Source organism: Lissotriton vulgaris, unplaced genomic scaffold (assembly GCF_964263255.1).
Source record: "Lissotriton vulgaris unplaced genomic scaffold, aLisVul1.2 SCAFFOLD_474, whole genome shotgun sequence".
NCBI lineage: Eukaryota > Metazoa > Chordata > Amphibia > Caudata > Salamandridae > Lissotriton > Lissotriton vulgaris.
In genome coordinates, this window is record NW_028248784.1 from 26346 (window position 1) to 966907 (window position 940562).

Genomic DNA, 940562 nt, shown 5'->3' on the forward strand with positions numbered 1-940562 from the left:
AGACCTGTATTTTAATGTCCTGGATGGTGCAAAAATGAAGAAAAATGCGAAAGTCTCTATTGTTTCCCTCTGATCAATATGTAAACAGTCAACGTAAGTTGAAAGCACTTTAAAATATGTTCTAAAGCTGCTTTACTCAACTGTGACTAATTGTTAAACTTAAAAAAGATAGAAAAGCCATGTTCATGTTAAAAATGAATATGGATATTTTTATGTAAAGAGTTCTGTCTAATTATCATGTTGTGGACCTTGCAGAATCTTATGACATAAATTGCCTTTTTATTTTCAAACTGCTTTTTTATAGTTTTACATAAGGTGAACTTGGTGCTAGGGCATTAGAGCGCTTTGCAGTACACAAGATCACATTTATTTTTACTTTAGACGTTGGGAGATTAAGTGATTTGCCCAGAATCACATGATGTTGAGCTGATGCTGGGACTGGAACCTGGTCTACGACTGCCAATGTGGGCAGCTTTGGCCACAACACTAGATCCTCTTTAGTCTAATAAAGGTTACCTCAAAGCGAGGCCTATGCAAGTACACACGCTCACACCCCAGGAAGGCTTCTCTTAGTTCACTCCCTCCCCAGCCCTCCATAGGCTCAGGGTGATGGCCTTGCAGGGGAGGGGTCAAGAAAAAGGACACAGCTACTGCCGCTACAGTGGGGCCGGAGATGTAGATGGCCCATATTCAAGAATCCTGCTCCCCCAGTGACTTCCCTGCATGCTCCCACCTGCCCCCACCCACCATTGCCTAACAGGGAAGGGGTCAGGGGCAAGACACTGCTTTGCGGCCCCACTGGGGGGCCCAGGTAAGAATGACCCAACATATAGAGCAACACCTGGCCACAATTAAGACAGATTGTCACACTTAACACCTTCGCCCGCACACCATAGCTTGAAGAGCGAAGGCATAGAAGGGCAGGAATGAAGCAGAGGCCCTTTAAAAACTGGCCCACATGACACACTTATGCACCAGCCCATCGGCCAATACTAGAATCCCCGCCTTCCCAGTCCGACCCTGGTATGAGTGGGAACTAGTAAAGCTGGGGCGTGAGGAGGGTGCACTTTATGGTGCTTATAAGAGGAGAGTGCGCCTTAGGAATGAAGCAAAGGTAAAAAAAAAAGCATTGGCAAAGCCAGTGATTGTGGTGTCCCCTGCCAGCCTTTTGGTGGGTAAACAATTGTCTCGGGTTTCATAGGACTGTTCCCATGTCCTAAAACATTTCTTAGGTTTAAATACATATCCCTGTTTTTGGGACAAAGGTCTAGTCATTCTGCAAAGCAGAATTGAAAGGGTTGCTCTCCTTTTACAGGGGCCTCTGAAGACTGAAATAATTAAAGTAATTTATCAGTTTCTGTCAGGCAGCACACAAGGTGGTCCACTGCATGCTCCCAGCACCGAAGAGACTGAGTGGGGAGGAGGGCAGCAGGGTGGAGGACCTGGCATAACTAATGTAAGATATCTATCTATCTATATATATATATATATATATAACTTTTTAAAATTTCACCAACAACGATGCAAGTTACAGTACTGCTAAACACTTTGATGCACAGCATGGTAGTGACTGGAAGAAGGCCAGTTTCTTTGGCCTTAATATGGTCCGAAACCTCCAAGAGGGGAGATGGAATATTGTAATTGAGCAGGATGGGATTTAAAATGATTCTTGAAGCTGGATCTATATTCTCGGAGGAGATGAAAATTGACGAGGAATTACATGTACATTTATAGGTTCAGAATCGTTAGGACATATGGTTTGGAGAGTCTTATTCACTTTCATTATGATTTGACTTGTGCACACAATACATTTTTAATGGTTTTATTGTATATTGTTTTCTTAAAATAGTGTTTTATAAGGTTATGATCACAATGGGGAAATTATGAATATGTTAATGCGATTGTGTTTTTCCTACAGATTCCCTCTCAGACAGAATATACAATACAGTCACATTAGCAATATAACGAGATGATTATAAATTAAATTATAATTTAAATATATAATTGAGTATGGCTACTTTAGCCTTGATGTATAAACCATTTGGAGAGTAAGCAATAAAAGCATGAATTTGCAGATATTGAGATAAGGAATTTCAGTAGACTGTGAACAAAATGTAAGAGACATATTTACTGAGAGCGCACTATACACTATAGAATTACGGTCCAGCTTGAACAGGCTACTTGAGCCTTGGAACACATATTCATTAATTTTGATAACATACAAATATCAAATTGAGCTACAATGTGTAGGTTAACCTTATTTTCATTGATGAGGATAGCTATGATTATTGAAGTAAATGGTGGACGTTCACACAGGTGACAAAAATGTTACAACATAGTAAGAACTTTTAGTGTTATGTAAAGATAAAGGTAACAATGGGGTAAATGAAGTTGAAACATAAATTTACCTTTGTGAACAATCTAGTTGAGAATACACCATAAGGAGTCTGTTTTCTTTTTAACTCAGGATGTGCAATCACAAGTCACGTGATCAAGACCCATGGTGGTTGAAAAGCATTGTTTGGATTATCCACAATTAACTGACTTTCGCTACAAATTGGTTGAAGTGGCACATTTTTCCTTGCTGAAGAATTAGAGGTCATATATATATATATATATATATATATATATATATATATATATATATATCCTGCTCCTCCGTTCGCCATCAGCGGGGCACTGTGTGGTCGGGTGCAGGTACGCAGTGGCGTTCCGCGATAAATATCTGGCTCGAGTTTCCCTTCTTAATGAGGAAAAGAATAGCACTCATGAGGTTTCTTTGGCTCAGCAGAAGTTTATTTCAGACAAACGCGTTTCGGATTACATCCTTCGTCAGTGTCGTAGTTTCCAAAACTATTTTCTGGCGGCCATTTTTTAGAGGGTTCGGGGGTCTCTACCCTGCCCCCTTTTCGTGTTTTCCACTCTTGTTTTGGGCTCTCTTGAGCCTCAGTTCTCATGAAAAACAAGATGGTGGCCAACACTTCCTGGTTTGGACAGTTTGGAATGTTGACAGTCGACTGCCAGCCAATCAGAAACTCGCTCGCGTACGTAAGGGTACGCACACGTACTGTACACGTACCGTACGCATACGGTGCGCGTACGGTGAGCGCATATAGATATATAATTTGCTCAAATTCAATTTTCTCAACAACTACTGGAGGGATTTTCACCAAATACAGAAAAGGCACTACTGCATACCTGTCCCTACCATTTTGCCAAGTTTGGTGTAATTCCGTTCAGGCTGTAGCCGTGTCTAAAGATCCATAGAAAATGGCATTTGAAAAATTTCAAATTCAATTTTCTCAAGAACTACTGGAGGGATTTTCACCAAACATAGCAAAGGCACATCTGCATACCAGGCCCTACCATTTTGCCAAGTTTGGTGTAATTCCATTCAGCCGTTCGGGCTGTAGCTGTGTCTAAAGGTCCCTATGGAAATTAACATGGGGAAAACACGTTTTGGGACCCCCCTTTCGGCCCCCGCTTGACGAATCCCCCCGAAACTTTCAGGGAAGGAGCTGAGCAGAGCTGGCCAAAATTCTGGAAAATTACACACAGATTCCTCAATCGGCGCCACAGTTATTCCCAATAGAATGTTGAGCGCATATAGATATATAATTTGCTCAAATTCAAATTCTCAACAACTACTGGAGGGATTTTCACCAAATATAGAAAAGGCACTACTGCATACCTGTCCCTACCATTTTGCCAAGTTTGGTGTAATTCCGTTCAGCCTTTCGGCTGTAGCCGTCTCTAAAGGTCCCATAGAAAATGGCATTTGAAAAATTTCAAATTCAATTTCCTCAAGAACTACTGGAGGGATTTACACCAAACATACAAAAGGCACTGCTGCATTCCAGTCTCTACCATTTTGCCAAATATGGTGTAATTCCGTTCAGCCGTTTGAGCTGTAGCCTTGTCAGAATGTCCCTATGGAAATTAACATGGGGAAAACACGTTTTGGGATCCCCCTTTTTTCTCGGCCAGCGCTTGACGAATACCCCCAAAACTTTCAGGGAAGGAGCGGAGCGCAGAGAGGGAAATTTAAGGGAAATGACAGGCAGATCCCTCAATCGGCGCCAAAGTTATTCCCAATAGAATGTTGGGGATTTCCTATGGTAACTAGGTCCTAACTATATATACCTACTGGCGACCGCCAGTAGGTAATATACAAGAAAACACTCCCAAAAGCCACCTCCAATCACTCGGACCGGCGAAGCAAAACAGGAGACGGACCACAGGACCTGGCCACAAAGATAATTTACTGGCACAGGTAAACAACAACAGCAATGACGCGTTTCGGGCTCGTGAGCCCTTGATCACATGCGGAGTAGTTACATTTCTTAAAAGTTTTTATGCCGTGAACCAAGTACACCCCCCCCCTGATACATCACTCCTGCTAGGTCACATGACCATAGACATAGACAATTTACTGTCCGGTGTGGTTTGAAATTGTGCAAATGGAGCTGGTAAATCAATCTAAAGTGCACAGTTGCATTTCTAAAAATACAAAAATGTATAATATATTAGACGCTCTTTAAAAAAAAAAAAATATATATATATATATATATATATATATATATATATATATATATATATATATATATTCAAACAAATACCGAGGGTAGAGGCTATAACAATCCGCACCTGACAATGTACTATCTGAGCAGTAGGTGACAGTGCACAGAACCAAGGAGCCCTTCCCTCTATACTCCTTAACAAGGAAATAAATCCTATATGAACATCACAGCAATTGGGTCAGCACGCAATACAGTATAATCAAAAAAATTTACAATCATAAGCACATAAAGAAGATTCCCGGAATCCAAGTATTTTCTTTCTGTTCCAATTGATTCTTTATTCAATATTCATTAAAATTCAAAGGACCATAGCCGACGCATTTCATCTCGGAAAGAGTCTTCATCAGGGATAAAAACATGATTTGGGATTAGGTGACTCATGCCAAAACAAATGCCACGTCTGTCATGGGATCGGAGGCCGGGCCTGCAGCTTCGGTGGCAAGCTCGAGTCGGCAGCAGAAGACTGGTCAAGGTTAGCCAGGGGCTAGCAGTAAAATTAATTATGGACATATATATATTTTTTTACAACATTCAGCAAAAAAGGGACCGGCCAGATATGGACTAAGGGGGTCATTATGATTGCGGTTTTTCCGCATCCTCGGGGCCGGCGGAAGCCACCGCCGGCCCCGAGGATGCGGAAAAACTGCAGCGGACTGACCAAAGACCCACCGCCAGATTAGGATGGCTGGTGGGTCCTGGTTTCTGTCCGCAGCTTTTCCGCCGCGCTCGGATTACAACTGAGGCGGAAAAGCTCTAATATGGTGACGGTGTCTTGCAGACACCGTCCACCATATTAGGATGCCCAGTAAATTATGCTTTTCTGCGGCGGGTTTTCCACCGTGGAAAAGTATACGGAACTTCACTGCGGGGGCCCGTTGCGGGCCCCCTAGGTGAAGGGGGTGTGGGGGTGCACATGGGGGGTACCTATGGTACCCCCCTGCATTTGCATGCAGAAAGCGGCAGGCACCGCACGGTGCCTGCCTCTTTCTGCATGCAAATGCAATGCGTGCATTTTTAACATTGCCGCGGGTGCAGCTTGAAGCTGCACCCGCCGCAATGTTAAAAATAGAGGATGTGACCGCCAGGGTGGCGGTCACATCCTAATTGCACAGGAGGGAACTCCGCATGCCATGCGGAGGTTCCCTCCTGCTCTGGGGTCGCAGACGGACGCAAGTCCGTCCGCGATCCTAATCGACCCCTTAATCCTGCTTTCCTGTCTGGCCTGATCCGGTTTTTACTTCTCAAAATCTGGTCACCCTAATCTTTTGGCTTTGTCAGTGCTTGTTTTGTCATAATATTTGCAACACTTTCTTGTTTGGAAAGCTACTCCACCCTCATCTATCTTAGAAAAAAATAACACACATTGTCGCATTAGTCCCTGGAACGTAATGGAACATCCTTATGTGTGAATGTGCTCCTCGGGAAAGGGCACAGTTGCATCACTCTCAGTGAAGGCAGCCAATGGCTGAAGTGGGCTGATCTATTTCTCCATACTATGATGGGCAGAAGAAAAATGTGAGTGGCATAATAACTGACCTATGCGTAACCCGAAAAGGGGTCTATGTAGGACACAACATTGGGAACGTGACAATGACATAGAGGAATGCTACAGTTGCCCCTTGTTCTAGGTTCACCTGAACAGCCCAGGTTCTTCCAGTCTGTCTGATACTTTGCAGACTCAGTCTGTACTGTTTGTTTCCTGGGTTAGCCCCAGTTGGGGACTCCTGGTTGTTTTAAGTAGGGTTACTTCTTCCCTTCTTCTAACTTATAGGAGTACATTCATTTGATACCCCATACATACGCCACCTCCTGTTTTAGAGAGGGACATTTTGGGTCAAAGTACGCCCTTACAACGAAGCACCATGAATGATCAGCTGCATCCAGGTAAAGAACGAAAGAAGGCGTGGACACACAAATAAAAGGTGAAAAGATGTAAAGTGAACTGTGTGATTCTGTTAATTAAATTTGTGTAGTTATAACTCTATTAATTCTACAGTTAGGGCCCCTAGTACTGTAACACTACGAAAACATACTATACTGTGTGTTATGTTTCTACTGATACCTAGGTTATACCTTTATGTTATGTGGGCTTGAGTGTAATGGGGGCGGGGGGGGCAGGAGAAGTTGTAGATACAAGTGTGGCTCAATGTTTAGAGCGGCAGACCTTGATGCAGAGGTCTAGTCCGGAACCAGGGTTCAATACCCTGCCTCGGCGGGTCTTGGGCTAAAAATTCCACGGACCTGATAATTCTCGCCTCGGTGCCTATTCCAATCATGGAGTCCCACTCTGCAACTCTGGGCCATAGCTTGCTTAATCTCCGCAACGGCCCCCACAACGCTAAGGATGCCTGGCCTCCACCTTGGGGGTGCCCAGGAGTGGACGCCTCACAGGGAAAGCCAGGATGGGTTGCACAGCGGTATTCGTACAAGCGCCTTGAGACCCTTGTGGGTGCGTAGTGCGCTATACAAGTATCAATTTACTATACAAGTAGTTTCTCCAAGCGACTTACTCCCCTGCCAATGGAAAGGTGCTAGATGAGGGGGAAAGTGAAGGTAAGTGAATTTGACCTGCAGCAGCTCCTAGTCCTATCCAGAAGTGATCGACCAAAAACATTTTGCTCTGGCTTTTGCCCGGCTTCTTATCCTCAACCATGAGTGATGCAATCCCTACCCAGTTGCTAGGCAACATAAGGGATGTTAACCTTCTTTCCCGCCCTGCAGTGATCAGATTCTATTACACGACCAGAGGCCTAATTACCGTTTTAGCTCTTTACTGAACTACTTTAGCAGCAAAGATAAACTATAACAAATATATTTCTTCAACACGGATATCAGATAACAAGGCAGCATCTGCAGTCCAGGCCTCCATTCTCGATGACATCACAGTGAAAACTATGACATCACAACCCTCTGCATGAATAGTCCAGAGGTTGCTGAGCACACTTCCTCTTCTTTGCCGCTCTACAGCTGGGTGCTCATACGTTACATTGTTAACATTTATAAGGCTGTTTATATATTTGGGCTTTGCTTACTTACTATTTATTTGTTACTGTTCTTTTTAATTCTCTGAAGGACATCAGTGTTGGCTTGCCCGCCCGCTATCAGCGCATTTATATCTTGGTTTAGACGGGAGAGCGAGGATTTGTTACATTCAGGCTGATACGAAGAAGACGTAATCAGAATTCCTATTTTTGGAGCCTTGAAAAAGCCCGATGCTCAACAGCCACAGGGGGAGAAACACGTGTCTGCTGTTGGCTCATTAGAACATGGACCATCTATCCAAGAATAAAGGAGCACATGTAAAACAACGAAAGGATGTCATTTTGATGTATTCTCAATGGGAGGACATCCCTAATCTTATCTTTTCCACACAAGCCTAAGTATTCATTACTTTGGGGTATTACTCTAGTTTTGGATTTCCTTCTACAGTGGCCTGACGCAGCTCTTTCCTTAAAACAACTTTGGGCAAAGCTAACCATGTTGTATTTTATTTCTTTCCCTATGGTCTCACATGGTAAGCGTCTCGATACTTCTTTTTTCCACAGGGAGGTACTTTTTATGTCACCAGATGCACCAAAACATAATTATCACCTTCAGTATTCTCTCCATATTTTCCAGATTGTGCTTTTGGACCCAATGGCGTAGTCAGGTGGTACCCGCTGCGGAAAATTTCTTGTCACCACCCCCCACATTGAAATTATTAAAAGAAGGAAAAATAAGATACCTAAAGCTTTGCCTTTCTGTTTTTTTTGTTTGCTGCTCACCACTTGTTTAAAATAATATAATTTTCCCCCAAAGAAGTGCTGTGAGACCCCCAATTTTTTTTACTTTGAAAACATATTTTTGCCATTTTGTCACCCCCCTCAGTGATGACACCTGGTGCGGCCCGCACCCCCCCCCCCCCCCCCTTCCTACGCCGCTGGTTGGTCCTACCTGCTATATGAAGTGATTTTCTCGATCTGATGATCCTCAGATTTGGCTGATGAGGTAAATGTTTCTCGCCTGGATTTTGTCTTTGGATTTCTTTTGTGGGTTTGAGGTTTGTCCTCTGGCAGTCAAGGAAGAGAAAGTGTGTTCAGCTTCTGTATATTTATGCGGAGGGCAGTGATGTCCTGAGGCCTGGAGGACTGAACTGCAAACTCTGCCTTGTTGGGAGCAGTTCAACTGGCATCCACGTTGAAAACATTTATTTGTTATGTCTATCTCAGAGAATTTCAGCAAAGAAATGAAGTCTTAATTTTCTTCTCTGTGTCTTTAATAGAATCCAAAACAACTGTCACATCAGTGATTAATTTTGACATTGATCCAACACTTTCCCTTGACCCTAAGGGTCCTGGACACATTCGCTTTCGCTAGCTAATGGTTTCTGTCGGTTTAGTGGCCTACTTTTTAGCATGAAGAGTTTCCTCCTGTTTGATTAGCATGGCATTGACACAGGCTGAAGTCTAACTACCGCAGGGCATTTTTCGACGACTTTGAAGTTTCAAGTGCCAACATGCAGTGCAGCTGGCTAATGTGAAGTGTAGGGTCTTAATGGACAGGCATACTGCCAATAACCTGTGTTTTATACTGCTCACTATTTACTAATGTGTCGTCATACGTACATTTAGCAAATCAGTATATGTTTATCCTTGTTGACAGTCACGTGTAACAAATTCCTTCTTCAGTTCTCTGTGCTTTTTTACGACTTCATATTTTCTGATGGTTCGTGCATGGTTTTCTGCAGATTTTGCTGTGGGAGATCAGTTTGCCATTGATTTGCGAATCACTGCTGCTCAGCTCATCAGGCCTGTGGTTTGCAGTTTTCCATTCACTGAGGACTGTAAGTAGAGTGCTCTGGTCACCCACTGAGGGTCGGAACGGATGGACACTGATTGCTCTTTTACACTCACTAAGGCCTGAAAGGAAGGTTTCCTGCTCTTCTCAATGCACTTAGGCCTAAAATAAATGTTCTCCTTTCCGCAAGTACTCTGGGCATAAAGGATGTGCTGTCTTCTCCACATACAGAGGGGTGGGAGGGGTGTGGTTTGCTCTTTTCTATGCACCAAGGACATAAGCAATGTCAAAGCATAGGGAATGCCTTAAACACCAATTTGTATACACTCAGTATCGAATTTTGTTTGCAATAACCCCCTAGTGGCCCATTGTTTTGCCTTGAGTTCGCCCATTGCTGACAAACTTAGTGGTGTCACATATGGATGTATGACGTTACAAGGCATGCTTTTACCACGCATGCCTTTACAACGCAGTTTTTACAACGCATGCCTTTACAACGCATAGTGCTTTGGGGCGCTGGATAGTGAATAGTTTAATTTACTATTCCAACTCCAGACCCCGTGGATAGTAAGGAAGGTGTTGGATAGCAAATTAAACCTATTCCCTATCCTAGAGCGCCCCCCAGCGCAATGCGTTGTAATGGTTTGCGTTGTAAAAGTTGCGTCGTAAAGGCACTGCGTGGTAAAAGTTGCGTTGTAAAGGATGTTTCCCGTCACATATTGTTGTAGGGTTCATGGTTGCTCTGGAGATTTCCTATGCACTGGCGTATTTTCCTTTGAATAAAACCCCACAGTTTAACTGGTGGTACTTGTCCACCCAGGGGGACGGATTACACTGCTCCTTCATGCAGTCTACTAGCCACCATGAAAAGCGCTCTCCATCGTCCAAGGGAAAGGGCCACTGTCCCAGCAAGATACATTTTCATTTGAATCTATTCATATATTTAGTACTAGAGCACATGATCACCCTGGGGTATCTTGGCGCTAGGAGCACTGAAAGACAGTTCAGAAACGAACAGAATTAAAATGTGAACATTCTTCAGCTTCTTCAGCTACTTGATGCTCGTGGCAGGAAAGTCAAGGCCGACCAAATTGCAGTATTGTATATGAGATATCGCTAATGCGAGGTAAGATGTTGTTTCAGGAAGGCTGATTCCTGACCATGTAGTGCCTTATATGCTAGGCAGAGAGCATTAAGATCTATTCTCTTTTTCATAGGGAGCCAAAGGAGTTTTTTGTGCCTCACATTAGCAACATTAAGCACTGTACAAATGCACTCACAGTTCCAATGCACCGAGAGCTGGGAGTCTGATTTGCTCTTGCCAATGCACTGAGGGCTGAAAGCTGTGTGCCGTACTTTTCATGTGGTCTGAGGGGCAGGATGTCTGTGCTTTGCTCTTGGCCATGGACTGAGGGCTTGAAGGAACACATACCCTTTTCCCGTGCACTGGTGTGGTTTTAAGTTTAACATGCCCTGTTGGCTGGAAGGCACTTCTCTGTTTGTCTCAATGAACTACAGCTAGAAGCAACATACTCTGCTTGTATTAATGCACTATGGCTAGAAGGGACATGCTCTTCTTGTGTTAATGCACTATGGCTAGAAGGAACATACTTTACTTGTATTAATGCACTATGGCTAGAAGGAACATACTCTGCTTGTGTTAATGCACTATGGCTAGAAGGGACATGCTCTTCTTGTGTTAATGCACTATGGCTAGAAGGAACATACTCTGCTCGTGTTAGGGCACTATGGCTAGAAGGAACATACTTTGCTTGTATTAATGCACTATGGCTAGAAGGGACATGCTCTTCTTGTGTTAATGCACTACAGTTAGAAGGAACATACTCTACTCGTGTTAATGCACGATGGCTAGAAGGAACATACTCTGCTCGTATTAATGCACTATGGCTAGAAGGAACATACTCTGCTTGTCTTAATGCACTATGGCTTGAACACTCATACTCTGCTTGTGTTAATGCACTACAGTTAGAAGGAACATACTCTGCTCGTGTTAATGCACTATGGCTAGAAGGAACATACTCTGCTCGTGTTAATGCACTATGGCTAGAAGGAACATACTTTACTTGTATTAATGCACTATGGCTAGAAGGAACATACTCTGCTTGTGTTAATGCACTATGGCTAGAAGGTACATGCCCTGCTTGTGTTAATGCACTACAGTTAGAAGGAACATACTCTGCTTGTGTTAATGCACTATGACTAGAAGGAACATACTCTGCTTGTGTTAATGCACTATGGCTAGAAGGTACATGCCCTGCTTGTGTTAATGCACTACAGTTAGAAGGAACATACTCTGCTTGTGTTAATGCACTATGGCTAGAAGGAACATACTCTGCTTGTGTTAATGCACTATGGCTAGAAGGTACATGCCCTGCTTGTGTTAATGCACTACAGTTAGAAGGAACATACTCTGCTTGTGTTAATGCACTATGGCTAGAAGGAACATACTCTGCTTGTGTTAATGCACTATGGCTAGAAGGTACATGCCCTGCTTGTGTTAATGCACTACAGTTAGAAGGAACATACTCTGCTCGTGTTAATGCACTATGGCTAGAAGGAACATACTCTGCTTGTGTTAATGCACTATGGCTAGAAGGAACATACTCTGCTCGTGTTAGTGCACTATGGCTAGAAGGAACATACTTTACTTGTATTAATGCACTATGGCTAGAAGGAACATACTTTACTTGTATTAATGCACTATGGCTAGAAGGAACATACTCTGCTTGTGTTAATGCACTATGGCTAGAAGGAACATACTCTGCTTGTGTTAATGCACTATGGCTAGAAGGAACATACTCTGCTTGTGTTAATGCACTATGGCTAGAAGGTACATGCCCTGCTTGTGTTAATGCACTACAGTTAGAAAGAACATACTCTGCTTGTGTTAATGCACTATGGCTAGAAGGAACATACTCTGCTCGTGTTAGTGCACTATGGCTAGAAGGAACATACTTTACTTGTATTAATGCACTATGGCTAGAAGGAACATACTTTACTTGTATTAATGCACTATGGCTAGAAGGAACATACTCTGCTTGTGTTAATGCACTATGGCTAGAAGGTACATGCCCTGCTTGTGTTAATGCACTACAGTTAGAAGGAACATACTCTGCTCGTGTTAATGCACTATGGCTAGAAGGAACATACTCTGCTCGTGTTAGTGCACTATGGCTAGAAGGTACATGCCCTGCTTGTGTTAATGCACTACAGTTAGAAGGAACATACTCTGCTCGTGTTAATGCACTATGGCTAGAAGGAACATACTCTGCTTGTGTTAATGCACTATGGCTAGAAGGAACATACTCTGCTCGTGTTAGTGCACTATGGCTAGAAGGAACATACTTTACTTGTATTAATGCACTATGGCTAGAAGGAACATACTTTACTTGTATTAATGCACTATGGCTAGAAGGAACATACTCTGCTTGTGTTAATGCACTATGGCTAGAAGGAACATACTCTGCTTGTGTTAATGCACTATGGCTAGAAGGAACATACTCTGCTTGTGTTAATGCACTATGGCTAGAAGGTACATGCCCTGCTTGTGTTAATGCACTACAGTTAGAAAGAACATACTCTGCTTGTGTTAATGCACTATGGCTAGAAGGAACATACTCTGCTCGTGTTAGTGCACTATGGCTAGAAGGAACATACTTTACTTGTATTAATGCACTATGGCTAGAAGGAACATACTTTACTTGTATTAATGCACTATGGCTAGAAGGAACATACTCTGCTTGTGTTAATGCACTATGGCTAGAAGGTACATGCCCTGCTTGTGTTAATGCACTACAGTTAGAAGGAACATACTCTGCTCGTGTTAATGCACTATGGCTAGAAGGAACATACTCTGCTCGTGTTAGTGCACTATGGCTAGACGGTACATGCCCTGCTTGTGTTAATGCACTACAGTTAGAAGGAACATACTCTGCTCGTGTTAATGCACTATGGCTAGAAGGAACATACTCTGCTCGTGTTAGTGCACTATGGCTAGAAGGAACATACTCTGCTCGTGTTAGTGCACTATGGCTAAAAGGAACATACTCTGCTTGTGTTAATGCACTATGGCTAGAAGGAACATACTCTGCTCGCGTTAATGCACTATGGCTAGAAGGAACATACTCTGCATGTGTTAATGCGCTACAGCTAGACGGAACATACTTTGCTTGTATTAATGCACTATGGCTAGAAGAGACATGCTCTTCTTGTGTTAATGCACTACAGTTAGAAGGAACATACTCTGCTCGTGTTAATGCACTATGGCTAGAAGGAACATACTCTGCTTATGTTAATGCACTATGGCTAGAAGGAACATACTCTGCTTGTGTTAATGCACTATGGCTAGAAGGAACATACTCTGCTCGTGTTAATGCACTATGGCTAGAAGGAACATACTCTGCTTATGTTAATGCACTATGGCTAGAAGGAACATACTCTGCTTATGTTAATGCACTATGGCTAGAAGGAACATACTCTGCTCGTGTTAATGCACTATGGCTAGAAGGAACATACTCTGCTTATGTTAATGCACTATGGCTAGAAGGAACATACTCTGCTTGTGTTAATGCACTATGGCTAGAAGGAATACTCTGCATGTGTTAATGCACTACAGCTAGACGGAACATACTTTGCTTGTATTAATGCACTATGGCTAGAAGGGACATGCTCCTCTTGTGTTAATGCACTACAGTTAGAAGGAACATACTCTACTCGTGTTAATGCACGATGGCTAGAAGGAACATACTCTGCTCGTATTAATGCACTATGGCTAGAAGGAACATACTCTGCTTGTGTTAATGCACTATGGCTTGAACACTCATACTCTGCTTGTGTTAATGCACTACAGTTAGAAGGAACATACTCTGCTCGTGTTAATGCACTATAGCTAGAAGGAACATACTCTGCTCGTGTTAATGCACTATGGCTAGAAGGAACATACTCTGCTTGTGTTAATGCACTATGGCTAGAAGGAACATACTCTGCTCGTGTTAGGGCACTATGGCTAGATGGAACATACTCTGCTCGTGTTAGTGCACTATGGCTAGAAGGAACATTCTCTGCTCGTGTTAATGCACTATGGCTAGATGGAACATACTTTACTTGTATTAATGCACTATGGCTAGAAGGTACATGCCCTGCTTGTGTTAATGCACTACAGTTAGAAGGAACATACTCTGCTTGTGTTAATGCACTATGGCTAGAAGGAACATACTCTGCTTGTGTTAATGCACTATGGCTAGAAGGTACATGCCCTGCTTGTGTTAATGCACTACAGTTAGAAGGAACATACTCTGCTTGTGTTAATGCACTATGGCTAGAAGGAACATACTCTGCTCGTGTTAGTAAACTATGGCTAGAAGGAACATACTCTGCTCGTGTAAGTGCACTATGGCTAGAAGGAACATACTCTGCTCGCGTTAATGCACTATGGCTGGAAGGAACATTCTCTGCTCATGTTAATGCACTATGGCTAGAAGGAACATACTCTGCTTGTGTTAATGCACTATGGCTTGAACACACGTACTCTGCTTGTGTTAATGCACTACAGTTAGAAGGAACATACTCTGCTTGTGTTAATGCACTATGGCTAGAAGGAACATACTCTGCTCGTGTTAATGCACTATGGCTAGAAGGAACATACTCTGCTCGTGTTAATGCACTATGGCTAGAAGGAACATACTCTGCTTGTGTTAATGCACTATGGCTTGAACGAACATACTCTGCTCGTGTTAATGCACTATGGCTAGAAGGAACATACTCTGCTTGTGTTAATTCACTATGGCTAGAAGGAACATACTCTGCTCGTGTTAGTGCACTATGGCTAGAAGGAACATACTCTGCTCGTGTTAATGCACTATGGCTAGAAGGAACATTCTCTGCTCATGTTAATGCACTATGGTTAGAAGGAACATACTCTGCTTGTGTTAATTCACTATGTCTAGAAGGGACACGGGCTGCTTGTTTCAATGCACTGCAGGCTGGAAGGCACTTGCTCTGCTACTGTGGGCTATAAGAGATAATCTATTTGTTGTAATGAACTGCGAACTGGAAAGGACATGACACGCTCGTGTTCATGCACTGCGAGCTGGAAGGGGCATGCTCTGCTTGTGTTAATACACTGTGAGCTGGAAGGGGCATGCTCTGCTTGTGTTAATGCACTGTGAGCTGGAAGGGGCATGCTCTACTCGTATTAATGCACTGCGGGCTAGAAAGAACATGCTCTGCTTGTGTCAATGCACTACGGCCTGGAAGACACATGCTTTGCTCATGTTGGTGTACAGCGAGGCCATGCTTGGGTTAATGCACTGCAGCCTGAAAGGGACATGCCTTGCTCATGATAATGCACCGCGGGCTGGAAGGGGCTTGCTCTGCTCGTGTTACTGCATTATGGCTAGAAGGGACATGCTCTGCTCATGTTAATGCACCGTGGGCTGGAAAGGGCTTGCTCTTCTCGTGTTACTGCATTATGGCTAGAAGGGACATGCCATGCTTGTGTTAATGCACTGTGACTAGAAGAGACATGCTCTGCTCATGTTAATGCACTATGGCTAGAAGGGACATGCCATGCTCGTGTTAATGCACTACAGCTAGAAGCGACATGCTCTGCTCGTGTTAGTGCACTATGGCTAGAAGGTACATGCTCTGCTCATGTTAATGCACTACAGCTAGAAGGGACATGCTCTGCTCGTGTTAATGCACTATGGCTAGAAGGGACATGCTCTGCTCGTGTTAATGCACTATGGCTGGAAGGAACATACTCTGCTCATGTTAATGCACTATGGCTAGAAGGAACATACTCTGCTCATGTTAGTGCACTATGGCTAGAAGGAACATACTCTGCTTGTGTTAATGCACTACAGCTAGAAGGGACATGCTCTGCTCGTGTTAATGCACTATGGCTAGAAGGGACATGCTCTGCTCGTGTTAATGCACTATGGCTAGAAGGAACATTCTCTGCTCGGGTTAATGCACTGATGGTAGAAGGGACATACTCTGCTCGTGTTAATGCACTGATGGTAGAAGGGACATACTCTGCTCGTGTTAATGCACTACAGCTAGAAGGAACATGCTCTGCTTTTTTTAATGCACTACAGCTAGAAAGGACATGCTCTGCTCGTGTTAATGCACTGATGGTAGAAGGGACATGCTCTGCTCGTGTTAATGCACTGATGGTAGAAGGGACATGCTCTGCTCGTGTTAATGCACTACAGTTTGAAGGGACATGCTCTGCTCGTGTTAATGCACTGCGGGCTAGAAGGAACATGCTCTGCTTGTTTCAATGCACTACGGGCTGGAAGAAACATGCTCTGCTCATGTCGGTGCACAGCGGGCTGGAAGGGGCTCGCTCTGCTCGTGGTATTGCATTATGGCTAGAAGGGACATGCAATGCTTGTGTTAATGAACTGCAGGCTAGAAGGGACCTGCCATGCTGGTTTTAAAAGCACCGCGTGCTGGAAGGGACTTGCTCTGCTCGTGTTAATGCACAATGGCTAGAAGGGACATGCTCTGCTCGTGTTAATGCACTGCAGGCTGTAAGAGATAATCTATTAGTAGTAATTCACTGCGGACTGGAAGGGACATGCTCTGCTCATTGCAATGCCCCGCAGCTATAATGGACATGCTCTGCTTGTGTTAATGCCCTGCAGGATGGAAGGGACATGCCGTGCTCGTGTTAATGCACTACGGACTGAAAGGGGCTTGCTCTGCTCACGTTAATGCACTGCAGGCTGGAAGGGACATTCTCTGCTCGTGTTTATGCACTACGGCCGGAAGGGACATGCCCCGCTCGTGTTAATGCACTACGGCCGGAAGGGACATGCCCCGCTCGTGTTAATGCACTACGGCCGGAAGGGACATGCCCTGCTCGTGTTAATGCACTGCAGGCGATAAGAGATAATCTATTATTAGTAATTACTGCGGGTTGGAAGGGGCATGCTCTGCTCGTGTCAATGCACTGTGGCCTGCAAGGAACATGCGTTCCTCGTGCAATGTACAGAGGGCTGGAAGGGACATGCTTTCCTCGTGGCAATGCACCGAGGGCTGGAAGGGACATGCTTTCCTCGTGGCAATGCACAGAGGGCTGGAACGGACATGCTTTCCTCGTGGCAATGCACAGAGGGTTGGAAGGGACATGCTTTCCTCGTGCAATGCACAGAGGGCTGGAAGGGACATGCTTTCCTCGTAGCAATGCACAAAGGGCTAGAAGGGACATGCTTTCCTCGTGGCAATGCACCGAGGGCTGGAAGGGACGTGCTTTCCTCGTGGCAATGCACAGAGGGCTGGAAGGGACATGCTTTCCTCGTGGCAATGCACCGAGGGCAGGAAGGGACATGCTTTCCTCGTGCAATGCACAGAGGGCTGGAAGGGACATGCTTTCCTCGTGCAATGCACACAGGGCTGGAAGGGACATGCTTTCCTCGTGGCAATGCACAGAGGGCTGGAAGGGACATGCTTTCATCGTGGCAATGCACCGAGGGCTGGAAGGGACAAGCTTTCCTCGTGGCAATGCACAGAGGGCTGGAAGGGACATGCTTTCCTCGTGGCAATGCACAGAGGGCTGGAAGGGACATGCTTTCCTCGTGCAATGAACAGAGGGCTGGAAGGGACATGCTCTGCTCGTGTTAATGCACCGCAGCTAGAAGGGACATTCTCTGCTCGTGTTAATGCACTACGGCGGGAAGGGACATGCCCCGCTCGTGTTAATGCACTACGGCCGGAAGGGACATGCCCCGCTCGTGTTAATGCACTACGGCCGGAAGGGACATGCCCTGCTCGTGTTAATGCACTGCAGGCGATAAGAGATAATCTATTAATAGTAATTCACTGCGGGTTGGAAGGGGCATGCTCTGCTCGTGTCAATGCACTGCGGCCTGGAAGGAACATGCGTTCCATGTGCAATGCACAGAGGGCTGGAAGGGACATGCTTTCCTCGTGGCAATGCACCGAGGGCTGGAAGGGACTTGCTTTCATCGTGACAATGCACAGAGAGCTGGAAGGGACGTGCTTTCCTCATGGCAATGCACAGAGACCTGGAAGGGACATGCTTTCATCGTGTCAATGCACTGTGGCCTGGAAGGAACATGCGTTCCACGTGCAATGCACAGAGGACTGGAAGGGACATGCTTTCCTTGTGGCAGTGCACAGAGGGCTGGAAGGGACATGCTTTCATCGTGGCAATGCACAGAGGGCTGGAAGGGACATGCTTTCCTCGTGGCAATGCACCAGGGCTGGAAGGGACAAGCTTTCCTCGTGGCAATGCACAGAGGGCTGGAAGGGACATGCTTTCATCGTGGCAATGCACAGAGGGTTGGAAGGGACATGCTTTCCTCGTGGCAATGCACAAAGGGCTGGAAGGAGCATGCTTTCCTCGTGGCAATGCACAGAGGGTTGGAAGGGACATGCTTTCCTCGTGGCAATGCACAGAGGGTTGGAAGGGACATGCTTTCCTCGTGGCAATGCACAAAGGGCTGGAAGGGACATGCTTTCCTCGTGGCAATGCACAAAGGGCTGGAAGGGACATGCTTTTTCCGTGGCAATGCAGAGAGGGCTGGAAGGGACATGCTTTCCTCGTGGCAATGCACAAAGGGCTGGAAGGGGCATGCTTTCCTCGTGGCAATGCACAGAGGGTTGGAAGGGACATGCTTTCCTCGTGGCAATGCACAGAGGGTTGGAAGGGACATGCTTTCCTCGTGGCAATCCACAGAGGGCTGGAAGGGACATGCTTTCCTCGTGGCAATGCACAGAGGGTTGGAAGGGACATGCTTTCCTCGTGGCAATGCACAGAGGGTTGGAAGGGACATGCTTTCCTCGTGGCAATGCACAAAGGGCTGGAAGGGACATGCTTTTCCCGTGGCAATGCAGAGAGGGCTGGAAGGGACATGCTTTCCTCGTTCAATGCACAAAGGGATGGAAGGGGCACGCTTTCCTCTTGGCAATGCACAGAGGGTTGGAAGGGACATGCTTTCCTCTTGGCAATGCACAGAGGGTTGGAAGGGACATGCTTTCCTCGTAGCAATGCACAGAGGGCTGGAAGGGACATGCTTTCCTCGTGCAATGCACAGAGAGCTGGAAGGGACATGCTTTCCTCGTGGCAATGCACAGAGGGCTGGAAGGGACATGCCTTCCTCGTGCAATGCACAGAGGCCTGGAAGGGACATGCTTTCCTCGTGCAATGCACAGAGGGTTGGAAGGGACATGCTTTCCTCGTGGCACTGCAACAAGAGCTGGAAGGGACATGCTTTCCTAGTGGCAATGCACAAAGAGTTGGAAGGGACATGCTTTCATCGTGGCAATGCACAAAGAGTTGGAAGGGACATGCTTTCCTAGTGGCAATGCACAAAGTGTTGGAAGGGACATGCTTTCCTCGTACAATGCACAGAGGGTTGGAAGGGGCATGCTTTCCTCGTGCAATGCAGAGAGGGTTGGAATGGACATGCTTTCCTCGTGCAATGCACAGAGAGCTGGCAGGGACATGCTTTCCTCGTGCAATGCACCAAAAGCTGGAAGGGACACGCTTTCCTCGTGCAATGCACAGAGAGTTGGAAGGGACACGCTTTCCTCGTGCATTGCACAGAAAGCTGGAAGGGACACGCTTTCCTCGTGCAATGCACAGAGGGCTGGAAGGGACATGCTTTCCTCGTGCAATGCACAGAGAGCTGAAAGGGACATGCTTTCCTCGTGCAATGCACAGAGGGCTGGAAGGGACATGCTTTCCTCGTGCAATGCACAGAGAGCTGAAAGGGACATGCTTTCCTCGTGCAATGCACAGAGAGCTGAAAGGGACACGCTTTCCTCGTGCAATGCACAGAGGGCTGGAAGGGACATGCTTTCCTCATGCAATGCACAGAGAGCTGAAAGGGACATGCTTTCCTCGTGCAATGCACAGAAAGCTGGAAGGGACACGCTTTCCTCGTGCAATGCACAGAGGATTGGAAGGTACATGCTTTCCTTGTGCAATGCACAGAGGTTTGGAAGGGACATGCTTTCCTTGTGCAATGCAGAGAGGGTTGGAATGGACATACTTTCCTCGTGCAATGCACAGAGAGCTGGAAGGGACATGCTTTCCTCGTGCAATGCACAGAGAGCTGAAAGGGACACGCTTTCCTCGTGCAATGCACAGAGATCTTTAAGAAACTCTGTCCATCACCTTTTCCAAAATTGATTTTATCCACACTATGTGTGGGAGGGTATACTCAGACGTGAGTCCCTAGCTCATTGCACCATCAGGATTCAAGCAAGCCGGGCCGACGACGGCTGAAATGCCAGAAACCGGTCCCCGGTAGCTTGTCTCCTTCCCAGTATAAGAATTGGCTTGGTAGTTTGGTTTGCCCTGTTCCCATCATGCACTGGGACAGGAACAGACTAATTTGCATATAGCCAGGTTCTGAAGCTGGGATGGTACAGTGAGCTAAAAAACGGTGATGGATCGAGCCCTGATCTCTTGACTGGGTAGGAGTATTCTGCATCATTAAGAAACTCTGTCCATCACCTTTTCCAAAATTGATTTTATCCACACTATGTGTGGGAGGGTATACTCAGACGTGAGTCCCTAGCTCATTGCACCATCAGGATTCAAGCAAGCCGGGCCGACGACGGCTGAAATGCCAGAAACCGGTCCCCGGTAGCTTGTCTCCTTCCCAGTATAAGAATTGGCTTGGTAGTTTGGTTTGCCCTGTTCCCATCATGCACTGGGACAGGAACAGACTAATTTGCATATAGCCAGGTTCTGAAGCTGGGATGGTACAGTGAGCTAAAAAACGGTGATGGATCGAGCCCTGATCTCTTGACTGGGTAGGAGTATTCTGCATCATTAAGAAACTCTGTCCATCACCTTTTCCAAAATTGATTTTATCCACACTATGTGTGGGAGGGTATACTCAGACGTGAGTCCCTAGCTCATTGCACCATCAGGATTCAAGCAAGCCGGGCCGACGACGGCTGAAATGCCAGAAACCGGTCCCCGGTAGCTTGTCTCCTTCCCAGTATAAGAATTGGCTTGGTAGTTTGGTTTGCCCTGTTCCCATCATGCACTGGGACAGGAACAGACTAATTTGCATATAGCCAGGTTCTGAAGCTGGGATGGTACAGTGAGCTAAAAAACGGTGATGGATCGAGCCCTGATCTCTTGACTGGGTAGGAGTATTCTGCATCATTAAGAAACTCTGTCCATCACCTTTTCCAAAATTGATTTTATCCACACTATGTGTGGGAGGGTATACTCAGACGTGAGTCCCTAGCTCATTGCACCATCAGGATTCAAGCAAGCCGGGCCGACGACGGCTGAAATGCCAGAAACCGGTCCCCGGTAGCTTGTCTCCTTCCCAGTATAAGAATTGGCTTGGTAGTTTGGTTTGCCCTGTTCCCATCATGCACTGGGACAGGAACAGACTAATTTGCATATAGCCAGGTTCTGAAGCTGGGATGGTACAGTGAGCTAAAAAACGGTGATGGATCGAGCCCTGATCTCTTGACTGGGTAGGAGTATTCTGCATCATTAAGAAACTCTGTCCATCACCTTTTCCAAAACAGAGAGCTGGAAGGGACATGCTTTCCTCGTGCAATGATCCGAGAGCTGGAAGGGACATGCTTTCATCGTGACAATGCACAGAAGGCTGGAAGGGACATGCTTTCCTCGTGCAATGCACAGAAGGCTGGAAGGGACATGCTTTCCTCGTGGCAATGCACCGAGGGCTGGAAGGGACATGCTTTCCTCGTGCAATGCACAGAAGGCTGGAAGGGACATGCTTTCCTCGTGCAATGCACAGAAGGCTGGAAGGGACATGCTTTCCTCGTGCAATGCACAGAGGGCTGGAAGGGACACGCTTTCTTCGTGCAATGCACAGAGAGCTGGAAGGGGCATGCTTTTCTCGTGCAATGCACAGAGAGCTGGAAGGGACATGCTTTCCTCGTGCAATGCACAGAAGGCTGGAAGGGACATGCTTTCCTCGTGCAATGCACAGAAGGCTGGAAGGGACATGCTTCACTCATGCCAGTGCACTGCAGGCTGTAAGAGACTCGGTCTGCTGAGTCAGCTCGTGTCAGAGCACTCGGAAGGGTTGTAGTTTGCTGTTTTTCCTGCACTGACGCCTGGTTGTGCCTTTCTCAATTTCCCTCTCACTGCCGTAATGCAGAAGGATGTGGCTGAAACTTTGCTGCTGAAAGACACCGCGACTTCCAGGCTCCCGGCTCACATCCTCCTGCTTCTGTTGCTAAGAGTTACCAAGGCGCGGCAGCCAATCGGCGGAAAGCCGGGTATATTTGTCCCTGTTACTAGAGGCGAGCAGATTCTCCCAGCCAGTCAGAGAGGAGCCGGGCAGCAGGGGAACCTGCGCTGCCACTGCGGCTTTTACCGGGGCTGGGCGCGCGCTCTCTGCAGCCCGTTATTTATTGATGAGGAGGCATTGATGGGAGGGTTATGGCTCTGCCAGACGGCTAAGTGCCTGGGACCCACCCTCTGTGTCTGGGGCTCTCAGAATGGACGTAGCGCCTAAGATCGCGGGGCATTAGCACCATACCCAGCTCGGCTTTAGATGCGCACCAATCCCAGTTTTGGGGTCGTTTACGTAAAGAGCCGGGTTTAAATTGAATCAACTCTCTGGTTTATGTGCAAGTCCCAGGCCTGCGTGATTTGCTGCCTGTTAACGCAGTGAGATGCCTCGGCGGGTCACTGCACCTGCTGCAGAGCCCTATCATTAACTAGCAGGTCACAGGTTCGAATGATCCTTCCGAGGCCGATGAAAAGCGCAGTATCACTGACAAGGGTAACCGTAATACTTGCTATGTACAGATCTTCAAAGCAGCAAGGCTGCATCATAGAAAGCATGGCATTGATGCGATCCCGTGCATTAACGAACAGTTGATGGACAGAATGCAGAACAATGTCATACATTCACCCCAGTACGGAGATCTGGGCCTAAATCCATTGTTTTTTTGCAATCCACACCACCCTAGTTCAGACATGGCCATATGCAAATCAGCCTTGACCCTGTGCCTCATGGGAACAGTCCAGCCCGAACTGCCAAGCAAGGTCCTCCCTGGACTGGAAACAAGCATCCTAGGACCAGGGTCGGATTGGGATCACAATTCGGCCCGGGCACTGACGAAAAAAGTGGCCCACATTCAAGAGGCGTGGCCCATATTTAAGGGGCGTGGCCCACATTCAAGGGGCGTGCCCTTTCATGAAACACCATTTGCACAGACAAGGAATGAAAGTGGGAGGATACTGTTCTTGCACACAACACAGGGCCAAGGTGACAATGGCCTACATGCTGAGCAACTAAAGAAAATAGCAAGGCCCCTTTTTGTCACAAAATTATTCCAGCCCTCCAGCACAGGAGCACCTGAAAAGCAGCAAAGCCCCTGCTATTACTAACCTACTCAGCCCTCCCCAGACCTTCAGCTCAGGAGCACATGAACAGAGGTAAGGCCCCTGTAATTAGTAAATTAATCAACCCTCCAGGCCTTGGGAAAATGTCCTAGCAGGGAAGCACAAAACACAGCTTTCTGGGTCATCCAAGGTAGCCAGGTAGCCAGGGGGGAGGCTGAGGTGAAGCTGGTGCATGGGAAGTGCCTTCCCAGTGTGTTCTGGCAGTATGAGTGTTTACCATTTACTGTAGTATTACCCTTGTACCTGTGTATGGTACCCTTTTGTAACTTGCACAAGTCACTTTTCTCTTGTAACACACTGATTGCTCCTCTCACTTTTGTTTGCTTTAGATACTTGCACAAGTGCCACCATTGCCTACGTAACATTTGTTCTTGTGCTGGAGTGTCTGCCATTAATTGCAGTATTATACCTCTACTTGTACTTTGTACGCTTTGTAACCAGCACACATGTCACTTTTTCCTCCTGTAATGTATCGTTTGCTCCTCTTGTATTTTGGTTGCTCACTATTGTCACTCTAGATTCATGTAACTTAACGTTTGCTTTTGTAATTTGTCCACTTATAATTTTCTCCTCATGTATTATTGCTGTTCCTAGTGTGAAGCGCTCTGACACCTTCGGTAAAGTCTGCGCTATATAAAATCGCACAAATAAATAAATAAATAAATAAAACAAAAAAAATTCCAAACATCACCAGGCCCCCACAGCAAGACCCATTCTTCCTCGCCCACTGTGCCCTGAATGTGAAGGGCTGTGGGCGAGGTGTTAAGACTAACACCGTTTCTGGGCTGCATGGGCCCAGGGGGCCGAGGTGCCCGTTTCTGGGCTGTATGGGCGCCAGGGGGGCCGAGATGCAAATGGCTCAAAGGCCTGAGAAACACCTGGCCCCCAGGGAGGCCGATTATTGCAAACAATCACCCCTCCCCAGTCCAGCCTCAGCTTGATTGCTTGGCAGGGCAGGGGTGAAGGAGAGCCCACAGCTGACAATCGCTGTCTGGCCGCAAGTCAAGTCAAGTCAGAGAATTTATATAGCGCACTACCTACCCAGAGGGTCTCAAGGCGCTTAGAAAGGGGAGGAGGATTACTTGTCAAATATCCACGTTTTAAGTTGTTTTCTGAATGCCAGGTGGTTCTGGGTGAGGCGAAGGTAAGCGGGGAGTGAGTTCCATGTTTTAGCAGCCAGGTATGAGAAGGATCTGCCTCCCATGGTGGTCCTGTTGATGCGAGGTACAGTGGCGAGGGCTTGGTTGGAAGAACGTAGTTGGCGGGAGGGGGTGTAGAAGGACAGTCGTGAGTTGAGGCATTCTGGTCCGGTGTCGTAGAGTGATTTGTGTGCGTGAGTTAGCAGTCGGAAAGTGATTCTCTTATTGACGGGTAGCCAGTGGAGGTCTTTCAGGTGACTGGAAATGTGTTCGTTGCGCGGGATGTCTAATATGATCCTGGCTGAGGCGTTTTGGATTCGTTGGAGTTTCTTCTGGAGTTTAGCGGTAGTACCTGCGTAGAGGGTGTTTCCATAGTCCAGTCGGCTCGTGACTAGAGCATGGGTGACTGTTTTCCTTGTTTCGGTGGGGATCCAGCGAAATGTTTTTCTGAGCATGCGAAGAATGTTGAAGCAGGATGAGGATACAGCGCTGACTTGTCTGTTCATTGAGAGTGAAGAATCCAGGATGACGCCTAGGTTCCGTGCGTGGTCTGTCGGGATGGGTGCTTTTCCAAGGGCTTCCGGCCACCAGGAGTCGTCCCATGCAGAGGGGGATGTACCTAAGATGAGGACTTCTGTTTTGTCTGAGTTCAGTTTCAGACGGCTTTGTTTCATCCATTCGGCAACTTCTTTCATTCCTTCGTGTAGGTTAGTTTTGGCGGTGCTGGGGTCATTGGTGAGAGAAAGGATTAGTTGAGTGTCATCCGCGTAAGAGATGATGTTGAGGTTGTGTTGGCGGGCGATGGCCGCGAGGGGGCTCATGTAAACGTTGAAGAGGGTGGGGCTGAGTGAGGATCCTTGAGGTACGCCACAGATGACTTCAGTGGCCTCGGACTTGAATGGTGGGAGGCGGACTCTCTGGGTTCTTCCGGAGAGGAATGAGGTGATCCATTCAAGTGCTTTTCCTTGTATTCCGATGTTATTGAGGCGTTGTAACAGGGTGCTGTGGCAGACTGTGTCGAATGCTGCAGAGAGGTCGAGGAGGATGAGGGCGACTGTGTCTCCATTGTCCAATAGAGTTCGAATGTCGTCTGTTGCTGCGATTAGGGCGGTCTCAGTGCTGTGTTTTGCTCGGAAGCCAGATTGTGAGGAGTCGAGGGATTTGTTGGCTTCGAGGAAGGCGGCGAGCTGGTTGTTGACGGCTTTCTCGATGACTTTGGCCGGGAATGGAAGGAGCGAAATGGGGCGGTAGTTTTTGAGTTCGGTGGGGTCCGCTGTGGGTTTTTTCAGAAGGGCGGTGAGTTCAGCGTGTTTCCAGTTTTCCGGGAAGGTGGCGGAGTTGAAGGAGCAGTTGATGACGTCTCGGAGGTGCGGTGCTATGACGGAGTCTGCTTTGTTGAAGATGTGGTGAGGACATGGGTCTGTGGGGGATCCTGAGTGGATGGAATTCATCAGGCGGATCGTGTCCTCAGTGGAGATTGGGTTCCAGTCGTTGAGGGTGTTCACGGGGGGAGAATGTTCAGCAAATGGTTGGGTGGGTTGGTCTCCGGGTTGGTTGTCGAAGCTGTTGTGAATGTCTGCAATCTTGTTGTGGAAGAATGAGGCTAGGGAGTCGCAGAGGGCTTGAGAGGGGGTGATGTCGTTGGAGTTGGCCGAGGGGTTGGAGAATTCTTTGACGATGTTGAAAAGTTCCTTGCTGTTGTGGGCGTTGTTGTCAAGTCGATCCTTGAATGCTGTTTTCTTGGCCTTTCGGATTAGTTGGTGGTGAGTGCGGGTGGCGTTTTTGAAGGCGTCCTTGGTGCTAGTGGATGGGTCTTTTTTCCAGGCCTTTTCAAGGGAGCGGCAGAGTTTCTTGGACTTCTTAAGATCATCGTTGAACCATGAGGCCTTCTTGCTGCCAGGTTTGCTTTGACGTTTTTTCAGTGGTGCTAGGGTGTCGGCGGTGTTGGATAGCCATAGGGTGAGGTTGGCGGCGGCTTGGTTTGGGTTAGAAGAGTGGGCTGGGGTGTTTAGAAGGAGCGATGCGGAGATCTGGTCGGTGGTGATCTTGTTCCAGTTTCTTTGCAGAGTTGGTTGGAGGTGGTTGGTGGGTTTTGGCTTGTTGTAGGTGAAGTGAACGCAGCTGTGGTCAGTCCAGAGGAGATCCTTAGTGTGGCTGAAGGAGACATGGTTGCTGGAGGTGAAGATGGGGTCGAGTGTGTGCCCTGCGATGTGGGTGGGGGAAGTGACTGTAGGAAGGTACCTCCTGACTATGGTTGCCCCCAACTTTTTGCCCTGTGTTTTAGCTGGTTTTGGACATAGTCGACCTGGGATCCTGCCAATCAGGACCCCAGGCCTACTGCTCTCTCTGTAAAATGGATTCCATGTACCCTAGGTGCATTTCCAATTGGTACTGGGCCACCCTATCAGACCCTGTAACTTAGGGCATGGGTGTACCCAGGGCTGCCAGGGGCTGCAGCATGTATTATGCCACCCCTGGCTGGCCTCCTAAATTTGACACAACTGGCTGCATGACAGCTGGGGCAAAGTCGTGTAATCACCCTTTGCTGTAGGTGTAGTATACCTATACCTAATCCTAAAATGGACACACAGATTCCTATCAGTCACTCCTATGGCAGGCCTTGACAATCCTGAAGGCAGAGTGCTTGGAATCGTGCGAGATGGTGCTCTGGCATGAGCTGAGCCTGTCTGCAGCTTGCGGAACCAAGTCCTAATAGCTGTTCCATGATATCGCATACCATATACTCTTAAGTGCATTATAATCCTCGCGGTTAAATGCTAACTCTGGTATTGCTTTATCAAAACATGTCGAGTAAGGTGTCATACGAATTGGAATACTAACCCCTCGCCAATTCTGGCGACGGGGTTAGAATTCCACCCTTCTAGAGGGACACGACACGTATGTAACTGTGAACCCCGGTTAAAGTTAACTGAAGCCTCAGCTCCACAAAATGGATGCTGCCACCACAGACACGAGTCTGACCTCCTGCTGCTGGGAGTCCTTCCAGCGAGGGAGGCCTGAACAAAGGGTTTCCTGTCCGGGGCGGTGCTAGCACCGTCCCAGACATGGTTTTGTGTATCCTGGGTAGGCAGGGCTTTTCAGGAAGGTGACTGCTGAGTGGCACCCCGGTGCTCACTACGCATAGGCCGGTCTGAACCAGTTCCAGGGGCACACCAGCCCCTGGCCTGGGGAAGTCCGGCATGGCAGAGGGGTGTAACCACCCCCCTCCTAGTCCCACCCATAGGCAGGACCTAGTCACCGGGTCAGCCCCCTTTTTTAGTATAAAGATGGGAGCGGGCCCCCTGTTAAAATTAGATCATCTTTGGAATCAAGACACGACTTTCTGCGAAAGGACTTCACGATTTCTTCATCAAGATTCTCCCTTGTGGCTAAGGAGTAGTCACCCTGCATCCGCAGGCACCATCCTAAAGAACACTGCGGTCTGCTGCAAGTCCTTCATCACGAATCCGACGACCCAGCTCGACGAGACCCGGCTTCCCTGGCACCTCTGACCTCTACTCACCTCTACAGCCAAGCTGAGAACCGTGAGTGCGACGAGACCTCGAGGGACCGACGATCGCCAAGACTGCACAACATCTTTACAACAAGCCCACTGTGTCCTCCACGGGTGAGTGCTTTGGGGTCCGAGAAGCCCCGACCCTGCGCAGCTCCAGCACCCAAGGTCAGCCTCCCTGCATCTCCACGATCTGCGTGGGGCCCTTCTGCTGTTTGCTGTGCACCGCGTTGTTTGGCTACTAGCCGGCTGGCTTGTGGCCTTCTGAACGACGCCCGACGACATCACTGCTGCTGGTCTGGTTGCTCCAGACTGGCCCTTGCTTCCTTCTTGAAGAGAGGCACCCCGGACCCTCCTGGTCCACTCCAGACGCCATTTTAGGTCCACCGCGTGGGCTGGAATTTGCCAAGGCTTTGTTGCCCAATCCTGGGTCCAGCGACGCCGACAGCTTCTATCTTCGTGGGACAGCTCGATCCTCCTTCCTGGTCGCCGACAACGCCTCCTGGTCCGTGAGATCTCCGAGCCCAGCGTCACCCACACGCCTTGTCGAGGTGGCTACCATCCGGTGCCCTCCTGGTGCCCACTGACTACTGGCTAGTAGTCTCGAACTTGGTCCCCTCTGCTTTCAGGTGTCATCGTCCATCGATCCAGGCTTGGATCCACCGAACTTTCTTCACTGGTCGCCTGCCAGCAACTTCTTTCTTCCAGGCTCCTGGTCCGTCAACGAGGATTCCCGACGTCCTTTGAGTCCTATGCAGCTGTAGCCCCTGGGCTAGGTAACTTCGGCATTTCGGTGCCCCAGCATAGCCTCACTATCCAAGGGTCAGAATCTACTTTCGTTTTCTCCCTACCAGGTCGGGTTCGCCCGAGAACACTAACTTTGCAAATTCTATCTACCATAGACTTTGTCCCGCATCTCGCGTGAGAGTGCACACACTGCACCCGAGTCCCCTGGGTCTCCTAGAAGTAATCTAACGATTCTATAGTCAAGTCCTAGCGATTCCAAAGCCTATTAGTACTGTACTTACCTGCTAGTAATTTCGCATCCCACTTTTCAAGTATATGGTTTTCCGTGCCCCTCGGGCATTTGTATATACTGTGCTAACTTAAGTATTTTTGTAAGAGTTTTGGTTTGTGCTTAGTACCCTGTCCTCATAAAGAGTACAGGGCTGTTGTGATTCTTAATAAATAACTGTTTATTTTCATAACACTTGTGTGGTGTCCTTTCACTTGGTGTTCAAGGGGTATATGTGTGGTATAACAGCTGGCTTAACACGCCCTCTCGAGTCTTTAGCCTTAGACTGCTCGTATCCACGCTACTAGCATAGCTGGTCTATAAGGTTGACTTACAACCAATCATCAATAAGGGTTGCTGGACTGATACATAGTGTTCACTAGAATAGTGAGCACTGCATATCAGGCCACCTTCTCACAGTGACTAGTTGTTTAAGTCCGAGGTTGGCGAGGTTGTCCAGCAGGGTGGTGGAGTTGCGGTCTTTGGTCTTTTCAAGGTGAAAGTTGAGGTCTCCCAGAAGGATGTAGTCTTTGGAGGGGAGCGGGTGTGGAGTGATGAAGTCCGGGATGTCTTCACTGAATTTTGCGCGGGGTCCTGGTGGTCTGTAGAGGAGGGTGCCTCTGAGTGTGGTCTTGGGGTCGATGTGGATCTGGAAGTGAAGGTGTTCGGAGTTGGCGAGGTTGGCGTCAGAGCTGGTTGAGATGCGGATAGATTTCTTATGGACGATAGCGATGCCTCCTCCTGTGTGGCTGGTACGGTCCTTGCGTGTGATCTTATATTCTTCAGGGATGGCAATGGTGATGTCTGGGGCGGAGGAAGCGTTCATCCATGTTTCTGTTAGGAAGGCGACGTCTGGGGAGATGGTGTCTAGTAGGTTCCATAGGTCAATGGCGTGCCTGTGGACTGAGCGGGTGTTGAGAAGGATGCATTGTAGGTGGTTGGGGTCGGGAGTCTGTGGTGTGGTCGTAGCGGAGATGTTGACGGTGCCGCTGAATTTGCAGGAGTAGCAGGAGAAAGGTCCATGAGTGTGTCCAGGAGCGGCTTGGACGCAGTTGGGGGCGCGACCGGGGTTGAGGGCTAGGAGGGTGGCGGCATCTTAGGTGATGCGGGAGGGCAGCGCAGCGCGAGGGGCAGGGGGTCTGGCACTGGGCGCGGTCCAGGCGCGGACGGGCGTAGACGGGCTTACCTTTGGCGCACCTTCGGCGAGGATTGGGCGCGGTCGCTTCGCGTTAATGCTGCACGCGGGAACTACTGTCATATATGGAGAGTGGAGGGGGAGGGGCGAGGGCGGCTCAGCTGGGAGGCGTGGCGGGCTCAAGGGACGGAGCACAACAATAACAACAAGCTCAAAATGGAGGGGAGGGCAGAGCAGGGCGCCGGGGGATCTCACAAACAATGCACAGGTTTACTTAAAATGAGCGAGTAATGGCAGAGAAATGCACACGCTTTAAAGTCGCCAAACAGTGCAGCTTAGAAATAATAATGCACAGGTTTACTTAAAATGAGCGAGTAATGGCAGAGAAATGCACACGCTTTAAAGTCGCCAAACAGTGCAGCTTAGAAATAATAATGCACAGGTTTACTTAAAATGAGCGAGTAATGGCAGAGAAATGCACACGCTTTAAAATCGCCAAACAGTGCAGCTTTGAAATAACGATACCACGTTGCACAGAGAGCGCAGGCAGGGGAGCGATCACTCGAGGAGGAAGCGACAGCGAGGCTGCTTTTATTTTCTCAGTCTCTGTCTCCGTGCACTCTGTGGGCCGTTTTCTTTTCTCCCCTTTCCTAGTCCACTCTCTGTGGACTGGGACAGGGGAGAAAAAAAGGCCCACAGAGGGCACTGAGGCACCGGCCCTTCGGCCCATTCCCGAATGCCCGCCTTGCCAATCCGCCCCTGCCTAGGACTCATCGGCCAGGATAGCTTGACTCTAGCGGCGTGGAGAGCACGGGACTCACATCTGGTCATACCAGTTCCACTCGGGGAGACAAATGCAAGAATAATAATAGGGGATCCCGTTCCGGACGTCCTGCTTCACATGCAAGCAATGGGCATGTCTACACCAAAATGAACACACGAGGGGTGGGGGCTCAGGTGCTTTGCACCTTCACGTACGCCCAGGCATATCCCGCCCTCTCTGTCATAACTTTACTGCTGATCTAGCTTTGCTCACACATTTTCTCCTGTCACTATGTACCCCAATAAACAAAAAGATAGCTGTACACGTACTCCTACACAGCTATGTTTGGGTTGTATGACATTACACCAAAGGCCTTTGTCAAGCATTTCCTTTACCATGCAATGCCTTTACCACGCAACTCATTACGACGTATAAGCCTTTACCATGCATGGCTTTAAAACGAAATGGTAAGTATATATCAGGTAAGTGAAACCCTAACAATCTCTCTCTCCCTCCCAACTGGTGGTCGTCAATAGGTAGTGATAGTTAAACCTAGTTTCCATTGGAAAAGCATTTTTTGTTTTGCTAATAACTTTGGTGCTGTTTGACAAATCTTCACACATTTTTCAAAACTAGTGTGCCAGTCACTGGATTTATCAAGTAGGAGCCAAGAAAAAGTGGGGTCCCAAAATGTGTTTTCTCCATGCACTTTCCCATAGGGATTTTAGACAAGACTACAGTCCGAACTGCTGAACGGAACTACACCAAATTTGGCAAACAGCTAGATCTTTGTCCAGAAAGAGAGCTTTTTGTAATTTGGTGTAAATCTATTCAGTAGGTTGGAGTTATTAAAGGAAAAAGAATAATGTTTTGTAGCGATGCAGATCCACCGGCAACAGCAGTGTCCTGATTGGTTGCCGCAACCTGAGAGAAAAGATGCGGCTGCTATTTTGTCAATTGGGGCATGGTTCCGGGTTGTGGGGAATAAAGTGTAAATTAGGATCAGGAAAGAGATATCCTGACCCCATGGGACTGATGAAGGGGGTTTGTGGGGGCCCCCTCATGAGAAATAAATTGTCTAAAAACATTGTTTTGGGCCACACAAAGATCCATGTATCAACCATGGCTTTCAGCATGCCCCCGGTGTGAATCAATCACGGATCCACAAATCCAGAGCCCAATAAAAAATAAAATACACCCACTCACAAACCCACCCACACTACCACTAACATATCCATACAGCCACTCACCCACCCACTCAGAGACCCGAAGAACCACTCCTACAGCCACTCACAAGCCCACACAGGCACACGCACACCCACTCACAGACCCATGCAACCACTCATACACCTGTACAGCCACTCTCACACCCATTCAGAGACCCACAAACCACTCACAAACCTACTCAGCCCTACTTACACACACACACAAACACTCACAACCCCATAGAGACACTCACACACCCACTCAGAGACCCAGAAAACCACTCACACACCCACTCAAAGACCCAGAGAACCACTCACACACCCACAGAGGCACTTACAGACCCACTCACACTCACATACACACCCATACAGCCACTCACACACCCACACAGCCAGTCACACACACACTGACACACCCACCACAGACTCACACACCCACCACAGACTCACACACCCACACAAGCACTCACACACCCAGGTTACAGAAACAATATAGTTAAGAAATAGCATTAAAAATGTAGAGATTTACTGAAAAACAAGGTTACAGGGTCATTATAGTTAGGAAATAGCCTTAAAAACTGTGAAATTCACAGAAAAAAACAAAGTTATACTTAGAAAATAGATTTTTTTTAAACCGTAGAAATTCTCTAAAAAACCATAGGTTACAGGGACATTATGGTTAGGTTCAGATTTTACACACACAAAACCTTAGAAATACAGCAGTTATATAGTTGTCTCAAGTAACTATAACTCATGCGTAAGGTAACTATAACTTGTGCTCACGCCATGTACTGCTAATTACCCCACATATTACATCACTCATGGCATCTTCTATTACATAATTGATAATTTCACTGCAACATTTGCAGTGAAATTATTGATGAGAAAACTGAGCATGGTTGGGGCGCATTCCACCACAGATCCAGCAAAGTGGGTCCACAGGTCCATGCACCTACAGCAGTGCCGTGATTGGTTTCACACAACCTGAGAGAAAGGTTGCAGCCGCCATTTTGTCAACCGAGACATTATTCTTGGGGGGGGGGGGAATAAACTGTAAATAGGACATGCAGGTTCAGGATAGAGGTATACTGACCCCCCCATGGGACTGATGGAGGGGGTCTGTGAGGGACCCCTCATGAGCAAGAAATGGCCCAAAAATGTTTTTGGGGGGGCATGTGAGGATCCGCGAACCTACAATGGCTCTCAGCATGCACCCCCAGTGAATCTACGGTGGATACCAATTAAAAAAAATACACCCACTCATGAACCCACTCACACAAACACCACCCACTTAAACCCCCACACAATCACTCACACAGCCATAGAGCAACTTACACACCCACTCAGAGAACCACTTGCACGGCCACTCACAGACCCACACAGCCACTCACACACCAATGCAACCACTCACACACCCAGTCAGAAACCTGTACAGCCACTCACACACCCACTCACAGATGCACAAAACCACTCACCCTCTCACAGACCCACTTACACGCCCACACACCCATCACACACCCATACAGCCACTCACATACTCGCTCAGCAGAACCAGACAACCACTCACACATCCATACAGCCACTCACACACCCACTTAGAGACCCAGAGAACCACTCGCACAGCCACTCACACACACCAACACTCACACACCGAGGTTACCACAGCAATATAATTAGTAAATAGCACCAAAAATATAGAGATTCACAGAAAAAACAAACGTTACAGGAGCATTATAGTTAGGAAATAGAATTTAAAAACACCTTAGAAATTGACTGAAAACCAAAGGTTGCAGGGACATTATAGTTAGGTTCAGATTTAATACACACAAAACCATAGAAATTCAGCAGTTATAGTGATCTCAAGTAACTATAACTTGTGCCCTAGGGCAACTATACCTTGTGCCCTCACCATGCCCTGCTAATTACACCACATATCACATCACTCATGGCATCTTCTATGACATCATTGATAATATCACTGCAACATTTGAAGTGAAATTATTGATGAGAAAACTGTGCATCGCAGGGGTGTGAGTTATAGTTTGCTCAGGTAACTATAACTGCTGAATTTCAATGGTTTTGTATGAGTGAAATCTGAGCCTAACTATAACGACTCTATAACCTTTGTTTTTTTCTATGAATTTCTATGTTTTTAAAAATCTATTTCCTAATTATACCGTCACTGTTACCTTTATTTTTTAGTATATATATATATACATATATATATATATATATGTATATATGATGATTGACAAAGGGCTCTTGTAGGCTGAAACGCGTCTCTCCTTGTGCTCGTGATTGAGGGCGTCCTGCACTAAGAAATAAATGCTGAATCCAATGCCATTTCGTTTCCGTGCATGCTTTTCCATGGAATTTCTGTGGGAGTTGGGTGTTCTCCTGGCAGCAGATTGAGGCCGGCCCTTCCAAACTGGTTGGAGGTGTGGCACAGGACTCCTTTGAAAATATCACAGCGCATCGAACCACAACGCAGCCTACTATAGGCTTGAAATATGCTTTAATTTTCAGTGACTCTTGTCTTTACTTAAAAGTGAATATAAACAGTGCATCGCAAAGGACTACAAATCCCAGCCAAACTCGGTATGACGGCGCACTTAGCACACGCCTACTGTGGGATTTGAATGAACAAAAGACCCATAACCCACCGGTGCACAAACGAGTCTCGCTGATGGCAGCCCCTGATGAAGGGAGTGTTTTCCAGAAATGCGTCGGGCATACTAAAGACTTGCGAAGTGGGGTGACGCGCTGCATGTGAAGCCTGGAGGGCGTAGGCCTGTCGTGTGCCTCCTGAATGCTACAGGCACTTTGGTGAATAATATATATATATATATATATATACATATATATACAACTAAATCAGCGATGGCCGTAGCCCAAATTACTGGGCCTATAGACCAATTTATTTCCCGGGTTAACGAGACAATTGATCACAGTATTTCTTTACTGGAACGAAGAGTATCTTTGGACCTTATGAACGCTAAACGCTCGTCCTTGGGCCCTTTAGCAACTGTAACCTCACCTGCCCAGCAAACATTAACTAATCGTTCCCTTCCTTTACCTCAGTCTGTTGCTTGTACACTCACAGTACCAAACTCAGTAGACTTATCAGTGTCTCAATTAGAGTCTGATCCATCATTTGTTGACCTAGAGGCCACTCCAGACTTTGAAGCTTGCCAAACACTTGAAAGGCCAGAGTCTACCATAGATAAACGTCCTCGAGGATCAGGGGAAGGAGGCATTCCTGTATTGCCAGAACCAAGGAATATACCTAAGACCAAGAAAAAACCTAAAACTAACCCCAGGAATCATAATCTTGTGTCACCAGCCCCAAATTCAGCATCAGGCATACCTTGTTGGGTTGAAAATATGGTAGCAGATCTAAAATCAGATCTTGAAGCTTCAATAACGGCTCAAATCAAGCCTTTACTGTCCAAAATTGATAGACTAACATCTTTAATCAACACTAAATGGACTAATAAGGCAAGTGGAAATGTGTCCACACAGATACAAGGGAAAACAAAAGAAGCGCCCCTGGTGAATAACATCAATAATAACCTACCAAAAGATCCCACCGCAAAGGCTAAAACTTTACCCGATAAACCAGGAGCAGCAACGCACCATTTGTCTCAAAGGGGGGAAAAAGCTCCTGCGCCCTTACCAACTCCTAGCGGTCTAGACCCTATTACAAAGCCCCCAACACCTTCCGGTTCTAAAAAAGTGCCAAATCAATCTGCTAAGGGTTCCAAAAGTTCAGCCACCAATTTGACAGCAACTACTTCCCCAAACAAGACTTATGATCCAAAAACAAGGCCGGCTCGTTTTAAGTCAATTAACTTACCGCCGGAAGTCTCACCCTTTGTTGTTGTACTGACGGGTGTGCCACCACTGAAGGAGGGTAGAAGAGAAACTCTTGTTGAACTAAAAAATAAATGTGCCCAGTGGCTCCACCTGCACAAACCACTACCCATTAACATGTGTGGCGAAATACACGCAGTTAGAAGAGGAGATTGGGTGGGTAGAAATACTAAGACCATAGCAGGAGATGTTATAACTATCAACTTTAGGGATACAGGAGTAGTGAATTATATTTGCAATACACCTAGTAGTGGGCCGGCTACTCAAATTCACCCACTTCCCTTGTCCTACTTTCTACCCATGACCCCAAGACAATATCCCCCTCGATTCAGCTTCCCGATAAATAGAGGGTACACACATGCTCCACAACATACTATCCATCAGTGGCAGCAACCATGGCAAGGTCCACCTCCTCCTTTTGACCCCTTTGTATCTCAGTTTGCCCACTGGAATAGATTCAGTGCGTTGGAAGAGGTAGACTGACTTAATTCTGATGAAGCTTCCCCCATGCATTTTGCCATCAATAGGGGCGAGGAGGAGGGCTCTCTAGTCACGTCTTACCCGTTATGCCCTAATTTTCCAACTGCGGCAGCCACTAGCCTGATTAAGTCACCATCTTCTGCTTTAGAGAGGGAATGTATAGAATCCCTTAGCCTTAGAAACATCATTGGTACTAGAGGAGAAACCACCAAGGATAAAATAAAAATCCTTAGTTGGAACCTTGCGGGCATCCATAGGAAACTGGGTCTGCCTGAGTGGAGTGATCTGGTTGAAGCACACAAGATCTGTATGTTTCAAGAGACCTGGAGTACAGAACCACTCCACCGGGTTGGGTTTGTCACCTTTTTTGTCCCAGCAGAGAAACCCATGCATGGGAAGGGGCGTCCCTCGGGGGGTCTTATTACTTGGGTAAGCATCTCCCTGAACTGCCGAACAACATCTAAGCAGATAAATAATCCAGACATTTTAGGCATTTTACTATGCAATCCCTGTAGAGGTTCGACTCTAGCTCTTTACAATGTTTATGCTAGAGGCACAAAAAATGGGTGCACCTCACCTGTAATATCTGATCTTGAGGTGCAACTTAGGGATTGTAAAGAAGCTGATTATACCCTAGTAGCAGGTGATTTTAATTGCACCTATGAGCCACTTCCCCTAGATGGCATCCCTGATCTGGGCGAAGAAGACAGTAGATGGGGCATCCCTTCACTTTCCATCCCTCCGATTAAGCGCTGGACCCGCAGTGCAGTGCAGTTAAATGCACTGACTCTAGAGTTTGGGCTAAGAGCCACCAATGGCCGTACACCTTCTGACCGTATGGGCGCCCCGACGTTCAACAGGGTTGGTCACACTTCGAGGATTGACTATATCCTGTTGGACCTGGGGCTTTGGAGCAGGGTCGAAGTTTTGACAGTCATTCCGACTGTTGAGAGCGACCATAACTCGCTTTCCCTAACTATCACGAATCCCTGGTCTAATGAAGCATTGTCAGCACCTTCCAAATGCTTGCACAAGGTCACTGTCTCCTCCTGTGGAGGGCGCCTAAAGTGGAACAAAGTTGCCAGTAACCCTGACAAACTTGCTAATATAGAGGTGGTACTTGTGGCCTCTCAAACAGAATTTGATACTATTGATTTAGCCACGGCAGCGGACAGGGCAACACCCATTTTTGAAGCTGCTGTTAAGACTATAGGGGAAGTTTTCTGGGTAAAGGGTAATCCAGGGAAGATTATGTCCCAGAATAAAACCAAGGGAATGCATGACTGGTATACAGTAGCTTGTAGGAAAGCTAAGTCTCGTCTAATTGAGGCCGTTAAGGGCAAATCTCAACCCCAAATACAGTTAGCCAGGAAAGAACATAAGAGAATACTGGGGCTAGCAAAAAAGGAGTGGGAAGAGGCCCAATGGTCTATCCTTAAAGAAACTAGCTCTAAGAAAGATCCAAAATGTTTTTGGGATACCATTAGAGCTCGTAATAGGCCTGATAGTGATTTAATAACTTGTAATATCCCAAGCCAGGCATGGGTTAAACATTTCTCAAAGCTCTACACCCGCCAAGCTGACCAACCGCTGACGAGCGACTCTCAAGGGGGGGTTGTGGCCCCATCATTGCTCCCTCCAATCTGGAACATCCAGCCTAGCGACTTCGACTTTACCATTAAGGAGGTTGAATATGCAATAGGCACTATTATTCCCCAAAAAGCGGCTGGCCCTGACGGTATCCCTGGTGACCTCCTAAGATCAGATACTTTAAAGTGGGGAAAACTGATCCATTCCCTACTCGTCGCTATCTGTAGGGGCGCCCCTGTCCCCTCCTCGTGGAAAGGGGCGGAGGTGGTCCCTATTTATAAAAAAGGCCCCAGAGAAGACCCGTCAAATTATAGGCCCATTAGCCTGTTAGACATCAGCCAAAAAGTAGTCGGCAAGGTTCTACTGGTAAGAATTTTAAATTGGGTAGAAGAAAACAAAATCCTTACTGACTACCAGGCGGGCTTTAGAGTGGGAACTGGGACAATCGAGCAAGCTTTTAGGCTTAAGATGGTCTATTGGAAAGTTGTGGTCATAGGCAAGGGCAGTCTTTATCTCGCGTTCATCGATTTAAAGACTGCCTTTGACCTTGTACCTAAGGAGACCTTATGGAGCGTATTGGCCGATATGGGGTTGCCGCACTACTTGCTTGTATTACTTGTTAGGTTTCACGAAGATAGTTTTGCCCAGATTAGGTGGGACCCAGGGGGGGAAAAAACTAATAGTATCCCGGTTGAGAGAGGTGTCCGCCAGGGATGTGTGTTAGCTCCCACCCTTTTCTCCCTTTACATCAATGGGGTGGTTGAGCATCTTCGGAAACATCCCTCAGATGAACCATCCCTGGCTGGCGAACGTATACCAACCCTCCTCTTCGCGGATGATACGCTTTTAATATCTAAAACCCCAATAGGCCTCCAAAGGCTCCTAAATAACTTTTAATCTTTCTGCCCTAACCGAGGCCTGGTAATCAACACAAGTAAAACAAAATATCTTGTACTGAATCCTCCCAAAAAACCAGTCCGCTCTCCTATCCTGAATGCTGAACCCCTGGAGAGGGTAGAAGTTTTTGACTATCTTGGGATACGCCTTTCACATAAAATGGATTGGACACCACACTTGGACAAAATGCTCCTAACCCATAAGAGAATAACAGGAGCTCTTTTGAAAGAACAACGCTCCTGTAAAATAAGACCTATAGCTACAGTCCTAGAGATCTATTCGGCCAAGGGTGTTAGCTCCGCTCTCTATGGGGCCGAACTCTGGGGTCATCCATTTCCGATGCTCTATCAAGATCCGAGATGAAATTTTGTAGAGCGATTATGTCTCTACCGCAGGGAACTCCCACGGTCCCGCTAATGTTGGACTTAGGCTGTCGCCCAATTGATGACCTCGCAAAATTTCGTCCACTTTTGCTATGGGCGCGTCTGTGGCGTGTGGAGGAACTCAGCAAATATGCTCAAGGCCTTGCAGAAATCATGTCACTACCAGGGTGGCACAAAATTAAATGGTTGAGAGAAATGAAGTCGCTGCTAGCCAATCTGGGCCTAAATGAAGCGTGGATAAATAGAACTTCACCCCCGAAGTTAACCCTCAAGAAACTTTATTGGGACTGGATCTCCACACAAAGAAACACTAGTACCACTATGGGCAGACTTACGGAGGATTTTTTGAAGTTTAAAGATCAACCTAAACGGGAAGTGTATCTTGACACTATCGAAAAACCCTTTGATAGGGCTTTATATTTTAAATTTAGAGCAGGAACCCTTCCCCTTTATTCCTTTACTTCGAGTTGGAAATCCCGTGCACAAACCACAGAGCTTTGCCCAGCGTGCTTAGTTAAACCAGAGTCATTGGCACATTTTATGTTTGAGTGCAGAGAGTATGTAAAACCAAGGAGGGTTTGGCTAAAAAATTATGCCGGCAGTTGGGTACCAAGAGTCATGTGACTGCAATCAGGAAATTAATGTCTGATAGCTGTGCCACTTATGCTTGTGTCTTAGCCAAATTTTTATCATGGGCTTGGTCCATCCGTATCAAAAGGCTAAAATTGACTGTTTAATTCCTTTTTAAAAGTTGCTTGCTTAATGAACTGCCTTGTAAATCTGTAAAAAAGTTTTACATATGCTTTTCTGATTTTATAAATTGTTGCATTGTGATTTATGTGTTGCTTTTATGATAATTTTTTTATCGAAATAAAGCCTTTTTGACTTTGACTTTGACTATATATATATATATACCAAAAGACATTCAAAGTGAGCCACATCTACTGGAAACAGGCGATTGTCATCTACCCTCAAAGTGCATGACCCAGTCACCAGGGCAACAAGGGGACCCCATAAGAAACAATTCCATTTACTCAAGCAATGATGTAACAAATATAATAAACTAATGTAAAGGTGATGGGGCTCCAGGCCCCAGGTGCATCCCACAAGCCACCTTTAAACATGACACTGAATACTGGAGCATTTACTTAGGGATGCTGTATGCTGAAGTTAAAATCCAAATCCAAATCCCAGACAGTTGGCAAGGATCAATTATTGCACTCATATATAAAGGAGAAGACACAACCAATCCTTTAAATTACAGGCTAATTGCACTACTGGACGTATAAGCTAAATATTTTGCCTCGCTGATCCTCGAAGATCTGGTCAACTGGTCAGGAGAACTCAACTTGCTCCCAAAAAATCAAACATGCTTCAGAAAGGGGATTGGAACCATCTCAACCATTTTATCAATCTCTCCAATAGCAGAGAAAAGCAAAAAAAAGAAACAGGGTCTGCATCTCTGTTTTATCTACCTAAAAGCCGCCTTCGACAGTGTGGACCAGAAATTTTTGTGGACCAAATTAAAAGCCTAGAATATACCTGGAAGAATTTTAAGGGGGCTAATGCTAATTTATACATATAATTGGGTCAGATTAAAACTTGGCGACGGCTCCAGAATCTCAAGAAAAGTGTATATGAAACAGAGATATATGTTAGCCCCGCACCTTTTTAACCTATTCATATCAGATTTGTCGGAAAAGCTCAACAAAACTAATTCCCACTAGCCACATTTAGATCAGCTACCGCTCTCTCACCTTGCCTATGTAGACAACATTGTCCTTTTAAGTTGAACTAAAGTTGGTCTGACCAGATTATTACCCGAACTCTCTGAATTTTTGTCAGTGAATAAATTGGAAATCAACATATCAAAAACAAAAACAATGCTTATTAGCAACCGGCAAGCCCAACACTACAACATTTGGCTAGGAGGCAAACCTTTGGAGAACGTATCCTGCTACAAGTATCTGGGATATTATATAGACAGCAAGCTATCCCATTGCGAGCAGAAAAATTATATGACACGGCAAGCAGGTGCTCTAACATTTGCTTATAAGTCGCTGGTAAAGAAATTGAAGGCACCATCACTAAGACCGTTGCTCTCGGTGATAGCCGCCAAAACTCTTCCAACCTTAACCTATGCTAGTGCTGCCATGCACGGGAAAGATTCTATCCTCCTTAATAACTTAATGACAAACATCTACAAAAGGGTTTGTCAACTTCCCTGGACTGCTTCGCCAGCACAAATGTGTTTGGAATTTAGGTTAATGAATGAATCCGTGGGCAGCCTTTATACCTTTGAGGTAATATGAATTTTATGGTCAGTTATGTCCCCTATCTTAGACCCCAACGGCTCCATGTACGTGCTTCTAGTACATGTAAGTTCCCTCCACTTCCAGCTATGAAGACGCAAATATATTTGCGTCCAACGTTAACATGTCCTCTTTCAGATCCACCATGAATGGGTCAGATATTCCGTTCCTAAGTGTACCTTGCCAACGTCTTTATGTGGTGCACTTTCATGTTTTCTAGCTCTGGCGAGTTAGGCCCTGATTTCTGCCATCGAGCCTCTTTCTGCCCTCTGTCTCTGAAAGCCGCAGCCTGCTGCTTCCTGACCCTTGACTTACTCCCTGCGCGGCGAGCTGTGCCTGGCTCGGCCTGCCTTTCCTGCCAAGACCGAATTCAACCTTCAAGTTATCTGCTCCGCTCCTCGAAAATACATTCCTGTCTAGTAGTTTACGAAAACATCCTTCCCAGCTGCAGAGCAAAGGGCCCGGCCTCACCGTCTCCATGCAAGTAATTCATAGCTTCCGTTACCATGGTAGGCCCATGGCCCCTCACATCTCATGTAGACACGTAGTCGCATATGCACGCACTAGCAGTCAGTATAGAATAGCCTCTGCCCGAGAGACCTTTCCTTCTAGATAATACAGTTCCTCAAACACAAGATATTAGATATGATTTGGGATTAGGTTGTTCTGACCCCCCAGACTTCTGTCTCCTCATGTAGAGCAAAATGTCAAGTCCCCTTCACCCTCCAGTTCCACGTCAATCACACGTCATGCTGCTGCGCGCGCATCCCTGCCACATATTTCTGCTGACACTGCAGGATTCACTTATGGATCCACCCACTTGTAATACGTTTCATGTGACGTTGTCTAGCACACACCTCCGTGTACGCCTTCATGCACGCCTTCTGTTACGTACATATGACTTTATCTCGTTTCTATCAGCTGTTACGCCTCCTGCATATGTCTTACTGTAATGCATTGACTATATATATGATAACCTGTCAATAAAATGTTGTCTATCCCTTCCTGAACCTTCGTGGTGATGGAACATGATTGCCTGGTTTAAACCAATTCCTTTTTAAGGAATAAAACCCCTTTTAAAACCTCTAATACCACGGATTCTGACTCTTATTTTTGACTGAGTTATTCTTATTGAACTTTACCGCATAAATTCCGTATAGGTAATTAAAATTTACCACATAATTGGCGCCCGAACAGGGACCCCTCCCCCACCCCACGCGCCGGAGGTGCGTTGCAGGCCCGGTGCCCTGCCACAGCCGGACGGACAACTACGCGTACCCGCAGGATTTCCTGTATCTCCCTCAGGCCAACGGAGGTGACTGAGGCTGCGATCGACACCCAGACGAGGCGGTGAGGAGTGCGGAGGATCCCGACCAGAGCCTAGCTGAGAGAACAAAGTCCGAGGTATTCAGAGGCCCACCAGTTCCGAAGTATCCGAAGTCCCGAAGTACCTACGTCACGAGTCCTGTCCAGTCGAGTCCAGTCCGGTCCAGTCCAGTGTCGAGTTTCTGAGGCCTTCTGTTCTGTGCTTCCCGGTGAGTACCGTTGCTGGGGACGCATCTAGACGAGCGCATTAATTTGTGCCGGTCAAGACGGGTTTGGGTACACAGACCCGGTCTGCACTGTTTAGCAGTGTATCTGTACTGTTTAGCAGTATATCGAGTATGAAGGTAGCTAGTTTTATTCTAATTATTATTGTTCATTTTCAAAATGTTTAAAATGTGTTTTAATATTGTGGTATGAGTGATTGTTCGATCTGTATCGTGTTTATTGTATTAATTGTGTTCAAATCCAAGTAAGTATCGAGTAGTAAGGTTCAAGATGCCGTTATTCTCTAAAATAAGACAGATAAAAACTAGAAAAGGGATACTAGAGGAAGCTGTTCCCATTCCACCTAGGGATACTCCAGGGTACTTTATGTACCATAAGCATGGCCTAGATGCCGTATTATTTCTCGATTTGTGGGTGGACTACACCAAAGATCTAGCAGAGAATCAGAGATGGCCCGCTGCTGGGACATGGGATGCCGATTGCATCATGAGAGTAGAAGAAGCATTATGGAAAAAGAAAGCCAGACAGTCGCAGAAAGATGCCATTGAATTATGGCGTAAAGAATCGCATAGACGCACAGAAAAAGCACTTCGAAAGGAAGAGAAAAGCAGAGAGGATTCAGAAAAAGCCAGAGAAAACGTATTAGTTGAGGAAGGTATACGAGTAAAAGCAGAACAAGTAGACAGGCAACGAAACACTATTGTGAATGGTATGTATCCTCTTCTGACCGAGGGTTTACCTAAGGCCACCCCGGAGGTACCAAAAGACCTGCCACCTCCATTGCTCCCGACGAAATTACACCACAAGACCGCAAAGGACATTTTCCTTTCTTCCTATTTAGACGATGTAGCCCCCGAATATGTTAATGCTCCACCGCCACACACACCACCTACTGACGGCACTCCACCTCGAGATAATCTACCCCCACCTCCGCAACAACATACTCCTCCTCCCGTTCCACCTCTTCCGCTTCTTCCTCCGCTTCTTCCCGCACCTATTCTCCCCACCATTCACCCTACAAATCCTTTTGGACCTGGCACCTCAGGAGGTGCCATAGGAGGTTTTCAAACGCCACCACCAGCACATCGATTGACCTATAGGGACTTAGCACACCAACGTACACCCCAAACAGTGGGTTACGACATACTTAATGAGCCTCTTACAGACTGTAGATATGATCCAGTACCCGGTAAAGATGACAGAATGATGCTATCATCAGTACGTCTACGACGAGTTGCAAACTATTTAATGATATTACCAGGAATGATTGATCATCTAGACAGAATATATCACTTTGTTCAGACGGGGGAAGGTCCCGAAAGTATTGGCGATGCCATAGCATACCAGAAAGTTGACACTCAGAAAATGATATTACGTTTTTTCATAAACTGTTTGATAAGAAACCAAGACAGGCCTGGTGTAGACCAGGAAGAAATGAAAGCACTCAATAAATGGGGTCAAAATATAGCTGACGGAAAACATGATAGACAGAATAGTATAGAAAATATGTGCCGAAGGATCCGAAAAGCAGTAGAACAAATACATGAAAGACCACGGCCCGAAAGAGAGCTAGAAGCAGATAAGACTGAATCCTCGGAGGAGGAAGAAACAACAGAAACGACAACAGGACCATTACAGTACCAGCTAGAGAAATGATAGCATATGTAGGTAAGGGAAGGCCTTTTAATAATTCAATGCGTCCAGTACGTCCAGAAAGTAAGAGACTTTTTCAAGCTGCTATGTCAAACTTGAAGACGCCTGAACACTTATTCCAGGCTACCGATAAAATACTTCAGGAACGAATGGGGTACCATGTACTCAATTCTATGGATGAACAAGAATTAGCCAGGTCAGCAGTACAATGGGCTGCAGTTCTGATAAATATAGTGATGACGCATTAGCACAAACGTTTTTGAATCTCTCTCCAGATGAACAGCGTTTAGCTGGTATCTATATGATACAACATCTCCTTATACTGTACAAAAGCCAACATTCTGATCCAGGTCCCCTGCCTAATATATTAATAGAATTACTCATGAATAGATGGAGAGGTCTAGGTACCGACTTGATTAAAATAATTCTAGAACATCGGCACAGATATAGTGCCTTCCTGTGTCCACAGTTTGATCCAGCTACACCCATAGACAGGAAAATGTATTACTTAGACAGACAGAATCCCTTGCGAGAAGTACATCCAGTCAAGAATGAAGATAATACCTTTAGACGCGTGTTTGTGTACACGCCCATAACGAAGATGGAACTATTAGAAATGAAGAAATTAGTACCTAGCCATGACAAAGATCCAGCAGGTTTTCACAGTGAAATAAAAGACATGTTACTCATGGGTGATTACACCTATCCCGACATCATGAAAATATTAAAGGTATTATTGCCTGCCGGTATTTACGATAAACTCAAGGAAAAGGAATGGGAGGTGGGAGAGTCAAAGATTATTTGGGCCGAATTAGAGAACGAAGAAAATACTAGAACCCCAGGCCTAGGGCTCGGGGACAAAACTAAAGCATTACCAGGATTGTTAGTACAAGTATTGCCACGTCTGTTAGCAACGAAAAAGGAAGACTGGGATGCTATCTCAGCCTGCAAACAGAAACCCGATGAAGTCACTAGTGATTTTTATTCCCGTTTTGAGAAATGTTTTGTTATTAATAGTGGCTTGAAACAAAGTAGCGAGTCATATCCACATCTTTTTGTATCTAAATTGGTCGAAAATTCTCTGCCCCAAGTTAAGAATCGTGTTCTGAAAGTCGAGAGCACATGGCAAGCTAATACGCCTTCACAAATGTTACAAATGTTACAGTACCACCAGAACAGAATCAGGGAAGAACATGATCACGAACAAAGACGTATGAAAGACACGAAAATGAAGATGTTAGTTGCTCAGTCAGTTCCAGCTGACGGTCAGAAAAAGGGAACGACACAGTCTAATAATTCAGCAGCTCCTGTTAAAGGGACATGCAATTATTGTAAACAGCCAGGTCACTATATAAACGATTGTGCAGTCTTGAAACATAATATACTTACTGGTAAGACTAAAGAGAGACCGCGTCCTCCTAGACAGGACCAGGTCCAACAACAAGTACCACAGAATATCCAGCCTATGCAGGCCTCACAACAGACAGTAGCGGTACCACAGCCACAGCCCATTTCTGCAACACAAAACACGACACAACAGATGTACCAGTATGCACAGACAGATTATCCTGATTATCAGCGATACACATGAAACAGCCTAGAGAGGGAAGTTGGCTTGCCTCTTATTGAGGTTCCTGTAGATCAAGAAGGTCCTTATGTACATAGTCAAGTATTAGGGAAAGACAGAAAGTTTTTAATTGATACAGGGGCAAGCAGAACAACTATAAGTCACGACGAGGTTCCAGGGGCACCCCTCTCAGGCTCACAGAATGTTTCCCTTGGTTTTTCGGGTAAACCTATTATTAATGAAGTATCGCAACCACTCCCCCTTGCAGTTGGTCCATTGACACGTACTACGGATCTATTACTCACGAAGTCATGTCCAGAAAACTTGTTAGGTATCAAGACACTGAAAGCTCTAGGAGCTGTTATTTGCTGTTCTCCGGAAGGAGTAAGACTGTTCCTACGTGACTTTAAAGGTCATTATGTGTTGAGAGATATTGATCCCAGATTACAGAATGTTCCTGCACATTTGTGGGCACAAGGCCCCACTGATGTAGGTTGTATGCGCATTACACCATATCGAGTCACACTCAGACCAGGAGTGGTCTTGCCACGAATTCGACAATACAAGTTACCTCCAGATGCTGTAGTGGCTTTACTGAAAATCATTGACGAGCTCATTGCACAAGGAGTGGTTGTAGAAACCGACTCTAATGTATGTAATTCCCCCATCATTCCAATTCTTAAACGTACTGATCCAAATGCAACTCCTGTTTATCGATTAGTCATCGATTTGCGCGAATTGAATAAATGCATTGTACCACAATACCCCGTGGTTCCAGATATCTCGTCTCTATTGACTGCCATTGATTCTGAAGCAACGTTCTTTACTGTAATTGACTTGAAGAACGCCTTCTTTAGTGTTCCCATTGATCCGGAAAGCCAATACCTTTTCGGATTCTGTTTAAATGGACGAAGCTTCAAATTTGCACGCGCACCTCAAGGATTCACAGAAAGCCCCAGCATCTATAGCCAAGCACTGAAAAGACAACTAGACAGTTGTTATGGCAGAGTTTTTGGCTTTATTTAGCAGTGATATAGATCATTAATCTTGCTCGCATCTAGTATAGGTATTCTTAGCCTGTGTTGGCCCTTTTAAGCCCTTTTTCCAGACCTAGAAGAGGATAGCTGCTTAATATGCCTTTATTCTTGACTTTAACCTGTCTATTGCCTATTGGCTTTGACATATTAGACACATTGGTATGGTTTATGTAGGTATTCTGACAGAGCTAAGGAGCATTTCACCCCTTTCAGGCCTACAGGCCTAGAGCTAGAGGGACTCCATCTTGATGAAGCTGAGAGGCTTTTCAGGGCAAAGGCAAAGTTTATAGTTAAGGCTGTTGTTCGCCCTAAGCGGACCGGAGAGAACCGGCCAGAGCTGAATCTAATCAGGAATTGTTCCCGGGCTCAGGTCTCTAGACGAAACAAGCAGACTGGTCACTGTGGGAGCGTCTAGCGCAAGGAGCCTGGTGCATGGGATTGGTGGGAGGAAGCTGCTGGCTGGAACTTTCCATGAGGAAACAGCATTCTATATCAGTGAAGTGCAGAGGCGGAGTCAGTTAGTCAAGCAGAGAGGGAGTCAAGCAGAGAGGGAGTCAAGCAGAGAGTCGAGCAGTGGAGTGGAGTTGGCAGAGAGAGAGAGAGGGTTCAAGCTGGAGAAGAGCTGAGTTGAATAGTGAGCTGGAACTGAAGGAAGCAGTCAGAAGCAGTTGCTTATCAGGAGGAGGTGTGAATAGCTGGAGTCTGAAGTAATGCCTTTTAGAAGAGACGGAGGAGAGATCGTGGACTAACCTATGGGAGCAGATGGAGTTAATTGGACATTGGCGCAGAGACAGAGTGAATAAGCTAGTGGAATGAACGGTGATCAGAGCGGCAGGAACCATTAAGATTGAAGATAGAAGGTGGAGACAGTTCGTGTGGGGGAGAGGAGTCCAGAGACAGAGCGATCAGCGCAGAGGTGTACCCAAGAGTGCAGGAGAGAGAGAGAGTCTGAGATGAGCCAAGGCACAGACGAGAGAGGAACCCAGATGACAGCTAGAACAAGACTTCACACTAATCAGGTGATATTGTTTTCATCACATTAGTTTACTTTACACTTGCATCTTAATCTTGTCCTTATTCCCTAGGCTATTGTATGTTTAAATCCTTTCTCTTTCAGCGGAGTGTTCTACCTATAGTCTCTGTCAGATCTGTGTAAATGTTTATACTGTTGTAATAAAATAACCCCCCAGTTTATAACAAACTGGTGTGTATCTCCTATTCTTGTTCAATGAAGGTAAATGTATCTCCTAGGTAGTTACTAGGTACGTGAATGGACGAGTAATCCCAATCAGGTAAGTGGTGATCACATAAATAGGGAGTGAGTGGACCTATGATGTCAAGAGTAGGAGATATATGAGATTAATTGGCTAACTCCTAATATTGTAGTAGCAGACCCTTAGTGAAGAGACTTCCCACTATATATATATATAGGTATTCATAGGAATGTGGTCGTCGTTGATATGCGGCGTTAGTGAGAACACTGGGTGGGAGACCAGTGTGGATACCCACTGGATTGTGGCTTGAATAAGTGAGAACACTAGGAGGTCGAACTAGTGTGTAGTTTTGCAGGATTGCAAACACTTTGGAAAAGGGAGCATTGGGTTCTGCAGGCCCATGTGTAGACGCACCGGATTGTGTGTCATATCTGCCCTAGGGTAGAACGGTCTGGGTCGGGGTGGCCGCGAGACCAACTGATGTGAATAAGTGTGGTGTAGGGTATGGATATCCCTAGTAATCAGTGAGTATTCTTAGTATCCCTATAGATTTAGTGGTGTTTTTAATAATATGAGCTTGTATATTGCGAGTTCCCCATCCTCAGGTAGGTACCAGGTGCCTGGATAGTTGGTCCTGAGGAGGGATGTGATTACGTTCTGGCTGGGTTGGAGGGGCCCCTAGGGGCTGATCCCACCTACTCAGAAAATCCAGCCATAACAACAGTATACACATGCCTGATAACACTGCCCTGTTACAGTACGTCGATGATCTGTTGATCACCGCCCGAAGTGAACCTGAATGTGAGCAAGCGTCACTGACGGTTTTGCATTTCCTGGCTGACAAAGGGCACAAAGTGTCCCCTTCGAAGCTGCAATTCTGTGTTCAGCAAGTGGTGTACCTTGGGCACTTGCTGTCCAAATGGGGGAGACAGCTAACACCTGACCGCATCCAGTTAATTGCAAACATGTTACCACCCAAGACACAAAAGGAGGTACGAGCCTTTATAGGCCTCACTTCTTACTGCAGACAATGGATTCCTCAGTACGCATTTCTAGCAAAGCCACTCATACAGTTGACAACCCAGGAGGCAGCGTCTTCGACTGCCCTCCCTTGGACTCAGGAACATACACAAGCTTTTGACGACTTAAAGAAAGCCCTATGTCAAGCACCAGTTTTAGCAACACCATGTTACAGTAAGCCTTTTACACTTTTCGTCACAGAACGCGAAGGTACTGCATTGTCAGTGCTGACGCAAGAACAAGCAGGATCACATAAACCGTGTGCTTATTTTTCTAGTACATTAGATCCAGTAGCCCAGGCTCTGCCTGCATGTTTGAAATCAGTAGCAGCAACAGCTCTAGCAATCAGACAAAGTGATTCCATAGTGTTAGGACATCAATTGACAGTACAGGTTCCACATTCCGTGGAACTTCTTCTAAACCGAACCCAGACTCAACACTTGACTATAGCACGACTGACAGGTTATGAATTGACATTGTTTCAGCCACACATAGAAATCAGACGTTGCAACACATTAAACGCTGCTACACTTTTGCCGTTAAATGAGACAGATCCACTGGCACATGATTGTATTGAAGTCATTACCATCACGACGAAACCCAGACAAGACCTGACAGATACCGCATTGCCGGATCCAGACCTGACACTTTATGTGGATGGTTCATGTATGAGAACAAGTACAGGAGAATTAGTGGCCGCTTACGCAGTCACGACAGAAACTGAAGTCATAGAAACGAAGTGTATTGACACCCTGTCCGCTCAAGCAGCAGAGCTCATCGCTCTGACACAAGCCTGTATTCAAGCCAAGAACAAGAGAGTTAACATATACACAGATTCCCGTTATGCATTCGGAGTCGTACACGACTTCGGTGTCCTTTGGCGAGAGAGAGGTTTTTTGACTTCTCACGGTGCCAAAATTCAGCACGGTCCTCTCATTCAAACTCTGTTAGATGCAATACATCTGCCTACAGCTATATCCATCATGAAGTGCAAGGCACATACAAAGGTTACAGATACCATTTCTCAGGGTAATGACCTGGCAGACCGAACCGCAAAACATACAGCCCAGACTCGGATTCACGCAACTGACCTGACAAAGACAATAGTCGCGACACCGACACATTGCATGACAGTTAAGGATCCCGCCCTAGATATAATAGACATACAGACACATGCTACACCAGACGAAATCAAGAAATGGATTGAACTAGGAGGGATCCAGACAGAGCAAGGATGGATGACGAAGGGTAAATCTATATGGTTTCTCCCTGACTCTATGGTCCAAGTAATCATTAACACAGTACACAGTCCAGCACATATAGGAGAAAAAGCCATGTTAGACAGTATTCAAAATATCTGGTTTAACAAACACTTACGAGCAGCAGCCAAACAGAAAGTGCGTACTTGCATGATATGTTGTCAGTTCAATCCAGGTAAAAGCATTCCCGTAGAGCAAGGTGGATTTCATCCTCCCGATCACCCTTTTGAAGTCCTCCAGATGGATTATATCCAGATGGAACGTTGTCGAGGATTTAAATATGTCCTCGTAGTTGTATGTGCACTTTCCCGTTGGACAGAAGCATATCCAGTCCCAGATTACACTGCTCCGACCACTGCCAAGCAGCTGGTTCGTGAATTCTTCCCCAGATATGGTTTGCCCCGCGTTGTATACTCCGATAACGGTCAGCCATTCTCGTCCGAGCTTATGAAGCAGGTATAACTCCTGCTAGGCTATCAGTGGAAATTCCACTGTGTCCGACATCCCGAAGCAGCAGGTCTCGTAGAGAGACACAATCAGACTCTGAAAATCCACCTTGCTAAGATCTGTAGAGAGAAGGGTGTCGACTGGATAGTAGCTTTGCCAGTCGCTCTCTTCTATATGAGAATGGTCGCGCACTCCAGAACAGGGCTATCCCCGTATGAGGTGGTCTTTGGTAGGCCGCCGAAAATGTGGGGGACGCCTTTGCCTAGAAAAATAACCGATGTCGATTGTAACATGCTGACAGATTACCTTGCTTCCTTGATGTCTGCACTACAATCATGTCGTTCACAGGTCGCTGCAGCCTTTCCCGACAACACCGATGTGAAACCGCACGACGTTGTTCCGGGAGATATCGTCCTAGTGAGGAACTTCGACAGGAAAAGTCCGCTGGACCCCCGTTGGCAAGCGCCGAAGTTGGTACTCCTTACAACCAGGACCGCGGTGAAGGTGGAGGGCCGCAAGGGATGGCTTCATTCAAGTCACGTGAAGAAATTTCATGCATTGCTGCCAGAGACTGACTCACCCTCCCCCTTTAAGGACTGTCCAGATTCCAGTGACTCTAAACTTCCCTTGATAGAGAAAACTCCACAGCAGGAGTATAAAGAAAAATTGAGGTCTAGCAAGTCAGACAGTTTAATTGTTTAAGTCCTCCCCTAGGTGAATCGGTTAGACGTGTTTTCTGACATGTATCCCCTAGACCCCAACAGAGAGAGAGATAGACAGAAACAGCTCAAGAAACATGAATATTGTAAATCTCTTCGCAGCCACTGTATTGTGACACTATTGATTATGTTTTTTCTAAGTCTTCTGATTATTGCTGCAAGTGTACTTTTACATATGTACTACCCTATTTTCAAGCGTGCACATTCTCCCTTCAATGTCACTGCCGAGCACTCTTTCAGTGAACTGCCCCCGCACGAATTATCTTACCGACTTGCGCTGCGTAACAATAGATTCATCAGTATGTTACATCATTCCCATCAGACCAGCAATGCTACAAATTGTTGGATATGTGGCCGACTCCCTCCCTATCAGAAATACAAGGGAGTTCTGCCCCTCTTCCCGTACCCGTTTACACACAATGGTTCCTGTGGGGCATGGTTTAGTTTGATTAATTCCTTAGATTCAGATTCTGTAGTTTACCAGGGCAACTGGGTATGGGGAAATCTGAACACCGTTCTGCATAGAGTATGTTTCCCTGACAAGGAGGGTCTTCCCAAAAGGACAGGGACTGATCTAGAAAACGAAGTATATGGATTAGGTAACTTTACACTTAACCTCATGATTCTGAATGTTGAATCCGAATCCGAATCAAACCTGCCTGCTATGTCCGTACTACCAGTCAAAGGTGAATTATGTGTCAGAAAGAATGGTTCATCTAGGTCATAGTAAATGCCTTACTGTGGTCGAATTCAGTGATAAGGGCAAGTCCACGTTTAAAGCTTCACGTCATTCCTACTTCGTTTGTGGTCATACTGCATATATACGCTTACCTCTAGATTGGGATGGCACCTGTTACATTGCATTCCTTCTGCCACCTGTTTTCCTAGCCCCCCCTGATTATCATAGGGACACCCATCTAGTACACAATAGACCACAGAGAGATCTCCCGATTGTCGACTACACTGAAACGGCATGGGAGCAATACACAGACTTCAATAAAGGTTTTTTCCCTACTTAGGTACTGTCTCCAATAGTAAATTGATACGAAAATTAACCAGAACCCTTGAAGCAGTAGTGAATGAAGCTACTTCCGCCCTGAGTAACTTAACAGAGGAGCAGTCTGCTATACGGATTGTTGTTCTTCAAAATCGTCTCGTCCTTGACGTCATCCTGGCCGATAGGGGCGGAGCCTGTAAGGTCATCGGGTCGAGCTGCTGTGTTTTCATTCCAGAAAACGCGCCATCAGTGTATAGAGCCATTACCCGTCTTCACAAGATTGCAAGTCTGATACACCAGAATCCAGGCACCTGGACTTGGTCCGGTTGGTTCTGGACCACGTTGTCAGCCTGGGGATGGAAAATCCTATCCTTCATAGGTATTGGCCTCCTCATAGTGTTCAGTTGCTGCCTATGTCTACAATGTGGGCCAGCGATTTGCGGCCTTTGCGCCACATCATGTATTCCTCATTCCAGTCCCCATTCAAAACGCCATAAGAAGAAAGAAGAGCAAATGATGTTACATGAACAAGTTGATAGGTTAATGAGGATTGATATATCATGAAGGGTCCGTAGGGGACAAGGAGGGAATGAGGTAATATGAATTTTATGGTCAGTTATGTCCCCTATCTTAGACCCCAACGGCTCCATGTACGTGCTTCTAGTACATGTAAGTTCCCTCCACTTCCAGCTATGAAGACGCAAATATATTTGCGTCCAACGTTAACATGTCCTCTTTCAGATCCACCATGAATGGGTCAGATATTCCGTTCCTAAGTGTACCTTGCCAACGTCTTTATGTGGTGCACTTTCATGTTTTCTAGCTCTGGCGAGTTAGGCCCTGATTTCTGCCATCGAGCCTCTTTCTGCCCTCTGTCTCTGAAAGCCGCACCCTGCTGCTTCCTGACCCTTGACTTACTCCCTGCGCGGCGAGCTGTGCCTGGCTCGGCCTGCCTTTCCTGCCAAGACCGAATTCAACCTTCAAGTTATCTGCTCCGCTCCTCGAAAATACATTCCTGTCTAGTAGTTTACGAAAACATCCTTCCCAGCTGCAGAGCAAAGGGCCCGGCCTCACCGTCTCCATGCAAGTAATTCATAGCTTCCGTTACCATGGTAGGCCCATGGCCCCTCACATCTCATGTAGACACGTAGTCGCATATGCACGCACTAGCAGTCAGTATAGAATAGCCTCTGCCCGAGAGACCTTTCCTTCTAGATAATACAGTTCCTCAAACACAAGATATTAGATATGATTTGGGATTAGGTTGTTCTGACCCCCCAGACTTCTGTCTCCTCATGTAGAGCAAAATGTCAAGTCCCCTTCACCCTCCAGTTCCACGTCAATCACACGTCATGCTGCTGCGCGCGCATCCCTGCCACATATTTCTGCTGACACTGCAGGATTCACTTATGGATCCACCCACTTGTAATACGTTTCATGTGACGTTGTCTAGCACACACCTCCGTGTACGCCTTCATGCACGCCTTCTGTTACGTACATATGACTTTATCTCGTTTCTATCAGCTGTTACGCCTCCTGCATATGTCTTACTGTAATGCATTGACTATATATATGATAACCTGTCAATAAAATGTTGTCTATCCCTTCCTGAACCTTCGTGGTGATGGAACATGATTGCCTGGTTTAAACCAATTCCTTTTTAAGGAATAAAACCCCTTTTAAAACCTCTAATACCACGGATTCTGACTCTTATTTTTGACTGAGTTATTCTTATTGAACTTTACCGCATAAATTCCGTATAGGTAATTAAAATTTACCACACCTTTATAAAAGTTTTGTATCGGATAAAACAAAACTCAGTGAATACTAGCCTTAATGAGGCACTATGGTCGGAACTTGACCATGATAAAAAAAATTGCCTTTAATCTACTTTTGTACAACCCACTTTAAAAAACCAGCCCCTTTGACCTCTGGAACAAACTATGCATTTTCCAACATTCAAGCTAGTAATAAATAAAGCTGCAAAATATAATTTGTTAATATTGGATAAGAGCATTTTCACCCAAAGATCTCATTCATGGACAGTGATCAATAACTTCAAAGTCCTGAAACTGGCAGCCTACCTAGATTACACATTTTCTATCCATCTAAAAAGGCAAAAAATGGCACTGCAGTTCGGAAGGTACCCTTCACTTACAGACGAGCCACAGGCAGTCAAAAAGAAGATTTCATTCATCTTATATGTCATTGTAAGAAATTACAACCAGTACGAGCCACTTTATTAAGGAGAGCCTTCATGGACAGAGGAATAAGAACCTGCAGGTCTGACGTCAATAGAGGACTATATTTAGATGTTTCCAAGTTATTGCTCCCAAATGCCAGGAGGTGGCAGCCTCCCATCTCCTTCAGAAGCAGTGAGCTGTATATAAATGTGACTCCTGCGGTTAGACGTCAGTCATCTTCAAACTTTTCCGTGACCACAGACACTAACCGGCAATGAAAGACTGAAGGTAACAGTAAGGCAAATCTAACTTGGATCTTTTTTTTTAACAGTAACAGGTTACACCACAGAACGGGGAGGAGGGTGTTGCAGTTAGGTGGACTATCCCCAGATTACCAAAGTTAAGTAACTTGTTCTTCCAAAGGCTACTAAGAAGTGTATAAAAGAAAAAAATAAGACCACCGGCCTTTTCCATATATTCACCCAGAATCTGGAATTATATCCTCGTATTCATCAGGACTGCCCCAATGCTCCTATGATTTAGGAAATAGTTGAAGACTCACCTCTTTAGACAACACTACACCACAATGCACTAACTGTCCATGACTCAGCTTCCTCTCCTATTAATCACTGACTTTATGCTTGCCTTTCACCATGTACTGCACTCCACTGCCTTTTGGCTAGGTTTGCACTACAGAAACACCATATACATGCATACGTTCATACATATACAGGACAATCTATAGGGACTGGATTTGCTTCTGTGTGGCCGTCAATTCTCCCCCCAGCAAAGCCCACAAAAAGATAGTCAGACTGATACTCCTTCATTCGCTCGATGTAAAAACAGCAAATTCTCCTTGCAGGAATGAGATGGAAAACAAGCATTTACAATGCAATGGTCTCTGCATTGTTAAAGTTAGAGCTATTGGCATTGCTCATGACATTATTTTTATTTATGTTTTTGTTTTAAAAACATATAAATAAATGGCATTGTCATTTACAATGCCAATAGATTAATCTCTTGCAAATGTGAGACCTATTGCATTTGCACCCACACACAGAGTCACACACACAAAGCCACCCACACACACATACAGATTTCACCCACACAAACATACAGAGCCACCCACACAGTCATTTACATAGAGCCACCCACCCACACACACAGAGCCACCCACACAGAGCCACCTACACACACACAGAGCCACCCTCACACAGACAGAGCCACCCACACATAGAGCCACCTACAAAAAAAGCTACACACTCAGGGCCACCCACACACAGCCACACACACAGAGCCCAACACACACAAAGCCCAACACACATAAACCCAACACAGACAGAGCCCAACACACACACACAGAGCCACACACGCACACACAGAGCCACACACACACACACACAGACATCCCTCAGTCTAGGTCAGCCACACGCCCATCTCTGCCCAGAAACGCCCCAGGGAACAGAGGCAAGAAAAAACGATCACAAGCAGGGAACAGAGGCAAGAAAAAACGATCACAAGCAGGGAACAGAGGCAAGAAAAAACGCTCACAAGCAGGGAACAGAGGCAAGAAAAAACGCTCTCAAGCAGGGAACAGAGGCAAGAAAAAACGCTCACAAGCAGGGAACAGAGGCAAGAAACAGGGAACATGCTACTGGGCGGACATTCAGCTGGCGCGAACTGTATTTGTACGCTCGCTTATCATTAATAGTATGTTTTAACGCCGCTGACTTACACGAAGATGATTTAACTGTGGACATATGCTATTTCGCCCCCCCCCTTTTTCGCAACTTGAGATATTGTATGGCACCTGATCCTTCTATCTTATATTATAAAATGGAACCTTTTTATCCTGTTACCAACTTGATATGATTTACAACCAGTACGTATATTGGACGTGGCAAATCTGCTCCCCGGGATGCTGAGTCTGGGTTCTGATTGTTTTATTGTGTTGCAACTGCTTAGCGGCCGGCCCTGGGGGTTGTAGGCCCGTGTTTGTACTTGGTTGAAATGTCAAATAAAAGTTTTCCCAAAAAAAACAAGCATTAGGAATGCATTAGGGCTCGGGTTTGTTTTAAGTTAGAGATAATGGCATTGTAAATGGAAATGTGTTTTAGGCACTCTGCACTCTGCACTACCAATCTGCACTCTGCACTCTCAATCTGCACTCTGCACTCTCAATCTCCACTCTGCACTACCACTCTGCACTCTGCACTACCACTCTGCACTACCACTCTGCACTACCACTCTGCACTACAACTCTGCACTCTGCACTACCACTCTGCACTCTGCACTACCACTCTGCACTACCACTCTGCACTACCACTCTGCACTCTCAATCTGCACTCTGCAATCTCAATCTGCACTCTGCACTCTGCACTACCAAACTGCACTCTGCACTACCAAACTGCACTATGCACTACCAATCTGCACTCTGCACTACCACTCTGCACTCTGCACTACCAATCTGCACTACCACTCTGCACTCTGCACTACCACTCTGCACTACCACTCTGCACTCTGCACTACCACTCTGCACTCTGCACTACCACTCTGCACTCTGCACTACCACTCTGCACTCTGCACTACCAGTCTGCACTACCACTCTGCACTCTGCACTACCACTCTGCACTCTGCACTACCACTCTGCACTCTGCACTACCAGTCTGCACTACCACTCTGCACTCTGCACTACCACTCTGCACTACCACTCTGCACTCTACACTACCAGTCTGCACTCTACACTACCACTCTGCACTCTACACTACCACTCTGCACTCTACACTACCACTCTGCACTACCACTCTGCACTCTACACTACCTCTCTGCACTCTGCACTACCACTCTGCACTACCACTCTGCACTCTGCACTACCACTCTGCACTACCACTCTGCACTCTGCACTACCACTCTGCACTACCACTCTGCACTCTGCACTGCCACTCTGCACTACCACTCTGCACTACCACTCTGCACTCTGCACTACCAATCTGCACTCTGCACTACCATTCTGCACTACCACTCTGCACTACCACTCTGCACTCTGCACTACCACTCTGCACTACCACTCTGCACTCTACACTACCACTCTGCACTCTACACTACCACTCTGCACTCTACACTACCACTCTGCACTCTACACTACCACTCTGCACTACCACTCTGCACTCTGCACTACCACTCTGCACTACCACTCTGCACTCTGCACTACCACTCTGCACTACCACTCTGCACTACTGCACTACGCACTACCACTCTGCACTACCACTCTGCACTACTGCACTACGCACTACCACTCTGCACTACCACTCTGCACTACCACTCTGCACTACCACTCTGCACCACCACTCTGCACTACCACTCTGCACTACCACTCTGCACTACTACTCTGCACTACCACTCTGCACTACCACTCTCCACTCTGCACTACCACTCTCCACTCTGCACTACCACTCTCCACTCTGCACTACTACTCTCCACTCTGCACTACCACTCTCCACTCTGCACTACCACTCTCCACTCTGCACTAAAACTCTGCACTACCACTCTGCACTACCACTCTGCACTACTGCACTACGCACTACCACTCTGCACTACTGCACCACGCACTACCACTCTGCACTACCACTCTGCACTACTGCACTACGCACTACCACTCTGCACTACCACTCTGCACTACCACTCTGCACTACCACTCTGCACTACCACTCTGCACTACCACTCTCCACTCTGCACTACCACTCTCCACTCTGCACTACCACTCTCCACTCTGCACTACCACTCTCCACTACCACTCTCCACTCTGCACTACCACTCTGCACTACCACTCTGCACTACCACACTGCACTACCACTCTGCACTACCACTCTGAACTATGCACTCCCACTCTGCACTACCACTCTGCACTACCACTCTGCACTACCACTCTGCACTCTGCACTACCACTCTGCACTACTACTCTGCACTACCACTCTGCACTACCACTCTGCACTACCACTCTCCACTCTGCACTACCACTCTGCACTCTGCACTACCACTCTGCACTCTGCACTACCACTCTGCACTACCACTCTGCACTACCACTCTGCACTCTGCACTACCACTCTGCACTACCACTCTGCACTCTGCACTACCACCCTGCACTCTGCACTACCACTCTGCACTACCACTCTACACTACCACTCTGCACTACCACTCTGCACTCTGCACTACCACTCTGCACTCTGCACTACCACTCTGCACTACCACTCTGCACTCTGCACTACCACTCTGCACTACCACTCTGCACTACCACTCTGCACTCTTACTCTGCACTACCACTCTGCACTACCACTCTGCACTCTGCACTACCACTCTGCACTCTGCACTACCACTCTGCACTCTGCACTACCACTCTGCACTACCACTCTGCACTACCACTCTCCACTACCACTCTCCACTACCACTCTGCACTACCACTCTGCACTACCACTCTGCACTACCACTCTGCACTACCACTCTGCACTACCACTCTCCACTACCACTCTGCACTACCACTCTGCACTACCACTCTGCACTACTACTCTGCACTACCACTCTGCACTACCACTCTGCACTACCACTCCCGGGCTGCCACACACGACGGGGGGGGGCTGAAGCCCGGTGAGTTCAATGCGTGTTGCGCGCCTGGTGCATCCCTTTTACCACCTACGACACAATTAGGTCACAAGTATTATAATAAATACATAAACTCCAGATTCAAATGTGCCTGTCTTTTTCTGTCACACTTGCGGTTCCCATCTTTCCCTGCCTCTCTATTTAAGGTTGGTTTGCATTTGTTCATGTTCTCTCCTACTTTGCTCTGTTCTCTGTCTGTTCTTTCATCCCTCTGTTTCCCTTAACAACAGTTTCTGCCTCCATGACCTTCGCTCTGTTTTGCCCTTTGTTTCACCTTTGCCTTTTGTGATTTATTTCTGCCGTTTTTAGTTTATTTTTGGTGCCGTTTCTTCTTTCTGTTAAATTCCTTCTTGCTTCAATTTTTATTTCTTTCTCTGTTTTACCGGTTGTTGATCTACCTCCGACCACGTGCAACGCTTATTTTGGCATCGTGTTTTAACCTTTTTTTACACTTTTCTCCCACTTCTATTACCTTAAGTCCTCTGTTTTCCTAAAAATTTAGCATCTAATCACTTTCCTCTTTCTGCGGCACACATGCCGTGTTTTCTTTACTTCCATGTGCCGTGCTGTTCTTCTCATATTGACCCGGCCCTCTTCTCTCTCTGTTTTCCGTCCGTCCTCTCACCTCACCCAGAGCAGTGCAGACTGCACGAATATTCTCTGTTTTGCCAGAACCCCCTGAAGCGCCTCCTTTAATTTCCCGCGCTCCTCGTATAGCTCAGTGGCAGCGTGCGCCTGCTGCAGTCGCGTGTGGCAGGTTGTGAGTGCTGCCTGATAGCTTCACTTCGCCGGTTTGAATGAAAGCAGGACTGGCTCAGCATTTCATCCTTTTGATGTGGATAAAAGGAGAATCTTTTTGGTGGGAATACCAACAACGGGCAGTAAAGCGCCATAAGCACCGCGCAGTGTCCTCTACATCAGTTTTTGAAAAATATTATATTTACTCCTGAATCCAGGCTCACCACACTCCGACCCGAATACACAAGACATTGACAATGTAAGCACCGAGTTTAGGCATTAATCCTAATATTGAAAATATTAAATGTGGTACCGCTGCAAATGGTGACTATTGTCATATCGTTTTTATATGTCATTGGCTAGCACTTGCAAGTACTAACATGACTTAGTAGAGCGCTTCAACGCAGCTTCCCGTAAGCGCTATACACATGAAATGAATAGCGCATCATGCTACATAACTGGCGGAATTACTCCAAATAAAGACGCAAAAGAGTCCCCTTTTATACACTTCTATTAAACACGAACCTTAAGGACCAGAAAAGGCATTTGCAGGAACACGTTTCACTTCAAATTAAATATATTTAAAAACTGTGAGAAAACGAGGTCTGTGGTGCGGAAGCAAAGCGATGAAGCGTTATTATGGGGGTAAAAAAATATATATGTACTCAAACCTGGAAGAACGTGTGTGTGAAATACGTACGTAAAAATCAACTCAAGGCGATGGTAAATAACACACGCCGTAATCTACATAGGTGTTTTTGTGTATTGCGAAAATCTCTGTTAAACTCTAACATATTGAAGGGAGGAGAAAACAGCAACGGAAATCACTCCTCGCAGACAAGAGGCAAATGTTCGTGCAACCCTAGAAATATCTTTTCAGAAATCTTGAAAGCCTGCGCACTTTTATTTTAGAAGACACGCGGATTGGCGAGGCAAGGGTGCTTGTCTTACCTTCAAGAATCTGCGAGGTATCTTAAAAAGTACTGTGACTGGCCTTGAAGCTACAGGAAACTTCTCGCTTTTTCACTTTTTTAGGGCTCTGTGAAAGCATATGCCTGCAGTGACGCTTTCTTACACTGTGGCATGGAGTCATCGTGCTCAGCTCTCGGCCTCGCGCACGCGCCACTGCAGGCATATGCTTTCAATTACCTCCGCAGGGAACGCGACACCCTGACAGCTCCTAATTTAAATTAATGGACTGCCGTGCATGCGGACGCTTTCTTACACTGTGGCATGGAGTCATCGTGCTCAGCTCTCGGCCTCGCGCGCGCGCCACTGCTGTGCGCGTAACCACAGAGAAAATGCCAAAAATGGCGGCCGATAATCACGTATAGCCTATCGCGTCAAGGCTACTAAAAAGACAGCACAGCGAAGACGAATCACTATGCAGATGCCATAAAACACTAAGGAATGTTTCTGGCCGGAGCCCTAAAGAAACTTTTTTTTTTTTTCTTTAACATAAGAGCTCGAAGCTCCGCCCCACTTCGTGGTGACGAAGGCCGAGCCCTAAAAAAAGAAACAGGGAACAGAGGCAAGAAAATTAAGCACAAGCAGGGAACAGAGGCAAGAAAATCATGCACAAGCAGGGAACAGTGGCAAGAAAATCGGCAAGAAAATCGAGCACAAGCAGGGAACAGAGGCAACAAAAAGTTTATCATAACTCAGAGAGACATTGAGAAAAAAGCACACGAGGTACACAAAGCGATACTATATCGCATACAAACTGGTAGCTCGCTGTGAAAACCAGTTTTGCCCCAGTAGCTTTAACCACATCTGAGTACACACAGGAATGCTCTAATGTAGAGACAGGAGATAACAAGGGGAGAATAAGTTCGCTCGCATTGGTGCAGAATCCCTCATACATTGTACGCGCCTATACTGCCTCCCTACAACACCTCACTGGACTGCGGGTAGTGGTTTAAATGGCCAGCACTCTGGCCCCAAAACCACAGTTTGACAGAACTGCCTCAACTGTACATGCTACGAATGAATGTTACAACCCCAGCCCCGCCCCCTCACAGGTGTAAAGAAATTCCCCTTGCATGCATTTTGCCTCACTTCCTCGCCACCCGGTACAATGCTGGAACTGCCCGCAGCCTTGCTAAAAAGGCTGGTACTGGCCGCAGCCTTGCTAAGAAGTGATGGTACTGCCCGCAGCCTTGCTAGAAAGGGCCGGTACTGCCCGCAGCCTTGCTAGAAAGTGCTTGTACTGCCCGCAGCCTTGTTAAGAAGTGCTGATATACTCCCAACAGCCTTGCTAAGAAGTGCCGGTACTGCCCGCGGCCTTGCTAAGAAGTGCTGGTACTGCTCACAGCCTTGCTAAGAAGTGAAGGTACTACCCGCATCCTTGCTAAGTAGTGCCGGTACTGCCCGCATCCTTGTTAAGAAGTGCTGATACTCCCTCCCCCGTGACCCTGAGGGTGACATCCCGATTGAGGTCCGTCACCAGGACATTTAACTCCCACGTCCCATCCGCATAGCAGCCATCTGGCATCCTTATGCCGTCTAGGGCCATGATTCCTTCCTGTCAGTGGGGCAGAGGAAATGGCATTAGCTGCAGCGCATGCTCCGCTCCAGGACTGTACAGAATCACAGAGGCCCCATCAAACACAGTATTTACAACTCCCGAGCCTAGATCCCAGCACGTTCAGATGTAATCGATGCCTGTTCCGTTATACGAAGCACATAGATGCGGCTGGCCCAAACAGACGCAACATGCAGAAGCAGCCGATTGCAATCGAGCAAATGGCATTAAAGCAGTGTAGGCTGGAGGGAGAGTCGCGTGAGCTTCATTTATGTAAGGGGCGTGTCCCTGCGATAGCTGATGTCATAATTACTCGAATGCAAACAGGTTTTGGGGCAGATCGTTAAACTTGCTAGGAATTCTGTTAAATTGTATATGCTTTTAAATGACAAAAGTAGTTGAGCAAATACCGTTCTGCACAAATATAATTTTAAAAAACTAACCAAAGTGGGTGAAGAAGGGTGACCAAATAATCATGGGCTTGTGTGCAAATGTGTGCAAATATTTACTATACTAAAAGAGCAACTTTTTCCCCAAATAAAATGCAGCTCTAGGACACGTGTCCTGACAGCACAGCTCCTCACGTCCTGCCACTTAAGGACACCCGAAGCTGACTGGCAGGGTGACGTGAGGAGAAACCGCCCTTTAGCGGCAGCCTTCACTTTCACAAAATAAAATCTGTTGTTCACCTGTTCCCGTGCCAAACAAAGCCGCCGACAGGTTTTACTAAGAGAAAAAACGGGACCTGGAATTAAAGGAAAACTTCCCAGCTGGAGCAAGAGCGCACTCTCCGGGCTTTACAACTGGAATCCCCCTGCCCTGAGCAGTCCCCAAGGGGTGCCTGGCCTCTGGCGCCGGCCCCAGCCTTGGACTCACCTTCAGCGTGGCGAGTCCGTCAGCAACAAGCGGACCCCAATATGGAACCGTCCGTCAAGGGGGGAGAGAGGGATCAACTGCCTCCACGTTCCACACAGGAAGCCTCCGGCCCGGCTCACACACCCCTCAAAGCTGACTCTTTCCTTCGGCTGGCGTTAATGGAGTCCTGGGCACCCCTTCTCACAGGCGATAATGCCATGCTCTCGGCTCGCTCAATCTGGCTTCCCTTTCATGGACAGTCGAGTCACCACTCTCCCTCTCCTCCTCCCCCCGTGCTTCCCAACTCTCCCTGGCTGCCTCCCTCCCTCTCCCTGCGTCCGCAGGGCCCAAGGCAGCAGCAGGAGAGAGAGAGCAAAAAAAAACACAGAACTACTGCTGCCGAGCGGAGTTACAAATCCACTAGGCCGCAGGACATGGTGGGCGTTCGGGGACCGAGGGGGTTAGGAAGAGCACTGGCAACAATTAAAAGCCCAGAGGTGCCGCCAAGTGCCCTTTTATGGAAGTGAATAAGAGTGAGGATTGCATCCAACATCCAGGGCCTGGAGGAGCACGAGGGATAACGCAGGACAGGGGAGACGCAGAACAGGCGGGATGCCTGACAGGCCAGCACAGTCCCGTTACTTTTTGGCCCAGTTAAGAAAAACAACACGATTTGTCAGCCATGGCATGGGAAAAACAAGCCATTACACCACCATGTTTCTCCGAGGTCCAGCAGAAATGCCTCGGAGAAACGCCCCGCCATTTTCGGATTCGGGGGCGTGTTTTTCTTTCTCTCCTCTTCCCATCTCTCCTCTTCCCACTGGCTGGAATATAAAATTACAGCCAATGGGAAGAGGAGAGAAAGAAACTAAACCCCCCCGAATCCCAAAAAGACGGGGCTTAAATGGACAGATGCCCCTCTCCTCCAATGGCAGGCCTCCGTTTAGGAAGCCAGCCAATGGAGAAGAGAAGCGGGTTCAAGCCCCACACTGAGAAACATAAGATCTCGCCGGCGAGACTGCGCAAGCGAAGCCTAGGCAGGCCGAGACCTAAAAAGGTGGGAAGAGTGATGGACTGGTCCACGTGAAGGAGAAGAATGGAGGCCCATGTTCTCATCACCAATTTGTCAGGAAAGGCGACCGTATATGGGGTTGGCATTGATGCATTGACATTGCCAGCAGCTCAGTGGCACAGTGTGCGAATGTAATTTAAATAATAAAAAAATGTCATGATGGTAAGCAGTTGTAGGGAACAGCGAAGCATGATTTCATGCAGTCAACAGATCAGAGTATCTCATTTACATGGCCTAATCTGGAGTAGTTATGATGACCCAAGCATGGGCTGTCTTGATCTTCTTCAGAACTCGGGGCAGAGGAGGTAGTGGTAAAAAGGTGTACAGGAGTCCTGCATCCCACTGCTGATGGAATACACCCAGAGGAACCAGCCGCGGTCCATGCAGGGAAGAGTGGTGGGGTGGTGGGGATGCATTGGGGGTGATTCGACTGACGACCACGAGGGAAAATTAAATAAATAATTCATTTCCCCTCATCGTTGTCTATCGAAATCTTCCCCCAGCTCCACTGCTCTTACCTGCACGAGCCTCAGCTGCGATTATCGTCTGACTGACTGCAGGGAGCCCACTTTCAGAAGCCAGCCTTCGAGGTTCAGAAATACAATTTCCTGACCAGTGAAGATGGGCTGTGTCCACTGCTATGTCTTTTGTAAAAACAAAAGGGACAGAGGTGAGACCAAATGGTACAACAGCAAATTGGAAATGTTTTCATCCTACCCTGAACCCAAGGTAGCATCTGTGGGACTGCAAGACAGGCACATGGCAGTTCACATCCTGCTGGTCCAACGTCACAATCCATTCCCCCGTATGTAGGGCATAAAACATCTTCAATTTTTCCTTCAGTTGGAAGGCATTCAGGAGTCGAAGAGTCAAAATCAGCCTGCTTCCTCAATCTATTTTGGAGACTAAGAAAGGCATGATGAACACCCCTCGTTTTTCCTCCACCTTTGGGACTCTCTCTGTTGTGCCTTTGACCAACAGTAATTAAACTGCCTGCAGAAAGATGGCGGCATGATCCACTGAAGGTTGAGTGAAAACAGGTGGAATGCCAGGAGATGCCAATATAAAAGGCAAGGCATAACCCCTCTGAACAATTTGCAGCACCCACCGGAAGTAATAGCTCTCCAGGAGCGTATAGGAGAAATCATATCCTACTCTTGCAATAAGTCATGCCTCATGATTAGCCTCTGAATTTGTTGTATTGTTGGTGAAATGTACAGGCCGGTGAAAGTAAGTCTAGAGAGCAGGTTTAAATGCAACTGTTTTTAATATGCTCTATAGCAGAGTCAACCTTCCGTTCATAGAGTTGGGGAACACCAAAAGGCATGTTCATGACAGAGACCTGTGTGTCATTTGAGAAACCTGTGGCCAGCATCCACACATGATGCCTACTCATAGCTCGACCCACACATTTTATTGTCAGAAAATATTTAGCAGGGTTTATCCTTCCTAAATTGTTTGGATAAAGGTGCTTCTAAATTAGTCAAGGACAACTGGCAAGATCTCACTGGTCACGTTCCAAAAGGCAAATGTATATCAACTTCGGTTTAGGGACCGAAGGGCCAAGCTGGCGTAGAGAATACTATTTTACCAAATGCACATTGGATCTCGATCTGGCAATGCAGGAAGGAATGCATTAGGGTTGACTTTGCCTTTGGAAAGTGTGAGAACGTGCCCTCTTTCTTGCATGGTATGCCCCAACTTTTTGCTGATGTTCTTTGACTGAGTGTGCCCTGGACTCCTGCTAATCAGGAACCCATGGCCTATGTTCCTTCCCTAAAACTGCATTGAAGCCTAAACTCAATTGGCATCTCTGGCCACATGTCAGCCCCTGGTAAATGGTACCACAAGTACCCAGGGCACTGTGACCAGAGAAGGCCTCTAAGGGCTGCAGCACTTATTGGGCCACCCTTGGAGGTCCTGTACCCTGACACTCACACACTGCCTTGGCATGCTGCATGTCTTGGTGCAGAACAAAGTGAAGAGTCGACATGGCACACATTCCTGTGTGCCATGCCCACAAACCACTGCACTGGCATATATCAGTCACCCCTCTAGCTGGGTGCCCTATGCCAGTGGTGAGGGTACAGGTGCATGAGCCCTGTACCCCTACAGTACCCAGGCACTGTAAGTGCATTGCTGCCATTAAGAGTATATGGTGCTGAAAGTTTGTCATTACGAACTCCACAGCACCATAATGGCTACACTAAAAACTGGGAAGTTTGGTATCAAACCTCTCAGCACATTAAACCCACAATGATGCCAGTGTGGGATATAATGTAAAATGGACCACGGAGAGCATCTTAGAGATGCCCCCTGAAACGCAACTAATTTCTAGTGACCTGACTGAGTGGCTGTTTAGGCTGCCACCACCAGAGATGTTTCTGGACCCCTGGTTTGAGAGCTGCTGCTCGCGGGGGCCTGAAACATTGCACATCCTAGGACGAGGTGCCGAGCTGCATCTTCTGGTGCGAGCCAGAGACCGCAAACCCAGCCCCCTCTGCACCCACTGAACCCTGCCCGAGCTCGAGTAGAAAAACACCATGAGGAGGTCCCCTAGGCGATCCTGACCTGAGATCCGGTGACCCCTGACCTACCTCAAGCCTCCAGTCGATGCCTGCAGCCTCAATCCAGAGGACCCCCCCTACCGTGACCAGAGCGGGTAAGAAAATCTGACGTCCCAAGGCACCCTACGCCCCATGGCCTTGTGTACCCAAACCAACAGTGCCTAACCAATATCCGACCTCCCAACGTACCCCTCGAAGTGGTGGTCGCTCCTGGAAGACCCTCGTCCCTGAGCCTGCAGTGTTTCTTTGTCCCGGAGGTTCTTCATTGGAAACAACAGGGCATCGGACCTCAAAAGACCACCCTGCACCCGGCCGCCCTAGTGCTGCTGAGCGTGCACCTTTGGTGCTACTTTGGTCCCCAACTTGTCATGAGCTTAACCCTAGGAGCTTTGCTCCCACGACCCGTGGCCTGCTTGCCATCAGCCACCAACCAGAGATCCCCTATCCTTCATAGGATAACATTGGGCCTCAACACTCTGCACCCGGCCGCCCTAGTGCCGCTAAGGGTGCAATCTCAGTGCATCACTGACCCTGGGAGACTCCTGAGTCTAACCCCAGAACCTTAACTCCCACAGTCGTTTATTTACCTACAAACCAATAACCTGTTTTTCCTCCATAGGATAAAATTGACAATTTTCCTTCCAAAAACGAGATGTGTGGAGTTTTGAAAACTAAAGATATTCTTTAAAAATCGTACAAATAACAAAAACGCATTTACTCACCTGTTTTCAGGAAGAGTCCCAGTGCTGAATCTAGGCATCAGCACTGAGTTAGAAAAAGTAACGTAAACGTAACTTGTCTGCAATTAGTTGAAAAAGGCTCTTCAATGTATTGTGTTTGCTGAGTGTTGCAATCTATTACATTAACTGTAAATCAAATCAAGTACAATTTCTACTGCATTTTCAAACTGTATTCAATCAAGTAACTTATTACTGAAAAGTATTCAATGCTTACCTGTGCCACGCTTGCTTGGTTCTACAAATACAACAATATATTTTTATACAACAACAATTGGCCTAGAGTTGAGTTATTGAGTGTGTGAATTCATTTGCTGACTGAATGTGTACATCAAATGCTTAACACTGTCCTCTGATACTGCTTTACTGCTCGACCAAGCTATCACAAATGGAGAGTAAGGTTCTATCTAACTTTAACCTCTGCCTACCTCTGGGCACTCTTGGATTCTATACACACTATACCTCATTTTGGTGTAGTATATATATAGAGCCAGTTTCTTACAGAAAGCCTGTGCCTCTAAACTTCCAGGAGCATGGTGCAGAGTCAGAGCGGCTGTGTTTCCAGGAGCTGGCCTATGCCACCTGGATTCAGGGCAACTTCCCGGGGAAGCCGAGCACTGCTTCATTCATGATGTTATCAAGATGACAGAGTTTCAGTAAATGACAACAAGAGCTCTGACCTAGCAGGTCTGAGCTGCAAGATCTCTGTCAAGAAGTTGGCTTTTGTCTCAACCGTTAAGGATCCAGCACGTCTGCCACTCTGCAGACAACCAACCAATCCTCGGTGAGGGATCCTGGTGGCAATTCTAATTCAGTCATAGGTGAAGTGTCCAGGCCACTAGCATTCAGTACTCCCAGGTGTAGTCCAACATCAGTATAGTGAGGGGGGTGGAAACTGTCCTTCTGCTCATCATTGTCATCATCATGTGTTATGTTTCGAAGCCCTTGAACTTCCTCTGAATCAGTTTCTCATAGTACTGGAGTTGAGGTAGTGGGTGGGGATAGTCTAAGGTTGGGGCCTGTGCCTTAGGTATCTTAGAGCATGAAATGGGCCTAGTGTAGGCCAATGTCAGCTCTGGTTCAGAGATGGGTGTTAGAATCATATCCAAACTGGGCGTCGCAGTAGTCAGGGCTGGTGTTGGGTCAGTTCCAATCGCTAGCACCACTCTCACACATAACAAGTGTCGATAGTTACTACCTGACATTTACATGCACTCTTAAAAATCATGAGCATCTTTCAAAACTCAATTACTCTGACATTTATAAATTCAGATGACAAGCAAAGTTATGATAGTATATATGCACAAGCAACATTAAAACGACCCTGGATTACAATGCACTTAGCTGGTGACATTTAAAATGTTCACACAACATAATGAAAAAATAGGAATTTTCCTAAATTTCTCAAACCCACCAAATCTCCAGCTAAGACCAACACTATTCTATTGCTAAATGAGTGTCCAACAACAGCCTATTCGTTTAACCTACCCCCCCTCACTCAATCCTTTCCTCGTCCCTGAAAAATATTTCCTACCCACTTAATTAGTCCAAACGTATACCGGCTCTGACCCATCACTTAATGTCCAGCATTATATCCTTGCCACCCTCACACGCATTATATACAGCTAGGTACATGTATTTGACAGTGGCTCTAACGAGCACTCTTCTTGCTAGGGGTCTGTCCTGCCCATGAGATGGGCAAAGCAAACAGGCCTTCTGGGAAGCCTAAGTAGAGAAGCCAGCTGGGAGGATGCGAAGGAGCTGAAAGGGAGTGGGCACTGCTTCCTGGGGCAGCCAGATGTGCAGCAGAAGACGTCCTAATTATTCCCTCTTGCACAGCCTCCATTGCAGCCAATATAGAAGTTGATGCTTGGGCAACCTGGCTGGTAAAGTTGCCTCCTGCATTTGTCATGCAGTGCTATGCTTTCGGATTTGCTCAAGATTCAGCCATGCCAATCAGACTTTGCTGTTGAGACAGTCTCTGTACATCTGATGTGATGTTTCATGGCAGACCTACATTTCTATGTTGCAGACATGGAAGTCAATTCACCAAAACGCCAGGGGTAGTGGAAGCGACAACCCACACATTTCACCTTTACTTTCACTCAAACACTTACACATACACACACACATTCGCACATGCACATACTGTCTCTGGCATAAACACACTATCGCCCGCAAGCACACACAACATACATTTTAAAGCATTTTTCTACTTACCTCAGTACCCAGGGAAGGGGCATATTCCAGCTAACTATACTACATTTTTATTACACTAATAGTAAATAATATAGTATATAAAAAAGAAAACAAGGATAGTGGAGCCCCAACCAACTCCCAGAAGGACGAGTTGCCCCTGTGTTCCTGGCACTGATTTTGCCACATCTGAAGCCAGGGTTCACAAAGACAGTGTAGGAGCTGCAAGGGACAAGCCATGGGTCGCAGCTGTGACCCCTGGCAACCCCTAAATGATGTCCATAGTTGCAGCCATACCAAGTTAGCTATGTTGTCACTTATTGAAGCCAGACTCTCACTAACAACTGCAACAGGTGCTGCAGATTCTGTCGAATCCCCTATCAAGGTTGAACTGCACTCCTGCATTGCTGTAATGTGCCTTGAAAGGTGCTCCAAGGGTATCACTGGCTCCCCGTGCCCTTCAGCTTTATGACCCTTAACTGATGGTGGGCATTCTTCATTTGCAGACCAGACGGCAGAGCCTGCCCCTGACTCTGCAATGGGCATGTTGGTAATGGCATTGCCAGCCTCTTACCCACCTTGTGGCGTGCAGATAGCTGAGACATGGTTAAAGCAGCAGAATCAGTGGTGATACTTGGAGTGACTGTAAAAGATGTTCTTTGTACAACCAAGTAGTGGTTTATGAATGGCTTGTGGGGACAGCTACAGCTGTTGTTGTTTGAGTTTTTAGATAACCTTCACTAGCAAGCTGGCTGGAAGCTGACCTGTAAGATTGTTGCACTGCTGACCGGTGCTGTGGCCAGGGCCAGCTCTAGGGTGGTGCGACCGGACTGGGCGCTGACTTCAGGTGGGGGGACTTTGTGTTTGCAAGTATATTATGGTTTGAAAGCACCAGGTGCCTTGTTCCTTGCCTCCATCAATTTTCAGTCAACAATAAAAATGTCAACATAACACAGGTGATTAATGTTCTTCCTAAAGAGAGATAGGAGTTTTGTCTAGTGGAAGTTTTGACTCATGGTAAGGTAGAGCAGAGGGTTAATGTGCCTGCTGCAAAGAACATGTACCATTCAGATCACAAAGTGCACATATTATAAATAGGTTAGTAGGTTACTGCTTTTGTCAGAGAGATCATTTTGGTACTTGCAGTATATAAGTTAAAATCCTAACATAGAACAGTGAGCTACTAACTGTAAAGAGCTGCATGCAAACTACAAGGTATAGATTAGAGCGCTATGATTTTTTTCCCCAGTCTTTTATTATCCTACTATTGGAAAAAGAATTTATTTGGATAGAAATCAATTCTGATTATTAAAGAGAAGCCCCAACCATGACCTTGGTGTTACATTTTAAATTCTGAGTTGTGCTTTTTCAGACGAAGCCCTATTAATCTACTGTCTATCAGTATGGATGACATGTGACTCTTTCATCTTGTAGTCTTCTGTCGTATGTAACATTTCCTATACACTGATTTACACACCTATGATTGATTGTCTCTGTGTAGTGTGTGATGTAAAGTGCTCTGACACCCTACACTGGTATGAGTGGCACTATAAAACAAATTAAATGTAACTGAAATAGAGTGCTTTGGGAAACTTGAGGGGCACAGTTAGAAAATGGTAGTGAGGGAAACTGTGGTGGATGTGGTCATGGGGGGGTGCCAACAAAGATTGTCACACTGGGCGCCACCAGCACTAAAGCCCGCCCTGGCTGTGGCAAAAGAGGTTGTCGCAGTGGTGGTAAGTGGAACGCTTGTAGTAATTATGTCTCTCCCAGGCCTTAGTTTACTGGTGCACAGGTGCCCTTGACTTGTGGAGGGCATGTCTTGGTCAACTTCTGCACTGTCGCCTGCAAGGAAAATGTGCTTTTTTAAAGGAAAATACACTGGTCATATAGGTTTTAAAAATGAACATGACAACAAGGTATGAGTGATGTCTGCCTGCATCTAATGTCTGTCTCAATTCCTATTACTTGTACTATAATTCTAAATTGGTAGCATACACTCAGATATGGCAGTAGGATGCCCTCTGTCAAACAGTATTTACAAAATCTTTTAGCATGCTGGCAGCTGATAATGTCCTCATGTGTCAGAGTTGATTCTCCTTACCCCTTACAGGCACTGCAGTCCCCGTCATCCGTCCTGTGGCTGTCACCGGTTCCTAATTCACCCCCTCACAAGTGTAAAGATATATGGTACTGTAATATTGCCTGTAGGCACTTGTAGCGCCAAGCCAACAAACATCCGATTTCTGAAGCATGAGTTGAGCCGCAAACGCTTAACCAACCCTCAAGTTTACCCAATTTCCTCTCCCGAATGACTTGCCGCCTTACCCCATGCGTCAAGGGCAAAAACTGTCCATGCTTACATTGACCTCTTTCGCAAAGTGCTAGAAAGGCAAAGTGTATGTGAACACTTCATGTAACCACTCAGCAATGAAACTTTATATTTTTCACATTTCAAATCTTGACCTCTTCTTTCAGTGTGCATTTTGAATAACAAAATATAATCCCTATCGTACTATGTATCGAGTGTCTTAAATAGCGAATTCTTAGGAATCACTATTTAAGAATACCGAATTGACATTTAGGAATCTATATCATCCACAAATAGCAAATGTCACGGTGCCTTACAACTATGACATCACAGAATCTAAAAAAAGACCCTAGAGAAGTGCATTAGGGCACATGGGAGAAGCAATGTCACAGGAAGAATCCATTGCCATCCACTCACATCCTGCATCTTGGCTAGCCAAAATTCCCAAGATGAAGGAAGTATGAAGGGTAAAGGTAAATTTAGCAACCAGGAACTCAACATTTTAACTGACGAATGTGCTAGTGAAAATTAGAAAGTTTTGGGAAAGTCATCAGCAACTGTTTCTAAGGCTACGAAGCAACCAATCTGGGCACTTATCCAGCAGAGGTGTGACTCATAGGTGTGTGTAAGAAATTTAAAATAGATGGTATGACCTACGGCCGCATGCAAAGGAAAGCCGTGCTGTAAGAAGAGAAGACATTGCATGAACTGGAGGAGGACCAAGTACTGAACCTCCACTAAGACCCTTGGAGCAACTGATTGAATCCACCCCCAGTCAGAAGCAGTGATAGGCCTCAGTCAGTACCATTGGCACATCTGCTTAGAGCACTCCAAGTACTGACGGAAAGTTTCAAATTATATGTGCTCTATGTTTATAAACAATATTATACTTATATATGTGTAGCACATCATGCACAAATACAATCCATTCACTCATGCATTTATTATTTTAAATATGTAAAATAACGTTTTTTAATGTAGTACACATTTTATGTAGGCTCTTGCAATGCATTGTGTCCATGCAGTCAAGGTTATTATTTATAAAATTTGCTCTTGAAGAAAGCTATTATACAAATTTTTATATTTGGCGTATAGCAGGTAAACATAGGTTATATGAAATATTTCAGATTACTAATGAGCATACACATTTTTCACATCAGGAAATATTGAGTAGTCATCACAAAGACATCGTAAACATTGTAAATGTGTAATTAAATCTAATGTCCTTACACGTTGCAATGACTTCACCCTGCACTCCTTAGAGGAGCCAAACCGACCAATAACAGGGGAAGACGGTATCTCTGCTCCTGATGCAAGCCGCTTAGAGGACACAAGTAGGGACTGTGGAGTGCTCACTCAAGAGGAGCCAGCAGAAATACAACTGGACATCCAAAATGTAGTCTGCTCTGCTCCTAGTACAGTATCTACTGCTCTTCCATGCTTACTGAGATCAGGTGCCGCAGTGATTTCAACACCTCGTACGCCAGCTGTGTGCAGAAGTGTAGGAAGCACTCAAAGTAACTCTAGAGGTACTTGTCATACTATTGTGTTTTTATCTAGGAACCGAATCAATATTGCTATTTTATGCCCTTGTACAGCTATAATCAATAATATCCCTATAATGGCATAAGAATCAGATCCATATTTAAGTAAATACCCCTTGCAGTCCACAAAAGAGAATTTCTGAGTCAGGTTCTTGGCAAAACCAACTTAACTTAAACTGCTACTTACTTACTCCTTCCCACGTATTAGGCTTAGGTCAGGTACACCGGGGTAGGCGTATTTTAGAAGCTAATAATCAAAAGAGAATGGACACTAGTTTCTGCAAAAAACCAAATAGTTTTTTATCGAGAACCCTCATAGACTTCCTGGAATTTATCATAGCGGTATATCTTTTTTCCGCCCCATCAGGAGTCATGGCATAGTCATTGGGTCAACGATTAACGTGCAGGATGCCTGCCTCACCAGAGGCTACTTCTGGTATTTACAGAAGTGTCCAGAAATAAAAAAGGGGGAGGATTGGGGAATTTTTTTTTTTTAAATAATGACTAGATCAAAACTATACCATTTAATATCAAAACAAGAAACTAGTCACTATTATTAAGAACCATTATGATATGTAGGTAGTTGAGTTATTGAACTACCATATCGTTTTCAAAGAGGTGTCCACATGTTTCAGCTCTCGGGGCCCAACAGGGTCAGGGGAGCTTTCGTCAGGACAAGGACAAGAACAAACATACAAAAAGAAAGCGCACACAATTGGTGTGTGATTCGAGAGAATGATGAATTGGAATTTCCAAGCTGTATTCAAGAGAAAGAAACCAACACAAAAATGTATAAGTTGGTTTGGATGTGAGGTATGGCATACTAGTGCACACATTTTATAAAGCATAATTAACGCTAAACAAGATTACCCTTATTGTAGAGGTAATCTGGAGAAAGGAGAAGAATGGAGAAACGACAGGTCTGGAGGGAGTGGGATACAGCCAAATGGCCGTCAAATGATCAATGTCTTATAGACGGATGTCATGCAGGAGTCTTTATATGATAACAGAGTGGGGATCAGAACAATGGATCGTGATCATGTTAAAGTTTTATACACATAGTCGCTGTTCTGTAACCACATTAGATATCAAGCACTCAGTGACTGTTAAACTGCCAAGAAAAACGTATCTCGTGGATACCCATGCATTCATTAATATTTTACCTTGTTAGTTCAGTTTTGTGGCATCAACAGGGACCGGGAGTCGCTTCTGGATTATTACTGAGTGGGAGACAACGGAGCGTCTAAGGTTAGTAGCATAGGCGTTCTTACCTGATCACTGGAGGAAACATCAGGAAACGCCAGTCTTACCTATGCGGCGCGGATTTCGTGCCTAGTGCTGACTCTGCCCCTGGTTATGGGTGGGTCTTAGCTCTACGTGCTTTTATACTGGTCACGGACACTGAAAAAGGACTAATGTATGAGCAAAAAACAGGCATTTGGCTGTATCCCACTCCCTCCAGACCTGTCGTTTCTCCATTCTTCTCCTTTCTCCAGATTACCTCTACAATAAGGGTAATCTTGTTTAGCGTTAATTATGCTTTATAAAATGTGTGCACTAGTATGCCATACCTCACATCCAAACCAACTTATACATTTTTGTGTTGGTTTCTTTCTCTTGAATACAGCTTGGAAATTCCAATTCATCATTCTCTCGAATCACACACCAATTGTGTGCGCTTTCTTTTTGTATGTTTGTTCTTGTCCTTGTCCTGACGAAAGCTCCCCTGACCCTGTTGGGCCCCGAGAGCTGAAACATGTCGACACCTCTTTGAAAACGATATGGTAGTTCAATAACTCAACTACCTACATATCATAATGGTTCTTAATAATAGTGACTAGTTTCTTGTTTTGATATTAAATGGTATAGTTTTGATCTAGTCATTATTTTTTTTTTAAAAAATCCCCAATCCTCCCCCTTTTTTATTTCTGGACACTTCTGTAAATACCAGAAGTAGCCTCTGGTGAGGCAGGCATCCTGCACGTTAATCGTTGACCCAATGACTATGCCATGACTCCTGATGGGGCGGAAAAAAGATATACCGCTATGATAAATTCCAGGAAGTCTATGAGGGTTCTCGATAAAAAACTATTTGGTTTTTTGCAGAAACTAGTGTCCATTCTCTTTTGATTATTAGTTACTTACATAGGGGAACCGAATGGACTCCGTATCCTCTTCCCTCCCTTTTTGATATCTAATGTATTTTAGAAGCACCAGTTGAGTACGTTAGTCAATGTATATATGTATGTATATATTTTATCCATTTTAAAGTATCTTATGGCTAAGAAACCATATCAATGCTTTTACAGTATTATTTCATAATACTCTTTTTCTGTACGCACTTTACTTTACATTAAGTATTGCAATTATGGCAATTCATTTCTCTTGCATGAGAAAGAAGACTGCTCAATAAATTATATCTTTTTATTGAAAACGCCCGTCTCTCTTTTCTCTGCACTCTGGTGAAACTAAGTACGCACAAATGACTGAGTGAAATAACTGTCTATTGTTTCTCACGACTCTAGAGTTACACGCTTATTCTGAGGGAGCAAAGTTGTCATGTTATACGGTTTTCGGAAGCTAATCCCTTCTTGTCTATCCAGGGAGGTTAAACTACTCCTCGTTTATTCGAGAAAGTTTCTAGTGACCTCTGAGCTAGCTGGCAAACCTTAAGTCTAATATAGTCAGTAGAGACCTAGTCGACCTCAGCCCTACGTCTACACTGCTGAATATATTATTCCAATGCGCAGAGCCTATTGGGAATATAGGAACTACAGTACATGGCGCCCAACGTTTGGTAAGGCGATAAAACTAACGCAAGACGTTAGAGTAACTCAGTCGTGCTTTTTCACACAGACCATTTTTCCCGTAAATACTCAAAAAGACTTCTGGAGTGGGTAAGAGGTTAAAATCCACCGGAACTTAGTAGGAAGAGATTCTATTACAGGACCGGAGGCTTCTGATTATGCTTCTCAAACTTTACTGCATCAAAATAGCAGCCAATGAAAATATATTATTTTCGCAACAAACAATAAATTACTACATTTCCCATGAACACCATGGTTATAGGCACGCCCCCATAGTCCATAAGAACCCTCTGCGTGCGTTACACATCCTCTTTCTTTGCTGCTCAAGTCAGAGTTAAGTGCACCTCCCCTTGGTCCCCTCACTCTGCTTGTGTTTGGGTTGTTCCTTTGGGGTTAATGTGTATTGATTTTGATATGAGTTTGTATGATTGAGCCATTAGCTCCGAATTTGAATTTTTTTATTACTTTGTGTTTGAATTATTGTTGCACTTTCTCTGTCCGTTCACGAACCACTTCAGAGCCATGGACTTTGGACGTCCGTCCACTGGACCGCGCGCTTAACGAGCGTCCAGGACAACGGTCTTTGACCGGCAAGGGGGCCGCCGCGCACCGCATAGGAGCCCGTTACCGGCTGCCGCAAGGCGCGCAGATGCTTCCCTCGTACGCCCTGACGCTTCCTCCGGGTGGCTCTCGGCCGACGCGCGCTACCTAAACGCTTACCAAATTGGGCTAATTCGGTGGTTTTGGTAGCGTTTGGGCGGCGCGCCTCGTTCTGATTCCTCGACTTTCTGCGAACGCATTGCCTACGCGTTCCACACACCGGCAGGACCCCTTGTGTGATCGCCAGCGCTCTTGAGCTTGTTGGTTGGAAAGTCGATACGTGGCCCAGAGTGTGCACACGCTCACGGAATCGAAGGGCCCAGGTCTTTGACCTTTTGATTACAGCTTTGCTGAGGGGGTTTAGGAAACGTTGCTAGCAATTTGTGTATCAGTGTGCCTGGGCTGACCCCCCCCATAACCCCCTTGTACCGGCGAATCGCCAGCAATCCTTCACGATGGAGGGTTGGGTTCGTTACCCATATGAGGAACATCATGATGAGGAGGAGATTGTGGAAGGACAGCAGGAGGCTGTTTTAGAAGATAATATCGTGGAAGCCTTGGATGCCTCGGTCCAAGCTTCGGTTGCGAAGGCTATGGAGACGCAAGTCCCGCAGACGGTGCATCAGGCACTTGCAGAGGCTCTGCGCCCTATTCGCAAACAGCTCGAGGGTTGTGCCAAACGCCATGGCTATGGAGGGAAGAAGAAACAGAAACCGAAACAAGCAGCCACTTCTTCCGAGACGAGCTCGGCCGGGCAGCAGTGGCCACATGCTCAGTCTTTGGCCTCCCTGCCGGCGAAAGGGCCATCGGACCAGTCCAACGTGGGCGGAAAGGCCAAATCTAAACGCCCGATACATGTGGATACGGACACGGCTACCACAAATACGGACACGGGTACCGACACCGACACTTCGGAGGAGCACCCTCCTCCCTTTAAGAAGGCCAGAGTCGACCCGAAGACGGAAGAAAAAATCGGGACTTTCAGTTTTGATCCATCGGATATCATCCACCCCCGGTCCTCGGACTGGATTCCACCCCCGGCGGTCGCCGAATATCTGCATGAGAACCTCCGTAAGTCTTTCAACAGGGAGGTTCGTAATCGTTTGAGGTTGGAGTGTCCCCGGCCTGAGATTCCGGATGGCGTAGCAGACACTCCGGAGATAGACGCGAGCATGCTCACGTTCTTACGAAAGTTCTCCAAGGACCCGAAGAGGGGGTTGGATAGGGCTTGGCGGGGCTGCCAGGACAAGATGTTGGACGTCGTGGGGCCCCTCGCAAAAATATTGGAAATGGCGCTGAAGGCCAAGGAGGGTGCGGAAGCGGTTGACCCGGACATTCTGGCGGGCTGGGCCCAGCGCGCCATTTGCCTCGTGGGCAACGCTAACTGCGCCATCTCTTCTGAGAGGCGAAAATCCCTGCTTCTTCGGATGGACTGGCGGGGGGTTTCCTTTTTGGCGACAAATTCGTGAAAGACGTTACTAAGTACGTCGGCACCTTCACCGCCCTTGACAAGGCCCAGAGCGGAATAAAGCGGGCCCTTAGCCAAGGGGTTTTCACCAGGGCCGGACGAGGCGGGGGCCGCTCGTCAGGCCGAGGATTTCAGCAAGGCTCCCAGCGTGGAGACTTTGGTCGTGGTGAGTGGGACTCCACCCGCGGTGGAACTTTCTATCCATCCAAGCGGAGATTCTCCAAGGGCCGTTTCCAGTCGGGGAACAACAGGGCTTCCTTCAAGTCAAATCAGAACTCCGGTGAGTGTTACAGATCTTTCCATTCTTCCGTTGGGGGGACGAACACAGCATTGCATGGCGCAGTGGCGAGATTTGACGCAGGATGCGTGGGTGCTGCAAACCGTTCAGGGATTTCAGCTGGAATTTTACTCCTGTCCAGCGCAGGGGTCTCCCCCTCCACCTCTCCATTTTTCCCTACAAGATCACAATTTTATAAACGAAGAGGTGGAAGAATTGCTGAAGAAAGGGGCGATCGCCCGGGTTCAGAGGGGTCCTCGGTCTTTCTTCAGCAACGTCTTCCTTGTCCAAAAGAAAGGGGGCGGCAACAGGTTGGTTCTCAACCTCAGAGATTTCAACCAATACTTAACCTACAACCATTTCAAAATGGAGGGTATTCATCTCCTAGCAGATTTGCTGCAGGAGGGGGATTGGTTTGTCCGCCTGGACCTCAAAGATGCATATCTGTCTATCCCAATTTTTCCCCCGCATCGCAGGTTTCTACAATTCATGTGGGACAACCAATATTACGAATACTTGGCTCTTCCCTTCGGTCTATCCTCGGCTCCATGGTGCTTCTCGAAAGTGATGAAACCGGTGGTCGACTTCCTCAGGGAAAGAGGAGTACGACTGATCATATATCTAGACGATATATTACTCATGGCGCAAGATCGACTTTGTCTCCTGCGACATCTGAACATGACTATGTCATTACTCCAAAGCTTAGGATTTGTAGTCAACTCAAAGAAATCAATACTGGTTCCGACGCAATCGGTGGAATTTCTGGGGTTCACGATCGATTCCCTGTCGGCACAATTATACCTTCCGCAAGCCAAATTGCGGGATTTGAAACTAGAGATAAAGAAGTTATTAGACAGTCAAGTAGTGACTCTCAGGACGCTGGCCAGAGTAGTGGGCATACTGTCATCGTCCATTCAAGCAATCTTTCCGGGGCCATTGCATTACAGGGCCCTTCAAAGGCTCAAGATACAACATCTGAGGAGGGGCCTATCATACACGGACTCGGTACCTCTTTCAGAGGAGGTACGGACGGAACTACAGTGGTGGTTAAGTCACGTGGATGCCTGGAACGGCAGGGCGATATTCGGATCACAACCGGAGGTAGTGATCGAGTCCGACGCCAGCAGGTGGGGCTGGGGCACGCGCTGTGGAGAAGTTTCTACAGGCGGCAGATGGTCGGCACAAGAACTAGAAATGCACATAAATTGTTTGGAACTGCTAGCAGGGTTGTTTGCGATTCGAACCTTATCCCCGAAACAGACGTCTTGTTGCATCCTCCTCCGTTTGGACAACGTGTCAGCGGTGAGGTATACCAACAAGATGGGCGGCACGAGGTTGTCAATGCTTGTTCAGATAGCCAAAGATTTTTGGCATTATTGTCTCCAAAACCAGATCTCGGTGGTGGCGGAATACATTCCAGGTCAGGCCAATCAGGTAGCGGATTGGAATTCCAGACACCTGAGGGACTACAGCGAGTGGAAGCTGCTCCCTCGTGTCTTTCAGTGGCTTCAGGCGACGTGGGGCCCGTTTCAGAAGGACCTATTTGCCTCCAGGCTCTCGTTTCAGATTCACTGGTTCTTCAGCTGGAGACCAGATCCGATGGCGGCGGCGACGGATGCCTTCCTCCAGGACTGGTCTCAGGGGACGCAATATGCTTTTCCTCCCTTCCTCTTGATTCCCAGGGTAATGACACAGGTAATCAGACAGAAAGCGGAAATAGTCATGGTGACTCCGTGGTGGACGTCTCAAGCTTGGTTCCCCAAGCTCTTGCAGTGGAGCTGCGATTGCCCACGGATGCTTCCGGACTCGAGATGGTTGTTGCAGGGCCCTCAACAGGAACAGCACCCGTTGCTACTGGAGGGCAAGCTGTCGCTGATGGCCTGGAGGCTTTCCGGGAACAGTGGCAGTTGCCGGGAATTTCGAGCGAAACTGCTGAGTTTATCAGGCAGGCATGGGCGCCTTCCACCAGGAAACGTTATTCCTCAGCCTGGAAAAACTGGGTGGATTGGTGCGTGGGACGACGTTTGGATCCCGTGGGGGCAGAGTTGTCCCAAGTTTTGAATTTTCTGACGGAGAAGGCCGGATCAGGTTTAGCGTACCGGTCGGTTAATAATTTTCGTTCGGCAATTTCGGCGGGGCATACCCAGATAGACGGGAAACCGGTGGGCATGCACCCGATGGTATGTAAGCTGTTAAAAGGCATCAGGGCTGCCAAGCCGCCCTCACCCAAGTATACCGGGTTGTGGGATGTGTCCTTAGTACTTTCTTTATTCAATAGTTGGCCGAGCAACGCTCTTCTGTCCAGAAAGCAACTATCGGCAAAACTGGCTATGTTATTGTGTTTATCATCTTGCAGACAGACCTCGGATGTGAGAGCGCTCGACATAACAGGTAGAGTGTTCACCCCGGAAGGGGTTTCCTTTCATATTACAGGTCGCACTAAAACTTTGTCACGTCACATTTCATATAATGCTTTTCCTACAAATGACAAATTGTGTGTGGTTCACTGCTTGAAAGCTTATGAGGAATGTACCAAGGCCTTGCGGCCGCAGGGTTGTAAACAATTGTTGATTGCCATTCAAAAACCCTTCAAACCTGTGGTAGCGGCCACGATAGCTAGATGGCTTCGTTATGTGATGGCTGAAGCTGGCGTAGATACTGGGATCTTTGGTGCTCATTCTGTGAGAGGCGCAATGGCGTCGAAATCGTATGGGTTGGGGTCAAGTATCCAAGATATAATGCGTTGTGCAGATTGGTCGTCTGAATCGACATTTAAAACATTTTATTATAAGCCGGTGGGAGATATTACTTCAGTTGTATTTAATCAAGCGTTAAACTAGCATAATCAGAAGCCTCCGGTCCTGTAATAGAATCAAAAATTTGCTAGCATTCGCGCCAAGAATTTTCAATTCTATTAAGGACACGGAGGCGAGGATTATCCCACCCGGCTTAATGTCTGTATATCATACGCTTGCCCACCCTGTATTTCAGTGATTACGGTGGTGTTATCCTTTTTTCCAGGAGCTGAGAAAAGGTCGGACTAAGAGACGATGGACGTCAAGCTGTTAGGCTGAAGTTATTCTTCCATGTTGGAGTTCGTTTTGGTTCAAGTTATGGACTTTCGCCTCAAAGAAAGAGGATGTGTAACGCACGCAGAGGTTTCTTATGGACTATGGGGGCGTGCCTATAACCATGGTGTTCATGGGAAATGTAGTAATTTATTGTTTGTTGCGAAAATAATATATTTTCATTGGCTGCTATTTTGATGCAGTAAAGTTTGAGAAGCATAATCCTCGCCTCCGTGTCCTTAATAGAATTGAAAATTCTTGGCGCGAATGCTAGCAAATTTTTGATTCCTATGTATAGTTTTTGGTTTAGTCAACGTTGAAGGATACAGTGTTCCAAAATATTGTGCACCTAATCTTTGTTTCCTTGAAACTTGATCTGCAACAAAAAACCTTTCTGCCAGTAAAATGGTGGAAAGTGAAGACGAGAGGGAGGCAGCTAGAATAGCAGCTCGACTCCTAGAGGATGACATGAGTCTCCTACAGAATGACCCGAATGCTATACTCATTCCGGTCAACATAAGAAAAACTATAACTCTTAAACTTATAGAAAACGGACTGACATCACGAGGTGGTACAGTCATATTCGTGGTAGAGGCCCATGAATATCGGCAGACAGAGGTGTTCTATTCATGGATAAACTTTCCAGCAGCAAACGCTGTAACACACAAATTCCACTATTACAAAATAGAGGAACCTCCGGATGAATACACTCCTTTCGAGGATGTTGAAATCCCACTAAATTACCAAGAGCACCTGCTCTGGTTTAAAGGCGCCCTAAAACATAATGATCACATCACCAGGCTCGGTCCACTAGGTAGACCAGGAGCAACGTGGCCGGTTCTAGCCAGCTACACACCACATCCAGACATTGATAAAATGTCAAGCAAAGAACTCTTAGTTAAAATAAAAGAATTAACAAAGGCATATAGAGAGTTAGTTCAATTGGCAATGGAGGATATAACTTACCTCCAGAAATTGAAAGAAACAGATATAACAGACCAACCAATTGTACTTGCCAGACTCATAAAAAATCCTATGAAGAACTAGGTAGAGATAGTTTGGGCGGGAAACCGGTAAAACCCCAACTAACTGAAAATCCTGAAAAGATATTTATTAAAAATAATCTAAACACTCCAAAGAAGAGCTGGGATGGAAATAAACAATCCACTCCCAAAGATAAAAGATTCCAGTCCAGAGGAAGGTCTCATCGGCTGAGAGAAAGATCTCCGGACCAAAGACACAAGTCTCCCCAGAGGGAGCCCTCTGAGAAAAGATACAACCTTAGAAATAGGGATAATTTGAAAAAGCCTGAAAGATATCAAGATATTGATACACGTCCCTCTCGATCTTTTCAGACTTCCTCGCAGAAATCGGAAAGAAGAGGACGGTCAGAACACAGGGAAGAGCACGTCAAGTCCAAAGACAAGGAACCTGTTCAAAGTAAAAAATTACAATTTCCAAGAAAGAAGGTAGCAAGTATTAAAATAATCAAACATGCCGAGGATATTCAGGACACAGCTGAAAAACGGAGAGTGGGCCCAGACAATGCTAGACAGCGCAGCAGAAGTGACAATAGCTCGCAAGATCCTGATGAATCATCTGGAGACAGTGAACACGAATTAATACATTCAGGTGGAAACTGCAGATACCAGAGTTAGCGAACCTCATAAAATATACAAAATAACATTGCGTATAGAGGGAGATAAGAATAGGAAAGTAAGGGGTCTGTTTTGGGATAACCTTTCAAAAGGCTATGACATCCTATTAGCTGAGAAAGACTGCCCACCAGAGTTTGTCAGGGAGTGCCCTCGTGGCGAAGAAATGATTATGCCTGCCTTCTCAAATCATATTCCAATTCATAGAAAATACATATATGCAAGAAAATGGGCAGTAGCTCATGCACCTGCATTATATAAAAATCATGTAGGATGGGATGAGGACTCCCCTCCTCACAAAATCCAGTTAACATGTCAACCAACTGCACAAAGGCAGTACCCAATTAAGCAAGAAGCTAAAAAACAAGTCAGGGAGATCTTAGATCAACTTGAATACCAAGGGGTGATCGAAACATGCACCTCTCAAATGAACGATCCTTTGTTTCCTGTCTCCAAACCAGATGAATCATATCGTCTAGTCTTGGACTACAGACACCATAACTCATGTTGCAAGACATTTGCTGTACAAAACTCGCACAGTGCAGCACTAATGAATAACATCGTTCGCAAAAAATACAAAACAACATTCAACATCTCTAATAGATTCTTTTGTCAAAACATTGCACCTGAAAGCAGGTATTTAACCGCTTTCTCAATAATGGGGTCACAGAAAAATTTCTGTTGACTCCCACAGGGATTCAAGAATAGCCCAGGATTATTCTCAGCAAGAGTAACAGAGTTACTACAAATGTATGATGATGAGGCATTATCTTATGTCGATGACATCTATCTCACAGATGATGACCGGGATACGCACTTGAAAAGAGTGAACACCATAATACTTGGGTTCGCAGCAGAGGGTTACAAATTCAACTTTAAAAAGTCACGAATTGCCAATCTAACTGTCCTGTTTTTAGGATATGAAATATCAAGTGAAGGCAAAAACCTAGCAGACAACTTCTTAGAGAAGTGCGCTGTACTCCAAGCACCAAAAACGCTGAAGAACGTACAATCAATACTAGGTTTCATGAATTTCAGAAGAACTTACATTCTAAATTATGCAGAGAGGGTTAAACCTCTCTACGAATTAATAAAACCTGATTTTAAACCAATCAATTGGACTCAGAAACACACAGAAATTTTGAAATCATTGCAAACAGACATGTTAGCTAAAACAAAATTACAAACTCGCGACAACACACGCAACCTTGTAATCCGAGTCATCCCAGGAAGATGCGGATTCACATACCTGACCTCTAATGAGGGAGAAACAGTACCAATAGCTTACAAATCACATTTGTACACAGAAGCTGAAAAAACATTCAGTCTTACTGAGAATATTGTAAATGCGGTTCAAACTATTGTAGCAAAAGAAAGAGCCCAAGCCCAAGGCAAAGGAATAACTGTTTTTACAGCAGAATCAGCCCTTGAGGTGTTATTAAGCCCAGTTAATCTAAAAACGGTGGCATTAAATCCAAAATGGAGTGGGAAAATTCTCTTGCTGCAGAAGACGTGAAATACTATTTTGACCCAAACATGAAAAAATTGAAAGATCTAAAATATGAAGAAGAAGATCCTCTACCAATCGAAATTCTGCCTCTCCAACAGTATTCTTGTGTAATCTATATGGACAGATTTGCACAACATTACGATGTGGATAATAAATCCTACAATGCAGCATGCACGATTGTTAAATGTTGCTGGCGCTGTGGTAAATTCGGACCAAAAATAACAAAAACTGAATCACTGAGAAACTGTTCGGCTCAGCGAGCTGAAATTATATCTTTAAAGATGGCGCTTGAAAATGCCGATCGTGAATTCCCGACACTAATAGTGTGCGATTCGCATTTCTGCATCAAATCTTACAATAATGACTTGCAGAACTGGGTTCAAAACGATTACAAAGATGACACAGGTGCCACAATAAAGCATAAGAAGCTTTGGGAACAGGTAGTTCTTTTGCAGAAAGAACTACGAAAGACTCACGTGATGCATACACTGAGTCTTCAACGTGATGGCGTTCACGTTTCAGGGAATTCATTGGGTAATTCAGCCACAGCAGAAGCAACTTAACCGGCTTCCGTAGCCACAAAAAAGCGTTCAGAAAAATACATAGACGGGGAAACCATGCTTGCGGTAAAAACGTCTTCAAAAGGCGACTGTGCAGCTCTTCCCGTGAACTATCCACTCAATTATACATACATAATTGATGCAAACTCCGTTCCTTTTGCTCGAATCCCTGGAGTGGGTGATAGAGTAATTCCAAACACAAACAGGAGAGTCTTCTTAATAGCGGACGCACACATGGGATTGGGTCTAAGGCACCGAGAGATCAAGGAATCTCTGAAAGAATTACAATCAGAATACTGGTGGCCGGGGATGAGCCTGCAACATTACAAATTTGCAAAAAGCTGTCCAAACTGCAACAGAGATCGCAGTAGTGAACCGACCAGAGTATTGCCATGGCCATTCTTGAAATAGCATAAGGCTATCTATAAGTAAAATCCAGCGTCCCATTAATTTCCTTTTAAGACTAGATTCACTTAAAAATACAGACACCAGCGCTCGGCTGACGCCAGAACTGTTATAAAAGATTTGCGAGTCTTTATCGGCATATACGCAATCGGCATGCTACATTCTGACCAGGGTCCTGCTTTTAGCTCTCGAGCTTATAAGGAGGCCATGACCAGCATGGGCATTGCATTGCGGTACTCTTGTCCCCTCCATCCTGAGGGAAATGGGATTGTGGAAAGAAAAAACCGGGACATAAAGCAATCTATAACGGCGAGGGTATTAGGTTCGGGTGATGGGTGGGTCCAACATTTAACAAGTGTCCAACGTAGTCTTAACAATCTGCCAAGAAATTCTCTAAAAGGTTTCAGTCTGTACGAACTATTGTTCGGAACTAGAATGCATATTCAGGACTTAGATAGTCAGACTTCAGTGGTAGAAAGAAAATGCTTTGATATCAAAGATCGTTTGGCTGTTTTACAGGACTTAAATGAAACAAGAAAAGACCTGAGCAACATAAAGTTAAAACAGCAGCCAACAGCCACTGAAGATAAACAACCTGTCCCAGCAAGGCCTGTCTGGATTCCAAAGATTGGGGATCTGGTCAGAGAGAAGATCGCGGTGAAGAAGGAATTTGAGCCTTCTTACAGAAAAGCAGTACCTGTCTTAGCTGTCAGCGGAACAAGATCAGTTGTACTACTGCCCCTTGTTGGTAAAAAGGAGAACCGAGTTGTATCCATCGACCTGTTAAAACCACAATCATGTGGCCAATAATAAGTAGTAGGCCCAGTGGACTCCCAAGAAATAGTAGAATACCAAAATTTGCTACAATCCAAGAGGTTCAAACTGAGAGACTAATCACATTTGATAAACCTGCAGTGATTAAAAAAGGACTATGCAACAATGCCATGGAACTTGTGCCTCTTGCAACCCAAATTGAAACAGTTCGTCAAGAAACACCTGTCTACAACGATGTAGCCTCAGACTATGCTAATGAAAGAAAAAATGAAAAATCAAAGGAAAATTCGGAAGCAATTCCAACAATTGACAGAACTGCATCGGGCTACTTCATCAATTTCGATAACTTTTCTGAAGATCCAAGCGAACCTGAAGAAACCCCAGCAACAAAAACCCTCAAAGACAAATTAACTGAACTCTTTCATCAACTCAAAGAAACCTATCTGATTTTTCCATCGATTGAATTTTGGATTGTGTTAGGTGTACTTTTCCTCCTGCTTTGGATCATCATGGTACTTTGTTTGGGAAAATTCATTGAGGGAAAATACAGTACAATGGACACAGCAAGTCAGAACATCAACTTGGTCCTAAAGCCACACAAGTCATCTCACATCGAGAAAAGAGAACTATCATCAGTGAATGTCACAGCCATTTCAATACCCGGCGGGGTAGCTTGGGACAGAATGGATTACGAAATCTATGGCCCTGTTGAACTCTTGAAATATCCACATCACTTCAAGGTTTCATTAAGTGACTTTCTAAAACCAAGTACATTCTCTGATGATTGGGACTTTGAAAGCATAAATAATATGATGTCAGATTTAGTAATGTCAGCAAAATTTACAGAACATGATTACTTTTTTTTATTTTTTTTATTTTAGCGATTTGTAAAGCGCCTGGTGACCCAAGGGCATCCCCGCGCTGTAAGGAGTTGTTATCCAGATGAGGGAGAGGAAGAGGGGAGGGACATTTATTTAGGGAATAGATGTGCCTTCAGTTTTTTACGAAATACCAGGTAACTGGGTTCCAGTCTGAGGGAACGTGGGAGGGAGTTCCATCCAGTGGCCGCTTGAACAGAGAATCGTCGTCCTCCTGTACGTGTCCTTTTGAATTTGGGAATGTTGGCTAAGTGCTCATTCTCGGATCGTAGGGATCTGGGTGCTTTGTAGGGGGTGACCATGCTGCTAAGGATCGCAGGGCCAGATCCGTTGATCAGTTTGTGTGTCGTGCACATGGCTTTGAATACCACCCTTTGGCGCACAGGGAGCCAGTGCAAGGCCTTGAGGGCAGGTTTGGCTGACACTCTGGAAGGAAGGTTCGTGAGCAGACGTGCTGCAGCGTTCTGCGTCCGTTGCAGTTTCGTCATGGTGGCCTCAGGGGCTCCCAGGTAGACCATGTTGCTGTAATCTAGACGTGACAATACTAGTCCCTGGATAAGAAGTTTCCTGGAAGCGGGTGGTAGTAGGGGGAGAATCTTGCGGGTAGTGCGCATGAGCCCAAAACAGGTGCCCGCGGTTTTGGCCGCTTGCGTCTTCATGGAGAGCTCGGGTTCGAGCCACACTCCGAGGGTCTTGATTTCACGCTTCGGGGAGGGGATTTCCCCGAACACGTCAGGCCAGACTGCTGGGGGGATCGTCGTCCATTGTTTTCCCAGGAGCATCACTTCGGTCTTTGACTCATTTAATTTTAATGATGAATCACTCATCCAGCTGTGGATTTCCGTGAGGCAGTTAGCCAGGCTGTCTGGGTGGTCGGCTAGTTGGGATAAGGAGACGACCAGTTGAGTGTCATCAGCGTAGCTTACCATTTTTATGTCAAATGGTGTCACCACGTCTTCAAGAGTGGCCATATATGCATTAAAAAGCGTCGGGCTCAGGGAAGATCCCTGAGGGACCCCGCTTGTGAGGGGGAGGGTGGACGAGTGGTAATTGCCGTCGCATACCTGGAACGTGCGCCCGGTGAGGAAGGATTCTATCCAACTGAGTGCCGTCCCGGTGAGCCCTGCTGCCGCGAGTCGATGGAGAAGGACACGATGGTTGACTGTGTCGAAGGCTGCGCTGACAGGGTTCGTCGAATTATGAACAAATGTACTGCTACAACCACTTTGCATATCACTATTTACATAAATCTGCTCAACCTAGAAATGTTTTAAAGTATAATCAATGGGAACATTGTGCAACTCCACCAAAAGGCAGTTCGAAAACATTTTATGAGAAATTCCCCTACTTCTCAGGGTTTAACACAAGTGATGCAGAAACGTTTTATTTTAAACTGTTAAATAAGACAGGGATAAAAACAATGTTGACAAATACTAAATTGATTTATTCTGAAACATTTTTTGAAAAAATGATTACATTTGGCTTTGATTTCTGGAAAAATAACATTGAAACGAAAACCATCTGGGGTACAAAAAATTGGCAAGTCCAAGGTTTAGAAGCATTATTTAGAGCCTGCATGATCCCAGAACAAATAATATCTTTGAATGACACCATTCAACAGACTACTTGTCTTGGCCTAGCTAAGATTAAAGAATTAAACAAACCGTCTATTCCAAAGCCAATATCTGATAGTAATACCACTACAGATGTTGAGATAGACGTATCCCATATTTTACATCAAAACAGAACACATCCTGATTGGAAAAAATGGTTGATCTGGCCAACAGACACAAATAACTGTCAAGATAGATTCCTGAACAAAAAACAGGGGTTCAAAATGACCAGACCAGACCCTAGATACTCCCAGAGACAACATCCAGGGATAGTAACAACATACAGTGTAGGGAAACTATGCCTTGAATGGCTACAAACATCCACACTGGCTGATATTAAGCAACACTTGACTTTACTTAAAGACGGTACTGACTTACGTGATTTCATAATGGGACCATGCAAACAGCGTCAAACGTTTCATAGCAGCCGGTATATACGCTGCGTACAACGAAGCTTGGAAAGTAAGTCAAATTGAGACAGCAGAGAAAATACGAGAAATTGATCGTATTAATTTGGAAAAATCACTTTCTGTTGTGGACAATGGGTTAATGACTCTGTCCTTCAGAATATATTCACTGGACAGTATTGTATCATCTGCTATTGATATAATAGATCAGGACTTACTAATGTTATAACACGGTCAGTCCCAATTACGTTCTATTGTACAGCTAGGCTGGACGTTGCAAAATCTGCATTCAGGCTACGTGCCATGGCGTTTGATAAACACAACGTCATTATTCTCTATCTTTAACCTTACTGATAAACAAACCAGTTTGGCACAAAAAGGAGCAGACTATACGATTCTGAGCATTGAAAAACTTGAGAGATTACCATTGACAATGTCAGAAAGACCTGTCATTGAATGGATAATACACGGAATAATCGCAATTCTGATAACAACTTTCCAATTTAAATACTGCCAAGAGTGTATACCAGCGGGCCCGTATGAAAGGTTGGGTAAAGGGTACATTAAGTCATCATGGAAATTGCCTTACACACACACATGTTATAGTGAAAAGAAACAGAATGTATTTCTTAGTGGTAACAATTGTAAACAATCACAAAGCGGTATACTTCTGTGCCAAGGCATTAATTTGCATGGGGCCTGTGAGGGGACTTCAAATAACCTTTCATGTCACCAGCACGGCAAACCTGCAACACAAATAGAGCCATTCTTTAGACGGCTTTCTAACGGGAGCTATATTCTAATAATGGACCACAGCTGTTGTGGCATGGTGCCAGGGAAAGCCTATCTCGTAAGCGTTAGTTCCATGGTCACTTGCTGTATGCAAGTATTGTATCCAAACAGCTCTCCAGATACAGAGGCGACGATTTGGCCTTCTTTGAATGTCTCTTCTATACAAATTGATACTTTAAGCAGAATGAAGTCTGTTCTTTTACAGACAACCGTGCCTTTAACGTCATCAAAAGAAACGTATGATCTTCTAGTTGCAAGGACAACGGCAGAGATACATACCCTTTTATCAACAAATTGCCCCGTGCATTTTGTAGAAATGCTAAGCCAAATCCTAAATATGTCTGATGCCAGTGGTATCCCACATATATTTAAGGCACTTTTTTCGGGACTGTTAACACCTTCGAAGCAGTTCTGGGCATTTTTCCCAATATTGTCCATTCTGTCTTTGGCGACCTACCACTACTTTTGGGACTCGTAGCAGGAATTTTATTTTTGACCCTTCTGCTCTTATATGGCAAGCCAAGCCGCAGACAAGACTCAAGCAACAATGGAAGAAACGATCCTAGTTATACGCTATCGGGACAGCATAACTAAAGTCCTTGGATTAGCCCGGCTAAGAGATCTGAATATGACCTGGTTTCTTTCATTCAGACCTATCTGGCAAAATTGCATCCTACCTGTGCTTCGATGTATGCTATGCGGAGAAGAATGCGTGTTGGACGTCTGTCTTACACTACCAGCAGCAGGTGAACAACCTTTACAACAAAACTTTTACAACGCACTACCGTTATAACGCGACCATTACAACGCAAACCATTACAATGCATTGCGCTGGGGGGCGCTCTAGGATAGGGAATAAGTTTAATGTACTATCCAACTCCTTCCCTAGTGTCCACGGGGACTGGAGTTGGAATAGTAAATTAAACTTTTCACTATCCAGCACCCCAAAGCGCTATGCGTTGTAAAGGCTTGCGATGTAAAAACCGCGTTGGAAAGGCATGCGTGGTAAAAGTATGCGTTGTAACGTCATACATCCCCATCAGCAGTACCTTTGGATACAGATACTTTGCTAAGTCCTGTAACGGCTCATGCATCGTGTTGTCCCCAGCGGCTACCCATTCTGATGACGGCATTCGTTGAGAATTCACCACTACGATTAGGTGGCAGTGAAGTACGAGATGAGAGCAGCATCACCCAGGTACGACCTTCTGTGAGCATTGCTGATCCTGAAATCGATGATAGCAATCATTCTCAGGAATGCACTGTTGCTGCACTTTCAAACTTGGTCGAACTTTCACCTCATGTCGTAGACCAGTTTTTTGCGAGTCTGTCTGAAATGATGTTCTCCCCTGAACAGAAAGAATAACTTTTTAAGCAACGAGCACACAGCATTCCCCTGAACTCGGCCTTGAGCTTTGATAAACAAAAGCTACTGAAAACATTTGGAACTATTTTTTCCCCTGAAAACGAAATCATTTTTTTCGAACTTCCAAAATATTTACCTTTTTCTGGCACATGTACTCTACTTAAAGTAGAACTATTCTTAAAGAACAGAGCTTCTATTTTTAGGAACTCTAGAGACAATATATTACCTCAGCCTCTAGCACATTTTTACAGCAACTGTATTTATATGTGATGGAATGGTCTCGACCTTCTTTTCTGTATTAAGAGCCATTTCATGTGTAATTTTCGCAAATCACTCAGCTAATATATATAAGCATGTTTAACTGAATGATTACACTGCTTGAAAAGCGTACAACACAATAATCATTTTCGTGTATTTCGCATACACCATTTCGAATGCATAAAATGTATTTTGGGGTGGGTTGGAATACACATGCACCTTTAAATGTTTACTATTGCTTCGTTTTAGTAATGATGGACATTAGATCGTGGAGTGGGTATTGTGTTTTTATCTTGGAACTGAATCAATATTGCTATTTTATGCCCTTGTACGGCTATAATGAATAATATCCCTATAATGGCATAAGAATCAGATCCATATTTAAGTAAATAGCCCTTGCAGTCCAAAACACGGCAGAAGCTACTTCCTTGGATTCCTAGAAAGCACAACGAGTTTGTAGCGGGGTCGGGGTGAGGAGCCGTACGCACTGGTGGACCCCTGTCCCTAACTCCCCTCCTTCCCTGCAGACTAATGCACCAAGGGCAGAGTGGGACAGCCTTTCGGATCGGGAAGGCGAAAAGGACCTCGGCGCCTTTAATTGGAACTTCGACGATCAGGACGCGACTCCGCCCCCTTCTGATGTTGGAGACCCCGGACTGGACAAAGGGCAGGAAGTCCTGTATGGGGGGTGTGTCATCACCCCGGAGGTCGAAAGCGGAGAAGCGGTGTTGGAGAGGAAGCGTGGAGCAAACGAGGAGGACGAGAGAAACGAGAGCGGAGGAGAGCCAGGAGGCCAACGACCCCGTGTTCCGCCGTGCCACACTCCCGAGGGAGGAGTGTGGCTTTCTCAGGTACGGCGGCGTTGGGCAGCCTGGGTGGGGAAAAAGAACTCCCCTGTGTAGATAGTATACATAACCCTGTGTGTGCCTTTCCCGTGTCCAATCCCCTACCCGTCCTCCCTCCTTGCCCTTCCCGTATTCCTCACAACCTAAACCCCCCCTTGCACGAGCACGGCCAGACTGTAGAATACACGGGTGTTCCCTCACTATCACTCGGTCCCTCGGAGAAGTACGCCGGTATCTGACTGTTAAACTAACGGCTCCCTCTGTTGGTCTCCTTTTCCCTGGGTAATCCGGACACGGAGGACTGGAGCTGACCCTGCAGATGCCCGTCAGGATAACAGACACCCCGAAGACCCGCCACCACGAACAACCTGGAGTTTGCAAGGGACAGACTGACCTTTAGGACCAGACGCACCATAAAAATAAAGCCCAGTTTGAAGAGACACACTGGTTTGCAGCCTCTTTCTGTAACCAAGCCCACTACTACCTCCCCTCCCACGCCCACAGAGTTCTTTCGACACACCAAACCTCCAGCAACCTGGGAAATCCCCATTTGCTTTTGTTCTGATTTGTCATTGAACTCCTACGAACACTAAAGGGACAGTCAGTTCTTAGTGACATCTTTATTGACGTCTTATGTCTAAACTTTACGTCAAACTCGGCACCTTTCAGGTATAAATATACCAACAATGCCTTAAGCAAACACACAGTGGTGGTTTTGGAGCCGAGCAGCTATCTACTTTCCCGAGAGCCCAGCTGATGCGAGAGCCCACGGACACTGCCCCTCCTCTTTGACGCACTGAGAGAGACGCTGTCTTTTCTCCTGACGAGAAATCCACCTCCTGTGTTCTCAGCTGCCTTCGCGGGCTGCTGGGATATTGAGTACTGAAAGAGAGATACCAGACCTCCTGCATTCTGTTACCCAGGTACGGAGCTGACTAAATCCTTTAAGAGAATTCTTGAGTCAGATTCTTGGCAAAACCAACTTAACTTAAACTGCTACTTATTTACTCCTTCCCACGTATTAGGCTTAGGTCAGGTACACCGGGGTAGGCGTATTTTAGAAGCACCAGTTGAGTACGTTAGTCAATGTATATATGTATGTATATATTTTATCCATTTTAAAGTATCTTATGGCTAAGAAACCATATCAATGCTTTTGCAGTATTATTTCATAATTCTCTATTTACTGTACGCACTTTACTTTACATTAAGTATTGCAATTATGGCAATTCATTTCTCCTGCATGAGAAAGAAGACTGCTCAATAAATTATACCTTTTTATTGAAAACGTCCGTCTCTCTTTTCTCTGCACTCTGGTGAAACTAAGTACGCACATTTGACTGAGTGAAATAACTGTCTATTGTTTCACACGACTCTAGAGATACACTCTTATTCTGAAGGAGCAAAGTTGTCATGTTATATGGTTGTCGGAAGCTAATCCCTTCTTGTCTATCCAGGGAGGTTAAACTCCTCCTCGTTTATTCGAGAAAGTTTCTGGTGACCTCTGAGCTAGCTGGCAAACCTTAAGTCTAATATAGTCAATAGAGACCTAGTCGACCTCAGTCCTACGTCTACACTGTTGAATATATTATTCCAATGCGCAGAGCCTATTGGGAATATAGGAACTACACTACAATACCTTCCCTTGCTGTTTTTCAAAGAGTTGAAACAAAGATGGTAAGGGTGCAGGCAAAACAACGCAAGACCCTATGCCAAATTAGTTGAAAGGTCGGGGGTAAAAGACACTATGAATGAAGGCTTTGCAGCAGTGGCTCAAAGCGCAAAGGAAATGTCGCAGGCCAAAGGCACGTTGACTCAATCATTATAGGAGGGGTCTGTTCAGACTAGACATGAGCTGCACCAGTCCAGACAGCAACAACAAGCTATGTCTAGATGTGTGGATTGGCTTGCAGGTGGATTAATTTCTTTGATGAATTGGCACTGGTTGTAGGCCTTCTTGCATCATTGATCCAGGGGATCTTCTCAGATCCCTTACACTATAAGGCCTTACAACAGCTAAAGATCAAGATACAGGGGGCCCATCTTAAGAAGAAGTGGCACTGAGAGTGGAGGACAGGAGGGAGAAGGAGTGGTAGCTGGACCACCTGGAAGCGTGGAACGGCTGTGCAGTCTTCGGTTTCTTTCCTGAGATTGTCAATGAATCGGATGCAGGCCCTTGGGGCTGGTGGCCAGATGTGGATCCATATCCACTGGAGGGACAGGGTGGCAAGAGGAACTGAAGCTCCATATAAACTGCCTGGAGTTGTTGATGGGATACTTTGCCTTCCACAGCTAGCGAAGGACAAAGTGAAATGCTGCATTATGTAAAAGTAAAAAAAAAATCAAACTATATCCCCGCTGTACGTCAACAAATTGGGAGGAACGAAATCCAAAGCCTTGGCGTTGCATCTACCAGGCAGCCCTACCACCACTGCTGATTAGAACTCATGTTTCCTGAAAGATTCCAGTGACTGGAGGCTGAATCCTCCAGTAGTCAGCTGCTTGTGTCAGAGATGAGGGACCCTCTCATGGACTTGTTTGCATCGAGTCTGAATGCTCATACTCCACGGTTCTACTGTTAGAGGCCAGATCCGCAGGCCACAGAGGTGAATGCTTTTCTTCAAGAGTGGGGCAAGGAATTGAATTATGCCTTACCCCACTTCCTCATATCACCAGATTAGCAACACAGGTGAAACATCAGCAAGCTGAGTTGATCTTGGTGTCTTCAGTTTGGAGGTCACAAACATGGTTTCTGATTCTTCTAGAGAAGTCATGTGACTATCCAGTACTGCTTCCAATGTCAGTTTCATCAGATCATTCAGGAGAAACAATCTACCTCCTATGGCATGGGGATATCTAAGCAAACACAAGGAGATGATGGACAGAGTGCTGAAACTTTTCAGACACTCACCCCCGTTACCGATCTGGGTTTAATCCATGATCGTTCTTTAGCTCACTTCACCACCTCAGTTCAGTCCCAGCTATTTGCAAATCAGACTTGACCCTGTGTCTCACGAGAACAGTCCAGCCTGAACTGCCAAGCCAGGTCTTGCCTGAACCGGAAACAAGCCTCCTGGGACCAGCTTCGGGGTAACACCCCTCACCAGCCAGGCTAGCTTGAATCCAGTGGCAAAGTGAGCAAGGGACCCATTCTGGGCATATCCTACCAACTTTAGGACGAACAAAGCAAAGGTGGATATCTAGGCAAGATGGCAGGTGCCAGGAATTTCACAGCCAGCTTTGTCATTCATGGAACAGGTATGGGTGGCAGGCATCCATCAGAGATATAAGTCTGCATGGTCAGCTTGGAACAGTTGGTGCATGGAAATAAACATGGATCCCATGGGGGCGGATGTTGCGGTTATACTGAACTTCCTATCACAACAAGGTGAGGTCGGCATAGCATACTCTACTATGAATTCCGAACGTTCTGCAATTTCAGCAGTCCATCTTCCGGTAGTAGGTAACCCGGTGCATTCCTATCCGTTGGTTCGCAGACTAATGAAAGGCATCAGGTTTTCGAATCCTCCAAAGGCTAGGTACACTCACATGTGGGAGGTTAACAAGGTATTATCTCTTCTCACCAGATGGCTGGACAATTCTGAAATTTTTCAGAAACAACTGTTTGCTAATCTTACAATACTACTTTGTCTCATTTCATGCAAGAGAGACAGATGTGAGGGAGTTGGCCTTGCAGGGAGATCCTACATCTCAGAGGGTTTAATGTTTACCGTCTCACAACAGACTAAATCTAACACTAGAACAGTATTCTACCAGGCCTTTCCAGACAACTCCAGATTGTGTGTGGTTCGTTGTTTCAGTGAGTATAAAAGTGTGTCTCAAGAACTCTGATCTGCTGCGTTTGACCTGTTACTGAGCACTATTACCATACCCTACAACGGCCTGGTATCCAATTCCTTTATGTTGGGGACTAGATTGGAAGATATTTTATGAGCTGCAGATTCGATATTTAAGAGATTCTATTTTAAACCAATGGATCAATTGGCTTCCTTGGTGGTTAGTAAGTTTTAAACCAGCATAATCAAGCCTGAAGTCCTGTCATTGAATGAAAAATTTCCAGCTAGCGTGAAAGAACATTTCTATTATATAAAGGACACCGAGGCACAGATTATCCTCCCCTCAGTAGTCCAAAAAGTGCCCCTCCTGATGTCTGAAAGTCAGAAGATCACGTTGGGTATAAGTATTTTACTTAACATCACACTGTGCCTTATGTATATTCCTATCGTTGATTTGTGCATTTTAACCTGGTCAAGTACTGCTGATGTTAAGGGGCTCATTAAAGAAGAGCATTAAAAAGTGTTATTGCCTTCTAGTTATGGAAGATAAACAACGATGAACACTGCAGCAGGAAGGGGACCACCATTCGCACAAAAAAAGAGGACAAGAAGAGGAGGATGACAAGGATTATTATAGCCAGAGGGGCATTATGATTTGCTATTGCATCATGAGGTTTTGATGAGATAAAGATATTATTCATGGGAGCTGTAGCCTTAATTTCTTTGCTGCTGTGAGTTTTGAAGTAATGAACGTTAAGCATAATCTGTTCTTCTGTGTCCTTGAAAGAATTTAAATGTTGTTTCACGCTAACTAGGACATTTTTCATCTTCCTTTATAGTTATTAGGCCTCTTTTACTGAGATGGCCTCCACTTGTTGCTTAAGGCGTATGTTGGCACTTGTGGCTTTATCAAACAAAAGACCGAGTTTCAAAGCTATAATATATTGAGAATTAAACAACTGTTTTACAATTTCATGAGAAAGGCACCAACAAATATTTCATTTTATAATGTTAGATAAACAATATATCGGAGATGGATCCCCTACTCCAGTCGCACCTTACTCAGCAGTTTATTGTCAAATAGACTAATTTCAATGAACATTTTAGCAACGTATCATTGTGTGCACATTGGGTCTTTGACGCACGGTAAAACTGCATTGCACTGTCGCGTGCACATTGGCTTACCAGAATGTGAAAGGTCTGTTTGGAGCGGACATTTATATTGATTGTATTATTTGGATTTTCAATTCAGGTGTCCCTGAAGAAGGGTTCACGATCCGAAATTCATTAACCGCATCGCTGCGGCGGCTTTTCCCGCTGTGCGCGGCCGTTTTGTAAATACCGCGTTACATGACGAGCTCAGCTCGTCATGAGCGCACGGCGGGTAAGCCTCATGACGAGCTGAGCTCGTCATCAGCGCGGAAGGGGTTAGGCAAGGTTTTGCACAGGAGAATTTCGAAACAATGGATTTCTCAAATTGTGAATTTCTAAAATTGAAAGTAATGAGAGTATCTAGTGCAAAATAATAATTATGGAATAAATCGTGTGAATAAACACGGATATACGAATAAACTACTGGGTAAATTGGTACTACTGAGTAAAGTGGGATTCCAGAACATAAACATGGTGACAAAACTGTTGTGTTTTGATAGCTAAGTGCGACCAGAGGTGGGAGGTGGGGATCCACTTCCAACATATTATTTATCTTTGCGACAGTGGTGTCTTTTCTTATCAACAGAGTGCAGTCAGTCTCTTTCAGAGACTTTTTCTCCAGCTCCTTCTCCTTGCCGTGTGGGGTTCCGCAATGGTCCTTGCTGAGCTGTACATTGTTAAACATTTATGTGGCTCCACTGGCCGAATTGATCAGATTTTTTAGCTTTAATACAATATCTTATGTGGATGAAATGTCAAATGTCAAAAGCTTTTATTTAAACGCAACAATTCACCAAAAAGGTCTCAGGGCGCTTGGCAGGGAACGGCAATTAACCATTGCAGGGGGCAAAAAGTGGGTGAGAGGGAGATTACTTGGGAAAGAGCCAAGTTTTCAGGCTCCTACGAAAATCTAGATGGTTAGAGAGAGACAGCAAATGGGAAGGCAGTTTGTTCCATAGCTGCGGAGCCAGATAGGAGAAAGCCCTACACCCGTTTCTGGAGGTGCGCGCCTTAGGTTGAACAAGAAAGGATTTCGTACTTGAACGTAAAGTTCTAGACGGTTTATACCACGCTAATTTCTTTGCCAGGTAGGAGGGGCCTATACCATAGAGGAGTTTGTGGGTGAGACTTAGGATTTTAAACTGACATCTTTGCCGCACTGGGAGCCAGTGTCGTTTTTTTAAGCTAGGTACAGAGGCAGACCTTGGAGGTAATCCCAGTACCAACCGGGCTGCCGCATTCTGTAATATTTGGAGTTTAGTAAGCACACCTTCATTGATAGACATAAACATGGCGTTACCGTAATCTAGACGGCTGATAATAAGCCCCTGAACCAGAGGTTTTCTTGCCTCTAGAGGTAGCCATTTAAAGATTTTACACAGTTGTTTAAGTATACCATAACACATGCCTGATATTTGGTTCACATGTGCTTTCATTGAAAGAGTGCTGTCTAGCATAATGCCCAAGTCACGTACCACTTCTTTTGGCTCTGGGCAAGGACCAAGTTCGTGAGGCCACCACTCCTGGGACCAAATGGTTTTGGCTGAGCCAAATAGCAGGATTTCGGTTTTGCTATAATTAAGCTGGAGCTTGTTATCACTCATCCATCTGCTTACATGGACCATGCACTGCTTGAACCTTAGACATGTGTCCGGACACCGAGAATTGCAGGTAATTAATACCTGCGTATCATCGTCATAGGAAACTGTGGAGAAGCCATAGGATTTTATGATATTGGCCAGTGGGGCCACATATAGGTTGAACAGAAGGGGGCTAAGAATCGACAACTGCGGTACCCCCCACAGTGAGAGGCCTATTTCCAGACACATGGGTGTCCATTTTGAGATAGGTATAGTGGCCGGTGAGATAGTCTTCGAACCAGGCTAAGGCACTGCCCCTGACACCAATCTCCCACAGACGATGTTTCAGAATGCTGTGGGAGATGGTGTCAAAGGCTGCCGATAGATCCAACAGGATCAGAATTGCTGACTCACCTCTATCCAGGGAGAGCCGAATGTTGTCCACTATCTCAATGACTGCGGTCTCTGTACCATGTGCGGCGCAAAACCCTGACTGTGAAGGATCAAACAGAGCATGTGTCTCAATATAGGTGGTAAGTCGTTTATTAACCAGATGTTCCAGTACTATCTCAAAGAAAGGTAACAGGGATATAGGCCTATAATTGGATAGGGTGGAAGGGTCACTGTTGGGCTTCTTGAGAATAGGCTTGACCTGGGCTAACTTCCAGCTACTAGGAATTGAGGCACTTTCAAAGGAGCGGTTATAGATGTCAGACAACGTGCCGGCCAAAACCGGGAATATCCCATTACATCTAAGAGGAGGCAATAAATCGGTAGGAGAACCTGATTTAATTCTTTTTAGGGCTTCTAATACTTTGTCCGAAGTGGTAGGCTCAAGATCAGTTAGGGACGGAGAGTGAGTAATGTCAGTGAAAGCCATATTCTCTTGAGATACTGTGCCTAATATGGGCCTATCCTGATTATCTACTGGGAAAGAGGAGTAGATTGACTTGATTTTGTTGTCAAAATAACAAGATAGTGAGTTTACTCACAATGAGGTGGGACATGCAAATAGTTGTTTCTATTACCGACAACGTAGAGGATGTCGCTCTCATATTAAATAACTTCTATGAGAGCGATCGTTAACTGAATGAATAGCCAGTGTTTAAAACTGAACTTTGATAAGACAGGGGTACTCCTCATTGGGTCAGATTTGTCATTTTGGAACTCCTCTTGCTGGCCGTCCATGCATGGTCCTTTACCAACTCCAGTCACTAAAGTAGAAAACTTTAGAGTAGTTTTTGACTCTAAACTCACATTCACAGACCAGAAGAATCAGATTATTTCTTACTGTTTTTATCATTTAATGATACTAAAAACAATTTGCCTTTCATTTCAGCCTATCTTCAGACAATAGTGGTTGTCCCCTTAGTGTTATCACGGACGGATTACTGCAATGCTGTACATCTGGGTATGCAGCAAGGGTTACTTAAGAAACTCCAGAGGCTGTAGTTTGCAGCATTCCTTCTTCTGAAAAACATAAGAAAGGGAGGAAGGAGCTCCACTGGTTTCCTATAAAAAAAACAGAGCAGCTTTTAAAGCACTCTGTATTGCACACAAGGCCCTGTATGAACTAGGTCCAGAGCACCTGAAGAACATTTTGTTGTTGTACTAGTCTAGACAATGTTTACGGACATCTACAGCCAAGACTATGCAGGTTCCTAAGATCATTAAAACCACTTGGGGTGACAGGAGATTTGTTCATGCCACATCTTTGTTGTGGAATCAAATGCCGAGGCCGTTAAGATCCCAATCTAATTTGTTAATTTTCAAAAAGCAGCTAAAAACTTGGCTTTTTTCTCCTTTTTAAGGTTTATGGTTTTGTTTTTAGCTGCTCTTTAAAGACAGACGCCAGTGCCAAAATGCCTTCAGGCATTTATCATGATACACGAATATTAATCAAATCAAATATGCAAAAGTAGTTACCATTTTAATGGAAAATATGCTGTCTATAAATAACAGTTAGCTACCATGCCAGTGCAATTCACCACCGGCTGCACACTACACCCTTACCACTCTCTTGCTGACTGGCCATGGCCATTTGGTACACTTGCTGTTTGTGTGCCGCTTGAATTTTTCACGATCCCAATGACTTCAGTGATATAACATTGATGGCAGCAACCAACACTCTGAAAATTGTTCCAGCACCACTTGATCATGGTCCTGTTTGCAGAATACCCCAATAATCAAAAAAACACTACTCAATGGAAACTTTAGCAGCCTGATAGCACGTATCTCTGGGTAAGAAGTTGTTTACAAAGAGAGCTTCTGATTCAGTTGCTTCCCATCCAGCATGCGCATATGCTTCTTCTTTGGACAGGATGCATTGTGTGATAATAAAACAGCCACCAAAACGTATATCATTAAAGAATAGGTAAATTAAAACTTAGGCAGACAAAGCCAGGAAACATATTGGGAGAGCCACTGGAATTATGTGAAAGGGGAGGACCATATGATGCTGCAGAGGTCACTAAATTATGTGGCAAGAAAGGGGTGAATTATGCATAATTTTGTGACACTATTAGTGCATTACTTTGTCATTTTCAGGTAATTCTCCATCAGCCACAATAATCCCACCACACATCCCATGTCTTGTGATATGTGTGTTGGTAATGTGCTCTATAAACTGTTCGCTCAGCCACCATACAAATGTCCATGCCCCAAACCCACTCCGCTATCAAGGGGTGCAATCCAGTGTCGGGTAATATTCAGTTTTGCTACCACCTGTCAAAATTTGAGGTTTGAAGGGTATTATAGGTAAGACCACGTCATAGGATCCACAGAAGGCACACCACTCTGGATTCCCCCCGGGTGTCAAGTTTTCAGACGTTTCGGGGTTTACTAGGTTTTCCAGCTCCCAAATAGTGTAGCCATTCTACATGGCAAGTAAGAGGAATTGTGGATTTGCTCTGCACCCTGAGTGGGCAGAAATACTGTTGGAGCTTTGGGGTTGAGGATAGGCCTAATGCCAGGGAAGTCCGTCCCACACTTCATATTTGTTTTTCTAAAACCAAAAATATAACCCTGGTGTCTAGTGGGCATTTTGTTCCCTTCTAAGGGTAGAACTGTGAAAAACGCCCAATTAATCTACAGAGTGACAGAAAGACTGCTGGGGTAGTGGCACAGCCTGATGCCTGGTTGGGTGGTCCCTCACCACCTCTCCTTTTATTTGGACCATTTTTTCCCTGCTGTCTGGTTAGCTTTCTACCCAACGTGGGGCAGATTAGAGACAGCTCCCTTAACAGAGCAAGTTTCCAATCTAGTCTGCGGGTGGGGCAGAAGGACTCTATTGCTCCTTCTGTGGTGGGCGTATGGCCATTTTGAAATCCTGGGTGTCCAGTAGGCTTTCTCCAATCTGCATCCCTGGACAGCAGAAAGCCTTTGTCCCCTCTGGTTGGGGCATGGCACTATGCCATGATGGGGTGCCCCCAACACATTTGTGTCTAAACCGTGGGGTCTGGTGGACTTTCCACCCTCCTGGGGGATGAGATGAAGGGAAACCCCCATACTGTCCCCCGGGGGCAGGAGAGTGGCAGAAAGTGTTCTGCTCTTGAGTAAGGGAACTCGGGCACTTGCCCAAAAAGCTTGTCCCCACTCCCAAAAAATAAGAAACCCATGGTGTTTAATGGCCTTTCTATCCCTTCAAGGGGGCAGATCGGGGGCAAATCCTCCAAACTGCCTCCCAAGTGTGGATAGAAAGACTTTCTTTCCCTTGGGCGTGAGTGAGCACTGGTCCTTGCCCAAGGGGCTGCTCCCCCTCTTGCAATAATAAGTCCTTGGTGTCTAGTGGGGTGAATGCCCGCTTGGGGAGCCACTAGGGAAAGACAGTGCTGGAAAGGGGGGATGAACCCCCAGAACTCCCCAAGGCCATAATGGGCGGTCCTATTCCTGACCACTCTCTGGGTGCAGATCGTGCTTCGACAGGACAACGTGAGACATAAATATGAGAATCTTGGTGGACAATAAGAAGCAATATTGAAGGTCGAATGAATGTGGAAGAGATGTCTGATCCTTATACAGTCTGAGCTCACCAAGGTCCCAAAGGAATGATAACAGATGTTGTTATGTCCACATTATTATGTTAACTTCTGAAGGATGCAAGGATGAGTCTGTGTGATGAGATTCAAAGTTATAACATGTAGCATACTCACAGCACTCTTTAACCCAGCAAAAAGGGACCATTTGGGAAAAAGGCCACCCATTTGAGGGAATAGGCCACAATTCAAGTACAGTTTGGGGCTATATCACTAACAACAGAAGAAAACTTGTGGTCACAACAATTCTCTTATACAATTCAATTGGAAGACATTGTACTCAAATAGGTCAAATTGACAGCAATAAACATGTAGCGGCAACCTACACTCTTTACACCTCCAATTCCTCACCCTACACCAATTTTTGCAATTATTCTCTCTTTTGAACATCTCTGATATTCTTACAACTTTTTCGTATTCACTGAATGGTAATGCAACAATAATAAGTTCAAAGTAAATAGGTTTTGCAATATATATTGTGCTACTGGGAATTGTAATATTCATTATTTCATCTCATTTCTCTATTTCAAATTATGCTGTGCATTGCTTTCTCATGAAACAATCATATACCATGGGAATAAATGCATTTTCTATCTGTATATGTGCTTCATCGCCTGGTTCAGACGTATGTATATCTATAGTAGTGCCTAAAAGCACCAAGACAATGACCACCAAATTACTACTGCTTTTATGCCTTTAATTTGTAGGAGTAGGCACTTATTTCTGTTGAAGAACAGACAAGACCATTTTTCTTTGTTGTGCACAGGTAGACACATACACGTTCATACAATTCCTCTAAATGAATAAAGGAGATGATTGTGTGGTTGGTCAGTTTCAATGCAACAAAAGGACATGACAAACTGCAGAGTCACCTTGGCACATGGATGGCGCTTTTCATATTATCATAGTCACTGTCTCCTTTCATTTAGCTTTTAATGCACACTGGAGGGTGACCCGTTCAGCTTACGCAGTTGGCGTTTGCATCCTTGGTGGACGGTGGTCACCATGTCAGTCTTTGGCTCATTTCTGTCTGATGGCGAAGGCTCCAGGCATTTCATCAGACATCGCAAGTCGAACAGAAGCAACTGCTGATCAACAGCAGCCATAGATGGAGCAGAAGCAACTACTGCACTTTGACTCATCCCCCTTCGAAGGAGTAATGGCATGGTTCACATGTTGTTGTACTCAAGTTCATGGCACTTTATTTCCACTGAGATAGCACGCAATCCATCAGGGAGCACTTGCATGCATCCTGTCTAGGCAGGTAGTCCAGAAGGAATACAGACGGTTGTCTTTGTTATTGCAAAAGTCTGTAAAGTCTTTTAGTAGCCGGTCAGCAAACTTCTCATCTCCAGTGGCACTGGAGCGCCATGTTTTGGTAAGCATGGTGTTGCAAGCCCAGTTGTAGCCAATTCGTTCTTCACCGAACATGTTCTGGTTGGTGGAGCTGGTGGAATTACGACGCCTACGCTGCTGTCCAGAGGTATACTTGCGCTTGGAGTACGGCAGTTGCAGAAACACCGTCCCTGAGAGAAGAAAGACAGAGAATTGACAGATAAAATGCACTAGTTGCAGGATACAATGGTCTGATCATAAAAACACAAGGGCAAGGTTTTGTTGACAGCAATACCACTTCACCTGTACTACATTAATACCAGACTACATACATAAACAAAATAGTCATCTAACAATTCACACACAACTCATCTCACAGCAACACTTATACTTCTTGAGCAGCTCAGATATTGACGATTCCTGAAACTGGCAGTCATAGGAACCTGTGTGGCAGGAAAAAGCCCAAGTGAGATTACCATGGCCTCTTACCTCCCGCTTATGTGAGAAGCATCAACTCATGCCTGGGTGGACCCACAGACCGAAGCTATATATTTCTTATCCATCCCAAACAATTTCCCTCCACAGCAATTTCCATCCATTTGACACATACGCTCCTGGGGGCACCTGGAACTCTTTATGGATTAAATATTACCCTTGGTGACTTTCAAAGCTGCCTCCACCAGGATCCTCCCCTGTTGTGCAGGTGCACAATAAAGACAGTAAACTAGGGCTGGTTGTTTAAAGCTTATGGGTGGCTCCTTGCTGCTCTTGGGTGGACTCCTCAGAGCCCACACTACGGCTGGTTGTTTTTCCCATTCCACTAAGCTTGTTCTCCCAACTCCAAGAGGATTTAGAGTTCATAACTCATGACTGGATGGGTGCTGTCTATTCTTGCTTGGTTCTCATCGGCCTCTCTTGGGTGCACTCCTTAAGCCACATACCATGTCTAATGAGATCACGTACATTCCTATTGGTTGTTCCTCCACCTCACTTGGATGAACCCCTCAGAGTATATGGATTCACTGCTGCTCCTGGATGGTCTCCTCAGGCACACCATGGCTAGTTGTAGCCAGCCCTTTTCTGAGGGTTTCACCTCTTCTAACCCTACATAGAACTTTAGAACACATCCCATGGCCACAAAGAAACTGCCCAATCTTATGAGTTACTCCTCAGCTGCTCCTGGTTGGAGCTCTCAGTGCATAGACTGGGGGTGGTTATGTTAGACCTCCTGAGGCGTTTGCTCCATGCGACTTCTGCATGGACGCTTAGACCGTTAACCAATGCAGGCTGTTCACCACCAACTCTTGTGGGTTGCACTAGTCCTCCTCCTGGGTGGACTTCTCGGACTACATGGCATTGCAAGTAGCGTAACACCCGATTTTATGGGTCGCTTCTTAGCCACAACTGGGTGGACTTCACAGAGCATATATTATGGTAATATAATGTCTATTCCTTTGGGCTGTTCCCTGTCTCTCCTGGGTGAATTTTCAGTGCACATACCATGGCACATACCATGGCTGGTTCTTTAATGCTCATTCCTGTGGGTTGCTCCTCTGCTGTTTGTAGATGAACTCCACAGAGTATATTGTGCAGTCAAGAGACAAGGGAATTATACGTCAGATAAGGACCACATTATGTAGCAAGAAAAGGCAAATTATGATACATTTTGTTGCTTTAACACATACTGATAAAAAGGATCCAAAAACCAAGCAATCTACATAGGTGTCTCAAGAATAAAAAGTATACAGATTCACCAGATGCTACTGAAAATATATTTGACTAACATTGCCTGGAAGTTCAGAAACATTGTTTTATTAACTGAACCCAATTTCCTCTAAAGGTAAAATATTATGTGTTACGAGATTTGGGTGCTTTCTCTGACTAGGTCAGCATTGCAGCCACACCCATCAACAAAGTAGCATATCTGTGTACACTTCATGTAAGAACACACATGCCTATTTTCCAGTTATCTTTTAGAAATGGTCTTCAGTTGGGGTTTACTCTATGTCCACTTCTATGCCTTTAGAAAAACCCCATTCTATTTAAAATGAGCCCTGCTGAATAGTTTTCCAAATTACATTTATTTTTTATTTGTTTAGCAGATTTCTATACTGCATGGTCATCCAAGGTATAGATAAGCTTTATAGGTTAACAATGAAGGCAACACAAGGTCTTACACAGAACCGATTAATATGGTTAAGTAATCAGTGATGTAAAAATGAACAGAGAAAACCAAAGATCAACTCCATTAGCGAAACTAGACTATAACGAATATGTGTGTGTGTGGGGGGGGTCGACAAAGAAATATAAACCCTTGAAGTTAGCAATTTCAGCTATTAGGCAGGTGGTCCAGAGTGAAAAAAGCCTCTCCCCAATAGGTGATCCAAGAGGTTCCCAGTTAGAACTATTTGAAATATTGATTCAATCCAGGAACGTAAATGGACTAGGGTGTAAACTGTAAAGAACTCCTTAGTAGGCACAAGTTTTTGGTATTGTGCTCAGATTAATCTTGTCCAATTAAGGGTTTGTTATTCTGGTCAGTCCACTTACTAAGTTTGAGATATTCGATCTAGGGGCAGACAAAACATGACGGTTCTCTTAAGTGCGTTCTTTTATGGACTGATTATAGATTACATAAACTCACTGATTACATTTGCTGTGAATGTGTTTGCTTTCCCTGCTCCATGCATAGTGGGAGGAGATTTTAATACCATATTAGACAACACCTTGGACGGATCAACAATTTCAATGATGAATATCCCAAAGGTATGCAGGTAACTCTGGGCGCAGTTTGCCTAGTAGCGCTACGCGTAGCTATGCGAAGTGCACTTCGCACTACGCAAGCTACGCGTAGCTAAGCAAACTGCGGTAGGGAAAATGCTGTTCGCACTGATTGCACAATGCCGGATGCTTGTCCGCACTATGCAATCATTGCAAACCGCATCTTGCACATATGCAAGCGGTCGTTTTCTGCCGCTCAAGTAGATTTGTACTCGAGCGGCAGCTTTCTCAACGCGGATTGGTAGTTTCTCATCGCGAGTGGTCGCGAGCATGCGCAACCACTCGAAATGAGAAACCTGACCTCCCCGTGTTGAGAATCTCGCCAGGAGGTTTATTTTCCACCCTCACGATCGGCAACTTAATGATGCTGATCGCGAACGAGGAAAAAGTCTCGCCGAGATGTAGATTTTGCTCGCTCGCGGTCGCCAACTTGACGTTGAGGACCGCGAGCAAGCAAAAAATGCCCGCTATGCTACAGGTTTTTGCACTGTGCTACGTGCAATTCGCGTAGTGCGTAGTTGCGCAAACTACGCACGCTCCGCAAGCGTAGCGTAGTCCTGCGCCCAGGATTAAACGCAGGGTCCTGATGGATTTGATCCAGGACTTAGGCTTGAGTGATATTTGGAGAGAATGTGCCAGTGGAGAAATAGGATATATATCTTGCATTCAAAGCAATACAGACATTTATCTAGATTAGAATGCTTTCTTAATAGATAAATCACTGACAGAAAAGTGAAAGAAATTACTCATCTTCCAGCTCACTTATATGCTGTAAAGTTAATATTCCCTCTAACACCTGTACAATTCAAACCTCCTTGACATTGAATAGGAAACTACTGTTAAATCAAGGAAAAGGGAAACTAAAATCTCAGAAAGCCAACTTCTTTGAGTTCAATCCTGGTTTATCTTTGTCAGTTTGCTGACTGGGATACATATGAGGCCTTCCTCAGATGGGTTTTAGCCCTACTATAAAAACGTAGAGTCAGAAAGGACAGGAAAAGAATGTGAAGTTAGAATCCAGAATAAAGAGACTAGAGCTATAATTATTAGAGAACTCATTAGATCAGGAATAGGCACAAAGGTTATAAAGTCTTCAGGAACATGCATAACAGAGTACAACAGCCATTTAAACAGCAAGTGCTATCAACAGCCGGTTATTATCAAGCGTAAACATTTTGAGTATGGTGAATTAAGCAGATCTTTGCCTGCTTGGTAGTAGAGGGATGACAGGACAAAGAACTTTACTAAAGATGTTGAAGATTCAGTAACTCATAGGTATACAACAGCTGGATTTCCTAGTTGGAGATTTGTCCGACGGTCTATATAACAAGGAAATATTCCCAGATGACCAATTAATTAGTAATGGTTATCATACACGCAATGCCCCCCAGATATACCATTACACTATAGGGGATGTCAAGCTGTTGTCACATCAATATATATATAAGCCAGACCTACTTGGTTTGTGAACGGTTTACCACATCAATATATATAAAACAGGAATACTGGCCACATTATTAAAACAACCACGTCAGGGTGTCATCACATTAATAAAACTATCACGTCATGATTCACCATTAAATCCAATGGAACCAAAATTATAATTAGATGCATTCATTAAATTGCTTAGGTCTTCCAATGTTCTTCAATAAGATTACCCATAAAGCATTTTAAATAAAGCATTGCATTTAAAACAAACACAAACGTGTCTGAGTCTTTCTTTATGTGCCATACACCACATGAAGAAGCAATGGTGCCAATCACTAGGGTTCCTTGCACTCCAGAGCCAGAAAGCAAAAGATTTATTCATATGAGTGCTCAAGGTAATAGTAAGCCTTCTACCCAGGTCATGCATCCGATGTCCTGGTATACATAGGGTCAGTTTGTAAAATAATTTTCTGTTGGCTGCTGCACTCCCTGCAGCTCCCACATATTCATCTTAGGATATTGCTGATGTCCCTGTCCCACTTTGGGAGACACACTAAAATATGTACAAAAAAATGATGGATGGAGTGCTTAAATTAATCTAAGCCACTGGTAATTACTCAGGCCGCACCCCAATCCATCGTTAATTTGCACACCATGTCACCTCAAATTGGACCCAGCTATATGCAAATCAGTCTTGACACGGCTCCAACAGGAACAGTCCAGCACGAACTGCCAAGCCAGGTCCTCCCTGAACCGGAAGCCAAGCAACCCAGGATCGGTTTTGCCCTAGTTATGGGCCCATCTCCCAGGTACAGCTTAGTTCCAGTGCCACTGTGTGCACAGTGTAACCATGAGGGGAATAGCCGCTCTGCTCTTAGTTATAATGCAGCCTGACAATGCATACCTTTTTTTTGTGTCCTGGATACCATGGTCCATCGGGGGCACCTCCATCTTATGATTCATTGGGGGCTACAGGGGTGCCTCGAGGTCCAGCGGCCACAGCTGGCTTCCTGTGGGAGCAGCAGCATTCCTCGTGCAGAGCCTGACCAAAGCAGTAGATCATGCCAAGGCCAGATGGAATTACAAATTTAATTATGTCCCAGCCACCCTGGATAGCTTTGGTCAGGGAAGCCCTAAGGTTGCTGGAAATGACAGTAATATTTAGGTCCTCTATGGCATGAGAGTAGGGGCTTAGGAGCAGCTAAAATTCACTAATCATAGAACAAGACTAGGGGAGTAAAAGATGCGCTTGCCAAATCACTCTATTCTCTTACATTCACAATCAGGCGGGGTGGTGGGAAAGACTTTACTGGTAGACGCATGCACCACCAAGGTCGCTGGTGTGGGATGTTGTATAAGAAAGTTAGGATCACATGTCTCTGGTCTATGACAACGTTCTACCTGCCAATTAACTGGTGGTTCTAAACATGGTTTTGTCTAAGTATCCAAAAGGGTGTTTGTAAAGGTGTCATTGAATGGTAATAGAAGGTCTGTAGGTGCCTGGCCAAGCTTGAGTAACTCTGTCAGAGGTTTTAGTCTTTGCCTACATAAGGGGAAGGTGTAGGTCTAGTATTTCTGTCATCCTCCATATAACAGTGAATGAGCTGCTTTCTTTATTCTGAGGCCCGGGAGGACACACAAGGCCAGTGTGCGGAGAAGTCTCTAGCCCATTAGTATCCTGTAGCTCCTCATTATACTGGAAGACAAAATCATCACCATTCTCATAACTGTCATTGTATGCACCAGTGGTGAAAAAACTGTGTAATGTCTAAGCCCTACCACATGGTTGAGGCAAGGTATCCAAATCAGAAGGGTGGACGATCGGCTGTTAGCAGGTAGGAGTGGAGGTCGAGGTGAATTCTGCTCTGAGTCGGAAATGCTATAAGCCATCCTCCGGCACCAACAGCACCAGTGTCATTGGGAAGGAAACTGCCGCAGTGGATGATACTGGAACCAAAGTTGGCATGTTAGCTGGTGCTGAACCAGAGTGGGGATCGAGGGGCACAGACAGTGCAGAGGGCGTACCAGCTGATGTAAGTCAAACTGAAGGCCCCTGCGGATCCTTTGGACTTGAAGGCACGCCAGATGGAGCCAGTAACGTGGCCACAAATGTGCAGAATGGCCTCCCTGAAGGCATCCACTTTCTGCAATGTTCCAGATTGATCCAAATATTCAGAGTGCATCAGGAAAATACTCTGAATCAGCTCGAATGGAGATCGGGAACAACATAGGGTTGCACGTTGACAACTCTCTAAAGTTCAAAAGTGTCAGGAAAGGACCAATTCCGGCTTGAACTTCTTGTGCTCCTTCTTGGACTTACCTGAAGACTTCGGCCAAGATAATATTCGGATGGATAAGGGGGACTTCCTTTCTAATTCAACCGGCCATACCATGGAGTCTTTCAATGTTTGGCAACATATGGCTTTGCCATGGAGTCCTGTATGATTCATGGGAGCGTAGTCATCACAGGCCCTGGAATTGTGCTCTGACCCCACTGGCATCATAGACATAGTTTGTGAGGGTCTGTCGCAGACATCTGTTTACGATAGAGCAACGTGGCTTAAGGAGTAGTTTCTGTCCTGTAACTCCAGTTCTGTAGTAGGGGTATCTATATTATAGTCATAATCTAGTAAATAGTCTCGCCCATGTGCGTGGACCCCGGAGCAATGAAAAATGATCTCCTAAAGTGTCGAAAAAATGCAGAACTGCACAGACACTTAAGAGAGAATTTAAAGACATATAATGGAGCCTATAAACAGGCTACACTGTCCAGTACTTCAACTAGAAATTCCACCAAAAATCCACAAACAGAAAAGTCTGTCCAGATTTCCCTTGCCTCAGCAGCAAAGCCCCTCTGGAATGATAGAGAGGAAGACCTGGACAGACAAGCCCCATAGGCTGCCATTATGTGGCTCAAAACAGGATACTGTGCCTTTAAGACAACTTTCCAGAACTTTACAGTATCCCAGAATGCACTGCAGGTCCCTTTTACTTTCAGTCTTTTTGAAGGCGTAACACGCCAGACCTGTAGCATTCCTTACATGAATATCTCTCTCCACCGGGGAGGAGAGCGGGCGCTTATGACTATAACAGAGATACCCCTACTACAGAACTGGAGTTACAAGACAGAAACTACTCCTTCTGTAGTAGGGGATCTCTGTGTATAGTCATAATCTAGTGAATAGAATGGCAAGCCCATCCCCACCCCAAAGTGGCGGTGGAGAAACGAGAAATAACACCACTATTGTGCGAACAGATTTCGCAGCGAAGCCTGCCCAACCTGAGCGTCTGCCCTGGCATCCGTGTCCAGACAGTAATGCTTAGCAAAGGTATGGCCGACTTCCAAGTGGCTGCAATAGGAACATTACGGAGCAAAGCCGTTGTGGCAGCTTTGCCACTGGTGGAATGAGCCTTAGGCTTACCCCCTAAGGTCTTATTAGCTTTCTGGTAACACAGTTGTATGCAGGACACAATCCACCTAGAGATGGACTGCTCAGAGGTAGCAAGACCCGTCCTGACCGATCCATAATTGATGAACAATTGGTCTGACCTACGAATATCTTTGGTCTTATCCAGATAAAATTTCAACACCCTCCTAACATCCAGGGAATGTAAGGTCCTTTCCGTTGGAGATGAAGGATTCTGAAAAAACGTAGGCAAAGTTATAGTCTGGTTGACATGAAAATCAGAAATAACCTTGGGAAGAAATTTAGGGTGAGTACGCATAACAACCTTAGCAGCATGAAATACAGTATAAGGTTCTTGGCAACACAACGCCTGAATTTCACTCACCCTGCGGGCCTTCCAGGACAGGTGCTGCAACGAAGCCTTATGAATAGGTTCAAAAGGCTCCTTCATCAATCTGGACAGCACCACATACAATTCCCATGAAGGCGAAGGAAGCCTGACAGGAGGGAACACTTTCTTCAAGCCTTCCAAGAAGTCTTTGATCACAGGGATCTGGAAGAAGGAAGTCTGTGAAGGGCTTTTCCTGTAGGCAGTCAAGGCAGCGAGATGAACCTTAATGGAATGAACATTAAGGCCAGACCGCGCCAAATGTAGAAGGTAAGGAAGGATGACATCTTCCTTGCACGTCGTCGGGTCATAGCTCTTGGACTCACACCATATACAAAACCTCTTCCACTTGTAAGCATAGGATGTCCAAGTGGAAGGTCGCTTAGACTCCTTCAGTATGTCCATGCAATCCTCGGGCAGATTTAAATGGCCATATTGCACTATCTCAGGAGCCATGCCGCCAAACTCAAAGACGAGAGGTTGGGGTGCAACATCTGCCCCCCCGAACTTCGCGAGAAGGTCCGGCCTGCACGGCAGCCATATGTGCGGAAGGAGAGACCGGTGAAGCAGGTCCGTGAACCACCACTGCCTGGGCCATTCCGGGCAATCAGGATCATGCGTGCCCTGGACAGCTTGATGAGCACTGCTGGAATCTGGGGAATGGGTGGAAAAGCGTACAGAAAGCTGTTCGACCAGTTGATCCATAGCGCATTCCCCAGCGTCCCTTGCTGGTAGTACCTGGAGGCGAAGTCTCGGCATTTGCTGTTTTCGGCGGTGGCGAACAGATCTACGTCTGGAGTTCCCCACCTTTCGAAGACTTCTCCTAGTACTTCGTCGTTTATGACCCATTCGTGGTTTTCCTGAATCAGTCTGCTCAGTGCGTCTGCCTGAACATTCTGCACACCTGGCAGATGGGTAGCCGTTATCGTCCATCCTCTGGCCAGAAGCCAGTGCCAGATTGTCTGCGCCTCCCGAGACAGGGTGCGCGATCTCGAGCCCCCCTGCTTGTTGAGGTAATACATCATGGTCATATTGTCCGTCTGTACAAGCAGAGAGTTGGTCTGGAAGGACGGATGAAAAGCCTTCAGTGCCAAGTGAACAGCTCTGAGTTCCAGGAAATTGATGTGATACGTGGACTCCATCGGAGACCACGTTCCTTGAATCTGTAAGTCTCCCGAATGCGCTCCCCAGCCGTGGAGAGAGGCATCCGTCACGATAGTCTGAGTAGGAATGTCCTTGTGGAAGGTGTGAGAAGTTGGCCTGATATGCAGTGCTCACTATTCTAGTGATCACTATGCATCAGTCCAAACGACCCTTATGGTGATTGGTTGTAAGTCAACCTTAGACCAGCTATCCTAGTAGCGTGGATACGAGCAGTCTTCGGGCTAAACTCTAGAGGGCGTGTTAAGCCAGCTGGTATACCATCACATATACCCCTTGAACACCAAGTGAAAGGACACCACACAAGTGTTATGAAAATAAACAGTGTATTTATTAGAATCACAACAGCCCTGTACTCTTTATGAGGACAGGGTACTAAGCACACAACAAAACTCTTATGAAAATACTTCAAGTTGCACAAATTACACAAATGCCCGAGGGGCACGGAAAACCATATACTACAAAAGTGGAATGCGAAATTACTAGCAGGTAAGTACTATACTAATAGGCTTTGGAATCGCTAGGACTACGTTACTGAACCTTCAGATTACTAGTAGGAGGCCTAGGGGACTCGGGTGCAGAGTGTGCACTCTCACGCGGGATGCGGGACAAAGGCTATGGTAGCTAGATTTCACAAAGTTAGTGTTCTCGGGCGAACCCGATAAGGTAGATCGAAAACGACAGTGGATCCTGACCCTTGGATAGTGAGGCTATGCTGGGGCACCGAAATGCCGAAGTTACCTAGCCCAGGGGCTGCAGCTGCATATGTCTCAAAAGACGTCGAGAATCCTCGTAGACGAACCAGGAGCCTGAAGAAAGAAGTTGCTGGCAGGCGACCAGTGAAGATAGTTCGAGTGATCCAAGCCTGGATCGAAGATGGATGACACCTGAAAGCAGAGGGGACCAAGTTCGTGACTACTAGCCAGTAGTCAGGTGGCACCAGGAGGGCACCGGATGGTAGTCACCTCGACTAGGTGAGTGGGCGACGTTGTGCTCTGCAGATCTCACGGACCAGGAGGCGTTGTCGGCGACCAGGATGGAGGTGCGAGCTGTCCCACGATGGATGATGCTGTCGACGTCGCTGGACCCAGGATTGGGCAACAAAGCCTTGGCAAATTCAAGCCCACGCGGTGGACCTAAAATGGCGTCTTGAGTGGACCAGGAGGGTCCGGGGTGCTCCTCTTTTGGAAGGGAGCAAGGGCCAGTCTGGAGCAACCAGACCAGCAGCAATGATGTCGTCGGGCGTCATTTAGAAGGCCACAAGCCAGCGGGCTAGTAGCCAAACAACGCGGTGAGCAGCAAAAAGCAGAAGGGCCCCACGCAGATCGTGGAGATGCTGGGAGGCTGGACTTCGGTGCTGGAGCTGCTCAGGGTCGGGGCTTCTCGGACCCCAAAGCACTCACCAGAGGATCCCTCGGCGGTCGTGCTGGATAAGAGCTGGGCAGTTCTGATGATGGCCGGTCCCTCGAGGTCTTGTCGCACCTACGGTTCTCAGCTTAGCTGTAGAGGTAGATAGAGGTCAGAGGTGCCAGGGAAGCCGGGTCTCGTCGTGCTGGTCGGTCGGATTCCTGAGGAAGGACGTGCAGCAAACCGCAGAGTTCTTAGATGGTGCCTGCGGATGCAGGGTGACTACTCCTTAGTCACATGGGAGAATCTTGAGAAGAGTCTTGAAGTCCTTTCGTAGAAAGTCGTTTCTTGATTCAAAGATGATCTAATTTGGAAGGGTCCCCGCTCCTGCCTTTATCCTAAAGAAAGGGGTGGGTACGCGACTAGGTCCTGCCCTAGGGGTGGGACCAGGAAGGGGGGTGGTTACACCCCTCTCCCATGCCGGACTTTCCCCAGGCCAGGGGCTGGTGTGCCCCTGGAACTGGTTCTAGCCGGCTGATGCGTAGTGAGCACTGGGGTGCCACTCAGCAGTCACCTTCCTGTAAAGCCCTGCCTACCCAGGATACACAAAACCCTGTCTGGGATGGTGCTAGCACCGCCCCCGACAGGAAACCCTTTGTCCAAGCTCTCCTCGCTGGAAGGACTCCCAGCAGCAGGAGGTCAGACTCGTGTCCGTGGTGGCAGCATCCATTTTGTGGAGCTGAGGCTTCGTTTAAGTTACATACATGTCGTGTCCCTCTAGAAGGGTGGAATGCTAACCCCGTCGCCAGAATTGGCGAGGGGTTAGTATTCCAATTCGTATGACACCTTACTCGACATGTTTTGATAAAGCAATACCAGAGTTAGCATTTAACCGCGAGGACTATAATGCACTTAAGAATATATGGTATGCGTTATCATGGAACAGCTATTAGGACTTGGTTCCGCAAGCTGCAAACGGGCTCAGCTCATGCCAGAGCACCATTTCACACGATTCCAAGCACTCTGCCTTCAGGATTGTCAAGGCCTGCCATAGGAGTGACTGATAGGAATCTGTGTGTCCATTTTTAGGGTTAGATATAGGTATACTATATCTAAAGCAAAGGGTGACTACACCACCTTGCCCCAGCTGTCGTGCAGCCAGTTGTGTCAGATTTAGATGGCCTCCAGGGGTGGCATAATACATGCTTCAGCCCCTGGTAGGCCCTGGGTACACCTATGCCCTAAGTTACAGGGTCTGATGAGGTGGCCCTGTACCAATTGGAAATGTACCTAAGGTACATGGAATCCATTTTAGAGAGAGAGCAGTAGGCCTGGGGTCCTGATTGGCAGGGCCCCAGGTTAACTAAGTCGGAAAACCAGCAAAACACCAGGCAAAAAGTTGGGGGCAACCATAGTCAGGTATCCACCTTCCTACAGAAGGTAACCACTCTGAGGAGATTCTCTGCTGAACACCACCACTTCAGAGACTGAAGAGCATTCAGAGACAGTCATATCTTGTCGACCCAAGATCCTTTCCTCTGGTCCCACTGGTCCTCCAAGCACTCCTGCAGAGGTCTCATGTGCAGCCGTGCATGAGGAGTGAGGAAGATACAAGAGGCCATCAACCCCAGTAGAGAAGACACCGTCCTCACTGTTGTAGATGGAGCGGTCATAAGAGCCTGAGCCTTCCGAAGGATCGATCGCCGTCACTCCTCCGAAGGAGACACACTTGCCGACAGCGTATTGATGGTGGCTCCCAAGTACTGAATGCACTGGACCGGGATTTGGACAGACTTGGACATGTTGATGTGCAACCCCAGCTTGTTCAAGAGAACGCATGTCTTCCGGAAGTGTGCTTGAGCTTCCGAGAAGGAGGAGGCCTTGATCAACCAATCGTCCAGGTACGGGTAGACAAACACCTTGTTCTTCCTTAGGTGTGCCGCTACCACTGCCATACACTTCGAAAATGTCCTGGGCGCAGATTTCATCCCGAATGGCAGTACTGTGTATTGATAATGATTGGTGCCGACTTGAAATCGCAGGAACTTCCTGTGTTTGTGTGCAATGGGCACATGGAAGTACGCATCCTGTAGGTCTATTGCACAAAGCCAGTCTCCCTGTTGCAACTGAGGCTAAATCTGATGCAACGACAGCATGCAAAACTTTTCTCTGCGAATCCACTTGTTTGCCTGCCGCAAGTCCAGAATGGGCCTGAACTCGTTCTTGTCCTTCTTGCGAACCAGGAAGATCCGGGAGTACAGACCTCTTCCTCTTTGAGACAGAGGTACGTCTTCTATCGCCCTTTTCCTTAACAGGATATCGGCCTCCGCCTGGAGCTCGCGTAGTTGATACTGTGAACTGACCGGAGGGCTCGCTGGAGGCGGGCTGATGAACCGAAGACTGTATCCATTGCAAACAATATTCAGCACCCACTTGTCCTGAGTAATTTTTCTCCGCTCTGCCAGAAAAAACTGAACGCTTCCCGCCACCGGAGCGGGTAACGGATGAAGGGGAAGTAACAGCTCAGGGTCGCGACCCAGCGGGACATTGTTCGCTGTAGAGGACTGCTGTCCCCCTCTACCCTTCTGGTGCTTCTGGAAGGGTCTCCGGAACTGCTGCTGTTGTTGCTGCTGCTGCTGTCCCGAAGACTGCCCTCGTCCTCTACCCTGTGCACCGAACCGTCTTTGGAACGGGCGGTAGGACTTCTTTTCTTTCGGCTTCTCCAAGCCCACAGCCATAAAGTTCTCCGCCTTCATGCGGGCCATCTCGTCATCTGCGTGTTTTCCGAATAAGGTCTCCCCGGAAAAGGGCAGATTTGCCACCCGCTGCTGGGCCTCCGGCTTGAGTGACGTGAGCCTGAGCAAGCATGGCGTCTCTGATTGATCCCATGACAGTAACCATGGGCAGCCAACAGGGAGACATCCGCCGCTGCGATGATGACTTGGTTTGACACCAGCATTCCTTCCTTGAGGATCTTTTGGAAGTCCTCCCTCTTGTCTCTTGGCAGAAGTTCCACGAACTGTTGCAGGGAGTCCCACAGAGCCCGGTCATAGCGGCCTAGCAGCGCCGCTTCGCTGGACGCCTTCATAGCCGTGGACGCAGTCCCACAAGCCTTCCTTCCAGACGAGTCGATCCACCGACTTTCTTTATCTGGAGGCACAGTGGAGGACGGGGAGGTAGAGTGTAACTTCCTGGCCGCCATCACTATCACTGAGTCAGGGACCGGATCTATCCTCAGAAAGGTCCGAATCTGGGGCCCTGTACTTCTTCAGAAGCCGGGAGGGAGCGGCCTTCACTACCGCCGGTGTGAGGAGCAGCTCCTCTGCAGGTTCTACCAGTCCAGGTACCAGTGGTAGGAGAGGACGAGACAAGTGCCTCTTGTGAAGCGTTTCGAATATCACGGACGTCGTAGGTGTCGGAGCCATCACCGTGATACCCAGTTTTGCAGCCCCCCTCAGGAGAACCTCCTGGAATGTACTAATGTCGTCCACTGGAGACACTCTGGTCCCTGGGGAGCCCGACAAGGTCGGTGAGTAGGAGCGGGTCCTGGATGAGTCCGTGCGGGACCTAGTTCCCTTTCTCCTATGGCGATGCCTTGATCTGGTGGAGGATCTGCGTCGACTCCTCGATCTTCCTCTCCGTCCGGAGCATGATCGTGACCTCCTCGGCCTAGGGCGATCAACCGGTTCCACCGGAGCAGGTGACTTGGGCTTGGCCGGGGCCTTCGGCTTAGGTGTCCCTTTGGGAGGTGTCGGAAGAATAGGCAATGAAGTCGACCTCGGGGGAATCGAAGGCGGCTTCTCTGGCAACCGAGGTCCAGGTTGCGGTGGAGGTAACGGAGGAGTAGGATTCCTCGGAGGGGGACCCTTCGGCAATGGAGGGGTATACACCTCGGAATACACCGAGCCCGGTGAACCGCCTTCTTTACCAGCCTGGGACGTTGGCGAAACATCCCATGGCGTCAGGCCTCCTTCCACCTCTCTTCGAAGTCGAAGAACTGCGGCCAGACGGCGAGCGTCTGCCCCGTGACGTTGAGCGTCTCCTCCTCGGCGTTGAAAGCCTTCGCCTCGACGGCGACCTCGTCCGCCTCAACGGCGACCTTCTGCGCCTCAACGGCGTTCTTCAGTGCCTCGACGGCGATCTTCTATGCCTCGACGGCGATCTTCTGTGCCTCGACGGCGATCTACGCCTCGACGGCGACCTGCGCCTCGACGGCGACCTGTGCCTCGACGGCGATCCACTCCTCAACGATGATCGTCTCCTCTTCGCCGACGGCGAACGGCGGTGTCGCCTCGACGGCGACGACTATGAAATATAGTCACCGGGGACTTCGATGGTCTTGTAACATTCTTTCAACTCCGATGATGGGGAACAGACCGTAGTCATCCCTCTCGACGCCGTAGTGGGCGCAATCGACCCAGGCGGAGAATGGTGACGTTTGCTGGCCTTCCTGCCCCTGGGGAGCCCCCCAGAGGCCTCAGCATGGGCAGATGAAGCCCCTCCAGACCCACCTTGTGCCTTCATTCTTCTTTCTTCGAGGCCCTGAAGTCTGATCTTCTTTCTGTCCTTCAGGGTCCGGCCAGAGAAGCCTTGACAGATCACACACTCCTCTGGGACATGGGAAGATGGAAGGCAGAGGATACACACCTCATGGGGATCTGATTTGGTCTTCTTCCTGGAGCACTACGGGCATTTATCGAATAATGCAGGCATATTCGACAAAAAACAGAGTGCAAAAACCAAGGAGAAAGGCACCAAAGTACTATAAAGCACTTAACTTTGAAAAGAAGTAGTGAAAAATCACCAAAAAACCTAAAAAGGGAGAGCTCAATGCTCCAGGGTCCTGCTTGCAGGAGCCGGAAAAAAGAACTGAAAGTAAAAGGGACCTGCAGTGCATTCTGGGATACTGTGAAGTTCTGGAAAGTTCTCTTAAAGGCACAGTATCCTGTTTTGAGCCACATAATGGCAGCCTATGGGGCTTGTCTGTCCATGTCTTCCTCTCTATCATTCCAGAGGGGGTTTTCTGTTGAGGCAAGGGAAATCTGGACAGACTTTGCTGTTTGTGGATTTTTGGTGGAATTTCTAGTTGAAGAACTGGACAGTGTAGCCTGTTTATAGGCTGCATTATCTGTCTTTAAATTCTCTCTTAAGTGTCTGTGCAGTTCTGCATTTTTTCGACACTTTAAGAGATTATTTTTGATTGCTTCGGGGTCCACGCACATGGGCGGGACTATTCACTAGATTATGACTATACACAGAGATCCCCTACTACAGAAACCCAGTTTTTCTCAGGGGTTAACATTTGCCCTTGCACACTGGTAAATCTTTCTAAAAAAGGATCTTGAAAAGATCAAGGAGTAGCTCCTGATCCGTATCTGGAGGCACAGATAGGAAATGACATCAGCATGCATGGGTGGCCCTTATATGTGGCTCAGCACGGCAATTCTGGAACAGTTAAATGTTGGCGAGGAGCAACACAATGTCCCCTACCGGCACACAGAAATACTGCTTTCAAGTTTCCATATCCAGTATGACACCTAGGGAATAATCACAAGGTCTGGAATCTTCGGATAGAAGTATCCATCAGAAATGCACATCTAGAATGTCTGTAACCATTGTGTTCAGAAAAGTATTGAACTGTCATTTTGTAGACTGAGTGACAAGAATCGTGCATCTTAGTATTTATGAATGCACAAATAAAGTAAATATAACCAAATATTGAAGGCTAAGGTTTTCAGGTTGTGCCTGGATGCTAGGTACGGATCCCACACAAGGCTGTAACGAGCTTGAGGGCCTATACCTTTGCCATTGTGATTGCAAAAGGATATTTTGCGCCGCCGTTAATCAATACTGGGAGCAGCCATGTTAAACAAAGGTATTTAGAGCAGACCCTTGTCCACGAGCAGTACACCGTTAATGGAGTTTGAGGAGCATTAAACTGTGGGTTGCTTGGTGATCAGTGTAGATCATTGAAAGTAATTGCTATCTTGATTTTTGAGACTGCCCTAGCTTTAGCTGTCTTGCCAGCCTTGTGTAATCAAAAAATGTATAAATACAAAATTGATTACTATATATGTACAAACAGGGGCTTGTGGTTAGCTCTATTCATCATTTGATCTGCCCAACTATCATTTATATTTTACTTCAGTATACTGCGGAAGGCTATAGCTCAGCCCACTTGAGCCATTGGCTTTCATGCACTGGGTGACAGCATTTGGCTTGATCACCTGAGCATCGGCTTCAAAAGGAGTGGCCCAATGGTTTACTTCGGAAATGTTTCTTTCTTACAATTCTTTACCTTTTTTTTGTTTAGAAAGCCATTTTGTCTAAACCATGTTAAAACTAAACTATTATAGTAAAACAAAGCTAATAATACAGTTTCTTTGCACCAATAAAAATCATATTTTCCTATGATGTGCATTAAAACTGAAGAACAAGTTACTTGTAACTAGTTCAGTTACTTGGAGGGAGGCCAATGTTGCTGTTTTACAGATATCAAGAAGAGGAACGCTGCTAGCCAAAGCAGAAGAATTCGATTTAGGTCTAGTGGAATGAGCTCTCATACCTTCAGGAGGGTCCTTCTTGGCCAGGGCGTAGCAAATCGATGCACAAGATAATTCAACTGGAAAGAATCCTCTTGTGCACTGCTTTGCCTTTCACCTTCCCAACATAGCCCACGAAGAGCTGATCGTCCAGCCTCAGATCTCTAATCCGATCCAAATAAAATCTGACAGCTCTTTTAGGGTCCAAATGATGCAGTCTCTCCTCCTCCTTGGAAGGGGGAGGGGGAGAATAGAAAGTGGGTAAAGTAATGGACTGTCCCATATGAAAAGGGGTAACCACCGTGGGAAGGAAAGCAGCCCTCATCCTTAGAACCAACTTATCCGCATGAATGGTTAGGAAAGGAGGCTTCGAGCTAAGAGCCTGAAACTCACTTATCCTCCTAGCCGAGGTAATGGCAATCAAGAAAAACGTTTTAAAAGAAAGAAGCAGAATGAAGAGGCTCATACGGAGAACCCATTAAAAAAGGAAGGACTAAATTCAAATCTCACAGAGGCATAATGAAAGGAGTGGGAGGGAACTTATTTGTAAGGCCCTTAATAAACCTCAGACAATGGGGGATTTAAATAAAGACGGCTGGTCCGGCAAACATATAAAGGCCGACAAAGCCGATAAATAGCCTTTGACAGTAGCCACAGCACAACCTTGTGCCAAAGAAAGAGAAAACTCCAAAATATTAGACAAACGGGCCTTAAGAGGGTCAATGTTTCTCTCTCCGCACCACTTAACAAATCTGGAGCATCGGGAAGAGTAAACAGACTTAGTGGAGTGTCGCCTGGACGATAAAATAACATCCACTATATCTGGTGGAGAGAGAAGGAACTCAGGCTGCCCCGTTCAATCTCCAGGCATGAAGGTGAAAGCTCTGGAGGTGGGGTGTGGAACCTGCCTTGCGACTGCGAGAGGAGGTCTGCCCTGAGAGGGAGACGGAGTGGCAGGTGCGGTGAGAGGTGAATTAGATCTGTGTACACACCCTTCTTGGCCAATCCGGAGTGATCAATATGACTTGGGCCCGCTCTTGGCGAATCTTCTTAATAACCCGAGGAATCAAGGGTATGGGAGGAAACGCGTAAAGGAGTTGTGAGCTCCAATCCAATTGAAACACGTCCACCAGCGCTTCCTGCATCGGAAACTGGAGACTGCAGAATAACAGGCAGTGTGCATTCTCGTGAGAAGCAAACAGGTCCAACCGAGGAGAACCCCACATCTGAAAGATGCAATGGACCACCTCCAGATGAAGCCGTCACTCGTCATTGACCGAGTAACGCCGACTGAGATTGTCCGCACGTACATTTAGCATCCCCGGCCAAATGATTTGCAAACACACAAATCGGATGGTTCTGAACCGAGAGCTGCAGAGCCTCTCGACAGAGACGAAACGACCCTACACCTCCCTGCTTGTTGATATACCACATCGCAATAGTGTTGTCCGTTAGGACCTAAACTGACTGACCGCGAAGGGAAGGGTGGAAAGCCTTCAGTGCCAAACGAATCACCCGTAATTCCAAAACGTTGATGTGAAGCAACCTTTCCTCTGGAGACCAAACACCTTTGACCTCCAGATCCCCCAGATGAGCACCCCACCCTAGAGTGGAGGCATCCATGATCACTGTGGTCACCGGCGGAGGAGGCTGAAAGGGCTTTCCTTGAGGCAGGTTGCCATGCACACTCCACCAAGTCAACTCCGCTGCAGCTTCTCTGGAGATTATGATCTTTTCCCCAAGATCTCCGTTGTGCTGATACCAATACCTGCGGAGGCACCCCTGGAGTGCCCTCATGTGCCAGCATGCATGGTTTACCAACAGAATGCAGAAAGTGAACAGACCGAGCAGGCGAAGGACCTTCAGGACTGGAACAACCGCTCCATCGTGAAATAAAGGAATCATCTCCTGAATGTCGAGAATCCTCTGCGGAGGCGGGTATGCTCGACACACAGAAGTGTCCAGTATTGCCCCTATGAACAGGCTGCGCTGAGAAGGCACCAGTTGAGATTTGGGTACATTTATCGAAAAACCCAATTTGAACAACAGATGAGCTGTCACCAGCAAGTGGCGCGAAACCAACTCTGGAGACTCCGCTTTCAACAGGTAGGGGAAAACAGGAATCCCATACCTTCTGAGATGAGCTGCTACCCCCGCCATCACCTTTGTAAAGATTCGAGATGCGGAAGTAAGACCGAACGGGAGAACAGCAAACTGATAATGTTGCGACCCTACCGTGAACCGGAGATACTTCCGATATGACTTCAGTATGGGAAGATGAAAATACGCATCCTGCAGATCGATAGACACCATCCAGTTTTCCTGTTGCAGCGCAAGAAGAACCTGAGCCAAGGTCACCATTTTAAACTTCTCCTGTCTGATGTAAAGGTTCAAAATCCTGAAGTCTAGGTTTGGCCTTAAACTACAGTCCTTTTTTGGGGATTAGAAAATACCGGGAGTAGCAACCCTGACCCCTTTCCTGCTCCGGAACTACCTCTATCGCACCTTTTTGAAGCAAAGTAAGACCCTCCTGCTGTAAAGGCAGCAAGCGGTTCTCTGAACACCCATCCTGGCAAGGAGGGTAAGGAGGAGGAAACTCAAAAAAGGGAAGGGCGTATCCATTCTTTACAAGATTCAAGACCCAACGATCGGCCGTGATCAGTCTCCAATCTTGTAGAAAACGGGGCGCCCGACCTTCAACCGGACCAATATGTTCTAAGATGGGGGATCTAGAACTGCTTTCCTGTTGTACCAACGGTGGAGGGAGGAGAGGTAGAGGAGGAGGATTGTTGTCGAGCTGCACCCCTGAGGCCTCTCTAATTCTTCCCTCTGTACGACTTGTACAAGGGATTCTGCTGCTGCTGGCCCTGCTGATGGCCACAAAAGGAAGCAGAATCTCCCAAAGCCATGATACCGCTTGTAGCCGTATCCTCTAGATTGCACCTGGAGACCTAAAGACCTTGCAGTAGCCCTGCTGTCTTTAAAACGCTCTAAGGCTGAGTCTGCCTTTGAACTAAAAAGTTTTGACCCATCAAAGGGCAAATCAAGCAAAGTCGCCTGAACATCAGCAGAGAAGCCAGATGATATGAGCCATGTCAGTCTCCTTGCAGCCACAGAAGACCCCATCACATGAGCCACGGAGTCAGCAGTGTCCATGCTCGGCTGAATCACTTGACGTGCTAGAGCCTGTGAATCCGGAAGGACTTCCAAGAAATTGGCACGATCTTCCTGAGGGAACTTCAGAGCTAATTGTACAACAGAATCATCAATACATGGATGTATCTTCCAAGAAGGCAAGTTGCATTAGTGGACTTAAGAGCCATACTTGCCGAAGAGAACACCTTTGCAGCATGCTCTATCTTTTTAGAATCCCTATCACCCAGAATAGTAGGGAAAGCACCAGAAGACTGTTTGGAACAAGAAGCCTGAACAACCAAACTTTCCGGCGTAGGATGTGATGATAAAAAAGCCAGATCTCCAGGGGCAGGCCTGTACCTTCTCGAGATAGAGCGAGAAACCGCTGGAGCAGATAAAGGTTTCTGCCACACTTACAGGATTGCTTCAGTAGTTGATGAAGATGTATTCAAAGCTTCTGTGAGAATATTGGATTTTACCTCAGCTGAGGTAAGCTATAAACCAAGCAAATCAGCCGCCTTCCTTATAACCACATCATATGGAGCAATGTCCTGTACAACACCTCCACCTGCAGATGGAAGATTATATTCAGGGTAAATTTCCAGGCCACTAGCATCATGAAGGCCTTCAAACTCATCCATAGAGTCAACAATCTCCCCTTCCTCCTGATTCTGAGCATATTCCTCCTCTTCAAGGAGCCTCTGTGCCTCTCTCCTACAGCATTGTTTAGGAATCGGCGTCGGTGGCGCCACACGCGGCGCCGGTGAAGACATTAACAATGTCGACGGAGGAGCCTCGGCTTTGAAGCCCCCCCTTCATCCCACCTTAATCTTCATACTCTTGAATCAGACTTGTCCCTTACAGAATTATCTAACACCCCAAAATTCTCTCACTAAAGGGAAGACTCCTGGTCCAGATGGCTTTTCGTTTTATTTTATTTACACTTTTCAGATCCCTTACTGCCAAAACTCAACACTTTTTCACTCCTTTTTTTAGATGGTAAGACGGAAGGTACCTTTCAAGAGGCAACAATTTGTTTAATTCATAAAGAGGGTCGAGATCCTAAATATTGCAAGAATTATCCCCCGATGTCTTTGGTAAATGTTGATTATAAGTTGTTTGCTAAACTGCTTGCTCTATGTCTAGATCCTCTCATGCCTCACCTTATTGCGAAGGAACAGTGTGGGTTTGTCAAAGCCAGACACACTTCTGATAACTCTCGACTTTTTCTTAATGTTCTCAACAAACTTCCTTCTATTTCTACTTCTCTAGCGGCTATATCAGTTGATGCTGAGAAGGCTTTTGATTGAGTATACTGGTCCTTCTTATTTGCTTCGTTAAAGTGGTATGGGTTTGGTCCCAAATTAATTTCACTATCTCTCTTCTACATTCTGTTCCTAGGGCCTCAGTGTTAGTTAATGGTTCTATTTCTTCCTATTTCCCTCTTCAACGCGGAGTTCGTCAAGGATGCCCTTTATCCCCTCTTCTTTTTGTCCTAGCTCTTGAACCTTTTTTGTCTTCTATGTGTAACAATGTCTCTATTTCTGGTTTTTCTTTTGGTGACCAACAACTTAAACTTGCCGCGTAAGCGGATGATATCCTTTCATTTATTTCTAAGCCCGACACCTCTGTCTCTCCTCTGCTTCATCAATTTGACTGCTTTTCCAAGGTCTCTGGTTACAAGATCAACTCGGACAAAATAGAAATCCTTCCCCTTACTAAATTTTGTCTTTCCCATTCTTTTTCATCCACCGGTTTTGCCTGGAATGATTCAAAAATTAAATATTTAGGTATTTGGTTTTCCAACTCTATTACCTCTTCAATTAAGTTAAACATGACTGCTTTAATGTCTCGTATTGATAAACTACTCTCTTCCTGGAATCCCCTTTTTCTTTCTTGGTGGGGTCGATTAGATTCAATTAAAATTATGATTGCCCCTATTTTAATTTATATACTCTCTATGCTTCCCGTCCACATTCCCGCCATATACATGAAAGGTATTGATTCTTGTCTTTCCAAATTTCTTTGGAAGAATAAAAAAGCTGGAATTGCCCTTTCTTCTCTTCGTGAGACCAAATCTAATGGTGGTGTGAATTTTCCAGATTTTCGCCTTTATCATAAATCCTTTTCTCTTCGTCAAGCCTCGAAATGGCTCGTATCTGAGCATTCTCCTTTTACTCTTCTTTGGCTATCCATTGAGCAAACCTTATTATTACCATTCTCTCTCACGAAGTAATAGCTTTCTCAGTTAAAACTTCTCATACATCCTTCCCCTTGTTTAGACATACTTGTTCTCTTCTAAAGCCTTTAGTTTTACCTAATCCCCTTTCTTGTGATGACTTTTTTGATTCTCCTATTTGGCATAATTCTCTCATTCTTCTCAATAACAGGCCCATTTTTTGGGGAATTCTTGGAGGACAAGGAACATCATTTGGGTTAAACATCTTTTCAATAGCCTTGCACCTTGCTCCTTTCCTGAATTTCAAGCCTTATTCCACTGTCCTCGTTCCTATTTACAAAACTTTACCACTCTTTTAGCAATTATTCTAGAGATATACTATTCTCTTCCCCCCTCATCTCCAAATGTAGCCCAAAACTCGCTTCTTAAACTTCTCCTCTCCTTACCCAAAGCTTCTCTTATATATAAATACTACTTAGCCCCCAATCCATATCGAGTTAAATCCAAATTGGAACTTTCCTGAGAGTCTGATCTGGGATGTGAATGGGCTGCTTGCGTTTGGGACAAACTTTGGTCTAGATCTTTAAAAATCTCTCGTTCTGCCTCTCTTACTCAATCTATGTTTTTTCTCTATCATAGGCTTTATCTTACCCCTCTTTCTATTGCTCGATTTTCTCCTGATTCAGATTCTAACTGTTGGACCTATGGTTATGCATCTCATTTTTCTCTGCTCCTCGGTTTCCAAATTTTAGAGATCCGTTTGGACCTATATTTCTCTCATCTTTAACCTCTCTATCTCTTATTCAATACCCCTACTGTTTACTGGATGCCTCTCTGACTCTTTCTCTTTACCCTCTCATCATCGTGGGCTTTTTGATCTCATGCTTGCTCTAGCCTTTCAACACATTACCCTCAATTGGAAAACTCTTAATAACCTTTCTACACAACACTGATGGAATAGCCTTTGCCACTTTCATAGACTTGATGTTGCCTTCGCCTCCTCCTGTACAACAGCTTTTAATAGAGAGCTTTTTTGGTTACCCCTCACAACTTATTTAGATCAGATTGTTTTTAAACGTAACTCCTCCCTCAATTCTGAAAATGTTAAACCTCCTTGAATACCTTTTCTCTGTTCTTTTTTCATATCATCCAAGATACGTTGACACATGTTGTTAATTGACCAATGGCTTGTTCACACTCGTTGTTTTATGTAATGTATTATGCGTTCTTCTTTTCTATTAACATGTTAATATTCACCTCCTCCTCCTTCCTTTCTTCTTCCCATCCCTTTTTTCATATAAAACCCTAAAATAGATTTTATGTTTTTTATTGTACTAGCCATATATCATGTGAGAACTGTTTCAATATCCAAATCTGTTGCTGGTATTTTTTTTGCCTACTTCTCTGTTTCCTTAATAAAGCTTTTCAAACATAAAAAGACTTCGCCCTCTTCCTACCTCTCTTCTCCATCTTGGCTTTGGCCATGAACAACTTGGCTTCACGTTCTTTAATCACTTTGGGATTCATCTTCCTGCATCTCCGGCATTCCTCGACGTCGTGGTACGAAGATAAACACCAGAGGCAGTCATAGTGCGGGTCCGTGATAGACATATGCCCGCCGCACTCTCTGCAGGGTTTAAATCCCATCTTCCTAGAAGTAGCCATCAGGAACAAACAAGATATACAACATTTTCTTAGAAGAAAATGGAAAGACCCCAGAAAAACCGTTAAGCGGCGACGGCGCGGAAAAAAGGGAACTGACGTCAGCACGCCGACGAGGTCCTTTTGTGGCTCCGATGACATCATACGGTGCCGCGAGCTGAGCCTGTCCATTGTGACGTCCTCGTCGACTTGGGAGAGCTAGGATATAATTTTCCTGTGTAATGCTGGTGTAGGGGGTATTCAAAAGGCGAGGAATCCACAGGCAGAAGTATCCATCAGAAATGTGTTTCTAGAACTGTTCTAAGTACACCAGGATTGCTAGGAAGAACCTTTGGTGTTCTATTAAAATTATATCCAGTGGCTAATGTATTGCTGTAGTTATATTTTCTATTGAAAGTATATGGTCACCACATTTGGGAGGTAGTATGATTTTTTTCCTTTTTTTTGTAATCTTTTCCACATGCTTACTATAAAAAATACATTCACCAGCTTCGAAAAGGCCAGGGCTATTGGCCTTGCTAAAGCTTGTTTTCATTGAAGCCCAAGAAAGGGGAGATGTAATTCCATTTCTAGGCCTGTTTGTCAGTTGTACTTGGCACGGTATTTCTGTGGTTCCTTCCAGCTCAAACTGCAAAAGATGCAGATGTAATAAATCCTGATATGGGATAAATGTTGTACATGCAGTACAATTCTGTGCTTTGGATGACATGCGTTCAACGATAGGAAGATTAAAGTGCCTCTGTCTTTACAAGCTGAAACAGGAACAGGCCACATTGCTCAACCAATGAGAGAGCTGTGTTTAGGGTCACAGGAATTTTTCTCATTTGTACTCTAAAGCCCACAAAGTCTTTAATGTTTTGATTGAGTTTACAAAGCTTTCTTACATCTAGATTTTAACATAACAAAACACTTTTAGAGCAGGACTTGTGTTTTAAGTGAATGAAAAGGGTAATGGGGACTTTAAAAGGTGGGTGGTCACTCTGAAGGGTATGTAATAAAAGGGGGTGTGCATTAAAAAGGGCATGGCCAAAGCACATCTAATAACAACCCCCCTCCCCCAAAAAAGGCATTGCCTGTGTAACTATAGATGTGGCCTAACTGTTGCCTATTACTACCTTTGGAAAGTCAAGTGTACAAAAGGTGTAACCTACTTATTTGTCTGGAATGAGACAGTACAACTAATGGTAAGCAAACAACAAGTTACTTACCTTCAATATAGCTCTGCCTGGGGGTTAGTTACTCTATCAAACTATAGATTTCTCACCTTGTGAATTTCGCAAGGGGCCAGATTGGATGCGGGAAACTCAAATGCAGTGCAACAGCCTCCCTACCTCAGGAATAGCTGAGCCACTTGGGCTCATGAGGCACCCCCCCAAAAATAATGCCTCCTGGAATATATTCAAAACCCTCAGCAAAAATGACATTCATAACATCCTTACTGCGCTTAAACCCTCAAACCACTTCAAAAACCCGTTACAATTGAATATCTTCAGTGAGATCAAATCCTCTTTACTCCCACTTTGGAACAAGATAGTAAACACTTCACTTCAGCAAGGCCCTATCCCGGACTGCCTAAAGTAGGACAGGTAACCCTATTCCGATAAAACCCACTGCAAATCGACTGGACCAAAAGAACTTCAGCCCTATTTCCAACATTCCAATGTTAGCTAAGCTCATTGAAAAATGCATTCAGGTACAACTTTGCAACCACATAAATCACTCAACTTCTAGACCAATTCCAGCTTCCATCAAGGCCACAGCACTGAATCAGCCCTCATGCACATAGTGGATGACCTGCTAAAAATCTCGGACCAGAACTAATCCTGCCTTCTAATCCTCCTTGACTTATCATCTGCGTTCGATACAGTTAAACATGACAGTCTCCTAGACTTATTTGAAAGGAGGTTTGGGCTTTCAGGGTTGGTACTAAATTGGTTCACCTCATTCTCTACAAAAGGACTCAAAGAATTAAGGTTAACCAGTCCACGTCCAATGCAACACCAGTTACGTTACGGGTTCCACAAGGGTCATTTCTTTCTTCTATGCTCGTCAACCTTTTCAAGGAGCCTCTATCCAAAAGCTTGAATTCCTCCAACACCCACTACCACATGTATGCGGTTGACACCCAACTGTACCTAAAAATCTCTTCCCCAGAAGATATTAGTTCCCGCAACACAACCCTACTAAAACCCAAAACTGGCTTACCCGCAACCACCTCAAACTCAATACAATCAAAACAGAATTCCTCCTAAAAGTCCCACCCAATCATGCACCTGAGATTGATCTATGGATAAATTATCTAACTGCTCTCAACTGCACTTTATGCATTATAGACTCCACAAGATCTCTGGGACTAACACCTGACAAGAGTCTGAACATGCAGGAACACAGTAGTTCCACAGTCAAAGGTTTGAACTATCAAATTAACATTTTAAGGAAATTAAATCCCTGTCTCTCTTAGGATGACTTAAAATCAATGGTCCAAGACCTAGTCACTCCCAGATTAGACTAGGGAGGGGCAACCCTTTGTGGTCTTCCTAGTTTCAAGTTTGCACCTCTAAGAGCCTCTCTCGATGCTGCTGCCAGGCTCATCACAGAACCAAAAAGAAATAATCAAATTACCCTTTATATTAAAGCCCTTAACTGGCTCCCCATGAGGCAAAGATACCACAGAAATTCTATAAAAAGTAAACTAGCAACAGAGCCTTCTTGGGTATTGCACTGAGAATTTGGAACTCCCTACCACTTGAAATCAGACTGACTCCTCAACTGCATCTTTCAAAAATAATATTAAATAACTACTTATGAAAAAATTCCTGCCTTAGGTCATGCAATTCGACTCACGATCTACATCCATGATGATTTTCACTAGACTGTAAAAGCATATCTTTAGTCTCATTGACTTGTCCTAGAGAGGTTACCTTCTACATTTCATGAACTTACACAGTAATACCTCTCTTGATTATGTTGTTGTTTGCTTTCCTGTTTTTTCTTATTTTCGAGCATTTGTAAAGCACTGTGATATCCTCACAGGTCATGTTTGTGCTATATAAAACCTTATAAATAAATAAGTGGCGCTGTGTGACTACGCTTTCAGCTCCAGAACCGTACATAGGCGCACCCATGCATGCGGACATCGGTTTCTTTCATCAACTAATCTATGCCCTCAGGCCCTCAAGCGAACTGAATGATCCAGGGTGTGTTTTCTTAAATTGGGATCTTTTTAGATGGAAGAGACCATACCACAGAATGGGGAAGTGGGAGAACTGTGAAGAATCTGTGGTTAGATAGAGTATCCACCAGAAAGAGCTTTACCAAGTAACTTGTTCCTTGGATGGATACTTCTAACCGCAGATTCTTCACCTTGTGAATAGATAACAAAGCAACAATTCCCAAGCTGGAGGGCTGTAGAATGGCTAAGACTAAAACATCTAGGACTGAGCAGGCAAAATGCCCATCTCAATGGACCTGGCTGTCAAAGCATTGGTGATCATGAGTGTATGCGTTGATGCCCACATAGATGCCTGACAGCTATCCAGGGTGCAGCTGTAGCAGTCTTGCCCTGGTGGAGTGAGCCCTTAGACCTTTTGTGGCCACTTCTTACCTAATGTGTAGCAGATTTCAAAGCAGAGGAATATCCAACGCAAGATGTTCCATTTCTGCACAAGCTTTCCCTTTTTTGACCCAGAGCACCCCACAAAGAGCTGATTGTCCACATAATGTTTCTTAATACGATCAATACAAAAGCTGAGTGCCTTCGTGGGGTCCAAACAATGGAGTCTCTCTTCCACTTTTGAGGGATGTAGTGGAGCAAAGAAGGTTGTAAGGGTGATTCCTCATCCAACATGAAAAGGCATCACCACCTTCGGGAGGAACGCTCAATTCTTAACACCAGTTTGTCTGGAAAAAACGTGATATAGGGAAGCACCGTGACCCTGCTAAAGGGGTGTACTTGGTGATCAGTTATCAGTGTTCACAATAGGACAGCCCTGAAACATTAGTGATAAAAGGACTCAAATACGGTGATTGAGCCCGGTATCCCCATTGAATCCTGCAACTCTGTCTCACATGGGGGTTGTACGGGTCAGCGCACCGGTGATGTGGGTATGGCATGTGTGCAAAGGTTTGAAACTTGTAGGGACATTCAATTCAAAAACTGCTGAAAGCAACATGTTGCCATTAGGAAGACCTTTCCGAAGCATACCGAAGGTGGAAACATGGAGGAGGGGAGAAACAAGAACATTTTAGTAGCTGTTCGAGTCAGCGTTAGAGTATGATGTTAGGCTATGTCAATTTGTTGGTGAGAGATGAGGCTGGGAACTACAAAGGAGAAGAGCTAGGTGGTAAGAGACTTTCCTTTTACTTGATGACCCAAGCTGCAGAAATACCTAAGCAGACCATTATGTATTCAGTTTTTGCTTTATATAGGGGCAGCAGTACATTTGGATGTCATTTTCGTAAATGTAATAATTTACTTAGACCATCCTCCTCTTCGAGAAGAACTCTACTAAGTACATATTGCTACATAGTATTGCAATTCCAAACACTTTACACAAATGTCATTTTCAGAACAGATTCAGGCCACTTGTTCCGATTACCTACTAATAGCTAAACCTCAGCTAAGACTCCCCTCAATCCCCGTCTTTTTCAAGGGCCTTGGCTACTCACCTGTCACATGGATGTACTGTGGTTTGTTCTCAGCTGGAAAGTTGAATGCAGATGCAGAATATTTATCCTGGATAAAGCCAAATCTGTAAAGAGGGAGGTTAAAATCGATAACTTGGTAACAACAAAAGCAACCCCCGTCCTATTGCACCCAATAAAGTGACCACACTACGCTAATGGGTGCTCTACTTCCCCCACACACCAGAGAGCGCCAGAAAAGTAAAAGTGAAAGCAACACAGAACGGATATGTAATGTCAGGTTGGTAATTTTAAATCACTTGATGCCAGCACATGGTCATCTCAATGTGCTGTGAAAAGACAGGAGAGATGGAAGAGAGGGACTGTGAAGGCAAAGCAGTGCACTGTTACTAATTCAAGTTTCTTCTTGGTGCATTCTGTCTTAATTGCAAATTATAAACATATCCTGAAAATCTTACAAGGTTTTAATTTTGCAATATGAATTGATTTATAAATGTCCATCTTTTGACTTTGTTCTAGTATGTGCAATATACTTGTAATCTGCTCGGGTATTGCTGTGCTAAGTTCAATTTTCACTGAGAAAAATTCTTAGGATACAGAAGTTTGATTTTTATAAACCACCTGAGACCCCCTTTCCTACCATCATCATCGCTAACATGGCCACCCCATGAATCCAGTATTGTGCCATCTGTACACTGCGACACATGTACCTGCACACAGAATTCCACCCTCATTTTGTCATGCGCTCAAGTCCTTCAAGCTGCAACAAATATAGAACCTGAGCAAATCAGTTTTGGGGTGGCTGGGGGCAGTTGTAAACATGGACTTGGGGGGTAGAGTTCGTCGAACAAAAAAGTCTGATGGCTTTCACTACTCTCTGTGGAGTGGGAACATGTGAAATGGTTGCCAAAGTATTCTCTGTACCAAAGTCCCAGGCTATATCCCCTTTGCTCAGAGACATACAATGCATAATAACGTGTATCATCAGGGAGGACTTTAGCATCACCTCCCCTAGAAAATCCAGCCCAAGGTGAACATGAAAGTGCACTGAGTGAGCAGCCCAATTTTACTTGTAGTATCACCATTCATGCTGTGCAACGAACGCTCCCATACCACTAGTTATATATATCAGCTCTAGTGTCAGACAGGGTGACACCGGAGCTGAAATTGAATTTTCTGCCAGACCCGCTGGAGTTTGATTGGGAGCATTACCCTGCCAACCATGAAGGTTGTCAATGAACTCATTGATAGGACAGTCATCCAGACTTTAACCTGCAGTGTTTTGCCAAAATGAAAGCATCAGCAGTGACGAGTGACCGAAGTGCTATTAAACTTGCACCTTTTCTTGGAGGAATTCACACAGTTATTCTACCAGGGACTGCACGGACTGCCCGCGCGCAAGTAGAAACTTGTCTATTCAAGACATTTTAAAGAAAGTGTTCCTTTGGGAACTGATAAAGTTATAATAATAAAAAAACGATCTTTGAAGTGCACGCTTAGATGGCAGCTGTTTATTTCATGGATTGGGCATTGATTGGAGACAGTCCCTTGTTGATGTTGATGGTTGTGTTATCCAATGAAAATGCTCAAAAAGTGTAATTTAAATCAAGGGGAATTGTGGTGCAACTGCAGCTGAGCACTGAAGCAGGCATTGCGCCGAAATGCATTTGCTCATTTAAATTAATAGTGTCCCGCGTGTGCTCCGGGCCTGAGCCTTTATATATATACATATAATATAACACTATATAAAATAAACACAGAGGTAGATAAATTGGTTGCTATGCATCCCATCTAATTTTGCTGACAACAATCTCCAATCTCATTTATTTATTTGTTGTGTTGTGCTGTTTCTTTTTTTGTTTACCTCTTGACACCAGGCTGAGGATGTCCTAAAATGCCAAGGCGGGGCAAGAGAGATGAAGATGGGGGTTGGGGGCGGTACGAGGTAGCGGGAATCCTTGCTGATGGAGTTGTCTTCCCCAAAAGCTTAGCACCTTACATTAAGAAACCCTGGCTGGCATCTAATCAGCTTGCAGGGTGCAGCAATGGAAAGGGGAGAATGAAAGATTTGGAGGAAGTAAGTTATGGAGAGGAATGAGGTTATGACAGAGTAAGAAACAAGTTACGTGCCTTCGTTAAAGATAGTTCTGATTCCTACTGTGTTCCTTCTGTAGATTATTTATCTCTGAAATATGTAAAACTTGTTAACACTCTGTCAGCGTGCCAGGTGGTGCCACTTATGCTCCAGGCGTCAAATGCTGCCAAGAAAAAAAATAACTACACCAAGCACACCCACCCACACCTCTTCACATACTACAATCTTTCAACCCAGTGTGTATCCGAAGATCTGTAGACTGAGAGGGTCGATAAAGGGTTACAGCACCTATCAAAACCTACATTACCAATAACACATTCACTTTTTATTCAAATCGATACCAACTTTGCTGCAGATTCACGATCTCTGAAGATTTAAGCATCAACAGCTAGCCAATTTGAAGGAAGTTAATGGTACTGGTTAATGGAGGGAACTTAAGGTACGTGTAAGCGTATTGACATAACTAGATATGGTCTCAAAAGGCAGAGCCATCAACCGAATCAATATCAGGTTGAAGTTCCATTTAACAGTGAGGTAAGGTGGAGGGGGTAACCTGATCACCAACTAAGAAATCTCCAGAATCTGAAAAAGAAGGGTTTCATCGTACCTAGTTGCTCTAATAGTCGACATCTACAACCCCTTCTTGGCAAGTTCCAAAGAAACAATCAGCACTTCGGACAATGAAGCTGCAAAATGGATCGAAACGTGCCTGGCTAGTCACACACTACAGAACCTCCTTTGCCTATATCCATAGGGAAGCCTCATACAATTCGATCTGAATCGAACATTCACAAGACAGGCCATTATAAATCTCAGCCTCTCACGGGCCACGCCTGCGTTTGCAGGCTACTTCTCTAAGGATGCGACGGACACTGCACCCTACTGCAACAAAATATATATTCAAGAGCATTTAAAAGTTAGGAAAACGTGGGACGGCATAGACCACATCGTGACAACATACATTTTGTGTTCTGTTGATAAATCAACATTTCAAAGTTTCTACCATGTGATTTGGGTGAATATGTTTGAAGACAATGGAGAGAAGTGATTTTCCAATGGGAACTTCGGGTTTTCTTTGGAATACCTTCACCCATCACTGAACCAGCAGTGACTGTGAAATTGCTATTTTACTTAAAAACACATTTTAACTACGATTATGCAGCACATTTGGCAACGTATTCATATTTTAAATCTCTTCAGAGGGTTTGCATTGCTTTTTCGTTTGTACTGACTTGTTGAGTTAGTGATCCTGTAAAAACACAGTGCGTTATCCTAAGGAGAATTATGTAAATGTCAGAAACCTTGCCCTATATGTCCACCATCTGGTTTGTAGCTGGTCCTAAATACACAGTGGCAGGTGTCTTCTACGAGGAAGCAATAAAAGAATAACAGTCATCAGATGGAGAGGTCTGTCTGCATCATCTCATTACGAAAACTACCTGGCAAGGTGCCAATGCCATGTGCATCCTTTTACGTCATGGAGAGTCACATTTACTTCATCACCATCCCCTCCCCCTCTCTTCTCCAGTGTATCACCTCTATCGGTGACCACAGAGGAGAGCAAAGTCCTCCCTAGGCTCATTCAGACCCCACATCCGCTGGGTGCGGAGAGTGGCTCAGTGGATGTCAGCAATAGTCTCAGCGGCACCGCCAGCACCAGAGTATGGCCCTCCCATGCTGCAGCTCCCACGCCACCCCTTACCCCAAAGCCAGAGGCGCTGTGAGCTTGTCGTTGGTGTGTGTGTGGTACTTCAAGATCCTCAGCAGCTTCGGAACCATGTTGAGGAGCAAATATGGTGGATGAGGGTCAACGATGCCAACCACATGCTTTATTATGTGACTCAAAGGAAATGCCCTTTGAATGGAAAGAGTCAAAATGTGCCATTGAAGAAGGAACCACAGACAAGGGAGTGGTTACCCCATCCCATGCAACCCCCTCGCCCACTGTGAATCTGGCCCAAAGCCAGTACCAAAACACCTCAAGGAGAGGCAGGGTCGCTTCACCACCATCACAGAAGTGTGTGTATCTGAGGGGTTCCAGAGTCTTAAAGTACAAAAAGTATTCGTGAACCTAAACCTCTTATTTTTTTCCTGCACTAGAGCTGCTGAAGGACTCCAGGAAGACCTGACATTTTAAGTACAGAGAGCAGCCTGTCCCTCACTCTGAAGCATCTACTTGCACTCTGGAAGCTTTTTGGACCATCGCCTTCCTCGCTCGCGACAGCTGTGGGTCTTCCTAATCATGCCTAGGCAAGCATCTCACCTCCACGCAGCACATAGCCCCACACGAGCGGCGCTTTCAGACATCACTTTGTTGCACTTCCTGTAACTTTAACGGCCCAGAGGCCATGTACTCACATTGAACAAAAACAAGAAACAAAGTCAATTACGTTTGAACTCATTTGAGCACGGGCGCCCTGAGGCATGGCTGTGCGTTCTGAAGTCCTGGCACCATGGGGCTGGAAAAAGAACTAAACGGGTTCGGGCTAGTTACACCTTTGTTCTGCTTGATGCATCACCGATGCCTCTGTTTGAGAGACACTACAGCATGCAAGAGTGAGAGCTCCTTGAAGGCCTGAGTCTGCTTCTTTCATCAAAGCTCTGTAGGCAGCTTGAACCATCACACAGCCTCTCTGTAATACATACATTCATCTCTGGGTCTACAGCGAAAGAGGGAAGTGCACAGAGGAGATGAGGAGCAAAAAAAAACATTCCTTAGTTGACCTGCGCGCCCGAGAGGAAGGAGGCATCAGCGTTAAAGGAAATTACCTCACTCTGGGTTTCCTAAATGGCTACTCAGGGAAGGCTAATGGAATTTTAATGTTGCTCCTTATCTGGTATGGCTAAACATCCAATAAAGAATTGTTGAAAACTGAAAACTATAGGAAGTAATACTATAGGTGGAGATAAGCAAGCTGTCTACTCTAAAACAGGTGCTATGGCAATGAGTGGTAGAGTCCCACTGAAAAAGTTCCCTACTTTCTGTAGTGTTTTTTCTGGTGGTTAAGCCAGCTACCCACAGATTCCTCACATTTTGAATATTCTAGGGATAAAACTAGATCTAGAAACAGATATTTGCACTGGTAAAGGCTTCTCAGTGTGAGAAACAAAGCCATTGTGATGTCACTCGAGCCATAAGGCACCCCCACTGGTGTCCTGACATCAGTTTCCCATCCATTTTTACGAGCCTTCGAGGCAGACAGGCTGAACATGACATCAAATAAGCAAGGTACGTTGCAAAACCAAAACTTGGAACCTTATTATCATGATATATTATAACTATATTACAAATATTATTATAATGACTGTAATAGAGAACAAGCCTTCAAGAAAAGGAGGTTGGGAGAGCGGAAAAGGAATCCACCAGAAAGACTGATAGTGAAGTCAAGTAACTTTTACTTTTGACAGATACTTCTACCTCCACCTTTTTAATAGAATCTCCAAGTAGTACCCACCCAGGAGGCGGACTTGAAGGACTAGTTAAACTAAAAAGTCAAGGGTGCCGAGCGTGTAAAGTGACCTTCTCTCTGCACCTCTGAATACAAACAGCAATGTTTAGTGAAGGAAGGAAGCCCAATTTGCTGCCTGGCAGATTTCTACCAAGGGAACTCCCCTTGCCAGAGCTAAAATAGAAGACTTTGCCCTGGTGGAATGAGCTCTGATGCCCTTTGGATGTTCCCAATGTACCAAGGCATACCATACCTTGATGCTCAAGATGATTCACTTGGACACCGTAATCCTCTGTACAGCTTTTTAGATCTCGTGCCTAGCGTTGCAGAGCCCAGCACTGATCGCGCAGCTCAAAACCGCTTGTACGGGGTTCTGGAAGCTGACCACACGCTTGTGCGTGTGATTTTGCTTTCCCTATCTGTCATCGGCTTTCGAGTCCTTTTAAAAAAAAAATGCAGCACGCAATTGGGCAAAGGTGGGCGCATGTCCCGCCTTTGCTACGCCCATTCCCGTCCGTGTCTAGGACGCGCATCAGCACGCGGCACAGACGACAGGCTCCCTCGCTCCTCTGTGGTGCACGTGCACCACTGGTTTTGATTCCCGCGTTCGGCTCTTCTGTGGTGCGCGTGTGCCACAGGTTTCAATTCTGTGCTTGTTGTTCTAGACAACTGCCTCCTCACTTCCTTATTGTGCAGTTCTGTGTATTTTGATAACTTGAGGAGTTCGGTGACGATGAATTTTGGATTGGTTGAACAATCCTGAGCAAACCGGGCCCCAGGCAATGTAGACACCGGCGATGGGGGTCGGTAACCGACCTCAGTCGGCTGCAGTCGACGCAGGGCTTGAACCCGGGCATCCCTACCGGCACCGTCGGAGTCGTTTGACTTCGAAGAAATATCAAAAAGGATCGAAAAAGTTTAGTCAAAAATGTACTAAGGGTACCACTTTTTCCGGATCGGCGCTTGCTGGCGCGGAAAAAAGAAGAACTGACGCCAGCGCGCGAGGGCGGAGTCTAAGTACTCCGGCGACGTGATCCCGGCGCCGACGACAGACGCGGAGCCACAGACGACGCCTACCGACGCACAAGGGTACTGCTACGCAAATGTTTCCGGATCCAGTCTGACGCCTGGGGATATTCTAAGGTAAGGAATCTAATACTAACCTTTTCTTTCAGATAGGTAAGGGCGTTGTCCTTTTACACACCGTGCTTTTAGTGTAAGCCTTAAAAGATGCACTGATGTTTCTAGATACTAAGGCCTCCTCACGCGGTTTCACGTTTCCTAAATTCCTCGTATCAGGACACGTTTCTGTGACGTGCCTCCGAGACTCAGAGGACGCATACTTATAATCCCCGGGAGAGCTCTTGCTAAACACCTTATAACTGCAGATTGGAGCCCGAGCCTGAAAGTAGTGCGAAGCGATGGTTAAGTAAATTTACAAAAAAATACTGTCAAGGAAAGGTACACAAGCAGAGGGTGGCCAAGGATAAACCACAAAGATCAGCATAGAATACATCCGAAACTAGATAAGAAAATGACACATTGCACAAAGAGTTCAGTTTGACAAAATAATGGTGATCGCCTTGTACATAAATGATTCCTTATGCAGATAGCAGTGTGCTGGCGGTGTTGCATTGACGGCAAGCAGCTTCACTTTCTACTGTGAAGAGACAACTTGTCGCGTCGTTTTTTTGCTATAGTCCGCCCTGTGAGTTGGCGAAAGAATCAGTGGCTTTAGAGACCCCTTGACTTGGCTGCGATGAGTCAATTTAAAAAAGCTAGTGCCACTGCTTACCTGCAGTAGCGCAAATCTGTGACAGTCTGAGCGAAACCGAGTACAAACGTTACGAGTAAGGTGGATTAAGGTGCATGGACACAGGGTTTGGGGGGTGGAGTAGTTAGCAATCTCCAATTCCATCTGGTATCTTTGCAGCAGAGATTATGATCTTGAAATGAGGATCAAGCAGCGGAACAGGTTTTAGCAGATCCATTTCTGCTGATACTCCTTCCGGGCCCTTTTCCGCTGCCCTTTACTGGTGTATAGAGGCAGGTGGTGAATGGCATCTCGGAGAGGAGATATTGGGGGTGGGGGTCACGTGTTTGTCGCCTGGTTGGTGGGGGGGGAGCCACAAGCGGGGTGTCAGATTGTTTTTATCTCTTCCTAGCTGTGCAGGAGGATGGCGGCATGAGGGGGGGAGCGGGGGGGGGGGGGAGGGGCTTTGCCCCGCAGGTGCCTGCAGCTCTGTATACAGGTCTGGTGCTTCCTAGAACTGCCAGCTCTGTAGTTTGTGCACCAAGGAACTCCGGGCAGGGCCGGACTGGGACAGAAAATAGACCTGGGCACCAAAATAAAAGCGACACCATCATTGAATTAGAAAGCTAAAAAGTGTCTCTTATTTGCATAATGGACAGTTTTGAACAGACCTGCCGTACAGTTTTTTGCAAGATATGGAAGACTGCATATATTGGAGCTTGCTACAAGTAGTGTTACTTTAATATCTGGGAAATTAACAGTACAAATTGGAAAAGCAGATCATAAAACAAGCATACAGACCAAGAAAAAAATCTGACACTGGCCAGTCAGACCATCCCATAGGGCACTGCCTGGTTGCCCTATAGGCCTGACTCCGGTCCGGGGATCTCATTCAGACTCGCACCAGGCCTCTCGTTACGAGAGACCTAGGGGGGAATGAGTCTTAGCTTGTGATACCTTTGTGAGTGTAAAGACAGTAGCGTAGCCAGGTGCCATCTGCCCCAATTCAAGGGAAGAAATGGACCCCTAGCTGCTGTTTTATATGATCTAGTCCATCAAAACACAGTGTTTGGCGCCCCCTCCCCCCCCCCTCGTGCATCCACAGAGGAACCCACTCCCCTGTATACGCACCCTGATAAATATCACCAAGGATCATTTTACTCATAGAAGCTTGAATGGACGCCTTGTTTCAACGTTTCTGCGCAGCTGTTTTTTCTATGAACCTAGACAGACAAGTCTGTTGTTTTAAACAGCTGAGAAACTAACTTTGGGATTGCTTCAGAGTCTTCGAGCTTTCGACCTTTGCAGCAAAGATGCTTTGTTCTTGGGAGCAGTCTAACGTTTCTTCTTTCTGGAGTGTTTTCAAGCTGTCACGTGAACCCTGAATTCGGGGATAACTCACCCTGATGGAAAGCAGTGACAGATGTCTACAGGTTCCATAGATGGATAAAGCGAGCATCAACAAGCCTTTTGACTGATGATGAATAGAGCTGGGCAGTTTTGCAATATAAGAAGTTCTGGCCAAATTTGGATGCGTCTTGAAATTCAAAATCTCAATACCTCAAAATCAGAGCTAGAAGGTAGAATTGTTGAAATGAGAATGTGGCCAATTATTATATTCCAATTTTAACTTACTTCGACATTCCTTTGTTATGGCTTTCATTGCATTTGTGGCAGTTATGAGGTCGACATATCGACCTCTGATATACCTATCTCTCCAAATTGCATGACATTCAGGCTTTACTTGTCAATGCACTCCCCAGGACCCCAAATATAAACAAGCATTTGCATTGCAATAGGTCTCGCATTATTAAAGTTTGAGCTATTGGTGTTGCATCATTATTAGCAAATGCCAATAGCTCAAACTTTAATAATGCGAGACCTATTGCATTGCAAATGCGTGCTCTTTATTCTTATTGGTGCAGCCAGAGAAAAGCTGGTCATCAAGCAGGAAGTCCTGGGTCTGGTCAAAATACAAAAACTGACCGCCCTCTTTGGGTCCAGCCTTTGAAGACGCTCCTCCTTTTTAGTGAGATGTGGAGAGGCAAAGACGGCAGGTAGGGTGAAAGATTGCCCTAAATGGAAGGGTGTGACCACTTTGGGCAGGAAAGCAGCCGGGCTCGAAGAACCAGCTTGTTGGGATAGCAAGAGGTAAAGGAGGGCTGGACCCTCAGTGCTTGCAACTGACTGACATGTCAAGTCGACATAATGGAGATCATAAAAACCGTCTTAAAACTGAACTGTTGTGACTGGCAACTGTGTAAAGGTTCAAAAGGAGAGCACATTACGATTGTAAGGACCAAATTATTGTCCGATGAGGTAATGTGAAAGGAGAAGAAGGAAACCTGTTGGTGAATCCCTTCAGAAATCTCATGACTGTAGAGGACTTGAACAATGGAAGATCTGTGAGACAAAGAAATGTCGACAAAGCAGATTAGTGGCAGTGGCCCTTCACCGTATCCACTGCGCAACCCTGCGAGCTAAAGAGCAAATGGGGCCTGAAGGCGTGCCGTAGGATACCATAGCCCTGCAAAAGAAGCCACACAAAGTTTGGAAAGAACAAAGGATGGGCAAGGCAGAGCAGGAAACTCCAAGTAGGGCTGAGGAAGGGGTGAGGAAACCACAGGCATCGAGGACTCAGAGGTCGGCATTGGGTCTGAAGGAACTGCAGGAGACAGCTCCGCTTGGCTTACAGGGACCAGTTCTGGCTCTGATGAGAAGTATATCGGAGTGCCACGGTGACTTATCTACTGAAGTCCATAAATGCTCGGAATCATGTCAATGCTTCTGGCTAACCTTGCATTAGGAGGACTTGACGACGGCGACTACATCCTCAGGTGAAACTTTGTTGATCGTCCCGGGCCACGAAAAATGTGGACACCCTTTGTTGGATGGAGTTCGGGTGCATGCTCCTGAATGATTCAAACAACTTCTTATTGCGGCACCAGATATAAAAGTATGGATTTATGATAATGGACATCTGTCCATCCCAGTCCCAGCACAGTATACAGCCTGAATTTTAGGGGGGTGTCATCCATGGCCTGCTAAGATTTTTTTGTATTGTTAAGGAAATATATATTTTTTTAAATGTCAAATTAAAGTGTTGAAAGCTTACATGTCAATGCTGCAGGAAAAAAAGAGTACTGGGAACCTGACGTCAGGTCGCCAGAAGCGGGAGCTTTATGGTTGCACTGACGTCGAGATTGAGCCAGCGCTCCCTACCAGATCTGAAAGATATTGAAAATTTTCCAAATACAGTCTGTCTTCTGTTATGTTCAAAAAGTGAGGAATCAGGAAGTAGAAGTATCCATCAGAAATAAAACATTTGGAAGAAGGGATGACGACTGACTACAAAATTAGGCTCAAGATTGCTGTTCAGTATTGCAATCAGTAACATACTAAATTCTTCGCCTGAGCCCAGGTTCAATCTCCAAGGTAGGTTGTGAGGAAGAATCACATGTCGAGGTTCTTCCCTGGGGTGCTCCGCAGATCACATGTATTATGGCATTTGCGGAACATCTTAACCTGAGCTCCCTGTCTTCGAAGCATCGCAAGGGTTCTAGTTTATTTCTTGGTTGCACTTACAGCATTGTTATGGCCTCCTGCCACAGAGAGGCATCAATGGCATTATTCAAGCTCCTTCATCCTTGAAAAAATAAAGTGTGTGTGTGTGGGAGGGTGGGGGGGGGGGAATCAGCACTGCAAGGGTTTGTCTCCTAATAAATGTCTAGCGCCCTTTGGGAACAGGTTAGTTAGGGATTCGACGGACTGATACCAATAACTGAGTACTTGAGTGGGCTTGGAGGAAAAACCAGCACGTTTAATTTTGCCATTGTCACTATGAATTGTGTAAAAGTAACATCAGACAACATGTTCTGCAGATGAGCCAGTCACCCACCTACCAGCACACGATGGGCAGCCTGGGTAGGGTGGGGTACGGATGCCCACTGGTCACTGTGGCACTTACCTGTGCGCAATGGCCTCTTGCAGAAGGTGCATGCGATCCCAATAGGTTTCGGGTTCAAAGCCTGAAAAACACATTAATGGTCAGGTAAGTACTTAGTAGAGGGTAGGTGTCTACAGATTAAACTACTCTCATCCGGTAAAATGCCTCTGGAGTTATAAACTACTCTTTCCTGGGGGAAAAAACCTTAGAAGCATGAATTACTTCCAGATGGGAAAGCTGCTACATGTGTAAGTCGAAATTGTTTGGGAAGAGGCTACTGTAAGCAAAACCCACACTCAACTGAGAAAAGTGTATGCCTCTAGTGGCTTTTACACAGTATACATTGCACTAATCTGGAAAAAGTCTTGAAACGGTATACATTTAATTCCTCCGAGAACCGGCTACTACAAGTATAAATTACTCTTACCTGGAAAAAGCTGCTACACAAATAAATACATTACACTTCTCTGAGCAAGTGCTGGTACAGGCGTAGACCATGCTCACCAGGGAGGGCTGTGACAGGTATAAACTACTCTCCCCTGAGAAAAGGCTGTCACATGTATAAACTACACTCCCTTGAGAAAAGTCTGCTGTATGTATAAACTACACTACCCAGAGAAAAGGCTGCCATGTGTATAAACTACACTCCCCTGAGACAAGGCTGCAATCGGTTAATGCTACACTCCCCTGAGAAAAGGCTGCCACAGGTATAAACTACTCTCCCCTGAGACAAGGCTGCCACAGGTATAAACTACTCTCCCCTGAGACAAGGCTGCCACAGGTATAAACTACTCTCCCCTGAGACAAGGCTGCCACAGGTATAAAGTACTCTCCCCTGAGACAAGGCTGCCACAGGTATAAACTACTCTCCCCTGAGACAAGGCTGCCACAGGTATAAAGTACTCTCCTCTGAGACAAGGCTGCCACAGGTATAAACTGCACTCCCCTGAGAAAAGGCTGACACATGTATAAACTGCACTCCCCTGAGAAACGGCTGTCGCATGTATAAACCACTCTCCCCTGTGACAAGGCTGTCACATGTATAAACCACTCTTCCCTGAGACAAGGCTGTCACATGTATAAACCACTCTCCCCTGAGACAAGGCTGTCACGTGTACAAACCACTCTCCCCTGAGACAAGGCTGCCACAGGTATAAACTACGCTCCCCTGAGACAAGGCTGCCACAGGTATAAACTACTCTCCCCTGAGACAAGGCTGCCACAGGTATAAACTGCACTCTCCTGAGAAAAGGCGGTCACATGTATAAACTACTCTCCCCTGAGACAAGGCTGCCACAGGTATAAACTACTCTCCCCTGAGACAAGGCTGCCACAGGTATAAACTACTCTCCCCTGAGACAAGGCTGCCACAGGTATAAACTACTCTCCCCTGAGACAAGGCTGCCACAGGTATAAAATACTCTCCCCTGAGACAAGGCTGCCACAGGTATAAACTACTCTCCCCTGAGACAAGGCTGCCACAGGTATAAACTACACTACCTTGAGAAAAGTCTGCAGTCGTTTAATACTACACTCCCCTAAAACAGGCAGCTGCATGTATAAACTGCACTCCCCTGAGAAAAGGCTGTCACATGTATAAACTGCACTCCCCTGAGAAAAGGCTGTCACATGTATAAACTGCACTCCCCTGAGAAAAGGCTGTCACATGTATAAACTGCACTCCCCTGAGAAAAGTCTGCAGTCGTTTAATACTACACTCCCCTGAGACAAGGCTGCAGTCGGTTAATACTACACTCCCCTAAAACAGGCAGCTGCATGTATAAACTGCACTCCCCTGAGAAAAGGCTGTCACATGTACAAACTGCACTCCCCTGAGAAAAGGCTGTCACATGTATAAACTGCACTCCCCTGAGAAAAGGCTGTCACATGTATAAACTGCACTCCCCTGAGAAAAGGCTGTCACATGTATAAACTGCACTCCCCTGAGAAAAGACTGTCACATGTATAAACTGCACTCCCCTGAGAAAAGGCTGACACATGTATAAACTGCACTCCCCTGAGAAAAGGCTGTCGCATGTATAAACCACTCTCCCCTGAGACAAGGCTGTCACATGTATAAACCACTCTCCCCTGAGACAAGGCTGTCACATGTATAAACCACTCTCCCCTGAGACAAGGCTGTCACGTGTATAAACCACTCTCCCCTGAGACAAGGCTGCCACATGTATAAACCACTCTCCCCTGAGACAAGGCTGTCACGTGTATAAACCACTCTCCCCTGAGACAAGGCTGCCACAGGAATAAACTACGCCCCCCTGAGACAAGGCTGCCACAGGTATAAACTGCACTCTCCTGAGAAAAGGCGGTCACATGTATAAACTACTCTCCCCTGAGACAAGGCTGCCACAGGTATAAACTACTCTCCCCTAAGACAAGGCTGCCACAGGTATAAACTACTCTCCCCTGAGACAAGGCTGCCACAGGTATAAACTACTCTCCCCTGAGACAAGGCTCCCACAGGTATAAACTACTCTCCCCTGAGACAAGGCTGCCACAGGTATAAAGTACTCTCCCCTGAGACAAGGCTGCCACAGGTATAAACTACGCTCCCCTGAGACAAGGCTGCCACAGGTATAAACTACTCTCCCCTGAGACAAGGCTGCCACATGTATAAACTGCACTCTCCTGAGAAAAGTCTGCAGTCGTTTAATACTACACTCCCCTAAAACAGGCAGCTGCATGTATAAACTGCACTCCCTGAGAAAAGGCTGTCACATGTATAAACTGCACTCCCCTGAGAAAAGGCTGTCACATGTATAAACTGCACTCCCCTGAGAAAAGGCTGTCACATGTATAAACTACTCTCCCCTGAGACAAGGCTGCCACAGGTATAAACTACTCTCCCCTGAGACAAGGCAGCCACAGGTATAAACTACTCTCCCCTGAGACAAGGCTGCCACAGGTATAAACTACACTACCCTGAGAAAAGGCTGCCACGTGTATAAACTGCACTCCCCTGAGAAAAGGCTGTCACATGTATAAACTGCACTCCCCTGAGAAAAGGCTGTCACATGTATAAACTACTCTCCCCTGAGACAAGGCTGCCACAGGTATAAAATACACTACCCTGAGAAAAGGCTGCCACGTGTATAAACTGCTCTCCCCTGAGAAAAGGCTGCCACAGGTATAAACTGCACTCCCCTGAGAAAAGGCTGCCACAGGTATAAACTACTCTCCCCTGAGACAAGGCTGCCACAGGTATAAACTACTCTCCCCTGAGACAAGGCTGCCACAGGTATAAACTACTCTCCCCTGAGACAAGGCTGCCACAGGTATAAACTACACTACCCTGAGAAAAGGCTGCCACATGTATAAACTGCACTCTCCTGAGAAAAGTCTGCAGTCGTTTAATACTACACTCCCCTGAGACAAGGCTGCAGTCGGTTAATACTACAGTCCCCTAAAACAGGCAGCTGCATGTATAAACTGCACTCCCCTGAGAAAAGGCTGTCACATGTATAAACTGCACTCCCCTGAGAAAAGGTTGTCATGTGTATAAACTACTCTCCCCTGAGACAAGGCTGTCAAGTGTATAAACTACTCTCCCCTGAGACATGGCTGTCACAGGTATAAACTACTCTCCCCTGAGACAAGGCTGTCACAAGTATAAACTACTCTCCCCTGAGACAAGGCTGCCACAGGTATAAACTACTCTCCCCTGAGACAAGGCTGTCACGTGTATAAACCACTCTCCCCTGAGACAAGGCTGTCACAGGTATAAACTACTCTCCCCTGAGACAAGGTTGCCACAGGTATAAACTACTCTCCCCTGAGACAAGGCTGTCACAGGTATAAACTACTCTCCCCTGAGACAAGGCTGCCACAGGTATAAACTACTCTCCCCTGAGACAAGGCTGCCACAGGTATAAAATACTCTCCCCTGAGACAAGGCTGCCACAGGTATAAACTACTCTCCCCTGAGACAAGGCTGCCACAGGTATAAACTACACTACCTTGAGAAAAGTCTGCAGTCGTTTAATACTACACTCCCCTAAAACAGGCAGCTGCATGTATAAACTGCACTCCCCTGAGAAAAGGCTGTCACATGTATAAACTGCACTCCCCTGAGAAAAGGCTGTCACATGTATAAACTGCACTCCCCTGAGAAAAGGCTGTCACATGTATAAACTGCACTCCCCTGAGAAAAGTCTGCAGTCGTTTAATACTACACTCCCCTGAGACAAGGCTGCAGTCGGTTAATACTACACTCCCCTAAAACAGGCAGCTGCATGTATAAACTGCACTCCCCTGAGAAAAGGCTGTCACATGTACAAACTGCACTCCCCTGAGAAAAGGCTGTCACATGTATAAACTGCACTCCCCTGAGAAAAGGCTGTCACATGTATAAACTGCACTCCCCTGAGAAAAGGCTGTCACATGTATAAACTGCACTCCCCTGAGAAAAGACTGTCACATGTATAAACTGCACTCCCCTGAGAAAAGGCTGACACATGTATAAACTGCACTACCCTGAGAAAAGGCTGTCGCATGTATAAACCACTCTCCCCTAAGACAAGGCTGTCACATGTATAAACCACTCTCCCCTGAGACAAGGCTGTCACATGTATAAACCACTCTCCCCTGAGACAAGGCTGTCACGTGTATAAACCACTCTCCCCTGATACAAGGCTGCCACAGGAATAAACTACGCCCCCCTGAGACAAGGCTGCCACAGGTATAAACTGCACTCTCCTGAGAAAAGGCGGTCACATGTATAAACTACTCTCCCCTGAGACAAGGCTGCCACAGGTATAAACTACTCTCCCCTAAGACAAGGCTGCCACAGGTATAAACTACTCTCCCCTGAGACAAGGCTGCCACAGGTATAAACTACTCTCCCCTGAGACAAGGCTCCCACAGGTATAAACTACTCTCCCCTGAGACAAGGCTGCCACAGGTATAAAGTACTCTCCCCTGAGACAAGGCTGCCACAGGTATAAACTACGCTCCCCTGAGACAAGGCTGCCACAGGTATAAACTACTCTCCCCTGAGACAAGGCTGCCACATGTATAAACTGCACTCTCCTGAGAAAAGTCTGCAGTCGTTTAATACTACACTCCCCTAAAACAGGCAGCTGCATGTATAAACTGCACTCCCTGAGAAAAGGCTGTCACATGTATAAACTGCACTCCCCTGAGAAAAGGCTGTCACATGTATAAACTGCACTCCCCTGAGAAAAGGCTGTCACATGTATAAACTACTCTCCCCTGAGACAAGGCTGCCACAGGTATAAACTACTCTCCCCTGAGACAAGGCAGCCACAGGTATAAACTACTCTCCCCTGAGACAAGGCTGCCACAGGTATAAACTACACTACCCTGAGAAAAGGCTGCCACGTGTATAAACTGCACTCCACTGAGAAAAGGCTGTCACATGTATAAACTGCACTCCCCTGAGAAAAGGCTGTCACATGTATAAACTACTCTCCCCTGAGACAAGGCTGCCACAGGTATAAAATACACTACCCTGAGAAAAGGCTGCCACGTGTATAAACTGCTCTCCCCTGAGAAAAGGCTGCCACAGGTATAAACTGCACTCCCCTGAGAAAAGGCTGCCACAGGTATAAACTACTCTCCCCTGAGACAAGGCTGCCACAGGTATAAACTACTCTCCCCTGAGACAAGGCTGCCACAGGTATAAACTACTCTCCCCTGAGACAAGGCTGCCACAGGTATAAACTACACTACCCTGAGAAAAGGCTGCCACATGTATAAACTGCACTCTCCTGAGAAAAGTCTGCAGTCGTTTAATACTACACTCCCCTGAGACAAGGCTGCAGTCGGTTAATACTACAGTCCCCTAAAACAGGCAGCTGCATGTATAAACTGCACTCCCCTGAGAAAAGGCTGTCACATGTATAAACTGCACTCCCCTGAGAAAAGGTTGTCACGTGTATAAACTACTCTCCCCTGAGACAAGGCTGTCAAGTGTATAAACTACTCTCCCCTGAGACATGGCTGTCACAGGTATAAACTACTCTCCCCTGAGACAAGGCTGTCACAAGTATAAACTACTCTCCCCTGAGACAAGGCTGCCACAGGTATAAACTACTCTCCCCTGAGACAAGGCTGTCACGTGTATAAACCACTCTCCCCTGAGACAAGGCTGTCACAGGTATAAACTACTCTCCCCTGAGACAAGGCTGCCACAGGTATAAACTACTCTCCCCTGAGACAAGGCTGTCACAGGTATAAACTACTCTCCCCTGAGACAAGGCTGCCACAGGTATAAACTACTCTCCCCTGAGACAAGGCTGTCACAGGTATAAACTACTCTCCCCTGAGACAAGGCTGCCACAGGTATAAACTACTCTCCCCTGATACAAGGCTGCCACAGGTATAAACTACGCTCCCCTGAGACAAGGCTGCCACAGGTATAAACTACTCTCCCCTGAGACAAGGCTGCCACAGGTATAAACTACTCTCCCCTGAGACAAGGCTGGCACAGGTATACACTACTCTCCCCCGAGACAAGGCTGCCACAGGTATAAACTACTCTCCCCCGAGACAAGGCTGCCACAGGTATAAACTACACTCCCCTGAGACAAGGCTGCCACAGGTATAAACTACTCTCCCCTGAGACAAGGTTGCCACAGGTATAAACTACGCTCCCCTGAGACAAGGCTGCCACAGGTATAAACTACTCTCCCCTGAGACAAGGCTGCCAAAGGTATAAACTACTCTCCCCTGAGACAAGGCTGCCACAGGTATGCACTACTCTCCCCCGAGACAAGGCTGCCACAGGTCTAAACTATTCTCCCCTGAGACAAGGCTGCCACAGGTATAAACTATTCTCCCCTGAGACAAGGCTGTCACAGGTATAAACTATTCTCCCCTGAGACAAGGCTGCCACAGGTATACACTACTCTCCCCCGAGACAAGGCTGCCACAGGTCTAAACTATTCTCCCCTGAGACAAGGCTGCCACAGGTATAAACTACTCTCCACTGAGACAAGGCTGCCACAGGTATAAACTACTCTCCCCTGAGACAAGGCTGTCACGTGTATAAACTACTCTCCCCTGAGACAAGGCTGTCACAGGTATAAACTACTCTCCCCTGAGACAAGGCTGCCACAGGTATAAACTACTCTCCCCTGATACAAGGCTGCCACAGGTATAAACTACGCTCCCCTGAGACAAGGCTGCCACAGGTATAAACTACTCTCCCCTGAGACAAGGCTGCCACAGGTATAAACTACTCTCCCCTGAGACAAGGCTGGCACAGGTATACACTACTCTCCCCCGAGACAAGGCTGCCACAGGTATAAACTACTCTCCCCCGAGACAAGGCTGCCACAGGTATAAACTACACTCCCCTGAGACAAGGCTGCCACAGGTATAAACTACTCTCCCCTGAGACAAGGTTGCCACAGGTATAAACTACGCTCCCCTGAGACAAGGCTGCCACAGGTATAAACTACTCTCCCCTGAGACAAGGCTGCCAAAGGTATAAACTACTCTCCCCTGAGACAAGGCTGCCACAGGTATGCACTACTCTCCCCCGAGACAAGGCTGCCACAGGTCTAAACTATTCTCCCCTGAGACAAGGCTGCCACAGGTATAAACTATTCTCCCCTGAGACAAGGCTGTCACAGGTATAAACTATTCTCCCCTGAGACAAGGCTGCCACAGGTATACACTACTCTCCCCCGAGACAAGGCTGCCACAGGTCTAAACTATTCTCCCCTGAGACAAGGCTGCCACAGGTATAAACTACTCTCCACTGAGACAAGGCTGCCACAGGTATAAACTACTCTCCCCTGAGACAAGGCTGTCACGTGTATAAACTACTCTCCCCTGAGACAAGGCTGTCACAGGTATAAACTACTCTCCCCTGAGACAAGGCTGTCACAGGTATAAACTACTCTCCCCTGAGAAAAGGCTTCCACAGGTATAAACTACACTACCCTGAGAAAAGGCTGCCACGTGTATAAACTGCACTCCCCTGAGAAAAGGCTGTCACATGTATAAACTGCACTCCCCTGACAAAAGGCTGTCACATGTATAAACTGCACTCCCCTGAGACAAGGCTGTCACATGTATAAACTACTCTCCCCTGAGACAAGGCTGTCACAGGTATAAACTGCACTCCCCTGAGAAAAGGCTGTCAGAGGTATAAACTGCACTCCCCTGAGAAAAGGCTGTCACAGGTATACACTACTCTCCCCTGAGAAAAGGCTGTCACAGGTATAAACTGCACTCCCCTGAGAAAAGGCTGTCACAGGTATAAACTGCACTCCCCTGAGAAAAGGCTGTCACAGGTATAAACTACTCTCCCCTGAGACAAGGCTGCCACAGGTATAAACTGCACTCCCCTGAGACAAGGCTGTCACATGTATAAACTACTCTCCCCTGAGACAAGGCTGCCACAGGTATAAACTACTCTCCCCTGAGACAAGGCTGCCACAGGTATAAACTACACTACCCTGAGAAAAGGCTGTCGCAGGTATAAACTACACTACCCTGAGAAAAGGCTGTCGCAGGTATAAACTACTCTCCCCTGAGACAAGGCTGCCACAGGTATAAACTACTCTCCCCTGAGAAAAGGCTGCCACAGGTATAAACTACACTACCCTGAGAAAAGGCTGTCGCAGGTATAAACTACTCTCCCCTGAGACAAGGCTGCCACAGGTATAAACTACTCTCCCCTGAGACAAGGCTGCCACAGGTATAAACTACACTACCCTGAGAAAAGGCTGCCACAGGTATAAACCGCACTCACCAGAGAAAAGTCTGCAGTCGTTTAATACTACACTCCCCTGAGGCAAGGCTGCAGTCGGTTAATACTACACTCCCCTAAAACAGGCAGCTGCATGTATAAACTGCAGTCCCCTGAGAAAAGGCTGTTACATGTATAAACTACACTGAGAGAAAGGCTGTCACAGGTATTAACTACTCTCCCCTGAGACAAGGCTGCCACATGTATAAACTGCACTCCCCTGAGACAAGGCTGCCACAGGTATAAACTGCACTCCCCTGAGAAAAGGCTGTCACAGGTATAAACTACTCTCCCCTGAGACAAGGCTGCCACAGGTATAAACTACTCTCCCCGGAGACAAGGATGTCACAGGTATAAACTACTCTCCCCTGAGACAAGGCTGCCACAGGTATAAACTACTCTCCCCTGAGACAAGGCTGCCACAGGTATAAACTACTCTCCCCTGAGACAAGGCTGCCACAGGTATAAACTACTCTCCCCTGAGACAAGGCTGCCACAGGTATAAACTACTCTCCCCTGAGACAAGGCTGTCACAGGTATAAACTACTCTCCCCAGAGACAAGGCTGCCACAGGTATAAACTACACTACCCTGAGAAAAGGCTGTCACAGGTATAAACTACTCTCCCCTGAGACAAGGCTGCCACATGTATAAACTGCACTCCCCTGAGACAAGGCTGCCACAGGTATAAACTGCACTCCCCTGAGAAAAGGCTGTCACAGGTATAAACTACTCTCCCCTGAGACAAGGCTGTCACAGGTATAAACTACTCTCCCCTGAGACAAGGCTGCCACAGGTATAAACTACTCTCCCCTGAGACAAGGCTGTCACAGGTATAAACTACACTACCCTGAGAAAAGGCTGTCACAGGTATAAACTACTCTCCCCTGAGACAAGGCTGCCACAGGTATAAACTACACTAACCTGAGAAAAGGCTGTCGCATGTATAAACTACTCTCCCCTGAGACAAGGCTGCCACGGGTATAAACTACTCTCCCCTGAGACAAGGCTGCCACAGGTATAAACTACACTACCCTGAGAAAAGGCTGTTGCATGTATAAACTACTCTCCCCTGAGACAAGGCTGTCACAGGTATAAACTACTCTCCCCTGAGACAAGGCTGCCACAGGTATAAACTACACTACCCTGAGAAAAGGCTGTCACAGGTATAAACTACTCTCCCCTGAGACAAGGCTGCCACAGGTATAAACTACTCTCCCCTGAGACAAGGCTGCCACAGGTATAAACTACTCTCCCCTGAGACAAGGCTGCCACAGGTATAAACTACACTACCCTGAGAAAAGGCTGTCGCAGGTATAAACTACTCTCCCCTGAGACAAGGCTGCCACAGGTATAAACTACACTACCCTGAGAAAAGGCTGTCGCATGTATAAACTACTCTCCCCTGAGACAAGGCTGTCACAGGTATAAACTACTCTCCCCTGAGACAAGGCTGTCACATGTATAAACTGCACTCCCCTGGGAATAGGCTGTCACATGTATAAACTACTCTCCCCTGAGAAAAGGCTGCCACAGGTATAAACTACTCTCCCCTGAGACAAGGCTGCCACAGGTATAAACTACTCTCCCCTGAGACAAGGCTGCCACAGGTATAAACTACTCTCCCCTGAGACAAGGCTGCCACAGGTATAAACTACTCTCCCCTGAGACAAGGCTGCCACAGGTATAAACTACACTACCCTGAGAAAAGGCTGTCGCATGTATAAACTACTCTCCCCTGAGACAAGGCTGTCACAGGTATAAACTACTCTCCCCTGAGACAAGGCTGCCACAGGTATAAACTACACTACCCTGAGAAAAGGCTGTCGCATGTATAAACTACTCTCCCCTGAGACAAGGCTGCCACAGGTATAAACTACACTACCCTGAGAAAAGGCTGTCACAGGTATAAACTACTCTCCCCTGAGACAAGGCTGCCACATGTATAAACTGCACTCCCCTGAGACAAGGCTGCCACAGGTATAAACTGCACTCCCCTGAGAAAAGGCTGCCACATGTATAAACTGCACTCCCCTGAGAAAAGGCTGCCACATGTATAAACTGCACTCCCCTGAGACAAGGCTGTCACAGGTATAAACTACTCTCCCCTGAGACAAGGCTGCCACAGGTATAAACTACTCTCCCCTGAGACAAGGCTGTCACAGGTATAAACTACTCTCCCCTGAGACAAGGCTGCCACAGGTATAAACTACACTACCCTGAGAAAAGGCTGTCGCAGGTATAAACTACTCTCCCCTGAGACAAGGCTGCCACAGGTATAAACTACACTACCCTGAGAAAAGGCTGTCGCATGTATAAACTACTCTCCCCTGAGACAAGGCTGTCACAGGTATAAACTACTCTCCCCTGAGACAAGGCTGTCACAGGTATAAACTACTCTCCCCTGAGACTAGGCTGCCACAGGTATAAACTACACTACCCTGAGAAAAGGCTGTCGCAGGTATAAACTACTCTCCCCTGAGACAAGGCTGCCACAGGTATAAACTACACTACCCTGAGAAAAGGCTGTCGCATGTATAAACTACTCTCCCCTGAGACAAGGCTGTCACAGGTATAAACTACTCTCCCCTGAGACAAGGCTGTCACATGTATAAACTGCACTCCCCTGGGAATAGGCTGTCACATGTATAAACTACTCTCCCCTGAGACAAGGCTGCCACAGGTATAAACTACTCTCCCCTGAGACAAGGCTGCCACAGGTATAAACTACTCTCCCCTGAGACAAGGCTGCCACAGGTATAAACTACACTACCCTGAGGAAAGGCTGTCGCATGTATAAACTACTATCCCCTGAGACAAGGCTGTCACAGGTATAAACTACTCTCCCCTGAGACAAGGCTGCCACAGGTATAAACTACACTACCCTGAGAAAAGGCTGTCGCATGTATAAACTACTCTCCCCTGAGACAAGGCTGTCACAGGTATAAACTACTCTCCCCTGAGACAAGGCTGCCACAGGTATAAACTACACTACCCTGAGAAAAGGCTGCCACAGGTATAAACTACTCTCCCCTGAGACAAGGCTGCCACAGGTCTAAACTACTCTCCCCTGAGACAAGGCTGCCACATGTATAAACTGCACTCCCCTGGGAATAGGCTGTCACATGTATAAACTACTCTCCCCTGAGACAAGGCTGCCACATGTATAAACTACTCTCCCCTGAGACAAGGCTGCCACAGGTATAAACTACTCTCCCCTGAGACAAGGCTGCCACAGGTCTAAACTACTCTCCCCTGAGACAAGGCTGCCACAGGTATAAACTACTCTCCCCTGAGACAAGGCTGCCACAGGTATAAACTACTCTCCCCTGAGACAAGGCTGCCACAGGTATAAACTACACTACCCTGAGAAAAGGCTGTCGCATGTATAAACTACTCTCCCCTGAGACAAGGCTGTCACAGGTATAAACTACTCTCCCCTGAGACAAGGCTGTCACAGGTATAAACTACTCTCCCCTGAGACCAGGCTGCCACAGGTATAAACTACACTACCCTGAGAAAAGGCTGTCGCAGGTATAAACTACTCTCCCCTGAGACAAGGCTGCCACAGGTATAAACTACACTACCCTGAGAAAAGGCTGTCGCATGTACAAACTACTCTCCCCTGAGACAAGGCTGTCACAGGTATAAACTACTCTCCCCTGAGACAAGGCTGTCACATGTATAAACTGCACTCCCCTGGGAATAGGCTGTCACATGTATAAACTACTCTCCCCTGAGACAAGGCTGCCACAGGTATAAACTACTCTCCCCTGAGACAAGGCTGCCACAGGTATAAACTACTCTCCCCTGAGACAAGGCTGCCACAGGTATAAACTACACTACCCTGAGAAACGGCTGTCGCATGTATAAACTACTCTCCCCTGAGACAAGGCTGTCACAGGTATAAACTACTCTCCCCTGAGACAAGGCTGCCACAGGTATAAACTACACTACCCTGAGAAAAGGCTGCCACAGGTATAAACTACTCTCCCCTGAGACAAGGCTGCCACAGGTCTAAACTACTCTCCCCTGAGACAAGGCTGCCACATGTATAAACTGCACTCCCCTGGGAATAGGCTGTCACATGTATAAACTACTCTCCCCTGAGACAAGGCTGCCACATGTATAAACTACTCTCCCCTGAGACAAGGCTGCCACAGGTATAAACTACTCTCCCCTGAGACAAGGCTGCCACAGGTCTAAACTACTCTCCCCTGAGACAAGGCTGCCACAGGTATAAACTACTCTCCCCTGAGACAAGGCTGCCACAGGTATAAACTACTCTCCCCTGAGACAAGGCTGCCACAGGTATAAACTACACTACCCTGAGAAAAGGCTGTCGCATGTATAAACTACTCTCCCCTGAGACAAGGCTGTCACAGGTATAAACTACTCTCCCCTGAGAAAAGGCTGCCACAGGTATAAACAACACTACCCTGAGAAAAGGCTGTCACAGGTATAAACTACTCTCCCCTGAGACAAGGCCACCACAGGTATAAACTACACTACCCTGAGAAAAGGCTGCCACAGGTATAAACTACACTACCCTGAGAAAAGGCTGCCACAGGTCTAAACTACTCTCCCCTGAGACAAGGCTGCCACAGGTATAAACTACTCTCCCCTGAGACAAGGCTGCCACAGGTATAAACTACTCTCCCCTGAGACAAGGCTGCCACAGGTATAAACTACACTACCCTGAGAAAAGGCTGTCGCATGTATAAACTACTCTCCCCTGAGACAAGGCTGTCACAGGTATAAACTACTCTCCCCTGAGACAAGGCTGTCACAGGTATAAACTACTCTCCCCTGAGACCAGGCTGCCACAGGTATAAACTACACTACCCTGAGAAAAGGCTGTCGCAGGTATAAACTACTCTCCCCTGAGACAAGGCTGCCACAGGTATAAACTACACTACCCTGAGAAAAGGCTGTCGCATGTATAAACTACTCTCCCCTGAGAAAAGGCTGTCACAGGTATAAACTACTCTCCCCTGAGACAAGGCCGCCACAGGTATAAACTACACTACCCTGAGAAAAGGCTGCCACAGGTATAAACTACACTACCCTGAGAAAAGGCTGCCACAGGTCTAAACTACTCTCCCCTGAGACAAGGCTGCCACAGGTATAAACTACTCTCCCCTGAGACAAGGCTGCCACAGGTATAAACTACTCTCCCCTGAGACAAGGCTGCCACAGGTATAAACTACACTACCCTGAGAAAAGGCTGTCGCATGTATAAACTACTCTCCCCTGAGACAAGGCTGTCACATGTATAAACTACTCTCCCCTGAGACAAGGCTGTCACAGGTATAAACTACTCTCCCCTGAGACCAGGCTGCCACAGGTATAAACTACACTACCCTGAGAAAAGGCTGTCGCAGGTATAAACTACTCTCCCCTGAGACAAGGCTGCCACAGGTATAAACTACACTACCCTGAGAAAAGGCTGTCGCATGTATAAACTACTCTCCCCTGAGACAAGGCTGTCACAGGTATAAACTACTCTCCCCTGAGACAAGGCTGTCACATGTATAAACTGCACTCCCCTGGGAATAGGCTGTCACATGTATAAACTACTCTCCCCTGAGACAAGGCTGCCACAGGTATAAACTACTCTCCCCTGAGACAAGGCTGCCACAGGTATAAACTACTCTCCCCTGAGACAAGGCTGCCACAGGTATAAACTACACTACCCTGAGGAAAGGCTGTCGCATGTATAAACTACTCTCCCCTGAGACAAGGCTGTCACAGGTATAAACTACTCTCCCCTGAGACAAGGCTGCCACAGGTATAAACTACACTACCCTGAGAAAAGGCTGTCGCATGTATAAATTACTCTCCCCTGAGACAAGGCTGTCACAGGTATAAACTACTCTCCCCTGAGACAAGGCTGCCACAGGTATAAACTACACTACCCTGAGAAAAGGCTGCCACAGGTATAAACTACTCTCCCCTGAGACAAGGCTGCCACAGGTCTAAACTACTCTCCCCTGAGACAAGGCTGCCACATGTATAAACTGCACTCCCCTGGGAATAGGCTGTGACATGTATAAACTACTCTCCCCTGAGACAAGGCTGCCACATGTATAAACTACTCTCCCCTGAGACAAGGCTGCCACAGGTATAAACTACTCTCCCCTGAGACAAGGCTGCCACAGGTCTAAACTACTCTCCCCTGAGACAAGGCTGCCACAGGTATAAACTACTCTCCCCTGAGACAAGGCTGCCACAGGTATAAACTACTCTCCCCTGAGACAAGGCTGCCACAGGTATAAACTACACTACCCTGAGAAAAGGCTGTCGCATGTATAAACTACTCTCCCCTGAGACAAGGCTGTCACAGGTATAAACTACTCTCCCCTGAGACAAGGCTGCCACAGGTATAAACTACACTACCCTGAGAAAAGGCTGTCACAGGTATAAACTACTCTCCCCTGAGACAAGGCCGCCACAGGTATAAACTACACTACCCTGAGAAAAGGCTGCCACAGGTATAAACTACACTACCCTGAGAAAAGGCTGCCACAGGTATAAACTACTCTCCCCTGAGACAAGGCAGCCACAGGTATAAATTGCAGTACCCTGAGAAAAGGCTGCAAAGGGTAAAAATGTTATTCGCCTAAGATAAGGCTGTTACATAGTTTCACTGGGAGAGAGTGCGGCTCGTATGTACTACTTCAGGGCAGTTTACACTGACATGAGGGACAGACATCGGCAAAGCCAATACATTTGCAGCACATTGAGAGCACTGACGAAAACATTTACAAATCCGGCAGCAGTGAAAACACAAAACTAAAAAATATATGACTTACTGTGTGAGATGATTCAGAGCACTATTGAGACGCTAAGTAGTCCCTCATGCATGGCAATGCGAGCACTCCATAGGAGGCGGAATAATACATCAAGCAGCTCTATCACTCCTCAGTGTGGGGCCAAAGCTCACTCTGTGTATATTTTAAAGAAGGAATGACAGCAGGTCAGCAGACGGCTGCAATGTCAAGCCAGACCTGAAATATCCCTTTGGATGCAATGTACACGGATGGCCCTTTAGGGACTCTCTACACTTGCACCAGACAAAATGCTTCTCAAGGTAAGCATTCCCTCGACCGAGGATAGGACTCTCTCAGCCATAAACTTTGAACTTAAAATCGTATGTCGAAAAATAGTCATAAAGTTTAGATGTTTGGGTCATAAGAGTTGTAGAAGACAGTAGGCCTGTATTTCAATTTTCATCTGTAAAGCAATTAGAGGTTTACTGCTCCCCTTTGGAGGATGAAAGAGGCGCATGCGATGTGCCTAAAGTAACACAGCGTGTCAGCGGGGAGAGCGCGGTGCAGTGACCCCGTCGATGAGACAATTTGGGAAGGCTATTAGAAGAGAATGTGACGAGGTGTGGGCAGTGACAGGAAATGTGTGGGAGACATGGGACAGTGAGTAGGATGGGAGACCACGGGCAGTGAAAGCCAAGCAAGACTTTTAAGGGACTTTATGAGGAAGTGTCAGGACAGGTGCTCTGGACAGAAGTCAGTTAAAGAGTGTTTGGGAGAAAGGGAGAGTGACACGAGCGTTTTAGAGGAAACTATGTAGTGAAATGGAAGTTTGAACAAAGGCATGGATCAGTGTGCTTGCTGTGACGGGTTGGGGACAGGGACAACACAGCTGCACAGGCGGGGAAATGAGGCTAGGACAGAGGAGAGGTGCACAGGGCAGGTACAAGGCGGCGGCAGCCAGCTGTATCAGGAGACAGCATAAGGCGGGGCCACAGTGATGGGAATTGCTGAACTGGGGGCGATAGGGACAGGTGTGCACACAGGGTAGGGACAGAGGATGGGTGGGTGAATCTGGTGGTGGCGGGGGGGGGGGGGGGGTGCGAGGGGAAACTCCAGGGAGACAATGAGGCCGAGGGCTGCTCAGAATGCAGAGCCCACACCTTCCATAATAACTGTGAACAGCATTGGCAGCAGCGCGCGCTCCGCCAGCCCCCTCTGGATGTTACCAAGGCAACCAGGAGAGGAATAAAAGAGAACATTGGAAATATGAGCTTCCTTAATGCAGAGATGAAATGCAGCCGACGACTCAGAACGAGGCCAGTAATGGGCACCTCTCCCTGCATTGTGCGCATGAAGCAAAGTGTGGCAGTGGGGCACACAGCACAGAGAGGGCACCCCAAAAACAGGTCAATGCCACTCACCTGCACCATCACGGAGGTAGAGGGGAGTGGGGGTCCCTTCTAATAAACTCCAATGTGGTGGAACCTGAAGGCTTCAGAGGATGAGCCATGAGACTAGTTCTTCCTGGGGTATTTGTGTAGCACCCCCCCTCGAGTGGCAAGGCCACTGGATAAAAAAAGCCCTGTCAACTGGCTGAGTTCCAGGTGGGATCCTGTTCCTTGCCATCCCTCTTGTCGGGAAGTCGTCTAGTTTTGGGGCAAGCGATAGTCCAGAGCTTTGGTGCAGGCCCGAAAGGCGAAATGAGCCAGATGTGGTGCTGCGGATGAGCAGTGGGCAAAAATAAGGATGTCTTTGCTTCTGCACGCGTGCCTCAAGCTCCGTGGCATAAAGCCTTGTACCCTTCAGTAACACTGGTTCATTTTTTTGTTTGAATATATTTTATTAGCATTTCTTAATCATTGGCAGTTATGTTCAGTACATACGACGACAATGAACAGTTGAACAGTAAAAAAAATTATACAGCATTTGTAATCTTTTTACACCATTATAGCGACTACATTATTCAACAGTGATATGCACAAAAAAATGAGAAACCGTTCGTGTACAGTGGTGGTTTTGCAAATAGACTGTTGTGGTCGCATATGGTGTGTCGTCTGTCCCTGTATGTGTGGTGTCATCAGGTACTGGCGATAGTGCTGGGGAGGATATAATGATGAGCTGTGGTGTGGGGCTGCATGTTCTCCCCAGGACAACGTGTTCCCTGGCCATACCCTGCAGTCAATGCGCGGCGTATCGTGCATCATGTTAGCGTAAGGGGAAGTACTGAGCGCCAAATGAAGTGCAACTACCAATATCGCATATGCAAATTTAGAAGAGTCTTACCAGTGGTGAAAGTACCCTGGTTTTTTAACGTAACCATTGTATGAATAGGGAGGTGGGATACTTCAGGGAAGAATAGAAGGAGAAGAACGAAGAAAGACTTCTTCAGGTGTACAAATAGGAGGGGTGGATTGCGAAAAGAAATAGGGTCCGAAATAATTAGATTGAGGTTAAATGTTAAATGTTAAATGTCGTATACTTGTAAAGCGCAAAGCTGCCCCAGCAAAGGGCGCTGTATACCGCTGGGGAACCCATCCTGGCTTTCCCTGTGAGATGGTCCCTCCTGGGCATCTCCAAGGTGAAGACAAGCATCCCCGGCGCTGATGGGGCCGTTAGTAGAGATTAAGCAAGTTATTGCCCAGAGTTGCTGAGTGGGACCCATGGTTGGAGTAGGCACCAAGGCGAGAATTATCGAGTCCGCTGACCATGGCCCAAGACCCTGCCGCGTCGGGAATCAAACCCTGGTCCCGGGCTGACCTCTGCCTCCGGGTCTGCTGCCTCTAACCAGTGAGCCACACCACTCCACAGTGAGAGTGCTAATGCTAATGCTAATGAGGCGTGAGGAGTGCCGATGTGTAATCGCAGGGGGAGTTCCATTAGGTCACGGCCAAGATGTTGGCCATGTCCAACGTGTGGGGCGGGGGTTCCCGCCTACGGGGAGGGGAGAGTTAGTGCAGCCGTGCCAATTATTCAGGGAAGCGTTAGTATCAGGGGGCGTGGGGGTATTTGATACATTTTGCGGTACGCCCTCGTGTCATTGCTGCGTTGTAGGTTTGCATGTCGTGTCATGCGTCCAGTTACAGGCGGGGAGGGAGGTGGTGGGCGCGTGGGGTTACTGCCGTATCCCATGTCTGTGGTCTGTTCCGAAAGAGGGCCATATCTCAAGTGATTCCTTGTTCTATGCTTGCTTGCTGGAAGGACTTCAGGGTATCATCCCAGAGTTGTGCAATGGGGAATTTTCTCAGCCCCGCCGTCTCCTCTCGGCGCAATATTGTCCCTTCCGCCCTTGCCCAATTGGTAAAAGAGGCATACCAATGTCGAATATGTGGGGGTTCGCTGTTTTTCCAGCGTTTGGTGAGCAGACGTTTGTCCGTATTAAGTCCTAGGTCCCAAAACCTAGCTGGTACTTTATTCAGTTTAGTCCTTTTATAGAGCCCCAGGATGCAGGCTTCCCATGTGCGCGGTATGTCCTCTTCAGTGCATTGTGTCAGCAGTGTTGTGATCGTGTCCCAGTACGACTTCAAAGGAGAAACCGTCTTTGAGGGGCAAAAGATGAACAATTGGGAGAGGGGCAGCTCTGAAAGTGTTGGTAGCCAGGCTGGCCCTCAGGAATGAGAGGGGGAAACCAGTCGCCAAAAACCCGTTTTCAGGGGCGTATAGCCCCATTGGTACCCACACCTCTTGGTTGAGCTTTGGAACTCTACATGCCATACTGGAAGTGGCCAGATTGGATAATTCTGAGATAGCCAGATGCCACATGTCACAGGCTACCAGTACTCATCGGCTTCTGACCACGACTTACCATGAGAGCATTTTCTAGGCATAAAAGGGACACCTGTGGTACCTAGATCTCAGGTTTCGATGGACTTGAGAAGAGGACCGACGCAGGATTGTCCTGTTGCACTAACAACCAGCTATAAAGAGGCTGCACCGGCATGGACTGCAGCTGCTGAACCTGGCGGTTAGCAAAGGAGAATGGACTGTACCCGTGGTGTCATGCTCCCGTAGAAGTCGTCCTGAGCCCAGCCAAAGCAAGAAACTCCAAGGGTCAGTTGGATGACCTCCAGTTCACAGCCCAGGGCCATAACAGCTAAAGAAGCATGCTGAGGAAACTCAGTAGCCAAGATTCTCACATTGCCACCCCTCGTTGATGCTCAAGTTACGATATATGTAACTTGTTGCAGTATGCAACTTTTACAAAGTTGCCATTTTGTTGCCGTAAATTCCCTGTGCCCATCCATGGTTGCACACAGTATCTGGCCCTGAGACAGCTTTCTTCCTTCCTGCGGAGACACTAAACGACTCCCAGAAAACGAGAAAATAGAAGACTGCGTAGGAGAAGCCATATGGGAGTTAGCACAAAAGGCGAGCTTCAAAGGAGAAACCGTCTTTGAGGGGCAAAAGATGAACAATTGGGAGAGGGGCAGCTCTGCAAGTGTAGGTAGCCAGGCTGACCCTCAGGAATGAGAGGGGGAAACCAGTCGCCAAAAACCCGTTTTCAGGGGCGTATAGCCCCCTTGGTACCCACACCTCTTGGTTGAGCTTTGGAACTCTACATGCCATACTGGAAGTGGCCAGATTGGATAATTCTGAGATAGCCAGATGCCACACGTCACAGGCTACCAGTACTCATTGGCTTCTGACCACGACGTACCATGAGAGCATTTTCTAAGCATAAAAGGGACACCTGTGGTACCTAGATCGCAAGTTTCGATGGACTTGAGAAGAGGACCGAAGCAGGACTGTCCTGTTGCACTAACAACCAGCTATAAAGAGGCTGCACCGGCATGGACTGCAGCTGCTGAACCTGGCGGCTAGCAAAGGAGAATGGACTGTACCTGTGGTGTCATGCTCCCGTAGAAGTCGTCCTGAGCCCAGCCAAAGCAAGAAACTCCAAGGGTCAGTTGGCTGACCTCCTGTTCACAGCACAGGGCCATAACAGCTAAAGAAGCATGCTGAGGAAACTCAGTAGCCAAGATTCTTACATTGCCACCCCTCGTTGATGTGCAGCACCAAGAACCATGGACCGATGCCCAAAGCTGCATCCGAGTCTATTGGACCAGGGAGAGTCGTCAGAGTGCAGCTTGCTTGCCCAGAAGGCTTGTTACTGTCAAGGAAGGAATTGCACGTGATCGTGATGCTATGCAACTGGTAGCCCAGCGGCGAATGGACTTCTTCCAGACTTGGGAGGAATTCGAGAGACGTCGGTCGACGCTGGTCAGGACCAGCTCCCAAAGTCATGGACCAAGGAGTAGGCAAAGGAAGACCCCCATCGACCGCATCGCATCCACAGCATCCTTGAGTATCTTCTGCATCCTGATTCCCTTGCATCAGAACTACTTCCATAAGAGTCTATGGCAAGGAGATAAAAGTGCCTAGAACTCGCTGACGGCTATTTCTTCCTTTGAGGTAACTGTTTCTATGGACCTTGCGAGCCCCCCTTACAGGTGTAGTGCTGCTCCAAGCCTGGTTCGTCCCACACCAGAAGTGATGTTGGGCAGCATATAACTGCTACCCGCATGCGTTAGCGTCAGTTTCTTTCTAATATCTCCACCATCGGAAGGGATCCCTCAGTATTCAGATTTGACTATGTGCAGATCTCTAACTTGACCCTTTTTAAAATGCAGGAAAAACAATCCAGTCCACAGAACGGAGAGGAAGAAGGGCCAGTAAGAAATACAAATTTAGGTAGAATATCTACCAAAAAGATTGTTACCGAAGGTAAGTAACTAAGTCTTCTTAGTCCAACTGAGTCTTCTGATGGATATTTCTACCTGCAGATTCTTCACCCTGTGAATGGACACCAAAGCAGTCCTTCCCCCAGGTGGATGGTCTGTTGAATGGCTCAGACTAAATGGTCCGACAGGACCAAACTGTAAAAGTGCCTCTCCTGCACGACCTGGATATCCAGACACTAGTGCTTCATGAACGTGTGATTTGCCACCCACGTCGTCGCCTGAGAGGTGCTTAAGAGAGGCACTCCACGTGATAGAGCGGTGGTAGCAGCCTGGTCTCTGGTGGAATGAGCCCAGAGGCTGTTCCTTGGCCAATCTACAGCAGATCACAATCCACTTAGAGATGGCCCGTTTTTATCACTGCTTTTTCCTTCTTTGTCCCTGAGAACACCACAAAATGTAATCACCCACCTAATGGTCCTTGGTGCGATTGATGTAGAAGCTCAGAGATTGCTTTGGGTCTAAGGATGGAGTCTTCATTTTTCCTTGAATGGATGAGGGGAAAAGTACGCCAGTATGGTGACAGACTGCCTGATGTGAAAAGGAGTGACAGATTTTAAAAGGAATGCGGTCTTCATTCTTGGAACTAGCTTGTCCTGGAAAGAAGGTAGTAAATGGTTGACAAAGAGAGAGTGCTTGGAATTTACTCATGCGACGAGCTGACATTATTGCTATGAAGAACACTGTATTCAGGACTAATAACCTTAGGAGACAGTTGTGTATGGGCTCAAAAGGGGTGTATATAAGAAATGTGAAAAATAAATTTAGAATCCATAAGTGCATCACATAAGATTTTGGCAGAAACATGTGGGGTAGCTCTTTCAAAAAACAGGTGATTTAAACAGCTATGGCTGATCAGCTAGTTGTAGAAAAGTTCATAAGACCAACACATAACCTTTAAAGGTAGCCACAGCAGGGCCTTGTTGGGCTAAAGATGGGAGAAACAGGCGAATACCAGATAATTGGTCTTGCGACGGTTAAACATGTGAAGAAGAACACCAAACAACAAACTTCTCCCAGCATCCTGCATAAAGAACAAGTTACTTACCTTCTATAACGCCTTATCTGGTAGAGACACTATCTAGTGGCAGATTCCTTATCTTAGACTAATCCTCAGGCGTCAGACTGGATCCTAAAATTTTGGAGCAATCCCTTTGCACTGTGGAAGGTGGCATCAGTCGGTTCCACATGGCGTTGCCCACGCAGGTAGTGACATGCGCAGTGCTTATATTGTTCTGAATGAACAAGTTACTTACCTTCAGTAACGCATTATCTGGTAGAAAGACTATATAGATGCAGATTCCTTACCTTTGAATTTACGAGGCGTCAGGCTGGATCTGGAAACTTTTCCTCAAGCAATACCCCTTGCGAGTTGTGTCGGGTAGCTCCATTCAGCTCCGCGTGATGGCATGGGTATCATCAGTTATGTCGCAGTCACCTATATAGCCGCCAATCAGACACGCGGACATCAGTACTTTTCATTTTGTCCACACCAGATTCACAGAACCATGAAGTAATTGGCGTAGTCGTGTGCAAAACTACGTCCCTGAAAAAGGCAGTAACTCTATCCATAACAAAATCAGTCTGCAACACGGGTAGTAATGGGTGGGGCTGTAAGGAATCTACAGCTAGATAAAGTCTCTATGAGATAATGAGTTACCAAAGGGAAGTAACTTGTTTATCTGATAGAGACTTCTGCAGATTCCTAACCTTTGTATTAGATACCCAAGCCAAACCATTCCGGTGGTGGGTAGTGGACCAATACCTTACACTAAAAAGTCCTTCAGGACCGAACTGGCAAAATGCCCGTCGCTGCAGACTCGACTGTCCAAGCAGTAGTGCTTAGCAAACCTGTGCAAAGATGCCCACGGTGCTGCCTGACAGATGTCCAGGACTGGGACGCCAAGGCCATAGTTGCAGCCTTTACCCTGGTGGAATGGGCCCTTAATCCCTCAGGAGGCTGCTTCGTTACCAGGCCATTGCAGTTCTTAATGCAGAGAACAACCCAGCGAGAGATGGTCCTTTTCTTGAAATCGAATTTTATTTGTCTAGTTTCACATAAATTGCAGGGCTCTACACTCCAGAGACAACTGCACACATCAAATATACAATGATAATGACTTTGACTTTTATAGATATTAGCGAACCACATCATAACAAATCCCCCCCACTCCCCCCACCCCCCAGATTGCGCCCATGCACATAGACCTGTCCATCACGTAACATCCCACCCGGGGATCCTGGTCCCTCCGAGCCATCCCGCCCCCGCCACCACCATCCAAGAAAATGCATATGAATCAGACCGGCAAGCGTGCCTCTATGTCCTGTGGCGGGTCCAATTCTAGACCCCAATAGTCTGCCCACCGCTTTCATTTCCTATAATGTTTGCGTGGGAACCCCCTGGCAAGGAAAATGGGTTGTTATAGCCCCACACAAAAATCTAGCCCATTTTTCCATGCAGCCACCGATGGTGCTCTAGGTGTCTTCCAGGCCCTGGCGATATCTCTTTTCGCTAATGTGAGGCCTAGTTGTAAAATGTGACGTTAGTAAATATTGCCTCCCACTCCCTCCATAACATATGACAGGGCCAAACGCGGCGTGCGGGGGAGATCCCAACTCAATACCTCAGAGATTCAGGAGCATATCCCTCTCCAAAAGCCATTTAGTGAGAGGCAGCTCCAGACCGTGTGTATAAGTGTAGGATCTTCTCGATGACGATGGTCCTTTTCAGCATTGCCCGCTCCTTCTTAGCCTCCACGTAACCCACAAAGAGTTGGACGTCCACCGGAACTCTTTAGTGCGGTCAAGGGAGACCGTCACTCTTTTTGTGTCCAGGCGGTGGAGACACTCCTCTTCCTTAGAGGGATGCGGGAGAGCAAAGAAGGTGGGCAGTGTGATGGGTCAACCAAGGTGGAATGGGGTCACAACCTTAACAAAAATAAAGCTGGTTGCGAAGCACCACTATGTCTGGAAAAGAATTCATGTAGGGAGGAGTACAAGATAGCACTTGCAACTCTTCTCACCCTCTGGGTCAGTTGTGGAAAGGCTCGATGGGAGCACACATAAGGTAAGTCAGTACCAAATTAAAGTCCCACTGCAGCATAACAAAGGGTGTGGGTGGAAACAAGTTAGCCAGCCCTTTCAGAAACCTATTTACAATCGGCGACCTAAAGAGAGAGGGTTGGTCTGGCAGCCGCAAAAAAGCAGACAGAGCAGAAAGATAACTCTTGATAATTCTGAAAGCTGAGCCCTGCTGGGCAAGGGTTAGAAAAACAATGGAAAGAGAAGCAGAAAGAGGGTCACAGTAAAGTATAATCCAAAGGCATATGCCGTCTTAGTGGCAGGCTGCCTGGCCGCCAACATAACATTGCATATCTCAGGAGGAAGGTCAAAAGCCATCAACTGCTACCGCTCAATCTCCACGCATGGAGACGCAGAGTTGACAGGTTCGGGTAGAGGACCCTCCCTGCTGCTGCAACAGAAGATCCTACTGGAGGGGCAGCCTGATCGGAGGATTGATACTCATTTTCAGAAGGTCTGTATACCAGACTCTCCTCGCCCAGTCTGGAGCCAAAAGAATGACTTGGGCGCAAGCGTTCCTGATCTTCTTCAGAACCCTGGGCGGAGTGGTATGGGCGGAAAGGCGTACAGCAGGCCTGAGCGGGGTTCCATCAAATGGCATGTCGATCAAATTTAAGGGGGATGGGAGCACACCTTCACCTCCGAGCACAGTTCACCCCTTAGCATTCTGGTAAATGCAGTTCATTTAAAATGCTTACTTGAGTTTTTGCTGAAGTGTTTCACTAAAGTTGGTGCAGGTTCGTGCTGTCAATCTCTAGACACGTGTTTCTGAATATTATCATTCATCAGTAGAGATACAAAAAACTACATTTATCTGGGGTTGCTGAGATAGCTGCCAAAATCCTTTCAGGTCTCAGTACCTCTCACAGGCATACAGGTGCATCAACAAAAGCTCATCAGCTCAAGGACTCATGGGAGTCTTTTCAAACAGAAGGGGGATGGGAGCACACTGCTTCACCTCTCAGCACAGTTCACCCCTTAGCATTACGGTAAATGCAGTTCATTTTAAATGCTTACTTGAGTTTTTGCTGAACTGTTTCACCAAAGATATCCAGAAACACGTGTCGAGAGATTTACAGCACTAACTTGCAACAACTTTGGTGAAATACTCTACTAAATATTCAAGTAAGCATTAACCATGAACTGAATTGTTGCAGATCGTCTGGAAGGTCATTAGGGACCACAGCCAAGAAGTCACTCACTATGTCCAACAATGACCGCAAGTAACGCCCCAGAAGGCAACTTGATGTGAGCACGAGGCTGGTGTAGAGAAACATAATTTTCTCAAATGCCTCAATGGCTATGGACGCTCTGTCTGGAGGCTAGTTGAGAAGGAATTTTGATTCAATTTGCTATTCAAGGCTTGTACCACAAGGCATAAGGCTGTGGGATGCTGGATATAGCCCATAGAGCTGGCATATGTCTCCTGGCATTCTGTGGCTTTGCTAAAGGGGAGGAATAATTATCAAAGGTCTACCCTGGCAGCAGGGCCTCTGTAAGGACATTTGTCTTGACCTCTACTGAGGGCAGTTGGAGGTTTAGGGTCATTCCTCCAGGTGGAGAGTTGAGGCCAATGTCAAGGAATTATTTTGGGAGGCCCCTCAAGGGGGAAGGGAAGCTCTGTGCCACAGGAGTTCGTGTTACGCCCCTGACTGTCAAAGGGGAACTCGGTCCAACCGTGCCACAAGAATATAAGCAAAGCCTTCAACACCTTGCCCAAGTTGGGGTTCATGATTAATATGAGAAAATCTTCACCTCATTGTTCGCAGGAGAAGACACCTCTAGGGGCAGAATTAGATACTCAAAAAGCAATGGCATTTCCCACTCAAAAGAGAATTGAATCATGGCATTACAAGATCAAATTAAACAATTAAGGGGGAAACATTTACGATTGACCCGAATCAACAAATGAAATCCTGGCAGGCATGAACATGTTACTTACCTTCGATAACGCATTACCTGGTAGAGACAAAGTCTAGCCGCAGATTCCTTAACTTTAAAATTCTCCCCAGGCACCAGTCTGGATATGGACATCTTTTAGCAGTCCCTCTCTGCGCCCGCCTCATATGACTCCGTATTGACGTCACCTCCGGTTGTGACGTCAGTGGAGTCAATTCAATTCAAATCACTTTATTCGGACGGTTTTCCATCCATAAACGTAACAATAAATCTCAATCAACAATTCATTCAATTCAAACCACACTAGTTGCTATCAAAAAATTTAAATTGTAATAAACATCAAATTAAAATATGATAAAGTGCCACGTGCGTTCACATTCTATCATGAAGTCTAAAGGATCAACAAGTTTTGTTTTCCAGATAATTAAATTGCAAGACGTGCATAGTTAGACATCATTTATCAAAGTAGTAAAGTGGTATGTGCCCTAACAGCATGCTTTAGAAAGGAACCTACATGAAGGCATGTTTCATGGTTAGACAGAAGAATACCACAAGAGAACATAGCTCTTCACTGTCTGATATCACTGTATTTCTTTCGAACAAATGGAATTAGAAATAACCTTGTATAAAATTCATAGAATTTGTAGAACAATAATAAATGCAGCATAATTTGACCTGACTCATCACATGGATAAGGGATCATAGCAAGATTTAGTTGATACCCAAGCGGAACGCACAATAAATATTTTACAGTATCGGCATGGAATCTGAATAGCAAGGAGCGCACCAATCTCCCGCAAGGCTGCTCTAAGTAAACAGGAGGTGGCATTGAGACACAAATAGGTTGTGATGAGTGATTTACCTTGCATATTTTTGAGGCGATTTGCCTGCACTGATTCATAAAAGACAGTGGCTACTTCCTTTTTATTAATGGTAGAACATAAATCTTTCTCTGTAAATGCCTTCTGCATACCAATCTTTCCCAATTCGAATTTGATGTATGCCAACCATGGGATTCCGAGGCCATTATCACAGGAGAGGCAGTCATTTATTATATCTCTTGTGAGTACGACCTTCTCATTAGTCCATATCGATATCCAAAACAATAAGGGCCTCATTCTGATAAAATCATTCATATACATTAGGTTTAACTCATTATGACAAATAATTTTAGGTGATGAAATTGGTTCTCCAAGGAGTCGCCCAAAAACCTGTTTTCTTAATTTTTAATTTTTTTTACAGTTCGCAACCCGCCAGATTTCAGAACCATATGTGGCAGTAGGAAGGCATTAGGATTCATAAATTTGCATCATAGCTTTCAGTTATCTACCACTGTGGGGGTAGAGGAGGGAAACAATGATCCAATTGCCTTTGAGAATTTCGTTCTATGATGTGCAATATTATGAGACCAGGCCCCCGAGGTAGGGAACATGACACCCAGTTAAGGAAAAATCTTTACACTGGTGAGGGAATTTTCACCTATTTGTTTGCTGGGCAGTGGAGTACAGTGTGGGCCACATGCCATGATGTGTGATTTGGTAAAATGTGTTCTAAGATCGAGAACAGTCATAAAATCTGTAAACATGGATATTAAAAGACGCCATGAATTTGGTGTTTGGGCCATTAACACAGCCTCGTCCGCATATAAAAGTGTGTGTACAGGGTTTCCCTTAACAAATGGGACGTCGCTAGTTATGCGAGCTAAGATCGGGTACAGGTCATTAATGTACAGGATAAATAAAAGCAGAGGAGCCAGCAAATACCCTTGACGGACACCTCTGCCAATCTCAATATCTTTACTCACTGTGCCCTTGCCATTAAGTACCGCGCTGGCTCTCATATCCAAGTGAAGATATGCGAGAAAGTGGGCAAGGGGTGGATCCTGGGCCTTGTGCAGCAACATGTGCCATAGTTTCTTTCAGTTTACAGGTCGAAAGAGGCACGTAAGTCCATGAAGCACAAGTTACTACTTGTGTAACGATATATCTGTAAGAGACATTAGTTAGTGATAGATTCCTTACCTTAGAATATCCCCAGGCGTCAGACTGGATCCGGAAAGTTTTGCGTAGCAGTACCCTTGCGCGTCGGTAGGCGTCGTCTGCGGCTCCGCGTTCGTCGTCGGCGTCGTGGGCGCCGTGATGACGTCATCGGAGTACTTCAACGCCGCCTCTGCGTGCTGACGTCAGTTCTTAGCCACAGCTTTTCCGCGCCAGAAGCGCAGAGCCATGACAAAAACCGACACAGGTGCCAAGAAACTAGGGCCCTGAAAGGGGATGACCTTAACATTAGATATCGGTTCGCAGAACGGGGAGGATGGGTGGGTCGGTAAAGAATCTATCACTAACTAATGTCTCTTACAGATATATCGTTACACAAGTAGTAACTTGTGCATCTGAAAGAGACACGTTAGTGATAGATTCCTTACCTTAGAATAGATACCCCAGCAATACCATCCCCGTGGTGGTGGGTCTGCGAACCAATATTTACACCAGAAAGTCCTGGAGAATGGAACGGCCGAAGTAGCCGTCCCTCCGGACTTGACTGTCCAGGCAGTAGTGCCGCGCAAACGTGTGCAACGAGGCCCACGTAGCTGCCTGGCAAATGTCCTGCAAGGGCACACCTCGGCCCAAGGCAGTTGTAGTGGCCGTGGCTCGAGTGGAATGAGCCCTCAGCCCAACAGGGGGTTCCTTCTTAGCCAAGGAGTAACACGCCTGGATGCACATGATAATCCATCGAGAGATGGTCCGCTTGTGCACCGCTTTCCCTGTCTTAGCGCCCGCGTACCCAACAAAGAGTTGATCATCCACCCGGAACTGGCGTGTGGGATCCAGGTAGAACGAGAGCGCACGTTTTGGGTCCAGACTGTGGAGCCTCTCCTCCTCTCTCGAGGGGTGCGGAGGCGGAAAGAAGGTGGGCAATGTGATGGACTGCCCAATGTGGAAGGCCGTGACCACCTTAGGCAAGAAGGAGGGCCTAGTCCTCAAAACAACCTTGTCCGGATGGACTGAAAGGAAAGGAGGCTTACAAGAAAGAGCCTGGAGCTCACTCACTCGCCTGGCAGAGGTGATGGCTACCAGGAAGGCAGTCTTCAAAGAAAGAAGGCGAAGAGGACAGTTGTGAAGTGGCTCAAAGGGAGCGCACATCAGAAATGTTAGAACCAGGTTCAAGTCCCACTGAGGCATCGCGAAGGGAACAGGAGGAAAAGTATGAGTGATGCCCTTCAGGAATCGATTTACGATAGGGAACTTGAACAAAGGAGGTTGGTCAGGCAGCCTCAGAAAGGCTGAAAGAGCCGAAAGATAGCCCTTGATAGTGCCAGAGCAGAGCCCTGCTGGGCAAGAGAAAGAAGGAAGAGAAGAACCTCAGAGAGAGGGGCATTGAGGGGATCCACAGCCCTTGCTGTGCACCATGCCACGAATCTGTTCCACCTGCAGGCGTATACCGTCTTTGTGGAGGGACGCCTGGCTGCCAGAATGATGTTGCAAACTTCAGGAGGCAAGTCAAATGGCCTCAACTTTCGCCGCTCAATATCCAAGCATGGAGGTGGAGACTGGACAGGTTTGGGTGGAGGACCGTCCCCTGCTGCTGCGACAGAAGGTCCTCCTGAAGAGGCAGACGAACCGGGGGATCGACTGACATACTGAGTAGCTCGGGATACCAGTACCTTCGTGCCCAGTCCGGAGCCACAAGGATGACTTGTGCCCGGTCGCGCTTGATCTTCTTCAGCACTCTGGGCAGAAGAGGTATATGCGGAGAGGCTTACAACAGACCGCAGCTCCACTCGCGACGAAAAGCGTCTCCGAGCGAGTGCCGCCTTGGAAATTCCAACGCGCAGAACTGATGACATTGCACGTTCTCTTCGGTGGCGAATAGATCTAACCAAGGCTCTCCCCATCGCAGAAAGAGGCCTTGCGCCACGTCCGAGTTCAGACGCCATTCGTGATCCATCGAGCACCGACGGCTGAGTTTGTCCGCCCTGGCGTTCAGAGAACCTGCCAGGTGTTGAACCACCAGAGTCACGCCCTGATGTTCCAGCCATTGCCAGAGACGCAGAGCCTCCTGGCAAAGGGTCCACGACCCCACTCCGCCCTGTTTGTTGCAGTACCACATGGCGGTGGTGTTGTCCGTGAACACCTGCACTGCACTCCCTCGGACAGACGGGAGGAATGCTTTCAGTGCCAGACGAATCGCCCGCAGCTCCAACAGATTGATATGGAGCCGGGACTCCGCCAGAGACCAGAGTCCTCTGATCTCCGCCTCTCCCAAGTGGCCTCCCCAGCCCTGGAGGGACGCGTCCGTCAAAATTACGTGCTCCGGTTGGGGAAGGGAGAGGGATCTGCCGTTGACCCAATCGCGGTCCGTGAGCCACCACTGCAGCTGTCTCGCAGTACCCTCCAAGATCAGGACATGGTCGGACAGGTTGCCCCGGTGCTGGGCCCACTGAAACTTCAGGTCCCACTGCAGAGCCCGCATCCGCCACCGTGCGTGATGCACCAGAAAGATGCAGGAGGCCATCAGCCCCAGAAGCCTCAGCGTCAACCTGACCGAGACTCGGGATAACTGCCCGAAGATCGGAATCAGGGCCTGTATATCCCGAACCCGCTGTTCGGGCGGGTAAACCCGAAACTGCGCCGAGTCGAGAACCACTCCGATGAAAAGGAGCTTCTGAGAGGGGCACAGGTGTGACTTCGGCACATTGATGGAAAATCCCAGCCGGTGCAGGAGATCCGCCGTAGTCTGGAGGTGGCTGACGACTGCCTGGGGCGAGACCGCCTTCAACAACCAGTCATCTAGGTAGGGGAAGACTAAGACCCCTAACCTGCGCAGATGAGCTGCGACCACCGCCATCACCTTCGTGAACACCCGTGGGGCGCTGGTAAGGCCGAAGGGGAGCACGGTAAACTGAAAGTGCTCGAGGCCTACCGTGAACCGCAGGTCGGAGATGTGAAAGTAAGCGTCCTGCAAGTCCAACGCTACCATCCAGTCTCCTGGGTCTAGGGCAGTCAAGACCTGAGCCAGTGTCAGCATTTTGAACCTCTCCTTCCGGAGGAAGCCGTTGACGTTCCTCAGATCCAAGATAGGGCGTAGGCCCCCTTTGCCCTTCTTGGGTTCCAGGAAGTAGTGGGAGTAGCAACCAGGTCCTACTTCTGGCCCAGGAACGCGCTCGATGGCCCCCTTGGCCAAGAGGGCCGAAACTTCCTCCTGCAGGAGCCGCAAGTGATCCCCCGATACGCGGTGGTGTTGCGGTGGCATGGCTTGAGGGGTCGTCTCGAAGGAGAGGGAGTAGCCCCTTCGGACGATCTGCAGCACCCACCTGTCCGAAGTGACTGTGCGCCAGTGAGAGTGGTGATGGCGAACCCTGCCTCCCACTGGCGTCACATGGGCCGAAAAGCACGGACTAGGAGGGTTTAGAGGCGGATGCTGCGGGGGCAGGTGTGGACTGGCTCCGCTTGTTTCCCCGACCACCTCCACGGCGGTCTCCATGGCCGCCGCCGCGCTGGACGACAGTCTGCGGCGAGTGGCTGGCGGCACGTGTGGGGGCGCCCCTTCCTTGGTCACGAAAGGAGCGAAAGGCACCCATTTGCTGGCGCGGGGCCGAGAAGCCCAAGGACTTGGCCGTAGCCCTGGAGTCCTTAAAGCGCTCAAGCACGTGGTCTGCCTTGTCGCCAAAGAGGCGACGGCCATCGTGTCCATGAGTGTATTTTGGACGTCTGCCGAGAAGTTGGCGGATCTCAGCCAGGCGTGGCGTCGTATCGCCACCGTCGTAGCCATCGCTCTGCCCAGCGAGTCAGTAGTATCCAGTCCGCATCTGATTGAATACTTTGCTGCGTCCCGGCCCTCCACTAGGGCTTGGCCGAGTTTGGCCCGTACCTCCAACGGACGCTCTGGCAGCACTTCCGCCACCGTTTCCCACAGAGAGTGGGTGTAACGGCCCAAGAGGCATGCGGTGTTGGAAGACCGCAGTCCCAAGCTAAGGGACGAGAATACCTTCTTGCCATAGGCCTCGTACCTCTTGGATTCCCGATCGGGGGGAGCCGTCGGGAATGCGGTCTGGGAGTTAGAGGCCTGGATAACCAGACTCTCGGGGTGGGGTGGGTGGACAGGAAACATGGGTCGCCCGGGGCCGGGCGGTGGCGTCTGGCCACGTTCCTATCTACAGGCGAACCTGTAGCGGGCCTGGACCAAGTGCCCAAAAGAACGTCCGTCAAGGCCTCATTAAACGGCAGCAGAGGCTCCATGGAGCATGACTGTGGCTTAAGGACCTCATTGAGGAGGTTAGTCCTCACGGCCGCGACGGGGAGCTCAAGGCCCAAGGCCTTAGCAGCCCTCATCAACAGCACACCATAAGTAGCACCCTCCTCCGAAGCCACGGTAGGAGGAGAGACAAATCCAGTGTTTGGAGAGGTGTCCAGGCCACTGGCCTCCCCAAGGTCTCCTGTCCAGTCCATGTTAGACTGACACTCCCTGGTCAGAGAGTCCTCAGACCCCTCCCAATTCTCCTCTTCCCCCATCTCCTGAGATTCAGGGTCGTAAGTGAATGGGGTCGGTTCATAGAGACAAAACTCCCCCAACGGCGTCGAGAACGACGCCGATAGGCGTTGCCCCGACGTCGGAACCGATTGAGAGGAGGCATCGGGGACGGCGCCGCCCGAGGACGACGCCGGAGGAGACACCACACGGACCGACGCCGGGGGGGTCGTAAGGTCCACCGGTGACGATCCATCGCCCGAGGAGGGTCCAGCGTCGCCGGGCCCGAAGGCGCCGACGACGGCTGCTGTACCCTGCGGCGCCGGGTCCGAGGGCACCGGCGGTGTCGGGATCGTGGAGCCCCGCGGCGCCGGGCCCGAAGGCGCCGGCGGCGTCGAGGCCGAAGCACCCGACGGCGTCGGGGTCGAGCCCCCGACCCACTAGGGCCCCCAGACGGGTTAGCTGGGCCCGTAGGCGCCGCGGAACCCGTCAGAGGAGAAAGGGACCTCATGGCCATGAGGAAACGCTCGATCTCCTCCGGCGTCGCGTTCAGCCCAGGGACCGGGGGGTATGGGGCCGAACACGGCGACCCCGACTCCCGAGGAGCCGCGTGGGCGGTGTCACCCGAACCCCCGGCCGCATCGCGCGAGCGTCGGGGGGAGTCAGAAGAGCGATGATGTCTCTTCGACTTCTTATGCTTCTTACCTGACGACTTGGACCCGGAGGAGTGGCTCCGACTCCCGGAGCTGTGACGGCTCCGTCCCCGCGACCTGTCCCTCGACCTCCCGTGGGACCGGGACCTCACACGGCGCGGGGCCGACTGGCGGATTTCGAGTCGCCTGCGGGACCGCTCCCGCCTGGCCTTCCTCGAAAGGGCCCGACAGTCGGAGCAGGCCTCGTCGTCATGGTCGACGCCCAAACACATCAGGCACAAGCGGTGGGGATCCGTGACCGACATGGTACGGTCGCACTCGTCGCAATGCTTGAATCCGGGCATCCCTAACGGCACCGTCGGAGTCGTAAGACTTCGAAATGGATCAAAAGATCTCAAAAGTTTAGTCAAAAAATGACTAGGGGACTGCTCTTTCCAGATCTGCGCTGGCTGGCGCGGAAAAAAGAACTGACGTCAGCACGCGGAGGCAGCGTCTAAGTACTCCGACGACGTCATCACGGCGCCCACGACGCCGACGACGGACGCGGAGCAGCAGACGACGCCTACCGACGCGCAAGGGTACTGCTACGCAAAACTTTCCGGATCCAGTCTGACGCCTGGGGATATTCTAAGGTAAGGAATCTATCACTAACGTGTCTCTTTCAGATAGCCATATATAGTGGCACACGCTTAGCAACAGTGTATTTACCTATTATTAGGTTCAAATTGGCACTTTGCTCGATTGTCCCAATCTTGCCTCTAAAACTATGTTGAGAAGGATGTAAAATAGATTCAGCTTGGGCCTGCTCCTGAATTCTATTGTAAATGGCGTGTTCCAGAATTTTAACAGTTGTATTGATCAAAGAGATCGATCTGTAACAACTGGGGTCTTCACGGTTATCTTTCTTGAATATGGAGACGATAATGGAAGTTGGCCAGGAGTCTGTGATATCTATCTGTGCCAAATTGCTAAATACATTAGTTAAAATAGGAGGCCAGAGTTGAATATTATATTTAAATAGGTCTATCGGTACGCCATCAGACCCTGGAGCTTTATCTCCCATACTTTAAGAGCTTCTTCAACCGCGAGCCACTGTCAGCCTCACCTCTGTTAAATACCTAGTGTCTATAATAAAATATATTTGTTTGGGGGAGCGGCGTAAACTTTTCTAAAATGAGCTTCCCATGAGTCACCTGTAATATGACAGTAGATAGGGGGAGACTCTGATCTTTACGTTTCATATCGGAGACCGTAGGCTGAAAGTGGAGTCATATACGTCCCTTCCGGCGTGCCAATGTCAGTTTCTTCTGTAATACCTTCTGTGCCAAAACAGGGAGCCACTAGAGAAACTGTCAGTGGTTACAGTGCAAGTGGTAATGAATGGTATGTTAATACCCAGACAAGGTCCATAAGGAAAGGCCAAATGGTTTGTCGAAGCACGTAGCCCCGCGAAACAATGGCCACTGATGTATAAACCAGGGCTGTAAAAGGAAAGAACAATAGTTACTTACCTGTAATCTGTGGTTCTCCAGTATAGATTTACATGCCTGAATCATTCCCCGTCGTCGGAGTGGGAGTCCCACAGTACATAAAAAAGCAATAATATGCCATAATAACATAGAAAAAAACTTGGTAATAACCAACCAGGAAGTAAGGTAGCACAAGCTACAGGAGAAAAAACTTCCACACTCATGACTATCCAAGTCATTTTGTACAGCCCAAACTACAGCCAATCAGGCGTCAGCACCCACCAGAAGGTTCTCCTCAGAGGCTCAGGCTCTCAGATTTTCTCGCACAGGAGATATGTTGTAAACCAAAGTAACCTTAGAGCCGCTGCGGGGAGGTGGGCGGGTTGCATGTGAATCAATGAAAGGCACCAATACAGGAGAACCACAGATTACAGGTAAGTAACTATTGTTCTTCTCCAGTATTGGGGTGTCTTTCATAGATTCACATGCCTGTATCAGAGTAGATAGCAGTATACATCCTTGCTTGGAAGACGTTGTTTGTAACAAACCTGTATATATGAAAAGCATATATAGATCATATAGTAGAAATATCACATTTCTGAAAAGCATGTAAAAATGCAATTACGTAAGCTTGTACATAGTAATAAGCAGGAACAAGCGTCTGAAAAGGGAAAGAGGCTCACCTTATTTAAAAAGATTACGCAGAACTACTTGACCCACTGAAGCATCAGTCTCGCTAGCTGCATCCAAACAATAGTGTTTGGCGAAAGTATGCCTGCTGGCCCAGGTTGCCGCTCTGCAGATGTGCTGAAGAGGAACTCCAGCGAAAAGAGCAGTCGACGAAGACATGGCTCTCGTTGAATGAGTCCTTGGCGTTGTCTGCAAAGTTCTTCCTGCTTGTGTATGACAAAGGTCAATAACTGCAGAGATCCATCTTGCTATTGTCTGTTTAGATACTGCATGACCTTGACGAATTGTTCCATAGGCAACAAACAATTGATCCGATTTGCGTATTGTAGAGGTCCTTTGTAAGTAAAACTTTAAACACCTCTTGATGTCTAGTGTATGCAATGCCCTTTCCGCACGGGATTGCGGGTTAGGAAAAAATGTCTTTAAGATGACTGGCTCATTCAGGTGAAAGTCCGAAGGCACTTTTGGCATGAATTTTAGGTTAGTGCGGAGCACTACTGAATCAGACGTGAACTGCAGGAAAGGTGGATGGACCGTGAAAGCTTGGACATCACTGACTCTTCTTGCTGAAGTTAAAGGCAACAACAGTGACACCTTCCATGTAAGAAATTTCAAATCCACTTTGTGAATTTGTTCAAAAGGATTGAGATGGCACTATGGCGGTGGACGACGAACAGGAGGGAACATTCTGAAAAGTCCTTTGAAGAACTGTTGTATTATTCTGGAAGAATAGAGTGAAGTGGAACCATCCTGGCGGTACCTTGAAATGGCTGCTAGAAAAACCTTTAGAGTTGCGTGAGACAATCCCGACCTTGCCAGATGTAGGAAAAAAGGTAATATCTGCTCTGGCTTGGCTAGAAAAGGTGAATTCCAGCTGAGTGACACCAGATACAGAATCTCTTCCATTTAACCTCTTCGCCGCTAATGACAAGGGTAACTCGTCATGGAGTTTCCATTGATTTCAATGGAAATTACATTGAAGTACCAGAAGAATCATAGCAGCCAAGTGGTTAAGTCTGTATGTTTTTATTGTAGCAGGTGCTCTAGCTTTGGCAAGCACCTCTTTGCAATCTGCAGGGATATTCAGGTGGGCAAATTCAAGGTACTCAGGCGCCAAGCTGCTAATTTCAGAGATGTCGGGTCCGGGTGGTAAATCTGGCCATCCTGGATGGAGAGGAGGTCCGGAAACGGTCGAAACTGAATTTGTTCGCACTACGATAGGAGAAGGAACTCAGTGAACCAGTATTGGCGAGGCCATCTGGGGGCAATTAGGATCAGGCGACACGGTTCTTTCTTCATCTTCGAAGAACCCTGGGAACCAACGTTATCGGAGGAAAGGCGTAAGCATATATTTGATACCAGTTGATCAAAAATGCATTCCCCTGAGAGTCTTTGTGGGGATGCCAGCTTGCAAAGAACCGGCATTTGCTTTTCTCCTTGGTCGCAAAAAGGTCTAGATCTGGATGACCCCACTACTGAAAGATCCGTAGGTTGGTGAAGTTCCCATTCATGGGTGGACACCTTTGTCCTGCTGAGAGTGTCCGCAAGAACGTTTGCCGTTACCAGTACATGGACCGCCGGAAGATTGATTCTGTGTTGTATTGCCCATGTCCATATTTCTTGGGCTTCCTGAGACATAAGAGCCGATCTTGATTCTCCTTGTCTGTTCAAATATTGCATGCTTGTAGTATTGTCTGTGCGAACCAATACTGTGGCCCCTTGAACGATTGCGCGAAAGGACTTGAGGGCTAGGAAGATGGCTCTCAGCTCCAACAGATTGATGTGCCAGAGTTTCTGTTGAGGACTCCATTTCCCGATCGTCGGCCCTTGAAGATGAGCTCCCCAACCTTCGAGGGATGCGTCCGTGGTGATTGTAAAGTTCGGTGCGTCTTGGAGGAACACGCAACCCTGTTGCAAATTCTTTCTCTGAATCCACCAGAGAAGAGTACCTCGAATGTGAGGGGTGATCCGGATGAGGTCCTCGAATGATCCGGAGACCTGCAACCCTTGCAGACTGAGTTCTTCTTGAAGAGGCCTCATCCTGAGACAGCAATTCGGTATCAAAGGAATGCAAGAAGAGACCATCCCCAGAAAAGACTTGAATTGTCGGACTGAAACTGACTTTCTGAGAGTAAACTTCGAGCCATGTCCTGTATTCTGTCTTGCCTCTCGTCTGACACGAAAGCTTGGACTAGCTGTATGTCTAGGGTTGCTCCTAAGAAAGCTTGTCTTTGGGATGGCTCTAGTTGTGACTTGCTGAAATTGACAGAGAGACCCAGTGACTGGAAGAGACACAGCCACCTCTGGATATCGTTGCCTGCGTTTGTGTAAGAATTCGCCTTGATAAGGTAAATATTGTATTCCCTCCAGCCGGAGGTGTGCTGCTACTGGGGACAGGACCTTCGTGAAAACCCTGGGTGCCAAGCGTAGCCCAAAGGGAAGGACCTTGAACTGATAATCCCTGCCAGCCACTCTGAATCGTAGGAATTTCCTGTGCCGAGGCAAAATGGGGATGTGGAAATATGCATCTTGGAGATCCAAGGTGGCCATGTATTCTTCCTCCGAAACAAGATGCAGTATTTCTTGAAATGACAGCATCCGGAATGCCAGCTTTTTCAAATACTTGTTTCGAGCACGGAGATCCAGAATTGGATGCCATTCTCCATTCCTCTTCTTTATGAGAAAGAATCTGGAGTAGAATCCTGCTCCTCTTTGAGCCTGAGGAACCTTTTCTATTGCTCCTTTCTTTAACATCAAATTGATCTGGGAAAACAACTCCTTGAGATGAACTGGAGGTGGGCCCTTTGGGGGTACGTTGGAGGGAACTTTTCGAATTCGAGGGCATGGCCCTTGGCCACAATGTCCAGGACCCACCTGTTCGATTTTATTGAGGACCATTTAGAGTAGAAATTTGAGATTTTTCCTCCAATTTTTTTGTGAGGATGCGGCAGTAGCGGTGGCAGGTGATGACACTCATTGTCTTTTATCCTTTCCGCAGTAGGCAGGCTTCCTTTTGTTTTGGGAATAATTAGTGTTGCGCTGACCATAGGACTGGTAACGCTGGCTTTGGTAACGTTGATTCCCTAACCTGTAGGAGGACCGCTGACTATAACCTCTTCTATTAGAGGATGATCCACGTCCTCTCGCACCTCGAAAGGGCGGCTTTCGAAATTGTAAGGTGCCCAGGGATCTAGCTGTCTCCATGTCCTTTTTGATTGTCTGCAGGGCTTCCTCAATATGCGGGCTAAACAAAAACTCTCTGTTGTAAGGCATGTCTAACACCTTTGCTTGAACCTCCTGGCGGAACAAAGTTGCTCTCAGCCAGCCTTGTCTGCGCAAGAAACTGCTCCTGCCAATTGCCTGAATCCAGTTGAAGCTACATCAACTGCAGAGTCAATCATTTCCGCCGAGATCCTTTCACCTTCCTGCAGGATTTTCAAAGCCTCAGACTTGGAGGGATTTGGAAGCATGTTGACATATGGTGAGATGTCAGACCACATTTGCTGGTCCTATCTGCCCAGTATGGCCAATGAGTTAGCAGCCCGGACTGTGGTTGCTGCCATTGTTGGCACACACAATTGCATCCAGACGCCTGCCGTCTCTATCTGGTGGGGCTGCGATTGGAGAGGAAGGGTTTCTGGACTGCTTCTGTGCAGCCTGTATGATTACCGAATCCAACTTCAGATGTCCTATAAGGCAAGCTGGAGACTTTTCAGGAGCCTTATATTTTTTATCTATCCTTGGCAAAACTGGAGGAATAGATGCAGAAGTAGACATGACTTTAATCCCCTCTTTCCAAATGAAATCGATAATAGGTATCGACTTAACTTGTCTCCTTGGCTGATCCTTAAAATCATAAAGGAAGCATTCTTGTTTTGTAGCCTCCATGTCAATATGAAAGAGTTTTGTACCTCTCTCCATGAGATGATGGAACCCTCCCTAGTCAACCGGAGGTGAATCAGCAGTAGCCGGAGTGGAAGGAGAAGGTTTTTGAACTTGTTAATCGTCCCACTCCGACATCATGGAACCTTCATCGACTTCCCCTTCTTCTCTCTCTTCTTCCTCAGAAGAATGTGGTTCTTCAGTCTGATGGGACACTACAGGTGGGGATGACTTCGGAGGTCTTAAATCCGATATTGGCGTTTGCACCACAGGTGTAGGAGGCACAGAGTCTGCCGACCCCGACGGTGGAAAACGCCTATAATAATCATTTAGCATGTGCTGAAGATTTGTTAGCAATGCTACTGGCATCTGAGCTGAGGGAACATTTGTAACAAGCTCAGGCGAATGATGGTCGTCTTGATGGTCGTCCTGGTATTTGATGTTCAATTCAGAAGGACTTATAGCTGTCCCAAACCTTTCATCCATATCCGATTCCTCCTCACTATCTTTAGAGTCCAGTAACTTGTCAGGGACCTGAAGGGGTACTGTTTGAGGTGATAGACGTAGAGGAGATAAAGGTTCTAGGACAGAACCGCGTCTTTGGAGCAAGGATGGCTTTGGCGTGGACACAAAAGCTTTAGACGGTGACCAAACCTGCATGGTGGTACATGTGGACAGTTGCGGCGTCGACGGAGACCCCATCGACGGGCTCGTCGATGGAGGTTTGGCTCCAGACGATGAAGAGGTCGTTGTAGACGATTGAGTTGTCTTCACCGATGAGGAAGGTTTAATCGACGACGGGTTCTTTGCCAACGACAGGTTCTTCATCGACGACGGAGTAGGATTCGTCGACGAGCTCGTCGACAACGGGATGTTTAACGACGGTGATGGAACAGCCGTCGACGGTATCGTCGACGGAATCTTCTTCAGCTTGGCCGTCGACGATGCGCTGACGATGGCAGTTGAAGATTCCTTCGTCGACGAGATAGGTCTAACAGCAACATAGACCATCGTTGACGGTGAAGACGCTGTCGACATTAACATTTCAGGTTTAGGTGAAGTAAAGGTTACCATAGACGTAGCGTCGACGGGGATCTTCGTCGACGACGGAGTCGACGACGGCATAGTCGACGACAGGGACTGTTTCTGAGGTAAAGTCTTATCAGAAGTCATCTTTTGAGGTAACTTTTTGCTTGTCCTTCTCGGGGTGTGGATGGCCCAAGTTTGGCCTAAGTACGGGGGAGTAGCCTCAGAAGTGGAAGGCCTCTCAGACCCCTTAGAAGATTGTTGCCTCTTTACAATCTTGACCCCAGGTGAAGAAAACACCTCTTCAGTAGCTCTCTTCCTAGAAGGTGTTGTAGATCCAGAGGCAATACTGCCTACCTCAGAAACAGTATAGTCTTGATCCTTGAGCTTTTGTAGCCACAAAAGCAGGCGGCCTTCTCTGTCCCTGAGGGTCTTCTGAGGGAAGGTCCTACAAATCTTGCAGTCCTTCACTTGATGATCAGGGTAGGCAATAAATGCACTTCTTGTGGGGATCTTCTTTAAAAAGCCGGAGCTTACCACAAGAGTCACAAGGCCTAAACAAAGATTTCTTAGCTGAAGACATCTTTAAACCAGATTCCAGAAGGAAAATAGAGAAGTACTGAGCAGAGCTCAGGTAGACTCCTTTCACACGACGTGCAGTAGAAAATCTGAGAGCCTGAGCCTCTGAGGAGAACCTTCTGGTGGGTGCTGACGCCTGATTGGCTGTAGTTTGGGCTGTACAAAATGACTTGGATAGTCATGAGTGTGGAAGTTTTTTCTCCTGTAGCTTGTGCTACCTTACTTCCTGGTTGGTTATTACCAAGTTTTTTCTATGTTATTATGGCATATTATTGCTTTTTTATGTACTGTGGGACTCCCACTCCGACGACGGGGAATGATTCAGGCATGTAAATCTATGAAAGACACCAATACTGGAGAACCACAGATTACAGGTAAGTAACTATTGTTCTTTCCTTTTACAGCCCTGGTTTATACATCAGTGGCCATTGTTTCGCGGGGCTACGTGCTTCGACAAACCATTTGGCCTTTCCTTATGGACCTTGTCTGGGTATTAACATACCATTCATTACCACTTGCACTGTAACCACTGACAGTTTCTCTAGTGGCTCCCTGTTTTGGCACAGAAGGTATTACAGAAGAAACTGACATTGGCACGCCGGAAGGGACGTATATGACTCCTCTTTCAGGCTACGGTCTCCGATATGAAACGTAAAAATCAGAGTCTCCCCCTATCTACTGTCATATTACAGGTGACTCATGGGAAGCTCATTTTAGAAAAGTTTACACCGCTCCCCCAAACAAATATATTTTATTATAGACACTAGGTATTTAACAGAGGTGAGGCTGACAGTGGCTCGCGGTTGAAGAAGCTCTTAAAGTATGGGAGATAAAGCTCCAGGGTCTGATGGCGTACCGATAGACCTATTTAAATATAATATTCAACTCTGGCCTCCTATTTTAACTAATGTATTTAGCAATTTGGCACAGATAGTTATTACCAAGTTTTTTCTATGTTATTATGGCATATTATTGCTTTTTTATGTACCGTGGGACTCCCACTCGGACGACGGGGAATGATTCAGGCATGTGAATCTATGAAAGACACCCCAATTCTGGAGAATACCTCTTACACTACAGATTGTTCGTGGAGAGGATGGGTAGAGCATTAAGGAATCTTTGGCTAGACTATAGCTCTAACCAGATAATATGTTACTGGAGGTAAGTAACTTGTTCATCTGATAGAGACATCTAGCTGCAGATTCCTTAACTTTTAAATTAAATACCATAACTATACCCCACCTGGAAGAGGGTCTGCATACTAATCTCACAAATGTTCTCAGAGAGAACTGGCCAGTCGAAATTAACAAAAGACCAGACATTTGTAGGAATTAGATACGAAGGAGCATGGGGCTCCTTACAAAAACTGTAACTTAGGGTAGCGAAATAATACTGTGTCAGAAGACAAAAGCCAATATTATGATCAAAGTACATGAACCCAAAAGGGTTCAGTGAGCCTATGGACCATGCGGACCAATCAATCAATCAATCACAGACATTTATATAGCGCGCTACTTACCCGGAGGGTCTCAAGGCGCTAGGGGGGGGGGGGGGGGGTGGGGAGTCCTGCTACTGCTCGAATAGCCAGGTCTTGAGCTTCTTCCTGAAGGAGAGGTGGTCTTGGGTCAGGCGCAGGTCGGTCGGTAGGGAGTTCCAGGTCTTGGCGGCCAGGTAGGAGAAGGACCTTCCTCCTGTTGTCGTTCTTCGGATGCGGGGGACGGCGGCGAGGGCGTGGCTGGCTGATCGGAGATGTCGTTTGGGAGCGTAGAGGTTGATGCGGTTGTTGAGGTAGCTAGGGCCTTGATCGTGTAGGGCTTTGTGTGCGTGGGTGAGGAGGCGGAAGGTGATTCTTTTGTTGACGGGGAGCCAATGCAGGTCTCTCAGATGTCCGGAGATGTGGCTGTGTCGTGGGATGTCGAGGATGAGTCTGGCTGAGGCGTTCTGGATCCGCTGGAGTCTCTTCTGGAGCTTGGCGGTGGTTCCGGCGTAGAGGGCGTTGCCGTAGTCCAGTCGGCTGGTGACATAGGCCTGGGTGACCGTCTTCCTGGTCTCGGTGGGGATCCACCGGAAGATCTTCCGTAGCATGCGCAGGATGTTGAAGCATGACGAGGAGACGGCATTGACTTGTCTGGTCATGGTGAGGGAGGAGTCCAAGATGAAGCCCAGGTTGCGTGCGTGGTCTGTCGGTTTGGGTGCGCTGCCCAGGACGGGGGGGCCACCAGGAGTCGTCCCAGGCGGAGGGCGAGGAACCCAGGATGAGGACTTCCGTCTTGTCTGAGTTCAGTTTCAGGCGGCTGGTCGTCATCCACTCGGCTACGTCTTTCATCCCTTCGTGCAGGTTGGCTCTGGCGGCGGCGGGGTCGTTGGTCAGGGAGAGGATCAGCTGGGTGTTGTCAGCGTAGGAGATGATGTTGAGGTTGTGTTGGCGTGCGATGGCCGCAAGGGGGCTCATGTAGACGTTGAAGAGGGTGGGGCTCAGCGAGGATCCTTGAGGGACGCCGCAGATGACTTCGGTGGCCTCTGACTTGTACGGTGGTAGACGGACTCTCTGTGTTCTTCCGTCGAGGAAGGAGATGATCCATTCCAGTGCCTTCTCCTGGATTCCGACGTTGCTGAGGCGCTGCACTAGGGTGCGGTGGCAGACAGTGTTGAATGCTGCGGAGCGGTCTAGGAGGATGAGGGCCGCTGTTTCTCCGTTGTCCATCAGGGCTCGGATGTCATCGGTGGCAGCGATGAGGGCGGTCTCGGTGCTGTGGTTGGCTCGGAAGCCAGACTGTGAGGGGTCGAGGGATCCATTTGTCTCAAGGAAGGCGGCCAGCTGCTTGTTGACGGTCTTCTCGATGACTTTGGCTGGGAACGGGAGGAGCGAGATGGGGCGGTAATTCTTGAGTTCGGTGGGGTCCGCTGTAGGTTTCTTTAGTAGAGCGCTGAGTTCGGCGTGCTTCCAGCTCTCCGGGAAGGTGGCGGTGTCGAAGGAGGTGTTGATGATGTCCCGCAGGTGGGGTGCGATGACAGCGTCGGCCTTGTTGAAGACGTGGTGAGGGCAGGGGTCGGTCGGAGATCCGGAGTGGATGGACCAGATGTAATAGCGAATGTCATGAAAACTATAGTACCCTCCTTCAGAAGTATTTGAGAGAAAACTGTCCAGAGACAACCAGCGAAAAAGACTCCCAAAACACATCCACATTAGAGTCAAGATAAATAAACACATTCATCGTCAAGACCAAAACAAGAACAAAGGCTGATTTAAACAAAGCCTGCCCTTATTAAAAAACACTATTAGACCAAGTAACCATTACTAAGGTTGCACAACATGGAAGATGGAAAGATGGCCATTATACAGATATGAATCTGCTATAAATCTTGATCAAATAGGCCCAAATCTATATAACCAGTACTCCTTGTATATATAGATCTATAGTCATAACTTATACATATATGATAAATATACCTACAATAGATAACCTACAGCCATCCCCAAAACATACAGTGAAAATAGAAGCATCTGCATCTCATAATAAGATTCGCAAATATATATTCTACATCTTGCATTATTGTATATAGAAAGTTGAGGGAAAATAAAAAGAAAGCGAGAACGCACCCTCAATAAACAACATGGTTGACTTGGCAGCAAGGTAATGCTAGCTGACCAAAAGTATCCTAAGAGGCTGATACTACCATAATCCTGAAAGCAGGAAAATTAAGCCTCGCCAACAGCAGAAACGTAAGATCACACCTGGCCCTTCCTGATGGAGTAAGTCAAGATGGTCCTCCTGGCAGCCTCACTTGAAGGTGACATGGGTGGAAGGTTATCACACTTGGCCCAGAAGGTCAAGATGAAGATCAACCCAACTCCTGGGAACCTCAAAAAGAGGTATCCAGTTGTGATATTTGACCACAAGATGTACCAGACAAAACAGATACGTGACTGAAAATCAGATGAGGATGTATAAATATATATTTCCGTAAAAACACAAAGAGTAACAGTCTATAAGCTCAAACAATATGACCCTAAAAGCAAATGTCCCAAAGAGGTAGGAGACTTTCAACCTCCAGACAGGAAAAGCGTAACTACACCCACAACCCTAGTGTACCAAAGTACAAGGAGACAAAAACTAAGAATGTTTTTTAAGAAGAGAAAGAACCATAGATGCGAATATTTTCTTAAGGGAATAAATCTCCCCACACAATACAGGCTATGGGTGTAATAACTAACCGCTGAGATGAAAAATATCCCAGATAACTCGCAAGCAGTGTTCACAGGTCAGCTTAAGCAATCCTTGGCAACAGCAAGTCGGCGCGGTGCACTGGGGTCCTGTTCCAGCAGTTCCGATGAGGAATACTGGCTTAAAACTCAGTGAGAAGACAGTGCAGGCCTCGAGGGAGTTGCAGAACCACCTCCTGTGTTGTTGAGCCTTTCGGAGTCTGTGAAACCTCAGGAGCAGTAGACCGGTCAGCTTTGTTGCGGTGCCTGCAGATGCAGGGGAGTGACTCCTTCACTCCAAGGGGGATTACTTTGGGTGTCTTTGATGTTCAAAGGCCTGGAGAAGAACCTAGATGAAGCACAGGCAGGACAAGGAGACCAGGAGCAGCAGGACTCTTTCGTGTTTCAGTCTTGGTTCCAATTGAAGTCCAAGGAAGTCCAAGGTGCCCAAATGGTTGAAGTGGACGTGGTTTCCACTGTGGCAGAGCCACCCACAGGTAAGCACTTAAGTTCCCAAAGGAAAGGGTTGGGACAATTCAGGGGTCCCTCACGGAGGAGGGGCTGGAAGGAGGGGAAGATACTCCCAAGTCTTTTATACAGTTTTGCGCCAGAGCAGGAACCAACTGCTCCCTGAACTAGTTTCAACCAGAGTATGCAAGGAGTGCACTAAATGTGCCCTTAAAAGCAGTCTGGTGGCGCTGGCAAGCGTCCCCCAAAGTCCTGTCAGGGAGGTGGCCACACCTCCCTGTAACACAAAACCTATTGTTCTACCTTCCCCCGCTTGAGCTCATGCTCACCAGCAGGAGGGCAGAATCATGTCAGTGGTCGGCAGCAGCACTAGCTTACTGTTAGACCTTGAAAGGCTGGTTCCGGGAATACAAGGGAGCCCCCAAGTACATGGGATTCTACATCCAACACAGTGATCGTGTTGGGGTAGGATTTCAACACGTTTGATACCAAACATGACTGGTTTCAGTACAGCCAATATATAGTTAGACATTTCATAACAGACTTGATGTCCACTATATGTATAAAATGGATGAACGCACTTACAAAGCCTGGAGAATCGACTCATGGGTTTGTTGGGGGTGTCCTGCTCATGCCGGGCACCCTCACACTTATAACCTTGCACTTTGCCTTCAGGATTGAAAGGCCTACCTTAGACGTGACTTATAGGTTTTAAGTGCTGTGACCTGAGATATAAGGAAACTCATAGCTGTGGTGAGTGGTGCTAGAACCAGCTCAAACATGCTGCAATTGCAGGGATGCAGTCACAGTTTGAGTGGTCTCTCATGGGTGGCATAATACATGCTGCAGCCCATGAGAGACCCCTGGTGTACCTATGCCTTAGGTACCTCAGTACCATATACTATGGACTTAGAAGGGTACACCAATAGCAAATTGGGAAGGTACCCAAAGTACTTACCATGTCCCATTTAGGGAGGGAGCACAGTGACTGGGGTCCTGTTTAGCAGGATCACAGTCAGACTTGTCAGAAAACAGAATGATACCAGCAAAAAGTGGGGGTAACTATGAAAACAGATCCTACTTCCCTACACAGTGCTAATACATCCTCACAATAATGATGCTTGGTACATGTGTGTGGTGTGGACCAAGTAGCTGACTAACATGTATCAACTATGGGAATATTGCCTAAAAAGGTCATAGACGCTCCTATTTTGTGAGTAGAATCTGCTCTAGGAGGTATAGTTAAAGTTCTCTTCGCTTTAGCATAGCAAGTTTGAATACATTTAACAATCCATCTAGAAATACCAGAATTAGAGATAGGCTTTCCTTTATGAGGTGGAGCAAAAGCAATACAAAGTTGTTTTGAAAAAATCTTTGTTCTATCAATCTAATACAATAGTGCTCTTTTGACATCAAGTGCATTTAGAGCTCTTTCTGCTACTGAATCAGGTTGAAGGAAGAAAACAGGTAACTCAACTTATTGATTAATATAAAAAGCAGAGATCACTTTTAGGAGGAACTTTGAGTTTGTATGAAGAACCAGCCTATCTCTATGAAGCTGAAAGAATGGGTCTTCCAAGCTTAGTGCCTGTAGCAGACCAACACGTTTTAGTTAAGTGACAGCAATTAGAAAGGAAAACTTCCAAGAAAGAAATTGTAATGGACAATTGTGCAATGGTTCAAAAGGTTGACACATAAGCATTGTGAGAACAATGTTAAGGTTCCAGGCAGGTGGCACCCTCGGTGGTATTATACTTTTAAGGTCTTCCATAAAGGGTTTAATTACTGCAACTTTGAATAAGGATAAATGTTGTCTGTTTTGAAGATATGCAGCTTCTGCTGCAAGATATAGTCAAATGGATGTATAGGCTAGGCCTGCCCGCTGTAGATGCAAAAAAATAACAAATACTATGTTGTATAAATGCATCTAGTGGATCAATTGTGTTTTTATTATAATATATCACACATATTTCCACTTTGCTGCATAACATGCCATAGTGCTAGGTTTTCTTGCTTCCTAAAGAATTGTCATACAATCTGGTGGTAGGTTTAGGTATCCAAATTCTATATTTTCAGGAGCCATATTGCTAAGTTGAGCTCCTTGGAGTCTGGGTGTTTGATTTCTTCATGGTTCTGCGTGAGAAGGTTTGAAATGAGGTGAAGTTTCTGGTGTGGAACTACTGACAGTTCTAGTAGTGTGGTAAACCATGGTTGACAAACCCATGTAGGAGCCACTAGAATTAGCATGAGAGATGCCGGCCTGAGCATCCAAACAAGAAAGGGAAGACAATGCATGAGTTAATATCCCCGATCTGTTCATCCATTGGGCACTGCCTTTGGATATAGGATGTGAGAAACTGGAGGCGAAGTCCGGGCATTTTTAGTTCACTGCTGTCGAAGAGATCTATTTGCAGGAACCCCCATGTTTGAAAGTATGGCAGGAGAACTTGGGGGTAAAGTTCCCAATCTTGGACTTGTTGCTGCATCCTGCTGAGGAGGTCAGCAAAGTCATTGTCTGTCCATGGAAGGTGTTCTGCTAGAAGTTAGATTTTGTGATGAATCGCCCAATGCCAAATGGTCTGAGAACAGTTGTAGGTAGTGTGTACCGCAGTGTTTTTGTACATAGTACATTGTTGTCATATTGTCTGCCCGGACTAGGAAAACTTTCCCAATGAGGTGAGGTAAAAATGCTTCCAAAGTCAGCTGAACTTCTTGCAGCTCTAGGTAGTTGATGTGAAGGTTCTGTTGTTAGGTGGTCCAGAGACCTTGAACTGTTAAATGTTGTAAACCTCCACCCCACCCTGTGAGAGATGCGTCTGTTGTGAGCACGATCTGTGGAATAGGGTAGATAAACGATGAATGTGGCTATGTACCAGCACTAGATCTTTTAGCTGAGCCTGTAATTAATTACACTGACATGCTAAGCATTCTTGTAGAGGAGGTATACTTAGTCTTGCATATGGCACTATTGTAGCGTACGATGCCATCATTCCTAGTAATTGCATGAAGGTCCTGACTTGGAGATACTGGCTGTTTTGGAACTGTAGTAGCAGTGTTTGAAAATTTGGTATTCTACCTGTATTGGGATATTGTAGAGCCATTTGAGTGTTTAGAATAGCTCCTAGATATGGTTGCAGTATTAAAGGTTGAAGATGGGATTTGTGTGCAATGATTGTAAATCCCAACTGATGCAAAAGGGTTATGGTAGTTTGCGTGTGTTGTAAACACTTGAGATTTGTGCTGGCTTTTATGAGCCAATCGTTTAGGTATGGAAAGACATGAATTTGTTTCCTTCGTAGATGAGCTGCTGCTACTACTGGTAGGCATTTGGTAAACTCTGGGTGCAGTTGTTACTACGAATAGGAGCACTTTGAACTGGTAATACTTTTGTCTTATTACAAATCTGAGGTATTTGCGATGTGTTCGGTGAATGGGAATGTGAAAGTAAGCGTCTTAAGTCCAACGTTGCCATAAAGTTGCCTTGTTGCAAAAGTGGAAGCGCCTGTTGAAGTGTGACCATATGGAAGTGATCTGATAATATGTACAGGTTTCATGGCCTGAGATCTAAGACTGGCCTTAATGAACCGTCTTATTTGGGAATTAGGAAGTAGAGTGACTAGACCCATGATCCTAGATGTTGAAGTGAAACAGGTTCTATAGCTCCTTTTGTTAGAAGAGCTTGTACTTCTTGTTTGAGCAGATTCTGGTGCTATAACAAGAGTTTGTGAGTGCGAAGTGGAATTTTGGGAGGGTTGCTTGAGATATCTAGGCAATACACATGTTGTAAAATGTCCAATACCCATTTGTCTGATGTTTTTTATTGCCAAATGGGAAGAAACTGTTGCAGTGTTCCCCCGACAGGTGATGAATGATCGAGGGGAAGTGATATGAAGTTACTGCTTGTTGGGGAATGGAGAGGTACATGTTGGTGTGCCTCTTGGTGTGCCTCTACCTCTGCCTTCAAAAGTGTTTCCTCTGTAGCCACCCTTGTAAAATTTTCTAGAGAGGGAGGATTGTGTCTGAGTTTTATATGAAGATGCGACCGCATCTGTGGTATTACTTTTGAAGCCTCCTCTATAAAATGAGCAGCAACACAAGCCTCCGTTAGGAGGAGACTGGAGTGCTCTCAAAGATTTTGCCAATTTTGTATAGGTTTTCATTTTTTCAAGTGATTTTTCCACTTTGTCAAAAGGGACGTTAAGGATAGTTTGTTGAACTTATGGTTTAAAACCAGAGATTCTTAACCATGCGTGTCATCTGAGGAGAATACTGGTGTTGACTCCTCTGGCTGCAGTGTCCGCAGCATCTAACGCACATCTAATAGAGGAATTGGAAAAGAGATGTCCTTCCTGTACTAGTACTTGCCCTCTTTTCTTGTGTTCTGGGAGATATTGCAATAAATGTTCCATTTCGTCCCAGTGGGCCCTATCGTACCTAGCCTATAGACCTTGTGTATTGGCTATTGGCCAATGGTTGGCTGACTGAGCAGCTACCCTTTTGCCTGAGGTAGCTATTCATTTTGATTTTTTATCTGGAGGTTGGGCCTCTACTAAGGTTTGTGAATTGTATCTTTTACTAGCATTAGAGACAAGTAAAGAATCCCAAGGAAGCTGGCAATGAATAAAAACTGGGTCAGGTGGGGGTTATATATTTTTTGTCTGCCCTAGGTGTAATGATACGTGCCCTCACTGGAACTTTAAAAATGTCTTTAGCATGCCTCATCATACCTCTCAACATAGGCAATCACTGAGATGCTCTATGTGTGTTTTCTAAAGTTTCAAAGAGGAAATCTTCTTATAGGTATTTCTTGTGTAAAGTTACAACATGGTATGTGGCTGTTCTGGCAATTAACTCCTGATATGAAGTATTATCACCAGGAGGGGAAGGTTTAGCATAGCATAGATCTGGATCGGTGTTTGCAGGTGGATCAATATTAACCCCTGGATCTGGTAGTGGTTGATCATAATTGTCATCCCCATATCCTTGAAATCAGGATCTGTAGCCGGAGAGCCACATGGTGTGATAAGTTGTGGGTCTCAAGCTGGTATAATAGGTACTGGTGAAGAAGGTAGAGGGGTTTGAGGAATGTGGTGAATAAGGTTAGTAGCCATGGCCTTCTTTTAAAGAAGCATTTTATATCGGTGTCTATTTTCTTTTTAGAGGACAGTATCACTGATTTTGTTGTAATATATCCAGTGGCAGGATTTATTTGGATTTTCTTCTGTTTTTAATCCAGATTTTGTTCCATGGTTTCCAGATTTGGCTCCAGCGGCTTTAAAGATGCATCTTTCTGTTTAGAATGCTGAAATTTCTGGTACCAAACTGGATTTGTCCTTTTTAGCTTTCAGAACCAAAGGTTTTGGAACCAAAGGGGTATTATCTCAGCTCGAGCCTGAAGGCTTGACTTGCTGTTTCGGTGCCGAGCCAAAGAACGGGGTTTTGGAATCAGAGCCTCGGTACCTACCATGGCCCGATAGTGGTGGTCCAGAAGCCTTTTGTTTGGTGGAAGAGGATTTTGTGGGCAAAGGGGCTTTGGCACCCTGCCCTGCTGGAACGTCGTGGGGCTTTTGTTCAATCTTCAACTCAGAATCAGAGTCCAGGACGGAGAAGGCTTCTTCCTCTTCCGCTGCTGACGCTTCCATTTCAACTTGCTCGATATCTTCTCCAAAGTTTTCAGGGGTATCCACGAACTCTGCTGATGCATTTCTCTTTGCTGGGCCTGACGGACCCGCAGTGACTTTTTGGACAAGCATCGCAGTCTTCTTCTTTATGGTCCGGGAAGAAGCAAAGGTTACCAACTTTATGAAGGTCGGTGTGCAGTTATTTGGAATGCCCCCTCGGACAGAATTGAAATGAAGTAAGTTCCATCGGCAGTAGAATCAATGAAGGCTCTTCGAGTGGAAGTCAGATGAACAAGTTACTTACCTTCGGTAACGATATATCTGTAAGAAACATTAGTTAGTGTTAGATTCCTTACCTTAGAATATCCCCAGGCGTCAGTCTGGATCCGGAAACTTTTGCGTAGCAGTACCCCTGCGCGTCGGTAGGCGTCGTCTGCAGGCGTCCCCTGCGGCTCCGCGTCCGTCGTCGGCGTCGTGCGCCGTGATGACGTCGCTGGAGTATATAGACGCCGCCTCCGCGCGCTGACGTCAGTTCTTTGTACACAGCTTTTCCGCGCCAGAACACGCAGAGCCATGTGAGAACCAACACTGGTGCCAATTGAAACTAGGGCCCTGAAAGGGATGTCCTTAACCCTAGGTATCAGTTCGCAGAACGGGGAGGATGGGTGGGTTCGGTAAGGAATCTAACACTAACTAATGTTTCTTACAGATATATCGTTACCGAAGGTAAGTAACTTGTTCATCTGAAAGAAACACGTTAGTGTTAGATTCCTTACCTTATAATAGATACCCCAGCAATACCAACCCCGGTGGTGGGTCTGCAAACCAATACATTCCTACACCAGAAAGTCCTGGAGGACAGAACGGCCAAAGAAGCCATCCCTCCGGACTTGACTGTCCAGGCAGTAGTGCCTCGCAAAGGTGTGCAGCGAGGCCTACGTAGCCGCCTGGCAAATGTCCTGCAAGGGGACTCCCCGGCCCAGGGCAGTAGTAGCCGCCGTGGCCCGAGTGGAATGGGCTCTCAGCCCAACAGGAGGCTCCTTCCGAGCCAAAGAGTAGCACGCTTTGATGCACAGAACGACCCACCGAGAGATGGTCCGTTTATGCACCGCCCGTCCCTTCTTCGCAACCACGTAGCCAACAAACAGTTGGTCATCCACCCGGAACTGGCGTGTGCGATCCACATAAAATGAAAGCGCACGTTTTGGGTCCAGACGATGGAGCCGCTCTCCATCCTTTGAGGGATGCGGAGGCGGGAAGAAGGAGGGGAGGGTGATGGACTGCCCGATGTGAAAAGCAGAAACTACTTTGGGCAGGAAAGAAGGTCTAGTCCTTAGAACCACCTTGTCAGGGTGAATGGACAGGAAAGGAGGTTGGACAGAAAGAGCCTGGAGCTCACTCACTCTCCTGGCAGAGGTGATGGCAACCAGGAAAGCCGTCTTTAAAGTCAGGAGACGGAGAGGACAAGAATGAAGGGGCTCAAAGGGAGCACACATCAAAAAGGTTAGAACCAGGTTCAAGTCCCACTGAGGCATCACAAACGGAACAGGCGGATACATGTGTGTGATGCCCTTCAAGAATCTCGTTACAATTGGGGACTTGAACAAAGAAGGCTGATCAGGAAGCCTTAGAAAGGCTGAAAGGGCCGAAAGGTAGCCCTTTATAGTGCCCAGAGCAGAGCCCTGCTGGGCAAGAGAGAGAAGAAAAAGAAGAACCTCGGAAAGAGGGGCAGAGAGAGGATCCACAGCCTTTGCTGTGCACCATGCCACAAATCTGTTCCACCGACAGGCGTATACCGACTTTGTGGAGGGACGCCTGGCTGCCAGAATTACATCACAGACTTCAGGAGGCAAGTCAAATGGCCTCAACTGCCGCCGCTCAATCTCCAAGCATGGAGGTGGAGACTGGACAGGTTCGGGTGGAGGACCGTCCCCTGCTGCTGCGACAGAAGGTCCTCCTGAAGGGGCAGGCGGATCGGGGGACCGACTGACATGCTGAGTAGCTCGGGATACCAGTACCTTCGAGCCCAGTCCGGAGCCACAAGGATAACTTGGGCCAGGTCGCGCCTGATCTTCTTCAGCACTCTGGGCAGAAGTGGTATAGGCGGAAAGGCGTATAACAGACCGCAACTCCACTCGCGCCGAAAGGCGTCGCTGTGCGAGTGCCGTCTTGGAAACTCCAATGCGCAGAACTGATGACATTGCGCGTTCTCTTCTGTGGCGAATAGATCTAACCAAGGCTCTCCCCATTGCAGAAAGAGGCCTTGCGCCACGTCCGAGTTCAGACGCCATTCGTGATCCATCGAGCACCGACGGCTGAGTTCGTCCGCCCTGGCGTTCAGAGAACCTGCCAGTTGTTGAACCGTCAAAGTCACGCCCTGACGTTCCAGCTACTGCCAGAGGCGCAGAGCCTCCTGGCAAAGGGTCCACGACCCCACCCGCCCTGTTTGTTGCAGTACCACATGGCGGTGGTGTTGTCTGTGAACACCTGCACTACACTCCCGTTGACAAAGGGGAGGAATGCCTTCAGTGCTAGACGAATCGCCCGTAGCTCCAACAGGTTGATATGGAGCCGGGACTCCGCCGGAGACCAGATGCCTCTGATCTCTGCCTCTCCCAAGTGGCCACCCCAGCCCTGGAGGGACGCGTCCGTCACGACTACGTGCTCCGGTTGGGGAAGGGAGAGGGATCTGCCTCTGACCCATTCGCGGTCCGTAAGCCACCACTGCAGTTGTCTCGCAGTGCCCTCCGAGATCAAGACGTGGTCGGACAAGTTGCCCTGATGCTGGGCCCACTGAAACTTCAGGTCCCACTGCAGAGCCCGCATCCGCCAACTGGCGTGATGCACCAGAAGGATACAGGAAGCCATCAGCCCCAGCAGCCGCAGCGTCAACCTGACCGAAACCCGGGATAGCGGCTGAAAGATGGGAATCAAAGCCTGTATATCACGGACCCGCCGTTCCGGAGGATAAACCCGAAACTGCGCCGAGTCCAGAACCGCTCCGATGAAAAGGAGCTTTTGAGAGGGACACAGGTGTGATTTCGGCACATTGATGGAGAACCCCAGGCCGTGCAAGAGGTCTGCCGTCATCTGAAGGTGGTGGACGACTGTCTGGGGCGAGCCCGCCTTCAACAACCAGTCGTCTAGGTAGGGGAAGACTGAAACCCCTAACCTGCGCAGATGGGCTGCGACCACCGCCATCACCTTTGAGAACACCCGTGGGGCGCTGGTAAGGCCGAAGGGGAGCACGATAAACTGAAAGTGCTCCTGGCCTACCGTGAACCGCAGGTAACGCCGCTGGGCCGGCAGGACGGGGATGTGAAAATACGCATCCTGCAAGTCCAATGCTACCATCCAGTCTTGCGGGTCTAGAGCAGCCAAGACCTGAGCTAATATCAACATCTTGACCTTCTCCTTCCGGAGGAAGCCGTTGACGTTCCGTAGATCCAAGATAGGACGTAGGCCCCCTTTGTCCTTCTTGGGCACCAGAAAGTAGTGGGAATAGCAACCACGCCCTACTTCTGGCCCAGGAACGCGCTCGATGGCCCCCTTGGCCAAGAGGGCCGTAACTTCCTCCTGCAGAAGTGTCAAGTGGTCCCCCGACACATGGTGGTTCTGCGGTGGCATGGCTGGAGGAGTGGTCTCGAAGGGGAGGGAGTAGCCCCTTCGGACGAGTTGCAGCACCCACCTGTCCGATGTGATTGTGCGCCAGCGGGCGTGGTGATGGCGAACCCTGCCACCCACTGGCGTCACATGGGCCTGAAAGCACGGACTAGGAGGATTTGGAGGCAGATGCTGCGGGGGGAGGTGTGGCCTGACCCCGCCGTTGACCCCGACCGCCTCCACGGCGGTTTCCACGGCCGCCACCGCGTTGAAAAGATTGTTGCTGCGCGTGGCTGGCAGCACGTGTGGGGACGCCCCTTCCTTGGCCACGAAAGGAGCGAAACGAACCCTTTTGCTGGCGCTGGGTCGAGAGACCCAAGGACTTGGCTGTGACCCTGGAGTCCTTGAAGCGTTCCAGCGCGTGGTCCGCCTTGTCACCAAACAGGCGACAGCCATGGACAGGAAAGGAGGTTGGACAGAAAGAGCCTGGAGCTCACTCACTCTCCTGGCAGAGGTGATGGCAACCAGGAAAGCCGTCTTTAAAGTCAGGAGACGGAGAGGACAAGAATGAAGGGGCTCAAAGGGAGCACACATCAAAAAGGTTAGAACCAGGTTCAAGTCCCACTGAGGCATCACAAACGGAACAGGCGGATACATGTGTGTGATGCCCTTCAAGAATCTCGTTACAATTGGGGACTTGAACAAAGAAGGCTGATCAGGAAGCCTTAGAAAGGCTGAAAGGGCCGAAAGGTAGCCCTTTATAGTGCCCAGAGCAGAGCCCTGCTGGGCAAGAGAGAGAAGAAAAAGAAGAACCTCGGAAAGAGGGGCAGAGAGAGGATCCACAGCCTTTGCTGTGCGCCATGCCACAAATCTGTTCCACCGACAGGCGTATACCGACTTTGTGGAGAGACGCCTGGCTGCCAGAATTACATCACAGACTTCAGGAGGCAAGTCAAATGGCCTCAACTGCCGCCGCTCAATCTCCAAGCATGGAGGTGGAGACTGGACAGGTTCGGGTGGAGGACCGTCCCCTGCTGCTGCGACAGAAGGTCCTCCTGAAGGGGCAGGCGGATCGGGGGACCGACTGACATGCTGAGTAGCTCGGGATACCAGTACCTTCGAGCCCAGTCCGGAGCCACAAGGATAACTTGGGCCCGGTCGCGCCTGATCTTCTTCAGCACTCTGGGCAGAAGTGGTATAGGCGGAAAGGCGTATAACAGACCGCAACTCCACTCGTGCCGAAAGGCGTCGCCGTGCGAGTGCCGTCTTGGAAACTCCAATGCGCAGAACTGATGACATTGCGCGTTCTCTTCTGTGGCGAATAGATCTAACCAAGGCTCTCCCCATTGCAGAAAGAGGCCTTGCGCCACGTCCGAGTTCAGACGCCATTCGTGATCCATCGAGCACCGACGGCTGAGTTCGTCCGCCCTGGCGTTCAGAGAACCTGCCAGGTGTTGAACCGTCAAAGTCACGCCCTGACGTTCCAGCCACTGCCAGAGGCGCAGAGCCTCCTGGCAAAGGGTCCACGACCCCACCCCGCCCTGTTTGTTGCAGTACCACATGGCGGTGGTGTTGTCTGTGAACACCTGCACTACACTCCCGTTGACAAAGGGGAGGAATGCCTTCAGTGCTAGACGAATCGCCCGTAGCTCCAACAGGTTGATATGGAGCCGGTACTCCGCCGGAGACCAGATGCCTCTGATCTCTGCCTCTCCCAAGTGGCCACCCCAGCCCTGGAGGGACGCGTCCGTCACGACAACGTGCTCCGGTTGGGGAAGGGAGAGGGATCTGCCTCTGACCCAATCGCGGTCCGTAAGCCACCACTGCAGTTGTCTCGCAGTGCCCTCCGAGATCAAGACGTGGTCGGACAAGTTGCCCTGATGCTGGGCCCACTGAAACTTCAGGTCCCACTGCAGAGCCCGCATCCGCCACCTGGCGTGATGCACCAGAAGGATACAGGAAGCCATCAGCCCCAGCAGCCGCAGCGTCAACCTGACCGAAACCAAGGCCGCCACCGCGTTGAAAAGATTGTTGCGGCGCGTGGCTGGCAGCACGTGTGGGGACGCCCCTTCCTTGGCCACGAAAGGAGCGAAACGAACCCTTTTGCTGGCGCTGGGTCGAGAGACCCAAGGACTTGGCCGTGACCCTGGAGTCCTTGAAGCGTTCCAGCGCGTGGTCCGCCTTGTCACCAAACAGGCGACAGCCATCGAACGGCATGTCCATCAAGGCATTCTGGACATCTGCCGAAAAGTTGGTGGATCTCAGCCAGGCGTGGCGACGAATCGCCACCGTCGTGGACATCGCTCTGCCTAGCGAGTCGGTCGTATCAAGACAACACCGTATGGAATATTTTGCTGCATCTCGGCCCTCAGCCACAGCCTTGCCGAGTTTTGCCCGCACCTCCATGGGGCATTCTGGCAGCAGTTCCGCGACCGTATCCCACACAGAGTGGGTGTAGCGGCCCAAGAGGCAAGCGGTGTTGCAAGACCGCAGTCCCAAACTCAGGGACGAGAAGACCTTCTTGCCATACTGGTCATACCTCTTAGATTCCCGGTCGGGCGGGGCCGACGGGAATGCGGTCTGGGAGGTTGAGGCCTGGATCACCAGACTCTCGGGGGTGGGATGGGTGGACAGGAACTTGGGGTCGTCCGGACAAGGACGGTGGCGTCTGGCCATGTTCCGATCAACAGGCGAACCTGAAGCGGGCCTGGACCACGTGCCCAACAGAACGTCTGACAAGGCTTCGTTAAACGGCAGCAGTGGCTCCTGTGGGCATGACTGCGGTTTGAAGACCTCAGTGAGGATGTTAGGCCTCACGGCCGTGACGGGGAGCTCAAGGTGTAAGGCCTTGGCAGCCCTCATCAGCACCGCTGAATAAGCAGCTCCCTCCTCCGACGCCACGGAAGGAGGAGAGACAAAGCCAGGGTTAGGAGAGTCGTCCAGACCACTGGCATCCCCCAATTCACCTGTCCAGTCCACGTCATACTGGCACTCACGTGACAGAGGGTCCTCAGACCCCTCCCAACCTTCCCCGTACTCTTCATCATTTCCATATTTGGAGTCAACGATGTAGACCGGCTCCTCGGGGTTCACAGGCCCCATCGGCGTCGAGCCCGGTGTCGAGCGACGTCAGTCCGACTCCGCGTCCGGATTCGGGGAGGGTATGGGGACGGCGCCGCCCGGAGCCGGCGCCGGAGCCCCGGCGCCGGCCAAAGCCGGCACAGGAGAACCAGCGCCGCGCGGGGACGGCGTCGGGGGTATCCCCGATGGAATCGGCGCCGGAGCGGTCGGCAGACCAGCCGGCGTCGACCCCGAAGACCCTTGCGGCGCTGGGGTCGGAGCCGTCGACGGCGCCGGAGCACCCGATGGCGTCGAGCCAGGGACACCCGACCCGCTAGGGTCCTCAGACGGTAGCACTGGGCCCGAAGGCGCCGTAGGCCACGTCGGAGAACTGAGCGCCCTCATGGCCATGAGGAACGCCTCAATCTCCTCAGGCGTCGCACCTTGCCCAGGGACCGGAGGGTATGGGGCAGGCCGCGCCGGCGACTCTCGCGGAGCCGCGGAGTTGGGGTCACCCGAACCCCCGGCCGCGTCGGGGGAGTCGGGGGTACGATGACGACGCCCCGACTTCTTGTTTTTCTTACCTGAAGAGCCCGACGAATGGTGACGACTTCCGGAGCGCTCGGCGCGGCTCCGCGACCGCTCCCTCGAACGCTCCCTGGACCTCCGGCCGGACCGGGACCGCTCCCGATGCGGGGCCGACACCCGGAGCTCAAGTAGCTTGCGGGACCGCTCCCGTCTAGCCTTGTTAGTGAGAGCCCGGCAGTCGACGCAGGTGTCCACGTCGTGGTCGGGGCCCAGGCACCGGAGACAGAGTCGGTGATGGTCCGTGACCGACATCGTGCGGTCACAACCGTCACAATTCTTGAAACCGGGCATCCTACCAGGCACCAAAAAGAGATTAGAAAGTTATCAAACTTGGTCAAAAGACCGGAGTACTGCTCTTCGGATCTGCGCTTACTGGCGCGGAAAAAAGAAGAACTGACGTCAGCGCGCGGAGGCGGCGTCTATATACTCAGGCGACGTCATCACGGCGCACGACGCCGACGACGGATGCGGAGCCGCAGGGGACGCCTGCAGACGACGCCTACCGACGCGCAGGGGTACTGCTACGCAAAAGTTTCCGGATCCAGACTGACGCCTGGGGATATTCTAAGGTAAGGAATCTAACACTAACGTGTTTCTTTCAGAAAAACAAAACGGGCTTGGCCCGAAGGCTGTGATTAGAGTCGTGCAATTTTATAATTAAAGTTTTCCAAATTTTGACACCCGGATGATAGAAGACGTGATCAAAACAATGCCGACGAGGGTAGAGTGAATTAAGTACTGAAGGGATCCTAATTAATGGTTTCAAATAATAGTGCAGCAATACACATTTGAACCGGATGGCGGAAAGAAAACAATCTAACAATAGAGTCGATGCCCAATGCCACCTATCACTGAAAGGAGGAGTCAACCTACCTTGTGACTTGAAATGACTTCTTCGAATAAAAAAAACTTGGCAGGAGTATGCAGAGCATGTTTATCTACAGCAGGCATGCCTCAAACACGGAGGTAACAATTGCCAATATAAGTATTCGAAAGAATACGAAACAGAGATCTGGACCATGCCATAGGTAAAGGCTACAAGAAAGAAGATAACATATTAAGGGAACAAGAGCCAATGCACAGGCAAGGATTACACAACATGGCAGAGTTGGTATAACCACCATCAAAAAGAGTAGTAGATGTTGGTGTGTTGTAGAGTATTGGGGTAAGATCCACGACACTATGCGCGAGGTGTTGGGGGTAGCATTGTTGCCGGAGGCGAGGAGATGCCTCCTTAATGTTTGGGAGCTCATTGATCTTAATTAGGCGCAGACAAAATGGACAACACTTGGCTATATGATAGCGAAAAGAAATATAGCTCAGCATTGGGGATCCGAGCTGACTCCTACCCTTGAGGGATGGAAAGAGGACCTGGACTGGTGTATGTTTCGTGAAAAGACTGTTTAGGTAGCGAGAGGCGGACCTCGAAAGTGGGCGTCAGTTGGGTGTCTTGGAACCAATATAGGGGGGAGATCTGTGGGCCACCTAGAGATTCTGTTTTTGATATTTTCCCATCCCCGTGAGTTCTTGATTTGTATGTACCCTGTTCACCCCCCATTGTAAGATGAAATGTGATGTGGGAAAGTGCTTCTTCTGTACTGTGGTTCTTATCTGCGATGCCTTGCTATAATAAAAAGAAATATATAAAAAAAAAAGAGTGGTACAACTGAAAGGAAAACCAGCCGTGCACAATAGAAATTCAATGAAAAGTGTACCCTGCCAAAAAAAGCAAAAAGGGCCGTAACAACTGAAGGACAGATCAAAAAAGAATGTCCTAGTGGGAACCTCGGACAGGTCAGAAACATTGGCTGCCGAGAAGAGTGTAAATTTCACCGAACTGGAAACTCACAGTAGCCGAAAAGTACAAGCATTCTCTCTGTATAGAAGCTCGCACCGAGGGCATAAACAAGATGTCTCTATAAGAGATAACGAAAGTCAGAAGAAATGCTTACCAACATACCAAAATGTTTCCAAAGTAGCAGGTGAGATGGGGAAACTTCCTAACTGGAAGAAAATACCACAAGCAAATGACCTCTTGAGCATGAAGCCCATCATCAGAGGAAAAATGGGAACGAAAATAGGTATCCTTGTGCAACACAACCTGTCATCGACAGTATTGAAATAATAAAATCTGCTAACCGCAGGAATACCATATTGGGTGACACCAACTGTCACGTGACCCATGGAGACATTGGCGCCTTCCCTAAGTTAGCATGAGCATGCTGTAGACTGTCCAATGCTTTGCACACGTTACTACATGAGCTTATTTTGCTAATATTTTATTTGATACTTTCACATGAGAACCCACTGCTGTGTTTTCACGCTTTGCAGGTTCCTGGGATTTAGTCTGAACATGCGAACAAGGTCGAACAACAATGCCCCTAGTTATTCTGCTCTGGTCCGGCCCTAGCACCTAGACAAAACATACAGTTACAGCTGTTGTTTGGGAATATGTACTTTGGTCTTATCGGAATACACGGATAGGTAGGACACACTTGGAGAGGGACCGTTCCAGGGAGAGGAGCATGACAACACCTATGATGTAGAACTATTGCCTATACACTGAGGTACAATGTCTGCAGATAACAACCAGAGATCTTTTAATATATATAATCATCCTGCATCTATGCAAGGGAAGGGAGGTTAGGCTACTCTGTCTCTCACTATGACAGCTCTTTTTATGCTCTACTGATTAATCGCTTTGCTGACCGTATTTGTGTTATGCATTTTTCTGCTTATTATGGCACGTATACTGCATATTAGAGCACGTTATTGAACATAAATATTTTATACTTGTATGTGTCTCTGTCAGCTCTTATTGTGGACACGTACAAGAGTGTGAGCAAAAGGGTGTGTCTTGTAACCGCGATTCCTGAGCGAGTCGGAAGTGTTGTGTTCTGGGGTCTAATCACTTGTTCCTCTGTAAGTGAGTAGGAGAGCAAGAGAGACACTATAGCTAGTCTGTTCTTGGCTCATGGGTACTAAGGTAGTAGGATGACTTAGTCCATATATACCAAGGTCCCATAATCCTATGCATAGTTCTGTGTTTGCGCAAAATCCCTGCAACATGGTGCCACCAATGTTTGGTCAGGTACTTATCAGAGGCCCACTGAGTAGTGGTTGTGCTCATCCACAATACCCGTTCGAAGCTTCACAGAGACACCTGTGGCGGATGGGCTGTGCCTTGTACAGTTTGGGAATAGACCTATTTCTATAGGTTTTTCAAGCTTGAATTCTAAAAGGTTTCTTAGACCCATTTTGCGCTACCATTTTCTTTGACTTTCTATATAATATGGCGCAACCAGTCGCTGTTGCGGCGCATAGATGTATGGCGGTTACGCAACATTTGACTAAGTCTGGGTCCCCAATGCGGGGGCGACCTTTATTTTCATAGTGGAACCCGATACAGCATACCGCTTTGAGGTATTTTATTCTTGGGTTACATTTCCAGCAGTTAATGCTAATGATAATTGTTTTCATACGTACACGGCCGCTGCTCCTCGGGCAGCGTATCGTCCATATGAGTTGATTGAGGTTCCATTGACGTCCTTGAAGCATACCATTTGGTTTAATGCCGCCCTTCCCCACCCGGTCTCTGTTGTTCAAATGGGTCTCTTGTCTATTGATAGGGCTACCTGGTCTGTTTTGGACGGTTTTACACCACATCCTAATAATCTCAATAGCATCTGGTGTAAAACTGTCCAAAACAGACCAGGTAGCTATGGTTTGGTAGGTTTGCTATATACATAGTTAGTACATCTTCATAGATGAGTCATACAGTTTATGTCTCAAGCACTTTTGGTAGCTCTGGCTGGAGCTGCTCCTCAGGCACCGGTTCAGGCTGGGGGTCTTGTGATTAGTCCCTTCATGATTAACTCAGTGATGGACAAACGTCTTCTGAATCATGAGGATCTTACTTTTTGGATAGCACAAAGAATTGAACAGATTGAAGTTGTTTTTTGTCATGTACCGTTTCTTTAACAGGTGAATGGGAGGAGCCATAAGAGACTGAGTCTCCATGTGGCTAATTCGGGGGTGCTGTGACTTCAACTGCTTTAGCTTACCTTGAAATGTCGATGGCAAATGAATTCCACGGGAACAACTCTGGCTCCTGGAACAGCCCTATGAACAGCCACTCCATACGAGGAAAAAAAACCGAGGCCGTCGCAAAGCCCCCGAGTACGGTGTCGCCAGGAGTCTAATTCGACGTTCCTTAAGCGTCTTCGGCTGCAGCTTCCGACAGGAGCCGCAATCTTTGGTATTGTGGTGTTCTCCCAAACACCACATGCAAACTGAATGAGGGTCCGTAGCCGACATCTGTCATGTACAAGGCTGTAAGCCTGAAGACATGAGTAAAAAAAGCAGTTTCAATCGACAAAGAATTTAAAGGTAGGCCGGTTCTCCGGATCGCGTTGCAGGGTGGAAAAGAAGAAACTGACTTCCATGCACCGGAGTGGACTCATATTACTCCGCTGATGTCACGCGGTGTCGACATAAATACGGAGCTGTATGACGCCTGGGGAGAATTCAAAAGTTAAGGATTCTGCGGCCAGATGTCTCTATCAGATACATTGTTTTAATGTTGCGTATTTTTCAGTCATGAATACAGAAAAATCTGTAGTAGTAAATGCCAAACAAGGTGTGGGAAGTGGATGGAACAGGCTGTGGGAGCCCTTGTAATTAATGAATGCCATTCACAAACTGAACTCCCACCTGTCCTCCCCATAGATAGTTTACTGCGAAAGAACTTTCTCCATGGGAAAGAAGGTTAGGCATGTAAAGTAAACAAGCATTTGCAATGCAATAGGTCTCGCAGCATTAAAGTTTGAGTTATTGCCATTGTATATGACAATGTGTTGCATAAAATTTGTAGCAAAGTCTGTATTGGTGTATAAAGATGATTTTCAAGATGATAGCTGTTGCAAAATATTAAGCAATGTTGGCAATAATATTATATTATAATAATATTGCAAGTTACTGTTGTACGTATAAGCATTTTGGTAGCGCATAGTGATGTTGTGGTGATAGGATAGATAGTGAGGGCGATAGATAGATAGATAGAGGAAGGGCGAAAGATAGATAGAGGGAGGGCGAGAGAGAGATAGAGGGAGGGGGAGAGAGAGATAGAGGGAGGGGGAGAGAGAGATAGAGGGAGGGGGAGAGAGAGATAGAGGGAGGGGGAGAGAGAGATAGAGGGAGGGGGAGAGAGAGATAGAGGGAGGGGGAGAGAGAGATAGAGGGAGGGAGAGAGATAAAGGGAGGGCGAAAGATATAGGGAGGGTGAGAGAGAGATAGAGGGAGGGGGAGAGAGAGATAGAGGGAGGGGAGAGAGAGCTAGAGGGAGGGGCAGAGAGAGATAGAGGCAGGGGGAGGGCGAGATAGAGGGAGGGCGAGAGAGATAGAGGGAGGGCGAAAGATAGATAGAGGGAGGGCGAAAGATAGATAGAGGAAGGGCGAAAGATAGATAGAGGGAGGGCGAGAGAGAGATAGAGGGTGTGCGAGGGATGGAGTGTTGGGCAAGGGATGGAGTATGGGGCAAGGGATGGAGTGTGGGGCAAGGGATGGAGTGTGGGGCGAGGGATGGAGTGTGGGGCGAGGGATGGAGTGTGGAGCGAGGGATGGAGTGTGGGGCGAGGGATGGAGTGTGGGGCGAGGGATGGAGTGTGGGGCGAGGGATGGAGTGTGGGGCGAGGGATGGAGTGTGGGGCGAGGGATGGAGTCTGGGCGAGTGATGGAGGGTGAGGCGAGAGATGGAGGGTGGGGCGAGACTGTCTGTGAGATTTTTAAACATCGCCAGCTTGTGTAAAAAACCTGTCTCTACCTATCCTATAGATTAAAGGTTTTTTTGTACGTGTTAAACACGGGTGCAAAATTAAAATTGCACACTTGTTAATTTAAACAAATGTGCTCGTTCGTTCAGTGCAGCTTAAAAGGTACCCTACCTGCCCCAAAGGGCATTACTTGACCCACAGGCACCTTGTGACGTCGAGTCACGACGCACACTGGCTGGCTTAAGAGAGGGGTGTCCACTTTGGAGGCGAGGCAAGTCTGGTAATGTCTTGGTGCAGGTAAATACCGTAGAGATTATGCCCCGGGCTCTGGTGCAAACATGGAAAACGGGCCCTGCGACTGCTGGGGGGGGGGGGGTTAAAATGAGCGATTGTCAGGGTTTAAGGCGCCGCTTGGGATCCGGTGCCACTGCACCTGCTGCACCAGTGGTCGCTGCGCCTCTGAGTGATGCCGAGAGGATGAGGCGCAAGAGCCGTTGGCTGGGAAGCAGGTCTGCGCCATCCCGAGGGGGGTGGGTGTCAGGTAAGCAGAGGTGAGGGGCCGTTTGTAAGCAGGGCAGGTGAGAGATGGTGGCTGTAAGCAGGGTAGGGCAGAGGGGCCGTTTGTAAGCAGGGCAAGTGAGAGGTGGTGGTTGTAAGCAGGGTAGCGAAGAGAGGTCCATTGTTAAAGGCAGGGGAGAGGAGGTGGTTGGAAGCAGGGGAGATGAGGTGGTTGAAAGCAGAGGAGAGGGGCCGGTTGTTGTACACAGGGAAGGGGGGGTGGATGTAAGCAGGGCAGAGGAGAGGGGCCGATTATAGGCAGAGCAGGCAAGATAAGGTGGTTAGAAGCAGGGCTGGCGAGAGGGGTCGATTGTTGTAAGCAGGACAGGTGAGAGGATGTGGTTCAAAGCAGGGCAGTGGAGAGGGGCCGATTGTTGTAGGCAGGGAAGAGGAAATGGTTATAAGCATGGCAGGTGAAAGGGTCAAAGTGTAAGCAGGGCAGGTGAGAGGGGAGATTGCTGTAAGCAGGGAAGGTGAGAGGGGCGGGATGCAGGAGGAACTGGTAATAAGGCCGGCGTTAAGCAGGGCAGTGGGGCCATTAGGGTCGGCGGTAGGTGAGCAGCTGTTTGGTTAGTAATTAGGGTGGGTAGGTATATGCAAATGTGACTATCCCTCACGAAATGTTCACCTTCACACCATGCTTAAGTGCAGATTGCAAATACAAGTGTGCTGTAACAAGTTTGGAGCATCACACATGACTTCAAATAGAAAGCACAAAAAAAAATGTAAACACTACCAGCCACACACACACACAACAAAAGTAGTAGTGTCTTACTCTATCACCAAGAAACACTTTGGGCCCCTCAGTGGTAAGAAAACTCTATTGAAGTGCTGCAAGGCAACATCACGATTTAACCGGACATTTTTCAATATAATCTATTTCTAAACAATTCATCATCCTAACTTTACCAGCCATTATCCAACATGATTCACCTTCAGTTTACATCACACAATCAAGTGGCACGACCAAAGCGCACTTCGACTCCAGTCATAGAGAGAGCAGTAAAGTGTGCCCAGATTCCGAAAGCACTACTAGACCATGTAAATGGTGGAATTTCCCTATAAAAAATACATAGAACATCAAATAAAACAGGGCGGTGTAATATTCAAGTTAATTTATATTACACAGTTGCTGCCTGCTAGAAGGAAATTTTCACGGCAAGGGTTTAAGTCCAGGTAAATCGAATAAAATAACAAAACACTCTTCAAAATCACTCCAATGTTAGTTTTAACGTGAGCTCAGACTAACATTAGGTGAAAATAAAAAGGCACACACCAGCATTCGCACTGAGGGATGCATTCAATCACATCTGATGGCACTTCAAGCCCATTACCATTACAAAATTAACACCTTCGGAAGAATCCATGAGGGAGGCAATTAATCATAGAACGATACTGACAACTTGAACACTCTTAACATTGATTTAGCAGGTTGTTATAGACATAAGTACCAAGGCAACGCGAAGCCGGCATCCCACCGATAACCAATTTTGAGGGGGCCTCCGACCTCTCCAGATGAGCATGTCACTGAAACAAGAGCTAGAACATGGCGCCTCAGACGTCTGCCAGAGATAAAAGAACACACGCGCCGGCGATTTCCAACTCTTTTCATCAGCTAGGCCTTTGATGCAACTGAAAAATGTAGCAGCACATTTATAATTTCTCACTTTCCTTAACAAAACTATGCACCTTCAGCCCTCACTACACTTGAACAAACCATCACTCATCTGGTCGTCTCCCAGGAAAACAAGCGTTGATAAGAGAAACGATATCCCTGGCGAAGGGCAGGTTGTAAATGAAGGGTACTCACCACACGCTCCCAGCGATTCAGACGTGAACGAAACCGAAACCTTTTGTGGGGCGGGACTTCCGTCTTTAGAAGCTCGTGCACGCGCCCACGGAGTGCCACGGAGAGAAGCAGTGCTGGTGACGCGGGGCTCCCATGCCCGAGGGAGAGCCCCGCGGTGGCGGCTGAAGTCCGGAGTGGCGGTAAGTGGGCCTTACTTTGGGGGGGGAGGGTCGGTGCACTTGTGTGTGTGTTTGCGACGGCGGGGGTGGGTTCTCTGTATGTATGTGCGCGTGCGTGCATGGGCGCTCGTGTGTGTGTGTCTCTGTGTATGCGCATGCGTGTGTGGTGTTGGAGCTTCCCAGGAGACAGCAGCTGGCCACAGCGAGCGCGTTCGCGAGCGCGTGGCCGCTCAAATCGCCTTCTCAGAGAGCAAATGCGAACGGCCAGGTGCTGTCTCCTGGAAAGCTGCGTCGGTCACAATAGGTCTCTGGCGAAACAGCGCTTCGCGCTGTTAAATGCCACGAGACCTAAAAAACGGACTTTTGCACATTCAGATGCCCTACCCCAGGTGTGAAATTGTACACTGTGTACAAATCCTCACTAGGGGATAACAGAGCCTTCCAAAAAGTCACCCGACAGGTGGATAGTATGTCTGGAAACGTACACCTAGCTTGGGTTTCAAGGAATATTGTTACACCAGTTTAGTGAACTGTGAAAGTACAGTCAGGTATATTTGTAGAATTCCACCCATATTTTTACCCTTATCTTTATGAAACAGACCCGATCTCTGTTCTTCAGTTCTGTTATCTGCTAAGATCAAGAGTATGTAGATGCTTCACTGCTTTCAGGAAAGATGGGAGGAACAGCTGCATGTGGCCCTCACATGCTCCACTTAAAAGAAAAGGACTTGAGAACACAGATGAATTTACATGTCAGAAGGAGAGAGTTGTTCTCGCGGTTGGCTACATACCATCAAATAGGTGTTCCGAGCCCTCTTTGAGCAGGCAGCTGACATTCAAAGGAATAAAGAGCTGGGCACGGAGTGGATCGCCATAGAGGTAACTAGGCAGTGCAAAGGGTCCTTCTAAAACTGGGACCAATAAAAATCCACAGGATGTGGCTTTGCGATGCCATCCCTGGACCTAAGAGAGGAGATAAAGAAAAGGTAAGTCATTTGCAGATGATAATAAAGATACTGGCACAGTCCTGTAGCAGATTGAAGCAAAACAGAGAAGACAGGTCTTTTACACAGATGACTGAATTCTACTGGAGTTTAATTTATAGCGTTTTTAATATCCCAGAGGAGGAACAGAAGCACATGATGGCAGGTAGGGGATTGCAGTTGGCCTATGTGGCAAGAATTCTGTTGATGTGTGGGATTGAATAGCATGGTGCCCTTATTCTGACATTGGTTTGTTCAGCTAAGTGTGTAGCGGATCGAAGAGGAGTCTGGAATATAACACATTAGGTTTTCCTTAATGTATTGTTCTGTCTGGCTGGTAGGATGTGGGTTAAGAGTTTGCCTATGTGGAACGTGTTTTGGCATCAATCACAATGAGTAGTGGAATGCCCTCCATATGTTACTATGATTGTGTAGCTGCACCAATGCCTAGAGTGGAATGAAGGAGAGCTATGGACAGGTGTGCATGTAGTCTTGCTAACCATTAATCAGAAAGCAAAAGACACACAATTGATGAACAGAATGCAGAACAAATTAAAACATTCACCCCCAGTCAAGAGATCTGGGTTAAACCCATCATTCGATGGCTCACCATGCCACCCCAGTTTAGACCTGGCCATATGAAAGTCAGTCTTGAACCTGTGCCTCATGGGAACAGTCCAGCCCGAACTGCCAAGCCATGTCCTCCCTGGTCCGGAAACAAGCATCCTTGGTCCTGTTTCGGGGTTTCACCCCTCATCAGCCAGGATAGCTTGATTCCAGTGGCACATTGAGCCCAGGGCCCATGTGTAGTGTCTTCTTTAAGGTTGAGAATGCCTGCGCCATGATGTTCTGGTCACTGGCATTCTCTTTGGAATGTTAGGCTTTGAATATTGACCGTTACGAGAACTGTGAGGGCTGGGGGCCGGCTGCTGCGCAGCACCCGTTAGCATCAATAAACTTCACCTGCAACTTACATCCTGAATGGTCTCAGTCACAACAAATTGCGTAGCGACTATCGATAACTGGTGTCTGCTTTCATCAGCGAGTCGGCGCATTCTTGTCGATCCAGTCATTACCTTGTCTTCGTTGGTGAGATCGAGAGAAAATATCGCTGGAGCTGAAGGCATTGAGGTACTGTCTTTCCTTGAAATAAAAAAATATATATGCGGCAGCGGCAAGAAGAGGGCATAGAGTTAACCCTTGTCACAGCACGTCATAAGGAGGTTGAGGTTTTAGACTTCCTTTCACGCCATCTTGGGCGTTTCAAGCAACGTTCACTTGCGCATTAAAAAAAAGTATACGCCATTTTTTAATTGACTACGTCTGTGTTCATGCTCGACGTCGAAGCCATCTTGTGGTTGGTGTTACAGCAATCTTCTGGACATTTCATCGGAGTTAAAATAAACCCTGTGTGAGAAGTTTGCCTGGTATATGATGATCACTATTCTAGTGAGCACCTTGCACCAGTCCAAACGACCCTTATGGTGATCAACCTTATAGACCAGCTATTCTAGGGGTAGCATTGACAAAAGCAGTCTTAGGCTAAACTCAAGAAGGCATGTGAAGCTAGCTGTTTTACCATATGCAATCCTTTTAAATACCAAATGAAAGGACACCACACAAGTTATATATTACAAAATATATGTATTTATTTCTAGAATAATCCCCTATACTCTTTATGAGCACAGAAGCACACGCGTTAAACAAAGAACACAGTATACCATACAATAAGCTGCACAATTATGGACAGGCCGGGTGGCCCCTCAAACCATATATTAAAAAAGTGGTATAAGTACCACGTCACGAACAATGGTAAGGCCTAGGGCCTGGGGAATTGCTGGGCCTACACTGGACTAACGAAGGTTAGGACATAGGAGGCCCACAGGATGCGGGTGCAGTGTCTATAGGCAACCGCGTTTCCAATACAAGTCAATGGTGCGTAAAAATCAGAAAGTGATAGGTTTAGGAGACTTCCGACTGGACTAGAACTTAGCCACTTAGAACTAGGACACTAAAGGTGTAAACCACTACAGGAGCACTGGAGTTATATTGTTACCTCACCCACAGGAAGCAGGTGCATAGGTGCCAAAGTGTGTCTGGTTTCTTCGTGAAGTTCTATGGAGCCTGCAGGAAAAGATGCTGCAGGCGGCCAGGAGAGAAGAGTCCGGTTGGATCCAAGGGTGGATCAAAGATGAAGAGTACCTGAAAGCAGAGGGGACAGAGTCTGAGTCACTAGCCAGTGACTAGGATGGAACCAGGACGGAACCAGGCAATGTCGGGTTGCGATCAGGTGCTGTCGAGTAGTTTGTCTCCGCTGCCACGTGGACCAAGAAGGATCGATAATGACCAGCTGGTGAACACAAGCTGTCCCACGAAGGCTCTTGCTATCAGCAGTGTCTGTACTCGAATCGGAGTCACCAAGCCTTGGCAAAGTCAACCCACGCAGGACTCGAAGAGGTCTTCTTGATCGGACCGGGAAGGTCAGATCGGTGGCTCCTTTTCAGAGGAGCTGGGGACAGTCTGGACCAACCAGACCAGCAGTGTAGGCTCGATGGATCGTCGTCACAGAGGCCACTAGCCAACGAGCAAGCGACCGGACAACACGTCGAGCAGGAAAAGTGCAAAGGGGCCCCACGCAGCACTCGGAGAGTGTGGAGAAGTGATCTTTGAAGCACAGGCTGCTCGGGGCTGGGGCTTCTCAAACCCCAAAGCACACCGTTGAGGGAGCCTCGGGAGCTGCGCAGGAAGCACTTCGTCGACTTTTCAAGATGGCCGGTCCCACATCTCACGTCGCCTCCACGGATCTAAGCTTTGCTAGGACTGTGGATCGGGCTGTTGGAAGTCTGGGAGTCCAGGTCTTGTCGGTCTCTGTCGTTCGAGCTCCGGCGGGAGCAAGGACAAAGGAAGTCTCGATGCGCTGATGGTGCCTGCTTGCACAGGGTGGCCACTCCTTGACCACAAGGGAGATTCTTCAGTCTTCTACGTTGAGTAGGATGTCGAAAGGTCCAGAGTTTTGTTTCAAAGTTTCAGTCAGGATGATCTCGTTTGCATTGGCACAGCTCCTACCTTTATTCCAAATAAAGGGGCTGGATCACCTGCTAGGTCCCTCCTATGGGTGGGACCCAGGAAGGGGGTGGTTACACCCCTTTCCCTTTGTCCAGTTTCGCGCCAGAGCTGGGGCTGGAGTGCCCCAGCACCGGTTTGAACTGGACTATGCATGGGACGCCTTGTGCGCCCCAGAAACTGTCTAGTTTCATTCAGCCCTCCCTGCCCGAATCCACTATCTCCTGTCTGGGGTGGTGTAACACCTCCCTGTGACAGGATACCATTTGTCCAGGCCTCCCCTGCCTGAGTTTCGGTCAGCAGCAGGAGGCTAGACTTGTGTCGGTGGCAGCAGCATTCATTTTGTGATGCTGAGGCTCTGGTTAGATTTAACTGCGTTTAAGCAAAGTAACATGTCTTCTCCCTCTAGAAGGGTGGAATGCTACCCCGTCGCAGGACTGGCGAGGGGGTAGCATTCCAAAGCGTATGATACCTTACACGACATGTTTTAATAAAGCCAAACCAAAGTTAGCAAGTAACCGCGAGGATTATAATGCACTTAAGAGTATATGGTATGGCAATATCCCAGAACAGCTAAGGGACTTGGTTCCGAAAGCTGCAGACAGGCTCAGCTCATGCTAGAGCACCATCTCACATAAAACCAAGCTCTCTGCCTCCAGGATTGTTAAGGCCTGCCAAAGGAGTGACTTATAGGTGTATATGTGTCCAGATATAGGTTTAGATATAGGTATACTATATCTAAGCAAGGGGTGATTACACCACCTTGCCCCAGCTGAGTGATCAGCCAGTTGTGTCAGTTTGGATAGCCAGCCAGGGGTGGCAAAAGATATGCTGCAGCCCCTGGTAGGCCTTGGATACACCTATGCCCTGGGTACCTATAGTACACTGTACAGGGGCTGATAAGGTGACCCAATATCCAATTGGAGATGTACCTAAGGTACATGGAGTCCATTTTACAGAAAGAGCAGATAGCCTGGTGCCCTGATTAGCAGGGTCCCAGGCCAACTAAGTCGAAAACCAGCTAAACACTAGGCAAAAAATCTGGGGTAACCATAGTCAGGTATCCACCTTCCTACACCCTGCGAGAGTCATATTTCCTCGGAGTAGACATAAACCCTGCAAGTGTCATTTTCTTTTTACCGGCAAGTAGATATCCTTGGTGCTTGTCATTGGTGACACGCACAACTGTTTACATGTTGTTTCGAGTCAAAATCCAACTTCCTTTGTGCTTTTTATCGGTGACACGCTCACCTGGTTGCACATGTTGTTTCAAGTCTGAATCTTTCATGCTTGTTATCGGTGACACGCACACCATTTACATTTTAGGTAACGTTCCCGCAATACATTACTACAAGAGTGAAAGATTACCTTCATGGTGATGCGCACACCTGGCGCAAATTATATTTATTCACAGTGATGCACACACCAAGCGCATAGTATATCGCATAATCAAGATTATTACAACAGCGAACATGATATCTTCACGGTGATGCGCACACCTGACGAAATACATTGATTTATTCACTGAGATGCGCTCACCTAGCACATCATATAATGTATATGTTTTTGCGTGAAATGTTCTATTGGAAATTAATATTATTTTCTTTAGAAAATTAATATTTTTCTAACAGTTGTAAAATTTGTTTTTTTTTTAGACCATTGTTATCTAGAGTTGTACTTTTAATATGCAGGCAGTTTCTCCACCTCCACCTTTCCTTGAGATGCCGGGTGAACATCCCATCTCATGGAAAAAATGGTATGATGCCTTTATTACTTATATTGGTGCTATTGGTGGTTCACGTTACAGGGCTGAGAGAAAAAAATGTCTCTTGCTAATTGTTTTGGGGTTTGAAGTGAGATCTATTTTTAAACATTTACCCCCTTTAGTACGTGCAGCCGATGAAGAAGAAATTGATGAATATGTGGAAACAGTCAAGAAGTTGGAATTACGATTTGACATTCAACCCAGTCTAGTCGTTGAGAGGCATACATTCTTTAAGCAAGAACAGAGGCATGGAGAGAAGGTGGAATATTTAATTTCTGCACTGCGCATTTTCAGTGCGGAATGTCAGTTCGAGGGGTTTAGCGATCAGCTGATAAGAGACCAGTATATTTGCAAGTGCACTGACAAGAGCATCCAACAGACGTTACTCTCTTTAGGGAATCCCACTCTTGAGGAGACTATTCCTGTAGCAAAAAGCATCGAACTCTCACCATTTTTGGTGAAGCAACTCGATGAGAAATCTTCATCCACATCCATGAAAGATCAATCTGTCAGTGTTGTAAGGTACAAAGAGGTTAAAAATAATACTTGTTGACAACCTGAAAACAAGTTTTTCAAAAAAACTAATTTTTGTTTTAAATGAGGTAATTTTCCTCATTTTAATTCAGGAAGCCCTTGTCGAGCTAAAAATGTAATTTGCAGAGTATGTGGGAGACTGGGACATTTCGCAACAGTTTGTCAAAATGGGAAGCGCAACATGTCTTTTCCCCAAGATCCTAAACAAGTCACCAACACATCTTCTGTTGCGAATGTTTCTGTATCTGAATCCAAATCTGATGATTTTAGCAACATACAAGATGATTTGAGGGACATGGTTGTTGTGGTTGGTGATATGAACACTGATTCTAATAAATACTCGGAATGTGTAGATCCTTATGTTGATGTTGAGATTGGTAACAAGAAAGTTTGTTTGCTAGTTGACTCGGGTGCTAGAATAACTATGTTAACACAAGAAAGATTCAAAGAAGTTTGGGGAACTCGTCCTTTACAACCTCCAGATAGATCTCCAGTTTCATACGAAGGGAGGACCATTGAACTAGCGGGGTATTTTGAGGACTCACTGGAATTTAGAGGACGAAAGATTTTCGGTAAAGTCTATGTAGCTATCAAGGGTTTAAACATCCTTGGGTGGTTCCACCAGGGACTTTTTAAGATGGTACTTAGGCCAGGCACAAGGGACCAGGTTTCTATTCTTCGTTCGGATGATTTTATTGACATGTTGACTGACCGTTTTCCCTCTGTATTTGGTGATGGTCTTGGACAGGTTAAAGTGAAGTAGTGTGGCTCACTGGTTAGAGGCGGCAGACCCGAGAGCAGAGGACGGCCCGGGGCCAGGGTTCGATTCCCGACGCGGCAGGTTTCTGGACCAGGGTCAGCGGACTCGATAATTCTCTCGCCTCGGTGCCCACTCTGATCAGCGATCACACTCGGCAACTCTGGGCACTAGCTTGCCTCATCTTCACTAATGGCCCCACCAGACCGCCGGGGATGCCTGGTCTCACCCTGGAGATACCCATTAAGGGACCATCTCTCAGGGAAGCCAGGAAGGGTTTCGCAGCGGTCGAAGCGCAGAGGTACCCCTTCGGGAGTGATTCCAGCGCTATATAAGAACATAATTAATTAATTAATTAAAGGATTCACCCCTGGTATTAAGGTCAAAGATAACGCTATACCTGTTAAGCATAGGCTTAGAAACGTTCTATTTAGCGTTAGGGAGCAATTAGAACAGGAGCTCAATGGTCTTTGTAAGAAAGGAATCATTGAACCAATAGAATTGTCTCTTTGGGTATCTCCCTTGGTCGTTGCCAAAAATAAAAATGGTGAGCTTCGTGTCTGTGTAGACTTGCGCAGTCTTAATAAAATATTTGGATCGATTCAGATCCCCTTCCAGAGATTCCAGACATGCTATCATTAAGCAATGGTTCAAAGTGGTTTAGTAAATTGGACTTGGCATCAGCTTATCACCAGGTGGTTCTTGACCCATCATCTAGACACCTCACTGCTTTTGTTTCCCCTATTGGGGCCTTCCAATACTGCTGCATGCCGTTTGGTCTGGCCTCTGCGGCAGCAGTTTTTTTAGAGGATCATGTCAAACTTGCTTAAAAATACCAAAGGGGTTGCAAGTAGTTCCAGCTGCACCGTTTAGACCATTTAATCCTTGGGGGCAGTTTTGATTGAGTTAGGAGTGAGATGCACTCCTTTGCCCCATCCCTTCACAGCTGTGCAGCACTTAGTGCCAGCTGCAACGCTTAGGTTTGCGCAAGGGCGCACCCTGGACTTTCGCTGCATTGGCAGCAGCCATGACATTCTGGATACAGGGTATATGAGCCCCCTTTGAGATGGCCAGTGGGACTGGGAGGTTTGTTGGGCGCCAGGCCCCAATGTGATTATCTGGTGCAAGGAAATGTATTTCATGTAGTATGATTTACGCACCCTGTTCTGGTTACCTCTAAATGTGTTTTTTATGATTATGAGGTTGTCTTTCATGTTATGGTTTATGCTAGTGAGATTTTGTTCCACCCTGTGCTTTATGCCCCTAATATTAGTGATACTTAAAAGGTTAGGGTCCAATATTAGACTGTTGAGATTATGGGCGTACAGTGCGTTTGGCGCCTAATGTGGTGTATGTTACAGGCTGATGCTAAGTACAGTGATCACCAGTGGTTACTGGTTGTACGTTTATGATCTGTTTTTCTTTGACTAAGTTCGCTTTGTGATGGTTCTGACAGTGGTCCAGTTGGCCCTGTCATATGTAAACAATTCCCTTGTAAATATGATCCAGTGACAGGTGGCACCATGTATATTATGTGATTACCTAGATGAAGGGCCCATCAAATACCAGCGAAAACATTGAGACTCCCAAGCAGCAAAGCTTTCTTGACTACTGGAAAATATGCCCCCATCTTCTCCTTCTCTGAAGTAACAACATGTTCCTAATCGCCTCACTTCCCGGACTGCACATTAGTTCAGATATCCTCACCCGACGTCTGGAATATATGCCCCCTTTTTGTCCTTATACTTCTCCTCACCACCGCTTTCATAGTAACACCCTTCTCATATCCCCTTCACCCTCCTCCTCCTCATTTTCCTAACATGGCCACCACTCGAGTTAAGTCTGGAATCAATTGCTACAAAATAATGTATCCTCGCAACCTGACTAAAGCTTCAGCAAAACTATTCAAGCATAATACTATTGAATGTTTTCCTGATTCCCTTTTTGTTGATCAATTTTACAATGGTAAGTAGGGGAGGCTCAAAAACGATTTCATTTTTTTCACTCAGGACATCCCCTCTTGGTCCATCAGCTTATAGAATTCCCTTAACGTCACCTCCTCCTCCTCTATCACTCACGGAAAAACAGCTAAAAATTCCCCCCCTCTGCGTGTTTCAACGGCTCCCTCACTATATCACTCTATAACAACGGTACTGTCATGATCCAAGCCAAAGACACCTGTCTCTCTCTCTTTGACCACCTCTTCCCTTCCCTACTCCCCTCCTCTGCGACCGGGTTATCCCTTGACTCTTCATCTAGCTCCACCCATTACTCCCTTTCTCCTCTCCTGACCCCCCCTACTCTCCAATAGGCTGCACCCTCGGGAGTCACAGGTCGACCCTCTTCCCTCCCCTGTGCCCTCCTCTCCCATTCTTCCCCACTCACAGTATGCCCGCTCCCTTCATCACTTCAGCCTTACCTCTAGCTAATACGCTCCTCGTCCAATCCGCACCGTCCCGGTACTCCAATCTCATCTCTTCCCCCCTATCCCTACCTGCCACCCCCCTTTTTAGTCCACCTTTCCTCCAACATTCTCCCCTAGTTAACTTTTCTTACGTTCCCCTTATTCCCTTCTCTTCTCCACCCACTCCTCCCCTCGCTATACACCCCGATTTCTCCACAAACCCATTGCATCTCTCTCCTTCCCCCAACTCCCCTAGCAATGTTGTGCTACCCCCTTTCCCTCCTTGGTAACCCTTTCCCTCCCTCGGGCCTAGCAGAACCACTTCCTTTCTTCAACATCCCTATCTCCCAACCCCCCTCACTCTGCCAGATGCCTGTTCCGTCACAGCCACCTCACCTAGCTGACAGGATCTCTCCAACCACCTCCCCCTTTTCCTCCCAAACCTCCTTAATTCCTATGACTCCACACATCCCTCCCCTCTCCTTCCGCTCCACCGCTTTGATCCTCACCTATCTCCCCCTAATTATGTCCTTAATTCCTATCCTTCTTGCAACGCCAACAAAGACAACTCTCCTTTCACCTCTGATGCACCAACGCCCGCTCTCAACCACCACCTTTCCCCACCTATGAACCCTATACCCCCAACTCCCCTCCCGTTCCCCCACCTCTCCCCGACTTCCACCGCCAATTACACTCCCTCCTGTTTCCATCGAGCCACCAAACATTCCGTGCTCTGCCCTACTATCTCTGGAAAATAAGCTAGGCTCTCTTATCACCTCCATCTCCCAACTTGAAGCTATCATTTCACTTTTAAGCTCCAAGATTTCCACTTTTCCATACACCTCAATTCTTTTGGAAAACACACACCTTCCCACGAGATGCACCTCGCCCCCACACCCCATAATAGCCGAGCATAACCTGTCGTCTTTAACCATCGCAGACTCACACAAGCCCTCGAACGCCACCCTTCTTCCACTCTCATCTCCAAGTAACCCTACTATCTACACTGTTCCGACCATCTTCTCTGTCAGAACCACTCATCCACATAAACCTTCCCCAGCACCCTTGTATAAGTACAATATCCCTATCACCCTTCATAAGCCAAGTGCCCCCGTCACCAAAACAGTCTAGACAGAGCTGCGGTGTCTGCTCCACAACTGCAGCTCTGCAATAAAACACAAACTTTTTTTTTTTTTTTGGAAAACCTTTATTGGTGATTCAAAGTACACCGCTATTCAGCCGTACATCCCGGAGGCTAGGCAGCATTATGAAGGCAACGCAAGGTGTGCACAAAAACAGTAAAAGGAGCAGTCAGGTTTAATTTTATATTATTAACGTGAACCTAAGAACAAGGTAGAAATCGGAAAGGAACAAGGGGAAGAAAGGAAGAGAGGAAGGGGAGGAAAACGGAAAAAGATGGCAAGGCAAAAGAGAATGAAAAAACGGTAAAGCACATATCCAGGGGGACGAGTGGGAATTCCAGCATCTTGAAGTATACATAACAAATAAAGCATACATTTGTGAGGGGGAAAAAGAAACAGGAGTATCCTACGTGAAACTTGGGCAGAGGGAATAACTAAGGTGAGAGACGAACCTCCGGCCGGACTACCTCAGGGGGTACACAAATATCGCCTCTATACGAATTCCATGCCCCCCAGACCATCCCCCACATCTTAGGCTTACCCCGGGCTAAGTAGACAGTTTTCTCACGAAGCATGCACCAGTCCATGTTGGTTTTCCAAAGACTCACAGTGGGGGGGGGGGGGGGGGTCGGAGCGCCCCATTTCTGAGCAATATCCCTCTTGGCCACCATGTTACCCAGTGTGGCCCAGCGGGTTTGAGCATTGTTATAATCAGTCGGACCCCACACATTCAACAAGCAACGTCTAGCTTCCGCAGGCAAATCAACACCAGTCACATCACGCATGACCGCATGCACTCGTTCCCAAAATGAGGCAATGACCTGGCACTCCCAAATGGTATGCATAAAGGTGGCTAGAGCACCACATCCTCTCCTGCAAAGGCCATCCTGGAAAAGGCCCATATGAATCAGCCTGGGGCCAGTGACGTACACCCTGTGTAGCACTTTCAGCTGAACCAAGCGCAGCCTGGCCGAAATTGCTACCTCCTTGGAGGAGGATACCGCACACTGCCAGTCCTCATCATCCATCTCAATTCCATCATTCATCCACTGATCTCGCACTTTCATCAACAGGTCTGTTCGAACATTAATTAGTTTTTTGTAAGTCAGGGAGATGGCGCTGTCCGGCATATGGCCGTCCAGCACCCTGTCCTCCAGCGGGGATGACTCGGGAACTTTTTCACCAACAGGCAGGGTGGATGTAAGGGCGTGCCTCAATTGCGCATATCTGAAGTGTTCCGTGGCGCCCAGTTGGAACTCAGTCTGTAGAGCATCAAACGATTTAATTTCCCCCCTGGCCATCACATCAGCCAGCTTGGAAATGCCGATGAGATCCCACCGATCAAACCCCTTGGAGTGCCATAACCTACCAAGCAAGTCAGAATCGTAAAGGGGAGTTGCCATGGTGAGCCTATTCTTCCACCCCAGTGCCTTCGTAACGGCCCTCCATAGATGCACTGCGGTCCTGGTGGGGCCCGTCAATTTCCGGTCCAGAGATCTAGAGTACAGTGCTCGGTAGTACATCCCATCGTTCATGAGCCAGCGATCCATGGCGTACCCTGGACTTATCGCCGGTCCGTAAAAGCCATGATTAAGAGCCGCCAATTGGGAGGCCCAGTAGTACCGGCGGACATCGGGCAAGGCGATACCGCCGTCGTACCACGGAATGGTCAACTTAACTACAGCAATACGCAGTCGACCTTCCCACAAAAGGGTTCGCTGCAAACCTTCGATCTACCGGAAGTATTTGGAAGGGACTGGGTCCTGCGTGTTTTGAAGCGCGTATAAGAATCTCGGCAGGGACATCATTTTGAACAACGCTGCTCGTCCCAGCAGGGATAGCGGCAATCTTTTCCAACCCTCCACGTCACGCCGGAGGCGCGCCAGTGGAGGGAGCAAGTTGTTAGCGTAGCGTGCCTGGGCATCCGTTGTAACATAGATACCCAGGTATTTGAAGCCCTGCTGCGAGATCTGTATCGCACAGCCTCTAGGGAGACGGGGAGTGTCTCCGCGAGACGGGGAGTGTCTCCGCGAAGCACATATAAGTAGGACTTGGACCAATTAATGACCAGGCCCGAGTATCTACCAAAGGTACCCAGCGCATCGAACACCACAATCAAAGACCGACAAGGGGAGGTAAGGTAGAGCAGAATGTCGTCCGCGTACAGCGAAACACGGTCCTCAAATCCCGGTGACCACTTGATTCCACTAACATCAGGATGAGTGCGGATCCAGGCAGCAAGCGGCTCAAGCGCAAGGGCAAAAAGGAGCGGTGACAATGGACAGTACCCCTGTGCAAGGCAAAGGAAGCACACATGCGACCGTTGACCGTTATATTGGCCAACGGAGAGGAGTAGAGAAGCCGGACCCAACTGATGAAATCAGGACCAAACCCAAACTTGGACAGCACAGCCCAGAGGTAGTTCCATTCAAGAGAATCAAACGCCATCGTCGCGTCCAGTGAAGCCAGGACAGTTGGCTCGGAGAGCATGTGCGCCCGCGCCATGACGGCATGAAGCCTCCTAAGATTAAGGCCGTATTGCGGTGAGGTATGAAGCCCGACTGGTCTGGATGGACCAAGTCTGCAATCACTCCCACGAGCCGGTTGGCCAGCAACTTAGCCATGATTTTAGGTTCGGCATTAAGCAGGGAGATGGGGCGATATGATCTACAAAGATCTCTAGACTTCCCTTCCTTATGTATCACCACAATGGTGGCCAGGCGCTGGTCTAGTGGTAGTTCGCCAGCTTCCCGGGCTTCCAAAAACATACTCCTCAGGGGCACTGCGATGGTATCCGTTTTGATCTTATAAAGCTCCACCGGGAGACCATTGGGACCATGAGCCTTCCCGGATCGCAGGGACCGTATTGCTAGCGCCACCTCGTCCTCCGTAATGCCCCGGTCCATGTCGTCACGCTCGGTGTCCGACAGGCAAGGGAGCTCGACTTTCTCCAAAAAGGAGGCCGAGTCCGATTCAGTCAGGGCGGAGACTGAGGTATAAACCGTCTCAAAGTAATCGGCAAATGCCGAGGCGATAGCATTGGGGTCAGTAACGACCACTCCGTCATCGCCCAAAATCTCAGGTACTACACGGGAAGCCAACTCGTTCTTATCTAACCAGGCAAGGAGCTTTCCCGCCTTGTCACCGGCATCGTATATCCTCCCTTGCTGTTCCCTGCCCATCGCCTTGGCAGCGTCAGTAGCAGTGGCCTTATATTCCGACTGCTTCAGGGAGAGAGAATTCAGCAGTTCGGGTGTCGGTCCCAGCGCCAACTGGGAGTCCAATCTTGCAATATCCGACTCCAACCGTACCATGTCCTCATCCCTTCGTCTGTGCACCTCGGCTATCAAGGAGAAAGCATCCCCTCTCAGGACAGTCTTAAAAGCCACCCAAAGGGAAAGGGCCGATGTTACCATACCTGTATTCTCAGTAAAATACAGGTCAATGGCTTTAGCAAGGAGGTCCCGAGTCCTGGGGTTGCGGCAATACCAAGGATTGACCGGCGCCACCCTAGTCGCCGCCGCAATACCAAAGTCAAAGGATACCCAAACTGGGGAGTGATCCGATATTCCTCTGGCCATAAGGCGAGCCCCAGAAACGGTCGATGCCTGAGCCGCCGGAGCCAGAATGTAATCAATTCTGGAGAGGCTACCGTGTGCGCCCGAATGAAAGGTGTACTGCCGCTGGACAGGGTGTAAAAGCCGCCAGCAATCGATAAAGCCCATAGTAGTCATGAAGTCCGGGAGCCATGATTGTGCACTGCGCAGATCTCTGGACGGAAAACGATCAAGGGTGCCCGAGACCACGGAGTTAAAATCCCCACCCAGTATTAGCAAGCCCTCCGGGAGGCCCAAAATGGCGCCTCTGAGATCTTGAAAGGTAGCCGTCTGCAGGCCCGGGGGGACATAGACAGAAACCAAAACTAGGGTGCGCCCCTCCCATCTGCTCACCACAGCAACATAGCGGCCCCTATCGTCAATCACTTTGGACTCCACCTCCAGGGGAAGAGACATGCGCACCATGATCCCAACCCCCCGGGATCCCGAAGAGAACCCGGAATGGGCCACCATTTTGAAGCCCTTTCTGTTTAGAGCCTGGCAAGTATTGCCAACGAGATGAGTCTCCTGCAGAAGGATAACATCGGGCACACAACGTTTAAACATTTGCAACACAACACCACGTTTAATACGATCCCCCAGCCCATTCACGTTCCAACTTAGCACATTTAAAGTCTTACCCCCCATCGCCAAAGATGCCCCGTCCCAACCACCCCCCCCCAGAATGCAGCCACCGCAGCGGTGTAGTCGAAACAATAAAAGCCTTGCCATGAGAAAGGAGAGAGAGGAAAAGCAAAAGAAGAACACACAAACCAACCACCCCCCACCCTGCACCCCTGCATTAGACTAATAGCCCCCCCAACTAGCAGTGTGCCTGTCGCCCCGTATAACTAACCTACAAAAAGCCCCCAGAGGAGAAAGGAGACATCCTATCACCCCCCGTTACCCTCCAAAGTTAATAAACAGGAGAATTAGAAAAAGAAAACAAAAGTCAGTGAGTGATGGCATCCGCAGAGCCCTCCACCGAAAGAAGTCCAACGTGACACCGGTTATTCCTGGGAACCAGGACCGCCCGACGCCTCTTCCGATAAGTCCTCAGGAGCAGTCCGACGCTGAGGCAAAGTGTCCAGCCAGTCCCCAGCTGCATCTGGCAAGTCAAAAAACAGCGTTCGAGCGCCATGCTCTATTCGAAGCTTCGCTGGATAGAGCATGGAGTATCTCAGCCCCATCTCTCTCAGTCTCCGTTTGACGCCCATGAAACTCTGTCGGCGCTTCTGTACAGCCTGAGTGAAGTCGGGGAAGAAATTCACATCAGCATTCTGAAATTTCAGCGGACCGCCACTTCTCGATGCCTGTAGGATCGCATCCCGGTCTCTGTAATTAAAAAGTCTGGCAATGATGGGGCGCGGGGACGCACCTGATTTCGGTTGGCCACCAGGCAGTCTATGAGCTCTCTCCACCGAGAAGAACTTACTCAAGCCCCCGGGAGCTAAGTGCTTCACCACCAGGTCCTCCACAAACAAATCAGCAGCGTCCTCCTCCGCACCCTCCGGTACACCTGTAATGCGGACGTTCTAGCGCCGTGCTCGTCCCTCAAAATCATCAAGCCGGCGGGCAAGCATCGAATTAGCGGCCTTCAAGTCCCAGACCTCCGTCTGTACATCAGACACGTCAGTAGTCAGACTCGACGTCTTGATGTCGAGTGACTTGACCCTGTCATTCGTTTTCCCGAGGTCGGCTCTGATGAGGTTGAGTTCGATCGTGAGGGTATCAACCTTGTGGGACATCACTTCATGTTGTTTGTGCATTTCGGCCATCACGCCCGCAATGGCTCCCATCACGTCTCGGAGGGTGGGTTCAGCATCTTCAGGGGATCTATCCCGATGCGAGTCTTTGGTATGGCCCGATGCGCCAGGCGAACCTTTGGAGAGGGAGAAGCGTTCAGGAATGGTGGGCTGCGAGAGGGAAGGTTTCCTGCTGACTCTTGGAGGCTTCCCTTTGTCCGGGTCTCCTCTGCCCGCCATGATGGGCGACGGGAATCGTGCGACCCGAGACGACCACTGCCACCTTCAGACGATCGAGGTCGGTAATCACCTCTACCGTCCCCAGGGAACTTCAAGCCTCGAATCGGAGCAATACAGTCACCAGCCCTTAGCGAAGCAGCTCGTCCCTTCTCGAGTGCCACCGCAAAGAAGCGCCGCCGTCACCCCAACAACGCCAGGCCGTTATGGCGTCGTCGTCATCAAGCTTCACAACGGTGTAACTCGGTTCAGGAAGCTCGGATCTTCAAACGGAGAACGGGCGCCGCGTCAGCATCAGCACCACAACTGATTCCCACCGTCGTGGGACAGGATAGTTAACAGGATCGATACGGAGGATCGGAGTGTCTTCGGAGCTCCGAGCTTACGCGGCCATCTTGGTTTCCCGCGAAGCTCCTCCCCAATAAAACACAAACTTGAAATATTCAATACCACTATCCTTCACAATATTGACATGCTCTTCCTCACAGAGACCTGGTTCAAACAATACCTCTCACTCTGTGTTTGATCTCCTATTACCCACAGGCTATTCTATATTTAGAAATGACGGAATTGACAAAGTTGGGGGAAGGTATTGCAGTCATCTTTAGAAACTCCCTTCAACTTAAGGCTTTTCCTAACAGCTCCTTCCGCACTTTTGAATGCCTATCTCTTGAGCTTTAATTGCACCACCGCTCACTCCTCAGACTCCATGCCATTTAACGCCCGCCTTGTAGCAGCCCTTCGTTTATGGAGGAACTCACTGACGTCATCAGCGACCAATACTTGCAAAGTGACAATCAGATCTTCATGGGTGACTTCAATCTCCACTGGGGCTCGCCTCAAGACTCTTCTGGGAATTTGCTGGCTACCTTCCTCTCAGCAAACAATCTCATCCAACACTGCACAGAAACATCACACTCTAAGGGCTCAATCCTGGACCTTGTTATTTCTTAAAGCAGGCATGCTTACTATCACTACCCCTATTCATGTAGACTGGTCTGACCACCTCCTCATCCCATTCTCTCTTCACCTATCTCTATAACTCTCGGCCAACCTAAGAGGGCTACCTCCTGGTTCTGTGACACTAAAAATATTGACAACGGTACCCTCTGTGAATCAGCTTTGCTATCACTTCCAAGGCTAGACCCGAACCTAGATGTTAACAAACTCACCTCCCAATGCCTCACAGTCCTTGCAGTCGAAATCAATAACGTCGCTCCTCTCCAAAGCAAAAAGAAAAGGCCTACTCCCTCAGCACCTCGGTTCAACAAATCTCTCTATCAAGAAAGGAAGTACCTAAGATTCCTAGAGAAACAATGGAGACAAGCGCCTTCCACCGATAATTTGGCCACGCTTCGTTCAGCAACATTCAAGTACCCTCCTCGACTCAGCCAAAAATAGACCCAAAAAACGTTTTGATCTCATCAAGAATCCAAACTGCTCTCCCCCAACCTTCAAGTTGGAGAATTCTACAAAGAAAGCAGCGGAATTCGCTATATTCTTTGACGAAAAAGTGAAATCACTTGTGGATCAGGTCATTCATCCTACCCCCTCTAGAGGAGCGCAAATCCTTAGCCATTTGGCAGAACTTTGATCCCATCTCTGAAGATGCCCTCCTCAAATGCATCCACGAAACAAAGCCCTCCAACCATTCTCTTAACCTCATCCCTAGTGCCATTGCCATTGACTTCTATACCCATTCTCTTTCCTATTGGACCACTTTGGTTAACTTCTCCCTCTGTCAAGGCTCCCTTCGTGTTTCATTTAAAAAAGGCAGGTCACCCCTCTGCTTAAAAAACCCACTGCTGATGCAAACGACCTCAACTACTTATCTTTTCTTGCGAAAATCACAGCGAAACAACTCTCTCGTCATATCAAGGACAATGATCTTCTTGACAATTTCCAGTCAGGCTTCATTCAAAACTGCAGCACTGAAACAGCCCTGCTGCAAGCGATTGATGACGTGCTGCGGATACTCGATTCGGGGGAGTCTTGTCTTCTAATTCTCCTTGACCTTTCTGCAGCCTTTGACACTGTCAATCACAACCCTCTCCTCAACACTTTTCAACAGACCAAAGTCAGACATTTTTAACAAGGTTGCAGCTCTCTGTAGCTGCGACGGGAAGTCTCCACAGGGTATGCTGCATTTTATGTTTTTATGTAGGTTTTATGAATATCCTCGCAGACGTTATCTTGTTGCCCTCCTAAGAAAACTTAATTTTAACCAAATCAGACCAGCATTTATATATTTACAGCTTTTGTACAGTGACAGTGTTCTCCAGGTAATAGAATTCTTAAAACTAACTGTTAAACTGAGAAACTGCTTGGACAAGTGATAATGTATTTCCCAATGACCGTCCAGCCTACCTATTGAAAGATATTTTTTTTGCGGTATCATACCCGGCACCATTTGCACTTTACTATCTACCCGGTTTACTTAACTGGCATTGGGACACGTGTAATATGACTTTCTTATGTGACTATGAATTATTGTAATACTATGAGTAATGTTTTTAATTGTATTGTATATATGTGTACTTTTATGGTGTGAAATATAACCGAAATAAAGTCTCTATTGAATTGAATTGAATTGACATTGGTCTGCATTCTGTCCATCAGTTGTTCTTTTTGAATTTGTTACCATGTATCAGAAGGTACAGGTTCTGCCTTTTTGGTGGGTTTGAGTGGCCTAGGAGCAACCCACACGAATGTACTTGTTACAAGTAGCAAGAGTTTATTCCACAGAGTTCACGCAGAGATGAAATTCACAGTCATGAACTGGGAGCAAGCAGCCCTGATAAATACACTGTCGAGTCCAAACCAGGAAACCCAGAGAAACAACTCACAGGTACGCTCTAGGTACAGAGAGCACCAGTCAAGAGGTTAATAACAGGCCTGTTATCCCACAAATAATGAAACCTAGAAAATCTGAAAAGGAAAGAGAAACAAATGTAGCAAATTTCACATTGAGGGGGCTATGGCCTAATATTGAGGCCTGTGAGTCACACTCAGTACTTTATCACCATAAATCTTTTCTACAATCTTTGCTGGAAGAGGAAGGTGAGATATAGGGCGGTAACTGTTTGGGTCGGCTGGGCTGAGGACCGCTTCTTTATCTGTGGGAGTATGGACACTATCTTCCATTGAATTGGAAAATAACCAGTTTCAAACTTATGTTTGAAAATACCTGTTAAAATGGCAGCATAGGTGTCAGGCGGTAATTTAGCCAATGATGGAGGACATGGATCCCAAGAAGACCCAGACTTCTTAGTTTTAAAGAGCAGAGTAACCAGCTCATTTGTGGGGTTAGTGAATATTGCGAAGGAACCAGGCTTGGCATGAGTGGGGTGAGAGGCTGTGTCCACTAACAAAGGAGTTTTAGTGGAAGAGAATATGTTGTATACTTCTTCTACTTTGTTTTGTAAGAAACTGGCTTAGTTGTTGCAGAATGATTGGCTACTGGCTGCTGGATTGTTGCTCTGGTGGAGGATAACTTATTAACAGTTCGATAAAGTTCATTCACCAAGGTTTTTACAGTTTCAATTTTCTTTGTAAAATAGGAGGATTTTTCTCTTTCAAGCAGTGTTTTTTACTCTGCCATACACTGCTTGTAAATTTCTTTCTTAGACTGAAGGCAGTCTTTTCTCCACTTATGTTTGTGCCTTCTGCACCATTGTTTTTGGGTTCTAAGATTTTCATTAAACCATAGTGCGAATGGTTTTTGTCTCTTGGGATGGGATATCTTGGCCAGGGCCAAAATGTTCACCACAGCACAGATCCATGCTGAATAATTTTCAATCAAGATATCTACATCCTCGGTCAACACAGGCTACGACTGCGCCAAGATTAAGTTGGTCTGGTAGCATCCTGTGCCAGGGGCGAGTAGTTTGTACAGTAAGAAGGGTTTTCCCCGTTTGTGATTGGGGCCTCAGAAGTAAATAAAAAATTATGGCCTCTTGGTCAGACCATGTTATTCGGCAGGATGCTGAGTTCCTTTAGCTTGCGATTATTTGTGAAAATCCCATCTAAACAATAGCTTGCCGAGTGGGTTGGACCTGCAACTGTCTGTGTGAGGCCAGAGTAGGACATCAGATCAAGTAAAGCTTCTGTGTCTTTTTCTATGGGGTCTTCTAGATGATAATTGAAGTCTCCTAATAGAATGAAATCAATGGCAAGTGTACCTAATTTCAGTATAGTGCACAAGGCCTGCATGAAGATATGTATAGAGCCAAAAGACAATAGATAAGAACGCCACTTAAGGACCGTGAATTTTCAATTTTTATAGAGAAGGAGAATGCTTCACAGCGTGAAAGTGATACTGGTTGAAAGATTGCTGGCATGTTAATATGATAAATAATGGCTAGCCCACCACCCCGTCTATTTGGTCTGTCAGCTCTGTAGATTGTATAACCAGATGGTGTGGCTATAACCATGTCTGGGCCAGACGTGTGGTCGGCCCATGTCTCTGTCACAAACGAATATGTTACTTACCTTCGGTAACTTATCTGGTAGAGACAGGATCTACCCCAGATTCCTTACATTGGGTCCTGGCAAAGTTTTACAGCAGTACCACAGAACGTCAATAGAAGTTGTTGACCAGATGTGAGGTCACCGGAGTACATATAAGCTCTCCTCCAATGCGCTGACGTCAGTTTCTTCTGTGACTATTTTCTGCGCCAACAACGTGCAGCCACTAATAAAATTGGACATGGAGACAGTGTGTCCAAAAAAAGAAACATCTTGCGTGAAACAAGTAGGAGCTCTTATGAAAGACAGCCTCATAGAAGGATAAAGATCTCTAGTGAAGAACAGAAACCAGTTTGCAGTCAGTAAGGAATCTGCGGTTAGATCCTGTCTCTACCAGATAAGGCGTTACCGAAGGTAAGCAACTTGTTCACATGATAGAGACATCTACGAGCAGATTTTTTAACATTGAATTAAATACCATAGCAATCCATCCCCGGAGGAGGGCCTGCGACCTGAACTTGCCAGAGATCCCTGAATAGAAGTAATCGGTCTACAATAAGTCAAGAGAGACCGGATGATCGGGGGAAATGATGTGATGGAAAAAGCAACGCCGCGCCTTAAGAACTGTGGTAAGGATCACAGGAAACTAAGTAAGAAGACATTGAAAAGCATATAAAAAAAGTTTCCCTGGAGAGAAACAGATGTGTCTGAAGGTTCCATACAATATAAACAGAATACGGGTACCCTCCCGTGGAGGGATGAGACCATGGTCAGTTGTGAGTAGAGGAAAACCAAAGACAATAGACAAGGTTACTGAGGAAAATTCAGAACCCCATAAAGCCATAACAAGATAAGCCATTTCCGACAGTGCCGAAAGGGAAGGACCTAAGACACTATCCACAGTGGTGAATGCATTAGGAATACTGTCATGGATATTGGCTGAACACAGCAAAACCAATTCCGGTACCTGAGAAACAACTGGCAGAGATAGTGGGAACTCCACAAAATAGGCAGGAATGTATAACTTGCATAGGAGAAAATGAAAAGCTAAGTATTTGTAAGAATTTGTACTGTGGAAGGAAGTACATACACACATATTGATACATAGACATACATATACAAAATTGGATACATATATATATATACACATACATTAGTATGTATGTAAATAGACACATAGATACATAAATAAATGCACATAAAACATATACATAAGATTCCTATGTACACATATATATATGCTGATGCACACACATACATATAGAAATAGCTACAATGAGCTAGCGGCCGAAGACAGATGCCGTCAATACGAAGATATGAGAAACATATACGAGGATGAGCCCCAGACAGCAGCTTATAGCAGCAAAAAAGTGAATGGAGAACGTAGACACCTCACACACTCCACAAAATAAAGTCAGCCTAGACATGAAAACAATGCAACTGAGAGGGAAGATGACAATCAGGAAAAGAGGCGCCATCTGTGAGAGATGAACACACAACCTTCAGTTTATGAAACTGCTTAGTACGCTAAGAAGGCTGGTAGTTATAAAAAATATTGTGAAACAAAAACCTGGTGTGAGGAACCTGTCTAAAACAGCAGAAGCAAGATCACAACCTGGTCTATAAGAAGACAGAGAGAGCAAAGACCAACACACAGAGGGCCTAGACTAGGTAATCTGCAACATAGGATAGGAAAAGAAAAAAGGGCAGAGAAGAGCCTGGCTGAAGCAGCATCAGACAAAAACAGAACACAGATATCCAGGGACAAGTTCTCCCACAAAGTGGCTGCATGCAAACAAAAGTCAAAGTTTGGAGCATATGCTATCACTCATATCGTGAAAACACATTTCTGTGCCTGAAAAACATTGTGCCCCCTGTGAGAGTCAAACCGCTAAGAAAAACTGAACCGACAGAGGGAATTGTTGTTGCAGTCAAAACAATAGGAGCAAAGCCCCTGACAGAATGTCTCTACATAAGACAAGCACAGATGGACTAAGGAAGGATGAAAGAATGCATGAGAGCAACCAAGCACCCTTGTGAAACTGTCCCAAGAAGAACGTGGTAGATAATGGGACATAAGAGGAAAGGATGATGTTACTTTCCTAGTAAGCATCTGTTCTAGGCATGTAGCGCTGTAGATTCACATGCTTTGCATACTCCTGCCATCTAGTGTTGGGTCTGGTTGTTAGCAAGTTGTTTTTCTTCAAAGAAGTATTTCCTAGTCACAAGGTAAGATGACTCCTCCTTTCGGTGATAGTTTCCATGGTCATCAACGTCATTGTTAGATTGTTTTCCTGCAAGAGGATGAGAATGGAGTAAATAAGTGTAGTATTGAGATGTCCGTGCCTATGAATGTATAATTTAAGAACTGCAACAACTACAGGTACCCGGGGAGGCAGGTGGGCGCATGTGAATCTACAGCTCTACATACCAAGAACAGATGCTTACTAGGTAAGTAACATTATCCGTTCAAAGCATGTGTGCTGTAGATACACATGCTTTGCATAGACTATAAAGCAGTATACTCCGAAAGCGGTGGCTAACCTGTAGATGTTGCAGTTGTTTGGAATAGTTTTCTCAGTGCTGCTTGGCCTACATTAGCCTGTTGATGTGCCAACACATCTACACAATAGTGTTTTGGTAAATGTGTGTGGTGTAGACCATGGTGGAGAAGCGTGGCTCAATGGTTAAAGCGGCAAACCATGATGCAGAGGTCTGGCCCGGGACCAGGGTTCAATCCCTGCCTCGGTGGCTCTTGGACTCAATCTCCCCGGACCTGATAATTCTCGCCTCGGTGCCTATTCTAATCATGGGTCCCACTCTGTGACTCTGGGCAATAGCTTGCTTAATCTCCACAACGGCCCCAGCAGCGCTTGGATGCCTGGCTTCACCTTGGGGGTGCCCAGGAGTGGACATTTCACAGGAAAGCCAGGAAGGGTTCCACAGCGGTATGAATACAGCGCTACGAGACCTCAGGGTAGAAGTGCGCTGTATAAATACAAACACATTTACATTTACATGTAGCTGCCTTACATATATCAACTAGAGGGATGTTGCCTAAAAAGGTCACTGACGCCCCTATTTTGCGAGTGGAATGTGCTTTCAGGGGGTATAGTTAAAGTTCTTTTAGCTTTAATGTAGCAAGTTTGAACGCATTTTACAATCAATCTGGCAATACCAGATTCTGAAATAGACTGCCTTTGTGGGGTGGAGCAAATGCAACAAACAGTTGTTTTATTTTGCAAAAGTATTTAGTTTGTTCTATGTATTATAGTAAACCTCTTAACATCAAGTATGTGAAGAGCGCCTTCTGCCGCACAATCAGGTTGAGGAAAGAAGACTGGCAACTCAACCGATTGGATTTACCCCCGGTGAGCCCCTCATCTGAAGCGCGGCCCCCAACGCATCTCCTGTAAGACAGTTGGGGCACTACGAAGGCAAGCCGTCCACGGCGAAGGTAGTGGGGGACGCGGATACAGAGGACGTCCCCAACCGTGGCACAGAGACCACTCCATTGCTGCCGCCATAGGGCCGCCAGTTGAGACGCCGGTGCAAACTCGCCACATCTCCGCCCCATGATCCACTGAACACCCCAACCACTGGGAGGCCCTCCCCATCCAACACCCGTGAGACCCGAACGGGCTGCGTCTGGGAGCAGTCCCCACTACTGGTGAAGCCCAATTGGACCCAAATACTCAGCAAATTGGGCAGCGTCCACGCCCTCCACCCCGGGAGTGCCAAGGCTGCAAGGACCCCCACACCTCACGCGATGGGTCGCCGGACAACACCAACCATACAAGGCGCAGACTCCCAGAGGCCGCAAAATCAAGCACAGTCACAAACGACGCAACAGGACGTCCTGGACAAGATGGACCCCACTTCCAGAAAACTGGACCAAGTGTTGGCGGCGATAGAACACTCAAGAGTAACGTTGGAACAAAAGTTCGACTCCTTGGCGACGGACCTTAATCTTCTCCGTGATGACCACAAAAAATTATCGGGCAAAGTGTCTCAGGGGGAACAGGAATTACAGACGCTCCAATCGTAAGTGCAACAACATCATCGCAACATCGCGGACCTCCAATCTAGGCTCAAAACCCTGGATAACAAGGCGGAAGACTTGGAGGGGCGTTCCCGAAGGAGCAACATCCGCGTCATGAACCTGCCGGAGGGAGCGGTGGGGGTGGACCCCGTACAGTACATCACCGACTAGATCACGTCCTTCACAACATCCACAGATCTAACCCCCTTCTTCTCGGTGGAACGGGCGCACCGAGTCACAGCACGCAAGCTGAACCGGGCCTACCCCGAGGCCGTTCCTCCTGAAACTACTCCACTTCAGAGACAGGGACGCAATCCTTCGAGCGGCCAGAGCACACGGGCGACTACAAGTGGAAGACAAGTAAGTCATGCTCTTCCCAGATTACTCCCGGTCGGTACAGCAGCGAAGAGCCTCCTTTCAAGCGGTAAAGCGGACACTCCGACAAAAGAACATTCAATATGCCCTCTTGTTTCCAGCCAAGCTCAAGGTGATCCACGAAAGCGCCACGCACTTCTTTACTGACCCGAAAAACGAAGACACCTGGGCAGAACAACACACCCCGCGCCCCCCGGCGCCAGCGGGCTCACAAAATAATCCAACTGGACAACGACCGCGTAGTCACAACCGTAAAATCACCCTAACTCAACTTAGCACCCGTACCACCCCGCCAGGGAAGGGCTCCCTAGACCTCTCCCAGATCATAGCGGAAAGTAGAAGGGCGCTCCGAGCCGCTGCCGCATTGGGTCCGCTTGAGGAAGCATCGGACCGTGACAATGGACCGCACCTGTTCAGCTCAGAAGAGGACGCTAGTGACGCTCGAGCCTCCCGAGAAGGGTCCCAAACACCCCTGAGAGTGACACCCCAGACATCGGATTTGCTGATGTGAAAGTGGACATAAACGTGGAGTACACCCGGTGTGGAAATAGAGTCCACACCACCCCGTCTCCCGGATCCCGAGAAACCCAGAACACAGGAAATGTTCTTTCGACAGGCGGACGGGCCCCTAACGCATTTGAATGGCCGTCACCCCTACCCCGGGTATACCTGGTGGCCAACACGATACTTAGGGGACACTTCCATAATCACGCAAATTTTCCTTGGGAGTGGAGCCGGTGGCGCCGAAGAGGAAACCAGGCCGCCACCCTTCAGAAACGGATTAACAAACGTATATGTTTTACACTTTGGATGTGTTGCCCCGTGCGATAGGTCCCCCTAGTCGGGAATGTTTCCCGAAGTTACAGTTTCTTTTCCCTGTATGTTACTATCCTCCTAGTCACAAAGAAGGCAATGGACACAATGGTGTGGACTCGGGCGAGGGTTGTTGGGCTGACGGGGGGGGCGGGCGTTTAGGGGGGAGAGGGGACTGGGGCGGGTGGCCCACAAACTCCTTACTTGACGCAACCACATCATGAACCACACAACGCCACACTCGGATCTTAAAGTCATAACACTCAACGTCAGGGGGATGCACACATCATCTAAACGATATTCCATCTATGCCTACATCAAGCGACAACAAGCGCAGGTGGCCCTCCTACAGGAGACTCACCTGACGGACCTAGAGGTCGGTCGCCTACAACGTAAGTGGCGGGGACTCATATGTGCCACAAAATACTCGGCCTTCGCGAGGGGCGCGCTCGTGTGGGTCAGACCCGGAGTGCCATTCAAAGAACAATCCAGACTGATAGATAAAAACGGACGATACGCCCTTATTAGCGGCCTACTAGAAGGTCAACCTACCCTACTCGGCAGCATCTACGCCCCCAGGACACAAGCAAACTGAGAGTTTCCGCAACTGGGTGAGTCACTGGGCACTGATAGACACCTGGAGAGCACGTCACCCAACAACTAAATTATATTCCTTCCATTCTATCCCGCACGACCTCAGGGAGCGCCAAGACAGATTCCTATGCTCCTCCACACAATACAACACACCGACTACCTCGGACGCACAATATCTGACCATGACGCGCATGTGGTGACGCTGCGATGTAGGCCCCCCGGTCCCCACGTGGCGACTCCCCCAAGAATGCCTCACTGACCAAGCCTTTTGCCACACACACTAGGAATACATTAGGACGCACTTCCAACGCAATGCGGGCACTGCTTCCTCTATAGGCTTAGAATGGGATGCGTACATGGTCACCGCGCGCGGACACTCCATCCAACAGCTAGTGGGGATACGACGAACACTAGAAAGGGCACTGAGTGAAGTGGAACTGACCTTGGCAGGATTATCTCAAGATTTGGACCAGGGCAGGGCTACCCCGGATCAGATAGGGGCGGCGAAGCTGACATACACGGAAACGCTTCGGGACCTGCGGAAATATAACTTTTGTAGATACGCGACCCGCATGCACAGGGAGGGTAACAGGGCAGGAGCCCTCCTAGCATGGATGGCCAAACAGGACACACAACCACAACCCATCACGGAACTGCTGGATGAAACAGACAGCCTCCACTACACTCAAGCTGATATCCTTGACATCTTTCGCACCTACTAGACAGAAATATACCGCAATCCCGCGCCGACGCCACATGATGCACTGCAACACTTCCTAGGTGTCCACAGACTCCCCGCTATATCCCCAGAAGACCAAAGAGACTTGTACAGTAAAATCACAGCAGCAGAGATTAAGCGCGCCATAGGGTCCCTCGCCCGAAATAAATCGCCAGGGATGGATGGTCTCCCGCTAGAGTACTATAGCAAATTCAAAGCCCAAATAGTGCCCCATCTCACACTCATGTACGAGGAGGCCAGATCGAAAGGAATCCTACCCGCTTTGTTTCGGAAATCCGTTATGGTAACATTTCTAAAACCGCATAGGGACCCCACACATCCTTCCTCGTACAGGCCCATTACACTCCTGAACGCGGACTGTAAAATCCTGGGAAAAATATTAGCAGACTGCTACAGTCCACTCATACCCACATTAATCCACTCTGACCAATACGGATTCGTGCCCGGGCGTAACACTTCGCACAACCCGAGGAGGCTCTTCCACATCCAAGACAGCGTACGTGAGAGGCACCCTAGAGTGGCGTGCTTAATATTTGACCTTGAAAAGGCGGTTGATACACTGATGTGGTCACACCTGTTCGCGGTCCTCCAGTCCCAAAATTACGGCCAGACTCTGCTAGCCTACACGCGACTCCTATACGAGGGACTCACCGCTAGGATACGAATCGGTAAAATGGTCTCAGCCCCCTTCCCGATTGAAAGGGGCACAAGGCAGGGGTGCTCACTCTCGCCCCTCCTGTTCGCACTAGCAGTCGAACCCATGGACATCCGACTGCGGGGCGAGGGGGCTGAGTGGGGGATACCGATAGCAGGGACAACGCACTGCGTCTCCTTGTACGTGGATGACCTACTCATCTACATCCGCGATGTAACAGGAGATCTCACCCCAATCTGGGACACCCTGCAAGCCTTCGGCGCCATCTCAGGACTCAAAGTCAACTGGGAGAAGTCGACCGTCTACCCGCTCAGCTCCCATTTAGCTCCGCATGCGGTGGCGCTAGGCCCAAAATCGCTACATTGGAACGGAGCGGGCCCCGATACCTGGGGGTGCAACTGTACCAACCCCCGGTGGACTTGTATGAAGGCAACCACCGCAAGGCGCTATCTGGACTAAGATCGGCGGTGGCCTTCTGGAAAACACTGCCACTTGCGCCCATCGGCCGGGTAGCACTGGCAAAGATGATAATGGTGCCCAGACTACTTTATCACTTCGCCAAATTGCCGGTGATCCCACCTAAATCTTTTTTCCGGAAGCTAGATACTCTGCTAACAACGCTCATATGGGGCGACGGCCGGCATAGAGTAGCGCTCAGTAAACTGCAGTTGCCCACCACGGAGGGCGGCCTAGGAGCCCCATCCTTCGAATCGTATTTTTTAGCGGCACCATTGCAATGGCTGTCCCACTGGGCAGCAGAGCGCCACATGGCGGAAACTACTACAGAAGCGGGTAGGATACCTCTTCCGGTCATCAGACGCATGCTTCTACCAGGCACCAAACCATCCCGCACGCACCCACTTCAGGTGTCTATAGAACGCAAATGCATGATGCGCGTTCATCGACTCTCCAAGGGTGCACCGCTCTACTCCTCCTTATTGCCGCTAGTGGGTCTCCCCCGAGGGGAACATCATTTCACCACCAGGAGCTTACAAATCTGGACCGATCATGCCGTGACTGAGGTGGCAGAGTTGATCCAGGACGGGCAACTACGCACATATGACCAGATGATGGAGTGGTATGACCTCCCACGTGGCCAATTCCTCACGCATAAACTCCTAGAGCACATGCGACCACTCTGGGACTTGCACAGCGGGGAACCACCCACGCACCCAGTGCTCCACACGATACTCAGAATGGGCTCCGGCAGACACCTCATAATGTGGCACTACAAAGCCATCAGGGAACTAGCGAACGTCTCCCTAGACGCCTTACGGCAGACCTGGGAGGACGACGTGGGTAGAGTGTTCCACGACGCGGAATGGAAGCACGCCCTGGAATACACCAAAAAAGTGTCCAGAAATGCGAGATTTAAAAACATACAATTTAACATCCTCCACCGAGCCTACCTCATGCCAAATAAGCTGCAACGATACTATCCGGACACCCAATTTCTGTGCCTGCGGTGCGGCCTACCGGCAGCACCTTTCAAACACATATTCTGGGATTGCCCCACCCCGGGCCAATACTGGATCAGAATACACCAGACTCTCCGCACGTTAGTCAACCTACCACAAATAGAATCCTGGGAGGCCAGCGCGTTGGGGATCTACAACAGGAAAAAGTCTGAGAAGCTGCAATGGAGGTTCGCCTCCTTTGCACTCCTGTTGGCAAAAAGGGCAATCGCCAAGCACTGGAGAGCCCCCTCGGGCCCCCCGGAAACAGCCTGGATAGGAGCAGTATGTAAATGGGGGGCATCGAAAGAGGAGCTCCTACGAGAAGAGGAAGTGAAAGGAATGCGGAAGAACCCCATCTCTCTAGAATGGGCCCAACTGCTCTTCCAATTTAAACACGAAACAACCCCAGAGGTCATACCAGACCCATCTCCCCCCCACACCCAGGCCTTCTCGAGGCACCCTTCGCAGCTACCGGACCCTTGAACCCTCCACGTGAGGAGCGAGGAGGAGCGGCCACATGCCTCCCCCATGACTAGTTCGTTTCGCCCCCGATGGCTGGTGCCCCCTCCCCCCGGGCTCCCCCCGTACGCTGCGCTCGCTGACCCGGACCATTGAGTCACATGCATCAAACGCTGCACGATACACTAGGAGTCGTTTCCCCCACAAATCCATGACCTCCCCATAGTTTCCAACCTGCAGTTCTGAGACCGGCACATGTTTCTTTTTCTCTTCTCCTTACCATGATTGATCATGAGATTACAGGCCAGAGCCAACACACATGGGAACGACACCCACCTACGCCTCTACTGATACGCATTTAAGCGAACACGGACTCGAGGGCCCTTGTACTCTTCACCCGAAATTTCCCTCTCCATGTTCATGATCCCACTGGCTATAGCTAAGTCAGACGAGGTTACAGCCACCTGACACATGACGATCACTATATGTACATCTATGCTTGGTTATGATACCCTCTGATTGTGTAAAAATGTGTACTGATCTTGTGCCTTACCCCCTTCAGGGGGCGTGATATGAGAAAATTCAACAAAAAGACTTAAACAAAAAAAAACTCAACCGATTGGTTTATATGAAAAACAGAAACTACCTTGGAAATGGAATTTTGGGTTGGTACAGAGAACTATCCTATCTTCATGTAGCTGAAAGAAGGGTTCTTCCAATGTTAATGCCTGTAGCTCACCAACTTTCCTTAGTGATGGGATAGCAATGAGGAATGCAACTTTCCATGAGAGGAACCGTAAAGGTGTCTTGTGTAATGGTTCAAAAGGTTGACCCATGAGCCTTGTGAGAACAATGTTGAGATTCCATACTGGGGCAGGGGGAATCCTTAGTGGTATTACTCTTTTTAAGCCTTCCATGAAGGCCTTGATTACTGGGACTCTGAATAGTGACTATTTTGTAAGTACGCAGCTACTGGGGCAAGGTGCAAACGAACAGACATGTAAGCAAGGCCTGATTGTTACAAATGTAACAAGTAGCAAATAATGTTTTGTATAGAAGCATCTAAAGGATTGATTTTGTTGTTATTGCAATATACAACACCTTTTTTCCATTTTGCTGCATAGCAAGCTCTGGTGGTAGACCTTGCTTCTTTTAGAATATTTAAACAGTCTGGTGGAAGATTTAAATCACCAAACTCTATGACTTCAGGAGCCAGATCGCTAAATTCAACTCTTTGGGATCTGGATGTCTAATTTCTTCATGGCTCTGTGTGAGGAGACTGGAGTTTAGGTGTAGTTTCTGATGTGGAACTACAGACAGCTCTAAAGGAATCGTGTACCCTGGTTGACGAGCCCATGTGGGAGCCACTAGAATTAGTGTGAGAGATGTTTGCCTGAGTTTCCGAACCACCCATGGAATGAGCGGGAGAGGCGGAAAAGAGTAGGCAAATATTCCTGACCAGTTCACCCAAAGAGCAAATAGTGCTATATGTGGAAACCCCCACTGTTGGAAGTAAGGAAGGAGAACTTGGGGATGAAATTCCCATTCGTGAATTTGTTGTTGTCTCCTGCTGAGGAGATCAGCAATTTGATTGTTTACTCCTGGGAGATCTTCTGCCAAAAGCTACCACGATGATCTGAACAGCTTCCATAAAGCTCGAAGTATGGAGCCAAGCACGATGGCGGATTGCCACTGAAAAAGCCATGTGTTAAATATAACAAGTAAACCCACAAGGTAGGAAGGACCCTGGGTGTCAGCTAGTTGTGAAAAACACACAGCGATTCTGCTCGTGAGCCTCTGAAATTCGGATTACCGGCTGTAAATTGTGACTGAAAAGCAGCCAGCGTATTGCAAACACACAGACGCCCTCCAGCATTAATTCCTGCATCCCCATGGCGGCGCCATAAACTATCCAACAGTTTTTCTCAAGCCACATTCGCAAGGTTTTCTCAAACGTCTGATAAACCTAGAAATGCCCATTCCACCCTCCATCCACTTGGACTCCTTCCCCCCAATCGTCCCGCGCTTCCGATTCAGGCAGTGTATTATTTTAGGCTTGCTAAATTTCCTTTTCCTGATGATGATCCATGTATCTAGTTATGGATTGAAACGTCGTCGACTTTCTGAACAGCTTGCACGTTAAACTCATTTGTTAAAACAATTGCATCACTGTTAACCTTAAAAGCTTGCCCAAATTATTTGTATCGGCGAAAAGCTTTTTTCTTGTTTTGCCTGAAAAAATTGTGTGTTCATTTGTGAATGTCTTTTTCTTTGTTGTTGTAAGATACAGGACTGTGCCCCACTCGATTTCTTTTTGTTTGACCACTACCAATCAGTTTGATCCATTAAAGCTAATGCCAAGCTGGACATCTTTAACACAATATAGTACTGATTCTGGTCTAAATTCATTGCTATTGAATACTGAAAAAGCCATGGCGCGATCAATTGAATCTGTGGTATCCATATCACATTATTTTAGTAACTTATCCACCCGTCATTCATCCGGGAGTATCTGGGTAATATCGTTCTGGCCTCATCCGGAAGCAACGGCAGCAGGTGTACCACCGAATGCAACGGTAAGTTCGAAATTCAGACCAGAACATACGTTGTATCAACCGACCGAAAAGCCAAACTTGTGGAGAAGAAAATATTACTTCCATATGTGTCCAGTCTTTTGGACTCCCTGTCTAGAGAAACAGGAGGAAGGGAGTTGAGGTGAGCCTGTATCGGCCTGTACAGCAGAACTTCAGGAGTAGGATGCCAGGGAAGCCAGGCCAGATCTCTGGGGTGAGACAGTGCATGTGTGCTAAAGACCGGTCCACAGGGATCCCCGTAGCAGGCTTAGCTCAAGCCCCCAATAAAGATCATATAATGTTTCACTATAATAAAGCACAAGCTCAACTCCTGTTTGACCCGGACGAAGTACACCACTTTATGGGTCAGTAGTTATTTCTGTTGCATATCAAGAATTGCAGATGACTTCTCAGCACCTCTAAAAAGAAAGAGCTCAGCTCAGGAGCAATGCCGGGGGGAGACAAGAGGATGGTGAGGGTACAATTCTACTAGCCTCATCCAGCTCTGTCAGCCAACTATTCTCCAGAGGAGGCTGCACAGTGCCACCCATGAGTTGCAAAAGTCCTGGTTCCTCTCTTCCACTTTCAAAAGCCTGGTGTTCCAGAGGCTCCTCAAAGGAAGGAGGAAAGGTGGCTGAGGAAAATTGTACCACCGACTTCACCCAACGCCGTCCATCAGCAATGCAGTGTCTTGGAGTAGAAGGGGTAATAAACGTGGCTTCGATTGGCGCTGTGCACCGGAGCCAAACTGGATCGGACTACAGATCTTGAGGACTTAATGGACGCCAAGGGATCCCTGCCGGTGTGGAATCATTCAAAACACCACTCATCTCCTTGGGGCTGAAAAGAGCACCGAAGGGAGATGAGGACCCAAAGATGGCATGTTGGGAGGAATTGTACTCCCCCTCTGGTCCAGAGTCGTCCTGGGTCCAGGGAATGTATGGAGGCACGGGAAAGACTCTTACATCGCCTCCTCAACTGGAGATCGGGAAGGGGTGTCCGAAACGCAGGTGCATGTGGGGAAGCCAGGAAATACCGCAGCTTCGACCACTTGCGTCTCAACTTACCTTTGGACGTTGAGATCGAAGGGCGTCCATGGGAAGGACTCATGATGCTGGCTTTCGAGCCATCACCGGACCAAGAATGAAAGTCATTGACATCCACACCACCAAGAGCTTCATATAGTGTTCTCTCAACGCCTTCGTGCTAAGTTGATGACGGGTGTTGCACTCTGCGGAGTCACAGTGTTTCCAAAGGCACCACATACAAAGGGTAGGAGGGTCTGCAGCTGAGATCTGCAATCCACAGTACCCGCATGGTTTAAATCCTGAAGAACACAGAAAAAGGTGAAAGGCACACTGTTCGTTGACAAAAATGTCGAGGTAGGCCAAAAAACGGGCTGTCGAACCGCTTTCTAGATCCACATTTCTAAACGTAAAAAGACAAAACTGAAGTCAGTGAGGAAGGGGAGGGCTTAAATGGACTCCATTGACGTCACATCCAGGGAAAATCTAAGCTGCTGGTACAAATGGGGCAGAGACAGTCTCAAGCTAAGAAACCTGAAATGTGAGTGAATCTGCCATAGCCATATCAGACTATCAGAGGCACCTACCAGAGTACTCTACTAAAATTCTGTATTTTAAATATCGTACTACATAAATATTATAACCATACTATTGATTATCATACTATTGTGAAGGTAAGTACACCCGGGTAAGTACACTTATTTTTCTTAGCACCACATATTAGTACCTAGAAAATATATGTCTTCAAGATGCATAGATGTGGAATCTATACTTAGCTGCATATATTTAAATTCAAAATATTTTAGTAGTTGTTATTCTTACTACAATATTTCGAAAGGTTGATATTTTTCCCCTCCACATTCTCACATGCGACCCCCTGTTTGGCCCTGAATCTTACACATTTCCTAAAGGCCCGTGGGTTGCAAACAATGTGATAAAAGATCAGCACTGCAGCCAACTTGGACAGGATCTCTTAAGAGCAACTCACCATCTCGAAGAGCACTGCTGCTGTAACTGCCATCCAATGGAGCTTGATTTCAAAAGCAGCATTCAATGAGAAGTTGCCATGGTAGTAGCTGCTGCACCACTCTAGTCGGTCACTTCGGTTGTTGACATCCACATCGAGAGTCACTGTCCTCTGCTCAGGCACTTGAGCCGCTACAGTGGAATGGAAAGCAAGAAAATAATAGCAGTCAGTATTCAGGCTTGCAGTATGATACAACACAACTAGCTCTACCAGATACTACTGCAAAGCAAGAGGTACAGGTCTATGATTAGCGGATCATTCACAGTCAAGCAAGAACAATGATCACTAACCAGTCTACAGACTACTCACTACTGCATGCAGGATTTTCCTACCACCGGGAATAGGAATCATAGACAACGATTGGCATTTGCTGGAGAAAGTTAACATGATCAGTAATTTGAGGTAAGGAGAAGCTGAGATGTACGGGGAGGCATTTAAATGGAACTTGCTCCAAAGCCCATATAAGTCCATGCAGATTTGTATTACAGACTGACATTTAGGGAACAGAGGAGGGGGGAAGGGAAGATGAAGAAACGAAATCAACTGCATGCTGCCCGAGCCAAGAGTTGAAGCAATAAACTCACATGGACGTAAGAATGGAAGGGCTGTGATTCAGACCTGCCCTTTGAAAATAAGGCTTTAGCATCAAAATATTAATGATCGGTGATTTCCTCCACATTCTGCTACTGCCTGAAAGTTACTTGATGTTTGGCATTCAAACGTATTCTAGTTCTTACTTTTTGCTCAAGAGTATCCACTATTCTCATCTCCAGTGATGGACTATATGGGACTGAAATAAAAGTTGAAAGTTAAGTAACATGGGTGGCTAAGACTTTATGGCTGAAAAAAATAAAAGCATGTTTAAGAGCACAGTTGATTTGAAATCTCTGAAGTAAGAAGAATATTCCTTGCCCTTGAAAAAAAACATATCATGCTCCCTCTGCAATAGAAGGCAAATAGATGGTTCTCAGCCATCAAGCTGTATCCCATCTCATGAAAACTAGGATGACATTAATGTAATCCTCCACCAACCCTCGAGAATAATTTCTCAGTGTTTCATTATGACCCATTCTAAGTAAACTTAAAGCAAAAAATGAAAACAAAATTCAAAAAGGCTATGCCCCAGGATCCTTTCTTCTAGGACAACTCCATGTACACAAATAAAGTGCCAGGTGCTTTAATCATCTTTTCTATGGCATCTCTTCCACTAAAACCTCTGTACTGTCTTTTCCATGGAGTCACATCCAGCAGTACGTAACTCGGTACCTGTTTTTATGAAGAGCTCCACTCACCACAAGGTGTCAACGATCTTTGACAGCTCATCTGCCAGGAATTCTGAAGCATCTTTTAAAGTGCAGGTCTATTCACCAGTACCGCTCAACCATCTTGTATCCAGGGTCGTCTCTCAACCATCTTTTATAGAGAGCGCCATCCATCAGAAGCCTAGATTAATTTTTTCTGTAGTGGCTCAACTGCCACAAGCATTTGTTCCACATTTCTCCTAGTGCACTAGATAGTGTGCAATGTCACATAAAGATCCCGACTTTGCAAATGTCTGGTGATCTGACCAACGTTTCCAATATCACCCCAACTTCCAGGAGATTTGGCTCAGCTCCCTTTACTGCTCTCAGCATTCTGTCCCAAGTCCCATTAATGCTCCCAACATTCAATTAGTCAGCTATGCCTTTCTCTAGCTTTCTCAACTTGTAGGTGTTCTGCCAACAGCTTTCCCAATTGAGTGCCCTGTCTCATACTCCACTAGTGTTATTAGATGTTAGGTGCACCGATCACCAAAGTACCCTACCCATCCTAGACTAGTAAAACCTTGCATTAGCGGCCCCAACTTCTAGTAGTCCTGCAAGATCTTGTATGCCACTTCCCAACTTTCAGGTGCTTTACCCCATCTTGTACTAGACTTTTCCGCTTCCAGACACCCTGCAACATCTTGAATGTGTTACTCACTTCAGAACGCACTGCCCTATATTGTGCTATACATTCCCACTTCCAGGTTCCCTTTCACATTTAGTACTAGAGTTCTTAACTTTCAAGAGCACTGTCTATGTTTCTCTGGGATCCAAATGCCAGTGGATTGTCACCTCTTTTCCCGGCATCCCAAGTCTGCCCCCTTAATCTTTCTAAATCACCTTCATGAGTAGAAGAATTTGGTTTCCATATTCATTTGGGTAATGGGTTCTATTCTGAAAACCGAACATACCACTTAAAAGCATAAATAAATGCCACGTTCAGTGGTTTTCTTACCAAATCACTGTTGAGAGGTGTGAAGGTCAGCTTCAGAATTGCTTAGGGGAATTTAGGCAGCATTGCTACTCGTCCATGTGAGATCATTCTCTTGGCAGTCGGAGCTGACCCACTCCCTGCTGAAGGCCTTCCCTCCTCTGCATCCCCAAGCGCCAGTCTGCTCTATGTATCTACCTAACAATGCGGCTGCCTGGCTCCGTCCTCCAAAGCTGCGGCTAAAGGAGCTGTGCCTACTTGCATAAGAAGCGGGCCGACTGGGCAACCAGGGCAGGAGGAAGGCTGGGATTTCTGAGTGCAGTAGCTCCTCTGCCACGAACGCGACCTCAAACCACTTTCTCTGGAAGGCCGTGAAGTCGTCCATAGCCGTGGTGTGCCAAGTGTTGGGCTGCGAGGGTCCGACTGTTGGGAACAAGGCAAAGATAGAGAAATTCTGAAGGATGGTGGCACAACCATTAACATCTTTCAATTACAGGTGTTAAAAAAGAATGTGCTTGTATTGCATTTTAACTTCATGAATATCCAGCCTGATGAACACAGAGACATTTTGTAGTATCTAAATTAGTACTACAGTAATACTACTTACTTACTACAAAATGTAATTCACAAATCTACGAGTGGAAATTTCATCCTTCTGTATCTTTTCCATGGGGAGATCTCAGTACATGTAAGTGTACTAATTAGTAGTAAATGTGTGAGGACACAAGGGTAGTGGTGGACAATGAGGAATAGCTACTACAAAATGGGAAGATGTTAGGGAAAAGTAGGAGGATTTTATGGAGGGCCATCCTACTAGAGACAGCCATCAACAAATGAGTAAGCATACTACTCTTCACAAACTATCCTTCTAACGTTACTACAGCCCTAAAGATGACAAAACAATATTACATGTAAATATTGCTTTACGTTATTTTATATTTATGTTGAAATATTTGTAATGATTTTTTTAAGATGAATAAACTTTTATATTTTTTCCTATACTGTTGAATTAGCAGAGCTCGGTCACAGTGGTGGAGAACTCCACCTATATGTGAAAAGTTACTAGAAGTAACTTTACATTTGTAAAGAACAAGTTACTTACCTTCGGTAACGCTTTTTCTGGTGGATACAGTATCTGCCTGTGAATTCCTCATCTTGTGAATATCTCCTGCGCAGCAGCCAATCTGAAACTTTTGTAGCTCTCCACGCCGGCGAGGTCATGGACGACGTCACAGAGGGTACGACTCCGCTCGCGACCCCGCTGACGTCACTGTATCCATAATAGGGCCTTGTGGGCGTGATGACATCAGTTCCGCCCTTTTTTCCGTGCCCCCGAGGCACAGAGACTGACCAACATAAATAGGCACAGTATACATAGTACCCAGTATTCAAACCAACACACATAGTGTGAAATCAATACAATAAGGAAGAACAATTAAACACTTCCATTGAAAATTACAAATAAACGCTTATCAGGTATAGAAGAGTGGACAACGGGGAGGCGGGTGTGTCAGTGAGGAATCCACAGGCAGATACTGTATCCACCAGAAAAAGCGTTACCGAAGGTAGGTAACTTGTTCTTCTGATGGATACATCTGCCAGTGGATTCCTCACCTTGTGAATAGAATCCCACAGCAGTCCCCACTCCCAGAGGAGGGTGTCCACTCTTCTATACCAGAAAATCCTGAAGGACAGAACGAGCAAAATGGCTGTCCCTCCTCACTTAGGAATCTAAGCAGTAATGCTTCGCGATATTGTGGTGGGAGGCCCAAGTTGCCGCTCTGCAAATGTCCTCTATAGGAACACCTCTAGACAAAGCAGAAGTAGAAGACTTTGCTCTAGTAGAGTGAGCTCTTATACCCTCTGGAGGTCCCTTACCAGCCAGGGCGTAGCAGATCTTAATACACAGGATAATCCATCTTGATAGCGTGGACTTGTGCACCGCTCTTCCTTTCTTGCAGCCAGCAAATCCAACAAAGAACTGGTCATCCACATGATAGTCCTTAGTCCTATCGAGATAAAAGCTCACCACCCTCTTAGGGTCCAGACGATGAAGCCGCTCCTCCTCCTTGAAAGGGTGAGGGGGAGGATAGAAGGTAGGAAGGGTAATGGACTGCCCCAGATGAAAAGGAGTTTCCACCTTAGGCAGAAAAGCAGCCCTGGTCCTGAGAACCATTCTTTCAGCATGAATGATCAAGAATGGGGGCTTTGAACTAAGAGCTTGAAGCTCACTTACCCTCATTGCCAAGGTAATTGCTACAAGAAAAACAGTCTTAAAAGACAGAAGTCTCATGGGACACTTGTGCAAAGGTTCAAAAGGTGAACCCATCAAATAGGTTAAAACAAGATTCAAGTCCCACTGAGGCACAATAAATGGAGTAGGAGGGAATTTGTTGGTAAGACCTTTTATGAAACGTAAGACAATAGGTAACTTAAACAAAGACGGTTGATCCGGTAAACAAAGAAATGCCGACAAGGCCGATAAATAACCTTTTACAGTTGCAACAGCAAAACCCTGCTGGGCCAAAGAAAGAGCAAACTAAAGTATGTTTGACAAACGAGCCCTTAAGGGGTCAATACATTTCTCTCCACACCACAAAACAAATTTAGACCATCTATAAGAATAGATTGACTTGGTGGAAAGACGCCTGGCTGAAAGAATAACATCCACCACATCAGGCGGGAGAGAAAAAGAATTCAGGTTGCCCCGTTCAATCTCCAGGCATGAAGGTGCAAGCTCTGGAGGTGGGGGTGTAGGACCTGCCCCTCCATCTGAGAGAGGAGGTCTGCCCTGAGAGGGAGACGGAGCGGCAGGCACGAGGAAAGGTGGAGAAGATCTGTGTACCAAACTCTTCTTGGCCAATCCGGGGCGATCAATATAACTTAGGCCCGATCTTGGCGAATCTTAGAGTTATGGGCGCCAAACGTATCGCCCGTAACTCTAGAAGATTGATGTGAAGCAACCTTTCCTCTGGAGACCAAAGACCCATGACCGCCAGATCCCCCAGATGAGCACCCCACCCTAGGGAGGATGCATCTGTTATCACGGTGGCAACTGATGGAGGCAGATGGAAAGGCTTTCCTCGAGACAGATTGCCCTCCACTCTCCACCAAGACAGATTCGCTGCAGTTTCTCTGGAGATCTTGACTGACTTCCTGAGATCTCCGTTGTGTTGATACCACTGCCTGCGGAGACACCACTGGAGCGCCCTCATGTGCCAGCGTGCATGGCTGACCAACAGAATGCAGGAAGCAAACAGACCGAGTAGGAGAAGGACCTTCAGGATGGAACGACCACTCCATTGTAAAACAAGGGAATCATTTTCTGAATGTCGAGAATCCTTTGAGGTGGAGGGAAGGCTCGACAAACAGTAGTGTCCAGTACCGCCCCTATGAACAGGTTGCGCTGTGAGGGCACCAGGTGAGATTTGGGTACATTTATCGAAACCCCCAATTTGTACAACAGCAGGGTTGTCACCTGCAAATGATGAAGCACCTTCTCTGGAGACTCTGCCTTGATCAGCCAGTCGTCCAAATAGGGGAAAACTGGAATCCCAGATCTTATGAGATAGGCTGCCACCACTGCCATCACCCTGGTGAAGACTCGAGGTGCAGTAGTAAGTCCAAACGGGAGACCCGCAAACTGATAGTGCTGCGATCCCACCGTGAAACGGAGATACTTCCTGTGGGACTTCAGGATGGGGATGTGAAAATACGCATCCTGCAAGTTGATCGACACCATCCAATCTTCTTCCAGCAGCGCCTGAAGAACCTGCGCAAGCGTGAGCATCTTGAACTTCTCAGGAAAAACCGGGAATAGCATCCCTGACCCCTTTCCTGCTCTGGAACCACCTCTATCGCACCTTTCTTTAGCAAGGTCAGAACTTCCTCCCGTAGGAGATGGAGATGTTCTTCCGAGCAAGCCCCTTGACAAGGAGGGTAATTTGGAGGGAATTCCCGAAAGGGAAGAGCATACCCATTCTCTACAAGATTGAGAACCCATAGGTCTCTAGTGACCGATTCCCAATCCCGTAGAAAATGAGTAAGCCGACCCCCTACATGACCAACATGATCTGGAATGGGGAATCTAGGGCATGCTATGCTGCGGTGATAGGAGGGGAGGTAGAGGAAGAGGAGGAGGAGGGTTGACCGCCTCTGGGATGACCTCTACTTTTTCCTCTATATGATTTGTATAGAGTATTCTGTTGTTGTTGTTGCTGCTGCTGCTGACGGGGTTGGCCATCAGAACGAAAGGACAATCTTCCAGACCCTTTGAACCTCCTGAAAGCCTACCCTCTAGGTTGAGATTGTAAGCCCAGAGATTTAGCAGTTGCTTTACTTTCCTTAAATCTCTCTAAGGCAGCATCAGCCTTTTTCCCGAAAAGTCCTGAACCATCAAAGGGTAGGTCCAACAGAGTAGCCTGAACATCTGCTGAAAAATCAGTAGACTTCAACCAAGCACTCCGTCTAGTAGCTACAGAAGAACCCATAATTATTGCTACAGAGTCAGCCGTGTCTAGTCCACTCTGAATAACTTGATGTGCAGCAGCCTGTGTGTCATGTAAAACCTCCTCAAAGTTTTTCCTGTCTTCCTCAGAAAGCTTAGGCAGCAATTGCTTAGATGAGTCCATCAAAGCATGGATGTATCTACCCATAAGACAGGTAGCATTTGTTGACTTCAATGCCATGCTTGCAGAAGAGAATATTTTCTTGGCCGACTGAGCAAGCTTCTTTGATTCCCTGTCAGCCGGAACTTGAGGGAAAGCTCCGGAAGATCTCCTTGAAGATGCTGCTTGAACTACTAAGCACTCTGGAGAAGGATGAGCCAATAAAACCTCTGGGTCCTCAGGAGCCACCCTGTATCTTCTTGCGATGGACCTGGAAACTGCAGGTGCATAATGAGGTTTTCGCCAAACATCCATCACAGGCTCAAGAATAGCCTCATTGAATGGCAATAGAGGCTCAACAATCGAGGAAGGTGAATGAAGAACTTCCGTCAGCAAATTTGACTTGAACTCAGTAGTAGGGAGTTGAATGCCAAACAACTCAGCCGCCTTCTTAAGAACCACATGATATGGTGCCACATCCTTGGAAGGTGCCTCAGAATCAGGAGAAAACTCCCATTAAGGCGAAATATCTAGGCCACTGGCCTCTCTCAATTCAGTGAAACACTCATCAGAATCATGCAGTTCACCGTCCTCCATTTCCTCACGGTACCTTTCCTCTTCCAAGATCATCTGGGCTTCTCTCCTGGATCTTACCCTCGGCACAGGCGTCGATGGCTCCACACTCTGATTCGCAGCCGACGTCGCGCATGGATCCGACGGCACCGCTTGCGCCGAGCGAGGCTGAACAGAAGGCGTCGGTGAAGAAGGAAACAGCGTCAGAGCCCTCGGCGCCGGGAAATTCCAAGTCAGCGCCGCTGGAAGGAACGGCATGAAAAGGGCCTGGGCATAGGCATGAGGAACCCCCAAATTGAAAGCTAATTGACCCATGGGACCCACAGGAGCACCAGAGGGGTACATAGCCCTTTGAAAGACACCATACATGGAGTTTAATATTGTGATGGGTCTTGTCCTGGAGCTGGAAATGGAGGGTAAGCTCCCGGGGCTGACTCCGAAGCAGGAGTTTCTGAATTCGAGCCAGCCGGCGCCGATGATGGAACCTCCAGAGTTACCTGCTCCTCCGGCGCAGGTTCTTCCTGGTCTTGAGCCGGAGAGTGAATCGAATCCACAGAAGTCGCCGGCGAACGAAGCGGAGAGGCTTCGTGCGAGGCAGCCTTTTCTGGTGAAGCCGGAATCGACAAAGAAGGAGAAACATAATCTTTTCTGTGACATCGAAGCGAGGTCGACCTCAGCGCCGCTTCCTTATCTGATCGATGTCTTGAAGAGTGCTTCTTCTTCTCATGTTTCTTCGACTTCGAGTGTCCCGATGTCGATTTCGAGCCTGACCTCGACTCAGAACGAGACCTCGACCTCCTCCTACCTCTCTTCTTATCCTTCTTCATCTTGGCCATAAAGAGCTTCGCCTCCCTTTCTTTCATGGCTTTAGGATTCATTTTTCTGCAGCTTAGACATCCATCGACGTCATGGTCGGAGGACAAGCACCGGAAGCAGTCTTCGTGTGGATCAGTGATGGACATCTGCTTACCGCACTCCCTGCAGGGCTTAAAACCGGATTTCCTCGCGGACATCTTCGGAGGAAACAAGAGAAACACAGCAAAACAGCTAGAAATACAAAGTAACTACGGAGAGTCCCAAAAAACGGTTGGCGTCGATGGCGCGGAAAAAAGGGAACTGACGTCATCACGCTGACGAGGCCCTATTATGGATCCAGTGACGTCAGTGGGGTCGCAAGCGGAGTCGTCCCCTCTGTGATGTCCTCCATGACCTCGCCGGCGTGGAGAGCTACAAAAGTTTCCGATTTGCAGCGGCGCAGGGGATATTCACAAGGTGAGGAATACATTGGCAGATGTATCCATCAGAATTCAGATTAGATGTGGCATGTAAGTCTACATTTAAATGTAAATCTACATTTTGAAATGGTGAATAGCTCACAGGTGTAGATTTAAACAAGAGTAAATTTACATCTGTAAACGGACCTTTGTGATTAGGCCCAGAGTGATGAAATTAACTTGTCATATTATTTAAAGTGTATCTCTTGTATCTTTTCCTTGGGAAGATTTTCGCACTTGTAAGTGTAGCAGTATATGTGGGAGGACACATTCTAATAAATGCTATTTTCCTTAATTCATTTTTTATTTTAATCTGTACCTTTGGGAGCAGACTGCCTAGCACCTCTTTTATTTTTAATTGTACACTCCACTACGCCAAATTCATATTCTTTTAGAAAACAATTTTTCGTCTTATTTTTCCCTCTCTACAATTCAATGGGCAAAGCCCTGCATGATTTCTTTTTATATTTTATTATTAACATTTTCTGCACTCCAAACCGTCTCACCCACTAGTCCATTATGCTTTGTCACCAATCCTCTCCTCTATGGTTGCGGCAGCACAGTGGTTTTGTGATTCTCTATTCTTCAGTCCTCTTTCACCATGAAGTCCCTTATTCCCGGTTACTCAAATGTTCTAATTTGCACGTTTACAGGGGATCCTGGCCAAAACGAGAACTCTGAGTAATACATCACTTTGGCACAGGCCCGGTTCCAGAACTTGAGCTATGGAAGAACCATGGAGAAACATGGGTGGGTAATAAACATAAGAGGTCTTGCTCAGAGTCTCCCACATGTCTGAGAGCTGGGTCTGGGCATACAGGATGGTCTTTTAAGGATGACAGCGGAATACCATACCTACTGACGGCTTCTGTCTACTCATTTTAACTATGTATTTCTAGAGGTTTAAAACAGGGCGCTGTATCTCTTCTGCTCGCTTGCCCTCCCCTCTCTCTGTGTGCCCATCCCCTCTCCTGACATCACCCTCCTGTCTCTCTGCTTCACCCTGCTGTTCCACTCACCTCAACTCTACTTCCTCCCACCTCAGTCTTTTCTCCCATTACTTTCTCTCCACCTTATCCTTCTGTTTCCTTGCTGTACCCTTTTCTTTATCCATTTCACTCTCTTATTCCTCTCACCTCACCCTCCGCTCTTACTGCCGTATCTTAACCGCATGATAGTGTCTTAAAATTGAACTTTCTCTCATAAACAGTGACTGGCAAGCTTCATCTTCTTTCCCATTCTCTTGCCTCCCACCCATCACTCCTCTTTACCCATCACCCTCCCTCTCTATCCATCTCTCCTCTTCCTTGTTTTACCACTATCCTCCAGTAGCTTCACGCTCGGTCTCTGGCCCGTCCCCAACATTTACCATTTGCTCATGGTCCTACTAAGTGACCAGCTACCTTTCTCTTCCGCCCCATCCTCTACAAGCATCATCCTCCACCTTCACCCTTCTGTATTACAACCCCCTACTTGCATCACTCATTTTGCTAATCAGAACCCAGCTCCATCCATCCAACGTCCCGAGGCTGCTTTTTCATCCTCCTACATCCATCTCCCACACCATCTTTTTCCCTTTCTCTACTTTGACACTTTCGTCACTCCCTACTTATCACTAATCAACCCGTATCATATTTCTTCTCTTCCCTTTCACTCATTTGTTTCATCCACCTGTTTCCTTACCATTCTTTTCTTATCCTTACTTTTCTTTTTCTTACTCGTCTTTTCTATCTTCACGCTCTCCTCTAATCAACCTCCATCTCTGATCTCGGTACCTCATCACATTTTCTTTTTGTTAAGATTCTAGAATCTTTGTTGGTTACCCACTAGGAGCCACAGTACGGAAGGCGGTGCTGAGTTCTTCATGACTTTAGATGAAAAAGATACCACCGATTCCACAGCTGTAAATTAATCTTTAGTTGATATTGTTTGCGTTATACATGAGTTACACACTCTATCTTTCAAAATGCCCCAAAACATCAAATGTATTTGAAGTTTACATAGGTGTGTTGTTTATCCAGATCAGGGACACCAAGCAGTTAAGAATGTTTATATTGATGGTAGGAGATCAAAGTATAGTAAGAAAGATGATTATTATTTGGATTGGGCAACTGCCCACCTCAATGAATAATAACACTTCTTGTCAGTGTGAGCTCTCAAATTTACTAAATTAACTTGAGGTCAACTCTCTGGTAGCAATGGTACTGAGCAGGCCAGCTTAACTTGGGAAAATGAGTAAAGTATTTATGCAATATTAAAGAGAATAAAGTCGAAACACCAAGTAATAAAATGTCCAAACTGAATTAAAATAGAGTAAAATTGAATACACAAAATGACACCAAAACCACAAAAATCCAGTAAGGAGAACTGGAGATTTGAACTTTTACATTTTTAGATGAAAACAGCCCCAAAAAGTACAAAAAAGTGTCAATGGTCACAGCAGACTGGCAAATAGGCGAGATTTGCGGTCCAGCGAGGTGGAGCTCGCATCAGCTACACAAAGTGGATTGGTCCTGGTGAAAGTCTGGAAGTTGAAAAGTTAAATAAAAAAGGGACTTTGTCACGTTTTGGAAAAACAATCCTGTTAATACAGGAGTTGATGAAGTACGAGTTTATTACCCTCTGTAACGATGTATCTGGTAGAGATGATTCTAGCCGCAGATTCCTTAACGTAGAATTATCCCCAGGCAGTGAGACTGGATCCGGAAATTTTTTGCCCAGCATCCCTGCGCCTCGGGAGGATGGCATCACGCGACTACGACCCGACGTTGTCCGCGTAAGTGACGTCAGCGAGGTCACATAAGTCCCACCCCGGCGCACCTACGTCAGTTTTCTTCGTAGATCTTTTCCGCCCCACAACGCGGAGCCATCAGATAAAACTGTGACAGTATGGGAACAGTATAGGAACAGTGTGCGAAAGAGCAGAAACATAGAAAGGGAATGGTGAGGAACAACACCATAAGGGGCAGTGAGACACAGCAGCACCTAAGGGCAGGGAAAAGAATAAAGAACAAAGCACCGCCCTGATCAGCAACCCTGCCAGTACGGAAATAGCCCCCTCTAGGGACAAAGAATATATGAAAAAACGTCATAATAACATGTAGCAGTACTACAACCCCAATCAATAACAATGAAGGGGAACCAGTCCAGGGCAAACAAGGAACGACAAACTCCAAGACAGCCCCAGCACAGAATGTGACATCCCCATAAGGAACAAGGGCAGAGGCCTGGCCAAAAGACCCCAACCCAGAGGGTAGCAGAGAAGCATAGGGGCCAGAACCCCTAGCACTGAAAGGGTGAAGATGGGGGGATGGGGGTTGAAGGTAGCCCCAACCTGGAGCAACCAGAGCGTAAGGGCACAGAAGCACCTATAAACCTATCCTAAAATGACCGAAAGGGAGGAATCAGAACAAATAAACAGGACGAACATCCAGCCAAAAAGAGCGAAAGAATTAACTTATAGAGGACATAGCCACCCACAGGGAGGCGAGTGCAGAAGACCAAGCCAAAGGTCTTCGCAGAACGGGGAGGAAGGGCAGGTCATGAAGGAATCTGCAGCTAGAATCGTCTCTACCAGATACATTGTAACCGAAGGTAAGTAACTCATACATTTGATAGAGACTACCAGCCCCAGATTCCTTAATGTAGAATAGATACCCTAGCCATACCCAAGGCGAAGAAGGGTGTGCGAGAGGACCCCACCAGCCTGGATATAACTGAGGGTCCCACAGGGGACGAGGCCAACGGACAGGTAAAAGAGTCCTGTTCCCCCAAGCAAGGAGAACCGGTGCATCTAGAAGACCACCAACCCCGGAGGAGATGCGGGAAGACAAGAAAAGAGGCAGCCCCCCGTCCATGAGCAGGAGAAACAAGGGCAAGGTGAAAGGTCAGAGCGCCCCACACCCATTCAAGGTATCAAGAACCTCCACCAGAAGGCCCAGGCAAGGTAGAGGAGCACCTAGAAAGAAGAGCAACCAAAAGAATCCAAGGAGAAGAGGTAGAGAAAAGCAAGCCCTCCCCCCCAAGGGAACACCCTGTGAAGAGGGCAGTTGAGCCTATCACAGCCGGAAGGCAATAGACAAGACAGAATGGCGCCTTCAGCAATAAGACAGGCGGAGCAGAAGGGTAGCATGAGGTCACCCAGGGAAAACCGCCCAACACCCCGCAGGGACAGACAGCCCCCGAAGAGGCACAAGAAAACTCAAGAACTCAAGAACCCAAGAACCAACTCAACCCCAGGGAGGAGAGGGAGAACTAAAGGCAGGGCCCACTGGAAGAGGGTTGAACATACCCCAGCCTCAAGCAGCAGACAAGGCAAGGACGGCTGTTCCGCTAAAGCGCCAAGAAGGCATTGTGATGCAAAAGAACAGCAGGGCGGCACCGGTATGCACGGCCCGCTGCAGACAACACCACAGAACGGTGCACCCAGGACAAGCCAGATGAAGACAGAGGCCAGGAAGGCAAAGAAGGCCCCGGACACACCCCAAGGGGGAATCCGCACACACGGCCCAAAGAAAGAAGTGGAAGCAGGCAGAGCTAAAACGCAAGGCCGCAAACAGCAGGTCAGACCAAGCTAGCAAGCAGCGACCCCGGAGAAGAACATCCAGGGGCGCAACTCAAGCCAGTCCAAAACCATCAGCAAGAGGATCGCATCTGCAATAACCATAACGCCACGGAGAGCAGAGGCCCGAAGGCGACCACAACTTCCTAGCACATGACAGAGCTATATAATAGCTACCATTATCCCACATAGGGCATGTAACGTCCAAGACACGGGAACCCTCTTAGGAAAAAACTTTCCGCAGCAGATGAAAAAAATAAAAGACCCGCGGAGAACCCGCAGACGACTTGCCAATTAGCCAAGAAGACCAGAAGGCCTAATCTCAGGGCCAACAAGGCTCAGCAAGAGCCAAAGATCATAATCCAAAAAGGGGGATCCGGACCAGCAGCCAACAGCACCACAGTCTTAACAAAAGTACTTGAATGCACAGTAAACACACACACAGGGGCGACCAACCCCAACAGAAGAACACCTCCCAAAAACCTGATCAACTCAGAGGTAACTGAGGGGGAGGAGGAGGGGGACGAAGCCCTGCCAAGAACCTCTGAATGGCCGAATCTGCAGGGGCGTGGAACAAAAGAGCACCATTAAAGGGAAGGTCCACCAGCCGTTCCCGAACGTTCTCTGGGAACACACTGTCCCGAAGCCAGGCATGTCAACGAAGAGCAACCGAAGAAACCATGGCACGACCAAGCACCTGCAAAATGTCCAGAGCGGAGCGAAGAATAAATGTCGCCACTCCGGGCATCCTGCACATGGTGCCACAGATCAACACAGCCATTGAAGCGGCAGACATAAGGGACTCCACCACGTCCCACAAGGAAGAAGTGACCCTAGCCAAAACACACATAGTTTTAAGGGCCCGCAGAGCAGCACTGGTGGAGGCAAACATATTGCGACCCCAGGAGTCCAGCCAGTGGGCCTCCTGGGACGGGGGAGACAACAGCGATGGCAGGTAGGGAAAGCCTTTCTGCAAAAGAGGGCCCCTAGTAGAGGGGTGGAGAGAAAGATACACAGGATCACTCGGCGCCGGATGGTGGCGGTGCAGAAGGTGTTGGGGCACCGGGTCCCCCATGGCGGGGCGGCCCCAAGCCCGCAAAAGAGAAGAATGGAGCAAACCTTCGAAGGGAAGCAGCAGCTCCCTACCACCAAAGCCCTGATGGAGGACCTCCAGAAGATGATCCGCAGGGAAATGGGCAGCCGGATCACCCATGCGCAAAATCCCCACAGCCGTGGAAACAGCGGGAGAAAATGCTGCACCCGCCCCCGTAGGCGACGGCTGCAAGGTAAGGCGGCTGTCCCCAAGCCAACTGAAGGAAGGAAAGACCAGGTCCGGAAAGGAGGTAGAGGAACAGACGTGTGGGGATCCTGCGGCGCCTCTGGCGAAGTCCACGGCCGCGGAGACGGCGAGGAGCCGTTCTTAGATCGGGGAAAAAGCCACCACGCCGCAGTCCGTCTTCGGAGAGGATGAAACCAGCAAGCGCCGAACCTCTGGAGAAGAGGAGGCGTCCGAAGACGAGTCAACGACCCGACGTCGGCCTGGCGCCATAGAGTCCGCAACCGGACGCAGAACATTATTGGCCAGCGCAGAGGGAGACACCCGAGGCTGGGCCGGAGCCAGGACGGCGAAAGAATGGCGCCGGAAAGGCGTCGACTCGACCACCGACGAGGCAGCTGCCTGCGTGAAGGGACGAGAGGGGCCCGGGGAGGGACGAGGAGTCCCCCGACAGCCTCGACACGTACAGGGATGAGAGGGGCCCTCCGCCAGCCCCTGTGGCGCCACCAGGGTCAGCAGCCGCCGGCGCCTAAGCGGCATCGCCTCGGCCTCGGACAAGACTGCCACCTGTCCAGAGGACCGAGGGGAACCCGGGGACACGCCCGAGCCCCGGCAACCTCCCGCGACACCACAGGGACTACCGCAGGAGTTTGCGGCGAGGCAGAGGCGCCGTGGTTCGAAGGAGGGACCTCCGAAGGGCAGCACCCCAACGGCACCACATCCTCTGAACCTGGTTTGGAACCTGTCGGCGCCGGAGCTGCCGGCAACGCTGCATAAGGCCCCGCCCACAGCAAGCGATCCGCAGACGTCCCAGTAGGAGAAGGAGGAGAGGGAAAAGCCAACGAGGCCTGCAAAGCCGGCACATAGGTCTCCATCTGGGCACTAGTCGCCCCCAAAACGGGAAACAGCAGTTAGGGGGACGACACACAGGGTCGCACCACCTAGGAGAGCCCGCGCCCCCAACAGGCCGAGAACCAGCCCTCGGAGACAAATTGCGACACTTACCAACAGGCGAGCGACGCTCTTACTGCCTGGGAGAAGGACGATGTCGAAGGCGGAGGCGGCGGTACCTGAAGCACAAGTTACTACTTGTGTAACGATATATCTGTAAGAGACATTAGTTAGTGATAGATTCCTTACATTAGAATATCCCCAGGCGTCAGACTGGATCCGGAAATGTTTGCGTAGCAGTACCCTTGCGCATCGGTAGGCGTTGTCTGCGGCTCCGCGTCCGTCATCGGCATCATGGGCGCCGTGATGACGTTGTCAGAGTACTTAGACGCCGCCTCTGCGTGCTAACGTCAGTTCTTAGGCACAGCTTTTCCGCGCCAGAAACGCAGAGCTATGCTAAAAACCAACACTGGTGCCTTGAAACTAGTGCCCTGAAAGGGGATGACCTTAACCCTAGATATCGGTTCGCAGAACGGGGAGGATGGGTGGGTCGGTAAGGAATCTATCACTAACTAATGTCTCTTACAGATATATCGTCACACAAGTAGTAACTTGTGCATCTGAAATAGACACGTTAGTGATAGATTCCTTACCTTAGAATAGATACCCCAGCAATACCATCCCCGGTGGTGGGTCTGCGAACCAATAATCACACCAGAAAGTCCTGGAGGACGGAACGGCCAAAGAAGCCATCCCTCCGGACTTGGCTGTCCAGGCAGTAGTGTCTTGCAAACGTGTGCAGCGAGGCCCACGTAGCTGCCTGGCAAATGTCCTGCAAGGGCACTCCTCGGCCCACAGCAGTTGTAGTCGCTGTGGCCCGAGTGGAATGAGCCCTCAGCCCAACAGGGGGTTCCTTCTTAGCCAAGAAGTAACACGCCTGAATAGACAAGATTATCCACCGCAAGATGGTCCGCTTGTGCACCGCTTTCCCCTTCTTAGCGCCCACGTAACCAACAAAGAGTTGGTCATCCACCCGGAACTGGCGTGTGCGATCCAGATAAAACGAGAGTGCACGTTTTGGGTCCAGACGTTGGAGCCTCTCTTCCTCTCTCGAGGGATGCGGAGGCGGAAAGAATGTGGGCAAGGTGATGGACTGCCCAATGTGGAAGGCTGTGACTACATTGGGCAGGAAAGAGGGTCTAGTCCGCAACACAACCTTGTCCGGATGGACCGAAAGGAAAGGAGGTTTACATGATAGAGCCTGGATCTCACTCACTCTCCTGGCAGAGGTGATGGCTACCAGGAAGGCAGTCTTCAAAGTAAGAAGGCGGAGAGGACAGTTGTGGAGTGGCTCGAAGGGAGCGCACATCAGAAAAGTTAGAACCAAGTTCAAGTCCCACTGAGGCATCACAAATGGCACAGAAGGAAACGTATGCGTGATGCCTTTCAAGAATCGGTTCACAATAGGGGACTTGAACAAAGAAGGTTGATCAGGCAGCCTCAAGAAGGCTGAAAGGGCAGAAAGGTAGCCCTTGAGAGTGCCCAGAGCAGAGCCCTGCTGGGCAAGAGAAAGAAGGAAGAGAAGAACCTCAGAAAGAGGGGCAGAAAGAGGATCCACAGCCTTTGCTGTGCACCATGCCACAAACCTGTTCCACCTGCAGGCGTATACCGACTTTGTGGAGGGACGCCTGGCTGCCAGAATGATGTTACAGACTTCAGGAGGCAAGTCAAATGGCCTCAACTGTCGCCGCTCAATCTCCAAGCATGGAGGTGGAGACTGGACAGGTTCGGGTGGAGGACCGTCCCCTGCTGCTGCGACAGAAGGGCCTCCTGAAGAGGCAGATGAACCGGGGGATCGACTGACATACTGAGTAGCTCAGGATACCAGTACCTTTGTGCCCAGTCCGGAGCCACAAGGATGACTTGTGCCCGGCCGCGTCTGATCTTCTTCAGCACTCTGGGCAGAAGTGGTATAGGTGGAAAGGCGTACAACAGACCGCAACTCCACTCGCGACGAAAAGCGTCTCCAAGCGAGTGCCGCCTTGGAAATTCCAACGCGCAGAACTGATGACATTGCGCGTTCTCTTCGGTGGCGAATAGATCTAACCAAGGCTCTCCCCACTGCAGAGAGAGACCTTGCGCCACGTCCGAGTGCAGACGCCATTCGTGACCCATCATGCACCGGCGGCTGAGTTTGTCCGCCCTGGCGTTCAGAGAACCTGCCAGGTGTTGAACCACCAGGGTCATGCCCTGATGTTCCAGCCATTGCCAGAGGCGCAGAGCATCCTGGCATAGGGTCCACGACCCCACCCCGCCCTGTTTGTTGCAGTACCACATGGCGGTGGTGTTGTCCGTGAACACCTGCACTACACTCCCTCGAACAGAGGGGAGGAACGCCTTCAGTGCTAGACGAATAGCCCGCAGCTCCAAAAGGTTGATATGGAACCGGGACTCCACCGGAGACCAGAGGCCTCTGATCTCCGCCTCTCCCATGTGGCCTCCCCAGCCCTGGAGGGACGCGTCCGTCACAACTACGTGCTCCGGTTGGGGAAGGGAGAGGGATCTGCCGCTGATCCGGATCCGCGTTGCACGCGGAAAAGAAAAAAACTGACGTAGGCGTGCCATGGTGGGACTTATGTGCCCTCGCTGACGTCACGTACGCAGACGTCAGGGAAAAGTCGCGTGATGCCGTACCCCCGGTGCGCAGGGATGCTGTTCAAAATTTTTCCGGATCCAGTCTCACGCCTGGGGATAATTCTAGGTTAAGGAATCTGCGGCTAGTAGTCTCTATAAGATACTGTAGTCACTACCATGGATACAAATCTCAGGCGGACTACATTGACACACAGAAGCGTTTGAAATTTCTTGCTGAAATTGTTTTAAGTCCCAACTTAGAATGGGAGTTTGTTGTTTTTTCAGAGGTGTGGAGATCTCTGTGGGAGATAACGCTGAAAATCAATACAGTGTTCTGGAAGTGCTGGTTGAATTCTTACCTTGGTGGGTCCCAGTAAAGCTCTGGAGGAAAGGTTTTCAAAAGATTCCATACTGTTCTGGTGCTCAAACAACCACAAGACTAAACTTCCAAGCCCCATCCCAGGACTTTTGGGGAGGGCACTTAGGGACTCCGAGGGTGCCAGCCAGAGACCAACTGCAAGGTTCACTCCAGATCCAATTGGCGCTGGTCAGCTGGGCCCTTCAGGGAAAAGGTTTCTGGCAGCTAGTCCTTCAGGGCTCCTCTAAGGTCACAGGAAAAAAGTCTGATCCTTTTCTGATCTTCCACAGGTCCAAACAGTGTTCTGAGGGAGAGTGCCTTGTGGTGCCGCATTTATGGTCGGCACTAGCTAGTGGGTGAGGGTGACTCTTGGGTTGGTTAAGAGTTGCCAGGTCCTGGCCTAGCTACTCTTTTAGTAGCTCCTGTTTGCCTTATTGCAAGCAGGCCCAAAATGGTGTCAGGGCAATTTCAAGATTGCCTATGTCTTCAGCCACCTTAAACTTTGCATCCCACATCAAACACTAAAATCCACTTTGAATCATGGCCTGGACCCATTACAAAAAATGAGACACATTTAGTAAGACAAACCAGGGTCCTTCAGCAACCAAACAGATATATAAGAATTTTGATCTGATCTTGTTTGATCCCTTTCAGGGACACAGAATGTTTGCACGTGCCCCATACAGCTTTTTAAGGCACAAATTGACACTGTTGTCCCAACAGAAAGAGCAGCAATCCTCTCCCTGAAGGTCCAACTCAGGTCTGAGGAGTCATAACAGCCCATTCAGACTGACCTGATGTGAGAAGCTGGCTTGGTATATGGTGTACACATATGTAAGTGGGCGCCTGGCACTAATCGAGACAACCCTTATGGTGATTTAATTGGTCTTAGACAACCTTAGAAAGCTCCTCAAGTGGTAGCTGTGGAAAGCAGCATGCAGGCTTAGTCCAGAAGGAGTTTAAAGCAGCGTGTGCTACCAGAACATAGTCTTATTTTTTTTTTTGCAACACCGTTTTTATTGCAGCACCAAAATAATTGTACAGACAATATCTTTATGGTACAGCCATTAAGCATAGCAAGAAGGCACATTACCAATTCTCTCCCCCCACCTTACCAGGCACGTCTCCAGAAAGAAGACTAAGCTGCCATCGTGCTGAGTCCATTCCTTGCTGCATAATTCAATGTCCGTCATCACATTCACAAGAAAAAGTGGACCGCTTTTGTAATTTTCGCCCCTCCCCCACCCCCATCAACCACCCTCCCCCACCTTCATACAGTCCCGAACTCCCCCCCCCCCCGTGGCAGCGCTGTGTGAAAATCCTAGTCAGAGTAAGGTCTGGTGTGTGCAAGAAGGTCCTATACATTCACTAAGGTGTGTTCCTAGGTGTGTTGGTGGGGTCAGCCGCCACCGAGTCCTCCTCCTCCCCTTCTTCCTCATCATTATCATCCCGGAGCGCCTGCACCATCATTTCCCACGCTGTTGCCCTCTCCATGGCTTTCTCATCGTCCGTCCTCCTAGCCATCTGGTACCTCAAAGTACTTTCACATGCTGCCCACCGCAGACATTCACCATACCACCGTTTATACGTGGGTCCCACTTTTGACTTCCAATTCCTCGTTATTTCCCTCTTTGCAAGGATCAGCCTCAAATCTATAAATCGGCTGGTATTTTTATTTTTAGACGTGTGTGGAAACCAATGTAGGACCCCCACTGCCTTGATGTACTGTATTTCCCTATCTGTAGCATTATTCAGGGCCCTCCCGACTTCCTGCCAGTATTCCCCCAAGGCAGGGCAGTCCCACAGCATGTGGCCCAGATCCGCCCCAACTGTGCTACTTCTGGGGCAGGCCGCCTGTTCCACCCCAAAGTATTGCCGTATTTTCCCAGGCGTGAGGTATGCCCGATGAATAATATAAAAGTGTATGAGCTGGAACCTAGCGTTCCTTGAGCTTTTCCGCGCCCTTCGTAGCAACTGACCCCAAGTTGTATCAGGGATCTCCATTTGGAGGTCCAACTCCCATTTAGCTTTCAAAGCTGCGAGCGGCTGCAAGGCCTCCCGCAACATTCTGGAGTACAGGCAGGTCACCGCTCTGAAGGTCCTAGCTGCCATCATCGTATATTGGGACGCCATGGATGTCGCCGGTTCCTGCAAACCCTCTCCCCAGTGGTCTTGCATGGCGCCTGTAACCGCCGCATGTAACAAGTAATCACCTCGCGGGAGGTCGAACCGCTCCTGCAACTCCGAAACGGAAGCAACGCACCATCCTCATACAAGTCGCCCAGCATTTGAACCCCAGCCTCCTCCCAGCCTAGTAATCGCGACCAGTCCCCTCCATGAGGCAGGGCTGTAACCATCCCAAGCGGAATTTCCGGAGCATACATGAACAGTGATCTCCATAGATTTGACTCTGTCCTTAAGTTTATCATGATCTGCTTTCAGGAGGCCCAGGCCCGTCGCCACCTGGGCGATGTCCTGCTGCAGGGCATCTTTCGTGGTCGCGATGGCCTCCAATATACGGTCCTGCATGCGCTGGAGAGCGGTCTGGTCGCGATCCGCTCCATCCGCCGCCTCCGTGTCAGTCGCTCCGTCCCCCTTCCCTTTTGGTTTCACCATCTCGACTGCAGCTGGTAGCGGCCTCTAGGGTCCCTTTGTCCCCCTCACTGCCTCCGCACTGCAGAGCTCCGCCACTGGAGAACTCTCCGGGCAATAGGATCAGAGGCCTAGGATGTCCTCAGGGCAGTGGACACTGCTCCGATCGCACTACATAGTGCAGTACTCTGGGGTCCACTGCTGCCGCCGAGCCTCAAGGTGCCAGTTCGTGCTCGGACAATCGGGACCGTCGTCACAAAGCCGCTGCCATTTTAGGACGTCGGCGAGTACAATTATGGTCGCGATTCCCAACAGTTCGCACCAGCGTGAGGAGAGTTCATCCGTGCCCGCCGAGAAGGTCAAGAGGGGTCCTTCAGTCTAGTAAACACTGCCAGTAATAGAACAGCAGGAGAATCCGGCCTCGCGCTCCCGTCGTGACTTTGTCCAGGCCTCAGTGCGCCATCTTAGATCGACGGCATCACACCCGGTGCTGGTCTTCAAAGTCAAATTTCAGGACAAGGAACAGCTCCAGGTCGTCCACTCTGAGCGCCGTATCCTCCGCGACGACTTCAGATTATGAATTATCCCAGTTTTACTGGAATTCGCTCAGATAATCAGGATGATATTCGGGATCGGGCGTGGAGCTCCGGGCTCACGCTGCCTACCTCCTCGGCATCCAAGCCATGCCCCCTACCAGAACATAGTCTTATTGATATAGATTAAGTGAAAAAAAACACACAGTGCATTTATAAAAATATGTATTTATTATAAGATACTCACTAAAACATACAGATATCGCCTAGCAGGAGATATACATAACGCACACAATACTTTTCAATAGAAACAGGTAAGTAGCACATAATACACAGTGGTCTCAGGGGGAGACTGAACCATATACTAAAATAAATAATGGCATGCAAACCATGACTCGAGTCACGACTACACCCAGAAGATATAGAAGTGCCGGGGACCCCACAAACCACCCGAGGTAAGTATCCAGGAACCGCACAGAGGCAGTGTGCAGAGAGGAACACGACCGCACGAACAATGCAAGTCAATGGGTAAGTAGAAGTTGCAATTTTATAGAAGAGGAACTCTCCCCAGTGGACCCTAAAGAAACCCCATGGAAAACAGAAGGTTGGAGAGCCACCCCAGCTGCGGATACCTTAGGAACCAGGATACCTGCCCCAGGGAAGCCGGGTGCATAGGTGTGAAGTGGCGTCAAAACCGCTGTAAACCCCAATGGAAGACTTCAGGAAGATGCCGCTGCTGGAGAAGGTGAAACTGTCCAGTGGAACCCAAAGGTGAAAGCAGAGGAAGCACAAAGCCTATGCCAATTGTAAGTGACCAGGTGACCTGGAAGACGAATGCCCACTGAAGTCAGGTGTTAGAGGACGGTGGCCTTGGAGTTACAGCTGTGAGGACCAGGCGACGCTGTGGAAGATCAGGGGCTGTTCGCGAACTGTCCCACGTCAGATGTCGAGAGTTGAGGGGTCAGTGTCTGTCGGGAGCAGCAACAGGACTTGGCAACTACAAACAATGTGGAAAGGGAAGAAGGTGCAGTGTCGGGACCAGCAAGTTCCAGGTGACTCACCAGGAGCAGGGGAGTTAGGGGAGGCGCTTAGCAATCAGGGGAGCCAATAGAACTCAAAGGAGACCCTCGAGAGAACCCACAGGCCGGAGGCACGGGAGTCGCGAGAAGACCTCGAGCAGCTCACCAAAGATGCAAGCCCACGATGCAAGTGATGTGGTGAGGACAAACATCTTGGTCACAGGAGATGCTTGAGGTTGGGGCTACTTGGAGCCCGAAGATCTTAGTGTAAGGAAGCCAACAAGCCTTTGCAACTGCAATTTGCCGTGGTGCATAGGTGTTTGGTTCCTGCGGCTCTGATGAGGGATACTGGCCTCAAACTTGGTGAGAAGGCAGGGCAGGCCTCAATGGATCTGACGAACCCCCACCTGTGTTGCTAAGCCTTTCGGAGTCATTGGGAGCGCCGGATCATCAGACTGGTCAGCTTAGTTGCGATGCCTGCAGATGCAGGAAAGTGACTCCTTCACTTCAAAGGAGATTCTTTCAGGTGTCTTGGATGACCACATGCTTTGGAAGGTTCCTGTATGGTGCACAGGCACGGATGTTGCACTAGACGAGCAGGGCGGGGAGATCAGGAGCAGCAGGAGTCTTCCCAGTTACAGCCTTGATGCCCAGAGCGAAGTCCAGCAAAGTCCAGAGTGCCCAGACTGTTGAAGAAGTGGTGTTTTGAAATTAATCTTGCCCCACGGCGAATCTAGGGACCCGCCCTCAGGTAATCCCTTAAGTACCCTAAGGAGAGGGTTGGGACGATTCAGGGCTCCCTCGTAGGGGAGGTGTTGAGGACAGTTTTACAGTGCATTGAATCATACCTCCCACACCGTTTTCGGTGTGGGGGGTATGGTTCCAACAAGTTTGATACCAAACATGATAGGGTACGTTACAGCCAGTTTTGAGATGGTCATCACATAATGCGTTGAAAAGCATCACCGAGCGAGTGCCACTTTGGAAATTCAATGCGCAATACTGCTGATATTGCGCGCTCTCATCGGTGGTGAACAGATCTAACCAAGGCTCTCCCCATTGCTTAAAGAGTCCTGGCACAACCTCCGAATGAAGACGCCATTTGTGACTGACAAAGCACCGACGGCTGGGTCCCGGCATTCAGAAAATCTGCCCGGTGTTGAACCACCAAGGTCATACCTTGATGTTCCAGCCTTGTTCAGAGGCAGAGAGCCTCCTGACAAAGGGTCCACGACCCCACCCTGCCCTGTTTGTTGCAGTACTACATGGCGGCGGTGTTGTCTGTGAATACCTGCACCACTTTTCCTTTGAGAGAGGGAAGGAATGCCTTCAGTGCCAGTCAGATTAACCGGAGCTCCGACAGGTTGATCTGGAACCCGGGCTCTGCCGGATACCAGACACCTCTGCCCCCCGCCTCTCCCAGATGGCCGCCCCATCCGAGGAGTGAGGCATCTGTCACCACAGTTAGATCTGGTTGGGGAAGGGAGAGAGATCTGCCTCTGACCCAATCTTGGTTCGTCAACCACCACTGCAGTTGGTGTGCAGTGCCGTCTGAGATCTGAACGTAGTAGGAAAGTTTCCCCATATGCTGCACCCACTGGAACTTCAGGTCCCACTGGAGAGCCCGCATATGCCACTGGCATTATCCACCAGCAGGAGGGCCGCCGTAGTCTTGAGGTGAGAGATGATAGCCTGGGGCGAGTGCCCTTCAACAGCCTGTCATCGAGATACGGGAAGACGGAACCCTTGATCTGCGCAGATGAGCCGCGACCACCACCATCACCTTTGTGAACACCCGAGGGGCACTGGTATGGCAAAAGGGGAGCACCCTGAACTGAAAGTGCTGGTGGCCCACCTTGAACCGTAGATAGTGTCTGCAGGCTGGCAAAACAGGAATATGGAACTAAGCGTCCTGCAAGTCTAACGCAACCATCCAGTCTCTGGTGTCGAGGGTATACAGGACTTGAGCTAACATGAGCATCTTGAACTTCTCCTTCCAGAGCAAGAGGTTGAGGGCCCGGAGTTCTAGAATAGGACACAGGCCTTTGTCCTTTTTGGGCACCAGAAAGTAGCAGGAATAGCAACCACAACCTACTTCGGGCGCTGGGACCCTCTCTGAAGCTCCCTTGGCCAAAAGACTTCCTGGTGGAGAACTGCCAAATAATCCTCCTATATGAGACCGTAAGACGATGGCATGGAAGGAGGGGTAGTCTCAAAGGGGATGGAGTAGCCATATTGGACGATTTGCGGAACCCACCTGTCCGACGTGGTGGATTGCCAGTGGAGGAGGTGATGGCAAATCCTATCTTCAACTGGCTGAAGATGGGCCTGGAATGTCGGATTAGGAAGGTTGGAGGCAGTGGCAGGGGGGCAATGGAGGACTGGGCTGCCCGCTGGCTCCTAGACCTGCAAGGAAGATGGAACCCACGTCTGCGGCCATGCAGAGACTGGGCAGCTTGTGTGAACTGGTGGCTAGACCGGGCCGGACGTGGTTGGGCACCCCTTCCATAGCCACAAAAGAGACAAACAGCAGACTGGAGTGCAAGTGTTGCCCAAAGATCACCCATAGATCGAGAGTCTTTAAAGCGCTCAAGTGCTGAGTCTGCTTGGTCTCCAAAAAGACGACGGACATCAAAGAGCATGTCCATCAAAATTGACTGAACATCCCCCGAAAAACCAGATGTCATCAACTAGGCTACAGATGTGGCAATCATTCTGCCCAGTGAATCAATGATATCTAGTCCACATCTAATGGCCAATTCAGCTGAATATCTCCCATCCACCTGGGAGCAACTGGCCCTGGCCTCCTCTGGGCACTAAGGCAGCACCTGCGCACCCGTATCCCAGATGGTATGGGAGTAATGGCCCAAGAGGCACGCGGTATTCACCGACCGCAGTGCCAAGCTGGAGGACGAGAACATTTGCTTCCCAAAATGGCCCAGCTTCTTGGATTCCATATCTTGGGGAGCAGAAGAGAATGCACCCTTAGAAGAAGAGGCTTGGACCACCAAGCTCATTGGGGAAGGGTGTTCTGTCAATAACACTGGGTCGCCTGGGACTGGGCGATGACGGCTGGCAATTGTCCTCGCCGCAGGAGCTCCTGTGCCGGGCTTGGACCAAGTGCCCAGGAGGGGTTCAGAAGAAAAAGCCACAAGCTAAAGCACATCTGTCAGGAGGTTAGTCCTGACTGCCACCAAAGGGAGCTCTAGGCCAAGGACTTTGGCTGCTCTTCTCTGCCCCACAGCATACAATGCTCCCTCCTCCGCAGCCACGGTAGGGTGAGAAAGCAAACCAGTGTCTGAAGAGGTGTCCAGACCACTGGCATCATCCAGGTCCTCTCGCCAGTCCGGCTCTTCCAGCTAGTTGGCTAAAGGGTCTAGCGACCCCTCCCAGTCCTCATCACCACCCTCTGGTCGATAGGAACACCAGTACACTGTAGTGTTCGTTCCAACTTCGGTCCGGCTTCAACTCGGGGATGAGGATGGGGACAGCGTCTTCGGAATCATGGCCTGGAAGTCAGAGCACGTCTTCGGGTCGTGGTCAAGCTCCATACAGCACAAGCACACGAGGTGCAGTTCCATCACAAACATCATCTTGTGACAGGCGCCGCAGGGCTTGAAGCTGGTCAGATGTTGAGACATTCCTTCGTGCACCAGGAGTCGAAGACTCAAAAAGATGTTGACAAAAAGTCGCAAAAAGCTAACCAAAAAATGGCTATGGGGTATCTCTCTCTGAATCTGTGCTAGACTGGTGTGGAAAAAGAAAAAATGTATGTCAGCGTGCGGGGACGGCGTCTAAGTAGGCACCGCAAAGTCATCCTGGCGACCCAAACGACAGCCGCGGGGTCGATTGCTGAACAGGGGTATTGCTGATGAAAAAAGCTCTGGATCAAGACTGATGCCAGGGGGAAATTCTAAGGTAAGGAATCTAAAACTAACAGTCTCTTTCAGATATGTTGTTTCTTGCTCAAACAAAGTTACTAAAAACACAATAACTTGGAAGGCCCTTCATAAAGGTCGATTAGTCACCTTTCAGTAGCCTATTTCTGCATTTAAGTGGTGTTAACAAGATGTAGTCTTTTCCAAGACAATATCAAAATGTAAAAATAATGAAGTTGTGCTATTAAAAAAATTTGTTGCATTACACCGTAGCCCAAGGCATTGCTGAAAAAAGAAGAAAGACACACAATTAGGCTTTCATTGCCAGCCTGCAGGCCCGTGTGAATTTTCGATCTATACTATACTACTATTATAAAGAGAGAACTGTGTCCTTTGAGCCAGGTAAACTCGAAAAGTACACCACCAATCCATACACCCAAGACATCTTAGAAATCCTCAGGGCAAGCAGAAGGACATAGGCTACATAAAAATAAAAAATATACGTTGTTTAAAAATTTAGAAATAAAAATAAAGTAGTCCCTTGCAAGTAGCGCCGGCCGTGACGTCTGCGTGATGACATCGGGAGCGTGGGGAAGAGCGGCAGGAAGAGCGGAGGACAGGCGCGTTTGCAATGGCAGGCACTGTTGCGTCTCTATGGACAGACTGCTGGCAGGTAAGGCGCCCCTTCTGTTCAAGTGTTGCTCTATGGCATTATAACTCGGTATGACTAAGTTATTCAAGTGTTGCTCTACGGCATTATAATACCGAGTTATAATGCCGTAGAGCAACACTTTAATAACTTAAAGTCATACCGAGTTATTATGCCGTACAGTTATTGTGCAAATAATCTTCCGAAAGTTTCTCAGGCTGCGTGTTTTACCAAAAACTTCCACAAGGAGGCAGACGTGGCCTGCTTTTGTGATTTCTGACTTCACACAATAACAATAATGACCAGTTGCCCGCCAGCGATGTTTACATTACAGGAGGCTAGAGTAAGATCATGAGATGTATTGTAATTCAGTAGTTCAAACGATGAGGCCTGATAGGTGGGTCTGGAGAAGATGATTGTAAATTTATATTTTAATTACCCAAACAGTTTTTGTACCAAAAAGACTACACATCGAAGATTTTGGCGTCTGTGGTTTGATAATCTACTCCAGTGATGAGATGGTAGGCTCCTGGCAGGGTTTGAAATACGTGTGTTGGTGTGTCGCGGAAGACGCATTTTAACTGAGACTAGCAGCCCGCCCCAGCGTTGCCCGGGGCAGAAGGGGGCTGGGGGCAGAATTTGTTGCCCGGGGCAGAAAGGGGCTGGGTGCAGCATTTGAGGCTTTGAAAAATGTCGAATTTAACTGAAAAATATGCTCTTGCAGAATGTGGGGGAGCACTACGGCAAGCAGCAGCTTAATATAACGCTGGCGCCCGATTTTTCAGTTAAATTCGACATTTTTCAAAGCCTCAAATGCTGCACCCAGCCCCCTTCTGCCCCGGGCAACAAATGCTGCCCCCAGCCTGCTTCTGCCCCGGGCAACGCTGGGGTGGGCTGCTAGTTAATAAATAAGAACAGAAGATGTTTTTTTGCTTGGCAATGAGTTTTTGGTGGGCCACAGAGCTATCTTGGGAGGGCCTGTTCCAGGGTCAACTTTACTGGCAGAATATGTTCACGGCAAAAGGCCCGCATTTCGGGAAGTACTGCAGAAACTGAAACAATAACATCAAATTCCCCATAGTTCCCTATTTAATGGGGCACCACTTGGGATTTCATGCTAATTCTGCCTACCAAAATAAAAGACACTCAGAAAACCTGAGATTTTTGAACAAAATTAGCACACCTGAATTCCAGAGGCCCATGGAATTGAAGGTCACAGTGGAAAGGAAGGTACCGCAGTAATAGAGGAAAGACTTTCTTAGCCCTGTGTTGATCTGCCTGGTAATATTTTCAGTCTTAAAGTTTTTTTAACCAGATTTACATTTCATTCCAGATTTACATTTCATTATATTCATATTTTTAACTCTACGACCCAGGATTTGTCCTGACTGTGGACCACGTTTCTTCAATTCATGGGGCCAAAAACCTATTCACTGCACAATTCCTCAGTTTTTATTTTCACGAAATTAGTTTTGTTCAAGGAACCTTCAAAGGACTGGAATATCAGCATAATGACGATTGGTAGAAGACGCAATGAAACGGGCTAATGAAGCCAGGTGAGCACCCCTCAGCACACCTGCGTTACCCATGTTCCTGCAGCTATTTGGGAGGCACTGGCACCCGAAGTGATCTGCAGGTCACACGCTGAAAGCCCAGCAAGACCAACTCCACCCTCCATTCTTCCAAAGTCGATAATTTGTGTACTGGTAAATTTGGCAGTAGTAACACTTGGGAAAAAACTGATAGGATGAGGTCTACGAAAAATAGGTTACTCCTACAGAAAATACCCTGAAACTTACACATTCAACATGTGCCAGACTTTGCAATGCACAGTAAGAAGTGAAAAGCATGCATTCTGAAAACTGTGTACATTTTTTTTCAAAAATATGCTTTTTAAACTGCATTTGGAGTCCTAGCTTGTTATATTCTGGTGTAAAGGTGTAAGGCAGAGGTTGTTCATGCCTTACAATGCATCAAGGAGAGAAGAGTAAGTGTGGTCAGGGGAAAATCGTCAAACTCTCTCCCACTGAGAAACTCAGACATGAAACTCGGCTAGGTTTCCTTGATCTTGTGCTCTTGAGTTAGTGCTTAAAATCTACTCTTGTCTTACTAGGCACATCTCAAATATTACAGTTTGTAGGTTTCAATTGCACAGTGCTTGCGCTGGTGGTAGAAGTGATGCATTCTGCCACCACTTTGAGCTCTGGATTGGAAAGAGAGAGTGGTCTGCCACTGACCTAATCAATGTTTGTGAGCCCCGACTACAGATCTTGTGCAGTTCTCTCTGATATCTGGATCAGATAGGAAAGATTCCCCTTTAGGCTGTGCCCATTGAAACTTCAAGTCCCACTGCAGAGCCTGCATTTGCCATTGGGCATGTTGTGCCAGCAGGATGAAGGAGGCCATATGACCCAGCAGCCTCAGAGTCAGTCCCACCAAAATCCACGAAAGAGGCCGAAACATTGAAATCATAGACTGAGTATCCCAGATTTGCCGCTCATAAGTTTATCATTAACTCCAGAGAATTCATAAGTTTCACCATAGTCTGAAGGTGGGTGATGACTACCTGGGGCGAGTCCAAGTTTAGCAGCAGGTGTTGCAGTAGGGGAAGACTGGAACCCCTAACTTCCGCAGATGGGCTGCTACCACCACCATCGCTTTTCTAAACACTGAGGGTCACTGGTGAGGCCAAAAGGGAACACAACAAACTGGAAACGCTTGAGGCTCACCATGAACAGGTGGCTACCCGCCCCTGTGCCAAAGTCTGCAACCCCCTTGACAGGTTGGGACCGCAGTGAAGAATAAATGGTACCTCCCTTGGCGCTGCTTTGTGAGAGATGTAGGGCCATTGCCCGATACCGTGACGTGACCTGAAGAGGCTGTCACCTTGTTGTTGCAGCCCGGGACCCTCTATGTCAGGTGGACGCCGCAGTGAAGAGGTTAGAAATGTGCCCTTTATTTGAAGACTAAAAGGGCCATCGACATGACCCCACATGCAGTGGAGAAGACACTGCGGGCCGTGACCTGTGGAGAGTGAGAGCAACAACTTCAACTCCCCCGTCCAAGAGCACTGCAGACCTGCTCAAGGATCAGAGGCAAAACTTACTGCATTGGAGGAGCGCCAAGGACAGCTGCGCCCAGGGACCCTGATGTGCCACTTTGAGAGAGAGGATAAGACTGACCAACGGCCAGGCCATGGGGAACTGCCTCTGAAATGACATGCTCCAGCGTGTGAACTCTGGGATCTTGCTAGAGAGCCCCCCCATAGAATTTCTAAAACTTTAACACCTTAGCGGGCCTTGCTTTGATGTCACCACATGAGAAGGAAAATAACCATCGGCCATAAATGGGAAAGTGGCACTGTAAACCTAAATTCGAGTGAAGGTACAGGACTTCCCTCAAGAAGGTGTGCATAGGATTTGTAGGGCTTTGTATTGAATTTTTAGTTAATGGATAAATACTCTTTTTTTTATATAAATGCAAGTATTTGACTTGACAACCATTTTTGGAGTTGATGGATGTATTTTGAGTTGTGGATCAGTGTTCGCCTCACACCTACCGCCCCCCTGAGAAGCCCTGGACTACTCGACCTGCGCTACCAATGGAAGTCAAGTGCTGAAGGGGTGCTTCAGATGCACAGAGCCCATAGTAGGCTGGCCCCAGGACATCAGAAGAGAAAGGCCTCAACCACCACAGTTGGGCCCAGTAATTTCTGCTTGCCCCATGGCCCTCAAAAAGGGGTTTCAACACTACCACAGATATTCTCCAATATCACTGATTGCCCTAGAGCCAAGCCCTCACTCATGTCTAATCATACCACCCAAACTGAATCCTGGATGTATCAAGATCAAACACAACTCATGGGGAAATGGGCTTTAAAAAGGATGTGATTGCTTTTTTATTGGCACATCTAGAATGTCTTTAACCATTTAGCAAATTACACTTTCCACAAGCAAGGTAGGGGCACAACAATGAAGACGGAATGACAGACGTCGTCAACTTGATGAAGGACACTTGCCTGAAGCTCAACATGGACAAGACAGGGGTACTGATTTCAGAAACAAAATCTCCAAATGGGTCGCAACATGGTGGCCTTCAGAACTCTGACCACCTCCTACCCACAATGACCTCTCTAGGAGCCTGGGCATCATTTGGGGCAACAAGCTAACCATGATGATTCAGGTCAACTCTGTCTTGTCCGCCTGCTTCTTCATTCTCCGTATGCTTTGTAAGACATTTAAATGGCTACCCCAAAGCTTAATAAGCTCCATCACCCAGGCCCTCATCTCCAAGCCGACTGGACTACAGCAAAGCTCTCTATACAGGGATCGAAGCATACCTTCTCTGCTGACTACAGACAATACAGAACACCGCAGCTAGGCTCGTCCTGGATCTCCCTAGACAAACCCACATCACCCCCTACCTCGTGGAATTCAACTGGCTTCCTGTACAGAAAAGATGTCAGTTCAAGCTCCTGACACATGCATACAAGGCCCTCCACAACTGTGGACACACCAACTTTAATCACCGCCTAAACTCCCATTAGCCCACCAGACACTTCTGCTCTACGTCCCTTTCTCTAACCCTCATCCCCGCATCCAACGTAGCAGATGAGGAGGTGGCTTCTTCTCCTACCTAGCAGCAAAGACATGGAATGAACTACCTATTCATCTGTTGTTCTCCCCATCTCTTCCAGAGTTCCAGAAGTCCCTGAAGACCTGGCTATTCACCAGTCAGCGCCTAGATACACTTGTGGGTGACAAAAAACGCTCTACAGCTCTACTGATTGACTTACCCAGTAAAGGAGGGTTCAAATCAGCTAAGAGGGAAGTCCGATACTGACACCTGTATGTGATTTCAATGAAAACATTTCCACAGAATAGAATTTCTGAGAATTGATTCTGCTAAAAGTGTTTAATAACAACATTCAAGATGAACAGCATTTACCATTTGGTGGAAGCCAATTCAAATAATACCTTTTTTCATAATTTCCCTTTCCATGTTTAAGATGTAACTACCATTTAACGTAAAAACGGGCTCTCTATGTTATTTTTACTGTAATGATTGCTTAGATCATTCTCCCCTTCACCTCCTACAATTCCGACTTCCTGCCAATTAGTGACATTTCATTTCTTTTTTTAATTGCTTTCCCGGGGCTTCCCAGGTCAGACTGAGCTTTCTTTCCACCGCTTTGTTTCCATCTCACATCCAAGTCTAAACTCCTCATCATCTGCCTATCTCGCTTTTTATTTTTTATTTTCAAGAGGTTGGATGGAGGAGTACATCCTCTACCTTGCCCCTTCACCCAATTCTAAAGTTAATTTATTTAGCTCCCATAAGCTTCTCCTTATGTCTATTTTTGTGCTGGCCCTCTTCTGTACACATATAGAGCCCCTCATAACTATTCTCCTACCCCATCTCTGATTTTCTACTTTAATATTAAAAACAGCCCAAATTAATTTCTTTTTGTAAATTAATATTCAACCAAAACGTGTTACTAATTCTTTGATTTTTCACTCCATGGGTTTGAATTATTTGGTTTTTCAGTAATTGGCTTCCATTATTTTATTTTGGAATATGCATACTACAACGCTAGTATCTATTTTTTGTTAAACACACCAATTATGTATAATGTTAACTATTTTCGGGTGTATCCTCGAAAAAAGATAAGACAGGACTTACCCCGATCCGGCTCCTTCTCCTTCTCCACAACGATCTTGTAGAAATAGAAGCCATAGATGAAAGCACGAAGGGCTTCGCCTGATGCGTGGACAATCAGACCCTCATCCAGCATTTTCTGCAAAATACAAATGCATTGAGTCCAAGGAAAATAGGAGTGAGGGATGGAATACGAGACAGACAGAGAGGCCAAGAAAGGATGCAACAGATGGACTTATAACAAAAGTGAACGACTAACTACATAAACAGGAGACAGAATAGCGAAGGATGGAGGCACGGAAAGATAATGAACAAGAGACACAAATAATCTAGTGAGCAGTAGAAAGACAGATGTGTGTACACCAAGAAAGGTGTGTGTCTGGCTCTGCTACAGATAATTGTGTGTTTTAAGTCAGTGAAGGCCAGTAACATTAACATAAAACAAGAGTGCTCTGCTTTCCTTACACGAGATATTGAACCATAGAGAGGAAGCAAGATTGCTTTTAATCAAGGAGGTTTGTTGGATTACTATATGCTAATAATTCAGATGTTCACTATCTTTTGAGCTTCACATGTATACTATCCCTCCAAATATGCTACTGCGAGGGAGGGAAGTTATCGCACCGGTGCTCACAAACTTGCTGAATATGTCCTTCGACTTGGGGCAGGTTCCAAACAACTGGAAACACGCAATGCTGGTGCTGTGACTAAAAAATACATCTTTAGGTCCTGCACTTCCAGAAAATCTGAGACCAGTATCTCTGCTTCTTGCAGAGAAATTCTTAAATACCCAACTGACTAAGTGTATTGAGGAAAACCATGTAATCCATGAAACTCAATCTTTCTTTAGAGCACTTCAAAGCACCGAGTCAGCCTTACTCCTGGCTTCAGATGCGCTAAAAATAGCAGCAAATGAGGGAAGGCGGCACTGATGCACAAGTTACTACTTGTGTAACAATATATCTGTAAGAGACATTAGTTAGTGAAAGATTCCTTACCTTAGAATAAATATCCCAGGCGTCAGACTGGATCCGGAACGTTTTGCTAGCAGTATCCCTGCGCATCAGTAGGTGGCGTCGTGCGGCTCCGCATCCGTCGCTAGCGTCGTATGCGCGGAGATGACGTCACAGAGACTACTTAGGCGCCACCCATGCGTGCTGATGTCAGTTCTGTACACGACTGTCCATGCCAGGAACGCAGAGCCATGCAAGAAACTGACCACTGGTGCATTGAAACTAGGGCCCTGAAGGGGATGACTTAACCCTAGTAATCAGTTCACAGAACGGGGAGGATGGGAGGGGTGGTAAGGAATCTATCACTAACTAATGTCTTTTACTGGTATATCATTACACAAGTAGTAACTTGTGCATCTGAAAGAGACACGTTAGTGATAGATTCCTTACCTTAGAATAGATAACCCAGCAATACCAACCCCGGTGGTGGGTCTGCGATCAAGATTACACCAGTAAGTCACGGAGAACAGAGTGGCCAAAGAAGCCGTCTCTCCGGACTTGACTGTCAAGGCAGTAATGCTTGGTAAACGTGTGCAGCGAGGCCCACGTATATGGTTGACAAATGTCCTGCAAGGGAACGCCTCAACCCAAGGCAGTACTGGCTGCCGTTGCCCTGGTGGAATGGGCATGCAGCCCCACAAGAGGCTCCTTCTTAGCCAACGAGTAACAGGCTTTGATGCAGAGGACGACACACTGAGAGATGGTCCGTTTGTACACGGCCCGACTTTTTTTGGCACCCACGTAGAAAACAAACAGCTGGTCATCCACCCGGGACTGCTGTGTGCGCTTCAGATAGGATGAGAGCGCACGTTTTGGGTCCAGACGGTGGAACCTCTCTTCCTCTTTCGAAGCATGCAGAGGCGGAAAGAAGGTGGGAAAAGGAATGGTCTGCCCGATGTAGAAGGGGGTAAAAACCTTTGGCAAGAAGGAAGGACGGGTCAATAAACCCACCTTGTCCGGATGAACAGAAAGGAAAGGCGGTTTAGAAGAAACGGCCTGGAGCTCACTTACTCTTCAGGCAGAAGTGATAGCCACCAGGAATGCCGTCTTAAGAGTAGGAAGACGCAAAGGATAGGTATGAAGAGGCTCAAAGGGAGCGAACATCAGATATGTCAGGACAAGGCTTAAGTCCCATTGAGGCATTATGAACGGCACGGGAGAAAACGTGTGCGTAATGCCATTCAGGAACGGTTGACAACCTAGGACTTAAAAAGAGAAGGTTGATCAAGAAGCTAAAGAAAGGCAGAGATGGAAGAAAGATAGCCCTTGATAGTGACCAGAGCAAAGCCCTGCAGGGTCAAGGAAAGAAGGAACGGAAGAATTTCAGAAAGAGGGGCAGAGAGGGGATCCACAGACTTAACTGTGCACCAGACCACAAACTTGTTCCACCTGCAGACGTATACCGTTTTTGTGGAGGGACGCCTGGCTGCCAGAATGACATCACAGACTTTGGGAGGAAGATCAAAAGCTGTCAACTATCGCCGCTAAATCTCCACACATGGAGGTCGAGGCTGGACAAATTTGGGTGGAGGACCGCTCCCTGCTGCTGCAACAGGAAATCCTCCCGAAAAGGCAGCCAGATCAGGGGATCGATCGCTATGTTGGGTAGCTCGGGATACCAGTATCTTCATGCCCAATCCGGAGCCACAAGGATGACTTGGGCCGGGTCGCACCTGATCTTCTTCAGCACTCTGGGCAGAAGTGGTATAGGCGGAAAGAGTACAACAGATCGCAGCTCCGCTCGGCGACGAAAGGCGTCGCCGAGCGAGTGCCGCCTTGGAAATTCCAATGCACAGAATTGATGACATTGCGCGTTCTCTTCGGTGGCGAACAGATCTAACCAAGGCTCTCCCCACTGCAGAAAGAGACCTTGCACCACATCAGAGTTCAGACTGTGATCCATCAAGCACCGGCGGCTTAGTTTGTCCGCCCTGGTGTTCAGAGAGCCTGCCATGTGTTGAACCACCAGGGTAATGCCCTGATGTTCCAGCAATGTCCATAGGTGCAGAGCCTCCTGACAAAGGGTCCAGGACCCCACCCCGCTTGCTGCGATACCACATGGCGTTGGTGTTGTCCGTGAAAACCTGCAACACACTTCCCCAGACAGAGGGAAAGAATGCCTTCAGTGCAACCCGGATCGCCCGAAGCTCCAAAAGGTTGATATGGAGCCGGGACTCCGCCAGAGACCAGAGACTGCCTCTCCCAAGCGGCCTCCCCATCACAGGAGGGACGCATCCGTCACCACTGTGTGCTCCGGTTGGGGAAGTGAGAGGGATCTGACATTGACCCAATCGCGATTTGGGAGCCACTTCTGCAAGTGTCGTGCAGTGCCCTCCGAGATCTGGACGTGATCGGACATGTTGCCCTGATGCTACACCCACTGGAACTTCAGGTCCCACTGCAGAGTCCGCATATGCCATCTGGCATGTTGCACGAGCAGGATGCAGGAGGCCATCAGGCCCAGGAGCCGGGGGGTCATCCTGACTGAAACCCGGGACAGAGGCTGAAAGATCGGAATCATAGCCTGAATATCCTGGACTCGCTGTTCAGGAGGATAAACCCGAAACCGCGTCGAATCCAGAACCGCTCCGATAAAGGGGAGCTGCTGCGAGGGACTCTGGTGCGACTTAGGCACATTGATGGGGAACCCCAGCAAATGCAGGAGGTCGGCCGTAGTCTGAAGGTGGGTGATGACTGCCTGGGGCGAACCCGCCTTCAACAACCAGTCTTTGAGGTAGGGAAAGACTGACACCCCTGACCTGCGTAGATGAACTGCGATCACCGCCATCACTTTCGTGAACACCCGAGGGGCACTGGTAAGGCCGAAGGGGAGCACGGCAAACTGAAAATGTTCCTGGCCTACTGTGAACCGCAGGTAACGTCGGTGGGCCGGCTGGACGGGGATGTGAAAATATGCGCCCTGTCGAGGGCAGCCAGGACATAACAGCCAGAGTCAACATCTTGAACTTCTCCTTCCGGAGGAAGCGATTGACGTCCCCGAAGTCCAAGATGGGGCGCAAGCCCCCTTTGTCCTTTTTGGGGACCAGAAAGTAGTTGGAATAAAAACCACATCCTACTTCTGGCCCAGGAATGCGCTTGATGGCCCCCTTGGCCAAGAGGGCCATAACATCCTGCTGGAGAAACGTGAAGTGATCCCCTGACATGCGGTGGAACAGAGGTGGCATGGCCGGGGGAGTAGACTCGAAGGGGAGGGAATAGACCCACTTGTTGGAAGTGACAGAACGCCAATGGAGAAGGTGATGACGAATCCTGCCACCCACCGGCGTGGGGTGCGACCTGAAGCTCAGACTAGAAAGGCTACGAGGTTGATGTCACGGGGGCGGCGGTGGATTGACCCTCACGCCGGCCCCCGGAGCCACCCCGGCGCCCTCCACGCCCATCAGCATGCTGAGTTTGGTTCTGCGCAGGCTTTTGACTGAACGAACGGGCAGGGGTGCCTCATCCATGGTCACGAAAGGAATGAAAAGTAGATGTGGCCGGACGTGTGGCGGAAAGACCCAAGGACTTGGCCGTAGCTCGAAAGTCCTTTAAACGCTCCAGTGCAGTGTCAGCCTTATCACCAAACAGGCGAGTGCCGTCAAAGGGCATGTCCATGAGCGAGCTCTGGACATCCAGGTAGAATCCGGTGGACCTCAACCAGGCGTGGCGACGAAACGCCACGGTCGTGGAAATTGCCCTACAGAGGGAGTCTGTGGTGTCCAAGCCACAACGAATGGCGAACCTAGCCGCATCCTTACCCTCAGCCACAGCCTGAGACAGCACAGTCTAGACCTCCTCCAAGCACTGAGGAGATTAGTCTTAAGGGTCACCGTGGGGAGATCAAGGTTAAGGGCCCCAGCTGCCTGATGGAGCACCACCATACGGTGTGCGGGGGAGAGGCAAACCCCGGATCAGAGGAGACATAAAGGCCGCCGGCCTCCTCCAAGTCGTCCACTCAGTCCTGCTCAGAATCACACTGACGAGCAAGAGGGTCCTCGGACCCCTACCAATCGTCCTCCACCACCGGCGCAGTTGGCACAGGCTTTGGCGGCGGGGCAGGGATTGCGGAAGGAAGAAACTGCGCCGGGAACGGCACCGGTCAGGACCGAGCCGGCGCCGTGTCCCAATTCGGATCCCAGGTGGGGACAAAACCATGCGAGAGCCGGGGCAGAGGCGGAACCAGCAGTAAGCACTGCGGTGCTGCCGGCGGATCCGAGGGTTGCGCCAGGGCCGGAGCCGGCAGCATGGGATCTCTTGACCAGTGGCCGGAGCCAACAGCGCAGGACCCTGCGGCGCCGGGGCGGGAGCCGGTGTCAGCGCCAAGGCTGGATCCGCCAGACCAGCAGGATCCTGACACAGGACTGCGGGGCCCGAAGGTGCATCGGCGGGAGTCCGAGGCCTAAACAGGCGGTCCATGGCAGCAAGGAATTCTTGCATCTGTGCGGGAGTCGCCGACGGACCCAGGTAAGGCGTGTAGGCCGCGGGTCTCCCAGGTTCCGAAGGAGCCGCCCCCCTCGTCCGCATCCGGGGACCGATGGGGGGACGTCGGAGAGCGAAAACCTTCTTCGACTTCTTTTTGTGTTGTCCCTTACCCAAATCCGAGGGTGAAGACTTGGATCCGGAGGAGCGGTGATGACGACTCCGCGAGCGGCAACGGGAACGACCCATGGACCTCGAACGGCATGGGGACGAGAGCCAAACTTCAAGCAACTTCCGGTGCCGCTCCCTCAAGGCTTTTGGGACAATAGCCCTACAGTCCAGACAGGACCGGGAGTCATGGTCGCGTTCCAGGCAGTAGAGACAGACATTGTGAGGGTCCTCCACTGACATATTGCGACGGCAGGCCCCGCAGGACTTAAAACCAGGCATCCGTACTCGCACCAGAGAAGACCAACACAAGACAAAAATCTCAAAAAGACTGAGGTACAATGCTCTAACCAGATCTGCGCTTACTGGCGTGAAAAAAAAGCACCGAAGTCAGCGCGCATGAGTGGTGCTTAAGTAGTCTCCGTGACGTCATCTCGGCGCATATGACGCAAGCGATGGAGCCGCAGGATGCCACCTACTGACGAGCAGGGGTACTGCTAGCAAAACTTTCCAGATCCAGTCTGACGCCTGGGAATATTTTAAGGTAAGGAATCCATCACTAACATGTCTCTTTCAGATATTGCTGGATCTGAGTGGGGCGTTCGATACTGTCTCCCACAGCCTTCTCCTGGAGCGGCTCTGGGAGGCCGGTGTCAGAGGGAGCACATGAGAATGGATCAAGCATTTCCTACAGAACAAATCCTTCCAGGTTCTACAACATCCCTTTGAGTCCAAGATATGTCCCCTGTCTCAAGGGGTACCACATTATTCAATGTGTATATGCGCCCACTGGCGGATATTGTATTGAAGTACGAGTTACTTACCTCTGGTAACAATGTATCTGGTAGAGACGTTGTCTAGCCGCATTCCTTAATATCCCCAGGCGACAGGCTGGATCCGGCAATTTTTTGCAGTAGCACCTCTGAGCGCCGTGGGGCAGCGCCACACGACCCTACCCTTATGTCGTCCACGTACGTGACATCAGCGAGGTCATATAAGTCCCACCCGGCGCGCTGACTTCAGTTTTCTTCGGAGAAACTTTTCTGCTGCACAACGCGGAGCCACCAAACAAAAAAAATTTGAAAGTATGGGAACAGTGTGCGAGGGATGAAAAATCTGTGAATAAATAAGGAGGATGGTGGAGACACCATCATAAAAGACAGAATTAGACACTGCCTATATATAGTTGAAAAACTGTGAGAAAACGCCCCGCAGGCTAAGCGAAGATCCTTCCCTTAGTGCAACAAGGGAAGAACATCCCAACAGACCGAAATAGACTGATATTGCCATGTAGAACTGTGTCGTTTATTAAGAATAGAGCACAGAAAAACAACAGTGCACCGTAGGAAGGATGAAATGACTGGCCCTTTCCCTATAATAATGGAGGCTGAAACCAGAGCACAACCGACACCCAAGATGACGACCAAGAGGAGACCAGGAGCCTGAGTCAATAGAAAAGACTGAAGAAAGGGAAGGTAACAGGAGAGGAAACAAATCTGCTACTTACCAGTATGCATCTGTTCTTGGCATGTAGGGCTGCTGACATTCATATCTGTGCATAGATCGCCGCCTAGTGTTGGGTCCGGATGATCGCACATTGTTGTCCTGGAAGAGTCTTCGAAGTATCACGAGATAGGTGGCTCCTCCCCTTGACTACAGTGCGCATGGGCATCGACTCCATCCCCAGATTGTTTTTAGCCATTGTGGCAAAGATGGAGTGTAACACCGTGAGTGATGACCATGCTAAGAGTGATTCTGAGTGCTGCAGCCGCTACAGGCGCCGGGGAGGAGGGCGGGCGATATGAATGTCAGCAGCCCTACATGCCAAGAACAGATGCATACTGGTAAGTAGCATATTCGGTTCGAGGCATGTGGGCTGCTGAATTCATATCTGTGCATAGAATACATAGCAGTCCCTCCATTAGCGGCGGTCGCCTGTGCCAGCTGCAGCAGTTTGAAAAAGTGTTTTTAGAACAGCCTGCCCTACAGCTGCTTGCTGTTTGGAGTGCACATCTACACAGTAGTGTTTCGTAAATGTGTGTGTGGTAGACCATGTGGCTGCTCTACATATGTCTTCTAAAGGAATATTTCCAAGGAAAGCCATGGAGGCCCCAACTTTCGGGTGGAGTGGCCCGTGGGGGGACCGTTAGAGTGCGCTTGGCTTTTTGATAGCAAATTTGAATGCACATAACGATCCACCTGACTATACCTGCTTTGGAAATGGGGTTGCCTTTGTGTTGTGGCGAAAAGGCAACAAATAGTTGTTTTGTTTCACGAAAATCTTTGGTCCTATCAATGTAGTACATTAAGGCTCTCTTGACGTCTAGTGTGTGGAGCATTCTCTCCGCCACTGACTCAGGATTTTGGAAGAACACAGGCAGTTCTATAGTCTGATTGATATGAAACTGTGAAACCACCTTAGGAAAAAACCTAGGGTTAGTGCGAAGCACCACCCTGTTGGAGTGAATTTGTATGAATGGCTCTTGGATAGTTAGTGCCTGGAGTTCACTAACGCGTTGCAGCGACGTAATCGCTATCAGGAAAGCCACTTTCCATGTTAAGAACTGAATCTCGCATGAATGTAGAGGCTCAAAAGGTGAACCCATCAGTCTGGTGAGACCGCATTTAGGTTCCATTCAGGAGCCGGTGGGGTCCGGGGAGGAATGACTCGTTTGAGTCCTTCCAGAAAAGCTTTGATGGCAGGCATTCTGAAAAGTGAGAGATGCTGCCTGTTTTGGAGATAAGCTGCTATTGCGGATAAATGTATACGAATGGAAGCATAGGCCAGATTGCATTTGTATAGATGTAACAGATAACAAATGATGTTTTGAGTAGATGAGTCTAGCGGGTTGATATTGTGGTCTGCACAATAAATGACAAACCGCTTCCATTTTGCCGCATAGCATGCTCTGGTGGTGGGCTTTCTTGCCTCTCTTATGATATCCATACAGTCGGGAGGCAAGTTGAGGTAGCCAAATTCTAAGACCTCAGGAGCCAGATCGCCAGGTTGAGCTCTTGCGGATCTGGATGCTGAACGTCGCCATGGCTCTGCGTCAAAGGCCTGGGTGTGAGGTGCAGCCTTTGATGCGGTACCACGGATAGTTCTAGAAACGTGGTGTACCATGGTTGGCGTGCCCACGTCGGAGGAACCAGGATGAGTGTCATCGAGTGTTGCTTCGGCTTGCGTGCCACCAGCGGTATTAGAGGTGCTGGGGGAAAAGCGTACGCAAATATGCCTGACCAGTTCATCCATATCGCTTTGCCCTGCGACTGTGGGTGTGGGTGTGGAAACCTGGCGGCAAAGCTTTGGCATTTGGCGTTTTCCTTTGTGGCGAACAGGTCTATCTCTGGATGACCCCACTTCTGGAAGTATGGGTGGAGTACTGATGGATGTATCTCCCACTCGTGCATTTGGTGGCTGTACCTGCTGAGCAGGTCTGCCATCTAATTGTCCTTGCCCGGGAGGTGTTCAGCCATGAGGAAGATGTTCCTTTGAATGGCCCACTTCCACATGCTCTGAGCCAGATGAGACAACTGTGGAGAGTGTGTACCTCCCTGATTCTGAATGTAGTACATGGCCGCCATGTTGTCCGTCCGGATCAACACGACCTTGTTGCACAGATGTACTTTGAATGCTTTCATTGCCATTAAGATAGCCATCAGTTCTAGAAGGTTGATGTGCATCTCCTTTTGCTGCGTTGTCCATAGTCCCTGCACTGTGTAGTGGAGTACATGAGCTCTCCATCCCTGGAGAGATGCGTCCGTTGTCAGAATGATCTGTGGCACAGGCTCCTGGAACGGTCGGCCCCTGCAAAGGTTTTGTGGATTCCACCAATGCAGAGTTGTATGAACGACCGGTCACCAACACTAGGTCTTTCAACTGTCCGTGAGCCTGATTCCACTGACGTGCCAAGCACTCCTGAAGCGGACGCATATGTAGTCTCGCGTGCGGGACTATGAAGATGCAGGAGGCCATCATGCCTATCAACTGCATGAACACTCGTGCTGGAAGCAAGTGCTGCGGTCTGAATTTTTGTATCAGCGATTGAATGCTGTTGATCCTCACTGAATTCGGCTGTGCTTTGGCTGCCAGAGTATCTATTGTCGCGCCCAGATACTGCCGTACGTGGGCGGGCTGAAGGTGGGGCTTTGGATAATTCAGTGAAAATCCCAGATCGTGAAGAAGGTGAATGGTGTGGGACATGTGGGCAGCACACTGCTTGGCCGACTTTGCTTGGATAAGCCAGTCGTCCAGATAAGGGTAGACGTGAACGTTTTGTCTCGGTAGGTGTGCAGCCACTGTCGCCAGGCACTTTGTTAACACCCTGGGTGCCGTCGTCACTCCGAAAGGGAGGCCCTTGAATTGATAATGCTGATTCTGAATGGTGAACCCGAGGTATTTTCTTTGTGACGGGTGTAGCGGAATATGAAAATATGCATCCTTCAGATCTAATGTTGCGAGGAAATCTCCCTGACTGAGTAACGGTAGAACCTGCTGCAATGTTAGCATGTGAAAGTGTTCTGATAGAATGTACTGGTTTAGGGGTCTGAGGTCCAGTATGGGTCTGAAGGACCCGTCCTTTTTTGGGATCAAGAAGTACAGCGAATACACTCCTGTACCTGTTTCTTCCACAGGCACGAGCTCGATTGCTCCTTTTTGCAGCATGAGGACGACCTCCTGCTGCAATAAGTGCAAATGCTCTGTGGACATAGGACGGTGTCTTGGGGGTATGTTGGGTGGAGTGGATGTTAACTCCAGACAATAACCGTACTGGATAAGCTTCCTGACCCACCTGTCTGTGGTGATGGATTTCCAGACCGGCAGGAACCGTTGTAGTCTCCCCCCGACCGGTGTTGTATGGTCGGGGGGCAGTGACAAGGCGTCACTGTTTGTTAGTGGCAGAGGATCTGGAGCTGTTGTTTCCACGACCTCTGCCCTTGGCGCTGTTTCCACGATAGCCACCTCTACTTTGTTTGGTGTATGTGGTTTGCTCGCCACTTTTATTGTATTGTGTTTGCTGGGACAGCTGGCCTCTGGAAATTCCTCTATTGCTTGAGCGACGAAAAGAGCCACCCCTGAACTGCTGCGACTGGAGAGCCCCCATAGACTTTGCAGTTTCAGTGTCCTTTTTGATTTTTTCCAAGGTGGTGTCCACCTCTGGGCCAAATAAATGATCATGGTTTACAGGCTGATTTAGTATGGTGGTCTGTATCTCTGGCTTGAACCCGGAGATTCTGAGCCAGGCATGTCGCCTTAACATGACACTTGTGTTAATGGTTATGGCTGCGGTGTCTGCTGCTTGCAGTGCACATTTGATAGAAGCATTTGATATGAGCTTTCCTTCCTGTATGAGCATCTCTGCTGCCTCCTTATATTCATCTGGCAAGTGTTGTAACAGGGTCTCAAGTGTATCGTAATGGGCCCTGTCATATCTGGCTAAGAGTGTTTGAAATGCGCCAGATATTGGCCGCTTGAGCTGCCACCCTTTTCCCTGATGCTTCTAGCACTTTAGATTCTTTATTAGGGGGAGGAGCATCACCCGTTGTTTGCGAGTTCGCCCTCTTCCGGGCATTGGAAACACCCAGAGAGTCCAACGGCAACTGTCCCTTAATGTAGGTAGGGTCCCAAGGCGCTGGTTTGTACTTCTTTTCAATTCTGGGGTTTATCACCCTGGCCCTTGTGGGCTCTTTAAATATCTCTCCAGCATGTTTTAAGACACCCTTTAGCATTGGCAGAGTCTTGACAGTTCTCTCTGAGGTGGAAAAGGTGTCAAACAGAAAATCCACTTCAATAGGGTCAGCATGGAGCTGGACATCATGATTTTTGGCTGCCCTTTCAATAAGTGCATTAAAAGAGTCTTCAGTAGGCGATGTTTTTACAGCATACACATGACTGCCCGGGGCAGTGTGTGGATCCCCTGGGTCAGCAGCGTCCTCCCAGGGTTCATTGTGATCTTCTGGATCAGTGTCCACAGGATATCTGTACTCCTCATTGTCACCTTCCACTGTCCCCACATCCGAGTAAGTGGGCGAAACAGGAGCAGTGTCTTGGCCACGTGGAGATATAGGTTCGACAAGAACGGGTGTTGTAGTAGAATCCTTCTTCTTTTTCAATGGGATTCTATATGACTCCATAGACTGTTCCGGGGCGATCTTTCGTTTGTAAATTGAAAGTCTGCCCGTGTCGACATCGATGAATTGTTTCTGTTGCTCTTCATGCGAGGGTTGTCGATGCTTTGTGACCAGTACCGCAGTTGTGGGCTTCGGACCCGTGGACACCTTCATGGACGCTTCGACAGCCATCTTAGGGGCAAGGCATTAGTTACCACTTTCGGCGGCAGCGTGAACTGGATGGGCGCCGGCGTTTTTTGAGGTTTACTGGCAGGCTTTGGTGGTGGAGTATCCTTTGGTCCCACAGCCGAAGCCTTTTCCTTAATTCCCTTCAGCGATTCCGACACCTGCTTCGAGAAGGAGGCGGACGGCTGTGTCGACTCGACGGGTTCCTTCGAGCCACAGCCAGGCGTGGACTCGAGGTTCATACCGCTCTTAGCCTTGTCTGGTCGACGCGTAGGATCGAGAACCTTCTGAGCTCCGAGTCCTTTGTCGTGTCGACGGTCTTCGGCGCCGATTTTTTCGGGTCGACGTCCTTGACCAGTTTTTTTGGTGTACCAGTCTTCGGCTCGACACCCTTTAGCGACCTCACCGAATCGATAACACCTTTATGCTTCGTTGGTGCCGATAGTTCAGAGGACTTCGAGCCGACCAAAGCAATACGCACTTTCGGTTTCAATTTCGCCTCTAGTGCTTTTGGTTGCGTAGACACCGAAGCTTTCTCTTTCGGTTTCGATTTGGTAACCCGTGGCTCCTTAGAAGTGTCCGATGCCAGGCCCGAAGGCGAGGCTGTAGAACCCAGTGGAAGATCTTGGGTAAGGCGATGTGGCGATCCCTCGCCTGAGCCTTATTAAGTGTCTCAGCCCCAGTGTCAGTGTTGGGGCCTCGCTGCTCGCTTGAGCTATCTTCCATGGCCCCAAAGGCCTCATCGTCGTCTCCTACCTCGTCGACGACGTCTTCAGTATCGACCATCTCAATATCAGTGTCGTAGCTGGAGTCGAGCTCCGATGCGGGATCAGACAGGTTCTCTCGAACCTTCCGCTCTGCACCCTCATCCTCCTCGGCATCGAAGATGTTCACCGGTTCAGGTGCCGTCTGCTGGGCTTCCTTGCGTGCTGCGCGTCGTAGTCGAATTGTCTTCTTGGAGCGGAAACGAAAACAAGCCATACAGCTGGCTTCATCGTGATCCGGCGACAGGCACTTGGTGCACACCGGGTGGACGTCGATGTGAGGATATTTCGAGTTGCACACGGGACATCTCTTGAACGGGCTCCGTTCCATGATGGTTCGTCGACAAGGCCTCTGGCGTCGACCGGGCCTTCAGTGCTGAAAAGCCACGCGGCTCCTCTGGATGTCCGGCTCGGGAACTGAGCTGGAACAGAACTGGGCACCGATCGCAAGACAATACCGACGATAAACTAAAGGCCTTTTGGTCAAAAAGAAAGTTTCTTATCGATTCCGAACTTGAGTTAACAAATATGCATCTGAACCCAATGGCGGAAAAAAACAATCTGGGGATGGAGTTGATGCCCATGCGCACTGTAGTCCAAGGGAGGAGCCACCTATCTCGTGATACTTCGAAGATTCTTCCAGGACAACAATGTGCGATCATCCGGACCCAACACTAGGCGGCAATCTATGCACAGATATGAATTGAGCAGCCCACATGCCTCGAACACAAATCTCCTTGAGTCGAATTACAGGAAGAAGCCCCTTAGCAGAGGTTAACTGTATAAGGAAACACTCAGAGGGGAGCCACAACTGAACTCCTGTGAAAGCTAACCCAATGGCAACTGAAGAGGCCAGCGGAGAACATCACTCTGCAAGTGGGCGTTAAGGAATCTGCGGCTAGACCACGTCTCTACCAGATACATCATTGCCGAAGGTAAGTAACTCGTACATCTGACAGAGACATCTAGCTGCAGATTCCTTAACTTAGAATAGATACGACAGCCATACCCCCATACCCCAGAGGGGGGGGGGGGGTCTGCAACAGAACAACAGAAAGCGCCAAGCATCTGATCCGGCAACAGAGTTAGCGCGGGGACACACTGTCACAAGTGTAACCAGGCGCTCTATAAGTGTTTTTATTATTATTATTAGAGTGACGGATAAAGGGGGGAAAACTGTGGCAGAACAGCCAGACAGCACCCAAGCAGCTCAAAAGAGCAGCATTAACAGGATAGAAGATATCCTAAAAACGCCAGAATGGTGCTATACCATACCTGTATAAACGACAGGTAGAACGGCATGAGCCCTATAGAAGAGCAAAGAAAGAGAGAGAGAGAGAGAGGAAGGAGGACCACTCTCCGCTTAATGGCGCACAATGAGTACACCGACTCAAGCTGGAAATGAACTTGAAGAATTGTAACCAGAGCCTAACAGACTAGCCTATAATTAAAAGCCGAAGGAGCCGGTCTCAAGAGCTGAAAGGCAAGAGCTAGAACCTGAGCAATGCGTTGGAAATAGCCAGCAGGACAAGAAACATGCCAATTGAACACACAATCCCCCAAAAAGGGTAATTAGGAGCAATTAGCATCAATTCTAAACCCACTGAAGCAGGTAGAAATATACAGCAGGCAAACAGACATAGACACCTTAAAGTGGCATACAGAAGAAGCATAAGAGTTCCTCGACCTGGCAGTATGAAGCCAAAGTGAGAAACAACCCACAATATAGACTTTCAGGCAGCAGTCAAGGACCACTGCCATCAGAAGAGCTGTCCCGCAGGTGTAGCTTTTACAATAGAATGTGAAAATGTGGAAAAAAGGCATATCCGAAGGAAGTGTCCAAAAACACCTAGTTAACGAATGGTGGGAAGAGTCTCAGAATCTGAGACCAACACTCCAGAAAAGACACATACAGCGTCGAACACCAAAAAGGGAGCATATGTCAAATTGGGAAATCACCCCAGTAAGCAGAAGCAAGGAGGAACCTGTGGGCGACCTACAACAACTCAGAAAAGCTCCCCCACACATGGAGATATTGGTCCAGACCTTGCATCCCCGAAAAGAGGTGGCGATGTAGGAAGAGGAATACCAAGGCAACTGGCATGTATACAGAATGTATAAACATATAATTATGTAGAGACAGAACCAGCCAAGAGCAAGAACATGTCCATACCGGATCATACCAACCATGAAACCTCCCAAGGAGGTGGATGACCATGGCGTAAGCAGATGGCACCAGGAAAAAATATAGAACACCGTACAACGAACCACCACAGGATCTCCAGGCCCAAGTAGATAAGCAAAGCTATATAATAGCACACAAGTACCCCACATGGAGTATGCATACCCCAAACAACGGGGAACACCTCTTAGGGCAATAAGCCAATCCAAACGAGCGCAGTAACGAACTGAACCCGTGAACATGAGTTCCGAGCCATATGACATTACCGAGCTGAACCACCAGCTCAATCCCACAGCCAGAGTACCAGACAAAGCAACCTGTGGAACACGGCCACAGCAGGCCAACAGGCAGCTTAAAGCAAAACGCATCCAAAGGATGCCAATAAAAGGGTAATCACCCTTGACCACAGAAAAAGGAAGACGTAAGGCTCACTGCCCATATTAAACAAAGGATGCGAAATGAAAAAGTACCACCACGGAGATAGGCCTAAGAAGACCTAAGTAGGAGGACGAAAGCCCCCAAGGAGCCAGCAAAACCCCATCAAAGGGTAAGTCAAAGAGTCGCTCACGAATAGTTTCAGGGAAGACGCCATCTCGCAACCAAGAGTGAAAACTTAAGGCAACAGAGCCTGCCATAGCTCGGTCCAAAGAATCCGCAGTATCGAAGGTTAAGCGGATTGTGAATTCGGCAAGGCCGCGGCCATCCTGGGGGAGGTGACGGAGATCAACGCGAGCACCTTCAGAGGTGGCAGAAAGCAAAGACTCTGCAGAGTCCCACAGGGCAGAGGTAGCCCGAACCAAAACATGCACTGTATTTAGGACATTAGGGCAGCATTAGTAGGTGTAAAGATGTTCCTACCCCATGACTCAAGCCATCTGGACTCCAAAGAGGGAGGAAGCATTAGAGGGGGCTGGGAAGGAAGCAAGAAAAAATATAAAGAGGCCCCCTATCTGGATTTGTTTGGGACATGGGGGAATAAGCAGAAAAAACAAGTTATGTCCCACAGTACAAACACTAATGTGAAGGTCACAAAACTTCTAAATAAGAAATGTCATGGATTTTTCAAGAGTTTAGCTTAAAAACAGAATTGTGATTTGTCTTCACTCATGTTTTTAATGTATTGACATACCGAAGTACTCGCACAGTTGTATGAAGACATTTGTTTCTTTGATTCTTGTCTTATATTTTACAAACTTTGTATTGATTGTTAAATTTATTGTGACCTGGATTCATTCATGTTTTTAATACATTGACATACCAAACTAGCTGCACAGTTGTATAAAATAAAAATAAATAGATTTACACACTTTTTTAAGCTAAACTCTTGAGAACAGCCTCTTTATCTACATTGAATGATTGTGTTTGTTTAGAATAAACGTTTGTGTACTAGCCAAATTAGAACCCTTTGCCTCTCCCACAACTGATTATTAACAATCAGGTTCATATTCTGAAAAATCCATGGCACTTCTTATTTAGAAGTTTTGTGACCTTGACAGGATCATGTGGAGCAGGACGGTGGTGGTGCAAAACTGAATGAGCCACCGGGTCACCTGAAGCAGGCCGGACCCATGTACCCAAAAGGGCATCATAAAATGAAGCCTCAAAGAGCAGAAGTGGCTTCACATTCCCGGACCCACGGTGAAAGACCTCAAGCAAGGGGTCCACAGACAAAGGGGCAGAAAAGGGTTGCATGTTTAAAATGCGGGTGGCCAATGAAACCACTCTCAAAAAAGAAGCACCAGCCTCTGTAGCCCTCAGTGGAGGGGATAACAGCTCATCAGTGGAGGAGAGTTCTAAGCTGACCCTCCCAAGACACTGAGAGTGTTACCAATGCCCCACTTAAGGGAGCCCATTGAAGAATGAGGCTCCTGGGGAGGCGAAGAGCCTGCCGGATCTGGGAGCTCCTGAGTAGGCTCCACAAATTCCAAGGGGGGCACCGGCAACAATACCTCCGGCTACACCTGGCGAGAGGGCGGCGCCAAACTCTCTCCAGAGGCCTTTAGAGAAGCGTTCACAACTCGGCATCGACACAGCCCCAAAACGACGTGTGTCGGTGCCGACTGTGCCTTGTCAGACGCCGACTGGGCCACATCCGACGTTGAGTCGGCGCCATAACTATGACAAGCTCCCCTTCTGAAGAAGGAGAAGGCGCCGGCGCCGGCGAGGCAAGCTTTCGGCACAGCCCCAGCGCCGACTCCGTCTCATCCAATACAGGCTCCGATTCCGGAGAAAGGAGCGGAGGCAGAGCTGAGACTCCGGCGCCGGAACGGCAGCCTGCCCAGAAGCCTGGGGTGTGCTCAAGGCAGGGTTATGAGCACCGGCAATCACCTGCAGCGCCACAGGGAGTCCAGCGGGACTATGCGGCGCAGCAGAGGCCCCGAGGGTTGTAGAGGGGGATCCAGCAGGGCCATGCCCTAACGACTCCATGCGGACTGTAGGGAGGGACTCAACCGGGCCGTGCCCTAACAACACCACATCTCCGAGGTTCCTGGGGGCAAAAGCTCAATTGGCGCTGGGGGCGAACCCGCCTGCGAGTCCGTCAGAGATCCCACAAGAAGCAGAGGCCCGAGGACGCCCCAGGAATGGGAGAGGACCCAATGGAGGCCTGCAGAGCCGCGCATATGCCGCCATCTGGACCGAGTCATCCCCACACCCTGAAAGGGCGGATAGAGGGGAGGCAACTATCGGGAGCGCACGTCTAGAATGTTCTGGGAACCAGTGCCCCTGACCTCGCGACAAGCGCCTCGACAAGTGGCGAACGACCGCCCCGGACCCCAGAGGGCGATCGACGGCGGAACCGGACAGTAGAGGAATCTGCCGTTGAGGAAGAGGCCAGAGGGTGAGACGACTCCGACCAGGACAGCCATGCCGAGAGAAGCTTCATACGGCGTTCCAGCTGAGACTCCGGCTTCAAGTGTTGGCAGGCTTCGCAGTCTGTGGAGTCATGGTGCTCGCTCAGACACCACATACAAATAAGATGCGGGTCCATCGCGGACATCTGCAGCGAGCAGGAATTACAAGCTTTAAAGGCCGAAGGCACTGTGTTCCTGACGTGAAGCGTCGAAAAGGAGGCCTGAAAACAGGCCAGAGGAACCGCTCACTCCGGATCCGCGTTGCACGCAGAAAAGAAGGAAACTGACGTCAGCACGCCGGGAAGGACTTATATGATCTCGCTGATGTCACGTACGTGGACGACGTCAGGGCGGGGTAGTGTGGTGCCGTCCCCCGACGCACAGAGATGCTGCTGCAAAAATATTCCGTATCCAGTCTGACGCCTGGGGATATTCTAAGTTAAGGAATCTGCAGCTATATGTCTCTATCAGATACATGGGGTGAAACTGGTGTCATGTGCTGATGACAACTGTTTGTCACATTAGAGCAAAAGGATGTAAAGATGGCGCCAAAATTCAAAGCCTGTCTGAGTGATCTGGCGAGCTGGATGAAGCTCAGCTGCCTGCAATTAAATGCAGGCAAAACAGAGGTCATGGTAATGGGCAAACAACCCTCCATCTAGTCCCACATGTGGTGGCCGGAAGAACTAGGACCAACCTGACTCAGAAACCAAAGATTACAAATTTGGGAGTCTGGTTTGACGACACCTTATTGTTTACAGCTCTGGCAGGCACATGCTTTGGCATTCTAAGAATGCTATGCAAAATCTTAGATATTCTACCATTAGATGCCAAAAAGACCAATGAGCAGGCCCTGGTTACATCTCATCTGGATTACTGCAACATCCTCTACTTAGGGGCTACAAAAGGCAATGTGAATATGCTACAGAAGGTCCGAAATGCAGCGGCTTGCATGATACTGAACAATCCGAGGCACATCCGGGTGGGAGCTGCCTTAAGGGAGATACACTTGTTACCAGTACAGACAAGAGTCACTTTTAAAGCTCTATGTTTCTGCCACAGGACTGTTAATGAGAAAGGGCCCAGGTTTCTGCGCCCTTTACTAACCCCCTACAGACCTACCTGTAACCGCAGGTCCATGGGAACTGCTATATTGGTAGTGCCAAAAGTTCAAAAAGCATTTTTGGGAGGCAGATCCTTTAGATTACTAGCAGCCAAAGCTTGGAACAAGCTGCCTTTGGAATTGAGGATACATCCATCTGAAGTGATGCTTCACAGAAAACTTCAGACAAGGGGCCAGATGTAGATAATCAGCATTTACCGATTCTAAAATACCGAATTATACCGATTCGGTATTTTAGAATCAGTAAATGCTATGTAGGTATCCAATTGGTAAATTTTACAGTATCTGTAAAATTCGGTAAAAGGGGGACACATTGAAGGGTGGCAGGTTTCAATTTCACACCCTGTTGCACTACTGAATTGTGTATGGGTGCACATGTGGCACACATACATGCCCTAAGGGCATGTATGTCTGCCACATGGCACTGTTATTATTTGCATAAATTAGCATTTTTTAGGGTTTTCGAAATTTAGACCCAACTTGTGGTTGGTGGTAAATAACGAATACTAATATGAGAAATTCACTCATTTGAGTGCTCCCTACATATAAGGATTCGTACCGAATCGGTATTTAAGAATTCGGTAATCTTTAATTTAGTCCCCTACATATGAAAAGCCTAATTCCGGTCGGTAACGGCCGAAATTCGGTAATTTCGGCCGTTACCGACCGGAATTAGGCTTCCTACATATGGCCCTTGGTTCTTTCAGTCATCACTGGGGGACTGGTGTAAACTTCTGTTATTGTGGATAGACCGTCTATGCTGGGATCAGACGGTTTTCTGGGGGGATAGGGCTCCGTTGTTAGGTTGAGATGTCTCAGCGTGGGAACACTCCGTTGGAGTAACCAATCGCTTTTAAACTTTAATCTAATCTAATCTAATCTTCATTCATGCTTGATTCTACCCAACTTGTTTCAGTTTTATTAAACTGTCAACTATTTTAGACAACTATTCTCATAGCAAAGCCTTTTCATTTAAGACCACAGACGGGAGCAGATACCGTCCTATTGTTTAAATGCAGAGAAAAACCTGAATTTAATTCCTGGTTTCTCCGTTGGACCAGATTCCATAATCTTGAGAACGAAATAGTTGCTTACCTCCAATGCTGCTTATCCTGCAGCATAATCTTCATTATACTCATAACCACTCAGTCAGTCAATCAATCAATAACTACTGGTATAATGTGGCTTATCACCCGTGAGGGTACCAGGCGCTAGGTTGTCTCAGTCCAAGAGTCAGGTCTTGAGTTCCTTGCTGAGACTGTCAACAGAGGTAATGTTCGAAAGTGGAGGAGGAGGGAATTCCAGGATTGGGAGGCAAAGTGGGAGAAGGATTGTCCTCCGGTGTGGCAGCGACAGATGCGCGAAGTCTGTGCAAGGGTGAGGTGAGCAAAGCGGAGGTTTCTGGATGGTTTGTGGATGTTAAGGTGGTGGTTCATGTATGCCGATCCTTGGTTCTGGAGGGCTTTATAGGCATGGGCCAGAAGTTTGAAGTGTCATCTTTCCTGGATGGGGAGTCAGTGGACGTCTCTCAGGTGCTGGGTGATGTGCGTCCTTTTGGGCAGATTGAGGGTCAGTCTGGCTGCTGCTGTCTGGATCGCCTGGAGTCTTCCCAAGAGTTCGTTGGTGGTGCCTGCATTGAGTGCGTTGCCGTAGTCCAGACCACTGGTGATGAGGGCCTGCATCAGTGTTCTACTGGTGGTGATGGGAAGCCATTTGAGGATTCTGCACAGTATGCAGAGAGTGTGGAAGCAAGCTGAGGAGATAGAGTTGACCTGCCGTTTCACAGAGAGTTTTCTGTCCAGGATGATGCTGAGGTTACATGTTTGGTCCTTCCGAGCTGGGGTGAGTTCAAGTTCCGCTGCAGCACATTTTTGAAACTTTGTATAAGGCGATATTCACCTATATTTAAAACAGAAAGCAATTTTATATGCATAAAGTACAAGTTACTCACCTTAGGTAAGGATATATCTCAGAGAGAAGATTCTAGCCGCAGATACCTTAACGTAGAATTATTCCCAGGCGTGAGACTGGATTCAGAAAACTTTTTGCCGCACCAAGTGACTCCAGCCTGACTTCTTCTGCGTTCGTGACGTCAGCGAGGAAACATAAGTCCCACCCCGGCGCGCCTACGTCAGTTTTCTTCAGAGAACTTTTCCGCGCCACAATGCAGAGCCATCACAACAAAAACTGTGATAATAATGGAACAGTGTGTGAAAAAATCAGCTAACAGAAAGGGAAGGAATGAATGGTGTGGAACCGCACCATACAGAATAGTGCCAGGCACTACGGCACCAAAAGTCATGGAAGGAAAGGACAGAGCACAGCTACTACAAGCAAGCCGGCAAACAAATATGACAGCCTCCCAGGGGGCAGAAAGCTTGTGAAAAATTGCACAGGAGACGAAGAAGTCTGCAACCACCGCCAGAACAGAGAAGGGCATCCAGGCCAGAAAGGAAGAAGAACGACAATTCACCCCTATACAACATTAACAGAGAGAGACATCTCCTAAAAGAGCTAAGAGTCGAGACCTGGCCAAGGGACCTCAACCCTCAGAACTGCAAAGGGGCCAGAAGTGCAAGCAACGAAAGGAAGAAGAGCACGAGTAGACCCCACACTGGAGACCAGGGTACAGGGGCGCAGAAGCACCCATGAAATCATCAACCAAGCACCAGAAGGGAAGAAATGGAGCAAACAACAAGACTAGCATCCCCCTAGGGAGGGAGTAAGAAAAGGCACTCGTAGAAAACAACCACCCGGAGGCAGGCGAGTGCAGAAGACCAAAGAAGGGTCCTCGCCGAACGGGGAGGCAGGGTGGGTCGTGAAGGAATCTGCGGCTAGAATTATCTCTACCAGATACATCGTTACCGAAGGTAAGTAACTCGTACATCTGATAGAGACTACTAGCTGCAGATTCCTTAAAGTAGAACAGATACCCTAGCCATACCCCAGGGGAAGGAGGGTCTACAAGAGGACCTCTCCAGCTTGGACGTAGCAGGGCCCCAATAGGGAATGAGTCACAGGGACCGGGAGAATAGCCCAGTCCCCCCAGGCAGAAGAGAATCACGTCACCACTAAAGTACACCGGCCCCAGAGGGGATGCGTGATGACGACAAAAAGAGGCGGCCCAACCCCCTTCAAGCTGGAGGCAACAAGGATAAGGCGAAAGGAGGGCAGTGAACCCCAAGCCCAACCAAGGAACCAGGGATCTCCACCAGAGGAGTATCGAGGAAAAAGAGCCACGCACAGACTCCAAGGAGAAGTGGCAGAAACACAGGCTAAGCCCTCCACCGGAACACACACCCAGTGAAAAGGGCAACCAAGCCTATCACAGCTTGAAGTCAACAGACAAGACAGAAAGGTGCCTCAGCAATAAAGGCAAGCTGGAGAAGAGGAACATAATCTCACAAGATTCCTGCAGAACAAGAAGCAGGGTCGCCAAGGCCCAAGTCAAGGCCCCCGGCCACAGAACGGAAGAGCAGGCGGGTGCAGCCAGCCGCTGACAAGCGCCACAAATTAAACGCCCAGACCACGTTGGGCTCAGAACAAAGGCAAGGCCAGAAAAATCCAGAACGACCCCCAAAAGGGGACCACTCCGGACAGAATCGAACCACGAAGAAGTGCAATCCGCTAGAATAAAAGAGGAGAAACAGGTAGGACGGACCAGGCAATCAACACAGGAAATTAACCCCTCAGAAACACCAGACAGAGGACCAGACCAAACGATAGACAAAGGGCAAAAACCTTGCAGCACAAAGCCATAGATGGCCAGGCCACACTCAAGTAAGGACCAGGGGCCGCACTAGCGTTATACAGCAACAAAATGAAAGATGAGTAAAACCTGCAAGGGGGAGTCCACATCCCAAAGAAAGAATGGGAACCACTCTTAAGGAAGACAAACCCGCATCAGAGAACAAAATTATAAACCTGCGGCAGAAACCACAGAAGGCTTAGTAATCATCCAAAAGGTACATTCTTAATCAAAAAAGGGGCTGAACCAGCAGCCAACAGAAGAGAGGGGCCAACCAAAGGGCCCGAGGGCACAGAAAGTGTAACAGCCACTCCAACAAGCATTTGCAATGCAATAGGTCTCGCATTAGGAAAGTTTAAGCTATTGGTATTGTAAATGACAAATATTTTATTTATGTGTTGGTTTTGAAAATAGCAAAATTAATAGCTTTGTCATTACAATGCCAATAGTTTTAACTTTCGCAAATTTGACACCTATAGCATTTGTAATGCAATATGTGTTGTATTTACTTGACTTAGATGTATGGATATTACAAATACCAATGGCTTTTAATTTTTTAAAATAATTTATACTTTAATAAAAGTTACTGTAATTTATAATGGCAATAGCTTTAATTTTTGTAAATAACTTTTGTGAATATTATGTTTAGTGTATTTTATTGTGACGAGAATCCAACAACAAAAGTGAAATATTAACATCTTTTTGTGACATTTGTAATAAAGCTTGAAACATTGAGAGAACATATTTGAACCAGGTGTTGTTGAATCGTTGCACAAATTGATGCTGTGGTGGCGCTGAGTGATGTTGTGGTGGCGACGAGAGATGCTGTGGCGTTCAATAATGCAGTGGTCGCGCATAATGATGTTCAGGTGCCCCCGAGTGATGTTATGGTGCCCCTGAGTGATTCTGTGGTGGTGCTGAGCGATGCTGTGGTGTTGCAATAGATAGATAGAGTGAGGGCGATAAATAGAGGGAGGGCGATAGATAGATAGAGGGGGCGATAGATATAGGAAGGGCGATAGATAAATAGATAGAGTGAGGGCGATAGATAGATATAGATAGATAGAGTGAGAGCGATAGTTAGATAGACAGATAGATAGAATAAGGGCGATCGATTGATAGATAGACAGATAGATAGATAGATAGATAGATAGATAGATAGATAGATAGATAGAGTGATAGCGATAGATAGAGTGCGATAGATAGAGTGAGTGCGATAGATAGACAGATAGAGTGAGGGCGATAGATAAAGTGAGGGCGATAGATAGATTGAGGGCGATAGATAGACAGATAGATAGATAGATAGATAGATAGATAGATAGATAGATAGAAAGATAGATAGATAGAGGGTGATAGATAGATAGATAGAGTGAGGGCGGTAGATAGAGTGAGGGTGAGAGAGTGAGGGCTATAGATGGATAGAGTGAGGGCGATAGATAGACAGATAGAGGGAGGGCGATAGATAGATAGAGTGAGGGCGATAGATAGATAGAGTGAGGGTCATAGATAGATAGATAGATAGTTAGATGGTTGTGTGTGTGTGGGGTTCTGTGTGTGTGGGGGGCTGTGTGTGTGGGGGGTTGTGTGTGTGGGGGGTTGTGTGTGTGGGGGGGTTGTGTGTGTGTGGGTGGGTGTGTGTGGGTGTGTGAATGGGGGTGTGTGTGAGTGGGGGTGTGGGGTGTGTGGGGTGTGTGTGGGGGGTTGTGTGTGTGGAGTTGTATGTGTGTGGGATTGTGTGTGGGTTGTGTGTGTGTGGTGGGTTGTGTGTGGGGGGTTGTGTGTGTCTTGGGGGTTGTGTGGTTGAGTGTGGTTGTGTGTGCTTGTGTGTGCACGCTTGTGGTTGTGTGTGTGTGGCTGTGTGTGTGTGTGTGGTTGTGTGTGTGTGTGTGATTGTGTGTGTGTGGTTGTATGTGTGTGGGGTTGTATGTGTGTGGTTGTGTGTGTGTGGAGTTGTGTGTGTGTGGAGTTGTGTGTGTGTGTGTGGGGGGGTTGTGTGTGCCATTGTGTGTGTGTAGGGGGTTGTGTGTGTGTGTGGGGGGGGGGTTGTGTGTGTGGGGTTCTGTGTGGGGGGGGGGGGTTGTGTTTGTGTGGGGGGTTGTGTTTGTGTGGGGGGTTGTATGTGTGGGGGGTTGTGTGTGTGGGGAGGTTGTGTGTGTGGTTGTGCGTGTGTGTCTGTGCAGTCAGACAAAGATGACCACTACACAAGTGATAGAAAATAGATCCCTTCTCATATTATCCACCAAGAAGCAGGGATGAGTTTTATAGCAGAGTTGACCCAACTGTAACACTTACTTCTGGGGCATAAGGTCTGGACCAAAGAGGAAAGAAGCCTCAATACTAGATCAATTATTATTATTTTTTTTTTTTTGAAAACCTTTATTGGACAATATAAGCAAACAAATACGGGCCTACAACCCACCGGCCGGCCTAGACATCATGTAAAGCACAATAGCAAGCAGTTGGGCGACTCAGCAGCATATCAAAGCAAGCACGATCAATCCGAGTTACACTGTAAGGAGTTGCGCTGCTGAGAGGTAGGAGAAGTGAAGGTTTAATTTTAAAGTTTTTAAAGTATGCCCAAAGTAGTAGGACCTAAGAAGGATCAGAGTCCAAACAATCCGTCCAGGACAGAAGCGGGCAACAGTCTTCAGAAAAATCAGCGAACATTATCTATTAAGCAAATGGCTGGAAGCGAGTAGCACAGGAGAGATGACGAGCAAACAGTGTAGTACACCCCAGCCACTACCCACATCGCACCAATCCACCCCATTACCCAAAGAAATAGGAGAAGAAAAGAGTAGAAGAAGAAGAAGAAAAAATAAGGCCCATAGGAACTGAAACGAACAAAGAACCCCCGCCCCCGCGCACCCCCCACCCTACACGCATGCAGAGGCTACGGCCTACCCCCCCTAGCAGTGTGTCTGTCGCCCTAAAAGAGTACCCGAAATTCAGGAACAAGAGAAAAGGAAAAAGAAATCACATAAGACCGGATGAGGGCCAGAGAAATGACCAAAACAATCAGCACGTTTACCCCCGGCCACCCATCCCCGGACCCCGACCCAGTACCTGACCAACGTTTACCTCCCATAATTGTCCATTACAGTCCCAGCAATGCACACAACCGGACGCAGCAAAAAGGGAGAAACATCCTCAGCCTTGTCCCCTTCGATCCAGCATGTCGACGGAGTCCAGTTCTAAAGCAGCCATCTTGAACGGAGAAAGCACATGTAAGGTCCACTGCAGAGCACGACGCCATCTACCAAAGTCCGTCCACCTCAGAGCCAAACGGTATACTTCCAACCAAGAAGGGGCAATGCACGACAGCAATGCTTGAAGGGTAGCCGGCCAAAACAGCAGTTGCAACTCCAGGATGGTGCAGAGAGACCCGACATGAAGCCCCGAAGCAGTCGTGAGGCGAGGCGTCCAGACACAAACCTCCAGCCTTTGCCAAGGGCCAAGATCCCCACACATCCCTTCATTAGTAATGGGTAACGCGGCAGCAACCACATCTCTCTTCTCCAGCACCTTCAAGGACATCTGGGCAGGCTGGTAGTCGCAGACAAACACAGGGTGTGGCGAAGTGCACAGCACATGAGGCTCAGAATGGCCATCCGAGGTATCCAGTCGGCATTTCAGGTCCAGGGCCGTGGCACGCACAGCTACATGGAGATCACTCAGGGCATACATAATATCAGCAACCCCGAGGGACGCCGCAGGATAAGAGGGCGCTGCCGTCTCGCGCACCCTGGGCGCGTGGTCACACCGTAGCCCTAGAGACTGTTCGCCAATGGCCATCGTCTCAGCAGCCCACCAGTAGTCGGTCCACAAATCACTGCCACTCCAGGGGGTACAGTAGCGAGACAGTCCCCTTCGCCTGCCACCCGGCTGCAATGCAGCGCAAACCGCTGTAGATACCCCAAATGTTCTCCGGGGGTAGAGAGTCCCAGATGCCGAGCGCCCAGTTCAAAATGGCACCCGTCTCAGCGCTGGAGAACAAGAAGACGCTCCGAGACGTCCACAAGCCGGAAAGAGGGTACAATGTAGCATCGGCGGCGGTGATACAATGCGAGCATGAAAGCGTGCAAGACAGGGCGGCTCGCTGTAGCAGGGAAGGCAATGCAGTAATCGCTATCCGTCAGCCTACCCCGTCCTGCTACAATGTACGCCGTTGTTGCAGCTTGGGACGGCTGCCTCCGGAGAACAAAGACCCGGCCCCAGCAATGCAACACTGAGACAAAGACCGGGACACCTCGCCGCCTCTGCCGCAGGGATCGCGCCGGGGAGCACACCATCGGACTCAGGAGCGCCTCACGGTTCCAGGACGCCGACAAGTTGGCAGGATAGCTTGCAGGATCAGCGGCGTTTCAGGAGAAGAACGAGAGGGTCGGCGGGGCCGAGGGATCAGGCAGCCATCATGGTCGCAGGCTAGGCTCGTCCACTAGATCAATTATTGATGACCGCTTGGCACTTGATTATGATCAAAAGACATTTTGGTTGAGGAGTGTGAAATCATTGTGTGAAAGTCTGGCCATGCCTAATTTCTTTGCTTACATAGAACAGCTTAAAGGGATCGGTCGAGATGAACTAAAGCGCAAAGTGCTTAGTAACCTCAAAGCAACTAGATTAAAGGCTGAAAGAGTTAAGCCTACGGTCATTGCATATCTGGAAGTGGGTTCCTTACTGGGTTGCAGCCATATTTGGAATGTGGGACGAGATTCTTATTGACATGCCTTAGATTAAATATAATTCATACTCTGGCCTCTTTCCCTAAAATTAATGAGTCTTGTAGGATGGGTGAATAGGTAAGTGTCCTGTGTTTGCCAGGACAGTCCCACTATCTGTCCCGGCAACTTTCAGTACATTTTGCACATTTTCCGTTTTTAAGAGAGGGTCGACTGAAGACAGAAAAAGACAAATGTTCACGTATTCTAATGTAGAATTGGCAGCATTCCACTGCCGAGTGCACAGTTCGATTTACACAGATGATACAGTGTGTACAATTTGCATATAATTCTCCTTAGAGCCTTATAATCTGTATTGTCGGGTAAGTCACTCTGTGCCCTATGCTCGATCCAAAAGTGTAGTCCCGCTTCTATGTTATTGGAAAGTCAGTGGTTTTGATTTTCTAACTGTGGTCACTCTAGTTTGCAATCCTAAGGGAGACCACAGAGCCTTTCATCTGCTACTATGGCATGTGTCTGAGGGGATCTCAGCAAGTGAAGGCAGCTGAGCAGTGGAAATATAGTAAATGTCCATATCATGCTGACCAGGCACCCATATGATGGGTAATGTACCATGTCACATCAAGCTCTGTGTCATCTCCAGGCCATCGGTGACAGCCACACCTCTGAAGCCCGCCACAGATGCACTCAGTCATTCAGGCTCCTTCCTGGCACTGGGCCAGCAGCCATTGGATCTCACTCTCGAGGGCTGCTGCCAGGACGTGTCACTCTCTGTGCCACTGTATCTACTGGAACACGAGGTCTGTGATTAAACTGCAAGCATCAAAGTACTCGGGCACTGATTATCAATACAGATTGACGCAAAAAAAGTGGAAGTATCCATGTCATTGAGATATTGATCCTGAAAGCCAGGCAGAAGCCCACCCAAACGCCCCTCTTCCCCCAGAGACGTAATTCTTAATCACAACACTAAACTCACCAGATTAGAGCGCTGAGAGTCTGTCAAAAGAGGGTGCTTTAATGTAGTATTTGAAGGACCCACTCTTGACAAAGGTGCAACTTTGGAGAAATAGACATTATTTCTTAACGGTAATAATAGAAAGAAAGCAACGGTGATTGGTGTTTCATGCTTAAAAGGGGATTACGTTATCGATTTTCATTACTTTCCCGCACAACTGGCCATTTTATGATCGTTCTACGCACGCGTATTAATGGTACAAGCAACCGTCTTAGATAAATGCATTTTAAAACAAGAGGTGCTAAAGCTACCCGCTATGCGTCTGAGATGCCACGGAGTGCTAATGCTACCCGTTATGCTTAGCGGAAGTCAGGCAGCCTTCGGTGGGACGTGGGCGGAGCCTGCATAGAAACAGGAAGGAACTGCCGGGAGAACGTCCTGGAACCCTGCACGCTGAATGCTGGCTGCCGAGGGACACGCGGAAAGAGCCCGGTGAGTGGGGGTGGGTGGGGGGGGAGGGGTGGTTTACGCGAGTGTGTCTGTGTGTGCGTGTGTCTGTCTGTGTGCGCGTGAGTCTGTTTAGGGGGGGGCATGTGTGTATGCAGTGTGTGTGTGTGTGTGTGTATGTGTGTGTGTGTGCGTGTTTGCGTGCGTGTGTGCCTGCCTGTGTGTGTGCATGTGTGTATGTGTTTGCGCACTTCAGGGAATCTGAGGCAGGGGATGTGCACGGCGCCGGCCTGGACGTGCGCGTTCACAGATACCAATCGCCGTGCGTGCCCGACCCCTGTCTCAGATTCCCAGGAGGCAGGCAACATTAGATACTTCGCTGGACGCAATGCTTCGCATTGCTTTCTCCAGCTCGACCTAAAAAACAAATACCAGAAGCAAAGTGGGATGACTCCTCCCACCGAGCCCTGGAGGATCAACAAACCAGCCTACTTAGGAGGAGGACAGAGCCCCGCAATAAGACGGTGAATGGCAGAGTCTGCATGAGTATTAAACAGAAGGACCCCGTCAAAAGGCAGGTCAACCGGACTCTCTTTAATATTTTCTGAAAAAACATCATCAAGTAACCAAGCATGGCGAGGGAGAGCCACAGAAGTGGCTATAGCACGGCCGAGAGCATCAGCAACATCCAAGGCCGCACGAAGAATAAACGCAGCCAACTCCCTACCATCCAACACATGACCCCGCAGATCAGCACAGGCACCCTCATGGGAGACATGAGAAAGATGAGGCTCCACAGAGTCCCACAGGCTAGAAGTAGCCCAGGTCAACACACACAAAGTGTAAAGCGACCGCAGGGCAGCGCTGGAAGAAGCGAAGACATTACGCCCCCATGAATCCAACCACTGGGCTCCCCGAGACGGAGGAAACAACACCACAGGCAAACACGGAAAGGCATTCGGCAGAAGAGCGCCTTGAGTAGAAGGGTGGAAAGATAGACAGACCGGGTCGTGCGGAGCAGGACAATGGCGATGCAGTAGTGCCTGAGGCACCAGATCGCCTGTGGCCCCTCAGGCCCCATAAGAGAATTATGGAGTGAGGCTTCAAAAGGAAGGAAAAGTCCCGTCCACCAGAGCCCTGGTGGAGAATCTCCTAGAGGTTGTATGTAGGAAATGTAGTGACAGGTTCACCCATCCTCAGAATACCAGCAGCCGTGGAAATAGCCCGAACAAAGGCAACACTGGCCTCAGTAGGGCGCCACGGAGGGGAAAGTAATTCCTCTGTGGGCGACGGCAGCAGACTGAGCCGTCCGTCCCCATGACCCGGGAGAACCAGCCAGCCCCGGAATAGTTGGGGATCCACAGATGAATGGGGAACCTGAAGGGCCCCAGGCGAAGGCGGAGAGGCCGGCGGAGAAGCCAGCCGCGAGCCACGGAAAGAAGGGTCGAGGATTTAGGCCGTGGGTACGGCAAAGAACCTTCCCTGGAAGATGCTGGTGAAAGGGCCACAAAACGGTGCCTTGTCTCTGGGGTGGAACACACCAACAGATGATAGGCCTATGGAGAAGAAGGGACCTCAGGAGACGAATCCAGAACCGACGCCGGCGTGGTTCCGTGGAGCCCCCCATCGGCGCCTGACTGACGTCGACCAGCGCCGGAGTGGGCATCTGTGGCACCAGACCGACTCCTGCCACCACGCGCTCTCCAGGAGAATGGGGTGAGTCCAACGCCGGAACGGCAAAGGTACGGTGCCAAATAGGCGCTGGCTCGGCCTCAGACGGGGCAGCCGCACACGTCGAGGACCGAGAGGGACTCGGGAGGCGCCCCTGGTCCCGGCTTCCACCAAGACTCCACCGGAGCCGAGGAGGAAGGCTCCCGGCGCCGAAACGGCGCCGGTACGACCTCTGGTGAGGCAGCCGCCTGCTCAGAGGACCGAGGGGGACTCGGGGACAAGCCTGGAGTCCCAGCGATCATCTAGGACACCACAGGGAGCCCCATAGGGATTTGCAGCGAGGCAGGGACGCTAGGCGCCGAAGAGAGGAGCCCCGAAGGACTACACCTCCACGGCGCCACCCTCCTACGACTTGAAGGCGAAACCTCCGGAGCCGCCGGCGACTCCGCGAAAGTCCCCGCGCGAGGCAAGGGATCCATCCACAGACGTCACAGGAGGTTGAGGAAGGGCCAAAGAAGCCTGCAGTGCAGGCTGTCATTTGGGCTCGAGATGCCTCCGTGCCGGGAAACGGCGGGTAGGGAGGGAACAGGCGGGGGCATCCGTCCCGGGGGGAGACGGCGCCCACCGCGGAAGGAGGGCAGGGCCTCGGAGATACACTGAAGGACCTACCAGCCAGTTAGCCACGCCCAAAGGGCCGCAACGAAAGACGATGTCGCAGATGAAACCAGCGGCTCCTTGCCTCCGAGGTAGGGGACGGACGCTGGGACGACACCGACCTGGACAAGTGCGCCAACAGCAACTTCATCTGGCGCTCCCGTCGTGATTTAGGCTTAAGGTGCTGGCAGGCGTCACAACTCTCTGAGTCATGGTGCTCACCCAGGCACCACATGCAAATTGGGTGAGGGTCCTTCGCCAAATTAGGATGTGCACAGGAGGTACACGTCTTGAAGCCCAAAGGCATTCGCACACTGTTCCACGTAATGCAAAAGCATGAAAAAAAGAGAATGCCTGAAAACAGGCCAGGATACAATCTGGATCCGCGTTGCACACGGAAAGAGAAAAAACTGACGTAGCGGGGTGGGACTTATGTATCCTCGCTGACGTCACAAACGCAGAGGACGTCAGAGCGGAGTCACGTGGTGCCATCCCCCCCGGCACGCAGGGATGCTGTGGCAAAAAGTTTTCAGGATTCAGTCTCACGCCTGGGGATAATTCTACGTTACGGAATCTGTGGCTAGTAGTCCCTATCAGATAGATAATCGCTAGCAAGAACCTAGTGTCAAGACAATTTATTTTATTTTCACAAACCTTTTTATAAAAGAAGGGTGGTGGAAAATTGGGACACTGTAATGTAACAGACTGAAGCCTGAAAGTATGGGAAACCTCATTCTGCTCCTTTAAGGAATAACATGAAGGCAGGATTGCATCATGCCCTCAAGGGCCAGTTAAGCCAGCTCTTTTTTGATACCAATTAGATACTATAGTAGAACTGAGGTTAATTGCTTTGTTCTTTCACTGGGGATGATGGAGGGTAGCTTATGCCTGTAATGAAGATTACCCTGGAAAATGATTAGGATTGCAGCTAAGTAACTATTACTTCTCTGCCACTGTATTGTCAATATTTTCAATATTTGGCAGAAGCCCTTGCTACAATACCAATTTCATCCCTACGGTGGAAAAAAAGGCAAAGGACCAGAGCTACACTAACCGAATTAATTGTGCAGAGATGGTAGAACCACAAGGGCATCTGCTCTTCACTCTGCGTAAAGGTAATAATGCCAGGTAAAAGTCTATACGGACCTACGTAGCTGATTATGCGGCAATGGTGTCTCTACCTCTCAATGAATGGACCCGGACCTTCCAGACAGGAGGCCTTTAGAGTTTGGCAGAAGGTATACTCTGTCAAAATGTTTAAGATAGATATCCTGTCTGCTGCATTAGAAGTGTCATAGGTGATAATACATTTATAAAACAGTGGGTGGCCCATTTGCCACATTTGTGAGGCAGTATCCCATAAGCCATACTGTAAATAAGGCCCAAAGCTTTGTTTGCTTTGTGGTAGCTGTGAGAAGTAAACACACACGCGAGTTACCAAAGGGATGCAATGGGAACGTAAAAGTTAGAAATTAGTTAGGACACTTCCGGATTGACTAGGAGAAAGCCACTTAAAACTAGGACACTTGGATAGTTAATACCCACAGGAGCACCGGAGTGCTCGCGTTACCTCACCCAGGGAAGCCGAGTGCATAGGTGTCTTTTGGTGTCGGGTTTCGTCGCTGAATCCTATGGAGACCTGTAAAAAGATGCTGCAGGCGACCAGGAGAGAAGTGTCCGGTTGGCTACAAGGGTGGATCAAGGATGAAGAGTACCTGAAAGCAGAGGGGGCAGAGTCTGGGTCACTAGCAAGTGACCATGAAGGAACCAGGCGATGTTGTGAAGCAATTAGGTGATGTCGTGAAGCTTGTCTCTGCAGCCACGAGGTCCAGGAGGCGTCGACGACGACCAGGCGCTGGAATCGAGCTGTCCCACGATGGATCTAGATGTCTGCGGTGTCAGGACCTGGATTGGACCCAACAAGCCTCTGCAAATACAACCCACGCAGGAATCGAATATTGGCTTTGAGTCAGACCAGCAAGGTCTGGGGCGCTTCTCCTTCTCAGGGAAGCAGGAGCAAGCCTGGAGCAACCAGGCAAGCGGTGTAGATTCGATGGATCTCCTTCAGAGGGGCCACTAGCCAACGGCAAGTGACCGGAAAGGCGCGTCGAGCTGAAAAGCAACAGCAGGCCCCACGCGGCACTCGTAGAGTGTTGATGGCTGTGCGGCGGTGCAAATGTGGCTCGGGGCTGGGGCATCTCAATCCCCAATGCACAACTTCGAGAATGCCTCAGAAGCTGCACAGTTAGCAATAAGCAGGTTTTCCAGGGTGTCCGGTCCCACGTCTCTCGTCGCCACCACGGGTCTCAGCTCTGCTGTGGATGTGGCTCGGGGTCAGAGAAGTCTGGAAGTCCAGTTCCTGTCTAGCTCTGTGCTCGGGCTCCGGCGGGAGCGTCGACAAAGCAAACTGGCAAATCACTGGTGGTGCCTGTTTGCACAGGGTGGTCACTCCTTGCCCACAAAGGAGATTCTTCAGTCTTCTAGTTGCAGTAGAATGTCGAAGGTCCAGAGTTTCGTTTCAAGTTTCAGTTCAGGATAATCTAAAGTCTCTAGACTCAGGTCCTAGCTTTATACTGATTAAAGGGGCTGGATTACCTGCTAGGTCCCTCCTATGGGTGGGACCAGGGAAGGGGGTGGTTACACACCTTTCCCTTTGTCCGGTTTCGCGCCAGAACTGGGGCTGGAGTGCCCCAGCAACTGGTCTGAACCGAGCATCTTGTGTGCCCCAGGCAGTGTCTCATTTCATTCCGCCCTCCCTGCCCCAATACACTATGGCCTGTGTGGGGTGGAGCTAGCACCTCCCAAGACAGGAAACCTATTGTCCAGGCCTCCCTCGCTGGAAGGACTCCAGGCAGCAGGAGGTCAGACTTGTGTCTGTGGCAGCAGCATCCATTTTGTGATGCTGAGGCTCTGGTTAACTTTAACCGGGATTAACAGGAACAACATGTCTTCTCCCTCTAGGAGGGTGGAATGCTACCCCTGTCGCCAGAACTGGCGAGGGGGCAGTATTCCAAAGCATTTGACACCTCACACGACATGCTTCAATAAAGCCAAACCAAAGTTAGCATTAACCGTGAGGATTATAATGCACTTAAGAGTATATGGTATGGCTATATCATAGAACAGCTATAGGGACATGGTTCCGAAAGCTGCAGACAGGCTCAGCTCATGCTAGAGCACCATCTCACATAAAACCAAGCACTCTGCCTTCAGGATTGTTAAGGCCTGCCATAGGAGTGACTTATAGGTATATATGTGTCTATATCTAATGGTAGGTATAGGGATACTATACCTAAGCAAGGGGTGATTACACAACCTTGCCCCAGCTGAGTGATCAGCCAGTTGTGTCAATGTGGATGGCCAGCCAGGGGTGGCATAATACATGCTGCAGCCCCTGGTAGGCATTGGATGCACCTATGCCCTGGGTACCTATGGTACATTATACAGGGGCTCATAAGGTGACCCAATATCCCATTGGAGATGTACCTAAAGTACATGGAGTCCATTTTACAGTGAGAGCAGATTGCCTGGGGCCCTGATTAGCAGGATCCCAGGCCAACTAAGTCGAAAACCAGCTAAACACTAGGCAAAAAGTTGGGGTAATCATATAGTCAGATATCCACCTTCCTACAGTAGCGCAGAAGAATACAAGAAATATTCTATCTGGAGCTCAACTGTATACAAGTGGCCAATTCTGTACGAACTGGGTTATGGTTTACAAAATGTTGCCAGTGAGCCTCACATCTTTGGTTTTGGTAAATTGTTAACACTCTTCTGAGAATGCAACGCACTTGCCGCTGGAGAAGAAGGATTATGGAAGAGAGATGAAGAGAAATACACTAATTGGTCAGATACAACTTTAGGAAGGAAACTTAAATATGGTCTTACCACAACCTTATCCTTGTAGAAAAGCATACACATTTCTTTACTGCATAGAGCTGCAATGTCACAAACCCTAGAGGTGGAAGTTATGGCCAAAAGAAAGACACTCTACCAGGAGATATGGAGTAAAGTAAAGTTATGGATAGACTAAAACAGAAGACAAAGTAGTGTAGAGAGTCCGTGTTACGCTTCCGAGCAGGAGACTGCCTCCTGAGGGGAGGGTAATCCATCTTAATTCCTTCTCGGAATGTTTCTACAACTGTGATTTTGAAAAAATAGCTTCGTGAAGGACTTTTTTCTGTAAGCAATAATGGCTGCTAAATGTATCTTTATTGGAAAAAAACTGCAGCCCTTTCATGAAATCAGGAAGGCATGGGTCGTTTCCTCTTGGCACATGGTTTTCCTGGATACACCAAATGCAAAGCCTCTTTCTTGCATTTGAAATAATAAAATTCCAATGGACGAGTGTCTTGCATCTTGTTGATGCTACGATGCATAAGATTTAAATGCTCATATTGCAAAAGTTCAGGAACTGAGCTGCTAAGTTGAATGATGGAAAGTTGCGCTGCAGATTCTGGCTCCTATAATTGAACAGAAGGTCAGCTCTGCAAAGCAATCTCTTATGCGGTTGTTTCCGATAGGTATACATCACCGAGGTACCACAATTACCATGGCCACTAGAGGGCTATGAGGATCATTCTTATCTTGTCTTTCATTAGCTTGATAATCACTGGTGCAATGAGAAATATTTTCAACCAACTGATCAAAAAAGCATTTCCCTGTGTGCCTGGCTGACAAAGGTTGGTGTGGTAAGCCCTTTCTTTCGTTGATCAAATTCCCAGAACCTGAAGCACACCAATTTCAACTCTTCAGCCTAACAGGAATGATCCCCCACTATTCCGGGGCATCCGTAACAGTGCTCTGGAATAGAAACACCTTTCAGAGGTTGGAAGATCAACACCTGCAGGCGAAAGAAATAACTGAAGGTGATGCACATTACACACGTACACTACAAGTGACAGGACACGTAGCGACACTTGGGAGGCAGGATGGCCACGACTATCACCCCAAGAGCGACTGATTCCCTTAGAGCACTGTCGTGGAACGTGAGGGGCCTCAATTACCACCGCAAGATGCGTAAGGTGCTGAGCTACCTAAACAGACATGATATAGGTGTTAGTAGACAAAGAAGGGTACGCATTTCCCCAATGTGTTGCACCACAATTAAGTCAAAAAGGTTGGGAAGAGGCCCCAGTGAAAGATGGGGGAAAAAAGGGAGGGGAAATCTCCCTTTCGGGACTAAAACCCTCACAAACCCAGCAAGCTAGGTGTCATGCTTCATCATTTGGGTTTTGCTCCTCATCAAACTGGCGGTGCAATGTTTGACGGGCACCCTAAAAGGGGCTCTTTATCGGAGTTCTTTTGTCCCTGCCAATTGGTGCTGTGGGTGCGAGGGCCCTAGGTGAGGTGTAGATGCAAAGGGAGTGGTGATGATTTAAAAAAAGGTTAGGTAGTCCACTATGCAATTTTAATGGTGTGGGTAACTACCTTATTAAAAGAAATATAGGAGAGGTCACTATCCGGTACAAAGATCCAGGGAAGTACGCTCTACCTAGTGGTCAACACGTTTCATGCTTAGTGCTCAAAGAGATGCAATGCAATTCGTCAGGACCTAAAATTTAAAAACTATCTACACACTGTGGTAGGCCAATACTACCTACTCCACATGATATTCAATGACAGGCCGGAGGTTCTGCCATTCCTTAGTGGGACCCTACTAATTTCGAATGCGTTGCCTCATCGGTCTCCTCCCGTGTTTAGGAACTTCAAAGGTAAGTACCCTCTCGCTCAGCAGGAGCCAACAGTCCACCTACTCACACGGCTCCTCTTCATCATTGTGCCGTGTGGGTAGGTGGACTGTTGGTACCTGGGCATCAAGTTGCACACAGACTCGGAAATTGAGTTCCGTGAGAACTATGGTCCGGCGGTAGCTAAACTAGAGGAAGACGTTGAAACCTGGATCGGCCTGCTACTGTCCCTCATTGGCAGGATCTCGATCATGAAGATGGTGGTGTTGCCCAGGTTCCTATTTCTGTTTGGAAACATTCTGATAGTGTTGCCATGCTTCTTTTTCGTCAGAATAAATAAATCATTAATAAAACTGGCTTGGGCAGGCGCGAGTGCAATGGCAAGTGCTTACCCTACCATACCACTTGGGAGGGCTTGGAGTGTTTGACTTAAGAGTTATACTACATAGCAGCACAGGGAGCCTAACCACATAGTTGGATTCACAGTGTGGAAGACATTCCGTACCTCCGGTTCGAGAGGCTATTCGCCGACCCTCTCCCACTGCCATCTGTAATTCTGGAACCGGTAGACCGTAGAACAGGGATACTGGACTCCCTCAACGCAACAAGGTACGCATGGAATTGCCTGCTACAGCAGCAAGCGGGGGCACTATTATACTCCCCGGAACTGCCAATAAACTGGATGGTCAGGCTAGCCCCCTATAGAGATGGAGGGGTCATGCGTGCATTGCAAGCATTAGCTATACATAAAGCAGGAGACCTGTTCTCGGGTGGTATCGCGAAGACGTGGGACGAGGCCACGGCTGCAGCGGAAGACCCCATAGTGTTGCAGCATTTCCAGTTCCACAGAGTGCGCAGGGCGCTGCATCAACAATTGAGAGATGACATGAACGAACCCCCGGAGATTCAAGAGCTTACATAGCTCATTAAAACGGAGTCCCCTCCGAAACTCGTCTCCAATATATATAAGTTGGCAATGTCCCACAGAGGAAACCAGTATACGAAGACCAGACTGGCCTGGCAACGCGATCTGGACGTGACAATAGATGACGCCATGTGGTCTTATTGCTGCAACAACACGACACGAATATGATTACACGGTAGACACAGACTTATACATTTCAAATTCATTAACAGAGTGTATTACACACCGGAAAGACTGCAAAGATACGGGCTGAGAGAGGAGTCAACTTGTGATCGATGTCACTCTCCGGCAGCAGATTTCATTCACTTGGCGTTGAACTGCCCGGGAGGTTTTCAGTACTGGGGACAGGTATTCCCTGAGCTAAGCGCCATAGTTGGTTTGGAGATTCCCCCCGACCCGTCCGTGGCACTATTGGGATATTCCAAAACACTGCCGAAGGCAATCCGCAGACTGGTGGACATGGGCTTATTGCTGGCAAAGTGCAGAGTAGCTATTTGCTGGATGAGGGGCCTCCTGCCCACAGTGTCTCAGTGGTCACGAGATATCCTTTATTGCACAATCAGAAAGCTTCAGTGAACTGCTTCCTCCCAGGAGTAGGCTGAAGAACTTCTGGGGGCTATACACAACATACTTGAATAGTAAGGGGAGGGTAATACTGCAGAGACAATGACAGCGCTTGAAGTCAGGGCCGCTTCCTCCGTCTCACAGTAGACGGTGTCCTTTTGCAAAATTGGGTAGTCACAACCTGCAAGGCAACGGGTGGTGCTCAGATTGACAGATGGCGTAGATGACTTTGATGGACAATCAGACGACATTAAGGGAGACCGACAGGAGGGAACAGGTTCAGTGGGGCGACGGTAGATAGGCTCCATGGCCATAAGCTGAGTATGAAGTAGGGGTCCTGATAGTGGCAGGCAGAGTTGACATCTCTTTGTTATAAAATTTGAATATTGTTCCCGATTACTGGTACGCTTACAACACGATGATGAGAGCTACAATCCTTAATTGTGACGCTGCCCTGCCTCCGGGATGTGGGCTACGAAGCTGTGTATAATGTTTCACATTGACAAGCTGCCGGCCCCAGGGTTGTGGGTGTATAGCTTGTATTCCGGGTTACAACTTTTACAATAAACATAAAAAAAAAAAACAACTGAAGGTCGAGAGAGAGCGAACATGTCTTCCCAGCTGAATAAAAGCTGGTACCACTGGGCTTCCAGGCACTGCTGTATCAACTATATCTGCAAGTGAGCCTTGATACAAAAAAGATTCTGTACAGAAGGTCAGGACTGACTTAAAGTCAATAGGACAGCCTGAACATGTCAAAATTGGCTTCAAACATGATGGGCACATATAACGTTTTTAGAAGGCCATAACATATGGTGCAGAAATACAGACATGGCATAGTAAGGTAAATGTCACTAGTGGACTACAATACTATTGTGCCATCCACTACAGTGGGAGAGGAAACATGACTTCAGGCCTACCCTATGTAGCCTGGAATGCAGCAGCTTAAACCCTACTGCATAGGCATGTTAAAATCACCCCTTTTGACAGGTAGGAAACCCATATTTTAAATATTAAATAACTCACCCCTGAATGCATCATGCTGCCCACAAGGTAGAGTGCATAATATTTAAGAATGAAACATGTGTGACATTAGACATGGTAAAGTACGACAATCACTGGTCACACTGTAGCTTATTCCCAGGAAAATTCGAAGTATGGATTATATAGTATAATCTATAGCTTGTGACTGGTAGCAGCTGAAGAGTCCATTTAAAGACTTATCTGGATACTTAATAAAAATACAATCTAATGGGTAAATCTGATATTTATTAAATATATATGAAGTGTAACTTTCAGAAAGTTAAATTTACCCTGTCTAAAGCTGCTGAAGGCTAATTTGCATCAGTTCTCCAGCAACTCCTAAGTCGATTCTTGGCCTCAGTTAGGTTTGAAAACTGCTCCCAGAGAAGGGACAATGGCCAGGGTGTAGGGAGCTGTTTTTCTTCTACTTGCAGGAAGACTAGCTAGGTTGGACACAGAAACTTATGTAGCTTGAAAAGGGTCTCCACTTTAAAAAGTAAATGTAAATGTAGCCTGAGAGGAGCAGCCTTTTGTCCCCCTAGCTACGTTGGCTTCAAACCCAGTGGGAGGAAAGCTACCATCTTAACTGGTTTTGAGTGGCTGCATAGAAGGGGACTGCTGATTATCACAGCCATGCCTCTGTGTGAGTGCACAGACTCTGCACAAGAGGAGAAGGTTTTCCCCATCCTGGATTCTGAGAGAGAGTGGCACTGTTTGAGGTAGAGCAAACAGGAATGCTCAAAGTGGTAGGCTTGCCCCCGGTAACTTTTACCTCATTAGTTAAGAAATGCCCAGGAGTCACCTACACCCAACAGCTGATCTCGGGCATGAATATGGCACCCTAAGACACATCCTCAGAACTCTTTCTGGACCTTTGCCTTGAATGTTTACGACTCTGCCTTCATGCTCTACATTTCGTTGTACACATGGGCCCTAAACATAATGGATCAAGAAAATACCAGGTTTAAAATCATCTGCTGTGCCTCAGGTTGGAAGACAGTAAGGTGGAGGAATAAAAAGTGAAAAGGGCTAGCTAATAGAAATAATGATGGGTAGCTAAAGTAGCTATATTACAAACAGTGCCCTGGGGCGCAACTAGTGTGTGCGCCTGTTTTCTGCAAACCCTGGAAAGTACAGTATTAAAGAAGAAGATTGTGCACCCTTTTCTGTGAATCAGATAGCACCAGTGCACATACAGCACTAGAGTTATCTTCAAAGGGAGGTCTCCCACTAGCATGGGGATGTGGCCTCATACTAATTAGGGGAAATGTTGTCCCTGCACCGTCAGTGCGCCCCCTAAATACAACCCTGCAATGGCCCCCCCCAGACATCCACCAGCAGGTGGGTGCAGTCACTCACTGCACCTGCCTGCATGAGAATCTCTTTCCTTTTTTGAAAAGTTTGGGGGGTGCCTCCTGTACAGAGAAAGACAGAGCAGCTGATTCAAACAGCCTTATTTTACGGATGCACTTCCCTGGCAGCCATATTTTACTGATGCACTTCCCTGGCAGCCATATTTTACTGATTCACTTCCCTGGCAGCCATATTTTAATGATTCACTTCCCTGGCAGCCATATTTTACTGATGCACTTCCCTGGAAGCCATATTTTACTGATGCACTTCCCTGGAAGCCATATTTTACTGATGCACTTCCTTGGCAGCCATATTTTACTGATGCACTTCCCTGGCAGCAGCGCGCGTTCCATACTGCACTGGGGGCAGCGCATTACTTGTAATAGGGCACACTGTCCTCGTTTGCCCTTGGCGCACATGTATAAAGGTGCTACATGGTGCCATCATTCATTCCCCTTTAGAAATACCTCTATAAAAATGCTGCCTGCCTTCATGAGGTAGTTGCTGCCAAAGTGGAGGGAGTATCTCTCACAAAGATGTATCATAATGCCCGAGTAGGGCTTATGGCAGTTCCTGACGTGACGCAGAACTTCCTACGTAATGTGTTAATTTTCTTTCTATTCTTTTCAGGGAGTTATACTCAAGAGGGGTGATACTTCCATGCAGCATAGAGGATCTCAGAATCAGGAGGTGAGTCTGCATGCAGAAAGACTGAGTTTTGTTCAGGAGGTTTTGTAATTCTTATGCAAGAGCGAAGGAACACACTTTGCTGAGACTGGAGTTAAGAACCAACCCTAAGCGGGTTTTACCCTAGACGATGAAAGGATGCGCAGAAAAAATGGCGCCGCTGGGTGTCAAAGATGACTGAAGTTGAATGCCGTAATGTTATCGATAGGAGAAACTGTTGCGAGAAGGGAATCAGACAGAGTTGGGGAAACCGCCTCATCGATGATGATTAGGAGTATAAAAAGTGTGTGATGAGGAGATCTTAAGCGATGAGAAGTGCTAGACCATCTTATAGATATTGACCATGAGCAGATGTGGAACGTTATGCTCTGGAATGCGATGAAATGAAGATGACTTGAGGACCTTGAACTATGATGTCTCCTACGATGAGAACTGCTGGAACATCCTTTGGGAGTTCTGGATCTACCTCTTGAATCCCACTAACCCGGTGCTTATCTTGCGACAAAAAGAAAAGGTGCCATTGCCCTCATCAGGAGACCGCTGCAGCTTACTTATCAGTCACTGTTAAAGTTATGTTGAATTAATAAACTACTGTTGTTGAGGTAATTTCTAAATTGGACAAACTGAAAGGCATAAGTGCCAGTGTTGACAATTAAGTGCTGGTGTAGCTCAAATTAAGCACTGCTCTGACCCCTTATGAGTGATAGAGGAGCATCAGTAGATGGAGGTGACAAAGTTGACTGAGGTAGTGTAGGTCGAGCGCCATTGGTAGGCTGTCCTGATTTCAGTGTTTATTTTTTTTTAATTTCACTGATATTGTATTTTCCAAACCCTGTGAAATCAGTGCTAATCAGCACTTATTTAGCTTGCTAACTCCGAAAATAGACAAAAACTGTGTTTTTCCAAAGTTTACAAAACATGTTGTTTTGCGCAGTAATTGTTATAAAGTACATATTCATTTATAGTCGAAGTAAGGCAGTGTGTGTTCTTTCTTCCTATTGGCAGCTTCTCTAATGGACTTACGTCAGATTGTTTTAAGCATAGAACGTTTGTGAATTGCACTCTCACTCACATATCCTTACGGTCTCTCACATCTCATCATCCCTCACATTCACTCTGTCAGAATTCTATCTGGTTTATAGGACTATTAGTAGATTAACAATTAAGAGGGATATTTTCAAATCTTTTGGGCTTTTTTGTTCAAATCCATTTTTTTCTGGCTATACGAGAACAATTCGCACAAACAACAATGTATACTGCAGGGATACAAATAGTGAGGCAGCTAAGAAGTTGTGCGTGTTACACTTTACAATTGCCACAGTACAGAGCAAGGCAGTATTGTGAAAAGTTTAACTGTTTATTAGCATACAGGTTTCAGTCGGTGCATTCACAAATCACATGAGTAGAACATTGTAGTATGTACTTACTACCCCAAAACCATGTAGTATGGAACAGTGTATAAACTATTCTGATTACAGGTAATACAACAATTAACAAAAAGAAGCCCCAACTCTCGCCCGGATTCCCATCATGGTTAGTCAGGAGAATACATGATCATGTTGGTCAACATGTTTAGGCTTGAAACCTGGATCAGTGTGAGCAGAGAAAGATAGATGCCCAATGATTGCAGCTTTAGTAAAGTAGGGTCCTGAGCATCCATCGGCCCTACTTCCTTCTCGTAGGCCATCTTGAGCGTCAATGGCAGGGTCCGTGGAGGTCTGGAGGTAGGTAAGGCTAGCGCCCCAATTGGCAGTGATGGGAAATTAGCGCAGCCCTAAGCTGTCCTCTCAATGCAACGCAGCGTTTTCTGCCTGGGCCCATACAATAAGGGATTGCGTCCAAGCTGCTAGCGCTGGGGGGTTCAGGCGACTAGTGATAATATGCTTGGCTGTCAGAAGTCCCAGATCAAGGAAACAGGAGGCGACTCATTTTTTTGTCCCTGAGGAAGAGGACCAAAAGGCATGTCTTCCATATGTGCAGGGCAGATCCCCCTGTGCAAGTGGACAAGTGAGATGAGACATCTTGCCAATAGTGGTGAAGGGATGGGCAAGCCCACAACAAGTGACGCAGGTCTGCTTCAACCTGAAGACAGCATCATCGGGCTGCCTTGGTACGGTGTAAATATCGGTTTATTTTGGCATGGTGAGATAGGCCCTGTGTATGATATAACATTTGATACATCTAAAACAAGTGTTGTACGGAATATGAACTGGGCTTTCCAGTAAGTCAGCCCCTTCTTTGTCTGCAGGGTGAGCCAAGTCTTCCTCCCAGTAGCGGCGCAAGGGTGTGAGCTACTGGACAGTATGGATTTGTAGTGAGCCCACAAACCAATGGATGAGATGTTTGGCCAGATCCATTAAATGAGATACTGTATAATGGGATGTGTCGGATGTTCATGTGTCATGTCGCCACACTTGCGCCCTAATGCTGCAATCGGTTAAAGAAGAGAAAATTGCCGGGAGGCAAGCCACGTCCTCTATCAGAGACTTGTATGGGATGAGGAAACCACCATAGTAAAGGTCTCCCAGGGTATGGATATCAGCTGCAAGCCAGGCAGTGAGTTCTGCTGATGATGTGATGTTGTGTCCCCTAGGTGTACCAAGCAGGACTAGTGCCCATGCATAGGAAGTCAGTGACATTGTAAGGTAAAGGCATCAGCGATAGCAGAGGGATGCCAACTCCAGAAGCAGAGTCAGGCCGCGCAGCCCTAGCACATAGGTGGATTAATAGGAGAATAGAGGATAGCTTCGCTGTGGTGTTGGCTAGCTACAGACTCCCGAACCATTTAGCCACGCATTGGAGTTGAGAAGCAAGGTAGTACGGTTAGCAACTAAAGTTTTGAGAGCGCTACTCTGCATCGGCAATTGCTCCAAATTAATTCTCACATGAGCTTCTCAAAGGAACAAAAGAACAGGGTTGGGATGTATAGGGGAAGCTTAGCAAAATAATAAAGGAGGCGAGGGAGGACAATCATCTTCAGGGGGCTATGCGCCCTGCCACTGTTAGTAGTAGCATTTGCCAAAATGCCATTCAGGACCTTAGGGTGGTGAAGGCGCATATGAGATTGCCATCAATTAGGTCTATGGGTAATAGATACACCCTGACTCCTAGGTTCCCGGAATGTGGAGGGTTGACAAGTTTTGGGCACCACATTGAAAGTAAAGTCTGGGTTAGGCTGTGTAGGTGTTAATGGGAACAGGCAAGATTGGCACAGTCTACTTTCAAGATGGAGAGATCAGCAAAGCGATTGAGTGTCAGAGCAAGTGTATCAGGTATCGAGTGCACATCTCTGAGGTAAAGAAGCAGGTCATCGGCATAAAGTGAGATTGAGTAGTACCGTCGCCCAGAGTAATGCCTCAGCCCACTCCCTGCTCATGAATAACGACTGCTAGGGGATCTATTGCCAGCGAGAAGAGAAGCCGGGAAAGTGGCCAGCCTTGGCGGGTGCCTCTGTGTATGTCAATGGGTTTCGTGATAAGAGAGCCTGTTTTGACTGGATATATAGCAATTTGACCAATGGGAAAAATCATTTCTCAATGGTGTACTGTTGTAGCACTTCGGACAGAAAGAACCGCCTTAGGTTCAGGGATGTGTTACGGGCTGAATCAAACCCATGTTGGCACTGGTGGAGGAGTACCGGGACCGGAGGCACCAGTCGGTCTGCTAAGATTTTGGCGAGTACCTTATAGTCTGTGTTAAGCAGAGCCAGGGGTCTGTACGAGCCCAAAGCAGATGGGTCTCTGTTGGGCTTGGGCAAGGAGATATGTAGAACTTCGCGAAGGGATGCGGGAAGGTAAGAGGCCAAGAAGCCCTCCTTGTACAGAGTTTATAAATGAGGGGCAAGGAGTGGGGCATAGGCCATATAGAACTCAGGAGCCTGGGGCGAGGCGCTTATTGCCTCTTGTATTTTGAAGAGTGTGATATGTTTATTGAGTACCGTCTGCTGGTCTAACATACAGGGCAAGGGCACAGTGGAGAGGAAAGAACCAATGTAATTTGGGTGAATGCTGGAGAGCAACTGGTATAGCGAGGTGTAGTGGCATGTCAGTTTGTTATGTATGACATGGTGTGTGTAGAGTAGAGTACAAGCAGCCGAGCATAGCGTTGTGATGGGATGTCTCGGTTGGTCTTGGCGTATCAGCATGCCAGCAGCGTCCAGATCTGTCATCTGCAGCATGGGTACGAACTGAGTGAACGGCTTAGTGAAGACAGCGCAGACTCTCCAATAGGTAAGCGTGTTCGCTATGTGCCTCCACCAGGTGATGTAAATTCGACAGGTTGTGCACTGTTTGGGTTTCATAATCTATGAGTGTATGTTCTATGTTGGAGATATCTTTGTCAAGCTGCCTGCGTATGTTCCAGTAGATCCCTAAACACTGGCCCCTGATGTCCGTCTTTAAAGCATCCCACTGGATAAGGTCCTCAATTACGGTGCAGATGGAAGCACGGAAGGGAGGATCTTCTAACGCCGCTATTTGCAGTCTGCGGATGGGGATGATGCAGAGGCCCTGCTCCATGTTAGCTGCAGGTACTGGGGATTAAGGTCAGAGTGGGTGCGACCTAATATAATCCCCATGTGTAATGGAGGGGAGTAGGCTGGTGGCCGATCAACCTATCTATCTGGATGCTCAGGTAGTGTGGCGAGGAAAGGAAGGAAAATACTCTGGTATTTGCATTTCATGAGCACCAGATGTTGATGTGCTGCCGGTGTTGAAGCCAATCCCATAGAGCATGGGCGTTGGATGTAGCGGACATACGAGGCAATGGAGGGTATGACTGATCAAGTTCAGTGTTCAGGATGCTTTTGAAATCCCCCCTATTAGACATGGTACCCCACTCCATCGGGACAGTTTATCAGATAGGCTGTGAAGGAACGAGGATGGTAGGTGCATATCTAATGCCTATAAGTATTTGATGACCATTCAGGCGCACCCTAACAAGCACATAGCGGCCTTCTGTGTCTACAACCAGCTCATAAGCCGTGAAAGGGATGCCTAGCCTGACCCATACTAATACACTCAGCATAAGAGGAGAAATGAGTGGCAAACGCCTGGCCTCTCCATCACCTCTGAAGTATAATTGCTTCAGTGTGTGTTAAATGTGTTTCTTGTAAGAGCATTATATTGTTTTAGTCAAATGTTTTAATAAATTCCTGTGAACAGTTGGGACGTCATTAACCTACTTCTTACTGAATATGATGACTTTTTCGGAGTGGCCAACCCTGACAATAGCATAGTACTTTATGAAACCTTTAAAAAAATTAAGCTACACCACATTAATTTGTAGTCCTGCAGTCTAACGTAGCAGAAAATGGATGTTTCAAGCATGCTCACAACTGCTTTTTTTTTTTTTTTTTTTTTTTTTGGAAAACCTTTATTTGTAGAAAAAGTACACCGCTATTCAGCCATACATCCCGGAGGCCAGGCAGCATTGAGGCAGCAGGCAAGGTCGTGTACAGTACCATAAGCAGAAGCAATCAGGTTTAATTTTCAAATAGCATCGAACTCAGCAATAAATAAACCGTGAGGTAGGAAGGCCCAAAAGGCCAAGAGAAAAAGGTGTGCAGGAAGCACGAAAGAAATTAGAAGAGAGAGAAGGTAGGCTGAGGACAGTACAGACACAGCGGACTTGTGTAGCGGGAGGAGGCCGAGGGCTGCACACCCAGGGCAGCACACATTGGGAATGACAACAGTGAGTCACGTGGGGGAGTAGTACAGCAGGATAAGCAATCTGAAACCACAGGTAGGGGGCATTACGGGGAAGGCTGGACCTCGGATTCAAGTTCCACGGGGGGGTCGCAAATGTCACCTCTATAAGAGTTCCAGGCACCCCACACAGACCTCCACTTTCTAGGTTTGCCCCTGGCCACATACACCGTCTTCTCACGCAGCATGCACCAGTCCATATTGGTTTCCCATAGGCTGAGCGGAGGAGGAGCAGGCGCACCCCATTTCTGGGCGATGTCTCTTTTGGCCACCATGTTGCCCAAGGTGACCCAACGGGTCTGCGCAACGCTATAATCAGTCGGGCCCCAAATGTTGAGGAGGCATCGCCGGGCCTCTGCCGGCAGGGCCACACCAGTCACTTCTTTCATCACATCGTGCACACGTGTCCAGTACCGGGCCACAACAGGACATTCCCATATGATGTGTAGGAAGGTCCCAAGCATACCACACCCCCGCCGGCACATGCCATCCGTAGACAGTCCCATATGTATGAGTCTGGGGCCAGTGACATACACCCTGTGCAATATCTTCAGCTGCACCAGGCGGAGCCGTGCCGATATGGCCACCTCTCTAGGAGAGGAGACCGCCGATTGCCACTCGTCGTCATCCACCTCTATGCCATCATGCACCCAGAGCTCTCTCAATCGTACCAACAAATCCACTCTCACATTAATAAGTTTTTTATACGTTAGGGAGATAGCGCTGTCCGGCATATGACCGTCCAGCACCCGATCTTCCAGGGGAGATGATTCGGGGATCGCCTCCTCTTCCGACACGTAGGGGGAGAGGGCATGACTAAGCTGGGCGTGTCGGAAGTATTCCGTTGCCGCCAGTTGGAACTCAGATTGCAACACCTCAAACGACTTGACCCTTCCCCTGGCCACCATGTCCCCAACCTTGGATATCCCAATGGTGTCCCACCTATCGAAGCCCTTAGTATGCCACAGCTTCCCCAGTACGTCTGAATCAAACAGCGGGGTAGCCATGGTAACCCTATGTTGCCAGCCCAGAGTTTTAGTGACTGCGCGCCATATATGCACCATCGTCTTAGTGGGACCCGTCAGCTTCCGATCCAGAGACCTGGAGTACAACGCTCTATAGTAGTTCCCATCTCCCACGAGCCACCGGTCCATAGCGTAGCCCGGATTGATCGCCGGGCCGTAGAGGCCGTGATTAATCGCCGCGAGCTGGGTCGCCCAGTAGTAGCGCCTCACATCAGGCAGGGCAATGCCCCCATCGTAACTCGGTATAGTCAGCTTAGTCAGCGAGATACGTGGTCTACCATCCCACAGCAACGCCCGCTGCAGGGATTCGATACCCGCAAAGTATTTCGCTGGCACGGGATCCTGGGTATTCTGAAGGGCATACAGGAAGCGGGGCAACGCCATCATTTTAAACAGGGCAGCTCTACCCATCAAGGAGATCGGCAGCTGTCTCCAGCCCTCGACGTCCCGGCGCAGCCGCTCCAGTGGTGGAAGGAGGTTGTGCGAGTATCGGGCCCGGGAGTCCCGCGACACGTAAACGCCCAGATACCGAAAGCCTTGCTGGGCTACCTGTATTGAGCACCCACGGGGGAGGCGCGGCGTGTCTCCAGACAATACATACAACGAGGACTTAGACCAGTTGATTACCAGGCCCGAGTGGGCCCCGAAGGTCCCCAAGAGGTCGAAGGCCACTATGAGCGAGTGGCAGGGAGAGGTAAGATACAAAAGGATGTCGTCCGCATAGAGCGACACCCGGATCTCGAAACCCGGGGACCATGTTATCCCGGAGATATCGGGGTGCGTTCTGATCCAGGCCGCCAAAGGCTCAAGTGCCAGGGCGAACAGGAGCGGGGAAAGCGGGCAACCTTGTCTAGTGCCCCTGTGCAACGCAAAGGAGGCTGACAACCGACCATTAACCGCCACATTGGCCAGTGGAGCAGAATACAGTAGTCGGACCCAGCCGATGAAAGCGGGTCCAAACCCCAACTTGGCCAGAACTGCCCACAGGTAGTTCCACTCCAACGAGTCAAAGGCCATAGTGGCGTCGAGAGAGGCGAGGACCGTAGGTTCACGAAGCAAATGCGTGCGTGCCATTACTGATTGAAGCCGTCTCAGATTGAGCGCCGTATTCCGGTGCGGTATGAAGCCGGACTGGTCTGGGTGGACCAGATCCGAGATCACTCCTACTAGTCGGTTAGCCAATAGCTTGGCCAGAATCTTGGGTTCGGCGTTTAAAAGAGAGATGGGTCGGTAGGACCGGCAAAGATCACGCGGCTTCCCTTCCTTGTGTATTACCACAATGGTGGCCAGCCGCTGGTCGGGTGGGAGTACTCCCGCCTCACGGGCCTCAAGGAACATGTTCAACAAAGGTGCGGCAAGCGCGTCAGCCTTGAGTTTGTAAAGCTCAACCGGGATGCCGTTGGGCCCCGGTGCTTTGCCAGAGCGTAATGATTTAATAGCCAAGGCCACCTCATCTACCGTCAGGTCCCGTTCCACGTCATCCCGCTCGAGATCCGAGAGGCAGGGAAGCTCAATGCCCTCCAAAAAGGAAGCCGATGCGGACTCCGGAAGGGGGTCCGCGGAGGCGTAAACCTCTTCGAAGTAGTCTGCGAAGGACCCAACTATAGCTGCCGGGTCTGTTAATGATAGGCCATCCCCACTCACCAACTCCGGGACCACCCGAGACGCGAGTTCCCTTCTATCTAGCCACGCCAAGAGCTTGCCAGCCTTGTCTCCCACGTCATATATCCTGCCTTGTTGTTCCCTACGCAGGGCTTTCGCCGCATCAGTGGCAGTCGCCCGTAGCTCGGACTGCTTGAGGGAGAGGGCGTGGAGCAGTTCGGGGGATGGGCCCAGCGCCAGTTGGGAGTTTAACTCAGCAAGGTCGGATTCCAGTCGAGCTACGTCCTCATCCCGCCGACGGCGGACCTCAGCAATCAGGGAGAAGGCCTCGCCGCGAAGCACGGTTTTGAAGGCCTCCCAAAGGGAGACGGCTGAGTCAACTGAGCCAGTATTCTCGACAAAGTACCGATCCATAGCCTTAGCCAGGAGCGACCTGGTTTTCGGGTCGCGAAAGTACCAAGGGTTAATGGGTGCCACCCGCGAAGACGCGGGGATCTGGAAGTCAAAGGAAACCCAAACTGGGGAATGATCCGAAATGCCCCTAGCCAGAAGACGCGCGGTGGACACGGACTGCGCCTGGGCAGCCGGGGTGAGGACGTAGTCTATTCTAGAAAGGCTACCATGGGCGCCGGAAAGAAACGTGTACTGTCGCTGGGAGGGGTGCAGCAGACGCCAGCAATCAACCATCCCCATAGAACTCAGAAAATCAGGCAGCCAGGACTGGGAAGGACGCAGGTCTCTGGATGGGAAGCGGTCCAGGTTTCCGGAGACGACAGAGTTGAAATCACCACCCACAAGTAATAGTCCCTCGGGGAGACCTAAAATGGCGCCAGCTAGATCCCTGAAAGTAGTTTCCTGCAGCCCCGGGGGAACATAAACCGAAACCAAAACTAGCGTACGGCCCTCCCATCTGCCCACCACTGCCACATATCTGCCTCTCTCATCAACAAGCACCGACTCCACCTCCAACGGGAGGGACATGCGCACCATGATGCCCACCCCTCGTGATCCCGAGGAGAACCCCGAGTGTGCCACCATTTTGAAACCACGTCTATTCAGAGCTTTACAAGTGTGCCCCACTAGGTGGGTCTCCTGCAGGAGAACCACATCAGGCGAACAACGTTTGAGCATCTGTAACACAACACCCCTCTTAATGCGATCCCCCAACCCATTAACATTCCAGCTCAACAAGTTAAGAGATCTACCCCCCATCATCAAGGACGCTCCGCCCCCCCCCCCCCCCCCCCCACCCGCAATGGCGTCCACAACAGCAACATAGCAGTCCAATGAATCCTCAGCCAGGACAAAGAATGAGACAAGGAAAGAAGTTGAAAAAACACACCCCAACTACCCACCACCCTGCACCCCTGCATTAGACTATAATCCACCCCAACTAGCAGTGTGCCTGCCGCCCCTTAACTAATCTACAAAAAGCCCACAGAGGAGAAAGGAGACTTCCTATCACCCCCCGTCACCCCCCATATTATTAACAAAACTAGTCAGATCAATAGCAGCAATGTCTTAAGTTGAAGTCCCATACGGCCACTCAGCTCACTGAAAGTCAAACGATGAACATTCACCCCTGCGCTTCCGCGCCCCCGGTGGTCTCCTCCGTCTGGTCAGCCGGTTCGTGTCGTTCCTGGGGCAGGGTATCCAGCCAGTGTCCCACCTCATCCGGAAAGTCAAAAAACAAGGTCCGGTGGTCACGTTCGATGCGGAGCTTGGCAGGATAGAGCATGGAGTACCGCAGGCCCATGTCTCTCAGTCTCCGTTTCACCCCAGCAAAGCTCTGACGCTTTTTCTGCACGGCCTGAGTGAAATCCGGAAAGAAGTTCACATCAGAGTTCTGGAAGCGCAGAGGGCCCGCGGTCCTCGATGCCTGCAGGATAGCGTCTCTGTCCCTAAAGGTAAAGAGCCGTGCGATGATAGGGCGAGGGGAGGCGCCCGACTTCGGCGGTCCCCCCGGTATCCTGTGGGCCCGTTCCACCGAAAAGAACTTACTCAGGCCCCCCGGCGCCAAGTTCTTAAGCACCAGGTCCTCCACGAAAAGTTCCGCCGAGTCCTCTTCGGCTTTCTCCGGCACTCCTGTAATGCGGACGTTCTGGCGCCGCGCACGGCCTTCAAACTCGTCCAATCGGCGCGCCAGCATTCCGTTCGCCAACTTTAGGTCTCGCACCTCCGTCTGGATATCAGACACATCAGTGACCAGGCTAGTCGTCTTGAGATCCAACGATTTCACCCGGTCATTGGTTTTCCCGAGGTCAGTCCTGATGAGGTTCAACTCAATCTTCAGGGAGTCAACCTTGCTGGACAGTTCCTCTCGGAGAGTGTGCATCTCCGTCTGTACGCCCGTGATCGCGCCCATAACGTCCCGAAGCGTTATATCAGAATCGTCCGGTGATCCATCCCTGTTCGAGTCTTTAGTGCGGCCCGCCTGTGCCGGCGAGCCCTTCGACTGGGAAAAGCGCTCCGGAATAGTGGATTGGGACTGGGACGGTTTCCTGTTGACCCGCTGGGACTTGCCTTTGTCCAGGTCTCCTCTGCCCGCCATGTTGGCACTCCCAGGCCGGACGATCCACTGGGACAAAGAAGCCTCGTAGAAGGTGCGCTACACACACGATGATGTTGCCAGGGCCCGGTACTTAGGCCGAGTAGCAGGGCGTGCAGATATCAGAGTCACTCATCGGGGGGACAAAGCGCAGACAAAGAGGCGCCCGTGAGGACGCACCGCTGTAAGATAGTGCAGTTCGAACTCAACTTGGGACATGGGGTACAACAAAATGAGGACAACATAAGCCAAGGAATGGAAACTGGAGTCGCTTAAGACCTGCTGCCGCATCTAGTGTAGCCGAGGGAGCCAGAGTCTAGAGGCAATGGAGTTCTGAAACAGGAGAGATAAAGCAATCTGGAGGGCAGCAGAGTAGTGCTTTAGCTGGGGCCTGCACTCAGGATACATCCTTCAGTGAAGGATGTATCCTGAGTGCAGGCCCCAGCTAAAGCATTTGAGTCGCCCACGTTAGTGACCACCTCCTGAAGCTTGGAAACCATTGTGTCCCATTGAGGCAATTTACGGATGCCGAGTAGGTCCTCCCTACATAGTACCTCCGCTTTAGCCCAATTAAGCAGGGATCGGCACCAGGCAAGTGGGTGGGGCGATGGAGAGGATTTCAAGTGCCTAGTGATCAATCGCTTGGCCACCATTAGACCCAGGTCTAGAAATTGTATGGCAGCTCTATATTTTTTGTTTCTACTAAAAAGGTGTAATACATGGACTTCCCAGCTAGGGGAAATGGTTCGGGAGGTGCAAGTAGTCAAGGTAATTGTCACGTTGTTCCAATAGTCAGTTAAGACCGGACAGTGCCAGAGCATATGGAGGATGTCAGCATCTAACTGCCAACAGCGGGGGCAAGTCGCATCTGCATGGAGGAAATACCTGTTAATTTGGGCTGGAGTAAGGTAAGCCTGATGTAGCACGAGCGATTTAATTTGTTTGAACCGTTAATTACGCCGAATGTATGTCGGGCTACCTCGGACAGTGGTCAACCCTCTATCGGTAAACTCCCTCCCCGGGGCCCCCTCCCAGTGATGCCGAAGCTCACTTTAGATCAGTCTTGACCTGTTACCAGGCATCACATTGTTATGAGACTTGACATTTTGCTTTCAGGATTGTAACTATGGGCTTAAAAACCCCAGCAGTAAAGGGCAGATGGGAAAAACCCCAAGAATTGCCTTCAGTATCACACATAACAACGGGGCACCTTACAGCTAGGAATTGTGTTGGTAAGTAGCATTTCCTGTATCATGTTTTCACTACTATTCCATATGCAAGGTGACATCACTCTTTTCACAGGTACCCATCACCGCACATTGCAATGAATGTTTGAAGCCTGTTTTTCTTCTGCACTTAACCAGTGATCAATAATGGCTTGTTAGAAAAGGTGGCTGATGTATTACAGGTAATATGATATTACATATTGGCCAAGGTTCTTATGAGCCGGTCATTTCACCAGACAGTGGAAGAATTAAACACTGTCTAAAGATCAAATATGATGTTATTATTTCCAGATTCTCTACAGCAATAACATAATTAGCTCAGACCTAAAACAAGCATTTAATACAATAGAAATATGGTAGCTTAATGGTATAGTTGGTCTTAACAGACTAAACTAGCAACCATTCACATTGTGCATATCACAAATGAAACTGCTTTTTGTCTCACTCGTAAGAATGCTGTTAGGGAATTCAGTGCAATTTTTTTCTTGAATATTTCTAAGTTTATGTTTAAACATTAGCAATCAATTTAAATATTTCTCAATGTTTGTGACCACTATAATGTATTAAACTAAAAATGAATACAAATGTTAAAAGCAGTTATAGATTAAATAACAGTTACATCTCTACAGTCAATGTATTTTATGATTAAAGTTCATTCCTTCCATTTTTGGCTTCTTTGGTAAAAACCAAACTCATGGACCTCTGAATGTTCCACATCTAAACACAGACCTACCTAGCAGGAAAAGGAGAGTCAAGATTGTGAGATGCAGATAGAGCAAGAAAAGGAGTGTGCAACAAACCCTAAGAGACAGACAGACCCATGGGAGGGGGTAATAGAGATACAAAGAGAAGACCAAGAAAGGGAAACACAGAGATACCAAGAAAATAAAACATACAGAGGCTGATAAAAAAATTGAAGATGTCCTGAATGCAAGAGGGAAGGTGAGGAAAGAGCAAAAATAGCAGATGAAACCGGGACAGTGGGAGAGAAAAGATTAAGGCCACACAAAAAAATGAAGTGGAAAAGGATGTGCCACCTGGCAGTTGGCTTTTAGTAGGAGAAGAAATTCCCCTGGAAGTTGGCTGTCAGTGGGATGAGTGGTGCTTAGTTTGGGGTTGAGAAGCTCCTCCCTGGCAGTGGGCTCCTACCGGGGGAGGGGAAGCAGTCCCTGGGCTCTTAGTGGTAAGGAAGGATCTTCCTTGCAGTGGGCTCTTATCAGAAGAGAGAGACAGCCTGTTGGTGCAATCTTCTTGGGAAGGCTCCCAGGAAGCGGGTTTACTGGAAGGGAGATGCTTGCTGGCAGTGGGTTCTTACAATGATGGGAGATGCTCCCTTGCAAAGATGGACACCCTTACCTGCATAATGTCGATGGCAATGACCTGTGTCTGCACCCACTCCACGTTGTTCACAAGCCAGTGCACGACCTCAGCACTGATGAAGCTGTATGGTGAGAGACCCTTGTGTTCAGACAGGAGTTGGATCCCGGTGCTGCGGCCCACAGAGTGATGACAGCGACAAGAGGGAGCAACGCAAGAAAAACAAATGGCAAGATTAGCGGCCAACTGAAAAATGAGTGTCAAGGTGATGTACACAGACAGCAAAGAAGGCAATGGAGCTGGGAATCCAAAGAGTTAAAACACTCAAACCCAGCGTCCACACAGAACAAGCACTTATATATCACTCCCTCCATCCAGCACTTCTACATAAACCACAACATCAAGCACTAGTTTACCATTACTCTGCCACAAATTATTTATCATCCTTCAAACCACATCCCCTTCCACCTATACTTCCACAGCACTCCTGCCCTCCCTCTTACAGTCAACATTCTTTAACCACTCCTTGACCCCAAAGTCCTCCCCAACGTTATTTAGCCGAGCTCATGTATGCTATTCAACATCAATTAGTATCTGTCAATATACTCTGAAGTCAAAGTCTCTAGTTTGCCACAGGGAGTATTTCAACACCATGCATGTCATCTTCTGCTCCTACATCATCCTTAACAGTCAGTATTCCCACACCGGCTCCCATTTCCAACACTACCAAACCACTCAAACAAATATGTCCTCTCTACACCTGTCCCCTCCCAAGCACTTCTGCACTGACTCCAGATCCAGCACTACTGGACTATCTTCAAGATAGTGCTCATACCACACCTGCTGAACCCACGGCTCCTACTCCATTCCCAACAGCAACACTCCAACAGCATTTCCAGGAGAACAACTACACCACCCTCCCTTACGCTTGAACAATCCCAGCCCTGCTCAGCTGTGCTTCGGCATACTACTCGATAACTAGTATACCCAAACAACTTTCCAAGCAGTACTGCTGTAGGATCTTCTCCAACTACTACATCATCGACATACCAAAAGCACCTAGACTTTCCACAGCCAGTACCCCGCACCATTGTCCACAACCAGAGCCCCTACATCACCCATCCAAACAGTGCACATATACTATCCTCCAAAGCCAACATTCCACACCATACCACATGGCAGGGGCTCTTACACTGCTCACCACAACCTAATCTGTGACCAGTGAATACAAATCCCTGCATCCAGCACTTTTGAACTATCCTCCAGACCCTGGTCCTGCTCCATCCTCCATAGCCATCGCATTTACACCATTCTCCACAGCCAATGTTGTTGCAGCATCCACTCATACTCACCATCAATCATAGCCAGACACAGAACTGACCCATCCTCCTCAAACAACCAGTGCAGTAACCACCACCACCCCTCACCAGCTAGCACTCCTACTACATCAGCACTCATCAAAGAAACTTCTACTCCATCCCTAACTGGCCAAGGCCTGTACACCAACCTCAAAGACAATATTTCACACCATCATCCACAACCAGAACTCCGGACCATCCCTACCAGTCAGCATTCTTACACCATCCCCGCTGATCAGTGCTCCTGAACCATCCTCATTCCAACCTGAGTTTCTACACCATCCACAACTGGCTAGCACTTTTACAGCATACATGAACATCACCCCCAGCACACTTCCACCAACTATGCTTCCCAACACTCTTCTTCTGGCCTTAATTCTTAATCTTAAGCATAACTCCACACAACAAGGAATCCTTTACACCTTATGGGAATCTGCCTCCTCACTGTGGCTACTCTCCCCACATCCCCATCGCAATCTAAACAGGCATATCACAAAATACATACGTTGGGTTTTTCATGGCTTCCAAGATTTCTGCCAGAGAAGAGGATGACGTCAAAGTGCTTGCATTTCCTGACACCTGCTGGGCACTGAAAGGGAAGAGAAAGAAACGTATAAATAATTATCAGGACAACAAACCAGTTACTGTGCATACCACTGCTAGCGTAAGAAGGCACGTTCTGTTCCTTCGCTCACACGACTATCGACTGCCATGCCTAGTTAAAGGAGTTCAAACCTGGCTGTCCAACAATATCACCTTTCCAGAATGATTCAGGATCAAGATCCAGTGGTCATTTTCCATTACAAACAAAGTGCCCAGTTGTTAGATGGGCATGACCTTCTCATTCACTTCCAGGGACTTCCCTGTGCACATATATTTGGTTTGTCGAGGTGGCTACCTATTTACCATTAGCTTTCAACCATGAAAACATTTCAGATGCAAGCTGGCACCCTGGAAACCTTTTCACAACCCTGTCACAGGCCACGGGGCACCACTTCTAGCCAAGGATTCCCACTACGCTAATCAGGCGTGCCAAAACTAAGCAGATAAATGGTGATGTATGTTGAACTAAAAATCCTTCACTTCCCTGAATGTTCACACCCAGTAGGCATAAGAAGTGGAAACAGGTGATAAGAATCCATAGCATGAAACAAAATGGTTACTTACCTGTAGTTTTACAGGTTGGAGAATTTTCTGTATTCACATGCTGTGCATTATTCTGCCATCTAGTGGTTAGATGCAGAGTATTTCTCCTTTTGTTCATGTTTTTTTAGGTCTCGACTATTCTATCCCGTTAGGGATTGAATAGGCGAGATTAAAGTAAGCAGTCCGAAAAGTCTACCTAGCCTGCGGATCGCATACAGTTCGTGTGAGGCAGGCGCATGCACATCAAAGACCATCGGCCTCTGCATCAGACTTCAAAGGAAGCCACTCGCACACCACCATTTGTCTGAGCCTCTGCATCAGACTTCAAAGGAAGCCGCTCCCCCCCAATCAGACCTTAAAGGAATGCGCTCCCGCTCCCCCGCCACAGCCATGCGAAGAGCTTGGGGTTTTTTTGTATCCATTTCACGGGGAAGCCGTGTTTTGTTCGGCGTTCTCAGCACCTTTCTCGTTTTTTTTTCTGGACGAAAGTGAAAACCTACCGTGCTTGTTTACAGTAGCTTTGCTCCTCAAATGCTCCTCAAACTCAGCATCAGACTTCAAAGGAATCCGCTCCCAAGCCGTCCCCCGCACCCCCGCCACAGCAATGCCGAGTACTTGGTTTTTTTTGCATCAATTTCATGGGGAAGCCGTGTTTTGTTCGGCGTTCTCTGCAATTTTCTCGTTTTTTTTTCTGGACGAAAGTGATAGCCTACCATGCTTGTTTACAGTAGCCTTGCTCCTCAAATGCTGTTGCTGTGTTGCCATCTCTCTAGGGACACTCAGCTTGAAAACACTCGACTTGCTAGCTGCAATGCTACATCCACTATGCTTTGCCTCTAGACACGTTGATCCCTCGCAGACTGTGCTGACTCTGCCCCTCCTGATTCTGAAACTGACCAAAGCAGTCACTACACAGTCTCTTCTCTCTGTCTTATGATGTCTGCCCTGCCACCATTTGCTTTGTACCCTCACCCTCACACACCCTCATCCACCCTCTCACCCTCACTCACTATCATCCCCTCACACCCCTACACACCCTCACCCTCAAACCCCCTCACTCTCACACACCCTCACACCCCATCATCCTCACCCTCACACACCCTCACCCTCACATCCCCTCACCCTCCCTCACACCCTCACCCTCACCCTCACACACCACTCACCCTCTCACCCACCCACATCAACCCTCTCACCCTCACCCACCCTCTCATCCTCACACCCCCTCTCACCCTCACACCCCCTCACACTCACACCCCCTCACACTCACACCCCCTCACCATCACACCCCCTCACCATCACACCCCCTCACCCTCAGACACTCTCTCACCCCCACTCCCCCTCACCCTCACCCTCACACCCTCAACCTCACCCCCCCCTCACAACCCTACACCCTCCCCCTCACACTCCCTCACCATCACACCCTCACACCCCCTCACCCTCACACCCTCACACACCCTCAGACCCCCTCACCGTTTCAAACCTTCACTCACCCTCACCCACCCTCACACCCTCTCACCCCCTCACCCTCACACCCCCTCATCCCCACACCCTCACACACCCTCTCACCCTCACATCCCCTCACCCTCCCTCATACCCTCAGCCTCACACCCCCTCACACTCACCCTCTCACCCTCACCCACCCTAACACACCCTTTCACCCTAACACACCCACTCATCCTCTCACTCTCACACACCCTCACCCACCCACACCCTCACACCCCCTCACCCCCTCTCCCTCACAAACCCTCACACCCCCTCACTCTCACACTCCCTCACCCTCACCCAGATCACCCTCACACACCCTCTCACCCTCAAACACCCTCTCACCCTCACACCCCCTCACACCCCCTCATCCTCACCCTCACACACCCTCTCACCCGCACACACCCTCACCCTCACACCCTCACCCGCACACCCCCTCACACACCCCCTCACCCTAAAACGCCCTCACCCTCACACACACCCTAACCCTCACACCCCCTCACCTTCACACCCCCTCACACCCCCACACCCCCTCACACTCACACCCCCTCACCCTTACCCTCACACCCCCTCACCCTCACACACCCTCTCCCTCACTCACCCTCTCTCCCTCACAAACTCTCTCACACTCACACACCCGCTCACACTCACACCCCCTCACCCTCACCCCCACCCCCTCATCCTCACACGCCCTCACCCTCACACACCCTCTCACCCTCACACACCCTCTCACCCTCACATACCTCCTCACAACCCTCTCATACTCACACCCCCTCACAACCCATCACCCTCACCCTCACACCCCCTCACAACCCTCTCACCCTCACACCCCCTCACAACCCCACATTCTCACCCTCACAACCCCACACCCTCCCCCTCACACACACTCACCCTCTCACACCTACTCACCCTCACACACCCTCACACCCCTTCACCCTCACACCCCCTCAAACCCCCTCACCCTCACACACCCTCACCAACCTCACCCTCACCCCACACACCCTCACACCATCACCCTAACACCCCCTCACCCTCACAGCCCCTCACACTCACACCTCCTCACTCTCACACCCTCATCCTCACACCCCCTCACTCACAAACCCTCACACCCTCATCCATCCTCACACTCACACACCCTCACGAGCATAGCATAACAAAACATAGCATAGCATAACAAAACACAGCATAGCATAGTATAACAAAAACAAGCATAGGATAGCAAAACATAGCATAGCATAACAAAACAAAGCATAGGATAGCAAAATAAAACATAGCATAACAAAACAAAACATAGCATAACAAAACAAAGCAAAACATAAGAAAGCATAGCAAAACATAACAAAGCATAGCAAAACAAAACATAGCATAGTATAACAAAACATAGCATAACAAAACATAAAACAAAGCATAGCATAACAAAACATAGCATAACAAAACATAGCAAAATACAACAAAACAGAATAGCATAACAAAACACAACATAGCATAGCATAACAAAACAAAGCTTAGCATAACAAAACATAACATAGCATAACATAACAAAACACAACAAAACATAGCATAGCATAACAAAACCAAGCATAGGATAGCAAAACTAAACATAGCATAACAAAACACAACAAAACATAGCATAGCATACCAAACAAAGCATAGGATAGCAAAACAAAACAAAGAATAACAAAACATAGCATAACAACAAAACATAGCATAACAACAAAACATAGCATAACAAAACACAACAACACATAGCATAACAAAACATAGCAAAACACAACAAAACATAGCATAGCTCAACAAAAAACGACAAAACATAGCATAGCAAAACAAAACATACAATAGCATATGCAAAACATAGCATACCAAACACAACAAAACATAGCATAACATAGCATAGCAAAACAAAGCATAGCATAATAAAACACAAGAAAACATAGCATAGCATAACAAAGCACACAGCCTTCTATCTTCGCTGTCTGTTCCGAACGTGTCTGGAGGAGAATTTTAAACCTTGGAGGACCCGTGCCCTGAACGGCGAACTTTGCCTGGGATCTTCGGTCACCGCTCTACGGGTGACGTGTGGGTGATTGCTGTTTGCTGTGCATATCACCGGGGGACTGCGAGGACCAGCAGGCTACACTTCCTCACAGCTGGTGCCTCTTCCCCCGGTGGTCACGCCCACGCCAGGAAGGTTGAAATTGACGTCATTTTCCCGCGACGCGGGACGCGCGCTGGCCCGTTTGAGCCCGTTCGAGACCGGACCGGGCCACTCCCTTTGGTCTTTTGCATCGGGACATCCAACCAATTACCTACAGGGGTAAGACTTGAAGTTTACCTCAATTCGTATAGGTACTGAAAATACTCTGGTAAAATATGGCGAGCCGAGAAACCAGGAGCAAAGATGCAAACTCTGCTGCCCATACAGTTGGTGCTATGGACAATTTCATTGTCAGAGCTAACTCTCTTCTGACACATGAAATCGCAACCTTGGAGCGTAGACTTTCCGAGGGAATCGAGAATGCTAAGCAATCTTCCCTTGGCCACATAGCAAAAGCCCTGACTCCAATTAGACAGCCAGTTCCTGTGGAAACAAATGTGATACTTAGTCCTCCGTTGAATTTGGGGAGTGCCGCTGAACCATTAAGGGACCCGTTACTGAATGTTTCTGTCATCCGGGATTCGGTCCAAACCTCGAGTATTACAGTAGCTCCACCTGTAACTGAGAATTGCAGGCCACAAAATCAACTGTCCCAAGGGCATAGGGAAGGAGCAATCCCCAAAAGAAAGCGTGGTCCATACACATCAGGGGGTAAAAAGGCGAAGGTCGCCAAGCACCGTAACCTTATGGAGGACAACAGGGGGAGGAATGATGTAAAACAAACACCTATAGACACTAGCGTTCAACATAGTACTCATGCAGATCATCAGCCTGCTCATTTAGTCAGCTTACTATCAGCTAGTGGCTCCCGGGGGGTGGGTGAAGTTGCAGCTGAGCACAACAATTTGGCTAGTTTGCTGGAGTCCTTAATCCATCTGCTAGAAGCTAGACTTGTTAAAATGGAAGCTAGGTTGGCCAAAATTGAAGAGGTAACAGGGGCTACTATAGACTACCTCAAGTCAGCTAACCTCCAACAGGGGAACACGGGTAACAACCATGTGTCTGCCAAACCAGTGGGGCTGCCACTAACAACAGCGCCCCCGCTTCCGAGTATCCCACTCCCACCTACCCAGCCCCCTCCTTCTGTTATTCCTCCCATTAAATCTGCCACTGGTACAAATAGGGCCACGGAGAAAGAGGGGCGTAACGCTTTGGAGGAAAAAAACAATATAATAAGCGAGCGATAAACCTTCCCCCGGAGGCAGCCCCGTTTGTGGTTGTCCTAAGCGGGGTCCCAGAGCTTGCTGGCGCTGTGAACAAAACATTCTTATCCTTAAAAAAATAAGGTCCTAAGCTGGCTTAATAAATATAGACCCCTCCCCCCTGGGATCACTAGTGAAATTATCCTAGTCAGACGAGTACCGTGGGTGGGCTCTACAAAGAAAAGTACCACTGGCGACTGTGTCCTAATAAACTTTAAGGACCCGATGACGGTGGCCCATATCTGTAACTGGCCTTTAGTAACCCCAGATACCTCTATCCAGGCCTTGCCACTGTCCGCCTTCTACCCTGACAAACTTGAGCGGTTTTGGGGAGAGGAGGATGAGGGCTGGTCCTGGGTAACACCCAGAAGACCACGCAGAGAGAACTGGTCTAGGCTCCGACCTAGAGTTGGTGGGAGGGGTGAATGGAATAGCCCCTATCACTGTGGTCTGTACAACCAATTTTCACATCCCAATAGGTTCAGCTGCCTGGATATGGTTGACTGACAACAGGGCTGGGGAACATCAGTGGTGCTCTATTACTCCAGTTGAGCCTAGCAGAAGTGTACACACAAGGGCACCCCCTCTTGACAACTCGAGTAAAGGCAAGTCCCGAGATGCTAATAGTGAATCGCTCAATCCAGCAGGGGTATGTGAACGACCACTTTCTAGGTCTAATGATGGGAGTACTCACCCATGTGGTCTTAACTGCTCCCAAGCATCTCAGGCTCTACAAGACTTGGAAGCAGCTAGACCAACTACTTGTATTATGAGTGATATGGGGAATTTGGGTTCACTTTCCATCCTTTCCTGGAATCTGGCTGGGTTACCGAACAAACTTGAGTCCCCAGAATGGGGGTCATTTATAGACATGCAAGACGTCTGCCGCTTCCAGGAAACATGGGCCAGGGAAGACGACTGGCGTACTGGATTTGCAACTTTCTCAATCCCGGCGAAATGGGCAGGGAAGGGTTGTCCGTTTGGTGGACTCCATATCTGGCTGCCACTTAGGGTGTAAGGCAAGATCCCTTGAGACAAACTCCTTGGATGTTCAATGCGTATTATTGGAGTGGCCAAATGCTCTTAAATTGGCATTGGTCAATGTATACTCTAGACCAGTGGGTGTAGCTAATGTCTCAGCAGCTATTGAGGACTTAGCCGTGTTTCTGAGTACTATCCCTCAAGGCACCTCCTACGTGGTAGGGGGTGACTTCAATTCCCAATTTGAGTCGCTACCATCGTTCTTGGAGGTGCAACCATGGATGAATATGACCATTGGGCAATTCCTCCGCTGGCGGGCCCCCCAGTGAAGTCTTGGACACCACTTGCCACCCAAATTTTGTCCCTGACTCTTATCAATGCTTTAAGGGCCTGTAACGGGCGAGTTAATGGAGATATCCCTCCAAAACCCACCTTTAACAAACTAGGGCATAAATCCCGGTTGGACTACATTTTAGGGGAAATGCGTGATTGGGCTAGAGTCATGGGTTTTGATGTAATCCCTCAAGACGAAAGCAATCACAATGCGCTGATCCTAAAATTTTTGGTGCCGAGTGTTACCATTGATTCTCAGGGGGTTGATGACCTCCCGGACCCTAGAGCGATTTTATCCAGTGACAGACGCAGAGTTAGGTGGGCAAAAATTATAGGGAATCCCAAAGATATTCAACCGCTTTATGCCAAAGTAGTCCCAGCCCTACAAAAAGTTGAAATTCTTATAACGCAATCTCCGAGTGAGTAGTACTATAATAAATTGAGGGATATTTATTTGGAACTATCTGGCGCCCTGGCGGAGGTACTGAACCCCGTAGTGCAGAAAAAGAAAGGCAAAGGGTTAAGAGCCTCATGGTACAATGCTGCCTGTAGGAAGGCCAAAGCGGGCCTCCTGGTAGCCATGAAGCAACAGGACAACATTGCACTGGTTAGGACTAAGAGGAAGGAATATAAAGTTCTAATCCAAAATGCCAAGATCGAATGGGACAATGACAACTGGACCGATATGATGTGCTCTAAAAATTCAAAGACGCCCGTAAATTCTGGCAGATTGTCAAAACCGGTTCTGCTGATCCGACCCCAGCAGTTGAAGCTAACATCGCACCAAATGTGTGGGAGGCACATTTTCGATCCTTGTATGTCCAAGCAGCTATAGATCAGTTAGGGGACCCGAGTATTCCAGTAGTGGACCCTTCCTCTATTCCCTCTATGGAGTGGGATGAATTTACTGTGGCGGAGGTTGAGACAGCTATTTCCAGACTCTCAGCAGAAAAAGCCCTAGGGCTGGATAAACTACCAGGGGATTTGTTCAAGCACAAACCTATGGTTTGGGCCCCATACTTTCAGGTGGTATTTAATGCAATCCTGGGAGGGATGCCGGTGCCTACTACTTGGCTGGGAGCAGAGATTGTTCCCCTCTTCAAGAAGGGCTCTCCCCTGCTCCCAGTCAACTGCAGGACTATTAGCCTAATCGACGTCCCACAAAAGATCTTTGCGAGGCTGATCTTGGATCGATTATTAACATGGATGCTTGATCACTCTGTCCTGAGCCCATATCAAGCAGGGTTCAGGAACAGAGTTTCAACTATAGATCAAGTCTTCCGCCTGGCTCTCATATTTTGGAAAACGGTAAAGTTAGAGGGTGGCAGCCTCTACACCGTTTTCGTGGATCTACGGGCGGCTTTCGACCTTGTACCCCGTAAAAAACTCTGGTCTGTCCTCTCAAATCTGGGGGTTCCGCAACACCTACTAAATATAGTTATCCGCCTACATACAGATAACTTTACACAAGTCAGATGTGGCAGGGGGGGAACCTTATCAAACAGATTTCCCGTTGACAGGGGGGTAAGACAGGGTTGTGTGCTTGCACCGACTCAGTTTTGCCTCTATGTCAACGAGGTCATTGCTCATCTGAATTGAGTGGAAAACAGTGATGCCCCTATGTTGGCAGGCAGCAGGGTGCCGGCGATTATGTTCGCAGATGACACCCTGCTGCTGTCTAAATCGCCTATGGGAATCCAAAGAGTGCTTGACTGTTTTGAGGCGTTCTGTGGAGAACATGGTCTCGAGATCAATGCACTAAAAACCACATTTATGGTTTTCAATCCACCATCAAAATCTCGCCCCAACCCGCATATTGGTGCCAACAGGCTAGAAAGGGTCCGAACCTTTGAGTATCTGGGGGTCACCCTAAATGAGAAAATGACCTGGGGGCACCATCAAACAAAATCACAACTAAAACTGGCCCAACTGGCGAGGGGAATCATCAGGCTTACAAACACAAATAAATCCCCCACTAAGCCGATTGGACCGCCGTTAGAGATTTATAGAGTTCAGGCCAGGGGTGCGGTTATGAATGCAGGCGAGCTCTGGGGCCACATGTGTAAACCCGAACTAGTGGCAACAGAGAATACATTTATCAGGCAGCTACTATTATTACCCCCTAGCACTCCCCTGTTGCCAATGAGGCTTGATTTGGGTCTTAAACCCCTTGATGAAGATCTGGGTGTTAGGCCCTTAACCTTTTGGCGCAGGATATGGACTACACCAGAGTTAGTTAATTATAAGTTAGAGTTGCAGGAAATCCTGACCCTCCAAAATGTTGTGAAAATCCCCTGGTTCAATTATATAAGGAATGAACTAGGGCGATTGGGATTAGCCTCCTTATGGTCAGACTCCCTCTCATCTTGCACCAGGGTATCACGGAAGCACTTGGTCACATTGTATTACGACAGCAAACTTGATGTGCATATACTTAATACAGATTCGGGCACCCTGACTGAATCATTTTTAAAGGCTAAGGACAGTTACAAATTTTAACCAGTTTTAGACATTATATCCCCATCCGCCACCAGGAAATTGTACCTACAATGGAGGTATGGCAGTTTGCCTGTTCGAGCATATACCAGTAAATGGTCTGAGTCCTCCCGAGTCACTGTCCCAGGTGCAAATTAGAGCAAGAAACTGAGATGTATATACTGTTTTTCTGCCCTGCTTACTTGCGGGCTAGGAGGCATTGGATTGTCCCTCACTGTTTGCAGGCGTATAGAGATTTTAAAACAGACTTATCCGGTATGATTGTTTTTGCCGTAGCCAAATTTCTAGAAAGTATATGGCATAAGAGAAGACATCTATTAATTGGGGATGATGGATAATTGTCAAAATTGGATTATGCATAGGTTTTTTTTTTAAATGCCTTGCATTTGTTGTTTTCAATGAATAACTGTCAAAATGTATCCGTTGGTTTATAATGCCTTGCTAATGCTTGTTTTTAATCTACTATTCAATGTTTTGCTGAGCTGTTTTGTATCTTTTATGACAACATCCTGTCGAAATAAAGATTGCTGATGATGATGATGATAACAAAGCACAGCATAGCAAAACATAGCATAGCATAACAAAACATAGCATAGCATAACAATTCAAAGCATAGGATAGCAAAAGAAAACATAGCATAGCATACAGCATCACTCCGCACCACCACAGCATCACTCAGGGGCACCACAACATCACTATGCGCTACCACAACATCACTAAACGCCACAGCATCACTCGTTCACCATCACATTACTCAGCGCCACCACAGCATCAATCTGTGCAACTATTCAACAAAACCTGGTTCAAAAATGTTCTCTCAATGTTTCAAGCTTTAATACAAATGTAACAAAAAGATGTTAATATTTCACTTCTGTTCTTGGATTTTCATCACAATAAAATACACGGAACATAATCTTCACAAATGTTATTTACAAAACTTTAAGCTAATGCCATTATAAAGTAAAATAATTTTTATTTAAGTATTATTATTGAAAAAAAATTAAAAGCCATTGTTATTTGTAATATCAATACATGTAAGTCATGTAAATACAACACATATTGCATTACAAATGCTATAGGTGTAATATTTGCGAAAGTTATAACTATTGGCATTGTAAATGGCAAAGCTATTAATTTCGCTATTTTCAAAAACAAAACATAAATAAAAAATGTGTCATTTACAGTACCAATAGCTCAAACATTCCTAATGCGAGACCTATTGCTTTGCAAATGCTTGTTCTTTTTAAGGTCTCGACTATTCTATCCCGTTAGGGTTTAAATAGGCGAGATTATAGTAAGCAGTCCGAAAAGTCTACCTAGCCTACGGATCGCATACAGTTCATGTGAGGCAGGTGTGAGACAGGCGCGTGCACATCAAACACCATCGGCCTCTGCATCAGACTTCAAAGGAAGCCGCTCACACACCATCATTTGTCTGAGCCTCAGCATCAGACTTCAAAGGAATCCGCTCCCACGCCGTCCCCCGCACCCCGCCACAGCAATGCCGAGTACTTATTTTTTTTTGCATCCATTTCATGGGGAAGCCGTGTTTTGTTCGGCGTTCTCTGCAATTTTCTCGTTTTTTTTTCTGGACGAAAGTGATAGCCTACCATGCTTGTTTACAGTAGCCTTGCTCCTCAAATTCTGTTGCTGTGTTGCCATCTCTCTAGGGACACTCAGCTTGAAAACACTCGACATGCTAGCTGCAATGCTACATCCACTATGCTTTGCCTCTAGACACGTTGATCCCTCGCAGACTGTGCTGACTCTGCCCCTCCTGATTTTGAAACTGACCAACGCAGTCACCAAGCAGTCTCTTCTGTCTATCTAATGATGTCTGCCCTGCCACCATTTACTTCGGACCCTCACTCTCACACCTCCACCCTCACACACTCCCCTCACCCTCACACCCCCTCACCCCAACACACCCTCACCCTCACACCCCCTCACCCTCACACCCCCTCACACTCATACCCCCTCACCCTCACCATCACACCCCCTCACCCTCACACACCTTCACCCTCACTCACACTCACACACCCTCACTAGCATAGCATAACAAAACATAGCATAGCATAACAAAACACAGCATGGCATAGCATAACAAAAAAAAGCATAGGATAACAAAACATAGCATACCAAAACAAAGCATAGGATAGCAAAACAAAACATAGCATAACAAAATAAAACATAGCATAGCAAAACAATACAAAGCATAGCATAGCATAACAAAACACAATAAAACATAGCATAGCATAATAAAGCATAGCATAACAAAACAAAGAATAACATAACAAAACATAGCAAAACAAAACAAAGCAGAACAAAACATAGCATAACATAACAAAACATAGCATAACATAACATAAAACAAAGCATAGCATAACAAAACATAGCAAAATACAACAAAACAGCATAGCATAACAAAAAACAACAAAACATAGCATATATAACACAACATAGCATTGCAAAGCATAGCAAAACATAGCATAGCATAACAAAACACAACAAAACATAGCATAGCATAACAAAACACAACATAGCATAGCATAACAAAACAAAGCTTAGCATAACAAAACATAACATAGCATAACAAAACACAACAAAACATAGCATAGCATAACAAAACAAAGCATAGGATAGCAAAACTAAACATAGCATAACAAAACACAACAAAACATAGCATAACAATTCAATTCAATAATAGCTTTATTCGATTTTTGCAAAGGAAAATCATAAAAGCACATTTAATACAGCATAATAAAATGAGTTCAAAACTCAAGCATAAAACAATAGAATTGAGGAATAATAGAGTCTTTGAGGTTATATAAATTATGGTTATCAGGAATCAGAAGACAGTCAGTTCATAGTCGCTCTACACCTTACTGCAAATTTCAAAAAGCTAGCAACTGCAGTAATTGTAAGTTTATCTTCAAGCATGTATAGCTTGAGAATGGCTGGCCTACACTGTCTTAAACCCCACAGCTTCAGGAGTGGGAGTAGATGTTTCTTTCTTCCCCAGTCATAAAATTTACAGAATAAAAGAACGTGAATGTTGGATTGCTTGGAAGCATTATCACAAGGACAGACCACCAGGTTAGTAGACCAGTCATTTATGGTGGGAAATGTTAGTAGACAGTAGAAACAATCCGTCCTCATCCTTGTTAACAGCATTCTCGTGTAGGTTGAGAGAGTCGGGGAAAGATAAGAGGGAATGCCTGCATCATGAAGTAAGAGATTGTGGTGAGCAATCGTTGATTTATTGCCTTCAAGATAGGAGCGCCTGTCTTCAAGTAGGCCTAAACAGCGAGCCTTAAGATCCTTTTTAGAGATGGTTAGGCACAGAGTCGGGTTGACATATAAGTCAGCTAAGTCCAGTGATGTTAAAAATTTCTGTACATAGGCAAGCCAAGGTATTTTTCTTGAATCAGTTAAGGCCATACAGTCCTTAATCACATCTTGATTCAGCACTGTTTTTTCTGAGGACCATACTTTGTGCCATAACAGAATTGGTGCGGCTTTGATTATGTCCGAGATATGTACTCGAGCGAGCTCGTTGTGACCGACTGTGGTAGAAATAGATCGAGGGACAGCCAGCAGGTATCTCAAGAAAGCGTTCTCGCTGGTTTGTATCTCGCCACAGTTCGCCTGACCCCAGATTCCAGCACCATATGTTGCAGTGGAGACACATTTAGCTGCAAATATGTCCAACAAGATCCCGACCGGTTTCCCACCTAGTTTTGTGGCAAATTTCTTTAGGGCTCCAATTTGCCTGATGAAAGCCAAGTTTCGAGAATGAATAGCATCATTCCATGTCCCTTTACTATTAAAAGGTATGCCCAGATAAGTGAAAGTTTTCGTGAGACTAATCTTGGATACATTGATAAACGTATTGCATGAAGTGTTCTTTTTTTTGCCACAACACATAGTAAAAGTTTTGCTTACGTTAATCTTAAGGCCTCTCACACCCATGAATGTTGAAAAGGCTGACAGTGCTTTTTGTAGACCTAATTGGGTCCTGGACATGATAACAGCGTCGTCCGCATATAAAAGAATTGTGACTGCGAGGCCATTTATTTTAGGATAATCAACGTCCAATTTCGCCAGGCAGTCGGCAACACTGTTGATATATAAGTTAAAAAGAAAGGGGGCAAGGATGCAGCCCTGCCTGACCCCCTTTTTGATGGGAAATTTACTCGTACAGGTTCCATCCCTTCCATAGCGAACCTTAGCCCCGGCTCCTCGGTACAATTCTTTTATAAAAGCGAGTATGTTTGAATCAACTCCCATGGCAGTGAGGGTGGACCAAAGTATACTATGGTTAAGGCAATCAAAAGCAGAGCTTAAGTCCACGAAAGTCATATATATATTGCTCCTTTTTGCCATCACATATTTGTCGGTAATCAAAGCTAAGTTAAGGCATTGTTCCACTGTCCCAAGACCAGAAACGAACCCATATTGGAATTTAGACAAAATGTTGTTTTCCTGAGCCCATGCTTGCAGTTGGTTCAGCAGGACTCTCCCAGCCACCTTCATCATGGAGTCCAATAAGGAAATTGGTCTATAACATTTTGGGTCCATTCTTTCACCTTTTTAAAAAATGGGTATTATAATAGCTTCTTGCCAGGTTACAGGGAATCCTTTGTGAGCATAAGAGTTAAGGACATTTGTAACGATTGGTGCCCACAATTGAATGTTATCTTTAAATAAGTCTATTGGGATTCCATCCGGGCCAGGAGCTTTGGCATTGGAACTTTCAAGAATGGCCAATTCCACTTCTGAATAATTAAAATAAATGGAGAGCGGAAACGGCTCTGTGTGGTTTCTTTGTGGCTCATTTCTCTCCATTAATTGAGTTTCAAGGTTAAGTGGTTCGATCTGGTCATCTAATTTATACAGTTCAGTGAAGTGATTTATCCAGACTTCCTCCGTGATGGCGATTTCTATGAGGTCAGTCGACCTATCATTGAAAAAAGGGGCGTTGACCTCCCTCCAAAAGGCTGTGTTGTCCCTTAAAGTGCTTGCTTTTAACAAAGCTTCCCAGGCGGCAGATTTCAATTCCTTTTTCCTGTCTTTGATTGCCTGTTTATAGGCAGCGCGGGCAGATCTTATTTCCAACCGGTTTTTTGGGGATTTATTGAGGGTAGCCTTTAAAATGTTATGAGTGTTTGAACACTCGTGATCAAACCATCCGAAGCTCTTGGACACATTGCTTTTGTTGTGATTTCTGGTCAAATTTTTCCTGATTTGTGTTGCAATTTGGTCGAATGCAAGGATAATTTCTTGTGGGTTGGGAGGGTATTCTAGGCAAGTCCGAAATAAAACAGGGTCAAACATGATCAGATTTTCAAGAAATTTAGCTGTGTCGATTTTAGCCCATTTTATAGTATAACCGTTTCTCGACGAGAGTGATATAAAATGTGAGTAGAGGTTTCCTGGGGTGCTCCCGGACTTGTTACCACTAGTAGGAGAATATATTTTGGCACTAATAGGATAGTGATCACTCATAACCAGCTCCTCTCTCCTGGTTTCTCGAGCGTCGCCATAATGACTATTGGACAAAAGGATGAAATCTATTGTCGCAAGCGATCCCCTTCCATGAAATGTAGGTTGGAAATCAGTCGGGGGCACTGTTAAGTCATTAAAGAAGCCCAGATCCCACTCATGTAGTAAGTTGTTCAATTGGAATCCCATAGTTGTGTGCTCAAAATGGGTAGTATGTTCACCATTTGGGGCTCTTAGGTCACAGACCCTAGTTCCCCTGTGTGGGCATAGATGACAATTAAAATCTCCTAAGATGACTAAACGTCTATCTGAACAGGACCCTCCCATGCCCTTCTTTATAAGTTTGGATAGAAACTCTGTGAATTTTGGTTGGTCTCTCTCTGTGCGCTGTTATATAGATTTATAATGAGAGAGCTAACAACCTCTTTCCCAGTCATTCTGAAGGCCTGTAGGGAGAGACCAAAGGTCTTTGAACTAAGATCAGATGGGGCAAGCTCAACGCATTCTAAAGATATATTGAGCCTATTTGAAACATATAAACAAAGACCTCCCGAAGGTCTGCCTCTACTAGACTGAATGGCTGGAGTAAAGTGTGTGCTGTAGCCGTCCAGGTTAGTAGGTGACAGATCCCAACATTCCTGAAGCGCTATGATGTCAAAGGTGTTTATAAAGTTCAAGAAGGTTGGGTCCTTTGCCTTGTTTGAAAGACCGGCAATGTTCCAGGTTAGAATGGACATATGTTGGTTAGAGTCAGAATGATTTGATGGACGGTAAGAATGACTTTGATCAGGAGTTGAGGGCGAAAGGGGAACCAGAGATCCATCAGTTTCCGTTTGTGCGGTCATGGGCCAAGGAATAGACATATTAGTAAGACCCACAGTGAGATGTTCCATACCATGTTCCCCAGTTTGACTTGGGAAAGACCCTGAACTAACAGGAGACAGGGGAATTTTTGTCTTGTTCTTAAAAGGTGTTTGGTTGCTTGATGGTCAATCGACCATTTCTAAGACTGAGAAATTGTTACTAGTTGGGGCCCCTCTCCACCTCTCTGCATAGGGTTGCTCTCTTCTTGGGTTCCAAGGGTAATGATCCCAGTCCCTTCTTCTGTTACGTGTGTCTACTTGGGACCAGCTCTAACCTGGGGATTGGTTCCAACTAGGGGGGTAGTCTTGTTCGTGAGAAAACCTTGGAGGATAGAAAAAGGACAGACGATTAGTGTCTATACCTCCCTTTCTCTCCAAGGTTGACCAAGAGCATATGTATCTAGCTGTCTCTGGGTCATCAAAATTAATGATAATGCAGTCCCCCTGTATTCTTTTTCTTGTTTCCCCGATCCAAGGGACCCTACGTACCATGGAGAGTCTACTATTACAATGTGAGGGTAGGGGTCTGTTGATATTTAGCCATTGCATGACTTTATTTTTTAGGGACCAGGTGGATTCACTCGTATTTTCCTCTAATTCTGGGACCCCCGTGAGGATCACAGTGTAGGGGCTTGCCTCTGGAGGGAGGTGGATAGGCCTCTTTGGTCTAACTGGTTTATTAGTGGAATCACCAGCCTGTTGGACATCCAAAGGTTTGGGGGGGAGGAGGCTTTGGTTTAGTTTTGGGAGGGTCGGCAGATGTTACTGGCATTCCCTGTGCTAGCTGAGTGGTGCCCTTGGTGTCTGTTGGGATCGCTTGTATGTTGGTAGAAGTTATGGAAGTTTTGCCTATGAGTGAAGGGGTTTTATGTGTTAAGGGTGGAGGTGCAGGTTTCTGTACAGTGGCTGCCTTGGTGTGGTTAGCATTTGTGGAGGCTGGGGGAGCTAAAGTGCTGCTAGAAGGTTTTTGGTGACTAGTATGGTTAATAAGTCTAGCGATTTGTTTCTCAATATTATTTAAGGATCGTTCAATTGGTAATAGTTGGGATTTTATAAGATCCTTAATTGCGGCTACCAGTTGTGCGTTAAGCTCAAGGTGGTTTGTATTACCAGTAGCATATCCCTTCTGAGCATCGTCCACAAATGCGGCTGTTACAGAGGGGTCATCCACATTAACAGATAGGCAATTAGTAGCATTATTTTTATGATTGGTTCGGGGGGATTTTTTGGACCTTGTGTGCTTTGGTGGACAGTTCTGCTTAGTATTGACTATTGGCCTTGTACTGTCTTGTTTAGGAATGGCTCCCTCTCTAGCCCCCTTATCAGTTATGGTAGGTGAAACTACTAGAGATTGCGACTCTATCAGGGTTTGCGGGGCCGTTTGAGTGGGACTAATCACCAGAGTCGGTGTTTTCTCCAAATCTTCCAGGGTTACTTCCCCTAGAGATAAACGAGTGACAGATAGATCGACACTCATAGGGATGGTGTGTAAATCTGCACGGACTTCTTGCAGTAGTGGGGCATTTGTTCCTTGTTGGATAGGTGTTTTGGCTAAAGCCAGAAGGCCCATTGAGGATCTTCGCGCTGCTGCGAGGTCCTGGGAAACACATCTTTCTAAGAGTACAATCCCCTGGTTGATTGCATCATTAGCTTTCGTAATAAATTGGTCAATTGGACCAGTAACCTGACCCACGCCTTGAGCCGTCTTGCTCCTACTGCCCCTTGTAGTCATGATGGCACTATATTACACGTAGGTAAGTAGGGGTAGAGGTGATGGCAGAAGGCTACCAGGATGCTGGAAAGAAGTCAGAAGGCGAGATGAAAAGGGATATGCCCAGACCAGACTTGCACAGGCTTGAACGGGCTTAAACGGGCCCGCCCTTTGCCCGGGCTTAGCCCCGGGCTGCGTCCCGCGCGCGTCCCGCGCTGCGCGTCACTGGGCTTACTAATGATCTCTTTGGTGGAGAGGGGGCGTGGCACTGGGAGGGGGCGCGGCTCCGCCGGGAAGAGGACACAGCTGTGGATGATATATGCTGTCCTCGCAGTTCCGGGGCCGCACCTCTCACCTCCTCTGCGGCCTCGCTGCTCACACCTCCTCACGCTGGTCAGTTCAGGGCAGGGACAGTTGAATGCTACTCCTGTAGCGCGATTAGGCTTCTGGCAGGCAAAGGGCTCCTCACACGAGCGGCTCCCGCGAAGCGGGGGCCGCGAGGAGTAAAGGGCACTTTGGAAGGGGCGGGCACTGGGAGGGGGCGCGGCTCCGCCGGGAAGAGGACACAGCTGTGGATGATATATGCTGTCCTGGCAGTCCCGGGGCCGCACCTCTCACCTCCTCTGCGGCCTCGCTGCTCACACCTCCTCACGCCGGTCAGTTCAGGGCAGGGACAGTTGAATGCTACTCCTGTAGCGCGATTAGGCTTCTGGCAGGCAAAGGGCTCCTCACACGAGCGGCTCCCGCGAGGAGTAAAGGGCACTTTGGAAGGGGCGGGCACTGGGAGGGGGCGCGGCTCCGCCGGGAAGAGGACACAGCTGTGGATGATATATGCTGTCCTTGCAGTCCCGGGGCCGCACCTCTCACCTCCTCTGCGGCCTCGCTGCTCACACCTCCTCACGCCGGTCAGTTCAGGGCAGGGACAGTTGAATGCTACTCCTGTAGCGCGATTAGGCTTCTGGCAGGCAAAGGGCTCCTCACACGAGCGGCTCCCGCGAAGCGGGGGCCGCGAGGAGTAAAGGGCACTTTGGAAGGGGCGGGCACTGGGAGGGGGCGCGGCTCCGCCGGGAAGAGGACACAGCTGTGGATGATATATGCTGTCCTCGCAGTCCCGGGGCCGCACCTCTCACCTCCTCTGCGGCCTCGCTGCTCACACCTCCTCACGCCGGTCAGTTCAGGGCAGGGACAGTTGAATGCTACTCCTGTAGCGCGATTAGGCTTCTGGCAGGCAAAGGGCTCCTCACACGAGCGGCTCCCGCGAAGCGGGGGCCGCAAGGAGTAAAGGGCACTTTGGAAGGGGCGGGCACTGGGAGGGGGCGCGGCTCCGCCGGGAAGAGGACACAGCTGTGGATGAAATATGCTATCCTCGCAGTCCCGGGGCCGCACCTCTCACCTCCTCTGCGGCCTCGCTGCTCACACCTCCTCACGCCGGTCAGTTCAGGGCAGGGACAGTCGAATGCTACTCCTGTAGCGCGATTAGGCTTCTGGCAGGCAAAGGGCTCCTCACACGAGCGGCTCCCGCGAAGCGGGGGCCGCGAGGAGTAAAGGGCACTTTGGAAGGGGCGGGCACTGGGAGGGGGCGCGGCTCCGCCGGGAAGAGGACACTGCTGTGGATGATATATGCTGTCCTCGCAGTCCCGGGGCCGCACCTCTCACCTCCTCTGCGGCCTCGCTGCTCACACCTCCTCACGCCGGTCAGTTCAGGGCAGGGACAGTTGAATGCTACTCCTGTAGCGCGATTAGGCTTCTGGCAGGCAAAGGGCTCCTCACACGAGCGGCACCCGCGAAGCGGGGGCCGCAAGGAGTAAAGGGCACTTTGGAAGGGGCGGGCACTGGGAGGGGGCGCGGCTCCGCCGGGAAGAGGACACAGCTGTGGATGAAATATGCTGTCCTCGCAGTCCCGGGGCCGCACCTCTCACCTCCTCTGCGGCCTCGCTGCTCACACCTCCTCACGCCGGTCAGTTCAGGGCAGGGACAGTTGAATGCTACTCCTGTAGCGCGATTAGGCTTCTGGCAGGCAAAGGGCTCCTCACACGAGCGGCTCCCACGAAGCGGGGGCCGCGAGGAGTAAAGGGCACTTTGGAAGGGGCGGGCGCTGGGAGGGGGCGCGGCTCCGCCGGGAAGAGGACACAGCTGTGGATGATATATGCTGTCCTCGCAGTCCCGGGGCCGCACCTCTCACCTCCTCTGCGCCTCGCTGCTCACACCTCCTCACGCCGGTCAGTTCAGGGCAGGGACAGTTGAATGCTACTCCTGTAGCGCGATTAGGCTTCTGGCAGGCAAAGGGCTCCTCACATGAGCGGCTCCCCAAAACAAAACAAAGCAATGGATAGCAAAACTAAACATAGCATAGCATAACAAAACAAAGCATAGGATAGCAAAACAAACATAGCATAGCATAACGAAGCATAGCATAACATAACAAAACATAGCATAACAAAACACAACAACACATAGCATAACAAAACATAGCAAAACACAACAAAACATAGCATAGCTCAACAAAAAACGACAAAACATAGCATAGCAAAACAAAACATATAATAGCATATGCAAAACATAGCATACCACACACAACAAAACATAGCATAGCATAACATAGCATAGCAAAACAAAGCATAGCATAATAAAACACAAGAAAACATAGCATAGCATAACAAAGCACAGCAGAGCAAAACATAGCATAGCATAACAAAACATAGCATAGCATAACAATTCAAAGCATAGGATAGCAAAACATAGCATAGCATAACAAAATAAAACATAGGATAGCAAAAGAAAACATAGCATAGCATACAGCATCACTCCGCACCACCACAGCATCACTCAGGGGCCCACAACATCACTATGCGCTACCACACCATCACTGAACGCCACAGCATCACTCGTTCGCCATCACATCACTCAGCGCCACCACAGCATCAATCTGTGCAACCATTCTACAACACCTGGTTCAAATATGTTCTCTCAATGTTTCAAGCTTTATTACAAATGTAACAAAAAGATGTTATTTTTTCAATTCTGTTCCTGGATTTTCGTCCCAATAAAATATACTGAACATAATCTTCACAAAAGTTATTTACAAAACTTTAAGCTATTGCCATTATGAAGTACAATATCTTTTATTTAAGTATTAATTATTGAACAAAAAATTAAAAGCCATTGTTATTTGTAATATCAATACATGTAAGTCCCGTAAATACAACACATATTGCATTACAAATGCTATAGGTGTCATATTTGCGAAAGTTATAACTATTGGCATTGTAAATGACAAAGCTATTAATTTTGCTATTTTCAAAAACAAAACATAAATAAAAAATGTGTCATTTACAGTACCAATAGCTCAAACTTTCCTAATGCGAGACCTATTGCATTGCAAATGCTTGTTCATTTTTAGGTCTCGACTATTCTATACCATTAGGGTTTGAATAGGCGAGATTATAGTAAGCAGTCCGAAAAATCTACCTAGCCTGCAGATCGCGTACAATTCATTGAGGGAGGCGTGTGAGGCAGGTGCGTGCACATCAAACACCATCAGCCTCAGCATCAGACTTCAAAGGAAGCCGCTTGCACACCACCATTTGTCTGAACCTTGGCATCAGACTTCAAAGGTATCCGCTCCCAAGCCGCTCCCCCGCCCCCCCCCCCCCCAATCAGACTTCAAAGGAATGCGCTACCGCTCCCCCGACACAGCAATGCCGAGAACTTGGTTTTTTTTGGCATCCATTTCATGGAGAAGCCGTGTTTCGTTCGGCATTCTCTGCACCTTTCTAGTTTTTTTTCTGGATGAAAGTGAAAGCATACCGTGCTTGTTTGCATAAGCCTTGCTCCTCAAATGCTGTTGCTATCTCTCTAGGGACACTCAGCTTGAAAACACTCGACTTGCTAGCTGCAATGCTACATCCGCTATGCTTTGCCTCTGGACACGTTGATCCCTAGCAGACTGTGCTGACTCTGCCCCTCCTGATTCTGAAACTGACCAATGCAGTCTCTTCTCTCTGTCTAATGATGTCTGCCCTGCCACCATTTACTTCGGACCCTCACCCTCACACCTCCTCACCCTCACACACCCTCACTCACCCTCACACCCCTCACAAACCTCTCACCCTCACTCACCCTCACACCCCCTCACCCTCACACACCTCCTCACCCTCACACCCCCTCACCCTCACACACCTCCTCACCCTCACAACCCCTCACCCTCACACACCTCCTCACCCTCACACCCCCTCACTCGCACACCCCCTCATCCTCACCCTCCCTCACTCACCTTCTCACTCTCACACCCTCCCACACCCTCTCACCCTCACACACCCTCACCCTGACTTCCCCTTACCCTCACATACACTCACCCTCCCTCACACCCTCACCCACACACACCCTCACCCTCACACATCCCCTCACTCACCCTCTCACCCACCATCACCAACCCTCTCACCCTCACACACCCATTCACCCTCACACACCCTCTCACCCACCCTCACACACCCCTCACCCTCACACCCCATCACTCTCAACCCCCCTCACCCTTACACCCCCTCACCCTTACCCTCACAGCCCCTCACCCTCACACTCCCTCACCCTCACACACCCTCACCCTCACACTCCCTCACCCCACCTCACCCTCATCCTCACACCCCCACACCCTCACACAACCTCTCACCCCCTCACACCTCTTCTCACCTTCACACACCCTCTCACACTCTCACCCTCCCTCACACCCTCACCTTCACACCCCCTCACCCTCACACATCCCCTCACTCACCCTCTCACCCGCCTTCACCAACCCTCTCACCCTCACCCACCCTCTCACCCTCACACACCCATTCACCCTCACCCACCCTCACCCTCACCCACCCTCTCACCCACCCTCACACACCCCATTACCGTCACACCCCCTCACTCTCAACCCCCCTCACCCATACCCTCACACCCCCTCACACCCTCTCACCCCCACACACCCTCTCACCCTCAACAATTCAAAGCATAGGATAGGAAAACATAACATAGCATAACAAAACAAAACATAGGATAGCAAAAGAAAACATAGCATAGCATACAGCATCACTCCGCGCCACCACAGTATCACTCTGAGGCACCACAACATCACTATGCGCTACCACAGCATCACTGAACGCCACAGCATCACTCGTTCGTCATCACAACATCACTCAGCGCCACCACAGCATCAATCTGTGCAACCATTGAACAACACCTGGTTTAAATATGTTCTCTCAATGTTTCAAGCTTTATTACAAATGTAACAAAAAGATGTTAATATTTCCCTTCTGTTCTTGGATTTTCGTCACAATAAAATACACTGAACATAATCTTCACAAAAGTTATTTACAAAACTTTAAGCTATTGCTATTATAAATTACAATAACTTTTATTTAAGTATCAATTATTGGAAAAAAATTAAAAGCCATTGTTATTTGTAATATCAATACATGTAAGTCACGTAAATACAACACATATTGTATTACAAATGCTATAGGTGTCACATTTGCGAAAGTTATAACTATTGGCATTGTAAATGACAAAGCTATTAATTTAGCTATTTTCAAAAATAAAACAAAAATAAAAAATGTGTCATTTACAATACCAATAGCTCAAACCTTCCTAATGCGAGACATATTGCATTGCAAATGCTTGTTTATGGGTGTATCCATCATCATTTGGTGGTATGTCCACCAAATATGACAAGATATGGCTCCCTGCAAGCACATGTGAGTAGTCACCATCTTTAGATTCTTTTTTCCTCTTTGCAACCAAGTGTTCATGTTTGCTGGGGCTTCCAGTTTTGTTGACTGCGTAGATATACAGCCCTCCACAGTCTATTTGTAAGGCAACTCTTTTGTGGCAAGGTGGGAGGCTCGCATGTGAAACCCAAACATTTTCCCAGCTGCAAAACTATACCTATAATAATCCACATTTGTAAAGGGCTCAATCACCCGTTAGGGTCTCTAGGCGCTGGGGGCCGTCGGGAAGATTAAGCAATCTATTGCCCAGAGTCACATGGTGCTGGGCTAATCTGCCGCCGGTGCCGGGGATCGAACCATGATCCCCAGATTCCGGAGTCAGTCGCCCTAGCCGCGGCGCCACACCTCTTCCACTATAGATGAGTAACTTTTTTTGTGTAGCATGAATCATTTCTGGATTCACGTTAGGGTGTCCAATTCAGGACAGTGAGTGTAAAAATTCAGGAAAAGGGTCAAAATTCAGGACAAAAATTCAGGACAGAAGGTAAAAATTCAGAACAGAAATTTGGGACACAAGGTACGTTTTCAGACACTTTAGAGGAGGTCGTACAATAGTGTATAAGTAAGTAAATAGACAACCAACATAAATACACTTCAAAATAACTTTACATTAAGTTGAGATAATCATGCACCTCACTGTGTTGGTATGTGCACAGCTTTGAGCAACTGTGCAGGTCTTTTTGTGGAATTTCAGATGATATTTGTTTACAGTTTGGGATTCCTTTGAAGTGTTGTCCCACCTGCACTGCTAGGGATGCAGAGGCCTTCAGCCTTCATTACACCCCTTCACTAAAGTCCTCCCTCTGCACAGATTCCCTCACTATCATCCTCCCATGGTGCCCCTCATCTCTATATAAACCCTTGCTCATGTGTATGTCATTTATTTTACAGTGCTGCTCAGCCCAATGTAGGGTGTTAAACGATTTAGCTCACACACTTATTGTTCAGAGATCAGAGACAATGACTCATATAAGTATGTGAATCAATATATAGGAAATGTTACTTAAGACAAGGAGGGCTACAAGATGTAGGCATCCATATTGGTAGGTACTATATGCAGGGCCAATGGAATTATGCGGCAGGGAGGGCCAAATTATGCTGCAGGGTTGGCTAAATTATTTCACAAGAAAAAGGAATCTATGCAACGTAACGCTGCAAATTTTGTTATTGTATTACCATATTATTTTTTCATTTTTGCACATTTTAACACTTTCTGGTTATAGGTTGCACCTCATTAGTACCTGTATAACACCCAAATATAGTAATATGCAAAGGAAGGTGACCAGTCAAACTTTATGAAGGGCCTTTGCAACACGTCACACTGCCTTTTTTTGTTATTTTATAACCATTTGAGGTAGAAACTGTTTTTAAATTAGAATCTTCAGATATGTTCAGCTAATGATGGATTATGTGGCACATGCGGCAAATCCATAATCATGCTAAAACTGTTGAAGCCGCACAATCGTATAATTCCAGTGACCCCGAAATCCAAACTGAGGATAAAACAAATAACATAGTAGTTGGGGTTGTCTTTACAATTATTATACAAATGAATACTTTGCTCTGTATGTTACACTTTGTGCTTTACAAGAGGCGCATTATGCCTCTGTGCTTCTTTATGATGAGTCAAAACCGGAATTAGTGAAAACTCAGATCTCTCCAAGAGATACATTAATCCACAGAGTTAAATAGACATTTTTGTTATGTCCTGAAACTTCCAGGCATGCAAAGAACTCAGTAGTCTTTGTCTTTCATCGTGTCGGATAATTCAAAATGTAGCATAGTCCACCAGCATGGCTCCTCCACAAAAACAAGCATTTGCAATGCAATAGGTCTTGCATTTGCAAAAGTTTGAGCCATTGGCATTGTAAATGGCAAACCCTTCATCCATGTGTTGGTTTTGAAAACAGATAAATAAATGGCATTGTGATTTACAATGCCAATAGCTTAAACTTTGGCATTGTAAATGACAATGCCTTTTATCCATGTTTTAAAAAAAGAAACATAAATAAAACGCATTGGCATTTAAAATACCAATAGCTCAAACTCGTAAATACCAAAAATACTCGATCTCTGAACAGCAATTGATGCTTCTGCTTTTCAAACTTAAAAACATATGTTGTATTAGAAACACCTTAAACAGCTTAAACAAATGTAATGCAAACATTTCCCTTTTGAAAATATGCCGTCCATACATAAATAGTATTTTATAGGATAAGCAATTAATGCACACATATATGCACGGTCTGTGAAGCACTAGATATAAAGCTGCTTCCAGTGCAGAGAAAAACACACAGCCCTGTTTCCCCAGTCCGCAACCTCTAACAACCACCAACAACAGACATAGTAGAAGTATTTACTGCTTGGGATTTCACTCTTAAAACTCCCGCCCCGATCCGCCGCGTCCATCTTGGGCGTTTGTAGCGGAGGGTGGAGGAGGAGCCCAGCACTCCGGGCTCAGGGCTGCAAGGTCAGCGTTCTAGCTGCGCTGTACGCGTGAGTGATTAAAAACCCTGCTTTGGCACACCCGCGTGGTGGAGAAGAGTCCAGCCGGTGGCAGTGGCTGACCCTATCTGCTAGCGCTGTGTGTCACAAGACCTGCACTGCGAAGCGCTGATCATATAGCGTTTTTAAACTTGGCGTTTTACTGCTAATTTTATCTTTCAGTGTATTTCTTGTGTAAAAATCATTGTGTACTATTTTAAACAATTGTTGCCTCACCTGTAGGCTAACGTAATTACTGCTTGGGATTTCACTCTTAAAACTCCCGCCCCAGTCTGCCGAGTCCATCTTGGGCGTTTGTAGCGGAGGGTGGAGGAGGAGCCCAGCACTCCGGGCTCAGGGCTGCAAGGTCAGCGTTCTAGCTGCGCTGTACGCGTGAGTGATTAAAAACCCTGCTTTGGCACACCCGCGTGGTGGAGAAGAGTCCAGCCGGCGGCAGTGGCTGACCCTATCTGCTAGCGCTGTGTGTCACAAGACCTGCACTGCGAAGCGCTGATCATATAGCGTTTTTAAACTTGGCGTTTTACTGCTAATTTTATCTTTCAGTGTATTTCTTGTGTAAAAATCATTGTGTACTATTTCAAACAATTGTTGCCTCACCTGTAGGCTAACGTAATTACTGCTTGGGATTTCACTCTTAAAACTCCCGCCCCGGTCCGCCGCGTCCATCTTGGGCGTTTGTAGCGGAGGGTGGAGGAGGAGCCCAGCACTCCGGGCTCAGGGCTGCAAGGTCAGCGTTCTAGCTGTGCTGTACGCGTGAGTGATTAAAAACCCTGCTTTGGCACACCCGGGTGGTGGAGAAGAGTCCAGCCGGTGGCAGTGGCTGACCCTATCTGCTAGCGCTGTGTGTCACAAGACCTGCACTGCGAAGCGCTGATCATATAGCGTTTTTAAACTTGGCGTTTTACTGCTAATTTTATCTTTCAGTGTATTTCTTGTGTAAAAATCATTGTGTACTATTTTAAACAATTGTTGCCTCACCTGTAGGCTAACGTAATTACTGCTTGGGATTTCACTCTTAAAACTCCCGCCCCGGTCCGCCGCGTCCAACTTGGGCGTTTGTAGCGGAGGGTGGAGGAGGAGCCCAGCACTCCGGGCTCAGGGCTGCAAGGTCAGCGTTCTAGCTGCCCCTACCTCGACTATAAAATGTGCGTAGGGCCGCGACCGCGCAGCGGACGCGTGCAGCGGGCGCGCCGGAAGCGCGCCGAAGTTGAGCCAAAGTCAAGCCCGTCTGCCCCGTCCGCGGCCGGACGGGGCACGGGGCCAGGAATCTTAGCCATACAATTCCTTCAATAATACGGTATGATAGGCAGGAACTGTTAGATCTGTGTCCTAAGGTCACCCTCCCTTGTAAACACACTATGGAGGCGCTATCTCTGCATTGCTGTCCTCCATGCTCTTTCACGCCAGATTTGCCACCTACGAAGGTTCTGCCCAATAGGCAGATTAAGGCTGGACTGATAAACTGCCGGTCGCTCAGCAAACACAGTATTCAAATATATCACCTTCTTGAGGATGAAGATTTCGATATTCTGTTTTTAACTGAGACCTGGCTAGGAGAATTTTCTGACCCTGACATTATAGAGGCTATGCCCCCTGGATACTCCCTCTTCAGACTAGATAGGAAGGAAGGTAGAGGAGGAGGAATTGCCATTGCAAACAGAACCCCCATAGAATGCTCCCTATCTCCCCTTACAATAGATCACTGTGAAGCAGGATCGTTTACTATTGTCATAGGACCTCAACTCTCCCTCTCGGGCATTCTTGTGTACAGACCCCCTGGTAGACTGTATGATTTCACCAATAGCCTGATAGAAGCCACAGCACACCTAGCAATAAGGAAAAGTAGATTGTTGGTACTTGGTGACATGAATATACACTTTGACGATCCCCTTGATACAGAGGCTAAGAACATCAGGTCAGAACTTCAATCCCTACAGCTCGATCTTATAAACCATGATCCCACCCACAGACTGGGCCACCTCCTAGATCCTATCTTTGGGAATGGCTCCGGAGTACTAGTCACATCCCCTATTCCGGTACCCTGGTCCGATCACTCTATTATTCCATTTTTCATTCAGATATCTGAGTCTGATCCTAAAAAAGAGTGTGATCGCCGTTACCTGTGGCGAAATTGGAAAAACTTCTCCCATGATATTTTTAACAAGCTACTCGAAACAGGAGGTCCTCTGGGAGACACCGACTGTGAAACAGCCTATAGTCATCTGCAGAATCACATCTTAAAGGCCCTAGATAAGACTGCTCCTATTCGTAAAATGAAAAATCTCAACAATGTGAGGAAAACTACCCCATGGTACACGCCTGAACTCCAGGCTACTAAATCTGCCTGTAAAAAATTAGAACGTGAATGGCGTATCAATTTCTGCCCCAATATTAAAATACAATACAAAAATGCACAAAAAGCATATAATAAAAAAATTCGCACCTCCAAAGCCTTGCACTACAAAACTCTCATTGGGGAGGCAGGAAACTCCTCTAAAGAACTTTTTAAAATCTTTAAAGAAATCTCGGTGCTCTCTAATGACAATCCTTCCGGCAATGACTCTGTGGAAACCTGCAACAAAATAGCAAAATACTTCTCTGGGAAAATAACTGCCATCTATGCCAACTTTTCTGGGCACCTGACCTCTGGCCATGATTTTAAAGAAAGCACAGAACTAAGTCCTAATGAGCCTTGCTTACAATGCTTTTCGGTACCCCCTCCTGAAATGCTTGTCAACGTCTGCAAAAGTGTCAAATCGGGTTCCCCACGCGACCCAGCCCCCCCGAAAGTACTCATAGCTAGTCTACATGTACTGGAACCCTATATCAGGCATGTTATCCGAGAATCCTTTTCCTCTGCCTGCCTCCCTGAGGATTGGAAAAAAGCAATAGTACTGCCAATCAAAAAGAAACCTAATGTGAGTCAGGATATATTGGAAAATCTACGTCCCATCTCTCTCCTCCCTTACCTTGCGAGAGTGGCAGAAAAAATAGCTAACAAACAACTCATGGCTCACTTAGAATCTAATAAATCCTTGCACGGCTCCCAATCTGGTTTCAGGACGAACTACTCTACTGAGACAGCCCTCCTGAGAGCGACTAAAACTCTTCGGGCAGGAGCTGATGAGGGTCACACTATGGCACTAATCATGCTGGACCTCAGCGCTGCGTTTGACACTGTAGCACACTCCATCCTGCTACAGTGTCTAAACAAAGCTGGGGTCACCAAGGCGGCACTAGGTTGGCTAAAAGCTTTCCTCACAGGTCGCAGCTTCCAGGTTCAGAGAGGTACCATTCTCTCAGACAGCATTGCCTTAGAACAGGGGGTGCCTCAGGGCTCTGCCCTGAGCCCCAATCTGTTCAACCTGTATATGGCCCCGCTGGCAGATGTGGTCCAATCATACGGCATAAAATTAGTATCCTACGCCGATGATACCCAACTGCTCATCTCCCTATCCCAGGCACCTATCTTAGCAGCAGCCAACTTTAAAACCTGCATGCAGGAACTTGCAAGCTGGATGAACCAACACTGCCTGAAGCTCAACGGCTCCAAGACAGAGGTTCTTGTGATAGGAGGGAATGACGCTAGCTGGACTCAGGAATGGTGGCCTCCCTGTTTGGGTCCCCTACCCACCCCTTGCAAGGAAGCAAAGAACCGAGGGTCTGGGTTGATCCCAGACTCTCCTATGATAGCCACGTCCACAAAGTAGTAGGGGAATGCTTTGGGGTGCTAAAGACCCTAAACCGGACTCTGGACCTCCTTCCTTTAGAGGCCAGACACACCCTGACCCAAGCACTAGTCACCTCCCGTATTGATTACGGTAATGTGCTACTTTTTTTTTTTTTTTTAATTTTTAAAACCTTTATTTCAAAAGAGCACACAGCTATTCAGCCTAACATCCCGGAGGCAAGGCAGCATGGTAATCGAAGCATAATAGTGCAAAACAGGTACAGCAGGAAAATATAGGTTTGTTTTTAATATTTTATAACGATAAGAAAGAAGAAGAAGAAAGGAGACACCAACTGGCACCGGAAAGAGGCAATGGGATAGAGAATGCAGCAAGGAGTTGGTAGCCGGGAGGGGAGAGAAGGCCACGGCTCAGTGATACAGAAGAGTGGAGGATAGTGGGAGGGGAGAGGAAAGACAGGATCAATCAGGTGTCGTGCACAGTTGGTGTCATAGGTTAAGGTGACAAGCGTTCGTCCAAAGTAACAGGCTCAGGTGGCAGACATACCTCCCCCCGGTAAGAGTTCCAGGCACCCCACACTTTATTCCATTTGCGGGGTCTACCCCTGGCAACATAGACCGTCTTCTCCCGGAGCATACACCAATCCATGTTGGCTTTCCATTGTACCACAAGGGGAGCCGTAGTGGCACCCCACCTCTGAGCAATGTCCCGCTTGGCCACCATATTGCCTAAGGTCACCCACTGGGTCTGGGCCGTGTTGTGATCAGTCAGCTCCCAGATGTTGAGGAGACACCTACGAGCCTCCGCCGTGATCGCAACTCCAGACACTTCACTCATAACACTGTGTATTCTTCTCCAGTAGGAAGCTATGACGGGGCATTCCCATAGGATGTGCAGGAAGGAGGCGAGGGCGCCACAGCCTCGACGACAAAGACCGTCGGGCGAGTAACCCATGTGTACAAGGCGGGGGCCAGTAACGTATACCCTGTGCAAGATCTTAAATTGGACCAATCTAAGACGAGAAGAAATGGCAACCTCCTTAGGGGAGGACACTGCGCTCTGCCAATCCTCCTCGTCGATTTCCAGGCCATCCCTCACCCACTGGTCACGCAATCCGAGGAGGAGGTCGGTGCGGACATTAATTCGTTTTTTGTAAGACAGTGAAATAGCGCTGTCAGGCATGTGGCCGTCCAGCACTCTGTCCTCCAACGGTGAGCTCTCCGGAATAGCCCCCTCCAGAGGCATGGCAGAAAGCAAAGCGTGCCTCAGCTGGGCATAGCGGAAGAACTCCGAGCCACCCAGCTGGTATTCAGCGTGCAACTGAGGGAAGGTCTTGATAGTCCCTTTAGAGATCATGTCGTCAACCCTAGAGATGCCAATGAGGTCCCATTTGACGAAGCCCTTGGTGTGCAATAACCTGCCCAAAATGTCGGATTCATACAGAGGGGTGAATCTGGTCAGTCTGCCCTGCCATCCCTGCGCCTTGGTAATCGTCCGCCAAATGGAGACTGCCGTCTTCGTTGGACCCGACATCCGCCGGTCAAGGGATCTAGAGTACAGGGCTCGGTAGTAGTTACTACCACCTAAGAGCCACCTATCCATGGCGTAGCCGGGGCTATTTACCGGGCCATAAAACCCGTGATTGAGAGCTGCGAGCTGGGAGGCCCAGTAGTACCTACGTACATCTGGCAGCGCTATGCCCCCGTCGTACCACGGGAGCGTAAGCTTCGTGACCGTAACACGGGGGCGACCATCCCAGAGCAAGGCTCGCTGGAGACCCTCAATCTCCCTAAAATAACGGGCCGGAACCGGATCTTGGGCAGCCCTGTCTGGTGCCCCTGTGTAAGGTAAAGGAAGTCGACAGGCGGCCGTTCACTGATACGTTAGCCAATGGGCTAGCGTAGAGAAGTTTCACCCAGCTCAGAAAAACCGGACCAAACCCGAGCTTAGCTAACACTGCCCAAAGGTAGTTCCACTCAAGGGAATCGAACGCCATAGTGGCATCAAGAGAAGCCAGAACTGCTGGCTCCACCAGAGTATGCGCCCTGGCTAGGGCGCCGTGGAGTCTACGTAAATTGAGGGCAGTGTTGCGGTGTGAAATAAAGCCCGATTGGTCCGGGTGCACTAAGTCGCCAATGACCCCAATCAGTCGATTGGCGAGCAGTTTGGCGAGTACCTTAGGTTCGGCGTTCAGGAGGGAAATGGGCCGGTATGACCGACACACGTCCCTCGGTTTCCCTTCCTTGTGGATGACCACAATGGTGGCCAGCCTCTGGTCAAGGGGAAGAATGCCGGCGTCCCGCGCTTCCAGGAACATAGCGCGTAGGTGCGGGGAGACTACATCAGGCCGTATCTTGTAGAGCTCAACCGGGATGCCGTTGGGACCGGGCGCCTTGCCAGACCGCAACGAGCGGATCGCGAGAGCGATCTCGTCAGCAGATATATCTCTGTCCAGATCGTCGCGGTACGCCTCGGAGAGGCAGGGAAGATCTACCGTCGAGAGAAGCTCTGTCGAGTCAGCCTCGGAGTAGTCAGATGTGGAGGTGTAGACACCTCGGAAGTAGTCGGCGAAAGATTCGGCAATGGCGCTGGGGTCAGTGACAGGAGTTCCGTCGTCACCCAAAATCTCAGGTACCACACGGCTAGCCATCTCCTTCCTGTCCAACCAGGCCAACAGCTTGCCAGCCTTGTCGCCGACATCATAGATACGGCCTTGTTGTTCCCTAGCCAAGGTCTGTGCGGCATTCGTAGCAAGATCTCGATATTCCAATTGTTTTAGAGAAAGCGCGTGGAGGAGGTCTGGGGCAGGGTCGGGCTCCAACTGGGCGTCGAGGTTCAAAATCTCGTCCTCGATGCGAAGTAGGTCGGCATCCCTGTTCCTACGGGCCTCCGCTATTAAAGTGAAAGCCTCGCCCCTTAAAACGGTCTTGAATGCCTCCCACAGGGTCGCGGCCGACCCAACCGAACCCTCATTTTCGGAAAAATAAAGGTCGATAGCCTTGGCTAGAGGAGCGCGGGTCTTTGGGTTACGAAAATACCAGGGATTAACCGTCACTGGTCGATCCGACAGGACGATATCAAAGTCAAAGGAGACCCATAGCGGTGAGTGGTCAGAAACCCCCCGCGCCAGAAAGCGGGCTTCAGACACGGCCGACGCGTGCGCTGCTAAGGTAAGAACGTAGTCTATGCGGGAGAGGCTGCCATGTGCACCGGACAGGAAGGAGAACTGGCGAAGCGTGGGGTGCAGGAGTCGCCAGCTATCCACAAGGCCCATGGATTCTAGGAACGAGGGCAACCACAGTTGGGAGTTACGGAGATCTCTAGACGGGTGTCGGTCCAGGGAGCCAGAGCAGACTGAATTGAAGTCACCCCCAACAATCAGCAGGCCATCAGGCAGGGCTAAGATGGCGCCACCAAGGTCTCGAAAAGTACTGGTCTGTAGGCCAGGCGGGACGTAAACTGAAAGTAGGATGAGGGCCCGCCCATCCCATCGCCCAGCCACCGCAGCGTAGCGTCCTCTATCATCTATCGTGGTGACGTCAATCTCAAACCGAAGGGACGTTCGGACAAGGACGACGCCCCCCGAGAGCCCGAAGAGAACCCCGAGTGGGCCACCATCTTGTATCCCTTGCGATTGAGCGCTTTACATGAGTTTCCAATCAAGTGTGTTTCCTGTAGAAAAACCACATCAGGCATGTGACGCTTAAGCAGTTGAAGCACAATCCCCCTCTTGATTCGGTCACCCAACCCATTAACATTCCAACTGACTACTTTTAATTTCCTACCCCCCATCATCGTGCCGCCCTCCCCAGCCAGCCCCAAGAAACCTCAGCAGACACAAAAATGCAACAATATACATGACCCATTGCCTAAAGGAAGAATATAAGAAAGTACAAAGAAACAGTTGAACTTGTCCAAAAACACCCCCCACCCTGCACCCCTGCATCAGACTAAATAGCCCCCCCAACCAGCAGTGTGCCTGTCGCCCCATTAACTAATCTACGAAAAGCCCCAAAAGGAGTGAGGAATCCCCACGGACACCTCCCGCCGCCCTCCATGAAGCAACAGGAGATCCGACAACTCAACACAGGAAAATGACGATAGTCACATATTGCAGGACCACCAACCGCCAATGTTCTCGTCGCAGAGCCAAGTCTCACAAATCAGATCCACCAGCAGCGCCCCTTTCGCTATCCTCTCGGCCATCACTGCGCTGTGGTAGGGTGTCCAGCCATTCGCTAACGTTGTCAGGAAGGTCAAAGAACAGGGCACGGCCATCATGTTCAATCCGAAGCTTGGCCGGGAACATCATCGAGTATTTTAGGCCCATGTCCCTCAGTCGCCGTTTCACACCCGCATAGCTCTGGCGTTGCCTCTGGACCGCCCTGGTAAAGTCAGGATAGAAATGCACCTCAGAGTTCTGGAACTGTAGCGGTCCTTGCCTTCTGGACTCCTGTAAAATAGCGTCTCGATCCCTGAAGTTGAGGAACCTGGCAATGATGGGTCTAGGCGCCACGCCCGACTTCGGCGGGCCGCCCGGTACCCGGTGTGCGCGCTCCACCGAGAAGAATTTGCTCAGCCCGGGAGGAGCAAGATGATTCTGTATCAGGTCCTCAACGAACAGGTCCGCCGCTGCCTCTTCTGACCCTTCCGGAACGCCAATGATGCGGCTATTCCGCCGCCTGGCACGACCTTCGAAATCGTCCAGCCTCCTGGAGAATTGGTCGGAAGTAAGTCGCAAAGTCCGGACCTCAGTTTGTAGGTCCGAGACGTCGGTGGTGAGGCTCAAACTTTTTAAGTCCAACGACTTCACCCGGTCGTTAGTTTTACCCAGGTCGGCTCTGATAAGGGTGAGATCCACTGCCAAAGTGTCCACCTTGTGGGTTAAGACCTCGTGCTGCTTCTGTAATTCGGCCCGTATGCCAGAGATGGCCCCCATAATGTCACTGAGGGTAGGCTCGGACCCGTCGGGCGAGCCCGAAGAAGAGAGATCTTTAGTGGAGGCCCCCGCTGCAGGCGAAGTGCGTAGCTGAGCGTATCTATCAATTCTGTTCTGTTGCCACGAACGCCTTTGTTCGACGTCTTATCGGGTTCGCCCTTGCCCGCCAAGTTGGGTCCGATGAGGGCGAGGGGGCACCCCACCCGAGTCCGAGCCAAGGATATCTCAAGCAGAGGTTTTAGGCCAGATGTTCAGTCCAGGCTGGTGGTAGTAGACACAGCAGGTACAAGCACTCCGCCAGTAGGGATCACCACCAGGCACTACGCTTCCCTGTCTTGCGGAGTGGCGGAGACCGAGGTGACAATGGTGCTTCCTTGGCAAGGGGTATCACTCGACGTAGCTCAGCGTAGGAACCACTGATTCGAAAGCGGGAGGCAGGTTCCGCGTCAGTGACCCGTCAGCAAGCAAAATCAACCTACGTGGAACAGGATTTCGAGCAGGATTATTGCGGAGGGCCGGAGGGTCCATGGAGCTCCGAGCTTACGCGGCCATCTTGTCTGCCCGCGAAGCTCCTCCTAATGTGCTACTTTTAGGGACAACAGAAAAGAATATCAGAAGGCTGCAGGTCCTTCAAAATACGGCAGCACGGCTAGTCCTCAGGCTACCCAAAAGAGCAGCCTCTAAACCTTCCTTGGCTGCTCTCCATTGGCTCCCCATAAAAAAGAGGATCCTTTTTAAAGCACTCCTTATATGCTATAGGATAAACTCTCAGAAAGCCCCTGAATACCTGAAGGATCTAGCCATCCCCTATGAACCCAATAGAGCACTTCGCTCTTTGGGAACTGGCCTTCTTAAAGTCCCCCGGATAAAAAACCAGAATGGGAGGACGTTCCTTCCGAGTCATGGCAGCCAACAACTGGAACTCCCTCCCAATAAACATCAGACTAGCTGAGACGGAAACAATATTCAGGAAACTCTTAAAAACCCACCTGTATACCCTCTAGGTCCCCTAGGTCCGCCCCTCCTTCTTGCTGCTCTCTCCACAGCGCGGGGACACGCCGGGATGGCGTCACCAGGCACTTTATAAAACCCTTTATTATTATTATTTTGGGATGTCCGCTGCGGCTATGAGCTGCTCAGTGAAATATCTCACTGGATTAGGTAGGTCAATAAACAAGTGCTCCTTTAAATTTCCTGTAATTTATATTGGGTGGATACAGCTGAAGTACACTGTCCCGTTCTACTGAACCACTGCCCCTCAAGCTGTGGCAAGTAGAATGTGTGCATTTTTATATAGCACCAACTTTAAATGGGCACGCATGAAAGATTATGAGTGACACTATCCTACCAGTAAAATCAAGCAATATAGACAAAAGAAACATATATAAATAAAAGAAATTGGTTTTGTGTTCTAGGTTTGCATTATTTAGTGTATATTTGTGATTTGTGCATATATTTGCTCTCCACTCGCCCCTTTCGTCTGCCTCATGCAATTGTAATCCTCACTACACAAAATTAACACACATACTATTCTTCAAATCGTTCACCTCCCAAATCTGAAACACTGCTCTTTTCCTACTAATGCCATGCTTTAAACTAATACATAGCTAATAACACAATTCTAACTACATACAACTACAACATATCACAAATATACACTAAATAATTCAAAGCTAGAATGCAATACCATTAGCATTACCATTAGCAAAGCAAATGGCTTTAACGTAATCAAAGGAAAGACCTATTGCATTTTCAATGCTTGTTTTTTTAAGCAAAGGGTAAGTTAGCTGTCATCTAACAGATATTTTAGGTATTTAATGACCGTGGTGTATTGTGTTCTAATGCCACAAGCTGTGCTTTGTTGCATCACAGGACACATCTCTTCTATTTAGAAGCAAAACATTTCCTTGCCTTGGTCTTTTGGCTTCTCTTTGAGCATCCACGGCTCTGTTTGAGAAGCTCAACTGTCCTTTTCTAAGTCTCCAGACGCCAAGCTGCTAGACTGAAGCTGGCTGGCTCTGGGTGATACACATGATCCTTATGCTTGGACCAGAAGTCCAGCAAGGCTGGAAACATTTGTTTTCCCCCTGTAACATTTTCATGAGGTCTGAGAACCAGGTTTGTCTTGTCCATTATGGAGCTATTCATATTAGCACCATGGGGACTGTTAGCACTTGCTTATTACGTGCAGTATCAGTGGTATTGAGGGAAATACTAGATCTGCAGGTCAAATAACCTGAATAATCGACTCAACATAACTGTAATGTACTGGACCCATAAACTGCTTTCAAATTGTGTGATCACTGACAAATATTTTATTTTAGTTGGCTTTTCTTCTTTCTCACATATGAGTGCACCTTCAAACATGTGAGTTGTGTATTTCTGCTGTACAAAACAAAACTCTAGTTTCATTAAACAGACTAAACATTTGCTCCACGTGTAATAAGAATCTAGCCCACATATACAGTACACATGATCCCTGAATTGCCTCTCAGTTTACTAATAGCATTGCCATTGAGGCAGAGACAGGAGTGTTTTTCAGTTCCTGTTCAAACACTCACTTGTAATAAATATATATCTATCGCATGATGTGGTAGCGCATGGTCATTTATTGACAGTATAGTTCTAAAAAATGGCCAAAAAGCTTTCCACTACCTTGCAGCTTTACTGATAAAATATTAACAATCTTCTGTGAAAATTGGGTTTCAGTACACATATTTATCATTTCCACATCAACTAAAGTGTTCTGATTTGTTTTTCTTCGGATTTCAAATTTATTTTCAACATACAGAAGTACAAAAAATGAGCTTTCCAAACTACTGAAAAATGTGTTCCAATGTTTGTACAGTTGGCTAATTAAATGTGTATTAGGAAACCAGATAGCCAACAGCTTTTCATTTCACACTTTTTACATCTCAGATAGTTCACTTTACAAAATACTGGAACTGCAGTCAGAGAAGGAAAAGTAACTGTAAATTGACTTCTGATCTCTGTCTCTAAACGCAGAGAAAATGTGACAACAACAAAAAATCAAAGGCACCTTTATTGCTCCTTCACTTTATGGCTGAACAGAAGAGCTGTTCTTTGTAAACTCACCATAATGGGGAACAGGTCCTAAATATAGCTCGACTTGATAAAATTGACTTGTCTTAGTGATTGGGCGAGCAGATTCCTCTAGTCCCTACAGGGCATTTCCCTTAGACAAGTGGATTGTGTGCCTGGACACAAAGCTTAAGCATTTTGCGTTTTCTGGATTTGCAGCCAGGTCTAATTCTGGTGTACTCCACTGTTTCCTCCTAGTTGTCAATTTATTTCCCATTTGCGAGAAACAGTTGCTTGTCTTATTAATCTGTCTGCCTCTATGTTTTGTATATCTGGTACGTGTATTGCTATCAAGGTTTTCTGTCTTTTGGTGGCCCATTTCTAAATGTTTTGGGATAGTTTTGACAGTGCATATGACTAACCTTCTTTGTTTGTTGAGGTAAAACTTTGTGGATGTGTTGTTCATTAGGATCTGTACAGTCCTCCCCTTTACTGGAGTCTGGAAAGCCCTTCAAGCTAGAAAGACTGTCTTTAGTTTTAAAACATTTATGTATTGTACTGACTCCCTTTTTTCCACAAGTCCCTGAAGTTCAGAGACCCCATGTGTGCTCCCCATCCCTTGTGGGCATGCATCTGTGGTGACTCTCACTGAAAGAGTGTGTTGTACACAAGGTCTGCCTACAGTTACATTGCTCAAGTTCCACCACACCATTTCCTTCTGTACTTTCGATGTAAAACCACTAGATACTCCCAACTCCCCGCTGCCTGTGACCATTAACTCTGTAGCTATTCTTGAATAGGTCTCATATGTAACCTGGGATTTGGGATCAATAGATTGTACCAAGCCATCATGCCCATCAGTTTCCCCACTGTTCCAGTAAGGTGAAGGTGGGTGAAGGTGGGCTTGCTCGATCAATGCCAGGATCCTTTTGGCTATGGGGAAAGCTTTTGCCTCCTTTGAAATGTGCCTTGATCCTAAAAAGAGAAATTCCCTTTCCGGTATTGGTGAGGATTTTCACACATTTATTGAGAAAGCTAGGTGGGCATTGTGTGCGTTGCTGTCTTTATTCTCTATTGACGCTGGGTGAAAGAGATTTTTACTCGCCAGTCATCTAGGTAGGGGTACACATGTATATTAGTTATGCTGCTACCACAGCCAAATATTCTATAAACAGCCTGGGTGTTGACTTTATAGTAAAAGGGAGTACCCTTGAATTGATAGTGTACCTGGTTTACAAGAAAGCAAAGAGATCTTTTGTGCTTCTTCTTCAAAGGTACAAGTAGAAAGACACCCTTGAGATCAAGGGTCGCCATATAGTTTTTTTTCCCGCATCCCAGGAATTAACTCTTGAGTTGTCAAATTGAATTTCTGTGGTTTTATGTATTTATTTAAGAATCGGTGATCCAGATTTGGTCACAGCGTCTTACCCAGTTTCAGCACCAGGAAATATACGTGAAGTTGATTACCTGACTGTTCTCTTCCTTTAGCAATTTTTCTATCGATTGTTTTTGCAGGAGTTCCTCCACTTCTTATTACAAACATTGAAGCTCTTCCTCATTATGTTTTCTAGTTATTGATCTCACACCTGGAGGTGTTTTAGGAGCACAGCACAATAAGCATGCTGGAGGATGTTCAGTATCCATTCGTCAGAGATAATGGCCATCCACCGCTGGCGGAAAGCTCCTAATCCGCCACCCACTGGTATTATGTGGTTGGATTCTTTTTGTTAGATGTAATTTGCATTAGGAGCATGCTCCTCTTGGAGGTTGGCCCTTTCCCTTGGCCCTGCCTCGAAAGGGCTGCTGTGGTACTGAGGTAATTGCCACTTGGTGGTGTTGACAGCTATGCACCCGTTTACTGATATTATGTTTGTAGGGTCGAGGCCTGAAAACCTCCTCTCCCTGACGGCCTTCGCACTGAAGATGCCTCACTTCTTACATGCCCATGAACTGCAGAACTTCCATAGCATATAAGGTCTTATTAGCCTCCTTAGTTTTCTAGAGTATCTCATCAGCTGCCGTCAGGTGTTATCCTGTCATGGGCAGACTTGATGCAAGTGTTGGATATAGCCTTTCTCTCTTCTTTCATAGAGATCTCCCTCTTACGGTATTGTTCAGGAGGTGCTTCATTAGTTCCTTAATTTCTTTGTGCTATTGATGGGTGTAGAACATAAAGCAGAGAGTTTGAGTTTAAAATCTTCCATTGCGTGGCAGCTGTTACCTCGACCCCGTGCCTTAACATCGCCACCCTTTTGCTTTCCCTTTCAGTCAGGGAGCCCATTAATTTTGGGACAATTATTGAGTCTGTCACTTCATCGCCCTTAATATATAAGGGGTCCTTAGAGGACTGTTCTTTATTTTACCTCTACCCTTGGAGTTAAAGGTCTGCATCTTGCTGGTTCTCTGAATGTCTCCTTTCCTTGATCAAGAATGCATTGTAATATAGGGAGCTACTGGTTCTTTTTTGCGATGGTAACTGAGCTTCCAGCAGAAAACAAGCCAGTGATTGTTCTCACTGCACCCCATATTTGTCAGCAGCTCTTAGTATCACTGCAATGTACAGTGCAATGTCATATGGAGGTAATGGCCTCACAGGGTAGGATTCAAGGACCTCCTCTGGAGAATCTGTGTCGAGGTCTTGTCATTCTCCCTTGGTGCTTTTACCCCCTACATCTCCTCCTCCTCAAAGAATACTTTCTGCTTCCTGAACAAATTCCACCCACCCCAATGGACCCTACAATCAGCCCAGCTTTCCTACGCCGAGTCCCACGTACCAGAAAGACCAGATCGGGATGCCGCTCCTTCTCTTTCCTCGCAGCCAGTATCTGCAACGCCCTTCCCCTCCACCTCAGACAGACAACATTATTGCCCATCTTCGTGAGAAACCTCAAGACCTGGCTCTTCGATAGACCCCCTCCTTAATGGACTGGAACCTACACCCCCCCTCCTGCGCCTTGAGACCCTTACGGGTGAATAGTCACGCTTAGCCAGGGTTTGCCAATATTTGCCAATAATTGCCACTAAATCCACCAACTCTATGGACTTCACACCAGTGCCTGCTAATACCTTCACACACCAGTGCCTGTCAACACCAGTGACTGCCAATACCTTCTAGTAACCACCCGAAAAAGCCTGCCAATACCTTCACTCACCACACACTGCTATTATTGTTGATACTGCAGATACTGCTGATGCTGCCTGGTGCTGCCTATTATTGCTGATACTGATATTGCTGACACTACTGATACTCCCTGCCTGTCTGCCTGGTATTGTTGATACTGATATTGCTGATACTGTTGATACTTCCAGCCTGCCTGTCTGAGACTGCTGAAACTGCCTGGCCTGCCATATCTGGACATCTATTTGTCTGCTGATACTGCGGTTACTGCGGATATTGCCTGCCTGCCTGGCATCTCAGATGTTTCTATTCACCGACCAATTTTCACTAATAACGTTCTCTGTCCGACCATCTTTGGTTTGAATGCATGTGGATGTTTCTGTATGCTTGCTTGTGTGTGTGTGATGGTGTGTGTATGTGCATGTACCTGTGTGTACGTCCTTGAGTATTTTTGCTCTGGAGCATGTGATTGTATGTGTGCTTGTGTTTTTAGGTAGTTTCTGTATGTGTGCTTGTGTGAGTGTGCGTATATGAGGGTATGAGCGCATTTGTGTGTGCTTATGCTTGTCTGTGCATGTGATGGTGTTTGCGTGTGCATGTACTTGGGTGTTTTTGTACTAGAGCATAGGATTTTTTGTGTGCTTGCGTTTTTGGATGTTTCTGTATATGTGCTTGTGTGTCTGCGTATGTGCGCATATGAGAGTGTGTGCTCACATTTGTATGTGCTTGGGCATGTCTGTGTGTGAGATGGTGTGTGCACGCTGGATTTGTTATTCTCTGGCAGCCACTGTCCTGGATATTGACTCTAACTGCCAGATGCCTGACCCTGAGACGACCACCAGTGTACAGTACAGTCCCATGCCTGACCCCAAGATGGCTTCCATAGTGGTCAACTCCACGTTGTTTTACTTCCCTGGGACAACAATTGAACATTGACCAGACCTTGAACCTATCCCCTAACCTGCTGACACATCAGGACTTGGAACCTGCGGAACTTACCCCAGACTGTAGAGAACAAGCGATATGACTGATGCCCGGTGGAGCTACCACATAGCTAAAGAGAAGATGGGTTGTGGACTCCCTCCCCCCCCTGCCATCACCTACCCAGCCGGACCTTGGGCAGATTTTCCTCTCGTCTCCAAGTCATATTTTCCTCCTACCCCTTTACCCTTCCTTGCGCCATTCACCTTGTCCCCTATGTTCTTTAAATACTTTTCTTGATACTTATGTAACTTTTAACTGATGTAAATTGCAACCTTATTGTTTCTCATGTAAAGCACTCTGTTTCCTTCGGGTCTAGCCAGCGCTATATAATAACTCACTAATTTAATATGTTCCCATTTATTACTCTTTCTATCTTTATCTACTTCACTAGCTCCTATCCCCTCTCCCCTGAATCGCTCACCTTGCCTAGCCCCCTGTCCTTTGTGCCCTTTTGACTAAGCACTCCTTCTCCCCTTGTTGGGGAAAGATCCAATATTTATACTCTGGAGTCTCAGCAAACCCGCTGAGAGAGTTCACTGCTGCCATGGGAGCCACTCACAGCTGAGGTATGGTATGGCACCCCTTGCCAAAGCACACCCTCTCCCCTTTTTGGGGAAGGATCCAGTATGTAGACCTTGGAGTCTCAGAGAACTGTCTGAGAGAGTCCACTGCATAAAGGGAACCTCCCGCAACAGAGATAGAGAAGCGATACCACTTCCCCTGGGATCACAGCTTACTGGACTTTGGACCTTGCTTTGACTTGTCTACCGGTTTGTGTCCCCGTTGCTCGTCCCCTCCTCTTTCCATGCTGTGTCCTTCACCCTCCCCTTCTCTTTCCCGCCTTCATTACCTGTCTACTTCCCCAGTTCCTACCCCCCCTGAATCTTTCCCCTTGCCTGCTTTTCCCCTTACGTATTTGTGCTTGTTTTATCTCGACCTTACAAGTAACTATGTTGCCATGCCCTAATATCTGTGTAACCTTTGTAACGATGTAACCTGTAACTATGATCTGATGCTCATGTAAAGCGCTCTGATACCTCCGGGCCTAGCCAGCGCTATATAAAACCTTTAAAATTAAATAAAGAAAAAATAAAATCTTCTTCAGTAGCTTCAGGGTCATAATCATGCAGCTCTGATGGTGCTGACTTGTACGGACATTTCCAGTTTGGTGTTAATGATAATGCAAAGGTATGATGAGATAATGCAGGTTTGGGGTGGGTGTGGTTCCGAGGTCGACCACCACCAGAGGGAATTGCGGATTGAGGTGTTTTTCCTGAAGATCAATACTTCTGTCTTGTCTGTGACATCGGTCATGCGGGCAGTCACGTGTTCCTTGGTCTAGGGGATTTTTTCTGAGATGGGCAGAATGAATTGCATTTCGTTGGTGTAAGAGAGGATGTTATGGTTGCGGAGAACATTGACTAGTGGTGTCAACTATATGTTAAATAGGGTAAGGCTGAATGATGAGCCTTAAAGGAACTCCACAGATGAGCTTACAAGGTGTATGGTGTAAGAGTGGCAGTTTGAGTTTGGTCCGTCAGGAAAGAGAAGATCCAGTGGAGAGCAAGTCCTTGAATGCGGATCTCATGGAGGCGCCTGCAGGGCTGGCTTTACGTCGGTGCAACTGGTGAAGCTGCACCTGGCACTGACCTTGTAGGGGGTGCTGTGTTTAAAAATATCTTATGGGTTTGCAGGCGCATGTTGCTGTGTTACTTGTGAATCTAGCAGTTTTCAAGCAACAATAACAATATCATGCTAACTCTGGTGATAAATGTTCCTGCTGGAGAGAGATCAGAGTTTTGTTCAGTGGTAGTTTTGACTCATCCTAGGGTTAATGTGCCTTCTACAATGAACCTGTAACATACAGATCACAGAACTGAGTGGTAGAGAATTTTGAGTAGTGCTATAAAACAATTAGATATATTGTTAGAGAGTGCCAATGGAGAGATGAAGGGGACTGTAGGAGAGTGGTAGTCAGGGAATTTGTGAAGAAGGTGGTCATTGGGGGGCGCACCAAAAAGATTGTTGCAAAGAGCGTCACCAGCTCAAAAGCCAGCCCTGGGAGTTTGATGTGTGTAGAGAGTGAGACTGTGTCCAAGGCAGTTGAGATGTTAATGAATATGAGTATGAGGAGGTTGTATGACGGTACAACACATTCTGTTGCAACGCATGCCTTTACCAGGCATGCGTTACAACGCGAATGCCATTACCACATATAACCTTTACCACGAAAATGCCTTTACCATGCATACCTTCACAATGATTTTCGTTGTAAAACCATGCATGATTATGGCATATTAATGGTAAAGGCTCCGATCCCCTGCCCCAATTTAGCGGTGGGATTCTGCTTTGTTACAATAATCTATTGTCTCCACTAGATGGCACATGCTGCATTTATATGCAGTTTACTTTCAAGAATGATCTGTTTGAATTCATTTTACTATACAAGCCGATATAACAATGCCTCTCACTTCATCCTCAAGACACATTTGGATGTATTGTAACACGCAAGTTGCGACAAAAAAGTTCCTTTGCCCCCATTCCTTCTTTGAAATACCCCTGCCCGGAACACTTAAAATTTTGCCCTGTGCGACACGACACCCTCATCCCGTAATTTTTTTTTTTACTAAAATCCCCCTTACCTCTCCAGGACCTCACCTGTCCATGCTCTTCCTACGTGCGTTGTACATCCTAAAGAGGAAGCGGAAGTGTCTTTCCGTTTCCTTTAACGACGCTGATTGCCTTCACATCTTTCAACAATCAATCTTTATTGACTGTGAAGGTGACGGAAACAGGTGCGCTTTTTTGGGGGCGGGAGATCCCTCCAACCCCCCTTTTTTAAACAGGTGTGTTTTTTTTGGGGGGGGGGGGGAGATGCCCCCCAAGCCCTCTTTTTAGGTCTCACACCTGTCGCCAGCGAGATCTATAGTCGTCGACTCTGCTTTCAGGGGCTTGCACGGGCAACAGGAGATGGGCACGCGCAGGCTGCATAGCGGATCGGATCTGTGGACGCGTGCGTTCACCATGTACAGTCATGCGCTGAGCCCATCTCCTGTCTCCCTTGCAAGCCTCTTGCAGTTACTTTCACTTTCCCTCACTCTCAGCCGTCGGCTCCACGTCAACGCACCCCGAAGTGCTCCTTTTCGCAACAGCACAATTGCATTTTACTCGTTGTAATCACTACCGAGTCTGAAACCAGAAAGGACCCGCCCCACAGACCCAAACTCGTGCTCAAGGCTTCAGCTACTGGCCGGCTACCCACTCACTCGGGCTGTGGAAGGAGCGAAGACCTCGGCGCTGCCGGGTGTCACTTGGCAGCCTCTCTTGGCAGGTAATCTCCTCAGGCAGCTTCTTTCCACGGGCGGGAGGGAGTCTGTCGCGCGCGTGTACACGGGACAGCAGCGAACCAGAGGCAATGCACAGAACCGGGGAGGTTGGCAACGCGACGTGCCGCGGTAGAGGCCGGGTGGCTCTTAACCCACGGGTTGCGCCACAGAGAAGGTGCTGAGTAGTGAAGTTAGACTCATTTTACTTGTTTATTTTATTTTCGGTTATCATCGATGCTTTTGGATGTCGTTAGTTAGCATTCCACACTTGAGCTGTGCAGTAAGGAATATGCTACTTACCAGTATGCATCTGTTCTTGGCATGTAGGGCTGCTGACATTCATATCTGTGCATAGATCGCGGCCTAGTGTTGGGTCCGGATGATTGCACGTTGTTGTCCTGGAAGAGTCTTCGAAGTATCACGAGATAGGTGGCTCCTCCCCTGGACTACAGTGCGCATGGGCATCCTCTCCATCCTCAGATTGTTTTTCGCCATTGTGGCAGAGATGGAGTGTAATACAGTAAGTGATGACCATGCTTGAGAATGATTCTGAGTGCTACAGCTGCTACAGGCACCAGGGAGGAGGGCGGGCGATACGAATGTCAGCAGCCCTACATGCCAAGAACAGATGCATACTGGTAAGTAGCATATTCCGTTCGAGGCATGTGGGCTGCTGAATTCATATCTGTGCATAGAATAAATAGCAGTTACCTCCTTAGCGGTGGTTGCCCGTGCCAGCTGCAGCAGTCTGAAAAAGAGTTCTGAGAACAGCCTGTCCTGCAGCAGCTTGCTGTTTGGAGTGTACATCTACGCAGTAGTGTTTGGTAAATGTATGTATGGTGAACCATGCGGCTGCTGTACATATATCCTCTACAGGAATGTTACCTAGGAAAGCCAAGGATGCCCCTAGCTTGCGTGTGGAATGCGCTTTTGGGGGAACTGTTAAAGTGCGTTTAGCTTTTTGATAACAGATTTGTATGCACTTAACGATCCATCTGGCTATACCTGATTTGGAAATAGGGTTGCCTTTGTGTTGTGGAGAGAAGGCAACAAGCAGTTGTTTAGTCTTTTTAAAGTCTTTTGTCCTGTCGATGTAATACAGGAGAGCTCTTTTAACATCTAAGGTGTGCAGTGCTCGGTCTGCCACAGAATCAGGGTTTGGAAAGAAAACTGGCAGTTATATGGTTTGATTAATGTGGAACTGCGACACCACCTTAGGCATGAATTTAGGGTTGGTACGTAGCACTACCCTATTAGCATGAATTTGTAGGAAAGGCTCTTGAATTGTTAGGGCTTGAAGCTCACTAACTCTTCTTAGCGATATGATGGCTATCAGAAAAGCCACTTTCCACGTAAGAAACTGTATCTCACAAGAATGAAGAGGTTCAAAGGGTGTACTACGCGCGTTTCGGCTGTGAGCCTTCATCAGGAAGCCATGACGAAACGCGCGTAGTACACTGTAACCTATAGCCATGTTTTAAATATTTATTGTAATGCACTTTAAAAATCCATAAATTGGAATTTACAGTATGCAATATATGTAGAAAGTTCTTCACATATACCCAAAGATCATTGTAACTCTTTTTAAAACTTATCATGATTTAATAAAGAACGAATATTTTTGTACCCAAACTTTGGTTTAGATACATTTTCTGTTGTCTAATGTCAGTCTAAGTCCATAACTCAACCTGTTCCTAATTTATCGTATTCTCAATTGTTTGATTTATCCCGAATTAGGAACTCTAGTCGGGGATACCCTCTTTTTGTACACACATTAAGTTGTCTTACCCACCTTTCTGTGGTAATGCCTTGCCAGACCGGCAGGAACTGCTGGAGTCTTCCCCCGACCGGTGTTAAATGGTCTGGGGGCAGTGACAAGGCGTCACTGTTTGTTGGGGGCGGAGGATCTGGCATTGTTATTTCTACGTCCTCTGCCTTTGGTGCTGTTCCCACGATATCCACCCCTGTTATTTTTGTTATAGGTGGTCTGCGTGCTCCCTTTATTGTATTGGGCTTGTTGCAATGCTTGTCCTCTAGAAGCCCCCCCTGTTACCGGAGCGACGAAAGGAACTGCCCCTGAACTGCTGTGACTGCAGAGCCCCCATGGATTTTGCTGTCTCAGTGTCTTTCTTAATCTTTTCAAGGGTCGTGTCTACATCAGGACCAAAAAGGAAGTCAGGGTTAACTGGCTGATTGAGCAAAGTTGTTTGGATCTCTGGCTTAAAACCAGAGATGCGAAGCCAGGCATGGCGTCTCAGCATTACACTAGTGTTGATGGCCCTAGCTGCCGTGTCTGCTGTATCGAGTGCACACTTGACGGATGCATTTGAAATTAACTTTCCTTCCTGTATTAGCATTACTGCTCCCTCTTTATAAGCATCAGGCAGGTGTTTCATCAGCTGTTCTAATGTGTCGTAATGAACCCTATTATATCTAGCTAATAGGGCCTGTGTATTTGAGATCCTCCAAATATTAGCCGCTTGAGCTGCTACCCGTTTGCCAGAAGCCTCCAAGATTTTGGATTCTTTGTCCGGAGGAGGACCATCACGACTAGTTTAAGAGTTTGCTCTCTTGCGAGCATTAGCCACTACTAGGGAGTCCAATGGGAGCTGGCCCTTGACGTAGGTAGGGTCCACAGGCGCAGGCCTATATTTTCTTTCAATCCTTGGGTTTACAACCCTTGCCCTTGTGCTCTCCTTGAAAATGTCAGTAGCATGTTTGAGGACACCCTTTAGCATAGGCAATGTCTTTACCGTTCTTTCTGAGGTGGAGAAAGTATCGAATAGGAAGTCCTCCTCCACTGGCTCAGCGTGCATTTCAACGTCATGGTTAATGGCCGCCTTTTCAATTAAAGGGTTAAACGCCGCAGTGTCTTCAGTAGGCGAGGTTTTGACATTATAAGACTGAGTATAATGCGTAGTGTGTGGATCATCAGGGTCAACAGTGTCAGTCCAGTGTTGAGGTTCCCCTTGATCTGTGTCAGCATGATAAATAAATCCCATATGACTGTAATCATCTCCCACATCCTCATCGCTGCATGTGGGAGAATCGGCAACGTGCTGTGTATAGGACTCAACATGTTCAAAGAGAACAGGTGAGGTGGCTGAATCCTTTTTCCTCTTGAGAGGGATTTTGTATGACTCTAAAGGATGTTCTGGAGCGATTTTCCGTTTGTGAATGGTGAGTCTGCCAGAATCCGAGTCGATGAAGAGCTTCGACTGATTGTCATACGAGGGTGCTTGGAACATTACCCCCTCTGGAATGGACTGAGACTTGGAGGGTCCCGATACCTTCTTGGAGACGTTGGCGCTCCTTTGTGGCTCGAACGTTTTGGGTCGAGCTGTCGGGGGCAGTCCGTATTTAATTGGTGGAGGAAGCCCCGGAGACAAACCGACCTTCTTAGAGATTGACGTCGTCTTCGATCCGATTTGCTTCGGTGGATCACCAGCATGCTTGCGGCCTTGCATCGACTCGAGCTCATGGAGCGCAGCAGGTACGGCCTTGGGCTTCGACGCGATATGCTCTTTCGGGTCGGGTTTGGTCTTCGACTGGAGAGCCTTACCTAACATTTGCTTAGAGGCTGCAAGCGTCGGTTCGACAGTCTTTTTAGCCTGGAGTCCTTTGGCCGTGTCGCCATGTTTGCACGTCGACGGCGTCAGAGTGACGTGCTTGACCGTAGAGACTGGCTTCGGCACCCCGCTCTTCAGGCCGACGCCCCCTTGTGATCCCGAAGGGTCGACGACACTTTTAGACTTGAGTGGAGTCGAGGAGTCCGAGGGTGTCGATCCGAGGACTGCCTTCAACAGTTTCGATTTCGATTTCGCCTCTGTTGCTTTCGGTTTCGATTTTGATGGATCGACCGATGGCTCCTTTGAAGTATTCTTAGCTGGGCCTTGACGCGGGGCTATAGAATGTGGAGTAAGATCTCGGCTAAGGCCTTCCGGCGATGCCTCGACTTGAGCCTTAGAGAGCACAGTGTCAATATTAGGCCTCGCGGCTGCGGGTGGGCCTTGCTCATCGCTCGAGTCGTCATCGACGGCTCCGATGGCCTCTGCGTCGTCTCCTACCTCGACGACGTCTTCTTCATGGACGTAGTCTTGTTCTTCGTCCACATTGAAGTTAGAGTCTTGCTCCGACGCAAGGTCCGACTGTTGGTCAGGATCCTCTTCGTCGACGCCCTCATCGTCATCGGCCTCGAAGATGTTCTCCGGGTCGGGCGCCGCTTTCTGCGCCGACTGTCGCGCTGCGCGTCGAACTCGAAGCGTCTTCTTCGACCGGAACTTGGAACACACCATACAGCTGGCCTTGTCGGGGTCAGGGGATAAACATTTATTGCACACTGGGTGCACATCAATGTGAGGGTACTTTGAGTTGCAGACGGGGCGTCTCTTGAACGGGCTCCGTTCTATTGTCGTCAAAGTTGGGGCCTATGGTGTCGAAAAGGTAAAGAGCCTTCGACGTCCTGTTCGAAGAACTGGATGAAGTATAGGCACCGAACGAGACAATACCGATGCCCCGAAGGCCTTTTGGCCTTGCGCAAAGAGTCTTATACTGATTCCAAACTTGAGTCAAGAAAGTACATCCGAACCCAATGGCGGAAAAAAACAATCTGAGGATGGAGAGGATGCCCATGTGCACTGTAGTCCAGGGGAGGAGCCACCTATTTCGTGATACTTTGAAGACTCTTCCAGGACAACAATGTACAATCATCCGGACCCAACACTAGGCGGCGATCTATGCACAGATATGAATTCAGCAGCCCACATGCCTCGAACCTTATGAAACATGCGGTGTGACCGGATGTCGATACACACAGAGCAAGGCCCACGACTATCTCCCAAGGCATTAAAGACAGCAGCAGCGCTCGCCCGGGCGCCGCAGGCTGTACTCGCATCCCTGCCCGCCACTTCACTGTGAGCAGCTGCTTCCAGTCCGCGCTGCTTCTCACGCCTGAGGCAGTGTCAGAGTGCAGGCCTGCTGCCAGCACCGTTAATTACTGCAGGAAGAGATTAGCAGACTACCACTTTTAAATGAATGACACGCAGGCCAAAGTGTCATACCCCACCCACACAGTACAGACAACAAACAGCTTGGCTCACAGCGTGTGCTCGACCTAAACAGAAGACAGTCTGAAGTCGGATACGCAACAACCCTGTCAGAATGTCTACCAAACAACCAGGGAGTCTTACAGGTAAGGGCTGAAGAACTGTTTTTTGTTAGAACCTTCCGAATGACAGTGGTTCCCAGCGATGCAGTGGGCAGCCCACTGTTTTTATAGAGAAGCCTCATTTTGGGCATTAACACATAGGAAGGCGTGACTCGTGAGACTACTACTAGTTGCCTTTTACATTTACTTAGCAAACACTGCTACGTGTTGCCTTACCGCAGTACTTAATTTGAGAGGGCTGGTACCCAGGCAAGGCCGCCTGCACTTATTTTTGGGGACCAGCACTTATTTTTCCACCTGAGATATTTACTGAGTTTGACTGCCATTAATACTAGGCACGGTAAGACAGCCGCGTGCCAGCACGAGCCCCAAAAGCGATGCATTCAATGCAGACATCACATACGTCCGAAAATCCACCTTTCTATATTGTGCACATTCCTTATGTACCGAGCCCGAGACTTGCTTTAGCTTCAGTTTATCCATTAAAAATATGTCATTCATAGTGTTCACTGCCATGGAGCAGCTTTGCATGTTTAACTGCCCTTAGCTACTGGCATGTTGCGATGTTCCCTAGCCCATGTAGTATAATAGTTAAAAGGGTTCCGTTTTGGGGGAGGAGCCAAGCCAGCGACCAAGATGGTCGTGTAGTGACTCAGCTCCGTCGATCACCGCTACTAATGCAACTATCCTGCAAATTATCCTGCTCGTATCTACCACCCCCACAATGGGAAGATGAGCGATACACCTACCTGCTCTCCCGGTTCACCTCCGTGCCCGGAATTCTGAGCTGCATCGACTGGAAAGTCGGGGCCTGGCTCGTGCGGGAAACCGGGAACTCGCGTAGCCACAGAGGCCGACTTCAAGTGGAACAACACCGGGGCCGCGAGGAGAGCGGTTCCGGTCCAAAGTTCGAGATTGCTGGCCTGCCAGTATAATTGCTTCAAGACGCCCCATGCCCTAGAGGCTGTGGTATCCTACGTGGAACACGGATGGCCCTGATTTTTCACCCACCCAAGAGGTAAACTCCGTAGCTTCTGGGGAGTCCGACCTGCTTCCTCCGCTTGGAATAAGCAGCGGCTGGTGGGGAGACGCGGACGGGGGAGCTCCTTTGCCCGGCACCAGGGAGAGACTGTTACATCGCTGTGTGCTGCCTCCGGCACTTACCGCTGAGTGAGGTGTGCGGTGGTGCGGGGAGCATGGGCGGTGAGGATTTAATGACCAATTCCCCCCCCCCCCCCCCCACCCCTATCCCACCGAAGATCGACAGCAGGAAGGTGAGACGTCGCGACCGCCTTGGGCCGTGTATATAGGGAAGGGTGAGGTTGGGGCCTCCACCACCCCCCCAGGTGGCGAGCTGGAGCTGCATTACATAGCCCCACGATAATCTGTGAGTCTGGCTTTGACTAGATCGCCCTGGGGCCCCGGGGGTGATGCTGTCGACTTGCTGAAGTTTAGGGTGCTGATGACCGGTTACTTGATGGGGGCACTGATGACCTGCCAGATACTGCTTTCGATTGATCTGTCTTGGGGTAACTGCTTTGTGTGCGTTATGAAGCCGATGCTTCACCCCTGAAATACTTATCGGCAGCCCGCTGACAACCAGTTACTCTCTGCCACTCTGGGACACGATAGAGTGGTCATAACTGCAGCGTGAGTGGGACTTGCGGTGGACTGCCCGGTTGGCCTAGGAAGCCTCGAGGAATTACTGAGTGGCTCTGGCTCTGAAGGGATACAGTTTGCTGAAAGGTGTGCTAGGTGCAAATTGAGCGGCGGAGGACCGGAAGAGTCGAATAGCAAAGCGCTTTGGCCCCCATCTGTGACCTTAAGTGTCAGCGCCTCATTGGATCATCCTAGTAAGGGGTTGTACCCCTCGCACTCCCGTTTTCGTTTGGGTGCTTCTGGTTCTATTGTACGAGGTCCAGACTGGTAGAGTTGAGGCGACCTGGCGGAGACACAGGGGAAACGCCCTTAAGTGCTATCAACAACGGACAGTGCAGGTACGAAGTGGCTGCAGACCCCGTAGTGGGAATATCTTCATTTTGATTGGGTAAAGTCATAGGTGGTAATATAGCTGCAAGACTGGAATCGGATAAGCCCCCATCGCGCTCCTCCAAGGGATCCAGGACAATCCTAGTAAATAAACTTGATCGCTACACCATCCCTAAAGGGTCCCCGGGGGAGGTCAAGAAGATGTCATTAATGGGGGAAGAAGTACTGATGGATCCTGCCGAACCTATATTAAAAGATCTCATGGCGGCTAGCAATGGGGTGCAAGCGTCATTGGGCCAGAAGATGGAAGCCCTGGACGCCAAATTAGACACTGTTACAATCGAGATGGGGTTAATCCGAACAGACCTCGCGAAGACCAATGAGAAGGTCGAATCACTCCAACTTAAGATGAGTGGCCTAATTGACGATGTGAATCAATTGCAGCGAGAGGTGCAGGACCTCCAGAAATCGAGAAGGAGTAATTTCTGTCCTGTAACTCCAGTTCTGTAGTAGGGGTATCTCTGTTATAGTCATAATCTAGTGAATAGTCCCGCCCATGTGCGTGGACCCCGGAGCAATCAAAAATAATCTCTTAAGTCGTCAAAAAATGCAGAACTGCAAAGACACTTAAGAGAGAATTTAAAGACAGATAATGCAGCCTATATCCACAGGCTACAATGTCCAGTACTTCAACTAGAAATTCCACCAAAAAAAACCACACAAACAGCACAGCCTGCCCAGTTTCCTCCATAGAGAAACTTGCCTCGACCAGCAAAAGCCTCTGGAATGATAGAGAGGAAGGTATGGACAGACAAGCCCCATAGGCTGCCATTATGTGGCTTAAACAGGATACTGTGCCTTTAAGAGAACTTTCCAGAACTTCTCCCAGTATCCCAGAATGCACAGCAGGTCCCTCTTACTTTCAGTTCTTTTTGAAGGCGTAACACGCCAGACCTGTAGCATTCCTTACATGAATATCTTTCTCCACCGGGGAGGAGGGCGGGCGCTTATGACTATAACAGAGATACCCCTACTACAGAACTGGAGTGACAGGAAAGAAACTACTCCTTCTGTAGTAGGGGTCTCTGTGTATAGTCATAATCTAGTGAATAGAATGGCAAGCCCATCCCCGCACAAAAGCGGCGGTGGAGAACGAAAATTAACACCACTATTGTGCGAACAGATTTCGCAGCAAAGCCTGCCCAACCTGAGCGTCTGCCCTGGCATCAGTGTCCAGGCAGTAATGCTTAGCAAAGGTATGGACCGACTTCCAAGTGGCCGCCTTGCAGATTTCTGCAATTGGAACATTACGGAGCAAAGCAGTCGTAGCAGCTTTGCCCCTGGTGGAATGAACTTAGGTTTACCCCCTAAGGTCTTATTAGCTTTTTGTTAACATAGCTGTATGCAGGACACAATCCCCCTAGAGATGGACTGCTTAGAGGTAGCAAGACCCGTCCTGACCGATCCATAATTGATAAACAATTGGTCTGACCTACGAATATCTTTGGTCTTATCCAGATAAAATTTCAACACCCTCCTAACATCCAGCGAATGTAAAGACCTTTCTGCTGGAGATGAAGGATTCCGAAAAAACGTAGGCAAAGTTATGGTCTGGTTGACATGAAAATCAGAAATAACCTTGGGAAGAAATTTAGGGTGAGTACGCATAACAACCGTAGCAGCATGAAATACAGTATAAGGTTCTTGGCAACACAACGCCTGAATTTCACTCACCCTGCGAGCCGATGTAATGGCCACGAGGAATGCCGCACCCAGGACAGGTGCTGCAACGAAGCCTTATGAATAGGTTCAAAAGGCTCCTTCATCAATCTGGACAGCACCATATTCAATTCCCATGAAGGCGAAGGAAGCCGGGCAGGAGGGAACACTTTCTTCAAGCCTTCCAAAAAATCTTTGATCACGGGGATCTGGAAGAAGGAAGTCTGTGAAGGGCATTTCCTGTAGGCAGTCAATGCAGCGAGATGAACCTTAATGGAATGAACATTAAGGCCAGACTGCGCCAAATGCAGAAGGTAAGGAAGGATGACGTCTTCCTTGCACATCGTCGGGTCATAGTTCTTGGACTTGCACCAGATACAGAACCTCTTCCACTTGTAAGCATAGGAAGTCCGAGTGGAAGGTCGTTTTGCCTCCTTCAGTATGTCCATGCAATCTTCGGGTAGATTCAAATGGCCATATTGCACTATCTCAGGAGCCATGCCGCCAAACTCAAAGACGAGAGGCTGGGGTGCAACATCTACCCCCGAACTTCGTGAGAAGGTCCGGCCTGCACGGCAGCCGTATGTGAGGAAGGAGAGACCGGTGAAGCAGGTCCGTGAACCACCACTGCCTGGGCCATTCCGGGGCAATCAGGATCATTCGCGCCCTGGACCGGGCCAGCTTGATGAGCACCGCCGGAATCAGGGGAATGGGTGGAAAAGCGTACAGAAAGATGCTCGACCAGTTGATCCATAGCGCATTCCCCAGCGTCCCCTGCTGGTAGTACCTGGAGGCGAAGTCTCGGCATTTGCTGTTTTCGGCGGTGGCGAACAGATCTACGTCTGGAGTCCCCCACCTTGCGAAGACTTCTCCAAGTACTTTGTCGTTTATGACCCATTCGTGGTTTTCCTTAATCAGTCTGCTCAGTGCGTCCGCCTGAACATTCTGCACACCTGGCAGATGGGTAGCCGTTATCGTCAGTCCTCTGTCCAGAAGCCAGTGCCAGATCGCCTGCGCCTCCTGCGACAGAGTGCGTGATCTCGAGCCCTCTGCTTGTTGAGGTAATACATCTTGGTCGTATTGTCCGTCTGTACAAGCAGAGAGTTGGTATGAAAGGACGGATGAAAGGCCTTCAGTGCCAAGTGAACAGCTCTGAGTTCCAGGAAATTGATGTGATACGTGGACTCCATCGGGGACCACGTTCCTTGAATCTGTAAGTCTCCGGAGTGACCCCCGAACCGCGGAGAGAAGCATCCGTCACGATAGTCTGAGTGGGAATGTCCTTGTGGAAGGGAACCCCTCTGAGGAGATTCTCCGCTGAACACCACCACTTCAGAGACTAAAGAGCATGTAGAGACAGTCGTATCTTGTCGTCCCAAGACCCTTTCCTCTGATCCCACTGATCCTCCAAGCACTCCTGCAACGGTCTCATGTGCAGTCGTGCGTGTGGCGTTAGGAAGATACAAGAGGCCATCGATCCCAGTAGAGAAGACACTGTCCTCACTGTTGTAGATGGAGTGGTCATAAGAGCCTGAGCCTTCCGAAGGAGTGATAATCGTCGCTCCTCCGAAGGAGACACGCTTGCTAACAGCGTACTGATAGAGGCTCCCAAGTACTGAATGCACTGGACCGGAGTCGGGACAGACTTGGACATGTTGATGTGCAACCCCAGCTTGTTCAAGAGAACGGACGTCTTCTGAAAGTGTGCTTGAGCTTCCGAGAAGGAGGAGGCTTTGATCAACCAATTGTCCAGGTACGGGTAGACAAACACCCTGTTCTTCCGGAGGTGTGCTGCTACCACTGCCATGCACTTCGAGAATGTTCGTGGCGCAGACTTCAGTCCGAATGGCAGTACTGTGTACTGATAGTGATTGGCGCCGACTTGGAATCGCAGGAACTTCCTGTGTTTGTGTGCAATGGGCACATGGAAGTACGCATCTTGTAGGTCTATAGCACATAGCCAGTCTCTCTGTTGCAACTGAGGATAAATCTGATGCAAAGACAGCATGCGAAACTTCTCTCTGCGAATCCACTCGTTTGCCTGTCGCAAGTCCAGAATGGGCCTGAACTCGTTCTTGTCCTTCTTGCGAACCAGGAAGAAACGGGAGTACAGACCTCTTCTTCTTTGAGAAAGACGTTTGTCTTCTATCGCCCTTTTCCTTAACAGGATATCGGCCTCCGCCTGGCGCTCGCGCAGCTGACACTGTGCGCTGACCGGAGGAATTGATGGAAGCGGGCTGGTGAACCGAAGACTGTATCCATTGCAAACAATATTCAGCACCCACTTGTCCTGAGTAATTTTTCTCCACTCTGCTAGAAAAAATTGAACGCTTCCCCCCACTGGAGTGGGTAACGGATGTAGGGGAAGTAAGCGCTCAGAGCCTAGACCCGGCCGGGCCTTTGGTCGCCGTTGCCGACTGTTGGCCGCCCCTGCCTTTCTAGCTCTTCAGGAACTGTCTTCGGAACTGCTGCTGTTGTTGCTGCTGCTGTCCCAAAGCCAGGCCACGCCCTCTGCCCTGTCCACCGAACCGTCTCTGGAACGGGTGGTAAGATTTCTTGGTATCCTTGGGCTTTTCCAGACCCACAGCCGTGAGTGTTTCGGCCTCCGCCTTCATGTGGGCCATTTCATCATCTGCATGTTTTCCAAACAGGGTTTCGCCAGAGAATGGTAAATTGGCAACCCTTTGTTGTGCGTCAGGCTTCAGCGACGTGAGGCGGAGCAAGGCGTGTCTTCGCTGGTTAATCCCATGGCAGTAACCATCCGCCGCCAGGAGAGAAGAATCGGCTGTAGCACTGATGACCTGATTCGCCACCAATATCCCCTCATTCAACACCTTTTGGAAATCTTCTCTCTTTTCACGAGGCAGGTGTTCTACAAACTGCTGGAGGGATTCCCAAAGGGCTCGGTCATACCGTCCTAACAAGGCCGTGGCACTCGCCGCTTTCATGGAAGTCGCTGACGTCCCACAAACCTTCCTTCCCGCCGAATCCAGCCATCTAGATTCCTTATCTGGTGGGACTGTGGATGACGGAGTGGTGGCATGCTGCTTTCGAGCTGCCGTCACTATCACCGAGTCTGGCGGAGGTTCCACCCTTAGAAAAGCCGGATCCGAGTCGGGAGCCTGGTACTTTTTCTGTAGTCTCGAGGGGGCCGCCTTGGTCACCGCCGGGGTGAGAAACAGGTCCATGGCCGGATCCTCCAGGCCCGGTACCAGTGGTAGTAATGTCCGAGACAGATGTTTCTAGTGCAGCGTCTCGAAGATCACCGATGTTTTGGGTGTGGGCACCGTCAAAGAGATGCCCAATTTTGCTGCACCCCTCAACAGGACATCATGAAAGGACACCAGATCGTCAACCGGTGACACCCTTGTCTCCGGTGACCCCGACAACGTCGGTGAATAGTCCCTGGTCTCTGAAGACCCCGTATGAGAACGGGACCTGCGCCTCCTGTGGCGCCGTCTCGACCGCGTGGATGACCTGTTGCGACTCCGCGATCGCTCCCTCCTCCTGGAACGAGATCCTTAGGCGGTGTAGGAAGGGGAGGTAGCGACACCGACCTCGGCGGAGCCACAGGAGGTATCTCCGGCCGAGGGACGGGCCGATGAGGCGGAGGTGGTGGTGTGGTCCTGAAGGCGGAAGCGGTGGAAGAGGAGGATTGCTGGGAGGATCCTCCTTAGGTATAGGTGGAGGCGGTGGGGGCGTCTTAGGCCGAGGTGGTGTATCCCCAGATCCAGCATGACTTCTGGCGCCAGAACTCCTTCTGCGCCGCTTAGGAGAGTTGGAAAGTCCCCGAGACGCTGATCTCTTTCTTCTCGACGCCGAGCGTCGCTTAGCCGGCGTCGAATGTCGTCTCCGTGACTCCGGCGTCGAACGCCGCCTCCGTGACGTCGAGCGCTTCTTCCTCGACGCCGAACGCCGCCTCCGCGACGTTGTACGTTCAGTCCTCGACAATGAGCCTCGACTCCTTCTCGACGCCGACCGCTTTCTCGAGGTCCTCGACGTCGAGGAGCCCCTCGACGCCGACCGTCTTCTCGGCGGCGACCGGCGATGTCGCCTTGACGGCGAGCGCCGACTCGTGTCTCTCCTTCTTCGACGTCGATGGCTCGACGCTGACGTCGACGGCGAAGAATCAGTCGACGGTGATCTCGACGGCGGCCTGCCCAGGCCCTTCGACATCGATCCTTCACGCCTTCTCGACCCGTCATCCCTCTCGGCGTCGTCGATGCAATCGACGCCGACGGAGACCAGGACCTTTTGCTGGGCTTCCTGCCTCTGGAGTGCCCGCCAGAGGCCTCAGCAGAGGCAGAGTGAGCCTTCCCAGCCTGCCCAGACCCACCTGCAGCCTGCAGTCGTCTCTCCTCTTGGCCTTGAAGCCTGATTTTCAGCCTTTTCCTCAGGGTCCTTGCTGAAAAAGTCTTGCAGATGTCACATTCTTCAGGGGGATGTGCAGCGTCGTGGAATCCGACTTGGACTTCTTCCTTCCACATTCTGGGCACTTGTCGAAGAGAGCAGGCGTTTTAGAGCCCTAAAAAGCCTGAACAAATACATAGAATTGAAGAAAAACACCAAGCACACAATCTGAAAACACTTTTAAAACCAAAAGTGCACAAAATGCCAATAAACCCTTGAAAAAGGGAGAGCTCAATGCTCCACGGTCCTGTTAGCAGGAGCCAGAAAAAAGAACTGAAAGTAAGAGGGACCTGCTGTGCATTCTGGGATATTGGGAGTAGTTCCGGAAAGTTCTCTTAAAGGCACAGTATCCTATTTAAGCCACATAATGGCAGCCTATGGGGCTTGTCTGTCCATACCTTCCTCACTATCATTCCAGAGGCTTTTGCTGGTAGAGGCAAGTTTCTCTATGGAGGAAACTGGGCAGGCTGTGCTTTTTGTGTGGTTTTTTTGGTGGAATTTCTAGTTGAAGTACTGGACATTGTAGCCTGTGGATATAGGCTGCATTATCAGTCTTTAAATTCTCTCTTAAGTGTCTTTGCAGTTCTGCATTTTTTGACGACTTAAGAGATTATTTTTGATTGCTCCGGGGTCCACGCACATGGGCGGGACTATTCATTAGATTATGACTATACACAGAGATCCCCTACTACAGAACTCTCATGGATCGTAAGCTGGACGACTATGAAGGAAGAGTCAGACGTACTTACATCCGCATTCTTGGGATTCTGGAGAAAACAGAGGGTCAGACACCGGATCTGTTCATCGAAACTCTTGTCCTTAATCATCTCAAACCTAAAGGCCTCAGTAACTTGTTCACGGTTGAGCGTGCGCATAGGGTCCCGGGAGGAAGGCCAAGACCAGGAGCGCCCCCCACGTCCTATGATTGCAAGAGTCCTGAATTTTCGAGACAGAGATGTGATTTTACAAGCTGCTCGGAATGGACTTCCGTTGCCTTATGAGAATGTGACCCTGTCCTTTTTCCCAGACTTAACCCAGTTGGTTCAGAAACAACGGCAGAGTTTCCTTTCAGTAAAGAAACGACTGAGGGACAAGGGACTAAAATATGCAATGATGTTTCCAGCTCAGCTCCGAGTTGAACTAAACGGAAAGACCTGGTTCTTTGATAACCCTGAGGTGACTGGTTAGAAAGAGTGGTTGCTTCCGAACAGGAAGGCCGGGACCGGGGCGAGATGGGAGGTCAAGAATACTGTATAATGGTTAAATTGGGTCTAAACAATGGCAGGCCGAGGTCAGGCGAAAGGGGATGTGAATAACTCTCCATTGCTTTGTTATGCTCAAATAAACCCTGTAATATACAGATTTTAGAGTGGGGTGGATGTGATGGAGTCGGGAGCGGGTGAGGTAGCGGACGACTATAGGCCCTCCCTCTGTTTTCTACCTCTATTTAGTTGTAGATTAGTATTTTGTTGCTGGGGGCGACAGGCACACTGCTAGTTGGGGATGCGCGTAAGCGAAATGCAGGGGTGCAGGGTGGGCGGTTGGGGAAGAAGGGCTGAAGAGTATTCTGCAGTATTGTATGGCATAATATCAGTATTTGGTTTTATTTTTGTTATGTGTTGTTGGAATGTAAATGGTTTGGGGAACAAAATCAAGCGCAGTGTGGTCCTTCAACATTTAAGGCGCCACGCACCAGATGTGGTCTTGCTTCAAGAAACGCATTTAGTTGGAAATTCATGCATGGCTATGCACAGAATGGGATATAAATTGGTTTGCTCATGCGGGGTTTACATCTGGGTCTAGAGGGACGGGTATCCTGATTCGCAAGGCACTTCCCTTAGTGATAGACTCTATGTGGACGGATGATAGGGGACGATACGCTGGGATCTCGGGTAGATGGGAGGGACATGCTTTGACCCTTTTATCGGTCTATGTTCCCCCGGGTCTGCAAGCTACTACTTTTTTTGATTTGGGGAAACTGTTGCTTGAGCTGCCGGAAGGATTTTTGATTATGGGTGGTGATTTCAATGCTGTAGTTGCTGGATTATTGGATAGATACCCCCCCACGAGACATGAGGCCTGCCCAAAGATGGTTACCTGATTTTATGGACGCGGTGGGTTTGGTTGATGGTTGGAGACTATTCCACCCGGATACGAAACAATACACCTTCCACTCGGGGGTACACGGCAGTCTCTCCCGGTTAGATTATTGTTTAGTCCCAGCGGATCAGGCATCCTACATCAGTGAGGCGGTTCATTTAACTAGGGGCATCTCTGATCATTCTCCACTTTGGCTTAGGTTTCGAATCGCTTCGCACTCGGCAGGTAGAATTGCCCCTATTAATCCATGGTATTTTCGAAATCCCAAAACTCGCAGAGACCTCATAAAGGCTCTGGATGATCATTTTGTAGATAATGAAGGATCGGTAACCTCTATGGTGTCACTCCAGAAGGCATTCAAAACGGTGATCAGGGGCCAAGCTTTATCATTAATAGCCGGAACTAAAAAGGAAAAGAATAAAGAAATTGTCGAGGTGGAAACTGAGATTTGGAGACTGGAAGAGGAATTGGAGCGGGGGGTGACGCGAGCCGGCATACATGTTTGAGACTAAAACAACATGAATATCACTCGTTGGTCACTGACAGAGCCAGAGCTCTTGACAGGGAACAGGAGGGAAGACTTTACGATCCCGGAGATAAGGCAGGGAAACCAATCGCATGGCCTGGACAAAAAAGAACGAGCCGGGCGCGTTGTCCCGGAGTTGATTACAGATGGTGGAGAATTGCTCATGGACCCGCAGAGTATAGTGGATAGCTTCATGAAGTATTTCCAAACAGTTTATGCCTCGGTTTTGGATCGCCAGAGGAGACTCTCACTTATTACTTTGGGATATACGGCTTCCCTCTAAGGAGGACTTTGATTTTATGGACAGTTCTTTAACCATTGATGAAATAGCTCTGGCAATCCGCGCGTTGAACTCAGGCAAGGCGTTGGGACGTAACGGACTCCCAATTGAACTGTATAAACTCAGACAAGATAGATTAGCTCATTACCTTAAAGGTATGCTTGTTGAGGCCCGGGAGAGGGGATGCCTGCCCAAAGAACAGAGAGTAGCTTCGGTGGTGGTGATCCATAAGGAAGGTAAGCCCAAAATTAAATGTACCTCGTATAGACCTATTTCGTTATTGAACGCGGAGCCTAAAATATTGGCTAAAATCATTTCAAATAGGTTAATAAAAGTAATTAGTGAGTTAATTCACCCGGACCAATCAGGGTTTATCCCCCATACAAATACTGCTTTCAATTTAAGAAGATTGCAAGGCCTAATAGCCAGAGCCCATACTCTGCGAGAACAAGCTGTAGTTGCTTCCCTTGATGCTACCATGGGCTTTGATACTGTTGAGTGGTCTTATCTGTGGACGGTCTTGGCTAAATTTGGATTTGGACCTGAATTAATTGGCTGGGTCCAGTTATTATATACTGAGCCGCTCGCCCAGGTAGTGGTTAATGGACGAGTATCGGCACCTTTTCAGTTGGGGCGGGGCACGTGGCAGGGCTGTCCTCTCCTTTTCTCCCTAGCTTTGGAACCCCTGGCGGCATGGATCCGCTGGGAACCGTCAATCCATGGAATTCGATGGTCTCCAGAGTGGGAGGATCGGATTTCATTATATGCGGATGATATTCTGCTCTATTTGACCTCCCCTCGGAAATCCCTCATGGTGGTATGCGATGTCCTGGTCTCTTTCGGTAAAAACTTCGGACTTTCCATTAATTGGAGGAAGTAGTTGCTGTATGTTCTTAGTGGAGAGACCCCGGTCCTAATTGGAGGAAGTCGTTGCTGTATGTTCTTAGTGGAGAGACCCCGGTCCCTCCACGAAATGTTCCCATCCAGATTACTATAAGTGGGTTTTAATATCTTGGTATCTTTATCTCCTTGGACCCAATGACTAGATATGTTGAAAATCTTCTTCCCCCTCTGCGTAGGCTTAGAAGTGACTCCGCCCATTGGCGTTGGCTCCTGATTTCTATGTTGGGCCAGGCAACCTTATTCAAGATGATGTCTTTGCCGCGCTTTCTCTATGTCCTTTAAAATACACTGGACGCAGTATCCGCGAGTTATTACCGCGAGGTTGAGAGGATACAACGTAGTTTGCTATGGGAGGGGAGGCCCCGTGTTGCCTTGGCCAAGCTTACACTCCCTTGGTATGATGGTGGTATCGCCCTCCCAGATATCAAACGCTATTACTGGGCCTCCCAGCTGGCTGCTATCAATCATGGAAAATATAGGCCCGCCGAAGATCCCGGATATGCTATGGACAAATGGCTCCTCCCGGGGAACAGTTATAATATGGCACTGTATTCTAAACCATTAAGATTCGACCTCACGGGACCGACAAAACACGCAGTAAAAATCTGGCATGATGTCATAAGTTCGCTGGGATGGAAAGACAAATTGACACGGCGACCACGCTTTTTGCTTCAGAAAGATTAGGTAAGCTGTGGAACACTAAGGGATTTGATAAATGGGAACTGATAGGGATATCAACTATTAAGGATGTGTGGGGCAAGGGGCGGATAAAATCATTCATAGAAATGCAAGCAGAGTTTGAGCTTTCAGACTCTGAATGTTTCCGTTATATGCAAGTCCAACATTCACTATCGGCTGCTCTGCCTGTAGATGACGAGCTACCGGAGGCCTCGCCTCTTGAGGACAGGGTCTTAGATGGACATCTCCCCGACAAAACAATCTCCCTGATCTATAAGAAACTCATCAATAATAGGGCTGACTTACTTAAAGAGTTTAGGGTTAAGTGGACACGACATGGAGTAGAACTAGATGATGAAGACTTGCAATTAGCTGTGTCCTCCCCAAAAGTGGTTGCTATTCCTGCGAGACAGCTTCTGGTACAGCTAAAAAATATTACATAGGGTTTATGTCACTGGTCCCCGCCTTGTGCAGATGGGGTTGTTGGAAGATGGGTTATGTAGACGTAAGTGTGGATTAGTGGGTACCTTTTTACATATCAGCTGGGAGTGCCACTATATGACCGAGTATTGGGGTAGGATTCCTAATACTATATAAGAGGTCACTTGTATCTCTCTGTTGCCGGAAGCACAAAGGTGCCTTCTCAATGTATGAGAGCCTACTGATTTTAACAATGCGCAGATACAGTGGATCACAATGAGCTATATAATTGCAAAAAGAAATATCGCCCAACAGTGGGGTGCCGAACTCCCTCCCACCCGTAAGAACTGGAAGAAGGTATTGGACTGGAGTATGTTCAGAGAAAAAAATGCGTATAGTGCGAGAGGGCGTCCCCGAAAATGGGCCTCAATTTGGACTCAATGGAATCAGTATAGGGGAGAAATTTGTACACCGCCAGAGGTTCAGTAATTGATGTGACCCCCTTCCCCATGATGCCTCTAATATGTGTATATTTGGGTTTTGCTCACCTCCCTCGTCCGCCTACCTCTCATTCTTCTAATGTGTTGAAGACTATAATGTGATTCATCTGTAATGTGTCTTTTTGTTTGATGCCTTGATTTAATAAAAAGAATTATAAAAAAAAAGTGTTCAGTCTTGCTGTGTTGTGCACTTGTAATTGTGTGCCCATGACATCTATGCAGACTGCAATATTTGTGTGCAGTGTAGTCCACAGGTGTCAGCTCGCCCAAAAAGGTCTTGTTTATGTTCCTTCCTCTTCTGTCTCTCTCGCACCTCAATATAGAGACTCCTACTCCTTAACCCGTTATCTTCTTTCACATCCCTCAGCATCCTTTCTTAAATCATGCCTCCTTCTATTGTCCCACTCCCTTATCGTCATAACACTGTACCCCTCCCTTGCCTCCTATATACGGGGATCTCTCTATAGCCATAACAACATCTACATAATGGCTCCTCTTTTATCAAATCCATTTTTATCAGGCGCTGCCATCCTGTCCCTGTTTTCCTGAAGACACTGCATGAAAAATGTCTCCCAAACGGTAAGCAGCAAAGGAATACAGATTGCATATACTTCTCTTTTCTTGTCCTAGCAAGTTGGCGTGAAGGCTGCAGTTCCATTACGGTATATTTGTATATTTAAGAAATGAAAGAAGAGGCCTCTGTGACCCCTGCCTTCTTTACAGACCTACTCAGCCCTGCTCCCCAGGGAAAATAGCTCTGTGACCCCTGTGACTGTGCATTTCCTTTTACAAAGCAGCCATTGTCCACACATAGCATGAGTAGCAGGGAAAACAAAACATGTTTCAAAATAGCCAGCCTATCTCGCATGTGAGTTTCCAGATGCGTTAATTTTATGTCATGCTCCCAATTATAATTATGTAGCTAAGAAGCTTTGTTGTAGATGATTCTAGGACTCTAGTAAATATTCCCGATTTCATGCCCTTATGTGGTTCCTTGTACAGGAATAAGAATCATACCCATATTAAGGGATCACTGAAATAATATCGACTACCAAAATATCGACTACCCAAAATATCGAGGAAAAAATATCTACAACCAAAATATCGAGTTTGTATGTACAAACAGGTAAGTACAAAAATATCGAGTACAAAATATCGTTGTAAAAAATATCGTTGTAAAAAATATCGACTTTACTAAAAACAATGTTTAATTACATTAATATAAAACATTAATTACTAAAATATAATTAACAATACTTAAAATAACTTTTAATAATTAAATAATTAATGAAAGTAAAAAAATAATATTTTTTTAATCATATTTCTTAAAACATATATATATATATATAGTAACAAAATTTAATTAAATAATACGCAATATTGTATATGTACCCCAAAAACCCAAAAATGACCCTGAACCCTAAAAATACCCCTTTACCCAAAAACTGAAAACTGACCCTGAACCCTAAAAATACCCCTTTACCCAAAAACTGAAAACTGACCCTGAACCCTAAAAATACCCCTTTACCCAAAAACTAAAAACTGACCCTGAACCCTAAAAATACCCCTTTACCCAAAAACTAAAAACTGACCCTGAACCCTAAAAATACCCCTTTACCCAAAAACTAAAAACTGACCCTGAACCCTAAAAATACCCCTTTACCCAAAAACTAAAAACTGACCCTGAACCCTAAAAATACCCCTTTACCCAAAAACTAAAAACTGACCCTGAACCCTAAAAATACCCCTTTACCCAAAAACTAAAAACTGACCCTGAACCCTAAAAATACCCCTTTACCCAAAAACTAAAAACTGACCCTGAACCCTAAAAATACCCCTTTACCCAAAAACTAAAAACTGACCCTGAACCCTAAAAATACCCCTTTACCCAAAAACTAAAAACTGACCCTGAACCCTAAAAATACCCCTTTACCCAAAAACTGACCCTGAACCCTAAAAATACCCCTTTACCCAAAAACTGAAAACTGACCCTGAACCCTAAAAATACCCCTTTACCCAAAAACTAAAAACTGACCCTGAACCCTAAAAATACCCCTTTAATTTAACATAATTAGCAATTAATCTATTAAATTAAATTAATTACCAATTACATTTTAATTAAATACCATATATTATTTAATTACCAATTAATTAATTATTACTACCAATTAATAAATTTACATATTTAATTAATTATAATTAAATTACTTCCCACCCTATTCCCCTATAAACCCACAACCCGCTACAGAAAATACATTATTTTAATTTACATAATTAGAAATTAATCAATTAAATTAAATTAATTACCAATTAAATTTTAAATAATTAACATATATTATTTTATTACCAATTAATTAATTATTACTACCAATTAATGAATTTACATATTTAATTAATTATAATTAAATTACTTCCCACCCTATTCCCCTATAAACCCACAACCCGCTACATAATAAAATTACACAATAATTAAAATAATCATTAATTAAAAATACTTATGAAATAAAATGACACTTTTCACACATATTATTACATAAAAACACTATAAATAATTAAATATTATTTTAAAAACTATATTTTTTACTATCTAGATTATATACTTGGATATTTTCACTGTCTATATTATTTACAGTCGATATTACTTCACTTACCTTAAAAACGATATTTTGGCTGTCGATATTCTGTCTAGTCGATATTTTGTCCAAACGATATTTAAAACTCGATATTCTGTCCAAACGATATTTTGGAGTCGATATTATGTCTGTGCACCCCATATTAAGACATAGCCCATGCAGTCCAAATACGGCAAGGCTACTCCCATTGACTCCTACAAAGCACAATGTGTTCTTAAACAAACCAAGCCTCCAGCAGCCCGGGAATTCCCCCTGCTTCTGTATTGTTTTGTCCTAGAACTCCGAGAGTCCTGAAAGAACTGCGAGTTCTTAGTGACGTCTTATGTCCAACCTTACGTCAAACTCGGCACCTTCCAGGTATAAATTTACCAGCATCTGCCTTAAGCAACACACAGTGGTTTTAGGCAGATCGGCTATCTACTTGCCCGACGCCCTGCTGATGCGAGTACCGAAGGAAGCCTACCCTCCCTGCTGATGCACTGAGAGAGACGCTGTCTTTTATCCTGCTGAGAAATCCAGCTCCAGTGTTTCCCTGTCACCCTTGCGGGTTGCTGGGAGATCGAGTCCTGAGAAAGAGAGCTCCTTCATTCTATAACCAAGGTACGGAGCTGATTAGACTCACAGAGAATTCTTGATTCAGATTCTTGGCAAAAACTGTAACTCGTCTACTCCTTCCCTGTACTAGGCTTAGGTTAGGTACACCGGGATAGGCATATCTTAGAAACACCAGTTGAGTATGTTTAGTCTTTATTTTATCGTTGTATGTATTTATCCATTTTAAGTATCTTATGGCTTAGAAACCATATAAATGCTTTTACAGTATTATTTCATAATAGTCATTTTACTGTACGCACTTTACTTTATGACAAGTATTGCAACTGTGGCAATTCACTGCTCTTGCATGAGAAAATAGACTGCTCAATAAATACCCTTTTTATTGAAAACGCCAGTCTCTCTATTTCTCTACACTTCTGGTGAAACTAAGCATGCACGATTAACTGAGTGAAATAGCTATCTATTGTTTCCGCGACTCTGGAGATATACTACTATTCTGGGGGAGCAAAGTTGTCATGTTTATGCGGTTGTCAGAAACTAATCCCTTCTTGTCTATTCAGGAAAGTTAACACCTTCTTGTTTACTAGAGAAAGTTTCTAGTGACCTCTGAGCTAGCTGGCATTTCATAATTAAGTCTAACATATTCAATAGAGACCTAGTCGACCTCAGTCCTACGTCTACACTGTTGTTTATGTTATTCCAATGCGCAGAGCCTATTGGGAAAATAGGAACTACACTACAGCTTATTTTTATTGTTCCCCATGTATTTTCTAAGCTCTACCATATCTCAAATAGGCTGCCCCAAGGCACCCCTATCACCCTACAAATACTCCATATTACCAGGGGGCTGTCAATAACCTTATAATGTACACATTATTACACAACAGTTCTTGCTTGTTTTAATGGCGATTATAACAGACAAGTCCAGTGAGCACATCCAGAAATTTCAAATGAGGCCACGACCACTTGCAAAGTGAACAAGCATTTGCAATGCAATAGGTCTCACAGTTGTGAGAGTTTGAACTATTGGCTTTGTAAATGGCAATGCCTTTTAATTACGTGTTGGTTTTTAAAACATAAATGAAAGGGATTGTCATTTACAATGCCAATAGCTTAAACTCTCGCAAATGCGAGACCTATTGCATTGCAAATGCTTTTTTAATTTTACCTTTAACACACATGCCTTCGCTACGTATCCCGTAGTAAAAGAATGTGTGGTAAAGGCTATGCGTGGTGACCATGCATGCATTGTAATGCTTGCGTGGTTAAGGCTATGTGTGGAAACGGCCGCGTTGTGGTGGCTCTTTCCCATATGAGGAATAGAAGCATTGAGGATCGAGGGGAGGGTTTCGTTGATTGGGATGAGTGCATTATAGAAGGCTTGATGGGGGCATGGGTTTGATCGGACAACAAAGTAAATGCAATTCCTGGTGTCTGCAGTTTCATTTACAGAGATGGAGGGCCACGTTATCAGAGTCAATTCTTCATCCACGACAGGGACACTTGTTGCAAGGGCCAAGTGGTCCGTTTGAGGGTTGAACAACCTATATATGGATGTGATTTCGTCACAGAAATAGTCTAATAGCTTCCAGCAGAGGTCTGGAGAGGGAGTGCTATTATTGGAGGTGGCTGCAGGCATGATGAATTCTTTGATGGTGGTGAAAAGTTGCTTGTTGTTGGTGCCGGTATCGGTGCCGATGCTTCTGCGAGGGCTAAGGGCTTGATTTTCCAGATTTGCTGGTGGTAGTGCCTAGGGGTGAATATGAACGTCTCTTTGTCCACAAAGAATAAGCTTGCTCTCCACTTGCATTCTAGTTGCTTTCACTGCCATTTCACCAGCTTGAGGTCTTCTGTGTACTAGCTTGCTTGTGTTTTTGTTGTTTTGCCACGCTTTGGGAGGGGCCAGTGAATCGGCATAAGCAGTGATCAAGTTGTTAAGGTTCTTGATGTCTTGTTTGTGGGTATGGGTCATTGTGCAGAAAGGGCAGAGGCCCAGTCCAACCTTGGAAGGCTTTCCAACAGTGTCCAGCAGGTTCCACAGTAGTGGGTCCCTTGTGACTTGGGATAGAAATGCTGAACCTGATGAGTGTGTGGTCAGTCAAGGTCAAGGGTCAAGATTTGTCTAACTTGATCATTTGGAAGGTGGTGAAAATTGGTGCAGAAGGGTTCCAGCGACGTGGGTGGGTTTGATAACGTTCTGGGCGAGGCTGAGGTTGCAGAAATGTTATAGTAGGTTGATGGAGTTTGAGTCGGTGGATTGAGTTTGGTTCGTTGAGGTCTTCTAGGTGAAAGTTTCGACCTCCTATTAGGAAGAAGGTGCTGGAGTCGATGGCAAAGGGTGCCAGAAAGGTGTGGCATCTCTGGTGAAGTTGGTGTAGGTCCCAGTGGTCTGTAGGTGAGCTTTTTGCATGCATAGGGTGATAGTGTTTGGGTCGCTGTGAACCTCTAGGTGAAAGATTAGACCTCCTATTAGGATGGAGGTGCTAGAGTCGATGGCAAAGGGTGCAAGAAAGCTGTGACATCTCTGGCAAAGTTGGTGCAGGGTCCTAGTGGTCTGTAGATGACCGTTCTGCATGCAATGGGGGAAGCTGGCTGTGATTTGAAGTTTGAAAGTAAGATGTTCCTTGTAGCCAGCCAGGATATCTGTGGTGTTGGTGCACCCTATGGTGTCTTTGAAAATAATGGTGACTCCGCCTCCGGGATTGTGGGGATGGTCTTGTCTGACAATGTTGTAGCCGGCAGGGATGTTCAGATCAGAGGTTTGGTTTAGGTAAGTTTCAATGAGGAAGAGTAGGTCTGAGCATGGGAGTGCAGCAGGCCTAATATCTCCGCGTAGTGTTTGCTCAGTGAGCAGGTGTTGAGGAATATGTATGAGAGTGTTTGAGCTGTGTTGGGTCTGTGACTGGTTTGTGTGTGAATGGGTAGGTGACGAATTGGGTGCTGCTGGTCCCGGAATGGTGAATGTTGGGGGAAGGAGTGTGCAAAGAGAACCTGCAGATGTTCCATGGAACATGCAGTTTCACTTTCCTTTCACCTGTTTGGGCCTGCAAAGCCCGAGTATTCAGTTTTAAATTTGAAAAAGCTGCTCCCAATGACATGGAACCAGTCTGCAACACATAGCCCCTTCTTTTACTTTGTTTTTGTATCACAAAGGATGTTCATTTTAAAAATCTGCTGAGGTCCAAAGGGCACACTTTGGCTATAAGTCTCAATTGAAGACAAATAAAATGCCTGCACTTGTGAGGAACCAAACATTGGAAAGACTGTGATTACACTTGAGATCCTTCAAGAAAGCCTTTAAGGCCAAAGATTAACCTTTTCTGATTAGGGTCACAAGTCTTCACAGACATTCCTACTCTCCATCACCCTAGGTCATACTTGTTTTGGTCATTTCCCCTTACCATACATGTCTGGTACACCATATATTTGTGGTTAAACCTGCCAAGTTATCTACTCAATTAATCACTTTTAGGGAGCCCACCACCACACAATAGTAGAGGCATTAAACCAGTATGATGTGAGCCCTTGAGTGTGGGATTTACACACACATGCAGAAATATTTCTGCACACGCGATGCAGGAGGTAAGAGACTAGCTCTACAAAAGGTCCTTCAATAAATACATAGAATATTAACCTTGATTTTTTTTTGTATTTATTTTTGGCCTCGTCCTTGTGCACACAAGCCACATTGTGGTCTCCACGATAGGAGAGATAATTTGTACCCATGTTTGGCTTCACAAACTTCCTCCCCTGTAAACATGATTAGGCTAGTCTGTTTAAACCATTTTTTTCAAATAAAATTTGGTTACATCTGAGCTCATTCGAATTTCAACATTACTAAGTTTGTATGATTTAGAAAGGAGTGAATTATCCCCAGACGATCCTCATCAGAGTTTCTTCCTGACCTTGCTGGAAATCCCTGCACCAAACAATGTTGTGCCATATCAAATACCCCAATGAAATAATGCTGAAATGGGGCAGTAACCTGTATGCAATCATTCTAACGTATCACACACAGACATACTACTCCAGAAATTCCGCTTACTCCAAGCTCCCTTTATGGGATATGGTATAATGAACCATCATGTACATTACACACGTACGTTTACTTTTTTTAGGATGAGAGGTAACAAGTTTAATGTGTAGAAAACAAGAACTTCTTCACAGCTAGCCTACAGTAGTTCTACTAGCCCAAAGCAGTTTCTTTTGCAAAAGAACACACTACTGAAAGGGAAATGCATGACACAGAACAATGTCCTGGAAAATACCACATTAGTCTACAAAAACGTATCCACCCTAAATGGTTTCCAGGGGGAGATGGAGCCTAACATTACCCCTGTCCCATGGAGCCTTCAGCCTCCACAAAGGAAGGAAGCAATAATCACCTACACCAGAGCGGAACCTGGACACGGACTTTATGTGGGAAAGTAAAAGTCAAAGTGGGGGAGAGGGCAGATGAAAGGATAGTACCAGGAAAGTAATACAATTATTAAAGGAAGCATGGGAAATGAAAGAGGTCAAGGAGGCCTTGAGAAATGTTTACTTCTATCATATAGTGGAAGCAGTGGTGTGGAAATGGATATTGGGCTATCCGAGATGCCGATAATTCACTTTTCACAATGTAAGCTCTGCTGAGGCACGATAGAGCAGAGATGTGCTGCCATTCATAACATGCTTTCTTTAAAGCAATCCTCACCTGCTCTCCGTAGCGCACACTGTGCCTGTTCCTTGTTCCCCTGCATTCCCAGCATTGCTGATCCCCATTGGCAGGGCACTGCACTTGTCTGCAGATTGAAAGGAATTCACCACCACACTGTTGTTATCAGGAATTAGAGGGGCAGTCTGGTCAATAGAAACCTGTACAAAGTAAATAAGGTATTACAAGTCATCTCTGAAACACAGTCCACAACAGATTAGGGGATATCGAACATAAACATACATAAATGAAATTCCACACCCTTCGGTATAAACATGCAAAAGACCACATGAACACAAATACAAGCAGCCTCACATTCCACTCCTGTTCACCATGAAAGACTCAACCTAACTAAACTGCAGGCACAAAGACATTCCCACAGGGGACAATGGAATCCAACATGGGTTGCCCATACATGTGTTCAAAGGTCTGAACTTGGGCCCTCAGGCAGGTTTCAAACCCTCAACAAACAAGAGTTGAAGAAAGTGAGAGATTGGGCAAAAAGAGGGAGATTAAGTACAATACTTGCATGGCCAAAGTACATAAGGATATGTGGCAGGCCAAATCAGAGGGCTTTGTGAGCTCCACCTTGAAATACAAACCAATTGGTCACTCCACACACGCACCCACATAATATTATCAATACCACCCCACCACAAGTCTGTTAAAAAGTGCACAACTGACACCTAAAATGAACTCAAATGGACAGTTTTCACAACAAACCCAACCAACAAATCCCAAACTTCCTCAGTGTTACAAACCTCAATAAATCCCAGACATAGCATTAAACATCCAAGAACATATCCAATATAGCTCCATCCTACCCGATACAGTTTCATATCAACTATCCAGACTCACTGTCCTTATAATAATGTCTTCTTGTTAGCATTAAAGGGTCCCTGTATTTACAAGAAACCATTCACGCAACACTTCCACTAGGGCGGTGTGCCACATGTTGTAGCATGAGTGTAGAGATCAAAGTGGTGGGATCAAAGGTTAGCGAACCAAAACTCTACCTAGCGTGCGTTACACTCATTTGTAGATGTGACTCATTGATACATACCACCATTTTACAACTATCCTTAAACTAAACAGCACCAGTATACACCTGCTGCAATTTCAGCGTGCTAAAACATATATAATATATATATAATATATATAATCCACATTTGTCAAGCGCGAACAATCACCCGTAAGGGTCTCTAGGCGCTGGGGGCCGTCGGGAAGATTAAGCAAGCTATTGCCCAGAGTCACATGGTGCTGAGCTAATCTGCTGTCGGAGCCGGGGATCGAATTGTGATCCCCAGATTCCAGCATCAGACGTCCTGGCTGCGGCGCCACACCTCTCCCAGCAAAACCAGCAACTATCCATGAAGCCAATACAGCTCATATATACTCAGAACCAAGAATGACATCAGTGTCACAATCCCATTCAAATCTACTTACAAAGCTTGTAAAATCCAAAATACCTTCAAGCAATATCATGTTACAAACTTAAGGAGGTCCAGCTAACCCGCCCACAACTACTGCTCATATGATGCAAACCTTGTGACAGTCCCATGGCCCTGTTTCTCCCTTTTTCAGAAACAATGATGTTCTGTGAATATCCCCATCTCTTAAAATGACCAAATTTCAAGCAAAGCTGGGGACCACTGTAAACAAGATATTAGGTTCAGCAAGTAAATTAAAAGGTGGTTGCTGTACATCCTTACCTCAGCTAACCTTGTTCTGTTCTCCATCTCATGCTTAGGTGGGCTGGGCCAGCACCATTAAGTGATAAGGGTTGCAGCAAGTGCTATACTAGTCTTATCACTCAATTACACACTCTCCATTTTTCTCCCAATTCACTATCACAGCAGAAACACAATCAAAAGCAGTCAAATAATGAATTCTGGCTTCCAGACACAAGCATTGTGTTGGAGGATCCATGATCCCACTGATACTGACCTGTGGGTTGAAGGTGGGAGCTGTGCGAGGACTACGCACAAACTCCATAAAGAAGGCCCCATCCTGGCACGGGTGCAGTGTGAGCAGGAACGTGCGAGCAGAAGGGAAGCAGAGGAAAAGTGCACAGCAAGACAAAGGTTCAGAGAAGGAGGTGGAAATGTGGAAAACAAAGGAGGAGTTATAATAAGAGAAATCGCGAAACCAACACCAAAATGAGCATGAATGACAGAATGCAGAGTGACAGTGCAAACGTCTCGGGGTTGCTATTTCCCAACCCACCCATGTACCAACTGTAAGAAACACCAATCTTTCTCTTTTTTCTAAACACAATGCGTAAACTACCTGTACCCATTTTATTGCGCAGCATGGATTGAGTGAGAGGATGGGTCACAGGAAAATGGGAACCAGGGAAAGTGAATTTGGCTATGTTGTGTCAAGAGGTGTTGGGCTCTGCTTGCTTTCTTATGCATAGAGAATTTGGCGCACAAGCTCAAATACTCCCATTACATTGGTGATGAGTGGCCCCATCTAATTTTTAGTAAGAAAATAAGTTACTTACCTGTAACTGTGGTTATTCAGTATTGGTATCTTTCATAGATCTACATGATTGAATCATTCCCCGTCATCGAAGTGGGAGTCCAATGGTATAAAAATCAAGCAGTAAAAAAAACTATCATAGGCTACAATGGCGATGAGCCTTGAGCTTAATAGCGTATATATGTCCTTTTTAAAAAAGAAGCAAACTTCAACTATAACCAATCAGCTGCTAGCATCCTCTAGAACACTCCCAAGATAGACTGAGTCCCTCAGATTTTCCAGCACAAGCGGAAGCAATATCCCAGGCATTAGGAGATCCTCTTCGGGGAGGAGGATGGGTCACATGTGAAACTATGAAAGATACCAATACTGGATAACCGCAGTTAGAGGTAAGTACCTTATTTTCTTATGCAGTATTGCGGTATCTTTCAAAGATTCACATGCTTGAATCAGAATAGCAAGCAGTATCAAGATAAATGTAAGTAACCTTAGTGGATAGTGGGTAACATGATGTACATTTGCAAATAATGCCTTAAAAAGTGTAAGAATAGAAACAAATCTATCTACATATGTAAACATGCAAACATCTTCATTATGTACAAGGAGATAAGCATTTAAACATAAAATTGTTAAATAAGAGAAAATGAGAGAAAGGTTAAGCTGTCACACATCAACATTAGGAATGTATAATCTTTGAACATAAAGAAAAAACACTCGGAAGTGATCAATAGGAGATGACAGTGTTCCGCCTTCATCTTGGTGAGGACTCTGGGAATCACTGGGATGGGGGAAAGGATTAACATAAATCACGGACCAGCACATAGAAAGGGCATTCCCCCACGACTCTGTGAGAAGAAATCAACTAGCGTGGAACAGGCATTTTGTATTGGTTTCTGTCGCAAAGATATTCAGCACTGGTTTTCCCCACAATGAGAATATTCTGTATAAGCTGCTGCTGGTCGAGTTCCCACTCATGGCAGTTGTCTTTGGTCCTGTTCAGGGCATCCACAAGAATGTTCTGTTTTCCGGACAGATGTTCAGCCTTTAAGGACATCTTGTGAGCTCTAAGCCAATCCCAAAGCTCTTTGACTTTCTGCGATAGCGTGAGAGATAGAGTTCCTCCCTGTTTGTTGATATAATACATGCTGGTCATATTGTGGGAACAAACCAGCATGGAGGAGTTGGCGATCCTTGGGAGGAAAGCTTGCAGGGTGAGAAAAATGGCTTTGAGCTCCAAGCTTTTGGCGTGTAGAGACTTTTGACTTGTCGACCACCTTCCCTGGATTTGAAGGGCTTGAATGTGCCCCCTTCTCCCAGCCGTCCTTAGTGATGATAAAATCTGGCACTGGCGATAGAAACATGAGGTGTTGAGAGAGATGTGGTATGTGAGACCACCATACCAGTGTCGGTAAAATCAGAGGAGAGCTAGAGATCAAGTCCTCGACTAGATCCACTGGAACTGGAACTCCTCTTGCAGCAGTCTTATCTTGAGGAACGCTAAGGGGACCCAGCTTATTGCCGAGGAGATCATGCCTAGTTCTTGGGAGAGGAAGGCTTTGTTCTGTATGGTGTTGAGATCGGATCCAAGTAATGTCATGGTTCACTGGAAGTGGTGGAGGACTTTTGCCAATTTACAGTGAGGCCCAGCTTGCGAAACATTGAGAGACAGTCTTCTGTAGCTTTGGCAGCTTGTCCTGGCGTTTGGGCTTTTAGCAGCCAGTAGTCTAGGTAACAGAATGACAGATGATCTTGCATCCTGAGTGCTGCTGCTACTGGGCCAATACACTTGGTGAATATCCAAGGTGCAGACTTTAGACCGAAAGGGAGGACCTTGAATTGGTAATGAGTACCATTTCACTCTGAAACAAATATATTTCTGGTATTTGGGAGGAATTAAGATATGGAAGTAAGCATTTTCTAGGTTTAATGAAGTCTCAGCTGTTGAGGCAATGAAGAATGCTGCAGAGAGTTACCATCCGAAAGGATTGCTTGCAGAGGAATTTGATGAGTTTCCTGAGATATAGGATCAGTCTCCACTCCCCTGATTTCTTGAGGATGAGGAAAAAATGGAGCGTAGAACCCTTTTCCCCTCTGCACTGTTGAGACCTCTTCTATTGCCCCTTTTGAGAGCATAAAAGAGCTTCTTTCCACAATAAGCGAAGACGATGGGGAGGGGCTCCCTTTGGTGGAGTAGTTGGAGGTCTAGCTGTATACTCCAGGGTATGGCCATAGGTGACAAGGTCCAATACAAATTTGTTTAAGGTGATGGCTTGCCAATGAGGGAGGTAATGGGATATTTTCGCACCAATGGGATGAGACATTGTCGTAGCTGGTACCTGGAGAAGGTCACTGCTTGTGACCAGTGTCACGGCTCAGAGGGAGTGGTCATCTGTGAGGCCCTTGCATGCAGAAACCAGCTGTAGAGAATTGTCGATTTTTTTTTTTTTTTTGTATGTTCTTATATAGCGCTCGACTACCCGGAGGCATCTCGGCGCTTGCCTTGGGAACCCGTCCTGGCTTTTCCCTGTGAGATAGCCCCTAACGGGCATCCCCAAGGTGAAAGCCAGGCATCCCGCCGCAGGGGGCCGTTGTGGAGATTAAGCAAGCTTAATGCCCAGAGTTGCAGAGTGTGAACCCATGATTAGGTCAGGCACCGAAGCGAGAATTATCGAGTCCGTGGACATTTGAGCTCAAGACCCTGCCGCGTCGGGAATTAAACCCTGGTCCCGGGTCTGACCTCTGCTTCAGGGTCTGCCTGCTCTAACCAGTGAGCCACACTTCTCCACGATAGGATTGGTGCTGGTATCCTGTCCTGTACACTGACTGGTATGACTGGTTATGTTGTGAGCACTGTTATGCACCCCTATTAGAGGAGAAATCACGACCAGCACCCTTCTGAAAGGCATGTTGCGGTATTGAAGAGTGTCTAGAGATTTTGCAGTATAGGTGTCTGTCTTAATGGCAAGGAGAGCATCTTCGATTTGCTTGCCAAATAGTGTGTCACCATTGTAAGCCATGTCCAGTATTTTTCATTGGACCTCAGGTCAAAATGAGATCACCTTTAGCCACCCCTGACGTCGTACGACAGCTGCGCAGGCTAGATGGCGAAAGCCTGTGGAGTCGATGTCCATGGCGCAGTCTATAATTTCCGACGCTATCCGTTCACCATCCAGCAAGATTTTCCTTGCTGACAGTCGTTTGTTCTCAGGTATGAGGTAAATGATATCCCTGATATCAGACCACATCTGGCGGTCATAGCGGCTTAAGAAGGTGAATGAGTCGGCTGGCCGTACCGTGATTGCTGACATAGTTGAAAACCTTTTTTTGATGTTATTCAGACAGCATCCCTCCTTGTCAGGTGATGCGGAAATAGGAGCATACAGGTTTTTCGACCTCCGTTGCGCCGCCTGCGAAATCATGGAGTCAGGCTTGGAATGTCCTGTCAAGCATGACAGAGAGTCCTAAGGCGTTCTGTACTTCTTGTCTATGCATGGAAGGACAGATGGTATATCGGCCAGGTTGTTCATAATCTTTACTCCCTCTTGCCAAATGTAGTCCACTATAAGTATAGAGTGTAACAATATTCTAGCCTGCACTTTGAAATTGTAGAGGAAGTAGTCAGACTACTTCACAGACATTGGAAGGTGAAATCTGGTTGTGGCTCTCCATGAGGTTATGGAAACCTCCACTATCCTTGGGAGGTGAATTGGTCTGATGAGGTGGAGGTCGGACGGAGTTGGAAGTACATAGTCGCCCCATTCATTTAGAGATGGTTGACCTTCTGGAATCTACCCCGCTTCTTTCTCCTAGTCTGAGGGATGAAGGATTATCTATGAGCGGTAGTGCTATATGAGATGCAGGTGTCATCCTAGGTATAGCGTTCTCAGAGGAAGGCTTGGTGGAACCAGAGGGGTAGCAGGTGGTGGTGATGGTGATTCAGCAGGGAGCTCTTCAAAAGGCTGCAGAAAATGCCTACGATAGTTCGAGAGCATGGCCTGAAGAACCTGTACCAAAGAAGCAGGAAGATGCGAAGAGTCCCGCATAGGTCGATGGTCAGAATAGCATCCTCGAGGCTTACAGTACCTTGGAGGTGGAGGATAATACTGCTGAAAATATTGACCTTTGTCCTTATACTCTTCATCTTCCTCCTGACATTTGAGATTCAGCTCTAAAGGAATGAGAGCTGCGTCAAAGTGGACGCCGGAATCCACCAACCTCTCAATATACAGAAGGCGGTTAGAAGGCAGAGGTGAGACCTTGATAGGTGAAGTAACCTCAGGGCAGAGGGTGGTCCTGGAGCTCTTAGAGATTTTTATTGTCATTTAAGGAGGCATTGGTAGTGCCGTTGCTGAAGGAATTACCATGGTCAACGTCGCTGACGAGACCACCAGCGACGGAGATGATGTCGACAGGATCATTGCCGACAAGGCAGTCATCGATGGGAGAGTCATCTGAACCATCAACGGCAGTGACGTCAACAGGATCGTAGTTGATGGGGGCATCAATAGGAACTTAGTGGGTACCTGGACCTTCGTCGATGAGATGGGAGCGTCAAAGGCTGCTGTCTTCTCCGTTGACAGAATCAATGACGAGATGGTAGCGGTGGTAGTCGACAATCGAGGTGTCTACGGAGAACTCGTTGTCGACGGGGATTTTGAAGCGGATTTATGCCTCATTGGGTCGGTAGAGGAGGTATGGGAGTGGTCTTTCTCTCTGGCAGAAGGTGTCAACGGACCAGGTAAAAAGGTTTCTGAGGAGAAATGTTTCTGTTTCTCCATTTCTTGGAGCTGGGAGGCTGACGGGGAGGCTTGATAGATTTTCTGGACTTCTCCAAAGCTCCTTCAAGAGATCTAGCCCTCTTCTGAGACCTGTTTTCTCACAGGGGAAACCCAATAAACCCTTGTAGGCTTGGGCAGTTAATAGTTCAAAACATAAGGTGCTACAAGGGACTTGTTTCAAAGACGTTGACTCTTAGTTAACGAGTGGTTTCACAATTTCACACTCTTTCGTATCCAAAAAGAGTCATGAACAAAGAAAGACAATAAATGTATTGAGACGAACCGATGGTGATTTCTCCGTGTTGCCCGAGTTTTTGCTGAAATAGAACAGTGCACTACTTGGCCTGGACTAACGAATACATTTGAAGGACGTGGGCTTACATCCGCCTTGTTATAAGATTGCCTCACAGACCGCTGGAATACTTAAACGCTGCCCCCTCTAAACACTCTCTGGGAGTTGTTTACAGCATTGAAACATAACATCGTCCTGATGATGGTCTTATCGATGAACACAACCAAGACCGAAACGTCGACATCTTGCTATCATCTCCTTTAATGCTGTCGTCAGACGCCAACTTACAACCACGTTTTATTGTTTAATCTGGGTTGTTTGCTTGAATTATTTGGAGCTGATACTCAGGGTTATGAACCATAGAACAATGTATTGTCTTTCTTTGTTCATGACTCTTTTTGCTTGAATTGACTTATGTCTACATCCCTTGTCATTTTTACTAAGTAAAGATTTATTTCAGAACAAACCCTCTTTTTCTAGCTCTGTTTTATTTTTACCTTCCTTGCATTTATGCTGTTTTTGAAACAAATTTGATATCCTTTGGATACGAAAGAGTGTGAAATTGTGAAACCACTCGTTAACTAAGAGTCAACGTCTTTGAAACAAGTCCCTTGTAGCACCTTATGTTTTGAACTCTTCTGAGACCTGGCTGAGGAATCCCTGTCCTCTCAAAAGATGTTTTCTGAGTCTTATGAAGGTATAGGAGTAGCCTAACTTCCCTGTCCCTCAAGGTTTTTGAGGAGAAAGCTTGGCAAATCGTGCACACCCTTACCTCATGCTTGGTATGGAGGCAGTAAAGGCAGTCCTTATGTGGGTCATCCACATGAACTCTCTTGTCTTGCAGGGTCATAAAGGCCTTTACTATCAGACATATTAGGAATATCCAAGTTGAACAAAGCTTTTTAAATGAGAATACTAGGCAGAGCTCAGGGAAACTCCCTACACACGACGTGCAGTGAAAATCTGCGCGACTCAGCCTCTCTTGGGAGTGTCCTCTAGGTTGCTAGCAGCTGACTGGTTATAGTTGAAGTTTGGTACTTTTAAAAAGAAGGCATAGATAGGCTATTAAACTAAGGGCCTAGAGCTATTATAGCATATAATAGTTTTTTATTACTATTTGATTATGATACCATGGGACTCCCACTTTGACGACAGAAAATAATTTACGCATGTGAATCTATGAAAGATACCCCAATACTGAGTAACTGGAAATATAATGATCCAGAGAATATAGGCTTTGACTTTTCAAATGTGATAGTAACCTGTGGTGCCTTTTCCTGCAGCACAGTCCTTTCTGTCCCTGTGACTTTCTGCTTTGTAGCAATTTTGAAATGGCTGCACGGAGTACTTGCCAGTTCTTATCATGCAAAAGCAAAGCCCTAGGGGAAGTTCTCAAAGTTCTGTCAGTATGTGACATCAATCTCATGTCCTCTGCTTACCCTCTTAACTGCTAGCATAATCTAATTTCCCCACTTGTAAACTCTTTTGCTCTCTCTGATACTCACCTTGCGAGGGCTGTCCACATAAGGGGGTGTGAAGCCACTCTCTGCAGCCTGGATAGAGCTCTTGGATGAGTGCATGGTGCCTTGCTGTTCACCCAGGATTCTGAAATGATAGACCAAAATAAATGTAAACATTTTCTGCAACATATTTCGCCATGTGAAGAGAACCAAGCACTGTCTGAAAAACAAACTGACATATAAACTCTGTCCTAACTAAACGGTTAGAACACCATTAGCTGAATCCTATACACAACATTCTGCCCCAAACAGCACGTTTTCATGGGATGATCCTAGGAGTAATTAGAGGAAGTGTACGCACAATATCTATGATGAAAAAATATTAGCAAGGTAAAGAGAATGGATTTTGTATACTGAAACAGTTTTCTCAAATTTCACAAGCTCACCCCTAATGAACAGGCACGGAGAGGAATGTTGGTGTGCGGAGGGGAACAGGAGCCGTACTCCTCAGTCTTAGGACTCCCAGGCGATCAGGCTGAGAAAGCCCTCAACCTCTGGTCTCCAGTGTAGTCTGTCACCATCATGTACAAGGTTGCATCATTGTATCCGTCAGAGGAAGGAAATTCGGTGAGACCACAGTCACTGTGCTTTAATTGCAGAGGAGTCCACCACCATAATTACATTTGTATTCACCAACAACATTCTTACCTTTGAAGCCATCCAACATTAATGACTAAGTCAAATACACCTGACACCCCCCAACCCTTCTGCTATCTCAGCAATCACCACCACCTCCGCCCACACATAAGGTACTTCACACACCAGGATGCAGATGACAGAGCTGATCTAGGTCCAGAGGAATAATGACCACTGAGGCCAATGCGTGGATGTATCACTGCGTGGAATGTATAACTGCATGCCTTTGTGCTTGCTACCCCAGATCTCAAATGCTGCCACTGGCATCTGTCTTCCCCCAGAAATCCTAGAATGAACCCAGTATCCTCTATAGAAATTCTAACATGCCTCAAAGTGTGCAGAAATCTATTCAGAAACAGGAATGGCTGGGCATAAACAACTACTCACTGTGCCACTGGATTTAAGCTAGCCTGGCTGATGAAGGGTATTACCCCAAAACCGGTCCCAGGATGCTTGTTTCCGGTTCACAGTAGGCCTGGCTTGGCAATTGGGGCTGGACTGTTTCCATGAGGCACAGGGCCAAGACTGATTTGCATAAAGCTGAGTCGGAACTGGGGTGGCGAAGTGAGTGTCTGAAAAGTTCGAGCGCTCCGTCCATCGTCTCTTTGTGTTTGCGCTGGGCATAAAAAAATGTCAACTCACTGGAGCAGGCATACTGGCAGTGTATGCTCTGTGTTACATCTGAGGATCATATTTACAAGAGGCGGCAGCTTGCTCACTTGACCTCGCACCCAGGGAGGAGAAGACAGCATGATTTGGGCTCTTGCGTATGGTGCGAAATCTTCTTTCATTCCGGCCAGCAGACATCTTTGTTCCCACTGTCGCGGTCAGCTGGATGGTATGCTTGTGTTTTGCGCCAGTGAGAGGCTAAGAGAGTGTGAAAGAATATCAAACATGGCCTGCTCCGTCTACTTATGAAATGCCAATTCTGGAAACCACAGTTCTTCTGAAACAGTGGTTAGAATTAGCCTTAAGTCTACCCCTATGCAATTTGGTTGCCTTCTCAATGTTCTTTGCCTTATGTTTCCCACCCAAGATGGTGTCAACCTGTTTTCTTGTGAAGCCTTTTCCAGCCTAATTCATATGTAATGTGATTTTGGTCAGAGAAGAATGAATCGCAACGCATTAGGTCCCTAGTTTTTTTGTGCATTTGTCATATTTAATGCATTATTTCTCCTCAAATTTGCTCTCTATTTTGATTAGCAAGATTCTTGTGGGATTCTTTTTTGCTGAACTACCTGATTCTGGGCTCAATTTCTGCTCTGCATTTAAGCTGGCTCTGGAGCCTTGCTTATCAACTCCTTATCATCTGCCATATTCAATCAAGACATACCGATATCAGCAAGGTAATTTTCTGCCCTCTGCGGCTGTTCCTCCAAATTGGGACACTGTTAAGGAGACACCTGACACCTTTTGAATATGTATTAAGTGCCGGGTGGCACCAAGGATATTGAGAAGAGTCACCTTTTTCTCTGGCAATCAAAAAAGAAACTAGAAAGACTTTTACAGCATCCTGTCCTTGATGCCATGCTGTCTAAGATTAGAATGTGCCAGGGGAAATGTGTTTATCACCTCTTAAGCCCTATGAATAACAGCCTGGTGTTCCTGGGAGGGGAAATGAGCAACTGGCACTCCCCTAGCTCTCTCTCTCTCTCCTCTCTCTCCTTTAAAATTCTAACTGCATCTCTTGGTACTAATTTACAAGCACTTTCAATAACTTCAGGCTCAGGAGTGCATAACTAATCAATATAACTTGCAGCTTAGCAAAATGAAACAGCTTGAACATGAGGAACCTGACTAGTACATAATAGACTGGAAAGGCTGCAAGGGAAGTGGAATAAGTTGTATCAATTCATCTTATCCAAGTCCCACCTAAGCCTGTCAAGCCAAATTAAAGGACCAATCTCAATCAATAAATCGATAAATCAATCAAGTGGCTTGTAAAGCGCGACTTCTCACCCGTAAGGGTTTCAAGGTGCTCCATCAAGTTCTACATCAATCAATAGAGCTTGATTAGTCCAAGATGACACAGATACACAATAAGAAGCGAAAATCCTACTAAAGCCTCTATATCAGTCATGTTGCCCCCAAGATTACCTTAACCGTAGCAATATTCTTAAGTTACTACAGGCCCTTTCAACTAATTTTCCATTTTCAGCTTAGACGATCTTTTTTTGCCAAGAAAGGTCGGTGAATTAAATGAGACAACTAAACTGATGCTCAATTACAAGGAGGCAGCAGCCAATGGCCTGGAACAAAGAGATGTGTCAAAGGTGAGGAATAGAACATTAGGCACCCTGAATCAGAGAGCTACCCAGTTATTTGCAAAACCACCAAAAATTCCCTTCAATGGAACCATGCTCAGTCAATGAAACTCATGCAGAAGGCACAGTCCACACTGGCGCTTATTCTTTGGTGGTCCTTCAAGCTTCAGCTAATAACACAACTACGTATTCTGCTCTAAGGGGTATTCAACAAAGCTCTATCAGGGTAGAATCTGAGGTGATTAATGTAACGGTGTGTAACTTGGGTAGCCTCTCCTATATATTGAGAAATGCATTCTTCAAAGGGCAAATCGACTGGTCCTGGAATCCAGCAACCTTTAGGTAATCTAAATAAGGAAAAAGAGGGAGCATTTGTGCAATGACGCAGACTTCCTTAACAATTGGAAATGCCCAGCCCAGAGTCCCAGTTATACTTCAGATCAACGAAATAAAGCTCTGCTCCTCCAACATCACTGATTGGGACCAATTTAAAATGCCGAAGGAAGCAATAACATACATGAAGTAATTTAACCTCATTGCCCAGAAGAAACCTGGTCTGGGGCCCCAATTTCATTGGCAAGATATGAATAATTTGTTTCTCCAATGTCAAAAAAGCCACAAAGTGACGAGCAGCTGGGGGTCTGTTGATCCTATGTTGCACAATGCTGAACTGTAAAGTATTGCAAATTAATACAAATAAACCATGGATAGTGGGGATTTCAACAAAAATGATTGTCGTGCCACTGGATTCAAGCTAGCCTGGTTGATGGTGGTGATACCCTGAAGTCAGTTCCAGGATGCTTGTTTCTGGTCCAGGGAGGATCCCACTGGGCAGTTCGGGCTGGACTGTTCCCACGATGAGTAGGGTCAAGACTAATTTGAATATGGCTGGTGCCAAACTGGGGTGGGGTAGTGACCAAAAGAACAATGGATTTAACCCTGATCTCTTGACTGGGGGTGAGTGTTTAATTTATTTAGCATTCCATCCATCATTTGTTGCAGCAGGACTTTTCGCCCCTAAGTGGAATGGGTATGCCCAGAGGTGGATTCCTAGCTCGCTGTGCCACTAGATTCAAGCTAGCCTAGCTAAGGAGTGATACCGCAAAACCGGTGCCAGGATGCTTGTTTCAGGTCCAGGAAGGACCCAGCTTGGCAGTTTGGGCTTGACTGTTCCCTTGAGGAGCAGGGTCAAGACTAATATGCATATGGCTGAGTCCAAACTGGGGAAGTGTAGTGAGCAAAAGAACAATGGATCTAACCCAGATCTTTTGACTGGGGGTGAGTGTTTCATTTAATCAGCATTCAATCCATCATTTGTTGTTACAGCACTTTTCGCCCTAAGAGGGATAGGTATGGCCAGATGTGGGTCACTTGCTCGCTGTGTAATTGAATTCAAGGTAGCCTGGCTGATGAGGATTATACCCCTAAACTGGTTCCAGGATGCTTGTTTCTGGTTCAGGGAGGACCCAACTTGGCAGTTCAGGTTGGACTGTTCGTATGAGGAGCAGGGTCAAGACTAATTCGCATATGGCTGGGTCCAAACTGCGGCGGTATAGAGAGAAAAAGAACAATGGATTTGTTTAACACAGATTTCTTAACAGGGAGTTTGAGTTATTCAGCATTACGTCCATCATTTGTTGCTGCAGCAAATAACCACCATTGTGAGAAGTTGGCCAGGCATATGCTGTCCACTATTCTAGTGGGCACCTTGCACCAATCCAAACGACCCTTATTGATGGTAGGTTTAAAGACAACCTATATAGAAAGCTATCCTAGTGGAAGCTGTGGAGAGCAGCCTTCAGGCTAAGTTGAAGGAATGTAAAGGAGCTTGTTTTACCAGTCTATATTGTCATGAGTGACCAAATGAAAGGAGAACCACACCCTTTGGAGGGGAGTCAGGGCACGTCTGAAGCAACCAGGAAAGCCCAAGAAACAGAAGAGTTACCTTTGTGGGGACCCACCAGTCGACGGACCAGGGATCGCAAAGGAGCCCCGAGCGGAAGTGCTAGAAGCGGGCCCACGGAACACTGGAGTGGAGTGAAGGCCCACAAACTTCGGTGCAAATGGTGCTCGAGGCTTGGACTACAAGTAGCCCAAAGCACAGCTTTGGGAAAGCTCTGGAAGTCGATGCACTTGCAAATGTGCACGGTGTCCAGGAGTTTCAGTCCCACGTGATGGCTGCGGGTCCTTCGGGATCCGGCCGGAGCCTTGGAAATGCAGACTGGCAAGATGCTTCTTTGGTGCCTGTTTGAAGAGGGGAGTCACTCCTTGACCCCAAGGGAAATTCTTCAGTCTTCTAGTCGAAATAGAATGTCGAAGTTCCAGGATATATGTTCCAACGTTTCGTCCAGGGTAAAGTCCTAAAGACTGGGTTCCTATACTTATACTAAGTTTAGGGGTTGTACTTACTCTAGGGTCCCACCTATGGGAGGACCCAGGGAGGTGGTGGTTACACCCCTTCCCCTTTGTCCAGTTTCGCGCCAGAGCAGGGGCTGAGTTCCCCTGCAACCGGTTCGAACTGGGGTATGCACAGGGACACCAAGTGTGCCCCCAGCACTATCCGAAAAGCATTCACTGAATGCACCCACCCATACCAATACACTAAAGCCTGTCTGGGGAGGTGGTTACATCTCCCTGTGACAGGAAACCTATTGTCCAGGCCTCTCCTGCCAGAGTTTCGTCCAGCAGCAGGAGGTCAGACTCGTGTCTGTGGCTGCAGCATCCATTTTGTGATGCTGGGGTTCTTTTAAACCATTACTGGTTAAGTAAGTGTGTACATGTCTTCTCCCTCTAGAAGGGTGGAATTCTACCCCGCCGCTAGGACTGGCGGGGGAGGGGGGTAGAATTCCAAAGTGTTTGACACCAAACACAACTTGTTTCCAAGCAGCCATTCTAAAGTTAACAGCGAGGTTATAATGCACTTAAGAGTGGGAGGGAGGAGCTACCCTAGCAACCAAGATGGCCGCTTAGGCTCCCGGCTCCGCCGACCTCCGTCTTCAGCCTGATAATCCTGTCATATATCCTGATCGTACGCCCGACCTCCGTGTAGATGAACCGTTGCGGAGTATGAAGGTGCAATCCCGGGAATTTTAACACCCTGATTGACGGAGTTGTGTCGTGTTTTTGATCTCGGCCCAACCCAGCGTGTGAGCCGGGTCCTCGAGTACTGGCCAAGCTAGGTTACAGTTGAACAACATCGGCCGTGGGACTCAGACAGGGCCCGGTCTCTCGCAGTGGAGGTTATCCTGGCCCGATTCTGATGGTGGTCGTTTGGCCAGATTGATATCGAAGGAGTGGTGTCAATTTTCATCTGTTGGGGGGGGGGGGGGGGGGGGGGGGGAGAAGGGAAGTCCCCGTCCCGGCGCCCCCGTTTGCCACCCCCGGGGTCAGCTGGGTTGGGGCCCTTGCTTGCGGTAGCGGGAACCACACTGAGGCTGATTGTCCGATGATGCACCCTCCGATGCCGTCCTCTCCGCTCTTGCTTATTCCCCCGGAGAAACCGGGCTCTCCGGGGAACACGCCTATGATTGAAATCGACAGAGCGGAGATGGGTCGGCCGAATTGTGAACCGCCATTGAAGACCGTATTGGCCGCCATCGGGGCACTTCATTCACATCTGGAAGCAATTGTTCTCAAAATGATCGCTGGTATCATCGAAACTGGGCGCCCGAGTCCGGACCCTGATTTATCGCAAGAACCACAACGACCTGAATTTCCCACGAGGTAAATAGTACCGGAGGATGAGGTCCCCGTGCTGGAAGTAGTGTTGATGCTCTTGGCTAGAGCGCAGAGTACTTGCGGACTTGGTTCTTTGACTGTATCGGAGCAATCACCATCGCTACCGATTGAGATTGATCTACTTGCTTTTTCTCTCCTGGGGACTTCCGTTAGTGACTAGCGTAAGGCAACGACGTCTTTTCACTCCCTAGCGGTTTTCCTACATCTACAGAGGAAACAACATCTGGACTTAATGTTGGTGAGGGAGATCATATGTGTGGCTGAGGTTTGCAAAGACTCATCGTTTTTGACTTGTCCCAGACGGATCTTTATTGAACTCCTTTCGAACTTTGATTCTACTGGAATTGTGATGGTGTTGTCAGACAGAGTTCGCATGAGGGATCGGAAGGGCCAAGGATGAGATTGTTTGCCTGGGTCTGATTTCTGGGCTTTAGAGGACACGGGATCCGTAACCATAATGTTTGCGGGAGGTTGGGCGGTGTTTAACGTCTCCCCTGTTTAGCTCTGTCTATAACTTTTGGTTACTTTTTGGTTTCTACAGGGGTTGTTCGTTACTGGCGGGGGGAAGGGAGACCGGGAGTCAGTATGAAACTCTCCTCCTCCGTTTTCTTTTCTACTTTTAGAAATTAGTTAGTTGGGGCGACAGGCACACTGCTAGTTGGGGTTACACAATAGCCATATGCAGGGGTGCAGGGTGGGGGGATGGGCCTATTGTTTCGCTTTGTTTTAGCTTTTGTTCTTATGGTTTCCTTTTTTTCCACTCTCGCTTTCAGTTTCTCTTCAATAATATTGGGAATTATCCTGTACTTGTCTATATTCTAGTATCTGGCGAACGTGCTTCTTTTACTATCCTGATTCTTTGGGTGGGTGGGTTCTGAGGATTTGCGCCTGAGTTGGGTTGTAGATTGAAATGTCGTAAATCCTGTTTTGTAATTATTAGCGCAGGCGTCTCAGCTACTCCTTTATTGCTTCGTGTTTATCCTGTTTTTGTACCGATTCGCCGTATTATTATGTTTGAATGTATGACACCAGATATGTCTATTCCTTTTCCTTGTTTTTAAAACAATAAAAAGATTTATATATAAAAAAAAAGAGTATATGGTCTGGCTGCATCACAGAACAGCTACAGAGAATATATTCCGAAAGCTGCAGAGGGGTCCTGCTCAAGCATGGGCACCCGCTCACACAAAACCAAGCACTCTGCCTTCAGGTTTGATAAGGCCTGCCATAGGAGTGACTTATAGGTTTATATGTGTCAGCGATTAAAGGTAGATATAGGTAACCTATATCTTAGTAAGTGGTGTATGCACCACCTTACCCAGGCTGCAGCGGCAGACCTGTGGTGCCATTTTGAAGGCTCCCAGGCGTGGCATAACACATGCTGCAGCCCCGGGTAGGCCTCTGGGGTACCTATGCCCTAAGGTACCATATACTAGGGACTCACAAGGGTAACCCAGTAACCAATCTGGCGTGTACCTAATGTACATGCAATCAATTTAGAGAGGAAGCAGCTAGGCTGGGGTCCTGGTTAGCTGGGCCCCAGCCAGACTAAAGTCGAAAAAGAGTGAAACACCAGCAAAAAGTGGGGGTAACCATAGTATTCAGATCCTACTCGCCTACAACCGTTAGCACTTGCTCTTGTTTGGAGTGTATCTGAATCCAGAAAAGAAAACCTTCAAGCCAAAGGGGATTATTTTAGAAACTATTGGCACAATATCAATATTATTAAAACAAGTGCAGAAATAATTGTTACAGGGGACTTTAATGTGAACCTTTTCAATTACTGAGACAACCTGAAATCCACATGGCAAATGGATATAATTTGCACATCATAAAGCCTTGTTTTCACTTCCAATGATGAGACACCATAGAGGACACCTTAGCTGAATCTCACTCGGGCTGCGAGTCCTGAATGGCCGCCATAACCTTGATAGACTGAGGGCCTACAAGCAAGCTGGCTCCCAAACGTGGGGCTGTGTTGGACGACACCTTCTTATCACTGTTGCTATTTAATACGCTAACTGCTTTTCAGATAGACCATCGGATTGAGTTCAAGTTCAAGTTTAATATTTGTATAGCGCACTACTCACCCAGAGGGTCTCAAGGCCCTTGAGGGAGGGGAGGTATATTACTTGTTGAATATCCAAGTTTTAAGTTGTTTTCTGAAGGAGAGGTGGTTCTGTGTGAGGCGGAGGTGGATGGGGAGAGAATTCCAGGTCTTGGCCGCTAAGTAGGAGAAGGATCTTCCCCCCAGGGTGGATCTTTGGATGCGTGGAATTGCGGCGAGGGCTTGATTGGACGATCGTAGTTGGCGGGTGGGGGTGTAAAATGACAGGCGCGTGTTGAGGCATTCGGGTCCTAGGTCGTAGAGGGCTTTGTGTGCGTGGGTGAGGAGGCGGAACGTTATTCTCTTGTTGACGGGGAGCCAGTGGAGGTCTTTCAGGTGACCGGAAATGTGAGCTTGGCGGGGGATGTCTAGGATGAGTCTGGCTGAGGCGTTTTGGATGCGTTGGAGTTTTTTCTGTAGTTTGGCTGTGGTTCCGGCGTAGAGTGTGTTTCCGTAGTCCAGTCGGCTTGTGACCAGTGCATGGGTGACCGTCTTTCTTGTTTCGGTGGGGATCCAACTGAAGATTTTTTTGAGCATACGTAGGATGTTGAAGCATGATGATGAGACAGCGTTGACTTGTCTGGTCATCGAGAGGGAGGAGTCCAGGATGAAGCCCAGGTTACGTGCGTGGTCCGTTGGTGTGGGTGCGATTCCCAGGGCCGGTGGCCACCATGAGTCATCCCAAGCGGAGGGGGATGATCCTAAGATGAGAACTTCCGTTTTGTCAGAGTTAAGTTTTAAACGGCTGTTCTTCATCCATTCGGCTACTTATTTCATCCCTTCGTGTAGGTTGGTTTTGGCGGTGTTTGGGTCTTTGGTGAGGGAGAGGATCAGCTGGGTGTCGTCTGCGTAGGAGATGATGTTGAGGTTGTGTTGGCGCGCGATAGATGCGAGGGGAGTCATGTAAACGTTGAAGAGGGTGGGGCTGAGTGATGATCCTTGTGGTACGCCGCAGATGACTTCGGTGGCCTCTGATCTGAAAGGGGGGAGGCGGACTCTCTGTGTTCTTCCGGAGAGGAACGAGATGATCCAGTCCAAAGCTTTTCCTTGTATTCCGACTTTGCTGAGGCGTTGTATAAGGGTGCTATGACGGACTGTATCGAAGGCTGCAGAGAGGTCAAGTAGGATGAGGGCAGCAGTTTCTCCGTTGTCCAGTAGAGTTCGAATGTCGTCTGTTGCTGTGATGAGGGCGGTCTCGGTGCTGTGTTTAGCCCGGAAGCCGAATTGCAAAGGGTCGAGGGATTTGTTGGATTTGAGGAAGGCGGGAGTTGACTGTTGACAGCTTTCTCAATGACTTTGGCAGGGAATGGGAGGAGCGAAATGGGGCGGTAGTTCTTGAGTTCAGTGGGGTCTGCTGTGGGTTTCTTCAGGAGGGCGCTGAGTTCGGCATGTTTCCAGCTTTCCGGGAAGGTAGCGGAGTTGAGGGAGCAGTTGATTACGTCTCGGAGATGGGGTGCGATAATGGAGTCTGCTTTGTTGAAAATGTGGTGAGGACATGGGTCGGTTGGCGATCCTGAGTGGATGGAGTTCATCAGGCGGATGGTGTCTTCAGTGGTGATTGGGTTCCAGTCGCAAAAGTTGTTGGAGGTGGGTTTAAGTTCGGAGGTGGGTGGGGTGGACTGGTCTCCGGGCTGGTCTCCAAAGCTGTTATGTATGTCAGCGATTTTGTTGTGGAAGAATGATGCTAAAGAGTCGCAGAGCTCTTGGGAGGGAGTGATGTCGTTGGTGCCGGCGGTGGTGTTGGTAAATTCTTTAACGATGTTGAATAGTTCCTTGCTGTTGTGGGCGTTGTTGTCGAGTCGATCCTTGAATGCTGATTTCTTGGTGGATCGGATCAGTTGGTGATGTTTGCGGGTGGCATTCTTGAAGGTAGCTAGGTTATCAGTGGTTGGGTATTTTCGCCAGAATTTCTCGAGGGTGCGACAGATCTTCTTGGATTTCTTAAGGTCGTCATTGAACCAGGGGGCTTTTTTGCTACCTTGCTTGATTTGGTGGTTTTTCAAGGGTGCTAATTCGTCAGCGCTGTGGGTGATCCATTGTGTGAGGTTGGTGGCTGCTTGGTTTGGGTTCGATGATTTGGCAGGAGGGTTTTGGTGAAGCGATGTGAAGAGTTGGTCGGTGGTGATTTTGTTCCAGTTTCTGCGGGGAATTGGTTTAGGGTGGTTGTGAGTCATAGTCTTTTTGTAGTTGAAGTGAACGCAGCTGTGGTCCGTCCAATGGAGAGTTGTGGTGTGGTTGAAGGAGATGTGTTTGCTGGAGGTGAAGATCGGGTCGAGCGTGTGTCCGGCATAGTGGGTGGGGGTGTCGACAAGTTGTTTGAGTCCGAGGTTTGCAAGGTTGTCCAGAAGGGAGGTGGTGTTGCTGTCGTTGTTCTTTTCCAGGTGGAAGTTGAGGTCTCCCAATAGAATGTAGTCCTCGGAGGTGAGGGCGTGTGGGCTGATGAAGTCAGTGATGTCTTCGCTGAATTGGGTGCGGGGTCCTGGTGGCCTGTAGAGGAGGGTGCCTCTGAGTGTGGTCTTGGGGTCAGTGTGGATCTGGAAATGAAGGTGTTCGGCGGCTGCGAGGTTATCGTCGGAACTGGTCGTGATGCGGATGGTGTTCTTATGGACGATGGCGATGCCTCCTCCTGTTTGGTTGACGCGGTCCTTTCGGATGATCTTGTAGCGGTCAGGGATGGCTATGGCAATGTCGGGCATTGATGAGGCGTTCATCCAGGTTTCTGTAAGAAAGGCGACGTCCGGTGATATGGTGTCGAGTAGGTTCCAGAGTTCAATGGCGTGATTGTGGACCGAGCAGGTGTTGAGCAGGATGCACTTCAGATGGTTGGTGTCGGAGCTCTGTTTGGAGTTAGTGCATTTGGTGAGCGTCCTGATGCAGTCGAAATTGCAGGAGTGGCAGGTGAAGGGTCCATGGGTGTGTCCTGGGGCGGCTTGGCAGCAGTCTGGGAGACGGCCGGGGTTGAGGGCTGAGAGGGTTGCGGCGTCGTATGTTATGCGGGTGGAGTGGGTTTTGCGGGGGCCAGGGGGTTTGGCGCTGGGCGCGGTCCAGGCGCGGACTTACCTTTGGCGCACCTTCGGCGCGCATGGGGCGCGTCCGCTGCACGTGAACGCTGCGCGTAAGTGTGATTGTCATAAGTGAATAGTGGGGGGGGGGCGGAGCGAGGGAGGAGCAGCTGGGAGGCGGGAGCGGGGTGGAGAGGACGGGCTCCGAGGCACAACAAACAAAATGGCAGCAAAGCAAAGCCGAGTAAGGCTGGGGCACAGAGTGAGATAACGCACCGGCAACAATCAGGCACTGAGAATATTTAGTAATAAGCAATGCGAGCGCCACGGGACCAGCTGAGCAAACGAGCAAATGCACAAATTACCAACACAGCGCAAAGAAGTCTAGGCAGCACAAAAAGGACTAAAGCGCTATGAAAATCAGGCGGCACAAATGGGCAATAGAGCGCTATGAGCGCTATGAGATCCTAGCAGGCACCAATTATTTAAAAGGGCACAAAGCAATGCGAGCGAAGGCACAACGATACCCCAAGGAGACCAGGGAGCGTGGGAGCGACCGCTTCTGATGGAGTCAGGACGGTCACAGCTCTTCTGGGGACGGAGTAAGCCTTAGCGGTCAGTGGGAGGGAGGGGCAGCTGGGAGGCGGGAACGGGGTGGAGAGGACGGGCTCCGAGGCTTAACAAACAAAATGGCAGCAAAGCAAAGCCGAGTAAGGCTGGGGCACAGAATGAGATAACGCACCGGCAACAATCAGGCACTGAGAATATTTAGTAATAAGCAATGCGAGCGCCACGGGACCAGCTGAGCAAACGAGCAAATGCACAAATTAGGAAAGCGATCACTTTCCTGAAAAGACAGTATTACAGCTTCAAGGTTACAGGATAAACTGGCACATGCAGTTGGGAAAAGGCCTCCCCTTTCTAAGACTAAAGCACAAGTTACTTACCTTCGGTAACAATGTATCTGTAAGAAACAGTAGTTAGTGTTAGATGCCTTACCTCAGAATATCCCCAGGCGTCAGACTGGATCCGGAAAGTTTTGCGTAGCAATACCACTGCGCGTCAGTAGGGGTTGTCTGCTGCTCCGTGTCCGTCGTGGTGGTCACCGGGATGACGTCGTCGGAGTACTTAGATGCCGCCCTCGCGTGCTGACGTCAGTTCTTGTACATAGCTTTCCGTATCAGGAACGCAGAGCCATGCCGGAGACCGACACTGGTGCGATACAACTAGGGCCCTCAAAAGGAAATACCTTAACCCTAGATATCGGTCCGCAGAATGGGGAGGATGGGTGGGGCGGTAAGGAATCTAACACTAACTACCCTGTTTCTTACAGATATATTGTTACCGAAGGTAAGTGACTTGTGCATCTGAAAGAAACAGGTAGGTTTAGATTCCTTACCTTAGAATAGATACCCTAGCAATACCAACCCCGGAGGTGAGTCTGCGGACCAAGATTACACTAGAAAGTCCTGGAGAACAGAACTGCCGAAAAAGCCATCTGTCCGGACTTGGCTGTCCAGGCAGAAGTGTCTAGCAAACGTGTGCAGCGAAGCCCACGTAGCTGCCTGACAGATGTCCTGCAAGGGGACTCCCCGACCCAGGGCAGTAGTAGCCGCTGTGGCCCCAGTGGAATGGGCCCTCAGCCCAACAGGAGGCTCCTTTCTAGCCATGGAGTAACAGACCTTGATGCACAACACGACCCACCGAAAGATGGTTAGTTTGTGCACCGCCCGTCCCTTCTTCGCGCCCACGTATCCAACAAAGAGCTGGTCATCCACCCGCAACAGGCGTGTGCGATCAAGGTAGAAGGAGAGCGCACGTTTTGGGTCCAGACGGTGGAGCCTCTCTTCCTCCTTAGAAGGATGCGGAGGCAGATAGAAGGTGGGCAAGGTGATGGACTGCCCAATGTGAAAGGCCGTAACCACTTTGGGCTGGAAAGAAGGACGAGTTTTTAAAACAACTTTGCCGGATGGACAGAAAGGAAAGGAGGCTTAGAAGAAAGAATTTGGAGCTCACTCACTCTCCTGGCAGAGGTGATGGCAACCAGGAATTCAGTCTTAAGAGTTAGAAGACGAAGAGGGCAATTGTGAAGTGGCTCGAAAGGAGCGCACATCAGATATGTAAGAACAAGTTTCAAGTCCCACTGACACATCACAAAAGGAACAGGAGGGAACATGTGCGTGATGCCCTTTAAGAATCTATTTACAATAGGGGACTTGAAAAGAGAAGGCTTATCAGGAAGCCTTACGAAGGCAGAAATGGCAGAGAGGTAGCCCTTAAGAGTGCTCAGAGCAGAGCCCTGCTGGGCAAGAGAAAGAAGGAAGGAACCTCTGAAAGGGGGCAGCGAGAGGATCCACAGCATTTGCTGTGCACCATGTCACAAATTTGTTCCACCTGCAGGCGTATACCGATTTTGTGGAGGGACGCCTGGCTGACAGAATCACATCACATACTTCAGGAGGCAAGTCAAAAGGCCTCAACTGCCGCCGCTCAATCTCCACGCAAGGAGGTGGAGGCTGGACAGGTTCGGGCGGAGGACCGTCCCCCGCTGCTGCGACAGAAGGTCCTGCTGAAGAGGCAGACGAATCGGAGGATCAACCGTCATGCTGAGTAGCTGGGATACCAGTATCTTCGTGCCCAATCCGGAGCCACAAGGATGTCTTGGGCCCGGTCGCGCCTGATCTTCTTTAGCACTCTGGGCAGAAGTGGTATAGGCTGAAAGGCGTACAACAGCCCGCAGCTCCACTCGAGACGAAAAGCATCTCCGAGCGAGTGCCGCCTTGGAAATTCAAACACGCAGAACTGATGACATTGCGCGTTCTCTTCGGTGGCAAATAGATCTAACCAAGGCTCTCCCCACTGCCAAAAGAGGCCTTGCGCCACGTCCGAGTTCAGAGGCCATTTGTAATCCATGATGCACTGGCAGCTGAGTTTGTCCGCCCTGGCGTACAGGGAACGTGCCAGGTGTTGAACCACCAGGGTGACGCCCTGGTGTTCCAGCCATGTCCAGAGGAGCAGAGCCTCCTGACAAAGGGTCCACGACCCCACCCGCCCTGTTTGTTGCAGTACCACATGGCGGTGGTGGTGTCCGTGAACACCTGCACTACACTTCCGCGGACAGAGGGAAGGAATCCTTTCAGTGCAAGTCGGATCGCCCGCAGCTCCAAAAGGTTGATGTGGAGCCGGGACTCCGCCGGAGACCAGAGGCCTCCGATCTCCCTCTCTCTCATGTGGCCCCCTCAACCCAGGATGGACATATCTGTCACCACTACGTGCTTCGGGTGGGGAAGGGAGACAGATCTGCCGCTGACCCAATCGTGGTTCGTGAGCCACCACTGCAACTGTGTCGCAGTGCCCTCCGAGATCCGGACGTAGTCGGAAAGGTTGCCCTGATGCTGTGCCCACTGAAACTTCAGGTCCCACTGCAGAGCCCGCATCTGCCACCGGGCATGTTGCACCAGAAGGATGCAGGAGGCCATCAGCCTCAGGAGCCGCGTGAACCTGACCGAGACTCGGGATAAAGGCTGAAAGACCGGAATCAGAGCCTGAATATACTGAACCCGCTGTTCGAGAGGATAAACCCGAAACTGCACTGAGTCCAGAACCGCTCTGATGAAGATGAGCTTCTGAGAGGGACACAGGTGTGACTTTGGCACGTTGATGGAGAACCCCAGCGAGTGCAGGAGGTCTGCCGTAGTCTGGAGGTGGTAGACGACTGTTTGGGGCGAGCCCGCCTTCAACAACCAATTGTCGAGATAGGGAAAGACTGAAACCCCTAATCTGCGCAGATGAGCTGCGACCACCACCATCACTTTCGTGAACACACGTGGGGTGCTGGTAAGGCCGAAGGGGAGCACGGTAAACTGAAAGTGCTCGTGGCCTACCGTGAACCGCAGGTATCGCCGGTGGGCTGGCAGGACAGGGATGTGGAAATACTCGCCCGGCAAATCCAACGCTACCATCCAGTCTTCTGGGTCCAGGGCAGCTAGGACCTGAGACAAAGTCAGCATCTTGAACTTCTCCTTCCGGAGGAAGCTGTTGACGCTCCTTAGATCCAAGATAGGGCGTAGCCCCCCTTTGCCCTTCTTGGGTACCAGAAAGTAGTGGGAATAGCAACCACGTCCTACTTCTGGCCCAGGAACGCGCTCGACGGCCCCCTTGGCCAAGAGGGCCGTAACTTCCTCCTGCAGAAGTTGCAAGTGATCCCCCGACATGCGGTGGTACTGCGGAGGCATGGCTGGAGGGGTTGCCTCGAAGGGGAGGGAGTAGCCCCTTCGGACGATTTGCAGCACCCACCTGTCCGATGTGGTGGAGCGCCAGTGGAGGAGGTGATGGCGAACCCTGCCCCCCACTGGCGTCGAATGGGCCTGAAAACTCGGACAAGGAGAATTTTGAGGCAGATGCTGGGTGAGCGGGTGTGGATTGGCCTTGCCTCTGTCCCCCGGCACCGCCACGGCAGTTACCACATCCGCAACCGTGTTGAGACTGGTTCCGCGGCCTGTGGTTAGCTGAACGTGAGGGGGCGCCCCTTCCTTGGCCACGAAAGGGACGAAAGGAGTAAGTCTGCTTGCGTTGGCCGAGGCCCAAGGACTTGACCGTAGCCCTGGAGTTCTTAAAATGTTCCAGCACGCTGTCCGCCTTGTCGCCAAAAAGGCGACGACCATCAAAGGGCATGTCCATAAGGGAGGCTTGGACATCGCCCGAAAAGTTGGCAGACCTCAACCAGGCGTGGCGGCGAACCGCCACCGTCGTTGCTATCGCCCTGCCTAGCTGGTCCGTGGTATCCAGTCCACACCGAATGTAATATCGTGCTGCGTCCCTTCCCTCCGCGAGGGCCTGGGTTAGCATTGCCCTGACCTCCGCCGGGCACTGCGGCAGCACTTCCGCAAACGTATCCCACAAAGGGTAAGAGTACCGGCCCAAAAGGCAAGTGGTGTTGATAGACCGCAACCCCAATCTCAGTGAGCAGAACAGCTTCTTACCGAACTGGTCGTACCTTCTGGATTCCAGATCCGGAGGGGTGGTCTGGAATGCGGTCTGGGAAGTTGAGGCCTGGATCACCAGGCTCTCAGGGGTGGGGTGAACGGACAGGAAACTTGGGCCACGTTCCGATCCACAGCGAGGCCTGTGGAGGGCTTGGACCAGGTGCCCAACAGAACGTCAGTGAGGGCCTCGTTGAACGGCAGGAGAGGCTCTGAGGAGCTTGCCTGTTGTTTGAGTACCTCAGTGAGGAGGTTAGTCCTCACGGCCACGACTGGGAGCTCAAGAGCCAAGGCCTTGGCTACCCGAGTCAACACCACGCTGTACACAGCCCCTCCTCCGTAGCCACGGTAGGAGGGGAGACAAAACCAGTGTCGGACGAAGTGTCCAGACCACTGGTCTCCCCAAGTTCGTCTGTCCAGTCCTGACTCAACTGGCACTGCAGTGCCAGAGGGTCCTCAGACCCCTCCCAATCCTCCTCGTCCTCCATCTCCTCAAGGTCAGGAAGAAATGATGGAGCCGGATCGTCCATGAAGGGCTCTCCTATCGGCGTCAAAGACGGTGCCGGTCCGACACCGGATCCGGACCTGGGAGGGGATTGGGGATGCCGCCGCCCGAGGACGGCCCTGGTGGCGACACCCTTGGTGACGACGGGTCGTAAGGTCGACCGGCGTCGACACGGATCCAGCCCTGGATTCTGAGGAGCCCTTCGGCGTCGGGAATTAAGTCGCCGACGGCCGAAGCACCCGATGGCGCCGGGGCCAAAGCACCAGACGGCGCCGGGGCAGAAGCCGCCAGCCCGCATGGGCTCCCAGACAGGTCCGCGGGGCCCGAAGGCACCTCGACGTGAACTGACGGAGGGAAGCGCGACCTCATGGCTGCGAGACCCAGGGACCGGCGGGTGTGGAGCTGGACGCAGCGCTTGCGGCTCCAGCGGAGCCGCGTGGGTGGTGTCGTCCGAACCACCTGCCGCGTCACGTGAGCATCGGGGGAAGTCAGAAGAGCGATGTCGCTTCTTCAACTTCTTGTGCCTCGAATTACCTGAGGACTTTGAACCCGACGAGTGGTGTCGACTCGCCGAGCTGTAATAACTGTGGCCCCGCGACCGGTCCCTCAACCTCCTCCTGGACCGGGACCTCGAGAGGCACGGGGGAGACTGCCGGATCTCGAGTCGCTTACGGGACCGCTCCCGCCTAGCTTTCGACGTCAAGGCCCGGCAGTCGGGGCACGACTTGTCATCAGGGTCGGCCCGAGGCAAAGGCACCGACGGTGGGGGACGGTAACCGACATCAGTCGGTTACAGTTGTCACAGGGCTGGAACCCGGGCATTCCTACCGGCACCAGAGTCGATAAACGACTCGAGAAGATCCAAAATAGATCAAAAAAAGTTAGTCAAAAAGTGACTTAGGAGTACTGCTCTTCCCGGATCTGCGCTTGCTGGCACGGAAAAAAGAAGAACTGACGTCAGCGTGCGAGGGCGGCGTCTAAGTACTCCGAGGACGTCATCCCGGCGACCACGACACCGACGACGGACGCGGAGCCGCAGACGACGCCTACCGACACGCATGGGTACTACTACGCAAAACTTACCGGATCCAGTCTGACGCCTGGGGATATTCTAAGGTAAGGAATCTAACACTAACTTGTGTCTTTCAGATCCGCTCCTACTGGTCCTTTAATGCCGAAAAGCATCTGGTGGTATGGATAGACAGCTACAGTGATGAATGTACTAATCATTTAAACACCATCACGGGTGACAATCAACCCTTTAGCTTTTCAACCTAGGATCGTGTTTTATACGTGAATTACACTCTGAGCTAAACAAAACAAGTGGCAAACAATGTGACCAATCAGGTGCTCCAGCTAATGGGCAGACATCATGGCACACAGCTGGTCCGCACATTGAAAAACAAAAGCTTGCAAAGTTAGCTGGATCAATTAGCGATGGATCCCAGGGTGTAGAACAATGCAGGGCCAAACTTCGCCAACTAAGGACCCAATACAAGAAGCTAGTTTTGGAAGCTAAGCAGGCGGAACATGAACAAACCTGGATAATTTTCTTTAAAGCAGCAACATTTGCTAATAGTTGTCTTTTATTGGAAGTGGATAAATCAGATCACTGTGCCGTCAAATCCACCGAGGCACAATCAATTAGATTGCACAACATGGGAAACTTATATTTCTGGCCTGTATAGCACTACCATCAACGCCTTAAATGTGCCATCGACAAGGCCCTAGCAAGCAGCATCATGGCTAACCTTGATAAAATCAGGCGAGCAATTCCCATGTCACAGTCCCGTCAGAATTAGGCATGCAGTCATTCAAAACATCATTATTAAAGGAAGAAGCAATGTTGCCCCGGGACCAAATGGCTTGCCCACAGCAATATTCAAAACAAACCCTCAATACTGGAGCAAAGGAATAAGAAGTGTTTTTGACAACGCCCTGCTAACTGGTCTGGTCCCCTCGTCCTGGCAGGGCTCAAACACTGTCCCAATTCATAACAAGCATTTGCAATGCAATAGGTCTCGCATTTGCTAGAGTTTGAGCAATTGGCATTGTAAATTACAATGCTTTTTATATATGTGTGTGTTTTGAATACAAATAAATAAAAGGCATTGTCATTACAATGCCAATAGATTACATTCTGGCAAATGTGAGACCTATTGCATTGCAAATGCTTGTTTACTAAGGCACCTTCTGAATCACCCTGGAAAGGGGGGAGGGGCAGAAACATAAACACAAGTCCATATTATGATGTGCATTAAGCCAAAAGATAGAATGTAGCTTCTACCGATAAGATGGAGGCACTTTTCAGCTTGAAAAGCAGTGCTAGCAGCACAGTGTCGTCTAAATATTTGTTGGTTGCACTGAGTGAAATCAGGTGTGAACGTGTGCAGTACAAGATGCCCCCTCACATCCTCCCTCCAGCCTCCTCGCGACATCATACAATGAAACCCACCAAGCATGTCAGACCTGGGAAATAAATGTTTTCTCTAATGTCTCTAGCACAGGTGCATAGAAGGACGCTCATTATTCATCTCTAAGCCAGGTTTAATCATTGTCCAATTAAGCATCCATTTCATTCAGAAATGTACCTTGTCTTTCCTCAAACATTGTTTGTATTCAGAGCCGCAGAATCCATTGTGATTAGTACAGTGCTTTTTCTTCCCCAATGTACTTCGTCGAGAGCAATTTGTTTCTATTTAAATATTTGAAATTATTTTAGTAGCCAAGCAAAAATACACCCTACCACCCCTGATGGAAATGTAATCATCGGGGATTAAGTTACCCAAATTCACAGATGTTAGTCACAAGTGGATAGTGTGTGGTAGGTGTCGTATAGGAGGTCCTCCAGCTTCAAGTACTAAATTAAGCAATAGCAGGCAGGTGGGCTCTGCTGAACTTCTGGGGTCTGATAGCAGTGAGCCGCCACAATAGGACACTCTTTGGCCAATAACCTAACACAACTAAATTCACAACCTCAATTCACGTTGTGCTCTGCACCTCAAACTGTAGAGACTCACTGCATAATGCTACCCAAGACCCAGTCTCATTAAAGAACCACCGCCTGGTTCAGTGGATAAGTTACATGCAGTTTCATCTGATTTCAATATCCACAGTTTTTTGGAACTCTATAAGACTAAACTGGCCCAGCCAAACTACCACTATCGCAGGACTGGTTATTTATTGCATATTTATCTTGTGTGACGTGCGTGTGGTGGGCGCGGTACAGACGGGTAGAATGATTTTATTGCGGATTCAGAATCGAGGGGGTAACTTTATTGGCATTATTATACAGCGCGAACACAGTCTAAAGGCATTGTAGCGCTTTAAATGAGCACTAGTCACATTACACAAGTTTGGATTCATTTATTTTTCAACACAGGGAAAATAAGTGATGTGCCCAGAATCACGAGATGTTGAGCAACGCCAGGACTCACACCTGGTTCTCCAGTTCTAAAGTTGCTCTAACTCCTTTAGTGCGGCTCGCACAGTTAAGCCCCTCTGCCCTTGATTCTAACTTAGTTACTCGCGACCCTGGTGTATATAGAGTGGTGCGGGTAGCCATACAGCTGGCACACGCGCTGGCGTACCCCCGCATCCCAGGAGATCTCAAGTGCAAGCCAACATCATTATATATCGCATTGCTGGGTGGGCGGCAGTATGTAATGGGGTGGGGGAGGAGATGTGGGGGTTTCAGTAAGGTGCACCAAGAACCCTCGATGAGGCATCTCTGAGCCATGCATGTTGTATTGATAGCAGCGCTCAATACAATTTAGAGCCTAGACGAAATTTTGATTACAGAGAAAATGAAGAGGGTGTGTTTTAGGACGCTCCTCTGTAAATTAAACCTCCTAGTGGCACGTCTAGGTTAAAAAGAAAGAGTGCGGTGTCCTAACATGCTCAGTGCTTGTTGCTGCCCTCAAGTCTAGGCGCTCGCCCTTTGGTCAGCTATGGCAAAAGGGGTCTGCACAGGAATACACAATTTGTTCATGTGAGGAGAGCGGTGGCATTACCCTGACTCCGGATTTCGAGACACTAGCACTAGTCTAGCTGAAAACAATCTGTCCCCACACCATTGCGCGAATAAACAATAAAATAGGAAAGTGAAAGCGCGCCAAGCGCGTTGTGCTTGCCTGTAATGGAAAAAAACACATTACGACAGCCATCTTGCAAACGATCCAATCTGGGTGGGCGGGGCCTAAAAAAGACAGGGCGGTCACCAAAAAAGCCTCACTTTAAATTGGAGGCATGCGTTCACCATAAAGGATGACACGTGCCAATTAAAACCATGGGTAGATCTTCGACCCCACTTCCAAAAGCTACCCGACTACAATAGATCTCGCAGAGCGAGCAGCGCATGCACTGTGATGCTAGGCGAGACCTAAAAAGGGGAATAGGGAAGACTCAGCGAATTATCAATTGACAGCCCTGTTTGATGTGGATGCTACATTTTTTGCTTCATGAGTCCTGCAAGACCTGCAAGACCCATCTTGCAGGCAAATATTATCCCATGGTTTCAGATTGGGTTCCGTAAAAAATGCCAGGACCACCGACAATTTCATAGCACTAGCTCACTTAATGCATTCAACCTTGCACGCATGTTTTATAGACTACAAAAAAAAATTGATCGCATCAACTGGTTCAGGCTAAGGCAAAAATTAAGTGCCTGGAGCCTCGCCGACAAAAGCACTTAATGCCATCAATGCCCTCTATTCAAATATTTGGGTGCAAGTTAAACTCAGCGAGGATGGCACTTTATCAAATAGAGTACATGTCAACAAAGGGCTAAAGCAGGGCTGCATCCTAACCCTAACTCTTTTAAACATATTTACAGCCGACATTGAACGGACCCTGATAAAATCATGCCGTGGCGGTCGGTGACCCTCAAATGAGGAGAGGCTTCGAGCCAGCGCCAAACCAAGTGGCAGGCACTGTGATAAATCACAATGTCTTTAGCCTAACATTCCAAAGTTCTCAATCAAGGCTCGATAACTGATTTTATAAGGGGCTGTGCCTGGAATTAAGGCTGAAGGCAATGTGAGTTTCTTGCACTGCCTTTCATTGGCCAAAAAAGAATTTAAAACCGTCCTTACCAATGCTGTCGAGATTCCTTGTCACCTCAAATCCTCCTGGAGCCTCAGCCAACCGTCTACGAATCCCAATGCTGATCGCATTCTCCAGATGAGCATCATGAGAACAGTGATAGGATTGGATGGCTTGGCTGCCCCGACGCTCCCGCAGGCATAGGCAGCTTGTGCCTGCTCTCCACCCCAGCTGGTGGCGTGAGCACACCTCTCCTGCTGCCAGTCAGCAGCAGCCCCACCCCCAAACACTGCTTGGGCTGGGAGCAGTGAGAAAAAAATTGTAATTCATTTTATTACCATTTTATTTTTCATTTTTGCTGCACTGGCATCAGGGGCCGGCGCTCTTCTGCCCTAATTTGGGGGAAGGGGGCGCCGCTGCCTCCAGGATTTAACAATAGACTTTTCAAGTCAAGTCAAGTCAAATCAGCTTTATTCGATTAATTAAAATCATAAAAGCAATCACATGACATTTTAGATAAAATCAAACAGTTCATATATAAAAAAAATTCATTTCAAGTTCATAAATATACTATAAAAGTGATTTAAAATATTAAAAAGGAAACAACTTATACAAATGGATAACAATCAGTTAAAGTGCGGTAATGCCTCTTAATTGTCCATAAGCGGCTCTTTTTGCCTTATTACCCATAGCTGCAACCAGAAAACTTGCAACCCCAAAAATCACCTTAGTACTGCCCAGTAGTTGTAGGTATAATAGTGCAGGACGCACTTGTGTAAACCCCGCCTCTTTCAATAGTGGTAGTAAAAACTGTTTTCGGATATCAGAAAAGAAATCACAAAACATGATAAAATGCATTAGCGATTGATCGGAAAAATTGTCACAGCAACAGGGTGTAGATTGTTCAGGTTTTCCCCATACTGGATAGTTACCAAGAGAGAACTGTATAATATTGAATCTGAATCTAACCAGCAGATGCCGGTGGAACGGGATGGTAACAATCCTTAAATAAGGTTCAATTTCTGGAGTAAACAAGAGCATATAATTTGCTCTGATGTTCGGTTTTAGGACCTCTACTTCTTCCCGTTCTTGCATGGCTAGTTCCAGAACGTTCTCCTTGATCCATTTAACATCACCCTTATGTATCGATTTTGGTGAGGTATATAGATCAGGCCGACCCAAACTACATAAAGTGTTCTTTTTTTTTTTTTTTTTTTGAAAACCTTTACTGTGCAGTTAGTAGCATACAAATACGGGCCTACAACCAATTAGGCCGGCCGCGAAGCAATCTGAAAAGCACGTAAATCAATAAAAAGGTTTCACGGCAGTCACCCAGTATATTGCGAACAAGTAGTTCAGTCGTAGAGGAGCTGAGTGTGACCGCCGGGTGTAGGATCAAAGAAGGTTAATTTTATAATAGAAATTATAACAGGATCAGTTGCAGTTTAATCTTCTGAGTGCCCATAGCAGGCCACGAACCAAGCAGCAAAACATTAAGGCATCAATAAAAACGGTTATCAGCAATAGTGTACAGCAGTCAGAATATAGATGCCACATTTCCAATCAGTACCCATCGTAGCCCGCAACGCGCACACAGACCACCAAATTATTATACGTATACCTAACTGAGTAACCAGAACGGCAAAAGGAGTTACAGTCATTCTCTATACTGACCCAGAGAAGATAATAAAAAGGGGGGAACGCTAAAAAAGAAAGAAAGGAAGGAACGCCGTGTTGCTGTACGCGCCCCCACAGCGACCCCACAGCGATAAGGGCGAGCAAAGTGACTCGTGACCACGTTAATGGGGGTGGGGCGTTCAAGTCAGGATATCTGTGCAATCAATATCGTATAAAGTAAGAATACCTCACCCCCCCACACAAGCAATCGCACCGTGGGAAACACGCACAGCCACAGCGTCCTGAGAAAGGGACACAAAAGAGCCGTAGAAACTAAAAAAACGGTCAGAAAAAGACCCCACCCCACCCTGCACCCCTGCAGAAGGCGACGGCCTACCCCCCCAGCAGTGTGCCTGTCGCCCTAAGTAGGAGACCCGAAATATAGAAAAAGTTAGAGAGAGGAAAAGGAAACAACAGAGACGAAAAAGAAAAAGAACCAAGGGCAGAGGAGAGCCATCAATCGAACCATTCGGCCCCTACCCCCCGCCATCACACACATTAATGCAACATCAAAACGAAATCAACATAGTCTCGGGTATCATAAACCTTCGAAGAAATCGTCCATAGGATCTTGGTTGAGGGCACTCCTCATCTCCATCCGCCAACCGTTAGTCCTCCGGGTCCAGAACCGGCTCACCCCTGTCCTTTCCTAGCCATCGCTACCGCGCGTGGTAGAGTAATGGGCAGCAAACAAATCAAAGTGGAGAGGCCATATGGTCGAAGCAGGACAGACCATGGGAGCAAACCAGAGGACTCCAGCAACCAGCGGCCAAGCAAGAACTTTGTGCGGCAGTCCAGAACTGGCTCACCCCTGTCCTTTCCTAGCCATCGCTACCGCGCGTGGTAGAGTAATGGGCAGCAAACAAATCAAAGTGGAGAGGCCATATGGTCGAAGCAGGACAGACCATGGGAGCAAACCAGAGGACTCCAGCAACCAGCGGCCAAGCAAGAACTTTGTGCGGCAGTCCAGACGTTTCAGCAACGACAACGGGAACAACAAACAGTGTGGGTGCAGTCTCACCGCCCAGGAAAGTAGAGTCGTCCCCGCAGGATAACACTGGGGTCTCGCCGGGGCAGTTCGAATCGGCAATCTACGTTGTTCCCTGATCAGTCGAGCAGGAACGGGCTCCGACGCGGTGCCCACGCCGGCGCCCGCCATGGTGCCCACGCCGGCGCCCGCCACGATCAAGGCGACCCCGGGATCCGGGGCCGCTGGTGTATAGTCTTGCCGATGCACAGTGACAGCACTCCTCACGGCAACAGAGGGGGACGAAACAGCACACACTCGGGGCCGAGCCGCGTCCATGAGGGACAGCCCGACAGCAATGGCGGCCGTCCTTCTATCCAGCACAAGGGCGTCGAGGGCCAGGGTCGCGCGTAAAGTCTTTAAGGTGTCAAGAACATCACCAAGCGTGGGCTCCCGCTCACATGACCAGACCCCGTACACTTCAGCGACACAAATTCGCCGCCCTGGTTCAGTCCGTGACTCAGGGCGCAGGCTGCCATCTTGCAGATCCAGCCGCGTCCCCGTGCGCCTCAACTTCTGGAGCGGGCTCTCAAGCAAGGCCACCACGGGAGCCCCCTCGAGCCCCAGGAATGACAATCTGGGTGCAGAAAGGAAAGCCACCAAAAGGGGGACCGCCAGCGCCACCGCCCCGCGGGCGCCACACGCCGACGCCGGGCGCAGGGCTTCAAGATGGCCGGACAAGGCAACAAAGGGGGGAGCCTCCTACACAGTCTTCCCCCGTCCACGGCGTGCCGCACCTCACCACGGGGCCTTCCGGTCGCTGGACCGGCCCGATCTGTTGCCATCGGCATAACCGCACCACGGCCTCTCCCAGCCGACCTCTCCTCTCCACCAGGGGCCGCTGTCGACACCATCTCACCGGCTGACCCCCACAGGCAAGTCCCCGGTCTTTACGCCGCGGAGGCCCCAGACCAAGCAGGGGTGTAACTTCGGATCCGCCGCTCGCAGGAGCCCCCGGGACAGATGGTGAGTACAAGCTTTCCTTCGTCTTTCCGAGTCTTCCCGAGTATGTCGTCTCGGGGCAGGATGCGTGTCAGGATATATGTGTTGGGCAGGAAGGCTAGCGGAGCCGAGCTACATTGCAGCCATCACTGTCGCGAGCCTGGCTCCTCCTACATAAAGTGTTCTTAATATAGACTAGCCAGGGGATTTTATTTACTCTGTCTAAAGCCATACAATCAGTAAGGATGGTGTGATTAAGAGTAATTTCATCATTCAACCATGTTTTAGCCCAGCAGATTAGTGGGGCTAATTGTAACTTGTCCGAAATATACCCAAGTCCTAGCTCTGAGTGAATTGTAAATACTGGGGTTGATTGGGGGACTGCTAGAAGAGATCTCAAGAATTTATTCTCTATGGTCTGCAATTTTTTCTTTGGTAAAATGCCCCATAATGATGCACCATATAGAGCTATTGAGAGACATTTCGAGTTGTAAACTGTTAAGAGAGCCTCTGTGGGTCGGGACCCCAGGCGTTTGGCAAAACTCATTAGGTCTGTAACAGATCTGGTAACAGCTATACCTTTAGATTGAAGTTGAGGGGCCCAGGTACACTTTCATCAAAAATTACACCCAAGTATGAAAATACAGGTACCCTGGATACCTCCTCGCCATTACAGGTAAAGCATTTTATTTTTGCTGCCTTAGGTCGTTTACCCACCACCATGACATGCGATTTTTTGTTGTTCACCTGCAGGTCGAGGGATTGCATAAACTTCCCGAAAGCATCAAGAAGTCTCTGCAGCCCCAAGCCTGTGCGGGCTAAGAGCACCGCGTCGTCCGCGTACAGAAGTGCTGGTACCGCATAGTTCCCAACACGCGGTATGTCTGGTGTGACCCCTTCAAGAGAATTTTGTAGAGAATTTATATATAGCGTGAACAGAAGGGGTGCAATAATGCACCCCTGTCTGACACCGCGTTTGGATCTAAAGGGCTTAGTACAACCTCCTTCCTTGGTTACTCTGATGACAGTTGAGAGACCTCGGTGAAGAGCGGCCAAAAAGTTCACTAGTGGCGGGTCTATCCCTAAATTAAGCAGAATAGACCACAACTTGGCACGATTGACAAAGTCGAAGGCCGATGTTAGGTCCATAAAGGCCAGGTATAGCAGTCCCTCCTTGGCTTGGGTATATTTGCCGATTAGCATATAAAGATTTAGGCACTGGTCAAGTGTGCCCCGTTTGGCCCTGAACCCGTACTGTAGTTCGGAGAGAACCCCCTTCTCCTTCAGACAGGCACCCAATCTCTGTAGAATCACTCTGCCCAGGATCTTAACGGCAGAGTCAATCAATGAGATCGGCCTGTAACAAGCAGGGTCACTCTTCAAACCTTTTTTAAATATGGGTATTATGATGGAAGTCGCCCATGATGGAGGGAACCCTGCTGTCGATATATAGAATTGAAAACGTTTGTTAAAATTTTGGCCCAAAATTTAGGCAGAGATATATATAAATCCGCAGGCACACAGTCTGGGCCAGGGGCCTTTTTATTTTTCATTTCCTCTATGGCTTTTAGAACCTCCACCTCATTAAAACATAATGGTTCAGGCGTGGTTTTCAAGCCTAGCTCTACCATGACACCCTCTTCACTATCATATATTTTACTAAAATGGGAAACCCAGGCCTCGTCAGTAATCACACAGTCCATGGGCAAATTTTCAGTTCTGTAGCCCAGAATTTACTGCTATTTTTGATCACATCAGTTGATATGAAGTTTTCCCAGGCCTCCCTCTTTATGGCCTTACAACGATTTGCCCTCGCCATCTTTTAACTTTTTCTTCGCTCGGCTACGAGCGAGCGATCCCTTGGGGTTTGTTTTAAGGCTGACATTGGATCTTTATGAGTTTTAGTACACAAACCACCTGAGTTTTGTTGAGACCCCCCTTGCTTTTATATCTCAGATCCTCCTTGATTTGAGTACAAATGGCAACAAAGGAGCCGATGATGTCTTTATCAGCTGCCCTGTCATCTGAGCAAATTGCCAGGTCTGCGTGTACCCTGGTGTTTAGATTCTGCATAAACGTGTCTGGGACTATCTTGGCCCAATTAAGTCTCCTTCCCTGGTCCCTTAGTACAAGTTCATTGGTGGGACCAGTCTGTCCATTCTCCCGTATAGTCATAAATTCGCCTAGGATCACTAACAGTTCCAGGGGGTTATGATCACTAAAAGCTGATATTACAACTTTGTAGGAAATAGCCATTTTTACTATGTCAGATGTTACAAAAATAAAATCAATCACTATATCCGCATCTCTACCTTTGAAGGTGGGCGCACTGTCCTCTCCCCTGGCCCCGTCTACCTCAAACAAGTTCATATAGGCCAGTACATTTTCCAGAGCTTCCCCTTGTGATGTATGTTCTAGATGGGTAGTAATAGAGCCAGGAGGGCCCAGTTGCTGTTCTGCCATACACTCCCACCTACAGGGATGTATATTAAAATCACCCATTAGTATTACATCGAATAAAGCTTTATGTTCTGACTTATAACCATCTAAAAAACTGACAAAGAATCTAAATGCAGACTCTGCAAGTTCTTGTCTGGAGCATTATAAAAATGAATCAAAAGAATGGTTGAGTACTTAGGTCTTATCCACTCTATACATAAAATATTAACCGAGGTTGTCTCCAACTTTCTGAATGAGCCCAATAGTTTGAGTGAGATAAGCATATACAGCCCGCCTTTGGTCTCTCTGCTAGACCAGGAGTCGCTTTCATACAATGGCTACAATACCCATCCAAACAAAAGTTGTCCTCAGTATCCCAAGTCTCCTGCAGGGCAATGATGTCATATTGGGACACAAAGTGAGACCAACGATCATCTCCAGCTTTCTTTCTCAACCCAGCCACATTCCATCTCAGTATACTGTGGGTGACGCGATAGTCCCTCTCCCTCTCCAGTGTTATACCGCCCTGCTGTGTATGGGTTAGTCAGTCGTTAGCATCCAAACTAGAGAGGGGAGAAAATCTGTTTGTCACACTCAATGTATGCTGGCTCCCTAGGGTCTGTGAGCTGGGTAGACGTGGGGGGATTGATCCCTGGGCCACTTCCCTCAATCTAGCCTGACGAGTTTGATAGGAAATATTCTCCCTGCCTGAATCTCTAGGCACAGGGCGTGAAAAGAGTGGCGCTCTTTGGGAATGGGAATTAGACTGACGGTAGATGGGAGGGGGAGAAATGTGGGGGGGATAGAAGAACCCAAGTGGGAGCGGCCTAATGCAAGTCCCATCAATCTCTGATCCATCCCACAACAAGCTGTCGGCAATGTTAGCCTTATTTAAATTAACCACCACACAATCCCCTGGAATACATTTCTTTCTCTTGCCTACCCAGTCTACACGTATAACCATGTTGATGTTTGCAGCTACCTCAGCACTCCCACTACTAAACTGGGAGCACCACCTTTTAGTTCTATTCATAAGATCAGACTCAGTTTCCACTGTTCCATTAGTTAAACAAGGTACACCTGTTAGAATTACTACTAAGGGTGCAGCACGTGGTGGTAAGTTTAAAGTGCTTAAGTTACTCGAACCAGAACTAAAAATGGAGTTCTCCACTCCAGTGTCTGTTTTTGGCAATCCATTGGGGGAATCATTTCGTTGACCCCCACCTAATGACTCAACCCTATGTCCCTGTGAGGTATTATTGATGTGCACGGTGGCAGGGATAATGTTTAGATGAGGGTCTGAAATTCAGCTCTTACTTTCTGTTAAGGCCTGGGACCCATGACCATCCCTGCCGTGTTTGTGAGCGCTATGTAGTATTCTAAAATCCTTAATAAACTCGTCAATGTGTTCGAATTTCTTTAAAATATTAGCAACACATGAGTTTAGGGTATCTACTATGTCCTTGGCAATGTTCACAAAAGCAGACTCCAGTCGGGATTCAAATAGTTCCTCTAATTGTTCCACCAGGTTCGCATTACTGGTAGAGATGGACTTATCAACAGATTTGGCTTTAGATTGTCTACGTGGACCCTTTTTATGGTTGCGCTTTCCTCTATGAGACAGAGTCCCGGTCCTTCAGTTGCTCATCTACCATCCCATTAGGTGTTTCCGGATAACACACATTGCTAGGGGAAGCCCGTGGTACATTATCAATCACAATGGCTGGTTCTAATGGGATGGTGGGAATCCAGTCCAGGGGCAGAATGGCATCAGAGTTAGCTTGTATGGTGGAAGTTGAATCAAGCCCCAGTTCCTTTTCTGCATTAGCAATTTGGACGTTTAAAGCCCCCACAGCAGATGTCAGATAGGATATGATGGTTTCATTTTTCCTAGGAACTTTGGCCTTCTTACCTTCATCCGCCTTTTGGTTCAGCTTGCGTTTTCCCATGATATGGGCCAAGGGTGGTGGCCCGACCAGACCACTTCTGGCCCCTGGTGGCCACAGATGGCCCCGCCCTTGTCCCGGGCTTCTTCCGGGCGCTTCCCCGCGCGACTCGCGGGCGAGAGGCGTTCCGCGCTTATCAGGCGCCTCCGGACGCAGTGCTGGCGTCAGAGACGCGACCTGTCCGCCGGGGCACCTGGGAGTTGGAGTTTCTGTGCCCCCGCGGTGGTTGTAGTCGTTATGGTCGATGTTCTCCAGCTGCCGTTTCTCTCACGGCGCCTGCTAGGACCCGCAGGTAAAAAGATGCACAAGCCGTTGCCCTCACGGCGGGATGGAGTGAGTCTGCTGTCCCCCTGAGCGCTTGGCGCTCCACGCTTATCATGCGCCTCCGGGCGCAGTGCTGGCGTCAGAGACGCGACCTGTCTGGCGGGGCACCTGGGAGTTGGAGTTTCTGTGCCCCCGCGGTGGTTGTAGTCGTTATGGTCGATGTTCTCCAGCTGCCGTTTCCCTCACGGCGCCTGCTGGGACCCTCTGGTAAAAAGATGCACAAGCCGTTGCCCTCACGGCGGGATGGAGTGAGTCTGTTGTCCCCCTGAGCGTTCGGCGCTTATCAGGCGCCTCCGGGCGCAGTGCTGGCTTCAGAGACGCGACCTGTCCGCCGGAGCAGTGCCCCCGCGGTGGTTGTAGTTGTAATGGTCGATGTTCTCCAGCTGCCATTTCCCTCACGGCGCCTGCTGGGACCCGCTGGTAAAAAGATGCACAAGCCGTTGCCCTCACGGCGGGATGGAGTGAGTCTGTTGTCCCCCTGAGCGCTCGGCGCTCCGCGCTTATCAGGCGCCTCCAGGCGCAGTGCTGACGTCAGAGATGCGACCTGTCCGCCGGGGCACCTGGGAGTTGAAGTTTCTGTGCCCCCGTGGCGGTTGTAGTCGTTATGGTCGATGTTCTCCAGCTGCCGTTTCCCTCACGGCGCCTGCTGGGACCCGCTGGTAAAAAGATGCACAAGCCGTTGCCCTCACGGCGGGATGGAGTGAGTCTTTATATATTATGCAATATGCTGACGACACAGTATTGTTGGATTTGTATGCCATTAGGCTGCGAGCCACACGCAATACTCTGGCTGTTTACTGTGAAACAAATGGGCTAGAAATTAACCCAAAAAAACTAAAATTGTTACTTTTACAAGGACATGCAAGCAGCATCATTGGTTGTGGCAATTTGGAGATCATACCATCGATAAATCTAACTCCTATACATTTTTCAGGCCTCAGGTGTCACAAGTCTTCACGTGGAAACTCTGCAACAATGGGTGGCAGGGATAATTGTAGGTTTAAGTAGAGCTACAACCACCCTTACAGCCCCCGCCCCCCATTGTTGCTACTGGAGCAAGTTATAAAAGCTATGTTTTTGCCCTTTTTGGTATATGGATTAGAAGCTTTCCTGATAAAGCGGTGGTTAAATCAGCAGCAATCAAGGCTTTTCCATCAAATATTTCGGTTCTTTTACTCCACTGGGGAATCTCAGATTCCACTAGAATTTGGCCTTATAGACAAAATACTGCCACAGAAGACCAGCTTACTGAAACTATGGTTCAAATTAAAGGGAGCTGAAGCCGCAAGCTTTGCATTTTTTAAGGGGTCAAGAATTGTGAAACCTGTACTCATCATCTTGGCACGCTATTATTTGGAAGACCTGATCAATCTACAAATGCCCTTCCCATGGGCTTCGAACATTTCAAATGACTCATTCAAATGTCTTCTACAGAGGGCTGTCAAAAGCCAGTCAGCAAAAAAGGTATTCTTACATTCCAAGTTAAGTCTCACAACCAGTTTGTAGCAGCAACTTAAAGTAAGCTGAACCCTCAACTCAACCAGCCACTTCCCCTGTCAAAACCCTAAAGACGGGCCTAGTCAACATGGGTGAAGTAGTTCAAAGATGGAAATTCACACGAGCAGACGTTGCTTGTCGCTTTTGCCTTTACCCGAAGGAATCACTGGCCCAGGTTCTGTCCACTTCTCTCGGCTTTGAGTGGGAAGGGCAAGTCATTATTTCCAGAACTGAATATTCACCTATGTCAGGAGGCAATTGAACAATGTTTTCAAGATAGGGACTGCAGACTCACTGCACGATTTGTAAAGTTCATGGACAGAGTGGCAGCAAGAACCGCCTCACTGGCGATCTCCTTAGGTGCAGTAATAGTACATTTATCACATTTTTCAGCACATTTCTGGCATATGCACTTTTGGATCTCGAAACCTTTTATCCATTAAAGATTTGTCATTTGCTTTTTATGGTGATATATGGAAAGCACAGGTTTTATAAATAATTTGAATGATTTTAATTACCTAGAAAATAAAGATATTTATTTATTATTATTACAAATTTACCGAGGGCTGTCTGTCCTTGCATTTCCTTAAGAGCAGAGCTCTGAGAACATATCAGCACCAGATAATGAAATAAAATGTCAGCCGCCCAGAAACAGGAGCAATAGACCATTTGCTCACTTGCTACTGACAGGAGAGCATTCCCTTCAACAGCTTCTTCACCCTGCCTCCGTGGCTGAAGACCCAGAGACACTCAGTTGTGCAAACCCACAATCACAGACACATGTCTGCTCATGAGAATATAATGCACCAAGTGACGACATAATTTGTGATAGCTGAACAATACAAAGTGCTCCAAACATTTTTGGAAACCTATGTGATAAGGGGGACCTGGGATAACTAGACCGAGACATATATAAGTTGAAAAGGAAAATTTAAAACACTTACTCTAGGTTTAGAACGGTCACCAACCCTGCAGGCTGGCATTAGAATCGACATAAACGCTCTTAGAAATGCAATGAGCTTGCCTCACATTCCACACCCTGTAACACACTACACTATCACCTAGGAAAGGGTAGTTGCACACTCTATAGCACTAAATGCACCAAGACCTCAAGCAGATGGATTAAATGACACAGGTTAAGAGCATGGTTAGATGACCCACCCCCTGAAATGGTGTTGGCTGTAAGTTCACATTTATCTACCCCCTTTCATAGATAACTACAGGGAAATACAATCTGTATAATTCCATGGACAAACCAACAAACGCTGACACATGTGCCTGTATCCATCTGATATACACATCCCTACACAGGATGCAATTTGATCCATCCCTATCTCTTCATCCACCTGCAAATTAATCGGTATCCCTCTACCTCTAAAGCACATCTCTTAACTTGTATCAACCTGACAGGTGTCTCAATCTGACACACATCTCTAACCCTGGATCTCCACAACAAATATCACTATTTCTGTCACACCAACGTCTTTACTTATAGCTGTGCACACTGACTTCATTCTCACTCAATATAAATCTCTACCCCACACCCACCAATCTCAACCCATGACACATCAGCAATTCCATTGCAACTAGAAACATCTCTACCTTGTTTGCAGGCAACACACATTTTTTACTCTATCTACATGCAACATACATGTTCACCCCATCTCCACAACACACACCCCTTCCCATACTCCCTTTACCCAGCCAACAAACAAGCCTATCCCATCAATACGTGATTAGCATTGCTACTTGACACATCGCTACCCCACTAACGATGTGGCACAGCCCAATAGTCCAGCACAGACAGTCCCTTGTCTTAGCAACACACATTCTTTTTCCTATATCCACCACACACATACACATACATGCATCCATCTCTTTGTGACATTCATCCCTGTTTCTGTACTAAACTAACAAACCATCAATTTCATGTAACATTCCAGCATCGATTAAAATAACATGTCCACACAACACACACGGTACAGCCATTGTTCAGAATCCATCCACTTGTACAGACTGTTGTGATAATGCTTATGCTGAAAATCTTTCCATGCCCAAGTTGCATCCCTTTCATATTAAAGAGACCGCCTGTGGTGGTGCGTTCAGGTTCCTTTTCCTATTAAAGTAGCTTCTCCTTTACTCACTTCTGGCTGGCCTCCATCTCCAAAAGTGCAGAAAGAGCGGATGTTCCCTTCTTCCCAGCTGGAGGTCCCACTGGCTCCGGGGGATGTGTGGGGATTGACCCTGGCAGCTGCAAACCTTTCAAAGCAGCCCCTTTCTAAAGAAATACACCAGAGATGAATAAGACAAGAGTTGCAATCGTCTCCATGCTGAACATAAGAAAGTGTTGTCTGTTCTATGAAACTGCTGGTGCAGTGGTTAATCATATCCACTTCTCTCGTAACTAACAAATTGAAAGCCAACTACTCTAGTACTATGTTAGTTATGTTTCATAACTCACCCTTCTGATGAAAACTAATTTTCCCATATGCTTTTTTTTTCTTGCCCGTCATTCCTGCACAGGGCCATGCTCATCATCCTTTGCTATTACCTCTCTTCATCTTTCCTCTTCATTTCGCCCATCATCTTACTTCCCTCTTGTTTTACTCCACAATTGTTTGCCACCTGCTTCAATGCCCTCAATAGCACTTCTTGTTCTAGCTCTCCAGTGTTTCTAATCCCACCGGCCATTACATTTGCTATTGTTTTCACCTCAGTATTCAAACCCTCCTCTCAGCTCATCTTATTCCCTTACTGTGAATTTCACCTTTAAACTTACTTTATCCCTTGATCCATTCAATTATGTTCCCTCTGTCGCCCCACTTTCTCCCCTTTATCTCTTATGTCTTTCTTAGTTTTGCTTCACTCTATTTCCCTCCCTCCTGTCTTTTTTGATTCGTTGAAGAACTCTCACCCGAATCATCCGGTCCGAGCGGTGACGCCGCCGGATTCGGTTCAAGCCCTCCACAAACCGAATGAAGCCGTCCAGCAGCTGCCATTCCTCCTCGTCTGAGCGTGGCTTGTCCCCGTATATGTCACAGTGAGCCTCTCCCTCCATAATGCGCTTAGTAGCACTGACACATGCAGGGAGCAGCAGGAAGCGTGTCCTCCAGAACTTGAGAGATTCGATCAGGCTGTGGATGAGGAGAGACAACAGTAGCACATAACTTTGGTATATATGTGGCATATCAGAATAACCTAAGCACAGGCAAATTGACTGAAACTTAAAAGCAGACTCCTGCAGAAGTACATAAAGGCTTGAGGAGCCTTTATAGGAAAAAGATCTCCAGCCCAAAGAACTGGCAAGAGACTTTAACTAAAGCTTGTGTCTGCTTCCCTTAAAAATAGCTACTGCAGAACAGGTTTCCAGCGTTGAAGATGCAAACCTCAAAGAATAACCTTCCTGCCCCTTAAACATCCAGCACTCTATGAAAAGGTCCACAACTACAAAGCCATGATGCACGTTGAAAGGGACATGTAATCTGAGGGCGTCCTAGCAGAACTCAATGCATCTGAAACAAATGCTGGAGCTACAGAATGCCCTAATGAACAGTGGTGATGCAAAAAGTAAACCAATAATGTATTGTCCGTGCTAACTGAATCAAATCAAAATCAACTTTATTCGGTTTCCATAATTTTTAGAAATACCATACAAGTACAGTTAAAACAATATTATACATAAATTAGAATCAATAAAAAACATACAACAATCCATTTGCGTAATCAATTAATTCAATAATTAAAGAAAAAAAGAACATTTTCAACTTGACAATTATATACATAAATAGCAGCAACTAACCAAGATTGGGGCGGTGGTTAACACAGAATTTCAGAAAACATGCTATGGATTTGGCATATGCCTCATTATCCAGTAATTGAAGCGCTAGGAAGGCAGGGCGGCAAGCTTGCAGCCCCATGGATCTCAGTATGGGGACAATCCAGCGTCTACGTGGAGTTTCGTAAAGTTTACAAAATAAAATTATGTGAATTGAGGATTGAGGAGAAATGGTGTCACACGGGCATAATGATAAATCCCTGGACCAATCATTCTGTTGCGGAAAGGAAATCAACCGGAAAAAAATATCAAATCTAAATCTAGTTAACAAACATTTTTCATATTGATTCAAATTAAATGTTAAATACGGTTGAATAGAAAAAGTGGTTTAAATGGCTAGTGAATGCTGGACTGACTTTTTCCCTATCTCATTTGTAAGTCGTAACTGGCCTAGGTGCGAGAGACAATGTTTTTTCAACTCTTTCTTAGGGATCTCGAAGATGGTTAATGGGTAATTAAAATACCTTAGGAGGCCTAAATCAATAAAAAATGACTTCACATAAGCTAGCCATCTAATCTTGTGAATGTTATCCAGCATCATGCACTCCTGTAAAAGACGTTGTGTTAAATCCCACTGGGCCGCAGTCCAGATGCGACGCCATAACATTATTGGTTGAGTTTATAGGATGTTCGATATGTGATCCAACCCTAATTCTAAGTGGCAGCATAATGTCGAAGTACTTTCAGAAACTGCTAACAAGTATCGTAAAAAAGAGTTCTCAACCCTCTGTAATGCATCTGTGTTTACATGTCCCCATAATCCCGAACCATAGCTCGCAATGCTAACACATGTAGCCTGAAAGATTTTTAACATTTCTTGGGAGGATCTCTTCGCTAACTTTTGAGCTAGCTGAAATCAAACACATCACGAAATACTAGGGCAGACAGACAATCTGATGAATCTAGTCCAAGGGTAATTCAGCTAGCTCACCCAGTTCTGTGAAACCGGGATAGGGCACGATAAAACAGCAAAATAAGGCAAATGCAACCACCAACCAAAGAATGGCTTAAATATTAACTAAAAAGCATTGTGTGCTCCTTTGAAGTGGCTCTTCTAAGGACGTTTTATTTTTTTAAAATTTTTTGAAAACCTTTATTGTGCATGAAGAGTGGTACAAATACGGGCCTACAACCATCGGGCCGGCCACAATACTGTTTAGCACATAAGTAAGCAATACGTTCCCCCAGCGACATCAGGCAATATAGCAATAATTAACAGCAGTTACACTGAACGGAATAGTGGCGCTAGGGAGGAGGAGCATTGAAGGTTTAGATTTTTTAAATTTTTAGTCTAAAGATAAAACAATGAAGAATAAACCAAGGAGAATCGAGTCCGTATATTAACTACATCACATGGGCAGGCAGCATCAAGAAGTAGCATCAATAATGAGGACTCCCCTTCAAATCGGCGGTACAGTGTAGAGCAGCAGGAGAGTCAGTTCGCATTTACATACCACCCACATCGCTACCCACTCCCCACTAATCCTTAACACAGACCCACAACAGAAAAAAGAAAAAATCATAAGAGAAGATCATACATAGGCACCATAGAAACTAACTAAAACTAAATATAACCCCCCACCCTACACACATGCAGAGGCTACGGCCTGCCCCCCCCCTAGCAGAGTGTCTGTCGCCCCAATAAACCCGAAATTTAGAAAGAGGAAGAAGTAAAGAAAGGAAGAGAAAGAGGAAGGAAAGAAAAATTAAGGAAGGAGAAGAAAGGAAGGTTAAAGAATTATAATCCAGTGATATAGGGAGTAAGAACAGAGTCTATCCTTGAACTCCCACAAAATTATAAGAGGAGGGTCAATTCACAAGTCACCCGGAGAACCCCGATCGCAGCCCTCACTTCCCTGTAATCAACATAAGCAAGCAAGGAGAATCAAACAACAATTGAAAAGGGAAGAATATCAAATAACACATCGTCGCGCTGAGGAAGCACTCCAGTCCGAGTCTCAACCAGCCATAAACACAGTTCGTTTGACAAGGGCACGTCTAACCCTGGCCAGATCGAAGACGCTGTCGCAAACTGAGCTCCGATGAAAGCCCCGCCTCAGGTGGAACAAAGAGAGAAGATGGCCGCATTCGGCGAAGAGAGGATCCCCCAGGACAAAATGGCCACTTCCAGGCATACAAAGTTTTAACAGACCAGAAGGGCAACAGTCCAATGTCCATCTGTAGTGGGGGAGCACTGGGGGTTAAAGTAGCGTAGCGAGGCGTGCAGGTATTAAATAAAGCCAGGAGCCGTGCCTGCCGGGTCACACGGGAGGATGGTGATACAGTAGCCCGAATAGAGTTCTTAGGCAGGATAGGAAACCTTGTAGCGACGCCGGGACCGGCAGGCGGCATGATTTCTGAGGCAGCAGAGTAAGAGGTGTGCACAAGTTCACAGGCGCGCTGTAACAATGTAGCCCGCACACCATCGTGCGGGGGTCGGCCGGAGGAAAGATGCAAGCAGCCAGACATTATATCCTGAAGTACGAGTGCAGCTTCATCCAGTTTCTGTCCCAGTACTCGGGAGCACTCAGACATATCCACCGTCAGGGCAGTGAGAGCGCTCATAATAGAGGCGCAGGTATATTCAGGCGGGGAGCCATCCGCGTCCACAGTATGGAGTGTAGCACCACGTTCACCACTCCGCCAAAATGCCTGCAATGCAGCAGATGCCAAAGCCGAGGTGGAGCCCATAACGATCACAGAGGAAAAGTCCGCCATATTGTGCTGCTAGGGGTTTCCCCGATCAAGGAGGCAAGCCAGCAATGAGCAGACTGGATGGTAGCACCGGACAGCCGGGTCCGTCTCCGCCTGTGCAAGAGTTAACAAGAAACCCCTTCACGTAAATACTGGCAGGAGCGGGTGAAGCGGCTACTCATGGCCGCCTGCTGCATGGACGGCAGAAAGGAGCAGCGCGTCTCACCTCTGTGTCGCATGGGAGCTGTGAGGCAGAGTAGATCCACAGTCAGGCGACACGCACTCCCCAGCGAAGGCAGAGACCAGCACTCTCACAGCCCACAGTCCGCCTGGGAGCGTTCCGTAGTGCACCGCTCCATCAGCCCTCCGAGTCGCATCCCCCTCCGGCGTTGCTCAGGGACACGGGGTCCTAGGTCCAGGGCGCAGTCACGGTTCGCAGAGAAGCATGCCCCTTCTCCGGATTGCAGACGGCTAGAGACACCGGGGGAACACCTCCGGTACCAGCGCGACGTCAGCTACCTCCCGCGTACATTCTGTGTCAGGATCTGGAGCAGGATGGTGCTGCAGGGACTCTAAGGACGTTTTAAAACTGTGATTTGCTTTTCTGTTTTTCATCATCTGTCTTCCATGTCAACCTTCTAGAGAAGGAATAATGTGCCAATGTATTGGGAAACTGCCCAATTCTATCATTCCCCAACACCTCCATAAGCCAATTCTGCTTTGAATCGAGTTGTTACCTTTTTTCATGTCTTTCATGTCTGAGCAAAAAAAAAAAAACACTACATGTTGGCTGCAAATATACATCAGCGCACTGATTTCCTCTACTTCCATGGAAATAAGGTAGGGTTCAATTAACCCACTCTGGGACAGAATTGATTTAGGAGCCTTATCTGTTAAGTCAAACTTCATTGTGCAGAATAAGGAGTAGTTTCTGTCCTGTAACTCCAGTTCTGTCGTAGGGGTATCTCTGTTATAGTCATAATCTAGTGAATAGTCCCGCCCACGTGCATGGACCCCGGCAATCAAAAATAATCTCTTAAGGTGTCAAATCATGCAGAAATTGCAAAGACACTTAAGAGAGAATTTAAAGACAAATAATGCAGCCTATATCCACAGGCTACACTGTCCAGTACTTCAACTAGAAATTCCACCAAATAACACCACACATAGTACAGCCAGCCCAGTTTCTACCATAGAGAAACTTGCCTCCACCATTAAAGACTCTGGAATGATAGAGAGGAAGGCATGGACAGACAAGCCCCATAGGCTGCCATTATGTGGCTTAAATAGGATACTGTGCCTTTAAGAGAGCCTTCTAGAACTTTCTCCCAGTATCCCAGAATGCATAGCAGGTCCCTCTACTTTCAGTTCTTTTTGACAGGCGTAGCACGCCAGACCTGTAGCATTCCTTACATGAACACATATCTCCACCGGGGAGGAGGGCGGGCGCTTATGACTATAACAGAGATACCCCTACTACAGAACTGGAGTTACAGGACAGAAACTACTCCTTCTGTAGTAGGGGATCTCTGTGTGTAGTCATAATCTAGTGAATAGAATGGCAAGCCCATCCCCACACCAAAGCGGCGGTGGAGAAAGAAAATAACGCCACTACTGTGCGAACAAGTTCCGCAGCGAAGCCTGCCCAACCTGAGCATCTGCTCTGGCATCAGAGTCCAGACAGTAATGCTTAGCAAAGGTATGGACCGACTTCCAAGTGGCTGCCTTGCAGATTTCAGCAATCGGCACGTTACGGAGCAAGGCCGTCGTGGCAGCTTTGCCCCTGGTGGAATGAGCCTTAGGCTTACCTCCTAAGGTCTTATTAGCCTTTTGGTAACACAATTGTATGCAGGACACAATCCACCTAGAGATGGACTGCTTAGAGGTAGCAAGACCCGTCCTGACTGATCCATAATTAATAAACAATTGGTCAGACCTACGAATATCTTTGGTTTTATCCAGATAAAATTTCAACACCCTCCTAACATCCAGGGAATGGAGAGACCTCTCCGCTGGAGACGAAGGGTTCTGAAAAAACGTTGGCAAAGTTATAGTCTGGTTGACATGAAAATCAGAAATAACCTTGGGAAGAAATTTAGGGCGAGTACGCATAACAACCTTAGCAGCATGAAAGACAGTATAAGGTCCAGTACAACACAACGCCTAAATTTCACTCACCCTGCGGGCCGATGTAATGGCCACGAGGAACGCCGCCTTCCAGGACAGGTGCTGCAACGAAGCCTTATGAATGGGTTCAAAAGGCTCCTTCATCAATCTGGACAGCACCACATTCAATTCCCATGAAGGCGAGGGAAGCCGGACAGGAGGGAATACTTTCTTCAAACCTTCCAGAAAATCTTTGATCACAGGGATCTGGAAAAAGGAAGTCTGTGAAGGGCATTTCCTGTAGGCTGTCAATGCAGCAAGATGAACCTTAATGGAATGAACATTAAGGCCAGACTGCGCCAAATGTAAAAGGTAAGGAAGGATGACATCTTCCTTGCAGGTCGTAGGGTCATGGTTCTTAGACTAGCACCAGATACAAAACCTCTTCCACTTGTAAGCATATGAAGTCCGAGTGGAAGGTCTCTTAGACTCCTTCAGTATGTCCATGCAATCTTCGGGCAGATTCAGATGGCCATATTGCACTATCTCAGGAGCCATGCCGCCAAACTCAAAGACGAGAGGTTGGGGTGTAACATCTGTCCCCCGAACTTCGTGAGAAGGTCCGGCCTGCACGGCAGCCGAATGTGAGGAAGGAGAGACCGGTGAAGCAGGTCCGTGAACCACCACTGTCTGGGCCACTCCGGGGCAATGAGTATCATCCGAGCCCTGGACCGGGCCAGCTTGATGAGCACCGCCGGAATCAGGGGAATTGGAGGAAAGGCGTACAGAAAGCTGTTCGTCCAGTTGATCCATAACACATTCCCCAGCGTCCCCTGCTGGTAGTACCTGGAGGCGAAGTCTCTGCACTTGCTGTTTTCGGCGGTGGCAAACAAATCTACGTCTGGAGTTCCCCACCTTGCGAAGACTTCTCCTAGTACTTCGTCGTTTATGACCCATTCGTGGTTTTCCTGAACCAGCCTGCTCAGTGCATCTGCCTGAACATTCTGCACACCTGGCAGATGGGTAGCCGTTATCGTCAATCCTCTGGCTAGGAGCCAGTGCCAGATCGACTGCGCCTCCTGTGACAGAGTGCGTGATCTCGATCCCCCCTGCTTGTTGAGGTAGTACATCGTGGTAGTGTTGTCCATCTGTACAAGCAGGGAGTTGGTCCGGAAGGACGGAAGAAAGGCATTCAGTGCCAAGTGAACAGCTCTGAGTTCCAGGAAATTGATGTGATACGTGGCCTCCGTCGGCGACCACGTTCCTTGAATCTGTAGGTTCCCGGAATGCGCTCCCCATACCAGGAGAGAAGCATCCGTCACGACAGTCTGCGAGGGAATGTCCTTGTGGAAGGGAACCCCTCTCAGGAGATTCGCCGCCGAACACTACCACTTCAAGGACTGAAGAGCATGCAGAGACAGTCGTATCCTGTCGTCCCAGGATCCTTTCCTCTGATCCCACTGGTCCTCCAAGCACTCCTGCAGTGGTCTCATGTGCAGACGTGCGTGTGGCGTCAGGAAGATACAAGAGGCCATCGATCCCAGTAGAGAAGACACCGTTTTCACTGTTGTAGATGGAGTCATCATAAGAGCCTGAGCCTTCCGAAGGAGAGATAATCGTCGCTCTTCCGAAGTAGACGCGCTTGCTGACAGCATATTGATGGAGGCTCCCAAGAACTGTGTGCATTGGACCGGAGTCGGGACAGACTTGGCCATGTTGATGTGCAACCCCAGCTTGTTCAAGAGAACGCACGTCTTCTGGAAGTGTGCTCGCGCTTCCGAGAAGGAGGATGCCTTGATCAACCAATCGTCCAGGTACGGGTAGACAAACACCTTGTTCTTCCGCAGGTGTGCTGCTACCACCGCCATGCACTTCGAGAATGTTCTCGGCGCAGACTTCAGTCCGAATGGGAGTACTGTGTATTGATAATGATTGGCGCCGACTTGGAACCGCAGGAACTTCCTGTGTTTGTGTGCAATGGGCACATGGAAGTAAGCATCCTGTAGGTCTATAGCACATAGCCAGTCTCCCTGTTGCAAGTGAGGATAAATCTGATGCAACAACAGCATGCAAAACTTTTCCCTGCGAATCCATTTGTTTGCCTGTCGCAAGTCCAGAATGGGCCTGAACTCGTTCTTGTCCTTCTTGCGAACCAGGAAGAACCGGGAGTACAGACCTCTTCCTCTCTGGGACAGAGGTACGTCTTCTATCGCCCTTTTCCTTAACAGGATATCCGCTTCCGCCTGAAGCTCGCGCAGCTGAAACTGCGAGCTGACCGGAGGGATCGCTGGAGGCGGGCTTGTGAACCGAAGATTGTATCCATTGCAAACAATATTCAGCACCCACTTGTCCTGAGTAATTTTTCTCCACTCTGCCAGAAAAAATTGAATGCTTCCCCCTACCGGAGTGGGTAACAGATCCGGGGGAAGTAGGTTCCTAGGGCCTAGACCCAGCCTGGCCCTTGGGCGCCGGAGCCGACTGCTGGCCTCCCCTGCCCTTCTGGCACTTCTGGATCGGCTTACGGAACTGTTGTTGATGTTGCGACTGTCCCGAAGCCTGGCCACGTCCTCTGCCTTGCCCACCGAACCGCCGTTGGAAAGGGCGGTACGTCTTCTTTGTCTCTTTAGGCTTCTCCAGGCCCACAGCCGTGAGCGTCTCGGCCTCCGCCTTCATGCAGGCCATCTCATCGTCCGCATGCTTCCCGAAGAGGGTCTTGCCGGAGAATGGCAGGTTGGCTACCCTCTGCTGTGCGTCCGGTTTCAGGGACGTAAGACGGAGCCAGGCGTGACGACATTGGTTGACCCCATGGCAAAACCCATGAGCCGCCAACAGGGAAGAGTCCGCTGCAGCGCTGATAATCTGGTTCGCCACCAGCATCCCTTCATTCAGCACTTCCTGGAAGTCCTCGCGCTTCTCGCGAGGTAAGTGCTCCGCAAACTGCTCGAGGGAGTCCCAGAGGGCGCGGTCGTAGCGTCCCAACAGCGCCGTGGCACTCGCAGCCTTCATGGAGGTAGCGGAAGTTCCACACACTTTCCTCCCTGCCGAATCCATCCATCTGGACTCCTTATCCGGGGGAACCGTGGATGACGGGGTGGTGGCATTGTGTTTGCGGGCCGCCGTCACAATTACAGAGTCCGGAGGGGGTTCCGCCCTCAGAAAGGCCGGATCCGAATCGGGAGCCCGGTACTTTTTCAGCAACCTCGATGGAGCCGCCTTCGTCACCGCAGGGGTGAGAAAAAGGGCCATAGCCGGTTCCTCCAGGCCCGGCACCAGAGGCAGGAGTGGACGAGACAGGTGTTTCTGATGCAATGTCTCAAAAATGACTGAAGTTTTAGGGGTAGGCACAGTCAAGGATATGCCCAACTTCGCAGCGCCCCGTAAAAGGACATCATGGAACGCCACCAGGTCGTCAATCGGGGACACCCTCGTGTCTGGTGACCCCGACAAGGTTGGAGAATAGTCCCTGGTACCAGAGGACCTTGTGCGAGAGCGAGAGTCGCGCCTCCTATGGCGGCGTCTCGACCGCGTGGAGGATCTGTGTCTCGACCTCTCCCTCCTCCCAGAGCGAGAGCGAGACCTGCCAGCCCGTGGCCGCTCCACCGGTTTCCGTGGTGGGGTCTTCCTAGGTTCCTCTCGGGGTTTAGGTTTTGGGGTCCCCTTAGGAGGAACAGGTAGAGAAGGCAACGAAGTGGACCTCGGCGGAGGAACCACCGACCGAGGGGCGGGTCCATGTGGAGGAACTGGAGGCGGAGGGTCTCCTGATGGAAGCGGAGGGTTGGGGGGAGGATCCTCTTTCGGTACAGGCGGAGGTGGCGACCTAGTCCGAGATGGCGTGTACACCTCTGAGTACGCCGAGCCCGGCGACCCCTTAGGCGAAGGGGGCTGCGATCCAGCCCCATCAGCAGGTGATCGCTTCCTCTTGCGTCCTCCACTAGAAGCAGTGTGACTTCTGGGACCAGAATCCCTTTTGCGCCGTTTTGGAGAGGCAGAACGACTCCTAGACGCCGACCTCTTCCTTTTAGACGCCGAGAGTCGCTTTTCCGGCGTCGAAAGACGCCTCCGCGACTCCGGCGTCGAACGCTGCTTCCGCGACGTCGACCTCCTCTTCCTCGACGTCGAACGCCGTCCCCGCGCCGTCGACCTCTTCCTCCGTGACGTCGTACGCCGCTTCCGCGACGTCGAACGTTCCGTCCTCGACGACGAGCGTCGATTCCTTCGTCTTGATGCCCTAGACGTCGAAGAGCCCCTCGACGTCGACCGGTGCTACGACGGCGACCGGTGCTTCGACGGCGATCGGCTGTGTCGCCTCGACGGCGAGCGCCGATGCTTGTCACTTCGTCTCCGACGTCAATAGGAAGACCTTGACGTCGACGATGACGTCGACGGTGGCTTCGACGGCGACCTCTCCAGGCCCTTTGACGTCGAGCCGTCACGCCATCTCGACCCGGAGCCCCGGGGAGAAGGGGAGCACACCGCCGTCATCCCTCTCGACGTCGTTGTCGATGCAATCGACGTCGACGGAGACCGGGACCGTTTGCTGGACGTCCTGCCTCTGGGGAGCCCCCCAGAGGCCTCAGCAGAGGCAGAGGGAACCTTCCCAGCCCGCCCAGACCTACCTGCAGCCTGCAGACGCCTCTCCTCCAGGCCATAAAGCCTAATCTTCATCCTGTCCCTCAGAGTCCGAGCAGTAAACTGCTGGCAGATGACACAGTCCTCAGGGACATGATCTTCAGGGAGGCAGACGATGCAGACGTCGTGGGGATCACTCTTGGCCTTCTTCCTCCCACATGCTGGACACTTATCAAAAAGACCAGGCATTTTAGAGCCCTAAAACGCCTGAACCAGCACACAAAAGAGAAAGGGAACACCAAGAAAGTAAACTGAAACACTTTTAAAACACAAAAGTGCCAAAATATCCAATAAACCTTTGAAACAAGGGAGAGCTCAATGCCAGGGTCCTGTAAGCAGGAGCCGGAAAAAAGAACTGAAAGTAGAGGGACCTGCTATGCATTCTGGGATACTGGGAGAAAGTTCTAGAAGGCTCTCTTAAAGGCACAGTATCCTATTTAAGCCACATAATGGCAGCCTATGGGGCTTGTCTGTCCATGCCTTCCTCTCTATCATTCCAGAGTCTTTAATGGTGGAGGCAAGTTTCTCTATGGTAGAAACTGGGCTGGCTGTACTATGTGTGGTGTTATTTGGTGGAATTTCTAGTTGAAGTACTGGACAGTGTAGCCTCTGGATATAGGCTGCATTATTTGTCTTTAAATTCTCTCTTAAGTGTCTTTGCAGTTTCTGCATGATTTGACACCTTAAGAGATTATTTTTGATTGCCGGGGTCCACGCACATGGGCGGGACTATTCACTAGATTATGACTATACACAGAGATCCCCTACTACAGAATTACCTCAATCTCTGCTTAGGGAAGAGTCATGACTCGACTGAGTTCAAGCTGGACCAAAATAACAACATATGACTGCTCTGAGTTTAGAACCCAGTGGCTTGTGACCCACCCTGCAGCCTGTTTTGGCTGCTCAGGACAGACAACACTGATGTGGTTTGGGTAGACCAAAACAGATCACCAAGTCCTACTCCCCTCGCCCTTCTCCCCCACAGATAAAATTAGAATACTGAAAGAACACAGGGCTTGCACACAGAATAAGACATTGAGCATAATAATTTGAAAAGAGAGGTGAAGGATGGAATAGTTACTTACCTGTAATCCCAATCTTCTTCACAGAATCCTAGAGCCCTTGTTTAATTTCCACAAAGTATATTTAAAAAGGAATATCCACTTTTTTCTGAAAAAAGTAGATTAAAAAAAATGTTTTAGCACACCCTATATTGACCATTTTTGACTATTTATTTTAAAATATATATTTTTAAATAGAAATAAAGTCACTATAAATAACTAAAACTTTAGGAAAGATTTGGTCAGCAGTACCGCTATGTCTGGGAACTTTTTTTGTATACAATGGCTGCACCAAAAGTGCTTGGAGTTAGCCCACACAACGAGCTGGCGTCACTGCGATCAAAAACACAATCTTCAGAGTCAGGAGACATAATGTGTAGCTGTACAAGGGTTTGAATAGCCTACACCTGAGGAAAGGGAGAACCACATTAAGATCACACTGTGGCATCAAAAAAGGCTTGGGAGGAAACAAATGAGTAAAGCCTTTTAGAAATCTCATCACAACAGGCGATTTATAGAAGGACCACAGGTCTAGTAAATGTAAAAAGTCCGAAAGAGACGAAAAATAACGTAACGGTGCCCACAGCAAGAATGATTTCCACAACCTCGGGAGAAAGACTGAATTCATTCAAATGCTGCCGCTCAATCTCCATGCATCAAAGTGCAGACCCTCCCTGCTGCTACAACAAGAGATCTATCTGAAGCAGTAGACAAACAAATGCTCGTTCCCAGAAATTACAGGTACAAGACTTCTTGCCCAATCCTGAGCCTTTAGGATAACTTGGGCCTGTCCATTCCTGATCTTCTTCAGAACCTGGTGCAGGAGATGTAGTGACAGAAAGGTACACTTCTTGGAAACTCGAGCAAGCACATTTTTAACATTGATTACGCATTCTAAGCAGCGGCAAAAAGATCAAGCCAGGGTTTTGACCTTTGCGGAAGATACCCTGTGGCAAGTCAGGGTGTGATTTGCCAGATGCCATCAGCTGAGTTTAATCACCCTGGCATTTAAAGATCTAGCAAGGGGGGTTCATCACCAGGGAAATACCTTGCAGATCCAGCTATCTCCAGAGAGGAAGTGCCTCCTGGCACAGGACCCAGGACTCCACCCCACCTCTGCTTGTTGCAGTACCACAAGCAGTGACCACCTGAACCCGCATCCCATTGACGGATGGTAAGAAGGGCTTCAGCACTAAATGTGAAGGAAGGTCTCTGATAGAGATTAGCGTCCTCTAAACTCCACCTCTCCCAGAAGACCTCCACACCCCAGCAGCAACAAATGTCACTACAAATTAGCTCTGGGTGGGGCAGGAGGAGGGGTATGCCACTGGCCCAATTGCAGCTGGGCCACCACTGCATGTCTTTTGGAGTCCTCTCCAACACAAGGATAACATTCAATGAGTTCCCCTGGTGCTGGGCCCACTAAAACCTTAGATTCTACTGTAAAGCCAGCATACTCGACGAGCTGGAGGCAGGATGCATAGAGGCTGAGAAGTTAACGAGAGCCAGGTTCAGGGCTGACACTTGAGGTACATAGCCCGAATGTCCTGAATGTTATTGTCATGGAGGGAAGGCCCAAAACTGAATCATATCAAGGATGGCTCCAATGAAAGGTAGACTGTGTGAAGGAGTCAGAAAGTGCTTCAGCACATTTGAACGCCAATGATGGCAGGAGGTTCGCCTTAATCTAAAGGTGCTCTACGACTGACTGTGGCGAGCCCGTCTCCAACAGCCAGTAGTCAAGATAGGAAGGAACTAGGCTCACCAAGCTCTGAAGGTGTGCTGCAACCACTCCTATCACTTTTCAGGCCTCAAGAAATCTACTCTCCCACTTGCTATTGCAAGTTACATTTTATCGGGGCAAACTATTTGTGGGGCCCATTGGCCCATTCTGTTAAAGAATAAGTGTTCTGTTCACTCGGAAAGTGAATGAGCAATAAAGACGTCATTACATCTTGATTTTTACTTGTCACTTTTGCTCTGCGTTCAGAGACAGAGGTCAAATGTCAACTTATGTCTTCTTACAAAGGGCTGATTATTTCATCCTGGAGGTTGGTGTTTGCTTATCTTTCTCTGACTGGAAAGTTGGAGCATTTTGTAAAGTGAACTGTCTGATAACCGTGCTGTACAAAGAGTGTAAAATGAAAGGCTGTTGGGATTTTTTCTAACGCACAACATGTAAATAGCTTGTAAATTAACAGTACAAACATTTAAAGATACATTTCAGCAGTTATGAAACCATTTTTATTGTAATTCTGTAATCATTTTAATAGGATCAAAACAAATCAGAACACTTTACCTGGTGATGTGTAAATGTTAAATATATTCGCTAAAACCCAATTTCCACAGATTATTGTTTATACGCTAAATAGTTTTATAAGTAAAACTGCATGTTAGTGGGAAAGTTTATGATCATTTCAAAGGAAAACGTGCACTTTGTAAATGATAGTGTGCCACCACACCATGCTGTAGTAAAATATTAATTAAAATTGAGTTTTTAAACATGAACTGAGAAACGGTAATGCCCCTGCCCAGATGACAATGCTCTAAGTTACAAAGAAGCATGTTAGAGGTAATGTGTATCCTATTTGTGGGCTAAATTCTTATTATATATAAAGGCAGACAGTGGCAGAGTCTGTTGGGAACTGCTTTAGCTCGACAATATTCACTGGCAAGCTCCGTATTGCGCTGAATGTATTTTTTTTAAAAGTGTTGGAAATTGCATCATTTTAATTATTGTACTCCCCGCTTTTAAACTGCCCTTCAGCACCGGTCCGTCACAGCGTTTCAGTGCCGATTGAACGGAGGGCAGGGAAGGCAGAAGTAGTGCTTCCGGTCTCCAAGCACAGGGCCCAGTCAGCGGTCTAGTTGGAGTTGGGAGGGGACTACTAAAGAAGCATGATGGGTAGGACTCGGAGCGGGCGCGCCGTCCGCGCCTGGGCGATGCCAGACGCCAGGTATACTGATGGTTTGAAATCAGGGGTGCCAGTCTATACTAGGGAGCTCCTGTTAACCATTGGCCAGCAGACTAACTCTTGCTGCTTGCGCCTGGGAAAGGGAATGGAAAGGCCTTTTTGTTGCCGCAATTGTGGTTTTGACTCAAGCCCTCCTTGCCCTTCACCCTCCCCGCCCCTATTAAGCCCATCCTGAGAATCCTACTCCTTAATGTCCGCTCCCTAGTCAAACACTATATGGAGATTCACGAACTCATCGAAGATGAAGATGAAGCGTCTGATGTGTTTTTTATAACTGAATCTTGGCTGAGCCTGGCCTCGCACTCCCACCAGGGTACAGCATCCTGACTCTAAATAGGGAGACTAGAGGTGGGGGCATAGCTGTTATCTTTAGGTCCAGGTTCCCCTGTTCATTTGTCAGGGAGGACATAGCCGGGTGCGAATGCACTTGCTTTGTCTTCACCACGAGCACACACTTTTCCTTCACTGGTCTTTTAGTCTATCGCCCCCCAGGTCCGGCGGCAGAATTTAAATTAGCTAGTGTCGAGGCCGTGAGCGCTCTAGCTTTGACTTCATCTAATTTCACTCTCATCGGGGACCTTAACTTACATTTTGATCGCCCTTCTGACCCAGAAATCGGCAGCTTACTTGCCGCCCTTGCTGCTTGTCAATTGAGTCAGTTGGTGGTGGGTGCTACTCACACGGCTGGACACCTATTGGATCCGGTCTTCTCCAATAATCCTTTGCTCACAGCCAAGGCGCCTAGCCCAGTATGTTGGTCAGATCATCTCCTAGTGTCCCTCTCCCTTCCGGTTCCTGATACACTCCCCAAAGCTAACCTTAAGTCCACTCTCAGACGCTGCTGACACAAACTCAGGTTGGAGGATCTACTTGCCATTTTAGAGGCTTGTCCACTGACGTTAGGCACGGACCTGGAACAATCGTACAAAGCGCTCTGTAAATGGCTTTTACATGCTTTAGATACCTTGATTCCGGCAAAGCAGTCTATCGGTCGCTGTTCTAGCTCTAACCCCTGGCTCCCTTGCTGCTAAGCGAAGTACTTGTAAAGAATTTGAACGGACTTTGAGAAAGAATTATGACCCGGGGGCGAAAAAGCTGTATCAGGATGAGATCAAATGCTACCACAAGGCCGTACATCTGGTACGTGCAGCTCACCTTACCAATGAGATTAAGTCCAGCAAAAACCCCGCTAAATGCATTTTTAGGTCTCGGCATCGAGACCTATTGCTGCCGAGTTCGCTCTCAAGGGACACAGAGCGGTGCACGAGCCGACCAGGGTCTGTGGACGTGCACACACACGCAGGCAGGCACGCGCCGTGCACACACAGACACACACACATGCAGACAGACACACGCGCACACACACACGCACGCGCAGACACACACACACGAGCCCCCCAAGCCCCACTTACCGCATCAGCGGCCTCAGCCGCCACTCCTGACTTCTGCTCTCACCGGTCCTCTGGGCCATGCACTCTGTGGACTTCTCGCAAAGACGGAAGTCCCGCCCCAACACAGCCGTGAGCATGCACATCCCGAAACCGGAAGTTCGGGAGCTTGCACGCTCACGGCTTGTTAGTATATTCAGGGCTGTTGGAATTAACAATTATATGCCAGGGATCATGCACGTAGTTTTGTTTTGCCTGTATTCGAGTCTGTTGTATGTAACTGTAGCTCACTATCACCCACGAGGATTTCCTGGCGCTGTGCAAAATGTTGTCTGTTAAATACCATTGGTAACAGATACTTTATGTTGCAGAATATGGTGCGAACACAAATCACGTGACAGTGCACTCTGGAATTCTCAGAACCTGAGGTGCGTCTGAGTCGGCTGACTGACGGATGGGCCCTCACGCCGGATTATCTGCTCCCCATATATGACCTGTCGTAGAAATGAGCCAGCCTCCACACTTCGGCGCTGGGAAACCACACCAGGACTGCGTGCACGCGCCCAGGACTGCGCGCGGCGCGTTCCCAGGGAAGCCTCTGGAGCTGGTGGGGGTCGAGGACGAGGAGCGGCGTTCAAAGGACGCTGCAGGCTTTGAAGTCTCCTTTCAGCATCTGCCAGGTATGCAGCCTCCGCGGTTTGGATGCTAACCGGGCCATAGGAGCCCGGTCCACGCATTCCTCCGCCATGCTTTGTATGAGGGGATGATTTGGAGGGAGATTTGGCGGGATAAGGATTAGCAAATACAATAGGAGCTCACTGCACGGCCCTCCTCACCTTCTCCTGTCCCAGAACCACCCTCGTTGTGCCCTACGTCATGGATAGGGTTGCCACCTTTAGACGAGAAAAATACCGGACTTTTGTTGTAGTTGTAATAGTCTTCAAAATCGTATGTATTTGTTATGACGTTCCTGCCTTTGTTTACTTTAATCATTAATCAGGGCTTGTTATATATATATTTTCCATGTTTGCCAGTTTACATATTGCTTTTGTTTGCAAATAATACATATAACTACCGAATAAAGAAGTTGTATGCTTGTCAAGGTAAGACGTGTTCGCTTTTCCAATGCTTTTTAGCACTGGTACAATGAATCCATTAAAAAATGTATGGTGTCGAGTAAATGCTGCAATTACGCCTACAGTGTGCTCAACACTGTAGATGTTGCTATATCACAAACTTTAAAAGAACCTTTGTGTTTGTAATTTCCTCACGCTCACTCATGTATTATCCGCCATACTTAATCACTGCTGACTGCTGTGCTGTGTGGGAATCCCAGTTCAGTGGCTTTAAACCTCTTGCTCAGGAATTTGTAACGCTCTGTGGGGGCAGCCTCTTTAAAAAGCATTCTGATTTCAGCTGTGATGCCAATTTCAGTCGCAGCTGGTGGTGACAGGGTTTGCCTTCCTTTGCCTCGAAGTCAGTGAATTAATGAGCACTGCTAGTTTGTTTGGCCGCTGAAGCCAACCTCAAACGGACTATTTCAATTGCTGTACTTGCTCCCTCCAGCATTCTGAAAATATTCATTGAAAACGCTGCTAAAAACCACGTATATCGAATGCAGAACGTGGCTGCTTTGTTTTCTTTTGCGCAACCTGCTGTGCGCTACTGTAGGCAGGGCGGTTCTCTTTGTGAAATCCCTTTTCGCGCCTGGTGCAATTTCCCCATGGAACAGTGTAAAATAAAAGGCTATTTGAATGTAAAAGGTCAGCAGCCGAAATATTCACTAAACGGGATTGTCCTTCAGTTGTTCATGAAGAGAGGCTAGTGCCAATCTTGCATTTTTTTTCTCGTTAAAGAATAGAAAATCTCTTCTCAACACTAGTGCAAAATGCATTGTAACTAAATTTGAGTGTTGCAAAACCGTTCTATTGATTGTGCAGAGCTTACTAAACATCTTTGCCTGAGTTGAGGATATTGAACCCCAGATCTGTTTGTATGTTAGAGGACGCCTACCCTTGAGTGGCTATTTTTATGTGTATTATGTTATCATGAATTGATTATTGATTTGAGTCTGCGGGCTCATTTTGAAATTCGGGCTTTGTGTATTATCAACGTACATAGAGCGCACGCCGGACGATTAATGCTTCTATAACTTGAGGTTCTGTTATGCCAACATTGGGTAGTTAGAATTCATTATTTTTTTATAACATTGAACGCTAAATGTAATGATTCCTACACTAACCTCATCTGCATCTTTCCAATTCAGTTCTACCCAGGGCGCAAGTCCAAAAAAAGAAGTGGGGGGACGCTGTCACCGGAAGTGACGTCACAACAGGAATCTCATAGGTATTCTTATGCCTTTAGATTAAAGGTGGTCTGCACTCTGCCTCACGGAAGCTGCTGGTTCCTGCATTTAATCCCCCCGCATTGAATACAGGTAGACAGACGTTCTGAATGAGCTCCGATCTAGCCCCAGAGAGGCCAAAGAGTGAAGTCCAGCTTTTGGGTGGGGGGGGGGGGGGGGGGGGGGGGGGGAGATGAGCTGTCCTTCCGGTAAAAACCTGGTAAAATAAGTGGGGGATGCCGCCACCCGCGTGGTACCCCGACTCGAACCCTGGCTTTACCCTTAATCCGTCTGTACTGTTTTGTCAAAGTGATTTTTTACATATGTAAAAAAGTGGGAAATGTGTTTTACTGTTTTTTCTTTGAATACACGTTTTCAATACATACTCAATAGTATTCCCGTATTCTAATATTGCCTGATTAGCTCCTCAAACTTCTGATTTAATTGGTAGGCCCCTCCATGCACTCCCACTAACTGTACCTCATTCTAATCAGTTTCTACCTCCCTCCCTAGCATTCCCACCCCTAGCCCGCTATTATCTCACTTATCGATATAAGCATCCTCTCTTGTTTCAAAATACAGTTGCATCATCAATAAAAAACAGACCAACACCTTATCTTGTGGGAAAACTGTTGCAAGTGTATTCGCATTCTGTTATGCATATATACGCAGGTAGGTTTAGATTGCGGGTGATCATCCAAGTGCAGTGCCATTAAGGACTAACCACTGACACCCCTCCTGAAACAATCCCCAGCCACCGGGCATCATGTTGCCATCTCATTATTTATCTGGTGCTGTATATTACGTATTGGGGCTGCGGCCCAATGCTTTTTATGTGATTGTTGCACCCATGTAATGCAGCAGAGGCAACGGGCTCAGTGCGGTGACCGTGTAGCCCAATTAAGCTCCCCTTTTGTTAGGTAGAGGACCTAAAGGCTTCGCTTGCGCAGTGTTAGGTCGGAGATTTAATGTTTTTGAGACGGGGCTTGAACCCGCCTCTCTCCTCCACCTCTCCTCCATTGGCTGGCTTCCTAAACGGAGGCCAGCCATTGGAGGAGAGGGGCATCACTCCAATCAAGCCCCGTCTCTTTCGGATTCGGGGCGTGTTTTTGGCGTTCTTTCCACCTGTGACGTCATCCGTCACTCAGAACGACAAAACACGCCCCCGATTCCGGAAATTTCGGAAGCTTGCGGCCGCCATTTTTTTTCTCGCAGATGCAGTGGCATTGAGCCCAGGTGTGTGAACGGGACACTGGACCCAGTTATAACATTTTTCTTGTTGCGTTAGGCGCCAGGGCACCTTGCTATGCCACTGACAGGATTCCTCAAATGTAGATATTGTGTTGGAAAGTGGCAAGCGGCCTCTTTGGGTAAAGTTATGGTCGACAGTAAAGAGGGCCTCCGTCGGGAGAGCCGAGTGAGATACAGCGTCCGATTATCTGCGTGTGAGAGAATGAGAGACTGAGGCCAGTGGGAGAACTAGAGAGTTGTATGTGAGCTTCAGAATACCTGTGCGTGGAGATTTCTGTTAGAGTGAGAGAGAGTGAGTGACAGCCTGCCCGGGTCGGAAGCTGCTCGTGTTTGTGAGAGCCAGAGACAGCCTGCCTAGTCAGGGCGAAGCCAGGGCATAGAAAGCTGCACAAGTGACAACGCCATCTTTCTATTCGCGCCAATTCCCAGATCTTTCTCGACACTTTACAGGATCAGCGATTTTGTACAAAATAAACACCCCGGTAAGCGAAGCGCTGAGCTCAGCAGTTCTGTGAAGGAGAATGGCTTCTCCCAGCTCCGGCGGTGTCCTGGTTAGCATTCTAGGGGCGCAGGGCGGGAACGATAGACAGCAGGGCAGCAGACCCGAGTCACCGGGGTCGGACTGCTCGACAGGACCGGGACAGGAGGATTCGAGAGCTACTGAGATTAGAAAATATACGGCTACAGGAACTGGAAGGCGAGGAGGCCGCTGATTGGAAGACTTGAAAGCCACCGGGATCTGATGGTTTGATAACTCACAGGGTTGTATGGATCCCGGGCTGTGGCGTTGGAAGGTTTGAGAGACACACGGGCCAGGTGATTTAAGAGCCTCTGGGATTCAAAGGCTACAGAGCCTGAGAAAGAGGACGGCTGGGCACCTGTGGGAATGCAAGACAACTGCCTGTAGACTGGTGATCCCCGCGGCTGCCATGTGCCCTTTTCCCTCCGCACCCTCTTCCTTGTGAGTCTGCCTTCGCTGGTTGTTGCCGCAGGATGGCCATGACGTGAGAGCCGTAGACCGCCAGCTCAGCCTGCACCCTCCATCATCTACCTCCTTCCTCCTCCCCCTCTTTCTGCTGCAGCGGTCAGAGGAACTGAAGGTAAGGAAACACCTCTCGGCTCGTTTTCTTGCCTTTCACACATTATGTTTTAGTAGATGTCTGACAGCCCGTGCGGGCCCACTGGACTTTTGTCATCCTGTTTCCTCTGCTCCGCAAGCCATGGTGGAGTTGGTAAACGACCCCCTGCAGCTGCAGGCCGTGGGTGCGTGGAGGGACCCGAGGACCAGCGACCAGCTGCGGGCCGCCACCATGCTGCTCGACACCGTGGGGGAAGGGGCCTTCGTGCTGGCGGAAATAGTCCTGGAGAACACCTGACAACCACCGTGAGTACCACTTACGTCCCCTTTTAGAGTCACACAGCACGACTGAGGGCACAAGCAAACTCCTGCTTGGCAAAACTTAAACTGCACATTTTCTGACGAACTGAAAACCAGCAGCTTTGTAGTTTTTGTGAAAAATCTATATTATGTAGGTAGCAATAGCGTTTATTGGTCCCACAAATGAAGCAAAATGTTTCTTTTGGGGGTCTAAAGAACGTTATCTAACCTCTTCCAAGTAGAATTCGTCCCTAAAGCACTACAGCTGAATGAGTTAAGTGAAACCCTCAACACATTCTTTAACTCACTTATGCAGTGATCAGCTAACACATACACACTGCATTTATGTTGTCTGTGTGTGTGTGCGTGGCTCTGTCTGTGCGTGGCTCTGTCTGTGCGTGGCTCTGTCTGTGCGTGGCTCTGTCTGTGCGTGGCTCTGTCTGTGCGTGGCTCTGTCTGTGCGTGCGTGGCTCTGTCTGTGCGTGCGTGGCTCTGTACGTGTGTGCATGGCTCTGTGTGCGTGGCTCTGTGTGTGCGTGGCTCTGTGTGTGTGCGTGGCTCTGTCTGTGCGTGCGTGGCTCTGTACGTGTGTGCATGGCTCTGTGTGCGTGGCTCTGTGTGTGCGTGGCTCTGTGTGTGTGCGTGGCTCTGTGTGTGTGTACGTGGCTCTGTGTGTGTGTACGTGGCTCTGTGTGTGTGTGCGTGGCTCTGTGTGTGTGTGCGTGGCTGTCTGTGTGTGCGTGGCTGTCTGTGTGTGCGTGGCTGTCTGTGTGTGCGTGGCTGTCTGTGTGTGCGTGGCTATCTGTGTGTGCGTGGCTCTGTGTGCACGTGCGTGGCTCTGTGTGTGTGCGTGGCTGTGTGTGCGTGCCTCTGTGTGTGTGCGTGCCTCTGTGTGTGTGCGTGCCTCTGTGTGTGGGCGCGCGTGGCTCTGTGTGGGCGCGCGTTACTCTGTGTCTGTGAGCGCACGTGGCTCTGTGTGTGTGCGCGCGTGGCTCTGTGTGTGTGCGCGCGTGGCTCTGTGTGTGTGGCTCTGTGTGTGCGTGTCTCTGTGTGTGCGTGGCTCTGTGTGTGCGTGGCTCTGTGTGTGCGTGGCTCTGTGTGTGTGTGTGCGTGGCTCTGTGTGTGTGTGCGTGGCTCTGTGTGTGTGTGGCTCTGTGTGTGTGTGTGTGCGTGGCTGTGTGTGTGTGTGGCTCTCTGTGTGTGTTTGCGTGGCTCTGTGTGTGTGTTTGCGTGGCTCTGTGTGTGTGTTTGCGTGGCTCTGTGTGTGTGTGTGTGGCTCTGTGTGTGTGGTTGTGTGTGTGTGGCTCTGTGTGGATAGCTTTTTTTGTAGGTGGCTCTATGTATGGGTGGCTCTGTCTGTGTGAGGGTGGCTCTGTGTAGGTGGCTCTATGTGAATGACTGTGTGGTTGGCTCTGTGTGGGTGGCTCTGTATGTGTGTATGGGTGGCTTTGTGTGTGTGGCTCTGTGGGTGTAAATGCAATAGGTCATGCATATGCGAGCGATTAAGCTATTGGCATTGTAAATGACAATGCCATTTATTTATCGATTAAGCTATTGGCAATGTAAATGACAATACCATTTATTTATGAAAAAAAAAAAGAAAATAAGTCATGAGCAATGGCAATAGCTCTACCTTTAATAATGCCGAGACCATTGCATTGTAAATGCTTGTTAAAATACTGAATGATTTCAAAAATAGGAAAAATCCCCCTATTCATACATTCACTTCAGTTCAGCAATGTGAGGAACTGGCCAATTCCTTTGTTCAGAAAGTGGAAGTCATCTACAGATCTTTCCCCAGTTGCCCCATGGACCTGGTAGCCCTTGATGCACCCCTCCCCGCTGCCAGTCTTACAGCGATACTATCTATTACTCAGGACAAGCTTCCCGTTCAAGTATGAAGGTCAAATCAGGGTCCCCATTAGACCCTATGCGGCCGGCCCAATTTAAAGAATGCATTCCGGTCCTTCTTGCACCCCTAGTCCAAATGATCAATTCCTCTTTTACCTCACCTGTGGTGCCTTCAGCATGGAAGCTTGCAAGGGTGGTCCCCCTGCTGAAAAAACCCTCCCTGGACCCCACTAAGCCTGAAAACCTTCGACCAATATCCCTTCTGCCTTGGGTCGCCAAAACTGCGGAGGCCCATACTAATAACATCCTTTCAGGTTTCCTGAACAGTAATGGTATTTTTGACCACTCTCAGACAGGCTTCTGCCCCGGCCATAGCACCGAGACCGCACTTCTGGCGGTATGCGAATATCTGCGAACCATCCTGGATGACGGGCAGACTGCAGCGCTGATTTTGCTCGATCTCAGCACCGCGTTCGATACTGTCTCTCATCAGATCCTCCTGCGTCGCCTACTGGAAGCAGGGGTAGTGGGTTTGGCACTGGATTGGTTTAGTTCTTTTCTTTCGGATAGGGCGTTCCAAATCACAGCTCCCCCCGTCCTCTCCCAGGTCCATTCTAGCAAGCAGGGGGTGCCTCAGGGTTCAGCATTAAGTCCCTGTCTGTTTAATCTCTACGTCCAGCTATTGGCGAGAGTAGCGCACGACCATGGTCTGACCCTGGTTTCTTATGCGGATGACACGTAACTGATGGTGGCCCTCTCAGATGGCCTTGACTTGGGCCCCACGCAGTTTCAAACTGGGCTTGAGGCGATCTCACGTTGGATGACGGCTAATTGCCTTCAACTTAATGCAAGCAATCAGAAGTGCTGCTGGTTGGGAAAAATAAAGAGTACTGGAGTAATCAGTGGTGGCCTACATCCATTGGCAGCGCCCCAACTCCCAAGTCAGTGGTAAAGAACCTAGGGGTCTGGCTAGACTCTACCCTTGGGTTCCAGAAGCACACCAAAAAAGTAGCGGGCACCTGCTTCGGACTCTTACGGGGTCTGAGGCCTACCCTGGTGTTCCTCAATCCTGCTACGCGCCAACTAATCATTCAGGCGACTATTCTGTCGCGAATAGACTACGCCAATTCTTTGATGCTAGGCGCCAAAAAGGCTGAGGTGAACCGCCTGCAGCGAGTCCAAAATTCTGCCGCACGAGCCCTGCTCAGGCTCCCTAGAACTTGTTCTACGTCGGGCGCCGTGAGGCCCCTTCACTGGATACCTGTTACTAAAAGGATTGAATTTAAAGCACTCTGTCTTGCCTTTAAAATCCTTAAACTCTCGCCTTTTAAGATTCTATCCACTCTGTTGATCCTTTATGTCCCCAAGCGTCAGTTACGTTCTGCCGAGCATCTGTTAGCTGTGGTCCCCCGGGTAAAACGGACTAGAGTCGGGGGCCGGTCTTTGCGCTATCTAGCCGCTAAGCTGTGGAATTCTCTTCCCGCTCAGACCCGCCGCTTGGATGGCCTACTTTCTTTCCGTATGGCATTAAAACCCATTTGTTCCCTGTGGGCTAGTCCTGCTGACTCTCTGAGCCAGTTTTCAGCGCCGGGACGCCCCTTTGCTGGGGCAGCTGCGCGCTTTATAAAATTACATAACAATAACAATATATGGAGCAAAACTTTAGTCTATTAAATAAAACAAGTTTTTTGTACAGTAGAAATACTGAACTCACATATTTGAAGGTGCTCCCATATGTGATAATGAAGAAAAAGGTGACTCCATAAAATACAATATTTGTCTAGTGTAGGAAGGTAGAATCCTTCTGCGTGGTTGCCCCCACTTTTTGCCAGGTGCTATGCTGGTTTTTGACAAGTCTGACTGGGATACTGCTAATCATGACCCCAATCTATCTGCTTTCTCCCTAAACTGTTATGTTAATACCTAGGTACAATCCCAGACTGGATACTGGGGGACCCTTATCAGTTCCCAGTATACGGTACCCATGTATCCAGGGCACAGGTACCCCAGGGGTCTCCCATGGGCTGAAGCATGCATTATGCCACCTATGGGAGACCATGCAAAATAGAATTACAGGCCTGCCATTGCAGACTGCGTAGGTTGGTGCTTGCACCACTTACTAAAGATTTAGGTTTCCTCTATCTAAGGGTCACTGCACTTAAAACCTAGTCACCCCTCTAGTAGGCCTTTGCAATCCTAAAGGCAGGGTGCTTGATTCTAAGTGAGAGGGTACCCCTGCATGAGCAGGACACCTCTGCAGCCTACGAGTCCATTATCCAAGGTTGTCAGTGAAGCAGCCATATACTATATAGAGGGGCACTGCATAATTATGTGATGAACATCTCGAAAAAGGCTGCAACAAATTCTATCATGTGTGGTATCAAACATGTTCGAATCAACAAGTAACAGATGGACACTGTGAGAATTATCTGCTGAATTGTTTTGATGTTTTATTAAAAAAACAATAACAATGTTCCCTCCATTAGGTTCTTATTATTCCCGGTGCCAACCTTTTAGGCCCGGACAGCACAAAATGATTGCTGCCGACCAGAGACACATTTGTGCCCTCCGGCTGCTGAGCCAAGCTTGAACCGAGGAAGGTGGAACAATAGGCATCTTGTCACAGGGAGGTTTGACCACCTCCCAGACAGGATTTAGTGTATTGGGACCGGGTGGGTACCCTTGCCAGCGCCAGAGGGGCATACTTGGTATCCCCATGCATAGTCCAGTTCAAACCAGTTCTGGGAGCTGTTGGCTCCCACTCTGGCGCGAAACTGGACAAAGGACATGGGAGTAATGTCCCCCCTGTCCAGACCCTCCCATGGGAGGGTCCCCTGAATCTTCCCAAAACTTTCCCTATGGTACTTAAGGGTTTACCTGGTTGTAGGTCCCTAGAATCGTTGTGGGATAAGATTAAGATCAGACACCACCTCTACTTCTACCATCTGGGCACTCAGGAATTCGCTGGACTTCGTTTGGTCCTGACTTCGTCTCTTCCAGTCTGCTGCATCGTTTGTGCCTGTGCATCATACAGGAACCTCCCAAGGCCTGTGAAGCATTAAAGACACTTGAAGAATCTCCCTTGGAGTGAAGGAGTCACTTGTCGGGCATTCGCAGGCACCGTAACGAAGTCGACTGGTCTGCAGATCCTGAGCTCCTCCGGACTATGCAACACAGGCAGTGGTTTTTCACTGCTCAGGAGACCTGCCCAAGTTTGAGGCCAGTATCCCTTGTGGGGGATGCAATGACCGAACCCCTGTGCAAGGCGTCCAACTAGCAGTTGCAAAGGCTTGTTGGCCTTCTTCCAAGAAGATCTTCGTGCTCTAAGTAGCCCCAACTTCGAGCACCTCCAGTGACCACAATCTTCAGCCACACCACATTGTGTGCATCGTGGCCTGCATCTTTTGGTGAGCTGCTTCTGCTCCTCTCGCGACTCTATGGCCAATGGTCTGTGGGTCCACTTAAGGGTCACACTTGTTTCTTTTGGGCTCCTCTGATTGCTCGAGCCTGCTCTAACTCCGCTGCTGTTGATGAATCCCCTGGACCTTGCTGGTCCCGATGTTGCTTCTTCTTTGATTCCTGTGTTGGTTGCATTTGCCAAAGACACCGACCCCTCAGCACTTGACATCCTTCATGGGACAACTTGTGCAAGGCTCCTGGTCCTCCTCTATATCGCCTGGTCCTCACAGCTGCAGGGTCAAAGTCCTAGTCATCCACCCTGCAACACCCGACCTCAGAGGGCATTCGAATTTCAAGTCTCCTGGTCACCTCTGAGTGACACAGACTCTGTCCCCTCTGCTTGCAGGTACCTCTCATCAAGAATTCATCCTTGGTTTCCAGCGGACACTTCTTCCTTACTTCACAGCGGCACTTTCCTGAAGTTTTCCATTGAGTTCGACAGCGGCTTCCGACACCACTTCACATGTATGCACCGGGTTCCCTGATGTAGGTAACATGGGTACTAGTGTATCCATCAGTGGATGGCTCTTCAACCTTCTGTCTTCCACGGGGTTTCTTCAGGGTCCACTGGGAAGAGTCCTTATTCTTTAAAAATCCAATCGCAACTTGCACATAGAGTTGTACGGAACACGCAGTTGTGTTTCCTCACTGCACATGCATTCAGTGGAGTCCCTATCTACTTACCTAGCAATTCTATGTCCTCTCGCCCTCTTCCTGACTCGAGTCGTGGTTCTTATACCATTTTCTTAATATATGGTTTGGTCCACTGTGTTTCTTGCTAAAGTATTGTGTGCATTGGGTTCATCACTGTGTTGGGAGATATTGGAACGTACTAGAGAGTATTCTATAATAAATACATATTTTTATAAACACTTGGTGTGGTTCTTTTCAGTTAATCTATACTATGAGATTGCATTCTGGTAAAACAAGCTGCTTTACACTCCTTCTGGACTAAGCCTGAAGGCTGCCCTAAGGGTTGTCTGGACTGGTGCAAGGTGCACACCTACATTAGTGGACATCATATACCAGGCCAGCCTCTCACACCTAGGATCACACAGTTTGAGAACAGTTCACTGGTCAAGTACCATACAGTTAGGTTGAGTAGAATATTCAAGTCACTAGACCAGGAGGTCTGGAAACATCTTCATAATTTTTCAGGATCTGATTTTGTGAATACATGAGCGGCACAGGTGAGGACAAAGTGGAGCATGGCATACTGAAGGTGTTCCTGGCCCACCTTGAATTGCAAGTAGCATCTGTGGGTCTGCAGGACAGGACATGAAAGTAAGCATCCAGTAGGTGCAAAGCTACCATCCAGTCACTTGCACCAAGGGCAGACAGAATCTGGGCCAACAAGAGCATCTTGAATGTGTCTGTAAGAAAGCAGAGCGCAGAGATTTAAAATGGGACGAAGGCCTCTGTCCGTCGGCCTGCGGAAATAACAGGAGTAACAACGAGACCCTGTTTACTGGGGCAGAACCTTCTCTATGGCTACCCTGGGGAAAACCGTCTGCAGCTTATGGAGCACGATGGACAAGTGCTCCTCTGAGAGATGTTCTAATATGTCTGGAAGGTGCGGCAGGTCAAAAAGGAATTGGACGGCATAGCCTAGTGGGCCGATCTGGAAGACCAACCTGTCAGGCATTATCTTTTGCCACCGCAGAAGAAAATGTATGATCCTCCCTCCCACAAAATGGCTGTATGCCGCTAAAGGCAAACTAAGGCAGCCTGGAGGTGGATGTTGGAGGGGCGAAGGACTGGGAAGTTTGCTGTTTCTGATGGCCTAAGTGTTGTCTGCTTGATCCCTGCCCCAAAAAGCCGGATGCTGGGGCAGTGGCAGTGGGCCTTTGCATGCAAGGTCGTCTAACTCTCTGGAGGAGCCTTAAAAGGGATGAAACTGTTGAGGATACTGTTTTTACTGTAGAAAAGCCAGAGGAATGCGCTGGACACAGCTTTCTTTAAAATGTTCCAGCATCGAATCAGCCTTCTCGCCAAACAGGTGAAACCTATTAAAAGGACTGTCCTTTAAAGAGGCTTGGACGTACCCAGAGAACCAAGTGAATTGCATCAAATTGTTCTGCAGAAGCACCACGCTAATGACATCTGCTCCACCCAAGCAATCGGTCGTGTCCAGTCCAGAGCCGATGGTGCACTTTGTGGCATCCTGGCTATCTTGGCTGGTTTCAGTCAAATTGGACCAAAATTCTTCAGGGAACACTGTCACGATCTCACCAATCATGTTCCATAATGCTTAGGCTTTTCACCCTGGCAAGTAGTTGACATTGACCCAGCAGAGGGCTAGTTTGGCAGAGGAAACTATCCCTTTCCAAAACTCTCAAACTTTTTGACTGTCAGGAGGAATTGTGGGGAAAAAGTACTGGTGAAAGCCTGAACCACCAACTCTCTGATGAATGGTGCCATATCAAAAAATCTGGGTCGCCTGGCATCTGGCAACCTGCCTGTTTACTGGGGGACTAGAGCGGGGCTTTGACAAGGTTCCCAAAACTGTGTCAGTTAGGCCTTCATTAAATGCAAGTAATGTATCTGACAAATTGTTGTCCTGGTTGCAAAACCCCTATAATAAGTTGGCTTTGACTATCATAGTTGGTAGTATTAAGCCTAAGTTATCCACTGGATTCCTGAGTACCATGGCAAAGAGGCACTCTTTAGTTGGTTCCATTCCAGAGAGAGGAAACAACCCAATGGAATACCTCAAATCCAGATATAAATTGCCATGATAATGCTGGAAAAATACTCTCTCTTCTTCACCAATGTCATGCCCGAAAACTGGCTAGCTCTGATCAGAGACTGAACCGAAAAGTTGCAGGAGCACTGGGGTGCGGCTTCGAGACATAAGCATGGTTTTGCCTGAGTTAAAGTGAAATGGGGAGCAGGTGCATTGGTACAGTTTTGAGATGCACCCTTGATCGGGCCGAGATGGATTCAGCTCAGAGTTGAAGGGGACCACAGGAATAGAACTGTCCTCCAGTGCTGGCAGAGTCGGTTCCAGCATCAATTTCGAAAGGACTGCTGTGGATTTTGGTGCTATGATGGAAATGCATACTGCCGTATCAAGGAGGGTTCTAAGGCACAGACAGTGCTGAGGACAGACCAACCAGTTGTATACTAACTGAAGGCCTCTTCGGATCCCTGGGGCTCAAAGGCGCAACAGACGGAGCCAGAAGGGTGCCGAAAATTTTAAACATGTCCTCTCTGAAGACTTCAACGTGTTGTGACACTGTCGATGGATACAGAAACTCTGAATGAATCAGAATCAGATGTCGAATCAGCTCTTCATCACAATCCCTGGGAGGGAGAATGTGGGGCACCCTGACATCCTTGCTACCTCTTAGGCTAAGAGTGTCAGGACTGGCATGCCTACCGCTTTGTTTTTTGTGTTTTTGCTTTAATTTTGACTTACCTGAAGATTTGGACCTTGACGACGATGTTTTATGGGAATGTCCTCAAGAGCAGAAATTGGTCTGTGTCCTTGACTTCAAGCAGGACTGGGACCTCTGAGGCTTCTTTCGGTATTCAAGGACATGCAAGTTTGGTTCATATTCCCAAATCATATTCAGGTTCATAGGACTTGGAGTTGGGAAATGAATCAAAACACCAGAGGCAGACCCGGGGGGGATTGGGTCAGAAACATTGCAATAGTCTATAGAAGGATTAAACTCTGTAGTTTTAGGAGGGGACATACTTCCCTTGCACACTGGAAAAAATGGATTTTGAAGCACAAACGAATCAAATGAGGAAAAGGTTAGGCGATCACCCGTGTACAAAGTCACAGAAATAAAGGAACTGACTTCAGCGCACAGGGATGTTGCTTATTCAAGATTCTCTCTTCACTTTCTCAGCAGAACAAAATCGGAGAGGTGGCACACAATACCACCTACTAGTGTGCAGGGGAAATGCAGTTTAAATCTTCCGGATTTCACCTGGTACCAGGCCTTAAAATTAAAATAAAATTGTAAATTGATACTTGTATAGCGCACTACTCACCCACAAGGGTCTCAAGGCGCTTGTACGAATACCGCTGTGGAACCCATCCTGGCTTTCCCTGTGAGGCGTCCACTCCTGGGCACCCCCAAGGTGGGGGCCAGGCATCGTTAGCGTTGTGGGGGCCGTTGTGGAGACTCCATGATTGGAATAGGCACCGAGACGAGAATGATCAGGTCCATGGAATTTTGAGCCCAAGACCCGCCGAGGCGGGGAATTGAACCCTGGTCCTAGGCAAGCGTGGGTTAACCTTGAAGGCCTGTCCACCTCAATCCATAATGAAGTTCACCTCTAAGCCTTGTGGGCAGGCCTACGAAGCAGCACACCCTAAAGCACAGTTATCCAGTCATTGTGACTGTCACTGAGGTCACATGAACCTTGAGCAGGTTAGGGCGGTGCGACCAGTGTGACCGCACTGGGTACCTATTTTGGGTGTTTGCAAGTATATTATGGTTTTAAAAAAACTTGCTGCCTCCTTCCTGGCCTCCAGCAACTTTCAGCAACAATAAAAATGTCATGATAATTTTGGTGATTAATGTTCTTCCTAGAGAGAGATCAGAGTTTTGTCTAGTGGAAGGGTTGACTCCTGGAAAGGTGGCACAGAGGGTTAATGTGCCTGCTGCAAAGAACATGTACCATGCAGATCACAAAGTGCACATAATGTTAACTAGGTTAGTAGGTTATTGCTTGTGTCAGAGAGATCCTTTTGTTACTTGCAGTTTATAAGTTAAAGGCGTATTTGGGACATTGTGTGATTGGAAATATATTCCACTTTGAGAATGTACTTAAATGCCAATAACTCCTATTAAACCTTAAATAATCAAGTGTATCCATTTGTTGAATTAAATAACACAATAAGCTGTAACTGGTCGGTGAAATGCCAAACAAATACTAAAAATCGGGATGTTTGGCACATTCTGGCCACACTTCTGACTCCGCCCACTGATCCAATCCTTGGGCTATCCCCGCCCTCGGAGTCTCCGCCCACAGTTCCCCTACTTTTTTCCCTCACTACGACCACTGGGTACAATCATGGTCTTGAAACAGTGCAGCAAGGAGATGTATATCTACTCTGTGTGGTGAGGAAATGTAAACTCCGGAAGTTTAACTCTTCATCACCCTGGGATTAAGCTCTCTTGCACGCATTCCGTCTCTCTTTTTCCTCTCTCTCTCTCACCCATCCTTCACTGACTCTCTCCCTCACTCTAATCCTCTCCTCTTTCTCATGTTCTCATCCTTTCTTTATCTCACACTTTCTCTCTCCATCTCTGTATCCTCTCCTGTGTCTCTTTTTTGCTCTCTGTGGCATTGAATGTCTAAAGCTCACACACTCGTCTTTCTCAGTTTATCTGTTTCCTCCGACCCCGAAACTCTTGCCTTTTCTTCTCTATCAGGTACTGTGTGAACGACGCAAGAAAAAGATGATATCTTTATTTAAGGTGTTAAGAAAATAGTAACATTTACATCCAAAAAGTCAGATTAAAAATATTTTTTCCTTAAAGGGCAATAAAAAGTTTTATTTATATATATATATCCCTAGAAAACATTATAATTCCTAATATTGAAAAGTCTTTTCTCCTAATGGAAATTAAATGTTAATGTTTCCGATTAAAGCATGTATTTTCATCACGCGCTGTTTAATTGTTGTGTGTAAAATTTAGCTCCATGTAGCTTCAGAGCTGTGTGGGTGCAATACAGATTCCATATGCTTTTCTCATCCGTTTCTGGCAGCCTGCTGTAAATCGTGTAGACAAATTGTCTCCAAATGAAGCTAATCACCCGGGACACTGACCCATATTCCTTACAAACTTGCCACAGACAGTCTCAAAGTTCTCCGTCCAATGACCCTTGACCGGCCTTGATGTTCTGCTCTCTCGGTAAAAAGACAACGATTCGAACAGCTAAACATATCAAGGCTGACTCGGGAATTTCGGGGCATGTGTTTGCAAAGGACAACTGTCTGGCTTCTCAGGAGATGAGCAGTAACTCATTTGCTTGGCCAGTTTTGCATGATTTTCTTGCCTGATTGGCACTTCTTAGTGCCGCCTGTTGGCTACTGCTTTGAGACAATTTCTTAAGATTAGGTGTCTGGGGAAGAAGTATCCCCTGTGTCCGATAACTCTTTTTATGATGTATAATCTATCTTCTGCAGATTCTTTATTCCTCTCCCTTCTCTCCTTTTAAGGTTGGGCCAGTACTAGAAAGGTTCCATTGTAGGTTTGGGTTGATACTTACATCTGTCTAGTTTCCCCCTCCTTAGACTTTGGTTGGCCGCCAGGAAAAACAAGCACTGGCATAGCTAATAGGTCTCACCTTTGGGACCTTATAAGTGCCTTTGCTGATTGCTGCTGTTGGAGGGCTGCTGCTGGAGACACGGACTCTGCTCTCCTGAACGGATTTCCGGCCACTTCGCCACTTCTCTGCCTGTTACTGCCTGCACCAAATACCTACGCACGGAAATAGGCGGGACTGCGAGGACCAGCCTGCCCAGTTGCGCTGATCGGCTGCAGCTGGTCCTCTTCCCGCCCCCTCCAGCTCAAAAGATCTAGCTGAGAGCGTATCCGGTGGGTGCCTTTGCTGCTGTTGGAGGGCTGCTGCTGGAGACACGGACTCTGCTCTCCTGAACGGATTTCCGGCCACTTCGCCACTTCTTGCGCCCCCCGCTTCGCGGGAGCCGCTCGCTGCCACAGGATCTTTGCTGTCCACATCTTGCTGGGGACTCAGAGCTCTTGCCTGTTACTGCCTGCACCACCTACCCACGCACGGAAAGAGGCGGGACTGCGAGGACCAGCCTGCCCAGCGGCGCTGATCGGCCGCAGCTGGTCCTCTTCCCGCCCCCTCTAGCTCTTCCTCCTGAATAGGAACAACTTCAATGCGCTAGCGGGACGCGCGCGGGACAGAGCACGGGACGACGCCCGGACAAAGGGCAGACAGTCTTAGACAGTCCGAGACAGGACGTGACTGGTCTGGGCCAAGAGCTCTGCCCGAAAATTAGCGCGAGTCGCATTACCTTTAATCCTGTTAGACTTCGAAAACTGTTGCAGCATTGCGGAAAAATTGAGTATATGCTTAGCTTGGGTCTCTATTATATTCTTGGGGATTAATCCATTAAGTTCCTAGCGGACTAACATACTAGCATAGGCTGTCATGTCTAAACAAAAGAATGCTATTGTACCTAATAATACCATGGATAATTACCTTGTACAGGTTGTTGCAAAAATCAATAGTGAGAGAAGATTTTCATTGGGCCTGAGCCAGTCCCCTATTTTCCCCTTGTCTGAACCTATTAGAGGATATTTACTGGAGCTGGATACTAGTAACGATGCTCCTGTGGCTGACCAGACTAATAATGATATTTTTGTACAGAATATATCGGCAACTGCTGTGACTGAAATGGTAGCTGAGGATGATCTAGATTCAGTAGAGGCACAATCTCCACCCCCAGTGCCCGTGCCCGCACCCAGAATCACCAGAGGGAGTAATAAGGGCCAACCTAAACGAGGTGGGCTACGTTCGAGTAGAAAACGGCCAGCCTCCCCACCCAAAAAAAGTGATACAGCCGAAGGAAGGGGGGAGAACGGGGGGAGTATATCCTTGGATGATGCCCAGCTTAAGAAATTAGTAAGCATGTTCGACTTAAAGTTGAAGGGCATTATTAAACCATTAGTAGCAAAAATTGATCAACTTACAGAAGAGGTTCATAGACTAGGGGGACTTTTAAATAAAACTATAGAGGAGGTGACAGACATTCCGAACCAAGTGGTATGTAGAGTTGAGTCAAAAAGAGCATCTGTGTGGCCCGTGGTGGGGGGTGGCGAGAAAACAGTACCCAACCCTCCCCCTGGTCATTATCAAGAGGTAGGGGACCATGTACTATCTGAGGACGGTTCCTCGGCAAGGCTAGCAGGACAAATTACATTGTGTCCAGAGAAAGGCCCAGTAGAGCTCATTGTAGAGTCATCCCCCCTTGTTTTGGTTTTGGCTAATGTACCACCCCTGAAGCCTGGCCAGATGGAAACTACACCGTCCTTATTAAGTAAAGCATTACATTGGCTATCCAATAACATGGCAATATCCCCATGGGGTAAGCAGGAGCTAGCGGGGGAAATAGTCACGGCAAGAAGAGTTGACTGGATAGGGAACAGCCCCAAAAAATTTGGGGGTGACTGTGTAGTGTTGCATTTTCAGGGCCTGAAGTACTCACCAACATCCTGCCAAACTTATTTCCCCCCCAACGTAGAACTGCAGATATAATCCCACTAACTCTTGAATTCTTTTACCCTAGAAGGGGAAATATTCTGAATTCAAGTATACTGAGGACTAAGTGGAATTTGGTGTCAAAGGGAAGGGATAGGGGTGGCCAAACCTGTGACTGGGGTCTGAGTCTTGAAAATAGGTTCTCAGCACTATCCAATCTTAATGAATGCGATTTACTTGGTTGTGGTGAAAGCACTGAACTTTATGATTTAATAGTGCTTGACGACTTTTGTACTATTGCTGATAAGGGCAATGTGGTTACTGCTCCCCTAGTAAGAAGGAGGGAAGTACCTAACTTAAATGAAAAAGGGCTAAATAGGGAAGCCCCCGTACTGCTGAATGTGAGCAACTCGGAGAGAAATACTGGTCTTGGGCTCGTAGCCTCTTCTCTCGAAATATTAGACCATCCCCCTACTAACCTAGATCCTGAAGCTGATTTGGTATCCGCAAGTTTAGACAGGCTGTCACCTCCAGGGCAGGTATGTCTAACTACAGATAAATCGAGGCTGACTTTCCTTTCTTGGAATCTCGCCGGGATAGCTAATAAACTGATCTCCCCAGAATGGTGCGACTTTATTGACCAACATGATATTATTTTGTTTCAGGAAACATGGTCATTGAGCCCAGTTTATCTGGTTGGGTTTCTTAACTTTCACATTCCAGCTATAAAAAATCCTAAAGGGCGCCCATCCGGAGGCTTGACTATATGGGTACGCCAATCGCTACCTTGTAAAATCCAACAAAGGATATATTACCAGTGAACATTACATGGGCCAATGGCCAAGGGATGGCTATTTTTAACATCTATGCGAGGGGGGTCGGGGGGTTGGGGAACACATCTGAAGTAATATCTGTCCTTGATCAGGAGCTTCAGATGTTGCCAACACAGCTATCTATAATAGTAGGGGGTGATATAAATACCACTTTTGAACCTCTAGGACATGAGGCCTTAGATGAGGATAGCAAATGGGGAGTTCCCCAGCTTGAACTGGCTATGGTCAAGAGATGGTCTGCTGTGGCCATCCAAACAAAGAGTTTATGCTTAGCAAGGGGTCTTAGAGCAGCAAATGGCTGCACTCCATCTGATCGTCAAGGGAATAACACATTTGATAATGGAAGGACAACCAGCCGAATAGACTACTTTCTTGTGGATATTAGGGACTGCCATAGGCTGCAAGACATGACTGTAAAAAGTAGAATCGAAAGTGACCACAATCCACTCTGCATGGATTTTCAAATTAATCTAGGGGTGAGAGAAACAAGCCTTGGGAGTGGGAAGGTGACATTAGATATAGTTTCCTCAAACAATCAGCGCCATGTAAAATGGGGTAGATTGGTAGAAGACCCTAAGCAGATCGAGGATCTTAAGAGAGTGGTGGCTGAGGAAGTAAATATTTTGAAACCACACAGTGATAAACGAAATTTCCCTGAAATTATGGCTGAGTCTTACCCTTATTTCTTTACTAAACTTCAGGGGTTCTTTTTGAAAACAATAGTGTAAAGTAAGAATATGAAAAAGATTCCTAAGCTAGGATGGTATGATCAATCTTGTAGAATAGCCCGCCAGAATCTAGGTACCGAGCTTAGGTCTAGAAATATCATAGGAGTAAGGAAGGCCAGGGATATATATATAGGTTAGCTAAAAAAAAAAGCTAAGAAATAGTGGAACGTAGATCATTGGCGTGACTTGAAATCTGCTTGTGGCGCCATAAATCACAAGCAATTTTGGGCAATCGTTAAGTGGGACAGAGGAGGGTCACCAGAAGCACCTCAAAATAATGTTGCTAAAAATCAGTGGATAGATTTTTTCAAGCCTCAGTATGCCTGTAACTTAGCTACAGATTGTTATCCCCTAACCCCCACGGTCTTCTACAGCTGCCAAGTATTTACTATAAAAGATGTCAGCATTGCTTTAGACTGTGTGACAGGGGGAAGAGCGCCAGGCTTGGATGGTATCCCTGCTGATGTGTTTCTAAGTGATCGGGAATCATGATGTCAGTACTTTCCATGGCTAGCCAACTCTGTGGCTCAGGGTGCTCCTATACCCACTTCTTGGAAGGGTGCGGAAATAATTCCAGTTTTTAAAAAGGGCGACAAAACGCTACCCAGTAACTATAGACCCATCAGTCTTATAGATTCAGCACAAAAACTGATGGGTCGATTAGTGCAGAACAAGCTTCAATCTTGGATAGTTGAAAAAGATATCTTGTCTCCATATCAAGCTGGTTTCCGTCCCCTGACAAGTTCAATTGACCAGGTTTTCTATTTTATAGCCCTCTTCTGAAGGAATGTGACCTTGATCAATGGCCCGCTGTATGCTGTATTTGTTGACTTAAAATCAGCTTTTGATCTAGTCCCCCGGCCAAAATTATGGAGTGTACTTGCTGAAGCTGGTATAAGTCTAGAACTGCTAACGCTGCTTGTCTGCTTACATGAAAACAACTTCGCTAGAATTAGGTGGGGGGCACAGGGTGAAGTGACTGATCCTTTCCCTGTGGAACGTGGGGTTAGACAGGGGTGTGTCCTGGCCCCTACTCTGTTTTCCATATACATTAATGGCATTGTGGACCACTTAAGAAGGTTCCCCACGGATGCACCAGTGCTAGCAGGGGCTTGTGTGCCAGTCCTCATGTTTGCGGATGATACGCTAATAGTATCACAAACTCCAAGTGGGCTACAGAAGGCAGTTAATGCTTTTGGTGAGTTTTGTCAGATCCGTGGTCTAGAGTTGAATACTTCTAAGACCAAGTTTATGTGTATGAATCAACGGAAGACATTCAAAGGCTCAATCACTTTCAATGGCACCCCCTTAGAGCAGGAGGAGGCATTTACATATTTAGGAATATCGCTTCAGGGTAATGTGAGATGGAATAGTCATATTGATATGGCAATCTTAAAATTCCACCAACTAGCAGGTGTGGTAGCGCTTAAATATAGAGCCTCACTGACTAAACCAATCACCCCTGCTTTAGAAATTTATAACATGAAGGTGATAAGTGCCTCACTGTATGGATCGGAGTTATGAGGTTTCTCTAATTTGAAGGACTTGTCATTGGCAGAGATTAGGTTCTTGCGGCGCCTAGTTGGGGCACCACAAAGTACTCCTACTGTTCCTCTGCTGCTCGATATTGGCAGGAAAAGTATAGAGGACCTAGCTCGCCTACGCCCTCTGTTATATTGGAGACGGATAATGGCAACCCCGGAACTAGCTCACTATGCTGCCGCGCTAGCGGACATTATCAATGCTGATCGCTTCCATACCATCTTGTGGCTTAAAGAAATTCGGGGACTATTATCCAAGCTGGATCTCGACCACCTATGGGCTAACACCTTTGCATCATGTTTTCCATCAAAGTCTAATTTGAAGAAAATGTATTGGGACATGGTTCAATCATCTGCTTCTTGTATTGGATCCAACTCCAAATTAACCCGACGATTTCTTGACATCAAATCAGTACCATCATGTGAACCCTACTGGGATACTATTGAAAAGCCGTTTGATAGAAAACTGTATTTCCAATTTAGAATTCGAACTCTTCCCTTAAACGCATTTACACAAAACTGGTCTGCAAACCGGGAAGAGAAATGCTATTATTGCAAAGATCTAACAGAGAATGTTTCCCATTTACTGTTTGCTTGCCCTCTCTATGACTGCCCACGTCGTAAATGGATAAATCCAGTGTGTCTTAACCTAGGGACACGCAGACACACAGAGGCGCTTAGAATACTGGAAACAGATTGTACACCTTACTTTGCGATCGCTGTTGCAAAATTCTTAGGATGGGCTTGGACTATTCGCACCAGTAGTATACAATTACTTGATGCAGCCAAATGAATTATCGTAACCATGGTTTTTATATATGTTTAGTTCTTATAATAATTCTAGATGGAATATTTTATATTATGTATTTGAAGAGACAGCACAAAGTGTTTAATGTTTGCTTTAAACATAATGATTTATATGAATTGTAGGTTTAGTATTTATTGTGTAGAGGTAGGATGTAACTGCTTTTATGACTTTGTTGAATAAAGCTTTTTTGAATTTGAATTTGTTAAGCCATGCAACAGTTGAAGTTAATGCACCAAGGATATTGTGTTGCATAACTAAATACTTAAAAGGTCCTAAAAGCGAGACCTATTGGCTATGCCAATGCTTGATCAAAGAAAGGGTGAGAGGAAATAGGGACAAAATAGCTTAATATGCTGAAAAGTGAAAGGCTTGGTAAACTATGCTGCTCCTTTAAGGAATAGCTTACCACCAGCGTCCCATCATGCCATATAGGTGCCACTTAAGACAGCTCTCTTTTATTTGAGATGAAGGCTCAAGGTAGAACAGGATAATTCTCTTGGCCCTTTCTCTAGAGAGGCAGCAGGATTGCTTTTTGCTATAATGAAGATTTTCCAATAGGAAAACTAGGATTATAAGTAACTATTTCTTCTCCTGCAGGAAAATCTTCATTATTAGACATAAGCACTAAATAGAAAAGCAAGCCTACCCTAAACAAAAGCAGAAAAGAAATATGCATAAGCAAAACAAAAAAAAGAAAAACAATACTAAACTTAATCAAAAAGATTCCTCAGAAAGGTTTGGCTTACTTGGGTATCGGTTCAGGCATTTGTGTCATGGCAATAATGTTGTGTGAAATTGTATAAGGACTTTCAGCTGGTTGCCTTACAGAAGTCCACAGTGGAGATTTTTTTTTTAACAATTATGCAGTGGGCATTTAGGTCTACTCGCCAAATTTTTGTTTGCATTACTGAAGCGTAGAAGAATTTAGGAAACAATCCACCTGGAAATCAACTATTAAGATGTTGCTAGCCCTATTCTTGTTGGACTAGTTAACAAACAGATGGCTGTTATGTCTGAATTTGGTCTATCTAAACAGAAATATGAATCCATTTTAAGTTCTTGCGAATGTAAAATTCATTCTGCTGGAGGAGGAGGATTCTGGAGGAAAGTTGGAAGAGCAATTGTCTGATTAACATAGAAATCAAAGATTTCCTTAGTTAGAAACTCATATGACTCGTCATCAAAGCATGGTTTTTATAGAAAAATGTATCTGGTTCCTTCGACCAGAAGATCTGGTTCTTACTGATCGTACAGGCAGACACATTCACACTATTAAAGCAGTCTTCCAAGAAAAATGTTGAAGAGTAGCCTCATGAATGGGCTCAAACGAGGAACACATTAATGTGAAGAAAATCACATTTAGCGTCCATGTAAGAGAAGGGCCCTTCAAGTGAAGGTAAAACTCAATACTGTCCAGAAAGACTTTAACGTGAGGGATTTTGAAAAAAAGAGGTTAGTGACGTTTTTTTCCATATGCAGCAAGAATTGCTAAGTTTACCTTTATTGAAGAAAAATGCAGCCCAGAGTTGCCAATTCGAAAAGGTATGGAAGTACCACTTTGGTTAAATATATATTCTTTTTTTTTTTTTAAACTCTTTTTATTGGATTTTATACAACGAAAAGACAATACAACACATAAGACAACCCCCAGCCCCCCCCCGCCCCCCCCACTCTGATCGGGCAGATTGAATGTAGAACAAAAAGAATTTCAAGAGCTTATAAATAATAATAGTACATAAAATTGAATATTTGAATTAACAGATGAATCATCAAGATACAGATATACATTAGGATAGACGGGTATACATTACATCTAAACAGTTTTAGCCATATTATTGTTAAATGAGTGCCTAAAGTTCAGACCATTCTATTAAAGGAGACCATATTTTTAAGCCCTTTATTCTACGTTTCCTACCTTTAGTTTTATATATTGCCATTTCTAAATTAAAAATTGCTAACAGTCTTGAAAACCACTGTTGATATGAGGGGGCAATAGGATCTAGCCAAGCCGATGCTATACAGATTCTTAGAACGGCCATCGAGATAAAAATCAGTTCGTGACCAGTATTCAAATTAGTACTGTTTACTAAGCCTAATAGAACTGTTTGATCAGATAGATTGACCACAGTTTTAAGGATTAATGAGAGGAAATGTTCAATTTTTGATTTGAGAGAGGTTAAAATGGGACAAGATGAAAAGATATGTATACAATCCGCATCTTGCAAGTTACAGCGAAAACAACATGTTCCTCTCCCATTACCCCATTTGGCAATTCTATCTGGAGTATAGTACATGAAGAAGCATATTTTATAAAATTGTGTCTGTAATTTGGTTGACATGAGTACAGTTTGTGATAGCTCATTTACATACTCAAATTGATCAGTTGAAATTATAAATTTCTTTTGCCATTTCTGAATAATCTTCTGCCTATCATCAGGTAAATATGTAAGTAATAGTTGATAAAATCCCCCAATCCGTATTTTTTCCTGATGATGGCTAAGAGATTCAGCTATGATGTTTTTAGGCATATTGTCTTCTCTCCTCACTCGTCGTATTAAAAAATCTCTAATTTGGAGATATTTAAAGAAATCTCTCCATTCAAGATGATACTTGTCTTTCAAAAATTCAAAAGAATGTATCCCTTCTGCGGAGAAGAAGCAACCTATATTAGTAATTCCAGCTATGATCCATCTATCAATATAGGAATCTTTGAAAATGTCTGGTAGAAGGGGATTATTTTGTATTGGAGTATAGACAGATAACCGTTTCAGACCTATCATTTTCCTCACAGATTTCCAGACTTTAAACACGGCTATGAGAGTTTTTAATGTAACTTTTTTATGATAGCTATCAAAGATATATTTCCAAAGATAACCGATACTTCTATCATCTAATATTATTTGATGAATAGTCGGTGCATCTTTATCCCGAGATATTCCTGTTCCATCAAGAAAAAAAAGCTCATGATTATATAGTAGGACTGTTGTCCAATAATATAGCCTGAGGTTTGGGAGACTTAACCCTCCTCTTTCTTTGGGAAGTGTAAGAAGTTTATAGGCACGGCGGGGTTGAGTATATGCCCAAATAAAATCCGTAAAGATACGTTCCATTGTTTTAAACCAATGATCTGAAATTTCCAGATTGATCGCTCTAAATAAAAACAAAAGTTTTGGAAAGTAGACCATTTTTAGGGCATTTGTCCGTCCTATCAAAGAAAGATGTAAATTATTGATACGGCGAAGGTCTTTTTGTATTTTATTTGAGATAGGTTTAAGGTTCAGGTCGACTAAATTCTCTAGCTCAGAAGTTATTGTAACCCCTAGGTACGTGGCTGAATTTGTTATACGTGAGTCTATCATAGCACATTTGTTATTAATAATTATTTGGGTTTTCCCTCGATTTAAAGCATATCCTGAAATAGTGCCAAATATTTGTGCCTCCTGTTCAATAATTGGTATAGCCAAGTTTGGATTAGCAGTGACAATGGCAATGTCGTCTGCATAAGCGAGAATTTTTGTTGAGTATTCATTTATCCGGATGGGAGTTATAGTACTAATATTTTGTAATCTCCTAATAAAGGGATCAATATAGAGAGCAAATAGCAGCGGGGAGCAAGGGCATCCCTGCCGTGTTCCTCTCGAAATTTTTAGTACTTTTGAATTCCCTCCATTAACCATCACCATCGCTTGAGGATTAATATAAAGTTTTTGTATTGCTTGTATAAATGTGTGATTGAAGCCGACCCTGGACATTGTCTGCCACAAGAATGGCCAGGAGACCCGGTCAAAGGCTTTCTCGGCATCAAGTAAAATAAGTGCCATCGGGTCTCCTGCCACCTGGGTGTAGTCAAACAGGCTAATTACTCTCCGTGTGTGGTCGGTAGTGTCTCTCCCAGGGATAAAGCCGTGTTGTACTTTTGATGTAACTTTATGAATTACTGACGAGATACGGTTAGCGAGTAGTTTAGAGTAGATTTTAGAATCTACATTTATTAAGGTGATTGGTCGATACGAACCCATCTGGTCGGGAGGTTTATTTTTCTTAGGGAATATCACAATTTTAGCTGTAGACCATGAGTTGGGGGGTTGACCTCCTCTAAATAGGTGTGAACATAGGCTCAACAAGATTTCTTGGAGTTGATCCAGAAATGTTATGTAAAATTCAAGTGGGATGGCATCTACTCCAGTTGCTTTCCCGCGGGAAAGATCTTTCACAGTTTTTCTTATTTCCTCGATGTCTGGGGTTTTTTCCAGAATTAGCTGGTCTTCAATGTTAAGTTTGTCACAGGTATTTCTATCTAGATAATCAGCAATTTTCTTTTGATCTATTTCTCCCTCTTCTGTATACAGAGCACTATAAAAATACCAAAATGCTTCTCGGATCTTCTCTGAGTCAGTTACCCTACCGAATATTGGATCTTGAATTTCTTGTATTAGATTTTGTGTAGTCTGCTGTCTCATCCGAATTGCTAATTGTTGGCCAACCGACTCACTAACTTCATATATTTTTTCCCGGTGAGCAGTAGCTTTTTTAATAGCTTTATTGATGTATATATTTGTAATTGATGCCTTAGCTATAGCAACCTGAGTTTGTGCATTACTTATCTCTTCTGTAGTAGAAGAGTTTCTTGTAACCCTTATAAGCTCTTCCTCCAACCTTTTTAAAGTTTCTTGTGAGAGTCTTAATAATTCTTTTGCACATTTGTTGCTCCGGAGTGAATATTGTATAGTTTCACCCCTAATGCCTGCTTTTAAAGCGTCCCAAACGAAATTTACCGTTGTACTGCCATTAATAACCAACAAAAAATTTGAAATCCAGCATCTCATATGTTTACAGTATTCACTCTCAAGGAGCAAAGACCTCTCAAAGGTCCAAGTTTGTGGCGTCTGTGTCAAAGATGTTATCTCAAGTGTTAGTATTAAGGGATTATGATCCGACATGATTCGGGGTAATTTTTCTATTTTTGAATGAGTTTTAATTGAACTAGATATCAAAAAATAATCGAGTCTAGCATGTGTATGATGTGGATTTGAATAATATGTATACCCTGGATCATTGGAATTGTTATTTAAAATTTGCCACGCATCAATTAGCCCATGGGTAATGCATAGTTCCTTTATTGCATTAAAGACTTTTGATTTGCGACCATGGTAGTGCCAATTGTCTTTTGTGGACCAATCATGTGAGAGATTTATATTGAGATCGCCACAAATTATAAGTGGTAGTGGCCAATTGGTAAGTTCATTGGAGACATTATTAATTACCATAGGATCATCATTATTGCATCCATAAATTGTGCAGATGGTCATTGAAGACGATTGCCCTGTATGAACTTCTGAGATCACCCATCTTCCTAACTTATCAGATTTAGTTTTATTAAATTTAAACCCTCTACCTTTAGCCAAAAGTGCTACCCCTCTTACCCGCATACCCTGTGTAGTTGCGCCAATCAGATTGTATCCAAATGAATTTAATAATTGTAATTGTGACCCTTCAATATGGGTTTCCTGTAAGCATACGATATTGGCGCCAATATTCTGTAGGCCAACTGCTACCATTTGCCTCTTCTTGATGTCATTTAAGCCACATATATTAACTGACAATATTTTTAATGGACCCATCTATCAATCCTGATTTTTGTGACTATATAGTAATGCATTTCTTTCAGTTCGTTGAAAAATTTTTTTTTCTCGATAATCTATCTGATCTGCCCGACCACCCACCCTCTTGCCCACCCCCCACCCACCACCACCTTTGAAGGTTACCTGGTCTCGTTGCGACCAGGGGTGTGACATCAATGTAAGCGAGCCCGGCGGGCTGGGCTGGTTTATAGATGTATATTACATATTTATATTAACTCAAATAAACTAAGGCCTAATTTCTTCAATTAACGTTTCATTTTTTTTTTTTTTTTTTATCGGTTTGATAGGATTGTCTTCCAGCTTATTCAACCGATAAACAAATCTTCAAAATATACCATTAAGTTTTATGCATGAATAAGAGGTGAGATAATTGATTTGACTTCTCTTATCCTCTAACATATCCTGAAATCATTTCCTAGAGTTTCGTGGAATAGTCTCTGTAATTTCATGTAAATAATCCTGCGCTTGTATTTCGCTATTAAATGTTCTTGTTGTGCCCTTGTATATGATTTTCAGGCGTGACGGATTTTGCAAAAATACTTTCGCTCCGAGTTTTTCAAATGGATCAAATAGTTGGCGCATTTTCCATCTGCGCTCTACGGTAGAGTGAGCAAAGTCTGGTCTCGCAAAGAATTTAAATCCCTTGTGTTCTCTTTGTGTTGTTGGTCTTGCAAGGTCATAAATTGCTTCGCGGAGAACAAAGTTTCCAAAGTAGACCAACATTGCTCTGGGATATTGATTTTGCTTTTTGGGATGTTTTGAAAGGGTCAAGGGGAAGCGATGGGCCCGTTGTATCTCCCTTGCCATATCCCAGGCTTCCAGTTCCGGGAATGATTCTTTTAGGATGTTGATCATTGCACCTCTGGCATCATCTCCCTCAAATTTCTCTGGAATTCCAAGGAACCTTAGGTTGTTCCTTCTAGATCTATTTTCATGATCTTCTACCTTAGCCATTAAGTCCTTTATTATTCCATCTTGCTCTTTTTCACTTTTTTGAAGTTTCATAACATCAGTCTCAAGGTTCTCAGTGCGAGTTTCCACCATAACCATTCTATCCGACATTTCTGAGCAGATATTGGTAACTTTGTTCACAGCCCCTTGTAACTTCTCAATGGCCTTGCGATTTTTTAGACTGTCTTTTTTAACATCCTCATGGAGATTCTTTATGGATATGAGCACCTCGCTCAGTGAGGGGTCATTTGCTTCAGCAGGTGATTTATTCATTGGGTTTTTTCTCGTAGGATTGGATCTGATTTTGTCGTAGTCCGTATTGTTACCGGGATCTGTAGTTTCTTCATTTATCAGATTTTTTTCACTCCTTTTATGTTTTATCCGTCTTTTTCCACTCCCATTTCTTTTTTCACCCAAGAAACTATTCTCCGTGGATAATCTTGACTCACTGAAACCAGTAATTTCTAGAGGTACTGTATCTCTTTGTATATCGAGACTTGATTCACTTGAGTCAGTTAATTCGCTTGAATCACTGGGGTTGCTCGAGATAGATATGCCAGTTTGATATATTTCAGATTCAGAATCCTCGTCGGGGATTGACAGATTTAAGTGCGAGTTTTTCCCTATTAGAGTAGATTGTATGTTGCTGGTAGGTTCTAAAAGTTCTGTTTTCTGAATTGACTTTTTTTGATCAGGCAGATCTCCTTGATTGATTATTTTTTTGTCGACTTCCGGAGGTAGCCTTGTCTCTTCGCTCCCAGTGCTTGGATCTTCAGGTGAATTTCCTTTTCCTGTGATGACATTGCTGTTTATGCTAGAAATACTTGCATTTGAAGGGTTATTTTGAGTACAATTGTCATCATCTGGCTTTCTAAAGTCTTTGGTGTGAACTGAAATCTGTGGTAGATCCAGTAGTTTTTCGTTTATTGTTGCATCGCTTAGAGGCTCCTTTGGTAGGGGGCTGAAGATATTCGATATTCGTAGCTGGGATGTCCCTGTAAGACCGGTATTCTTAGCTGTAGCTTTTAAGTTTTTTATCGTTTGTAATCTTTGTGCTTTCTTTGCTAGGAGCTCCCGTTTGGCGCTCTCTTCGTCTTCCTCTTCCTCTTTATCTTCCACTGCCTCATTTTTATCTCCTGTCTTCAATTTCATTTCTTTGCCTTTTTCTCTTTCTCTTTCTCTTTCTTTCTCCTTCTCCCTCTCCTTGCGCCTTATCTTTTCTCTTTCCCTTTCCAACTTTTTTTCAAAGTTTTTGTCTTTAGTCTTTGCTTTCTCTTTTTCTTTTTCTTTCTCTTGAGGTTCATTTTTAGTTATGACTCTCTCCTTTGCCCGAGCTCCTCTTGTTTCAGGACCCTTATGCTTGATAGTTTTGGTCTGATCCTCGACCTCAGCCCCTTCCTCTGCGATCTCTTTATTTATCGGGTTTTGATCATCTATACAAGGTCTTTCTTCTAGTGAGGAGATAGCAACATCTTCAATCCCTGCAATTTGCCCCTTATTAAGGGCCATATTGTTGGCTTGGGGTTGATTTATTGAGGTCTGCGACTCCTGTATTGTCTGATTTTTTTGTTCTTTCTGCTTCCTTTGTTCTTTCAGTACGGGCTTTTCTCCATCCCTAAACGCTCCGTCTGTGCATTCCGTTTCAGAAGTTCTATCTTTGTTTTTGTCTTTATCCATGTCCATGTCCATGTCCGTGTCTGCGTCCGTGCTCGCTGTCCAAGAATTTGGGAATGTTAGTGACACTTTCCAATGATATCCTTCTAGGGGTCTCTTACTACAGAGAGAATGTCTCTTCAATGCGTTTTTATCACCCTTTGAATCCTCTGCTCCAGATTTGCTGTCAAGCTTTCTCAAATAGTTTTCTAAGATGGTATGCGTTAAAGCAGCTAGAGAGAGCTCATGGATTTGTACTTTTACCAATTTATCAGCACATAAAGCAATTAATGTGTTTTTAATTGCAGAGTTTAATCGTACAAAGGAAAACAAACCTTCAGTGAAAATCCGATTTTTAAGTCTGCTAAAGCTGCATCCCCATTTCTTCCATTTAAATCTAGATGGCATTCAGTTTTGGAAGTTTGACTATTCAAGATATAAATGTGTGCTTTCCACTTTAAGATTGATTTATCTGGTAGCATTTGTTAACATTTTTGTCATTTTCGACAATTTTAGGTTTCCAACTCAAGCTCTCTTTTTTTTTTATTAAATCCTCTCAGTATTGTCTCTTACAGCCGTTCGTTCCAATAAACACTCCCCCCCCTGCGCCTTTTACTTATCAGAAGCCTGGCTGTCTCCAGTCCTGCCCTGGCCGTCTCTCGTGACAACAAAGGCAGAAACAGATGAAGGACATGCAGCACTTTTAAACCCCCTCCTTCGAGTCTGCAGATGACGTTTTTGATGCTCGAGAGTCAGGAGGCTGGGGAATCGGAAAGGCTGGAGAGCAGGTGAGCGCAAGGTGTGCAAGGAGAGTAGGAGAAACGGGAGCCAGCACGTTGGAGCAGTCGTTGCCCGTACGAACAGGGATTATTGATTATTCACAATCAGGCAAGCAGTAAGCAGTAAGCAGTAAATAATAGCTGCCAGGGATGATGAAATGAACGAGGTGTGAGCTCTCTCTGTGAGCTCTCTAGGCAGAGGCTAGATCCAGAAGTAAAGATGAAACGCTGAGGCGAGGGCTAGGGCTAATCAAAGCAGAGCAGAGCCGCCGTGACACAGGACACGGCCCCCCCCTCGTCTCCACTGCTGCCTCGGCATCATGGTGTCACGATAACAAAATTAAATAGGATGTAATGTGAAAGTCGCTGCCTTACCCCACGAGGCGCTGTTGAATTAGAGGCAGTGAAATCTGATAGCAGGCAGCAAAAACGGAAACAAGAGTCAGAACAGTCAGAGTAATTTCTTTCTTCTTTCTTGCTTGACAACTCTGAGAACTCAGGATAGTAAACTGATTTCCTCTGAGTTCTGGTTCTGGTTCTTCAAGTTCATCCTCTGTAGGACTATAGAAGATATTTGACATCACACATCCCCAGACCGCCGAGCACAGCCACTGCAACCGCTCACATGGACGCCATCTTCCTCCTACCCATTGTTAAATATATATTCTTCTGTAGACAGCAGATGCAAAACCTGCTACATTTAAAGGAATAGCATGTTATAGCAGAAGCACATCTAATTTTTTTCAAAATGTTCCTGCAATCTTCTGGAAGATCTAAATAACCATGTTGCCAGAGCTCCATTGCCAAGATCAACTGTGGAAGGGTGTGATGCAAGATCTGTCACTTGAACTTGAACAGGAGATCCAGTTAGCTCAGCAGTGCTTTGTATGATTTAGTTTGTATGAGTATAAAATGTATCTACTACCACTGCGATGGCCACTTCGTAGCAATGAGGATCATCCTCTTTCTTGTTGTTTACCTGATTGGTGATAACCCACAGTGGTATCAGAAGAAATGTACAGAGTAATGTATTTGGCCAATTTGCTATATTGGAAACACCTGTATGTGTAATGTGGGCATTTCCTGTTGCCTGCACTTGTGAGTAAGTAAACGCTCGGAACACATCATTCACAAAAGATATTTCGCAGACCTTGTTCTGTGCCCAATTGTTTTTCTCCTGAATTGCTCTGCTTAGACAATATTTGCTTCCGTATTCTCCTTGTAGGTGTACTGCTTTTATGTGTGATAGAGATACACAAGTTACTTACCTTCGGTAGCAATATATCTGTAAGAAACAGTAGTTAGTGTTAGATTCCTTACCTCAGAATATCCCCAGGCGGCAGACTGGATCCTGAAAGTTTTCGTCGGCAGTACCCCTGCGAGTCGGTAGGCGTCGTCGTCGGCTCCGCGTCCGTCGTCGGCGTCGCGATCACCGGAATGATGTCGTTGGAGTACTTAGACGCCGCCCTCGCACGCTGACGTCAGTTCTGTACATAGCTTTCCGTGCCAGGAACGCAGAGCCATGCAAGAAACCGACACTGGTGCCATGAAACTAGGGCCCTCAAAGGGAGATACCTTAACCCTAGATATCGGTTTGCAGAACGGGGAGGATGGGTGGGGCGGTAAGGAATCTAACACTAACTACTGTTTCTTACAGATACATTGTTACCAAAGGTAAGTAACTTGGGCATCTGAAAGAAACAGGTTAGTGTTAGATTCCTTACCTTAGAATAGATACCCCAGCAATACCAACCCGGGTGGTGGGTCTGCGAACCAAGATCACACCAGAAAGTCCTGGAGAACGGAACGGCCGAAAAAGCCATCTCTCCGGACTTGGCTGTCCAGGCAGTGCTTAGCAAACGTGTCCAGCGAGGCCCACGTTGCTGCCTGACAGATGTCCTGCAAGGGGACTACACGACCCAGGACAGTAGTAGCTGCCGTGGCCTGAGTGGATAGGGCTCACAGCCCCACAGGAGGTTCCTTTTACGCCAAGGAGTAACAGACCTTGATGCACAAAACGACCCACCGAGAGATGGTCCGCTTGTGCACTGCCCATCCCTTCTTAGCGCCCACGTAACCAACAAAGAGCTGGTCGTCCACCCGGAACTGGCATGTGCAGTCTAGATAGAAGGAGAGTGCACATTTTGGGTGAGACTCTCTTCCTCTTTCGAGGGATGCAGAGGCGGAAAGAAGTTGGGCAAGGTGATGGACTGCCCGATATCAAAGGCTGTAACCACCTTGGGCAGGAAAGAAGAACAAGTCCTCAGAACAACCTTGTCAGGATGGACAGAGCGGAAAGGAGGTTTTGAAGATAGAGCCTGGAGCTCACGCACTCTCCTGGCAGAGGTGATGGCAACCAGGAATGCAGTTTTAAGAGTCAGAAGACGAAGAGGACAGTTATGAATTGGCTCAAAGGGAGCACACATCAGATAAGTCAGTACAAGGTTCAAGTCCCACTGAGGCATCACAAAGGGAACAGGAGGAAACATGTGTGTGATGTCTTTCAAGAATCTATTTACAACAGGGGACTTGAAAAGAGAAGACTGATCAGGAAGCCTTAAGAAGGCTGAAATGGCCAAGAGATAGCCTTTAACAGTGCCCAGAGCAGAGCTCTGCTGGCCAAAAGAACGAAGGAAGAGGAGAACCTCTGAAAGGGGGCAGAAAGTTAATCCACAGCCTTTGCTGTGCACCAAGCCACAAATTTGTTTCACCTGCAAGCGTATACCATTTTTGTGGAGGGACGCCGGGCTGCCAGAATCACATCACAGGCTTCAGGAGACAAGTCAAATAGCCTCAACTGTCACCGCTCAATCTCCACACATGTAGGTGGAGACTGGACAGGCTCGGGTGGAGGACCGTCCCCTGCTGCTGCAACAGAAGGTCCTCCTGAAGAGGCAGACAAATTGGGGATCGACTGAAATGCTGAGTAGCTTCATGTCTTATGCAAGACCAATAGACTGAGCCCCAGAAAGTGGTGGATGTTAGCAGACCAATTCGAGGTCGGAAAAGCAGTTGTAGTCCCCTACCCAATACGTAGGTGCCGTTGGGTCGCTAAGTAGTGATGGGGTAAGAGTTTGCAGGAATGTGGATTGCCTCGAGTTAGGTGCATAGAGAGAGACCAATGTTATCAGCGGACCATCCAGGAGTCCCTCAAAGATCGCGTATCGGCCTTGGGGATTGACACGTGTGTGTGCAGCGTCTGCAATGGGATCCCTAGAGCCACCCATATCAAGGTGCCCCTGGCATAGCCAGAGTACATTGTCCCAATAACTGTGCCCTTCCAGCGTTTATGCAATGATTTTAGAGTTTGGTGAGTGAAATGACTCTCTTGTAAAAGTGTAATTGAGATCCTATGGCTAAGCCAGTATTTATATACTTTATGGCGTTTGACACATCCAACTAAACCCAGTACATTCCAGGTTAGTAGTTGGAAACAACTCCCCGGCATCTATTAAACTAGTAGCAAGTTGCGGGAATGGGTGGGATTGTGTAAATATGAGCTGTAATACTTGCTAGCCCTCCCCTCGGACGTTGCGGTCCCAATGATTGCATTGTTAGTATCACGCTCTATGTGTGTAATATGTGAATTTACGGTATGGACAGGGCCTGGTAAACTATTGATAAACTGAACTCCCCACCAAAGGCCTGTTTGCCAACAGGCAAAAGGCCATCTGCATAGACATGCGACCATAATGAACTTGAAAAAGCAATAGAGGAAAAGAAAGAAAAACAATGAGCTTAATTCCAAAGAAGGAGGTGAAGACAAAGGAATAAAAGCAAAAGGAGCCTTAATGTGTCTATATCAGTCACTTATCATGTGCGGGACGTGGCGATTCTTCTTCTTGTATAGTTATGTTCTCCATGGGCGCCACTGTGTTGCTTGCTCGTCTGGTCCATAGAATGTATGAATGTTGATCGTATCTAGTTTGATTCTCTTATGCAGGTTGTGGTGACAAATCCTTCAATTATAATGTGTGTACTGCATGTCGTTGTAGATGGTCATCCTAGTTTTTCCGCGGTTTGCGCTATCAGTGTGGGGGCCCCGCCTAGTATTGCCAAGCATTGAGAGTCTAGAATATGATATGCCTGTTCTGGAGTGTCATTTATCTCGGATTCAGACTGCGAGGGTGAGACAATGTTGCTGTGCTTTTCCTCATATTTGAGGGCTTGCTCTCTCTCCTTTGCTGCCTGGGCTTTCGTGGTGCGCTGTCCTTGGCCTTTGGTTCAATGTCCGCGTTGAGGTTCATTTCTCCACTGCTGGCGGGGTTCTCCTGTTAATGCCTTTGGGGCCTGTGCTAGGCAGTTCTGCTCTATCCAGCTCCAGGCTTCTTCGGGAGTGTGACAGATGATGTTACTGTCTTTATGTTGTATGCATAGAATGTCAGGGTATTGCAACGCATATTTTACTTTTGATCACAAAGGCAGCGTTTGACTTCCATGAAGGATGATCTACGTTGTTCACTGACATTGTGTAGTCTGGATATATGTGCACCATAGTGTTCTCAATTGGTGATGGGTCACGAGCAGTGTCACCTGCAGAATGTGGTCCTTGTATCAGTAGTTGAATAGGCGGGCAACCACCGGCCTAAGGCGATTGTCTGGCGAGGAGGGCCCCCTGGTACCCTATGTGCGCACTCATTTGGGAAGAACTTGGAGTGCTTGCCTTGAGGAATACCTTCAGAGAACCAGGTTTCAAGGTATAGTTCCATGCTTTGCCCTACTATGCGTTCTGGTAGACCCACTATGCGCACGTTGTTCCTGCGGGATCTGCCCTCTTGGCCATCAATGCGTTTTTTCAGATATTCTACCTCTTCCTGCAATGATTTAATCTGAGCTGCTGATGAAGTTACGGTGAGCCTAAGAGATCCTATCGCCGACTCAGAGTTCTCCACTCGATCTTTCAATTTTTTGTGGTCCTCTCAGAGGAATCTTAATTCGACACACAGTGTGTCTGGATTTAATATCTATGACTGCCGCCATGAGTTCGTCAAACCGATGCGAGTGGTCTACAAGGGACGCGGGTTGTGTTGCCAATGTCTGCCCGGTGCTCTCGGCGCAGGATGTTTGAATCGTCACGCCGCTCGTTTGCGATTCTTGCTTGTCCACTTTCGTTTTACCCATTCTGAGAGTTGGGGAACAGGGTGTTGTGTATCTGAGTACCTAGCGTGGTGCCACCAACCTTCAAAGAAGGTGTCCTCTCTTTTCTTGTTAAGGTATTTGCGGGAGGCGCTACACAAGATCGCATTCCCTAGCGAGATGTTAGTGCTCCATTAGTTGTTAGATCACTATCAGTGTCCAAGACTAGGGGAGCATGTGGATCACAAGGTCCAAGTCCCTTCGGGCCTATCCGGTGCAGTGGCGAACCTTTTGTATGTTGTTATTTGTTGTAGCCATCGGAGTGAGAGCTACTGAGTGGGCAAATGCAAATACGGAATATAGTGGAGGTCTCGCGCTGTGGCGGGCAGAGACACTGCTAGGGCATCAGATCAGGGCATCACGGTGTGCATATATTGGTGCTTGTTAGTCCACTCTGGGGCTCCTGTTATGAAATGCTCCGCAGCGCCTAGGGCATGCAACCTCTTGGCAGTCCACGGTATCACAGCCCCTCCAAGATGGTTTCTTTTGCTGAGCTTGAGGGTGTAAAGCATGTAACAGGCCGATTTAGAAGGTCATTCTTTCCTATTTGCTGATGCCACACGGTGTTTCCGCAATGTCCCACACTCTGTACCCTATTCACTTGCAGTGGCAGTGTGCAATGGGTTGAGTGGCTTGGTGGAGAGCCAAGGTTCAAGAGAGGGGGAAAGGCTCACCCGATAAGGTCGCCCGCAGGGCCAGTCTCTGATGGTCAAGAGGAGGCGCTGTCAATTAGAGAGTCAGTGCCTGCTGCACTCAGCCACTGGGAGAGTATGTTTCTGCTCCCCGGGTGTCTCCTAATTTTTACGATCAGGCCTCCATGAAGAGCAGACGGAAGTCGCAGCTCGCTCTGGCTCAGTCGCACTCACCGCCGGCTAGGATCCTGCGCGAGTCCAGGTGTCGCGCAGCAGGCCTCCAAGGCCAGGCTGCGGCGTGTGCGTCATCCGTTCTACGCCGCCAGTATTGTCGAGGGATCCATTGCAGGCAGCTCGATCAAACGAAGCAGTACAGCACCTTCGGGAGGCAGTTCTCCGTCGTTTGCAGGTGTATAAGCAAGCTTGCAAGGGCTGGAAGCAGGATATTTGGTGGGCCAGTTGAGGAGCTATGTTAAGAGGCGTCCGCTCCCGTCGCCATCTTGGCCACGACCCCCACAAACCAGAAAAACTTAAAATAAAACCCTCACTGACTATAAACTCATATGGAATTACCATCCCTTTCTCTTGCCTGACTCACATCTTAACCGGTGAAATTCTGCAGAGCCATGTAAACATGTCAGCATGCACCATGTAGCCCTGCATGAAGGTTGCAAATATGTTCAGCTATGTTAAGTGGAATTCTACATTGCCTTCTCATGTCTGGTCAGCATTAATAAATGAATACTCCAAGTACAATGAATAAAATGCCAAAGAGCACCACTAAATTTAAAGCTGAAGGTCTGTGGGAAAGTTGAATAAAAAAAAACTCACATGAGCAGAACCCAAATTTCTTAATGGATACCATTTCCCATTTTCCCTCAGATGCACTACAGCAGGCGAATAATCAAACAGAATTTAGAGCTGCTCTGAAAACATGGCTTTCTAGCGTAAAATCGTCAGAACTTGGTTAACCGGGAACATGAAGTGCATTATGGGTAATTACAGATGAGTGCCAAGAGCAGCCCACTTTAACTTGACCTTCAAAAAGCTAGGATTCAATCACAGTTGCCACATTCAGTGACTTTCCGCTTAATTATCATCAACAAGGCCCCATATACCCAAGTCTTCCTAGCCAAAAGTCTCTCCTTCAATTGCAACTCTGAAAGTCCAAAAACGTATTTAGGAGAAAACAAAAACTAGGAAACCCTTTCTCTTTCATTTGAACCCACCCTCAATGATAATCTACAGGAAAGAACTCAGAACTCCTCTCTTCTCAATGGATCGTTCTGCCCTCTGACCCCTCAGCTAAAACACTGCTAGACCAGTGGTAAAACGTTTGACCACCTTGATCTTGTAACTTGTAATAAATACTTTTGGACTTTTTATGACCTTACAAAATTTCGCCTCAAACGCAATCTCCGTTCAGCTTTGTGGTGAGGTTTCTGCTACATATATTACAGCCAAATAAAACTAAAGTACATTAAATAGTTGCCTGGACAATTTAAATGTAGTGCGCCCCTCCAGCCATCCAACTCAATGCGGCTCATTTTATCCAACTTGTAGATTAAAGCCTTTGACCAGCCGATTACTCCGAGATCCATGCAGCTTTCCATCATGTTAATGTATTAGTATTGAGGCATCCTTAAGCCTCATCCCAGCAGCTTTTCAATATTCTGGCACAATATGTTATAACTAGGCTTCTCACCATGGCTACAAGTGTGCATGCATATAAGAAGAATTCCTCATCATCCAATTAGAACATGCTGCATTAAGATCCATAGCTGCTACTCACCTGAAGTCCTCAGAGCCAGCCGAACAGATGTACTGATCCAAGTAATTCCACTTGTAATCCTCCAGCCTCTCATGTGAAAACTCGACCCAACACGGAACAAACTCACTATTGGAGTGTAAGGGACACAGGCTGTACATGTAGTTGATCTGGGCAGACTCATAGGGGTACCTGAGCAAATAGAACATGGGAGAAGGTTTCAAATTAACTGTCCACTAACATGAGTACTGGGCAGTCATTGGTAGGAGGACAGAGCTACATGCGAATCTGGCCATGAACTTGGCTGCTTCAAAAATACATCAGAACTCACTGCTACATACACACTACTAATAAAGCTGGATATGTTTAGATAAACCCTATACACTGACGGCACATTACTGAGTTGGCACAATGGCACTCACTTTGGAAGGTATCGGGTGACTGTGATGATCTTGTCCTTTGAAGTGACCTTATGAAATGTACGTCCCATGCTTAACCAGTACTGGTCATCCTCCTCTGGTCGGTTACGGCAGACAAGACCTATTTGCATCAAGATGATCAAGGGAGCAGTTAATAGTACTGACCATCACATATGGCAATAAGTGAATCAGTGAATCGATGGTACTGGTTCAGGGTTGATAGCAACAAGCAGAACTGATGTTATTGCATCATGTTTCAGAGGTATACCAGCCACCACTGGGTGAGATGGTGTAAATGAAGAGAGTCTTGCAGGGACACAAACACCAAACTCACCACGGCTGTACAATGGGCTGCTACTGAGAGGTGGTGGAACAGGTACACTGGAGGTTCGAGTTTTGCTGTTCACAATGATCTGATAGCCCTGCATGAGTCGCTGGCAGATGAACTCTTCAAATACCTGCTGGGCCGTCATCTGAACTGAATCCTCATCCCGTCTGGAAAATTACCAAAAAAGGAATCAAAGTGAGCCATCACTGGAAATTCAGCTCTAAACACATTTCCTCACACAGGGTCACAAACATGTGAAGTTGCCTGCAATGTTTGGCTAACTTTTGAAATCTGTTTGGAGTTCTTAAAACATAAGATGAACAAGTTACTTACCTTCAGTAATGCTCTTTCAGGTGGATACTCGAACAGCAGATTCCTCACCTTTAGAATATTCAGATTGGATCCAGAACACAAAAGTGCTCCTGGCACTGGTCGGTGGTGCTGCATGGTTCCATACTGTGTTCCAACCAGAAAAGATGGAGTCACAAATAAGCACCACCCCTATGTGCATTACACCAGTTTCTTTCATGACTCTGTAGGTGCCCTGGAGTCCCAGTATGCAGATCGCATGTTTGGGATAATTTTGGATGGAAAAAGAGAATGTTCTGAAGATCGGGGAGGTGGGAGGGCAGTGAGTAATCTGCAGTTAGATACTGTATCCACCTGAAAGGGCGTTACTGAAGGTAAGTAACTAGTTCGTCTGATGGATACTTCCAAACACAAATTCCTCAACTTTAATATAGATCACAAAGTAGTACTTTTCAGGTGGAGGGTCTGCGGAATAGACCAAAATGTCCTGCAGACCTGAACGTGCAAAAAGCCCTTCTTACTGGTCCTGGCTTTTAAGGCAATAGTGCTTCCTGAACGTGTGTATATACTCCAAAGTCTTGGCCTGACAAATGTTGACTACTCCAAAGTCTCGGCCTGACAAATGTTGACAACAACTACTCAGCATTCCAAAGCAATGGTAGCAGCCTTGGCCTTGGTGGAAATGAGCCTTCATTTCTTTTGGGGACTGCTTTTTGGCCAATGCGTAGCAGATCTTGATGAGAGGACTATCCACCTTGACAAAGTCTTTTTCTGCTTGTCTTGCCTTTCTTTGCCCAGAGAAAACCCCACAAAAATATGATTGTCCACCCAATGGTCTTCGTGTGATCAATATAAAAGCTCACTGCTCTTTAGGGGTCCAGCTGATAGAGTCTATCCTCTTCTTTGAAGAGTGAGACGGAGAAAATAACATTGCAAGGGTGACAGCTTGCCCAACATGAAAAGTAGTCACTACTTTTGACAAAAGGGCCATCTTGGTTCTCAACACCAGCTTGATTGGGAAAAAGGTGGAGGAGGGCATAGAGTGAGCCTGAAGATCATTCACGACCACAGTCTTCAGCATCTGAAGATGCAATGAGCAGCTGTGCTTCGGCTCAAAAAGAGTACACAAACAAAAGTCAGCACCAAACTGAGATCCCACTGTGGCATCAGAGAGGGTTTAAGGGGAAACATGAGGGTAAAAAAAGCTCACTACAAGAGGTGATTTAAAAAAAGAAGGTGGTCCAGCAAACGCAAAAAGGCGGAAAGAGCTGACAAACATCTTTTAATAGTACCCATTCCATGTCCTTGCTGGGCCAAAGACAAAACATCCAGCAGAATGGCTTGTAACAAGTTTCTGTTGTGGACATAAGACCAGGTCACAAATTTGGTTCAATACCAGGCACAAATGGACTTTGTAGAGGAGCGCCATGCAGCAAGGATAACACGCTCATGAGAGCAATGAAAAGCAGTCAACTACTGCTGCTAAATCTCCACAAATGGAGGTATAGACTGTGCAGGCCCAGCTGTAGAACCCTTCCGGAAGCTGTGCCAGAAGAACCTTTCAAAGCTGAAGCCTGATCAGGAGACAGATGCTCATGCCAGAAGCTACGGATACCGCACTCTCCTGGTCCAATTCAGAGACACTTGGGCCTCGCCGCTGCTGATCTTCAGAACACAGGGCATGAGAGGTAGAGGAGGAAAGGTGTATAGGAGTCCCATTCTCCACTCTGGACTGCATCTTCCAAGAGAGCCTTTATAGGAACTCCAGCAAACAAAAGCACAGACACTGCGCTTACTCAGCAGTGGTGAAAAGACCCAGCCAGGGTTCTTCCCAATTTTTGAAAGATTTGCTGTACCACCTTAGGAAATAACCGCCATCCATGATTCACCAGGCCGAGCCAGCTGAACTTGTCTGCCCTAGTGTACAAAGATCCCACAGGAAGTTCATGACCTGGGAAATGCTCTGATGTCCAAGTAAACTCCAGAGGTGAAGATCCTCATACTGCAGAAGCCACAACTCCACCCTACCCTGCTTGTTGCAGTACCACATGGTGGTGGTGTTGTTTGTGAGGATCTGTACTAGACTGCCTTGATGGCCGGTTAGGAAGGCCTTCGGTGACAAGCGAAATGCACGCAAACTGCAACAGGTTATGGAGGAGTTGGGTTTCTGAAGGAGATCAGTCCTCTAATCTCCACCTCTCCCACATGACCTACCAATCCCCAACAGTGACACATCTGTCAACGTCAGCTGTGAGTGACTGCCACTAGAATTATTGCTGAGCTACAGATTTTTTGCAGTCTCCTCTGAAACATGGATGGAACTAGACAGGTTAACTTTGCGCAGGGGTAACTGAGACTTCAGGTTCCCCTGCAGAGCCCACATACATCACCAGGCATAGTCGACGAGCAGGATAAAAGAGGACAGGAGGCCTTATAGCCACATTCACTGAGACACAGAGCAGAGGCTGAAACATAACAATCATAGCAGAAATGTCCTGGACTTAATTTGATGGAGGGAAGACCCTACACTGCACGGTATCCAAGATAGCTCCAATGAAAGGGAGGCTCTGGGAATGAGTCAGGTGCAACTCTGGCATTTAGACTGTGAACACCAAAAATTTCAGGAGGTTCACAGTCTTCTGGTAGTGGTCTAACACTGGCCTCCAATAGCCAGTAGTTGAGGTAATGGTAAGCCGGTATTCCCAACTTTTGAAGGTGTGCCCCGACCACCGCTATCACTTTTGTGAACACCCAAGGGACACTGGTGTGGCCGAAGAAGAGCACAGCAAATGGAACATGCTTCTGGGCTGCCTAGAAACGCCTGCTTTGAATCTCAGCTAATGTCTTTGGGACTGCAGGACAGGGACATGAAAATATATATCTTGCGGGCCCAGAGCTACCATCCAGTCGCCTGGATCCAGGACAGACACAACTGAGGGTATTGTGAACATCTTGAATCTGTTGTTTGGCATGAGGAAATAGCGTAAGAGACAACCAGTCCTTATTACCGTGGTTGGTACCCTCTCTATAGCCCTTCTGACATGACAGCCTGCACCTCCTGCTACACAATGGCTAGGTGCTCCTATGAAAGGCCCCTTTAAACAATCTAGAGGACCCCTATTGTCAGAAGTGATCCTTTGCCACCTATGAAGAAAGTGTTGGCCTTATTCAGAGTGCCACTAAACGCAAGCTAAAGCAGCTTGGAGGCCGATGCTGCAAGCTTGAGGATGTAGGATGATCGCCATCCCCAGTGACCTGCATGGTGTATGAACAAATCCCATCACTGACCTCCACAGGCCTGGGGCATCTGCTGTGAGAATAAAGAGGCCTGGTGTTGCCTGTAAAAATTGGGGGTCCCACGGACCACTGCCTACTCTTAAACAAGCATTTGCAATGCAATAGGTCTCGCATTAGGAAAGTTTGAGCTATTGGTATTGTAAATGACAATTTTTTTATTTATGTTTTGTTTTTGGAAATAGCGAAAATAATAGCTTTGTCATTTACAATGCAAATAGTTATAACTTTCGCAAATGTGACACCTATAGCATTTGTAATGCAATATGTGTTGTATTTACGTGACTTACATGTATTGATATTACAAATAAGAATGGCTTTTAATTTTTTTCCAATAATTAATACTTAAATAGAAGTTATTGTAATTTATAATGGCAATAGCTTAAAGTTTTGTAAATAATTTTTGTGAAGATTATGTTCAGTGTATTTTATTGTGACGAAAATCCAAGAACAGAAGTGAAATATTAACATCTTTTGTTACATTTGTAATAAAGCTTGGAACATTGAGAGAACATATTTGAACCAGGTGTTGTTGAATGGTTGCATGGATTGATGCTGTGGTGGCGCTGAGTGATGTTGTGATGGCAAACGAGTGATGCTGTGGCGTTCAGTGATGCTGTGGTAGCGCATAGTGATGGTGCCCCTGAGTGATGCTGTGGTGGTGCGGAGTGATGCTGTATGCTGTGCTATGTTTTGTTTTGCTATCCTATGTTTTGTTTTGTTATGCTATGCTATGCTTTGCTATCCTATGCTTGGATTTGTTATGCTATGCTACGTTTTCTTATGCTATGCTATGTTTTGCTATGCTATGCTTGGTTATGCTATGATATGTTTTGTTATGCTATGCTATGTTTTGTTGTGTTTTATTGTGCTATGCTTTGTTTTGCTATGCTATGGTTTGTTAAGCTATGCTATAATCTGTTTTGTTGTGTTTGGTATGCTATGTTTTGCTATGCTATTATATGTTTTATTTTGCTATGCTGTTTTTTTGTGTTTTGTTAAGCTATGCTATTTTTTGATGTGTTTTGCTATGTTTTGTTATGCTATGTGTTGTTGTGTTTTGCTATCCTATGCTTTATTTTGTTATGCTATGCTATGTTTAGTTTTGCTCTCCTATGCTTTGTTTTGTTATGCTATGCTATGTTTTGTTGTGTTTTGTTATGCTATGTTTTTTTGTGTTTTGCTATGCTATGTTTTGTTACGCTATGCTATGTTTTGTTGTGTTTTATTATGCTATGCTTTGTTTTGCTATGCTATGTTTTGTTATGCTATGTTTTGTTATGCTATGCTAAGCTTTATTTTGTTATGCTATGCTATGTTGTGTTTTGTTATGCTATGTTTTGTTGTGTTTTGTTATGCTATGCTATGTTTTGCTCTGCTTTGCAATGCTATGCTTTGTTATGCTATGTGTTGTTGTGTTTTGCTTATCTATGCTTTGTTTCGTTATGCTATGCTATGTTTAGTTTTGCTATCCTATGCTTTGTTGTGTTATGCTATGCTATGTTTTGTTGTGTTTTGTTATGCTGTGCTATGTTTTGTTGTGTTTAGATATGCTATGCTTTGTTATGCTATGCTATGTTTTGTTATGCTATGCTATGTTTTATGGTATTTTATGCTATGTTTTGTTATGTTATGATATGCTTTATTCTACTATGTTTTGTTGTGTTTTGTTATGCTATGCTATGTTCTGTTAAACTATGCTATGTTTTGTTTTGCTATGCTTTATGTTATGCTATGCTTTGTTTTGTTATGCTATGTTTTGTTATGCTATGCTATGCTTTGTTGTGTTTTGCTATGCTATGTTTTGTTTTCTTATGCTATGTTTTGTTTTGCTATCCTGTGCTTTGTTTTGTTATGCTATGCTGTGTTTTGTTATGCTATGCTATGTTTTGTTATGCTATGCTGGTGAGGGTGTGTGAGGGTGAGGGGTGTGAGGTTGAGGGAGGGTAAGGGGGTGTGAGGTTGAGGGAGGGTGAGGGGGTGTGAGGGAGAGGGGGGTGAGGGGGAGTGAGGGTGAGGGTGAGGGGGTGTTAGGGTGGTGAGGGGGTGTGAGGGTGAGGGGGAGTGAGGGTGAGGGGGAGTGAGGGTGAGGGGGTGTGAGGGTGAGGGGGTGTGAGGGTGAGAGGGTGTGAGGGGGTGGGTGAGGGTCTGAGGGAGAGGGGTGTGAGGGTGAGGGGGTGTGAGGGTGAGGGGGTGTGAGGGTGTGTGAGGGTGAGAGGGTGTGAGAGGGTGAGTGAGAGAGTGAGTGTGGGTGAGAGGGTGGATGAGGGTGAGAGGGTGTGAGAGGGTGAGTAAGAGAGTGAGTGTGGGTGAGGGTGTGTGAGGGTATGAGAGCGGGTGTGAGGGTGAGGGGAAAAAAATGGAGAAACATCGCTTTTTGAGCCATAGGGCAATGCACAGAGGGAGTGACCCTGGCTCGAGCAAGCAGCCTGGGGGAACCAAGTCAGTGGAAGGGGAAAAGGGTTGTTATCACCACCAAGCGGCAGTTCTCTACCTATCTCTAGTATCTCCAAAAAAGCAGCTTTCACTCAGGCATGTGGAAGCCAAGGAGAATATGTGTAGTGTGGAGTACTAGGCACGCTTTGATTACAGCAAGGAGCGTTGTATGTCATACACAAACTGTAGCTGCTGCTCAGTGATTCGGAGCAAAGGCACAGTGCGGAAAACATTGACCACAAAACAATCCCGCACATTTCATTAAAGGTGGAGCAGTTGCTTATCAGCACAGGACCACACACACAGACAAGCACACAAGGACACGCACACACACATACATTTGTAGTTTATAATTCTGCAAAACTCAGTTTATAGACCTTAGTGCCCCCATTACAAGTGAGAGCCCACAGAGAAACAAGTGTCAGGGGGTTTCCTGTCAAAATTCCAGTGTATTCTCTTTCTCAATGTTTAGTGTGCTTCTTGCCCAGCTTCTAGGAACCACTGTCTCGATATTCATTTCTGAGATCCACACACTCATAGCATTCTCTGTTCTAGAGTTAGTAGTGACTGGGGCACAATAGATTGCTGTGTTTCTGGCAAAAGATACCATGGCCTGGCACTGGTCGGACTGTTCATAGTGAAGTAAGGACACATATAATGTGCATATGTTGCCCCCTTGTCTGGAGTGATGCTGAAGGCAAACGGCAATGGATTGGAATGAAGCCCAATCTATTATTAGTGGCTGAGACTAAGCTTCACCTTTTCACTATTACAGTTCAAGTCTGTTCACTGTCTCTGTAGTGTTCTCTGTCAGTGTTTACACGGAAACATTAAAAACAACATGCCCACAGCATATCATAAGTCACAGGAAACACTGACAGGGATAACGTGCCAATACCAAATATACGGTCTAAAGATGCACTCCACTTGCAAAAAAATGTTGTGCCACAGCTCACCTCTCTATGCATTTCTTATCCATCTCCGACGGCTGCCCTCTTACATTGGGCAATGCCTGGGCAAAGTGGGCAGCATGCTGACCAGAGCCGGAGGCCACCTCCAGGACGTGGACAACGGGGGCATAGGGATCCACGCAGCCTCGGAGCACATCCAGGATGGGCTGTTTGTTTCTATCGGCGGCAGCCGCAGACAACATCCTAAAAGTCCTTCGAAAAGTAAGAGTAACCGTTGTGAAGGAAGTTGCTGCTCTTAAGGGAAGCCCTGTGCATCGGATGCTAAGAAATCGCAAGGGGACTTAAAATGGTTGAAGAACACACGCGCAAAATAAATAGAGTGCAAGGACGCTTAAGGAGCGGTAGACAAAAGCTAGATACTGGCTCTTGAACCGAAACAAGATACGCCCATTAAAGGTTACTGGGGATTGTAGTTCAAACAAACTCAACCCCTCCGGAAAACAAGTCCCGCGGCGACCCGGAAGCTCTTGGCCGGCCGGCCAATCCGGTCGCGGCCGACCGGAAGTCCCGCCTCCCGAGGTCCGCAAGCTGCCGGCGCATGGAGCGCCCTGCCGGTCCGAGGTAGCCCGGGTCCCCAGGAGGGGGCCATGAGAAGGAGGAGTGTGGCCCCTGTTGCGGGGCTCCTCGGACCTGAGGGAGCCCCGATTGAGAAGAGGAGACGCGCTGCGCCGTGAGGAGCGGAGCGCGAGAGGAGCCCCGCCGGAAGAGCGCAGTCGGTGAGTGGGGCCCAGGGCTGATGTGAAGTGCGTGCGTGCGTGCCTGTGTGTATGCCTGGGGGGGGTGGGGGAGGGGGGGGGAGTGTGTGCGTGCGTGTGTGCGCGAGGGAATGTGTGTGCGCATGCGTGACTGTGTGATTGAGAGAGAATGCGAGGTAGGGGATAGTGTGCCTGTATGTGTGCCTGTATGTGTGCCGTATGCCTGCGTGTGCATGCGTGCGCCTGTGTGTGTGTGCGTGCGTGCATGCAGAGGGGTGGGGGCTGCCTGTGTCTGTGTGTGAGCAAGGGATTTGCTTTGCGCATGCGCAGCTATCAGAAGCTCGCTCCCGAGGTGAAATCTGACCTCGTCAAAGCGCGCGTCTGATAGCTGTCCACATTCCTAAATACGGGCCACAATAGGTCTGAAGCAGACACCTTCAATGCTCACGCATTGAGGGTAGGTCTGCTCGACCTAAAAATGAAACTGAAATGTTTCATTTTTCTTTTTTAAATGTATCCTGTCTCCTTTAAGGAAAACGAATTTTAAAAAAAGTTGCTTTATTTAAAAGCAAACACAAACATGGTAGTCTGCTATCCTCAGCAGGCCCCCATCCCTGTGTGTTAGCAATTCCAAATGAGTTGCAAATTGCGACCTACCTCAAGAATATTGAAGAGGTAGGTCAATTGCGACAATGTGCTTGAGACACATTAGTACATCACATTTTGCGACTTTCTATTTGCGAGTCACAAAAAGTTGTAATTAGGAAGTCGTAAAAAAAAGCAGTCATACATGTGGCCCTTGGTCATTGGTGGAAAGAGAGATACTTAAGTGCATCCTCGCTCTGATTATGGTTGTAAGGTATTGTGTAAGAAAAGGGAAGCATGGAAAGAAAATAGTCTCTTCTGGGTGATTGCCTAAGACAGTGGAAGAGTTACTTTCTTAAAGACGGTCCTTCATAGGACCTACTCCTTTTCTTCCCTAAATATTTCAGCAGTGCAGAAGTTGGCTAGGACATGCAAAGCCATTGGCCTAAGGTAAACTGTAGGACAATGAGTCTGCACTTCCTCCGTATAGGACTGGTCCCTTTGAGTATCAGTACAATGTCCGGGAGAGCTGGAGACTAAACAATTTCAGTGCTTTGGCTTTGAAGTACTCGATGTATAGGTGAACATCAAAAAATGACTCAATTATTTGTCAATGTCGTCCGATAGGTTGAAAGGATAAATAATGAAGAAAAAAAGCTTGATCGAAATGGAGGGTTTAGATGGCAATTGGTGATACCAATTAAGATGCTGTACCCTCCCAGAAAACTCATCAGTCCAGTCAGGAGAAGGAAGAATGCCCTTCGTAGTCGGGGGCTGAGACTCAGTAATCTCTAAAGGCATAAGGTTAACCTCATAGCTGCTATGGAACGTCCAGCTCCAGTGCTGGACGTTCCATTGCGCAGGTGCAGTTCGAACGTTCAATGGCCGACGGCAGCACTACGGAGGTAGTGGTGCCGTCGGCCGGTGAACGTGCGCAGCACTTAAGGGTTTAACTGTAGAACAATGAACCTGGGCTTCCTTCGAATAGGTCCGGTTGCTTTTAGTGTCAGGACAATGCCCTGGGGAAGCTGGAGACAAACTCAACAATTCCAGTCTTTAGGCTTTAAATTACTTGATGAATCAGTGAATATCAAAAGATGTCTCAAGTAAGGTTTCAATGTGGGTCCGCGAGGTTCATGGGGTAAAAATGCTGGAAAAAAGCTCAATTGGAATAAAGGGTTCAAATGGCAATTGGTGACACCAATTGCGATGCTGTATCCTCTCATCAGATCAGTCAGGAGAAGCAAAAAGACTCTTCATAATTTGAGACTCCATAATCTCTGTAGAAGCCCTGAAATGCCTTACAGGACACAATGCTTAGCTTTAAGCTTGAGTCCAATTCGATTAGCTGTCAGACAAAGATTTTTGGACAAAGAGGAGAACCTCCATGAGACCGACTGTCCTGATAACAGAACGCTTAAAGTGACTGAAAATCTTCCCTACATTTGTCTAATCCACAGAAGAAACATTTGCATTTAAATACTGGCATGATGACAGAAGAATGGGGAGGGAACACACACCTGGGATAAAAACGTTTTAAAAAAAACCTTACTTCACAAAAATAAATACATAAAGTATTTTGCAAATGACATCAAATGATAGAAATAAAACTCCCAGATAAAAGTTTAGAAAATAAGAAAATGATGGCAAAGCAATAGCTTCAGAAAGTCTTGTTCTACAGACCAGTTAACTGCCATAGAGGAGCACTGTCACCTCCAGAGTTTGACTGGCTCCGAGAAAATGGCGGTTCAAGGCTTGAGTTTGATGCCATTCTGTTTGCCGGCATATGTATGGATTTTGGCTTAAAACACGGCGACTAGAGGCATTTTTAAATTAAATTTGCTCTTTTACATTTCTATAAAATATGAATTATCTATTTTAAAAAAAAGGGGCTAAAACCAGATAGACTACGTTGATTAAGTTTAATAGAGAATATTCTCTACTGAAAAAGTGTGCTCGGATCTAACGCAAATATTCAGTGCTTGAGAACATCAATGAAACGTCCATGATGGGGAAGGTCTAGTGGTTAGGGACACCTCATTTCTGTACAAAGAAAGGTAACCATTGAAACTCGTCAGTGTTTGAAGGCATCTCACCACAGAAACGTATTCCATTCCACATGCTCTGTCTTCAGAGGAGCTGGAAACCAATAAATGTTTCTGATACGGAATTGCCCAAGTTCAGAATTAAAACATGCATTACACTAGTGAGCATCCACAATCCGTCCATCTCTGTCTAAGAAGCCGGTGAGGCACTGGTATAAAAAGTACCTGTAACCAGGTTGCTCTCATCAGATAATCCGTTTTTTTTCATGGGCGAAATGTTCCTATATGGTTCAATCAATCAATCAATCAATCATAACATTTGTAGAGCGCGCTACTCACCCGGAGGAGTCTCAAGGCGCTGGGGGAGCGGGGTCAGTTACTGCTCAAAAAGCCAGGTCTTGAGTTGCTTCCTGAAGGAGAGATGGTCCTGGGTTAGCCGGAGGTGGATGGGGAGGGAGTTCCATGTCTTGGCTGCCAGGTAGGAGAAGGATCTTCCTCCCGTGGTGGCTCTGCGGACGCGTTGCATGGCGGCGAGGGCGAGGCTGGTTGATCGTAGCTGGCGGGTCGGAGTGTAGAAGGTCAGGTGGTTGTTGAGGTACTTGGGGCCCCGGTCGTGGAGAGCCTTGTGTGCGTGGGTTAGGAGTCTGAACTTGATCCTCTTGCTGACGGGGAGCCAGTGCAGGTTTCTCAGGTGGCCGGAGATGTGGCTGTGTCGGGGTATGTCCAGGACGAGTCGTGCGGAGGCGTTCTGGATGCGTTGGAGTCTTTTCTGAAGTTTGGCTGTGGTTCTGGCGTAGCGGGTGTTTCCTTAGTCCAGTCGGCTGGTGACGAGTGCCTGGGTGACCGTCTTCCTGGTTTCGGTGGGGATCCACCGGAAGATCTTTTGGAGCATGCGCAGGGTGTTGAAGCACGATGATGAGACGGCGTTGACTTGTCTGGTCATCGAGAGGGAGGAGTCCAGGATGAAGCCCAGGTTACATGCGTGGTCCGTTGGCTTGGGAGTGGTGCCCAGGGCAGGGGGCCACCAGGAGTCGTCCCAGGCGGAGGGCGATGATCCCAGGATGAGGACTTCCGTCTTGTCTGAGTTCAGTTTCAGGCGGCTGTTCTTCATCCACTCGGCGACGTCTTCGATCCCTTAATGTAGGCTGGTTCTGGCGGTGGAGGGGTCGTTGGTGAGGGAGAGGATCAGCTGTGTGTCGTCGGCGTAGGAGATGATGTTGAGGTTGTGTTGGCGTGCGATGGCTGCGAGGGGGCTCATGTAGACATTGAAGAGGGTGGGGCTGAGTGAAGATCCTTGTGGTACGCCACAAATGACTTCGGTGGCCTCGGATTTGAACGGGGGAAGGCGGACTCTCTGGGTTCTTCCAGTGAGGAACGAGGTCATCCACTCCTGGGCCTTGTCTTGGATTCCGATGTTGCTGAGGCGCTGCACTAGGGTGCGGTGGCAGACAGTATTGAACGCTGCGGAGAGGTCCAGGAGGATGAGGGTCGCTGTTTCCCCGTTGTCGAGCAGGGATCTGATGTCGTCAGTGGCTGCGATGAGGGCGGTCTCGGTGCTGTGGTTGGCTCGGAAGCCGGATTGCGAGTGGTCGAGGGATCCGTTCGTCTCGAGGAAGGCGGCAAGCTGTCTGTTGACGGTCTTCTCGATGACTTTGGCGGGAAAAGGGAGGAGAGAGAGGGGCGGAAGTTCTTGAGGTCGGTGGGGTCCGCTGTTGGCTTCTTCAGGAGGGCGCTGAGCTCGGAGTGCTTCCAGCTCTCCGGGAAGGTGGCGGTGTTGAAGGAGGTGTTGATGATGTCCCGGAGTTGGGGTGCGATGATGGAGTCGGCCTAGTTGAAGACGTGGTGGGGGCAGGGGTCGGTTGGTGATCCGGAGTGGATGGTGTTCATCGTGCGGGTGGTGTCTTCGGTGCTGACCGGGGTCCAGGCGCAGAGGGTGGTGGTGGGGAGCGTTGGTTCGGAAGTTGGGTGTGTGGTCTGTGCGCCGAAGCTGTTGTGTATGTCGGCGATGTTGCTGTGAAAGAACGAGGCGAGTGAGTCGCAGAGGTCTTGCGAGGGAGTGATGTCGTTGTTTCTGGCGCTGGGGTTGGAGAGCTCTTTGACGATGCTGAAGAGTTCCTTGCTGTTGTGGACGTTGTTGTTCACTCGTTCTTTGAATGCTGTCTTCTTGGTGGTGCAGATCAGCTGGTGGTGTTTGCGGGTGGCGTGCTTGAGGGCAGTCATGTTGTCTGTGGTCTGGTCGTTGCGCCAGGCTTTCTCGAGGGTGCGGCAGTTCTTCTTGGAGTTCTTAAGTTCGTCGGTGAACCAAGAGGCTTTCTTGCTGCCGGGTCTGCTGGGAGGGGTCTTCAGTGGTGCGAGGTTGTCTGCGCAGTTGGTGATCCACTGTGTTAGGTTGCGGGCTGCTTCGTTGGGGTCCGTTGTGCTGGAGGGGGGGTTCTGGCTGAGGGAGGTGGTGAGCTGGTCGGCGGTGATCTTGTTCCAGCTCCTGCGGGGAACCTGTTGCGGGTGGTGGTGGGTTGTGGTTCTTCTGAAGCTGAAGTGGACGCAGCTGTGGTCCATCCAATGAAGCCCGGTGGAGTGGCTGAAGGAGATGTATTTGCTGGAGGAGAAGACTGGGTCGAGCATGTGGCCGGCGTAGTGGGTGGGGGTGTTCACCAGTTGCTTGAGTCCGAGGTTGGCGAGGTTGTCCAGCAGGGTGGTGGTGTTGCTGTCCTTGTTGTTCTCCAGGTGGAAGTTGAGGTCCCCTAGGAGGATGTAGTCAGCGGAGGGGAGGGCGTGCGGGCTGATGAAGTCTGCGATGTCTTCGCTGAATTGTGTGCGTGGTCCCGGGGGTCTGTAGATGAGGGTGCCTCTGAGTGTGGTCTTGTGGTCGGTGTGTATCTGGAAGTGGAGGTGTTAGGCGCGGTGAGGGTGTCGTCGGAGTTGGTCGTGATGCGGATGGTGTTCTTGTGTACGATGGCGATGCCTCCTCCAGTCTGGTTGACGCGGTCCTTCCGGGTGATCTTGTATCCGTCCGGGATGGCGATGGCGATGTCTCGCTCCTCTCCCACGAGCCGAGTGGTCGCTCCCAGGGTCCCTGCTGACTGCTGGTATCGTAGCGCTGAATTGCTGTTGACATTGCCTTATTTTCTTACGTGCTGTATGCTGGCTTAGCGCTTTGCTGTAGTAGCGCTTTGTGTATTCTCTGTGCTGTTTAAGTTTGTTTTCAGCGCGTTTGCCGCTAGCGCTCCGCTGTGCCCCCCCCCCTCCGCCTCCATTTTGTTTGTTGTGCTAGTCCTCGTGTGCCCGCCCAGCCTCCCAGCTGAGACGCCCTCCCACTGTCCTGAAGTAGCGCTCACCTCCCTACAGGCGCCGTGACTCGCTCCTCTCCCACGAGCCGAGTGGTCGCTCCCAGGGTCCCTGCTGACTGCTGGTATCGTAGCGCTGAATTGCTGTTGACATTGCCTTATTTTCTTACGTGCTCTCCCACGAGCCGAGTTGCCTCTCCCACTAGCCGAGTGGTCGCTCCCAGGGTCCCTGCTGACTGCTGGTATCGTAGCGCTGAATTGCTGTTGACATTGCCTTGTTTTCTTACGTGCTGTATGCTGGCTTAGCGCTTTGCTGTAGTAGCGCTTTGTGTAATCTCTGTGCTGTTTAAGTTTGTTTTCAGCGCGTTTGCAGCTAGCGCTCCGCTGTGCCCCCCCCCCCTCCGCCTCCATTTTGTTTGTTGTGCTAGTCCTCGTGTGCCCGCCCCGCCTCCCAGCTGAGACGCCCTCGCCCCTCCCCCTCCACCATCCATATATGACAGCAGCCCAAGCGCGCAGCGTTCACGCGCAGCGATCGCGCCCAACCCGCGCCGAAGGTGCGCCAAAGGTAAGCTTGTCTACGCCCGTCCGCGCCTGGACCGCGCCCAGCGCCAGACCCCCTGGTCCCCGTAATGCCCAGCCCTCCCGCATTACCTACGATGCCGCCACCCTCCTAGCCCTTGACCCCGGTCGCGCCCCCAACTGCGTCCAAGCCGCTCCTGGACACACCCATGGACCTTTCTCTTGCCACTCCTTCAAATTCTTCGGCACCGACAACATCTCCGCTACGACCACACCACAGATCCCCGACCCCAATCACCTACAATGCATCCTTCTCAACACCCGATCAGTCCACAGGCACGCCATTGACCTATGGAATCTACTAGACACCATTTCTCCGGACATCGCCTTCCTTACGGAAACATGGATGAATGCTTCCTCCGCACCAGACATCACCATTGCCATCCCTGAAGACTATAAGATCACTCGCAAAGACCGTACCAGCCACACAGGAGGAGGAATCGCTATCGTCCATAAGAAATCAATCCGCATCTCAACCAGCTCTGACGCCAACCTCGCCAACTCCGAACACCTTCACTTCCAGATCCACATCGACCCCAAAACCACACTCAGAGGCACCCTCCTCTACAGACCACCAGGACCCCGTGCAAAATTCAGTGAAGACATCACGGACTTCATCACCAAACACGCGCTCCCCTCCAAAGACTACATCCTTCTGGGAGACCTCAACTTTCACCTTGAAAAGATCAACGACCGCAACACCGCCACCCTCGTGGACAACCTCGCCAACCTCGGACTTAAACAACTGGTCACTTCCCCCACCCACATCGCAGGTCACACTCTCGACCCCATCTTCACATCCAGCAATCATGTCTCCTTCAGCCACACCACGGACCTCCTCTGGACTGACCACAGCTGCGTTCACTTCACCTACAACAAACCAAAACCCAACATCCACCTCCAACCTACCCTGCAAAGAAACTGGAACAAAATCACCACGGACCAAATCTCCGCATCGCTCCTCCGAAACTCCCCAGCACTCTCTTCTAACGCTAACGAAGCCGCCGCCAACCTCACCCTATGGTTATCCAACACCGCCGACACCTTAGCACCACTGAAAAAACGTCAAAGCAAACCTGGCAGCAAGAAGGCCTCATGGTTCAACGATGATCTCAAGAAGTCCAAGAAACTCTGCCGCTCCCTTGAAAAGGCCTGGAAAAAAGACCCAACCACCAGCACCAAGGACGCCTTCAAAAGCGCCACCCGCACTCACCACCAACTGATCCGAAAAGCCAAGAAAACAGCATTGAAGGATCGACTTGACAACAACGCCCACAACAGCAAGGAACTTTTCAACATCGTCAAGGAATTTTCCAATCCCTCGGCCAACTCCAACGACATCACCCCCTCTCAAGCCCTCTGCGACTCCCTAGCCTCATTTTTCCACAACAAGATTGCAGACATCCACAACAGCTTTGACAACCAACCCGGAAACCAACCCACCCTACCATTTGCTGATCATCTTCCCCCGTGAACACCCTTAACGACTGGAACCCAATCTCCACTGAGGACACCATCCGCCTGATGAATTCCATCCACTCAGGATCCCCCACAGACCCATGTCCTCACCACATCTTCAACAAAGCAGACTCCGTCATAGCACCGCACCTCCGAGACGTCATCAACTGCTCCTTCAACTCCGCCACCTTCCCGGAAGACTGGAAACACGCTGAACTCACCGCCCTTCTGAAAAAACCAACAGCGGACCCCACCGAACTCAAAAATTACCGCCCCATCTCGCTTCTTCCATTCCCAGCCAAAGTCATCGAGAAAGCTGTCAACAACCAGCTCGCCGCCTTCCTCGAAGCCAACAAATCCCTCGACCCCTCACAATCTGGCTTCCGAGCAAAACACAGCACTGAGACCGCCCTCATCGCAGCAACAGACGACATTCGAACTCTACTGGACAATGGAGACACAGTCGCCCTCATCCTCCTTGACCTCTCTGCAGCTTTCGACACAGTCTGCCACAGCACCCTTTTACAACGCCTCAATAACATCGGAATCCAAGGAAAAGCACTTGAATGGATCACCTCGTTCCTCACCGGAAGATCCCAGAGAGTCCGCCTTCCTCCATTCAAGTCCGAGGCCTCTGAAGTCATCTGCGGCGTACCACAAGGATCCTCACTCAGTCCCACCCTCTTCAACGTATACATGAGCCCCCTCGCGGCCATCGCACGCCAACACAACCTCAACATCATCTCTTACGCGGACGACACTCAACTGATCCTTTCTCTCACCAATGACCCCAGCACCGCCAAAACTAACCTACACGAAGGAATGAAAGAAGTTGCCGAATGGATGAAACAAAGCCGTCTGAAACTGAACTCAGACAAAACAGAAGTCCTCATCTTAGGTACATCCCCCTCTGCATGGGACGACTCCTGGTGGCCGGAAGCCCTCGGAAAAGCACCCATCCCAACAGACCACGCACGGAACCTAGGCGTCATCCTGGATTCTTCACTCTCAATGAACAGACAAGTCAGCGCCGTCTCCTCTTCCTGCTTCAACATTCTTCGCATGCTCAGAAAAACATTTCGCTGGATCCCCTCCGAAACAAGGAAAACAGTCACCCACGCTCTGGTCACGAGCCGACTGGACTACGGAAACACCCTCTACGCAGGTACTACCGCAAAACTCCAGAAGAAACTCCAACGAATCCAAAACGCCTCAGCCAGGCTCATATTAGACATCCCACGCAACGAACACATCTCTGGTCACCTTAAAGACCTCCACTGGCTACCCGTCAATAAGAGGATCACTTTCCGACTGCTTACCCACGCACACAAATCACTCTACGACATCGGACCAGATTGCCTCAACTCACGACTGTCCTTCTACACCCCCTCCCGCCAACTACGTTCTTCCAACCAAGCCCTCGCCACTGTACCTCGCATCAACAAGACCACCATGGGAGGCAGATCCTTTTCTTACCTGGCTGCTAAAACATGGAACTCACTCCCCGCTTACCTTCGTCTTACCCAGAACCACCTAGCATTCAGAAAGCAACTTAAAACGTGGATATTTGACAAGTAATCCTCCTCCTCTTCCTAAGCGCCTTGAAACCCTCTGGGTATGTAGTGCGCTATACAAATTCTATGACTTGACTTGACTGGACTTGAGGAGGCGTTCATCCAGGTTTCCGTGAGGAAGGCGACGTCTGGTGATGTTATGTCGAGCAGGTTCCAGAGTTCCACGGCGTGTCTGTGGACGGAGCGGGTGTTGACCAGGATGCACTTGAGGTGGTTGCTGCTGGTGATCGACTTTGCGGGTGCGGTGCAGGTCCATAGGCAGGTGAATTGGCAGGCGTGGCAGGTGAAGGGTCCCTGGGTGCGTTTCGGGGTGGCTCGATAGCAGGCGGGGTTCCGGCCGGCGTGGAGTGCATTGTGGGTGGCGGCGTCGTTGGTCCGTCGTGTGGTCTGGCGTCGGCGGGGCCAGGGGTCCTGGCGCTGGGCGCGGTCCAGGAGCGGACGGGCTCAGACGGTCTTGCCTTTGGCACGCCTTTGGCGCACAATCGGCGCGTCCGCGCGGTCTCCATTTAAGGCGAAGTGGGAGGGAGGAGCAGCTGGGAGGCGGGAGCGGGGAGGACACAGAAAGAAAAGGGGACGGACCGCGATGTTACGGCGGCTGGGAGCGGAGGGGGGGTCGCACCGGGGGAACAACAAACCTAAAGAAAAACAGGTACAGTAAAACAAAAAGGCAACAGAGATAACTGCTAAAGTAACAAAGTAGTAATTAGAGGCACAGGAGGGCAAAGAGAGGGCTAATGTGCTGCTAATCGTACAAGTTACTTACCTTTGGTAACGGTGTATCTGGTTGAGACGATTCTAGCCGCAGATTCCTTAAGGTAGAATTATCCCCAGGCGTGAGACTGAATCCGGAATTTTTTTGCCACAGCATCTCTGCGCGCCGGGGGCGGTACCAAGTGACTCTGCCCTGACGTCGTCCGTGGACGTGACGTCAGCGAGGTCACATAAGTCCTACCCCGGCGCGCTGACGTCAATTTTCTTCTGTGAACTTTTTCATGCACAACGCAGAACCATCACAAACAAAACTGTGAGAATATGGGAACAGTGTGCAAAAACATCAGGTAAAATGAAAGGGAAGAAACGAAAGGTGAGGAACAGCACCATTTGGAGGCACTTTGGTACTGAAAGTCATAGAAGGGAAAGAGCAGAGCACCGCTCTGAGAAGCAACCTTGCAAAGCGAAGGCGATATCCTCCCTGGAGGCAGAAATAAATGTGAAAAATGTCATAGCAGACGACTGAAAGTCTGCAAACACAATCTATAACAGTGAAGGGCAACAAGTCCGGAACAGATGAGTAACGACAAATTACCCCAAGACAACACCATCTAGGAGGGTCATATCCCCTGTAAAGAGCTAAGGACTGAGGCACAGCCAAGAGACCCCAAGCCATGAAAAAGGGAGGAAATTAAGAGGAGGCCCCACACTGGAATATCCAGGGTGGAAGGATGCAGAAGTACACATGAACCTACCGTCCCATTACCAGAAAGGAAGGAATGAAACAAATAACCAGAACAAAGAATCCCGCCAGGGAGGAAGTGAAAGAGGGCACTTGCAGAAGTTCAAGTTTAAGTTCAAGTTCAGGAATTTGTATAGGGCACTACTCACCCAGAGGGTCTCAAGGCGCTTGAGGGAGGGTGGGAGCATTACTTATCGAATAGCCAGGTTTTTAGCTGCTTTCTGAAGGAGAGGTGGTTCTGTGTAAGGCAGAGGTGAGTGGGGAGAGAATTCCCGGTTTTGGCCGCTAAGTAGGAGAAGGATCTTCCTCGCATGGTGGATCTGTGGATGCGCGGAATTGCGGCGAGGGCTTGATTGGATGATCGTAGATGGCGGGTGGGTGTGTAGAAGGACAGTCGTGTGTTGAGGCATTCGGGTCCAAGGTCGTAGAGGGCCTTGTGTGCGTGGGTGAGGAGACGGAACGTTATTCTCTTGTTGACGGGGAGCCAGTGGAGTTCCTTCAGGTGACCGGAAATGTGAGCTTGCCGGGGAATGTCCAGTATGAGTCTGGCTGAGGCGTTTTGGATGCGTTGGAGTTTTTTCTGTAGTTTGGCTGTGGTTCCGGCATAAAGGGTATTTCCATAATCCAGTCGGCTAGTGACCAGTGCGTGGGGGACTGTCTTTCTTGTTTCGGTGGGGATCCAACTGAAGATTTTTTTGAGCATGCGTAGGATGTTGAAGCATGAAGATGAGACAGCGTTGACTTGTCTGGTCATCGAGAGGGAGGAGTCTAGGATGAAGCCCAGGTTACGTGCGTGATCTGTAGGTATGGGTGCTGTACCTAGGGCCGGTGGCCACCATGAATCGTCCCAGGCAGAGGGGGATGATCCTAAGATGAGGACTTCCGTTTTGTCCGAGTTTAGTTTTAAATGGCTGTTCTTCATCCATTCGGCTACTTCTTTCATTCCTTCGTGTAGATTGGTTTTGGCGGAGTTTGGGTCTTTGGTGAGGGAGAGGATCAGCTGGGTGTCTGCGTAGGAGATGATGTTGAGGTTGTGTTGTCACGCGATGGATGCGAGGGGACTCATGTAAATGTTGAAAAGGGTGGGACTAAGTGATGATCCTTGTGGTACGCCGCAGATGACTTCGATGACCTCTGATTTGAATGGGGGGAGGCGGACTCTCAGGGTTCTTCCGGCGAGGAACGAGATGATCCAGTCCAAAGCTTTTCCTTGTATTCCGACGTTGCTGAAGCGTTGTATGAGGGTGCTATGACAGACTGTGTCGAAGGCGACGGAGAGGTCAAGTAGGATGAGGGCAACTGTTTCTCCGTTGTCCAGTAGCGTTCGGATGTCGTCTGTAGCTGCGATGAGGGCGGTTTCGGTGCTATGTTTGGCTCGGAAGCCGGACTGTGAGGGGTCGAGGGAATTGTTGGATTCAAGGAAGGCGGCGAGCTGACTATTGACGGCTTTCTCAATGACTTTGGCAGGGAATGGGAGGAGCGAGATGGGGCGGTAGTTCTTAAGTTCAGAGGGGTCTGCTGTGGGTTTCTTCAGAAGGGCGCTGAGTTCGGCATGTTTCCAGCTTTCCGGGAAGGTAGCGGAGTTGAAGGAACAGTTGATGACATCGCGGAGATGGGGTGCGATGATGGACTCTGCTTTGTTGAAGATGTGGTTGGGACAGGGGTCGGTTGGCGATCCTGAGTGGATGGAGTTCATCAGACGGATGGTGTCTTCAGTGGTGATTGGGTTCCAGGCGCAAAGGTTGTGAGAGTGCTGTTTTGGTTCGGAGGTGGGTGGAGTGGACTGTTTTTCGGACTGGTTTTCAAAGCTGTTATGTATGTCGGCGATTTTGTTGTGGAAGAAAGAGGATAAAGAGTCGCAGAGGTCTTGGGAGGGAGTGATGTCGTTGGTGCCGGCGGTGGGGTTGGTAAATTCTTTGACGATGTTGAATAGTTCCTTGCTGTTGTGGGAGTTGTTGTCGAGGCGATCCTTGAATGCAGATTTCTTGGTGGATCGGATCAATTGGTGGTGTTTGTGCGTGGCGTCCTTGAAGGTGGTCAGGTTGTCAGTGGTTGGGTTTTTTCTCCAGGTTTTCTCGAGGGTACGACATAACTTCTTGGATTTCTTACGGTCAACGTTGAACCAGGGGGCCTTTTTGCTACCTTGTTTGACCTGGTGGTTTTTCAAGGGTGCTCATTCGTCAGCGCTGTGGGTGATCCATTGTGTGAGTTTGGTGGCAGCTTGGTTTGGGTCCGCTGAATGGCAGGAGGGATTTGGTTAAGCGATGTGAAGAGTTGGTCGGTGGTGATTTTGTTCCAGTTTCTTCGAGGAATAGGTTGTGGGGGGTTGTGGGTCGTGGTCTTTTTGTAGCTGAAGTGAACACAGCTGTGGTCCGTCCAATGGAGAGCTGTGGTGTGATCGAAGGAGATGTGTTTGCTGGAGGTGAAGATAGGGTCGAGCGTGTGTCCGGCGAGGTGGGTGGGGGTGTTAACAAGTTGTTTGAGTCCGAGATTGGCCAGGTTGTCCAGAAGGGTGGTGGTGTTGCTGTCGTTTTTCTTTTCCAGGTGGAAGTTGAGGTCTCCCAGTAGAATGTAGTTTTCGGAGGTGAGGGCATGTGGGCTGATGAAGTCGGTGATGTCTTCATTGAATTGTGTGCGGGTTCCTGGTGGTCTGTAGATGAGGGTGCCTCTAAGTGTGGTCCTGGGGTCGGTGTGGATCTGGAAGTGAAGGTGTTCGGCGGTCGCGAGGTGATCGTCGGAGCTGGTCGTGATTCTGATGGTGTTCTTATGAACGATGGCGATGCCTCCTCTTGTTTGGTTGGTGCGGTCTTTACGGATGATCTTGTAAGCGTCCGGGATGGCTATAGCGATGTTGGGCGTTGATGAAGCGTTCAGCCAGGTTTCTGTAAGGAAGGCGACGTCCGGCGATGCAGTGTCGAGTAGGTCCCAGAGTTCAGTGGCGTGTCTGTGGACCGAGCGGGTGTTCAGCAGGATGCACTTCAGCTGGTTGGAGTTGGAGCTGTGTTTGGAGGTAGTGGATTTGGTGTGGGTCCTGGTGCAGGCGAACTTGATGGAGTGGCAGGCAAATGGACCTGGGGCAGCTTCGCAGCATTGTGGTGTGCGTCCGGGGTTAAGGGCAAAGAGGGTAGCGGCGTCATACGTTATGCGGGTGGAGTGGGTTTTGCGAGGACCAGGGGGTCTGGCACTGGGCGCGGTCCAGGCGCGGACGGGCTTACCTTTGGCGCACCTTCGGCGCGCATAGGGCGCGACCGCTGCGCGTGACGCTGCACACAAAAGCATCTGACATAAGTGGATAGTGGAGGGGGGTGGGGCGTGGGAGGAGCAGCTGGGAGGCGGGAGCAGGGCTGAGAGACGGGCTGTGAGGCAACAACAACAACAAAATGGCTGCAACAAAAAGAAAGCGAAACAGGGCAAGACTGGGGCACAAACTAAGGTGACTGTATGGGCAGATGCACAATCGGGCGAAGATTACTTTAAAATTTAAATTAATGCGAGCAGAGCAATGCGAGCGCTACAGTTACAATGCAGGCAATGGCAAACAATCACACTGAGACAGCGCTACAGGTACAGATAATGGCAGCAGAGCGAGCGGTGGCATAAAATAGCCTGAAAGCGCTACGATACCACAGAGCCTCGGGAGCAGATTGAAGCGCTACGGTCCTCACAGAACGGGGAGGAAGGGCGGGCCGTGAAGGAATATGCTGCTTGAATCGTCTCTACCGGATACACCGTTACCGAAGGTAAATAACTTGTACATCTAATAGAGACTACAAATCGCAGATTCCTTAACATATAATATATTCCCTGGCCTTATCCAAAGGGGAGGAGGGTCTGCGAGAGAAAACTCACCAGCTTGGAAGAACACAGGGCCCCAAAAGGGGAAGTGTCATTGGGACAGGAAGGACAGCCCAGTCCCCATCAAGCAGAAGGAAGCAAGAACAAGGAGAAGTGAAGAACAGGATACCACAAGCCTACCCGAGGGACTAAGGGCATCCGCCAGAAAACCCGGAGGGACAGACGGCACCAAGAGAGTACCAAAGGAAGAAAAGAACCACCCACAAAATCCAAAGAGAAGAGGTGGAAATGGCATCAAAGCCCGCCTCAGGAGAACACACTCAATGAAGCTGAACGGGTAGCAGCCCCTAGGCAGGGGACAAGGCAGAAACTGCCCCAAGGCCGAGAAGCACATACCTGAGAAGGCAGACACCGTTGCGCAAAGCTGCAGCAGAGCATGGAACAGGAGCACACGAGTACACGCTGAGGCCCACGGAGGAGGACCAGAACGACCAGGCGTGCGCAGCAGGCAGCTGGTAAGTACTCCAAAGTAGTGTGCCCAGAACAGCGACCCCCGGGAAGCAAGCACATGTAGTACAGACCTACATCCATCAATCAGAACCCAGGAGAACACCAGAAATGTCCCAGCCCCCCTGGAACACAAGGCAGAGGAACAGGCCGAAATATAGGACAACAGGGTAGAAACACCACAACGCAAAGCCGTAGACTGCATGACAAAAGTTGGTCTGGCGATCCAAAGGCTGAAGAGGTAAGGCAAAACGCACAGAAGCAGATATCCCGCAGGAACAAAGGGCAAAATGTACGACAGGCAAGCCCTGTAGAAGAAGGATAGAAACACCATTGGATACTGAGCAGGATAGAACCTTGAGCAGAACAAGCTGCGCTCAGGCGGGGAAAAAAAGGACCGCACCAAGCGGTACACAGTGACGCCAGGAAACGCGAGTAACCCGAGAAGGTATCCACATCCGCCCAGCTTAGGACAGAGCTATACAACAGCCAACAAGTACCACACCTAGGGTATGACACGCCCCAAAACAAAACAGGGGAGCAACTCTTAGGGGAACCGGCAGCAGAGGTCAAGAACATAAAAGATCTGTGGGTATCACCGCAGGAAGCTTACCAATCAGCCAAAAAATACACAGAAGCTCCAACCTGAGGACCTATACGGTTTCACTAACAGCCACAAAACACACACCACAAAGCTGAAGGGCTGTACCAGCACCCAAAAGTACAGAGGGGCCGACTGAAAGATCCTGAAAGCATTCCAAGCCACACAGAGCACACAGACGGGCGAACCGAAACATGAGGCCCTGAGAGAAAGATGGGATAGACGCCTCCCAGAAGACACCTGAGGACCGACAAGCCGAAGCTTACGGATGGGGAGGAGGACGGAGCCCCTCAAGGAGTCGCTGAATAGCAGAGTACGCTTGGGTGTTAAATACAAGAACTTCATCAAAAGGCAGGTCAACAAGACGCTCCCAAATATTCTCTGGAAATACGCTATCCCGCAACCAAGCATGGCGGCGGAGGGCCACAGAACTCGCCATAGCGCGGGCGAGTAAATCAGAGACATCCAAGGCCGAACGGATAATAAAGACAGCAAACTCCCGACCATCCAGCACATGGTGCTGCAGATCAGCGCGGACACCTTCGTGGGAGATGAGAGACAGAAGGGACTCCGCAGAATCCCAGAGGCCGTAGTTAGCACTGGCCAGTGTGTTGAGCGCCCAGCTTAGGACAGAGCTATACAACAGCCAACAAGTACCACACCTAGGGTATGACACGCCCCAAAACAAAACAGGGGAGCAACTCTTAGGGGAACCGGCAGCAGAGGTCAAGAACATAAAAGATCTGTGGGTATCACCGCAGGAAGCTTACCAATCAGCCAAAAAATACACAGAAGCTCCAACCTGAGGACCTATACGGTTTCACTAACAGCCACAAAACACACACCACAAAGCTGAAGGGCTGTACCAGCACCCAAAAGTACAGAGGGGCCGACTGAAAGATCCTGAAAGCATTCCAAGCCACACAGAGCACACAGACGGGCGAACCGAAACATGAGGCCCTGAGAGAAAGATGGGATAGACGCCTCCCAGAAGACACCTGAGGACCGACAAGCCGAAGCTTACGGATGGGGAGGAGGACGGAGCCCCTCAAGGAGTCGCTGAATAGCAGAGTACGCTTGGGTGTTAAATACAAGAACTTCATCAAAAGGCAGGTCAACAAGACGCTCCCAAATATTCTCTGGAAATACGCTATCCCGCAACCAAGCATGGCGGCGGAGGGCCACAGAACTCGCCATAGCGCGGGCGAGTAAATCAGAGACATCCAAGGCCGAACGGATAATAAAGACAGCAAACTCCCGACCATCCAGCACATGGTGCTGCAGATCAGCGCGGACACCTTCGTGGGAGATGAGAGACAGAAGGGACTCCGCAGAATCCCAGAGGCCGTAGTTAGCACTGGCCAGTGTGTTGAGCGCACGCAGCGCAGCACTAGTGGACGCGAAAATGTTGCGCCCCCAGGAGTCCAACCACGGGCCTCCCGTGATGGAGGGAGGAACACTGAAGGCAGGGAAGGAAAAGCAGTCTGCAGCACAGGGCCCTGTGCACATGGGTGGGAAAAAAGACAGGCTGGATCGTGCGGAGCAGGGCGTTGGCGGTGGAGGAGCGGCTGAGACACCGGATCCCCCATAGCAGGACGCCCCCCCAGAAGAGAGTTGTGGAGCGAAGTTTAAAATGGAAGAAACGGCTCCCCACCACCAGAGCCCTGGTGGAGAATCTCCAACAAGTGGTCCATTGGGATTGGAGCGACCGGGTTGCCCATTTGCAAAATGCTGGTGGCTGTGGAAATGGCAGGGCAAAGGTCACACTCACCTCCGTAGGGCGTCGTGGGGGCGAGAGCAACTCTTCAGTGGGCGAAGGCTGCAAACTAAGCCGCCCATCCCAGTGTCCTGCCGGAGGAAGAAACAGCCAGCCCCTGAAGGATGGAAGACCCACGGACGAGTGAGGGGCCTGAGGGGTCTCCGTAGAAGGCACAGAGGCCTGCAGGGCAACCAACTGCGAGGTGCGGAAGATCGAGCCCGGGGGCTGTGGTCACAGAGACGGAATAGAGGCCACCCTGGAAGCTGCTGGTGAAAAGGCAAAGATGCGGCGTCCAGTCTCTGGTGAAGAGGAGACAAGGAAACCACAATCCTTCGGAGAGGAAGAAACATGAGGAGAAGAGTCGACGATTAGAGGTCGGGACGGTGCCGGGGAGTCTGCCACAGGCGCCGTTGCATCCTCGATCGGCACTGAAGTGTCCACCAGGAGGGCCGAGTCGGCCTCCCCCACCAGGTGCCTCTTAGGAGAAAGAGGCAGGGTCGGCGCCGAAGCGGCCAATGAACGGTGCCGACAAGGCGCCGGCTCAACCTCTGAAGAGGTAGCCGCCTGCGCAGAGGACCGAGAGGGGCCCGGGGAGGCGCACGAGTCCCGAGACCCGGCCTCCACCCAGGGTGCCACCAGAGGAAAGGAAAGAGGAAAGGCGTCGGCGCCGGAAAGGCATCGGCATGGCCTCCGGTAAGATAGCCACCTGCCCAGAGGACCGAGGGGGACTTTAGGATGAACCGTAAGTCCTGGTAACCTACTGCGACACCACAGGGAACCCCGCAGGGTATTGCGGCGAGGCCAAGGTTCCGTGGGTCAAAGAGGGGAACCCCGTAGGGCCACACCTCGACGACACCACCCCTCCAAAACCTGAAGCCAAACTTGTTGGCGTCGGGGGCGAATCAGCCGGCGAGTCCGCGGAAGCGCCCGCGCATGGCGAGGGATCCGTGGACATCTCAGGAAGAGGAGGGGGGCCCGAAGAAGCCTGCAGAGCCACAGCGTAGGCCAACATCTGGGCCCTTGTCACCCCAAGAAAAGGAAACGGCAGGTGGGGGGGGGGGGCAAGGGTGAGGATGCACATCCCGAGAAGAACCCGTGCCCTCTGCAGAATGAGGACAGGGCCTCGGTGACAGGCTGCAGGATTTACCGGCAAAAGAGCTACACCCGTGGAGTGAAGGACGATGTCGCAGTCGGAATCTGCGACTCCGGGGACGGACGCTGTGACGAGACCGGTAAAGACAAACAGCCCGAAAGCAATTTCATCTGGCGCTCCCGCCAGGACTTCGGCTTGAGATGATGACAAGCGTGGCAGTCCCTAGAATCATGGTGCTCGCCCAGACACCACATACAAATAGGGTGGGGGTCCGTCGCCAACATCTAACGTGTACAAGTACACTCGTTGAAACCTGAAGGCATTGCACACTGTTACAGCGGTAAAAGAGGCCTGAAAACAGGTCAAGGGAAGACAATCCGGATCCGCGTCGCACGCGGAAAAATAGGAAACTGACGTCAGCGCGCCGGGGTGGGATTTATGTGACCTCGCTGACGTCACGTCCGCGGACGAGGTCAGGGCAGAGTCACGTGCTACCACCAGCAGAGATGAAGTGGCAAAAAAATTCCAGATCCAGTCTCATGCCTGGGGATAATTCTACGTTAAGGAATCTGCGGCTAGTAGTCTCTATCAGATAAGTACCATATTTACAAAGATCCAGGTTTGACACCTCTTCTGTAGTCTGCAACACAACAGACTGCAGATAGCCACTTTGTTCTAATTTATATTAGTACACATTAGGAATCACCACAATCCTCTGATGAGTGGCAGGTCTGTAAAGTTTGTAAGATGGCTCCATGTCTTCTGCAACATTGTGTTACGGTACTGGGTTTTTATTTAATAATCAACAATATTCTTGGAGGTAGTTGTCCTGTTTCTCAAAGGATGAATGAATTACACCAACGTTTTCTATTTCAGTGATGTGCATAAGGAAACAATGAATTGGAATATGGAGTCCCTGATTACATGTAGTAATCTGGCAATCGTACGTGTTTGGAGAGTTGTATGAAGGTAACATAGCTCTGAGCACACTGTAAAGTATTTTCACTTGTGGTTCATACATTTCAATTTTCCAGGACTGCTACAAGTTACATGTGATTGAAATGTGTTAACAAAGATGTTAGTAAAATAAAATGTTTATTGTCTCATTACCAGAGCTTGATGATTGAACTGAACTGTATTAAGGTTTTATTATATTAGGATAAGAATAACCTATCCAAGGAATTAATCAAGAGCAGTTTCCTAACTTATTGAGTTCACTGAAGAAAATAAAGGCTTTTATTCTGTATTTGAATTCATATCCCTAGGTTGTTCCTCAACACCATGATCAGTATGTTAATGCATACGGTGAAAGGCAGAAGAGGACTTCAAAAGAACCTGCATGGTATAATACTGCCCCACTTTTTCAATTGTTTAGAAACCCTATGTGAAATAGGCTAGGTGATTGCAGGGTGGGGAAAAATTTGATACATCAGCTGTAAGTGTCTCTAGGAGTCCAGAATAAAGCTGTGTGCTTGATTAGCAGAGAATCTACTTATTTCAACATTTTAATGCACAATGTGCAATCCAAGGTACAATGGTTTGTGCTCAAGAAGGTAAGAGAATATGCTTAATATTTTTTAGACATCTAAAGCCAGGACTACGAAAAGCAAAGAAATGCCACAGGTTAACTTATCAAAATACAGAAACATCAGCATACGCTCATAGACAAAAAATTTAAATAACATGAGACAGAACTGACGTTCAGAAGCCATTCCTAATAAGAGTGTGTTAAAATCAAAGCCTCCAATGTTTGCTATGTGAGTATACTGCTGTAGTAGCTTACGAACAAGTTACTTACCTTCGGTAATGCTTTTTCTGGTGGATACAGTATCTGCCTGTGGATTCCTCACCTTGTGAATATCCCCTTGCGTCAGCAACATTCGGAAATTCTTTTTGTAGCTTCGCGCCGACGTGGACGACGTCACAGAAGCACGGCATCGTGCGCGGCTCCACTGACGTCACCGACTCCATAATAGGCCCACGTTGGTGTGATGACATCAGTTCCGCCCTTTTTTCCGTGCATTCGAGGCCCACGGACGAACCGATAACAGTCGATATATACACAGTATACACAGTACACAATAGTCAAGATAACACACACAGTGTGAAGACAATGTAGCAAATCAAGAAGAATGACACACTTCTTTTGAAAGTAACACATAAGCATTAAAACATTGCCATTAACATAGGTATAGAAGAGTAGACAACGGGGAGGCGGGTGGGTCAGTGAGGAATCCACAGGCAGATACTGTATCCACCAGAAAAAGCGTTACCGAAGGTAAGTAACTTGTTCTTCTGATGAATAAATCTGCCAGTGGATTCCTCACCTTGTGAATAGAGTCCCACAGCAGTCCCTTCTCCCGGAGGAGGGTGTCCACTCTCCTATACCAGAAAATCCTGGAGGACAGAACGCGCAAAGTGGCCGTCCCTCCTCACTTCGGAATCCAAGCAGTAATGCTTCGCGAAAGTGTGGAGGGAGGCCCAAGTTGCCGCTCTACAAATGTCCTCTACAGGCACACCCCTAGACAAAGCAGATGTAGCAGACCTTGCTCTAGTAGAATGAGCTCTTAAACCTTCAGGAGGTTCCTTACCCGCCAGAGAGTAGCAGAGTTTGATGCACAAGACAATCCATCTTGACAACATGCACTTGTGCACCGCCTTGCCTCTTCTGGCTCCAACAAAACCAACAAAGAGCTGGTCATCCACTCTGAACTCTCTGGCTCTGTCCAGGTAGAAGCTCACCGCCCTCTTAGGGTCCAAGCGGTGAAGTCTCTCCTCCTCCTTGGAAGGGTGAGGGGGAGGATAGAAGGTAGGAAGGGTAATAGACTGTCCTAGATGGAAGGGAGTCACCACCTTAGGCAGAAAAGCAGCCCTGATCCTGAGTACCATTCGTTCAGCATGAATGGTCAAGAATGGGGGCCTAGAACTAAGAGCTTGAATCTCACTTACCCTCCTTGCTGAGGTAATTGCAATCAGGAAGACCGTTTTAAAAGACAACAATCTCAAGGGACACTTGTGCAAAGGTTCAAACGGTGAACCCATCAAGAAAGTAAGAACAAGGCTCAAGTCCCATTGAGGCACAATAAAGGGAGTAGGAGGAAATTTATTTGTAAGACCCTTTAAAAATCTTAAAACAACAGGAGATTTAAATAATGACGGCTGATCCGGAAAACAGAGAAATGCCGAAAGATAACCTTTCACAGTAGCTACCGCAAACCCTTGCTGAGCCAAAGAAAGCGCAAACTGAAGTATGTCCGATAAACGAGCCCTCAAAGGATCGATGGACTTCTCTCCACACCAAGAAACAAATTTAGACCACCTATAAGAGTAGATAGACTTGGTGGAGTCACGCCTAGCCGATAAAATGACATCCACCACATCATGTGGGAGAGGAAAGGAATTCAGATTGCCCTGTTCAATCTCCAGGCATGAAGGTGTAAGGTCTGGAGGTGGGGGTGTAGAACCTGCCGCTCCATCTGAGAGAGGAGATCTGCCCTGCGAGGGAGATGGGGCGGAGGGCACGAGGAGAGGTGGAGAAGATCTGTATATCACACACTTCTTGGCCAATCCGGGGCGATCAATATGACTTGGGCCTGGTCTTGGCGTATCTCCCTCAGAACCCGCGGAATCATGGGTATGGGAGGAAAAGCGTAAAGGAGTCGTGAGTCCCAACTCAACTGAAACGCATCCCCCAACGCTTCCTGCATCGGATACTGGAGGCTGCAGATAACGGGCAGTGAGCGTTCTCGTGAGTGGCAAACAGGTCCACCTGAGGAGTCCCCCACTTCTGAAAGACGTGACGAACTACCTCTGGATGAAGCCTCCACTCGTGGTCGGCTGAGAACTGCCGACTGAGACTGTCTGCACGTACGTTCAGAACTCCGGCCAGATGATTTGCCATCAGACAAATCTGATGGTCCTGAACCCAGGACCAGAGACGCAGAGACACTGCGATCCCACTCCTCCCTGCTTGTTGACATACCACATCGCGGTAGTGTTGTCCGTTAGGACTTGAACCGACTGACCGCGAAGCGAAGGGAGGAAGGCCTTGAGCGCCAAACAAATCACCCGCAACTCTAGAAGGTTGATGTGAAGCAACCTTTCCTCTGGAGACCAAAGACCCTTGATCTCCAGATCCCCCAGAGGAGCACCCCACCCTAGAGTGGATGCATTCGTTATCACTGTGGCCACCGATGGAGGCAGATGAAAAGGCTTTCCTTGAGACAGATTGCCTTCCACGCCCCACCAAGTCAGATCCGACCCAGCTTCTCTGGAGATCCTCACAGACTCCCTGAGATCCCTGTTGTGTTGATACCACTGCCTGCAGAGGCACCACTGGAGTGCCCTCATGTGCCAGCATGCATGGTTGACCAACAGAATGCAGGAAGCCATCAGACCGAGCAGACATAGGACCTTCAGGACTGGAACGACCGCTCCATTGTAAAATAAAGGAATCATTTCTTGTATGTCGCTAATCCTTTGAGGAGGTGGGAATGCCCGGCACACACTTGTATCCAGTACAGCACCTATGAACAGGTTGCGCTGGGAGGGCTCCAGGTGAGATTTGGGCACATTTATCGAAAAGCACAACCTGTACAACAATTGAGTTGTGCATTGCAGATGATGGAGCACTTTCTCTGGAGATTCCACTTTGATCAGCCAATCGTCCAGATAAGGGAATACTGGAATCCCTGACCTTCTGAGATGTGCAGCCACCACAGCCATCACCTTGGTGAAGACTCAAGGTGCAGTAGTAAGACCAAACAGAAGGAGCGCAAACTGGTAGTGTTGCGAACCCACCATGAAACGGAGATACATCTTGTGCGACTTCAGGATGGGAATGTGGAAATAAGTATCCTGCAAGTCGATCGACACCATCCAGTCTTCTTCCAGCAGCACTTGAAGAACCTGCGCAAGGGTGAGCATCTTGAACTTCTCCTGCTTTAGAAAAAGGTTCAAGATCCTGAGATCCAGGATTGGACGAAGTCTGCCATCCTTCTTGGGAATCAGGAAACACCGGGTATAGCATCCCTGACCACTTTTCTGCCCCGGAACCACCTCTATCGCACCTTTTCTTAATAACGCCAGGACTTCCTTGTGCAGAAGTAGCAGGTGGTCCTTTCGGAGGGAATTCCCGAAAGGGAAGCGCATACCCATTCTCCACGAGATTGAGAACCCAAAGGTCCGAAGTGACTGATTCCCAATCCCGTAGAAAATTGGTAAGCCGACCCCCTACAGGACCCACATGATCCGGAATGGCGGATCTAGGGCTGCTTTGCTGAGGTTGGAGGGGGTTGGTTTCAGGAAGAGGAAGAGGAGGAGGAGACTTGTCGTCCTCGAGGACGAGCTCTTTGCCTACCCCTGTATGACTTTTACAGTGGATTTTGTTGTTGTTGTTGTTGCTGCTGCTGTTGAGACTGTTTATAGGGACGAAAGGAGGACCTTCCAAGGCCCCTATATCTTTTGTTTACAGTTCCTCTGGACTGTAGTCTCAAAGATCTGACTGTAGCCCTGCTGTCTTTAAACCTCTCCAAAGCTGCATCAGCCTTTTTCCCAAAAAGACCTGAGCCATCAAAGGGCAGATCTAATAAAGCAGCTTGGCCGTCCGCAGAGAACTCAGAAGACTTCAACCAGGCTGCTCTTCTTGTAGCAATTGAAGTCCCCATACCTCTCGCCACCAAGTCAGCAGTGTCTAGTCCACTTTGTATGACTTGCCGTGCAGCAGTCTGAGTGTCAGCCAACACTTCTTTAAAATTTTTCCTGTCCTCTTCTGGAATCTTAGAGGCCAATTGACTTACAGAGTCCATCAAGGCATGTATATACCTCCCCAAGAAACACGTGGCATTTGTTGACTTAAGAGCCATACTCGCCGATGAAAACACTTTCTTAGCAGTTTGGTCCTGCTTTTTTGACTCTTTGTCCCCAGGCACCTGAGGGAAAGCTCCCACAGATTTCTTTGAACAGGCTGCCTGTATTACCAACCGGTAAAGGGTGCGATGATAAAAAGTCTGGGTCACCAGGCGCCACCCTGTATCTCCTTGCAACACTTTTAGCAACAGCTGGAGCCGTGAGAGGTCTATTCCATACTTCCAAAATAGGTTCCGTCAAAGCTTCATTGAAAGGAAGTAAAGGTTCCACAACAGAAGACGGGGAATGAAGGACTTCTGTTAATAAATTAGACTTGAACTCAGCAGTAGGCAGACTTAAATTCAAAAGCTCTGCTGCCTTTTTGATGACCACATGGTATGGTGCAACGTCCTTTGAGGGGCATCCGAGACAAAGGATAGCTCCCAGTCTGGAGAAAGTTCCAATCCGCTAGCCTCCCTCAGGTTCATCAAAGTAATCATCCTGCAGCTCACCTTCTTCAACCTCAGCCTCGCTGTACCTCTGTTCTCCCAGAAGACGCTGAGCATCACGCCTCGACCTCTCCTTCAAGAGCGGCGTCGGCGGATTCGCGATCGACTCCGATGGAACCGGAGCCGGCGTCGAGATCGGATCCGGAAGCACAGGACGATGCTCTTGAGGTCGGCCCGGCGCCGGTGACGAAGGTATCGGCGTCAAAGACCTCGGCGGCACCGAGAAATGCCAAGGCGGAGTCGGCTACGGCATAAATGGAGCTGGAGCATAAGACTCGGGAACTCCCAGGTTGTATGCCAAATGACTCATGGGACCTGCCAGTGCTCCAGAGGTCTCTAATAGACACCATAAATCGCGTTTAAATACTGTGTAGGGTCTTCACCTGGGCCTGGAAAAGGTGGGTATGGACCCACAGGTCGACCTCGAGGAGGCACCGGATTAATCTCCTCTTCTTCGGGTCGGTGGGCAGTAGTTGCCGAACCCTCAGGCAAGGGAGCCTCTTCTTCCTCTCGAACTGGAGATCGAGACGGCGCCGGAGAGGAATTCGACACCGGAGCCGGTGAATGCTCCGGCGACTCCACAGGCGAAACCTCACCTACCGGATCCACAACTGGAGTAGGGGATAACTCTTTATGATGTCTCCTACTTGGCGACTTCGATTTCGAATCCGAATTCTTCCCTGAGTGATGTCGAGATGCATACCTTCTCTTCCTGTGCTTCTTTTTTGTTGATCTAGAAGCATGCCCCGGCGATGACTTCGAAGGCGACGCCGTGCGAGACTTCGACCTTGACCTCGAACGCCTCGAAAGCGACCTCGAAGACTTCTTCTCCTTTTTACCTTTTAACTTGGCAACCAGAAGCTTTGCCTCTCTTTCACGAAGAGCCTTCGGGTTCATCTTCTTACATGAAGAGCATCGTTGAACATCGTGGTCCGAACTCAGGCACCAAATGCAATCCTCATGCGGGTCCGTGATCGACATCATCTTCCTGCATTCTCTGCATTGCTTGAACCCGGTCTTCTTCGAGGACATCTCGACAGGAGACAAAGAAGCAAGAAGACACCAGTAGAAACAAACAGTAACAGAGTTACTAAACAGCTACAGAGGATCCCTCGAAAACCATTAGCGTCGACGACGTGGAAAAAAGGGAACTGATGTCATCACGCCGACGTGGGCCTATTATGGAGTTGGTAATGTCAGTGGAGCCGCACGCGATGCCGTGCTTCTGTGACGTCGTCCATGTCGGCGCGAAGCTACGAAAATAATTTCTGAATGTTGCTGACGCAAGGGGATATTCACAAGTTGAGGAATCCACTGGCAGATGTATCCATTAGAAAGTACTGCATTATGGTCCATATGCTTGACCTGTGGGACACAAGGACCTCCTTGCTTGGAATTTAAATACGAGTGACATATCTATGAGGGACAATAAAAGTCTTAAAATTCTGTCAATCACTCAGTGCCATTTTTGTATAAATGAAACAGCAAAATGGAAACCGCAGCATAAATTACTGGTGCAAATAGTTATTGGAGCCACCAACAAACACTTATTTAATACATAGAACATTGGTCATGATCCTACAGCTGAAAACAATTAGGTACCTGTTAGAGTTTTGTATTTGCAAGGGAATGAGCTGTTACCTGACGAGGGCATATCTGACAACATATAGAGAATTTCTAACTACTGAAAGTTTCAAATCCTGACAAGGAAAAAAACTGAAAATATGTTCACTATATGTGAAGAAGAGTGTAATAACTTTCAAGGTACTTGGCATAAGAAGCCCCTGTCTACATAGCAAATAGCAATTCTGAAAGAAGACCTAGTGCATACATGCCCACATCGTTTAAAAGGGTCTAATCTCACTGGAGATAGCAGATGAAGAAGAGTGATCAAAGTTCATAAACCACACTGGATCTGGAGACTGTGGAAATGAAGGTGTTAAAGTATGCCGGGCTGCTGGCATGAACAGATGGACCAATGAATCCTAACTGCCTGTCATGGTCCATATGTTCAAAAATAGTGCAACAGGGCCTGAGTAAGTGGCTTTCCATTGTTGTAAGGTAACTTTCATCACTTCAATTATTGCTGTTATCCACCATAAACAAAGACCATGGGGGTATTGATTGGTAGAGTGCAGAGGAGAGATGCTCACCTTCTTCTACATAACACCAACTACAAGTTGTTTATCAAATTGGAGAGACAGTGCCAACCCTCAGAACAACACTGCTTTCACCCAGTATTCTTTAGCCAAGCTTACCTGTCCATGTCAGCCTCTGGGACAAGATCGTAGCATCCCTCGGTGTAATCGTTCTGCAAGCTCTGCCGGTCTGGGAAGTAATCCGTTGTGAGAGGAAGGCAAGCCGGGGTGGTGAGAGACTTCCAGTCCACCCCAACTGTACAACAGAAGCCTGGCACTACAGGGGGAGCAGACAGTATCAGAACTGCCGCATAGTATAAAGGGATGAGGCAGCAGTGGTGTTGGTGGGTGAGAGGTTCAGTTACCCAGGAGATATTGCAAATTTTTCGTCGGGTTGGAGAGTAGGGCAATATATATACAAATATATGCGCATGTGTGGAACAGGGGTATAAAGCAAAACAGAATGAAGAAAGAAGAGAAAGAAGGAAAGAGAGAGAAAAGAGATAGAGGTTGTTAACAATTGCGGTGCTGGCCAGCTCTAATATTACCATGCAGGTGGGGTTTCATATTTACACTTTGCATTGCATTTGATTTGAAATAGTAAGGGTCCACATGCTGGGACGTTTACATAAGATCATGTAAAATTAAACATCATTCAAAGCTTAATTAAAAGAGTAGCTAGGAATTAACATCAAAGTGCCAATTCAAGTCACAAACACCCTCCCTGATCCCCCTCAGACGTAAAGAGCCAGGGGGGCTAAGCGAGAGCAAGGCATAGAACGTAAAGTACATTGCAGTTCAAGACAACATTAGGGCGTGTAAGTTAGCCAAAGACAGTACAAGGTACAAACTGCCAGGAATGTGCAACAAGCAGAGCTGGAGAACACAGAAAAGACAGGATTAAGAAAAAGGGGTATTGATAACAGGAGTCATCTTATCAGAATTCTGCGACAAAGTAAGTCTTCAAAACCTCTAGATTAAGACGACAAGGCAAGATATTAAAAAAACATGTCTTGTAAAATATAAAATCATGTACCATCTAAGGAAACAAATTCAAATGAAACTGCCAGGCACCATACAGGTAACACAAAAAGTAGCACTTTTTAACAATCTCAGTATCTGACATTGTAGAGAACAGCACGTTATAGAATTTGATGTAGCTTCTGACACATAATAGACATTGTTGTTTACAGCACAGGTATCAGTACTGTCTCTAATAGGAATTACCCTTCACTTGAGAGGCACAAAGATATCACTAGATTCAGCCTGGTACCTCTTAAATCCTCTATGTATTGCACTGTCCTCAAAATAATTCACTTCAAGTTCTGTCATGCAAAATGGCCTACGGAAAGTTACTATTCCATGCCCAGCATCAGACCCACTTTTATCCACCAAGCTATACCATGGCCAGAGTTATATGCAGTGTTATGGCACTGGAATTTTCTACGTAGGCATTACATGCTGCACTGTGTGAATGGCATATGGTATGCCCTGAAAGGGACACAGCTTTGCTGCACTGTAAAGTTGCCCTCAGCCTATATTAAGCATGGCATTGTGGCACTGTGTTCATCAATGTTGATATTATATGGCCACATCCTGTGCTAGGCATAACTTGTACCAAGCTGTCATGACATTCTGTATATGATACGGTACTACACATCCCAGACGACCCATAGTGTACGGTATGCACACCAAGCTACAGCGGTACAATAATTCACAGGGTCCCATGTGCCTTTGTGCAACAGTGTTATTGAATAAATCATGTTATTTACAAACTTGTACAATAGTACCATCACAGTCTGCACTTTTACAGGTCTCTAACTGCAGAGATAACCTACAGATTAGTTTAAGTCTGTCACTATGCCATGGTACTAGTTTCTCTCTGATACTCTTCGATATATTAGAGATACCCAATGCCATATGCTATATGTACAGCAAAGCGCTATCAGCTTTGTCTGCTGTGGAGAAGTGTGGCTCACTGGTTAGAGCAGGCAGACCCTGAAGCAGAGGTCAGACCCGGGACCAGGGTTCAATTCCCGACGCGGCAGGGTCTTGAGCTCAAATGTCCATGGACTCGATAATTCTCGCTTCGGTGCCTGACCTAATCATGGGTTCATACTCTGCAACTCTGGGCATTAAGCTTGATTAATCTCCATAACGCCCCCCCGCGGCGGGATGCCTGGCTTTCACCTTGGGGATGCCCTGTAGGGGCTATCTCACAGGGAAAAGCCAGGACGGGTTCCCAAGGCAAGCGCGGAGATACCCCTTCGGGGGTCGATTCAGGCGCTATATAAGAAACATAATAATAATAATAATTCAATATGATCTTGTATGGAACCGATAACCCATTACCTTGACCTTCAATAAGGAAAGCCTTCTGTATTTGAACCAGTATAGCATAGGAGATAACCCATGGCTTACATATTCCCTTCAATGTGATGGCGGTACGCTAAGTTCTTGTTCTCCCTCCGTCCCAAACTGGTGTGGAACACCTGTACTGCAGGCGTAAAATTCTCCAAAGGATGCGGTTTCCTAAAAAGTTTTCTGAAGGGACGCATCGCAAATGTCCTCTGATAACATAGCAGCCAACTCCCTATCTAAGTCTTCGGCTTGGCAAATGTTTAACAAAGGCATCACTGGGAGGCTGCTGTGAAGTATGGAAGCACATCATCAACCATTTTTGCAAGCGCAAAGGGTGTGATCCGCAAACATCAACGTTTTCGCCCACAAAAAGGGCTTCTGCAATGCGTCAACATGTCAGCCTCTCGCAATTTAAGAAATCGCAAATTATTGAGATTTCTTAAATTGCAGTTGCATTTAAGGAATTGCAAAATGCAATTCCTTAAATGCAATGCATGATGGAATCGCAAATTGCGATTTTACTAATAGGGGGCGCAAATTACCATCAATTTGTACTTGATGGTAATTTGCAAAAACTTAAAAAAATGCACTAAAGTGCATTTTTCAAAGTTGTAGGTTACACACACACATGCCCTGCACAGATCAATTTCAGGGGTGCAACAGGGTGTCCTTTTGACACCCTTGAAATTGCATGCGCAATGTGCGAGTACCTATTAGTACTTGCAAATTGCGCATGTAATCTTCCATTCATTCTTATGGGCCTGAGGCCTGGCCCATCTGACCTGTAAACAATATGACGGCTAGAAGTAGACACCTCTGAATCTCATGTAGAATTTCTATTGATGATTTCTGCATTTTGGAAAGAGGAAGAAGTTTACTTCTCCTAAGAAGGCTGTCTGTACTCGCAGGTTTTCGAAGTCTGATCAACATACTGTCCTTACACTGCAGTAATGGAGTCCAGGGACTTAGCCGTCACCACTCCTGGCTTGTATTTATCAAGGTCCTCTTCAGTGTCAACACTGCTTTACTTTGAAAATGTGAATCCATGATTTTACCCTGAATGCCTCTTTGAAAGTGAAATGTCCTGAACCCATGTTAGCCTGCGATCATAGATTGATGCGTTCATAGTCCTGGCAATAGTGTCTTACTGCTCACTATGCCTGATGATTTGGAGATGCTGTAATGAAGGGTGTCTGTAATTCAAAAGGAATTTCGCAGCAGCCTCAGGTGGGAGGAACTTTACAAACAGTTCAGTTCAGTGCTAGCCCATGTTTTATGGTTGCAACAGAACATCGGAAACGGCTGTTTCCAAGCATGCCGTTGCAACGCACGCTCCACTACAACGCGTAGCCTTTACTATGCATTTTTTTCACTGCGCATATACTTTTATCATGCATGCCTTTACAACAAATGTTATTGTAAAGGTATGTATGGTAAAGGCATATGTGTAGTAGTAAAGGCATATGCGTGGAAACAGCTGTGTTACTAGGCAATCCATGTCATTAGAGGAAACCGAGTCTTCTGCTTCCTCACAAGGACGTACACTGCCCCTCGTGTGAGCTGCCTGCACAAGGAGAAAGGTAAGTGGGCTTGAGCAGGGGGCTACTATTTCAGGGGTTTGGTTAAAGAAGGGCTGGAGAAAGGGGGGAGTGTAGGGGTAGTATTTTAGGGTAGGGGAAACACTCCCCTACCCTACTGAGGGGGGGGGGGGGGAGCGCATTGCTAGTGGTTTAAGGAATGGGAAGGGTTGGTGGCCTGGGGAGGGGGGGATTAGTGCAGGTGTAGGTTTTTAGGGCAAGGGAAGGGTATATTATTTTCTTTTTGGAGGGTTGGGGGCCAGTGATGGGGTTGAGTGTAGGGGTCAGGGAAACCTTTGCCACACATATGCCTTTAACATACATTCTTTTACAACGACATTCGTTGTAAAGGCATGTGCGGTAAAGGCATATTCGTTCAAATAACATGTGTGGTAAAGGTTTGTGTTGTAATGGCATTGGTGTTGTAACGAATGCGTGGTAAAGGCACGCATTCCAACGGAGTGCTATTTATCGTCATACATCCCAGAATATCACCACATCAGACTTTGTCTGTCAGGAAAAATGTCAAAAGTACATGTAAATCTGTATTTGTAAAGCGCAAACTACTCCCCCTTATGGGTCTCAAGGCACTGGGGACCGTCGTTGAAATTAAGGAGCTATTTCCCAGAGTCACATGGTGCTGAGCTGAGCTGCCGCCAGAGCCGGGGATCGAACCGTGAACCCTGTGCTACGAAGTCAGCTGCCCTGGCCGCTTCACAACACCTCGTGAAAGAGACGTAGTCTACTAACCTTTCTTCCCTGAGCTCAATTGTGCTTCCGATACTTGTCTAACACTGAGGAAGGAGATGGATTTTGTCCTTTGCCTAATGTTGTTGTGACTGACCCAGAATGCTTGTCATCAGTAGCCATCATTTTATGTATTACTTTTGAAAAAAGCTGCATTGCATGTTGTTGGTTCTGAACATGCCGAGCATCACATCATTTACCAGATCCTTGGGCCTCTTAGATGGAGTCTCCCCTGATGCAGAAGGCTACTCAAAAAGTTGAGAAACGTGGTTTGGAAAGTTAGTTGCTTCAAGAAGTATTATACGCAACCATTATCAAAGTCTCTGTTTCTTCTTGTGCCACATTAGATACAGAAGCAACAGATAAGCCTGGCTTCTCTTTAGCAGCAGCTGTTCAAGTTATGTAATCTCTTTTCGATATCCTTGGTATAAAGAGGGACCACCGTGCTAAGTGTTGTTTGACAGACTAAGCACAATGGACATTTGTCGAGAATATAAAATGGGAGAGGAGTAGGAGGCAACTTAGGAGGAGTAAAAGAAGGCCAAGAGGAGCACAGATGATCTGATGAAAAGGTAGGTGATTGAGTATTAGAATACTCATAACAAGCAGAATAATATTCCTCATGCAACACTAAAAACTACTGTAAAGATATGAACTGTAGCCTTGAGCCAGAATCACCCAAAGGTGTTTTAAAAGGCGAATCATTGCATCCTGTTGTATGAGGTAAAAATTCAACCACCAGAACTGAGTGGAGAGAAAACTCAGAGATCTAGGAATCAAAGGCAGCGCCAAATTGATATTTTATTCTTCACTCTCTATTGTCCTTGTCCTTTTATTGTGGAGCATTCAATGAGCATCCAAAGAATGGCAAGGCACAGAAACACATACCACTGGTTTTAACATTAATTTTCCTCTTACTTTTTGATTCTATATTTTTGTTGAACAAAGAGGTTTATTATATTTTAAAGTCCCTCAGCACCATATCCAGATAACATATAAAGAAGTGGAAATTCCACAGAGGGCAGCAAAACTCAGCCTTCCATGGATGAGAGTGGAATGCAGTCATGGTGCTTCAATCCGGCTCCCAATCATGATGAACCCTAGGGTGTTCTGAGTATGTTTGCTGGTGTTCCGAGGCAGAAGCAGGTATGAATGGTGCCATTTTAGCACCTTGTAAGGTATGAATAGGTTGTTTAGCAGCACTCAATGTTTTTCAGCTGGGCGCTCTCCCAACAAGAGATATCCACTGGTGCATGTGCCCTGGAGAGGGGGTTTACCTCATGCCCTGGGACAGGAAGACACCCCTGATGGGTAAAAAATGTCTGGTTTCAACTTCCTTTTATCTAGGTGCAATCCGTCATGCCTTATCCCAAGGTTAGTTTTGTTTAGTACAGGAACCATCTTTGAACATCAGACGTCTTAAAATAGGTTTCCCACACAAAGGAAAGAAAATTGCACTCTTGTTCCAAACAAGATACATAAGGCTTGGTTAGGATTTTTCACCAAGAACAAACTGCTACACTATATGCCTTGCTTGAAGCCAGTCAGCCATCAATGGTGTAAGAGGAAGAGAAAGGATTTTTTTATATAAACCACCATAATTGTGAAAGACGAACTAAAAAAACACAGCTTTAAGATCAGTCAAAATTAAAATCAGTCAAAAAAGGAAGAGCATCAGGAGAAGACTTTTTGACGTCCTGCCAGCTGATAGGAATACCAGAACAGAGATGGAATATGAAGTTCATTTGGGGGCAGGTCGAGAGAGAATGTGAGGACTGGGCCTGTTTTCAAACGTTTTAGAGAGACAGCATCCTTTAGAGAAGATTATTTTTACCGCATTTACTACTATTTGGAAAGGAAGGAAAGACCAGACTGAAACACTACGTGGTCTCACAGTGACGCATTCTTTCACTGCTGTTTCATCACAATATTTACATACTTTGTATCCCACCAATATTATATATTATTATTCAAACTTCCACTCATGCCCCGATCACCCTGTCCTCTCTTCTTTCCATACATATTTCCTACCTAAACTCGTGACTGTCTTCTGGACTAACTCTCTCTGTAGTCTTGTTAAATCTTCTCCTTAACTCTTCTTCTACTCTCCTTGAGCCTCACCCCATACTCAGTCTCACCACACCCACCTTCTTCCATACTTACTAGGTTCTGGAGAGCTAGACTGTGAGTTTGCATCTGTGTCCTTGTTCTGAGGTCCTTGGCTTATAGCTACGGAAACAAAATAAAAAATCTCACAGCTGCGTACACACAGCAGAAACAAGAATTTGTTTTACACTATTTCACCTGTGCTCATAATTTTATACCTGCATTACGGCTTCGACCTCCATTGCTTGCCAAACTGCTGGAATATTCCTCCATCCCACCAAGGCCTCCAAGGAAAGATATGTTGTCCCCTGGCTGCCGAGAAGCCACATGCCTGAGGAAAAGGTGCACCATCAATTACATCTAAGCAATGTCACCAGGACATAGAATCACATGTTACCCTAGTAAACGGCAAGGTATACTCCGGGCCACCTCTTCTTCCCATAAATATGCATGAGTATGGATGCAGTAAGCAACTGAATCATAGGGCCGGTTGATGTATTTGGTGTTTTGAGGTTCACAGTTTAAAACATAAAATGGTGTAAGACTCTAGTATAATCTTATTACCTGGATTGCGATGTTATGGTACGTTGATTTGTATAGTGCACTAATCAATCGAGAGGGTAACCAGGCGTTTCGGCAAGGTCTGTAGGTATGTGCTCTTAAGGTGCTTAAAGAACAGCCAGGTGTTCTTGCAAAACTCAATAAGTGAGGCGGCGGCTCTGATGTATTGAAAGGAGGATTGCTGTTGGTAAGTCAGTCACTTTTCCGAACATGAATTGAGTCAAAATCCTTTGCAACAATAGTTTCAATTTGTGAAGTTGCTGAGAGTTATTTAGCAGAGTATTGCAGATGATGCAGGGAATGGATGTTGGTGAAAAAAGTTAATCTCTGCAAGATTCTGCTGCTTCAGCACCATGATTCTTGGCTGGTGAATTGTTTTTGTTTTACTCACAAGGTTATTCTCTGCTTTTTCCAGAATCAAAGGAGTTGTGATGAATTACATGTGACACGTAAATAATGAGAATGTGATCTTTGGGTCTCAGCTCTTAAGAGTGGCTGGATAAGAGAAATGGGAATCTTGGGAAAGGAAGATCATCAAATACGGATGTAGTTACCAGTGGTGGCTGGTGACATTTGAGAGTGGTGGGGGCGTAAAACAATTGTTGTACAGCACTGTAGCGCGCGGGCGTAGCAAGCAAGCCTGAACTACCTACAGGGGTTTGGGGGGGTTCTTGCCCCAAGAAAATTTTGAAAAAAGAATGGGCAAATGATGCATTTTCAAGCACATTTGAGAAAACAGTTAGGTTAATAAAGCAATTGTGAATCTGTTCTAACAAAGACAGAGACTAGAAAAACTGTCTATTGCTTGTTCTGCTGACATCCTAATTACATGACCCACGCCCCTTTGGGAGACACCCCAGTTTTGTCATCCCATCTAAAGCCCTGGACACAGGTTCCCAGTTCATGAAAGTTTCAGGGCCATAGTTTCTATTACTGCAGTGGTGCCGGGGCCCAAAGCTGTGAGGGGCCACTTCACTTCAAATATAGAACTTATACACTACCGAACAGCTGACCGTTGTTCCATTTCCAATGCTTGGATTCAAGCGGATGTCACTGGTGCAACACCACGGAGCAGGGGCATGCCAGCGAATTCTATGCTTTCTGTGGAGATCCACACAAATGCTTAGCCCTTGTAAAAATGTGTCCCATGACTGCTGGATGCGTAGTAAAATAGTGTAGTGATCGGGGTTCGGTGGGCCGCCTCAGACGTGTGATACCTGGTGCCACTGTACCAGCTGCACAGTCAATAGATACGCCCCTCATAGTGGTTTAATCCCCCTGGTACGTGTGGTAAAATCACAGCTGGCAGGCTGGCACTGCACCAGTTACAGTGAGCGTCTCACCGGCGCCATCCGCCCCCTCTCCCCCACCCCTTTCTGTTCCATGTCTCCTGCTTTAAATGTGTATATGTGACAATGCTGTATGCACATAGGTAGGTACCGCCCCTCAGCCATCACTCAGTCTTCTCTGTTAGTCACACAGGCTTCTGTCTGTGTAAACCCCATCTGTAGACTGTAGGAGAAAGTGAAACTGATGCGTGTGGCCCATAAAACGGGTAACGTGAGCTCACGGTTTGGCAAGTCACGTCCTGCCCCCGTTTACTGTCAAAAAGTGCCGACTGGATGCCTCTTCTCTGTCTATCTTGCCTATAAATGTGTACTCTCTGTAGTCTTTGCTGGTCATACAACAGATACTAACCATACGTTCCATACTGTCTATAGGGATGACAAAATTAATCTTGGGAACTTTGCCCCTGTTACCGATTTTGTCTTCTAAACTGTTACATTTCATATAGGTACCCCGATATAGGTCCGGATAACATCATAACCCTTCACCTACATTCTCTCCTATACTAAATACATAATGGGTTTGAAGGACTGACCTTTTACCTAGTTACAATACTACACACAGTACATAGGGTTTTTCCCTGAACACTGGCCTCATAAATTATGCATGAGGATTCTTAGTTTCTTGGAATCACAGCAGGACCGTTAGCTCCTGCATAATAACTATGTATAAAGTTCATGCCCAACGTCATCCTAAGTCCGACACTGGCACAGCAAGGTAGAACCCCTAGGAATACTTTAGGGTATATAAACATCACATCTTGCTGAGATAGGGAGAGGAGAGCAGGACTTCCCGGCCGACACACTGACGCAAGATGCTGAGGTCCCTGTATGCAGATACTCCAGCTCACAGTGGTCTGACATCCCTTGCAGGGTGTTCAGCTCGAGACCAGCACAGGGTCCCACAGTCTCACAACTATTCTCTCCTTGGTAAGAGGAGGTTGTAGTGGTATTGCGAGCTAGCTGGTACACAGGCTAACATACCAGGTGGGGGTGTCTGGTATCCGTCTGGATACCAGTCCTGCAGTGTATGTTGTCTAAACGTGCAGATCCTATATAGGTCTTATAGGAACTACACAACAAAACTGCTGTCTATTTTGAAGCATTTCTAAATTTTTAGCAGTCTTTGTGTCTTTATGGTAAGTAACTTTATTTATTTTCCAGCACTGTATTTATCATAGATTCAAATGCTTGAATTCATCCCCATTGTCAGACTGGGAACCCTTCAGTAGCAACACAGCAATGTACACCTTCACCCATTTACATTGCCTTACGGTAAACATTGTTTACCAAGTATACAATACAATGCATGCCATTACAACACGGTCATTACAATGACCACGTTGTTGCATCGCATACCATTACAACACAAGCCGTTACAACGGCTTGCTGTAGGGGGCAGAATGAGTTGGATTTAAAATCCCACACGTTCCCTACTGTTGCACAGACTGGAGTTGGAATAGTAAATAATGCTATTCCAAAATCCAGCACCCCCTTACAGCAAGTCATTGTAATGGTATCCGATGTAACAACGCCGTTGTTGTAATGACTGCGGTGTAATGGCATGCGTTGTAAACGCATGCAATGTAACAATGCCTATTCTTGATTTACTTCCAAACTTTTACTTCCTATCTAACTTAATATACATGACCCACACTTGTCTTTCCTTGGTATTTTCCAAAAGAGTCAGAGCCAACATCATTTCTCGATCTTTCAAGGTTTTCATTAAGAGGTGTGTGCATATCTCACACACAGCTGGTTTATGATGTGGCAACAAACATCTCGCGAACGACACAGTCTATTCTCCCATCAACGCAACTTTGCTTTCTTGAGCCTTCTGTATTAAAACTTCCTTCCTTGCAAGTGACATCTGTATTATTTTCTGTTTTGTCGCCGGCAACATGCTCCTCAGCGACGAGGACTTGTTGACTGTTAATTTCTAATCATAAATGGGTATGACATTGTCAACGGTACCCTTATCATCGACAGAAATGACTTCAGTTAAGGTAGCTTTCTCGTTGACGGTGATAGCTTTCTTACCAGAAACGATCTCATCAACAGAATTCCCATCTTCAATGACGGTACTCTCATCTCTTACTCACTTACTCTGTATTTAGATGTTGTTAACAAGCCTGTCAACTACATACCTTGAGCACGTTATTTCTTGCTTGTCGTCAATTCTTTAGTGGACTATATTTTATCATGCACAGTCTTAGACATAACCTGTTTTTTTAACTGGTGCACATTTATTTTGCTTGCGCTTCCCCTTCCTCGCTCAACTCTCCATTGTAATGTGGCTGACCAGAAGTGTGGAATTTTAGTTTGCGATCTGAACATCATCTGCGCCAGCTTGTCGCCTATGTACTACGTGCACGGCAGCCATTTTAGATATCATGGTCTCCCTGTCCACGATCGATCGCCAGCGCGCCCCTCTGACCCAGCAAGCATCCTCCGCGCACCCTGGCTCCCCCTCCCTCCTCCTTATGAGCATGACCCTACTGCATGACCCTGTCCTTGGGAGTCACGCCAGCGCCTGACCAACACCTCCTCTCCTCCCATGAATGCCCCTCTGTTGATAAACCTCCCCTCTGCACTGGATTGTCCACGCAGCATGAATACCACTCCATTGATGGCCCCTCACCCCGTGTCCGACTGTCCACACAGGTCCGAGGCCATTGCCTAAGCCGGGAGATATCATTCACTGCCCCTTATTGTATGAGGTCGCTCTCCTTCAAAGGACCCTCTATTGATCCAGGCCTCCCCACCCCCTGTGATATGATCAGGCGCACACATCCTAAGACTCGACGGAACACTTAGCTGCGTGATGACCCCCTCCTCTTATCAGCAGGTTGAGGACCTCTATTGTAAAGGTATATGGGGGTGGGATTGACACGAGGATTACGGGGATGTCTTTTCCTTTATACCACAATGTTCTGATTGTAATAAAGAAAGGTCACATGCCATAAACCGGTGTATAAGAGGCCAGGCCTCCGAGAGGCTGTTAGAGCACCTCGAGACGATACCTTGTTGTCTGATCTGATGTGTTCTGCTCCGTCGGAATAAACTTCTGTTTCCTGCCTTCTGGTCTCCGGCGCCTGCCTCATTGCTTGGTAAACTTGAATGGTACAAGGGCGGTTAGCGCCGGGCAAATCCTGAGAAAGGTCCTTGCCTTACCTTTTTCCACAGAAGTCTGAGACTTAAAGGTAGGGTTGTTTTTCCAGCTTGGAAGTCACTTTCCTTGACTCCCCTTTACAATTTGCGCTCAGCTCACCTTATTGTATTGAGAATTCTCTTTCCTCGGTTTTCTACAAAATAGCCTGTCAGAAGTCGGAAAGTCTTGACCGACTTCTTCCTCTGCCTTCCCCCTTGAACTCCCCTTTTTTGTCTCCCCAGCCGCCCTCTGAAGCTGAAAGCCCCGGAGCTGACCTCGAGTGGCCTCCGTGTTACTGGCCATTTAATTGGGAACAGGAACCAGTCTTCCATCCGGCCTTGGAGGCAGGGCCTAGAGTGACGACACAAGTCAAAACACCGGCAGCCAATGAAAACGGGTGCGAGGGGAAGCAGGAAGCATCAGCTGCTGCGGGTCCAGAAGCCGAGACCGCAGGACCCGAGCCGTGCTGCAAGACGCCGGAGAACGAAGACGCCCTTGAGACACCCCCGGAGCCTGGAGGCCAACATCGCTTTTCGCCCCGCCATGTCCACGGAGGGATGTGGCTCCAACAGGTGCGTTCACGACTCCTGGGTCCCGGGAAGAGGGAGGATCGTCTGCGTGCGGGTGGAGAAGGTGGGGAGTCCTCGGGGTAGCTCGCTCTTGGTTATTCCCGGTGTCGGTCTTCTCCCTCCTCCGCACGCCCCTAGAATCGCTGGGTGATCCCTCACAACCCTTCCCAAGCCTTATAAACCTTGTTCCTGAAACTAAAGGCCACTATTCTTTTGTTTTGTTCATTTCCTCCCCCACCCCCGATACACCACTGGATGCCGGAGACGCCGAGGGACAAGCTGTTTGCTGTAATCCTTGACGCCAGTCGAACCTCTCGCCGGAACCCAAGGTTAGGAGAAGGAAGAAGCCTAGCTACGCTCTCCAGGAACAGACATTGTTTGGTTCATTCCCCAATTTGCCTGTGACATTAGCAGACCGGGACTTAGTTAATTCCAATAAAGCACTTGTTGTCCCATAGGCTGTTTACATCCTCCTCCTTGCCCCGTGAAATAGCCAGAGCCAATCACCTTACTTGCTCCTTCAAGGACGTCATGGATAGGTTTATGAATATCTCACACTCTGCTATACTGTGCGGATGCAAACAATATAAACACTGTGTGATATTCTTCTTTCCACAGGCTTTACACATCCGCGATAAAGATGTCCTACTTTGAGCCTCAGCCATTATCTTAGCCTGCTGTGCTCTTTTGACAATATCTGACAAAAAAACTCCTTTCTCAGATGAGCTGTCAAAGGGTTCCTCGTACTGAACATGTGTTAGAAAATCTACCAGTTAGAAGCCGCAGGGAGGGGATCAGCTGGGTGAGGTGGTTTCTGATTGGCAGGAGTTTGGGTCATGTATTATAAGGTAGATTGGAGGGAAAGGTTTGAAAGTAAGACAATGGACATGGGTGAAGGTGTACATCGCTATGTTGTGAGCGAAGGGTCCCCAGTCTGACGACAGGGATGAATTCAAGCATGTGAATCAATGAAAGATCCAATGCAGGAGAATCAGACTTTTCGCAGGACCGGCCCCATAACTTGGATAAGGATCAGGCTTGTGACTTGGAATATGACCTCTTCCTATGTCCAGTGATGCAGAGGTTCACATCCCAGTTTCGATTCGCCTTCGCATGCATGAGGGCACATTTGTTGTACGACTTGGAGTCGTGACTGAGGCCCAGGCACGAAAGGCATACCTCATGCAAATCTGTGACTAACATCTACTTCTTGCAGTCTCATCACAGCTTGACGTCTGTCGTATTGGTGGAGACATAATTCCCTAGTCCACTGATAAAATGATAAGCACCAGGTGAGGATTAAGCAGTTAGAACTATTCATCGGAAAGGCCAGGGCCCCAGAGGTTGGCCTACGTAGTCTAACCTCTGCAGGACTGACTGAAGGAGCGGAGCATAGCTTCGTCCAAGCAGTCATTAGTGTGTCTCTTACAGCCTCATTCATTGACAGCAAGGGCTCTAATAGAATGGACAGTAGCTAAAAGCTCTCAGTGTAGGCAACTTAAATTAAGAACTTGTGCAGCCATGAAGGCAACCAAAGCAAAGGAGGCACTTTGTTGTGTAGGCTGACCTGGTGGAGATTCTAATTCAGTCTTGTGAGAAGTGTCCAACCCACTTGCATTTTGGAAGTCCATATACAATCCAGAATCAGTACAGTGAGGAGGGAACAAGTTGTTCGCCTTCTCTTCTTCGTCATGTGGTATGTTCAAAGCACTTGAACTGCACCTGATCTGGAGTCAAACATGACATCTACATACCTACGGTACTGGCCTTGAGGGAGACGATAGGGATCTCTAACCAATGTTGGGGGCTCCGCTTTGGTGATCTCTTAGCACAACATAGGTATGGAACGGGCTGATGTAAGCTCTGAATGAAGATCAGGTTTGAGACAGGATCCAGCATGGATGCCAATAGAGTAAGGGTTGGCTCAAGCCAAGTCAAGATGGGTGTGGCCTCATGGAGTATAGCTCTAGTAGGGAACTGAAAGGAGGCCCAGAGTGGTCAGTCATTTTCAGGGAAGAACTCGTTTGCAGAAATGCGACTGGTGGACATGGTGACTCCGAGGAGACCAAATGAGCTCCATAAGGAGCAAGTATCTCCTTAAAAATTTGAATCTTGGATTGATTAAAGGCCTCTATATGCTGCCAGGTAAACAACGGCCTGGGAAACTCAGGGTGCACTGGTACAGGCCTAGGAATGGGCTTGGATTTGGAAGACACAAGTGGAGTTAGGCCCTTGGAGTGTTGCTGCATGTTTCTCCGCTGATCTGGAGTGGTTAGAGGGGGTTGAATGCAGATAGAGGCCTTTTTCCGCTTGTGGCACAGCCGTCATTTGCAGCAGAAACGACCCGCGACTTGGAGCCGGATCAGGACTGTTCCTTTGAACGTGCCTTCTTGTGTTTCATGAAGTAGAATTGCACTTTGTTCTCCTTGATCGTCTTTGGGTACATCAGGGAGCACTTGTCGCATGACTTCGAATCGTGACCAGAATCAAAACACCACAAACAAATGTCATCCAGATTCAGGACCATGACATGTGCATCCGCAGCATGGTCTGAAATCTGTTGCTAAGGGAAGGAACATCTTCTCTGGCAGATTGTCTTCTTTTGAAATTTGGTGTCAGAAATCAATAAAGTTGGGAAAGGAGGTTGATAGCTGTGTTAAAGGATGCAGAAAGAAAGGAACTGACATCAATATGCATGGGTAGCCGCTTTTTATGGCTCTGAACTGTTATTTATGAGGCAGCGCAACGCTGTTGCTGAGTCCTATGGCTCCACCTGCCAGGACACAGAAGCAGCTGCAGTTAAAAAAAATCATGTTTAGTCTAGCACCTGGGACTAAGCTAAAGGTAAGAAATCTCGGGTTAGATGCAGTCATCAATCAGATTGGCACACCCTCAATTTAGAAGATCAAAAGAGGTCTTAAAAAATGTATCTAAGAATCTGTCACACAAGATATATGCCAGGAATGAATGGAGGGGACCTTAAGACAAGAGGTAACAGTTGCATACCTGGAGATTTATATGGAAAATTGGGGTATTGTAAGATAGACCTCTTGAAATTAGAGGTGAGCAGGTTATTTACACAGCAACAACTGGCTGCTGTACAAAAATAGTAAAATTTTGGGGTCAGTGTCATTGCTGTATCCCACACACTGCTCAGTTATGACCACGGAAGAGATGTCTCTTTAAGACAACATTGAAAGGCTTTCTATTTTTGACTCCCTTTCTCAAATATAGGAATAGAAATAACTGTGAACTGTCTTAAACACAGAGGTTTAGATTACTTAAGATATTCAGAAGAAGTATCATCGGTTATTCAGCTGTGATGCATTTGAGTCATAAACTGTGTATTGTAAAGAAGTGTCAAGATAAATGAAAATGAAGGTAAAGGCTGTTAGCATCAGATAGTTTGGGGGCATTTAACTCTTTTACAGTGAAGGGTGTTAAACTAATATTTTGAAACAATAAGATATCCTGCTTTCTGGTCCTGAAAACTTTCAAGAAAGTCCGCCCTTTCCTACCCCCTGAGCTCCAAAAATCTGTGGTCGTTTGTAGTCGTATCGAGGTTAGACTATTGCAACGCCCTGTATGTGGGAGCTCAGTAAGGTGTCCTAATGAGACTGCAAGGTGGGGGACAGAAGGCTGGATTATAACACCTCTAAGCTATGGAACCAAGGGCCAGATGTAGGTAACTTCCATTTGGCGAGTCCTTAATAGCGATTTTTACTGAATCGCTATTAAGGACTGGATAAATATTAGCGATTCCTTAACATTCCTTAATAACGAATCAGTAATTGAGATTTGTTATTAAGGAATACCTAGCCATTCATTCCTATGGGCTAGGAGGCCCATAGGAATGAATGGGAAGAGATTCACTATTAGCGATTCGGTATTACCGAATCGCTAATAAGGGAGCTATTTCAAGCGTGCCAGGGTGTCCAAAGGACACCCTGTTGCACCCCTGAAATGTACATGTGTGCACATGTGGCGCACATACATGCCCTAAGGGCATGGATGTGTGCCACATGGCACATTTAAAAAAGCAAAAAAGTGCTTTTTAAAGGAAATCGCTACTTACCACCAACTTGAAGTTGGTGGTAATTAGCCATTCCTTAAGGCTGAAGTGCACTAATTCTAGTGCTACGTACATTGCATTTGAGGAATCGGTATTTCCGATTCCTTAAATGCAAGAGCAAAATAAGGAATCGCTATTTTGCGATTCCTTTTTTTCCAAGTAGGTTTTAACTCACCTACATTGCACTCAGCCAAATACCAGCCAGTAACGCAGAAATTCTGCGCATTTCTGAGTTACCGCTCAGTATTTGGCCTCCTACATCTGGCCCCAAATGCCTTAGAATTTGAGTAACTAAGTCGATCACCTCACATTCTGGAAATCACTGAAGACCTGGCTTTTCACTCTTCCCGTATAATTCTTTCATTGACTCCTTGAGAAAGACAGCGCCAAGATACCCAAGGGCAGATGTCACACTATATAGAATTTAAATCAAATCAAGTTTCTTTCAGAGACCTGTATAGATAGTGTTCACAGACACAACCCAAAACCCTCTGCTGCTTTGGAAAATGATGGTGGCAGATTTTAGCATCAGGGGATAACAGGTTCATCATGGGGCCATCACACCATGTCAGTGGTATATATAATCGCACAAAGAAAACGTGAATATTTTTACTCAATGGGGGAGTGGAGGGGGCATTTGTTACAATTTTACATTTTGTGTGCTTCTTGAAAATACTGCTGTTAAGTGTTGAGAATGAATTGAGAACAGTTTTAATTCCATGGTACAGGATCAAACATAACACCACCAGTTATGAACATACAAGACTTTTCCATCATTCCTTTTTAAAGAGTTGGTGGCCACTGTTGCAAATGCCCTTCCCGCTCAGTTTAGCAGTGCCATCAAAATAATGGCTAGGTCATTGGACAGTTTTAAAGGTCTAATAAGGGTCACACCAGAGAAATACAGCTGACCTTTCTAATGAGATGCAAATGAGTTGATGAACATTTTGGAGGGCCAGAGTAAGAAACTGTCCAAGTATCCTAGCACTAAAAATGACAGTAATAGAAGTTCAAGCCACCCTAAATTACAGAGTGATAAAATATGTGTCAACATATGCCCATTTCATTCTCACAAACCATCAGTGGTGTTTTATGAAATCACACCATGACAACAACATACTGAAGAAAAAACCATGGTGCCTCGAATATTTATTCCTGTGTTGTCTCCCGGAGATTTGATATAAGTAGGAGACCATCAAAACTGAAGAACTGGGTTCTATTCCTACCTTCCCCACTTGATAAAAGTGTATGATCCTAGCCAAATCGCTTTCACATGTGTGTCAAACTTCAATATCTCCAAAAGATTTGGAAGTATCTAGAAGCGATTCAGTGTATAGCGTGCTCTACAATCACTCAACAGACTTACTGACTTCCTACTCAGCTAATATCTGTACACAACTTAAACTGAATATAACGGAACAAAAACTGAATATAATTGAACAGCTGGATTTCTATGACCATCTGCCTTTCCCACTCTGATCTACTCTTGTTCACTGAAATCTCTCCTTCCTTAGACGAGTGAGCTTAGGGTCATAGTGGAATCTACTCTATTAGTGTTTCAGTGACACATGATTTTGACAATATATCCCAGTTTTCTTCCATTTGACCCTCGGCTATCCTGCCCAAGTACAGCCTCTCTTCACAGACTTGTGTCTTTAAAGAGTAACCTGACTGTCAGTGTTTCAGTGGCACCTAGATATATTGCTTCAATTTTCTTTCTTCTCTGTCTCCTTCACAAGACCCATTGTACTCTACTTCCCATCAGGGCCTGCTTTCTCATAGGATCCCCTTACCCAGTCTTCTGCAGAGGGCAATTCACTGGTACTGGCCTCTCTCTTGCTGGATGTTGGAAATAACACTATGGCATGATGGTATTACATTTCAAATATAATAAACTGCCATTATTTTTTGTTGGTCTTCAGTGTGAAGGATTTTGAATGTACTGCAGCAGTACATTCAAAATACAGACGTGATGTATCGGTATGCTGTCATTGTTTAAACTGTAATTCAGGTAGCCATGACAGGAACGTTAACCCCTTCTTGACCTGTTCCAACATTATCCTAAATCACAACCATGATAGTGCTAGGAACTACAGAAGAGTACTAGGAGGGGTGACTGTGCCCTTGCCCCCCCTCCCTAGTTTTGCCACTGGGTCTCGGTAGGTCCATGTTTCAGGTGTTAGTGCCGGTATTCCCAGGGATCATCTCAGACTTGTTACCTGCCAGTTGCTTCATGGTACGCCAGTTCCAGTAGCTCAGCGGAGCTGTGCGTCACGTCACGCATACCGTTCCCCTGCATCTCTGCCATGTTCTGGCGGGTCTGGTGATGGATCTGAATGGCTTCTCCAGAAGGACCTGTGCAACAAGGGATATAACAGAGTGTCCTTTGTGATCTCAGCACCTAGCCCAAAAGGTCAATCTCACGCTCACATCTGAAGTGGCACTCTGAGCGAAGATGTGTGGGGCCAGCACAGTGAATGGTAGCCAAGGGCAAGTTAGTCTAAATTTAGGGAAGTCTGAAATTGCAGGAAGAAAGATGGAAGGAAAAAATCCCTATACACACCGAATCTACATTTTCATACTTTTACCCTAAATAATGTCAATAATGAGAATTACAATGAATATTGAACGCCAAAACCTAAATTGTCACTTGATGCTTCAATTATAGTTATAACTGGACTCGATGGCATCCATTTTAGCAGAATGATGTCAAGTTCAGTAAGCCCTGACTGAATTTGCCTCACCAACATCTGCAGGCTACAAGCATATACAGTAGCAAAGAGTAGTTCTAGCCACAGAGATATCACAACAGCCCTACTGATGAGAAAACCTAAAAATGTCCCAATGTTTGAGAACAAAGCCCCTACAGAAGCTGCATGTGATGCCTGGCTGCTGTTTACATATCATGGGTAGAGGCGTGCCCCACATCTTAGCCCTGGGACATGCAAGTCCTTGTCTCCATTAACAATACTTGGTCTATCTACACACTTTCTGTAATCCTGGCTCTCATACAGTGCACTCTTCAACAGAGGACTGAACAGAAATAAAAACAAGACACTAGTATTTCTGATCCCCAGTGGCTTTTCCCCAGGACTTATTGTTCAGAACACAACATTACTTGAAGACAAACCCCTTAACCTCCCACATAAGAGTTTAAAGTGCCTCTCCTGTAGCTCCATCTAGGCTGTGCATCGTTCAAAAATGGTCTTTGATGCAGAGTCCATATTTTGGAAACCGCTCAATTAAACAAGTAACTGAGCCCACATGTCAAGTCAAGTCAAGTCAGAGAATTTATATAGCGCACTACATACCCAGAGGGTCCCAAGGCGCTTAGAGGGGAGAGGAGGATTATTTGTCAAATATCCACGTTTTAAGTTGCTTTCTGAATGCTAGGTGGTTCTGGGTAAGGCGAAGGTAAGCGGGGAGTGAGTTCCAAGTTTTAGCGGCCAGGTATGAGAAGGATCTGCCTCCCATGGTGGTCTTGTTGATGCGAGGTACAGTGGCGAGGGCTAGGCTGGAAGAACGTAGTTGGCGGGACGGGGTGTAGAAGGACAGTCGTGAGTTGAGGCATTCTGGTCCGATGTCGTAGAGTGATTTGTGTGCGTGGGTTAGCAGTCGGAAAGTGATCCTCTTATTGACGGGTAGCCAGTGGAGGTCTTTAAGGTGACCGGAGATGTGTTCGTTGCGTGGGATGTCTAATATGATCCTGGCTGAGGCGTTTTGGATTCGTTGGAGTTTCTTCTGGAGTTTCGCGGTAGTGCCTGCGTAGAGTGTGTTTCCGTAGTCCAGTCGGCTCGTGACCAGAGCATGGGTGACCGTTTTCCTTGTTTCGGTGGGGATCCAGCGAAATGTTTTTCTCAGCATGCGAAGAATGTTGAAGCAGGAAGAGGATACGGCGCTGACTTGTTTATTCATTGAGAGTGAGGAGTCCAGGATGATGCCCAAGTTTCGTGCGTGGTCTGTCGGGGTGGGTGCCTTTCCGAGGGCTTCCGGCCACCATGAGTCGTCCCATGCAGAGGGGGAAGTACCTAGGATGAGGACTTCTGTTTTGTCTGAGTTCAGTTTCAGACGGCTTTGTTTCATCCATTCGGCAACTTCTTTCATTCCTTCGTGTAGGTTAGTTTTGGCGGTGCTGGGGTCATTGGTGAGAGAGAGGATAAGTTGAGTGTCATCTGCATAAGAGATGATGTTGAGGTTGTGTTGGTGGGCGATGGTCGCGAGGGGGCTCATGTATACGTTGAAGAGGGTGGGGCTGAGTGAGGAACCTTGAGGTACTCCACAGATGACTTCGGTGGCTTCGGACTTGAATGGTGGGAGGCGGACTTTCTGAGTTCTTCCTGTGAGGAATGAGGTGATCCATTCAAGTGCTTTTCCTTGGATTCCGATGTTATTGAGGCGTTGTAAAAGGGTGCTGTGGCAGACTGTGTCGAATGCTGCCGAGAGGTCGAGGAGGATGAGGGCGACTGTGTCTCCATTGTCCAGTAAAGTTCGAATGTCGTCTGTTGCTGCGATGAGGGCGGTCTCAGTGCTGTGTTTTGCTCGGAAGCCAGATTGTGAGGAGTCGAGGGATTTGTTGGCTTCGAGGAAGGCGGCGAGCTGGTTGTTGACAGCTTTCTCGATGACTTTGGCCGGGAATGGAAGGAGCGAGATGGGGCGGTAATTTTTGAGTTCGGTGGGGTCCGCTGTGGGTTTCTTCAGGAGGGCGGTGAGTTCGGCGTGTTTCCAGTCTTCCGGGAAGGTGGCGGAGTTGAGGGAGCTGTTGATGACGTCTCGGAGGTGCGGTGCTATGATGGAGTCTGCTTTGTTGAAGATGTGGTGAGGACATGGGTCTGTGGGGGATCCTGAGTGGATGGAGTTCATCAGGCGGATTGTGTCCTCAGTGGAGATTGGGTTCCAGTCGTTAAGGGTGTTCACGGGGGGAGAATGTTCAGCAGATGGTTGGGTGGGTTGGTCTCCGGGATGGTTGTCGAAGCTGTTGTGGATGTCTGCAATCTTGTTGTGGAAGAAAGAGGCTAGGGAGTCGCAGAGGGCTTGAGAGGGGGTGATGTCGTTGGAGTTGGCCGAGGGATTGGCAAATTCCTTGACGATGTTGAAAAGTTCCTTGCTGTTGTGGGCGTTGTTGTCTAGTCGATCCTTGAATGCTGTTTTCTTGGCCTTTCGGATTAGTTGGTGGTGAGTGCGGGTGGCGTTTTTGAAGGCGTCCTTGGTGTTAGTAGTTGGGTCTTTTTTCCAGGCCTTTTCGAGGGAGCGGCAGAGTTTCTTGGACATATGAGTGCAAAGGGGATGGTCTGTTAGGATTAGAATAGCGCTGGTGTAAGCAAAGAGGGATGAAGGAAGGAATCAAACAACAACCAGGAGAGGTAATAACACAAAATAAAGAAGTACAAAGAGAGGAAGGCAGACAAAGAGGGGAAGAGTAAAGGGAAGAAGATGGAAAGGAAACAAAATAGGCCATTTTTGGCATGAGGGAGCGAGAAGTTGATAGAAGGAAGGGTTATAGTATGGGAGGGAAAGAGGGAGGATGCAAGAGAGGTAAGGAGAAAGAAACAAGGGGAAAGAAGAAGGTACAAAAGAATGGAGGTAAAGAAAGAGATGAGCAGAAGGCAGAAGTAGCATTAAAGTAGGAAGGAATGAAGGTTCAAAAAACAGAAAGGAAAAATAAAGTAAAAGACAAAAAAGGGGAAGGTAGAAAGGCAGAGAATTTATAAGGTAAGAAGAACAGTAGAACAAGAGGGAATAAAAAGAAGAAAGGGGAGCAGGGAAGAAAGAAAGAAGAGTCTATAGTGTGTAATGAATCAAATGTAGAGGGGCATTTAAGAAGGAAGAAATGAAGAGGTACGCTGGGAGGAAGGCAAATAGGAAAATGATACATAAGAAAGATATGAAAATAAATGTGGCAAAAGAAAGTAATTAAAAGGAAATCTGAGCAACAAAGGTAAAGGATGCCCAGAGATATGAAGTTCAGGAGTATTGGAGGAGGGAGGATGGAAATTCAGATAGAAAAAAGCAGGAGATTAACTAGCGAAGAAAATAGCTGGGAAAGGGTGTGAGGTAACACCAGAAGATAGCAAGGTGGGCAAAAAAAGAGTGAGGAAGCAGTAAGAGGCTGGAAAGAAAAGGAAAAAACTTCAAAGGGAGAGAGTAAAAAAAAACAGAGAATGACAGGTGAAGACTGTGACACATGATGAATGCAAAGTAGCACAACAAAAAGGCAGGATACAAAAACAGCTGTGGCAAACACTTACCAACAGGGAAAGTGTGCATCCATCGCCTCCTGTTTGAGGTTAGCTTCATAGGCATGCGAGATGGGGCGAAAGGGTTGATGAGTGCTCTCTGAGGGGCGTACATGCCAGGTCGGATATGCAGCATCGACTCTGCACTACCCACATGAAACCTGCCCGGAGCACTTGAGTCCCGCTGCTGCGACTCCATCATCCGCTCCAGGAAGTCTGAGGGAAGATAAGTGCAGTGTCACACATCGCAGGATGGAGGGGCTGCACACATTCTGAGGTCTCAAGCAAGTGGCTTTCACAGCAGTTAGAGGCCAGATAACTGCCCAAGCACTCTCCAACATGAGCAGCACACAAGAGCCCTGTCACACACCCCACTATCTCAAAGAGCGCCACTCTACTAAGCACTGATAGCATCACCCTGTAACAATATTGTCACAGAAACGTGTGAAAAATGAACAATGCCGAGCATGGTGCCCGACAAAAGATCTCAAACACCATCGCTAAACTGACAAAAACACCATGCACAAACAGCTCAAACTCCATCAGCATGCTGAATGTACAGCCAGGCATATAGATCACAAATCCCAACATCAACAATATATTAGCCATGATGGTAGCCATACAAGTTGCAGGCGCTCCCAACTAATAAATCCTATTTGCGAAGTGTGAAAAGATCACCCGTTAAGGTTTCAAGGCTCTGTGGGCCGTCGGAGAGATTAAGTGAGCTATTGCCCAAAGTCACATGGTGCTGAGCTGAGCAGCCGCCATCGCCGGGGATCGAACTGTGAGCCCCGCGCTCCGGTTTCAGCCGCTCTGGCTGCTGTGCCACACCTCTCCCTAGAACGCTGTGATTCAGAGAACATCAAGCAGCCTAACCCTATAATAAGACTGTCGCACAGATTCATGCCAGCCACAAATAGCTAAACATCATTGGTAATGTGGCAGTACAGCCAGATGTATTTCTCAGAAACTTTCAAAAATCAACAACACTGTGAAACACATATCGTTCAAATATCTTCACCTTATGAGAAAACTGCTGCATAGCTCCAATGTCCAGCTACAATGCCAGACACCATCAGTAGTGTAACAATACCGCCAGGCACAAATAAATCAAAACAGAGGTCTAACACAGAGGTGCTTTCTTGAAGAACTACTAGCCGTTCCTACTGCGCCTAACAGTGGAGATGGCCCAAGGGCCCAACCTCTTGCTCTGTCCTGAGATGCCACTCAATGTTCAGTGCACAGCCAAAATAGCCCATGGGGTCTAAAGCCATACTTCATTTCATTATGTCTATGAGGAGCTATGGAACACGCAATGCCATGCAGCTCTCCCGAGCATAGCAGCAGCCTTCATTCAAGGAATTCTTTCATCCATACTCCCAAATGGCCTTCTGCTAGCTTCAGTCTACTACATTTAACTGCCTTTCCCAAAATGTCAGCCTAGCTATACAGGTCTGAATCTCTGTCCCACAGCCTGCTGGCTTAGACATCTCGAAAGCCTGGAAATACCAGTTAATCAGTACAGAGCCATGCATCCATCAAAACACCAGCTGAAACCAACAGCAGAGCATTATCTTCAGTAGCACAATCAGAGGCAAGCACAACCAACCTACTAGCGCCCTAATGTCCCCTCAATCTTTTATACACTTAGGCATTCACTCCTCCACCATCTTTGCCTCCACAAGCCCTCCACTATGTTTGCCCATCCACTTCCATCCAATCTTTTAGCCCTTCCATCCCCACAATGACTGTTCTATGACCTCTGTTGCTGGTGTATCCCAAGGAGCAGCTGGCTTCATATAGGTGCAGGTGAGGCCGTGGGATGAGCAGGATGCTGGAGATCTTTCCAAGGGAGCTGTCGTCAGAGGCCTGGCTCCTCACCTCTTCCTGTGGTAGGGTGCGGCTCTGCAAGGAGGGACTGCAGGAGACATCATAGGAGCATGAGCTCTTCCGTGTCTGGCTCTCTCGATCCCGCTCTCGTGCTGGCCTGATGAGCAAACATAAATCCCAATTACCATGCAAATATATTCTGTTTTATTCTCTGTATCAAACTATTCAGGGATAGGTTTTCACTATTTTACACTTAGACTTGCAAAACGTAATTCTGGATTTCCAATGCCAATCAGTATACCTCTGATAGACTCTGCTCATGTCACTTTACATGCCTTACCACCATTACGAACTCCCTCTTATAACTTGCTACTACGACATACAATTAATTTTGCACATAGCACCATTAAGAAATATTGGTATCTCCTGGCCAAAAATATCAGCAGGGTCAACTGGCCAATAGGGCGATCAGGCAGTGCCCCGTGGGCTGGTCTGAAAGATTAGTGTGTGGGCCGGTTTCTAAACAGTTTGTGGGTCCATATTATGGGCAGATGGGACAGTTTATATTATTGATTCCTCTGACATTACCACAAGCACTGCAGCAAACACAAATTTATGCAGTCTACCATAACTTGCAAAATACTTGTATATAAACCCATAAAATGGCTATTAGTCAAATGCAGGGGTGCAGGGTGGGGGGTTGTTGGGGTGTGTTCTTTCTGTATTCTTTTTTGTTCTTTTCTTTGTCTAGGCTGGGGTTTCATTGGTTTGTTCTATTTGTTCTGCGGGCACTATTGCGGGTGGGGTTGATGGGGTGCAGCGTCCTAGACGATAGGGGGTAAATCTTTGAATTTATTGAGTTGGAACGTGAATGGGTTGGGGGATCGAATAAAACGAAGTGTTGTATTGCAACTGCTTAAACGCTGCTCGCCAGATGTTGTTCTCCTACAAGAGACCCATCTTGTGGGAAATACCTGTAGGGCCTTGAACAGGAAGGGTTTCAAGATGGTGGCCCACTCGGGGTTCTCTACGGGCTCCAGGGGCGTGGGCATCATGGTGCGCATGTCTCTTCCATTAGAGGTGGAGTCCACACTTGTTGACGAGAGGGGCCGATATGTGGCCGTGGTGGGTAAATGGGAGGGACGTACCCTGGTTTTGGTTTCGGTTTACGTTCCCCCGGGGCTGCAAGCGACCACCTTTCAAGATCTGGGTAGCGCCATTTTGAATCTTCCTGAGGGCCTGTTGATTCTGGGGGGGACTTCAATTCTGTGGTATCCGGGGAACTGGATCGCTTCCCATCCAGAGACCTACGCGCATCACAGTCCTGGCTTCCGGACTTCCTAGGTTCCATGGGGTTGGTGGACTGCTGGCGCCTACTACATCCTGCCTTGCGGCAGTATACATTCCTGTCGGGTGCCCATGGTAGTTTGTCTCGTATTGATTATGTTCTCACTCCTGCGGCCCAGGCGCAGTCGGTATCCACCGCCCGCCTGATGGCCAGGGGCATCTCGGATCATTCCCCGGTTTGGGTGTCCTTTGACTTCCAAGTTACCGCGACGTCGAGGGTGGCCCCCATTAATCCTTGGTATTTTCGAAATCCGAAGACTCGTGACCTCCTGGCTAAATCCATAGTGAGGTACTTCTCCGAAAACTCTGGTTCGGTTGACTCGGCTATCTCCCTATGGGAGGCCTTCAAAACTGTGCTCCGCGGTGAGGCATACTCATTGATTGCGGAGGTGCGTAGGCGGCGGGACGAGGACATGGTGCGGCTGGAGTCCGAGATCTCTGAACTGAATTCCCAACTGGCCTTGGGGCCGACTCCGGACCTGCTACATGCCCTATCCCTGAAGCAAACGGAACTTAGGAACACTGCCACCGACGCTGCGACGGCGCTGAGTAGGGAACAGCAGGGCAGGATTTATGAGTCAGGGGACAAGGCCGGCAAGCTTTTGGCGTGGCTGGATAGGAGAGACCTTGCATCTCGTGTTGTCCCGGAATTACTGGGCGAGGATGGTCTGGTCTTGACGGACCCGGCCGCCATTGTCGGGTCGTTCGCGGAATATTTTGAGGTCTATTCCTCCGCGGCTTCCCTACCGGAATCGGCCTCGGCCTCCTTTCTGGAGGACATCGAGCTCCCATGTCTATCGGATGTGGAGCGGGAGGACATGGACCGTGACTTAGCGGTCGACGAGGTGGCGTTGGCGATCCGGTCGCTGAGATCTGGCAAAGCGCCGGGGCCCAATGGCATTCCCGTTGAACTGTACAAGCTCAAGGCCGATACTGTGGCTGCGCCTCTACTGGATATGTTCCTTGAGGCCCGCGAAGCTGGTGAGCTCCCGCGTGACCAAAGACTTGCCACCATAGTGGTGATACACAAGGAGGGGAAGCCACGTGACCAGTGTCGCTCTTATAGGCCCATCTCCTTGTTAAATGCCGAGCCCAAGATCCTGGCCAAACTGCTGGCTAACCGCTTGGTGGGGGTGATTTCGGACCTGGTCCATCCAGATCAATCTGGATTTATACCGCATCGCAACACGGCCCTCAACCTTCGCAGGCTCCACGCGGTCATGGCGCGGGCTCACCTGCTTACTGAACCAACGGTTCTCGCTTCGCTCGACGCCACCATGGCATTTGATTCGCTGGAGTGGAACTACTTGTGGGCCGTGCTTGCCAAATTGGGGTTTGGACCCGCTTACATCGGCTGGGTCCGGCTCCTGTATTCTGCCCCATTGGCTAATGTTACTGTTAACGGCCGTGTGTCTGCCTCTTTTGCGTTACGCAGGGGCACCAGACAGGGATGCCCGTTATCGCCTCTCCTGTTTGCATTGGCACTTGAACCATTGGCGGCGTGGATCCGGGCTCACCCCGATGTCGCAGGGATAACGTGGTCTCCGGGCTTTGAGGACCGGGTATCGCTCTACGCTGACGATATCCTCTTGTATCTCACCTCTCCTTGCCATTCCCTTATAGTAGTGTTTGGATTGCTTGGCACCTTCGGTAGCTACTCTGGCCTGGTCATTAACTGGTCCAAGTCCTCTCTCTACACGTTGTGTGGTGACACTCCGCGCCTTCCCCGCGGCTGTGCAATACAGGTTGCCCAACAGGGCTTTAAATATCTGGGCATCTATGTATCAAAGGATCCCCGGGCACGATACGCACACAATTTGCTTCCTCCTTTGGCGAGGCTGCGTCGAGATGTAGAGGGTTGGAAAAAGTTGCCGATTTCCTTACTGGGCAGGGCGGCATTGTTTAAAATGATGGCCTTGCCGCGGTTCCTTTATGTGTTGCAGAACACTCAGGATCCGGTGCCCGCCAAGTATTTTGGGGAGATTGAGAATTTGCAGCGCGCCTTGCTGTGGGACGGTAGGCCAAGGATATCCTTGGTGAAATTGACTATACCCTGCTATGATGGGGGCATCGCCCTACCGGATGTGCGTTGATATTATTGGGCGTCCCAACTGGCCGCAGTTAATCATGGCCTCTACGGCCCAGCGGTTAGCCCCGGCTATGCAATGGACCGATGGCTTATGAATGATGGAAACTACTACAGGGCGTTGTATTCGAGGTCTCTGGATCGGAAGCTGACGGGTCCCACTAAGACAATGGTACGGCTGTGGAGGGCGGTCACCAAGATTTTGGGATGGCAGGGCAGGATCTCTATGGCCACTCCACTGTATGATTCAGACTTGTTGGGGAAATTGTGGCACACTAAAGGGTTCGACAGATGGGATGTCATTGGGATATCCAAGGTGGGAGATGTGATGGCTGGTGGGGCGATCAAATCCTTTGATGTATTAAAGACCGAGTTTCAATTGGGCGCGACGGAATACTTCCGATACGCGCAGCTTCGACACGCTCTCTCGTCCTGTATACCGGTCGGGGAGGTAGTGCCTGAATCGTCCCCGCTGGAAGATAGAGTTTTGGACGGTTACATGCCAGATAGTGCCATCTCCCTGACTTATAAGAAGCTTGTTAATGCGAGGTCTGACTTGCTGGCGAAACTGAGAGAACTCTGGGTGAATGATGGAATTGAGGTGGATGACGAGGAGTGGCAGTCAGCGGTCTCCTCCCCCAGGGAGGTGGCCATATCGGCACGGCTTCGCCTTGTTCAGCTGAAGATTCTGCACAGGGTTTATGTCACGGGCTCCAGGCTTGTACACATGGGGTTTACGCAGGATGGTACGTGTCGGAGAGGGTGTGGAGTGCTTGCTACCTTCATGCACATCCTTTGGGAATGTCCTGAGGTGGCTCGATACTGGAGCCGGGTGCATGAGGTGATGAGAGATGTGACTGGGGTTACCTTGCCTGCGGAAGCCCGGCGCTGCCTTCTCAATATTTGGGGCCCGAATGATTACAATGTCGCTCAGACCCGTTGGGTCACTCTGGGCAACATGATCGCTAAGAGGGACATAGCACAGAGGTGGGGCGCGACTGCACCCCCCACGATTGGTTTATGGGAAACTAACATGGACTGGTGCATGCTCCGCGAGAAAACTGTGTATATGGCTAGAGGCAAGCCTAGAATGTGGAGGTCTGTGTGGGGAGCGTGGAATTCGTACCGAGGTGATATTTGTGTACCCCCCGAGGCAGCGACGCCGGACGCACGTCTGTCCCCGTAGTGCCCCCCCTTCCCATAGTTCCATGCTTCCTATCCTGTACTACAACCCCCCATTTGTAACGCTGCTATTTATTACATTGCTAGTAATACAGGGTGCTGCCCCGGATCTCTCCCCGTGATGTCATCCCAGGGTACTTTACCTGTCCTCAGCCAAGGTTCTTTCCCCATTTCTTTCGTTTTCTTTTCTTCTTTTTCTCTCCTTGACCTTTCTGGAACTTAGTTTATTTATTGTTTTAAGCTTCTTTTGAAAATTAAACCTGACCGGTCCTGTGTATGGTTTTGTACACGATTTTGAAGATCGTATTGATGCTGCCTGGCCTCCGGGATGTATGGCTGAATAGCGGTGTACTTTTTACTATAAATAAAGGTTTTCCAAAAAAAAAAAAAAAAAACCCATAAAATACCGATAGCATGTCTGTACAATTTCAAAACTGGCTTGACTTGCCAATGTGGATCAGTTATTTGGTTTTCTTATGATGCCCACTTTTATTTGATCCATTGTCCCAGTCCGACCTGGCTCTAAACATTCGATAAATGCTGTGATTTACTGTTTTTACAGCTAGTGCTGAATGGTGTTCCTGCACTAAAGAGTATAAAAGACAGAATATAATTGTCCATGCTTGTATGTCATTATTTCAGTTGACATTATGTCTCTAAACCAATAACTTGTCATGATCACTTCACCATTGCTACGGTCCTTTATCCCCGGACTCTATATTAACCATCACTTTGTCCATCCCTTGCCCCGATTTTACCCCAGTGTTAACCCATGCATCATCCTAAAGAAACTTAAAACAAATATTACTCTGAAGTATATTAAATTGTATCAAATGGGAGGAGCTAAAACACCAACCAAGATGGCCGCATAGTCTCCCGGCTCCGCAGACCTCCGTCCTACGCTCGCTTATCCTGTCGAATATCCTGATCTCCTGCCCCGGATTCGTGTGGGTGAACTAGTCGGCACCCCGATGGTGTGACCACGGAATTTTTCTGATGTTCTGGGGTGAAGTGACATCGAAAATGTTTTGAAGCCTAACCCAGACTGGAAGCCGGGGTCTCGATTGCTGGTCTACCCGGGTCCAAAGTGAACAACAACGGAATGAGGAGAGTGGTTTGGTCCGGTCCTTGGAACTTTTGAAAATTTCTCTGGACTTCTTTGCAACCATCTGCTGCCTGGTGTTGTACCTGAGGTGAGGTGACGGGTGGCGCGCGGTGCTGTGTCACGGGGGGCCCCGGCCCGGAGGCCCGGCACTAGCACTGCTGGTGCCCCGGGGCGGGGGTCTCGCCGTGCGTTGCTGCGTGCTGCTGGCCCGTCCCTCACGGCTTGATTCTGCTCCGGCGTATCCTGCCCCGGAGGGGTGATTTCCCCGTGGAGATCGTTATGCCTGCGGACGTACGGAACTTGGCGGAACGGACTCAATGTGGCCCTTCCTTGCGGATGGTAATGGCGGAACTTGATGAGGGCCCAGGTCAATCGTTTGCTGTCAGCAGCAGATGGGATCATAGGACCGGGAGCAAGCCCTGACTTGATTTTTGAGACCCGGCAGCCGACTTGACTCCTGTTGGGCGCCCTAGTGACGCGTTTGGACCCGGTGCTGGAAGCAGTGCCTGCCCCTGAGGAAATGGAACTCATTGTGTGTGCTGAGATTGGTGACTTTCTTACGTTCTCGGAAACATCGGTCATACAGTCATCGGAACATTCTACTGCTTCCTTCATCCTGGACACTGTTGGCCCACACTATAACTTGTATCGGAACAAGTCGCACCCCCTCCCCAATCGGTCTCCCAACATGGCGGATGTAAAGGTGCTTGGCTTCGGAGACGGGGAGGGACATTGTTTGTGCAAGCCGTGTGCTTTGGGATCTGCTACTCCTCTCCCACTTGCTGGCCCAATCTTCAGCTGCTACTGTGTGACTTTTGACTTTCCGGGGATGGGGCTTTACTTATCCGAAGGACTCGGCAACTTTGATAGACGGGGCCAAGGCTGAGATTGCGGGTTGAATTGTTCCCGATGGATCTATTGGTAACGGGACTGCTTCATTAACAGACGGATTCCGGGGCGGGGAGTTTATGGTTCCCCCTGGGGTATTTTTGTACGGTGGACAACTTTATTCGTGCTGGCTTAGGGGGGCCCCCTTTGTTAGGGCGGGGGGGAGAGACCGGGAGCGCAGAGACTATCGCCCTCCTCCATTTCCCCGTTGGGTGGGGTTTCCTTTCTTTCTCCTTTTTCTCTGTTCTTCTATATTTCGGGTTTGGTTCTCGGGCGACAGGCACACTGAGGGGGGGGGGGGGGGCGTAGTCATCTGCAGGGGTGCAGGATGGGGGGTTGGGGGAGGGGATTTTTTGTTTTTATTTTGTTTCTATGGCCTTTGTTCTCTTCTCTTATCTTCCTTTGTCTTTTTCTTTCTCTGGGTCAGTGTAGTGGATTTCCTTTGGTATCAATCACTGCTTTTTCATCTGTGCCTCAATTTTCGTGGTGTTCTCTGGGTCTTAGGGCAGGTGACTAGCAGACGAGAATTGATCGTAATATTTCTTCATATCCTGAACCGCCTGTTTTAGCGCCATTGATTTGACCGATTACTGTTTACTGTTGACACGTTTACTATTCTGCCTGCCATTTTTTGCTGCTGGGAAATTGTTCGGCACCTGATCCTTCCATCTTATACTATAAAATGAGAACCTTTTATATCCTGTTTTTCTAATTGTGCTATTCAGTGACTAAGAGTACGCTAGCATGGTGATTCTGCTCCCCGAGGTGCTGCATGTGATTTAAAATTTGCTCTCTGCTCCTCTAACTGCTTAGCGGCCAGCCCCGGGGGTTGTAGGCCCAAACTTGTATTTGGTTGAAATGTCAATAAAGGTTTTAAAAAAAAAAGAAAAATTATCAAATGTAACTACTAACCCTAAGCCTAAATTAAATTACGCTGATTAAAGTAAATTATATGTAAATGCTAGCCCTACTCCTAAATTAAATTCTATTAGTGAATGTATCCCCAACAATCTGAAATTAATAAATTGTAACATAGATTTTTTTTAATCTCCTCATTCAAAACCTAACCGCAAACTTATCCCAAAATAAATTTAATAAAAATAAAGAAACACTATTCCTAAATGAAAATACATTTAAAATTAGAAAAAAAGTAATCTTGTTTTAACCCTAATGGTACATTATGCTCCTCTTAAAAGTGGAACATCTGATGCATTGGTTGAAGTGATGGTATGTCACTGTAAGGGAAGGCAGGGAAGCAGAGGGCAGACAAAGTAATTGGGCTGAAGAGCTGATGAACGGTGCCAAATTAAGAGTGCCTGATAGCAGGGAGGAACCTCTTTACCAGCTAGTTGTTTCGCCGTCAGCACACTCAAGAGGGTAAAAAGGCAAAAAGTGAACAGAAGCAATCATCCTTCTATACACCACGCAGGCGTGATCTGCCCAGACCTTTCACACTACCTGTGCCACAGAAAGCAGGAAGAACAGTAGGGAACTCTGCTGCATTGTACCTGAAGGTAGTGGGCCGCTGAGCTCTGGAAGGACCAGGAAGGCGGAAAACCTGTGCGTCGTAAGCGTCATAATCAACCTGGATAGGGAGGGCATTTTCAGAATCCTTCGGCGAACCTAATGCTGGAAGGCAAGAGGAAATAGAAGCAAAAAAGTAAGCTTTTGGCATGAAACGCATGCAAGAGTGTTCAGAGGCAGTGAATGATATCATAGAGAAAGACCAAGTGACTAGAAGGAGAAACGACTAAACACCAGGCACATAATGACCAAATAAACAGAACACTTTGCCATCCAAATGGAGCTTAATCATTTCTCAAAACAGTGTTTCTTAACAGTCAAGGCATAGATCCTTTTATTTCAAAGTATGCCTTTACGAACAATTGCGATACCTGTAAACAGCACAATGTGTAACACAATACTAAAGGTTGACTTGTCTGGTATCTGTACAAAAGCACACATCCTCACATGCAAATTAAGCAGAATCTTTGGAGATGTTATTTCAACTCGCCCTTGCAAGTCGACAATTCAAAACCAGAAGGGTGTCTCCCCAGAATTCTTCCTATTCTAGATGCTCAGAGGCAGCCTAGAAAAAAGGGAGAATTTCAGACATATCTGTTTGGCTAAAGTACAGTCAGTCCCATGAAGACAGCATTGGGCTGGTTGCCAAGCCCAGCCAGCCTTTCAGAGACTGACTAATCAGGAATTCCTGCTATTTCCCTTATACAGCCAAGTGTGGTACTGGTTGTACTAATCTAAATCATGGTTGTAGTAATGTAAAAATTGTTCTACAAAGAAGGGGCAAGGTATTAAATACATAGATATTAAGTGCCCTTTCTCTTGTTTCTCGTACCATTTTTGATGCTCAGGTGAAGTGGCAAAATACTATTTAAAGTATACTCAATATGGAATTTGAATAGCTTAGATTCATTTTTGTAGGATGTACAAGAGCTGGTTCATACATAGGTAAGAGAGGAGTGGCCACACTCACTGGTCACAAACGTCTTGTTAGGAAATAAGTATCGTTTTCTGGATTGCAGTATTAAAATCTTGAATCAATGTAAAAATGCAGTCAATAGAGATCCTCCAAAGTTGTCATTTACATTTCCAATAATCTACTATGTTCATGTCTCGTTGCTCCAGTATTTTGAGAAGAATGTTGACTAGAATCATAACATATTGATTGTAAACCCAGTCCTGTAGATCTACTGCAGCTACATGAGAGAATAGCAATTTGTGCGCTCACTGTTGTAAAGAGTCATACTTTTTTTGTCCCCTTAATTAAAACAGTATCCATTTTTGTTAAATAATGTCATTTGAATGTTAATATTGGGCACCAAGTGTAATGTATTGAGGATTTGTGATATACGTAAGGAGAAGGAACACAGGACTAACTTTTTAAAATATTGTAGAATTAGGCAGATCTTGAAGATAGTTTTGACTTTTCAGTAGTTGTTTGTGAGGTAATATTGAACATTTAATGTACTCTTGTAATATCACCCATAAGCAGGAGACTCTAAAATTATTCTTAGTTAGTCCTATATAATCCATTAACCTTCATCTGTATTTCACTGTGCGATATTTCTTTCTCATAGCGTTAACTAAAAACTAGCCCTCGGTTTTGAGGTACAAACGCATCCGTTTCATGCTTTTGAATCCTTTTCTCCAGGGACAACATGGAGGATTCATAATGTGATTCACTCCTACTTTACAATTCTTTTCCAGTGTAATTTCTGTGACTTCACACCTTCTCCATCTGCCTTATATTTATTATTCCTCCCAATGTGTCCCTTCACGGTTTCTGGCAATCCCACTTATGGCTCCAAAGCTTTGTTGCAGTCACCCTCCATATCCCGCATTGTAAGAAACTCTGTTTCACAATCATGTACTGTTAATTTGCCATCTGTCGTGTTCATCTTTTATTTGTTCTCTCACTGTGCTTTGGCTTTAGTATGTGCTGTCAATTAGCTAGGGGAGATGTTAATACATGCATATTAAAAGGTTAATAGTGAGTGTAGGGATAAGACTAGACCATGTATTTCCCTTTGCATTGATAACATTATCTAGATTCAAAGGCAAAATCTATTAAAACTCTATGAAGAACTTTGTGGAATTATAAGATCTTTAATTGATCTGGATTATATTGCAAAATAGTAACTGATGAACTATTTCAGGACACCCATTACACAACATGCAGATGAAAAAAGAGGGACATGCTGGAGAATGTCACCTATACACATTTAAGTTATATGCTAAACATAAGGTAACTTTTATGAACAAAGAACAAAATCCCTGAGAACCAGCCATAAACTGTTCTGTGTGCACTTTGTTAACAGAGAGGGATGGATTGGACAATTAGCATCAGGGAATTTACATCGGAATGGTATTCTTTCATTATGACAAAACATCCTACATCAGGTTCACAAAACTCCATCGCAAATATTGTCTCCACAACAATACTTTTTTGGTGAAAAAGACATACAGGACCCGGTTTGGAAATTTGAAATCTTGCAGACAAGTTCTAAAACATGAGGACCTTTGACAATAAAAAGTAAAGTTCGAAAAAAATAATATTACGTGAGAAAATAAATCTGGCGTTGCTGCCCACAAATAGCAGAAAAATGTCACAGAAGACCAAGATGAAGAAAATAAAAATAAATTTACATTACAAAAAAAGGGAGTGAAGAGGTAGAAGAAGAGGGCTACAACATCCTCTAGGGAATGGTGGGTCAGAGAGGAGAGAAAGGGGTACAGAATTATGGACGAATTAATGTTTAAAAGGCGAGGGGGAGAAAATGCATCAGGAAAAAAGGGTAAAAGCAAAGACCAGTAGAGGATGATTACCCAGAAGAATCAACACCTCGCCACCCCCACTCCCCAGTTCCCTAACTTTGGGGGTGGCGGGGCAGGAGTTGGACAAAAGGAGGGAACACTTGTAAAAAATCTAACTTGAAAAAAATAATGTTTCTCCTAGAAGGGCTTTTACCAGGTTGGTTTTGTCAACCTGTTGAAAGTCATTCTAGGTGAAAAATTCTTCATAAACAGTTTGATGGAAAACATTTGACAGAACCAGTTTCTTCAGGTAGGATTTTGGTCAGCCTCCATTATAAACCTTCTACACATGTACAAAAACTATGATGGGGACTGCGACTAAAAAACTCCAAATGCAGTGTTCAATTAAAACACAAAACTTTTTTGGGCATATTTTTTAAAGACGAAAGTAATACCTTTCAGTTAAGAAGAGATAACAATGCCTATGCTACAAGACAAAATGGCGAGAGCACCAAGTTAAAAAGCATTGGGTTAAAATAGAACGTCTGGACAGGAAAGAAGGACCCAGGCCTATAAAATAATAACCACATTCTACAACAGAATAACTATGGGGTAAGAAAGAATGACCAAGGCAAACAGCTGAATAATAAAGAGCAAATGGACAATAGCCTTTTGGCACATAAGTATATTGGGATTAAAAACAACTAACCTGTGTCTCTGCCATTCTTTGATTTCTCACAGAGTGGCTGGAAAAAAACAGCAAAGAACTGTCAGAGAGACTATACCATACTGTACATAAGAGTGCATAGGTCACAAAAGGAAAGAAAACATGAAGTATGCGATAGAACACATAACTCATTCAAATGTACAGCTCACAGGAGATAAGCAAACAGAGCAGCCAAAAGAAAAGAACATTGTTCTGGTACAAGAGAAAAACTGAAAGCTCCCCTAAAGAATGCTTAGCACACAAGCTATGTACGTCAAGACAGCACAACAACCACCATAGTTATGCTTGTACTGGTAGTCCTTCCTGCTGGACTTGTGAGACGTTCAGGACTGAAAAGTCATAGTAAGAAAACACCTTGTAATCCAGCATAAAAAAGGGTAACGTTTGAAGACTACGTGTGTGTGAGGTCCTGATCACACGCCCACATCTTTTCTCCTTGGTCCCTTCTCTTAATCCCTTAATGTGCAATCCACAAAATACCTGTATCGCATAGTTATGGACTGGGTCTTCCAGAGGGGGGGGGCTTGGGACTACCAGTCCAAGGATCACTATAGATAATAACTTTTACTAATATATATATATATATATATATATATATATATATATATATATATATATATATATATATATATATATATATATATATATATATATATTATATATATATATATATATATATTAGTCCACCTTCCAATTTAAGAACATGATTTACTGGGAACCTGATGCTACAGATTGTGTTCATCTATCATTGAGAAAGCACATTCCCATTCACCAACCAATGAAGCTGAGGGTACAGACGGATTGCCTTCTTCCACAAAAGGGCAGCCAACACCAATTGCTCTTTAGTATACACTCTGGGAGGTGACATGAATGGTAGTACCAGTTCCGGGAACTGATAATGTTTGCTATTTTTGTTTTTTATTTTATTTATTGGATTTTGACACAGAGCATAATAAGAAAACAAAAATTGCAATCAACCAAAATAAAACAGATCACATAATCCATTAGCAGCATTGTTACAATGCCCGCAGGGTTACATTGACATAAAAGACACAAGATAACCGACCAATTGTACAGCGTCTCATGTTACCATATGCATAAATAGAGAAACAGTGCAGAAAGGCAAAACCCCCCACCCCCAAAATGCTATATCAACAGGCCTATAGTACACCAAGTAGGGGTACTCAGTAATCAACAGTGCCATCACCAACATCATTCTTCATTGTTACATTGGCGTGACAATTGATATTGTGTAAATAGACTCCAAAAATCCAACCGTCGGCTACTGGGTGGAAGCAGTTCATTATAAATATCCGATTGAGTATTACAATACATCATGTCTTTTTCCCACTCATCAACCGTAGGTACAGGCCCACGCATCCATCTCATTGCTAGTCTACGTTTAGCGTAAGAAAACCAATGGCAATCAATTTGCGAACATTTTTCCGTAGTGGCTTTGTATACCCCAGCAACGCCAGTAGGGTGTCCAGTGCAAGTGAAAGACCCACAATATCGTTTAACTGCTTGAAAATATGGTTCCAAAATTCCTCTACAGGGGGGCACTGCCAAGCTAGGTGGAAAAATCCGGCACCCGGCATGTCACATCGTTCACAATTATCAGTATCTTGTAACCCATATCTATATTGGCGCTCTGAAGAGTGATGAACCCTGTTTAAGAACTTAAAATGGGCAAACCTGTGGTGGCCATTCAGAGAGACTTTGCGTGTAACCCCACAGCAGTAATACCAGATATCATCCGTGAGTGGTATCCCAATGTCCACCTGACAAGCCAGCCGAGCCTTCGTGAAAGAGGTCGTCCTAGTATGTAAAGCTGAGGTATAAAGCCGCAATACTAACTTAATTGGAGACTGTGAGCGCAATAGTATGGACAGTGGTGGGATCTCCATTGGTTCAGTGAGCTCATCGCCCAGCAGAGCCCTCACAGCGTGGCGAGTCCTTAAAAAATTGAGTTGGCACATAAGGCACCGCCATATGTTATGTTATGTTATGTTATAAAAATCTTTTATAGCGCTCGGCTACTCCAAGGAGTGTCCCGGCGCTTTATTGTAAACCTGTAGTAGAAAACATAACAAAGCAAATAAAAAGAACCAGAGATCAAAAGAAAAGAGCGTATCTAAAGAGCAAAAAGCCAGGTTTTAAGGCCCTTCCTGAAAGTCAGCAGATTGGAGGTACTCCGCAGTGCCACGGGCAGAGTGTTCCAAAGCTGTGGCGCCAACAGCCTAAAAGACCGGCCCCCAATGCGTGCCCTTTTTACTCGAGGGACCACGGCAAGGAACAGAGACTCGGATCTCAGGGAACGGGCCGGACGGTAGAAGGCTAGCCTCTTCTGGAGATATTTCGCTCCAGAGGCGTGAAGAGCCTTGTGGGCCAAGGTCAAGGCCTTAAAAACTATCCGCTTCCGGATAGGCAGCCAATGAAGTGACTGCAGGAGGCCGGAGGTTCTAGCTCGCCTGTAGAGGCCAAAAACGGCCCGTGCTGCCGAGTTCTGGACCACCTGCAGCCGTTGCAAGAGATACTGCGGCAAGCCAAGATAAAGGACATTGGAATAGTCCAATCTCGAGCCAATTAAGGCCTGGACCGTGATCTTCCTATGATCTCCCGGGAGCAGCGGCAGAAACTTGCGGAGCATCCTAAGGAGGCCAAAGCATGTACCTGTTAGGCCCAGGATCTGTGATCTCAACGTCAGGCCATTATCGATCTTGATCCCTAGATTCTTGGCTAGCTGGGAAGAGCCTGCTGGGGGAAACATGTTGACAGGCCACCATTCCTGCCAATCTGGATCCGACCGGCAGCCGAAGAAGAGTACCTCAGATTTATCTGAGTTGCACTTGAGGCTGTTGAACTGGAACCAGTTAAAAACAGCCTCAAGGCACCCGCGAATACTCTCTCCGTCAAAATCTGCTCCTTTCCCGCACGTAAAGAGGAGCTGGGTATCATCGGCATAGTATACGATCTGGGCCCCAAACGACTCCACCAGTGCCGCCAGAGGGGTCATGAAGATGTTAAAAAGAGTTGGGCTCAGCACTGAGCCCTGCGGGACTCCGACTCCCAGTGGCGGCATCACGCCAGAGCAAGAGGGGGCCCAGACCGATTGTCGGCGGCCAGCCAAAAAAGATCTAAACCAGCTGAGCACTGTCCCCCTCAGACCGATCTCAAAGTCTGGCGAGGAGACCCTCATGGGGGACGGTGTCAAAAGCCACTGACAGATCAAGCATCACAAGCATAGCTTTGCCTCCTGAATCCAGTACCTCATTGATTGCCTCCGACACGTCCAAAAGCGCAGTTTCGGTGCTTAAGTTGGTACGGAAGCCGGATTGGGTGGAATGCAGCAAATTGTGGGATTCTAAAAAGTTGGAGAGCGCAATATGCGCATGCTTCTCCAAGATCTTAGCAAAAGCGGACAGGAGAGAGATGGGCCTGTAGTTGGCAAAAGCCTCAGGATCTAAACCAGGCTTCTTGAGTAGAGGAATGATCATCGCCTGCTTCCAGACCTGCGGAACCACCACCTCACTCAAGGAGAGATTCAGAATGGGATTCACCAAAGGATTAATGACTTCCGCCACTTTCGCCAAAAATTTGGCAGGGCACGGGTGAAGAGGCGATCCAGATTTAAGTTTGGCCATAAGTTCCAGAGAGGAGGAAACTGAGAGTGGCGGGAAGTCAGCCAGAATCGGATCCGAACAAGCTGTTAAATCTGATCCACCCTCAGTGCTGGAAGATAATCCAGCACCCTCAGGGGGAAAGAGTCCTGGATCGATTTTATCTTAGTGGTGAGAAAATTGGCAAGGGCGCTTACCCATGGCTCCGAAGGAGCAGCCTGGGTCGCAATAGTGCGAGGGGCCGTAAATTCCCTCACGATAGTGAAGATCTCTTTGCACGAGTTGGAGGCAGTCTCAATCCTTTTTGCAAAATAACCTTTTTTTTCAAGGAGGATGTCATGTTGGTAAGCTTTAACAGACGTCCTGTAAGCAAGCCTGGCCGCGGAATCATACTGTGAGCGCCAGGCCCTCTCTGCCACCTTGCACTGCCGTCGCGAAGCCGCCAGTGCTTCAGTAAACCAAGGGGCAGAAACCCGTTTAGCTGTTTTTCAGGGGGCAATCACAGGGGCAAGATCATCCAGCCTATCCGTCAGCCATGCTTGCAGAGACTCTAAATCCCTTTCCAGGTCTCCTGTTATAGGACAGGGATGATCCAGACATGCCTGAGCCAGCATTTTCCGAGTCACCCGGTGATACGCCCTGGGTGCTTGACACGGCTGCCGACAAGCAGCACTGGATGGTTTTTTTGTCCCCAACACATGAAATTTGACCAGCCTGTGATCCGACCAGAGCACCGGCAGAGGAGCCAACATCTCTATAATAGTAGTGGAAAAGACCTGATCCAGGGTATGGCCTTTTTCATGCGTCGGTCCAGAGAGATAAGGAGAGAGGCCCAGAGGAGCCGTAACATCAAGCATTTTAATCGTGTCTGGGTCCAATCCATCATCCATATGGAGATTGAAGTCCCCGGCCAGCACACAGTGCTCGGATCTCAACACCAGTGCAGAGACTACCGACTGGAGCTCTTCAAAGAAAGAGCCTACCGATCCAGGGGGCCTGTAAACTAGAAGCCCTTTAAAAGATTGGTGAGGCGATATTGCTATGGAAAAGGCAAGAGATTCACATCCTGTGATTACATCCATGGGAATAGTGGAACATGTGGCGCATTTATTCACCACAAGTGTCACACCTCCGCCCCTCCCCTTCAGTCTATCTTGCCTGAAGATATTATAATCAGGGGGAATTGCTGTAGGCAATATTGGTATTAGAAGACTCCCCTAACCATATCAAGCACCGCCTCCATCCATATCACCATCTGGCCATTTTGAATAAGATTCCCCTTCTCATATATGTGCAGATCATTCAGAGAGCGAGGAGTACCTCGCTCGAAGCGGAGAGCGAACCACTGACACCACTCCATGCACATGCGTGGTGAGTACAGTTGTGCGCCAGAATACAGTTTAAGAAGAACATATCTAGCATGGGCTGTGGAATTCACCGAGTCAAAAACTCCACATCGCCGAACTGGCGCTTTAATTAAGAAACGTGGCAAAGGGTCAGGAGCAGCAGCCACTTTTTCCTATATGGTGGTGAGGGAGAACCTGTGGGCCATGAACTCAGATATGGGTATGTGAGGCCTGTGCTATCCGGTAACAAAGCCCTAAGTCCGGTGCGCCCAGACCAGCAGCAGTATATGGCAGCATGAGAGTGTCCAATGCAATACATGGAGTCTTGCCCGCCCATGTCAGTTTGTTCATCAGTGTACGCAGCTCTTTAGACATATGCTGGGCACCACTATAGGGATATACATGAAAAGAAAAAGAAAGCGAGAAAGTACCACCATCTTCATTAATGGAACCAAAAGCGGGAGCCAAATCCAGCTGTCTATGTCATCGCCCAACTTGTCAATCCCCCCACCGTAATTAGCCTTAATCACTTGGTCTGCATCCGAATGAACTTGAATACCCAGGTAGCGAACCGGGTCAGACGTCCACTGTAGCGGGAAGTCAAGAGGGGCCGGCACTGTGACTGGCGTCAACGGAAAAATTATAGATTTATCCCAGTTTGCCCTCAAATCCGAATGGCCACCATAGCGCAACACCTCCCGAATCACAGGGGGCAGCTGGACCTCTAAATCCCGAATGTACAAGAGTATGTCATCAGCTTAGGCCGATACTATTATGCGGACGGAGCCTGCTGGAGGTAAGGAGAGGAGGCATGAGAGGCCAGAGCGGCGGCCGCTTGGATGTTCGAGTGCTGCTTTCCTTCTAATTGCAGCTGTGCAATGCCGAGGTCTGGGCATAGGCGGCTAACTTACCTTTCCGTCCTGTTTGCCCTGCCATAACCGGCAACAGGTTACAGGACAGATTCTGGCTCTTGTACCATTTCCTCACAAGGTGCCTCCCCCTCCACACCTTCTCCATTGCAACCCGGCGGCTTCAAGTTATCTGCATGGGAAAAATGAGGAAAACAACGAGCCCCTGCTGACTGTTAACAGTACAGGGACGTACCACTAACTTGATTGCAAACCGCATCGTGAAGAGGAGAAACGCTGCAGCCTGTTCCCTGCTGGAGGAGAGCTGGGGGATTGTTGTTGCTGCCGCTGACTGCAAGCCGCGCCGTGAGAGCAGAAACGCGGCTGCTGCCTGTTCCCTGCTGGGGGATTGTTGCTGCCTCTGATCACCCGTGCCTGGAGTCACCCGCGGACCGCGCGCTGCCTGCCTACAACATCCAGCAGGCAGTGCGGTCTCGCGTGAGGTGCCGGCCGGAAGCCCCGCCCCCTGGGACCTTGAAAATCGGCACCGGTGCAACGCGCAGCGGGACGTGCCACTAACCTGATTGCAAGCTGCATCGTGAAGAGGAGAAACGCTGCAGCCTGTTCCCTGCTGGAGGAGAGCTGGGGGATTGTTGTTGCTGCCGCTGACTGCAAGCCACGCCGTGAGAGCAGAAACGCGGCTGCTGCCTGTTCCCTGCTGGGGGATTGTTGCTGCCACTGATCATGATCACCCGTGCCTGGAGTCACCCGCGGACCGCGCGCTGCCTGCCTACAACATCCCATGGGGCACAGGGTCAGAGCTGATTTGCATATCGCCATTGTCTAACCCAGGGTGGTGTGGAGTGCAAAAAAACGATGGATTTGGGCCCAGATCTTTGGACTGGGGTGAGTGTGTGACATTGATCCACATTCGGTCCATCACCTGTTGTTTTTGCATATTCCGCCCTAAGTGCGCTGGGGATGCCCAGACGTGGGTCCCAGGCACTCCACACCACTGGAGTCAAGCTAGCCGGGCTGATGAGAGGTGTTATCTCGAAACCGGTCCGGTCCTCGGATGCTTGATTCCGTTTTGGGAAGGACATGGCTTTTGTAGTTCGGACTGGACTGTTCCCATGGGGCACAGGGTCAGAGATGATTTGCATATCGCCATTGTCTAACCCAGGGTGGTGTGGAGTGCAAAAAAACGATGGATTTGGGCCCAGATCTTTGGACTGGGGTGAGTGTGTGACATTGATCCACATTCGGTCCATCACCTGTTGTTTTTGCATATTCCGCCCTAAGTGCGCTGGGGATGCCCAGACGTGGGTCCCAGGCACTCCACACCACTGGAGTCAAGCTAGCCGGGCTGATGAGAGGTGTTACCTCGAAACCGGTCCGGTCCTCGGATGCTTGATTCCGTTCTGGGAAGGACATGGCTTTTGTAGTTCGGACTGGACTGTTCCCATGGGGCACAGGGTCAGAGCTGATTTGCATATTGCCATTGTCTAACCCAGGGTGGTGTGGAGTGCAAAAAAACGATGGATTTGGGCCCAGATCTTTGGACTGGGGTGAGTGTGTGACATTGATCCACATTCGGTCCATCACCTGTTGTTTTTGCCTACAACATCCAGCAGGCAGTGCAGTCTCGCGTGAGGTGCCGGCCGGAAGCCCCGCCCCCTGGGACCATTAAAATCGGCACCGGTGCAACGCGCAGCGGGACGCGCGCGGGTCTCGCACGGGGCTAAGCCCGGGCAAAGGGTGGGCAGTCTATGGCAGTCAGGGGCTGTCTAACGCTGGGCTGGGCCACCCCTCTGACATTGGTATTTGTCGCTACAGTTTTGGTGGACTAACTAACATTAGTAAGAGTACCTGTTCCCCCTTTACATTTCGAGCTAATGTCTACCCGCTCAGGGAAGAGCTTGAGGGGAGGGGGCGAGGTGGGTCCAATTGGTGTTATAGGTACCATGGATAAATTTATCACACGGGTTGCAGCCGTTATACAGAAGGAGATTGTTATGACGGAGCGGCGTCTTTCGCAGGAACTTCATCCATCTAAAAGATCATCCTTGGGCCCCTTAGCTTTGGCAGAGTCACCTGTTTGTAATTCTGTCCCCCTTTTACCCTCTCCTCATATGTTTGACGAACCGCGGCTTGCATCACTGAGGGCTAGTATCGACAGATTGGAGAGCCTGGCTGCATCATCAATACCCCCTCCTGAGGTTGGTGGCACTATGGCATTGCCTTCTATTGTTTCCCCTGCTGTTACAACAGGCTCTGTGTCCCCCCCTCACTATAGTGGATAGTCCTAAGTCACTGGGCACCCCGCTGTCGGCTCTTAAGATCCCTGTAATTACAAAAAGGAAACGGAAAAGGATTGCTAGTCCGTGCAAAGGTAGTTCCTTGAAACTGTTTAAGAAACCAAGGAAACAGGGGTCCAAGGGCATAGGTACCAAAGGCACGATAAATTCCTCTTCTTCTACCAAGGGGGCGGGTCCCACCTTAGAAAAAGTAGGTGCACCTCCCTTTCCCAGCCATCAGCCATTAGCTTTCTGTGTCCCTGCTACCATTGCACAAATCGAGGAGCTGTTGAAAACACTGTTGTCTCCGATTGTCGATAGAGTAACAGGGCTGGGCGATAGGCTAGACAGGTTTGAACAATCAACCCTAGATAACTTCTTCTCGCTGAAAGCACTTATTAAACTGCACTCCAGGTTAAGGGAGGAGGGGCAAGGAGGGCCCACCGAAAACAGTAAAACTATGGTGCCTCAGCAGGCTTCGCCAGTTGTACCCACTGTGGCTATTCTGGTAACCCCTCAGCTGACCGACAATGCACCCGTAGCGCTGCTGGAGGCTACCTCCGGGAGCATTGGCCATAAAGCGCAAGTCCTTTCAAGTAACCCTAAGCCCCCTAAAAAGCCCCGGGTACGAAGCCGGGCCGGGTTGAGTTGCCAGGGGGGAGTGGCACAGTTAAAACAAAGGGAATCCCAAAGGGGACGGGCAAGGGCAAAGCTACTAGTCAGGCCAGTTCAGCCAAAACTTTGACTTTGACTAATAGTCCTGCTCTTGCTCACCCGCAAACACATCTAACAAAAGCTGTCCCAAAAGTCGTATCTTCCAAAGCTGTTCCAAAATCCCCTCCTGTGAACTTGCCCCCAGACTGTCACCCTTATGTTGCTGTCCTTATAAATGTACCCACCCTGAAGGCTGGCCAAAACGAATCCCCCCAAGGTTTAAAAAACAAAACTTTGCACTGGCTAAAGTCCAACAGACCCCTTCCCAGGGGCCTTGATGGCCTAATTATAGGAGTCAGAAGGGTGGATTGGGTGGGTTATGGACATAAGCAAGTGGAAGGAGACTGTGTGGTGGTCAACTTTAGGGATAGCAGAGTAGCACAAACTATTTGTGATTATAAACCTATTTCCGGGGGGCCGGGAATTGGCATAGTGGACCTAACGTTTTTTTATCCTAGAATAGTCACTACCCCGATTGGCCGAGATTTCGGCATGGGTTGGAGCAATAGCTCTGCTTGTTCTGAATTCCCTGCTAATCCTCTATTCTATCCTCAGGCAGTCTGGTCATCGCCTGGGTGGAGACCACCGGGATATTGAACCGATTGCAATTTTGGGGAGGCCCCCGGAGCCGGTAACTCTGGTGATGACACTGAGCTGAGAGGGCTAACCACTGATTATGCCACACTCCCCCTAGTTTAGTAATCCCCACTCCTATATATGAGAGTAACCAGCTTCCCGAGGGGGAAGGTGGGGTTAGCAGCCTTGTGATCCAGGACCTTCTGGCGGGGGGAGGTGACCCCGACTCTGGCAGTGTTCCAGCTGTGACGGATCCAGTCCTTAGGATTTTCAGCTGGAACATTACGGGAATCCATAGGAAGTTGGAGTTGCCTGACTGGAACTCTCTTGTTGAGGGATATTCCATCTGCATATTCCAGGAGACATGGGCTAAGGAGCCCTGTCATAAGGTGGGATATTCATCCCACTTTGTTCCAGCTGTCATGCCTGTCAGGGAGGGGTCGCCCTTCGGGAGGCCTCCTCATTTGGGTTGCTGTCTCCCTAGATTGTAGGGTGGAGGAACACCCCACAAATTCACCTGATATCCTCAACATTACGTTAAGGGATTCTCGGGGATGCCTGCTCTTAGACATTTTTAATATCTATGCTAGAGGTACTAGGGGAGGAGTACAATCGCCCACCATTGCACTTCTGGAAGATCTAAGACAACGGCCAAAAAAATTGTGTATTTTGGTGGCGGGGGATCTAAATTGCACGTTCGAGCCCCTAGGCCTTGATGACACGCTAGGCATAGAAGAGGAGGATTCGAGAAAGGGGATTCCGGCCTTGGCTCTGCCCCTTATTAAAAAGTGATCACAAGTGGCGTTGCAGTTCAACGCACTCAACTTGGAATTTGATCTGAGGGCGGTCAATGGGAGGTCCAAATCTGATCTGAAGGGTGCACACACTTACAACAGGCCCAACCATACGTCCAGAATAGATTATATTCTTCTCGACGTATGTTTATGGACTACTCTGAGTGATATGGAGATTATTCAGAGTATTGAGAGTGACCACAATCTTCTCTCTCTTGTCTTGTCTCCCGTGTGGCTTAGGGGAAAGGCTGGGTTACAACAACTTCCGTTGGCACCCAACTCGCAGATGACCAGTGTATCTAATTGCGGGAGGCGGGCTCTGCTGGCTGAAGCCCAGAGTAATCTAGGCTCATTGTTCAATGCACCTAAGGAGGCCACACAGGTTTTTTGTGACCTGATTGGGGCACTAAGTAAGCTCTTCATCTCTCCTAGCAGTGCCTCTGGTATAACTAACAGGAACAAACCCTTGACTAGACAGGGACGGTGTACGACCAAATGTAGGACCACGAAAAAAGCCTTGATAGGGGCAAATAATTCTAAGTACCTACTAGCAATTAGGACAGCAAGGAAGGACTACTCTCTCACCTTAAAGGCAGCAAAAAGGAAGTGGGAGGAGAAGTTTTGGGAAGATCTTTTGGCAGCAAGCAAGGGAAAGGATGCAAGGTGTTTCTGGAGTTTGATTAGAAATAGGAATAGGCCAGATGTTTTGCTGGTTACGTGTAACATCCCCGCCCAGCTCTGGTATAACCACTTCGAGGCCCTGTACTCTCAACCTGAAGGGGACCTTAGTGAGTCCTTTTCCTTGGAGGATGACATAATTGCTAGTGGCATTGATGACTTTACTGAGAGGGAGGTGGAAGCTGTAATTTAGTCTCTGGTCCCACTAAAAGCAGCTGGGCCGGATGGGATACCAGGTGACTTGCTTCGTGCTAATCCTAAGGAATGGGGACAACTGGTCGCTACGTTATTAAATGCAATCATGAAGGGCGCACTAGTACCTGATTCCTGGAAGGGGGCGGAGGTTGTCCCGATATTCAAAAAGGGGTGTCGGGACAACCCGCTAACTACAGGCCCATCAGTCTCATCGACTCTTCCCAAAAGGTGGCAGGGAAGGTGATTTTGGGGAGGGTCCTCCAATGGGCTGATGACCACAAGATACTGTCTGACTTTCAGGCGGGATTCCGTTCAGGTACTGGGACAATCGAACAGGCCTTCAGGCTGATGCTTCTGTACTGGAAGGTGGTGGTGCTGGGCAAGGGCAGTCTTTATTTGGCCTTCATTGACCTGAAGACTGCCTTTGACCTAGTACCTAGGGAGGAGCTATGGAGGGTTTTGCAGGGGCTGGGGCTGCCCCCCTGTATCCTGTCGCTTCTGATTAAACTTCATTCAGACAATTATGCACAGGTGCGGTGGGGCACGAATGGGGAGAAAACCAACAGGATTCCGGTGTGTAGGGGTGTCCGCCAGGGATGTGTGTTGGCTCCCACACTATTTTCATTGTATGTGAATGGTGTGGTAGAGCACCTGCTTAAAGAACCAGCAGATGCTCCATCCCTGGCGGGCACTAGGATCCCCACCCTGCTCTTTGCTGACGACACCCTACTCATTGCAAAGACACCTCAGGGTCTCCAAAAGCTCCTCATCCATTTCCAGGAGTTCTGCTCCCTTAGGGGCCTGATGATCAACGTAGATAAGACCAAATTCCTTACCATGAACCCTCCCAAAAAGCCTGGGCCCCCTCCGGTTCTAAATACCGTTCCCCTGGAGAGGGTCTGTGAGTTCGACTATTTGGGGATTCGCCTCAGCAATTCTATGAGCTGGACCCAACACATTCAAAAGATGCTGCTCAACCACAAAAGGGTGACTGGCGTCCTACTCAGGGAACATCGCTCATCCCCCAAACACTGTATCTCCCCGGTTATAGACATATATAAAGCCAGAGGGGTTGCTGCCGCCCTGTATGGGGCGGAGTTGTGGGGCACCACAAACCTTGAGGTATTAGCCAAGGCAGAAAGCAAATTCTTGAAAGAACTTTTGGCTCTTCCACTGAGAACTCCCACAGTCCCAGTGCTTCTAGACTTGGGCTGCAGACCAATTGCAGACCAGGCGCGACTGCGGCCCTTGCTTTTGTGGGCCCGCTTGTGGAGGGTCCCTGAGCTATCCTCATATGCAGCAGGTCTGTCTGAGGTTATTGCAATGGAGGGATGGCATTGAATAAAATGGCTAAGGGACGTTAAGAGCCTACTGGGGGACTTGGGTTTGGAAGACTCTTGGGTTACTCGTTCTGCTCCTCCCAAAGCCACCCTGCAGAAACTATATTGGGGCTGGATATCTTCCAAACTCATTTGAAATCCTCGTCATTGCAATGCGACCGCAGCATTCCTAAGAATTAAAGATGTGGCTGCATATGAGCCTTATCTGGACCTAATCTCCATCCCATTGGACAGGGCTCTCTATTTCAAGATTTCAAGCTCAGAGTGGGCACCTTACCTTTATGCAACCTGGTGTCCAGGTGGAGATCATCTTCCCAGTCTTCGTCCTTCTGTGCTATGTGCAAGACACGGGTGGAGACGGTGGCACATTTTTTCTTTGAATGTCCGGACTATTGTGCTCCAAGGAGGCGCTGGCTTATACCATTGTGCAGGCTCTTAGGTACACGACAGCACTTGGTGGCCCTCCGCATTTTATTGACTGATACATCCCCCTCCCTTGTCAGTGGTGTTTAAAAGTTTTTAAAATGGGCATGGGTGATTCGTTCTAAAAGGCTTTCCATTTCAATTTAATTCTCTTTTTAACTATTTATTGTATTAATCTTGATTATTTTATTCTTTTTAAAAACTATAATTGCATTCTATTATAGGCCTTGAGAACGTATTTTCAATGTATGTACTGCTTTTAAGATATTTATGTATCGAAATAAAGCATATCACTCACTCATTAAATTATAGTGAGGATAGGAAGACCCCTGTGACCGTGATATTCCCGTAGCGTAGTTGGGGTTCAGCAGCTAATTGTAAGAAGACCTAAGTGCGCTGGGGATGTAAGAAGACTTCATCCACCCCCACGTGGCTCAGCATGGCACGCAGAAATTACTATTCAATGGAGTCAAAGGCCTTCTCTGCGTCTAAGAAGACCGCAGCAGCCTTAACCTCCTACCGAACATGTTGAAGTGCGCCAAACACCGTATGGAGATTGTACGAGAGCATTCGGCCCAGGATATTTCCGGCCTGCTCAGGCCGACCAAATGAGGCAGCAAGGGGGACAGACGGTTGGCCAAAATTAAAGCAAAAATCTTTGGTCCACATTAAGTAGGGAAAGTGGGCGATAAGAAGAGAACTTTTGGGGGTCCTTATCAGGCTTCAACAATGTGACAATCAGGGCCTCCCGCATGGTAGGTGGCATAATCCCGTCCGCTCCAATCTCCTGCCAAATGGGGGAACAGAAGGTCACTAAAACCTTTGTAAAAGGCTACCGTAAGCCCACCCTGACCTGACCTGGAGCACTGACCTCTCACATAGAATTCAAGGCCAATCGTATCTCCACAACTTCTATAGGGTGCATTAAAAATTCACTGTGCCAATTTTGCAGCCAAGGCAGTTTGATATATTCTAGATATTACAACATATCAGCGTCACTAGGAGTGACCTTAGACCTGTATAGCTCGATAATAAGCAAATAAAAAAACATGTATCCTTCAGGGTAAAGGCCATGTGAAGCGTTGGTAGGCCATTAACAGAGAGCGGGCCGCAGGGCCTGGAGTGTGTGCACCCTGAATATCGAACCCACAATATTGGTGGGACATAACATTGAAATCAAAATCTTGAAAAAGTCTATATTTTCTAAACCCAACTCAACATATATGGATCTGCATGGTACATATATCTTCAAGGTAGGTAGATGTGGAGTTAGGAACAGAAAATCTATACTTCCCTATAGGCACCTACCTTTTGTTATGTTGTTATGTTATGTCTCACCCTGGGAGTCCGCAGCCTACCCACCTGAAAAGTGCCTGGATGCCTTCACGAGTGATTAGTGAGCTATAAGGAGGCTTGACATAACATAACTTAATTATTAGATGTTCTATTTGGTGAAAAACAAAAAGTTTTCAAAAAATATCGCAAAAAATAAAGCTGTGTTTATGGTTGGCTTTGGTTATAACACCTCAACCTATGTTTAAATTAAAAGAGAAATGCACCTAAAGAGTCCACAGGTAAAGTGCAGTTATTATTAGGAATTACAAGTGAAACATCACTGAAAACCACTGAAATATGCAAGCTATGGTTAGGAGCAAAGTCAAATCTTGCACAACAGCCATGCGACCCATAATTTGCACACCAAATGCAATGCATATTATCTCATACTTTTCATATTATTAAATAAAAGCATCTAGAAGCAAAATTTAAATAAACAACAAAATATAATATAACAAATTAATGATACTAGCTTCACAGTCATCTCTATTAAAGTGAGAAGGGTGATGTGATATGTAATCTCATCTCTAAAATGATTTACAATATTTGCAATTGCATTGGTTACATTAAGATTGCGTTCATGTGTATTGCATTTGGTGTGCACAAAGCCCTGCTCTTTCTCTGTACAACACATATCAAAGCAGAAAAAGCACCTTTCGTCCTGCAAGTTTGATCCGAGGTGTGAAGCTGCACAAGAACTGGCTCTTGGAAGTGTAGAAACTGCAAAAAAAAATCCAAAATGTAATTATTGAGATAAAACAAATTGAAAGGGTAACATTTCTAGTATAGAGTAGGAAATGCACACACAGGCAAAGTAGGTAGGCTGAAGGAGAGAAGAGCAGGACACCATCAAATCAAGTGGAGCAGGCAAGCAGTGATGGCATAGGGATAGTGACTGAAGGAAAAGGAAGAGGTGCAGCTGGGAAAGATAAAGACACAGAAGGAAAGATGTCACAGGGAGAAGGAGAAGAATAGAGAAAATAGAGAATTAGAAATAAATTAAGGATAAAGGGTGGCAGAAGGGAAGGAAAAGGGGAGAAGAAAGTGTGGATAGAAGTGGCAAGAAAATGAAAAAAGTAGAGGAGGATGGGAGCAGGCATCACGTAGCAGAATGAGAAGGAGACAGCAGTGCAACAGGGAATCAAAGAGACAGAAGAGGACACAATGTTGGCAGTGGGGAGAAGGAGAAAGAGGTAACATTGCAACAGGAAAAAAGAGAGGAACCAAGGATAGGATGTCACAGGAAAGGAGAAGAAAATAAGTTAGAAGTTAGCAATGTGAAAGAGAGAGAGGACAAAGTTTGGAAAGGGAAGTGTATAGGACAGGGGAAACAAAGGAGTGGCAGGTGAAAAGTAAAGCGATAACAGGGGAGAGGAGGACATAGAGAGAAAAAGGGAAGAGAAGAGTTGCAGGAGAAGGCTGCAAAAGGAAAGTAAAGATGACAAGGAGTGTACCGTGCGGGCATAGGGAAGAACAGGAAAAGAAGGAAGGGGAGGCAGAGAAGATTAGAGGAGGAGAGTAATGATAGGTTCGCACAGGAAAGAGAGAACGAATAAATTGGGATTTGGACCGCAAGGATTAAGCAAAAACATATAATTGGCTAAGAACATATACACCGCTTCTTCCATGGAAACAGATGTACTTCACTCCTGTGATGTTTGCCCTGTGTTTGAGATTCTAACCACAAACATTTCTGCATATCACCTACCATACCACATTTTTACATGGAGTACATATTTTCTTCAATACACTCCTGCACTCACCATTGGTATACAGTGTGTATCAGGGGTGTGGAATTTAAAAACTATCTATTTGTCCATGGGACAGATTGCTTCTTAAATCCACTTGTCCTGTAACAAAATCCACTTGTCCCTTTGATGCCATGTAGTGCGGCAACACAATATAGCAGCAATCTCATTATATAAGAGCATTGATAATAGCCTCTCTGATTATGCCAGGGCTCATAGTATAGTAAGGTCTGAATAGTAGCAATTCCCTTATTTTGCCAGCTTTCTGCAGATCTGCATCCTGGAATTGGAGATAGCAGGAAGGAATAGTTCGAGGGTTGGCATGCCATTTTGAGTCTGTGCAGGGGGTCTGTTTTAGGGGTTTTTACCAGCTCTTCTCTAATGTTCTCCCATATACTCCTTGACAAGGTCAGAAGTAAAACTTCTTCCAGGGTTGGAAAAAAAGTGGTTGGAGGGAAAGTGAACATGTAAACGCTCAACAGATTTTTGCACGAGCAAATACAAACATGAATACTTGCGCGTGCTAAAATGAAGTTCACAAATATTTTCTAAGAGTATGATTTCCAGGTCTACTTCCATAAATCCGTGTGAATTCATGAAAGCCGTAAATCTGCACTAATGTATGGGCACATACCATGGAAGCACCTTTGTGATTTGCAATAAAAATTGGGCATTAAAATAAGTCTGGTGCTAAACAAGATCTTTTGTTTTTATTGAAACTGTATCCTTTACTCTGCCAGCTGGCTTTACTGTGACTGCATTCTGCTCTTTCACAAGAAGCATATCAGCACAAAGTTGTGTTCAATGCCAAGAACTGCTGTTGCAATGTGTGCTTTTTGAGACCAAAAAATATGTATGTATTTTGACAATGCGTGTTACAATGGCCAGGGCCCGAAAACTCCTACAACAATAAAGTTTTACAAAACCCATGTCAAAACAAGACACACATTGAGAAAATCAAAAGGCTGACCACTAATGCCTGTTTAATTTCATGTTTCCCATAATCTTATTGAAACGGATTACACTGATTTTCCATTATGAATTTGTTTGTGGAAATATTAGCATGTTTTACTAACTGATGCTTCAAAGAAATGGTACCTTCATTTTTCAGTAATTTAGCAATATGTTTTTCCCTAGTTACATTGTAAATATTTTATTTTGAAAGCAAAGAATCATCATTCTTGCTTTCAAGCTACTGTAGATATTTGCATTTTATCAAAGAGCATTCTGGGAACATTACATGTAGCTTCATATTGTTAAACTTTGCAAACATGTGTACACATTTTTATACTGGAACTACTGCTAGCCCAAGCTTACATTTCCTCTGAGCACTAACGCTAATAAAGGCTTTGTATTAATGAACCATGAATACAAGTTTGAATAGCATTAACATAGGGACACAAATATTATCTTGGCAGCAGACTATTTCCTTCCCAGATCCATAATGTGTTACTGTAAACTGATTAGCCAAAGAGTTTGTGCTGCAGGGGGCTGGGCCTACTTGTCCCAAGGACAAAATAAACATAAAACACCTGTTGTCTTTGACCCCCAAACAATATGTCCTGGTGTTTGTTGCTTTTTTCCACCCCCTCAAACACCTGGTGTAGACAGCTTGAGCAATGCCATGGTCTCTTTACATCACCACTCTCTTCCTCCACCACTCCACTCACTTAAACATATGCCTACCACCCTTCCTTTACACAAATAGGGTACAGAGTGCAACAAGCCCTCCTTCTCTTCTGGTGTCCTTTCTCCCCACCTGTGGTTGATCCAGTGTGGGATGTTGTAGTCATCTCCCAGGCGAGAATCACCGGGGCCACTACGGTTGTGTAGCTGTAAAGAGAATTAAAAAGTAATATTAAACAAAAGGGGAAAATGAATGATTACCGCCCAGCTACCACTTCCAGGCGGCACATACTGTGAAGTCATCAAAATGAGCCAGGATCATTCCAGATATGCCATGCCGTTCATCTCCACTCACTTCTCAACATGCCTGCTCCTCCCTGATCATCAGACATGCCTGGCTTAAACATCTTTTATACACAAAGATGAGGGTGAAAATGGAAGTGGGACCGCAGGCTGAGAGGTAGAGAATAGCTCGACACCGAGTTCGATGGGATGGAAGTTTAGAAAAATTGTGAAATTAGGGCACAGAGTGCAGTAATTATTTTTAACATTCAAGAAGAGAAATTGTTACCTTAAACATGCAGGCACATGATTAGTGAAACAGTGCATGGAGGAAAGGAAGGACAGGAGAATAAGCAGCAGAAATCAAAGCAATACCAGAAATTAGGTACAAGAAGAGCGAGACCAATGGCAGGTAAGAAAGAAAAGAAGACTGAGCCACAAAGTCAACAGAGAGTTTGGACACAGCATCAAGGACAGAGCAGGAGGTCATGGAGGGCACAGGGAAATTGCACAGATTGAAGGACAAAATGAAATGTAATCAACAGAGAAGAAACAGAGAGAGGAGAGGGCAACTGGTGAGTAAAAGGTTGCACATATGAAATGGTGGGTGAGCACAGAGGTGCAGTGGAGGGCACAGAAGATCGAGAGGCAAAAGATTAAGCATAAGAGAAGGAAGCAAAATCAAAGATAGAGAGAGCACAAAGCACACTACAGTAAGTTATAAAATTGCACAAAAAATGGGCAAGAGGGACAGAGAAAGAACACATTGGGAGAACAGCACATTTGCCTTTTTGTAGAAGCAAAGGGGAAACCAGCATAGAGAGACAACTGGATGGAGGCCCAAAAGGAGAATAGGTGAGCAAGGAAAGCATGTTAGAGGACATAGAGAGCAGTGGAAATGCACAGATGGTAGAGAAGGGCACAGCGCAGAGAATGTTATCATTGTGAGAGTACAGTAGGGGGAACACATGGTACAAAGGTAAAGCACAACAGTGAGATATCATGAGGCTAAGCCACAAAGAACTGACTGACACTCTGTAGTAGAAAAGGGATAAAATGAGTTGTGGTGAGAGTATAAAAAAGTAGAGGGCAGGAAGTCTGAGCAGGAGAGAACTCTAATTGGGGAACAGCAGGAGTGAACAAAGGGCACAGAAGGAAAACAGATAGTACAACAGGATTGCTCAGAGAGCAAGGTAGAGCTGTGGGTGGGTACAAAGGCACAGGAGGAGGCGGCATACGGCAAAGCAGAGAGGACCAACAGGCAGGGGAATAGCACACAGGATATAGGGGAATGCTTAAAAGGATAGGGTGCAGACGATAAAGTGGAAGCATAAAGATAATACAGTAGAAGACCACAAAGGGTTGAGTAGGAAAGCAGAGCAAAAGCTCACTTAAGGCAGAAACAGAAGGCAAAGCGGAGCACAAAGCACTCAAGCGCATGGTGGAGAAGGGGCACAGATGGCCAGTACCTTGAAAAGAGGGACAGCATGGAGAGGCTGTTCACCCATGCACACCAAATCTACGCCGATCCCTGTTGGTAAGAAGACAGGAAGTCAGGGTGTGTGTGATGAAGCAGCATCACATCACAGTGCCATGCTGACTTCAATTAACCGAACTAGCTTGCATTTTCCCAACAGTTTCTCTCATTTTAGAACACCACAATTACCTGAGGCCCCTAGCATGAATTATTTGAGAAATGTAACTTAAACAAACTTGAATTAAAAGGTTAATTATAAGATGAGAAGATCAAAAGCTAAGCACAGCAGTAAAGAAACTGCTGGAATCTGCTGATTTCAATATACGGCTAAAATATGGAGTCAAGAGTTAGACAGGTGAGGGGCATGGAATTCAACAACCAATAAGGCAGAACAAACCACATGTGAAGAATATGTATGAAGAAACATATGACAACATTACTGGGCATGAGATGCATTGGTCATGTCACATTTGTCAATATGCAGCCATTGAGTAATGACTATTCGGATCATTGATTTCTTCTGGTTTCATTCCTAGGCATCAAGACTATGAGTAAAATCATGAGTAAACATAACATTGAGATAGACAACACAATAGATGAATCTTATGAATAGGATGTCTTTTTATCGTCCTTCATCAAAGCTCTCTCTGAGGATGCTCCTGTTTACCATTGTCAATGACTTCCTCATTCAAGGCATCTTCCCAGAAGCCCTCAAGACAGGCCAGATACATCATCTCCTAAGGAAACCTACACCATACCCTGATCACCTAGCCAATAACTAGCACATCTCTCATCAAGCATTCATCAGCAAAATGAAAGAAAAAGCAGTTCATGTTCAACTCCAAGACTAGATCAATGCTAACCGTTTCCTGCCCGAGTACCAGTCTGGCTTCAAATCATGCTACAGTACTGAGAACGCAACCTTACACATTGAAGATGACCCCACCTCCTGATACATGGCATGGCATGGCTTGGCAGTTCGGGCTGGACTGTTCCCATGAGGCACAGGGTCAGACTGATTTGCATATGGCCATGTCTGAACTGGGGTGGCAGAGTGGGCTAAATAACGGTGATGGATTAAGCCCAGATCTGTTGACTGGGTGTGAGTGTTTGATTGGTTCAGATGCTCCGTCCATCACCACCCCCTTTTGTACCACTTTGTTCGCCATAAGTTGGACGGGTATGCTCAGACGTGAATTCCTGGCTCACTTTACCACTGGATTCAAGCAAGCCGGGCTGAAGACGGCTGGAATGCCAGAAACCGGTCCTCGGAAGCTTGTTTCCGGTCCAGGGAAGGCATGGCTTGGCAGTTCGGGCTGGACTGTTCCCATGAGGCACAGGGTCAGGCTGATTTGCATATCGCCATGTCTGAACTGGGGTGGCAGAGTGGGCTAAAGAACGGTGATGGATTAAACCCAGATCTGTTGACTGGGTGCGAGAGTTTGATTGGTTCAGATGCTCCGTCCATCACCACCCCCTTTTGTACCACTTTGTTCGCCATAAGTTTGACAGGTATGCTCAGACGTGAATCCCTTGCTCACTTTGCCACTGGATTCAAGCAAGCCGGGCTGAAGACGGCTGGAATGCCAGAAACCGGTCCTCGGAAACTTGTTTCCGGTCCAGGGAAGACATGGCTTGGCAGTTCGGGCTGGACTGTTACCATGAGGCACAGGGTCAGGCTGATTTGCATATAGCCATGTCTGAACTGGGGTGGCAGAGTGGGCTAAAGAACGGTGATGGATTAAACCCACATCTGTTGACTGGGCTTGAGTGTTTGATTGGTTCAGATGCTCCGTCCATCACCACCCTCTTTTGTACCACTTTGTTCGCCATAAGTTGGCAGGGTATGCTCAGACGTGAATCCCTTGCTCACTTTGCCACTGGATTCAAGCAAGCCGGGCTGAAGACGGCTGGAATGCCAGAAACCGGTCCTCGGAAGCTTGTTTCCGGTCCAGGGAAGGCATAGCTTGGCAGTTCGGGCTGGACTACTCCCATGAGGCACAGGGTCAGACTGATTTGCATATGGCCATGTCTGAACTGGGGTGGCAGAGTGGGCTAAAGAACGGTGATGGGTTAAACCCAGATCTGTTGACTGGGTGTGAGTGTTTGATTGTTTCAGATGCTCCGTCCATCACCACCCCCTTTTGTACCCCTTTGTTCGCCATAAGTTGGCAGGGTATAATCAGACGTGAATCCCTTGCTCACTTTGCCACTGGATTCAAGCAAGCCGGCCTTAAGACGGCTGGAATGTCAGAAACAGGTCCTCGGAAGCTTGTTTCCGGTCCAGGGAAGGCATGGCTTGGCAGTTCGGGCTGGACTGTTCCCATGAGGCACAGGGTCAGACTGATTTTCATATGGCCATGTCTGAACTGGGGTGGCAGAGTGGGCTAAAGAACGGTGATGGATTAAACCCAGATCTATTGACTGGGTGTGAGGGTTTGATTGGTTCAGATGCTCCGTCCATCACCACCCCCTTTTGTACCACTGCTGGACCTCTCAGCTGCCTTTGACACAGTTCATTCACCATCCCATCCCATCTGCACCCCGGAGTCTCAACTGGGATTCACCAGCAATGTCCTTCACTGGTTCTCTTTCTCCCTTTCCAAATGACTCCAGTTTTTGCATATGGGTACCTCCATGTCACACAAGATCCCCATCACTTGTGGAGTCCCCCACGGCTCCATACTGTTTAAAGTCAACTTCAACCTCTGCATGGAGCCGCTTTCTGCTCTGCTCAGAGAGAACAGCACCAAGATTCACTGATATGCCAACGACACAAAACTCTACTTAAAGGTCTCCTTTTCTTCAGACATCCAATGCCTCAAATAATTCTTTCTCATTAAACAGATCTGGATGTCTAACGCATACTTGAAGCTCACCCCAACCAAGACATAATCCCAGTTATTTGCTAATACTCGTATGTTTAATCGAACCAATAAAGCAACATTATATGGTTCTGTTCTGTCTAAATGTTACACAGAATAAACCCCATCTCTTTAGGAATAGCAAATGCTAAGGTAATTCCATTTCTCTGTGTACACTATATACCTTGCTAAATATGTACATAACAGAAAAGTTTATGCCATTCCCGTGTGAGTAGCTGAAGCCTTTGTATGTGTTAAGGAACAAAAGGTCCCCTGGACTAACCATAAAGATGGTTAATGTTAATCTGGTAGTGCCCCAAACTGTTTTTAAGAATACCAATCTCACAATGGATCAAAACCACACAATTTACAGAGACATCCAACTCAATATATGTCAGCACTGTGAAGCAACCAATACATATCACATAAAATCGCTCATTATTAATCAAGTTTAGACAAGAAAGGCAAAAGTGTTTTCAAAAAATACATATGTGTGTTTATTCAAAAGAGAGATATGTTTACATAAATAATTTAAAAAATTCAGTAAATTAAAAACATATAGAATCAAAACATATACACAAAAAAACACAATTTTCGTTAAAATGTTCACAAGAACAAGGGTCGACGCAGCGTTTCGGTTTGGAGAAATTAATAAACAACCTTCTTCAGGACCAGTTCTAGAAGAAAACACACAATTACTAATTTATCACAAACTTACATTGATTTACAACTCATTTGAAAACATCTCTTTTTAACTATTAAGTTCAGTATTAGCCTTTCTACACATTACACTGTTGTCCTATCTACTCATAGTTGATCATTGGTGGGTTTTCTGTATTGGTATCTTCAAAAACAAAAATGTATACTAAAGGCACAATTCCTAAATCCCAGATTATGTAATACTAGTAATTTATCTCCATAGTGTTGTCACTCAATTATATTGTGACATATATCGGTTGCATCTTTACCTGAGATAATGTGTTTCATCCAGATTAATCAAGGAAGAACGGCCCGATTAAATGATCCGGGTTTAGATGTACAATTTGCTTGGGGAATTCTCAGTATGATAGAGGGAATTCTGGTATCTGTAGGTTGATGATAACAAAACATTCACGTATTATACCTACACTTTTAGTTCATTCTGTTAAAGAAACCAAACTCTGGGGGTGTTTACAAAAACTGTTTAGGCGAATAATACCCATACCTTCTAATTGTTGACAATGGTGCTCACGCTCTGGAAATAGGAGCCACCGATATTGTGCTTAGTCTTTGCTGCAAAGAAGTGAAACATATCACTATATTGTCTTGATAGGAGTGATTCCTAGTGGTCTACACGGATAATTATAAATACACTTACCCAGATTCAATTGCCTGGCACCTAGTTGACAATTGCCCTTATGATTGGCTTGCCTTTGTCGTAAGTCTTTTCTGCATGGGGTTTTTCTCACATGGTCTACTGGAAAGAGAAAGGGTATTGGTAATGGTTTCCCTGTCTTAAAGAATGCCTTTTTTCTCTCAGTGGTCTTTATTATAATCTGCCACCTAGCGTAGTTGTTATTAGAAACACAGTAGCATTCTATTCTGGAATTTATCTTTCAAGTTTTATGTACTTTCTGCTCCTTATTTCGCCACGTGTTTCTTTTAGTTAAATACATTAACATACAAGCGCTTATGCTTGCATAGAGCGTATGTTTTAATGAATGTCTAACGCTCGGTTTTACCATCATGTAGGTTATTACATCCGTTGTGCATTAGTCTTTATGTTTTTAGCCTTGCATTTCGGGCGGTAGCTATACCCAATGAGTCACTATCCTTCGTTTTCTGATCCTTTAAGCCGCGTTACGTCAGAGGTAAAATGCCCGATAATGGCATTATGCTCAATGTCGCTAGCGCGTTTACTCATTACGGAGACTAGTGTCTTTAATGCATTTTTGGAAGGAAGGTATATTCGCGCATGCAGTTGCTTACCTGACTCCTTCGATTCGGCCTCCCTGCTCCTATTCCGGCGGCGTATCGGGGGTTCTGTACTTCTCGAGTGTCTTTGCCTCGGTTGTTTGAGAGGCTTTATATTATACATTGCGTGATTGGTTATTTGTGAATAGCCCGCCCGAAATGCAAGGCTAAAAATGAATGTTACCCCAGCCACAACAAATATACGAAGCGGCAGCGGGCACTTTAGTCTAAATTAACACGGCTCAAACGATTGAAAAAAGGAAGCGTAGTGATTTGAAGGTATAACTACCGCCCAAGATGTAAAACTAAAGGCAAATGTTATCCCAAACAAAAAATACGCGAAGCGGTAGCGAGCGGTACACGCTCGATATCATTACAAACATAAAGACTAATGCACAACGGATGTAATAACCTACATGATGGTAAAACCGAGCGTTAGACATTCATTAAAACATACGCTCTATGCAAGCATAAGCGCTTGTATGTTAATGTATTTAAGTAAAAGAAACATGTGGCGAAATAAGGAGCAGAAAGTACATAAAACTTGAAAGATAAATTCCAGAATAGAATGCTACTGTGTTTCTAATAACAACTACGCTAGGTGGCAGATTATAATAAAGACCACTGAGAGAAAATAGGCATTCTTTAATACAGAGAAACCATTACCAATACCCTTTCTCTTTCCAGTAGACCATGTGAGAAAAACCCCATGCAGAAAAGACTTACGACAAAGGCAAGCCAATCATAAGGGCAATTGTCAACTAGGTGCCAGGCAATTGAATCTGGGTAAGTGTATTTATAATTATCCGTGTAGACCACTAGGAATCACTCCTATCAAGACAATATAGTGATATGTTTCACTTCTTTGCAGCAAAGACTAAGCACAATATCGGTGGCTCCTATTTCCAGAGCGTGAGCTCCATTGTCAACAATTAGAAGGTATGGGTATTATTCGCCTAAACAGTTTTTGTAAACACCCCCAGAGTTTGGTTTCTTTAACAGAATGAACTAAAAGTGTAGGTATGATACTTGAATGTTTTGTTATCATCAACCTACAGATACCAGAATTCCCTCTATCATACTGAGAATTCCCCAAGCAAGTTGTACATCTAAACCCGGATCATTTAATCGGGCCGTTCTTCCTTGATTAATCTGGATGAAACACATTATCTCAGGTAAAAATGCAACCGATATATGTCACAATATAATTGAGTGACAACACTATGGAGATAAATTATTAGTATTACATAATCTGGGTGTGATACGGGACTCAAGCCAACCCCTCACGTACCTCCCATTCCCGGACACTCACCCTTCACAACAGCCCCTGAGGTACCGTCCTGGGACACCAACCTGACGACCAGCTCCCCTCCCCTCTCTGTCTTCCAGGAGCCAATCAGGAACGGGCGATTCCCGGAACCACAACCACCTGACCCCGGAAGTCCCGCCTCGGAATCACCACCGGAACAGGGTAAAAGCGGAAGCAAGGACAGAGACGCCGTCGGAGCAGCGATCTCGTGGCAGGAGGCTCGGACCGGCGTTGAAGCAGACCAGACGAAGGAAGAGGCAGAAGAGTGGAGCGAAGACTGGTGGAGTCCAGAGGAGGAGGCTGAAGAGCGGCCGCAACTCACCTGGGAGTTGCGGCGGAGTGTGTGAGTACTACCGAACCCACCTCTGTAGCACGTTAGGTGCTTTGTATATAGTGTTCGACTCTCTCTCCTTAGTAGCACAAAGCCTGGCCTGCACTGTAAAGATTTTGTATAGCACGTTCTCACTTGTACAGCACTTTTGTACATAGGCGGAACCCTCACGACCCCTCACCTACACCCTGTCTCAATTCTCCTTCCGAATCCGTCCCGCTACCCTTCCCTCACTGTCTTTTTCTACTCCCGTACACTCCCGGTGCTGGTTGTAGAACAGTGTCATAACGAGACAGGTTAGACTAACCGCTCCTTGTCCTCTTTCTCTTCCCTCCGAGGACCACCCAGTACGTATTCATCCCGGCGGACCCCATTCCATCACCGGAGGGAGAAGACACAAAACCATCGCGGAAGACCGTTCATCGATACTATCTTTTCCATCACCTGTATTAACTGTGTTCTTGACGCTATTAAAGATCCACCATTGCACACTACATACGGCCTCCTCGCCTGATTATCCGGCCCGCCCTAAGCCCACGTTCACAGGTGGTGTCAGAAGTGGGATCAGCTGGAAGCATGGAGGCCGTCGTCAAGCAAATGGCGTAGACCCAAGAGCAGTGGGGAGCGTTAATAGAAAAGTTCCTTAAAACAGCAGAAGACGACCGCGGCCAACTACATGACGTTCTCAAGGGTCAAGGTGCCGCACACGACCAAGCTATGGGGAAGTTAAGCGACGCCCTGGGTCAGCAGAGACCGGTTGCCTCCCTCCCATCGAATGTACTGCAGAAATATGTACCAGGGGAGGATCCGGACTATTTTTTCACCAATTTCGAGAGACTTGCACAGGCAGCCTCATGGCCGCCCGACCGCTGGGGTCAATATCTGGGGCCACTGTTGACCGGCGATCTCCAGGCCGCTTACCAGCAAGCCAATATTCAGGGGAACACACCCTACGCCGATATCAAAACTTGCATACTTGAACGCTTGGGTATCGTTGATGAAACGTACAGGGTCAAACTGCGGCAAGCTAAGGAAGGTCCGCAGGAAAACCCCAGAGCTCTCTCCTTCCGCATTAAAGACTTGGCAAACAGATGGTTGAAGCCCGAGACCTCTTCAAAAGAAGACATCCTAGGAAAGATTTACTTAGAACAATTCTTGGCTTCACTACACCCCGCTACTCAGAGGTGGGTACGACAATATGCCCGTCTCACCCTCGACACCGCTGTCGAGATAGCCGCTGCCTACAACCGGGCTCAAGAATTGCAAAGAGGACGGGAAGAACATTCCAACCGCACACACAACTCGGGTGGAAATCGTCCCCCCAGACCTCCTCTGCCACGCAGACCGGAACCCCCTCCCTTGATGCCGGCTCCCATATTGTACAGACCACCCCCCCAAGGGCCACCCCAACAAGGACCCCAATGTTATAACTGTGGAGCCTATGGCCACATTGCCCGCATGTGTCCACAAAGAGAGGAACCTATGGAGGTGGGCCTCGTACGGAACTATGTGTGTGTCAAACCGGGAGCCAGTCCACCTCCCTTCCATATTCCAGTACACATCGATGGCCAACCTGTTCTCGCCCTAGCAGACACCGGATGCAGACAAAGTGTCTTACGACCTCAAGACATGAGCAAACCTGTTGGTCCACACGTGGGTATGGTCGACATTCAATGTGTCCATGGCGATACGAGGAGATACCCGACTGCACGCATCCGGGTACAACACCCCGCTGATCCTGGAACCAACCTCACAGTCGGACTAGTTCCAAACCTCCCAGAACAGGCGATCTTGGGGAGCGATTATGCCGGACTCCCCGGGCTCGTACAAGAGACCACCGATTCGTTTTCCCGTTGGTGGAAAGAAGCACCTTTTTCTCAAGAGCAGCCGGTAAAGACGTCGGATCAACGACCCAAGAAAACACGTACCCAACGACGACAGGAAAAGAAGGGGTACTCCAGTGCTTACCCTGTTGTACCGGCGGAACACCCCTGGCAGACTGACAGAGAGTTCAGGGCCGCCCAAAGGGAAGATCCTCTCCTGCGGGAAGCATGGGCCAAAGCCTTGGATAACGAAGACCCTTTACATGTAGGTCCCTATTTTTTTAAGAAAGCAGGACTGTTATACCGGAAAGGAGGGCCCCAGCAGAATGCTCAATTGTTAATCCCTGGTCCCTTTCGCGACAAGGTCCTGTTTCTTGCACACAGCCACCTCCTGGGGGGTCATTTCAGTGACGAGAAAACGAGTCAGGCTATCCTAGAGAAATTCTATTGGCCGGGTATACACCAACATGTGAAGACCTATTGCCGGAATGTCCGGTTTGTCAGAAAAACAGCCGACACCATCCCCCCAGGGTTCCCCTACAGCCGCTTCCCCTCATTGATGTTCCCTTTAGCCGGGTAGGGATGGACATCATAGGACCCCTGATACCCTCCCGAAGTGGTTGCCGTTATGCCTTGGTCCTTAGTGGACTACGCCACCCGCTTCCCAGAAGCCGTTCCCTTGCGACAGCCCACCACTCAGAGTATAGCCAAAGCACTCATCGCTATCTTCTCCAGGGTAGGGTTTCCCCGAGAGATCCTTACGGATCAGGGCACCCCTTTTGTTTCCCGCCTGATGCGACAAGTGTGTTCCCAACTCGGGATAAAACAGATTAGAACCGCAGCGTATCACCCCCAAACAGACGGGTTGGTAGAACGCTATAACGCCACCCTGAAACAGACAATAAAGAAGCTATTGGCCCTAGAAGCCAGGCGTTGGGAGGAGATGTTGCCGTTGGCCTTGTTTGCCATCCGGTGCAAACCCCAAAGCAGTACTGGCTATTCGCCTTTCGAACTCTTGTATGGTCGGCCACCCCGTACCCTTCTGGACATGGCCCAAGAGGCCTGGGAAGCCGAACCAGACAGAACCCAACCCCTTCCTGAGTATGTGGAGAATCTCAAAACCCATCTGGCAGTCATCCGAGACATTGTACGTCAAAACATGGAAGACGCCCAGAACCGGCAGAAAAGGCAATACGATAAAGGCACCAAAACCCGTACCTTTTCTGCCGGAGACCTGGTCCTCTTAATGATGCCATCATCTGACCAAAAATTACTGGGTCAATGGCAAGGTCCCTATACAATCCTCAGACAGGTAACCCCTGTTACGTATGAGCTGGAGTTGGACCCCACATGGGGTACGACCCAAATATATCATGTCAATCTCCTTAAGAAATGGGAGGGACCTCGACCTGTCTTGACAAGTGAACCCCACCATCTAGCGCTCTCATTTGAGCCTTGTTTTGATCCCGCTCTAAATGAGAAACAAAAACGAGCTCTACAAGAGGTCCTTCGACCCTCGAGCCACGTTTTTTCCTCCTCTCCAGGGCATACCACGATCACTGAACATGCCATTCATACGGAACCAGGGAAGGTGGTTCGGTTAAGACCTTACCGAGTCCCCGAAGCCCAACGGGCTGTCATTCAGCAGGAAGTCGAACAAATGCTGCATATGGAATGATTGAACCCTCCACGAGCGATTGGAATTCGCCGATTGTCCTAGTCCCCAAAACTGACGGATCGGTGAGATTTTGTATAGATTTCCGCGAGGTGAATAAGGTATCCTCCTTTGACACGTATCCCCTACCTCGCGTTGATGAAATGGTCGAGCGGATAGGGAAGGCCAAGTACATCTCCACGCTCGACCTTTGTAAAGGATATTGGCAGATTCCCCTTAGAGAACAGGACAAGAAAAAAACGGCTTTCTCCACCCCGGCCGGGCTATACCAATTCACTGTTTTGCCCTTCGGCTTACATGGTGCCCCGGCCACCTTCCAAAGAGCCATGAACCAGATATTGAGGCCCCACTCCCTGTACGCAGGAGCATATCTTGATGATATCATCATCTTCAGTGACAGTTGGGAAGAACATCTGGAGCATTTGGGGCACGTAGTTACATCCTTGGGTGCCTATGGGTTTACCATCAACCCCGCCAAAACCACCTTAGCAGCCCAGACTGTCAAATACTTAGGCTTTCTATTGGGAGAAGGAGTAATCAGACCCCAACAGAAAAAAGTAGAAGCCATCCAAGCCATTCCTTTCCCCCGAACCCGAAAAGACCTTCGAGCCTTCCTGGGTCTCCTAGGCTATTACCGACGGTTCGTCCCTAACTTCTCCCAAAGAGCTGCTCCCCTTACTGACTTGCTTAAAAAGACAGCCAAGACCGAAGACGCCCTGCGTAACCCTACTCCTTCTCTTTTAAGTACCTTCCAAGGACTGGAAGCATCCCTGACCTCTGAGCCTGTTTTAGTCAGTCCAGACTACTCTCAACCCTTTCTGTTACAGACCGATGCATCAGACCAAGGCCTAGGGGCCGTGCTCTCTCAGACAGACGACAAAGGAAATGAGAGACCGATTCTGTTTCTGAGTAGGAAGTTGTTTCCCCGCGAAATGAACTATGCAGTTGTAGAGAAAGAGGCTCTTGCCATAAAATGGGCTGTCGAGAGCCTCCGGTACTATTTGGAGGGGCGCGAGTTCATCATCTACACCGACCATGCTCCCCTTGAGTGGATGGCCCGGAACAAAGGACACAATGACCGGGTCCTCCGTTGGTTTTTGTCCCTCCAGCCATTCCGCTTTAAAACAGTTCACCGCAAAGGTTCTGAACAAGGAAATGCCGACTTCCTTTCCCGATATCCCCTCACTCCCCCCCGTACAAGAAGGACAGCTAGGGGAAGGGGATGTGATACGGGACTCAAGCCAACCCCTCACATACCTCCCATTCCCGGACACTCACCCTTCACAACAGCCCCTGAGGTACCGTCCTGGGACACCAACCTGACGACCAGCTCCCCTCCCCTCTCGGTCTTCCAGGAGCCAATCAGGAACGGGCGATTCCCGGAACCACAACCACCTGACCCCGGAAGTCCCGCCTCGGAATCACCACCGGAACAGGGTAAAAGCGGAAGCAAGGACAGAGACGCCGTCGGAGCAGCGATCTCGTGGCAGGAGGCTCGGACCGGCGTTGAAGCAGACCAGACGAAGGAAGAGGCAGAAGAGTGGAGCGAAGACTGGTGGAGTCCAGAGGAGGAGGCTGAAGAGCGGCCGCAACTCACCTGGGAGTTGCGGCGGAGCGTGTGAGTACTACCGAACCCACCTCTGTAGCACGTTAGGTGCTTTGTATATAGTGTTCGACTCTCTCTCCTTAGTAGCACAAAGCCTGGCCTGCACTGTAAAGATTTTGTATAGCACGTTCTCACTTGTACAGCACTTTTGTACATAGGCGGAACCCTCACGACCCCTCACCTACACCCTGTCTCTCATCTCCTTCCGAATCCGTCCCGCTACCCTTCCCTCACTGTCTTTTTCTACTCCCGTACACTCCCGGTGCTGGTTGTAGAACAGTGTCATAATGAGACAGGTTAGACTAACCGCCCCTTGTCCTCTTTCTCTTCCCTCCGAGGACCACCCAGTACGTATTCATCCCGGCGGACCCCATTCCATCACCGGAGGGAGAAGACACAAAACCATCGCGGAAGACCGTTCATCGATACTATCTTTTCCATCACCTGTATTAACTGTGTTCTTGACGCTATTAAAGATCCACCATTGCACACTACATACGGCCTCCTCGCCTGATTATCCGGCCCGCCCTAAGCCCACGTTCACACTGGGATTTAGGAATTGTGCCTTTAGTATAAATTTTTGTTTTTGAAGATACCAATACAGAAAACCCACCAATGATCAACTATGAGTAGATAGGACAACAGTGTAATGTGTAGAAAGGCTATTACTGAACTAAATAGTTAAAAAGAGATGTTTTCAAATGAGTTGTAAATCAATGTAAGTTTGTGATAAATTAGTAATTGTGTGTTTTCTTCTAGAACTGGTCCTGAAGAAGGTTGTTTATTAATTTCTCCAAACCGAAACGCTGTGTTGACCCTTGTTCTTGTGAACATTTTAACGAAAATTGTGTTTTTTTGTGTATATGTTTTGATTCTATATGTTTTTAATTTACTGAAATTTTTTAATTATTTATGTAAACATATCTCTCTTTCGAATAAACACACATATGTATTTTTTGAAAACACTTTTGCCTTTCTTGTCTAAACTTGATTAATAATGAGCGATTTAATGTGATATGTATTGGTTGCTTCACAGTGCTGACATATATTGAGTTGGATGTCTCTGTAAATTGTGTGGTTTTGATCCATTGTGAGATTGGTATTCTTAAAAACAGTTTGGGGTACTACCAGATTAACATTAACCATCTTTATGGTTAGTCCAGGGGACCTTTTGTTCCTTATCATTACTCCCCTGTCCCAGATTTACTAGATAAAGGGGCCTCCTTTACTTTTTATGGCCTTTGTACGTGTTACATCATTGATGAGTGAAAAACATTTCCTGCTATGGAACAGTGCAGATGTTAAATAAAAGCACTCAAAATTCCACTCACTCAACTTCACCATTTTGCATCTTCTACAGGAAAGATTCTCAACTTTGGTCCAAGAAGGTCAAAGCAATGCTTGATTTTTGTGATATTCACATGGGATACATTTTAAACATTTCATTTACAAAAAGGGGAAACATCAATGTAGTCTGTAGTCAATTATGAAAATCTGGTATGGTTCTGGCCATCCTGGGCTGACACTGAGCACCTCTGGTGTAGACAGAAAGCCAGCGAGTCAAGCCCATGCCTTCAGACACAGTGGTACAGAGATATATTTGCAGAGATCAAGCAAGTATCTTGATGGAAATAGTAGACAGACACACCTTGGCAGAGTTATGAACACCCACTCATCTAAAATAGAGTAGCAGATGTAAGCACTCCCAACCAGCTTTACCACTGTATTAACACCTTAGAAAAGTACCTTCCATCCACTCCCCTATAGACGAAAAAAGTATCCCTAGCTGAGTTATGCTCACCCACTCTTCAACTGTAGTGAACAGCTTCAGGGTAAAAATATTGTGTTTAGTTCAGTAGTAAAGAGATATCTTGGTACAGTGACAACCATCCACTTCTCTAAAATAGTAAACAGATACCTGTACAAAGTAAAGCACTCCTACTCTATAGTAGTGAACGACGGCTATATTAGTAGAATCAAGCTCATTCTAGCTCTCTTCTAATGAATAGATTCTACCCAAGGTAGACGTTTTGGTCTTACCATTGTCAATCATGCGCTGTTTGGTGAGAATCATGAGCAATCGATCCACCTCAAAGACACCCACCCCGGGTGTGATTACGACAGACATCTGCCCCGTCCGGTCGAAGTTACGGTTTATGTAGTGTTTGTCGAAGACTACAATGGAATGAAAAAAAAAAGGAATCAGAAGACCAGGGAAGACAATATGCAGGAACAGAGAGTGAAGGAAATGTACTGATCAGCACTACACACACCATGACAGTGCTATGTTTAGGCACATACCTCATGGTTATATATTTAGTTATTTTTCCCTACATTAATTCGTGGCCCAGCTTTCTTCTGCCAAAGTGTGAGGAAATGGGGTTTAGTATATGGTGTGGCTTTGCGATCTCACTGTGTAATACACTTACCAACTTCTTAAGGATGAGTAGCTTTCATTTGTCAAACCTTCAGCTCAACTGTGGATAGATGTGGCTCTGAGCAGCAAGGTGCATACAAAAGAACTACTGTAAAGCATTTTAATAGCACAAAAACAATTGAGGAAGAAATCAACAAGACACTCAAGAAATCCGGCACCAATTTATAAAAACAGACTGTATTTTTATGTATTTTTAGACACCACAACAAAAAGATTCAATGGAGGGTTCTGGAGATTTAGAATTTATAAGGCATAATAAATCAAAGCATTTTACTTATCCATAAACAAGCAAATCCACAGAATTTGACACTTAGAAACGTTTTAACCAAAGATTGGGCAAGTTGTAATGCGGTCACTTAGGATCACTTTAAGTGACTAGCTCCAATAGGGAGCCAGTCAGGGGGACCAGCAAGGTCATGGGAGACAGTTACCTCAGCAGGTGAGGCAGTCTTCAGACAGTTCCAGGCACTTTTATCCATTGCAGTGGTTTCTTATGGAAGTGGTCCTGATGCAAAGTATGAAGGATGCTAAAAATGCTCAAGGATGCTGGGGATGCGATGAAGTCGATGGGGGTCTTCCTGCGGCTACTCCTCAGCCCACAATGGGAGTGAGGCGGTCCGGGTCACAGGGGACTATGTCCCTCAAGGGGCTCGCGGTTCTGGTAGAAGTACAATCAGCATTGGGCTACCAGGCGCCCGGTATCCTGATCACAGCCAAATCCTTCCTTGGCCGATAACTCGTTTTCTGGGTGACCAAGCTTCCCTTCGATGACTTTCCCAGATTCAGCTAACTTGGGGGCAACTTTAAGCACTGGGTCCTAGTTTGTAATGCTGCAAGGTGATGGTTGGCTGTGGTCTGAAGAGTCAGGGCTACCAACTGGCCCCAGGAGGCCCTGTGCTGTGAACAAGAGGTCAGCAAACCGACCCCTGAAGGCTCTTTGCTTTAGCTGGGCTCTGGAGATGACTTCCCCTCGAGAAGGACACAGCAGGCCTAGTCCCTATTCTTTGCCAAGCACCGGGTTCAGCAGGTGCAGTCCACGCCGGTGCAGCCTTTCTTTGCCAGGTCCACGGTGCAGCAGGGCAGTCCTCCTTTGGTTCCTCTTCCAGTCCTGTCGAGTTCTGGGTGTCCAATTTATGCTCAGAGGTAGACGTGGTTAGTAACCAATGGGCTACTAGGTTCCCTCCTTCCTTATGACCAGCTCTTGAGAAGTGTGGCATCTGGCGATCCCAGGATACACCTTTCTGCCCACTCCCTAGATGGCAGAATCCCTCTCTCGGCATCCAGAGCTCCCTAGCCCAATCCAGAGATGTAGCTACCAAACGTGCTACCTGCCCTTGAAAGACAGTTTGACAACAGGTTTCCACTCTCCGTCTCAGGTGCCAGGTTGTCTGCCTAAACAATGGGGCTGCATCTCTCACAAGTGTTCCCCGTTTGTGCCTCAAGGGCGGCTTCAGCTTTAAAGATTGCCTCTTGGGCCAACATCCGTGTGGCTTCCTACAGGAGGAAGGTAACACGTCTCTTTAGTGCAGGTCCCTATTGTATCTTTCCTGGGAGTCGTTAGCAGGTCTTCCTAGAAGGGGAGAAAGCTGTCTCAGGTTCAAGCTCCTTGACTAATGGTTAAGAGCACAGGAGATTGAAGGAAACAAAGAGGCAAATTTGTAAAAATTGCACATGGAACTTGTTACATTATTTCAACTTGAGAGTAAAATGTGGCTTAATGGAATGAGTTGTTTGAGACCTTAGAGTATCAACTTTGGTAGCACAGTTAAGGAATTAGCACTGCCAAGGGATCAGCATACAACCCTGTACTCGCCGATAGGGCAAGCAAGTCCTTCCACATTAAAAACAACACACTTTTACGGCCAGAACAAGAAAAATACATGTTCAGCTCAAGAAATATGCTGCACTCTGCCTTACGGCTCAGTAGGCCTCCAATAGGTGTGACCTACAGATATTGTAAAGGGATTTTTGGCTTTTCCATTTCTTTAAATGACAAAGTTCTAGATTCCCTGTGTTGATTATCCTTATTGTTTTTTGTTTACGATTTAGAGTCAATTTAAAAATGCACTGTTGCTTTAAAACATGATGCATGTCATTGACTAAGTATAATGAAACAAATGTTGAAGATGTAAATGTACATGCAGGACAATTGTTATTGATAACCTGGATGCAGTACCTAATAAAAACAAGTTTAAAAAAAGATATGGCAAAGTTGGGCTATCAGTTTGAAACTGCCCTTCCAGTCTGCAGTGTTTGACAGTGAGACTCATTTTATCTGTGTCACAGCCAGGGTGGCACAACCAGTGCTGCAATCCATAGAGTGACTCTCCAGTTAATTTAGTCTATGCCAATTGGGTATAGCCAATGTAACATACATGTTTTGGAGTCAGGGCACTGGCACTGAAGACAGTTTGCAAGCCTTAGCGTACTTTGAGTATCAAAAAGCCAGCAGCATCAGCCAGAAAACTTGGGAGTGACCAGACAAAAAAGGCATTTCCTACATACAGTAATAACAAAATGTATTAATCATTCTTTCAAAAAGGATAGTTTCATCCTCCCAGCTGTCAACCTCCACTTCTGCTCCTTCGGGCTTGCGAAAACACAATTATCATATCAAGATCTGTGCAACATGAATTTCTGGCTCTAATGGGTGATCACAAATATTCTCTAAAACGTGATATCAAACCAGCAGTGAAATGGAATGTTTTCTGCATGAAAACTTTTAAAGCAGTTGAGTGACAGCATTCCTGCCCAGTCTCTAAACGGTGAGGAAAGTCGTGCTACATGATGCCCTTGTGCTATGAACCACAACATCAGCTGTAGGACGGAGTGTATTCAGCTACATCTGTCCTTTCTACATATGGAAGTACCTCTGTGATTTTTCTTTTTTACGCTATTTATCTACAATTTTTTTAGTGCTAGCCAGTTACTCTTCTCGTCACCCCTGAGGCAACAGAAACCTTGCATCCCAACTCACCAAGACAGTAAACAATTAAGGGCAGGTGTCTGGTGGTAGCTCTGTTCTTAAAAGCATATCTATCTAATTCCGATCTCCCTGCTGAAACCCCCCCACGATCACAAACATGTTGCTGTATTCCCCCTAATACTGTGCCTATGAATCAAGGCTGAATATCAACAGAAAAGTAAGTGTTTTTGCTTATCTCCCTGCTCATTAAACAGATTACTCATTGCCACAACAGCAGATTCACAAAGATGTGTCATCTCCATCCACCAGTCTCAGGACTCAACAACTTACCATTAAAGGAGATGTTGATGGCTTCTAGATAATTGCCTTGTGCCGAGGTGGAGTTATGGCCTGGGGGGAAACCCTCTGGAGCAAACGGAAAAAAAGAACATGAGCTCCTTTAGAATCAAGTAAAATATCTCCATAACTGTGATTGTCATAAGCAATGTTTTCTGCCTGCTGCATGATACGGGTAAATGCTGACCAGTGGCCCTGTGGATGGAGTTCCAGAAAACAAATATAGACTTCTTACCCTTCAGCCAGAGGTGTGCCTTTCTCATAGGTAGTCTCTTGACTGACCAGAAATAAGGCTGCTGGCCTCTCATTACACTGTCTATGTAACATCTCACACATTCAATAAAAATATCCTTTACATCTCAAAACATATTATTATAAATATTCAAGGACATTTTGAGGAAAACAGTTGCATCCAAGCCAGGCATGAGATCTCAAGCAACAAGGAGTGGAACACCAGACAAATAAATAAAGGATTCAGACATAACACAGAGCACCATAAGGAAACCCCTCTCCCTAACAGTTCACTATAACAAATGACTAGGGAATCTAGACACAAAGACACGGATTACTCAGCTCAACAATCCATACCCCTGTACACATCATCCAGGCTGGCCAGAGAAGTTGATGTTTCAACACAACCAAATACACATCCAAAAGTGTTTACATCCCAACCAAACCCCATGCAAATGTATTCAACAACCTTCAAACGATCAACGGGTATTTTTTAAAAGATTTAAATGGAACAAAAGATCACATCGAGTAGCATCCCAAACTGGAATTAGGGTTTCAAATACTATTCAAAATGATACGCCTTCCTTCTTGCAGTGGTGGGCTGTGCTTTAAATATCAGTTCAAAACTCGTAAACTTGACTTAAAGAATGAAAGAACCTTTATTTATGATTGGAGCACAGATTAATGAGGTTTAACCATTCAAAGCAAAGGGCTTATTTAGAGTTTGGCAGAGTTGGCTTATCCACCAAAAAGCAATAGATATCCCACCCACCCTATTTCGAGTGTATTGATATCTGTGTAGTATAAATAGGGTGGAGAAGAGATCCACTTTATTTTTAGCAAATTTCTCGCATCCACCAAAGTCTATATCAGGCCTAGAGTCTTTCTCATTTATCAAACACAATAAAGAGTGTTTGGGACTCTTCCACAAAGTACAAAAATGGGTACCATGTCCTAGAATTACCCAACATCACTTAGTAATCCTTGTTCTTACCTGCCCCTTTTAAACGCACCAACACTGGGTACTGAATGAAGAGCTTTTTAATGGTGACCAATAAAGATGTCCACTCCTCTCGCCTTTCATTTTGTACCACAACTCTAGAAAAAAAGACAGGGACACGGCTTTAGAAAGACAAAAAGGGATAGCTGTCATTGAAAGGGAAGGTGGTAAGAACATACTAAGTGGTAGAAGAACGAGAAGGCCATCATCAAAAGCAAGATCGGTTCACATCACTAAATAGCAAGAAAGGGAACATTTACTACAAGTTTGCAACTTAATATAAGTGTATGAAGTATAGATTTTACACACTCTTTTCACAAGATAGAAGTATTGCAAACAAAACTGGTTTTGTAAGTAGAGATCTGTTCTAGATTTACAAACTTTACAAAGCATGTGGGTAAACTATGCAAACATGACAATCTATTTGAGATTCATATGCTAAAAATGTTTACCTATTTCTAGAACTGATTTTGCTGCTTGTTATCTGGTAACATTTCATAAGTTTGGCATAATAGGTTAAGTTAATTAATGCCCTACAGGATGAATACCTGCTTGAAGAGCCCAAAAGGAGTAAACTCCAACATAGAGAAATTTCAACTGGGAGAACCAAATTGAAAAACTGCTACAAACCAGATATTTAAGCCCCAGGTCTTGAGGTTAAAAAACAGAAACTAAACAAAAAGGCTTAAAGTAAAAAGAAAGCCCCTAAACAGTAATTAGATGTGTGATTTAAAAGAAAAAATTGAAATACTTAAAAACAGGAAATCAAAAAGTATACTTAGTCATGGTAGACCCTTTTCTCTCTATTAGTAGCAAGTCTGAACAAAACGGGCCGAGGAGGAACAAGGAAGCAAGGATCACAACAAAGATAAGGGTGAACAAACAAAGATAAGGGTGAACAGCCTAAGAGGAACAACGATTGGAGATGTTGAAAGAGAAGATCAATAGTTAAAAAGAAATGTGAGTGTGGTAGAAAGGGTTGAGGGGAGAGAGAAAAAATGGAAGTCACAATAATAAGAGATAGAAGAGCATTTTAAAAGGTGGACTAGAGCAGGGAGGGGTATAAATAAAAAAAGAAAGTCATGGGGCTCTCTTTGTGCTGGTAGAAGACATGATAAAGTAACTCAAATTGAATGTTGAGGTCTCATAGAGAGTCAGAGAAAAAGGAGATGGTCTTGCAACTCAAGAAGGTGGCCAAAATCAAAAAAAGAAATGGGGCCTTGAACTTGGGAAGGATAAAACAATGTAGATAGGTATACAGAATGTCAGCCAAGGGATAAGAGAGATTGGTTTCACATGAATTGACACTACCATTCAAAACCATTAATCCAAGTTATCCATATGACTGGTTTTGTCAGTGTGATTCTTAATCGGATTACAAATCAAGCATTTAACAAACACCTTTATTTACTTCTATTTAGACTATCCTAACCAATCAAACTATAACATATCCATACTATGCAAGCCTGTCACAAAGGTGTTGGTACTTGATACCTGTTATAGAGTCATATCATTTGCATATAAGGTCAGTCAGGATTCAGACCAGAAAGAGAGCCAACACTTCAAACAACCAAAAGGACTCTTATCGACGAGGGATCAATCCGGTGTCCTAGTAATCAACTATTACAAAGTTCAGTTCCAAATATGTGCTAATTGCACCAACTGGGATTCATAACAAAATGAGAAAATACATGAGATGTTTTCAATTTGGCCTTCCAACAGATGAAGGACAACTGCCTTAGCACAAATTGATATGGTTAGTCTATAGTGGAACAAACAACACACTGCAATTCAGAAGGCCTAAATATCCAGGTAATGACATAACACCAGCTAACAACGCAAAAAACGAGTGAATCATATTTGGTTTGGATCTCCCCTTCCGGAAACAGATAAACACCACCTGCAGGGGATAAGGTATGCCCCTTACAAATAAATATGTTTAGGAAAGTGCTTTCCTTACTACATGTGGAAAGAAGAATTAAGAGATGCCTGATTCTCTCAAAGTTGAACTACTTGAACATTGCTCGCATTGGACTCTCCTAGAAACAGCTCCTAAAACCACTGACACTTTAGAAATGCAAGAGTCTGCTAGTCTTGGATCCCAATGTAGTTAAACACACTGGAAAAATCCATTAAAGGTCATTAAAGCTCAAATATCATATCTGTAAATACACTCAATGCCACACTCAAATACCAACAAAGGTTTTCTGCATGAAAGAAGGTCTAAAAATCGCTCTTTTTAGCAAAGCTTTGGGCAATATCTCCATGAACACGCTCACTGTATCACAATATTATACAACTTGAAGCCCCCACCCCCTCTTCACCCAACAATACTAGGACCTAGGCTACAATGTTCAATGTAACCACAAGCCTAAACTCACCCAAGTGGTGGAGTCATATATGACAGGGTGAGGGGGAGTCCACATCTTCAGACTGCCCACCCAACAAGAGCAATCCATTAACAAGTCTTACTGGTGACAGACCAATGAACAATTCAACTTGAAGTGCTGGCTCCTTTATGCTACCTAAGAAGAGGGGCTGCTTCGTACTCTCAAAGAACCTGGAATCAAAACACTGTTGCACTGCAGAGTGTGAAATTATAATATATCCATACTGCGAAAGAATTTAATTACACTGGTTCTGCCAACTGGGTAACAGATTGATATTTTTCCATAGTTGAGATGTAAGCTCATAGAGAGATGCCAACGAGAAGGCTAAAACAAGGCACCTGTAGGTAAAAAGGAAAAAGAGGTCATTTTAACCAAGATCTCAGAATGATATGCAGACCTACTTGTAAAAATCCTCATAGAACCGTTCTTCGTGATCCTGAAGGATGGAGGGACGATGGCTTTCAGGAAACTCATCTGAAATCATATTAGCAGAGCAAAGGTGAAGATGGTACCCCAAGAAGGCAATTTCAACTCTGAATACTTTCCTATTTCAGCAGAATTGTGCCATTTTCTTTAAACTTGCCTGTTTTCCTTCTGGATTCTCAGCTTCAATCTCTTCAGCCAGCTTCTCAATTCTACTAGACTAAATGGAATGATCTGACCTTTACAAATATATAAACGACACCCTGTGGCATCTTAGGAAATCGTGTTGAGTCCTAAGCATTTTACATCCTAGATACGGATGCACGCAATTATCTGCCCCTTGTTAAGTTTACGTTTGATTCACTCCACAGCTATGTCTTGCTTCACACATTACAACTGTACCACTACATATTTTTCATGTTTTTAGAAAACTATTTTGCCCCCACCACTTCTGAAGGAATGTGCTCCTATGCAGCACAAGCCTTATTACAAAGATTACATTTCCCATGTAGTTCCATGCTACAACTAGACTACATAGACACATGCTTCCTTCCACTACTGTGTTTCAAGACCCAGCCAAGTTTATGATTGATTCACCCCACCCAGACAGCCTACAACGATATATGTTCTTGCATTTTTCTTCAACGCGTTCCTGACGCAGACCTCGTCTTGTTTCAGTATTTCTCCTAAGGAGGGTTTGAAATGAACAAACGTACAGAAGATAAAGTATGTTACATCAACACACTCATTCATGCAACTGTTATCCACCTGTAAATCTTGCTTCCAGCACTGTTCTCAGTCCTCTAGGTGAGGTCATACTAATGACTCAGACAGTAGTAACAAAACCACCCCACTCTTACATAAATATCTCCTAATGCTTCCCAGCATAAAACTCGGAACAGAAGAGAAACTGCATCATATGTCACCGTCATTGCTCTTTTCTGGATACTGCTCAGTCTACAACGTCGATTTACTTTGGCTGCTGCTAATGCAAGCAAAAAACACAAGTCAGGGAAAGGGCTGCCCATGTTTCAATCTTCTTCATGGAAACAGCTTTGAGAATAATTTGATGGGAGGCTGCTGTAAATGGGAAGGAAATGTGGGGCTGATTTAAGGGCACTTTTGAACCATGTGGGCTACTTTTGGGAGGACACAGTATAATAATGTTGACAGGCAGGATTCATGCAAAATAATAAAAGGCTGGACGGGAGGTTGTGACACTGGGGGAGGCTTAGAATCGCCAACATGGGAAAATGATCAGGAACAAAAAAAATTCAAGTAGAACGCAAGCTTTGAGAATCGTCTAAGGATGGTGCAGATAATATTGCAGATCCTCTGACGATTTAGTGCCTCACCCTTAGCTCTTCAATAGCATTCTATCGGCTGCAGAGGGGCAAGGGGAAGGGCAAGCTGAGTAAACCGTAGAACGTAAACAGAGCTCAGCATCCTGTTTAATTTATGTTCCTTCCATTGTCTTCATGACTTGTGAGATCAGGGTAGCAAGGACGTGAGTGGACTACAAAAGGTCAAGCCAGGTGTACAAACTGTCACCCCTGCCTTTTCACAGTTAGCATCCAAGGAAGCATCAGCATATCGGCGAGCTGCAGACTAGTGGTAGAAAAGGTGAAAAATGGGGTGCATTGAGGCAAATCGGAAAAGTGAAGTGGCAGAGAATATAATTGGGCAAATTGGGAGAGTCCCCTGAACCGGACAATGAAGTGCGTAGACAAATGAGGGAAGCTGCCACTCCTCAATCCTTGTACCCCAACAACAAGTAAGACACGCCCTATACACTAACACGTATTACAGATATAGAGCAGCCCAGCAATGGTGGTTTGGGGTATCAACAATACTATAGTGCGCTTGTCACCCTCAACTGCCCCAGCAGACACATTTCAGGAAGAGTTTTTTACTCATCTTTAAAAGTGGGCCAACATAAAGGCCGAACACACCTGCCGGCTCTCGGGTGACTAATTTCGGCATCTGTGTTCAGAACAGGTATGGGCATGTAACAATCCTCAGAAGCCTCCCTCAAAATGTCCTTCACAGTGCATTGGTCCACCCAATTCTGAAGAAGCCTGCCAGAACTAATTTTAATCATTCAAACAACAGTGGTCCCGTATGTATTCGAATGTAGAACCAATAAATATAGACGGAATCAAATCTATATTTTAGAATGACATGTCCAGCCGGACAGAGGTCATTCGAGTTTTACTCAATAAACAATTTTTCTGAATACCATAAAGATACCTTCCACAAAAGCCCTGTGTGGTACACAAGCCTGTGCCCAACACTTAGCGGGGTGTTTACAGTTGGTGGAAAGTTAGACAGGTTTTTAAGGCAAAACAAGCGTTGTTCTGTTCAAATACTGATTATACAGAAAATGACAAACAGCACCATTACAACAGTTTAGCAATCAAAAATGTGTATAGGGTGCTTTAAGCAAGTCGACGGCGTTTCGGTCCCCCTAAACAATAACGGGGACCATCATCAGGACAAAACATATATTGCCTTTTATCGCTAAAACCTCAAAATGCCTGAAAAGGAAAAGAAGGAAAAATACATACTTTAAAAACAGAGCACTAATTATATTTGCAGAAGTGACTCTCTGTGCAGTGCGCATTCAGACGTTACCGTGGTGGAGGTGTTTGCAAGGTTTCCACGAGAGGCCAGTGAAGAGGTGGAATTAACTCGGTGGAGTAAGGATTCAATTGTACAAAGTCGGAGTGAGCCAAGGCTAGTAGGCGTTCTATGAATTTGTGCATTCTGAATCTTGACAACGGGTGTGAAGAAGTTTTCGGTCCACGAGCTAATACTCGAAGTGGGTTTGGTGATAGCTAGTGCCTAATGCGATGGTGCACATTCAAGGCGGCGATAGGACGTGACGGGATGGGTTGAATAACGTGCCTATATCGCGAATGGTCGTGGAGTTCGCGAACTCAGTAAGCTTACCGAGGTGACATAAGAATAGTATCTAGTCGTCTTGGAGATCGAGGTTGCCCGGACCAGCAATTCTATATGGAAAAATAATCTAAAAGTTACCAGAAGGTTAACATATGAGTGCTACCTGAGCTGCCAGACCCAAGGCAGTGCGTTAATTCTTACCTACTAGCCTTGGCTCACTCCGACTTTGTACAATTGAATCCTTACTCCACCGAGTTAATTCCACCTCTTCACTGGCCTCTCGTGGAAACCTTGCAAACACCTCCACCACGGTAACGTCTGAATGCGCACTGCACAGAGAGTCACTTCTGCAAATATAATTAGTGCTCTGTTTTTAAAGTATGTATTTTTCCTTCTTTTCCTTTTCAGGCATTTTGAGGTTTTAGCGATAAAAGGCAATATATGTTTTGTCCTGATGATGGTCCCCGTTATTGTTTAGGGGGACCGAAAAGCCGTCGACTTGCTTAAAGCACCCTATACACATTTTTGATTGCTAAACTGTTGTAATGGTGCTGTTTGTCATTTTCTGTATAATCAGTATTTAAACAGAACAACGCTTGTTTTGCCTTAAAAACCTGTCTAACTTTCCACCAACTGTAAACACCCCGCTAAGTGTTGGGCACAGGCTTGTGTACCACACAGGGCTTTTGTGGAAGGTATCTTTATGGTATTCAGAAAAATTGTTTATTGAGTAAAACTCGAATGACCTCTGTCCGGCTGGACATGTCATTCTAAAATATAGATTTGATTCCGTCTATATTTATTGGTTCTACATTCGAATACGTACGGGACCACTGTTGTTTGAATGAATATGTTCCCCGAGGTCCCCTGCTGACTAAATTGGGGCCCCTTGTTGTTTTCAATATAGAACTAATTTTAAGACTGAAATTAGTGTTAATATCTATTTGCACTTAAAAACGATAAAATGATCCCTTTTGTGTCACTAACTCTTGACCATTCAAACCATCCACTTTCTCTTATCCATACTGATATAATAAAGAGAGAGCCCAAACCTTTGAGGCGGGTAATCTCAGGAACCACAGCACCAATCACAACACCCAATACATCGTTGGAAAGGGCAGTTGCAGCAGAAGGACATGGGCTATGCAGACGCCCACCAGATACATTTAAAAGGTAAAAGAACCATGCCCGCAAAGTAGTCCCTTGTGGGCGTGTCTGCGTTGTGCTGTGGGCGTGACAAACGCTGGGGGTATGTGGTACATTCCGCCCTTCATGCCATATCTCATATTGTGTGCTAATCCCACCCTGCTCCCTTTAAATACCCCTGCACCCCATAATCATAACCCACCCTTACTCCTTAAAATACCCCAACACCCTTAAACACTAACCCATCTTAACACTATAAATATACCCTACACCCCAAAACCCAAACCTATCCCTAAACCCTAAAAAAACCCTGTACCCAAAAACCCAAACCTACCCCTGAACCCTATAAATACCCCTGTACCTCAAAACCCAAACCTACCCCTGAACCCTAAAAATACCCCTGTACCCAAAAACCCAAACCTAGCCCTGAAACCTAAAAATACCCCTGTATCCCAAAACCCAAACCTACCCCTGAACCCTAAAATACCCCTGTACCCCAAAACCCAAACCTACCCCTGAACCCTAAAAATACCCTTGTACCCCAAAACCCAAACCTAGCCCTGAATCCTAAAAATAACCCTGTACCCCAAAACCCATACCTACCCCTGAACCCTAAAATACCCCTGGACCCCAAAACCCAAACCTACCCCTGAACCCTAAAAATACCCCTATACCCCAAAACCCTAACCTAGCCTTGAACCCTAAAAATACCCCTGTACCCCAAAACTCATACCTATCCCTAAACCCTAAAACTACCCTTGTATCCCATACCCCAAAACTATATCTGAACCCTTAAAATACCCAAACACCCCAAAACATATACCTCAGTACCCCAAAACATATACCCCTATACCCATACTTACCTTATCCAAACATTAAAAAAAAAACCATGCTTTTACCATTCATGCATTTACAACGAATTTCGTTGTAAATGTATGCGTGGTAAAAGCATATAAAATGTAATGCCATGCTTTATAATGGCATTGCGGAGTCATGGTACTTTTGTAATGAAAGTATGCGGAGTGATGGTATGCGGAAAGAAAGTTATGGAATAATGGGTGTTTACCCTCCCCCGGTAAGTACATTGGTGGCACGGCGGCCCACATCTCCAGCAACATACTCATATTTTTTCATCACCCATTTGAAAAATGCACAGGTCTCTCTCATTGATGGCCAGCACCGACATACACTTTTAGACACACCTCCCACCACAAGTTCTAGAATTGCAAACTTTAGAGCTGGGGAGCTACGTTCGAATCTCGGCATCAGCTCAACATCCTGTGATTCCAGGCAAATCGCTTTGTCTCCCCGTGCCTACCACAAATGAATGTGTTCTTCTGTAATGTAAATTGTGCTCATGCCATGTTGTCGAGTTCGAGCTATATAATATTGCAAGGATAAATAAAGTAGGGAAACTCGAGGTCACACACTACTGAACGCGCACTCTTTAGTACATCAGCAGTGCACTGTGAATCGGAGCGTTTCACAGGCCTGTCACAGATAAGAAATGCTATCAAAACGAAATCCTACAAAACAATATACTACTGGCCGGCAGCAATTCATACCCGGACGTCGGCACGGGCTGCTAGTATAGGATAAATCAAAATGTTACCCTTTTATTTATGTATATTCCCCTGTTTTAACACTGAACACTGTTTTATACAACAAATGTCTTATTTATTCCAAATTGTATACCCCAGTGCCCATACCACATATTAAAATATACTATATTACATTTCATTGCATAAATTAAAAATTGTATTTGAAAACAATATTCATATCAAATCCAATACATCATCACAAGTTTATCAAAATGTTATTAACCAAATCTGTTTGCTCTATAAGGTGATGACTTCTAATGTGTAAACACACGGTTGACTAGAACCCTAACTCCACAAACAGTGTTAGTCTTATCCCGAGTATATTTGAACATTGTTCTTCATTTTTTTAGATACATCTATGCTTTAAAAAAAGAAATCTTAAGACCTGAAGAAGGTGAGGTGAACCAACCAATGCTACCAAAACGCCACGTCGACAACTTAGAATAAGACTAACACTGTTTGTGGAATTATGTTTATAGTCAGCCGTGTGTTTACAAATTAGAACAACAAAGGAAACTGCAAAATTATACGAAAGCAAAATAAAATCAGTGCAACTTTCACTAGACTCAGACATCCTAAACATATTCAAACGGGGCAAGGGATTTTTAAATGGCTTTAATCACGGAGAATTTGCGGAACCAAATAGCCACAAATCCAAAATTTACAGAAAAAAAAGAAGAATTCAGTTGGACGAGGGAGTCTTTTTCTGACGTTGCCTCTTTTGGATCGGCAGTTCCAATATTGGAACCACAGATCCAAACGCTTCATTAGCTAGCTGCAAGAGAAAGATTTATTTTGTGGCCATCATTCGAGGACACGGATAGGGCATAGTTCATGCCACAGTACAGGACTACCAGAACAAGCTTCACCAATCCATACTTCATCATACTAGGTTCAAGGTCATAGGTTCAAAACAGCAGACCCCAGGAGAGGAGGTATGGCTCAGAGAAGTTTGCCTTGGGTTTGCAGTACCTAAGACAGAACCTTGTCCAGGGTCTGTGAATCCAGAATCTAGATTTTAAAAAACACAACCACTGGCCAAAGGCCAAGCTCTGTGGGCCACCTACTGTGCCTAGATGGGTTGGCCACCAATGGTGGGTTAGGTACAAGGCCTAGCTGCTTTTTAGTGACTCCTACTCAACTGAATCACATTTGTTGGTTTTATTCACTGTGAAAGATAATTGTATATATAACGTTAATATTATAAACATACACAATATTGAATAAACTAAACAAAATGATAAAATAATGTGTTTATGCACATGGACGTGTGAATTATAATCACACTGTAGTATTTCTTTTATGTTTATTTGGAAGCCGAATCATGTGACATAAAAAAATGATGGCTCATACAGAAACAATGTTGTGGTACAGGCTTTTTAGCGATAATATGTCACATTGTAAGTGTGCCTTAATAAAGGGTGCTGAGTTAGGCTTCATGTGAGTTGAGTGCTGAGTTCTGGAGTTGGAGAGCACGAGAAATCATCAAGACACCCTGCTGCAGACTGTATGGCTCATGCCAAGGTGCTAGGTTAGTGGTGCAATCCACTCGCAACCAGTCAGTCATCACAGCGGCCTAGTTCACTCAGGCTCCGGGCTGGTGCTTGAGCAGAACTTTGGAAGACTGCATCAGCACAAACCACTTGTATGCTGCTTTAGGGTTGCAGCAGCACAGTACACTAGGGCACAATTTCAGAACTGTTCTACAGTGCAGGTAGTTAAGTGGGAAAGACTGCTCTCCAATCTAGGAGTACGCAGATTGTTCTCCGGAGTCTCTCTGGGTGGATGGACTCTCAGCTCCAGGGAAAGCTACTTCTGGATTTCAAAATCTCCTACAGGGTTGGTGCATTCCATCCCTCTCTCAGCAGGCAGTTTAGCTGTCAGGCGCTTCAGGACAGACAAACAGCTCTTCCTTCTAGGTCAGAGTACAGGTGATATCCCCTCAGCTCTGGGATGCTAGCTATCAATCTACACAGAAGTGCTCAGAGTAATCTGGGGAGCGCTCCTTTTTTTTAGTCAGTGAGAACTTGGGAATGGCACCACAAGTGGGTCAGCAGGTCTCACTTTTATACAACTAAAGCAGACATGGGATGTGGATTTTCCTAACCGATTTGGAGTGATTCTTCTTTCATGTCTCCGCTCCAAGCTGTTCTCCTAACACATCCTTTGGGTAAAGTGATGCACCTCACAGTAGGGTGATATCCAGTTTGGAGCAACGACAACAGAGGCACAAAGAGGGGAGAGCTTTCTGCTGAGGGATGAAGTGGCTATTATTCCAACACCTTCAATCATAAACGTTCATCTTCCCTTCAACACCAGAGTGACTGCCACCACACTTAAAATCTTTGAAGAGTTGCTTTACCCACTGCTAACAATATACATGGAGAGGGCATTGGGTCCACCATTTTTCACCATTAGCTTCCTTTGTAAAGAATATTTCAGACAATGGTCTCAGATTCTGACAATCATGACTAGCATCTGCCCTGTGGAGTATTCATCTCTCACCTAATGCTATTGGCCGTTTAAGTGTATCCTTCCACCTCCACTGGAGTACTTGCCATGAACTGCATGAGGCACTACTTTACAACTGAAGCTGGCTCCCAATGTATGTTTCGCTCTAAGGTGCTATCACCTAATGCATTAGCATGCTAAACCTAGAACTTTTGGCATTGACATTGCTTGTTATAAATGCTGTAAATTTTTGAGATTACTATCCTTAACAGACTGTCAACAACTGTATTATTTTCCATTTGTTAATCTCTCAAAACACAAGCTCTGCCAAGCGCCCCAACACCCTTTGGGCTTACTATGCACTAAACAAAACCACAAATACATTTTGGTCAGATTTATGCAGGGAAAAGTTTAGGAGGTTGAAAAAACAAGCTTTTCCCATTCAAGTTCAAATAGAAAATGTTGCTGTCTGCTACAGCAAAAACTGATGAGTGGACTTACTTTTCATGAAAGAAGAGCTTCACTCAATATGCAGTATTGGTTTGGTGTAAATCCATTCAGTGGGTTTCGAGATATTACAGTGCTAAACATGTAATGAATGGGCATCAAAGAGTTTAAATTTCGAGATATCTTGTTCGTTTGAGTGCTCCACTAGCCTTAAACCTGGGATTGATGACCCAATTGAAAAAAGGTCATAGGATGAGGGAGCATTTATTCCTATCATCCATTACAGGTCAATGCACCCAAAGCTCGGTATGAGGATCAGAAGGCTTTCGTTGTCTGACTAAGGACTCAGTCCCTGTGTCCTGCAAAGCCGACATGGATGAACCAGTAAGGTACAGGGACCTTATGCCCTGGCCAATGGGAACACCTCCCCAAAAGAGAGATAAATTATATAATTTATCATGGGATTCAAGACCCTCCATGACTGGAACTGTGAACCAGAGATCATCATACGGTCCTCAAACTCGGGTTTGAGGACCCAATTTCAATTATCCGGCTCAGATTCTCCACATCGACCCATCCGCCCCCCACACCCGCCAACCCCCAAGTCTTTCAACCGCCCTCCATTCCTGGTTTGAAGACTGTTCAAGGACTGAAATTCAAAGAATATACAAACGTGTTGAGCATATAAATTTAGACATATATATATATATATATATATATATATACATATATATAAAGACTATGGGCTAGCAAATGTACAGTGAGGTACACAGGAGCTTAATAGTGAACAGCTATAAGGAGCATTTACAAAGCAGTGCAATACATGTATGGAGTCTATACTAATACACTGTGTGTAATATACATTTGTTTAATATTGATGGGCAAACAAAAAGTTTGATTTGGTGTACAGTGCTGAAGAACCCGCACACATAAGGGAGATGGTAAAAACAGTAAGAGAAAGATGGATAAGGGAATAACGTACAAGGCAGAGGAAGTGAGTGAACCATATATGAAAGAGAGCGGTGCATGTAGTGGACAGATAGCAAGATAGCAACGGAGTTACTCGGTTAAGGATGGGCGATGAAAAGGACAACAGGTGACAGCAAAAGAATCAGAGGGAGTAAAAGAGGAGAAAAAATGGGGTAGAGCAAGACAAATGGAGAGCGTGGAGGTAAATGATGGGGAAAGGTGGTGGGAGCAAGAGGGAATTAAGATTGAGTAAGTGAGAAGAGACTGAGTGGGTGGATGATAGAACACCTGTACAAACAGACAGAGGAGTGGAAAGGGAGATTGGACCGAAAGAATATTGAAAGTTGCCTTACCAATGGATTTGGCATCATAGAACGTTCTGGAAAAGAGCACGACAGTCACTTCATGGCTGCAGTTCTTCTCCTGCCAGAGAAGGGAAAGGAGTGCACATATTAAGCACCACTTAGCTAGATTTACACCAAATATGAAATAATCATCTGCACCTTTTCAGAATCATCCCCGATTTTACATTGAATCCAACGCAATACACTTGCCTTTGATCTGAGGCACAGAAGACAGAGGGTGTTTGACAGTATAGTGCCCCAAATAAAAAATAAAGACAGGGTGATACTGCACAGGCAAGCAAATGCTTGCATCGCCACCCAGAGTGACACAGTCAGTGGCGCGCACAAATAGAAAACAAACAAGACTCGTCCATTCTACTAATATAAAGGTTATATCCCCAACGCATCAGGAGTAGGTCGATTGGTATTTCCTGGTGATCAAATACTCAGAGTCTCCTTACCCCTATCCAAAAAACTAATTTTTTGATTAAATAGAAGTCCTAATTCATTGAAGTTCCCTCAAGTACTATTTAATTAGTCAACTGGTTTAATCACTATGGTCATGAGAATTCTTTAAATAGTATCTAACTAAATATTCAAGCCACTGTTGTCAGGAGTTGCGGAGTCTGTGCCCATTCTGCGCTCTCGATGATGTGAATTGTCATCATTATGTGCTAAAACCCATGCTTCAGGGTTCCATCGGTGGTAGAGATGTTGGGTGAATGGTGGCTATACCCGGCCTTATGAGTGAGCTACACTATAAAATGGCCATCGCAATTACCTTGAACATCGGAGCAGATTACTGACAGGGAGATTAGGAGCAGCTTGCCGGTACAAGAAAGTCGAAGGTTCGCGGGCGAGCGTCTACTATTAGGACCTTTGCAATGTGACCGTGTTTTTGGAATCCTTTGGCTTTCTCGTATTGCTGTTAAGAACCACACCAGTTTTTGCAGCGGTTGATAGAGGAGGAAGGAGCTACGGTTTGAAACATTCTTGCAGTGCAGGGGCTACTTGTTTTTCCGAGGACATTATGCTCTCTCTCCGAGCAGCACGTTGTGCGCGGAGAGACTTCCGTATATTCAATTCAATCTCACTTTCACCTAGCACTCTGGGCTGACTGTGCTTCGTGGTGCAGGCTACTCCTGACTCTTGTTCTTTTCAGCAGGGTCATTCCATTTATTTTGCTGCTCCTTTGAAGGGGATTTGATTGTGCCATATTTACTTCACTGTGTGTATTATTTGAGTTCGGGCTGAGATTAAGTCTAAGTCTAGAGGCACTATGAGTTGGGCTGAGTGCTAAGTCCAGTCTGTGTGGCCATTTGATTTCAGTTCATGTAAAGTCTGTACCAGTGTTTACAAAACATGCATAAACAGCCAACCTAGACTAAGATATGTAATTGTTTATACACCCTTGCTAATTGAAGTGTTAACAAGGGTCTTGTGTGAGTATTGCTAATCTATGCAGCTAAAGGAATTAAGAAATGCATTCTGACTCAAATAATGCCACAGAATTTACATTGATTGCATGACTGCTGAAAAGTGTTTTACTTGAGTTTGACCTATTACAAGTTTTGGCTGGTTGCTTTTTGTTTTGTAGGTCTCCTTCCGCTGTGTATCTTCCCTATTTCCCTTTCCCCAACTAGCCACACCAATCCTCTGTTACTGTATAACCAGAGCCAAAGCTGCTTGAAGGTGGGCCTCTGAGGGGTACTGTTCCTGAGGATCTCAGGGTATGACAGAATAGTAGACACACAAATATATGATCCTCCTGGGGAGCATCAACCAGCATGGCATCATTAGATGATTTATATGTCATGATAGCCAAGTTGATGGGTGAGATCATGTCATACCGACCAGAACCTTCAGCACCAGTGGCTAGAGTGGATAATTTACAAAATAGAATAGACGCCAACCCTATTCCATTGACATCACTGAGACGGAACGTGAGAACTCCTATCCCACCCACTGTGCTAGTAACAGTACCTTCCTCAGTTCCATTAGCTCCTCCTGTGAGGTTCTTCCGTGATCCTAATAAGGTTCAGGTTCTCATTAAACAAATTCAAATGCACTTCATGGTAAGGCCTCAATCATGAGCAGCCTTTTTTATATCTTATTTGGGAGGGGATGCAGCAGCCTGGGCTACACCTTTAGTCAATGAGGACAAAACTTTGTTATACCACTGGTCCAGTTTCAAAATAGAGTTTGAGAAACTGTTTGACCGTCCAACTGTTTCGCAGTCAGCTGACCGAGAACTATTAAACCTACAGCAGGGCAACAAAGATTTTGTTACTTACTCAACACATTTTAATCGTTTGGTGGCAGAAACAGGGTAGCCTTAAGAGAAAAGAGCTGCTCTCTAATACAGAGGACTGAAAGAGGAAATGAAAGACATCATGGCACAGGTTGTGGTTCACAGCCTGTTACTTATTCAGACCTCATAAATCTGACCTTAAGGTTAGATAATAGTTTGACAGAGCCTAAAGTAGAAAGGAAGAAGACAGAAACCAAAACATTCAATTGAACAAAACCTAGCCCAGTTGAGAACAACACAGAACCAATGGAAATCGGTGGGGTGCTTGGACCATTGTCCAAGGAAGAAAGAGAGAATTGCAATAAGAACAGCTTATGCTTATATTGTGGAGATAAAGTATATTTGAGAGTGCCCTAGACAGCCCAACTCTACTAAGAGTAAGGGTTCAGAAAACAAGCAATACTGCCACAGAAATAGGAGTATGACAAGGGATCATAGGAGGTGTCTCAAGAACAAAGTGATGCCAAACTTTACAGAGTGCGGTACAACATTTAATACTCAAGACAGAAATTGAGATCCCAGTGCAAGGAATACAGCAGGGGGAGGCAATGATAGATTCTGTAGCTACAGGAAATTTTACTGAATCTATTACAGTTATCAACTCTCAATAAGAACAAACCAGAGATGGTTATAGCGGTGGATGGGACCATATTATCTTCAGGCCCTATTACAAAACATAGTGAATTGGTGGATTGAAATTGCATGGACCATCAAGTACATAATCAAGAAACAATTCAGTTTGATGTTATCAGTGCTCCCCAATTTAAACTGATTTAGGGGATGCCGTGGCTAGCGCTGCATACTCCTATCATTGATTGGAATCATTAAAGCATTGAGTTCAATTAAACCTTTTGTTGTTAAGTTTTTAATCAATCACAGGAGGCTAAGTCGGTGAACACACACTTGCATCATGAGTCAGCAACAGCAGCAGAAAAATAAACAGTCCTGCCCAAACTGTATTCTGCCTATTTATACGTATTTAGCCAGAGTAGTGGAGAAACACTGTCACCCCATCAGTCCTAAGACTGCCAGACAGACCTGGGTTCTGGAGCCTAAGTACCTTGCAGTCGTATACCATACTCTCATGGAGAAGGAGATTCAGCATTTAAAGGAGTTTATCGACAAGTATTTAGTGAATGGATTTATACATCCTTCCAAATTTCCTGCCGCCTCTCCCCTGTTTTTCAGCCCGAAGCCCAATGGGGAGTTAGGTGCATGCAAAGACTACAGAGCATTGAATGCGATAACCATTAAAAAATTTACTGCTTCCACTCATCTCAATCCTCTTGGATCAGGTGAGATCAACAACAGTCTATACCAGATTGGATCTCAGAGGTGCATATCATCTGGTACTCATTAGAGAGGGAGATAAGTGGAAGACTCTTTTCCACACCGGATTCCGTCTTTACGAATATTGTGTAATGTCCTTCACCCTCTGCAATGCCCCAGCAGCTTATCTGTATTTTCTAAACAAGGTCTTGCAAAATTACCTGGATCTGTTTGTAATCATTTATATAGATGACATTTTGATTTACTCCCAAACGCAACAGGACCATATTCAACATGTTAAAACTACCTTGGGATCATTGAGACAGCATGGTCTTTGCTGCAAATTGTCAAAATGTGAATTTCATGTAACCTGTGTGAAAGGCTTGGGTTTTATGCTAATTACCCAAGGTTTGCAGATGTGTCAGAGAGGAAAAGTACAAGCAGTGCGTGATTGGCCCACCCCACAAAATGCCAAAAACATACAGAAATATTTGGGGTTTGCTAATTTTTACCACCATTTTATTCCTCAGTTTTCTGCCATTATTGTCCCAATCACAAGATTGATGTGAAAAATCCTGGGTTTAAGTAGTCTTCTGAGTATGAGAAGGAGTTCTATAACCTAAAGGAAGCCTTCACTTCAGCTCTTGTACTGGCTCACACAAATGTAGTCGAACCCTTTATTGTAGAAGCTGATGCCTCAAATGAGGCTATGGGAGCAATTTTGTCACAATGAAACCCCATATGGGGGCAAAGGCATCCTGTTGCCTATCTTTCAAAGAGGTTGAACGCAGCAGAGATTAACTATACAATAGCAGAGAAAGAACTTTTGGCTATCAACCTAGCATTTAAAGAATGGCAGGCACTATTTGTTGGGGGCCAGAAATTCAGTAACTGTATACACTGATCACTGCAACGTATACTTTCTGAAGTCAAACAGAGCCTTCACCCCTCGCCAACTGCGTTGGACCCTTTATTCCTCAGAATACAATTTTGTAGTGATCGTCCGTCCAGGTACAAAAAACAGAAAGGCAGATTCCTTCTCTAGATACCATGAGTGTGCCATAATACAGAGAACAGAACCCTCATATTTCATCATTCAAGCCCAACATTTTATAGGGGCAAATACCATACACTAATTCCTAGATGATGCTCTACAAGCCATTCCGTAGGTGGAACTTGCTAAATAGGTAGCACCTTTCATGGCTCACAATTGTATGTCCCCACCCACTCTCTTAGAATTCAGACATTACAATGGTTTCATGTATGCTCGGACATACAGGCCAAGCAAAAACACAAGACAATGTGTTACGTCATTTTTGGTGGCCTGAATTGAAGAAGGATGTAAAGGAATATATTATGAACTGTGATATGAGACAGTTCCAGACAGAGAGGGTTGTTACTTCCATTGAGAACCCCAGAAAGAATGTGGGAAGGTATATCTGTTGATTTCATGGTGGGATTACCCATGTTATGGTGGCAATTGACAGGTTGTCAAAAATGGCAGATTTGATGACCTGCATTGGTGTTCCCACACCCTCTCGTTTGAATCAGTTTATGATGTAACATGTAGTGTTGTTACATGACCTTCCACGTATGATTACATCAGACCGTGAAACTCAGTTTACCTCACAGTTTTGGAAGGCATGGTGTGCTACATTAGGCATCAAATCATCTTTATCCACTAGTTTTCACCCTCAAAGTGACTGACAAACAGAGAGAGAATTGGTGTATTAAGCAATATTTCAATTGTTTCCTTCAAGACAACCCTAAGGAATGGAAGGAGATTCTATGGCTTGCTGATTTTAGATACAATGTGGTACCTTATTCTTCTACTGGGGTCTCTCCGTTCTATTACGTGTAGTTAACATCCACATTACTTGCCTTTATTGATACTATACCAGCAGGATTCAGTAGCTCATATAGTAGAACATATAAGACTATTGTCTGACACATAAACATGTGATAGCAGCTAAAGAGCAGTACAAACGATTTGCTGATATGAAGCGACAAAAAGGGCCACAATATGAAGAAGTTAACAGGGTGTGGTTGTCCACCAAGAATCTAAAATTCAAAGTGCAACACAAGTTCCAACAGTTTGTGGGACCATTTGTTATCCTCAAAAGAATCAATTCAGTCAGTTATTGATCGCAGTTGTAATCTTGGTTGATCTCTGGGACCACTGCCTGCTGTTAAAAAATATTTTCTCAAACACTCACAAAGTTTACCACCTACTTGAAGTAGGTGATAAACTGCGAGCATTTTGAGGCAGCAAATTCAGTCGCAAAACAATAGTACATGGCAGTGAGTCTCGCTATTAGGAAGGGCCCCTTCCTAATAGCGAGAGTCGCAAGCGTTATTTTGCGAGTCAGTGACTCGCAAAATAGCATTTGTACAAGCCATTAACCTTTTTTGAGGTCGCAAACGGGCCGATCTCTTGTTTGCAACCGCAAAAAAGTGTAGTACATCTGGCTATAAATTGTATATCTACACAAATGAGTCTTCTGCCTACATGGGATGCTTTCAAACAAAATGACAAAGGTGTGTATGTGAAATGTGTACAGTCTCAAATTAGGAACTTCTGTTCAAAGAAAGTAACCCTACAGTAGTAAGATTGGGCATTGATCACAACAAAATAGAATATTAAAGCCTTGAGTTGAGTATCCAGACCAACCTTTGAGACTTGAACTAGAAATCTAAAGCTTTGAGCACCTGCAGAATTGGTGTCAACGAAGAAGAGGGAACATAATTGGTAGTGAGGCACCAGTTTCAAAGTAAGTTCCTGAACAATCCATCAGACACAATGACACCCTTTGCTGAGGTAATAGGGCCAGCGTATCTTACTACCAAGCAAAGATCTTGAGCATAAACCAACATACAATATGAAACTAAATGAAGACAGCATGATGAGAGCCAGGGCAATGGGTGAAAACAGAGAGCAGCATAATAAGGAATTGTGTAAGTAATATTAGAACAGACACAGAATTTTTACTCCGACAGATATAAACGATCGCATGGACTACAAGCCAGATAAATGTAATTGCTGGATGAAAAGCAAGAGTTGTTGGGTATGTTATTTGTAATATGTTTATGTTTGTTTTGAAATGTTTTTGAACAAGACTTATTGGAGTAAATGCTGGGACACTGAGCAGCTATCACATAAACAGCCGTGACACAGTCTTCTATTTCATAGTACTGATTCATTTTCTTGCACAATTGACTTATATATTAATATACTGCAAATATTACTTAAAATATGTAAAGAGCAGATTTTATTTACCGTGCAAAATAATCCAAACAATAACAGATAACATGAAAAGTAGAAAGATGTGCCATTTTAGAAAGACAAAGACAAAAAAACAAGAAAAGAGAACAAAAGGCAAATAACCTTACAAATACAATACAAAGTAAAGAGAAAGATTGAGAGAAAATAACTAAAATGGGAAAAACAACAACGTGAAATCACTAGGAGAAAATGGGAAATAAAAAGAAAGAGAAAAAAATAAAGAGAATAAGAGGAAAAGAATGAGACTAGATATGAAACGATACAAAAAGAAGAGGGATGAAGGAGCAAACAACAGGCAGAGCACAAGAGCACAATACAAGCATACAGAAAGCACACATTGGAATGGAAGCAGAGTGAGAGTCTGCAGGGTGCAGGTGACAAACTCCCAAGGAGCAAATGCCAAGAGAAATAAGTACAAGTGAGGTCTCCATGGGAAAACTATTCAGATAATAGACCTACCTTCCACTTTGTGAAGAGATCTGATAAGAAGCCATTCACTGCCTTTTCGAAGTACAGGTCACCTGTGACAGAGCAGAGAACGAGGAAATCGTGAAGAAAGCCATTAACCATGTGGCATCACACAGCACACAAGCACATGAAAGGTAATTAGGACTCACTGGGTCAAAGTCTCACAATGTATGGTAAAAGTGCAAGGGTCAGTGCCATGGCTGGCTGGACATGATGGTGTACACTGATCTGACATCTCCCTGAAACCCCCACCATCTGTCATCATTCTACTATTGCCGGTCCCCCACTGAGGGCACATGTGGATGACCGAGGATACAGAAAGGAAGAAGGCCCGCTGTAGCCAAAACTCAGGCTTCCACTGCACCAGACACTATTGAGGATGAGCCTACTGTAACATGGCGATCGGAACAGGTGGCCTCAACTAATACTGCTGTTGTGTGCTCGCCTGGGGTGTTGCGGGTGCTGTGCATCACCAGTGGGCACCTGGTGAGTGGCGGGGTACCGGGCCCGTGTCAGTGTAGGCCCCCCTTCCTGAGAAAGCGGATGAGAAGAGCCTGGTGCCAGGAACTGGGGGCACTGCCTGGCCCCATATGTGCTGGAGACAGTAGCCGTGGCAGCGCCGCAACGGCTGCAAGCAGGTGAGCTGAGTAATTCCATGGAATGAGCCGGGGTATCCTTTCTTTCCACTCTCCCTACAGAGAAGGAGAAAAAGACAGAGCAATGTGGACCAGGATGGATGGCTTCGCCTGTCAACAGGGCAATGGGCCTAGAAGCAGGGAACTAAATGAGGTAGTGAGAAGGCAGTCTAGTGCTGAGGAGAGGATCCCCCCTGTAAGCCGCTGGAGAGTTGAATTTGATATTGTTGCTTGAGCACAGGACCCATGGTCCCCAGAGGCAGAGGCCACGGTGGAAATGCATGCCAGGTGGTGGTAGGTGAACCCAGTAGTCCTAACAGATCAAACGGGGGCATTTTCTCCGTTCTTTTGCCAAACTCAATGACTCAACAACTGGATATTACACAGGCCTTAGAAGAATCCAATTTAAGTATCTCCATAGTGTCAATTGCCACCCACTAGGCTATGGCACATGGATAGAGCATGCTCCCCTAGTTGCCCATGGGGTGCTTTTTGCATGCAATCTGGTCTTGCCTGGTAACTGCATGTTAATGGCAACCAATTCATTCTGAACTAGAAAGAGTGGTGTGATACCCGGCGGCACTGGATCCTAAAGTAGCAATTTTTGGCATTATTGACTGCTCGAAAGGCACTGCAAGCTCAAAGACCCTAGTGGGGATAGGACTCCTAGTGGCTAAGAATGACATACCAAGAAGATGAGGAATGTGGATCACCCGCATTACCAGAGTGCAGAAGTGGTACAAATAATTATCAACAGAGAAGGCTATTTACAAAGGGCATGAATGTATAAGGAAATACTGGAATAGCTGGGACCTCTGGTGGCAAGAAGCAGGCCTCAACGGGCAGGATTCAGGGATGCAAACTTAAGTTGGTTGTCAACTCTGGTTATAACCAGAAGAACCAGATAGGAAGGGGTGGGAATGGTGGGGGAACTGAAACATAAACTCAATGTATGAAACTTTCATATGGTATACCATGCCTGATGGTATGCACAATATCTATAATATTAAAGGGAAATAAAACAATGTTTTTTTTAATTAAGAGTGCAAGGGTCAGGCCAGGAACATTCACTGGATTTACTGGGTTTGAGGTATCGTCAGGTGCCTCCTTTCTGGAAGGAAATGTTGCCAGTGATTAGCTTCCCCAAGCAAAGCCGGTTGGTATCAGAGACATGGAGCTCTAGTGAGTCTGAGGCACAGATAGGGTGCCAATTGCTAGTTATTCCTCAAGTATTAAACTCTTAACACCCAAGAATTGGAAAATTAAGCGCAGACTATTTGTTTAATACCTGTTGAATAATATGCTATTTTCAAATGCACCAACTAACCTGGCCAGCTCCTTTATTTTAAAATGTTATTTTAAGTCATGCACAGGTCAACTTCCCCTTTGTACCTTTGTATGCAGAAAATATGCTGTTTTACATCATGTAATTGACTTTTAAGTCTTATTTTCACATTTACATTTGTGATAACGTTTTTTATGTAGCACATGCACAGTCAGGTGGGCACATCAAAGCACTAATAAAAATATCACTACTACAACCCTTAGGGAACCCTGCATTTAAAGGTGCTCTTCTGTCCCATGGCATACTCAAGACAAGAAACAGCATCAGTGATATTACTTGATGCATTTCAAATATAAAGGGAAATATCAGAGATACTTAGATCAGCATTTGTATCGAGTAGTATGAGTTTTACTGCATGGCAGGTGAAATACATGTGTTATTTGTTTCATGAAATGATCTTGTTTTCTGCTATGAAATGATAGGTAGGTATGCATAAATGTGTTGTCCATATGTAAAAATCAACACTGCACAACGCATTGCATCATCTATTTACAAGTAAATGGCAAAGATTGTACCTTGGCTAAGACTGCAAGAAAAGAGAATGCTTCAAACACCTATGACCATAAATGAAGGTCCAATGGTGCAGAAGTGACATTTTTGACTGTGCTCATGAGCTCCACACCAATGTTGTAGAGACGTGTTCCCTTCCGGGCTCAAGAGAAGCAGCCTGGGTGTGCCGGGGTAGATGGTTGGTGTTGTACAAAATGAATAAACAAGTGCCATTTTCATAGTTCAGGAGTTTGAGGTCTGTGCTCATTACTGCTCCATGAACCACTGGGGTTATTGTCCCACAAGCCACGCTCGTCATCTAGTCTAAATGGAGCTGCTCATGTGACTAGGGGTGGCCACTCCGATAATTTCATGACTCTCATGATACAGCACCAATGGGTCTCTCACCATGAGCTCTCTTTAAGGTGCATCAGTGTCTCTCAAGATGTCCCTCGCCACTCAGTGCACCTCACCATTTATTTCTGCATTTTACTCTGTGTCCAATCCAGATCATTCCATTCCTCTCTTCTCCCGGGTACTGATATCTAACTGTATTGCTGCAATATCCCATACATACCATAGATGTCAAAGTCCCACATCTCACAGCTCATCTGGACTAAAATATACACCATTGCTGAAGTGGATCTGAAGACGACCTGTAGAAAGAGAGGGAAGCAATGGTTAATCAAAGGGAGACTGGGGGGAGGCTATCTAAAGAATCAGGATGGATCCTCTTCCAGGTGCACCTCTACATCTTGGGCTTTCTGTGTTTTGTTTTGGCACTCCTTGCTTGGAGGAAAGGAAGGACAACATAGGGATATGATCAATGATCTAAGAAAAGATGTTCTGGCGAAGGCATAATAATTTGGAGTTTAGCATCCACCCACGCAACCCCTCTACCACACACAATGGATTGATGACAACCACATCTAAATGAGACTGCGGGCAACCGGCTATACTCGCTAGCTAGTGACAGTACTCAAAGTTATGGAGGATGTAGAAAGTGGGGGAAGCTGAAAAACAGTTGACGAGCCAAAAATCTAATTAGGGCCGGAGGTTCACGGCACAGGAAGGGATATGGGTGAAGTGACCAACCAGCCCACTTGGTAGGAGGCATCACTTGAGTGCATTCTCATCATAAATTGGCCCATTGAATAATACGGGTACATCAAGGTATGACAAGATATCCAAAATAAATAAGGTTTTAAACGAAGTCTCTCAATGCAAAAGATTCAATACAACTCTCTGGCTAAAGAGAAAGCTATAAAAAATATGGTGCTCATCTTCTTGTGGACGTGTAGTTTGGTATGTGCTTCAAATGTAAACAGGCCAACCTTCGGGTTGGATAGATTGAGAGGATTGAAATGGAAAACTATAACAAAATCCTGTGGCTCCACCAGTGATCAAAGTTCTCTATTTGATTCCTGCACAGCATTCCTAAGGTGATCACGGGGTATTAGTGCTGGGAAAGAAGGAGTCTCTTTTGACAGATGCTTCACACTAGAGAGATAACCCAGGACAGTCAGAGAATTTACATTCTGAAGTGAAAAGAGGAGAAAAAAGTAATACGAACTGCAGAGGAATTTAAAGAACACTAGCCGGTTGCTACAGTACAGTAAGACTTCAAGCTAAAGATACTATTTAGGATTGAGGTCTGAAGCGAATGAATGGTATGGAGGTGATGTAAAAGGTCTCAGGCGCTCTCAGAGTCAGACAAAGGTCACAGGGATGTTTGGAGACTAAAGATAAGCTATGCAACATATGAATGAGGTGAAATAAAGTAATGCCAATGAGGGTCCTGTCCTTCTTGGCTATCACCTTAGGGCAACTGAGGAACAGCAATCTTGATATAAACAACAATACCAACCTCAGTATGTGGGCGTTATCTTCCGGTCACAATAGTTTGAAGTGAGCAGTTTACAAACCACAGCTGTACGTCCATGGCAGTCTTACTTCGTTTTGTTTGTAAGTTTATTTTCTGTAATTCACAGAGACTTACTGTCTGTCATTTTATCCCTTTGCAAAAGGAAGGGCAAGAGGTGATCCCACTGGTGTGATATGGGTGTTTTCTCAGCCCTCTTTTCGGTTCTCTGGGTAATGCCTCCCTCTCTGCATTGGCCAATTGCAACAGGATGTCACCACATACTGAGAGATGGGAGTTTCAGCAGCAGATGCTCGATCCTATTTGTTATCATTTGTCTCTTAATCCGCACAGGGGTAATTCACAACTCTTTACAGAACAAGGTGATTAACCTCTTACCATTCCCATAGGGTACAACAAGTATATCAATTCACATGTCTATAGTTCTGTATCTGTAATCTTCTGTAGTCTGTACAGCGCCATTACCAGAACTCTATGCAACAGAAATTGTCCACTGGCAAGTCCACTCAGATCTACTATTGTCTCCAATGTGGACAGGCTACCCTCTCTAAACATACCCCTCACCGGTGATCCCTGCTGTCTCCCAGTGGGCTAACTCCCTTCTCGTATAATAACCCTGTGGCTAGGAGAATATATGGTCCATAAAGATTGATAAGATGCATTTATACAAGTCCCACAAAAAATTGGACAGTAAAGGTGCAAGAAAAATGATATGTCCTTTTGGTCCATATAAGTATTGCCCACCTTCAAGGAACATCTGTACAAGACCCTAAACAAAATGCAATTTCGAATAGATGAGACACACCACAATTTTGGAGTAGCATGTATGTTAACAGTCAATTCATGACTTCAGACAAGAAAATAATTAAGGAACTTCCAACTTATAGTGGTAACAGACTTCTTTATTTTTCTTCTTTAAAGGTGATCATACAATCAGAGCAAATATCCAACGCTTTTTGCTCTCTAATCACGAGGTCTTGATCAGGGCAAAGCTTAGAAGATTGAGCACGCAGGATGTAGATCAAAACGCTAAATATGGCCCTGATGAAGCTCTCGCGATTGGCCCAAAAAACGGAAAAAGCATGATGGCTCAGGGTTCGCAAGGTAAAGGGACATTACAGACAAAGGGGTGGAGGGATAGGAGCAGGAGGACCAAACAGGAACAGGTAAAAAGAATGTTGGAGGGAAGGAACACCTACACAAAGAGGTTAACCACTATAAGAATAAAATACTGCTTTTACAGTGCCATCAATACAAGATGAAACATTTCTTGGTTTGACCATTAATTACTACATGGTTTGCACTACAGAGGAATTGGAAGCATTTGTTTTTTAGATCGTAATTGTTTTATTAAATGTCGAAAAAGTACACAAAACATTGCTGCATTCGTTCCTCATTGGAACAGAACATTCTTTAAGACATAGCTATTGTATTCAATGAAGTATGCTAATAATAATTAATCATAGGCCATTTGTAAAGTTTAAATTCACTCCAAGGGTAGTATCTCGCTGATACTGGCAGATACAAGATGTCCGTTTTTACTCAAGACAATGGCAATCTTTTTATTAACCTTGGAAAAACGAAAGGCTATTGGACTGACTAAGGTTCAAACCTATTACAATGGTATCATCAAACATAGATCACGGCAATGGATGCATTAGTCCATTGAGCCATCAGGCCCTCAACACCAATGTATTCACTACGGTATATTGGAAAGGGGAGGGAGAGGGAGAGAGAGAGAGAGAGAGAGAGAGAGAGAGAGAGAGAGGGTGAGAGAGAGAGAGGGTGAGAGAGGGTGAGAGAGAGAGAGAGAGAGAGAGAGGGGGGGGCAGAGAGAGAGAGAGAGGGGGCAGAGACAGAGAGAGAGAGGGAGGAGAGAGAGAGATAGAGAGAGAGAGAGGGATAGAGAGAGAGAAGGGGAGAGAGGAGAGAGAGAGAAGAGAGAGAGAGAGAGAGAGAGAGAGAGAGAGAGAGGGGAGAGAAAGAGAGAAGGGGATAGAGAGAGAGAAGGGGAGAGAGAGAGAAGGGGAGAGAGGGAGAGAGAGAGAGAGAGAGAGAGAGAGAGAGAGAGAGAGAGAGAGAGAGAGAGAGAGAGAGAGACCATATTTTGAAAACACATTATGACAATCCGGAAACATTCTGGACGCATACAATAGAGAAGCTGAACCAGAGTAAGTCTAGTATCACTGTTATCACTGGAATTGTTTCCAAGAATGAACTCCGTGGAACAAGACGGATATAAGCAACCACTTGCAAGAGGTATGGAAGAGTTCCTCGCTTACCCGCGTGTCCTCACTGATGTATCCACATGTCACCTTCTCACTCTTTACCCACAGCTCCCCTGCCTGGGCCCTGCAAAGGGAAATGATAACCAGAAGTTTAGGTTCTAAAGAAACCTCCCCGACAAGTCAAACAGCACATTTTCCTATACAGGATGTAAGATAGATTATCGGCTACAAGAATATTGTTCTACAAAAATATCAATGACCAGAATATGGGCAAGGTAAAGTATATATAGGTGAGTACAGATTTACTATTCTAGACTCCACATCTTTGCGCCCTGTATATATAATAGCATGAAGGTACATATGTGTGGAGTTTAGTATAGTAAACCTCTACTTACTTACATTTTTGCTATGATACTTTTGAAATTCAATATTTACTAATCTGTATTCTGGCAATATTGCTCTACATTTTTCTTCCTCTGCTCTTTTCAATGTTCTCAAACATTTATTTCCCTTAATTCTGTTTAATTTCCTCCATCAGTTTGTTTTGGGTTCTCTACTTGACTTAACTTTTGTTTTTCTCCATTATCTCACTTCATTATTCGTTTCCCCTTTCTCTATCCTTTCCATTCAGTCTCATGCTGATAACACACTTCAATGGCTCTTCATCATTTCCTTTCTTTCTTTTCATTGCTATCCGTCCATTTCCTAAAATGTTTCCCTTGGGTTTCTCACAATCCTTCCTGATTCCGCCATTATATTATTCCAGTTTCTCTCCTTCGTGTCCGTTTTGTTTTCTCAGTTTCCCACTTTTGCTTCCCTCGATTCTCTTAAGAGTTTTCCCCTTTGCTTCCCTTCTATCTGCCTTTTCCTCACTTCAATTTCTCCCATTAGCTCTCTTGATTTCTTCTCTTTCGTTTCCTTCCTCAATTGCCTTCAGTTTCTTTTGGTGTTTCTTTTCAGATTCCTAAATTGCATTTCTAAAATTTTTCTTCGCCTGTTTCCTAATGTTCTCCCCTTGTTTTGATCAGCCATTCTTTTCAGTTTACTGCAAAGCCTGCCTTCAGTTTGCTCCACTGTTTACATTCAATCCCTCCCTTCTCCTGCACTGCTGCTGTGGGTTTGCATAGTTTTACACTTGGCCGCACTGAGTCTTATCTGTTATCACTCTGACCACTGTTTCAGACCAGATAGGGTTGGGAACTCTGTAGAAGTTGATTACAGTTCAACACTTACCGGATGCCAGCAAGCTCCACCTTCTGTGTGATGTACGCACATGTACTGACCTGGGAGTGTAAGAAGAGGGGAATACAACAATCACAAACCCTCCTTTCAAAGTTACCCCCATGCCGCTCAGCATAATATTAAATCTTTCCCTCTCTTCTCTCATCAAATTATGATATCCCCTGAACCAATATATTAGTAACCAACTCCTTTCAGCCCTATCACATCTGTGCAATGAAAGTCTACATGGCACAGCCCCACATCTACCTGCTCATATTTATCTTCCTCTTTTGTTTCTATGCCCACAAACCCCTGCCCCTCCCAAGTGTGATTTCTACCAATTAACACCCCGCCCCCCCCCCCACTGCCTCTTCCTCAGTAACACAGCCACAAGTGGCTTATTCATCCTACTCCATGACCCTTCCCTTCAGGGGAACTGTCTGCCACAGTTATAACTTCATAACTTCCTTATTCTCAGTAGAATGGTTCCTTTTCTACACTTTACATACTCCCTCATCCTCTTCAGAGCCAATGGGTCATTTCAGCCCTTCGCATAGCTTTGTCTTCATCAGTGGAGTTGTTTCTGTAACTCAGGCTCCCTGCTTCTCACTTCACATATTGCTAGAGGGTGGACAATGATCCCCAGCACTTCAGAGTGAGATGGTTGTTTACAACCGACACACTATCCATTTCCCTTGACCCAAAATTCACCAGGACTTCTTCATCCTCGATTGGAGTGCTTCTTTCAATTACCATAGGAGACGTCTAAGTCTTTCATCCCCCCACCAGAAGGTCTGCTTCACCCCATGTCTAAAGTGTGTCTCTTTAAATGTCTAATCTTGTAGGTTTAGCTATCTGCTAGGACCTTGTAAATATAAAATAATAAAAAAGCAATGCATACATTTAAATACATAAAGGGTCATTGGGTTAGCCACTGTCTATTCAAGTGTCATTCACATTTTGCTTCCATCCAGAATATATCATACAGAGCCTGACAATGGGCCAGCCCACCTCCGCCACTGTATCTATTGCCCTCTCAGTGACAGCATGTTTGCTCAATCACATGTGCATCTTGTAAATGAGTGCATTTTACTGGTAGAGCTGGCGAGACACTGCTTTACTTTTCTTAGTGCATAGTAGCCCCCATGCCGATTCCTCAGGAGCTCTAAATCCATTTTTCTATTTACCTGCATCGGCTTGCAATACAAAATAAACCAAAAATTAACTATCACAAAATATTTATAGCTTGACAAGACCAGACCGACTGTCTTTGCCAATGCCAGTTTCACTTTGGAGCTACTCTATCTTAGGGGCAAACTAATGCTATAAACCACCCAAGGACCCCGAAAGGAGGGTTCCCTTTCAGCATTCCATGACACTTTCTCCTACTAATACACACTGTGGACAGCCAGCCTTTGGGAAAACATTGTATGCCAACAGCGCTATCTTCCATCCAACAATAATAACTTGTTCACAGCGACACAGCAGTTCTTTGCTGAGACACAAGAGAATCTACTTCAGCGGAGTGGAGTAAAAGAGAAGCTCACCAAACTTCGTTTCAGCCTCCACATATCTCCTCGCCCAATGTACTGGTCCTTAAAGGTTAGCTCCACAAGGTCTAGAGTAACATCCTACAAAGAGATGCAAAGATAAACAGATGTCATTTTTTGATGTTATCCACAGTCCACAAAGATTTCATCCAAAGAATGACCCATCAATCACCCTCTCCAATCCAGTGACACTGCACCACATGCACTATAGGTGCGACACTTGGCAGACATGACTAGGAACTATTTATTTTAAATTCATCAAATCAGTACCTACTCTGTGTTGGTACAAAAGTAAACAATCCCGCTACTTGTATTTTTTCTACGTAGAAATTTATCATATGATGCTTGACCAACCGCACTTATTTATGCAATCTCGTAATTTCATTCACATTGTCTATTTTATCCATTTTTTTGACTACATTACAAAGCTGCATCATTATATATAATTTTCCATTGAACAGCTCTCAGATGCTTTTTAATTTTGGATGGTTGCCAACTCACCTTAGGGTCAACAACGTTCACATGGACATCTTGATAGGGTCTGAGACGGAAAACCTGTGCCACCGTCTGATCAACACTGATGGTCTCTGATATGGAGAAAAAAAACATTGACCAGTAAAACAGTGTCCACTAGAGCTAAATTCCAATATCTTCCTGTTATTAACACCTCAGACAACGCCACTTTCGATTTTCCATATTGCTCAAGAGCCAAAACATGAATCTATTCACCTTTGTACTAATTCCTGAACACTGCACCATGAATCCCAAAAGGCATTCTGGTCAATAACATGAAATGTCCTATTGCTCTCATACATATCGTCATAAAATCTCCAAAGGTCCCTAAATTCCAAACAACAGAATCAAAGGCTCAGATTTCATACCATGATCAAAGCATTCAAATATTACACCACAGATCATATCCCAAGTTTTTTTATGGAATTTTTAGACATGCTCAGATTGCATGCTAGCAATACACCAAAGTCTTCACATTCCACAAGAAGTCACAACACGCATCTTGAAAAACCACACTGTGGCTCTCATAAAGCCATCAGATTCCACGACCGCAGATTCTATATCATGAAATGGCCCAAGAGTTCAGGATGTCAAATGTGTAATCTACTGAGGCCCCCATATTACACACCATGGAGATTGCCAATGGTCTCACATTTTCATCATAAACTAATTAAACTCCACTCCTTGGGACCCTCCCCGCCCCCAACACTGTAACATTATGCTTAGATCGTATATAAGGCTCCCAGTTTTCCGTTTTTACAGATTTTTACAGATAAATACAGACAGAAAACATTCATTTTTTGTCAGTATTTATTTTAAAATGTGGATAAAAACGGATATTGGGTTATTCTAAATACTTTCTGCCATGACTGCCAGGCCAATAGATGTATGGATTGATAGATAAAAGGGTTCAAAAGAAAGTAATTTTAGTAAAGAGGCTTCACCAGTAGATATGCACAAGGATGATACTGGAATTGCATATTTTCATATAAGTGCTCTGATTTATCTTTTGCGGGTGGTCACAGCATTGAAACCTCGCAGGGATTCAAGCATGAGTGCACATTTATTGGTTGAATAAATGTGAAAATATTATAATTTCAGCTTAATTTTGCCCTAAACCCCCCAACAAATATGGATAAATACAGCTAAAAGTAGCAAAAAAAATATGGATAAATACAGACGGAAATGACAAAAAAAACAAATACCATAAAACCGGGAGCCCTAATCGTATACCATGGAAAGACCTTGAATACATGCCACCAAAACTCCCACTGGTTCTCTGGTAACATGCCAAGAATGGTTCCAAACCCCCACTTCACTGGAATCTCCAAATATTTCCATATACTAGTGCAAAGAATGTTGTAAGGTTCTAAGTTTCTCACATCACACACTGAGCAACACTCAACATCCAGGACAACAACTGATGTGTGTTAAATCGATCGATATACTGCCATTGTGAATAGAGAACGAGTGTCAAAACCTCTATCTTGGTCTGCTGAAATATCAAATCTATTGCTTTCAGATCATCCATCATGAAGCAGCTAGACTGTTAGTATCAGGCGGAGTGGGATATTTTCAACTGAACCCTCATAACACTCCCCTGGTCCAGTATGGATGCCTGACCATGACAATAAAATTAAGAAGTACAAATTGCGTGCTCTTTACTCTTCCACAATCAAAACACACCTTACATCTTGGGCAATCACTGTAATTCCAAAGGCCAGTGGCACTAAGGAGCTAAAGGAGACAGACAGCAGAATGCTCCACATCCTCTACCCTGCAGACTGAAGAAACCAACCTGGAATTCCTACAGAAACTGAAAATGCAGCTAATATAACCCTCGTACCTTCAATTGCAGAACACAGTAGTGTCTGGAGGGGGATTCTGCGCATGAGCCTCTGCTATGCAAGTCTCGTGATTCACTTACTGCTGTGCAAGGCTTCATTACATTGTAATGCTGTAAACTGCTTGAGGTCTTTCACAAAGAAGGGGTTTTCCATGTTGATGACATGGCAATAAACCACCAAACTGATTCTGTTATATTATATGTCGGGCTTCCGGTTTTATGGAATTTTCTTTTTTAGATTTCGGACTGTATTTATACATATTTATTTCTGGGCCATTGTATTGCTATTTATACATGTTTATTTTATGTTTTGAGAATAAATTGTGTTGAAAATGGTATATTCCCACATTTTCTTAACTGATAAACATGCAGTCATACTTTGATGCCTGTCGCGTTTTAACAAATAAAGCAGGCAAACATAACAAAACACTACTTCGATAGGAAAATATTAGCATTATATGCAAATATATGTTAAAATATGACTGTATTTAAGGGAATCTCATCCTGTTTTTAAATTTCCATAGTGTCTACCTACTTAGCAGTTGGTCTGGAATTCATGAAGGACAACAATGAGAGTCACTCACAAGAAACATTATTTTCAGTATTTTTCCGCTTTTAAAAATAAATATAGACAGGAAACAGATTTCATGTCTGTATTTATCTGTACAAATCAGTAAAAACGGAAAACTGGAAGCCTTAATCATATGCCATGAAATCATCATTAGATCATGTCACATCCAATGTGACAAAAGCACTATATTTACTTACGTTAAATCCCATACCTCAAAAGTGTTCCATTGTATCTTGTCTAATGTCATGACAGTATACATGCCTAATACTGTATCATTGATTTATCTCCTTTGTATTGCATTTTATCCCATTCATTGAAAACGCTCATTTTTTCGTGTCACATCCAATACCAACGGAGTGCTACATTTCATGATGTTATATCATATATAGATATGATCATATTACACAGTGGTGGTTGCCACTGTGTACTTACAGTAAAAGCTGAGTTACCATAGGAAGAGAGTTTTTTAGTTTGCTGATAACTTAGGCACAGTCTGACCCCTCAGCTTCTTTCTGGAAAGTTTCTGGGTGATCAGTCAAGCAGAGGACAAGAAAAAAGGATGGGTTTCACAAATGCAATTCCCCATGCAAGTTTCCATAGGAAATTTGAGCAGCCATACTGAGAAAACGGCTGAAGAGAATTACACTAAATTTGTCCGAAAGCTAGATCTTGGGCAAGAAAGTGGTCTTTTTGCGATATGGTGTAAACCATTCTGCAGCTTATGAGAAATTAAGTTTAAAACAAAATAGATTACCTGGATGGTTGGGTTCGAGGGTGGCTTAGGAGGGTCCCACAATCCTGCAACTACAAATAATACAACAATCCGATTGGCTAAGGAGGCTTTGCTTTCCCGCTGGCTGCCTCGTTCCAGCAAGAGTGAAAGGTCCACACAAACTCCTGCGGGAGCTCGTACTCACAATATGCTGGCCTCAACATGAAGACGTATTAAAATGCAAAGTATGATATTATTACCATACCTAACTGCACCATCACTTTAACCTTTGTTTTTTCCAGTAAACGAAAATATATATGTTCACTGAAAAAAAACTAAGGTTATAGAGACGTTATAGCTAGGTTCACATTTTACAAAATATAAAATCCACCCCTCCAGGACCTGACCTGCCCCACAAGGGGGCTTATAGAAAACGAGACAGTGCTTGGTTTTTTTTCCCCTGGGGTCCCCCACCACCGGCCCTAGGGGTCAGGGTATTCCAACCTTGCCCCATTATGGGTTTTTTTCACCTTTTTTCTTAGGACTCTGACGAGTCTGAGTCCCAGGATGGCTGCCAACACTTCCTGGTTGAAGTGTTGGCAGCCATTCAGATCTCAGCATGAGATCTGTCGGATCCGGGGAGGATTTGCGTCCCTAGATATTTATAAATCGTTTGGTTTTTTTTAACAACCACAAAACAAATTAACACATTTACACCAAATTACACAAAGGGCTCTGGTGGCTTAGTGGACCAATGCATCCACTGTAGAGGCCTGTGTTTGACTTCATGGTCAAAGGTTAAAATCCCAGTGGGTCCATTCAGCCTTTTATCCTTCTGAGGTAGATAAAATTAGTACCATTGAGTTGGGTCACAATAAACATCTGTTATTCAGTACCAAGATATCCTTCTGGGTGAACGTGCACTTTGCAAATATACATGTTTTGTGTGTTCTGGACCAAGAACTAGCATTGTGCCAAATTTGGTGTAATTCCGTTAAGCACTTTAGGCTGTAGTTGTGTCTCAAGTCTCTATGGGGAACGCACATTTTTTTGACCCCTACCTCTTTTTATCGTCCCTTGCTTGACAGATTACCCCGAAACTTTCAATGCAGAACTAGACAAAGTAAGCCACTTTTAGGGGAATATATCGTGAACATTCGTCAAATGGCGCCAAAGTTATTAGCAAACCAAAAGACGATTTGTCTTTGGAAACTAGGCCCTAAGTAGAACTACTACTGCCGACCGCTAGTAGATATATATATATATATATACACACACACACATATATACACTAGCAGCCCGTCCAGACGTTGTCCGGGTATGAAATAGAATGTGTGTAATGTGTGTATTTGGCAAGGGCAATTTATTTTAAAATCTCGCGGTAGACAACATTTTTTGTTTCATTAGAATAGGGACAGGGAAGGCACAGCTGCAGCCCTGGTTGATGTTAGCAGGCGCGTGTAATTAGTATAGTGATCCGCCGCCTGAGCCCGGCTACAGCCCTGGTTGATATTAACAGGCGCGTGTAATGTCGTTGAATGAGAGAGTTATCAGCCGCGTGTAAATCCGTTTAATGAGAGAGTTGAGTGACAGCGAGTAGGACAGGCTGCAGTAATTGTCCCCGCTCATTTGCGTGTTCCCCCGCTTGAGGCCCAGATGCAGGCCTGTTTGATGTTAGCAGGCGCGTGTTCCCCCACTTTAGGCCCAGCTGCAGCCCTGGTTGAAGTTATCAGGTGTGTGTAATTAGTGTACTGATCCACCGCCTGAACCCGGCTAGAGCACTGGTTGATGGTAGCAGGCGCCTGTAATTTCGTTGAATGAGAGAGTTCAGTAACAGCGCGCAGGAGAGGCTGCAGTAAAATTACTTACCAGGCCTCCAGGTGAACGTGTTTGTCACACCCCCAGCACACGGCCACAGCAGACCATCTTCTGATTAATGTACGACCCACATGGCATGAAGAGAGGAACGTAGCACACGCCCCCAGCGTTTGTCACGCCCCCAGCGTGCCTGTTGATGCGGCGCAATTGCTTTCACATGGCATGAAGGCCAGACACACGCCCCCAGTGTTTCTCACGCCCCCAGCGTGTCACGCCCCCAACGTGCCCCTTGATGCTGCGCAGCAACGTAATTGGCGCATCTATGTACGACTCACATGGCATGAAGGGCGGACACACGCCCCCAGCGTTTGTCATGCCCCCACCGTTTGTCACGCCCCAGCACACGCCCACAGCCCACGATGTGATGGCCATACTGTGAGAAGTTGGCCTGGTATATAATGCTCACTAGTGATCACTTTGTACCATGCCAAGCAACCCTTATGATGATTGGTTGTAAGTCAACCTTATAGTCCAGTTATCCTAGTGGTAACGTGGACAAAGCAGTCTTAGGCTAAACTCTGAAAGGCATGTGAAGCCGGCTGTATTACCATACACAACCCCCTTGAATACCAAATGAAAGGACACCACACAGATATATATTGAAAATATATATTGAATTATTAACTAAAAGTATCCCCTGGACTCTTTATGAGCACAGAAGCACAAGCGTTAAACACAAGACAGTTTAAAATACACAAAAGCTGCACAATATGGATGAGCCCTAGGGGCCCCCTAAACCATATACTAAGAAAGTGGTATAAGAGATACCAATCAGAACGGAAACAGGCCTAGGGCCTTGGGAATCGCTGGAGCTATTCGAGACTAGCAGTGACTAAGTCGGGAAAGGCCTGCGGGACTCGTGTGCAGTATTTAAAGTGCACGCACTCACCAATGTAAAGTCTATGGTGCGTAAAAAGTACAAAGTTAGTTAGTTCGGAACCTTCCGAGTGGCCTAGAACGCTGAAACTTAAGACACAGGCCCTTGAGATGTGTACCAGTGTAGGAACACCGGCGGAGCTGAGTTACCTCACCCACAGGAAGCGGGTGCACAGGGTCGAAGTAGTGTCGGGTTTCGTCACGCTGGTCGATGGTGCTTGGAGCTGAAGATGCTGCAGGCGGCTCGAGGTGAAGAGTTCCGGTGGATCCAAGGGTGGATCTGAAGATGTGAAGACCTGAAAGCAGAGGGGACAATGTTCAAAGTCACTAGCCAGTGACTACCGTGGAACCAGATTGGAACCAGGCGATGCCGGGTGCAAACAGGCGTTGAGGTGTAGCTTCTCTCTGCAGCCACGTGGACACCGGGGGTCGAGGACGTCCAGGAGTCGGTCACGAGCCGTCCCACGCAGGCTTCTCGCTGTTGGCGGTGTCGGCAACTTGATCGGAGCAAACAGGCCTTGGCTAATGCAAGCCACGCAGGAGTCAAAAAAGGCTTAACACTCGGACCAGCAAGGTCAGAGCGGGTGCTCCTTTTCACAGGAGCTAGGGCAAGTCTGGAGCAACCAGACCCGCAGTGTAGTTCGTCGGTTTCGTCGCCAAGATGGCCGCTGACCACGTGGCTAGTGGCCGGGATGGCGCGTCGAGTGGCACAATGCAAATGGGCCCCACGCAGATCGTGGAGATGCTGGAGGGCTCTTCTTCGGTGCAAGGGCTGCTCGGTGGTGGGGGTTCTCAGTCCCCAAAGCACAACGTCGAGGATGCCTCGGTTGCTGCGCAGTCAGCTTTTCGAGTGTCTTCCAAGAGGTCCGGTCCCACGTCACTCGGTGCCTCCACGGGTCCCTTCTTTGTAGGGACTGTGGATCGGGCTGTGAGAGGTCTGGGAGTCTGGGTCTTGTCAGGCTCTGGGCTCGGGCTCCGGCGGGAGGCGGCGGCAAAGCAGACGTCGAGTTGCTGGTTGGTGCCTGTGTTCACAGGGTGGCCACTCCTAGGCCACAAGGGAGATTCTCTTCAGTCTTCTGTGCAGCAGAATGTCGAAGTCCAGTCTTCTTCTTGTTTAAAGTCGATTTCAGGATGATCTGCTGTGCAATGGCACTGCTCCCACTCTTATTCCCAATCTGAGGGGTGGATCACCTACTAGGTCCCTCCTCTGGGAGGAACCAGGAAGGGGGGCGGTTACACCCCTTTTCCTTTGTCCAGCTCCTCGCCAGGCCTGGGTCTGGAAAGTCCCAGGACCGGTTTGGACTGGCTTATGCACGGGGACGCCTTGTGTGCCCCGGGCATGTCTCAATCTATTCAGCCCTGTCCTACCCAATACACAAAACCCTGTCTGGGGAGGTGCTCGCACCTCCCAAGGCAGGAAACCCTTTGTCCAGGCTTCCCTCGCTGGAAGGACTCCCAGCAGCAGGGGGCCAGACTTGTGTCTGTGGTGGCAGCATCCATTTTGTGATGCTGAGGCTCTGGTTAACTTTAACCGGGGTTAAGGCTACACACATGTCGTGTCCCTCTAGAAGGGTGGAATGCTATCCCCGTCGACAGAACTGTCGAGGGGATAGTATTCCAATTCGTATGACACCTTACTCGACATGTTTTGATAAAGCCAAACCAAAGATAGCATATAACCGCGAGGATTATAATGCACTTAAGAGTATAGGGTATGGCAATATCCCGGAACAGCTTAGGGAGTGGTTCCCGAAAGCTGCAGACAGGCTCAGCTCATGCTAGAGCACCATCTCACATATTTCCAAGCACTCTGCCTCCAGGATTGATGAGGCCTTCCACAGGAGTGGCTGATAGGAACATATGTGTCCAGTTTAGGGTTAGATATAGGGATACTATATCTAAGCAAGAGGTGATTACACCAACTTACCCCAGCTGAGTGATCAGCCAGTTGTGTCAAATATGGAGGCCAGGCCAGGGGTGGCACAATACATGCTGCAGCCCCTGGTAGGCCTTGGAACCACCTATGCCCTGGGTACCTAGGGTACACTGTTACAGGGGCCAATAAGGTGAACCAGTTCCAATTGGGTATGCACCTAAGGTACATGGAGTCCATTTTAAGGAGAGAGCAATCAGTCTGGGACCCTGAATAGCAGGATCCCAGGCCAACTATGTCAAAAACCAGCTAAACACCAGGCAAAAAGTTTGGGGGTAACCATAGTCAGATATCCACCTTCCTACACATAGCACACGATATACATCTTCCTACACATAGCACACGCCCCCAGCGTTAGTCAAACCCCCAGCCCACGCCCACAGCACAACGCAGATACGCCCACAAGGGACTACTTTGCTAGCACGGTTCTTTTACCTTTTAAATGTATAGAGGAGTTGGCCTAACTGCTAAGGTGCTCGACCTCGGACCTGGGGATCTGGGTTCGAGTCTTGGTAACGACGCCAAACATCCTGTGATTCTGGGCAAAACACTTAATCTCCCCGTGCCTAACAAAAATGAATGTGTGTCCTCATGTAACCTAACTGGTGCTATGTAAAGCGCTCTGATACCGGGTTCAGTTCGGGTCAAGTTTGCGCTATATAAAACTCTGCAAAAAAAAAATATGGTGGCCGTCTGCATAGCCTATGTCCTTCTGCTGCAACTGCCCTTTCCAACGCTGTATTGGGTGTTGTGATTGGTGCTGTGGTTACTGAGATTACCCGCCTCAAAAGTTTGGGCTCTCTCTTTATAATATTAGTATGGATATGGATATATATATATGTAGGGCCTAGAAGCTACAAAGTATTTTCTCGAACAGCGCCAGATGAGATTCGCTAGACACAACAAAATGATCATTGAGTTTATAGAGTTCTGTCTAACTCACAATATTTTCCTTTTTGAGGACCAGCTATATATCCAAACATCGGGGACGGCGATGGGCACCTGCTTCGCCCCCAGCTACGCAAACTTGTTCGTCAGCTGGTGGGTGGAGCGGGTGCCCAGGAGCTGCACAGTGGGTCTAGACAAAAGGAATGTTATATGCTGGCATCGTTACATCGACGATTTATTTATCGTCTGGAACGGTGGGATGAATACAGCGGAGGAGTTCATTAGAGTTCTTAACATCAATGATCTCAACCTGCACTTCTCGGGTTCAGTTAGCCCGGTGGCAGCGGACTACTTGGATCTGAGAGTGTACGTTGAGGGGAACCATCTCCATACCACCCTCTACAGAAAAGAAACTGCTGGCAATTCAACACTCTTTGCCAGCAGTAGCCATCCACCCCAGCTAAAAAACAGCATTCCCTACGGAGAATTATTAAGGCTCCGGAGGAACTGTTCAAAGGACTCTGATTTTGAGGCGGCTGCCTCAGAATGTCTAGCGCGATTTTCCATTAGGGGATATGGTGAAACACTCCTGAAAAACACACTCAAGAAGGTTAGAAAGGTACAAAGGACATCACTCTTGGCCACAGATAATCTAACTGTGGGCAGAGACAAAAAAGCCACCAATAATGAAGGAAAATTCAGACTTATCACCCCGTACTCATCGGGTGCTAAGGACCTAAGTACCATGCTTAATAAAAATTGGCAAATACTGAAGACTGACAGCATACTTAAGGAGGACCTACCGGCACATCCTTTAATAACGTTTAGCAGAGCCAGATCATTAGGTGACATGTTGGTCTCCAGCCATCTGGAGAAACCGTCTCCAAAAACAAATACCTTGAAACAACTGTCGGGGTTCTTTCCTTGTGGGCGCTGCAAGGCCTGTACTGGTAGCAGAAGAGTGCTATCGTATAGTATACCTGATACTGGTAACATAGTGCCCATCAAGCAGTTCATAACGTGTAGCTCCCAGTTTGTAGTGTACTGCTTGCTCTGCCCGTGTGGCTTACGCTACATCGGCAGAACTATCAAAGAACTCAAACTGAGGATTCTGGAACATCTCCGGGCAATCGAGAAAGTTGACAACGCATATCCTGTTGCCCGGCACTTTGCCGAGGAACATGGCAAAGATCGTACCAAACTCCAATTCTTTTGATTGGATGTTGTTCCACCCAATATACGAGGAGGTGACCGGCTTAGAAGACTCCATAGGTTGGAATCGAGATATATTGTAGACCTTTCCACTAAACACCCGAGAGGACTCAATAGTGGAGAGGAACTGTCATGCCATTTAGGCAAATGAAATCATAACTATTATAGGATCTCCGGAGAATGATCTGTGTAATGCTGTCTCTTAAGAACTATGAATTGTATGATTGCCTTTTATAAATCTTGCATTTCTCTTTACTTAGTTTGGAATTTTTGAGGGTAGTTCCCTGCACTAATTTACCATCTGTGCAGTAATTGCAGGGTTCTGGACATGTACATATGTATATACAGACAGAGTCTGGAATCAAGAGAACGTGATTATGTTCACTAATCATTTCCATCATGGACAAAGAATAAGAAAGATGATGCTATATGAGTACGCACTATCTTCTTTGCAAGATGATTTGGGAATTCACTTACTGATCAGATGGAAATCATTTATATAACATATCTTGTATAATACATTTGGTCATTAAGATGTTATCCGCTGATAAGCTTGATGAATTTTGAGAACTTTTGATAATCCTGACTTCTACAATTCTGAAATTCTGTGATACATGTCATGACATATTCTTTTTGATGAACTGCATTGTTATTTCTGGTATAAGTTTGTTAATCATGTTTTGACATTTAGTACATAGGACACTAGCCGTTCCACGGCTTTATTGAAGCGTCATAATTCATGGACATTATATAAACGATACCCCTGTAAATGGATAGAACACCATTCAAAAATGGCGCCCGTAGTGGTGCAAAGGGGCGAAGTCCGATGTCACTGTCAATGATTGTAAAACAACTTTATTAACTTGCTGTTTGCACGTCACGAGTGACACACTGACGAAGGCTTACGCCGAAACGCGTTTGTGCTTCCCTTTTTCCCCACATTAAATCATCACCGTGATATCTCTCAGTTTATGAGTGCTGCTTCTTTTCTTGTGAACTAAGAAAGGCTTTGAGCGTTATATATATATATATATATATATATATATATACATATGCATATATATATATATATATATGCAATCCGTCACCCACAACAGCCGCCGGGAGTGAAGAGGCCTGCACAGGAGAACGAGTGAGAACAGTCTTTATTCATCCGCAGTAGGTAAGGTTACATTGTACACCCGCTGTCCAGGCGAATGCATTTCGGCTTGTGAATAGCCTTCTTCAGCGCCGCGAGTGTTTTCAGTCAGTCAGGCAGCGGCACATTTATCTGACAAAAAGTCACGCCCCACCTGACTTGGCCTGTGTCATGTGATCAAGGTCCAAGGAGGGACCGAAACGCGTCGTGACGCCTGAACACCGAAAATAAACCTTTGCACAAATCTGAGGACCGTGTCCGTATCTTCATTCTCCACGAGGACTGTGGTTTTTGTTATTTTGGATATGGAACCTGCACAAATATATATATATATATATACATATGCATATATATATATATATATGCAATCCGTCACCCACAACAGCCGCCGGGAGTGAAGAGGCCTGCACAGGAGAACGAGTGAGAACAGTCTTTATTCATCCGCAGTAGGTAAGGTTACATTGTACACCCGCTGTCCAGGCGAATGCATTTCGGCTTGTGAATAGCCTTCTTCAGCGCCGCGAGTGTTTTCAGTCAGTCAGGCAGCGGCACATTTATCTGACAAAAAGTCACGCCCCACCTGACTTGGCCTGGTTTGCTCCACCTCCTTCAGCCCCAGACAAACGCAAATGTCTACTGGCTAGTCGTGTGTGATGACTACCATTCCCAGAGTGCATCTTGCTTGATTTCTGGAAAGCGTTGCGTCGAGATGGCAAAGCGTCTTTCTTTTCCAATTGTTCCCCATCTGGCTGCGGAAGAACACGCTGCCCTCTCCGGTCTCCTTCCGTTTCAACCTGCCTGCTCCTGGTATCCAAAAAGCGGGGACAAGGCTGTAATGCAAGCCCAGTCCAACGTGGAGCTTGTTAACCCCAACACCGCCGTATTAGACCCAGACAGGCAGGTGGACTCCAACAAATCCCGGTACCCCGGGAAACTCCAGAACGCCACCAAAGCAGCCACCAGCAGGGTCAGAGTCACCTTGATGAAACGGGGGCCCCTTAGCGCGGTTCTGGAATCCGCGCAGTAACATGCAATCCGTCACCCACAACAGCCGCCGAGAGTGAAGAGGCCTGCACAGGAGAACAAGTGAGAACAGTCTTTATTCATCCGCAGTAGGTAAGGTTACATTGTACACCCGCTGTCCAGGCGAATGCATTTCGGCTTGTGAATAGCCTTCTTCAGCGCCGCGAGTGTTTTCAGTCAGTCAGGCAGCGGCACATTTATCTGACAAAAAGTCACGCCCCACCTGACTTGGCCTGCTTTGCTCCACCTCCTTCAGCCCCAAGGCAAACGCAAATGTCTATTGTCTAGTTGTGTGTGATGACTACCATTCCCAGAGTGCATCTTGCTTGATTTCTGGAAAGCATTGCGTCGAGATGGCAAAGCGTCTTTCTTTTCCAATTGTTCCCCATCTGGCTGCGGAAGAACACGCTGCCCTCTCCGGTCTCCTTCCGTTTCAACCTGCCTGCTCCTGGTATCGAAAAAGCGGGGACAAGGCTGTAATGCAAGCCCAGTCCAACGTGGAGCTTGTTAACCCCAACACCGCCGTATTAGACCCAGACAGGCAGGTGGACTCCAACAAATCCCAGGACCCCGGGCAACTCCAGAACGCCACCAAAGCAGCCACCAGCAGGGTCAGAGTCACCTTGATGAAACGGGGGCCCTTAGCGCGGTACTGGAATCCGCGCAGTAACATGCAATCCGTCACCCACAACAGCCGCCGAGAGTGAAGAGGCCTGCACAGGAGAACGAGTGAGAACAGTCTTTATTCATCCGCAGTAGGTAAGGTTACATTGTACACCTGCTATACACATACCTATATATATATATATATATATATATATATATATATATATATATATATATTCACTGAAAAAAAACATAGGTTTCAGCCACGTTATAGTTAGGAATTAGCATTTAAAAAACCTTAGAAATTCACAGAAAAAAACCATAGGTTTCAAACATGTTATAGTTAGATGGACATTTCACTCCTACAAAACCATTGAAATTCCCCCGTTATAGTTAGTTCAGCTAACTATAACTCGCGCGCCCGCAGTGCACTGCTGATGACGTCACATATTACATCAATCATGACATGGTCAGTGACATCACTCATGACATCACTGATGACATCTCAAATGACATCACTGATGACATCATCCTTGTGAAAGAGTGGCAGACCTCCTCTCACCCTAATATAACCTTTGATACACACATTCAAAAATAGAAACTAAAACTTTCAAAAAAATTGGAGATACCAATACCAGTTACAACAACCTATTCAGTAATAATAAAAGTGTTGACGCATTCCAGGGGTATGGGACCCTTCCACTCCCTCTGGAACTCCTACTATACGAAGGTTCGATTTTCGAGAGTGGTTCTCCAACTCTTTCATTTTGTTCTCCAACGCATTTTTGCTTTTGGCGGCTGCTTTAACCTCCTGCATAACAGAATATAGCTGGTCCTCCAAGGCTGATATCCTCTCTTCAGCCTCCTGGAGCTTAACTGGAAGACTTCCCATTGTACTTTCAATCTTCTCTAACCGTAGATTGAGGGAGGCCAGTTCTGCTTTCTGAGGTTTTTTTCAAATCGCGGACCTCCTCTAAGATCAGATTTAACATGTTGTTGCGGGGATGACGAGGGAGAAGAAAGGGCACGGAGACTGGACCGGGGTATGTAGGGTTTTATTTTTATAAATGTCTTCTTTTTCCTTTGAGACAGTCGCTCTCTTGCTAATATGACTGGGTTGACTCCTCCTCCTGGGTTCGGATGGGGTCTGCTGCTGTCTCTCTCTGGGTCCTCCGTTGTTAGCTTTTCCTCGGTTGCTCCACCGAAGTACATGCGTGGGAAAAAAGGAGGACCGGTATTAGTTAAGGCTCCTTATACTCTTGTACCCACGGGAAGCCCGGGGTGTGACGGGGACACCGTGATTCGTGCACCTATTAGTGACAAGTGCTCCGTGAACTAAACAAATAAAAGGGGATTGTGGAGGATAACAGGCTATTTACAAGAGGGGGGGCACGAATAAGCGCTTCTTGGAGGGATATCAGGTTACGCACTCCGGGGTTTACGCTGTGCCTCCCCTCTTCCCAAACGAACCAGTAACGCGCTGCCGTACCTGGTGGAGCCACACTCCCTGGTGAGTGTGGCTGGGCGGCTCGCATTGACGGTGGCCTCCTGGCTTCAACTTTCACTCTGGGTGGGCCTCCTCTCCTTCTTCCGCCTCAGCTCTTCCGACCGGCTCCTTTTCTTCGCACGCCTTCGCTCTTTGGACCGGCTCTTCTCCGTATTCCGAGTGTTCTCTCCACCATGCAATGATCTCCTCGTACTGCTCTGGTGCTTGCTTGGTGACATCACACGCCGCTCTTTCAACTTCCTCACTTTTCACCAATCAGGTAGTGTAGACGTCAGTCAGGGGTGTGGTTTCGTCCTTGCAACTCTCCCAGTTAAAGGAGCCTGCACCTTCCCCGATGGTGTTGTCCGGCCAGATTGTCCTGGAGTCGAGTTGCCAGCTATCCTGATGTGGAGAGAAAAAGGGAGGGGCAGCCATGTCAGAGACCCACCAGTCCACCACAGGGGTCACTTCTTCCGAGGGTATGCTCTCTCCGCTACACATGTCTTTGATGCTCATGTGAAACTGCCCCTTGACTCAACCATTAAGTTAGAATTGAGGTTCGAATCAAGGATAGGATTGGGGGTGGCAGGATTAACAGCTGGAGATAGAATTCCTTGCCCCAGCTCCACCTGTTGAGGGGGTATAGACTGAACTAAAGTTCTAACCAGGGGTATTGGTGCAATACCTGAACTCTTAGGAGTATCTATGACCTGATCACAAAGTTGCGCATTTTAAGAGTTTGACAAATTTGCTGCAGACATCCCTCTCTGGTTAGTGAATAGAGCAGTCTCTTCGATGTGGTGGAAAGAGTTAAGCTGGTCAGGCGTTTCAATATTAAAAGTAGAGTCAGCATTTGGAGCATTTGGAGGTACTTGTGCACTATCTGATCTTGGGATCGCAGACCCTAATTCTGGTACATCGAACCTAACTGCAGTTCTGGCTATTCCGGAATGCTCCTTGATGTTCTGTGTGCACAAACTGAGACTAGGAGAGGAAGCCCGTGGCATTGGTTTTTTAAGGAAGAGTGAAAATAGTTTGGGCTCCTTCGTGGCGCTCACTTTCTTTTGCATATCCAGTTCGCCTTCTTCTTGCAAGCATTATGGAGGACATGTAGTGACTCCAATCTTACCCGGAACTCCCCCTAGCTGGGCTGGCTGTTGTATAACTGTTACTACAGCAGCGGAATTTCCATCCTCTCCTTCGGAACTTTCAAATGTAGAGTCAAGGCCATGTACCTGAGGGGTGCTTTCCAACCCAGCCAGGCGGGCTGCCTCTTTTGCCCGAACAATCCAACCGTCAGGGTTTTTAAAATGCTAATTCCTAACTATAACGTGGCTGAAAACTATGGTTTTTTCAGTGAATTTCTAATGTTTTTTAAATGCTAATTCCTAACTATAACGTGGCTGAAACCTATAGTTTTTTCTGTGAATTTCAAAGGTTTTGTAAATGATCATTTTTAAATGTATTAACTGTTATTTTTTTTATACTGATTTACTACATTGTTTTAAAGTATTTGTTTTAAAAAATATATTTCATTTTTTAAATTACATTACATATTTTTAATATAAATTGGAAAAAAAATGTTTTTAAAAATATTGTAATATATTTTTTTATTTTATATATTTTTGTATTTCTATACATTTTATATAGCAGGCAATGATATCATATGGAAGGAAATTCAAGTTACTGGTAAGTATGGTTAGAATTACTTTTCAGGATCAGTAATGGGCTGAAAGATGCAGCACTGAGGTCTCTCCTGATAACAGGTGAGTAAATCGGAATTCGTAGTTCGACTATTTGAGAGGAATCTTTTAAAGTTCCAAAACTCCACACTTAAAAGAATTTCCAAGTGAAACTAGTCAATGTTAGCCTATGGAAGGAAATTCAAGTTACTGTAAGTATGGTTAGAATTACTTTTCAGGATCCGTAGTGGGCTGAAAGATGCAGCACTGAGGTCTCTCCTTAAAACAGGTGAGTAAATCGGAATTTGTAGTTCGGCTGATGTTAGAGGAATATTTGTACGTTTCAAAAATAGACAAACATTCTGGTGAAAACAACACAATAGATTTCTATGGAAGGAAATACAAGTTACTGGTAAGTATGCTTAGATTTACTTTTCAGGGTCCGTACTGGGCTCAAAGATGCAGCACTGACGTCTCTCGTGATAACAGGTGAGTAAATCGGAATTCGTAGTTCCGCTGATTTTAGAGGAATATTGTGTTCAATAGTGAAGGAAGGGGGCAGAGCCTTAGGTGACATGTGTGCAAACATGCACTTTGGCGCGTTTTAGGTTGGGGAATTAATTCCTTTTCAATCCTGAGGTCCCCTGTGAGCCAACTAGCCCACCAGGTACCTCCAGTATGCGCCAGGGAGCTCCATTGCAGAGAGGTGTTCAGAGGGCACGCCCCCTTTTTACAACACTCTGCAACGCAGCTCCATGGCGCTTACTGGAGGTACCTGTTGGACTAGTTGGCCCCTAGGGGACCTCTGGATTGAAGAGGAATTAATTCCCCAACTTAAAACACGCCAAAGGGCATGTTTACACACATATCACATCAAGCCCCGCCCCCTACCTTCACCATTGTGCAAACGCGCCCCGTAGCGCGTTCTAAATTGGGGGATTAAGTCCCATTGCATACTGGGGGTCCCTGGGGGCCAACTAGCCCACCAGGAACCTCCAGTATGCGCCAGGGGGCTGCGTTGCAGAGAGGTGTAAAAAGGGGCGTGGCCTCATAACACCTCTCTGCAACGCAGCCCCCTGGCGCGTTTGAAGGGGGGGAATATTTTAAAACAGCACTCTGTATTTTCTTTGTATTTTTAACTTTCACTAACCTTGTACCTGGCATTATTCTTGCTAGCACTCCCTCCCGCACAGCTGATTTGAAAGCTGTAGAGGGTTGCTACACTCATTGACGACATCCAGGGGAAGCCTGGTCAGGCCACGCCCCCTCTCCCATAGGCCACGCCCCTGCCTTCATAGCGCGCCAACAGCCTCGCGCTGATAGAGACTAACTCCTGAGGCGGAAAGCCGGGAGCAACGAGCGATCATTTTAAAACTGCACTATTTGTATTTTCTTTGTATTTTTAACTTTCACTAACCTTGTACCTGGCATTATTCATGCTAGCACTCCCTCCCGCACAGCTGATTTGAAAGCTGTAGAGGGTTGCTACACTCATTGACGACATCCAGGGGAAGCCTGGTCAGGCCACGCCCCCTCTACGATAGGACACACCCGTCCCTCAACTTCCCCTTACTTAAATCATGTGTCTTTCCCGGCCGCGCAGCGGACGGGCGCAGCGGGCGCGCCGGCAGCGCGCCGACGGCGCGCCAAAGGCAAGCCCATCTGCGCCCGTCCGCGCCAGTCCAGCGTCCAGGGCCACAACCCCTGTTTAACTTCCACCGGCGCACTTGAAATACTGCTACTCCAGAGAAACACTCCTTAACCTAAACTGCAAAAAATGCCCACTTGCAGCACCACTCTCAATGAGAGGTAGGCCGAACTTCAGCAGATGTGGATTTTGTGGCTATACAATACCACACCCCTCACTCAGTGGGTTCAACTCTCTACCCTCGAATACCCCTTCCCACCCTCACACCCAGCCAACGCACTGCCGATCCATACCTAACAGCAAGTCTCTAAAAAACATACTCCTAAACGTTAGGTCAATGCCCAGGCACAAACATGAAATTTAATCACTCATCGTGGACAACGAGGTTGATCTGGCCTTTTTAACTGAAACATGGGCAACAGACTCTTCTGGGCCGGACTGGAATACCGCAGTACCCTCAGACTATTCTGTAGCACATGTAGACAGACAAGGAAATATGTGGGGTGGTGTAGCTATCATTCCCTGCTCAACCTTTAAAGTACATATTCTCCATCAGCTAGGACTGGAATCAGAGGCCATATCCTTTTCGGTCAAACTTAACAACCAACTAATATTTAATGGCCTCCTGTTATACCGACCCCCAGGACCTAGAGGTCCATTTACCAACGCTCTTTTAACCTTTCTGGAGACCACGTCAGATCACCCTACCTTCACAATATTGGGAGATTTTAACTTTCACCTCGAAGACAACAACTCGAGTGACTCTACCACCCTAATAGACAACTTTAGTAGCTATGGACTAACCCAACTAACGACAGGACCCACTCACACAGCAGGGCACACTCTGGACTCTATCTTTACTAATAATCACCATATTAAAGTCACCTCCACCACACCTCTTCCTTGGTCTGACCATGCCGCCATAAATTTCAGCCTAGTAATCACGCTGTCCAATGCAAGGAGAAAAAACCTTGTACTTCCGAATAAATTCCGTCCATGGAAAAAATTAGAAGCTATTTCATTAGCAAACCTTCTTAGCAAGGACGCACCCATCAACGTCAGCTCTGACAGCAATGATGGTGCCCACAAATGTAACTCCTGGCTCCTACAAGCAATGGACAAGTTAGCCCCGGAAGAATTAAAAAAAAACAAGATCCGCTCTGCATCCGCACAATGGTACACCCCAGAGGTTAAATTGATAAAATTGAAATGCAGGAGGGCCGAGAGAATTTGGCGAAACGACTATAACCCTCAGTCCAAAAAAGAGTACACGGCTGCCTTACATGAATACAAGCTCGCTATAGAGCAAGCCAAGACCATTTTCTTCACTAAGAAAATCCAAGAGTCCTCAAACTCCTCAAAGGAACTATTTAAAACCGTGACTCACTTAGCTAAAAGTCCAAGAGAAACCACATTCCAACCTCACCAAGAATTTGTGGAAAACATTGCCCCCAATTCTTTCAACTGAAAGTTCATTCAGTGTACAATGACCTTCAATCACTACCCCCGTGCGAAACGGTCCCCCATGATTCACATCCACAGACACCAACTCCGGAATTTCCCAGATTTTCCCAGCTCAGCTGTGACCATGTTGCCACGCTACTTCTTCAAACTAAGTCCGGCTCGCCACTGGACTCATGCCCCCCTTATGTCCTACATATGGTCCCTGAGACCATTAGTCAAGTTTTAACCCCCCTTCTTAATACTGCAATATACTCCGGACAATTCCCCAGCAGCTGGAGGAAGGCGTGTATCAGGCCTATACTCAAAAAGGAGTCCCTCGACCCCAAGGAACCCAAGAATTACCGCCCTATATCATGCTTGCACCTACCTGCCAAAATTCTAGAAAATGCAATGAACCAGGAACTAACAAAACACCTTGAGGACAACCATCTATTAGACCCCACGCAGCATGGCTTCAGGGCCTGTCACTCAACTGAAACTGCCCTGATCATTGCATCCGATGACATCCGTCAATCCATGGATAAAGGAGGCAGAGCCGCTCTGATCCTACTAGATTTGACTGCGGCGTTTGACACCGTGAACCACAATGTCCTTTTGAATAGACTAATAACGCTGGGCATTTCACATACCGCCCTAAAACTGCTCCAGACCTTTCTGCAGGCATGCATCCATCAAATCCACTGGGACAGATTGCTGTCCGAGGAATTCCTCCTGCCCTGCGGAGTTCCCCAGAGGTCGGCTTTGTCACCAACCCTTTTTAATCTGTATGTCACACCCCTAGCTGCACTGATTAAATCCCATGGCCTACATTTCGTTTCGTACGCTGATGACACGCAACTGGTGATCTTAATGGCTCACTCTGTAGATGCCACTGCCACCAGTTTCAGACACTGTCTGTCAGATGTCAAGGCATGGATGAACTCCCATTTCCTCAAACTCAACACCGAAAAAACGGAGGTGATTGAGTTTGGCCAAAAACCTTCCGTTTGGAACGATCTCTGGTGGCCCCCAGAAGCTGGCGTTTGTCCCACCCCGGCAAACAAGGTCAGAAACCTTGGTTTTATAATGGACAAGGACCTCTCTTGCACAGCCCAAATTAACCAGGTCACTTCGTCCTGCTTCTTCACTCTAAAGGTTCGCAGAAAAATCTTGCCTTACATCCCATTCGCCCTGAGGAAAACTGTCGTAGGTGCTCCGATTATGTCTTGGGTAGACTATTGCAATGCCCTATACATAGGTGCCGGCGAAAAACAACGTAACCAACTCCAGTCCATCCAAAACGCGGCGGCCAGAGTTCTGCTTAATCTTCCTAAACGACACCCCACCTCCAAAGCAATAAGCAAACTACACTGGCTCCCAGTTAGGAAAAGAATCCAATTCAAGGTCTTGTGTTTAGCCCACAAATCCCTATATGGACAAACCGCTAAACAGCTCTCCAAACTTCTCTCCCCATATGTTCCTGAGCGCTCACTTAGATCCAATTCCCAAAATCTAATCTACACCTCCAGGATCAAGAGAGTCCGTTGGGGCGGCAGATCCTTTTCCCATCAAGTCCCTAAGCTCTGGAACAGTCTACCTTCCTCACTCCGCTCCGAAAAGAGCTTAGCTAAGTTTAGGAAAGAGCTTAAAACCTGGCTATTTGGGCTACCCTAACTCTGCCACCTCTATCTCTCTGTCTCTCAGCGCCAAGACGCCTCGGCATAAGAGCGCTCTAAAAATAACTCAGTCAGTCAGTCAACTAATTCCCCTTGCATACTGGGTGTCCCTGGGGGCCAACAAGCCCACCAGGAACCATCAGTATGCGCCAGGGGGCTGCGTTGCAGAGAGGTGTAAAAAGGGGCGTGGCCTCATTACACCTCTCTGCAACGCAGCCCCCTGGCGCGTTTGCAGAGGGGGAAATAATTACCCTTGCATACTGGGGGTCCCTGGGGGCCAACTAGCCCACCAGGAACGTCCAGTATGCGCCAGGGGGCTGCGTTGCAGAGAGGTGTAATGAGGCATGCCCCTTTTTACACCTCTCTGCAACGCAGCCCCCTGGCGTGTTTGCAGAGGGGGAACTTATTTCCCTTGCATACTGGGGCTCCCTGGGGGCCAACTAGCCCACCAGGAACCTCCAGTATGCGCCAGGGGGCTGCGTTGCAGAGAGGTGTAATGAGGCCACGCCCCTTTTTATAACACTCTAAAACGCAGCTCCGTGGCGCTTACTGGAGGTACCTGGTGGGCTAGTTGGCCCCCAGGGATACCCACTATTCAAGGGGAATTACTTCCCCCTCTGCAAACCCGCTAGGGGGCGCGTTTGCTGAGTGGTGCAGGGAGGGGGCGGGGATTGAGGTGACGGATTGCACCGCTCTGCAAACGCGCCCCCTGGCGCGTTTGCAGAGGGGGAACTAAATCCCCTTGAATACTGGGGGTCCCTGGGGGCCAACTAGCCCACCAGGACCCTCCAGTATGCGCCAGGGGGCTGTGTTGCAGAGAGGTGTAAGAAGGGGCATGGCCTTATTACTACACCTCTCTGCAATGCAGCCCCCTGGCACATACTGGAGGTTCCTGGTGGGCTAGTTGGCCCCCATGGACCCCCAGTATTCAAGGGGAATTAGTTCCCCCTCTGCAAACGCGCCAGGGGGCGCGTTTGCAGAGTGGTGCAATCCGTCATTTTATTTATTGGCAGGGTACTTGTACCCTACGCGAATCCCGCGATTTTTTCAACAACAAAAAAATTGGGGGGCCTTGGGGGTCCTTGTGGGACCCCCTAAGCAGGACTGGGGGGTCAGGGTGTTTCTACCCTGCCCCCTTTTTGTGTTTTTTGCGTTTCTTTTTCTGTTTTCTTGTGCCTCGGTTCTACTGAGGCACAAGATGGCTGCCAACACTTCCTGGTTTGGAGTGTTGACAGGCAGTTTACAGCCATGCAGCTCGTGCTAGTAATGGTACACGAAAAGGCCTCGGACAGTACGCGTACGGTACAACTTTGCATATATATATCTATGATTTTACTTTTGATTTTCTCAGGAACTACTGAACGGATTTACACCATTTAACAAAAAGCACAATCTACGGACCAAACTCTAACTTTTTCCCAAATTTGGTACAATTCCGTTCAGCAGTTCGGGCTGTAGCCGTGTCTAACGGTCCCTATGGAAAATTGCATGGGGAAAACACGTTTTGGGACCCTCTTTCTCCTCTGCCCCCGCTTCACGAATCACCCCCAAACTTTCAGGGAAGGAGCGGAACTGAGAAGGCCATCTTCTTGGAGAATTTCACGAAGATTTGTTAATCGGCGCCAAAGTTAATCCAAATAGAATGTTGTGGATTTCCTATGAAAACTAGGTCCTAACTATAACTACCTACTGGCGACCGCCAATGTATAAACAACAACGGGGTATAGCCATGGGTGCCAGCTTCTCCCCCAGTTATGCCTGTTTGCATATGGGATGGTGGGAGGAGCTGGTACTCATGAAGGAACACACCTCAACTGTAAAGACCAAGAGTAAGTGCTGGTTGTGCTTTATAGTTGACTTGTTTTTAATATGGAGAGGCAATGGAGAAGAAGCAGATCAGTGTATTACAGAGCTAAATATGAATAATCTTAATCTACATTTTACAGCAGTCATCAGTTCAACATCTATTATTTTTTTAGATATAGAAGTCTTTATCAAAAAAGGCAAACTTGAAACCAGGTTACATAGAAAACCCGCTGCTGGCAATGCTATATCGCACGCAGGCAGCTTTCACCTGCAGCATTTGATACAAAGTATCCCCTACAGGGATATTCTGCGACTAAAACGAATGTGCAGACGAGAGGAGGATCTGAATATAGCACAACAAGCTTGTGCAAGCAGATTCCGTGCAAGGGGATACTCCAACAAATGCATAGAACAGGCCATAAAGAAAAGTAGAGGGGTGACAAGGGAACATCGAATCAAAAAGTTCAGCAGGGAGGAGACCAAACAGACCCAAGAATCCTCTACATTCAGATTTATCCTAAAATACAGCAAACAGGATAAAGAGATCAGACTAATCATTAGAAAAAATTGGCCTCTGATTTTAGATGATCCGATTATTGGCCATACTCTTCGAAAAAATGCCTCAATAACATATACCAGGGCTACCTCAATGAAGGATGTCCTGGTAAAAAATGATCCATTTACGCAAACGAAAATACCTGGCTGTCACAGAGAAAGGGTTTTTATTGCGCCAGGACATGCAAAGCATGCCAATTTGGAGGTAAAAAAGCAACATATGATACTTCATTCAGTGATATAGAAACACCAATAGGGAAAGCTCTAACCTGTAAATCTGACTTCGTAGTATATGTTTTGGAGTGTCCCTGTGCCCTTAGATATGTAGGGAGCACAATACTACAGGGACACAAAAGGATATTACAACATATCAGAGCCATCAGAAATAAGGATTCAGCCTACCAGTGATTGAAGCTATACCACCATACAAACGGGGAGGGGACAGGGAAAGGGCACTCTGAAGGTTAGAAACCAGATATATTCTAGACCTCGATAGCAAACACCCAGGAGACCTGAACATTACTGAGGAGCTATACACCAGCCTCTAATTAAATTTTTCCAAAAAGTCTAGCAAATTACCCAATCTCAAAAATCAATTCAGTAAATCAAACAAAGTAGATTAAGTGGTAATTTAGCTAAATTACATTAAAATGAACAGATTTTACTTAACATGTTATGCTGCTGAAAATCCCCCTTGTTATGTATATATAAAAACCTTTTTTACACATTGTTACACGATTTTTAGAAGGGATCTTAGGAAATCTTTTTATACACACATTTTACACACTTATTATATGATATATCTCCATGGGTTTTAGAAATTTTGATACAGCAAAGCCATATATTAGCATATAAATGTTGATTTGTAAAAATACTGTAGCTTGCACTAGCACTTTATGTATTTAATTGTAAAGTGGTTGAAACAAGATTGACTGGGTATTTAAACCAGGATGAAAAAACAACCAAATACAACAACAAGCCAGTAAACAAGCCAGTAACGTTACATGATTTTAAAGGTATGTTGTCTATGTTTATGCTAAACTTTGCACTTTGGGCACATGTCACTTTAAGAATGAACAGAGAAAAAAGTTAAAAAAAAGTAAAATGGTTGTATAAAAACATACTCTGTATCATCATGGCCCATCATGTGATCAAGGCTCTTTGGGAGCTGAAACGTGTAATGCTGCTAGTGCTTGTGAGAACAGAATAAATTAAGAAATCTACACTTACTCGTGGTCCGTGGTCCATTGTTTTCAAGTGGATTGAAGAGTTGGAGTTATGTGAATATATATATATATATATATATATATATATATATATATATACACACACACACACACACACACACACACACACTACATATACCCACCCATACCCACTAGCAGTTTCCAGTGGGTAGTTATAATTAGGTCTGCGTTTAATTATGAAGAGCCTTTTTTGTTTTGCTTATGAATTTGGCACCGTTTGACGAATCTTCACAAAAGTTTCTCAAAAAAAGTTTATCCACCTCAGCTCTTTCCTGGAAAGTTTCAGAGTGATCTGTCAATCAGTGGGTGTGAAAAAAGGGGGGCCCTAAAAAGCAAAATCTTCATGCATTTTCCACCGGCTCTTTAAAACAGTGCTAATGCAAAAACTGCTGAATGGAATTACACCAAATTTGTCAGGAAGCTATATCGTGGTTTGGTGTAAATCCTTTCAATAGTTTTTACGAAATTAGCGATCAAAAACATGTGTATATCTGGAAATTTGGGTTCATGGGACTCTCGCAAGAGTCCCTCAAACCCAATTTAAAAAATGTTCTGATTGGCTTAGGGACCTTTTTTCCACCTTGGGCCTACTCATTCCCCTGGAAGTAAAGTACCTGAGGGAGCAAGCACTCTGATGGGCTGCTTGCAACATGAAGAAAAAAATGTTAATCTGTTGTTTAAACTTTTTTTTTTATAATAATTACTATTAAACCAATAGGCTAAATGTTTATATTTTGATATGTTGGTATTTTGACTCTTTGACAAAGTCAGTAAGTCTGGCTGAGTGTGGTCAGGATCTACGAGACCAACTGCGCATGTCTGAAGGCTGTGCATGACGTGGAGTTGCTTGTCTGGGAGGTACTGGACGAAGGGCATGGCTATAGGCACTGTATCTCTGTATCACTGTACTCGCCGAACAATTAGCATCTATCACCACGAAATACCCTCATACCATCCTTATTGGAGACTTTAATCTGTGGTTTGACAACCTGGACACTGACACCCAAGCTAGAGAATTGTTTGATTCACTCACCGACATCAATATGATCCAATTCACACAGTCTTCCACTCATGAGAAAGGCCATCATCTTGACCAACTATGGTCGCATAATCTCCCACTAACGTCTATCTTGATTCAGCCCTGCATCTGGTCTGATCACCATTTTGTTTACTTTTCCCTTCAAGTAACGAGACAACATCAGACTCCTCCACAGCCTGGAGGGGAAACTCGCAAATGGGGGGCGATAGATCTTCCTGCTTTTCTGGACACTTTGGCCTCTACTTTGCCACCACTCGACTACTTGGGAGACGTAGATGAAATCTATGAAGCGCTCTTCCTGTGGATCCAAAGTGCTGCCAATATTCATGCCCCTAGTGTAAAATTTTCACGCTCACGCGACAAAGAGGCCCATAAATGGTTCTCTGCGGACCTCAAACAACTTAAACTAGAGGTCAGGCAAAAAGAGAGAATTTGGCGCAGAAATTATCTTCCTCAAGATAAAGAGGTCTATTGCCTTAGCCGACGTCTCTACCAAAAAACCATTCTTAAGAGGAAGACCGATTATTTTTCAGGCATAATTCTGAAATCTCAGAATCAAACTAAAGACATCTTTAGAATAGTGAACGACCTCTGTAACGATGAGCGTACGTCACTACCTATCGCACATTCTCAAGCTTTATGTGATGATTTGAACAACTATTTCATTAATAAAATCATTACAATCAAACAAAGTATACCACTACACTCTGCCAGCAACACCATTGAGGACGCATACAAGAATCCAGAGATTTTAGACCACATTCCTCCGATTGACCCCAAACAATTGTCGGAACTCCTTCAACGGATCAAATCTGGGTCACCTAATGATATTTGCCCCCCTTCCATCTTTAGAGAATTAGGCCTATCTCTCCCACATGCACTCCTGCCTATTCTCAATGAATCCCTCAGACAAGGCAGAGTCCCCACAGATTTTAAAAAAGCCCTCCTTATACCGTTGGTAAAAAAACAAGGGAAGGATCCCTCGGATCTTACAAACTATCGACCTATCTCCCTGCTGCCCTACCTCTCAAAGGTATTGGAGGCTCATGTCTCTAAGAGTGTCTCTAATTTCATCGAGACCACCAACTACTTGGAGCCTAATCAAGCGGGGTTCCGCCCAGGTCACTCAACAGAGGCGGTGATCCTGGCGCTTCAAGACAACCTTAGAGCCAATGCGGACGCCGATACACACCAAGCCTTGGTGCTGCTTGACCTCTCGGCTGCGTCCGACACGGTTGACTATGACATCTTGCTCAACCGTGTCGAACAGGCCGGCCTGAGAGTACCAGCGTTGAGCTGGATCACTTCCTTTATCGAGGGCCGGACTCAGGCAATTCAACTTGGCAGCTTTACAGGCACTAGGCATACATCCACCTGTGGAGTCCCGCAGGGGTCGTCATTATCCCCCTTATTATTTAATCTTTATCTCCGCCCTCTTCTTCATTCCCTTAAGAAATTTAAAGTCACGGTGTTCAACTATGCGGACGATTTACAGCTATTATTCCAACTGAACATCCCTGATGCTGTGTCCGAATTTCAGAACACCATGAGACACATCCAATGCTGGATGAACGAAAACCATCTAAAACTTAACCCGGGCAAAACAGAACTACTTTTGCCCGGGAACAGTTTATCCAGCTGGAGTGTCAACTACTGGCCAGCAGACCTGGGCATTCCTCCTGTAAGGTCCACTGCTGTAAAGAGCCTAGGTATCACGCTCCATACAGACCTGTCCTTAAAAACCCAGGTGGGTGCCGTGGTTTCCGCAAGCTTTTTCCAAATGAGGAAAATAAAAAAAATTGCTCACTTACTCACCCAGTCTGCCTTAATCCAGGTTACTATTGCCTTGGTCATGTCCCGCCTGGACTATTCCAACAGCGTCTACCTGGGACTTCCAGTGTGCCTGTCAAAGAGACTTCAACTAGTCCAGAATCAGGCGGCTAGACTCATTTTACAACAGCCAAAATGGTCTTCTATCAAACCAGGACTAGAAAAGCTACACTGGCTTCCGATTTCCCAACGCATTGCCTTTAAAGCTGGCTGTATCACCTTCAAGGCCACACAAGATAAAGGCCCTGCCTTTATTCGCAGTCTGGTTTCTAAATATACTCCCACTAGAAGCCTGCGCTCTGCTCAAAAATCCTTATTGGAGGTGCCTCGCTTTAAAAGGAAGCGACAGGGTGGCTGCTGCTTTCGCCATCTAGCAGCTTCACTTTGGAACTCCATCCCCTTACCGATTAGGCAGAGTAAGGATTTGCTCACCTTCCGTAAGGGACTAAAAACCTGGTTGTTCTCTCAAGCCTACCATTAGCCTTTGTTAGCTTAGTGTTATGTTGTTCGGATTCTTCACACTTCCTATAGCGCCATGAAGCCCACGGGCGTACGAGCGCTTTATAAATTGATTTTAACATAACATAACATAACGTATGGACTGTATGCACTGTATGGGGTTGGCCTGCAGCCAACCTTATACAGTGCATGGCAAAGGCGGTGCACGGTGGGGGTTGGCTGTCCAAGGGGGGTTGATGGGGCCTGGCCGAAGGCCATGTATGGTGGGGTTGGCTGCAGGCAGGGGGTTAGACGCAAGGCGCAGCCACAGAACAGGTCCTGCAGACAACCCCACATCATGTATGACCAAAAGCCGAGTGCAGTGTGGGGTTGCTTGCCTGCGAGGCGTTTGAAGCAAGGCTTGACCACAGGCCATGCCCCACAGCCAACCCCATGCCATCCACGGTCTTGGCCCTGCGCAGCACGGGAATGGCTTTACGTATGGCAATAAAATATTACATTAGATTAAAATTGAACCTATAAATTCAGTGAAAACACGTAGGTTAAAGTGGCATTATCGTTAAGGGAAATCTCAGTGACAATGTACTCTTTTAAACTAAAAAGAAAATAAACAACTTAAATTTACCAGTTATAGTAATCTCAAGTAACTATACTTTGTACCCTATGTTAACTAAACTCACAGCGTCGCCATCCACAGCTAATTACACCACATATTATATCACACATAACAAGTTATAAATATTGTTAAGAACATCACTGCAACATTTGAAATTACATCATTGATGAAAAGACTGTACACGGCAGGGGCGTGCGTTACATTTACCTTGGGGAACGAGTTATAGTTATTTGAGCTAACTATAAATTGGTGAATTTCAGTGTTTTTTTATTTTAAAAAGTGACATTGTCGCTGAAATTTTCACCCAATTATAATGTCAAATTTAAAATTAGTTTTGTCAGTGAGTATTGTCAATGTGTATATATGTGTGTGTATATATACACATACACACATACACACACACACACACGGAACATACATATGGAATCTGTGTTTTATCATGTCATACCTATATAGTGGAATTGCTCTATTGATATTTTGCTATGAAGTCTTATCCAATATTACAGAATGACTCCATAGTATCATGCAATTCCCCAAGTCATCGAATTTATTCATTATATCATGTCATTTCGAGACATTATATATTTCACATCAACATATCATGTCATGGAATCACTGCATCATATCATGTTACGTATTATGCCATATTATGGAATCTTTCCGTTGTTATGTCCTGACGTGAAATAAAACCATATTATCAGGTCATATCCAAAGTTATGAAATCCCTACTTGATTGTCATGCCCAACATAGTATCTTGGAACTGCTTCAATGCATTATATCATACCATTTTCCACATCATGGAATAGCTAGATTGTACCACATGCCTCCATAATGTGGTATCATTTTATCATGTTGTGCCTTCTCCCATCTCATGGGATCTCTCAGTCATATTGTATCATGTCATATCCCATTTCATACAAGAGTTTTATTGTATAATGTCATAACCCATGTCACAGAATCGCTCCATCATATATCATGTCATGTCATATGCCATTCATGGAATCTTCCATTGTATATCTCGTCCCATGACATGGAACTGCGCCATCATATTAAGTGATTGTCTCCAGCCATGGAGTCACTCAATTTTATCACTTCATCTCCCATGTCATAGGATTTCTCCATCATATCATACCATATCCCATACGATGAAAGAATTACATTGTACCATGCAATATCTCCAGGTCACGGATTCTGCTCCTTTGCATTATCTTGCATCCCACATCATGGAATCCATGCGCTTTATTATGTCATGTCCCATGTTATGTTATCTTTCACATATCATTTGACAATCTCTACTGGTTTTCCAATCCGATTCCATGCAATCTAATGGACAGCGCCTTGTCCACAATTTTCCCTGGTTGGCAGATCCCCAACTGTATCCTAGCTAAACACTATTCACATGCATGCAATTTCCAGACAATCTCAAACAGCTACCGAAGTATTCATCCTGCTTTATGAAATCTCTTTCATTTCGAAGACTTCATAGAATATGATGGCATGAAAAGCAAGAATGAAAAGGGTATGTCATAGAGTTGGGACATAGAGTTTTATTTCCGGTCTCCCATGGATTAAGAAGTGTACATACGCCTAAACATAACAATAAGGAGGGACAGTCAGAGAAGCGGAGGAAGAATGTGGGGATTATGATGGGAGGAAGATATGTAGGAACTGGAAATGAGGTGAGAGAGCTGAAGCACCCAACTCTTACCTTTCTGAAGATCTTCTTTTAATGACTTGACCTGGAGAAGCAGGGGGCTGTAAAACATGAAATGCAATGATAGGAGCAATAAGATTTTCCTTTCCTGAACAGGAAGCTCCCCTTCACCCCTCCATGCCTTATTTTACTTTGGCCCTCCCACCTCAGTCTAGCCAGTCTAGCTTGGGTTACGAAAGGCTGTCTATCTCCTGATATCTGTAATGTAAGCTCTGCTGGCAGCATCCTGTCCACATTCCTGAATTTCTTGTTTATCGTAAGCTTGGTAGGCAGCTCCCTCTGCCAGGGATTTACTAGGAACCCGCAGGCACCCCCCTCAACCTTGTACCTGCATCTCTTGTCTGATGAGTGGCTCAGAGGCTGAGCTCCATCTTCCTGTGCCTCTCGTTACAAGAGGCTTGGGAGGTGGCTACATCTGCACTATGGCCTGAATTGCCTACTTTTGTTACGGTTGTGGTGATCGCGCATAAAATTGATACATTTCAAATTTTGTGTTTCCGCACTGTCCGACTCTCTCCAAAGAGGTGTGGAGAACTTTGAATAACCCAAATGTTGACCCATGAGCACTATAAAATCCAGCTAAAAAAAAATACCACCATTGTTTATAATATCATATTCGCTTTATAAACTAACTAGACATGATTACACAGGGGGCATTCACACCTTCAGGTCAGAAAGTCCATAAAACATCATCCTTGTAATTGAAAAGATACCTCGGTGGGCGGGGTACATCTTACCCAGAGACCTGAAAGACACACGTCAAATCCTGGTAGGGGCAACTAAACCTTTCAACTTTCTGAGGGTGAGACACTGCGTAGCACTGCTTTGGGAAATGATCACGTTTACTAGTTTAGTACATACAGAAAATGCATTTTGGCTGGGAAACTATCTATCTGTCATTGTTTCTGTTTTAGAATTCCATTTCCACCATTTCAAAAGAAGGTCTGCAATCAATGCTTACTTTGAAACTTCTTTATAAAATACATTTTACATATGTCCTCATTTGATATTTTAATTTCCCATTAGTTAAAAGATCAGTGCTGCACTAATCTCGGAATGTATGCAAAACGAATTGTATTTCTTATCTTGTTAAGTAAAAAAGCTGTGCAGCACTGCCTTGGAGAGCTAGTGAACTGAGGTAGCCGAGTGACTGCGTGCTGAAATGCACACCCTTTACTGAAGAAAAAGGAGTAGATGTGGGTGCAAAAACGTGTTATAGCCACAATATTGCAATCCCAGATGGATGAGTACAACCAACCAAAAAGGTGATTAAGGGGCAACCACTTTTAGAGAACACACAGTTTAATCTGATTGAAGCGTACGGTGGATGAGTGGTCCTCAAGGAGCAGTGAAGTAGTGAATTATGAAACCAAGAGGTTCTGATATCTACTTTCACTGTTGGTCCAACTGTATGATCCTGGGACATTTATTTAATCACCCTGAGCCTCAATGCACTTACATGCTAAATGTGGGAGTGCTAACAAACAGTTTAAACGGCAGTGCAAGTCATTACACAAAAATTGAAAATGTGCATTTGAGATTAATAAAAAAGTCTGACTGCGACCAGGCTCTTTTGCAAAGCTTTAGACCCAATATTTAATGGGCTGAAAGAATGAACCAATTCAAGACACTGCAGGAGAGAGGATGGACACAAAAACCTCACCCTTTGGAAGCTAGTATTGAAAACCATCATTTGCATTATTACCTCCATCCTTTACCCATTATTCTACTCTCTGTCACTCAGACAGTCAAGAAGCATGTGTCCAGTCTTTCAAACCTTGACAGCTACCTGCAAAGCATCCAAAAGCAGCAGTGGGGAGATACTCACCTATACTCGTCGTTTGGATGAGCAATCTCTACTAGGTCACCCAGCTTTATGTGCTGAAACACCTTGGGGTTCACCACCAGCTCGTCATCTGAAAAAGAAAAACAGACAGCACTTATGGACAAGCAGTATGAACAGTCACCAAATATTCACTGCAATAGCCATATACTGACTTGCTACAGTTCTTAGAGGACTGAACCTTCTAAAGTACTGACAAATGTTGAAGGAAAGGTGTTTTGATTGGGTGACATTGTAAAGTATATATGTATGAAATACAAAATAATACATAGTCCTATTTTTTAGATGATTCATCTTCATCTGGTGCTTGTTTAATAATGTTTCCGTTTAAACAAGAGAAAGTATATACATAGCGAAAGAGGGAAGTGACAACGCAAAATGTACCAAGATTTCCATTTTATCTGTATAGTTGGGGTACAAAGGCCATACTTGATGTTCATAATGTCAATAAAGTCGCCAGTCAAAAACTATGCCCTTCTTCCCACAACCCCTTGATGTAAAGTCTTCTCCTGAGATGGCAGAGCATTTTAAGTACTGTGTCCAACAAACCTTGAGTTTCCACTCAAGAGGTAAGAAAAACAACGCAGTTAGTAAACTCCAGAAAAGAGAAGAGTAAACAATTCATAGGCAGGATATGTGCATATCCCGAACAGACACTTATGCTAAAGTTTGCACTGGACTTGAGAAAATATATCTAGAACTCGTCCCACTACATTAGTGGCATATGAACCTGAGGTATGGGCATGTTATAACTGTGTGTTAGGAACATCATATTAGGAAATATTTATACGTTTGTTGGTGTTTCTTATAGCCAGCTCCCAATTCCATCCAACCAAAGGAGCAGCACCAAGATGCTTAGCTCTGAAGAGAACACTTAACAAAAATATTTACTGCCAGTACCTACCACTGCCCCCAAAGCCCTTCTTGTGGATGACCAGCTTGTAAACTTTGTTAGTTCTCATGTTGCTCGTTCTAGTTGCTCTCAAATGACAGAAGGGAGGGCATTCTGCCTGTGTGAATGAAAACAAGAAAGAGTTGTTCAGTCAAAAAGAAAACGTTTAAAACCACTGCCCGAGTACAAAGAGTTCATGACCTATTCCCAGAAACACATTCTGTCCCAATCTGAAGCTGGCAGGAGAATGAAGCGGGGTTGCAGTGAAGCCATACCTCTTCTCCAATTTTGCACAATGGTTTCTGAGAGCACAGAGCTATAGGGCAGGGTGACCAAAGCAATGAAAGGGGCTTTCATGTTTTTTTGCCTTAGGATCCACCACTATTTATTTGTTGCTGTGTCCTCAACCAGAGACTCTTCTCCAAACATTTTCAATCATGAAAGCCATCAGAACCAGGTTTCTCGTTTATGAAAAAGAAAACATCACATTTTTCACAATTGTCACTCTCCCAAAACCTCAGCCCCATTTTGTTTTTGGAATTCGAATTAAAAACTAAGAAAGCCAATGGGTGTGCCCTGCGAAGTTGGAGCGATTGCTATTTTTCTTTTATCGCTCACTGAAAGCTTATGGCACAAAAATAAAAAGGACAACATGCCACTGACAAAATATGATGGCCTTATTATTGCAATAAACAAATTTCAATTTAAAAAAAGTTCACCAACGCTTATAATTTAAATACAACAGCATGGGTTTTTCTAGCAGGCAGGTATGGAAACCATTTTCAGTTTTAATTCACATCACGGGAAAATATGATTTATCTTAGTGCACACAAAATATATTATTGTTTTTTTAAATACTGTAACAATAAAAAACACTTTAAACACTTACTGACGATTAAAAAATTGTTAACAGATAAAGAATGTCAAAAAACATTTACAAGTAAACTATTGTCCTACCAGTCCTGGCACTGAAGTGGACTTCTTTTTAGGCAGATGTGCACAATGTATCAGATTATCCCCACTCACTGTGCAAGAGAAACAATGGATTAAGAGGGGAGACCACTACCCCAGGTTATACGCTGCGGTGGACAGAAGCAACATGTGGATTACTTAACAGGCCACTGGATGAAGAGGACTGACCCAAAGCTCCTCCATATATATATGCATTTTTAATTGGGACTTGTTTAATGTTGTTCTGAACCAAGCCATATAAACAGATTATGACGAGTTAGATACAGTGGAGAGATAATAGTTTGGTATCTTTAAGAGAACTGTTTTAACTCATTAGATATTAACTACATTTCTAGATACATTAGTTAGTTCAATATGGATTCTAGTTTAGCAACTGGATCATATTATGTGTGTGTGCACCACATTCACCAAATAATTAGCAGCACAATCAATAGGCTTACAAAAGAACCACAAGAATGTCTTCAATAAATGTACAACAGGACGTTTGACACAGATGACCAATCTGTTGCTTCTAAAATGTCCTCCATAATGGCTCTCACTCACAAAACTTGGAGGGATATCAGCCCCTTGGTGAGGGGACACCAAAGGGTTCCAGCTTATTGCATAACCACTTACCTATAGAGTCAAGGTGGAAGATGGCACAGGGGAAGGAGGCTTACAGAACAAAAGTCAAACTTGTACTAATTTTGAGAAATCCCATGTGTGAATTAATTTTTCATGTGCTTTCGGGCACAGGCCCACACACAAATTCAAATGAAGAAAAAATGTGCACAAAAAGATACATGAGTTTGGCAGGATACATGACAATACATACCAGGGGAAAAAACACCTATTTATTATACATCAAATTCTCGCATATATGGCCTTCTCTTCATAGAGATCATACGATTATTAAAACGGATGAGCTGAAAGGTTCTCATGTGAAAATGGGTTGTCTTTAGTTCATTCAAGAAACAATGTTGGTACCTTACTCACATTGCAGAGGTGTGTCTTGGAACTGGGGGGTGTACAAGGCATCTCTATTTTAGGCGTCGCTGCACCATAAAGTATATTCTTATTGGTGCTCTGAAGGAACCACTGATCTACTCTATTTGAGGTTTTATATAGGGTGTAAAAGGTCAGAATAGGCATTACAGCACTTTACACAAGAAAAGAATGAATAGTTTCAATCAACAAAAATAAGCGTAAAAAACATGTTATACACATCACATGTAGACAATAGTATCAGTAGAGACAAATTATACCATAATTTCACAAAAATATAGTAGTTGCCACAAAAGTCAAATAAAATGTGGACACAAGCATATACTAAACTTGGATAAGTACCGACCACCAATGTTTGTCCTGTCGGAATTCAATTCTTTCAAATTAAAATTAATGATGGGATTTTGGGCAGAGGCAGCATATCACAAACATATCGCTCAGTGGTAATAAAAGAATATATGACTTTACCACGAATACAAATACTCCGCATGGCATTACCAAGCGAATTTTACTTCGCAAGTGGCTGTACCACGCAGCTTTTTAGAACGCAAGTTCTAAACTCGCATTTCAAAAACGTTACGTTCACCAGCTCTTACTTCCATCCTCCATCGAAATATGCGTTAAAACATGTCTACCAAAACTAAAAAAGGACTTCAATTATGACGTACTCGCCACGTCTTCGGTGCGGCTCTTTTCTTTTTTTTTATTGACTCTTTAGTGCGTTTTTTTATTGTATGTAGCCTGCTCGTTTTTTTTTTTTATGGGGGGAGACCCCCCCAACCCCCCAAGGCCACGCAGAACTTACATGCTGGACGACCAAAAGGAATACCACTTGCGTGGTAAAGACGGTCGTTGAAGGCTCCCTCGTTGAAGAGACGTTTGTGGGGTAAGTGGATCGTTGAAAACGTCATGCGTGGAAAAGACTTTGTTGTAAATGATGTTTCCTGTAATAAAAGGCCTCCACCCAATTCCCATCTGCATAAACAATGGAGGGTGGACTTGAGCTCCTAGATGATGTGGTGTGGATAAAGGCTAAAATGGCGTTGCAATGCTTGGAAATGTCATCTAGACTCTGCCTGATCTAGTTTAAATTTCTTCATAGAATCTACTAATCTCCAAAAAGGTTATGGGAAATAGAGTTGAAGGAGTTATTTATGCACATCACATGCAAATGGCCCCGCATCCAACCACTTTGGAAATATGTGCAGCAAACACCGTTGATTGCAAGTAGCATCCCAGAAATTCTCACGTCCAAGATCGTCTTACTGGGAATACAGGACGAATCAGGGGACCCAGTAGGGCTCAAACACTGATTGGGCATGGATGCCGAATTGCAAAATGCAATGTCGCCGTGCTCCAGCAACTAACTCAGAGGGATGGATCACTGTGCCACCCTCGAGAGAAGGGTATGCAAGACCCAGGAAATGGCTGGCATGCATTTCCTTATCACGGAAGCATGAAGGCACAATTTTTAGTGTGCTGATGTGTGACCAGGTGCATCAGATGAGGAGGCCCGGTGTAGTCTGGGATGTTTAGAACTGATATTTGGTACCCTTACAGATAATGTAAAGGATCCTATACAAGCTGTGACTATGTTTTTCAGGCCCGTCTTTACTCAATATTACCATGTAAATGTGGACCAGAGGCTGGCTGTCGATGGCTGTGTACCCTTTCCTTTTACGTGCATAAAACCAAATAAAATATAAATAAAAATATTATTTAAAAACATATATTAAAGAGGGGGAAATACAGATGTTTCAAATATATATACAACATATTGGTGGATATGAAGAAGATATGGGGGAATCAATCAACCAGAATCATAAGAGGAAGATAGAGAGCCGAGATAAAATAGCTTTAGGAAACTGGAGGTATCTAGAGTAGAATGGCCGCTATTGTGAGTTATAAAGAACCGAATTATCTCAATGAACGTGAGAGGAAACAAGTTAGGGAACAAGAGAATAGCCCCCAATCTATAAGACTCATCTTTCTGGGATATTTAGCTGGAGCAACAGGATGGCTGTCCTACACAACCCTCTGCTCATGTAAGACAGGATGGCCTAATAATATTTGTTGTGCTTGGTACTTGGACCAAGACACCTGCATAAAAAGAAGCCTTGATTAAACAAAAAAAGAGGTACGGGACTCTCTACTGATCACTAAAATCTACCAAACCAAGACTGGTACAATTTTTTCAAGATCAATTGGTGACACTTTTACCAAATGGGACCTTCACAAGAAGTTCTGCACGAAATTCGTTTTTTATATATATATTGATGTGCAACAATATCGACTTCAGAATATCAACTACCACTATATTTCCAGGGTTGGTTAATAAAGGCAGTGTAGATTTACTGTTCTTAACTCAGCATCTACTTACCTTGATAAAATAAATATGTATATATACATATAGATGAAAAGTAACAAACAGTAAATCTACGTTTACTTATATATACTTATCTTGAAGATGTAGTGGTAGTCGATACTCTGGAGTTAAAATTTTTGTAAGTTAATAATTTGTGCCTTGATATATTGTCATACAACCTGAAAGGGCGGAAATGACAGTTTGTTGCCCGTTGCTACTGATTCAGTTTGAGTGAGGAATCCATTAGGTCCACATTGCAAGGACCTGGTTAATTCATTCTTTTTTGCACATCTTCCTGTTCATTGTGCACTTGCTGTAATCTATCAGGTTTCTGAAAGATTGTGCTTTAAAATGTATTCTGCTTTAATCTGCTTTCACTGACTGAGCTAGTATTGTTAGATGTTTCAACATAGCTCTGTCAAAAAGCCAGGCTTTGTTTCAACCAGATGACTGACTTATCTCATGCATTATATCCTCTGGATGACAGTTTTGAACTCTGTTCCTAGTTAGGAACTTTATTGCAATGCAACTTTCTGAAAGCTACAGGAAAGACAGACCTTTTACTGCATCAGTTTACAAGGCCACATAGTCCTGTGCAATTGAACAGTCACAGGGATACAATGTGAGTGGTGAAAGGTAAAGCTAACATCCGTTAAATCACCAGGAGGATCCTAACGTATATGCACAACATAGTGCAGATTCCATGTGTATCAAGGATATTTATTCTGGAAAGTGCTGAACACTACCACCTTGGTACTGATGATAAAACGTAGGAATTTAGTTATTGTGCTGGAAGTTGTCTTATAATAGATTGCCGATTCAAAGTCCTGTAGAAGAATAGTAACATGGGATATTAAGCATTAAGATCATCCTGTCCTGGTACAGGAAGATCAAATTGTGAACGTAAATAATCATTCTCACTCCTCTAGCCCAGGCTGTTGTCTGCCGCTTTTACTGCCCGCAGTACCTTAGTGACGCACCAAGGAGCTGGTGAGAGCAAAATGAAAGACAGGTGGGCTCTCGTATTGCTTCCACCAATGCAAACCAAAATGACCTACTGTGTAGCACAAGGAACAGTTAAAATAAGCATACTGCTGGTCTTTGTGGACAAATAAGTCCTGTGGCTGCAGTATATCTTGCAGAAGAAAAATTCCTTCCAGACATAGGTCCTACCTAGCTTTATTCTGAATCCAAGAACTATGTCCAGAACCTATAGCTAATCTGTGACCTTTGCCCCGATCAACCCACGAGGACACTCTCTCTCGTACTTTTAGAAAGGAGAAACTCTTAAAGGAAGCAACTTGCCAGTGGATCCTCTGTATTATACAATATAATCTCTCAACAGAAAGAACGGTAGCAAATTTTAATCCCAGTACAGGAGTGCCTATCTACCTTATTGCCAAATGTATAAATAAAAAAACGTGGGAAACTGTAAGATAGGCAAGGTGACCCCCTTTCTGCGCCAGTTGTGGAGACAACTGTAGATATGGATGAGGAAGTTATTTTCATCAAAGATTGCTCAAAAAAGCTAAGCTCCATTAATAAAATATAAAAGAAAAATGGTGTGAATGTCCAAAAAGAGTTCTTCATTTTCTTTATGAAGCTACTTCTGAAGAACATTACATTACAAGAACATGCCCTGTGTCTGTATAGGCCGCCCAAAACAAAATATGAACCAATATTCGGTTACTCTGCTGCAACAAAATAGCTTACATTGTTTAAGAGACGGATTTCTGATTTAGTTCACCTTTGTGGACTGAGAATCATTAATATGGAGGCAATTGACCATTCATTCAACTGCAGGATATTTGCTAGCAGTCCAGTTGGGTCTGTGATCCCGCCTGATAATGTATCTCTCCTCTTTCTTTGTTCTCAAACATATTCGGACCACAAAAAAACAGGCACCTAGAATAGTTTCAGCCAAATCGTGTTAATCCTTAGAGGTCCCTTTGAGTAGTATTTCATTGGTCCTGGCAGAGTAAAGTTCAAATGGTACCACCAAATGCAATCTCTAAGATTATTGGGTGACTCCCTGAAAGTTTCAATCCTCTCCCCAACTACCGGTCTTGGAACTGCCAGATATGACAAATCTATAATGTGCATGAGTTTGTGTCTGCCAGGATGATGTAGGCCTGTTGAAGCTCTTATTCATGTTGAATGATCTAAGCACTTCAAACTAGGATATCTCTCTGCTCCGGCACAATCAACTATGAGTAGGCGAGAGAAACAGGGCAGCGAAGGGTGAAGATGGCTGTGATATTGATGACTGATCAAGCTCCTGTTCTTTCACCCGGTGAGGAGTTTAAGAGCTCCTGAGGTCCCTAGTGAGTGAGGATCAGCCCTGCAAAATCCTGCACCATCACAGCAGCTGACAACAGACTGTGCTACTCCTGGATCCTCGCTGCATTACTACACTGGTTGCTGACACTGGGACATGCAATATATTGAGGCAAGACCAAGTGGTTTCTAACAGCTACAGCTGGGTCTCACTTCCCCCTCAAGGCTGTAAAGTTAGCAGCCATGGCGGACAAGTGGTAAGGAGGAGGTCTTTAAGCCACGAGGGGTGAGAGCCAGGAGTAATGCATATTAATCAATCTGGCTTTTTGAAGTGTGCTACTCAGCCGTGACAGTCTCAAGACATAGGTGCTGTGTCGGGCTTCATCTGATGCAGAGGAGGTGTCCGTTCCAGGTCTTGCCCGCGATATAGGAGAAGGATCTGCCACTCGCTCTAGCCCTGTGGATGAGGGGGACCGTGGCCAAGGCTAGGTCGGCAAATCTGAGGTTTCTCTTGGGAGCGTGGAAGGAGATTCTTTTGTTTTGGTATTGGGGTCTGGTGTTGTAGAGGGCTTTGTAGGCGTGTGTGAGCAGTTCAAGGTTTATTCTTTTTTCTACTGGGAGCCAGTCGAGATCGCGGACGTGTTGGGTGATGTGGTCATGTCGTGGAATGTCGAGGATGAGTCTGGCTGCAATGTTCTGGACAGTCTGGAGTTTGCGGGGGAGTATTTTGTTGATTTGAGTGTAGATCACGTTTTCGTAGAAGCATTTGGATGATACAGCATTCATCTGGCGGTTCATGGGGAGCGAACAGTAGAGTATGATGCAGAGGTTGTGAGCGTGGCCAGTAGGGGTGGTTGGTCGGTTTCCGAGGGCAGGGGGCCACCAGGTGTTGTCCCATGCGGAGGGGGTGGAGCCAAGGGTGAGTACTTCTGTTTTCTCCAAGTAGAGCTTCAGGCAGCTGTTGCTCATCCAGGTTGCGAAGTACTTCATCCCTTCTTGGAAACTGTGCCAGGTGATGTTGGGTTCCAGATTGGGCGGACACTCCTGCATTCAGTCAACACATCACATACTTACAAAAAGCAAAATATTGAATTTGCTGTTGATCCATTGGTGGGGGAATTGGAAACACTGTCTGGAAAGGGGAGTGTAGTGTGGAGATAGAAGAGGGACAAAATAAGATCAAGGTCCAGTAACTACAGAGACAAATGAGGAAATCCGAAATGATGATGTAGAAGATTAACACGTTTAAAGGCTGTGCAATACAGGAACTGTCCTGATTGTAGGGTAGGATTAAACACCTGGACAATATGAGAAGAGAGGAAATGCTTTAAGTTCGGATGGGTGGGAGTATGTGGGTACATGTTCATCGCCCAGATGGAACAACTACTGAGGAGATCAATGATGTGCTCAAAGGACCACTGGGGTTTCGAGATGAGATGGAATTTTGACCAGGGAAGAACACTCTGTGATTCTCTTCTGAAAAGAGTAAAGAATCCACAACAAGTAGTGTTTCAGTGATGGTGCCCTTGAAATTCATTGACAAGAGGGAAAAGACTCAATGAATGAAGCAGCGCAGAACATAGTGAAGCTGATCGAAGACTTATTTGTGTTCTTTCCTGATCTTATTATTTGTCCCTCTCACGGAAGATAGGACTCATGAAAGACCCTCATTCGCTGGTACCAAAGGGGGTGACGGCATCAGTGAGATTCCCTGGCAAGTTGAAGTTGGGACATTGGGGAGGAGATACTGCTCTACACAAGTGGGGTTTACTTTGGAACCTTGCAATTAACAGGGATTGCTCCTGATGTTCTGCACTGTGAGGGGCGCTTGCTGAGGTTTGGAGTCTGGGTTAATGAATGTGGGCAGGGAAAGTATGTATGATGGGGTTCTTGTTCCTTCTTTGCATTTTTCTACCTACATGTTGACTGTATTCCTCTGCACACTCTTTCACCGTGTGGACCTATTTTCTGAATTTTCTTATAATGAAGTTTGGAATATTGTTAACCTGGTTCTCTCAGCAGAGGGTAAAGTTGCAAGACTGACTGATGGCGACGTTTTGTAAATCTGAATGTTCCCCTTGTGCTCAACGAATAAAAAATAAGCTTGAAAAAGCAAGCAAAAATCAGACCATTGCTCCATCTATCGATGGACAGGAAGCATGGCTCCAGTACTTAAACAAAAATCGCATCATTATAGGCAAATCTCTCAGGGCCTGGTGCACACACCGTTTGTCTGTGAAGAAGTACTGCTTATTACCTAAAGAAAGACACCCCAAAGACTGAGTTAGGTATGATTTTTCCAAGATTAAAGTTTAATGAGTGAGGCCGTAATCTCTTTTTATGTAATGCAAATATGAAATGGCCCCATAAAAGGTACAAAATCCTGACTCATCCCCCAACAGCTATTGACATAGAACACTTATCTGCAGCCCAACTAAGATTGCTATACATAAATGCAAACAATAACTAGATTTTTTTTATTAATAACAAATTATTTTTATTTTCTTTATTGCGTTCTTACAGAGCAATAGACAACATAAAACATTCAGCAATTATGTTAAAATAGAGAAGAAGGTGATGTAGAGTTACAAGTTTAGAGGAGACAGTAGATTCTAAACATGTTCATGGATATATGATGGATTTCATGGACGAAAGAGGAGGGGGGAAAGCTTGGATGGAAAAAGTGACAAAGGAGAAGAGAGAAGTTGTTCGAGAGGAAGCAGAAGGTAAAACAAACACAGGGGTCAGGGGGGCAGGTTGATGCAAATGAAGTGCATTCAATCTGGGTAAAGCTTAAAAAAATTGAGTGGACAGGCGTTCAATTGGTAAGATGAAGCACCAGACCAGGCTTGATTGGCCCATTTGGGAGTATTTCTTTTTTTATTTTTGTTTCTTGCCTTAGTTATATAAACTTTTCACATTCTTGTTGGCATCAGTGCCGGCTGTGAAATGTTAAAAGTGGCAACACGTAGTCACCTGTTCCCATATTGCACAGACAGAGTGAACCCCAGTCTTTCCTGATGGTTGGGTCAACCCCACCTCCCTCCCCACAACTCAAGAAAACTTTGCAAAATGGCAAGCAATGCCGTGCATTGTAGAGTACATTTTGCTAAAGAAAATTGTTACAAAAGTTAAAATTTAGTCTACGCGATTTAAAGGTTTTAAAAGGAGTCGAACACTAATTTTTAACCAATGCTGCCTCCCCACAGGTCTCCCACAATAGGCATTCCAGTATGTTCCTTTGCTTGAGATGTCGACTTGGGGTTAGAGACATATTAACACTTTATTGATAGGAGGCTTTAAACACAACACAAGTATTATCTAAACTGGTACATGATGTAGCAAAACTATTGATAAGTGAAATACGACAATGGCAGCATATATAGGTAAGTATAGGTCACTGTACTTAATTGAGTGCCAGTATGCTTTCACTGCAAACTTGAACTCCCTGCAAAATCTAACAAAAACTTGCACCCTGACAAAGTGGACATCTGAAAGATGTAATTGATTCCCCTAGGAACCACGCCTTTATGTTTAGATGCTGGTTTATGGCCTAACAAATTCCTCTTTCCTCACCTACCCTGTAGATACACTTCTAGTCCCTAGACGGATTGGTCTGGCTCAGCGAAAGCCTCACTTGGCTTATTATAATTTTCGCTTAACTAAGCGTGCACACGTCCTCTTCTACTGCCTCACACCTCCTGCGTGTCCTTTCTCCCCATCAAGGCTGCACTGGTGCATTCAGCCACAGGTAGAGGAGAGGGGGAGGGCTGAAGGTTGTGGGAGGGTGGCAATGAATGTCTGCAGAGACCATATGTTGTAAGGAGTTCACGTATTATCTCGAAATAGCCAATCACCCCTAGGCAGTGATCTATGTACAGATATACTAGAAAGAAAAGAGCTATCATTGAGGTTCTTAAAAATGTTCAATGAGACAACAATAAGCCTCAACGATACATTACTGATTCCTAAAGGAGCCACCAGTGTTTTTGAAATAAGATAACCCAACCAGAAATAAGGAATTATAGTCCCCAGTGAGACATCCCTGAAACGCTGAATGACATGACGGCGAGCCCTCAATGGGACATTACTTCTCCCACAATGAAACATCAGTAAATTATCAAAGCATCATCATTTTGCGTTAAAACTTTGTTGACTTTACGCACTTTAATCTGTGAATAGTATCAATGAGTATTAGTTCTAAGCAAGACAACACCGAGCCCACGAAATATCAATGAGCCTTCCATTAGACTGAACTCCTTGAAAACACCGAACAATCAAGTAATTTCTGAACCATTAAGAAAATGTTCAAGTACTCAGACATTTCAGCAGCTTAAGGAAGAGGAAGCATAGGGTCTAATTACAAGGTTAAGGAGGGAACGAAGGTTCCCAGAAGGAGGATTTAAGATAAGGCGAATGTAGTGTGACCTGCCAGGATCCATTGGGCGTTCCCCACATCTGGTGGGGCAGGGGGAGCTTGGCGCCATTACTACACTAGCAGGAGTCATTCGCACACGGGGGCGAAACGTCAAAAGTCCGGTGGTGTAGAAGAGACAGTGGCTGGCGCGTTCGTGGACACCCACAGGAGAGTGCAAAGATCTGTGTGTGGCAGTGCGGCAGCAAAAAGTTTACAGGAGGCTAATTGCGCCATGATTAGTGAAAAGAGGCTTCAAAGACATCCCCCAAACCCCATTGTTCACAGCAGGGTGAAGTTGGATTGGAAGTGATGGTACCTGGCGGTGCTACACCAGGCGGTGGTTGGTGGATAATGTTAGGCAGCAGGAGAGCCTACTTTGGCTGTTAGCTGCACCGTCCGTTGGGGGTACTCTAACAATGATACCGGCAGTTAGGTCAGGGTCCGCAATAACGTGGTCAGCCCTCCTCCCTCAAACCAGTCACAGGTTGCACACACTACAAATATGCAAGTCATTTAGAGCTGTCCCAGGTAAGTTACAGCGTAAGCAGTAAAGGCATAATGGCTGGAGCAGCCCAATGTAATGCTCAACAAACCAGGTTCTGGGCTAGCGGAAAGATCGGTGTTGAACATGTACCTTGTGCTTTATTAAATGTGTTGTTTATTTCCTTTATACCCAATTAACATAATCGTTTAATATCTTCTGGCGGTGTTATTATTGGCCCCCACTACAATCGGCCACCTTGGATTCTGGGCAAAACACTTCCCCCGCGTGCCTAGTAATAGAATGAGCAGAAACTCCATAAGAGTCAGGAAAAACAATGACGAGTGAAAGAACCCTCCACAGGAATAGAGACAAAGACAAGAAGATCTAGGGCCAAAGTCGCCAAATTATGGAATTAAAGACACCACATCCCAGACCATCTTTTCATTTAAGTTGACCACCTGTCCGCTACTTACACGGACCGTTTGTGAATACTGCTTATTGTCCAGCGTCCATCGTTGATCTTTGAACAGATGCCATTTGTAAATATGTGTTAACACTTCCGGGTTGCATGACAACCAATCCCACGGTTTAACATATTTCGACCGTCGTCTGAAAGGGGTAGTGCTAGATTGGAGCGTTGATTGCACCCTAGCCAATCATAGTGTGAGATACAGAAGTCCGGTGTGCTTATTGGCTGTGGACCCTGCGTGCCTTCGTCAGAACCTCCCACGGTCGGAGGTTGTTTCCCAGTTTGGAGCGTGATGGGCTTTAGTTAACCTCATGTCAGACAAGTGACAGCTTGTCTCTGGGTCGGTGGTTTGGGCCAGATGATGGCGCTGACGCCCGTTACTTTGGATAATAGGGCACGGGGGCGGTGCAGAGTAAGGGCGCCACGGGGCCCTCTGTGGCAAATGTTTTACGCAGATATGGCATTTCTAGCAGGTTTAGCAGGTAATGAAGAAGGTTATTCCGTTGGTTATGCTACGTTCGTTGGTTTAATTTACATCCTCCTGTTACGTTGACTGCTCGCTGGACAGGTCTCTGTGTAGAAACATTATTTTCAGGAATGGAACACTTTTCTGACATTTTTGTTTCCTTCTCACCCTATATCATTTCTCGTCTCACTCTCCTTCCTCCATTGAACTTCCTACTTTCTTTTTTACTCCTTCTCCCTTTCTCTCACGTTACCTCTCCTTCGCATCCTCCTTCCACCTCTCCTCTAATCTCATCCATATCCCTGTGGACTCCTTCCTACCTTTGCCTCTCGCTTTTCTGGGCGTCTCGTCCCTTGCCCCCTCAACCTACCAGTAAGTACCCAGCGGTTGTAAATGTGTACAGCAGAGAGCACTAGGTTGAAAGAGATGTTACAGCAAACAAATGATAGAAGATACTTACAATGCAAACATTCTTCCCCAGTCAAAAGTTCTGGATTAAATCCATCGTTCTTTTGCCCACTGCGCCACCCCAGTTTGGACCCAGCCATATGCAAATCAGTCTTGACCCTGTGCCCCATGGGAACAGTCCAGACCGAACTACCAGGCCAGATCCTCCCTGGACCAGAAACAAGCATCCTGGGACCGGTTTCAGGGTATGTCACTCTTTTTCAGCCAGACTAGCTTGAATCCAGTGGGACAGTGAGCAAGAGTCCCATGTCTGGGCATACCCATCCCACTTCGAGTGAAAAGTGTTACAGCTAACAAATGTTGGACGGAATACTGACAAAGCAAACATTCTCCCCCAGTCAAAAGATCTGGGTTAAATCCATGGTTCTTTTGCCCACTACGGCCACCCCAGTTTGGAACAAGTTATATGCAAATCAGTCTTGACCCTGTGCCCCATGGGAACAGTCCAGACCGAACTGCCAGGCCAGGTCCTCCCTGGACCGGAAACAAGCATCCTTGCCATACATTGGGGTGCTTCCTTGGTCTTCTTAATGTCATAGATACTGTGTACATTGTTTGCTTTATTGACATTGCCTAGAAGTTTTTGTCACTACCATTTAAGTCCCTGTCCTAGGAATTGAACTATCCATTGTTCAGGGGGTCCTTGTTTTTTCTCATTTACATTGTAGCCTACACCAGAAGGAGCTCAGCAAAGCCAGCCCCCAAGCCTGTTCCAAGAAGAACAGGCCATGCACTGCCACTACCCTGCTCACTCTGCTCACACAATGGTAAAGAGCAATCCAGACAGCTGAGGAGGCGCTATAAATGCGTGACTTTGCATCTAGTGCAGTGATGCGAATCACCACACTGAAATGGGTTAGTCTAACGCCTGATGCATGGTACTGGGCAGCACTGCAACTGGCAGACTACTGCTGAAGGCTTAGCCCACAACTGCCAGGTTTCCAGTGCGACATAGTGGTCAGTAGCAATTCCTTTCACAGTCTGGTGACTGTTCATAGTTTGAGACCAGAATAGCAGTTTTTCAGGCCTATTCAAGTTGAAGTACAAAATGAACAGATGATGGACTGGATGCTGAGCATTGCAAACATTCACCCCCAGTCAACAGATCTACTCCATATTATTTTTCCCACTGCGCCACCTCAATTAGGACCCATCAGGGAGGAAATGGCTTTGGCAGTTTGGGCTGGACTGTTCCCGTGTGGAGCAGGGCAAGACTGATTTGCATATGACTGGGTCCAAACTTGGATGACGTGGCAAGCAAAATAACAATGGATTAAATCCAGATCAATGACTGGGGTGAGTGAAAAGTTTCAACACTCTGTCCATCATTTTATTTTGTGATGGTGCTATGCTAGGAGAAGAGCACATGAGTCTGGTGCTGCGACTGTGACCTCCACTGCTACATGGAGGAAGCTGGGCAGCCAGTCCCAGCCAGGGTTGAGAGAGGCTTGAATGTTGAGCGGAAGTTCAATCATACCGTAAGACAAAGCCTCTTTTTGACCTCTAATTTACCCCTGATGATTGACAGGGTACATCCCTTTTTCCTTTGCACCCATGCAAATGCCATTCTTCATGGCTGACACACGTAATAACGCAAAATTATTTGAAATGCAAATTAGTCCTTACACACTGTATTTTGGTGCAAAATGCACCTTCGCGTACATTTTAAGTGTGAGGATGCATTTAAACAGAAAACAGTGAACAACAACCTCTTACGTTCTGTTGTTCCTGTGCATTCGCTGTAATTCTTTCCTGCTGATTACTGTGAATTGCACCATTCAAAGCAAATTTTACCACAAACGGTGCATAATTACACAAAATGCCTTAATGCATAGTTTCGAGAAGTTCACTTAATAAGCCTAACCTAAATTTCCCAAATTTACACATGTTATGCCAGCGGAATTTAAATTTCTCCCAGGCCCTGTATATTCTGCATGGCACCTTAACACAGTTTGCACCCCCACACAGGTCTCATTCCGCGTGGCACCCGTAGATGGGCTGCATTCTGCTTGGTACCTTATGCAGGTCACATTCTACATAGCACCCGTAGATGGGCTGCATTCTGCTTGGTACCTTATGCAGGTCACGTTCTACATAGCACCCGTAGATGGGCTGCATTCTGCTTTGTACCATATGCCGGTCACATTCTGCATATCTCCCGAAGATGGGCTGCATTCTGCTTGGTACCTGACGCCGATCACATTCAGCATGGAACCTGTACGTCTGACATGCGTTAGTGTCGATGATGTTCAGGAGTACGTCTGCACTTTTTAACAGTGCATATTATTCATGGTTCTTGTTTTGGGAATTTCTGTTTTGAACAGGTGGTGGGGCCATTTTCTTTACGTGATAGACAGTAGTTATAGAGCCCTGTTCCTCACTATTTGTTTCTTTGCCAGTACATGTAACTATGGAAAAAAATTCGGTAAGCGATGATGGTATTTCAATTATGTTTTGACAACTGGAAAAAAGTCTATGATCTTTTAATTTTGACTGGAGTTTTAATAAACAAGGAACCTTATGAAGAGGGTACATATTAACATAGGCAGAGGAATTCTATTTTTATCATATAATGCCTAGCAGTTGACAGTGTTGGTGAAAGAAAGATAGTGACTATGTTAAATCGAACAATTTGTAAAACCGTGCAGCACACAGAAATTCAATACTTTGTGGAAATCGAAAGTTAGCACCTCATTAAATAGATGGATTTCACAACTGGAGCCAAGCCTCCAGCCCTCCAACCTATTATTTAGCTCCACTATATTTGTGTGGTGGGTAGAAAGCTATAGGCTTTTAAGTTTGTACTTTAATGGAGTAGATTTAATACATATGTTGTTGATTTCTCCATGGTAATAACTGGACTGCTCAGTGTTGTACTGTAGACACCTTTCCTAATGTTCCTGACCTCAGACTGCTAATGTTATATTCTGTTTAGTAGAGGACGTTGCTGCTCTCATGCTATTTTGTTTGTATGTTGTATAATAACTCTCCTGAAGGCGTAGACTTCCCCAGTGACTTTCTTCAGCATCCTCCTCATGCTAGGTGATAGTCAGTGGTTTAACACCATCAGCCTTCATGAAATGCTCTCACCCCGCCATCGTTGTGCTTTCTGGTATGGGACTCTGATGGCTATTTAATTTAGAGCATACTTTTTGCCCTGCAGTTGTCTCCTCTCACTTCACAGGCAATACCGATTTCTTTAAAGCTTTCAATTTCTCACATCTCTGTAATGTTTACATATGGATGTTAGTAAACTTGGTGTGGAAGGGATCACCTATCCACTAAGATGCGCGCTCAATTTCCAATGAAACTCCAAAGTTTCTTCACAATCTTCAACTCATTAATGTAACATCAATCCAACATTCCAAAATCATTTCATCGTTGTTTATTCAAAATTTTGATAAGTTCATAATGATATTCTTATGATGCATATCCACAATTTATAACAGGCTTTGAAATACCCAGTGCATTTCGGGTCCATCAATAGAGACCCTTCCTCAGGGGTCTGTAAAGTAAATAATACAGGACCAAATTAGAAACTCCACTTTGATTTCAACGGTACACTGTATACCATTAGTTTACGCGCAGAAAATAAACTTGAAAGTGTGCACAGCAAAAATAAATATATAACGCCTGTCAGTACATACATACGCAGTGTAAAAGATCAAAGGAAACAAACCATCTCAAGTGCGAAGATCAAAGATGAAGAAGGAAAGCAGATAACTCAAAGTTCCCAGAATAAAAAAGTGCTCGTATACATAATGCGTGTTTCCTTGTCTAACATTCAAAGGTGCAATGAGATTACAATCCAAACATTCTTCGTGATGGAAAAGGAAAAGAAACGGAACCATGAGTGCAAAAATCAAAACATGCTGCTGTACTTAATGTAGAGTTACAAAAACTTACAACGAGGACGGGTGAGCTGCGTCTGAGCGTTCTCGTTGATACACAGGTATACGGAAGAGCAAACAGCGTGAACGAATAGGATTTAACGAGAAAACGTAAGGCCCTGATCACGTGCTAGGGGACATAATGGCTTCAACCCTAAAAGAAAACAAGAAATAGAAAAAAGAAAGTCGACGTGTGTGCGTCGTATAGAAAATAGCCTGTGATAATTGTGTGGAAAAACATAATTCATGCGAGACAGCCATGAAATGTCAATTAAGGTATTGCGCAAACGGATGCTAAACTTAATGTCAACCACAAATATAAATAAAAAATTGAAAAAGTGACTTAAGGTGAATCTTCATGGATAAACGACAAATAGGAATGACGTGATAAAAGACATAATCAATGGGAACAAGAATATAGAATCAGCCAATGACAGTAATAATCATAATGATGGTCACACATGTTACAAGAAACAAACATATTCAATCCGATCATTCATCCCCCATGGTTGTAGGGAATTACGTTTTTTGATCCAGAAATATTCTGCTCTGTCTATGTTTTGTCGGATCCATATCACGACGTTGAGGAAGCACCTCCAATACCGTGAATCTCTATTGCGAGATTTGATGGCAAGCTTCCAGCCAATGGCTGGCAATGGTGGATTTCATGCTCTATAAACGAATGTTGCTTTTATGTTCAGCAATCCGAACTTTAATTTTTCGTTCCGTTTGACCCACGTATATTTTGCCACATGGGCATTTGATGGCATATATGCAATTAGTTGTATCGCAGGTACTTGTGTGTTTAAGTTCAATTTGAGTTCCTTTAGTTGGATGAGTGAACTTGCTACCGACAATCACATTGTTGCAATGTTTACAATTTGACATTTCAACATGCCTTTGTGAGTTGTTTTATCTTTGGTCGGAGTGTCTAAGATTTCTTTTAGGTTCTTGGACCTTTGGAATGCAAAAGTGATTTTGTCATTGTAGAGGCCTTTAAGGTCCGGTTCCATATGAATCAAAGACCAGTGTCTTTTGAGGATGTTTTTAATTTGCACTGATTCAGTCGAATATTTGAGAACACAGACTGTTTTTTTAATGTCTGAAATGTTCTTGTGTTCTTTGAGTAAGTCTTTTCTGGGTATTGCAGTGACTTTTTTTAAGTGAATCATCCAAGATGTCTTGGGGATATCCTCGTTGTCGATATTTATTGGTTTGTTCTCTAAATGATTCAAGAAGGTCTTCCTCATTCTTAGTAATCCTTTTGAGTCTGATATACTGCGAAATTGGTAAATGTTTTTTTTAATTCTCAGGATGGAAACTTTGAAACAAAAGGCTTGAATTTCTGTCAGTCTTTTTGATATGTACTTTCGTGCTGAGCATGTTATTATGCAGGATAACTCTTGCATCCAAAAAAGCCATGGATTCTGAAGAACTGGGTTTTAGAACCCAGCGGCGCCAGGGATAACACCCAATGTCTTCGGATTCCCCAGCCTCGGCAAACAGAGACACGGGACACTTCTTGATGACGTCAAAGACCAAATTTATAGGCTGCAACCAGGAACAGAGATCTACAAAGCACAACACGGGTGGTTCGCTAGAGACTGCACAAATTCATACAGGGGAGCATCGTCTTTTATGCCAAAAATCACATTCCTGGCTAGCATCAATTACATACAAACTGTCCAATGAAACGGTGACATTTCAAACATATCGCATGACGACAATCCCACTTTCCGTTGTCCAGCCCACCAGAAATGACCAGGCACATTCCAATATTCCTGTTCGATCAGGCAGGACAAACCCATCATAAAGACCTCAACCCAAATCAGTGATTGAGCCATAAAGGAAGGAACAGAAACAGATGAGAAGCAAGATAGAAGGGTGTGTGCGTGTACCATAAACTCAGCAATGTCCTGCTCTTTGATCTTTATCTGAACAGCTGCTTAACAAGGAACTGGCTCAGCGAGGTCAGCCTTGGGCAAGGGAGTCAGTTCGGCCAGGTCACACAAGTCAATTAAGGTGTACGTGTCCCAAAGACTCGTTCGGCCATAGTCATCGGCCTATGTGAGTGCAACCACACAAAATGGCTGGCGCACACAAAATGGAACCCAAGGGTTTAAAACGAAATCCGTGAATACGTAGTGTTCTCATTGATTGATTACGACGAAAACACTCGTACACACCGCACTCGTGATTTGTGGTCCGCTGATACCAAAATCGTCTATATCCGACGACCTTCATTGAACGGGTTCAGAATCTCCGAACCACAAACCCTCGAACCATGGAACCACAGACCTTCCTTTTGCCCTTACATAGGCAATAAACCCAAAGCCATGTCAGTCTGAATCCAGGTCTATATTCATCAGATCATCAAGATGTTGCTGTAGCATCATCCTAGTACTTAGCAACTCTCTCTGGACAGGTCTCCTCGCACACGAAGTAGCAGAGGCCACATATAGCACGAGCACACTGTACACAGAGACAGAACAGGAAAAGGATAGCTAAAATCATCCCAATGACCATCAGAATCTACAATCCCCACGTGGATATCAATCCCCAAAACCATCCCATCAACGACCAATCTCCCTCGTCTATATGTACAGACTCGGAGATCTTATGTAGCTTGGAAATGGCCTGGAAGACTGTCGGAGCGTTGTCTGGAATGAAAACGCAGCAGCTCGATTGAATCATTTTACACACTCCACCTCTATCTGCAAGTATGACATCAAGAGCAACTCTATTCTGAAGTGTCATAAGTCGATCCGACTTGAGCTCAGCAGTCAAGTTACTAAGGGCACCGGCAGTTTCGACTATGGTGGACTTAACCACTCTCGTCAACTGGCGAATGTTCCTGCTGTTAGCCATCGGTCCCCAGAACGGCAGAAAATCCTTAAAGAAATCTCCCAACTCTTGCCCTGCGGTATCTTCCTTACTGAAGACACCTCTAGCAACTCTCGTCTTGTGGTAATCTGCCACAGCTGTAAAAGTGGGAGGCAACAGGAACGAAACAAAACATGTGCCCGAGAAGTCAGGGGGCAACCATGTGTATGATTTATCGTAACAGATGAAGTAGGTACCCTTAGCTGCTAGGAACGCTGGGGAAGTCTGAGACGCAAATACATAAGTCTCAGTGCAGACACTCTTCCCTAACTGAGCTCTCTGATTCTTGCCATTACCTTGCAGACAATAACGACCCTGATGGGGCACTTTCCAAATCGGTGGAGAACTTTTCGCTCGCTGGTTAACACTCAGACTAACTCCATATCCAGTAACGTTCCAACCAATGTATGCTTGTGTCTCATCTCTCGGGATAGTCTCATACGAACTAATTCCTCTAATCATGTCGACTATACCCTTGACCAGAGCACTAGTCTTCGGACTATCTTTCACGGGACGTTGGGGATAGACACTATGAGCATAAATGAACATCGTTCTGTATGCCCAAATAGAACCATTGTAGCTGAAAGGCAAAACCAGGTAAGGAATACCTTTATCGGTCGTATTGGGCATTAGGCCACAAACCCAACAATTTGTCGTGTTCATTACTAGCTGGTGTTGGTGCAGGAGTTGAACAAAGGAATTGTTAGCAATTTCCAATCTTCTAACGATTTCATGTTCGAGCAGAGGGTGAAAAGAATGAGAAGACATAGTAGGAGGAGGTATAGGTTACGTAGTGGACATAAACATCACTTGAAAAGAGAATGTCACATTTACAATTAAAAACATCATTAAACTAAGCAACATAAATAAACACAATATTAAAAATCTTTTTCGGGTCATCAATTTACAGATTTTGCTCTTAAAGCTTATTCTCTCAACAGGTCTCTCCATCTCGAAAAACTCCATCCTCTCTAATTTGCTGCTCGCGGTGGTAGGGTGTTCTATGCTAAGGAATGCTTCTGTCAGCCCAGGGCAACTCCCTTAGGCCAACCAGAACCGTCGACCTAATGTCTTCGGCTTGCACTCGAAAGACTTCGGCAACCGCGACCCTACAGCTGAACCCGGATGGCGGTTCGAAAAACAAAAATCAAAGTAGTTCCTCGGAGGAGAGCTAACCTGCAAAAATCATAAAAAGGAGACATATTTTTATTTGTCCCGCGACTCTCGGTCGTAAATTGTAACGCTCTTTGCCAGGCAATGTTTGTTCACGGAAAAGTAGCTCAGGTTCAACAGTGTTCAAACGGTTCAATGGAGGCACAGCTTCTTGGAGAAGATCGTCACTTTCTTGCTCAGTGTTCGTTCCAATCAAACGGGCATCGCTGAATGGCAGAAAACGAGGTACGGTCTCAGTCTCAGAATCAGGAAGTCCTTTCTGGACCCACCGGTCGTACGGCAGAGGCAAAGGAGCCCTTTTGCAATGTACGCCGGGGATCCAGTTCTTTTTACTGTGCACTCGTACTGCAGAACGGGTAGATAACAACACCAGGTAGGGTCCTGTCCAGCGGGGCTGCTCGTTCTTGGTCCGCTGAAAATTCTTCACGAGCACCCATGCGCCGGGTTCAATGGCGTGCCCTGTATCTTCAGAAGCTTGTGGCAATGAATCGTGAACCTGTTGATGCAAAACACGCAATTTAGCCGTCAATTCATACAGGTAGTCAAGCAACACAGGATGTTCTATTTCAATAAATTTTGTCGGCCTCGGCACTCCCCAAATGTTTGCCGGGCGACCAAACACTACCTCATATGGATCAAACCCATTCGTGACTGCACAGTCATTCTAGTGGACAGAAGGGCTAGAGGCAAGGCATCTGGCCATTGTAAACCAGAGCTCGCTTGAATTTTGGCTAACTTCAATTTTAGAGTGCCATTGTAGCACTCGACTAGACCAGCTGATTGGGGGTGATTTGCAGCGTGAAACTTCTGCTGGATACCTAACCCATCACATACTCTCTTCATCACTTGACCCACTAATTCACTCCCAATGTCACTCCAGATCATTCTCGGCAAACCGTACCTAGGGAAGAACTCCTTAATAAGGGCTTTCGCTGTGGACAATGCAGTATTGTACTTCAAAGGGTAGGCTTCCACCCATCTAGAAAAGGAGAAGACAACCACTAACACATACTGTAGGTTGTTGCACCTCTCCATGTGGATGAAATCTAGCTGTAAAGCCTCAAACGGATACGTTGGACGAGCAAAATGACCAGCTGGAGTTGAAATTCCTTTACCAGGATTGTACATCAAACACACCATACAATTCTTAACCAGATTCTCTGCACACTTAGGAATTCCAGCATTCTGCCAAACGTGAGCCAACAACTTGCAAATTCCTTTCACGCTGATATGAGCCAATCCATGAGCCATTGTAACCACTGGAAGCACATACGCATCGGGTAACAACCATCTTTGATGCTCTGACAAATCAATCCAACAACCATTCGAATCCAATTTACCCTTACTCTCTCTCCATTCATTTTACTCTTTCTCTGTAGCTTCAGCTTGGATGGATTTCACACTCTCAATCGTATCTTCACACATACTTCCATCTGGAACCCATCTTGCCGGACCTGCAACATACATTCGACTCATTACATTTCTCGCAGTTTCTTTCGCGACCTCATCTGCAAACGCATTACCACGACCATCATCATCCGTAACTTTCTTATGCGCATTGCATTTCACAATCGCTACTTGCAATGGCAAAGTAAGTGACTCAAGAAGTTCATTCACCAACTGACCATGCTGGATCTTAGTCCCATGCGAAGTCAGGAACCCACGCTCTCTCCACAAACGTCCAAAACTATGAGCCACACCAATTGCATACTGGCTGTCAGTATACACAGTCACTCGTTTTCCTTTTGCCAACACACACGCTCTCGTTAATGCAATCAACTCTGCTGCTTGCGCTGAATTATGTGGGATACGTGCAGCTTCAACAATCGTATGCAAAGTCGTAACAGCATATGCTGCAGTCGTATCACCATTCGGAAGCTTGAAGCACGAACCATTAACCCATAAAGTACCATCACACTCTGGAAGAGGAGTATCCCTAAGGTTTATCCTCCCTTTCGTTTCTTCCTCAGTCCTAAGGAAACAATCATGTTGTTCGGTATCGTCTATCTCAGTTGAAATCGGCAACAACGTGGCTGGATTCAACGTGTTGCATCTCTTTATATGCACGTGACTCGCTAACAATGTCAATTCGTAACCCGACAACCGAGCACTAGTTAAGTGCTGTGTCTTGGTACGATTCAACAAGGTATCCACTGCATGTGGAACCATCACAATCAGTGTATTGTCCATCACCAAACCAGCAGACTGTCGAATCGAAACAGCCGCTGCAGCTCTCAAACAACTCGGCAACGCTCTAGCTACCGGATCCAAAGTCGAGGAAAAATAAGCACATGGACGCTGCTTATCGCCAAACTGTTGAGTCAAAACTGACAATGCACATCCCTCTCTCTCGTGGACATAAAATGTGAAAGGCTTACTGTAGTCGGGGGGTACCCAACACAGGAGCCGAACACAACGCATCGCATAATTCTGAAAAGCTCTTCTGACATTCGTCAGTCCAAGGAATAGGATTTGGAGTATCCTTAACAGTAAGAGCTATCAAAGGCTTTGCAAGCAATGAAAAATTAGGGATCCACTGTCTACAGTACGACGTAATACCTAAGAAAGCACGTACTTCTCTCTGTGTCGTAGGCACACTAATTTTCGCAATAGCTTGAATTCTTTCTCGGGTCAGTTTCCTTCCCTCCTTCGATAAGAGGTGACCTAAGTAGGTAACTTCTTGTCGACAATATTGCAACTTTGAAAGAGAAACCTTGTGATGGAAATCAGACAAGTGGCGTAACAACGACAAAGTAGCCTCTCTACAAATCTCTTCATTGTCAGCAGCAACTAACAGATCGTCAACGTACTGGATAAGAGCAGCACCATCAGGTAAAACCAACAAATCAAGTTGCGTCTTCAAAGCTTGACTATAGATCAATGAACTCTCGCAGTAGCCTTGAGGAGCGCGCTTAAAGCGGAAACTTCGTCCTCCTAAAGAGAAGCCAAAGATATCTCTACTTTCCACGGCAATCGGGATGCTGAGGAAAGCATTCTTCAAGTCAATCACCGAAAACCACGTGGCTGTAGCCGGGATCAATGTCAGTAAAGCGGTGATATCAGGCACAACAGGAAATTGCGGAACAACAATCTTGTTCACCTCGCGAAGATCGATCACGAACCTATATACAGGAGGCAGTGAAGAATCAGTTCTTTTCAGAACAGGCAAAACCGGACTATCACACACATTACCTCTCGTTTCCTCAATTACACCTTTCTCAATCAGGTCATCGCCAAAAGTGCTCTTTCACCATCACTTGAAATGCGGTACTGTGGAATGCGTGGCAATCTAGCATTCACCTTCAACGTCACAACATATGGCGGAATCTCTAAAAGACCCACATCGTTCGGACCAGTAGCCCAAAGAGAATCAGGGAGAGAAGACAATTCAGGTGGAAGTTGATCTTTAGACAAGTACATCGGAGAGATCACTCTCTTACCCAAAGTAAGATGTACTCCTCACTGAGAACAATATAGCGTCGCATACAATCTCTTTAACAAGTCCAATCCCAACAAGTTCTCACCACAACCAGTCGTTAGAATGAGGGGTGCTTCGAATTCACAAGGTCCAACAGAAATAGACAACGGGCTAGAAATCGTATTCGTAACCGGGGCGCCAGAAAAACTTACTGAAACATTCTTTAAGCCAGACAAAGGTGCGCCAGGGAGTTTAGAGTGCATAATAGAACTCTTCGCAGCACCAGTATCCAACAGAAAAGGCTCTGACACACCTGATGCAATCACTTCAACATAGGGTCCACTCTGATCTACTGGAACTGAAACAACTCCCTCTCTTTGTCTATGGCTGTCCTAGCAATCATTACCATCCACATCCTCACCTTCAACATAGTAATCGTCCACATAGTACTGTGGCGTCCTTCCAGACGCACCATTCTGCTGATCAAAGCTATTCATAGAATTCTGTGGAGGCAAAGAACGCGCATTCTGACCACGACCAACCTCTAGGAGCTTGTTGAACACCTCGACCTCTCACACCAGAAGCACCATTCGTGCGCTGTAGCAGAACCGGACAACTACTCTTGAAATGGCCCTCTTCTTTGCAATATGCACACTGATTAGGACCTACGGGAAAACGCTGTTGAGAAGACTCGAACCTTTGCGAGTTTCTCTGATTTTGCTGAGGTTGCTGATAATCGTGCTGATTATTACGGGGCGGATAAGCTTGCTGTAGAAGAACTTTAGTCTTCAATTCCTTAGTCTTCCTATCCGCTTTCTCTATCTTATCTTTATTTCTATTTTCATAGTACTGGGCAGTAGCTAAAATCTGCGCTGACGTAGAAACAGCCCAAGCACTCTCAGAATCCTTCAACGTATTGCACAATTCTGGAAGCAAATTATGAACAAATTTGTCAACGAACAACCTTTGACCACCTTCGGTACTCATGTCCTGACCACTGTGGTCTACATAGGTCTCTTCGAACCTAGTGAAAAAGTCCGACACAGTTTCGTCTTTCTTCTGCTTACACGCAGACAACTTGTCCCAATTAACACGCGAAGCAGGCATCAAAGTCTTCATATAATTAATTATCCTACCAGGGAGTTCAGCAATTATATCTTCAGGCTTAGCGCCACCTACTTGTCTATCATCTGCAGCTCTAAGATTGTTCCATGTATCACCTAATTCCTGCGCATGATCCGAATGACGAATCTTTCCCCAAATAGGCTGCGGAACAACATTCCCAAACAACATATCTATATCTGCCAGATTCATAATACATGAATCCGCAGTTTGAGATAGCTCCTTATAAAACCATGCTGGATTTTTGCGGGGATCAGGCAAAGTCTGCTTAAGGGCTAAGACTTCAGCACGTTTCCAAGGAACATGTACCCAAACTCGCTGAAAGTGTGGAAGAATAGGCGGATTAACAGTTGCATCACCAGGTCTCCAAACTGGAGGAACCTCACGCATCGGATATTGTCGCGCCTTTCTCCTAACCGACGAATCAGGCTCAAACAATCGCTCAGAAGGAGATGCACTCCTAAACGACAACAACGTCCCAACTTCTTTCTCAACCTCGAGACCCACAACAGTCCCTTTCGCAAACTCCGAACGTATATGGTACAACTCAGGCGGAGTTTGTCCTACTTCACCATCTTCCCATTGTTCACGAATGAAAGAACACCTCATTTCAAAAACGTATCTTTGTTTTGGTGCTTCCCATTGATGGAAAACATCCATAACACCCTCAAGATCATAGTGCGAAGGATACGAAACCCATTTACGCGCTAAGTGATCTAACACCGTTCGTTCATTAGCATCAGGCAATTGACTACGCGATTGCCTACGCTCGACAACAGGAGACATATCCAATGAACCCAACAGAGGAGAAAAGATACTAGCAACCGCATCAGTCATTCTCTGTCGAGCAGAAGGAGAAAGTGACAAAAGAACAGGAGACGGAGCAGAATGAGAGGAAACCAAAGGCGGAACAGTAACATGAGGAGTAAACAAAACAGGCGTAGGAGTAGCAGACGAAGGAGGTAGCAAAGGCGGCGGCCCTTGAGAAGGCTGCACCAAAGGAATAGGAGCCAACGGAAGAGGAGCTGGCTGTTGAGGAATCACAGGTAGCAAAGCAACCGGAGGTTGCGCAATTACAACTTGTGGCGGTGCCATAGCATTCTGCATATAAGGGGGTGGCGAACTCAATAGATGCAACATTAAAGGATCTTTCACAAGATCTTTCTTCTCTTCTTGTTGTTGAGGTGGCAAAGCTGGGTAGCACTTATCTACCGTTAGTTTACGCTGCCTAAGCATCTGTTCGCTCTCTTGTTCTTCTTCATTATCCCTAAACTGTATAGCAGCTTGTACCATTGACATACCTCGTTCTCGTTTATTTTTCTTCGCTAACTTAATTTCTTTCTGTTTGGCTTCTTTTCGCCATATGCAGAAAGAGTCAAACATTGCTGGCCGGGCTTTCTTCTTGAACAGTTTAACTTCGAGATTGTCTAAAATCTCAGTTTCAAAGCTACCATAACGGGGCCACTGTGGGACACCGTCTTTCCTGGTATATTTAACCCATATTTCATTATACGCGATGGGGCCCACTGAATGTTTTACATAGAGCTCATAGGTCGGAGTTCCAATCGGAGGAACCGTACACGAATCCTCCAATCGGGAATCCCTAGTACAACCAAAACCAAATATTTTTCCAAGTCTGCTAAGACCAGGCATCTTCGCTCACTAGTCTAGCTTCAAACTTCAAGGGAAATCTCAAAACGATAGTCTTGTGAATACATGAGTCCCTCGGCTTTGGGGCTGCAGGTACCAAATCAAAGCGATCCCGAAGGATACCCAAACAAAACTAAGGACTGGGAGACGCTCCACTCATACTTAACTGAAATGTCGATGGCGTCACCAGAAGACCCGTCTATTGTCTCGCTCTACAAATCGTCTAACGGCTCCAAGACAGGGCGACAGTCAGGGCAGCAGTCCTTCGTAGCCGCCGGAAAGCGGGGAACCTCGCAGCAAAGACTTTCAGACCACGACGACATACAGGGGTCGATGAAGTGGCAGGCCTTCCTCCAGAATTTCCACACAAAGCTCCTCACGATCTTCGGGCTTGGACCGGTACAGCTGAAGTCGCCCCACGTTGGCCGCCAACTGAAGAACCGGGTTTTAGAACCCAGCGGCGCCAGGGATAACGCCCGATGTCTTCGGATTCCCCTGCCTCGGCAAACAAAGACACGGGACACTTCTTGATGACGTCAAAGACCAAATTCATTGGCTGCAACCAGGAACAGAGATCTACGAAGCACAACACGGGTGGTTCGCTAGAGACTGCACAAATTCATACAGCGGAGCATCGTCTTTTATGCCAAAAATCACATTCCTGGCTAGCATCAATTGCATACAAACTGACCAATGAAACAGTGACATTTCAAACATATCGCATGACGACAATCCCACTTTCCGTTGTCCAGCCCACCAGAAATGACCAGGCACATTCCAATATTCCTGTTCGATCAGGCCGGACAAACCCATCATAAAGACCTTAACCCAAATCAGTGATTGAGCCATAAAGGAAGGAACAGAAACAGATGAGAAGCAAGATAGAAGGGTGTGTGCGTGTACCATAAACTCAGCAATGTCCTGCTCTTTGATTTTATCTGACCAGCTGCTTAACAAGGAACTGGCTCAGCGAGGTCAGCCTCCGGCAAGGGAGTCATTTCGGCCAGGTCACACAAAAGTCAATTAAGGTGTACGTGTCCCAAAGACTCGTTCGGCCATAGACATCGGCCTATGTGAGGGCAACCACACAAAATGACTGCCGCACACAAAATGAAACCCAAGGGTTCAAACGAAATCCCTGAATACGTAGTGTTCTCATTGATCGATTACGACGAAAACACTCGTACACACCGCACTCGTGATTTGCGGTCCGCTGATACCAAAATCGTTATATCCAACGACAAATCATTGAACGGGTTCAGAATCTCCGAACCACAAACCCTCGAACCATGGAACCACAATTCTTTCTCTATAGCATGGGTGAATTTAATCCGATCGTTGTGTGTGTTGATCACTGTGATGTTCTTTTCAAGGTTTGATTTTGTGCCTTTCCATATTAAAAATATGTCGTCAATGTATCGTTTAAAGGACACGAGGCCCTCAGTCCATGTTAAGGTCAGGGGGATAAACTGCTACTTCGCAATGACAGAGGATAAATGACCAGTTACTTACCAGTAATATTTATTACTCCAAGTCGTAGACCTCCCCGTCACAGTCAAGACCTAATGAGCATAGCTCCTCCCCCAGAACTTCCAAGCAAAACTTGTGTATCCCATCCCTACCCTTCATGCCACTCCCACTTCCCTTTAGCATATAACCCTTGACCCCGGGAAACACATCCTGTACACCCAAGCACAAGAAGCCAAACAGGGAGAGAGGGATGGGAACCAAGACACTGACTTGGAGTAATAAATATTACCGGTAAGTAACTGGTCATTACCTCCTCGTCAGACCTCCCAGTCACAGTCAATACCTAATGAGCAGATACCAAAGCAAGAATTGGCTTCACCAAGTAGTAGAAAACAGACTTTATTAGCACAAGCAGAAAGTCACACCACCTGAAGAGAAAGCAACACAGCATTCCCAAACACCGCAGATCCAGCCCCACCCACCACCAAACAATAATGGGACATTACGAAATCGGACCAGAATGCCTCAACTCACGACTGTCCTTCTACACCCCCCCGCCAACTACGATCCTCCAGCCAAGCCCTCACCACTGTACCTCGCATCAACAAGACCACCATGGGAGGTCGATCCTTCTCATAACTGGCGGCTAAGACATGGAACTCACTTCCCACTTACCTTCGCCTTACCCAGAACCACCTAGCATTCAGAAAGCAACTTAAAACGTGGATATTTGACAAGTAATCCTCCTCCCCTCTCTAAGCGCCTTGAGACCCTCTGGGTATGTAGTGCGCTATACAAATTTTATGACTTAACTTGACATAAAGGTGTGAGGAGACCTCTAAGCAGCAGCCTTGCAGATCTCCGCCATAAAAGCTCCTTAAAAACAAACCCAGGATCGATCTCCCCTGCACGGACCCAGGTGCCAGTATGCCAGAAGCATCATGCACAGCCCACCTCAGCCAACGACTGAGAGTAGCCGCAGAAGGCCTTAGACCCGTCTTACGAAAAGGTTTAGTACGCACCAAGTACACCTCAAGAGCCAGCTTAGCGTCCAAACAGTGCAGCCGCACCTCAACCTCCGAAAGAGGATCTGGGCAGAACACTGGCAATAACCAGATCCTCTGAGCAGTGAAATGAGGAAGGGAGCTCGGCCTCAAAGGAAGGATCAGGTCATAGAACAACCGGATCTGGGAAAAAACACAAAAAGGGTTCTGAACAAAGCAAGGAGCCCAACTCCCCAACTCGCCGGGCAGAAATAGTAGCGACAAGAAAAAGCACCTTGATCGTTAAAAAACACAGAGGCACATCACTCAGAGGCTAAAAGGGAGCCACCCGCAAAGCCCTCAGAGCCAATAAAAAATCCCAAATAGGCGCAAAGGATTTAACCACAGGTTTCTGGAGGAAACAACTTTGCAATAACCAGGATACCAACGGAACTACAGGCTCATAGGCCGAACCCCTAAAGGCCCTCACAGCTGCCACTGCGCCTGCAAGGAAGACACAGCCAGACCCAAGTCGAAGCCATCCTTTAGAAATTCCAAGATACGCACGGGTACCCCCTCCAAAGCAGACCAACCCCGAGCTGCACACCAACCCTGAAACAACACCCAATGCCTAGCATAGGATTGGAGAGTCGACGGGTGCCGGACCACTGGATAAACTCATCCACAGGAGGAGAACACCCCAAAGCCACCTGGTTCACCCTCCCAACAGCCAACCCGCCAGCTGAAAGCGGACAAGACAATCCCGGGACAGAGGGGGAAACGATAGGGGACAAGTAACCACTGGCAACCTCCAGCAAGGACTCACCACCAATCTCAACAACAGAGGGAACCAAGGCCTCCAGGACCAAGCGAGAGCCTCTAGGACACAGCATCTCGATCCCACTTGACTTTCAGCAGGACCCACGGAATCATGGCAATCAGGGGAAAGGCATACATCATTCCCCCTCCCACCCGAAGGACAGCACATCCACCCTCCAAAGTCCAGCCGAATGAGGGAACAAAACTTCTCCCGGAAAGCATTCCCCGGGGCAGCAAATAGGTCCACCACCAGAACTACAAACCTTTTCATCAAGCCCCCAAACACTTCCTGTGTCAGGCTCATTTCGGACAGGGAGGGAAACAACCTGCTCAGGCAATCCACCTCCGAGTTTAAATCCCCCGGCAGCTGCAATGCTCCCAGAGACAACAAGTTCAACTCTGCCCACTGGCAAATCTGCTGCGCTAACAAGTTGAAGGAAGCCACTTTCACACCACCCTGTCGGTTGACATAACACACGGCCACCGTGTTGTCCGGCCGAACCAGCACATCCCGCTGCAGGACACAAGGAAGAAAAAGAGTCAAAGACAACTGCATTGCCTTCAACTCCCTCCAATTCAAAGACACCTCTGCCTCCTGAACAGACCAGAGTCCCAGCACAGATTCCAGAGCCTATACCGCCTCCCATCCCAGCTCGCTGGCATCTGTCGTCAGCACCAACCATTCCTCGGACACAAAGAGTGAGCCCTGCAAGAGGTTCCGATCCACCAGCCACCAGAACAAGTCCTGGCAAAGTCCACCCCCAAACTCCCCCCCGCACCCCCCCCCAGCCCTTCGCCCCCCTGGAATCAACTGTTCGTAATTCAGAGACACAGGACTCCAATGTTCTAGAACATGATTCACCAGGGGCTACAAATACAAACAGGCTCAAGGAACAATCATCACTGTAGCAAACATCAACCCCTGAACCCGTAACCACAGATGAGCCGTGGATGACCACCAACACCTTCCTCAGCTCGCGCACCAGTCGAGTTAGTCTGCGGGGTTCTGACAGGAAAACCTTCCCCAACCAGGTGTTGAAGACCCCCCTCCCACCAAATAAACAGCAGTTCCTGAGTGGGGCACAGAAGGAACTTCACAAAGTTCAGAATCCATCGGACTGCTGAAGGATCCGTCAATCCTCCTGGGCATGTGCTTGAGCCTTAAAGAAAGAAGAGGAAGATATCAACCAGTCATCCAAGTAAGGAAACACCTGGATCCCCTGAAAAAGCAACAACCCCACCAAGGGTGCCAACACCCTATGGGAAAGGCAGGCAGCCCAAAAGGCAATACCTGAAAATGGTTATGCTCGATGCCCACACAGAACCGTAGACACCACTGGAAAGCCTTGTGAAGCGGCACATGAAAGTAGGCGCCCCTGAGATCCAGAGAAGCCAGGAAATCCCCCACTGACAGGAAGCGCAGAATCATCTGCTGTGACACCATTTTGAAGGACCGATGAGGGATGCACAAATTCATGGCCTTTAGATGCAGAACAGGACGGAAGTCCCCATTTGGTTTTTGGATCAAAACCGGATCGAGTAAACCCCCCGACCCAGTTGACTCACAGGCACCCTCATCGCAACCCCTTTGGAAACCAGGCCCTGAACCCCCTCTAACATAGCCCAACACTTTACCTGAGATCTGGGAACAGAGGTAGCCCTGAACACATCTATCGGAGGAACCACAAATTTGATCTGATATCCCACCTTGACAGTCCGTATGACCCACTGACCCCCAACCGGCATCACATCTGAACCCCTCACATAGTCACAACTTGGAAGGCCCTGAAGAATAGGAGGTACCCTGTTGACCCCGGGGCTTGTGGAAGGAAGTGTCACCCGACCCGCTACCTACCACGAAAGGGCTGGGCAGCCATTTTGGATTGAAACTCCGGCCAAAAGCTCACTTATAACCAGCAAATTTCCCTTTCTGTGAAGAACAGATGGGAGCCACAACTTTTTGTCTTCAGCCGTTTTCTTTATCAAGATCTCCAATGGCTCCCCAATAGCCTGTGAAAGGAAGTTTCATTAAGGTAGCCTTCTGCGCAGCCTCCACTTTCCAAGGCTCAAGCCACAACTGTCTTCTAGCCGTCACCGAGACCCTAGCCACCACCACCTCAGTACTGATGGAATCAAAGATAAATCAGCCATGAAGCGTAACTGCTGCTCCAACATGGTCAAAGATTTTGAGGGGTCCTCATACTGAAAGAGCTTCTCAGAAATACCCTGACAGTCCTTCAGAAGAAATTGAACCAGATAGCTAGTGTAAGCCACAGAACGAACCATGAGGTTATGGGCAGCAAAGGACCTCTTCAATGCCTCTTCAACCCTCTTGTCCCCAAAATGAAAGGGAACAGCATCCTCTAAAACCACCAGGCTCTGAGATGCCAGCCCCGCCAGCAGTGAATTCACCTTCACCACAGATGGAAATTCCTCCAAGAACCCCTGTTAAGGATACCTTTTGAGCAGGAAAAGGTGTGTTTGTCAATATCTTTCCATGCCCCCTCCAGCACATTCAAACAGACTTATGAATCGGAAGGCACTCTGGCTCTTGTTTCTGATAATTGGCGAAAAAGTCCTTTGACTAAACACCTTCCAAGGGTTTAGGGAACCCCAAATTGTCACACACGTTGCAGAACACTGTGAAGGTCCACCTCCTGGACAAACCAACCCTTCACCTCCTCATCCGACTCCTCATCTGGATCACTGTCAGCCGAGGCATCCAACTGCCCTTTGGGCTCTCGTGCCAGAAAGGCCTCAGCCACTGCGGCTTCAATCATTTTCTGCACATCAGCCAGGGAAGGAGCAGCAGAAGGCCCATCAACCACCACCTCTTCCCCACACCGGAGCTCGTCTCTGCCTGTCTACCTTCCATGATGGACAAGGTCAGAAGGGTACACACACCCCCTTATAAAGCCATACCCATCAACCATGACTCTGCAAGGGATAACCAGAGACAGCCCAAACTGCAACTAGCCAATCATCAACAGGTCCGTAACCTGACCCCTATGCCAACCAATCAGAGACAGCAAAAACCAAACAAAATCATCAAACGCACCAGGCCCTGTCCTAAAGGGTCATAGGCAGCGCACCAGAAGTACTCAAACCAAGAGCAAGTGAATCCACCAGCAACTCAATAGAACAAAGGTAAGGAGACTAAAAGTAATATCCCCACATAACATAGCTACTAAGCACCATCTGTGACGGGAGAGCATGAACTGAAGTGCCCAATGCCACGTATTCAGAGCAAGAAGCCAACCATGTTTGGTCTCCCCCAAAGCGGGAACATGCCCTGCCCCAGCAAACCAGTCCCCAGGCCATGTACAACCAGCCATCCATACTGTGAAACGGCCAAAAAAAGCAAGGCACTCATCGGGTTTCCGTAACGACGGAGCCGGTGCCAAGCCAACCATTTCCGACATGCAAACACACAGGAGAGACGCAAACTCGCTCCAATAAGACCCGTGTCTACTCCCGTAATATTCCCCTGAGGAGGAGCCACGCCCCGGCACGCCAAGACAGCTATTACCGCAACAAACTGTCCATATCCCCCCCTTCCCAGGGAATGAACCCGAAAGGGTGGAAGCTGCAGCAGGCCCACCAACAACTCCGCCCGTTGTAAACGAGAGGCAGCCCGGCCAATGACAGACAGTCCCACTAAAGCAGGGACTCAAATGAAATCCAAACAGCGGACGCTAAAGCCGACCGCCACACAATTACCTTAAAACTGAACAGGAGGCATCAGGCACCCCCGCAGTGAGTCTTGCAAGGAACAGTTCTGAAGAAAAAAACAACAGGATGTGTTTCCAGAGGCAAGGTTAATATCCTACAGGATGTTGGAGTGTCATGGAGGGTAGGGATGGTCTACACGAGTTTTGCTTAGAAGTTCTGGGGAGGAGCTGCTGTGCTCCTTGTAGGAGAGTAGGATCTGCTTACTATGGTTCCCCCCACTTTTTGCTGTGTTTCACTGATTTATCGACTTTAGTCTGGCTGTGGCCCTGCTAACCAGGACCCCGCCTAGCTCCTTCCTCTCTAAAATGATTGCATGTACATTAGATACACTCCAGATTGGTTACTGGGTTACCCTTGCGAGACCCTGGTATATGGTACCTTTTGTACCAAGGGCATAGGTACCCCTTAGGCCTACCAGGGGCTGAAGCATGTATTATGCTACCCCTGGGAAGCCTTCCAAAATGGCACCACAGGTCTGCTACTGCAACCTGGGTAAGGTGGTACTTGTACCCCTTACTTAGATATAGTATACCTATTTCTACATATATATATATATATATATATATATATATATATATATATATATATATATATATATATATATGTGTATATATATATATATATACATATATATATATATATATAGACACACATAAACCTATAAGTCACTCCTATGGCAGACCTTGACAATCCTGAAGGCAAAGTGCTTGGTTTTGTGTGAGAGGGTGCCCAAGCCTAAGGCCCTCTGCAGCTTTCGGAATACTTTCCTTATAGCTGTTCTATGATACAGCCATAACATAAGCTCTTAAGTGCATGAAAACCTTGCGGTAAATGCCAACTTTGGAATGGCAGCATCAAAACATGTTGTGTTTGGTATCAAACACTTTGGAATACAACCCCCCGCCAGTTCTGATGGCAGGGGTAGCATTCCACCCTTCTAGAGGGACAAGATATGTACACACTGGTCTGACCAGTAGAAGTTAAACAGAGCCCCAGCATCACAAAATGGATGCTGCTGCCACAGACACGAGTCCGACCTACTACTGCTGGTGAAACTCTTGCAGGGGAGGCTTGGACAATAGGTTTCCTGTCCCGGGAGGTGCCAGCACCTCCCCAGACAGGCTTTAGTGTATTTGGGCAGGGTGGGTGCATTCAGTGAATTCCAGACAGTGCCTGGGGCACACAAGGTGCCCCAGTGCATTTCCCAGTTCAAACTGGTTGCTGGGGCACTCAGCTCCAGCTCTGGGGTGAAACTGGATAAAGGGGAAGGGGTATAACCACCCCCTCCCCAGTTCCTCCCATAGGTGGGACCTTAGAGTTAGTCCAACCCCTAAACCTAGTATAATTATAGGAACCCAGTCCCTAGGACTTTAGATTACCCTGGACGAAACTCTGAAACGTATATCTTGGACCTTCGACATTCCATTTCGACTGGAAGACAGAAGAAATCTCCCTTGGGGTCAAGGAGTGACTCCCCTGTTCAAACAGGCACCAAAGAAGCATCTTGCCGGTCTGCATTTTCTAGGCTCCCGCCGTATCCTGAAGAATCGGCGACACAGGAAGCTGACTTCCAGACATCTCCGGGGCCAACACGAGTCCCCAGCAAAGCTAAGACCTGTAGCCATCACGAGACACGTGGGACCGGAACTCCTGGACATCCCGCACATATGCTAGTGCATCAACTTCCCAAGCTTTCCCGAAGTTGTGCATTGGGCTACTTGTAGTCCAAGCCCTGAGCACCTTTTGCACCAAAGCTGAGAGGCCTACACTCCACGAGTGTTCTGTGGGCCAGCTTCCTGCATTTCTGCTCGAGGCCCTTAGCGATCCCTGGTCCATCGACTGGTGGGTCCCCACAAAGGAATCTACTTTGTTTTTTGCGCTTCCCTGGTTGCTCTAGATGTACCCTGACTCCCCTCCACAGGGTGAGTCCCTCAGACCTTGCTGGTCTGCTCCAAAGCCAATTTTTCCATCTTGTGTGGGTTGCTTTTGCCAAGGCTTGTTGGGTCCATTCCGGATACCGACGCTGCAGCACATTCGACATGGGACAGCTCGAATCCAGCTCCTCTTTACCGTCGACACCTCCTGGTCCTCATGCCTGAAGAGTCAAGCTTCACCTACATCACCTGAAATCACCCGACATCGGCTGGCATCTTCTGGTCGCCTTCCTGGTCACTGGCTAGAAACCCAGACTCTGCCCCCTCTGCTTTCAGGTTCTTCAGATCTCCGATCCACCCTTGGATCCATCCAGACACTCTCCACCTGGTCGCCTGCAGCACTTCTTTGCAGCTCTCCATTGGAAACGACGACGAAACCCGACACCAAAAGACACCTATGCACCCGGCTTCCCTGGGTGAGGTAACACGTAACACTAGTACCTCGGTGCTCCCATGGGTCTTGATTCTTGAAGTGTCCACCCCTAAGTGTCCTTATTCTTTAAAAATCTAACTTTAACTTTCTCCATAGAAGTCAATGGTGATTCGCGGCTGTGTTTAGAAACTGCACGCGTCCCCCGTGGTTCTCCTGCATCCTTGGGTGGTTCCTGGTTGACCCAGCTGTTCTACAGGCCCTAGACTTTGTCTGTATGCTGAGAGCGGTACTTATACCACTTTCTTAGTATATGGTTTGTGAGGCGCCTAGGGCAAAATGTATACTGTGCCAGTTTTCTGTGTGCTATTTAAGTTCTTGTATTGTACTTTTGCCTCTAGCCTCATAAAGAGACTAGAGGGGTGTGTTTAGAATAAAAAAATATATTTTAAATATATAGGTTCTCCTTTTATTTGATCATTCATGAGATTATAGACTGGTAAAACAAGCTGCTTCACATTCCTTCAAGACTTAGCCTGAAGGCTGCTCTCCACAGCTACCACTAGGATAGCTTACTATAGGTTGTCTAAACCTACCATCAATAAGGGTCGTTTGACTGGTGCAAGGTGCCCACTAGAATTGTGAACATCATATGCCAGCCACCTTCTCGCACTCATTAGTTAGTGACTGTGACTGGGAGGTCTGACGAAGAGGTAAATGCAACATGCCCCTGATGCGAGTAATTGTATACTCATTTCCTCCTCGTTTTGCAGCTGCCGGCGCTGGGAGACTTTTGGAGAAGAGTGACAGATACCCTGATTTGGCATTCACCATTTTCTTTTTGCCATCAAGGAGCTGTTAAAAGGCTGCTTTGTTGCATTAAATTTAACTCATTTACAGGGGGGTTCACAATGAATGACAAACTTTAAACAGTCCTCCAGTGCCGCTGTTAGAGATTAGATTCTGTCCTCAGCAGTTTTGCGGATCATGGGGCTTTTATATTTTTTTCATCCATTGTTGGTGTGATATGAGTCTATTGTTTTTTTACTTCTTGTAGTATCTGCTGTTTAATTTTGACTTTTTAATGCTACTGTATCAGTCAGATTTAGATTTCCATTTTCTGTCTCCGGGTGCTGATTTAATGGACTTGCTTGATTCTATTCACTGTGTCCACTCTTCAGTTCGCTTACAACGCTATTATTTGGGACACTTAAGCATCTAATTAGATTATGTTCTATGTTTTCTTTTCAGGTCAGGTAAACTGCTAAGAGAAATACTTTTTACCAGATGCAATGTCTAATATCGTTTTTTTTGTCTAGGACAATGTCATATAAAACTAATAATCAGTTTCATATTTGGCATATATTTCCATTCCTGTGACAGTCCGTAAAGGAGCAAGTATTTTTTTCCTGAGATAGTTGAATATCCATTTGTTCATCTGTAGCTGTCATTAGTGCTTAATTTGTGGATTTTGAAGTGCAGGTGCTCAAATGTTTGTCGGAGGCCACACCCACTTTTTCTGGCCCCACCCACTCCCTCCACTGGCTCCACCCACTTACTCTATTAGTTCCACCCACATCTTCAACTGGCACTGCTAAAAGTCAGATGGCATCTGTGTAAAAACTGAGCCCTGTTAGCTGATTTTCATTTTTAGGACTAGACCCCTTGGAAGGACCTCACCAGCCCCATAGGCATGGCAGAGCAAGCTTGAGTCTATAAGCCTTCTCTAGACAACCTCGCAGTTGCATTTAGAGGGGTCAGGCATTTTTATGCCCCACTCCGGCCCCCCGTGGCTACAGTGACCCTGTACACACATAGTGGCCGCAATAAAGACACCCATCCGCCTGGACATAAAGCAGGCGACTCCCAGCCATAGGCCTGCTGCCCTGCAGATTCTCCTGCAGTGCTGCAAAACTCAAGACCAATAAGTAGTTATCAGCCACTGCCACCCACCCGAGTGTGTGTACTGTCTGTGTGTTAATAATAACATAAATTATTTCTTTCCAATGTTGGGAAACAAACTATTTACATCGGATTCACTTTCTTTTAGGCTAGAAAAATGGTTGTTTCCAACTACAACAAGCACAAACGTTTTTTTTTCTAGGGATTCTGTCAGACATTTTTTGTTGATTCACCTCACTCATGCACTTTAGCCATTAACCCTCCAAAATAATCTGCTTGCTTCTTAAAGGCACCACGCAGATAACATCACTTTCTGTATTATCATTACACTCATGCCTTCAACTGCATGAAGTAGTATGACTGTTCTCCTCAGATTTTAGCTGCCTCCCGTTAGCGCACTTAGTCCAGTGACTTCTTAGACTTTCTCGTTGCTCAATGGAGTGTAATTTAGAATATTTATATGTTTTGCTTGTCTTTATTGCTTGGTTTTGCCCACAAAAGAGTGTCACTAAGCACGATCGCGCCATGCTGGCTCTGCGCAGTGCACTAAGAAGAGCCGCGTAAGCACAGATAAGAGTGACTTCCAATAAACCGCTACACAGGGCGTTAATTGTGTCACTCCTAGTCGTTGAAATGTCACTCATAATTTCAGTTATGAAAATGTCAAACAGCATTCTGAAACCTTGGCAGCTATGTCCGTCCTCTAGTTCAGAAAGGGAAAAATCCCCACCCAGAGGGGTGCGGGGTATAGCCACTGTTTTCGAGTTCTGTAAATTGGAGCCCAGCGGATGTATTGGCACTTCTCTCCAGTTACACACAGATTGTTATATTACAAGAAGGCGACTGGAAGCAAGAAACCATCTGCGGGGCAGGGTGGGGCATGGCACGTGCTGCCTAAACAACCAGAGAGTGATGCCGGTGTTTTAATACTATAGGAGGGGGGATGGAATTGGACGCTTGGTGGTCAGTCATTGGGCACGTGCGCTTTGCAGCTTCGAGGAGTCCAGCACTCGGCACCGCAGCCAGTCTGTCGGACCACTCCCTCAATGAGAGCCAATGCACTCGAGGACTGCTGATTGCTATCTTGAAAGATAGAAAACTGTCCAATCAAAATGAAACTCCCATGTATGACATCTGGCTCCTTTTTATTTTACGCTAGCCTCACATTGGCCTTTTTTGGGAGGGCGTGAAGCCACACTACTTAATCCGGTAAGCAGCGCTGCTCGCTGACTCTACCGATGTCTTTCCCCTGAGGCGGAAGCCGGGGGCGCTGTCTCTAGCTCATTTTAATAAATAACATTGCACTTAGCACTTTCATCATTGTCATTTTACTGTGTTGGATTGTTTGATTTTAAAAAACGCTGCATGTGTCTATAACCTTTTAAAAATAATATTTGCACTGTGTAGGATTGTTGTTCTTAAACTCCTGCACGGGCTATTGCCCCCTCGAACCAACTCCCAGAGCGCACTTACACTTCCTGGCGCCTGGAGAGAAGTGGTTCGGCCACCTTGGGTGAGGGAGGGGTAGCGCTGCAGCTGCTGGCCGCTTCCCGCCCTCCCACACTACTTAATCCGGTAAGCAGCGCTGCTCTCTGACTCTACCGATGTCTTTCCCCTGAGGCGGAAGCCGGGGGCGCTGTCTCGAGCTCATTTTAATAAATAACATTGCACTTAGCACTTTCATCATTGTCATTTTACTGTGTTGGATTGTTTGATTTTAAAAAACGCCGCACGTGTCTATAACCTTTTAAAAATAATATTTGCACTGTGTAGGATTGTTGATCTTAAAGACTCCTTATAAATAACATTGCACTTAGCACTTTCATCATTGTTATTTTACTGTGTTGGATTGTTTGATTTTAAAAAACGCCGCACGTGCCTTTAACTCTTTAGAAATAATATTTGCACTGTGTAGGATTGTTGATCTTAAAAACTCCTGCACGGGTTATTGCCCCCTCGAACCGACTCCCAGAGCGCACTTACACTTCCTGGTGCCTGGAGAGAAGGGGTCCGGCCATCTTGGGTGAGGGAGGGGTAGCGCTGCAGCTGCTGGCCGCTTCACGCCCTCCTCACACCGGATATAAGGAGATGCACTACCGTCCGCACAGCGGGCGGGCGCAGCGGGCGCGCCGAAGGCGCGCCAAATGCAAGCCCGTCTGCGCCTGGACCGGGCCCAGGGCCATGACCCCTGTTCGTATGGTTATTTACAACCGCAGTGCTTTAATGGAGCTCCGCCCAACCTCCTCTCCCCGTTGTATAAAACATGACTTATCTCAAAATCTCATGGAGATGAACACAAAATGCTCTCACTGCGACAGTATAATTCCTTTTAATAACTCCAGTACCCCTGCTAAAGTACCAAAAGGCGCCAGTGAGATGGTCGTTATTATGGCCCTTATCAATGCGCGATCCCTGGGCAAACACTGCCAAGAGATAGCGGACCTTATTACTGATCACAACTTAGATGCCCTCTATATTACAGAAACATGGACTGATGAGGCATCCGCCCCCGACCTCGTAACGGCAGTCCCACCTGGTTATAACGCCTATCGGCAGGATAGGGCCAGTGAGAAAGGCGGAGGTCTAGCCATTATAGTAAGAGACCAATTTGAGGTCCGCATATCACCTATTCCTGTCACGTCATGTGAAGCAATACATTTTAATATAAAATTCACACCTCTTTTTAACTTTAAGGGAGTGCTCCTATATCGCCCTCCTGGGACTAGAGCAGCCTTTCTCACCAACTTAAGTACCATAACGGAATCAATAGCCACCGAAGAGTCCATCACAGTTATGGGTGACTTTAATTTTTATTTAGAACAAGAAAATGATAGGGACACTATCGCCCTCACACTAGACCTAGAAATGATGGCCCTATGACAACTGGTCATGGCCCCTACCCACCAGGCAGGACACACGCTGGATGGCATATTTTCCAACGTAGAAGGTCTACATGTAACCGAAACTCTCCCCATGACCTGGACAGATCATTCTGCCATATTCAGTAGCCTAACTATTAAAGGATCATTGAGGAACTATAATGATCTAAATATACCCCTGAACAAGACTAGTCCTGACCTATCTAATGAACCTAACACCGCAACTCGCCAATTCCACGAATGGCTGGGTGATGCTTCTAATCAACTAGCACCCACCAAATCCCACTCAAGGAACAGGAGTACGCTGACTGCTCAGTGGTACACAGAGGAGTTAAAAACCCAAAAACAACTAACTAGGAACAGGGAAAGGCAATGGCGTAGAACTTATGATAGTGAAAGTAAGAATAAATATAAAGAAGCACTCGCCACCTACAAAATAATGATAACTGCAGCCAAAAAACACTTTTTCTCGCTACATATAGAAAAAGCGAAAAATTCCAGCAAGCAATTGTATGACATTGCCAAAACCCTATCTGGTAACACACTGGACCTAAATCCGCCCCGTCACAATCATTATGCGACGCTTTGTCTGAGTTCTTTTTCTCTAAGGTAAACAACATATATCAAGCTTTTACTTCAGAACCTAACATCAGCAATGCCTCCTTCCCCCCTATCATCTTGGGAAACATCATGACTAGTTTTAAAACCCTAACCACTGATCAAACAAAGGTCATTGTGAGGTCTATCAAATCGGGATCAGCTCTGGACCCCTGTCCCACCTCTGTACTCTCCATGGTATCGGATACAACTATTCCGATTATTACTCATGCCTGTAATACGATATTGAGTTCTGGGACCTATCCTGACTCTTTAAAAAACACGCTGATCAAGCCTCTGCTCAAAAAACCAAATCTAGATAAGGAGGAATTGAAAAATTACCGGCCTACAGCGAGTCTCCCTTTTTTAGCTAAAGTGACGGAAAAGGCCATGAACCAGCAGTTATCTGAACATATAGAAAGTAATAATCTGCTTGATGACACTCAGTTTGGTTTCCGTAAGTACCATGGTACGGAAACCGCCCTTATCAAAGCAGCGGACGATATCAGAATCATCCGTGACCAAGGAGGAACCGCACTATTGGTACTCCTAGATCTCTCTGCAGCCTTCGACACGGTCGACCATAAGACCTTGGTCGACCGTGTCGGAAGGATGGGTGTTCAGCTCACTGCGAGAGACCTGCTTGCCTCCTTCCTGGCCAACAGAACACAGGCGGTCACACTGGGACCATACCAATCTGCCAAATTGTCATTACCATGTGGGGTTCCCCAAGGCTCATCCTTAAGTCCGACACTATTTAACATCTATGTGTCGGACCTTGCTAGTGTCATCAAAGCACATGGGATGAGCCTAACCTCATACGCAGATGACACGCAATTGGTGTTGGCCATCAAGGGTGATGGGCAGGAGGTAGCAGAACGTTTTCAAAATGGAATGATTGCTATTGGTGAGTGGATGGCGGGCAACTGCCTGAAGCTCAATTCCGATAAAACGGAGGTGGTCATTTTTGGAACTCTCTCCCCGGCCTGGTCTGCAACCTGGTTGGTCCAGCTTTTGGCACCCCCCCATGTCCTACCTCTAAGGTCAGGAACCTAGGAGTAACCTTCGACGACCAGCTCAATTTCATGGCACATGCAAATAAGGTGACGGACTGACAACGGACTCCTGAGGCGAAAAAAATCGGGAGCTAGATTCTGCTACCATTTTAAATATTTGAATGTCATACTGTGTTTTTATAACTTTGCTCTCTACTTACCTGTGCTGACATCCTCTAAACAGCGCTCCGCGCTGCAACGACCCCTCCTTCTTGCCGCCATTCACGAGGGCGAGGCGCGCCTCCAGACACGCCCCCTCGGTTGGCCACGCCCCCCCGCCACGCTATAAACAGTGCGCGCCAAACGCTGGGCGCTGCACTGACAACGGACTCCTGAGGTCAAAAGCCGGGAGCTAGATTCTGCTACCATTTTAAATATTTGAATGTCATACTGTGTTTTTATAACTTTGCTCTCTACTTACCTGTGCTGACATCCTCTAAACAGCGCTCCGCGCTGCAACGACCCCTCCTTCTTGCCGCCATTCACGAGGGCGAGGCGCGCCTCCAGACACGCCCCCTCGGTTGGCCACGCCCCCCCGCCACGCTATAAACAGTGCGCGCCAAACGCTGGGCGCTGCACTGACAACGGACTCCTGAGGCGAAAAGCCGGGAGCTAGATTCTGCTACCATTTTAAATATTTGATTGTCATACTGTGTTTTTATAACTTTGCTCTCTACTTACCTGTGCTGACATCCTCTAAACAGCGCTCCGCGCTGCAACGACCCCTCCTTCTTGCCGCCATTCACGAGGGCGAGGCGCGCCTCCAGACACGCCCCCTCGGTTGGCCACGCCCCCCCGCCACGCTATAAACAGTGCGCGCCAAACGCTGGGCGCTGCACTGACAACGGACTCCTGAGGCGAAAAGCCGGGAGCTAGATTCTGCTACCATTTTAAATATTTGAATGTCATACTGTGTTTTTATAACTTTGCTCTCTACTTACCTGTGCTGACATCCTCTAAACAGCGCTCCGCGCTGCAACGACCCCTCCTTCTTGCCGCCATTCACGAGGGCGAGGCGCGCCTCCAGACACGCCCCCTCGGTTGGCCACGCCCCCTCCGATTCCCTGATTCTTCTCCATAAATCATGTGTCTTGGCAGGAAGCGCAGCGGACGAGCGCAGCGGGCGCGACGATTGCGCGCCGAAGGCGCGCTTAAGGCAAGCTCGTCTGCGCTCGTCCGCGACCGGCCGGGGCTAGGGGCTCGTCACTCTGCCCCGCGTATCATCTATTCCCCCGACCAACTTCGCTGCTGCCAGGGCCCCTGGTCCATCTCGGACCCTATTTGCTCCCGCATCTCATCCCTTGGTCTTTCCTCTGCTTCTTCCATCCTCTGTCTTTCCCCTACAGTGGACACCCCTTCCGGGTCTTGTAGCACCGCTCCCCCATCATCCCTCAAAGCCCTCTCAGCCTTTTATCTCAACACCCGGTCTGCCGTTGCCCACGCACATGAACTCTCAGTTTTATTGGATCTCCATGCTCCCGACCTTCTCTTTTTGACTGAGACATGGTTCTGCGATGACTCCCTCCCTGCCCTACTATCCACCCTACCGGCCACCTACTATGCCCTCAGGGCGGATCGCCCTTCCGGCAGGGCCGGGGGTGGCGTGGCGGTCATCGCACGCACCAATCTCCCCTTTCAAATGTTATCTTTACCCAACATCGCGACAACTGAATTCCTGGTGATCCGCACAGTTTCTACCTCTCCCCCCCTGACCTGCTTCCTCACCTACCGTCCCCCTCAGTCCCCCTCACAGTTTCTTCCTGATTTTTTGGAGGTCTTGGCCACCATCACAATCAACAACTCTTCCATTCTGCTCCTTGGCGATTTTAATTTCTGGCCCTCCGATTTCGCGGAGTGCCCATCCTCCAAGGAATTCTCCGAAACCCTTCACTCCCTCAACTTCATTCCCCACGTTTCCTCCCCCACTCACATCAAAGGTCATATACTCGATCAGATCTGGTCCCTGAACTGCCCTGTGGATTCACTCTCTATTACCCCTTGCTCCTGGTCGGACCACCACCTAATCTCATTCCTTCTTCCCATCCACCCTCCAGCTAAGCCCCCCCGGCCAAAAAACACCTGGGTCCGATCATGGGGTCGTGTTAACCTGGAGAATCTCTCCTCCCTCCTTACCTCGTCCCTCCCCCCCTTACAGGGTCTTCCCACTCTTTCCCAGGTCGACGCCATAGATCAGTGGCTCTCCAATGGACGCGACGCCTTTGCGCCGCTCAAGCGCATTACCTCCAAACGCGACAAGGACGCCAATCGGTGGTTCACCGAAGAGCTTAAGACCACCAAATTAACAGTTCGCCGCGCGGAGCGAGCATGGAGAAGGAATTACTGCCCCACCCTGAAACTGGTCTACACTAACATCCTGAGCCAGTATAAAAAAGACATCTTGGAGGCAAAAACATCTTACTTCTCCTCCAAAATCTTAGCCGCGGAAAACCAGTCCAAGGAGATATTCACCATCGTCCACAACCTAGCGTTCTCAGACAGAACTACTCTTAAGCCGGCCCCCTCCGAAGCACTCTGTTCTTCCCTCAACAACTATTTCATTCACAAAATCATCACCATCAAGGCTAACATCCCGCCACCCTCCCCCTCTTTTGTCGACCCCCAATGCCCCCCCCTAAGGGCGAGCTTTCCTCACTTCCCCCTATCACTCGGGAGAGCCTGATCACCTTGGTTCCCCTGGTCAAATCCGGCTCTCCTCTTGACCCTTGTCCCGCTCACATTCTCCGCCATATTTTTGTTTCCTGTCCTGACCCTCCCCTTCATCTTCTTAACAGCTCTCTCGCCCAAGGCATCGTCCCTAAACCCTTGAAATCCGCGGTAATTGTGCCCATTTTAAAAAAACCCGGGGCAGATCCCTCTGTCCCCGCCAATTTCCGTCCTATCTCCCTCCTACCATTCTTGGCCAAGGTGCTCGAGCGCCACGTCACCTGCGCTCTGAGCTCCTTTGTGGAGAATCATGGTGCTCTTGCCCCCCGTCAAGCCGGTTTCCGCCCCGCACACTCTACGGAGTCCGTTGTCCTGTCGGTCCTGGACACCCTCAGGGAGGGCATGGACACCAATCAGCACCAGGCCCTTGTGCTCCTCGATCTCTCAGCCGCCTTCGATACGGTGGATCATACCATCCTCCTCTCCCGTATCGGAGCGGCGGGGATCGGGGGGACCGCCCTGGTCTGGTTGTCCTCCTTCCTGAGCGACCGCACCCAGGCTGTTCGACTGGGTGACTTCACGGCGGACGTCCGGAAAGTTCAGTGCGGGGTTCCCCAAGGTTCCTCCCTTTCTCCTCTCCTGTTTAACCTGTACATTGCTCCCCTAATCTTCTCTCTTCAACAGATGGAGGTCGGCGTATTTAACTATGCGGACGACCTCCAGCTTGTCTTCAATCTGTCTTCTCCTTCCTCTATTCTAAACTTTCAATCTGTTATGCTTCACATCAGGGACTGGATGAACCACAACCACCTTAAACTCAACCCTGACAAAACCGAGTTGGTGTTGACGGGTGGTACATCCAGCCCCTGGTCCCCTCTTTTCTGGCCCCCCTCTCTTGGCCCTCCTCCTACCCCCGCTTCCTCAGTTAAAACACTTGGCATAAAACTTAATTCTCAACTCACCCTTCACTCCCAGGTTAGCTCTGTGGTATCTTCTTCCTTTCTTTCACTGCGCACTATACGTAGGGTGTCCCGTTTCTTCACTTTCTCTGCTCTAAAGCTCATCATCCTGGCCATGGTGGTATCCCGCCTGGACTACGGCAACGCCCTGTATGCCGGCATCCCCGCCTACAGTCTGCGTCGCCTGCAACAGATCCAAAACCAGGCGGCCTGCCTGGTTTTTAAACTCCCCAAATTTCACCACTCTACCCCGCTCCTGAAATCACTTCACTGGCTCCCTGTGCGAGCCAGAATTGAATTCAAGCTTGCTTCCATCACCTTCCGGGCCCGACACGGACTCGCACCTGAATTCATCTCCTCCGAGATTGTTTCCTATGTCCCCACCAGGGAACTTCGTTCGTCCTCCCAGTCCCTCCTCACCATCCCACGCTATCGGAGAAAGAAGTGGGGAGGCTCGAAATTTGCCACCCTCGCCCCTACCCTCTGGAACTCTCTTCCCCTTGAACTCCGCACCATCACTCTTTACCCACAATTCCGTAAACAACTTAAGACCTATCTATTCACGAAATCTTTCGAATAACAACTCTCCTGTTCCCCCAGCTTTTTAACTAGGATCCGGTCAGTAATAGCGCCAAGAAACCGCAGGTATATGAGCGCTCTATAAGAAATTTTAAATTCAAATTCAATTCAAATTCAAATTCAAGGTAGCTGCCTCTGCCCACTATAAACTCAGAATGATAAGAAAAATCATTCCTTTTCTGCCGGACGCGGCCGCCAAGACCCTGGTTATTTCTTTGGTTTTAACATCTTTAAGAGTAATGGACTCTTTCTTAACGCACAATCTCGAGTCACAAAAAAACTGCAGACTATACAGAACGCGGCGACACGCCTGTTGTCCAGAACACCTAAATTCGCTCCCATCTCAGACACCTTGAGGACTTACCACTGGTTGACCATCCAAAACAGGATTAAGTTTAAATCTCTGTGCACAGTTTATAAAGTACTGCAGGACCAAGGACCTCGCTTTCTCAAAGACCAGCTTATTCTTTATAACCCGGTTAGACAGCTCCGATCTACATCTCTTAATCAACTAGTGGTCCCACGTTCCAGAACAGTCTCCTGGGGTGACCGCCGCTTTTTAGTTGCGGCACCTAAGATCTAGAATACTCTGCCACACCACATAAAAACCAGTCCTTCACAACATAGCACATCAATCTGCATGAGCTTTCAATCACTGGGGAGGGACATTACTGTAGTCTAGCGCCAAGACGCCTACGGGTATTCGTTTGCGCTCTATAAATGTCAGTAAATAAAATAAATAAATAAATAACTTTACTTAAACCTTATCCGGAACTGGCAGGCCAATACTGCGGCACCGGCAGGGCAGGCCTCGCCCTGCCATATCCAGATATATAAAAGTGTACCACTACGGCCGGAGGGGTGGTGGCTTCCGCGCCTACTACTAGGTCAGGCACTGGTCTCTGCATGGTCTGGCATTCAGTTAATCTGAATGAATCACATCCATGATGATCCTGATAATTGTCATATCTTATGGAGCCATCGGAGGTGAGCTGTCTCCCACCATGCTGGTGATCTTACAACCTGACCAAGCTAAACTAAGCCAACTAACTAGCAATGCCATTCCAGTAATATGCCGTCACCGTGCCAAAACCAATGCGGGTTAGTTAGTTTACAAGTACTTCTAAACTTCTAATCTTACTGTTACTCGTGGTGGGCCGGCCGGCAGTGACACACACTGGCTGCACTACCTTTTCTTTAATCAGTACGATTATGTGGCCTGGTACTGCTTGCTACCAGACCCTCAGCCCTGTACTACAGGCTGGCTGCTGATCGATGCCTGCACAGGATGCCCAGCTCTGCCCTTAACGTCGCCGTCGGTCAGGTCGGGGCCGGGCTGACTTAAACGGCGATGACTCGTGGGGAGCTGCAGTGGTTATGCTGGAGCGTGGCAACTGGTGGCAATCAAATGGAAAAACAATCTGCGCGCACAGCCCCTACCCCATCAGAACCTCCAGCGAGGCCTGCCCAAATAAATCAGTGTCTGTGTTCCGCGTCTCTCCAACGCCAAGTGACAACAGTCAACACTGCACTGACTGAACTAAGAAGGGCCGCGGCCGCCATGTTCTACATATTATTTAACAATGTAACAAGAGGTACCAAATATAACATTATCAGGGAGAAAACGACAATTATAAAGCACAACAGTCAATTAAAAAGTACAACATTTTGTTTATTAGTAAGTATATATACTCAGGATAAAAACATAAAATTTCTGACACATAATAATAATAAAGAAATTTTATGTTTTTATCCTGAGTATATATACTTACTAATAAACAAAATTTTTTACTTTTTAATTGACTGTTGTGCTTTATAATTGTCGTTTTCTCCCTGATAATGTTATATTTGGTACCTCTTTTTACATTGTTTAGCTTTCCCTGTCAGACATATCTAGTTGCTTAAACAGGGGGTCCTTGTTATTCACTACATATTATTTAATTCATGAATATTCACTTGGGCTGCAGGCCAAGTGGTTAAGAAGTCTCACAGCAGCAACACTAAACGCCGTGACTCACACTCTATATACGTGAAAAACATGCTGCAGGCCTGCAGCGGCTGCACCTAGTACATACAGTAAAGGTACATTTTAAAAAACATCAATGTGTGACGTGCGCTGCATAGACCCCCAGCCCTGATAATTAAGTGCAGGTGCTAAGCACCGGCACAAATTAAGCACTGGGCATGTCATGCTTATTATGTTGGCCTTGTATTCTACTTTCAGCGGTGATACCATACCTTCTTGTTACCATTTGATATACTTTAATTTCTTAATAAAAGGAAAACTCTTGAGTCTGTACAAAATCTTCTATCTAGTGTAGTATGCCTTTAAGTTTAAGTTTGTGGTTCTACACTTTGCATTGAGCATGCAATAACATTTTATAATGGGTAGTGTATTTTTAATTTTAATTTGCCACAATTGTAATGATCTATCACTTTTCTACAATTGTTTTGTGTTTTAATTTGCCAGGCTGTAGTTTGTCTGTGTGAGAAATTTGATTCTTATTTGAGGTGAGCAACAGCCCACTTTAAAGAATAATCACAACAATTGTCAGGGTGTACCCGCTCATTCAATAAATTAACCTGAGCTCAAACCCTGATAACTATGGCACAGAGCAAACAGACCTTATGTAGGGCAATGTATAAAGTAATTGTGCAGTAACAAAATCATTCAATCTAGCGTGGCTGAAGAGGGGTGTTACCCCGAAACCGGTCCCAGGATGCGTGTTTCTGGTTCAGGGAAGACCTGGCTTGGCAGTTGGGGCCGGACTGTTCCCATGAGGCACAGGGTGAAGACTGATTTGCATGTAGCTGGGTCTGAACTGAGGTGGCGAAGTGAGCTAAAGAACGATGATGGATTCAACTCAGATCTGTGACTGGGGGTGAGTGTTTGAAAAGTCTCAGCACTCCATCCATCATCTTTTTGTGTTTACTTTGTTCGCCCTAAGTTGGCAGGGTATGCCCAGACGTGGGTCCCTAGCTTAATTTGCCAATGTGATTCAAGCTAGCCTGGCTGAAGAGGGGTGTTATCCTGAAACTGGTCCCAGGATGCTTGTTTCCGGTTAAGGCAAGACCTGACTTGGCAGTTCGGGCTGGACTGTTCCCATGAGGCACAGGGGCAAAACTGATTTGCATACAGCTGAGTCTGAACTGAGGTGGTGAAGTGAGCTAAAGAACGATGATTGATTCAACCCAGATCTTTGACTGGGGGTGAGTGTTTGAAAAGTTTCAGCACTGCATCCATCATGTCTTTGTGTTTACTCTGTATCCAAATGTAATGCCTTCAGAAAACCTTCAGTTCTATCACTGGACCTAGCCTCCACCTCTGGGCCATCGAATTTCTTCAATTACGACTGATGCTTGTTTCACCAGTGTTCTTCACAGCTCTCCCAGGAGGTAGCAGCCAGGCACACCCAACTCTCAACAGGTGAACAGGAAGTCCTGCTCGTTATACACACTTTCCTCACACCGGATGCCACTTCTGTCTGGCCATTTCCTGCATACAGTAACCATGTTATCTCTGACGCAGAGTTGCGGAGGACCGTTTTCATCATAGGGTCTCTAGGGGCTGTAACAGGAGCAGGACTGACTCCTCACCTGTACCACTAATTGTTAACTCACACGTGTGAGCCTCGAGGGCTTAGAGTTCGCTCCCAGGAACGGAGAGACTGACATCTTGCGGCTCCTTTCACCTCTAGCCACAAATAAAAAGATTAAAATAAATACATTGACTCTTCTCCTTTCTATAAGAAGAATCATAGGTTGTGAAATGGGAATATGATGTTATGGCCCTCCTTGTACTTCTAAGTTGGGGACAATTTTAGTAGTTACTTCTTTGCTTTTGTAATCTATACTACTATTATAAAGAGAGAAATGTGACCTTTGAGCCAGGTAAACTCGAAAACTACACCACCAATCCAAACACCCAATACATGTTTGAAAACATCAGGACAAGCAGATGGACATAGGCTATATAAAAAAGTATATATACCTTATTTAAAATATTTACAATAAGAAAAAAGTAGTCCCTTGGAAGTAGCGCCGGCCGGCCGCGACGTGCGTGCTGACATCAGCAGCACAGGGAGGAGCAAAGTACAGGAGCCCGAGGAACAGCGGTGGACATGAGCACGGGGAGGAGCTGCGGAGCGGCGAGAAGTGGAGGAGAAGTGGAGCGGTAAAATCAGCAGCACGGGGAGGAGCGGAGGAAGAGGTAAGAGAAGCATCCGCAGGTGCGCACCGACGGACGGGCGGGAGCCATGAACACTGAGTGCTCAAAAAGACTTTTCCTCAAAGTCGGAACGTAGGGGTAAACAAAGCATGGGCAGAATAGGCCAGGACCAACGACGGGCAGGGGCCATAAACACTAAGTGCTCAAAAAGCATTTTCTTCAAAGTCGGGACGGCGGGGAAAACAAAGCGTGGGCAGAAGCGGCCAGGACCAACAAAACGGCCGCTCTGCTGCGCCATTCCTGCTGCGATGCTGCCCCCAGCCCCCTTCTGCCTCGGGCAACGCCGGGGCGGGCTGCTAGTTAATACATGCAATGGAAATACTTGATGGGGATTTGGGTTGGCCCCATTCAGCCATTTATTCAGTGTGAGCCTCACACAGAGCAAGTATCACTCTTAGAGTTATAGCATAATTTCAGAATTTACACACTGAAGCACAATCTCACTGCAAGAGACAATTTTGCACATTATGATTCTTACACCTTGGGGCATAGTGTCATGCTGGAATTTAGTTGCACATTGTGAAACAGCCTCATCCATTGTGTGTGAGTCTCGAACTGAGAAGCAGTCTCGCTCATTGAATTTAAGCTTTACACCTTTGCGCTTCAGCCCCACACAAGTTTGAGCCTTTACCATGGAACACAACCCCACTTAGCATATGCAAATTGTGAGAAGTTGGCCTGATATATAATGTTCACTATTCTAGTGAGCACTTTGTATCAGTCCAAACAACCCTTATTGATGATTGGTTGTAAGTCAACCTTATAGACCAGCTATCCTAGTAGCATGGATACGAGCAGTCTTCCGGCTAAACTCTAGAGGGCGTGTTAAGCCAGCTGTTATACCATCACATATACCCCTTGAACACCAAGTGAAAGGACACCACACAAGTGTTATGAAAATAAACAGTGTATTTATTTAGATCACAACAGCCCTGTACTCTTAATGAGGACAGGGTACTAAGCACACAACAAAACTCTTACGAAAATACTATTAGTTGCACAATTTACACAAATGCCCCAGGGGCACGAAAAACCATATACTCTAAAAGTGGAATGCGAAATTACTAGCAGGTAAGTACTAATCTCATAGGGTTTGGAATCGCTAGGACTGGACTACTGAACCTTCAGATTACTAGCAGGAGGCCTAGGGGACTCGGGTGCAGAGTGTGCACTCTCACGCGGGATGCGGGACAAAGTCTATGGATGCTAGGAAATACAAAGTTAGTGATATCGGACGAATCCGACTAGGTAGAGCTGAAACGAAAAAGGATCTGGACCCTGGGATAGTGAGGCTATGCTGGGGCACCGAAATGCCGAAGTTACCTAGCCCAGGGGCTGCGGCTGCATAGGTCTGGAAAGACGTCGGGAATCCTCGTTGCAGTCTATGGAGCCTGAAAGAAGAAGTTGCTGGCAGGCGACCAGTGAAGAAGTTCGAAGTGATCCAAGCCTGGATCGAAGATGGAAGACACCTGTAAGCAGAGGGGACCAAGTTCTGAATCACTAGCCAGTGATTAGCCGGGCACCAGGATGACACCGGACGAAGTCACCTCGACCAGGTGAGTGGGCGGCGCTAGGCTCTGCAGTCTCACGGACCAGGAGGCGTTGTCGGCGACCAGGATGGGGGGGCGAGCTGTCCCCCGATGGTATCTGCTGTCGAAGTCGCTGGACCCAGGATTGGGGCAACAAGTCTTGGCAAATGCAAGCCCACGCGGTGGACTCAAAATGGCGTCTGGAGTGGACCAGGAGGGTCTGGGGTGCTCCTCTTTTGGAGGGGAGCAAGGGCCAGTCTGGAGCAACCAGACCAGCAGTGTTGATGTCGTTGATCGTCGTCGGGAAGGCCACAAGCCAGCGGGCTAGTAGCCAGACAACGCAGTGAGCAGCAAAGAGCAGAAGGTCCCCACGCAGATCTGGTGGATGCTGGGGGGCTGAACTTCGGTGCTGGAGCTGCTCAGGGTTGGGGCTTCTCGGACCCCAAAGCACTCACTCGAGGATCCCTCGGCGGTCGTGCTGGGCAAGCGTCGTGCAGTCTTGAAGATGGCCGGTCCCTCGAGGTCTCGTCGCACCCACGGATCTCAGCTGAGCTGACGATGTGGGTAGAGGTCAGAGGTGCCAGGGAAGCCGGTTCTCGTCGAGCTGGGCAGTCTTGATCCGGAGGAGAGACTTACAGCAGACCGCGATGCTTGGATGGTGCCTGCGGATGCAGGGTGACTACTCCTTAGCCACAAGGGAGAAATCTTGAGAAGAAGTCGAGAGTTCCTTTCGTAGAAAGTAGTTTCAGGATTCAAAGATGATCTAATTTGGAAGGGGGCCCACTCCTATCTTTATACTAGGAAAAGGGGCTGGCACGCGACTAGGTCCTGCCCATGGATGGGACCAGGAAGGGGGGTGGTTACACCCCTCTCCCATGCCGGACTTTCCCCAGCTCAGGGGCTGGTGTGCCCCTGGAACTGGTTCTAGCCGGCAGATGCATAGTGAGCACCGGGGTGCCACTTGCAGTCACCTTCCTCTAAAGCCCTGCCTACCCAGGATACACAAAACCCTGTCTGGGATGGTGCTAGCACCGCCCCTGACAGGAAACCCTTTGTCCAAGGTCCCCTCGCTGGAAGGACTCCCAGCTGCAGGGGGTCAGACTTGTGTCTGTGGTGGCAGGATCCATTTTGTGATGCTGAGGCTTGAGTTAACTTTAACCGGGGTTCACAGTTACATACATGTCGTGTCCCTCTAGAAGGGTGGAATGCTAACCCCGTCGCCAGAATTGGCGAGGGGTTAGTATTCCAATTCGTATGACACCTTACTCGACATGTTTTGATAAAGCGATACCAGAGATAGCATATAACCGCGAGGATTATAATGCACTTAAGAGTATATGGTATGCTTTATCGTGGAACAGCTATTAGGACTTGGTTCCGCAAGCTGCAAATGGGCTCAGCTCATGCCAGAGCACCATCTCACACAATTCCAAGCACTCTGCCTTCAGGATTGTCAAGGCCTGCCATAGGAGTGACTGATAGGAATCTGTGTGTCCATTTTAGGGTTAGATATAGGTGTACTATATCTAAAGCAAAGGGTGATTACACCACCTTGCCCCAGCTGTCGTGCAGCCAGTTGTGTCAGATCTAGATGGCCAGCCAGGGGTGGCATAATACATGCTGCAGCCCCTGGTAGGCCCTGGGTACACCTATGCCCTGAGTTACAGGGTCTGATAAGGTGGGCCAGTACCAATTAGATATGTACCTAAGGTACATGGAATCCATTTTACAGAGAGAGCAGTAGGCCTGGGGCCCTGAATAGCAGGGTCCCAGGTCAACTAAGTCGGAAAACCAGCAAAACACCAGGCAAAAAGTTGGGGGCAACCATAGTCAGGTATCCACCTTCCTACACAACCCCCCCCCAAACGAAAGGAGATAAGGCTATCCTTGACCAGGTAAGCCTATATTGCCTGAGTGGCCATATGAGGTGGTACCTGCACTGGCATGGTTACCCCCTATATCATGGTCCACTAAGCAACCCCTCACCCTAAGGGTATCTGAGGGTCTCCACCATAGGGAATCACTACCTGTGGTGTGTTTTGGCAAAGTAAAAGGCTAGTGTGGGAATGGAGTACTGAAGTGAGACTCCACTACTGTTGGGCTCAACTTCCTCCAATCACTATCCACCATATGTGCCTTTCTTTCCAGTACTGAGTTGCTATGAGCTCTCAGGGTCAACCTCTGGCTACCTAAAGCTGGAGGCTGAGTCCTTCTGTTTGGCTTACTGGAGGGACAGGTCAGGTTTGGGGTTTTTAGGCCCCAGGGTTGGCTGTGCCCAGCAGTGTCCAGCTGTGGAAGTTCCCTAGCTAAGTTTAAGGGGGATCCCTCAGGAGTGTGTTTTACTTTCACTTGGCTAGGACTACTAGCTTCAGTGATCCTAATCTGCTGATTGGGAAGTTCTTTTGGACAGGGGGCCCTTTGGGGTCCACCACTGGCCTCCCTGACCTTTACAGCCCTGGGCTGATTGAGGCAGGATAGAGAGGGGGCAGGTTACCTGCTCCAGACTGGGTCCCACCTGGGAAGGTTCCACTGTCATCAGGGGCTCTGCCAGGCCTGGCCTGACTACCTCTGGGGCATTTCCTTCACCAGGGGTAGAGCCAGTTCCCTGAGGAGGCTGGCTCTCACCTAGTGTCTGGGAGGGGGAAGACTTTTCTTCCTCCTCAATGCTCTCTGTTTGGGTGGAGTGATCCATTGTTTCAGGCTTCACAACCCCACTATATGTTTGAGTAGAGGCTGAGACCATTACAGCCTTGCCAACCTTTTCAGGAAGGCACTCAGTTTGTGTTTGGGCTGTGACTGTCACAGCCCTCCTATCTTGTTCTGGAAAGTCTGTCTGAGCCTGGGCAGTGGCTACCACTGCTATTCCAACCTTTTCAGGGAGGAATGGTGCTTGGACTGGGGCTGTAGCTATTACTGCCCCACTAATCTTTCTGGGTAGGCCTATCATCCTGGAGTGGGTTTCTTGCTCCACCTCAGCCCATGCTGAGAGTTCCAGGTCATTCCCCAGTAAGCAATCTACAGGTAGGTTGTCTGTCACTGCCACTCTCATGGGCCCTGTGACATTACCCCAGCTGAGCTCGACTACTGCCATGGGATGCCTTCTTTTCACTCCATGAACGTCTGTCACCTGATAAATGAAACCAGGGGTCAGTTGAGCAGAGGGGACCAGATGGTCAATCACCATGGTGATGCTGGCCCCTGTGTCTCTGTATGCCTCAACTTTCTGACCATTGATAAAGGGCTCTTGTCTATACTTTCCCAAAATGTGGGTACCAGTAGTGAAGTTGGCAAACCCCATGCCAGTCTCACAGACAAGAGTTGTGTCAGGGGATCTGGCTAGGCCATAATCCACCTGGTTTCCCAAAGTAATGCCCACCACATTCCTGGGGGCACTCCCACCACCTGGGGGATTACCACTAGTGGTAACAGGAGGTCTGGGAGTAGTACCTGGGGGTATGTTCTCCTTATTGTTGTTGGCCTTGGGACAACTGCTGTCACTTTTGTAATGGCCTACCTGTTTGCAGGTATGACAATAAGGTTTCTTTTGATTTTTGGGAGAAGTTTGGGACCCACCCTTTTCAGAGGAATTTTGGGGCCCTGTGGTTTGATCAGAAGATTTGTTCCCACCCTTCTCTTGAGGCTTGGTTGATTCCTTCTTTTGGTCACCACCCTGGTTCTTAGGCCTGACCCTGGTTCTGACCCATTTGTCTGCCCTCTTACCCAATTCTTGTGGAGAGGTTAGATCAGAGTCTACCAGGTGCTGGTGTAATAACTGGTTCTGACAATTACTTAAGATTTGCTCTCTCATAATTAGATTGTACAATCCTTTGAAATCAGTAACCTTACATCCCAGTAGCCAGCCTTCAAAAGCCTTAGTGGCACAATCAACAAAGTCAGTCCAATCCTGAGACTGAGTTTTCTGGGTGTCTCTGAACATCACCCTGTACTGTTCAGTGGTTAAACCAAACCCATCAACCAGTGTATTCTTCAGGACTTGGTAATTGTTAGCATCCTCAACTCTAGTAGTGAGGAGTTTATCTCTACCTTTGCCTTCAAAGGAGAGCCACAAGATAGCTGCCCACTGACTCTGGGGGACACACTGTACAGTGCAAGCCCTCTCCAAAGCAGTTATCCATTTGTGGATATCATCCCCTTGTTTAAAGGGGGGCACTATCTTACTCAGGTGTCTAGTGTCTAAACCCCTGTCTTTTTCTCTTGGGAGAATGCTGCCACCAGTGGGGTCTGCCCCACACAATTTCTGCTCTCTAGCAAAGGCAAGTCTCTCTTTGGCCAGGACAAGTTCTTCCCTTTCAATCCTCAGATTGACTTCCTTCATTTTTGCTCTATGCTCTCTCCTCTGAGGGGATGTCATCCCTCTGTGAGAAGAGGTCTGAGAGCCATAGGTTTGAATGGATCTGTTAGAGCCTCTGGATAGAGACCTAACTCGTCCACTCCCAATGTTAAGTCTGCCTGAGAGTGGCCCTGGGGGTCCCCCAAATCCATTCTCATGCCTACTTAAGTTGGACCTGGTGAGTCTCCTGACTTCTACCTGTCCCTTGTCTGCCTCATCCTCTGACAACTCCTCTTCCTCCTCCTCCTCCTCTGCTGCCTGGAGGTGGCGGTCAGGGTCACCAAAGGGTCCCTCTAGGGGGGGCATATTCCCATCTGGATTAGAAGAATCTGGGTTAGCAGTTCTCCTGGCATCATAAGTCTCTAAGAGACCAATCAGAAAGGGAATGGTAGGGTAGAACCCTGTTTTAGCTTCCTGGAGGTACACAATTGTCTTATCTCCTGGAAGCTAAGAGCTGCATATCTGGACATGACCTGTGGAGGGTCAACTGACACAAGGGGAGACTCCGATTTTCCTCCTTTGTCTGACATGCTTTTCTAGTGTGGTGTAAGTTATGCACCTACCTACACTATTTGTTTGCCTACTGATCCCTTGCTAAGAGTTGTAGTCAAGGTGTGCTAAGCCTTGTTGAACTACAACAGCTGGTTCAGTAGGACTCAGAGTATTCTAAGCTAAGTTATATGTACCTGGGTACTTATGTGATCTTTCACAATGATTTTCTTAGGATACGTGTGGTAAAACAACAGCAAGCTCAAATCCCAACCGCTGCTCACCAATGTGAGAAGTTGGCCTGATATATAATGTTCACTATTCTAGTGAGCACTTTGTATCAGTCCAAACAACCCTTATTGATGATTGGTTGTAAGTCAACCTTATAGACCAGCTATCCTAGTAGCATGGATATGAGCAGTCTTCGGGCTAAACTCTAGAGGGCGTGTTAAGCCAGCTGTTATACCATCACATATACCCCTTGAACACCAAGTGAAAGGACACCACACAAGTGTTATGAAAATAAACAGTGTATTTATTTAGATCACAACAGCCCTGTACTCTTTATGAGGACAGGGTACTAAGCACACAACAAAACTCTTACGAAAATACTATTAGTTGCACAATTTACACAAATGCCCGAGGGGCACGAAAAACCATATACTCTAAAAGTGGAATGCGAAATTACTAGCAGGTAAGTACTAATCTCATATGGTTTGGAATCGCTAGGACTGAACTACTGAACCTTCAGATTACTAGCAGGAGGCCTAGGGGACTCGGGTGCAGAGTGTGCACTCTCACGCGGGATGCGGGACAAAGTATATGGATGCTAGGAATTACAAAGTTAGTGATATCGGACGAATCCGACTAGGTAGAGCTGAAACGAAAAAGGATCTGGACCCTTGGATAGTGAGGCTATGCTGGGGCACCGAAATGCCGAAGTTACCTAGCCCAGGGGCTGCGGCTGCATAGGTCTGGAAAGACGTCGGGAATCCTCGTTGCAGTCTATGGAGCCTGAAAGAAGAAGTTGCTGGCAGGCGACCAGTGAAGAAGTTCGAAGTGATCCAAGCCTGGATCGAAGATGGAAGACACCTGTAAGCAGAGGGGACCAAGTTCTGAATCACTAGCCAGTGATTAGCTGGGCACCAGGATGGCACCGGACGAAGTCACCTCGACCAGGTGAGTGGGCGGCGCTAGGCTCTGCAGTCTCACGGACCAGGAGGCGTTGTCGGCGACCAGGATGGAGGTGCGAGCTGTCCCACGATGGTATCTGCTGTCGACGTCGCTGGACCCAGGATTGGGGCAACAAGTCTTGGCAAATGCAAGCCCACGCGGTGGACTCAAAATGGCGTCTGGAGTGGACCAGGAGGGTCCGGGGTGCTCCTCTTTTGGAGGGGAGCAAGGGCCAGTCTGGAGCAACCAGACCAGCAGTGTTGATGTCGTCGTTCGTCGTCGGGAAGGCCACAAGCCAGCGGGCTAGTAGCCAGACAACGCGGTGAGCAGCAAAGAGCAGAAGGGCCCCACGCAGATCTGGTGGATGCTGGGGGGCTGAACTTCGGTGCTGGAGCTGCTCAGGGTTGGGGCTTCTCGTACCCCAAAGCACTCACTCGAGGATCCCTCGGCGGTCGTGCTGGGCAACGTTGTGCCCAGTAAATCAGTACTCACAGTTGATCATTTTTGTAACTGAATGGGTGTTAGAATTAATCACCTCTTATGGATTCAATCCAATTGCACTTAAAAAGCATCCACCTTGAGAGAAATGGTTTACTCAAAAAATAGGAGTTTTAATAAATTGCTCCAACACAGCGAGAAAATTTCATATATACATTAGTAAAAAGATTTCAAAAACGAACGGTAACAAAGAGAGCAGCGTGCTTCTACAAGAGTGCCAGAAAAAAGGAGAAAGAAAAAGTGATTGAAAGAAAGGGTGTAAGCCTCAACAGAATAGTGACATAGGATTATTATAAAAGTTACAAAAAACAGTGCTGTACAAAATTCAGCAAAATATATATTAAGGCCACTGATTTCTTATTTCACTTTTAGCATTTATACATTCTTTAACTGGCATGTATAATGTCTGAAAAGACAGTGGTCCTATTTATTGGAGAAGAGCGTCGACGTTTCGACCTGTCTGGTGGTACATGGGTAGCTGGGGACCTCGACCTGCGGGTCTTCCTCAGGACGTGTATGACACAAACTTCGTACCGTGGTTATAAAAAGCTGTAAGCCTACAACAAATTAAATTGAGGCAATATTCAGGTGGGTGCATAATATTAATACTTAAAACTGAAAGGTACATCGACCTCGGTTGGTTTCTTACCCAGAATTTCTTTATATGGGATGGTCAAGATCCTCCTACATCTGGATGGTCTTAACAAACTGATAGGTCACAGTCCCACTCCTACAGTTCCTAAGAGGGAGTCGATATATTAAATTGCTAATCTGGATGGGTATCTATGAATGTTGTTTTATTAAACACCATTAATAAGGGCTTACCGAATTAATGATCGTTGGCCTTCCACACAGTGATTCAGTGGATGATGTTGCAGAGGGCATACAGGACTTAATCCGATACTGTAGGGGAACATATAATGAGTGTGTTTAACGTGATGTCAGTCAGTGTGTTCGATCCTTTTGTATGAGGGATAGAAGGGAATTCCTACCTGTCAGTGTTCATATACTACATAGAATAGTATAGGTGAGGTTCAGTCTCTGCGCCAAAGTTACTGCAAAAAACATGCAAGATGAGTGTTACCTTGACTATGTTTGTTTAAAGAAGATGGCACAGCATATTGCAGGTAACGGATAACTCATAATCTGTTAATTACCTTGTGGACTCGCAGAATGGCCGCCCTCACTTAGAAATGTTCGCGAAGTGGCCGCCCTCACTTGGAATTGTTTGCGAAGGTCGACATTATCCAACCCGAAAAATCAAGACACTGCATGAAAAAACATAAGTTCACGTCAGAGTCGGGTGCGTTGTGTTACCGCCTCAAGGGCTCTAATTGGGATCCAGAAAATGCGAATCTTACCGAGTGTGTTTGTATTCTGGCGGCGACTGTTCAAATCAAGGAGCCTCAGAACGCAGTGACGTCACACGGACGTTTTTATTGCTCAAGCGCGGATAGATATAGAGAAAAGACTCAATGGAGTTCTCGGCTAGCCCGTGGATATTGTATCTGGTGGACCAAACCAACATGAGTTGGTCGACGTAGAAAAGGGACTCGATGTAAATATTGGTTGACCCAGGGTCATGGTATTTAATAATACAATAGGTCATGGAAAAGTTGGATACGACTAGGGCGCCCACTCAATATATCATCTGTTATTTAACACTGCTACTTGTTTGCTGATTTCTTCGTATTCGTTAAGCCCCCGCTTTATAGTGTCGAATAAATATATAAAGCGGCACTCACGAAGGCTCAATACATGACTGAAGTCTCCTCCTCTGGGGTTTGGTGTTACCTTCTCAAGGACACACCATTTGAGACTATCAGGTGTATGTTCGAATTTTGTGAAATGCTCCACAAGCGGAGCCCCCTGGGTCTTACATTTGATGCGGCTCACGTGTTGCAGTATGCGACACTTTACTTTTTGTGTAGTCTGTTCAATGTATACGAACCCGCAAGGGCATGTGATCGCATAAATAACTCCACTTGAGTTACAATTACTGTGTTCTTTTAACTCATATGTGTAATTGTTATGTTTGAAACTTTTAATTTCTTGGGTTAATGGACAAGCTTTACAATTTCCACATTTCACGTGGCCCTTCACTGGTGGGATCCCCCATAGGACAGTTTGACTAGGTGGATTGTTGCTAGGCAATAAAGCTTTCACAACATAGTCTCTTATATTTTTTGCCTTCTTAAAAGCATGTAGTGGCAAAGGGGCATTCCCAATTTCATCAGCAATCATATGCCAGTGTTGGTTAATTATTTTTTTGATCTTGTTACTCTTCGTGGAATAGGTAGTAACGCACACTATTCGATCTTCTTTTTGTTTCTGATTATCTCTCACTTCTAAGAGGTGCTCTCTGTGATTATACCAGGCGCGTTTACGTGCCTGTTTTAAAAGCCTGATCGGGTAGCCTCTATCTATCAATCGGGATAGGAGGCCTGCTGATTCGTTGAAGAAATCCTCCTTCCTGGTGCAGTTCCTACGCAACCTCAGGAATTGTCCAAATGGGAGGTTGTCCCTGAGGTTGCGTGGATGGTGGCTGCTGTACCGGAGTAAGGTGTTCCGTTCACTACTCTTGCGGTATAGGCCGGTGTATAACATACCCTGGTCGGCATTGATGGTGATATCCAGAAAACTGATTTTGGACTTATCAAATTCTACGGTGAATTGAATGTCAGTGGACCGTGAGTTAAGCCATTCATGAAACGAAATTAATTCCTCTGTGGTGCCATTCCATACAATTAAAACGTCATCAATATAACGACGCCATAACCCTATGTGGTTAAAATAGGGGTTGATGTCATTGAGAACATTTGCTTGTTCGAAGGCATCCATAAATATTATGGCCAGATTGGGGGCAAAGCTTGCCCCCATCGCCACTCCCTTTGTTTGAACATAATACTTGCCCAGGAAGGTGAAAAAATTCTTCGTCATAGCCAGAGTTAAAAGTTGAATGATAAATTCTGTCGGTACACGGTGGGGTGCCGGACGTGAGTTGAGGACTACCTCAATAACTGTCAATGCTTGCTTTTGCGGAATATTTGTATATAAAGATTGGATGTCCATTGTAGCAAGTAAGCTTGTACTTGGGTCATGTGGGCGTCCATCTAGGAGCTGGATGGTTTGCATCGTATCTTTAAGGTACGTGGCTGTCTCCTCTGCTAAAGGTTTCAAGAAAGTATCAATATACTTGCACAAAGGCTCTAGGAGGGAGCCACAACCGGAAATGATCGGTCTGCCCGGTGGGTTCTGCATTCTTTTATGAATTTTTGGCAAAGTATAAATGGTCGGTGTTCTGGGATGTTTGTTATTGAGATATTCGTGCTCATGTTTATTGATGAAGCCTAACTCTAATCCTTGTGTGGTAATGGCTTTGATTTTCTTTGTTATTTCAGTGGTCGGGTCCCCTTTTAGTTTAGCATAGTTACCTTCAACTTCTAGCTGGGCAAGAATCTCATTTGCATATTGGTCATAATTCTGTACGACAATGGCTCTGCCCTTGTCGGCTGGTTTAATTACTATATTGGCATTTTCTTTTAGAGTAGTGAGAGCTATTCGTTCTGCCTTAGTAATGTTATATTTGACATATTGTCTTTCTGACAGAGTGTTCTCTACATCTCTCAATACCAATTGTTCAAAGGCCAAAATCTTTGATGACATTTGGTGAGCAGGGGGGTTGAATTTAGATGGAGGTCTCAGGCCACTTCCAGAGAAGACGGGATTGTGCGGAACTTTTTGGAAATGATGTTTGAGTCTTATTTTTCTAAAAAAGTGATGTAGTTCCACTTTAAGATTAAAGGAATTTGGCATTGAGGTTGGTACAAACGAAAGGCCTTTTTCTAATACACTCTGCTCGTCTTGGTCTAACTCATAATTTGAGAGATTGATTATTGGATTCTCAGGTTTTCGGACTACCATCTGTAGTGTTGTCTCCTGGTTTGTATCTCTCCGTGTGAGTGTGTCTGCCCTCTGCCTTTGGTTTTCCCCCTGCCTCTGTTCCAGTTCTGTGCTCTTGGGCCCCTGGGCCTCCCCCAGGGACGTCCTCGTCCTCGTGGTTCCCACCATTGGTCCTGATCTAAAAAATTGGTTTGATCTGGATAGTGATTCCCAGAGTTAGTTGTGTCAGTGCTGGTGCCTGCTTGTTCGGAGTCACTATCTGTGTTGCTACCAAAAGAGGATCCTGAAAAAGTAGTGAATTGTCTGTATCCTCGTCTGCCTCTACTAGAGTAGGTCCCTGGTTGTTCTCTTGTATAATACCCTTCCTGTAGGTATGGGTATACAACTTTTTTGTCAAAAAATTTGATGTCTTTTGCTACCTTATCTAGTTTTGTGGCTTGGGTATATAAGTCAAATTCACGTATTGTTTTTTCCACACGTTCTAAGGCTTCTTTGGCATTAATTAGGGCTTTGTCTTCGATGATCTCTTTTTTGAGGTCAGCTATTTCTTTTATTAACCTCTCAGCTTCTGTCACAGCTGTCTCGATTCCCAACACCATCCAATGGCGTGAGCAGGTATTGGAGACAAAGCTGAAGTGTTCTTTAAACTTAGGGTTGTCAACAAAAATTGCTGGTTCGTTCCTAACTCTTAACCCTACTGGGATCACGTTTGCCTTAAGATATTTTGCCAAAGTATGCCCGTGGAGTTTAGTTCTTATTAGTTTCTTCTCTAGACGTTCTAGTTTTGCAACTTTCTCATTTAATGTAATATCAGTGTTGCTGGTATCATTTCCCAATATACCACTAGCTCCTTCTTTGCTCAATAGCTGGTCAATGTAGTCTTCCGTGTAAGACAGTGTTTCTTTTTCGGACATGGTATTCATAAAGACTCACTCTGAAACAGATTCACAAACATGTATTCCGGTCCCGTCAAGGTCGGAAAGAAAAACTCAATCAACAGTTATTACATACAACAATTAGACATTTAGACAAAAACCCTCGCAGGAATCCCTGCACAAGGTAACCATTATAAAAATGGGGTAACCCACAATCGGTTGTTGGACCTGGGTAATCGGAATTATTAACAAAAAACAATGGCCCAACCCGCAATAGATTATTGGCTCAGTAAATCAGTACTCACAGTTGATCATTTTTGTAACTGAATGGGTGTTAGAATTAATCACCTCTTATGGATTCAATCCAATTGCACTTAAAAAGCATCCACCTTGAGAGAAATGGTTTACTCAAAAAATAGGACTGACATCACGTTAAACACACTCATTATATGTTCCCCTACAGTATCGGATTAAGTCCTGTATGCCCTCTGCAACATCATCCACTGAATCACTGTGTGGAAGGCCAACGATCATTAATTCGGTAAGCCCTTATTAATGGTGTTTAATAAAACAACATTCATAGATACCCATCCAGATTAGCAATTTAATATATCGACTCCCTCTTAGGAACTGTAGGAGTGGGACTGTGACCTATCAGTTTGTTAAGACCATCCAGATGTAGGAGGATCTTGACCATCCCATATAAAGAAATTCTGGGTAAGAAACCAACCGAGGTCGATGTACCTTTCAGTTTTAAGTATTAATATTATGCACCCACCTGAATATTGCCTCAATTTAATTTGTTGTAGGCTTACAGCTTTTTATAACCACGGTACGAAGTTTGTGTCATACACGTCCTGAGGAAGACCCGCAGGTCGAGGTCCCCAGCTACCCATGTACCACCAGACGGGTCGAAACGTCGACGCTCTTCTCCAATAAATAGGACCACTGTCTTTTCAGACATTATACATGCCAGTTAAAGAATGTATAAATGCTAAAAGTGAAATAAGAAATCAGTGGCCTTAATATATATTTTGCTGAATTTTGTACAGCACTGTTTTTTGTAACTTTTATAATAATCCTATGTCACTATTCTGTTGAGGCTTACACCCTTTCTTTCAATCACTTTTTCTTTCTCCTTTTTTCTGGCACTCTTGTAGAAGCACGCTGCTCTCTTTGTTACCGTTCGTTTTTGAAATCTTTTTACTAATGTATATATGAAATTTTCTCGCTGTGTTGGAGCAATTTATTAAAACTCCTATTTTTTGAGTAAACCATTTCTCTCAAGGTGGATGCTTTTTAAGTGCAATTGGATTGAATCCATAAGAGGTGATTAATTCTAACACCCATTCAGTTACAAAAATGATCAACTGTGAGTACTGATTTACTGAGCCAATAATCTATTGCGGGTTGGGCCATTGTTTTTTGTTAATAATTCCGATTACCCAGGTCCAACAACCGATTGTGGGTTACCCCATTTTTATAATGGTTACCTTGTGCAGGGATTCCTGCGAGGGTTTTTGTCTAAATATCTAATTGTTGTATGTAATAACTGTTGATTGAGTTTTTCTTTCCGACCTTGACGGGACCGGAATACATGTTTGTGAATCTGTTTCAGAGTGAGTCTTTATGAATACCATGTCCGAAAAAGAAACACTGTCTTACACGGAAGACTACATTGACCAGCTATTGAGCAAAGAAGGAGCTAGTGGTATATTGGGAAATGATACCAGCAACACTGATATTACATTAAATGAGAAAGTTGCAAAACTAGAACGTCTAGAGAAGAAACTAATAAGAACTAGACTCCACGGGCATACTTTGGCAAAATATCTTAAGGCAAACGTGATCCCAGTAGGGTTAAGAGTTAGGAACGAACCAGCAATTTTTGTTGACAACCCTAAGTTTAAAGAACACTTCAGCTTTGTCTCCAATACCTGCTCACGCCATTGGATGGTGTTGGGAATCGAGACAGCTGTGACAGAAGCTGAGAGGTTAATAAAAGAAATAGCTGACCTCAAAAAAGAGATCATCGAAGACAAAGCCCTAATTAATGCCAAAGAAGCCTTAGAACGTGTGGAAAAAACAATACGTGAATTTGACTTATATACCCAAGCCACAAAACTAGATAAGGTAGCAAAAGACATCAAATTTTTTGACAAAAAAGTTGTATACCCATACCTACAGGAAGGGTATTATACAAGAGAACAACCAGGGACCTACTCTAGTAGAGGCAGACGAGGATAGAGACAATTCACTACTTTTTCAGGATCCTCTTTTGGTAGCAACACAGATAGTGACTCCGAACAAGCAGGCACCAGCACTGACACAACTAACTCTGGGAATCACTATCCAGATCAAACCAATTTTTTAGATCAGGACCAATGGTGGGAACCACGAGGACGTCCCTGGGGGAGGCCCAGGGGCCCAAGAGCACAGAACTGGAACAGAGGCAGGGGGAAAACCAAAGGCAGAGGGCAGACACACTCACACGGAGAGATACAAACCAGGAGACAACACTACAGATGGTAGTCCGAAAACCTGAGAATCCAATAATCAATCTCTCAAATTATGAGTTAGACCAAGACGAGCAGAGTGTATTAGAAAAAGGCCTTTCGTTTGTACCAACCTCAATGCCAAATTCCTTTAATCTTAAAGTGGAACTACATCACTTTTTTAGAAAAATAAGACTCAAACATCATTTCCAAAACGTTCCGCACAATCCCGTCTTCTCTGGAAGTGGCCTGAGACCTCCATCTAAATTCAACCCCCCTGCTCACCAAATGTCATCAAAGATTTTGGCCTTTGAACAATTGGTATTGAGAGATGTAGAGAACACTCTGTCAGAAAGACAATATGTCAAATATAACATTACTAAGGCAGAACGAATAGCTCTCACTACTCTAAAAGAAAATGCCAATATAGTAATTAAACCAGCCGACAAGGGCAGAGCCATTGTCGTACAGAATTATGACCAATATGCAAATGAGATTCTTGCCCAGCTAGAAGTTGAAGGTAACTATGCTAAACTAAAAGGGGACCCGACCACTGAAATAACAAAGAAAATCAAAGCCATTACCACACAAGGATTAGAGTTAGGCTTCATCAATAAAGATGAGCACGAATATCTCAATAACAAACATCCCAGAACACCGACCATTTATACTTTGCCAAAAATTCATAAAAGAATGCAGAACCCACCGGGCAGACCGATCATTTCCGGTTGTGGCTCCCTCCTAGAGCCTTTGTGCAAGTATATTGATACTTTCTTGAAACCTTTAGCAGAGGAGACAGCCACGTACCTTAAAGATACGATGCAAACCATCCAGCTCCTAGATGGACGCCCACATGACCCAAGTACAAGCTTACTTGCTACAATGGACATCCAATCTTTATATACAAATATTCCGCAAAAGCAAGCATTGACAGTTATTGAGGTAGTCCTCAACTCACGTCCGGCACCCCACCGTGTACCGACAGAATTTATCATTCAACTTTTAACTCTGGCTATGACGAAGAATTTTTTCACCTTCCTGGGCAAGTATTATGTTCAAACAAAGGGAGTGGCGATGGGGGCAAGCTTTGCCCCCAATCTGGCCATAATATTTATGGATGCCTTCGAACAAGCAAATGTTCTCAATGACATCAACCCCTATTTTAACCACATAGGGTTATGGCGTCGTTATATTGATGACGTTTTAATTGTATGGAATGGCACCACAGAGGAATTAATTTCGTTTCATGAATGGCTTAACTCACGGTCCACTGACATTCAATTCACCGTAGAATTTGATAAGTCCAAAATCAGTTTTCTGGATATCACCATCAATGCCGACCAGGGTATGTTATACACCGGCCTATACCGCAAGAGTAGTGAACGGAACACCTTACTCCGGTACAGCAGCCACCATCCACGCAACCTCAGGGACAACCTCCCATTTGGACAATTCCTGAGGTTGCGTAGGAACTGCACCAGGAAGGAGGATTTCTTCAACGAATCAGCAGGCCTCCTATCCCGATTGATAGATAGAGGCTACCCGATCAGGCTTTTAAAACAGGCACGTAAACGCGCCTGGTATAATCACAGAGAGCACCTCTTAGAAGTGAGAGATAATCAGAAACAAAAAGAAGATCGAATAGTGTGCGTTACTACCTATTCCACGAAGAGTAACAAGATCAAAAAAATAATTAACCAACACTGGCATATGATTGCTGATGAAATTGGGAATGCCCCTTTGCCACTACATGCTTTTAAGAAGGCAAAAAATATAAGAGACTATGTTGTGAAAGCTTTATTGCCTAGCAACAATCCACCTAGTCAAACTGTCCTACGGGGGATCCCACCAGTGAAGGGCCACGTGAAATGTGGAAATTGTAAAGCTTGTCCATTAACCCAAGAAATTAAAAGTTTCAAACATAACAATTACACATATGAGTTAAAAGAACACAGTAATTGTAACTCAAGTGGAGTTATTTATGCGATCACATGCCCTTGCGGGTTCGTATACATTGGACAGACTACACAAAAAGTAAAGTGTCGCATACTGCAACACGTGAGCCGCATCAAATGTAAGACCCAGGGGGTTCCGCTTGTGGAGCATTTCACAAAATTTGAACATACACCTGATAGTCTCAAATGGTGTGTCCTTGAGAAGGTAACACCAAACCCCGGAGGAGGAGACTTCAGTCATGTATTGAGCCTTCGTGAGTGCCGCTTTATATATTTATTCAACACTATAAAGCGGGGGCTTAACGAATACGAAGAAATCAGCAAACAAGTAGCAGTGTTAAATAACAGATGATATATTGAGTGGGCGCCCTAGTCGTATCCAACTTTTCCATGACCTATTGTATTATTAAATACCATGACCCTGGGTCAACCAATATTTACATCGAGTCCCTTTTCTACGTCGACCAACTCATGTTGGTTTGGTCCACCAGATACAATATCCACGGGCTAGCCGAGAACTCCATTGAGTCTTTTCTCTATATCTATCCGCGCTTGAGCAATAAAAACGTCCGTGTGACGTCACTGCGTTCTGAGGCTCTTTGATTTGAACAGTCGCCGCCAGAATACAAACACACTCGGTAAGATTCGCATTTTCAGGATCCCAATTAGAGCCCTTGAGGCGGTAACACAACGCACCCGACTCTGACGTGAACTTATGTTTTTTAATGCAGTGTCTTGATTTTTCGGGTTGGATAATGTCGACCTTCGCGAACAATTCCAAGTGAGGGCGGCCACTTCGCGAACATTTCCAAGTGAGGGCGGCCATTCTGCGAGTCCACAAGGTAATTAACAGATTATGAGTTATCCGTTACCTGCAATATGCTGTGCCATCTTCTTTAAACAAACATAGTCAAGGTAACACTCATCTTGCATGTTTTTTGCAGTAACTTTGGCGCAGAGACTGAACCTCACCTATACTATTCTATGTAGTATATGAACACTGACAGGTAGGAATTCCCTTCTATCCCTCATACAAAAGGATCGAACACACTGACTGACATCACGTTAAACACACTCATTATATGTTCCCCTACAGTATCGGATTAAGTCCTGTATGCCCTCTGCAACATCATCCACTGAATCACTGTGTGGAAGGCCAACGATCATTAATTCGGTAAGCCCTTATTAATGGTGTTTAATAAAACAACATTCATAGATACCCATCCAGATTAGCAATTTAATATATCGACTCCCTCTTAGGAACTGTAGGAGTGGGACTGTGACCTATCAGTTTGTTAAGACCATCCAGATGTAGGAGGATCTTGACCATCCCATATAAAGAAATTCTGGGTAAGAAACCAACCGAGGTCGATGTACCTTTCAGTTTTAAGTATTAATATTATGCACCCACCTGAATATTGCCTCAATTTAATTTGTTGTAGGCTTACAGCTTTTTATAACCACGGTACGAAGTTTGTGTCATACACGTCCTGAGGAAGACCCGCAGGTCGAGGTCCCCAGCTACCCATGTACCACCAGACGGGTCGAAACGTCGACGCTCTTCTCCAATAAATAGGACCACTGTCTTTTCAGACATTATACATGCCAGTTAAAGAATGTATAAATGCTAAAAGTGAAATAAGAAATCAGTGGCCTTAATATATATTTTGCTGAATTTTGTACAGCACTGTTTTTTGTAACTTTTATAATAATCCTATGTCACTATTCTGTTGAGGCTTACACCCTTTCTTTCAATCACTTTTTCTTTCTCCTTTTTTCTGGCACTCTTGTAGAAGCACGCTGCTCTCTTTGTTACCGTTCGTTTTTGAAATCTTTTTACTAATGTATATATGAAATTTTCTCGCTGTGTTGGAGCAATTTATTAAAACTCCTATTTTTTGAGTAAACCATTTCTCTCAAGGTGGATGCTTTTTAAGTGCAATTGGATTGAATCCATAAGAGGTGATTAATTCTAACACCCATTCAGTTACAAAAATGATCAACTGTGAGTACTGATTTACTGAGCCAATAATCTATTGCGGGTTGGGCCATTGTTTTTTGTTAATAATTCCGATTACCCAGGTCCAACAACTGATTGTGGGTTACCCCATTTGTATAATGGGCAACGTTGTGCAGCCTTGAAGATGGCCGGTCCCTCGAGGTCTCGTCGCACCCACGGATCTCAGCTGAGCTGACGATGTGGGTAGAGGTCAGAGGTACCAGGGAAGCCGGTTCTCGTCGAGCTGGGCAGTCTTGATCCGGAGGAGAGACTTACAGCAGACCGCGATGCTTGGATGGTGCCTGCAGATGCAGGGTGACTACTCCTTAGCCACAAGGGAGAAATCTTGAGAAGAAGTCGAGAGTTCCTTTCGTAGAAAGTAGTTTCAGGATTCAAAGATGATCTAATTTGGAAGGGGGCCCGCTCCTATCTTTATACTAGGAAAAGGGGCTGGCACGCGACTAGGTCCTGCCCATGGGTGGGACCAGGAAGGGGGGTGGTTACACCCCTCTCCCATGCCGGACTTTCCCCAGCTCAGGGGCTGGTGTGCCCCTGGAACTGGTTCTAGCCGGCAGATGCATAGTGAGCACCGGGGTGCCACTTGCAGTCACCTTCCTCTAAAGCCCTGCCTACCCAGGATACACAAAACCCTGTCTGGGATGGTGCTAGCACCGCCCCTGACAGGAAACCCTTTGTCCAAGCTCCCCTCGCTGGAAGGACTCCCAGCTGCAGGGGGTCAGACTTGTGTCTGTGGTGGCAGCATCCATTTTGTGATGCTGAGGCTCGAGTTAACTTTAACCAGGGTTCACAGTTACATACATGTCGTGTCCCTCTAGAAGGGTGGAATGCTAACCCCGTCGCCAGAATTGGCGAGGGGTTAGTATTCCAATTCGTATGACACCTTACTCGACATGTTTTGATAAAGCGATACCAGAGATAGCATATAACCGCGAGGATTATAATGCACTTAAGAGTATATGGTATGCGTTATCGTGGAACAGCTATTAGGACTTGGTTCTGCAAGCTGCAAACGGGCTCAGCTCATGCCAGAGCACCATCTCACACGATTCCAAGCACTCTGCCTTCAGGATTGTCAAGGCCTGCCATAGGAGTGACTGATAGGAATCTGTGTGTCCATTTTAGGGTTAGATATAGGTATACTATATCTAAAGCAAAGAGTGATTACACCACCTTGCCCCAGCTGTGTGCAGCCAGTTGTGTCAGATTTAGATGGCCAGCCAGGGGTGGCATAATACATGCTGCAGCCCCTGGTAGGCCCTGGGTACACCTATGCCCTGAGTTACAGGGTCTGATAAGGTGGGCCAGTACCAATTAGATATGTACCTAAGGTACATGGAATCCATTTTACAGAGAGAGCAGTAGGCCTGGGGCCCTGAATAGCAGGGTCCCAGGTCAACTAAGTCGGAAAACCAGCAAAACACCAGGCAAAAAGTTGGGGGCAACCATAGTCAGGTATCCACCTTCCTACACAACCCCCCCCCAAACGAAAGGAGATAAGGCTATCCTTGACCAGGTAAGCCTATATTGCCTGAGTGGCCATATGAGGTGGTACCTGCACTGGCATGGTTACCCCCTATATCATGGTCCACTAAGCAACCCCTCACCCTAAGGGTATCTGAGGGTCTCCACCATAGGGAATCACTACCTGTGGTGTGTTTTGGCAAAGTAAAAGGCTAGTGTGGGAATGGAGTACTGAAGTGAGACTCCACTACTGTTGGGCTCAACTTCCTCCAATCACTATCCACCATATGTGCCTTTCTTTCCAGTACTGAGTTGCTATGAGCTCTCAGGGTCAACCTCTGGCTACCTAAAGCTGGAGGCTGAGTCCTTCTGTTTGGCTTACTGGAGGGAAAGGTCAGGTTTGGGGTTTTTAGGCCCCAGGGTTGGCTGTGCCCAGCAGTGTCCAGCTGTGGAAGTTCCCTAGCTAAGTTTAAGGGGGATCCCTCAGGAGTGTGTTTTACTTTCACTTGGCTAGGACTACTAGCTTCAGTGATCCTAATCTGCTAATTGGGAAGTTCTTTTGTGCAGGGGGCCCTTTGGGGTCCACCACTGGCCTCCCTGACCTTTACAGCCCTGGGCTGATTGAGGCAGGATAGAGAGGGGGCAGGTTACCTGCTCCAGACTGGGTCCCACCTGGGAAGGTTCCACTGTCATCAGGGGCTCTGCCAGGCCTGGCCTGACTACCTCTGGGGCATTTCCTTCACCAGGGGTAGAGTCAGTTCCCTGAGGAGGCTGGCTCTCACCTGGTGTCTGGGAGGGGGAAGACTTTTCTTCCTCCTCAATGCTCTCTGTTTGGGTGGAGTGATCCATTGTTTCAGGCTTCACAACCCCACTATATGTTTGAGTAGAGGCTGAGACCATTACAGCCTTGCCAACCTTTTCAGGAAGGCACTCCGTTTGTGTTTGGGCTGTGACTGTCACAGCCCTCCTATCCTGTTCTGGAAAGTCTGTCTGAGCCTGGGCAGTGGCTACCACTGCTATTCCAACCTTTTCAGGGAGGAATGGTGCTTGGACTGGGGCTGTAGCTATTACTGCCTCACTAATCTTTCTGGGTAGGCCTATCATCCTGGAGTGGGTTTCTTGCTCCACCTCAGCCCATGCTGAGAGTTCCAGGTCATTCCCCAGTAAGCAATCTACAGGTAGGTTGTCTGTCACTGCCACTCTCATGGGCCCTGTGACATTACCCCAGCTGAGCTCGACTACTGCCATGGGATGCCTTCTTTTCACTCCATGAACGTCTGTCACCTGATAAATGAAACCAGGGGTCAGTTGAGCAGAGGGGACCAGATGGTCAATCACCATGGTGATGCTGGCCCCTGTGTCTCTGTATGCCTCAACTTTCTGACCATTGATAAAGGGCTCTTGTCTATACTTTCCCAAAATGTGGGTACCAGTAGTGAAGTTGGCAAACCCCATGCCAGTCTCACAGACAAGAGTTGTGTCAGGGGATCTGGCTAGGCCATAATCCACCTGGTTTCCCAAAGTAATGCCCACCACATTCTTGGGGGCACTCCCACCACCTGGGGGATTACCACTAGTGGTAACAGGAGGTCTGGGAGTAGTACCTGGGGGTATGTTCTCCTTATTGTTGTTGGCCTTGGGACAACTGCTGTCACTTTTGTAATGGCCTACCTGTTTGCAGGTATGACAATAAGGTTTCTTTTGATTTTTGGGAGAAGTTTGGGACCCACCCTTTTCAGAGGAATTTTGGGGCCCTGTGGTTTGATCAGAAGATTTGTTCCCACCCTTCTCTTGAGGCTTGGTTGATTCCTTCTTTTGGTCACCACCCTGGTTCTTAGGCCTGACCCTGGTTCTGACCCATTTGTCTGCCCTCTTACCCAATTCTTGTGGAGAGGTTAGATCAGAGTCTACCAGGTGCTGGTGTAATAACTAGTTCTGACAATTACTTAAGATTTGCTCTCTCATAATTAGATTGTACAATCCTTTGAAATCAGTAACCTTACATCCCAGTAGCCAGCCTTCAAAAGCCTTAGTGGCACAATCAACAAAGTCAGTCCAATCCTGAGACTGAGTTTTCTGGGTGTCTCTGAACATCACCCTGTACTGTTCAGTGGTTAAACCAAACCCATCAACCAGTGTATTCTTCAGGACTTGGTAATTGTTAGCATCCTCAACTCTAGTAGTGAGGAGCTTATCTCTACCTTTGCCTTCAAAGGAGAGCCACAAGATAGCTGCCCACTGACTCTGGGGGACACACTGTACAGTGCAAGCCCTCTCCAAAGCAGTTATCCATTTGTGGATATCATCCCCTTGTTTAAAGGGGGGCACTATCTTACTCAGGTGTCTAGTGTCTAAACTCCTGTCTTTTTCTCTTGGGAGAATGCTGCCACCAGTGGGGTCTGCCCCACACAATTTCTGCTCTCTAGCAAAGGCAAGTCTCTCTTTGGCCAGGACAAGTTCTTCCCTTTCAATCCTCAGATTGACTTCCTTCATTTTTGCTCTATGCTCTCTCCTCTGAGGGGATGTCATCCCTCTGTGAGAAGAGGTCTGAGAGCCATAGGTTTGAATGGATCTGTTAGAGCCTCTGGATAGGAACCTAACTCGTCCACTCCCAATGTTAAGTCTGCCTGAGAGTGACCCTGGGGGTCCCCCAAATCCATTCTCATGCCTACTTAAGTTGGACCTGGTGAGTCTCCTGACTTCTACCTGTCCCTTGTCTGCCTCATCCTCTGACAACTCCTCTTCCTCCTCCTCCTCCTCTGCTGCCTGGAGGTGGCGGTCAGGGTCACCAAAGGGTCCCTCTAGGGGGGGCATATTCCCATCTGGATTAGAAGAATCTGGGTTAGCAGTTCTCCTGGCATCATAAGTCTCTAAGAGACCAATCAGAAAGGGAATGGTAGGGTAGAACCCTGTTTTAGCTTCCTGGAGGTACACAATTGTCTCATCTCCTGGAAGCTAAGAGCTGCATATCTGGACATGACCTGTGGAGGGTCAACTGACACAAGGGGAGACTCCGATTTTCCTCCTTTGTCTGACATGCTTTTCTAGTGTGGTGTAAGTTATGCACCTACCTACACTATTTGTTTGCCTACTGATCCCTTGCTAAGAGTTGTAGTCAAGGTGTGCTAAGCATTGTTGAACTACAACAGCTGGTTCAGTGGGACTCAGAGTATTCTAAGCTAAGTTATATGTACCTGGGTACTTATGTGATCTTTCACAATGATTTTCTTAGGATACGTGTGGTAAAACAACAGCAAGCTCAAATCCCAACCGCTGCTCACCAATGTGAGAAGTGGGCCTGATATATAATGTTCACTATTCTAGTGAGCACTTTGTATCAGTCCAAACAACCCTTATTGATGATTGGTTGTAAGTCAACCTTATAGACCAGCTATCCTAGTAGCATGGATATGAGCAGTCTTCGGGCTAAACTCTAGAGGGCGTGTTAAGCCAGCTGTTATACCATCACATATACCCCTTGAACACCAAGTGAAAGGACACCACACAAGTGTTATGAAAATAAACAGTGTATTTATTTAGATCACAACAGCCCTGTACTCTTTATGAGGACAGGGTACTAAGCACACAACAAAACTCTTACGAAAATACTATTAGTTGCACAATTTACACAAATGCCCGAGGGGCACGAAAAACCATATACTCTAAAAGTGGAATGCGAAATTACTAGCAGGTAAGTACTAATCTCATATGGTTTGGAATCGCTAGGACTGAACTACTGAACCTTCAGATTACTAGCAGGAGGCCTAGGGGACTCGGGTGCAGAGTGTGCACTCTCACGCGGGATGCGGGACAAAGTATATGGATGCTAGGAATTACAAAGTTAGTGATATCGGACGAATCCGACTAGGTAGAGCTGAAACGAAAAAGGATCTGGACCCTTGGATAGTGAGGCTATGCTGGGGCACCGAAATGCCGAAGTTACCTAGCCCAGGGGCTGCGGCTGCATAGGTCTGGAAAGACGTCGGGAATCCTCGTTGCAGTCTATGGAGCCTGAAAGAAGAAGTTGCTGGCAGGCGACCAGTGAAGAAGTTCGAAGTGATCCAAGCCTGGATCGAAGATGGAAGACACCTGTAAGCAGAGGGGACCAAGTTCTGAATCACTAGCCAGTGATTAGCTGGGCACCAGGATGGCACCGGACGAAGTCACCTCGACCAGGTGAGTGGGCGGCGCTAGGCTCTGCAGTCTCACGGACCAGGAGGCGTTGTCAGCGACCAGGATGGAGGTGCGAGCTGTCCCACGATGGTATCTGCTGTCGACGTCGCTGGACCCAGGATTGGGGCAACAAGTCTTGGCAAATGCAAGCCCACGCAGTGGACTCAAATTGGCGTCTGGAGTGGACCAGGAGGGTCCGGGTGCTCCTCTTTTGGAGGGGAGCAAGGGCCAGTCTGGAGCAACCAGACCAGCAGTGTTGATGTCGTCGTTCGTCGTCGGGAAGGCCACAAGCCAGCGGGCTAGTAGCCAGACAACGCGGTGAGCAGCAAAGAGCAGAAGGGCCCCACGCAGATCTGGTGGATGCTGGGGGGCTGAACTTCGGTGCTGGAGCTGCTCAGGGTTGGGGCTTCTCGTACCCCAAAGCACTCACTCGAGGATCCCTCGGCGGTCGTGCTGGGCAACGTTGTGCAGTCTTGAAGATGGCCGGTCCCTCGAGGTCTCGTCGCACCCACGGATCTCAGCTGAGCTGACGATGTGGGTAGAGGTCAGAAGTACCAGGGAAGCCGGTTCTCGTCGAGCTGGGCAGTCTTGATCCGGAGGAGAGACTTACAGCAGACCGCGATGCTTGGATGGTGCCTGCAGATGCAGGGTGACTACTCCTTAGCCACAAGGGAGAAATCTTGAGAAGAAGTCGAGAGTTCCTTTCGTAGAAAGTAGTTTCAGGATTCAAAGATGATCTAATTTGGAAGGGGGCCCGCTCCTATCTTTATACTAGGAAAAGGGGCTGGCACGCGACTAGGTCCTGCCCATGGGTGGGACCAGGAAGGGGGGTGGTTACACCCCTCTCCCATGCCGGACTTTCCCCAGCTCAGGGGCTGGTGTGCCCCTGGAACTGGTTCTAGCCGGCAGATGCATAGTGAGCACCGGGGTGCCACTTGCAGTCACCTTCCTCTAAAGCCCTGCCTACCCAGGATACACAAAACCCTGTCTGGGATGGTGCTAGCACCGCCCCTGACAGGAAACCCTTTGTCCAAGCTCCCCTCGCTGGAAGGACTCACAGCTGCAGGGGGTCAGACTTGTGTCTGTGGTGGCAGCATCCATTTTGTGATGCTGAGGCTCGAGTTAACTTTAACCGGGGTTCACAGTTACATACATGTCGTGTCCCTCTAGAAGGGTGGAATGCTAACCCCGTCGCCAGAATTGGCGAGGGGTTAGTATTCCAATTCGTATGACACCTTACTCGACATGTTTTGATAAAGCGATACCAGAGATAGCATATAACCGCGAGGATTATAACGCACTTAAGAGTATATGGTATGCGTTATCGTGGAACAGCTATTAGGTCTTGGTTCTGCAAGCTGCAAACGGGGTCAGCTCATGCCAGAGCACCATCTCACACGATTCCAAGCACTCTGCCTTCAGGATTGTCAAGGCCTGCCATAGGAGTGACTGATAGGAATCTGTGTGTCCATTTTAGGGTTAGATATAGGTATACTATATCTAAAGCAAAGGGTGATTACACCACCTTGCCCCAGCTGTGTGCAGCCAGTTGTGTCAGATTTAGATGGCCAGCCAGGGGTGGCATAATACATGCTGCAGCCCCTGGTAGGCCCTGGGTACACCTATGCCCTGAGTTACAGGGTCTGATAAGGTGGGCCAGTACCAATTAGATATGTACCTAAGGTACATGGAATCCATTTTACAGAGAGAGCAGTAGGCCTGGGGCCCTGAATAGCAGGGTCCCAGGTCAACTAAGTCGGAAAACCAGCAAAACACCAGGCAAAAAGTTGGGGGCAACCATAGTCAGGTATCCACCTTCCTACACAACCCCCCCCCCCCCCCCAAACGAAAGGAGATAAGGCTATCCTTGACCAGGTAAGCCTATATTGCCTGAGTGGCCATATGAGGTGGTACCTGCACTGGCATGGTTACCCCCTATATCATGGTCCACTAAGCAACCCCTCACCCTAAGGGTATCTGAGGGTCTCCACCATAGGGAATCACTACCTGTGGTGTGTTTTGGCAAATAAAAGGCTAGTGTGGGAATGGAGTACTGAAGTGAGACTCCACTACTGTTGGGCTCAACTTCCTCCAATCACTATCCACCATGTGCCTTTCTTTCCAGTACTGAGTTGCTATGAGCTCTCAGGGTCAACCTCTGGCTACCTAAAGCTGGAGGCTGAGTCCTTCTGTTTGGCTTACTGGAGGGACAGGTCAGGTTTGGGGTTTTTAGGCCCCAGGGTTGGCTGTGCCCAGCAGTGTCCAGCTGTGGAAGTTCCCTAGCTAAGTTTAAGGGGGATCCCTCAGGAGTGTGTTTTACTTTCACTTGGCTAGGACTACTAGCTTCAGTGATCCTAATCTGCTGATTGGGAAGTTCTTTTGGACAGGGGGCCCTTTGGGGTCCACCACTGGCCTCCCTGACCTTTTGTAATGACTGGATTTTCTGGTTAGATGGGATCAGCCCCTAGGGGCCCCTCCAACCCAGCCAGAACGTAATCACATCCCTCCTCAGGACCAACTATCCAGGCACCTGGGTACCTACCTGAGGATGGGGAACTCGCAATATACAAGCTCATATTATTAAAAACACCACTAAATCTATAGGGATACTAAGAATACTCACTGATTACTAGGGATATCCATACCCTACACCACACTTATATTCACATCAGTTGGTCTCGCGGCCACTCAGACCCAGACCGGTCTACCCTAGGGCAGATATGACACACAATCCGGTGCGTCTACACATGGGCCTGCAGAACCCAATGCTCCCTTTTCCAAACGGTTCGCAATCCTGCAAAACTACACGCCAGTCTCCCACCTGGCGCTCTCACTTATTCAAGCCACAATCTTGTGGGTATACACACTGGTCTCCTACCCAGTGTTCTCACTAACGCCGCATATCAACGACGACCACATTCCTATGAACACCTATATATATATATATATATTGGGAAGTCTCTTCACTAAGGGTCTGCTACTACAATATTAGGAGTTAGCCAATTAATATAATGTGCCTCTTATTCTTGGCATCATAGGTCCACTCACTCCCTATTTATGTGATCACCACTTACCTGATTGGGATTACTCATCCATTCATGTACCTAGTAAACACCTAGGATATGTATTTACCCAGATTGAACAAAAGTATGAGACACATGCCAGTTTTCTACAAACTGGGGGTTATTTTATTAATACAATATAAACATTTACACAGATCTGTAACTGACAAAGACTATAGGTAGAACACACCGCTGAAAGAGAAAAGATTAGACATAACAGGAACACTCCGCTGAAAGAGAAAAGATTTAAACATACAATAGCTTAGGGAATAAGGGCAAAATTATGGTTAGAATTCACCTGATTAGTGTGTAGTCTTGTTCTAGCTGTCATCTGGGTTCCTCTCTCGTCTGTGCCTTGGCTCATCTCAGACTCTCTCTCTCTCCTGCACTCTTGGGTACACCTCTGCGCTGATCACTTTGCACGGGACTCCTCTCCCCCACGAACTGTCTCCACCTTCCAGCTTCAATCTTAATGGTTCCTGCCGCTCTGATCACCGTTCATTCCACTAGCTTATTCACTCTGTCTCTGCACCAATGTCCAAATAACTCCATCTGCTCCCACAGGTTAGTCCACGATCTCTCCTCCGTCTCTTCTAAAAGGCATTACTTCAGACTCCAGCTATGCACACCTCCTCCTGATAAGTAACTGCTTCTGACTGCTTCCTTCAGTTCCAGCTCACTATTCAACTCAGCTCTCTCTCTCTCCAGCTTGAACCCTCTCTCTCTCTGCCAACTCCACTCCACTGCTTTCCACTCCTCCACCTTAACACGACTGACTGGCACCGCCACCTTCACTCGACTGCAACTCTACTCGACTCTCTGACTCCGCCTCTGCACTTCACTGATATAGAATGCTGTTTCCTCATGGAAAGTTCCAGCCAGCAGCTTCCTCCCACCAATCCCATGCACCAGGCTCCTTGCGCTAGACGCTCCCACAGTGACCAGTCTGCTTGTTTCGTCTAGAGACCTGAGCCCGGGAACAATTCCTGATTAGATTCAGCTCTGGCCGGTTCTCTCCGGTCCGCTTAGGGCGAACAACAGTTATAACTATAAACTTTGCCTTTACCCTGAAAAGCCTCTCAGCTTCATCAAGATGGAGTCCCTCTAGCTCTAGGCCTGTAGGCCTGAAAGGGATGAAATGCCCCTTAGCTCTGTCAGAATACCTACATAAACCATACCAATGTGTCTAATATGTCAAAGCCAATAGGCAATAGACAGGTTAAAGTCAAGAATAAAGGATCTATTATCCTCATATTAAGCAGCTATCCTCTTCTAGGTCTGGAAAAAAGGGCTTAAAAGGGCCAACACAGGCTAAGAATACCTATACTAGATGTGAGCAAGAATAAGATCTATATCACTGCTAAATAAAGCCAAAAACTCTGCCATTACACTCCACCCTTAGATCCTTATCTTGCGAACATCAATAAACAACAACATCCATATAAACAAACATCAACACAATCTATCCAACACAGGCTAAGAATACCTATCCTAGATGTGAGCAAGACTAAGATCTATATCACTGCTAAATAGAGCCCAAAAACTCTGCCATCCACCCTTAGATCCTTATCTTGCGAACATCTTATAAACAATAACATCCAGATAAACAAACATCAACACAATCTATCAACAAATCAAAAACTAAAAAACTCCCTAAAAATAATGACAACTTAAGGAAGTTCCACCTGAAACTCAATTGTAGGGAATACAAACCTAACAACCAACTGAAAACAAATCAAAGCACCCTTGACTTGAATGCTGAAACATATCTGAGATTGGATCTGATAACAACAGACACTAACCAAAGCATCCTCAAACTAAATGTGCCTCAACTTCTAGTGATAACTGGTGAAATCTAGTGATGTAGGGACTTATGTGTTGAATGAAAACAGCAAGGGGCCTACCTACTTCGGACAACTTAAGCTTAAATGAGGCCTACCTACTATAGTCAACTTAAGCTAATGATGACTCATGAAATCTATTGGTGTAGGGGCTTGTTTGTGGGATGAAAATAACAATGGGCCTAAATGAGGCCTACCTACTATAGTTAACTTAAGCTAATGATGACTCATGGAATTTAATGGTGTAGGGGCTTGTTTGTGGAACAAAAATAACAATGGGCCTAAATGAGGCCTACTGACATTTGTAAACATTTTGGTGAAATCTGAGAAGTAAACATGACAAATTGTACTCAAGGTCTGGACAAACATTAATACATAATCATACTAAAAGACACACCTCCCAGGACAATCTAAGGTCTACGGTAACCACCCTTTGATCAATCAAGGTGAAATTGAAATAACAGTAAAAAACAACCCCATTTCTACAAGACAGCTGGTGTACATATATATCACTTAGTTTCTTCACACTGTGGAACACATGTGTGCACCACCATTCAAAAAAAAGTCCTTCATTGGCAAAAACTGGTTTGAAGAAAACAGAAAAACTATAATAGGTGACATGTTTGTGTTTTTTCTTAAAAGTGGGGCCTGCTCGTAGTGATTGCCAAGAAAAAATGCAGGCCAAGGAAAAAGAGTCCAATGTCAATTTTGTTGCTTCAGTGTAGGCCACCACCCTGCATCTTCGGTATCCGGACACTTCCTCCGATGCGGCCATTCACCACCCTTCCGGTCTGGTCTGGTCTGGTTCCATCTTCCAAAAAATAATAAACTAACATAAAAACATGAAAGTAAAAAACTAAAACAATAAAGGAAGTGGGAGGGGGAGGGGCCCACGCACAACCACAACCCAGCAATCCTAGGGACAAGAAAACAAGTATCATTAATCTTGCATGACAAAATTTTAATTTAAAAAGCACCCCGGGTGCCTTTCATTATTGAAAAGAAAATATCCTAATTAATTAAAAACATTCAAAATTTAACTTTGAATGAAATTGTAGTAGGGCCTAACATACCCTAATCCTTACTAAGACAGCCCCTCCCTTCAGAGCAGGAGCCAGGCTACAGTGTAAAGTAATTTGAATCACTGCCAAATGATGATCTCACAGCAGGAGCAGGGCACTGCAAGCCTCCCATTTCCCTGATCAGAGAAGCCCGCCCAGGCCTACTGCCAAGGACCAAGAGTGTGCAAGAATCCCTTATCAGCAGGCAATGAAGCTGCCTGCGTCAACAGCCAGGAAGAGCCAGTTCCCCCGCCCTTACATAAACAAGCCGTCCGCGGAATAAAATTGGATCATAGCCAATCATAACGAGACAGGGCCGTGTTCGGAGCCTGCAGAGGAAGAAAAAAAAAACTTGTCTTCACAAGCCAGCTGGTCTGCCAAGGTCGACAAACAAATTCTTTGCAAGCTTGTTCCCAGGCCTGATTGCGCCAACTAACGAAAGCTAGCATTTTAAAAAAAAACAATTCTATTACAATGTACTGCTACTTAAAAGCTCCAGTTTCTAAAAAGACTTTTGTCTAACTAATTCAGCTAAAGGCAAGACATTTAAAATATGGGCACTTATTTAGAAAGGGGCAACTAAGTTTTGCACACAAAATTATACATTCTGCATTTGAAAAAACGAATTATCATGGACCATTGTCAGCTGTTGAAAGAGAAATAATTTTAAAACAACATAAAATGCAGACACATTTCAACATTGTGTTTAGTTCAACCAGGGGCATCCTGTAATTGTGCATTACAATGTAATTTAACATGCAAGCTATTTAATCCAACCTAATAAAAGGGCCACATTCATACATTAATAAACAGCTAATTATTTTCTAACTGAGTTGGCGAACTAACCAATGCCGGTTTTGCTGACACATTTCACATTTTTCAGTTTGCATTTGGGAAAATAATAATAAGAACACACATTTGTTTTGAAAAGCGCACGGTTGCCTTTCACTAATTAAAAGCACATGTTACCATGCACTGTCGGGCAAGATTGATTATTCTCAACCTGTGATCATTGCAACCAGCACATTCCTTTCTAGATGGAAAACCCTCAAAGAAATAATTAATGAAAACAGCCCGTAGCATGCATTCTAACGGGCCACCTCCTTAACATTTCACTCATTTTAAATCACGCATTCAAAAATAATTTTCCACACGTCTATGGATGCATATTAAGAAGCGTATTTAAAAGAACACAACTCTCTCCGTGCAAACCCTTATCTCAATCCGACTGGTTGATTTATAACTTACAGTTCCAAGGCAAACCCACACAAATTCGTAGACGCAGTTCAAAAAGAATGTGAAATGAACAGAACCATTCGCAAAGCACAAGATGTTACCTTTCCGTCAAGAAGCTGACAAAGCACGTAGGCAGACCAAGGAATCAAAAAAAAAAAAAAGTCAAAATCAAACCATCAAATAATCCACTGACTTTTATAGTCAGGTCAGATAACCATGCGTGTTGACAGCATGTTAAAAATAAAGACTGTGCCCGGAGGAAGGGGCGGAATTGGTGCATATGCTGTGGGCGTGCCCGGCACTTCGGGGCTACTGGCAGGAAATAGGGGAAGTGTTGAATGAAGTGACGGATAGGACCATAGACTATGGACCGGCGGAATGTCTCTTGCATTGGTTTCCCCATACCCCCAAGACCAAACTCACGAGCAAATTCATCGATATGGGGTTGATGGTGGCCAAGAGGGAGATCACTAGGAACTGGAAGGCGAGGGTGGGGCCAACTCCACGGAGGTGGCGGCAGGAATTTCTAAAATGGGCAGCGGCTGACAGCACACACAGGTACCAGCTGGCGCGCAGGACCCCTACCCAAACTGCAGCAGACACTGCGACCTCATGGGAAGTGATGGTTCAAGCACTCAGGGATAGCGAGGCTAACGAAGAGGAGGAGACCCCCGACGTAGACAGGGTGGGAGAGGCCAGTTGAGCACCCAGTAGCAGCAGTTATGCAGGGGGGCACTTACCAGTACCCCAGGCATGTCCGCTAGAGAAGCCTTAGTTGGGTGGTGGTGGGTGGGAAGGGGCAAGGGGGGGGGGGAGTTATAGGAATAGCGCAGGGGGTGGGAGTATTAGCGCACAGTTGGGTAGGACTATAAAAGTAAGCATGCACATGATCCGATTGACAGCCACTCCTCTATCTAGAACGTCAGGCATGAAAGAGCAGAGTCATCATCGCCGCCCAACCCCCGGGTTGTGGGCATAACGGCTGTGTACTGGTTGACGTACCACACGGTATATCTGCTCGCTCTTATGAAGCTGGTTCTAAATGTAAAGGCCTGTACAGGTATGCTTACAATAAAAATTATTAAAAAAAAAAAAAAAAAATTAACCCTTTGGCAGCTCAAGCACAATCATTCCCCAATGTCCATGGATACATGGGAAAGTCATGAGCACATCTCTTCACGTTTACAGATAACACGTACACATATTTTCAAAACGTTATCCCCAAGCACCCGAGAGAGATCCAGCTCTCTCTTGCCTAACGTAATGATAACATGCCCTATCCAAGCCATGACCACATGGCGCTATTCACAAGCCATATTTACAAGACAAACTCTTCACAAACAACATATCCAAGGCGCAATGCACAAGGAACACAGCAGATCAACATAAGAACCTGCACCTCACAAGCCACAATAACATGGCGCTATTCACAAGCCATATTTACAAGGAGCTATATTCAACGAACTCCACAAATCATATTACAATGAACACATTTCACATTGCACAGCATAAGCAGATGCAGCAAGCAATTTGATGGGCAATTTAAAAGCATTTTTTACACACATTTATACAATTGGACCATTACAAAGATGTAACTGGCTTCCTCATGTAATGCTATCCTTCAACCCTGACAGTTTAAACACCAAGATGAAAACCATTCCTTCCACCCTTAATAAGCCAAATGCCATGATGTAATGCAATCTCCTCACGCTGCAACTGTTCAAGCCCATAGGTCACACATGCTACATAAACTGCAACATTACGCCAGATGGAACCGGCGCTCAGGGCACTCCCTCAGAACACATGGGAAACTCTCTAAGCACATGGCCAGATCACACAGGTTTCGTAAACTGTTCGTAGACGCCAGATGTTATGGCTGGATTTTCTGATTAGATGGGATCAGCCCCTAGGGGCCCCTCCAACCCAGCCAGAACGTAATCACATCCCTCCTCAGGACCAACTATCCAGGCACCTGGGTACCTACCTGAGGATGGGGAACTCGCAATATACAAGCTCATATTATTAAAAACACCACTAAATCTATAGGGATACTAAGAATACTCACTGATTACTAGGGATATCCATACCCTACACCACACTTATATTCACATCAGTTGGTCTCGCGGCCACTCAGACCCAGACCGGTCTACCCTAGGGCAGATATGACACACAATCCGGTGCGTCTACACATGGGCCTGCAGAACCCAATGCTCCCTTTTCCAAACGGTTCGCAATCCTGCAAAACTACACGCCAGTCTCCCACCTGGCGCTCTCACTTATTCAAGCCACAATCTTGTGGGTATACACACTGGTCTCCTACCCAGTGTTCTCACTAACGCCGCATATCAACGACGACCACATTCCTATGAACACCTATATATATATATATATATTGGGAAGTCTCTTCACTAAGGGTCTGCTACTACAATATTAGGAGTTAGCCAATTAATATAATGTGCCTCTTATTCTTGGCATCATAGGTCCACTCACTCCCTATTTATGCGATCACCACTTACCTGATTGGGATTACTCATCCATTCATGTACCTAGTAAACACCTAGGATATGTATTTACCCAGATTGAACAAAAGTATGAGACACATGCCAGTTTTCTACAAACTGGGGGTTATTTTATTAATACAATATAAACATTTACACAGATCTGTAACTGACAAAGACTATAGGTAGAACACACCGCTGAAAGAGAAAAGATTAGACATAACAGGAACACTCCGCTGAAAGAGAAAAGATTTAAACATACAATAGCTTAGGGAATAAGGGCAAAATTATGGTTGGAATTCACCGGATTAGTGTGTAGTCTTGTTCTAGCTGTCATCTGGGTTCCTCTCTCGTCTGTGCCTTGGCTCATCTCAGACTCTCTCTCTCTCCTGCACTCTTGGGTACACCTCTGCGCTGATCACTTTGCACGGGACTCCTCTCCCCCACGAACTGTCTCCACCTTCCAGCTTCAATCTTAATGGTTCCTGCCGCTCTGATCACCGTTCATTCCACTAGCTTATTCACTCTGTCTCTGCACCAATGTCCAAATAACTCCATCTGCTCCCACAGGTTAGTCCACGATCTCTCCTCCGTCTCTTCTAAAAGGCATTACTTCAGACTCCAGCTATTCACACCTCCTCCTGATAAGTAACTGCTTCTGACTGCTTCCTTCAGTTCCAGCTCACTATTCAACTCAGCTCTCTCTCTCTCCAGCTTGAACCCTCTCTCTCTCTGCCAACTCCACTCCACTGCTTTCCACTCCTCCACCTTAACACGACTGACTGGCACCGCCACCTTCACTCGACTGCAACTCTACTCGACTCTCTGACTCCGCCTCTGCACTTCACTTATATAATATGCTGTTTCCTCATGGAAAGTTCCAGCCAGCAGCTTCCTCCCACCAATCCCATGCACCAGGCTCCTTGCGCTAGACGCTCCCACAGTGACCAGTCTGCTTGTTTCGTCTAGAGACCTGAGCCCGGGAACAATTCCTGATTAGATTCAGCTCTGGCCGGTTCTCTCCGGTCCGCTTAGGGCGAACAACAGTTATAACTATAAACTTTGCCTTTACCCTGAAAAGCCTCTCAGCTTCATCAAGATGGAGTCCCTCTAGCTCTAGGCCTGTAGGCCTGAAAGGGATGAAATGCCCCTTAGCTCTGTCAGAATACCTACATAAACCATACCAATGTGTCTAATATGTCAAAGCCAATAGGCAATAGACAGGTTAAAGTCAAGAATAAAGGATCTATTATCCTCATATTAAGCAGCTATCCTCTTCTAGGTCTGGAAAAAAGGGCTTAAACGGGCCAACACAGGCTAAGAATACCTATACTAGATGTGAGCAAGAATAAGATCTATATCACTGCTAAATAAAGCCAAAAACTCTGCCATTACACCTTTACAGCCCTGGGCTGATTGAGGCAGGATAGAGAGGGGGCAGGTTACCTGCTCCAGACTGGGTCCCACCTGGGAAGGTTCCGCTGTCATCAGGGGCTCTGCCAGGCCTGGCCTGACTACCTCTGGGGCATTTCCTTCACCAGGGGTAGAGTCAGTTCCCTGAGGAGGCTGGCTCTCACCTAGTGTCTGGGAGGGGGAAGACTTTTCTTCCTCCTCAATGCTCTCTATTTGGGTGGAGTGATCCATTGTTTCAGGCTTCACAACCCCACTATATGTTTGAGTAGAGGCTGAGACCATTACAGCCTTGCCAACCTTTTCAGGAAGGCACTCAGTTTGTTTTTCGGCTGTGACTGTCACAGCCCTCCTATCCTGTTCTGGAAAGTCTGTCTGCGCCTGGGCAGTGGCTACCACTGCTATTCCAACCTTTTCAGGGAGGAATGGTGCTTGGACTGGGGCTGTAGCTATTACTGCCCCACTAATCTTTCTGGGTAGGCCTATCATCCTGGAGTGGGTTTCTTGCTCCACCTCAGCCCATGCTGGGAGTTCCAGGTCATTCCCCAGTAAGCAATCTACAGGTAGGTTGTCTGTCACTGCCACTCTCATGGGCCCTGTGACATTACCCCAGCTGAGCTCGACTACTGCCATGGGATGCCTTCTTTTCACTCCATGAACGTCTGTCACCTGATAAATGAAACCAGGGGTCAGTTGAGCAGAGGGGACCAGATGGTCAATCACCATGGTGATGCTGGCCCCTGTGTCTCTGTATGCCTCAACTTTCTGACCATTGATAAAGGGCTCTTGTCTATACTTTCCCAAAATGTGGGTACCAGTAGTGAAGTTGGCAAACCCCATGCCAGTCTCACAGACAAGAGTTGTGTCAGGGGATCTGGCTAGGCCATAATCCACCTGGTTTCCCAAAGTAATGCCCACCACATTCTTGGGGGCACTCCCACCACCTGGGGAATTACCACTAGTGGTAACAGGAGGTCTGGGAGTAGTACCTGGGGGTATGTTCTCCTTATTGTTGTTGGCCTTGGGACAACTGCTGTCACTTTTGTAATGGCCTACCTGTTTGCAGGTATGACAATAAGGTTTCTTTTGATTTTTGGGAGAAGTTTGGGACCCACCCTTTTCAGAGGAATTTTGGGGCCCTGTGGTTTGATCAGAAGATTTGTTCCCACCCTTCTCTTGAGGCTTGGTTGATTCCTTCTTTTGGTCACCACCCTGGTTCTTAGGCCTGACCCTGGTTCTGACCCATTTGTCTGCCCTCTTACCCAATTCTTGTGGAGAGGTTAGATCAGAGTCTACCAGGTGCTAGTGTAATAACTGGTTCTGACAATTACTTAAGATTTGCTCTCTCATAATTAGATTGTACAATCCTTTGAAATCAGTAACCTTACATCCCAGTAGCCAGCCTTCAAAAGCCTTAGTGGCACAATCAACAAAGTCAGTCCAATCCTGAGACTGAGTTTTCTGGGTGTCTCTGAACATCACCCTGTACTGTTCAGTGGTTAAACCAAACCCATCAACCAGTGTATTCTTCAGGACTTGGTAATTGTTAGCATCCTCAACTCTAGTAGTGAGGAGCTTATCTCTACCTTTGCCTTCAAAGGAGTGCCACAAGATAGCTGCCCACTGACTCTGGGGGACACACTGTACAGTGCAAGCCCTCTCCAAAGCAGTTATCCATTTGTGGATATCATCCCCTTGTTTAAAGGGGGGCACTATCTTACTCAGGTGTCTAGTGTCTAAACTCCTGTCTTTTTCTCTTGGGAGAATGCTGCCACCAGTGGGGTCTGCCTCACACAATTTCTGCTCTCTAGCAAAGGCAAGTCTCTCTTTGGCCAGGACAAGTTCTTCCCTTTCAATCCTCAGATTGACTTCCTTCATTTTTGCTCTATGCTCTCTCCTCTGAGGGGATGTCATCCCTCTGTGAGAAGAGGTCTGAGAGCCATAGGTTTGAATGGATCTGTTAGAGCCTCTGGATAGAGACCTAACTCGTCCACTCCCAATGTTAAGTCTGCCTGAGAGTGGCCCTGGGGGTCCCCCAAATCCATTCTCATGCCTACTTAAGTTGGACCTGGTGAGTCTCCTGACTTCTACCTGTCCCTTGTCTGCCACATCCTCTGACAACTCCTCTTCCTCCTCCTCCTCCTCTGCTGCCTGGAGGTGGCGGTCAGGGTCACCAAAGGGTCCCTCTAGGGGGGGCATATTCCCATCTGGATTAGAAGAATCTGGGTTAGCAGTTCTCCTGGCATCATAAGTCTCTAAGAGACCAATCAGAAAGGGAATGGTAGGGTAGAACCCTGTTTTAGCTTCCTGGAGGTACACAATTGTCTCATCTCCTGGAAGCTAAGAGCTGCATATCTGGACATGACCTGTGGAGGGTCAACTGACACAAGGGGAGACTCCGATTTTCCTCCTTTGTCTGACATGCTTTTCTAGTGTGGTGTAAGTTATGCACCTACCTACACTATTTGTTTGCCTACTGATCCCTTGCTAAGAGTTGTAGTCAAGGTGTGCTAAGCCTTGTTGAACTACAACAGCTGCTTCAGTAGGACTCAGAGTATTCTAAGCTAAGTTATATGTACCTGGGTACTTATGTGATCTTTCACAATGATATTCTTAGGATACGTGTGGTAAAACAACAGCAAGCTCAAATCCCAACCGCTGCTCACCAATGTGAGAAGTTGGCCTGATATATAATGTTCACTATTCTAGTGAGCACTTTGTATCAGTCCAAACAACCCTTATTGATGATTGGTTGTAAGTCAACCTTATAGACCAGCTATCCTAGTAGCATGGATATGAGCAGTCTTCGGGCTAAACTCTAGAGGGCGTGTTAAGCCAGCTGTTATACCATCACATATATCCCTTGAACACCAAGTGAAAGGACACCACACAAGTGTTATGAAAATAAACAGTGTATTTATTTAGATCACAACAGCCCTGTACTCTTTATGAGGACAGGGTACTAAGCACACAACAAAACTCTTACGAAAATACTATTAGTTGCACAATTTACACAAATGCCCGAGGGGCACGAAAAACCATATACTCTAAAAGTGGAATGCGAAATTACTAGCAGGTAAGTACTAATCTCATATGGTTTGGAATCGCTAGGACTGAACTACTGAACCTTCAGATTACTAGCAGGAGGCATAGGGGACTCGGGTGCAGAGTGTGCACTCTCACGCGGGATGCGGGACAAAGTATATGGATGCTAGGAATTACAAAGTTAGTGATATCGGACGAATCCGACTAGGTAGAGCTGAAACGAAAAAGGATCTGGACCCTTGGATAGTGAGGCTATGCTGGGGCACCGAAATGCCGAAGTTACCTAGCCCAGGGGCTGCGGCTGCATAGGTCTGGAAAGACGTCGGGAATCCTCGTTGCAGTCTATGGAGCCTGAAAGAAGAAGTTGCTGGCAGGCGACCAGTGAAGAAGTTCGAAGTGATCCAAGCCTGGATCGAAGATAGAAGACACCTGTAAGCAGAGGGGACCAAGTTCTGAATCACTAGCCAGTGATTAGCTGGGCATCAGGATGGCACCGGACGAAGTCACCTCGACCAGGTGAGTGGGCGGCGCTAGGCTCTGCAGTCTCACGGACCAGGAGGCGTTGTCGGCGACCAGGATGGAGGTGCGAGCTGTCCCACGATGGTATCTGCTGTCGACGTCGCTGGACCCAGGATTGGGGCAACAAGTCTTGGCAAATGCAAGCCCACGCGGTGGACTCAAAATGGCGTCTGGAGTGGACCAGGAGGGTCCGGGGAGCTCCTCTTTTGGAGGGGAGCAAGGGCCAGTCTGGAGCAACCAGACCAGCAGTGTTGATGTCGTCGTTCGTCGTCGGGAAGGCCACAAGCCAGCGGGCTAGTAGCCAGACAACGCGGTGAGCAGCAAAGAGCAGAAGGGCCCCACGCAGATCTGGTGGATGCTGGGGGGCTGAACTTCGGTGCTGGAGCTGCTCAGGGTTGGGGCTTCTCGTACCCCAAAGCACTCACTCGAGGATCCCTCGGCGGTCGTGCTGGGCAACGTTGTGCAGTCTTGAAGATGGCCGGTCCCTCGAGGTCTCGTCGCACCCACGGATCTCAGCTGAGCTGACGATGTGGGTAGAGGTCAGAGGTACCAGGGAAGCCGGTTCTCGTCGAGCTGGGCAGTCTTGATCCGGAGGAGAGACTTACAGCAGACCGCGATGCTTGGATGGTGCCTGCAGATGCAGGGTGACTACTCCTTAGCCACAAGGGAGAAATCCTGAGAAGAAGTCGAGAGTTCCTTTCGTAGAAAGTAGTTTCAGGATTCAAAGATGATCTAATTTGGAAGGGGGCCCGCTCCTATCTTTATACTAGGAAAAGGGGCTGGCACGCGACTAGGTCCTGCCCATGGGTGGGACCAGGAAGGGGGGTGGTTACACCCCTCTCCCATGCCGGACTTTCCCCAGCTCAGGGGCTGGTGTGCCCCTGGAACTGGTTCTAGCCGGCAGATGCATAGTGAGCACCGGGGTGCCACTTGCAGTCACCTTCCTCTAAAGCCCTGCCTACCCAGGATACACAAAACCCTGTCTGGGATGGTGCTAGCACCGCCCCTGACAGGAAACCCTTTGTCCAAGCTCCCCTCGCTGGAAGGACTCCCAGCTGCAGGGGGTCAGACTTGTGTCTGTGGTGGCAGCATCCATTTTGTGATGCTGAGGCTCGAGTTAACTTTAACCGGGGTTCACAGTTACATACATGTCGTGTCCCTCTAGAAGGGTGGAATGCTAACCCCGTCGCCAGAATTGGCGAGGGGTTAGTATTCCAATTCGTATGACACCTTACTCGACATGTTTTGATAAAGCGATACCAGAGATAGCATATAACCGCGAGGATTATAATGCACTTAAGAGTATATGGTATGCGTTATCGTGGAACAGCTATTAGGACTTGGTTCTGCAAGCTGCAAACGGGCTCAGCTCATGCCAGAGCACCATCTCACACGATTCCAAGCACTCTGCCTTCAGGATTGTCAAGGCCTGCCATAGGAGTGACTGATAGGAATCTGTGTGTCCATTTTAGGGTTAGATATAGGTATACTATATCTAAAGCAAAGGGTGATTACACCACCTTGCCCCAGCTGTGTGCAGCCAGTTGTGTCAGATTTAGATGGCCAGCCAGGGGTGGCATAATACATGCTGCAGCCCCTGGTAGGCCCTGGGTACACCTATGCCCTGAGTTACAGGGTCTGATAAGGTGGGCCAGTACCAATTAGATATGTACCTAAGGTACATGGAATCCATTTTACAGAGAGAGCAGTAGGCCTGGGGCCCTGAATAGCAGGGTCCCAGGTCAACTAAGTCGGAAAACCAGCAAAACACCAGGCAAAAAGTTGGGGGCAACCATAGTCAGGTATCCACCTTCCTACACAAATATCCATAGGTCACTTTAAATATTTTGTTGTGATTAGAGCCAGCAGTGACATCCACTGTACCACTTATCTTTGCTCTACACCACTATTTAGGTGACACCTGTTGGATTAGATGTCTACATATACATGGCTGGCATTCAGACTCCAGCATGTTATTTATGGACATACATGTTGGACCAGGCCCTTTCTGCCGGCTCATCCCAGATTTTTGCCTTCCTTTGCTGTCCCCGTTTTGTTTGCTTTTAGGACCCAGTTTATTTCTTCCCTAGTCATTAAGGGTAAAGTGCTTGTGCTGTCTCCCTTAAACATAACCAAATGTTTCTACACCTACTTGGACATTTCATTACCATGCACATCCCTAGTAAATTGTATTACATGGACCCAGGGCCTGTAAATTAAATGCTACTAGTATGCTGCAGTACTCCTTGTGCCTCCCACACGAGTTTCACTAACGGATAGAACACAAGCTGTCAGCTTGGCACCTTATTCCTCAGAAGCCCACAAACTCACCTGCGGAGTGCCTCAGGAGGCATCACGCTACCCACCCTTTTCAACACCTACATGATCTCTGTAGCCAGCCGCATCTGCGCACACAATATCACCATCCTTTCCTACGCAGATAACGTGAAATTCAAACTCTTTGCCTCGGACAAGACTCCCAACACAAGAAACAAGCCCACCATTTGCATGAATGAAGTCTCTAACTGGATGAAAGTCATGTATCTCAAGCTCAACACTGACGAGACAGAAGATTTGATCTCCAGCACGAACACCTCACCTTGGGGCTCCAACTGGTGGCCAGCCAATAGACCTACGCCAGAAACCTTGGATTAATAATCGACAGCAAACTGAACATGACTGCACAGGTCAGCACCATCACTGCATCCAGCTTCCAAAGTCTGAAGATGCTGAGGAAGATCTTCAAATGGCTCACAAGCAACACTAGAAAAGCGGTCACTCACTCTGTAGTCACCAGCAAGTTGGACTATGGGACCATCCTCTATGCTGGGATCACCAAGCCACTCGCTATAAGACTACAAAACACCCAGAACTCAGCAACCACACTTATCCTCAACCTCCTACACAGAACATCAGAAACTATACTGGCTCCTGATATTCAAACATAGTCAATTCAAACTATTCACATACACATTCAAGGCACCATACAACACATACACATTCAAGGCACCATACAACTCAGGTCCCACCTACCTGAACAGTTTCATCTCCTTCCACTAACCATCCACACACCTCCGCTGAACTCCTACGCTCATACAAAGAACTGGATCAGGGGATAATCGTTTTCTTACATCACTTATAAACTGTGGAAAAACCTCCCACTCTGCATCAAAGCCTCCTCCTCTCTTGAATTCCGCAAGAAGCTGAAGACCTGGCTTTTCAATAACTGACCTACCATATGAACGGCTAGACACACACACCTGCTCTGTGCCAGGATTACCCTTGTGGGTAATGGTGCACTTTACAAATACTTATAACATTACCCACTAAAGTAGTCTTTTAAAACTTGTCTCGGGCCTGCCACCACTACAGCCTGTAATGCAGTTTTATACCGCCTTCTTTACTTTGCAAAATAATCCATTTGCCAAGTTGAAACCTTCTTTTTTAATTCTTATGAGCCACCACTTAGGTAGACCATAAATGCTCATAGGGCAGGGTATATGCTATTTAGAAGGTAGGACATTTGTGTTTGAGTTATACATGTAGTAATAGTGAAAAACTCCTAAAATCAGTTTTCACTGTTATAAGGCCCATCTCTCCCATAGGTTAACACGGGGTTACATTGTTTCAATTAATACATGCAAACTTCATATCAGGAGCAGATAGAGAAATACAAAAATGGGGTTTTACATAAAAATGTTGAAGATGTTACTTTTAGAAATGTGACATTTTCCTGCTAGAGTTTCTAGGGCTTTTCTGTGAGTTTCCCGCTGCCTGGGACTGTTAATGCCCCCGCCCCCACCCCCATCAGGGAATTCGTATTGGGCCCAGAGTGTGAACAATGGGGCATTGGTGTAACTGGGAGAGGTCCTCCTGGCAGATTGGCTGGTATTACTCCCTGATTACATTTCAAAGGACCTTGTCCACAGCACATTCAAAGGAACCTGATACCAGTCCTGCCCTGGCCTGTGTCCACCTGAACAGTTTGGAGCCGGGGTAAGGGGAAGAACTGACCACCGCAAGTTTTAGGGGTGGGACAGGGTATTCCTCCACACAGAAAGGCTGGCACCAGGTATAAAAATAGGACCTTCAAAATCACTCTTCAGAACACTCCTGGACCTGTGAAAGATTCAGAAGAAGGACTGCACTGCTGCCAGAAATACAACCCCTGCTGCCTGAAGGGCTGCCTTTCTTTCTGAGGAGGAAGACTGGACCTGCTTTCCTTGATCCCTGGCTACCCAGATTGACACCAAGGGTCAATTGGCTGACCTCCTATCCACGCTACAGGGACACAAGCTTCTGGAGGCCTCCCATGAACTGACCAGCTGCAACTGGACCTGCTTGAGCCCTGCTGCTGGTTTCTCCTAGAGTGACTCCTGAACCCCAAGAGGAGCCCACCAGGTCCTGGATCCTTGGCTAGCATCTGTGAGAACTCCTGATAAGTTTGGGAACTTTGTGACTGCAAACAGGCCCGTTCACGTAAAAACTTTGATGCTTATGAAAACTTTCAATGCAAATCTCGGGTGAGATCTGCTCTTCGCGCTGACAGCAGCTGTCTGCAGTGACTGGCAAAGCGAGACCAGTGACCTTACATGGCAATCACCAATGAGACGCTCCTGGGATGACTGGGTCTCGTGCTACAGCAATGACCGTCCACAGCGCTCAGCCTGTTCTTCACGCTGAAAGCCTCCTCCTTGTGGCTTCCTCCAACGTGAATGGAAGTCTTTCCGTCCGACTTGAGATGGTAACTCTTTAGCAGTACTAACCTGGTCCCTGTTTCCGGATTGTGCTCCATTGCGATCAGCCTAAAATTGTGACCTTCCCTTAGTCTAGCGTGACCATATTACTGTTAGTGACACTTTTAGCTTATTCCCGTGATTTTCACTACAAACGGTAAAAATCAATATCTCCTATTCTACTAATTGGAGTTTTGTCATTCTGGTATCATTTTATTAATCAAAATGTACTTTACATTTCTAATTGGTTTTTGATTTTCTTCTGTTTTGTTTTCACTTCATTACCGCTTGCATGCTGCGCAAATACTTCTTACATTGTTTCTAAGTTACGCATGACTACTTTGCTCCAAGCAACCAGAGGCAGAACAAAGATTAACTTAGTGACTTTTTTTAGTAACCCTGATGGAGCTTCCACCCTTCTCAACTAACTACCCAATTTCTTTTAATACAGTTTACAAATGGTGCTCTTTAGTGCATGACATTGGCAGCTTGGGCAAGTGTGGAGTGACGCGATGTGTGTCATGATCGGCCTTCTGGCAGTAAAGGAGCAGGAATGCAAGCTAAAAACAAGCATTTACAATGCAATGGTTTTGCCTTTGTTAAAGTTAGAGCTATTGGCATTGCTCTTGACATTATTTTTATTAATTTTTTTTAACATAAATAAATGGCATTGTCATTTACAATGCCACTAGCTTTATCTCCCGCAAATGACACACACAGAGCCCCCCCCCCCCACACACACACACACAGAGCCCCCCACACACACAGCCACACAGAGCCCCCCACACACACAGCCACACAAAGCCCCCCACACACACAGCCACACAAAGCTTCCTACACACACAGCCACACAAAGCTTCCCACACACACAGCCACACAGAGCCCTCCACACACACCCACAGAGCACAAGCAGGCAACAGGGACACACGGAGGCACAAGCAGGGAACAGGGGCACACGGAGGCACAAGCAGGCAACAGGGGCACACGGAGGCACAAGCAGGCAATAGGGGCACACAGAGGCACAAGCAGGCAACAGGGGCACTCAGAGGCACAAGCAGGCAACAGGGGCACACAGAGGCACAAGCAGGCAACTGGGGCACACGGAGGCACAAGCAGAGTCCATAAAAAAAACTGCTTTTATTTTGAATGTGGTAGTAGGCCTTATGGGTGTGCACTAATTTCGCTTCCAGCACTGACATTCATTACCTCTTTCACCAGTTGTTACTGAGTCTATACGCCAAAATATTGTTGATTCTGTCTTATTAGCTCAAACCTGGAAATTCTCTATGCTGTCTTCCTAATTCTTTACCAATGGGTATTTACATTTTGTCTTCGCCTATTGCTTAACCACTGGAAATACAGACAACCCAATTACACAGAGACAACCACACTAACAGATGCACCCACCCCTGCACAGTACCACACAGCCCTCCCTACAGAGGCACATCACAGTGCAGACACACTAATGGCGAAACTCTATCATGCACAGACGTTCGCATGTACAGACACACAGATCCCCTTTAGACAGAAGTACATACTCCCAGTAGGCTGACACTCACCTTGAAGACAAAGATACCCAGATTTCAAAGCACACACATACCCTGCTGCACATGCATACACGCACCCCTGAAGTATACTTTCAAATGTCAATACTGGGCATTTATACACATACCCTGCTAGAAAGCCAAGGCAGGATGTAGTAGCCAAAGACAGACGTTTTCACATTCTCAAATACAGTGCGACACTGGAGTGGTCCACATCGCTCTCCAGAGGTTTTAGCTGGTTAAAAAGCCTTTATGGGGGACCGTGGCAATGCCAGCAGCTGAGACAGCCACATAATGCGAAGGACTGAGTTCAGCACCTTCCCTATAAGCGCAGCATGGGAGGAATGCAGAGGTGAAGGTAAAGAGGGTGGACACGAAACGTCAAAGTCCTGGAAGGGATGTATGACGTTACAACGCGTAATTTTACAACGCAGACCGTTACATCGCAATTTTTACAACGCAGGATCCATTACAATGCATGCCTTTACAACGCATGTCATTACATAGCAGATACTATTACAACGCATGCCATTACAACGTAAGAATAGGTAAGTATATCTTTAAAAAAAAAATGTAATTAAGTTAATTTCATTAATTTAATTTAATTAATTTTATTTTATTAATTTTTTTAAAGTAATTAATTTAATTAATATTAAAATTGTAATTAATTTAATGTAATTTAATTAATGTAATTTAATTAATTTATAAATTGTAAATAATATAATTTAATTTAATATAATTAATTTAATTTTAATAATTTTAAAATAATAATTAATTTAATTTAATTTCATTTAATTAATGTAATTTTATTAATTAAACCTAAAAATACCCCTGTACTCCAAAAACCAAACCCAGCCCTTAAACCTAAAAATACCCCTGTACCCCAAAAACCAAACCCAGCCCTAAAACCTAAAAATACCCCTGTACCCCAAAAACCAAACCAAGCCCTAAAACCTAAAAATACCCCTGTACCCCAAAAACTAAACCCAGCCCTAAAACCTAAAAATACCCCTGTACCCCAAAAACCAAACCTAGCCCTAAAACCTAAAAATACCCCTGTACCCCAAAAACAAAACCCAGCCCTAAAACCTAAAAATACCCCTTTACCCCAAAAACAAAACCCAGCCCTAAAACCTAAAAATACCCCTGTACCCCAAAAACCAAACCCAGCCCTAAAACCTAAAAATACCCCTGTACCCCAAAAACCAAACCTAGCCCTAAAACCTAAAAATACCCCTGTACCCCAAAAACCAAACCCAGCCCTAAAACCTAAAAATACCCCTGTACCCCAAAAACCAAACCCAGCCCTAAAACCTAAAAATACCCCTGTACCCCAAAAACCAAACCCAGCCCTAAAACCTAAAAATACCCCTGTACCCCAAAAACCAAACCCAGCCCTAAAACCTAAAAGTACCCCAAAAACCAAACCCAGCCCTAAAACCTAAAAATACCCCTGTACCCCAAAAACTAAACCCAGCCCTAAAACCTAAAAATACCCCTGTACCCCAAAAACCAAACCGTGCCCTAAAACCTAAAAATAAATATATTTATTTACATTTAATATTAATCAAATTAATTAAATAATATTAAATAAAATTAAAAAAAATTATATACTTACCTATACTTACGTTGTAATGGCATGCGTTGTAATAGCATCTGCTATGTAATGACATGCGTTGTAAAGACATGCATTGTAATGGATCCTGTGTTGTAAAAGTTGCGTTGTAATAGAAGTCCGTTGTAAAAGTTGCGTTGTAACGGTGCAATACCCCTGGAAGGGGTGAGCCTCAATTCAGGCAGGCACTGGAAATGTAAAAATGTGATAAGCTGTTTTTGCTGCTGCAGAATCGCTGAACACGTTCTCTTTACTGAGGCGTGTGCTGAACTGCCACGGGACAGAAGAAAGCGAGTGGAGGGATAACGAATCGTTTTAATGACAATCTGTAAAATGAAGAAAAAAACAGACACACAAGGGCAAGTAGTATGAGGAGGGGCAAATTGGGGAGGATGATCGATTAATTAAATTGATAGTGTAGTAGCATTCGAACGAAGTGTAAATATGTTCATGAAAGCACATATGTTACATAAACATACATACGAGAACAACCTAAAGAAACCACAGAGTTACAGGTAAATTAAACTTTATACTGAATGAAGAGCACGGACTGAATTTTCGGGAGGGTCTATTTCCTATTCATCCTCCAACAGGAATTTTTAACCAAGCACCCAGCAAAACCTGTTAGATGGATTTACTCAAAGTGTGGAGCAGAAAATCGTTGTTTGCTTTAACTTAGTTTCCGAGTTCAGAAAATACAGTGATATCTCGTTAGTTAGATTTGGAAACTAGCTTGCATGTTTAAATTCGTATTAAAATCAAATCTGATTTGTTGAGATGCCTTTTCCCACCTCAGCCATTTTGTGCTTCGTGAACTTTCATTTCCTGTTCGTGAACCTTACTAGGATTTAATCTCCAAATTTAGGGGGCCAAAGTTGCAAAGAATCACAAAAGAAGTGATGCAGCTTATGAGTAAGTAAGAGGAAAAAAAAGTCGCAGAGGGGGGAAATCCATGTGGGCATGTCGATTCTGGGGACAGGTGCATGCAGAAAGTGTAATGGCCTCTGCACTACGCTCCATGTCTATGAGGACATGTACTGTTAATGAGTGCATTTGCAAAATCCTAAAGGATCCATGTACAAAGGTGACACTGAGGGTGACATCATCAATCGCATGACCACCCACATCCCCCATTACATTATTAAAAGCCAAACAATTCTTCTTTTTCATGTTTACCTGTTTATAGTGGACATGCTAACTTGTTCCTGGTGTTTCCTTTGCAAGGACTCCTGTAGGTTAGCAGTGGCACTGCAGCCTTAAACTACAAGTATTGTGCTGGAAGGTATGCACTGACAGTGAGTGTGCCTCCAGTAGCTTTTGGTTTCTTCTCTTGTTTACAAGTTTATGACAGTACTAACTCCGCCCTTTCAAATACTGTGATGTCACTGGTGATAGGATCTGATGTCATTACTGATGTAATTTGTGTCGACTGGGATGTCTTTTGTGACGTGTGGGGTTACGAGCAGCATATTGAGAGGACTTAATTTGAGCAGGTGGTTTCCACACCGGCACTCAATTGTGAACACTAGCACTTATGACAGGCTGCCAAATGGTGGCGTTATTTGTCTAATTTAGAGCCAAACACAACAACAGTTGTTTATTAATGCAATATACATGAAAACTGACTAATTCCTGCTGCCAAAGCCATTCTTATAGCTTTGGGGGTCTAGAATCGTCAGAATGGTCAAACTTGTAGGAGTGTGAGGGTTAGTAGTTCTGTCAAAACTGTAATTGGCAGCGCTGGCAGGGGCAATCAGTGATGCAAGTGGAAGTGGACTCCTGACAGGGCTGAGGCATTTTTTTTTTTTTTTACAAAGTAAGCATTGGCTATGGTTGCATAGGTCACAATAAATAACCGGTCAATTTAAACAGCTTCCAGGTGTAGTATCATGATGGACTCTGCTGTATCTCCGCAGAGCTAACCACCTGTTTTTATGAGCCTTCAGTGCATAAAGTCAATTCATTTAACTCAATATCTCTCTGAGTTACAACTTCATTTTCAGACGACTGCTGGGAAACTGCAAGCAAGCATTGCCGCTTTCACTCTCTATTGTGTGCTGTCTAAAATAAGGCACTCACTCGGGGAAACATTGGTTTAAATTAATTGACTTTACACCCCGCAGTTGCTTACACAGGGGTCCTGTTCTGCTCTGAGCCAGAGGAGCCCATCACGACACATCCTCAGGTTTTGAAATATAATACTAAAACCCTTCCAAGAATTTTTTTATTTTATTTTATTTTAAAGATGAGTTTATCTGTTTTTATAATACAATTCCATGTGTGGTTTTACTACTTAACAATAAAGTTCATTATCTTAGTTTGTTTTCACTGAAACACCTATAAACAAGGAAATAAATCATGGGGATCACTGAATACAATTTACATTTCCCTGGGTGTGTCAAGGCTACACCTTCAAACGCTTCCCACATTGAACACGATGTTTTGTTCTTTTTTTTATTATATCCCTGGTCCCTTTCCTAACAGGCGCACCCGTGACACGTAAAGGCACTAAACAAGCACTGGACCTTATTGTGCCTAATTTTGTCCCTGTCTGCGCTCATTACTCGACGCCCGGTTGTGTGATGCAAACACTCGCCAGCTTCCAGAGTAACACAGGTGCCCGCAGTGTCTGCCCGAGGTCTATTCCTCGGAGGCTCCGATGTCCCCGGTGTAGGAAGAGGCGGGGCCCTGTTAGGCACGGCAATTGGGCTGACATGTAAATGCGCGCGCCTTTCCACAACACGCCTAATTGCCCATAAATGTCATTAGGCCTAGAAATGTTTTCCACCAAATTAGCTTTGGCTCTTGGATGTCTAATTAGCAGGAGAAGCCGCGAGATAACAACTTATCAGTTAGCGGTTTAGAAAACAACATGTTTAAATAGTTGACTTTTTGTTCACAGTGGCGCTGAACCAGGAATTCAGTCTGTCACTTGCACGGTGATCACATCAATTAGGCCTAACGCCCTTTAAAAGCTCCCACATCAATTTACAGCAGCGCCGGCACTTGTGCGCTTACCGTTTAAGATTTTGCAAGGCGGGGTTTTAAATTAAGACTGCAGGTGTGCGTTGAATACACCCGTAATAGACAAGGATATGAGAAGCAGTGTCTAAAAGCCCTTAAATATTGCAAATTATTTTATTAGAATTTGCATGGTATTAGCATACTCCGTTATCTGAAAGGGTCTTTTCAAAATTGATCACGTGACTTTGAATCGCGACAGGTTCACTCAGCCATCTATCCCTCTGAGGTCAATGAAATAAATACCGGCGAACCTAAAAACGAAAGATTCATATTCATGAATACGAACTGCTGATTTAAACCAGTCCTTGCCGTGCTTGCAGGTGGTGAGCAGCAAAGCGTCTCGTCCTCGTCCTTTTGCTCCCCTTCTGAGGAGCCATACTGCACAGTGCCGACAGTGAGCACGTTTGCCCCACTCACCTGGTCTGGCGGCTGCTGGAGAAGGAGAGCTCCCGCTCCTCGGGACTTTCCGGGGCCACGGCGGGACTTGCTCTTTCCCCGTGGCTCCTCCTTCGCTCGGGAGCCTCGGGACAGACGCAGGCTGCTTCCTGCTCTCCACTCCTCCTCCGGATGACCTGGCGGAGGCTCGGCCGGCTGGGCCAATCCCAGCGCGGCCCTGGCTGGAGGCACACGGCTGCTTCCTTCGGGCCGGATCTCGCTGCGGGCAGCATCTCCGGTTTCCCTCACAACACGGGAGACCGGTAAGGCAGGAAATGGCTTCCCCAAGGAAGGGGGAAGCGGAAACCACGTCCTCCCGGCCCCGCCCACAACCAGGCGGCGGGTTGGACATCTTCTTCCGGTGTTTCCAATGCCGGCCCAGATTCGGGGACGTTTCCGAGAACAGGCTTTCGGCTGACGTCGCCAAAGATTCTCGGGAACGCCCCCGAATCTGGTCCTGCTTTGACGGACAAACGTGTCTTCCAATGGCTAGCCTCCATTTATGGAGCTAGCCAATGGAAGACGGGGGCGGATTCCAACCCCTATACTATACTCATTAGGTTTTTTCTAGCGCATGCGTACTTCGTACGCATTGGCTAGGCAAAACCTAAAAAAGGAGGCCTGTCCCATCCTAGGCGGCTGGTAGACCATGTAATTTCTGTGACAGATTTTACATCTGCACCCTTGCTGCTAGGGGGAGCAGGGGAGGGCTAACTTTGTGAACAGCCGAGTTCTGCTCAGACCTCAGTACTCAAGGCTATCAATTCGCTCATTTCTCTTGTTTTATATTTGCATTGCCACAAATTAAAACTGCAAGTGAACTTGGAGCAGCAACCTAGGTAGGACGTTCTGGCTTGTTGTTCTGAGGCCCTCAGGGTGTCTGTCTTATTGAGATACAAGCACTCTTGCACTGCAAAGTCCTTAATGTCCACGTGCATGGGTCAGATGACACACACTGCTCATTTAAGGACCTATCCTGCACCTTGAGAGCGAGGTGAGTGCTCCAGAGTTTCCAGGTAGCCTCCAAATACCGAGGACCAATCCTGTAAAAAGGCAGTTATTTGATTTTATAGTACACAATGCTATTAATTCCCCTGTAGGCATGTGCATGCAGTGTGCCTTTTTAACGTTTATTTGAGCCCTGCATAGCCTGCTTGGAAGAGTAGTTTGATTTATCTGAGATTTGTTACTTAATTGTCATAGTACCTTGCTGTTCAGGAGAGCTGATAACTTCGCACCAACTCTACAAAATAATTGATTCTGGACACCTTCCCTTTCGTTTTCTACTCTAATATCTTTTCATTTAGAATAGTTTAACGACAGGCGGTGATTTACCACCTACATAGAAAAGGTTACTTGCTTTTTCAGATTTGCCATCTGAAGCCCCAGTGTAAACCGAATACTCATTGTGCTCTTGGCTAGGAAGTAATGCAGTATCTAAGAGCAAATGTTCTCAAATGAAACAAGAACTAGCTGTGAGTTTGACCTTAGTAAGGTTGAGATTAAGATCCTAGATACTATGAAACTCATGCTCCGAATTCTCCCTCCCTTTTTCACATGAGGTTAAACAGTTTTCATTTTATTTTTCTCCATCTGCCCTGTTATATCCACATGTGTAAGGAAGACGAAGTGTTCTTCTACAAGGCATATTCCCGAAGGTGGTCTATGCTTTCTGGTGGTCTTCTTGCTTCTCCAGCATTTCTACAGTTGAATCTCTTCATATAAAAAGAGGGTTTTATGTTGTTCAGCATTGGCTTATAGTTAAAGGGATCTATGTGACTGAGCAGTGATCTGTACTTCATTCTAGCAGGAATGCTGGGATTTTGTAGTCTTTGAATAATGCTATGTTGCTGCTGCTTTCATAAATGGCTAGAAGGAAGCATACTATTGGCTCTGTGTCTTTAATAAAGTGAGCACTTTCATCATTACATTTAGAAACCTCTGTCTTTGCCAACAGCTATCTGGGAGAAATAGATATGGTGAGACAAGTTTAACCTATACTGCATAGATAACGGAGACTCTCCTACTTCTCCACATCCTGCAAGGAAATGTAAGTTGTCACTTGTAAACCGATAAGTAAAAACTGAATCATCCAAGGGGAAGTGTCAAAAATAGTACAAAAAGGGCCGCAATGCATCTTATTATTGTAACCAAAAGAGAGACAGTGCATAAAACATGGACTTCCAAATAGCCTGGAAAGAGTACCACTGTTAGAGAGCAGAAATTGTTGTTAATGTATCTTACATGTTTACTCTGGCAACACTTTTCTGACTATTTTGTTGTGGTACAGTATACTTTGTTGTATTGTACTGTACTGTTGTGTTCTAGACATTAGCCCAGCATGTGACATCGTGCATTGAACGCTAACATGCATGCACTCCATGACCATCACTGGACTCAGCTAAGTAGGCTACATATGAAAGGACACTTGGTCTGCTTGGACATCAGAGCTCCATATGCATCTGAAGAACATAAGCAGTTGCCTATTATTGGGGCCTCCATGTACAGTGCCACAGGTGGGCACCTCAGCCCATGTCACCAGGGACACAGTGGTTTCAGTTGCAGGCATTCCTGTGACAGCCAGTGCATTCTGAGTGTTGTAGTCCTGGATTGCATCGATTGGACCAGCAAATCTTATAGTAGTGATTTGTAAGTGAAACCTCCAGTGTCCATGATGGCATAGATGTGATCTTCAAAATATTCTCAATTGGAATGAAATACCAATGGGTGCCGATGCTGAACTTTATAATGCATTAGACAGAGCCCCTAGGTGAAAACCATGAATTCCCAAAAAGCTCTCTTTGTAGAAATAAAGAGGGTGTGACATGCTGTGGATTTACATAGTCCTATCCTAGCTCCAGTGCTACAGTGTGCTGAACAAGAGATAGGTTTATAAAGAGGTTGGCAAAGGCAGACCTAGGACATACCTGGGTTGGAGGGGATATAAGAGAGAATATGGAGGTGGGGCGCAATGCAGGTAAAGCGATTACACTAGGGGTTCCCAGTTTGGCACGAAGAGAGAGTTGTAAAAGAAGAAGGGTATACCCCGGGGGGGCACTGAAGAGGGTGCAAAAGTAGGGAAAAAGGTATCTCTGTGGTTGGTCTGGAAGCAGAATAATCCTAAAACATTAATATTAGGGCTTCTAGATTAGACTGGAAAAAATGACCAATGTCATGAAGTACCTGGATCATGTATACTTCTAGAAGAAAGTACGTTTTTTAGGTCCTGAATCGAGCAAATATAGAATTCAGCTTGTCCATTACAAAAATAATATATCCATTTTACTTGCCTGATCTCCTGATGAAGCCCTGTCCCAGATACAAAAAGCACCTAGTCGTCCATTTCAACTCGGATCTCCTATTCACCCTGGAAAGTAAAAACACGGTCTATAGATGAGGTTTCAAGCTTTGTACAGCAGTTTCTTTACTCGCATCATTCAGCTTTCTTGGGGCCTTCTTTTCAATTGTTTAAGGCCCAGGGAGATTATTGTAAAGATTATGATGGCCACAGAAGCATCACCCGCCGTGTGCTGCCAGAAGCATCCCAGGGCATGTATCTCATCCCTTTGAAATCATAAAACGGGAAACAAGGTGAGCAATATTCTATCTTCTCCACTGGATCAAAACCTTCCATTATATGAAGGAACGTCTCAGACTGGATGTAACACTCCGTCAACCACGTCTCCTTCCTCTGGGGGTTACTAAACACAGCACTATTTGCTAATTTCTGCATTAGAGGGTGATCTGCAAATAATTACTATTTTTCTTGGGCAGATGGAGAAAAATAAAATTAAAACTGTTTAACCTCATGTGAAAAAGGGAGGGAGAATTCGGAGCATGAGTTTCATAGTATCTAGGATCTTAATCTCAACCTTACTAAGGTCAAACTCACAGCTAGTTCTTGTTTCATTTGAGAACATTTGCTCTTAGATACTGCATTACTTCCTAGCCAAGAGCACAATGAGTATTCGGTTTACACTGGGGCTTCAGATGGCAAATCTGAAAAAGCAAGTAACCTTTTCTATGTAGGTGGTAAATCACCGCCTGTCGTTAAACTATTCTAAATGAAAAGATATTAGAGTAGAAAACGAAAGGGAAGGTGTCCAGAATCAATTATTTTGTAGAGTTGGTGCGAAGTTATCAGCTCTCCTGAACAGCAAGGTACTATGACAATTAAGTAACAAATCTCAGATAAATCAAACTACTCTTCCAAGCAGGCTATGCAGGGCTCAAATAAACGTTCTCCTACTGTTAGTGATTGGCCTTCCACAGCTTGTGGGTTACACGGGTCAGGAATAGGCGCAGTACATTTTTAAAACCACTTCACCTTTTGAGACTCAATTGATCAATTGTTGGTTGGAATTACCTTTTCATGAACACAGGTATGCACAGTGGAGCACACTCATACATGACCATCTGAAGTCTGATTTCTCCGTCTCTGGGTTCGAAAGATTCCCTAAAATGTACAGCCTGCACTTGGTCTGTCTAGCACCTTCACTTACTTTAGATTGCAGCCAGTGGCATCAACTTGGGCTAGAGGCATGGTGGCTGGGGTTTATCAATCATGCAAAAAGAGCACCACTTACCAGGCAGCTCCCTTTGACAGCCTTGTCCAAAAACAAAAAACTCCTCGCACGTATCTCGGTCACTGTATTGTTATCTGCCTCTCTCTCTCTCTCTGTGTGTCTTTCCAAATGACCAGCTCATCTCTGTGATTGGAATCAGAATGGTCTGAGCATTCTAGCCATTCACATTGGATTCACTCTGCCATAGCATTCTTTTTTGTCTTAAAAAAACATTATCCAAAAGTGTATGCTAGAAACCAGCCTTCTTTTTGGTCCCCATTCTTGGTGACCAGAGTAAGCATGAGCGAATTTTGCGGATCTCGCGTTCGCGAATTTTGCGGATTTGCGGATTCGCAATCCGCAAAATCCGCGAATTCCCGCGAATTTGCGGATTTTTTTTTTTTTGTGTTCGCCCGTGTTTCTGCCAGTTCGCGAGGGTTTTGTACACTTTCGCAAATTGCGAACTTACCTGTCGGGTCGCAAGTTTCGCGAACTTGTTGTTTCTACGTGTCCAGCCTGTTTGGGACACTCTTCTTCATCACTGCCACTCTCTGTCACCACTGCCACTCTCTGACTACTCATGCCACCCTCTGGCCCACCCATGCCACCCTCTGTTTCATCACCACACCCTCTGGTTGTCCAGTGTACATTATTTTCGGCAAAGCAAAGCACACCTTCCCTGCCTCAAGTGACCTGAATTAATTTGGGGCTGATTAATGTGTCACAGAATATTTTTTTAGCTGGCACCTGCTTCCTTAGTGCGCCCTGATTAGTGATCTTTTGCACTTGCTAAGTGCTTTCATTGTTGCAAAATTAGTTACAACACCTGCCCTGCCCCAACTGACAATAATGAATTAGGGGCTGATTAATGGATTTTAACTTCCAGCCTGGCTCCTGCTTGTCTCCCTTAGCTGTAATTCAGGACCTTTGTGGCATATGTGTAACTATTCTGAGGTTCAGAGCAGGGTCACATAATAGTTTCAACTGGCAACTGAACTCTGGAGGGGCCCCTCAGGAAGCATTACAGGAAATGGCTACTAATGATGAGCCTGAACTTTTGAACCTGGTAAGTAGTTACTTTCAGTTTTGCTAAAATCGTATTTCTGCAATTTTGCACTTATTCGCGGGGCGCGAACTCACGCGAACTCACGCAAACAGTGAGAGCAGTGCGAGCAAAATCCGCTGCTCGCGGATTTGCGGATTTTGCGGGAGATTCGCAAATCTCGCGGATTGCGGATTTCCCGAAAATCCGCAAAATCCGCGAGCGGAACGGATTTTCCGCCCATGCCTAGACCAGAGGACCTAGGCTCCCTCCCGGTCCCAACGAATAAAGCTAAAAACTTAGGAGTCATTATGGACAGTAAGCTCACCTGTAAAGAACAGGTAAATGCAGTAATTTCATTAGCATTTGACACTCTAAGGACGATCAAGAAAGTCCTCACTTACATACCTAAAGCGACCAAGAGGACGGTGGTTACTGCCCTGTCCTTATCGAAAGTCAACTATTGTATGGCCTCTATCTAAATATGCAGAACCAACACCTGCATAAATTGCACATTTTACAAAACACACCAGCCAGATTGCTTACCAGAATACCCAAATTAAAGTCAGCCACGCAGGCCATTCGAAATCTTCACTGGCCCCCGATTAGACAGCTCACCAAATTCAAGGCCCTTTATATTGCGTACTATCGCCCTATATCCCTCCTTGACTCGTCGGTCAAAATTATGAGCCGGGTCATGTTAGTAAGATTGGAGGAATGGGCTGAGCAGGAGGGTATTCTGGCTAATAGCCAATATGGCTTCAGAAGGGGTAGGGGTACTCTCGATCAGTGCATCAATTTGGATCTGCTGATCGGGAAGTACACGGAGGCCAAACAGGGCTCCCTATACCTCTGCTTCGCGGATCTGAGCAGTGCTTTCGATCTAGTGGACCATCCCACCTTGTGGACCACCCTGCTCAATCTAGGTGCCCCGGAGGGTATAGTATTCTTTTTGGCTAGATTATATGACAACCTACAGACTTGCGTTCGTTTTGGTAAAGGGGGGGAATGTACCCCGAACTTTGAGGTCAAACGGGGAATTAGACAGGGCTGCGTCTTGGCCCCACTTCTTTTCATTTTATTTATTAACGGGATTGATAAAGTTTTAAAGAAGGTTGGGGCAGATGCCCCTCAGATCCACGGCGACCCTATCCCAGTGTTATTATATGCTGATGACGCTGTTTTACTATCAAGAACGCCGATAGGATTCCAGCGCCTAATGGATAGTTTCTCAGCCTTTATTAAAGAAAGGAAACTGGTGATTAACAAAGAGAAAACTGTAACAATGACCTGCGGAAAAAAAAGGAAGTGTCCAAATGCCTTTTTTAAAGATAAGGAAAAAGTCCAACATGTGGACAAATTTTGTTATCTGGGAATTACCTTTGCAAATGACAGGAAATGGTCCAGTGAATTCACCAATATCCGGAATAAAATGGCCAAGAATGCTTATGGTGTTTTTAGATTTGCCTCGAAAGTGGGGGAGAGGCGCACCTCAGACATGCTTAAAATGTATTAGGCAAGGTGTGTGTCTATTGCACTATATGGTGCAGGCATATGGGGCTATAGCCGGCATGATAGCTTGCAAATTGAAGAAAATTATTTTTAAAAAAAGCTTCTATGCCTACCTGTCTCAACCTCCAATTAATTGATCCATCAAGAGCTTAATATCCACTTTTTAGGCGATTTGTTATCCTTCAGACCTTTGATGGTCTGGCGCTCCATCTGGCTTAAGGAAGAGAAGGCCTTTAACAGATCTATCATTGAGGATTGCCTTTTAATGGACAACTTTTTGGCGATCCCATGGATCAAATATGTTGTTGTCTGTTTTTCGGAAATCTATGGTGTTAATATTGTTAACGACCCATCTGCAGTATCCAATATTACTAAGTCTGATATGAAAAATACCTTTCTTGGATTTGCAGATAGAAAGCGTAAACTAGTCTCTGGATCATTATCTACTGTACTGTTTTATAATTCATTTGTTACAGGAGAAATGTTTCCATTATATCTTCTGATGGTAACTAGACAGTCACACAAGTTTGTACTTACAAGGTTGCGGTTCGGGATGGCACATTATTTAGTGGCCCATGCCCAGATTAAGAAACATCCGACAGGACCATGCATGTGTGACTCTATATCTACCCAAAGCACTCAGCACTTTCTTTTGTTCTGTGAACTGTACAGGGAACAGCGTACTATGTTTTTGAAACCTATGCTTAACAAATATGGTGTACATACAGTTAAGGAAGCCATGGGCCTTATTTTAAATTTACAATCAGCAGATATTTGTTTTTATACTGCAACGTTTTTAAACAAATGCGTTTATTCCAGGAAAAATATGACTTTTTAATGTATAACATTTATGGATTTTTTTTAAACTCTGTATTTTATCTTTTTCAATCATGATGTATTCACTGTTTTATCTGTGCTTTCATGGTCATTCATTTGTACCGAATAAAGCTTCATGAACTGAACTGACTCTCAAAGGAGCACTTTTGAGACACAGCTTTTAAAAATATGTGCCATCCAGATATCTGTGCTCTTCAGGAGCAACACTTGGCCATTCCTATGATTTACAGTACTAACTGGGGAGGCAGAAGTTTTGTGCTGGGTATGAACTACCCCCTAATATGAGAGCCATGCCTAGCTTTCTAGCATTCAGATAGACACTCAAAACATGGTCTGTTGAATAAATCAGCTATCGACCCTATCCTGCTGTTATTTGCTAGCCCCTTGACACCTCCGGGTATTTGCGTGCTTAAAAGATTTTACTAACATAACATTAAGTTTTAAGAAGACAGGGACTTGAAAAAGACAAAATATATACAATGTTATTTGTATCGAATACATATATGGCACTGAATTGGGAAAAATAAGGAATGAGGAGGAAATAAAGGGAATTAAATATAAGAGCAGTAAATTAAAAGTCATACCAATCAAATCCCAATGAACCCCTAATGTATATGTCAATTGGTCACCACAGCAAACATTCAAAAGATTTACATAAATGTGCATAGCAAGATTTATTGATCCTCTTGTGAAATTGACTCACTCTTACCAGCCTTAGGAAGATAAGCCTTAAGATGATATTTAACTGGAAATATTAATGATACATTTACACTCATACTTATTGAAGCATAAACTTAACGCTTTCAATGTATAGGAAAGATGGAATACAGTAAGTCGTTAACTGGAAAAATCTTTCATAGTGTGTCCCAATTTAATCCCAAAATAAAATAGAAGTTTTTACAGTAGGAGTCAGAATTCAGACAAGTCGATGCATGCTATTGTTCATGCTCACAGCTCGTACCGCCGACCTCCAGTGAATGAGTACAGGGCCGCCTTTAGGGCAGTGCGACTGGTGCGGCCTCACTGGGCACTGACCTGAGGAGAGGAGCGCTGTAACCTCAGCGGGGCGCTGTATTTAGCAATATCTTATGATAGGAGAGATGAGGGGTACTTTTGCAGGTGGTAGGAAGAGAATCCTAAGAGGCGGTTATGGGACGTGGGGGCGCCATAAGTGATTGTTGCACCGGACACCACCAGCACTAAAGCCGGCCCTGAATGAGTAAATATGAATTGAAGATAAAATCGTCCCTCAAGGACACTACAGATTTTCCTAATAAACTGGGAAACATCACAATAACAGTTGAGGAACCCACATTATTGTGTACCATTGATGTAAAATCCCTATATCATCTATCCTGCACCAGCAAGGCATTGAAGCGGTAGAAAAAGCTTTACTGCATACTGAGTATGAAGAAGACATGAAAGTGTTTTTGATGGAATTATTGGAATTTACTTTAATGCACAGCTATTTCAAGTGGGAGAATAGCTGATATCTTCAAAAGAGTGGCACATCTATGGGCAATTGCGCAACGCTGACATATGAAAATATATTCATGAATGACTATGAGGAGGAACATAACTTGAACACACCAATATGGAGGGATCAAATACAATTGTATTTATGCTTTATTGATGATATTTTCATCATATGGAGAGGAACAACAGAAACACTGAAAGCACAAATAATACAACTGAATGCCATTGATGAGAGGATACAATTCACCTTTGAGATACAGTAGCAGTCTATTAATTTTTGGGATGTAGAGCTCACCAAAATATCTACAAGCTTTTAAACAAACTTCTACAGAAAACCAACAGATAGGAATATCACCTTGATGTACAATAGTTTTCATCCGCAACCGTTAAAACAACATTAACCATACTCTCAATTGTTGAGAATCGAAAGGAACGTCTCAGACCCCATTAAGGAGGAAAAACAGTCCAAACATATGATTCAGCGTTTTAGGCAAAGAGGATACCCGGAAGATCTACTAAAAAAAAGCATCCAAGTGAGCTATCAACAAAACTAGAGCTGAACTTTTAACTTTACAACCTAAAACTAAGGAAGATAGAACAACATGTGTAAGCAAGTATTCCACAATGAGCCGGCATTACAAGAAAATAGTCAAAAGACACTGGATTCTTTTAAAAATGGAACAAGATTTTAGAAATATCTTTGAACAAGAACCCATTTTTGCATATACGAGAGCTTAAAACATAGGAGAAATTATCAGGCACCCTTTCAAAACCATTGATAAACAAGCATTTATAATGCAATAGGTCTCGCAGCATTAAAGTTTGAGTTACTGGCATTGTAAATGACAATGCTTTGCATACATTTTTTTTTTAATTTGCAATTGGTATATAAACATTGTTTGTGAATGGTTAGCTGTTGCTTATGCTAAGCAAAGTTGGCAGTAATATAGAGTGCTAGTCTTTCTTGTTATAAGCATGCTGATTAAAAAAAATTATTCACCACAGGAGAACCTTACCGACTACACTAAAGGGTAATAAGCTACATGAAAGTAAATATATTGCTTAATATGCTAATGTGTTCAGAAGCCAAGGCACAGGAAAACCAGTAAAACAATCGCAAGTCGAAAATTCTAGTAGGACAAATGCTGCTGTACAAAAAAAACAGGACTGGGTAGAGGTGTCAGACTGGACATAGGCATTTGTTCTGCAATTTATACATGTGTGCACTTATATATGAGCTGTCCGTGTATGCCTGTCCAATGTAAACCGTCGTCGGGTACCCACGAAAAAGACAAAACTACATCTACCCACAATAGATTGTGACCCGCAAAACAAATCTCTCAGAAGCTTGTGGAAAGAAAGCTGAAAATCTCCTAATTTGTTTTCCAAAACATTAAATATGAAAAGTTGATCTGGACTTGCTTCTGCTAAAAACACACTTGTACCTCACATCAACCTGTGTTCACCCACTAAACATCAGTGTGCGCGCCTTGTTGTCCATCGCCATGTACACCATATACCATGACCCTAAGAGCCATGATGCTTCGCATCCTGTTCCCTAATAATGCATAGAAACTTGTTCTCCTGATCTGGACGGGAAGCGCCGCTTACATCGGATATGTCGCATCGCGCTGACAGTGCATCGCTGCTGTTACATCGTGCGCGACATCACATCGCATGCCGTCAGAACGCATGCAAGTACATCGCATTTCATTCTACATCGTTAAACATTACATCGGAAGACACTTTTGCGAGCAGAATATTTCTTTGTTGTAGACACTTTTGTTTGTTTAAGAACACATCCGGCCTTTAAACATGACATGGAAGACAGCAGAATAATTGTACATTACATCGGAAGACACTTTTGCGAGCAGAATATTTCTTTGTTGTAGACACTTTTGTTTGTTTAAGAACACATCCGGCCTTTAAACATGACATGGAAGACAGCAGAATAATTGTACATTACATCGGAAGACACTTTTGCGAGCAGAATATTTCTTTGTTGTAGACACTTTTGTTTGTTTAAGAACACATCCGGCCTTTAAACATGACATGGAAGACAGCAGAATAATTGTACATTACATCGGAAGACACTTTTGCGAGCAGAATATATCTTTGTTGAAGACACTTTTGTTTGTTTAAGAAACATTACATCGGAAGACAGCAGAATAATTGTTGAAGACACTTTTGTTTATTAGCCGGCACGTACAATACGTCAATAAATAAAAAAAAAAAATAAATACAATATGTGGTCTGACGGATCGGTTGCCAGACTTTGGTGCTGGCAGACAAGGTTCGAGCCTCCACTCGTACCAAAATGATATACGACCAGCGGAATTGTGTTTATAAAATGGAAATTGTATTTATTAAAGTAAATGTATTAATGCTGAGTGGATGCATCATATTTAATAAATAAAATGAACACTGTCTTTATTAAAGGATTGTTTATTTAAGAACATTTCTTTACCGGCATTATATTTATTTGTTGAAGACACTTTTGCGAGCAGAATCGCTGCTTGTTTATTTAAGAACAGATCCGGCCTTTTATACCGCCACAAGAGACTTTGGTGCTCTTCTTAAATAAAGAAATTGATTTGGAAAACAAAGAACTGCAACGCAAATCAGGTCATTTCTTTCAAGATACTAACATCTGTTTCAAACCGGCACGTACAATACGTCAATAAATAAAAAAATTAATAAATAAAATATGTGGTCTGACGGATCGGTTGCCAGACTTTGGTGCTGGCAGACAAGGTTCGAGCCTCCACTCATACCAAAATGATATACGTCCTGGGGAATTGTGCGCATATTCGCAATTGTGTTTATAAAATCGAAATTGTTTTTATTAAAATAAATGTATTTGGAAACAAAGAAATGCATCATATTTATTCAGGCATCACATTTAATACGGGTGGATGGATGGGCGGGTGGGTTGGAATGGGTCCTGGTGGATTGATGTGTGTGGGTGCGGTGGATGGATGTGGTGGGTGGGATGGGTGGATGTGGGTGGGTGGGATGGGTAAATGGGTGATGGTGGATTAATGGATGAGTGGGTGGGTGGGTGGATGTGGTGGATTAATGGTTGGATGGGTGGCTGCTGGGGGGTTGATGGGCGGGTGGGTTGGATGGGTCCTGGTGGATTGATGTGTGTGGGTGCGGTGGATGGATGTGGGTGGGTGGGATGGGTGGATGTGGGTGGGTGGGATGGGTGTATGGGTGATGGTGGATTAATGGATGAGTGGGTGGGTGGGATGGGTGGATGGATGGATGTGGGTGGCTGGGATGGGTGGATGGGTGATGGTGGGTTAATGGATGAGTGGGTGGGTGGGTGGGTTAATGGATGAGTGGGTGGGATGGGTGGATGGATTGAGTGGGTGGGTGGGATGGTTGGATGGGTCCTGGTGGATTGATGTGTGTGGGTGCGGTGGATGGATGTGGGTGGGTGGGATGGGTGGATGTGGGTTGGTGGGATGGGTGTATGGGTGATGGTGGATTAATGGATTAATGGATGAGTGGGTGGGTGGGATGGGTGGATGGATGGATGTGGGTGGCTGGGATGGGTGGATGGGTGATGGTGGGTTAATGGATGAGTGGGTGGGTGGGTGGGTTAATGGATGAGTGGGTGGGATGGGTGGATGGAGTGGGTGGGTGGGATGGGTGGATGGATTGAGTGGGTGGGTGGGATGGGTGATGGTGGGTCAATGGATGAGTGGGTGGGATGGGTGGATGGATTGAGTGGGTGGGATGGGTGGATGGATGGATGTGGTGGATTAATGGTTGGATGGGTGGGTGCTGGGGGATTGATGGGCGGGTGGGTTGGATGGGTCCTGGTGGATGGATGTGGGTGGGTGGGATGGGTGGATGTGGGTGGGTGGGATGGGTGGATGTGGGTGGGTGGGATGGGTGTATTGGTGATGGTGGATTAATGGATGAGTGGGTGGGTGGGTGGGATGGGTGGATGGATGGATGTGGGTGGCTGGGATGGGTGGATGGGTGATGGTGGGTTAATGGATGAGTGGGTGGGTGGGTGGGATGGGTGGATGGATGGATGTGGGTGGGTGGGATGGGTGGATGGGTGATGGTGGGTTAATGGATGAGTGGGTGGGGTGGGTGGATGGATTGAGTGGGTGGGTGGGATGGGTGGATGGATTGAGTGGGTGGGTGGGATGGGTGGATGGGTGATGGTGGGTCAATGGATGAGTGGGTGGGATGGGTGGATGGATTGAGTGGGTGGGTGGGATGGGTGGATGGGTGATGGTTGGTCAATGGATGAGTGGGTGGGATGGGTGGATGGATTGAGTGGGTGGGTGGGATGGGTGGATGGATGGATGAATGGTTGGATGGGTGGGTGCTGGGGGATTGATGGGCGGGTGGGTTGGATGGGTCCTGGTGGATGGATGTGGGTGGGTGGGATGGGTGGATGTGGGTGGGTGGGATGGGTGTATGGGTGATGGTGGATTAATGGATGAGTGGGTGGGTGGGTGGGATGGGTGGATGGATGGATGTGGGTGGCTGGGATGGGTGGATGGGTGATGGTGGGTTAATGGATGAGTGGGTGGGTGGGTGGGTTAATGGATGAGTGGGTGGGATGGGTGGATGGATTGAGTGGGTGGGTGGGATGGGTGGATGGATTGATTGGGTGGGTGGGATGGGTGGATGGGTGATGGTGGGTCAATGGATGAGTGGGTGGGATGGGTGGATGGATTGAGTGGGTGGGTGGGATGGGTGGATGGATGGATGTGGTGGATTAATGGTTGGATGGGTGGGTGCTGGGGGATTGATGGGCGGGTGGGTTGGATGGGTCCTGGTGGATGGATGTGGGTGGGTGGGATGGGTGGATGTGGGTGGGTGGGATGGGTGTATGGGTGATGGTGGATTAATGGATGAGTGGGTGGGTGGGATGGGTGGATGGATGGATGGATGGATGGGTGGGTGGGATGGGTGGGTGGGTGGGTGGGATGGGTGGGTGTCATGCACTTTACCCGCTAAATAATTACACCAAGGTGTCATGCAACAACATAAAGCAAGGTGATATGTAATGTCACATAGAAAAATACACAATAATCACGTTTGTACATTTTTATTTGTTAAACACCAAAAACACGTTTGTACATATTTAATTGTAAAATACAATAAACACGTTTGTACATTCTTATTTGGTCAACGCAATAAATACGTAGGTATATTTTTATTCGGTTTACATTGCTTGTATACAAAATACTTACAAACTTACTAGGTATGTGCATGAATAAAATAAAGTACATTTCCATGGGAAAAATAGGGGGTACAATTTACAGACAGGATTATGGGGCACAACAGTAAGGATTCAGAGGATGGAATACAACACATACAAGTGCCAACTTGCTTTACCCAAAGGAATTAAGCACATGTGCGATGGACGACAGGTAGTCAGAAGGCACAGAGAAGGGGAAAAGTTTTAATACTGCCAAAAGTCTGACAGACATTTCCTTTGAACGCGGGCAAACACGTGCATGTAGATTACCTGCTAAACACTGTGACATTCGCATTTCCTGGAAACTTTGCTCCTTTTTAAAAATCTCAAGAAAACAGTAGAAATTCGGGTGCGCTTTGCCTATACTTTTGTTTAAAGAGTTGTGCCAACCCTCAAGGGCATTGTTTGTCTTTGCTCCTCCCTCTAAGCAGGTGGAGTAGCAGTTCCACCAGTCCACAAGAAAACGTGGCTTCCTCCGGCAACCCGACCTGCTTAGATGCCCAATCCATGTGTCTTCAAAATAATTTAATAATGGTGCCAATTTGTCCTCGTTTACCATAAAATATTCCGACTCTGTAATCGATGTGTAGTAGTCATCTACACTATCAGGAGGAACAAAGCAAAGACCAGCTAGTTTTCTAAGCTCAAACTGCAGTTTACTATCAGACACATAATCCTCAATAAGGGATGTTTTTTGAATTTTGCGCCAAATAGCCTGAGAAAAGTGAAAAAAACATCCTTGTATTTGGGTATCCATGTACAATTTCTTTACAACATTTATCATGGGTAATTCAAAGTCCATGATTACTTTTCTCGGACTTTTGTTTGGGATTTTAGATTTTACGACTGACAAAAACTCAGTATACGTTGAGGATTGTTTGTCTGGTAGTAAGCTGTAGACTAAAGGAACTACAATGTCATTAACGTACCCGTGAATGGTGTAGATCTGGGTGAAAGTGGTGGGTGTGCTTTTAAACGTCCCATCAAGCATCCACACATCACTGTTCTCCAAGCGGTTAAGATTGCGGGGGGTGCTAAATATTAAAATGCGCTTTTCACAGTTCTCATTGTCATACAGAATAAACTGTTCCTTCGAAACGGTAACACACAGTTCAGCAGGCATTTTAATATCCCCAAAAGTTTGTGGTGCCACACTTTGTGGGTGATTCGCGAGTTTCTTACGTTGGATCATTCGCCGTAAGCTGGGGATGGCAGGCATACTACTAGCCACATGTTCACTAATATGTTGTGATACCTCCCTTAAAATGGCACCACACGGGTCATTGGAGTTGCATGCAATCATTTTCATCTCATTTACCGATTCTCTAACTTCAATAGCAGTTGCAGAGGCCGAGTGGTTATGCTCTGTGCTCCTTAAAACAGACTCACCCAGAGTAACCGCTCGTCCTCTGCAATGCCTTGAGTAATATTGCACACACTTCCAATGACCCCGTGGCTCTGAATTTCTCTCCTTGGAATATATATAACCGCTGTGTTTCAGTAGGCGATTTCCTCTGCTTGACGTGATATATTGCGCCATCTTTGGATCAGACATTTTCTGTCGGGGAAAAAAAAAAATATTAAAAATGATGATAAGAAAGACATTTGCGGTAGGAAGACAACAGAAAATGCTATTTAAAAATAGTAAGAAAGAGATTTCCAGTAGGAAACAAACATAAACATTCCTTTTAAAAATCATAAGAAAGACATATTGTTCCTAATGCCGGACACGAAATGCATAAAGCACTGAATACACCCCTGCGCCCGCAGCAGTACACCTCCATCCCAAGCAGCCCCAGAAGGATGTAAGGCCTGCGCAAAAAAAAAAAAGAAATATAATCTCCCCAAGATTACTTACTAAAGTGTACGTGATTGCCATTGAAAATTAAAAAAAAAAAAAATTTTTTAAATAAAAATGTTAATATGAACAACTTGAATTTGTAACATCAAGGCTTGTAAGTGACGTCAAGCCAAAACATGTTGCATTTAAAAGGCTATAGGTGTCACATTTCCCAGAAATACAAGTATTAACATTGTAAATGACAAAACTATTAATGTCACAATTTACCAAAAAAAATATACCTAACAATTGTGTCATGTCCTGGTGAAATAAAGCCAACTTGCCTAATGCGGGACCTATTGCATTGCAAATGCTTGTTTACCTTTTGTGCTAATCTGATGGTGCTGCACTTAGCGTAGAAACCCAAAATCTTTGCTTGACTTGCAACTCCGGGACCTTTACAAATCTGTAACATAAAGTAAAAAAGAAAAGTTAGCGGTGGCATTATTACTTAGGTCTTTCAACGACACTTTTTGGACTTACAAGTGTTTAAAGGTGTTCTATGTTATAAGTACTGTACTACAAAAGTTCGACAAAACATAGCAATTTGTTTCTGAAAACCCAAAAAAATTAGTTTGCCCTGCCATTATTACACGCCTAATACACCAAACAGCAAAGACACTCAATTCCATGCTAATATGCAGCACATTGCTCCCAGACACTATTTCGTGTCGTAAGAGTACATTGGAAATAGCGTTAATGTACCTGTATCGTTGTTTTACGCTTTGGATGGCGTTCTTCTTTGTGTTTGGATAGGTTGCACACAAAGCCTCACGGTGGGGACGGCCTATTTTAAGAGGCAAAATAGAGATTAGTCTAACGATTGCAAACGCACCCACGGACGTCGCGGCAGATAAACTGCATGTTACGAATAGAAGGTGCGCTCCGTGTCTATGATCAAAGCGGTCTAAAAAATACTGCATGCATGCTGTAAGGCAAATTAGCTTTCATCCATCCAGCCATCCACCCATGACACCCACCCATCCACCCACCCATCCATCCGACCACCCAACCCACCCACCCATCGGACCACCCACCCATCCCACCCACCCATCCATCCATCCAGGCACCCACCCATCCATCCATCCATCCATCCCACCCACCCATCCATCCCGCCATCAGATGTTACCTGAAATTACCTTTCTTCTCTGCTGACTGTTGCTGATCCAAGATATTTGAACTCCAAAGTTAGTGCTGTGTGATGCAGGCAACAACGTGCCGACCACCTGAATCGGGATGATCTAAGAGAAAATAGCCAGAAAAAAGTATACAATATAAGCAGCTGAACGTCAGTAATTCATTTAAGCGTGAAAGCAAAACGATGTGCTTTCCTTGTCTTATAAAGCTAAGGGCAAAAAAATGCAAATCAGACACAAATGGAAAGAATTGAGTATACCTGAATCGATAATTACATGAGAAAGGGCACTGTAAGGCTAATTACCTTTGTTTTCTGCTGCCTGTTGGGGTTCCAAAAAATCTGAACGCCAAAATGAGTGTTGTGTGATGCAGGCAACAACGTGACCTCTTGTCCAAGATAGCCTTAACAAAATAAATTTAATTGTTTTATATATTTACAAGCCAATAAAATACATACAGATTTTATAGTGACGTTTTCGTCCTTCCTTTTCTTTGAAGCTTCTAATCAGTGGCGGCACTAGGGTTGGTGTCACCCGGTGCGGGTAACTCATGGTGTAACCCCCTCACAACTTACCGGATGGACCATCTCACCCTCTGCCTGCACCATGTCCCCTCCGCCTGCACCATCCCTCCCTCTGCCTGCACCATCCCTCCCTCTGCCTGCACCATCTCCCCTCCGCCTGCACCATCCCTCCCTCTGCCTACATGCAGTTTTTGTAGACCGCTTTGATCATAGACACGGAGCGCATCTTCTATGTGCACTCACTCACACCCCATACACCCATGCATCCATCCATCCATCCATCCGCCATGCATTCACCCACCCATCCATACACCCATTCATGCATCCATCCATCCACCCATACATGCACCCACCCATGCATCCATCCATACACCCATTCATGCATCCATCCATCCACCCATCCATGCACCCACCCATGCATCCATCCATGCACCCATCTATCCATGCATCATGCATACATCCATCCACCATGCATCCATCCACCCACTGCATCCCCCTCCGACCACCTTTTCTGTATATAGAGATAACTGTAAGCTCAGGGCTGGGGGGGAGGGATAGTTTGCTGACCAGAGGGCATAACGATTGAAACTGAGGGCAAAAGGCCACCAAAAACAGACAGCAGAAGGACACGTAAAACACGGGGGGCAGAGGGCACGAGAACCAAGGGAAAGGCACAAAAAAAAAGGGGGGAACGATTTAAACAGAGGGCATAAGACCACCCAAAACGAGGGAAACAGAGGGTGCAACGATTTAAACAGAGGGCATAAGACCACCCAAAACGAGGGAAACAGAGGGTGCAACGATTGAAACTGAGGGCAAAAGGCCACCAAAAACGAGGCAGACAGCGGACACCAAAAACGAGGGGAACAGACAGCAGAAGGACACGAAAAACACGGGGGGCAGAGGGCACGAGAACCAAGGGAAAGGCACCAAAAAAAGGGGGGAACAATTTAATTACAGCTGCAGAACCTTTCATGTTTGAAGAGCTGCATGCTCAAGACACAAGCACAAAATGCATTATTTCTTCATAACACGCAACAACAGTAAAACTGGATGCACTCGGAGGCAGGGTAATCTATCAGTTCGTCCTAACAGTCAATACTGGGTTGAAATGTGGTATAGTTCTTCACACAGTACCCTGTCTCTCTAATGCTGCATTCCTTCCTGGCCCATAAATGTTTTTTTCTACCATTTGTTCGTTGGTGTGGCACAGTTTCTCACATGGTAACCTGTCTCTCCCACAAGCCTGCTTTCTTTGTACGATAAGTGGGTTTGTGTAACCATCAGTTGTGTTGCGTCCTGCAGACATCCCAGCCTCCAGTCGGCACAACTTTGTTGCGAAGGAAATCTGGAGCCACAATAATGTAGCAAGGATATTTATTCAAAAACATAACCCAATAGTGGTACCCCACAGGCCGGCCAGCTTACCGAACGATGCCTCAGAACTCAAAAACGAGGGAAACTTAGGGCAAAGGGGCACAAAAAACACACAGGGCATTAGGGCACGCATAAAAGAGGGAAACATAGGGCAGGAGGGCACACAACAACGAGGAAAACATTGTGCAGAGGCAAGAAAAAAACGGCGGCAGATAGTGCACACATCCCACGCTATCCATTATGTAAAGTGGTTGCACACTAATTTGCTTCAATGGCCGACACTAACCGTTGGGAGGTCTGAAAACTCAAATTTTGTGACTGGAGGGTAATGTATTTCAATGAGAAGTTCAGGGAGAGGCAAATGCCTGACTGTTGAAAATGCGCGTTTATTCCTCGACCGATTTTAGTTACATTAGCATTTACGTGGATAAAGACAAGCTTTGCATGTTTTCCGAAACGGCTAACAAGGTGAGCAGTGTGCGCTACACTAAAATTAAGTGTAAAATTAAAGGCAATTATTTTGCGGCTTTACGGGAACATGAAAGGTGCCAGATATAGCCGTAGATCTTAATGCCAAGGTGCCAAGTAGCAAGACAAACCACACATCAAATTACAGCGTATTTCTCTAAGGGAAGAGCTAGGAGATACTGAGTAAGTAAATCATTGCAACGCATCGCGTTTCCCCCATTCCTGCCAAGAGTTAATATTCTGCACCAGCTGCACGTGCCAGGAACTTTAGTTTTTAAGATAGGGCCGAAGGCAGGCACGGAGAATGAGGGGAACACTTACCGATTACAGGAGGCAGTCCACACGGTACCGGCACAGGGACAAAGAGATTAACACACTGTGTGCAACACAATATATACCCCCCCCCACCCCCCCCACCAACCCATTGGCGATGTAAAACATCGCGTTGTTAAGTCGCGCGATGTCATGTCACCGATAGGACAGGCTATCCAAGGCTGTGCCCGCAGTTGCGTTGTAACGACGCGCGATCAAAAAATGGCCGATGTAATGTCTTCTGCGATGTTTTTCCCGCGATGCAAACGACCGCGAAGGGATTACTTGCGATAGATAGTCATACAACCGATCTGGACATCGCTCATTTCTCTTCAGATGCACAGTGTACTTCTCACCAAATGTATCCCTAAGTGTAATACACAGTTCTTCTCTGAGTAGCATTACTGGTGCAATCCAACATAATTATCCAGGTCTATGAGGAATGTGCTGTTCCATTCCAGGTTTTTCATTGAATCCTGGGAGTTTTAATCTTATTTATTCCATTATAAAACAGGACTACAAGTCCCAGAATGCAAAGAAAAATCCTGGACTGAAGCAGCATATCATGGCAGCTCTGCTAGTACTACTGTAGTGAACATACACGGCTAATGCACTCTGTACCTGCTTCACTGTTTTATATGTGGCTGCTTGTCTGTATGCTTTGATGCCTGCATGTTTGTTCATTCGGCGTGCTTGACTGTACGTCTACTGGAGACTGTGAAATTGAGTGCCCCTAGGCGTGTTGCTCTGTGTGCATAATCGGCTCTTTTCACGTTTACTATTTGTTTTTCTCTGCTTGCATCTCTTATGTAACTCATGTAATTGAAAGTCGTTATGTAAGGCAACTGGTTCTTTTGTAAAAAGCTCTGACACCTTCGGGTAATGTTCGCGCTATATATAATCGCATTAAATAAAATAAACGGTGACGGTGTGTGATGAGAGCCGACATCGTCTGGCACATGGTGGCAATGCGCGAGTTGTAAAGTCTGTTGTATATATTGAAACAACTATTTTCAACATGCACTTATAACTACGTCACAACCTGCTTTAACCCTCCGAGCAAATTTACTGAAACACCACTACGTGCGCTCTTGTTTCGATCCGCATTTACTTCAAGCCCAATTCTGAGGTTTAGGCGAGTGCATGAAATAATCACAAAACAAAGCGTTTGTTTGCTTATTTTTTAATAAATATTTATTGGCTTGGGATTCATATTTAAAGATAATCGATCCCTTTTCTGCTAGGTTAGGCAACCGTAGAAAATAAAGCGTTAGTTGAGGGCAGTGCGTGGGAAATAGGCAGTCTGTCTCCGTGCGCCGCACACATGGATCTGGACTCAGTAGCGAAACCGAAACGTACCAGACTCGCGTCCTAAACTGTCTACGGTACAAGCTCACGCGCGCGACCAAATCCCAAGGCGCGCGTCGTAATCCGACTCTGCCATGCTTCTCAATGCTGCGCGTGGCCATCTCTTGTCTCTACTCGTTGTCGGCTGAGCCGACCACTATAGTTCTCGCAGCGAGAACGCGCTTCGCGTGCTTTTCGCAGGCTCGCCCTAAAAAGGATACAGTGGTACAACCCCATGTTGGAATTGTAACAATTGTCACAATATAATTCGAGGAGGCTACATCACCCACCCCATGAAATGGTACAAAATTAATTTACAAATAAATGCCACATGTGACACTTCAACATTATTTACATGCTCAAATATCCATGTGGGAAAGCCTACATAGGCCAGTCGGAACGCAAATTGAAAATTCGCATGAATAAACATAAGAGTAACATCAGAGCCAAAGCCATGAATTCTACGGTTGCCTCCCACTTCATCGAGGTTCAACATCATATTGGCCAATTGAAAGCCTGTTTACTGGAAATAGTAGAAAAGGCCGAAGGAAGAGACAACAGAAATACATTGCTTAAGAGCGAGAACCATTGGATGTATTATTTGAACACTTTAAAACCAAATGGAATGAATGAGAGACTGGAATTTCAGTGTTATCTTTAAACAGCATATTTTTCTTCCATTCGGAACTATGTAACTGGGCACGATTGTAACATTGCTTATATTTTGGGTATGATGTACCTATCAGACTGCTAGCAAATGATTATCCATCGTTCATATATATCTGATTGAATTTTGGTTTTGATGTAATTTAATTTAATGTATTTTTTTACTGGCATACAAAACACAAAATTTTGCCAATTGATGCACCTTTGGCATGCATATTTTCTCGCAATATTTTTCAGTTAAATAAGGTCCGTCATGAAAGTATTAGCTTAGTAACACAGTCGTTTCTTCTTGAATCTTAATCTTTATAGACTACTAACTGTGCGCAAAACTAAGTCACCCAGCCTCCTATTACTCGATATGAAGCATAGATGTACGCACACATTTTCAACTTTACCGATAGGTACCGGTAGCCACACGCAACGTGCAACGGAGATAAACACTTCGGCTCGGCAAATCGGTAAGCTTTTTTGAGATATTTATGCCCATACATACGCGTAGACATGAGAGAACGGTTTTATTAGTGTGAAAGGAATTTAGCGAGATAAGTTTTATCTTAATGCATGTGTCAGTTTAACAGCTAAGACTGAGACACCATGTTCACGTTAAAACAAAATAATCAACAAGCGCACATAGCTCAAAAGATTAACTCACACGCACAATGTACGACTTGCACAAGCAAGTGTTTCACTATTGTGGACACTTATTGTGAACGCTAAGCACATAACGATGGGCACAACTTTTTATAAACCAGGATTAACAAGGTGGTGGATATACTTCGGGTGGAGAGCCCATATATTCCCCTGATGAAGGCAGTACAACGAAATGCATGGGGAGGAGCCAATATTGGTGAAGCGCTTGATGCAGAAATTATGTACTGTGGGACATGAAGTTTCATCTTTAAGGCAATTGAATACATGTTTGAAACAAACACATTAAATTACTAAGCAACACACAAGAAGATTTGAAAAGAATGTTTATTTGAATTTTGCTGTAGATTCAGCACATCAACCTGTGCCCAGAGAGACATCCCATGGAAGTGGGGCTGCTACTTAAGCGTTAAATTCTTACTCTCCCGAGCAGGGAGTGATTCCCAGGAGCACGGTATAACTGGAAAACTACGTTAAAACTCGCAGTGCACGATCCAATTGAACCATTGATTAAATATGAATTTGAACAGCATATGGTTTCTCTGCATGGCATTCTGTCACTGGAGACTGACCTACAGTCCCTCACTGAAGTTAAGTTGAAAATATGACATATTTCAGAACACCAGGTACTTTTCATGAGCAATTAGACCGTGTGGGAATATTCTCAAATTTGACAGTAAGAAATGAGAAAGAACAAGTGGGCTCCGTGTTGGGATTTATGTTTTTTGATCTGAACAAGAAGATCCTCTGAAGAATAGTGTAAAGTACATAGGGACACAAATGTTTTTACAGAAACTTATTTCCTTGGTCGGTGACCACTATGTGCCTATAAAAGATGGAGTATTTGACTATAAGTGGCCGATGGAGAGTCCTCAGATGGTCTAAGATTGAAGAAATGTAAGGTAGACCAAGAATGAGGCACGCTGCCACTTTATGTTTAATCTGAAGATGGGTCATGAATCGTGATCTATAGAGGAAGAGCAAGATGGACTGAACCACTGTCCTGCAACAGGTAATGTAATGAGATGCTGTCATATGGCTGATGGGGACATTATCGACATGGCTAAGTTAGCATGAGTTCTGCTGCCATGATTCTGCTCTTGGGCACGTTACTACATGACTTTATTTTGCAGGACTCTGTTTATGCCTTTTACATGGCAACCGCCTGCTTCGCTCGTTCTCTGTCTGTTCCTGTAGTTTAGTCTGAACACTGTGAGCAAGGTCAATAAACACTGCTCCTTGTTATTCTTTTCTGGTCAGTCCCTATCACCTAGACAAAACATGCTAAGACAGCTGTGGCTGCCTGAAACTGGTGCTTTGATATTATGGGGATGCTTGTTTGGTTAACACATGCTTGGAGAGGGACCTTTTCAGGAAGAAGAGCCGTGCAATTCTTATGATGTAGATATACCATCTGGGCACTAAGGTATGGGGTCTGCTGACAAAGCCTATAGATCTTCTATTCTACAATAATACTGCTTCCTACCAAGGAGAGGGTGGTTAGGCCTTATAGTCTGTTATCCACAGTCGATATAAGATGACATCTCCCTTCAAAATGTATGAACTTGCGATAACTGTTTTAGGTTTATGCGTTTTGCTGCTGGTATGCTGGTAATGGCTTGTATACTATGTTATAGAGCACAATAGTTAAAATAAACATTTTAAACTATATCCGTGTTTCTGTCAAATCTTATTGTGCAAAAGTATGAGTGAGTGAGCGAAAGGGTACATCTTGTCACCTGAGAGAGGGGGGAGTGTTGTGTTCTGGTGTGTCTAGTCATTTGCAACTTCTTGTTTTTGTAGGAGAACAAGTGAGACACTATAGCTAGTCGGTCCTGGGATCGTGGGTACTGAGGCTTTAGGAAGACTTAGCCCCTATGCACCGAAGTCCTGTATTCCTGCACATAGTTCTATGTATGTGCAGAATCCCTGCAACATGGCGCCACCAACGTTTAGTCTGGTTCTTACCTGCGAGACAGTTCATGTCGCGCAACCTACTGGTGGCACCACCTGGAGTTGCTGCATAATCGCCTGGTCATAGTGGTTTGGTTGTAAGTCCCCAAATGATTAATACAGTGATGGGCAAATGTCCACAAAAAAAAGAATGAACTTCCGTACTGTCTTGCTGAAAAATTTAGGCAACTCAAAGCTGTTTTTCCTAAACACCACTCCTGTTGAGAAACACAGGATCTTGACTATGGGCTTACCCAAAGGCCTTGTTCCTGAGTTAGCTGATTCTAACACTTGGGGTAGAGTGTTTGCAGTGGTATATTCGATGTGTTTTGGCACCCCTCAATCACCGTTCTCCCTTCCATGATGGAACATGTTAAGGATGAACATGAGCCAAAGCGGCCCTGGAGTTGGGAATGAGACTGGTGGGGGTGTTTGACATTGTTTGCGGTATCATCCGATATTGTTAGCGATATCATCCTTGCTAATTTGAAAGGTGAAGCTTTGAGCTTACAAGTAGCTCCACGCTTGGAGGCTGTATCTGGCGCAAAAAAACTGTGCAAATTGCCAAAGATTATTGCTAAAGCTTATAAAAACTTAGGGCGCAATAGTCTGGGAATTAAGCCTTTTTCTCAAACTCAACGCAACAAAAAGCCCAACAAAAGCAGGGTTTACGTGCTTGTTCACCGACACCTGAGACTTCTGAGCATCCTTATGATTTGCGCAACTGCACACGAATTAGGACTCCGTATAGGTTTCAAGTCCCTGATCAGCGCCCTCCTCGTTCTTTCCAGGAACCATCGGATTCGCAAGTCGGTGGTGGAGAGCACTAGGATCACAGCAAAGGAGTGACCACACAGCAGGGACAAGATCAGCCTTGCCAGTTTGACGTAAAAGCCAAACAAGAGCGATCTACCTCATTTTAGATGCCCGTATCAAAAGAAGAAGGTTTCCACTTTGACTGCGAAGTATGCCTCAGAAGGTGAGAACCCTACTCCTAGATTGGACATGGGCAGTGACACTCCTCAACAGCGCTACAGAAGTTACCATAGTGTGGGAGCAACTGATAAGTTCTTTACAGTAGAAACAGCTGACACACGAGTTGCACCCCTGGATAGACTCAATGAAATAGTCCTCCCGATTGAAGGTGATATACAGCTTAAAATTACTGTGGTTCTATGGGAACATCTCACGTCCTTGGATGACATTTTGTTGGCAGAGGCGGATTGGCCGTCACCATTTGTTCTGGCTTTTTCTCGAGGGGAGGACGTGATACTTCCGAGTTTTTCGCCTTACGTCCCTGAGGAAAATAAGCAGGTTTACGCATCGCAGTAGCTTTAGCCCTGGCCCCGTGTGTTGCATCGTGATCAAGTAGGCTGGGATAGGGATTTGCCGGCACATGTAATACCTTTACGATCTGCGCTGCAGCCACAATCTCAGTATCCAATCAGATGGGAGGCTAAAGCTTAGGTCTGTGACATTTTATCCCAATTGGAATATCAAGGTGTAATTGAACCCTGTGTATCACCAATGAATAATCCTCTTTTTCCAGTTTTGAAACCGAATGGTTCATATGGCATTGTATTGAATTATCGAAATCTAAAAAGTCATGTTCGTACATTTGCAGTACAAAACACACAAAGCTATGCGTTAGTAAATAATATTGTTCGTAAAAATACAAGACAACACTAGATATATCCAATGGTTTTTACAGTCACAATTTGGCTCAAGAGAGCCGTGATTTGACCGCATTCAGCACGGTTCGAAACCAGAAAAGATTCACACGTTTATCTATGGGCTATAAGATTAGCCCTGGGGCTTTTGCTGCACGTGTTGTGTCTTTGTTACACAGCATTGACCCAGATGCGTTGTCGTAGATCGATGATATTTATCTGATGGATAACGAACTGATCTAGTCCATGTGGTTCTGATTATTCTGTAATTTGCTGACGTTGGCTAAAAATTAAATTTTGCTAAATCACACATCACTTGTTTAGCAGTGCTCTTTTTGGGCTATGAGCTCAATAACGACGGTAGGGGGTTGGCCCCCCATTTTCCGGAGAAAAGTGCACAACTGCAAGCTCCATCTACTCTGATAAAACGTCAATCTTTGACTCTTCTGTTTCGTCATTAACCATGATTCTTGAATTTCGGGAGGACATATATTCCTGATTATGCCCAGCGTATCAAACCGCTTTATGCATTAATACAACCTTCCTATTATTCTGCCAGCTGGCTTCCGGAACATACCTCTATTCTTCAATCTATACAGTCTGATTTGCTAGCATCCAACTTCTTGTTGACGCATGATAATTCTACAAACCTGGTCATACGAATTGTGCCGGGGACGGTTGTTATGGCTGGATTTTCTGATTAGATGGGATCAGCCCCTAGGGGCCCCTCCAACCCAGCCAGAACGTAACCACATCCCTCCTCAGGACCATCTATCCAGGCACCTGGGTACCTACCTGAGGATGGGGAACTCGCAATATACAAGCTCATATTATTAGAAACACCACTAAATCTATAGGGATACTAAGAATACTCACTGATTACTAAGGATATCCATGCCCTACACCACACTCATACCTTATAGTCTCGCGGCCACTCAGACCCAGACTAATCTACCCTGGGGCAGATATGACACACAATCTGGCGTGTCTACACACATGGGTCTGCAGCCCCAGTGCTCTCCTTTTTCCAAACGGTTTACAATCCGGCAAACCTCCACGTTGGTAATCCTCCCCAACGCTCTCACTTACACAAGCCACAATCCTGTGGGTATACACACAATCAGTGCTCTCATTAACGCCACTTACCAATGACGACCACATTCCTATGAACACCTTCAGGTATATGTTGGGAAGTCTCTCTCTCCCTATTCACTAAGGGCTTGCTACTACAATATTAGGAGTTAGCCAATTAATATAATGTACCTCTTATTCTTGGCATCAAAGGTCCACTCGCTCCCTATTTATGTGATCACCACTTACCTGATTGGGGTTACTCATCCATTCATATAAACAACAACCACCTAGAAGTTACATTTACCCTGATTGAACAAGAATACAAGGCACATTTCAGTTCACTAATAAACTGGGGTTTATTAACAATATAAACACCTACACAGATCTGTATGATAATAAACACATCCACATGTAACTGACAAAGACTATAGATAGAACACACCGCTGCAAGGAAAAGGATTAGCAATACAATAGCTTAGGGAATAAAGACAAGATTAAGATGCAAGTGTAAAGTAAACTAATATGACAGGACCGATATCACCTGATTAGTGTGAAGTCTTGTGCTAGCTGTCATCTGGGTTCCTCTCTCGTCTGTGCCTTGGCTCATCTCAGACTCTCTCTCCTGCACTCTTGGATACACCTCTGCGCTGATCACTTTGCACTGGACTCCTCTGCCCCACGAACTGTCTCCACCTTCCAGCTTCAATCTAATGGTTTCTGCCGCTCTGATGCTCTTCATTCCACTAGCATGTTCACTCTGTTTTGAATGTCTCTGTACCAATGTCCAAATAACTCCAGCTGCTCCCACAGATTAGTCCACGATCTCTCCTCCGTCTCTTCTAAAAGGCATTACTTCAGACTCCAGCTATTCACACCTCCTCCTGATAAGTAACTGCTTCTGACTGCTTCCTTCAGTTCCAGCTCACTGACTGTCTGTTTGTCTTCTCTCTGTTCCAAGCATGTCCTGTCTCTTCTACTCTTGCAATTCCACTCCTCCGACTCTACCAACACTCTCTGCTCCTTCAATTCAACTCAGCTCTCTCTAGCTTGAACCCTCTATCTCTCTCTCCTACTCCAACAGCTCCTCACTCTTCTACCACTCCAGCTTGACTCCTCTCCGCTCCGCCAACTCCACTCGACTGCCTGACTCCGCCTCTGCACTTCACTGATATAGAATGCTGTTTCCTCATGGAAAGTTCCAGCCAGCAGCTTCCTCCCACCAATCCCATGCACCAGGCTCCTTGCGCTAGACGCTCCCACAGTGACCAGTCTGCTTGTTTCTTCTAGAGACCTGAGCCCGGGAACAATTCCTGATTAGATTCAGCTCTGGCCGGTTCTCTCCGGTTCGCTTAGGGCGAACAACAGCTTTAACTATAAACTTTACCTTTACTCTAAAAAGCCTCTCAGCTCCATCAAGATGGAGTCCCTCTAGTTCTAGGCTTGTAGGCCTGAAAGGGATGAAATACCCCTTAGCTCTGTCAGAATACCTACATAAACCATACCAATGTGTCTACTATAAGCAAGTATGTCAAAGCCAATAGGCAATAGACAGGTTAGAGTCAAGAATAAGGGATCTATCATCATATTAAGCAGCTATCCTCTTCTAGGTCTGGAAGAAAGGGCTTAAAAGGGCCAACACAAGCTAAGAATACCTATCCTAGATGTGAGCAAGATTAAAGTCTATATCACTGCTAAATAGAGCCAAAAACCCTGCCATTACATTCCACCCTTAGATCTTTATCTTGCGAACATCTATAAACAACAACATCCATATAAACAAACATCAACACAATCTATCAACAAACCAAAAACCAAAAAGACTCTCTAAAAAGAATGACAACTTAAGGAAATTCCACCTGAAACTCAATGTAGGGAATACAAATCTAACAACCAACTGAAAACAAATCAAAGCACCCTTGACTTGAATGCTGAAACATATCTAAGATTGGATCTGATAACAACAGAAACTAACCAAAGCATCCTCAAACTAAATGTGCCTCAGCTGCTAGTGATAACTGGTGAAATCTAGTGATGTAGGGACTTATGTGTTGAATGAAAACAGCAAGGGGCCTAAATGGGGCCTACCTACTTCGGACAACTTAAGAACTAAGGGCCCGATGTAGGTAAACGGGATTTTCCGATTTCAAAATACCGAGGCGGGCCGAATCGGTATTCTGAAATCGGAAAACGAGATGTAGGAAATAAATACCGACTGAAGACCGATTCGGTCGGCATCGGTAATGAGATTCGGTACGTTCCGATTCAGCTCGGTCCGAATCGGAAAGTACCGAATCGGCCAACAACGAATCGGAAAATACCGAATCGGCTACCACCGAATCGGATATTTCCGATTCGGCGAATACCGATTCGGTAAATGCCGAATCGGTAAAAACCGATTCGGCAATCATAGACCCATGGCGAAAAAGCCCATAGGAATGCATTGCATGACCCGATTCGGCTTTTACCGATTCGGATAATACCGAATCGGATTTTACCGAATCGGATTTTACCGAATCGGATTTTACCGATTCGGATTTTACCGAATCGGTAAAACCAGACTCGGCAATAGGCGATTCAGCCAATGAGGTGGCTCCCCCTCCCCCACCCAAACAGGGAGTGGCAACCCTGGCAGGTGCAGCCAATTAAGAAGTTTCTAGAAGTTTCTGGAAAGCCTGCCTGAGCCCAACACACAGTTAGCAGCAGTGGGAGAAGGAGGTTGCAGACTGAGCAGGAGCAAGAGATTATGGCAGATCAGGCAGGAAGCCAGAAGTCCTCCCAAAAGAGGAAGCCCAAATTCACCACCACAGAACTACAGGTGCTGGTTGAGGAGGTGGTGAGGGTGCACCGCCAGCTCTTTGGCAAGCTGTCCCTCAACGTGCCAGACAGCACCAAGAGGCGATTGTGGGCAGAGATCGCCCAGAAGGTAAATGCTGCTGGAGTCACCCCCAGGTCCATTGAGGAACTTAAGAAAAGGTTCTATGACCTCCGCAGCCTCACCAAGAGGAAGCTGGCCGACCTCCAAAGGCAGGCAGGACTCACCGGAGGAGGCAAGAACCCGGCGCCACCCCTCACCGAGCTGGAGGAAATTGTCTCCAGCACCATCGAGAGGGAGAGCATTGTAGGGATCGGGACCCTGGACAGCACAGCGATGGCCACAGCTACAGGTAAGAAGCATGCGCATCATGACACACCCTACCAGACACCTCCCCATTATACACAATGCATAGGCAAACACCAGCACTGTACTGTCACCAACATACAAGAGACAAGCATCATGGTACATGTAGTCAGCAGGAGTTAGCCAAATATGTCAGTGCAGAATCACAAGACAGGAAACAGTGTGACACGGTGTAAGGAGATGCAAGGACATGTGGAATGCCATAATTGTACTGACTGTAATACATCGGCACTCAGTTTACAAATGCTTCTTTGTACCTAGGGGCACCATCAGGCGGCACCACTGTGGCAGCAGAGGGAGCTACGACTTCACATACTGCAGTGGCAGGGCCGAGCACCAGCCAGCCTGGCCAGGAGGAGGAGGAAGAGGATGAGGAAGGAGACACCCCAGGGCTTGGAATGGAGGGAGTCCTGGTGATTGATTTCCAGGCAGTGCACTCCCCAGTACTGCCCAGCTCACCCCCCTTGGAATTTTCCCCATCCAACTCCCCAACACGGCAGACCATTCCGCCGACAACATCTCCTGCCACAACCGTGGCCTTGCCACCCGTCCTACCTGTCCTGGGAGCAGGGGCTCCGGGACCGGCCAGCACCACACCACCACCAGTGGCACCCCAGCCCACTCAGCAGGCCGGAGGCAGCAGTGCCAGACGCCGTGCCACCACCACCACCACCACCACCACCACTGCTGCACCAGCACGGGAGGGCAGTGTGTTCCTGGGCCTGGAGGGCCAGATGGTGAAAATCCAGCGCCAACAGGCCAGATCCACCATGGCCTGCCAACGCCAGCTCCTGCAGCACAACCTGCAGATGGGGGAGTTGGTGAAGGGGTTCCAGGCTGTTGTGGACAGCAACAAGGAGGTGGCAGCAGGGTTGGGCAGGCTGACCACTGCCATCACCCACTCCTCTGCCAGGCAGGAGGAGCATGAGGTTGCGCGCAGGAGGGATGCCCGGGTGCTCAACCGGGCCATGGCCCGCCTTGCAGCGGCGACTGCACAGCTGTGCCAGCGTAGCGCAAATCAGGAGTCGGTGCAGAGTCAGCATACTGCAGAGCTGACCAGGGGGATGGCCAAGATCACCACGGCCATGGAGGCCATGTTAATATCGAACGCCGCCTCCAATCCTGCCCTGGACCTGGGTGATGCTGGTGACAGCAGCAGCCGCAGCAGCCCGGCCAGCGCTGCATCAGAGCCAAGGAGGAGCACCAGGCGCTCCGCTGATGCTGCTGGCCATTCGGAGGGGGCCGAGGGACACCCCAGTGGGTCTGGAAAGCGGGCCAAAAAATAGGCTGGCAAGGGGGGGTGATCATACCAGAAGCCTGGACTTTATTTGTTTTGACAGACTCCATTTTTTTATGCACTTCAGTGATGTAACTGTGGTGCATCACTATTAAAAAGTTTATTTTCCAACCAACATTTAGCTGTCTTTGCATCTGTACTCAGTCAGAAATAGTTCTCAGTGATCTCCTCACGTCTGTATCTGCCATCACATGGCGTACACGCCCCAGCTGGCTGTGTCAGTGGCACAGCTTCGTCGTCGTCATAGTCCTCGTAGTCAGACAACTCCACCTCAGTGCCCTTCTTGACCGCAAGGTTGTGTAACATTGCACATACAGCTATGATCTTGCAGCAGGTGATGGGGGTATACTGCCTTGCACCTCCACTCTTGTGCAGGCATCTGAATCTACTTTTCCAGATGCCAAAGGTCCGTTCAACAACATTCCTGGTGCGTATGTGGGCACGGTTATACCTCCTTTGGCTGGGTGTGGAGGGGTTGAGGTAGGGGGTGAGTATGAATGAGCGGAGGGCATATGCACTGTCGCCTGGAAGAGAAAGGGGTCACATTAGACACATGCATACATGTATTACACCTACCTACTATGTGTTATGGGGGTCTGATGATGTGGCTCACCTAGGAGGTATCCTTCTCCAAAATCGCCAGCCATCAGCCGTGCATATATGCCGCTCTGTTGGAATATATAGGAGTCATGGGTACTCCCTGGAAATTTTGCTACCAGGTCTGTGATGGTGCACTTGGCATTGCAGATCACCTGCACGTTGATGGTGTGTGTCGATTTCCGATTGCGGTATATGTATTCGGTGTCCGCTGGTGGGCAAATCGGAATATGCGTGCCATCTATGCAACCGATGACTTGGGGAAAGTGTGCCATCTGGTAGAAGTCCGCTTTGGTTTGTAGCAGTTCTGCGTGGGTTGCAGGGAATGAGATGTATTGGTCCATCCTGTCTATCATGGCGTCAAGGAATATGTGGAAGAACCTTGACAGGCTGCTCTGGCTCACCCCTCCTGCTGCTGCTGCTCCACTTTGATAGCTGCCAGACGCTACCAGGTGTAGGCTGCATAGCACCTGGACGTGCGCAGGGATGGCGTGTGCCCTTGGGGTGTGGTGGTCCAAGTATGGCTTAAGGTCCCTGATGAGCTCAAGTATGGTGTCAGAGTCCAGCCTGTATCTCTGTAGGATCTCAGCCTCAGTGAGCATGAACAGGGTTATCCTCTGTCTGTAGACCTGTTCATTTCTTAGCCATTCCCTCAGTCCTTCCTGCTGTAGCCGTAGCCGCCTCGCAATGACATAGAAAGCTGCCATCCTGCAAGTTGCAATGCATTTTGGGACTGTTTATATGGGTTGGAGTTGGTTACCACCTGATTGCAATCCATGGTAAATACCGAGTGAATTCTACCGATTTTGAGCCGATTTCGGTGTTTCTGTGCCTCCCTACATCTCCCCAACTGTCGGAATCGGGGAATTTCCCGATCGGAGATTTATACGAATCGGCATGTTTTCCGAATCGGATCATGTCCGAATCGGTATTTTTTCCGATTCGGTAGTGGGACCGAATCGGTGATTTTCCGAATCGGTGTCGCTAACGAATCGGTAGTGGGACCGATTCGGTGATTTTCCGATTCGGTGTCGCTAACGAATCGGTAGTGGGACCGATTCGGTGATTTTCCGATTCGGTGTCGCTAACGAATCGGTAGTGGGACCGAATCGGTGATTTTCCGATTCGGTGTCACTAACGATTCGGTACATGGACCGATTCGGTCTTTGTAACCGAATCGGTGTTTTTCCGATTCGTTACATATCCGATTTTCGGTATGTACGTATCGGATTCTTTCACATTCGGTACACATTCCGAATCGGTTTTCTATCCGATTCGTTCTGTTTTTGGTCCCCTACATCTCGATGGCTGTTTACCGATCGGTAAGGGCCAAAAATCGGTATTTTCGGCCGATACCGATCGGTAAAGCCCTACCTACATCGGGCCCCAAATGTGTTTCAACTTCTAATGAAAAAACAACAAAGGGCCTAAATGAGGCCTACCTACTATGGTCAACTTAAGCTAATGATGACTCATGAAATCTATTGGTGTAGGGGCTTGTTTGTGGGGTGAAAATAACAATGGGCCTAAATGAGGCCTACTGACATCGGTCAACTTAAGGAAAAAATTTGGTGAAATCTGAGAAGTAAACGTGACAAACGGTTCTTAAGGTCTGGGCAAACATTAATACATAATCATACTAAAAGACACATCTCCCAGGACAACCTAAAGTCTAGGGTAACCACCCTTTGATCAATCAAAGTGAAAGTGTAATAACAGGAAAAACAAAGACAACCTCATTTCTACAAGATAGCTAGTGTAGCACTAAGCATTGATATATATATATAAATGCAGTGTATATGTCCTTAATTGGCAAAAACAGTTTTGCAGAAAACAGGACTGCATCCTAAAAAGCAAAGGTAATACTACATAAACATCAAAACCATGATGACATGTTTTTTTTTAAAAGTGGGGCCTGTTCGTAGTGATTGCAAAGAAAATCATGGGAATAATGCAGGCCAAGGAATTACATAACAAAATCCTTTAGCGGGAAATCGTATTATGATGGATTCTGTCACAAAAAAATAAAAAATTATTTTCAGTTTGTCAAAAATATAAGTCCAATGTCAATTTTGGGACATCAGTGTAGGTCACCACCCGACATCTTCGGTATCCGGACACTTCCTCCGATGCGGCCATCCACCACCAATCCGGTCTGGTCTGGTCTGGTTCCATCTTCCAAAAATAATAAACTAACATAAAAACATGAAAGTAAAAAACTAAAATAAGAAAGGAAGTGGGGGGGGGGGCGACCCACACACCAACACCACAACCCAGCAATCCTAGGACAAGAAAACAAGTATCATTAATCTTGCAAAATAAAATGTTCTATTTTAAAAGCACCCCGAGTGCTTTTCATTATTGAAAAGAAAATATCCTAATTAATTAAAAACATTAGCAAAATCTAATTTTTAAACACATCCAGAAGGGCCTAGTAATACCCTAATCCTCTGTGAGACAGCCCCTCCCTTCAGAAGGAGGTTCGTGCTCAGGGTTTTGAATCTGCTCCAAAAAATACGCAGAAGCCAGGCTACAGTGTGAAGTCATTTGAATCACTGCCAAGTGATGATCTCATAGCAGGAGCAGAGCGCTGCAAGCCTCACTTTCCCTAATCAGGGAAGCCCGCCCAGGCCTACTGTATCTAACTAACTCCAAGGGCCAAGAGTCTGCCAACTACTCTGCATGTGCAAGAATCCCTTATCAGCAGGCAATGAAGCTGTCTGCGCCGACAGCCAGGAGGAGCGAGTTGACCCCCCCTTACATAAACATTCCGTCCGCGGGACAAAATTGGATTTAGGCCAATCATAACAAGACAGGCCGTGTTCGGAGCCTGCAGAGGAAAAAACCTGCCTTCACAAACCAGCTGGTCTGCCAAGGTCGACAAACACATTCTTTGTAAGCTGTTCCCAGGCTACATTCTCTAACTAACGAAAGCTAGCATTTTAAAAATAATTCTGTTACAATGTACTGCTACTTAAAAGCTCCACTTTCTAAAAAACTTTAGTCTAACTAATTCAGCTAAAAGACAAGACATTTGAAACATGGGCATTTATTTAGCATGCAGATCAACACATAAAAAGGGGCAATTTACTTCTGCACACAAGACTATACAGTCTGCATTTGAAAAAACGAATTATCATGGACTATTGGGTTTAATATTTCTCTGCACATACCTTTCTATCAACAGCTTGTCAAAGTACATAGGCGAGCCTTGTAACTAAATGCAAATTAAACTAATGTAAGGGACACATAGATAGATGGTAATGCGTTATAGTTATCATTTTTAACAATATATTCTGCTTCACCCTAACTATACACACTATCATCCAAAAAATAAAAATATATACTGTCAGCTGTTGAAAGAGAAATAAATTTAAAACAACATAAAATGCAGACACATTTCACCATTGTATTTTGTTCAACCAGGGACAACATGTAATTATGCATTACAGCGTAATTTATCATGCAAGCCATTCAATCCAACCTAATAAAAGGGCCAAATTCATATATTATCAAACAGCCATTTATTTTCTAACTGAGTGGGTTAACTTACATATGCCGGTTTTGCTGCATTTCAAAACATTCACATTTGAAAAAAGGTTCAGCTTGCATCAGGGAAAATAATAATGAGAACACATTTATTTTGAAAGCACACGGTTGCCTTTCACTAATTAAAATCACATGTTACCATGCACTGTCGGGCAAGATTGATTATTCTCAACCTGTGATCATCGCAAAACATCAGCCAGCACATTCCTTTCTAGATGGAAAACCCTCAAAGAAATAATTAATGAAAACAGCCCCGTAGCGTGCGCACACCAACTGGGCCATCTTCTAATAATTCACCCATTTTAAACCATGCATTCAAAAATAATTCTCCACACGTCTGTGGATGCATATTAAGAAGCACATTTAAAAGAACACAGCTCTCTCCGTGCAAACCCTTATCTCAATCCGACTGGTTGATTTATAACTTACCGACCTCTAAGAGTCAGACACATGAAGTCATCAGTTCCAAGGCAAACCCACACAAATTCGTAGACGCATTTCAAAAAGAATGTTAAATGAACAGAGCCCTTCGCTCAGCACAAGATGTTACCTTTCCGTCAAGAAGCTGACAAAGCACGTAGGCAGACCCAGGAACCAATAAAAGTCAAAATCAAACCATCAATCATCAAAATACTCACTGACTTTTAGAGTCAGCTCAAATAACCATGCAAGTTAAACAGCATGTTAAAATAAATACTGCCATCACAATTCAAGATATTAACCCTTTGGCAGCTCAAGCACAATCATTCCCCAATGACTTCAGATACATGGGAAAGTCATGAACTCATCTCTCCACGTTTACAGATAACACGTACGCACATCTTCAAAACGTTATCCCCAAGCACCCGAGAGAGATCCAGCTCTCTCCTGCCAAACGTAATGACAACATGCCCTGTCCAAGCCATGACCACATGGCGCTATTCACAAGCCATATTTACAAGACAAGCTCTTCACAAGTAACATATCCAAGGCGCAATGCACAAGGAACACAGCAAATCAACATAAGAACATGCACCTCACAAGCCACATTAACATGGCGCTATTCACAAGCCATATTTACAAGGAGCTATATGCAAAGAACTCCACAAATCATATTACAATGAACACATTTCACATTGCACAGCATAAGCAAATGCAGCAAGCAATTTAATGGACAATTTTAAAAGCATTTTTTACACACATTTATACAATTGGACCACCACAAAGATGTTACTGGCTCCCTCATGTAATACCATCCTTCAACCCTGACAGTTCAAACACCAAAACGAAAACCATTCCTTCCACCCTGAATAAGCCAAATGCCATGATGTAATGCAATCTCCTCACGCTGCAACTGTTCAAGCCCATAGATCACACAGGCTACATAAACTGCCAAACTACGCCAGATGGAACTGGCGCTCAGGGCACTCCCTTACAACACATGGGAAACAATCTAAGCACATGGCCAGGCACACAGGATTCATAAGCAGTTCGTGACGCCAGATGTTATGGCTGGATTTTCTGATTAGATGGGATCAGCCTCTAGGGGCCCCTCCAACCCAGCCAGAACGTAACCACATCCCTCCTCAGGACCATCTATCCAGGCACCTGGGTACCTACCTGAGGATGGGGAACTCGCAATATACAAGCTCATATTATTAGAAACACCACTAAATCTATAGGGATACTAAGAATACTCACTGATTACTAAGGATATCCATGCCCTACACCACACTCATACCTTATAGTCTCGCGGCCACTCAGACCCAGACTAATCTACTCTGGGGCAGATATGACACACAATCTGGCGTGTCTACACACGTGGGTCTGCAGCCCCAGTGCTCTCCTTTTTCCAAACGGTTTACAATCCGGCAAACCTCCACGTTGGTAATCCTCCCCAACGCTCTCACTTACACAAGCCACAATCCTGTGGGTATACACACAATCAGTGCTCTCATTAACGCCACTTACCAATGACGACCACATTCCTATGAACACCTTCAGGTATATGTTGGGAAGTCTCTCTCTCCCTATTCACTAAGGGCTTGCTACTACAATATTAGGAGTTAGCCAATTAATATAATGTACCTCTTATTCTTGGCATCAAAGGTCCACTCGCTCCCTATTTATGTGATCACCACTTACCTGATTGGGGTTACTCATCCATTCATATAAACAACAACCACCTAGAAGTTACATTTACCCTGATTGAACAAGAATACAAGGCACATTTCAGTTCACTAATAAACTGGGGTTTATTAACAATATAAACACCTACACAGATCTGTATGATAATAAACGCATCCACATGTAACTGACAAAGACTATAGATAGAACACACCGCTGCAAGGAAAAGGATTAGCAATACAATAGCTTAGGGAATAAAGACAAGATTAAGATGCAAGTGTAAAGTAAACTAATATGACAGGACCGATATCACCTGATTAGTGTGAAGTCTTGTTCTAGCTGTCATCTGGGTTCCTCTCTCGTCTGTGCCTTGGCTCATCTCAGACTCTCTCTCCTGCACTCTTGGATACACCTCTGCGCTGATCACTTTGCACTGGACTCCTCTCCCCCACGAACGGTCTCCACCTTCCAGCTTCAATCTAATGGTTTCTGCCGCTCTGATGCTCTTCATTCCACTAGCTTGTTCACTCTGTTTTGAATGTCTCTGTACCAATGTCCAAATAACTCCAGCTGCTCCCACAGATTAGTCCACGATCTCTACTCCGTCTCTTCTAAAAGGCATTACTTCAGACTCCAGCTATTCACACCTCCTCCTGATAAGTAACTGCTTCTGACTGCTTCCTTCAGTTCCAGCTCACTGACTGTCTGTTTATCTTCTCTCTGTTCCAAGCATGTCCTGTCTCTTCTACTCTTGCAATTCCACTCCTCCGACTCTACCAACACTCTCTGCTCCTTCAATTCAACTCAGCTCTCTCTAGCTTGAACCCTCTCTCTCTCTCTCCTACTCCAACAGCTCCTCACTCTTCTACCACTCCAGCTTGACTCCTCTCCGCTCCGCCAACTCCACTCGACTGCCTGACTCCGCCTCTGCACTTCACTGATATAGAATGCTGTTTCCTCATGGAAAGTTCCAGCCAGCAGCTTCCTCCCACCAATCCCATGCACCAGGCTCCTTGCGCTAGACGCTCCCACAGTGACCAGTCTGCTTGTTTCGTCTAGAGACCTGAGCCCGGGAACAATTCCTGATTAGATTCAGCTCTGGCCGGTTCTCTCCGGTTCGCTTAGGGCGAACAACAGCTTTAACTATAAACTTTACCTTTACTCTAAAAAGCCTCTCAGCTCCATCAAGATGGAGTCCCTCTAGTTCTAGGCCTGTAGGCCTGAAAGGGATGAAATACCCCTTAGCTCTGTCAGAATACCTACATAAACCATATCAATGTGTCTACTATAAGCAAGTATGTCAAAGCCAATAGGCAATAGACAGGTTAGAGTCAAGAATAAGGGATCTATCATCATATTAAGCAGCTATCCTCTTCTAGGTCTGGAAGAAAGGGCTTAAAAGGGCCAACACAAGCTAAGAATACCTATCCTAGATGTGAGCAAGATTAAAGTCTATATCACTGCTAAATAGAGCCAAAAACCCTGCCATTACATTCCACCCTTAGATCTTTATCTTGCGAACATCTATAAACAACAACATCCATATAAACAAACATCAACACAATCTATCAACAAACCAAAAACCAAAAAGACTCTCTAAAAAGAATGACAACTTAAGGAAATTCCACCTGAAACTCAATGTAGGGAATACAAATCTAACAACCAACTGAAAACAAATCAAAGCACCCTTGACTTGAATGCTGAAACATATCTAAGATTGGATCTGATAACAACAGAAACTAACCAAAGCATCCTCAAACTAAATGTGCCTCAGCTGCTAGTGATAACTGGTGAAATCTAGTGATGTAGGGACTTATGTGTTGAATGAAAACAGCAAGGGGCCTAAATGGGGCCTACCTACTTCGGACAACTTAAGAACTAAATGTGTTTCAACTTCTAATGAAAAAACAACAAAGGGCCTAAATGAGGCCTACCTACTATGGTCAACTTAAGCTAATGATGACTCATGAAATCTATTGGTGTAGGGGCTTGTTTGTGGGATGAAAATAACAATAGGCCTAAATGAGGCCTACTGACATCGGTCAACTTAAGGAAAAAATTTGGTGAAATCTGAGAAGTAAACGTGACAAACGGTTCTTAAGGTCTGGGCAAACATTAATACATAATCATACTAAAAGACACATCTCCCAGGACAACCTAAAGTCTAGGGTAACCACCCTTTGATCAATCAAAGTGAAAGTGTAATAACAGGAAAAACAAAGACAACCCCATTTCTACAAGATAGCTGGTGTAGCACTAAGCATTGATATATATATATAAATGCAGTGTATATGTCCTTCATTGGCAAAAACTGTTTTGCAGAAAACAGGACTGCATCCTAAAAAGCAAAGGTAATACTACATAAACATCAAAACCATGATGACATGTTTTTTTTTAAAAGTGGGGCCTGTTCGTAGTGATTGCAAAGAAAAACATGGGAATAATGCAGGCCAAGGAATTACATAACAAAATCCTTTAGCGGGAAATCGTATTATGATGGATTCTGTCACAAAAAAAAAAAAAATTATTTTCAGTTTGTCAAAAATATAAGTCCAATGTCAATTTTGGGACATCAGTGTAGGTCACCACCCGGCACCTTCTTTATCCGGACACTTCCTCCGATGCGGCCATCCACCACCAATCCGGTCTGGTCTGGTCTGGTTCCATCTTCCAAAAATAATAAACTAACATAAAAACATGAAAGTAAAAAACTAAAATAAGAAAGGAAGTGGGGGGGGGGGGGGGGGGCGACCCACACACCAACACCACAACCCAGCAATCCTAGGACAAGAAAACAAGTATCATTAATCTTGCAAAATAAAATTTTCTATTTTAAAAGCACCCCGAGTGCTTTTCATTATTGAAAAGAAAATATCCTAATTAATTAAAAACATTAGCAAAATCTAATTTTTAAACACATCCAGAAGGGCCTAGTAATACCCTAATCCTCTGTGAGACAGCCCCTCCCTTCAGAAGGAGGTTTGTGCTCAGGGTTTTGAATCTGCTCCAAAAAATACGCAGAAGCCAGGCTACAGTGTGAAGTAATTTGAATCACTGCCAAGTGATGATCTCATAGCAGGAGCAGAGCGCTGCAAGCCTCACTTTCCCTAATCAGGGAAGCCCGCCCAGGCCTACTGTATCTAACTAACTCCAAGGGCCAAGAGTCTGCCAACTACTCTGCATGTGCAAGAATCCCTTATCAGCAGGCAATGAAGCTGTCTGCGCCGACAGCCAGGAGGAGCGAGTTGACCCCCCCTTACATAAACATTCCGTCCGCAGAACAAAATTGGATTTAGGCCAATCATAACAAGACAGGCCGTGTTCGGAGCCTGCAGAGGAAAAAACCCGCCTTCACAAACCAGCTGGTCTGCCAAGGTTGACAAACACATTCTTTGTAAGCTGTTCCCAGGCTACATTCTCTAACTAACGAAAGCTAGCATTTTAAAAATAATTCTGTTACAATGTACTGCTACTTAAAAGCTCCACTTTCTAAAAAACTTTAGTCTAACTAATTCAGCTAAAAGACAAGACATTTGAAACATGGGCATTTATTTAGCATGCAGATCAACACATAAAAAGGGGCAATTTACTTCTGCACACAAGACTATACAGTCTGCATTTGAAAAAACGAATTATCAAGGACTATTGGGTTTAATATTTCTCTGCACATACCTTTCTATCAACAGCTTGTCAAAGTACATAGGCGAGCCTTGTAACTAAATGCAAATTAAACTAATGTAAGGGACACATAGATAGATGGTAATGCGTTATAGTTATCATTTTTAACAATATATTCTGCTTCACCCTAACTATACACACTATCATCCAAAAAATAAAAATATATACTGTCAGCTGTTGAAAGAGAAATAAATTTAAAACAACATAAAATGCAGACACATTTCACCATTGTATTTTGTTCAACCAGGGACAACATGTAATTATGCATTACAGCGTAATTTATCATGCAAGCCATTCAATCCAACCTAATAAAAGGGCCAAATTCATATATTATCTGTAGGAAGGTACATCCCGACTATGGTTGCCCCCAACTTTTTGCCCTGTGTTTTAGCTGGTTTTGGACATAGTCGACCTGGGATCCTGCCAATCAGGACCCCAGGCCTACTGCTCTTTCTTTAAAATGGATTCCATGTACCCTAGGTACATTTCCAATTGGTACTGGGCCACCTTATCAGACCCCGTAACGCAGGGCATAGGTGTACCCAGGGCCGCCAGGGGCTGAAGCATGTATTATGCCACCCCTGGCTGGCCTCCTAAATTTGACACAACTGGCTGCACGACAGCTGGGGCGAAGGCGTGTAACCACCCTTCGCTTTAGGTATAGTAGCTCTATATCTAACCATACAATGGACACCCGAGTTCCTATCAGTCACTCCTATGGCAGGCCTTAACAATCCTGAAGGCAGAGTGCGTGGGCTCGTGTGAGCTAGGTTCAGGCCCGAGCCGAGCCCGGTTGCAGCTTGCGGACTCAAGACCCAATGGCTGTTCCATGATAACGCGTACCATAACGGTAACTCCGGTGTCGCGTTATCAAGGCATGTCGAGTAAGGTGTCATACGAATCGGGGTGCTGCCCTCTCACCAATTCTGGCGATGAGGTTAGCATCCCACCCTTCTAGAGGGACACGACATGTACGTAACTGTGAACCCCGGTTAAAGTTAACTGAAGCCTCAGCTCCACAAAATGGATGCTGCCACCACAGACACGAGTCTGACCTCCTGCTGCTGGGAGTCCTTCCAGCGAGGAGCACTTGGACAAAGGGTTTCCTGTCGAGGGCGGTGTTCGCACCGTCCCAGACAGGGTTTGTGTATTCTGGGTAGGTAGGGCTTTGGCGAGAAGGTGACTGCGGAGTGGCACCCCGGTGCTCACTACGCATCTGCCGGTTAGAACCAGTTCCAGGGGCGACGGCCCTGGCCTGGGGAAAGTCCGGCAGGGGAGAGGGGCGTAACTACCCCCCTTCCTGGTCCCACCCTTAGGGCAGGACCTAGTCATGTACCCACCCCTTTCTTTAGAATAAAGACCGGAGCGGGGACCCTTCCAAATTAGATCATCTTTGATTCAAGAACTACTTTCTACGAAAGGACATTCAAGACTCTTCTCAAGATTTCTCCCTTGTGACTAAGGAGTAGTCACCCTGCATCAGCGGGCACCAACTAAGAACTCTGCGGTTGGCTGTAAGTCCTTCCTCAAGGAATCCGACGGCCCAGCTCGACGAGAACCGGCTTCCCTGGCACCTTTGACCTCTACCCACGTCATCAGCTCAGCTGTGATCTGTGGGTGCGACGAGACCTCGAGGGACCGGCCATCATCAGAACCTGCACGCTCTTAAAACCAGCACGACCATCGAGGTAACTCTCTGGTGAGTGCTCTGGGGTCCGAGAAGCCCCGACCCTGAGCCGCTCCAGCACCGAAGTGCAGTCTCCCAGCATCTCCACGATCTGCGTGGGGCCCTTCTGCTCGCTGCTCAGCACGTTGTCTGGTCACTTGCCGCTGGCTTGTGCCCTTCTGTGACGACATCCGAGAATCATCACTGCTGGTCTGGTTGCTCCAGACTGGCCCTTGCTTCCATCTTTGCGAGAAGCACCCCGGACCCTCCTGGTCCACTCAAGACGCCATCTTAGGCCCACCACGTGGCCCTGAGATCTTCCAAGGCTTGTTGCCCCATCCTGGGCCCAGCGACGCCGACAGCATCATCCTTCGTGGGACAGCTCGCACCTCCGCCGTGGTCGCCGACAATGCCTCCTGGTCCGTGAGACTGCAGAGCCTAGCGTCGCCCACTCACCTGGTCGAGGTGACGGCCAACCGGTGCCTTCCTGGTACCCTCTGACTACTGGCTAGTAGTACGAACTTGGTCCCCTCTGCTTTCAGGTTTCATCCATCTCCGATCCAGGCTTGGATCTCTACGAACTATTCAGCACTGGTCGCCAGCCAGCAACTCCTTTTCTTCCGGCTCCTGGCTCGTCAGCGAAGACCCCGACGCCTGTAAGACTTGTGCAGCCGCAGCCCTCGTGGCTAGGTAACTCGGCATTTCGGTGCCTGCATAGCCTCCTTACTCTAGGGTCCTGAGTCCCTCGCTTCCGACTTGCCTTATCGGGTCCGCCCGAGACCTTAATCTTTCCGTGTCCTCGGACACTTGTTTTAATTGTGCACTTGAAGTATTTGCTAAAGAGATTTGGTTTGTGCTTAGTACCCTGTCCTCATAAAGAGTACAGGGCTGTTGTGATTCTTAATAAATATACTGTTTATTTTCATAACACTTGTGTGGTGTCCTTTCACTGGGTGTTCAAGGGGTACATGTGTGGTAAACAGCTGGCTTAACGCGCCCTCTCGAGTCTTTAGCCTTAGACTGCTCGTATCCACGCTACTAGGATAGCTGGTCTATAGGTTGACTTACAACCAAACACCATAAGGGTCGTTGGAACGATACATAGCGGTCGCTAGAATAGCGAACGTTGAATATCGGGCCAACTTCTCACATTGGTGAGCAGCGGTTGGGATTTGAGCTTGCTGTTGTTTTACCACACGTATCCTGAGAATATCTTGTTGAAAGATCGCACAAGTACTGTTAGTACATATAACTAAAAGCTTAGAATACTCTGAGTTCTACTGAACCAGCTGTTGTAGCTCCTCAAGGCTTAGCACACCTTGGCTACAACTCTTAGCAAGGGTACAGTAGGTAAACACGTAGTGTAGGTAGGTGCATCACTTACACCACACTAGAACCAGTATGTCGGACAAAGGAGGAAACTCTGGGTCTCCCCTTGTGTCAGTTGACCCTCCACAGGTCATCCCTTCAGGATATACTGTGCTGAGCTTCAAGGAGTTAAGACGACTGTGTCACTCCAGGAAGATTCAGCAGGGGTCTAACCCCACAACGTCCTTTCTGATTGGTCTCTTGGAGACTTATGATGCCAGGAGAGCTGAGAAACTTCGTAGCTCTTCTAATCCAGAAGGAGACATGCCTCCCCTCGAGGGAACCCGAGACGATCCTGACCTCATCCACCTCGCAACTGAGAACGAAGATGTGGAGGAGGATGAGGATGAGGATCTCTCTGGGGATGAGGCAGATAAGGGACAGGTAGAAGTCGTCAGACTAAGCAGGTCCAACTTAAGCAGACATGATAGCGGTACTGGGGGACCCCTGGGGCCACTATCAGGTCAGCTTAACATTGGGAATGGACGAGCCCGATCTCTGTCAAGAGACTCTGGCAGATCCCTTCGAACCAATGGCTCTCACAACTCTTCTCAGAGAGGGATGACGTCCCCTCAGAGGAGAGTGTACGAAGCTAAGGAAAGGGCAGCCAATCTAAGGATTGAAAGGGAAGAACTTGCCCTGGCCAAAGAGAGGCTTGCCTTTGCTAGAGAGCAACAGTTAAGTGGGGCAGTCCCCACTGGTGGCAGCAATGTACCTAGTAATAGGGAAAAGAGTTTCGATACGAAACACCTTGGTAAGATAGTGCCCCCCTTTAAACAAGGGGACGACATCCACAAATGGATTACTGCTTTGAAGAGGGCCTGCACTGTGCAGGGTGTTCCCCAGAGTCAGTGGGCAGCTATCTTGTGGCTCTCCTTTGAGGGAAAAGGAAGAGACAAGCTCCTCACCACAAGGGTGGAGGATGCCAACAATTACCAAATCTTGAAAAATACACTCGTTGAAGGGTTTGGCCTAACAACGGAGCAGTACAGGGTGCTGTTCAGGGATACCCAGAAAACGCAGTCTCAAGATTGGTCTGACTTTGTTGATTGTGCCACTAAGGCTTTTGAAGGCTGGCTACTGGGCAGTAAGGTTACTGATTACAAAGGATTGTATAATCTAATTATAAGGGAGCAAATCTTAAATAATTGTCAGAACCAGTTATTACACCAGCACCTGGTAGACTCTGATCTGACCTCTCCACAGGAGTTGGGTAGGAGGGCAGACAAATGGGTCAGAACCAGGGTTAGGCCTAAAAACCAGGGTGGTGACCAGAAAAAGGAATCAACCAAGCCTCAAGAGAAGGGTGGGGATAAATCCACAGAGAAGACTTCCCAAGGGCCCCAAAACTCCAACAAGGGTGGTGGGTCCCAGAACACTCCTTCAGAGCAGAAGAAACCTTATTGCCATACCTGTAAACAGGTGGGCCATTACAAAAGTGATACCAAGTGCCCTAAAAATAGCAATAAGGAAAACATACCCCCAAGTAACACTCCCAGACCTCCTGTTACCACTAGTGGTAATCCCCCAGGTGGTGGGAGTGCCCCCAAGAATGTGGTGGGCATTACTTTGGGCAATCAGGAGGACTATGGCCTAGCCAGGTTCCCTGACCACACTCTTGTCTGTGAGACTGGCATGGGGTTTGCCAACTTCACTACTGGACCCCACATTTTGGGAAAGTATAGACAAGAAGTTTTAGTGAATGGTCAGAAAGTTGAGGCATTCAGAGACACAGGGGCCAGCCTCACCATGGTGAGTGACCATCTGGTCCCCTCTGCTCAACTGACCCCTGGTTTTACTTATCAGGTGACAGACATTCATGGAGTGAAGAGAAGGCATCCCATGGCAGTGGTCAAGCTCAGCTGGGGTAATGTCACAGGGCCCATGAGAGTGGCAGTGACAGATAACCTACCTGTAGATTGCTTACTGGGGAATGACCTGGAACTCTCAGCATGGGCTGAGGTGGAGCAAGAGACTCACTCCAGAATGATAGGCCTATCCAGACAGGTTAGTGGGGCAGTAATAGCTACAGCCCCAGTCCAAGCACCATTCCTCCCTGAAAAGGTTGGAAGGGCAGTGGTAGCCACTGCCCAGGCTCAGACAGACTTTCCAGAACAGGATAGGAGGGCTGTGACAGTCACAGCCCAAACGCAAACTGAGTGCCCTCCTGAAAAGGTTGGCAAGGTTGAAATGGTCTCAGCCTCTACTCAAACAGATAGTGAGGTTGTGAAGCCTGAAACAATGGATCACTCCACTCAAACAGAGAGCATTGAGGAGGAAGAAGAGTCTTCCCCCTCCCAGACACTAGGTGAGAGCCAGCCTCCTCAGGGAACTGACTCTACCCCTGTTGAAGGAACTGCCCCAGAGGTAGTCAGGCCTAGCCTGGCAGAGCCCCTGATGACAGTGGACCCTTCCCAGGTGGGACCCAGTCTGGAGCAGGTAACCTGCGCCTCTCTACCCTGCCTCAGTCAGCCCAGGGCTGAAGAGATCAGGGAGGCCAGTGGTGGACCCCAAAGGGCCCCCTGTCCAAAAGAACCCCTTAATCAGCAGATTAGGATCACTGAAGCTGGTAAACCTAGCCAAGTGAGAATAAAACAGACTCCTGAGGGATCCCCCTTAAAAGTAGTTAGGGAACTCCCACAGCTGGACACTGTTGGGCACAGCCAAACATGGGGCCTAAAAACCCCAGACCTGACCTGTCCCTCCAGTAAGCCAAACAGAGGGACTCAGCCTCCAGCGTTAGGTAGCCAGAGGCTGACCCTGAGAGCTCAGTGCATCTCAGCTAAAGAAAGAAAGGCACACATGATGGATGGTGATTGGAGGAAGTTGAGCCCAAAGATAGAGGAGCCTCACTTCAGTACTCCATCCCAGCATCAGCCTTCTTCTTTCCCAAGACACACCAGAGGCAGAGATTCCCTATGGTGGAGACCCTCAGATACCCTTAGGGTGAGGGGTTGCCTAGTGGACCATGACACAGGGGGAAACCAAGCCAGAGCTGGTCCTTCCTTATATGGCCACTTAGGTAATAGAGGCTTACCTGGACAAGGATAGCCTTATCTCCTTTCGTTTGGGGGGGGGTTGTGTAGGAAGGTACATCCCGACTATGGTTGCCCCCAACTTTTTGCCCTGTGTTTTAGCTGGTTTTGGACATAGTCGACCTGGGATCCTGCCAATCAGGACCCCAGGCCTACTGCTCTCTCTTTAAAATGGATTCCATGTACCCTAGGTACATTTCCAATTGGTACTGGGCCACCTTATCAGACCCCGTAACGCAGGGCATAGGTGTACCCAGGGCCGCCAGGGGCTGAAGCATGTATTATGCCACCCCTGGCTGGCCTCCTAAATTTGACACAACTGGCTGCACGACAGCTGGGGCGAAGGCGTGTAACCACCCTTCGCTTTAGGTATAGTAGCTCTATATCTAACCATACAATGGACACCCGAGTTCCTATCAGTCACTCCTATGGCAGGCCTTAACAATCCTGAAGGCAGAGTGCGTGGGCTCGTGTGAGCTAGGTTCAGGCCCGAGCCGAGCCCGGTTGCAGCTTGCGGACTCAAGACCCAATGGCTGTTCCATGATAACGCGTACCATAACGGTAACTCCGGTGTCGCGTTATCAAGGCATGTCGAGTAAGGTGTCATACGAATCGGGGTGCTGCCCTCTCACCAATTCTGGCGATGAGGTTAGCATCCCACCCTTCTAGAGGGACACGACATGTACGTAACTGTGAACCCCGGTTAAAGTTAACTGAAGCCTCAGCTCCACAAAATGGATGCTGCCACCACAGACACGAGTCTGACCTCCTGCTGCTGGGAGTCCTTCCAGCGAGGAGCACTTGGACAAAGGGTTTCCTGTCGAGGGCGGTGTTCGCACCGTCCCAGACAGGGTTTGTGTATTCTGGGTAGGTAGGGCTTTGGCGAGAAGGTGACTGCGGAGTGGCACCCCGGTGCTCACTACGCATCTGCCGGTTAGAACCAGTTCCAGGGGCGACGGCCCTGGCCTGGGGAAAGTCCGGCAGGGGAGAGGGGCGTAACTACCCCCCTTCCTGGTCCCACCCTTAGGGCAGGACCTAGTCATGTACCCACCCCTTTCTTTAGAATAAAGACCGGAGCGGGGACCCTTCCAAATTAGATCATCTTTGATTCAAGAACTACTTTCTACGAAAGGACATTCAAGACTCTTCTCAAGATTTCTCCCTTGTGACTAAGGAGTAGTCACCCTGCATCAGCGGGCACCAACTAAGAACTCTGCGGTTGGCTGTAAGTCCTTCCTCAAGGAATCCGACGGCCCAGCTCGACGAGAACCGGCTTCCCTGGCACCTCTGACCTCTACCCACGTCATCAGCTCAGCTGTGATCTGTGGGTGCGACGAGACCTCGAGGGACCGGCCATCATCAGAACCTGCACGCTCTTAAAACCAGCACGACCATCGAGGTAACTCTCTGGTGAGTGCTCTGGGGTCCGAGAAGCCCCGACCCTGAGCCGCTCCAGCACCGAAGTGCAGTCTCCCAGCATCTCCACGATCTGCGTGGGGCCCTTCTGCTCGCTGCTCAGCACGTTGTCTGGTCACTAGCCGCTGGCTTGTGCCCTTCTGTGACGACATCCGAGAATCATCACTGCTGGTCTGGTTGCTCCAGACTGGCCCTTGCTTCCATCTTTGCGAGAAGCACCCCGGACCCTCCTGGTCCACTCAAGACGCCATCTTAGGCCCACCACGTGGCCCTGAGATCTGCCAAGGCTTGTTGCCCCATCCTGGGCCCAGCGACGCCGACAGCATCATCCTTCGTGGGACAGCTCGCACCTCCGCCGTGGTCGCCGACAACGCCTCCTGGTCCGTGAGACTGCAGAGCCTAGCGTCGCCCACTCACCTGGTCGAGGTGACGGCCAACCGGTGCCTTCCTGGTACCCTCTGACTACTGGCTAGTAGTACGAACTTGGTCCCCTCTGCTTTCAGGTTTCATCCATCTCCGATCCAGGCTTGGATCTCTACGAACTATTCAGCACTGGTCGCCGGCCAGCAACTCCTTTTCTTCCGGCTCCTGGCTCGTCAGCGAAGACCCCGACGCCTGTAAGACTTGTGCAGCCGCAGCCCTCGTGGCTAGGTAACTCGGCATTTCGGTGCCTGCATAGCCTCCTTACTCTAGGGTCCTGAGTCCCTCGCTTCCGACTTGCCTTATCGGGTCCGCCCGAGACCTTAATCTTTCCGTGTCCTCGGACACTTGTTTTAATTGTGCACTTGAAGTATTTGCTAAAGAGATTTGGTTTGTGCTTAGTACCCTGTCCTCATAAAGAGTACAGGGCTGTTGTGATTCTTAATAAATATTCTGTTTATTTTCATAACACTTGTGTGGTGTCCTTTCACTGGGTGTTCAAGGGGTACATGTGTGGTAAACAGCTGGCTTAACGCGCCCTCTCGAGTCTTTAGCCTTAGACTGCTCGTATCCACGCTACTAGGATAGCTGGTCTATAGGTTGACTTACAACCAAACACCATAAGGGTCGTTGGAACGATACATAGCGGTCGCTAGAATAGCGAACGTTGAATATCGGGCCAACTTCTCACATTATCAAACAGCCATTTATTTTCTAACTGAGTGGGTTAACTTACATATGCCGGTTTTGCTGCATTTCAAAACATTCACATTTGAAAAAAGGTTCAGCTTGCATCAGGGAAAATAATAATGAGAACACATTTATTTTAAAAGCACACAGTTGCCTTTCACTAATTAAAAGCACATGTTACCATGCACTGTCGGGCAAGATTGATTATTCTCAACCTGTGATCATCGCAAAACATCAGCCAGCACATTCCTTTCTAGATGGAAAACCCTCAAAGAAATAATTAATGAAAACAGCCCCGTAGCGTGCGCACACCAACTGGGCCATCTTCTAATAATTCACCCATTTTAAACCATGCATTCAAAAATAATTCTCCACACGTCTGTGGATGCATATTAAGAAGCACATTTAAAAGAACACAGCTCTCTCCGTGCAAACCCTTATCTCAATCCGACTGGTTGATTTATAACTTACCGACCTCTAAGAGTCAGACACATGAAGTCATCAGTTCCAAGGCAAACCCACACAAATTCGTAGACACATTTCAAAAAGAATGTTAAATGAACAGAGCCCTTCGCTCAGCACAAGATGTTACCTTTCCGTCAAGAAGCTGACAAAGCACGTAGGCAGACCCAGGAACCAATAAAAGTCAAAATCAAACCATCAATCATCAAAATACTCACTGACTTTTAGAGTCAGCTCAAATAACCATGCAAGTTAAACAGCATGTTAAAATAAATACTGCCATCACAATTCAAGATATTAACCCTTTGGCAGCTCAAGCACAATCATTCCCCAATGACTTCAGATACATGGGAAAGTCATGAACTCATCTCTCCACGTTTACAGATAACAAGTACGACATCTTCAAAACGTTATCCCCAAGCACCCGAGAGAGATCCAGCTCTCTCCTGCCAAACGTAATGACAACATGCCCTGTCCAAGCCATGACCACATGGCGCTATTCACAAGCCATATTTACAAGACAAGCTCTTCACAAGTAACATATCCAAGGCGCAATGCACAAGGAACACAGCAAATCAACATAAGAACATGCACCTCACAAGCCACATTAACATGGCGCTATTCACAAGCCATATTTACAAGGAGCTATATGCAAAGAACTCCACAAATCATATTACAATGAACACATTTCACATTGCACAGCATAAGCAAATGCAGCAAGCAATTTAATGGACAATTTTAAAAGCATTTTTTACACACATTTATACAATTGGACCACCACAAAGATGTTACTGGCTCCCTCATGTAATACCATCCTTCAACCCTGACAGTTCAAACACCAAAACGAAAACCATTCCTTCCACCCTGAATAAGCCAAATGTCATGATGTAATGCAATCTCCTCACGCTGCAACTGTTCAAGCCCATAGATCACACAGGCTACATAAACTGCCAAACTACGCCAGATGGAACTGGCGCTCAGGGCACTCCCTCACAACACATGGGAAACAATCTAAGCACATGGCCAGGCACACAGGATTCATAAGCAGTTCGTGACGCCAGATGTTATGGCTGGATTTTCTGATTAGATGGGATCAGCCCGTAGGGGCCCCTCCAACCCAGCCAGAACGTAACCACATCCCTCCTCAGGACCATCTATCCAGGCACCTGGGTTCCTACCTGAGGATGGGGAACTCGCAATATACAAGCTCATATTATTAGAAACACCACTAAATCTATAGGGATACTAAGAATACTCACTGATTACTAAGGATATCCATGCCCTACACCACACTCATACCTTATAGTCTCGCGGCCACTCAGACCCAGACTAATCTACCCTGGGGCAGATATGACACACAATCTGGCGTGTCTACACACGTGGGTCTGCAGCCCCAGTGCTCTCCTTTTTCCAAACGGTTTACAATCCGGCAAACCTCCACGTTGGTAATCCTCCCCAACGCTCTCACTTACACAAGCCACAATCCTGTGGGTATACACACAATCAGTGCTCTCATTAACGCCACTTACCAATGACGACCACATTCCTATGAACACCTTCAGGTATATGTTGGGAAGTCTCTCTCTCCCTATTCACTAAGGGCTTGCTACTACAATATTAGGAGTTAGCCAATTAATATAATGTACCTCTTATTCTTGGCATCAAAGGTCCACTCGCTCCCTATTTATGTGATCACCACTTACCTGATTGGGGTTACTCATTCATTCATATAAACAACAACCACCTAGAAGTTACATTTACCCTGATTGAACAAGAATACAAGGCACATTTCAGTTCACTAATAAACTGGGGTTTATTAACAATATAAACACCTACACAGATCTGTATGATAATAAACACATCCACATGTAACTGACAAAGACTATAGATAGAACACACCGCTGCAAGGAAAAGGATTAGCAATACAAAAGCTTAGGGAATAAAGACAAGATTAAGATGCAAGTGTAAAGTAAACTAATATGACAGGACCAATATCACCTGATTAGTGTGAAGTCTTGTTCTAGCTGTCATCTGGGTTCCTCTCTCGTCTGTGCCTTGGCTCATCTCAGACTCTCTCTCCTGCACTCTTGGATACACCTCTGCGCTGATCACTTTGCACTGGACTCCTCTCCCCCACGAACTGTCTCCACCTTCCAGCTTCAATCTAATGGTTTCTGCCGCTCTGATGCTCTTCATTCCACTAGCTTGTTCACTCTGTTTTGAATGTCTCTGTACCAATGTCCAAATAACTCCAGCTGCTCCCACAGATTAGTCCACGATCTCTCCTCCGTCTCTTCTAAAAGGCATTACTTCAGACTCCAGCTATTCACACCTCCTCCTGATAAGTAACTGCTTCTGACTGCTTCCTTCAGTTCCAGCTCACTGACTGTCTGTTTGTCTTCTCTCTGTTCCAAGCATGTCCTGTCTCTTCTACTCTTGCAATTCCACCCCTCCGACTCTACCAACACTCTCTGCTCCTTCAATTCAACTCAGCTCTCTCTAGCTTGAACCCTCTCTCTCTCTCTCCTACTCCAACAGCTCCTCACTCTTCTACCACTCCAGCTTGACTCCTCTCCGCTCCGCCAACTCCACTCGACTGCCTGACTCCGCCTCTGCACTTCACTGATATAGAATGCTGTTTCCTCATGGAAAGTTCCAGCCAGCAGCTTCCTCCCACCAATCCCATGCACCAGGCTCCTTGCGCTAGACGCTCCCACAGTGACCAGTCTGCTTGTTTCGTCTAGAGACCTGAGCCCGGGAACAATTCCTGATTAGATTCAGCTCTGGCCGGTTCTCTCCGGTTCGCTTAGGGCGAACAACAGCTTTAACTATAAACTTTACCTTTACTCTAAAAAGCCTCTCAGCTCCATCAAGATGGAGTCCCTCTAGTTCTAGGCCTGTAGGCCTGAAAGGGATGAAATACCCCTTAGCTCTGTCAGAATACCTACATAAACCATACCAATGTGTCTACTATAAGCAAGTATGTCAAAGCCAATAGGCAATAGACAGGTTAGAGTCAAGAATAAGGGATCTATCATCATATTAAGCAGCTATCCTCTTCTAGGTCTGGAAGAAAGGGCTTAAAAGGGCCAACACAAGCTAAGAATACCTATCCTAGATGTGAGCAAGATTAAAGTCTATATCACTGCTAAATAGAGCCAAAAACCCTGCCATTACAACGGTACAATGCGATTCTCCAATATTGAGAACATTTTGACTGCTGTCCAAATGGCCATTCTGAAAGAATGATCACCAGGCTCAGGGAAAACGCATTCTTATGGTTTCGTCTTTACCTGCTTTAGAGGCAGTGACAAAGGCGAGTGTACCGAATTCTAAAGCCTTACATCCCCGTTGGATACAATGGGCTACGTCTTTGACATCAGCTGATGTCACGTTTATCTTTGATACCGCTCTGCAGACACAGGAGTTTTTATATTATGAGCATATTCATCCTCCTCCATTGTCGGTACTTTATTTGGCTCCGTACAGATGTATCATTTATACCGACGGCTCGGCTTAGCCGGCTTATGAGTCGTATCATGCTTATTCTGAGGCTTGCGTTATTGTAGCTGGTTCAGATGTAAATGGTGAATTTAGGTCTCCCATTGTGCATACACAGGCGTTTGGGGACTGAACGGCCCAATTGGCAGAGCTGCGTGCTCTTGTTTTAGCTGATCCTAATGTGAATACTCCTATTGTATGAGTTTCATACTACTGTGTCCAGTTGTTTAATGACAACTTATTCTTTTGGTCTCAAATTGATTATCGAGACTCAAAGGGCAGAGTAATAAAGCATAAAACGCTTTGGATTCGAGTGGCGGAACTTAAGGAACATCTGCCACTCACACAGGTTATTGATACTCTTGACCATCAGCGTGTGGGAGCACATGCTGTTGGAAATGACTGCCATATTGAAATATCAGACAGGCCTTTACATCATCAAGCTGCGGCTGCACAGCCTCCGTTAATGAACATCGGAGCAAGCGGTTATTTTGGTTACGGTACGATCTTTTCTTATGACTCCATTTCGTCATTAATCATGACAACTCCACCGATGCAAACCAGAGTTTTCATCTCCTGCTTCAAGAAGACTTACCTGGTTTCACCCTGGACCTACATCTTGCTGGTGCTTATACTCATTTTCCTCTTCATATCGATTGGGTTTATGACAGTGTTCTTTTTGCTAATCAATGGTCATTATTTGCCAGAACGCTCTGCTGTAAAGTTGGTTGATAGAATTCTGGCTCCCCATATATCTTTCCATATCATGAAACGAGACCAAACCCTTGTGAACATTTCGGCATTCCCTGTTGATGATGGCATCATTTTTAATAAAGTGGCATTCGAAATCCATGGGCCGACTGAGGTCCTCAAGATTCCATACGTGTTTCGTGTTTCCCTAGGAGAGGTGGTAACACAGGACATACATTCTGATGATTGGGATGTACAAGGGGTGTATTCATTGTTTTCTGATTTAAAGTATTATGCTGCTTTTGATGCTGAAGATTTGTATTTAAATTCTGCTAAGTATGCTGATTTATTCTGCTACCAACATTTGGCCATCATTTTTTGCATAAAACAAACACAGTAAGACCTGTTTTTTTATTTTACACAGTGGGAACATAGCCCAACTCCCTTATGGGGAAGTTCCAAGACACTCTGGAAGAAGTTCACCTACTTTTCAAATTACAAAACATCCTATCTAGAGTCCTATTTATATAAGTTAAAATTGAAATCTCAATCTAAATTTATGTTGACTCACAAAAACTTGATTTATTCTAATTCATTTAGGACCGATTTGGACTTACATGGTTACGAACACTGGATAAATACCATTGATTTGAAATCAGTTTAGGGCACCACAGCTTGGTAGGTCCAGGGCCCCAAAGCTTTGCATCATGCATGTCTCATTCCGACTCGAGCACTGTTTTTAAATGACACGGTGCACCAAACTACTTGTTTTGGCCTGGCTACAGTCAAAAATGTAAATATTCCGTCCATCCCTTCATTGGCTGAGTATGATACTTGGCGCGAACACACCAATCATACAATTGTCCTGCAAGCTGTTTCGATGTGGCACTTTAAATATCTCTTACGCTGACCACTCAGGATGGCTGTTGTGGCAAACTAACTCTAATGCTTGTCTACTGCACTTTCATAATGTAACAAAAGTTTTCACGCAAATTAGATCTAATCCACGCTTCCCACATTCACATTCGGTCACCACGTATTCGGCGGGGAAATTGTCTAAAAAATGGTTGGAAGACTCCACACTGTCGTCAGTGATACCACACATGTCTCTCTTGTCGAGCTATATCAATTTTGCTGATTTTATCATGGGTCCTAAATCCCCACGATCGGTAAGGCGGCCCACTAGTAATGCGGCAGTCTTAACACAGTAGGCTTTGCTGTGTTCTCCTGACGGTATCTGAAGTCGAAGTCGTAATCAGGCCCTAAGTCCATTAACTGACTAATTTGAAGACACTTGGGTTGACAGTCTTCATCGCTCTGTACACAGGCATCAACCCAAGTTCCATATACCATGGTGGAATGTCTACGACAGCACCATGGCTCAACAAGCCAAAACCAACAAGGTAGTGGAAGGATGGTACAATGCTTTCAAAGCCACACTGGGATTAACCCAACCAACACTCTACAAATTCATAAAAACCCTCCAAAAAGAACAAAGCTACCGAAAACTAAGGATAGAACAGTGAGTAAATAAAATCAAACCTAAAATACCTAAAAAACGAGAGAGATGTACAAAATGATATGATTCAAAGTCAGGCTCTGGGTACATAACAAAGGAGTAGACTACCTAGGAATGATAGCTAAATTACTATTATGAATCACCTACCTACCAATATACTCACAATGAAAACAACACAAAAACAAATACTACTATAACATTTAAAACAATTAAGAAATATTAGAATAATTATTTTTGTAAATCAATCTAAAGCAAAAATATATAAAAAAGGACATGAAATACTGATAAATAAAAATAATTAATTTGTATATTTAATAAACATATTCACAGGAAAAACAAAGAGCTGCAATGGCAAAACATGCAAAGCACCACAAGATTAAAAATGCACAGATACAAAAAAAATGTTTCAATTGCAGTAAAAGAAAAACACATATACATGTTAAAATATAGCCTTTCCCACCCAATAACAAACTAAAATATTCTACCTACAGTTGTGTAGCTGCTATTCGAGATCCACCTCCACCACCTAAAAATGCTGAGGCATAAAGCATAGGTTGTAGGGAGAGGGGACAAAAGGTCAAGCACACTAGATGACCTCTAAGCATACTGAAGGGCATAAAGCAATCGACAGTGCGCACAATACATGCAAGGTCACTAGGATGAAGACAGGAGAGTGCTTAAGGTACAGGCAGGGTTGTGTCTCGCCTGAGGGGAAATAGCCTTTATCACACAGCCTTTACTACGCAGGATCTTATCCATGCAGTCTTTACCACAAAGGTAGCATTTTTTTAAAATAACATAGTTTTATGTTATTTAAAAAAATGACTTTAGGATTTAGGTACGGGTATGGGTAGAGGTAAAGGAAGGTAAAGGTGACTTTAGGGTTCTGGGTAGATAGAGACAAAGGGAGCTGAGGGTGACTTGATGGTTCAGGGGTGGGAAGAGGTAAAGGGAGGTGAGGATGGCTTGAGGGCTCAGGTGGATAGGTAAACAGAGGTGAGGATGATATCAAAACCTGTACTTCTGTCCCGGGCGTCAGGACAAGGTAACCCAAAATCCACGGGAGCAAAGATGTTGTCTCTTCACTCCAATAGGGCACAGCCCCCTCAGACCACAGAGACTAACTGAGGACACTACTACCCAGAAGGAGTGGAGAGACAAGGAAGGACCACCTGGGCGTTCTTTCAGGAGAGGTGAGTCTGGGAAGAGCAATCCTGCAGTGAGACAAGAAAATTAGAAGAAAAGCAATTAATCAGAGGCATGTATATGTGCAGCATAAATGTTATCTCACTTTGTATGCAAACCCAGACCTACCATCAATTCTGGCGAAGAAGAGCTTAAACACCAATGCCTAGACACCTCAGGCAATGTAGTACATAATCCTTAACACTTTGTATAAAGGCAATGTCTCCAATGAGTAGGTTGCTTTGAGCAAGTGCAAAGGTTTTTAGCAGAATGGAGGAAACAAGGGCTCTTCCAAGAATCTTCAAGGAAAGAGGGTTGTAGATATCTGGACAGGGTAAAATTGGGGACTGTCTCTCCAGAAACAATTAAAGAAATCCACTTTGGCAAAAAGGACTTTCTGTAATCCAATATAAATAAGTCATAGACTCTCCCAAAGAATTAGAATGTAAACAATTTCCAATTCTTCAAGTGAAGCAGGAGATACTTTATATGAGGATGGCAAAGGTCCGCATAATATCCCACACTAGTATTATGCCTGACAAAAAATAAATAAAAAATAAATGGATGCATACAAATAAAAATTACCTGAGCCTCAGGAGCGGTTCCAAAATACTCAGCAGTAATTAGAGAAATTCACGAGCAAAGAAACAATTCCTCATTAAGAAAAAAGACAGCACAACACGTCTAGTGTCCGCACGAAAGAAGAAAGGAAAAGGCAACACTCGCCTCGCGTCCGAGGCGGTTGGAGGCAGAGTCTGGAAACAGCCTCGCATTCAAGAAATTAGACGCGTTACGCCGAACGCGAGCAGGCACCAGAAAGCGACCAAAGAAGGAAAAATAAATAGCGTTACGAGTCGATTGAAAATCCAAAAGGGAAATGTGAAAAAGCGCTGGGAAGCCAGAACTCAATCCAAGGAGGTAAATAATACGAAGCAGGTTCAAAACAGAAGTCTCCAACAGAGAAGTCTCCCGAATTCACTCCATCACTCAATCAAACAGGATAGGGTTGTGGTCCCACACAGGAAGAGAAGCGAAGCACTCGATGCTGTAAGCTGACTGCCTATATGCCGGAATGGGTCAACTGATCGCCACTAGGCAGTCTAGGAAGGCATACAAGGTAAGGACTCTGCAAGGCATTCTGGGAGTGGTAGTTCTTTGATCTACCAGAGAAGAAAAGGGTGCAAGAGGCTCGATGGCTGACAGTTCTCCCCCCTCCCCGCCAAAGGCCTATTCACAGGTCTAGTTTTAGTGGGATGTAGTGCATGGAACCGCCTTATTATTAATAGGTGCATGAATGTTCTCAACAGGCTCCCAAGTTCTATCTTCTGGGGCATAACCCACCCAATCTACAAGATATTGTAATCTTCCTCGATGTCTACGTGAATCGAGAATGCGTCTAACTTCGTACTCTAGTTCCCTGTCAATGGTAATTGGAGGAGGGGGCGGTTCAGGGTGTGAAGGAGGGATGAAAGGTTTGAGGAGAGAAGTATGAAAGACTGGGTGTAAGGCAATTCCAATTTCATAGCTACCGGGTTAACCACCTGTACAATTGTAAAGCGTGGTTGAAGCTTGCGTGGTCCGGGTAACTTAAGGTTTGTTGTGGATAGCCATACCCTATCCCTCTACTGGATAAGCCGGTGCATCCTGTCTGCGTGTATCAGCATATTTTTTCATCTGTTGTTTGGCTTCTTGCAATTTTAATTTAGCCTGCTCCCATATAGACAGAAGGTATTTGTGATGTTCTGTGACCGCTGGTACATATAACATCTCAGTCGGGAGGTGTAGAGGGAGAAATTTAGGGTGGCAGCCTGTAACAAAGTAGAAAGGAGAGACCTTTGATGCGGGATGTGTAGAATTATTATATGCGAACTCTGATAATGGAAGAGCTTTTACCCAGTCACTAGTAATAGTGCTTAATAAACAACAGAGAAACTGCTCTAGGGTTTGATTCGTTCTCTCTGTTTGTCCATCCGTTTGAGGATGAAAGGCCGATGAAAGTCTGTGATCTATGTGAAGCATAGTCCATGCCAAAATTTAGACACAAACTGAGGATCTCTATCGGAGATGATAACAGAAGGTAACCCATGTAACTTCACTATGTGTTCAATGAAAGTCTCAGCAAGGTCTTTAGCTTTGGGCATCTTTTTTAAAGGAATGAAATGTGCCATTTTGGAAAACATATCTACCACTACTAGTATGACAGAAAACCCTCTAGTTACTGGAAGATCTGTGATAAAATCCATACTAAGACAGGACCAAGGGCAATCAGAAACAGGCAAAGGCTGCAAAAGTCTAGCAGGATCGCAATGTAGTGGTTTCTGCCGTGCACATGTAGGGTAGGCTTTGACGAAGGTGGAGATGTCTTGCGTCATCCCAGGTGACAAAAACCACAGTTGACAAGTATGCAGAGTCTTTTCTGCACCAGGATGTGCGGCCAAAGGTAGAATATGGCACCATTTTATAACCAACTGTCTTAATTTGTCTGAGGGAACAAACAAATGGTTGTCGTGATAAAACAGGCCTTTTACCATCTTGTTTACGGGATCGGTTAACCATTTTTCACGATCAAGGTTGACACATTCCTGTTCTAATTGCAAGAGAAAAGAATCAGAATGCGCTACTTGATTCTCACCCACAGCAATAATTTTATGCTCTTGTATGATGGGTACAGGAGTTTCTTATGTGTGTTTATAGTCTTTTCCTAACCGAGATAGGGCATCTGCTTTTCCATGTTTGGTTCCGCGGCGGAAAGTAATAACAAAATCATATTCACAAAAGAAGGATACCCATCTCATCTGTCTAGGGGTAAGGGCTCTGGCAGACCGAAAAAACTGAAGATTTCTATGGTCTGAGTAGATGGTTATAGTGTGGCGAGAACCTAGCAGATAATGATGCCACTTCTGGAAGGCCATCTTAATCGCCAGAAGTTCTCATTCCCCTATGGTATAGTTCAGTTCCGCGTGTGATAGTGTCTTTGAGAAATAGGCGACTGGATGGAGAGCACCTGACTTAACATCTCTCTGAGATAATATTCCCCCTACTGCATTCTGAGATGCATCGGGATCGACAAAAAATGGTTGGTTCTCATCTGCATGTCTTATAATGGGGGATGATGTAAATCTGCTTTTCAAAGCACGAAAAGCTGTCTCCGCAGCATCATCCCAATTAAAAGGCACTCCCTTTTTTAGAAACCTAGTTATTGGCACCGCTAATTCAGAGAAATTATGTATAAATCTGCGATAAAAATTGGCAAACCCCAAAAAGGATTGCACTTCTCTGACTGTTTTAGGACTGGCCCAGTTAGTTATGGCTGATACTTTACCGGAATCCATGTGGACCCCCTCAGGGGAAATAACAAAACCTAAGAAGTCTACCTTCTGTGTATGGAAAAAACGTATCCAATTTAGCGAATAAATGGTTCTCTTTTAGTTTTTGTAGTATTAGCCTTACATGCTCTACATGCTCTTGTTCATTTTGAGAATAGGCCAGAATATCGTCAATGTAGACGATAACAAAGATATCAAGGTATTCTCGGAGGATCTCATTAACAAAAAATGTAAATGCCGCAGAGGCATTGCATAAGCCGAAAGGCATCACACAATATTCATATTGCCCAAACTTAGTGCGAAAAGCCGTCTTCCACTCATCTCCTTCTTGCACTCGGATCAGATGGTAGGCCCCTCTTGGATCTAGCTTGGTAAAGATCTTGGCCTTACGCACCTGGTCCAGAAGTGTTGAGATGAGTGGAAGAGGGTATTTGTTTTTTACTGTCACTTTGTTCAGTGCTCTATAATCCAGGCATGCTCTCAGTCCTCCTTCTCGCTTAGGTATAAAAAAAATGGGAGAGGATACTGGGGATGTCGAATGATGGATAAATCCCTTATTTAGCATGTCTTGCAGATATTCAGAGAGATATTTAGATTCAGACTCTGTTAAGGCGTATACCCGGCTAACAGGCAATTCCGCACCAGGGATCAGATCTATTCTACAATCATAGGCTCAGTGCGGGGGCAGCGCCACAGCCTTAGTCTCGATGAACACATCAGAATAGTCAAGATACTCTGGAGGTAAACTAGGTATTTCGGTAGTAGACATTGCACAACATAAGGGGGCTTGCCATAAGGCTGTTTCTTGGTAACAGTGTAACATACAGTATGAGGATCTAAGTGTTACCTTTTGCGAGACCCAATTTATGTGCGGATTATGCAATTGGAGCCAGGGCACTCCAAGTATAGCCCTAAAGTTAGGGGTATCAATCAGGTCAAAAGAGATCACCTCTGAATGGCCATTATCACACACCATGACTAAATCAGGAGTATGATACTCTATTAATCCAGAAGATAGTTCTGTTCTATTCACTGCTCTTACTTTTTCAGGATGAGACTTCAGAATAAACTCCAAGCCCAGAGCTTTAGCTACTGAGATATCTAGAAAATTTCTGGTTGCTCCTGAGTCTAACAATATTGACATGGACTTTCTATGCTGAGAAGGTAGTATAAAAAGTACCGTAATAACAAAATGTTGAGGTACAGATGGAATAGTGGTAAACAGTGACTGTGAGACCTGAGACAAGGATGAACTTGGAGGAGCGGTCTCGGGACTCTCCAAGTCCACTAGTTTTCCGAGAACATAGCTGCCCCAGATCCTATAGCCGCACCCTTCAAGGTAGTCTTAGATTTTATGGGACAGGCTTTAGCAAAATGCCCCCCTTTGCCACAATAGAGGCAGAGGTTCAACCTCCTTCTTTTTTCTCGTTCCTCTTTAGACAGGGGACCTTTTACTCCTCCTATTTGCATAGGTGCACTCAGGTCTTTATTTTCTTTCTTTTCACTTTGAGGGAGGAAAAGGTGTGAATAGTCTCCCTTGTTCTTTTCCCCTTTCCTTTCTGTCAGACGATGATCACGTTTTACCACTAAATCTATGAAGGCGGAACATTCTTCTGGAGGATTCACTATTTGTGATAATATGTCTTTGAGTTTGTCTCTTAATCCTCTATAAAACAGAGATGTTATCTTCTCCTCAGGTCACTGAGTCTCCGTCACTAATCTATTAAAGGTGGTGATATATGTCATTAGATCTTTGGAACCTTGTTTGAGACTAAGTAACTCGTTGTCGCTGGCCTGCATGTAAGAGTGTTGTGCAAAAAGACTCCTCATCCGCTCCTTGAACTGGGCAATATCATATAAAATAGGGTCATTGTTCTCCACCATAGGCACAGCCCAAAGAGCGGCATTCCCATTTAAATAAGGTATAATTAAATCTATTTTAGCAGCATCATCGGTAAAGGAGGATGCACGACATAAGAACTGTAACTGACATTGATTCATGAATACAGCATACTTGTTGCTGTCTCCATTGAATCTCTCAGGCATGGCTAAGGGTGTTTGTGGTGGGGTAACAACTATCACATTAACAGGGGTGGAGGTAGGATCAGAAGGCGCAGTAGTAGAAACAGGGGAAGGGATCTGAAAATGGCCTGGTTGAATATAACTAAGTTTAGGTTTGGACAGTGTATCCACCACTGAGGTTTCTAATTGTTTTTGGGTCTTTAGGACACTGAGTTCTGTCACCAACCGCTGTTTTTCCCCCATTAACAAGTCAAAGTTCTGTCTGTAAATTAACTACCGCGGCTGCTAACTCAGCCATGGTAACTTCAGGATTATCTGGATCAGGCATGAGCGCGTCATCTTCGTTCAGGGGATTTCTGTTTTCGGGGGCTTGGCTTACTATCAGAACCTGTACTTCTGTCCTGAGCGTCAGGACAAGGTAACCCAAAATCCACGGGAGCGAAGATGTTGTCTCTTCACTCCAATAGGGCACAGCCCCCTCAGATCACAGAGACTAACTGAGGACACTACTACCCGCAAGGAGTGGAGAGACAAGGAAGGACGACCTGGGCGTTCTTTCAGGAGAGGTGAGTCTGGGAAGAGCAATCCTGCAGAGAGAGAAGAGAATTAGAAGAAAGGCAATTAATCAGAGGCATGTATATGTGCAGCGTAAATGTTATCTCACTTTGTATGCAAACCCAGACCTACCATCAATTCTGGCGAAGAAGAGCTTGAACACCAACGCCTAGACACCTCAGGCAATGTGGTACATAATCCGTAACACTTTGTATAAAGACAATGTCTCCAATGAGTAGGTTGCTTTGAGCTAGTGCAAATGTTCTTAGCAGAATAGAGGAATAAGGGCTCTTCCAAGAATCTTCAAGGAAAGAGGGTAAAATTAGGGACTGTCTCTACAGGAATAATTAAAGAAATCAATTTTGGCAAAAAGGACTTTCCGTAATCCAATATGAATAAAGCATAGAATCTCCCAAAGAATTAGAATGTAAACAATTTCCAATTCTTCAAGTGAAGCAGGAGATACTTATATGAGGATGCCAAAGGTCCGCATAATATCCCACACTAGTATTTTGCCCGACAAAAATAAATAAAAAATAAATGGATGCATACAAATAAAAATTACCTGAGCCTCAGGAGCGTTTCCAAAATACTCTGCAGTAATCGGAGAAATTCACGAGCGAAGAAACAATTCCCACAAAAGAACAAGCATTGGAAATGCAATAGGTCTCACATTAGGAAAGTTTGAGCTATTGGTCTTATAAATGACATTTTTTATAATTTATGTGTTGTTTTTTAAAATAGCTAAATTAATAGCTTTGTCATTTACAATGCCAATAGTTATAACTTTCGCAAATGTGACACCTATAGCATTTGTAATGCAACATGTTTTGTATTTACGTGACTTAGGTGTATTGATATTACAAATAACAATGGCTTTTAGTTTTTAAAAAAATGAATACTTAAATAATGTATTTAATTTGTAATGGGAATAGCTTAAACTTTTGTAAATAACTTTTGTGAAGATTATGTTCAGTGTTTTTTATTGTGACGAAAATCCAAGAACAGAAGTGAAATATTAACATCTTTTTGTGATTTGTAATAAAGCTTGAAAACAGCTTGAAACATTGAAAGAACATATTTGAACCAGTGATGCTGTAGAGGTGCTGAGTGATGCTGTGGTTGCGCTGAGTGATGCTGTGGTTGCGCTGAGTGATGCTGTGGTTGCGCTGAGTGATTCTGTGGTTGTGCAGAGTGATGCTGTGGTTGCGCAGAGTGATGCTGTGGTTGCGCTGAGTGATGCTGTTGTTGCCCTGAGTGATGCTGTGGTTGCGCTGAGTGATGCTGTGGTTGCGCTGAGTGATGCTGTGGTGGTGCTGAGTGATGCTGGGGTGGCACTGAGTGATGCTGGGGTGGCGCTGACTGATAATGTGGTGGTGCTGAGTGATAATGTGGTGGTGCTGAGTGATGCTGGGCTAGCGCTGAGTGATGATGGGATGCTGAGTGGTGCTGTGGTGGTGCTGAGTGATGCTGAGTGATGATGTGGTGATGGTGAGTGGTGCTGAGTGATGCTGGGGTGGTGCTGAGTGATGCTGTGGTGTTGCTGAGTGATGCTGTGGTGGTGCTGAGTGGTTCTGTGGTGGCGCTGTTAATGTGGTGGTGCTGAGGGATGCTGGGGTAGCGCTGAGTGTTGATGTGGTGATTGATGCTGAGTGGTGCTGTGGTGGTGTTGAGTGATGCTGAGTGATGATGTGGTGATGGTGAGTGATGCTGGGGTGGTGCTGAGTGATGCTGTGGTGTTGCTGAGTGATGCTGTGGTGGTGCTGAGTGGTGCTGTAGTGGTGCAGTGGTGGTTCTGTGGTGGCGCTGAGTGGTGCTGTGGTGGTGCTGAGTGATGCTGTGGTGGTGCTGAGTGATGCTGTGGTGGTGCTGAGTGGTGCTGAGTGATGCTGTGGTTGCGCTGAGTGATGCTGTGATTGCGCAGAGTGATGCTGAGTGATGATGTGGTGATGGTGAGTGGTGCTGAGTGATGCTGGGGTGGTGCTGAGTGATGCTGTGGTGTTGCTGAGTGATGCTGTGGTTGCGCTGAGTGATGCTGTGGTTGCGCTGAGTGATGCTGTGGTTGCGCTGAGTGATGCTGTGGTTGCGCTGAGTGGTGCCGTGGGGGTGCTGAGTGATGCTGTTGTGGTGCTAAGTGATGCTGGGGTGGTGCTGAGTAATGCTGGGGTGGCGCTGAGTGATAATGTGGTGGTGCTGAGTGATAATGTGGTGGTGCTGAGTGATGCTGGGGTAGCGCTGCGTGATGATGGGATGCTGAGTGGTGCTGTGGTGGTGCTGAGTGATGCTGAGTGATGATGTGTTGATGGTGAGTGGTGCTGAGTGATGCTGGGGTGGTGCTGAGTCATGCTGTGGTGTTGCTGGGTGGTGCTGAGTGGTGATGTGGTGGTGCTGTGGTGGTGGTGTGGCGGCGCTGTTAATGTGGTGGTGCTCAGTGATGCTGGGGTAGCGCTGAGTGATGATGTGGTGATTGATGCTGAGTGGTGCTGTGGTGGTGCTGAGTGATGCTGAGTGATGATGTGGTGATGGTGAGTGGTGCTGAGTGATGCTGGGGTGGTGCTGAGTGATGCTGTGATGTTGCTGAGTGATGCTGTGGCGATGCTGAGTGGTGCTGTGGTGGTTCTGTGGTGGCGCTGAGTGGTACTGTGGTGGCGCTGAGTGATGCTATGGTGGTGCTGTGGTGGTGCTGAGTGGTGCTGAGTGATACTATGGTTGCGCTGAGTGATGCTGTGGTGGTGCTGAGTGGTGATGTGGTGGTGCTGAGTGATAATGTGATGGTGCTGAGTGCTAATGTGGTGGTGCTGAGTGATGCTGTGGTTGTGCTGAAAAAATGCGTCCAGCACCTGAGCTTAATGTCGTGTCTGCCGTCTTTAATTATTTCAAAAATATTCGCTATTAAAATGGTATCATGATCATAGGCGGTGCAGTTCCAATGTTTATAAACATAAAACAATATCCTGTGTTGGACAACTGTAGGGTTTGCAGCGTCGTGCCAGAGGACAGAAATAATTACCCACAGTCAAAGTATAACAGATGAACAGTTGGCAAAGGTCCATCAGAGCTCACATAACTGTAGCATGACTTGAAGCTCCCAGGGCCGCCAAGGAATGAGTTGTTAGGACCAGCAAGTGAGAAAGGGTTTTGCAGGCTTTACTACACGGGGAGGCTGCACCACACCAGCATGAAATGAACAGGGAAAAACATTTTCCAGAACAGCAAAAAATAAGTGTTGGACACATTATTTTAGCTCGGTGGAAAAACTGAAATTACATATGATACTGTATGCAGTGCAAGATAATAGGAGCGAGCGTTTGTGCCATAGAACATTTTAACTATATAGTCAAAAATAAGTCTAAAAGTGTATAACAATTCCAAATCGGACAAAACCTGGTCAAACTCGCTTCCTACATATGTACAGGTTGGTCCATATTTAGCTTACATGGAGTACATCCAACAGACACCAACCACGTGTGGCAGAAAATGAAGGCGAGAATGTGCTAGCATAACATGCTCTTGGCAATGCTGTGGGGAGGGGGACGGTAAATGCGAGACACAGCCGCCAAGACAGGATGTGGCATAACGGCTAGAGTGGTCGCTTTTGAAGCTGGGGAACAGAGTTTGAAGTCTCGGCGGGAGGGTCAAGATCCTTTGAATCTGGGCATATCACTTAATCTCTCCATGCATACCAAGTCGGGCGGCACAACAGGGGCAGAAAAAAAAACGGTCGCGAAATGAAAGTAAAAAACGCGGCCGCGAACAAACGGAAAGTGCCATTATTGGGGGATACTGTGGGTCAGCCAAACATAAGATAAAGTAAACATGTGTGGCTTACCAAGGTCCATTAGATGAGGTAAATGCATCTAGAAAAATAAAGAGAAAGGTAGGCGATTGTCAGAAGAAAGACGGGAGGAGAAGAGGCACAAAGAGAAACGGGGACTGGAGTCAGGTAGCGACCTTAGAAGCGACATACAACAGCAGAAACTGGCCGAAGTCTAAGGGTATGAGCGTATATGAGCGTGGCCGTAAGCCTGTAAGCCAAAGGGCTAGGGCTAGAGCTGGTGAGCTAATTCTCGCAATGGCACAAGGAGAGTGGCGGGCGGACGCAGAAAAAAATAAAATGTAAACGCTCTGCAGGAAACGCTTTATACACTTGTAATCGGGGGTGAAAAAGTAAGGTCAAGGTATTACTTACTTATGCTAGACAAGTCGGGCGGCACAACAGGGGCAGAAAAAAAAACGCGGCTGCGAAATGAAAGCCTTTGATGCAGCAGGGGGCGGAGCGGATACCTTTGAAGAGCTGCTGGGGGCACCAAGCTGGGGAACAGATGGCTGGCTTTGATGTGCAAGCGCTTTTTAGGTCAATGCGCTTGCGCATTGAGCTTGCTTTTCACGGGCACAGCATGAAATCGCCCGATGGTTAAGCTCTTGTTAAGCCCCTATATTCTCGCAAGCTCAAGGCGCAAGCGCATTGACAGGCGAGACCTAAAAAAGACAGCACAACGCGTCTAGTGTCAGCACGAAAGGAGAAGGAAAAGGCAACACTCGCCTCGCCTCCGAGGCTGTTGGAGGCGGAGTCTGGAAACAGCCTCACGTTCAAGAAATTAGTTGTGTTACGCCGAGCGCGAGCAGGCACCAGAACGCGAGCAAAGAAGGAAAAATAAATAGCGTTACGAGTCGATTTGAAAATTTAAAAGGGAAGTGTGGGAAAGCGCTGGGAAGCCATAACTCAATCCAAGGAGGGAAATAATACAAAGCAGGTTCAAAACAGAAGTCTCCAACAGAGAAGTCTCCCGAATTCACTCCATCAAACAGGATAGCGGCGTGGTCCCACACAGAAAGAGAAGCCTAGCACTCAATGCTGTAAGCTGACTGCCTGTATGCCGGAATGGGTCAGCTGATCGCCACTAGGCATTCTGGGAAGGCATACAAGGTAAGGACTCTCATAAGGCATTCTGGGAGTGGTAGTTCTTTGATCTACCAGGGAACAAAAGGGCGCAAGAGGCTTGATGGCTGACAGATGACTTGAGGGTTCAGAGGTGGGTAGAGTTAAGGGGAGTTGAGGGTGAATTGAGGGCTCGGTGGGTAAAGGTTAAAGGAGGTGAGGCGAACTTGAGTGTTCAGAAAAAGTTCATGGGCGGGTAGTGGTAAAGGAAGGTGAGGGTGACATGAGCATTCATAGGTGGGTACTTTTAAAGGGAGTTGAGGTTGACTGGAGGGTTCAGGGGCGGGAAGAGGTTAAGAAAGTTGAGGGTGATTTGAGGGATCAGGGATGGGAAGATGCATAGGGAGGTGAGGGTAACTTGATGGTAACTTGAGGGCTCAGATGGGTAGAGGTACAGGGAGGTGACAGTGACTTGAGGGCTCAGGTGGATAGGTAAACAGATGTGCGGATGACTTGAGGGTTCACAGGTGGGTAGCGCTAAGGAGAGGTGAGGGTGACTTAAGGGTTCAGAAATGGGTAGAGGTAAAGGGAGGTGAGGGTGACTTCAGGGCTCAGAGGAAAGTAAAGGAAGGAGAGAATGACTTGAGGGTTTAGGGCTGAAAAGTGGTAAAGGGAGGTGAGGGTGACTTGAGGGCTCAGGGGTACTGGTAAATGGAGGTGAGGGTGACTTAGGGATCAGGGGTGGGTAGAGGTAAAAAGAGGTGAGGTTGATCTGAGGGTTCAGGGGCGGATACTGGTAAAGGGAGGTTAAGGTGACATGAGTGTTCAGGGGTGGGTAAAGGTAATGTGCAGTTGGGGTATATTGAGAGTTCGGGGTAGGTAAAAGTAAAGGGAAGTCAGGCTGATTTTAGGATTCAGGGGTCGGTCGAGTTAAAGACAGGCAAGGGTGGTTTTAGGATTCAGGGTGCATAGAGTTTAAGGGAGATGATTGTGATTGTAGGGTTCAGAATGGGTAGAGTTAAAGGGAGCGGTGGATGGCTGACCTAAAGGATCAAGAGTGGGTAGAGGTAACTGAGGTAAGGGTGACTTTTTAAGGGCTAAGTGACTTCAGGGTTCGGGATGGGTTGTGGTAAATGAAATTACCGAACTATTTTTCCATACATTAAATATCAATAAGGATAGCTCAATCAAATGAGAGGCAGAGTCCGTGGTATCTGAGTCATACGGGCTTTAATTATGATCCTCGAGGAACAGGACATCATGTTCCATCACCACTAAGGTTCAGGAAGGGATATTCAACGTTTTATTAACATCACACATTATATATAGTAAAACAGTATAATTGAAATGAATACAGTAGGCGTAACAGGTGAAAAGAGAGAGATAAGAACACATGTGCGTAACAGGAGGCGTGTAAGAAGGCGTACACGTGCGCGTGCACTTGACATGTCAGAGAAACGTCACTAGAAACGTCACAAGTGGGTGGATGCTTAGAGAAAGTGTGCAGGATCAGCAGAAACTTTTGGCCTAGATGCGCGCGCAACTGAGTATGACGTGTAACTGGGGAGAACTGGGGGCTTTGACGTAAGCACTAGTAGAGGAGACTGATGTCTGGGATGTCAGAACGACCTGTACCTATAGCATATCTGGTATCTCATGTTTGGAGGATGTAGTGTCTGAAGTAAAAGGTCTCTCGGGCAGAGGCTGTTCAATGCTGGATGCTAGTGCGTGCATACGTGTCTTGGTGCAACGCGCGGGGCCATGGGCCTACCATGGGAACGGGTTCTGTAAATCACTTGCAAGGAGGACAGGAAGACTGGGCCCTTTACTCTGCAGCCGGGAATATGTTTACCTATTTCACTAGACTGGAATGTGTTTTCGAGGAGGCTGAGCAGATAACTTGTAGGCAAAATACTATTTTGGCAGGCAGGCCAGGCCGAGCCGGCCACCGCTTCGCTGGGCAGGAAGTAAGGAGAGGTCAGGGATGCATACCTAAACTACAGCTTTCAGAGACAGAAGAGACTCGGAGCCTCAATTAAGGGCCTAGCTCGACGGAGCCAGGAAACATGGAGAAAAACGTGTGCGAGATTCAAAAGTGTACCATGTAAAGACGTTGGCACCATAGGCCTAGAAGCCTAATTAACATGATTTTCTTGGGGAACTATATAACTGACATGTTAACGTTGGACGCAAATGCATATGCGTCTTTCTAGCATGTACGGGAAGGAAGTTACACGACATACAAGGAACATGGGTGCATGGATAGGGTGCGAGTGGGGGACACATTAGCTACCTGGAAATTTCTATTACCTCATTCCCTCCTTGGCCCCTACTACACCCTTTAGGATATATCTATGTTCATGAGACCATCTATCTGTTCATATAGCATCATTTGTTCATCTTTCTTTATTCGGGAACGGGAACGTGTACTTGGACGGGGAATACAAGCTGTGGTGCATAAGCCGCAAATCGCTGGCCCACATTGCAGACAGAGACAACAACTGAATACTATGAGCAGTATTATTCCTAAGAATGACAACAATTTCCATCCCCAGGCGGATATCACATTCCAAAGCCAACCGGACCAAGTCCAGGTGCCTGGATTCTGGTGTATCAGGTGAGCAATTTCATGGAGCTGTGTTATGGCTTTATACACGGATGGCGCGTTATTAGGAATAAACAGGCAACAACTGGATCCGATGACTCTACAAGCCCCGCCCCTATCGGCCAGGATGACGTCAAGGACAAGGCGATTTTGGAGAACAACAAGTCTCATAGCAGACTGCTCCTCAGTCAGGTTACCTAAAGCAGAAGTAGTCTCATTCACTACTGCCTCCAAAGTTCTGGTTAATTTGCGTATCAATTTACTATTCTGGACAGGACCTACAAAGAAAAAGAACCCTTTATTGAAATCTGTATATTGCTCCCATGTTGTTTCAGTTTGGTCGACAATCGGGGTCTTGATCTCCCTTCTATGTCTTACATGCACAAGATGTGGATTTCGATGATAATCAGGCGGGGCTAGGAAAACAGGTGGCAATAGGAACGCGATATAACACGTCCCATCCCAATCTAACGGCAGACGTACATAAGCTGTCTGACCACATATAAAATAAGAATGGCGGGAGGCTTTGAAAGTAGACTTTCCTTTATCACTGAATTCAACCACAGTATTACAATCACTGTGTCCTAGATGTACTGAACCATTCTTTCTGACGCATAATTCGCCTTTCACTGGCAAAACTGTAATAAACGGCAAGTCCGAATTAGTCTCAGACTGCACATTCAGAATCATGAGGGTAAGTGTAAAATTACCTAATCCATACACTTCATTTTCTAGATCGGTCCCTGTCCTTTGGGGAAGACCTTCCTTGTCTGGGAAACATATTTTATTCATAACTGTATTCAGGTTCCCCCAAATCCAATTGCCTTGGGAAACTGTGGACTTACTATCTAGGGAGGACATTAAAGTAAACCATGCACCATACGAACCATTATGTGTAAACGGATAAGGAAAGAGGGGCAGAACTCCCTTGTATTTCTGATAGGGAGGGAGTCGGCCACATACCCAGCAATTGGTGGCATTGCTGGTCTGGTGAGAATGATGTAACATACGAATGAATGTATTATTGCGCATTGCTAATCGATAGGACAGTTCGTGGGGGGGGCAGGTCGCTGAAAGTGTGCTCTACAGTATCATTAGAGGAAGTATGTACATGAGAATCAAAAGGAAAGAAAACATGTAGCATTAAACGTATGCATATGATCGTAAGACTCAGAAGAAACATAAATACTAATGCGATAACGCATCGGCTGTGCAAATTTTTGCAATATTGTTCTCTCTTTTCAATTCGCCTATCTCTCTGACTACTTGGGTCTATCTTATACATGTCAGAAACCTGTCTAACCGCTTCACCCGAGGGGAACTTAAACAATTAAACGCTGTCTGACTTACTAGACCTCAACTTGGCTCGGTACTCCTGCTGCGGAGTTTTCTCTAACAGGGGGAGTTTAGAGTCAGTGTCTGAAAGGGGGCAGTCCTTGATTACAGTCTCTGGACACAATCCATGAAATCGCTTCACGTGGCTGGAGTGCAACCACCCCTTCCGGCCTTCTATCTTCACTGCGGTCCTCGTCGTCAACAACACCAACTTTGGCTGCTTCCACCTCGGCTCTAGAGGGCTTGATCGGTCAAAATTTCGGACGTAGACCAGGTCTCCTGGAACGATTTCATGCGGTTTCACCTGGGTGTTGTCCGGGAAGGCAGCCGCGACCTGTGAACGACAAGATAGTAGTGCAGACATCAAGGAAGCTAGGTAATCTGTCAGCATAGTACTATCGACATCAGTTATTTTTCGGGGCATAGGCGTACCCCACATGTTTGGGGGACGTCCAAAAACTATTTCATACGGGGACAATCCAGTTCTAGAATGGGCTACCATTCGCATGTAAAAGAGGGCAACTGGCAAGGCTACTATCCAATCTACACCTTTTTCTGCACAGACCTTCACTAATCGTGTTTTCAGGGTTTGATTATGTCTCTCAACGAGACCAGCGGCTTCAGGGTGTCGTACGCAGTGGAATTTCCACTGGTAACCTAACAGGAGTGATACCTGTTTCATGAGCTCGGACGAGAATGGCTGACCATTATCAGAGTACACGACACGGGGCAAACCGTATCGCGGGAAAAATTCACGGACCAGTTGTTTGGCAGTGGTTACAGCAGTGTAATCGGGGACTGGATATGCTTCTGTCCATCGGGAAAGGGCACATACGACTACGAGAACATACTTGAATCCTCGGCATCTGTCCATCTGGATATAATCCATCTGGAGGACTTCAAAAGGATGGTCAGGAGGATGAAATCCACCTTGTTCCACGGGGATACCTTTGCCTGGATTGAACTGACAACAGATCATGCAAGTACGCACTTTCTGTTTCGCTGCTGCTCGTAAATGCTTGTTAAACCAAAGATTCTGTAAACTGTCTAACATGGCTTTCTCTCCCAAGTGTGCTGGACTATGTGCTGTGTTAATGATAACTTGAACCATAGAGTCGGGGAGGAACCATGTGGCTTTTCCCTTCGTCATCCATCCCTGATCTGTCTGGATCCCTCCTTGTTCAGTCCATTTCTTGATTTCATCTGGGGTCGCATGTGTCTGTATGTCGAGTACTTCTAGTGTGGGATCCTTAACTGTCATACAATGTGTCAGTGAAGTTACTTCAGTCTTTGTCGGATCAGTCGGAATGTCTGTCTGAGTCTGGGCTGTGAGTTTGGCTGTACGATCTGCCAGGTCGTTACCCTGGGAAATAGTGTCGGTGACTTTAGCATGTGCCTTGCACTTCATGATGGCTATGGCTGTAGGCAAATGTATTGCTTCTAACAGGGCTTGGATGAGGGGACCATGTTGTATCTTGGTACCGTGAGAAGTTAAAAAACCTCTTTCTTCCCAAAGAACACCGAAGTCGTGAACAACTCCGAATGCATACTGTGAATCTGTGTATATGTTTACTTTCTTGTTCTTGGCTAGTATACAGGCTTGGGTCAGAGCAATGAGCTCTGCTGCTTGAGCAGATAATGTGTCTATACGATGTGTTTCAATGACTTCAGTTTCAGTGGTCACTGCATATGCGGCTACTAACTCTCCTGTACTGGTTCTCATACATGAACCATCCACGTAAAGTGTCAGGTCTGGGTCGGGCAATGCAATGTCTGTCAAGTCTTGTCGGGGCTTTGTCACGGTATTAATGACTTCTACACAGTCATGTGGTGCTGGATCTGCTGTAATGGAGGGTAACAATGTGGCAGGGTTGAGTATGTTGCAACGTCTGATTTCTATGTGTGGCTGGAACAGTGTCAGTTCATAACCTGTCAGTCGTGCTATGGTCAAGTGTTGAGTCTGGGTACGGTTTAGGAGAACTTCCACCGAGTGTAGAACCTGTACTGTCAAGGGATGTCCTAACACTATTGAATCGCTTTGTCTGATAGCTAGTTGCTAGCTGTTGCTGCAACTGATTTTAGGCACGCAGGCAAGGCCTGGGCTACTGGATCCAATGTACTAGAAAAATAAGCACAAGGCTTATGGTGTCCTGCTTGATCTTGTGTGAGAACAGATAATGCTGTGCCATCGCGTTCTGTGACAAAAAGTGTAAAAGGTTTACTGTAACATGGTGTTGCTAAAACAGGTGCTTGACATAGGGCTTTCTTCAAGTCATTAAAAGCTTGTGTATGTTCCTGAGTCCAAGGGAGGACAGTTGAAGTCGCTGCCTCCTGTGTTGTCAACTGTATGAGTGGCTTGGCTAGATATGCATACTGAGGAATCCATTGTCTGCAGTAAGAAGTGAGGCCAATGAAGGCCCGTACTTCCTTTTGTGTCTTGGGTTGTGGCAGATGTGCAATTAACTGGATACAATCTGGTGTCAACTGTCTACCCCTCTTGGACAGCAAGTGTCCAAGGTATACCACTTGCTGGGCACAGAACTGTAGCTTCGAAGGGGACACTTTATGCCCCTTTTCGGCCAGAAATTACAAGACTGTCAGTGATGCGCGTTCGCAGTCACGTTCGGTCCGTGCTGTTATTAACAAGTCATCAACGTATTGCAGCAGTGTCAGTAGGCATGTGAATACTGTCTAGTTGTCGTTTCAGTGCTTGGCTGTAAATACTAGGACTTTCGGTGAACCCTTGAGGTGCACGTGCAAATTTGAAGCTTCGGCCATTTAAACAGAATCCGAAAAGATACTGGCTTTCCGGGTGAATGGGGACACTAAAGAAGGCGTTTTTGAGATCTATTACGGTAAAAAACGCAGCTTCGGAATCAATGGCAGTCAATAGTGAAGAAATATCTGGGACTACTGGGTACTGGGGTATTATGCATTTATTAAGTTCTCGAAGGTCGATCACCAGTCTGTAGACTGGAGGTGCATTCGGGTCAGTACGTTTAAGAATTGGGATGATTGGAGAATTACATACATTGGAGTCAGTTTCTACAACTACTCCTTGGGCAATGAGCTCATCAATAATTTTCAGTAAGGCTGTTACAGCCTCGGGTGGCAATTTGTATTGTCGGATTCGGGGCAGTACAACACCTTGCTTGAGTGTGACACGATAGGGAGTAATGTGCATACAACCTACATCAGTTGGACCTTGCGCCCATAAATGCTGTGGTACATTCTGCAATCTTGGATCAAAATCTCTCAACACATAATGACCTTTAAAATCACGTAAAAACAATCTCACTCCTTCCGGAGAACAACATATCACTGCTCCTAGTGCTTTCCACGTCTTAATACCAAGCAAGTTTTCAGGACATGATTTCGTAAGTAACAAATCTGTGGTACGGGACAATGGACCAACTGCAAGGGGAACTGGCTTTGACACTTCATTAACAATAGGCTTTCCTGAAAATCCAAGGGAAACATTCTGTGAGCCTGAGAGGGGTGCCCCTGGAACCTCGTCGTGACTGATGGTAGTTCTGCTCGCCCCTGTGTCAATCAAAAATGTTCTGTCTTTCCCTAATACCTGACTATGTACATAGGGACCCTCTTGGTCTACAGGAACCTCGATAAGGGGCAAGCCAACCTCCCTCTCTAGGCTGTTTCATGTATACTGCTGATAATCGGGGTAATCTGACTGTGCCTGGTACATTTGCTGTGTGACATGTTGCGTGGCAGCAATGGGTTGGGGCTGGGGTACAGCTACTGTCTGTTGTTGTGCATTCTGGGGAGGTTGCGTGTTCTGTGGAATATTCTGTGGAACGTGTTCTGGTCTAGGTGGACGCGGTCTTTCTTTCGTTCTGCCTGTAGCAATATTGTGTTTCAGAACCAGACATTCATTTATATAGTGACCTGGCTGTTTACAGTAGTTGCAATTCCCTTTAACAGGAACTGCAGGATGACTAGTCTGTGTCGTACCCCTCTTCTGACCATCTGCTGGGACGGACTGGGCAACTAGTACTTTCATTTTCGTATCTTTCATACGTCTCTGTTCATGTTCGTGTTCCTCTCTAATTCGGTTCTGGTGGTACTGTAACATTTGTAACATTTGGGAAGGAGTATTTGCTTGCCATGTACTTTCGACTTTCAGTACTCTGTTTTTAACCTGTTGTAAGGAATTCTCAACTAATTTGGTCACAAAAAGATGTGGATATGATTCACTACTTGTTTTCAGGCCGCTATTAATAATAAAACATTTCTCGAATCTAGAATAAAAATCACTAGTGTCTTCGTCTTGTTTCTGTTTACAGGCTGAGATTGCATCCCAGTCTTCCTTTTTAACTGTCAATAACCTAGGCAAGACTTGTACTAATAATCCTGGTAATGCTTTGGCTTTTTCCCCAAGACCTGTACCTGGGACTCGCCTATTTTCCTCGTCTTCTAATTCAGTCCAAATAATCTTTTTATCTCCCACCTCCCATTCTTTCTCTTTAAGTTTTTCGTAAATGCCGGCAGGCAACAATACCTTTAACATTTTAAGAATGTCGGGATATGTATAATCTCCCATGAGTAACATGTCTTTTAATTCACGGTGGAATCCTGCTGGATCTTTATCATGACAGGGCACTAATTTCTTCATTTCCAATAATTCCATTTTGGTCAGGGGAGTGTATACGAGTACTCGTTGGAGCTCACCCCCTGGGGTCTGGACGGGATGAACTTCTCGTAAAGGATTCTGTCTGTCTATGTAAAATGGTCGTCCTACTGGGGGTGGAACAGGAACGAAATGTGGAGTCAGGAAAGTTCTGTATTTGTGGCGTTGTTCTAGAATGATATTAATTAAATCGGTACCTAGGCCTCTCCATCTTTTTAGGAGTAATTCTTCCAGTATATTATATAGGGGACCTGGATCAGAATGCTGACTTTCATATAGTGTAATGAGATGCTGGATCATGTACATACCAGCTAATCGCTGTTCGTCTGGGGTAAGACTCAAAAATGTTTGCGCTACTGAATCATCTTTATATATACTAGTATTTCCAGCCCATTGTACTGCTGACCGTGCTAGTTCCTGATCATGCATGGTACTAAGTTCACTGTAACCTATTCTTTCTTTCAGTATTTTATCAGTGGCTTGGAATACATGTTCAAGAGAACATTGTTCTGGTATTGGAGAAAGGAAACGTTTCTTGTTTTCCAGACGAATGGGTCTGTCAAAAGGTCAGTCAAAAGAATTCTGTTTAGGAAGTCTCGCTCTTCCTACGTACGCTATTCTGCCTCGTGTTCCGTCTTGTGTTCCTGTGTCTATATCATCGTTCTCTGAGACATCACTATCTGCTTTCTCGTCTTCTCTCGCTGCTTTGTCCCTTTCGTGTATGTCTAGAATTTCTTTACGAATCTTTCAGTACATGGCTTCTATACAACTTTGTTTATCATGTCTACCATCAGCTATATTGTTACTCCAATTTATCAGGGCGTTCATCTCTTCTTTGCTTGTACTTGGCCGATCCCGCTCCCTTACTAAACAATTTATCAAAAACTGTTAGATCATTTTTTGTGTCTCAACCTTGTGATGTGCCATGGCCTCGTGAATACTTTCTGGTTTTTCCCCTGTTCTAATAAAATGATATATGTTGTCTAAATGGTCAATCATTTCTGGTAAAAGAACCAAATAGTTTGTAACACGTCGTAAACGTAATGAATATAACATCATCTCGTCTTCGCCTGGTACCGGGTCATATCTACAATCTGTAATGTACTGTCTAAGGGATGCGAATGTCGCAGCCCTGGGTGTACGTTGTAATGCTGCTTCTCTAAGCGTCATTCGTTTTACTTGAGGCGGGGTGACAGGGCGACCTCCTCCGGCGCCTCCTGAAGCGGAAGCGTAACCATCAACTAGCTGTGTAGTTGCTGATGGTGTCATAACTTGGAAAGTAGGTGCAGGTAATGTAGGCAGACTCTGTGTTGTCAGTGTAGCAAAAGGATTGTAAGGACCGACAGTAGGAGGGACAGTAGTAGTAGTGACAGGAATAGTTGTGACAGGGATAGTTGTAACAGGATGTGAAGTAACAACGGGTGGGGGAGTCGCGTCTTGAGGGAGTGGTGGTATCGTGTCTTGAACAGGCTGAATAGGCTGCTGTATGTTTTGAACAGGCTGCTGTGCATTATTAGCAGGTGGTACGCGTACATTGGTATATGCTGGAGCTACATCATCTAAATAGGACGAAAGGAAAATGTCTGCTGCGGTCTGTCTGTGATGGAGTTTAGTCGGGACCAATGGTGGTGGCAAGTTACGGGGTACTTCCGGGGTCGCCTTGGGCAGGCCCTCGGCAAGAACAGGATACATGCCTGTAATAAGGGCATTTCTTTGTCGGTCTTGTTGTTCTATTCTGACTCGTTCACCTTCTTCTAGTAACTCTTTTTCTCTGGCTTTTTCAGATTCTTCTCTGCTTTTCTCTGCTTTCCTGATTTCTTTCTCTGTTCTTCTATGCGCTTCTTTACGCCACAATTCTATGGCATCTTTCTGGGATTGTCTGGCTTTCTTTTTCCATAATGCTTCTTCTACTCTCATGATGCATTCAGCATCCCATGTCCCTGAGACAGGCCATCTATACTTCTCTTCCAGATCTTTAGTATAATCCACCCACAAATCTAGATATAGTATGGCATCTAAGCCGTGCTTGTGGTACATAAAATGTCCAGGAGTGTCCCTAGGCAGGACGGGAACTGCTTCTTCGAGTATCCCTTTCCTAGTTCCTATCTGACGTAATTTCGAGAACAGTGGCATTTCTGGACTGATTTGAACGTGAACACAGTAAACACAGTAATGAATAGCAAACAATCATTCATACCACGACATTAAACACATTGAAACATTGTCAGACTGATATTACCTGATACATAGAAACACAAATTCTGAAAATTCTCGAGAAACAATACTAGAATACTGGATTACTAGATGCACTGCTAAAACAGTACAGACAATGCCGGTCCCATAAAGAGACACGTCATACCGCATTCACCTAAGTGAACACGTCTTGACCAGGTCTGTGTACCCAGACCTGTCTTGACCGGGCACAAATTAATGAACCTGTCTAGATGCGTTCCCAACAACGGTACTCACCGGGAAGCAGAAACTGAAGGCCTCGGAAACTGGACTGGACTGCTACGGCGTCTAGCTGCTACTACGCTACCATGCATGCGCTTCGGAACAGGTGGGCCTCCGGATACCTCGGACCGTGCTCTCTCGACTTGGGGCTCTGGTCGGGATCCTCCGCATTCCTCACCGCCTCGTCTGGATGCCGGACCGCAGTCTCCGTCTCCTCCGTGGGCCTGAGGGAGATAGCAGGAAAACCCGCAGGTGTGCACTGGATCCCTCACGGCTGTAGAAGGGGCCAAGGCCTGCGTTACATCGCCGGCGAGTGGGGAAGGGGGGTGGGGGGGTCCCTATTCGGGCGCCAGAATTATGTGGTAAATAAAATTACCGAACTATTTTTCCATACATTAAATATCAATAAGGATAGCGCAATCAAATGAGAGGCAGAGTCCGTGGTATCTGAGTCATACGGGCTTTAATTATGATCCTCGAGGAACAGGACATCATGTTCCATCACCACTAAGGTTCAGGAAGGGATATTCAACGTTTTATTAACATCACACATTATATATAGTAAAACAGTATAATTGAAATGAATACAGTAGGCGTAACAGGTGAAAAGAGAGAGATAAGAACACATGTGCGTAACAGGAGGCGTGTAAGAAGGCGTACACGTGGGCGTGCACTTGACATGTCAGAGAAACGTCACTAGAAACGTCACAAGTGGGTGGATGCTTAGAGAAAGTGTGCAGGATCAGCAGAAACTTTTGGCCTAGATGCGCGCGCAACTGAGTATGACGTGTAACTGGGGAGAACTGGGGGCTTTGACTTAAGCACTAGTAGAGGAGACTGATGTCTGGGATGTCAGAATGACCTGTACCTATAGCATATCTGGTATCTCATGTTTGGAGGATGTAGTGTCTGAAGTAAAAGGTCTCTCTGGCAGAGGCTGTTCAATGCTGGATGCTAGTGCGTGCATACGTGTCTTGGTGCAACGCGCGGGGCCATGGGCCTACCATGGGAACGGGTTCTGTAAATCACTTGCAAGGAGGACAGGAAGACTGGGCCCTTTGCTCTGCAGCCGGGAATATGTTTACCTATTTCACTAGACTGGAATGTGTTTTCGAGGAGGCTGAGCAGATAACTTGTAGGCAAAATACTATTTTGGCAGGCAGGCCAGGCCGAGCCGGGCACCGCTTCGCTGGGCAGGAAGTAAGGCAGAGGTCAGGGATGCATACCTAAACTACAGCTTTCAGAGACAGAAGAGACTCGGAGCCTCAATTAAGGGCCTAGCTCGACGGAGCCAGGAAACATGGGGAAAAACGTGTGCGAGATTCAAAAGTGTACCATGTAAAGACGTTGGCACCATAGGCCTAGAAGCCTAATTAACATGATTTTCTTGGGGAACTATATAACTGACATGTTAACGTTGGATGCAAATGCATATGCGTCTTTCTAGCATGTACGGGAAGGAAGTTACACGACATACAAGGAACATGGGTGCATGGATAAGGTGCGAGTGGGGGACACATTAGCTACCTGAAAATTTCTATTACCTCAGGGTAGAGCTTAAAGGAGGGAAGGGTAATTTTATGGTAAAGGTGACTTGAGAGCTTAGGGGCTGGTAGAGGTAAAGGTAGGTGAGGGTGAAGTTAGTGTTTAGGGGTGGGTAGATGTGAAGGAAGCTGAGGGTATCTTGAAGGTTTAGAGATTGGTAGAGGTAAAGGGAGGTGAGAGTAAACTTGAGGGTTCAGGGGTGAGGAGAGGAAAAGGGAGGTGGGGGTGATCTGAGGGGTCAGGATGGGTAAATGGAAGGGTAGGTGAGGGTGATTTTATGGGTTATGGGTGTTAGAGGTAAAGGGAGATATGGGTGATTTTAGGGTTTGCGGGTGGATAGAGGTAAAGGGAGTAAGAGTTATTTTAGGGGTTAGGGTGGGTACAGAGAAAGGGAAACAAACATTGTGAAGTCATGACATGTTTACTGATGAACAAGACATGCTCTGAATCATAGAAGAGGTAACCAACAAATGAGTAAATGTGACAAAGTGGAAAACGTTAATTCAGAAATACATATACTGTATAGCAATAGTCTTTAGGTTTAAATCTGTTCTTATTTATTCACCGGAAAGATCAGTACCATACTACCTGTGTACATCCGCACGGCCATTGGTGATCGGATAATGGGGAAGGCAGAACTAGTGTGCACAGGAGGTACAGCGTAGTGTACAGTTAACGGGTGGAGTAAAAAAGGAAGAACGGGAAGCTAGGAAAGATGGAAAGTTGCCCAACAGTAGAAGAGTCTGCGGGGTGTGTTCAGATGACTTGGTGTTCTACCGGTGCCCCTGCTGGTATTAAACGCAGGATGCAGACATAGTGGGGACAGGACAATTCCCGGAACTCAGTACAGAGGTATGTCAGGGCGGGGTGCCACATTTTGTCAATTGGGGAAGGCGTTGCATTGCCACTGCAGTTAATTTCTTCATACCCATTATGTCCCATAATTTGTGTAACCAGTCCAGGTGCAACGGGATGGCTGTGGTGCTCCATTTACTAAGAAGGAGGTTTTTAGCTGCTCCAAGAGCAAGGGTGATGGCTCTACCTCTGAGAGACCATAACGGGTAGGTGAGAGGGTTTGGAAGGCCGAGTAATATATAACTAGGGAACCTCGGAATGTCTGTCTTGTAAATGGCGTTTTTTGGCTTCAAAGACACCCTCCCAGAAAGGCTGAAGCTTGGGGCAGTGCCAGAGCAGGAAGGTGAGTGTGCCCTGCTGTCCACAGTCCCACCAGCAACGGTCGCTCCCGTTCGGGTTCCAAACTGCCATTTTAGCTGCTGTAAGATACCAATAGTGGGCGATTTTTAGGAACATTTCCTTGCTGGCGGTGTTCAAGCAGACGTTCGGGCTTGGGGTAATATGTTGCTCCATTCCCTGTCTGTGAAGGCCCGCTCACATTCCCTTTCCCATCTGTCCCGCCTTGGTGATCCCGGCGGTGAGTGCATTGTGTTCAAAAACTTGTAAACGTCAGAGAGTATTTTCTTCTCTGAATATCTTGTGAGAAGCCATTTCTCGAAAGACGTCAGGGTTCTGCTACCATGCGGTCGGATCCACGGTTGCATCACCCAGTGCGCAGCTGCCTCGTATTGCCATTTTGCGGTCTCAGGCAGACCATAGGATTCCTGAAGCGTAGGAAAGCCCATAAGGCCCCTGGGGTCGAACAGGTCCCTGATACGTTTGCAGTTGGTGTCCTGCCAGGCTTGAAATGCTCCCCCTGATGCTGCAGGTGGAAAGTCGGGGTTGCCTATCAGGAGAGTTTGGGGTGATATGGGTGTTGAGAGCCCACACTGTAGTTGGACACTATCCCACACACAAACGGTGGCACGCGTCACTGGTGAAACATAGACACTTGGTGGTCTGTGGGTTTTCAGAAGCCAAGGTACCTTCCAGAAATGCATTCCTGCGATAGCCTGATCTATTAAACACCAGTATTTTTCTGTTAAGGTACGGGACCACTCCACCATATAGTGCAGCTGCGCAGCTTGTTCATAGCAGGGTAACTTTTGAATTTCCAGGCTGCCCGCCTGTACAAGCAATTAGGCACGGGTCTTGCCCATGCTCGAGCGCTTGCCAGCTCATATAAGGTCCCATATAAGTGTCTGTTTATCTACAAGAGTCTGGGGAGGCTGAAGCAGGAGAGTCAGCATCACATAAAGAATCTTGGATTTTAGCGTCATTTTAGCAGCGGCTACGCGCCCAAGCCAGAACAAGTTATGCGCATTCCAAGCGGTGAGGGTCGAGCACCTGGTAGTTAGGAAAAGACCATTGTTTTGGGCAGCTATGGACGGAAGTGTGGGCTGGATCTGAAGTTAATACGGAATACCGCCCTCAGACCATTGGCAATACCAAGTGCTAACGACTTTTGCAAATTGGTTTTAAAGCCTGACACTGCCGTAAAGCCAGGCAACTCGGCCACGACTACCTATAGTGATTTTCAGGATCGGTAAGGGTCAAAAGGACATTGTCTCACAGAGCATAATCTTATGCTCTCTTCCAGCCATAGGACATCAGCAATGTCAGGGATATCTTGTTTGCGGTCCACTAGGAGCTCCATATAGAGAGCGAAGAGCAGGGGTGACAGGGAGAAACCCTGTTACTCACCTACAGAACCGGGCGCCCAAACCCACAACTTGCAGCACTGTATGCAGGAAGGGCCAGTGCACCAGATCAAAGGCCTTTTCGCCATCTATTGATAGGAGTACTGTGGGTGTCTGGGGGTGTTGCACTTTGTTCACCAGGTGACGCAAGCGTTTGGTGTTGCCACTACAACCCCGTTCCGGGATTAACCTGGCCTGGTTGGGATCCACTAGGCCCTGCACATAAGGAGCTAACCTACGGGCAAGAACGCTGGTAAAGAGTTTAGCATCCACATTTAAGAGTGAGATTGGGCGGTAGGAGGCACAGTATTTAGGGCCCTTGCCCATTTTGGGGATTACCGTAATTGTGACCAAACACATTGAATCAGGCAGGGTGCCCATGTCGCTAAGGGTATTAAATAGACGGGCCAAGAGGGGGGGGGGGGGAGTTGTGGGGCAAAGGTCTTGTAGAATTCCGCACTATAGCTGTCCAGAACTGGTGCCTTACCAGGCTGTAAGTGTTGGAAGGCAGTTAAAACTTCCAGAGTGTTAATCTCAGCATCCAGGGCAGAAAACACCGTTGTCCCTGCATTGACTTGAGGCACGAGTGCTAAGTAGGCGCGCGCCTCTGAGTCCAATAGGGGGTTTGCTGTATATAAGGACTCGTAGAATGCACAAAAAGCTTCAGCTATCTCTCTCTCGATGGAGAAGAGATCTCGGGAACCCTGCGTTCTATGGCCTGTACTCGGAGGCGGTGTGCGAGCATCCGCCCTGCTCTGTTACCCCCTGATTAATATTTTTGGCGGATGCGGAGCAGGGCGGACTCCGCCCTACCCATGTCCACTTCCCTGAGTAGCTTCCGAGCTGCAGTCAGCTACCTGCGTATTGCCACCAACCCAGAGCGCACATGCTTAGCTTCCAGTTCTGTTCCTCCAGCTGACCGCGTTTCGTCCGGGTCTCCCTGCTATGGGCCGTAGCTATAGCACTAAAGTGTCCCCTAATCACTACCTTAAGTGTTTCCCACAATGTGGTCTTGTATTAAGGTTCCAGTGTGGTGTGGCTCGTGTCTGTCCCAGTAGATCAAGGTGAAAGAGGATGGGGGAGTGGTCAGAGAGAGCTGCTGCCCCAATACCCACTAGTAAACAACAAGGGTTTGGCTTCAGCGCAGTAAGGCCGTGCCACTATAATGATCAACAAAACAAAATGCCAATACTGCAAAATAATTTCTCTTACAGAACTAGAGCAGCAGGGGTATAGGGCAAGAAATGACTGCACTTTATCCAAAGTTTATGGTCCTTTTTTTTTTAGAGAGTTTTGGGTGCCAAGAACCTGAAGCCACATACCCCTAGACTTCCTAGGGCATCGCCCAAAATTTTGCAATAAAACACAATGGTTCAGCACTCCCCACAATAAACGATAACAGTAATAATCAAGTAATGATTTAAGGATTCCGTTCAGTTGGGCTTAAAATTTCTTTTATTCATGATCTTCATACAAAGCGTAGCCAACGCGTTTCGTCCAGAGGACTTCTTCAGGGCGAAAAGTGATGAAACTATGGTGAGTATGTTCAGGAAGTATATCTTTCCGAGCATCCAGAGTGCAAGACAATAGTCTCCTTATTTTTATATTGCTAGCCAATCCTTCAAATTTATATTTCTGTCTTTATTTGTAATCAAGAAGGATTTCTTTGAATGGTGCCAATTTTCGCATCCAATCACTGTGGCGCCTGTATTAACTTGTATTAGCAGCGCGTCACTTCAACCCCGATGTCGGTTTCAAAAACGTGGATCCACGTTTTTGAATAGAAATTTTAAGCCCTACTGAACGGAATCCTTAAATCATTACTTGATTATTACTGTTATTGTTTATTGTGGGGAGTGCTGAACCATTGTGTTTTATTTCAATAATTTCTATTGTTTAGCTGAAAAATGAAAGAACAATTATCCTGCCAAGACCACTATTTCAGTCCTGAATTAAAACCAAAAGGGAGGTTGATCCAAAATTCTAATTGTATCTAGTACGTCGTCATAGGAATTGTGGTTTAATTGTTTGTGATCCCCAGATTGCATTCCTGATGCCAAGAGTGCGAGAATATGTCCATTTTTTTTTATATAATGCGGGTCTTTGGTGTGTTAAGGCTGCACTTAAAAGAAGCCTAATTCCTGTAGAAATTTCCGATTATTCCTAGGTTGCCATATGGGGCACAACACAATATATAGCAGAAGCAAATAGACAACTATCTGACAACGAATGCTACAAGAAAATTGACAAAGACCTCCCTTTTGGTTTTATATAGAGCTTTCCAAAAGTGTAACAATTAATCCAAAACTAGTAAGTATAGGGAAGAACACCTTTAAAACGCGATTTTCCCGCGATTATTTATAAAACTCTAATTGTAAAGATGTTGTTTCCAACTCACTCAGAATACCACTCCTGGAACAAATATTGAGATCTCAAGGGCAGATATTGCTTTACCAATTCTTATTAAACTAGATAAAACTATTGGAAAGAACGCAAGATTGTCTGTTAAATGGACTACATTTCCCATGAAACCTAAAGAAGTGCCACCGTTTATTATACGTGCCGTAAATGGTAGAGACATAGATGGATCGGCTTGCAGACTGAGACGCCGAATGCAATAGCCCCTTCAAAGTTTGAAGGTAGGCGCCCGCACAAGATGTCCCGCCGAAATGTTAGGTCCCGCAGCTGGTTTATTTATAAAGACGGCAGCACCGCCACATTAATGAAGGCAGCGCGCAACAACGCTTAGTCGCGAGCAAACAACTATTTATAACAGCGTAAATGCCTGTATTGCAGCCTATTCACCTTTCCAGGTCTAAAGAAGCGACTGCAATCAAAACACAAAAGATTTTAAAACCAAGATTTTAGAATGTTTACCATCAAGTGAGTACTATACTCGAACTAGCATATTTTTTTTTATTTTTAATTTTTAAAACCTTTATTTTCAAATCAGTGCACACAGCTATTTACCCTTACATCCCGGAGGCTAGGCAGCAAATCATTAACCAGAAGTCCAGTGTGCAAGGAGCAAGGTACCAGAACGTATCAAGGTTGGAATTTTCTGTTTTTTAAAAATGTAACAAATACAGTAAAGAAAGCACCAAAAATAGTGCTAAGAAATAAGGCAATTAAAACAGTTGTGCAACAGGGCCCGATCTCGGAGTCGGCTAGGCTCAATAGCCACAGTTACAGTCAAAAAACAGTACTAATATATAGAACCATAGGGGGAGGGGAAACATAGGATAGCTATGCAACCAGAACGCGTGTTGGAGTTATAGGTTATGGGGTCAAGCGTTCCTCCAGCGGGGCGGTATCAGGTGGTATGCAAATGTCACCCCTATACTCATTCCAGGCCCCCCATATCTTCTGCCATTTTTTGGGTTTACCCCTGGCCACGTACACCGTCTTCTCTCGGAACATACACCAATCCATGTTGGCCTTCCACTGTACCACCTTTGGGGCTGTTATCGCCCCCCACATCTGTGCAATGTCCCGTTTTGCGACCATATTTCCCAGGGTAACCCATTGGGATTGTGCATTGTTGTAATCAGTTGGGCCCCAGATATTCAAGAGGCAGCGCCAGGCCTCCGCCTGCACTTCCACCCCGGTCACCTCACTCATAACCATGTGTATCCGCCTCCAGTAGGATGCTATCGCACTACACTCCCAAATGATGTGCATAAAGTTGGCCAGAGCACCACAGCCACGCCTACAGAGGCCATCCACTGAATGCCCCATGTGTATTAACCTGGGACCTGTAACATAAACTCTATGTAGAATTTTTAATTGTACCAGCCGCAGCCTGGCAGGAATAGCAACTTCCTTGGGTGAGGACACCGCACATTGCCAGTCTTCATCATCGAGCTCTATCCCGTCTCGTACCCATTGGTCTCTCACTCCCAAAAGGAGGTCAGTGCGGACATTAATCAGTTTTTTTATAGATTAAGGAGATAGCGCTATCAGGCATATGGCCGTCTAGTACCCTATCTTCCAGGGGGGAATATTCAGGGATTTTCTCGCCCTCCGGCATGGCTGCCAGAAGTGCGTGACGCAGCTGAGCGTACCGGAAATATTCCGTTCCACCCAGCTGGAACTCCGTCTGCAGTAGAGCAAAAGATTTTACCTCCCCTCTCACTATCATATCTTCCACCTTGGATATGCTGATCATGTCCCACTTGTCGAAGCCCTTAGTGTGCCACAATTTACCCAGTATCTCGGAATCGTAGAGAGGTGTTGCCATTGTAAGCATACCCTTCCACCCCTGTGACTTCGTGATCGCCCTCCATAAGTGCACAGCCGTTTTCATTGGCCCAGACATTCGACCATCCAGAGATCTCGAGTACAACGCCCTATGGTATTTCCCGTCATCCAGGAGCCACCGATCCATGGCGTAGCCCGGGCTTTCTGCAGGACCGTAGAGGCCGTGGTTTAGGGCTGCCAACTGGGAGGCCCAATAATATCTCCAGACGTCAGGCATTGCTATACCCCTGTCATACCACGGGAGCGTAAGCTTCGTAATAGCTATGCGTGGTCTTCCATCCCAGAGCAAGGCACGTTGCAAGCTCGATCTCCCTAAAGTAACTAGCTGGGACCGGATCTTGGGTATTTTGTAGAGCATATTGGAACCTGGGCAGGGGCATCATTTTAAATAATGCTGCACGCCCAAGAAGGGAGAGTGGGAGTTTACGCCAACCCTCTACGTCACGTCGGAGACGGACGAGGGGGGGAAGCAAATTGTTCATGTAGCGTGTCTTGGGGTCTGTTGAGATGTAAATCCCCAGGTATTTAAATCCCTGTCTCGCAACCTGTATGCCACAGTCCCTTGGAAGTCGAGGCGTCTCCCCTCTCAGAACGTACAGGTGCGACTTCGACCAATTAATGACCAAGCCAGAATGCCTGCCAAAGAGGCGAAGCACGTCACACACCACAATAAGTGACTTACAAGGAGAGGTGAGATACAGCAAGATGTCATCAGCATATAGCGACATTCGGTCCTCGAATCCAGGGGACCAACGGATTCCGTGTATATCAGGGTGGTGCCGTAGCCACGCGGCCAACGGTTCAAGTGCCAATGCAAACAACAGGGGGCAACCCTGCCTGGTGCCCCTGTGGAGAGCAAAGGATGCGGAAACACGACCATTGACCGTTACGTTGGCCAGCGGGCCGGCGTACAGAAGCTTGACCCACCCCACGAATTCCGGACCAAATCCGAGCTTAGCTAACACTGCCCACAGGTAGTTCCATTCAAGGGAGTCAAACGCCATCGTGGCATCCAATGACGCCAGGACGGCTGGCTCTCTGAGTGTGTGAGCCCTGGCAAGGGCTCCGTGGAGTCTCCGAAGGTTAAGGGCAGTGTTGCGGTGTGGAATAAAGCCCGACTGGTCCGGGTGCACTAAGTCGCCAATTGCGCCAATCAAACGGTTGGCCAGCAATTTAGCCAGAATCTTAGGCTCAGCATTCAACAGAGAGATGGGACGATACGATCGGCACAGGTCTCTGGGTTTCCCTTCCTTATGGATGACCACAATGGTGGCCAGCCTCTGGTCGTGGGGAAGCATGCCCTTCTCCCGCGCCTCCAGAAACATGTTCCGCAGGGGCAGAGAGACGACATCGGGTTTGATTTTATAAAGTTCCACTGGTATACCATTGGGACCGGGCGCCTTGCCAGATCTAAGGGAGCGAATGGCGAGGGCTATCTCGTCTGCGGTAATTTCCCTATCTAAGTCATCCCGGTCCGTCTCCGACAGACACGGGAGGTCCATCTCTGCCAAAAGCTCTCCGGAGTCGGCCTCAGACCGGTCAGAGACCGAGGTGTAAATGGCCTCAAAGTAGTCTGCGAACGTCTCGACTATTGCACTCGGATCGGTGACAGTCAAGCCGTCCTCCCCAACACTTCTGGAACCACCCGACTAGCTCTTTCCTTTTTTCCAGCCAAGCGATGAGCTTGCCCGCCTTGTCCCCGACGTCGTAAATCCTACCCTGTTGCTCTCTACCCATGACCTTGGCAGCGTCTGAGACAATGTCTCGATATTCTGTCTGTTTAAGCGAGAGAATATGGAGCAGTTCAGGTGTCGGGCCGACTTCCAGTTGGGAGTCCAGATCTTTAATCTCAGCTTCGATACGAACCACATCCGCATCTCTGCGTCTCCGGATGTCAGCAATAAGGGAGAGCGCCTCACCCCTCAAGACTGTCTTGAACGCCTCCCACAAGGTGACGGCCGAGGCAACCGACCCCGCATTCTCAGCAAAATAGAGCTCAATAGCCTTGGCCATGAGTCCACGCGTCTTCGGGTTGCGAAAATACCACGGATTGACCACGACCACCCGCTCGGTAACCACAATATCAAAGTCGAAGGACACCCAGACCGGGGAATGGTCTGAGATGCCCCTCGCCAGTAATCGGGCCTCAGAAACTGCCGATGCGTGGGCCGCTAGAGCTAGGATATAGTCAATTCTGGAAAGACTACCATGTGCCCCGGAATGGAATGAATATTGACTCTGGGTAGGATGCATAAGCCTCCAGCAGTCAATCAGCCCCATGGTGTCCAGGAAATCGGGCAGCCAGGATTGCGAACTTCGGAGATCTCTGGGCGGATGTCTGTCCAAGGTCCCCGAGCAGACCGAGTTGAAATCGCCACCCACAATAAGCAACCCCTCGGGTAGGCTCAAGATGGCGCCTCCAAGGTCCGGAAAAGTGTTGTTTTGCAACCCAGGGGGGACGTAAACTGAAACCAGAACCAGAGACCGTCCCTCCCATCTCCCAGAGACAGCAGCGTACCGCCCCTCTAATCAACAACGCTAAAGTTAATCTCAAGTGGGAGAGACGCGCGCACCATGATCCCCGCCCCCCGGGGTCCCGAGGAGAACCCTGAATGTGCCACCATCTTGAATCCCTTCCTGTTAAGCGCTTGACACGTATTTCCCACCAAGTGTGTCTCTTGTAGCAGAATAATGTCAGGCATACATCTCTTAAACAGTTGTAGAACCACCCCTCTCTTAATGCGATCACCCAAACCGTTAACATTCCAACACAGCACTTTTAGTTTCCTACCCCCCATCGTCAAATCGTGGGCCCTTGCCGCCCCCGGCAGGCCTCATAGTTACACAAACAGAAATAGAACAGTCTTTGCATTGCCTTAAAAGGAGAAAAAAGAGAGAAGGAAAACACACAGAACAACAATAAAACCTCCCCCCACCCTGCACCCCTGCATCAGACTATAAAGCCCCCCCAACCAGCAGTGTGCCTGTCGCCCCATTAACTAAACTACAAAAAGACCCTAGAGGAGAAAGGAGATCACACAGTCCCCCCCGCCACCCTCCATAACGGGAACAAGGATATACATCGTAAAGTGCAGCAGTATGGCATTGGTCATTGTCAACAGGGCCACCGACCGACAAAGTTGTGAAAGTGAATTCTACTCTTGTTGCTCAGGGCCTCCCGAGGCGCCCTCCGAATGTTCGTCTTGTTCCTCGTGTCTGTGCGGCAAGGTGTCCAGCCATTCGCTTACCACTTCAGGCATGTCAAAAAATACAGCACGGCCATCATGTTCGATATGTAGTTTCGCAGGGAACATCATCGAGTACTTCCTCCCTAAGTCTCTGAAACGTCTCTTCACTCCCGCGAAGCTTTGACGCTGGCGCTGAACCGCCCTAGTGAAGTCCGGGTAGAAGTTGATATCCGCATTCTGAAACTTGAGGGGCCCATTACGTCTCGAGGCCTGCAAAATCACGTCCCGATCTCTGAAGTTGAACAGCCGTGCTATGATGGGTCTCGGCGTGGCGCCCAACTTGGGACGTCCCCCCGGCATTCTGTGGGCCCGCTCTACTGAAAAGAAACGGCTGAGGCCCGCAGGGGCCAGATGAGTTTGTATCAAGTCTTCCACAAAGAGATCAGTGGCCGAGTCCTCTGCCCCTTCTGGTACACCGATGATTCGAATGTTCTGCCGCCTGGCACGTCCCTCAAAATCTTCCAGCCACCTCGAGAAGAGTTCGTTGGCAGACCTCAAGTCCCGGACCTCCGTCTGCAGGTCCGAGACATCAGTTGTGCGGCTGGCAGTTTTGATGTCCAGCGATTTAACCCTATCGTTAGTCTTGCCCAGATCAGCTCTAATCAGGTTAAGTTTGATCGCCAGAGTGTCAACTTTGTGTGTTAGGACCTCATGCTGTTTGTGCATCTCCGTCTTGATGCCAGCTATGGCCCCCATAACATCCCGAAGTGTCGGCTCCGACGTGTCTGGCGATCCCTCCCGATGGGAGTCTTTTGGCCGGGCAGCCGCATTCGGTGAGCTCCTTTGTTGGGCATAGCGATCAATCTTATTCGACTGGGGTTGAGTAGTCTTCCTACTAACTCGGCTCGCCGTCTTGTCCGGTTCGCCCTTGCCCGCCATGTTGGAGCCGGGGAACTGAACAAAGGGTGGTACACCAAGGCCACTCCGGTTATGCAAAGCAATTACAAAGTGTAGCAGCCTCCGATAGTTGTTCAGAGAAAGGCCACTCCGCAACTTCGCGTGCTCCGCAGGGCCGGCGTAGCAGTCACTCACACAGCATTTCGTTCATGCGTTACGGTGTCGTTGTCGTCGGCCATCACAGAGACAATAGTCCATCCCTGGCACGATTCTTCAGCACAATGTAACTCCGTCCAGGAGTGTCGGATTTTAAATCGGACAGCGGATCCCGTCTCAACGACCGTTCACCAACAAGATTCCACCACCGTGGATCAGGATTTCAGTCAGGATTTATGCGGAGGGTCGGAGGGTCTCCGGAGCTCCGAGCTTACGCGGCCATCTTGCTTGCCCGCGAAGCTCCTCCAGTCGAACTAGCATATTAAGGCCATTATCCTTGTTGACATCATGAGCAAACATTAATGCCCATGTTTTTACCAAATCCACAGACAAAGACTTGAGACATACTTCGAAGACTGAGAGGTAAAGCATGAGTATTGCCCTCGTGTCTGAGTAAAAGTTGAAGGTTGCACAGCAGGTTAAGATAGTAAGAATGGTCATTCTTTTGTTTTACAGATACATCTTCATGTGGTCCTGAGGATAATCCCCACACTTTAGGGGATTAGAAACGCGTCAACCTTTTTTCTGTTAGGTTAATGAAAATATGTTTTGTATCACAAAATAATAGAAGCGGTTTGATAATTTATGATGGCCTATGTTTAGTCATTAGACATTTTGTTCTAAATAGTTAAGGTAGAGTCTCCCCACCTGATAAAAGAATAAAATAAGTTGTAGGTGAGGGACACTTCCACACTTCCACTTTCCTTTTCTTTTTCATTTTTTGAGTGGATGCTGTATGTTTTGAGCATGAATGCGATACAGAATGTTAGTAGTCACAATCTTTGTTGAATGAATGGATTTGTCTTCTAACAACGTTTTACTTTGTGTCACATATTCTCTGTACATATTCACATCTAGCATTAAAAGATAGGGGCTCCCTTTGTACATAAGATGTTTATAATTGTCTGATTGTAAAAAACATTTTCCTAAAAATATGATGCTTTGGTAAAATAAAAAACTAAAAAATAAATTTTTGAGCATTTATTCAGGACTGAAATAGTGGTCTTTGCAGGATAATTGTTCTTTCATTATTCAGCTAAACAAGAGAAATTATTGAGCAGTATCGGCATTTTGTTTTGTTGATCATTATAGTGGCGTGGCCTTAATGCGCTGAAGCCAAACCCTTGTTGTTTAACGGTTTTGATAGCGGGCGCCTGCTCGCGAGGTATTTGCAATAGACACGAACTTGTGTCTTTAAATTGTGCAAATAATCACACTGTTTGTGTGTCTGGTGTAGTTTAATTTGGCATTTATAGTGCTTGTTTTGTCTTGCATTTAGGTTTTGGATGTAGTTGTGAACACAGATTTTGTCCAAGTTTTGGGCTGCCAAACACTGTGGTGAATGCACGAGTGAGTGTGAAAAAACGACCGACAATTTGACTTTTTGATAATATGTCAGAACAAGAGACATTCACATACAGCGAAGACCATATAAAAAAACTATTGAGCAACCCTCATTTGTTCAGCTCAGCAGCACTCAGCTGTACTGCTAAAATTAATAACGAATCAGATAAATTAATCCGTCTAAAAAAGAAACAGATTCGCACAGACCTTAATGGCCATTTTCTCATCCAACATCTGAGAGCAGGAACCATCCCCGGGGGCCTGATCATAAGAAATATACCAGTCATCTTCACTGACGATCCAATTTACAAGAATGGGTACAGTTTCATAGAAACTAAATGTAGCAGAGATTTTATGGTACTTACTGTAGAAACAGCTCAGAGATTGTCAAAACTACAGTTGGAAGAAATAGAAGCTTTGGAAGCAGATATCAAATCCAATCAGCTGTTCACAGACTGTGAGGCACTCCTTGAAAAGGTAGAAAAGTATATTATTGAATTAAATGATTATACAATAAACCAGAAAGAAAATAATTTTGAGAAAGACAAACGGAATTTTTCACTGGAAAAGGCTTTTCCCTATCTCCAACAAGATTTATATTCAAGACCAGAGGCACGTCGTTTCCTTCCGGAAAACCAGGGACGGTCACGCAACAATTTTATCACCTTTTCTGAGACATCATTATCTAGTGGTAGTGAATCGGATAGTACACATTACAGACCAAATTTTGGAAGGAGAGGAGCGTTCCAACTAAATTACCAACAACATTTCCAACAAAATTACCAACAAGGAGCTCCCCAACAACAACAACAGCCTTTTTTAAGACGGGGCCAGCCAAAGGCACAAGCCAAAACCCGGTTCGTAGAACAACCATGGGAAATGTCAACCAGGAGACACAACTACAAAAATTAGAAAAATCTCCAATATACAATCTATCAGATAAGATCTTGACAGAAACAGAAATCAGTGTATTAGAAAAAGGCTTAACATTTGCACCGACAAAACCTACAGACTATGTTCGACTAAAATCCGAGTTTATAGACTTTTGCAGAAAAATCTGTCTCACCACCTTCTTCTCAGACCATCAATCACAAATACGCACTGAAACAACGGGATTGAAAAAGAAATCAAATTTTTGTCCACCAGCAAACAAAGTACCCAAAGAGGTGATTACCTTCGAGGAAACAGTTCTATCAGCAATAGCTTCCCAAGAAAAGAAAAGATCGGGCTTTATAAAATCCAATTTGACAAAAGCACAGAAAGATGCTCTTCATTCCCTAAAAAATGATGACAATGTGATAATAAAATAAGCCGATAAAGGCGGTTCAATTGTCATATGGGGCACAACACAATATATAGCAGAAGCAAATAGACAACTATCTGACAACGAATGCTACAAGAAAAAAGACCCTACGTGGGATCTACAAAAATAACTATTCTCAATATTGAATAAGGGCTTTGAACAAGGTTTCCTAGGTAAAAAAGAGTTCGAATATTTGCAAAATAAACATCAGAGAACACCATTGTTTTATGTACTCCCTAAAGTACATAAGGACGAGAAACAACCGCCTGGGAGACCAATAGTCTCGGGTTGCGAATCATTATTTGAACCAATATCCAAATTTGTAGATTTTTTTCTGAAACCCTTTATGACTGAAGTAAAATCCTTGTTTTTTTTTTTTGATAATCAACTTTATTGGCATTTGTAAAAAAAAAAAACAACAAAGACAAGTCATTGGCAGCAGGTCAGCAATCAAAAGATACAGTGGACGAAAAACCAGTAGCGTAAAGAACAGGGAATAACACAGTTTGGTCCAACATCACCTACATTTGGGTCAAAGCTATTATCAGGGTTCACGGTGGCAGCAGATTGAACCATTTCCCCCAAATTCTGGCGAACTGCTCTGGTGACCCCCGGGATTCACAGAGGGCCTCCTCTTGGGCCCGCACCAATCCTCCCCTCGTCTCCAGCCCTTCATCGTGGGAGCCGCCTCTTGCATCCAATGACGCGCTATATCTCGCTTAGCCACGGCCACCGCCGTCCCCAGGAGGCGTTTATCCGCTTTAGTACCATCCAGGCCGTCAAAAATCCCCAGGAGCAGCTGCAGCCGGTCATGGGGCACCTCCCAATCCAGGGGTCGCGTTAACTCTCTCTCCACTCCTCTCCAAAACCTCTCCAGCCCCGGGCACATCCAGACCATGTGGTAAAAATCAGCCGGGGAGTGTCCGCATCGAGGGCAGTCCGGGGAGGCTCTCAAATAGGCACGGAAAAGCCTCTCAGGGGTGAGATAGGACGTGTGCAGATAGTAGATCTGTACCAGCCGTAACTTGGAGGACGTGGTCAGGGTACGCGGGGGCCATCAGGGCGTCCCTCCAATCGGCTTCCTCCAGGGGGCCCACCCACTCCTCCCAGCGGGCTCGTAGATGGTCAAGGGACGCTGGGCTGTTATTGACGAGGGCGCAGTAGATACGGGACACTCCCCCCCCCCTCCCCAGGTCTCCCATCATCACCTGGGCCTCCAGGGGGCTAAATTCTGGGAGGGTAGTTGGCGCGGGGAGATGCGCATGGAGGGCGTGACGCAGCTGCAGGTAGCGGAAGTGTTGAGCATGGAGAATGGCATATCGCTGCTGCAGGTCAGCAAAAGCTCAAATGTGGTCACCCACCCAGACATCCTCTAACACCGATACTCCAATAAGGTACCAACGACGGAACCCGCTCAGGGATGACACCTCACGGAGCCAGTTCCCGTGCCAGAGAGGCGTTTGGCGGGTCAGTTTGCGGTCCCATCCCGTATGGCGGAGTGCAGCCCGCCACGCCATTAAAACCGTCCTGGTGATGGGTACCAGGGCTTGCGGGATCGGACAGCCGTAGAGGAACGCCTGGATCCGAGGGAAGTCCACCTCTGCCAATTCCACCCGGTGCACCGGGTCAGACCAGCCTCCCGCGTACCAATCGTGGATAACTATCAGTTTGGTGGAAAGGTAGTAGAGGTAGAGATGGGTCACCCCCAGGCCTCCATGATAAGGTGGGACGCGGCTGTGTGCGAGGGAGATCCTCGGCCGCCCGCCGCCTCAGAGGAACCTAGACAGAGCTGTGTCTAGCTCCCGGAACCAGGCACGGGGTAGCGGGTGGAGGTGTTCTGTAGGGTGTAGAGAAAACGGGGGAAGATCATCATTTCGAACAACGCGCTCCACCCCAAGGGGTTCAGGGGAAGGGAGCTCCACTTCCTCAAATCCGATCTCATCCGAGCCACCAGGGGCGTGATGTTCAGCGCCCATTCCAACTCCGGGAGGAGGGTCACCCATACCCCAGGTACTTGACCGAGTGATGACGAAGGGGAATGGATGATTGCCAGTCAAAACATTCCCGGTAGGGGTGCAGTGGAACCAGGACAGACTTGGCCATATTATGCCTGAGGCCGGAGACTCACTCAAAATCTAAGAGGAGTTGAACCATTTGGGACCTGAGTCCGCCGGGCCGCAAGGTAAAGGAGCACATCATCGGCGTAGAGGGCGATCTTATCCACGTGACTCTCATTCCAAGTCCACCCCCGAATGAGGCGATCATGCCGGATGAGCGTGGCTAGGGGCTCCATCGCCAGCGCGAATTGGAGTGGAGATAGGTGACACCCCTGGCGAGTCCCTCTATGAATCGGCAAGGCCTGCGAGAGCGCCCCGTTGACCAGGACCCGGGCCCTGGGGTTCGCGTAGAGGACCCTAATGTAGCTGCGGAACCGCGGTCCGAAACCCATTTCCTGCAGCACGTCCTGCATATATTCCCAGCCCACCGTATCAAAGGCCTTCTCAAAGTCGAGAAAAAGGAGGGCCAGATAGGGGGACAAGCAGGATCGGTGGGCCAGGGCCAGATGAAGGCAGCGGATACAGTGCCGGGTACCCCTGGCCGGCATGAAGCCACATTGGTCCGAATGGACCAGGTTCTGCAGGAAGGGCTTAAGTCTTTGGGCCAGTATGGTGGCGAAGAGCTTGATTTCGGTATTAATCAGTGAGATAGGTCGGAGGTCCGCACAGTTCACAGAGGGCGGGTAGGTCTTGGGAATGACCATGATCGTGGCCAAGTCCGACTCGGGAGGGAAAGCGCCCTTCTCTATCACATGGTGGAAGAGATGCAGCAGCTGGGGGGCCAAAGTGTCCCGAAAGGCTGCATAGAATTCCTGAGGGAATCCGTCGCGCCCGGCGTTTTACCCCTGTTCAGAAGGGGGTTAGCCTCCAAGACTTCCTCCAACTAGAAGGGCCGCTCCAAGGATTCAGCATCCTCCGGAGCAAGGGAGGCCAAGCGAACGCCAGCCCCATCCAGGAGGGTGGTTAGGAGCGCAGCCGGGGGACGCGCCGCGTAGATGCTAGTGTAGAAGTCGGCGAAGGCTCCCACAACGGCCTCGGAGGTCTCCTGGAGGGTGCCATCTGACGCACGAACCTCAGGAATAACGCGATGGATCCTAGGGTAGGACACCAGGTGTGCACCCCCCACACCCCTAGCGCCTTGAGACCCTTAGGGGTGAGTAGCTGCGCTTTAACAAACTCCTGATTGATTGAAGGAGTTTACCATTCTTATCCCCCCCATCCATAGATCCGCGCCACCGACGAGCGCTAGAGTTGTTGGGCCGAGTCGAGCGAGACCTGACGGATCTCCTCCCGGACCAGTGCTAGGTGCCCGGTGGAATCTTCTCGACTGCTCACCGCTAGTTCAATCTCGAGCTGGGACGCGCGGGACTCCAAGTCCGCAAACCGGGCCAGCCGGTCCGCCCGCTTGGCGTGGACCCGGCCCCTCGCCATTCCACGGATCACCGCCTTCCGGCCTCCCAGAGGGTCCCCGGCGATTGGACAGATCCTTCGTTGGTGGCGAAATAGTGGGCAAGTTCCTGCCCCAGCTCCTCCACCAGGTCCTGGTCTTGTAAGAACCAGGCGTTGAGGCGCCACACCGCAAGCGGGCCCCCAGGGGTAGAGCCCATGCAGAGGGAGACCAGGGAGTGGTCCGGCAGCCCTCTCAGCAAGATGGACACTCCTGAGATCAAGCGGCAGTCCGTGGCCGGGAGCAGGAGAAGATCTATGCGGGAGTGCGTGCAGTGGGAGGCCGTAGTATGAGTGTACTGTGTCGTCCGAGGGTTCCACACCCGCCAAGCATCGCAGAGCCCCAAGGCGGACGCCCAACCCAAAAGGGCCGCCGCAGACGAGGAACGGGCCGCCAAAGGGGGACCCGATGTCTCCTGTTCCGGCTGCATTACCGCGTTGAAGTCGCCCCCAATCACTGTCAGACCGGGCGGGAACTCGGAGAGGATATGAGTGAGGGAACGCAGCGCCGAAGACTGGAGGGCGGGTGGGATATAGACATTCAGGATGTTCAGAGGACAACCTTCCAGTACACCTGAGACCGCGACATATCGCCCCTACGGATCACTGTGGGCTTTAGTGAGGGTGAAGGGGAGACCTCGCCGCCCTCGGGACCCGCGCTGGAAGCCCGGGTGCCAGACAGGCGCAAAGCCGTAGCGAGCCAGGAAGTGACAGTGGGTGCCCAAGAGGTGTGTCTCCTGGAGAAGGAGCACATCAGCCAAGAGACGATGCGCTGACCGGAGAACCGCCGTGCATTTGATGCGGTCAAGGAGACCGTTGACGTTCCAAGACAGAACGTGGAGGGACCTATTCAGAGCACACACCATGGGGATAGGCAGGGGCATGGGAGAGTGCAGGGGTCGCAAGGGGCACGTCGCAAGGAGGGGGATCCAGCATATCCCTCCGGATCCAGAGGGTTGGGTACGCTGCGCGGGTTTGCAGAGCCCCAGGGTTCGGGGCGTCAGTGGGGCAGAGGGAAGTGGGTAGGCGGGGGACCGCTGCCCGGTCCCTGGATGGCTCGGGGAGACCCAGGGTCACCCGAGCATCAAGGTGTCAGAGATGAATGTCGGACAGAGTGTGTCCACCCTGAAACAGGAGTAGGAGGAGCTGCTACTGGCCGCACATGAGCAGCAGCTGTATAAGATGCGAAGCGGCTGCGCAATGCCAACCTGAAAAAACTGCCCACAGGCGGGCAGAACCATTAACCACAGAAGAAACAACGCCCCCCCCACTCCCAACTCCCTCAACACCCCCCACCCTACACTTCGAAACAGGAAGCATCTGTGGCCCTAAACCCCACAACCCAAAGGACACCCCCTCAAAAGAGGACGGAAACTAAACTAAAACAGTTAGTTGGGGACAGTGGGACTAGTCCAACGTCAGTCAAGGGAGGACCCCCCTTCGTAGTGACGGATGAAGTGCAACAGCCATAAACAGTAAAGTTCTACAAACAACCAGGTACAATAACAAGCATCTGCCTGATCAGCGATAAGGGCAGGATATAAGGACGGAGGTGAGATAAGGGTACAGGCATAGGGAGAAAGGAGAAAGAAGGAGGGAAGAAGAAGGGACCAGAGGAAGGGGGGAGTACAGAGGGGGCGAGAAGTGTGAAATCTACACATCGCCAAGCGCAGGCTTGACCTCTAATAGTCCCTCCATCCCCCGGGCACCAGAAGAGCCCCAGGGGAACCCTCCCCACATTGCAGCCTCTTCCGGCACCTCAGAGGCAGAAAGAAATCACAAAACCGGGATCAGGCCTCCGCCTCCCGTGGAGAGTCTCGGATCACCGGGCTGCCAGACAGGTCCGAGTCTGATCTAGATTTGCGCAGGCATGGTCCCGAGGCCAAGGGCTCGCCCCCGTCGGTCTTAACAAAGGGCCCCACCGCCGAGGGGGAACCCCGGCCCAGGGGGGGAGGGGACGCCTGCCGCACCTCCCCCCCCAGGCGATCTAGAAGCATCCTGACGTCGGCGGCCTCGCCTCGGGATCCGGTCTGGCGCCGCCACGGCCTGGGGTCCTCACCGGCGGGACGGGCGCCGGATCCTCGGGAGGGGGAAGGCATCCGCCCCAGCAGAAGAGGCCGCTCCTCCGTGACCCAAGTCCAGGCTGCCTTGGGGGTATCAAATAAGACTTGTCCTCGAAGAGGACCTTGAGCCGCGCAGGAAACAAAAGGCCATATCGCAGACCCATCGCCCGGAGCTTTTGTTTCACGGCGTCATAGGACTTCCTTTGGGACTGGACGTCCTTCGAGTAATCCGGGAAGCCCATGATCGTGGAGTTCTGGAATCGTAGGGTGCCCAGCTCCCTGGCCGCACCGAGGATTGCATCCCGGACCCGGAAGTTAAAGATGCGAAGGATGAAGGGTCGGGCAGGGCCTCCAGGAGGGGGCCTGGGCGCCAAGGAGCGATGGGCCCGCTCCACGGCGAACCAGAGGGAGAGTTTCTTTGCGGGCATCCAGGACCGAATCCAGGTCTCCAAGAAGTTGTCCACCGGGCCCTTCTCCACTCCCTCCGGAAAGCCCAAGAGGCGAAGGTTGTTCCGACACTCCAGGGGTGGCTTCCAATCACAGGGCCCCCGGCTGGCGTGCCTAGTCCGGGCCCTGTAGAGTCCAACTGTGTCGCGGCGCTCAGGCTCGATCCAGGAGCATCCAGATGATCCCCCGCCGGGGCAGCAGCAGGAGCAGTGGAGGTCAGGGAGGCGGGTCAGGTCCGCTACGCCGCGCCGCCAGATCCACCTCCGCCACAGGGCCCCGGGACCCCCAGTTCTGGAAGGCAGCCGGACAATGAGGGCGACGCAGGGCTTCCAGGTCCATCGGGGGAGGCTGGGTAGTCCGGCGTGCGGCGCAACACCTCCGCAATGAGGGAGCAGCAGGCGGGACGTCTCGCAGGCCCCACCGGCGCCCCAGCCCCGGGGCAGCCGATCCAGTCACATAGTCCCAAGCGTCAGTCCTCCAGGGCCGCAAGGCAGAGGGACACCAGGGGCGCACGTCCGCACTGTAGTCAGGCCGGGGAGCCGGGAGTCATCACATCGGGGCAACCCAGGGATTAGGGTCGGGCGCAGGGCAGCCGGTGGGACCAGTGTACTGCAGGGCAAGGGGGGGGCCGTCGCTGCCCACATGGCACCTAGCGTCAGTATGGCGGCGCTCGACTGGCCGGCAGGCAGGAGCGTAGGAGAGCCCCCTCCCCCCCCGCCCGGGTCCCCCCCACTCGCCCCGCCGCCCCCTCACCTGCTCAGGCCCCAGGCCAGGGTCCTTCACCTGCAACGCCATTCCAGTCGCCCGGTACGCCCCACCAGCGCTGCACCTCCAGCAGGGCCACAGGCCAGGCCTCGGCCTCCAGTCACGCTTCCAGCCGTCCAGGCCGCTCCCGCTCACCGGCGCGTCAGGTTCCGGGGGGGGGGGGGGGGGAGCTCGATCCGAGGCAGCATCTCTCCCCCCCGCAACAGGTCCTCAGCAGCTCCGGGCAGAGCGGGCCCCCAGGGGACGTCAGGGCTGCTCCTTCAGGGTGAGCACTGGAGCAAGGAACCCGGCCTGGACAGACAGCAGACCCCCGTCCCCCTCCAGGACACCGGAGGGACAGGGAAGCTCGGACCGGCCGGGCAGAAGGAGTCTGCTCTCCCCGCAGGTCCCCGGCAGCTCTGGAGACCCAGGCCGCCTGCAACAGAATCTCTCCCCCAAGTAGAAGCGGACCGAAAAGCTCCGCCGATGCAGGCAGGCAACAGACAGTGGAGAGACCGGGCAGAACAGTTCAGGTGTACGGGAGGGATATGCCTCAGATCCCGTCAACTGCCGTAAGTGAGAGGCCACCACCACCGTCTACTCCGGGCACGGGGCAGCAGGTGTCACCAGTCCCGAAGGCAGGCCCGGGCAGCACCAGGCTCGACTCGGGAGCTCCGCGCTGATCCCCTGGTGGCCATGTTGTCGAGGTCGCAGCCAGCAGAGCCGAAGGCGGCAACAGCGTCAGGAGACCTCCGCAGGGAGCCGCAGCGGCGCCAAAGACGTCTCCGAGACCGTAGATGCTGGCTGTAGGAGGAGGATGAAGGACGGATGACGGATGGGGGTCCAGAGCACACTTAAAGTGTGACCGCCATCTTGACGTCCTTAGCCACGCCACCAGTAAAATCTTTCTTACAAGGCACGACAGACTTTATCAATAAACTGAATGATCTTCCATTTACTGAGAACACAGATTTTTTAGTAAGTATGGATGTGGTATCATTATACACGCAGATTCCACAAGATGAAGGTTTAGAAGTCTTACAACTTTTTCTTAACACCAGAGATAGGCCAGTGAAAATTCAGAGTTCATTTTAGAACTGGCTGAGATGGCTCTTAAAAGAAACTTCTTTAAATTCAAAGACGATTTCTTTTATCAAATAAAAGGAGTCGCGATGGGCTGTCCTTTTGCCCCTGAAAAAGCGGTTCTCTTCATGAGCAAATTTAAAGAAAAGTTTATATATGAGAACAACCCATTTAAACAGTGGATTGGCGGATGGATCCGCTATATTGATGACGTCTTTCTTACCTGGACAGGTGAAGAAGAGCAACTACTTGCATTCCAAGAATGGCTTAATAACCGCACAAAAGACATCAAGTTCAGTCTACAACATTCTAAAGACAAGATGGCTTCTTTAGACGTAGAATTCTATTGCTCAGAAGGGACGCTGGTCACTACACTTTAAAAAAAGAAATCAGACAGAAACAAAGCTTTACACTACACGAGCAATCATCCGGGGAGCTTAAAAGAAAATCTACTGCTAGGACAGTTCCTTAGAATCCGAAGGAACTGCTCATTTAAGGATGAATACATGGACCATGCTAATGCCATTAGAGAAAGAATACTAGCAAGAGGTTATCCCTCAAAACCTCTAAAGCATGCAAGGAAGCGAGCGTGGTGGACACCACGCAACTCTTTAAGAAAGAAAAGAAGACCCAGAACCGCATAGTATGCGTATCAACATTCTGCCCCACATCCAATTGGCTAAAAAAAGCAATCCATCAAAACTGTCACTTAGTCAAAGACTTGGACATTCAATTTTCGGAAGCCCCTTTGTTCGCTTTTAAGAAAGACAAAAGTATTGTGAATCAAATTGTAAGAGCGGCACTCCCAAAAACGAAAAAACTAACTTTGAAAGAATATGTCAGTCTTCCGCCAATTGTTGGGCATCATAAATGCGGTACATGTATATGTTGCCCATTAACCATCGAGGGAGATCTATTTCAGCATAATGGCGTTTCTTGGAACACAAGACATTTACAAATTGCAAATCCAAATACGTAGTCTCTGGGATTTTATGCCCTTGTAAAAAACTTTACATCGGAAAAACGAATCAAGAAATCAGGCAATGTATCACTCATCACAAATCTAGGATCCGCAAAAACGTCTTGACATCACCCTTAGTACAACAATAGAATGATTTTACACATACGGAGAATGATAAAAAATGGACAGTTATTTCAAAAATTGAGCCAGACCCGAGAGGTGGTGACCTGGAGGCCAAATTATCAAAAAGAGAGGCAACACTAATTCTGAAATACAACACAGCAGTAAATGGGCTCAATGAGATGTCATAACGTTACCACCTGTAGAAAATTGATTTTGGCACAACAACATAGGAGAGTTAATAGGTGTCCGGACTCGATGACATAGTCAAACAAGTTTAGACCTCGAAGACAGTCGTGAGCAGATTCAGGAGCAAGCCGGCAGTAAGCTTCAATGACCAGTCCCATCATTTGCAATACAATTTTAATGAATTTTCCATAAATGTCCTAACTTTGGATGTCATCCACCCGAACGCTGCAACACACTCTATTCTTTTAAAAGGAAAATTCAGAAAACCTAGGAGTAATCGGAAATTTCTACAGGAATTAGGCTTCTGTTAAGTGCAGTCTTAACACACCAAAGACCCGCTTTATTTTAAATAATTGACATATTATCGCACTCTTGGCATCAGGAATGCAATCTGGAGATCACAAACAATTAAACCACAATTCCCATGACGGCGTACTAGATAAAATTAGAATTTTGGATCAACCTCCCTTTTGGTTTTATATAGAGCTTTCCAAAAGTGTAGCAATTAATCCATAACTTTAAAACACGATTTTCCTGCGGTTATTTATAAAACTCTAATTGTAAAGATGTTGTTTCCGATTCACTCAGAATACCACTCCTGGAACAAATATCGAGATCTCAAGGGCAGATATTGCTTTACCAATTCTATGTCAGGACAGGAGGCTCCGATTATGCTTTCTCATTTCTTTAATGAAATGCTCAGCAGCCAATAAAAAACAACCAAAACTACATTTCCCATGAACACTAGGGAATGATCATAGATACTATAGTATAAAATGTCCAAACATTAGTCCTTCTTCCTCTTTCTTTGCTGCTCCGCAGCCAGTTAAGTCAGTTTATCTTTACTCTTATGCTCTTTACTAAATTGTGCATTGTTGTTCTTTAATTGAACTTGCCTTGCTTTTCGCCGCTTTGCTTTTCTAGCGCGCTGTGCTTGTGCTTGTTTAGAGCGCTTCGGCTCCGATATTGTGTGCCGGTTGTTGTTCTTCGTCCGTCTGCGGCGTGTCCCTTGGGAGCATGTGTTCGCCTCCCTGCGCCTGGCCGCTGGTGCCCGGTTGCCTTTGTGGAGCGGGAGTAGGGGTTGCCGGCTCGCGAGGGGAGCGCGAGCGCTCTCGAGCCGGAGTTCGCGGGCGGCGGTGTTGCGCATGCGCACTGCGTTTTTCCGGCTTAGGCTTTGTTTACCTCACGCTGGTTGAGTGAAGGAGAGTTCTTTGAGCGCTCACGCCCACAGTCTGCTGAACTTTCGACCCCGCTCGACGCCGGAGCACAGGAAAGTGCTTCGGTTGTTATCTCTGTGCATAGGCTCTGCCTAGAGTGATTTTTTGGTCGGCAGGCTTATCTCCCTCCACGCTTGACTTGTTTTACTGAGTTTGGTTCGTTCCAACTCTGTTTAGCCTGCTCTGGGGTGTCACTCCCCCTTAATTGTATCTTTGATACTGTATATCTGTGCCAGTCATCTTGTGGGCTTTGAATTACTGCACTACAGTGCCATGGCGGAATATTATGACGCAGATGATGACTGCTACTATGGGAATGAGGATAATGATTCTCTTGAGTATAATTTGGTAGAGGAGCTGGATAAGGGTGTACAGCTATCGGTCAATAAGGCGCTTGTTCGTGCTATAAACCCACTGAAGCGTCATTTGAACCAATATGCGAAGCAGCAGGGCTGGTTGCCTGCCTCACAGAAATCCACCAAGTTGCCCCTTATCCTCATAAATCTGACTTCCAGAAGCTGGCAAAGACTTTGGCGACTGAGGCTTCGAAATCTTCTGTGCCTCACTTTACGGATGAATTAGATAATGCTCACACCTCTTCTGGTCAGGATTCACCCCCGCCCAAGAAGCGTCTCCGCAAGGAGCATTTTGTTGACGCCCCTGAGCGTCCGTCCCTGCTGAATTTTGAGCCAGCGGATATTGTCCACCCAAATTCGTCTTCTTGGTTGCCCTCTCCGGCTGTGGCAGCTTATATACAAGCGCACATTCGTCAGCCATTTGATGCTTCTGTTCGGGCCAGGCTCCGTTCGGAATGCCCAAGACCTGATCTTGCAGATCACCTGGCCGACACTCCAGAGGTGGATCCGATGATGGTCACCTACTTAAAGAAATATTCTAAGGACCCAAAAAAGGGCCTAGACCGCTCCTGGAGGTCGTGTCAGGATAAGTTGCTGGATATGTGTAGTAATAAATCACAACAATATGCTTGGACCTCTTACCAAGATTCTAGATCTTGGCTTTCAGCCTAAAGAAGCTTCGGCTCTTGTGGACCCTGACGAACTCATTGAGTGGGCGCAGAGGGCTATCTGCCAGTTGGGCAACGTTAATTGCGCCGTTTCAGCGGAACGGCGCCGGTCCATCTTGCTCAGGTTGGATCCGAAATTAGCGGAATTGGCGACTTCAGAGTCGGGTCCAGAGGAGCAAGGCCTGTTGTTTGGTCAACCATTTTTAAAAGAACTTACAAAGTTTGTCTCCACCTTTAGTGGAATCGACAAAGCCCAGGCATCATTACGCCGGGCCATGCGTCCGGTTTTTGCCAAGACCGGACGACAACGGGGACGCTCGCTTGGCCGTGGGTCGCAGCAGCAGTCCCATAGAGGAACCTCACAGCAGCGTGGTGGAGGTTATGACACCGGATACTCCACTCGAGCAAATTTCTACCCATCCCGCAAAGGAAAGGGACAGTATGGCAAAGGCCGGTCAGGTGGACAGCAAGGCCATTACCAGGATTCCAGCGCTGCAGGTGAGCCTGATTCATGCTTGCGATGTGATGTTGGGGGGCAGAGTGCAATTTTTCCTCAAAAACTGGCATATGATCTCCAGCGTTGCATGGGTGCTAGAAACCGTTCAGGGATTCAAGATAGAGTTCTATCACCCTCTGCATCAGACCCGTCCTCCCCCTCCTTTGCTTTTTTTCCCTTCACGAACAGGCTTGTCTTTCAGAGGAAATCGAAGTTCTACTAAAGAAAGGGGCGATTATTCCCACCATCCGTCATCCGAAGGGCTTTGTCAGCTCAGTCTTTCTGGTCGAGAAGAAAGGAGGCGGGTCTCGCCTGGTTCTCAACCTAAAAGACTTCAACGGCGGGGTTGTATACAGACACTTCAAGATGGAAGGCATCCATCTCTTGCTGGATCTCCTTCGCGAAGGAGACTGGATGGTCCGTCTGGACCTGAAGGACGCGTATCTGTCGATCCCGATCTACAAGCCTCATCGTCGGTTTCTCCAATTTCAGTGGCAGGGGCGTTGGTACGAGTATCAGGTCCTCCCGTTCGGCCTTTCGTCGGCACCATGGTGCTTCACGAAACTACTGAGACCAGTTGTAGAACATCTACGGTCGCGGGGGGTCAGATTGATTATTTATCTGGACGATATTCTCCTTATGGCGGATTGTCCTTCCGGCTTCTGCAGCATCTGGAGTGGTCCATTGAACTCTTGCAGTCTCTAGGTTTTCTGGTCAACATTCCGAAATCGGTTTTGGTCCCAACGAAATCTATAGATTTTCTGGGCTTTCAGATAGACTCGGTTGCTTGCCAGCTTCTCTTGCCCGGCCAGAAGATGCGTTACATCAAGAGGGAATTGACATCTGTTATTTCCAGACAGACTGTGTCATTGAGATCGTTGGCACGTGTAGTAGGTCTGTTGGCGTCTTCCATTCAGGCGATCTTTCCAGGCCCTCTACATTACAGGGCAATGCAACGGCTGAAAATTCAGCATCTCCGGAAAGGCCTCCGCTATTCGGACCAGATTCCTCTTACGGAGGAAGTGAGGTGGGAGATGCAGTGGTGGCTGGACCACATGGAGGCCTGGAATGGTCGAGCCCTATTCGGTGCGTCGCCAGAACTGGTGATCGAATCCGATGCCAGTCGGTGGGGTTGGGGAGCCCGTTGCGGGTCTGTCTCGACCTGGGGTCGTTGGTCCCCTCAGAAGTTGTCTCTCCACATAAATTGTCTGGAACTCCTAGCGGGTTCGTTTGCGATCAAGTGTTTTTCTCCCCTTCAAACGAGTTGTTGCATTCTTCTCCGGATGGACAACGTGTCCGCAGTCTGCTATGTCAACAAGCTGGGCGGGACTCGGTCCAAGGTGTTGGCGGAGATAGCCAAGGATTTTTGGCATTTTTGTCTGCAACGGAAGATCACTGTTATTGCGGAGTATCTTCCGGGTCGCAACAATCAAGTTGCGGATTGGCACTCCAGACATCTTCGGGATTTCAGCGACTGGAGGCTTCATCCTCGAGTATTCCATGCCATTCTTCGGCAGTGGGGCCAGTGTCACTTGGATCTGTTTGCCTCTCGCCTCAACGCGCAACTTCCCCGGTTTTACAGTTGGAGACCGGATCCCTTGGCTCTGGCCACGGTTGCTTTCCTTCAGCAGTGGCCATCGACTCTCTGCTATGCGTTTACCCCATTCATGATGCTCCCCAGGGTTCTGGCTTACACCAAGCGATTTCGAGCGGATCTGATTCTGATTGCTCCTCTCTGGAGGGCTCAGGCGTGGTTCCCGGTTCTCCTGGAGATGTGTTGCGAACCGCCGCTCCTTTTTCCCCTGAAGTGGAATCTGTTACTGGATCCTCTCGGAGATCCACATCCCCTCATTCTGTCCGGCTCTCTTCAGTTGCTGGCGTGGCGGATCTCGGGGATTGTTGGACGATCCCGGGCATTTCTAGCGACGCTTCCAAATTCATTCGTGAGGCCTGGTCTCCCAATACTTACAAACGATATAAAGGTGCTTGTAAGCGGTGGTGTGATTGGTGTGCTCAACGGGAAGTTGATCCCGTTCAGCGGATATCAGTTTAATCATTAACTTTTTGGCGTCTCTGGCCACCTCAGGTCTGGCCTATCGGACGGTCAATAGTTTTCGTTCCGCTATTTCAGCTGGCCACATCCAGATTGATGGCAAGCCTGCTGGTGAGCACCCCTTCATTTCCAAATTGCTAAAAGGGATTCGTCTTGCGAAACCTCCCACTCCTAAGTATGTCTCTTTATGGGATGTTTCAATTGTTCTGAGGTTTTTGGAGGCTTGGCCTTCTAATCTCTTATTATCCCGTAAACAGTTGTCTGCTAAATTGACAATGTTGTTGTGCCTGGTTTATGTAAACGTGTATCAGATGTCCGTGCATTGGATCTTGCGGGTCGCAGTTTCACTCCTGAGGGTGTTACGTTTCGTCTTTCTAGAAGGACTAAGTCTAATACTACTTCCATTACGTATCCCTCTTTTCCCACTCATCCCAATCTTTGTGTTATCCAGTGCCTTAAGGATTATGAGGTGAGTACTGCTTCTTTGCGTACAGACATGCAGGGTCAATTGTTGATTGCCTTACAGAAACCATTTCGCCCTGTCGCCCTAGCTACTCTGGCGCGCTGGGTGCGTTGGCTAATGTCCGAAGCGGGCATTGATGTGTCTGTGTTTGGTGCACATTCTGCGAGAGGGGCAATGGCCTCTAAGGCTTTTTCCATGGGTGTCACACTTTTTGATATTATGAAGGCCGCAGATTGGTCTTCTGATTCTGTTTTCAAGACGTTTTATTATAAACCTATTGATAGTGTTGCTTCTGTTGTGGTGGATCAGCTTTAAAAAAGCATAATCGGGGGGGCGTGGCCGAACGGGCAGCGAGATGGCCGCTTAGTCAGCGAGTTCCGCTTGCCACAACATAAATCCTGATTAAATCCTGCCTTCCCCTGCTCGCACAAGCTCGGAGCCGACTTGATACGGTGTCGGAAGATTTGGGGTATAACAGACGGCAACTCTGACGTCCGGACGTGACCGGCAACCCATCTTCGAATCCTTCCTGCCTGGGCCGTGGCGGAGTCGGGCTGCTAGCTGAGGGGCCGGAGGTCGACGCCGGCTGCTGGTGATAATTGAGGACGTGGCTGTGCGGGCCAAGACGTCCACTAAACGGCACTGCGGGTGACGGCACTGGACCCGCGCTGATGGAGGTGGGGTAAGGGCGCTGTCCCAGCCACGGATACACACATTGGAGATCCCACTCTGCAAGCCCGTAAGACTTTATCTTTGTTTTGGAGGCTGCTTGTGTGGGTCGGCAGGACGGGGGGCCGCCATTTTGGATTGGGCACAGCACCGCAACTACTGTCGGACCTGGGGCAGACCTGTGCAGCATGTTTTCCGGACGTCAGCGATATGGAGGTCAGCGATTTTACACGCGCTTGGAGGGTCTATCCTTAATAATATGATCCCGTATCACACAGCGCTATTATTGCCTGCACCTCACATAAGGGGTCCAAAGACTGAGTGATCTGTGCATGATCATGGTGGCAATGGCGGATTGGTCTTCTGATTCTGTTTTCAAGACGTTTTATTATAAACCTATTGATAGTGTTGCTTCTGTTGTGGTGGATCAGCTTTAAAAAAGCATAATCGGGGGGCGTGGCCGAACGGGCAGCGAGATGGCCGCTTAGTCAGCGAGCTCCGCTTGCCACAACATAATTCCTGATTAAATCCTGCCTTCCCCTGCTCGCACAAGCTCGGAGCCGACTTGATACGGCGTCGGAAGATTTGGGGTATAACAAACGGCAACTCTGACGTCCGGACGTGACCGGCAACCCATCCTCGAATCCTTCCTGCCTGGGCCGTGGCGGAGTCGGGCTGCTAGCTGAGGGGCCGGAGGTCGACGCCGGCTGCTGGTGATAATTGAGGACGCGGCTGTGCGGGCCAAGACGACCACTAAACGGCACTGCGGGTGACGGCACTGGACCCGCGCTGATGGAGGTGGGGTAAGGGCGCTGTCCCAGCCACGGATACACACATTGGAGATCCCACTCTGCAAGCCCGTAAGACTTTATCTTTGTTTTGGAGGCTGCTTGTGTGGGTCGGCAGGACGGGGCCGCCATTTTGGATTGGGCACAGCACCGCAACTACTGTCGGACCTGGGGCAGACCTGTGCAGCATGTTTTCCGGACGTCAGCGATATGGAGGTCAGCGATTTTACACGCGCTTGGAGGGTCTATCCTTAATAATATGATCCCGTATCACACAGCGCTATTATTGCCTGCACCTCACATAAGGGGTCCAAAGACTGAGTGATCTGTGCATGATCATGGTGGCAATGGCGGACTGCCCCATAATTGTTGAGGGTGTTGTCGGCCCCCGTCTGGTGGATCTACACATAGCTCTTCTGCCAGGTAAAACTGACCGGGCTTCTGGTGCCGGGTTAGGTAAGGAGCTACATCGAGTGAGACAGAGATTGGACCGGACACGCAAGATGGAGCCCACGGTCCGCGACCTCTTTGTTGCTCTTGGCTCCCTCCATACCGCTTGGGTGGGAGGAGCCAGAGAGCTTGGACGGAGACTAGACGCCATCGTTGTCTCACCGATGGATGGGAGCCCCGATGATCCTCGGATAGGTGGTGCCGCTCGCGGCTCCGCACCGGCACCGGGTGGCACTGTTGTACACCTACAGTTGGTTCCGTGGGGGGCCCCGGCTGGTGTGAGAGATGGGTTCAGTGCAACCGATCGCGTGAGTGCGGCATGGGGGCCTGGAACTACATTGCAGGCGGACTACTTCCACAGAACAGTGCCTTTGCCCACCAGAGCTGCGTTGCCCTGGCTGTGTCGCGATTTGGGAGGATGGCTTGGAACCTTGCTGTTGCACCTGGATGTCCGTATGGGTTGCTTTCTCAGTTCCCTTATGCTGGTGTCTCCCATGGAGTTGTCTTTGCCTTGCTTTCCTATTGACCCTGATCGTGTGAGATTATACTGTATGGCCGACATTCAGTTGACACGTACCGATGGACGGGTCAAAGTGGGTCAGGGTTGAAATTGTCTTCCAGATGACAAGGGACGGATGCCTGGCCAGTTACTGAGAGGGGGATGCTTTATTGTTCTGTTACTACAATGCCACTGTTGATTGTCGATTCGTGGGCTTATTTGTGATCGAGCCTGAGCTACTTGGTGCGAGCGGGGGGGAGGGCAGGGGTCTGGTTTTAATGACTCTCCTCTGTCTTTTCCCTTTCTTTGGGGTTCATTTCTGGGGCGACAGGCACGTTGGTTGGGGGGTGGGCCGTAGCCTCTTCAGACGTGCAGGGTGGGGTTCTTGGTTTCGCATACTCTTTATTTCTATGGCCCCTTTTCTTGGTTAAGTCTTTCCTCTCTATATTTTGGGTTTTCGTTTTAAGGGCGACAGGCACGCTGTCAGGGGGGGTAGGCCGTAGCCTCTGCAGGGGTGCAGGGTGGGGGGTTGGGGGATGGGTTTATTGTTTCATTCTCCCTTAGTTACTATGGGCCTTTTCTTTTTCTTCTTCTTTTTCTCTTTTGTTCCCTTTCTCTATCCCCTTTCCTTTGGATCAATATGCTGGGTCAGTGTGGTGCCTCTTGCTGTTTTCCGCTTATTGTAGTACTGCGGGAGGTACTAGGGTTGTCCTACGTTCTTAGGATGGGCGATGACTGGTGTGATACGTGTATAGATACCTTTTATCCTGTTGAGTGATCCAGCACCGGTATTCTGAATATTCGCTATGTTGCCGCCCTGTTGTACGTATTGCCCACTCAGTGTTTTCTGATCGACTGTGTAGCATTTGATCCTTTATATTCTAAAATTTAAAAAATGAACCTTATTTACTCCTGTATCTCAGTGGTCACGTTTGTTTCCAGTGCAACTTGGAATGCTTGCTGTTTATATCGGTGTACTGCTGAGTTCTCATATAATTTGCGTATGTGCTGCAAACTGAAGTCGAGGCCGGCCAGGTGGTTGTAGGCCCGTAACTGTCTGCTGATACTGCACAATAAAGGTTTACAACAAAAAAAAAAAAGCATAATCGGAGCCTCATGTCCTGACATAGAATTAAAAATTTGCAAACATTCGTGACAAGAATTTTCAATTCTATTAAGGACTAGGAGGCGAGGATTATCCCACCCTTTTGTAATTCATTTGCATTGTTATGTACTGTACAATGTTTGCCTACTGATGCAGGTCTATTTATCCTTATTCTTTCCCCCCCTGGATTGCTTTTGACTCTCTTGCATTATTTGGATGTTACGGCTATTTGTCTTTTTCAGGTTCAGACCCGAAGTGATGTTGGCCATCCTCTTCCGGAGTTTCTTCGTCTCCTTGTTTACAGACCCAGTGTTCTTCGGTCCTCTGCTTCAAGATCCTTTGGATTTCTGCAGCGTGTTTGGAACTGTTATTGTTCATTTACTTGGAATTGTTTTTTGATTTGGAACTGTTTCCACAAAGAAAGAGGAAGAAGGACTAATGTTTGGACCTTTTATACTATAGTCTCTATGATCATTCCCTAGTGTTCATGGGAAATGTAGTTTTGGTTGTTTTTTATTGGCTGCTGAGCATTTCATTAAAGAAATGAGAAAGCATAATCCTCGCCTCCTAGTCCTTAATAGAATTGAAAATTCTTGTCACGAATGTTTGCAAATTTTGAATTCCTATTAAACTAGATAAAACTATTGCAAAGAACGCGATGATGTCTGTTAAATGGACTACATTTCCCATGAAACCTATAGAAGTGCCACAGTTTATTATACGCGCCGGAAATGGTAGGGACACAGATCGATCGGCTTGCAGACTGAGACACCGAATGCAAGAGCCCCTTCAAAGTTTGAAGGTAAGCACCCGCACAAGATGACCCGCCGAAATGTTAGGTACCGCAGCTGGTTTATTTATAAAGACGGCAGCACCGTCACATTAACGAAGGCAGCGTGCAACAACGCTTAGTCGCTATCAAACGACCGTTTGTAACAGCGTAAATGCCTGCCTGGGAGACACCTGAAAAACTTACCTGAAGCCGCCGCAACACGCAGAACGCCACAGCTTGCCAGGCGCCACTGCCCACGCCGCCACCGCCGAGAGTCACCTTCCCTGGAGTCAGAAAGCGCCGCCGCTCCGGGACTACGAATCCCGGCAGCCTACGCGGCGGCGCACGCTGTGACACCGCGAGGGCGCCAGCGGAGGCGCACAAAAGCGCACCAGGATCGGCGGAGCTTTGGGAGACACCTGAAAAACTTACCTGAAGCCGCCGCAACACGCAGAACGCCACAGCTTGCCAGGCGCCACTGCCCACGCCGCCACCGCCGAGAGTCACCTTCCCTGGAGTCAGAAAGCGCCGCCGCTCCGGGACTACGAATCCCGGCAGCCTACGCGGCGGCGCACGCTGTGACACCGCGAGGGCGCCAGGGGAGACGCACAAAAGCGCACCAGGATCGGCGGAGCTTTGGGAGACACCTGAAAAACTTACCTGAAGCCGCCGCAACACGCAGAACGCCACAGCTTGCCAGGCGCCACTGCCCACGCCGCCACCGCCGAGAGTCACCTTCCCTGGAGTCAGAAAGCGCCGCCGCTCCGGGACTACGAATCCCGGCAGCCTACGCGGCGGCGCACGCTGTGACACCGCGAGGGCGCCAGGGGAGGCGCACAAAAGCGCACCAGGACCAGCTTCGCGGGACGCGAGCGGGACGCCCGGGGCGAAGCCCGGGCAAAGGGCGGGCCCTCTACGGCCCTCAGCGGCACGAGGAGGCAGGGCTGGGCCAGAAACTCTACAGGACTGATATCAAGTAAGCCATATTGTGGTGTTAACCATATATTACGTATCTAAAGTTTTAAACGTTGGCTGTGAATACATTGAAAAGTATGCCGGCGAAAACCAAGGAAGCCCCACAGAAGACCCTTGATAATTTTCTTGTCCAGACTGTCAGGAAAATTAATATGCAAAGGAGAGACTCTCTTGGTTTAAGCCAATCCCCAGACCTTCGCTGTTTGTCACCTACAGCTTCCACCATGATTGATGACACCATCTTGCAAGAAACTAGCCAGGAGAATGTAATTAGCGGCCCCATTCTCATGGATGTAAGCAGTGCACCAGATAATGCAGACACGGCTATTGAGACTTCTAACACACAGGCTGAGGGTGGTATTGTTTCTGACACTGACTCTGATCAAGAGACACATGCACAAGCTGCACCCAAGGAGATGACACCAAAAGGGTATGCTACAAGACCTAGACGCTTATGCACAAAGATCCCCCTAAAGCTGAGTGGCCCGCGTATAGGGGCAAGAAAGAAAAGGGTTACTACCCCAAAGACCAAACAAGCAAATGTCATGGAGGATAATCAGTGTCATAATTTTGAGGACGCTCTTTTCGAAAGGATCTCTGACTTTCTTGAGCATAAAATCAATGCCATTGTCAAACCCTTAATATCTAAGTTAGACAAATTGCATGCAGAGGTCAAGAGGTTGGGTGGCTTAAGCACTAAGGTAGTAGATGGGGTGGAAAATATCACCAAGATAGTCACTATCATGCCCAACAACATAGGGGGAGATGTGATTAATGAAGTCTTTCGTGATAATGAAGGGACTCAGTTACCTGTTGATAATCCATTGCCCCAGCCATTAATACCTTTGTCTACCATCTCTGAGGGCCCTCTTCTGGTTTCCATCCCAACAGATGTTCCCCCTTCTGTTGGACCACCCCCGGCAAATACCCAAACAACGGTCCCCCACCAATTTCTAGTTGAGGCCACCCCTGTGGTTCTGGTGCTTGCAAACGTACCCCCTCTGGAAGGGGGAATAGTCGAAAGCCCTACCTCCCTTACTAGTAAGGCTCTGCACTGGCTAACCAACAATATGCGGTTAGCCCCTGGGGGGAAACATCATCTGGCAAATGTCATCACGTCTGCGACCAGGGTCCCTTGGCTGGGAAACCGCACGAAAAAGTTTAAGGGGGACTGCGTGGCAGTGACCCTTTCGAACCAAGACGTTCTCCCAAACATCCTGGCCAATCTATTCCCCCCTCAACGCAGAAAAGGCACTGTTGTTCCTCTTACTTTAAAGTTTTTCTATGGGGAGCAACAAAATGTCACATACCCAAGGACTCCAGCGCTGGGGTGGGACAGACCCTGGGATTCCAACCCCAGACAAGGGCAGGATATAAGGCATAATTCTGTAGCTCAATATCCCTTCCTATCACGGCAAAATTCTTTTGTCGAACCTCTCCAGTTATTTAACCGCTATGCCCCATTGTCCTTCATGGACCAGAATGATTGACTCGCTCCTATAGAAGATACTAACAATGAGGATTTTTTACCTGTTTCTTTTCCTGCCCCTGTACATTTAGATCTAAAAAATAAAAGCAACAGGGTGTGTAGTATCTTGAGCTGGAACATCGCTGGCATTAACTCAAAAATTGGTAACAAGGACTGGCTGGAAATGGTTAGTTCCCACGACATTCTTGTATTCCAGGAGACCTGGGAGACGTCCGACGGATTTGCTCTAGACGGCTTTTTCCAGTTCTCTGTACCTGCTATTCCTAGCACATCTGGAAGGGCAAAGGGAGGCTTGGCTATTTATATTTCCTTAAACATTCAGGGAAAGCCAAGACGAATTAACTTTAACTCAACAAACATACTAGCAGTTGAATTAACTACTTTTAACTCACAGCCTATTCTATTAGTAAATTTTTATAATTCTCCTGTCAGTCAACTGCTCAACGAGCATTTGGAAACCTTAGAGGATTTTTTGTCTTCCCACAGCGAAATCAGTGCCCACGGCTTTGACGTGATTCTCATGGGAGACTACAATATCCACCCATGCGACAGGGATTGCCGTGAGGAATATGAAGATTTTCCCCCTTATCTCTGTATTCCGCACTTTGAACACTCACCGCGTGGAGAGGCACTGGAATCACTTTTAGCAACTTTTAATCTTTATGAATTCTCTAGCAGTAATAGAGATTTGAGGTTACCGACATTTGTGGGTAACAACTCTGGCACAATAATAGATTATATTTTTTTGTCGTCTAGTATTTTGTCTGAGGTCTCAACCTATAAGGTAGAAACCTCAGTTTTTAGTGATCATAACCCAGTAATTTTAGAGATTTTATCCCAGGGAGTTCTTGGAAAGAGAGAAGCTGCAGCCTCATGCGCGACTAATTTAGTTCTGGGAGATCAGAACCGTAGGCTGAAGTGGGATCAAGTCACCCCGATCACTTTTATACAGGATACCCTGTCCAAAGTTGAGGGTGAGGTCGCAATCTGCTTAGATAAAAACAACCCGTCTTCTAGTTTGATAGAGGCTTTTAACATCATCTGCAACCAGATTGACCTGGATCTGACTGTAAGGAATAAGGGTCGGACATGTAGAGGTAAAAAATGGTTTAACACAGGTTGTTCAAAGGCCCACTCAATTCTCTTAAAGGCTTTAAAAGCGGAGCCAAGAGATAAAATACAGATAGCGTTGTTAAGGAAAAATTACAACGACGCCATCAAAAAGAGAAAATCAGAGATCAAAATTGAGGCCTGGAACGATTTGCTCTCGCCCGAAATCCAGAGAGATAGCTCAAAATTTTGGGCGATAATAAATCATCCCTTTTTTGTCGATCCAGATAAGCAGAGAGCAGATTGCACCATTCCGGACGACCAATGGGTCACACACTTCAGCAATATCTACAGTTGTCCTGATAACACCTCAGGCTGTGGATTACAATCCACACAAGCAGTCCCTCCCATTTCTCCTTTTAGTATAGAAGAGGTAAAAAAAGCTATCAGCGACACACATTCTAAAAAGGCTCCAGGCCCTGACGGGGTTCCCGCTGACTTTTTTAAGAGTGCCCCTGAATTAAGCGCCAAAATTCTTACCAACATTTTTAATGCCACAAGAGATTTTGTTTTTCCTAGTAGCTGGTCAAAGTCCACCATAATACCTATTTTTAAAAAGGGACAAAGAACAGACCCAGCCTGCTATAGGCCAATCTCCCTAATCGACTCAAGTGTCAAGATTCTGGGAAGAGTTCTCTTAGGCAGATTGACCCTGTTTCTAGAAGAAAAGGGCATTTTATCGAATGCACAATACGGCTTCAGAGCAAAAAGGGGAACCCTGGATCAGTGTCTGAATTTAGAATTGATCATTAGTAAGTATGTGGCAGCCAAGGGGGGCTCCCTGTACATGGCCTTTATGGACCTCTCCTCAGCTTTTGACCTGGTCAACAGGGCTAAGCTGTGGGGGGTCCTTTTGGCCATGGGCTTTGATGCCCCATTAGTGGGATACTTGGCAGAGTTACATAGAGACCTCAAGACGTCTGTCAGAGTGACCAGAGAAGGGAGATGTACCTGTCACTTTGATTCAGGGAGAGGGGTTAGGCAGGGATGCATCCTTGCACCCCTTCTCTTTACACTCTATATAAATGGTCTTGAGGCAGTTTTGGCTGCGTCCCACATGGACATTCCGCGCGCAGGAGAAATAAAGATTCCTGTTCTCCTGTACGCGGATGACGCCGTCCTTTTAGCACGCTCTGGAGTGGCACTAAGCAAACTACTGTCAGCTTTTGGGGATTTCATGTCCTCACTGGACATGAAAACCAATGTAGAAAAATCCCACGTAATGATAGTAGGAGCCGCAGGCAGGAAAAAAAAGTCTAAAACTTTCTTTTGCTCAGGGAAGGAGGTCAGGAGAGTTCCATCTTTCCCCTACCTGGGTGTGATCTTTGACGAAAAAGGCAAGTGGGGCCCCCAGCTTTTGGCCAAAAGCAACGCAGTAGCAAGAGCGGCTGCTGGGCTGCTTGGCTTTGCTAAAAATCTGGGTGCTCGCCCCATGGAGAGCATTATAAAGGTCTACAAATCTAAATGTTTATCGGTTGCCCAATACGGCTCTGTCATCTGGGGGCACACTAATCATGAGCATGATAAAATTCAAAAAGTTGAAAATAAATTCCTGAGAACTCTGCTCTCTGTCCCCCAGTCAATTTCTACTTACATAACACATACAGAGCTCGGCTTGGGCTATATTACCGACACCCTGAAGGCAGCCCCAGTTATTGGTTGGTTGAAAGTGTGGCTCAATCAGGAGCTCACTCTAAACCATCATATTTTTAAAGATTGCTTAGCCTTGGACAATGTTCATAACATTCCTTGGTTAAAATATGTCAAGACGCAGCTAACTCTAGTTGGCCGATCTGAACTTTTTTCCTCCCCACACTTGATAAATCTAGAAGACACAAAGACAGTCAAAAATCTTTTGACTGAGCGTTATGTCCTGGAGAGGGAAGCCACAGAGCTGAATAAACATACGGTTAGGAAACATTGTATGATAATAACTTTCCCAGGTATGGAACCATATCTCTGTTCGGTACATAAACCATACCATCGTTTCCTCCTAACAAGATTCCGCCTTGATTTAATTCCTTTTATACTGGGCAATTTTAAAAAGTGGTCTAGACCTGAATATGCCGATCCTTGTGATTGTGACCAATTTTCTATCCAAGACACAACGCACTTTATCCTGTTCTGTGGTCATTACAAAGAGTGCAGAAAAAAATTCCTGCTGCCTATACTGTGCAATATGGGTTTTACTCAAGTTAAACCTGCTATGCTATTTCTGCAACTGTTATCCAGTTTAAAAGTGGCATTTCATGTTGCTAGTTTTTTGGTCGCTGGCGCACGTATAAATAAGCATCGCTTCAACGCCAGGCACTGTGTCCTTGATCAATGATTACCATCTATATTTAAATGAATTCTTTAGATTATGGTAAAATTGTATTCTTGTATAATGTGTTTTTAGGGTTTTTTATAAATTTTTATAAATTTTAAAAAAATTTTTTTATAAAAACTTTGTAAATTCATAAATTTTCGTGTATGTATTACTATGTGTCATGATGAAATGTTACCGTGTATTGCTCGTTCTTCTTTTATGATTTTAATTAATCGAATAAAGAAATTTTGACTTTGGCCTGCCTTTTCACCTTTCAGGTCTAAAGAAGCGACCACAATCAAAACACAAAAGATTTCAAAACCAAGATCTTCTTATAAAAAGGTAAACTTCCAACGCCGAAGTTACACTAGTTGTCAGCAGTTGACGCCGCATTGATACCTAATATGAGACACATGTCTCTGCTTATTTTTGCAGCACTATCGGATCCTTTATCAAAAAAGATCACCTTGCCTCCTCGAATAGAATGTTTACCATCAAGTGAGTACTATACTCGAACTAGCATATTAAGGCCATTATCCTTGTTGACATCATTGGCATACATTAACGCCCATGTTTTTACCATTTCCAAAGACAAAGGCTTGAGACATACTTCGAAGTCTGAGAGGTAAAGCATGAGTGTTGCCCTCGTGTCTGAGTAAAAGTTGAAGGTTGCACAGTAGGTTAAGATAGTAAGAATGGTCATTCTTTTGTTTTACAGATACATCTTCACGTGGTCCTAAGGATAATCCCCACACTTTAGGGGATTAGAAACACGTCAACCTTTTTTCTGTTAGGCTAATCAAAATATGTTTTGTATCACAAAATAACAGAAGCGGTTTGATAATTTATGATGGCCTATGTTTAGTCATTAGACATTTTGTTCTAAATAGCTATGGTAGAGTCTCCCCACCTGATAAAAGAATAAAATAGGTTGTAGGTGAGGGACACTTACACACTTCCACTTTCCTTTTCTTTTTCATTTTTTGAGTGGATGCTGTATGTTTTGAGCATGAATGCGATACAAAATGTTAGTAGTCACAATCTTTGTTGAATGAATGGATTTGTCTTGTAACAACGTTTTACTTTGTGTCACATATTCTCTGTACATATTCACATCTAGCATTAAAAGATAGGGGCTCCCTTTGTACATAAGATGTTTATAATTGTTTGATTGTAAAAAACATTTTCCTAAAAATATGATGCTTTGAAAAAAATAAAAAATAATTTTTGAGGATTAATTCAGGACTGAAATAGCGGTCTTTGCAGGATAATTGTTCTTTCATTATTCAGCTAACCAATACCCACTGAGACAGAATTGTGTGTAAGTTCAGATATGGTGAGTAAATAGTCAATGTGCCTATATGTTTGGTCTGCAGCCGAAAAAAAAGGTGTATTCCAGCGCTATGGGATGTCTGTTACGCCAAATGTCAGTCAGGCCCACTTCCTCCAACCAGAGCCTTGTGGCCGTAGAAAGTCCCCTGGATTGCCCCGCTCTAGCTGTAGTGTGATCTTTGTGAGAGTCCATTACAGTGTTGAAGTCTCTCATGACTAGTATCCCTTTGTTTGCCTTCAACAAAAGTTGGCTCTGGGAGTCTTAAAAAAATGCTTCCTGGCCGTCTTTTGTGGCATAGATCATGGCTATTATGTAGGTGCATCGCTAACAGTCTACCTTGGATGTCTAGTAGAGTGTTCTCGACCCTCCCTGAAAAGTGCATGGCAAACTGGACAGCCACCCCGCTCTCTTGGAGGTCCCTGAGGAGAAAAACTGGTGGTCCAACCATCAGGAATGGAGTCTACACTAGTCACTTTGCACTAAATTTGTTTCCTGCAGCATACATATGTCGCATTTGGAGTCCTGCAAGTAGGAAAGGAGTGGCAGGCGTTTAGACAGTGCATTATGGCCTCGCACATTGAGGCTAAGGATGTTCAGCGCCACACCAGTATTTGAGAATGGCTGTGAGAGAGAAATTGACCCCCGTGAAAACTGTCACAGACTCAGAAGAGCGCATATCAGGGCAGCAATATAGGAGGAGTAGAGAAAAGAACCACAGAAGGAAAGAGGAAAGGGGACAACAACAGAAACAATCCCCCCTCCTGGGGTCAAACCATTGGCATGCGATAGGGTCCATGTCTTTGGCGTGATCACAAACCAAGTAGCAGTTGTGATGCGTAGCCCCGCTGGGAAATATTGTCTATAACCAATGGCCAGCACCAGATAAGTACCACAGACCATGTTTTTAGGTTTTTGTTAATCTATTGGCGGGTTGTTATCATCGGAGGGGGCACACTCTTTGTGGCTTTTATTGATCTCAAATCAGCTTTTGACTTGGTCCCTCGCAATAAAATGTGGAGTGCTTTTGCAGATATGCGGATGCCATTGGAACTACTGGCAATATTAGTTAACTCCACCATTCTAACTATGCACAGGGTCGCTGGGGCACGCAGGGGAATGTCACGGACAGGTTCCCTGTTTCTAAGGGTGTAAGCCTACCCTATTTTCTCTATTTATTAGTAGGGTTGTTCAATACTTCTCTACCCACCCAACAGATGCCCCCACATTAGCCGGCATGAAGATACCCCTGCTCATTTTCGCAGACGATACCTTGATAATTTCAAAGCCCCAAAAGGGGTTGCAATCTGCCCTGACTAGATTTGAGGAGTTCTGCTGTGATCATGAGCTTGTGGTTAATGTGGAGAAAACCAAGTTTACGGTCCTTCACTAACACAAAGCTATTAAAGGGAGAGTCTTCATGAATAATATACTCTTAGAACAAACTGATGTTTTTACATATCTGGGGATAACTTTGGGTAGGAAATTACATTGGAAACCACTGATCGATATACTGGCTCTAAAACATGCCCAGCTAGCCTGTGTACTCATAAAAGAACAGAGGCTTTCACAGCCCAAGCCAATAGACCCGCCCTAAAGATCTATCATTCCAAGATCAGTACCTCTATACTCTATGGTGCTGAACTTTGGGGCTTTGCCGATTTATCACCCTTGACTACAGCTCAAAACAAATTATGAGAGCTATAACAGGCCTCACGCAATCAACACTGTTTAAGCCCCTTTACTTAGATCTGGGCTGCCAAACTATAGAGGATGCAGCATGCTATAGATTGTTAGCATTCTGGAGAAGGATTTGGTCAACCCATGAGTTGTCTATGTATGCCAAGGCGCTATCTGATGTTTGGGGGCAGACCGTTCATGTAAGAATGCCTAGTTAAGTAAGATAAAAAGTGTATTGACCAATATGGGGATGAGCAACTTGTGGGAAGACCCAGCAAGTGGCCCATTCCAGTCAAAAAAGGATTTTAAGGCAGCATATTGTAATACGGTCAAGACCGATCGGTTTTCATCTACTTTGGGGCCCACTTTGTCCGGGGCATTCTTGGAGTACAAACAAGATACAGAGTTTGAATTTTATTGGGATCTTATCACCAAACCAAGTGACAGGAATTGTTCCACCAATTTAGGGTGGGTTCCCTCCCAATAAAATAATTTACAAGTAGATGGCATTCTTTGACGGATGACAAATGTTATACATGTCCAGCTCATATTGAAACGTTAGGTTTCTTACTTCCTTCAATACTTTAGGCGGTGATACCGGTTCATCAGGCCAGGTGGCAAGCGAGTCATAATGTTTCCAATCGCCACACATGAGTATTTCCGTTTTCGGAGCATACAATTTGAGATGGCTCCAAGTCTTCCTTTTATCCACGGCTCTGAGACAACTGAAAATTGGCAAGTTTCAAATGTCTTTGGGGCATTCCAGTTGAAGGAGTACTTGTGCATCATCTGCATAGTTATAGCACGTGAGGTGAAATTGATTGATCAGTACCGGTAATGACTTCATGTAGATGTTCAAAAGAATGGGCGAGATGCTAGTGCCTTGAGGGACCCCAGGTTTTGTGGAGTACGGTTTGGACGAGAAAGGTGGAGTATGTATCACATTAGTCCTGTTTCAAAGGTAGGACGTGATCCAGTCTAAAGCAGTCCCCTCTATGCCAGTTTTGTGGAGTCTTTGTATTAGAATGTCATGGTCAACCATGTCAAATACAGCCGAGAGGTCCAAGAGGAGAAGCACAGCAACCCTGTTGCGGTCAACTGTGTTCTTCAGGTAAGCCCAGAAGGCAAGTAGGGCAGATTATGTGCCTCTTCCCAGACAGAATCGTGTGTGGAAGTCTGAAAGTGAGGCATTGCCTTCAATGAATTGTGACATCTGGGTGAATTCTGCTCTTTCTATTAGTGTGCCCAGGAAAGGTCCATTTGTAATGGGTCTGTAGTTGTCGGGGTTCAGCGGGTCCAAGTTTGTTTTCTTCAGTAAAGGGCGTTTGTATGACTTTTTGAGTTCTTCAGGAAATATTCCAGTACTTGAGGAATCATTTCTTGAAAGTTTCTGGTGGATACGGGTCAGTAGGGCTGCAGGCAGGCCTACTTGCTTTGACCAGGTCTATAAATTCATTGTGTGAAATGTGTTGGAAGGAACGGAGAGGCTGAGTTCAAGTATTCTTGGATTGCTGTTTTGTAAAATAGTTAGTGCTGGTGCTTTGTCTCTGTTTTAAGTATGAGTCCAACGGGTCCGCTTTGTCCGTGTAATGATTTGCCAGTTTGTCTGGGAAATCTTGAGTTACGGGATGAGTTCCTTCTAGGCAATTTGGTTTACGAAATTCATTGAGTATTTTATTGAATTCTTTATTAGCACATTTAGGATTTTGAATTCTGTCTGAATAATACCTTTTCTTTGCTTGTTTGATAGCTGGCTTGCAGAATCTATAACTTTCTGTAGGTGAAGTTTGTCATGTTTGTTTTTTGTTTTGAGCCAGGGCGCTATCTGATGTTTGGGGGCAGACCGTTCATGTAAGAATGCCTGGTTAAGTAAGATAAAAAGTTCATTGACCAATATGGGGATGAGCAACTTGTGGGAAGACCCAGCAAGTGGCCCATTCCAGTCAAAAAAGGATTTTAAGGCAGCAATTGATTTTAAGGCAAGACCGATCAGTTTTCATCTACTTTGGGGCCCACTTTGTCCGGGGCATTCTTGGAGTACAAACAAGATACCGAGTTTGAATTTTATTGGGATCTTATCACCAAACCAAGTGACGGGAAGTTGTCCCACCAATTTAGGGTGGGTTCCCTCCCAATAAAATCATTTACAAGTAGATGGCATTCTTTGACGGATGACAAATGTTATACATGTCCAGCTCATATTGAAACGTTAGGTTTCTTACTTCCTTCAATACTTTAGGCGGTGATACCGGTTCATCAGGACAGGTGGCAAGCGAGTCATAATGTTTCCAATCGCCACACATGAGTATTCCCGTTTTCGGAGCATACAATTTGAGATGGCTCCAAGTCTTCCTTTTATCCACGGCTCTGAGACAACTGAAAATTGGCAAGTTTCAAATGTCTTTGGGGCATTCCAGTTGAAGGAGTATTTGTGCATCATCTGCATAGTTATAGCACGTGAGGTGAAATTGATTGATCAGTACCGGTAATGACTTCATGTAGATGTTCAAAAGAATGGGCGAGATGCTAGTGCCTTGAGGGACCCCAGGTTTTGTGGAGTACGGTTTGGACGAGAAAGGTGGAGTATGTATCACATTAGTCCTGTTTCAAAGGTAGGACGTGATCCAGTCTAAAGCAGTCCCCTCTATGCCAGCTTTGTGGAGTCTTTGTATTAGAATGTCATGGTCAACCATGTCAAATACAGCCGAGAGGTCCAAGAGGAGAAGCACAGCAACCCTGTTGCGGTCAACTGTGTTCTTCAGGTAAGCCCAGAAGGCAAGTAGGGCAGATTATGTGCCTCTTCCCAGACAGAATTGTGTGCGGAAGTCTGAAAGTGAGGCATTGCCTTCAATGAATTGTGACATCTGGGTGAATTCTGCTCTTTGTATTAGTGTGCCCAGGAAAGGTCCATTTGTAATGGGTCTGTAGTTGTCGGGGTTCAGCGGGTCCAAGTTTGTTTTCTTCAGTAAAGGGCGTTTGTATGACTTTTTGAGTTCTTCAGGAAATATTCCAGTACTTGAGGAATCATTTCTTGAAAGTTTCTGGTGGATACGGGTCAGTAGGGCTGCAGGCAGGCCTACTTGCTTTGACCAGGTCTATAAATTCATTGTGTGAAATGTGTTGGAAGGAACGGAGAGGCTGAGTTCAAGTATTCTTGGATTGCTGTTTTGTAAAATAGTTAGTGCTGGTGCTTTGTCTCTGTTTTAAGTATAAGTCCAATGGGTCTGCTTTGTCGGTGTAATGATTTGCCAGTTTGTCTGGGAAATCTTGAGTTACAGGATGAGTTCCTTCTAGGCAATTTGGTTTACGAAATTCATTGAGTATTTTATTGAATTCTTTATTAGCACATTTAGGATTTTGAATTCTGTCTGAATAATACCTTTTCTTTGCTTGTTTGATAGCTGACTTGCAGAATCTATAACTTTCTGTAGGTGAAGTTTGTCATGTTTGTTTTTTGTTTTGAGCCAGGGCGCTATCTGATGTTTGGGGGCAGACCGTTCATGTAAGAATGCCTGGTTAAGTAAGATAAAAAGTTCATTGACCAATATGGGGATGAGCAACTTGTGGGAAGACCCAGCAAGTGGCCCATTCCAGTCAAAAAAGGATTTTAAGGCAGCAATTGATTTTAAGGCAAGACCGATCAGTTTTCATCTACTTTGGGGCCCACTTTGTCCGGGGCCTTCTTGGAGTACAAACAAGATACCGAGTTTGAATTTTATTGGGATCTTATCACCAAACCAAGTGACGGGAAGTTGTCCCACCAATTTAGGGTGGGTTCCCTCCCAATAAAATCATTTACAAGTAGATGGCATTCTTTGACGGATGACAAATGTTATACATGTCCAGCTCATATTGAAACGTTAGGTTTCTTACTTCCTTCAATACTTTAGGCGGTGATACCGGTTCATCAGGACAGGTGGCAAGCGAGTCATAATGTTTCCAATCGCCACACATGAGTATTCCCGTTTTCGGAGCATACAATTTGAGATGGCTCCAAGTCTTCCTTTTATCCACGGCTCTGAGACAACTGAAAATTGGCAAGTTTCAAATGTCTTTGGGGCATTCCAGTTGAAGGAGTATTTGTGCATCATCTGCATAGTTATAGCACGTGAGGTGAAATTGATTGATCAGTACCGGTAATGACTTCATGTAGATGTTCAAAAGAATGGGCGAGATGCTAGTGCCTTGAGGGACCCCAGGTTTTGTGGAGTACGGTTTGGACGAGAAAGGTGGAGTATGTATCACATTAGTCCTGTTTCAAAGGTAGGACGTGATCCAGTCTAAAGCAGTCCCCTCTATGCCAGCTTTGTGGAGTCTTTGTATTAGAATGTCATGGTCAACCATGTCAAATACAGCCGAGAGGTCCAAGAGGAGAAGCACAGCAACCCTGTTGCGGTCAACTGTGTTCTTCAGGTAAGCCCAGAAGGCAAGTAGGGCAGATTATGTGCCTCTTCCCAGACAGAATTGTGTGCGGAAGTCTGAAAGTGAGGCATTGCCTTCAATGAATTGTGACATCTGGGTGAATTCTGCTCTTTGTATTAGTGTGCCCAGGAAAGGTCCATTTGTAATGGGTCTGTAGTTGTCGGGGTTCAGCGGGTCCAAGTTTGTTTTCTTCAGTAAAGGGCGTTTGTATGACTTTTTGAGTTCTTCAGGAAATATTCCAGTACTTGAGGAATCATTTCTTGAAAGTTTCTGGTGGATACGGGTCAGTAGGGCTGCAGGCAGGCCTACTTGCTTTGACCAGGTCTATAAATTCATCGTGTGAAATGTGTTGGAAGGAACGGAGAGGCTGAGTTCAACTATTCTTGGATTGTTGTTTTGTAAAATAGTTAGTGCTGGTGCTTTGTCTCTGTTTTAAGTATAAGTCCAATGGGTCTGCTTTGTCGGTGTAATGATTTGCCAGTTTGTCTGAGAAATCTTGAGTTACGGGATGAGTTCCTTCTAGGCAATTTGGTTTACGAAATTCATTGAGTATTTTATTGAATTCTTTATTAGCACATTTAGGATTTTGAATTCTGTCTGAATAATACCTTTTCTTTGCTTGTTTGATAGCTGACTTGCAGAATCTATAACTTTCTGTAGGTGAAGTTTGTCATGTTTGTTTTTTGTTTTGAGCCAGGCATGTTGCAGCTTTCTGATTTGTAGTTTTATGTCTTTTATCTCTGTATTTCTCCAAGGTGCTTGTTTACGTTTGTTCTGTTGTGTGGTTTTGAGTGGTATCAGGATATCAAAAGCTTCCTGTAACCGCTCATATCGTTTTTGAACAGAATGTATTTTTTTCCAGATCTGTACTGGATGTTAGTTGTGTTTCTAAGTGTTCCAAATTGAGTTTGTTCCACAGTCGGTAGGTGTATATATATAAGGTGGTTTTAGGTGAGTCGCTAAGTGTTGTTTGATGTTGTAAAGCAAGCAAATGGTGGTCTGACCATGTTACTGGAGTTATAGTTTGAAAGGGAACTAGTTCGGTATTAGCAAAAATGACATCTAGGATATGTTCAGCGATGTGTGTGTGGTTGTGGACAATCTGATGCAGGTTCAGTGTGTCTAGGCCAGTGATTATTTTTTTGAGATGGGTCATATTGGGTTTGTCAAACCAAATGTTGGTCACCCAGAATGCATAGTTTGGAGTGTTTTTGTTATCAGGTTTGAAACTGTGTCTAGATGTGCGTCTGGGAATGTCACCTTACTAGGTGGAGGTCTGTAAAAGAGCAGGGAGTTACAGGAGTAAGACGGTGTAGGATTGCAACTGGTGAGAAGAGCCTCACAATTCTTTATGGAGATGTTGTCAACTTTAGTGATACTTAATGTTTGCCTGAACACAACAACTAGACCAACTTCCTTTTTTGCCTATACGATTGACAGTCTTTCAGCAGTGACTGGACCACATAACTGGTATATGCTGTCTATCTAACAGCCAGGTTGAAAGCTGCAAAGGACCTTTTCAAAGCCCCCTCAACCCACTTATCCCCAGGATCAGAAGGAACCGCTTCTTCAGAAACAACCAGGCTCTGTGATGAAAGTCCAGCCAATAGGGAATCAACCTTCACCACGGAAGGGAAGTCCTCTGAAAACCATTGCAATGGATAACGCTTAACCCGAAACCGGGAAAAGGCATGTTTATCTACAACCTTCCATTCCCCCTCCAGTACATTCCAGACAGATTTATGGACAGGAAGACTTTCAGGCTCCTGTTTTTGATAATTGACTCTTCACCTCATCCTCTGAATCACAGTCAGGATCAGGAGGAACAGAAGTATCCGATTTCTGCTTCTCCGTCCTCCGATTTTCTAGTCTGAAAGGTAAAAGAAACAGCTGCCTCAATCATCTTTTGAACATCTGCCTAGGAAGGTGCAGTGGAAGGCCCAGCAACCACCTCCTCCTGCATGTGCTTACAGTTCTCTGATCTCTAAAGGCCAAAAATGATAAGTCAGAAGCTAGATGAATCCCATCATACTTATACACATACCAGCTCATTGACCAGTAAAGCAGTCCATTATAAACTATCCACATCGCCCCTTAACTAATCACTACATAGCAGGAGAATCACATGACCCTGCCTGCCAATCAAAGAGCACGACCCATACTTCCATGCTATAAAAACCATAAACAACTCCTTCCCACGAATCGCGCGGGTGAAAACATAGCCCAGAACTTTCCATAGAAGGCTTACAGAAATAGTAGCCTGCAGCAGCTGGTATTCCCAGGTAGTCTCCCTCTGGGTACTAACCAGGCTTGACCCTGCTGAAATTCTAAGAACAGAAGAGATCAGGCGTTTTCAGGGTGCTATGGCCATTGGTTTTCCTGAGGTCCGGGCACCCCACAGCACAAAGAAACCACTGAACAGAGCCTGCGACTGTCCCTTTAACCGGGACTCCAGCCACGCCTCCATTTGTGAAGCTCACTTCCGTGCACTGTAATCAGAAACCAGGGCCGCACAGGTCAAAGTAACCGGCGCCTCTGACGCCCTCAATAAACAAGCATTTAGAATGCAACGGTCTCGCCTTTACAAATGTTAGAGCTATTGGCTTTGTAAATGACAACATTTTTATTTATGTGTTGGTTTTGAGAACAGATAAATAAATGGCATTGTCATTTACAATGCCAATAGCTTAATCTCTCGCAAATGTGCAACCTATTGCATTTGCAATAGGTCGCTTATTTACGCGGGTTTGAGCTATTGACATTGAAAATAACGTGTTTTATTTGTTTAAAAAACACAGCCACACACACAGCAACACACACACACAGCCACACACACACATAGCCACACACACACTGAGCCACACACACACACAGAGCCACACACACGCAGAGCCACACACACCCACAGAGCCACACACACACACACACACAGAGCAACACACACACAGATCCACACACACACAGAGCCACACACACTGAGGCGCACACACACACACACACACACACACACACACACACACACATACACACTGAGGCACACACACACACAGAGCCACACACACACAGCCACACACACACACACACAGCCAGACACACAACACCAAGCCACCACCTTTCTTTGACGGTGACTGTTGCACTCAAATATTCTGGTGGAAGGGCTCTCTCAAACAGTGATCTAGCCTGGGGCCCTGGACCCTTCAATTGTGGTACATGAGCAGGACGAAGACCTTCGGTGGTGGGTGATCGCTGAGCCTTGGTCACTGAGTGTTGAACGTTTGGATTCCTTCCCAGCGACACGGTTCTTTCAGTGTCTAACATTGACCCGAGTGCTGTGCCGCAAAACTGTCTCTGGTGTCAACGGGGCGAGACAGCCTCTCTAATCGAGCTCATGTGGCACTATCTTGGCCATCTTAAGAGGGAAGCGTCTCTCTTAACCTGTGTTTTGCACCTTGTATGTGTGCGGGGGCATCGAGGCGAGCTGGCTAGCGAACATTCTGCAGGGCGCGAATCACTCTGGCATTAAATATACTTAGAAGGCTACCGATGCCCGCACCTGATGTCCACCTGGTGTCTCAAGAGCAGGTTGTACCCCATGCCTACTGTAGGGTTGTCAATGCTGACAACTCAGAGAGTCATTGTCCAATGGCTCAAGTTCCTTTTGAGTGGGGGGGTCTCTGCTATTATGCAGGTTGCTGTGAGAACCGCCATGCCTGTAGACTGTTTTCTAGGGAATGACTTGGAAAGCTCCCCTTGGGAAAAGGTGGAGAAGACCACTCACCTGCAGATGGTGGCTTTACCCGACTGGGCATGTGTGACCACCCGGTCAATGGCAGCCAGTAGGGGTGTTGAAGAGGTCCTTGAGCCTGAGGGAGAGGCCCAGGAACCAGCCTTAGATGGAGGGCACAGGGGGTGCAGGAAACCGGCCCCGGACGTTTCCACGGCCCAGGAGGAAGCAGACTTTGAGGGGGATGCCCTGGAGCCTACCGGGGAACAGATAGCCGAACTGGGGGACCTGCCTGAGCTGACCCATTGGCAGCAAGAAAGAGGCCCCTCCAGGGAGGAATTCTGCAGGGAGCAGAGAGAATGCCCCTCTCTCGTGGGTGTGTGGCAGGAGGCTGCAGCCCAGGCCAATGGTAGTCAGTCTGGTACACACTTCATTTACTGGGAGAATGATCTCCTGTATTCAGAGCCTAAGGTTGCTGAACCTGGGTCAGCCCGTGCGCTGGTGGTACCCCACAAGTTCAGAGCCTTCCTCCTGGGGCTGGCTCCCTACGTTCCATTAGCAGGAAATTTGGGGCAGGACAAGACCTTTGAAAGGCTTGTCACCCACTTTTATTGGCCCCAAATGCGCAAGAGCTCATATGTTCATTGCAGGACCTGTCAGGCTTGCCAGGCAAGTGGAAAGAGTGGGAGGAAGCAGAAGGCTCCTCTCCAGCCATTCCCTGTGGTCAGTACCCATTCCAGCGAGTGGGAATTGACATTGCGGGGCCTCTGGACCCCAGGACAGCCATGGGCAACATATTCATCCTGGTCCTGGTGGATCATGCCACCCTGTTCCCTGAAGCCATCCCTCTGAGAACAGTGATGGCCCCCGTGGTGGGACGGGCACTGATGGGAATTTTCTCCCGAGTGGGATTCCCTCTAAAGGGGGTGTCTGACAGGGGCACCAATTTAATTTCCAAGTACATGAAATCTCTTTGGCAAGAGTGTGGTGTAACCTACAAATTCACCACACCTTATCACCCCCAAGGAAATGGGTTGGTTGAGAGATTCCACCGAACCCTGAAAGGCATGATTATGGGTCTTGAGGAACCCATTAGGCGTAAGTGGGACATCCTCCTACCATGCCTTCTCTTTGCTTACCGTGAGGTGCCACCGAAGTCTCTAGGGTTCAGCCACTTTGAGCTTCTGTATGGCCACCCCGTGCGAGGACCTCTGAGTCTGGTTAAGGAAGGCTGGGAGCAATCTCCCAGGAAACCTCCCCAGAATGTAAACAGTTATATGCTGGCCTTCAGAAACCAGACCAGGCGATTCAGGCAACTTGCTGAGGGAAATCTGGAAGCCAGCCAGGAAGAGATGAAGCAGTGGTATGACCAGAATGCCTCTCTGTTAGAACTTCAGCCTGGACAAAAGGTGTGGGTCTTGGCCCCAGTGGAGTCCTGTGCACTTCAGGATAAGTGGACAGGTCCATTTGAGGTTGTTGAGCACAAGAGTCCTTTCACCTACTTGGTGAACTTTCAGTCTCCCAGGAACCCTTTGAGGGTCCTACATGTTAACCGCCTTAAGCCCCACTTGGAGAGGTCCGAAGTGGGCATGCTCTTGGCCACAGATGATGGGATGGAGGAGGAGACTGAGCCTCTTACTGACCTACTGGTGGCCTCTGAGAAAGATGGGTCCGTGGATGGAGTTAACGTCTCACCCACCCTGACTCCTGAACAACAGAATGACTGCCGCCAATTGCTGGGGCAGTTTCCTGATCTGTTCTCCATGGTTCCTGGTGTCACAGATTGGTGCGTCCATGATGTGGATACAGGAGACAGCTTGCCTGTAAAGCACAAGGCTTACAGAGTAACTGACAGTGTCAGAGCCTGCATCAAGGAGGAGGTCTCCAAAATGCTTGCTCTAGGTGTGGTTAAGTCATCAAGCAGTCCTTGGGTCAGCCCAGTGGTCTTGGTCCCAAAGGCTGCAGCGCCGGGAGCCACACCTGAGCTCCGGTTCTGTGTGGACTACAGGGGACTCAATTCAGTCACCAAGACTGACGCGCACCCCATCCCCAGAGCTGATAAGCTCATCAATCGGTTAGGGCCTGCCCGGTTCCTCAGCGCGGTTGATTTGACGTCTGGGTACTGGCAGATCGCCTTGACTGATGGGGCCAAAGAGAGGTCAGCATTCTCCAAACCAGATGGGCATTTCCAGTTCCGGGTTATGCCATTTGGGATGAAGAATGCCACTGCCACCTTCCAGAGATTGGTCAACCAGGTGTTAGCTGGAATGGCTGAGTTCAGCGCCGCCTACCTGGATGACATTGCAGTGTTCAGTAGCACATGGGGAGAACACTTGCAACACCTCTGGGAAGTGTTGATGGCACTGCGCAAGGCAGGCCTCACGATCAAGGCAAGCAAGTGTCAGATCGGGCAGGGTTCAGTGGTGTAATTGGGACACCAAGTGGGGAGTGGCAAGGTGGCACCCCTGCAACCCAAGATTAAAACCGTCCTGGCTTGGAAACCCCTCCAAGACCCAAACTGAAGTGAGAGCCTTCCTGGGTCTCACAGGGTACTACAGGAGGTTTGTCAAGGGGTATGGCAGCATTGTTACACCCTTGACAGAGCTGACTTCTAAGAAGCAGCCCAGGAATGTGATCTGGACTGACACCTGTCAGAAAGCTTTTGACACCCTGAAGACTGCCATGTGCACGGCGCCCGTGCTCCTGGCCCCTGATTTCTCCAAGCAATTTCTAGTGCAAACAGACGCTTCAGAGCATGTTGTAGGGACTGTTCTCCCACAGATGACTGAGGAGGGCTGGGACCAACCATCAGTAGGAGGTTACTTCCACAGGAACAGAGGTGGAGTGCAATTGAGCAAGGAGCTTTTGCTGTGGTCTGGGCATTGAAGAAGCTAAGACCCTACTTGTTTGGGTCTCACTTCTGGGTTCAGACAGACAACAGGCCCCTCAGATGGTTGATGCAGAAGAGGGATGAGAACCCAAAGCTGTTGAGGTGGTCCATTTCCCTACAGGGTATGGACTTCACGGTGGAACACCGCCCTGGCACAGATGACGCCAATGCTGACGGTCTGTCCAGGTTTTTCCACCTTAGTGATGAGGAACTCCCTGGGGTAGGGTTGTTCTCCCCACATTTCAGCTGGAGGGGACACGTGTTAGACCCGGCACCTTGGCGTGAGTCTCCCTTCCACTTTTTGCTGATGTGCCTCAGATGTTTTGCTGGTGTTCGCTGCTCAGGGCACTGCGCCACGGCCAATCCGTGCCGCAGTGCAAGTGCTCCCAATGTAAAGTGTACCTGTAATTGATTTCCATGATGGCTCATTGGATTTACTGTCAGTCCCCAGTAAAGTGCACCAGAAGTGCCAGGGCTTGTAAATACCAATACTGCTAGTGGGCCTGCAGCACTGGTTGTGCCACCCACAGAAGCAGCCTTTTTAAAATATGTCTAAGGTCTGCCATTGCAGAACCTGCGTGCAGTCTGGTACTGTCATGCTGGCTGGGCAAGTGTACCCACTTGCCAGCCTCTAAACCTTCCCTTTACTTCATGTGAGTCACCCCTCTGGTAGGCCCTAGGGCAGGGTGCATTGTAAGCATAAGGTAGGACAAGCCCTGATGTGTGTGGCATGTCCTAATAGTGAATTACAGCAATTTTCGTTTTTCACTATTGTAAGGTTACCTGTTCTCATAGGCCAGAATGGGCTGCTGGAATTATTACACTCTATAATCCCAGCAGGCTCAGGGAACATGGTAGAAGGTCAAGTTTAGTATGCCTAAAATACTTCTTTTAGTTATGTTTATTTTAATATCCTGTGTTTGCAAATGCTACTTTTAGAAAGTTAGCATTTGCTTACCTGACCATTTTAGCCCGCCTCTGACAGGATGTGTATCTGCTGTCTAGGTTTTGTGAGTGACAGGGCTGGGGATGACAGGTGGTGAATAGAGGGATTCAAAAACAACTATAATCTCCTCTTGGCTCCCCACGTGACTCCCTCCCCGCGCAGCCGAGTCAGGCGCTGCAGCGGGTCGCAGGCGAATCGCCGGGACACCAGGACCACGCCCATTGAAACAGGCCACGCCCCCTTTGACTACAAAAGCGCGCCCTCCTCGCCTGCGCTTGTTGTAAGTAGAGCTCTTGAGGCGAAAAGCAGAGAGCAGGACTTTTTTAAAGACTACTTTTAAAATTGTTATTGTGATACTGTGTTTTTAAAAACAACTATAATCTCCTCTTGGCTCCCCACGTGACTCCCTCCCCGCGCATCCGAGTCAGGCGCTGGAGCGGGTCGCAGGCGAATCGCTGGGACACCAGGGCCACGCCCATTGAAACAGGCCACGCCCCCTTTGACTACAAAAGCGCGCCCTCCTCACCTGCGCTTGTTGTAAGTAGAGCTCTTGAGGCGGAAAGCCGAGAGAAGGACTTTTTTAAAGACTACTTTTAAAATTGTTATTGTGATACTGTGTTTTTAAAAACAACTATAATCTCCTCTTGGCTCCCCACGTGACTCCCTCCCCGCGCAGCCGAGTCAGGCGCTGCAGCGGGTCGCAGGCGAATCGCCGGGACACCAGGGCCACGCCCATTGAAACAGGCCACGCCCCCTTTGACTACAAAAGCACGCCCTCCTCGCCTGCGCTTGTTGTAAGTAGAGCTCTTGAGGCGGAAAGCCGAGAGCAGGACTTTTTTAAAGACTACTTTTAAAATTGTTATTTTGATACTGTGTTTTTAAAAACAACTATAATCTCCTCTTGGCTCCCCACGTGACTCCCTCCCCGCGCAGCCGAGTTAGGCGCTGCAGCGGGTCGCAGGCGAATCGCCGGGACACTAGGGCCACGCCCATTGAAACAGGCCACGCCCCCTTTGACTACAAAAGCGCGCCCTCCTCGCCTGCGCTTGTTGTAAGCAGAGCTCTTGAGGCAGAAAGCCGAGAACAGGACTTTTTAAAGACTACTTTTAAAATTGTTATTGTGATACTGTGTTTTTAAAAACAACTATAATCTCCTCTTGGCTCCCCACGTGACTCCCTCCCCGCGCAGCCGAGTCAGGCGCTGCAGCGGGTCGCAGGCGAATCGCCGGGACACCAGGGCCACGCCCATTGAAACAGGCCACACCCCCCTTATTTCGTCATATAAGGATGTGCTGGTTTCGGAGGCGCAGCGGACGGGCGCAGCGGGCGCGCCGGCGGTGCGCCGAAGGCGCGCCAAAGGCAAGCCCGTCTGCGCCCGTCCGCGACCAGACGGGACCAGGGGCCACAAACCCTGGTTCCCCCACTCCTCAGGGCAGGACATACAGCTCGGCAGCCATACTCAGCATAGGAAGCTCAGCTGCTGTCCAGTGCACTCATATCTATGCACCTACAGAGCTCCCCCCCCCGCTGCCCGGACTGCAAACACTCCTTTCGCAACACCTCCCCGTTGGCCGCGGCACAGAAATACTGCATGTATGCGTTAAATTGCCGATCACATTGCCGATCACTGCCAAAGCATAGCACACAAATCGCCATGCTGCTCGAGGAGCACAAGCCAGACGCGATTTTCTTGACAGAGACCTGGCTCACTGCCCAATCTGAGCCAGATATAGCCTCAGCCTTACCCGCTGGTTACCACATCTCTAGATTGGACAGACCGGAAGGGAGAGGCGGAGGTCTGGCTATCATACTAAAGGACCAGTACCGCTGCCGCACCACAGCAGAAACTATCCCTGAGTGCGAGAGTGTAGAATTCTGTATAGAATTCAACGCTAATAGTTCATTCTCCGGCACTTTGATTTACCGCCCCCCTGAGCCAGCAAAATTGTTCCATAGGTCTCTCCCAGAGATTATAGCGAAAAGGATTCTATCTTCTGCCAATCATACGGTCTTAGGGGACCTCAATCTCCATTTTAATTCCCCTTCAGACCACATTGCTAAGGAGCTAATAGATGACCTTGGAGCTCTTCAACTGTCCCAGCTGGTTACAGCCCCGACCCATGAAAAGGGCAATCTACTCGACCCAATTTTTAGCAACTGCATTGATCTGACTGTCGACCAACCCACCCCCCTCCCATGGTCGGACCATTTTATGGTCCCGTTCACATTGGCTACTCACAAAGCCCCCCAGTTACCCCCCCCCAAGTTACAACAAGGAGGAACTGGACAAAACTCCCCTTGGAATCCTGGATGCATAACCTGGACTCCACCCGTCCGCCACCCTGCCCAGACCCCAATGTGGCAAATGGAAACTATGTAGGTTGGATCACGAACTCGCTAGATACGATCCTCCCTCTTCGCAGATCCTCCTCAAAGAGAATGCAGAAATCAGCTCCCTGGTTCTCTGACTCTCTAAGAGAGCTAAAACGCCTTTGTAGGCAACGAGAGAGAGCCTGGCGATTAGACTTTCTCCCGGAAAAAAAGGCATCCTACAAAGAGGCGATTAAATCCTACAGAGAAGGGGTTAGGACGGCCCAGGCAACCTACTACTCTGACAAAATCCTGGAAGCTAAATCAAAGCCCAAGGAAATTTTCCACATAATAAAACAATGCATTAGTGTCAGTACTGCCCCCCCTCCGATCAAAACTCAGGACCAATGCAATGAGCTTGCGGAATTCTTCCACAATAAAGTTTTGATAATTTACTCCACCTTCCCAACAGTAGCCACAACCCCGGATGCGACTGATCCACTCCCCCCCAGAACCCCTCTTTCCCCAGACCAGCCAACTCTTGAGCACTTCCCTCCTCTGGACCTTGACACCCTTGGCAAAATGGCACGCCAAGTCAAGTCGGGCTCCCCACGTGACCCAGCTCCACCAGAAGTCCTGATGCAGGCATGCGAAGCCACCCTGCCTGTAATCCTGGAGCTTCTAAACTCGTCTATATCCGCATGCTCAGTCCCCACAGCCTGGAAGCAAGCCATGGTGCGGGCACTGCTGAAAAAGCCCAATCTGGACCCTGATGATCACTCCAGCTACCGCCCCATCTCACTCCTCCCTTGGGTCAGCAAGGTGCTGGAGAAGTATATAAATGCCCAGCTGGTCCAGTTCCTTGAGAACCACTCCCTATTACATACGTCCCAGACAGCTTCAGACCGAAGCACGGCACGGAAACCGCCTTATTAGCAGTCACCGAAGAATCTCGAAGGGTACTAGATCAGGGAGGATCAGTGGCAGTGATCCTCCTTGATCTAAGTGCCGCCTTCGATACGGTCAGCTATGCCACCTTGCTGAACCGTCTCTACGACATCGGAGTTTCAGGTGACGCATTAAGGTGGTTCGACTCCTTCCTGTCTGATAGATCTTTTCAGATCTTCGACGGTGACACAGTGTCATCCAGCAAACCTCTTAGCTGCGGAGTACCGCAGGGCTCTTCCCTGAGCCCTGTACTATTTAATGTATACATGAGACCGCTGGCTGGGGTCGTCGAACCGTACGGCATTAAAATCGTGTCGTACGCCGACGACACTCAGCTAGTGGTTTCATTGGCCCAAGAGAACAACAGGCAATCCCCGGCAGGTCTGCTGAAATGCTTAGAGGACGTCAAGGAGTGGATGACCAACTCCTCCCTCAAGTTGAACGGAGAAAAAACAGAGCTCATGCTTCTAGGCCCAGCCTCGCCAGTGCCTTTCACCTCCTTGTGGCCCGGCGGTTTGGGCTCTCCCCCCACCCCCAAGGAAAGTGTCAAGAGCCTAGGAGTGTGGCTGGACAAAAAGCTCTCCTTCTCCACCCAGGCCACCAAGCTGTCCGCCACATGCTTTGGCCTACTCAGAACCTTGAGGAAGGTCCTCCCGCTTTTACCTCTGGAAGCCAAAAAGGTGGCAGTACAAGGCCTCATCCAGTCCCGCCTGGACTCTAACAATGCCCTATACGTAGGGGCCCCTGAGATGACTCTCCGGAAGCTGCAGGTGGTACAAAACTGCGCAGCACGTACCCTGCTGCAGATTCCGCGAACCCAGTCAGCCAGACTTGGACTGAAAAGTCTGCATTGGCTGCCAGTGAGGCAGAGAGTGGCATTTAAGGCGCTGTGCATTGCACATCGGCCTTCTGGAAGACGGGACCAGCAATCAATAACAACCTCGTCATCCCCTACCACCCAAACAGGAACCTCCGGTCCACGGAGGCCTTCCTGGCAGTTGTTCCTAGAGTGAAGAGAGCCAGGACCGGGGGTAGGCTGTTCTCTTTGAACACCGCCAAGCTTTGGAATGCTCTCCCCCTCTCACTTCGGTCCAACCCAGACCTGCTCTCATTCCGGAAAAAGCTGAAAACGCTACTGTTTGCTAAATCCTCCGAGTTCTAACTCCTCTGCTCCGTCACATCTCTGCTTCAACTCAGCGCTTGGACGCCCGTGGGCAGCAATCGCGCTTAACAAATTTATTTTCATTTCATTTCATTTCATTACACCAGGATGGGTGGTGGGAGTGCCCCTTGACTCTGAATAGGGCTGTGCTCTGCCACCACAATGCTGGCTCCGCCCCCTGGGGAGCTACTGATGACTCTGCCCTGCACCTGGTCCAGGAAGAGGGAAGACTGTCAACAGAGTGCTCCTGACTGTACTTGACCCCACAATGCTGGCTCCGCCTCCTGGAGAGCGTCTGATGTCACTGCCCTGCTCTCTGAAAGAAGAAGCCAGGAACAGCAAAACAAAGTGCTCAGAGACTGAATTGGACTATGCTAAGGCCCCACTGGCCTGAAAAGACAAAAGAAACTGGGTATAAGAAGAGGAGCTCTGCTCCTAACAAATCAGATCCTGTTTTTGAACCAAGACAACCCCTCTGCCTGAGGAGAAGGAACCAAGGAAGCTGAAGGAGGAAGACTGTCCCTATCCTGGTGGACAGCCTGTAGTGGGTACCTTGCTGCCAAAGGAGAGGAGGAAATCCTGTTGAAAGACTTTGCTTTTATTTTCACTTCTACAAAAACTTGTGATTCCAAACTAATCTCCAAGGGCCTGGAAGTGAGCTGGCCCCCTGAACTGAGCCCCAGGACCATTGGGCTCTTCTGCTGCCTTCATTGAACTGGTAGAGCCTGCTTCGCCAATCCGCCGCTGGACCCGCAATTCCTGGGCCGCCACGAACCCCTAATCGCTGCCAAGTCTGTGCCATACTGCCTGCACCATGTGTCTCCGCTCAGCCTTCGAGCTGAAGTACGCACCGTCCAAAATCCAGACCGCACCGCACAGCGGTTTGCCAAGTCTGCGCCTTATTTCCTGCACCGTGTGTGTCCTCTCAGCCTTCGAGCCGAAGTACGCACCGTCCAGATCCAGACCCGCTGTGTCCCAGCTGCCGCCGGAGATCTGCCGCCTCGCAGGACTGAGTACGGCTCGTACGCTTGAAGTGTACCAGCCGCCCTGCTCTGCATATCTCACCGGAAGCACCCACTCTACTGTAGGCCTCGAACCACATCGCGTACTGAGGTAGTACACCTCGAGCTTCGCCCGTACTCTGAAGGTACGCATCGAACAGTGTGCTGCTTGCAGGCGCCCCGCCTAGGATTACCCATTCCACTTCTCAAGGGCCTCCCGCTCGTACGTCTCGGACCGAGATGCCTGCACAAGCCGGACCTGCACCACGACGAGAGGAGCTGCCAGAATCGCTTCTAGGACGCCGTCCCTGCACCCGCATTCAGCGTAGCAACACTACAAAAGCAAGGTACTGTGCGCCTCGCACCAAAGGGTGCACGCTCCGGACCAAGGCGTCCGCATCGGTAATAGACTCATTTTTGCTCACTTTTAACTCCCAAGGAGTCACCCCAAAAGTACGAGTCGCACTGAACTGACACTAAGCATAATTACCAAGAACTCTTGATCCCTGATAGTATTGTGCACCATTTGCAAGGTTATTTATGGTCTTGTGATATACCTGCCTAAGAGTTAAATATTTTTACATAAAGTACATGTATTATTTATACAAAATACAGCCTGGTGTCCATTTGTGGTGGGTCATTGTTTTTACTGTGTATGATCATAAATGCTTAACTGATTATCGCCCTGAGGATTGGCCTTGTCTGCTCGCGCCACGCAACCTAGAGGGTGAGCAGGGGTTATTCTTAAAGGGTAGTTTCCTTCCCCTGACTAAAGGAGAGGATCTCTGTTTGTCACAAGTGCATACCTGTGCCAACCAGAGACCCCCAATTCTAACATAGAGCAATGTCCTCCAAGTCTTTTATGTTAGGTTCAACCATTCAAGATATTATGAAATCTGCTGATTGGTCATCTGAATTTACATTTAAACAATTTTATCATAAACCAGTGGGCAATATAACTACTGAGGTGTTTGACAAGTGCTAAACTAACAATAATCGGAGCCTCCGGTCCTGTAATAGAATAAAAAAATTACTAGCATTCACACCAAGAATTTTCAATTCTATTAAGGACACGGAGGCGGAAATTATCCCACACGATTGTAATACAATTGTGGTTGTAATTGTTGTAAGGATAACCCACCCATATTTATTATGCAGTTGTTTACAGATATTACTGGTTTTCCTTTTGATTTATTTTAGGTTCAGAAAAGAAAGGAAATTGATTCTGTCTTCTTCGCCGTTTCCAGTCCCTGGTTGAGAGGTTGATCTCATGTTGGATGATCGACGAAAGTGGTCTTGTTTAATGAATATGTTACGCACTTTGGATTAAAGGCAATCAGAGCAAAGAAAGAGGCTCTTGGAAAGGAGATGGTGGCTCTTATAGGGTCTGCTGGGACATGATTGGTGGTGAAGCATCATGGGAAATGTAGTTTGTTTACAATGTTAAAACGTTTTCATTGACTGCTGTGAGTTTTACAGTAAAGAGAGAGAAGCAATAATCCTTGCCTCAGTGTCTTTAATAGAAGTGAAAATTCTTGGTGTGAATACTAGCAAATGTGTTATTGGTCTGCAGTGGAAACTAAATGCTTTAGCAACCTATAGTAAGCAGAACCATCTTCACATTTACTTTGAAAAGACCATTATTTGTTTTTGGGAAAAAAATAAAGAAATTAAGCTGGTACTTAGACACATGGGAGGTGGAGCAAGTCGACCAATATAAATATTTTGGTTTGATCTTCAGGAGGAATCTGAATTGGGGAACGCATTGGGATGGCATTAAGCAAAAAGCCCTATTGCAGGCCAGTTGTTTATCAAAATTTAATAGATGATTTGGGGGGGGCCTTCCCATATTTCACTACTAAAGGTTTATAAAGGGAAGATACCTCCGTTGGGTATGTATGCAGAAGAGTTTTTTTCCCTTGATCCGACTTATGAATGGGACAGATTAGAAGGGACAGTTCTTAGAAGGCTTTTATCACTCTCCCAAGACACCATGGTTCAGGCCATAAGGAGAGAGTGCAATCTACACTCCTGGAACCTGATGGCCTTTACTCGTGCCCTAAGATTTTAATATACTCTCCGAGGACAAAGAGGTGTCTAAAGTCTCCAAATTGTGATTGGAAGTTGTAGTGTAGTTCCTATTTTCCCAATAGGCTCTGCGCATTGGAATAACATAAACAGCAGTGTAGACGTAGGACTGAGGTGATCTAGGTCTCTACTGACTATGTTAGACTTAATTTAGGTTTGCCAGCTAGCTCAGAGGTCACTAGAAACTTTCTCGAATGAACAGGGAGGAGTGAACTTCCCTGATTAGACAAGAAGGGATTCAGTTTCTGACAACCGCATAAACATGACAACTTTGCTCCCTCAGAATAAAGAGTGTATCTCTAAAGTCGTGTGAAAACAATAGACCGCTATTTCACTCAGTCAATCGTGCATGCTTAGTTTCACCAGAGTGCAGAGAAATAGAGAGACGGGTGTTTTCAATAAAAGGTGTTATTTTATTGAGCAGTCTTCTTTCTCATGCAAGAGAAATGAATTGCCACAAATGCAATACTTATCATAAAGTAAAGTGCGTACAGTAAAAGTAGTATTATGAAATAATACTGTAAAAGCATTGATATGGTTTCTTACCCATATGATACTTTGAAATGGATAAAATATATACATACATTAAAACATTGACTAACGAACTCAACTGGTGCTTCTAAGATACGCCTACCCAAGTGTACCTGACCTAAGCCTAATACGTGGGAAGGAGTAAGTAAGTTTCAGTCTTAAGTTAAGTTAGGTTTTTGCAAAGTATCGGAATCAAGAATTCTCTCTAAGGTTTTAATCAGCTCCGTACCTTGGTTATAGAATAAAGGAGGACTTGTTCTCGCTTCTCAGGACTCAATCTCCCAGCAACCCGCGAGGGTGACTTGGGAACACCGGAGCTGGATTTTTCGGTGTGAGAAAAGGCAGCTTCTCCAGCGCGTCAAAGGGGAGGGGCGGGTTCCTTCGGCTCTCGCATCAGCTGGGCTTCGGATAAGTAGATAACCGCTCTGCTCCACACCACCGTGTGAATGCTTAAGGCAGCGTTGGTATATTTATACCTGAAAGGTGCCAGGTTTCACGTAAGTTTGGACATAAGACGTCACTGAGAACTAACAGTTCTTTCTGGACTCCAGGAGTTCTTGTGCAAATCAAAACAAAAGCAGGGGGGTTTTCCCGGGCTGCTGGAGCCTTGGTTTGTGTAAAGAACGTGTTGTGCTTTCTAGGAGTCTATGGGAGTAGCCTTGCCGTGCTTTGGACTGCATGTGCAATTACTGAATATGTATATGATTCTTATGCCTTTATAAGGATACTATTTATTATAACCACATAAGGGCATGAATCGGGAATATCGAATTAGGGTCCTAGATAGGAATACAACACGCACTCCACGTATTAATGTCCATCATTACTAAAAATAAGCAATATTAAACATATGATGCATGTGTGTTTTCCAACCCAGCCCAAAATACATATTTGCATTTGAAATGGTGTATGGATTATACACGAAAGTGAGTATCTGGTACTGTACGCTCTTCAAGCAAGGTTATCATTCAGCTAAATGCATATATATCAGTTGAATGAATTGTGAAAATTACAAATGCAAATTACACATGAAATGGCTCTGTATACAGAAGAGATGGTCGAGACCATTTCATCACATATTTATACGATACTGTACATGTGCTAGAGGCTGAGGTAAAATATTGTCTCTAATGTCTCTAAAAATAGAAGCTCTGTTCTCTAAGAATAGTTCTACCTTAAGCAAAGTACCATGTGCCGGAAACAATGGTAAATATTTAGATTTGAAACGAAAAATAATTTAGCTTTCAGGGGAAAATAGTTCCAAATGTTTTCAGTTGCTTTGTTTAACAGAACTGAAGGCCAAATTCAGAGTTCAAGGAACGCTGTGTGCTTGTTGTTTAAAAATCATTCCCGTTGTTCAGGGGAGAAAATCATATCAGACAGGTTTGCAAAAAATTGGTCTACAACATCAGGTGAAAGTTCGACCAAGTTTGAAAATACTGCAACTGTGCAGTTCTCTGCGTGATTGCTATCATCGTTGTTTGGATCAGCAATGCTCACAGAAGGTTGTACCTGTTTGGTGCTGCTTTCCTCTCGTACTACACCGCCACCTATTCGTAATGGTGAAGCCTCAACGAATGCCGTCAGCAGGATAGGTAGCCGCTGGGGACAATACGTTGCATGAGTCGTTACCGGACCTAGCAAAGTATCAATATCCATTGGTACTGCTGATGGTAGTGTAAGACAGATGTCCAACATGCATTCTTCTCCGCATAGCAGACATCGAAGCACAAGTAAGATGCAATCTTGCCAGATTGGTCTGAATGAAAGAAACCATGTTGCACTCAGATCTCTTAGCCGGGCTAATCCGAGGACTTTAGTGATTTTGTCTCGGTAGCGTATTGCTAGGATCGTTTCTTCCATCGTTGCTGGAGTCTTGTCTGTGGATTGGCTTGCCATATCGGAGCTGAAGGAACAAAAATAAAATTCCTGCTACGAGTCCCAAAATTAAAGGTAGGCCGCCAAAGACAGAATGGACAAAATTCGGGAAGATGAACAGAACTGTTTCAAATGGTGTTAACAGTTCCGAAAAAATTGTCTTAAATACATGTGCGATGCCACTGGTATCAGACATATTTAAAATTTGGGTTAACATTTCTGCGAAATGCACGGGGCAATTTGTCGATAAAAGGTTATGTATCTCTGCCGCTGTCCTTGCAACTTGCAGTTCATACGTTTCTTTGGACGAGGTCAACGGCACAGTCGTCTGTAAAAGAATAGACTTCATTCTGCTTAAAGTATCAATTCGAATAGAAGAGATATTCACATAAGGTCATTTTGCCGCCTCCATGCCTGAATTGCTGTTTGGATACAATACTTGCATACAGCAAACGGCCCTGGAAGTAACAGTTACGAGATAGCATTCTCCTGGCACCATTCCACAACAGCTGTGGTTAGTTATTACAACGTAGCTACCATTGGAGAGTTGTCTGAAGAATGGTTCTATCTGTGTTGCAGGAGTGCCTTGCAGGTGACATGAAAGGTTATATGAAGACCCTTTGCAAGCTCCATGCAAGTTAATACCTTGACACAGAAGTGTACCGCTTAGTGATTTTTTACAATTATTACCACTAAGGAATACCTCCTTTTTCCCTTCCATATAACATTTGTGTGTGTAAGGTAAATCCCAGGTTGATTTGATGTATCCTTTACCCAACCTTTCATACTAGCCTGCTGGTATATATTCTTGGCAATATTTAAACTGGAAAGTTGTAATCGGAATTGTAATCGTTCCATGTATTATCCATTCAATGACAGGTCTCTCTGACATTGTCAATGGTAATCTCTCAAGTTTTTCAATGCTCAGAATTGTATAGTCTGCTCCTTTTTGAGCCAAACTGAATTATTTATCAGTAAGGTTAAGGATGGAAAATAATGACGTTATGTTGATTAGACGCCATGGCACGTAGCCTGAACGTAGCTTAGCTGTACAATAGAACGCAATTGGGACTGACCATGTTGTAAGATTAGCAAGTCTTGTTCTATTATATCAAAGGCAGATGATACAATACTGTCCAGGGAATATATTCTGGAAGACAGAGTCGTTAACCCATTGTCCACAACAGAAAGTGATTTTTCCAAATTGATACGATCAATTTCTCGTATTTTTTCAGCTGTTTCAATTTGCATTACTTTCCAAGCTTCGTTGTATGCAGCGTATATACCGGCCGCTATGAAACGTTTTTGACGCTGTTTGCGAGGTCCCAATATGAAATCTCGCAAGTCAGCACCTTCTTTAAGTAATGTCAAGTGTTGCTTAATTTCAGCCAGTGTGGATTTCTGTAGCCACTCAAGGCACAATTTCCCTACACTGTATGTTATAACTATCCCTGGATGTTGTCTCTGGCAATATCTTGGGTCTGGCCTAGTCAGTTTAAACGCCTGTTTTTTATTCAGGAATCTATCTTGACAGTTATTCGTGTCTGTGCGCCAGATCAACCATTTTTTCCAACCAGGATTTGTTCTATTTTGTTGAAAAATATGGGATACGTCTATTTCCACATCTGTAGAGCTATCACTATCAGGTATGGGCATTGGAATAGACGGTTTATTTAAGTCTTTTATCTTAGCTAAACCAAGACAAGTAGTTTGTTGAATGGTATCATTCAGAAATAATATTTGTTCTGGGATCATTCAGGCTCTAAATAATGATTCTAGAACTTGTACCTGCCAGTCTTTTGTTCCCCAGATGGTTTTTGTTTCAATCTTACTTTTCCAAAATTCAAAACCAAATGTAGACATTTTGTCATAAAAATTTTCAGAATAAATCAATTTAGTGTTTGTCAACATTGTTTTGATTCCTGTCTTATTTAACATTTTAAAATAAAACGTTTCTGGATCACTATCATTAAACCCTGAGAAGTATGGAAATTTCTCATAGAATGTCTTCGAGCTGCCTTTTGGCGGAGTTGGACAATGTTCCCATTGATTATAATTAAAAACATTTCTAGGTTGTGCAGATTTATGCAAATAGTGATGATCATAGTGATTGTAACAGTATAATTCTTCATAATTTGATGAACCCTGTAAATAATCATGTTCTGTAAATTTAGCTGACATTGCTAAATCTGACATCATATTATTAATATTTTCAAAGTCCCAATCATCAGAAAAAGAACTTGGTATCACAAAGTCACTTAAGGAAACCTTAAACTGGTGTAGATACTTCAAGAGCTCAATCGGGCCATAAATATCATAGTCAGTTTTGTCCCATGCAGTACCACCAGGTATTGGGTTCGCTGTGATGCTCACTGATGATAGTTCTCTTTTCTCAATGTGAGAGGATCTGTGCGACTTTAGGACCAAGTTGATGTTCTGACTTGCTGTGTCCATTGTACTATATTTTCCATCAATGAATCTACCCAAGCATAAAACCATGATGAGCCAAAGCAGGAGGAAAAGTGCACCTAACACAATCCAAAATTCAATCCATGGTGAAATCACATATGTCTCTTTTAGTTGGTGAAACAGCTCGGTCATTTTTTCTTTGAAAGTTTTTGTTGCTGGCTTGTCTCCATGTTCACTTGGATCATCGGAAAAGTAATCAAAGTTGATAAAATAGCCAGATGCTGTTCTGTCAATTGGTGGGATTGCTTCCGGATTTTCATTGATCTTTGCATTTTCTTTTGTTACATTTGTACATTCTGATGCTACATCGTTGTAGATTGGTGTATCATCACGAATTGTTACAATTTGGGTTTCAAGAGGCACAAGATCCATGGCTTTGTTGCATAGTCCCTTTTTATTTACTGCAGGTTTATCGAATGTGATTAGTCTTTCAGTTTGAACCTCTTGGATTGTAGCAAAGTTTGGTCTTCTGCTATTTCTTGGGAGTCCACTGGGTTTCTACTTATTATCGGCCACATGTTTGTTGTTTCACCAGATCGATGGAAACAATTATGTTTTCCTTTTTACCAGCAAGTGGCGGTAGTACTACTGATCTTGTTCCGCTGACAGCTAAGACAGGTACTGCTTTTCTGTAAGAAGGCCCAAATTCCTTCTTCACCGCGATCTTCTCTCTGACAAGATCCCCAATCTTTGGGATCCAGACAGGTTTTGCTGGGACAGGTGGTTCTTCGGTGGTTGTTGGCTTAAACTTTGTGTTACTTAGACTTTTTCTTGTTTCATTCAAGTCCTGTAAAACAGCCAAACGATCTTTGATATCAAAAGTTTTTTCTTCTACCACTGAAGTATGATGATCCAGATCCTGGATAATCATTCTAGTACCAAACAAAAGTTCATACGGACTGATACCTTTTAGAGAATTTCTTGGCATGTTAAGACTACGTTGGACACTTTTTAAATGTTTGACCCACCCATCACCCGGACCTAATACCCACGCCGTTATAGATTGCTTTATGTCACGGTTATTTCTTTCCACTACTGCATTTCCCTCAGGATGGAAGGGAGAAGAGTACTGCAATGCAATGCCCATGCTGTTCATGGCCTCTTTGTAAGCTCGAGAGCTAAACGCAGGACCCTGGTCAGAATGTAGCATGCCAATTGCGTATGTGCCGATAAAGACTCGCAAATCTTTTATAACAGTTCTGGCGTCGGCCGAGCGCTGGGGCCTACATTTTTAAGTGAATTCTGTCCTAATAATTATGGGGACGCATTTCTCCGGCTGGATTTCTGCGTATAGATCGCCTGATGCTTTCTAGTAAAAGTGTCCTGGCAATAGTCTGGTTCGGTTCACAACTGCGATCTCATTTGCAGTCTGGACAATCCATTGCAAATCTGTAAATTTGCAAGCTCATTCCTGGCCACCAATATTCTGATTGTAATTCTATTAGAGATTTCAAGATCTCTTGGTGCCTTGGACCCAGTCCCATGTGTGCGTCTTCAATCAAGAAAACTCTCTGGTTCGTGTTTGGAATTACTCTATCCCCCACTCCAGGGATTTGAGCAAAAGGAATGGAGTTTGCATCAATTATGTATGTATTACTGAGTGGATAGTTGAGAGGTAATGCTGCATAATCGCCTTTTAACTATGCTTTTACTGCCAGCATGGTTTCTCCGTCTATGTGTTTTTCTGAACGCTTTTTTGTGGCTACGGAAGCCGGTTGAACCGCTGCCGCTGTGGCTCTATTAGCCAATGAATTCCCTGCAACGTGAACGCCATCACGTCGATGACTCAATGCGTGTATCACGTGAGTCTTTTGTAGTTCTTTCTGTAAAAGAACTACTTGTTCCCAAAGTTTTTTATGTTTTATTGTGGCACCTGTGTCATCTTTGTAACCGTTTTTGCTCCATGTCTGCATGTCACTGTTATATGACTTGACGCAGAAATACGAATCGCACACTATTAGTGTGGGGAATTCGCGATCGGCATTTTCAAGCGCCATCTTTAAAGATCTTATTTCAGCTCGCTGAGCTGAACAGTTTCTGAGTGATTCAGTTTTGGTAATCATCGGTTTGAATTTACCAGGGCGCTAGCGACCTTTAACAATCGCGCACGCTGCATTGTAGGATATTTTTTTTACATCGTAATGGTGTGTAAATCTGTCCATATAGATTATACAGGTATAATGTTCGAGAGGCAGAATTTCGATTGGCAGAGGATATTCTTGTTCGTATTCTAGATCATCTAGTTTTTTCATTTTCGGGTCAAAATAGTATTTTACGTCTTCTGCAGCAAGAGAATTTTCCCATTGTATCCATTTTGGATCTAATGCCACTGCATTCAGATTGCATGGACTTGTTAAAGCCTCAAGGGCTGATTCTGCTGTATAAACAGTTATCCTCTTGCCTTGGGCTAGGGCTCTTTCTCTTGCTACAGCAGTTTGAACCGCTGTCAGAATCTTTTCTGTAAAACTGAATTTCATTTCAGCTTGAGTGTACAAATGTGATTTGAAAGCTACGGGTACCCTTTTCTCCCTCATTAAAGGTCAGGTACGTGAATCTGCATCTTCCTGGGATGACTCTGATTGCAAGGTTGCGTACGTTTTCGTGTGTTTGCAGTTTTGTTTTAGTTAACATGTCTGTGTGTTTTTTAGTCCAATGTATTGGTTTAAAATCAGGTTTTATTAATTCATAGAGAGGTTTAACCCTCTCTGCGTAATTTAGAATGTATGTTCTACCAAAATTCAGGAAGCCTAGTATTGATTGTAAATTCTTCAGCGTTTTTGGTGCTTGGAATACTGCACACTTCTCTAAGAAGTTGTCTGCCAGGCTTTTGCCTTCACTTGATAACTCATATCCTAAAAATAGGACTGTTAGATGGGCAATTCTGGACTTTTTAAAGTTGAATTTGTAACCCTCTGATGCGAACCCAAGAATTATGGTGTTCACTCTTTTCAAGTGGGTCTCCAGGTCATCGTCTGTAAGATAGATGTCATCGACATATGATAATGCCTCATCATCATATATTTGTAGTAATTCTGTTACCCTTGCTGAGAATAATCCTGGGCTATTCTCGAATCCCTGTGGGAGTCGGCAAAAATTGTTTTTGCGACCCCATTATTGAGAAAGCGGTCAAATACCTGCTTTCAGGTGCAATGTTTTGACAGAAGAATCCCTTAGAGATATCTAATGCCATTTTATATTTTTTGCGCACGATGTTGTTCATTAGTGCTGCACTGTGAGAGTTTTGTACTGCAAAAGTTTTGCAAAAGGAGTTTAAATGTCTGCAGTCCAAAACTAGGCGATATGAATCATCTGGCTTGGAGACAGGAAACAAAGGATTGTTCATTTGTGAGGTGCATGTTTCAATCACCCCTTGATATTCAAGTTGATCTAAGATCTCCCTGACTTGCTTTTTAGCTTCTTGTTTAACTGGGTACTGCCTTTGTGCAGTAGGTTGATTTTTTAACTGGATTTTGTGGTGAGGTGAGTCCTCATCCCATCCTACATGATTTTTGTATAATGCAGGGGCTTGGGCCACTGCCCATTTTCTTGCGAACGTGTATTTTTTATGAATTGGAATATAATTTGAGAAGGCTGGCTTAATCATTTCTTCGCCATGAGGGCATTCCCTGACAAACTCTGGTGGCCAGTCTTTTTCAGCTAACAGGATGTCATAGCCTTTAGAAAGATTCTCCCAAAAGAGACCTTTTATTTTCCTAGTTTTATCTCCCTCTATACGCAATGTTATTTCATATAGTTTATGGGGCACACTAACTCGTGTGTCTGCAGTTTCCACCTGAATGTATTCATTTGTGTCTACTGTCTCCAGAAGATTCATCAGGATCTTGCAAGCTATGGTCACTTCTGCTGCGCTGTCTAGCATTGTCTGGGCCCACTCTCCGTTTTTCAGTTGTGTCCTCAGAATCCTCTGCATGTTTAATTTTAATACTTGCTACTTTCTTTCTGGGAAATTGTGATTTTTTACTTTGATGAGCAGGTTCTTTGTCTTTGGACTTGACGTGCTCTTCCTTGTGTTCTGACCGTCCTCTTCTTTCCGATTTCTGTGAGGAAGATCGAGAAGGATTGAGTGAGAAGGATCAAGAGGGACGTCTATCAATGTCTTGATATCTGTCAGGTTTTCTTATTTTATCTCTATCTCTAAGATTATATCTTTTTTCAGAGGGTTCCCTTTGAATAGACTTGCCTCATCGGCCAGGAGATCTCTCTCTCCGTTGAGGAAACCTTCCTCTGGACTGGAATCGTTTTTCTCTGGGAGTAGTTTGTTTATTACCATCCCAACTCTTTTTTGGAGTATTTACATTATTTTTAATAAATGTTTTTTCAGGATTTTCAGTTAGTTGTGGTTTTACTGGTTTACCACCTAAACTATCTCTGCCTAATTCTTCATAGGATTTTTCAATTATTTTAGCAAGCTCAAAAGGTTGGTCTGTTATATCTGTTTCCTTCAATTTTTGGAGGTATTCTATATCGTCCCTTGCTAATTGAACTAATTCTCTATATTCTCTATATGCCTTTGTTAATTCTTTTAGTTTAACCAGAAGTTCCTCACTCGACATTGTTTCAATGTCTGGGTGTGTTGAGTAGCTGGCTAGAACCAGCCACGTGGCTCCTGGTCTACCTAGTGGACCGAGCCTGGTGATGTGATTTTGATGTTTTAGGGGAACTTTAAATAAGAGCAGGTGCTCTTGATATGTTAGTGGAATTTCAACTTCCTCGAAAGGAGAGTATTCCTCTGGAGCTTCCGCTATTTTGTAGTAGTGGAACTCATGTGTTACAGGATGTGCTACTGGAAAGTTTATCCAGGTATAGAATACTTCTGTCTGCTGAAACTCATGTGCCTCTACCACAAATACGACTGTACCACCTCTTGCTGTTAATCCATTTTCTATAAGTTTTATAGTTATGGGTCGTTTCCTTGGAAAAGTGTGTCTCCGCTATGAGTTGAGCTGCTATTCTAGGTTGCTCCCTTTCGTCTTCACTTTCTCCCATTTTAGTGACAGAAAGTTTTGTTGCAGATCAAGTTTCAAGAAAACAAAGATTAGGTGCACAATATTTTGGAACACTGTATCCTTCAACGTTGACTAAACCAAAAACTAATACATAGGATTCTCATCCTACTAAGTTCCGGTGGATATTAACCTTTCACCCACTCCAGACGTCTATTGGAGTTTTTACGGGAAAAAGGGGTCTGTGTGAAAAGCACGACTGAGTTACTCTAGTGTCTTGCGTTAGATTATCGCCTTACCAAACGTTGGGCGCCATGTAGTGTAGTTCCTATTTTCCCAATAGGCTCTGCGCATTGGAATAACATAAACAGCAGTGTTTCTCCAACTTTCGAAACTGCCTTGGCAACATTTGCACCTGGATGGCTGCTAATCATCTTGCCCTCAACACTGAAAAAACTGAGGTTCTCTTTTTCAGCCAGAAATCTACTCCCCCTGCAACTTTATGGTGGCCCACCGTCCTCAACCCACCACCCATACCAGTGCAATCTGCCCGCAACCTTGGCTTCATTTTTGATAACACCTTGTCCAGGAAAACTCAGGTCAATAAAGTTGCGGCGGCTTGTTTTAATAAACTGCGCATGATCAGGAAGATCTTTCCCTATCTCCCCCAGTCTTCCCGTAAAACAGTGGTCCAGGCACTCATTACTGCACACCTTGATTATGCCAACAGCCTTTATGCCGGTGCCCCCCAATATCTCATTGACCGACTCCAAATTATACAAAACGCGGCAGCAAGGCTCATTGGTAACATACCCCCCCCGCAACTCAGTCAGAGCATACCGAGAGGAGCTACATTGGCTTCCCATAGCCCGTCGCATTGATTTCAAGGTTCTGCTCCTTGCCTTCAGGGCAATTAATGGCACTGGCCCTGGCTACTTGAGCAAAAGGCTTAAGATATCCTCTTCAGTAAGGCATCTGAGATCCAACAGTCTACGCCTTCTGATCGTCCCTCGATTCAGACTCACGCGTACTGGTGGCAGAACTTTCACCGTTACCGCCGCCAAGCTCTGGAATAGCCTACCCGTAGACCTTAGGTTCTCCGAATCTGAACAAGTCTTCCGTCGCAAATTGAAAACTTGGTTGTTTTCTAAGCACTAGCCAGCAAGATCCCTGCAGACCTGCTCTTCTGACAGATAGACATGAACTAGGCAACCCTCTCTGTGATAAACAAGTAGTCTTAGCGCCGGGACACCCCCGCTGGAGGTAGCCATGCGCTCTATAAGCTTCATAATAAATAAATAAATAAATAGACGTAGGACTGAGGTGATCTAGGTCTCTACTGACTATGTTAGACTTAATTTAGGTTTGCCAGCTAGCTCAGGTCACTAGAAACTTTCTCGAATGAACAGGGAGGAGTGAACTTCCCTGATTAGACAAGAAGGGATTCAGTTTCTGACAACCGCATAAACAGGACAACTTTGCTCCCTCAGAATAAAGAGTGTATCTCTAGAGTCGTGTGAAAACAATAGACAGCTATTTCACTCAGTCAATCGTGCATGCTTAGTTTCACCAGAGTGCAGAGAAATAGAGAGACGAGCGTTTTCAATAAAAGGTGTTATTTTATTGAGCAGTCTTCTTTCTCATGCAAGAGAAATGAATTGCCACAATTGCAATACTTATCATAAAGTAAAGTGCGTACAGTAAAAGTAGTATTATGAAATAATACTGTAAAAGCATTGATATGGTTTCTTAGCCATTGTCGTGTTCTAATCTAGGACCCCGATCAATACTGTGACCTTATGCCCCTATATGGCTATAATCCATTCATACCCCTATAATGGCGTAAACGATCAGAGCCATATTTCAGCCATATTTCAGAAACTCGCCTCTGCAGCTCATTACAGTACATGACACAGCAGTTTTTTACAAGAAATTTGTTTATGTTTGTACTTCTATCTGGTAGAGTCTTGTATCCAAGATCAGTATTTGGGCTTGAGTTCTCATTTAATTCAGCCAAGGGAAAGTGTTTATCACACTGTATAAACAATCAGAGCCCTATTTCAGAAACTCGCCTCTGCAGCTCATTACAGTACATGACACAGCAGAAGCCACTATCTTAGATTCCTAGATTACACTACGAGTTCTTCAACAAGATAAAACTCAGCAACCTGGGAAAGCCCCGCTTCCTATGTTTTGATTAGTAATAGAACTCTAATGAGCACTGAAAGGACGATCACTTCCTAGTGACATCTTTATTGACGTCTTATGTCCAAAAACTTACGTCAAACAAGGCACCTTTCAGGTATAAATATTACCAACGTTGCCTTAAGCAAGTGCGACGACAATGATGGTGTGGTGAATACAGGAGCAGACCAGCTGTCCCTTGTAGAGCCCAGCATATGCAAGCAGCCCACGGACGCTGCCCCTCCTCCTCCTTGACGCGCTGAGAAAGACGCTGTCTTTTCTCCTGCCGAGAAAATCCAGCTCCGGCGTTTCCAGCCTACCCTTGCGGGTGACTGGGATATCGAGTCCTGAAAGGAGATACAAGACCTCCAACATTCTATTCCAGAGGTATGGTGTTGACTAAACCCTTAGAGAGAATTCTTGAAGCAAACCTTGGCAAAACCATCTTAACTTAAACTGCTACTTACTTACTCCCTCCCAAGTATTAGGCTTAGGTCAGGTATACTGGGGTAGGCGTAGTTAGAAGAACCAGTTGAGTACGTTAGCTAAATGTATATATGAATGTATATATTTTATTCATTTTAACCATTGTATGGCTAAGAAACCATATCAATGCTTTTACAGTATTATTTCGCAATCCTCCTTTTACTGTACACACTTTTTATAATAACAAGTCTTGCAATTGTGGCAATTCATTTCTCTTGTATGAGAAGAAAGACTGTTCAATAAATAATACCTTTTATTGAAAACGCCCGTCTCTCTATTCTCTGCATCTTGGTGAAAGTAATCTGCACAACTGACTGAGTAAAATAACTGTCTATTGTTTCACACGACTCTAGAGATTGACTCTTATTCTAAGGAGCAAAGTTGTCATGTTTATGCGGTTGTTGGAAAACTGAATCCCTTCTTGTCTGTGCCAGGGAAGCTGATCACTTCCTATTCAGTCAAGAAAGTTTCCAGTGACCTCTGAGCTAGTTGGTAACAAACCGAATTAAGTTTAGCATAGTCAGTAGAGACCTGGAAGACCGAACTTCTACGTCTACACTGCTGTTTATGTTATTCCAATGCGCAGGGCCTATAGGGGAAATAGGAACTACACTACATGGCGCCCAACGTTTGGTAAGGCGATAAAACTAACGCAAGACGTTACAGTAACTCAGTCGTGCATTTTTCACACAGACCCTTTCTCCCGTAAATACTCCAATAGACATCTGGAGTGGGTGAAAGGTTAAAATCCGCCCGAACTTAGTAGGAAGAGATTCCTATGTAAAGCTCTGGTTTATTCAACGTTGAAGGATACAGTGTTCCAAAATATTGTGCACCTAATCTTTGTCTCCTTGGAGACCTGCTCTGCAAAAAACTTTCATTTATACAATGTCAAATAATGGCAATGAAAACGGGACCGCTGAAGCCGCAGTAGATGCGAATCAACGGGACACCGGTGTTAATGAACCGGGTGCGATAATCATACCGGTCTACATAAGAAAAACTATAACGTTAAAACTTATAGAAAATGGACTGACCACACAAGGTGGCACAGTCGTCTTCGTGATAGAGGCACACGAATATCGGCAGACAGAGGTATTCTATTCATGGATAAAATTTCCAGCGGCAAACGCTGCAACAAACGAGTTCCACTATTACAAAATAGGGGAACCACCAGATGAGTACGCTCCTTTCGAGGAGATTGAAATCCCATTAAAATACCAAGAGCATCTGCTCTGGTTTAAAGGCGCCCTAAAACATAATGATCATATTACCAGGCTCGGTCCACTAGGTAGACCAGGAGCAACGTGGCCGGTTCTAGCCAGCTACACACCACATCCGGACATTGATAAAATGTCAAAAGTGAGCTGTTAGCACAGCTAAAAACATTAATTAAAATACATAGACAGTTAGTCCAATATGTAATGCGGACTGCAACAGTCCAAACAACTGTTAATGTTCCACAGCTAACCCCTCATCAGGGGAACACAAATAAAATTACACCACAGAACATACAATCATGTCTTAGTAAAACACCCATAAAACGGAAACAAATTCCTTTCTGGTTAGCGCAGAAAATTACTCAAATAGAGGCTGTATTTCTGAATACTACCCCTATTGAGAAACACAGAATCCTGACCATCTGCCTTCCAATGGGGGTCGCACCACACGTGGAGGACTGGGACACTCGGGGTACAGTCTTTGCTTCCATTTACACAAAAACGCATGGTGTTCCGTCAATGGCGGTAATACCAGATGTGCTAAAACAGATTCAGAATGAATACGGTCCAGAACCTGCTTTAACTCTTGGTATGAAATTACTGAAAGACTTCAAGCAGGTCTCTGCTATATTACTTACCAATATAAAAGGAGAAGCAGCATCTGTGGCGATCCGCCAGAAATTGAAGGAAACAGATATAACAGATCAATCAATTGAGCTTGCCAGAATTATAGAAAAATTTTATGAAGAATTAGGTAGAGACAGCTTGGGTGGGAAACCAGTAAAACCCCAACTACTCGAAAATCCTGAAAAATTATTCATTAAAAATAATTCAAACACTCCTAAAAAGAGCTGGGATGGAAATAAACAATCCACTCCCAAGGAAAAAGTTTTCCAGTCCAGAGGAAGGTCTCCTCGACGGAGGGAAAGAACTCCAACCCGAGAACACCAGTCTCCCCAGAGGGAGCCCTCTGAGAAAAGATATAACCCTAGAAATAGGGATAATTTGAAGAAGCCTGATAGATATCAAAGTATTGATACACGTCCCTCTCGATCTTTTTCGCAGAAATCGGAAAGAAGAGGACGGTCAGACCCAGGAGAGCACACCAAGTCCAAAGACAAGGAACCTGCTCAAAGTAAAAAATCACAATTTTCCAAGAAAGAAGGTAGCCAGTATTAAAGTAATCGAACATGCCGAGAATACTGAGGACACAGTTGAAAAACGGGGAGTGGGCACAGACAATGCTAGACAGTGCAGCAGAAATCAGCATAGCTCGCAAGATCCTGATGAGTCATCTGGAGACAGTGGACACGAATGAATACATTCAAGTAGAAACTGCCGACACCAGAGTTAGCGAACCTCATAAGATATACGAAATAACACTGCGTATAGAGGGAGATAAGACTAGGAAAATAAGAGGTCTGTTTTGGGATAAACCCTCAAAAGGGTATGACATCCTGTTAGCTGAAACAAATTGGCCCCAGAGTTTGTCAGTGAGTGCCCTCGTGGCGAAGAAATGATTATGCCTGCCTTCTCGAATCACATTCCGATTCATACTAAATATATATATGCGAGGAAATGGGCAGTGGCCCAGGCACCAGCACTATATAAAAATCATGTAGGATGGGTTGAGGACTCTCCTCCTCACAAAATCCAGTTAAAAAGTCAACCAACTGCACAAAGGCAGTATCCAATTAAGCAAGAAGCTAAAATACAAGTCAGGGAGATTTTAGATCAACTTGAATACCAGGGGGTGATTGAAACATGCACCTCTCAAATGAACAATCCTTTGTTTCCTGTCTCCAAACCGGACGATTCATATCGTCTAGTCTTGGACTACAGACACCTAAACTCATGTTGCAAAACATTTGCAGTACAAAATTCACATAGTGCTGCACTAATGAATAACATAGTTCGTAAAAAATATAAAACGACATTAGACACATCTAATGGTTTCTTTTGTCAAAACATTGCACCAGAAAGCAGATACTTGACCGCTTTCTCAGTAATGGGGTCTCAGAAAAATTTCTGTAGGCTCCCACAGGGATTCAAGAACAGCCCAGGACTATTCTCAGCCAGAGTAACAGAGTTACTACAAATGTATGATGATGAGGCATTATCTTATGTAGATGATATCTATCTCACAGATGACGACTTGGAGACTCACTTGAAAAGAGTGAACACCATAATACTTGGGTTCGCAGCAGAGGGTTACAAATTCAACTTTAAAAAGTCTCGAATTGCCCATCTGACAGTAATATTTTTAGGATACGAATTATCAAGTGAAGGAAAAAGCCTAGCAGACAACTTCTCAGAGAAGTGCGCTGTACTCCAAGCACCTAAACCGCTGAAGAACTTACAATCAATTCTAGGCTTCCTGAATTTCGGTAGAACTTACATTCTAAATTACGCGGAGAGGGTTAAACTTCTCTACGAACTAATAAAACCTGATTTTAAACCAATCAACTGGACTCAAAAACACACAGAAATTTTGAGATCACTGCAAACAGACATGTTAGCAAAAACAAAATTAGATACACGTGACAATACACGCAACCTTGTAATCCGAGTCATCCCAGGAAGATGCGGATTCACGTACCTGACCTCTAATGAGGGAGAAAAGGTACCAATAACTTACAAATCTCACTTGTACACACAAGCAGAAAAAACATTCAGTCTCACAGAAAATACTGTGAAAGCAGTACTAACTGCAATAGCTAATGAACGAGAACTAGCACACGGCAAAAGGATCAATATCCTCACGGTAGAATCCGCCTTCGAGGCGCTATTCAGCCCAGTAAACCTACCTACATTGTCACTGGATCCGAAATGGATACAGTGGGAAAATTCTCTTGCTGCGGACGACGTGAAATACTATTTTGCTCCGCAATTTGAAAAACTGAATGATTTAAAATATGAACAAGAATATCCTCTGCCAATCGAAATTCTGCCTCTCCAACAATACTCTTGTATAATCTATACAGACAGATTTGTACAGCACTACAATGTAGAAAATAAATCCTACGATGCAGCCTGCGCGATTGTTAAAGGTCGCTGGCTGTGCAGTAAATTCAGACCGAAAATAACAAAAACTGAATCACTGAGAAACTGTTCGGCTCAGTGAGCTGAAATCAGATCTTTAAAGATGGCGCTTGAAAATGCAGAACGTGAATTCCCGACACTAATCGTGTGCGATTCGCATTTTTGCGTCAACTCTTATTATAATAAGTTGCAGAGCTGGATTCAAAATGATTTCAAAGATGACACAGGTGCCACAATCAAGCATAAAATGCTTTGGAAACAGGTAGTTCTTTTACAGAAAGAACTACAAAAGACTCACGTGATACACACTCTGAGTCATCAACGTGATGGCGTTCACTTTGCAGGGAATTCATTGGCTAATACAGCCATAGCGAAAGCAACTAAACCGGCTTCCGTAGCCACAAAAAAGCGTTCAGAAAAATACATAGACGGGGAAACCATGCTGGCAGTAAAAACGTCCTCAAAGGGCAGCTGAGCAGCACTACCCGTGAACTATCCACTCAACTATGCATACGTAATTGATGCAAACTCCGTTCCTTTTGCTCGAATCCCTGGAGTGGGGGAT

The 940562-nt window shown here is 46.8% G+C and overlaps 1 protein-coding gene across 1 annotated transcript; it reads right to left on the minus strand.

Annotated features, from left to right (window-relative positions):
• Positions 1-105230: 105230 nt before the first annotated feature.
• Positions 105231-690868, minus strand: LOC147663828 (GATOR1 complex protein DEPDC5-like). The gene is made up of 43 exons (XM_086950176.1): positions 690802-690868; positions 678842-678947; positions 677923-678010; positions 676089-676135; positions 646198-646283; positions 645694-645777; positions 644159-644208; positions 642980-643049; positions 639393-639471; positions 636338-636399; positions 629025-629094; positions 619132-619204; positions 616335-616438; positions 615104-615178; positions 611451-611585; positions 597842-597903; positions 596224-596297; positions 593370-593436; positions 578533-578569; positions 575057-575177; positions 566871-567097; positions 565123-565326; positions 561097-561232; positions 549397-549509; positions 549236-549301; positions 542508-542664; positions 507462-507622; positions 507131-507248; positions 506733-506900; positions 451979-452198; positions 451209-451342; positions 416921-417020; positions 409809-409871; positions 407862-408022; positions 336549-336632; positions 334725-334857; positions 280067-280181; positions 249738-249962; positions 247266-247435; positions 213644-213815; positions 146039-146099; positions 134799-134881; positions 105231-106291 (listed from the first exon to the last, which is right to left on the minus strand). Exons 2-43 carry the CDS (start codon positions 678897-678899, stop codon positions 105996-105998), a joined length of 4809 nt encoding a protein of 1602 aa, XP_086806302.1. The 5' UTR covers positions 678900-678947; positions 690802-690868; the 3' UTR covers positions 105231-105995.
• Positions 690869-940562: the final 249694 nt, after the last annotated feature.

Coding starts and splice junctions, on each gene's coding strand:
- LOC147663828 (XM_086950176.1), bottom strand. CDS start 678,899: ATGAGAACTAACAAAGTTTACAAGCTGGTCATCCACAAGAAGGGCTTT. Junction 593,437..596,223: donor CCACACTGGATCAACCACAG/GTGGGGAGAAAG, acceptor TTTTTTTTGCAG/TTTCTACACTTCCAAGAGCC. Junction 280,182..334,724: donor TTGCCATCGACATTATGCAG/GTAAGGGTGTCC, acceptor TGTATTTTGCAG/AAAATGCTGGATGAGGGTCT.